This window comes from Spodoptera frugiperda, chromosome 7, assembly GCF_023101765.2.
Source record: "Spodoptera frugiperda isolate SF20-4 chromosome 7, AGI-APGP_CSIRO_Sfru_2.0, whole genome shotgun sequence".
Taxonomy (NCBI): Eukaryota; Metazoa; Arthropoda; class Insecta; order Lepidoptera; family Noctuidae; genus Spodoptera; species Spodoptera frugiperda.
In genome coordinates, this window is record NC_064218.1 from 3,580,052 (window position 1) to 4,625,351 (window position 1,045,300).

The 1,045,300-nt window shown below is 35.9% G+C and overlaps 39 protein-coding genes and 3 long non-coding RNA genes across 93 annotated transcripts; 20 read left to right on the plus strand and 22 right to left on the minus strand.

Moving 5' to 3' along the window:
* Window positions 1-4,411: 4,411 nt before the first annotated feature.
* LOC118266513 (uncharacterized) lies at window positions 4,412-6,510 on the minus strand. The gene is made up of 4 exons (XM_035579988.2): window positions 6,292-6,510; window positions 5,656-5,814; window positions 5,114-5,275; window positions 4,412-4,667 (listed from the first exon to the last, which is right to left on the minus strand). Exons 1-4 carry the CDS (start codon window positions 6,469-6,471, stop codon window positions 4,482-4,484), a joined length of 687 nt encoding a protein of 228 aa, XP_035435881.2. The 5' UTR covers window positions 6,472-6,510; the 3' UTR covers window positions 4,412-4,481.
* Window positions 6,511-13,567: 7,057 nt separating this feature from the next.
* Window positions 13,568-17,487, minus strand: LOC118266213 (uncharacterized). 3 transcript variants are annotated; one of them, XM_050695068.1, is made up of 5 exons: window positions 17,379-17,487; window positions 16,451-16,638; window positions 15,519-15,677; window positions 14,059-14,211; window positions 13,568-13,715 (listed from the first exon to the last, which is right to left on the minus strand). In XM_050695068.1, the coding sequence occupies exons 2-5, from the start codon at window positions 16,631-16,633 to the stop codon at window positions 13,620-13,622; spliced, it is 591 nt and encodes a 196-aa protein (XP_050551025.1). In that variant the 5' UTR covers window positions 16,634-16,638; window positions 17,379-17,487; the 3' UTR covers window positions 13,568-13,619. The 3 variants fall into 3 exon arrangements, with proteins under 3 accessions (XP_050551025.1, XP_050551024.1, XP_050551023.1); XM_050695067.1 differs by having other exon boundaries at window positions 17,356-17,472; XM_050695066.1 differs by lacking the exon at window positions 17,379-17,487 and adding an exon at window positions 17,240-17,367.
* A 625-nt stretch (window positions 17,488-18,112) lies between these two features.
* On the minus strand, window positions 18,113-24,245 carry LOC118266178 (uncharacterized). The gene is made up of 6 exons (XM_050695065.1): window positions 24,094-24,245; window positions 22,324-22,511; window positions 20,449-20,610; window positions 19,667-19,831; window positions 18,987-19,121; window positions 18,113-18,223 (listed from the first exon to the last, which is right to left on the minus strand). The coding sequence occupies exons 2-5, from the start codon at window positions 22,504-22,506 to the stop codon at window positions 19,005-19,007; spliced, it is 627 nt and encodes a 208-aa protein (XP_050551022.1). The 5' UTR covers window positions 22,507-22,511; window positions 24,094-24,245; the 3' UTR covers window positions 18,113-18,223; window positions 18,987-19,004.
* A 4,127-nt stretch (window positions 24,246-28,372) lies between these two features.
* Window positions 28,373-32,943, minus strand: LOC118266379 (protein PRRC1). The gene is made up of 10 exons (XM_050695023.1): window positions 32,695-32,943; window positions 32,389-32,552; window positions 32,081-32,226; window positions 31,705-31,823; window positions 31,059-31,205; window positions 30,702-30,804; window positions 30,150-30,320; window positions 29,576-29,765; window positions 28,942-29,110; window positions 28,373-28,503 (listed from the first exon to the last, which is right to left on the minus strand). Exons 2-9 carry the CDS (start codon window positions 32,527-32,529, stop codon window positions 28,985-28,987), a joined length of 1,143 nt encoding a protein of 380 aa, XP_050550980.1. The 5' UTR covers window positions 32,530-32,552; window positions 32,695-32,943; the 3' UTR covers window positions 28,373-28,503; window positions 28,942-28,984.
* A 192-nt stretch (window positions 32,944-33,135) lies between these two features.
* Window positions 33,136-515,534, plus strand: LOC118266055 (sorting nexin-2). 4 transcript variants are annotated; one of them, XR_007705470.1, is made up of 11 exons: window positions 33,137-33,373; window positions 35,539-35,652; window positions 37,648-37,891; window positions 38,520-38,705; window positions 39,428-39,549; window positions 40,127-40,333; window positions 40,920-41,036; window positions 41,507-41,626; window positions 42,089-42,241; window positions 44,194-44,306; window positions 515,516-515,534. XR_007705470.1 is itself a non-coding variant. In XM_050695020.1 (10 exons), exons 1-10 carry the CDS (start codon window positions 33,281-33,283, stop codon window positions 44,242-44,244), a joined length of 1,407 nt encoding a protein of 468 aa, XP_050550977.1. In that variant the 5' UTR covers window positions 33,137-33,280; the 3' UTR covers window positions 44,245-48,743. The 4 variants fall into 4 exon arrangements, 2 of the variants coding, with proteins under 2 accessions (XP_050550977.1, XP_050550978.1); XR_007705471.1 differs by lacking the exon at window positions 515,516-515,534 and having other exon boundaries at window positions 33,136-33,373; window positions 42,089-42,323; window positions 44,194-48,743; XM_050695020.1 differs by lacking the exon at window positions 515,516-515,534 and having other exon boundaries at window positions 44,194-48,743.
* LOC118266446 (dihydrolipoyllysine-residue acetyltransferase component of pyruvate dehydrogenase complex) lies at window positions 52,688-54,556 on the plus strand. Of its 8 annotated transcripts, XM_050695030.1 has the most exons (4): window positions 52,688-52,854; window positions 53,272-53,633; window positions 53,724-53,777; window positions 53,868-54,556. In XM_050695030.1, exons 2-4 carry the CDS (start codon window positions 53,277-53,279, stop codon window positions 54,309-54,311), a joined length of 855 nt encoding a protein of 284 aa, XP_050550987.1. In that variant the 5' UTR covers window positions 52,688-52,854; window positions 53,272-53,276; the 3' UTR covers window positions 54,312-54,556. The 8 variants fall into 8 exon arrangements, with proteins under 8 accessions (XP_050550987.1, XP_050550984.1, XP_050550983.1 ...); XM_050695027.1 differs by having other exon boundaries at window positions 53,272-53,855; window positions 54,009-54,556; XM_050695026.1 differs by having other exon boundaries at window positions 53,272-53,777.
* LOC118266050 (39S ribosomal protein L13, mitochondrial) lies at window positions 57,544-58,854 on the minus strand. The gene is made up of 3 exons (XM_035579398.2): window positions 58,715-58,854; window positions 58,325-58,603; window positions 57,544-57,849 (listed from the first exon to the last, which is right to left on the minus strand). Exons 1-3 carry the CDS (start codon window positions 58,736-58,738, stop codon window positions 57,616-57,618), a joined length of 537 nt encoding a protein of 178 aa, XP_035435291.1. The 5' UTR covers window positions 58,739-58,854; the 3' UTR covers window positions 57,544-57,615.
* Window positions 59,263-71,956, minus strand: LOC118266432 (leukotriene A-4 hydrolase). Of its 6 annotated transcripts, none has more exons than XM_035579889.2 (12): window positions 71,742-71,956; window positions 67,625-67,683; window positions 67,010-67,122; window positions 65,708-65,850; window positions 64,293-64,404; window positions 63,982-64,202; window positions 63,507-63,705; window positions 62,020-62,241; window positions 61,287-61,434; window positions 60,871-61,042; window positions 59,885-60,106; window positions 59,263-59,603 (listed from the first exon to the last, which is right to left on the minus strand). In XM_035579889.2, the coding sequence occupies exons 1-12, from the start codon at window positions 71,939-71,941 to the stop codon at window positions 59,360-59,362; spliced, it is 2,055 nt and encodes a 684-aa protein (XP_035435782.2). In that variant the 5' UTR covers window positions 71,942-71,956; the 3' UTR covers window positions 59,263-59,359. The 6 variants fall into 6 exon arrangements, with proteins under 6 accessions (XP_035435782.2, XP_035435783.2, XP_035435785.2 ...); XM_035579890.2 differs by lacking the exon at window positions 61,287-61,434 and adding an exon at window positions 61,466-61,610 and having other exon boundaries at window positions 71,742-71,945; XM_035579892.2 differs by lacking the exon at window positions 71,742-71,956 and adding an exon at window positions 71,487-71,576.
* Window positions 72,223-73,943, plus strand: LOC118266389 (neuralized-like protein 2). The gene is made up of 2 exons (XM_035579828.2): window positions 72,223-73,108; window positions 73,675-73,943. Exons 1-2 carry the CDS (start codon window positions 72,415-72,417, stop codon window positions 73,782-73,784), a joined length of 804 nt encoding a protein of 267 aa, XP_035435721.1. The 5' UTR covers window positions 72,223-72,414; the 3' UTR covers window positions 73,785-73,943.
* On the minus strand, window positions 77,298-100,492 carry LOC118266214 (adenylate cyclase type 10). The gene is made up of 35 exons (XM_050694995.1): window positions 100,293-100,492; window positions 99,756-99,948; window positions 99,224-99,372; window positions 98,387-98,662; window positions 97,873-98,099; window positions 97,457-97,523; window positions 96,857-96,949; window positions 95,801-96,020; window positions 94,904-95,097; window positions 94,582-94,655; window positions 94,064-94,221; window positions 93,244-93,600; window positions 92,018-92,168; window positions 91,158-91,296; window positions 90,757-90,886; window positions 90,114-90,318; window positions 89,600-89,744; window positions 89,077-89,217; window positions 88,463-88,609; window positions 87,832-87,935; window positions 87,319-87,426; window positions 86,720-86,848; window positions 86,510-86,582; window positions 85,829-85,972; window positions 85,196-85,311; window positions 84,431-84,603; window positions 83,743-83,899; window positions 82,929-83,063; window positions 81,969-82,090; window positions 81,359-81,558; window positions 80,695-80,860; window positions 80,345-80,492; window positions 79,900-80,006; window positions 79,326-79,464; window positions 77,298-77,559 (listed from the first exon to the last, which is right to left on the minus strand). Exons 1-35 carry the CDS (start codon window positions 100,318-100,320, stop codon window positions 77,410-77,412), a joined length of 5,265 nt encoding a protein of 1,754 aa, XP_050550952.1. The 5' UTR covers window positions 100,321-100,492; the 3' UTR covers window positions 77,298-77,409.
* Window positions 103,202-106,225, minus strand: LOC118265962 (RNA-binding protein spenito). Its single transcript, XM_035579276.2, has 2 exons — window positions 106,043-106,225; window positions 103,202-105,952 (listed from the first exon to the last, which is right to left on the minus strand). The coding sequence occupies exon 2, from the start codon at window positions 105,924-105,926 to the stop codon at window positions 103,677-103,679; it is 2,250 nt and encodes a 749-aa protein (XP_035435169.1). The 5' UTR covers window positions 105,927-105,952; window positions 106,043-106,225; the 3' UTR covers window positions 103,202-103,676.
* Window positions 107,152-109,238, plus strand: LOC118266012 (peroxisomal membrane protein 11B). The gene is made up of 3 exons (XM_035579348.2): window positions 107,152-107,655; window positions 107,812-107,927; window positions 108,401-109,238. Exons 1-3 carry the CDS (start codon window positions 107,600-107,602, stop codon window positions 108,940-108,942), a joined length of 714 nt encoding a protein of 237 aa, XP_035435241.2. The 5' UTR covers window positions 107,152-107,599; the 3' UTR covers window positions 108,943-109,238.
* LOC118265704 (28S ribosomal protein S17, mitochondrial) lies at window positions 109,676-110,432 on the plus strand. Its single transcript, XM_035578780.2, has 2 exons — window positions 109,676-109,924; window positions 110,015-110,432. Exons 1-2 carry the CDS (start codon window positions 109,799-109,801, stop codon window positions 110,372-110,374), a joined length of 486 nt encoding a protein of 161 aa, XP_035434673.2. The 5' UTR covers window positions 109,676-109,798; the 3' UTR covers window positions 110,375-110,432.
* On the minus strand, window positions 110,904-115,694 carry LOC118265705 (RNA polymerase II subunit A C-terminal domain phosphatase). The gene is made up of 12 exons (XM_035578781.2): window positions 115,376-115,694; window positions 114,789-114,936; window positions 114,237-114,374; window positions 113,907-114,157; window positions 113,682-113,824; window positions 113,262-113,598; window positions 112,783-113,018; window positions 112,554-112,696; window positions 112,221-112,379; window positions 111,547-111,695; window positions 111,380-111,417; window positions 110,904-111,112 (listed from the first exon to the last, which is right to left on the minus strand). Exons 1-12 carry the CDS (start codon window positions 115,591-115,593, stop codon window positions 110,982-110,984), a joined length of 2,091 nt encoding a protein of 696 aa, XP_035434674.1. The 5' UTR covers window positions 115,594-115,694; the 3' UTR covers window positions 110,904-110,981.
* Window positions 116,147-161,493, plus strand: LOC118266011 (ceramide transfer protein). 2 transcript variants are annotated; one of them, XM_050695018.1, is made up of 13 exons: window positions 116,147-116,518; window positions 116,681-116,797; window positions 118,480-118,551; window positions 119,109-119,208; window positions 121,919-122,089; window positions 123,886-124,036; window positions 124,464-124,524; window positions 153,689-153,871; window positions 155,022-155,128; window positions 155,847-155,968; window positions 156,425-156,606; window positions 158,011-158,134; window positions 158,503-161,493. In XM_050695018.1, the coding sequence occupies exons 1-13, from the start codon at window positions 116,300-116,302 to the stop codon at window positions 158,628-158,630; spliced, it is 1,737 nt and encodes a 578-aa protein (XP_050550975.1). In that variant the 5' UTR covers window positions 116,147-116,299; the 3' UTR covers window positions 158,631-161,493. The 2 variants fall into 2 exon arrangements, with proteins under 2 accessions (XP_050550975.1, XP_050550976.1); XM_050695019.1 differs by lacking the exon at window positions 118,480-118,551.
* Window positions 142,088-144,291, plus strand: LOC118272669 (uncharacterized). The gene is made up of 2 exons (XM_035602926.2): window positions 142,088-142,540; window positions 142,717-144,291. The coding sequence occupies exons 1-2, from the start codon at window positions 142,343-142,345 to the stop codon at window positions 144,277-144,279; spliced, it is 1,761 nt and encodes a 586-aa protein (XP_035458819.2). The 5' UTR covers window positions 142,088-142,342; the 3' UTR covers window positions 144,280-144,291.
* On the minus strand, window positions 144,281-146,407 carry LOC118272668 (uncharacterized). Its single transcript, XM_035589296.2, has 3 exons — window positions 145,918-146,407; window positions 145,512-145,708; window positions 144,281-145,307 (listed from the first exon to the last, which is right to left on the minus strand). Exons 1-3 carry the CDS (start codon window positions 146,046-146,048, stop codon window positions 144,331-144,333), a joined length of 1,305 nt encoding a protein of 434 aa, XP_035445189.1. The 5' UTR covers window positions 146,049-146,407; the 3' UTR covers window positions 144,281-144,330.
* LOC118265840 (high affinity cAMP-specific and IBMX-insensitive 3',5'-cyclic phosphodiesterase 8) lies at window positions 164,403-396,617 on the minus strand. 11 transcript variants are annotated; one of them, XM_050695001.1, is made up of 19 exons: window positions 396,364-396,617; window positions 319,182-319,488; window positions 255,311-255,399; window positions 234,295-234,360; window positions 230,364-230,569; window positions 215,409-215,468; window positions 180,929-180,986; window positions 176,704-176,871; window positions 175,369-175,571; window positions 173,808-173,991; window positions 172,359-172,535; window positions 171,814-171,846; window positions 170,562-170,654; window positions 169,841-170,092; window positions 169,204-169,420; window positions 168,382-168,563; window positions 167,743-167,879; window positions 166,847-167,001; window positions 164,403-166,559 (listed from the first exon to the last, which is right to left on the minus strand). In XM_050695001.1, the coding sequence occupies exons 2-19, from the start codon at window positions 319,429-319,431 to the stop codon at window positions 166,369-166,371; spliced, it is 2,721 nt and encodes a 906-aa protein (XP_050550958.1). In that variant the 5' UTR covers window positions 319,432-319,488; window positions 396,364-396,617; the 3' UTR covers window positions 164,403-166,368. The 11 variants fall into 11 exon arrangements, with proteins under 11 accessions (XP_050550958.1, XP_050550960.1, XP_050550959.1 ...); XM_050695003.1 differs by lacking the exon at window positions 396,364-396,617 and having other exon boundaries at window positions 234,295-234,355; window positions 319,182-319,420; XM_050695002.1 differs by lacking the exons at window positions 319,182-319,488; window positions 396,364-396,617 and adding an exon at window positions 308,761-308,803.
* Window positions 404,405-516,555, minus strand: LOC118265859 (protein dead ringer). Of its 8 annotated transcripts, none has more exons than XM_050695016.1 (11): window positions 516,302-516,555; window positions 508,545-508,589; window positions 476,273-476,557; window positions 475,687-475,959; window positions 444,711-444,783; window positions 412,961-413,144; window positions 411,287-411,428; window positions 410,669-410,831; window positions 409,728-409,899; window positions 409,155-409,432; window positions 404,405-408,931 (listed from the first exon to the last, which is right to left on the minus strand). In XM_050695016.1, the coding sequence occupies exons 1-11, from the start codon at window positions 516,347-516,349 to the stop codon at window positions 408,810-408,812; spliced, it is 1,785 nt and encodes a 594-aa protein (XP_050550973.1). In that variant the 5' UTR covers window positions 516,350-516,555; the 3' UTR covers window positions 404,405-408,809. The 8 variants fall into 8 exon arrangements, with proteins under 8 accessions (XP_050550973.1, XP_050550972.1, XP_050550969.1 ...); XM_050695015.1 differs by lacking the exon at window positions 410,669-410,831 and adding an exon at window positions 410,216-410,414 and having other exon boundaries at window positions 409,728-409,881; window positions 516,302-516,554; XM_050695012.1 differs by lacking the exon at window positions 410,669-410,831 and adding an exon at window positions 410,216-410,414 and having other exon boundaries at window positions 516,302-516,554.
* Window positions 516,556-522,763: 6,208 nt separating this feature from the next.
* On the minus strand, window positions 522,764-526,607 carry LOC118266323 (protein lethal(2)essential for life). The gene is made up of 3 exons (XM_035579729.2): window positions 526,442-526,607; window positions 524,110-524,340; window positions 522,764-523,339 (listed from the first exon to the last, which is right to left on the minus strand). Exons 1-3 carry the CDS (start codon window positions 526,505-526,507, stop codon window positions 522,989-522,991), a joined length of 648 nt encoding a protein of 215 aa, XP_035435622.1. The 5' UTR covers window positions 526,508-526,607; the 3' UTR covers window positions 522,764-522,988.
* A 3,607-nt stretch (window positions 526,608-530,214) lies between these two features.
* Window positions 530,215-543,962, plus strand: LOC118265940 (GPI ethanolamine phosphate transferase 2). 2 transcript variants are annotated; one of them, XM_050694997.1, is made up of 13 exons: window positions 530,215-530,841; window positions 530,960-531,146; window positions 531,279-531,344; window positions 534,048-534,257; window positions 534,832-535,035; window positions 537,682-537,815; window positions 538,150-538,343; window positions 538,840-539,030; window positions 539,605-540,194; window positions 540,437-540,549; window positions 540,862-541,484; window positions 541,885-542,057; window positions 542,534-543,962. In XM_050694997.1, the coding sequence occupies exons 1-13, from the start codon at window positions 530,684-530,686 to the stop codon at window positions 542,787-542,789; spliced, it is 3,099 nt and encodes a 1,032-aa protein (XP_050550954.1). In that variant the 5' UTR covers window positions 530,215-530,683; the 3' UTR covers window positions 542,790-543,962. The 2 variants fall into 2 exon arrangements, with proteins under 2 accessions (XP_050550954.1, XP_050550955.1); XM_050694998.1 differs by lacking the exon at window positions 531,279-531,344.
* Window positions 543,820-558,308, minus strand: LOC118265941 (peptidyl-prolyl cis-trans isomerase FKBP8). The gene is made up of 8 exons (XM_050695022.1): window positions 558,146-558,308; window positions 557,815-558,009; window positions 557,331-557,474; window positions 555,379-555,641; window positions 546,829-547,075; window positions 546,306-546,584; window positions 545,443-545,556; window positions 543,820-545,035 (listed from the first exon to the last, which is right to left on the minus strand). The coding sequence occupies exons 2-7, from the start codon at window positions 558,007-558,009 to the stop codon at window positions 545,470-545,472; spliced, it is 1,215 nt and encodes a 404-aa protein (XP_050550979.1). The 5' UTR covers window positions 558,146-558,308; the 3' UTR covers window positions 543,820-545,035; window positions 545,443-545,469.
* LOC126910881 (uncharacterized) lies at window positions 548,599-552,767 on the plus strand. Of its 9 annotated transcripts, XR_007705480.1 has the most exons (5): window positions 548,599-549,327; window positions 550,349-550,511; window positions 551,204-551,376; window positions 551,896-552,068; window positions 552,415-552,581. It is a non-coding gene; the product is annotated as an uncharacterized LOC126910881 (long non-coding RNA). The 9 variants fall into 9 exon arrangements; XR_007705475.1 differs by lacking the exon at window positions 551,204-551,376 and having other exon boundaries at window positions 551,723-552,068; XR_007705481.1 differs by lacking the exon at window positions 551,204-551,376 and having other exon boundaries at window positions 551,723-552,068; window positions 552,425-552,581.
* A 453-nt stretch (window positions 558,309-558,761) lies between the features above and the next one.
* Window positions 558,762-560,685, plus strand: LOC118266303 (cyclin-dependent-like kinase 5). The gene is made up of 2 exons (XM_035579706.2): window positions 558,762-559,529; window positions 559,794-560,685. The coding sequence occupies exons 1-2, from the start codon at window positions 558,872-558,874 to the stop codon at window positions 560,030-560,032; spliced, it is 897 nt and encodes a 298-aa protein (XP_035435599.1). The 5' UTR covers window positions 558,762-558,871; the 3' UTR covers window positions 560,033-560,685.
* LOC118266441 (heat shock protein 67B1) lies at window positions 560,311-561,765 on the minus strand. The gene has a single exon (XM_035579903.2). The coding sequence runs from the start codon at window positions 561,681-561,683 to the stop codon at window positions 560,685-560,687; it is 999 nt and encodes a 332-aa protein (XP_035435796.2). The 5' UTR covers window positions 561,684-561,765; the 3' UTR covers window positions 560,311-560,684.
* A 1,637-nt stretch (window positions 561,766-563,402) lies between these two features.
* On the minus strand, window positions 563,403-564,524 carry LOC118266085 (DNA replication complex GINS protein PSF3). The gene is made up of 3 exons (XM_035579455.2): window positions 564,329-564,524; window positions 563,978-564,246; window positions 563,403-563,893 (listed from the first exon to the last, which is right to left on the minus strand). The coding sequence occupies exons 1-3, from the start codon at window positions 564,417-564,419 to the stop codon at window positions 563,669-563,671; spliced, it is 585 nt and encodes a 194-aa protein (XP_035435348.2). The 5' UTR covers window positions 564,420-564,524; the 3' UTR covers window positions 563,403-563,668.
* A 324-nt stretch (window positions 564,525-564,848) lies between these two features.
* Window positions 564,849-580,539, plus strand: LOC118265928 (uncharacterized). The gene is made up of 18 exons (XM_050695083.1): window positions 564,849-565,146; window positions 565,315-565,426; window positions 566,054-566,169; window positions 566,705-566,832; window positions 566,990-568,465; window positions 569,743-569,827; window positions 570,817-570,924; window positions 571,508-571,638; window positions 571,715-571,787; window positions 572,202-572,279; window positions 572,377-572,448; window positions 573,932-574,004; window positions 574,274-574,451; window positions 574,550-574,658; window positions 575,105-575,316; window positions 575,806-575,977; window positions 577,927-579,497; window positions 580,047-580,539. Exons 1-18 carry the CDS (start codon window positions 565,139-565,141, stop codon window positions 580,415-580,417), a joined length of 5,073 nt encoding a protein of 1,690 aa, XP_050551040.1. The 5' UTR covers window positions 564,849-565,138; the 3' UTR covers window positions 580,418-580,539.
* Window positions 580,540-581,028: 489 nt separating this feature from the next.
* LOC118266471 (TM2 domain-containing protein almondex) lies at window positions 581,029-582,303 on the plus strand. Its single transcript, XM_035579943.2, has 4 exons — window positions 581,029-581,237; window positions 581,321-581,559; window positions 581,643-581,764; window positions 581,941-582,303. The coding sequence occupies exons 1-4, from the start codon at window positions 581,144-581,146 to the stop codon at window positions 582,218-582,220; spliced, it is 735 nt and encodes a 244-aa protein (XP_035435836.2). The 5' UTR covers window positions 581,029-581,143; the 3' UTR covers window positions 582,221-582,303.
* A 1,896-nt stretch (window positions 582,304-584,199) lies between these two features.
* LOC118265708 (guanine nucleotide-binding protein G(o) subunit alpha) lies at window positions 584,200-618,212 on the plus strand. 2 transcript variants are annotated; one of them, XM_035578788.2, is made up of 8 exons: window positions 584,200-584,602; window positions 591,820-591,862; window positions 595,020-595,161; window positions 599,349-599,509; window positions 613,174-613,302; window positions 613,947-614,076; window positions 614,600-614,753; window positions 614,851-618,212. In XM_035578788.2, exons 1-8 carry the CDS (start codon window positions 584,485-584,487, stop codon window positions 615,036-615,038), a joined length of 1,065 nt encoding a protein of 354 aa, XP_035434681.1. In that variant the 5' UTR covers window positions 584,200-584,484; the 3' UTR covers window positions 615,039-618,212. The 2 variants fall into 2 exon arrangements, with proteins under 2 accessions (XP_035434681.1, XP_035434680.1); XM_035578787.2 differs by lacking the exon at window positions 584,200-584,602 and adding an exon at window positions 586,677-587,177.
* On the minus strand, window positions 599,727-605,719 carry LOC118266312 (probable cytochrome P450 49a1). The gene is given in 8 exon segments (XM_035579718.2): window positions 599,727-600,033; window positions 600,152-600,451; window positions 600,610-600,688; window positions 601,945-602,010; window positions 602,012-602,420; window positions 602,536-602,612; window positions 603,450-603,566; window positions 603,644-605,719. Coding segments are annotated over 8 exon segments (1,518 nt in total). The 5' UTR covers window positions 603,985-605,719; the 3' UTR covers window positions 599,727-599,904.
* Window positions 618,213-620,047: 1,835 nt separating the features above from the next.
* Window positions 620,048-621,190, plus strand: LOC118266317 (cyclin-Q). Its single transcript, XM_035579724.2, has 2 exons — window positions 620,048-620,817; window positions 620,998-621,190. The coding sequence occupies exons 1-2, from the start codon at window positions 620,152-620,154 to the stop codon at window positions 621,085-621,087; spliced, it is 756 nt and encodes a 251-aa protein (XP_035435617.1). The 5' UTR covers window positions 620,048-620,151; the 3' UTR covers window positions 621,088-621,190.
* Window positions 621,191-621,486: 296 nt separating this feature from the next.
* LOC118266316 (X-ray repair cross-complementing protein 6) lies at window positions 621,487-625,142 on the plus strand. Its single transcript, XM_035579723.2, has one exon. It carries the CDS (start codon window positions 621,730-621,732, stop codon window positions 623,518-623,520), a length of 1,791 nt encoding a protein of 596 aa, XP_035435616.2. The 5' UTR covers window positions 621,487-621,729; the 3' UTR covers window positions 623,521-625,142.
* Window positions 624,288-647,045, minus strand: LOC118266314 (cAMP-dependent protein kinase type II regulatory subunit). 3 transcript variants are annotated; one of them, XR_007705492.1, is made up of 8 exons: window positions 646,411-647,004; window positions 642,805-642,995; window positions 641,650-641,787; window positions 640,393-640,605; window positions 631,549-631,720; window positions 629,704-629,793; window positions 627,761-627,941; window positions 624,288-625,071 (listed from the first exon to the last, which is right to left on the minus strand). XR_007705492.1 is itself a non-coding variant. In XM_035579719.2 (7 exons), the coding sequence occupies exons 1-7, from the start codon at window positions 646,628-646,630 to the stop codon at window positions 627,811-627,813; spliced, it is 1,155 nt and encodes a 384-aa protein (XP_035435612.1). In that variant the 5' UTR covers window positions 646,631-647,045; the 3' UTR covers window positions 624,288-627,810. The 3 variants fall into 3 exon arrangements, 2 of the variants coding, with proteins under 2 accessions (XP_035435612.1, XP_050551096.1); XM_035579719.2 differs by having other exon boundaries at window positions 624,288-627,941; window positions 646,411-647,045; XM_050695139.1 differs by lacking the exon at window positions 646,411-647,004 and adding an exon at window positions 644,615-644,787 and having other exon boundaries at window positions 624,288-627,941.
* Window positions 647,046-650,707: 3,662 nt separating this feature from the next.
* LOC126910840 (uncharacterized) lies at window positions 650,708-657,181 on the minus strand. Its single transcript, XM_050694698.1, has 7 exons — window positions 656,816-657,181; window positions 656,063-656,338; window positions 655,537-655,878; window positions 654,873-655,207; window positions 652,028-654,673; window positions 651,481-651,592; window positions 650,708-651,337 (listed from the first exon to the last, which is right to left on the minus strand). Exons 1-7 carry the CDS (start codon window positions 657,098-657,100, stop codon window positions 650,783-650,785), a joined length of 4,551 nt encoding a protein of 1,516 aa, XP_050550655.1. The 5' UTR covers window positions 657,101-657,181; the 3' UTR covers window positions 650,708-650,782.
* Window positions 657,182-658,002: 821 nt separating this feature from the next.
* Window positions 658,003-995,920, minus strand: LOC118265860 (semaphorin-1A). Of its 5 annotated transcripts, none has more exons than XM_050695142.1 (17): window positions 995,730-995,920; window positions 702,773-702,869; window positions 686,248-686,356; window positions 677,647-677,842; window positions 669,111-669,215; window positions 668,022-668,110; window positions 667,157-667,298; window positions 666,583-666,785; window positions 666,066-666,211; window positions 665,901-665,983; window positions 665,565-665,793; window positions 665,132-665,280; window positions 664,705-664,824; window positions 664,360-664,570; window positions 663,979-664,180; window positions 663,074-663,253; window positions 658,003-662,741 (listed from the first exon to the last, which is right to left on the minus strand). In XM_050695142.1, the coding sequence occupies exons 1-16, from the start codon at window positions 995,824-995,826 to the stop codon at window positions 663,164-663,166; spliced, it is 2,268 nt and encodes a 755-aa protein (XP_050551099.1). In that variant the 5' UTR covers window positions 995,827-995,920; the 3' UTR covers window positions 658,003-662,741; window positions 663,074-663,163. The 5 variants fall into 5 exon arrangements, with proteins under 5 accessions (XP_050551099.1, XP_050551102.1, XP_050551097.1 ...); XM_050695145.1 differs by having other exon boundaries at window positions 663,074-663,218; window positions 664,696-664,824; XM_050695140.1 differs by having other exon boundaries at window positions 664,696-664,824.
* On the plus strand, window positions 797,408-799,008 carry LOC118265861 (uncharacterized). Its single transcript, XM_035579115.2, has one exon. The coding sequence runs from the start codon at window positions 797,478-797,480 to the stop codon at window positions 798,870-798,872; it is 1,395 nt and encodes a 464-aa protein (XP_035435008.2). The 5' UTR covers window positions 797,408-797,477; the 3' UTR covers window positions 798,873-799,008.
* Window positions 799,297-800,635, plus strand: LOC118265862 (cilia- and flagella-associated protein 20-like). Its single transcript, XM_035579116.2, has one exon. The coding sequence runs from the start codon at window positions 799,371-799,373 to the stop codon at window positions 800,457-800,459; it is 1,089 nt and encodes a 362-aa protein (XP_035435009.2). The 5' UTR covers window positions 799,297-799,370; the 3' UTR covers window positions 800,460-800,635.
* LOC118272741 (uncharacterized) lies at window positions 898,520-900,484 on the plus strand. The gene is made up of 4 exons (XR_007705493.1): window positions 898,520-899,027; window positions 899,317-899,393; window positions 899,495-899,626; window positions 900,334-900,484. It is a non-coding gene; the product is annotated as an uncharacterized LOC118272741 (long non-coding RNA).
* Window positions 945,487-949,365, plus strand: LOC118265863 (uncharacterized). The gene is made up of 3 exons (XM_050695148.1): window positions 945,487-945,561; window positions 946,467-946,546; window positions 947,992-949,365. Exons 1-3 carry the CDS (start codon window positions 945,544-945,546, stop codon window positions 948,227-948,229), a joined length of 336 nt encoding a protein of 111 aa, XP_050551105.1. The 5' UTR covers window positions 945,487-945,543; the 3' UTR covers window positions 948,230-949,365.
* LOC126910893 (uncharacterized) lies at window positions 979,697-981,002 on the minus strand. Its single transcript, XM_050695146.1, has one exon. The coding sequence runs from the start codon at window positions 980,904-980,906 to the stop codon at window positions 979,836-979,838; it is 1,071 nt and encodes a 356-aa protein (XP_050551103.1). The 5' UTR covers window positions 980,907-981,002; the 3' UTR covers window positions 979,697-979,835.
* Window positions 982,388-983,873, minus strand: LOC126910894 (uncharacterized). The gene has a single exon (XM_050695147.1). It carries the CDS (start codon window positions 983,871-983,873, stop codon window positions 982,941-982,943), a length of 933 nt encoding a protein of 310 aa, XP_050551104.1. The 3' UTR covers window positions 982,388-982,940.
* Window positions 995,921-1,018,685: 22,765 nt separating the features above from the next.
* LOC126910895 (uncharacterized) lies at window positions 1,018,686-1,020,959 on the plus strand. The gene is made up of 2 exons (XR_007705494.1): window positions 1,018,686-1,020,150; window positions 1,020,294-1,020,959. It is a non-coding gene; the product is annotated as an uncharacterized LOC126910895 (long non-coding RNA).
* The last annotated feature ends 24,341 nt before the right edge of the window (window positions 1,020,960-1,045,300 follow it).

Consider the following 1,045,300-nt stretch of genomic DNA (forward strand, 5'->3'; position numbering starts at 1 on the left):
CGAAGCTGGAAGCCTGAGCAAAGCCAAACTACTTTTTATTAGATTTCATGACAATACTACTTTTAAAAAGAAACAATATAGGCAATATGTCTACAAAATTTCCATTCCTGTACTCTAAAAATCTAAAACCACTAAATACACAATAGACAACATACTTATAACAGAAATGTCTACCATTACTATGAGGCTCAATCACATCCAATCAGGCGGAAGACAGGGAAACTTCAAATGAGTAAAGTTGCGACATAAAATACTTCGACATCCAATAGACGATGCTCACTGAATACCAATACGATGCGTCGTATCATTTTAACTTGGATTTAATCATTTTAGTTTTATATCTATTAGTGGACGTAGTTTGGTGTACCGACAAATATGTAATACGTCTCTTGTATCATCAAATCTAATGAACTGGATTGCATTGTATTGATTGATTGAGTGTAGCATGGATTTCCGCAAAATAACGCCTGATTCATTTTTTTTATAACTTCACGCCTTTAATCCCCGAAGGGGTAGGCAGAGATGCATATTATGGCACATAAGCCGATGTACACCCACATTTCACAATTTATGTTGTAAGTCCCATGTAATAGGTGGTGAGCCTATTGCCATATACCGGGCACATTTCCAGACTCCGTGCTACCACTGAGAAATTTTCGAAAAACCGAAAAAAGCCCAGTAATACTTCGCCCGACCCGGGAATCGAACCCGATTCAGCAGCAGGCAGTCGCGCTTGCAACCACTCGGCCAACGAGGCAGTCAGGCCTGATTCTATTCTATATATATTAAGTATATGTTTCTATTTTGTGATACTATCTAATAAAGCTAAAGGTTCGTAGACAACGTTGCATCAGCATCTTGCAAAAATAAGAGGTAGATAAGGGAGAATCATTCGCAATCGCAATGTTTGACAGTTCAATAGATAAAGCAAAGCCTCTGATAAAGGCTTGAATCGAACTGAGCGTGCATTTGTCACACACACATGAACAATGCATTATTAGTCATACTGCATTGTTCTTTATCCGACACATAATCTGCAGATTGACAGTTTTATATGGAAAAATGTTTTACGTGTGGGAGAAAGAGGTCTGCTTCGACACGAATGGGCTGGCTAAACTGGAGTGATACCACGGCCTCACAGAAAACCGACGTGGTACAACGCTTACTTTATGTTTCATTATGTGAGTGAGGTTACCGCAGGCCCTAGGTAGATTAAGTAGACCGGTCTACAGAGTAGACTGAGTAGACAGATTTACTGAGTAGACTGAGTAATAGACAGGTCTACTGAGTACACATGTCTACTGAGATGACAGGTCTATTGAATAGACTGAGTAGACGGGTCTATTGAGTAGACTTAGTAGACTGGTCTACTATGTAGACTGAGTAGACCGGTCTATTACTCAATACACCTGTCTTCTCAGTCTTATCAGTAGACCTGTCTGTTACACAGTAATAGACCAATCTGAGATCTGATATGCTGCCAGAAGTCATTATTCCACGCGTACGAAGTCGCGGGCTAAAGTTAGTATTCGTAATATTTATCACAGAACATCGTTAAGGTCACGAGGTATACTAAATATACTATATAAGTTATCGTGACTACTGCAGCTGCATGTTACAAGACGTTATCATGATATCTGAGAATGTCCATCTATCAATGGTAATCTCATCTTATCATAATCCGCAGCTTATCAAAGGGACTGTTGAGGGCCCCAACTGGGTACTTAAAGATCCTTAAGGACTGTTGTAAAATGAAAAGCATTTTTTACTTTCTTTACTCACTACTTAGATAATATTATTCCTTGTTCCTTTTATTGGGCTACTAACGAGCTGATTGACAAAAAATAACATTTCCTACACCATTCGCTATCCAAATTGAGGGGGAAAATCAATCCAATGACTATTCTCCCGCCTGGAGCGAGGCGAGAAAGAGTGTCAGTTTTACTGACTAAAAACCACTCCGTTCCTAATCCTGCTTTTCGAGCCGGAGCCCCGGTAAACCCGTTAGGTAGTCCGCAGCTCCGGATCCAAAGTCGAGATTATACAAGACCAACTGATCACTGATTGTGTTATGACTAAGGGTCGTGTTAGCGCATAAACAGTGCGCTACTAGCGATAGAGCATTGGAGTATTCAACCATTGGAAGTTTATAAATAAATGGTAGAATAACCTTGAATTTTGACAGTTAGCAGCCTATCTGTATAATAGAACAGCCCTCAATAGTCCCGTCTACTCAGTAGACTTGTCTACTTATTACGCTCAGAAGACCTGTCTATTCAGTCTACCCAGTGATCAAAAACATAAACTCGACCTGGGAAACCTGTTATCTCATAAACAGTAGCACTGACAAAGACTAGACCTGATTGATTATTCTTTGTACCTACTTATCTCTCTATAAATACATATGAACTTGAATAACCTTGAATTCTGACAGGGTCGAAGTCCTATCTAATGTATAGTGTGTTTGTTTATCATGGTAGAGTAGTGTCAGGTACGTGGCCAGGGTATGGTATATAGACAGGTATGATAAGACCACCGCGTGACCAATTGCTCATATCTTAAGCACCATGTTTGACACTCCTCTTATACACTTCATATCAGTCAGAAGCCGTCCGATGCTGAACATAGGACTCCTCAAGGATATTGGCCGGTTGGAAGTCGGTAGCAACCTGCATTCTAGAGTTCGGAGCATCTTTTATCGGGTACATTAAGCAATGTAATGTCTGCAGTTATCCCCTAAAAGGCCTTTCTCTATACAGAGTGTAAACAGAAAGCTCCCAAACGCTGCAAAAAGGGGATGGTAAACGCTAATGTTAAAAAAAATAATTTCAATGTTTAAGTATTTTATGTAATAATACTTGTAATCAACTTCTTAATGCTGATGTGGCATGCATAACAAGACAACTAAAACGATTAGAAGTATAAAAACAAAACAAACTGTAGCGTTTTTCGGGAGCGTTCCGTTTTTCCGTTATTTAATTAACTATTTGACGCACTCAGAGACATTCAATGATTACTGAAACTGTTCCTTATCAACGATTATTTATAGAAAAGGACTGAGTTAAGTAACCTTGGGATAATAACATTGGGATTGGGATTCCAATGGAACATAAAACCGGAACAGAAAATCGGATTGTATTGAATCGGAACGGATTTACCGCTCAGTAAGCGCTGAATGATTCCACATGATATACCGGTAATTACATTTAACGGGATTATAGCGTTTTCAATATCGGACTTTCTTGTTTGGTCTAGTGGTTGTGGTTGCTACCGTCAAGTAGGTTAGAATAGAGATGATAACGGGGTATGAAAATTAAATCATTAGTGGATGGCTAGCTTTTATTTTAATGTCCGTGTTGTAGATTGTTTTAAATTAATATTAGACACATGTTTATTTTCTTACGGAAACAAATACCGTTCTTTCCAAGATATATTAAGATAAGTAAGCTACTTGAATTGGTTGTAAACTGTTGTAACTTTAGAATTAAATAAATAAATTGAATTGAAATATCGCGTTATGTCACTTCTACGTGCGTACGTAGAAATGACATTTTTGCTTCCACTCCTAAACTTTGATTATATTTATCTAAGCATTGTTATGACAAAATACAAAAAATATTTAATTACCTAACTGACGGATTAAATAGATTTAAAATTGTATACCCCATCATCATACCTATTCAATAAATACTACATGTAGGTATATTTTCAATCAACCAAATGCTATCTCAATTCATTGTGTGTGTTGCGGTCACCATTGAACTGACAAAACACAACATTTGTGTATGGATACTATTAAACCGAGTAGGTTTAGTTACCCTGTTATCAACAAACCGCATTGACCGACTATTTGTCCTGTCTATGCTATTAAATGGCTAGTCTATTTTAACAAGTAATATAATGCGAGAGTTTAGAACATTTAAATGTATCTTGTCAATTATTAATTAATTATTATCTAACTGGGAATTACTTTCATTTATTAGATTAAAGGTACTGATGACGTCATACGGAATGCGTACGATTGCCTTCAGAGCCTATTTTAATGTCTGGATAGCCGCTATGTCCCAGATAAATGAATTAAGAACGTAATTCACACAAGTTTATCGGTTACTTATATGAAGGTGGTGAAACAGGCGCTTAGTGTACATATTCCGTGTAGGTAAATGGCTCATAACTATCTCTTTGTCCCAGGCAGTAGATTTATCTTTGAAACTAAATTTTTTCGTCAGTTTCTTTTTTTCTTATATTAGAACATACAATTTAAGTGTGTATGTGTGTGTGCATTTAGAAAGACATAGACTGGCCAAAATATAATAGCAACAATTCGCATATTTGCGCGACACAATGAAAGCTCAAAGAAGGGAACGAAAGTTAATATTCTTTAATAAACTCCATAATAAAACAAATCATATATAACGATAAATAGCTTTATTTATTTATTTGTATAGAAAGTCATCTATGCAAACAATTCCGATAATAATTTATTGCTGGTTGATGTTGACGATGATCTGGACCAGGGGGCTGGAAGGTACTGGGGCGGGTTCAGGGACAACGGGGGCCTCAATGGGTTCGGGGACGGGTTCTGCAGGCTCTACCACAGGCATGGGGTTGACGATCTCGGGCTTGGCAGGGGCCAGACCAGCGGGGGCGACAATGGCGATAGATTCCTGGAAGAAGAAAAAATTGTTATAAGACACCTGATCCATCTCCTATTTCGGTAACGATATTGCATCTATGACACATTCATTTACATACTGGACATTCTAGTTTACACGGTAGTTTGATACACTTTTTAAGAGAAGAGTATCATCAAATGACTCCCACCTTAGGCGCGGTGAGAGGAAGTGTCAGACTCTTACTGACTAAAAACCACCTCATTCCTACTCCTGCTTTTCGAGCCGGAGCCCCAGTAAAGCGCTAAGCAGTCCGCAGTTCTGGGTCGGATGTATTACAAGTCTACGAGTATACTTTGGAACGAACTACTTCATCTTCATCTTCACTAGGCATTATCAAACCAACTAATAATTCTATTTTATAACATTTCAAAGGAGCCTATACAAAACCTCAAATTACTTCAACTTTGGTTCAGTTATTACTGCAAAATGATCCTTACCAACTGGTGTCCGGCGTAGAGGGCATCCATCATCTGGTTGAGGGCGTGTTCCAGGTAGGGGATCATAGCGGGGTCAGTCTCGGGGCTCTGGATGGCTTCGGAAAGCTCAGCAAGAGTCCAGTGGGTGACTTCCAGTTGGACGGGAGGAACACCGACGGCTTCCTATAATACAAATAGGTTATTGCAGATGTTATTTTATCAAGGCACTGTTCAGTAGTGGTTGGTATGACTGCAGCGTTGGTGTGGTTGCTGCGTAACAGGGTGCCGTGCAACTGGTAGCGGATTCGATTCCCGCACGAAGCAACTTTTTTGTGATCCACGAATCTTTGTCTCAGATCTAGGTGTCTGTGAAATTATATGTCTGTCAACGCGCCTACGACATAGGAGAAAATCCTAGTGTAGGGATGAAACCGAATGGTAACAGGTTTCGTAAAGAATTAAATATAGTTATGGACTTCTAGAGATTTAACGTTTCAAATATCAATGCTAAGAAAATAGTCCAAACACAGATGAGCCATGATCTTTAATCCCCATCAACTCACCACGGGGATACCAGCGTAGATAGCATCCATCATCTCGTTGAGAGCGTGCTCGAGGTAGGGCATGAGAGCGGGGTCGGTCTCAGGGTTCTCCATGGCAGCAACCAGGTCGTGGAGAGTCCATCCAGTCAGGTCAACGGGGGCGCCAGTGTCGACAGGTACCTGTGAATTATGTCCAGGGTTACTAACATCATCAGGGACAGTTTACTGCTCATTATTAATTTTGTTTTTTACATTAATGTAATGGGCTAACTTTTGCCACTATCTCGCCTGGTAACCGATGATGTGGTCTACCACGGACCACTCCTGCTAAGCTATTCTGTAACTGTCAATTCCTCACCCGTTATTGGTTGAGATTATTCTTACAACCAATAACATTGCAGACCGCAATAAAGGTAATTTCGATTTTTCAAATTAAAAGTTAAAGAATACTTAGCTTAACTGCTCATAAGCAACCTATTCACTGGGACGTTAAAGACACCCATATTTCCTGCATATAGTCTACAAATAAGGTATGTTTTGTAGTAACAACACTTTTCATGTTTACCAAAAACTTTTCTCTAATTGTGACGTGATTATAGCATACAAAATAAATGGTCCAATTTGCAACTTAGGGAACAAACAACTTTTAGCACTTACCACGGGTTCTTCAGCGAAGATTTGTTCCATCAATTGGTTGAGGGCATCCTCCATGGCGGGCAGCAGAGCGGGGTCAGTGTTGGGGTTCTGGATGGCCTCAGAGAGCTCATGCAGAGACCAGCCGCTGAAGTCAGCAGCCACCGCCGCCACCAGGAGAGCGAATACAGCCAGGAATTTCATCTTCGTGATTTCTTCGGAAGGAGAAAATATTTGGTTATGTTTGGCAGATACTGGCGTTGATAAGTTTGGATATGATCTTTGTACCTATGCTTCAGTATCTTGGTTATATTTCGTGTATTTAAATATTTCTAAAAGTCTTGGCCTACTGTAGTTAGTTTTTGATAGTGATAATATGTATGTTTTATAATATCTTACAGTAAGTATCGGTACAGATGATGTATGAATAATAAAAACTGATCCTGATCCTAATTATTCAATAGATATTATCAATAGACCAGGAAGGATACCAAGACAATTTTTTCTTGAAATTTTCTTCCAAATGTTATGGAATTTTCAAAAATAATTTTCAAAAAACATAATATTTTTAATGAAGAATGGTGGATGGTGTTTGTACAATAAAGCTTATTGGACACTTACCTACCGTCGGGTAATTTGGTAGAAAAATTGCAAACCTGTATATTTATACTGTTGTTTAATCGTAGATGCAATAAATGTAATCTTGAGCAGTTTATTGCATTCGATCAAGTTATATCTTTATATCGATAAAGAGAGATTATTATATAATCTTATTTTTATTCATTAACAACATTCCAAGGGGCTACCTGCTGTTAAAAAACATAGATAAATTGATAGAGGACTGTCTCGTTGGCTTAGTGGATGCAAGTGCGACTGCCAGAGTCTTGAAACAGGTAAATCATTGCCTTTATTGGGTTGTCACATATTTTCAGTAGGACTACAAATGTAAGAAAAGTTTCGGCTAAGCTATGCTGTAACTTTCAATTCGAAAGATTGAAGTGAACTTGATCGCGGTCTACTACGCCGTTTGTTGTGAGAATAATCTCTGAGAATAATGACAAAGAAGAATATGATCTAGCTCAGTTCGAAAGTTCGAATTCATGGTTTTAGAATAGCCTATACTAATATATGACTTCTAACTGGTAAATAATGGATACTACTTATAGGTATGCCTATTTATCTCTTCTGGGAATAAAAAGCGTAAGGGTGTTTTCCACTAGAAATGTGCTATGTGGATGCGTTTGGCTTCCACCAATCATATTCATTAGTACACATAGCTAAGCAGTGGTGAAAACGGACTCAGCAAAACTATGTTTTTTACATGGGAAGATTCGTGCTATGGATGGCTTCCCTACTATCGATACATTGCATACTAGAGCTGCGCATGTAAGGGTGATTTTCCACCAGAGATGTGTTATGTAGCTATGCTGAGAAGAAACCGACGAAAAGCAACCTAATTGAGATTTTAATTCTGTCAATGACATAACTAAGTCACAATCAGACGGTGTTACGTTTCATGCAGTTTAATTCTAATCTTTATCAGTCGTAAATTAAGGTTTAAAGCTGACACTTAATAATTACGTGTTGACATTCAATCAATCGCTTTTCTTGAACGATTGTTTATCTTTCAATATTTTTTTTATTTAGAATCCACGTGTTAACCTTTATAATTACCTTTTTTAAGTTTTCTATATTGATTATAAACAAAGTCCTCATTCCAGAGCTGCGGTCAACTTAGGGGTGTACCGGAGCTGCGGTTTAAAACAGGAGTAGGACCGGGATGGTTTTTAGTCAATAATAGTCTGACACTCCCTCTCGCCTTACCCAGGCGGAAGAAGTCGTTGAATGATTTTCCGCCCCTCAAAAAAAAGACGGTCGTTATCATCAGACTATTAATGCCGAGCAAAGGCTTCTTCTCGAATGAAGAAGAAGAGTATTACCGCTTACTCAAGGCGGATTAATGATTGCAATATTCTCATTTTTTTTCTATTTATTAGATATTATAAATCCGAGGTTTCCTCACGATATTTTCCTTCACTGTGTGTCAGTGGTATCTAAAAAAATCGTAGAAATTTCTACTCTACTAATTCCTAGTATCACTAGGAATTCTTAAAATCCCTCTTTTTGGGTCAGGTATCGAACAGGGCACTTTATGCCTTGAACCTCTGACATAACAAAGCAATAATTTCAATACTTTTGTATGACTTGAGAAAAATAACTTGAGCAAAGCCAAAGCACGTTATTAGTGAACGATAACAACCTGATCATAAGCCTACGTGGAGTCGTATTCTTATAAATTATACTTATTATAATACTTTTTATATAGAGCTCTAGATAAATGTTTTCATTGCCGTCGAACGCTTGAATGGCAATCTGAGACGAAAATAATCTTTGATAACACTACGTTTAAAAACACCGACTGCAACACATGTGTTTAAACACGTGTGAATCTCCATTTTTTAAGTCATGTAATATCCCTAAATCCATCTCCAAAGTGCTGAAAACCGCATCACGAACGGTTCAGCCAAACGCGAGATAATCGCGCACAAACATACATACAGGTCAAACTCAGAACATACATTTTTGATGTCGGTTAATAACCTCATAACACAGTTAAGTTGTTCCACAAAAGATGCCCTTATAACTCCTCTGTAGTTATCACCCTGTCAATTTCCACAAAAGAATTATAACTCCTCTGGAGTTATAGGTGTCTATGGGTAGAGCTGATTACTTACAAATGATTACGAACAAATAATATCATTGCTTGATTCAGATCATTGTGGACAATTAATTTCAATAACAAATAAAGTAAATAAAGTGTCGAAACCACATATTATTGTTAACCCAAAGACTGAAAGACGCATTGAAACTTTCAAATCTAAACTCACTGACAAAATACCTTTATTATTAAGGAATAAAAATTCTAATAACTTGTGTGATGAATTTTTTAACATTTACCATACCGAGTTTAAGTCCACCTTCACACCTAAAACCATACCAGCTCATGGCAATGCGTCTTTCAATCAATGGGCAACTACTGGCATCTACAGTGCCCTCCAAAAGTTAGTTGAAATGATCAATAATGTAGTAAATGTGAGGAAATTATAATAAAACCAAATAAAATCGTGGCTTTAAGAATTATTTATTAAAATATAATCAATTTAGAATATTTCTGTCAGTAAGAGAATCATAAAAAATTGTATAATTATAATTTATGTAGATTAACAATGAAATCACGTTACCAAAAGTTAGTTGAAATTGTTGAAAAAATATTTTAAGGCTTGTGTCTTTGCAAATATTTTAACTTTTAATATTTTGTATGACCGCCATTATTCTGTAGAACTGCTTTAAGTCGTCTAGGCATTGATTCTACAAGATTCTGTAATGTTTCGACCGGTATAATCGACCATGTTTCAAGAATTTTATTTTTAAACAAATTCCTGTTGCGTCTTATGGAAACAGGGATCCTGCGGTCTAATTCATCCCATAAATGTTCAATGGGGTTAAGGTCGGGTGACATCGAAGGCCATTCCAGTAAATCCACTTCGTTATCTTCAAAATATTGTTTAGTTATCCTTGCTGTATGCTTCGGATCGTTGTCTTGTTGGAACTTGAAAATCCGACCTAACCCCATTGTTTCAGCAGATTGTTTTAAATTGTCACGGAGAATATTACAATAGACCTGCGCTGTCATCTTGCCTTCAATTACTTGCAGTCGGCCCACACCATGCCAAGAAAAACACCCCCAAACCATCACACTCCCACCGCCGTGTTTCACGGTGGGCTGCAAGTATTTGTCGTCGTAAGAGTAATCATTGCTTGTGCGCCATACAGTTTGCCGACGTCGATTTCCAAATAGTTCGAACTTCGATTCATCGCTAAAGACTACTCTCTTCCAAAATTCTATTGGTTTATCCGAATACTTGCGGGCGAACTCCAACCTTCGTTTTTTATGGATTGATGTTAAAAGAGGTTTCTTTCTGGCAATGTGACCTCGTAAATTAGCATCATGCAGGCGTCGCCTGATAGTAGTTTCAGAAACCGAGGTCCCTGCTTCCTGTAACTGATCTTTGATCTCTCGTACCACAATCTTGGGATTAATTTTACACTGCCGCACTATTAGTCGATCATCAACAGAAGCAGTAGCCCTAGGACGCCCCGACCGTGGCCTATCTGCAAGACTAGGACATTCTAAACTTTTCTTTATTATTTTTCGGACACCTTCTGGACTAACTTTAAATAATTTTCCCACAGCACTAAAGTTTTTAATTTTTTCGTATTCATACACAATCTTTATTCTTTCTTCGACAGTTAATTTTCGCCTCGGAGCCATTATTAATTCAAAAACAATCAAATCACCTTAAAATATCTTGTTATTAAATTTAAACTACGCACACTGCCCTAACAATAATAATAAATGAATTTAAAACCACGAGAGTATCGGATATCGTTTAAAGTTTGCTATTTCAACTAACTTTTGACGCGCTCAATTCAAGTAGTGCACACATAAACATAGATTTTGAAAGAAATCAAAATGAATTTCGGGGAATTTCCTACTGTATGTATTAGAATAGTGTATCCAAACATAAATAGTAAACAATTCATTCATCGAAACTGTGTATTTTGGAAAATATATAACATCATTGATTAGGTGAACTAATTTCAACTAACTTTTGGAGGGCACTGTATAAGAGTAGGAAACGCCTATATGAACTTTATAACGAGAGAACATATATTAATACAACTGAATTTAGTGAATATGTAAAGAAATATTCTAAATTATTTAAAAAAGTTTGCTCAATTGCAAAATCGTTATACTTGAGCTCTAAAATAAAAAACAGTGACAATGTAATTAAAGCGACCTGGAGTATTATTAACAGTGAAACAGGGAGGTCAAAAGAGAAGAGTAGTGAATTTAGTCTTGTAATTTATTGATAATAATGTAATTAAATCAGATGCAGAAGTCGCAGCTGCATTTGAAAACTTCTTTTCGGACGTTCCTGTATCCACTACTAAGTCTTTGAACTCATCTCCCACAGTTGCAGAATCTTTACTAAAAGAAAATGTTGCAGCTTGCAATTTAGGCTTCTCTTTCGAACACATAGATTATACAGATATTGTCAAAACGTTCCATACCTTGAACAAGAAAAAGACTGCAGATCTGTGGGGTAATTCTGTGTACATTACCGGCTCTGTAATAGATATTGTAGCACCCGTATTAGCTCTAATCTTTAATAACTGTGTCGATCGTGGTGTGTTTCCTGATCTCATGAAGAATAGTAAAATAACTCCGTTATTTAAATCGGGTAGTACTTCTGACCCCACTAACTTTAGACCTATTTCAGTACTACCTACATTCAGTAAAATTTTTGAAAAAATTATTCTATATCAGTTGCAAAGATTCTTTAATAGAAATAAATTATTACATGGAAACCAGTTTGGTTTTACAAGGGGTCGTTCAACAACTGATGCCGGTGTTCAACTTCTTAATAACATTTATGATGCATGGGAGGACTCGGCCGACGCATTGGGTATTTTTTGTGACTTATCCAAGGCGTTCGATTGTGTCTCTCATGAAACACTGATCAGGAAGCTATACCATTATGGAATACGGGGCAGCTCTCTGGATCTTCTTATTTCATACTTGAGTGATAGGATTCAGAGAGTCGACATTAACGGAAAAGTTTCCTCCGGGTCTATTGTTAGGATGGGTGTTCCGCAGGGGTCAATTCTCGGCCCGTTTCTCTTTCTTATTTATATTAATGATTTACCTTACCTTGTGAAGGATAACCATGGGATAGTACTGTTTGCTGATGATACATCTTTATTATTTAAACTCAAACGTGGACAATTAGTCAGTGATCATGTAAATAGTGCTCTCTCAAAAATAGTACGCTGGTTTAGTGCCAATAATTTATTACTTAATGAATCAAAAACTAAATGCATTAAATTCACAACACCAAATGTTAGACATGTGAAAACCAGCGTGCTAATCAAGGGCGAGGAGTTGGACCCTGTAGATTCAACTGTCTTTTTAGGTATAACTCTGGACGCTAAGCTACAGTGGGCTCCACACGTAGATAAGTTGTCGAAAAGACTCAGCTCTGCAGCATATGCCGTTAAAAAAATTAGAAATTTGACCGATGTAAATACAGCGCGATTAGTATACTTTAGTTACCTATTTTCATAGTATCATGTCATATGGTATCCTCCTGTGGGGAAATGCTGCTGACATTCAGTCTGTCTTTGTGCTGCAGAAAAGAGCCATTCGATCAATTTATAATCTTAGTCCGAGGCACTCTCTTAGGGAACTATTTAAAGAAATTAATATATTGACTGTTCCTTCTCAATACATTTATGAAAATGTAGTGTATGCTCACAAAAACATTAATTTATTCAAAAAGTATTGTGATATACATAATATAAACACTAGAAGTAAAAACAAATATATTGTTCCCACTACTAGACTTAAGAAAATAAGTGGTTCGTTCAGATGTCAATGCATACGCTTTTACAATAAAATTCCCAGCGATATTCAAAGTTTGAGCCTGAATAAAATTAAAAATGTTATTAAAGAAAAACTGTATAGTAAAGCTTTTTATAAAATTAAAGACTACTTAGATGATAGTCAGGCTTGGGAGTGAGCCGCTATAATGTCCACACAGGTCATGTTGACATGTTTGTAACACAAGTTACATTTTTATACAATTTGACATGATATACATTAATATCATTCGATATTTTTTGTTTTCACATATTATTTTTAAAATTGTTAGTTTGAGGACCGTGCGAGAGTTTGCCTAGTCATTTCACTTTTAGTTAATTATATTCTGACAGTGTGAGCATTTGTGTGGCCTACCCAAATGTTCTTTTGGTTGGTATTGTTCGTCGGATCATTCAGCAACAGCCGTCAGCTGAGCTCATTGTAAACTGACACATGCGTGCTGCCATCTGAACAGGTCCGCTCAAACTGCTGTGGTTCTTTCCTCAAAAGACCACTACAGAATAAACTTGCACGGTTCTCCGACATCTTTAATTGATTTTGTCTGGACTTTAAAAGAGACTATGACCTCTGAGTTTGTTTCGGCATCATCTAGCTATTTGAAATATTGACGTGTAAAAGTGTTATTTTATAATCTATTTACAGAAATAAATATCATTTATCATTTATCATTTACTTACATCACATCAGTTAATCCTCTGCTCAAAAGTCATGTGTGAGAGGTGTCGTTAAACACAATCACGATACAAAACCCCTAAGATAGAAAAAAGTAAAATAAAAAACATATTAAAATTTAGTTACATAGATTTTTATTTCGTTTTGGTCTTTCTTCATCCAATATTAGTTCCAATCAATCTATGTTATAATAATATTTCGGTTGTCGTAACCAGCAGTCATCTTGATCAAGCTCGAAGAAGCAAACTGGAGTTACTATGGTGATGGTGTCCTGAAACCAATATTAATATTTAGCGCCTTGTATGACTGGTTTTTTAGGGGCGTTTCAACTGCCTTGCCGGCCTTTTGGAGGTTAGGAATTTAAGAGTTGTTGGGGAATCAGGGATTGAGAAGATTGGGAAGGGGAGTAATTGGGTCTCCGGTAACCTCACTCACACAACAAAACAGTCACGTCAGTTTTCTGTGAGGTCGTGGTATCACGTGCCGAAGCATGACTCTCCCACACTTGAACTTGTTTTTTAATTTCACTTAATAAATCAGCGTTTAGCCACTTTCTTCTACATTTATATGATATGGTGTACCATTAAAGTCTACATTTAGTACTTATATCTTACCTCGTTATAGTAATTTTGATCCAGATCGTTCAAAGCGTTCTCCAGGTAAGGAACGGCAGCTGGATTGACGTCACCATAAGTCAAGAACCCAATCAATTCTGCTCCAGTCCAGGTCGATATATCCATGGCAGCGATTAACACCTGCACTGAATCCTGTAAAAACAAAAAAAAAGGAAATACTAGTAGGTTTAACTCAATTGATATTACACTGCTATACAGTCATTTTGCGGAAGGCATACTTGAAGTCGATTTTGTATAAGACGAGTGTGCTGATAACGGGAAAAATACCAGAATGGTCAAATTGACTCCAGTTTTTGAGATAAACGCTTCTAAAATTTTCCGTAAAATGCTTCAATAAATGGGCCAAAAGATGTATTTAAAATCTTTATAAAAATACACAAAAAATAATAGTTTGGGGTACCTTTAACTAGAATAAATAAATGAAGATCATGAAAAACTTTTTCTTTGGGATTTTCTCTTATTTACTTTGTCAGGACAATCTCTTTTCAAGGTCCAACAAACAAAAAAAATTTTTGTTTTTACAAACTCTGTGATCTCTTTTCTTTGCTTTTGTAAACTAAACTTGCCACAAATAAAGCAAAAACTGTTAGGATCGTTTAAACAAGGTTTACGTGGAAAACTCATGTTTTTGAAAGGAAAAATTCACTTTTACACAAAACAACCGATTTGTAACTGATAACTTCAGGGTCTGATAGCTATAAAGTTAAGTTGTTGCAAATAAATCCGTGAAAAGATAACAAACGTAAGTGAAAACAAATCAATGAACCATAATGTTTGAAATTTTCAATTATTTCTTAGTTCCGTTTATCTCAATAACCAGAGTGAATCAAAAATAAATAAGCATGCAGCGTGAACGTCTAATATGAGTATTAACAAAAACCATTAACAAAATCCCTGCCGCAGAATTTTTTTTTTTTTTTTGTATAGCAGTGTTATTGATGGATTGAGTAGCGTAATTTGATTTTTGTACCGTTCTATTCAATTAAATAAATTAATAAGTGGAAACAATATCTTAATTTCAGATTCATGGCGCCTAGTGCGAGTGTTTTACGTTACCGCGATCGACACGTTGCTCTGGTACCTATGTATACCAACCAATCTGACCCTTAGTACGAGTTTGCTTTACGTTTAAAAAGTAATCGAAACAAGAGCGCGATCAGCGTTCATTTAACTCATTTAACTGTACAGTTAAATCGTAAGGTGTGTAGAGCAAACAGTTGAATTGTACAATTTTAACTGAACCGAATCAAGAATTGATAAAACTACACAGTAAAATCGTAACATTTGTAGGCTGTAAGGACTTAATTTAACTATACAGTTCGACTGTACAGTTTAATTGTAAGGTCTGTAGCGTGCATCAAGTACGAAAATCTAAACAAATCCGGGAATAACCAAAAATAAAATAATGTTTTAAATATGTCACTATACTATGGTCTTACATCGCCTGTCCCAGATTGTTCTTTACGCTGTAGAAATTTCAGTGCTTCTTTAAGTGATGCCTGTTCATCATCAGAATCGATAGTATTTATCAAAGCCTTTCTTAGCTGCTTCAAAGTCCACGTATCTTCGCCTGTTGGAGATGGCAATGCTCCATGTATCTGGAAGCAGTTAGGGTTATGATCAGCCGTAAGATGTCCACTACAAACTAAGAATTTCTTCTAAGGTTGTGTCATAATTTCCACATTTCGTAAGTTTTAGGATTGCAATTGGGTCACAAGAAAATTGATGTAGTCAGAATAAAAGTAGGCAAGTAATGAATATGCCTATCCAAGGAAAGACAGAAGTTTTATTTTATACACCCTGTAGAAGCGCGTCGCGTTCCGCGTGCATAAATGATAAATGATTATTATTTTTACAAGTTGGTTATAAGATAACACTTTTACGCGTCAATCTTTGAAATAAATATATGAGGCCGACATTTCCTATCCGACTACTATAAAAAGAAATGCAGAAACAAACTTACCTAAGTTTGTTTCTGCATTTCTTCTCAGTCTCTTTTAAAGTTCAGACAATCAAATAAAGGATAATGTGAGAGAACACAACATTATGAGCGGACCTATTCAGATGGCAGTGCCTCTAAGTGCCTTCAGACCACCACAAATGGGGCCCTGTATGGATGATGCCTGATCCGGAGCTGCGGATTACCTAGTGAGTTTACCGGAGTTCCGGCTCGAAAACCAGGAGTAAGAACGGGGTGGTTTTTAATCAGTAAGAGTCTGACACTCCCTCTCGCCCAAGGCGGGAAGCCAATGGATGATATTCTTCCTTTAAAAAAAAAGGTTGTAGGCTATAAAACATCACGCTATTGTCAATAGGAACCGTCAATAGGAACAGACTGGGTGAAACCGTATCGGAGTCGCTAGTTACTTACATAATCTTCGTCTGATATCAATCCATACATGATCCTATTGAGCGCTGACTCCAGATACACTCTCTCCTCAGCATCATAGTAGGGGTTCTCAAGCGCTTTCTTAAGTTCTGATAACGTCCAAGTTTTTACTGTATAACTTGTAACTACTGTCAGTATAAGTGATAAGATTACTAGTGGCTTCATTGTTACTGTGGAAGGAAAATTCGTCATCAATTCTCATACTGCTAAATGTCCCACAAAGGAGACAGATTGCAGTAACAAGAAGAACATAAAAAAGATCATCAATTCATGCTTAACACATTTGTACGTTTCCAGGCATAGCAAAACGCACTGTAATTTTTAAGACCTCTATTTTTACAGCTGTCTTAACAAATAAAAGTGTCAGCGTTATTGACTGAAATATACGTTCACTACTGAACAAAAGCCTCACTCCTTTAAAAGACGCTTATCTACCATGCTTAGCAGTTACATTAGCGGAAAATCAAAGGACGTTCTCTGTCGCTTTCACTGTTTCTGAAAGAACTTTACCCATCCGCAAAACCTGAGTCTACTGCAAACAAAAGACCTCTCTCTTATGTGAAGTTATGCCGTAATTCTATGCTTGGCAACCGGATCGCAGCTACATTAGTTAAAAATCTGTACCATTTACACCAAGGTTGAATGGAAATGGAGACTTTATGTAGCCAGATTATTGACACAAGAAGCACTTTCTCCAGCAATGATCTTCTTTTCTTCTGGCTGATGATGATGATACTGATGATGACTTGATATATAAGTAACAGTACCTACCTAAACTATAAACCAAAGAAAAAAATCACAATGAAATGTATTGCTGCACCAAACTTCTGTCGATTTAACACTAAACTTAAATATCTTCTCAATTTTAATTTAATTCAAATACTTACATATTACAAAACGAACTACATACCAGTCTAAAGCACTAAGTCTAAACAAATATAGAGAAATTCGAAACAGCGATAATCCATTAAAATAGTATTTACTTTCAACAATACAATTGGTAAGGAGCTCGAAAATTCATTATGAGTACAATTGCCGTAACTAATGTTAAAATTTTAATATAGATTTGGTTTATTAACGCAACTTTCCAATTTGTGTGTATGTCTGTTACTTCTTTACACTTTATCTATATTCATTAGTAAGTAGGCGCACTTACAGTATACATAAGTTGGGAGTAGGTACGGAGAAGGACATTTGGGGCCACGGGTGCATAGAGTGGCGACTCTAGGCGCCCTCCCAATGACCTCAGGGAAGACGGTGGCACAGTGGTCACGTGCTGCCGTGCAACTTGCACAGTGAGGCTCATGGGAGACGCACGTCTCCCTAGGGGAACTCCGGAGCAGGTCTATTAAGAGACCTCGGTGCCCCTTATAGGTGTTGAGGGTAACCACCCTTATAGGTGGTTTTAGTGAGGTAAAAATCCCATAATCCCTAGTCTTTTATCCCCAAAAAGCTAGGCGCCTTTTGAAGGTTTCCCCACGTCATCAAAAAAAAAGGTACAAAGAAGTAATATGCTAATTCACGCAGGCAAAACCGCTTGTAAAAGCTAACCCGTAAAGAGAATTTCCACATACCACCAAGTGCGATGGTTGCATACAATACTCGTACATAGAATACTTGTTTGGATTAAATAAAACTTGTAAATATTACGTATCATTTATTAAAATAACAATAAAATCACAATTGAAATCCCATATCTTCATTGTTTAAACTTGTTTCTTTCCCCCATTCTGTATATCGTTGACAGAATTTTATCTGAAAAGAGAAAAAAATATTTAGCATAAAGTACGTAATCATACAACTTTTTTATAATTTATAAAACGTTGCCCCACACTAGGACTAACTCCTATATCGTGGGTGCGTTTACAAATCTACAAGTTCACATACACATGACAACAAGACTTTGTGGATCACACAAAGAGTTGCTCCGTGCAGGAATTGAACCCGCGACAGGAAGGTTAAGGAGCTTTAAAAGACTGGCACACTCTATGACCTGACTTTTTTTAAATATTATCTGTTTCCACCAGTGCTAAGCTATGTGTATCAATGAATATGATTGGTGGAAGCATCCACAGCACGTCTTTGGTGAAAATATAAGAGTTCCTCTAGTTTAAGTCTCAAGTGTGGGAGAGACATGCTTCGGCACGCATGAGCCGGCTCAATCGGAGTGATACCACGGCCTCTCAGAAAACCGACGTGAAACAACACCTGTGTTGTGTTTCGTTGTGTGAGCTTTTTGGGCAATTCCCCCTTCCCAATCTTCCCAATCCTCGAGTCCCCAACAACCCTTAAATTCCTAACTCCCAAAAGACCGGCAACGTAACACCTCTGATGTTTCAAGTGTCCATGGGCAGCGGCGATTGCTTACCATCAGGTGATACGTCTGCTCGTTTACCGGCGTGTTCCATAAAAAAATAAGTTTCGAATTAACGAGAGTTATTACTATACTGCATAGTGCATATCCACATAATTATAAGTCATGGTGCAACCGATTTATGACATCACATTGCTTGCTTACCTTATCCCATGTATAAGACTAAGAAGGGATTATCTTCTTAGTCTTCTTGATGAGGCGCTTCGATGGCTTCAGCAAGTAATCGTAGTCAGCCTTAGAGGGTATCAGGCCGACGGGCGTCACTGTGTACACGATGTTCTGAAATCAAGAGGTTCATATCTGTCAAGATGGAGTACTTCTACTTGAAAGTGTATGCTCGGTGATAAATACTTAGTGGAAAATTGTACTGTTTACGTGTTTCCAATGGATGGGCTCAGAAAATATTGGACCCTAATAGTTTCGAATTACAGAGGGACTCTTCATCGTGAGCAGCGTGATCAAACGCAGTGTCATCAGTAGGCTGCACTACGTCGCCGCGCCTGCGCCTTTTTGACAAATACCTTTATTCGATTTTCAACTTCATTATAATACAATAAAGTCGGAAATCTAACAGAGACAAAATGTCGTCTGTACCTACTGCCTACATATGTACATACGTTATTTGGAAAATATTTATTTTTATTTAAAACTAGCTGACCCGGCAAACTTCGTACCGCCTCAAACTTGTTTTTCTCACCTTTTAAACCTTCCCTGGACTTCTACAAATAATTCAAGACCTTTGCCAAATCGGTTCAACCGTTTTCGAGTTTAAGCGAGACTAACGAACAGCAATTGATTTTTTTATATATAGATTTATATCATACCCGTGGATTCCCTCCCTCTTCTTGTGCCACCTTCAGTTCGTTGAATGCCTTCTCCAGGAATGGTCGGAGTTCTTCCTTCACGTTGGGAGTGTTCAGGGCTTCCAACAGGTCGGACTCACTCCATGTGGCTATGTCCAAAGCTGGGATCAGGACTTGCACAGCCTCCTACAAAATATGTAAAGGCATTCTATAATCGGGCGACTGCACTTGTCTGGCTAGGTGTCTCGAGTCAAGCAAAATACTTTTGAGGTTTTTTATGGAATAAACCGATAAACGAGCTGACGGATCACCTTGGATGTTAAGCAATCGCCGCCGCCCATGGACTCCCGAAACAACAGGTGCGTTACAAGGGAGTTGCTGGCTTTTTGGGGTTAGAAATTAAATTTAATTTAATTTAAGTTTGGAAAGGGGGCAATTGGGTTTTAAATTATTTTAAAGGAAAGTACCTATTTAAATTTTCAAAAAAAAAATGCTGGAATTTGTCAAATATACTTCGAAGTTTGATTCATAACAAAACTAGCCAAAACTGGGTGTCAAGTCTTCTACACACTAATTTTCTAAATGGTCGCTGGCGTCAACCTTTTTAGTTGAATGGTCGCAAGGATTAGATTCCTGGGTTGAGCAAAATGTTCTTAGGCGATTATGAGTTATTTAGACAGGCCTTAACTCGACAAATTTTTAACGAAATAAATTATTTTGGATTTATTTCTAAGTAACAATCCCATTTCATGTTTTACCAGATCTCATTAATTAATCTCAGATAAGTTTTTGTCTTTAACTACCTCTAATTGTCCAGTCGCATTCTTGCGCTCCACGAAGGCCTGTGCTTGCATCAGAGCTGGAATGTACTCTGGCCTCATGCTGGGATCCTTGAGGGCCTTCTTCAACTCCTGCACCGTCCAGGTGTCTGCTCCTGACGGTGATGGAATGGCTGCGTGGATAAGCTGTGAAAGAGAAATATTTATTTGCTAAATGTATATGCTTAACTGTACCCTTAGTACGAATTTGGTTTACGTTAAACGAAAATGAAACGAGAGCGTGATCGGCGCTCTGATTGGCCGGCACGAATGAACTAACCCGTCAGAGCGCCGAACTGGTACACGTTTCGATTGCGTTAATCGTAAACAACTCGCACTAAGCTATCTGAGGGGTTCAAGTGACGATAGCATCTGTTAGTAAATATGGAATTATTAACAATCAACAGCATTTCTGAAAGTAGGCAATGAGTTCGCTAAAATATAAGAACCTAATCTTTAACTACATATTTTGACCTTTAGCTTTCCTTTGTAGACTTATAACATCTGTTATTTTGTTTAATTTGTAATAATGAATAAGGTAATTAATTTATTCGATCCATAATATAATATGCTACTACCTATTTACCATTAAACGGTGGATAAATAATATTAAAATGAATACCAGTTAAACAAATATGGATATGAAAATATGGAATTTGTTTTCTTCTTGTTCCTAATTACCATTTTAATTGTCGCGTGATCGCAGGTGCAACACGTGATGTAGTTGCACTTGTGACCTCCAATTACTTAGACAAAGTAATGTTGAATATCTTGTATGAAAATAGATACCTAGGGAAGTATTCTGTGCGGCGCGTCACATTCCGCGCGCGCCTTAAAGTAAGAGTAAGAGTCTAATCCCGCCTCGCCCAAGGCGGGAAAAGTCAATAGATAATTTTTCCCCCTCAAAAAAAAAGTACCTGCGTCAGGCGGTACGCGAGGACGCCGTAGTAATATGCGCCTAGGGGCTTACTCTTAAATCCAAATCCGATCGAGCGACATTGATATTGTGAAATTTCGTACTTTCGAGTTGCTCGCTTAACAAGTGGCTTATCAGAGAGCGCTTCTACCCAATCTCTATCAAGTATGCCTTGGTCGGCTTTTGGGCATCCCCCGGAAAGAGTAGGGGTGGAGACGAAATGTATTCTATTCTGCAGTATACTCAGTGCCGTAACTACAGGGTGGCCAGTCGGCAAAATGCTACGGGCTCCCAGCCAGAAGGCCCTTTCTGGCTTTGAACAATTTTCATCTGGACGTCTCTCTTTTTATATTTGGCAGGTCTCCGCTTCGATGAATTTGCTACGGGCCTCCATTGGTATAAGTCACGGCGTGTACTGACTGGTTATTAACATATTGGTGGACAAATATATCTTGTCTGCTCTGTTGGTTCTTGTCAATAATGGCCTTCAAATGGTCATAATTAATGACTTGACATAAGTACCTAACTACTGGCTTTTTATAATTTTTGTCACATCTACGTAAACATAATTAGTCACACATTTTTTTATATAATATATAAAATACACAAGAACTACATGTTGCGTAAGTAAGTTGTTTTTTTTTCGTGTGAATAAGATCATTAGCTACTTTACATACCTGGGGGCTATTCTGGTTCTCGAATCCGAAGTTTCGTTTAATTTTCGGCCGTAGGCTTTATTGATTTACTAATGAAATTACTTAAAATAACGTTATAAGTATTTTTCATTTTTAATCAAAACCTATTTATTTATCGTCATTTCATTCGTTCATAAATTTTTGTTCACAAAGGTTCGCAATTAATGGAATTTAGTACGCAATTTGCGTTCGTTTTTCGTTGAATTAGAGTAGACCTCCTACTAGTTTTGAGCAACCAAAATAACTTACATCAGTTTTCCCCGTGAACAGTCCATACATGATCTCATTGAGAGCCGTCTCCACGTAGGGCATCAGGTCAGGGCCCACTTGTTTGGTCTCAATGGCTGTGGACAGCTCCGTGAGGGTCCAGGTCTTCACGATAGGGTAGCTGGAGGCCACGGCCAGGAGAGACAGGAGTAATACCACCTTCATGTTTACTGTGGAGAAAATTAAACAGGGGTTAAGTGAGATATATGTTTCTAATAGTTGATTGAACTGTTGTTTTTGCTGAACGAGTCGCAGGTATAATATGCAGTGTTTTCTGGTGTTTCTTCAAAAAGCTTTAACTTTCATTTAACAAATCATTATCCTCCCGCGTTATAAAGTATCGCGATAGCTTACATATTATCATCACAGTTTAGAGTAGTGACAGAGCTTAATTTATTGAAATCAGCTTTTGAGTTGCAATCGGTAGAATTAATAACTTTTGGTTGAGGAGGCTTATTACAATAAACCGACCAACCGAAAACACCCTGGAATCACACCGCGGTCACTAAATCAATGAGAATTCAACTCTAAGACTTCGTCGTTAACTACCAACAGTTTTAAGTAAAAACACTCATAATTACTGTTTAACTAATAGTCGCACCTGTATCTAATTAACTAATGACTTACGTTTGTACCTAAGTACCTACCTACTTATATGGAGTAGGTTATGGAAATAGGTAAATAGAGTAGGTCTAATTACTTAGAAGCACCTAATAATGATTTTTTAAGGAGAGAAGGTTATCCAATGACTTTTCCTGCCTTGGATGAGGCGAGAGGGAGTGTCAGACTCTTACTGACTAAAAACCACCCTGTTCCTACTTCTGCTTTTCGAGCCGGAGCCCCGGTAAACCTGCTAGATAGTCTGCAGCTCCAGATCAGCGCTAAGGTGTACTATTTACGGGGCGAAGGAACTATACCGCGGTGGCCTCAAAGAGCCATCAATCTACCGGATGGGGCCCAGTAGGGCCCCATCAAGATCGGGCATCCTGAGCTGCAGACGATCTAACGTATTACCGAGGCTCCGGCTCAAAGCACGTGTAGGAGGCGAGAGGAGTCATTTAATGATTTGACATCTTTATAAAAACGACCACTCTTAAGTATTTGTTGTTAAACTTGTTAAACACGTGCTTATTTACTACCTGTTTATCTGTTCCGCAGTTTCAGCCTACGTGGTTTGGTTAAGAAACAGAACCTAAACCAGGCTGTAATATCCTAAGGCAAGACAAAAGACTAGGACGCCAGGTTACAGAAGGCCAGGTTACGTGCCCAACTGCCCATAGAGTGACGGCGGTGCCAAAAAAATAATTAGTAGCGCCTATGCGATGCTTGCCTAGGGCGCGTTCTAACTGTAAACTCCGCCACTAAGCCTATACCACTCTCCAGCCTCCATCTCCAAACACAAAAATTATACCACATGCCACCACTCTGTTAAAACACACTTTCACATTTATAACACCTAGGTATGGCAAATAAATTAGGTAGGTAAGTAGACTATGTATTGAGAGTGAGTAAATAAAAAAATCCATTAGCTTACTTAAACAAATGTTGAATTGAACAGAAAGATTTCTGTAGACTTTTTTAGTTATTAAGTCCTTTAACAAATTAAAAATAAAACACGAATAGATAATTAATATCTTCTATAAATTAATATAAACTTAACACTCAACAATTGCTATTAAAATACAGAAAACAAAAACTGATTACAAATAAAAAAAAGAACAACAGACCATAAAATATTAAAAAAAAACTCACCCAACGAACAGAATTTAAATTTTCGAATTAAAAATAAAAAAAAAGAATAAACCACTGTCAAGTGTCAATGCGAAGAAACTTGTTGCACCGATCACAAACAGTACGAGACTAAAATACGAACGAAGATGCTACAGGTATATCCCATAAAATATGCGACCGAACAAAAATAAACCCAAACCTGTTTGTAGTAGAGTACAGAGTTCAACAAACGTGCTAACCGCACTGAGCCGAGGTATATGCCCTATGGAGGAAAATAATAGCAAGGCATTTGCGAAATATGCGCTAAGGCCTGCCTGCCAAGTATTTGTTTACTTATTTATTTACATGACAATATGACAATATAAATTCCTATGTAATACCGCACTACATAATGCTATCATTAATAAAATTATAAAATAACTTACATATACATTACTATAAACAAAAAAAAATAACAATGGTTGGTATTCATTGATTTATACTGTTTTAACGATTTTTTCTTTTTGTGAACCAATAAAAAAAATGTAAGTAATGTCTTTCCTTCAGAAACAAAAACGTCACGCCTTTTATCCACGAAGGGGTAGGCAGACGTGCACATTACGGCATGCTATATAATGTACACCCACTTTTCACTATTTGTGTTATAAGCCCCATGTAATCGGGGGTGAGCCCGAGTGCGACTGCCTGACAAGGGTTCTCGGGTTCGATTCCCGAGTCGGGCAAAGTAATACTGGGCGTTTTTCGGTTTTATGAAAATAATCTCAGTAGTAGCACGGAGACTGGAATTGTGCCCAGTATATGGCAATAGGCTCACCCCCGATTACATGGGACTTATAAAACAAATAGTGAAAAGTGGGTGTACATTGTATAGCAGCATTACGTGCCGTAATGTGCACCTCTGCCTACCCCTTCGGAGATAAAAGGCGTGACGTTACGTATAGTAAACAGAGCTTCCCAATGCGTTCGAGCGTATAAGTACTTAATTGACATACAGTGTTTCGAATCCTGATTCCCATTCTGTTTGAGCTCACTCTAAACTCCGCAAGTAACGAGTAACGACCATCCTACTAACATTATAAATACTACAGTTTGTATGTCTGTCTGTTTGTTTGTTGGGTTGTTACTCCTTCACGTCAAAACAGCTGAAGGGATCGTGATGAAATTTGGAACAAAGGAAGATTATAGTCTGGGTTAACACATGGCCATGTGGATGAAGCCACTGGCAGAATTAACGTGATAGTCACATTCAATTCCGGAGCTGCGGACTACCTAGCGGGTTTACCGGGGCTCCGGCTCGAAAAGCAGGAAAAGTTTGACACTCCCTCTCGCCTCGCCCAAGGCGGGAGAAGCCATTCCCCCTAAAAAAAAGTCACATTCAATTGATTCAATGTTGATCATCTATCAACAGCTGGAACTCTTTCTGTATTTTTGTTCATTGTATTTTTAACTTTATAACAAAGTAATATAGTTGAAAATTGCTGTATCAGGAACAGGTTAATCTGTTAGATATATTCTACATTTTAAAAAAGTGACCAGGTCATTAACCTTACAAGTCTCTATTAAAATTCGAGTAATATAATTGCTATATTTGCAAAAAATACAAGATGCATTGACGCAGGACGCAGCGATTATATTTTTTACTATTAGGTAAGGTTGAATGACACGGTTCATCAAAACAAAATAATTATAATAACAAACATACATGCAAGTAGAAATATAACGTCATACCTTTTAATCCTTGAAGGGGTAGGCAGAAATGAGGCTATTATAATTTTGCAAAAAAATTCAAAATTAATAAAAAACAACGATTTCTTATATAAATATACTAGCGGACCCGACAAACGTCGTCCTGTCTACACGTCTTTAATTTGAAAATTTGTCGGATCCAATGTAAAACATTCCAAAATCAAAACTAATAATAAATTAAAAATTAATTAAAAAAACATTGTCAAGCGGACAAAATAGTGAATCTAAACCATTCTCAGATCCGCTGGAACACACACAAAAAAATCATTAAAATCGGTTCAGTCGTTTAACCTTTTGAACGCCAGAGCAAAAACGCATGAACTTGCCCTCAAAGCCAGGCCACAAATTCACCGCAAATACCTACGAAAAAAATAGGGATTCCAAAACTTCATCGATAATCAATTTTATTTTCATTTTCGTCAGGGTCACAAATACGTGACATGCGAAAACTGTCCCTGAGCGCCAACGACACAAATATGTGACAAAAACACGAAATAAACTATTTAACCAGGTACCGAAATTTAAATGAAACTTAAATAATTAAGCAGTAGGTAACATAGCATAATTATTAAGAGAATGACATTATAAATCTATATACCTACCAAAGTTGTGCACTAAGTATATACCTAATTATTTAAACTCGTCATATTAAAATGAGTCGTCTTTATATGATTACATATAAACTTACATCATACCTACTTGTATCTATATATTTACCCTAGACTGTACTCGTACTTACTATTAAAACATCTGACATTAAATTAGAATTAACTTACTCGCCATTTTTGCAATTATAATGTAGGTACTCGATAAAATATTTTTTGCAACTTCCCCGCATTTAAAAATACGGCATGCGCTTACGACGTCACGAGTCCGACATCTATACATGTCAATGGCGCAGAAGGGATTGCATATCGGTAGTATGCTAGGGATGCGCATGATTGGCGAAAAGGGAATGTCGATAATATTGAAAATATAGTAAACTAGCGGACCCGACAGACGTTGTCCTGTCTACACGTCTTTAATTTGAACATTTGTCGGATCCAATGTAAAACATTCCAAAATCAACAACTACAAATAAATTAAAAATTAATTAAAAAAACATTGTCCAGCGGACAAAATTGTGAATGTAAACCATTCTCAGATCCCCTTGAACACACACAAAAAAATCATCAAAATCAATCCAGTCGTTTAAGAGAAGTTCAGTGACATACACACTTATACAGAATTATATATATAAAGATATGCTATTATACCCAAGAATTTTTCAGTTTAAAATATAGTATATTTACCTTTTTTCTCAGAGACTAAGGTTATATATATACTTTTTAATAGTTATTACAAAAAATAAGCGAGTCATTTAGCTGAAGTTTTAATATTACTTGAATTACACTACATCACTAGTACGCATGTATACATGCCATTGGCGCGAGAGAACATGCTTTTTTAGCCGATATTTAAGTTGTTTTTATCAATCAAATATTAGAATAACTATATTGCAATTTTGTTCACTGTGTACAATTATGTAATAACTGCGTATTCAGTTCTTAAGATACATCAATAAAACACGTGAAAGTAATGATTTAATGTGTTTATTTTGTTTTTCTCTGTGATCTGTTTCTTGGCATCTATAGATGTCGGTGGCGCACAGGGCACGCTTGCGCATGACATCTATTCATGCCATTGGCGTTCAAAAGGTTAAGAGAAGTTCTGTGACATACACACTTACAGAAGAATTATATACATATATGAAGATTGAGAAAAGCTCTACTTATTTCTAGTCACAGAGGGACTATTCATTATGAGCAGCGTGTGAATATTTTCAAAATACCGGAAATTTCCATCTCTTGCCCGATTCGGGATTAAGCCTGGCCCAAGCCTGGCATCTTTCTTTTGAAGGCGGAAAATCATCCAACAACTTCTCCCGCCTTGGGCGAAGCGAGAGGGAACGTCAGGCTCTTACTGATTAAAAATCACCCTGTTCCTACTACTGCTTTGAGCCAAAGCCTCGGTAACCAGCTTTATTCAATAGTTGCCTCTTGCGACCTTTCAACCAACGGATTGGATCGTTCCAAAACAATCAGAATGTATCTTTAATAGCAAAAACAATCAAAACAAATTCAATATAGCATTATAAATTAGTAGATTTACATTGCAACGCAAAATCATTCGAAACTCATTTAAATTCGTACGCAACCACATCTCAATCAGTCCAGCCGTTTACGAGTTCAGTGACATACACACATACCTTAGAGGTTTTTAGTTGCTTTTAAATAACCTGCATAACCCCGTATTTATTGTAAAAATGATATATAAATAAAAAACCTACCTAGTACCTACACATAACAATTTATAGCTATATAAATTTCTAGGGGTCAATAGGCTCACCACCTATTACATGGGACATACAACATAATTGTGAAATGTGGGTGTACATTGTACAGTGGCATTAAGTACCATAATGTGCACCTCTGCCTACCCTTTCGGGAATTACAGGCGTGGCGATGAATAAATAAATTTCTATTTCTTTTCTATAGTAAGTAAGAAAACACAGTTGGCCCCAAATAAATTTTATTCGTATAATAAATCTTATCTACATATCGTTATAATAGTAATTATAATTAGTTAAGTATAATTTATGCTATATAATATAATCTATAGATTCTTTACATTCTTCTCTTGTCCCTGTAACAAAAGATAATATATTTTAATTTCATAAATATCTTTAAACGAGAAATATCCATAACATTTAATTTACAAATTAAATTTTAAATAAGTACAATGAAGAAAAAGTCGTAAGGAAACGTACGAGTTTGTTTTACGTTTAACGAGATCGAAACGAGAGCGCGTTCGACGCTGTGATTGGTTGGTTCATTCGAGCCGGCCAATCAGAGCGCCGAACGCGCTCTCGTTTCGATTACTTTAAACGTAAAGCCGTTTAATTTTGGTTGGTTTGTTTGTTTGGACGTATTAGTCTCCGGAAGTACTGATGCGATTTGAATTATTATTTTTGTGTTAGATAGTCCATATACCGAGACATGTTATATATAGGCTATATAACAGCAAGTAAAACCGCGCGGAAGTAACTAGTAAATTATAATACATTAAATATTATATACTAACTGTACATAAGTCTAATCTCTTCCTTCCTTCCATCCGTCGCCACCTACGCCTCATTGGCGGAGACGGCGAGCAGTCGTTTGTATGACCCGGCCAGTGAGCGCGCCGTCAGCTGCAGTAGGTCCCGTCGAGATACTCCTGTTGAAGCCTCCTGCCATTGTGTGTGGGGGACCTGGGTGTGGAGGGGTAGGTATAGAGACTTTAAAACAGAGACTTGTTTCACAAAACCTGGATAGCCCGATATGTATCAGATAACTTTGAATTAACAACGTAATTTGTATGCTCTATATATGATATGAGTTTATTTAAAGATGCTAAATTAACTTAGTTATGTGGTAGGTATAATTAACTTTAGTCTAAGGAACACAAACTCCAAACGAAAAATGGTGCAGAAAAATATTGCACATTTGAATTTCATTGACTTTGGGTGACTAGATTACCGGACGAATTACCGGAGACTGATCTGCGTAGAGGATGAATCAATGTGTTTGTGTTTAATTTTTCTAAGCTATAGTAATTTGCTATAGTAATTTACGCCCACTTACAACTTATTACGACTAGTTATTAAGAAAAACTGGGCAATTTTGTAAACTGACGAGTTAATTATTTATCTAAGAGTGAATATTTTATGTTGTACCTGTAAACTAGCAGCCATAATAGATCCAATAGTGACGCTGTACCCGGTCTGTGCGTGCGGGTAGTCGTGCGGCGTGGCGGCGGCGGCGGCGGCCAGCGCGGCGGCCGGCACCGGCGTGCCCTGCGACTGCAGCTGCAGCTCGATGCCCAGCGACGGCTGGGACAGCACCATCAGGGACATGTCGTACCATCTGCGAGGGAGATACAGGGTTATAGTGTTTAGTGGACAGGTTCGTAGGACACTGTACAAGTACATACTGTACAATTCTAAAAATAAATGCGACTATGGATGATTTTTTGAGGTATAATTTGATAAGCTATCGCCGCGGCCCATGGACACCCGAAATACCAGGGGCGTTACAATTGTTGGGGAATCGGGGATGCGGAAGGTAAGTAGTGGGAATTCATGTTTGTTAATTACTTAATAGATTTATATTTAGATAGAGAACTTAAACAGAGATTGATCATAATGTCAAAAACACATGAGTTACTTGATATTATCCAGGTAGAGAGAACGAGTAAGTGACCTTAGTCCGAATATTTATTTATAATCCAGTAGTATCCTAGACACAGACCTATCAGTAACAGACTCGTGCAGGAACCCCTCCACGGCCACGACGGGCACGTTATTGTTGAGGTCCCCGTGCACGGACCGTACGTGCGCGATGCGTTGCTTGGCCGCGGCGTACGCGGCCGCGTACCCCACTGGCTGCTCCGCTGTCACCTCGCTTTGTGCTGCGTACCCACTGGAATTTGAAACGTATTTTGTGAGGGATAAGGTTGATTGTTGATTATATTATAGTCAATCAATATTTGAAACGTATTGTGTAAGGGATAAGGTTGATTGTTGATTATTATATTCAATCAATATTTGAAACGTATTTTGTGAGGGATAAGGTTGATTGTTGATTATATTATAGTCAATCAATAATTTAAAAAGTAAAAAGTACCCCAAAGTTTAGTTCGACGGTTCATTAATCTGCCGTTGCCACTCGACACTGGCAGTATAGTCGACAACACCATATTAAAGACTTTGTTACCAATAAGTAAGACAAAAAAACGCATACATTATAATAATATATTTTTTTTATAGTTAGGCAACCAAATAAATCTTTCTTTATACTTACACCACATTAGCTTTGCCGAAGACAGTTTGAAATGCATCTCTGATCGGTGATACTTTCACTTCTTTATCTGATGCTACCACCACTAGGAGATCCCCACCACTTCCTGGAACAAAAAATAATCTTGGTTGAAAAACTTGAATGGCTGAATGGCTTAGCATAAATATAGAGTGACATAGATTTTTTTTTTAATATACTTCTATTAATTCATAATAAAATAACCTTATGAACTCAAAAACAATCCAGATTTTGTTCCTGTTAGTTTTAAAACAAAGGAAAAGTGTTATCTAATCTCTAGTGTTATGATAATTCAAATTAAAACACAGTAACATAGCCGTCAAATAGTAATGAATGACTTACTCAGATACTCCTTCATTTGTGGGTCAAGTGTGGTGATCATTGAGTCAACGGAGCTTTTCGCCTTCTCAGCCACACGCTGCAGTATCCCTCCGGTGGACACTGCTCCCTTCATCCATGTGAGCAGACCACTTCCCGGCATTATGTCACCTGGTATGGTAATTATTTAATCAATAATAACAGGGACAGTTAATCATAATTTAATTGAGATAAAAATGTCAATTAGAATTTTTTATATATTTGAAGATTAATTTTTTACAATAGCATAGAAAATCTCTGTTCTACGAACATGCTCATGTCCAAAGATTATTTAAAATATAAAGCAACTAGCTACTTCCACGCGCTTTCAACCACTCTGCTCATCTCCTATTGGTCTTTTTTTTTTTTTTTTTTGAGGGGGAAAATCATCCAATGACTTTTCCCGCCTTGGGCGAGGCGAGAAGGAGTGTCAGACTCTTACTGACTAAAAACCACCCCGTTCCTTCTCCTGCTTTTCGAGCCTATTGGTCTTAGTGTGATGTTTTATAACCTTCTTCGATAAATGCACCATTCAACAATAAACCAGTAGTTCTGATATATTGATATATATTTTTCATCAATAATTAAATATGAATGTAAAAAAATAAACTGCACAAGCTGGTAATCTTACCAAGTTTGTCAATCTCCGAAGTGGAGTCTGGCAATGACTCGGGAGACTGTGATGCCTGTGAGTCTTCAGGAGACCTGATTGACATCACTGGTTCTCCCTTACCTAGCGGGATTGCAGGACTGAAAACCAAAGAATTCAATTATTAATATTCTTTTACTGTACACAGAATTATCTTTATAACCTGGCAACCAATATGTTTTAACTTTATGTCTTGCCAGTATAAAAAAAAAACAGGAATCAGCATAGATAATAATTAATTAATTAACAATATCAAATAAATTAATCTCTACAAGTAGATATTATCTACAAACCGATAATATCATCATATTTTCATTCACAAATAAATATTATTAATAACATTATTGTAATGAAATACCTGAACTTCTCAGCATTATCTTCCTGTGGAGGAGGTTCATCTCTTCCTTGTACTATGATAGGCTTCACTGGCAGAGGGGCTGGGATTGGCTGACCGGCGACAGGCAGTGGAGCTGCGATTGGCTGAACTACAGCTGCTTGAGGGACCTGCAACCATAGTCAACATTTAAAAAAATATCACAAAGTCATTCTCTTAGCAAAATTACAGATAAACTAATAAAAACTTGTTTATACGCTTCATTAAGATTTAACATTGAAGTTTAACTACTAAAGTAAAGTCGTAAAAAACGTAAATAAATGTCAACCTACCTCAACAGCTGGGACTACAGGAGTTGGGAGAACAAAGTTAGGCAGCTGCGATGGAGGTGCCACGCTCGATAGCAAGTTCCCCGAACTGCCTACAGGTGCCGGCGGCTGCGGGATCTTCGGCTTCTTATCCAACCCACTCATTTTCTACTATCACTTACACTACTCTAAAATACACAAAAATACCATCAAAATCATATTCTAACATACCTTTCATTAGTCGAAAGAGCTAAAAAATTAAGCAGTAACTATAATTCACTTCAGTAATTATAACAAATCACCAAATAAATAAGTAAAACATATTTTTACCTTCACAACAAAAACAATATTTTCGTGGATCACTTTTTTTTAATGATTTGACAGCTGATAAAGAAAGGCAGGCTTACGTTTTGTTATTTAAAAGGACACGTAATTTTCGCCACATTGCAGCATATAAACTTCTTTATATTTTGGTTTACTAACGAGCAATCAAATAATGAATAATTTACTTCAAGACAAATCTAATAAGAATTGCAGATTATTTTATTTAAAATTAAATGATCAAAATAACGATTTTCTAACTTGATTGAATCTGTATTTGTAAACAGAATTGAATACGTCACTAAAAATCTGACAGTGGCATAGAAGAGTTCCATAGCAAAATACCGCATATGTCTAACATCATACATTTTTTATCTCTTTTGCTCTTTACTGATTTATGTTGAATATCATTTCAGTAATGTTAAAAATCCTATATAATTTATAGTTATAATTGCAGAAAGGGGGTTGTTCATTTCTGTCAAGCAAATCTTGGTATCGGAAACTTATCTCGCTGTTTTCGGGAAAAATTTGATTAGAAGCTTATACTGTTCGTGTAGTATATTGTGACTGTGTCTTCATCTAAAACAAATTAACGATGTCGGAAGAGCCAGATACGCCGCCCTTTAGCACAGTGGATATCAACAATGATAATAGGGATGACGAAGATCTTTTCGCGTCTGCGGTCCAGGTATCTTATTGGAATCCTGTTTTATTAACTTGTTGTGTTCGCGTCCGCCCCCCGGCGGCCCGGCGAAACGTTGACGCCCCTATGCATGACGAGAAATGATGGAATTTACAACATTCCAACAACCTTATGGTGGTGATACTAGTTTATTGCAGTTAATTACCGCTTATTACCATTATTACACACATTTTGCACGAGAATCGTGAGTAGTGTTTTTCACAACATTCTGACATTCTATGGAACTTGATTTCTCTTTGAATGATCCTTGAAACATAATTAAATTACTGAATCAATGCCCAACTGAAACAAGACAATGTATTATCTCTCCTATTAGTCACCTTTCTGATAGTCTGTCGTTCAGTTGTTTTTTGTTTTCTTATCATTAATAAATAGTTTAATATTGTTTTTAGAAGATAGTGAAAGTAAGCTTCAATAATTGCAATGGCTTTTGATTTTAACCCTGTGTTTACTTATACGCAGGTAATGTGCAAAATATTACTTTATTTCTTTATTTAATTAATTTAATTTGATGAGGTTTCATACCACATTAGAAGTGGCTACCATGTTAAACACTGGTGACATAGTCATATGAATTGGACATTCGGTTACCATTTGATGAAAAAAATAAATCCATTTATAGTCTTTATTTTCTATATCTTTTAAAACAATTAAATATCATTTGTAATAATGTTTAAAAATCAACTGGTTCTTCTTTATGAAACCATTAAACTGACATATCACTATTTTCCTCTTATATTAAAAGGAAATTAAAATTCATACTATAAAATTCTATATCCTTGTTGCAAAAACTAGCTTTTAGAACAGCTTAGCAATATGTTACTATTGTTATTGTTTCTATGCAATAACTTGATATTGAATACCAATCTAAATAATTTAAAAACAATTTTCTTTTAAAAACCAGAAGACTTTATTGTGGTATAAGCCAGTAAACGAACAGACTTATCACCTGATGGTAAGTAATTGCCGCTGCCAATGGACATTAAAACAAACAAACAAACAACATTTTTTAACAATTTGTACAAAACAAGAGTATAATAGATAGTGTGAATCATTTTAGTTTCGTAAAATGAGTTGATACTATAATGAGTTGATACTATTATAAAACTTTTTAAATGTAAGTGTGAATAAATATGAGTAATTACTTTTCAATAAATTGAGTTTTACTCCTTCACCTACTTCTAATAGAATAGTAGGGGATATATAATAATATATATGGCATTTTCTACCTTATTATTTTGTATCTAAGTCAAATATTTAATACACCAGTATTCAACTCTAGGCTAAGAACATAGTTCAAATAAGAACAAAAGATACAACAAAACAATAGGAGATCTTAAACTTCATAAATATATCCACAATGCGGTTTAACAAACCATTGGCATTGTGCCAATTAATTTTGTACCTTATTGTCATAAGATTAAATTATAAAGCAACATGTCATTGATTTTTTTTTGAGAAAGATAAAATATGTATGTAAGATGTTAGACGTTGTAATGTCTGTTGAGTCATACAACTATTTGATGTAAAAAATATTTTATATAAAGTCACTAAAGTATGAAATATTTCATTAAAAATACTTTACTTAAATATTCAATTATTTTAAATATTGGCCAACCAATTACCAACTAAAAATTGTGGGACCTGAAAATGTGGAGTTTCAGTTTTCAAGGGATCTCCTTTCTAATTAAAAAAATGTTATATTGTTTTTTTTTCTTACAACTTGTCTAATAGTCCTAAAATTATACCTGCTTTACAGTACACAATATTTATATTTCCATCTAAAGAAAAACAATTTACATTACATACTAAAATCTACAATGAGAGCGGTCACCTGTGACTACCTAGTTGTCAGCAAAAAAACGTATAATAACTTATTTTCATATCTTATATTTACGGAAATTGTCCCATTCACATAACATTTTTATATAAATCAATTCATTATAAGCCGTCACCGGTGACCGCCTAGTTGTCAGCAAAAAATCGTATAATAACTTATTTCAATATCTTATATTTTCAGAAAATAAATAAATTCATTAAAATACTATCTCCATACAACACGATAATATAGTAGTTATCCCCACTGTATTACACAAGTAACTGTCCATTGTGTATCTATTATCTATTAAATAATCTGTTCTTTATTGCAGGAAGTCAGTTTGGACTCGGAGGTGAATGGTGCGCGCGAAGGAATCGAGAAGGCCGCCATTAGTGACGCTCCGCCGTCTATCACCGCTTCACTGGCCAGCCCAATCATGGAGGAGGTAATTTATTAATAAAATTATAATGTTATAGCATAATTACTATGCCTAATTATCATTAAAAAAGAGTAAAAACGTTAGGCGTTAGGAAGTATAGATATTTTATAAGTCTAATTCTTTAGTGCTTCGGAATTTGGGATCTGAGATTTAGTCACTAATCTTCCTCTTTAATATTTAAAATATAATTTATTACTATGCCTAATTATCATTAAAAAGAGAGTAAAGACGTTAGGAAGTTACTTTTCATTGAATATTTTCTTAAATGTTTACTTAGTGCTTGGGAATTTGAAACCTGAGTTTTAGTCACTAATATTCTTCAAGGCGGGAAACAAAGATGTAGTTAAAAATATGCCAAACATGCACAACTACTAAATTCATTAACTAACTTTACAGACTCGAGTCTGTAAACTCTGTAAAGTATTAGTAATAATCTGTATATTAGAATCTCAAGATTAAGACTTAATAAACAACAGTCACACTTCTTATACTTGCTTGATTTGTAATTCTAATTACATGACCACTTCGTCGTTGATTAATTGCAGTTGCGACCAATAGACGTGAACATCATTCAGGTTATTCATTTAACACAGAAATAATTAGGTACTGAAAAGACTAAAGACTCATTATGGCTTCGCATCGAATACAATATGGTGTTAGCGTGGACAATGCTTACTTGTACAAGGTCGCACATTAATCTAATTGGCTAAAATATACCTAGTATTAGGTAATGTATCAGGTATCTACATAATACCGGCTCAAATCCGCGGCCCGTACCCTTAGTATGAGTTTGCTTTACGTCGAAACGAGAGCGCGATCGGCGCTCTGATTGGTTAGTTCATTCGCGCTGGCCAATCAGAACGCCGAACGCGGTGTTGTTTCGGTTTCATTCAACGTAATGCAAACTCGTACTAGGCTCTCAAACATGAGATCAGTCGACGGGAAAGCAATTCGTGCGCGACCGACTATCTAACTTGTTGCTAAGTAGGTTGCTTTGATATAAATAGCATTATTGTTATAAATTCTTGCTAAATTGAACCTTTTCTTACTTCAAGATAAAGGTTTATTTAGCGTACACTATTGTAACGGGACAAAAACTATAGAAAAACATCATTTGGACAGTCATGTAAAAAATCAAGTTTCAATTTTATATTAAGAATTGAAATCCGTTGTTTGTTTGGCCTTCTATGCCTAAACTGCTCAACCAATTTTGATGGAACTTCATAGTAGTATTAATTTATACAATAGATGTCCCAGATTGACACAAGGGATATAAATGTGATATAGGAAACTTTAATTATCATCATCATCCCATTTGTTAAAAACTTTAATGAAACACAACACGTTCGACCTTCCGTGTTGTTCAACTGTGTTAATTAGTGATGTTTGTGTTTTTTGTGAATTACTTCGAATTAGTAGTCGACTATAGAACCCACATAAATAGCGATAGTCAATGGACTCGTCCATGACTTTTAGCGGCAATCACTTAATGAATAGATTGATATTGAAGTTACTTTCAGGATGCGCGCTGTCTGTAAACGACTAGACTGTCGAAACATTCATAAATATAAATTAAGACGACAAAAACTCATTAATTCTTTAAAGTTCTAATGAAGTCGATAAAATTCAAATGCATTTGGTATATATCAGCTATCCAGGCATTGTGAAATAGGCTGATCTGACTCTACAATGCCGGAACTAACACTCAGACACATTGATTGGAGGTTCATATTTAGTAAAAATCTGGCAGAGACACATTCTAGGATGCAGACGAGAACTATTTATTTTTTAAAAACGTTGCTCCACACTAAGACTTTCTACTGAGTCGTAGCTGCATTTTCACATACAAGATCATATACACATCACATCCAGACTAGACACAACAATTTGTGGATCACACAAAGAGTTGCTCCATGCAAGAATCATACCCGCTACACGTTCCGCGACAACCGTGCAGTCAGTCTATTACCAGCCAGTTTACACCATAATTTCTATCCACAGATAGCGACAGAACGCGCGAACAACATAATAATCACGATCACGGAGCCACAAAAGATCGGAGAAGGCATGAGTTCGTACGTGGCGTACCGAGTCCTCACCAAGACTAATATGCCGATATTCAGCAAGCATGAGTTCGCGGTGCTAAGGCGGTTCAGCGACTTCCTCGGTCTACATGAGAAGCTGACTGAGAAGTACTTAAGGTCCGGCAGGATCATACCGCCGGCTCCTGAGAAGAGTATAGTTGGTAAGTACCTTCCTCTTAAATCACTCTATCTATTTAAAAACACAGCATCAAAATCCGTTGCCTAGTTATAAACATTTGAGCATACAAAGGGACATAATAATAAAGAAAGCGACTTTGTTTTATACTATGTAGTGATTGTCATACCAAAGGTACACAAGAAAAGTAGAATGTTATACCCATTTTTAGCCAGTATTGAGCGTAGACAAATACAGTACCCTTAGAACGAGTTTCCTTTACATTGAACGATAACAAAACTAAAGCGTTTGGCGCTCTGATTGGTTGGGTCATTCACGTAGGCCAATCAGAACTCCAAACGCGCTCGATTTCGTATTTGTTCAACGTAAAGCTATCTCGTACTAAGGATACAGAGCAGATATCGTTGCGGAATCCATTACAGTTTATTCACAACCCTTTGGCTTCAGAGTTTCACTTAACTGTTTTTGGTTATACTTAATTTAGACTTATTCATTCAGAATTAAAATACGACACGTTTCCTAATTGCCAACAGCATCCTTTCAATATTTAGCCTAACTATGATTCCAAACCTTTTGCCAAACATTAACATCATAGCAAGTCCTTTAAAGGAAGAAAAAAATCAGCAGCAAATTATTCTTCTTCAACATTCAAGGTACCACAAAACTGAAGATGACATCTACCCCGTCGACGGAGAGTGCGAACGGCAGCTCGGCGGCGGGCAGCGTGCAGTCGCAGTTCGTGGAGCGACGCCGCGCAGCGCTCGAGCGCTTCCTCAACCGAGTGGCGCAGCACCCCGTGCTCTGCATCGACCCGGACTTCAGGGAGTTCCTCGAGTCAGGTTTGTGACTGAATCTGGGGGCCTACTCTAATTCAACGAAAAATAAAATTTCGTCCGAAACTTCGCAGATTGCATACTACAACTCTAATTATTGCGAACTTTCGTGAACAAAAATGAACGAATGAAATGAAGATAAATAAATAAGTTTTGATATGGAATGAAAAATAAAACGTTATTTTAAGTAATATAGTGCTCCCACTAGCAGTTATATAACGTTATACAACAATGTGTAACAATATAACATTTGCAATAGCGTGTAACATTCTCTACAATTATTGTTATAATTTGTTTAAACACATTGTTGTATAACGTTATATAATTGCTTTTCAAGCTGGAGCCCCGGTAAACTTGTTAGATAGTCTGCAGCTCCGGATCGCTGAATCTGAACTTAGAATAATGTTTTTGCTATTTGTTCTGCAAAAAGTCAGTGCTCCACACATTTTTACTTTGATCTATTGAGTTTGTTACTAACCCGACTAAAGAATTAGTTTAATTTCCGTGCTCTGTACTGACACAGATAATTTTAAAAGAGATATTAGACCTTAAAAGCCTGACGAGGTGGTATAGGGTATTATTGCTAGCGACCAGGTGACTAACAAAACGAAAGATGTAAAACTTGATGACTAGAATAGACCTTTTATATTCCACTATTGCCACTAATCCTAGTAAGTTTAAAGAAGAAAAAAAGAAGTGATGTTAATGAAAGAATTTAACTTACCCAGACACAGAGTTGCCGAAAGCGACGAGTACGTCAGCGCTGAGCGGCGCGGGAGTGCTGCGTCTCTTCAACAAGGTCGGCGAGACCGTCAACAAGATCACGTACAGAATGGACGAGTCTGACCCGGTATGTAGTTATTGAAAAATATATTAAAACTAAATCTTTTACTGTAAGACAGATTTTGTAACTTTTTCGTAGCCTTATCACAAATGTGCTATAATAATTAATTTAGTATGTCCCACGAAAGTTACAATAAAATGTGCTATAATAAAATCTATTTTCTTTTTTAGCTTTCTTGACATGATTTATTGATTGACGTTTACCACATTATTAATCATGAATTTTACGGACTATAAGTCCTTAGCATGAATTGAAACTAATCGCATTATCTTGTCAAACAATCACTATCTCAAAATTGTAAAACATAATAATTGGGTAGTTTCCTAGGTCAAAAATAAATTATTTTGATATTTCAATATAATAAAATATCCCAAAATAATCGTATTTCATTTATTCATTTGACGATATACTTATTTATTTAATTTTTCTTGCTATTTTTTGCGTAATAAGTATGCTATTTGACGCAAAAAAAATTAAGACGTCATAATTTGCAATGTCATACAAAATTCATAGAAAAGTAACGTTTTTGACATTTCGATAAAAGTATTGAATTTTACTAGTAGGATAATACCCTATTGTGTAGTGGTTCGAGGAGCGCTCAGCCCGTGTAGAAGCGCTGGAGGCGTGCCTCCGCCGGCTGTACGGCGCGTGCGAGGCGCTGGCGGGCGAGCGGCGCGAGCTCAGCGCGCGCACGCACGAGGCGGCCCGCGCATGCGCAGCGCTCTCCGGCGCCGACCCACACGCACCGCTCTCCCGCGCACTCTCACACACTGCAGACCTGCACGAGAAGGTATACTCTATCTATTGTAATAATCTATGCACATTGGATAGTTTCCGCAGTCAAAAATAAATTATTTCAACTTTTCAATACAATAAAATATTCAAAAATAATCACACTTTCATTTATAGATTTGATGATCTACTTAATTTTCGATTTTTATCTAGAATTAAGTCTGCTATTTGACGGAAAATCTGATGACGTCATAACGCACTACTTCATTTAAAATAAATAGAAAATATCGTTCTTGACGTTTCGAAAAAAAAGTATAAAATGTAATTATTGTCTATTCTAAAAACATAACACAACGTGAGAGTTATACTTCGACCTGAAAGAGATGGCTCAACCAGAGTAATCAAAACTACGACGGTATGACCTAACAGTAACAGGCGTGAAATAACGTTTATGTAGTGTTTGACTTTAAGTATGTTTACCACTTATAACATAGCCGTGCGCAATCCACATTATTTTTCAACGTTTTTATTTAATTAAATTTGGTTTCGCACTGAATCTAACTGTCAGAAGTCACATGACAACCAACCAATCTAACTTAATACTCTAACACTACAATAACCTATGTCTGCTCGTCTCCCCACAGATCGAGCACCTGCGACTAGAGCAGTCTAACACAGACTTCTACGTGCTGGCAGAGCATGTCAAGGACTACCTCGGACTCATCGGAGCCATCAAGGATGTCTTCCATGAGAGAGTCAAGGTAATATATACCAACTATATAATATTTAAAGAAATCAATTTAAAGACTGTATACCTAGTGGTAATATGCTTCAGCAGTATATTTGAATGATTTGGCTTATACATTTCTATTGTATGAGTATTCAAGGACTTCAATTAAAAAAGAAGAAATGTTTGAGGACGTAAATAATTCTGTCAAGAATATTAACTATCTCATCATTATCAGCAGTAAGACGTCCACTGTTGAACAAAGGCACCCCCTTTAGCCCTCCACGTAGAGGGGGGAGGGGGGTTGCCATAATTCCCACGTTTGGCAGGCGGCTTGGGAATCGCAGTTATATCACCGTTATATTTTAGAGAATGATGCTACCCATTCCTCGGTAACTGGTCGCAGTTTTAGGACATACCCGGGTCCAATGCAACTATCTAAATATCAAATATAACTTTTTACCTAAAGTGCCTTGTATTGTACTAACATTTTCTTGGTGGCAGGTATTCCAAAACTGGCAGCACGCTCAGATGCAGCTGACGAAGCGGAGAGAGAACAAAGCCAAGGCCGAGCTCGCCAACCGGCCCGAGAAGATCGAACAAGCCGCCAATGAGATTATTGAGGTAATAACCTATATTTACATGTACTATTAAAATAATTATTTCAGCGCAACAAATAAATTTTAGCATTTGTATAACTTGTACTTGAAAATTTGCAGGGCCTAAACCAATTTTAATGAATTCTTACAGCTTAAGCAATTTCTAAACTCATTTTTTAACTGACTAACTCGTTGGTCGAGTGGTCGCAAATGCGACTGCCGGGGCTCGGGTCTGATTGCCGGGTCGGGCAAATTATTACTGGGCATTTTTCGGATTTTCGAGAATTTCTCAGTAGTAACACGGAGTCTAGAATTGTGTCCAGTATATGTTAATAGGCTCACCTCTATTACTTAGGACTTATAACACAAATGGTGAAAATTGGATACACATTGTAATGTGCATTTCTGCCTACCCTTTCGGGGATAAAAGGCGTGACGTTGTGTGTTTATCCGTAGCAAATTAAAATATGTATATTTGTGTTCCCAGTGGGAAGCGAAGGTAGAGCGGGGCCAGCAGGAGTTCGACACGATATCGCGCGTCATCAAGAAGGAGCTGGAGCGCTGGGACGAGGTCCGTCTGCACGACCTGCGGACCGCGCTGCTGCGGTACCTGGACGACCATATGAAGCATCAGGCACAGGTACACACACAATATCTACTTTATTGACCTGCGGACCGCGCTGCTGCGGTACCTGGACGACCATATGAAGCATCAGGCACAGGTACACACACAATATCTACTTTATTGACCTGCGGACCGCGCTGCTGCGGTACCTGGACGACCATATGAAGCATCAGGCACAGGTACACACACAATATCTACTTTATTGACCTGCGGACCGCGCTGCTGCGGTACCTGGACGACCATATGAAGCATCAGGCACAGGTACACACACAATATCTACTTTATTGACCTGCGGACCGCGCTGCTGCGGTACCTGGACGACCATATGAAGCATCAGGCACAGGTACACACACAATATCTACTTTATTGACCTGCGGACCGCGCTGCTGCGGTACCTGGACGACCATATGAAGCATCAGGCACAGGTACACACACAATATCTACTTTATTGACCTGCGGACCGCGCTGCTGCGGTACCTCGACGACCATATGAAGCATCAGGCACAGGTACACACACAATATCTACTTTATTGACCTGCGGACCGCGCTGCTGCGGTACCTGGACGACCATATGAAGCATCAGGCACAGGTACACACACAATATCTACTTTATTGACCTGCGGACCGCGCTGCTGCGGTACCTGGACGACCATATGAAGCATCAGGCACAGGTACACACACAATATCTACTTTATTGACCTGCGGACCGCGCTGCTGCGGTACCTGGACGACCATATGAAGCATCAGGCACAGGTACACACACAATATCTACTTTATTGACCTGCGGACCGCGCTGCTGCGGTACCTGGACGACCATATGAAGCATCAGGCACAGGTACACACACAATATCTACTTTATTGACCTGCGGACCGCGCTGCTGCGGTACCTGGACGACCATATGAAGCATCAGGCACAGGTACACACACAATATCTACTTTATTGACCTGCGGACCGCGCTGCTGCGGTACCTGGACGACCATATGAAGCATCAGGCACAGGTACACACACAATATCTACTTTATTGACCTGCGGACCGCGCTGCTGCGGTACCTGGACGACCATATGAAGCATCAGGCACAGGTACACACACAATATCTACTTTATTGACCTGCGGACCGCGCTGCTGCGGTACCTGGACGACCATATGAAGCATCAGGCACAGGTACACACACAATATCTACTTTATTGACCTGCGGACCGCGCTGCTGCGGTACCTGGACGACCATATGAAGCATCAGGCACAGGTACACACACAATATCTACTTTATTGACCTGCGGACCGCGCTGCTGCGGTACCTGGACGACCATATGAAGCATCAGGCACAGGTACACACACAATATCTACTTTATTGACCTGCGGACCGCGCTGCTGCGGTACCTGGACGACCATATGAAGCATCAGGCACAGGTACACACACAATATCTACTTTATTGACCTGCGGACCGCGCTGCTGCGGTACCTGGACGACCATATGAAGCATCAGGCACAGGTATAGAACACCTTATTATGTTACACTAAAGGTTTATATCACCTTGACAATAAACCATGCCGTGATGTTGGCTCTTTCTTATTTACACCTTATGACGTTTAGGTGAAGGTTTAAATCACCTTGACTCTAAGACAATAGTGTGGGAAAATATAACTTCCATCAATAATATCTATAGGAATTTTAGGTCAGATCAAAATCAAATATGATTTCGAAACACTCAATCAAATAATACATGATTGAGGATATGAGATAGATTGTCGAAATTCAAGTTTCAAACAAAGGATTGCAGTAGCGTGTTCGATTTCCGAATGGAGCAACTCTTTGTGTGATCCACAAATTGTTGTTTTGGGTCTGGGTGTCATATGTATGTGAATTGAATGTTTGTAAACGCACCCACGCCACAGGAGAAAATCCTAGTATGATGCAACGTTTAAAAAAATATCGTAATAATATATTAATTAATTGTTTGTCCACAGTCGATCCGCTACTGGGACGCGTTCCTACCGGAGGCGCGCGCGATCAAATGAGTGGGACTCTCCGCGCTCGCACTCCGCGACTGCGCTAACGTTAGTAAATGAATTCCACTACCCTACCCTACATACACATTCATACATACACTACTTGGGTGGAACAGAGTAAATTGAACCTTGTAGGCTATGAAATTGAATAACTTTTTGTTCACATCAAGTGAGTAAAAATTTCATTCATTGTGGTTGAAATAACACTATAGAAATATGTGATATGAGCATTTAGTCAACGTTTGTTTTAGCACTTTACTCTACAGTTTTTTTCACGCGAATCGCGTCAATGTATATGAAAAGTGCTGAAAACTAAAGTTATTCAATTTCACTATCTGAAATAGCAACTACAAAGTTATGTTTATTCTGTTACACCCTGTATACAGTGCGAAAAAGAGATGACGCTATCTGGTATAACTTCCATCTCTCTCTCACTAAATTTTAAACAACCTCCGTTTAGAATGAATGGAGTGTTTGTATATGAATAAATTGTATATTTTCCACGCCTTATATAAAACTGTATATTTGCAAATATGGCTGCCCACGCGCATGCTTCAAATTTCGTATACAAAACACTCTGTTTATTCCTTAATCTAATATATTTCTTCCATAAAGACAAATATATAATGTTCTAAAATAGTTATCATGAGGCTTTGCAATAGATAAATAAAATTAATATAAAAATTATTGTTTGGATTTTTTGTGATGAATTCTATCAATGTTTGCTCAGACGTTTTCGAGATTATCGCACACACAGACAAAGTCTGACTGTATTCTACACTTCTGAGCTTGTTTGTATAAAGATTTCTGTTATTTTTTGTTATTAAATATAAAATAATTATATAAATACAGTTAAAAACTTACCTTCACATAAATAATTTCGAAACATCACACTTTTCTATCCCTTCAAAGAATTTAAATGTATAATTTAATTTATATAGATATCTAATTATATATCTCATAGTACTATAACATAGTAAATGTATAATATAATAAATATGTATAACTTATAGTATAGTAACTAAAATTGTAATTGATTTTAGATTAAAATTTGTATTTTCTTATTATTTTTCATGTATTTATAAGTCCGAATATAGTAAAATTTTAGTGTAAATCTTATATAAACTACGTCATCAGGTATTCATAAGATCTATTAAAAATATTAATTAAAATAAGCGGAATTTTAATGCCAAATAAAAATGACATTCCAAATTGTTGCTTTTTAAAAAAAACACGTTTTTTTTATATTTTTTGTAACTGGCAATATTAATTCATTTACTAACGTTATGTTTAACGAACATAAATACTTTTTATTTTACGATTAAATTGTATAAAAGTAGATATGTTCTCATATGTTTTTTTTTTCTATATAATTTTTATTTTAAACGAATGTAAGACTTATTTTTTAATTCGTACGTCTCATTTTTATGCGCACTTCAGTCTTCGCTAGAAAATTATTTTCTAAGGTCCAATAGAAAAGTTTGTTGAAATTCTGTTCTGACATATAAATAAAAGAAAATGTATACAACATTGGGATTGATAATAATTGAAGCCTGGCTAATGCTTAGTTATTCATTTTACTATTTTCAAACAGATAGAAGTCTCGCTTGCTCTCTTTTCCTTTTAAATATAATGTGATAGACGTTTCAACCACTGGATAGACTGAGGGCTTAGACCAAGTTTTACGTTTAACGAGATCGAAACGAAAGTGCATTCGACGCTCTGATTGGTTGGTTCATTCGCACCGGACAATCAATACTCTTAGCACGAGTTTTGTTTTCGTTTAATGTGAGCTGATTCGGCGCTCGTTTCGACTCAGGCTATAAAATTTAGATATTTTTTTGAGATTTCTCAATTGAATTACAGCAGAAATTATTATGTAATTATAAATTATCATTATATTATATGTGCATTACAATTTTTATAGCTAGTATTCAATCAACCAAGCTATGATCCGTGATAAAGGATGACAAATAGTTATCTGTGTAATTATTAATTAATTGTAAACAGGAAAAGACATGGATAACATAATATGATAACAATATCATACAAATAGATAATAAACATACATACTGCAGACTATGTCATATAATATCAACCTGCATTCTGTATATCATGCATCCTTAGTACGAGTGTGCTTTACGTTTAAAGTAATCGAAACGAGACCGCGTTCGGCGTCCTGATTGGCTGGTTTATTCGAGCCAGCCAATCAGAGCGCCTAACGCGGTTTCGTTTCGTTTTCGTTCGACCTAAAGCAAACTCATACTGAGGATACTGTTTGTTAATCTGTTAGCCAGGCTTCAATACAGGATGAAATTAAACAAGTAATACATATTATTACAATAACTATTGTGAGATATACTAAATTAACTTAAAAATCACGGTCACGAGTTTTTGAACGGTTAAAACAAAATTATTATAAAACCATTACACATATTATGTAACTAATCACTGGTGCAATATATTTGTAACATCAGTACTTTTACATACTAACGCCCGAATACTCAAACGCTACTCAATTTTAAGTTGTACTTAAACATCGTGCTATTTCTGTCATTTTATAAAGAATTGATAGGGACAGAACTACATTTGAGAGCGTCTTAAAATTGAGTAGCGTTTGAGTATTCGAGCATAAATGTATAGTTTAATAACTATGACACACGCTGCAGTTTCCCTCGACATCAATAGGGATGATGATGGGGTATGAAAATTAAAAATCTATTTAGTCCGTGAGTTAGGTAATAAAAAAATATTAGACACGTATTTTTTTATTTTGTCGTATAAGATAACAATGCTTACATAAAACGTGTCAAAGTTTAGGAGTGGGAGCTAACTACGTCACTATTGAGTATAAAACGTACTCAAAAGTGACGTTACGCGATATTTCAAATCGATATATTTTCGAAAGTATTTGTTTCCGTAAAAAAATAAAAATACGTGTCTAATATTTTAAAATACAAGACGGACATTAAAATAAAAATTTGTCATCTACCCTATTCTCAAGAATTTATTCAACACTACATTGTATATTTTTTTATTATTACCTATAGTCATTTGTTTTTTATTTTAATCCTAAACGTAAGAATACTAGATGTATCGCATATTAGAAAAATGTATTCGAAAAAGATTGGTTACGCGTATGTTGCTGTCAAAGTATTCAATTGGAGATTTTTAATAATAAATAATTAATTATGTAATTAATTATATGGTTCTATTTTTCAACACCATGTATATTTTATACTATTAGAGCTCCTCGAGTTAAAGGATTTTGGACTTTATAACCGAACAGCAAAGAGTTTAAAATCGAATGAAGAATTAAGACTTTTAGTGTAGCTTAACGTGCTGACTATACATGGTGTTCGAAAATTACAAAGTTTATGTACGTTTTAGACTTGTTTCCCAAAATTGTTTCGTTGTACAGTAACGATTTATTTATCGATGTTAGTTGTATGTTGTACATGATTAGTTTGAAGTTATCAGCATCCTTTTTAAACTTAAATAAGTAGATACTATCTATTCGCATTATGATGTAAAGCCGTTGGTCTCTCCGGTCGTGTTGGTCTGCCGCTCCATCGAGTTCAGTATCCTTAGTAGGAGTTTGCTTTACGTTGAACGAAAATTTAACGAGAACGCGTTCGGCACTCTGAGTGGTCGGCGCGAATGAAGCAACCATTCAGAATTAACGCGCTCTCGTTTCGCTTTCGTTAAACGTAAACCATACTCGTACTAAGGGTACAGAGAGTGAGGGAACAGAGAGTGCACCTGAGTTTACTGCGTAGTGGACTAGTCTAGTTAGACAGACTAACCACCATGATCGAAATCGATCGGGAGATTTATTTTAATGTGAAAATTATTTGAAACTGTGCAGTCTCTTAGTCTGATTTTACGACACAAGCAGTGAAGAAAAGACAATATGCTGTAGTCTGACGTCACTATACGACTTAACTGATATCAAGCAACATTGTGTGTACCTAGTTTTTTTTTATGTTTCATAGGCCGACGTTTGGCCGCTATCTCGCCTAATGGGAAATGATGATGCGGCCTACGATGGAGCACGTCTGCCCATAAGCAACCAATTCAATATTCAATATTATTCTACTTTAAAAGGATGCCAATAACTTCGACTTTCCCTGTAGATATTGAGCATTTAGTATTTTATCGTGACGTGTATAAACTGTCCAAATTGATATCTCTGACCGTAACAATATAATAATATACTTAGATATGAATATAGGTAGAATGATTGAAAAATGTTCGAGTCTAAGGCCGCGTTTCCATTGACGCGGAGCGGGGCGGAGAAGAGCGGAGAAGAGCGGTGAAAAGTTGTCAGTGTTTCCACTGACGCGGAGCTGGGCGGAGAGGGGCGGAGAAGAGCGGTGAAAAATGGTCAGCGGAGTGGAGTGAGGCGGAGCGGAGCATACTTTTGGAATCATATTGAGAGATTGACCATGTCTAAATACAATAGACCCTTTATCGATCAAATGTCGCAATCGATATTTTCATTTAGAGTTTATTGTTTTTTTTATATGATATATTAAACTAAATAAGATTTACAAATATAGTTAATTTTATAAACGATATTTCGACATGAAAATAAAACTAAAAGAAAGTATTTTCTCAATTGAAAGTTATGATTTACTTGAATATCAATTATCATTAACGACTATTTGAGTAACGACTGTTTAAGAAAATTTAAAATATCAATATAACATTGAAAATAAATATATTTTTGTTTGATAAGTAATTTGTTTCGTAGTAATTGATTTTAAGAAAATCGATAAACAACACCCTCACACACGCTACTTGGACATCCCTTTTTGGTTACTTCGTGAATCTTCGTGCTTATTCGACAAAACTCGGTACTCGATTAGATATCTCTGTCACACGTTAGCATTGGCGTCGTGTTAGTGTCACTATCCTTGTCTTAAGTACAGTACAGTACCGCACCGCGCTGCTCCGCACCGCCCCGCTGTCCTCCGCATAGCACCGCCCCGCTGCTCTCCGCACCGCATCGTCTCGCTATATATTTTTATGAATATCCGCTCAGCTCTGCTCTGCCCCGCTCATGCTGATTCCATTGAAGCGGAGCGGAGATTTCGAGCATAGTGATTGGTCAATTCGTGCACCGCTAAGCTCTTCTCCGCCCCGCTCCGCTTCAATGGAAACGCGGCCTAATGTATTCCTTATTTTTTATATTGCCAAATATATTTTAGTGGTAATTCGGTGTAATGGAAGAGATGAATAATTATGAATAAAGTATATAATGTTGGTTTCAATTTCATCATTGCGTTTACCTTTTTTTAGCTTACCGTATTTGTACGCACTGGTTTTCCACGCACAAAAACCTTATTAAAAATAAGCTTTAGCAACTTTTATACGCAATTTCAGCTCAAAATGTTGGAAGATGCTTCATATCTACTTCAAAATTTAGTACGCTATTTTAAGCCGGCAAACGAGCAGACGGATCACCTGTTGGTAAGCAATCGCCGCCGCCCATGGACGCCTGAAACGCCAGAGCACAGTGTTTTTTGGAGGGTTAGGAATTTGAGGAATGGAAATTCGGGGATTGGGCAGGGGATTAATTGGGCCTCTGGTAACCTCACTCACACGATGAGCAAGCAAGCAATCTTCATGGTAAATGATAGTTAGCCTTTTGTACTATGTACTTAAATTAAATCAGCCATATAATCCGTGGTATTACAAAATTTGTACAATTGAAAAAAAATCTAAGCGCCTTTATTGTTACGAGAATATGTTGTCCTGAAAAATAGATTTCCAATATTAAAATAATTTATTCCATCGGCCCTGTAGACCCTGTAGTATTAAGAACCTATTCATTACAAACAATCAATTTATTCCTTTTTATAATATTAAGAAAAACTGCCTTAAGCGCAGAATTTTGCGAAACAATCCCTTTGTTCATTCATATAAAATTCAATTTTCTTTAACCACCATCATTTCTGTTTTTAACACTAGTGGTATCAAAATTCTTTGGCTACTTAGAGTGCAGCCTACCATGTAATTAAAGCAGAAACACAGAGACTTCGCTTCATATTTTATTCTTATGTTTAAACTAATAATAAATAGTAGTTTCGTACAAAAAGGTCAAAATTCTTTGGCTACTTAGAGTGCAGCCTACCATGTAATTAAAACAGAACCAGAATCGCATATTATATTCTTGTGTTTTAGTCTACTGGACTTCCATGTTTGAATATAATTCGAAAGGTATTTAATATTCAATTAATTCTTTATGCTAATTACTAATCACACTTCACACTTATATTATAAATGTGAAAGTTTTTTTGTTTGGATATTTATTTTGTACGTCAATCACACTGAAACTACTGAACGGATTTTGATGAAATTTGGTATACGGACACGGTAAGAGCTGACTTGGGTGATAGGAAACTTTTTAACCCACAAGAACTCAGGTGAAGCCGCTGGCAGAAGCAGAAGGAATAATGGTATAGCATTACCTACCTAGTCTAAAAATACACATGAATAATTCCTAGAACCGAAATTAGTCACTGTGATTCTTACCTACATAAATACGGTATTTTCCAATTCACAATATTAGGTACTTATCAGAATATATTTATAGATACACACATTATAGGTAGCTAGGTACACCGTCGCACTAATTATTACGGATTTTAATTTTAATCTACCTACGTATTTAGTAATTTGATTTTTATGACACCTAAATACCGTTTATAATCGCTTAAACAGAATTGATAAACCTGCGACAGATAAGCTGATTGCTTAAAACCCTATTGGTCATGATTTTTATTATATTTTAGTTCATTGTTTATGTTTTTTAGTTGTTAGATGTGTATCTGCTTGCTTTTCTAGACAGGTATTTTTTTGTAATAGGGAAAATCATCCAATGAGATCTCCCACCTTGGGCGAGGCGAGAGGGACTGTCTGACTCTTACTACCTAAAAACCACACCGTTCCTACTCCTGCTCTTCGAGCCGTAACTCCGGTAAGCCGTTAGGCGGTCCACAGCTCCGACGGTAGGTACTAGGTTCCTTCATAATGACGTAGGTAAGTACTTAAAAAATAAGAACAAAATACTTAGGTATCATAAGGATTACCAGGATCGATTGCCGATAATTTATAGGTAACCTACCTTCGGCCTACCAGCAATAAAAGAGTAACAATAATTTGCAGATGGTACTTACCTACACGTCATTAACATCTGCATTAGCCCGTCGTGTGCTGAACGCAGATCTACACGAGACAGAATATATTTTCTATTGTCGTCTTATATACGGCATACGAAAGGTCAAAAGGTATATGTTCTGCAGGAACCTATAAAGAATTTAAGCAGTTATGTTCTATTACCTCTAGCCCTACCTTACATTCGCTGACAGAGACATTTAATAGGATCGGGCAAAATAAACCACGATATCTAAGGAACCTACCTTATTAGGAGCTGCTGTATTCGTCCAACCGAACTATCTAGAATGGAAGTCGAGGCCAAAGTGGACGTCTTGTCTGATAAGATAATAATGATGATACCTAGGATTTATTTTTCAAAAATCCAGTCAATCAATCAAAATTATTGTACACCCATTCGTGTTATTAGCGAAAAGAAATATTATTACATTGTATAATTATAATATCTAAGACTAAAATAGAAATTCATATAATTACATATGTTTATATATTTATTATTTATGGGAAAATTGTCTACTGAGGATGGTACCGATACCAGATAATCATACGATATTGTTTTGTAAAAATAATCTAGTGTCCTACCAGGGCCGTACTTGGTACAATGTTCATTAAGGGGCCTGTAATGGGGTCCGCGTATTTTATTAATCTTTTATGTACCTACACAATACAATGAAACAGGAAGTAAGAAAATAAGGTACGCAGAATAAAACAGCATAGAGAAAATTCTGCAAAAAAATGCCTATTACCCCCGAAGGGGTAGGCAGAGGTGGAAATTACGGCATACAATGTGCACCCACTCAAACACTCTGACAAAGAATTCCTAAACTAAGATAAATAACAACTGTTTTTTTTTAACGTTGCCCCACATTAGGATTTTCTCCTGTGTCGTGGGTGCGTTTACAAATATACAAGTTCACATACACATCACACCCAGACCCGAAACAACAATTTGTGGACCACACAAAGAGTTGCTCCGTGCGGGAATCGAACCCGCTACACGTTGCACGGCAGCCAGTTGCCCAGCCACCGCGCCAACCGTGCAGTCAAATAAATAATGTTATATTTTAAGTCTGAGTTTATATCCTTAAAACTGGGCACAGCAATTTTAAGGGTCCTTAATTGTTACTTTTACCTGTACGACTAAAACATCCATGTACATTGTGGAAGGCAAATAAATGAATATAAATAAATACGATCGATCATCTATTAATTTTAGGTATAGATATCGGCCTTTAAATTCGGCCCATTTACAGACGATTATTGAGTAACTCATGTAGCATTAATTGTGTATTAATTAATAAAAATCAAAACACGTGGACAAATCAGGTAAAAGTACCTTTGATATCATTATCGCAAGATTAGGATAAGCGCAAGTAGATATATAAAAAACTAATTGTCTTTAACAACAGTTATTTGTTGGACAATTGTAACGCACAGGTGAGTAGTACTTCATAATATTACAATATTTTCATTTCATTGTTGTTTATTTTGATTCTTTAGGGAGCGTAGGGTAACATGTGTGGATTGAGAATGACCAATGACTGAACCATAAATTATGAATTACAAAAAGACTATGGAAAAGTTTGAAAATAAATTAACAATGATTATATAATTGCTTCGCTTTGGTACCTTAAAATATTTTACGTTCTTGCGTGAAAGTCGTTAAAGTCTATCGTTAAATGGTGTCAACGAGCCAGACATCTTTGACTCGCTAACTATCTCAATCAATTAATCGAAAAACCCAGAGATAACATTTTTTATTTTTCCTAAATCACTTAAGTAAGTTGGTCAAACATTGACTAACGTAAAATCAACGTCGAACCTAGTTCTGATATGAGTTTTTATTATTTTCAGCAAATATGAAGTTACTCATCGTACTAGCTCTCGCCTCCGTGGCTTTGGCCACTCCAGTAGTCAAGCCCGTGGTCATGCCCGAGGCTCCTCTGCCCGCCTTCGAAGAGGTGCCTTATGTGCCCATGATCGAGCCTGTTGTCATCAAGCCCCTGTTCGTCCCCCAGGCTGTCTTGGATGAAATTTACGCTCAAATCCCAGTTGCCGTCAATTTCGTAGACGTTGCCGAAGAGGCTGTTGAGGATGTTGCTGTTGCCGCTGAAGAAGAAATCGTTGGCAGTGCCGTCAACTTTGTTGATGTAGCCGAAGATGTTGCTGCTGCCGCTGAAGAAGTTGTCGCCGATGCCGAAGAAGAGGTTGTTCCAGTTGCCGTCAACTTCGTTGATGTTGCTGAGGATGTAGACACCGAGGTCGCCGAGGAGGTTGTCGCTGACGCCGAAGAAGAAATCGTCCCCGTTGCCGTCAACTTTGTTGATGTTGCTGAGAATGTAGACAGCGAAGTCGCTGAGGTTGTTGCCGCCGCCGAAGAAGAGATTGTTCCAGTTGCCGTCAACTTTGTTGATGTTGCTGAGGATGTAGACAGCGAGGTCGCTGAGGAGGTTGTCGCTGATGCCGAAGAAGAGATCGTGCCCGCTGCCGTCAACTTTGTTGATGTAGCTGAGGAGGAAGTTGCCCCCGCCGCCGAAGAAGAGATCGTTCCTGTTAACTTCGTTGATGTTGCTGAGAATGTAGACAGCGAGGTCGCTGAGGTTGTTGCCGCCGCCGAAGAAGAGATCGCGCCCTCTGCCGTCAACTTCGTTGATGTTGCTGAGGATGTAGAGAGCGAGGTCGCCGAGGAGGTTGTCGCTGACGCCGAAGAAGAGATCGTGCCCGCTGCCGTCAACTTTGTTGATGTTGCCGAGAACGTAGACAGCGAAGTCGCTGAGGTTGTTCCCGCCGCCGAAGAAGCTGTTGCCGTTAACTTTGTTGATGTTGCTGAGGATGTAGACAGCGAGGCCGCCTCCGCCGATGCCGTTAAATTCGTTGAAGCCATCGTCTGGTAATAGCCGATCCCCTCTGCCCACGCAAGGTCTTTGACAACCATATGCCGTTGGCGTTAAGTATTTAATTTGTGAAATAAATTTTAATTTCAGTTACAATTTTTACGACCATAAAGTAACTTTATTTTCTCACTGTACACAATCTCAAATATATATATTTTTTTAAATAACTGTGAATTTATACCTTATCGCAAATCAAACAAAAGTAACACAGGGTCCAACAAATAAACTGATAAATTCATATATTATGATGGTTTCTTACTCTTTAACGCCTACGTCCTAAAATCTAAAATCAAAGATTTCAAATGTTGAAAGCTTTTTGAAGATCTGTATCTGTAGTTATGATGAAAATTTGACAAATGCCTTTTCAGATTATAGTACACATAATTCTAACTTCATTCTCATTTAGGTGTGGTAAGGAAAACCACATACTTACTTTATGTATTAATTAAAAATTCCTCATATATATAAAAATCAATTACTGTTCGTTGGTCTCGCTAAAACCCTAGAATGACTGGTCGGATTTGGCAAATTTTGGCCTTAAATTGTTTGTGGAAGTCCAGGGAAGGTCTAAAAGTTAAGAAAAAAGTGTTTATGACGGTACGAAGTTTACCAGCTAGTATAGAATAATAAATCTAATTTGTTTACAATTTTGCAAATCTTCACTAATACAAGGTAAAAAACTGATTGCGCCACAAACACCTGATAAGATAAACAGATGATTAAGTAGGTAAGTAATTAATATAATCCATGTAACTAATTAGAATTAAATTAATCACTTGGAAAAACCTAAATGAATCCACCCATTGTCAAAGGAAATAAATCGATAGGAATTGATTGATTGCAAATTATTTAGTATCAGTCTAGCAAATGAATATGAGCTGATGTTTTATAGGTTCTTATGTAAGGTGTGGTTTTTATGTAATTATTTTACAGACATAATATTATTTGTTAAAGAAAATTAGCTCTTTCCATGGAAGCTCGTAAGGCAAACCATTTTTTACAGAAATATCTATTATTACCAAACTTATTACATTGATTAAATGGAATAGGAAATATCGTCATTAGGTCGCCATCATGACATGAATATCGTGATATCAATTTCACTCAGTCGTGTGGAGTCCGCATTAACTGCAAGCAGATGCAGTCGTGACTTAAACTAATCTTGTGGTATCTTTAGCATCACCCCACGGTGTCCATCAAGTGCCGGACCGACAACGTAGCTTACTCTTGCTTCGCAATTACTACAAACCCGAGGCCTGGGGCCCGCCGCAACACAGGGCCCCACATAACTAAACTTATCTTCTGCATGTCTTATAGTAAATACATACTGTTTTTTTTTTTTTTGTAAAAGTGTAGGTTAGTTACCTGAGAAGTAATGATTCAACCGAACATATATCTAGGTTGAAGCATACTTCAAGGCAGATTCAGTTTGAGATCGAGGGCCCCCGATAGAATTTAATAGGGGCCCGCGTTTGATAAATCCGCCACTGTGTCCATTTAACTGTATGCGGTTCGTTTATATAAATAAACTAGCGGACCCGACAGACGTTGTACTGTCTACGTCAATTTGAAAATTTCCTAACTCAACAACTACTAATAAATTAAAACCATTGTCCAGCGGACAAAATTGTGAATCTAAACCATTCTCAGATCCCCTTGAACACACACAAAAAAATTCATTAAAATCGGTCCAGTCGTTTAAGAGAAGTTCAGTGACATACACACTTACAGAAGAATTATATATATAAAGATAAATGGCACTGGGCCTCTGGATGTCAACTACGCCAATTCAGGTCCAGCTGCAGCTAACTACTTTCTCGATACGAGTACCTACTTTCGATAGTTTTCGTTCTTTTTTATAGCACAGTAGATAGGAAGATTATCGATTATATGCGGTTGTATTGATGATTGACATGGATTATCGATCACATAGCAACCATGGAGACTTGATGAAACAGATTAATATTGAATTCGATTTCATTAGGTAGTTTACCTACCTAGTTGAGGACTGGAGTTCAAAGGACGTGGTTGGTTCTTAGAAAAAAAGCTATTGATCATCTTTACCTTAGTACCTACATTTTTACTTAACACATTTAATAATTATTAATCGTTTTCAATGAGTGATAGGCCTTCATTTGATTAAAATATCGTGACTTGAATGTTATTCCACTTTCTTATATCTAATCTTTGATTAAAAATTCATTTCTTATGAAATTGCGTATAAAACCGGAGTAACAATAACAATGACTGTATTCAGGAAAAAAGTTGCAAAAATAATGAATGGAACACACCTTAAAAATTAAATCCACATACATTGCACGTAGGCTTAGTACGAGTTTCGATCTAGTTAGACGTAAAACAAACTCGTACTAAGCCCTATTGGTTTAATTCATCTGAACCGCATGAGCCTCGACAGTATCAGAAGCAAGAATTCCGAGAAAATCAGAATGCCGAATGTGCTCTCGTTTCGATTAGCGGGTTTACCGGGCCTCCGGCTCGAAAAACAGGAGTATGAACAGGGTGGCTTTTAGTCAGTAAGAGTCTGATACTCTCTCTCGGCTCGCTCAAAGCGGGAGAAGTCATTGTATTAAGTACCAAACATTTCAAAATTAAATTATGTATTTAATTTCACGTCTAAACTCGATGTTCAACAATCCCCATACTTTAAGTTAAAGTAACCCCATTCTCAGAAAAGACGTAACTCTTATTGACACAAAACCTAAAGCAATCTGGTGTGGTGCCCCCTCTCCCATATGTAGACGTAAAGAAATAAGACGTCAAGAAAACGTCTATAACACACCCTGTTAGTGCCTTTAATAATTATGTGAGCAAACTACTGCGTGCCTGAAGACTTCATGGTAGCAACAAAATGACTGCACTGGTCAACTCTTTCATATTTATTCTTCTTACTGATTTGTTCATACTTTAAATATATAGAAAATAAAATACGTCCAGATAAAAATAGAAAAACTAAATTACCACAAATAGGTTTTTTTTTCTTGTTGGCAAATAAGGCCCAAAACAAAGTTGTTGACCATACTGCCAGTGTCAATGGTCAAGTGGAGATGGTAGATTATGAACAATACACACATAATTGGGAAGGAGCTTTAGAACTGGTCAAATTAGACTCAAAATCGAGATTTTTTATGAATTTTGTAAGAGATTGTATTATAGCAATCACATTTTTGATAAATTAAACAGGAGTCTGTACTACAGTAAAGAAATAACTGCATTCTTTTCATCCACATTAATTTATTAACAATCTAATCTTATCTACTTATATTTATATAACACAATATATTATTTATTTCAGTATATAGTCTTCTGGGTAATCCATAACTTTGGGGTAAGCCTTGGAGACTTCCTCGGGAATTTGGTCAAGGCGGGTTGGCACAAGGCGGGTCTGACGAATCTGGTTTGTGACATTTTGCAAGACATCCTCGGGCACAGTCTCGCCAGGGTATATTAGGAGGCGCTCCATCGTGTGACGTCGTTGGAGATTGCCTTTCATTGCTCTGTACACCGCTTTTTTGATTATCTGTAATAGATATTAGACACTTAGTAATTAGGTTTGAGTATGCCATAAATAAAGTTATTAAAATTTTTACTGTAAGTACATTTATTTATTTAACCTATACAATAAATAACTTTCAAAAATTAATTATTATGTTATCGGCTTACTCACTGTTTGACGAGGAATTCACCTAGTGTCAAGCCATGCTAGAGGCACATATATATGAGCAGTCTCTGTCTTTTGTGAGACATATCACAAGAGTTATAATATAAATACTTATGTTTTTCGGCTTACTCACAATTATTTGATGAGGAACTCAACTAGTCAGTAGCAGTGCGACAGCCACCACGTCCTGTGTCGCGGAATGCTGCTCATGAATATGAGTCTCAAGCAAACTAGTTGGATTTCCGAAAAAATAGTGTTTTTATTAGAATTTTTAAATTGACTTACTGAATTGTTGTCAGTAACAATGTTTGTGATTGTGACATGAAGCGCTTACCATGGTTGGGTCCTTGTTATGTAGTTCCCAAGCTAATGTCCAAGTGGCTCCACCAGGGTACCCAGTATGGTGGAAATATGCTCTTTTACGCCACTCATCTCCTCTCAAAGCAATTTCTCGGCTATTGATACAGACCACAACATCTCCACAGTCGTTCATTGGATGATAAATAGGTTTATGTAAACCCATCAAATACTTCTTGATTACATTGGCCGATTCGTAAGGATCTTGCCATTTGCAGTCAAATATGTGCCAAGTACGAGCAAAGGTGGCCCATTGCTGGAATAATAATTGTTTTTGTTAAATGTTAGGTTATTTAATTTTGATCGATGTTACAAAAGTGTTGTTTGTTGATGGGTTATAGACTATTATTGACTTAAATGATATTACCTGCACTCTTTTTGCTGCAGACATTTTGTTTTTTTAACTTATTTCTGTCACTAAATAAGATTATTGTTTTTTCTTAAAATCAAGTCTACGTAGAGGTTATGTTTAAATCTTTAAATGTCAAATTGACAATTCCGTGTTGCTGTCAGTTTTCGACTCGTTTAGAAATGTTAATGTCATCGGCTCTAATTGCCATTATAAAAATAAAAAAAGAAACGTTAACGTTGCTACTAACAACAAATACAACTAAAGGTAAGCGTCCACAGGCCCGCATCGTACGCAACGGATTTTATTTTGTCTTGTATAGAAACAACCACAGCGTCCATTGATCCTGATTGATCACACAGAACTGTTCCGTGCGGGAATCAAACCTGCGACACGACATGTTGCATGTTGGTTAATTGCCCAGCTGTTGTAAAATGAATATAGTTGTTAACAAAACGCGTTTTAATGCGCGTTATCAAAACGTGCGTGTTGCGCTTAGCGCTTGCCATCTGAACTTAAACTTATACTTCACTTTTTACAAAATTCCAGGAAAAAAAACAACCATAAACATCATAATATAATAATTTTATTGAAATCAATATTATGGCATAAAATTATAGTTACACTATCTTACATAATACAATATGTAAAAAAATATATATACTATTCAGTATTTTTCGTCTTTTCATCAAGGTGGAGGTCCTTTCTGAGGGTATAAGCAGACACGTGCATCATATACTTTTCGTTTTTGAGGAAATTGTCGATGGCTCGTGCCCTGACGTCCTCCCATGCGTAGAGGTCCCTGTAAACTGGGCGAACGTACTTCATGCGACCTTGGCTGTTCACGAAGTGGAACACATCCTGTAGCTTAGTGTCGTCTCGGCTTCTTATGCACAGTCTCAGCCATCTGGAAAGAAAATCATACCATAAAATAAGAAACTAAATATTGCAATGTCCAATTTTAAGACAAATTCTTTCGGTAAATGTGCATTTCCGCACTTCTCCAGATTAAAATTGAGTTTTAAAACACATCAAATACCAACAACATTGATAGTCTGTGACATAAACAAATAACTTTCAACAAAACAACATATTTCAAGTTAGCGCGATTACTTTCGGACCCAGACGGAGCTCATAAACAATCCGAAAGTAGACATAAGCAGAAAAATAACAAATTTAAAGTCTCACCTGTACAAAATCTCAGTATTCTTGTTGCCATTAACTTTATACTCCTTGCCGAGGGCGGCGAGTCTTTCGAGAGGTAGCGCTGGTCGGTCAATGAGCTGCTGCAGCATATGGATCATCTGGTGAGGGGTAAAGTTGGCCACGTCCTCGTACGAAAGGGAAGCGTTCGAGTCGTCAATCTTGACGAGCAGCGCCGATATAGCTTTTGTCATTGTTGTGTCGTAACTGTAACATTAAATAGCATATTAATACTAAAGTAGAAAAAGTATATTGTAAAATCTAAGTCGACTTAATGATCGATGGAAGTTTAAAGAAAATTTTCATAAAGGGAATAATTACGAGATATATCAGAATGTCGGTTGTATCTTTGGAATAAAACAGTTCTATTAAGTTGTAAACAAATTGGAATAATAATGTGGCAAGTGTTTCTTGAACAACAGTTGGCTGTTAAACTGTATAACCTGACATTCCTTTATGTCTAAAACCTCTTGAGTAGATAACATAACAGTATGCTCGTTGTTCCAATGTAAGCAGTACCCTTAGTACAAGTTTGCTTTACATTTAGCACGAGAACGCTCTCGTAACGAGATTGCGTTCGGCGCTCTGATTGGTTGGCTCGAATATACCAGCCAATCAGAGCACCGATCGCGCTCGTTTCGTTCAAACGTAAATCTAAGTCGTACTAAGGGTACAGAATATAAGTTTCGTGAACATGATGTCATTGAATCAATGAACAATTGTATTTAATATTGTTATAGGTATGTCGATTACTGGGCAAGAGGAATCGCGTTTGATTACGGGGTCGAGCAGATTAATAATCCATTAGACCTGCGAGTTTATTTCGGCATTTCTTCTCAGAGTAGTGCAGAGTGTTAGAACCAGCCTATTTGCAAAATAAAATAATAATACTAATAAGCAAGGACCATAAATTACTCCCGAGCAAGAGCCTCGACAGTTTCTTTTTGTAAAGTTTCAATAAAATAACTTACTCAGGAATGATCGGCGGCATACCGCTCTTGTGTAGCCAGGAGTCCCAGTCCACCTGCTTGATGGCCTGGTTGTCCTTGAAGTACTCCAGCAGGAACGCCTTGAACTGCTCCGTGTCCAGCGACTTCTTCCTAAACTTCGTCAGGTAGGCACGGAGGAAGTCATCGAATACCTCTGTGAAGGAAAATGTTGATGTTAGGATGGGAAGAAAGTGGTTTAGTTTGTAGTCACGGAGAGGTAGAATTAGGGCGTTTTTCATAATATCTTATAGGTAAGGTTGGAAATCGAGACAAAAACCTACAATAACACCTCTAGTTATTACAATACTAACATAATATAAACTGTACTTTTATTACAAGAAAACTCAAACTCCTTTACCAAATCACTTTTATAAACTTTAACTTAAGTACAAACTCACCAGGTCCACCGACAAGATTCTCCAAATACCTCAAAAACAGAGATCCTTTCTCATAGGGAACCGTAGAAAACGCGTCATCAGGGTGCACTCCGTTTAGGTCTACCACCAGCTTCGTCAGCGGGTTTGATGCACCAAGAACATCATTGATCTAGAACAGAAGGTACTTGAGAAGAACTTACCAGGGCCTCCGACTTGGTCTTCGAGATAGCGCAGGAAGAGAGATCCCTTCTCGTAAGGAACTCGCGAGAAGGCGTCATCTGGGTGGATCCCGTTTAGGTCGACCACGAGGTTCGTTAGAGGACTAGATGCCCCGAAGACACTCACCTGTAATCGTGGCCACCCGTCATTTTATCGTTCGTATGAGGTAAAAGTGACAAAGGTTAAGTTTAATCAACGCGCAAAACGTTAATAAGCGGTGCAAGTGTTAAATTAAAGTGTAACCACGAATATAAGACTACATAATATTAGTAAAAAGTGTTTAGTTAGTAGAGATCCACCCAGAGAACATTACAGACCTACACTAAAGAATATTTACGACAATCTTCGTTTCGTAAAGCTCATAGCTTGAAGCTTGACATAGGCATCAAGCCTCAGGAAGACCTATCTCCTTGATCCAAATCACTTTAGCTATAATATCTACTCAGCAGACATAATTATATTGTGCACATAATAAAAATAAAAACCGTAGTTTCCAAGCAGAGATGCATAAACATGAAAAAAAAAAACAACTTACCGCTTCGCTAAGTTCTTGTAAACCGAGCAAGCTCTGGAAGTCTCTGCTCCTCTTGGCCTCAACGGAGTCATTGATGAGCGAGGCCCCGACCTTCCTCTCCAGGAACACGGTGAAACCCTCATTCAACCAGAAATGCTCAAAGTTCCTGTTGGTCACCAAATTGCCTGTCCAACTGTGCATTATCTCATGGACTATGACATCAGCTTGGCTCCTGTCGCCCGCCTAAAAAGATATGATGTGAGTATGCAAAGATATTATATTCCCCGCAGGGATGGGTAGAGCTGCATGTCTACAACTTAACACTCATATCCTTGTATTAGGCGGTGAGCCTATTCCTCAGTGATTCTATTGAAAAACATTCGAGATCTGAGATATTTTGAGATCCTTATTAATTAGTCACTTATGGAAAGAATAAATATCTTACTCGTACTATCTACTATTATATTTAAAAATTCCGTTAATACTAAATTCGAATGTGTCATCATTACAAACAGGGCCGGACTAGGACAGAAAGGGCCGGGCCCCTGAGACTACACGCTCGCATTTTTTAATTAACCTCAAAGCAGACTCATTGGGGCCTGACTAGCTATAATCAAGGTCCAGCCCTGATTATAAGCAATTCAAATTGCAGTAGGTATAATCTACTATGCAACGGTATATTGTTCATTTATCGATTGTTATCAGTATATTAATCTAATAATCCAATCATCTAATCGAGAAGTCAAGTATTGATCATTGAATCTGTTATCAGATGCAATCATGTATGCTGATTAGGATTTATTGAGAATAGAACTACCTGTGTAAGGAGCGAGGAAACTGAGCGATCAGACAATAGATTTGTCTGCAAAGAAAAGTTATTGTTTTGCAAAATACAATTAGCCTCTCTAACGTAGATGAGATTAAAGGGAGTTTTTATTTGCATAGCTACACGTTGATCATATATGTGTATTTTCAGAGGCGGATTGAGCCTAAAAGCAGCCTAGGCAAGCATCTTATCATATGTGGTGTCTTTAATTTTTTTTAGCGTCCCCCACTTTTTTGGCAGTTGGGCTAGCGTGGCGCGGCGCCCTCTGTAACCTGGCGCCAAGATACTATGGCTTATGTGTACTTTTCGTACACATAACGTATATTTATCGATGTTTGAAGGGTGTTTAATAAACGTTATTGGCTAGTACATAGCCAATCCTGAACAAAGGCCTCTTCTTTAGCGGAATGGAGGAGGTTGCTGAGGTTGTATAATCCCCACGGGCACGATTAGAGTTCGCAGTTAGGTTTATGAAAATTTACGACGACGCTACTGCCAGTCTTTTGGTGCGTTGTCCCAATTTTTAGACACAAGAGCTGAATTTCCGTCTTATTCTATATTTAGTGTTCTACTGAGAAGTGCAGCTTTCATTACTTTTGCCACAACTAACATTACCTAACAAAATAATTTGCATTTCTCCAATAAGATGAAGATTCGTAACTTAGCAAAAAAATAAACTCACCAAAAGCGTTGGCGTAACGAAGGTTAAGCAGGGGTTCTCCATGCCTCCATAGGGGAAGGAGGGAGGCAGCACTAGGAGGTCATACTCCGACCACTCATACGGTCCGCACAGCTTCTCAGCCGCTTGGAGGTATTTCTCAGTCTCTGCGAACTCCCACGCACTGCGCTCAATCTCTTCTTTCTCAGACCATACTCGCGATCTGCAATTGTTTAAAAACAAATAAGATAGGCTGTAAAACTATATTCACTGACAAAATATATCAAAACTTGACTTTGGGTTCAATAAAATAAATAAAATATTATCGTCGTTTGTAACACAAGACTGTGGTAATCGTTGTAATGTTTGAGATTCGTTATACACGAACCTATTTGTTTTGAACGAATGTATAATAAAGTAATAACACGAAGTACCGTCAAAATTACATTTCCGTGAGAACAAGTAAAAAAAGAAACATAGAATTTAATATCCCACAAACCTTGGCCCCAGCGTCCTCGACTCGAGTACTCCAACAGCAATAGCCACCAGGTACGAAGGGAGAGGCATGGGCTGCCTGAACGTAGTCCTGTTACTCCTGGCCTCTCCTCTCAGCGCACTCATCAACACTGTGAACTCCTCAGGAGCTGTGACTTCAGCATCGTAGGTAAACTTCACTGCAGGAGTATCTTGGCAGGGCAGGATGGATCTTGCGTGAATCGGCTAAAAAGACAAAACATTCTAAGTTGCTTACAGAAACCAACCATATTAAACGCCAATAAGAGTGTTAATCAATTGAAAAGCTATTCCTACCTGACATTGACTGAAGAGGTATGGGTGCTTCTTGCCAGATGTCTGTTCCGGGTCCAGCCATTGCAAGGCAGACGCTTGAGGATCAGTGGTGTATGTTATCTTAATTTTTAGTCTGAAAGAAACAGAAATAGTAGAAGTAGGAGAAGAAAATTAAAACTTTTAACAACATAACATATTGTACAAGACTGGTTGAATTCCATTTTAAGAGATACTGGCTAACTCGTGCCTCTAAAAACGAGAGGGCGAGGAGGGCAAAACCTTTTGAATTTTATAATTCAATTCTAAATACCAGTACAATAAAGTGGTCTATACGAGCCGTAGAATTTTGACATAAGCTCCATATCTGCTATATATCACTATACCTCCCCTAACAACGACTAGATACTCCTACTTCTAAAGTTCTCCAAACAACTTTAATCACTACTATCAACCTACAAATCCGAACTACAAAGGCAAGTAAGGTAAAGACTGGAGTTCTTATTCCCATCAATAAAACATCCTTGCTCCTATCCTCATCATTTTTGAACATCGAAATTAGAAAAATGACGCGATTTGTATTGCAACTAAAAACCGATTCGTGTCCTTAGACCTAAGAGCACTGTCCTCCAATCTTCACCAATTCTACGGCTAACCTATTTCCTTGTGGTGTCTGTTTAGTTTTCATAACAGTAAAGATGCTGTCATTGGAATCTGAACTCAAAGTGGAACTTGAAATCCCTTCACTGGAAGTAGTGCTAGGGTCACAGCTATCAGAACTCTCCTTGTCACGGATAGGCTGGTGCACCCCGTACACGTAATTGCTACAACAACTTCGAGGCACATCTCCATAAGCCGATGTTTGCTTATCGACTTTTTTGACAGTACTGTAGTCGTCGCCACCGTAGTCGTGGATACATGATACCTTTTCGCTCAGACAGCTTCCAGTATCAGTATCATCATCATCTCTTTCGAGAAAAAATACTTAAGTTACTAAAGTGTTGAGTCTCAGTTATTTGTCTAATCAAAACTATTTCTTACTATTGACTTGTAAGTCTGAGAAAACGATTAAATGACGGAACGTCTGTCCAGCTTTTTAGCACAATTGAATTAGTAGGTATAAAAATAAAGACCCTTCCATTAACTCCAGTCCAAACCTCCTTGCTTTCTACTCTAAGCTTGGCTTTTATTACCAGAAACTGGTAAAAAAAAAAATTCTGAACACAATAAGTAGATACTGTTACGTTTATGAGGGCATTTCATTATAACGACCTTAGAGTTTCTAATGCTATTAGCCTATAAGAAAAGCAATAGACTATATACACATTAAACACATTTAGACCTTGAGCGGTGTCATGGTTAATATGTTATTTTCGTAGAACGTAGAATGTCACGTAAATACGTATGTAGGTACTAGTATAATATTTAGATCAACTTACTTTTCTCCAGCAATATGCTGTTTCGGCAATAATATAGTGAGTTTGGATCCCATGTTGGGAATATGTTCCCCCAATTTGTACTGTAGTTTCGAGCCATCGTCCGCTTCGATAGATGATATTTTAAGGTTGCTGGCGTCTAGTATCTGAAAATTTATTTATTGGTTTCATTCTCGAAAGTAAACTTAAAGTAATATTATTATAATGATAATACAAATCAATATGAACCCTATTACAGGTACAGTGAGACAATCATAACTAGCTTTTTTCGAGGGGGAAAATCATCCAATGAATTTTATCGCCTTGAGCGAGGTGAGAGGGAGTGTCAGACTCTTGCTGACTAAAAACCACTCTGTTCCTACTCCTTCTTTTCGATTCGGAGCCCCAATAGGGTTATTAGTGGGTACTAGGCAGTCCGCAGAAACTGGCTAAAAATTAATTGATGTGCTTCTGGAAACTACCAATCGACACATAGTTATTGATCGAGGATATAGCCGATATTTATTTATTGCTGTATAAAGAGCTACTTTTTAACTCTATATTTTCGACACATGGATTTTATCAGACAGTGGCATGACAAGACTTCTGTTACGTGCTTATAGATACCGATGTATTGAGATAAATGAGATAAGTTGCAGTATGTCATAATACAAATCTCCTATTTAAGACATGATTGACATATCAAGTATGTGGATAATCATCAAATTATTATCGACCATATGTCGCATTTCATATACGAGAAATTGTAGGTATATTTACTCGGATGTTGGTAAGCAAGTTATTTATAATATTACACGAGTGGACAGAGGCCATCAGAATACCTAACATAATAATACATGCTTTTTCCTCCTCGAAGGATTGTCCTCAATTTTATTTAATTCACATAGCAGTTATCATAAAACAGACTAACATATGAGACAGGTTTGAGGTTCCAGGAATGTAAAAACCTGTACGGTAGGCACGCTCACTTCTCAATAGTTATTTCATTTTGGTTGCATGTTTAGTAAAATAGGTATTTTCAAGCAAGCTACTTAAAGCTTAATGAACACTGTCTAGCTAGGATATGGGCTAGCTCTATAGGATACTATCTAGCCGCTAGGAAAGAAAATAACAGAGGGTCGAATTGGGCCAAATGGGCCCCGGTGGTAAGGACTCAGGGGCCCGCAGTCAAGGTAAATTTAGTTTCTGTTAGCAATTTTGCCCCCAGTCGAGGTCATTAGGGGGGCCCCACACACGTTTGGGCCCAGTTGACGGTCCTGCAATCCGTGCCTGGTAGTTTGACGCTACTATTTTTAATATGCTTACCAGACTATTAATGTCTTCCAAGACATCGACGTCAAGCTTAGCGTGTCCATGTAGAACGTGCTTCTCAAAGTCAACGTTCAAATTGAGCGATATATGTCTTATAATCGCCTGCTCTGTAACAAGAAATTATGTTACGTTAATATTGATAGTACAAGTATATTATTATGTACGTTTTACGTAAACATTCCCTATTTTATGTAATGTTTGTATTTAGTTTAATTATTGAAATTATATTGTTGTGTTTCTAAGCTTTATGTGGTGGAGTTTGATTATTTAGAAGACTTTAACAAACTATATTCTGTGCAACTAGCACTTACGTTATTTAAAATCCATAAACATTTGTTTATAAACAGAAAAAACATATTAACATGAGATTTTTTATGTATCTATTGGAAAAACGTCACAATTATTTCATACACTAGCTACAAACAGATGAACTCTTTCATACGAGTACGAGATAGTAAATAAATTGAAACACTGATGGAAAGAGTTATCTTATAAACTTTTGACCTTTTATATCAAGCACAACAACAATCATATCAAATTTCTCCACAAAAAAAACGCAAAAGCAATTACCTTACACGTAATTAATTAAAAAATGGCTACTAGACTTACCAGGCCGCGAGAACGAAGACGGATCGAGAGGACTCAAGGCACCCATGGCTCTGATTTTACTAAAACATAGAATAACAACGACACATGATAGTAATATTGATATTTTATAGGCCATTGTCAGGCACGTCCACACCGCACAGTGTTACAAACTCGATTGCTACACAGACTATACACAGTGATCAATAGCCCCAGCCGATAACTAGATTGAAAAGATTAGAAAGTTATTTAGGTAGGTAGGTATAGGTATATAGAGTGGACGAAACATAGCGACCGTGTGATTGCTTTTAGAATATTTTTGCAAGTTTAAATCGTTAAGGTTTTAAGTACGATATACTTTTCTATAATTGGTAGTTTGACATTTATGTTTTGGCGCTGATTGTACATGTTTCAGAGAAAGAGTCACATGTCATGTAAGAAAGAGAATACGCGATGAAATCTCACACAAGAAGATAAAAGATCCCAAATGACTAAAAATAAGATCAGGTTTTGTCAGTTTTCACATCGATTAGGTTTTTATTGGAAACTAGGATCCGGAGTTGCGGACTACCTAGCGGGTTTACCGGGGCTTCGGCTCAAAAGTAGGAACGAGGTGGTTTTTAGTCAGTAAAATTCTGACATTTCCTCTCGCCTCGCCTAAGGCAAGAGAGAAGTCATTAAATGATTTTCCCCCCTTAAAAAAAGAAAATATTGAGGGGCGCCGTAAGAAGCGCTTGCTCATCTACCCATAGAGTGAGAGTATAAATTAGGAGCACCTATCGACACCAGCAATTTATACTGCGCTAACTCAAAAAGCGTACTTTACAGTAGAGGCGTTTAAAGGGAAAAACGTGATAACTTTTACATTAATTAAGATACTTTTTTGAAATTTGGTATGCTTAATATTTAATTTATTCATTGTAATATCTCATATTTATATTTCCTTAATTATTTCTATTTTTTGATTTAGCGCAAGTTAGCCGTATATAAACGTAATTCATCAAAAAAATGTTACATCTTATACAAGTCTAACTAATGTTAGCGTAGTGTAGTACGGGACGTCGTAGTGCATGATCAATCATCTGATGCATATTTCAATATTTTATAAAGAACATGTACTTACTTACAAAAAGAATAGTCAACGTACCATTAATAAATTAATTAATACGTTAACACATAAGTATTTACTATGTAAAAGTCGCTAAGTCGTTCATTTTACAAACGAACAATTATACACACGAACGCACTAAACTACGCTAACTATGAGTTAGTGCAGTGTTGCACGAATTTTGACCAAAGTGATCCGCGCGCACACTCCGCTAATAATAGTTGGCGTAATATAAATCGAGTGATTTCAAAAAGTACCTTTACTTAGCGTTTTATAAGATTTGTAACTTTCTTATTTTTGCATATTTCTCCTCAATTTTTTTATGACGTATGTAAACACACATTTTAAGCAACTTGGCATAAAAAAAGTTTTTTCCAAATTTCGAGTTAGCGTAGTATAAATTGCTGGTGTCGCTATGAGGTGCTTGCCTAAGCTCTCTAACATATAATCCGCTGAGAGTGATCAGGAGTTTTACTTAAAATCATCATCATCATTTTATTGCAGGTGTTATCTTTAAACAATACTTAATTTTAAGTAAACGATCATCCAGATCGCATCTAATATGCAAATTAATTCACTGTTTATACCTAATGAATTAGTTGAATAACCGTTTAATTTGTGATTAGCATATTTTATTTATAGGAATAACGGGCCTATGCATAGCAAATTAAACATAACTAGATTACGAAATTTTGACTACACTATTAGCGCAGTGGGTGGTCGTCGAGCTGCTGTGAAGAGCCGCGAATTCGATGCGTATACAGAACTATTATTTATATGATCTATAATTTGTCGTTCCAACACTCGGTCTAGTTTAGTGCATGCGATATAGGGTTCTAAATGCCCTCTCAATAAGTGAGGGTCTTGAGTGCATTTAGAACCACACAGAACTACCACAATAGTGGACAGGTAATGTCACTTTGTATCAAGAATAGTAGTTGGCAAGCAACATTAATTTCTCAGTTAAAATATTGCTCATTGTTTCGTCCACTTGTCTTGACTAAGGAGTTCCGAACACAAAGCGATGTTCAGCGAGGAATACAAAATTAAAGGCAAGAAATAAACTGTTAAAAAAGTTACAAAAATTATATAAATACGTACGAATTTTGACAATCTTTACCGACAGCATAATATGCGTCGCAGCTCACACGGCTTTGTGCATCACACTCCCCATCAGACATTGTTTATCACATAAATAAATATATTCTACTACAAAGTATTAAAATTACAAGTTTTTCGTAAAGAACATTCCCAAAAATATGTTACATTGACATTGTCAGTTCTGTTCCCTTCAAGTGAAGTTCTATTGAAATTCTATTTCTTGCCAGTTTATGTTTGGCAGCAAGAAGTTTAAAATTCTGCATGAAAACTTTTCGGAGAGTTCTACTGAACTATTTACAAGTTTTAGAACACTTGAATCAATCAAGAGGTCTAATGTGCAATTAAAAAAATATGACTTCCAATCATCCAATGATTGGATTTCAGTCTCCGGACTGAAAACCACCCTATTCTTACTTTCGTGCCGGGGCCACCCTTAAATTCCAGATAACATAATTATATTAGGCACATATAAATATTAAAAATATTATTTATCTTAGAGAAAACATGTTAACATAAAATTTAGAAATCAGGCTAAGCCCCAGATTTCACAGAGTATTATTATTAGATCTACATCCTGAATTATTATCATGGCTTTTATTCAAGTATTTTTAAGAGCACTAGAGCACTAACCACTATACTCAGAGGTATTTAACATATTCACTGCCCTGCGGATTCTAACAGTGCCTGAATCAAAAGAGATTTCTAAAGCGCCCCGCTTGCACTATTGCATTCAATGTTTACCTTATTCATAACTTAATCAAGTATTTGGCAATTATTTTTCAGAACAAAATCATTACTAAGGAATAGTTTAAGATAAATCATTAAAGTGTCTCTGAGAATATCAGTAAGTAAATAAGGTAAATTGTAATCATGTACAAACAAGATGGCACCTCACCTCCTTGCTCACAATTGCATGGAAATTATAACTTATGCACCTGATAGAAAAGCTACTTTTTCAAATACTAAGTAGTTTTTTAAGATGGTCAAACTATGATAAGCTTTAAACAGAGAGGAGTGGAAGGAGGGTAGGGAGGCCTTTGCCCTGCAGTGGGATGATCATGACTGAAATCTAAATCTAATCTAATCTAAAGTGTGATAGAATTTCAAATAATGTATGTACTATTTTTTATATTTATTTATTGAGTAGCACCAAAAGGATGATTGCTCTATAAAACATTATTTATATTTATTTTTTGAGGGGAGACAATCATCAAATGACTTCTCCCGCCGTGGGCGAAGCGAGAGGGAGTGTCAGACTTTTACTAACTAAAAACCACCCCGTTCCTAGTCCTGCTTTACGAGCCGGAGCCCCGTAACCTGCTAGGCAGTCCGTAGATTATTTACTTAATCAAAATTTGTAAGATAGCAAACATTTTAATGAATGTCCTCATCATTTATTATATTCATCCAGGTAAAACATAGATTATTATATAAATGTGTAGTGATTGCTTTATTTACATAAACTGAATCTTGAAACTAAAAGATAAGTAAAGTACTCGAACCGCAAACAATAAAACAAATAAAGGTTATAACTCCATAAACAAAAACTTTACCTAGTAAACTTTTTGAAGACAATCTTCTTATAACGGAGTAAATAACAATGTTATGCGTTCAGCGATTTAATTATTTTAAAACAATGATTTTTAATTATAAACAACAACTTTAACAAGTACTCACCTACTTGACGCGGCACAATTTTTATATCATTTACGGTTACGTTTAGTTAGCAGCTTTGTTCGAGGTTAAAACAAAACAATGCCAAAATAAGACATTCCCTCTATGTTACATTTTACATTTACATATAACGCTAAGTAACATAGCGTTATTTTTCACATATAAGAATTAAAGTAAAAATCATTAAGACAATTCATTTTTAAGTATAGTGCGTAGATTGGCAAAGAAAAGGATACGAGGAAAATCTAAACGTCTTACCGTTCCGCTGCTGCAATGTTTGTTGACATGTTGCGATAAAAATATTGTTTTGTATTAAACAGTTTTGGCCTAAAAATAGTATCACTATAATGCCTAGGTTGTTGTAAAATAACTGAACATGTTCTTTGTCTAATATTTGATACATTATTTCGTAAATTTAATTGAAAAACCCGCGTGACGACTTTAGCGGAAAGTGACATTTTACTTTTTCTAATTTGTTTTTTTTTTATTTCGACCAGCAACAGATACTTGCAAATGAGACATTGAGAGAAAAAAGTATATCTTGAAACTCAAACATAATAGCAAACATTGCAAATCAATAAACATTAAAATAAATCTTAAATCTTTAGGAATGTTATATTGTTGTCTATTTTTTTAAATGGATCCCTAATATGTAGAGCTCGCTAGGCAGTAGGCAGGCAGGTTGAAACTGTCAATAAAAAACTTTGATGATCCCTTGTCATATGTCATTTGTCATAATATAATTGTCATTGTCAACAAATTCTACCTCTATGGAACAGCGACGAGCGGACGTCTGGCTATTTGTTCAGTTTTTGTTTAATATTTACTGCTCTGATGTGCATTAGAAAAACTCGAATAGTTATAAAACTGTTAGAAAAACCGTAGTGATAAAGTTTATATCCGTTTTAAAGTCGCAGATGTGTTTGTAAACATGTTGTCGAGGTTTCACCATTATCACGGGTCAAATATCATTTTATTTGAGGATAATACGGTTGCATATAGAAAAGCAAGCTTTGCCCATGGATTAACGTTTAGTGAGAAGCCCCTGCTGCCTGGGGAAATATTTTTGGTGGAGATTGAGAAAACTGAAAGAGGCTGGAGTGGTCATATGCGTCTTGGTTTGACACTGCTTGATCCTCAGACGGCTGCGTTAGGTGACAAAGGTTTGCCTCAGTACGCATTACCTGACCTCGCCAACACTGGTATGTCATGGATATTTCCAATTTCAAAGTCTCAAAACAATGTACTTGTGGAACTTGTGACTCAATCATCAAGTGGGCGGCGGGAGAATGAGCCGCGTGTTTCCGTGCTGGGTGAGGGTCACGTTGTGAAGACTCCTCGTGGATATGTGTCCAAAATGGCCCTGAGACCACAGACTCTTTCACATAATGGCACTCCACAAGGCATACTACCTATGGATGCTGGTAGCCGTATTGGAGTTATGTTTGTCCCTTGTCCTAAACTGAACAAGGATGAACCAGATCTAGCAGAGATGCACTTCATAATCAATGGTGAGGATCAGGGGCCCTGTACTAAAGTTATTCCATACACAAGAGGGCCATTACATGCTGTAGTAGATGTCTATGGGACGACCAAACAAGTAAAAATAGTTCAACTATATGGAGGTGAGTGAATCATTGCTATTGTTATTGTATGCAACATGTTATTATGGTTGTGACTTAATTTATTGCAAATGTATTGTGTATTCATTGTAGATAAAGTTCAGGATTTTATGATATAAGAACTTTTATTAATGTGTCTTCATCTTCAAATGAAGAAAATGTTTGGTAGATTGAGTTGATAATAGTTTTGTTTGAACAAATTTCTATGGGTTTAGGCGTTTTTGCCATACCTTTTATTGGAAGCAAGTATAACAGCTCACTTATTAGGACCCACTTAGTCTTAAGTCAAATTTCTGTGGTGCTTTGCGACTGGGCTTCTCCCAGTTGTGTAGTCTCTTTTCTCCTCTAATAATATATCTTCTGATTTATTTCATTGTGGGATCCAAGACAGTCATTAAATTTCCCTGGAACTCGCCGAACTTTTAGTGTTCTGGTGTTTTCATGGTTGCGTCTACTGTAGATCCTAGCTTACAGGAGCTGTAGTGGTTTGGATGGTTGTGGCGAGCTTGTCCCAAAGAACTAATATTTGACTTTTGAATATGTATTGAATTATTTTATTTCTCTTTCAGTGAAAACTCTACAAAGTGTGTGTAGAGATGCAATACTACAGTATGTAAACAATGGCTCAATAAAGGCTTTGCCATTGCCTTCATGCTTAAAAGACTTTTTACTTTCATAGAGACGGCTTAAAGCAGAGTGTGAACTGTTTGACAATAAGGCTGCAACAATTCTTTTTCTAAAAACATTATCTCGGTGATATCATAATTATTTAAATAAACAAAATTAGAAAAAGTGAAAATTCATTTCGTAAAGTGGCAATAAAAGATGAGTGCGAGTTTGTCAAAAAAAGAACATCAGTGAAAGAAGTGTTATTGACGGGCAGTAAAGGGTTTACAGTTAACAGGATGTTGTGCATCAAGGTAAAAGGTATTTTTTAGGTTCTAATGTACTTCTCCGCTTCTCTATTAGCTTCCTTCTAGATCCATAGACAAGTAGTTAGAACCTTCATAGTGTTACAAGTTTATATAACTGATGATAGTTCCTGCTGTTTATATCCAATGTTGAATTCATGAACTTGTAAATATAATTGATGTTAATCTGGACATAAAAAGACTGAGGACAGCGTTGTTGTCACTGGTTTTTACTTTTGAATGTTTATTGTAGAAAAATGTACACTGTACACTATACACTGTTGAATTCGCAAACAACAGTTATAAAGCTGTTGCAATAGCTTTGGAACATGTTGCATTGACAGCTTTATGCTTAAAAATAAATACACAATTACAAATAAAGTTGTTTGAGAATTCAGCTTTAAAATATGTAGAGTAAAATAATTGGAGTCCAAGAATGGTTTTTTATGATCGTTTTAGAATGGACATGAGACAGCAGTATCGGAGAATTCAATGATAAAAAGAGAAGGAATGTTTTAACATGTTATAGTTATTGGGTTGTTAACGACATGGTAATTTGTATTTTTGTTCTGCAGTTCAAAGTAATGGTGCTATTTATAAGTGTAACGCCATCTTTATTCCACATTTGTATCGGAATGAGGATGGTGCTAACAAGTCATTATACCTACAGTTTCCATTTTAAATAATTAATTGTCATCTAAGAAATTTTCGAATATATTCAATCGTAGCTTTTATGAATTAACTTAAGAACAATTTATTAAATGTAGAAGGGATTTATTTAGCTGGACCATGAAGGTTAACAGGTTGCCATTATAATAAACATCACATTTTATAAGGATGGCAACTCAGCATCGGTGTAGGAGACAGCTTTAATAGTTGCCTGAAATATAATAAAATTTAATTTACTATAATTTGGTGTTACCATCACCATTACATATTTCTACTAAATTTTTCCCATTATAGATCCTAACAGAAAGTGATTACAGGCAAAAGCTAATAGAAATATTGCAGTCTTGCAGGAACAATTTATTAAGATATTTTGTTCAACTCTAAAATGTATTCCATAGTAGAGGTACGTAAGTATATATATTGCTATCTCTTTTTTTTCTAGTTACATCTGTGTTCAGTATGACAAAGATAGTAATAGATCCCTTCTATGTTTGAATGTTGTTCCTATGAATGAACTTTATTGACGATTGAATGATAATTTCGCAATAATTGTATGAATGAATGATATTATGATCTTAGACTATTGTAGAAAGCTAGTACCAGTGATTTGTTATTTGTACAAATATAATTTGTACATGTGTATACAATGAAACAAGTCATAGTATATTTAAATATATATTTTAGTCATAAAACGAATTTTTATAATTGTACTTTCTTTTTACATTCAATGTTGTGAATAGTTTAGGTGTAAACAGAAGTTATGTTTTTTCTGTTAGTTAAATCTTAGTTTTAGTTATTTCTCTGCTTACTTACGAGGTTACGTTATAAGTTTTTGATAACTCTTTGAAAGCAATAAACACAAATCACTGGTTAAAATATTTCGATCTGAAGTAGTTGTTAATTAAGGAATCACTAAAGCTACAAATTAAATACTCCACTATGAAACTAGGAAATACGACACTGTTGCCTTTGCATACATTTTTAAAAAGAAATAGGAGCCTTTTATTTTAAAGGCAAACACATTTATACAAGACAGATTTACAAAATACACTATTATATTATGCATTTTTTAAATGATTTGAGAACATTATTATGAAAATAGCTTTGTATAAAAATATTTTTATATCTAAATGTCTAACTTATACCATAATGTGACGTAATATTTGTTATTTTATTCGAGGGCTTAGCTTTAAAATAAGGTAACATATTTTTATCACTAGAGTATATCACTAGTATGGAAACAAAACATCAACAAACCGTGTATATTGTACTTCTTTTGATCAAACTAGTACTACAGTTGACAGTGACTATGGCGTGATAATTTAAATTTGCCCTTCTTTAGTTCTTTCAAGGGGCCCAATCCACTCAATAACCATAGCCAGATTGATTCTAATAATCGTACTGGCAATTCCAATATCTATTTAATCTATAGCGATTTTCCCGCCAATGATAACGCGTACGTCACTCAACTATAGTTCTAAAATTAAAACTGATCCATACAAGTCCATATTCCACGACTCATTTACTCAAATATTTTTTACAAAACCATTGTAAATTTTATACCTTTGTATGTTATTTTTTAATCTCATTCCATCCTTGTTTATTATAATGTAAAGTTGTTCATGTTACGATAATTTCTTAATTGATGTTTTATATAAAAATGAAAATGGCTGTATATTATTTTTGCATTGCGGATTTGATGTTGGGATCGTAGTAGACGAGATTGTGAAGATTATGTGCCAAATGGCAGATATAGGGGGCGTTGCTGTGCTACGCCGGATATTTTTTAATTCTTGACTATGTACCAAGCCGCATGCCGTAAGATCTCTATTGATATATTGTGTCTCCTTTTTTCTCTTATATGATTTGAATCTTAATTTTGTACATAAGTTGTAATGTACCTACTTAGTATAATGTAGATAAATTAAGAAGTCTTCTATTGTATTAAACTGGGATCATTGTGAGCGCGCATAATATCTTTATGTATGTTTCTGGCCAAAACTTTTTAGGTCAGTACTCCTGGTATACAGTAGAACTCCAATTATCCGAATTAATGGGGACTGGGACCCATTCGGATAATCAAATATTCGGATAATCGGATTTTTTCAAAAAAAATGCCATTGAAGAGAATAAAAGCTACGTTTTGATATTGCACTATTTTTTTATTGAATTAAATTGCGGGGAAGTCAGCGTAGGCACAACGGCAAGTTAAGACAAGTCAAGTCAAGACTTGACAAATACTGGCTTCGCGGGGGGGGGGAGAATAATAGCGCACTTAGACTTTTTTTGACAATTTTTGTGATTCGGATAATCGGCGATTCGGATAGTCGGAGTTCGGATAATTGGAGTTCTACTGTACATGAATGTAAATTATGCCATTTGTAGGCCCATAAATGTGCTTGAAAGGTATGCTCACTCGGCAAATGTTGCAATAAACCGATATAGTCTCTATGTCGTGATTGTAAAGTCTATATTCGTGTGACTAGGTAATGGATAGTTCGTATCGCAATCTCGTCTACAACGATCCTTAGTGAAAATGGTAGCTATAAAATTTTATTATTCAATAAAATTATTTTGCCTATCAATTATGGATTTTCATTGAAACTCACCAATTATTTTCTAATATTCTTTATTTAAAAAAGTACCATAAACAATATGAACTTAAATAATCCTTCTTTAAAAATAAAGTGTTGCCATGAGAATAATTAAAAATTAAACAGGGGCTTATTTATCTAAATCAGTCGGTAAAGGTAGAGTGTATGGTATAATTGTATTATTTTGCGGATCGAAATCTCTGAAGTCCAGCAAATTGTTCGGTTCCACGTGTTCCGACCAGTAATCTATGTACTTGGGGTTCAGGGTGCCTTTCCAGTGCTGAAAAGAAATATGTAGTTTATAAAAAAATAAAGTATTATTAGTTTCTATATCTATAGGTACTGGTAGGAACTTATAGCAGCCAATCTTATACAAGCAGCTTAAGAATATTCAAGATAAATCTCATGACACAGGGTAGTCATAATGAGATTTGTAACGACTACCGCAGATTACTGTTCCAGAAAAATTGCGTCCTTCAAGCTTTTTGGCTTAAAGGACATACTTACCTAATTATTTTGCTGCTTTGAAAACTAAGAGAGCTCAAAAATAGAAAATGGGAAGGACTTCCTAATAGAAAAGTTACCCACCAAGAAAGATTTCCTTAGTTCGACGAACTTTATTTTCGGAAGTACCCTCATAAATTATTTCTTTCGTAAATTTTTTTTTCATACACAAATAGAATTCGCATTGCGTGAACAAACAAGCCGTAAAAGTTAGATAAGTACAGATTAGTTTACCACCTACACATAAGACTATTAACATGATTTAAGTAGTTAAGTACCTAGTTACTTGGATAAAGTAGGTAGCGGTATCTTTGAGTATAATTGCGACTGTGGGAGTCAGATTCCGTAGCTCAAACACTCGACCTTTGCAATGATCCAAATTGGATAAATTGTTCCAAGTCCAACCTAATTTGACGGAAATTCGCTACAAGAACGACCGTGGCGGTAATTTTTTGATCTGCTTAATATGTGATTCATCATCGTGTCACTGGCCTTTTCGTAATAAGGAACATACATTACGTACCTATGTTCACAAATCACACCGAGTTGTAGGTGCCTTTACCTGACACGTGATTCATAATTTTTGTACCATGTATGAATTCTCGCATTCGCAGCTTCCTTATCTAAACTGTGCGAGAGAACAACGTCACTCAACAACTCACTCTCATTCTCTTTCTTTTTCTCTTTCCCTCTCTTTTTCTCTTTCTCTCTCTCTCTCTTTCTTTCTCTCTCTCTTTCTTTCTTTCACTCTTTCTTTCTCTCTCTCTTTCTTTCTCTCTCTCTTTTTACTACATACTACTGCTATACCTACTTCTCGGGATTGTACATCCCACCTCATCCTCGATATTGACCATTTTGTCAACTCGAAGATGGTTTATTACCTCCATTAATCACGAGAAACAACTAATTTGCAGACATTTATCTGTGCCCTAGATTCCAAGACAATACCTAAGACACCTAAGTCTTAAAATAATAGTGATCAGGTTACCTACTTTATGTTCAAACAATGTCTACTTGTCTGGGTGCAATGACCTGCAAACATTCATGATAAAACCAAATGGGTACCTACCTACTTAGTTTAAATAAAGAATTCTTTTGACAGTTACTATCTGATAGGTTTGACAGTTACTACCTAATATTTTAAACATTTTATGGCTAAGCAGCATGCTAAGTAGTAAGTTTTCTATTTTAAAAAACGCTGCCTCACAGTGGGATCCGAAACAACAATTTGTGAATCGTCAAAGAGCTTGCTCCGGGCAGGAATCGAATCCGCTACACGTTGCATGGCAGCCAGTTGTCCAGCCACCGTGCTAACTGTGCATTAACTTACCTTATGCCTTACCTTAGCGAACAAACTTTAGCTTGTTCGCTTTTAAACCGCTTTATTTATATTTTGAGATCGTCAAATTACTAAGATAAATTATTAACATAAACCTCGTCAAAAACATTGTATCTCTACCCTTCGAAGTCAAAGTCTATCATATTAGCAAGCAATAGAAGAAGTTTCTACATATTATATGAAATTACTTATATGTAACTTACATTGCGTGTATGTTCCACCCAACAGATGAGGACAAGATTGGAGTATTGCTTGGAAAGGTCGTAAGCCTTATTCAGGTAATTGTACGCTCTGTGCTTCTTCCCCCTTATGTAGGCGTAGTATGCCGACATTAGGCAATATCTGGAACATTTTAGACTTACTCATTAGGTGCATCGTCTGTTGAGTCGTCGCGTTTGTTAAGCAATGGATCTCGAGTTAAATCCCTGGATTAGAAAAAAGCTTAAGAACCATTTTTTTATAATAACTATCGTGAGACATACTAAATTAACTACTGTAGCTGTGCGATGTCTACGCGTCTACGCACTCTGCTTATAATGAAGAGTCCCTCTGCGACTCGAAACTAGTAGAGCTTTTCTTCACTAATATACGTGACTAAACCGTGATTTTTAGTTGGGTTAAGTATACTTCTTGTATTTTTATAAGAAGTGCCTGTACCTCTGCTAATCCCTTAAATAAACACCTCATCCCTTAATAAACAGGTGTGATTTTAGAATTAAGAACTAACAATTAATTACACCTATACTGCCCAACCAGTAAAATATCTTGTCTACCTACCTTGTTCGATACATAGGAGATTTCGCACATGCTTTCTCCATGTCAAGAAACAAGGGCTTCAAGTATTTTTCCAACACTATAATCTTCTTTATGTTTCTGTAATCCATCTGACGAAAACAGCCGTATTTCATTATTTATCAATCAATATACACTATACATTCATCCGTATGTATAAAAGTCTGAGAGTGAACTAAGAGTTTTAATAAAACTCTTACTCTCTCTTACATTATTGAGCCTCTAGCCAAAAAGCCTCTTCTTGTTACAAAGCGATAAAGATAGTGATGAAAATCCCAAAAAAGAAACGGAAAATTAAAAATATGTCAAGGCAGTAATGCCGTGATCCAATTGTAGAATTCCCCAGGATACAGAGAGTTGCTCTAGATCCATCAATCCTCATTCATACCGTCATAGTTACGTCCATTTTCATTTGCCAGATAAAACTCACCTCTCTCACCAACGTAATAAGGAGCCCCTCAACCAATCTGATGAGTATCATCATGTTGAACTCATGTCTATTCAGCTTCATAGACAGTAGCTGCTTGATCTTCTCTTCCCATAGTATGGATCTCTCCCATGCACCTATTCTGATCGTTCTGAAAGCCAAATAAAAATAAAGAAACCTATTATATAGTTTTTGGTTGCTTTCACCCTAGGACTTCCATTCTGATAAATGATTCTTTACTTGTCTTGGTGCTGAGATTCAGTATAGTTTCAGCACATCTCAATATGGTCAACATTTTTGTTTTTATAAATATGAGCTCTAGTCAATCATACAGAAAGTTAATTTTCGCTTACACCAGCCACATGCATACAAAGAAGTTCCAAGCGGCTTCTGGAGTCTTCGATCTCAGTAAAGCATCTCCTTTCTTCATGTAGAACTTCTCACAAGTGCCGTACGACTCCACACAGTAACCGGTATCGAGGAGGATCACTATTGCATAGTAATAGTACCAGGTTTCAGCTGGAAGAAGGAAGATTTGAGAAAGAGCTTCCTAGGATTTATTGGAGTCACCAGTTGGTGCCGACGTAAGATCTTGTAAGTTCAACCGAAGCTGATGCCAAGATTTTATTCTTCTAACAACTGGCCGGCTAAAAAAATTCTTCTTAAACAAAAGAAAATAATAATAGGTATCTTTCTTTGACTGTCTCGCTGACCGAGTGGTCTCAAGTGCGACTACTGGACAAGGGGTCTCTGGTTCGATTCCCGGGTCGGGCAAAGTATTACTGGATTGTTTTCGCTTTTTCGAAAAAAATCTCAGTAATAGTACGGAGTCTGGAATTGTACCCAGTCTATGGCCATAGGCTCACCCCCTATTAAATGGGACTTATAACAGGAATGGGAAACACTTTTCACAATGGTGTACATTGTATAGCGGCATTACGTGCCGTAATGTGGACCTCTGCGAACCCCTTCGGCGATAAAAGGCGTGACTTTACAGGTATCTTTCTCCATACGTACAGCATAAATCATAGTGATCAGTCAAATAGAAGAACTCCCTCATGATAGACACCATATCGTTTATTTTCAAGTCGCTCAGCAACAACTTCAGCATGCACAACACCAGAGACTCTCGCGTGTTCATCTCAGTCCGAGTGGTTAGCATGTGCATCACTGACAAACCGAATTCCAAGCTTTCTATCTTTTTGCCGTGGTCCACACTGCAGTAGAAAGTGAAGAGTGAAATCTTATCTGAGATGCTTAGAAATTACCAACGGTGGTTCAAATCTTTTAGAAAACAGTATATTCCTTTTTAAAAGGCTGAAAAGGCACTTGCCTCACCTCTTTGTTATAGGTGTCTGTAAATGGTACTGATTGCTTACTTTCAGATTAGCTTCGTTCAGGTTCAGCAGGACCCTTGTTTATCCCATAAAAAAACTTTAGTACCTACCTATTTACTGATCAGTTCTTTCTGTCACTCCTTTCTGAGAACGGTTGTTTCAATCGGTTTTCAGTACCTATCTACTTAAAACGTATCGTGTATTTTTACAGCAAAGCAAACCATTTCTGAATCTTAATTATAAATGCAGAGAATAGTAATTTTTTAAAAGGGTATGTTAGTTGTACTAACTAGAAGAGGAATATGCTCGTGTATAAATAAGAGACGGCTGGTACTTCAGTCACATCCAACTGTCCACGTTTACGACGACATATCTCCATTGCTCGGTTCTCCAGCTTTTCGCACATTGAGAACTATTCCAATAAAAAAGCATTATTGAATAAGGATCACGAAATTATCGGTCCAAACTTATTCAGTAACTTGGAATTTTGACTTAAGGTAAGCATCCACAGACTCGCATCGCACACATCGGACATTTATACCAGACAAACTAAAGTCCGTTGCGTACGATGCATTCGATGCGGGCCTGTGGATGCTTACCTTTATTACAAGTTTCTACTAATAACGTCAACCGATGTAAAAACTGCATCGTGAAAGTAGATTGTCAACTTTTTGAATCATCGTTTTTAGCTGTACAAATAAAAACTCATATTCATAAATATTCCTTGAAGCATTACTCGGAATTCTGCTGTTCTCGAATCAATACTTTATGCAAACTTCCATTCGATCGCGATGTGACAAACGACTGTGACATTATTTGTATCAAACACGCTATGCCAAGTCCACGCTATAATTTTGTAAAGAGTACTTTAAGAAACAAAATAAACAATTCCGTTTACCGTAAGCCACAGTCATATCTCTTAAGCAAACGTATTTATCATACCTACTTACTGAATAAATTTACAATCTACCAGCTTTCTGAACGTACATCAATATTGGTTTTCTCAATATTGTTATCAGCTAACTCTTCTATAGGGAAATCGGCTGGTTTGTGTGGTAATGTGGTTAGTGTGGTTTAAAGGTCCAATCCTCTCGCCCTCTAAAGAATGGCACCTTACTTGCATCTCCCCTTGTGTTACCTTTATGAGCGGCTCCAATTGCTTACCATCAGGTGATCTGTCATGCCGTTTGTTCCTTTATCCGATAAAAAATATGATCTATCTACTACTTCCTTTCTTCGAAAGAACCCACCTGTTGCCTTTGTCCATAATCTCCAATCATGTTCGCATAACTAACACAAAGCAGTCGAAAGTTGGAGTTTGTACGTAAAGCGTAGTGCAGGCACCATTTAGCTGCCAATGTCGCATTCGCCGGCTCCTTGGCTTCCTAATGAATAACCGTTATTAAGTATGAAGTATTGTTTTTAATACAAACGTCATAAGGTTACTTTTTTCCATATCTTCTTGTAGCATATTCAAAACAGTGACTATAGATCATAGATGCTATAAAGTGGTCTAAAATTAGAAAAACATCATCAAAAACCCGTGACGGTCCTCTGATGGAGTTTGGTCTAATATAATAGTGTTTGCAATTATCTCCGTAGGCGACAAAATCCGAAGCTGCACACTGCCTAGCGGGTTTACCGGAGCTCTAGCTCGAAAAGCAGGAGTAGGACCAGGGTGATTTTTAAACAGTAAGAGTCTGACACTCGTTCTCGCCTTGCCAAAGTTGGTGAAGTAATTGGATGATTTTCCCCCCTCAAATTAAAAAAGACGACGAGTTGGAGATACCTGTTTAAAAGGATGAGGCTTGTCAGAGAACACTGCTGCCTCATCTTTTTCAAAACTGCTAGGCTATTCTGTAACTTTAATTGTCATGTCATTGGTTGTGAGAATAATCTCGACTAATGACAGGCGGTAATGCGATCGAACTCTCTTCAAAAGTTGAAATTGTTAATTACAGAATAGCCTAGTTATAGTCCATTGTTAATCGGCTCTCTCTCTTACGATATCCGCGGGAATAGTTTGAGGTGACAAATGTATTCCGTAGTTAGACAATGTCTTACCGTAAATAGCCTGTAAAGTCTGTACAGAGTAAAAGCGATATCTTCATAGAAGCTGCCCATAATGCCGCTTTCTCTCTCGATGTAGAAGTTCGGAGCGATATAAAGTGCCATCACTTGGTGGAAGGACGCTCCCATGTTGCCCAGTCTTCTCATGTGTCTGCAAGGAGTTTCTAATTTATACTTTAAACTTTTATGTGTAAGAATTAAAATTGCATTTTTTGTTTAGGAAGTAACATTGCAACTTGTAGGATGTAGCCGTACTCAGTTCATAAAAACTCGTCTTTTTATCCTGACTTGTGGTTGTTCGCTACTGTAGGTACATTAATACAGCGTTTCCTAACTGGTAGTTCGCGGATCCGTAGGGATCCGCAAATATATGTATAGGGATCCGCGGTGTCATCTCTAGACCATACATAAATAGATAATTAAATGCAGTGCATTTAATGAGCTATTATTATTTAGAGCCGCAAATCCCAAAATCACCAAAGTTTTTATTGCCATGAATTTTATTGAGGGAGTCCGTGAAAACTCTGCTTGGTTTCCTAAGGGTCCGTCGACAGAATGCTGGGAAATGCTGCATTAATACATTTACATACTGTACGATGATTGGACTAAGCAAACAGCATCCTAAGAAATAGGTTTTGTTATTTCTACTTCATCGAATAAATGTACAACATTTGTCACTTACTTGGAAGTTGGAAAAGGATGTCTATACAATTTCATGGCATGCAGCAACTGCTTCCTCGCCTCACTATGGTCTCCAGATTCCAGCATACATATTCCACGCAGAGAAAATATATTAGCCATGCAAAAATCTCTGACCCATTTCTTATTCAAATTCTGTGGGTAAAAGTCTTCTGTCTAGAAGGTACCAAAAATATCCATTCTCAATTAAAAGTTATGCAAAAATGCTTATCTACCATCGCTTGAGTTCAGTGTTTCCCAACCGGTCGTCCGCACGAGTAAAATATATAAAAAAAACCACACACACAACACCGTTATTCAATAAATACTTTTGACTTTTCTCGCCCTGGGCGAGACGACAGGGAGTGTCAGACTCTTACTGACTAAAAACCACTCCGTTCCTACTCCTGCTTTTCGAACCGGAGCCCCGGTAAACCCGATAGATAGTCCGCAGCTCCAGATCAGGCATCAGCCTACTGGGCCCCATATGATTCAATAAATACTACGGATAAAGTTAGAATAAAACTTATATCAAAGGAGACAACTGATTTCAATAATCCAAAAGTTACTTTTAATTAATTTTTGAGAAGAAATCCCGTGAGGAAAGGGAGGGAGGAAATCTCATGGCAAAAAATAAAAGTAATAATAGTCAAGCCAAACAAGAATGGTATAAAAATGGTCTTTGACCATGAAAAAATTGCGAACCCCTGTTTTACTTCTTGTTAAACATAATTACGTTTTCTTCCTTTAAAATGAAGAATTAGTTTACCTCGATAAAACTTTCGACTTCAAATAGCAAACGAACCGCTTGTGGTATGTTAGTGTTTATATTTATGCACAAATCCGCATACTCCAAGTACGCTTCGTACAGTTTCTGAAATTCACCTGCGGAAACATTAATTTTAAGAATTTAATCGGTCACTTATATTGGGCTTAACAGTAAAGAACGAAGACTTATGTATACAGTGTGATATCAGACTGCGAAAAAATATTAAATAAACCGAAATAATACAGTAAAGAAATATTTACATTATAGACTCTTCTCAGAAGAAATTAGGATAGAAAATATTTAATTATTTGAGTTACATCTTGGTCATATTTTTATAGTAAATCACGTGAAAATCACCATGCATTACTAACAGTAATCCATAGTAAATGGCACGATAATTACCATTCTGAGTAATCCACAGTAAATGACACGATAATCACCATTCTTAGTAATTCATAGTAAATGACATGATAATCATTATACTTAGTAATCCATAGTAAATAACACGATAATCACCATTCTTAGTAATCCATAGTAAATGACACGATAATCACCATTCTTAGTAATCCGTAGTAAAGAAGATTAATTTCCCTTATTTATATTTTATTTCTTATGGTGTGTGAACGAACTTACCAGCTCCTCGGCAGTGGTCTAAAATTTGACTGTAAACGCATAGTAGGATGGAAAGACATTCGCAGTTCTCTATCTCCATAGAAGAAAACGAACGAACGCGCTTGTTCGATAACATCTGGTTTGACGGTCGCCTGGACTGACTTTCTGAAGAGATTACAAAATAATGTTTATATGTATTTATCAAAGTAAATCGGAAATGCTTTAATGCAATGAATCAGCATCAAATAGAAATCCAAAGTCTATATTACTTGAAAAATTTTAATGTTACTACACTTGGGAGCAAAGAAACGGAAACATCAGCGTTTTTTTCCTTTTTAATTTCTTGATAAATATTTTCTGATTACAGTATTTTATTAGCTGGTAACGTATGTTGTTTACGTGGAGGACTAAGGGGGAGGCTTTTGTTCAGCAGCGAACGTCTCTCGGCTGATGATGATGTATGTTGTATGAAAAGCAATTTGATGACCTTTATTAAAATGAGAGATTTTTGTTGTAAAACAAATATTTTTCTTTTAAGAGTCATGGAGAGTTCTTTAAAATTAAAAAAAAAGCTAGCGGCTATTGGCGCTACCTATATATTTGTGTATTTTAAAGGTCAATTATTAATTTATTAGAGTTTGATAATATTTTACGACAAATAACGGTATATTCAAAGAAAGTAAGTAAAATATAAGTAGGTACCCAATACACGGCTCATCCAATTGCCTTCGGTTTCCCAAAGCTCAAAATTAGAGAGATCGGCGGGCATGTTAACCTTTAAAATGAAACGAAAGGTGAGGAGGATAGACCTACATTTTCTCGGAAATTTTTTAAAATTACATTACGGGATTAATTTTGAAAATTACATTTTTACAACTCATAGCTACCAAGAAGGAGATTTGTAATGGTTACCGGATAGTCCATGCTAGTGTCATTGAAGTAAAAGTTAGTTTTTTCTTCTCCGGGGATCTTGGCTTCTGCACTTAGAGCACTGATTTGGAGACGCGTTCGTTTCAGTTCTTCTGTTTCTTGTATTAATCCCTGGAAGAGAATCCTTAGCTATTATTATTTAATCGGCATTCCTACGACTTTATAAGTACTTAGTTTAATTGATCATCCCTATTCATTTTTTATTAAGAACACTTTTACTGTTGGGAACAATTTAACACGTTAAACGCCACGTGGGCCTAGTGGTCTAGCCTTAAACAGGGGGCCTACTCCGGTTCTCGAATCCGAAGTTTCGTTTAATCTTCGACCGTAGGTTTTATTGATTTACTAATAGAATTACTTGAAATAATGTTTTATTTTTAATTTCATATCAAAACCTATTTATTTGTCTTCATTTCATTTGTTCATTTTTGTTCACAAAAATTCGCAATAAATATTGACAACGAAAAACGAAGTTTCGTCCGAAACTTCGTTTTAAAAAAACAACCATCCGAACACCGCACGTCAAATCAGTAAATTAAATGCTCAAGTCTTAAATAAAAACTTGTCAATATGTTACATACATCATCGCACCGTAGGCCGAGGAGTTTGGCGAAACAACCAGCTCCACAGCTGGTGCATCTCCTTGTATATCTCTCCAAGTAGAGTAGGGCGCGGGCATGCATTTCATGCTATTGCAAAAATAAAGCATACTTAAGTATTTGGGTGCTTTTCCACCAGAGATGTGCTATGCAGCTATGCTACGAAGATCTAATAGCTAAGCTGTGAAACCATTGCCATTAGGTTATGTAGCTATGCGAAAAAGATGCGCAGCTCAAGTATGCGTTGTATCGATAGTATGGTAGCCATCTACAGCACGCATTCATATCTTTCCATATAAAAAACATAGCGGAGTCAGTTTCCACTAGTGTTAAGCTATATTTACCAATGAATATGACTTGTAGAATCCAAACACATCCACAGCAACGTAGCATAGCACATTTCTGGTGGAAAAGCACCCTTAGCCTGTTTCCACATTAGAAGACAAGGAATTTTGCATGTAGGTTTAAGTGGATGAAGGGAGCAGACGTACAGACCTTTTGTGTCTCAGTCAACATTTCGTAAGTAGTGGTCCTGAACAAGGAGTGGCGGAACTTCATGTAGCCGCAGAACGCGTACATCGGTAGATCACGGCAGTGTGCTATAAGTTACATAACAAACAATGTTGATTAGGATTAAATACAAATTACTAAAAATAAGTACAAATTACGACTGCGCACGGAGCAACTCTTTGTGTGATCCACAAATTGTTGTTTCTGGTCTGGGGGTTATATCTATGTGAACTTGTGTTTGTAAACGCAGCCACGACGACATACGGAAAAAATCCTAGTCTGGGGCAACGTTTTTTTTAAAACAAAACATGTAAGACCAAATGACAAATAGAAGACCCGAAGACTGTTACGTAGATCTGTGCAACTCATCTTCTCTTTATGATCACAAAACCCTGGTGTGCATATTATACATAGATACCTATTAAATAATAGGTAGGCAATGTAAATAAATACATACATGCACGTCTCAGTTTTAATCTCGATAAAAAAATAAAAGGTGAGAAACGAGTAGAGTGGAGCACAAACACAAATGTATGGGTATATTGTAGTTTTGCTTCAGATTTCTGAATATTTTTTTTTCATCTCATGTAGTCATGTGTCATCAATGTATACTTACGAGGCTGCCGGGTCCCCAAACAGGCGCAGTATGGGGGCTTAGGGTCAGGGACCGCTGGCGCTGGGTGCACCAGGACCAAGGAAGTATCGTGAGTGAAGTCCCCTCCCTCACACTCCAGCACACGAATTATAAATAACTTCGCTATTGCTGTAGAAGAAATGGGAGTCATGGGAGGTAAGTCAAATTTAAGATGTCAAGAGATTTTGAGCTTTAAAGAGGACAAAATAGCTGTGACTTATTAATCGGTGTCATACTTATTTAGTAAACTGTAGAGAGTGGCAGTCGTTTCCGTATAAAACAAACATATTTTGGGAGAGCCATACTTCGGCACGAATCAGTCGGCTCAACCGGAGTGATACCACGGCCTCACAGAAAACCGACGTGAAACCACGCTTGCGTTGTGTGAATGGGGTTACCGAAGGCCCAATTACTCCTCCTCAATCTTCCCAATCCCCAATTTACTAACAAGCCTTAAATTTTCTAAAAAGGGTGGCAACGCACTTGTAACGCCTCTGGTGATTCAGGTGGCCATGGGCGGCGGCGATTGCTCACCATCAGATGATCCGTCTGCTCGTTTACCGGCTTATATCATAAAAAAAGAAAAAATAATTCACCTTGCGCTACTTTTCTTGGAGAATCACATTGTAGAAGATTCAAAAGCATTCTTCTGGAGAAGACGTCTCCGAGCACAGATCCACATTTTAACAGCATCTTCTCAAACGGAGTCAAGGAATCGTAGGTTTTCAATATTATTGCTAGAATAGGCAAAATGTTAATTATTCTGTTCTCTGATTTCGTAGGTATCTACCTAACGTTTTCAACCTTCTTTTATATCTTTTAACTTATAAAATAAAAATCACGATTTACTCACGTAAATTAATGGAGAAAAGCTCTACTTAGTCTCTAGTCACAGGGGACTCTTCAGCATGAGCAAATGCGGCGACGTCGCGCTGCCTACTCATTTTTTTAAGTTAATTTAGTAAGTATGTCTCACGATAGTTATTATAAAAATGTCTTTTAACTTGTATTAAGGGTAAGGGTTGCTATTCACGAGATCATCGTATAAAACAAAACTGTTATGAGATGGAGAGAAATGATAAATGACAGTTGGACATTTTATTAAATACATCTTATTACCATCCATTGCCATATCGACCTTCATATCCTCGAAGGTATAGGAGTCAGCGAGCACTGCCACTTGTACCGTGCGGTCACCGTCCTGGTCGCTAAGTTGGTTATCCGTCTTACTCACCATACTGACGCTCATCAAACTGTAAATACTCTGAAAGATAATTAAATTCATTCACTTTGTATAAACTGCCTTTACAAAAAATGTGGGAGAGACCGGAGTAATACCACGGCCTCACAGAAAACCAACTTGGAACAATGCTTGCGTTGTGTTTCGTTGTGTAAGTGAGGTTACCGGAGCAAAGGCCCAATTACCCCCTTTCTAATCCTCTAGTCCCCAACAAACCTTTAAATTCTAGCCCCGAAAAGGCTGGCAAAGCACTTGAAACGCTTCTGGTGTTGCGGATGTCCATAGGCGGCGAAGATTGCTTTCCATCAGGTGATCCGTCAGCTCGTTAACCGGCTTATATCATAAAAAAATAACCGTTAATCTACTTTCTGAAGTGGAAATCTTTATAAGGACCTGAAAGCTATGTCTTCTTGCCATTTCCTCTTCTTCCACGTCAACGACCTTCTGTAATAGGGACAAAGCAGGCATCACAAGCCCTGGCTTCTTTTGAACATCATGACGAGTCATCGTGACTATAGCCAGAGCTCCTCTTTGTACTAAAGCTATCAAGAAGTTTTGTATCCAACCAGGAGACCCACCGCTGGCACTTTCGATGACCCTGGAAACAACAATAAGTGAATACAAAGTTTTGCCATGAAGAAGAAAACCTAGTCTGCGAAAAACGTCAAAAGTTACGTGGGAAAAGGAGTTACGGTTGACATAAGGTCTCTTATGACAACCGCAACGTACTTAGAGATAACACATTTAGCAAAGACTAGGCAGCAGTGCTTTCTGATAAACCTGAATCTTTTAAACTGCAATCTCCAACCTGCCTGCAAAGCATTGAAATTATGGAAAACCCTCTTATATAGAGGAGGCCCATAGCTCACGATTCTTCGAGCTCTAGTTGCGTACCTAGTAAGTCAGTCAGTGCGTACGGTGCATACAGTAGCATGTAGCGAAGATCCGGAGCTGCGGACTGTCTAGCAGGTGACCGGGGCTCCGACTCAAAAAGCAGGAGCTCAAAAAAGCATGTGGTGAAAAGTAATGTATTTACTTTTCTAAATCAGCAGGTATGGCTTGTACATCTAGTAGCTGGCATGCAAGTGCAGCGTGGTACGTGCGATCGATGCCTGCCAGGGGAACCTTCCTTATCATATTGTTTTCGTAGCATGACTTTGCAAAATCTGAAAGACAGAATGATTCAGATACTTTTATTGGTATCAAATGACATGCGACAGATAAGAGAAGTTAAATCGGAAAATGAGATAATTAAGTAAGACTAGCAAACTCGGCGAATTCTGTTTCCTGCTTTTCTCTTGAATTTTTCCTGAATTATCTTGACGGAGCCCGAGACCTTTCCAACGAATGCAGAACCGTGCAAATCGGTTCGTGTGTTCTGGAGTTATAGCGTCAGGAAGGAAAACCCGACTTATTTTTATATAATAGATGACCCACCTGACATAGTCTCGACATCAGCGATGGAGAATACAAAGAACAGGATCTTAATTTCCAACAGCATCAGTATCAAGCGCCAAGACTCATCGTCTATGTATTGTGCTTCTTCGACAGCTACCACGCACATTTGGATCAGGACCTTGGAGGTACATTTTGTTTTTATTGTTTTACTACACACTAGGATTTTCTCCTGTCTCGTGGGATGGGTGCGTTTACCAACATACAAGTTCACATACACATGACACTCAGACCCGAAAGAACTATTTGTGGATCCCACAAAGAGTTGCTCCGTGCGGGATTCGAACGCGCTACACATTGCTCGGCAGCCGGTTGCCCAGCCACCGCACCAACCGTGCAGTCAGAATCATGGTTATTTACACGAATTCCTACCAAGGTTTAAACATCTCAAACTCAAAGGAATCACCTGGGCGATGTTCATAAAATAAGTAGGTAAGAAGCAAGAACTTGAATTGTAACTGCTATAACCAATTTCGCTTTTATGTAAGTTTAAAAGAAATATGTAATAGTCGCAGTAGGACTCATTACGGACTACAATCGTGTCTTTAATGGGATAAAAAGCGTAACATAATGTATAATTGCTTTGCTGTAATAACTGTAATGTTATACTATTTTACTTTAAATAAATCAATAAATAATGTCCGAAGTTTCGCTAGCGTGTTCATAACTATAATTAATTATACACGTAAACCTTGCTCAGGAATCACACTATGGATTGGAGAAAATCGTAGAAAAATCTATCCCGTAGTTTTTAAGTTTATCGCATTCAAACTGGCAGACAGACAGACAGACACGAAAGGGGACTTTTTTATAATATGTAAAGATTTTGTAAGGGATCCTACCTTTCTGCAAATATCCTGAACGATGATCTTTACAGAAAACTCGGACAGGATGTCACCATAGTATCTAAAGTTGTCTGGCAATGGAAACTGGCATTGGAAGATCGTGTTGATACCGTAAACTTGGAGAGGAGTCGTGTGCTCCATTAAGATACTGGAAATTATAGAAATAGGTGAAGAAATAGCAGTTTGATAATCTTCTGGAATAGGGTAGATGACTATTTTTTATTTTAATGTCCGTCTTGTAGATTATTTTAAAATATTAGACACGTATTTTTTATTTTCTTACGGAAACAAATACTTTCGAAGATATATCGATTTGAAATATCGCGTGACGTCACTTTAGAGTACGTTTTATACTCTATAGTGACGTAGTTAGCTCCCACTACTAAACTTTGATTCGTGTTATCTAAGTATTGTTTTCTTATATGACAAAATAAAAAAATACGTGTCTAATATTTTTTCATTACCTAACTGACGGACTAATTAGATTTTTAATTTTCATACCCCGTCATCATCCCTATTGTGATTAATTTAGCTAAATTTTGTTTTTAATTGCAGATTAATAAATAAAGTAGTAATAAAATTAATTATTATATTATCGGCTTCCTCACGTAACTGTTTGACGAGGAACTCGACTAGTTTCAAGCCACGCTAGAGGCTCATATTCATGAATGCTATAGTTAGGTCATTACAAACGTGCGAACTATTATAAGTCGTTTTTAATCAAGTCCCTCGCTCACACTGATGCGAATTGTGTGACATTATCACATTTCCTTTGACGTGACAGCCCGCACGTTTATAATGGCCCAGCTATAATCTGTTATCGTATCTATAGGTAGTTTCGAGTTGTATCTTATCCATGAAAGGTATGTAAAAATGTGAAAAGTAAAATTTCTTTCCAAGTCTGATATATCAAACGCGATTTCTTAAACTAGAGATAAAATATTATCTCGAGTACTAAAAATAGGTACACTTCTGAGAAAACCAGACTATCCATTTTCTCAAACTGAACTACGTACCTATTTACTTCAGTAAATAATGCTAGTCTTCTAAAAGGTATTTTTTCTGCTACTCAAACTGGTTATGTTCTAGGACTTGCAACAGCAATACTCTGGTAAACTTGAACCTAATCGATCAAACTACGATCTCTACTCGGTCTACTACTCGCTAGTCCTCAAAATCCAACTAAACTAAAGATAAATATTGCTTTCTTAATTAACACTTACGTCTGTCTAATTCTGTTCTCTTTATTTTCTTGCGAATTTCTGCGGCCTCCCCTTCCCCTCCTAAAGTGCTTCCCCATGAAAGTTCGGAACAAATGGTATGGCGCATTGTCACCGCTACGTAGAACTATTTTTTGTTTACTTATAAAGTCTGGTGTTACGAATAGGCATTCGTCTATCATACGCGTCTTCCCGATTTGCGATTCTCCTGTGAAGGCTATACCGTATACATGGTCACGGTATCTTGTGAAGCTCCTGTTCTGCTGTTCCATAGCATTCTGGAGGGTGCTCTTGAAGACCCGCATTTCATCGTTGCGTCCTAAGATTGGGTGACGACTGCAAGGTGGACGTTCTGGCCATCTGTTATCGGGGGATAAATATTTAAAGCTTTACTTTGACGCTGATCATAGGTAAGATCAGGCAAAATCATTAAAAGAAATATAACACGTGTTACAGGTGGTATTTTTTTATTATTAGCATTTCGGCTACCGGATCAGTGAAGTCCTTCTCTCCTTCCTTGCCTACTTGAAGTCACTAGTTATTTACTAAAGACTTGGTCACAAAATACGTATGAAATAATTTGGGTTGTGTTTGTGTAGGATCAAAGAAGAAGTGAGTTCATCCGTGATCACGGTGTTTGCAACAGTGCCGAAACATCAGACATCGACATAAATAAACATGGTAAATATCCCGTCTTAAGTTCTAATGATAGGATCCAAGAATGTGGTTATCCCATACTCACCGCTACCAAAAACCTACTTATTGCTTTTTCCTTAAGAGTGATGAATGTATACAATCTCATTACAAGTAGCATAGAACTAACCCAGCATAATTAAATTCATACACGGGTCCCGGTTTGGCAATGCCCTTCAAAGGTTTCGACTCGAGTTGCTTGAAGTACTCCTGCTCGATCTTACTCCTCAGGAAGGTCTCCTTGTCACACGTCACTTTATCTTGGTAGGACATCATTAGTCTTGCCGCCTGAAATCGCCATATTTCTTTTATTTCACTTATAGCACAGAATAAAATGGTTATAGTACGTTATAATTTACGTTCGGAGCTGCGGACAACGTAAAAGGTTACCGGAGCTCCGGCTCATAGCAGGAGAAGGAACGGGGTGGTTTTTAGTCAGTAAAAGTCTGACACTCCCTCCCGCCTCACCCAAGACATAGCAAGCCATTGGATGATTATCCCTTCAAAAAAAAAAGTTATAATTTAAGGGTGTCCATGGGCGGCGTTGATTGCTTACCATCAGGTGACCAGTCTGCTCGTTTGCCTCCTATCCCATAAAAAATTATCTCTTAAAAGTTACCATAACTTTCTACATAGGAAACTCCTTACCTTGTTGACTGCAGGACCGATGACAGTATATTCTCTTCGTAAAATATGGCCAACCACACCACAATACGTTGTGCCTGTTCAAAAAAAGAATGCATCGTTTTTATAAACAGCAGCATCTTCATTGGGGCTTCGGAGCTAGTATATTTATTAGAAAAGCCGGTACCTACTTGTAGGTGCTGGCTAGTGGTGGTTTTCCCAATCGTTTTTCTCATCATTTAAAGACCTCTTTAAGCAGTTTATACACTTCAAATTCAAGCTGGCAAAACATAATATGTAGGACCTTATTTCTACATACATTTACCATAATTATACCAGATCTTACCAGAAGTAATCCCAATCGACACATTGATCACATTCGGATCAACAATCTGGTTTTTGATCTGGTAGGCGCACAGTAATGCGTGCTGCGCCTCGTCTTCGTGGCTGAGTCCTCTCAACCCGAAGACTATGAGGATCATCATATCCTTGTCAAACATGGACACCTTGTTCACCAATCCACCGGATTCAGACGTCAGGCTAGAGAAGAGGTGAAATTAAAGAGCCAGTTGCTTACAATAATGCAGTAACTAAAACTCAGTTACGTACGTTTATCAATATTTGCTGAAATGCCCTAGGCCTTTATGTGATAAGCCCGCCACAACCTCCCAAACCGCTGCCACTCCTGTAAGCCAGGATCTACAGTCCGGCGCATCCCAGGGAAATAAATGACTGTGTGGATCCCGCAACGAAATAAATCAAAAGATATTATTGGAGGAGAATAAAAGATGCCACAAATGTAGACCATTCCAGCTACGTTACAATTTGATCATTTTAATGTGAGTGGTGTTTGCGTCAAAAAAGAGTGCATTTCTGTCGGCAACGCATTTGTAATTTCTCTGGTGTTACGGGTGTGTATGAGCGGTCCTAATGCAAATTGATTACCAGCAGGCGATCTGTCTGCTCGGGTGAGGTAACACATAAAAATAAATGTTAAATTGTAGATTAAGTATAACACAAAATGGTTCATTCAACTTAATTTTTTTACGATATTTGATGGGTCGACGTTTTGCCGCTATCACGCCTGATGGTAACTGGTAAGTAACGATGGGACCACGTCTGCCCATGCACTCTTTACTCGGGCTTTGAAGATACCCAGATATTCCCAATTTTAGCTAACCTAGTTACGACTGAGAGAGCAAAAACCTAATAACTACGAATTTGGTATAATATTCCACTGTACCTCGACACTCGTTTATAGACGGTATCAACGAGTTCGATGAGTACATCAGGAGTGACAGTCCTCGTGATAATATTGAGGAAGACGACGATGACGCGACGGACTTCGGTGAGGAATTCCATTGGTTCGTCATTCTCCACCGCGCGCAGAACTGGTATCGCCATGAACCGGCGAAGGTCAGGGTACCATGAAGTTCTTACTGCTGCGATTACAGCTGGCCGAACTATAAATATCGAAGGTACATCATATCCTTTATTGCCCGAAGAAGTAGAGAGGTTGATATGCAGGGGCGTGGTTAACGCTGTATCTGCCGTATCAATTATACGGGGCGTAAGCCCCCTACGTGCGTAAGCCAAAAATGAAAACTTCCCTATTTTTTATTTCATATCAGAAATTACATAAGTCATCTGACAGATAGGCCAGGAAAAGTCATAGGATGATTTTCCCCCTTCAAAAGAAAAAAAGGGGCACCCAAACAAATTTTTATCCCCGCCAAGGCAGACTACGCCACTGGTGACATGTCAAATGTAACAGATACTTCTCTAGTTTAGGGATCCCACAAAAGAGAAATGAGTCTATAGAGGGTTCATGATTATTTTTGATCATAGCTTGATTGCCTCGTTGGTCGAGTACCTATACCTACTCTCAAGCTGGCTGCCTAACAAGGTCAGCACGTCTACTGAGCAATTAGCCTCGGATTCAATTCCAGAATCGAGCAGACTAGGTAATTGTTTATTTTTAAAGACTTGCACTTTAGAATTGCAACTGATATGGCAAAAGGTTGATCTACTATAATAACTAGAGAAAAGTGAACGGTTAACTGGATCCTAAAATTAAAGCCGCAATGTTACTTTATATACATACATACATAACCTCACGCCTGTCTCCCATGTTGGTAGGCAGAGACAATCGCACGCCAAAATTGCTACGAATCTTACACACCTCTTTCGCTTCATCAACGGTCATCAATATTTTCATGCATGCTCTTCGGTTTTTGGCAGCACTTTTAATTTTTGAAATGTTACTTTACTACTTTAGAAATTAGGTATGGAATCTTACGAGAAAACTCCTTGTACATGATGAGAGCCGTCGAGTCGATAGAGTCTGTCGAATACGTAGACTCACGATGTTGTTTTGCAAACGTTTCGGAGACTGGAAAGGTTATTGAAAATAGTCATAACTAAGTAATAATTTAAAGGTTTCCATATCGTCTAGCTCCTACTAGCGCTAACTTATTCTTATAAGTTGGACTGCATGTTAGAAAATAGAGAGGTGTGTGGTTTGTAACGTCACGCGCTCCTTGTAAAGTTTCACGCATTATGTTAAGGGAAATCCAGTTGTGACATCACCTCTTTGTATTTGCTTCATGGTATAAACTCATGTCTTTGTCCCATATAGTAAACAGAAACTACATAGTTCTTAGGTTAGTACTCAATACAAGGATAAACAGAAATTAAGTACTTACCTACTTATTAAGAATTCTCTTTTAAAGTATCAGGGTATGATATTCCCTAAGGTCTAAAAAGGCAGAATTCTTTTATTAACTAGATGATCATGCCTGATGGACTACTGCTCAACAGTCATACCTACGATGAGAATTTTTAACCTTTAGAGTGTCCTACCTAAATACAAATAGGTAGAAGAAGTAAGTACACTCACATTTTCGTTCTCCTAAATTTTCTTGCAATTTTTCCACTCTCTTCCAAGAGGCACCAACTCCTAAAACCTAGCGAGAGGAAGGAAGAATAATTTAACAGCTAAGGAAGATTAAATTAATGTGAGACAAAAGACACTACCGAGAAAGAGATATCCACTGGATCTAATATTCCGCTAGGGCAAGTATTAAGCCTTACGTTGCCAACAAAAAACTGTTAAAGGCTATTCCTCCATTAGTGTCGGACAATGTTGTCTGACATGGCGTCTAATGTGTTAAAAGTATTTTCGACAATCGCACCTACATTATGCAATTCTGCCTACCTATTGTTGCAAAAAGGTATGGTGTTATGTTATTAGGAACAAACTTAATCTACACCTATATTAACAGTGGTCTAAGCCATATCTTCTATAAACCAAACCTTAGTATGCCTTCCGTCTCCACACGGCTGTGTCCAGTACTCAGCTTCGTTAACATAGGTCCAAGCGCTGGCAGCAGTGAGCACATCTCCTGACTTCGACATGTACTGCGCCATCTTAACGTCCCACACGGGCTGGCCGATGATCACGAATGATGAACTCGATTGAGTCAAGTTCTCGTCTCCAATGATCGAGAAATGCGAGAGACCAGCTGAGATTGCCACTTTCACTGGGAGAAAAACAGTGACATGTTTTTAGAGGATGTTTGGTAAAGATGGAAGGTGAATAGGTAAGAATCTACCTTCAGTGTGACTTCGAAATGAATGCTGGTAGGAAAACTAACAGCGTGTTACCATTAGAAATCTGTCCTCAGTGTCCTCCTATGCTATTCTGTAAGTTTCGGTCCGCCACTCCATTCGAAAGCGGCTTGAATGTTCATATAGCATTGCTGTAGTTAGGCAACTAAACTTTCAAACCAAATCAGTACTAATATATATGGTAACTTTAGCAACTAACCCTTTAAAACAACACCAACATCAGTAGTAAAATTCCCGTAATTCTTCTGTATAATGAGACCACAGTCGATGGCACTATGTACCACATCCTGCATGGACAATTTGGCAGTCTTCTTCCACATGGACAGGAACGCATCACCAGAAAACTTCAAGACGTCTCCATTGTGTGTCAGTATCTCCTGGACCATGGCTCCGATGTAAGAGTTCAGGACTTTCGTCAGCCGTGACGGCCCACCGCTTCCCGAGGTCGTGTATTTCTCGCAAAGGTCGGTAAAACCTTGAATAGATGTTACAAGATTACCTATGTTTATTAAAATTAGGTAGAGTTTCTTCAAGTCTTGGCAATTCTTTAATTCTTAGGTAATAACTACTTTAGCACCAGCTTATGAGGCTACATCTAGACATCTTGAACTTTCGATTTTGAAAACTGACAGAATAGTGTGGTTGGACACCTCTGCTTGCTTACGTACTGCAGCAAATTATTACAACGTTACTGAGTTATCACGCACCCACTAGGTACCCTAGATCAATGGAACACGCATGCGTGGAGCATGAGTAGATAAACTAACCTACTTAACGAGTTAGGCACCTAAATGTCACATTTCTGAGATCAGCTGCATGTGACATATTTCCTCTATCCATTCTTTAGTTTTTTTTAGTTTTATTTTTAGTTAATTTTAATCAATTAATTTAATAGAAAAAAAAACATTATGGTTATGGGAATTGTATTTTCCTCTTTCAAAATAAAAGTATATGAGAAGGTACCCACAACTATCTATACCTAGGTATCTTCAAAGTAAATCCTATTAGACCTGTATATCTCCGAGTAAATACGAACCAGAAACATCACAGAACATAAGAGCAGTCTCATAACTTCTGATCGAATAGTCGCAATGCTTGTAAATGATCTCGTCAGGCACCATGGAAGCTATGATGCCCATGCGAGCCGCCTCCGTCATTGAACTCATTGTCTCTTTACTGTCCAGCCTGGAAATCGTTTTTTTTTTTTATTTTGTCGGTACCTATAGCTATGTATGCCCTATTACCTATTAGTGGTGCAGATGTTGGTAGGTAGGTTCGCATCAATAGGTACCTACTCGTCTAATTCTGGGAGTAAAAACGTCAGATTTTTCGATCTCGAAATTCTTACGAGGATTGTTTGAATTTATAAAGCACTAAAGTCCGGGGATCGAACCCAGCACTGTGCACAGTACTTATACTACTTACCAACCTAGTTTGCTAAAATAAATAGGTAGGTAGGAAGGGCAGGTTCCTTCAAAGGTGATTGTTAAAACCTGAACATGGGTCTTCTAACTCTTAGGTCCACTTTTAGTTAAATCTAGCAATAAATTTAGACATATTGATCATACATAGCCTGTTTCTGCATGCTCTGCTTCCTTCGTCGTGCTCTCGGGGTCTCTATTTCAGCCGGCACGTCGTTCACAACTGAATGCCTATGGTGCACCCGTTTCATAGCCATCAGATACTCATCGTAATTTGTCTCACTCTGTCTGTCCTGAAGAGCCTTACGAGCATTCAACATAGACGACGAATAATCTAGACCTAAGTAGGCAAAAAAAGGTTCTAAAGTTATGTACCTACCTAAATGGACTATAATAACTTCCGCGTTGTTTTTTGGTGGTCGCAATTGTAACTGCTAGACAAAGAACTAGGTAGTCGTGTTTGTTCTATTTAATCGATTTTTGGAAATTGTCAGTAAGAAAAGACAAAGGAATAGATATTTTAGGTTCTTCCCTTATTTTAATGGGATTTATAACATAACTAATGAAAAGTAGGATTTGGTACACTTACGCATTCCCTTCGTCTGAATAAAAAGGAATGTCTGTACTAGTCTGTAGACTATAGGTAAATATTATTATATCAATGATGGTGTCTATCGTACGTACTTGTCCGTTTATCTTTTCCCTTATCCATGTTTGATGATAACGTAACAATATTTGCTCAAGAAACGTTTTTTCACAGAACTCAGAAGATCTGAAAGAACTGACATACCTAATCATGACACATGATTTTTTATTTACCGATATGTTGTCTCTGTTCGTAGTTCTATAGCTACCATTATTGCCTATAGACTAGGAACATTTTCTACTTCGTTGATTTGGTAATTGCAAGATTTGCAAGTAAAAATGAATAACATTCACAATCGACAAGCATCAAGCGTGTACCTTGATAGGTAACGTACCTAATAAGTATTATATACTTACCTGATTAATTTACCTAGTGTAGGTAAACCTAACAGAATTTCATCCGCAGACATACAAGGTAAGGTAAGTCACATTTAAGGCTTTTTTCTGCTTGATAATTTTAAATTTTTATTAAATCACAGGTTTTATGTTCAGAATTCAGCAGTATTCTAGATACCAATTTGCTTGGTCGTCGACGTCGATGTTGCAATGAAGTTCTTGCAAGGTCTCCACAAATCTGGTGTTGCAGGTATACAGGATACTGTGGCCATTAGTCATCAGACAGCTTTGTTGTCGTTAGAAGGTATCAATAAAAACTAAACTAAAAGGTATTCTCTCTAGCAGAATTTTTACCTATTACCTATGTATGTATATGTAGGTAACGTTCTGCAGGTGTAGGTTTTAGTATCTACCTAGACCTTTGTTATCAATGTTATAGACTTATATAGGTACCTAATATTATCAAATTTTGATAATATCATTGCTTGAACAGATACCTACATAGGTCAATGCTCCTAAAATGCAAGGTATTGTAATGATAATGAGGTTCAGTAAAAATAACAGACTCAAGTAGTTTAAAAAATCAACGTTTATTGAATCACAGCCACAGTAAAGACAAATAATACCCGTTATGTATGACCGACATAGCTATTGTTCGCGAACTTATCTTCGTGTCGATGACCTTTAGACCTATAAATAAAAACCAAAATGGCGCAAACGGTTTAGTTAGTAAACACTCTGATTAATGCTTCATATATGCTCCAGTGTTATTAGTATAGACTTAACTTGTATCACGTACGTACCAAAGAATGTTAATATCAAACATGATCATGATTCATAATGCAAAAATGGTGGTGCTTCATAATCAGAGCCCCTTTCTAAGAGTTCTGCTTTTTGACAACAGGTTCCAAGCCCAAAGAAGCAAAATTAGTATATTCCCCACTTAAATAAATATATTAATTACTAAAAAAATATAAATATTCCTTTTTAATTTGAAAAAAATTACTTACCACTCTCACAATAAAATACTTACGCAGTTAATGTAGACAATAAGCTGCTTCCAGGATTTGCTCTCGAGCTGGTATCTCTGCCAAAAAGCTATGTGCCATATTGCAGCTCGTATTTACCTATATTCTAATTAAAATGTATGTGGAATTTCCACTGTTTATGTTAAGATGGGTGAGACAAGAAAAGGTAAATAATAATAACACATGATTATGGATAAAAGTAAAAAAACTACTAAATGACAAACATATAATCACACCTTTTATTTGCTGGAGCAGGTAGGTTGCATTTGATATGCAATACTAACTTTTTACTAGTTATGGATCCCATAAAAGTAAGCAGGCCCAAGCACATTTGCGAAAGATAATGAAAGTTTAATATTTTTAGCCTTGTCTCATCTTACCCATCCTGTTCAATAGAAGCATGTCGAAATATAATTATGAATAAGTATAATGAGGAATCTAACTTTTTATGGTGAATTTATTTGCAAGTCTATGTTCAACGATAATATTAGTTAGGGAGTTGGTACGTAGGTAATTTGTTTAGAAAAATAAAGACAAGAAAAATATATTTAAATGGACCATAATGGTTAAGATTTTAAGTGCAAAACAAGAATGCCAACAAGTTTAAGTATTTCTCTATCAGAAATTCCTCAAGTTATTCTTCTACCATTCAACAAGAATGTTAATTATGAATCATTCCAAATCACTTTTGTTTTATCATTGGAAGACATGACTCAACACCACTGGAATCTATTTACAGTATTTACTATTGTTTCCTTACATAATAGCTTATTCATTATTATCAATAATATAATTAAAGCTATTTTAACAATAGAATTTATTACCTTTTAAAGTATATTACTGGTTATTAAATGACCACAAGACAAAAGCAATCATTTGTGTTTAGGCACTTAACACATGACACAAACCAAGTTTAAATAATAATGATCCATTTAAATATACATTTGTAATGACCCAATTAAGATTCATAATGTGAATAGATAACTAACAATTTTTAATATCAAATGTAAGTGAAATTACTAAATGACATGATTGAGAATGGAACAACTTAGCAATTGCATTACCTCGTTTTTAATCTATCTACTCAGTCTTAGTAGGTTGGTACCTAAATGTATAGAATTTATTGAGATATGAAAGTTCTTATGATGACTACATTAGCATGACTAGTTAATATCACATTGAGCAGGGAGGAAAAGCATAGGGAATGTGTCCATACCCAGCAAATACTTACCAAATGGTGGAAATCATAAGTAAAGTTGCATACCTAACTGTTCACCTTATTTCTGATCACTATTTTGAGACAATATCACTGAGGAACTGCCCTCTGAGGGACCACTATATCTACCTACACTTATTGTCATTGTTCAGTCTGTTTAGACCACAACACAAACACTAGGCTTCACTGAATTATATTTAGATTGAAGCATTTTCACTTGGTTACTGAACAGTGACTTTCAAGTCATGATTTTCACTCAAGTGATCATTTTATCACTGAGGCCACATTTCAACATCACATACTAAACACTAGTTTCAACAACTGCACTTGCCTGAGCACAACTCACAAGGTTTAAAAAAACTACATCATAAGATGAAATATTCTATTTGCAAGTTCACACACTTACACTACACATCACCTAACATACACTGAATAAAGAATACACTATAACTTTGTCCATAATAAATATACACTTAATGTTCAAAATGAATATTTGCTAATACTAGCAAAACTATAGTTGTATCTACATTTATTAGCAATAACAACATTATTGCTGTCACTACAAGGCTAACACAGCACTTGCACAAGTAATGTGAAACTCACAATTTTGATTAACAACACCTCACATCACTACACATCACAAGTATACATATTGTTACATGAAGATTGAAGACAAGAAATTTTTAAAAAAGAACTTAGTCTAGTTATGTAAACTCAAAATGTGTAAATCTAGTAGAGTTCATATTAGGTATTAGTGTCCCGTCACCGCCATTGTTACTGATCTCCCATTGAACTCATTGGTCAAGTTGTGACCTGCCCAGTTTGGGAGCTCAGAAGTTCATACTAGGCTGACCCACCCCTCACTACTACTATCACCAAATGATCTTCCTTTAGACTTTCCTCAGTAAGGTTGTGACATGTCCTCTTGAGAAGTTCTGTAGAGAATTCACAAGGTGGGAAGGAATACAACACCCCTGTTGCCTCTGTTTCTTTGTTAAGCAAGGAAATCACACCTGCTGCTTCTTTCTGTTTTAAGTAGGAGACCAAGTTCCTCATAGGTCTAGTCTGAATGCTTGCATCTTCATTTGTAACAGAAGCTGTAGACCCTGCCACTCCCAAGAATATAGCATGTGAACTGGATGTTGCAATGCGTTTCTGAACATCATCTAGCTTTGGTTGATCCAAACGTAATCTTTGTGTGATTCTTAACTGATTTTTGCCATCTTCATCTTTCATCAGACTATCAATTATCTCAGAATCACCATCAGTCAAGTGGAACTTAGTAGGGAATAAGGAATTCTTTAAGATCAGTGCACCATTCCATATAGTAGTGGCCTTGCGTACAACTTCTGGTAAAGTACGAGCCGATGCTAGCATTCCACCACTACGACGTGGGGATCCATCCGAGTCACTGTCGGGAGACCGACGCCGTGGCGTACGTGACCGCGAGCGATCCACGCCCGGTTCCCGCGATCCGGAACGTCGAACACGTCCTTCATATTCTGCATCGGCTGGTGCACGCCTCCACTCTTCTTCACGATAATCCCCTGAACCATGATAAACTCCTCGGTACATTCCGCGCCCTCGACCTCGATGGCCACCTCTGCCTCTGTATCCAGGGGTTCCATAAGCATAACCTTCTTCCCAACCTTCATATCCTTCATAACCTTCTACAGGTCTACCATCCTCACCAACAGGTGGTGCATAAGGCTTTGGTCTGTAAGGGCCTCCAGTGCCAACATCAGCAAAATCAATTCGCAAACGTCTTTCTGGACCACCTAGTGGAAAACCTCTCATCTCTTTTACAGCAGCCTGGGCTGCATCAATTGAATCATACAAAATGTAAGCATGAGGTTCTCCTTTAGCATATTCTATTTTTTTAATAGCTCCAAATCTATCAAATTCCCTCTCCAACTGAGCAACAGATGTCCAAGGACCTAGTCCACCTACCCATACACGGGTAGTAGGAGTTGCCTTGCCATATCCTATTTTACATTGGAATTTGCCAATATACTGGCCAGAAAGTTCTACTTTAGCCCTGTGGGCCATGTCCAAAGTTTGATAGCGGACAAATGCAAAAGCATTCCCAGTACCTGGTGGTGGGCGTTTTATATCTATGTCCTCCACTATACCATAGCGCCCAAAGATGCGCCGTAGCTCTTCATCTGAAATGTTTATCTCCAAGTTACCAGCAAAGAGAGTTCTAGTAGCCAATGGATCATCTTCTGGCTGGACATGGTGCAAGTAATTGGGAAATTTGTCTTTTTTATTCTCAATTTTCTCAAAAGGTGGGTGATGGGGGCGGGGCATGTATGGGCGAGGCATGTAATGAGGGTGTGGTGGGTGATGCATGGGTGGTCTGTGATGCATTGGGGGACCATGAGGCCCAGCCATAGGGTACTCATGCATGGGAGGCCGAAAATCTCTGTGATGAGGAGGAACAGTTGGAGGTATACCATAGGCCCTATCATCTGGAGGAGGTCTACGTCTTTCAGGCACTGGAGACCAAGCGTAAGAATAAGGTCGCTCATAATCAGGTGGTGTTATGCTTCTTGGTCGGCTTCTGTATTCGGCGCGAACTGGTTCATAAACAGGGTCAACAATAGCCACTTTATCATATAAAATAATCCTTGGCTTCGCATGTTTAGCATCTCTGGCATCTTCAGCACTACGGAAGCACACATAAGCAACTCTCTCGTCTAATTCGTGGGAAATTTTAATGCTGAAGTCTCCAAACTTCTTATATTCTCTGTAAAGAGTATCTTTCACGATTTCGTCTGAAGCTTTTGGGTGAAGAGCACTGACACATAAAACTTTGTAATAGGGTCGAACGGAATCCTCTCTGACGTCACGGGACCTCACATAGTCATCGCGATGGGGCGACACATAACGCCCCCGGGGGCTCGGCGAGCGGACCCGACGGCGCACCCGTTCAGGAGTGACGCGCTCGTCGGAGCTGTCGTCATACCTGCCTATACTACTGCGTGTTCTCTTCGATCGCGGCATACTATCCCTGGACGAACTCCTCTTCATGTTACGAATTTTCACCGTTATTCGATCTCTATCTCTATCGCTACGCGGTAATCCAATCATGAAAGCTCAGTTCGACGAACCACTATCTGAAATGCACAACATTACACGTCACTTCAAAATGTCGCTTTGTTCCAGAAGATAAATCACTGCAACGCACAATAGTGTTTTAGTCTTACCACAACGAAATAAGCAACTTGTCTCACAGTTCACTGTACAACTCCACTCTGCACAAAGTAATAGTCAATAATCACAGTTTTCAATTAATTATATTAACACAAAAGGTAAAAGTAACTAAAATTTTCGACGGCTGAGTCACTTACGTACGCATCGCGCGACGAAATATGAATGAATGATTAAATACCATTAACAATATGGCTGCCGAAAATCTTGTGACGACGCTTCCACCATCATTGGTTGCCGCCTTATTTTCAGTGTTACCAATTTCTGAACACTATTGTCCCTAAATGTGAAGGCAAAGCCTTTATTACGACTTTAAAATATAAAATTAAATAAACTAACAAATATGTAGTCTCGTAAGTAATAAATTTGCGGAGTCTAATTGATACCTATGTTAGGGAACGGTTTGGAATACGTTTAATAATCGAAAATTTTGCAAATACTTTATTTAAAAAAAAAATATAATTTTTAATTCAACATTTATACTTCAGAATAGAGCTGCTTTTCTGCTATCTTAAATTTAATTTATTTAAAATCGATTAGACAAATATTAAGTCAACTGCAAGAAATGAACTAGTGAAAATTAACAGGATGCGGGGGTTTTCAGTTGTTTCAACTGCCTGCCTATCTATAAATACATAAATAAATGAATAAAAATAGATGCTTATACTGAGTATCACACAATGCAAATTCAAGTTCTTTAGGTATAATAATAAAATCCCCTTTAAAAATTGATAGCCCTTATTTATTTAATTTTATTACCCTTTAATTAGGGAAAATACCAAAGTTAAAAACTTGTTGTTGATTTCGTTCATTCCATTTCCATTCAATCAATAAAAGTAGTCATTAACAAACTTGTAGGTTTTAATTTTTACTTTGGATACAAGGGATTTTCGTTATGCACGATATTCGACTTAAATTACAATTCATATTATAATAAACTTAAGAAGATAATAAAGGCTTAGAAAGTACAAATAAATAAACCATTTTAATATTGTTTTTACTTTATCACGAATAATTAATTAAATGGCAGTTTGGCAGCCTTTTTTTATGAAAGACCCCGAGTTATGTTTAACAGAAAATAAACAGTTCACTGTTCAATCTGTCAATGACATAGAGTATGATAGTCAATGACGAAAGTTGGTTAATTTTGAGTTTATTGTTGACCATAAAATCACTCTCTTGTTGTTGACATAAAACTACTTTCTACATACGAGTAAAATTACTTTACGGAAGAAACGGTGAATTCTAGATAAAGTTAAATCGAGTTGGGTCAAGGCAGTACATAATAAAATCGTAGTTATATTTTAATTAAGTGGTATTTATTCATGCACAGTTCAAGGTTCATATTGACGGCTAACTGACGGCTCTAAAACGTAAACATATAACTATTATGTACTTAGTGCTTACAATATCTTAATATTCATGTAATAACAATGAACGGTATCACGCTGATAATGTGTAAATACGTCAGATAAAGAAAATATAAGTTTTATTGCTACTGATATCCATTTTGTCCAAGTTAAATCACACGCGAGTGCCGCGAGCGCGTCAGGATGGACGTAATAATAAAAGTAAATAACCAGACCACTGGGAGAGACAAATTAGCCAGGTTTGTAGCTTTTTCCTATCATATTACAGTCACAAATTTATACAGAATTAGAACACAAAAGCAAGGAATTTTATGCTATCCCTCTAAATAATAATTTTTTTTTTTATAATCTTATTAATATTATGGCATTAAAATGTTCTTAATTTTTTTTTTCAGGCTAATTCAGTACACGAGTCGTCTAGTCTGGCATCAGCTGGAAATAAGGAATGCAAACAAGTATTCCGTGGACAGAATAAAAAATCTAGAGCTAACATTTAGTTCTTTCAGAAAAAGTAAGTATCCAACTGCTGATATTGTGGTATTATTTATTGCCCTGGATTTATAGTAAAGGCATAAAATGTATCTTATGATAACATTTAGTACCTAATGCATGTAAGAAAAGAAATACTGGCTGATTTTATTCTAAACTGAACAATATGAATTAATTTTTACCAACTTCATTGACTTTATGGACCGCTTCACAACTTTAAAGTTTTGAAACTTTGTACTCATGGTATATTTTTAACAATTTTATTAAATTATGATGTCTTTGGTTTTAATTGAAAGCTATTAGTTAGCTGATTATTACTAAAGTAAGTGATTATATAATTAATAGCAATTACTTATTAATTACTATAGTCATTAGGAATACTTTACATGTGGTATTTTTGTGTCATTAGGAAAGTATTCCTAAAATTTTGTTTAAAATACTGTCTAAACAAGAATACTATGTTTATCTAAATATTTATTTATTTTTGTTTTTCAGTTTTAAGGCTTGGAAGATGCATAGACATTTGCTATACTGCACTGAACAGTATGCACATTGAAGACCCCATCTTAAGAGTTACATTGACAGTAAGCAAACTGGCGCATGCACTGTTCCTCTACTCTGACCATATAGTTTGGCTGACTAAAAGTGGATTCCTCAAAACAGATTCAGAGAAATGGAACAGAACAGCAAACAAATTCTGGCTCATTTCAATCATTGCTAACCTAGCCAGAGATATCTATGAAATTATCCATGTCATGGATTTACATCGGGCAACTTTCATAAAACCTACAGACCTTCTGAATTCTTCAGTGAAGTATGATTTGAATGAAAGCATTAAGTACATGTATATGTTGATGAGCTGCCATAAAGATGTATTTATTGATACTTTAAAGAATTCTTGTGACATGTTCATTCCGCTCACTGCATTAGGGGTTACGAAATTGAGTCCGAGCACTGTAGGAGTACTTGGGGCTATTTCCTCATTGGCTGCTTTAATGACCATTGTGAAACCAATTACTAAATTAGTGCCTGCTTAAATTATGATGATTTGTTTATGTGGTGCTGGGCTTATGTATCTAGATTGTGATGATTCATTTTAAATTTTTATATAATGTTCAAAGGAACTTGTACTGTAGTATTATATTGAAAAGTACTGCAAGATGTATGCTTTTTAGAAGTCAGTTTAATGATTCTAAAGTTATCATTAAGAATTAATGAACAAATGTAGATTTTTGTTCTTTTTATTATTGGCATGAGTTTGTATCAAACTAATTATTTGTAATGTGTCTCCAACTCTATTATGGTACAATAAATAAAAATTTACTATTTTAAACGGTTTTTGTATAATTTGTCCCTTTTAGCCGTGGTTTTAGCCAGGCCAAGTGGGTATGTAATAGTGATTTTTTTAAACATTGCCCCACATTTTGATTTTCTCCTGTGTCGTGGGTGCGTTTATAAACATACAAGTTTACATGCACATGACATCCAGACCCAAAACAATAATTTGTGGATCACACAAAGAGTTGCTTGTGGGATCCGAACCCGCTACCCGTTGCGCGGCAGCCAGTTGCCCAGCCACCGCACCAACCATGCAGTCAGATAGTTAATACTGAAATATAATTTATTACAATATATTTATACAGTATATTATCTAAGCTTTTATTTGTGTTTTTTATTGTCTAATATGTTATTCGAGATCACGATGGCTGGTGATTACGAATTTATATTAAACCTGATATTTTTATTGGCAACCCCAAAAACAGGTCAACTGTCAATAGTGTCAAGTATCATTCTGTCAGATTTTGGTTTGAGTAATTGAGTTCAGATTCTCAAGATCAAAATTGAAATATTTTGTATTTTATGTGACAAAGATAAAAAGAATACGCAATAAAAATGGCCCGTAATGTAGCGGAGACAGCTAGGAAATTTTTACTTCTAGGTCAATGCGTACCTACTGTAAAACAAAATGCTGCAAAAATAAGAGTGAAGAGGTTAGAACTAGACGAGAACCTACTCATGGTTTGTATTTATTATTTATATTATATTATTAGATAACCTAGAACAAATCCGTCTATTATTTTCACTAATGCCTATATTTTACAATTTCAGTATTTCAGAAAAGATGAATTTTACTACTGCCATGATCCCCAAAAAATCTGCAAGACTGGCGATATCGTTCTCATACAGTCCCTACCACAAAAACTTACAAAACTAATTACTCATGAAGTGAAAGAAGTTGTTTATCCATTCGGTGACATTACTGACCCTATCACAGGCAAGAAGGTGGCTAAAGAACAGTATAGGGAGGACATGGACAGACAAGCACAGATTTATGGAAAATTAGATTCTGCATTCAACTATGACAAGGCTCCACCTAGAGGCTGGCAAGATGGAAAGAAAGATTTTACCTCTAAGCCTACTTACACCAAATTCCATGTTTTTGATGAAAATGATCCCTATGCTATTTAATTTATGTAAAAGTTGTATAGTGTAATTATTTAGTAATAAAATAGTGTTAGCAAATTAGTATGTTTGTTTTTCTATAACTCAACATAATTTTATTGTTTATTTACAACAATAAATAGGTCCTTGTAATTTGTCAATTTTGTTTTTTTGAATATCTGGGGCAAGTGAAGCTATTTTATTTAAAATATAAAATAAAAGTAATTGGGATATATGTATAACAATGTACATAATAACTTAAGACAGCTGATGGTCCCTAAATAAAATAACCAACTTGGTATTACATGGATCTCATAACTTTTTATGGTAGAAAAAACTGATGTGGTCTGGGCTTTTTTATAGGATGTTTTTGATTAGTTGGTTTTATTCCCTAAAATAGGTGGCAGTAGTGGTGAAGATGACTTGATCACCTAATCTATGTATGAACATTGAACACAGAAAAGAATATGAAATCTAATAGTAACCCACAATATTATAATTTATAATTATACATAACCTCCTAACTAGCAGAATATTTTGAAAATGAAACAAGGTGTTCTAAAGAAAAGAGCATTAATTTTATTTTTTTAGCCATAGTAGGCTCATAATTTTTAGATTGCTTGTAACGGTGGCATCAGTCCTGCGCCAGAAGTTCCTTCTCCAGCGCCGCACCCATGAGGTTCCAGGAGCTGTCATCGTCATCTGGTGGCTCATCATCAGATGGTGGGGACTTTCGTGGTCTTTTGCGGGGTCTGGGTTCATCATCTGAAAACAATGTTAAAGCTATGAAGTTACTGAAGAATGTCTGAAGTGTACAAGAATCTGTAGATATCTTGTACTATTTTATAAAGTTGAAGAATTTGTTTGTTTGTTTGTTTATAAGCACTTATCTCTGAAATTATTGGTCCGATTTGAAAAAATATGTTTTATTCGATAATCCAGTTAACAGTAGTTATAAAAAATAGGAGCCGAGTAGTGGTGTAAAACTTAGTGGGAGTTGCTAGTAATAAAATAATATTGATGTGTGCTCACCCATTTCCGAGTCATTTGTCGCTTCTTCTTGTTGTAATCTAGAAACAAAAAACCAAAGTATTATTAATATTACACTGTTTTAACTAAGTAAATAGTAGATTTGACTACAGAACATAATTGTAAAATTTTAATTATTTTACAAGGAACAATTTTTTTTTTTCATTTACCTTTCTTGTAAGCTATCTTGCATGCTATTTTCTGCACTAGCAGACATCAATCTATCTTCAGGGGGATTCTCTTCGTCATCCAGGTCATCATCTCTTGGTTTCTCTTCATCTGAAGAACTTTCATCTGATTCATTGAATATATCTTCCACCTGTGAACATTATATAATACATAAATGAAGATTGAAGATAATGCGGTGATAGAACAAGTAGGAGAGCTTGATTGGAGTGATATCTCACTGAAAACTAGCATGTAACAATGGTCACATTGTAATTCGTGCCTTCAGTGAGGTGTCCACAGCGCTTATCTGGTTTTTTTTTATGGAATAGGAGGCAAACGAGCATACGAGTCACCTGATGGTAAGCGATCAGCGCCGCCCATGGACACCCGCAACACCAGAGGAGTAACAGGTGCGTTGCCGGCCTTTTTAAAAAGGAGTATGCTCTTTTCTTGAAGGTTTGAAGGTCGTATCGGTTCGGAAATACCGCCGACGATAGCTCATTCCACAGTTTTGCTGTGCGAGGCAGAAAGTTGCGCGAGAAGCGCACAGTTGTGGCCTGCCAACCATGGGCTGCAGTGAAATACTGCCTGACCAGTGTTGCAGGTCCACACGAGCGGCGACGATTGCTTACTAATAGGTGATCTACCAATGTTGATATATTTGAAGGTAACTTACTTCTCTATCCATGTCTGCAATATCATCGCTTGAGAAGGACAGTAGTGGGTTGATGGTATCCATGAACCGTCCGGACGGCGTGCGCTTGCGCATCGCGGCTACGGGAGCGGGCGCGGGGGGTGGACTGCTGCAGTGTGCCGGCGGTCGACGAGAACTGCTCTGTGAATAAGTCACATAATTGTTCAAGTACTGATCTAAATTCTATAAAAGATTTCCTAGTTTATTTTGATTTTATCTCACTTTATGTCTAGTTTACATAAGATGGACTGTACATTTTCTAAGTTGGTAAAATTATTATTACAAATATATTATCATCAAAGTATGAAACACTACCTGTCCTCCTCTTTGTAAAGGGTATAATCTTTCATCAACTCGTTCCCATCGCTCAGCACAGCTCCACAGCCATTCTGGTGTCACTACATGTAATTTGTTCTTGCCTTCGCCCATACGCCGACTCGCATTAACTTTTGCTGTTCCTATAAAAAAAAATCTAGGTAAGAATTCTGTACTAACTAAACACTTTACTCAATTAAAGTTAGGTCCTTAATAAATGACAATTTACCTGCTCTAACGGCAACTAGATGTGTCGTCTTATCTGAATAATCTTGGGTAACTTCAGCTCCTAAACTTCTTGCTACTTGATACGCCCTTGAGGTCTCCAATCGTTGGTGTGTCGGCACTAAGCCACTAAAAACGAGACTTGTGCCTGCTAATACTTCACTTTTCACTTCTGGGATTATTGATTTTAAGTCAGGAATTTGATTCTTGCCCATTTTGTCATAATAGTCATAAAAATGCCTGGAAAAAGGGGTAATACAATATAAATATTTGATATACTGCTTTGTTGATTGAGAAGTCGTCGTAAGTCTTAGTGCCACGCATGGGGTCTCTGGTTGGGCAATTATTATTGCCCTCGGCCTATGTTACTGGTAAAACATATGTGCATCAATGAAACTGTGCACTTCTGCATACTGGCTACAGATTTAGGCCTTGGAAGGTGAAGGTAAGATTCTGTTAGAATCAAGTTATATTATTACTTACTTATGTATTCTTTTAAGTATATCATCTAAGTAGATTAAGTAGTCATCTGGATCCTCAACTTCAATCTGTCCATCAGAGGTTTCCACCCATTTCGGTTCAGCCTGTTCTTGTGCTATCCTCTCATCACTCTCTTGATCAGCCTCTTCACTTTCTTTCTCCTCTGAACTAGAACTCTTTGCCTCTTTAGACACAATTTTACCATTATCACTATCATCCTTAGTTTCTTTCTGTTTTGAGGTATCTTTTTGTTCAGGTTCAGCATCCAGAGTAGGCATTTGGTTAAGTTGCGCACCGTTTTTACCACTAGCTAGCTGTTTATCTTTCGGCTTTTCATCAACTGCAAGATTAACATACAGTTATTAGTTTAACTGTCTCAATTTGTTAGATTTATTTACTAAATACATAAAATTTATTTCTTACCTGGTGGTGGTGGTGCATTGATATCTCCCGTTGATTGAAAGAATGAGTATGGCCTAACGTGAATCAGATTACTTGCGTGTCGCCATACGTCTTCACGGTCGTCAATAATGCAAACCATATTATCACCACATGGGAATAATGCTCTGAAAAATAATAAACATTAATTAATTTATACTTCTCTCACACATAAAGGAGGTTTTTAGTCCAGGTAGAATATTGACTCACTTCAAATTAGCTGCTTTTGTTCTAGCATCAAAACACTCATCTCTAGAAAGAATTCTATGAGAAAAATACTTTTTCTCAGGGTCAAGTAAGTCTGCAACGGCGTGTGCGTATTGGCGGGCCCCAAATGTGCAGACGTGAAGTTCATAGTTCTTGGAAGCAGATTCTAGGAACTCTTTAGTGCGAGGTCGTAGGCGCGTGTGGCACCAACGGCCAGGGCATCCAGGACTGCGCAGAAAGAAGTGTAAGACTCCCTGCAAAACAGAAAATATATATTATAACAGCTTTCTTATCGAATACTTCTGTTATTAATAAATAATCTATTTAATTTACCTTTAAATTAGGTGGTATATTGTCATTAGTTGTATGAACTAGTGTTTGATCTAGATCCACCAGTAATACTAGCTTTCTGTCCTTTAAAAGGCGTTCAGCATCTTCACGGCCCAATTTTTGTGCCAATTCTTCAGACACCTGCAAATAATATATGAAAACTGATTTATTTTCTATTTCTATAAGATTTTATTCACATTAATATGATAATATAAAATAATGTAGCCCTCGTATCTGTCTATCTTTTAAAGCTCAACAAAAGAAAGTCTTCAGAAGGACTTGTTATTTTTCTATCTGGATTTATAGTGGAGTTCTAACTAGAATTCACATTAGAACTTGTATCGAAAATCCAATAAAAATAAATAAACATTGATATGGTACATCAGTCAACAGACACTTATCTGTCTTATAAGATTAAGATTCAAATAAGGACTAACATCATAAAGTTGTCCAGTGTTGTGGAAGCAGAATCAAATTGGTTTTTTGAACCTACCCTAGCTAGGTAACTTATATTTACTTAAACTCTACATTATTCTTTGGCTGGCTTTTCCTTACCTTGAGTTCAGGTACTGAGTGCACCATAGGTACGACGGCGACGTCTCTGTTGGTCACCTCGTCTGTGCGGAGGTCGGCACCACACTCCGCACACATCTCCTTCATCACAGTAGGATGGCGACATTCTTCTAACTCTGCTACAGCCGTCCTGAAACATGTATAACAGGTTCAATGAAATAGTTGCAAAGATAAAGTTTAGTGTTTATTTTACATGTTGAATGAAAGTGAATTTCTAAACAATAAACTCGTAACACAGTTTTTGTGTTTTGAATAAATAAATAAATAGTACCCTACCAGATTAAAAAAATATTACAGCCTCTTTTTTTAAATACACAGAATAACTTTACTGATACGTTAACATATAATTCAATATTTAAAAGTAAATTGTTTGTTTTAGAGGTTATATTTTAGGCGGGAAGTTTTACGTGCAGTTATATTTACCGCGCAAACATAATGCAACTGCACTTCAAAAAAGAGTAATCATAATCATGTTTGCTATGGCAGAATATTAGCGTTTTGTGTAATAATTAAACAAATGCTTTGATTAATATTATTTTATACCGCATTTATAGTATGACGTCACTTACCCAGGCTCTGCAATGTCTCCTTCCTTCACCTTGATCGACGAGATAGTACCAGCGCGTGTGGCTTTATATTTCTTCAGATCTGTACCGTTGCCTGATGAATCGTTGTATAAAAATAATATTTGACCTTGTGACACAAAAACACCTTGTTTAACTTTCCACTTTACTACTTTCAAAGGTTTTTCTGATGGAACAAAAATAGGCATAGTTTTGTCGGCCATCTTGAACGGATATGGTGAGTTATTTGTAGAATAGCGACTTACTATTGGCCGCTGAGGCGTAGTTTTGGCGGTTTATGTATTTCCACCAATCAGATTCCAATACGACTAAAATCAATACGCAAAAGAACATTGTTTCCGGAAATAGTGGCACTTGGCAAGCACTGTAATGTCAAATTGGGAAACGTTCAAAAATTGGTTTCATGAATTTACAAGAATAAAAATATAGCTGTATTAAATGTTTTCAAAAATAATTCTATGAAAATAAGAAATACGGTAGCTTTCTGACACTTCGTGAAATTTGTCCAAAAGACGAAGTTAATTTGTCTATTTATTAAAGGTTCTAATTTCGCTGTTCATGAATATTTACAGTTACTTTCAATTACAATTTTTGTACTGTAATGAGTGAACTTCATCTGATTTTTTGAGTAAGAAGTGTAACGACTCAAAATTATAAAAATTTAGGTCAATTTAAAAAAAGGTAGGTAATTATCGTCACATGATGTAAAATGACCTTTCTTTTTTTATTCTATGATTATGTTTCTATCAAAATACTTTATCATCTGTGACACTGGAAGTCAAACGTCAAAAACAGCAACAATTTTCGCTGTGTATCTTCCCATGTAACGAGTTTTTGATAATTATTATTTTTCGTTTTGTTTAGTTTGTCTAGAATTTAATGTAAATATTAATTCTTAACATTTGCAACATGATTGAGGAAAATATAACAGTGAGCGATAACTCGGATCTGGAGGATGGCGGAAATCCAGAACTTCGCGGATACTTGAGTAAATGGACAAATTACATTCACGGTTGGCAGGACAGGTTTATTGTTTTGAAGGATTCTACTTTATCGTACTACAAGAGTGAATTGGAGAGTAATCTTGGATGCCGTGGTGCCTTATGCCTGAAGAAAGCCAAAGTCAAGGTGATTATGCGTTCTTGTTTTATCGGCAAAGTCCAATAAAAAGATTAATTTGTCCTTGTTGCGTCTCGACTTTTTTTGTCGCTACGGCTAGCGCTTTAGAACAAACAGACTTAGCATGTGATCTAATATTCAGATATTCGACCTTGGCTATTTATTTTTCAGCCTCATGAATTTGATGACTGCAGATTCGATGTGTCTGTAAATGATTGTGTCTGGTACTTGAGAGCGACTAGTCCCGAGGAAAAACAGCAGTGGATTGATGTTTTGGAATCATTCAAAGTGAGTACAAATAAATCTGATTATTACAGTAATTTAAAACTTTTCTACTTGTTGGTGGTAGGTGGATGTTTGATATGATGAGTAGGTACATAAGTATATATCTGTCTCACTCATACATTACTGATATATGTCAATAACACTACTTGTTTCAAGTGCTTGCAATTTACTGCAACAATACAGTTTACCTAATAACTAAACTAACTGACTTAAAGTAAAGATAAGTGCTACTTTGACATTGCTATTCCGACGACTCAATCACCATTATCTTAATAAACTTGATTACCTTGAATGTCAATTAAAATGCAGAGACAATCGGGTCACAAACTCTAAATATAATTTAAATCTATATTTTAAGATGACACGGTATCTATGTATAATAAAAATTCAATGTTCGCTGTCAATAACATTTTGATCAGTATAGTTAGCATGTTTTATATGTTTGTTTACATGTGTCTTGTTATCAAATGTCCAAGTGCTAATAATATCACACATTACATGTTCAAACAATTGCCATACATAATACACATTATATACTATACTAAAAAAAAATCGATTTAGGTTTTGCCCTCATGATAAAAGAAAAATATGTAGTCTAGGCTCCTTATTGAGGTTTAGTTGATTTATAAGGAGATGGAGCACTCTTTATTTCCTATAAACAAACAAACAAACACAGTTTCACATTTATAATATAAGTAGGGATAGTGTCATACACATATTTTTTAATACTAGTCTGTGGCTTAAACAAAATTATATAATATACTGCAAAAAGTATAAATGTAATATTCAGAATACATTTGACATTGATAAACTTTAGTAAAAAGAGATTACAGTATTATCTCGAGGAATTTATTGTTTTTCTGATAATGCTGAAGATTACTATTATTTTGTACTCAGTACTGGACTGATGATTAATCTTAATAAATTACGATTTGACATGTTCACTGCCTTTGACTTATCATTGTATGATATTTGAAATACTCAAAAATAACATTATTATGTTCATTACTTCATAGCTATCGTTTAGAATACGATTTTAGAAAGATAAAAGATATTGCCGCTTTTCTATTAAATAAATAAACAGTTCAGTTCCTTCAAAGTACATTAAAAAAATCATTATACACTTACAATTTTATAACATAGTAATATTATATAAATATCTATTGGTCTAGCCTACACATTATCTTTATGTTTTTGTCTGTTTATTAAAAGATTACTAACAAATTCATCAATATTCTAATTACTATGTAAAACAAGACATTCAAGGTTGATATTATGACTAATATACTAATTAATTTATTACTTGGAGTGTTGTCGGAAATTGTTCTAGAAAAAACCTACCTGTCACAATGTAAATAAAACTATTATCTCTTAACAGTATTAAGGTGACTCATTCTTTAAGCATTGATCTTAACAATATATCACCTGATTTCAAATGCTCTAAAGTACTCTAAACTATCAGTTTACTAACTGATAAGAGCTGATAATATTCAATAAGTTATTTTATGATTGTACTAACATCAATTGTTCTAAAAAGTATTGATTTTGTGATAACATTGGCTCGTACATTCCCCTTTTTGTGACTAAGCATGGCATGAGTTGATTGCACGACAATTTGACTTAGATTTTGGCAGTGATAAACCAGCATGAATGTGTGGAGTTATAATGCCATCTTGTCTGTTTAGGTGGACAGTAATGTTAATAGTAAAGACAAAAACAACATCACAATAAGAATAGCAAGAGTACCAACAGATCAAGTAAGTTGTGAGCACTGTACATTAAACGTCAATACATTTTATAACCCTCGATAAACATACAATTGAGTTCTTGCTATCTCCCCCCCTCCCTTTTGTGTGAAGCCCATGCAATGATAAGATTACACAAGGATTCAGCCTTTATCAATATAAAACTGTTGACCTTGGTTGAAATCCTTTTAAAGTGACATAAATGCCAACAGCTCTGTGCACAATTTTATAACGATTTTCAAGTGTAAGAGTGAGATAGATATATGCTCATGTTTAGTTTTTATTTTTGTTTTTTGGTTTAATATGATAATCCAGTTTTTAGAGTATAAAGAAATGTTTGTTTAGGTATTTAGACTTTCCTTGTTATGCTGTAGTAGCTCAGTAACTAAGTAGTTGTGGTAGACTCAATATTTATCATTCAGACAAACAGGAAATATAATGTAACAACATTTTTTCAAAATCAATTTTCTCTCTATTAATATTTAAAACGATTATAGGTAATTAATGATGAAATAAATGGTAAAGCAATAAGTTTCCGATTAGTAACATTTTTAAACTTCTCTTCTCAGGTGGAATCAGGATATGGGACCAGCTCAGACAGCAGTTCTAACGGAGGCGGCTTGCGGAGACATGGTTCTGTTACTTCCTTGCAGTCAACTGGCTCTCATGGTATATCATTTTACATTAATACCTCACCTAGACCTAGACTGTTTATATGAAAAACTTCCATGACTAGATGACTTATAACTTATAAGCTTGAAAAGTATGTAAAGGATTAACACAGCAGCGGACAATAAAAAAAAAACCCCAACTGGTTTAGTTTTTCCTTAGCTAGGTATTAGTTAGTTCAACCACACAAAACATAAAAGTCAATATGATTTAATGCCGCACTCATTTACGGCCAGTTTCAATAACCTATCTATCTGTAGATTTACTTACTAGAGATAGTATTTTGACATAAATATGATTTACTGCCGCACTCAGAGGCATTTAATGATAACTAAAACTATTCCTTAGTAACGATTTTGTATCGAAAACGATTGCTAAGGACTGGGTGAAGTAATCATTAAATGACTCTAGGTATGGTGGTTAGTCTTTTACCCGACTTGACAACTCTTGCAGACTGTACAGATGAATGAGCACTATAGTTTCCACTGTCTGCTTCATTCCAAGACGATGTTGTGATTTACATATAATTATGGAAACACCGTGTCGTGATGTGCTTTGAGCCTTCGTGTAATTAATTCTACTTCATTAAGTTATTATCTACATCTGAATTAATAATTAATAATACCTAGATATAAAGCTGAAGAGTTTATTTGAACGCGCTAATCTCCGGAACTACTGGTCTGATTTGGAAAAATATTTTTGTCATGGATAGACCATTTATCGAGGAGGGTTATAGGTTAAAACATCACGCTGCGATCAATAAGAGCTGAGTAGAGCAGGTGAAACTGCACGGGAGTAGTTAATTTATTATGAAATGCAAATATAGCTAGTTTTGGCCTTCTTAGCTACAGTTTAAGTTTAGATTATGTAAAAGAATATTCATTTTGGTAGCTATAAGTCTAAAGTCTGTATTATCTTTGAAAAATTATGACACAATGGACTTTTTGTGAGACTGACCTCTGATGCTTCTCGGAGTGGGTTGGAAATGCCGATATCATAATACCCGTTTTATAAAGGATTTTTTTTGTAGACTCTTTTTCTTAATGCATCATTGGTGACCAAGAGGAATGATACCTATTTTTCTCATGATCATAACAAACAGGAACACGAACTATTGGGCCGAGAACACAAATTGAACCGATTTTTCCCACATAATTTTTGTTTTGTGTGTTATATATTTGGAAAGAAAAAGATTCATATTAATGAAAATGAGATAGTTGATAGAGTATTAATTTCAGATCCATTATCTCTGTTAGCGAGGCTTGTGTTTTGTAGAATTGGATTTATAGTGCATTGAAGCGTAGGATAATAAAATGTTTAAAGTTAAACAATAATGAACCTTAAACACTTAGTTATATATAGAAACTCTTTACAACTGCCTTGTAACCAGTTTCGGAGGTATGTGGTAAGGAAAAATAAAATAAAATCGACCTCTTGAGGCTAATAGTTTTCACTTTTTGTTAGTCTTTGTTTTTCTTTAGTTTTTTTTTATGAGATGGTTGTTGTTTAGTGAAGATGTTGTTTGGATAATATGTAGGTAGAGAAAAGCAGATGCGCGTCTTTAATAACGAATTGATAAAATGCGTTTATTTCTGTTCATTGGTTATGTAATTACATAAAGTCAAAGTCAAAGCATTTATCTTAATTAATTCTTAGGTACTATTGAGACGTCAAATTTAATTGTCTGTCGTGAAGCTAGGTGGTCGTTCCAAAGTGTAGCTTCGAATGGAGAAGAACAAGCAAGGAACTCCATAACTATAACTATTATATATAAATTATTATAGTTATAATATCCTGTTATTGTTGACGCTTTCCTCGCATCGAACTATTACAAGCTAATCGTCACAAATTTCCTTTGAATTTTGATACCAAGGAAAACTGGATTTTAACACATCATGTTAAGGTCTAAATTCAAATGTTGTTAACAAATTATATGTCTATTTCCTATATGTCTTTGTAGTTATTTTGAAATACGGAAAACGGTCAGAAATAATTATTTTAACTTGTAGGCAATAAATCCGTTTTAGTATGCGTGACGTAAATTACTATTATCGGTTTGAGAATATTACGAATTCCGGTCAGAAATAGATCTTCGTCAGTGTATTTATTATTATTTAATTTAGATTGTTTAATAATAATTTCTTGCTTTGTTATTACCTACCTCGTTTAATTGGAGTTTAGTGACACATTTAGTATTGGCAATAAAGGGAGTAAGTTTATGCAATATAAAATATATTAACAACATCGATATTGGAATAAGAATAAGAGTAAACCGTCATTATTTTTTATTAGGATAAGCCCATCACATCGTCCCAAAACCACTGCACATCCTGTAAGCCAGGATTTACAGTAGATATAACTATGAAAACACTGAAACACTGAAGTTTATATGTCAATGGTACCTGACTATTTGTCAAATGTGTATCTTCTTCAGCTTCTAACTGCCGCGCTCACAGACATTTAATGATTATTTAAACTACTCCTAAGCAACGATATTGTTCTGAAAACAATTGCTAAGGACTGGGTTAAGTAACCATTAAATGACTTTGAGTACAGCATTAAGAAATCTATAAAAAAATTTCTAACCGTAAAACACGCCTAGATTTTGTATTGTATACCTTCTTTTGAGAGAAAGGCCTATATTGAGGCTAGATTAAGGCCTATGTTGGGAATCCTGGTATTAAGAACAACTATCTCACATTGTCTCCAGGCCGCACAACTCGTCGTCTCGCCGAGAAGATTGCGGAACTGGACACGTACAACGAGCTCCTTTCGAAGCAGGCTATCCAACTGCAACAGTACTTCGACATGTGCGTCGCGGCTTACCCACAGATCAACGATGATGCCTCTGAAGCTATTGATGCTGTTAAATTGGCTGATGGTTTGTTTTTTTCTATTGTTTTTTTTATGGGAGTGGGGCTAACGATGAGTAATACCTGATGGTAAGCGATCAGCACTGCCCATGTACCTACAACGCGAAAGAAAGAAAAAAAGAAAGAAAGAAAGTGTATTGCCGACCTTTTTAAAAACAATACCTTTTTTCTGGAGATATAATATGTTAATTTAGCATTTAACGAGAGAGTGATCGTCACTTGACTCCATTAGTGAAGTCTATCTCTGTGCCAAAGTTCATTAAAATTGGGCCACCAGTTTTAGAGTGGGAGTGTAACAAATACTTTGTAGACTATTTTTTGATTATTATAATTGAAATTCTAAAGTTCATACAACATTGAATGACATTTGAACTGTAGATAATTTACTACAGCTACATTAATTTCAAAACAAACAAAAATTATTATAACATAACCGGATAAAAAGTTAGCTTAAATTAGAATACAATATTTTAAATAATCTCTTTAATTTCCGCATTACCATAAATATTATTATATTTTAAAATCATTATCCCACATCCCAGCACTTAAACACACACACTAACACAGACACATGTTATATCACATTCCTCTTAATTATTTAATATCTCTTGTCACAGATGTATGTTGGCTCTAAATTAATGTACAGTTTCACACCATATTATGACATCATTTTGTGCTGAAACATTACACAAGGTCATTCCAGATTGTATGAATAGCCTATAAATTGAATTGAATGTCTGATACTTAATTGGTTCATGTGCTGGCCATTTTTTGTATATCTGTCTTTAAATATGTATCAGTGTCCTGTTTTAAATAAAGTGACAAGGTAACTCCTTAAAAGAGAAGTTTCCATAATCTCCGCGTTTGGCAGACGGGTTGGAGATCGTAGTTTAAAAGGGTTGATTTTAATAAAGAGGACATTGCTGCCTAGTCTCTATCAGAGGTCCCAGTGATTCCGATATCTACATACTATCTTATGTAGACAATATGTTGTAAATACTCCCTACATACATAATAAGGTAGATGACTAATTTGTATTTTAATGTCTGTCTGGTAGATTATTTTAAAACACACGTATTTTTATTTTTACTTTCGACAGTATATTGATTTGACATATCGCGTGACGTCACTTGTGTGAAATTTTTGGGTGTGCGTTTTTAATAAAAAAATTACGTAGTTACCCATCCCTAAACTTTGATTTGTTTTATGTAAGCATTGTTTTCTTATACGACAAAATAATACGTCATCATTCCTATTACATACACATAGGAGTATGCACATACCTTTCTCATGACTTATATTTTAAGGAAATAATAAAGTTATTATTCAATAAAACTTGTGGTTTAGTGAATAATTCAAATAAGTGCCTAGTATTACTCAATTGATCTAGTTTTGCATTCAATAACTACGTTAGGTATGGGGAAGTCCTGTAGTATAAAAGTTAGGGGTCTTCCCAGTTTGAATGAACTACTTTTCTGATTTTTTAGTATTCATTGGTAGCTGTAAGACCGTTAATTTATATAGATGTAAAGAAGCCTTCAAAAGGCTTTTAAGGGGAATAAACTAAGGAGTGCAGAATTTATACCTCACTAAAACCTCCGCCGTGGCCAACATCTACACCTAGTCCACCTCTTAGTAGACCAACCCCGGAGACCCCAATATTTATTTATTTTTCGTCCACTGCTAGTTTAGTAGGATATTTTATTGCGTTTTTAATAATCAATACAGTTTTCTATTTAAACCATCCTTAATATAATTATTTTAATATTTATCTTTTTAAATTATTATTATTCTTCATTATCAGGTAACGACCTAAACCTGCACGTGGGCGAGGTGCGTGCAACGAGCGCCTCATTCCGAGCAACATGTGGCGCCACTATCGCCACACTGCAGCACTGCGCTGAACTGCTCCGGCGCAGGGAGAAACAAGCCCGACAGGCTGAAGAACTGTACATGTAAGTTATTGTTGTAATATTGTGAACATAATTTACTTTGTATTATGTTCAAACATAAACCTATGCCTTATTTACTGCTTCCGATCTGGACCGATCCGATCCGATCTGGATGTCATTGGGAAAGGTCTATGTTCAGCTATAGATGATTGTGGATGATATGATGATGTTTAAGGGTCTAATCTATCGATCATCTAATCGATGTAATATCTTTAATAGAAACCCTTGAAGTACAAAAATCACCCTTATTACAATAATGACAATTATACTAGAAATAAAAAATTTAAATATCGCCATTATACATCTTACTTGAAACGCTATTTCGAGCTCTAGTTACTACTCAGTACTAGCTGCATTTCCTAGATGGCAGCACTGATAACATTTATGTTATTACTGTAATGTTTTTTTAATTGGCATGGTATTGCTACAGGGCTTTGAAGAATCAGCTGACAGAAGCGAGGTTGGCATCGAAACCGGGGCCAGATCATGAGGTGAGTCATAGATGTTAGTTTGCTTGCTCTATTGCGCGTAACTATTTATTAATTACTCATCTAGTATGAGTCCTTATCAAAGTAATGGGATTACGTTTGGTGCTCTGATTGGTTGGATTATTCTACCGGTCAATCAGAGCGCTGATTCATCAAACGTAAAACTTGAAGCAAACTCATACTAATTATTTATCAACACGTAACTCTCGGATTACTAGGATAACTGATTCATCGTCGCAAAATACCGAATTATTTTACACGTCAAAATAGTTTAATGGAAAATCTGACTACTTAAAATTATTATAAATCAATATAGCAGCTACTTTCGATTTCCGTCACTTTTTAAATTTCTATCTTCATCCTTTTATGTCTGCCTTAGTTTATATAGGGTGACTGGTAATTAGTGAACGATATTTAAACACGGATTATACTCATGATTACAAACAACTTTCGTCACCCTATATATTTGAAAGATATACATAGCTGTATTATAGAAACAATGCTTGCGGTGTGTTTCGGCTTGTTAGGGTATCGATGCTTCACCTTTTCCCCCTTCCAGAGTACGGCAATGCATGTCTTGAACACCCATGGATTATTAGGTCGCCCTGTACCCTTAGGAGTTTACTTTACTTTTACCGAAATCGAAACGAGTGCGTTCGGTACTCTGATTAGTTGGTTTATTCGAGCCGGCCAATCAGAGCGAGAGAGTGTAAAGCAAACTCATACTAATAGTACTATTAGTCCGTGTCACCATCTACTGTCCAATAAAAATGCATTATATAGGTAATAGGTACCCGTCTTTCAAGTCTAGCTGCAAGTGCTAGAACCTACGCGACCTCCTATATCTTATACGCGTTATTATAAGTGCTAGAATGGCTTGTCACCTAAAGAAATTTGTAGGACTTCCTTCTACACTTTTAAAGAGCACATTGGTACTTTGGTTATTGAACTACCTATGCTATTGTATAACATAATTTGTAGTTATATTTTTATAATAACTATCGTGAAACATACTAAATTAACTAAAAAAATCACTGTTTACTTACGTACATTAATGGAGAACAAGTAGAGCTTTTCTCCATTAATGTATGTGAGTGAACCGTGATTTTTTAGTTAATTTAGTTTGTAGTTTATTAGGGGATTCGTTAAACTAGAACATTTATGTTGGTATGTCTGTTGCAGGCAGCCTAACTGCAAAACGGCCACCGCGCTTCTTTTGTAAGGCATCTTAGTCAAAATATAATGTAATGTCTATCTCTTATATACTCTGTTAGTTCTCTTTTAGGCTAATTCAATTGTTTAGTATATGTTAGACTGTTAGTATGATTAGAATACAATGTTTATTTCTAGTTTTGTACTGTTTATTATGTAAAATGTGTAGCCGTAATTATGTATGTTTCTCAATAAATGTAACGTCTGAATTAATATTTTATTTCTTTACTCTGATTCGTCTTCAGAAGTTTAGAATTTATAAGAGCTATAGTAAGAGAATTTATAAGGGCTAGAAGAAGCTGACTATTCCGCTTCCAAATTAAAACATAGTCAGCTTCCAAGTAAAACCGCGGTGACTAACCAGCGACTTTTATTAAATTAACTGATTGTCCTACAAGCAATTATTGTTAACATTGAACGCATTGAAATTACGGTAACATTCTATAAAGCTAGTGATAATTTATCTTGGTCAGTGAACAGACGGCTTAGTAGAGTTTTTTTACGTTTAACAAGATCGAAACGAGAGCTCGTTCGATACTCTGATTGGTTGGTTCATTCAAGCCGGCCAATCAGAGCGCCGAACCGGATCTTGTTTCTATTTCGTTAAACGTATAGCAAGTTCGTACTAAGGGTACTGTAATTTTCTTTAAATTAGACGTAAATCGCCCTCCAGTTATATGGAGAATCCACAAAGTAGCTGAAAATGCGAAGAGCTAAAAGAATATCACACCTCAGAGACATGGTATTGTAGAGCCCTACGTCCAACAGTGAATGCATACAGGCTGATTGTGACGACAATATTCAGTTATCCGGCAACCAAATATAATTTTATTTACTCCAGAAATACAGTTACTTAAACAGGATATCGTAGTAATAAAATTGCACGTGTTACTTACCATCGTAAATAAATTTTGCTATGAGAACGCAATAGGAATAATGATGGACACTATTGTTTTGTGACTTGTATAATATAATAACTATTTTTATTTATAGCTTATACCACGTACGTATTAGCTACTAGGCCTGTTTGTTAGCACTGCAAAAAGATCTTTGAACAAAAAATTGCGGTAAAGTAGCCAAAATGCGTAATCGGTTTTAAGATTCGGTTATAACGATTTTTCTTTGATTATGATGATATTCAAAGTCGTGGATCTAATAGGGCACTTAGTTTTTATTTTTACCTTTAGGAATGAATGGGCTTGGGTTAAATAAAATGCATCTTTCTTCTATCTTGTTGGGCTTTTTAATTTCTTTGAAGCCAATAAAACATTCAGGAAACATTGACTCTTTGCCATTTACTTATCTCTAACAAAAATTATTAAAATCTGTTAAACAGTTTACATACATAAACAAACAAACAAATAAACTTTCATTTTCATGTTACTTACAATATGTTCAACGTGCTTAGCATCAAATTATAAATCCTCCAATTATTTTGTAAGCATTTTTTGAACATTCTATCGCATGTTACTGTCATGTCATGATATATTATGAAAGTGTAACAAATTACATAATGTTAGATATCGTTAATTAGACACTACATAACATACTATGTGTCGTGTCTCCTGTGTGTTTGTACACTTATTAATTATTATTAATTATACATCAATTTGTTAAGATAACGTGCTAATTACTCTCTAGATCTCGTTCATATTAATCGTACATGCTTGTTATAATTTATAAGCCGACGAACTTGTTCTGTTTTCCTGATGATGTGATGGGCTTAAGTCTTGTGGTGATGGCACTGGTTACGAGAGACATGGCAACGTCTATCAGAGGACAAAGTCCAGGAAAAATCGCTCTTTAATAAATCTGAATGTTTTAAACTGCAATGTCCAACCTCTTCTTTATGGTGGAACAATCATTCAATGACTTCTCCAGCCTTGGGCGAGGCGAGAGGGGTGTCAGACTCTTACTGACTAAATACCACCCCGTTCCTACTCCTGCTTTTCGAGCCGGGGCCCTGATAAACCCGCTAGGTAGTCCGCAGCTCCGGGCAATGCAATTGAGATTTGGTCCGTAATCTAGCAGTCGATGGTCACATGATGTTAATATGTTGGTTGTAGGAATATGTATAAATGGAATGCATCTAATCTATCTCGTTGATCAAGTGCTGGTTTTAGGCTCGTTTCCTTGGTCGGACAAAGTATTGCTCTATTGCATAAGTAGAAAGAAAATATGAAATATCTTAATACCTATAACTCTTCACTGGCACCAATCTTGTTTGGAAAATCCGGAACAATAATAGAATGCATTTGATTGAGTGTGATGAAATACAGAGTCGAGAATAATAAATATACAGTATTTTAACTGCTTAGAATACATTTGCTACTAACCCGCTCTTCCAAAATATGTCGTGACAGAAACCAAGCAGCAATGTTCTCCGATACGACCATGTCAGTTTAAAAACTTATATAAGTGAAAATATGTCTTAATATAACTCTGCACTTGCACCAATCTTGTTTGGAAAATCCTGAACAAAAATAGAATGCATTTGATTGAGTGTGATGGAAATACAGAGTCCAGAATAAATATAGTATATTTTAACTTTTGTAATAAACCTATGTACCTAGTATGGTGATAGCTACTTATGACCAATTTAAATCTATCTATCTGTAGATTTGATTACTAGAGATGTAATTTTGACATAAGCTCCATACAAATGTGTCATGTTAGGTTATTAAAATCAGCTGTTTGAATATATTTGCTACTAACCCACTCTTCCAAAATATGTCGGGACAGAGAACAAGCAGCAATGCTCCGAGATAAACTGTGATCTCCAACTAGTCTGCTAAGCGTGAAGATTGTGGCAAATCCTCCTTATGTAGACTATAGAGGCCCATAGAACAGTAGTGATAGGATGACAGATTTCTGAAGTATACTGCCTTTTAGTGGCCTATCTTAAGTAAGGATGTTTTTGCACATGTATTTCTTTGCACGAAATCTTCCAGCTTCAGTTTCATTTCTATTAACTACGTTTCTAGTATTTTTACTACGCTTCTAACAATGTAATGCTTCATTGATAACCGTTGCGTGATGTACTGAGATCGATTTTATAAACGTATCAAGTTTAGATTATTTTACAGGCAGAACGAAAGCGTCTGCTTGTTAGTTAGTATTAGTTTTTTAGCGTTTTTTGTATTTTGATTTTGATATTTATTTACATTGTTAGAAGTCTCGTATTATTGACTTACTCGTTAAGACAATAAGTAAAACTTATTTTGTGTAATCCGCTTTTCTCATTTCTTGTTGCAATCGTATAATGTTCTGAAAACACTTCTTTATGTATCTTCTACCAATACCGCTTGCTTTTCTAAACTATTAATTAAAATTGTTATTAAATCTCTTTTCCTTATAGCCTGATCAATGATCAATATGCTCGTCTTAATTTATGCCTTTATAAACATTTAAATTAATTTCCAGTCGTGTCTCATATATTTAATATAATTACAATAATAATATTAATCAGAAAAGTGTTTTACGCTATGAATAATGTCGTAACTCGTCTCTAAATAAACGACAAATAATTAGATATGCATCTTAAAGTAGTTAAAGATATTTAGATAGCCGTATTGATACCACTGATAGCAATCTCTAACAGACTTGAAGACAGCTTTCCAAGTTTTTATGGCAGTGAAAATTACTTAGCAATATATCCACTACACAGCTGCATTATAGTACGGAATGATTTATAGCCGTATCGTGCACAGAATTATTTTCTACCCGAGCGTCACTTCGGGCGCGGACGCCAAACCGAACGGACGTCCGTACCTACAAATTTAATTTTTATTTATTTACTTTCGCGTTCGTTCAACATCGCCGCTATTTCAGTGTTTCTATCCCTAGCCTTGATATAATTTTAGTTGCCATTAAGTTCTGTGATGTTTTTAATGTGTTTGTGATATAATATTGCCGATATGAAGTTTAAAATTTTCAAGAAGATTCAGCGTCAGGTATGTTGAGTCAGTTGTTGTTACAGTTCGATTTGTGTACAATGTTTACATGATGAAATGTGTGGTTTTACTCTGAAATGGTGTGTTACACGTTAGGTCACATTGTCTGGTAATTTTACGTGGTATGTTTGGACAAGTGTCTTAATTTTATACTTCTTTGGTAACTAATTTAGATGGATGATAAGAAACCTGTGTTTACCTAAGATTAGCCAACTTAGGTGGCTTTTATGAAGACTAGTTATTATTAACACCCCTCAGTTTCCGATAATAGGTTGTCGCCTAATTGTTTCATTAACGCAACCCTCTAGCTGACCCCTTTTTTGACGGTCTAGGTAATAACATAGTAGCCATTAAGGTATTTGGTGCAAGGCGAAATTTTTATTGCTAAATGAACTCAGTAAATGAAGCCAAGGACAATTTCTTGTTAGTACACATTTTTACAAAAGAAAGCAATCCTTAAATTCGTTTCTTTATTTGCATTTGAAATTGCTTCCGTCGCTCGGTTATTCAATTATGTTTATTATTTGATTTTATCAGTAACAACATAATAATCGTAATATTATTACGACTTTCCATTATATATTATTTTTTCTTTTTGCAATATTAGAACAGTTTTCAAATTTAAAAAGGTATCTGTCAAACTCGTTCGTTTAAAAATCCGCCATGACAGGCAATTGACAACAGCTGCACAGACTATAAAGTGCAATATGTAAAGGCAAAGGCACGCGCGTATACAGCCAGCAGCCGGTTTCAGAGCCATCGCATCTAGCTCGTATCACACTGACCTACAAACAATACTGGTATCTTAGCTATCGTGATAATATTTAATTACTTTTATCAATGTAGGCATAAATAATTATTAAGTAATTTAAATATTGATAGTATTAAAAGATTATTGTTTGTAATGATAATTTTCAACGAAAAACCTCTTAATCGGAAAGTTTCCGCGTAAAATGCATTAATGCATTTATTGACTTTGCCTTGTATTTGCTGTAAAATTGGGTCATGTGTCAAGAACACATTGAAAAACTAAACATATTACGTTGGCTATTAGGTATTTATTACGCTGACAGATTTCATTTATTTACTCTTTAAGTCAGAATTTCTAAATGAGCGCCTAATACTTAAATTCCATTACTTATGTTAAAGAATTTGTCAATTCAATTGCATGATGGCATAATGCATTGATAAAAATATTAGCTATATGTGTAATGTATGTATATTATATTAATGCATTTGATTACAAGTATCAAAGGTTCACAATATTGAGGTCTGTCTAAGTAGCAAATAGTCATAACACTTGATTTACAATCTATCTAATTAGTATGTATTATTATCTATGGGATGTCACACACATGAGGGCAATAATTTGTTTGTAACAGATAGAAACTCAAAATAGGACTCAGTATGTTTGTAGTCATCAAATTACGCCAACCATCGGATTAGTGCCATATCAATCTACGAAATCCTAATGAAAATGACATTTCCTCTGCAATTTCACCAATTAAAGTAGACTCAATTATGCCAAAATGGTTTAGGTTTAACAGATTGTACACGACAGTTTGGCACAGAGATAAATTAGATAAGGCTGTACCTGTACCCTTAGTATGAGTTTGCTTTATGTTTAAGATAATCAAAATGAGAGCCCGTTCGGCGCTCTGATTGGTTGCTTTATTCGAACCGGCCAATCAAAGGGCTGAACGCGCTCTCGTTTCGATTACTTTAAACGTAAATCAAACTCATACTAAGGTTCTTGTTATTATAGCATGATATTTCACGTGAAAATGAAGGAGTTCTCTTGGAAACAATGATGATTTCCACACGTAGTTCAGCATAGCGATTTTATTTAAATTAGATCCAAAGGACATAGGTACAGGTAATATGTTTACTTCTATTTAAATACAATACAAAATAATATGAAAGTGAAAGGATTATGTGCAGTTTATTACGTTTACTTCCTACGAGTGCGTATTATATTTTTCGCTCATTATTACTTACGTCGTTGTTACATAACCTCTCACAAATCGCTCATGTTGAGAATAAACTCTTCGCGATAGCAGTTGCATACCCAACTCTTTGTGGTCGCCCAACTAGGTTAATTATGTGTATAGCATGATAGTCACGAATTATATAATCTGACAAAGAAAAAAAAAATAGCGCACGGACGCGAACCACAGTTTGACAATTTAGATCACTTTTGCGTAACATCCAAACTTTATGACGCGTTAAAACGTAATTTGCACCTTAGTGCTAATTTAGATATGAGATATAATTCTTAATATAATCCAAAATATGTATTGCGGTTATAAATGAATATTAGGGAACAATTCAAGAGCATTTGGCGTAGATATTAAAACTACCTTTGTTGTGTTCGATATGTTATCATGGGGTCACTGAAGGACACATGAATCAGCTGTTTATTGCCCTGTTGAGCATTGAAGAGCTTCCCCTGTGACGATACTTAATTACGTCTGGCTTTGACGGACCTTGGCTAACCTCACTACTTTCTTTATTGACTTGTCGATCATGTTGTCCGTCTAATTAGTGTTTTTCGGTGGTGAAATACTATGTTTAACTTCATTGACAGACAGACTGATAGATGATACTGTTTTAACGTTTTAAAAGTGCCTGTCTATGGATGAATTTAATGATATTCTTTGACTATTCTGCTGAACTGCACAACAACGCATTACGCACAAATAAATTGCAGTTTTGCAAATACTATGTTTATTGCTTTTACCATTTGTCGTGTAAACGTGAACAGCAAATATTGTCTATAATAAAACGTTTCGCGTCGTTACGAACTGCTAACATTGAAGGTTTTTGTTTAGCAAATACATTGTAGGACGATTGTAAACTAAGTAATATTTCATAATGATGAAACAAATTGAATGTTATAGAGGAACCCGTAAAAGTTAATTGCGAAAAGAAATTCTACGATTTGACGCTACGCGGTGCGAAAACCGCGCGAAATTGTTTCGCTTTGCGGACAGGCACTTAGTTTACTATCGGCCTACATAGTGTCAGTTTAAGTATAGGACATTAGTTATGTAGTACACAGAACATTTGTTAGCCTACTGTCCTTATGTAAACGTGATTGGACTGCGGTCAGTACATTCGATATGTTTCACTAAAGGTGTGCACACAAGAACGTTTTATCATAAAATCGTGAACTGTGTACAAAGTCTCAGCTGGTGTAGATACGTCATCATGTCTCCGATGCTGAGCTGTTTACTTGTTTGCCTAGGCAACATGTGATCTAAGAATCTTGTCACGACTGATTAGCTATGTAATCGGAGGTACTGTGATAATAACCAGTTGGAATGTTGTAGTAACAAAAAGGATTGTTTAGTAGAAAGATTTATTTTGAAATATTTTGATTCACAAAGACAAAATCTTAAAAGAAATGTCCTTAAAATATCTGTTACGTCAAATGGAAATATGATATAACCGTCTGGTATGACGATCACCATTCGTCATCTAGATAATCTAACTGGCATTAGAGTTATAATTCCAGTTAATCGCCGCTTGCAACCAGACTAATCCGCGCTGCAATCCAGACTCATATGTGCTCACGTCTTAGGTTAGCTTAGCACATAATACTTCTATGTTTGTTAGGGTTGTCCCAGTTGTATTATATAGGTGAATTATTTATTAGTGTGATGAATCATGCAGTTCAGATTTTACATAAGACCTGACTGGGGTCTACATTTTTGACAGCGACATAGCAATAGCACTCTCTGATAAATCCTGTTAGGCTGCCTGTCGCAAAATCTCTTTAGTGGATTTTGTGTAGTCCTATCGGTTAATATTCTCCGTTTCTCCGCCTATATCTACCTCTCAGCCTTAAACTACCATCTCCAACCAACAGAGATTTTGGTAAACTATCTTAGCTATTTAGAGGAGGCCCTTTAGTTCAGCAGCTGTGGTTGTGAGTGGACTGTCAATAGCTATGCTGATGATATCAGCCTACAAAGTGACATTTCTAAGTAAAGCCGTATATGTCAGTTGGTATCGCATGCGGTACTGCTACCAACGTAATGGATGTCGATACATTCGTAATTCGATTTCGTCAGGGCGCAAGGGATTCCGTGAAATGTGAGCGAACAGTGCATCAGTCACCAATTACTGAGAGTTACTCTGATATTTGCCAAGTATACTGATCTTCAGAGAAAATCTACGTGTTTATAAAGATAGTTTATGAGTCAGACGTATTTATTATTTTATCTAAGAAATCGACACATTACTGTGTCGTTGATGGTAAACATTTTGTTGTGAAACTCATGTTATTCTGAGAATAATGCAGTGTGATAATGGCAGTACCATCCTTAGGATTGCACAGCCACCTGGCACGGCGCCTAGATCAGACGTCACTCCGCGTGGCTCCACTTACTTATTGTAGGACAATGGACCATTGACAATGTGCCAAATACACTTAGTTACACTTGCGAAGGGAAGTGGAAACTATTTCTTATCTTCGCCAATGAGTATGTATGTTGACGTTTTTAAGTTTGGTGATAGAAGTATTCTAACTCTCTCTCTGTAACATTGGAGATAAGTTTTGTCGAGAGATGCACACAGTATTCAGGCTCACTACCATGATATGCTGGTTAATTTTGTTGATTATTGATTATAAGAGTATACGAAGAATCACACTAATAATATTATAAATGTGAACGTTTGTTTGTTTGGATATTTGTCCGTCAATAACACTGAATCTACTGAACGATTTTTTATGAAATATGGTTTACAGACAGAGCATGAGCTGACTGATAGGATAGTTTTATCCTACGGGAACGCAGCAAAGCCACTGGCAGAAGCTTGTATACACATAAAATAAGCCATTCTTAATTTTTGATTAAAATTCGTCTTAATTCTACATGCGTACTTGACAAATCTCTAAATTCATTACTTGGTTGGTCTGGACTGGTTTAAAGTAGTTGCAGTGTTTGTAAACGTGTGTTACATTGCCTATTTTGTATTCTATCAGCATCGAGCATCAACTATGTAGGCTTAGTTGCTGCATATTTTCATTTCATTCATTGTATTGAGCGAATGGAATGCATTTTTAATGTTGTTGCGTAGTTGCGTGTTGGGCTATATGCTAATTAAGGTTTTATTGCATATATTGTATATTTCTGTGGTAAAGGGAGGCCTTTGTTCAGCAGTGGACATCTTTTGGCTGATGATGACGATGACGATAATGCTGATATTTCTATGCTAAAACAAATAAGAATTAAAATATAGAGCTAATGCCTAAAGCTTGAATCTGAATGATTCTTGGTGCCTTGACAAATAATATGATAAAATAAAAATAAGTCAAGTTTTCCTTCCTGACGCTATAACTCCAGAACGCACGAACCGATTTTCACGGTTTTGCATTAGTTAGAAAGGTCTCGGGCTCCGTGAGGTTTATAGCAAAGAAAATTCAAAAACAGGGAAAATCATTGGTGGCGAAACGGAGTTCGCCTGGTTTGCTAGTAATATGATAAAATTAAAATTTACTCATGATAGACTTGATGGTATCATATTGTAATGTACTCGAAGATGCACCAGACGTACTAACGCCCCAAGTTCACTTCATACTCCAATTCTTAACTCTCGATTTCCGTATTGAATAACCGCATTACCGATTTTCACACTACCAAATGACCGTTTCGAATTGAATCGATCTGATACCTGATGGTACGTCATTCACATTTATACTTTCATTTTTTACTAGTGCTTATGAAAATGAACGCGATGAATACTATGAAGGTTATTATTAAGTACGGTGCATGAACTGGGGGTGCGGGTCATTAACCCCACTTGTCATTGATTGAAGAAACTTGGTGTTATTATTTTCATTTAAGTTTTCGTAGAAATGTACTTAGAATTATTAGTTTGGTTTAATAGATAGGTGTTTTCTTTTATTGCCTTAGAGACGAGACATGCTTAATAGTTCTATCTATCAGATGTAAAATTATCGTGTTTAAATATAGTATTTTGTTATTCAAAAAGTTGATATCTATTTGAAAAATAATGTATCACATTAATGTCTGTCTCACGGAATGCGACGATCTTCAAAATAGATAAACAGATTGTAATGAGACTTCACAGATAGAGAATCGTGCGAGATGTGATAATATAGTTAGTTTGTGTATAAATATCTAGATAATAATAATATTTAACATGGTACGTGGAAAAAATTGTTTGTAGGTACGCTACGTATCGTCTAGTCTAGCTTATCGTCAGTATTTGTTGCTAGACAGTTTGACTCACACGGAAAGGTACTAAATTCACATAGGTATGCGAAAATTAGGAATAAATTAGCAGAAATTAACAGTAATCAAACTAGCGCTTCCGAATTACGTATTCTTACAAAATGTAGTGTGTTTTGGTAAAATAGAAACTATCTTAGGTGTTCTATAGTTTAGTTCTAGATTCTAGTAGAGGATGGGTCTTGCTTAGTTTAGGAAATTATGGTTGCAGCTCTAAATTGGCTCCGCGGTTGTCCGCAGTCGCTCACAAGTTACCGGAGCTCCGGTTCTAAGCAGGAGTAAGAACGTGTTGGTTTTTAGTCAGGAGAGTCTGACACTCTCTCTCGCCTCACCTAAAGCGGAAGAAGTCATTGGATGATGTTCACCCCAAAAAAGCATTAAATTGGCTCAGTTTAGACCTTTAAATATGTTTGGATACGGCACGACTTCATTCAACTTTGGCCTTTAATGTTAGATTCTGCTATTCATGATACCACGCCCAGTATTTCCAAAGACTAACCATTAAATAGTATTCATGATAAATTATCGTTGGTATATTTAAAAGCCTGGACAAATCTATACTTTATAAGGCGTGCGTTCTGAAGTCTCGTCAGCAGTCCCATAAATCTAAACAAAACTGTTTTAAAAATGACTCCTCAGAATTCCTAAAAGCCGTTTTAACACTGATTGCATGCTATCGTTTATTGTGTAAAAATATAGTGGTCCCTAATAGCTTTTCTTATTAATTATGCAAAGCTTTGAATACTTGAAATGATTTGTAAAGGTCGGTGTTTGGCATGGATGTCACCGTCAAACGTTACACATTAATTTTTAATTAACACGGTAAAGGGCAACTTGGATTAACTTTATACAACTTATGTGTCTTTAGTGATGTTATTAATTTACTGTAAGTTTTAATCATTCTTATATTTGCTCACTGCCATGGACTATAAAGGGTCTAAGTGGTAAGACTTTTATCGACTTCTAAGAAGACAGTTTTAATCATAAATTGGATGAGAACAATCTTTGTGGTCTTGCCTGTAATAAGATCCTTATGAACACCTGTTCTTGTAGCTAACCTCGTACTAATTCATATCAACCACTTATAGCACTTTTACTACAGACATAAATGACCATTAAGCCCTAATAAATAAAATATATTTCCCTGTTCTATTTCCGATCACCATATGTTTGTGGAAAATGCTTCCAACACGCAATGTGTCATTATAAACATTATGTGATTATAAGACAATGACCGGCCTGCATTCTAATCGGATTAAATAATGTTCCTACTTGGCTACTAGTTGTATGACTAATACAAACAATAGCAATGTGTTTTTAAAAATAGTTATGACTTGTGTGTGATGTCCTAAATGTAGTGGATAGAAAAGGGTGACTAAGGTACTCGATAATTTTCATAAAGATTTTCCCATTAGATTTTCAAAGAAAACTGATTATTAAGGTGTAATTTTACGCTGATGAATTGACACTTAATATTTGAGTCATCGTATGACTCCTGGGGAACTATGTCACCAAATATTTCAAACGCATCCAGTCACAAAATTGGTGTTCAAATATCGCTCTTATCGTTCTTTTGTTCTACAGTACCAGTGTTTAAAAGTAAATTTTCAGCATCCATTTTATCGTTAAAGTTCATTATCGTGTGTAGCCATGACCTTGTGATCATTTAGATAACTTCCATGGTTATTTCACCCATGAATATTCTCTAAAATCGTTTCCGATTGAATGAAAACCGATTAGTGGAAGGTTATTGAACACGGCTCATCGATTTTTGGAACCCTAAACGTGTTTCGTGGTAGACGATATTTATAACGGTTGCCTGTCAAAATATTTAGTGATGTATCGACAGTTAAGTCAGTTAGTTATTCAGCGATAGTCAATAAATCGGTTTTAGGCAGTTTATTTTTAAAGGATTTTGATTTGTGTTTGTATTAACTTGGTTTGATGATATAGTTTATGTTTGTGTGTCGATACTATTAATGTTACTAAACACGTGTCATAATCGTTTTCCCTTAACTTTTAGTAGGCACTATCATTGGAACTTGATACGCCATGATCTCGGATGATCAGTTCATCATGGCGTTTGCAACAGTGCCGAAATATCGGAAACTCATCGACATAATATACATGGTAAATATCCCTTCTCAAGTTCTAGTGATAGTTTTGGTGGAGAGTTTCCTTGTTCCTAGAGATGAAACATCATAGAAAATTCCTCGGTTTTTCAACCTGTATTTTCCAGCTAGAGGATAATACAATTTTCTAGAACTAGAATGTTTTCCTGTGAAAACCACGACTACGATATAGAAGATTAAAGTAATATAATAGTCGCTATTCTGGGTACTACGTCCGAACGGCCCAAATCGAATGGCCCATGGGTCATTCGGACGTAAACAAAAATCAGCTACGTCCGAATGGCCCACTCAAGGAAAAAAAGAAGGAAAACAAATGAGTAACTACATAATGTACATTCGGGTGCAATGTATATTTGGGTACGGTCGGTGTATTTTGGTAGTATTTACCCGACTGCGCCAGAAGGAGGGTATGTATGTATGTATGTATGTATGTATGTATGTATGTATAATTGTTTGGCACGCTCTGCAGCCTAAACGGCTTGATGGATTTTGACTTGAGAGGTGTCGTTAGATTCGTATTTACTGTGAGAGTGACACTGGATATATAAAAATAATAAAAAATCAAAATGGCGGATTTTTGGCGCCAAATTCGAATATTGCCCACTCTCTAGCTTGAACGACTCGATGGATTTCAGCTTGTTGGGGGTCGTTTGATTCGTATTTACTGTGGGAGTGAGAGTGACACTAGATATATCAAAATATAATAAATAATAAAACTAAAAGAAAATAAAATAAAAAAGGTAATTTAAAAAAAAACCCGACTGCGTTTCTTTATAACACGAAAATGAAAAAACCCTAAAACAAGAATACAAGAAAAAGGAGAAGGGGACTTTTGGGCCCAGCAGTTAACTAGTTGAAATGTATATTAAAAAAACCGTCATATTTTTCTAAAGGAAATCACAAAATATGGTACCTTGTTTCTATCTGGGAAGCGAGAAAACTTAAATTAAGTTATAAAACATTAATGATTATTTAATCATTTATGTATAACGTAGAAGTCTCGCCCCTATCACATTGTATAGTATTTAGTATCCCCAGTGACAGCGGACGAGTACTTCGACGTCTAACCACGCCTAACACCTTTATTTTAGTTTTAAGTTAGTATATTTATTCCTTTTTTTTTGGTATTTTTAAGTTGTAAATAATGTGTTAGTTTAGATTAAAAGTAGATTATATTTTTGAAATAAAATAATATATAAATATATACATCAGTATATAGTAATTATATATCTTATGTCGTAAATATTAATAATATAATTAAAAATATATATATACATAAATATATATATCAATATATTAAAAATATTAATAATATTTTTTTTTTATGTTAATATAATGTTTGCGAATGTACTTTCTAATAATTTTTCATTTATTTTAACTAATCATTTGTTTTCCTTCTTTTTTCCTTGAGTGGGCCATTCGGACGTAGCTGATTTTTGTTTACGTCCGAATGACCCATGGGCCATTCGATTTGGGCCGTTCGGACGTAGTACCCGCTATTCTTAGGTACATATTATATTTACTAATCTCTTCCATTCATGGTTACTATAAAAGAAACCCAATCAAATAATGCATTTAAGGCACAAAGTCCTTTGTCGAGCTCTTTGAATGGACTCCCGCAGTTATACAAAGTTCAAGTTTACCAGTCAATTGAGTTAAATGTTGTTCTCTATTTGATCCAATTGCTGTTATTGAATAAATAACTGCAGTAACTAGCCTGACTCGAACTGTGGTGCAATAGTGCAATCATTTTACATTGGTCTTGCGGGTGATACATATTTTTCAAAACAATAATAATTATTATGTTTTTCGGCTTACTCACGTAATTATAAAGAGATGCTCATGAATATGAGCCTATATTGTAACTTTCGAGAGACATACTAAATTAATTATTGTGTTATCGGCTTTCTCACGTAATTATTTGGCAAGGAACGTCGAGTTTCGAGCCATGCTAGAGGCTCATTTTCATGAGCAGCTTTCTGCGACAATCGTATCGCGCGTAGCAGCGCTGCAATCGCCGCGTCGTCGTGTGTCGCGGAATGCTAAGCCCTGGTCAATGTTGCATTTTAAACCCTAAATAGACTTCGATAGATATTGATACAGATAAAATAAACAGCTTGTGCATAATAAATAATCCTATCAATTTTACTAATGGCATTAGTAGATATTAATACGTATAATAGCCAGCCAATCAGAGTGAGCCATAATCGATGTGTAGTATAATTGATGATAGCACTTCCATTTGTTTGCGGGCTATAATTAATTGATGTCCAATCCGCTCTTAAAAGGTTTCATGTTAAATGCTTGTATGGAAAGTTTACATATTATTATGTACCATTTGTTTTTATATATGTCTATGTTTACATTTTTTATACCTAATACGTAAATGTTATACGTATACGTAAATGTTGTACGCATCGCACGCACCGCACGCAACGGATTTTAGTTTGTCTTGTATAGAAACTCATACAACTGCGTCCACTGATCCGCATCGTACGCACTGCATCATCAGCAATGCCTACATGCGATGCGTGCTGATGACGCCATAGGGAATGCGTACGATGGGGACCTGTGGACGCTTACCTTAAATGTGATATAGTTCTCAATTAATATGTGCTCCTTTGTTATCAAAGAGTATTTTCCATTAACAAACAGTTACTTTAACAAGTTATTTTACAAAACTGTTTCATGTCACTGTTTACCACAAACAAGTATCCTATTGGATTACTGATAACCTCATTACTGTCGACAATGGCGTGATGAGTCAGTATTTTATTTTATTATCGTGTTGTAGTTTAGCTATTAGTCATTTTACTCTATTTGTTACCTACATGACCTTTACATATTCTGTTTGATAGGGATCTCTTATCATTGACATCACTAGTTCTGTGTATGACTTCAGTTGAAACTAGTATGTATAAAACATATATACATAACCACACTCCCATGGGGGTAGGCTGAGACAAGGGAACGATAATTACTACGATTCTTCCATACCTCTTTCGCTTCAAAAACATATGGAATTGAAATGCAAAAATATAGTTTTGGTTGAATGGCGTGATCCATGTTCTTTAGTGTTCCTAAGTTTTTAGGCTTTCGGAATTCTTAGCATAGAGTCTGGGATTGTAACGTTGTTTTGGCTATAGTATCTCCCCATGGAACAATGGAACTGACTGCGTAACTAGCACAATAAAATCGGTAGGTAGGAGGAACAAGGCAAATCGTTTCATCCATTTTATGTAACCAACTGATGAGGTATCTCCTAACCTTTATACCATACCCGACTCTGACATCATTATTGTTAAACTCGGCGACGTAAAACGGGCAACGGGTAAATATCGAGTCGTCTATAAAAATGGACATTTAGTTCCCCTCATCATGACGTCTGTGGTGGCGTGGTGACGTCACGCTCCCATGTTCCCGTAACAAGCGGTTCTGATGGCGCAACTTGGGTTGGATGGGCTTTATGATGTCATTCAGCATTGTATAAAGGTGGATATTTCTTCCATATTGTAGTATGTTTTTATGTTGTGTATTTTCGAAAAGGTGTTCTGTCTTCTCAATTTATCGAGGGTTTAGTTCTAGTTTTGGCAGCGGCTTTGATTGTTTTACTGAATGTGTCCAATTTGTTGTTAATCTAGGTTGTGGTCTACCTGTATGCCAAAGCTCCAAATCTAACGTTGAATATAATAAGTTGTATGATTTGATTATGAGAGTCTGGGAAAGAATTCAACATCATCGTCAGTCATGCCGAACAAAGAAGTCCCCTTAGAGTTATCACATCTATATTAGCTTTGGTTTTATCTGAATATTGAATATCTAGTTTCTTGTCTGTCATCCAGTTCTTGGTGTATATTTATTGTAATTTATAATCCATTTCTGATTCGATATTGATTATATTATAGGTTCAAATTAACGACGAAAGGTCTAGATTCGAATATTAATGAACTCTATAGGTACTATTATTTCTAACTTAGTAATTACACATTACTAGTTACCACAGAAGTTCAAGGCAATAGGGAATATGCAGACAATTTTTTTATTTTTTAAATTCAATTTTCACTTCATTTTGATGTAAAAAAAAAATAAACCATAGCTGTAAGAGTAGTAATTACTTTTTTATAAAATTTTAAAAATAGTGGTTTAATTTGACGAGTTCAAACGCTCCTATTTCTCGCGCGCTTGAGGCGTGACGTCATAGGGCACACCTGTCATTGTATTGTTTACATTGAGAGTTTGATAGATAACAACACGCGTAATAATCATGGAAGAAGAAAAAAAGCCATTTTATAGATATTGCATGGTACCAATGTGTCCTAACAATATAAAAAGTACACCAGATAAAGTTTTTTTTGCTGTTCCGAGAGATCCAAACATACGTAAACAATGGTGTGAGGTTATGCGAAGAGAATATAATGTATCTTCAATATCGCGTTTACATTGTTGTGAAGATCATTTTAATGTAAGTATTATATTTGGCCAAATAACATCTTGTAGTGTTCTAGAAATCCATAGGTTACAGAACTTTATTTAAGTTCGTAACCTTATTTACGAATGTCATAACATGTTAGAAGATTCTTCATCTGAGCTATTTCTACTTATCCTAAGATGCTTCACCAAGTGTTGTGTTTATTTCAGATCAAAGAAGATACAGTAAATTATATTAAATACAAGCTCATGAAGGAACAAGGCGAAAAAGTTAAATTATTCCTAAATAAAGGAGTTATGCCTCATAAATTTCAATGCCAAAAACGAAATGCTCCAGCACCACAGGAGAGAATGTATGATTCTAAGAAGAAAAGATTATCACTAATAAATGAATCTCTCCCCGAACCTGAAGTCAACAGTGAAAATGTTTTAGAACGTGAAACTTCACAAACAAGTTATTGTGATGCCGGACCAAGTACTTCCTATATTCAAGGCTGTGAAAATGATCCAGAGAGGCCTAGTACCTCTGTTATGGATGTGTCTGTAATAGAGCCCCGTACATCCCATGTTGAAGTCTCTACTAATACAGAAAACTTACTTAGTGACAAGTGTGTGCAAATAAATATGAGACCAAACTTCAGAAGTAAAAGTATTCAAGTTAATTTAACAACAAAGAAGACTAATGTAGCTTTATCTCCTGTTCCCCTTCCATCACAAAATATTGGAACTTCACCAATAAAACCTGCAACAGCTGCGGTAAAAAGAAAATTATTTCCTACTAAGTCGGATACAACATCTATTTCGTCCATTTCTTCACAGATATCTCATGATTATGAACCCTGTAGCTCATCTGACTTAAGTTATTGTGTGCAAGATGAATCAGCAGATTCAGATGATGAAAAACATTTTAAAAATGTAATGCGCAGTAGTATGTTAAGTGCCATAGATAGAGAACCCAAAATGTTACTAGGATTACCTAAACAGTCATATCATTTAATAAAACTATTAAGTGAAAACATTCCACTTCCAACTGTAGACATATTAATAACTCTTAAGAAATTGAAATTAAATGAATCATTTGGCATACTTGCTTTACATTTTGGCTACTCACAGAGCACTATCAGTAGAATATTCAATAAAAGTTTACCTTTAATCGCATCAAAAATGAAAGACTTGATTGTGTGGCCAACACCAACTGAGGTATATAAAAATTTACCTATATCATTCAGAGCGAGGTATTCAAATGTTATATCTATTATTGATTGCTTTGAAATCCAGATTGAAAAACCTTCCGATCCAGTCCACCAATCACTTACTTGGTCACAGTACAAAAAATGTAATACATTAAAGTATTTAATTTCATGTACACCAGATGGGTTGATTAATTTTATATCCGATGGATATGGTGGAAGAGCTACAGATGTCATGATAGTGCAAGACTGTGGCTACTTAGACTGTTTACCTCCAAAAAAAGCAGTTATGGCTGACAGAGGGTTCAAAGACTTATCACATTTACTGGGAGCCAGAGACTGTACTCTCGTCCGGCCACCTTCTGTTTCACAATCCAACCCAAGCACCAAAGATGAAGTAAAGCAGTCAAAACGAATAGCAGCTTTGAGAATTCATGTTGAACGTGTAATAAATAGATTAAGAGAGTTTCATATGTTACTGCCTCATGCTTGTGTAGACTATAATTTAATACCTGTCATTGATGATGCAATAACATTGGCATGTGGTTTGGTAAATATTCAGGATGTTTTAATAAAAAAATGAATTAAGAATGCATTAATTGTTTTATTTCAGATAAAGTAAAAGTACATGTTTTTAAAATTTACCTATTTTTGGGAAAATGGCTTGATGCCAAAACAGTGTGCATTTTTCTATTATCGTTTCACACAGTTGTTTTTTATATTCCACCTCTATTATATTAACTTTCTTAGAGGTTTCAAAATTGTTATCAGCAACACAAAAAAGACCCTTACTTTTATTTCCAAAATGCATCTGAAGTTGTAGTTGTGCCATATATTTTGGAGCCACTTCACTATTGCTGTCAATATAACGGCTCAACGCTTTTTCTGATGATGGGCATTTAATTTCTATGCTGTACATAGTACTTTCCCCATCTGGAGAAGCCCCCATTATAGGATGAGCCGCATTTAATTTTAAGCCACACTTATTTATTTTTATTTGTTTAATTTTCTCTACTTCTTTTAATACTTGACTTTCTAAAAATCGCCCCCTTTTCATAGCTTCTGTATCCTTCAGTTTGGTTGCTCCCAATATGTTCTCCGTTAAGGAACCATCCAGAACTTTACAATGTGCAGCCTCATATGCCTTAGAAGCTGTGATTCTTCCATATCTTAGTTCATGCCATAATGGACAGTCATTTTGATCTTTAGTTATCAATTCGGCTTGTTCGCATGCTTCTGTACTCATCACCAGTTTGCAATATTCAAGAAACTCAACAGGGTTTGCAGTCTTGCTTGCAAGAATTAAATGGTGGATCGACAGTCTCTCTGCATTGTTTGGAGATTGATAAAATTTCATCAGATGATTATTTGTATCACCAACACTCACACAATTATTTTTTACCACTGTTAAAAAATTGCCAGTGCTTGAGGAATTTGATGCGGGATTCACTTTAGGTGCTTTGCAAATATCTTTTGCTTTAATAAACTTCAAGCTAGTACCAACTGAAGAAAGCTTGGATTTTTTCCAATAACACTCAATGCTTGTACTTGGAGGATCTTCACTACGTCGGTGAAGCCATGCTAAAAATGCAATAGCATGTTTACATCCTCCTAAAACAAAAGAATAAAATTATTTTTCTTACACAATAATATCACTCTGGTAGTAATGGTTAACCTAATGCTGCTATAAGTTCTTGACTTCATAATAATTTGACAATCTTTATGGTTACACATGACCTATGACTGTCAAGAGTTTTACTTAGATAACAAGTATATCATCAGCCACAAACACAAAGTAAGTAAAAGAGATTGTACCTAAGTGTGCTGCGCAATCCAGACATTCCACAGAAATTACAGTTTCTTCAGCTTCATCACATACAGCTTGTACTGCGTATGACTTCTGACGAACATTGTGCTCTGGTGTGATGCGAGCTTTCACTACACATAAGTTCCCCTCTCGTTTAATTTGTACATATCCTACAGCTGAATCGCCGTATGATTCTCGTTGAGATCTGTAATAAACAATAATCTAGGTTTACTTACTTACCTACTCTCATAAAAACATGCGATTGATCGTATAATCTAATTCATACGTGTTTTAATAAAGTATAATGAATGTAAACAACATTTGAGGTTATATTTAGGGAAATAATGAAATAAGTGCACGTATGCATAAAAACAGATTTACTAGCTTAAAAATGCCATGTTTGACAATAATTACCTTGCAGCTTTTACTCCTTTAACCTCAGCAGATGTAAAATCTGGGTTTGACGCAAAATATGTGGTCATCATAAATGCATCTATTTTTGGAAGATTATCCGACTGTGCTTTCACAAAACCGTTGTCCGTCATTGCTATTGATGACGCTTAATATTTCTTGATATTTATATTTTAGAAAACTAAGCTAGTATAGCAATACAACCAATTTCTCTCAAAGTTCTCAAACACAAGCTGTACCTCTACCATGAGTTGACACTTTGACAGACAGTTGAGTTGGTACACGTGACTGACTGACAGGACGATAATGTGCCCTATGACGTCACGAGGCGTTTTACAAATTTGAATTACGCGCGTAAATTTTTCACTTTTTGATTTATGTTTTAAATAATTAAATGCATATTAAATCAGGAAATAACGAATTGAGTGTAATACTACGACCTTAAAAGCTTAGGGAAAAAAAATCAGGCCATTTTATTTTTTATGCATATTCCCTATTATCAGCGAAATTGAATTAAACATTCATACGAATTTTGATTCGAGTAATTAATTTACAATGTTAGCTCGTTAACGGAGGGAGCTTACAATGTCCAATATATGCTTGTTATAATAAAAAGTATTTCATGAAATTACTGCTAATGACACGGTTGGCATTGCGATACAACGCCATATGCTGTCTCTCACATTTTATAGTGCTACTACAGTCTAGAATGTCCTTTCTAGAAGTTTACTGATCAATAGAAAATGTAAAAGAAACTGTCATATTGCTACGAAGAAATCGACAAAGGCTTAAGTCGATTTCATTGGAAAAAACAAGCGTTAAACGCCAATCCAATTACAACTGTATACACTTGTGATAAGAATGCAAATTATTTGTTCTTACCTAACAACTTGTTATCACTTGTTTGCCATAAAATACGAAAACAATACGAAAATGTATGGTGTTGGCTGTTTCGTTTTCATAATACTGATATTTTGTGAGGTAGCTACGTCACGTTTCCATTGATGTGCTAATTTTCTTGGAATATCTTGAAACAAAGCACTATTGTGGCTACTGAGTGCTACTGAGTGGTTTACATTTCCACATCTGTTGATGTTTAGTGGCCTTCGGTAATGATATGATCTTAAGTGATTAGTCAAATGCAAGTGCGTCTGTCGAGCAACCAGTCTTGTGATAGATTTCCACAAAGGCTTTTGATCAAACGTACTAAGCGGTTGCAAGGATTCTGGAAGTGTGTATAACTATAGCTAGCTAATGACGTGTTAGGTACTTTAAATCGGAATTATAATATAATTGGCGTAAACTGAATGTCACATTTGATAAATACATGGCGTATGGTACACTTCTGCTCTTCGGGGAATTAAAATAATGTAATTCGGATGACTCATAACTCATAATGAGTGATAAGCTCAGGTCTTTAGCTATTTATGGAAAAACTAGCTTCTGCCAACGGCTTTGCCGGCGTTCCGAAAAGTATGATATGTGTTATTTTAGACCATAATCTACTCCTGTACCAATTCCGATTCCTTCAGCCATTTTCATGTGATTGAGTAACAAACATACACACAAATACAAACTTTTGCATTTATAATACCTATTTGTAAGATGACTAATTCTGGTAATAGGAACATGTTTTGTTATCATTAATGTGTGATAGTCTTTTAGTTAACGTCTGGCCTGTCCAATGTTATCCGTCTGACCGGAATTTTTTACATAGTTACGTGTACATATTGAGTAGTTTTGTAGCCGTTTAAAATATAATATGTATATCATGTACGTATTACGTTGTTCTTGTTAAGAAAATCGTTTGAAAAGGTAATTTCATTTTAAAGAAAACACCGTGAAACGTTAATACTGGCGCAGACGAAATATATGTTATGTCTAACAACGTTTGTTTGTTTGTATTGAATACGTAATGTTCGAGAACAAAGAAACGATGGAATGAATGAAAAATACTATTTCAATTTCTTCAAAACAAACCTTGTAATTGGAATGTCGTGTTTGTGTTGGTTTTAAACGTTTTCTCTACTTGGTCATGTAGATGGAGGTTATCTATGAGAAATCATCAAAATAATCTTACTGGGTAATAACTTTTTTATGGTATAAGCCGGTAAATGAGCAGACAGATCACCTGAAGGTAAGCAATCGCCGCCGCCCATGGACACCCGAAACACCAGAGGCGTTATAAGTGCGTTGCCGGCCTTTTGGAGGTTAGGAATTTAAGGGTTGTTGGGGAATCGGGGATTGGGAAGATTGGGGAGGTAATTGGGCCTCCGGTAACCTCACTCATACAATGCAAGCGTTGTTTCACGTCCGTTTTCTGTGACACCATGTTATCATTTCGGTGCATTCATGCCAAAGCATGACTCTTCTCTCTAAATAGTTAATCACAAAGGGTGTATATGATTTGTTCCTAACTTCTTCAGATTTCTTAAGACCTGTCATGTAAAAATAAATAAAATAGATGCTCTCGTCGCGTGCTAATGTGATCGTTAAATAAAATCGTTACGCTTGTAAAATTGATCTGAATCACGGAGTGTCAAGCAAATAGTGCTGGCGTTTGAAGTCCACGAATTAAATCGTTAGTACCGTGAAATATGACCACCAATGTCGCAAGTGATGAAATTAAACAAAACATTATAATTTAAAGACTTTGTAAAGAAATACCATAAATTGTTTCGTTCGCAAAAGATGTGTTTGCATTCCTTCAGCTGTTTATTTCACATAATATTAGAAATGATAAGTTGTTTATACAGCGAAGCTATCCCGTTAGCTGTTACCTTAAGACAACTGCAGCTAATTCCAATAATATTTTATTTTCAAATTAATACAAATGTGTAAATTATAGTAGCAGTTGTATGTATTAACAGTAGCTACGGGTTATTAAAATATCTATTTGAAAATATGTGTGGGTTCACATGACCTCCACCGGACCTGTGATTATAGACCACTTTCTATGATTTAATATTTCCAATATGAAGGTGAGAAGTTTAATACACTGTATGATTTATTACTTAACACTAAATTCCAGGATACTTTTTATTACTTTAAAAGGAAACTTCAACTTTACTGCAACTGATAAGTGATATTGTCTTTAAAAACTTTGTTTGACCTATGCCAAGAAGTTACTTGATCGTTTTGAAAATAAGCTCGTAATTTCAGAAATAGACTGACTGCGATACCTGTCCCTTGTCTGGTCCTTTGATTAGCTTAAAGCATGAGTTACTTTTGATTTTCCTAATCAATCGATTAAAGCATTAACTCCCGAAAGAAATCTGTTGAAAGCAAATCCTCCGCTCACCAGTGACCTACGTGGCGATTAACGTGTTAAGGATTTCCTAACTAAACTTTTCTTCTTAGTAATTGTAACAACATTTAAGAAATGAACATAAACCTTTATGCGTATAGTGCAATTTTTCTACGTAGGTACTCAAACATTACCCATTATTGCCGGAATCGTGTCTGAAAATAGATGCTTGCGGTCATAAGTCGACAAGGGGATCTATTTACGTTGTTTCTATGGGGACTGGGGACTAGGGAGTGGCGTGGTGACGTCACCGTGACCTCGCCGGCCCAGGGTGCGCCGCCACCCTTCAGCGGGAATCCCAAACATCCCGCATTTCACGTATGTTAAGCCCGAATGTTATTTAATTTATTGTATTACCGAAATATCACGCGATCAAATGCGTTACTCAAATTACCTTAATTGACCCAGGTCGCTGCTTTATTTCAAATAAATTGGCCTGTAAAGAGTGAATAATTACCCGGGAGTTTAATAACTTAATAATTTTGTAATAATTGTTTGAAATCTCTATCCATTATACTAAAATGATAGTTTTAATTTTATGAAATGTCCTCAAGCGTCTTCGCCGTTATCGTTAGTTATCTATGCACTGTAAACGTTATCATTTACATATTTCAGTACCTTTGTTCTTTACAGTAAATACACATTTCAATGTGCAAATAAATATAAAGATTAACTTCAGAAATTGCTGGGTTTTACATCAATTAGGTACTTTTGTCTGTATATTTGTGACGTCATTGTGTAGTGCAATAATGTATTATTAGATGAGCCGATAATAAGATATGCATGCAAGTATGTATATATATCTGTTTATAATGTCTACGATAATAAACCCTATAAAGTAAATGGCACAATATAATGGATCATCCAGGCCATAGTCCATCAAATTGCCTTTCACTGTCGTACACCAATTCGGGTCAGTAAAGGTACCTATTGTTCTTATTTGGGCTAGTAAACCACCTGCTAAGTGCTGAAGATATGTAGGTACTTCCTTCTTATGCGAGGTCAAAGTGACCTATGGATACCATACCTTGAGGTTATTATTTAATCTTACAGAGTCTATGTTCGCTTCTAAGTCAATTTGGTTAACAGTGCATTATGAAGAAGCTAGCAAGTCTACCCTGCTCTAGGCTATCAAGAACTGATCCGGAGCTGCGGACTACCTAGCGGGTTTACCGAGCAACTCAAAAAGCAGGAGTAGGTACGTGGTGGTTTATAGTCAGTAAGAGTCTTACACGCCTTCTCGCCTCGACTAATGATGGAGGCTCAAATAAAGCCTATCTAGAAAAAGAAGAATTGTGAAGGTCTATCTGATGGCAAGGTCGTATAAGCAGTAACTTTAAAGTGTTTAAATAGGATTACGATTAGAAACCAATTAAAAAGTCAGTTACTGTAAAGGTCGGCACCAAATATGTACTACAAAGTATTTAATCTACTACGAAAGATACTACTTCATTAAAAAATGACACATATGCTTTAGGATATAAAGTAAATATTGCAATAAATGAAGTGTAAAAGGAGTCATCTAACAGGAGTACTACGGAGTATTTAATCAACTGCGAAAGGTATTTCATTAAAAAATGACACATATGTTCTAGGATATAAAGTAAATATTGCCCTAAATGAAGTGTCAAGGGAGTCACCTAACAGGTGGTGTGTTGTGCCCGACGTGGCCATCTCCGAAAATGGTTGTTTGAAAGCTTTGCCTCGTAAAGATAAAATATGTTGTCTGTTTATTCTGTCGTTGGGGATTTCGAGGGTAAATCCTAAGTGTGCTCAACGTAACGAGATTTTCAGAATACATTTTGTTGTACAATGCATTTACTTTGGAAATTATATTTATGTAAAAGATATTGGGTTTTAAATATCGTGGAAGTATTAGGTTTTACTCTGAATTTGAGCAATCGAAACAATGTAACCATTAATTGTATTGTGAATCTGATTGAAAAAGAGTAACCGTATAGAGTAAAAGTATGGAGTTTCTTGCTCGTTCTTCTCCATAGCAATTTACACCTTGGAACGAGCAAATAGCTTCACTAGAGGACTGACCGACAGACAGACATTTTTAACATTATTATATTTGCTTTGACGTTCAAAAGTGCCTTCCTGGTCTATTTGAAACAAATAATTTTGACTTTGACTTTGAATTAAGGGACTTCAGGAGATGCGGTGTTCATACATAAGCAGAAAATAAATTATTTTAAAGTCTTCCAAACACTGAAAATAGTGGAAATGTTATTCGAACAAGCAATGCGTTGTTATTGATTTACTTCATTGGAACGTAACTGTTTATCCGATGGTATTTTGGGCCCATGTGTACTAAACAGTACCGAGAACTCCATAGTATTTATATCTTACCGCCTTCGATACAGTTGCCTTACTCAGTAGTTACAGTAATGAAATCGAAATATATCAAATATTTCCACTACATTTGATAAAGGATTATGTATTTTAGTGCAATAAACATAAGATCATAATTTGATCAGCAGTATATTGTGGTGATATTGATACAATTCAGTTGAACATGACCAAAAGTGGTCACAGATGACCTTCACGCATGATTTCATGATGTGAGCATTCTGTTCGGTGCTTAACCGCTCTGCTGAACACGGTGATTGCTTTAGATGGTATCATATACAGACAAATAGATGGTTTGCATGACCATACTGATATCAAATGCCAAAACAATCATGTGACCCTGTCATGTGTAAAATGCCAAATGTTTTTGGGAAACTGGTGGACAATTGCAAGGGATATCTCTGCTGTAGCGCTTGCACTGTATGTTCTGTTGTGCTTTAAGTAAGGTTAGTCATAATTCATAATAATTTAGATAAGACTTGCAAGACTAAACTAGACTCTATCTCCATATGTTACCATCATGAAGCAAGTATAAGGAGGAGATGCCATAATGTGATTGTGCAATGTGACAGAAAAATTGGCCCTGCCTATTATAAGTAAAAAGGTGCAGATAAGTTATAAGCGCTCAGAAAGAGGCTCATTAAAATGTGGGCAATTGGCAACGTTTTTGTAGTAGCGCTTCTCGTAAACTGTCACGCATTATGTTAAAGGGAAATCCAGTTATGACATCTCCACTTTGTATTTGCTTCTTTATTACCATACTACATTTCAATCACATCTAAAATTAGGCCCCTAATTCAAATGAATGTGAGTGACACCAGAACAAACACTAGAGATAGTTTTGTAGACATCATGTTTTAGGAAAGACTTGTATACCAAGTGCTGATACAACGTATAAAATACAATCCCATATCAAATAGAAATACATATAAACACATTATCTTCACAAAACACTTTCTTTATTAGCTAAGATAATAACGTGAGTGTCTACTTTTCCTGCTTCGTGAGTACCCTTGGGCTTGACAGTTGGACGTAGTAACTAATAATTATGCGAGGCGAGCCATCACGTGGATCGCGCAATCAACGAAATTTCATTTAGTAACGCGTCCTCATGTCTGTGTGTATGTAGGTCGGTGCGACGTGGAATAATATTATCTAGAGACAATATACCCTACTTTAGTGTGTAGTTTTGTGTTTTTAAAACGATTGAGTAGTTCACTAGAGTCTAACTCCTGTACTCAGAGACATTTAATACTATTCCTTAGTAACGATTTTGTTCCGAAAACAATCGCTAAAAACTGGGTTAAGTAATCATTATACGACTCTGAATGTGGCGGTTAGCAATCAAAGCAAAGTCAAACTCAAAGCATTTATTTCAATTAATCCTTAATTAGGCACTTTTGAAATATCAAATTGAATTGTCCATCAGTCTGTCTGTCAGTGAAGCTAGGTGCTCGTTCCAAAGTGTAACTTCGAATGGAAAAGAACGAGCAAGAAACTCCATCGTTACTCTTTAATTGCGTTGCAGCTATAAAATAAGTCTAATACAGATATAAATCCAACCTATCTCATTTAAATGAGAAAACTACACTGAATTGCATTGCAGTATAAAGGTATTCGAAACAAGCTCTCTCTAATTATAAGATGCACTAATGCATGCATTAGTCTCAAATAACTTTGTGTAATTACAACTGGGAAGTAATTGGACATCTAAATATTGTCTGTGCAAATGTGGATAGGATATAGAAGTTAGGAACACGTTTGTTGGTCGTTTTGATGGAGACTAACTAAAAAGACTAAAAACACTGTTTAGAGCGGGTTAGTTATATGAGTATGCATCATAGATGGATGATTTGTTTAGCCATATATGGAGACCATGTTGAAGACAGCACCTTCTAGAACTTATGAAATGAAGACCTTAATACTTTAAACGCCACGGTGGTCACCGGTGACCGACGTTAGCAGAGGATTTGCCTTCAACAGTTTTCTATTGGCAGTCAAAGTCTTAATCACCATCCTTTTCTCCGCAGTAAAAATATATCGGTATCGAAATTTACCCAAGTACTCGTTTGTAGAAATTTTTGCTGATCAATCTTTGTCCTTTGTTCGCAGGAGGGTCCTCACTCCACACTGCCAGATGACGAGTTCTACGATGCAGTGGAGACAGGGTTCGACAAGATGGAGGAGGAGCGGTGTGCGCGCGTGGTGCCACCTAGCGTCCACACCAGGGACCAGGTCGAGCTGCCGCCGCCGGCCATTGACAACAGACTCACTGTACATCCTTTGTGGCCTGAGGTGAGCAAAACTTTCAGCATTTAATTATATCTTAAGCGAGATTCCTATGAAGCAGACAGAGAAAATAGTGCATGGCTACCAGTCTAGTAGTGTTTATACTTTATAGTTCTTCTTACGAATGTATCTGATATAATGACTCGATGTCTATGTTAGATATACTTATTAGCTGTTGGACTGTATTACAAGGAAGGATTGGAATAATACCTTGTAAGACTCACTGTAACTCTCATGACTCCATTTAGTTATTCGAATATTCATTAGTCATATAAGTTGAAAATTCTCCCTTAAAATCCACCTGGTTTACGTGCTATAAGTCATCACTAACATAAAGTATTACTGCTACATAGTGACTCATCTATTCAGTGTTCCTTCCAATCGTTTGTCTAACCACTGAAAGTCATCGGCTTACTCGGCATTACATGAACCGACGGGATTATTGTAGGATTATCTGGATCAAGCCTTTTCAAGTCTGTTCCATTTAGGTGATGCCCCAAAACTTAATGCCAGCCAAACGACTAGAGGTCAGACGTTTATGATGAAAATACCGCGGTATTCAAATACTAGGTTAATGGCCTGGGGGGAAACGGTTCGTTTATCTCTTCTAATGACATAACAGGTGATGGGTGTATAATTAACGCTGATGTATTGTTATGTATGTGTTTTGTTAGTGGTGCTTGTAATGAAGAGTTATTTCACTGTCTTTTTGTTTTTAAAAGGCCTGTAGCAAGGTGGTTTGTCATCAAAATTATAATGGCTGTGAATAGAACAATATTCATAGAATCAGGATGATTGCTATGTAGCTATGCTACGAAGATGTAATAGCTAAGCTGTGAAATTATGTGACCGTTTTCTCTGATACTAAGCTACATATTATGTGCGAGAAAGATGCGCAGCTCGATAGCTTAGCTGTGTTCGTTTCCACCAGTATTATGTTATGCGTACTAACGAATATGATTGGTGAAAGCCAAACGCATCCACAGCAACGTAGCATAGCACATTTCTGGTAGAAGAGCACCCTTAGGATTTTGATCTTAACAATAGAAATACCAAATTAATTCTTCGAACAAACCCTAGAACTAAATGAACTGGTAGTCAGAATTCTAGTGTCAGTATGAAAACTAAATTTAATAAATAATTTCTTGGTTTCCAGATCGACAGGATATCGACGGAACAGATCCAAGCCGCGTTCGAAGGCGTGGGCGGTGAGATAGGATGGCAGTTGTTCGCTGAGGAGGGCGACATGAGGATGTACAGGAGGTACGTGGAAACTGTTACTCGCAGTGGGTATGTGGCTCCTTGTGTTTGTACCGCTTTGCTTGGCATTACGCATTGTTATTTTGAACTGAACTTACAACATAAATTGTGAAATGTGGGTGTACATTGGCATTATGTGCCATAATGTGCACCTCTGCCTACTCCTTCGGGGATTAAAGGCGTGACGTTATAAAAAAAATATATATTTTGAACTGAACCTATTTGGTGCATCCGTGGGACATATAATGTAAACTTTTTTGTTTTTGTATTATATTTTTTTTATGCATGTACATCTGGTTCTTTTTATGATGATTTGTTATGTTGTGTGTTTTGCGGCCTGTGCCAAATAAACTTATTTTCTTTCTCTTTCTTTCATTTCTTTCTTACACTCCTGGTAAAATCTTGAACGTCTACACGTCAGAATGTAGCTTTAGCGAGTTAGCTTTTTTATCTTATGTTTTTTTTATTTATTTATTGTCCTTTGGTTTTGTGTTTTTCCATGGGTCACGATGATTGCTTACCATCTAGGGATCATCCCTTGATTACCCCATTTTATTGCATTTACTCTTCATCTTCATAAAAATGATATTATGTATCGTAAATAGGAATGTTGGCTATGCATGTGGCTTTGCACCGTGGTTCATGGGTGATGCATGAATAGTGATAAGTTATATGTACAATTTATTATACATTTTAATTTACCATGATGCTGGCCTTCCAGGGAGATGGAGGTGGACGGCATGGTGACGGACCCGCTGAAGGCGATGCACAAGGTGCGCGGCGTCACTGCGCGCGAGATGTGCCACTACTTCTTCAACCCGCGCTACCGATATGAGTGGGAGAGTGAGTGTTGTGTTTGTTTGTCTCTTTCTCTCTCCTGAATATACTTCTGAATAGGTGATTCTTTGACGATTGTGACTCTGACGTATGGTTTATAAACCCTACTAGTTGTGTGATTCGTAAGTTTACGTACGCTGATTTTCGAGTGGGTTGTGTTATGTTTTGCTATTATTAAATACTAGCAACCCATCCCATCAGGTTCTCATGGGTGCAATGGTTATATAATATCTATTAAAAAAACCACATCAAAATCCGTTGCGTAGTTTTAAAGATTTAAGCGTACAAAGGGACATAGGGACAGAGAAAGCGTATTTTATACTACGTAGTAATTTTCAAAAACTATCCTCGATCCTGGGACAACAACAATAACAAACACAATAACGAAGCAAGTTTCTTTTTACTAAAGTACGATGTTAGAGAAGACAGAACAATATCTAATTACCAATATCCCCATTCCAGCTACCCTGGAAACGATGACGATAGTGGAGGAGATAGCGTCCGACTCGCTGGTGTTCCACCAGACGTTCAAGCGCATCTGGCCGGCGTCGCAGCGGGACGCGCTGTTCTGGTCGCACGTGCGGCAGGCCAGCGAGAACACGTACGCCGTCACCAACCATTCCACCACCAACGCTGATTATCCGGTTAGTATTATATTGTTTATTTTAATTACGCTGTTCTGGTCGCACGTGCGGCAGGCCAGCGAGAACACGTACGCCGTCACCAACCATTCCACCACCAACGCTGATTATCCGGTTAGTATTATATTGTTTATTTTAATTACGCTGTTCTGGTCGCACGTGCGGCAGGCCAGCGAGAACACGTACGCCGTCACCAACCATTCCACCACCAACGCTGATTATCCGGTTAGTATTATATTGTTTATTTTAATTACGCTGTTCTGGTCGCACGTGCGGCAGGCCAGCGAGAACACGTACGCCGTCACCAACCATTCCACCACCAACGCTGATTATCCGGTTAGTATTATATTGTTTATTTTAATTACGCTGTTCTGGTCGCACGTGCGGCAGGCCAGCGAGAACACGTACGCCGTCACCAACCATTCCACCACCAACGCTGATTATCCGGTTAGTATTATATTGTTTATTTTAATTACGCTGTTCTGGTCGCACGTGCGGCAGGCCAGCGAGAACACGTACGCCGTCACCAACCATTCCACCACCAACGCTGATTATCCGGTTAGTATTATATTGTTTATTTTAATTACGCTGTTCTGGTCGCACGTGCGGCAGGCCAGCGAGAACACGTACGCCGTCACCAACCATTCCACCACCAACGCTGATTATCCGGTTAGTATTATATTGTTTATTTTAATTACGCTGTTCTGGTCGCACGTGCGGCAGGCCAGCGAGAACACGTACGCCGTCACCAACCATTCCACCACCAACGCTGATTATCCGGTTAGTATACTATATTGTTTATTTTAATTACGCTGTTCTGGTCGCACGTGCGGCAGGCCAGCGAGAACACGTACGCCGTCACCAACCATTCCACCACCAACGCTGATTATCCGGTTAGTACATGATGTATTGTAACTAAAATATAGCTAGTTTGGTGTAGTACATAGCAATTATTTCACATGATGACTGTGAAATGCTTTTTAATGAAGGATGAAAGAAGATTTACTACCGAGAGTCATTTAATGGCTACATAATCCAGTCTTTAGCAATTGTAATTGTTACTAAGGAATAGTTAAAGTAATCATTAAATGTCTCTGAGTGCGGCAGATAGTATTTGATCTTTAATTATATAGAAAAGTATGAACGAACTTCATTCGATAATCCTAAAGTCAATCTAGCCAACATTGACTATTTTTAAAGACTGTTCTTTAAAAGATTGGTCCCGCCTGCTCACAGAGACAACAGACGTCTGTCGTAAAACTTTTTGTTTATAGTTTACAAAGTTATTTTACTATTTATAGTTTTCTTCTGTCAATAGGAAATATATATTTCAGTTACATTCTTATTATATACCTTTACTGATAATAATATTTGAAGAATACAATACAATAATAATTTTCCTTCCAGGCGAACAACGGCGCGTGTATCCGTCTGTTCGTGACGGTGTGCCTGGCGTGCCACACGACGTACCCGGCCGGGGAGACTCCCACCCGGGACAACATCACCACCAGCATCGCATACTGCAGCACTGGTACACACTTATTATATATTATCTCTCTATTATCACATTCAGTAGCAGTCAGAAACGGCTAATTGAAAGTTTTGAAACTCCTTGTTTTGAATTGCCTATTGTTGGCTACTGGTGGGCGCGATGGCTGGGTAACTGTCGCCGTGTAATGTGTAGCGGGTTCGATTCCCGCATGAAGCAATTCTTTGTGTGATCCACAAATTGTTTCGGGTCTGGGTGTCATGTGTATATGAACTTCTATGTTTGTAAACGCACCCACGACACAGGAGAAAATCTTAGCGTGGGGCAACGTTAAACTAATAAAAAAAAACTCAATGAGTAATAAATAAATCTATGTTCTTAAGTTACTAATTAACCTTTTTTCATTCTAGTAAACCCAGGCGGCTGGGCCCCGGCGGGCGTGCTCCGCGCAGTATACAAGCGCGAGTATCCCAAATTCCTGAAGCGGTTCACCAGCTACGTGGTAGAGCAGTGCCGCGACAAACCCATCGCCATCTAGCGGCACCGGCGCGCAACACGTCGCGGGTGACCGAGCAACAACACGTACACGCACTACTACAAGTACCTTCGAATAATCTATACTTCTCAGTCACACGCCTGACTCTTGCTATCCCCTTGTCGGTACTGAGAACTATTCATAACGAAGTGTAGTGCTTCTAGACGTTATATAGGTGTTATGTAATGTTAAAGGTTATATTCAGGGTGGAGTTTACGATTCCCGTTTCATTATACTCCGTTAATTTTCTTCGCGATCTCGGTGCCCAGTCTGGCTTTCACACGAAACTGCTGGAACATTTTTAGTTTGAAAACAGACTCGGGCTTAGCAGTTCGAATTGAGATTCTTTTTTACTATCAATTGTCTGAGACGAGAGAGATAACGCTATACGTCAGCTGTGCGTTAGACAGAGAGCAAACGTCGTGTCCGCCTGTTATACGCTAAATATCTAACAGTACTTGTGTGTAAAAAGAAATTGGATTAAACGTGCTGGATAACATATATATTGTCGCTAAACTTGTGTATGATCAAAATATTTTTAATTGGTGTTCAAATAAATGTTTGATTTCTACGTTATTTCTGTCTATATAAAGAACACTTTCGATAATCGACAATAATCCCGTGTCGAATGTATAGTTCTCCTTTAAAAATGTAAATTGTAACTTTAATGTGTAATTAGAACACTGTATGATATAATATATGTACCTACCGTGTCGTTGGGTGTTATGGTAATGTAATAAAATTTATACAACGTAATTCTATAAAGTGTATTCAATATAATGAGTCTATAATTATATAAAACTGTGTTAACACTAGAATTGGAACTTAAAACGGGATATTTACCATGTTTTTCTAGTTCTCTGAGTTTTCGATATTTTGGCACTGTTGCAAGCGCCATGATCACGGATGAAACTTGGTAAATAACCCGTTTTAAGTTCCAATTCTGTCAGTTTTAAAACTGTTTTAAATTTAAAGCGATGTTGTAAAAAGATATTTGTAAAGCACTTTCGACTGCTATTAGTTGGTTCGTTTTGTTCGATTTTATATTTATAATAACACGGTATTGGCAAGGCTGTACACTTAACTGTAGTGGGTACTGAAGCTTTTATTGTGAACATATATGAGAGAATAATACTTCGACTGTATATTAATAGTGTACATGCATTAAACATAGGATATGAGGAACTGTTTTCTAAAGAAACTAAGTAACTGCCGTACTCGAGAGATATTTAATGTTTACTTAAACTATTCCTTAGTAACGATTTTGTTACGAAAGCAATAGGATAGTATACTATGTTTTCTTAATGTCCGTCTTATAGGTTATTTTAAAATATTAGACAGGATTTCATGTTTTCTTACAAAATTAAACACTGTTGTCAGTACGTAGATTTAAAATATCGTGTGACGTTATGATCTTCTACATTTTATAAGTAAAAGTAACGTAACAACCTCTCAATCATAAACATAACTCCATTTTATCTAAATATTGTAACCCTATATGACAGACAAAAATCGTGTCTAAAATTTTTGAATTATCTAACTGACGGACTAATTACATTTTTAATTTTCATACTTTACTATCCTATTGTTAGGGACTGGGTTAAGTAACCATTATTGGCCAATTTCAATAACAAATCAAAATTGTATCTCTAGAAAGCAAATATGCAGACAAATAGGTTATTGTAATTGGCCGTAAATCACATTGAGTACGGCGGTAAGAGTGTTACTCTAGCTTGGTTTTCTAACTACCGACTGCTGAAAAACTTGTCTGTAAAAGTCTTTGTAAATACATACACGTTGCGTGGGTACTGTAGTTATTATAACTCTGTAAAACAAGGAATCTCTAGCGAAACTTCTTTTCAAAGCGCGTGCAAGTACCTGACGTAGTGTCACGCCGAAATGAACCTTATGGCTGAACAATGTTATACTAATTATTGAAAAGATTTTATAGCAAGCATGTTTTTGTCTACGGAAGATTAGTACTTACCTTTTATAGAATGACTTGGAATGTTTTTAATGAAGAGGGTAATTATTCGGGTGGTGATAGTTTGATGTGTTCAGTTAGATAGTTCGCGAAAGAAAACACGTACTTTTGCACTTTCTGGGCTGTGAACTCGGGGAAGTGAGCAGAACCAATCAAAAATACACCAAAACCTACATATTTTTAGGTACAAAGTCCTTCGAATGTGTCTTGGTTCGGTTTCTTCGAGGTCACGGCCCCAAATCCATTTCATGTACAGGGTGGAACTAATTAATTGTAGTTCTTAATATTATATCAACTATGTTATCTCGGTTTTTGACCAAATAAATTTCCTTTTCGCTTAAATTTAATGTGGCAGAATTTTATTTCAATATTTCACTAATTATTATTATTACCGGAATTGACATTTTTAATTGTTAAATGTGTAATTATTTGTTGTAAATCGTATCATTTGTTTGGTCAAAACTTAATTTTGCACGAATTTTGATAGTATTACTCGCGTCATACTGTCTATTATTTTATTTACTTTAATGCAGACTTCCATTCCAGCTTTTTGTATCGAATATCTGATTTTGTATACATTTTAAATTAGGTTTAATAAATGGTTACTTGGATGAACTTCAAATATATAATATTGTACAGAATTTCACGTTTTTGTCTCAAAGTTAATATATTATTTGCTGTTATGTGACGGTGCACTGCTAACTTTTTTGTTCGACGTAGTAAAAAAGTTACCAGTGACGTCACGTCCTTAAAAAAAAGTTAAACGTGAGCGGAAGTGTAAGGAAATTGCATTTATAATACCGCAATGTTGCAATTGTATTAAGTTATATGAAATATGTTTTTTTTAATAATTATTGTTTATAATAAAATGTTTTATGGACATTTTCTTCTTTTATTTACTTTTTTATATCACCTGTAAAACGTAAGAAGAGGACTGCCTTGTTGGCTGAGTGGTTGCAAGTGCGACTGCCGGGCAAGGGGTCTCGGGTTCGATTCCCGGGTCGGGCGAAGTATTACTGGGGTTTTTCGGTTTTTCGAAAATTTCTCAGTGGTAGCACGGAGTCTGAAAATGTGCCGGCCGGTATACGGCAATAGGCACACCATCCCATATTACATGGGACTTACAACATAAATTGTGAAATGTGGGTGTACATTGGCATTATGTGCCATAATGTGCACCTCTGCCTACCCCTTCGGGAATAAAAGGCGTGACATTATAAAAAAATAATAAAACATAAGATGTCGTGGTGGCCCGGGGGTTTAAGATGCCCGCTTCTCATGCATGCCACCAATGTGACTTTATCCGAATTATGTACTCTCTAAGATTATTTAGACGCCGGAGGCTTTTACCGGAAGCTCAATCAATCAATCCAAGATTGTGAACAATCTTCCCAATCACCGTTTGCCCAACAACCCTTAAATTACTAACGGTTTTTTTTTTTTTTTTATTAAGGGGGAAAATCATCCATTGACTTCTCTCGCCAGGGCAAAGCGAGAGGGAGTGTCAGACTCTTACTGACTAAAAACCACCCCGTTCCTACTCCTGCTTGTCGAGCCGGAGCCCCGGTAAACCCGCTAGGTAGTCCGCAGCTCCGGATTAAGCATCAGCCCTACTGGGCCCCATCTGTGGTGGTCTGATGGCTCTTTGAGGCGCGCGCGGAACGCAACGCGTCGCACGCACGGGTCTGGTTCTGGTCGGGCGGCGAGCTACCCTTGCTCGCCGTCCGCAGACCCGCACTTACGGTGGCCGGAGATCGTCACGCGATCCCCGACGCCCGGAGTGTCTTTCGCGTCGGCTGGGGCGTGAGGAAGTTCGTTCCTCACGCGTCCCGCCTCCTCCTTAGCTAGCATGACTGCTTCGCAGAAGGAGGAGACGGCATCCCAGTCCCCCTCGCTCCGCACCATGGCCTGAACCAAAGCCGGACGCGAGAGGTCGCCGTCGCCGATCACTTCCCTGAGGGCACGGCGGTGTTCAGCCCACGCAGGGCAGACCGCAATCGTGTGTTCCACCGTGTCCTCCGGGCGGTCTTCGCAGTGATGACACCCGGGCGTTTCCTCCCGCCCAATCAAAAACAGGAACCTACCGAAACTCCCATGTCCGGTAAGCACCTGCGTCAGGCGGTAGGTGAGGACGCCATGGCGCCTCTCTAGCCACTCCTCAAAGAGGGGACTTACCGCTGCAATGACAGCGAGCCCAGCCCTCGAAATTACTAACCCTAAAAGGCCGGCAACTTGTAACGCCTCTGGTGTTTCGGGTGTCCATGGGGGCGGCGATTGCTTACCATCAGGTGATCCGTCTGCTCGTTTCGAATCGGTTCCTGCAAAACTTTAGAGTTTTCAGTGAAAACCCAGTTTTTTCGTCAGCCGGGGGTTTTATGTCAACTGGGTCTTGATTCTTGCCAGACAGATATGGACCGACTTCTAAACTATCAGTGGGTTGATACAGGCAGTACAATTAATAATAGTTATTTTTTGTTTTTACTTTAAGGAAGTTTTTTTTTTTAAACATTGGGATTTTCTCCTGTGTCGTGGGTGCGTTTACAAACATACAATTTCACATACACTTCACACCCAGACCTGAAACAACAAATTGTGGTTCACAGAAAGAGTTGCTCCGTGCGGGAATCGAACCCACTACACGTTGCACGGCAGCCAGTTGCCCAGCCACTGCACCAATCGTGCAGTCGATTTTTTATGCGTAGTTTTCATTATTTTTATAATAATCTATCATGAGAGATAGTAAATTAACGAATAATCACGGTTTTCTAGTTTCACGGTTTACGTAGGATATGCGACGTCGCCGCATCTGCGCACGCTGCTCATAATGAAGAGTCCCTCTGTGACTCGAAACTACTAGAGATTTTCTCTTTTAATTTACGTGTGTAGTTTTATTTTTTTTATATTTTGCTTTTTCGTTTAATAGGTAAATAGCAAAGGTAAAGTAAGGCAAAGGGATGAAAATCAGAAACATCTTAAACCTCAATCTAAACTTAATGAGACTTGCCTTCTATAAGCAAATCTAAGTACGTAATAGCCTCAAAAAATACTATTCTGGATCCATATGTGAGTATATTTTTGAAAGAAACTTTGAACTCTTTACCACTGAGGAATACTTTGTATTGTACCTACCATCATCAGCTATTTTACATGAAATGAAATGAATGAAACCCATCACACGCAAATGGTTGAACAGTTTCATGATATTCTTAGAATAAACATAAAGAGCTTATAATTTGATGGGTGGCCTCGATTTCCCTGGGATCTCATCATCAGATGCTCACCAGGTGGCAACACTACCTACCAATTTAAAAGTATATTCCACTTGAAAGTATGAAGGTATACCCTATTGAATACAAAAGGGTCACGCAAATCGGACCATAAACCTCGACGTAATCGGTGTACATACATAAAAAAAATATAGCCCAACTCCTTTTTGGGAAATCGGTAAAGTGTGTAAAATATATACCATAGAATTATATATAACTAACAAATCGGGCGAACTCCGTCTCGCCAGCAATGGTACCTATTTCCGTTTTCCTGAAATTTTCTCTTGATTTTTTTCTAAATTTTCGTTGCTATAAACCTCACGGAGCCCGCGACATTTCTAATGAAAGCAAAACCGTGGAAATCGGTTCGTGCGTTCTGGAGTTACTTATAGCGTCAGGAAGGAAAACCCGACTTATTTTTATATTATAGATATATACCATAGTTTGATTGTATTTTCTACGAAAAGGAAATGGTAGACCAGGGATTTAGATACGGGGTAGTATGTGGGAAATAAAACGTTCATATTTATCACTTCTTCGCGAAGTGTTTTGAATCTTTATTCATTTTACATTAACATTAATTAATTGGTACTTATACAAGTTATGCATAGCACACGTCTCCGCATATAAAATTCACAACAATGTAATTTTATCTATTCTCCACATTTAAATATGGGGGTCCAGCCCCCGTTACCTTAATAGATATAATTCCTCAAACACGACCAACTTACATTAAACTCAATATAAATAGAAATCAGTTGGATTAGCTCTTGATTTGTCTACATTAACACAAACATGTACAAACCAGTAGGAGACTAAGTTAAACCCTGGGACAGGACGAAATCATTTCCACCGAAGGACAATCCCAAATCAACATTAGATAATCATTAAAATCTAATTAAATTGAGCTAACTATAACAAAAAATTAACTAATTTGATCATTAGAATTTGTTAGTAGGCGTATTATGTACGTTTTGGTAGGTTCACATAAATAATATGAGATTGAACACCGCGACCTAATCAATACAGTACATCGGAGTAGCAAATCGTACTACGTAATATATGAAGTAGGTATTGTAACACATTAACATTAGACCGCTATGTATTGACATTGAGCACGAGGAAGCGTATTTATGATCTCATTACTATCGTAGTATCCACTATAGTACAACTCTTAAATACCAGCGTCATATAGACGAATACATCATTCAATAATCGCTATTACATACAATATATGTTAGACCTTATTCGAATACAATAAATTATTTTATTAAAGAAATATTCAAGTGTTCTAATATATCTATTAATAAATAACATTAACATTTATAATTGTTAAGTATAAAATGTTATAAAATATTCCCCAGGAATGAAACGAAACAATCTACGTAGATTTATTGTTCAACAGTTTTCATTTTTTATCAAATTTCATTCAAAAAATTTGGAATTTTGATATGATTGAGGCCGAAAGTGCGCACTACAAAAAGTTTTTTTTTATAAAAATAGGAATTCTTTGAAAGCTCAAGTGTATAAATGGACCAATTGTTCAATAGTATAACAATATAAGGAGTAGAGAAATATTTATAAAGTTTGGTGCGATTCTTGTCGCGAGGGCACGGGGGTGAAGGCTTCAGATTGATATAGAATCCCAGATCCTAATACATTATAAGATAAAGTTGTCAAGAAACACGTGCCCTCGCTACATACGAATCATATTCTACCAGTAACTAAATGTAGATGTTGTGAAGAGGTTCTGTCATGGGATGCAGTGAGAAATGATAGTACACCGCTACGAATGAAACATGGCCAATCAATAATATGGCACTTATATCACGGACATTGTAAAACATTATAACATTACACAATATGTAACTAACATACCTACCCGTGTATATGGCAACTTGAATACAACATTAGTGGATTATGCCGATTGTCCAGTGAATCCACAGACGACATCACAGCAGACATTATAGAGAAGCACAACGTATTACATAGTTTTATTTGTTTTTCTATTAATGTCATAAAATGCTTTTATTTATTAGTAGATCATTACGCGCCTTTACGAGGGCTCCGGACTTCGCGTATTCGATACGGTGAAGTCCAGAGACGATAAAGGCCAGTTCAACACATCACTAGTAAACATTCTATCTCACGAGTTAAAACATTAAGTACACACAAAGCCAGGTAACCATGCCATCTGTGGACAGTTAATGAAATCCAATGATACATCGATGCAGTAAATATTTTGCATTCAATATTACCTAATAAATACGACTACTTAAAAAAGTAGATATCAACAATTATAATTTAAGTGATACCCACTCTAACACGGATATATTATAAGTATAAAATAAGCGTATTATCGGACTCATCCGTCAGGCAAGCTTGCCTATGATCCGTTTCAGACTTATAACGTTGACATCCATACTCGGTCCGCTCCTGCACGGGACGACGCCGCGCGGGTCGCTGGGTCTGTGGGACCCGGGGCGAGGGTCTACTCCTCGGTGGTGGTGGTGGTGGTGGTGCCGGTGGTGGGGGGGTTGGTGGTGGTGGGGGCGGGCAGCGCGAGGTGTCGCTGCGCGCGCCGCACGTCGGCCAGCGTGGTCACGCCGGCGTCGTCCAGCTCGTGCCAGCGCGCGTGGTTCTGCCGGGCGTGGTTCACTAGCTCGGGCATGTCGATGAACCCTGGAACGATAAACATTGATTCAATTATTATCATCTCATCATAGTTCTTCAATTTTTAGTAAGAGTAAACACAGAGAATTGTCAAATTATTGTCACTAGATGGCGACACTATCGAAAAAGGCAACCGACTCGAGACTGTTTCGAATCAAAACAAGTAGAAATCAGTTAGAAATAGTAATGAAATTATATATATTTTGTATCATATAATGGGACTGTCATGTCCCGATTAGTAAAAAAGCCCTAATAAAAATTTAGATAAAAAAAAATGTAATGAAAGTGACACTAACCAGCCCAGGCCTCCATCATGTCCATGATGATGTAGTCGATGAACCCGATCTGCGAGCGCGGGATGGAGCAGGTGGCGCGGTCGAACATCGGCATCACCACCGGCAGGTCCTTGGCCTTCTCCTCGTCTGTTTGGAGGAAGTACTCTTCCGCGATCCTGGAACATTTAAGAAGGAATTTAGAGTTTATTGATGTTTCAAATTATGGACTATGATTTTACTGTTTTTTCATAATGCAAAAACATGTCTGTTGTTGCCTGAAGTGGTGAACAAATACATCTACATATTGGTCCTCATGTAACCATTGTATTATTTTTATAATGCAAAAACAAGTCTGTTGTTGCCAGAAATGGTGAACATATACGTATAATTCATCTACGAGTATATATTGCTCCACATTTAACCTTCGTATGTATTAGTCCCATTTTAATACAAGCTCGAAACCACCAAGATTGTTCAAGACTGGGACAGACCTGACATCTACCTGGTCGTCCGTTGTACTTATGGTCATTTCACAGATTACTCTAGAACCTTTTTATCTGTACCTTCTGGTACCAAGGGGCCATCCATAAATTACGTCACACGAATTTCATGATTTTTGATCCCCTCTCCCTTCCTTGTCACAATTGGTCATATTTCGTGACGTCACATTTTATAATTTTAGATCTAGAACTTTTTGAGTTTTTAGATAATAGTTTCAAGTTCGTGTTTTAACAGTTAGATCATAATAATAGAAATGTGACGTCACGAAATTAAAGACCCCTCCTATCCCCTTGTCTTTAATTATTTTACATAAAGTAACACTTTGTCGTTAACGTGTGCGGTGTGACATAATTAATGGATGGTCCCCAATATCTAAAAGTATTAAATGGCTTTTGAAACGAAATATGATGTCTCACCTCCTAGCCCACTCGAAGGCGAACTTCTGCGGGCGCGACGCGTTGGACACGTCCGCGCACTTGATCATCATCCTCTTCACCAGCACCACGTTCTCCGGCAGTGACAGCGCCGTCGTGTCCAGAGCTAGTGGCTCTTGCTGGAATTGTGATAATTAGATTTAAGATTTTACTATTTTTTATATCGTCACAAATTTGATCATTAAGGTGATGTTTGCCTTTCTTTTTTTATCTTTATTAGTAAAAGGGCTATAAAGGCAAAGTGATGATGCCCCTTGTTTTTTTATAGAAGAAAAACTAAAGTTTTCGTTTCTGATAAAAATTGACCTGTATTTACATCTAATACTGATTTTCTTGTCATGGTGATGGTGCATTTTCCATTAACAGAGTTCATTAAAAAACAAGCATTATTACTAAGCACAGAATAATTAGTTTACATTGTCATTCTCGTATGTCATCTCGCATTAAGTAAAAATATTTTTGATCTCTTACGCCCGAATATTGAAACGCTATTCAATTTTAAGTTGTACTTAAATATCGTTTTATCTCTGTCTTTCATAAAGAATGCGTTGTGGCAGAACTATTCTTGAAAGCGTCCTAAAATTGAGTGACGTTTGAGTATTTGACCACTTAGTAACTCACATCAGTATGCATATTATCCTCCTTGCTGCCGCTGGACTTGGCGTAGAAGACGTTGACGAACTTGGCGAGATGTTCGAAGTGCTTCGTCATCTCCGTGGCGAGGATCATGTCGATCACGTTGTGCCGGACCTGCTTGTACGTGTCGCGTTCCAAGTTCTTGAAGATGTTCACTCGATCATCATCTGTGGAAGGAAGAGTTAGTTTTAAAAGAAACTAGCAAACCCGGCGAACTCCGTTTCGCTATCAATGATTTGAACAAAGGCCTCTTTGTTTTCCCGCTTTTCTCTTAAATTTTCTTTACTATAAGCCTCCCGGAATACGAAACCTTTTCAACGAATGCAACGTGGAAATCTGTTCGTGCGTTCTGAAGTTATAGCGTCAGGAAGGAAAACCCGACTTATTTTTAAGTAGAAATAACAGCTACATGCATCTCTTCTATTATGTATTTTGTGGTTAAATGCAATATAATTAAGAATGGACTGTTCCTACTACAAAACAGAATCATATAAGTAGTTTGTTTATGGAGTATGTAGACGAATATGGTTGAACTAGAAAGTATATAGGGACGGTACTATTGTCTACCTTTATTAGGAAATAGCTAAAAACACAATGATGATATTATAATGAGTTAGACCTAAGATACTACCCTGGGGAACCCCTATTTATGTTAATATTAGCTACTTCCGCGCGGTTTCACCCGCTCTGCTGGGTTCCTATTGGTCATAGCGTGATGTTTTATAGCCTATAGCCTTTCTAGATAAATGCACTATTCAACACAAAAAGAATTATTGAGATCGGAGCACTAGTTCTAAGAATACTAACTGAGAGTGAGCTTGAAGGTGAGCGCGGCGTGGTGCGACTCGAGCACGCTGACGTCGTTGTAGAGCACGGCGAGCGGGTGGCGCGCGTTGCACAGGAAGGCGGACGACGTGCCCGGGTGGTCCACGTCGTGCGCCGCCGCCGCCAGCAGGGCAGCTGCGGCTTCCAGCGGCTCCAGGACCGTCTTCAGCCTGTCCTTCTCCAGGAAGTACGCTACAGCCTGGAGGAAAACGTATTTTATTTTATTTTGTACTCCCAACAAAGAATACACTTATGATTATGCTAAAATACAATTTACAGTCTTGTTGTCCTTTAATTAGAGGGAATCGCATCCTGCGAATTTAAACTTGAACATTTTTGTAATTTTGATTAGTAGTTCAAGTTTAAATTCGCAGGATGCGATTCCCTGTAATTAAAGGATCATAAGACTGTAAATTGTACATACGTGTATGTATGTATGTATGTATGTATGTATGTACAATTTACAGTCTTGTGATCCTTGAAAATGTTTAAATCTAATGAGATCAAAATAATAATGATGATATTATAAAGAGTTGGACCTAAGATACTACCCTGGGGAACCCCTATTTATGTTAATATTCTGTTCAGTAATTTACTAAATTATTGTTCATAGTTTTACCTGAAGCACATCGGCAGCATGCGTGGAGTTATGGTAAGTATTGACAGCGTGGTAGTTGGTCTCCACGATGGTGAGCCAGTGCAGCAGAGTGCGCTCGTCACACTCCAGGGCCGAGCAGATGTCGAACCTTCCTGCCATGAGCGCCAGACCAAGGTGAGCCAGTGGCCTTCCACGGGTCAGTTCCTCTAGCTTGAAGATCTCAAAGTCCCAGCTTAAAGCCGTATCTAATAGCTCTCGAAGTTGGCCTGTCGTCTGTAGAATAAGAAAATAAGATTAAATATTGGTCTTTTGACAATTTGTTTTGATTCTTCGATTTCGACTATATGACGTTTACATGAACAAATTGAACAACTCATAACCTAAGATAATTTCCCTTTGTCAGTTAGTCATAGATAAGTAGTCACACGCCAACCCGCATTGAGCAAGGGTGGCGATTAATGCTCAAACCTTCTCCGTTTGAGAAGAGGCTTTTCAACAGCAGTGGCTACTTAAGGTAAGCGTCCACATGTCCGCATCGTACGCATTCCGTATGACGTCATCAGCAATACCTACATGCGATGCGTAGCGTGCTGATGACGTCATACGGAATGCGTGCGGTGCGTGCGATGCGTACGATGCGGGCCTGTGGACGCGTACCTTTATAGGCTATTGGCGTGATGATGTGTGTGACAAAAGACTCATAAATTTTTTAGAAAGGGATACTATAATTATTTCTTGTTACCTTGTGTTTAATGTTGCTCCTGTTTGTCTGCGACCTGACGACTGTGGAGTCGTTGCTGCTTCGGCGAGACGACAGCGTGTTCGTCGGTCCCTGCTGTAAGTCATTATTTAACGTTTAATATTTAATTAAGATTTTATTTATTTATTTGTATCTAAATATTATTTATTATGTTGTCTTTTAAACATGCTCTAATTGATTTTATTTATCTTGGAGTTTAATAAAATTTTAATAATTATTTGTTTTATTGGTTTAGTCTCGACTTGAAAGCATTAAATTGAAATTATTTTACAATTAAGCATGCTTTTTGCTTACAAATTAATTTTAAAATATTGTCAAAATTAAAATGGATTAGTATAGTATTCATAATTATGATCAAATTTTAATGTATCTATGTATATTAAAAAAATAAAATATTAATTTGAACTTAAAATTTTTTAGAATAGAGATTATTTATTTATTGAGGGGACTTTGTATAAAGACGTCACAATTGAGTATTAGTCACAATATTAGTTGAATGGTTTTAAGTAATAATAAAAATGGTAGGTTAAATTATGTAATTATTTATGTGTATTTTAAGAGATGATATATAATGATATAGGATAAGAACTAGACAGAAATAGTGCTAGAACGATACTGTACAGTGCTACATTCCGAAACTGACAGAATTGACGAAGACGAAAGTGATTACCCAGGGTTCATTTTATTGGTAGAAAAACTAATAGGAGAAAGAACCAATAAGAGAAGGAAATATACATAAAATAAATATCTAATAATAATAAACTTTACTTTAATATATGAACAGTACTAACTACTACTAACATTTAATACGAGTTTACTTTACGTTAAAAGTAATCGAAATGAGAGCGCGTTCGGCGCTGTGATTGGCCGGCGAATGAACTGACCAATCACAGCGCCAAACGCGGTCTCGTTTTATTTTCGTTCAACGTAAAGCATACTCGTCCTAAGGTCCCTGTTACTTCTTTAGTAACTGATTAAAAAAGTTGGAGAGAGTAGTAAACGAGCCTTAGTTTTACTCGTATGATTTGTTTACAAAAAAATCGAGACCATCCATCTAGACCTAAGTATATAAATAAAAGCATAGGTAATAGACATAAATACTATATATTATTAAACTAAAAAAATGAGCCCTGTGTAATAAAAGTGAAAGCGTGAACGATAGAGACTATGTACTATCTAAGTACACTATATTTGAAGGTACAGACAGAGACGGTTGTAATTCCAAACGTCCTACCATAAAGTATAAGTTTGTATTCACTTGCTCCCTCTGCCCAGCAAACAGGATCGTAAACAAATAAATACCAATGTTAGTACATATATAAACAACGTTACATGCATATAATACTTCAATATACAATCTACAACACATAGGAATACAAATAAAATATAAATTACAAAATTGTGTTGTAAAACAACAGTATACTTAGTATGAGTTTGTTTTACGTTTTAAAGTTATCGAAACGAGACCGCGTTCGGTGCTCTGATTGGCCGGCTCGAATAAACCAACCAATCAGAGCGCCGAACGCGGTCTCGTTTCGATTATTTTAAACGTAAAGCAAACTCGTACTAAGTGTACAGGTGTAATATCATCTACATAAACTTAATATCATTATAATAATCTTTGGGACGGTATACAACATCAATTTGTATCGTTTTACAAGTATAGTGCGGGGTAATATTATATATTGATAACAAAGTATATAATTTACATAAAAAAGACATTACAATCATTGAATATTGATCTTTATCTCATGTATAAATAAGGATAATTTTACTAACCGACAGTAGAGCTCCAATGAGGTCGGTAGCGATGGGATCTTCGACACGCATTTTGGGATCATCCCTCATTTGTGGAGAGTAGAGTTCGGAGGTCCTTAGCATGTCAACAGCCCTCTCGATGTACGCCACCGTCGACGGAGGAGCCCCCTCAGTAGCCGTGGACAAGAGCGATATCACCTAGGCAACACAATTTAAAAACTTTATTTTACAAGAAAGAAAATTGTCTACATCAAACCAAGCTTCATTGTGTTTTAGTAATGAATGCTGGAAATAAAAGCAAGTTGATTCACAGCTTTTTATCGGATAGTGTTTTGCTATTCTTTGTCGTATTACTTAAAGGATTATTATTAATAATTATAATCTGAATCATTGTTTGTCAAGACACAACGTGTTGCAACGCGCTTTTAATGATATCATACGATGAAACTTTATAGTAATACTAGCGACCCGCCCCAGCTTCGCATGGGTGCAATGGTGATATATTATGCATGTATTATACATATAAACCTTCCATTTGAATCTATTTTATTATCTATTAAAAAACCGCATCAAAATTCGTTGCGTAGTTTTAAAGATTTAAGCATACAAAGGGACATAGGGACAAAGAAAGCGACTTTGTTTTATACTATGTAGTGATTACAAAGGGGATAGAATAGTTTGGATAGAACGTAGTAAAATGGTGATAAGATAAGCTTACAATTACAGGTATTTTGCTAAAGTTTGTTTGTGTACACTATTTTCTCATTACGACTATCAGAGGCTATGAAAGTTTATTGGTCAGAACTTTTATCAAGAGTAAGTCGAAAGTTGGTGATAATGATATCGAAACGTGAATGAAACAAACGCTGTAATATTAATACGTGGACATAAACCGATTCTTATGAGGTATAAAGCGGTTTCTGATGAAATATGTAATAAAATTTATTAGGCCACGTGTGTCACATAAAAATGTAATTTCTTCTACAAACAATGGCGCTTGCAGAGACGGATTTAGCTTAGTTAGCGCCCCAGGCAAACACCTAATAGGCGCCCCTAATATATTTTGTGTTTTGCAATAGGCAGTTGGGTATGTGAGTCTCGCAGCGCCCCTCTGTAACCTGGCGCCCTAGACACTTGCCTAGTTTCCCTAAAGGATAAAACTGTGTTGGGCACGTGCTGTGTTGTTTTATATTTTCCTAATTGTCTACTGGTTACAAGTAGTTATTATCATAATAGTGATAATCTTAAATCTCAGATTGAAATTCATTGATTCTTTGATAAACATCAACATATTTTTAGGCTATTGTCACATTTTTCGGCTTCCTTACCCACCCTACCTAATTATCTGATGAGCAACTTGACTAGTTTAGTAATAATATAATGTTTTGAGTTTTATTCTATCTTCATAGAGAGTTATCATAAAGAGAGAATTCACAGTCTCCAAAAACCTAGATAAATATATCTTCATACCTTCGTAATAGGGGCTTCAAGCGGCAAGCCTTGGAGCTTTGCAAGAGAAGTTCTCCGCAGGCCATCGGATGCGACGGAGCGTACATCGAGGGATCCTCGCCGGATGGAGTGCAAGGATCCTCTGCCGCGCTCGGTCTCCAGCGCGTGGATAGGCTCACACACGAACACCACGTGAGAGGTACTCCTGGAGGGAAGAAGAGATGAGTTAGACAGATTAACACGTTCACTGTCCATGACTCCTTTTGGAGTCATAATCCAAAAGTAAATTTGATGTTTTTTTATTTGACCGGACGTATGAATAAGACGAAAAAGATTTTCATGGACGTATAGTTGGATAACCTACCGAAAATTTTAAAGAACCACCGTAAAATGTTGCCAGTTTCCTATATATGAAGAGGGTAAAATAAAACGAGTTTGTAGATGGACGTACGAATATTTTTTTCATGACTTTGTACTGGGACAGTGAACGAGAGTTCCGTCTTGCTAGAACGCATGCCTGCACAAACCAGTTTTGCGCAAGTAAACGCGTGCGTGTGGACAAAAAGACTACAAACGAAAACGAAACGAGACCGCGTTCGGCGCTGTCATTGGTTGGTTCATTCCCGCCGGCCAATCAGAGCGCCAGACGCGCTCTGGTTTCGTTTTCATTCAATTTACATTGAACGAAAACCAAACATTGAACGACAACCAATGCAAATTAAAGGTACAGAACACAGGAAAACAGGGCATGACAGTATATCTCGCACAATCTGGAATGTTCTATCTTCCTGTGCAGTCATGACTGCACAGGTTCAGACTGCACAGGCATGAAGGTGTAGTTGGATCATAAAGGTGTTAGTAAATTGGAATTTCCCAATAATGAGTTTTGAAATAGAAATAGAAGACTTTTAGTCTCCAAATAGATAGCTGCTTTCAATCAGAGATAGCCAATTTAATGAAGTGGCAGTAGCATGTGTTGAGTATTAGTTAAAATTAGGGATTTATATGGGACCTGTAAAATAGACAAGATTTGTTTGAGATAGGTATCTTTTACGTAAATGTTTTATACGATACTGACAAATATTTTGTTATATCTTGAGAGAAACCTCAAAATGCAATGGTATCGGTATCCGGAAGACCATTCTACATGAACTGGTAACGAGTAATGAGTATCTCTGATTCTGATCGACAGTTGTGGTCAGCATTGGACGACCACAGGAATTTTGTGTCAACCACACAAAGGTACCTACTTAGTACCTAACTCTTCAATGACGAAAATCACCCTTATGACTTATGAAGAAGAGGTGAATTGGTATTTATTTCAAATATCTTGTCAAAATACTAGCTTTTTAAACCATTCTAGTATCAAATGATGAAGTTAAAATAAAAACTGTCACGCGCGAATACTGAAAGGCTACTCATTTTTAAGTTGTACTTAAATATCGTGCTATCTCTGTCATATTATAAAGAATTGATAGGGACAGAACTAGTTTTGAGAGCGACTTAAAAATTGAGTAACGTTTGAGTATTCGGATATCAGTATTGCTACGACGTCAGAAAGAGAGATATTTTAAATACTTACTTAGTAAGCCCAATAGCAGCTCCTCGGCAGGGTACCAGGACAGGATCTGGAGTGGTCCGGCGGCGCAGTGTGATGGGAGCCTCCCAGTCACGAGCACCACTAGTAGCCAGCCTCAGGGCTTCGCCCCCAGCAGTGTCAGACAGCTGCTTCGGACCTTCTTCGACGCGCCATCCCAGGACTTTAGACCAGGACTTATTCGCCAGCTAAACAATAGATGGACACGTTTTTATTTAAGCTAGCTCTGCCTGAGACTTCACTCACACAACACTGTTGATTTTGTCACCTTTTTAACTTAGGCTGCACTTCCACAAATTGGACCACAATTCGCTGATTGCTCTTGAATTTAAGTAACCAACGTTGAAATTTTGTTGATAGACAGATATTAAACTTCACAATTTATTTGTACGTTGAAATATGACTCCCGCGCACTCACATGCGTATACGCAGCGGTACTGCGTTAGACTAAGCGCCGTTACAATAACATTTGTATATTTACATAGTACGTGGTTGTTAGTGTATATAAACAATGGTTTTCCTCTGTCGTAATCAGGCAATTATAAATATAATATGTGGTAAGCTAATCACACCATATTCAGTGTTGATAATTTATTGGCTCGTAGTTTTAATTATCCTTTTATAGTAGTAAACTCTAAAGTGCATGCATTGACTGAGCATGGACCTTCTAATTTCAATTTTAATATTTAAGTCTTAATTTTTAGTGCCATTTATTTATTTCATACAGTCATCCAAGTGATTTAGAATGCAGATATAAAGATAAAGATTCACTAAGTATAAGAGATAGTAGCTACAACTACACTAAATCCAGATACCATGTCTTTCCATCTTTTGTAGTTTCGTTAAATCGTTACTGTCTTTGTAAACAAGGTAAGTAAAGAAAGAAATCAGTTTATTTGTAAGTAACGCATGCAAAACAAGGTAATTAAAGCAAACGAATAAGGAACACGGCTTCTTAAGGTAAACGTCCACAGGCCCGCATCGTACGCATCACACGCATCGTATGCATCCCATATGAAGTCATCAGTACGCATCGCATGTAGGTATTGCTGATGACGACATCAGCACGCATCGCATGTAGGTATTGCTGATGACGTCATCTACGCTACGCATCGCATGCAGGTAATGCTGATGACGTCATACGGAATGCGTACCATCGTACTTGCGTACGTCGTGCGATGCGTACGATGCGGACATTTGGACGCTTACCTTTATACGGTATCAATCTATTTTTTTACTTGTATACCTACTAAATTAATAATATTTTTTGCCGACTGTACTTTTGTGAATATTTAACTTATATTTTGATGGTCTACTTACAAGGATCTTCTGCTGTTCATCAGTGACGGCTATGAGATCCCGGCAGCGGTCGGCTGCGGCTGCGAGCGCTGCCACGGCTGCTATCTGAGCCCGTGCAGCGGATGCAGCAGCCCGCGACTGCAGCACTTCAGCGCACCACGCTGTAGCACTTAGTGTCTCCACCATTATCTGTAGAGGGTTGAGGATTTAGTTAAATATGGTAGTAAGGTTTTCGTAAAACTGCTTTCTAGCTGTAATTTGTAAGTTACGACGAGCGAGTAACATCTTTAACTTTGATTTTAAATGTTCAAAGAGCGACTGTAAGAATTACAATTATTTTGACGAATTCAATAATAATATTGGTTGCACATATTGGTATTTAAAGGTATCGAATTATTACAACTAGCCTTACAAAATGTAATGAAACTTAATATATATAGTTAAAATTATCAGCTGAAGCTATACACGATAAAAAAAGTTACATAGGTTTTGAATTATTTTCTAGCATCTACACTAAAAGTTCGTAAACACCGCTACCATCAAAATAATACCTACATAATTAATGAATGAATGGATTAAAAAGAACCACTAGCAATACATGTTATAAGAATATTTTGCGAAATTATACAACCTACAAAAATGCAAATTATAACGTACTAACACATTCAGACTTTGCAGTTGTATTGGTCGATGATTGTTCATGATTTCACGTACTGTAACATTGACAACATTATTTTAGAGCAGCTTTTCTGTCAAGAAAATTGACGTCAATTCCTTAGTTTTCAGAATTTTCGAAAAATGTCTCCTCTTATATCATTTAAATCTAAACCAACCCAAACTGCCAATAACATAAATACGAATAATATCACGAATCAGGATTCCGGGTTATCCCAAGTACCAACCTCACACAAACATAGCGACCATAACAAGAACCTGAGCTACAGATCGGGAAATAGTTTCGAATTTAATGAGGGGGTCGTCATGTGATACGAGTTCCGATAGGGTGCTACCTACACACTACACAGTGCCGGATTTAACACGTAGGTAGCAAAGGGGCCCCGAGCAACAGGGCCCCAAATGGGCCGGCTCGACCGGAGTTATACCACGGCCTCACCGAAAACATACGTGAAAACACGCTGGCGTTGTGTTTCGTTGTGTGAGTTAGATTACCGGAAGCTCAATTCCCCCTGCCCAATCCCTGATTCACCAACAACCGTTAAATTCCTAATGCCAGCAATGCACTTGTATCTCTAATCTGGTGCATCCAAAGGCGGCGGCGAACACTTGTAACTCTTCAGGTGATACGTCTGCTACTTGTAACCGGCGTGTTCCATAGATAGCGCCGATGGCTTACTATCAGGTGATTCATAAATATGTTCGTTTGTATATCTCATAAACACTGCGGAATGCATAGCGGGATACCGGGGCTCCGGCTCGAAAAGCAGGAGTAGGAACGGGGTGGTTTTTAGTCAGTAAGAGTCTGACACTCCCTCTCGTCTCGCCCAAGAAGGATAAAAGTCATTGGATGATTCCCCCCCCCCCCCTAAAAAAGGTTTGTTCTAGAGATACCCGTTTAAGCTCGAGGGCCTCTCAACACAATTTGCTACGGGCCCCATGCTTGATAGCATCCGTCCCTGTTTCCCTGACATACAAGTTGTGAGGACCCAGAGATCATTACTCAAACGGAGGGACGCGAACTTTACCTATATTGTTTTGATTTTGATATCCATTGTCAAGTCCAATTAAGAAGTTACTGTGAAACAATACATCAATATTTATTTTGCTTGAAATTCAGATTTTTTACCTTTTCTGGGATTTTGCAACAGTACCTATGATGATCAGCAATGAGCTTGGTGTTAGCAGTAGGCTAGTTTCCTATTAAACGTAACAAACGATATTTTCTATGAATTTAGTATGAAATAGTGCGTTATGACGTCATCAGATTTTTGAGTCAAATAGTAGATTTATTTGTAGAAAATTAGTTAGAGAAGTTCATAAAACTACTACTTAGTTTACTACTACTATTACCTAGTCATCAAATTTATAAATGAACGTGTGATTATTTTTGAATATTTTATTAAATTAAAAAGTGGAAATAATTTATTTATTTAGAAACCACCTAATTGGCTTGACTATTATAGTTGTAAAATCGTTTCTTCTATAAATTAAGTTGTTTACCATTGCAACTGAACTGCTGATTAGCGTAATATTTCAGTAAACATAATACGTACAAAATGTTGCAATACGTAAATTTGAATTGGAAATAAGGCAACCGACTGAACAAAGAGGCAGAATGTACCGAGCTCCATTCAAAGTCCACTGAAGGGAAATTAAAGATGACAACTGGCAACCCCATTACTAGTGTACAATGGCGTCTTATTACACGTGTTACTGGGTCAGTTTCCCGCCGACTTTCCAGTAAAGTGGCAACATTTACATAAACACACAGCTATTAGTCTTGGGGAGCTTGGATGCAAAGTTATGATGCTGTAGACTAAATCGGTCTTTGGTTAAAGCGGTAAAAATTTTACCGATTTACGTTTTTTTTTAGTCGGTAAACTAGTAGATAGATCACCTAATGATATCGCTTCAGTCGCAATCGCGTGTTCGCAGCCGAAACACCAAAGGCGTTACAAGTTGCCGCCTTTTGGGAGTTTGGAATTTAAGGGTTGTTGGGGAACCGGGGATTGGGAATTGGTAACCTCACTCACACAACGAAACACACCGCAAGCATTGTTTTACGTCTATTTTCTGTGAGGCCGGTCGAGCCGGCCCATTCGTGCCGATGCATGGCTCTCCCACACTTAAAACTAGTAGAGCTTTTTTCTAAATACACGTGCGTAAATCGATCTGATCTTTTAGTAAATTTAATATCGTAGATTTTTATTAGTTACGACAGATTATCAAAAATATTATACCTATGTACAAATATCAACTACTATTTCAGTAATATTCGTGACTTTCAGTAAAATGCTGATAATTAATTGAATCTAATAAATAGGTACTTTGGCCCTAACCTACTTAGCAAAAAGGGCAGTTGATAGCCATTCTTAATACTATTAGTTCTACTCAGTATTCTTTTATAAAACCAATGACAAAGTAAGTATCGAGACTAATTCCCTTCAGTTATGCTAATAACTAAAAACATTGTCTTTTGAAACACGAGATTTTACGTATTGACGTGTACTGAAGGATTTTTCCATAAATATGTATTTGTTTTCTTATTTTTTGTTTGTTCAAGTTGTTTTGTAAACAATACGAGTTCAGGGTAAGCCTTGTTGTAGCTGAATAGTTGTGTAGTAGGTAGATAGGTAGGTAGGTAGTACTTAATTAGTTGTAGGAATTTACTCTTTGTTTTCCAAGAAGCTATTGACGTTGTCTTACACGTGTAGAGTTCTTATTAAGTACGTAGGTATATTGTTATGTTGTTTCAAATGGTAACGAACTTAAAGTCTTTTATTTTACTTGTTCGTCAACTGGCGAGTGGTTATTATGGTCTAATAACTCTAATATAACTGCAAAATTAAAAGAAACCTGCGCTATTGATGAACACGCGAGTTTGACACTCGCCAGTTGACGAACAATTCTTTTTTTTTTAAAAGAATAAGGACCTCGCACATGTTACTTATCTCATATTAAACGCCTAATAAAATGTTGCTTAAAAATGGAATTGTTTTCTATACGATGCGATGTTAAGATGTTAGATGTAACGAATATGTATATCAATAACATTTCATAAAAGATTGAATATAATTACTTATAAGTATAGATTATTCACAATGGACAATGATTTGTAAATACCTCAAAAAAGGGAAATAAGTAACAGTATTTCATTTATTTTTTTTATAATAATGTTGAAATTGTCTGAAAGTCCTTACCGAATTAATAATTCCAAGAAAATGCATTTTAATTTTAATTAGAGAATTTCGAATGCACGCAAGTTGGAAGAATGAAAATTAATATCTGTCTGCCTTTTGTAAATATTAATTATGTTTCGGTTCGCGGAATAACATTCTACGTAGGCACCGGTTAGGTAGGGAGTTAATCTTTTTTAAAGATAACTCTTTAAATAGCGAGCCTTGTGTTTTTCTTCGACAAAAATCCATATAAATAATATCAAATACCTAAGTAATTTTTTACTTCGTACAGGCATCAGTTTATATTCACTACGACCCCTTACATTTAATAGTTTAGTTAGGTATTCATGCACACGCATGCAGCGTTGAAATAATTTAGCTATACTTACTCGATTATAACCAGCGTCCAAATAGGGCAGTACTGCGAAGTCATCTTTCAGGTAAACACTGAAACAAATAGAGAAAATTGTTAGACTTCTTAGAAAATACTAACTATCATATCACATCAACAGCCTATAACTGGCCACTGCATACGAAAGGCGGAGAGGGTTTGAGCATTAATCGCCACGCTTGCTCAATGCGGGTTGGCGATTTCAATCTTATAGTTAAAAGTTATAAGCACAGGTTTCTTCGCGATGTTTTCCTTCACAGCTTGTCAGTGATGATGATCTTAGAAACTACATATAACTTGGAAAAAAGTCATTCGTATTGCCGTAGGTAGGTTTCAAAACCGCACTCTCATGCATGAGAAGCGGGCGTCTTAAACCTCCGGGCATCAAGACATAAACTATATCTACTAATAAATATTAATACTCAATTTATATTAATGTATTAAATATTTCAAACAACTCCATTCGCATTGCCATTTTAAACTTTTTTTATAAGGGAAAATCATCCAATGCCTTCTCCCACCTTGGGTGAGGTGACTAAAAACCACCCCGTTCCTATTCCTGCTTTTCGAGCCGGAGCCCCAGTAAACCCGCTAGGTAGTCCGCAGCTCCGGAAAAACTTAAAACCTAGATGGAGACCACTTTCCATCTTCAGAAACAGTCACAAATAACTAGGCTACTTATTAATATTCCTCGCTTCAAGTCATTAAAATATTAAGTGACATTTACGTTTGGAATCAGAAACGACTAGTAGGTATAACAAGGTATTGCTTGGCTGCATTTCACCGAATGCTTTCGACAGTTTCCTGAAAGTTTCATATACCTGAAGCCCGCACTCGTAATGAATAAGTTCCGTAATTTCAGCGAGACTGCAGTAAGTTGAGTAGGTACTCCATTTATTAGAGTGTTGCATTTCCAAAATTATTACTAATGGCCTTATTTTAATTGTAAAGCTTTAAGAAGAGGTTTGTTATTTTCTCTAGAAACTTGTTACCTACGTGTTTTTTTGTAGTCTGGACCTAAAATTGATATCATAATATTATGTTAACTTAAAATCACCGTTTACTCAGCACGCGCAGCCTACTCTCACGACGTCGCCGCGTCTGCGCACGCTGCTCATGATGAAGAGTCCCTCTGTGACTCGAAACTAGTAGAGCTTTTCTCCATTAATTTACGTGAGTAAACCGTGATTTTTAGTTCATTTAGTATATCTCACGATAGTTATTTTAAAAATATCATATAATGTATTACACTTACACGTACTTATAAGTTCGTGGTTATTTTAAATCATTAGTTTTTCATTTGCACTATTATTTCACAAGAAATTACGGTATCACAGCTACAAAACAAATAAACAAGCAAGAAAATCTGCTTTTTCGTGACAATTTCTCAATATACCTACTTAAGTTAACATTTAAAAAGTTAAACATTGCTTTTCTACTCGATACGTGTTACTTGAAAAACGCGAATGATTACATAATGAGAACGACGTATACCTTTTAACGTTTCGCGCCAAAACAAAATGGCGCCTAAAACAAAGAGTTAGGAGTGAATGAGTGAACTGAACGAACGAACCAGTCTTCGAGCGCAGCTAATGAATGTTACGGAAACTTTTTGTATTCAGTAAAAGCTTTACAAAATAACATGTAGAGTTCACTTTATTGAGTTTTCTTTACATTTATTTACTGCTAAGTAAATGTTAGGTAGTGAGTGGATGCTTGGAAAAGTTTGAGAGAGAGAGAGAGAGAGAGTTTTATTGTCCTTTATTAGACGTATTCAAAATGTGTCCTATGAACTGATTGGCATTAGTACATCAAAAATGTTCTACATTTGAAAAAAATATGTAGGTAACAACAATACAAAATATAAATAAATGATCCATAATAATTCTAAATAAACCAAAATGACTAAACAGTGACCTACACAAACGCGTATCATAGCAATAAATTAATTAGCACAAATCCTTTGAATAATCGTTCATTCCGCATAAATCCATCAGAGAGAATGGAACGTTACTCTATGGGCGGGGAGCAAATTCCAAACAATATTATCTGTGTTTATTGTCTGCACAGACTATACAGCTCCCTCCAAAATCGGGTCTGTTGGCAGAATGGACAATGGTTAGCGTAGACTAGGTTGGGGCAGTCCGCCAATGGAGAGATAACTGACGGGCAAAGACAGGCAGTGAGGTAGGTTATTTTGTACTGAATGTGGTATGAAAACTAGTTTGTGAATGTTGTGACACATGACACGTCTGTTTTGAATGTTTTTACGTATAGAAGTTACAGACTAAACAAATATAAAATCTTTCTGTTCCATTTTGATCAAATATCTCCTTCTAAGACAAATTACTTCTAAAATGTGCTGTAATACATACTTTTAGCTTTTTCGTAATTTATTTTGTTGATGCAATAAGTTTTTGATTTTGAGTATGATACCTAGCATAAATAGGTAGGTACCTACATTCTTTATCACAGGATTTGCTTAGATAGTCAAATAAAAAAAAAAACAGACTGAAAATGTGTGTGACATTATTTTTAAATTCACTGATATGTTAAAATAATTGTGTTGCTAGTTAAAATGTTTTAAATAGTGTATAAATTTTTCCTTTAATAATGTTATGATGCCGCCATTTAGTGTTTGCTTACATTAAGACGTAATATAGTTGAAACTGTATGAAATCTTCTGCTAACGACTTAACGTAATTTATCCACATTATTTGAATTTAAAGAAAAAATGTTAGACTTTTCACTTTACATCACAAACAAAAGTTCCGTCTAGACTTCCATTAAAATATTGTATTTCACGTTCATCCCAACAAATGCAAGTTGCACTGCTGTTGTGCTACTATAATCCTTGGGGCTTACAAACGATTCGTAGACATCCCTTAGGTATAATCCTTGTACATTGTAAACAACTACCTATACAGAGTAATGGACACAAATCTTACATCTTTCGTCATAGTCACAACGATTTTATCAAAACAAATTGTAAGGATTACCAATCCAGCTCAAGTGCGCGGATAGGGTTGCCACATCGATTCTTCCTGTTATCGGGATCAATAACCGATTTTTCGGGAATTTACGGCTTTGATCGGGAGATATAAAAAAATAAGTTAATAATGTTAATTTATACTTAAACATAATATATTAAGAAAACAAACATATTTTTGCATTGCACTGTAGATATAAAGTAGACCAAAAACGCGTTCGCAGTAAGCGCTACGTACTGGAATAAACAAAAAACATTTTGGTTAAATTTTTAACTTCTTGTTTGCAAGTTTCGCTTGACGAAAATGTGAACTTCAAATTATCGAACTTGTTTTTCGGGAGATTATTTTCTTCGCCGGGAGTCGGGAGGACATACAAAAATTATAAGAATCCCGCCAAATCCCGACCGTGTGGCAACCCTACTCGCGGATAATAAATGAAACTACGTATGTTGCCTTAATTATTTGCATACGTAATTAATCTTGATAAAAGACAAAGCTGTTTCATACAAGTTCGGAATGTTCTGGAAATGTTCACTCGCTTGGCTCCGCTGAATGCTTTTGTTTTAAACTTGGGGTACGATGTGGCGTGAACGGTTTTTCCAACTTTATTCATTTGTCTGTGAGAGTAGTTTTGAATTGGTTGCCATGGTTACTTTGTTGTGGATTGTCCGTTTTTCTGTTGCAGGATTGCCATTGTATTATTGGAGTTTAAGGGTGCTTTTCCACCAGAGATGTGCATGCTACGTTGCTGTGGATGCGTTTGACTTCCACCAATCATATTCATTGGTATACATAGCTTAGCACTGGTGGAAACAGACTCAGTTAAACTATGTTTTTTATATGGAAAGATGCGTGCTATGGATGGCTTCCCATCGCATTCTCCCGATGCGCATCTTACTCGCACAGCTACATAGCTTTAGTATCGGTAAACGGTCACATAGTTTCACAGCTTAGCTATTACATCTTCGTAGCATAGCTACACTGCACACCTCTGGTGGAAAAGCACCCTAAGCTTAATGTTGCCTTGAGTACGAAGATTAGTATGATCAAGGAAGATAAAGGAATTTTCTAGGAACTGTTTAGACATATAATAATTTTAAATGTTCTAGCCTCCGTAAATAGTATTTTGCTTTAATGTTTATTTTTGGAGGCAAATATTGTCGACCTGTCGTGGTTTAAAGAGCTCTGTAAATAATATCAGTATCGGTCGACCTGAAAATTAAATAAATCTTTCAAATTAAAGTTAGGTCTTACTTAAGCTAAGTTACTAAGTCAATATTATTTAGTTATATTAAGGCAGTGAGTCAGCAATTATAGACTTGCGATTGGGAATTGGTTTATCGTAAATTCCAGACAGGACAAGTTCCCGTGGGTGACTCGTTATGTCGCCATGGCAACGGGAATACAGTGTTGTGGTTTCCCGTAACGTGGGCAAAACGTAAATTGGTAGGGGAGCGGGAGTTTAGATTTACTGTCTTAGTACTTAATATTAGTCAGTACCTATTGTTAGTAGTATTTATTTATTTAGGTATCTTTAGTGGTTTTTATTGAGGGGTGTAAATAATCCAATGACTTCTCCCGCCTTGGGCGAGGCGAGAGAGAGTGTCAGACTCTTACTGACTAAAAACCACCCCGTTTCTACTTCTACTTTTCGAGCCGGAGCCCCGGTAACCCGCTAGGTAATCCGCAGCTCTGGGATCTTTAGTGGTCAAGTCTACAAATTTTGTGTGTTGAGCATTTATTATAAGTCATTTTCGGCCATTCATTGTTAAACCCATCTGCATGAGGAAAGTGATCTTTTCTCTACAGTAGATCTTTGTAGTCTTATGATGATTGTTAACTCCTAGAAAAACGATGTTCTACGGCTGATTTTATTTTATTACAAGTCGTTTTATAAGTGCTGTGGTTTATAATCTTATTGAGCTACAGATCTTTTCTATGGAGTTCCTTTATTATAAGTGAATAATCAGGTATGCGTTACTTTTCGAAAAGAAGTACATATTTCCAAAAGATCATCCTTGTTAGTTAAATTATTTAACTCTTCACTTTTAGATCCTTAATAAAAAAGAGATATTTGTACGATTTTCCTTGACTTTTGAAGAGTGAACTGGAATCAGGTGAAAGGGAACGAAATACAGCGTCGAATTAAACAGAAAGCTTCCAATAAAAGATTTAAGAAATAAAAGATTCAAAGAGGTTTTTATTTATGGTGGCACAGACAAAAAAAGGAACGATTGCTTTATCGTGTCAATTCGAAAATATTAAAGGCGAGAATTGAAGGAAATTGCGAATGTATTGGAAATAAGAAAAGTGTTTAATATTGTATTCAATTGATCAAGTTTAGCTTTTTAATGCCTGAATAAGTAGGCAGAGGTACTGCTTGACACTGAGAAGTGGGCTCAGTTGTATGATAAGTCCTTTGAGATAAGTAGGTGGGCCAATTTCTATACATCGGACGAAATTAGGTTCTGTGACATTAAATACTGACTGACATTTAAAAAATATTTTGCCCTACTTGGGAATCGAAACAACCACAATACGACCAAGGAGGCTGCCGAATTTTTCAGATATCAATATCGATATTACTTACTTATATGACCAATAGAACGTGGGTTTACATACATATACCTATATGTATACCTATGTACGTATATCTTGTGATATTCATAGCAACATGAAACTTGAAAGTAATAACATGAGTTATTCCACGTATTCCAATCACAATTCCGGATAAATACATCTATACATATAATAAAATCGTAGAAAAGTGCTGTCTGTACATTGAAAATAAAAATAAAAAAAATAGCAGGGGTTATTGTTATGTCGATGTCGAACCCAAAAATGTAATTAACTTTTTTTTTGTCTGTTTGTCTGTTTGTCTGTTTGTCTGTTTGTCTGTTTGTCTGTTTGTCTGTTTGTCTGTTCGTCTGTGCGCGCTAATCTCAGAAACGGCTGATCCGAGTTGGATGCGGTTTTCACGAATATATTGTGGGATGCTTTAATTTACATTTAGTGTTTGTTTCATGTCAATCGGTTCATAAATAAAAAAGTTATGTCAAATTAAAGAATCACGTCGAACATTCTATGCTTATACCATTAATCTCCGCAACTATTTGACGGATTTGGTTGAAATTTGGTACAGATATAGTTTAGAACCTTAGAAAGGACATAGATATATTTTTATTTCAAAAATCAAAAAATAAAAATAAGAAATAAATTATTTATAAATAATTCTATGTCGATCGTTACACGACTTCGGTTCATGTTATTGTTTTAATTTATCGAAAAAAGTAAATAAATAGTAAAAAGGTATGAAAAAAATAATATCAATATAATAAAACATTTAGTACAAAGAAAATGCTCTAACGGAGTATAGATAATTCTATGTCGATCGTTACACGACTTCGGTTCATGTTATTGTTTTAATTCATCGAAAAAAGTAAAAAAATAGTAAAAAGGTATGAAAAAAATAATATCAATATAAAAAAACTTTTAGTACAAAGAAAATGCCCGAACGGAGTATAAATAAATAATCCAAGTTGTCTTTATCCTCGATAGATGGCGTTGGGATCGAAATAGATCGCGCTATGGTTTCGTTACATTCATTTGGTTGGGTATCGGCCGAGCGCTTCGGTACTATCGTAGAAAAAGTGTATTATCAGTCGTATGATTATTTGTCTGTAGTGGTCCTGCTGTTTCGTATATTCTAAATTGGTTTCGTTGTATTTGTCAATTAATAAGTTTATTTGTTGGGTTTTCCTGGTTTTTTGGTTAAACTATTTAACGTAGGTTTAGTTTGATATCGATTATTAGTAGTTACTGTAGTTAGTTTTTTTAATAAAATTGTAAGTCTAATTTTTTTTTAATTAGATTAGATTTAAGTCGTTTCTTTTAAATTATTTAGTTTAAGCTTGGTTATTATAGCATAGAGGATAGGTTGTAATATAGTTTCTTTTTTAATTGTTATAAATTCGTAATTCGTAGCTTTCTTTAGTTTTAAGTTAGTTTAAGTCCGTTTTTAAACTATTTTTTCAATGCCCTAAGTGAGTATACATCTATTAAATTCAAACGCAGAGCTCAATATGTTGATTTTTGAAGAGTTCCCTGGAATATCTTCCACATCTCATTTTTGAAGAGATCCCGCGAGATCGGGAACTATGTGGTTAAAACCAAAAATTTGCCGGAAGTCACTATTCCACGCGAACGAAGTCGCGGGCAAAAGCTAGTATTTCATATAAAGGAAATTACTTCAGAATTCGTCTCGTTCCGATGAATGCCGTAGGCATTCTGTTATGACGGCATCTTGTACAATCATCTGCAAAAATATCTGTATTTTCGTGAAATTATAAGAAATATTTCATATGGGATATCTATTTACATTTATGTATATAACTTAAAACCCGATAAACTAACTAATATTAATAACTTAATTTTGGATTAATTTTATTCGTAGATCGATCTAAGTTTTTGAACAAAGTCCCACACAACTTATGTCAAAAATCAATCACGTTTGTAAAAAGGATCCCCATTACCCATTATGTTTAGATTTTTCTTATTTACCTTCTTACATCTAAGCAACTATTGACCGTTGTGTAACGTTTTATAGCCTTCCTCGATAAATTAACTATTCAATACGAAATTATATTTTAAATTCTAACTAGTAGTTCCAGAGGTGAGTGCGTTTTAAGAAATAAATAAACTCTTCAGGTTTATATAATAAAAGTATAAAATAAAACAAATGTATTTAATAATTATATCATAAAATATAAAACAGTAACAAGAGACCGGTTAAATATTTACTTTTCAAAACAAAAACATATTCTTTATTGAAACAAACTTATAAAGTTACAATGAGCAAAACTATTTAATTAACTGCTCGTTTAATATTTAACAAAGGAAAATACAAAATATAGTGAAATATAAAATACAATACAAAATATAGTGAAATATAAAATACAATACAAAATATATAGTGTTGCAGTAAGTTGCACCGGTGTATCTGCTGAATGTTTTACTTGTATCTTGTTTCATTCGCTTTTATCCTTTGTGTACATATTTCACATATTTCAAACAGTTTTGTCTTCATTAAAACTGTATGCAGTTACTTGTATCTCTTTTATTTATTATTACTCAGAATACTTTGTTTTTATTATGTTTTGCATCATATACATAGAATGATTTTATTAAACTTGAGCAAAAATATGAATGGCTAATTGCAGTAAAAATACGACTTATGATAATTATGCAACACAATAATTAGTCGACAACAAAAAATATTGCACAAATATTCCAAAAAGCAGAGCTTTTGGATTTACAGCATTCCATCAAAATGTTAACCGACTAAAATAACCTACAATTTAATACAAATACAATACGATACCAGTCGACGGAAATAACCCAATTATTTCATATTATAAGATCTATGTTCCAAAGAAAATGTGGTCCAGCGCAACCTCGTTATCTTACTTCACAGATTATCAAAACACCACAGACGTTAGAGGATCATATTAAACAAAGTTAAGGGTCACTATCTACCAAAGGTTTAACCACTGTGAAAAATCTTTGACTGGGTTTTTGCTGATTCTCCATCATTTTCAGCCCACTGGGCAGGAAAAGCTCCCCTCTTTGTAGTCTACACACTTTTTTCCACATAAAAAGTTACGCCTCAAGTGGATTAACTATCATAAAAAAGTTATGTTATCTGTGGAAGAGCTTTGAAGTGTTTTGAGTGTGCAAGAATTTTGAAAAAGGAATTTCTTGTATTGACTTATTTTTTAATTATTATTTTTTTACTTTATTTATTATTTACACAAAAGAGTAATACAATAAATAACAAATAGCTTTTACAGTAGCGACCCGCCCCAGTTTCGCATGTGTACAATGGTGATATATTATGCATGTATTATACATAAAAACCTTCCTTTCGAATCAATCTATCTATTAAAAAAACCGCATCAAAATCCGTTGCGTAGTTTTAAAGATTTAAGCACACAAAGGGACATAGGGACAGAGAAAGCCACTTTGTTTTATACTATGTAGTGATTAGGATATTATTATAGACATAGCTACTGGGTGCTATTTTCACAACAAAAAAAAAAAAAAAAATACAATAAAGTCAATCGGCAAACTATCACAGATTATAACATTCGCATGGATACCCGCCAAAAGTATCAAATCAAAGACTTTTTCAATAAATATTTTCTATTTTTTTTTTCTCTCAACAAAAAGGCTATTATGGTATTGCGGGGTAACATTCGTTGCCCTTTGTGTTGCCCACTCTTGCCCCGTACCCCGAAAGGGTAATCAATGGAAGGCTTTCGAGTCTTTTGTCCCATCAAATATACAGACTAACTTTTGTTCTATAGATGTAGGTACCATCCAGTGTGTGTAAAGGTTTTACAATGTATTTGATGTAGCCTATTTTCAAATATACTCTTTTTTTAGGGTTCAGTACCCGAATCTTTACTTCCAAATCATTTGGATGTCAATGATGATATAATATCGTGGTCTACGCCTGCTTCTTATGCATGAGAGTGGGAGTTCGAAACCTACCAACAGCAAAAGTACCAATGTCACCTTTTCCGCGTTCTATGTACTTTCTAACATTATTTAGACACCACTGACAAACGGTGCAAGAAAACATCTTGAGGCAACCTGGGCTTAAAATCTAGTTATAAGTTTGAAATCGCGAACCAGGATTGAGCAAGCGTGGTGATTAATGCTCAAACCTTCTTTGTATGAGATGAGGTCTTTGGTTAGCAGTGGCTACTTATAAGCTGTTGATGTGATGTGTGATATCGATATATTCACTACTTCTAAATTGGTTCAATTTATAAAACAAATAATGTGACAAAATACGTTTTACTTTTATTACTTAGTAATCAAAGGGGATTTTGGCAATTAGCTAAAAAAAATATGTAGTCACAAACGACCATTACGGTTATTACATGTCCCTAAGGTCTAATATTGTTTAATCTAACTACAATAATAAACAACCTAACACAAATTTTAATTATCTAAATCTCACACAGCGCCTTTCAGCAAAAAAAAAAAACATAACATAATATTTACATTTTTAAGTAGCTTACGTAAAACTCAAATTAAGCTTTATTTTTTGAACAATAAAGTTGATATTACGGGAACGCGACGTGAGCTTAAATATACTAAACAAAATGTTTTCGCTTATCTGTAGTGAAATTAATAAAGCTTTGTATTAAATTCTTTTTATAAATAAACTCTTGGCTAGAGAAAAGATGAGGTTTTACTTTATATTGTTAGGTGAAAGGTAAAAGGCACTTTATGATGTTGTATTTAAGTAAAATATGCTTCAACTATGCACTTAAAAGATTTTAATCTTCATTTTCTTTTTACCCGACTGCGCCAGAAGGAGGGTTATGTTTTTCGAGAGTATGTATGTATGTATGTATGTAAGTATGTAGGTATAATTGTTTGGCACGCTCTACAGCCTAAACGGCTTGATGGATTTTGACTTGAGAGGTGTCGTTGGATTCGTATTTACTGTGAGAGTGACACTGGATATATCAAAACAATAAAAAAATCAAAATCGCGGATTTTTGGCGCCAAACTCGAATATTGCTCACTCTCTAGCCTGAACGACTCGATGGATTTCAGCTTGATAGGGGTCGTTTGATTCGTATTTACTGTGAGAGTGACACTAGATATATATCAAAATATAATAAAACTAAAAGAAAATAAAATAAAAAAAGGTAATTTAAAAAACTAAAATACCCGACTGCGTTGAAAGCCAGCCGTACCTATATATCACTAAGTCTTCATAATATTTAGAATGGGTCCCGACTGCTTAAATTTTTCTTGTATTCTTGTTTTAGGGTTTTTTCATTTTCATGTTACAAAGAAACGCAGTCGGGATTTTTAGTTTTTTAAATTACCTTTTTTTATTGAAGACTATTGATCCTAAAATATTAAAGTCATAATTTTTCAATTCCATCATAGAACCCGATCTGGAGCTGCGGACAACGTAACAGGTTACCAGGGCTCTAGTTTAAAGCAGGAGAAGGAACGGGGTGGTTTAGTAACTAGAAGAAGTCATTGGATGATTCTACCCCTCAAAAAATAAAAATCATAGAAACCTTTCTCATCTTTGACTTTTTGACGAAGAAAAACAAACCAAACTTCGAATACCCATTCATCTTAATTTAAATGTAAATCCCAACGAACTTTCTTTATACAAATCAGACAGAAAACTTTTCGTTCCGTGCACTTTCGTATAAAAAAAAAGAAACAAAAACAAAACGCGTCAACCCTACACAGCGCGCTGTAGAAAACAGAGTAAAAACACCTTCACACGCACGGCCGCGTGTCGCCGCTTCAAAGTTTCGACGTCAAAAGCCGTACACTTTAATAATAAACAACGCCACAACACAGGTACAAAAGGAAACTACATTTTAGGGTGTGTTTTGATCATTCTTTTGATCCCTTTACACTACCAACAACCGTCTATCTGAACTGTCAACGAGTTTGACGTTGACGTTGCGTTAGTGTTGAGTATGACTTATTCGTAGGTAACATGACTGTGATTGTTAGTGGCTGGAGTACCTAGAATCTAGATAGTGTTTATATCTGTAGTTTTATAACACTATTCTTGGTAGGTAGGTATATTTCTAGTAATGGTTTTACGACTAAGTTTAGAGATTGATTTTGCAGAATTTTTTCGTGACTAGATAAAGACCTAGATTGAGGTCTGAGGAAGTCCTCGATCTACTTAGGAGCAGCTCGTTTACCAAAGCATTTCAGTATAAAAAAAATATAACGTCACGTCTTTTATTATTGCACACCCACTTTTTACTATTTGTGTTATAAGTCCCATGTAATAGGCGGTGAGCTGTTGCCTTACACTGGGTATAATACCAGACTCTGTGCTACTATTTACTACTACTCTGAGGAACTTTTCGTTAAACTGAAAAAAAAAACTCAGTTTTTTTTGCGAAAATGAGCGAGACCCCTCGTCCGGCAGTCGCACTTGCAATCACTCAGCCAACGAGGCAATTTCCCTAAGCATTTCAGTATAGAAAATTATTTAAATAAAACTTTCCTAAATAAATCCATGCACAGCAACGAATCATTCATCCATAGCAAAATGAAGTTAAAAGGTAAAAGTTACTCCATTGAATCTGAAGATACTCCCACCGACAGAGGAGCGCAACATTTTAGGTCGCGGACGGGTCGACGCGCTCTTTATAGTCAGTAAAAGGGATTGCTTCATTAAAACGATGGATCGGTACAGAATATTGCACCATATTTATTCCTTTTTACGTGTCCAAAGCTAAATTTGTTGCTCTTTGATATTGTAGCATAAGTTCACAGAGTTAGAACTATGATATTGATGCTTTTGTTCACAAAAATGAAAGCAATTTTGATTAAAATCGTAAGTAACAATTGTGTATGTACGATGCCAAAGACAACTGGTTCTTATGGATAGAGCTGTTGCATTTGCTAAAAAGTAATTGAATATTAAAAATTCAAACGATTGAAATATATTGTTCTATTGGTTGGTTGGTTTAAACTGAGTATAGACTACAACATTTTCTGGAGCATTTCTGTGTAATGAATGTAACGTCCTTACGAATGGAACAATACAGGCAAAAGCTCAGTTTCCAAAGCATTTTAATTCGTAAAAGGATGATACACTAAAACATACCATAGAGAGGCTCTTTGTTCTGTTACAAGTAAATGTTGTCTATATTCACCTTTACAATAGTCGGGATATTGTACACGGCAGAAATTGAAATATTTCACTTTTCAGCAATAAAATTCCATATTCAAAACATCTGTTAAATCGACACAGGTTGACAATAGTCGCGAGTGACATTAAAAAATTCAAACTGCCCAAACACATGTTCGGAATAACCCACTAGGGGTGTGCGAAAAATGAAAACGCATTTTTTTATTTCATTTATACATACATACATATTGTCACGCCTTTAATCCCCGAAGGGGTAGGCAGAGGTGCACTTTACGGCACGTAATACCGCTATATAATGTACACCCACTCGTCACTATTTGTGTTATAAGTCCCATGTAATAGTTGGTGAGCCTATTACCATATACTGGACACAATTCTAGACTCCGTGCTACTACCGAGAAATTTTCGAAAATCCGAAAAAAACCCAGTAATACTTCGCCCGATCCGGGAATCGAACCCTAAACCCTTTAACTGGCAGTTGCACTTGCAACCACTTGGCCAACGAGGCAGTCATATTTTATTTCAAATAACATATATGTATATTATGTCGTGTTCCAGAGCTCAGTACGTGTCTCGGAAGCAATTTTCCGATATTAAAAAGTAATTTAGTCCGGTTACAGACACGGAACAAGATGGTTTACGAGATATTTCCGAATATTCGGCTATTAACATATTCGGCTCCATTCGTTTCGGTCGCAGAAAATTTACGAGACCTTTGAATTAATTTGTTGCATGCTAGTGATATTTATGTCGGTTATGAATATAGGTCGAGATGGGTTCATCGATTGTGAATTTCTTTTTTTTATGGATCACGCCGGTAAACGAGCAGACGTATCATCTGATGGAAAGCAATCGCTGCCGCCCATGGACACTTGAAACACCAGAGGTATTACGAATTTAGGTGGTTAGGAATTTAAGGGTTGTTGGGGGATCGGGGATTGGGAAGATTGGGAAGGGGGAATTGGGCCTCCGGTAACCTCACTCACACAACGAAACACAACGCAAGCGTTGTTTCACGACGGTTTTCGGTGAGGCCGTGGTATCACTCCGGTCGAGCCGGCCCATTCGTGCCGAAGCATGGCTCTCCCACACTTTACCGATATATGAAATCAACCGAGTACGTGAATTATAGTAAAGAAAAACAATCTGGCACTTGTATTGGAAACGTATGGTTTCTTTTGATACAACACAGAATTATCTTGACAGCCAATAACAAAATGGTGTGGATGAAACAAAACATTTCGCCAAGCAAAATACAAATCGGACATTGACGTCCAAACGACGACCAAAGAGGAGAAAATCTAAGAAATTTTTAAACCTTTCTTCTCTTTCTACGTGGAATAAAAGCTATGACGTCACACTGCACCTATAAATAGTGACATAATAGAAGATAAAGGGAAGTCATAAAGTAGATCTGTTTAATGAACGTGTCATCTCCTACGTGTTGACAAAAGAGACTAATGGATTATGTCAGGATGGGAGCCGGCTGGAGACAATACACGTGTCATACACCACAGCACAGGTAAACAAACGGGTAATTATAGAAGCTTAGTATACAATATAGTGAGAATTGTTAATACATTCACTTGTTTCGTATGCAAGATGTTGAAGAAATTGAACTTAAACCATACTCCTGTTTTTGAAGGCGGTTTAATAAAATAAAAGGCGGAGAATAATAGATGATACATCAATAACTACGTTATAATCGATAAAAAGTACAATGCTCTAAAGTTAACAAACTTACTGTTACTCAGAGACAAATGGTTACTTAAACTATTCCTTAGTAACGCGGGTGAAATAATCATTTAAATGTAAGTAAATGTAGCAATGTAAATGTAGCAATTGGCGTTCCATTGTCTCTACCTACCCCCATGGGAGACAGGCGTGAGGTTATGTATGTATGTACTGCAGTTAGTTATTTCGCAGATTATTAATCATAGCTTTCAAACAGAATGTTGTAGGTACTTTAATTTAGAGTATAGATCTCCTCCAAAACACCATATGGTTTAGAGAGTTTATGGGTATTGGCTACAAAGCATGGAATAACAAAGATTGGACATGAGATGCGATGGCGTGTACTGTTCAATACTACGTATACACAGACGTACGAGTATGGAGATCAATATTGCCGATAAATGGGGAGTGAGCCGATTGCGGGCACACGTCGGGATTGCGGACTTGTTAGTTAAAATATTCGAGTTTACTATATCAAGTCTAGGTTTGGTGAGGTTTGGTTTTCATTATTATTAAGGTGTGGTAATAAAGATTCGTTTTGAAGATACAGATGGTGTTTGGATTTTATTATTAAAACTCATTTTATTGTTAAACACATTCTGATTGATTCTGATTGTCAAAAAGGAGGGTCGGTAGTTAGGTACTAAAGTCAAAAAAAGATATCAAAAGGGTAAAATTTCAAAGTCAAAAAATTAATTCCCCTTAAACTAAAAAAATGCATAGGTACTGTATGCTTTTCAAATTAAGTTATTGCAATTCAGCAATTTGTTCTTGTATTCAAACAAAACAAAGATAAAGACATAAACACAATAATAAGAAAGAATCCCTTGTTTTTCTAACGAAAAAAGCAAATAAGGGAAACGACAAAAAAGTTTTTAAACGAAGTCAAGTCGAAAGTGAAATGCTTCCTCATCCATTCCGTGTAAACTGCTCTTTCACAATGGTAACTTTTCAGTGAGTTTAATGAAAATGCTGAAATTAAATCGGCGATGCTAACTTTTACTGTGTTGTGAAAAATATTAAATTCAGTATAAAGTGGATATCTTTTAATATGCTGTAATGCGGGACGTGCTAAAGATTAATATACCGTAGGTAAGTTGTTTAAGTAGGTAAGTGAATTTTATTAAAGTAAAGTTGACTTATGGTAATATAATGTTGATAAAATAATCATGTCAACTTAATTCGTAAACTTTATTGTGTTTAATTAGTTTCTGTCAGTGGCTTCTCCCGAGTTCCCGTAAGGTTTCCGTCAGTTTATACCCTGTCTGTATACCAAATTTCATCAAAATCCGTTCAGTAGTTTCAGCACGATTGAAGGACAAACATCCAAACAAACAAACTTTCACATTTATAATATTAGTGTAATGTATTGCAATAATAAAAGTAGGCATAATAATATGTAGATGATGTCGGTCCTTTCTGAAGATAAATAAGTACGTTACTAATTTATTCATTTACCTAAATTATTTACACATTTTCTTTTAGGAAGTAAATGTTCATGTAAATTTCAAGATTTTTGTTACTTATTACCATTTCTGATTTATAGAAAGAAAACGTTGAAAGGTCATAAAATATAATGGAATTTTTATTACTCTGCACGCATCCAGTGAAAATGTCTTAGAACACGTAGAGCCGTGAGTTGAGGTAGCGAATTTATTACTAAATCAATTAAATTCGCATTTACAAAAAATTAAGAAAGGTATAGAAATTATGCTCTTATACAATGGACAAACATACACATAACATATTAGCTTCCACGCGGTTTCACCAGCTCTGCTTGGCTCCTATTGATCTAAGCATCATGTTATAATCTCCAATAAAGATGATTTTATTTATATATCCTATAATCTTCCTCAACAAATGGATTATTCGACACAAAAATAATTATTCAAAGAACAGTAGTTCTGGAGATTAGCGCATTCAAACAAAAAACCTCTTCAGGACGACTTACCTGATAAAAATCATACGATATGAGTATTGATCAATGCTTATTTCACATCTCTGTATAAGATGAGATTCTCACCAAGCAGTGAAACAGACAGTGAGACAGACATTTCTTATGTATCTACTATTTATTACACACAAAAATAAAGTTCTATAAATGGTTTCTCATTGTATCTTTAATAGAATTCCTAATAAATGCTGAAATATAATTTAGTCTGGTTTCAAGGAGTTCGCAATACGTATCGGAGGCAATAACGAGCTTGAAATCGAATATTGTAAAAACGATGAGAAGCTCCTCAATAAATAATAGCTTTTTACTTCACTTTTTCCTTGAAAATATTACAAATTTCTTTATGTCTGTAGTTTTGTGAAGTGTTGGGAGTAGAATTTGAGTTTTCATGCACCTACGTTGTGTATTTCTATTGTCTATAAGTCTTATTTTTTATTTCTGAATCAAATTGCATGTGTTTTAATAATTTCTCCATAGGTTGGTTCTGATACAGTTTCCTATAAGTTTCCTTAATTATGTAATGTTAACAATCAAATCTTTTGGTTTGGGTCTATAAAGGTAGACAACCAAAGTTTAAAAAGATAGATTCTATGAAGAACGATGTGAAAGGCAAAGAAGTTTGTGATGGGATGACATTTGATAATGGAGAAAAAAGAGAATTAGGACAAAGGTAAGAAGAAGAAGATTTAGTTGGTATGTACGTGGACACAAAAGTACATACACATACGCAAGAAGATATACATAATATTACAATAGAGATAAAACAAAATAATTTCCACAAACTGCCTCCAGTCCTTCGGGTCTACAATGAGGCTGTGACACAGTTTGACCCGTCTAATAGATGTTCATTAATCTTGCTTGTCTACCCGAAATTATTAACCTTACATTGTTTATCCTCATCATTTACGGGGGCTAGTTAGCTAAATTATGGAGTGAGGAGTCTACTGTTATAGAGAAAATGGATAAAGATAGGTGCAAAGTCAAAGTCCAATTATACCAATTAATTACATATTATACTTAAGAAATTTTGAAACGTCAACAAAGTAAAAAATAAATAATAGTCTGTCAGTGTGTCCGTCAGTGAAGCTAGGTGCTCAAATAGACCGGGAAGGCGCTTTTGAACATCAGAGCAAATAATACGATATTAAAAAGCAAAATGTCTCTCTGTCTGTCAGTCAGTTATTTGCTATTTGGTCGTTCCAAAGTGTTCTAAAGATTCCTATGAAGAAGAAAATTCCCTGCATTATAATCTAGAGGTCGATCCCTCTCGCCAACTGTCTCAAAGTCCCTAACCAACTCTCCGGCTAGACAGCTAACACTAATTTTTAACTTAGTTACAAGAAAAACACGGGACATTTTACTGGAAACTTTTTCCCGATACAGTTTGCACTTAACAATCTATTTAGTGAGGGTGGTGTCCGCAATCCAATTTATCTGGGCTCAAAATTAAATTGCGTCTCATCCCCTCACGTTAGCTTGTCTCTGCTAACTACAATTCATGCCGCTTCTATTTAGTTCCGTGTAGGGCTGAGCGGTTGACATGTTATGTGTAACGACAGACGATTATTGGTTCAAAATGTCGAAAATATCGGCTCCAAATTGATAAATACTGGGTAAAATGTACTCTTTACCCGATTTGAGTAAATACTCGAGTAAAAACTTCGCCAATCTCTAGTTAGGTGTATACTTTGAATAATCTCTAAATATAAAAATTGCTTTGTTGGATCAAAAACATCTTTTCATGTAGACAACATTGAGAGGATGAGCCATTCATTAGTTCAGACAGGTTATGCCGATTACAACTGTATTGTGTGTACATTAGGTACCTATTGTGTATAACTGATTAAGTATATTGTCGTTTTACTTGAACATCTCAATATTTTGATCTCCTTCACGTTGAAAATGTTCAAGACAAGATTATTTTTCTTGGAAACTCAAAGCTATCATTGCAAAATGTCACGTCTTATTAAATTCATTCTAGATTTTTTGGTATTACAATATCATTGTTAATATATGTTCGACATAGCTTAAATAGAAATGATAGAAATAGCTGTTACAGAATGTCATTCGGCATTAAGCCTATGTACGTATTGTACCTAAATTGTTAGATAAATAAAATATGCAACGTCACACCTTTTTATCCCCGAAGGGGTGAAAGAAAGAAAGAAAATACGTTTATTTGACACATGATGGGCAGAGAGATGCACATTACAACACATAATGTCGCTATACAATGTACACCCACTGTTCACTACTTGTGTTAAAAGTCCCATGTAAGAAATACATAAAATATCGATAGTAAAGACCTGTTACTCGTCAGCCCTAGCGAGCCCGCTTCATCATCCGTGCGGTGAACTTCATTCGGTTATGGCTATGACACGGCAGTCTAGCGGAACGTTTACAATTGACATGGATTTAAAATTACATGGTTTGGAATGGAGTTATAATATTTATAGCGATTTAAATATTGATGAATTATATAGTACGTATAATTGTGATTATTTTTGTCAATTATAAGGATTTTCTACATGAAAAGTGGTTTGAAAGTGAAAGATAACTGTATTAAGTATAAGCTGGTAAACGAGCAGAGGGATCTCCAAGACACCCGAAACACCAGAGGCGTTACACTTACAAGTGCGTTACCGGCCTTTTGGGGGCTAGGAATTTGAAGGTTGTTTTGGGAATTTGAATTGGGAAGATTGGGGAGTGGAGTGGCTCAATTACCCCATAATTGGGGTGACAATAAAATGAAACACAACGCATTATATTCTTGCATGTTGAAAAACGGTTGTATCTATAGGTACTATACCTTGGAAAAATATTTATGTTTTTTGGACGGCAAATGGGAAAACACAATCCTTTTATCACCTTTCATGGAAAAGGTATTAAAAAAAATAATGCTAAATCCCATACACACGTGCTTTCAGCTTTAACACGAGATTTTTTAAACGAAAATTCGTATGTCCAACACGTTTGCGACCCCTTTTAATCTAAGCCAAAGGTCATTGAGTTATTTTATTAGGTACGTCTGAGGGTTAACCACTAAACCAGTGAAATTCAGAGTCAGTTGTAGTCGTTAAATAAATCGGTACAGTTGTAAAACAAGATGTATTTATGGAGTTTCATTTTATGATAACAATTTTATTTTGAGTGGACTTTATTTCTTTCGTGTTAAGAATCGTTATTGTAAAGTTGATTGTGTGAATGTAATTGGGAAATTGATGAGGGAGTTTTCATTAACGCTTCACAATTGACTATGGGTGTCCTCTACATTACATAGTTTGATACCATATCAATGCTTGGTTTTTTGGGAGGGAAAAATTATCCAATGACTTTCAGTTTCAATCAGAGTCTGTCAGACAAAAACCACCTCGTTCCTACTCCTGCTTTTCAAGCAGGCACTGCCTTAAGGCAGTTTGCAAGGGGTTTGGGTATCCTATGTCCAAAAGATTTCCACAGAGTGCCTCTGCCTAGGATTTTGGAACAAATGTCATTGTCAACGGAAAGATTCAAAAGGTGAGAAAAAAATGTTGGAATACGAAGTTTGCCAAGCCAGCTAGTCATAAATAAATATGATTTACCGAAATGTTTGTAGGTACGCGCAAACTCCCAGACATGAGGGCAAGAATTGTATGTAAGAAAAATTCGAGTCAATCACCGCGAAAATCAAATAATCCGGGCGAAAATGGGATAGACTTGCTAGTAAACTATAAAACACATCGATATTAAAATCCAAAATATCCGATTTGCCAGTTTCACTTGTGATTATACAAGAAGCCACGTAGCACTTAAACGTTGAAATAGTGAAAACCGTTTTATAACGTTTCATTCATTAACTTTTGCCCAAATTGGTTCGGAATAGTTCCCGGAATTTGCAGGTCAGTTCAAACTAGCCAAAACTGGTTCAGTCAAATACTAAAATGTTCCTCGTATTTGCTCAAAGCTCATTGCATAGTTTAAATTATAATCTTATTTAATTAGCGTTTCAAACTTTCAACGTAGCGTTCATTTATGAAATGAGTTTTTATTGAGTTTTATTTTTATTTGGAGTGAGCTTATATGTCACCATCCCTGTTGGCCTGCAAATCCCGTAGGTGATAGGTGTCGTTGGAGAGTAAAATTGAAAGTGTATAACTAAATAGAAGCTATGATATTTAATAAAAAAAATCATTTCATTCATTGTAAAATATAACCAGTTTCTTCTGTGTGCAGGAAATTACATAACATTACTAGAAAGAGCCGAGTTTCAGCGGGATTATTAAAAATGTATCGCATACATAAACATTTTAATCTAGAAAGTCTTTGTTACCTTTAAGACAGAAATTCGTATTTAAAACTACTGAAACTATTCTAATGTCGTGGTGGTTTAAGACGCCTGCTTCTCATGCATGAAACCTACCAACAGTAAGTAGGTACCAATGTGACTTTTTCTGAGTTATAGTACGCACTTTGTAAAATGATTAAAACTACACTGATAAACTGTGAAGAAAAACATCGAGAGGAAACCTGAGCTTATAATTTATAATTATAGGTTTGAAATCGCCAACCTTTGAGCAAGCGTGGTGATTAATGCTCAAACCTTTGCCGTGTGAGAAGAAGCCTTTGGTCAGCAGTAACCATTTATAGGCTTATGATGTGTAAAACTACTCTCAAGTAATGTTTGATGAAAAACTGTAAAAAGATTTGTTTAGTATTTTTTTTACAAAAAACGAGTAAAGGACAATGGGCAGATTGGGACCACCCTCCAATAGCAATAAGATGTATGTCGTTGGATAGGGCTTTTCATTAGGAACAACAATTGTTATGACAGTTTTGTTGTTATAGCTGTCCGTTCGGAGTTATAAGACTTGTAAGTTCTGATATAATGAAAACCTATATTGATAGGATGATTTTCCCGCCTCAAAAAAAAAAAATAATAATAATAAAAAAAAAACGTCTGTCGTTCGTTGCTTTTGTTTCACGTCAGTTATCGTTTGGTTCCGTTTTTTCACTCACTTTTGAATTGCACTGGACTTTTGAATTGCAAATCGATCAGATAAGATGGAAGATCATCGAAACTGTGTTATGTGTCGGCGAGGCCTGTATCGCAGAAGATATCAGCAACACGTTCTATCTGATAATCTCCCAAGAGCGCGACCAGAGGTTGCTGCATATATACAACAACATGCAGTTCTAGAGGTAAGTGTATTGTACTTACTTATTGATATTTTTCTAGAGTCATAATCGATTAGAACAAAGGGACAACTTATTTTAAGCCATTCTTAATCATTAAAATAAAATCACGTTTTACGTGTTAAATGTGGTATTGTATGTTTTTCGTGGTTAGATATGTCAAAATAAACTAAAATAACACTTTTAACCCGTAAAATATCGTTTAAGTTTTAAGAAAGCCGATAATAATTAACTGATACGTTTTTTTTTTTACATTACAGGTGGTATTCGACAACACACGAAGCGTGTGCCATAGGTGCTGGCAGATAGCAGCAAATGCCGCCAGACCACCTGTTGTAGTAGAAGTGCCAGAAGCTCCTGAAGAGAATGATCAGAATGTTCGTGTACTTCATGTTCCTGATTACGTCAGAGCGCCAAATAATCACAGGCACTGTATTTTTAACATCTGTGCTAATAACACCCGACACAGAATACCAGAGTCTATTAAAATTCACATCTTTTGTGAACACAAGCTATACATACCCGATGGCGCCAGAGTATGTAGAGAACATCTGGAAAGCAATAATTGGAATGAGCTGCCTGATTTTTGTAACACAACTCATAATTTTACTGCTATCCAGTTCAATGATGTTTGTGACATGCTACGAACAGCTCTTCAACGTGGTTCGAGGTTCGATTTTAGAATTCGGGGAGCCCTGACCAACGAAGAAATGCATTTTTGGGTTGGTCTTAATGGAGACCAGTTCGATGCCATTTTAGAGCAAACTCCATCACTGAGTGAGAGATCCAATGATCCAAGGACTGCGTTAGCTATATTGTTGGTAAAACTTCGCACGGGGGATTCAAACGAAAGGCTTGCGACATTATTTAATATGTCAAGAAGAAAACTTGAACGACATTTAACTGTTGCTCGTGAATGCCTAACTAATGAATACGTTATACTACACTTAGGATTGGATCACATAGACAGAGAAAATATTTTGGCGAGAAACCTAATGATGCCAAAAAACCTCTATGGAAATGCAGAAAATAGCAAACTCATACTCATTTGTGATGGAACCTACATATATATTAACAAAAGTAGCAATTTTTTATTTCAACGACTAACATACAGCTTGCATAAATATCAAAACCTGTTAAAGCCATTTTTAATCGTTGCCTCAGATGGCTATATTATTGATGTAGTGGGACCATTCGCCGCTACGAAAACTGACGCGCAAATCATGCAAGATATCATGAATGACGAAGAACACCCTTTACATTTTTTACTACAAGAAAATGATGTATTTATCTTGGACCGTGGATTTAGGGATGCTTTGGAGTCTATAGAAGCTTGCGGTTATGAACACTACGTGCCACCAACTCTTTAGTTGGTGGCACGATCTTTATCGTCGTGAGACACAACTAACTACAGAACAAGCAAATGAAGCTCGGGCTGTAACAATGTGCCGATGGGTAGTGGAAGTGGTAAACGGCCGATTTAAACGTGATTTTAAGCTTTTGCGGCAAAAGTATTTTAATAGAGCGCTGCCTCACATGTTCATCGATTTCCGAATTGCTGCAGCCATTATAAACCACTTCCACGTACCCATCGAAGACAGCGTCCACGCAGAAGATTTTTTAAATCATATAAGACGTAAAGTTGATACACCAAACTTTCTGTATACATATGTAGATAGAAAGCGCTTGAATAACCGTAGGGCAGATTTTCAACGGCTGGAAGCTAATGTACTAGAAAACTTTCCAAGGCTCACCGAAAACCAAATAATTCTATTAGCATTGGGTACATACCAGTTAAAACTGGCTCGAAGTTATTGCAGCGAGCATCTGCAGAACGGCCTATACACTATAGAAACATATAGGGAAAATCAGTTAGATGATTTGCCTGATTACGGTATTCAGGAAAATGTGTGGCTTTTGCGTGGACGCATTCAATCACGTCATGTAAGACAAAGGACATACAATTGTTATATATTAATAAACTACATCCAAAATGAAGGCAACGATATAGTACAACACTATTGTACATGCTTATCTGGACGGCGAACGATGGGCACATGTGCACACATTATATCCATATTATGGTATTTAGGATATGCGATTCACGAAGGATTTAATACGCCTGCAATGTTCTTAAATGATGTAATTATAGATAGCCATTAAGGCCATAGAGGTATTATAGATAACAGGGGAGTCCAAATATAAAAAAAAATTAATAAAATATTATTCTTTGGTTTTCATTATATCAGAACTTACAAGTCTTATAACTCCGAACGGACAGCTATAACAACAAAACTGTCATAACAATTGTTGTTCCTAATGAAAAGCCCTATCCAACGACATACATCTTATTGCTATTGGAGGGTGGTCCCAAGTTCCATACATTTTTGCCCATTCTCTTTTCAACTTCACTTCATTAATTATAATAATAAATATTATCTCAATACTAAAGTACAATAAATACCGCTAACAATGTTGCTGTTACTAAGTTATTTTAATAATTGGAAATCCAATCCGTACTGAAAGTTTGTTGGAAATATTCACAATACAGTATTTTCCTTCAATAGAGAGTATTAAATTGACAATTTGATATAATCGATGGGGAAAACTTTGTGTAAACAAATGCCTGTTTCACAAATAAATGTAAACAACGGTTTTATTTTGCGGTTATAAAGTTGAAATTTGCGTGGAACCGTGGACAATAACAATTTTAAAGCATCCTTTCGCGGTTAGTAATCAGCGCTTAGCAACTTCGTTACCGACAACATTAAGATTATTTTTACTTAAAAATGTTTGCGGGGTACCAACCTACTAATTTCAACCAGATTACTTTTAAAAGAGTACGCCTTGTGTGGTTTGTGTACTGCTCTAATATCGTTCTTATTTCCTGAGTAAAAAGGTCTATTTTCTAGTACGTTGGAAAGCATTTTTAGATTTCACTAATTGGCTCAAGACGTTCAGGCATTTCTCCTTGGTTTGCAAGAGCACCTTATCTCTCGTTGCACTCCTTTGAGTCTGATATACAAGACTCGGGCAAGCACTTAAGCTGTTTTTAAGGATTGACTTAAATTCTTTAAGAACTTCTTACTTTCTTGAACTGGTTTTAATTGGTAGAAGATTTACTTGAAAATTGTATTTATACGTTTCTGAATGCCAAAGCTGAGCTATTTTTGTAATGACTACGCGCCGGTAAACGAGCACACGTATCACCTGATGGTAAGCAATCGCCGTCACCCATGGACATTGAAACACCAGGGGCGTTGCCGGCCTTTTGGGGGTTAGGAATTTAAAGGTTGTTGGGGAATCGGGGATTGGGAAGATTGGGAAGGGGAGAATTAGGCCTCCGGTAACCTCACTCACACAACGAAACACAATGCAAGCGTTGTTTCACGTCGGTTTTCGGTGAGGCCGTGGTACCACTCCGGCCGAGCCGGCCCATTCGTGTCGAAGCATGGCTCTCCCACACTTAAGCTGTTTTTAAGGATTGACTTAAATTCTTTAAGAACTTCTTACTTTCTTGAATTGATTTTAATTGGTTGGAGATTTACCTGAAAATTGTATTTATACGTTTCTGAATGGCAAAGCTGAGTTACTTTTGTAATAAGTACATAAGTAGGTTCACGTAGGAAAAAGATTTAGTAATTTCTTTTTGTGTAAACTGGTGTAAGCACGGTTGCACCTATTGTGTTTAACTTAGGTATCACAGAAAATATGAAGTAAACAAAAAACAGCTTTAAATTCTAGGTGAAAGACTTCACAATTGTGCAGCACATGCTAACACTTAAGGAACTGGGCTAAAAGCGTTACTAACCCTCTAACATCGTCTCTAATGTACCAACCTTCTTTGATACAGTACATATGATACTAAAGTACAACTTTACGATTCATTATCCTCGAAATACAACAACGACAGGCCTATTTTATCTCCAAAGTGGTAGCCAGAGGTGCACATTACAGTACGTAATTCCGCTATACAATGTACACTAACTTTTCGCCATTTGTGTTATAAGTATCTTGTAATAGAGGATTAGCCTATTGCCATATACTGGGTATAATTCTAGACTCCGTGCTACTACTGAGAAATTTTCGAAAAACCGAATAAAGCCTAGTAATACTTTGCCCGACCCGGGAATCGAACCCGTGACCCCTTGTCCGGCAGTCGCACTTGTGACCACTCGACCAACGAGGCAGTTATCCTCGAGATATAACGAGAAAATACATAGCACCTAATATGTTTTGATTTTCATTCTCTTCATCATCAACAGCCAATGATTGCTGGACTCAGGGGCTCTTCTACATATAGATATATGAGGGTTTACCATAATCTCCACGTTCGACAGGTACTTACTTGGTGATTGGAGTATAAAAGCTTCAAGTTTATCTTGTTGTACTTTTTTATAAGGAAGGGAAAATCACGAGGCAGCAGGGAGTTTCCGACTCTTACTGACTAAAAGTCACACCGTTCCTACACCTGCTTTTGGAGCCGGAGCCGCGGTAAACCTGGTAGGTAGTCCGAGTTGTTATAAGTAGTACGAACTAATATTAACACATTAAACGCCGTGGTGGTCACCGGTGACTTGCTTTCAACAGTTTTCTATTAGCAGTCAATGACTTAAATACCTGCTAAATATTAATTAGTATATTATTTAGCAAAGGTACGACTTATAAAAGTCCAAGATAAAAGAAATATCAAGATGGTGACTGCAAACAACAAGGAAAACTTATTGCGCGCCATTTATACGTCACATCCTCTAAGTTCTGTTTCCACAGGTGAGTAGGGGTGGCGAAAATAGGGAAAAAACATTAAATCGGGAAATAGGTTTCTCAATATATTTTTTTTGATTAAAGTATTATAATAACAATTGTGAGACATACTAAATGAAATAAACGCTCTATTAATTTCAAGTTACAGTAGGCTGTACGACATCGTCGCGTCTGTTACGCTGTTCATGAAAAGTCCCTCTATGACTCGAAACTAGTAGAGCTTTTTTCATTATTGTACGTGAATAAACGGTGATTTTTAGGTTCTTAGCTATTGTAGATAATATTTCTTAACACAAGAAACCAATGTTATTATATACAAACACTGACCAAACATTGTGTTTTAGTAAAAGATATTTCAATAAAAAGTTCCTTTTTCCAGTAATACACATCCATGAATGCATACATTACTGCCCACAAGAGATTTTCAGACACTAAAATATTCCACCATCCACAAAGAAGCACAAAAAACCATTCGATAAAAATATCCCAATAACAAAAAGAGACTTTTACCAACCCTACTTAAGTTAGGGTAGTCACGCACATCCGATCGTAATGATGACTTCTTTATACGGAAGGTGTTTCCTGGCATCCCTAACGTGATGCTCTGTTGGGGCCATTAGCTAGTAACTTTATCGGCACATCGTTACTGACGTATATAGACGATATTAATCGTAATTATACGATTATTTTCTCGATACTTAGTGCTTAGGTCAATCATGGTATGTTGTGGAGTACCTGGATTTTGTAAATTCTTGGTAGAAATATACTTATTCTTTTTGCGAGTGTGAAGTCAACTAAGAGACTGTATATTTGACTAAACCTGGTAACAGTGTTCCTTGATAAACCAGAACCTTTTTATTCTGCGATTTTTACCTACCTGCCAATGGGTGAGGTGTATTTAGATGTGAAAATTATACTGAACTATCTGAAACTTTAGACAACAGAATCATTTTACATTAATCAAACCATTCCGCATCTAATATCATGTTCAACACTTTTCTTTTGGAGGGGCCAAAATCATCTATAGTCTTGGGTGAGGCGAGACGGAATGTCAGGCTCTTACTGTCTAAAAACCACCCGTTCCTACTCTTACTTTTCGTGGTAAACTAGCTAGGCAGTCCGCGCTCTGGATAGGACTAAAACACGGTAGTAAAACTATTAAAGCCGTAAAACTTCAAACTGAAATTACAAAAGCAAATACAACTTAACTAACTTCATCTAAGTACTATGTCTTGTACATAGGAATAGTTAAAATGTTAGTAACTTGTATACGAAGTCGGTGTGAAACAGTTATGGCCGAAAGTGAATATAAACTGGAGTCTCTGAACTAAACTTTGCTCTTTACCGCTTTGGAAATTGCTCCTCAGATACCTAACTGTGTTTAAACGTTACTGGGAGACGAGTCTTTTTATAGTTTCATGAAAATAATGATACGTGACAATGTTAGCTACACCTGTTATTAGCAGTAAAGAAGCACCGTTTAAACTATATTTTAAGGAGCAAATGGGTAACAGGAATTTTTCATCAGTTAGTTTTAAGTGCCACGTAATAGAGAGCGAGTTTGGTCTCACCCGATATACATTACAGACGTTGCACCATCGGGTCTCTCAGGTATAATTAGAGGACTCAGTGCCCTACGAAGTGCCGAGAATGGCCTCCGGGATTTTGGTTTGTTTTGACTAAAAAACGCACATCCTAGTCCTTTTCATTGTTATCTTAAGATCTGCCTCGTCATAAATATCAGGGTATTTGTACTTACATTAATGCATTGTCCTACTTATGTCTTACAAAAGTCCTAATAGCTATTCACCATGCAACATATACATAGATACGCCAACGATGGCTACTCTATACTTTATAGTAACTGAATATCCATAGTACTCTCCTAAGTCCGTAAGTGTGGACTATACTTTATCTGAGTCCATAAAATGTCACTTGGCATCATAAAGTTTGTGACCAAGTTAAAGTAAATGTAAAGAAAGGTTTTATTGATACCTCCTATCTTGGGTGTAGAAACCTAGAATTTAGTGCAGAACTTATTGTGTTCTAGTTAACTCTATTAAATACTACTAGACTACTCTTTATGATATAACCCGGTAAACAAGCAGACGGATCAGCTGATTGTAAGCAATCGCCACCGCCCATGGATGACAAAACATCAGAGGCGTTATAAGTGCGTTGCTGGCAACGCACTTATAACGCCTCGCACGCACTTATAAAACCCTTAAATTTCCCCAAAGGACTGGTCCTTTGGGGGTTTGAAATTTAAGGGTTTTTGGGGAATCGAGGATTGTTAAGATTGCAATGGGGGTAATTGGGCCTCTGGTAACCTCACTCACACAACGCAAGCGTTGTTTCTCGTCAGTTTTCTGTGAGGCCGTGGTATCACTTCGGTCGAGCCGGCCCATTCGTGCCAAAGCATGGCTCTCCCAAACTTAGTCCTCTAATATTACATTAAACAATTTATATTTCACCAACCAAATACATTTTATTCGCATCAAAAATCAGTTTACATTCCCACCATCCACACTTCCATTAAGCCAAAGTTTTCAAAGTTTGTTTCTAGAGGTATATTCTTCTCTTCTGTATGCTAATTCTTGGAATATTCAAGTATCTACTTTCTGTACTTACCTGCCTACCGCCTACTTATATTATGCTAAGGTGAATACTTGATACAGACTAAAAGTAAGGCTAATGAGATTTCGGAAGATATTCATTTAGACTTTTATTTGGCATTTTTTTATTTGCCATCTCTTATATTAAAGAGTAAGAAAGACTCTATCTAGATTCTTAAAGTCCTATTTAATTAGTACATCGTGGTTACTGGACTTATGCCCAAATACTGAAACGCTAATAAATTTTAGGTTATACTTAAATGTTTTTCTGTCTCTGTCTTTTATATGGAATTTGTAGAGACAGAACTATTTTTGGGAGCGTCTTAAAATTGAGTGACGTTTGAGTATTTGATCATTAGCCATGTCATCAATTTGTAGGTATACAGTTGTATTTCATCTAAGCTTAACTTGGGCAACTATTTGTCAGCAACCAAATCCAACCCAGTACCTATTTGTTCTAGTGTCTAGTGGTCAACTAATGTTTCGATTTATTTTTTAGACCTCCCCATATAATAAGATCTACGAGGTAACACTACTTCTTAGCCTTTTCATCAATTTACAAACTAAATATTAACTTAATAATTTCAGATTCAACCATCAAACTTCATCTTCATATTAAAATGAATCTTCCTACACAAGTATTAAGTTTCAATTTAACTTCTAACTTTGGCAAAGTTGTCCCGTACAACATATACAAGCTTTAGCTGCATGTAAAACAAGATGCATGATGTTCCAAATGCCACACGAATATGAACTTTAGTGGCGATGAAATAAGAGATATGGAGATGTGCCATCAAAACTTTTGTTTTATGATCAAAGTAGACAGTTTCGATGCAACGACAAACTTCGTCAGTTTTGAATGTATATCCAGTGAATTGTATAGTTTGTAGTTTCATGGAGAAATGACGTGGATTCAAAATAAATAAGAGAAGGATGGGGAATGACCTATTTTGTCCCAAATTACGTTCTATAGGTACTATTTGCAATGGCGGTAACCGATGATGCATAGTCATTTGTAATTTCATTGTGGCAAAAATCTCACATATTTCTCAAAATCTTATGAAAAATCAAAGTATCGCAAAGTTACAAAGCTTTTCCATATAAAAGTGTGGGAGAGCCATGCTTCGGCATGAATGGGCTGACTCGACCGGAGTGATACCATGGCCTCACAGAAAACCGACGTGAAACAACACTTTCGTTGTGTGAGTGAGGTTACCGGAGGCCCAATTACCACCCTTTCCAATCTTCCCAATCCCCGATTCTCCAACAACCCTTAAATTCCTAATCCCCAAAAGGCCGGCAACGCATTTGTAACGCCTCTGGTGTTTCAAGTATCCATGGGCGGCGATTGCTTAATATCAGGTGATCTATCTGCTCGTTTACCGGCTTATTACATAGAAAACTCACCGTTATAGACATACATTTAAAACTCAACTTTGATTAGCTAGAAAGTTTTATTGTCCTTCAGTTAAGTAATGTGTACTGAAAAACATTTTAATGTGAGTTTCAAAGGAGTTGTTGAGTCGAATGCTTGTGTTTCGCAATAAATGGGAAATTCTTTTGAATTGAACGAAGTAAGGTAAGTAATGAGAAATGTGAGCCTTGTTGCGAGACGTGCAATTACTTTAATTTTGCTTTTTTTTATTCAATTTGTTTATAAATATTATACTAGGTACTGCCTTTTTTTGAGGGGGGAAATCATCAAATGACTTCTCCCGCCTTGGGCGAGGCGAGAGGGAGTGTCAGACTTTTACTGACTAAAAACTACCCCGTTCCTATTCCTGCATTTTAGGCCGGAGCCCCGGTAACCTGTTAGGCAGTCCGCAGCTCCGGGTCGGGCATCAGCCCTTCTGGGACTTATCTGTGGTGGCCTGATAGCTCTTAGAGGCGCGCGCGGTACGCAACGCGCCTCACTCACGGGTACTATAGCTACTGCCTGCGACTTCGTTCGCGTGCCCGTCATGAAAAGTACTCAATGTTTACTAGTTAAGACTATAATCCATCAAATCTGTCCAGTAGAATTTGCGTGAAAGAGTAACAAACATACATAGGTACATCCTCTTTGAGTAAAGTGTCATAAGCAATAGTTTGGCGTAAAACTAGACATAAATTCTCACCTAGTGATTCTCCTAGGAAAATACTAGGCATCAATTTTTCTTAAACCAATCTAGTCGAAATTAAAAGTAAATAGCTGGGAGCTGACCAAATATGTACCTACGTGGGTACGAAATAAAGCTCAAAACGGGAAACAATTTAAAACGAAAACAGTCGAAACGGATGCCCTGTTTCTTTTGTATCGCTTGCGGGCCTAGCGTTAATATTGACATTCGAATTTCATATTTGGAACAATATTATATTTCGAATGTTGATTTGATAGTTCCAAATATGAATGCTTGTCAATGTTGTTTGTTTTTTTTGTTTAATAGTAAAATGAAAAAAGGAAACCTTATTACGCTGTGCCACAGACAATGAAATGAATGTTATTGATCAAATTAAAATTGAGGTCGGAATATTAATTAACAATGATTTTAAAAAGGGAAATATTTGTTAGTCACATTACATGGGACTTATAACACAAATGGTGAAAAGTGGTACATTGTATAGCGGCATTACGTGCTGTAATGTGCTCTTCTGCCTACCCCTTTGTGATAAAAGGCTTGAAGTTGGGCAGTATATTATTTGTTAATAGTTTGACTAATGACTACTTATTATTCATTTGTGTTTATAGGTCGAAATCTAGCAAGATTGGAAAGACTGAAAATAAAAACAATACTAGGAATAATAACAAACAGTGTTGATTTTGTGTTGATGACCCATAATCCAATATCTAATCTTAATCGTTAGATTATTATCAGTTAAGATAACATACAATGGATATGCGAAAAAACTACTGGATGGATTTGAATGAAATTTGCTACAGAGGTAGATTATAGTCCAGAATACTACATGGGAATAATTTGAACTAATATTTAACCAAGGAACGCGGTCAAAACCGCTAGGCAAAATTATATCTACTACCTAAATGAAATGTAATAATCTTCATAATTATCTTAACAACAGAATTCTTAAACAAACTCTGAACAAAAAATATTCTTAAAATTCGATACTTAATAATGAGACCAACAGCCTTGTAAACGGAATAGCCAATAAAGTCAGTTTTAAAAGTAATTTAATTAAGGCATCCGAGTCGAGACGGGCAACGTCCTAGTATCGATTCCTGTGTCAAAGTTTATTATCAAAAAGTTGTAAAACTCAACGAATTTGCAATGTATTTGTTATATGGGTAAGTTTTTAAGAGAGCTTACTTAGTTATGAAAGTATTTTTGTGAGGTAGTATTAATTGTATATATGAGAAAATTAACAGGTTGCACTATTATAAATACTTTAGAAAAATCCTAAACATAAAATTGCCTAGTTAATAGAGCGCGTTTGATGCGCCGAATCACAGAATACTAGTCGAACGCGCTCTCGTTTCGATTACTTTAAACGTAAAGCAAACTCATACTAAGGGTACAAGTAGTGTCGTTGATGGTGAACATTATATTAAATTCATTTTATAAATTAAAATTTAATTTAGCGATAATAAACAAACGTTTAGAAGTAAGTAGGCAATTTTATGTCTTCAGATTTTTCTAAAGTATTTATAATAGTTCAACCTGTTAATTTACTAAGAATATTAATAAGAGAGTATTATAGCTGAGCTTACAAAATAGAAAATCAGTAATCCATTTAGGATCAGGATCTCACAGTAGTCTAGCGCCTAGCTTCACTGACGGACAGACTGATGGACAATTCAATTTGACGTTTCAAAAGTGCCTAATTTAGGATTAATTGAAATAAATGCTTTGACTTTGACTTAGTCGTCTTTATAATCATTTTATGATCAAAACCACACATCAAAACCAATCAGTTTAATATTAGTCGAACCCATTAAATTAAATCAATGCTGAACATGTTTAAATACTTATTCACAAACAAGTTAAACATCCACGATGAAACTTATTTGTTCAGTCTGAACATTACATATCATTAACTTGTACCGTAATTGGCTTTACAAATGAAATACCTGAATTCAGTGGGAGCGACTGAAATATGTGTACTAGCCGTATAATGTACATGTGAATTATGAGTATGATTTATTTAGCAGTGGTGTTTACCAGTGGAATTTATACCATTTGACTGGTATGAATTCAATATAGTGTTCAAGGCAGCAAATGAGGGCTGATTGCCTCGTTTATCGGCTTAGCTTAGCAAAGGGGGTGCTTTTTGAAAAATTATCACTACTGGTGTTTACTCGATTACCGACTTATACCATTAAAAAAGTTATTAATTATTACCATCTAATATAGTTAGTCATCTTCATCCGTATAAGAAGATACATTCATTCAGATGTGGGCTTATGTAGGCTTTTAATGATAATGATAGCTAGACTCCCTTCTATCACTTAATACACAAATATTTATTTCATATTAGAACCAACAGTTAATACAATATTTTTTACATAACAACAACTATCGCTACATAAAACCAATTATAGGTTCCCATTGATACCTATTAATAGAAAAAGAGTAACAGATTTTGATAAATAGACTTAAACATTTAGCAAACACTTACATGCATTAAAATAAATTATTATGATAGGCTTACTCACGAAATGTTTTGACGAGGAACTCGACTAGTTTCAAGCCATGCTAGAGGTTCATATTCATGAGCAGCATTCCGCGACAATCGCCGCGTCGTGTATGCATTGTATTAATTTACTACGTCTCACGAATGTTACACTATACATTAAAATAGCTAGAACAGGTAGTTAGGAATATTAAAAGCTCAGAGCTAAAATCCAGTGACTTACAAACCGTGAAACAAGGTAACTGGGCCAAGGACGCTCCTGATGTGACGTGAGCATCGAATATGAGCGAATACGCAACAAGTTATTGAATATTGAACATCTTTGGAAGGGAGGAAATGTATCGAACCTTCGTCCTTGCACCCACGGAGGTCACAATCTTAATAAATGTCAGGCCGTATATTTTACAGGGACATGTCATGGCCGCTCTTGATACATGCTTAGGTTAGGTATGTGTGTGTGTATATTTCAAAGTTATATTAAGTAGATAGATATTATTCATTTTTTTGCTATAGTTTGGAAGTTTACATTTAGATATGGCAAATTTAAGGTTAAGGAAGGTTTAAACAAAATGTCGTTATTATCCAGTCATGGATTCGTGACTCAGTGCCCGGGCCACAGCAGTAAAGTGAGCACTTTTTGTACAGTACCTAACTTATTATCGCGTGTGTCATTTTGAAATTAACACTAAAAGTTTAATACTTTATTGACTAACTCATTTCCGCCTATCCCAAAAATGTTGGAAAAGATCTGTTCTATAACATTACGCGAGATTATATGCTCTAATAACAAATCACCTGAATTTATGTACTATTTATATACCGTACACGATTTAATAGATAAATATTTTCTTTCTTTCAGGTATAAACTTGGGTGGCTATTATAGAAAATCACATACCTTTTCTTGACGACAGCGATTAGTATTATGTGCTGGGTGTTCTTGGTTCCGCGAACAGCTCTGAAACAAAATAAAAACAGTTCATTAGAAAAAATAATCATATCTAATACTCGTATATAACAAACCTATTTGTTTACTACTTAAAAAAATCTCGCTCTTTCAATATATGCATGACGAACGCAGTCAAAAAGGTACCTAAGTGCTACAAATTTCTCAGATACGTGAATCCAAAATGAGGATTCTGTCAAGACAATACAAAAAAAGTAGAAGTCTTCATAATATGTTAGAGTTATGTAGTTTGTATCACAGACATATTATTATAGCGACCAAGATTGGCGATATATTAAAAAAGGCCAAATTAAAAGTACCCTTATCGGACGAGTATGCCTGAAAAGACTGATGTCTGTTGATGAAGCGAAAGATGTGTGTAAGATTCATACCATTTTGACGTCCCATTGTATCTGTTTACCCCCATGGGAGACATGCGTGAGGTTATATGTATGTATGTAGTTATTTGTTTTGTTTGTAAGTAATAAATAATGTATCACCTCTTCCATTTATTTATATGAACAATAGTTTTCCGGTGATCTGTCTTATGCTTACTGTATCGGTCGATGATGAATAACTTCTGTGTTTCCGACCGAACCGGAATCGAAGACAGAGCGCGTTCGGCGCTCTGATTGGCAGCTGCGAATGAACCAACCAAGTTCAACGTAAAGCAAACTTATACTAAGGGTACAGTTCGCTTATTACCTTGACTAAACTGACTGATGGGCATTCTATTGTAGTTGTAAAACGGTCTGGTTACGATCTATCTATAAACAATACTTAGACTTTCAAGTAAAACATTTTACTAACAATTAGCAAACAATAAAGTCAAAATTGAGAAAGCCATCACGTTCGACCTCTGTGCGTGACATTTTTCACCGTATTTCAAAAGAAAAAACCCTTGCAAATACTTCAACGGGAATAATACAATCATATATATGCATACACGTCTGAATTCCATACATTTTATTTGCAAAATTCTTTCACGACTTGGAAATTCGGTGCTCGCGAACTCGATACCGGGTATAACCGGGTAACTGGGTTCAGTCACGTGGAAATATAACCGGGTTGACGGAATCACTTATGGAGTGAGTACTTCTTTAGATCTGGGTGTTGTGAACATGAGTTGTTATTTACTTCATTGTACTTCTCAGTAGCAATAATGGGTGCTTTGTGTCATTTTATTTTAAAGTCTATATTTCGCTGTAAATGTTTTTGGATGTAGACGAGGTCTATAGACCAGCAAAAGACTCTTATGGGCTATTGATGTTAATGGTGAAGGCTTAATTTACGTTCGGAGTTTGTTCGTAGCCGCCCCTGCCGTCGCGAGATACACTCCGGACGTCGGAGATCGTGTGACGGTTTCCGGCCTCCGTAAGTACGATCTGCGGACGGTGAACAAGGGTAGCTTGCCGCCCGACCAGAACTAGAACCGTGCGGGCGGCGGCGTGTAACATTCCGCGCGCGTTTCAAAGAGCCATCCGTCTATGTAAAATTATGTGTATGTAAACAAACTCGGCAGACCTACTACTAGGTGGAGCGACAATATCGACAGAGTCGCGGGGAGCCAGTGGATGCAAACGGCGAGGCCTTTGTTCAGCAGTGGAGGGCTTCCGACTGATGATGAAACAAAACTCACGATACAGGAAAAAATCATAATGTGAAGTAAAGCTTTTATCAAATTTGGGGCTATCATGTACCTATATGGTTATGGTTTCCGCGAAACATGTTTAAATGTAATATTAATTTCGCATTATTATCATAATCTCTGTAATCAGGCCACGGGTTCATGCCCGCGTTGTGTTTAATTAAATATACTTTACTCCTTATAGTGCGTGATGATATTAAACCCTATAGGTGTGCGGCAGGTGATAAATTTTGCCGTGATGTGGTTTTAATTAAGGTGAAACATAACTTGTATTTGTAATATGAATGTTGGGTAGTTACTTAAAACTTAGTTATATAGAAATGTGGTGTTTGTTGTGATGTTTGTTCTATTTTAAGTATGGATTCTATTTTAATGGTGGATTTTGTGTATAAATTGTCGTGTTATACCTATGCGATGTAATCTAAAATGAATATAGGGGCCTTTTTAAGGGAGGAAAATCATCCAATGGCTTCTCCCGCCTTGGGCGAGGTGAAAGGGAGTGTCAGACTCTTACTGACTATAAACAGTTAGTTAGGACTGCCTAGCAGGTTACCGGGGCTCCGGCTCGAAAAGCAGGAGTAAGAACGGGCGGTTTTTAGTCATTAACTGACATTTCTTCTCGCCTCATCCAAGGCGGGATAAGTATTTTGATGATTTTCCCCACTAAAAAAGTCAGTCTGTATACCAAATTTCAATCAAAATCCGTTCAGTAGTTTCAGCGTGATTGACGGACAAACTTTCACATTTATAATATTAACTGAGATACCAGTTTTAGCAGTCATTTACTCTAAAATAGTTGGCTTTCAGTTTGTTTGCACTCTCATGTAGGTACTGCGGCCAAGTTGGAAACTGTTGATGCTGAAATATCGTGTGTTTTGCTGAAAAGTTCAGTGGCTACCTTCAGTGTAAATAACGTTTCGCTGTAACTTGGCTTTGAATTATATATTTTATCTGAAAGAGGTTTTTAAATGAGTGAAGTTCAGTTCTGTAAGTAAAACTGATATATACTGATAATTAATATATTTTTCTTTTTGTTGTTTATTTTTTTTATCCATATCTTATTTTCGCAGACTTTCTCTTTAAACCCTAAGGTTGATTGGTAGAGAATGCCATATGGCATTAAGTTCGCCTTATGTACCACTATTTTATTGTATATTTGTGTACATTAAAGATTAAATAAATATCATACTTTAAGATTAATAAACATTCATCTATCCCCCCACTAACAAGGAAGTTCCCAAATTTCCCTCGAACACCGAAGCTTTTACGCGCCAAAATGACTTGGAAAACGTAATTATCCAAGTAGAAAATTGGTGCCTATGGGCCTATTACAAAAGTTCAATATGTATAAATCAATCTTGGAGGCTGGCTGTGGGCAAACAAGGCTGCCCTGTTTCATTAGTTGCCTGTCAAGGGGTTACTCGTGACGTCACTGTGGTACAGTCAGCTACGGTAAGGGGTTGTATGGAAGGGTTGAAAACCGTTAGTTATCATTCCTTAGTCCATGGGATAAAAGGGTAAAACGGTATTGTATCGGGGTTTTCAAAACCGATTTTTGTTCGTTAGTTATCATTTAGTTTATGGCATGTTTTTGCTTTTAGGTAGTTTTGTGAATACTGTAATGAATAAGTATATAAGTGTGGGAGACTCATGCTTCGGCACGAATGAGCCGAAGCATGAGCCGACTCGACTAGAGTGATATAACGGCCTCACAGAAAACCGACTTATACTACTTATACTTGTGTGTCGTTATATGAGTGAGTTTTCTGGAGGCCATTCTACCTAATCCCCCAACAATCCTCAAACTCCTACCCCGCCCCCTCAAAAGGCCGGCAACACACTTGTAACGCCTAATAACTACATTATTTTGCTTGATGTAGGTACATAGTATTGCTTTAAAATATGTATCGGATAGTCTAGGTTCAAGATAAAGAAAATTTACTTATACACCATGTTTTAAAATAAGACAAAAGTTACAAAGAAAATATTAAATTTTGCAAGACGAACACCTGTTTTGTATTGCGACTGTACCTTACCTAATGAGTACTTAAGGTAGCTGCGAACGGGTCATTGACCCCATTGTGTCCTGAAGTCTCGGGGAGCTTTGTTCAGGATTTCTTAATTAAAGGTTTCTCCTATTGGATTCTGTGGTAATGAGTTTTAGTTTACACCCTAAATCTTTAATTTCCGGGTTAAAGTTTGTAAATCATTGTTGTCCCTAATAAATAGTAATGATGACAGGGGTAAGAAAATTAAAAATCTATTTAGTCCGTCAGTTAGGTATTGAAAAAATATTAGACACGTATTTTTTCTTTTTATTTTGTCATATGAGATAACAATACTAATATAAAACGAATCAATGTTTAGAAGTGGGAGCAAATACGTCATTTCTACGATAATTACGTCATCTAAGTACCCTATTATTTAATGGTTTCATCTATGTCGTGCCTAATGGAAATTGGATAACCGTGAATAGGTGTTAGCCTGAGACTATTCTATCCAACCAACCAACCCAATTTCAGACTACGAGATTTTGAAAACCCCAGACTATTGAATCCCTTACTATGTTTTCATTATCAAGTCCATACATAAACTACTAGTCTAATGGTAACTTTTTAATTACTATTCTTAGTTATCTAGCTTTATAATAAAATATGAAACTTATGCTCGTTGCGTTTCAGTATTAATTATTTCTAATTAAAAGTTTGTATTATAATTACTGGGTGTAGCCGGCCTTGGTCTGTGATGTTCATTACGTATATAAATATAGGTATATGTGTATCTGTAGAACATTGAAATATACATTATGTTAACTAACAGAGGGCGTTCCTGTTAACCTGCAATAGTATAGCATCCATACATGCTAAAAAATATTACCATTCAAAAACAAAACAATTTTTTTTAATATTAAAATATTCACCAAAAATTTTAAATCGATACGTAAAAGAAACACTCTGTGCACGCGTAGTTGAAGGAAGGCAACGTTGCAATTTTTCTATGCTGTAATTTTTATTTTAATCTATTTGATATAGATTAACGAGTTTAAAGGAACGCTCTCTGTTAGTTAACATACTGTATATTATTTTGTTTTTAATTTCTATTTGTGAACATTGATGATAGTAGTCGATATCATATCTGCGCGACTGTCTGTTCATCACGTGATTGTAAATCCGATTATCGACTTAAGGACATATCACACTTTTACTCCAATCCAGCAATAAACGTGTCATTGCAATTTGAACATTAAATCTTATGTCGTTTGGTATATTTCACAATGTTCATACAAAAAGGCTGCTAGCGCGCGGCCCGCGCTGGATACCGTAAGCCGTATACGAGAGCCTACATATTTACAGACTACATATTTTTCATAAGGATCGGGCAGCAAGCTTTCCTGATAAACCTGTGATCTCCAACCCACCTAGAACCTGGAAATTATGGAAACCTCTCCTATGTAGCCGTAGGCCTAATCTAACAGAGCACAGTTAAAAGTTGAATGTAACTGCATGGTTGACGCGGTGGCTGGGCAATCGGTTGCCTTGCTACGTGTAGCGCGTTAGATTCTCGCACTGAGTAACTCTTTGTGTGAAGCACAAATTGATTTTCGGGTCTGGGTGTTATGTGTGTGTGGACATGTATGTTTGTAAAGGCACTCACGACACAGGAGGAATCTCTTGGCAATGGTTTACTGTAAAAAAAGCTATTAATGACGATGACAATCTTAATTTATCTGACACAAATCTCATATAAAGAAAATACCTCAACAATACCCAACTAATAAAACTCAAGAACGCACTTAAACGAGTCGAAACATTAACTCGAAACTGTTTACTTCTGTTCTTCATCTAAAATAGTCCAATACAGAGGATCGTAATTGAAATAACTTTGTTGTCAGACCACTTACAAAGTCAAGTGTCCAAACCATTGCCCCAGGAACTTGGCTCCAAGGAGAATCGATTCAATTAGAACGACTGTTAACTTGGTCTAACACAAGTTTATAATTAATTGTAGTCGCTGCATTTTATTGTCTCGAGATTGAGTTTTATGAAATTGAGTGTTCCGGAATGCTTTTTATCGCCGTTTAGACACCTAAAAGCTCTACTAGTTTCGAGTCACAGATGGAGGTTAAGAGTCCCTCTGTAACTTGAAAGTAGTAGAGCTTAGAGTTAGAGTAGTAGACACGTCTCTATCCTATTAAGATATAAAAACAATTACGTAGGGATCACTAAGAAAATCATGATCACAAAAATAACCTGTACACCTTATGGAAAATATTATTTCATACATTTTGACATAGCATATCAGTTTTCAATATAAACAAAACAAATAACATGTCAGGGACGTCATGCCCAAAATGACAGGGACAGAAATATATCTTGTTCTCTGTCTAAATTAAGATTTTTGTACTGATTTTTGCTTCGTCTTGATGTTTTCTTTCATTATATGACAGTTAGTTGTTTTGCTTTTAGCTTCTTTCAACATTTTTCTTTAATATTTTCCAGGATTTCAAAAGAAAAACCTGTATTTTAAAATCATATCCCATAAACTTACAACATGTCCACTAACATGAAAACGAGTGCCCATAAAACTTTATGACCGATCGTTTGTCGTTAGAAATTCAATCTAAATTCCAGAAGGTAAGACGCAAATTGCTTTGGAGCAATTAAACTGCAGTTATGAGCCTGTTACGGGAAATGATGGGGACATCAATTTTGTATCGATGGCATTTACATTCGAATTGAAAAATGCACCATTGGGATTTTTAAGGGATTTTTGGATACTGTGAATGTTCTTTTCTACGTTTCTTCTTTAATGAAAATAGTGAGACTGATCTCGTTGATTAAGGACCTAGTCGTAAGGACAAAGCAGCCCCCTTACTGATATATGTTCGACTCTCAGGTAGGTTATACATATAAAACAGGTTTTTTTTAAGGTGGAAAATTATCCAATGACTTCTCCAGCTTTAGACGAGGCGAGAAGGAGTGTTATAATCTTACTGACTAGAAACTGTCCGTTTCCACTCCTCCTTCCACTTAATACTCCTGCTTTTCCTGAGCCACGGTTCGGGTCAGCATCAGCCCTACTGGGCCCCATCTGCGGTGGTCTAATGGTTCTTTGAGGCGCGCGCAGAAATATATAACAGGTAAGATATAGACTTTTCATTAGATTGGAATGATAAACAATAATGATAGCATACTCGTACCACTTCCCCATTATGAAAATTTCAACAATTTTTCCGAAAATGTACTTGAAACGATTCATATCGGATCGTATAAATTAATTGACAAAATTCCCATTTCAAAAGAACAATACGAGTATAATTTACACGAATTTATTTCAAACTAGTGATTACCAGTGTGTAAAATACGACTGACAGATTCATACGGTCAATTTAAAAATGAAGCCTGACTCTGAATATGCGAAATTAATTAAATTTCGGACATGCCAACAATATTTATTGGTACCGTAAAGTATTTATATTCGTTTATTGAAATCATTCATGTACTGTTAATGCATTCCTATATTATTTGCTACTGATTTTAATATACCTACGTATTGAGCAAGCGTAGTGATTAATGCTCATACCTTATCCGTGTGATAAGAGAACTGACAAGGGAACTGGGAAGATAGCGAATGGGCCTCCAGTAGCCTCACTCACACAACGCTTGCGTTGTTTCACGTCGGATTTCTATAAGGCCGTGATATCACTCCTGTCGAGCCGGTCCATTCGTGCGGATGCATGGCTCACGCACATTTAAAAATGTGCCTCAATCTCGTGTCCGCTTGTCATCTCTCACACTTAAAAAATTACCTCAATCTCGTAATATCATAAGCATCATATGAATAGAGTAAATTTCTGTAGGCAATTAAAGAAACCCAATTACAAGTAGTAATTAGAAATGCTACTACAATTAATGTACAAACAGGCTTTTGTTTGATAGGGTGCATTTCAAGAGAGCTTTATCGGTTTACGGTAATTGGGAATGTCAGGCTGTATGCCAGACAGGGTGCGATGGTTTGACTGGCTAATCTGCAAGTGCATTAGTATCAGTATAGCTGCCAGAGGATAAGCAGGTTAATGCCTTTTAACATGACTATGCATACTATTTGACAAGTTTGCAGCATTTCTGAGTGTAAAGTATGTTTTGTATTCAACTAAGCATGTGAATATTTTTTTTATTATACTAAACGTTGAATGTAGTCTGACAACAAGGCTACATCAATACTCTAAACGACTCTTTGGAGAATATCCTAAAATCAAAATATCATCTGACAAGTAAACATTCGACAAACGAGACATTAAATACTTAAATACTACTTAACAAAATCTAAAAATGGCCCTTGCATTTATTTCAATAGCACACTATAAAGCACCGGGGCTCCGGCTCGAAAAGCAGGAGTAGGAACGGTGTGGTTTTTAGTCAAGAAAAAGTCATTGGATGATATAACTCCCCCCCTCGAAAACAAAGCATTACACTGCAGTGCATGCAGTCAGACTAACTGGCCCCACGCTTGCATGTCACTGGCGGCTAATACATTGCGTGCAACCATTTAATGAAAAAAAAAAGTAAATTGGTGTACAAGTACACGCGTACAACGCGAAGTATTTTCATAAATACGTTTTGTTTTAAAACCCATTTGTATTCATGCGTTTTGTTTTATTCCCGGAAGGGTGTAGAAGGGTACAGTCGGTCGATATTTGGCATGAACACTCAGTGGAGATACTGAGAGACTGTATGTTGTTGTGACTGTTAGCTCAGTAGTCTTCTAATGGTTCATTAGCCAACTTAAAATAAACAACAGCGATCCCAATGTTCTATGTGTTTCTTCACGTTGCAATAGGAGCGATTGATGGTAGTTAGGATGCTGAAAAGAGGTAAAGGCAACTGTTTTTCTGATCAAATTCAAAGTCAAAGCCAAAGTTATTTATTTCACATAGACCGGGAAGGCACTTTTGATCACACGGTAACCATGAGTAAGAGCTAGTCATATAATAAATGTTAACAAAGAACGTAGAAAACATTTCATACTGTTGACAAGGAAATATTTTCGTCAATTTAATTACGGAAGATGAGAAAAGTCTGGAAATCCACTCCCGCCATGTTTCCATTCGCAGTGAGCGTTAATATTTAAAAAGTATCCCGAAAAGTGTCACTAAATGCCTCCATTAATGTTTCATATAAACAGCAGCAGAGCTAAAAGGTTTTCGCTTTCAACTTAGTATTGAGTAAGAGAAGTAACTAATTCTTTTATGCGAAATATGATAACAATTTTATATGGAAACGTAGGTAATAGATAAATATTATTACGACCTTTTTCGTTGTTGCTAGCAAGTTTGTTTTTTAAGGATACGAAATGAGAAGAGTCAGAGAGAATGAGAAATATTTGATAATAATAAGCACGTTATAAGTACATGAATTACACAATGTATTCCCAAAGTCAAAGTCAAAGTCAAAACATTTATTTCAATTAATCCTAAATTAGGCACTTTTGAAACGTCAAACGTCCCAGCTGATTTACGCTGGCAAAATAGTAAAACAAATGACAGTCTGACCATACTACGGGTCAGAAGTAACATATGAAGGTAAGAATAAAAACAGCCTGTAAATGGACTACTGCTGACCAAAGCATCTTCTCACACGGAGAAGGTTTGAGCATTAATCAGTAAGCTTGCTCAAAGCGGGATTGGAGATTTCAAACTAATAATTAGAAATTATAGGCCCAGGATTCACCGTTTATTAGTGGTGTCTAAATATTCTTAGTCTAAAGTACAGATAACTCGGAATGACAATACATTGGTACTTTGCCGTTGGCAGGTTTCGAATCTTCTCATTCTCATGCAATGAGAAGAGGAAAATTTTACGGACGGGTTTAAACCTTCGGGCCTCCAGGGTTCTGAAGTTAACAATATAATCATATTTCTTTTCATAAGAAGTTCTGGTCACACAGATGGTGGAAACAAAATGGAGACAGGCCCTAACCTGATAAAATCTTTAAGAATCTTGGAAAATTCTTCCATCTCCACAATCTTCCACACACATAAACAAGTCAATATGACACAGAATAATAATTTCCGCTCGTGATCGAATCACCGTGCGAAATACTTTATTTGCAGACTGAGGCACCTCCTTCCTATCTGAGCCAGTACAAAAATGTAGGGAAATGAAATGTTTTAAATAACTGCCTGCCCATAATGTATTTTCCGTTCAAAATGGAGTCTCTTTTCCTCTGTCGAGTTACGGAATATTCAGTAGAATGTAATGCCTTTATATGATGTGTGTCAGACATTTCTGTCATATTTGACTTGAATATTTCATTTATCTGAGAGTCCTAGAGTAGTGAATAGTTTTATTGAAAGTTTGAGCGCCATTGTTGTGAACTCATTTTGATGTTCAATGTTATATGTAAGTGACATAGTGACGCGTCTTGATATATTTGGAATGAATAGATGGTGGGTTGGATTGTGTGAATGTTAATAGAAATATAAATACATATAACGAAAATATAACACACAACGTCAACGTCATGCCTTTTTATCCCCGAAGGAGTAGACAGAGGTACACATTAAGGCACGTAAAGCTGCTATTTGTATTACAAGTCCCATGTAATAGGGGTGAGACAATTTTTATATACTGGGCGCAATTCCAGACTCCGTACTACTACTGACCCGAATAATACTTTGAATTGGGCTTTTTAGAACCAAAAAGTCTAATAACACTTTGCCCAACCTGGGGTCGAACCCGAGACCACTTGCAGTAGCACTTGCGACCACTTTACCAACGAGGCAGTCCAACGAAAAATAACAACTGTATAAAACATAAAAAAGTAATATTATAGTTGACCCCTAAAATAACAAGGAGTTCTATCAAGAACAAGAAAAAAATATTTTGAAGACAGTAAATTAGACAAAAACACAACAACAAACGACGACAAAGAAATGCGCCTTTTAAGGAACCGTCACTAATTCCACCGAGCAGAGACTTAACAGAGTTGTCCTCAACACGAATTGAATCCCGGACCCTCGGATACAAAGTCGTGAAAGGGATAATACACTAGCAACGTTAATGGAAACCTTACGAGGAAGTGTGGAGAATACAGAATATTGGGGAGACGATGAATACAGATATAAGGAGCCTCTTTTATTGGACCATATTGAGGAAACTCCACTGCATGAAGATCCTTTTTGGAATAAAGTGGCGTGTAATGTGATGTAAGTTGAGAAATGTGTTGAATAACGCACTAGAGATGATTACTCACCATTTAAGTCAAGCAGAAAACTGTCATAATTTATATTATAAACATCAATATTACCGTACTGTTTCTTTGGTTTTGTTAAAAGTCGGGAACAGCTGGACCGATTTGGAAAATTTTGGTCTTGAATTATTGTGGAAGTCCAGGGAAGGTTTAAAGTTTTAAAGGGTGTCCTAGGGCGGTGCTTATCACTTACAATCTAGTGACCCAATCGTTTGCCCCCCCCCCTATTCCATAATAAAAACCAAAAATATTGGAGGCGGTACGAAGTTCGCCGGGTCAGTTAGTCTTTTATAATCTTTGAATTATTGAACTAACTAGTTTCTGTTTCTATTAAAGCATTACCTATCTACATTGTTAAACATTTTAAGTTTATTAGTTTTTTACAAAGTATATTAATTGCCGATTAAATACAATTAGTAATTTAGTCAAGAAGTTTCATCATCTCTAGAGAACTATGGATCTGACGCAGTTAGACCCAGCACTTGACCATAACCTACTTGGAAAAAGGCTAGAAGAAAGAGAGAACGATGATTGATGATCATTACTGATGCAGAGCCACACAATACAATTGATAATTATGTGATCGGAACCACCATATTTCCAAGGCTGTATTCGTTGGAGTGCGGACAATGGGCTCATTATCCCATCAAAGGTAATCGGCCCAAATTAGAAACTAACTAGAAGCAATAAGCAATAATCAATGAACTAGTTATTCTGGAGATTTGGACAATAAATACTAGATGACGTACATTATTGGGCGTTGGTTTGTCTATGTCTATGCTCTCTTTATTGAGATTCTGGAGTAATGGGAGCAAGATAATAGGAATATTTTGGTTAAGAAGAAAAAGGATTGATTTGGACGGATTTTTCTATTTCTTATTGTAGTTTGGCAAGTATTGCTAATGGATTAATGCTAGTAATAGGCTCATCTTCTATTTCATAGAACTTATAGGAAAGCGTATTTGGTAGAAACTTAGCGGTACATGGTAGTTACGGACCTCAAATCTCTCTCAATATATACATAATATAAAAATGTAGATATTATTTATTTAACAAGTTGGTACAATATTATTTAGATGCCAGAACTACCCAGGAAGCATGTACTAATGCTTGTGTTGGATCGTTCCGCTCTTCCTTAGGAACAATGATCGATGTATTGGTACTTAACTAGATATTAAACTATTTCAAGCATTAACAGACAAGTAAATGAAGCGTAGAGATACTGGTTTGGCTCTCTGTGTGTGTTTATCTGTGCTACTTGTACGTCGTATATCTATTCAATATTATGATGTTCCTTCATATAAAGTTTTGAAGCGTGCAGTTGTGAGGCCAAGGTTTACTGTAGAGAGATGTGGAGTTTGAATTGTAACGAGCTGGAAAACTTTTAATTGCTCACGTTATTACAAGTTGAGGGTGCTAACTGTATCGCATTCAAATTGTGCCACGAAGTTTGTTATCTTTAGAGTATAAAAATATCTGATATGGAATAAATATCGAAGACTTTAAGCAATCCTCTCTTATTCACAAAAGTCGAGTAAGGGCCTAGAGCACACATAAGAGAGACTGGACGACACCGTTCTCTAATACACCTGAATCTTTAAAAAAAGTAGGATCTTCAATTCACCTGCTAAATTTGGAGATGAATGTGCCTCGGAGATTAATATCCGCGTACTCCACGTACGACGTAGTCCAGTGGTGGAAGTAGACACGGATTATATAGGTGATTTGATATAATCATGACATTAAAAAGAAAGACATTGTAACCTTGAAATATATTTCAGCCATTTCTCATCGATATCATCCAGAACAAACAGTGAGTATACAGTACGATAATATTTGCACGAATCTGGGATCTGAAGCTTAAAATAAACGAATGCTGTTGTCAACATTTTATGTATCGGTAAACATTCAATATAGGCTGCGAAAATATTGGACAAGTAAACTTTGTGCGGGATTCGCAACTGTGTGGAGTATTCATTACTCTTCATGTGTGTACGAATAAAGGTTTCGACCTTAAAAAATACTAGAAAAATATCTCTTTGGTCGGGAATATTATTTACACAGAATAAAAGGAACACACTGTATATTGTATAGCGGCATTACGTGCCGTAATGTGCACCTCTGCCTACCCCTTCGAGGATAAAAAGCGTGACGTTGCAAAAGGAACACATTAGATTCTGGTTCTGGTGATGTTTCTGGTGGTCTGGTAATCACCAGAAATAATGTTCATATATTGTCCAGTGGCGTGCCATCGGAGAGGCCTATGTCCAGCAGTGGACGAGAACAGGCTGATAATGATGATAATCAGGATTGTCCAGAATCGTGGTACTTTTTAACCCCCGACGAAAAGAGGGGTGTTATAAGTTTGACGTGTCTGTCTGTCTGTCTGTCTGTCTGTCTGTCTGTCTGTCTGTCTGTCTGTGGCATCATAACTCCCGAACGGATGCAGTGATTTCAATTTAGTTTTTTTCGTATGAAAGGGGACTTATGTGCGAGTGTTCTTAGACATGTTTGATGAAAATCGGTTGAGCCGTTTTAAAGTTATGGGCGGTAAATGTGGGGAGAGTAGCCGAAGGTCTGCAAATATACTGGGATGGGGTCTCAAATTAAACCGCACTGAAAGAATATATTGAAAGATATTATTTTTTAGTATTAACAAAAATTTAAAATTAAATAAAAAATTTAAAAAATATAAAAATTTTAATTTAACGTTTTATTATAAACAAAATATCTTGCACCAATGTATCTTTAGCCTACTTATAGAAACAAAAACTAGTAATTAATAAGTCAAAAAATAAAAATAAAAGCGAACAAGCTTGACCTTAGATATAATCTTTACCTTAACAAGAATCGAAATTATAGGAAGTATATATGTAATATACTAAGCCTTACTTAACCTAACCTACCTATAAAAAGTATAAAATAAAAAATAAAATTAAAAATTTAAAAAACCCCCGACATAAAAACTTAATTTCCCTTTAAAAAGTAAAAAATAATAAAAGAAACTTAATCTTAAATTACCTAAGAATGTACTAATAATTCTAAAAAAAAAATACGTCTCGTTGGGGGACCGCATGAATACGGACTGCACACCGCCACCCGCGCCGCTATATTTCTATTTTCTGCGTTATAGTTAAGTACTTAAACATCAATTTACTTTAATGTTAACACCAAGCATGTGATACTTATGAAAAAATCGTAGAGAAGTAAGAAATAATTAGGAGCGGTCCCCCAACGAGACGTATTTTTTTTTTAGAATTATTAGTACATTCTTAGGTAATTTAAGATTAAGTTTCTTTTATTATTTTTTACTTTTTAAAGGGAAATTAAGTTTTTATGTCGGGGGTTTTTTAAATTTTTAATTGGAAAACTTTTCAATAGTTAAGGCAATGTAAGCAGACTCTTACATACAATTTACAAACTGCCACAAAATACATGGTAAAAGCTTTATAAAATTACAGCACGCAGTCCATATACGTAGATAGAAGTTGGTTTATTTGCAAGCGGGGAAGGCGTGCACTTCAATTTGTCGGTGCCCGGTCCACGTGGCCGCGTCACGACACGTCCAATTTAACATGGCCGCCAACGAACGCAAATTGTGTTCCGTACATACCCGAGCACAAGTTACTCCCGTGATCCTAATGGAGATTGACTGCGAAATGCATTAACTTTTGCGACCACTGTACCTATTAGATGATACGTACTAATATTTTTAGTGCGCATTTAAAGTTGAGTAGGCGAATTATTCTATTGTAACGCTTGCGTCTATTTCAGAGTGTATTTGTGTAACAAGACAGATAAATCAGAGTTCTTTATAAAGAATTTAATAAGACAACAAATTTCATTTAAAATAATGAAACTACTTTGAAAACCAATAGCTTTGCTGTACTTTCTATTTCAATAAACCCAAGACTGAACTAGCAAGAGAAATTAATCATAACTAGGATAGCCTCGGGGGAAATATCAAACAAGGTTTTTTGTTAATAAATATTAGTTTTGGTACAAACCTGGCGAGTAGAAACGCGTCTAGCGTCTGAGGTTGTCGCGCGTCTACGACGATAACGTGCGGCTGTTTGGTGTCGGAATCGCGTCGTAACGCCTCGAGCGTGTCGCGCGCGCTTCGCACTGAGCGCGCCTCGCCGCCTGCCCGCGCGACCGCCGCGCATGCAGCCGCACAAACGCGCGATGCTCGCTCCGGGAACACGCATAGTAACTGTCGGCAAAAAAGGAATGTTAGATAAAGTTTTAGGAAAGTGTTAAACATGGTACATTAAAGATTTGTTAATAATTACAATAGGCTACTTTCCTACTAGTCAAATTCAATACTTTTTTCGAAACGTAAAAATGATATTTCCTATGAACTTTGTATGAAATAGTGCGTTATGACGTCATAAGTTTTTGACGTCAAATAGCAGACTTATTTCTAGAAATTTAGCTAGAAAAAATCGAAAATTAAATAGTTCATCAAATTTATGAATGAGAGTGTGATTATTTTTTAATATTTCATTGTATTGAAAAGTTGTAATAATTTATTTTTGACCGAGGATAGTACCCAATTACTAAACAGGCATGATTTTGTAAACGACAGATCTTTTAGATTATGTGACCAAAGGGCTCAAAGAAAATTAGACGTGTTACAGATTTTCCTTCATTTGAATACAAAATCGTATCAAAACACTAGTAAATATGTAGTTTACTTTGGTATCACAGGATTTAAATCAAACCTAACATCAAACGGAATAGTGAAAGGGCTCTATCTCTCTCTTCTTTGAGTCTTTTGTCTCAGGTTTAGACCGAAACAGCTCGACAGCTTTTGTTTTGGATCTATTCATGACCAAACAAAACATAGGACCCGAGTTCATTGAATGAACGATTCCTACATTCACGGTGTTCCAATGTGAGGCTAGCAGAATAGGTTTTCAGGTCCCTATTGTTGGTTGTGACAATGTGACACTTTATCGTGTACGGGACAATATTCGTAGTGTCTTCGGTTTTGTGCGTTATATTTTGTTTGATTAAAGTTTTCAAGGTGAATAGTGGTAACTGGATAATGTGTGTGGTGATGATCAAATCAAATCAAATCATCACTTTATGGTGTTTAAGTATATGGCAATTAAATAAGGTAGGTAGGTATCATACCTACTTTGTGTGACACTATCATCAGTATTTTTGATAAATTCTATTTAATAATATAAATGTGAAAGTTTGTATGTCTGCTTGTTCGTTTGTTTTTTACTCCGTCACGTGAAAACGGCTGAAGGGATCAAGATGAAATTTGGAACAAGGGTAGATTATCATTTGAAATCACTTATATGTCGAAGTCGCTGGCAGAAGCTACTAGATAATAAAATAAAGAAAAATAAATGGTGTTTCGACTACTAAAAATATTATCGAGCTACAAAATACAAGTTTCCCCCGTCGTCTCTTTTCGTCTTCCATTTCCCACCAAAATAAAAAACATGGCCGCCATAAAATTAAACATTGTTTACTTTTTCTATGCTTTAATGTAAAATTAATTACATTAGGTACACTCCATTTAGTGAATTTCTGTAAGATGGTGTTATTGATTGATATTGGGGTCCGAAAATTAAGTGGAAACGTCATTAGGGTAACGTAAACCAATTAGGAAGGTCGCAGACATGCTTTAGAAGAGAAATTAATTCAATAATAATGCTGATATTTTTTAAAGATGAAGTTTTTCGAAATTTCTTTTCTTCAGAATTGTGCTCAGTACTTACCTATTTATGTGGCGATAGGCAAATGTTGAATTTAGTTTATAGGCATAAGCTAACTAACTACTAACATAGAGTCAGTGCTCAATTCCCTTATATTATTGAGTTAGCTAAAAATATCACGGTTGCAGCTAATAAGTAACGAAAATTAATTATGATTGATTTTGTTTAAAGCAAGATTAACTGCCGAAAGAAAATCATGGAAGGCAAATCTTCCGCTAAGCGTCGGTCACCAGTAACGTGTTTAAACAATAAACTAAAAAAAGAATAATTTAAATATTCAAACTACAAACCGTTTTAAATTGGAACTGTCAAAAAATAAATATGGCGGCCAACGTTTGGAAGGACAAAATCCAAAATGTCTGCGAGAACGGGCAAACGAACGAAATAATAGGAATCCAACGGACATTGAATGGATCTGTAATTTTCTAAAGATTTCTTTGATCCAGTTGAATTTATTTTAAACCGTTGCTTGTTGGCAACGGCTTTTAAGTTATTAGATATTGTTTTATAATATGGAAGCCTGGAAAAGGTTTTTGATAATTATAATGAGATAAGGTTGCGAATGTTCACTACTTCTTGGAAAATACAAGAACAAGACTTTTTTACAAAGAAAGTTAAAGAAATCTACAATTTGACTGTAAATTGTAGTAATAAGACATTGCCCTCTGAGCTGCCAGTTACCTAGCGGGTTACCGGGGCTCCGGCTCCAAGAGCAGAAGTAGGAACAGGTTGGTTTTAGTCAATAAGAGTCTGAAACTCCCTTTAGCCTCACCCAAGGCTGGAGAGGTCATTGGATGATTTCCACCCTCAAAAAAAGTAGAAAATCACAGTAGTCTAATTAATTTACAATATAAACATTAAGAATGAAATTGTAAACTACATAATCAAAAAAGGTTCTTGACTAAAATCAACAAGACTAGGTAAATCTCGTGTGATATGGCTAAATAAATTAGCCTAAATCACTTAAAATAATACACACAGGACCTAGATAAATAGACGCACGTTTGATGAGGTCACTGTATTTCTAAAACAGAAACTAAAAGCTAAAATAGGTAGTTGGAAAGGTGGACATTTTGTGTTTTTGTCCCAATTAAAGGCCCCGTTACGCGCGCTACCACAGATTGTGTTAAAATATTTTAATTAACAGTGTTGCCAGTGTTAATTGCTAATGGCAGCTCGCAACACATTTCCATTGCTTTTACAGTGTATACTAAAGTGAGTTTTTATTAAGCGTTGGTTACAAAAAAACTCAACAAAAATTTCTGAAACATTTTTGTTTATTTCTGATTTTCGTACTATTTTGTAGGTACTTATCATCATCATATCAGTCCCAAGACATTTTTTTATTTTATTTAATTTTAGGGGCTTTTAACTAATAGGCTATGTCAGCCCCATCGTACCCTAAACTTATTTATCTAAAACATTTTAAATTAACTTTTCAGCCACAAGACGTCCTGAACACAATTTCAGACTATATTAATAATAATACCTATACTGAAATCTTATAGTGATTAGTTTTAGTCGTATAGTGAATATTTAATGCGCGTACTTTATGTGAATGGTAGAGTTAATCCCAACTAATTAGCACCGGATTTAAAAACCTTTAATGATTATGAGAGGGCTGTCTTTCAAAATATTATTATACAGTCAACTAAGTTATTTGGTTATAAGTAAGAAAAAAATATTGTTTTAGTACAGAGACAGAAACTTTGTCAAAAAGTATGCAATTTAGATTTACAAAGTCTACCTAACTACTTTTTCTATGAATCAATCAAACCATCACATAAAGTCACGCAATATTACTATTTTAATTTCAATTCAGACCTTTTATTTGAGGGAGGAAAATCATCCAATGGCTTCTACCGCCTAGGGCAAAGCGAGAGGGAGTATCAGACTCTTACTGACTAAATACCACCCCGTTCCTACTCTTGCTCCTCGAGTCGCAGCCCCGGTAACCCGCTAGTTAGTCCGCAGCTCCGTGAATTAAGAGCTTGAACTCTGATTTGACCAGACATACCATTTAATTCCTAACCACCAAAAGGCCGGTAAGTCAACTCAAGTGTGTTTCAAGTGTCCATAGGCAATGGCGATAGCTTACCATCAGGTGATCCGTCAGCTCGTTTAGCGGCTTATTCCATAAAAAGAAATGGAATTCCAGTTAAAATATAAGTAAGTATAAGTGTTTGTATGTTTGTGTACTCACCTCTAAGGGCTCGGGCGGCGAGTAGAGCATGGCATTGGGAATGTTGGCGGGCGGCGGCGACCTGTTCTGCAAATACATACCACTGTGTAATATACATTAACACCACAAATACATACTTATAATATAAAGAAATATAAAATATTATTCATTTAATATCAAATCAAATCTTTTGTCGTTTTCTGTTAGTTATTACTACTCTATTTTGATTTACAGGCCCCTGACGAGGCCTGAAATTAGACGAGTAACCTCGTCGTAAAGTTATGTGAGTACCGTATAGCTTAGTTAATTTAATAATTCAAGATAACTAAAATAAAAAATGTTATATTTTAAACAAAAGCCTTCCCATTTTAATACACCTACAACAAAGTTCGTTTGTTATTTCACCTAATAATATAATTATATAATTGCTCTAGTCAAAAGAATAGGAATAGTTGATATCAAAATATTTAAGTCCAGCCACAGCCTCGTCCTTAACAGAAAAATATCCTCTATCTTCTGTGGTATAAAAACCAACTTTCCATAATCCACTAACAACTTAAATAAGCACAATAATTGTAACGCAAATACGTTGTACATTGCAACTCAACTTGGAATTTAGAGAGTGTATATACAGCATTTTATATAGATATACATACACAGTTTGCAACTCCCTAACAGCTACAAACTTGGAAAAAATACAATATAAACGAATAAAAAGTTTGGAAGTACAAGTAATATAATACCGTACAAACGAGTGTGAGTAAGTATTACAAAAACTCATGATTTGGTAAAACTTCATTACATAATAATATGTTGGAAAAATAAATTGTAATAACCTGTTACGGATATGTTATTTGGCATCCATGTTTACATAGTCAATATTTACTTGACGGAATATTAGGCTTGTTAACTGAAATTACTATAGGGAAAGTGAGTTTGTTATTATGTTTTACGCTTTTACGCGTAAACTGTCGAACTGGTTGAATATCTGTAGAGACTGGCAAGTTAGATGGCTTGGAGTGGCGTTTGCTATGCTACATTGATGCATTTGGCTTCTACCAATCATATTAATTGTTACACATAGCTTAGCTTACGGTGGAAACGGACTCTGATAAGTTAATATGTTCTCCTATAGAAAGATGCGTGCTATGAATGGGTGTTATGGAAGGCTAGGAAGTGCTATGGAAGGCTATCGTACTATCGATACATCTCATACTCAAGCAGCGCATTTTCCTCGCAGGGCTACTTTGCGAATGAATGTGATTAGAAGTCAAACGTATACACAGCAACGTGGTATAGCAAATTTCTGGTGGAAAAGCACCCCTAAGGGTGGACCCTTACCAGGTTTGTAGTCACTGATAATGCTACTTAGAATATAGAGCCTTTTATATGCGTCATTACTCTCTTTCCAATCCGATCAATCAAATTGCCTGAACATGCTGAATTACAGGCAAAATAGGTCGAGGGATACAAATAATGTAGGTAGTGAATGGGCTGATAAGAAAAATACGATATTCTAACAGATTTTTCAATCGTTTTATTTATTCATTTATGATTTTTTAGAACACAAAGGACCATTGACGTGCTACGGTAGCTACATATTATTCCTATTGGTTTTTTTCCTGTAGACCTATGGCAGGAAAAGTAATTATAATTTAGAACAAAATGTGTAATAGAATACGAAAAATTAACATAAAAAATGGGATTAATTAAATGTTTTTGCTTGAAAGAATCCATAAACGACACACGAAAAATCTTAAGAAAAAGACAGCAATACAATGATTATATTTACCAATTACGTTTATACAGAAAATGGGTGCAATTAATCTTTATAGCATGATAATTTTATCGAAATGTTCCAAATTCTTAAATATAATATAAGTAGGTACCTACTGAAAGAGGTTGCAACGCGGTACTTATTTTGTAATTAGTTTCTGCCAACGGCGTTTCCTGTGGCGGGATAAAAAGTGTACTATGTCTTATTCCAGACCATAATCTACCCTGTTCCGAATTTCATTCCGATCCCTTCAGCCATTTTGACGTGATTGAGTAACAAACATACGCATTTATAATATTACTAAGATAAAATAATCGCTTATAGGTACCTACCTAAGGAGATTGTAACGCATTATTTTCTAATAATCACAAGTATTAATAACAGATTAACTTACATCCTTTGTTGAGTAGATTACTTACACAGGCCAGCTGTCCTAATTTCGTAGAAATATCTAATCTAAATAAATCAAGGGACTTTTACTGTATCTAATGTCATAAAGATTAATAAATTTCGAAAAGGATGTTTGGCGGTTGTAAGACAACCTATATATTTGAACTATCCTGCTATAAGTTATTAAAAAAGTTTCTCATAAAATATAATCACAGAAAAGAATAACACAAATCGGAACAAAAGTTAATTATTATGTTATCAGCCTATTCACGAGGAACTCGAATAGTTTCAAGCCATGCTAGAGGCTCATATTCATGAGCAGCATTCCGCGACACACGGAGCGGCGGCTGTCGCGTTGTTATTGTTAAAAAAACTTGCAGTTAATGAGCAGTTTCACTCCAGACTAAAGTTTGTCTACAATACAAATGTATGTATGTAGGTAAGTAACATTATTATGACAAATCACAATGACGAATCCAATAACTCAGATATGACCAGAAGTCATGTACACAAGTATAACGATACTTTTATCACCAAAATGAAAATAATCGGCCATCAGCCACTTTGTCGCCTTATCTTAACCTATAAAATTATTTAGGACACTCATAAACTTAGCTTACGCATCTAAGAAAACCCCGGGGTAATCTCTCTGTTGCGGAATAGGGATGTAATACTCGATCCCGGGATAGTGTTCCCGGAGGAGAGTCCGGGATATCCCGGGAGGTTGTGCGGGATCGCGTGAGTGCTTATTTGATCCGATTAAGGCTTACATTCCCGAGCTGTGAAGAGCTATTTAGAAAATTAGAACGAGGAATTTAAAGTGCCTGTCTACAGAGGTTTTATAGCGTGATGATTTGTTGCTTCTTAGAACAATGTTTATTGAAGATCCTTTGACCAGAAATAAACTAAAAATTAGGACCATTTTAACGTCATTTGTTAATATAACTAAAACCAATTTAGAAGTTGTACATTGTTATAATTTCTGTATTATTCTAGTTAAATTTGCACACCTGTCTAAAACAGCTATGAAGATAAAACTGCAGCTCCTGTATAATTAGAGGTATGCAGGTTGTACCGTGTTTTATTACTCAGTCTTCTCTAGAATTGGAATATAAAATATGTTAAAATTTTAATATGAGGTTGATTTTGTAGGTTGAGTATAAGATCTTCTGCCTGTACTCTCTCTCTCGTCAAATAATTACGTGAGTAACCGGAAAAACATAATAATTAATTCCTTATTTCATAAAACTGAGGATTGTTGAGTCACTTTCAATACATGTGCCTCTCTGTAAGTATTTTTCCGAAGACTTAATATATTGCCTTATCAAGCCAATGTTATTATTCGGAGCCTAAATAAGTAAAAACAATTTATTTTGACCGAGGAATCTTCCCAATTGACAGCCTATGTGGTCATCATTACCCACATAAATATCCTTCACTAATTACCAGTCAGCCTATATATAGACTAAATGTAAGAACTATGACTAAAATATATTTTTGAAGTCGGTTATATGTATATGCTAATTAATATTTTCATTTGTCCTTCTTTCTGCATCGATGCTAGAATCGCAAATGTGAAAATAAAGCTTGATGTCAAGTAAATTACGATTAGTTTCATAAATGATGAAAAGAATGTGCGTCAAGATTTCCACTTATCGTGATAACAGGCATTATTAAATGTTTTATCAACAAAAATTGGAATGCAAAATGGATTTGTCAACAAAAAGAAAAAATTTGAACGAATATCCATCAATGTAATCCTTTATGTAATGGTAAGTTATAGATACTGCACACACACGTAACAAAACACTTTCAAAAAAATCACTATAGGAACAGTTATCGCACGGGGTGACGTCACAACGTCATAGACATATCAGCAAATTGATATGACGCTTAATCCTATGACAGACGTATGACGCAAGACGTGATCTTAATCTTTTTTTCCGGAAACCGTGTAAAACGCATTGTTGAGTGATTACATCGGAATGCTATCTCAAAACAAATGAAAAGTCGAAATTCTTGTGTTATTTTATATCAGAAGAATGACGTTTCGAATATTTTTTTAAATGGCTTCCATCTTTTTTCTATCAGTAGCTTCGTTTTAGTGTTCTACGTCAGTCAGTAATCTGTTTTAAAATCGAATTGTTTTAAAGATAAGTGCACGGTATGTGCACCATCATCGAGTGTTGATATTGATATTGATAACTAGACAGTTGAAATTTTCACTGGTGATGTGTTTTTGCTGCTGTTATGACAATCAAAAAATAAAATATTAAATGTTCCTATAAAACTAAGTTTATTTTATAGCTAATGGAACAAAACTTTGATGCACGAGACCGACTCGCACTTGGCTGGCTTTTTAAGACTTTGCCTGAGAAGAAAAACTGTTGAAAGTCAATGCTGCTCTAGCGCCGGCCATTTTTGAACCTCATGGCGTTTAATGAGCATTACTTTATTATTATACTTTATTTAGCCTATGTATTTAAGTTCATGTTATATCTAAGTATTTCACTCATGAAAAATTCTCAATATTAAGTATTTTATTTAAAGTTATTAAGATATTTCAGATTCAACAGCCATATATCTGTAAAACAATTTTCAAATTAATAAAAGCTAAAGCTAAACAAGTGCAATGTATAAAGGAGGATGACGACAACATTCCCTGTTTCCTGACCTCTTAATTAGGTCGAGGTCACATCCCACAAAATGTACGGAGGGAACCCGGAACAGCCCTTTAAGACACCTGTTGCCCGAATTCTGGTTAGCTTGTCATTGTAATACAAAGACGTTACATATTTTCGGGTTTTGGTGTTTGTTATATATTTGTTGTTCAAAATATATTTATAGGTTGAATTTTTTCGTCTAGGACATGGTTTCAACTACATATTTTTTGTAGGTATTGTGGATAAACAGTTTTCTTTCATTATATCAGGGTACGTTTTCAGAGATGTGCTATGCTACGTTGCTGTGGATGCGTTTGGCTTCCTCCAATCATATTCATTGGTACATATAGCGATACATCACATACACCAGCAGCGCATCTTCCTCGCAGACTTAGTATCAGTGGAAACAGTCACATAGTTTCACAGCTTATCTATTACATCTTCGTAGCATATAGCATAGCATAGCTACATAGCACATCTCTGGAGTAAAATGACCTTGAAACGGTTTCATCCAAATGTGTGACAGTTATTGTTAGCTTTGCACTGAATATTCGAAGCAAACATTTTGCTGTTATCGTGTCCATTTCCCTGAATATTGAGCTGTGAGTAAGCTACTCGAGCTATTGTAAGCTGTTGCAGCTATTGTAAGCTTTGTACTGCTTTTATTTTTCCAATATTCTTGGTTCCTACAGCCTCCAGATTCGTTCTGTTGCAGACGGATCGGAAATTCATTCTAGTTTACAAAATGGAGATCGGCTTGCTCTGTTTTGTAGCGCATTTTATGAATAAAATGTTGAATGTAATATTTTGTATGTTGCGGTTCATGTTCATCTTTCCATGCAAGAGGGTTTCGTTTTGGAGCGGTTTTGTAATGTATCGGATTCGAATAGATGGAGTTACGTTGGCCTCCTTGTATAGTAATCATCTACAGTCTGATATATGATAAGTTGTAGTACAGATATTTTCATTGTTTCGTCATTGTCGTCGTCTATTATTCGAAGTTAGCCGGAATTGATTTTTGGTCACGTCTGATTATCATATGTTATGTTTGTGAATTATTACTATTACATAGGACTTATAGCACAAATGATGAAAAGAGGGTGTACATCGATGTTTTTGAATTACTGGAAGGAATTAAAATAAAAACCATTTGAAGGATTCCCCTTATATTTTTAACTTATTTTAACGAAATACATAACTTAGATCATTCAACCATGCCAATTCTACGTCATCAAAGCACACAAATCACCCAAAAATATGATGTAGATAGATAAAACATCAAACAGAACAATTAACTTTTACATTATTTCCTTTAAACTTCACAAATATGGTCTCAATCACGTCCAGGGCCGTACTTGGACAGCTATGTGCGAATAAAAGAGACAACAAAAGAGCTGCTAACTAATTCACGTCGACATAAATCAGTGGGTGCGTGGGACGGCCGCAGTGACACCGTCGCGTAACGAATAAATATCAATTTGAAACTATTTGCGAACACTCAAGCGATTTGTTTACAGAAACGGGCGCTAGACTGAATTGATTGTTATTTGTTTCTGGGTTTTTGGGATCACGTGACGGCTATTGTTTTGTGTTTACTTTCAGTCTGGGCTATTTTGGTGTTTTTATGTATGTTTGTATACGTATTTACCGTCCTAAAGTCTCTAGTAGGTAATAAATACAGAATAGAACTAGAAATTACTCAATAAATACATCAGACATATGATATAATATTCCAAATTCATGAATGATCTTTTTTGAGACATCTCCCGCTTTAGGCGAGGCTAGAAGGAGCGTCAGACTCTTACTGACTAAAAACCACTTCGTTCCTCCTCATGCCCATCAAGCCGGAGCCCTGGTAAACCCGCTAGGTAGTCCGTAGCTCCGGATGAATGATGATCTTTATAGTCTTTGAAATCAATTAATTTAGTTTTAAACACTACGATTGTATTAATCCATTATCACCTCATACATCTACATATTAAAAAAAAAACTCCTTCAGTAAAAGTCAACGCTTAGTAACAAAAAGCTATTTTCTCAATCCGTGTCTGGTACACGTACGCACAGCGGTGGTTCGTAAGATTAATGTCAACGGTGTAAATCTTTCAGCACTCGAATATCAAACAACTGATGTTGGATGTACGCGAGCGCTATTTTATTTACAGACCAACACTTTTCTGTTTGACTGTACTCTGTATCTTATTTTGCTTTTAGAGATTTGTTTTTAAAAGGTTCTTTGTTTTGTGAAAAGGGATTGTGGAAAGCAAAAAAATTTAATGTCGTTCCTTTTTAAAAATAAGTCTATAAACTGTTGAAAGTACTAAACACAGCGTCAATTACGCTGAAACTACTGAACGGATTTTGTTAAATTTGGTATGACAGGGAATGATCTGACTTCGGCCATTCGGTCAAACGTGGATGAAGCCGCTTACACTTAAATAATTTTTACATAATAAAATCATATTGGCCATAATATGCAATGACAATTATAATTAATAACGATTATGCACTCGCTGGAATGGCAAATTGATCACAATCGTTCGATAATAATTACAATTCACAGTTGGTAAGCTTGATAAGTGATGTGCACTTGATTTCATCGAATTAATTATTTATTATAACGTATAAGCCAACCAATTATCCATCACGTATTATGTTAAGAAGGTGCAAATGAAGATGCTTTGATACCACACCCATTTTTCGTCATTTATAAGACATAATTGGTTTTATATTTTGCAAAATGAAACAAATACTTAGACGAAATGAATTATCATATTATCGGCTTACTCACCTACCTATTTGACGAGGAACCCGACTAGTTTTAGGTAGCAGCGCGACAATTACTGCGTCATATGTCGCGGAATGCTGCTCATGAGTATGAGCCTCTGGTATGGCTTGAAACTAGTCGAGTTCCTCGTCCGAAGCTAAAGAAGTATATGCGTTTCTTATATGCCAGTCTTAATTTCTTACATGATTATTTTCTTATATTTGATCAAACCGTTTCTCACATTTACCTTCATGCCAAACAGTCATTAAAAGGTTAGTAGACTTTACATTTTATTTCAAGTTAAAAATCTCTTTAATTAATTAAGAACCTTTTAGTTTTTACACAAATTAAATACATTTCGTAATGTCCTACAATCAAATCTATAAATCAACGTGAACACCGCGAACACATGTTTTACCTTCGACAGATAAAATCTAAAACTATAATCTCCGTCATAATTAGTGTTTTATCTAGTAGACTATCAGGTAATACTGTTGACGCCATTTTGTTCAGACAAACACCGGTACGAGGGCCGAGGACACTTTATCATACACTAGCTATTTCCGCGCGGTTCTGCTCGGCTCCTATTAACCGTAGCGTGAAGTTTTATAATCCCAGTAGCTATTTAATACTTGCTTTAACAAATACATCAACACTTCCAAACTCCTGTTACTACGTGGTGTTAAATATATTTAGTACATGCGTAATCCGTATTAAACGCTCTGACGTCACATCATTTAATCGGCGCGTACGCAGCCATACGGTGCGAAGATTACAGTGATTTAGTGTTCCTATAAATCCGTTTCAGTGTTTCAATTGAGTGATTACATTGAATAGGTGATTATTTTGAGAATTGGCTCTCTGCAATTTAGTACTACTAGTAATCTGCGATACTACTTCAATGTAGGAGATTTTTCTTAAGGTGGGGTCAATGAACTGTTCATGTTTGAGGTCGGCAATGTACTCACGATGCCTGTTGTGTTGCAGGATACGGTGACCGTTTGCCATCAGAGCAGTTGGTACCCAAGTTCTGTTGCTATCGTAAATATATAATATAAAAAGAATTTTATAAGAACACTAGCGGACCCGACAGACGTTGTCCTGTCTACACGTCTTTAATTTGAAACTTTTTTTAATAAGCTAAAACATTCTGGACCTTTTTGATGAAAATTGTTATTCAAATGTTATGACAATATCTAACGTCATTAATATTTGACACTGCGATAGTAGCGCCGTCTGTCGGATCCAATGTAAAACATTCCAAAATCAACAACTACTAATAAATTAAAAACTAATTAAAAAAACATTGTCCAGCGGACAAAATTGTGAATCTAAACCATTCTCAGATCCCCTTGAACACACACAAAAAATTTCATCAAAATCGGTCCAGTCGTTTAAGAGAAGTTCAGTGACATACACACTTACAGAAGAATTATATATATAAAGATAAATTATACAGTGGGATAGTTGGAGTGAATGTTTTCAGGCTTTTAAAGCGTTCGCCACTAAAGAAAAGCCATCCTCTAAAGAGGTTTGCTGTAATCGACACCTTTTTAGGACTGAAAATTTAGAGAATACTACTGCCCCATTCAGAGGATCTATAGTCATAGATGGATTTTGACTTTGGTTTTGACTTCAACCAGTCGGTTGTTATAATTTTTTCAAAGTTATTTATTTCAAATAGATCAGGAAAGCACTTTTGAAAGTCAAAGCAAATATAATAACATTAATGTCTGTCTGACGGTCAGTCCTCTATTGAATCTATTTGCTCGTTCCAAAGTGTAGATTCCTATGGAGAAGAACAAGCAAGAAACTCCATATGTTACTAATTTTCTGAAATTCCAGGTCTATGTCTGATCTAGGTCACTTCAGTACCAGATAATATTGGTTACGTTCTACCAGTAGTTAATGATTGCAATTCACATGGAAATATCACTACATATTCAGGGATTATTACGCATATTGCGAGATAAACGTAGCGTTCAGATGTACACGATCAACCGAAGAGTAATTGTTCAACCAACCAGCGTGTGTCGGTGCAATCGCCCCCGGCGTCGACATGTCAACACAGACCAAACATATATATGTATATAGATAGAAAAATTAATCCTTATTTGTGAAATGGTGAAATTATGAGTGTGGTGTTGTTTCGTAAAATTTTGATTTTGAAGGTTTTTTATTACTCTTTTTTACTCTTATTTTACATCGGAGATAAAAATTTTAGGCATTTTGTATGGAGTTTAAGTTGAAAATGTATCTCTAGTATTTTGTTTATTTAATGTACCTCTATTAAAAGCTATTTTTAATTTCTGAACCCAACTATAATTTTGTTTACATTCAACAACCCAACAACCCCCAACAACCAACAAAAACAATAAGGTCGTGTGTCGGGGAATGCTGTCCATGAATATGAGCCTCTACCATGTCTTGAAACTAATCGAGTCAAACAGTTAAGTGAGTAAGCTAAAAAACTAATCTAGTATGTCTCACGAAAGTTATAATACAAACAAGCCCAACGACCACTGAATAAAGCTCCTCTTTCCTTTTTTAGTATTATTAGGAGACAAACTAACTATATTAGGGTTTTAATCAGAAAATTGAACGTCTAATAACATTTATAAAAAGGATGAGACTTGATTGTTATTAGAAACAAACTCAACTAATAAACTTCTATTTTCCGATCGGTAAAAAGTTAAAGTAAAAAGATGTTTTCGAGAAAAGAATTGTTAATCTTTTTAAGATTACTTAATCTATATTTTCTATTGGAAGTTAAACTCGTTTGATCTTTTAAAAGTTTTATAATTTGAAGAGTATCCAAGATGGTGTGTACAATATACATATTGTACACACCATCTTAGTAGTAGTGTGTACAATATGTATATTGTATACACGTGGATACTCTACATACTGTAGGATGTTACAAAGTTATACTACTTTTGAATATCTCAGTAAGAGATTCTTTTTCAGTAAGTTACATACACCAAATTATTCATGGATCAATTTACTCTATTTATTATGGTAGATCTTTTCATTTACCATACTGCAGTAATCGTGTAAACATAATCGTAGATTAATTATGTAAGTTCAACCACAGAAAAAGTTCCCATTATATTAATTAAAACCATCAATTAACTCAAAACACGCGTGCCAAAATCAGAACAAAACAAAAAATGAACGAACCCCATCAATAATGAATAAAGACCAATTACCTTCGTACGAGTAATCAACGTCAGGTCGACGTAGGACCCTAGACTATAGGCACTTCATCACTCTGCCTATTACGACCCGTCACTACCAATATTTCCACTAAAGAGGGATTATATACCAAATTCATTACCAACAGGAAATTCACACAGTTATTTATCTTATGTATCTACATTTTAGGTCCAAATTTGGTAAATACATGAATTAATAATAAGGTATATACAATTATTTACCTTATTATTCAATATTTTAGGTCCAAACTTGGTTGATAGAACTGGTAATGAGGTATAAGTTCCACATGAATGAGTACTGATAAACCAAATTGATAATGTTGATGAATTTTCCCATATTATACTGATTATTAATTTAATTAAATGTGTTTGGGAATTTTGTTGTTTTCATTTAATTATTGATGGTACAATATTCGTCTTGTATAAGCTATTAAAAGTTGCATAAAATAATGGCATTTTTAACGTTTAAATATAGTCTGTCTACGTTAAATAACGCTTGAATGAAAGCTGTTATTGGCCGGCTAAAATGAACCAACGAATCAGAACGCCGAACGCGGTCTTGTTGCGACGCAATTCATACTAAGGGTACAGAGCTTAGTTTTTTAAATTGTATATGCAAACTTCTTCTTGTGAAGAGAATTGATGTACTTGTCACTTCGTCTAAATATGACAGTTACCGCCGTACTTAGAGTCATTTAATGCTTATATGTATAAACCAGTCTTTAGTAATTGTTTTCAATATTTTCTTTACTCGTTAAGTATTTACGACGCTGTATCAAAATAATCGACAACATCGTAATAAATAAGGAAGTAAGTAATAACAACAGACGTATAATATCATAATCAGCCCCAACATTCTATAATACCTTGTACAAAGATTTTAAATTGATTACTATTTGTTATCAATTAAAAATATCGTTAATCCGCTTCTTTTTCGTAAAATAATGTACAGTCAGCCAAACTATTTGGTATACACGTAGAAAAATAAAGATTGGTTCAGTACAGAGAGTGTGACTCACGTTAAATTAAATTGTGATCCTTCTGAATTAAACCATAATTATCTTTCATACTCTACTCAATAATCAATGAGCCATACATGTAGCTGTATCGTAAATAGGGGACAATGTAATATACTATGTAATGTAATATAATAAACTATACATATGAATACCTAGTTTATACAAGAATTTCCAAGATAAAATTTTACTAGTGAGGAATCTGAAAGCGCCTTTTACGTATGTCGAGGGTTATTACTAATTTTATTAGAAATAAATACCAATGTGATATTATGTACACTACGTATACAATAGCTAGATAGATAAAGGTACTTATTAAAAAATATAAATAATTTTAGTGTCACAGATAAGACTATCTAATCAGCGGAGTAAATGTAAGCAATTTTATTATAATCTTAAACGATCGGACTGAAATACGCATTCATAGAAATTATCCTTATTAGTAGGTAATTAGGCTCAGTAGCTACACGTCACTATTTTATATTAATGTAAGAACATGTTTTTTTTTCGATAACATCTTTGCTACATACTTTTTTAGTTTTGGTTTTTTTCTATGTGTAATATGTTGTTAATAGTAGACGTACCTAATTGCGAAAGCGTGTTCGTTTTAGTTTTTAATCTGTTGTAAACATGTATTTGGATGTGTCCGGTGTTCGATAATAGGCTTGTTTGATAATTGGCTATGGCTTACCTTTATTTACGTAACTGATGCGGGTTTTGGAAATGCACATTTGTCTATAATATGGGGTGATTACCGATGATGACGATAGCATTTGGAAACAATAAATTCAACTGACATGCAATTACTTTGATTTTGGGCTTACTTACGTAACTGTTTGACGAGGAACTCGATTAGTTTCAAGCCATGCTAGAGGCTCATATTCATAAGCAGTATTACGCGATACACGACACGGTGACTGTCGCGTTGCGAATGCTGCTCATGAATATAAGTCTCTAACATGGCTTGAAACTAAACGAGTTCCTCGTCAAACAGTTACGTGAGCAAACCGATAACCATAATAATGAATTTAGTATGTCTCACGAAAGTTATAATACAATCAACTGACATTCTTATTAGAAATAAAGATTAGTATAACCTTATTTTAATCAGAGTTAATCAACCTCAGCTTTTAGGGTTTCCCATATTAATTTAGTAGCATCAGAAATCTGTACGACCTGTGCCAACAATTACTTATACAGCCGAGAGCACGTTATATCACGGATACAGTGAATAGGCAGCCTTACGGCCACCATTGTCCACCACTGACGGCCATTATCCACAATTGTCCAACTATCAAGCCTTCGGTTTGGTTCAAATCTATTGTAACGACCAGTAATCGAATATTCTCTTTCGAAGCCTTTACTAGAACAGGTAAATTACAACCTTATTCCTAAGTGGAGTAGAAGCCTTTTTCATGTTCAGGGTTTTGTTTAATTAAAACCAGTATCTGGTTGGGAATGTATCTAAGGAAAAACTAATTTGTAGTGAAGGTTTTTGGTGAAGTTGTGTGGTATTACTATTCAGATATAATCTATACTTCTATACTAATATTATAAAGCTGAAGAGTTTGTTTGTTTGTTTGTTTGAACGCGCTAAGAACTATTGGTCCGGTTTAAATAACTTTTTGTGTTGGATAGGCATCGAGGAAGGTTATAGGCTATAAAACATCACGCTACGTTTAATAGGAGCCGAGCAGAGCGGGTGAAACGGAAGTAGCTAGTCTGTTATAAGCACAAACCGAAAATTAGGCAACTAAAGAAAACCCATTTGCTACTTATTTTTAAAAAAATATTTTAATATACACAGTGAATACTTAGCTTTAAATGGAAGTTAAAAAAAAAACAACAAATCAATCATAGAGTAGGAGCGGCCATCACTAAATCGTAACAGTGACATGACAGTGACAGTGACAGTTCGACAAGTTGGCGCGCTTTTGCATCGCCGCCGCCATTGCGAAACGATTACAACATGTCGCGAGTGTTAAGATCGTAGTTAAGATATAGTTTAATTAGCATTTTGTATTACTAATTACATGTTAAATACAATAGAAAAGTACTAATTACTGTCCAATTTAATTTAATTTATTGATAATTTGTTGTTTAACGTTGATATATTCATTTGAAACTGATGAAAGTTATGCTAATGAATTATATTGAAGCACTTAAAGGACTATCCGAGGACATTTCTGACTGCGCCCTAAATCCACATTGACTAAAAGGACTCCTACTAATTTCCATAAGGGTTGCCAAGTTAAAATCATCGGTGGGACGGATATTTGGGGAAAGCAACACTATAATCCATTATCAGGTTTTCAGTGGGGTTCTATAGATGTTAGTACCTTTAGTACGAGTTTGATTTACGTTTTAAGTAATCGAGACGAATGAATTTACTGTAAATAAATAAATTAAACTCATACTAAGGGTACTGTTCATTATTATATTAGAATTTCAACCTTAATCTTTTACAGTAAAATTCCATTGAATTATCGTTTGAAGTAGCTCGATGCTATACTTCGTATTTTTTTTAAGTTTCAAACTACGATTTCTCTTACATTTTGTATGCATAGGTAGTGCATGTATATTTTTGCATATTGCGTCAGTCTATAGTCACAGCACGGTGTGAAAATTGATGCAAAATGCTTCTATGTCGACATTCATAGAGTACCAACCTGTCTGCTATGAATACCAAATTCAAAAAATTGAGCCTCCTCTTTTCATTGAAGTTGAAATTGGCTAGCCATTAAACGTGGCAGAATATTAAAAGAAACCTTATTCTCAACAGAAATAAGTCGCAAATTCCTTTGTTTACAGTTCTCAAAGAGAATTATCTTTTTAACATCATAACAAACAATTAGCTAGTCAAGTTGGTGCTTGTATTAAATTATTCTATTTATCTCCACTTGACAAATCACTACAGCTTTATATAGAACGGACTGAGTGTTTAGTTATTCTAAGGCTATCAATTGAAACGTTTTAGTGATGGGAATTGTTCTATTTAACGCGTTCTAGACAACAAACAGTTATTTTGAAAGATTGTTTTTAGGTTAATTTATAATTTCGGACGAAAAATATGTCTTTTATATGGTAGGGTATTCAATTATAATAGAAATGATTTCAGATTATTTAACCATTACAGAAATAGGAACATAACATAATGTAGGTATAAGTACATAGATATTTATTTTCGATACATTGCTTTTAACTAACGACGATTTTCTTTTTTTTCTAATCCAATCAAAATCTTTGCGTAAGACAGTAGCAAATAATACGTAACAAGATCTCTACTCAGTACAATGAACCGCTTAATTGCTTCACATCCTGTCATATCAGATCAGATCAGATGGCAACAATCCAATTATAGTGAAAGTCATGTTTCGGCTGCTAGCCAGAGGCATTAACTACCCAAGCTATCAGAAACCGAATCTATCCACGCCAGTACTGACAGGTTAATCTGTCAACAGCCACAGATTATATACATCGACGACCAGTCTTCGTTTCTCATTAAAACATTACGAAAAACTAGTTTGAAGTTTCACTTGTCATAAAACAAGTCAACGGCCTTCTAAATTTAAAATTAAAACTTGCCATCAACAAAAATAAAAACACATTTATAAATAATCATTAGCGTATTTTCGTTGAAGGTAAAATTGAATGCAAAACAGTAGAGCTACTTGAGTCGCGTTTTAAGTAATTCCATTCTGATACTATGGCTGATAAGATTAGGCTTCCTAGATCGGACATCTTTAATGCATTTCCAATAACAAACATTATTGCGATATACAGTAATTAGCATCGTCGAATCAACCAGAACGAAAAAAGAAATTAATTATATTTCTTCTCTAGTTGAACTTTATACATATGGTATAATTAGAACTTGTAAGATATTTATCATGTTTATCCATGACCATGGCGCATTTCGGCAAGCGCCGTGAATATGGATGAAACTGGTCCCATATAAATATGAACATGGTAAATATTCCGTCTCAAGTTCTAATGATAGTGTTGTGACCATGCCAGTTTAAGACTATACATATGTTTGTCTTACCTCTTCAATTTCATCGTCTGGTTCCTCAGCTATGTTAGTAAGAATAGCGCTAGGTCTCATTGAAACCCTGCGCCGAACAGACTTGGCCCAAGCATCAGGATCCTCCTTCTCATCACTGACAATTGTGAATTGTTCATAGAAATTAATAACTTCAGCGGTAACGTTGTCAGCTTTATTTACATTATTGTTCTGTAATGTCGCTTTAACGATACTTGAAGGTCTTTTTCTCTCAGTTATTCTTCTATATTCTTGTACACTCTGATTTTCTCCAAGAACACTCATTGAGCTTAAGCTTTCCTGGCAATATTCATACTCTAGATCGAAGCCTCTGTCTTCGAACAGACTCTTGAATCGAGCCCAACATCCTACATTCTTCTTTTTATCCTCTGTTGGATGATTCTCGACCAAATTTACATTGTTCTTATCCATATTTGCTGTTTTTTTTATTACTACAGTCTTTCTAACATTAAATTGTTTTCACAACGAAACAATCGTTCACATAATGACGTTAGTCCTTTACAAGTGATTAGTTTTTAAATAGAAATCAATGCTAATCTAAACATTAGAGATTACATAGATATGTAGTATAGTTTTCCGGTAGTTCGATAATTAATGTTTTTCAGTAGTTAGGATTTAAATTGCTACATTATGCTTGATTTAGAATTTGAAGGTTGTCATTTATTACGTTTATCGCTTCATCGGCATTAATGCTCTTCTAGTACGAGTAGTGACAATGATTACACTGCGATTGTTATCTTTGCACCACCTACTTACATTGATACAGCTACCATATATAAAACTAAAACGAAACACAGATTAAGGAGCATCACTACGCACAGAAATTTCACTGAACACCACTGATTTTAAATAACCCGCACGTGTATTTTTAACAATAAACGAGTCCTCCGTGACTTATTCAGTCGAGGTACAGTATCGAACTAAAATATTAAGAATTATTGTCCTTTAGACACTGATAACACTTATCGATTAGAGGCGCACTGATTACGTTTTATAAGTCTATCGAATATATTGTTGATTGAAAATATTGTAACACTATTCAACTGTAATAATGACGTAGATTTTTATATTCATATTTCAAGAGACATAACAATCTTTACAGACGGGTCGAAAATTCTGCATTAGCAATTGCGAACTTTAAAATTGTTTATTTAGCAAATACGTACTTAATAACAATTCCCACTAATTCATACAAGCAGCATTGTTGACTACATTGCAATAATACTTAATTTCTAATTAAAACTAATGTATCAGTTTACACTGATTTGTCTTTTTTGAACAATCAGGAAAGAGTGAGTGTTGAAATAATATTGTTTTGTTAGTTGACAAATTACGCAGATAGTACATAAGGTAATGATATGATGTCACGATGTAATTACTGTATGAAATGACATAGAAACAAGTGGCATGCTAATGATACATGATCAGACAAACAGACTAATACATATTTATTAGGCAAGTATTAATAAAGTCGTAGTTTTTGCAATAAATGATTTTGTAGTCATATACCTATAAGATACTTATTTTATGCGTGACTATAGCTTCTGATAGCGATTTCGTTCGCGTAAAAAGATAATTCCCGTTTTTCCCGTTCCTGTAAGAATTTAGGAAAATCCTCTCGTAGTGCTCCCCTACACTCCTTGAGGATACACGCAAAGCTATGTTTGACAAAAGTTTCAGCTTCCTAGGTCTAGTAATTTTGGCTGTGCGTTGTTTGTCAGCTAGTCTTTTTTTGACATTTCAAAAGTACCTATCTGTGGTTTAATTGGAATAAATGATTTGACTTTGACTCAGTAACGGAAGCAGATTAGTCAGAAATAGCAGAAAAGTTTGATATCAATATTGATATAATCGTGCAGGTGCATAGGTATAGTTAACTTAGTTGTTGTAAGTTAACTAAGCTGAGAAAAAGTTATAATGTCTCTGTGTGTGGCTCTGACTCTTATAAGTTGCATGATCAAACAAATTACCTCAAAATATTTCTGACAAATCTCCATCCATCCACAGCTAATAAGTGATCACTGCTGACCAAAGGCCTCTTCTCGCATGGAGAAGGTTTGAGCATAAATCACCATGCTTGTTCAATGCGGGTTGGCGATTTCAAACTTATAATTTTAGGAATTATAAGTCCAGGTTTCCTCGATGATTTCCATAAACTGCTCACGCGTAAACTCATTCATTCGTGATAATGTTTTTGCACCAATCAAGAGCTCGTAAAAAATGATCATATAATCATTAATCACTGCACAACAATCCTGCGCAGGCCGCCTTAAGTGAGGTGTTTTGCGACAAACGGACATGAACCTTGACCCATCTGATTGGTTCGGCGCCAGAATTCAATCACCAATTTAGTTCTTTTGAATTCGTTATGACAATTCCGAGTGTTTTTTTATTAGTGCTTAATGTGAAAATGGAATTGGATTGTCTTATATATGGGTTAATATAATTGGACTGGGTTGTTGAGAGTTATTATTGTAGTCGGAGATACACTGCTTTTGGTAAATATGGTTTTCGACTTTTGTCAATATAAGGCATTTATTTTGAGGTCAGGAATTTTAAGATATGTCAGACTTTTATGAAGAAGTACGATCTTTTGAGGCATTTTTATGAATGTATGTATGTTAAATATGATATATCCAAAAACAGTATCGAATAATTATGTGGGTAAGTAAAAAACTGAAAGCATTGTTATGATTGCATTGCACTGCACTGTGATAATAAGAAGTATTATATCATATTTCCTATTTAAATTCACATCTTTTAACATATTTATTCAATGTTTTACGTATACTAGATCATTTGTGCTCAGGAACATCAGCGGTAATAAGAAGTAGGCATTATATCATATTGTCATTTCCGAATTAAAATTTACAACTTTTAACAAAATTAAATTTTATATTGACAAAATTTGATAAACTTTAATTAAATATAATTAATTAAAATGATAAATATTGATATTAAATATGTAAATTTCATACGTACACTATGTACATATCTCTCATAGAAAAACATGAATAAATACCAAAACTTCTTAGTTACTTGTACATATAGTTGGTTGTAAAGGTTAAAGTTGGTTGCAATGTGAATTAATTTGCTACACGTTGAGAATAACTAACGACACTGAGGTTAAGTGTTAACGACGTGAAATTAGTTGAACGCATGCACGTTTGTAACTCACTCAACTAAAGTCGCTATTGTTTTGTTAGATTAAGTTGTTTATACCGTATGAGTATACAGTAAGTAAGCCAAAACGTGAATTATACTCTTTGTGCTCATTTGAACACTTTAAAAATAGGGTGTTGCAACAGCCGCGCCACTGTCCGTAACATTCCTAGACAATCTACAACATTACAGCTCTTCTGTGGCCAAAGAACATGAAGCTGTTCATACAGAATTGATTCATTTAATTATTAATTTTGTTTGTTCAATATTTTTTTTACATTTTCAGTTTTCGTTGAAATATTTAGTTATATTATGTTTCTGTTGACTATTAATTTAGGTTTATTAGAGTGCCCGGTTCCTGTTTAATGTGCCAGTAGAAGCATATCGGTCTAGAAATACAGATGAAAAACTGCAATACGAAGATCGATCATGATCACCTGGCACGATCGAAAAAACGTAATGAAAAAGTATTGATAACTTCTATTAATAGACAAATCATAAGATAAAAAAAAGGTGTTGACCCACACTAGGATTTTCTCCTGTGTCGTGGATGCGTTAACAAACATACAAGTTCACACACACAAGACACCCAGACTCGAAACAATTTGTGGATCACACAAAGAGTTGCGTCGTGTGGGAATCGAACCTGCTACACGTTGCACGGCAGCCAGTTGCCTAGCTACCGCGCCAACCATGCAGTCAAAATGATTAAAGTAATGAGAAAAGTATGGAGACAACACACTTATCAATCAATTAAAGGATGCCATCGACCGTTGCCTGTATCTGTCATAGTCAACTATTTCCTAGACTAAATTGGTCTGCTTGACCGGTCGAGTTATAGCAATTCATCATCGAGTGGGCATCGACCTCATATTTATTTAGGTTACGTAATGAGAGTGCCATCTGGTACTCTTATTATTATTTGTTTGTCAATGTAGCAATGGTGAATAGTCAATAAGAATAATGACGTATTTGCTGATTTACATCATGTTGATGGGGATTAGGTGACAGTCTTGGGTTGAGAGAGAAGGGATGATTTCTCAAAAATATCTTTCGTGAATGTAAAAAAACCATTGTTGACTAGAGTTTCTGTTAAAAACCAGTTTATTTTTGTATTAAGACGTGCATGTGGCTATTTAACTGGACTAACTGTACCCTTAGTATAAGTTTGGTTTGCGTTTAAAGTAACCGAAACGAGAGCGCGTTCGGTGCTCTGATTGGATGGCTCGAATAAACCAACCAATCAGAGTGTCGAACGCGCTCTCGTTACGAATCAACGTAAAGCAAACTCATGCTAATGTTACTGGACTGGGAACAAATTTTGTAATTTAAGATCCTTGACTAGAGTACTTATATGTCTAACTACATTTTGCTTTAAAGAGCACTTATATTTACTCTTACAAACTAACACTAATAGACAAATGAGTTGATATTAACATGTGAAGGACCATACGGGAGCATACTTCAACGTTATTTGAAGAGGACAGCAAGGTACAGTTGGAATACACATCTTAAAATTACTAAGAGCTTTTAAATACATACTTTGCTTGTTCTAGTGAGAGCAGTACCCTTAGTATGAGTTAGCTTTACGTTTAAAGTAATCGAAACTAGAGCCCGTTCGGCGCTCTGATTGGCCGGCTCGAATAAAGCAACCAATCAAAGCGCTGAACGCGCTCTCATTTCGATTTTGAACGTGAAACAAACTCGCACCAAGGGTACTGAGTATATAATTGTTACCATTTAGTATGCATTTTATATATTATTTTGTTACTCATAAGATAAGAACAACTTCTGTAGTCTAATAATGTATTTTCATTTTGTAATTTCTGCCTACTCTTCCCTATTGAGCTTTGAATCTGTTACATTTGTACTAAAGTCTCTTTGACTTGGTATAAATGGTCCTTATCTGGGTCAATTTCAAAAATCTCTATTACTATACTATATATATTACTATACTATACTATAATAAATATGAAGTCCAACTTACGGCGACATCGACGAGGGGCTCGTCCTCCGGCGTGAGCGCGAGCGAGGAGCGGCGGCCGGCGCGAGCCCCCGGCGACCCGCTCGAACTGCCTGCGACAATACAAATAATTACATTATTAATTAAAATACTTCATACATTTACTTAAGATCTGTAGTATAAAGTCACGCTTGATAAATTAATGATCAATCTTCAAAACGGTGATCGTCCAGGTGCTTTTTAGATCATAGGTAAGTAATAAGCCCGTTTTGGAGATTGACCCAAGTATAAAATGAATTTGTGACTACAAAACGATAAAGACATGGAGGGTTTATTGATCGTAAGTTATAGGCACATATTGGAATAAGTATTCTTAATCATGAAGTGATACAGAGAAAAGCTCTACTAATTTCAAGTCGCAGAGGGACTCTTCCTCATGAGCGGCATGTGAGTACGCAGCGTCGTAGGCTAGCTGAATATATTCACGTGTGTAAACCAATATTCTTAATTAATTTAGAAGAAATAATTACTATCTCAAGAAATAATTTAAAAATTATGCACAAATAAAATGTTTGTTTTGTTTTTAAATTCCCAAAACCGAAGTTTTTATTCGTTTCCTTCTAACGGTCAAGACCTTAATTAGACACGGCAATTAGCATTCTCGCAAATAGTGTATCTCGCGAATATCTCGGATATCTATCGAATGTATTTATATCGAACATCAATTAAAGAGATTTTTATTATTTAAACATCATTAAAAAATGTTCGAACGCAGACGTTCGTATCACGCCAAATACAATGTATTTTCCTTTGTTGTCTTATACGCCATACGATAGGTTAAAGGTCTCTTTACAAACACTTAACTGACGTCACTTACAGCCAATATTAATTAACCTATCCAAAATCTATGGACTAAGATCGATTTCAACTTGTTGTTGAAGTTTCTGTCTAAAACTAATTTTGGGTCTAAGTTTAGTTAGTCTTCGAAGAAGTAGGCACAAGCTAACCATGGAAATATAGATCGTCACGCCTTTTATCCGCAAATGGGTACAACTACCACTGCACACTCTACACTGTACAATGTAATAGATGGTGTGTCTATTGTCATATACATTCCAAACTCCGTGCTACTACTGAGAAATTTTCGAAGATGCAAAAAAGCCCAGCAGTACTTCGCCCGACCCAAAACTCAAATCCGAAACCCCTTATCCGGAAAAAAAGGAAATAGAGACCACGGTATTATGTATAATCTCATTAAATAAATAATTATGTAAAGGGTGGCTAGCAGATGCCATTTGCGTAACTGCTTCATTGAGAAATTAATATTTAATCTATTCTATTGAGGTTTCTCCAAACTACAGTATGGCTGGAGTCTAATTAATTTTATTAATAATTAATTTATCGATTCGCTCAAAATAATTATGTTATGACATCAAACGTCCCTTATAATGGTTTTGTAGAGTATTCATTTATTTATGTAAGTGCTATAATGTTGTAGACTACGGGTATTTGAATGAGTTTAAAAAAAAACCTTTATTATTTATTTATACGAGTGATAAATCTACAGAAAAAAAGAAAGAGAGAGAGTCTTGAATTTATAGTTGATGTAGGTATCCGATAAAAATAGATATAGTGAATCCGGAGTAGGAGACAGATATGACCAAAAAAAGTAAATCAAGACTAAACAACCTATTTAGTTTGACTAGATATCTATTTACCTAGGCACCTCACATCACACATCAACAGCCTACAAGTAGCCACTGCTGACTAAATGCCTCTTCGCACACGCATAAGGTTTGAGTATAAATCACCATGCACCAAGCTTGCTCAATGCGGGTTGGCGATTTAAAATTTATAATCAGCCCAGGTTTCCTCATGATATATTCCTACACCGTTTGTCAGTGGCGTCTAAATAATCTTAGAAAGTACGTATAACGCGGAAAAAGTCACATTGGAACTTGCCGTTGGTAGGTTTGGAGCCTACGACCTCATACATGAGAAGTGGACGTTTTAGACCTCTGGGCCACAACACTCTGGGTCTCAGGCTAGGAATTTCACTTAGGTTATTATGTTCAACAATTCAAAAACTATAACCTAGGTCGTCACTTGATCTGGAGCTCCGGACTACCTAACGGGTTGCCGGGGCTCAAGCTCGAAAAGCAGGAGTAGGAACGGTGTGGTTTTTAGTCGTTAAGAGTCTGACACTCTTTCTCGCCTCGCCCAAAGCGGGAGAAGTCATTGGATGATTTTCCTCCTTTAAAAAAACCTCTGAGGTTCCCTCACCGGACCACCACAACTCAGGCTAGGAACTATGCTTAGGTTATTATGTTAAATAATTCAAAACGTATAATTTAGATCGTCACGTGAATAACTTTCTTCATTACATAATTAAGTAAACGAGATGTAAAATTAGAATTAAACGTGCAGAAACAGGTTTGTAGTTAATTCTAGCTGTGTGTGAATTTATTACCATTTCAGGTTTTTGATTGAGTCGTTCTATAAACACGTGTATAATGTACTAGTTACTTTCGCGCGGCTTCGCCCGCTGTGCTCGGTTCCTATTGATCGTAGCGTGATGATTTATAGCCTATATAACCTTCCTCGACAAATGCGCTATCCAACACAAAAAGAATTATTCAAATCGGACCAGTAGTTCCTGTGAATAGCGCGTTCAAACAAACAAACAAACAAACTCTTCAGCTTTATAATATTAGTATAGATATTAGTATAGATAAAGCTAAAGTTGTTTCGGCTAGTATGCAATTTTGTTCATTTAATTATCTATTTCACTTTTACTTTTTGTTTTAGTAGATTGACAGGTATAATATTATGTTGTACCTATGTCGGTACGTTGCACAAAAAGGTTAGGTCTTATGTTTGTGATATGCGGAAGTAATTTCTTACAAAGATAATAATTGTTTATGTTTGTATTGCTAATAAAAACTAAGAAATGGTAGTCCGTCTTCTTGATTATTTTAAAATATTAGAGACGTATTTTGTATTTTCCTCTGGAAATAAATACTTTCGAAGATATATCGACTTAAAATATCGCGTAACGGCAATTCTAAATACCTACTTTTTATACGTTAAAAGTGACGTCGTTTTATCTAAGTATCGTTATCTTATATGGCAAAATAAAAATATAAGTGTTTAATACGGTTTCATTACTTCTAACTGACGGACAAAATTGATTTCGAAATTTAAATTTTTTGCGCATATTTATTTAAACGTTTACTGGGTCACTGTTTTTTTATAAGTAAAAATATTTTTAACCTGTGTCAGTGTCATCACTGCCTCGTCTCTGAAGCCACCGTTGCACCAATTCGATGCTGGCTTCCTGTCCAGCCAACATTATCATTCGCACAGAACATTTAGATCACCACACAGCACTTTGTTATGTCAACACATTTTTAATTTAACTCACAATATCACACAAAAATCTGAACACGCACTTTGCATTTATTTTTTATTATTTTTTAATTTTCCGCTATCACCAAAAAGGCCGGAATCCCAAAAACACAACGTAAAAAAAATAACACTGGCCGAAAGAAATGACAGCACTTTGCCGCGTTCAAATATCGAATTAATTAAATGACGAACGTCGACGGCCGAGTGTAAACAGCGAGTAGAGTAGATGAAGCAAAAATAAATTTGCACTCGTTGGAAATTGTATTTATTAATTTTGAACCGTAATACGTTGTGATAAGAATGTTTGGTAATTTATGTGAGTGCGTACGTATTTTGGTTATGTGGTGCAGAGTTTGTAGAGCGCGCAAGCGGTCTGTTAGGTAATGGCTGACGGCCGAGACAGTTGATCGAAGAAGGGGGGTGAATGTAGGACGAGTGTGGTCTGAGCATACATTAACTGGAAGGGATACGGTGACAGCCTGTTGATGGGTCTCGTGATACACTAGCAGTGTTGCCCGCGGACAAATTGAGGGGTCGCTCTTTACTCTTTTCGCTCTTTAACCACGGGTCGAATTACTCACGTATTTGCGGAATGTGGTTCAGATTCGAAGTGTAAATGTCACGGCGGCAAATACTCCGGACGACAATTATAATGGCGTAAATAAATCATTGACATTACGTTTAGGTTGTATCGTGCGTAAGAATGTGTAATAGATTACTCAATAGCAACATTTTTTAGCTTGAATGTTATTAGAAATATTTATGTATTAAGTTTGTGAATGAGACGTCTGGTGTAGGCAATAAAAAAGTAGAACAGTTTTATTAATTTAGAATATTTATAGTTTCTATGTTTAGGCAAACTTAGATTACTATCTCTGCAGGTATAAAGTAAAAGGTATAGAAAGGAGTGGTTCCGAAATTCTGAATTTATAATATGTTAATCAACGTTTGATTTTACTGTGGCGGTCTGATGGCTCTTTGAAATCATTTCCCTACGTGTTTCTTTTTACGGTAGTAATAAAATAATAACACTTTTAGTTTTGACAAACACAAAAAAACTTTTAATGTGATAAACTTATAAGTACCTTATTTAATCAAAACCTTTAACTATTACACTTAGATAATGTACTTAAATTAAAGGCAGAAATTGCGCAAGAGCGACTGTTTAGTATTCACATGTGGGAGGTACAATAATTCCATTTAGTCTGAACTAAGTCTAAACAACTTTCACACAAGCGGCCGCAAGAATCCGAGACACATTCTTATAAATTGCCAAACGATTTCGAAGAGTAACAATTAAGCCACGCCTTCTTATGTCTGATAATTGTGCTACTTAGTTTAAAAAAGTATTAACAAAAGGAAGTAGGTATATTTTTTTTGTAGCTCGATATATACTGTGTGACATGGGTTTAAAATTCAAGAAGTTTTCAATCGTGTTTAAAAATTTACTTTTGACTATTATAGAGCTAGTATTTATGACATGAAATAAGTCAGGTAATATAAAAATACTCTAAAAATATCGGGTTGAATGCAGTGAAACTAAGGTAAAATCGTTTACCTATCTATATTTATAATGTATCTGTACAGGTGTTAATTCTAGTATATTAAAATATCAAAATTCCTGCGGGATCGAGATTTACTCAGGAAAACCTTACTACGCGTACGAAGTCGCGGGCACTGCTAGTCTTAAATACATATAATCAAAAGCAAACTTACGAAAGATTGTAAGCTAATCAAATCTGAAATCTAGTATTTAGGTACCTAAGTACTCATACTTCAAAGTTATAGAAACTCATTAATGTTTAGGTCTTGCAAACGACTGGTATAAGCTAAATCTACATTCAATAGGTTAAGCTACCTTTTGGCTATATTCCAATTACGACAGCGTACAATCGGTGACAAAATATCTTGGTTTAAATAATTTATAATTAGACACAGTTATACATAGTTTCGTTGTTCTGATTATGTTTGTTAAAAGGATGTTAATGATGTGATTGAAAATAGAAAAAGAAATAAATTTTCGATAAGTTTAAAACAATAATATTGAAATTCTGTTTTTTTTTCAAATTTCTTTACAATTACACGTTTTTTTTATGCTACAGTTATGAGATTGGTGTCTCTCTCATTACCCAGGCTTGGTGATACCTCTGATAGGGATCACCAAGCCTGGGTAATCCCTTGAACATTGAACTGTATATTATAACATCTCGCAGTATTAAATATTTTATGACTAAACACAGTATTCTGAAAAGTTTGTAAACCAACCAAGTTGGGTTAGTTTACAGTTGGAGTACCTCCTCTACCTGTAACTAAATAATGCGTGTGTGTGTTTAGATTTTGTGAAATAGATTAGCAGTCGTGTGCGTTACCTACTGTTAATCTCGTGGGATAATATAAATGCGTGACATTAATGTATGTAACTACATAATCATAAAAGCAGTAAAACTATGTTAAAAAAATATCATTTTTGATCTTTAATCTTATCATTTTAGTTAATGTCACGAAGATGTTATGACAGCAGTTAGGATACTTGCATATGTCAAAAGTTCAAACTTTTATTTCAACTAAACCATAATCAGGTACTTTTGAAACGTAAACAAATAAATAGACAGTCCGTCATTGAAGTTAGATGCTCATTCCAAATAGTACCTTCGAATGGAGACGAAAGAGCAAAAAAACACCATTCGTCCTCTTTTAAAAATATGAGACTTTATGACAACAAAGTAAAGCTCAAAATCTATCGTACCAAACAATTTTAGATCATCAATGAAATTAAAAAAGGATACTTCAATATGCATCACATCTAAAATGAAACGAAAGCCTTTTGTCACCGACTGTCCAGCACATACGAAGTTGGCCATCAAGCGTCAGGTGAAAATTGTGCTCTAAACTCTAAAGCAAGATAACTAGTACGTTATATGCAGTAGGTGCCGCCATTCTGCATTTAATTCCACGAAGCTAATACATGTTTTATGCATGCGCGGACGCTGCCAGGACCTAGAATATGTATGTGTGAGAAATTGTTTTTTTAATTTTTCGAATATTTCACACTGATTAGGTTTTAAATGGATGGAAAATTTGCAATGGTGAACTCAAGGTAGAGTAAATATGGTAGTTAGTCATTCTTGAAGAAAAAACTGTAAGTGATGATCGGTCATCATCATATTAGCCATAAGACGTCTACTGCTGAACATAGGTCTCCCCCAATGACTTCCAGATAGGCCAGTTGGTTAAAATTAAAGTGATTAATTCTTATAGACGTAAAATCCAATACAAATGCTGAAGAAAATGCAACAACAGAAATATTTAGAGGCATTTATTTAAAAATATTATGAGAGAATATTTAGAGACTCGAAGACATGCCCGTTATAATAAGGTATAACGTATTTGAATCAGTAGCCGGAAAACGTACACAGTATACTGTAATAAGTTACCTATACTTTTCCGAAAATTGAGGATCGTATAACGCATTTCCTATTGACAAAACTCATATCTGAATCCCGTGAAATTCACCAAATCCTTTTGTTAACCAACATCCGTACATTTCGTAATAATATGTGTACGTTCTAGGAAGTCATGTGTTTGGTGACCAGGACATTTCATTCTGACTGTGAGAAAATACAATACTAAGGGTGCTTTTCCACCACATACGTGCTATGTAACTATGCTACGAAGATGTAATAGCTAAACTGTGAAACTATGTGACTGTTTCCACTGATACTAAGCTTTGTAGTTGTGCGAGGAAGATGCGCAGCTCGAGTATGCAATATCTATAGTAGGGAGGACGCATCTTTTCATAGAAAAAGCATAGCTTAGGCAGTTGTCCCACCAACGGCGAGTGAACGACTAACTATCGGCTATTTTCTCGCTCAAGAAACGTACAATAGATATACTTTCCGTGTAAACAAAAGAGATGCATATACAAATAGTTGATCGCTGACTGTTCACACTGCCAGCGAGTGCTCGCTTCACTTGTTTGTTTTTGTTTTCACTCGTTTTCACTCGTTTCTAGTTCTAGCTCTACTCGTTACTCGTTCATCGTTGCCGGTGGGACAACTGCCTTAGCTGAATCCGTTTCCACCAGTGCTAAGCTATGTGTTCCAATGAATATGATTGGTGGAAGCCAAACGCATTTACAGCAACGTAGCATAGGATATCTCTCGTGGAAAAGCACCCTAATACGAGAAATGTTTATTCTTGGACCAATGACCCCAAAAAGCCTGAAGCCATCGTATCTACATACATATATATTAATCTGACGGACTTTTCCACGTGTATGTTATAGGACTGAACATATTATATTTATTTTATATTATTTGTACTGGGTTCGGTTCGTATTTTATGGACAAAAACTCATTATGTTACTCGGCTACTCGTTTTATTGGTTTTGTTTGCTTGATTGAGGTGATTTGCGGTTAAGTTTTGAAGTAAAGGGAAAATTTTGTTGGCAGTTACTAAACTTGTGATCGGAATTTGTAAGTTGATTTTGTTATTCTGTGGTATCAAAGCGTAGTAAATTATTTTCTGTTTTGCATAGCAACTAACGTGATCTGGGGGCTTACTCTTGAATCGAATGACGATCGATCGACACTGATATTGTGAAATTTCGTAGGTACTCTTGAGTTGCAACTCTAGCACCCATTGCATTCGTATTGCGTGGATAGGGTTTAGCTTCATATTCCGTACTCTGAATGCTATTTTAATAGCTACGATTAGGGTTGTATAGTTTTGATATTAAATAATTATTTTGATTGTATTGTTTATTTTTTATTATATCGTCACGCCTTTCATCCTCAAACAGTTTTTCAGTATGGTGCACAGAATGTCACAAATAGGTCACTGTACAAAACTGTACTGTAGCTAAAATTTCTAAAACCATAAGTCTCCCAATATACCCACCCATTAGAAAGCGCATCCTCATATGGTGTACCATACTTCATAACACACACATATAGAGTTGCGTATGTCATTATATACAGTACACGATTGCAACCGGACTAGTCACAAGGTGTATTGTTCAAACCGGTTGGTACTCCCGATTCGGCGTGATCAATGGCTGCCTCCGCGATTGTGATGAAATTACATCTATTACCATTCAATTAGAGATCTCTTTAGCTTTTGATCATTGTTGTGATTGCGTTGTGTGGTGGTTTCTTTAAGTAGTGTGTCTTGTATGATATTTTGTAGGTTAAGCTTTTGTTAAGGGAAAAAATCATCCAATATCTTCTCTCGCCTTGCTTCACCCAGGACGGGAGAAGTCTTTGGATGAGTTTGTTCTTCAAAAATGGCCTATGCCCGATTTGGAGCTGCGGACTACCTGGTGGGTTCAGCGGGGCTCTTGCTAAAAAAGCAGGAGTAGGAACAGGGTGGTTTTTAGTTAGTAAGAGTCAGACAGTCCCTCTTGCTTCGCCCAAGGCGGGAGAAGTCATAGGATTAATTTCCCACTTCAAAAAAAGGACTGAAATAAATTCCTGGCCACAGAATTACAAGTCCCGCAAAATTGAGCTTTACGACACGCTAACGTTTATTAGATCTGTGCCGTTTCCGCAGCATCTCATTAGGCGACCCTGACCTTATTCATCTGATATCCCAGCCTGCCTGCCGAGCTATCTAGGACATCACCTATCGTATAAATAATATACATGCGCTGTTAGAAACTTAGTACGATATTTAAAGTGTTCTTAAATATTATGTTGTTCTGTTGGTTTCAGTATTGTTAACTGTGGTGAAAATATTTATCAATTTTTTTCTTGGAAATATCTGCCTATGGTTTTTACAGTCTTTGTAAGTCGTTGTAGTGAGTTTAGTACTACTTTTTATATTTAGATTTGTCAATAATAATTTCTGAAGCTAACACCAATTTTAATTAGCAAAACAGTAACAGCAACGAAGTTAGTACTTTAACACAGTTGAACGGAACATAATCTTCTTATACTATTTTTTTTTTTTTTTTTTTTTTTATGGAACAAGCCGGCAATCGAGCAGACGTATTGCCTGATGGTAAGCAATCGCCGCCGCCCATGGACACTTGAAACACCAAAGGCGTTACAAGTGCGTTGCCGGCTTTTTGGGAGTTAGGAATTTATGTTCGGGAATCGGGGATGGGGAAGATTGGGAAGGGGGGAATTGGGCCTCCGGTAACCTCACTCACACAACGAAACACAACGCAAGCGTTGTTTCACGTCGGTTTTCTGTGAGGCCGTGGTATCACTCCGGTCGAGCCGGCCCATTCGTGCCGAAGCATGGCTTTCCCACACTTTAAACCGTACCGTACTAATACTTATTACAACAAAATCAAGAGTTTGTTTGTTAGAACGCGTTAATCTCCGGATCTACTGGTACGCATAGAATATGTTTTTTTAAACAAATCAAATCATAATGTTTATATGTAGAACATAGCTATAAAAAGTTGTACATAGTGTTTTTGGAGTTGGATAGCCCATTTATATGAGTAAGCTAAAGCCTATATGCTATAAAATATAACGCTACGTTCAACAGGAGCCGAGTAGAGTGAGTAAAACCGCACCTGCGTCGTTAGTATATTATATTCAGAGAATCTATACTGACATTATATGTGACGTCATTTCACATGAATGAAGAGAGTATCAAATACCACAACCGCTAGACAAATTGTTGTGACACACAGTTCAAAATGCAGCGTGCAACGTTTTGTAATATGATATATTATGTATTATGACTATGTATTACTTATAATTATTTAAGTAGGTAAGTACTATTGTGATTTCGTGACTTGCAAGACATATGATTGACATAAATGCCATTTTGTGACCTCTGTTTAGCTTGTTGTATGGTATTTAGTCACCTGAGTACCCAGTACCTAATTCAGGGTTTGATTCTTGGAAGAAGAGGCAACAAATTAATTAATGGATGGGGTTTACGATTTTGAAAAGCTTAACACTATGTTATTTATCTAGATCTAATTAATTTTCTTTTTCTTTAATTTAATGTGTCTTTTCCCAAATTATATGACGTACTTTCTAAGTTTATTTAGATACCATGGGCTAACGGTGAAGGAAAACATCGTGAGGAAACCTGTGCTTATAATTTCTGATTATAAGTTTATCGCCAACCCATATTGAGCAAGCGTGGTGATTAATACTCAAACCTTCTCCGTGCGAGGCCTTTGGTCAGCAGTGACCACTTATAGACTTTTGATGTTGATGGTGAAATAAATCCAAGATATATTTGTACTGTTACTATATTTCGCATTAAATAACACTTTACCTCTCCTATTGCGTAAATAGCTAAAGGTAACAAAGAAAGTAGATCCTATATCGATAACAAAGCTGCTTTTCATGAGAAAAGGATAAAGAAAATGTGGTATAAAAGATACCATATTTTATAAAGTCGATTTCCTTGAAGATAGAGTGCATAGAATAAACTTCACCAGAAAGCTTAGTACGAGTTTGCTTTACGTTTAACGTAATCGAAATGAAAGCGCGTTCGGAGCTCTGATTGGCTGGCTCGAATGAACCAACCAAAGTAAACTCGTACTAAGGGTAGTAGGGTGTAGATTTATACAAAATACCATTCTCTTTACTTCAAAGGTATTAAAAGAATATAGTGTACTGCTTACATAAAAAATAGATATTGTTCTAATTTACCCATCTGAAGTAGATGTATTTAAAATCATAGTTTAATGATATTTTAAAATCAATTAGTACGACTAAACATGTTAACTGCTCAAGGGTTAGAATTGATAACCATAGTCCGACTAAAGCAGTGCAACTCAGCACCCAAAACCTAATTGAAATCTTAACTTTCCACCCAAATATTCGTAGGCCAACAACATAAAACATGTTTACAACCCAAATATCGAACCTACGTAACGTTTTGTAGAGGCTTACGTGCCCTCTTAAGAGTAAGGTCCTTGAATGAGCGTCTACTCATGCGTCATAGCACAGGGGAAACAGTGAATCAAGTCCGCAGTGACGTGTGAGAATGCTCACTGCCTTGTTGGCCGAGTGGTTACAAGTGCGACTGCCGGGCAAGGGGTCTCAAGGGCGAAGTATTACTGGGATTTTTCGGTTTTTCGAAAATTTCTCAGTGGTAGCACGGAGTCTGGAAATGTGCCCGGTATATGGCAATGGGCTTACCACCCATGGGACTTACAACATAAATTGTGAAAAGTGGGTGTACACAGTGGCATTACGTACCATAATGTGCACCTCTGCCTACCCCTTCGGAGATTGAAGGCGTGACGATATGTATGTATGTATGTATGTAGTGGCGTGAGAGAGACGTCCACTCGAGGTGTCGTTCCAGGGACATTAAGTGCGAAAGCTTTTGACATTAAAGAATAAAGATGAAAGGTTTTTTGTGAAAGTGTGTTTATTGATATTGTTACCGCGGTTTTTATTGTGTTTGTCGTACTTATTGCTCGAAGAGATGGAATTGAAGTGTCATAATTGAGAGCCAGAATCGATTTCTGAATCGGACAAAGCATTATTATTAATATGTTTATGTTATAACTTTTGTGGGATTTACTAAATTTATTATTATTATGTTTTTCGCCTTAGTCACGAAATTATGTATTTGACGAGGAATTCAACTAGTTTTAAACCAAGTCGCGCTGCTATAGTTAGTAGTAGCGTGACAGTCGTCGCGTCGAGTGTCGCGGAATCCTGCTCATGAATATGAGTAGCCCCTAGCATGGCTCGAAACTATGTACTTGAGTTCCTCGTCAAATTATTACGTGTGTAAGCCGAAAAACCGAATAATTAATAATTATTTATAACTAAAATATATTAACTTACGAACGTACTTTAAAACGACTCCAAAACCCTATTTAAAATCTTTAAAAGCAATCAAATTATGTAAAGACCAAGTTAGCAATAACTTAGAGAATTTCAAAGCTGCAATGTAATTTAACTTAGCCGGTAGGTACGAGTCACAAAACTTTATTCAGTACTGCTTATATTTTGTTTAAATAGGTATAATGACAACTAGTCGAGTTTAAAACCGTGGTGACACATGACAAGTGACAGATGACAGAAGTCGCACATATGTAGACGATCGACGATCAAATCAACGGATGACGTCATAAATCCTACATCACATATATGAAGTTTACATGCGAATCAACATAGATAGAAAATCTCAACAAACAACAGTTGGGCAGAGAGCCCGCCAGGCATGATCACCTCGCCTGGTCGAAGGATCCTTATTTTCTAAGAGAACCTATACTCTCTGTTCTCTAAAATACTTTATAAGCCATCATTCCTATTACTTTACCTACTGTGTTCCTATGTACTGTGGTTGGGATCTTAATTAGGGGCCACTGGAAATTGCCTTAATTAGCTGTCTCCTAAAGAGCGACCCGTATGGATGCCGACACGTGGATGAGTAAAACTTTGCTTTTACCATCCTGTAGTACCTGAAGGAATGTAGGATAACTCTTTTCTGTAGGGTTTAGTTGTTAAAAGATAGGTTTGAGTTTTAATTTTGTTGTTATGTGCGTTATAATGATAAATATCTAATTACCAGCTTCTGCTCGGGACTTCGCTTGCATTCCCGCAGGATAAAAAGTAGCCTATCTGTTATTCCAGACCACAATCCGTGTTCCAAATTGTATTCTTATCTTTTCAGCCGTTTTGACGTGTTTGAGTAATAAACATACATACAATCTCACAAAGTTTCGCATTTATAATATTAGTAAGACATTCTCGAATTGAAAAGCGTATTTTATTACATTTCATTTAATTAGTGTTTTATAAAACAGGTAACAAATAAACCCGGTAACATTTTGCCAGTAGGGAAAGCGAAGTTTCGAAACAGTAAGTAGGTAATGAAAATCGTATTATTTATGTTAATTACAAAGTACCTCAATAACTTTACTTCACGAGTTTTGATTAATTCGAGTTGAGACTCCGATAGAAGGATTTGTTTGTTCATGAATTTATAATCATCTGCTAATCAGGAAATAATATAAGCGTCTGATTGCACGTCGTTCGACTGTGTTCGTTTGATTGCATGGTTGGCGCAATGATTGGTGGACCAAAAAGTGATAATGTAATTTTCAAATGTTAATTATTAGCCCAGAGTTAGGAAGTTCGGTTCGGTTTCACCCCCGTGTCTCGGAGAGCACGTAAAGCCGTTGGTCCTGCGGCTGTCTCCGGCCGCGTCGGTCTGCCATCCCATCGGGTTATGAGAGTGAGGGTACAGAAAATGCACCTGTGTTTGGGCACACACAACCTTCTCCGTGCGAGAAAAGGCCTTTGGTCAGCAGTGGCCACTTCTAGGCTGTTGAAGATGATGTAATGTGACAATTTTTCGATATGACAAAACTTTTAAAAAATGTACTACTCCTATATGTTTTTTGCCCATCTAAAAATTATGGGTATCTAGGTACCGTAAAACATGGCAACTTTACCATATTTTAGAACAAAACACGAAATATATTTTTAACCATAAGACGCATAGAAACCAAAACTATATATTTAGGAGTAGTCTATCTGGCTCACTTTACTGTAATCGTATTATATACAAACACTTATTTTAGCCGTAGTAAAGAAAAAACAACATGGGTAAAGATACCAAATTTTTACTTTACCTACGCGCCGTATTCATCGTGTATTGCATATTAAAGAGTTGTTGAGGTACAGAGGGCTTAATCTAGACCTCTTCGTATTATAAGCAAACAATATGAGGAAACTATAAAGATAACGGCTACACAGACATTAGGGAAAGTTGCCACGGGTTTCATCGTAATTTACATACAAATAATTTGTTACGCTCGGGGTTGTCAAAAAAGGAGGAACTTTTTTATGACATGTTATTTAAAAAAAAATTAATACCTTAAACCTAAAGTAAAAAAAGCACAAATTTCTAACATAAATATTATTCCCTTTTAAACTAAATTAACCTAAAATTTTAAGTATTTATGTTTAAAATTGTAAAAAAGGCTACAAAATAATGTTTAATCCTTGACTTTTTAATTTTATGACTTCACTATCTCCATAGCTAATTATAACATCACTTCCGTATAATTTTTATAGTGTCTAGCTCCGAGTTTTCTGCGGTTTTGTTTCATGGGAGCCATTTTGGCTGTAAAACAAGAGGTATTATTAAATACATTATATCTTATCATCCAGGATATTCACTATTATGCTGTGAAATTTAGGTATTGAAAATGGTTACATACACACAAACAAGAAAAAAACATTTATTGCCAACCCTAACTGTAGGTAAAGTTGCCACAAAGCAGGCCGTGGCAACTTTACCTAACCTGAGTCAACATTACCGAAGCGATTATTTATCAATAAATTAAAGAAAAAGCAATTGCTGACTACAACAGTAATCCCAACTATATTATACATACATCAAAATTTCACTCACCTGTGACAAATAGAGGCTCTGTGAGCACAATTTAGGAACTACTAACTTTTAGCTCATTTTCACGCATACATTGTGACGGCCATTACTGGCATAATAGCAGTCTTACGTCTACGCAAAATATAGTAAATATTTCATTTTAATGTCTAAAAAATACTTCTATTACAAAACAGAATTCTAGTGGGTAGATTTTTAGATAAATGAGTTTATACCGAATACCTATAGTATGGTAAAGTTGCCAAGGGCCCGGTAAAGTTGCCATAGTTTACCGGTACTCTATTGGTGTTCAGTTTCCCATACGTAACTAGTACAGATTTTAATGAACATAAAATATTAATAACTGATATATGAACAAAATAACGAGCATAGTTTTTTGGTTACGTAAGAATTTAATTTAATGAGATATTTTATCCGCGCGGTTTCGGCTCGTACCGCGGTGTAAACCACATAAGTTCGCAACTCATAATGTTACGTTACCATGGCAACGATCCCTTTATTAATATACAACACATTGAAACCACACAATGTGAGTTACTGACAACTAGGTATTAAGTAGAGTAGACTATAATATTAGTATTAATATAATATTCCCTAAAAGATATGTGGTGTAGAAATATTAAGCACATGTTTTTAGAGTCGAAATTTTTGCTAAACGGGTTACAATTCCAGATTTCATGCCGAGAATAGCTTATGAAATTCTCGAAATTTCATAAGCACCAATATCTAATATGATAAGCAGTTTAATTACAGGGAAGAATGCACTCGTCACCCTTCTACTCATTGTATCGAATAAGGAACTACACATTTGTTAGAGATGGGGCTGCAGTGGTCTTTGATAAACCTGAACCTGTTAAACTGCAATCTCTAAACTTCTCCTTTTGCATGAAAAGAAGATGCAGAGAAGGCCCTTAATCTGTTTATGATGAATGAGAGACGAGTAAACCCAAAAACAACAATCCTGTATTAAAAAGCAAATCAAGTCGTCACTCTTATCATAACTGTCTCTGGTCCGTTGTAAGAAAGATAAAAAGAAAAAGGTAGCTATATGCCAGCAATTTACCTTTTAAACACAAAAGGTCAGTGAAGTTTTTCTTTGTGCTAAATGTCAAGGGGTAATCTTGGTACGTTTTATCAAGGACCTGCTTTAAATCAGACGGACTGACAGACAGTTTTTTGTTCGACATTAATTATTCACATTTATTATCATTTAATCGTGTCAAAATGTCAGATTGTTGGCTTTCCCAAGAGTCGCCCGCGAAATGTAATTACGAAATATCGGGCGTAATTTTAAATGGTTTCTGGAAATTCTTTGTCTTTTAATAATGTAAAGAATGGCGATTAAGAAATGATTAAAAGTGTAACATTTTGTATGTAGATTAAACAAATTAACCACGAATGTACATCAGGATTGTTGTATAATTTGATAAATAGCTTTTAAAGGAAAGTGACTGGTATACTGCACCAGTTTTTTTTAAAGCGTTTGTAGAGATTTGTAGGAAAGTTGGTAATTAAATTAAGATTAAACAATTACGTTTTTGAGCGTTTAGTAGTTAATAATAAGTGTGGGAAAGCCATACTTCGGCACGAATAGGCCAGCTCAACCGGAGTGATACCACGGCCTCACAGAAAACCGACGTGAAACAACGTTTGTTTTATGTTTCGTTGTATGAGTGAGGTTACCAGAGGTTCAATTACCCCCCTTCTCAATCCCCGATTCCCCAACAACCCTTAAATTTCGCTAGAAACGCACTTATAACGCCTCTGGTGTTTCAAATGTCTACGAAGGAGTAAGAAAGTATAAATGAAAAATATTAGTTATTTTGGTACCGTACTCTATCTACATCTACAAAATACACAGGACATAGCAACATGTAAGGTACCGTTTAATATGCAAATCGCGCTCATTGCCAACGTATTAGGTAATAATAGGCGAAATTAGCACAAGGTTGTAATTTATCAACGTTCAGATACTATAGATACAGACACACAGCCTCCTCCTAATATCGCTATCACGAATATGATTGTTAGATATGACAAGACAATGCTCGTAACGAATGGAGGTCTAGTTTAAATTAAATTGTGCTATTTTATAGTCTAGGTCTTTTTGTGAACTTTTGGGGGTCTGTTGAACTTGATTTAGTGGGTTCAGGACCTTGGCGTGATCTAGGTGTGACTGATGTCCTTTTTTAAAGTTTTTTTCTCTTTTTTTTTAAAGAACTTACTTAAAGTCAAAATCAAGAAAAATATGATTTTATAGGACGATAAATCATGCCATGACTTTTCCCGCTTTGAATGAGGCGAGAGGAAGTGTCAGACTTTACTAACTAAAATTCACCCGTTCCTACTCCTGCTTCGAGCCGGAGCTCCGGTAACCTGTTACGTTGAAAAAAATAAATACTTGGCTTCTTGATGTTTTACTGTGTTTACTAGAAGCCCAAATCAACCCTCCTTAAAGCGTTATAGATAGTTAATTAACAAACCCGTATGGGGAATAATACTTAGATATCTGTAAAGATGTTTTATGCACATCACTCCAAGAATATACTCGTGAGCGCTCATATAAATATATGTATTAAAGAAACATTCATATGTTATTAGTAAATCACGAAATAGGAAGCAAACTTACGAGTACCTCCTTACATACAAAACAATAAGTGTCTATGTACACAAACACTTATATACAAGCTATCTACATACGTAACCTCACGCCTGTCTCCCATGGGGGTAGGCAGAGACAATGGAATGCCAATGGCTGCGAATTTTACGCCTCTCTCGCTTCATAGACAGTCATCAGTCTTTTCATGCATGCTCGTATAAGGTACTTCTAATTTGGCCCTTCTTTAATAATATCGAAAGCATTCTCTATTCACCCGATCCGGAGCTACGGACAACGTAACGGGTTACTGGGGCTCCGGCTCAAAGCAGGAGAAGGAACGGGGTGGTTTTTAGTCAGTAAGAGTCTGACACTCCCTCTCACTTCACTCAAGGTGAGAGAAGTCATTGGATGATTTTCCCCCCCAAAAAAGCATTCTCTATTCAAAAAAACGTACATTTATGGAAAAATCTCACCAAACAGACAAACAAGGAATTTAAAAAAAGTTGAATAAATATAATAAATGACGTAAGAGTAGGTACATCGTACACTTGATTTGCACTCTTATCTTTGAGATATGAAGAATTAAAATGGAATGTACTTACTGCTGATTTAGAGATCTCTGACGTTTTATGAAAGATAGATAGTATGATGTTTGTATGTTGTCTGTGAACTCTGGACGTTGCTACTATCTATCAGGCAATGCGTGAATGAATCAGTGGTGGAGCCAGACAAATACCGATAGAGATCAATTTCATTTTTACAAGCATGACATGTTTGAACTTCGGCAGTTTCTTTTTTTTTTTTTTTTTATGTTAAATGGGCCGACGTTTGGCCGCTATCTCGCCTGATGGTAAGTGATGATGCGGCCTACGATGGAGCACGTCTGCCCATAAGCAACCTATTCACTCGGGCTTTGAAGACACCCAGGTTATACACATCAGGAAACACAGACTCCGGCAAGGAGTTCCACTCCCTAGCAGTTCGCACAAGGAAGCTTGAATCGAAGCGCTTCGTGCGCTTCTTGCTCGTTCTTCTCCTAACTACCTAGCTTCACTGATGGACAGACTGATAGACTATTATTTATTTTTTTAGGTATTTGTTGACATTTTAAAAGTATTAAAGAATAAATGCTTTTTCTTTTAAATAAACGTTGTCCCGTACTTGGATTTTCTCCTGTGTCGTGGGTGCGTTTACAAACATACAAGTTCACATGCACATGACACCCAGACCCGAAACAATAATTTGTGGATTACACAAATAGTTCGTGCGGGAATCGGACCCGCTACACGTTGCACGGCAGCCATTTGCCTAGCCACCACGCCAACCGTGCAGTTGAATTTGACTTTGCACGATTCTTTAATTATTTAAGCAGTTAATGCCAGTGGATTATTTGATTAGCCATCAAGGATATGTAAAGAATGTTTGAAGACTTAAAATGTAATTCTTTTGAAAGGATATAGAAATCAATAATCTGAAAGATAAGAGTATACATAATTTTTATATTTTCTGTGCTAAGGCTAAAATGGGATTAAGGGTTTTCCAACAAGTTTTCAGTATTTTAGGTGAAAACAAGTTGTTTTTCTAAAAAACTTATTCCAATCATGTCACATCCCGAAGCTGTGGACTGCCTGGCGTGTTTACCGGAGCTCCGGCTCGCAAAGCAGGAATAGGAACGGGGTGGTTTTTAGACTGTAAGAGATTGACACTTCCTCTCGCCTCGCCCTAGTTTGCCTTTTTTGTAAAAAAAAAACTTTGCCCCACACTAGGATTTTCTCCCTTGTCTTGGTTGCATTTACAAACATAAGTTCACATACACATGACACCCAAACCCGAAACCACAATTTACGACTCACACAAAGAGTTGCTACAAGCGGGAATTTTACCCTGTTCACGTTACGCGGTAGCCAGTTACCCAGCCACCGCGCCAATCGTGCAGCCTTAAATTGGATGATTTACCCCCTTAAAAAAATACCCCCTCAATACTATTTTAAATCTTGTCCCCATGGAAACGGAATCGCAGGGCAGCACCTACCTCTTAATACGCTCCGTAGTATCTGTTTACAAAGTGATGACGTCACTGCATCACAGTGTCTTATCGTCCGCCGTATCAAAGTGTGCGAGGACATTCGACGTGAGGTGTAGTATTAGTAATCATGTGTGTAACTATGTGTTGTTATGTCAATAGTAGCATGATTGCGATGATACGGTCATTGCGTGTATTCTGTATACCAAGGGATCTGCCGTCTGTGGATGGCTTAGCGGGATACCGGGTACCGGGGCTCCGACTCGAGAAGCAGGAGTTGAAACTGGGTGGTTTTTAGTCAGTAAGAGTCTGACACTCCCTCGCGTCTAGCCCAAGGCGAGAGAAGTCATTGGATGATTTACCCCCTTCCGGGTTACCGGGGAACCGGCTCGAAAAACAGGAGTAGGAATAGGGTGATTTTTAGTTAATGAGCCTGACACTCCCTCTCGCGTCGCTTAAGATGAAAGAAGTCATTGGATGGTTTTCCCCCTCAAAAAAGGGTTGTGGCGTTACACCGTGGCGGGGCTCCGGAAGAGTACTTAGAAGACTCGGTGCCTCTTACAGGTGCAGAGGGTGGCCTCTGGAGTGGTTTTGGTGAGGTAAAAATCCATACTCCTTGGTCTTTTATCCCCAAAACGCTAGGCGCCTTTTGAATGTTTCCTTCATCACAAAAAAAAGGTCATTGCGTGAGCAATTTTGATGTGAAGTTTGAATTACATTTTTGGGTGAGTTATGAGGAAAATTGGTAAATTTTATAGTATTGGCAGTTAATTTATCTATCCCTTAGATGATTCCACACTTCTTAAATACGTGCCTAATTATATTTTTTTTGTTCTAGGCTATGAGCAAATAGGTACCATTAGAGGCACGTCAATCACGCATTTTTGACAGGCGACTTTTAAAAAAACCTAAATGCTAAATGCATTTGGTTACATAATTATGCCTTAGGTAAATTAATTTATGAGTTATGAAAGTTAACGCTCAATATAATGCAAAAAATAAACAAAACATTCATACACAATCATGATAAATGGCGAATCAGATTATCTCAAATTATTTCAAAAACCTATTTACCAAAATCAACAAAACAAAATGTCTAAACAACATTTGAAATCAAATATCGAACGCGAACAATGCAACTGTTTAGCTAGCTCGCACATTACTGGCAGGTTCTAGCTTTGAGTCTATGACATAGCTAATAGACAAGGTATCTAACTATCTATCTCAAATAAGGTTTAATAGCGACCGGCGGCCAGGTGGGCTCAATTAATCACAACACTATTATCTAATGCACGCTCCTCGACTCCCACTTACGAAATGATTTATGCAGCAACTTGCATTTCCAAATACGTACACAATGCAAAGAGGATTTATTAGGGAAACGGTTAACAAATATAGGCTGAATAGTTTTGTTGTCGTTGCCTGTTCAATATTTTTTATCTGTGGTCGAAGTGCAAATGACAGATTGAGAATTATTTAAATCAAAATTTTAATCGTTTTTGTACTTTTAAATGTAAATTACGCTCATAACTTTGGTTTAATATAATTATTTTATAAGTTATCTGGTTAGTTAGTTAATTACCTGACAGATTTGAATCCCTCTAGCTACTGATTTGATTAGTTTACATCTAATCTAAGACGTAGTAATATTCATGTAAAATAAGCACTAACAAGTTGAACTAGTCTGGATTAATTAAATTTAAAATTTACGTTTCGTAATCTCATTTGATGCTGATGTTTTTATGCTTGGTACGAAGGTACGGTATTGCAATTTATTAAATTGTAACTTACAAGATTTAATTCGAAGTTCGCTGCGTCTAATTAAATTAAATTATCTTGCAAGTTCGGAGCAGGTTTTAAAGCCACTTTGTTAGTAACAAACGGTAATCAAGTACAGATTTTATTTGTGAGAAAGATCATTTGACAAAATACATAGTGAGTAAATGAATGAATAAGGTAATAAGGCTAATTTTATTTATGTGCTGCGGACTACCTAGCGGGTTTACCGCGGCTCCGGTTCGAAAAGAATGAGTAGGAACCGGGTAATTTTTAGTCAATAAAAGTCTGATACTCCCTTTCGCATCATTACATAGCAATGACTTTTTTGTTTGAATTAACGAATGCACAAAAATGTATTGAGTTAGTTCGAAACATTAAGAGATTTTCTAGGGACCTCGGGACTAGTGACAGAGAGGTTCGAATTATCAAGAGTCAACTGTAGTATATGACCATGAACTTAGGAACTGATAAGTAGTCCATGGTATGACCAATTATTGGTTGTGACGAAGAAAATTCTAATACTATTCTTACAGAGAACGTCTCAAGTAGAATATTCTTCATGACCTGTCTACGTAGATACTACCAATATTGAGTTGACGAAATAAGCAATAGGTATAAAGATAAGACTATTTATAAATGTAACTAAATATGGGCTTTCCCAATAGCAATAGTGTTTCGATTTGAAAGTATTTTACTTCTTTATTACGTAGAGATTTGTTATCTGTGTTTAGTTAGATATTAGGAGTGAAACCAGTTGCCTATCACGTGTTTGTCAAAGATGTAAAAATGATCGTCAGTTATGTGTCTGAAGAGTTAGATCTATCATTTCTGAGTGTTCAACTTTTTAAATATTATGTACGAGGTACCTAGAGAGATATAATAATGGCAAAAATGAAATTTTATTGAAGTGATTTCCTATTTTTAATAGAAGAGAGAGAAAGTTAGAAGTATGGAGATGGGCTTATGGTATTATAAAAATATGAAAGTTTGTTTATTAGGATGTTTGTTCGTCAATCACACTGAAACTACTGAACGGATTTTGATGGAATTTGGTATACGGATAGGGTATGAGTTAACGGGGGCGAAATCGCTGGCAGAAGTTAGTAATTTATAAATATTTAAGAAAACAAAAATTATTTCTAATTCTGACTTGCTTTAACCAGAAATATTTTACACAGTTTAAGTTAAAAGGTTATCGTATTTATTTGCCATTAACAGAGATAATAATGATAAGTAGCTTAATTAACAACCATAACATGACATAATTGGATAGACATAGCGTAAATAAAACCCCAACACGTAACACAATGTGAAAAAAAAGTTATATTGTACGGGCATTAACATTAACATACATAACCTCACGCTCTACCCTGTACGCACCTCACCTCTGTCTCCTATGGGGACAGGCAGAGACAATGATTGAATGGAATGCCAAGTGCTACGAATTTTACATATTTCTTTCACTTCATCAACAGTCATCTGTCATTTCATGCACGCTCGTCGTCAAGATTTACAGTGTGTACCAAACATCAAATCGATCTGTAGTCAGGAAGGGATAAAAATTCTAATAAGGTACGATCCAAACAAACAACCGGGCAAAGCTAAATAAAACCGTTTAAAAACAAATCAAAACACTAAAAAAAAAACTCAGCGAACAATCCCATAGGCAGAGTACAAAGCTAAAGCTAACACTGTACTTTATGAGGCTCATAAACCACCATAAAAATAAATAAAGGCAGAGGTTCTAACTAACGAGTTAATCCCCCCCATTATTCATACAATTAACTCTTGTTAAGCTGGACGCTATGTTGTTTGTGTGCCAATAGTACGAACTTGTACTTTACGACCAGTATAACTTAAGCCCTGAGTGTAACAACCGCTGTGTGTATAAAGAAGAGGTCATAAATATAGTCTAGATATGTAAGGTGTGAATATATGAGTTCATTCATCTGATGTTAGATAATTTTGGGTTAAGATGTGTGGAGTTTGGTACTGGAGATTCTGTGGAGATAGAAATTTTCCTGTCTTTTAAAGGAATTCTTGAAGTATTAAAGTTACGATACTGAGATAAGGTTCAGTCTTCGTTTTGTAGCTTTATTGTAATCCTTACAGCTAGGCTATTCTGTGTGTCAAATTGAAATATTTGAAGGTCGAGCTCGATCTCATTCATGCCCATTGGTAGAGATTTTTCTCACAACCAATGACATGGCCGAAGCAGTTGCTTGTGTTTTTACATCCGTGGTTTAGTATTGGTTAGTTTCGGACGAGTACTTCGACGCCTAACGAGAATTTTCCTATTTTTCTTTATTTTAGTTAGTTTTTATTCATTTTTTTAAGTTGTTAATAAAGTGTGAGTAATCGTAATAATTTACTCCGAATAATTAAACAAAGTCTCGAAAAGTCTGGTATTTAAGACAGATTTTTTGACTGAATAGTAAAAAGGAAAAGTTTTACAAAGCTCAAGTTACATTGGACAAGTTTCAAGCATTCGTTCATTCATTCATTCATTCAGCAGTTAGTGTGGACACTGAATTTGTTTTATTTGAATACGACTGCCTTCCACTTGGATGTCGGACTACGTAATTTTATGTGCAAACATTAGGCGTACAAACGCAGGTAACTTCATGAATACGTAGCGTAGGGTTAGACAGAAGTTGTGGACTGCCTAGCGGTTACTGGAGCGAGTTACTCGAAAAGCGAGAGAAAAAAGAACGGGGTGGTTTTTAGTCAGTAACGGTCTGAAACTCCCTCTCCCTTCATCCAAGGCGGGAGAAGTTTTCGGATGATTTCCCACCCTAAATAAAAAGAGAGTAGCAAACAGCAACACGTTCGACCAATAATTTTAATTAAACAATTACATCTGAAAAAAAAGACGATCGTGAAACACAAATAGGTATTTTAGACAAGACTTAACTTAACTAATCTCCATATAATTTTACATAAATAAACATCAAAGATGAATACAAACAGGTATTTAAACTGTTGTCATAAGCAGAGGTCATGTAAGGTCGCGGCGAGAATTAATGAAACTGTGTTCACGTAATATTGTGCGGGGGTTTAAAGGGGGAGGGGGTGAAGAGGGGTAAGGGGTGGGAGGATTACCCATAACTAAAGTATTTGTGATATTTGGAACGTGGTACAACAGGTGGGTCTTGTAAGCTGTGTTTTTTTTCTTTGTTACTTGTGTTACAAGTTTTAGTTATTTAATTATTTAGTTTTCTTCTTGTTTTTGGGTCGTGGTTTATAATGATTAGCTAGGATGGAGTTGTGTATCAAAAACTATTCATAAATAACTGTAGAGTGAATTTACATACTGCTACACTTAGAGTCATTTAACTTAACCCAGTCAAGCAAGTTAGCAATTATTTTCGGAACAAAATCATCACCAATTGTTCCAGATTAAATAATGGTTAAATCTTTCTGAGTTCGACAATTATACTGCAGTTTTTCAATATCATGTGAAGGTTTCATTTAACACTTTTTAATAATTTAAGGAGCTAATAAAAAACTTAATCAGAATTTTACAGTGAAACCTCAATCTAATCTAAAATCCTAATCCTTTTGAGATACGATGTACATTTTTATAACACTATTTAAATTTAATAAAACATGATTTCCATTAAATACAACCAATAACTGACCTAATAAAAAAACAAACATAATAAAAATATATTTACCAAATTCCGAGTCTAAAGCGTAGACATGTTTCTTAATAGTTGATCCGCAACACCATCGCATCTTGCATTCAACTTCCAAATTCAAAAACTATCACAACACGACAATACCAATACACCATAAACAAACCATTCACTACATCTCGTTCACTTTCATTCACTCCCGAAAAAAAATAAGAAAAAAAAAGAAACAGGCACGAAATACCACAGATGATAAATACTGTTAACACGAACGCGTGTAAGTCGTTGCGAGATTAGTAGCGGACTGTCTGACATATGTAATTATTATTACAGATAAGAATATACAAGTATATATGTTCCTTAGGTCATTAGGTAGTACTTAAATCATTACTTACTTATACGAACGGATTGATAAACGAGCATGTTTGCGACAATGTTTTGTTTTACCTATTTACGAGTACGAGTACTTACTTTATTTATTTACTTATTTACTTTGGAAGAAAGAGATGGTACGTCATGTTTTTATTTGTGCTTGAGGGTTTAATGTAGACTTCCTTGTGTGTTTTGTATTATTTATTTTTTAAAAGTGTTATTTTTTTATAGAATCTCTTTTTTTAAGGTAGGGAAATCATTCAATGACTTCTCTCACCTTGGGCGAGGCGAGAGGGAGTGTCAGATTCTTACTGACTAAAAACCACCCCGTTTCTGCTCCTGCTTTTCGAGCCGGAGTATCGGTAACCCGCTAGGTAGAATGCAGCTTATAGAATCTTTAGAAAATATGTTTTTTTACTGTGGTCTACGAATGGTCGTAGGTAGACATGCTAACACTCAACTTCGTGAATCATGAGACCAGTATTCGAAAGACATCGTATATCAAAATATTTAAGTAAACACGATAAGTCTGTCTGTAGGTTACAATACCAAAAACAAAACAAAACATAACCTAATTTTAAAGGTCAATAACTTGTAAACGTATCGAGACTTAAAACGGATTGCAAAAAAAATACTTTTTTCGAATAGAATCAAAATAGTTAAATAAGATTTTAATTAGGTACGTAAGAACTATTAAATTTGAATTTTATTAAGAAGAAAGAACTGATACCGTAAAAGGAAGGTCTCTTAGATAACTCTAAGAACAAAATATAAGAACGCCTCTTTGCTCAAGTTTCAAAAAGATCCTTGAATTAAAAAACTGAGATTACGCAGCTAAAAATTGGTCTTAAACTTATCAAGTCTTAAATCTTAAGTTCTCCATTGAAATCCGACAGCTCAGCTAGTTATAAAATGGAAAGAATAGACTTTGAATTATCGCAGAAGTCAATTAAAATATTGGTTTGATCTAACCTTAGTCATTTGGAGATGGAAAGCGAATGAAACCACAAATAAAATTGACTGCAGTTAATGGGAAAAGTGCTAAAGTTAGCAGACTAGATGATCAAGTTACTCTTGAACTTTGATTAACTTTTGTGCAATTCTTACTTAAAGATGTAATGTGATTGGAATTTAATAGGATCGCAGATTTGATACTTAATATTATTGCTGGACTGATAGTAGTGAAGGTTTCTTCTGAAGGTGTCGTGCTATTGGCCTTGACAGTATGAGAGCATTTTTGTTACAAAGTTTTTTAAGTGTGGGAGAGCCATGCTTCGGCATAGATGGGCCGGCTCGATAGGAGTGATACCACGACCTCACAGAAAACCAACGTGAAACAACGCTTGCGTTGTATTAGAGAGGTTAACGGAAGCCCAATTACCCCCCATCCTAATTTTCCTAAACCCCTGATTCCTCAACAACCCTTAAATTCCTTAAAGACCGGCAAAGTACTGGTACCGCCTCTGGTATTTCGGGTGTCCAAGGGCGGCAGTGATTGCTTATACCAGTATAAACAAAACAAATATTGAAGAGTTTGTACTTGATGTCTCCATTTGGTTTTCAAATATTGCTAAAGTATCATTGAAGTCTCGACTTATTTTATACAGAACTTACACCAGAATTTCCTTCAGGAGAAAAATGCGTTCACCACAAACCTTTTACCAGGAAAAAAAGAACAAGTTGCTATTTATTTTGGTCGCAAAACACAGCGTGACGTCACCAAATAAGGACGCACGAGTCTTCATTAAAGATTAAAATAATATCGACAAAGCCCCGAAAACGGCATTGAATTAAACCTATCTAATCGTGACGTCAGTCATCCTTATAGAATCAGTCACAAATAGAAACAGAGTTCAAAGAAAACATGCATTATAATTTATCATTTAGATAATATCGGACTGTGTAAGTAGCGTAAACACGTTGTAAATGCTTTTAATCTTTGTGTCCTTCATTCTAGCCGTTGAAGGTTAACTTAGATTACAGCTCTATTTTATTTTAAAACTGTTTTGAATATATTAGTGGTGTTTGACTGCTTGTGTGCTAGTATTTAGGGTAACTGTCAGCGATCTGTTTAATGAGCTCGTTGTATCCATATTAAGGTATCGTCGGCACGAGCGGTCTGTGCAGACGCGCGGTTTTGTCAAAAAACTCGCACTAGTAATGACACTAAATCAGATTTAGCGTCGCGTATGATTTGTATAGATATGCGTGTGAACAATAAGGAAGATGACTAATTTTTATTTTAATGTTCGTCTGGTAGATTATTTTCAAATATTAGATAAATCGACTTGAAATATCGCGTGACGTCACTTCTAGGAATGACATATTAGCTCCCTCTCCAAAACTTTCATTCGTTTTAACTAAGTATTGTTATCTTATATGACAAATGAAAAAAATACGTGTCCAATATTTTTCATAAACTAACTGATGGACTAAATAGATTTTTAATTTTCATACCCCGTCAACATCCCATTCAGGAACATTTCTACAAAATCGTAAAGAGTTCTTTTAAAAATGGTATGTTTTTAACCGCAGTAAGTCGCTCCTTTTATGGCCACTGTACCACTTTTACGATAGAGGTAAAAATGTATTTATGTTTACGATCTGTAAAATTTTGACGCACATCAAACCTTATTATGAGTAACGGCAAAACATACGTTGTGGACTAGATTAAAGTTTTATACAAATTTAAAATTTGTGGAGACAACTTTACCTACATATGTATTAAGGTTCTATTCTATGTATTTTGTTGTGGACTACCCAGCGGGTTTACCGGGGCTCCGGCTCGAAAAGCAGGAGTAGGATTGTGGTGTTTTTTAGTCAGTAGGTAAGAGTCTGATACACCCTCTGAGATGTCATTGGATGATTTTCCCCCCTCAAAGAAAAAAATACTGTGTATTTTGAAAGTATTTAAATCAGATTGCGATAATTTCTGAAGTAAATATATTATTTACCTGAAATGACCCTTATCTTGAAACCGGGAAAAGATTTGATTAATGCCTGCTAGGGATAATTTGGAAAATATAAAAGGAATAGGCAAAAAAATATTCTGTATTCTGGTTGCTTTAACAGTTTTTACCGCCATACCTACTTAAAATCATCATAACTTAATGATAACTTTACTTAACCCAATCCTTAGCAATTGTTTTCGATACAAATCGTTGCTAAGAAATAGTTTAAAAGTAACTCTGAGTACGACGTTTTCTTACGTTATAAAAGCCGTATCTAAACTAAATGTACATTCTAAATCGATCAATATATTGTAAGATGATAGCACTATGTTATGTGTATACAAGATTTTCTCAGTATCGTATTTAAATGCATTTTATGTTCTAGACGAAGTCATATTTCAATATCAGATTGAGACGTAGGTAGGGCTGTCTCAGATTGGAGCCAAAATAATGAAGGTTATGTATAATTTATTGACTTACATACATATTTAATAATATATAATAATTCTAAAATAATGTTCAGAATTATTTATCAAGGATTAGATTAGAACTAAGACTGAGTAATCACACAAGTATGAATACAAAACCATTGAGTTTTTCAGCATTTAAATTGCATTACATATTATGATATTCTTTTTAAATCCTACTTAATTTTACCCTTCTTATACATAATAGGAAAATATGATTTACCCCCTTGTGATATTCTGTGAACAATGCCAATTTTCTTGTACTTTTGTTTTTTTTTTCCTTATTACAAAGGTAACAGTACCTTACTGACAGTATTTTGCTATTATGGATGGTGCAATAAATGTAGCAGAGATTTAAATAGTTTAGGTATTACTAGATTATATCTTCTAGATTGAATTATAAAAGGAGTTTTGCTTAAGGCGTTTGGTTTTTTGTATATAAATTATATAATGAACGATTAAAAAATCGTTCTGTCATTAATTTCATTCTATATTACAATTTGCTGTTTGTCAACCCTAGATAAAACTTCTACTCTCCATGCTTGAGGATTTATCGGCGAAACCACAAAGAATAACAAACAGTATAGAGCACCTTGTTCCACAGTCTTGGTTCAAAGTGAAGTGTAAGTAATTCGATTTTATACACAAATTTCTCGGAGTTGGTATATTCCCGGGCCACGAGTTCACTCCGTGCTGGCGTTTAATCAGAGGGAAATATTACGTGGTGGTGGTGGTATGGAATTTTTTTTGCTATGATTGTTGCAATTCATAATATTTTGGGTTGTGTTTATCAAAATATAGAGGAAAGTGAAACTAAATTACTTACATGAAAAAAATGAAAAAGAAATGCGTTTGTTGAGGTTATGTTCCCAAAAACATATATATTGCACAGTTGGTTCGATGGCTAGGAAACAGGCTGCCTTGCAATGTAGAGCGGCTTTGATTCCCGCACGTAGCAACTCTTTGTGTGATCCATAAATAGCTGTATTGGGTCTAGGTGTCATTTGTATGTTTGTAAATGCACCTACAACATAGGAGAAAATCTGAGTTTGGAGGAAAGTAAAAATAAAATACATTGAAAAATATTGTATTTCTTTTTTTTTTCTTTGTTGTAAATTTTCAACATTTTAACTGTATAATGTATTGGCTTAAGCTGTAAAATTATGCATGTTTTTCTAAATAAATAAATAAATAAATAATTGAAATAACCCAATATTATTCTTATTAATATCATAAACGGCTTAATAAACATAAGATTTCTTAATAACTCTCGTTTCAAAGTCCATAAAATAGTAATGATTTTATTTACACAAGTTATATCAAAACGTCTGCGCAGTCGGACAATTTGGCGGTAAAATTTTGAGGTTAAGTACGATAGATAAAAAACTGTAGTAATCGTGACATTTTTGCGCGGCTAAGTAATAAGTAGCTTAATTGATAAGATAATGGGTTAATTTAATTAAAAAAATAAGTAACTGATTCCACAATAACATTTTTTTTTATTTAATATATTTCATAGTTATAACATATTATTACTGTATTAAAATTGTAGACCATACTTTACACTACGGATGCATTAAACTGATTTGATTTGATATAAATATAATATTCTTCAATTCGCATAGCAACTAAAGCAATCTAAAAGGCCTCTTCTACTAAGTAGGTAGGCTTTATCAACGATTATAACCACGACAATGATATGAGCTAAAACCTCTCATTACGCTTAAACCACGTCAGCCCATCATTCTTCAGTGTAAAACCACATTAAATGAATATTTCTACAACCTCGTTTGTAGGGCAACTGTTAAAGGCATTTACGATTCGGTTTACTTCACTTCGGGGTTGTAAATCTACGAAATAGTGTCCCTACATTCGTCATAAAAGTATGGAATATATTAGGGTAATTAAACTGAGTATATTTGCAGTAAACTCTGTCACAAATGTAGGGCGGCAATGCAAAGGAGTTTTATTACCGAGTTCCAACCTCCTTGTAGTGAAACAAGGATGAATGTGTAGTTTCCTTCGCTTTACGACTTGAAATGCGCGGGAAACTATGAACGTCAACGTCACGTTTGACAGTTAGCTGCGTAAATTTTATGTTATTTTAATTAAGACAAAATAACAGAAAGTTTAATTAAGTTTTAAGTTGTAAAATGTCTTACAATGTAACATAATGATACCTGTTGCCAAGTTTATTTAGCGTACTCAAGAATTTATTTTAGTTTTATTCTTAATTCTCTGTGAATTCTAAATAAAATCACATTGTTTTTAATACTCGTGGCACATGAAATAACAATAGCAATATAAACATTTCCATTTCAACTAGAATTAGAAATAATAAAAAACAAACTAATAATACTCTCGTTCAGTACGCAACAAACAATGGTTCGTCTAAAAACATTTCTGTTTTCGCCCTCATTATACTGCGAAAAAGAAACAGAAAATCCCTCTTACAGCCCACGTATTATAGGACAAATGTTGCTAATAATAACATACGACAGTACAAGCCACTTACCCTTGCGAATCTTGTTATGCCTGTACATGATGGCCTCACGACGTCACGATTTCATTTCTCACAATGAAGTAAAAAAACCCACCACGATTGTCTCGCTACAATACAAAAACTAACAAAAAATATCTCCTTAGTGTTCTTGGGTTTGTTATCATGCGATCTGACGTACAACTGTTGATAACGTGATACGAACACGTCGTCTTTCTCGCAGTCTCGCTGCATTTGTTGTCAATGATTGTTGGCAGTTGACAAACTTGTGACGTCACGCAAGGGCTTACCGCGAACGTCATATGACATAATTATAGCAGACATTTGTAAATTCCTTTTTTTTAAATTTAAAATTGTTTGCGTTCTTTTTTCCATTTACCGTTATTTTTCATTCAAATAGAAATGAATGAGTTATATCTGTCTATTGCAGTGTACCTGTTTGTTAGGTTCTAAGAATAGGTTTCGGCCCAAATAGCTGGATAAACATGTTTATTTTTGGATTTTATTGCACGTATCCAATCACATGTTGCTATATGAGCGTAGACAGGACAATAAACTCATTATGACTGGATTTTGTCCTATAGCCTGTATAAATGTCAGCAGAAATGACGTAGGAGGCTTGTCTTGGAGTATTTTACGGATTATTATCAAAGATTGTTTTCATGATTTCGTATCATGAAATCGTAAAACGTACCTGGCGCGTCAATAATAACTTTGTTTGACTTTGAATAAGTATTTTAATAAGGAAAAATCTTCACATTTCATGAACAATGTAAAAGTAAAATTAGTTTAAGTTATGCAGACCGTCATCGTCATGATCGCCACAGATAAAAAACTCTAGTTTTCTACAATCATCTTGTACAATTTTACTAGCAATGATATTGTCTACGGTGCTTATCTCAAAGGTATTATAGTAATTAATGTTATTATTTTGATTGGCTTTGTGTAACTGTAATTAAGTGAACAATTATTAATCGTTGCTAATGCACAAATTGCCTTTTTATTGTAATTTTAATGACAATAGAATCTGTCATTGGATAATTTCTCATTTGTCACTGGTTTTGTATTTTTAATTGTTGTCCTACAAAGAAAATTTCATAAACTGCGTTGTAGAATAAAATATTATGTAAAAGTGTGGGAGAGCCATGCAACGGAACGAATGGGCCGGCCACGCACTTGTAACGCCTCTGATGTTTCGGGTGTCCATGGGTGGCGGCGAGTACTTACAATCAGGTGATATGTCAGCTCGTTTACTGTGTTATCTCATAAAAAAATATGTAGGTAAATTTAAACCGCCTGTATTTTTGCAGCGGATATCTTATGGGCTACCGTTCAGGTTTTTCAGAGAACATTGTTTCCCGATCTTTGACATATACGTAGTCCATCAATCGGTTCTGATATCACCCGCAGAAAGAGTAGGGCTTGTGTTTTCACCATACAACTTCTAAAAGACAACATAATAATGGCCAACGTTCAAGAAAAACAATGGAAAGTTTACGGCAAAAACTAGCTAGTTTCAGGTCGCTAGCATAAATTATAGATAGATAGGTAGATATTTATCAGAACACATATTGGGTACAAATCCTATTTGCGTCTAGTCACAATAAAAATAGATTGGTATTAATATATGGCGTATTCCTTATCATTGTGTTAGCGTTATCAGTTAGACAAGAAAAATAGAGCAATGTGTTGCGTAGGTGGTCGATATTGTTGCTATGGTTCTTTGTTGTGAATGGTATTTTTCTAAAAATATATCCAAATATTTGCAAACACTATCACACTTATATTACAAATCACACTATATCACATACATACGTACACAACGCCGTATATTGAATATCATTTCTGATGTCGTGCCATTATTTATTAGAGACCCCTTTGCTCAGTATTTGCTCTAGCGGCTATTCAACCAACGATAAGTAACAAGATGGTCTGAAATACCTAGTTATATCTATAAAACCATACACATATGAATATATAGTATGCCTATGGCAATATCTCTAAGATTTATATCGACCGTATATTAACGTACGGACACATGCACCATCCGTTTCACATTATAAAAGTACTACATTACCCACACACATAATAAATGTAATTACACGCAGAACGCAAAGGAAACTCATTTTACTACAAATTCCCAATTTATTGGGTTAAAGCTGCACATGAAGATACCCCAATTTTCCGAATTTCGTTATGCAATTTTCAACCTTATCTCTTAATAGAAAGGGTTGAAAATCTGTTGAAGAATTTAGGGTGAGTTTGATGTGCTGGCTGGCTGGTACAATAATTTTGATAGCATAATAAAATTGGTGTATAAAATTTTTAAAATGGCTGACGGAAACAGTTCATTGCGCGGTAAATTAAAAAGGTATTCATAAAAGTCATAGAACATAAATTACGATTATTTTTGTTACAGTTTATGTTTTTTTGACTGATGTCTGGCTATAGGCTCGCTCATTAAAAGCACAACCTGCTTAACTAATGATGTATCTGGCTTCTGATGTTGAGGCAAATAGAATTAATTTCGGAAAGATAATATATACTACAGTACTTTTAAAATAAGATAGCGAAATAACTAAAAATAACGGTTTACAAGGTTTTTATACATCAATGGTTTACTTACATTAATATAATATATTGAGAAAAGTTCTACTAGTTTCGAGTCACCTGTAGACTACGCGACGTAAACGCGTTTGCACATGCTGCTCATGATGTAGACTCCCTCTGTGACTCGTAATTAGTTGAGGTTCTCTTAATATATTTATTTAAGTAAACCGTTATTTTTGGTTAATTTTGTGTGTCTCAAGATAGTTATTATAAAAATGAGTTGTTGTTTAGAGTCTGGGTATCATTTGTATGAGAACTTGTGTATCTGTAAACGTACCCAGGACAGAACTCCTAGAATGGGGCAATGGTTTTTAGAAAAAAAAACTAAATCCACAGATTATTTCTACTAACCTGTACTAAAAATATACCAAGAAAGTAACATTGTTATATAATAATTCATGTATTTCGTTACATAACTCCTTCATAGACGTATCTATTGTAAACAAAATTACACCATACGTCTATTAAGCGCAGTGTTTAATCTTGTTTGCAATTTAAACGTTCCAAATAAATTAGTCTGCATGCTTTAACTAGCTTGTTAAATAACAAACCAAAAATATTTTGATTAAACTATAAATAGAGTAAATAGCCATCGTTATCGAGTTAGTAAAGTAAAACGAAATGTAAAGTACAGTTAGCTGTTAAAGATATCTTTATATCTATCTTAAAATATTTAGCCTAACTATGCTTTTAATCTTAATGGTTTCTGATTGACGAAAACTGGAAAAATTAATTAAAATATACACAAAATTGGTTACTGTATCTATTTTTTCTTCGAAGTGATAAATTTGCTGAAGTGCGCAACTACTGGTCATCAGTTATTGTTGATGTTATATGTAATCTAATCTAAAGTATGGTCACAGCTTGAAATTATATTAATTCTATTAATACATTGCTGTAAGTAGTGGCCATTAAGTCTGTGTTTTTCATAAATCACAAAGTCCCATGGAATTTAGTATTATCTACATAATTATAACGATGCTATTTTTAAGCATTTCTTTACTCTCGATTCCATTATCTGATCGCGAGTGTCAGCCCCATTATATACAGTCAATGTCCACAGGACGTTAAATCTCTCAAATCTATAAATATTACTTCAACACTAGATATATAGGTAATTATATTAACTAACTGTCCAAACAAACACATACACAACAGTTACAAATGACTATTTAGACCAGAATTATTTTAGTAGGAGGTGAATGGGTGCGTGGCGGTGCGCCAACGGCTACGTTTCGAGTGTAAGTGCACGAAGACAAACAAACAGACAAGCTAATAATCTGCGGATTTGTAAATGGTTTACACATGTCAGTTAGATGTTGCTCCTGTTAATGCTGTTTTGTAGATGTTGGCTGTGTTTATGCTGTGTTGGTGTCGATTAGTGCAATTAGGTGTAGTTGGGTTTATTAGTATTGGTTAATTGAAGCTAAATATAGCTATTGTGATTTGATTGTTGTCTGTAGTGTGCTAGTATGAGTCTGATAGACTCTTCTTAAGAAGTATCTTCTTAACCAGTTGATTTGTTACGTCCACAGAATTTTACTTTTCTGTGAGTCAATAGATCTTATTGAACTTTTGGCACAGAGGCACGCTTTGCTTCATTGAAAATTGAAAGTAAAGTAATTTCTAGTAACCATTATAAAATAAACAAGCTCTTAATTTAAACACGAAGCCAAAACGAACTGGAATAACGTTCAAGAATGAGGGAACATCTTATTAAGCCATTTAAACGGAATTTTTATTTCACTACCATAATTTCCCTCGTCTTTCATTCACCTCAAATCATCCACAAAACTGCATAAAGAAAACGGCACCGTCCATTGCATTCACCATAATTATGTGCAAGCAATTTGAATAACTTCAAGCAGCTTGAATACACGTCCACAGGAAAGATGTCTACAGGATTTAATATTCAAATCAGGGCTACCATCACAACAGCACAGATTGGACTTCAATGACTAGCATTTGCATTACAAATGGCACCACGAAGCCTTCCTGTATTTATTTTCTAGGTATAAAAATACATAGTTAATAGATGTGTCTTGTTGGAAATAAAATGCTATTTTTCGGTTTAAGATAAAAAGTTATAATATTATATGGTGATTGTGAGAAATTCGTTGAAATTGTAAATATTTATGCAATTTTAACTCTTATTATAAAGGTTCAAAACTTAGCATCTCATCCTGATATATGCCTAGAACAAAAAACCATATTAACTGTTTAAAATTATTATCTTAATTAATTCAGAAGTGCCTATTTGGTCTAAATATAAATGATTTTGACTCTGACCCCCAAAATCAATGTAACAGTTGACTCTAAACATAGAAACTATGTTTATATTTCATCCCTCTTTCACTTACACATAATCCGTACCGTACTATGCAAAAAGTTTGTATGGAGTAGTTTCGGTAAATTGAATAGGGCCTGTACTCGATACCTCCATACCTCTTGAAGTATGTTTGCGATCCCAACCGTGACAAAATTCAATGGATTTTCCTGTATATAAGGTGTTCTAAAATTATCTGCCACGACTTTAAGGGCTTTAATGGGAGGTAGTGTTGTGTTTGAAGATTACAATAGTGAAGAAATTTCGTACCCCGGACCAGTTAATTCAATTTGAGAACATAAAGAAGTTAAATACACATTGACTCTACTCTGCACAACGTGGTTCACAAATACGCACGATTGATAGCAATTGTTTTCATTGACCAAGAAACAGAGACAGTGAAAGAGATAATTTTTAAATACTCATACGATTTTTTTGTAAGAAAAACGCAATACTCATAGTAATTAATAATTTATTGTAATTTTCAAACACAACACTACCTCCCATGAAAGCCGTGGCAGATACCTTTAAAGCTCTTTGGGCTAAATCAGTACGCCAAAACCAGTTTATTTGAAAGTCATTAAGGTCTATTTTGCTAAAGCATTGTATAATTAATAAGAACATATTTCAGTGTATTACATTCAATTCAGCAATGTAATATTAATTATTATAATGTAGATGAAAGGCCGCAACGTTTATTTATGTTATATAGAAACCTAAAACATGATTATAAATAATTACTTGGTCAAAATGACACCGTAATTATTGAAACAACAACATTAGTCAAGAATATTTTGGTATTTATTTAAGTAAATGTAGGTTACAAAATATCTTAAAAATCTTAAATTTTAATATACATTCTAACAGTACGTTTTAGTGATATGATTATTGTGTCTATAGAAACAATTAATTAGGAAACTGCAGTGTTAAGGCTAATTATTGACCACAGTGCCATATAAAAAGTTTAAAACCGCTAAAGCTCATATTAAACTACCAGCACTTAGCTACATTAGAACTAACACACACGATCATTTACAAACAGCCTGTATATCAGATAAACTTCATTCATAAGGTAAAATATTCCTCCAGCCAACTTCGCATGCAAATGCAATTTTTGAAGCTGGCAACATTTCAAATTTACTCAGCGCCGCCCGTAAGTGAATGTTGTGGAGGCTGGCAACACAGTATACGATACTTTCAGACGGAAAGTCGGTGAATTTTTAAAAGTTTAAAAGGTTGAAGTTTGGTTTTTAGAGTTTGTTTTCAAACTGCTTAAAAACTACGTAGTTTTGGAGCAGTTTAAAGTGTTACCTCGATAGTTTAGTAGTTGCAAATGCGACTGATTGTAATATGGAGAGATTTTTTTATGGGGATAAGCCGTTAACGTTTCGACCGATCACCTGATTGTATAAGGAATCCCACCATCCATGGATCCCGAAACTCCAAAGACGTTACAAGTGCGTTGCCGGCCTTTTGGGGGTTATGAATTTGAGGATCGGGGAGATTAGGGAGGAGGTAATTTGCCCTCCAGTAACCTCACTCACACGACGAAACACTCCGTCGAGCCGACCTGAAGCATACCTCTCCCAATTAAAATTTAGATGCATCGATTTCTTTTTTGTTTGTTTGTTAATTACCAGTAGAAGATTTTACTTTTCTGTACTACTGATAATTTAAAGAACTCAATAGTGCTAAGATGAAATTTGAGATCTCTAAATAGGATACCTAATAGAGGCTTCAATCAAATATCAAAGGCTTCTCCAATTTTACAAAAAATACCACCCAAGCCCAGTACTTTTTTAAATTTAAAAATCAGATCGAAATAAAAAACAAGGTTATTGAAATACGTAGGTTTATTAAATTAAATGTTAACCAATGAAATTCGTAGAAGAGTTAATTTTCACAATATATTATTATAAAATGAAATACGAAACGGTTTCAGTTACAATCGCGTGATACATGTTTTTGTTTAACAATAAAAGGTATTGAAATTTGAAACTTTATTCAATGAAACACTGGAACCTAAATAATAACAATAGGAAATGATATGGTGTGATTTGAATGGCGTGATTTTTTCAACGACAGCCATTGGACAGTTGGCTAATTAGCAAGGTGGACAGTTTTGTGTCTTGTATTACTTTATGACAAAGAAACATGCCTTGGTTAAGTTATCGGATCACAGACCGGTGGTTGAACCAATGTTCCGCTGCTAAGATGTGGTGGATGCTAAATAATTTGAGAGGAACTCAAACAGGGGTCAATCTTCAAATTCAAAATGCTAGAATATCGTTATCTCACATAATTACCCTTAAATATCTGTGTCTATCAGTTTTGGAGATTGACCCACAGGTATGAATGAATGATAAATTTCACTTTGGATCGTTGATAATACGACAAGCAATTTGGTTACACTACGAATCAGCTCTTTCAAACTCTATGTATAAATATGAGAACCACGACATAACATAGAAAATATTATGAGCAAAATGCGTTTTTGAATTAAATATCGAGTATTAAACAGTATAAAGTATACATAACACAATATGCCTATTGTTTAAAGATTAGCGCGCCCATATTGATGCAACTAATTAGTGTCTATCCCTGGTTTGCTATCAATGCGCCGTGACGCACCTTTTGTCAACAACATTCTGTCTAGTCCAGGGTTGTCACAGCTATAGAAATATCAACCAGACTTTTTCTTCTTTTTATGATACGATGATGGGACAAACGAGCAGACGGATCATCAGATGCTAAGTCAGCGCTACCCATGGACACTAGCAACACCTGAGGAGTTACCAGTGGAGTCGAGTGGAGATATTGTATTCTTTTGTTTTTTTTTAAACGTTGCCCCACATTAAGATTTTCTCCTGTGTCGTGGGTGCGTTTACAAACATTGAGTAATACCACGGTCTCACAGAAAACCGACGTGAAACAACGCTTGCGTTGTGTTTCGTTGTGTGAGTGAGGTTACCGGAGGCCCAATTCCCCCCTCCCCAATCTTCCCCAGACCCGAAGCAAGAAATTTTGGATTACACAAAGAGTTACTCCGTGCGGGAATCAAACCCGTTGCACAGTAGCCGGTTGCCCAGCCACCGCACCAACCGGACAGTCATTCAGTCATGCAGTCATTAGATATAAAATAAAAATAACTGAGAGTCTTACCAAATAATACACAACATAGGATTCCAAATTAATTTCTAAACACACAAATGTGAATCGTGAAAAATTGTCTGTTAATCAGTTTCAAGAGAATGTGATAAAAGGTTTTAGATAACGTACTTACTTATTATGTGTAATTATATAAATGTCTATCATCACATTCCTATTGTGTTGTTTTCCGTTGCTATGCCATTTGTCATACTACAGTCTACTGTCAAACTCGTGACAGACTACAGCATTTTTTCTAAAACTTTGCCCCATACTAGGATTTCTTCCGGCATCGTGGGTGCGTTTCCAAACATATTTGTGAAGATATTAATATAAACTAGCTTCCGCCAGCGGTTTCGCTCGCGTTGCCGTGGGATATAAAGTATCCTATCATCCAAGTTCAGCTCACACCTTGTCTGTATACCAAATTTCGTAAAAAGCCGTTTAGTAGTTCAGCGTGATTGATCGAATAAAATTAATGCCAGATAGGTCGCTTCCAACCGGCCTATTTGAAAGTTATTATGGAGGCCTATGATCAGCAGTGGACATGTCCTCGCCTGGCTGATATGATGATGAAGGACAAACAAACAAACTTTCACATTTATAATATTAGTATGATCAATACAGAATACAGCGAAGACAACCCTAGTCGCGGAGTTAGAGTGACATTTGGCCCGTGTCCATGATGGCGCCTACGTAACACCTCTATTTCGATCTGACATTCCGACATCCCGGATATTTTATTGTACTAATTATCTCTTGCTTTATATTTCCTCTCGTTTACATTAGTAGTTTCTTTTGAATTTCTTGAATGATTATACCTACGTGTTTACTCGTAGATAGGTTAGAGGCGTTGTAAACATTTTTCAAATTGATCACTAATTATAATGTCTGATTAAGATGCTTTTAACTTAAAACTAGTACATTTTCCATAGGCTATGGAAAATGTACTAGTTTTAAGTAGCCCAAGATATCCCGCAATACATAAAGAAGTCACATCTCCTTGCAATAAGGGCCATAATGGTATGCTCTTTTCTGAAAAGTTAACCAGGCAACTATGAAGACTAAACTTATTTCTTACAAACGTGTGAACCGTCACGTCAATAGAATGTGGCTATCCCGCACAACTAGCATAATTGTGAGCGAGAGATCTGTAAAACTGACTTATGGCAGTTCGCACGTTTGTATTGGCCCTAATAATATAATAATTAAATGACTGCCGCGGCGGCTGGACAAACAGCTGCCATGCAACGGGTAGCAGGCTCGATTCCCGCACGGAGCAATTCTTTGTGTGGTTCTCAAATTGTTATTTCGGGTGTCATGTGTCATGTTTGTAAACGCACCCACGACACAGGAGAAAATCTTAGTGTGGAGCAACGTTTTTTTTAAAAGAAGAAAAGAAAAGAATATCCCTGTTCCTTGATTATAACTATATGAAACCGTCTAGTCATATAACGGTAATGATTTTTAACGCGCTATCGAGGCTAGAGCAATGTATCATGTTCATTTATTAGGTACTTCAAACTTACTGTAGGGCCTCGATAAAGGGTCCGAAGTTCTATCAAAACTTTTGGGTCAAAGTGTGGAAGGCAATTTCTTAAGACAAGAGAGGTTATTGCCCTTTCATTTATGTTTTATTCAATGTCTTGTACTTTTTTGTTGATAGAATATTCTGGTATTTATAGAACTAATATTTTGTTGCTATGTTCAATAATCATGCATAGATTTTTAATATATAACAGACATAATATCGACCAAGTTAAAAGTTTCCTTAACCGACGAGCAGGCATGAAAAGACCGATGGCTGTTGATGAAGCGAAAAAAAGTATGCAAGAATTGTAGGAATTGGCGTACCATAGTTTCAGCCTTAAGCCAGAAGTATGGCATTACGAGCCATAAAGTGTACAATGTACACCCACTTTGTACACAATTTATGTTGTAAGTCCTATGTAATAAGGTAGTGAGCCTATCGAAAAACCAGTTGCACTTGCAACCACTCAGCAACGAGGCAGTCAAAAATGATTCAATAATTCTTCACACAATTTACAAACAGTATGAAAAAGTTAACAAAGAACGTTTACTTAACAAACGACCTCCCAAAATTCTTATTTTCCCTTAATCATTGTTATCAGTGTGCACACACAAAGTATTTATGTTTACCTGTCTGCATATTTGTCATGATCTCGAAAACTACTGAACTGATTTCAAAGAGATGTTATGAAGAGATAGATACAAAAAGAAAAATATAATTATTGATGTTTTTTGGTATTTGGTAATGTAAATAGTAGAACGAAATGGCCTGAATTCAGTATTAGAATCTCTTAATGTTTTTTTTAATACCATTGAAGAGGAAAGTAATTTACATAATCTAAGCTAGGTTATGGATATTTACAACACCAAAGATCTGATTTGTGCTACAAACAATATTGACAACAATATTAGTATATCTCTAAAATTAAAAAGACTTACGTCGTTCAACAAAAAAGTATGTGTCTGCACATTCTTGCTCATTCCTTCATGTGTATGCATACAAAACATAACATGATATAACAGACGTAATGAGATGTTATGTAAAAATTAATGTTTCAAATATTGCAGCGTGAAATTATTTACTCTGGTCGACCTTGATTTTAATGATTTCCTCAGCCATCTGGTCTTATTTACAAATTTCATTCGCATGGCCGCCTCAATGTAATAAATTAATGCAAAAACAAAGTACTATCGTCGACGGACGCCTTGCCACTCAAATGGCAATTAGTTGGCAGATTCGAGTCGACATCTGCCAGTCGCGGTTGAGTGGCAAAATGTGATGGCAATATTGGAAAGTTTATTTGGCAGAAGTTTATTTGTCATGGGTTGGCGGAAACTTGCTAGTGCCAGTGGTTGGCGGAATATTTCGACTTTACAACTAAGGGTGGGACGTGACTGTGGTTTCTTCGGTTTGTTCATGGAATATTGAAACTTTTGTTTACTTCGTAATGGTTCTCATGACACCTTTGTATTTAGTTTGTAACGATGTGTTATGATTAAAGTTTACTGTCTTTGTAGTTACATGGTATTTATTTCACAGTAGTTTTCATGAGTATAACTTCTACCTATAATAGATCTTATAGGCCGGTTGAAAAAAAACAACAAATGTTGCTATCTTCGAATTTTCCAGTTTTCTCGAATTACTTAAAAGTCAAAATCAAAGCATTTATTTCAATTAATCCTAAATTAGACACTTTTGAAACGTCAAATTGAATTGTCTGTCAGTCTGTCCGTCAGTGAAGTTAGGTGCTCGTTCCAAATTGTAGCTTCGAATGGAGAAGAAACAGCAAGAAACTCCAACTTTACTCTTTCCAAAATTATTAATTTCTAGTGTGAAATTGTGCTATTTATACGTTTGATTAATTTGCAAAAAAAAGGTGGCTTATACCATTTTCTTTTAATAATGTTATTTAATTACAAAAATACGTAGATAAGCAAAAGAAATAATCAATCAATTCTCCTTTGAACAGCATCACCATAATAGTACAAAGTCCAGCAACATCTCATTATGTAACGTTACCACCATGTGGTAGCTATTGTACACACACACATACACACATACATACACTGGGACGTTATCTAAGTACTACGGTAAACATATAGGTATTATTGATTTTTGTACATAATATTATATGTATGCTGATACAGGTAGGTGACTTTTACTGAAAATTCGCGGAGATGTATCTAGTGTTGGAGTATTTTTTTATTGTGAATGTTTTGTGGGAAGCTAATTATGAGATGATTTTTTAAATTTCAGTTTACTCGAGTAATAAATGTACTAATTAGTTAATAGGGTGAAATTCCCGAATAGTATGTTATGTTACCTCTAGGTACATACATGTATGTACAAGAGGGATAATGACGGGGTATAAAAATTAAAAATTTAGTCCTACGTATAAAACGTACCCAGAAGTGACTTCACGCGTTAATTCAAATCAATATATCTTTGTATTTGATTCCGTGAGAAAATAAAATAATCTACAAGACGGAGATTAAAATAAAATTTAGTTAAAACCCACCCACCAGGCTCTGCCAAGCATTCTAGTTTTCCATCAACTTGACTCAATGCTTGGCTTGGTTCAGCAAGCCAATAATCCAGCAGTGAACTGTTAAATGCTCTTGATCATGACCATGCCAAGATATGAGTGATAATTAATTTATACACTTCTGTCTACCCTTACCAAAAATAGAAGGTTAACTGTTACGTATAAGCAACAGGTTGAGCGACTGAACTAAACCTTGCTTGCATGTCAGTACTCACTAAGACACGTGTATCGGGTTCAAGGTTCGATTACCGCCCGTGTTCATTACCTTGACATTCTACTATGAGAGACATTTGATGGTTTGTAGTAACACGCGGGTGACATAGTTGCCTAGATAGGAACCAAAGTTAATGTCTAGTATTTATTTCAATTTAAAATTAGGTAAGTAAAGGAACGTTTGGAAGTTGAACAAGTAATACATAAGGAATATGTTTTATGTTAAACAGTTTAAATGTGTATGGTCATCAAGAATAAGATGGGTACTAAAAATCAGATTGATTTGTCGTCAGGAAAAGGGAGGAATTACAATTACTAAAGACCCAAACAAACAAACAAGTCAAGCTAAATAAAACCATTAAATATTATGTATATGAATGGCACCAATATCTGTCTGTCCGTCAGTGAAGCCTGGTTACTGTGGTTCTCGTTTCAAAATATAAATTTAAAATAACTGAATTTCTCCGAATTTGGATTAATCGAATTAGTTTTCAACAGAAAGCAGCTTATAACCATTTAAGTGCACGATTGGTGCGGTGGCTGGGCAACCGGCTGCCGTACAACGGATAGCGGGTTCGATTCCCGTACGGAGCAACTGTTTGTTGTTGTATTTGAAGTTTTAGTTCTTCTCTTGTATCTTGTAGTTCTGGGTGTCATGTGTATGTGAAATTGTATGTTTATAAACGCACCCACGTCAGAGGAGAAAATCATAGTGTGGAACAACGTTTAAAAAAATAGTGAATATCTCCGAATTTAGAATATTTGGATTAATTTCCAACAGAAAGCAGCTTACAGCTTTTAATTTAGATTAAATTAGAGTTCTAAATGGCATTAGAGCTAATAATCTAAATAGTATTCAAGTCCATCTCTCTGTGGCTAGGCCTAATTAGTTACTGGAAGGCTAACATAGCGGCTTTGGTAGTTCATTTCAAATTAATTTCAGTGGAATTCTTACTAAAATTGTAAATGTGATTTTGGTATGTTTTTTTTTGTATTAATGTATATGTGTATGTATGTATGTTTGTTAGCGCTTATCTCACGATTGGCCGAACCAATTTTGATGCGGATCAGAAAAGTGTTTGTGACACTTTTTTTTAAGTGGGGAAAATCATCTAATTTCTTCTTCCGCCTTGAACGAGGCAAAAGGGAGTGTCTCTTACTGACTAAAAACCACCCCCTTCCTAATCCTGCTTTTCGAACCGGAGGCTAGGTCTATCACTAAGTAGTCGGCAGCTTCGGATTTGTTACACTTAGGAGCAGGTTTTAGTATAATAGTCGATTTCAAAAAGAGGAGGTACAAGTTATTTTTTTCAAACGTAAGTTTACTGTACAATATTTTGATTTCATTGTACTTTAAATCGGTTTATACATAAGTAGACGTTAAATATAATTAAGTAGGTTGGTAACAGCGAGGACTTCCCGAGTAAAAAACTTCATAAAAAGTCCGAATACTTTTTTGGCAAAGCAAATAATTGTCGTCACCCGCGTCAATCAGCCATTAGACAAAGAGTAAATAATAAGTTTTTATAGTAGTAGTAGTAGTAGTCATAAGATTTTTAGCAAAAGTAAGATTGTGTCATGAAGTGGGGTTCCCACCAGCCAATTTTCAGGAAAACATGAGCTATACTTAATTTTAAAAGTGGGTTTGTTTGTTTTGTTGAACGTGGCTTCTACTCTCCTGAATTACAGGACAGAGTTAGAAAAATATTTTTTGTCTGATTACTCCATTTATCAAGTCTACATGGTATAGGAGCTGCAGCCAGTATCAAAGTAAAATTAGACCTGACTTCACATCCTTGAACACATAAAGGATGTACCAGAAAATAAAAACGAAACTTTCTTTTAAAAAACAACTGACGGCTACAGCTCTATTGACGTAAATCTTGGACACATTGACGGAACAGAAAAAAGGATGTTTACCGAACGACGGCGATGATGTAGGAAGAAGAAAATTAATAAATATTTTCACTACGGATATCTACGGCTATTACGGGGCCATGTTTCAGGGTTCACGGTGAATTTCTACGTCATACGATAGCCTATTTTTCATCCCAAACACCCGAGTAAATAATAACTTCGAGCCATAAGGGTTATATTGGGAAATCAACGGTGTTGGAACGTGTGAAATTTGAACGTGAACTCGGTTGGTTTTCGTACTAAGTTGATTTTTATGGCTCACTGGCTACAGATTTGATTTTTGATGTGGTTTGTGCTAGTTTTTAGGTCAAATTCGACTGCACGGTTGGCGCGGTGGCTGGGCAACTGGCTGCCGCGCAACGGGTAGCGGGTTCGATTCCCGCCCGGAACAACTCTTTGTGTGATCCACAAATTGTTGTTTCGGGTCTGAGTGTCGAGTGTATGTGAACTTGTATGTTTGTAAACGCACCCACGACACAGGAGGAATTCCTAGTGTGGGACAACGTTTTTTTAAAAAACAAAAAAAGGCCTTGGGTAACGTTTAGAGATAGCTTTCTGAACATGTTTTCTTTTATAGAAGGTATAAGCAGATGAACAGATGGAAAACCGATGGTTAGCAATCGCCGCCGCCTATGGACAACCAAAACACCAGAGGCGTTACATGTGTGTTGCCTTCCTTTTAGGGTTTAAGAATTTAAGGGTTGTTGGAGAATCGGAGATTAGGAAAATTGAAAAGGAAGGTAATTGGGCCTCCGGTAATCTCACTCACACAACAAAAATCACAGCGTTGAAATATATTTGCGTTCCATAAGTAAAGAGCTTAGTGTTTCAATGTATCCTACATCAAAATGTGGTGTGAAAGGTACTCTATTCACTGACAGTTCGTAACAAAAGTAGCTTAACTAAGACAAGAGGCTCTTTGTTAGGCACTATCTCTTCTTGTGTAAATTTCATTTGAAAATGTAAAACAGAATTAACTTGAGTTCTTCTTTCTGAAACAACGTTTAATAGTTTCTCAAAAGATACTTTACACGTGGAAGCACTAGCTAGGTACATTTAATATCTCCTAATGGTGTTAAGATACTGAATAGATTTGGTTGTATGTTTGTTTGTTTGAATATGTTCCTCTTAAAATTTGATGTTTATTAAGAAATAATCGGAATAATGATCTCTTTTAGACTTATTATGGTGTTATCTTTATAAAATTCAAGGCAATTTGCACATTACATACATACATACATACATAATCTCACGCCTATCTCCAAAGGGGTTTGGTAGAGACAGTGCAACGCCAATTGCTACGAATCTTACATACCTCTTTCGCTTCATCAACAGTCATCAGTCTTTTCAAGCATGCTCGTCGGTTAAGGGTGCTTTTAATTTAGCCCTTGTTTTATTTTAGCCCTTGCATATAACGACATACATATATAAGCAAAAGTCATACTTATATCAAGTGGACTGTGAGACTTCTTGCCAACATTGCGTCGTGGTTTAAAAAAAATGCTTAATGATAGCGGCCAAACGTCGGCCCATTTAACATGAAAAAAAAAACGGTGGAAAAAGGAACGTGACTATAGATTTTTGACTCGAAAGAAATCACAAAGATCACATAAGAATGGCGGAATTGGTTAAAAAAGAATGTACATCTGCTATTAAACGTCATTATTCGTATTATGATAGTCAACAACATAATACGCAAATAAAACCGCGTTACCCAACTAGTGTTTAAATAAAATAAGTAAAGTGCTTACCGCACTATAACAAGACTGTAATTAAGGTTCACATTTCACCCGCAATTCTACAAAATGTGGCGTTATTATAGTAATATTAGATATTCAGGCAGGATGGTGTCAGGTTTAGGTACCTAACCTAGCTATGGCTAATGAGGTAACGCCTGTTATGTGCTAATTATTTTGTTATTACTTTTATTATATACTTGTGTTTATACTTAGAATTAGGTGGGTAAGATCGTGCGAGAGAAAGTGTATAAATAAATTCTATATATTTATTTAAAATCCACTAATATTACCTTTCTATACATGTACTACTTTTATTTAAAAATATGAGCAGACCGGTAGCGGGAACATGGTCCAAGCTACCGGTGGTTAGAGCTTCAGAGACAAAAACCTCCTCACAATACGTGTCGTTTTAAGGAGCACTGCCTTCTGCATCAGGCCCTTGATCCATCCGCCCAACTCCAGCTTCTCAGGTGGTTGTCGAGGCTGTTGAGTATAAACCTATTGGCGGACACGACTATCGGCACAATGATAGTCGAATCCACATTTTACTTGTCCACGACCTCGTGAGCCAAGCCAAGATATTTTATTTGTTTATTTGTTTTAAGGGGAAAATCATCCAATGACTTCTCCCGCCTTGGGCGAGGCTAAAGGGAGTGTCAGACTCTTACTGACTAAAAACCACCCCATTTCTACTCCTGCTTTTCTAGCCGGAGCCCCGGTAACCTGCTAGGTAGAGGTTCTCGTCATAGGAGAAATTTTAAATAACGTTAAATAAGTGTATTATTATATTAATTAATTTCAAAACCACATGCTCATGTTTACGTAGGTAGGTACATTACATTATATACATTAACATATAAGTCACGACGTTAATAATAACTACATAACTTCGATTTATAGGTCATACGTCATCGGTAGACCAAGTATATAATAAGAAATAATAAATTAACCGAGTATTAATGCTCACTACTACTATTATATTAGGTATATATTGCATTTATTTTACTCCATGGGAATATTATTATTATTTTGATAAAAAATAATGTTGTAATTTTATTAAATTTATTATTGAGTTAATATTTAATTTAGTTGTAATCGTGATTATAATTTAACGAAAATAATATTTGTATAATTTAATTATACGTCTATAACAATTTTAAATTAAAAACCAGTGTAGAGATAAATGTTCCATAATAATCAATGGTCGTAATGTTACAGAGAGGTCAAATCGTGGACTTTGATTCCTGTGCGTGACAACAAATCTAAGATTTAACCTCTCAGTATATTCACGTCAGAATAAAAGATAAAAATATAAAAACCTCACCTGTATTTTCATCGTTGTCAACCTCCACATCCATTTCAAAATCCATATTAAAAAAATTCAACACAAACACATCACATTTTTCACTAAACGTCCATCATTTCGCGACATTTTTCACATTAAAAAAAAACACGCAAAACTATTTTTTTTTAGTAATAAATCATGAAGATTTATTTGAAGATGTTCACCGGCACACTGGCTTATGTCACATTAAATCGTCCGGCACTAGTGACGTGCGTTCAGAGTATCGATATAATTTTTTGTACAAATAATTTTCGTGGTGAGGAAGTCACATTACTGTAGTACGTAGAACAGTTTATCGTACATCGAACGCATTGAATATCACTGAGTAGGCACGTTATCGTTTACCAGTAACTCGATACACAACCGTAAACAAAACGGTAGCAGCCTGTGCTCATTAGACGCCTGCGCACTACCACACGGATTTTTATTACACATTATTTTTACTATCGAACATGACATTATTAATTTATGAAAGTAGAACAGTCTTCCTATATTTTATTATTGACAAACATATTTTATTATGCATGAACTTATTGACGAGACACTGTAGTTTTATCCCTATAATTAATAATTAAACTGAATAAACTCATTCTAATTATCGGCACACGTTTATCACAAACTCCGTCACGTTCACCACGTGGTTCGCGACGCGTTATTTAACACGGTAGGTGCGAAGTGTCCACAAATATTTAGTAAACGATAGAGTTTAATTTATTATTTTTTTATCTAATTAATAGAGCGGTGGTGTAGCGTGCGTAACTAGAGGTCGACTGATAAACGCGGGCGCACCGAGACTCTCAGTCTTGAACTATGAGATACAGCATTTTTAATATTACAGCATCGTGTTAGACATGAGTTAGCGAGGAGATAAAAACATTGGCATATTTGCGCTGTGCACGTGAGCGAAGGTCAACTGGCCTGCCTTTGGCATCGATTATCAATTAGCCTTATCGAGCGATTATCGTAATTGCCTCTCTAAGATTAACCGTTTGTTCTATTGTTTGAAGAAGAGCCAGGTAAACGGTGGTTACGTCACTATTTGTGACGTCAAACTGTTTTTCCTGATGAGAATTGTTTTTTTTTTAATGTGACGTGTGTATTAGAAAAATTAGGAAGTTCATGTCGATTGATTTATGACGCAGTAATGATAATATTGAACTGGAAAATTATGTTTTTGTTGTATTAATTTAAACACAGTCACAGTGATAAATGAATAAATTCTGTAACTATTTTTACTTGTTGATTAAAATAATTATTGTTGGGTGAGAGAATTTGTGGCTGATTAAAAAGTTAGAAAATAAATATTATCGTCAGACTACCGTATGCCATTGTTTGCCAATATAAACAAAACATTGTAGTGCACAGGGAAACTCTTTTTATAAATATTATTTACTAAGGAAAAAACATACATAATGATACATACAATATACATAAATGAACCACGACAGTTTTTATGCCTTTTCCTCTTGTTTTACTAATATATTACAACTTCATGCATTAAACAGCACACATTTCAAACCTCTTAAGGGGTAGGCAGACTAGCACGCTTCAGAATCTAGCATCAACTTTTGACCAGTACGATGCTAATTTAAGTGTGGGAGAGCCATGCTTCGGCACGAATAGGCCTCACAAAAACCTGACGTGAGACAACGCTTGCGTTGTGTGAGTGAGTTTACCTGAGGCCCAATTATCCGCATTCTCAATCCTCGATTCCCCAAAAACTTTTAAATTCCTAACCACCAAAAGGCCGGCAACGCAACGTGTCGTGATTGCTTACCATCAGGTTATCCGTTTACTCTTTTACCGGTTATACCATAAAAACCCTATTTTTATATACACTGTGCAAATTAAAATCTTCATAGAATTATTTTATCAAAAGACCTATAAAATTACAATACGTGTTACGCATCCACCGCATAGGTATATATTTAACATTCCTATTATAAAACAAACAAATAATCTTTATAGATAATCGATGTGACGTCACACTTACTTACACCTCAATAAATTCTACCTGTGCCCTTAGTATCAGTTTGCTTTACGCTGAAAGAAAACGAAACGAGAACGCATTCGGCGCTCTGATTGGTTTGTTTATTCGAGTCGGCCAATGAGAGCGCCGAACGCGCTCTCGTTTTTAATACTTTAAACGTAAAGCAAACTTATACTAAGGGTACAGATGATGTTATCGGTAGCTAAAAATTTTTTCGTAAAGGTTTGGCCTTACTATCGCGTGACGTCATATATTATGTCATATGTCTTTATTATATACGACAAGGATTTTACTACTTTACTACCGGTAAAGTATGGCAACTTTACCAGACCCTTGGCAACTTTACCATACTATAGGTATTCGGTATAAACTCATTTATCTAAAAATCTACCCACTAGAATTCTGTTTTGTAATAGTAGTATTTTTTAGACTTTAAAAGGAAATATTTACTATATTTTGCGTAGACGTAAGACTGCTATTATGCCAGTAAAGGCCGTTACAGTGTAGTGCGTGAAAATGTGCTAAAAGTTAGTAGTTCCTAAATTGTGCTCACAGAGCCTAAATTATTTGTCACAGGTGAGTGAAATTTTGATCTTGTATGTATAATATAGTTGGGATTACTGTTGTAATGTCAGCAATTGCTTTTTCTTTAATTTATTGATAAATAATCGCTTCGGTAATGTTGACACAGGTTAGGTAAAGTTGCCACGGCCTGCTTTGTGGCAACTTTACCTACAGTTAGGGTTGGCAATAAATGTTTTTTTCTTGTTTGTGTGTATGTAACCATTTTCGAATACCTAAATTTCCCAGCATAATAGTGAATATCCTGGATGATATGTTATAATGTATTTAATAATACCTTTTGTTTTAGAGCCAAAATGGCTCACATGAAACAAAACCGCAGATAACTCGAAGTTAGACAATATAAAAAGTATACGAAAGTAATGTTAAAATTAGCTATGGAGATAGTGAAGTCAAAAAATTAAAAAGTCAAAAGATTAAACATTATTTTGTAGCCTTTTTTTACAATTTTAAACATAAATACTTAGATTTATGTTTTAATTTTAGAACTTAATTTAGTTTAAAAGGGAACAATATTTATGTCAGATATTTATGCTTTTTTTTACTTTAGGTTTAAGGTTTATATATTTTTTTTTAAATATACATGTCATAAAAATAATTCTCAATTTTTGACAACCCCGAGCGTAACAAATTATTTGTATGTAAATTACGATGAAACCCGTGGCAACTTTCCCGAACGTCTGTGTAGCCGTTATCTTTATAGATTTCCTCATATTGTTTGCATTATAATACGAAGAGGTCCTAGATGAAGCCCTCTGTACCTCAACAACTCTTTAATATGCAATACACGATGAATACGGCGCGTAGGTAAAGTTGCCAAAAATTTGGTATCTTTACCCATGTTGTTTTTTCTTTACTACGGCTAAAGTAAGCGTTTGTATATAATGACGCTTACAGTAAAGTGAGCCAGATAGACTACAATTCTAAATATATAGTTTTGGTTTCTATGCGTCTTATGGTTAAAAATATATTTCGATTTTTGTTCCAAAATATGGTAAAGTTGCCATGTTTTACGGTACCTAATTGTTGCAAAAAATGTCGGTAACTATAAATTGAAGTGTCGGTTTGTGTAAACCATTTTACGTCAATTGTTTTTTTCTTTTTCAAGTGTTTTTTTTTGTGGTGATGTGGTTAAATGTGGTTAAGTATGACTGTTGAAGAGGTCTAAGGTCAAAAAGCTTTGGAACAGGAAAATCAATAGTTATAGTGGGAAAGAAATAATTTATTACAATTTAATTTTTAAAGTAATAAGTAGTATTCAATATTTTTATAATAAAGAGCCTGGTAACTATCTACAACAGCTTGGCTGGGCAACCAGCTGCCAGGAAACGTGTAGAGAGTTCAATTCCTGCACGGAGCAACTCTTTGTGTGATCCACAAATTGTTGTTTCGAGTCTCGGTGTCATGTGTTAACATGTGTTTTTAAACGCACTTACGATACAGGACAAAATCTTAGTGTGGGGCGCGTATGTTAAAAAGAAAAAAAAATCAAACTAATTAAAAAACTAAATATTAAAATCCTTTTGAAAGTAAGTATCTAGAAATTCTGAACTCATTTTAACTTCAGGCTAAAACGAGTGAGCCGAGAGGGAGTGTCCGAATCTTACTTACTGACTAAAAACCACCCCGGTCCTACTCCTGGTCTTCGAGCCGGAACCCCGGCAACCCGTCAGGTCTTCCGTGGCTCAAAAGAGGGGTTTTGAGCCACGGATAACAAAATTCCGATTATTTTTATGAAAATACCTTTACAATAACCGCTCGTGAAAATTACTTGAACGCAATCATCATTATCTTAATGTCTAAAATGTAACTCAGAGTTACTCATTACATTTATCTAAGTACCTACACGATTTATATCAGATTGACAAAAATATCGATAAGTTGGTACAACACTACGGTTAAAAATATAGTAGGACATTGTTTACTCTTTAATTTTTATCTTTTTATATTATCATCCGCCTGTTTTCGTCCACTATTGGACATAGACTTTTCTAATAGCTTGGCACTGAGGTTGATCATCATCATCAGTTCTTTACATTCAACCACTGCCAGCGATTTTGAAGTTATCATCACTTTGCCTAGCTGAATCGCACCCTACACACACGCTTTTCCCTAGATGCGTTGTCTTTACAAATCAACGGTTTCTCCGAAAACTATAGTATGTCTAAAACCCATACTTTATAGCAGAGTCATTTAAAGGATTTTCTGGAGTTTCTTGTGTCAAATATTTATTTGAATCGTATCCCGCTATTTAATTTACTCAAGTATACATAAACTTGCCTTCCCACCTTCCAATCCGCTTGCCAAATGCGGAGATTATGTATCTCAGTATCTCAAACCCCTCTTTTGAGCCGCGAGTGACCTGACCAGGGTGGGTTTTAGTTGGTAAGATTTTGACACTCTCTCCCGCCTCACTCAAACTTTCCCCCTCAAAAAATATTACCTCTTTTGAAGAGTAGACAGTTCAGCATTGAGCTCCCACTTATTGTTGATGATAATGACACATATACATAAAAGTAGTAAGTCTTTAAAAACATAAACACCAAGAACATAAAAACTAGATATTTCAAATTACAGCATGAATGATTATCAACTTCACGTAACGGAACGAATTTAGCCACCTCGTGTGTTTACGCGTTAACCCGCCTAAGCCGATTAGATACAGGTACTATATACATAATCAAACAAGGGGCCTTATCTACCACGTCACATAATCGATGCCTATAAATTTTATGTGAGGGCTTCCCATCTCACGACTAATGAGGGAATTTTCATTACTTCATCGTTTACTAGCTGTTGTTACGTTTTTGATAAAGGTGCGGCTTTCGTTTCATTTTTTTGCAGCTGTTCATACATGTATACAGCGTGTAACAAAATACTCATATACATCTAGAAGCATTGAGGAATACAGGTTGAATAGAACCTCTACACAAAGTTTCAGATTAAAATACGTTTAAAAAAATTGGTTCTTGATTTTAAATCATCATACAAACGTATCACAGCACTACAGGGGTCACTCGCTAATTACGAAACATTTCTTCTGTAAATCTGATCGCCTAGTACCTGTACCTACCTAATTTTGATGTTCGGTTTCTGGAATTGTATGTATTGGAAACATGAGTTTATAAAACCCTTTCCGTATCATTTGTTATGTTATCTAGCAACCGTGAACTTGATCTGTATACCCCTTTTTGTTTCACCGTGTATATATATATGTAACTGGATTTAGAGTATCTCTATGGCTTATTTAGGAAAAGTTTTGGCGATCGAATGGTTGGTAACGTGACCGTTAAGTTCGAGGTTCTAGGATAAATTAAATTACCCGGAGCTGCGAACTACCTAGCGGGTTTATTGGGGCTCCGACTCCAAGGGCAGGAGTAGGAACGGGGTAGTTTTTAGTCAGTAAGAGTCTGACACTCCCTCTTGCATCGTTAAAGGCGAAAGAAGTTATTAGATGATTTTCCACCCTCAAAAAAAGGTATACCAACATTTTAGATGGGCTTAAAATTGTATAAAGTAAAATAATAATAATAATTTAGACTTTAAGTACAGTCACCATTGACGATTACCTATTACGCAATGAAATCACCGATCGACGTCAATTGCAAAAAATCGAAAACAAAAATCCATCACTTTTTGACAGTAATTACTGTAGTTAGCAAATGAATTTGGATTATTATTACGGAACTAAAAAACACAAGATTATTAGTCATTTCGGAAATTAAAAAAAATAAGGACAACAAGTACAAGGTACAATACAGTTGCTAGGTTCAATTAATTAATGATAAAATGTAGGCTATCTGCCGTACTCAGAGTCATTTAATGGTTACTTAACCCCAATCCTTAGTTTAGCTTATTTTCGGAACAAAATCGTTACTAAAGAATAGTTTAGGTAATCATTAAATATCTCTGAGTGCGGCACTATGTGTTATTCTAGACCATAATCTACCCCAGTTTCATATCTCATCTCGATTCCTCCAGCTGTTTTGACGTGAAGGGGTAATAACAAACAAAGAAATAAACAAACAAACTTTCACATTTATAATATTAGTAGGATGTGTAGTATTTATATTAAGTAGATAGTGTAACTTTTTTTTATACCACGACGGTGGCAAGAAAGCACACGGCCCACCTGATGGTAAGTGGTATGTATGTAACTATACGTAGGTATATATGTATATATGTTGGCGCCACCCAAAGCCACGATTAGTATGAGCCGGGTTTAAGATAATACAAGCACTAAACCAGTGGGTTGTAGCTCAGCAGAATATCGATTAATCAAAATTAGGTCGTATGACTTATGATTTGAAGGTTAATATTCGCGTGTAGTTGACGCTGAAGCCGAGACAATTGTTAGATAAAGGTTTATCTATTATTAATTGTGTGTCAAATGCGAAAAGTCATGTTTAATCAAGCGAAATAAGGGATCTGTTTGCAACAGGTTAAGTAATTGTTGGCCAAATTGCTGGATTGACGGACAAACATCAAAAAGAATCAAACTTTTACATTTATAATATTTGTGTGACTATTGGTTTGACTACAGAATGTGTCACATTTTAGTCAAATCATTTGTCTTTAGTGAAATCTCTGTGCCTATACCTACAAGAAAGTAAAGTACATACTACACCTATATTTTCATATCATATCTATACCATAAATTTATTATTTGACTACGTTTACTGTAAGGTACTGAGAAAATTATTCCGTCCAAATCCCAAAGAGTCCGTAATAAATACAGAAATCAAGTAAACAAAACATGTATTTCGAAATACAAGAACAATAGTTAGTAGATAACCTACATAGATAAATAGTTAGATAAATAAAACTAAAAAAAAAAACAACAGAACTGTCTAATATAATAGGCACATTAGAACCAAAACATACATAAACACTTAACTACGCCTCAACGGCCGAAACGTTGTCAAAAAACTATATTTCCCTAACTTATTTGATAATAAACTCTATCTTTATATGCGTAAGGTAGATAATTGAAGTTTAGTGATAGCTGATCCTTCAAAGCACGTTATCAGTTGTTATCGTTATCACGGCTATGACGCACGGATGTCAGCAGCAGTTACTAATTTACATGTACCTATTTACCGTAGGCCTCATTTGGTTTAGTACTGTGTCATCGATGGGAAAGTGGCATTGAGGGACGTTTAAAGAGCAGATTGAAGAAATTTAATAAAACTACTACATAGATAATTACGCTGCCACGTACGTACATATTTATATATTCCGATAAAAACACGGAAAATCATGGAATGACTCCGCACGCCCTGGATGATGTAAAAGCGTAAGAGATAGTGTTACACTGACTAAAAATCACTCCATTCCCAATCCTGCCTCGAGCCAATTCCATGGTAACTTGCAATGAAACATCAAACCTTACCATTTTTAGCACAAAGGAGCATATACTTTTTTAGGGGAGAAAATCATCCAATGACTTCTCCCGCTTTTGTCGAGGCGAGAAGGAGTGTCAGACTCTTAATGACTAAAAACCATCTTTTTTAACCGTAGCCCGGTAACCCGCTAGGCAGTCTATAGCTCCGGATCAAATGGCTATACTTAGCATCACATACATACGTATTATATTCTGATACGATTGTTTTTCTTTTCTTGTTTCATTTTCGTACGCCTTTGGAATTCTTTTTTAAAAACTGAATATGGATCAATTCCTCTTTCTCCTTTTTGCTTCCGAGTACAATATTTAATTGAACTCAATGTACTTTTGTTTTTCTGCCAGTAAGTATGTCGCAAACATATAGAAATCTGTCGAGATGAGTGTACTTCCAAAACTGCACTGTATCACAGCATCTCGTAATGAGACTGAACGCAGACGTCACGAAGTAAATAGCGCGTGTATTGCGTCACATCTTCTCAAATATACTGAAATATTTTTGTTGGCAGACAAATAGTCATTATTCTATCTAGTACATTTGTACGTACATGATGTGGGGACTTTATTGATAGTTCACTATTTAAGATTGTAAGTGTAAAATGTGGATTATTTGCGTGAGAGAAAAAATAGCATAGGTACCGTACTCTTTTCTCTTCTGTCCTAAGAGCCGACAAAGGGATGACAGATTTGACAGAGACTTACTAGTAGCTCTCTGATAAACCTAAACATTTTTAATTGCGATTTCGATCAGCATGTCATGTCAAGCATCTCCATTAAAAGAGTAGCGAATGGAGTTTCTTGCTCGTTCTTCTCCTTTCGAAGCTACACTTTGGAACGAGCACCTAGTTTCACTGATGGACAGACTGACAGACTATTATTAATTTCTTTGTGTTGACATATCATAAGTATCTATTAATGGTTTATTTGGAATAAATAATTTGACTTTAATTTTAACATGGTGGTCGAACTGGGTTATATTAAACTCCGTCAATGTAACAAACCCCTTATACAAACAAGAAACATAAGGCACAGCCATAAATTGTAAGTAAGAATACATTTAGGACAACAAACAACATTACTAGCCCTACTTAAAATCCCGTACATATTTAGAGTTTTTCAAGCAAATAAGTTTGTCGTCGGCGTAAAATGGATCCATTGGACCCACTCTTTATATCCTACTCAACTGAGAGCACTCCAATCTTTCAAAGGAGATTTGATACAAGTGGCCTTGTTAAAATAATACTGAAGTAAGGATTTCGGAAAAACGGTACACAATGGACGTATACCCGGGCTCTGGATCCTCAAAAACGGATATTAGGTAAGTACCTCGCAAAAGATCGGGTAACGTATTTTTGCTAATTATGTATAATGTTACGTTTTTAGGAAGTTTTGTGAATAAGGTTTTTTTGGGAAGGCTCTTGACTTTAGGCAATTAAGGTAAATTGATGGTTGAATAAAAAATGTTCTTTCGGCGGCAAGCTAGTGGTTCAATCACGTTGAGTAAGAAGTTGTTTCTATGATTACCAAATGTCCCATGCTCATAAGTCGTCTTCATAACTTCTCTTTAAACGGAATCATATGTTGGATTTAAAACCATAGCTATATAAGGTGTTCTAAAATAATCTGTCTCGACTTTAATGGTGTTGTTTTTGAAGATTACAATAGTGAAATAATTTCGTACCCTGGACCAGTTTATTCAATTTGAGAATATAAAGAAGTTAAATAAACATTGAGTCTACTCTGCATAACGTACCTAGTTCACAAATAAGTACCCTATCTATATCATTATTTAATTTGTAATCTAAGTCCCTATAGAATCACACGAACTAAGAGAAGACAAAACTCTAATTTGAAATCTCAGATGCCATTAATGATAAGTATTATTTATCTCATCAATATCATTAGAGTTTAGATAATGTACTCTACCAAATTTTTATACTAATTTTCTCAAATAGATCATGCTAGACACAAAATAAATAAAACGAAAAAATAAGCACTTAAACTTACTTTTAAAAATATTACAACTAATCTGAGACATCATCAGATATAAAAAAAGTTCTATAATACTAAGAAAGATTAAACTAACGAGCAATCAAAATAAAAGTTGTATAAATCTTAGAAAAGAATATAATTTTCTAGGATAAAAGTTCCAATCTATCTTTTTAATCTTCTGCTTAAAAATATACAAAAAAATTAGAAATTTTCTCGAAGTGATTCGTATCACTTATTAAGTCTTTAAGAATATGTATATTTTTATTGAAATGATTATGATATGATATACCATATTACAAGAACTCATGCTCTTATTGTTAACTTAATATAAAAAAAATATATGATGTATTACATAAAATGGAACACATCTGAAAAGAACACCCTATGTGTACATGGGTAGACGCAAATATCCAAATTTTACTTTTACTAGTAGTAAATCCCCTAACAGTGTTTTACTTGTCAGTTATCCAGAAAATTCAAACCATCAAAAGCCTTTCCTTTAGGTCCATACCGAAACCATGATAAGAAATAAATAAATTATACATATTTTGTAAGATCATAGACACCTATTAGTGACACATGTGTATTATAAAGACTTAGGTATGCGTATTATACAGTCTACTATGTTTTTTTTAGTATCGAATAAATCTGCATACGAATTCCATCCAAGGAAAACAAAAAATCAATCTTATATATGTATAATTATAAGTTGAACACAAAACGACCAAGTATCGTGAAAACATCCCATACCATGCCTCACATTGCTAACTGACTGAGACAAGCAACGACCGCTTACTTGCAATAAAGACCCCTACACATTGTATTGTTATGTCGACACCGATAGCCACTCTTATTGTATTTCGTCTAGTCACGATTACATCTAAATTTTATAAGACGTGTGTGTTCTAGGATTTTAGGACACGTTCGCCAATTATATCTAGTATCCTATTTTTATTCCTATTCACATATAATTTCCTTTTTCAGCCTCCTCATGTGGCGTGGAATAGGTTTCCCAACGAAATTAGTGTTGCCTTTGATTCAATCCAGATTTTAATAAAAGCTAAAGCTATAATACTCAGAAATCTCATTTCATCATCAAACACTAATCAACTAATAATAAACAAACCTTATTAAACGTTGTACTGCAGAACATTTTGCGAATCAAAAGGTCTGGTAATGCTATTCTCGCTAAAGAAATAGTAATTGGAAAAAGGATCTCGTTTGCAAACAACAGTGGTTCTTACAACTACGACACGGGAAAATTTAAAAACAAACTTCACGAGAAAACGTGCACCTTTATTATATTACGCTTTACGTATCTCAGTTCTCTCGACTCATCATCTTTACAAAGAAAAACCCCGTAGTAAGTATTTTCTAGCTAATTTGCGCTTTAAAGCGAACTTGATTGCATTTTACGCTTTACAAAAGAACTTCACTGTGTCTGACAGTCTAATGAGATGAAGATATAGTATCTACTGCACTTTACCAACTAGATTTTTAACTTTGCATTTTATAGAAAGCAAAAATTAGTAGTTTCTTCTGAGTAAAATGGATCTATCGTTTTGTCTACAGGAACTTTGTTGATGGGTTAGGATAACTATCCCTTCCTTTGTTAGAAGAAAATAATATAATTAAAATGTCTACAGATTCTTCAACGCAGACTTAAACCGCAAAAACAAAAGATTTTTGATCATAAAACCATGAAAAACTAACCTCAATCAGTTCTTTGAATGACATTCTTATGGATAGGATAAACTTTTGAGGTACGTCTACTCCTGAACACAGACCTCATCCATAGTCCTCTACATCAAGGCACAACAAAGTATAAGCAAGCATTTAACATTAGCAGGAGCCATTTTGAACAAGGTTATTCCTAAAAGGAGGATCTCTACTTTTTCTAAGGGGGACAATCATCCAATGACTTCACTCGCCTTGGGTGAAGCGAGAGGGAGTGTCAGACTCGTACTGACTAAAAACCACCCCGTTCCTACTCCTGCCTACTTTAACATAACCCTTGCAGAATTTTTCACACAGATTTTCATAATGTAAGAATCTCATCTAAAACCTTATCTAAAAATCCGCTTACTTATAAGCGAAGCAAACTTTACTACACCCACATAAGTATAATACACATGCAAAATATTATAGTTTTACAATTTACATGCAAATAACTTAGTAGCAACTTGGAGCACTTGAAGCTAACTTCACCGTACAAGTTGAGCATGTATTCTCTCGCCTAAGTTACGGCTTGCAACTTAAGTTACTCACGTAATAGTATATTGTATGCATTGTTATTATACTTTGTCTTTCTTAAGAAGTCTGCTTATGCACTTTTGTACTACTGCATAGAATATAATGTCAACGTCATTTATTTTAAAAAGTCTTTTAAAAAGTATTTTAAAAAGTCCTAAAGGACTATGCTAAAGATATACCTTCCTTGGATACATTAGTGCCTATTTTCCTTTGCACATTTTACAGTTCTAATATTTGAAAATTAAAGTAGATGGCGATGACGCTACACACGATTTTTTTCTGTACTGTCCATGCACTTTAGCCGCTTGCCTTACAAAGTAATTTTACTAATATTATAAATGTGAATGTTTGTGAGTTTGTTACTCAAACACGTCAAAACGGCTGAAGAGATCAGGATACAATTTGGAACAGGGGTAGATTATCATCTGCAATAATACAGTATTATAAACACTCAATAGTAGATTGTCCAACCCTGGTATACTGCTTACCCGACAGTTGCATTTGCCATCATTCAAAACAGCGAAACAGTTTCATATTCGTGAATGCGATAAACAATCGCTTTTCACAGACAAAATTGAAACTTTTAATGACACCCCATACCTTCGCATGTCTATTAAGCTGCAATATTTTAATTAAAACACCGTTCGAGACTCGATGTCCATTCAGTAACATTGTATTTTCGTGCAAGTTGTTGCGAAATGTTGCCGCCCGGGGCGCTGCTATCGCTTTATTCCACCTGTGTCCAAGGCACACAATTGACATCCAATTCATCTGCTTCGAATTTAATTGTTAATTAATTTATTTTTAATCGTTTATTTCTGTTAAGTAATTGGATTCGGAGTTCTTTAAACTGTAGAGCGTTTTCATTGTGATTGTGATGTGTTTGACACTATTTTGCTGTTGCATTTTACTAGCTTTGTACATGTATTTTCTATCTTTGCGTTCTCTGTTTCTATTATAAAAAGACTTCAATTGCTGAAATGGTAGTTGTACTGTCACAGAAAACGTCTCATAGCATTAAAATCTCGCAATATCAAAAGAAAATAATATCTTTTCACACTTTGGACGTAATTAAATCCAAGATCCTTACATACAGCAGCAGTTACATACTTTGTTAATCAATACCACGAATAAAAAAGTAAACTTTCACCTACCAATACAAAGTAATGATAGAATGACATCCAACTTCTACGTATTTGGGTTGGGTTAGCAACGAGGCACCGACTTCCCGTAATTCATCCCATATTTACCCAGCACGGTGACGCAGTGACGTCAGTCCTATTTTCTAATAATGGGCAAATCGTTAATTGTCCATTCACGTGGAAACCATATCCTCTACAAATGAAACTAGCCAAACATCACTCATTTAGCAAGTAATTGTAACATTACGCTTTTTGGTACCTAGATGGTAGGCAGTAGGTGGTTGACATTACTAGGGATAAGGGTGTGATAATGTTTAATGATATCATGTTAGTAATGACCAATTTATTGCTTTCCTGAAAATCATCCAATGACTTCTCCTGCCCGGTTGAAGCGAGAGGGAGTGTCAGACTCTTACTGATTAAAAATCATCCCGTTCCTACCTTTCCTACTTTAAACCGGAGCTCTGGTATATGCCCTAGGTTGTCCCTAGCTCCGGATTGTCCGCAGATCCGGCTATCAAATGTGTAGTATATAGTAACATTTCCTTATGATTACGACATTCACAGACGAGCAGGAGTGGCAGCAATCATGTATTCTAGTCTCCCATCAACATACGGCTTATACAGCATTAATCACACCTACATTTTTAGCTTCCATTCCTACCTATTCATCTCTATGATTGGCTAAGGTAGATTAAACAGAGAATGTTAACGTAATTAACGTGTCTGGCCTGAGATTAGCGCCTGATGCATAGTGCCTGGCAATTACAGGCACCAGTGATTGTCTGCATGGGCGGTAATTGTTCACTGTGCAGAATATTGTAGGACGGTAATGCGTATTGATTGTGTTGCTTGTGTAGTTGGAGTAAGGAGGACTCTGGTTGTTGAGGGATCTCTAATAGACCTGCTAAGATTGGAGATTATGGTAAATCTTAGGGGCCTTTGTTTTTTGAGGGGGAAAATCATCCAGTGGCTTCTCCCGCCTTGGGCGAGGCGAGAGGAAGTGTCAGACTTTTACTGACTAAAAACCATTCCATTTCTTCTCCTGCTTTTCGAACCGGAGCCCCGGTAAACCCGCTAGGTAGTCCGCAGCTCCGGATTAGGCACCAGCCGTACTTGACCCCATCTGTGGTGGTCGATCTTAGGGGCCTAGGGGCTTAGATACCGGTGTCCCCTCTTCATAAGAAAATCTACATAGATATAAGTTTTTAAACTAACACGGTCAATTACACTATCATTAGAACTTGAGACGGTATATTTACCATGTTCATTTATGTCTCTGAGTTTCCGATTTCGGCACTTGCAAGCGCCATGATTATGGATGAACTGAATAAAATATCGGAAACTCATAGATATAAATATACATAGTAAATATCCCGTCTCAAGTTGTAATGATAATTTACATAGAGTCCAGCAGAGGATTGTCACAGGCTATTTACAACTATGAAAAGTTTTTTATCCTACCTATAAACCTTATGCATCCAATTAGTCGCATACTATCTACTAACTAAATCATTTTTTAAAGGAAAAATGAACACCAAAGTTCAATTCGGAACATTTTTAACAAGCTTAACTCTGCAAACATTTTACCTGCGAATTTTCTAGTTAAAACGTCAAAAACTAATTTTGTGCACAAATTGAAGTATCGCAGTGCATGACAATATGAAGCTTTGCAGGATTAATCCTATACCTTTCCCTGTTTGTTGTTAACAAGGTTATTGTGTGTTTTGTGTTGTAGATTATTATAACGAGTGTATTGTAGTTAGATTTTTTTGAAACTAGAATTCAGAAAAAAATTCACATAAGTGTGTAGTGTATAGTACACTTTGTTTTTCTGAGCAGACTCAATAATAGTAATATAAAATACCCATAAAGTATTCTAAATGGGTGATAGCTAATTACCTATCACTCTATAACGTATTTGACGTATTTATAAAATGTTGTGTACAATTGCGTCATAGAAGAAAACATTATATACAAAAATCTTTAAGTAATCATTATCAACAATTGTTGCGACAATCGCCCTAAGAAGACCAAACAACTTTATTTCAAAATGAAAACCTAATATAAACTTACCAGATATCCTCTTAATATGGAGTTGGGTCGCAAAATTGTTGCCCATTTGCGACACATAGCTGTCTTTCTTGCTGGATAGCTGGATACTGAAGCCATCAGACTCCAGAGAGGCTCTGGGGGCCTTGGCAGCCTGGACCGCCTTGTTGCACACCGGGGTCGGGGCGACCTTAGCCAGGGCCGCCTCTTGGGACCCCGTGCTGTCTCGACGACGACTCTTGTGGTCAAGCAACATGCTTGGGGTGCACCCCATGTTGGCACTACACTTTGGCACTAACACTCACACCGAACTGTGATACCATTGTTTGATCTGTAACAAGGAGAGGGAAATTTATTTGTGGTGTGATTTTCCTTGAATTCTTTTAAAGAGTTTTGTTAAATAGTTCGCATGATGATTTTTTAATATAAACAGGTAAATACTAGAGTACAATTCTTCGTTCTCACTTTCGCCTCAAAGAGCCATGAGACAAACACAGATGGGGCCCATTAGAGCTGATGCCTGGACCAGAGCTGCGGACTTCCTAGCTTTACCGGGGCTCCGGCTCGACAAGTAGGAGTAGGAACAGGGTGATATTTAGTCAGTAAGAGTCTGACTCCCTCTCGCCTCGCCCAAGGCGAGAGAAGACATTGAATGATCTTCTCCACACAAAAAAAAATCCGTTTGCCTAGTCACCGCGTCAACCGTACTGTCTTACAATTTTACAAATGAACATCTCTAATGTAACAATGCAACTCCATTACACAGCGTACTAACTTCAAAACAGTATACAAGCAGTCAAGCAGTGCTCAGACTTCTTAAGCAACGACTTAAAACACGAACAAAGTATCCTTTTCCCAGAAAGATCCTCATCATGTTCGCAACAAAAGTTTCCTTATAAAACATAATACAACAAACTCGTCTTTATATCAGTTCGGCGAGTGTCTCAATAATTTCAGGCTTACAGCTACTTATCGTAAGTGGTCGTAAGTTTTTTAATTATAACTTCACTGTTTCTTACGTTCGCCATTCTTTTGTTGAAGTTCGTTGGACATACTTGTGGATTGAAAACTGGAAAGGTATACAGAGATAAAAGTAGGTTCTTTATTTGTAAAATGTAAACAATTATACTCTTAAGTAGGTTTTTTTCTTGTAATATTATGGTAAACAATTAAGGATTACGGAGTCGTTAAATCGATCTTTGTGTCTTTTTGAAAATGTCACTGAGTTTTAGGTAAAAATCATCGCTGTCTCTAATATAGCTAAATCGGCGCGTCGTGTTCCGCGTGCGGCTCTAAGAGCCCTCAGACCTCCACACATGGGGTCCAGTAGAGTTTATGCCTGATTCGGAGCTGCGCACTACCAAGCAGGTTTATCGGGGCTCCGGCTCCGGCTTAAGCCGGCTTTTTAGTCAGTAAGAGTCTGGCACTCGCTCTCGCCGCGCCTAAAGTGAGAGAAGTCATTGAATGATTTACCCACTTAAAATTAGCAGTGCATTCTTTAAGTTCATATTATTGCTCTCAATGTGTTGGCGAGGAATGAATCCCAAAATATATAAAGTCTAGTGGGCATAAAGAAGACACCTTCCTTTCGTTTTTCACCAGACATATAACTCGAAAAAGTGACATTGGTACATGCCGTTGGTAGGTTCCAAATGCGCACTCTCATGCATGAAAAGCGGTCTTAAACCTCCTGGCTACCTTTAATTGCTAACTATTGCTTACAATACTGTATTCCAAAGACTTAAATAGGTGTTTACATTGCCGACCAACATTCACAAACTTAGTAACTTAAGCTTTTGTATAGTTTTAATAGGATCCAACCTTATTCAGGTTTTCTACGTTTATAAGACTTTAAGGGACTTACCGAGGCACTATACCAAGCTTATCACCATGGCAACGGATCTAAAGACAGTCTTGATATAAATGAACGCACATCAAGGTATACTATTTTGTCAAACTGTTTTATTACATTTTCAACCTTAACTGTTAGTGATAAAGTTGAAAATGTGCTAAAGATGTTTCACAGTTTGGGTTCAGCTTCGTGTGCTGCCTTGAGGGCTTCAATTAAATAAATTATTTTGGAAATCGTATTTTTCGTTTTAATCCGATTACGTTATAATGTTATTTTGTTTGTTTTTTTTTATTTTGTCTTGTTTTTATTCGTTTTCTTTTACCAGGTATGTTTTTCCCAACATAAGAATGAGTTCCAAGAAACTGTTAAGTATTCAATACTTACTTATAATCTTTTGAAGAGCTTACATTTTCGTTAAAGGAATCAATATTACAACCTTTTTTTAATGGCAAATTGAGCCGATGTCGACTATTCTGCCAATGTCGAAAGTAAATTGGAATAGTAAGAGTGAGCAGAATTATGATTCAAGGAACATTACCAGCTTTAAATAAACATAGTTTGGGGCCTCCTAAATAATCTTTCCCAAAAAGTTTCACCTATACGTCATAATCAATAATGATCTCTACCGCAACAGCAAAAAGACGCACTTTCCCCAAAAATAAGCCGGATTATTACCAAAATTGTACACAACTTACTGTCACAATGTTTTTAATGAAATAAAACATCGTAATAAGGCCCGAAACATCGGAGAGAAAAAAGAAAATCTTTCGCATAATTGTCGTAACAATTTTATTTGTAAGGTTAGGCAATATGGCCGCCGGCGAGTTCAAACTGGCCGTTTTTCGACGAAAACCTCCCCTTAAGCTATGGAGCCACGGATTCCTTTTTCAAACAGGCCGTATATTAAAATAAATACGAGGTAAAAAAAAAACATTTATTTTATGGTACTCTGGTAATAGGTATTCGACATTTGAATCTAATGTTTGGAGTGAATTGTTTTATAATGTTTTTTTTTTTTTTGTTCTAAATTGACTGACTATTTTGATAATAATGATTGTAATTGGACTCTCGGTAAGGTATCAACTACCATATTTTAGATTATTTACACAAATGGGACCAGCTTTTAGTTTTGTAATAGTAATCATCCTTATCCGACTTCAGTAGGTAGTCATTATCCCCTTTGGGGCCACGGGTGCATAAAGTGGGGAGGCGCCCACGCAGTGGCTTCGGGGAAGACGGTGGCACAGTGATCAATGGTCACGTGCCGCCATGCACAGTGAGGCTCAAGGGAGACCCGAGTCTTTTTAGGGATATACTGTAACAGGAGTTGCTGTGTGGAGGTTTCAGAGGTCCTGGTGCATCTTACAGGCGTTAAGGGTGGCCTTGGGGTGAAAATCCTACACTCCCTAGTTTTTCTCCCCAAATGTCAGGCGTTTTTGGAGGGTTTCTCTCTGACAAAAAAAGGTATTTACCGTCTGTCATCACATCTCCCAACAGAACCACCAAATAGACAAACAGTAACTCCTTCCTTCTAATTACTAGTACATATTTGTTTATTTAACTTGAATAAATACAATTTTTCCCGTGTCTATGTTATACGCGAATTTATTTTCATGGGCCGTCGGACAACGGGGTACTATGGGGGCCTCTAATGGTTATTCAGAATGGCAAACAACTAAGCCCTACGGTATTATAAATACGAATATTTTTCCTCTGTATTCTGTATTTTTATTATTTTTAATATCCGTCCCTGTAAGGAAAAGAATTGTTATTTTCATACTGTTGTTTATTCTGTCGTTATACAGGCAGGTAAGTAAATGTTATTTTGTTTTTTTTATTGAAATACGTAAATATTATGGAAAGAGCTTTGTACTGAGTTAAGTAGGTATTTTTTCTTTCTTTTTAAATGAAATAAATTTTATTATTATTGGTATTTATTTATCGTCAACCGGCCAATGGTGATTAATGCTTGAATCTTCTCCGTGTGAGAATAGGCTTTTAGCCAGTAGTGGCCATTTATAGGCGGTTAAAATGTATAACTCATTGTAAGTCAACCATATTCTGTATGAGTAAATAAATAAATCATTAAGCATATCTACGAGAACAACAATAACAAAAAATACAAATACATATATGGGTCACATAACCTAATTAATGCATGGAAAGACAAATTAAAAAACAAACAAGGAAAACTCAAAGCTCTTTCAACTTAGTGGAAATTAATAAATCTTCAAAACAGAACCGAAATAATAATAATATATGTATGAAACAATTAATTCTGGCAACATTTGTAGCAAAAAGGTTGTGGTCTAATTAAAATAGGTTTCTTTGAACGACATGTCTATGGTATGCGAAACAAGGGTAGAATATTGTGTGGGGATTTCGTTAATAAAATGTAAATTTAATTCAAGACAGCTCATGTTAGCGTTTACCATGGTTGAACTGGCAAAGTGAAATGAATTTTATTTAAAGGGTTGCAAAATTGCTATTTGGTTTTGATTTTTATATTTTGTGAATCTAATATATGTGTGGTAGGATTCCAATGTCGATGTAGTGCCTATTCTGTATGTATTTCCCTTTCAGGGTAAAGACTATTTCATTAAAATCAAAGTCAAAATTATTTTTTTTGAATAGAACAGGAAGGCCCTTTTGAACGTTAAAGCAAACATAATAAAATTAAAAACGTCTGTCTGTCGGTCAGTGCTCTAGTGAAGCTATTTGTTTGTTCTAAAGTGTAGATTCCTATGGAGAAGAACGAGCAAGAAACTCCTTAGGTTACTCTTTTTCAATCAGATTCACAATACAATACAAAAAATAATTGATGTATTTGAATGTTATATTTTTTGTTAGATTAAAAGTTCCCATCTTTTTTACAACCCCTCGTCCCAAATAAAAATTTGCAAAATAGCATGGAGTTTCCACTGAAACTTGAGGATTTTCTCAAAATTTCTAGGTCCTACTTTCTAGTAACGACTTTTTTTATACGTGTACAAAATCACTAGCTATTTACAGCCAGTAAACATTTTACACCTTTAATTACATTTCTTCTAAAAAAACAAATACCGAACAAGTCACGTAAGTGCTAGTATTTAAGTTTACAAGATAACAGTGCTGGAATAGGATCATAAAACTAACGAGTAGTTGTAAAACATAGTGCTTCACTATCATTCCAATTATCTAGCAGACAGGTGTTGCTCTTAACTGACAGATAACGTCCTGCCATTAGAAGAAATCCATTAACCCCCTTTTAGTTTAAAAGAGGGGAAAATTATAGGTAAGAAAAAAATCTACTTGTATTGAGGTATCAATTCAAGTAGATTTTTTTTAGCATAATGTGCGTCTAGATTTATATTTTTATAATAACTATCATGAGACTAAATTAATGGGGAAAACTCTACTAGTTTCGAGTCACAGAGGGACTCTTCATCATGAGAGTAGGCTGCGCGACGTCGCGCGTCTGTGCACGTTGCTCAGAGTTTTTCTCCATTATTTGAGTAAACCGTGATATTTAGTTAAAAGTGCGTCTACTTGTGTAGGTTTCAATTAAAATGCAAACGTATTGACGTTAATGGCTTCTTTCTTAAAACCATCAAGAATGTTTTATCACTCCTACTGGAATATATTAGGGTCGGTTCATATCTGACGGAACATGCGTCGCGTACTTTCGGTCACCCAATACCAGAATAGATAAATGCATAGAAAAGAACTTGACCGTTCACACTCGACCGATGATACGCTTGACGTATTTTACGTCAGATATGAACTGACCCTTATAATAGATAGTACTACTCACAAATATCAGTGGCGACAGTAATTTATTTCGATCATCCTCAAAAAACAATAACACGAACCTTCCTAAAAGAAAGATCTTTCCAAAACAAAGTACGGTACATAAGATGCCCCAAGCTCTAAAATACTACCTAAAGGCTAGGGGTGCTATTCCACCAGCGATGTGTTATGTAGCTATGCTATGAAGATGTTATATAAGCTATAATAAGCTAAGCCATGTCACCGTTCGTGTGCGAGTAAGTTGTGGTATGAAGATGCGCCGCCACAAAGAAGCTGTGCGAGGAAGACCCGCAGCTCGAGTATGCGATTTATCAATAGTAGGGAAGCCATCCATAGTATACATCCATAGCATGCATCCATTGCACAGATACATAGCACGCATCTTTCCATATGAAAAACATACATTAGCTTACTCCTTTTCTATCAGTGTTAAAGTATGTGTACCAATGAATATAATTGGTCGGCGATGAAGCCAAACGCATCCACAGTAACGTAGCATAGCACATCTCTGGTGGAAAATCTCCCTAAGATACACAAGAAAAAACTATGAAAATAAATAACTCTGTACAATAAACCCTCCCTTTAAGACAGTGTAACATCCATACACATCCAAATGTGAGAGGAGGATCATCCTTCACGCACACGCTGACATTTATTTACAAGATTTGTGAAGAAAAAAATAAAGATTTTGACGAATCTCTTCAAGTACGTACGCATCTTTTAGCAAAAGTTTTTCTCTCGTACACTTTTGTAATTTGTCATCTGTTTACACAGAGACATGACAATCATTACCCGACTGCCAAGGAAGGGTTATGTTTTTCGCGCGTATCTTGTATGTATGAGCCTAATATTCTTTATTACCTCATTTCTTCGAAACGGCTTGATGGATTTCGACAATCAGGGCATCGTTGGATTCGTCTTAATTACCCAAGTGTTCTTAGATATGTGACGTAAAACAAAAACCAACATGGCGGCCGTGAGGCGCCCAAGATAGAAGTAAAAAAAAAATAAAAAAAATTATTTGCTACAATATGGGTATCAAATTAAAGAGCTCATCATGAGGATTCCAAAATGGTATATCACTGACATATAGAAAAACAAATACTATATGCAATTAGGTTCTTTATTATCCAAACTAAATACTCGTATAGGTACTACGCGACGCGATTGACTAGCGGTTTCTGAACTGTTGTTTCGTGTCGCGGGTGAAATCTTGAGAAACACATAGCCGTATTATAACTAACTAAAAAGTGTTAAATAAAAATAAATAAATTAAAAAAATTAAAAAACCCGACTGCATAAAAAATACTTAAAATAATAATCTTATGCGAAACATAATTGAGTGTAACAGTCGGGACTCATTAAATAAACTAGACTAAAATCATTCAATATGGGTCCCGACTGTTGCACTCAATTATGTTTCGCATAAGATTATTATTTTAAGTATTTTTTATGCAGTCGGGTTTTTTAATTTTTTTAATTTATTTATTTTTATTTTTAAAAGCGTAATTGGCTTGTTTTTTATTACCTTTTTTTGTTACAAAAGGTGATATGAAAACGGTTTGAGATTTTGACTAGGTTGCGTTGGCACGTTATTATTGTTTGAGAACACCCTCTTAAGAGTGCTTTTTCACCAGAGATGTGTTATGCTACATTGCTATGGATGCGTTTGGCTTTCACCAGCTATGTTTTTTTATATGGAAAGATACGTGCTATGGATATATCTGAGACGGAACGGAGAACGATTGTTTGTACTAATACCTAGTTTTGCGTTTAGTTATTGGTATGATTTGAAAAATTACGGGTTAGTTGACTTTTTGGTTAGGAGGTCCTATATAAATACCACATCAGAAAAAAAAACATGACGTGTTAAATCTAGCGGCAAACGTAAAAAAATCAAGAAAGGCCACAAAAAAGCATGATATTTAAATCGTTCAAAAATCGGAGAGAAAGAACCATTTATTTATTCTTGCTACTTCGATGGTACTTTATATGGAAATTCAAGTGAACTTTTACCCCAATTCCCCCATAAATTAACCCATTTTCCTCCCTACTTACAATATGTTATAGGGTTGATTAACAACCCTTCTTGTTGATTTACAATATTGCAGGGGTTGTTGTGCGGTCTCTGTATTGCACGGAAATTAATCTATATATATAAAACTCTTCCGTTACTGAGTGACTGACTGACAGACAACGCACAGTCGAAACTACTGGTCGTAGACAGCTGAAATTTGGAATGTAGGTTCCTTGGGATATGTAGGGGAGCACTAAGAAAGGATTTTTGGAAATTCAACCCCCAAGAGGGGGAAAAGGGGTAAAAACGTTTCTATGAAAAATCTTATTCCTTGGGTTTATAAACTTGAAACTTGGCATGAACACGTACATAGGCAAGTAAATATGTTTGACAGTATAAGTTTTTTCAAACTACCCTCCAATCGTGATTTAGGGGGTGCGATTGGGTGACTGATTTATTAACGCACAGCCGAAACCGCTCGGTATAGGAGTCTGAGATTTTGAACAGAGGTTCCTTTAGTAACATAAGTGAGCACTAAGAAGGGATTTTTGAAATGTCAACTCCCAAGGGGGGAAACGGGATAAACTGAGCCGGGGCTGCGGGAAAGTTCTAACGAGATACCGTGGCCCCGGAACGCAAAGGGCAACTGAAGGAACGAGGTGGGTTTTAGTCAGTAAAAGTCTGACACTCCCTTCCGTTCCACCCAGAGCGGGAGAGGTCATTTGATGATTTCCCATCCTTAAAAAAAGACTTTGTATGACAACTTTCAGTCGTCTCTTTAACATACATAATTATGTACATACATGCATAACATTAATAACATCACGCCTTTAAATCCCTATTTTGTGTTAACACTACCCATACAAACAGCTAAAAGGAAACAAGTGAAGAGACGAAATTTGTCCGCATCCATTTTCACATAAATTCTTAACGTTAATGAGATTTACTTTTTATTATCAGGTCAACCTAATAGCCTCACATGTACGTATAACTTCGTAAGAATTTTCTTTCAACTCCTAACCGTTGAGGAGTTGTACCTTCCATCATCAGCTCATTCACATGGGATGATGACTATCAGACGCAAATACTTAAACAGATCTATGAAATTGTCAAAAACGTAATTGCCTGTAAATTTGAGGTTTGCCCTTGATTTCCCTGGAATACCATCATCAGATCCTGACTAGGTAACAACGGGACCAACTTGAAAGTATACTCTACCGAACAAAAAAAGAATCACATAATCGATTTCAAACATTCACCATTAGAAAGCTACATTATCCCTGAGTAACACAGGCTATATTTAATTCCAGTTGTAACAAGATTTCAGCCTGTGGAAGAAAAAGCCCTGTCGAGATCATTAAAAAACGCTATATATAACCGAATTACACGTGGGCGAAGCCGCGGGCGGAAAGCTAGTTTAACATAAATTTTCAACCATAATGACATTTACAAAATTGACATTTGCCGGCTTTGTAGTGAAGCGGTACTTGGGTTGAAGTAAACTGCCTTGGTTGCAAGAAATGTGAATTTTATTGGCCAGATTGTAAAAGAAAATGTAGCTAGTATTGAGAATTGTAGACTGCAAACAACTATTGTACTTACATATTATATTCGATTTACCGATCAAAATAAAAACTTTTTTTAAACGTTTCCCCACACTTGGGTTTTCTCCTGTGTCGTGAGTACATTTACAAACATATAATTTCACGTGCACATGACACCCAGACCCTAAAACTACAATTTGTGAATCTAACAAATAGTTGCTCCGTTAGAAATCGAACCAGCTACACGTTACACGCCAGTTGCCCAGCCACCGCGCCAACCGTGCAATATACCAAACTGATTATCAAGTACCAGGAAAATATTTTTTATTGAAACCATCGACAACAAATCTCCGCGACTGTAATGATGGAAGTTCAGAATTGGATGTGGTATTATACTTATATACAGAACCTATAGTATTACAATAAAAATAAAGCGTATATGCTTTTCTTTTCCAGACTATTCAGTCAAAAAGTCATATCAGAAAGTTAGGACAATGACCTCCCCTACCGTATATTTAACTTCATATGTATAATAGCAACGTACCTACATGTTGCTAATTGATTGTCAGTGACTTACTCCAATTAATCCAACGCTGGACATCGAGCCATCTACTTAGTACTAATTTCAGGGTCAATGACCTCGCTATGAACTTAGTTAACTTTATTAAATCAGTCTGAAGAAACAGACACCTTAAGGTGAGGTGAACGGTGTCCTTTTTGTAGATAGGTACCTATTTTAATTATGAGCTCTTGAGTTTGAATGCTGGTTCGTTCGAGCAAATTTAGCAGATTTTATAACCTTTTTCAAAGTCAAGTAGGGGTCGCTACATTAAGTAAATTAAAGTAATTATTTATATGATTTTATAAATCTATACTATACTTACTAATATTATAAAGCTGAAGAGTTTGTTTGTTTGTTTGTTGGTTTGTTTGAACGCGCTAATCTCCGGAACTACTGGTCCGATTTGAATAATTCTTTTTGTGTTGAATAGTGCATTTATCGAGGAAGGCTATAGGCTATAAAACATCACGCTATGACCAATGGCAGCCAAGCAGAGCGGGTGAAACCGCGCGGAAGTAGCTAGTTAATCATATAACCTAAACATAGTCTTTAAAAATGCCAGTTACTCCAAACGCTTTACCATAATGGTAAAATAATGAACATCAGATTATGCATGCTAATATGAACAAACATGTGCATTTAAAGGCAATATCGTAACGTCACGCCTTTTAGCCCCGAAGGGGTAGGTGAAATTATTTATTCTGTCGCTAACAAGAGCCTTATCTACAACCAAATCTGTTTTCAACAATATAACTTATATTACATTACTGAGTACAAAACCCTTGCATTTTCAAAGTATATCGGATATCTCGGACGTAGAAATATGACAATATGGATAGTAAACAAGATTTCCTATGATCCTGCGAGGAGTGCATCGCGACGCGTCCCACGTATTCAATTCCACTCACGAAAGGTATTTACGTGACTTTCTGAAGTCTATATGGACGCGAGTTTTCGCTTTCTGTAAAGATATTTGAACTGGTTTTTTCGGCAATATGGTGATATATGGTGTTCCTGTATACTTACAGGTTTTCCTGTAAGTAAACAGATGTAAAGTAATAAAAGGTTAGCCATTACAAGGGCTATACTTTTTTCGTTTTTTAAGGGGGTAAATCATTGGGGGAGGCAAGAGGGAATGCGAAAGAGTCTGATCTTAATGACTAAAACCCACCCCGTTATACTCCTGTTCTTTGAGCCGGAGCCCCGGTAAACGCACTAGGTAGTATGTCATATGTAAATACGAGGTAGGGATATGACCTGGCTTAAAAAAATTGGAAGCGGTAAAGAAAATTGTAGTCGGTATCCTTCCATATTTTCCCAAACTGCTAGTGCATTTATTTACTGAAAGTCATTTCAAATTTATCCATTCATTACGGGACGGCCACCCTTTAATTAATTTTGCCACCGTGTCGTCACTGCTTTATAAATAGCCACATAATAATTAATATTAAATGTTCATAGTAATTCAATTACACTGTTAAAGGCAAGCCTTTTTCCATTATTATAGCTTTTGTCACCTCATTATATTAAGTGCAATAGTGAGAGCTTTTCAATCTGCCAGATTAATTAAAAAATAAAAGCTGTTATATATTCATTTACAAACTATATTTGACCTTGTTTAACTATGTACTCTGTACCAAAGTAGGAATGATGGCGGGTGTGTGAAAATTAGAAATCTATTTAGTCCGTCAATTATGTAATGAAACATTATAAGACACGTATTTTTTTTTAAATTTTGTCATATAAGAAACAATACTTACATAAAACGAATCAAAGTACTCGTATAATATGGTAGAGTGAGAGCAAACTACGTCACTATTCAGTATATACCTATATAACATCGGATTTAGTACTAACGCATTATTAAATTAAACTGAACAATTTAATTGAAGAACTAAATAAAGTCCCATTTTCCTCCCCCACTAAACTATTCGTCTAGTATGCACTACTTGATGGGAGCGCGCCGCCATGGAGAACACTTCACCTATTTTTAACCCCACCCCCTACTATTATGACGTCACATACAATCACGCCTTTTTGTCCGGGTTAGACAGAGGGACATGTTAATCTAATAGAATTTTCACTGGTCATGTGTTGCGTGTCTCACAGCTAGTTTTATTGTAATAAGGAGTGAGACTTTTCCTCTGTCAGTAATGTATTATCCCACACTATGATTTTCTCCTGTATCATCGGTGAGTTGAAAAACATACAAGTTCACTCAGACCCGAACCAGCAAATTATGGACAATACAAATAGCTGCTTCGTACGAGAATTGAATCCGCTACCCGTTTTATGGTAGCTAGTTGCCTAGTCACCGCGTCAACCGTGCAGTCAACGGATATATCGCTCGTATTCGTACAAACAAAAGGTTATTAATTTTTATTATGATGTCAAAGACTACAATAAAACTCAACTTGATCATTTATGAATTTGATCCCAAACAATATTATAAAGTATTTTATAATTTATTCGCTCCGTAATCCGCACACACTTCAGTTTTCAGGACCCGGAATATGGGATGTAATTCAATTAATTATTTAAAGTGCTGCCTATTGGCTAGCAGGGACATTGATTTCGGTTTAAACGATATTGGGACATTATAAAATTGGTTGGCGGTGGTTTCAGTGTAAAATAGTAAAAGATTAATATGCAATTTTATTTCAAAATCGGTCCTTTGACGTGATAAAGTAAAAGTCAATTAGGAAGATTATTGTTGTTAAATGTTTGTTAATCAATTAGATTAAGATTTAGATCGTCCCACTGCAGGGCAAGGGCCTCCCTTCTCTCCTTCCACTCTTCTCTGTTTAAAGCTTATTGCGGCCAATCCTTGGCATAGATGTAGCGTTAGTCCAGCCATCTCCTTTTGGGCCTGCCGCGACGTCTGTGGACGTTGAGCGGACTCCACTCAGTAGTAGGCATTGTAATCATAACGATTTAAATATCTACTACTAGTACGACCATAATCTAATCATATATTTATTTTTATTTTTTATTTTTATTTTTTATTTTAGCCATGATCGTCACACTGCTGGGCAAAGGTCTTCTTAAAGGTTCTTTCTCCAGGCCTAATGCTCCTAAAAAAATCGGACTAACCAAAAACTGTCCATGTCCTTTCTCGTTCTATTTCGATATAACGCGAATAAGAATCGTATCCGATATTTGATGATACACATCACAAAAGGTTTGCCATCCACAAACTCTAGCTCATCACAGAACTAGAGGAAAATATGATATTATTACAAAGATGACGGAAAACCTTTGACAACTATCCATCCACACAAAATATGTGACCTTCTAGCGTGCCATATTGCCGCGTCAATAAAACTTAACAACTTTCTTATTTATGTGATAAAGCGGCCATGTTTTTTTCCCGAGATTGTCCCTACGGTACCGAGTACTATGTATCACCAAACGATGTTAAGCGTTGAAAGATTTTCTCCCGATATTTGAGTAATTTTCGCCTGTTCGACATTTTTATCGTACCCCTAGGGAAGTTAATTTAGTCTCCCTCTATAAGGAAACTCGACAGAAAAGGTGAATGAAACAAATATTAACACGGAATAACAATTTTGTGTATATTTTTATGTGTGGAGATAATATTTTTTGTGTTGTTTTTGTTGTGAGTGGTTTTATACATACAGAAACATATGAAATACGTCACCTTTTAAGCCCCAAGAGAGGAAAGCTGAAGTTACAATGTAACATTCACTTTTCACCACCTACTGGTACAAGTTTTCATAAATATTTCGTGTTTACTCTGAATGAGTAGCACTGAATTCAAAATTTATTCTTGAGCGAATAAATACCCCTAAAATATGCCGCCCACCCAACTACAGAACTTTAACTGACAAAATGTCACACGAGACCAAAAATCAATCCCTTCGGGGACTACGCGTGAAGTTGACACGTGATTGATTGTACGATTGTCGCGGTGGCTGGGCAACGGGTAGCGGGTTCAATTGCCGCACAGAGCAACTCTTTGTATGATCTACAAATTGTTGTTAGTTGGGTGTCTTAAGCATGTGAAATGTAAGTATGTATACATATACATACTTAATGTTGTTGTCAGCATGTTTAAGTTTGTAACCGCAACCACGATGTATGAGTAAATCCTAATGTGTTGCAGCGTTTAAAAAAGTTACAAACTTACATGCTACATACTTACATAAGTATGTAGCATGTAAGTTTGTAAACGCATCCACGATACAGGAAAAAATCATAGTGCTGGGCAACGTTTAAAAGAAATGTTACATTACTTATCAGAATGAAAACATATACTACATTATTATTTATATACCAATTTCTTCCTAGAACAGTAGCTTTATATGGACAATAACGAATGCTTGCTAGCTGAAAGCACACTCGCAACACATTCTCTCCGTGTGTAACTAGAGATACTCACACAGTAGGTAGTAAGCTACCGTCAGCAAACACAATATTAATCCATTTCCCACTGTTTACCTCCCCTCTTGGGACAACACAGCTGAACAGTGGCTTTTTTCTAACGCTACCTAACTACAGCTGTGGGTTATTGATAGAATTAGCTACATGGGTACGTAGTATTGTTATTATGAAGTCAGTGTGACTTCCAAACAAAGTATTTGGGTGCTTTTCCACCAGAAATGTGCTATGTAACGTTGTTGTGGATGCGTTTTGCTTTTACCAATAATATTCGGTGGTATACATAGCTTAGCACTGGTGGAAATGGGTTCAATTAAGATATGTTTTTTATATGGAAAGATAGTGAAGTGAGGATAGTGAAGTGCTATGGATGCGTGCTATAGATTTTTCTTTTTTTATTTATGATGCATGGCATATTCGAGATGCTCATCTTCCTCGCACAGCTCCATAGCTCATAACACAAGTTCTTTCTCAGCTTAGATATCAGAGACATCATGACTTATTTTTTACAATCATTAGACTGGTTTTTGATTCTAAGAAACTCAAATACCTACCTAAAACCTACTAGTAAAGAATCCGTAAAAAAAAACTAAACACAGTCAACCCAACCACCAAACGCAAAGCAAACCTCTACCAGCTACACTCTCAACCACATCTCCTTAACAACCAACAATCAATTATTCAATTATTCATACTACATTCAATTTCACGTGTCTCTATACCAAAGTTACATCATAGTACAAATGCCTGGCAACCGCTCATATCACTTAGTAGTTTGTCAGTTTATGGGTACGCGCAGCGAGCAGCGAGCACTGTTCGAGAGGGACTCATAAACAATAATCCCTGTTGAGTTGGACAACTATAACAAGCTTGTCTGTGGTTCGTGGTGGTGCAAGGCGTAAGAGAACTGAGAATATTGGAATTCAGGTGCAATTAAGCGTTTTGTTAGTAGTAGAACATATTAATTTATTTGTTACTTTTAAAGTATCGTAAGAGTATTGGGACAGAGCCCACCAAGTCTTATGAATGCCACCTCCAATCAGTTTGTAAATCTCGTAAAATCAAAAGAATTGTACTTCAGTTAAGGACTGTTAATTTGAAAATGTACTAATAGGCAAATAAAATTATTGTAATGTGTACACTACCGTACTGCAATTATTTAGACACCATTGACCAACGGTGAAAGATAATACTGTGAGGAAACTTAGGCTTATAATTTGTAATTATGGGCAGACGTGCTCCACCGTAGGCTGCATCATCACTTATCATCAGGTAAGATAGCGGCCAAACGTCGACCCATTTATAGTAAAAAAAAGTGCAGCAAGCGTGGTAATTTATTCTCAAACCTTCTCCGTGTGAAAAGACTCTTTTGGTCAGCAGTGGCCACTTATAGGCAGTTAATGATGTACACTACTGCTACTTTATTATAAAGATAAACCTCAAGTACCTTTTCCAAAGATCAACATTTTCAAACATAAAAGGCTTTTTAATTTTACATTAACATCAGTGCAGATTAATTACTCTAAATCAAATTTTGCCTAAACCGTATAAAGTAATACAAAAGTATCACTTGTACCACTCCCCACAATAAACCAAGTCGAAGGAAATTCCAATACTAGTTAGTAGGTAAGTACGCTTTACCGAGAGCACTATTATTGCTGACGGTACCTGAGAGGGACTGAGTGGGAATAATTGAATCGTCACATCAGACAATGCGGAATGGATTGATCCGGTTTTTATTCGCATCCGGTAAGAATTCATTGAGGTGTCCGACTTTTGCCGGGGATTATGGAAAGTGAGGGTTTATAGTTTTAGTGTGGAAGGAATTCTTTTTTTAGCATAGGATGGGTCCTCGTGGGATTAATAATAAATATAGAAATGATTTTAATGTCATATTGGCTTCACTCGTTCAAATTACCGATATTTCGTTTAGATAGGACGTTAGTTCTTAGATGCCTGAAAATCTAGGCACAGATGCCAACCACTATTGCCACTGCATATTTTAAGTCATGAAAGACAAAATAAATAATATACTACAAATACAAAGACACAACCAAGCAATCACAACCTCGTTGCCAGCACCAAGCAATCAAAAACATCACCTACATTTTCATACCTCACTAAAGAAATGAATAAGAAATATTCAAATACTTAATACATACATAGACCCTTCTCTCTGAATCCGTGTCAGAAACGTCTACAGAAATAACCATAATCCTTGGAGCGTCAATAAAATCACGAACTTCGGAAAACAATGTTCGGAATCCATTTATGCAGATGGAAAAAGGAAATCGGAAATCCGGACGCATAAATGATGCGGTTTTTTTACGTGAATCCCAACCCACATATGAATTGATCAGTGCAGACGAAAATCATTTACCATTCAATGCTTTTATTTTTATTATTCTTTTTTTTAAGGTATAAGCCGGCAAACGAGCAAGCGGGTCACCTGATGGTAAGCAATCGCAGTCGCCCATGGATACCCGAAACACCAGAGGCGTTACAAGTGCGTTGCCGGCCTTTTGGCAGTTAAGAATTTAAGGGTTGTTGGGGAATCGGGTATTGGAAAAGGGCGTAATTTGGCCTCCGCTAACCTCGCTCACACAATAAAATACAAGGCAAACGTTATTTCACTTCAGTTTTCTGTAGGGCCGTGATATCACTAAAGTTGAGCCGGCGCATTCGTACCGAAGCATGGTTCTCCCACGCCTAAAAACTCTTTAAGGCTTTAGCAGAGATAAAAGGTATAATTTCTTACTTTTTTAAAGCAATATAACAAAAACCATAAATCTTTTCGCTCAAATAGAGTGTTACGAATTATTAAACAGTTTGACTGCTAAGTTAAAAATAGTGACATCATATACCAGTGACTGACGCCGAATCCGAACCCAACCGTATATCCATATATACAGTGAGCAACAGCAAAAGCCACTTAAAAACAATTTAGTGAATAGCTCTTTAAATCGGCACAAAAATACATCCAATCCGATTCGATTGATCCAACGTGCGAAAATGGTTTATTTCCAACTTTACTGAGAAATTCCAGTGCTCTCACTAATTGCCACGTCTTTTGTCTACCCATTAATAGAGGCAGCTACAAACAGGAAAAACCCTTTGTGACGTCACTTCAACTAAAAATGGGAACTGAGACAGTACGGTTCTTTTTGGTAGAAAAATGACGAGACAGATAGAGCTATGCTCTTGTATGATGTAGTTAGTTTTCCTATTGTTTTGTGCGTAGTTTTTTGTTGAAATATGAAGTTTCAAATGTTAATGAACATGATATTATATCATACTAGTTGATCCAGCAAACTTCGTATCGCCTCAATATATTTTCTCCTCCTTTAAACCTTCCCTGAACTTCTGCAAATAATTCAAGATCAAAGTAAGCCATATCGGTCAAGCTGTTTTCGAGTTTTGGCGAGACTAACGAACAGAAATTCATTTTTATATGCATGAAGATTATTCTGGAGTGAAATAGTAAAAACCTACAGGGCACAATTCCAGGCTCTCTAATCTTTAACTACCATTACAAATTTCAAAACCGAAACACAATAATTATGGAAAATCTTCGAATCGAATGAATTTGCGGTCACTCAAACAAAAAGCAGTAACATAAACTCAACACACCTAATTACTCTAATTTCCACATTGCCACCCAATTATATCCAACCGAGCCAAACAAGCGGGATATACGCCCGAATACTGAAATACTACTTAATTTTAACCTGTACTTAAATATCGTGCTATCTCTGTCATTTTAGAAAGAATTGATAACGACAGAAGTAGTTTTGAGAGCGTCTTAAAATTGAGTAGCGTTTGAGAATTTGGACAATATAAGTGTGTTATAAAATACCGACACAACAAGTAAATTGACTGTAGAAAGATTAACTTTCCTCCACTCCTTTCCCCCTTTATAACTCTTTAGTAGTTTGACGCGGGGAAAATAAGCGTTCATTTCTATAGAAGTTGAACTGGAGCGTCTAATGTTACGTTCATTATAATTTATTATATTTCTTGTAACACTACGATTCTCTGTGTATGTATGTTACTATACTTTCAGAAAATATTGAGTAGTAAATTGGTTGCAGAGTCAAATAGTTGTTGGAGATTCTACGCTGATACCAAAATCGAACCGATCCTCAGTACTGGTAACGGCTGATTGGTTTGATGCTCAATTTCATCTCAAAGAATAGATCAAAACTCACCCTAGCAAGCATTGTTCTAGAGCTGCGATCGGCGTAACGGGTTTACCAAGGCTCCTTAAGCAGGAGTAGGAACGGGATGGTTTTTAGTCAGGCCTCGTCCAAGGCGGGAGAAATCATTGAATGATATTTTCCGCACAAAAAACGAAAAAAGCAAGCGTTTTTACACTTTGATTTTCTGAAAACTGTGGAAACACTCCGGTCGTGCCGAAGCATGGCTTTCCTTCTCTCCTTTTTTTGTGGAGAAAAAGATAGCATATTATAAATAATACACATATTTTAGTATACCAGGCTGAGTCAACATAGAATCCTACATATTTATATTCCGTTCCGCAACAACATATGTACATTATTACCCGCTCCTGTTGACGAGCTGTTCCGCCCGTTCGACAGAAACTTGGCAGCCAACACGCCGGTGATCGGTTTCGCTATGATTGCAATGTTTCCACACCTTCACACCTGGTATCTTTGTAGGTTTTATTTATATTTATATATGTCGTGTGGTAACGGCAAATTATAATACTTTTGTTGCCAGCCTTGCTCTTTCCGCGGGTGTTATGAGAGGTACGCATTTGCCAGGTACTGGATGGTAACTCTTTCAGAGAAACCTGATCTTTGTTAACCGACTCAGTTTGGTTAACAAAGATCATTGAGTCATGCATGATGTTGAACTGATTTTGATGCGGTTATCAGCATAGTATTTTTCAGACTTAGGAGAAGGTTAGCCTTGGCCCTGCAGTGGGACGACCATGGCTGACTAACTAAGAAAAGGAGAAGGTTTAAGGTTAATACCTGACTTAAAAAATGGAAACGGTAAAGAAAATTGAAGGCGGTTGCTTTATTTAAAAAAGTTTTAAAACTGATATACCTATCCAATCATCAGGGAAGATTTTGAAACCATCTTATGATTGCTATTACATCTTCGTAGCATAGCTACATAGCACATTTTTGGTGAAAAAGCACCCGTATACAGTGTTCACTCCCTTTTTCTAACAACACTCATATATTCTAATCTACCACGAACAATTTATCACAACATCCATTATACTAATAAGTGTTAAAAACTAACATTCGTAACTAATACCGATTAATAAAACCATTAAGGCTAGTATCATGTGGACGAACAAATACATCAATTCATTAGTTAGTGTGATAGACAATTAATAACTCAGTGTTATCATCGTAGTAATATCGTTTTAATTCGTTTATTTCCTCCGTGTGACATCACATCAAGATATACCGGATTGGGACATCATTTTAATCCATTTTAGACTTTATTGTGGAACGATAAAGTTGAAAATCTGTTGTGAGAAACAACAATGTACTGCTAAAGAAGGTCCATCTTCTTTAAATAAAAGGGTTTACAATAAAATCCCACTAGGTGGACTGATGACATCGCCAGAGTCGCAGGGAGCCAGTGGATGCAGGTGGTGACTTGTCGTTCTACGTGGTGGACTACTAAGGGGGGGGGGGGGACGATTTCAGACGTTTTTCGTGAATATAACAATAACAATACTTATTTCCATTCCAGGCAGAGGGCGCGATGGGCGCGAAACTCGAATCGCCAGTAGCAGCGTGACATTCGCCGCGTCGTGTGTCGCGAAATGCTACTCATGAATATGAGCCTCTTGCATGGTTTGAAGTCGAGTTCCTCGTCAAAACATTAACGTAAGTAAGCCGATCATAATAATTAATTTAGTATGTCTCACGAAAGTTACAATAAAAACAATACTTAGATTAAAACGAATCAAAGTTTAGGAATGGGAGCAACTATATCATTTCTACAACGTACCTAGAAATTACGAATCGTGGGAAGAATTTATTTCTGTCAGAAAATAAAAAATACATGTCTTATATTTAAAACAATCTACAACACAGACAATAAAATAAAAATTAGTCATCTACCCTATTGGAATGTAATGAATATATAACCATTGTATTACATACTATGTCCTATATATGTATATACAAGCTACTAAATGCCATTACACTTTATGTTCGGGCCACAAAGTTTGTGTACCGATTCAATACATTTCACTCTGCGACCCCGTAACCTCGCCTAATTGACCTGTTGCTTGCTTTAGGCGGCAGACACCGAACCACATATATTTATTACCAAATATATGTTATAACATGTTATGTTATTACATTCTCCTGCCATTTTCTAAGTAAATATAATTAAATGTATTATGTTTTGTTTGAACGTGATGTTTTTAAGAACATTGTTACTCAAAACTCTGACTGCCTCGTTGGTCGAGTGGTCGCAAGTGCGACTATTGGACAAGATGTTCGATTCGATTCCCGGGGTTGGGTTCGATTCCCGGGTCGGACAAAATATTGCTGGGCTTTTTTCGGATTTTCGATTTTTTTTTTTCAGTAGTATCACAGAGCCTGGAACTATAACATGGAACTTATAACACAAATAGTGAAAAGTGGGTGAACATTGTATAGCGGCACGTGCCGTAATGTGCACCTCTGCCTACCCTTTGTGTTGTGTTTGTCTATTACTCAAAAATTTTGTTCATTTTTTCAATTTTGCGTTCAAGTATTTTATCGATACGACTATCACGTATGCAGTGTAATGCCTAATCGAGTTGGAACATAAAAATGCTCTATGAAACAGAGTCAGCGAAAACCAACATTTTTCTAGAACAAAATATCTGAAGATTTTTCTAAGCAAAGTCAAATCAGAGGTGAGACATAAAAGAGTATTGGTGATGAAATTTCATGGCTCGCTTTCTAGGATTAGATTTCTTGGAGAGTGAACACTGAGTACAATATTGTAAGGTTTACTATGATAGGTAATCTTATGCAGGACCTTGTTGCTGAAACAAATCGTAGTTTGCTTTGTATTTTGAATTTGTATTGCTTTGATGTGATATTTCTTTTTCTCTGGCTATTGTAAGTGCGGGTCTGCGGACTGCGAGCAAGGGTAGCTCGCCGCCCGACCAGAATCCGACCCGTGCGTACGGCGCATCGCAATCCGCGTGCGTCTCAAAGAGCCATCAGACTACCACAAATGGGTTCCCTATAGGGCTGATGCCAACCCGGAGATTGCCAAGCATGTTACCCGAGCTCTGGCCGCTCCTGATTTTGGAACGGGGTGGTTTATAGTCAGTAAGAGTCAGACACTCCCTCTCGCCTGTCCCAAAGATGTGCGTATTCCAATCGACTAATTATATTTTAGAGCCGAAATTTCTATTTATAAAGAGTAGATAACTCTTTAAAGAATTAATAACTGAACGAGATTAATTTTATACTTTCTTTAAACTAATTTTAAACCCTTTTTATATTTCTTTTAATACTAGGAGTTTTTCTAGAAAGCTCCGTATTACACCGTTAGGAATAGCAATAGAGTTTAAACTACCCGTGTTATGGCTCCGATGGGGTTTACAAAGTGCAGTTTCAAAATGGCGCGCTGCAGAAATAAATGTATTTATATTTATAAGATGGGAATGAGAGCCGTGGGGAGTACTTAGTTCTTACCCTGGGTAAAACTAAAATGTTTTGCTCTTTCTCCTAAAGAGCTGAATCGATTGTAAGTAATTATATGTAGACAAAATGGGAAAACGAATTTCAAGAATGCAAAAAATAATTTATTTGTTTCTGGTGCGTTTTAAAAAGTTGATATAGTCTGGAACCGCCCATCCGCCTTGAATTAATGAATTCTTATTTATTATCTGAAAAAACTAAGTATTTTCCGGGCATTTCGATATTTTGTAGACTGATATCGTGTCGACCTCTATCAAAAATATTTCTTACCTTCATTATGAAATGCAAAACTTACTCATTCTTCGTTTAAAATGTAAATAAAATGAATTTAAAAATACTTCCTTGATCATACAAATGATATTTTAAACACCGTTCAGGCAGAAGGCCTTACTTTATGAAATTTTCATAATCCTATAAGCGTGGCATACCATCGGATTAGAGGGTGGTTTAATTATGTTTCGGATAATTAATTACACGACGTTCTGTTTCAATATTTTAATGGATTTCCTTGGTTATAAGATATTTTGCTTAACTATTAATCTTTATTTAAGACTCGTATAGGTATTTGCTTCGTTAGTTGTGACCAGATGAAGGGAATTCATTTAGATTTTCCATATTTTTATAATGATTATCGTGAGACATATTAAATTTACTAAAAAACACGGTTTACTCACGTAAATTGATTGAGAAAGCTTTACTAGTTTCGAGTCACAGAGGGACTCTTCATCATGAGCAGCGTGCGCAGACGCGGCGACGTCGCGCAGCCTACTCATGACATGACCATTAATTTACGTGAGTAAACCGTGATTTTTAATAAATTATCATCAGGCGAGATAGCAGACAAACGTCGGCCCATATAACATAAAAAAATCGTCGGCCCATATTACCGCGTACAATTAAACATACAAAAAAAAATATGGTATGGTATGGTAGTAAGTCTTCGATTAAAGAGAGAAGTGGATTTTTTTAATAAAATATTCTCAAACACATTTATAGCTATATATCCAAGAATCTAAGTTGATCTCGTAACCAATTCTAGCCTAAAGGTCAGGTAAGAAGAGTTTTAGAATTCAAAATGATTTTATTTCGAAACTTAAATGGAGGATGGAAGTATGATTACTTTCACAAGTTTTATTAGATAAGTCTATTCACTTTATTTCTAGCTTAGGAAATATCCTGAGTATGTAAATATTGTTTAGGGGTAGGCAGGGACCTAAAGTAGAGTTTTATCGTCTCTAAGTTATCTGAAAAACTGAGGATACTTTGTTGATCGAGTGAGCTAAAGATTTCCTAAAAAGGATTTCGATGTCAATTTCTGATGAGGCAATTCATTAATTTCATTTTTCATGAATAAGTACTACATTTTTTTTTAAACTTTTGCAGAGTGCTGCTCATGAATATGGGCCTCTAGCATGGCTTGAAACTAGTCGAGTTCCTCGTCAAACAGTTACGAGAGTCATTTTTAATACGTAAAGAAGCCTGATGCTACGTTTATGACTAACCGACAAGTTCTCTAAAAAGTCACCGTAAATTCTTGACTCGGCAAGCAAAAACTAGTCGTAAAAATACATACATAATGTTGACATTTGCCAGCACCTACCTACGTAGGTACACTAGTACCAGGGCGTGCCTTTAAACAGCTGAAGGGCACTGTAAAACTGCCTCCCTAGTTTACACAGGACTGAAAATACAGAGCCAGGAACTAAAAGATTATTTTAAAATATTCATACCGAAGAAATATGGCCGCCGTAATTAGTTAATGGGTTCCGCTGATGAATTACAGCAAGTGGTAAATGAAAACTGTTTCGCGTTACTTGGGGTATGTTTTAAAATGCGTCGTTTTATATGAACATAGTTTTAAGTTGTGTTTTGGTTATTTAAAATGCGTTTTGGACATTGTTTTAAAGTTTTTGTAATAAAATTATTATAAGTTACCTACTTGTATTACACTATTACATTTTATTTTTACAAATGTTACAACTACATAAAATATGCCTACTAGAATACCGGGGCTCTGGCTGGAAAAGCAGGAGCAGGAACGGGGTGGTTTTTACACCCAATGCGGGAAAAGTCATTGGATGATTTTCCACCTTCAAAAAGAAACTAAAAATATTTCACTGCAACGACTCGGCTCTTAATCATCAAATAAGTAATACCAATTAAGTTAATCAAAATGGCAATACAAATATAACCCTCCCAAAGTCAGGTACCCCTTCGACCCCCAACAAAACTTCAAAACATCTTAATAAAATAACTTTCAATAGAAAAGACAAACCCTTTGTGTTCAACCTCTTTGCAGTTCCATCAAGCGATACCCTTTCATATGACGTCAGACTCTGAGATTGGAAAAAACAAAGAAATGAGATATGATTGTTTACAAGAAATTAAAGGTATTGTCTTGTTAATTGAATAGGTGTCATGGCGGCGCTGACAATAAGCTGTCCAGAGCTGGGATGTTGGCACATGTGTGGGGGGGGAGTGGAAGACGGAATGAGATCGATAGAGGTTCTAAATGTGTAGAAACTTTTTACTCTCATATTAGATTTTTTACAAAAGAATGTAAACGTAAAAAGAACTTACAAACAAAATAAAGGAAAAAAGATAGAATTTATTTACAAATTAGGGTTATTATAATATTGTAGTTATATAGTATATATAGTTATATATGTTTAGTTACATTGCGAGCTCAGTCATATTTTACCAAGAGGCATGCAAATGTAAATTAATAAATTATAATAGTTAAAATTGAAGTTCAAATTATATAAAACAAAACAAAATGGGAGACATAAAAATTGCATAAGATTATCTAATAATAACTCAAGTAACAAAATATGATCTTGTAGTGGTTCCGGGGCCATGTCTATAACAGGCTAATAAACGTGAATAACCACGAGAAGGGGCCCATTTTATATGCGTACTTTTTTTTTAATCTTTATTTTATTTTATTTTTTTGGGGTTTTTGTCCAACAAGGATATGTCAACCCCATCATACATGCGTACTTTTGCTAATAAAACTTTCATAGCAGACATGGCGAGAGAAAAACCACTAAGAGACAGTTACTAGTGCTGTAAACCTGGGAGACTACTCTAATTCAACGAAAAACGAAGTTTCGGACGAAACTTCACAGATTTTATACTACAATTCTATTTGTTGCGTACTTTCATCAATGAAAAGAAGATAAATAAATAACTTTTGATATCAAATTGAAAATAAAACGTTATATCAAGTAATTATAATCAATAAAAACTACGGCCGAAAATTAAACGAAACTTCGGATTCGAGAACCTGAGTAGGTCCCCTGTAAACCGTGCACTACAGGAGAACTTTATTACTCCAACCAAAAAAAGTGTACAAAACAAAACACAAAGTCAACGACCTTTGCAAAGCCAAAAGCCAAAACTAACCCCACAGAAAAAGAGACCTATCAAAAAACACCGGAAAAATACTTAATCACGCGGCCAAGTAAACATAATTGTTGGTAGGCAAACTCGACCCACTGACAACCCCCAAACGACTGCGGAGGGGTGAGTCTGACCTCCAAAGTTATACCTGTTGATACTTGGCCGGCGTCCAAAGCCCGTAAGAAGTAATATTTGGCTAGGCACACGTATATCGTGGTGAAGTGCCTCCCGGTTGAATTTATTAGACAGTTGGTTACATTAAAGATGTGTTATAGGTGCCTATGTGTGTGTGTGTCGTTGTTGATACATTGGGAGCGCCGCTTAATACGTAGGTAAGTGTGGTATAAACGTACATAATGCATTTTACCTTTTCTTTTTTTATATTAAACGCCACTTTCATATAAGTGCTCGATAAACTTACTTAGAAACAAATTGCGGTCTATATTAATTCAGTTTCTATGTGGCTAAGATGCCTAGACAAATTCCAATCGTTCCGACAACGTTCCATTCCATTTTAATAAAATCATTTATGTTTGAATTTCGTCACGCGCCGTAATGGGATATTATGGAAGCTAATATCTAACCCATACATATATACAGATTGATTACTTACACTTGAAATATAGATATACGGAGGATGAAAGAATTTTCTTCCTAATATTGTAGGTACTTAACATTCCTATACCGCCTGTTTTTTTATCAGCTGTAAATTTATTTCTGAGAGTTTAGTATTCAACTCGAAAAAAATGGAATGTGTTACAAAAACAGGCTGTCTAGTTTACGTATTTTTTTTTGTTTATTTGATTTTTATGCATACATATACCTACCTAACTAACAAAATAGTACAATGGCAGACGTGAATTAAAAAGAAAACATGAAAACATAACTTTTAGAAAATGCAACATAATTGAATTATTTGTATTCTCATGTACATTGAATGACATTTGTATAGATTTGTATACCGAAAAAAAAACTAATAAACCTGTTTCATTTCTTTATTAGAACAGACGTAAGTAAAATTATGATATAATTTTTCGTTTCCAGTAATTTACGCGTGGGTGGCTCTAGCGTGTTATTTCACATTTTTCTTTTGTTGTTCCAAAACTACAAGATTTTCTTAGAAACCCCGACGCCTTGTGTAAAAGAATAGACGTTTCATTACTTACAAATTTTTGTTAGTTTTTTTTTGGGTTCCCTATTTAAATTGTGGTAGTAGGTACCTTATTAGCGAGTCTCTGCTTTGTATGCATTCTGTTATGAACCTTAACACAATGACATAAGTTTCACAATAACATCTCTTTCGATGATAATAAACGTTCCATGTTTCTTTGCCAACTTCACTATATTAACTGTATGTGACTCTAACTGCCGCAATCAAAGATATTTCATGATTACTTGAACTTTTTCTTAAACTTACCGGCTGCCGCGTAGGTAATGTGTAGCGTGTTCGTTTCCCGTACTGAGCAACTCTTTGTATGATCCACAAATTGTAGTTCCGTTCCTGGTCAGGGTATCGCATCTACCTATGTGAAATCATATGTTTGTAAACACATCCACAATACAGAAAAAAAAATCCTAGTACGAGACAACGTTTTTAAAAAACAAACAAAAATATCCAATATCATTGAACAATACAGTAAAAAAATATACAAAAAGTAATTGATCAGTTTTTACAAAATGGCGGCACAAATGGCGGTTCGCTTGTCAGTCAGCTGTCAGTATTGTAACATCAGCATTGTGAGCGATGCGACTGCACATGTCTACTCGTAACTAAACAATGACATGGTCGGATAAAAATAAGACAACAGCTATCGACTGAACTGATTGACTCACTTCTTGTTGAAGTGAATATATTATTCAACATTTGTATTGTATTCCGTGAATATTTTTCAGTTTCAATCGATCTTTGTTTTGTAAACTCATTTTCGTTTTGCGTCATGCCTTTTAGGCTCTGAGGGGATAGGCAGAGTTGCGCATAGATTGATATAACATATTCTATACTCTAGGAATCGAGCACAGGAGCTACGGATTACCTAGCGAGTTTACCGGGACTCCAGCTTCAAAAGCAGGGGTAGGAACTGGATGGTTTTTAGTCCGTAAGAGTCTGACACCGCCTCACCCAAGGCAGGAGAAATAATTGCATGATATTCGCCCCTCAAAAAAAAAACACTCGATTGGTGGTCGCACTTATGGCCGTTTTACTTATGAACTTACATATACGTTACTAATGACAAAAATCAATCTCAACCTAAAATTTCTGGCTAACCATTTCGGTACGGCACTAAAACTAGCATACCTCCTAACCTAAACACCTGAAATCAAGTATTCTAATCTCCAGTTGAAGTTAATTTAGCCACATTATGTCATCTGTAACGTAGCCACAATGGGGGCTAGTCAGCCCGCAGTATGGAAACGTAAATAGGGGAGTGCGGTGAGCCCCGTATTGTACAGAACTCTGCCTGAAATACAGAGCGGTTCGAATGCTACTGTTGTGAATTTAGGCTGTTAAATGAGACTTGTGTTGTTAGATAGACGTGAATACGTGATACTGTTGAGCTGTGATATGCAACAACATCAATGTTGGATACTTGGAGCACTGAAATTGACAAGCTATTATTACTCGTTGTTCACATACATAAATTCACGCCGGTCTTCCATGAGGGTAGGTAGAGACAATGGACCGCCAATTGCTACGACTCTTACATACCTCTTTCGCTTCAACGACAACGCTTCATGCATGCTCGTCGGTTTAAGGTTACTTTTAAGTAGGCTCTTCTTTAATATATCGCCAATGTGGTCTCTGTATGTCCGTCTAGGGCGTCAGTTACCGACGGCCTCATTCATATTCGCCTTGTATATTTCTCTCATAAATTTAGTTGCAAACTCGTTGTACATTGGCAAAATTATCTAACCGGATCGTAATTTCTAGAGAGCACTGCCTAGTGTATGGCAAAACATTCAAATCGAACTATCCAGAGATTATCTAATACAAACCAACTAACAAACATATAAACTAAATCATTCACTAGATATAGACTCCGTAACAAAACGAATGAAAATTGCCTTGTAAATGTAAATTTTACATAATCCACTACTACATCTGTACAAGGAAAATTCTTCAACAGATATGTACTATTTACATGCAACATGTTTGTATCTGAAACGTGACTCGATGTAAATATGCTCATGTACTCCTATTCTCACCAGAAACTAGGCCAGGTGAACAATTGTTTGCCCTTGAAAATGGTCTAGAACTTTCTCATATATGTTATGTCACGTTAGATGTATAATTTACTTGTTTGCAGAAATATGCTCTTTATAACAATGGCATCACGATCAATGGATGGATATTGCGTTCAGGCGTATATGTTTATTATGTAAAAACTATTTTAATATTGTAAGAGATACTCGGACTACCTAGCGGGTTTACCGGGGCTCCGCTTAGAAAAACAGGAGTAGAAACGGGGTGATTTTTAGCCAGTAAGAATCTGACACTCCCTCTCGCCTCTTCAAGGCGGTAGACGTCATAGTATGATTTTCCTCCCTTAAAAAAATCTTGAGTGTAACAAGCCTAGACTAAAACATTGAATTTGATAAATTGAAAAAGTGGAGACCACCACTCGGTACACGTAGTGTAGGGCACTTATCAACGATAGTGGTTGGAAGCGAAAATCGAGCTCAGTAACGTGCTATGCGAGAGGCTTACGTCCAGCAGTGAATGGAAACAGGCTGAATAAGTAAAATACGTAATTTTAGATAATTAAACAAATGCCAGAATATCTATCGGGAACAATGATCAATTAACGGCTTTCACCCACACATCCACATCAAAAATTCAATCTTATCTAATGTAAATTCCACCTTAATCCAATTAATCTAACTTCATTTCAGCAAAACAAGGCAAATATTTTTCCAAATAAGTATGGCAGGCAATGTGGTGACATAAGACAGCGTGTCCAATCTACTCGGCGAGCCGGCGACGGGAAAATGCCTGAATTTATCAACGATATTGCCTTTAGGCATTTCCAATAGACAGACATGTTTGCCCGGTCCAATTACTCAAGTTTATACTTTGATCAAGATATTGTCTCCTTTGATGTTATCAACGTACATACATACATACATCTCCAATATAGATATTGATATTTAGTTTGTATACAGAATTGATATTTTGAGCAGTCAAATAATAGTACTCTGAATGAATTATATTTGAAATACTCCTAGCGAATGCAATATCTGAATCAATAACTTTATTAACTTTTGTGATGAAATGGAGAATCTTTTTTTACTTTTAATGTTTTTTAATATTTTAAATTTAATATAGATAAATATAGTATGCGTCTAGAAACTGGAATTTAACAAATGAAATATTATTAGAATTTGTCAAGACATCTAAGAGTAATACATATACAGAAAGAAATTGTAACCAACAGGAAAGATATTATTACAACAACATAACACCTAAACTGCTAAACCAATTTTGATAAATACGATACCACAAAGACAAAAAAAATTTATCTCAATTAAAATACATTTTTTGCACAAACAATATTTTTGCGTAAGGGATAAAAGAAAATACATATTATCTATATGAACAAAAGAAGCCACAGGCACGACTTTAAGACAAAAAAAAAATGAGAACGAATTTTTGTTCCACGTTTTAACTCATGGAGAAGAAACATTATAAACAAATGTTCTGTTACAAATATTATTTTGTAATCCAAAGCATGTATTTGCGAGAAGTATTCCCGTCTCTTCGTGGAATTCTTGTATTTATGGCTTGTACGATACATAGCTGTATATACGTATATATGTATGTATGTATGTATGTTTATTTTATAATCTGTACACACACAGACATTCATTGCGTATTACATTGTAGATAGCTACATTAAAATCAACGATAATGGTCTAGGGTTCATGTTAAGACGTGTGATTGGAGTTTTTATATATTTTCTTTGTCATACTAGATACGTTTTATGGTTAATGGAGTTTAGAATTTTACATTTACTTTTATTATGCTTACGTTTGTTACTTATACCTCTATGGGTTTACTCGTCTTAGTAGATAATATACTGATAAAAAAATTGCTGAGAAATAATATGCTGGAGCCCAAAAAAAAGTGACGAGAAACAACGTTTGCGTTGTGTTTCGTTGTGTGAGTGAGGTTACCAGAGGCCCAATTACCGCCCTTCCAAATTTCCCAATCCCCAATTCTGCAACAACCCTTAAATTCCTAGGCCCCAAAAGGCCGGCAACGCACTTGTAACGCCTTTGGTGGTTCGGGTGTTCATGGGCGGCGGCGATTTCTTACATCGCCTTTAAAAAATAGATTTTTACATCGTGTCTTATGTAATAACTCTCAGCACTATATTAATTCTGAATAATATCTGGGACACTTAATATAAGAAATCTAGTTTTAAAGAAGGTTAGACAATTTAACAAATATAAATATTTGGCCAAAACCATTAAATACCGTAAATAGGTAATAAAATATAAAAACCGAAAAAACAAACACTTATCATACACAAAAGAGACATTTACGACAAAATGCTAACAATTTAAAGAAAAACGAAGCTCCATGAAGAAATAAATGTTTTTCTTTGTGAATCCCTTGATCGTGTGCCAACGTAATCATAGCTGGTATTGTTTGCAGTCCACCGGGCCGTTTCTACGACATCACTCATGTTTGTTATTAAGAAAAACTGTAATGTATCACTTGCTTTGTAAACTGTCTCAATGGCCTTATTTTTCTTTTGATATTTTTGAATAGTTTAAAAATAATCTGAATATGCAGCTGTTACAATAGGTACTTTTCATTTTAATTACAATAAAAAGATTCAGAAGCAATATTTTTGGTTTTAAGAAATATTTGTTTAAAAATATGACATCAATTCTTTTTCATTTAATTAAACCATCCTTGAAATCTTTATCAATTCATGTATTCAAAATCGAGGGATTTTACTCCATTTTATTATTCAGCAACACCTCTCATCATACAGACAAACTTACAAACATAAACATTATTTATTCACGCAACGGCGCCATTTTCTATTTACATGTTAAAAGTTTTCCCGCGCGCCACAGATTAAATAGGAACAACGCGCAACACCCTTCACGTATTCTGCCAGAGTGGAAACTCCTTCGTTGAACTGACTGGTGTCAGATAGGCTGATATCTGTCTATTGCTCGGAGGAATGGAATGGTGTATTATTATAAATTGTGTTCCACTAGTTGGGTGCACAACTTCGAATCATATTACGTGAAATTGATTTATTTTGTGGGAGCATCTGATATGAAAATTAAAGGAAATATTTGGAAAATCAGATGTTGCCTTGTTTTAATGTTGATGAGTGAGAATCAACATACGAGATTAAACTGATGTTACGATATATATAGGTATTTAATTATTTACCCTTGGCAAACTATGACCCTTATTTTACAGATAGAATAAATTAAAAATCAACAAAATAATTCATATAGTCTACCAACATGAAAAGTAATTACAACCTAAAAAGTAGACTTGTTTACTCAAAACATCAAGGTTATTTAGTAAACGTTGCCCAGATTATGAAACTGTCAGCTTAGCCGAAACATTTTCATTCAGAAATAACCTTATCGTCCCTCCAGGGCTGAACAGACAGGGGACGTCAGTGTGTATAAGATTTCAAGCTATATTAAATAAAATGTCACGGTAAAAAGAAACGTTCCGATAGAATTGTGACGTCAATCTGATCTGGTGGGTATTGGTTTATTATTTTGGAAATTGATGTTAAGATGTTTTGCTGACTGAAATTACATTATAGCTGTAGCTGCTACACACCTTACAATTTAACTGAGTAGTGTATATCGTAAGGTATGTAGAGCATACAGTTTTAAGCCTTTAACTGCCATCAGAAAACTGTTGAAGGCAAATCCTCCACTAACGTAGGTGACCGGTGACCTACGTAGCAGTTAACGTGTTAAGGGACTCGAATAGACAATTAAGAAATTAAGATTTTGAAACAAAATAAATAATGAAATTAATCAAGTATTAAGTTCTATGTGAACAGCTCCATATTTTTTGACCACAGAAGAGCTGTAGTGTTATAGGTTTTCTACAAATATTACGGGCATGTGCAGCGACTGTTATAATGCCGTATTTGTAAAGACTGATCAAATTAGCTCAACGAGAATAATGCACTTTTTGGCTTAACTACTGGGCCTATTTCGCTCATTTTTTCACCATACTATATAATAAGTAGCCATACACCGGGCATAATTTCAGTACAATATTTTTCCCGACCCGATAAGTAAACTCGAAAGTCCTTTCTCAATATCACCACGAAAAAGCACTCTATCTAAATGCAGTTGAAGTTGAAAATTGAAATAAAATTAGGCAGAGCAATTTAATTTAACTTCACTCGGGCAAACTAGTTTTTGAGAAAATGGTAAAAAAGTGCTGTAATAAATTATTATGCTCTAATTATCTACCGTACCGTTGGAAAAGTACGAAAAACGTCACTTAGGAAAGAAAATTTTTAATTGTTTTTCTTCGCAATTTATTTTTGTAGTTTTTCAAGTCTGGGTTTTGGCTTTCGTTAAAGTATCAGTGGTAGTGTTGTTTGTGTGTGTGTGTTTTAATACACAATTATAAGTATATGCGTGACTACGCATAATGGCCTATACAACGTGTAACAAAAAGGGGGTATACATATCAAGTACACGGCTTCTAGATAACATAACAAACGATACGGTAAGGGTTTTTTAAACTAATTTTTTCATGGTACCAAGTTATGAATTTTTCAAATCGCGCCGCCGCGTGATTCAAAATTAGGTAGACAGGTACTAGGCGATCAGATTGACAGAATAAATGTTTCGTAATATTAGCGAGTGACCCCTGTAGTGTTGTGACACGTTTGTATGATTTAAAATCAAGAACCATGCGATACCAAGTATTTGGTACAAAAAATTTTTTAAATGTATTTTAAGCTGAAACTTCGTGTAGAGACTCTATTCAACCTGTATTCTTCAGGGCTTCTTGATGTATGGGTATTTTGTTACACGTTGTATATGTTGTGTACTTGTTGGTTGTAACAATGAAATAATAGAATCATCAATCATATCTGAACGAATCTAAGTAATTCTTGATCAAAATCCAGATTCACCACTATCCGGAGCTGCGAATAACCTAAGGTGTTACCGGGGCTCCTGCTCGAAAAGCAGGAGTAGAAACGGGGTTGTTTATAGTCAATAAGAGTACGTTACTCTCTTCCTCAACCAAGGCACGAAATGGCAGAGGATAATTTCCCACGCTCAAAAAAAAAAAGATTAGCCTCTAGCTCAATGAGTACTAATATTTTATGATTTAATATTCTCTCCTTACATTAGCTTTAACATTGGGATTAACCCGTAGTATGCCAGGCGTGCAGATCTATGCGAGACACAATGAATTTTCTATTCTGTATACAACAGCGACCTAAAACACGTTGCTCCCAATACTAAGAAAGGGCTACATAGCCTAGTAACCTACTCCAGTGTTTACCTGCCACCGTCAGATAATCTCAGATTATGATGTGTTTATCTATAACCGCGAACTACATCACAAGGTTAAAACATGCCAACCGAATACCGACCTTCACAACATTCCAATAGAGCACAATGTCTCACTTCATATGTAAGAGCTATGCATCAACACAGTTTTCCTGAAATTCGTGTAATGTATCGCGTGTGGATATAAGTAGCTAGATGTGGCCTAGTTTTTTTGTGTTTATAAATTTTACAGTGAATATTTCACGTCAACAGCTAATAAAAGTCTACAATTGGTTTATAGGTCTTCTCTACTGAAGGAGATTTGCCATAATCTTAACGCTTGGCAAAAATATTGGACTATGCATCTTCTTTACTGATGAAGGTTTGCCATAATGAAATAAAAGCGCTTGACAAAAAATAGCAATGGTGGTTGGTTGTAAGATTGAAAGTGCTACTGCCCAGGTTCTGTGAAATGTGCAATTTTTTACGTGTTCTAAGAAGACGTAAATCATTGTATTAATGAAGCTGAGCCCCCGTCATGGTGTCATCGATCCAGCCTTATTATCTCACTGCCAGAGACAATGATCGATCGCCTACAACCCGACACCTTCGCCACTCCATGCTATTTTTGTATCTGTGGATACCGAAATACTTTGGATTTAAATATAGAAAATATTTTTTTTAAATAAAGATGTGTTTAACTGTGTTATATGGTAATGGCAGAGTCTAATATCTACATTGACTAGTGAAGTGGGCGTTTAAGGAGTAAAGTTCCCCAAAAAGGAGGATCCTCCGACCAGGCGATGTGATAGTACCTGGCGTGCTTTCCATCTAACTATTGTTCGTTGAGATTTTCTGTCCATGTTTATTTGTATGTAAACTGCACATTTAATTTTGTGATGTAGAATTTATGACGTCATACAGTTGATTTGCTCGTCGATCATCTATGTGCAACTTCTGTCATCTGTCACTTGTCATGTGTCGCCACAATAGTCCACTACACCTACGTTTTCCGCGAATATCTTACAAACGCCTACCAAGTAAGCAATAACTTGTTGCATATTGTAGTAGAACTACTTATTGCTCATATTTATTCGTAAATACAATGAGTTTAGTTGTATATTTACACATGCTGCACAGATTTTGTTTAATTTATATACAATATATCCATGAGTTTGAAGCAATAGTTTTTATCGATAGTCGATAACGATTAAGTACGTAATTGTTTTGTGTGTCCAATTTCACAACGCCTCTACCAGTCACTTATGATACTAAAATTGGCTATACAAAAAATTACATCTTTCTATCGAGCTATCGAGTACAAAAACTATTGTTGTAAACTCATGATAGAGATACAGATTTTTTTTTAAATGGGGCAAGCACGCCACAACCTCCCACACTGCTGCAACTCCTGTAAGCCAGGATCTACAATAGATACAAGCATGAAAACACCGGAACATTGATGTCCGGCGCGTCTCAGGGACATGACTGTCTTGGATCCCGCAACGAAATTAATCAGAAGATATTATTAGAGGAGAAGAAAAAGAAAACGATAGCTTCCACTTCCCTCGGAAAATTTCTAAAGGTACAGATGATGATTTTTGCATTAACGTGACACGCACTGACGACAAACAAAAACTAGTTAGTTTAATTTTAAACCGCTTCCAGTAGTTCCAATCAATCATCATGACATGTTTCCATTTCAAAAATTACAGCATCAACCCAACAAATGTGAACTTTATACCATAACAAGAAAGTTCCATTTTGATTGGCGCAACTTTAAAAGGTAGGCAGGTGTGAAAACGGCGTGCACTTTATCTTCCCTTTACAATAATACTGTACAGGACTTTGATATGATGGCAATATGTATACATACAGGGCAAGGTTATTTCATATTTGCATACTATATTATGTTTACAAAGCTGCTCTGTCACGTGGGAAAATGTATGAATGTAAATCCTGGTCACATAACATATTAAACACAATAGGGGGCAAAAAGTTGGCAGTTGGCAGTTAAAGTCTAATTATTGGGTGTTTTTCCACCAGAGATGAACTAATAGCTATGTAAGCTGTGAAACTATGTGACTGTTTCCACTGATACTAAGCCATGTAGCTGAAATTTGATCGAAATGAAATTTGGAACTGAGGTAGATTATAAGAGTCTGACACACTCTTTTGCCTCACTTAAAGTGAAAGAAGACATTGGTAGATTTTCTCCCCTCAAAAAAACAGTTTTTATCCCTCGGGAATGCAGGAGAAGCCGCTGACAGAAGCTAGCACATAATATATTACAATATTCTATCATTAAAGTTTTATCTCATAGTCTTAAACATAACTTCAAGATATAAAAGATGAATTGCTTACATACATAGCTATACAAATTTTCACAAGTTTCACAATGACATACATACAATAATCAAATCAAAATATGTTTTAGAATTCAGAACAACTGTATGTCTTCATACAAACACGTGATAAAAGCTCTGTTTTATGTCGAAAATATCCGACAACAAATCATAAAACTTCAGAACAATGTATGTTGACGCGGCAATAACAAAACATGCACTTTAATGCGCACACGCATGGCGCCTTGAAATCTTGTTGAAAACTCTCCATTGGACAAGCTGGTGTGACGTCATCGTGTACACTATGTTTTTTTTGATATTGCGTTTTCAACATGATTGGTATTTTTAAGCGTCATAAATCTCAGCTGTTTTCAAATCCCAATATACTCTTCTTATGTTGATAATTTGGGTCAGGTACAATACTACAATAAAGTTAATTATTATGTTATCGGCTTACTTACGCGCGCCAATACGACAATTGTCGTGTGTCGCTCATGAATATGAGCCTCTAGCACGGCTTGAAACTAGTCGAGTTCCTCGTCAAACAGTTACGTGAGTAAACTGATAACATAATAATTTAGTATGTCTCACGAAAGTTATAATAAAAGAGTTATAGCAGTCATAGAAACTGGCTGACGATAGAATATAGTCACGTATATTCTATGACTGCCGTAAGTATCAACTAAGAAAGAACAAATTTGACAGAAACCAGGCAGTAGTGTTCTCTGATGAATCCATCCACCAGACATATACCATATCCATATACAAACACTTCAGAAAATAAGTAGCGTAACATTTAGTTTCGCTTCTCATTTCAAATCTATGCAAATGCAAGAATCCCGCGAACTCATGCATTAGAAGCCATTTCAGTACAATAGCCGTCTATTACGAGACTAATAACACAACTATATGAAGTGTGAGTAATTCTGCTCACCTCTTCATGGAAATTGACGTGATGTTATGCCAGTGTTTAACAAATAAACGTATGTTAACATTGAATGCTAGTTCATGCTTCTATTATGTATTTATATTCATGTAGTATGCTAATTTCTATTCTTAGTCTAGAGTGATAGAATGGATTTTCCACTAACATGGGTTTTGCTTTACAAAGATTGTTATTTATGGCTTTTCTAGCTGTAATGACTTCATGATTTGTCAAAGTATTGCTTATGCAGGCTATCAGCCTTATGTAAGGTATGTAGACTGTACGATATAGCTGTACAGTTAAAATTGCGCAGTTAAAACGTAAGTACGGACTGTACAGGTAAATCGTAAGGTATGAAGGCTGTCTTTACAGTTTGTCTGTACAGACCGACTGTACAGTTAACATTGCGCAGTTAAAACGGAAGGAGTGTAGCCTTTATAAGAAATGTTTTAACAAATCGTAAAGTGTGTAGCGTGCATAAGTTTTGTTGTGTTTATTACTAGGTACGTACGGGTTCCATGGGTTCGATGGGAAAATTAAATTATTTCTAAAACTATCATGAAAAGTACCGAATAAGCGATCGCAATTCTAGAAATTCGATTGTTCATAAAACTCTGAAAGTAAATAGAGTAGGTACTAAGCTGATTCAGAGAATACATAATCTTATAATAACATATAATTTCTTTATGTATCTTTATAATGACCCTGTCAAACCATGAAAGTTACACGTATATACATATTTGCGCACTACAGAAACTCCAGTGCAGACAGCTAGTCAATCTAAAATCAGTCTAGCTCTTAAATAAATAAAACTCAAGGTCGAAGTATCAACATTTTATTACAGTAAAATATCTAGAACATTGGCATCATAACTGACAAAACTATGAAAATACGATTAGAATCGGGTGCAGATTTGTTACGCGCAGAAATTGTAATAATACGCGCTACAGTCATAGCTAGCCATTACTGTGTCGTGGGTGATTTTATATGCACATTATCACATGCCTACGCAAATATGCGCGCTTGGAACGTAATATTTACTATGGCAAACAAAAATATTACAGATTAGTGGTCGTTTGTCGTGGTTTTGTAAAAAAAACTGTGTGAATATGGTTTGTTGATGTAGGAAGAAAGGTATTGTTTTATGTTGTACTGTCGTCTTTTGTTAGTTTGATTAATTTTTATTTATATACTAGCGGACCCGACAGACGTTGTCCTGTCTACACGTCTTTAATTTGAAACTTTTAAACTTTTTTTAATAAGCTAAAACATTCTGGACCATTTTGATGAAAATTATTATTCAAATGTTATGACAATATCTAACGTCATAATATGTCTGTCCGAGCCAACGTAAAACATTCCAAAATCAACAACTAATAATAAATTAAAAATTAATTAAAAAACCATTATCTAGCGGACAAAATTGTGAATCTAAACCATTCTCAGATCCCCTTGAACACACAAAAAAATTCATCAAAATCGGTCCAGGCGTTTAAGAGAAATTCAGTGACATACACACGTACAGAAGAATTATATATATAAAGATTATGTACCGTATAAATATGACAAACGATAGGGTTGTCTGCACCAGACCATACCAGATGAGTTACTGATGTAGATCGGTTTATATCTACCAGACTGTTTAGACACTGGTGAATTAGTAACCCATACCATCACTTAGAAAGTCTTGTAAAAGAAACATAAATTTCTGTGAGTGATATTTTCATGAAAGAAATAAATTTGCTACTAAAGCTGTGTGTATTAATCTCTGTAATATACGAATTAAAGTATATAATAAGAGTTACTGGTTCGTTCTTTAAATTTAATATGAAAATGAATTGCAAAATATCTGTCCGAAACTTTTATTAAATTTCACAAAATATGACATTGGTTGATTGCGATAATATTATTACAAATTCTAGAAAACGCAGCAATACTCGTAATATAAAATATTTAGTTTATCTGTTTATTACCCCTACAAAAAGACTACTAGTCATAGGGAAATGTCATAGTATATTTCACACGTTAAATTCGAAGATTTTTATGAGGTGGACAGGTGTAGAACACACGTATATACCCGAAATAATATTGTTAATGGCTTCGCCCGCTTGCTAGTCAAAAATTATTATACATTACATCGGGAAAACGGTAGCCAGATAATTGTAATCATTCATCGAAATGCGTACAGCCGTTTATGTGTTGCTGAGTAACAAACAACAACTGACTGTCGTGTAACGGGTACGATTCCTGCACGGAGCAATTCTTTGTGTGATCCATAAATTGGTGTTTCTGGTTTTTAAATCAAAAAACATTCTTGAATGATAGAAGGATTTTAATGCGTCTATCCTTTCAAACTTGATTTTCCTTAAGCGTGCTTGCTTATGAATTAATTAAAAATGGTAAGACTAAAATTTTCTACGTAGGCAGAAGACATTTTGATGGCAAATGAAATAAAATCAATTCTCAATTTATATAGAAGATATAATAGAATGTATTTAAAGCCAAAACCTCAATTATCATGTTTCTAATTAATTTCCTTTAGATGATATAAGCTGTCATTTCCTCAGTTTCCTTTACTGAGAAATATCTACTGTGTGAATAGTATTTGCATACATTAGTAGCTTGAGTTAAATGTTCGGATGCGGTGTCCATATTATTATTTATAACAGTTTTAACTTTAGTCTTCATTTTCATAGCTGTTTTACATAAAAATATTAAAATAAATATAAAATAAATACGACTTTACATAATTTACTTTAAAATGCCATAGTTGAACTGCATTTCACAATTTCAAACTTCATGATATTTATGGAAGGTAATTTATCAATATCTTCAGGATGGATGTAAAGTAGTACTGTACCCTTAGTATGAGTTTGATTTACGTTGAACGAAAATGAAACGAGAGCGCGTCCGGCACTCTGATTGGTTGGTTCATACTCGCGGACCGATGTCGTGTAAGAACTTTTATTTTTGCTCCACAAAACCTACAGGTTACCTACCTATGTTCACACTGATTGATATTTAAAATAAGACGTAAAAAACCACTAAACATATAAATACGTTACTTTTCTAAGTAAACAGTTTTGAAAAGAATGCAACAAAGTAACATAGAGATTCTGACACTCGTGACCCCTCATAGAACGAAGGTCGAGAGGTCGAATCCGTGATTATCTTCAAAACAAGATTGCAACAACTGATATAGTGCTATTATACTATGCAACAATGTTGCTACTACATACTAATGCTAGGATTACTTGGTTCTTTTATTAACCGACTTCAGTAATAGAAGAAGTACCTCAGTACACCTTTTATGTTTGACTTACTTCTACCAGCGACTTCGTACGCAAAAATAGGTGATTCCCGTTTTCGTGGAAATTTAGGGAAATCCTATTTTAGTGTTATCTTACTTAGCTAGCAGGTTTACCGGGGCTCCGGCTCGAAAAGCAGGAGTAGGAACGAGTTGGTTATTAGTCAGTTCGAGTCTGACACTCTCGCCTTGGGCGAGGTGAGAGAAGTCACTGAATGATTTTCTCCCTTTAACACCCTGTGACCATTCAGCAATTGATGATAACGAAGTATTGTACATTTTTGATTGTATATTTATTCCACACATATCATATATCACCATCTAGATATCACCTAAAAGGGCACAACCGCCCACGTCTTGCTGTGGTACAATAACCTTATTCTTAAAGGTTGTCCTAGATTAGGCCTTCACCTGACCTTTCTACTTAAACCTAAAAATAATGCTCTATTTCGTATTTTTTAATTTAATTACTAATTTCTATGTATTTAGATTCTATTTTGGCTTCATTTCATTAGTCTTTACTTAGCAAGTAATTTGTAAAATTTATTTTAAAAAAATGAGTCAATTAAAGATGTATACTAAACCAGAGCTGATTTATTTATCTTCATATTATTATGTATTTTTAGATTGTCTCGTTGGTCGAGACACAGAATTCGCAAATGGGACTGTTCAGCAAGATATTAGATTCGATTCCCGGGTCGGGCAGAGTACTATCGCGGTAACTACCCGTTCTAGAATTAAAATGCGTGACATCCATACTGAAGAACTTACCCTATAAAAGAAAATCCATAACAGTTAAATATGCAAAACTATTGATTTCGCCATTACTTATAGGTAAGTAGGTACTACTTACAGACAGACAATAAGCGATCTAATTTCCTTCATTTGCAAACAAAATCAGTAGGACTATTCACGTGGAATATTGATATACAAATGCAATTCACGAAATCTCCACTATTTATCGTCTAGGATTATGTAGTAAATTGTAAATATATTATAGTAAGTCATTTGCAGATTCAGTCAAAAGTAACTCATTTGCAGATTCCTAAAAAAAAGTACCTATAAGCGCATTGTTTGCATTGGATAATAAACATAAGTATGTTTTTTTTTTATGGAACACCGGTAAACGAGTAGGCGTATCACCTGATGGTAAGCAATCGCCGCCGCCCATAGACACTTGAAACACCAGAGGCGTTACAAGTGCGTTACCGGCCTTTTGGGGTTTAAGAATTTAAGGGTTGTTGGGGAATCAGCGATTGGGAAAATTAGGAAGGGGGAACTGGGTCTCCGGTAACTTCACTCACACAACGAAACGCAACGCAAGCGTTATTTCACGTCGGTTTTCTGTGAGGCCGTGGTATCACTCCGGTCGAACCGACCCATTCGTGCCGAAGCATGGCTCTCCCACACTTAAATATGTCCTTTACTGCAAATAAAAACTGAGTGAACTTTAAAACTCCCCTAAAAGTGAGTGTGTCTTTAAGACAATTATTACTTTGACGTCAAGTAACGAGCATCACGTATAAAACATTTTATAAAACCCTGGACAACGTTAACCTACATTCGTCGCTAACTGTACCGCCGTACATTTTGTAATCATGTTTTTAAAATAATCTCCACTGTGTTAATTGAAGTTGCTTTAAAAAAACTGGTGTAGGTTATGAAGTGTTGGGAATGCACTTTATTTTACTCTAAAAGTCTATATCATCATGATGTTAAATATATGTATTAATGTGTAATTAAAACATACCTAAATAAATTATCATCCCATAAAAATTAAACCCAATTTAATGTTATGAGTCCCATTTCAAAGTCAAAGCATTTATTTCAATTAATCCTAAATTAGGCACTTTTGAATCGTCAAATTGAATTGTCCGTCAGTCAGTATGTCCATGAAGCTAGTTGGTTTGGTCCATCTAATAGATAATCTATCTAATACCAGCCTCCGTACCGTTACTGAGAAATTTTATGACATTTTATTTGTCTGACTCCAGAGCTTAGCAGTCGTACCTGTAACCACTTATCCAATGACGCAGCCAATATAAGAAAAGTCAACAATAAAAACTAGTTCTGAACTTCAGAAAGTTTTATTACACGCCATGTTAGATACTCGTAGTAAGTTCAGTGTGCTATTTTTATAACTAACTACTTAGAGTTCCTAGAATCGACTCCTGGATAGTGTCGCCAAACCTATCAATAGTTTATGTTGTTATTTCAGTTATTGTGTTGCGAGAACTGTCGTGTGTAGTAATAGAAACAGATACTAAGGTAAGTTCACCTGTTTCCGTCCATCTAAGTACCAGTTCGCGACCATTTTACGGATGGCGGCCAAAAAGAAAATGTCTTCAAACCATAAAAAAAAAATAGAGTTGAGCTAATTGAAAGCTACAAGAAAGTTGAAGTTCTGTATCCACCAGATTAAATATGTTATTTTTTTACTACATAACCTCATCTCAGAAATTCTAAAGTTCAAGACGCATACGCTACTGATCAAATCTCAAAAAAATCCGTTTCAAACAAAAAAAATACGTACAAAATATTAAACATAAACAGCTTACAATTTATTATCTCCATATACATATTACAAATGAGCCTCTTCACAAGATAACATGTACCCTAGTATGTCAAGGACCTCATGTTCCACATCACGCTGTCAAATTAGAACATTGGTTACGCCAATTATACATATTTACTTCAAAATTCTGTTAGACAATGTTGGAACGAAATAACACCGAAAATATAGGTATAAATATTATGATAATAGGTAAAAAAAGCGTTTCAAGAACCTGGTGTATGTAGGATTCCGTATCTTTAAAAATTATTAACGAAAGTTGATGTTTCGGAGGCCCAATTACCCCGTTCCCAATACACGATTCTCCAACAACCGTTAAATTCCTAACCCCCCAAAGACCTACAAGGCATTTAGTATGACTGCTGTTTAAGATAAGGACGGTTCACCTGATGATAAGCCATCGCCGTGTGTCTTTGGGTGACGGCGATGGCTTATCATCAGGTGAACCGTCTGCTCCATACCATAAAAAAGGAATATTTGCAAACTACCATTAGGTACGAGTAGGAAACCGAAAGAAGGGAAGAGATCTTATGACACCCAAAATTATTAGTTACAGCTTCGTACCCAAAGCAAAGATTCAACCGAGAATTTCCATCACTCCTGTTCTACAGGTTACGAAGACTTTGTACCACCCAACCTTGACGTTCTGACAAAAATATAAAATTTGTCCTATGTGCATAGAGTGATATCTTGTTAAAACAATATCTTATTTATTTGGGATTAACATAATTAGAATTTATCCCAATATGTATGCATTGCAAAGTCAAATCTTATAAAGACGCCCATTCGTTACTTAAACTAAGGATCTCTGACAACATCCAACGCTCACAACAATACGACAAGACACGGCAACCGCGAAAATTAATATTTTCCAAACATTACAATAACACATCGGTTTTTACACGGTATTTGCCTACAAGAATACATTTCGAACAATTTGCATGAAATACGTTACTTACTGAAAAATATCTCCTGCTTGACAGCAACTAATTAAAATTTGTTCGGCGCCATTTTGAATCGGCCATCTTAATTTTTAAGCGTGACCGCGAATCGGCCTTTGTTTTAGAGTTTTGTTTAGCTAAAATGTCTCAGTGATTTAGAATGTTGTTATTGTTTATGCAAATGCTCGTCTACACAAGCGAGCACATCGTAATAATTTTACGTGCGAGCTAATCTTGTCGGGTTATGGAATTTTTTGTTTGTTCGTAATATAACTAGGATAGTAGGAGTACCTTATGAAATATAGTCTTTGTTATATTTAATACAAAGTTGCCACAAATAAAGTTTATGGTAAGGGACTATCGCTACTAGCACTTGATCTGTTTCTATAACTACCAATATCAGATGGACTACCTATAGAAGATAGTGATATACGTAGATCCTCATTCATTCATCAATCTAATTTTCATTGATAATGCTTAGTTAAACCAACTGTTCCTAAAAATAATTATTTATGTACACACATACAACATAAAGGACAACACATATATAAAATTGAGGTACATACATAGGTAGGTACCACATATTCCTATAAAAAATTCTTCCTGTTTTTTTTTTTTTTATTCGATATAAACTAATGCTTGACTACAATCCCAACTGATGGTAAGTAGTGATGTAATCGTTGATGGTGTGTGGATCAATGGCAGGAAAAGTAAAATTATAACATGAGACACAGACCAGAATATATTTTAGAAGCGAAGATCTAACTTCTAATGTACACCATATCCATAAACCGAATGATTGAACCTAGTAAATATCGTTGATCACTTCATAGTCGTCTCCAATTCACTAACTCCAATACTGCGCTGGCCAATCGGAATCAACAAAATATTGTACAATATTGAATGGCTTTTATAGCCAACTCCCGCCTTTTATCCAACAGACCTTTTGTGGAGCAACAATCAGAAGAGCGAGTGGCACGTATCGGGTTTTGGAAATAATTAACAAAATTCAATATGGTTCCCTCAAAAGGCCGATCTCAGTTCCAACTAGATTTTAAAAGGTGAATAAGGATTTTAGAGATTATCCTTTTACTTTTCTAGTATTTTTCTATGAAAAAAAAAAATCAAAAATGATTTTAAAATGTATGATGTTTAAATGCGCAACATCTCTTGGGTTGACATTGGTATAACCTGCTTTATGCTTTTCGCTATACGGCTGGGTCCTGTACCATTGCATTAGTACCGATGGAGATTTCAAATTCCTCAAAGTCAAAGTCCAAGCATTCATTTCAATTAAATAATTAATTAGGCACTTTTGAAACGTCAAATTAAATTGTCTGTCAGTGAAGCTTGGTATTCGTTCCAAAGTGTAACTTAGAATGATTATATCTTCATTTGATAGATACATATTATGTCATGTGGATGTCGTTGTAGTTACTACATACTTTGTTTTGGAATAACTAATACACGTAAAGCATCTGTCCAAAATTCGCTTCTAGTCTACTGTAAGATAGATATTTTAACTGAATTGCTACTACGAGTATATTTTTAAAACACACTAAATCACTGGCAGTATATCAAACAGAAGTGAATGTCCGTATTCGACTCCTGACTGCCGGGTGACCGCTGACCGCAGTATAGCCGCACATCATTTAGATAGCGATCAAACGCGGGGCACACGACGGAAAAACACAACGTCAGCTGACTAGACTAAGGGCTGAACACACATTTATCGTGAAGTAACGTTTTAATACGGATAAGTACTTTTTTAAATGGGTACGCATAGGTACCAATTTTTTTTTTAAGGGGAAACATCATTCAATGGCTTCCCTGGAGGGTTAGGGATAGTTGTAATATTTATCATCTTTTAACCAGTTATGCTACGAGTCTTCCGTAATAAGAGGTCAACCAATTACTGTCATATCCCGAACACAATTTCAGACTCCGTGCTATTCAAATAATCGAAAAGCCGGAAAACGTTCAATAACTTTTTGTCTGCCCCAGAAATCGAACCTCTTGCTCGACAGTTGAACTTATGGTCACTGTATCAACAAAGCGGACTCACGATTTATTTGAAAACTATATAATTAATATTTTGTCCATCAATGTGTTGCTACCTAACACACAGTGTGTTCCAACCCTAAAGCTTAAACTAAGCAAGCAATTAAAATGCGTCGTATATTCCTGTAAACATGACAAGTAAGGGCAGAGGTGCACGTGACAAGGCCTTGTCACATACCAACATACACACATATTTGTATATATTGCACAATTCTACTCATAACTTATTCCATTCAGGCATACAGACTTAATCTTGAATAATGAACAGTTTTTCAGCCAAAGTCAATGTTGAGTTTGTGAATAATTCGCTTTTATCTGATCCACGTGAGTTGGTGTGCAATTTTGTATTGGTGAAAGTGTTTGGCTTGCATACGTAGGTTAATATAAGCTTATCTATTTTTGGATTAGTGGTCGTTTTCTACAATGACTTCTGCGTGTCGTCAAGAGCCTTTGAATCCTGCGTGTCTTCTCTTAGAGTCAGAGGCGTGAAAGTCTCAATATACAAGATATGGATCAGTTTACATGCTACAGTTTATATACCAAATTATCCTATTTAAATCAACACCCAGCTTAACCCTTACGATACCCAGGGGTAATCAAATAATATATTGTTCATATTTTTTAGGTTAGGAACAGTAACAAAACGTCTATAATCTATTATGCTCTCAGCTTATTGGCGTAACTGTTTAACGAGGACCTCGACAATATTCAAGCCATGATAGAGTCTTGAAACGTGGCTTGAAACTAGTCGCATTCCTCGTCAAACAGTTACGTGAGTAAGCCGATAACATAATCATTAATTTAGTATGGCTCACGAAAGTTACTTATAATACAATTAAAACGTTTACAGATAGAAATTCTTTCTTTAATAACCACTTGTCAGACTCAAAATAAATAAAATAGGAAGTATTATCTCCAAATAGTGATGTGATAATATGGAGCTAGTGCGGGGCACTGCTATTATTTATGGGCCGGGTAATGACCCCCGATGGGAGGTGGCAGTGACACGGAATCGTTTTTATTTCGGGATCACTTTACATATAGATGTACAGATATAAGGTGAATAATAGTTATCTGGTTGTAATGTGTTTGTTTCTTTTAGATTTATTTGGGTAGGTAAGTGGGTCTTACGGTTGATGACAGATGAACTTATGTAATACTGATTTTTGAATTTTTAACTGGAATACTAACTGCCGTACTCAGAGACGTTTAATGATACTTAAACTATTTCCTAGTAACGATTTTGCTCCATAAACTATTGCTAAGGACTGAGTTAAGTAACCATTAAACTCTGAGAGTACTAAATCTTTTACTCAATTATGCATTTAAATAAAAGATATTTTAACATCTTGTTTATAAATTTAAAATTACGGTTTATTCCTGTAAAAACTGAGCGAAACTCTTTTATCTTCTAAATAACGTGTCTATTATATTTATTTTATTTCTTTTACACTTTATGTACATTAAAATAATGGTGGACTTAGTGCCAATTTGGCATTATCTAACAGTCAACCTGATGAGTGATACAGAGAGACAAAAAGTAGGTGTAAAAGTGTGATTTATTGAAATGTTTTAACAAAAAATAATTTATAATTATATATATACTTAACACGCAATACATACACAAAATATTACAATATACACTTATTATAATCACATACACCAACACTAAAGTATAACCTAAAAATATTACACTATAATATATAAACTCATATATACATACACAACAATTATAAACGTCTACCGTGCCTCCACGTACGACCAAACCTTTTAACAATCAGACACAAATACAACAATGTGTTTAATTAATGAGGTTCCAAACTAATTGATAACTAACCATAATTATTTGGAACACGTACTCTTAATGTTCTCTTGTAATAGTTAGCCACCCTTTTCTATAATGGAGTCGACATGTGGCTGGATTTATGGTGTGCACGGCTTCCTGTCACATGGGGCTGGTGGATTTAAGTGTTGTTGCTGTGCATGAGGTATTTATGTTCGGTTTTTTTTGGAGTTTATCTTGAAGGGTGTAATAATTATATATTATATACTCAATGTTTTAGGAATAAATTATGAAGTAAGAATCACAGATTCAGGGAAAAATACATAGTGTGTGTTGTGTATAATATTTATACTGATATTTTAGCAAACAATAACGGAGTAAGAATGAAAGATTCAGGAAGAATGGTATAGTGTGTTATTTTACCAATTTCATGAATCAAACTTAAACAAATATAATGATATGATACGATAACATCATGGCCCACGCTACTATGGTTGTTGGTTGAGAGAAGTACCCTTAGAACGATTTTACTTTAAGTTTAAAGTCATCGAAATTTTGTTGGTTTATTCGAGTAGTAAAACAAATTCATACTAGTAATAGGCGAAAAACCCACATCTCCAACAAGCCTTCAGTCCTGTCTAGGGTATCAACAACGCCAGTGGTGACGCACACACCGACGAAGTAAAACCTCATCACGTATTTTCAAAACAGTCACCCACATAATATTGTATTCTTTTAGGAAACCTCAACAACCACAATCCATCCATTAACAATCCACAATTCCAAGACACTGACGCAAATGAAATCTTTACCATAATAAAATGACGCAACAGATTTTATATAAACGTTCCACTCTGTATAAAAGAGTGTTAATTTCTTTACACATTAACGTCAGTACTAAGATAATATAATTAAAATAAGACGATGACCAATCAACTTGGAAATACGACGGTTTCCATCTGTTTTGTGTAACTCAAATTACAGCTAAGGCCGATTGTTTACCGACGATTTTATGATTATTTTTTCATGGTATAAGTTTATAAGGCCAGTAAACAAGCTGATAGATCACTTGATGGTAAGCAATCGCTGACGCCCAAGGACAGCTGAAACACCAGTGGCGTTACAAGAACGTTGTCAACCTTTTTGGGGCTTAAAAATTGTTGGAGATTCGGGGATTGGCTAAATTAGGGAGGTGTGTAATTAGGTTTCCGCTAAACTCCCCACGAAACACAAAGTAAGCGTCGTTTCACGTCGGTTTTCTATGAGGTCGTGGTAACACACCGGTTGAACTGGCCCATTCATGCCGAAGCATCATCATCCGACTATCCAAAACTTGTACCTTATGTATATCAATACAAATAGGAACGAACCAAGCATTCAATATTTAAAAATAAATTGCACAACCATCACTACTAAATATAGACACTTGATGATGATAATTATTGGCTACAAAAAATAAAAATTAATTTGCATTCCATACTTAAAACAATAAATTTATCAACATTTACCTACACTAAGATTTACAGATTGTAAAAGTCCCCTCTTGTCTACACCCCTCCTAAACCAGAATTAATTCGTTAATATTTTTCTTTGCACAATTTTATTGGCAGTAAATTCAGTTTCTTTGCGATACATTTGTGATGGTGATCTGTAATTAAAGTTTTATGGGAGGTATAAAAGAGCTGTGTTTATTATTGTAGCTGTCAATCTGGGGATAAAGTGGAGGAGACCGCCCACGATAATCTGATACAGACATGTCGCTGAAGAATCATGTATATTTGAATAATTTAGGTAAATCATCTCTGTGTTGTTGATATAAGAACTGTTTTGGAATAGCTGTCAAGAAAAACTAACCTATGAAAACTTAAAAGCCAGCTAAATAAGAATCCAAAGCCGCGGACTGCCTAGCGGGTTACCGGCGCTCCGGCTCGAATAGCAAGATTAGTGACGAGGAGGTTTTTAGTCAGTAAGAGTCTGACACTCCCTCTCGCCTCGACCAAGGAAGGAGTTGTCATTGGTTGATGAAAGAGAAGAAGAAGCTGACGGGACGCTGGGTTTAGTGTATCAAAAAAACTACAGCTTCTACTCATCACACTATTCATATACTTTAGAAACATCTAAGAATAAATATAAATCCATTAGAAAATGAATAAATTTTTCGCAAAAAAAAAAGATCAAACGTGCATTAGTTAAAGCAGTGATATCATTCGACACATGAACATATAGAACTATTATACATATATAATATATAACAGTAATAATATAATTTATAGAAAAAGCTTTGATTCCATCTAGACCTGCGTCACGGACTGTCGTGTCCATCACACATTTTATTACAGAGAGTAAAGATAACACATTTGTAACATGACATAGTGCCCAGACAAGTTTAGCCGATATATTTTTAGGTTGATAAAACTGCATTGCCAAATATTTGTATTCCTAGATTGTTTAAAGTATTTATTTATCTCTCTTGACAACTGTGGAAGCTTCCTCCTCGTATCAGAGTATCTATTCTCTACTCGTTTAAGGATTGAGTCAGCCATGAATCTTAGCCAGATCCGGCTGAAGATCAGTATTTTACATGAAACGACTGCCATTGCCTGCGCTGATCGCTTACAATCAGGTGACCCATGTGCTCGTTTGCCCCCTATTATACAGGGTGACTTTGAATTCGACGTATTCCTCTCGGGAGGTGATAATACAACTAATTTCCTACAAAAATAGCCCTGAGGTCCTTGGGCGGAAAGTGGCTAGTTTCTGAGATATTCAACATTTTTGGTTTTGGTAAAAATATCCCGAATGGATTACAAAAACATCAATAAATAAAAAAATACTAGTTGGATTTTAGTTATTTTAGTTTTAATCAGTTGCCAATACATCAGTTATCATTTATAAATACTAATAATGGCAGAAATATCATTCGTTTTAAAATAGCAAGTAATTTCCTATGAAATTTTGTTTTGTTTCACTAATTTGGTCAATAGATAACTGGATTTATTTCGAAAAAAATATATGACACTAAGCGTACAAACTGTTAGAAAAACTTCCTTGGTTTATTAGCTATCCAGAAACGTAAAATTATTTACAATATTCCCAAAAACAAATGAATTAATTGATGATAAGTAGGGTGTGAAGAGAAAAGCGCAATTTCAAAAACATCTTAATTTGCAAAATTTTGTTCAAAATGATCTTCCCTACGACGAATACATGCCCGAACACACTTCCTTATCCCTATGACGTTCACTCTTGGGCTGAATATGCGTTTTATTTCGTCACTATGTTTTGGAGAAGAATTTCGATGCTCGGCCAATTCCCTCTGCATAAACAAGGGACTTCATGTAAAAATCAACCAGCTTTAGATTTTGGACATCGCGCTTGCCATGTAGTTGGACCCCCATGCCAATATAACGCCAGGGAACCAAGGTATCCAACCATTGCCTCACAGTAGTTCGATAGTGCGCTGGATAAACTATCACAATATCCATTATTAGCCACAAAAAGTCAACAAAATCCGAAAAAAGTAAACCATCGTTAGCGCATCGCGGTTTTAATTCGAATGTTTGCAGGGGTATCATAAATAATTGTTTGATTGGGCCCTACTTTACATCCAACAATTTAAATGGTGAGAATTATGAAAAAAAATTAAGGAATGTGCTAGCGTCATAGTTTTAAATTTGAATTTAGAAACAAGATGAATGAACTTATTCTACTTATTGAATTAATTTATTAATTTGATTGACGAATTTATTCCACATGACGATTGTCAAGTGCATTATCGAACTAATGTGCGGCAATGATCGAAAACATTGATTCTCAGGCATTGGATCAGTAGGGCGGTCCAACTACATGGCATGCACAATGACCAGAACCTAACGCCGGTTGATTTTTACATGAATTCTCTTGTTTGTACAGAAGGAATTGGCCGTGTATCGTAATTCTTCTCCGAAACATATTTGAAGATAATTACGAAATAAAACGCATATTCAGCCCAAGAGTGAACGTCATAGGGATAAGGAAGTGTGTTCGGGCATGTATTCGTCGTAGGGAAGATGATTTTGAACAAAATTTTGCAAATTAATATGTTTTTGAAACTGCGCTTTTCTCTTTACACTCTACTTATCATCAATTAATTCATTTGTTTTTGGGAATATTGTAAATAATTTTACGTTTCTGGGTAGCTAATAAACCAAGGAAGTTTTTCTAACAGTTTATACGCTTAGTGTCATATATTTTTTTCGAAATAAATCCAGTTATCTATTGACCAAATTAGTGAAACAAAACAAAATTTCATAGGAAATTACTTGCTATTTTAAAACGAATGATATTTCTGCCATTATTAGTATTTATAAATGATAATTGATGTATTGGCAACTGATTAAAACTAAAATAACTAAAATCCAACTAGTATTTTTTTATTTATTGATGTTTTTGTAATCCATTCGGGATATTTTTACCAAAACCAAAAATGTTGAATATCTCAGAAACTAGCCACTTTCCGCCCAAGGACCTCAGGGCTAATTTTGTAGGAAATTAGTTGTATTATCACCTCCCGAGAGGAATACGTCGAATTCAAAGTCACCCTGTATAACAAAAATACAAGAAAATCCCCAAATATTTTGTTTTTGTGGGTAGTTTCCTTCAATAATTATAACCTAATAAAATTACTACTGAACTATTTATAAAACCGATATTAGATTTCAACTTACACTCATAACATACTTTAAAATCTTCGAACAACTGCGAAAATCATCACCGCGTATCAAATCAAACGCGGCTAATAAAACGCGTGTCGTGTGACAAATGTGTTTATAGCCCAATTCTTATAATTTATAGTCGACTAATTATGGCTGCCTAGAATCGTGTTAATTATAATAAATTATTCTGGAAGTTAGTCAATAAAGCTAATTTGTTTTCGTCCGATGTTGATGTTGACATATTTTTAAACGAGTGCCAAGTTTTAATAATTTGTCACTAATTAAATGTTTTTTTTTTATTATCTGTCTTACGTAAGTAGGTAAATAAGCCTATTTATTTAGATTTATTAACACTAGTTAGAAGTTCTGTAGGGTAGATGACTAATTTTTATTTTAATGTCCGTCTTGTAGATTATTTTAAAACATTAGACACGTATTTTTTATTTTCTTAGGGAAAAAAATACTTTCTAAGATATATTGATTTTCTTTTATTCTAGATAAGTTTTATACGTACAAAGTTTCCCGTTATCATCCCTATTAGTACCCAATGTGATTTTCTATCACGAACTCTATCTTATTTTAAGACATAAATAGGTTATTCGATATCCCAATTATTTAGACGTTTTTGGTACAGACATTTAAAAAAAAGTCATTCCGAAGGATTTTTTTTTAAATCTCATGAATTATGAAATTTCTTCAACTATACTTTACAACTTCTTTCAACAAAATCCACACGAATCATTCTAAATGCGTTTCTGTCGCATTTATGCGAGTGAGTGACAAATTACCTTGTTCCAAAACAACACGCTAGACAGCGCGAGTAGCGTTTTTTATCCTTTGAATTTATCAAAGTCCACGTCTAAGCTAATGACTGCTTTAGTCAGTCTATTCAGTCCGTCAGTCAGTTGGTTCCGTAATCGAGGTACACTGACAATGGACAGACTGGTGAATGAGGCAGAAAAGCCAGTTTTCCTATTATTATTATTTTTTTACTTGAATTAATGACAATTTAACAGAGAGTTTTTCTTTAATAATAATTTTCTTTAATAGATTATAAACATTGCAGGATTGATTCTGTATCCTATTGTCATTACGAACCGCGAATTCAAAATGTATCAAATCATTAATTCACATAAAAGAATCCGGATGCACGGAAGTGTTGCAAAGTTAAACAAAAATAGAACCGTCCTGAAATGATAATCTTCGCCCTAACCTTTCAACTAAACATAAATAGAAAATCCAGTAATTTCTCGTTACATCCTCCCACATTGCACTGCGCTCGTGTTGAGTGTCACGCTCGCGTGACTCGACACGCTGACACGCTGTCTCACTGTACAGAAACTACATAAACTATAGATACTTCAACACGTGTAAACTTTACCCTGAATGTTACCTACATGCCTTTCATGGAACTGCAGCTATACTTATTAGATGGTACTGCTCATTCATGGGCATACATACGACGTCACACAACGTCACTTATTCCTGGAGAAACAAGGTGAGTCACTACATATGTAGTGTTTGATACCTACGAGTCCTGTTTTATCATGCATGTACCTATTACAACATGTGTGCGGGAACATCCAGTCATTCTTCATCTACATTCTTTTAAGTAGAAATATAACACAATACAGAACCTATAGACTTGTTGCACTTTGTAAGAGATATCGGATTTATCCTTTTGGGAATGGAGATACATTAAGAAATGACTCATCATTCCGATCAGATCAAAAAAGGACTCAAAAGAAACAAGAAAGATATCAGACCATGCTTCGAAACGAATTTTCTAAAACACAGTCTCCTTTACCCACTATTTACATCGACATTAATCTAGTCTAGCCACTTTACACCTGCACTATCCTATCTGTACATCACGCCGCCGCGTCTTGTCGCGTGTTTCCGCGAGCACAATGCACGCGCGACAAGAGGCGACACTACGCGATGCGGTGTATTGCTATTGTAGTCTGACACGTCTCGCGTTTTCTACATGTGTGGAGTGTAGCTTATATTATTATGTAGGATTTTAAGTGTATTGTTGAAATGTGTGGATTGTATTGTAGATAGGTTAATGAAAGGGGGATTATAGACTTTAAGGGTAGATGACTAATTTTTATTTTAGTCTCTGTCTTGTAGATTATTTTAAAACATAAGACACAATATTTTTTTATTTTTTTACGGTTCAAATACTTTCGCAGATATTTACTGATTTGAAATATCGCGTGATGTCAGTTCTAGGTACGTTTTGTACGTAGAAATGACGTATTTGGTCACACTCCTAAACTTGGATTTTTTTAGCTAAGTATTGTTATCCTATACAAATATATCCTATTATATATCCTATTATATATATACAATGTGATAGGGGCGAGACTTCTAACCCGTTAAGGCTGAGTTCTACACCTAATTTTATCGACAAAAGTCGGGGGTCGAAGTGGTCGAATCCCCTCCCCCTAAAAGTTATTGCTATTTTAATATTTTTTTTACTTTTTTTAATATCAAAGGTTGTATGCGTCGTAGAAACAAAAAAAAACGACTAATGGTACCTAATAACCTTGGCTAACTAATTCATTACTTTTTTCATATGTTTGATAATGTTTTGGTGAGAAAAAAAATCATTTGTGAATTATTTTTGCCGAAAAAATCACTATTTTTCAATATTTTCAATTAGGGGTTCAACCCCCCATATTATTATTTTTGTCGATAAAATTAGATGTAGTACTCAGCCTTAACGGGTTAGAAGTCTCACGCCTATCACATTGTATATATATATATATATATCCTATTATAACAAAATAAAAACTACATGTGTAATATTTTTTCATTACCTAACTGACGGACTAAATACAACTATGTACTAATATCGTAGTATAACTAAAATTTATTTATAAGTAGACAAAATTAGGACGCTCCTATTAATTATCTGGTGATTATAGATTTATATTACAACTTAAAATTACAGAGTACGTTTCTTATTACTAAGTAATTATAGGGTAGATAGAACCTAGAGACGAGATTATGAATTCTTTTTAGATTTTTAGCATTAATATGTTTTTTTTTTTGTTTTTGTTTAAGCCGGTAAACAAGCAGACGGATCACCTGATGGTAAGTAATTTGCGCCGCCCATGGACACCCAAAACACCAGAGGCGTTACAAGTGCGTTGCCAGCCTTTTGGGGGTTAGGAATTTAAGAGTTGTTGGGAAATCGGGGATTGATAAAATTGGGAAGGGGGTAATTGTGCCTCCGATAACCTCACTCACACAACGAAATAAATGCGAAAGTTTGTGAGTTCGTGTGTGTCTTTGTTACTCAATGACGTCAAAACGGCCGAAATTAGGAACAGGGGTAGACTATGATCTGAAATGACATATAAGCTACTTTTTAACCCACGGGAACGCGGACGACGCCGCTCGCAGAAACTGGTAGACATCTAAATATAATATTCTATCAATCTATCTGTTGATCTGTTTGTGTCTGCCAGTGAAACTGTAAGCTGCTCTAATAAAGCGATAAATGGTAGTGTCAACTGTTGTATAGGTAACTTGTGAATCAAATTAACTCGATTGTTCTTACTGCAAGCATATAGTTTAGTATTGAAATGTACGACTTTATATAACACACAACTATCATAAGTCTGACCGTAAATTTTTTATAAAGGCGTAAAATCATCCAATGATTTCTCCCGCCTTGGGCGAGGCGAGAGGGAGTGTCAGTCTCTTACTGACTAAAAACCGCCCCGTTCCTACTCCTGCTTTACGAGCCGGAGCCCCGGTAAACCCGGTAGGTAGGCCGGCAGCATCCGGATCTGTGGATGGTCTTTACGCGTCGCGCTTTTGGCTGGTTTACAGCTTAGCCATGGCGACCTTCATAGCTCATCTTCATCTTCGTAGCATAGCGTCATAGCATCTCTGGTCGAAATAACCCTAATAGTCCTGTAACCAAGTTTTCTTACACATTTCTTTAAAATATTGGTAGACAGAAAGTATCACACCACTCAAACCCGTCGATCAAGCAACACCTCGAGCCGGGTGTATTTTGTAAAATATAAATATCCGGCTCGTTCCCCACCGGCGGATATATCATCTTTTATCAGAATTAGGTCGAGTGTCACAAACAACGTCATCGCTTCTTTTCTCTCTCGTCATAATCCCTGTATTTTTTCTTAGGAGATACACACGCAATTTTAAAATAAAAGTGGCTTTAAAACTTGCTTTTTTTAAATAAAAACGTCACTGTTTAAGCTTGTGCGCTTTTGACTCGTTTAAAGATCAAAATTAAATTATATAAATACCTATCTTTTTACTTTGAAAGATGTCGTTAAATAAATGTAAACAAAGAGTTTGTTTTCTTTTTTTTTTAATCTTATTTATTTTTCTATTATCCAAACAATTTGTTGTTTTTTTTTCTGCCTACCCCTCCGGGTATTAATTATTACGTTGTCCTTCTTGAATGTTTGTAAACGTCTCTACTTACCTACTACAAAACTAAGGCACTCAGTAACAAATTGTGGTGCCACATGATAAATGACAGATGACAGTAGTCGCACATAGACGACGATCGACGATCAAATCAACGGATGACGTCATAAATCCTACATCGCACATATGAAGTTTTAAACATCGATAGAAAATCCCAACGAACAACAGTTGGGCAGAAAGCTCGCCAGCCATGATCACCTCGCCTGGTCGGAGGATCCTCCTTTTCTTAGAGAACTTTACTCTCTGTTCCCTAAAAATAATTACAGTCCTCTCTCGTGTTTAGTACCTATCTCTAAAGGAAAAAGTATGGCCTCTGGTCAAATGAAATTGTCGGCAGCAGTTAATTAATTAGACCAGTTTATTTATCTTGTAATTCTACCTTTAACGTGACCTTTGCAAATGTTTTCAAAATAACCTAAATATTTAATAAGATAAGTAATTATTTCCATTTGTTACTCTAGAATTGGTATAAAGGTACTCCTTATAAATAGAAATGGGAGATAAAGGAGATAGTACACTTTCTTAAAAATATGAGTATCTAAAGAGATTGTATTTTAAATGATGATTAACATCTTGTCCGTCGGTATATGAGACACAATAGAAAACACATTGTGTGTCGCGTAGATCTGCGGCACACCACGGGTTAATGCCCTCATCGTCTCTGCATGAGACGAGAGAGAGAGAGAGAGAGACCAACGGAGAGATGTAGAGATAAAGAGACATCAGAAGAGAAGAGTCCATTGCTCGGCAGTAAGAACATGTAGACTTATAATGATCTTATATGATCTGGCAGATTATGGCATCTATAATATAAGAAATAGCATAGCAAGATCAAATAAAATGGGACTAAAAAAACATAACATTAGGTGTACCCTTATTTTCAGTTTAACCAAAAAAAAAACCCTTTAAAAGAAAAACAAAATGTATCACGATCAAGTTTCCTGCCTCAGTTGGGATCACAACCCACGCAGGTAATATCGAAAATCGGTCAAGTGCACTTCCGACCCGCGTCCAGAGCCAACATTCAATAAGAGTGGACAAGCTCGCATTATTTGACATCAATCCCAGTACAGGGTCAAAATCTGACCTGAATAATACATACATTACATACATATAGTCACGCCTTTAATCCCCGAAGGGGTAGGCAGAGGAGCACATTTCTTACGAAAACAAATACTTTCAATGACATATTGATTTGAAATATCGCGTGACGTCACGTCTAGGTACATTTTATACGTAGTAATGACGTATTCGCCCCCACTCCTATACTCTATCTAAGTATTGTGATCTTAAATGGCAAAATCAAAATAATACATGTCTAATAAGTATACTTTTATTACTTAATTGAGTGTATGAAAAATAAATAAAATCCTATGTAGTCCTAAAATCCTACATAGGATTTTTAATTTTCATACCCCGTTCACATCCCTATTGTAGTCAAAATTTTCCGAGTGCGACTATCCATACACGAGTCTTGCTATCGCCAAGCAATCTGCATGACACCAGCATTAGTATGCGCAGCGTGTACGCGGCGGGCACGCGGCGGGTCGCCGACGTTTTGCTCGTCAAAGCCAGTCGAGGCGATAGACACGTTCATAGATTGTGATAAGATGATAATATAGTTGATATACTTCTGACACTACTTCATAAAGAAGTAACTCGTTGGTATTGTAGAATATAATAGAATAGGATTGGTATTGTAGAGGGCTGGATATTGTTATTATTAGCAACAGGTCTCATACCCTAGTCACACAAAAACGTATAATTTTCCACGTTACTTCACGATATTTTACGCAGTTTAAACATAATCTTAAGTGTGGGAGAGCCATGCTTCGGCATGAATGGCCCGGCTCGACCGGAGTGATACCACGGCCTCACAGAAAACCGACGTGAAACAAAGCTTACGTGGTGTTTCGCTGTGTAAATGAGGTTATCGGAGGCCTAATTACCCACCTTCTTAATTTTCCCAATCCCCGATTCTCCAACGACCCTTAAATTCTTAACCCTTAAAAGGCCGGCAACGCACTTGTAACGCCTCTGGTGTTTCGGGTGTCCATGAGTGGCGGCGATTGCTTACCATCAGGTGATCCGTCAGCTCGTTATATCGCTCGTATACCATAACAAAAATAAAGACAGAATATGTTTTGTCCTTTTCGTTCGTCGTAATTTCAAACGGCTATTTATAATACACAATCAAAAAGATATCAATTAAACAACCTACCTTCCATCAGCTTATTAATTACCAACCTCATAACGCACGTCACTAGCTAATCGATAGTTAATTAATCGATTATTTAAAACAATACTAAATGGCCTCTAATTAAGATCCACTCGATCGACTATACATTTCGATTGACTTCACAACTTCATTAGTTTGAGTCGGCACACCTCTATTAATAACGGGCCGGTGTTTCTTCCTTTTTTATTTTTATTCTCACTTTATTTTCAAACAGTCTATGGCAGTCTACTGGGGGACTGTAGACCTCCTCTATAGTATAATTAAGAGAGTTTACCATATATAGGAGAGTTTACCTTAATCGCCACGCTTGGCAGGCGAGTTAAAATAAAACTCGCCGCTTTGAAAATTCAGATTTATCAGAGAGCGCTACTGTCCAAATTGTGAATTGTTTGGTCTCTCAGTCGGCTCTTAAAACATCCATAGAATGGGTGACTATGGTGACAAATGTATTCTCTCTTCTGACGTCACCATTCGGCATACTTCTTTCACATCACATTATATCAGCCTCTTAGTGGCCACTGCTGACCAAAGCCTCTTGTCGCATGGAGAAGTTTAAGCAATAATTTGAAATTATAAACCCAGGAATAAACCTTTACTGTTTGTCAGTGGTGTTTAACTAGTCTTAGAAAGTATATAAAACTCGGAAAAACTCACATAGGTAAACAGCAAGCAGTTTGGTAGGTTTCTAACCCGCACCCTCTTGCATGAGGAGCAGTCGTCTTAAACCTCCGAGCCACCACGAGATTTCCATAATAAATATAAAATATAATACAACCCTAACGCAGAAATAATAAAATCAAACCCGAAACAGAGGGACAGAGTATTTCATGAACATTTCAACTGAACTAAAATAACTTTTCAAATTGGAGGGTCCAATTGAGTTACGCAGTTAAATTTAATCTCTTTACAATGGCTACTATATTTACATAAGTTATTTAACCGTTTATCTTTAGGTCCTACTGTTGCTTTCAGTGGTTGATGAGTCGTTAAGATGGTTTATTTGGTTCTTATAAGGTATTTTTAAAGGTACACTAAGCTTATAGACTGATGCCACCTGATTATTACTAAAGTAGTTTAATGGTATAAGCTGGTAAACGAGCAGTCGGATCACCTGATGGTAAGCAATTACCGCCGTTTATGGTCGCCCGAGTACGTTGCCGAAGTTTTGGGGGCTAGGAATGTAAGGGTTGTTGGAAAGTTAGAGATTGACAAGGAAAATTGGGCCTCCGGTAACCTCACTCACGTTGTTTCACGCCGGTTTTCGGTGAGACCGTGGTATCACTCCGGTCGAGCCAGTCTCCCACTTTACTGCAAAGTTATCGAAAATGTGTTGCGAACAGTGAAGAAAACGATTTAATTAAACGTAATTCAAAGTCTACTTTTGCATACACATTTGACACCAATATTAATTTACCAAATAGACACACACAAACGATACTACAAATCCCAAAATGGCGACCTTCCCCGAACATTCAAAACCAACAATTAACACCCACGGGAGAACTTGTCACCGATTTTTACTACCGCCACAAGGGAATATAGCCCTTAAATTAGTGAAATAAAGATGAAAATTTGAGCATATTTGTTTGTAAAAGTTATACTGTAATGGCGGTTTAACCCGCTGTCAGACTGACAAAGGTTGCTTTGGAATTATTAATTACTTTAATGGAGCTTCATTACAATGTTTGTTATGACCAGAGGGACCTAAGCACTTGATGGCCGGACTTATAAAGGACCTTATAGTTCCAGCCTTTGATTGAAAATTAACATAACATTGTTTGTTTTTCGTGTGAATTGATAGAAGTTTGTGTTTAGGTAACTGCTCTATTAGTTGGTTGGATAAAATGGATTAATTTCGAAGTGTTTGTGGATAATTTTAATGTGTGTAACTTTGACATTACATATTAGTGTTGTGCGGATACGAAATGAACTCGTCTAATTTCCAAATTGGATATAGTTAATACAAGAACAGATTTTGCCAAAATTTTGTCACATTCAATGGGACAGTTTCCTTAAAATTGCAGTAACATCAAAAATCCCACTAATGAGAAATTAAAAATAAGCAAGAAAAGGCATAAAAAGAAGACAAAAGGAGTCATACGTACTACGCCAGAATACTGAAACGACACTAAATTGTACTTAAATATCGTTCTATCTGTGTATTTTATAAAGAATTTGTAGAGACAGAACTATTTCTGAGACTCTTAAAATTGAGGGACGTTTGAGTATATGACCATTTGTCCATATATGTGTTACAGTAACCTATAATATTGTTTCAATGACTCCTAAAACCTTAATTCCTTGCAGGACACGTTGACTAATTAATAATTTATTCTAAGCACATCAAGAGAAAGTCAATTACAATATGACTGCTGTCATCGTCCGTTAATTGGTACGTGATTGGAGTTTTTAATTATTTGACAGCTGCTATCGAAATTTGGCTACGGAACCGATTACATAAAGGTGAGTAAGGAAGTCCGCTTTCCATTGAGGGTGATTTATTTATGGACCTGGTAGGTATCTGTGGACAGCTATACATACATTATGTAATTCTTAACATATATGTATAGGTATATGCTTAGCTTACATATGCTAAGACTTTGTATGGTCAATTTCTAACCAATATCGCTTAAACTGTGGAGCAACCAGCCTGTCAGAGGTGAAGATGCTAAGTGTGGAGGAGCAATGTTTGGGCCAGCTCAACCGGAGTGATTCGGCCTCCCAGAAAAGTGAAAAGTGAAACAACGCTTGTTGTGTCGTGAGAGTCAGGTTACCGGAGGCCCAATTACCCTCCTTCCCAATCTTCCCAATCCCCGATTCCCCAACAAAACTTAAATTTCTAACCCCCAAAAGGGGTAACACAATCTATCTAATTAGATATTTTACAAAATTCTACCAGTTCGCTTCAAACCTGACATAGCTTAAAGGCATTGCTCATAAAACAAAAACTGTCAGATATTTTATTTGCTCTTTTAATGTCACATAAATGGAGTACCTACACGGTGTTATATCGACGATAATTTCCAGGAATCTGGGGGGGTGACACCCCTTCCCCTTCCCCCCTACCCCTGTTAGTCGCGAAGTCAGGGTCGTTTTAGTAACAGCCTTTATCTACTCGTGTTACGCTTTTCAGTGATAATTTGATAATTACGTAGTTATTACTTCATTCATTATGATACAGAATTGTTTTATAAAATATAATATACATATGGTATTTTTGCACGAGGTGCACATTACGACACCTAATGCCGCTATACAATGCACACCCACTTTTCACCAATTATGTTATTAGCTCCATGTAATAGCGGGTGAGCCTATTGCCAAATACTAGGCACAAAAAGGATTTTTAATCGAACTCGAGACCCCTTGTCCGAGAGTTGTACGTGTGACCGCTCGACCAACAAGGCACTCAAATTCACGACAAACTTCCAAATATCCAAACAAACAATCACATTTAGTGTGATGTTTCCAATAATAACACGTTATTCATAACCTTTATCCATGTTTAAACTAAAATATCTCTTCAAACATCTATAAAGGTACAACACGATGGAGTTGCCATATCAATATATTTGCCGTATCTCCATCACATGGCTTAGCACTTGATATGACGTCACTGCACTGCACTTCACTCCCGAAACTGTATTGAAAGCAGGCCTAAAGCTTTCATTACAATAATGCATTAAATGTAACATGCTCCCTTTTATTTGACGTAAATCAAAAATTCTTATACACAACAATATTTTATAACACTAATACACTAAACAAAAAATTCTTCAAAATCGGTTATCTAAAAATTACTTAGTCCGAAATCTAAATAAATTGATTATATTGTACAACTTACTAAGATCACTTAATGAGGTACCTCGAATCATTTCAAGATACACTGGGGACCCATAGTCATAAACACAGCCACATTGTGCGACAAACGACGACACGCAGCGAGAGTCACGCAGATAACCGTACGATAGTTTAATTTTTCTATAAGCCCGTGGTATCACTCCGTTAGTTACAATAAAAAAATCAAAAAACCTAATAACCAGTAACACTTTCCATCACCGGAGAAAAGTGTAATACTCTGCAGACATATGTATATCTCAAACATAAGAAATCACTTCAAAACCATCTCGATCTCAATACAACATCAGATCTGACGGACTCATACCGCTGGAAGTTATTTATAATATGACGTCACGCCGATTATTTTCGATTCGCCGTACGAAATATGGATGTCGTCACATCTCCGTACAGTCTTTGTTTAGACCGTTATTATGGCAACACTGCTCCTTGTGAATGCGTCAATCTGTACCATTATTACATCAAAGTGAAGCTGTATGTTTTCAGTTCATCGTCTTTCGTTTAAAGGCGTTTAGCGTTGAAGTATGGGTAGTAAGAAACTAGTATGGGTGAGTTATGTTCTGACTCGGAGAGAGGAGTTTGTTTCCTATTTAATTTACTAGCTCTATATCACAAAATATATAGCTTTATTTTTCGATTATCAGCTACTTCAGACAAAAATAAATGTATGTTTTATTAGGTGACTTATGTTTGGACGATAATTTGTCGAATTTTTTTACAATAGTCTATTCTAATACATTGATTTTATATTCACTCATTTGATTAGTATTTACCTTAATTTTTTAGATAGGCCGTTCTTATCTGTACATCGTGAACGAATGGGCCGGCTCGATCGTAGTGATACGACGACCTCACAGAAAACCGGCGTGAGACAACGCTTGCGTTGTGTGACTGAGGATACCGGAGGCCCAATTACCCGATTTCCCAATTTTCCAATCCCCGATTCCCCAACAACCCTTAACCCTCAAAAGGCCGGAAACGCACTTGTAACGCCTCTGGTGTTGCGGGTGTCCATAGGCGGCGGCGATAGCTTACCATCTAGTAATCCGTAGGCTCGTTTACGGGCTTATACCATAATAAAAATACTTTTCTATTTTGTAATAAATATGCAAAACATGAATCATATTCGTCTACAGTTCATCAAATAAAAGTTAGAAGCAAATAATATACATAGTACAGTTTCGTACAGAATCCTAAACAAGCTCACAATAAAGAAAGGAATGTCTCAATCTTTCTTCCGATACATTTACGGAATTCCGTATACATTGTAACTGTAGCTAAATCAAATTCCTTACGAATAGATTTGTTTGTGAATGTACCTACACAATACACATACACAATACATAGGCATTCTTTGTTAGTTTTTTTGTAAATAAACTATTTTGCTATTGGTTTAGTAGTTGTAAAGACGGCTTTTGGTGATAACTAGATTTTAAGAACCCGTAACATCAACATCTGCGTTGACCGGACTGTTGCGCACTGTTTCCCAGTCTTAAGCAAACCCTTAATATCACACTTCAGCGGCATCGCTGCATCCCAACAATGAACTTGTAAATTTGAACATTAAATCTTTTTGTGGTTAATACAAAAAGGCTGTAAGCGCGCTGTCGGCGTGTTGACAGCGCGCTTACAGCATTTTCGTATTGCTTTCAAACTGGAAAGCGCCGTGCCGCATCCGTACCGTGTCTGTACCGTTTGTCTAAGCTATGACCCTTAGTTGGCTCATCAATAGTGTCGTAACTGTTGGGAAGATTAGGGAGTGGTAAATGGTGACAAATGTATATACTCTATACTCTTAGTACGAGTTTGCTTTACGTTTAAAGAAATCGAAACGAGATCGCGTTCGGCGCTCTGATTGGTTGGTTTATTCGAGCTGGCTAATCAGAGATAAACTCATTTCGTTTATTTTAAACGTAAAGCAAACCCATACTAAGTGTGCTGCTGTCGACACTATATGACAATTGAGTTAGGAAAATCTTATATATGTGTAATGAATAATTTATTTTGGAGCATCAAAATTGTTCTAATAAAAACACACGTGTCTTCTACACAACTCATGCAAGATATCATTGTCAAAAACCACCTGTAACACCGACTTCGTTTTTATGTCGACGCAATAAAGTCTATTTTCGTATATCAAGCGTTAATGTACTAGAATACGCGCGTCATAACAAAGCTAAAATTAGGACTCTTAAGATAAAAAATACATTAATCATAATACCGGTTTATCAGAGTAAAACTCTATGCAATAATACAACGATACAATACAAAGGCGTAAGTGAGGTAAGCAGGAGTGTTTAATGTCTATGTCAAGAGTATTTTTGAAAAAAACATACATTACATCATGCTTTAATTGTGTCGAAAGAATTAATGGAATAGTGCCATTAGTACTAGTTTGCTTTACGTTTAACGAAGACGAAACGAGAACGCGTTCGGCGCTCTGATTGGCCGGTTCGAGTAAACCAACCAATTAGAGCGCCGAACGCGCTCTCGTTTTGATTACTTGAAACGCAAAGTAAACTCGTACTAAGTGTACTGATAGGGATTCGAGCTGCTTAAAATGTGTGTTGAGGGATTCCCTCAATGACTTCCAGACTAACCAGCAGTTTCCAAAGACCTTTATTTACCAGATCATCTGTTCTACTGGTGGCTAGACGTATTGTGTTTGCTAGTACATGGCCTCCACTCGAGAACATTTCTTTCCTATCCATATCAGTGAGGAATTCCTCAAGAAGTAATCCTACCTTGAATTTATTGACAATACATATACACAATTTTAGACACCAATCTTGTTACAAAACTTTTTTCAAACAATAGCTTGCAACAATCCAATCGATTACTAGCAAAATAAAAAAAAGTATTCAATAACTAAAAAACAAACACCCTATCTAATCCTAGCGCAACAAAATAAAAGATTATTTAAACTAATATATCCTCTGTGTCGTGCGTCACAGAATCTAAATTGCCCTACTATTTTAAGACAAGTGTGACCTGACTGAGATATGTACTAAGTGCTCTGTACCCCCTTATCTTTATTTATCGCCGTGATAACGAATGATGAGACCGCTTATCATATACAATGTATTAGAATTAATGTCCCCTACCACTACCTGTTGAATAGTGCTCCGGATTTTTCCTGGTATCTACAACTTTGCCAATATTTTTCGCGTGTGTGGGTGATTTGGGTGTCTTATTGTTAGAGGAATAAGGTTGGTTATTGTACTACTTTTTTTTGGTACTGGAATAGTTTTTAAATGGGATAAGAATACTAAAGTAATTTGCTGTTTTAATTACAGTTTTTAAAAGTCAAACTACAATAAATATCTTACTTACTAAGGGTCCCAAATAATAGCTCAAATAGCTGTAGTCCAGTGGTTCCCAACCGGTGGTCCGCAAAAGACAAAAAGTGGTCCGCGAAATAAAAAGGACCCTACACCTTTGTCCAATAAATACCACGGTTGAAGCTCAAAAACTTAATTATTTTAAAGGAGACAACTGAAAGGAGCAACTGAAACTAAATAATTTGAATGTTATATGCAAATTAGAAAATCTGTTTTCTGTTAGTTTTAAGATACCTTATAGAAGTGTAGACTTATTTTATAAAATAAAAAAAAGCATTACTCATCCAAGATGCAGCGTTGATATTAAAAAGCTAAAGAAAAAATGTTAAAATATTTTATATTTTAACGTAAATATTAATAAAACTAGTTGACATCTAAATATATATAACTCTAATGTGACTGACTGCCTGACTAGTGATCTTTTAACGCAAAGCCCAAACCATTGGATGGATCGGGCTGAAATATAGTATGCAGGTAGATTTTATGACGTAGGCATCCGCTATGAAAGGAATTTGATCAACTCAACCCTTAAGGAGATAAAATAGGGACAATTTTAAACCGATGGGGCTGAGACTTTGCATGCATAAAGCTACTATACCGTAGGCATCCCCTAAAAAATAATATTGATAAATTCCATTAATAATTTCGCAATAGGTTTCGCTTGCGTTATGAAGTATTATTATAATAATTCTTCATAACGCAAGCGAAACCACGGGTAAAAGCTAGGTTTAACTAAACTTAATCTAAGCACACAAACATTTGCATTTATCTTTACACAGCGTGTGCCTAGAGGCTTTTAAGAAATAAGAAAAAGAGATGGTAATATCACTCCATTACTTTCACTCAAGCGAGTCACTAAAGTAAATATGGTTGTAAAAATGTGTGCACTAAAAGCTTGTTAGAAAATGTTTTAAGCAATGTGTATTTAAAGTCTTTTGTCTAGGTCTTTCACCTGCGATGCTAACATTGTTAAACTATGTTTGATTAATTTTCTTTATATAAGTAGATAATTAGTTAATAGCACACTAGATGACCCATGCGTACGCCTCAAAGAGTCATCAGACTACCACAGATGTGGTTCAGTAGAGCGGATGCGTGATCCGGAGCTGCGGACTACCTAGATAGTTTACCGGGGCTCCGAGTCGAAAAGCAGGAGTAGGAACGGGGTGGTTTTTAGTTAGTAAGAGTCTGACACTCCCTCTAGCCTCGCCCAATCCTATTTTTTTTTCTAACAAATCGATCATCCGCTTCAGATGCAACCCTGACCACGATTCTCAGACATGAGGGACTGACCAGAAAGAGCTCCAACTATAACGAAGACTACATACATACATAACCTCACGCCTGTCTCCCATGGGGGTAGGCAGAGACAATGGATCGCCAATTGCTACGGTTCTTACACACTTCTTTCGCTTCGACGAACATATATAAACTTGACACCTTTTTTAACGAAGACTATTGTCTTCGAAAAAGAATTCCATTCGATGCAGTCCTTTAACAATTACGCGCTAACATACATACATTTCGTCAATTTTATTCAAATAGATTACCATTTGCAATGCAATTCAAAACACAAAGATATTTAAACACTAACTCCGTAGACTTAAAGTTTGTTTTCGAAAGTCTCATTTGAAAACAAAAAAGTTTGAAGTATTTTCTGAAAGGCATGATTGCTTAAGTTAAAGTTAAATAAAGTGTTTGACTTTTATAATAATGTAAATAAATTGATGTTTAGAGGACATTACGAGTATAAGTTGACTTTTGTATGAACTTTGTATAAAAGATGAGAATAATTTAGTAACGTATTAAGTTACTGGGTTTTTTCTAAGCTTAATTTTTACTCGTGTATTTACACTTGAAACTGTTAAACCTTTTCAGCCCACTCTCCACGATTGGCAGACGGGTTTCAGATCGCAGTTTTTTTTATAGGATAAGTTGACAAACAACAGACCTGATGGTAAACTATCGGTGCCACCTTGGGACGCCCGCAACACCAGAGGAGTTAGAAGTGCGTTGCCAGCCTTTTAAGGTTAGGGATTTGAAGATATGGGACTTTGGGAAGGGAATGAATGGGACTTTGGAATTTGACGTTCCAAAATTATCTGTTTAATATTCTATTTTTTATTTATGTTCCACTGCGGAGCCTGCCTGCCTTCCTTCCACTCTTCTCTGAGCAGAGTGTCAAGTTTGCTCCTTAGCTGCCGACAATGTAACAGGTTACCGAGGCTCCAGCTCAAAGCAGAAGAAAGAACGGGGTGATTTTTAGTCAGTAAGAGCCTGATTCTCCCTCTCACTTCACCCAAGGCGGGAGAAGACATTGTATTTTATCCCCTCAAAAAAATGTGTCAAGTTGGTATATGATGTAATTTAAATAAATGCTTTGACATTAACAAGTAGTCAATATCACAGACAATCACATCGACAAACAAACAGACATGTTTGATCAACATTTATAACAGACTTAACTGTCGCTTCCAGATTATAACAATAAAGTTTTACAGCAACACTAACTGCTGGTTAAAGATAACAAATAAAAACTGCGGTTGCATTGGCTACGATACAATAAAACAATGGTTATTTAACCAACGCTTTGAAGTTAAAATTGTTTGATCATGATGAGCGTTAACGACATATTTTAGTTGAAAGAATGCTTTTAACACTTCATTTTTAACTGACGGCCTTTCTGAACCGTATGTTTTAGTATGATATATTGTAATTGTGTCGATTACTAAGAGAAAACGTAAGCATTTATTTGAATTAATCTTGTTATATTAATGTCTAATAACACCAATTTTATTAATTTCCTATCTACCGATCCGAGTAGCATGGAGTCTGGAATTGTGTCCAGTATAAAACAATAAGCTCACCCCTATTACATGGACTTATTACACAAATTATGAAAAATGGGTGTAGGTACATTGTATAGTAGCATTACGAGCTGTGATGTGTACCTCCGTCTACATAAAAAGCGTAACGATACTATTGCTACACAAAGACTACAATTTTAGACTATATATTGAAGCAGATAAGTACGAAAATAAAAATCAAGACATCCAGTAATTAGAAATTACACCAACGTTAAATACCTATTCTCTTAAACCAATTCTCATACTTATCTTAGAGAGCGTTACACGTACATCAATAATATAATTGGAGCACTCAGTTCCACTCAGTAATATTTCCAATAAATTGATTACTTACTTGATTTCCAATTGTTGAAGATTTCGATTGGCTACTCGACACTCGAGCTGAATTTAAATATCAATGACAACGCAGAAAATTCATAGATTAAAAAGCAATGGAGGTATCTTATTTGCATTTCTTTATTAGTTGATTCGTTTGGTTCGGTTTTAAGAAGATACCGTAGTTAATAGATAGAATTGCAGTGTTTGGTTTAAATTGCATTGAGGGGGATAATCAACCAATGACTTCTCCCGCCTTGGATGAGGCGAAAGGGAGTGTCAGAGTCTTACTGACTTAAAACCACCCCGTTCCTACTCCTGCTTTTTGAGCCGGAGCCCCGATATCCTGTTAGAAAGTCCGCACGGGTCTGGTTCTGGTCGGGCGGCGAGCTACACTTGCTCGCCCGAAAGTATTATTTTTAATTAAGGAGTATTAATATTAGATACATCTATAACCATCAATAATCACCTTCACGCTTTTTCTAATAGTTCATGTGTTTTATAACATAAATTCTAATAATTATATTATCTATCTATATCTATGTATAAAGAGAGCCGTTCTAAAACAATACAAACACTTCGCTCCGAGGCTGACATTACGGCAGGACTTAATATATTAGACCTTGATCCAATATTTGCATTAGAAATTGAAACAATATCCATGTTTGGACAAATTGTTATACTTTGGACTGGCATACGACGAGGACTGTTTTTACTAGTGTAGTCTATAGTCTTATATTGTTATAATAATATATTGTTCATGTTACCTTTTAGAACAACGGAATATTTAGTTTCATCTTTAGTTTCATAGCTACATTTTTTTTATTTCAAAATGTTTGAAACATAATATACGGTTAGTAAAAATTAAAATATTAGACACGTGTTTTTTATTTTTAAAGAAACAAATACTTTCCAAGATATGTATATATGTATATTGACTTGAAATATCGCGTGACGTCACTTCAAGGTACATTTTGTAAGTAGAAATGACGTATTTGTCTACACTCCTAAACTTTGATTTGTTTTATCTAAGCATTGTTATCTAATATGTTTTTTTTTCAGTTGGTAAATATGAATTGACTTAAATATTTTAGTAATAGTTTTTCATTTCGAAAATCTATTGAGAAGAAAAATCGTAACCAGTTCACAACTGAAAAAAAAATGGAGAATTCAAAGTTCCATACTTTACCTATTTTTTACGTAGGTAACTAATTCAACACCTTTTTTTCAAATAACCCATCTTTATTCAACACCCTACCAAAAGTACTATAGACAAATCGATAGACCACAAAAAAGCAGGTTTACCATTCCATTACCGAATCATTCTCCTGAAAATTATCAACGACATAAAATATAAGGAACGGAGCGGTTTAGGGGAAGCACTCAAACCCAATAAGGGGTCACCTTTGGGAAAACTATTGGGGACTCCATTGAAACGTATTCTGGCCGCGTTTCCCGTTAGCTAGGGGTCCCAAATGACCCCCAAAAAGTTATTTGTCAGTGTGAATGATCGATGCCTGGGGTCACCTTTGGACTATCTTTTTTCATATGTCAGATCTCATAGTTGAAGTGATGAGATACAAATATGACACGTATTCTTTGAAATTATATTGGAGAGTTGTGGTGAGGAACTTTTGTTGATTTTTATTATTATTTATTAGTATGGCTGTTGAATATAAAGATGTTGTTTGTTGATTGTTTCAGGGGGTTTTTCCACCAGAGATGTGCTATGCTACGTTGCTTTGGATGCGTTGGCTTCCGCCAATCACATAGCTAAGCACTGTTGGAATCTGAATCAGTTAAGCTATGTTTTTGTATGGAAAGATACGTGCTATAGATGCGCGCTATGGATATGTGCTATGGATGGCTTTCCTACTATCGATATATCGCATACTCGAGCTACGCATCTTCCTCGCACAGCTACTTTGCGGTGGCGCATCTTAATAGCACACTTTACTCTTACATAGCTTAGTATTGTTATAAAGATAATAGATTGTAAAAGTCTTTTTGTGTAACTAAAAAGCAAAAAACTTCTTGTGTTCACGTTGAAAGTAACAATTAGATATAATCTTAAATCTCAATTTTTATTAACTAAAACTAAGCGAATATTATGTCTAAACTACTCCTACACAGTGTTATGTCAAGGAAAACTCCATCTAATTAGTCCTTAAGTTATTCATTTAGTTATTATTAAGTATTCATTCTTTATACTACTCCACCCAAGGCCATTTCTTATAGAACAAGCTAACAGAAAGAAACCTTTCTTAACTACATAGAAAAAGGGCGGAAAATAGTTTAATAGCTACCTAATCAGCATTATGTATTATTTTTATAACTAATTAGCAATATGATAAAGCTAGAATTCGTTTGTTTGTACGCTTTTATATGTGACATTCTACTGATTGAATACGAAATAGTTCACGTTACGATACTGAAAAACAATTATAAACAGGTTTGTGTTACAATATAAAATACTGTCCAATTTGCATAATTATTTAAAACGTAAAGGACTGTGAGAGTAAATTGATATGTCTAATCGTTGCTCAAGAACTACTGAACACATTTCGATATAATGAATATATAAAACAAAAAAAAAATACATGGAGCCCTAATTATCACAGTATCATATCTTATCACAGTGATATTATAAAAGTAAAAGTTTGTTTGTATGTTTGTCAGTCAATCACGCTGTAACTATCGAACGGATTTTGATGAAACTTGGTTTACAAACACGGTAAGAGCTGACTTGAGTGATAGGACTTTTTATCCCACGGCGAAGCCGCTAGCAGGAGCTATTGTCTTAATAATACAAACGTATCCAGGACCGATAACACTAGCCATACGGACCTACCTATTAAAAATAAAAGAGAGATCACATTTATTCATGTTCATATTGTTATTACATGCTTTATTTTGTTCTTATCAAAATTCTTGAAAAAACATCCATCTTTCTCTTGATACACCAATAAAAGGTTTTTCAAACGTGTCAAAATAAACTTCGAGAATATTCGACAGGGATCCGGATTTTTCAGGATCTAATAATATGGATTTTCCCTCCTAACTGTCCATTGTCTGTCCGTCTGTCAGTCATTGGGGTTTATCTTTTGAATAGTGATCGTGTTTGTTATTATTTTTCGTATTTTACTATTTGCTTGTGTTATAACAAGAGAAATCGTTGATTAAAGGGGACGTAAAGGTTTTGAATTGGTAGGTATACGCACATTTCAAAGGTTATTTAGGTTATTCTGTGTAATAGAAATCACGGATAAAACTCGAATTAAACTTAGGAGACAACTGAAAACGGCAACCGATTTCAATTATCCAAAAGTTACTATATTTATGAGAACGAATTATTATACAACAGTTGACTATCACAGGTCCTTTGTGACAATGATAATGAAACGTAAGAACTTTTTACCATCCTAGGAACAGAACCGAAGAGCTGCAAACAACGTAACAAGTTATCGGGGCTTCAGCTCAAAGCAGAATAAGAAACGGGGTGGGTTTTTGTCAGTAAGAGTCTGGTACTCCCTCTCGCCTAGCCCAAGGCGGGAGAACTCATTGAATGAAGAAAAGGAACAAAACCATAACCATACATTAAGCACTCGCTCTCCTAACACCTCAATCAATGAGGTAAAAGGTACGAAGAGATAATATTTATGAGGTCAATGGCCGCCCATAATGGGATAAATATACCTATGTATACATAAGTGAATTTATTAAGTTGGTAGGTATTGATCTTTTGTTGTTCTTAGTTCAAGGTCGACACAAGATTGAATATTTGAATTAATGTCATGTGAGTGGGTCATCAAGATCATTCGTTATATGTAAATGTTATTTGTTTAATATATAAATAGACAAATATTAAATTATTTCTTAAAAGCTAGAGTCTGTATGTTGCGCGTCTATCTCCTAAACTGTTGAGCTGGATTCGATGAAACTTTGTTCGGATCGATGTGAATGTGTTTTAGGTATTTTTACGAAAACATTTTTGTATGTTTGTTAGTTGTTTTTACTTTTCTATTGGAGATTAAGATTCATTAAGAGAAAAGTATAACAATAGAATCAAATTAAATGACAGAATTTTCATTAACTCAAGAAAATCCACGATTAAAACATAAATTTTCATTAAAAACTGTATAATGGTAGCATTTCTTATGAAACGACCCATTTTTCTTATCTTATATAATTTAAAAGAAAACCATTTATACTAATACTAATAAATTATAAAAAGACAAAAGCTTCTAATTAATCATCATCTTCCTTATCCCAATTTCTACGCGACCGGACCAGCAGACATATATCTTTTTACATAATTATATTAAGATATCATTTTCTTTGCACATATACTATACAAATACTACCTAAATGCTTTAATAATAAAATATTATATTGAATGGGTAAAGTTAATTTGTAATCAGTCCATTCGAATGGATTAGAAGGAGCTTATGATAATATTTTATCATCAATAGCCTGATTATACTCCTGGGCTATGGGCCTCCTCGACATATACCTATAAAAAATTACCCATTATTAAAAAAATAATAAAGATTTGGGCACAAAGGCGGTTTTATCACTGACAGCAATGTCTTGCAGACAACCTTTGGTCATCTAGACTAGTTAAAAAGATTCAGGTTTATCAGAAAGCGCTGTTGCTCAATCTCTATCTAAAATGTATTCCCTAAATCGGCCCTTACAACTCCAATAGGAAAAGTAGGAGTTGTGGAAAATTATTTTGTGTCAGCTTTTACCAAAAAGTATAATTAAATCATAACAATTTTTACCTTTTTCATAATGATATTATTCCACTCTCTCTCTCTCTCTCTTTTTCTCTCACCCTGCTTAGGTTAAGCAGAATAACAACAACAATACAGAAATGCATCCACTTAAAAGAAACAATGGATAATCGGTATAATCCAGTCCCGCCATTTTCTTGTTTTGAAGTGACGTTTAATCTAAAAACGGAAGGTTAAGTGCCTGTAACCCTTCAGTTAAAAATGTCCGAGTTACTTGTCGAGAATAAATTACGAGACTTTTAAAAAACTTTGAAAGGTTTTTTAAAAAGGACCTCGGAGTTCTGAGTGACGATTCTTTCGTTCCCTTTATTTATACGAGTATATCTGAGTAAATAAGTATAGAAATACGTAATGGAGTTTCGAATTGTGTCCGAAGCTTACCCTAAAGATATATCTATCACAGGTAAAAAATCTTTACTAGATACTGTATTTTGTAACCCTTTTTTTTCGGGGGGAGAAAATCATCCAACAGCTTTTTCTCGCCATTTGGTGAGGCGAGAGGAAATGTCAAAGTCTTACTGACTAAAATCACAGCGTTTCTACTTCTAGTCTTTGAGCCGGAGCCCCAGAAAGTCCGCATCTTCGAGATATTTAGTATTCTTACATTTTGAACTTAGCACTAGCAGACCTAAATGTAAGACAATCGCCGCGTCGTGTGTCGCGGAATGCTATTCATGAATATAAGCCTCTAGCATGGCTTGAAATTAGTCGAGTTTCTCGTCAAACAGTTTCGTGAGTAAGCCGATAACATAATAATTAACATATAGAATTGTGGACACAAGGGGCAAGTTGGCAAAAATGTCACAGTCAGTCGGCAGTCGGACATTAATTTAACTAACAAATTCCAAACATAATGACTCCAACAATAGTATGGGACCCTTAACAGAACTTAAGTTCTTTCATTCTCTTAATGTTTAAGAGTCCAGTCCAATCTTACGCATAGTTCAAAGAAATACCATAATGACAGTCACATTTACTATAAATCTTCTAAACTCTTCGTTTACATTACCAACTACTAAAGTAGAGATATGCCTTGTACCCTGACCGCTAAGTGCTGTACATTCCACACTAAAATTACACCGACAAATGTTCTTAGATAAACCACTAATTGTAATATGTAAGGAATTTAAAGATACTGTTTATTTTTAACTCCTAATTGCATTCGTTTTTAAGTGGTACAACGTAGTGAAAGATAACCTTACTAACCTAACCTAACCTTCCTCAAGAATTGGGCTATCAAATACGTAGTTTTATTCTAAATTGTGTAGCCGTTCTAGTTTAACCAGTAAATCATTGTAAGTACATAATTTTCGCACTCCTGTAAACAAAAGTGCAGACAAATGGATGGGGCATCCGAAACTCCCATTCATTTTTTAACCAGGAGAGCTACTCCGGTTCTCGAATAAGAAGTTTCGTTTAATCTTCGGCCGTAGGTTATATTGATTTACTAATAAAATTACTTAAAATAACGTTTTATTTTTAATTTCATATCAAAATCTATTTATATCTTCATTTAATTCATTGATTTTTGTTCAAGAAAGTTCGCAATAAACAGAATTGTAGTGCAATCTGCGAAGTTTTTTCGTTCGTTCGTTCGTTGAATTAGAGTAGGGCCCCAGATCATTGTTATTTTCCGTCATTCCTATGGAGTAATACATAACTATGGAGAATCCAAAAAAATGTGATGGTAGATATAGTCAAGATGATATAAGAAAAACTTGACGTAATATATTATGACACGTTATGGGTCATCATCAATCCTCTTATACCGTAACGTCGATATAACGTGTCAACTTATTCCCTACCTCCCTTTTTCTTCTCAATCATAGCTTTTTTGAGGAGGGATAATCATCCATCCCAAAAAATAAATGTAGTGAAAATGTACGAATAGGGGTAATACCAACTTAGACTAGAAAATTCCTTATAGACACTCAAAATTAACCCATTAAACGCCATAGGGGGCAAAAGTGACCGGCCCTAGCGGAGGATTTGCCTTCAACAGATTTTCGTTGGCAGTCAAAGTCTTATCTGGTACAAAAGAAAAACGAAGACAGGTACAATTTTACAAAGAGATATCTCACTATAAAACATAGATACATATATGATTGTTATTTATTTGTTTCGTTTCAGTAACCGTGTTATATTAGCTTGTATATGTCTTGATTAAATACTACGAGATAGCTGGCGTTTACATATCATAATAATTAGATAATTGTACACTGCAAGTAGAGTCTGCGTACATATCTAGATGCCTAGCAATAATAGTGCAACGATCAGGACTCACACCCGTATAGTCTGACTGGCAGTTCAATAATCAAATTGTTGAAAAATCATAATTTTCCCGAAACACATTAATCTATTGTTTAAGTTAATATCATGGTTAATATTGCTAGATTTTTCTCCACACGTTGGTTATAAAATATCGTCTGATATATTTCATCCACTTTCGTTTTCATGATGAAAATCAGGCTGTAACAATGATATCGCATGTAATATATTTTCCGCGAACATTGTAATAAATTATCATCCAGATAACAGACTTTGCTACGGGTTTACACAAATTATATAGCTGACAAAATATAACGCGTGTGTACCTAATATATTTGATGTACAGGACAACACGAGTGACATAAGACTCGGATTAATTTTGGCGGGATTACAGCGGAGTCAAGGTTCCCTCGGATTTTCATGAGACACAAGCTTCCAATTATGATAATTCCAATAACAAGCCCCAGCCTTTGTCGGATTACCAAAAGAACTTCAGTATCGAACAAATAATTACCCATTCGGCAATTTGTTGTAAAAAGAAAATTTCCAAACTTCCAACAATCAGCTGATTTCAAGAACACACATCAGCAAAATACGCGTAATATTTTAAGAAAAAAAAAAAGAACGTAAAACGTCCACTTACCTAATTCACACACAACACAGAATAATATACACACAATAATCTCACACAACTCTAGTTTTCGTGAAACGTCAATTTTCGACAATCACGATGTCCATTCACTGTGTACTGTGGTGACTTTCCGCGTTCCCCTCTGTCGCCATGCGGAGGTCGCCCGGGGGGGGGCAGGGGGGCTCTAGAGCTGAGCGGAGTCGGCGACGTCGAGGTGGCAGCTAGAGCGGCGCGACGTGCACCTCCGGCCGCGGGTGCATGGGAACTGGCAACTCTAGCAACTCCGCCGAAGTATCCCCGCCCGCCCATCGCCTCGCCACCGCCCAAGCGAAAAACGTTTGTATAACCGCCATAACACATAACACACAGTTTGCATATAAGATTGTAACACACTTTTAATACTGTTGTTTCATTAATATGCTAATCCTAATAGTATGCTGATAGCTTGCGAGCGTAATCAATTGGTGACGTCACTTGGCAACCGCTTTTTTTTCCTCTAGCGACAGTGTTTTGTTTTTTAAAGGGATACGCAGAGTTGTAAATATTTATGATTCATAGTCGTATGGTTAGTTCTGAACCGATTTGAAAAGTGAGGCAATAATCAGGGTTGGTACTCAATAATGTACAATGTTTAATGGAAACAGCTTTTCTTTTTAAAGAAAATATTTAATGCTTCTGTGTGCCAATACTTAAAGTTTACTTTCATGTTTTCAGTTTTCATGACCGATTTCAGTGCAAAATACTTTAGTTTAACACTTTCAGTAGAAATTTTCTTTCGTCAGGTTGAAAATTTTCCAAATATTTTTCTGATGAACTGTCTTTATTTAAGTTATCTAAACAAACATACATAGTACGATTAGACATATATACTCCAACTGAAATATGTATTAGACAAAATAAAATAAAATATAATTGGCTAAACATAAGTGTGGGAGAGCCATGCTTCGGCACGAATGGGCCAGCTCGACCGAAGTAATACTTGCTTACCATCAGACGTATTTCTTGCTTACCATCAGGTGATACGTCTGCTCGATTACCGGCGTGTTCCATAAAAAAAGGATTTGAAAATATAGGTGGCTACGATTTTTGGTTGTGTAAAAATACGCGATTTAATCGATTTTTTTATTTTGTAGCGAGACATTCCCTGGTCGTATAGTCAGCGCCCCCTGGGGTAATATCGTGACAACACACAATGTTCAATCTTTTACTGTATTGTAATTATATTTTCGTATGATTTTTTTTTTTGTTTGCTGCGTTGCTACGTCGTAGCGACACGTGACTACGTGGCTTCAAATTCTGGTCGTAGTATGAAGTTACAAGTTCATTACCTAGATACTCATGGCTTAAAACGTATTGTACATGTTATCAAAACGGAAAATCTGTAAACTTCACCGAATAAAAATTCTTGAAATATCGCGATTTTTTTGGGAAATTTATTTTTTACTTAATTGTCGCACTCTAGAAATTTCTCCTATGTCCTGGGTGCGTTTACAAACATACACATGATACCCAGACCCAGAACAACAATCTGTGAAACACACAAAGCTGTTCCATACGAGAATCAAACCCGCGACACGTTCCACGGCAGCCATTTGCCCAGCCGCCGCGCCAACTTTGCGATCATGATCAAGTCTCTGCAGATGAGGCCCATACATTATCACTAATTAACAATTACTACAAAGACTCACGCGCATGCGATACTAAACAAACTAAATCCTTTATCAGCCACAAACTGAACTGATCTACCCGTTTTTTCGCGTACCAATGTGAAATACACGTGTGTGTGTGTTTAATACATTAACACGTATCATGTAAACTGGTCTATAGTAGCATTCGTACATTGGTATGTATATAACTATGTATTTTTTTGGTATAAGCCGGTAAACCGGCAGACCTATGGACACCCGAAACACCAGAGGCGATACAAGTGCGTTGCCGGCCTTTTGGGGGTTGAGAATTTAAGGGTTCTTGGCGAATTGGGAAGATTGGGGAAAGGGGGTAATTCAAGCTTTCTCTGAGGCCTGAGGTTGGTGTCATACTAGCCGGTCTATTCATGCAGATGCATAGCTCTCTCACTACTTATTTATACACTTTAAACTTACAATAAGAAAGAAAATATCCATTAAATTACCATTGCCAACAGCGTACCTATGTAGTTGTAGTATGGGGTGCGTATTCCAACTGGTTTCAGGTTGCGCTGCCAACTGAATCATTTGTCGGTTATTAAATCAATCAACGCTATATCCTAAAGTATCTCTGTAAATAAGACACCATTATTATAATTATGTATCGAGCCCTCTTATGTGGCAGTGGCATTAGCACGTAACCAACACGACAATCAAAGATACATCGACACAAACCCAACCCATAATTATTATTTCCTACAATATGTAATGTAACTGTCGCAGTAAGATAGATAAATCCGTAATATAGTTATGTCCCTAGTTATACAAAAATGTAATAAAAGAAATTAACGTAGTTATACAAAAGCGATTCATTACTATCTCACTAGGAATAAAGTTTGTAAAATGATCCAAGTTTAGTGATATACTTATACATATTACTAAATTAAGTTCAGTGTTATAAATATATTAGGGTTTATCTCAAAAAGGACATGTTGTCATATTGTATCATATTGTAGTACTAGTAACCCGCCCCAGCTTCGCATTGGTGCATTGGTGATATATTATGCCTGTATTATACATATAAATCTTCCTCTTGAATCAGTCTACCTATTACAAAAAACCGGCCAAGTGCGAGTCGGACTCGCCCATGAAGGGTTCCGTAGCAGCAAGTAGATGACATAATATCAAAGTTATAAAATAACTTGGTTTTGCATAGTGTTTGTATGAACGACAAAGTTATATTTGCGGTTTTTGAAAATGTTTTATTTCTTAAAAACTAATAATGATATCTCGTTCAAACCAATTTTCGTTGGTAGTTTCCATTGAAATCTACAGCATATATTTTTTTTAGATTCCTCACTCTCTTATTTTAAAAGTTAGAGGGGGGGGACACTCATTTTTCCACTTTGGAGGCGTCTAACTTTCAAACGATTGATTTTGACTAAAAATGGTTTTAGAAACCTTAATGTGTTTTTTAAAGACCTATCCATAGACATTAGACACCCATCACGGATATGTTAGCCGAAAAAAAAAATTTTTTTAATCAGTTCCATGTATGGAGTGCCCCCCTTTAATTTTTAAATTTAATAATTTTTATTCAAAATTCGAATAGCGGTTATCCAAATACATCAACTTACAAAGTTTCAACTATGTATGCCCAACAGTTTTGGAAATAAATGGCTGTGACATACGGACGGACGGACGGACGGACGGACAGACAGACAGACATGACGAATCTATAAGGGTTCCGTTTTTTGCCATTTGGCTACGGAACCCTAAAAACCGCATCAAAATCCGTTGCGTAATTTTAAAGATTTAAGCATACAGACAAACAGACAAAAATAGCGACATTGTTTTATACTATGTAGTGATATTAAAGATTATTTATTCCCAAACATTTTTAAAAAAATTAAAAGAATTCCAATATATTACTATATTTCTAGTGAGATAGTAATGAATCCCTTTCGTATAAATATGTTACGGTATATAATTATATCCCTAGTAATATAAACTATATTTCGGATTTATCTATCTTACTGCGACATATCTATGGGTATGATCAAATATCAAGTGTAGAGTAATTCCCGTTAAATTGAAATGAACAGTATGCTCATTGAATTCTGTTTGATAATAGTTCCTTTAAGCTAAATTTCGAATTTCAAAGGGTTGATATCGAGGGGTTGTACCTGGCTTGGTTTGGCATGCGATAGTCATTTAATTAGTTAATTATTTTGGTGAATGTGGATGGTAGAGAGCTGGATATTATGATTAGTTCACAAATTGAAAGCACGTGTGTTGGTATAATATTTTTAATGGTACTCTTGTTCATTCCAAAAAAGGGGTTTTTTGAAGGGGGGATGACTTCTCCCGGCTTAGGCAAAGCGAGAGGTAGTGTCAAACTCTATTGACTTAAAACCAGCCTGTACCTATGTCTCTAGTCCTGCTAACGTGTTATAGCATGTCACTTATACGCCTCCCATTGGGAGTAAGATTTTCCATCAGTAAAGTGCAGAGTAACCATGAATGGCAATAATGTCACCCCATATTATGGCTCAAAAGCAATTCATAAGTCGCTCACTCATCCCACGATTAAGATGCGAGCATTTTAGACATACCATCACGTGAAACTCCAAACCACAACATTATGACTATGAGTATCTCTGACTCCGTGTACGTGATAATTATGGAACCCTGAACTCTAACCACTGCGCTACAAAAAAGGTCTAACTACACAACGTCACGGCTTTTATCCCCGAAGGGGTAGGCAGAGGTGCTCATTACGACACGTAAAGCCGCTATACAATGTACACCCACTTTTCAGCCTTTGTGTTATAAGTCCCATGTAATAGGGGGTGAGCCTATTGTAAATGTCTAACTAAGTACCTAATTATCTCAATAATATTATTATATTATGTATTTAGCACCCTTTTGATATTAGTTCCAACAAAGTACTATAATATCACTTGAGGAGAAGCAATCAGCGTGGGCAGCAAAAGTTTACAAGTTCGTAGAAAGTGTTTGCCGGCTTCAAGATATCGTTTGCAGGTATACCTACCAGACCTGTTGATTGCCTACGGAATTTCCTAGAAATTCTTCGCAATTTAACTTGGTTAGTACGTTTCTCGCACGTATTATTAAATAATAATCTACACTTGATATTATTATAAAGAGGAAAGTTGTCTTTATTTGGGTAATGAGTGGGACAATGTACCTAATGTCGTGGTATTCGTGGGGGTCCCGAGATTATATACGAGTGTTTGAATCCTGAAAAGTATCAATGCGACTTTTTCCAAAGCTATACCGTATGGGGAGACCTCTGATGACTTAATTTAAACCACATATTTGTTATCATCTTGGCTGACAATATACGAAAAATGAGCCAAAAAGGGCATTATCTCTTTACAATTAATATGGCGTTGCTTGGCATTATTTATTTGTTATGGTTCTGTGGATTTAATTTCATTTAAGTGATATGAGTGATCTTCACACTGTATATCTAAGTATGTGTCTACAAATTCTAACTTTATTTACAATGTTGATTCTCTGGTACACACATACGGTTAAACAGGGACTTACTGGACTGGACCAGTGGACCCGTGGACCAAGTTACAAATACGTTACCAACCTTTGGGCTAGTACGGAAACTCGTAGTATCTCTCCTAGTGCGTAAATCAAGGCATACAGGTACAAGCATTAAATGCTAGTTGCCATGTCAACAACAACGACCGATCCAAAGTGTTGACGCGGATTAATTGATGGAGTATGCAACTACAGCGTGATGAATTATTGATGCTCCATTGGCTGGAAACTGAGTGACTGCTTTGATATCTCACTTGTAACCTTATGGTAATGCACTTATGACTTGTTTAGCGTTGCAGGTACCCATGGACCCATTTTTCTTTAAATGGGGAAAGTCATTGTATAACTTCTCTCACATTGGGTGAGGCGAGCGAGAAAAATCACTCCGTTCTTTTTCCTGCTTTTTGAGCCGGAGCCCCTGGTAAACCCGCTAGTAGTCCCCAGCTCCGGACCCATGGCCCCTGCCGATTGCTCATCAGATAATTCCTATGCCTATGATTGAAGATAATGAAAAAAAAAATTTGGAGAAACGACAAATAAGATTTCTTTCATATAGGGAAAAGTACTAAGTTCATTTATTACACGTACCAGTTAAGATTCAGGACCGTAAATAATTCGCTGGATTTAGGAATTAGGATGAATCCTATTAGCACCAGCTGGGTGGGCAACAAAATGTAATTTTCAGGCTTAGCAACAGTATTTGTTAAATTTATTTTGATTTTGCACTTAAGTAGATATGAGTACCTAACCCACCTTTGTAGTGTATACTGACCTATGAAGTTCATTCACCTCTAGACAGTGAGGTTACATAAGGTTATATATATATGCAGTATCATCCCCTTTGATTCCCCAAAGGAGCAAACAGAATAGGGTACTACGTAAGTATCTACTTTAAAAAAAGGTTGGTTTTTGTTTTAAGTAGAAACTTAGCAGCCACACTTAGATATATCGCTTTTTTCGAGAGGGGTGAGGGATTATCCAATGACTTCTAGCACCTTGAGTGTGGAAGAGAGAGAGTGTCAGACTCTTACGGACTAAAGACTACTCTGTTCCTACTCCTGCTTTAGGACGGAGCCCCGGTAACCAGTCTACCATATATGCAGAAGGTAAACTAATGAACTAAAACATACTTATAAAATCATTTTAATACCCAAAAAGGCTAATCAGAGGTGGACATATCTATGTGGTATGGGAAACATTCACTTTTCACCAGTCATGTTACGAGTCCCATTTAATTTTAATATGGTAGATCGACTGCCACGAACCTGAAACTTTTCTAGGGTTCGAGTTAGGTAGGTACCGTACTTACGGAGAATTTCCGACACAAAAAGCCCCAATAGCACTAAGCACGACCAGAGACATAATAAACAGAAATCTAATTAATAAACAATTAATCAAAATTAAATCTTACCCAATAACTTCCTAACATATTGTACAACAACTCCCCATCCATACATCGAAGGATCAGAGATCCCGAGATCCTAAACTAACATCGTTCGAGAGAAGAACCCGTCTACCCAAGATCAAAGATCAAAGACCTCCAAGAGGTCAACTAAACTACTAAAGCCCTATTCAAATGTTAATTTCGTACCCTCGAGTACGAAACGTACGTGAAACTAGACAATTTCGAAAGTTTACAAGTTCAGGGTTGGACTGGTGACAAGTTTTAGTTTTGGTTTCAGATTTTAAAGTCTCTATTGTGAAGATTGAGGTAGGTCTCAACTAGTCTTTAAATGTTATATCTGGTCTCACTTTATTCAAAATTACTTTAAAAGGTGTTACAATGTACCTAACTATTCAATGAGGTTGCTCGATTAGATTCGAGCCATGCTTGGGACCTATATTCAATATGTCGTACCGTACACGGCCTCGTAGTCCATCAAGCCTCGCAAAGGGCCTGAAAGAGACTTGCGTGTTGACCCATACTAGTGAATACACAATAACAATTTGCAGTACGGTCATCCCATCATGCATCGAGGGACCTCGCAGAATGTTGTCATACCCATTTTGGTCTTGCACCACCATTGTTCGCCGTGTGTGTCATTTAATGTCGCAAAAATAGGCTGAAAACAGATACTTTTAGTATTTGTCTTCGCAAGCGTAGGACAAAAATTAAATGATATCAAATAGGTAAATATGTAATAAATAAAACTCAAAATTTCAGTCATTATTTTATTCTTTTTTTGTAATCTAAACTTCTAAAACTAAACTAAATAAAACAAAACATTAATTATCAGTATCACAATCAATACATACTTATGATTAACAGTACTAGTAACGCCATCTTTAATACATATCCAAAAACAACTTGCCCTCGACCGAACCACACATGACCAGTCACGAACGTTACCTATTTAATACCTACTCATTGTTTTTGTCACGAAAAAACAGATGTCGCTAGTAGTACGAGTTAAAGTGTCACTGATATAGGATAGATGGCGTAGTGGTGGGTAAAAATACGTAGATACTACATATTTTTGTAATTAGCTTTTGCATCTGTGTTTGCGTGAATTTTTCGTACAATGATATTATTGTAGGTAGGTATAAATTATAAAAGTCGATAGAGGGTGTTCTAACCTGCTTTACCAATAATGAATAACCAGAATATGGCTTGTTAGTGAAAATATCAAATTATCTTTGGTTTTACTAACATTAAAACAAAACAGTTTCGTTTTGGAGGACTCTAGGACTTTGTTTGTTTGTAACTCTTTTGTGCATAATCCACTGAGTAAATCTTCTTTAAATTTGTCAAACCTATAGTTAGAAGTATGGAAAAGGAGATAGACTATCTTTTACATGACCAAAGTCGCTGAAAAAGCTAGCATCTATTAGAAAATAAAACTAGGGCCTTTATATTATATTACATAATTATTTAATCGTGTATAATTATTGAATACATCAAAAATTTTTGGTGTAATAAGAAATTCGCTATCGCGCAATCTCCTGGCCCAGCTACTTGTATATATAGGCCAGTATATATATAGATCTTAACATGTATTGTACATCTTCAGGAATGTACCTACTAACATTAACACTACTATTCAGCTCCAATAACTCAACTTCTAATTCTAAATTGAATTTTACACATTAATATTTAATTAAAAATTAAATACATTAAATTAATTAAAGTTATACAACTTTAAAATCAGTCATTTACAGAAAGAAAAAGATTTTTTTTTTCAACCTTTTTTTTACATCATGGCTAAGAACAATAGACAATGATTCTAATGTAATGATTTTTTTCTGTCTTCGAGTAACGTTGGAATGGGGTACCTTTCTTATTAAAAGGTGAATTAGATTTAATAGCCCTCATGAAGTCTCTTCATGTATAAAGGGAGTATTTTTCTTTCTGTGATTACAATACCCAATCCAAATTTACCAGATCACAGATTGCACTGTTGCTTGATTGCACAATATTCTATGATTATAATTTAGAAAAACTTATTATTATTGCAAATAAGTTAATATTGCAAGCTGCCTTAGATCCGTGACTAAATTTAATGAAAAGTTCGTAACTATGATCTCATTATTTAGTGTGTTTTATTGAAAACGCTTATTTTATTCTTAATTAGGTATTCTAAGATAATGGCATGTTGTGATGCTAAACCAACTACTCGTGAACGGATTGGAGTTGTCTCAAAAAGCTTTTGTCCAGTTCCTTATAAAAAAAATGTCAACCTTATGGTCTGAATTTTCCAGACTCATATTGATGAGAATTTTCAGAAACAATTTATTCAATGATAAACAACAACTGTGTTTGAGACTATTGAAATCAATTAAAAAAGTAAAAAAACCGCGTATCATAGACATTCATAAACGTCTACTTTTAAAAATCGAATGCGATGTGCTTTTAATTTTGATATGCATGGATAAACTGGCTTTTGGCATTTACGACGCAGTCCTTTCTCTTACAGTTATCAATCATAACACAATGTAAGATGGACTTCATCAGAATACTTTTAAAACAAATTCTGTCTCTTCAATAGAACATAATCATTCGACTTTCCCATACAAACACAAAGTTCCTATCCACGATTTATAAATACCTACAAACTAAGTAGAATACTGAAATCTTCATAGAAAAAATTAAAATTTACACCTTTTTTTAAATGAATCACAAACATACGACAACGGTGTACAAACGGTTCATCTACCACACAAGTTTATCACTATTTACAATAATATACAATGCGAAAAATTATTTAGGATAACGTCAAGTACAGAAGATCTGTAACTCACTCATTTGTTGCAGCTCACTAACACAAACAAAACATATCATCCACAATTTAATTATCACTTTAAAAAATGTGCTATAACATACAAAAATGAGCTAATTTCAATCTTCTGTCTGCAGGAATAGAGAAACAAATTGCATAAATTGCAAATTGCAATGAATTCTAGTATGAGCTAAATGGCTTTTATACGCTTGTCTACCGAGAGAGCAGAAAAATCAAGTCAGTCTGGCCAATATTGAGGTTTCTGTACCCTTAGTACGAGTTTGCATTACGTTTAACGAGATCGAAACGACAGCGCGTTCGGCGCTCTAATACGTTGTTTCATTCGCCCCGGCCAATCAGAGCGCCGAACACGCTTTCATTTCTTTTTCGTTTAACGTAAAACAAACTCGTACTAAGGGTACGGTTCTCTCGATACACAAGCGTTAAAATGCCATTTGATTCATAGGTGAAAATGGTGTTAATATTTTTTTTAGTACTTACTTTTAATTCACTGCAGCTACGTAACGTAACCTAAACATGTTTCGTGTCAACGCAAAACAAATCAGACGCGCCACAACATCTACCCATCACACTTTCGACAAATTATAAATAACATAAAAATTAAAAACTATATTTACACAAAGTGTCATATCTTTCATCGCTTTACGACATCATAAAAAAAATATTATTAAAATTATCATACAAAACATCCATTAAAGAATACAATGAAATTATTTCTTTTCAGTATTTCTTGTTTGCTATACTTATTTACAAACAATTTCATGTTATCCATAGGCAGTGTAAAATTTTTGAGAACTATAAAAATTATTATCATTAAATACTTCGAAGTGTCAAAGAATAAAAAATAAAAATAAACTTAATCACCATTAATAATAATTAATCTTGCACAATAATAATATCTTTACTAGATGTGGATGTTTAGTGAATATTTTGTACTTATTTCGAACAAACTGAGTAAATTTTTAAAACAATAGGTACTTTCAAAACTTGCGATTTCAATTTACTGAGTATTTCAAAAAAGCAGTCAGCTTAGGGGAACATGGGGAAATCAGAGCCAGAGTAAACTTTCGATTGTATAAATGTGTACATATAAATCAATAAAAAAAAGAAGAGTAAATAAAGAAATGTCCTTAGTCATTTTATTTTAAAGTCGAATTATTTAAGACGTCAAGTAAACTATTTACAGCCGATATCAATAACCGATCTCAATTCAAAATTACCGGTACCCTTAGTATGAGTTTGCTTTACGTTTAAAGTAATCGAAACGAGAGGGCGTTCGGCGCTCTGATTGGTTGATTCATTCACGCCGGCCAATCAGAGCGCCGAACGCGCTCTCGTTTCGGTTACTCTAAACGTAAAGCAAACTCGTACTAAGGGTACTGATTAAGATTGATTTTTGATATTAGCTGTATGGAAGATTATGTTTTTTTTTTTAGGAATTTTGGTTTAAGATCGGTTATTGAAATCAGCAGTTCGGACACTATGATACTAAACTTAGAGGACGACAAGTTAGGATAAGGCAAAGGATAGATGAAGGTGGGCAATTTATATTCTCTTCCATTCTCTCATAGAAGTCGTCCATTAATCACGTCACGTTGTGACTTAAATCATTTCAATCCCTGATGGTACACACGACTCGGTGTGTCAAACTAAAGTTAAGTTTATATTGGTTTTACGTAGCTTGATGTGTATCAAGCTATACAGAATCAATATAAAGTGACTGTTAAATGTGAACATGATGAAATGGTTTTGTTTACAAGGTGAGATGTATAGATGGCGCTAGTGAGCGGCCTTATTAATCTATTTTCGTGGTTATTGGACGCTCCCTTTTGCTATCAGGCATCCTTCTGACACATAATTCTTCTGTCATAACATTAAATAACAGAATTACTCTGTTTTTTTCTTTGGTAGTCATCTTTCCTTTGCATTCTTTCACAATTACCTTCCAGCTTCCTCAGCCGTAGCTACTTTCATGCTTCGTCTAACAAAGATCCATTTCTTACCTTATCCATTCTTGTCACCGTCTCTCTAAGCACTAATCTTAACTTAAGTTATTAATATCAAACTGTAGATTATCACTGTGTGATACTTTAATTATAATTATTTATTTTGAAACATTTCTTTACTCAATTCAATTGGTAAAATTTTATTTTAAATTAGAATTGGACGCTAAAAGTTCTGGTGGTGTTAGACCAGATGTTTTTTAATGTGACTTGTTTGGCACCGTAAAAAAATTGAATTTATTGTTTTCTTATAATAATTTAATCGATTGTTTAGATGTCAGTTGTGATTAGTTGTTATTTTCAACGTCAAGTTGTTTTCTCATTACTCTCGTTTAAGGTAATGAGAAGAATCCTTCTAAAATTGTAGCTGTATCCTTATACAAGACTACACCATACTTAAGTATGACTTCCTAATTAAAAATTATAAGAATGTCAAATGTGATTTTAGTCAAAAATTTTCCCTAGGCTCTTATTACCTTATTTTCCCCTAGTTTTTTTTAAACGTCACTGTTAAGTTCACACTAGACGAATGGTGTTACACAACTATTGCAAATAATGCACGCAAACATATTTACAACATACATACTTGTTTATGTATGTAAGTAAGTTCAATTTTATATTGGTATTCATAGTATATGAACTCAACTAGGCTACATAGTCTGATGACGAAATGCTTTGCCTATGCTCTGAAGGGGAGAGCTGGGAGAAATGGACATAGACCTTCATTGTACACAATTTATAGCAAGGTGTTGTAGCTAAATTATCTTTTTGTAACTGGCCGTAACTTCCCAACTCGAGCCACCTTCAAAATATGGGCAATTCGTCAACATTCTGCATACAATGGAAACATCCAGAAGTAAAAAGTCTTATCAAGAGATTAAGAAAAAATTTACTAAAATTATCCAATTTTCTTCGGAACCAAATAACTCGCTTCCTCGCTAATTTAAAATACTCGAAGTTTGAAACCGCATAGTTTTTAAGCCTATAATAATATGTGTTTGTGTGTAATGTGTTTAAGACACCATTTGTCTGTGTCCATTCTGCCCGTTCCCTGAGGGGAACAGGACGCCTTCGTACGTTACTCCGTTCAGCTCTATCGACACCACGAGCTGGTGGTCTCCTGTGTTTGCGTCACCTGCGGGACAAACAAATTAACGTGGTTAGATTAATTCCATTGATGGGGAAGATGATAGTGACAAAGCAAATGAATTTGAACCGTATTTGAATGTACTTTTTTTGGATATCTTAATTTTAGACAAAAAATGTTCTTAAAATGATTATGTTGTGGAAGTTAGTATTAGGTGTAAGAGCTTATGTAAGAGGAAAGTATTAGTTTTCAAATCTAAATTGAAGCTTACCTCTGGTAGTGATTTTGAAAGCGGCTCCATTGACGCCATTGGTAGTGGGCACGCCGTTCATCTGTGGCGGCGAGGCCGAGGAGTCGTCGCGGCGCGCGTGCGCGTGGCGGTGCGCGGGCGGCGAGTGCAGGTCGCTGCGCGGCGAGGCGGGGCGCGAGGCCGGCCGCGGCGTGCGCCGCTTGGCGGGCGGCGCGGGCGACCGGCACGCCTCGCGCTTGCCCCCGCTCGTCATGGAGTTCGGGCTCTCGCTCAAGTTCAGAGCCTCGCTGTAACCCATACTGAGGATAAATAAATTATCAGAATCTGTCAACCTGTAGGTTGACTAATCATCTGAAAATAAACTGTCACATTTTTTGTTTATAGAAAGTACAGGTATTTTCCATCTCCCAAATGCGACTACTGCACACTGAAGCGTTTATTGCCATAGCCATCATTAATTTAAATCAAGACATATTCTAATTCTATGAAAAGATACATCAAAAACTAAGAAAGGGGTGTTCCTCAAGGAAGCATTTTTGGACCAAGTAAACAATAAAGTTCTAAAAGTAAGTAAAGTAGTTTGTTTTAACTTACCGTTGCGGTTCGAGGTCTGGCTGTGGGCTGTTGTTGTTGTTGTTGTTGTACAACGACCAGAGAGTGAGGCGAGACACGTCGATGGCACTGAGGGCAGCCGCGTCGCGAGGCGACATGATCGGGGCTGGGCCGTTGCTGGGGGGGGATTCTGAGCCTGCAAAATGAGAGAAGGCTACAACTATTATGTAGAAGTTAAAATTTTAGAGACAAAACTATGTAATCCTAGTGTGGGGAAAAGTTTATAAAGAAAAAAAAATTGATACTTTAAGTGATTGTTGTAAAATATATTCGTTATTATACATATATCGAATCTGATCTAAAACGCGATCCATCCACATTTCTTTTAAAATTACAACATTTGAACTTTACTATTAAATGTGAAAGTAAACAAACAATACAATTGCAAATTAAGAAACGTTGATAACCCCTTTTGGAACTATCATAAATTATTTTGACTTTCGACTAAAAAAACATTGAAACCGACATACCATTTCGCATGAGCTCTCTTTGCTGTTGAATCATCTTCATGTACTCGCGCACTCTATATTCGATGTCGTGTTGTCCGAGATGCGGCGCGTGCGGCGGCAACGGCGGCAGACGCGGCGCCACGCCGCCCAGCGACAGCGACAGCGGCTGCATGTGCTGCGACAGCTGCGCCAGAGACGCGGGCACGCGGTTTAGGGGGGGCTGGAAATGAAGAGGGGGGTTAGGTGACTATTTGTTTTAGTAAAACAATCGTTATTATCAAATCTGAATTAAAAAGATCCATCCATCCATATTTCTCTTAAAATTACAACTTTACCTTACTATTAAATGTGAAAGTAAACAAGCAATACAAATGCAATTTAAGAAAAATTCTTGACACCTTACGGAACTGGGAAAACTATCACAAATTATTTTAACTTCGACTTTTGACATAAAAAACATTGAAACCAACATACCATTTCGCATGAGCTCTCTTTGCTGTTGAATCATCTTCATGTACTCGCGCACTCTGTACTCGATGTCGTGTTGGCCGAGATGCGGCGCGTGCGGCGGCAGCGGCGGCAGACGCGGCGCCACGCCGCCCAGCGACAGCGACAGCGGCTGCATGTGCTGCGACAGCTGCGCCAGAGACGCGGGCACGCGGTTTAGGGGGGGCTGGAAATGAAGAGGGGAGTTAGGTGACTATTTGTTTGATTGTACTTGTATATCAAGAGTACATTCTTATTAGACAATCAATGATAACGTTAAGATGGGTTTGGGATGTGAGATAATGATGGTTTTTGATGAGGTAAGTAAATTGTGATCATCGATTTGTTAGTGACTGTTTCTTTGTTTATTCACCTAATGTATCTCTATTAATCCTATTCATTTCCAACCTTCAATTTAGTAAACAATTTAGAATAAATTAAATAAATTTCCCTTTCAGTCTCACATGAATTGATTAACATGTTTAAATTGCTTACATTCCAGCAATACTTGTTCCAAACTCGAGTATTTAATTTTCTCAAATATTTTTTTCCAAATTACCAATTCCATTATAGGCTAAAACATGTTCGTATCATAGCTTTGCTTACCATGGCTAAGGCTGCCTGAGCATCGTACTGTCCTGAGGCTCGGCGCCCTTCCCGCTTGTTGCCTTCAATGGCGGCATCCAGCTCACTCCTTGTGGACAAGTTCTTCTTCTCACACTCGTAATCATACAAATATTTCATGTATCTGTAAAGAAAACACATACAAATTAGCAAATTAATAAAAAACAATTTTCAAGTACACTGTACTAGCAATGATGACAAAAATATTAGTGAAAAAAATATACTTAATGATAATATGGTCAATCATTCTTAAGATGATAATACATCAACCGTTCATTATGAAATAGGCATACGTGGAAATGTACGCAACAAGAATAGATTGAAGGACGAGCTCTCATGACGGAGCGGCATCGCCAAAGCTCATTCCGAATCCATTATCATTCAAAATAATCTCAGTATCTATCAACTCGAAAATAAATCAAAAGATGTCACCGTTCAATCCTTTACAACGAACGGATCTAATAATAACTTTATTGCCCCGTCCGCGGCTTGACAACCTTATAAATCATATTCCAACACCAATTATTATCAAAAGTCTATCCTTCAAGCATAATGCACCATTACAAACCTAATCCTATTCTGTAACTTGTCAATTTTATATGACCCCATTGTCGCGTGTACCGTCCATATGTCATATTAAGCGGTCACATATTTAATGCGTAACACAATGAGAACCGCCGTGTCATAAAAACGCCACCTCTAAAACTGTCACAGGCGATCTATATATACGACATTCGTCATTACTGTTTGTCTAATTTTATGATGTTACTACATGTAAGCTTTGGCATTAGAATAGTTTTGTCTCGATGGAAGAATGTAATGTATGACTAATGTGCTGTACAATAAAAACTGATGATAAATAATTACACTGAAGAACAATTACAAATACATGACCCGATGCTAGGAAATGAACTCCTAGCCAGCATCAAAGCGTACAATAGGCAGCTTTCTAGATACCATCACAATAAGTATTTAGGCCAAAAGACTCGCATCGTTTGGAAAACAATTTCAAAGTCCAAACACACTATGAAAATTAACGTAACGAGACGCATACAGTAACAGATTGGAATAAAAGAAGCTGCGCTCAAAATCATCGGTTCGTGCGTAACCAGCGTACATTTTGAATCATAAGCGTACACCACCTTTATGACAACCGACAAAAGACGAGGTGAAGGAACTCTGCGAGAGATAAATGAGAAATTATATCGGCTGAGATGAGCTAAGGTTATTAATTATGAAGATGTCATATTGTCGCGTCCGACGCTCACGTAGTGCCATTGTAGGCCATCTTTTGTCTCCACCTCGTGAGAATTTGAATGAGGATGTGATACAAAGCCAGTCGAATATGGAGCGAGCTCCTGACTTGTTGGACCACACAGATATCTTTTGTCAATCATGTTCTAGATTTGAGGATAATACATATTGATTCGGTGGAGACGCGTCGCCGAAAGATTTTAATTTGAATGATAATAAAGTCGAAATTGTACCAGTCATTACAACTATTGAAAAAGAAGAATAATGACACTCGATACAGTGACAGAATTTGAATGTTGATATAGGTAACTCTGACAAAGAAAAGCAATTTGGATCCTATATCCAGCAATGAACAGGAACGGACAAATCGAAGTCTATGAAGATTCAAATAAATAAACTTACTGTGTGCGTAAAGTGAACGCAGCGGATGTGATGGAGGACGGTAGCCGGAGTCCCTTGATGATCTCCTGCCACAGCTTCTTGTTGATCACCTCCACCAGCCCGCCGCGGGCTATCACCAGGTTGTACAGCTCGTACAGATCCAACACTGATTTAGCCATTATCGGCAGTCTGTTAATGGGTGTTCCTGTAACAAAGAATGGTAAAATTAGATTCAATTATTTTGACATAGGTATTGAAAATATAACTAGAGGTATAAATCAAGGTTGAGCAAAAGAGAAATCCTAATAAGATGAGCATAACCGGCCTATTAATACAATCACTGCCAAACATGCTAATAAGGATTACTTAGCTAATAAGGGCATCGACGTACAACTTCCTTTAGCAATAAAACTTCTCAAAATACAACAGCAGCAATTCAAAATCAGGGATAGCAAATATATGGTAATGTAACAAAAGAGTCTTCACAAACAGAGGATATTCATCATGATATAACTCAGAATGGTAGAGGGCAGCACATTCGCTCACTATTGCAAGTTGTAAAACCCTTTACAGCGTACTTCATAAGTGTCGTAAAAGCTAACCACGTCTATATAGAAGCAGATACAGCGCTAGATAGAGCTGAAGATATTCATAAAGGGGACTTTGGTGAAGTTAATTGTTCTAGTTTAGTAGTGGCAAAAAGTTTTGGTTGTTTTTTGGATCTGGTCAGATTTGTAAATATGCATTTTTAAAGAAATTTAAGATTAAGTCTTTAGCAGCTGTAGACGAAAAAGAAATGGATAATCTAAATAACAAAGTTTGTAATAAAATCTTAGAAAAAAGGAGACATTGAAATACAGTACCATCTTAGATATAATTTTACTACTCCATCCGCGTATTAAAAGTTAGTGACGATAAAATGAGAAGAAAAGCTGATTACGGTGACAACCATAACTTATCGCCACCACCACCTGTGTCCCTTTGGGAACATTAATCACCGTTTTATATGACTATATTACACGCCTTAATGTGATCTCACAACACCAAAGCCTTTACAAGTGAAACGCTACGTGTCGGATATTACGTGCTTTGGAAGATGATTTCAAGCCAAAGAGCGCTTGACATGACTATTCTGAACAATATTACTGAGTTTATCAAACTGTGCTTTACAGCGCTTGCTAGGACAACGTGCGTCAAGTAGGCAACAAGGCGAGCGTGCTAAATCGCATCGCATCGCACGATCGATGATTTACGGGCGCAAGCGAGTCAGATCGCGGCTTTTACGATGCGCGCGCGCAGCATTAGTGGCCCCGATTTAGCACAGCCCGTGTGGCCACGGAAGCCAGGCCCGTTTGTTGTATGTGGCTAGTTTGTGACTATTTGATTTACTGTAATTTGCCTGTTAACTTGGCCGATGACGTGACGAATCCGTACCGACAACGCTAACGCCGCGATTCACAATAAGGAACTGTTAGCCACTTAGTTACGCCAGTGAGACAGTGGAACTGTCAGCTTGTGATGTTTACATGTTTGGAACAAGAAAACAACAGTGTTTATATGCCATTACCTGGCTGGGTGAAGGTGGGAGCGTCATTCACGAACATGCAAGTGCCAAAGCTATAGTAAAAAATCCTAATCAAATTAGCATGCGTATTGAGCAACCCATTCTCTTTATTACAAATCAACAAAACATCATCAATAACGTTTAATTCGTTCCTACGTTGAACAACAAGCGGTAAGTCATCTGAAGTTATTTCAATTGGAGTTGTTTGAGCAGCGCTCGTAGTCTCGTACTCGGAGCAATCAATCAACATTGTCTAAATGATTGTTGCAAACAATTCGTTACATCTGCACAGTCACCTCGCGCTCGATATCGTGTTACAAGCTGTCTCTGTTCGCGACTGCCGGCATTACGGTGTGTTCCCGTCTCCCTGTTTCTTCATTTACCCTATCTGTATTTCAAAATGTACCATTTAATTTTGGCACATTTCCTCTCTGGATTAGTACTTGATTAGTTGAAAGAAATTCAAATTGCATACACGGCATTTTGAGGCTTCAATTCTAAATCAAATTCAATTGATAAACTTCTGAATACAGGAATTCTTAAACGATGAGAATGCTTCTATCCACAATGCTACTTGGGACAGAGGCACTGATGTTGAATCCTCAGCAGCACTGACAAACACAAACAGTACCAAATCAAGAAAAGCCGAAGCAAGAACCGCCCTTCCACGTAACAGCCTCGATCGTTTATTGATGAGAGCGAAACATTAGCGAAATACCTAAACGACTATTTGTCAATCCGTCTTCCTGTCTGCAGTTAATCATTCCCCCGGTTATCTGGGCCAGGGTGGGGGAGGGGGTGAAGCGGGGTGCGCGGGCGAAGCGGCTGAAGGGGTGGCAACGTCACCCGTCCAGATTAATTGCCACGTTTGAAGAGTAAATGGAACAACATGATGCGCAGGAATTGGTATTTAGAGCTGGGTGGGTATTGTTAGATATACCTGGTATTTTGTTATTAGGTTTACTAGCTGCTCCTGTTTCCTATTACTAACCATATCACTTTGGATTAGTGGCTGATCACATAAATCGTATTAAATACCTCTACTAAATGGCAATTTTTCAACCAACACAAAAGTATTTTGTAATGAGCAACGATGACTATGTAATGGAAATTACTAATAGGTTTTCAATCCAAATAAGACTAGAATTTCATGTATCTTATAAGGAAATGTCAAAACCAGAAAATGTATAAGAAAATTATGGAAAACCCTGTAAATATTTATGGTGATACACTAATTCGGAAAAGCCGTAGAAGTTCTTTATAAACGAGTAGCTAATGACTAAAGCTAAGTAATGACTAAACAACTAAAAGCAAGATAGCATAAAGAGCAATATTACTTTTACAACATGTCGGTAGCCGATAGTAAAATGTAACAATAGATGACTCATAGCAAGTGAGGCAGAAAATTGGGTGCAAAACATGACATAGGAATGCATTCCCAACTTGAACTGATACTGGTCTAAAGCCTTACTAAAGTCACAAAAACTTAAATCCCAATTTTCATGTTCAACAGTAGTTTGTAAGCACAACCAATGAATCTCCTTAATTTATCACCTTATTGTATCAATTGGAGTAACTTAGCAACAATTAGCTTATCATCAACAGTTCCTAAAATTGATATTTGCTATCGATTCCCTCGATTCGCTTTACTCTCGCCACCCACACACGTCACACCACGTTGACAACCTTTATTACACCCTACTAAGTTGCTTTGAGCTCGATAGCGGCTTTTACGACCACCATTTCATCCACGCTAAAATGACCTGTGACTCCTCAATAAACATATTCACACCTTAAAGAATGCAGGTGCCAAGATACGCTGGCTACCTTTTGATAGTGCACCTCGCTTTGATGTGCAATATTATGTGTAACTTTTCTATGGCATGACGTGTGTAATGATCGTCATAAAGTGAAACTCTAGTGTTAAGGTCGCCTAAATAAATACTAATGATATGCTGCTATTATAAATCTGCAAGTGTAGGTTATTGTTGATTGAGAATCTCAAGTTCTGAACTGATTATTGTAGGTACATAGTTCATAGATACTTCGCGCGATGGAAGCAATGTCTCGTCGGGAAAAGCAGTTCAGAATTTTCCACAGAAACAAGGTTATTGATAAATTCTAACGGATTCAGGTGATAAGCTTCTACTTAAGAGAAAGGTGTATCAAGAAAAGTGCCAATAAGTAACCATAAAAGGTTTGTATAGATCTGTTTGTGTAAGTAGCTAGTACTATGTACTTGAGTGTAGTGGCACAGCTTACAAAATAGTGATGAAATCTGTAAATGAGGCAGGAGAACTTATAGGTCAGTGGTTACGGTGAATTACGAGAATATCGTAAATACATAATACAAATTACCCGCAATTGAACATGGTACAGATAAAGCACGATTTCCAACATCGAATGGCTTGTAACCAACATTGCACAAACGGCGGGTGCGTTATCAGTCGGAGCGGTCCCGCTATCCGGCTGAATAACACAGCGCTTACAAGAACTTGTGGACAAAAGCTATTGTTTATGAAAGCAATCACCCCAATAACGATTTCCACAAAACGCACGGGCTCGCCGGCGGCGGAAAACGCGCGATTCGATGCGCGTGCGCCGAGCCGCGCGCGCTATTTGCATACACGTACCATTTATAAAGGCCCACACAGCGTAGCGCGGCTGACGGCTCACTCAATTCGGCCGCCCGAAGCGTTATTTACGACCTATGTCAAATCGCCAGCGGAGCCAATCTAATCGTGCCCAATTGTGACAAATTATTGCTTTTCCTACGAAACCTTACGCTAAATTTGTATTATGAATTTCACTTTATGGACTAACGCACGCTTTATGGAACTGCGTACGGAATAAATCCCGAGTGTACCCGCTACAGTGTTGCCCGCGATTATTCGCACCTCGCCCGATATTTATTGGCACTCGGTGTCGCTTAGAAAGGCTAATTCTTTTGTGCTGGCAACTCACGAGTGTCGTAAATCGTCTACCCGAACGCCTCCGAGTGCTGATAAAGGATTGTAAATAACGCCCGATTAGCGGACTAATCTCTTTCAAGTGTTGCAGATTGCAACTTTGATTTGCGCACCGTTTTACAACCAGATTAAGTTGAACATTTAATTTGGTTAAGGTGCGTTAATAAATTGTGTGGGACGTTTTATTGGTGTAAAATGGTGATTTGGTTATTAAATTAGGTAATAAAGTGGTATGATGACACAGAGATATTAATGACGCGGCGTGGGTCATCAAAGTGTCAAGTGCGGTGTGGCGGTGCGTGCGGCGCGGCGGCCGTCGCGGTCGCCGGCGCGCGACGACACGGCCGATAATCGATCGAATCGACATTGGACGCCTCCCGCTTATCGAGAGCAGTATCAAGGCCCTTGGAGCCCGACAACCCCGCGGCGGGCCAATGAGAGGCGGCCGCGAGCCCGGCCCGGCCGCCCATTGGTCTGATACGCTTTTGATTGCACCGCCCCACTCGATTCACGACTCGATCAATCTCAATTATTCGTGTGTTGGTACTACTCCAAGTGGACGGGCGCAGTCGCGGCTAATTGCACATTAACTTCGCGGGAATTTTTATCGCCGTCGTCGTCCGTACGTTATGCGTATATAGGGATCTATTGAATTATTTTCTTATCAGTTTCTGTACGTTTTATACAATTTACACGAACATTACCGACTAGATAAGTAGGATGAAATATTGTAACTGGCATATAGGTACCTCCACGAGTAGTTTCAGAGAAATGTACAGAAAACTAACAAATAGTGATGCTGTAAAATGTTTACGATTGCAGATAAATCATGTGTAATGTGACAAATAACCCACATTAATTTATTGTGAATGGTTATCATAAAGCTCGGCCCACAATGTACAAAATACTTTTGGAGCTATAAAAGCTCAGATACTAGTACCATTATTAACTCCCAATGTAAAATACGTAAGATCTATGGTCCACTTCAGCAACAACCATAAAATAAACCTGGTAAGGAGAGCTGCCAGGCTTATTGACAGGTTAGTATTCCTCGAAGCAGACAGGTCTGTCAAAAAGTTAAAACCCGGTACTGTTTTTGCCTTAGTACTAAATATAAAGAAAGCATACGACCCTGGAAAAGGCATTTCAATTTGTATAAGAATTTTAATTAAAACGCCTCCCATAAACGAAGTTAAAAGTCGAAACTGTAGCAATAAAACCCCGTCGATTAATCATTCAATCGACATTCCTGTTTCAATACGATGCGCAATCAAAAGGTGTGCATAATGGATCAAAAACATAAGTGCATAGTGTTTATTTTATTTCTTATTCGAGTATTAAGGTTATAAACGACAGCTAGCCTCTATTTAGACAGTCGTTATAAGTTTATGGGCGGAAGAATTTATTGCTCCTCCGAGCGAGGTTTTAATTTAGAAATACGATCATTCTAGTGTTAATTTCCACACTTCGGAACAAAACACGTGCACACACGCATAACTACCCTCGTTTAATGCGACCTAATAATTATTTAATATCTTCTTATAACTTAACAGACCTAATAATACAAAAGGCCAGTAAAAGAGTCATACGCTATAATTTTGCGAAATTACCATAACTCAATGTTATATTTATTGCTTGTAGTACAAATTCCAGGAGATACGGCGCGAAAATGACATAAGGCCGAGGATACAACGATCAATCATGAGGGGGGCAGTAAAGTTGAGAACAATCCAGCGTAATTCCGTCTGAGAGACATTAAACAGTCGGTCGGCCCTATCCGGTGCAACAATGTGGCGCGCTGCGCACCGGCACTGCAACCATTTCAATTTATAATTATTGCGCGCAGCCAGCGCGGACCTCATCGATATTTGACAACATTAAGTCCCGCCAATGAATCAAACCACGTCACAACATAAACCCTGGATCCTACACCCCAATAACGCATAAATCATTTATTCGAATGCAAATCAAAACCGAGAAAGATTAAAGTATCGCTGCATGGAATTCAGGAGGCCATTCGATGTAATTGGCAATCATTCAGAAAAGAATATACTCTCGCTCGAACAATCAAGACAAAGGCGGCCGATAGTACCTACAGGCGAGCCATTACGGGTCAATACCCATTATTATGCTATATTTTCGCGAGCACAGCCCTCCGATATCCCGTACGCTCACATGAGACGGCAAATATCTGTAATTAAAGGTTGTAAAGTTGATTTACGGGCAGAGTCGGAGGATCGAAGTCCGGGGAGCGAGCCGACCAATGGCGCGTCGCGGACCACTCGTATCAATTTATTAGAAACGAATGAAAATCGCGGCTGCGGTGGCGGTGGCGCGCGATAATGCGGCGCGGTGCGGTCGCGCGGCCATCATCCGCCGCGCTGCCCGCCGCCGATAGTATCGAGCGCTGTTGCGTAGTTTACGATCTCCGCCAGCACGGTAACACCGGCAATAAAATGGCAACAATGGAAATGTCGGATGCGGCTGAAAGACGACGATGCGACTCCGCCGGATCATTGCGATGAATGCAACAATGGAATCCTCCGACCGAAGGTGGCAACTATCGCCGACCGTAAAGCCGAGCTATCCGGCGCGGCCGCCGTGTCATGCACTCGCCAGATACGAACAATACCAACATAATGTAATTGTAATAAAACTGCACGTGCGTACACAATGTTAACGAACGAATACTATTACTGTATTCCTCCTATTGCGGGAGAAACATAAATCTATGTGACGCGTAGCTGTGAGGCGTCTGATACAAACAAATGTCGTAAAACGTTAGTTTGATGTAACAGGCCCGTCAAAATCAACCTGAATCTCCCGACGCAGCCTCCCGGTACAGCAACTAAATATGCAGGCTATAGAAATAAACTTAGATTTACTCTCCAATAAGTCTCTAAGACGATCAAAAACATGCATTGTTCAGTATCGCACAGAGATCCCGCCTGCAGTTCGACCCTTGGAACATTTAATATCTGTAAAGTAATTATTAGCATTTGTTGTTTTCGAATGGCAATATCGTCTGTCTGAGATGTGTATAATTTATTATTAACGTAGTCATGTTTGCGCTTTTTATGGGAGCGGAGAAAATTGACCAACTAAACGAGTCTGGAGCTTACAATGTTGTTTCCACGGCTGCGCGTAATTGCACATCTACATCCATTGTTGTTCTCAATCAAATTACGTAAACGTTAATAAGTGTGCGCGGTAGACACATTCCCTGGACTATTGTTGCAGTTGCAGTGCACACAGAACTAGTTTGCCTCGGTACCATTGTGCAGGTGCCATAAGCTTGCAATCTCTACTTACTTCGTGGTCGCTTTTATGACCCTCGTTTTGTCGCTTACGGCTATCATAAAATATCATCGGGATGGAAACCCTTTAATTTGTGTATCACTTCTTTTGTAATACACTGTTGCTAATCTTTGTTTACGACGTTCCAGAGCAAAGATTGGTTTTGAAGAAAACCTATAAACTTTTCAGATATGCCCCAAGGGTTTGGAATTATCTTGTAGCTCGATTCTACCAAAATTATCCTCGTCGTGAACAAAAATGTGAACTTGGCTGGTGCCCTCATAATGTAATTCATAAAACCTCCATGGTTGGCCGTGTCTAGACGAAGGTGTCGAGAATTCGAGTGCCACCGCGTTTACTGTCTCCTCTCAATGGTAATTTGAATGACAATTTAAATTACAATGTGGAACGGCGTCCCGGTGATGACGAGGCACATTTCGAACCAACACCTACTGAGTTTATTCAACGAAAAATCGTTATTAATAAACCAGTAGAGTTTGAATTCAAAATGATTTCATGTATAAAATGACTGTGTATTTTCTTACATGTTTATAAAATAAAATACAATAATAAAACATAGAAATAAGAGATAGTCAACTGTTCCGCAAATCTTGAACATAGAATAAACCTACTCCAGACAAAGGCCTCGTCGAAAACCAAACTGTACACGCACACGCCCATTCAACAAGAAACTATGTATAAAATGACATCACAGAATCAGAATTAAAAGTGTTAGATAAATACGAAGCTAATATTGATAAACATGAGACAACAAAAGGTTCGAATAACACATAACGGAAATAAAATAATCTGGTGTTGCTTGACAAAAAACAGACAATGGAGTCAAAGGGCAAGAAATTTTGACAATGGCCGTGGCAGGCAGATAGAACAAATGAGGTGTCTACCACAATGCAGCATTTACATAAGTGGACGGAGAAGGGTGACACTCGACAGTGGTTTATAAAAGAGAAGAAAGGACAATTATTATTATTGATTTTCTCATGAATATTGTCAGTATATTGGAGTGTTTTGATGGATGTTGGTTTAGTGATATGATTTGCTTTTGAATGACTGAATGCATCTGTTTTTATTGGATTTTGATCTTTAAGTTTTATCTCTTTTGGATTATTTAAATCATCTTCTATCAAAATCAAATCACCTATTAAAGTTTTGGATAAATCTTCATCATGTATGCTTGTTTACTTCTCTCGTTACACAACACATTGTACGCTGAACTCTGACATTTAGTATAATCGATTTAGAGTTCGATTTTCTATTATCTATAACTGATCGATATTCTTTGTGAAATAATCCGATAGGTTTAGCTTATCGTGGAGTTATATCGTTCGCTTCCTGTCCCGCCTCGATTCTATCTATATCTATAATATAATAGATTACATTTAGATATTGTGTCGCGTACTGATTTCCGTCAGTAGGTTTCCACGGGTTGATTTTTGTTGATAATTTGATTGTAAATGTGTTTTCTTTGAACTGTATCCATATCTTTATCGTTTCTAGTTAATGTTTTACTATTCACTTCCATTTTTGTATTTTGTTCTATTTCCATTCGTTCACTTGCAAATGCTAATTTCCATTCTATATTTATTATGAGTAAATAGATATGCCTATATTTCCCCTTTCCTATTTCCAACTCCCTATCAAATTAATAGTCCTATTAATGTACAAGATTTCCCCTTTAAGATCCGCCCAGCTAGAAGGCGGGCGGATCTAGGGCGGGTCGGTACCGCCTACCCGTGTTACTCTATCATTTGATTAAGTAATTTGTACATAAGAACTGGAGTAATAATATTTTATAGCAGTAGTAAATAACAGCTTATCGTGTTAATGGTCACTATCAGTCAATCAGAATTTATTATTAGAATAAAAGTTATTTACTGCTTTGCTTGATTTGTTCTCATAACGTGGTGGTACTTAAATATCTCTAATGATATGGTAAAGATCATTAAAATCGTAGCTATAGTAAACAATGGCCATAGTTGGACATCCGTGGGAAAGACACACATTATTGCACTTCGCGGATATGAGATAATGTGCTGGCCCACTAAAGTTTACTACCTCAATAGTATAGAGAACATTTTTGTTGGAGTTTCAGGAACTAAGCTGTGGTGCCATATGTACAGAGATAACAGGTATCCGGTCTTTAGATTACTCGATCACCGGATATTAACTAAGATAGTCAATATTTAATTTATGTAATTGGTTGCAATTATAGCTGTTCAATTTACTGTCAAAAGTACAGCCAATTAGAAGATATATATCGTTATAGCCCTAAATTAATTTAGCTACATCAGACATTAACAAAAAACGAAATAAGTCACGTCAAAAAAACTGTCAACACGTTCTTAAAACGTCTACGTAAGCGACACCTCTCGTTATTATTATCAACATCTAAAATTTCATCCACAGATCATATTTTATTATCCAGATGGTAATCACCACCTATGACTATTAGAATAGATCTAGATTTCAATCTTGGAGCATCTTAATCACCAGTTATAACGCCGGAAGTCCTGTCATCACTGGTATAAATAATCACTTTTGGCCAACAGGTCGTTAACGGGGGAAGCCGGTGGGAGACGAGGGGGGGGGGGGGGTAATTTAGCTGCTCATCCATCAAGCACACCTTCAAACCGACCTGGATTTAGCTTTCGATTTATGATTTGAAATTTTAGATTTTCGTTCTGTTTGTGGATTAGTTTTGTATTATTGTATTGAGCTTTGGTGCGGATGACATGTATTTTCCATATCATATCGATTTAAAAATAATGTGCAAAAATATTGCTGTCAAAGTTTTAATTAATGTGTGTGATTCTAAAAAATCATTAATATTTTGCACGCAAAATTGGAATTGATAGACAACTTGTGTATCATTTTACAATTGAAACAATTTCATAATTGGCTCGACTAACTGGAGTATCTCTCATACAAATTCTTACAGTAGTTAGTTGTATAGATAATCACGAGACCGGATCGAGTCTGTGTAGGCTGCACATTTCAACTTGACACGCAGACAGACATTTGATTTTTCGCGAATAACAACCGAGTGGGAAGGCCGGATCGAATATAAATAATCTTCTTTAACTATTGAAATAGAGGCGCTGAGTGATCCGTGGGCTAATTAGATTCTAACGAGCGACATCTCCTAATATCTAGATGGTCGGAGGCCGTTGAGTGATACTCTTTATTTTATAGCACGACGCGGAGGTGGGACCTATTCTTGTCCGAGGAAATGGATACGCGTCAATCGTCCAACACACGAAAAAACATTATGAAAAGAACAATGTTCGGCTTCCGTGCGGTGCTATGTTTAGATGGTGTCCGTTTCAATGGACCGTACGAATTGACTTTTGACCTTCTTAAAAGCTGAATGGAGTAGTAAAAGGACTAAAATGTTTTTATTAGAATCGGGACGAAGTGTTCGGATTACATGTTGTGCATAATTAATCTTGATCACTGGAATAACATTCGTTAAATCAATTATCCCAGTGGAATGATAACGATAAATTATTGCATCCAATTGTGTTATCTCGAGCGGTAGCGTTATTTTCTCCTCGCTGTCGACTCTCGGCTGGAAGGATCACAAAGCAAACGTTCGAATGCTGGCGGGCCCTTGTTAGCACCTTCGACACCTTGGAACACGATCGATTAGGCCCGCGGCCGCTCACATTCAATTATTTATTTATTTATTCGTAATTAAGCCGCGCGAGTTATGGTCGCCGTTTCGATTTACGATCCAACCGGATGAGTTATCAGCGATTCTCGATACGATTGCTTTATGGGACAGCAAATTGACGAAAAAAAAGTGTTTTCACACTGTTCTGAAGTTAACTGCGCTTTACGTGGGCGCTTGTTTTATTGCGCTGTCGAATGAAAGAATCGATTCGGGTGTTGCAGTTTAAAGTAATCTAATTAAACAAATCAAATATCTCTAAATAATATCATCGTTACATTTAAATTCATTGATTTGATTTATGCTCCATTTCATATAAAGTGATGTAACGATCTAACCTCTCATATTCCGAATCGATCACATCGACTTCAATTCGACGAGTAAGTGAGAAAACAAATGTTATCTCATTACCGAACACAATAAGCTTACCATTAATAACCTTGTATCGATACATCGGCAACGATTTTATCGATTCTCGCCACTCGATAAGGCAGCCGTCATGAGGCCAATTTGTAAGGGCCCATAAATTACTTTATTAAAATAAATCAGCCAGTTTATTGTTCTCTTCTCGCCTTAGTGACTATTGTTGTTTTGGGAAACGAAATATTTCTTACTGTTACAGTTTTAAATTGTAATATAATGGTCGCATTAGTCTATGAAACATTGTGATGGTCTAGAATAGCCAAGAGAGCTAAAAAAACCTACTTCGAGGTGTCCAAATTACATTTCCGTGTTATGAAATGATCATTAATAAGATTTAAAGTCATAACTAGATAGTGTATTTAAATAACCACAAATCATTGGTAACAGCACGCGACTTGTCGTCTTATAAATATTGCATATGCCGGCGGGCTGCTCGTAGTAATTCACACGTTATTGAGCCAAGCAATGAGTATAAATATGTTGCTACAACCACATGGAGTTATGCTCAAAACACTTGCACCTCTAACAACATACGATATTATCTGCCCCCAGCCACTTACCGACGATTTCTAGCAATTAATGTTACTCAAAACCAATTAATATTAAACATCCAGACTTGTCAATTAACGTCAAACTAGTAAGTACCTACTATTGCCATAATTTGCACACCGATTTTCGGAACAAGTACCCGCTAGCATAAAGCAACCAAATTAACATTTACAAACTAACCACGGAACAAATCAAATTAAATCAAACAAGATTACAAACGGGCTATATGCAATAAATAATACAATTATAATGAAATTTAAGACATTGTAGATTTATCTGAGGAAGGTGCGAGACGTGTAAACGAGGCACGGGACGAGTCGAGTGCGCATACGACCGCGAGCGTTAATAAACGATATTAATAAGTTATGTTTTTAATTACGGCCCGATCGAGTGCTTATTTATCCGTGTGATTTTATAGGCCCCTGCGGCGGGCCTGGGCCCAAGGCCAACACTATAAAATATGCCCCACGATGAATAAATTCGATTCGTAACGAGATGTATCGACTGTGGCATCCCATTACACCTTATGCTATCAATGTAAGGAAGTGGTGTAAATATTTTGAGATGAATTACCTACTTGTATACTGTTTAATTTTCAAACGTGATTTATTTTAATACACAGCTATTAATTTATTTGTAATTACAATTGGAAATGTATTAATTGTTCCGGAATAACTTCCAATCGCCTTGAAGAGAGTACTACGGAGTTACGTAAGAAAGATGACAAATGACAAAATAAGAAAACAAAAAAGAAGCGTCCCCTATTTTGAAACGTGTTTAGACGGAATCCAATTTAAAAACGGAATCAAATCTAAATATACGGAACAAAGTACAATAAAAAAGAAGTCGGTAACGTCCCTTCATTGTCAAGAGCTAAATCCGATACTGTTCAAATCATGTGACGGATCGTGAAATAACGTCGCATCCGACGTCGCGTCAGCACAGACGTACAATGTGGAAATCTAACAGAAAATAGGAGAAAAATAAAATAGAAAAATTGAAGTGACAGCGGACGCAGATTGACGGCTGTGCCTACATACATAATGACTTATTGTCACGCCTACGCACACGATAGCACTGTTTTATTTCTATAGTAATGTAGGTACATCTAATTATGTCAAGTGTGGAGAATTGACGGCGTAACACAGTTCTATTCTTGTTCCTAACGAATAGTAATTATGATTATGATCCTTCACCGTAATAAAATTAAGTTTAACTTTGTTTGTACTTGAACATAGATTTAGGATATGGGCACATAAATTTTCTTAGTGACAGATGGATTAATTTTGTTACTACATATTATAATTTATATGGTTATTAAGTTGGATGTCAAATGAGAAGGTATTTCTGTTGGTAATCGATAGTTGCATCGTCATCAGTCTTCATTCAGTGCAGCGATGATTAGCTACCATGACATCACAAAGAATGCTGTGTCAGAAACGTCACCAAAACAAAGTTTAAGTTACAAGTAGTCCCATTCATAGTTCGGTGTTCGTGAAAACATACGAGAATTTTTTAGCATAGAAACAGCATTTTACGCTAGTGAACGAGGCCTTGATTACTGTGAGTCATGTTACAGGGTCACGCCGTACTCAGGAGTTGTTTGGTCTGCGGAGCGCCACCGCCAAAATACGGCGCAATCACGACCCGCAAATGGGTCACCGCAACAATGTACGACCTCTGTAGACCTACACACGAACTGTTATTAATCAAACTTTACAACATCGTAAAACCACGACGGGATTAAAAACCCACTCGAAAAATACTGGAAATCATATTTTTATGGGATTTAGATCCGAAGTTATTATTTGAGATTTTTATAGTGGCCAGCTTTTTAGCGGTGGATTTCCAATTTGTGGAGCGGGTGATTTACGAGCGGCGAGATCGACGCTAGACGCCGCGCAGACGCACCGTCACGCGGCCTCACAATGAGCCACTGTTGACTGTATCACCGCGATGACGACTAGTTATGAAACAGTAACATCGACGCCCCTTGTACTCCTCAAGGATATTAAAGTTTTTATTAGAAACCAAATTAACTGTAACAAATTATGGATTCATGTCACAGAACAGATTGAAACTAAAATATCTACGTCTTAAGTAATTTGATTATGCAAAATCTTAGTTTCTGTTCGTATGTTTTCCCTGTCTGCATAATAATTTTGCACTGCTAATTTACTGTTTTTCTCTCGCTGGCAGTGAAGTAGACGCGTCATAACAATAAACTCCGTCCAATCAAGATAATGGTAACAAATGTAAAGTAGATGTAATGATAGCAGACGAGATGAAACATCGTGGAGCAAGATTCGAAAGTCGATGGCAAATCTATTCTTACAAAGCATTTTAATTAACCGAGACAGTGTTCCGGCGAACACAACGCGTCTCGAGTTTCCTATCACAACTCTAGGAACCAACTCGATCTAATGTAATCGTAGACTCTGAAGCATTGGCCGATCTCCCACTAGGAATCGGGATACGACAGTTGATTTCCGGTCTGAGATACGACGAGCGCTAGATAGCACCAAGTCTCAGATTCAATCCTGTCAGAATGAAGATTGTTACTAAAATTATGTTGGCAGCCTAATGGGCAGATGTTGCCGCTGCCGTGTATTCAGTGCCTGATTTCGCAGTTTAATAAATGGCGTTACCAGAATGCGTTCAATTATTTTCGTGTACCGCAGCACGTTGGCAGGCTGTGCACTAACGTAACGCGGCGTGCGCTGGCGGCGCGTGCGCGGCGTCCGGCATTGCGCTCCGCTGCCCGCATCCAACACGCGTATAAAATCTTTGATACGCAGCACCGATGGAATCGAAATCCGATATTCGACTCACAAGTTTATTTATCGCGAAATGCGACGATATTTTCGTCCGTCCGTCACTTGCGACAGTTCACAGAAGCGGCAAGATTAATTGTATTTCGGTTGAGTCATCAAAATAATTAGAATGACGCTATTTCGGTTTGTGATGCTAATTTGACAGACGTCGCGGGAGATTTCGTGTCTTCTTGTTTGCCGGCTGGATTCTTTGATTGGAGCTTTGTTATTTATTTTAATTCTCTTATGTATTAGAAGCACGAGCTCGGCACATCTGTTTTAACAGTGGGCGCTACGAATCGCTTCACAATAGGTGAGCGACTGGTACTGCGGCTTGATTCCCAACTCCGCGGCGCACCAAATGTTCGTACAACGACATGTTATTAGAGCTAAATGACATTATTATATTAACCATAATAAATGTCCATAAAGCATTGGCTGCAATCCAGGAATATGACGTCGCTGTTATTGTGGTTGTAACGTTCAGATGGCACAAGAATCTGGGAAGTTTAACAGCGAACCCAACTGGTTTATTGTAGGAAATATTTGATAGCCAACAGTTCTCAGAACTTAAATTTAATATACGGCTGTTAATTTTGAATGCGACCGCAATAAATGTGTTTGATTAATATCATTCTCGCGAAACAAGTGTAACGGTTGCAGCCGCCTTTGATCAAAGAGCGGCTGTAGATCATGTTGAAACAATGCTACACATAAAGCGATTGCTGAGACATGGCGAATTATTTTATCATCCACTTCGCGGCTAATTGTGGGCAAGTGTTGTTATTATGGATGTTGGCACGAGGCCGAATGATGCTGCCGCAAACATTGTGTTAAACTGAACTAAATCAAAACGTTACTGTCTAATGATGACCGTTAAGGAAATTAACATGATGCATGCGGCCGATGTGATACATGAAGATATACTTGTTCAAAAGGCGCAATTTGTGTGCCTTTAGAAGTAATGCCTGCGTAATGTTTTTGATGGTGCCCGTGGAAATTCTACAATAACCATACGATGGAACCGAGCCAAACACGTTTCCGCAATCCAATAATAAATATGAACTATTGTACTTATTGTGATTGCGTGGCGCAGGTACAGGGCTCTGGAACGGTGTCATTAAGTTCCCTTTGACTTGACGCACGTAATTATGAGACGAGGACAAATAACGATCTATGTAGTTAATCTTATGTGACAAACTGAATCGAGAGAGAGTTCAAGTGTCCTACTTATTTCATATGAAGAAGAAAAAATAAAAGAAACACAATTTAAAAGCAATTAGCTTCCAGCGTTTCTGTTATAACACAAGAGAACGTTGGAAAGTGTAATTTTTGAATGGTACCGAGATCAGAGAGTGCGTGGACGTATTTTGACACTATACACTGAATGATTAATGAGACACACGCTAATCGTGGCCGTTTTTATTTATAGCCTAGTCAACAGCAGGAGGGAATTAACGTTTGTTGACATCGAAATAGGCCATTGGGTAAATACTTGATTCGAACAATGTGAACGTCTCTAGACACAGGAATGTGGACGGAGAACACGAGCAAGATCAGAGCAATACTCCGTCACGGATTCCATTTAGTCTGGTCCGTTGGAAATATGTAAAATTAATTGAAAATGATTTCGTGAAAAATATTTAGCAATCAAAATACATTTGACCAGTGATAACGTACATTAAAGCCGGTATAAATGAGATGTCAGTGTCGTGTTACCCAGCCACAATGTGTGGCGGTTCAGAGCCAACCACATGACCTCCAAGATATTCCATTTATCTGGAATTAGACCATTACAACATTCGACTATTTCGATTCTGAGTTTTTCGTACAGTTTATAAATTCGTGTTGTGTTTAAATAATAATCTTGATTTCAAATTAAAACAAAATTGTTTTAGTCTTTGTTGGTGGTAGCTATTTCTGATGCTTTTGATGTGTAAATACCAAATACATCAAGTTTCGTTAAATAATAATGAATAATTTACACCAGGGAATAGAAGTCCTACTTCCTCATGTTGGAAATAATCAAACGTTTTCTAATTTTATAGATTGGAGAATTGAGCATTTAAAAACTTTACTTTTAAATTGACTCAGAAAAAGTTTGCTAAAGACTACTAAGGACCCAAGGACTTAGTGGGACTTGTAACTACGTAGAAGCTAATTGATCTTTAACATTATTATAATTTTGACACAATCTTTAAGTGTTTAAATGAGTCAAGCATGTATTAGTGAAGGTTGTATGGTAAAATACGATGATAATTTATTGTAATGAAGTCGCCATAAACTGGTGAAACACAGTACAGCACTCAGGGAGCGAATACGAGTATTTACAGCAAAAGAGGACTTATTAACCTCCGAAGGGATTAGCAAGAGTGACTATTATATTAATAGTTTCATTATAAGTGCAACCAAGACGTCCAGAAATTTCAAAATGGCTTCCAAACTCCGTTTAAACAAAAATGTCCGCCACAGTCCCTGCAACACGCACATTGCGTGCGACAATTATCTACTCATATAAAGACATTTGAGTCCGTCCGTGTGGTTGTAAATTGAAAATTGCATATCCATAGTTACAAATCAAGATGGTAAGGTGTGATTCGCGCGTTATCCATCAGCACTGTCGCAAGTTCCACGACAATTGGACAATTATTTTAATTAAGTACCACGCAATTGTTCTTCGGTACAATTCGCTTGATACTGCCACAATGGTGTTAAAATTACTCGCTAATGTTTTATGAAATAGATCGCAGAGATTGAAGGTACACTTTTTATTTTATGACTTATTATTATATTCGTGTTGCTGGAAAATAAACAATAAATTATTCGTTCTGTCAACAGATGTCGCTTCAATTTCTTTTGTCTATTGCCAATTTCACGGCCATAAATATGTCCGTCTATTATATTTTTTCTAAAACTAAGTAAAGGACGTATTTTGCAAAAAAAATTGCAAGTAAGGAAACGGGATCGTTTGCATTGTCTTAAAAAGTTTGCAATTGTTCAAAGCTTAGGAAGATTTTATTCATATGGTTGGCAATGTTCAAAATTATTTTTTCTGTGAATTTTATTCACTTTACGCTTGTCAAATGGAATGAATCGAGCTTTAGTCTTAAAGTTTACTGAGAATATATAAAAAGAACTCAATAATAAAAGTGACGCATCAAGTACAGACATAAGATAATAAATCTATAGAATCAAAACCAACATATTAAAAAGAGATAAAACTCCAATATTGTGCCACGATCAATAGAAAGATCCACTAGAACATTTAGGAACCGGCGTAGAACCAGCGCCATGTTTGCTGGACAACTGACAGTTAAGTACCGTGACAACTTGCCCGGACACTGGCAAGTGCACACGACCAGCTACAACGAGCCTTTCGATATTTGAATTTGTCCAATGGATTTATAGGAAAGAAGAGTATGACATTCTGAGTGTAAACTACTTTTGCGACGTTGTCATTTGAATTTGAATAGAGAATTGGCATTCTGTCATCTTTTAAATACTGGGGCGTTTAAATAGAGAATGCTAGATTTTTTTTTGTTATATTTTATTTAGGACGGTTCTAAAATTGAAGAGTTATTAGAAAAATACATAAACACGCAAGTACAGCTATGAAATGCTAGTGAAATAACACTGACAGAATATCCCAACATACAAGTAGGACGTCTGGGACAATAGCAATAGTAACTGTGACAACATTGGACAATAGCCCGCCAGATATGATCACCTTGCCTGGTCGCCTGATCCCTTTTCCTGACTAAAAGGAACCGTTATTACACCCTGTTTCCTAAAAACACGGCTGGCGCGGTGGCTGGGCAACCTGCTCTCGCGCAAAGTGTAGCGGGTTCGAATCCCCACACGGAACAACTATTTGTGTGTATGTGACATTGTATATTTGTAATCGCAACTATTTCTAGTAAGGGGCAAAGTCTTTATTAAAAATAATATGTGACTTAGTGGTGAGCATAAGATACTGCCATCTATTAGACAAAACTGCAAACATGAACGCTTTAGTAATACCTAAGTAAGTCTTATTCTGAAACACGTTAAGTTAGAAACTTAGCAGAGGGCGGTAAGGGTACAATTACGGGGAAATAGCCAATAAATTACATGGTACATAGCAATGTCGGGTGCGCGAGAGCAGCGTGACGTTGTGCGCCGCTTCCGCGAAACGTCATCTAGCGATCGGCAAATTGCGGCGCGATCTCGAACACGATCGATATCGAGAAGGGCTAGTGGCGCCGGAGTAGCTGTAAATGATGCGCACGAGTGCTTACTGGAAGTTATTCGAGATCAGAAATGCTTATTGGCCCTCATAGATAGCTTATTTGTATTTTTGGAGTACCTAGTGGAATTGTAGATTTTTTTTTTTTTTTGGAGAACTTACAGATACTATTTTGTTTGTAGCTAGCCATAACATAGAACGAAAAATTACAATTTCAAATAAATTCGATCACAAATCGATAGTAGAAGTCGATTACGTTCCGATATCGAGTCATGAATCGGTAACAATGTTGCGAATCATTTGTTTTACTTCATTTGTTTCCTTATGCCTCGTTTGCGACGGAAACGCGTGTTGACATTACCAGAATAGTCCTTTGTTGGGTGTGGTGCCATTTAATAACTTGAAACGTTTTATTTGAACGAACTGTACTTATTGCCTTCAATGAGGAGACGAGAAGCGAGAGAAACTTATTTCAGTTACCACGAACATTAAATTTAAAATGGTTCCCGTTAGTAATTAGTCAATACATTGATAGTTGTTACAATAGTTTCTAGAATAATAATGAACAATATTCTTTTCAACAAACGTTATTGCGGCAAGACAAAATATGAAATTTTAAAATGCGAACACATTGTTCTTAATTATAAAATTTTAGAATGCCGGTTCCAATTCTCGGAAAATAACACGACATTACAATATTTGAAATAAGAACTGTCAAAAAAAAAGTAAGACGGCCGGCCAGTTGTTTGTGGCGTTCCGTTTTATAGGGTCTGTGGATATTGAAAAGAAATTGGGATGTTTGTGAAGGAGCGAGTGATAGACAATGGCGGCGATAGCAAAAGCTGTCATTGTGGAATAACCCGACAGACGTCTGGTGCCAAATGGGCGGTATCATAAAATAGGACTAATACAAGTTTTTTGTTGGTCATGTTCAAACATTACTTTTATGGAACAAGTTATTAAAATTGTATAAAGAGAAAAGTTATAAAATGCCTTTACAAATATCTGAACGAGCTTTTTCATTCCACCCTAAAAATAAACTATTACGTAACGTAACATAACTGTTAAATAACCTATCGCTTACATTTCAAATAGCCAAAATGAATATCTTAATTAAGTACGACAAGCCAAAACAAACAGAATTCGATAAAATACATTCCTTATGTCGATAACATTGCTGAATCGTGAGTCAGTGGACAGAATTATCGATTTTTTTCTACGTCTACGTATCTATTGCAGCTTAGATACTGTCTCCTTCAATTCAGGTAGACGGAATACAATAATAAAACATTTAAACTTAAAAAAAAAAAACATTCGAAGCAATTAACTGAGAGTAAGCCTCCTTGGCGTCAGAAGGATTACAAAGGACTTATCACTTTTTTGTCATCCATTTCTATTGTAACTTGCATATTGAACCTTAAGTCTATTGTGTTATGCGCGGTTTTCGAATACGTTTTGAGTTGGCATTGTGTAGGTGGTCACGTATTTGTTTTTGTTAGATAACAAATTGGTCATTTTACAAGACCCCCGATGAAGCCGTTCACGCTGTATGCCACTGGCTGAATAGAAATATTAATCTTACAACTCGATATCCTTCTCTATTCAAATGTGTTTAAAAATTAAAAAGTCAATATCGAATAAACTAGACTGGACTGAGATTCTAAAGAACACAAAAATATCGTCATAGGAATCCCGACCCTGTACCTATAAAGTTACATACTATTATTCTATAAAAATAAACTTATAAAGAAAGCCTATAAAACTGTTTTACACGCTGTACACACATAGAATTTACCGCACATTGATAAGACCGCCTCCTAGCACTTAACACAAAGCAATCAATATTGAACCTTATCACAACGAAATAGAGACGCATCATCCGTCAACTTGGAAACTGTAGTATAGCAGATGTCGCCGGCGACAAAGTAAAACGAACGTGCTTGTCGCGTAAACACACAATGATGTGTGGGGCCGACCACGCAACAATAGCGACTGCACAATTTGTGATTCTACTATAATACACAGTAATTACTGGGAGAGAAAAAGAAATATTTATTTTTCCCGATTTTGTAGCCTCGGGTTTACATACAAACAAATGTTTTAGCTCACAATAGCATAAATATGGAGCTACATGGTCAAACTGCAATGCTTCGACTCTGTAATTTGCGTGCCGAAATGTTAAGATGGCGATCTCTTAAAATGGTCGCGTTTGTGCCTCATACAATTATATCATTGTTCATAAAGAATGTCACACACGAAAATCGTTCGAGATTCAAATAAGAACAGATATTTCATTGTAACACGTATCGAATTTACGACGAATATGATTTACGGGCGTATTTGATGCGGATGGACAGACGGACAACAATAGGCTCGTACAGGCTGGCGGAGAAGGAACGTTCGACGTTTTAGTATTATAATGCGGTCACACTCCCCCCTCCCCCCACTCGGGCCTGAATAACTTTTTTTTATTACCTATACTTCTCGGAAACAAATGCTCGATTACGTTTATCGCCCGCTTTTATAGTGTTAAATTGAAATGAAAGGTGGCCAGTAATCGAGTATTCAAATGTACTGTCAGTTAACCTTACACCACTTTCATTATAAATGGTTACGATTTCCTGTCGAGTGAAAAGACCACAACATAATTTATTATTATTACAATTTATCATTCATTTTGCTGCGTTTTCATTCAATTACGTCCGTCTTAATACCTCCGTGAAACGTGTATTTATTTCTTTTTGAGGAGCCTCTTAATTAATTTCAGTAATTTGGGTTAAAGAAGTATTTTCGCGAGTTCCCTTAATAAGGCAGCCATTGTTACCGAAAATATTAAAAGCGAAAATCAAGTTTCAGATGTGGAAAGGTCAATTAAATCGGGAATATTGCCGTCTGAATTCGATACCTAAACATAATCGATTAAACACGCGGCTCGGATCGAATACAATGCGGTTTCGGCTCGGAATTATTTTTGGCAGAATTAGGACCAGTCATGTGACGAATATAATACGTGAATCATGTTTGTAAGTGTGTGTATGAATGTTATAAACGGCTATTGTTTTATGCAAATCGATAAATCGACTATTAATGTACTAGAACCAAGCAGACTTTAGAAATATATAAATAGGACGTGTATTTAAATTTAAATAACTTTAATGGATTCTATTTTCAAATCAGAAAGTGTTGATAAATCGATTTTTATACGTCACAGCTACTTAAAACGCAATGATCTAAATTCAAATAAAATTCATAGACAAAAAAACTATTGTCAGATAAAAATTTCGGCTGACATTCTCGGCATTCGGACACATTACTCAGTTCCTGTATTTGTCATTAAAATATGCATTAACACCGTTTTCTTTTATTCTATGTGATTTATTCGCGGTATTAATTTGGCGAGATGAAATATGCCACACCCACGGCACGATCGCCTCCCCAGCTGACGGGCCGGCGAACAAACTCGGCACTCAATGATGTGACAGCTCGCTATGTCGATACAAACCGCTGATTTACAACAGGAAAATTATGTTTATCTACTTCATATTTGTGGATTAATGACTTGTTGATGTATAAACCAAAGTTTCATAAATTATTATTTTGACACTGCTCGCGTTTTGTGCCTTTGATGCAAGCACGTTTTAATATTTATGATGTTCTTATTCTTTGTTGTTTCCTATACAACTTATTGAGACTGCTCTACGGTGTGAAATAGGGTTGGAAATTGTCGTTTAACACAAATTGACAAGTTCAACATGTCCGATTTACATGACAATCACTTAATCCCCCAAGTCCGCGAGAAGTCAAGTCGGACCGCGCGTCGTGAGGCGACCCCACATTACTTTGACTTTTATTAATGAACACTAAATATATGCAAGCAGAACTCATTCAAGCTTGTCCGGAGAATAAATATTAAACTCTGGGAATCTGATGGATCGGCGTTTAACAGAGCCGAATTTGTGAAACAATAAACATTAGCGTTATGAAGGAAACCGGTTCATTAAGCGATCGTAAATACTCCACGTCGTTCAGACTTTGTAATTTGTATCCGATAAAAACTTACAAATGACAGTGTCCAACATAAAAAGTAACATTCGAATGCGTTATGGAAACAGATATATAGCGTATCCGAGATCAAAGCGTCGCATAAAGACTAATAAAATAATTTTATTGGTAGCAAATACAAAAGGAACGTTTAAGACGAGATAAAAATTATTAATAGAGCGGTAAACGTTGGCGGGACGATTTCGTTAAATTAAAAATGTGTAAGTCGGACATTCCGCGACTTTGATATATTAATTCACGTTTCGGCGCGAGATTGTCATCGTACGAGCTGCCGCGGTGCCGCCGCACTCCCAGGAAACCACGAGAACCGCTCAGCCGCGCCTCCGCTAGTGCTGAGACTTTGCACTATTACATTTTCACGATAACTACACTAAATAAATACTAGTTTTTAATAAGTTTTATTTTCAAGTTAATCAAGTTTCAGTAAATCTAAACATCTGAAGTTTTAAGTAATGGTTTCAACTTGGGAGATGCATTTTTTAAGAATCGATTACAGTTTTTCTTCAGTCATTTACATGTTTTCCATGAAAACTAGAAACTATCCCAACACTAGCAGTGCGTTGATTAATTCCACTTTTATTTGTATAAGAATCAAGCAGCTGCCGACGAGCTTTTGATCCCGATACGCCGCAGAGCGCGTCGACATAATGTCGCTAACATTTTTCACGACACGACGAAAACACGACAAAAATAATCGATCATAATCTCGAGAATTCCAAGAAGCCAGATAGAACTTATATTTTTAATTAAAATCTTTTTAGATCGTCTGTTGTTTATAAATATACGAAATGGACTTTTGAATTTGAAATGGAATTTTAATAATCCGATTAATTATACTGAGAAACTAAAATGGCGCATCGTGTGTCAACTATTTTCTTTTAAAAAGCGTAGCGGCATTTTAGCGTCGCTCTATAGAACGAGATTGGTTTTAAAAATTCAAGCAGTTATCAAAATAATGTTCGATGAGTAAGTTATTCGATGAACATGGAATAAGAGACGTGCAAACAAACCAGTAGCGGCTACTAGGCTTGTGTAAACGGCATAATTATCAAACGCACACGAAGGGAAAGTCGGCTAATTGGGAAAGCGCATACCTTTATGTCAGATGTCGTCATTATTATGTACGTATCGGAATATTTGGGTACCGTTCATGTACTACGTGTGTGATTGGAATAATTAATTTTAGGAAAATACCGCTTTTAAAATAATATTTCCGTCTCATCAATCTGTAGTAATTTATAACCCGAGTGAATGAGTCAGCATCTTTTTTTTGTTGAGGATGTCTTTAAACAACAATAAAAACAGAATTCAATACAGTTACAACCTTTTTCGAGTTAGCCATTCATTCAAAGCACACAAATTCGATAGTGTTGCTTCTTTGCATATGCCGTAAACGCGTAGTTTACAAGCGGTAGCGATTTTCCTTATCCAATTTTACTGAATCTTTCATTAGTAAAGAACTCAACATTGTGCTGGGTCTTTCTTACATTTTGATCTATATTCGACAACCTCTTACTACCTACGTAGGTAAACTAAAGTACACATATTGTGTAACAACACACACTTTAGTTATCTAGTTAGCCTCACATCCAAAATTTACTTCATTAATCTTGTAACGAATTCAATGGCACTAGACAGCAAACAAACCAATCCATTTACAATTTATTTTGCAAGAAATAGAAATAGTTCGTTCTTGCCTCTGAAATTTCATCAAAATATCCCATTTATGTATACGTGGATATTCAAACATCCCATTTGAACACCATAATTAATAGCACAATCGCTGTTTCCCATCCCTTGCACCATAGCGACATGCGTGCCTCCCGTAGTGACGGGGCGATATCGGGTCCGTTATTGGCGCTAGATGACCGTCACAATGTTAGATGTGCACCCACTCACCAGTTGACAGCCCCGGGTCGGTCCCGAAGCAGGATCAGGGATACGATTAGTAAATTGGGTGTTTCAAGCTGTTTTTTGTGTTTATTGAGCTATTTTTAACCAACTTCCCAAAAGGAGGAGGTTCTCAATTTGCCGGTATGTTTTATGTTTAATTTTAGTTTAGAAATTCGAAAAGTACCTATATTGTGTAAATAAAATGTAATATAGTCAAGCGCAGTCATTTAATGATTACTAAAACTGTTCCTTAGTAACAATTTTGTTTCAAAAACAATTGCGAAGGACTGGGTTTACTGGGACTGGGTATATGAAATGACTGAGCGGCGGTTAAACTATTAATCTGATGAAATTACACATTGTTCTTAGGTAAGGGAAAACTGAGGCATTAAAAAACCGACGTTTCATTAGTTATGCTTTTGATGTAAACAGACAAAAACTCGTCAAATAACAAGCTCCATAATATTGACTTACTATCTAAGTTTTTAACCAAATATTGACTATTTGGAGGATAAATTGGACACATCCATCAATGAATTTCTATTGATTTTCAAGAATAAATCGAGTATATTTGTCTTCCTCAATACTAGATATGTCTAGTCCATCGCTGGTCTTTGATGTCCCAACTAATAAATACGATTTTTGACGCGATAATTATAAAAACCAAATGTTTACCGAGTCATATCCGCAAATTTTCATTAATATTTGAACTAAGGTACGTGACCATATGAATTTCGTATAAAAACAACATCAAACACTGCCGCTATGTTAACATAATTGTACTGAATTATTATGGTGTGAGAAATTATTATTTATCCGCGGTATTTCGTAGTGTTATAAGTCCCCTATAATAGTGATGGTTCTATTACCACAATAGACCCATCAGACAGTATTTCAAACTCTATGCCAATATTGACAATTTCCGAAAACCTTGCCCTCTTTTGTCCGATTTGGCTTTTTTAGAGACAACCCAAACCGCTGTAACTCCTGTAAACCAGGATCTACAGTAGATACAACCAAGAAAACACTGGATCACTGAAGTCCGACGCGTCTGAATGATACCGCAAGGAAATAAAACAGAAGATATTATTAGAAGAGACGAAAAAGCTATCCGATTTGGCTATTTAATTTAAAATCCCTAAGTTAGTAGTTGTGATCACTCGGCTAACAAGCAATCTGAATTCAGCAATCATCATGACAATTGAAACCATCTTCATACAAAGACAAAAATTACACTTCAGTTTCAAGCATTCGCTAAAACAAAATTTCAATTAAAAACTACAACAATACATATAAATACAAACTGTGACAATGATGACTGTGTGTACCACTATCAATCTTCCCCCCATCCTAATCGGGAGTCTTCATCATCAATCTTGAGTTATTTTAGAGCATGAAGCTCTACAGACACGTTGCTCCAATAATATGGATGCGTAACGAATTTACTTTTTAATATTAAGTGTTCATTTGTTTTCTTTTTTTTGGTAGGAAAGTTTAAGAGAGTGGCGCTAGTGGCGTTTATTGGGTGTATGGAGATGGTAAGCAAGTGGTGATATGAAATTTGATTAAGTTTTATTTGAGAACTCCTTAATTTATAGTTGTAGAATGTCCTTTATTGTGATAAAAACTACCATAAAAGTTTAAAGTAAATTAGATAAATGTTGTATAAAAGAAAATTGGTGGCTTTATAAATAGACTAAGTCAACTTACTTTTTGTGTTTCGTATATCAACATCAATGCTTTGACAGAATCGTATCACATTACAAACGATCACTCAAATCAAAAACCTAATCTCGAACAATGGACAACAGCTCAAAAACAAATCATGTAAGTCAACAAAAAACAAAATTACATTTTTTTTAATTCATATTAAATCCACAAACCACTTTTAAAAGGTAATAAGAACCACGCCCATGGACGTATCGAAGTCGCCTCTAATCAATCAACTCTAGATTAACATTCGTCTAAACTCAGTTTTAAACGGACAAAAACAAATGAGCTAAGCCCAAACTTGAAATCGAATTAACCGCTTGCATGTTTAAGACACCAATTAAACCTCCAACAAAAGCTATCTTCAATGAGACGAAAAAAATTTGATAGATCAACTCTTTAACGTAATCTATAATCTAATTCCTACCAAGCTAAATAACACCCTATCTTCGCACGTTATGGTTGAGATTCGAAGGTTACAAAAATGTAGAAACCCGAGAAGGCTGTTGGCACAACATCTTATATCGATTAAACAGATAATTAATCACGGGAAATGATTCCGAATGAGATGTTATTAGTTATACCACACTCGCTATTACCAAGTGAAACAATAGCCCGGTTTTACATGGTGATTGTTAAACGGAGATTAGATTTGTGTTTTAAATTGCATTGTGTAATCGGACACATAAATATTTGAACACTGTAATGTACCAATATGTCGTATGTTATTTTTACAGACAGGAACAAATTAATGCTCATTTATATAGCAATTAGTGCTATATCTATAAATCTAAATCGCGATAACACGCCTTTTATATGTTAAATGTCTGTTTCTATGTAGAACTATGTAATCTAATGAATAAATCTTGTACTGCGGAACATTAAATATGACACATTTGATATGAAAAACATGAATCATGATTATTTGAAGTAACATTTTTAACATTGTTTTACTGAACTCATTTACTATCGGATTGACGTAGATAATAATTGGAATAGCTTTAATTTAATTGCTTTAATTGGATTGTATTCAAATGTGCAGAGAAAAAGGTTATGTAATTTTAAAGATCACCCTGTAGGTAAGTATCGGCAAGGAGCGGCCGCCAGCCGATCAATCAGGTGCTAACGAGCCGGTCACGTGGTCACAACATCCAACACACCAGCCATATCTTCTATCATAATTAGGCGATAAAATAGACAAATAGAACAAGATACTAAATTAATCACGATTTTTTACACAGCCTGTATACTATAAAAAAAACTAATTCATATATTGACAGGCTTGTTACAATTCTATGTTCATTGCATTGTAAGCTAAATTAGCCGAGTCGAATTACATTTTAAATCATCGATAACAAATTAGACATCAATCGCTGTCAAATTATCGAGTAATTTTACTTCAATCAAAAACGTTCATCGAATTGCAATCGATAAAAAGTAATCGATTAACAAACTGGAACACCCAGTTGGTCACGCGTGCTACAGCAACATAGTCGATTTGTATTTATTTGATAAGTAAACGTGTGTCGCTCGCATCAAACATTAGTCGACGACTCGATAAAATAAAATTTAAAATAATAATTTGTTTTTTTGAACCGAGACGAAGACAGAGTGCGGAGAAGGCGCGGGGCGTGGTCGACTAACTTTCATTACTCACAGGCAATAATAAATGATAAAACATTATTAATACGAGGAGATCAGTCCGTTTGATGGCTCACGCATGCTAACCCACGTCGAATAAATTAATTCTAATCATTAAACGTTGTTTCCTCCGGCAGAACCATTTGTAGCGCTTAAATAAAATATTTATTGAAGTATGAATATATTTGATTAAAGTATTAACACCGATTCCAACTAGTCCAGCCAACAAATCGTAATCAGTCTTATGCGATTAGTTTCCTGCGTTATCTGTTCGCGTAATAATAACCAGAAGTTTATTGGCCGGTTCACCGGAATGATAAATTGAATAATAATTTATTCTGAACAAGATAAGGGCGCTCTCAGATCGCACGCAGTGATACTCTCAACGTGTGCGCTGCACTGGCTACCTGTTACACCGACGCGTAACATAAAACCTTACATTCATTCCGCATTCAACGCTTCGAATAAAAATAAACTGATCGATTCGTAGCTCGTCTACGCGCTACGCCATGGCTACGCAAGGTTACGCGCTACGTCACAATTTTATTCTAATATATCCTTCAATTGGCACTAAAACTTTACAGCTACATAGAAAAATAATAGTGTGAAACTATCTTTATAGTAAGTAACTAATAAAGAAAATAAGAATCATTAAAATTATAGTAACGTGTGAGTTTGACGGGCCGTAGCACATTTGTAGCAAATTATGGCAACGATCAAAACAAAAGATATATCTACATACGCATCCATTACATGGAAAATAGAAAAGAAAAAATATTAACAACCAGTATTACTAGGTCCTGGTACTACAATTATGACAGGTTTCTTAAATGTCAAGTATAATTTGTTGTTTAAGTTTGTTGTAAGACGTATCGGTGTGAGGCGCGGTCACCACTCCGTTTCAATTACACACAGGGGCTAACAAACTGTGGAGGGAACGTTGCCGCCCCCGATACAAACCCCTGATGAAGCTATCTGCTTTTTATGTGGACACCAACCCTGTAGTTATCAACAAGAATTGTTGGGTAAAAGGTGTAAGGTTCTTGAGGATAATCGAATCTTTTTTAGGGTTTAAGGCGAGAAACTGGGTAGTTTTATTTCGGAAAGGTCTACTTATTATCACTGCTGTTTTATAAATAGTATTAAAGTAAGATTTCTGACCTATTTTACTTTAATGATTAGTTTGAAGTTACATATACGAATAGATATTTGCCAGTTTAAAACCCACATTATCAGACTGCAACAACCGAACAAATGACATAAAAAATTACAGAAATATGATTGAAGTGAAATAATTAGGAACAGCTGACATTTGCATCTGCTTAATTATTTAATGTGTTGCATGTAAGGGAACTTTCTGCCAATGGTTGATATAATATGTACTACAGAAAACCAACTACCAATAAATACTAATTCAAATCACAATAGCACAAGGAAATCAAGTAAAACAATAAGACCCCCAATTACTATTGTTAATCACTTCAAAGCACATACAATTAATAACGAATCCTATATAAGGGAAGCATAGAGCTGCAATTGCAACAATAAACCATTGATTTGACTAACAACTGGGCGGTAAGATATCAACATGATCTATCTAGCGACAATCGGCGCCATTTACAACAAAGATCAATTAATGCTAGACAGAGATAGAGATAGAGAAACGCGTGCGGGAGAAAGAGACAGGTGTCGAGTTATCAATCACGCGCCCGCGCACGATCTCGACGCCTCAAGCGATCGAGCGATCTCCCGCTTAATTATTATTTCTATTATGATATTTTAAATATAATGACTATCTTCGGATAAGTATCGTTTGGCGAATTCCCACAGTTTTTTTTTATGTAAAGAGAGTAATAAATACGAGCAATATGGATCAGAATGTTTACAACTATTTTAAGCAGTTGAAGAAGTAACTTGGCTACATTTAGGACTTTTTGTCTAGAGGGCACATGTATTTCTTTTCCATTTCCCGATAGATATTAGAACTTTTGCATGACTATGGTATTTCATGTGGAAATCAGATGCCAATTTTATATTAAGAAATACGCAGTTTTGTATAAAGGTTCTATTAAATCTGTGTTATTTCTAATCGCTACAAGATACCTAGTAAAAGTTCCTACATTAACACAATCAAACACTAATTTCATTATTCTCCTCCTAAATTGAAATCGTTCAAATCTTATTACTAACTTCCATCAATATCTCATAGTACCACGATCAGATACTCGTCCATCACCCATGATCTTATCCCTGGATCACAGATCTCCACAATAAAACCACTTATACGACCAAATGACTGATATCCGATTTGTATCTAACGACCATAATAACTTGACCCCTGTTTCTAAATTAATTGTTCCAAAAGAAATGTCTTACTATGCTGTTGTATTGGTATCAATGATCGTGAATGAAGCATTTAAGAGTTGATAAATTACAATGAATATCAATCGGTACAAAGGATTAATCAAAATGTTATGGGGTTTGGTCATAGATGAACATGTAGCGTGCAGCGGGTGCCGTGTTGAATATTTTTATACGAAGAATGAAGTTCATGATTAAGAGTCCCTATGTGACTCGAAACTAGTAGAGCTTTTCTCCATTAATGTACCGTACGTAAGTAAACCGTGTTTTTACTTAACGAAGAATTCAGTTAAAAGTTTGCAAGATTTGGACAATTGAAAAGTGATTAGAATTGTGTTCATGTATAACTTTAAATTAGATCTCCTATTAAGTTATTAGATAGGTAAATTATACTATTTAAGAACCAGAAAGTTTTCTCATAATAATCTATGGGACAATTTTGCTACAGTATTTAAATTATATCTGTTTTTTAAATCGACATATTTCTAGTCCCCTATTTAAATTTTTTTTAATCGCTCCCGCTACGTCTCAAGCCGTAGCCTTAAAAATGAATGATGTGGGAAGTGCACTTACCTCGCTTTTGCATGAAGGAGAAGAGGTCATCCAGGAATTCCTTCCTTTGTGGATCATCGCTGATCTCATACAACTGGAAATAAAGAAACATTACATTAATACTTTGTACATTTTTATACAAACATGCTGAATGGTGACACCTTCTAATGTGAAGACAGAAGAAGAATAATTACAGATCAAGAGTTTTTGAGTAGGTATATTTATTGTGGATACTTGATAGTGCAAAGAAGACAACAATACTGAATTAAAACGAATGATTAACTAGAATAAGAACTGTTGAGCTCGAATATGTGATCATCAAGTCATCATTCACACGCTCCCATAGTACGCATCTTTCCATATAAAAAACAGCTTAGCTGAGTCCATTTCCACCACTAAGCTATGTGTACCAATGAATATGATTGGTGGAAGCCTCCATAGCAATGTAGCATAGCACATCTCTGGTGGAAAAGCAGTCTAAGAAGAAATAACGGATGATTAGAAGAATGGTTCAACGTCATCCACAGCAAATATAAACAAACAACATAACAGCTAAGGTAATGTATAACAAACAAACGCGGGTACAACTAAAACTATAGGAAAAAAAAGTGCATTTTGTCATAAAACTAGTAATAATGAAGTTATTAATATTCCAAATAGGAAGCTACGGATGTTCATCGATGCGAGGCGACCACGTGTGCCCGCATACTTAGATATACCTTTATACGAAACATAGAAACTGCATTACACTTTACTCGATTCTCATACTATAATGGGTGTTCAACTGACTATTAAATTAAGGTAATTAAAGTCCGTTTCTGTTATAGTTGTATTTATAAAAAGGTGTTGACAATGTTTGAAGTGGAAGATAGAAGATTTGTTCGTAAGTTTATACAAGAATTGAATTTTTATTTTTGTTATCGTAAGTTTTTGGAAATTCTGTCTTAGTAACGCCTTGTGCTACTGAAGTTCGACATATGCCTTGAAAAATCCCAGTTTTTTCAATAGTGTGTTGAGAGAAACTAGCATAAAATCTTAAAAAAAACGTACAATTAATATTAATATGTTACATGTTAGTTTCTAGTTCCCAGATACCAATTATAAATAACAAATGAAATAACATCCATTCGTTACACCATTTTGTTAATACAAGCAAGAGAAATAAATATTTGCACATTTTGCATGAGAAATCATCGATGCCAACTGCTTAATTAATATCTATTGCAAACACACAGACATACAGACGCATGTAGAAGTGTGTATATCAATAGATATTTATAAAAGCAAAACTGTCAAGTCCTTCAATGAATATAGATGAGGAGATTACTCAGTCATTTCGCTATATCGTTTGACATTCGCAATCATGTTTTTTTATTTAATTATACAGGAACCCAGGGGTTCCAGATAAGGCTAACCTACGCCGCAGAAGGCGTGTCTGCCATATAATTACCCGATATCCGCCATTTAAATGCACTCCGTAATTTAAACGTTGATAATGCGGCCGTATCACAAACTACCGCAGATAATGCGACGCGCTTGATTGGTCAGATGTGGACGTAATTATAAATATACCTACTGGTTTTGTTTTGATTATTGCGTATTTATGATAAGCGCCGCTGCTCATTGGATGCTCCTGTTTTTATTAGTTCATGATTCGGAACTATTAAAAGCAGTTTAGCTTTTTTTTTTTTGTGATTTGAGTTTTGATAAGAGGTAGACCAGTCATTGACACAGTTCAGTATATTTGTACATCCAATTTTATCGTGCCACGTTACACGGAATATCCGATTCTAATCTCGTGTATTGACCAATTATCAACGTAATAACGCCATATGACAAACGCGAAAGCGTGATCCTGACATCATAGTCAAACAATGGGAAACCCGTTAAACAATCACGCGCAACTCGTCCGGTTTACATTGAAGAGCGGGCAAAAGTGTCCCATAGCTCGACTACATGTCGGCGCCGGCGGTACACGCGATCAAACACCGAGCTATTTGCATTGCCCGGGCAATTACATCGACGCACTTAGCGCTACGAAGAACTGGGCCGTGGAGAGACAACGAAACGCCATTTGACACTTCCTGTTTCCGTCTAACACCTTTGTACATTCTCATTAAAGATAGGCACTGTATTCTTGCAAAAATTACCATCGCTTATTGCTATTAACCCTGCGAGCGCGGGACACATCTGACCGGGACCAAACGCTAAAACAAATGGTGTACGTTGAACGTTCATAAATGGAACGTGCTTTTTTATTCCGTGTGTGCTATCCGGCGCTAATCGAAAACGTTCTGGCTGGTGATTAATCGCGGGGGGCGAGTCCGAGTCGACAGTGACGATCGAGAAGATTGATGCGAGAGCCGATCGCCTGTTGCCGCTATTAAGAGTCAAGCCCTCGCTCGCGCAAACGCTTATGATCGTCTATTGACACCGACACGACTAATGTAACAACACCTGGGTAACACGTGTCTAACGATACATAAATACATTTACAGTTTTAGACACGGAATACTAAATCGATTATGGCCATCTTACCTAGTTTTATTAATACTAGAGCAGATAGTAAAACATCAAAGAATAAAATCTTGACTGTGGTCCCGAGTAAATCTATGGGGTCAAATAGTATGAAAGTCGTAACTCTCATGGGTCAGGCACTACATTATGCATTCCAATTATCGCAAAACAGACGTTGACAGTGTTATAAGGGTACTACAACGGCCACTCGAACAATTCCTGTACAAATTATTGTATGAAATGACGGGAATATTATCATAACAGGGCCCGGGATAGTGTCGCCCACCGGCGGCCATATTAGAATCACAAAACTAACCGGCTAATCTCCGTAATCTCTATTGTGATGTGCCAATTACGAGTCTCCCCTTCCGCTTGAATAAATAAATAAATATTTTGTAAACATTATCATTGTACCGTGTAGCCACGGAGGCCTAAAAAAGGAATTATTTTTTCATAATATTTTAGGTCCATTATGTGATAAGTCCGTTCCAAAAGTTCACACAAAAATGTTGTAACGTGTTTATAGTGTTTATTCATACGCAAATCACACGTTTCCTGGTTGTAGAGAATGGTTTAAAATTTACTTATTACAATCGACATGTTTATTAAATGTTGTAATTTATAAATAAAATGGGACAAAGTTATAAATAACATAAAACATGCGATTTTATAGTTGCGAAACAATACAATTACGATTACAATGAAGATCATAAATAGTGCAGTCGAGGCCGACATTATTGTGAACAGATCAATATCGATATTTTGTATACTGAGTGACAACATCGATGAATAAATATTATGGGATTTGAAAATAGGGTACCAATATCTGAATAATAAGATGCGATCGCTTTCAAAATCGAATCATAATATCATTTGACTTTCATCACCAAGTCATATTCGATGAAATTAGTTAAATCCCTTTATATTTCGTCCAATAACATGCATACGAAACTAACCCTAACATAATAGAGCTGTCAAGCTAACAAAAAAACGGAAAACAACTTTATCGATATCGATAAAATCACAATCGTGTAAACAAATCGATCGCACGCATTAGATGTTGCTAAACATTTACGATCGCTTCGCTTATATACAATAGTAATACAATAAGCGCCAATCACTGTCGTTCGCTCGATGTCGCCAACAATCGCAGTCCCATACATATTTTATCGACATGGCCTCTAGCTCAAGGTGATTTTAAATCAATCTTTAACATGCACTATTATGTCGTAAAGCCGATGAAATCGATGGTTTAATCTACAAGTTTTAAGCTTGGCGACATCACTAATTTATTTCAATCTAGATTATAAGGTTGTTCTGATTGGTATCTATGAACAATAATTGATAGAACGATGTGTTTTCTAATCTCTGAATCTGATTTTGGGTAATTTACACCATGATTATGATTTTTCGTTAATTGTTCTTGTATTTTTTAACTAAAACTAAATCCAATTTATCGAATCAGTTTAGGAATTAGTATCTAATTGCATTAGCAATTAAAATTTTTCTAAAAACACTACTTATTTGTATTTCCATTGCACAAATCCTATGACATTGATGTATCGGATAATATAAATCGATATTTCGAATGATTCACTACAAATATTGCAAGATGTACCAGCAATTGTGTTGGAAACATTCGATTCGGACATCGTGGCAACTGGCAAGTCCACTCTGATAGACTATTGTGTACGAAGATAGATTTTACAAATGTTTATTGCTTATAAAACTCATAACAGTAAGACTGTTTGCTTTCGAAGGAGAAGGCAGAAGTACTGTCAAGATTTGATTACTAAAATTATATTATAAGAAGCTATTAGTCACCACAGTGGAATGGAAAGAACCTTTAGGTTTCACAATTGAAAAGTTAAAGACTTCAATAGTCTATAATTGCATCAGTGACAAAAATCGAATTGAAACTAATAGTTCCCATATTTAGAAAGGGGAAAGATAGAACATAGCGAATCGAAATGCGAAAACTAAATGCTTAAAGCATCGTGTGTTATCTACACTACTTCCCAATCAAGTAAGAACTATCTTATCTACATCGAAAGTCAGGTACCGGTATGTCAAACAAACAAGTTTGAACCAGACAATGCGCATACGCAACTTTCTTCAAAACACAACACAGGTCAACGTAGCATCCATCCACATCAGTTCCGTTTTCATAACCACCGATCATACAGTCTGCTCATGAATTTCAATACAATTTACACTAGCACTTGTCGACACATTAAATAACATTTTAGAGAGAACTCGACTCCGGCGCAACCTCGTATGGCCCATGCGCCCGCGCCGTGCCGCGAGACAATTTCAAATTGCAAGCAATAATTTAAAGGTGCAATATTTAAGAAGGATGCGTTTATAAATAAACTCGTGGTGGGTATCTAAACATAATAGTAACAGCGTTTATGGTAATGTAAGAGATTTATACTTATTGCTCTTGATGGTTTACGGGAGAAATTACTGTATAAATTTTGCTTTGCATACAATATGGCCGGGGTTAGGCTTGTTTCTACGTCTGTTCGTGTTTTCTTTAAATAACAAATAGATTGGTGTTGCGTTTTCAGTCTGCGATTTATTGTCGTGTTAATTTTTGCTATAGTATTTTCGTTTTACCTTTTCCTTATTCTATTGCGTTTCTTTTTTATCGTGAATTACAATACTTGTATCTAACTTATCGTCTTCCGTAATTTTCATTAGACAATCATTTGCTTCAATAACAAGTTCGACATTAACTAGTCGATCTGCTACATACATAACAATGTGACAATTTATCACAATATTCATAACAGAGTAGCTATTACGTGGCTTCAAAGGCAACCATCGTACGTTGGGTAAGTAGGTACATATGTATATGTATCTACTAAGGAAATTGATTTTCCATTGCGTCGAAGGTAACAATGACAATGTTTCATTGCAATCAGCTAAAGCACTAAAATGGTAATGTCTGCTCGTGTATTCGCGCACATTATGACGATAATGCGACCCATATTCTAAGTACGAAGTGATCGCTTGCCTATCGCTCGAATGCTATAATTATAAGCGGCGCAGTTTTCCGTTTGTAATAAATTAAAATGTATTGATAAGTGTCAAATGGTACGTTGCTGTAGATTGTTGTAGTCACGCACTAGGCGTAGTAAAGGAGGCAGAATATGAAGTTGAGGATGTAGACTAAAGCGAGGTTGATAAAGAAGTATCAAATGCAAATCAAAACGTAGCAGCTTCATACGATAAAGTAGATTATCTTAATCCTACACTCAAAAAAGATTATGATGCAGTAACCATGTATATGTTGAATCAACAATTGAACATGAAGTAGAAACAATCACACAACATAACAAAGATTGCGCAAACAACTCCAACAAAGATGCGCCACACACTTCCAACAATAATAAAATGTTAGTTATTGAGAAAATTAGCTCAATAATTAATGAATTACAGCTAAGAGATCGTGAGACACATGTGAGATGCAATCATGTTCCCACAGAAAACTATTTAGATAGAAACGTATTAGATAGCAAACAATTTGAAGCAACTGTAATGAAATGGAGGCAATGTAACCACAAAATGTGGAATGAATCACGAACTAGACGATAACTATTGCTAACAATTATTGTTGAAGATAAATCGCTTTATGGAAAACCCGTATTACTTAACGCATGCGATTTTGTTACAAAGAGAATTCTTCAATTGTTCGATGTACATATTTGGTGATGGAAAACCAAAATGACTGTGGTTTTTCTTTTGTGTATTACGGAGAATCTTATGATATCATGAGAATTTTTTTTTATACAAATAATATTATTTTTGTGAAACTCAGATTTGGAGAAACAAATATCAATAAACGATTGATGAAAAAGAGAAAATGTTCAGTTTTATACAAAACTCCAATGTTACTAGGAAAGCATATCAGACGAACAAGTACAAAGTCACCACTTCAAAAGCTGAAATCAATAGAATAATGAAGTGAGAGAGAGTTGTCGAGGAGCCGGCAGGTGTCGCCACTGTATTGTGTGTAGCACACTTTTAACCGGAGCTGTAATGAGGTAAACAAACGCTGAGAGCATGTGGTACAAGTTGTAGGAGTAAGCGATGTAGCGACAATAGATTTACATGTTTTTAGGAGTAAAATTTGGAGTGAATTTAAGTTGTGAAGTAATCATCTGATACTTGGCTAGGTCCTAGGTCAGTTTGAGGACTTAAAGACTTTTCTATTTTGAAGATGAGAAGTTTTGATACAAATAAAAAGTTAACATGTGCTTGTAATATTGACCTAGAATATCTCATCACAGAGTTATATTAATCGCTTATCGAATTTAATTTGAAACTTCTGCCAAATAATACGATTTGCCAAGAAGATTAAAGACGTAACTCTTGAAGATCGAAAAATTAGTACAAAATTGTAAGAATTTACCGAATCGCTATCGCCTATACCTTGTTTCAACATACGCATTATATGTAAAACACGGCAAAGTAGCGGAGAGGGCGTTGGCCGCAAAAACAATGCTTCAATTGATAGCTCAGTGTCTAGTGTCGAAATCAGAGTGTACTCTGTGTACCACCGACCTAATGGAGGACCACTGATGGTGAACTGAACCAGCTGAACTGAACTGAACCGTTATGGTTCAAATATAACAGATACTGTTTACATAACTGTTCATTTAAACCATGTATAGTAACAGTTTATGTAGTTTAATGACAATGTCTTGTTTTGTTGGTACTAATTTGGATTAGCGAGAACTTAGTATTTACCTATCCCGTTTGTATTTACTTTGAATTGTGACTTGTTGTTTAAATTCGGCAAGTATATGGGTTTAAAATATAATATCTATTGTTGTTTTCTTTTTTATTTGATGTCATAATGTAATAAATTCTGATGCAGAGCAAGATTATGGCGTTCAAATACTTGACTCATATTCTTAGTCTATAGATTTTTAACGACAAAAATAAAATCCACAAATCTGACCATTTAAACAAGCATTAAGTATACATATGTATAAGTATTTAGTGTTACAAAAATCCTTTTTAAACTCTTGGTTCTTTTACGAATGAATCACCGAATCGGCGTCCGCTTTTTGATAGCAAGTACGAAAGTGCTAAGTGATTCCCATCCCAAATGTTTACACATAAATTACTCCTCATTTGTGAAGGTACTACAAGAGATTGATAGGTAACATAGTACACACTGTGTGTAATTACCCCGACATCTACCACCAATTAGATTAATTTATACAACATTGATGTTGATATGAATTATTAATGCTTTTGAAACATCAATTCGTGAGAGTGTTGAGTTGTATACGGTGCGTTCTTATTCTGTGGTGTGAAGTTTTCATTGATTGTGCTGTGAATGATTTGGTTGTTGAATTAATTGAATATTAATTATGGTTAAACTGTTTATATGTCATTTGCATGTAGGCGTGTGTTAACAAGTCTTAGTTAACCAAAGATTGTTGTCTTATTGCTTTTTATCTACGGTATAATTACAGCCAAAGTTATCCTAAATATAATAAACCCAACCTACTTTCATACTAAAACCTAAACCAATCTTCCAGCCCAACGAATTAGGTACATTCAAGCAATTAATTCCGCGCGCCAATACATAATGTACGTAAAACTACATAATAGTGAGCGGCTTATGTCCGGACACTCGGATAACTCCCCGGCGGAATTATTCCGGGCAAGTAATCACTTAATTGACGAAAACAATACACGTTGCTGGTCATCAACGCATGTGGACAAAGATCGTCGCAAACTAGAAGCGACAAGTTCAACTCGTCCTATCCTGTCCCATAAGTACATTCAGAACGAATGACTGCATTTAGAACTCGTCGCATACTGTTCCATACATTTATAACTCGTCTTATACTGTCCCATACATTCACAACTTGTCGTATACTGTCCCATACATTCACAACTCGTCCTATCCTGTCCCTTAAGTACATTTAAAACTCGTCGCATACTGTCCCATACATTTATAACTCGTTGTATACTGTCCCATACATTCACAACTCGTCGCATACTGTCCCATACATTTATAACCCAGCCAGTTCTATTTTAGTAACGACATTGACAACTGCAAAGGCAAACAAAATTGAAATCGGTCGCGATATTTTTGCAAAATGAATCGGTTATTAAGATTAATTGCCTGCTCTCCTACATATTGCATCGTCGCATTTTTATTTTGGAATGAAGATTAATGTGTTAGTTGAATTTAGAAAAGTGTATAAATACATTATTTGCAATTTGTTATTGATTGTAAACATAGATGAACTAATTTTGTAACGAACCTATCATTTTTTTTCTATTTGGTATATTGCAAGAACGAAATCTATTGTCGCTTCCATACTTTATACATCTTTGTACGTTAAACTATAGAGTATACACAAAGTGTACACGATTACACGCCCTCTCTTTGATCTCCAATTAGATGAACATTTTGGGGTTCCACATATCTACCGTATGATAGGGGAGCCGCCGATTGTAAATAAATATGTTGCTGCTCGTCCGGCTATGCTGAGGGTGTGAATTACTTTCCCAACTGTGCCAAATTAGATCATTTTGTAGACAACGATTTATGTGGATTACGTAACATATTATCTGAACTCACTTAACAGGACTTTGGACGGGAATTACGAAGTATTTTGGTAAAATTGATATTGTTATTATATCATCTAAAGATCTTAGTAAAGTAAACTTATTATGTTACTGTTATCATTGATTAATGTAAAGAAACGAATTCGCAAAAATAATAAAAACGGTAATAATATCGCGTCACTAGGGCGGGCGCGACCAACTAGGGCGGGGAAAATTAATCCGCTCGCTCGCAAAGCCTTGTATTGCTACCCGCAATTATCCACCGGGGATTAAGCCGGTTGTCGCCGGTTTTAGCCGGTTACAACCGAACCGGTCGAGTGTAAACCGCTATTGATGAAATACTATGTGCCAATATTATTATCTTATTTTTCTAATAACGTTGTCGCATTAATAAATTCGTGAGACGTGATTATTTTTACAGTTTACTGTCAAAATTAGATGGTTAGTGCTATTTGATAATATATTTGATTATATCGATGTTACAACTAGCAAAAAACGGAAACGATTCATTAAAAATGTCGCAGTATTTTGGCAAGGATTTCCTTGACACCTAATAGGATTTATTAGAGAGTAAATTGAAAGAATCCTGAAAACATGTTGAAATAGGAAACGGATAGAGCTCTTTCAGATCAGTTTGACCGATAAATTGACGATTTAAACCCAGCGCTGGACTTTCTATAACACCCTTAAATGGAAAAGAAAATACGACGAAAAGAAAGAAATAAAATAAATAAGTGATCAATTTGGAAAATGCTTTAAGAAATGGGAGATAGAATAATATGTCGGAAAGTTTGACAGAACGAAATTGAGTGGTGCCAACATTATTCTCTTTATAATGACTATTTTAAAAGTAGACTATTTTTAATTAACATGTCTATCTTTAGTCTTATGAAACATAGCCAGAAACTAAAATGAAATATGTAGTTTAACTAAACGATATTTTTAACTCAAAAAAGTTCTGTTTGCATCGTTGGCTATGTGATCATGATTGCAAATCGGTTCCGGATTCGGTTCTCGATCAAACCAAACAGTATTTTCCTTTTTTTTTTTTTTGTTGTATGTGACACGATTTGAGACAGACCTCAATATAACTTTTACTTTATTTTTAGCTTACTTATTAACTTAGTACAATTTGACAGACTCAATCCCTTGGGCTATATTTTTCATACTTAGGAGAAGGTTTTAGGTATACCTAATATTGGACTTAAAAAAAATTTGGTTCGCACATTAAATTTGAAGGCGGTTCTCTTCTTTTATTTAAATATGTATTAAATGTTCAGCAGAAAATTAGAATGGATTGTTTTATTGAACTTTTCCAACATGTAGGTTGAATGAATAACACGAGATTTCAGAACTGGCAATCATTTTGTTTTGACAGAGTTCTGTACTTGGGCGCGATGAAAGATTTCCTTGGCTGTTTGGGCAGCTGCCTACCTACTCGTGTATTTAATTTTATCTTTTGTTTGGCTTCTAGATACTATTTTTTTCATTATTTCTTTATTTCTCTCTGTCACAATACAATAGATATTGTATCCGTCACTTCTGTTATAATAAAGATGTGAAAAATTGTATTTGAATATTTAAATTATTTTATAAGAAGATAAATGGTGATGAGTGGGTGTTCTTACCATTATAATTATCTTGAAGGAAATTGGTTTGAAAATCGTATTCCTAACTATCCATAGATAACATTTAATAGGCAACATGCAATAACATAATTTTGGACCTTACACAAAAGACATAAAATCCCTTTTTGACTTTCTCTTCTTGTTTCTCGTCACCGATGTAACGAAAATACCTTCATTTAACACAAAGTAAATAAGTCCCAACATATACAATGCATATATTTATATATTTTTCTAGCATTTCCGTCCGTATTTTCACCTCTCGCATAGGGAAACACGCTAAACGTCGGGCAACGCGTGTCGGAGGCATTAGCGAGCGTGACGCACACAAGCGCACACGCATCCATTCAGATACATAATGTATAAGGCCTCAGCTACACTGAAGTACCTGGCCTTCCCAATATTTACTTTAAAGTATATATTTTATAATCTTTTTGTTAGTTTTGTCCTCATATAATTATGTATTTATGTAATTGGTTTTTAGCGGCTTCGAATATAGAACTGTGTTATATTCAGATCATACTTTTAATCTAAAAGCCTTTCCGTGTTTCCCCATATTTAATTTACTTATTTACTATATCGATTCGCGTATTCTACTAATAGACACTGATAACATACAATTGCAAACAATATTTTAATGATAAAATATCATAAAGTACTTTGTCGTTGCAAAAACTAGAAGTTTACAACCCGCATCGTAAATAAAAGAACAATTTCCTGTATGCTGATAACCGACACGACAGTTGACGCTTCGTCACAAATTATCAAATAGATTCTATTCTACTTACGAAATTACCAATCCACAATAAGCAATAACTAAACATTCCGATTCCCAGCGATAACTCGCAATGATTTCTATTTAAACAAATTATTCAAACGTTGTACCTAAATAATAAAACGCGTTGCACATTGTGCAGTGTTTGTATGTGCAACATTAACACACAGACATAAAGATCGCATGTTAACGCGCGCACAAAGCTAAGATTTTCACCGTATAAGGTGGTTAATGAATACACTACATGGAAACATGCATTTATTGGTCCCGCGAATGGACTCCAGTTTATTTGCAGGTGTAACAAACGCTCGGTCAACGCTCTCAGGCGGCTGTGTGCGTCACCAGCACACCCTCGCGTGTCGTGCCCACAGCGCCTGCACCAACATAGTAGTGCGCTGCGGGGCGGGGGGATGACCACACCGCTCAGCGACCACATGCTAATTTCTTACCAAGCCCAACAATCGTTCTCTACGTATAAATACAAATGACACCCGGCTTTTGTTACCACCGACCTATAAGGACCCACTATGTATTTCACTGGAATATTCCTCGCCGGATAATCTGACTTCATGACGCTATTACTCGCAGGTAGCAGTTAAAGTTAGACCAATAAAATTTAAGTGATACATTGAGATAAATCATTGAGGATAAAGTAAGGTTTTAATCCGATCATTAAGATTATGTTGTCGTTATAAAATGATACGTTTCACGCATTATCCGGCCATAAAATGTAGGCGCGTCGTAAAATGAGCGGGCGCGGGTTTGACCACCCCCGCTGACATCACAATCGGTTACATTGTCATTGATAAGATAGGGAGTAAGAGTGACCTACATTCTGATACTAATTTTGGGTTGGCTTACATTTAAATGTATTACGATAACATTTCTATTGAAAATGGCAATTGCCTGACCTAGCCCACATTCGGAATACTCTCGACTTAGATACTTGAAAAAAATAACAACGACGTCTATTGTTTTGTCTTATTTTAGAATAAGACTAAACATTGAAACAAGACATGAATTATAACAAACTAAATATAACTTAATTATCTAATACAAAGGTATTCTATTAAATCAGTCATAGATGTGCAATGTCTTTAACTTCTACACACACAGTTCTTGAGGGTAGTTGTAAGATTCCAACTCACGCTACTACAAAAAAAAATAACACGCGCGTGAAATCATGGGACGCTGCATGCGCGCTGGTAGCCTAGTAGCATACAAAAAAAAAAGTAAAGAAAAAACAACTGAACTATTTCACAGTTTAAATTCGATCACATACATGATAATTGGTAAATAATCAAAAACAATCATATGGGAAGCTGAGATCAATTTCTCAGAAATGAGACCACCCAACCAAATTGTTGTGCATTAATCCCTATTTACTTATGATAGCTGCCAAAAATATTTTTAATAATTTTTGAACCCTGTAATAGTAGCTAAAAGGTCCACATGCAATATAACACTAATGTTCAGTTATGTTATAAGCCCCAAGTAATAGGAGGTGAGCGTATTGCAACACACCGAGTGCGATTTCAACCCCCGTGTTATTTTTACCGAAAAAGACCGAAATACCGAAATAACCCACAAGAACTAACAACTAAAATATATTGTAAAAGAGCAAATACCAAAATCTGCCGTAGGTATACTAAAATACTAATCCAAAACGACACAACATTAAACTTTATTAAATGACCCATAAATAACATTAATTTATATCTATCGAATCCATTTTTTTTAATCCGTCCGCTTCTTATTAATAATTCGGTATCGTTTTATATTAAAACTATAATTAACTTCCACATAAAAAGGTCCCTTTAAACAGATCGCCAGTTTTTATTAAGCGATTTTAATATTCATATAAATCTTTAACGCTTCATTCTTCTATTTTACGACTAATTTATTTTATATTGTTTAAGTCAGCCATTCAAACCCGTTCGGCCATTTTCATTTCGATATTTGAATTTATTAAAATTGGAATTCGAATTATTTTATGCGAAAATAAAATGGCGGATTTGTTATTGTGATTTCGCGGCAACATTGTCGTTTGGAATTGGAAGTAAGTCAATTTGTTTACTTTGTATTTCTATGTATTATAATATTACTTATTAAAGTAATTGCTGTTTAATTATTATTGTTGTTTGTTAATTATAATTATACATAATTAATTAAATAAACTGTCATTGTTTTCATTCGTATTCGTAATTAAAGTCTTTAAATCTGTAAACATAATTAAGCCTTTGATTATTCGTATAAATAACATAATTATTTTTAGATAAAATAAACTCAGTCATGTAAACTTGTATATCTAAATGATATAAAATTAGTGGAATTATGATAATAAGTAATAAATTAAAGGAAGTTAATAGATAAAAGGAGGATGCTGATAGTAAATACTAATCAACACTTTCCCCTAATTATGGTATTTATTTTAAATTAATAATACCTATGTTTGTTCAAATATTATTCTCCTAGAGACTTTTAGTATAATCATAATTAATAAAACTATAATGAACTTCCCATATGAATACTAAACGTCTTCGGCAGATACTTTTTCTTCAGTGGGTAGACACAAATTAACTTAATTAAAATTATTACTAAATAATGAATTAATAAATATTGTAAACAAACTAAATAACTACATAATAAAACAGCAAAAACACCTCAAATAAGCACACACTATGTCAACATAGATAAACAAAAAATAAGCGATCAAAAAAAAAATCAAAATAAAAAAAAATTAGCAAACCTTTTTCTTATCAACCTCAAAAAAGTTGGGCATCTTCGGAGCCTCCCCATTGGAGCCCTGGTGCTGACCATGGTGCTCTTCCATGAACGAATTGAAGAAATCCATGATATCCATTTAACAACAACTGCTATCAAAAGTCCAAACACTCAACTACGATAGTCACAAAATAATTCAATTACTTCCCGCGCACAAATAAGTCAAATATTAGTAAGTCGAGCGCGCGACATAAACACGTGCACGGTGAGGTATGGCCGCTCGCCAGACGTCTTGCTCTTGCCAACATCCGATATAAACTAAATTGAAAATTGGAAACAAAATGCAATGTTCGAATCTTGATATGACAATAATAGGCGAGACAGAGATAAACGAAGCGCCGAGGTGCGAACGGGACGGCACGACAACCGAGACTGCTCCGCTCCACCCCATCGACATTGGCGGCGCAGGGGTTGTCGCCAGACGAGATCGCTACGAAATTTAAAATTCCTACCTGCTCACTAAGCCGAAACTACATGATAACATTCAAACGAATATGAACTCTAATGCTATTAACAAAAAAACTATATTTATGTAAACTACCGAGACAGATAAGCTTTTTCGAGCAAGATTTTTTAAGTTGTAATTATAAATAGCAAACGTGTGGATACAATGCGCAAGGCTATTCTGAGAATGTCTTGTTTTATAATATACATTGATGATTGAAGGATACTGTTTTAAATTAGTGCGTGAATTGTGAGTAAAACAACATATAAAAGTACAAAGAGATTCTTAGATATGTATTTATGTTTTGAAACAACATTTAGGTTAACAGAATCGTAATTTACCATCGGTTATACCTATTGAAAACCAATAAACACCACAGTCAACGACACACGAGCACGCATTAAAAGCGTAAACGAACATACGAGACGGAATGAACGAATAATTCATGCATCACGTGAACACTAGCCCTTATGTATTTACTTTTTCATGAATATCGACACCTCTATTAAATATACCATGCAATATTTTGCTAGAACAATTGGTAGAAGCATACATTATTCTGTATAAGGAGACAGCATTTGAGACGTGATAACTTCGATATAAAAAACCTAGATTTTAATGTCAATTCAAAATCACCATCAACCACCATATTGAGAACAAACATCAAAACATCTATTTCACAAACTCAGTCAAATCCAAAATTAAGTATCAAAATAAATTGCAACTAACGAAACCATATCAAAATCTAAATTCCCCTAAACACGAAATCGCCCGGGCGATTAACAGAACTTAATAATTGTACATTTGTACAACGGAACAAGGGTCCCATAGACCCAGAGACCCATAATAAAGTCGACACAAAATTATTTCGTCATTTCACAAATAATCAATTAAATTCCTACTATTGAAATGTGACAGAATCGCATAGGGTGTATATCTTGTTATTGATATCTTTATATATGGGGTGAAATGGGCGAATCTGGACATACGGGCACTTGAATTGATACGGGTGGATTTTGGCCGGGTTTAACCATGTTGTGACAGGTCCATTGAGCCGTCCAACGGGTTAACAATTGCCTTGGGATCTCAGAAAATTTTGTTCTACCCTCTATGTTATGTAGGTTGTATTTGTTCCCATAGATAGTGTTTGAATGTTATCGCTTTTGGAATTTCAGGCATTCTAAGTTTGGTATAATTCCTAAATTAGTCCTAACGACATAACTACAATAAATAAAGATATATATACTGGCATAGTACGAGTATTGATCTATATGGGTCTATCTGTTTAAGCCATCAAATGTCTAAAGGACATTTTGTTACACTAACACCTAATTATATCAACTATCTTTCATCTTTCTAAGCATTTTCATGTTGTAAACACACACATGCGTATCTATTGTAGTGGTCCAACCACAGTTACACACAATACGTGACAAAACGTGCAGGTTTGTGTAAATTGCCATACATCCAATAACTTCACTGTGGAATGCCCCACCGGCGGTGCCGTTATTTTGGGAATCCAGTGAGTAGACGCCAAAAAAATCCAATGACGTCACACCATCCCTTATGGGATCGAACACCATAACCTTTGAACGTACTGCGTTTGACTTTTCCTTGAGGTATTTTAAGATATATTCTGCAGAACATTTTATATTTTACGCCATTTGTTAGTAAACGTGTGATTTTTTCCTGGCATTTCTAGAAGATTTATCGGTTTATTACTTTAAAGCCGGGCTTAACTTTCATTTTAATGCTTAGCCCTTAGTTAATTGTACGTCCATCTACCTGATTTAGAAAAAAAAGCAATAGAACAATTTGAATACAAGAACAAACAATTCTCGAATATGATTCACTATCACTAAACTTCCTCCCCCAAAAATAATATTAACTGCAATAAAAATTACAATAGAACGGGTCGACTGGGTACTCACAAAAAATTTAAATAACGATTAAAATATTATTTTTGTGGCGCAAACAATGGAACCGAAGAATCTTTATTATCAGAAGGGAAGTCAATAGATACGGGGCATTATTGGGCACGATGGTAATATTCTGTGAAACTGTGAAACAAAAGCCCGGCCGGGCACAAATACTCTTTATTCAATGGGAACCGATGAAAGATGTACAATAAAGATCTAGTACAAAGCAATTACACTAAAATGGATACGCCAAATTCCCTCGTAATCACATACAAATGTTCGACTTAAAATAAAAGTTGTTTTAACTTTTTTGTGTAAATACTCGTGAGTCACGTGTAGACCCAACAATTCACCATGATCTTTAAATACCCTATGTCTACATTGCATTGAACTAGAATCTTAACACTTTCTATAATTAAACCTGTGACTTTGAGATCAAGCTTACTCGACTATAATAATGCGAGTACGTTCATAAATCGCCCTCTGACATAGGCCTATTGACCCGAGGCTGTCTGGGCTAACTTTAGCGCAGGCTCCACGAGGAACAGACAAGTTAAATATAAAACTTGAATGATTCACTAAAACAAATATTTACTTACGACGAATTTTATGATAATCTACTTTTAAAAGACTTATGTAATTAACATTCTTATAACTGATACAATTGTATTGAGTGGGTGCGGACTAATCGTCCGTAGGTAAGTACCGTGCCATCAAGTAATTTCTTTATCAGTAGACCCAATCCTGACCGTGTAATTACAGTTTGGAGATAAGACTTCGTAAAACTTTATGAGTATTCCCATTTTTACAATAACAGATTTTATAGAGCTTTGGAGAATTTTCTTTTAAACAAAATCAGGCTACATTAGAACCAATAATTGCCGAATGAATACAATAGGTATTGAAACTGCCCTCAGATAATAGACGCATCACCTATAATTGCCCTCTGCTAACACTCGTCGTTTCGCACGGGGTGAAGATTTATCGTCGTTCAATTTTAATTAACACGTGATAGTCGATAGTTCCAAATTACCCCAATCTCCCCTTGTGGTAAGTATAATTAAGCCCATGATAGCTCAATGTTCGGGTGCACTCGGCTAAATGTAACGTGATCAAGGGTCATTACGTTTGCAAAATAAATTGACGGTTAGAATGCAGAAAATGGTTGTGAATTTGTGACCAATTACGAATATGCTATGGTACCAATATTGCAAAAACTAGCCACGATATGGGAAACTCAAACTATTATGGAACTCAAAAAAGAAACAAGTTCAGAATAAAAGGAGCAAATGAAAATCGAAGCAAATCTTAATTTGAAAGATTTTACGATAGAGAAATATTATTATAATGAAGTTGCTTTATTTACCCCACAATCAAAACCTACAGCTAAAATTACATATGTGTACGTAACTATACAAATAGAAGAGAAATCGTAGAAGTGTTATTGTTGTAAGGAAAGATGTCAATGGGATTTTGGGAATCCCATGAAGCATGATAAAACAAACATGATAGTAATGATTCGACCACTCAGCAAACATATGTCTGATCGGAGCAACATCTATTAATTCAGTAATTTCATCTTCAATATTTACCGAAAGTGTAAACACTAGCGGGTTAAGAGCAGATTTAAGCCTAGCTAAGATTAAAGGTATTTTAGAATAAGAAAATAAATATGTTTTACTAGTTGGTGGTGCTATAAAAATTAATATTGATGATCGAGTTTTATTTTTGCATGGAGATGTTTCAAATAGTTTAAATGTTGAAGATGGATTGTCGTAAACTATGTTTATACGAGTATTTTAGCTCTTAATGTCCCTTTCTCATTAGTATGATTTTTATTAATACTCTGTTTCTATAGATTTGTTTGAACTTTATGAAACTAAACGTGGAATCAATCAGCGGCTTATCTTCCCACATACGTTGTAAAACTTTTCTAAGAAGAGGGTTAAATGGTTTTGTTGAGATAACGGGTCGACAAGACTTTACTACTACCTACGAAATAGTGTGTAGATCCTACCTGTTTGATAAGGAAAATATTAACAATGCAAATGTAGTAGAAAAAGATATAGAACTCGCAAAAGTCCCTGTATTTGTAGTAGTTGCTGTAGTTAATGTATTTTACGAGCCTTTAAAATTCTCTTTCGCAGAATCAAATGATTCAACATTTACAACTCTAATGTATGTCCTAGCAAGCGTTGTATCACCAACAACCCACGAGGTAACATAAGCGACTTACTTAATTAAAGTAGAGTTTAAAACGCCTATAAACAGTGTGTTAATGGTGTGTCGTTACTGCCCCGCTCCCTAGGTGGCGCGCCCGTCGCAACTATTGTGCACTCACGGCTATCACAAATGCTTGATTTTTAATTAGATAGACAAGCTGTAAAACGTAGTTTATTGAGAATTTTACTAAAGAAGAACTCATTTTAATTGTAATGCCTCAACCTTTCATGGTGTCCAAATCCAAAAAAAAATCCACGATTTTTTAAAAAAACCAATTATTTACAGCAAGATATTTACGCAAAAAATGTGACAGCAGCTGACTCTCAAACATAAGCAGTAGACGGCGAAGCCATAACAGTCATTCAGTACATAGATAACCCGTAAACAAAAACAGCGTCATTCGTTCGTTTCAGCAAACCACGAATATTTGACAAAACTCTCTCGCAGTACAATGAACGGATTACAACAGGCCAACGTAATAAAAAACCCATCAGAAATTGTAACAGTTGCATGTTTACTTCTAAGAATATCAAGAATCACACTTGTAACACCGTCGACGTGGCGACGGACGCGTTCCGTTCTCGACACAAACGTGATAAATTATTGAAATTGATAAAACAATGGATAACTATACAAAGTGTTCCACAGTTGGGGAGGTCGTAAAGAGGAAACGTTACAGGCTGATCGCCGGCGCTTTGTGATTGCCGCTGTCTAAACAAATCAAGCGCACTCCTCTAGTGAGGATGACGTCGACGCTACCGGCTAGCGGCTGAAGCGTGCTCAAGCGATTGATTGGCTTTATTGTGCTTTTATTTTAAAAGGTAGAGGGTTAATGTTTCAGTATGTGCTTAATAGCTATGGATACCCTTTTATGCTCTACGATTATACGATTCAAAAAGTCAAGCAAGAATTGTCAAATGCATTCCAAACTGAATTTCAACCGTATCAGATTTCGTCCAATTCAACAAAACAAGACCAAAATTTCCATCTACCCTCAAATCAAATTAGAATTTACCATTAGTCCAACAGTACCAATACACGAATACAATGCAACAAGTAACCACGAAATCCAGTATCAACTTGAGTGACGACCACAAAGACCAAAACCAAGAACGCAAGGACCGCTGACATCCAGCACCTGTTCTTCTACTTAGTCCCAAGTAAAGTGCATCCAGTCCAAAGAGCTACAAGCCACAGCTGTTTACTTGCAACTCATTAAGTAATTTCCTAGTACTGGTTTAATTGGACCCTGATCAAAGGAAGCATGTTTTGACATGTCCATTGTTAATCCTCCTTGGTCCTTAGTTCTTTCTGCTTGTTTGTTGGTCCTTAGGAGCGTGACTCCTTCTTATTGGACTATTAAATTTTTATTAGATTTTGCTTTAGTTTTAGTGGTATTGTCTTCGGTTTTAGTTAATTAGGAATTTATCGCTTGTTTTGATACATGTTGAACTGCTTCTTTGATTCACTTCATAATGGTACCAATGACTGTTACAAAATTTAATTTAAACACTGAAGGAGTACGTTTCAGTTTAATTTTGTATGCTTAATTCTCAATTTGGTTTACAGCTACTGGATCCTTCATATAGTACATTTTAAGCTACTGAACTGAAACAATGAATTAACAAAAGAACTGAAACAGTAAGTTAGGTCAAGTGTTACATTCGAATCGCCAATGTGAAGGTGTACACATAGGAGCGGCCGCATCGAATCGCGCGTAATAAAATCATATTGACGTATCGACCGACAAAGTGCGCCGGTGCGCCGTACCCGCCCTAATAAACAATTACGTGTATAAACAGTAAAATTATTGTTGTTTGCTGTTTTATCGTCCGAATCGAGAATCGAGCACCGACTACCTACAATATAGAACTGAGAAAGCTGAAAAATTGAGGGACACGCAAAAAATATAAGTTATTTGGTCAAGTGTTTTGTGTTGTTACAACGCACCCTTTGGTTAAGGTCCACTACCTACTAGTTTTCGGGTCATGACAAATATTTATCACACTGTAACCAATTACAGTCCAAAAGTTCAACTCATTAGATTAATGACGATATCAGAATATCTAACAAATTAATAGGCAATTAATGAAGCAAATAGTTGAATTAATTAATTTCAAATAACAAATAAATAATTAGCATATGATATAAAACAAATTTATTAATAGCAGTACTTTCGAAAGCATTAAATATAATGCGTTGCATCCTCCATATCGCTTAAAACATTCAGCAGATACAAACTACAAAGTAATAACAGATCTTCAGCTTCTCGCCCGTAAGCAAAAAATATTATGTTGTAAAATTTAAAATAAGAACAGGAAATGATAACCCGCGGGTCGGCTGCGCCCGCGCCACCCCCAGCTCGCGCACAAACACATGCAAATAACACTGACATAAACGTAAACAAAATAGTTACGCATACATGAGCAAGATGGCAATTAAATTACACACACACACTCGTGCATCATTTTAGAGAAAAAAAATGACAGGGACAATATGGCTGACATTGCTAATGATGTTAGGTATGAATAAATATAATCTGGAAAATCCAAAAATATTTATATTGGACCAAAATCAACAATCAAATTTAAGAAAACAATGCATACGTTGAAATATTCTCAATTCCAACACACTGAAATAATTATAAACCGAATATTAAAAACTGTCATAAAACCGTAGGGCTGATCATTTCACATGGTTCGTGACAGCGATAACTGTAAATCTGTATTTCAAGGGGATTGTAATCATCTACTCGAGGATTCGGGACATTTTTTGTGCGTTGCATTTGGATTTATTTATTTTTTTCCCGGTGTGGCAATCTGGAAATTTTAGAATAATCTCTAGTCAAGAGGGCGGCCACATGTGTACGACGCATCGGCGATAAACATTTTATAGGAATGTTTGAAGCAAAAACTGCAGCCAAATGTTCGTATCGATTTAGGGGTTTCACGTAAAGGAAGTTGTAATATAAATAATAAATCCATGTCCGTGGTTATGTTACAAAGAAACGGAGGCATTCATCAATTTGTTAAAGGAAGTTCGTATATTTTGTTTAATAATTGCCATAAGGACCAAAATGGCAGTAAAGATATTTGCGATGAATGAAAGCTTTAATGGCAAATTGTTTCCAATGAAACCAAAAGATATTAGAACAATGAAATCAAACATTACTAATCTACTAAAATATCCAATAGTATTGAAAATATTCGCAAAACCGAAGCCACACACAAACCTTGTACCCTAATACCAAACGAAACTACAGCAAATTCATTCTCCAAGATCCACCAATCATTTCATTCGCTTTCCAGCCAGCAATCACGCGATATAAACGTCCTCGTCCTTGATACTACATTCACATTGGGGGGCTATTAATACCGGCAGATGCTGCGTGCCTCTATTTCAGGCGCCCTCGCCCCCACCCTTACAACCCTCGTGTCGCGAGCCACTCTAGTAACTCGAGCATGTCTTAGACGCGTGGCCAAGAGGGGTTACATCACTGATTTCATGTAAATCGTAAGTGATTTCTTACCCCTTGGTATAAAGAAATATAAGGAAAGGCTATAAAGACCAAATTTTTGGTCCTCCGATCTTGATTAAGGACCGATTACAAGAACATTTACGGCGCATCTTAGATGGTTTTCCTGAAGCTAATTTCTTAGTACTAGACCTAAATTTTACGCCTTTAATCATGGCCTAAGTTCACCCCTACTTAGATATTGAAGGTAACGAGCGAAATGATTGGTTAGACAATGATAACATAATCCCGGTTCAACTATTTATAACGTGTTGCACGGTTGCAGAGTGACGGTCACCCGACACGTTAATGCGCCCTGACTCGATACATATGGACCACGTGTCCACACCGATGGCCATCCACACTATTTCGACATTACACAACACGATAAAATTATTGTTGATCTGTATTAAGTTGTTTATAATTGTGCGTTTTTAGGCATATTTTTGTCAATTCTAAATTGAATTAGTTGATTTTAATTTGATTTGTTCTAGTTCTAACCCAAAAAATGCGCTGACGCATTCCACATAGGAAAACAAGGGAAAATTTCATTCAGACTATCGTTAAATGCGGAAAATAACGTTTTCAGAATACTAAATAACAAACAATTCGATAGCGGATCAGAAACTAAACAGAGAACAAAAAATATTCAAAACATACACTTTCTAAAAATACATTAAGGAAACAAACAGTATTAAATCACACGGAATCGCTTACGCAGCTTACTAGAGACGTGAAATTATCACACAATAAAAACGTATTTCTAACAACCGAGTATTGCAAATGTGAACCGTCAATCCACGGGCCATATCAAATAATAAATCAGTTTATACTCTTAAACAATGTACTTACGAGGATTAGGAAAACAAACCTGCTCAATTACCATCCATTTGCCATCAATATTATTTTCATCTATCACCAAGTCATCGAATTCGTTGATACAATATTTCATCTAAAAGTGGAATAGCCAATAATTTCACAATGTAGTAATCATTTGATACGAAAATATCTCGTAGTAAGATGGTTACTACTATCGAAACTGTTATTTAACTGTTACTCGCATTTCAACAGCTACACTGATTCCAGTTGCGAATGATATCATCCAATCCTTACGCAGGATTATTTGCGTATTAACTAACATACTATACTTAATATTTATGTTCATTTCTGAATTAAAACATACAAATAAAACATAATAAATAGTTCATTTATTCCTTTAGAAAACAAATATTTAGGATAAGAAAGATTCTGGTCCTTTTTACCCGTCTCGAAGGACCAAGTTCAAGAAAATATAAATGGAATCATACTATTTTGATCTGCAACGTTTGATGCATGTGCAAATAAAATGGATATCAAATTAATACGCCACATGCGGCATGTTGCACGCATTGATAGCACTCCCACTGTTAAACATTGCATTCGTGTCCAAGGTGTAGGAAAAAGCGAGTTGAGTAAAACTTGTTTTGTAATCAAGTGATAAGTTAGTGTTTTGGGGGTAGAAAAGGAGTGTTTTATGTATCACAAATATAATTTATAGGAGATGTCTATTTATGACTGTGAAATTATCTTAGACTTTTTACACTTGAGCAAGCTTTATCAAGTTATAACTGAGCTACTTAACAAATCACTTGCTCTAATTCACTTGAATTCTTCTTCCCACATAAACTCCAAAGTTAAAGAAATCCCATAAATCGATTAAGCCTCATCCCATCATTGGTACCATCGTTCTCGCCTCCCATGACGCGTGACTTGCGCCGGCGCAGGGGCCCCATGCGAGCCCCCAGAAATAGCGATCAGCTGGGGTGCGTCAGCGACGATATCACGCCGAGAACTACGCATGCGCGTGATATGTCGTCCAAATAGAAGGTAACTCTATACTGATCAAGTTTACTGAATTAAATTGGTGAGTATTTTCGGAAAGGTTTTTGTGACACTTTTTCTGAATCCGCTACGGTTCGCACCTTTACTTATCTTCATAGGGTGAAACTTGGTATTCAATGAAAACTTTGAGAAACAACATAAACTATAATTATTATTATATGTTTAGAAATCCTTAAGCCAACTAAGAACAAGGCTTTACTAATCCAAACTTGAAATAGACACAACTACAATTGCCCGCAATTAGTGACACCGTCTCGTCAAAATGTCATTACTGTCAGAATGACATTCAATATCGACCAATCAGAGCGCGTCATTAAATATCGTCCTCGTAATTATTGCTACACTAGTTAAATATATCGATATTTTTGTATTTAGTCCACTGAATACATTAGTGTGTTTAGTTTAATATTAATGATAATTAGTACATTAAAATAACAATCGATATGTGAATGATGTCAGTGTATTTATTTATAAACTGTGAAGGTGATATGGAGGTTGCCATTAAAGTCATATCTTAATGAAGTAAATAGAAAATTACATAGTTATTTTCAATCTTAAAATGTCTTTTCCTCGATATACTCTGGGATAAGAAAACAATCTCTTTCTTGTCTCTAAAACCCCTTCAAAGGCTACTTTAGAAAATCTCAATCACAGAAATATACCTTGTTCTCTCAACAACAAGGTTTGAGGACCGAAAGGACTGCCTTTTGGTCCTCAGACGGCCACTACCCCACGATATTGAGCCTTGACGTTGTAATATTGCGTAGAAGTTACATCAAAATGCAAGCAAATGCAAATTGAAAGGAATCGATCGAATGAAACTGGTCATCATTTTTGACAAACAATAAAGCTTCACTTTTTATACGATTATACATATGTAAGTATATGATATATGATTTATGGTATGATGATGCTTTGTTAAGATTATATGAGATACACATTTACCATGTCTCTCAAAAGGATGCTCTTCGATGTCACAACAATAAAACGTTGAATGTAACCGTCCATACAACACGTAGCAAGATAAATGGCTGCACGGTCGATAATGAAGTCGATACACGTAATCACACCGATTTATGTACAACTAAACGTTTTAAGGCTAATTGCGACGACAAATCGGCTATTTAACGATAATAGCCGCATCTAAATCCGAAGAAAAAACAACAATAACGAGTTTGAACACACCTTAATTAGGATAGGAAGTCTCCAATGCTTTTTAATGTTCACTAATTTGTTTGTTATGTAGCCAAGTGACGTCACAAGAAAGTCCAATGATAACACCTAAACTACTGTTAAACAAGAGCTTATTATAATTCGTAACGCCATTAAAATTAACACTAATTAGCAGAAAAATATGTGTAGCCAAATATAATTGTTTGAGCGCAATAATAACCTATTTAGAATAGCATAGAAATACAAGCGTTTACAAAGCAACAAAGAATGGCGAAGTTATCACTATTGACATTCATAGACAATTACTGTATCTTTTTAAGCAGCTTAAAGAACACTGCAGAAAAAAAAGCTTAAAAGCTCATTCGTCGTTAACTTTCCAATTTCAAGTGTATAAAACATTCCGCCCTGATAACCGCATCGAAGGCATCCACCAGATAAAACGTCTAGACGGAATAAATATCGAAAACACTCGAATACCAGCACGATGGCTCACTTGGCTAATCGTTTGGGTTGCCGTTAAAAAAAATACAAGTCACATTTCTTTTTTTCAACACACCCATAACCTACTGCCACTTTAAAAGGTTTACGGCGAATCTAATAGTTCATGTGCATTTAAAACTACCATGTTTTGAGATTACAGAACCTTTGGGTGTGGTGATGGTGATGTTGTTTACATTTTAACTGCCTACTTACTGAGGAGAAAATTAAGCTATTTGCAATCTTATGGACGTCAAGAAAGGTGATAACTACCCAAGCAACAGTTTTTGATATCTCGACACACAGAGATGTGAAGATAGTTAATGATAGAGATCTATCACCCACAGATAAAAATTGCACTTGTTTAATTTCGTCATCAATAAAAGTTCCACATCGGTACCACCCATCAATTTGTGGCAAGCAACATGTTTTGCAATGTAAGTAATTTATAGCAATGATAAATAGTATAAAATCAAACGTGTCGCACATAAACTGCGCCGGCGCAGGGGGCACTTGACTAATGGACGAGCGGCGTGCGCGCAGCCGAATACGTGACAATACTGAATCTTGGACATTGCGACTTTTATTGAAACTCGTAATCCAGCTTATTATACTTGCGAATGTATAATTGTGTCCTTATTTATTGTAGGAAGACAGAAATAGGAATCGAAAACAACTGACATGCAAAAAAGGGCTTAATTGACTAGTCTGAATGTGATACTCCTATAGGTTTACTATCTAAGATCAATAAGAACCAAAATGTCATTGCATGTCATTGCATTGACCGCATTCGTTTGGTCAGTGAGTAAGATATTGGGAATCGGAAATGTAGGTACATCATGGGAACCAAGATTACAAAGCCCGTGCTTATTTACTTTGTGTACTTATAAGTTGGAAAGTTTACAAAACTCGGGTGTGACACAACGGAAACGAGACACACCTAAAACGCTCAACATTTTTCGATTGTGTCACGAAAATAAATCTAAAAAGCCGACATGTTAATGTACTATCATTGTAACGCGCTTTGAAATTACTACACGAATGCTATCAGACAAGTAGCAACACAGTAAACATTAATATGTAAGGAACAACAATAATCCACGATGATTTAGGGTCGGAAAACGTATTTTCCAACATGGCTGCCGTTTAAAAACTTCAAGCCTTACATTAGTTACTACAGTAGAACTCCAATTATCCGAATTAATGGGGACCGGGACCCATTCGGATAACCAAATATTCGGATAATCGGATTTTTAAAAAAACTGCCATTGAAGAGAATAAAAGCTACGTTTTGATATTGCACTATTTTTTTATTGAATTAAATTGCGGGGGAAGTCAGTGTAGGCACAACGGCAAGTTAAGACAAGTCACAAGTCAAGACTTGACGCGCAAACACTGGCTTCGCGGGGGGGAGAATAATAGCGCACTTAGACTTTTTTGGACAATTTTTGTGATTCGGATAATCGGCGATTCGGATAGTCGGAGTTCGGATAATTGGAGTTCTACTGTATATCATTTCATTTATAACCCTACCCACCACGCCACAAGGTGGAAAATCCAAGTTTCCATTTTTTGCGCAAATAACTGTTAATTCAACGACGCCGCCCTAAAGAGGGCACGATAATCATACTATTAGCGAACGTATAAATGTTTATACACACGGAACTTCACAGAGAATCAACCTTGTAATTTTTGTTATAGGGAAGGAATTATGTGGGAGGAGCGAGGGGGAAAACTTTGTGTTTTTTGCTTTATTACGCTACTATTTATCCGCAACATTGTATTTACGATTAAGCAACTGTATAATAGTTAATTGCGGTTCTTATTTATAAAAGGTAATACATAAATAATATGATTTTCTAAATACACACGCAAACAGCGTCCACTGTATAATTAAAGTTGCAAAAGATTGTAAGTTGTCATTAGAATCACGTAGAGGTGCGATCCGTTCGTAATCACTGCTCAGTTTACCTTCAATTGAAGAATGAAGTTCGAATGAATGGGACGTATTTACCGAGGCCCTTGTCCAGTTAGAGTAAACCTCGGAGATTTCATTCAATCGTCAAATTCATCACTCTCTGTGTCAATACACGAGAAGTTCCAAAACGAATTGATCAAATATAGGAAAGTGATTGAATTATAACAGCAAGCTGTGATACGACGATTTGTTGGTTGAATGGCTGATGGGTTTGGTGACCGCAAACGTGGCCTTAGAGCATAAGATTCTGAATAGAATAATTCAGGTCGAGGTTGATCCTGTCGTCTAAATCAGCCCAGATGGAACAATATAAATCAAGAACAAGGCATACCCACATCCGCGTTTGAACAAGACGAATCGTAATTTCGCGTTTATTATCAGAATCGTGTATTAACTAGAGCATTAGAAGTATTAAAACAATATCTAAATAGCGGCAGTATGGAATCGCACAAAGGCACCGTGACGCGACACAAGTGGACCGATGTCAACGCAAACGCGCCGCAGTCGCGCGTGCAAATGTGCGATTATTGTGCGCTGCGACTATCGCAACGTGTTTGTTTCGGTCGGAACCCGGAAAGATTGGTAACTGTAGCGCTATTTTAATTGGAAAGCTACCGTGTGATCAACGTCCTATTTTCCCTTTAGTTACCGAAAAAGTTAGCAGGAATTGCAAATGATATAAAAACAATATTTATAACTTGCGACAAATAACTACAAAAGAAATCCACAACACTAAATTAACAGCATCATAACATCTATCCCGCAACATTGTAACCATCTAACCGCATAAAAGCTCACAGTTTTATTAATCGTGATAATTTACATTGTAGCGAGACTTATAATTTACTAGTTCCATCACAAAGGGCGAATACATAAAGCGAATAAATACTAATAACTGGCCGTAAACGGAATTCTTGCGACCCAACATCCAATAGTAACGCATTAACACATCCACTATGTTGCTTTGTAAGACCTATAAGTCCTTTATTTTACCCTATTGTATCGCAAATAGCAATATTTAGGACGAATTAACATGCTATACTTTGAACCGAACAAAGGACCATGGTTGACGCCGTATGGCCCGAAGGACCAAAAACACAAAAGCCTAAATTAAACAAGGTATTACTATTTTTGTGTACTGTCTGTTAGCGACTCGTTCCCGAAATTGTTTTATCCTTGAAATTTGCGGTTAATTACTGGTAAATTTAAGTATAATTTGGTTTTATTATTCATAATTTGTTACAAATTCAGACTTAAAAGTCACAGTAGCACAGGATACAACAACGCATCTCCCTAATAAAATTTGATCAGATCTAAAAATTGCCATTCAATTATAATTTCTATAAGACAGCTCCTATGTAACCATGATGCTCGTAAAATGTTATTATTTTAGAAAAATTATAATCAAATTAAATGGTTTAAAAAAAGTACCACAAGATCCTATTGTTAAAAGGTCCTTTTTATACTGTTTCACGCTTACATGTGTATGATGCAACTCATATTGATATCGATAACACCTAAAGGCAGGCATCAATAACCCAAAAGGCCTGTTTATATCCAAAAGGTAATTCAACAAATACAATAACCTTTTGAACCGCATATTCTTAAGGTTTATAATTGATCCCTGGGTTGGTAGGTATCAATTTTGGTCTTTGTGAACCTTGTTAACGCGAGGGCGCGAGGCACGCGAGCAGACCGAGATAAAAGAGAATATCTACCTCGTTAATTTGCCAGAAGATGCCATATGTATTAAAGTGCCATGTAAGACATACGTGGATAATACTGGTAGTAAGGAATTCTGAATTTTACTTTAATTGTGACTATAAACGCGTGTGTAGTAAGGTAGCTTTCAGAATACTAAAAACAGTCGGTTGCAGACGTTGCAGTTGCTGCATTGATTATTTTTTCAGCAGTTATTATGACCAATCAGAGACCTAATACCAATCTCATAATCTAGATTTAAAAAGTCCTTCAACAATATAAGGAAAAAAATAATTTTGTGTTTTCTCTATTTTCCATAGAAAGTATTCCTGACTTCTATGGAAAATACTTATTATATTTGCCCACTCTAAAATCATATATGATAGTATTTTTGTAATATTAAGGAAAAATTTGGAATAACATTTCTCCATATAAGTCAATCCTTATTCAGTTTTACGCCATATAAGTGTACCTTTAGTTAATTAGTGAACAAAAGAGGCGTGATCACCGACAACTACAATTTTATACCTTTCTTCCTTTTGATAGAATACTTAACAGCTTGTTCAGCCGAGTCGTGAGGTGAAAATAAAATACTTATCATTATTCATTGTATCAGGAACAAAACTACAGAACTTGTTAACTTTCTGCTAAACGGAGAAAAGGGAACATATATTTAAGAAAACGAAAGGTTTGCCCTTACATACAAAACATATTTTTAACAATATTTTTTAGTATTCACAGCTCAAAACATGAACTGCCAATTCGAACGATCCTTATTACAAAAAAAAATCAATTCGTTTGACACTTCCCTTTTCAAAAGTCCGAGTAACCAAACCCACCTCATAACAGTTTGTAAACTGTTAATAATAAATACATCAGCACGGAACCCTCACACAACCGCAATAATATCATAAAGAACATTGACAATCTGTCCACAACCCTCCCAACGCGACAGCGGATTATTATTCATCCGGGGGCCGGAATGACCCCTCACATGTTTTGACAACCCTTCGCAAAACCAATGAAATATGAAACAAAGGAACGGGTTGAACCAGCCATTATATAGCGATTTAGGAATCCATTTTATTGGACACATAGACACGTGATGTGTGGCTAATGAATAATTCAGTAGGGTTGTGTGAGGGTCGGCGCGATTTTATTTGATTGCTCTATGCTAGGTAAACGTATTTATGGATCTATTATGCAACAGTTTCAACTATTACGAAGTTGCCTTACTTTGACTATTGAAGTGGTTATTGATTTTATGTTTGATTAAACATTTTGAAATTGTGTTGTTGGTATTCGTACTATAGACCACTATAGTATGTAGATGTTAAGTTGTACCTAGATAGAGAAAATAAATCAAAAATACACCACGATCTTACCTGACGGACCTGCTTATACTGTTCCTCGAAGCTCCAGCCGGCAGCGCTGCCTTCTGACGAGGAGGACGAGGCTGAGCCAGCAGGCTGGGCTGGCGGCGGTGGAGCCGGTGCCAGGAATGCTGGCGGTGCATATGGGAAGCCCCCAGTGGCCCCTGCACCGGCCAGTGCAAACACACTGCTAGGGGTCGACAGAGGAGTCCCCTGGGCTAGTGAAGCCAGTGAAGACAAGTGTGGATGTAAAGACGACTTCAGTGATTCAAAGTCGTCGCGTACCTGGTGGAAGTAACAGTTGCTTTAATATTGCTAAGGGTAGGAAAAGAAAATCTTCACTGGAGTTTATAATGCACTGATGCCCAAATACTCAAACGCTACTCAATTTTAAGTTGCTCTTAAAATCGTGTATCTCTGTCATTTTATAAAGAATTGACTTTATAAAACTAGATAGACGTCTCAAAATTGAGTAGCGTTTGAGTATTCGGACATGAGTCTTTATAACTGAGTGGGTATGTAACGTCTTCCAAGGATTACTAGGAGACTTCTGTACCAATTGAATGTTCATTATGATTGGTTAACAGTGTCAACTTACTTTGAGTTCCCTCTCGAGAGGTCTGGGCGAGTTTCTCTGATGCTGGTGGGACATCTGATGGCTGTTCAGCGGTTGATGCTGCACCGAGCCGTGGTGGCTCATGTTGTGTGAGGGCTGATGTGTCATGTTCTGGTGCTGCAGTGACTGGTGGGACTGCAGGCCCTGGTGAGACTGCATTGGCTGATGGGGCTGGTGAGGGAGGGAGCCTGGTGCATCCCTGCCTACCCCCTCATCTGAACTCTCGCAGGATTGCTCCCCTGAAGATTCTCCTTCAGATCTGGCTGACTGTAACAAAGAATCGTTTATTAGATGGATTGTCAATCTATATTCCAACACTTTTTTCGTTTTGTCGGTTTTTAGGAGTTATTAGCAAGATCTACACAGATTCAACCGAATATCAGTACTTTACTTGGAGCAACTACCATAGATGTACATGCCGTTGAGAGTGGTATCACATGGTTGTTTCGACTTATTACCAAGGTTTTTTGTACTACTTAGATAAGTACTAGCCATAACTCAACTCGGAAAGTCGATTGTAAATATATGTGAGTATGTTGAGCTTTAGAACTAAATAAATATCCAAAGGCCAGTTTTGAAACCTGAACTAAGTATTGTTGAAACATTCACAACTTCAAAGACTGCCAATAAAACTAAGAACACATTTAAGGATGTAACAAACTATAATAATATTAGATCAAACAATTATAACATGTACAATAAAACAACCGCATCTAATTCTATTACACAAACAAACATTGAAACATTATTAAATTATAATAATCGATAACCCTGATCCGCGCGAGTGGGACAAATTGTACCAATGACTTTAACTGTACATCATAGCTTAAGTACGATGAATAAAGTTTCTGAGATAAATCATAGAGTTTCCCAGTATAACGTTAACATAATTACAGAGCTTACATCTAGGTTTCATATGTAACTTATTTTTAAATTATAAGCGAGTGGCAGGTGCGTACTGCGTATCGAGACTGGTCATTTAGACCGCAATTACCTATAAATGTCGTAAGGCGTCAAACTTACCGAGTAAATGTTGAAAAATACTAAGATGACATGTTAAGAATACTCTTTATAAAGGACGAGATATTGTTAAAATAATGTGCTATAGGTAAGTAAATGTATCGATAATTGACACAAACTGTATGGAAATACAAAACTCGTTGTTATCGATTCGCAGTTCATACAACCGTTGAAAACAAAGCCCCGTATGAGCAAATAGTTTAATGCAAAAGAATTTGTCATCTTCGAATTAAAACATAAATAGCGAACATCATATAAACGTAGCCTACGTCTCACGAAGCGGAAAAGCGGTTGCAGTTTATTAATATCAGGATTTTTCTAACAGCGCGATTCCGGGACCCCCGTCGGCGAACTCAGGGTTAACAACCAATAAAGCAATAACATTGTAATATGTATAATTAGTACAAACTATTATTCACCTTCGATTCGCATTTAATCTACATTTGTTTACTTTCCGATGCATACATTTAATAAACACAATTTGCCGTGAGCTTCCGCTCCCGGATTGCCGCGGGAGTTACAATTTATTCAATTATTTAAACATATTCTTTGTTTATAACGATATCGGCGGAGTAACATGTGGTGGCCGCAATAACTCGCCTAGGGCCCATAACATTTGCTGAAAACCAGCTTATTAGTCAAGTTCTTGAATTATTGCAATTACCGAGACATGTTTCAACATCAACTTAGTACAAGCATTGAAACATACACCATTGTATGCGAACAGAAAGAAAGGTGTTAAACGAAGCAAAATAGACGTTTACCTTCCTAGAAAGCAACTAGCAGTAACAGAGCTAATACAATCTTGTACCGTTCTATCATTACATGTATTACAGCAATTGAGTGAATTTAATCGGATTCACGGAAATCCACGAGCGCTACCTCGGTACATAGGAATTAATGGCGGGTCTCTGCGCGTAATGCATCATTCCATTGCCGGGAACACGTACCGAGCATACGGCGCGACTATGCGAAACCAGTCCCAGTATTAATGCAGTTAAAGTTCCATCGGAATCAATATAAGCAAGTGTTGCGACCGGCCGCGGCAATCAAATCCTTGTTCGAAATGAGCGCGTTTTGCGCCAACACAGCCCCCGGCCCACAATTACGACATTAAAATTATTATTTTATTTCCATTTTTATTTATTATTCGCATTATTATATTGTGTGGAGTTATTATCGGTGAAATGTTTCGTTCGGATAAACGCTCGCCTCCGAACGACACGCAAGCTTCCTTCAACGACCCACTGCAGGGTTCCGCGTGTTATATCAATTAATGTACAGCAATTTATCGTGCTCCGTATTACTTGCCGGCTTTCTACCAAATTGGTTCATGTTTCGTGTTCAAGGAGTATCCTGAAAGCTGCCAGGGATTCGTGATTCATCACGTTCACCCTTTGTGTCTACACTGTCTACAACCAGGTTACTTGCGCATGTGGCCCATTAACACAATCAGTCATAAAAATTGTTGAAGTCATCATACTAATGAAATATTTCGGCACAATTTGCCTTGAAACCTGCACTTTCAAGCATCACTTTATCTCAATTCCCGAGCAGTATAATCTGGAGAAGGTCTTCCCTGTTTACGGAACCCTATAATCACATCAATCGCGCTCCCGTATACACACCCTGTCATTTCATTCGACTTTTCTTTCTCATGGGTCCAGACTGCTACTGGATTCCTTCCACCTTATATTACTTTTTAAGGTGACCGCAATTTTATTTAAACGTTATATCAATAAAATGAGCCACTTAAGGCATTTATTTTAAGTTCGTCTACCTTAAAAGCTGCGGATTCACAAAATTCAGTGAACAAAGCAAACACGCGGTATACAACATGTTGATGTTATTATCATGTGACGAACTGTAAAAATCAACAGTTGCACGTACTGATAAGTAGGATAACGTTAGCACAGCCCGCGCTAACACCAGAACAAATAGAATCGGAGCGACTTAGTGCTGTGTTCGATCCGTCGCGTGATTTTATAATATAATATTAACTGTAACTTGTTTAGTGGCGATGAAAAGGTTCGATGTATTAGACGAGTCAATAATACCGACCGGAATTTTACTACACGTTAGCACGTCGCCGAGGAAATGAAGAACGAGCCGTGGCCGTCCTGCGCCGAGCGGAGTGAACACTTGACACAATATTGCACCCAATTTGTAACACGTAAACAAAGCACACTGATACGTTTTAGATCGTGACCTCAACAAAGAAACGGAAAGTGAAAGAATTCATCCATTGGAACCATTAAACAACCCACTTGCTTATTATTTGAACAAACAGGGAATGGACTCGGTGCCGTTCTTAGAAGTATCCCGGACTAATACCGAGATATAAGCAGGAGGACACACCGTTGATTAGCGTCTTTTACTACAGACACGACGCCACCAAAAATTTACCTTAAACAGTCGGGAATTAAGCTCAATTCTAAATAGAGCATGATTTACAGCTACCGATATCAATGAAGATAACAATACAGAATGAGATTTAAACGAAAATATGCTTTAACTCTTTGACACAGGTGCTTGCAGCTTATACGATCAATCAAATTAGAAACACTAAGCTTAAAATTGGACTGTCACTCGTTGAAATACGGTTGAATATCCCTGGCAGTAAACTTTCCGATATTTTATACAATGTAATATTTGTGATAGAAATCATAATCGTGTCTATGCGAGTACATTTTATGAGGCGAAATCAAATAGAAACTTGTAATGAAAGATGTAGTGTGCGCTCAACATGTTTGGTCGGTATGCAAGACAAATACGTGCGGTAATAAAATATTGAACATTTAGTTGTAAATGTCGACAGAGACATCGTCGCCGCGCGAGGTGAAACCATTGATGACTGTGTGAATTAATTGAACACACGACAATTAACCAATTTGGTATATGGGCTTGAGAAAACATGGTAAATCTTACAACTTGATAAATGACAAGAACCATCTTCACAAACATAACATAACACTAACTCAATCTGCAAAATTGATTGCAAGCAAATATAGACTCATGCAAAAACTTGAGAAGTATGTTTATTTGTTTCAGAAGCGTAGCAGCATTGCATAAAGGACAAAGAAGTTCATTAGGTTCCCGGCGGAGCGCGGCGTGATGGAAATGTTCGCGCATCCACACTCCCTGGAATATTTATTAGCAGGATCCGTCACGACGAGCTTTGTCCACACATTAGCAGTGTTAGCGCCCAGGATGGCTACCTGCGTGTTTACCTAGACTGCGTAGCCCCTCCATATTTGCCTAGATATCCACACATATCTGGTGTTTCGCAGAGGTCGTTGCAACATTCATTTGAGCAATGTATTGTTGACGTCGAAGGGAAATCTGCCTTCGTGTTTGCGTAATATACGAGGGAATGCTGATTGTACAAGATGCTTCATACAAATAACTTGTAAATGCAGCCATTCTGTGCCAACTGAAGACTTTCCGCGTCGCGTTATGGAGGTCCGAGGCCTCGGCGATGTCGTCGATGCAAATACTAAATATGATTTGAAGAATGCAGCAATGTATTGAGTTACAAGTAAAAATGTTGTATTGAAGAAGTGTAGAGAAATGTGCTGGTGTGACAATGTTGCCACATTAACAGTCACACTCACATTAACATTAGCAGACATAAAATAACCGCCAATAAGCCAAAGCACGCATCAAAACGTCGACAAAGCAACAGGTTCTTGGCTCGACAAACACACACTGTTTACATTACGATCCTGGGGCTTCATTTAATAATTCTCGGGAACTAAAAGCCTTTGAACATTTCATCAGATGACCCTCGCTGTTTGCACACACTCCTGGCTCGAGATGCTAATGTGGACACAAGGACCTGTATCGCCGATCGGCCTCCGATGCGTTTATTGTTAGCCCTTCCAATAGCTTTGGCTTCTTCTATTTCACTGCGATGGTCGATATCCTCGTATCTTGTGCAAACATGCCTCGGAATCTTTAGCGTTTTTTCTTGGAGCTTTTTTGTTGAAATCGAAAACGCTGATTGTTTTATTCTGAATCAAAAGGTAAACCGCGGTTAACTCATAATTATGTATGTGCCACTTTATAAATAATCATGCAATCCCATTATGAGGTGGCATAAACCAGCGCTAAAACACAAATGTGCACATTAGAAACAATGCCGCATGGTGCAGGCGTGCAGTAGCGTATCAGGAAGCTACCAGTGTCACACAAAACGAGACAAGTAGTTGAGCAAAACAAAAGGTGATAAGGAGAGGTAAATAACCCGAGCCATTGACGGCGTGACGGAGAGCGGCGCACGCACCGCACTCACGCGCCGCGCGACGCCCGCGACCCGCCACCGGCGCGGCGCTAAACTCTCGTTCAACAGCTGTTTAACGCTTCAAATACTGCGCTGAAATATTTTCAGCGTCGACTATTTAGCGACCGCCGGCTACCGAGTTGAATGGAGCCGTTGCGAACTCGCCGACCGCTTCACTGCACAACATATTGTAGAATCGGCACGATAACACTGCAGGTTCCACTGCACGAGTGGTGTACTTCTTGTCAGCCACATAAACATTTGTTCCACCGGTTTCTAATAGATGCTCATTACAACCGTACCGACACTATTGAATTCGAAATCATTTGGCCTCTTAATTTTATTCAAAATACCGCAACAGCGGTAAGTAGAAAGAGATCGACTCGCTTATTGTAATGATAATTATTTTTAGAAAACAAAAACTAGAAAGCGGTCGAACGAAGATGCCTATCTGTTAATTATTGTCACCAAAATGGTGGCCGTTATTGTGGATGTCTCAAAATGGCGGAATGACAAATCGTTGGGTTTCGTGTACGTTCCGTTTGATTGACGCGTGCCAGATTCCGCGGTAATATACCTTTATACATATTTATTTATGCGTAGAAAGCGCAAATAAAAACGAGTTCTTTAACACTGCGATTGAGATAATGAATCGATGTTTACGGAGAGCCGCAGTGCGAGATCCGTCGCGGACGAGCGACGCCGATGGAGGATTAATACATAGGGAATCTGGTACTGTCAGTTATTAAGATAATATTTGTGATTGGAAAATATCGAAATCGTTGAGACAATTTCGAAGCGTAGCAACGAGCTGGGGTCAAATATTGACAGTTCTCACGAGGCATCGCCGGCCCGGCCGCGGCTGGACGCGCTGCGCTCTATTCCTTCCGCTTTTCACACATATAGGTAATAATCGATCGCTTTTATTGCGTGGCGTGTGTAGGCGCGCGGGCCGACGGTGACATTTCGAAGAACCTTAATGTGAAATGTCGTTTGCCGACGAATCGAACGCGAGACGGACGTTAAGTGGACCGACAAACTGGAGCGGTCCTTGGCGCGTGATTTCATTGGAACACACGGCTGTGCTGGGCTTTTGTCATCGATTTATCTGTTGATCCGCTGACGCATCGCCGTGTGAAATGTGAACACGCCAGGTAAACTTCGAAGCTCAGCCTTTATTTGCATTATTAACTTATTCTGCAAAGCTGCAAACAGCCATCATCGTGTATAAAGTCCTTTGTGACGCTAAGCGTGTTTGATTTGACTCATTATGTTTAAAGGGAAGAGTCATTGATTCGCGAAAGTGACCCTGGGTCACTTTTCTGCCGATGCCATGAGATGAGGAAAAATTATAAACGGTCAAGTAAACCGAATTAATTCAATATTGCGGTTGATCATCATAAAACCGCTGCTTCATTTATCTCCCAACCCACTATACGTTGAAGTTTAGTAAAGTCGTTTAAAATTTAAATATTGACTTTAAAGTTTACTCCGAAGATTAGTGCTTATGTATTGAACAGGAAAAGCCGATTTGTATAAGTAACATGAATTAATACGTAATCCATCTAAGGAAATGGAATAATACATCACGTACGTATTAGAATAACGCAAGCGATAAATATATCTATAACATGACTGTAAAGACTAAATTTCTGTGCGTCAATTTCTGCTAATCTTCGCAATACGTATTGATATATGAATAGAGGCGCCAAACGGATATGTTCTCTGTTTGCAAAGATGGCCGACTTGTGTCACTTCCTTTGTGAAAACGTCAATGGTACCGTTTATAGGCAGGTGACCTGTTACCTCGTGAGTAATTAAGAATATTGTAAACATTACCGCGCTGGATTTGGGCAGGATCTGCAAATATTTGACGTTCATCATTTCAATTAACTTTTTTGTAAACTGTATGAAGTTTTGGGATTTCCCTTTTTTCGTCATCGTCTGTCAGCAATCACGGTTTAAAGGCATTTGTGAAGGGTCCTTACTAAAATTTTGATTTTAAAGCATTGACTACCAAAAGATAACTGTTGAAGGCAAATCCTCCGCTAAGCGTTTAACACCAGTCACCGACGTGGCGGTTAACGTGTTTAACTAGATTTTAAATGTTTTTGATAGAATCAGTCCAATATATTCAGATTTTTGAGACTTAAATATGATTTTCAAACAGTTTCATTGAAGCCAAACACAAAATTTAAACAGCAAAATCTCCCATAAATCTCCAGTCACTCACACTAACTAATAAGTAGGTTTATCTTAGAAACCCTAGGCTTTGTCTGTTTACAAAGTTGCACATTTGGTAACATTCGATATGGATACAATGGACGCGTGACGGCTATAAAGCGTATCGTTAAACCCAGCCCTAACCGAAGTTTAATTACCTAGGGCTTGTGGTGGTCGTAAACACTATAGGAAACTAATGCCCGGACCGCAGGTAGGTCAGTCGTCTACTGAAGGCATGGCGGATACTCCAACATTGTATTAAGTACTGAGCTGCAATGGTAGATGTCATCTCGTCACTGTAACCAGGTCATGCTGAGGGTATTAAAGGTAAGGTGCTTCTGGTAGGGCAAGCGTGATTGTCTCAGATTTGAAGGTAGGATGGAAAGGTGCATTGCTTGTAGTACTTGAAGGATTTTAAGGTTTATTCTTAAGACTTTGACTGCCAACAAAAAATGTGTTGAAGGCAAGCCTCCTATGCCTTATGCCTCCCATGGCGTTTAATGTGTTAGAGAAAATCTGTATTTTAAGTTGATGTGCTTTCAACAGCACCAGGGAGGACGCTCAATGAGAAAGGAAATTGCTATCTATCGTAAAAGTAGAGTGACAATCGAAAAGATCTTTTTGATTGTCTTCATTGTAGGGATTTCGGGACGGCCGTTGATTGGTTGAACTCGCAGCAAATTAATCAAACTCATTAATATTCTAAACAAGTCACCAATGATTTTAAATTACATCCAACGTCATCTATCTATTGCCTCAACGAAACAAATAAAGAATTACCCGAAAAAACAAATCGATTCGCAGTAAGTCAAGTCAATTCGATTCATAAATGTCATAAATCAATGGGAAAATAGATGTGTACCTCTATTATCAATCTTTGGTCGATGTGGTATCGAGCAGTAGTGTAGTGACACTTATCGACCCACTGACATCGTTTATAATAGCTTATATTGATCCCGATCCCGATGATACCCGATGATTCCCGATCATGCCCGACGGATGCCGATCTCAGTTGCTCCTTGACATATTAATGTAGTTATGTTACGTCGTGTTACGGATTTGATAGATGAATTCGATTTTTAAATGTTGATGTGTTTGTTTTTTTTTTGTATTCTATTTCTGTGAATTTTGTGTAATGTTTTATTTAGTTTTTATTTTTTATTCCTATTTGTAATTTAATGGCAGTTGTCTTTAATTTAAATAATATTGTAAGACTTGTTTTGGAACTTGGTCTAATCGATTCGATAATCGATATTTTTGGAAGGTTATTGAAGATATTCAGAATCAAAATGACTTATTCAACTATGAACATCTGAGAAACCTAGGCAAAACCTTAACTTATACGAATACTTATCTATTTATCCTGTTTTTGTCGTATCAAATTCACAATTTCGTATTTCATAGTAATTAACCATTAGGTCAGAGTTCTTAGAAGAGTAATGACGTCTAGATTCACCTTAACGGAGTTTTCAAGTGTATTTAAACACGTGATTCAAATATTTACCCAAACACTAAGCATGATCATATAAATTTATTAAAAAAGAACATTTGTATCAACAAAATTCGACTGGAATTTGTCATTTCCTGTGTTTTTCTACAAAAAATTCAAATTACTTCTTTTATTTGTGATAATTAATAAAATCTATAAATCAGACTTATCTACTAACAATAAAAAGAAAATTGGCCGAACCTGGTAAAGTAACCAAATCTATGAAAGACCACCACTCTCTTCGGAGCTGCGGACTGCCTAGCGGTTTATCGGGGCTCCTGCTCAAACCGCAGGAGTAGAAACGGGAAGGTTCTTACATAGTAAGAGTCTGACATTTCATCTCGCCTGGCCCAAGGTTGGAAAAGGCTGATTTTCCCCCTCAAAAAAAAGTTATTCACTCTTAAATCATGCATAAAACCTACATCCGTAAAAGATCCAAATACTCTCCACAGACCACGTAAACTCAATATCAATGCGCACAACAAAAAAAAACTAAGCCGATCCATTATTTTTATTCAAAGCATTCGGAACTCAGTCAGTCCATCAAAACAAACATACATTTTAAAAATCAATAACGTGAACCCTTCCCGATAGCGTTCAAATAAAGCATCTCGATTCAAATAAAAGTAAATAGACAAAAAACCTCTGCGGTCCAAAAATATCGTACCTAATCGAACCCCGACAATCTGTCAACCATCTTTGTATTATAATATTTGGTATCGACAAAAACTTATCATACAACTAATACATATTACAATAAATCTACCGATTTTATCTTTAACTTGTACCAGTTTATCTTATGCGTGTCTACCAAATTAAGTAGCTAATTATATCGATTTGAATATTCATGGCTATACTGTTACCGACTATAGGTGATTTAAATAAAGGTTCTTGTTTCAATTTTTTGTTCAAAAACTGTTAGGTGTAAAACCAAAGAAGACAAAAGAGATCGAGGTGACAATGTCATTTCCAAAGCCACAGATCCTGTCACTTCCTAATAAAACGCCGCACCCCGCTGCGCAGGCGCAGCCCATTTACAAACAATACTCCACGCAACCACTCACATTCGCATCCGATTAATTCTTCGTAATAGCTTTATAAAAGCACAAAGTTTATCGCTGTTACTTCAATCTCGTTTCATATATTAAAAGTATTACTCATACCAATCAGATAATACGAAAATACGCATCGAACACGATAATTGATGATTTAATTCAAACGGTATGACATGAAAGTAAGATCGTGTCTCAAAAATACCAAGCTCGCATACCTGAAATAATTGATAAATCAATGCAGTTCTCAACGCGAGGGGCACTAAATCAAAAAGAATAACTGACCGTCTATCATAATATTTTGACGTAGAGAAACGTGCTCGATATTAAACTGTTCCCGCTAGTTGGCGCGATAACGGGCTGTCAAACTCGCCTGTCATTAGCTTATTAATGGCCGCCGAACGCCATTTTGATAGAATAAAAAGTTATTTGAGTTTTATTGGCCCTTTGTCTCACTTTGTGTACTCATTAATTTTACAGACCAACTTGACAACTCAATACCGTGAAGCTTCTTTGACGTGTTTAATATAAATGATATGATACAGAATTATATAGTCAATACTTGTGTTAAGAGTAGCGCAGTTTGATTAATATTAAGAGAGAAAATAATCGCACTGATATCATTTCATGAAGCGACGATTTTAATGATCTAATTAAAGTTTGCTACATTGAATGCGTAATAGCATGGTCGCCAGTATTTCACAGAATACAATGGCTCTCCCACGCAATGTCTGGCGTGAAACTTGCACATCCTCTTGCAATTTGAAACAATTTGCATATCTACACACGTCATTCGTGTCTAAAAATAAAGTAAATTCAATTTATGTGTTTACAAAAAGTTAACAAACCAGGCCGACTTAACACTTTCGCTATTATCCTTCTTTTTTTTTCAAAGGCAACACTGTCTTATTTAGCCAAACATTCGGGAGTGGATCTGGTAAGTAAATATTTGGGCGAAGTGAATTGTGTCTTGATGAAATGGAAATAAGATTGAGTTTTGTATTTGATATAAGATGAGTTATGGCATTTTGTTTAGGATTGCATATGGGGATAGGACCACACACAGATGCAAGTCAACATTGGTCCCTAGAACAACAATATAGCACTTAGTATACTTTACAGGTAAACTAGTAGCTTTTGAAGGCACACGTCACACAATTTGATACGAGACTATTGCGCAATAAATATCTACATACAATAATGAATCTTAAGAGAAAGTAATTGGGTGGGTTTGTCTGCGCAAATAATTTCTAATCTACCACATTGATGTCATTTGATAAATATATGAGTTTATTGGCCAAACAAGAATTTAATCTAGACGTTTGAACACTGACAAAAAATTGAATGATCAATGAACCTGTATGTATGGTAGAGGCACGCGCCATGACAGTGCTAAACATATTGCTAGTAGGTAGATGTTTGTTCAAAAGGATTTTCATTGCGTAGCTTTTTGAATATACATCTGTTCACTTCTGAACTGCAAACAAGACGAGATAAGTAAAACTGGTTTCCAGTTCCAGATGATTTAATTACACAGTAAACGAAAACAATAAAGTTAATGTATGAGGTGGTGTATAAGTAGCGAAGGTCGTGTGGGCGAAGCTGCGGCTGCGACGGTAGCCAGACGAGCCGACGACATCCGATGACACCCGACAACAAGACTCATAAGTCACGAACACTGACGTTTTAAGTGCACATGCACATCAGAGAAACAATGCAGCTGTATCTTAAATTGAGAAATCAGGTGTCATTCGAGACAATCTAAAAGGAACTCTAAATAAAACTAGGTCTAAAGTAGTTTATTAATTACCTGACCCAGTCTTGCATATGTATGACTAATGAAGGAGGCTAACGTTTGACATATAACCTCTTTCTCTTGTAGCTATGTGGCCAGTAACAACTTGATTGACCGTCAAAACATTAGAAAAAAATGCAAGATAGATTTGTTGAATTTGAAACGCAATTAATTATGGTTTTGTTTGTATTAAGATTTCATCCTTAAGCATTTAGGAATAAAATTGTATCTGAAGTGTCCTCGATAAAATAAAGTTCTTATTTGAACTTCACTTGAAGTAAAAATTGATAAAGCTCTCGATTGAAATAAACACTCGATTTTAATCGAAAACGTTCATAATGTAATCGTTTATCAGAACATGGCGATCGGAATAAAATCAGATAACAATGTCTGATTGATAACATTAATCAATGACTCGATAGTGATTACTCACGGTAAAATGGCGTACCTTCGTATCACAAACCTGAATGACGGGAAACCAACTACTGGGCATTTATAAAGCAATTTGTTGCTATAAATCTTATAAAAGAAAGGACAGAACTGGTTCTTGGTGTTTGATCTTGATATAGAATTTATTTTGCATTCCATTGCATACTGAATTGGTCTAATTTGATATAGAAAATAAACTAACTTCTATTTTATCAAATGAATGTGCCATAAAAATACATAGTCATGCAGTTCTGAAAGTGAAATTATATTTATCCTGAACCTTCAGCTGCGCAGTGTCATCGGCGCTCGCGCCGCGTGTCCGGGGGTGAAGCGACAGGAAGGGGCGTGGTCGACGCACATTAGCGACTGTTCGGGGAACAACCGGGCCCACTCCCAATATCATAAGGACATTAATAACTTGCGTCATATTTAACGACGGAAAAATGCTATAATTGGCACTAAAGTATGCAGCAGAAGCCCATTATCTCGAGTGGTAATTAAAAGATTTGTGGCTGTTTATCGTAGCTGTATATTGAAGACTTTGAGCTGAGTACTTGCCCTTTGTTAGCTTAACCATAACAAAGCCATTTGACTAGAAAGTTAATTATAAAATCCAGTTTAGTAACGCAGAACGTCCATTAATTTCCACTAAACCACTAGACAGTACAGATCAAACAAGTGGACAAGCTACCACAGTTACGGACCACACGGGGGCCAATTATGTGACAACGTGGACGAACAACTCGAGAGGGTAAACAGTGTGGGGGCGATCCGTAACACGGTAGTGATGACCCTCAGAGTCCTCCTGGGAGGCGCGAGCTGGGAGGGATCTGGTGTACATGACTGGTAGGTAATTTGATGAGGAAAGACTAATAGAAGATGATGTACAAACAGTGCACGAGACAGTGACATAATGTAGATAACTAGAGTTATGTATTTTATTGCCGAAAAGTTACTCTTAATGAATTTAGGTTAATAATTCCAAAAGAAAAATCGTAACGTTTAAATAAAACTTTTAACCTAACACACAATATGTAAAGAACTTTAATACTCCAACAAAACAATGGCTATTGAATAATTAATTACAATCAAATTCAGTAAATAAAAATGGAAATGTATATCTGACGATAGCATTAACATAATGATATGCATACATAACCCTGGAGAGCTCACTTGTGGGTGCTTATTAACAAATAGAAGAGGTCGCATAGACCCCGTCCCGAAGGACCACCGGTGTTACCATCAGCAAGTCTAATGGCCCGAGAAATACGCGAGTCATTTTAGGGTTGAGTCTACTTAATGCGATAATAAGTTGGTTGACGCTTCTATTGGACTTTTCAACGGCTTCTATTTAGAACACTAGTGCTACTGTCATAATCTTTTAAACTATATTTTCATATTTCTAACTAGCAAAAAATAAAAGTACATAATGTATACAGCCCGAAAAAAAGGAATTAATAAATCAGTCTTTATGCTAAAATCACTAAAATATCAAAAAATTGATCATAAAAGCATTAAATAATGTATAATCAAGCAAGTAGTTGTAGCTATCCATCGAATAGCATATGCTTAGCCGACACATTCGGTGGATTGAATGCCTAACGGGGGGGCGCTTGAAGAGCAGCTACTGAATTCATACAATGGACCGTGAGGCGAGATGTGGCTCATTTCGAAACTGTAGTGCATTGGACTCAACTCAATATAAACCACTTCACACTCGCAGCAGTAGCAAGGCAATATTTGAAACTTTAAACAAATTACTGTTTTACTAAAACTTCATTAATACATTTGTATGTAAATTATCGCCAAGTAAAGCCTCCATTGTCGCCTATTCAGCCGCAGAATAAAGTTCAACAGTCCGGCTTTGACGAACAAATGCCTAATTCAATTCAACTCAAAAAGGTACCCCAAAACAAAGCAACGAGCGCTAAACGACTGTTTTATGTGCCATTCGCAGTTGGTTGCGCGGGCGCAAGTCTCGCGCCGAGCGGCCGTCCGCTGCCCCACAACGTGGATCGATACTTATTTGCATACACGATAAAAGAGACCAGTCAACATGCATGATATATTAAAATCACGTCTGCGGAACAATTAACAGAAACGAGCGAGCGATCAAATAATAAAAAGTGCCTTTGTCATTACAAACAGTCGAGGCGACGAACATTCTTAGAAACACCATAACGCCAAGAATAATAATAACTCCGTATAGACGATGAATCGGTTTTCAGACGTTAACCAATCGACGGCGCGCGCGCAAATCGCCAATATGGCGGATATAATAATTACTTAGTATATTTTGTATTATAGTTTCATATGACATCTACGAGTGTATCTCAAGTTATCGAGGACGTAACCGCGCAATATCGGAGTCAGAACACGTACGTTTTATAACGGGTCCATTACAAAGTCTGTAAAGATGTCTCAATCTTTGACGGATGACTCAGTTTCATACAAGTTTTTCTTTATATTTGCCTTAAATGGCCATCTTTTGTCGCAATGTTCCTTGAATATTCGGAGTTATATAGCTTTTGCATTTTAATTATTTTACTTATTAGTCACTATTATAAAGCCTGTTCAAATACTAAGGCCAAGTCTATCAAGTAAATAAAATTATCATCGATTGACAAACAAATGGCTCCCAATGCAAATTGTTGTTAGAAGAATAAAATTCTAATACTGAAAATGATGATTTGTATAAATTTTCCAGTCGTCACTCACAATCTCGTACACAATAAAATTAGATACGTTCAAGAAATCAATACTGTATGACGCAGATATAGTAATTCACAATAATATCACGAGTAGGTATCTATTCAAACCTTGTTGAGCATTCGAAAACAATTTTCCGACGCGTACAACGAGCGCGAGGCAACCTCAAAACATCAGAGGGGACAAAAAGCCGAGACGAGACACATCACCTCCAACCTCCGATTGAGAAACCCAATTTGAATAACAATCAATAAATTAATGTACCACCGTAATTTATTCATAAGCGGAGAGTCTGTGACACACCGGCGCGACGAGCACTGAATCCAAATGAAATTTTATAAGAAACGCTCCTTTTCAACAGCCCATTATGGACAGAATGTAATACTTTTCTTAACGTATCATCATTATCGGTCCGCATCACAATGCTCCTTTGAGTACGAGTGTCGCTTAAGTGGACTAATCTCTTTACACGTAAAAACTGACGGCACCGAATGAGTTTCTCGTGTTGGAATAATTAGTCTGCAATTGAAAGCGTGCTTTATTTCAAGAGACTGGACAAAACGGACATGACACGGTTGGCCAACGGTAAAACACTTTCACGAATACAATGATAATTATTACAAAAGACTATGATTCCGAAACGGCGTGTACGCAACGCTGTTTTTAGAATATGAAAAGAAAATATTTAAATAATGTCGCGTAGGCAGGCCATAAATAGCGGCTCGTTAATTACCGACTGTAATCACATTTCGCCAAACGCGTTACAACACACATGTCCCATCCCTTCGCCGTTCTAAATTTAAATATTATTGAGGCGGGAGCTGGGCACGCTCCCTATTCCGATAGAATCGAAAATAAATTATGAAACTTTGTGTCACCTACAAAGTGTTACCAAATACATTATCGTATGTCTCGCGTCCAACATAAATACAATATTGTAATTAACCAACTACAATTCACATAATGGCAATGCAAATATTCGCAATAACAAGTTTTGTGTTCTTGCTATAAGTATGTCGAAAATATGCATCCTAACATGTAACTTTTCAATTGGTTAGTTCTTCATTTAGCATTCTGCTTGCACATTTTTCCCAAAACTTATTGCTGCATGACAGAAAAACACAATTTGGAGTTCTAAAAACATAAAGGTAGCTGTCAAATTGCATTCACATAAAAACCAATACAATTTTCGCATTCCATTAGTGAAAAACTTAAATGGTTATAAAGAATGAATTAGTTTCAAATTATAACTAAATAGAGTTGCGCAGGGGCATCGAGTTAGATTCGCGTGTCGTCACGAGCGCCGGCGGCGACAGCCGAGCTCAATTGTCGATGGATCCACATTTTAGTAGTCATTTGAACATAATCATCTCAATTTTACAACAACATCTAACAAAATACTTTTGCGGAGATGTGCGAAAACTGATTCAGATAAAATTAGCATGTAATAAATTGTCGGTGATACTTCAGGAAATTGACCGGAAAATGTGACAAAATATTTTTTGTGATTATCATAACTTTGTCATTCATCACAACAACATTTGTATTCGATGTCTCATCACGAGACCTAGTTACAATCAAACTGGTCTTTCGAGACGTAATCATGTGGTCCTTTTAATTTTTTTATAGAAAATTGACATCAACAGGAATAAAGTTTATTTTTTGCATAGTAGAAGTTTAGTAGTCTCAGTGTGCGTGTCCAAATCATTGCTTCAGGGGAACAGTAGTCAATGATCGTGGCTCCAAATTGCAGGCTGTCAGCCGCAGTCAGGACGAACCGATCCCACAGCCGATCAAACTCACAGCTAAATTGTGGGAATCGATTATTCCGTAGTTCTTTGACAAAAAATGCATCAATGCGATTTGTTTCTTGCTAGCCGATTAAATTTTCATTATATCGATGTAAGTGGTGGGTGGTTTTTATTCACAAGCTTCTGTTTGCTGTTCCCCGTGAGAATTGAATACGATTAATCGGTTTGCTGTTAAAAAAATACTGGTTTCGTTTTGAATACAGTGGTGTTTTATTCATTTTGGATTTGCCATGAAGAAAATATAAAATAGATCAACAAATTGATATCTTTTTATAACTTTTCAAAATGGAAGCCTCGCTCTTTAACAAAAATGTAGGTTACCTAGCGTACGTCCATAGTTATATTTTCTGCAATGAGCCGCAAAGCTCGATATGTCGTGATCAAGCGGTGTGCGGTTATGGCTAATTGCAAGCTTTCCCGCCATCGCTGCTTCATTTCCAAGATGGCGACGGGCGTCGGAGTGCGATTTCACGTCATTAAGACTAGTTATCGCGCGACCTGCCCGCTATCCTCTAATTATCCGCTACCGGTGCCTCCCAACGCAATAGAAATAATATTGGATATTATAAACTGGAAATATAATTCACTTGATCGACGCGGTGCTACATGTGGCGTAAAATGGGCGTAAACTCTTCCAATAATTGCTTTCTAATGTACGAGAAGCGTTCGAAGTTGGCTGATTGCTGTCCATTTTCATCAGTAAATGCAATGGAATATTATAATCGATGTTTTGCGTTTATCGATTTTCAAATCATACGCTCAGAACTGTTTGTTTCATTTAACCGTTACCGCAAACGACGTAAATAATTCAAGTATTTCTCGATACAAATTGGTGCTCTCTATATTGTGTATTAAATCGATAAGTCTTTAATTCTCATTATTCTCAAAAATACGTGTTTCAATTCCGACTGTCATAAATAGTGGTGGAGCGGTGCTAGGTTGCGTGCGCGTGCGCCCCGCCCTCCGCCGCGCGTGTCTCGCGAGGGATACAGATACGTAATTGCTGTAATCTGTAATCAAACCGCCCGCTATTAAACAGTAGCAACACTTCTCGATATGGATACAGCGTCTATGGAGATTCTATTGAGCCTACTTATTCAGGCCTCGATTTTTATATCAAGTAGAACTATGTTTGAATAAGCTTTTCTTGATATGACTTGTTTATAAAGCTACGTGACCAATGTTTATCTGGTCACTATTTTACTGCCACACTCAGAAACATTTAATGATTACTTAAACTAATCCTTAGTAACGATTTTGTATCGAAAGCAATCGCTAGGAACTGGGTTAAGTAACCATTAAATAACTGAGTACGGCGGTTACAGTTTTAAATTTAGTAACTGAAATCATGTGCTAATAAGTATTATTGATTTATCAATCTGATCGTTCCCCACGCACAGATAATTAAAGTCAATGAATGATAAAGTTTTAATTAAATGTTTACTCTCGTGCATGTTCTGATAAATGGTACTAAGAATTTCTAACATGTTATAGTTTCTACGAACTTGTCTGTTTGCTATAACCTCGATTGGATGATAATATGATAAGCCCTGAGAACTATTCCAACGTTAATGAACCGTATTTCCTTATTAACGCATTTCTATTGATTTTAGGGCAAATGAGTTTGAAGACATTTCAATTTATGATTATGAATTACTAGTGACCCGACCCATCTTCGCATGGGTGCAATGGTGATATATTATGCATGTATTATGCATAAAAACCTCTTGAATCACTCTACCTATTAAAAAAACGCATCAAAATCCGTAGCGTACTTTCAAAGATTTAAACATACAAGGGGACAAAGGGATCGAGAAAGCAACTTTGTTTTATACTATGTAGTGAAGATTTAAAAATTAAAAGAGTTCCAAACACGGCCATTCTAAATACCATAGACACGGCATTGTTTTTCTGGTCTCATTAAAAACAAATACCGAATAATCTATGGCGTGGAGGTTCTCTATTTAGATTTTGATTGTTGTATCTTCAAGTATAGGGAACGTATCATTAGGGCTGCGATACACATCATTATTCCAAGAATCAGGATCGTCTGCATAGGACCCGCTAACTATAGTCCGCGGTGGCGTGTGAAGCCGTGAGAATCCGTGCGATATCTCGTACCTGCCAGATTGACGGCAAATCAATGTCATGCCGGTGTTGTTTTGTTTGTATACGAAAATTAGATAACGCTACTGATGCTGTTTTTGTTATTAAACGACTTAATATTGGTCCTTAGATAACGGAAAGGACCAATTTATAACAATCATGTTTTTGTAACGTTGTAATTATTATTTTAACACACATTATATCAGAGTTATAAAGGGTAAATAAACATGCAAATTATTGCTAGAGTCATATCATTATCGCATTGTCGCCATCCCTACGTTCCATTCGAATTATAAAGAGATTTTTTTATAGCTTGCCGTGATTGGACAATTAATCACGTCGATTACGCATGCGCCACATCACTGACGCCGCGCGTTTATAGAGACAGCTACTTGAAAAGAAACATTCGGCCATTGAATAGCTTTTGTGAAGATCGCTTAATGCTCTTTTATGTGGCGTTAATTAATTATATTTAATGCGGTCGTATGTTTTTGTCGCGTTGTTTGTTACTGGGACAGATTAATACTTTTTTGTGTGTTGCTCATGAATTTGTTATTCATTCTTCTGAATAAAAGTGTTGAATACGTTGTCGGGCGGATGAAATGACATTTTGCAATGGTTGACTTGACATTCGGCTTTGAAATTGGAATTATTTATTCTGCGAGACATAATATTTAATTGAACAACGAGATTCTTTGATACTTTTAAATATCAAATCGTTATTTTTTTTAAAAGAATTTGCATTGAAATAAATAAAAGTAAAACCACTCTTACTTACTTAACTTTTTTAAAAGCTACATAGATAAAAAAGTAACAAATTAACAATCAAAATAATGTATTAATCGTCTCCGGTTTAGGGAGGGGAGATCAAAGTGGGCGCACGCGCCGGTTACATCGCCCAACTGTTTATAAACAACATGATAGCCATTGATACCGACTTTAGACGAGGTTTTAATTGATCGGATTAATTAGGAACGTTTTGTTGTCTTTATAAATGTTATTTTGGGAGGAGAGAACTTGGAAATTACTGTTTGAATTAAAGTGCTTATCTCCTTTATGGTATAAGTTGTTTATAGAGGAAATAGGATGAGTACTTGGGTAAAATTGCTGCGGTATTGGGTGATAGGCTCTCGGCTCTTACTACACCCACGGAAAGAGGAAAGGTAATGGCAAATATAGTATAAGCTGGTAAACAGTCAGACGGATCATCTGATTTTGGGGGTTAGGAATTTAAGGGCTGTTGTGGAATCGGGGATTGGGGTGTAATTTCACTCACACAACGCAAGCGTCAAACTACGTCGGTTTTCTGTGAGGCCGTGGTATCACTCAGCCGGCAATCTAGAAATCATCAATGTAACTTTAACCCACTTCAAAACCTACATTACATATCCACTTGACAATCCTACTTAGAGGGACTACACTAAAAGATACACCAAATAAAGTTACTAAGTAACAGTACTTCAGTTCAAATAATATTCTAAAATGGCCGTTCAATAAACTTTATGTGAAATTGTTTGTGCAAACATTTGAAAAATCGAACGTCACTAGTTAACGGTAATAGACAAGTGATCACGCACATTAATGTCTTAAAAAACTACGGTTCAAACTTCTTGATACTGGCTAATGTTCTGTCAATCTTATAAATTATTAATTGTCTATTCAAATAGTTTTTTTAGGTTGTAAGTGTGCGCGTGAATCTTTAAAAATTAGTTAATCGTTTTTAGGCATTTTGTCGACGGGTTTTCTAATAAAGCATGAGATTTTCTACAGATTCTAGTCTTAAGTTTAAACTGATTAGCATTGTTTAGATTTTACAGAAAAGGGTAGAAGTTTGTTTGATTGGTAACTTAAACAGATCTGACTTAAATCAAACCTACATTTAATTTATTCATAAGTTGAACGACACTTGATAAAATCATGAATAAAATAGTACCAAAACTGGTTGACACTGATTAACATTTTAGGCAAACAAATGGATATGACCTGGGTTAACACATACGTTTAGTTCTTCCCCTAGCAACGGAGAATTATTGAAAATCTAAGAACTAGGTACAACTGATTCTTAGAATGGTTATATATTATTGATATTAAGTATTGGAAATCATCTTTACTCATACAAGTAAACACTAAGTATTAGTACCTAAGTATTTTAATAAGGTAGGATGCATAATGATTATGAATTTCAAGTGTTACATGCATAAACGCCAGAGTTCTTACACAAAACACTTTATCCATTGAATCCAACAAAAGACTATTACGGCAACATCGTTATAAATTACAATAAACATAATTACCATAAACAATCATTGTATAGATGTGTCAAAGATCAAGATTAGTTGAGCAGTGTAAACAGGATACTCGGTGACGTATGGCGGGCGGTCAATAAGCAAAAATATTGTTATACATTATAAATGTTCTACAGTTTACTTTGGCCAAGCAGACACGTGACACCCTGAACATGAGGTGATGGATTCGATCTCTGAATTGAACATTACATTTTATATGTTTCCACCCTTATCTATACTAATATTATAAAGCTGAAGAGTTTGTTTGTTTGTACGCGCTAATCTCAGGAAATTCTGGTCCGATTTGAATAATTCTTTTTGTGTTGGATAGTGCATTTATCGAGGAAAGCGATAGGCTATAAAACATCACGTTACGATTAATAAGAGCCGAGCAGGGCGGGTGAAACCGCGCGAAAGAAGCTAGTAACTTATAAGTTTGAAGTCCTATCAGGTGTAAGGCACTCTAGTGGTAAGGTGTTCTATATTATTAAGATTATTATTCCCGTTTCACGTAAAAGCCACAACGTAGATAAAGAAAAAATCCAATCTTCCGTCGTTATCGTGATGCTGGGTTCTCTACCAATAGTCCATTCATTTCCCTTCTATGAAACATTTCGGCGTAGCCCGTGTGCCCGTGTAGCAGGCGGCGCCTTTGTGATGTTTGTGTAAACACGCCATGTTACCGCGGTTTGCCCACAGACCCATACTCGTACAACTATGTCGACAAATACGATCGCACAATACTTATACCAAAACATATTTGATGGATTTACATACACATTTTACGCAATGCGTTAATGGATTATGTTTAAGTTGATTTTTAAGTTTGGACAAAAATTGGAAAGTTACTTTGCTTTGTGTTGTTCATTGTCATCTGTGTATTTCAATTCTGATTTTAAAAATACTCCATTCCAATTACTATTTATAAATTAGAATCCATGAGTTCCAAACATTTTTGTCTATGGTCCCAAACCATAGACAAAAGTGAAGATAGATTAGGAAAAAGCTTACGTTTGCGTGACAGTAAAGTTTCAATCGATCAACATAGATGACCAATAGCGAAGCGACGTAAGCATGTTTACAAATAAATTTCCCTGTAGCGCAACAAAAATGTTAGTGCATGTGCCCAATAAAACTAACTCGCCGTACACGCAATAAATGATCATTTTATTGAGCGTAACCGGCAGTTATAAGTGGACGCCATTGGTGAATCGTCGCGCTCGTAAAATTGTCAAACATGAATTGCTGTTAGTCACAGCTGAATAGAACACATAAAACCTACAGCTTTAAACTTAAGGTCAACACCGCCGAAGATGGCGTTGGCAAATCTTAGGGCGGGCAATATCAATCGTTGAATGTAAACAAGCAGGCGACTTGTTAAATTCTTTTGTGTAACGTATAAAATTGCGCACTCCGATGTTATGTTGTAAAGTCGCACGGCGTAAATAATGAATGACGCAAATCTTGATGTGTAGGTTATGTGCGAGATTAACTGAAATCGTAATTATTATAATGACAAGGAACCGGCCGAGATTGTGCCGCCGATTGACATGGACTTCTCAAGCCTCCGCTCTTCAAATTGTTATTGTACAATAAAAATAAATAACTTTTTTATTTTTTATCTTCCTAAAGCTGTACGGTACTAATGAAATGGAAAAATTCCATTTTTAAATAATTCATTAGTAATGTTAAAAGTAATTATCTTTGTACTGAGCAATTACTGTTCGTATCTTTACTACAACCTCAAATATGAACACGTAAGACCCGTGTGTGGGCACTTATACAAAATTAAAGAAAGAATTATTTATCCCCAAAGGAAAAATACACCTGCCTCACTCTGTTTCTGGCATCACTTTTATTTCCTCCAACGTTTTAGTGTCCGAAAAGACTACCCTAATTTGATCCTTGAAGATCCTTTTATTTTCCCCTCTGCCTCTCGGAACTGGTAGTTAAAGGAGGGTGAGGGTAGGTCAAGTTATATTTTGTAAGTGTTAACAGTACGTTTTAGTGCTAGTAAATAATTAAACCGCCTAATTTGATGCGAAGGAAGCTTCTTTAGTGAGTAGTTTATGTGGCCAACGTCGATTGAATGACGGCGCACGCACTTATCTCGCGGGAAAATAAGGCTTTAATTAAATACACGAGAATAGAGAAATCTAGCGGTGGAAACTGTTCTTACTTGAACTTGAGGCTCAAAAAAGTATGCATTATGAAATTATTTGATGCTGGTTGTTTACAATGAAAAATGTATAGTGATGATGCCATTAAAAATTATGAATAAATTGTTTATGTTTTTATACGTTTAATGTCATCATAATTATATTTTCGTAAAAAACTGGTCAGCTACAAAAATGGCAAATCATATTATGTAACACATTTCAAAAAAAGAACGTTAGAAATGTTAATAATTTTAATTTTATAAGACTAATAAAAATATGTAGATAAGTAATCAGAAAAGAATTTATTTAAAAAAAAATACAGCAATCATAATTTAAAATAAGAATACTAGCAAAAACCTAATTCGTCGCCAACATCGCAAAGGGGCAAACCTCATCCAATATTATTTTAACCCATAATATCAAGTCAACAGCAACTTTTATAAGTCTTCATAGTAAAGTTCTATCTATTTCGTTAACAAATTATGTTATTAGACCTTGGCCATATATAAATAACATAAACACATAAATCTTTTAGTTCCGTGTCGGTGACAATATTAATTATTATTGATTACAATTAGTGATGGGCAATGATAATAATCCGGTTAATATCATTTGGCTAATAAGCGATTAAAAGCAGTTAATAGCCATTAATAGCCAATTTTGGCTGATAACCCTGCTATTAATGTTATTTTAGTGATTGAAAATTTCCCTTCATGGTTTTCAGGCTTAGGACTGTCAGATTAGACTTCATTTTCATTTATATTTCTTTATAGTAAATAAATGTGCAATTTAAAAGTAGGTCTGCAGTTGCAGGCCTACTCTAATTCAACGAAAAGCGAAGTTTCGTCCGCAACTTCGCAGATTTCGTACTACAATTCTATTTATTGCGAACTTTCGGGAACTAAAATGAACGAATGAAATGAAAATAAATAATAGGTTTTGATATGAAATTAAAAATAAAACGTTATTTCAAGTAATTCTATCAGTAAACCAATAAAAACTACGGCCGAAGATTAAACGAAACTTCGGATTCGAGAACCGGAGTAGGCCCCCAGGTTCATTACAGTCACTGGATATTTCATCGATTTCTGATGTTGGATAGAAAGGTTCCGAATCCATGTGGAAATCACTTTCCGTATCTATACTTGACGGTCTGTTTTCCAAATTCCAGTTGTGTGATATATACCTACGTTATTTTTCCTGCGGTGCGTGGGTGCGGGGATGAATGTTACCTCCTTTTTTTTGAGGGCGGAAATCATCCAATGACTTCTCTCGCCTTAGGTGAGGCGAGAGGGAGTGTAAGACTCTTACTGACAAAAAACCACCCTGTTCCTACATCTGCATTTCGAACCGGAGCTCCGGTAAACTCGCTAGGTAGTCCGCAACTACGGATCAGGCATCACCCCTACTGGGCCCCATCTGTGGTGGTCTGATGGCTCTTTGAGGCGCGCGCGGAACGTGATGCGCCGCACGCACGGGTCTGGTTCTGGTCGGGCGGCGAGCTACCCTTGCTCGCCGACGAAGGAGGAGACGGCATCCCGGTCCCCCTCGCTCCGCACCATGGTCTGAACCAATGCCGGACGCTTGAGGTCACCGTCACCGACCACATCCCTGAGGACACGGCGGTGCTCAGCCCACGCAGGGCAAACCGCCACCGTATGCTCCACCGTGTCCTCCGGGCGGTCCTCGCAGTGATGACACCCGGGCGTTTCCTCCCGCCCAATCAAAAACAGGAACCTACCGAAACTCCCATGTCCGGTAAGCACCTGCGTCAGGCGGTAGGTGAGGACGCCGTGGTGCCTCTCTAGCCACTCCTCAAAGAGGGGACTTATCGCTGCACTGACAGCGAGCCCAGCCCTCGGTTGCGACAGTCGTTGCTGCCATTCCGCCATGAGATCGCGCCGGAGCTCGTCCCGCCACGCACTAATCTGGCGCGGCAGTGGAGTTTCGCCCCGGCGACGCGCGTCGGCGCGCAAACAGAAAACGCGCGCAAGCACCTTCGCCTCCAAATCCCACGGCAGTAGTCCGGCAAGGAGGTTAGCCGCTTCTCCGGAGATCGTGCGATATCCGCGAATCACCCGGATGGCCATGACCCTCTGGGACGTGAGCAGCGCCCGAGCTGGCCGCCGCATCAGGTTCGGCGCCCACACAGGGGCGCCGTAGAGGGCCATGGACCGCACGATCCCCGCGTACAACCTCCGGCAGGAGGCGTTTGGCCCCCAGCGGTTGGGCAGGAGCCGCTTAAGCGCAGCCCCCGTCCGTTCCAACTTAGGAGCCAAACGTCGGAAGTGCGCATGCATGTTACCTACTACCGACTCAAAATAGCTAATAACTAACTTACTTAATGTACCTTACATTTTTACGTATCGGTTAAAATTATTTTATAGGTAAAAATAATTAATTAGGTACATATATGGTTAAATCACAAAGCGATGTGTCAATAGTAATTATATTTTTTATAATATTGGATCTCTAAATTAACAAAACTGAATTTCCCGTGAATGTGAGAAATGTGTACCTATTTATTTTATTATTAACACTTTTTCATATACAAATAGTGAAAATAAATAAAAAGAATAACAATATGTTGAATCACACTGCGTACACCCACAGATTTTACAATAAAACAAAAAAAGCATTTATTTTTTTAACTATACATTAATAGCAGGGTTATCATCCATTGGTAGGCTATTAATGGCTATTAATGGATTATTATCGATAATAACTCAAAGTAGCCGGCTATTTACCCAACACTAATTACAATCCACGGCCTATTGTGTTTCAAGCAAGGAGTCTTGGGAAGCCCTACTTTGTAATGCGATCTAATCTGCTAGGCGGAGTATCAAAACCTTTCCACAATCAACTTTTAATATTTATTTACGACGGTTATTAATGTAACTATAAAATCACGGTTTCCTCACGTATATTAATGGAGAAAAGCTCTACTAATTTCGAGTCACAGAGGAACTCTTCATCAGCGTGAGACGCGACGACGACACGCAGCCTACTCAAAACCGTGTTTTTTTTTTTAATTTTTCTGATAATTGCAAATGTAAGCCGTTGGACAGCTTTACCTGTATGTATCGGATGCCTTCTTCTACCAAGACATTTAAAAGACAGAATGCCAAGGAAACCTACTATTTAGCTAAGATCGAATAATAAATACGCATTAACTATGATCTAGGTACTATCAAAAAAAGAGAATATTATAAATTACAATACAACTTGTGCACTTAAATTGAACAAAACAAAAAACTACTCGAGTAGTCTTAAATCGAGTCCCAAAGACATACCAAGCAGTCGCCAAGGAGGTGCGTAATATCGATTCGAGTACCGTACTACACTGATTATATTGCATTAATCGATAAGTAGGTATACGACTACACAAGAAGTGTCGAGTTACCTCACACTCCACAGCACACGGGGATTAAAGTGAAGTGATTGATTTAATCAATGCTGTAAACCAGGTACAAGACAAGAGTTTTGAAGCAAATTAAGTAAATTGTTGTTTAAAAACAAATTTTCAGTTTTGTTATGGTGATACTTTTATCCCCAAAAATCTTTAATCTGGAAGATATTGTCAATTTTCATTGGAAAATTCAAAGCACTAAGTAAATCAATGCTCGTTGCTGGGTTAGTTAGAGAATAATAACAATAATAAAATATAGAATAGAATCCCATGGGTTTTATAAATGTAGATTCAGTAACAAGTCCACATAAAATACTGATAAATCCATTGAGATAGACCAAGTTAAGATAAACGCAAAGGATAAATCTAACTATGACAAGCCAGAGGTAACTAAACAGCATTAGGAAAAGAAAGTGATCATCTCTTGTAGTTAATCGTCACTTTCCATTGTCTCCTCGCAAATTTCTAATTATCACATAAATATATTTTATGGAGAAAGAAATTTGAAAAATTTAAATGTAACGATTACTTGGTCGTGACGAGACGCGAGGCTGGCTGCGCGCGCAAGCTGTATCAATCATCCCCACTCCGCCCACTGGACAAAGCTGCAGCAACTTCGCCATTACTTTTTAACTTAATATGGACTATCAGACGTGTACAACGTCATTAGTATTTGTTACTAAACTCTGTACAGCATGTGTCAAATACGAGAAAGATTACACCGGCCATATCCACGCGGATACCGGATACGCAATGTATTTGCTATTGCTGCCTATATAGGAAAGGTTAAAGGAGGTTCTCATGAAAATTGCTAAAACCATGATGAAGGAAAATATGGAAAGTTATCTTTTATTTGAATTTTCTTTTACTGCGAAATGAATCATGTATGGTTAAGGGATACAAGAAGTCATATGATGTGTAGTTTTCATGATTCAGGCACTTTCCTTCAGATTAGATGTGAATTAAATCAATTAAAGAAGTCACTGAAATGACAACTTGCACAAATAAAAAACGAACGAGTCTAACTAATCTTTACTTGACTGTATTTCAAAAGCCACAAGTTATTAAATTAACACTATATATATACATATACACAAGTTAGGTCAAAACTCCGTTAATTACAGCAACTTTTTATTAAAATCCATCATAGCACTACCTAATGCGTGTGGTCTTTAACGAAAATGGACAAACGTACTTAAACAATTACTTATACATTCATATATGCACACCCACGACATTTATAGATCGATTTACATAATACCCAGAGCTAATTATCCGCATAATTTGCTAAAGGAATGAAATTATGCAGAATTAAGGAGGATCCTTTTAGATCTAGATTAATTTGAAGAAGGCATTAAAAGGTTAAAAGTAAGACAGTATTTGTAGGAGGTAAGCATCAAACCTTCATATCAATTCTTTCATGGGTTCCAAAAACAACAAAATACCTAAATATAATCTGATAGATAAATAAATCAGCGATTAATGGAAAATTTCGTCAAAGTAACTAGCCTTCCCAATCCCCGATTTTCTAACAACCCTTAAATTCCTAACCTCCATAAGGCCGGCAATGCACTTGTAACACCTCTGGTGTTTCAGGTGTCCATGGAGGACGGCAATTGCTTGCCATCAAGTGATCCGTCTGCTCGTTTACCGGTTTATACCATAAAAAAGTAATGGGATAAGGGATAGAAAACATTTCGAAGAAGTTACAGCGCAAATGTCAAAAACGTTAACTGTCAACTGTCCACTTAACACATAGAACGCCGTGGTGATCACCGGTGACCTACGTTTTCTATTGGCAGTCAAAGATTTAAAAATGAAATAAAATAAATTGTAGAACAGTCGTCGAGGCATGCACGCGCGACATTTTAATTAAGGACAGGCGTGCACTGATCGCAATATCGGAACGCGATTATAATGCTCGTATGTCTTCGTGAAGACCTACCAGTGCGGTATGATACGTCGGTGTCGCCTTACATAACGCTATGTTTGTTATAACTCACTAATATATCAACTGCTGATTAAAATTATAACTCTATTTTAACTGTGAAAGGTACATATTTCTTTGTATGTTCTGGTTATTTTTGATGAAGGTCGGTATTGGAGTATTGATTGTGATTTGTTTTGGATTTTAAGACGTTGACTACCAACAAAAATCTGTTGAAGGCAAATCTTCCATTAGCACTGGTCACTTTTGCCTCCCCATGGCGTTTAATGTGTTAATCATTCTAATTTTAAGTTATTTCCTCCCAATCTTATATCTGTTTTCCTAAACCTGAATATTTTATTTAGAACCAAAAATTTGCTTCTCTTTATTCGGTTGACAAGCAGATTGAGAAATCCCGCAAAAGCTAAACCTAGTTGCCCATTCTCAAAGCGATAAACCTAATCCGAGAGCAGTTGATCCAGTCAACTGTGAGTTAGCCTCTATGCCTTTTTGATTACCTAAGTGCCTAAGTAAAATTCACCAAGAATATGTGCTAGATAATATATATATCTATGTAATGATTAGGGCCAGATTACATACAAAATAAGGATATAGTAGCAGCGTGACAATCGCCGCGTCGTGTGTCGCGGAATGCTGCTCATGAATATGAGCCTCTAGCATAGCTTGAAACTAGTTGAGTTCCTCAACAAAGTAACGTGAGTAAGCCGATAACATAATAAATAAAATGAAGATGGCTTCTAACTTTATTATTCAAAACTTTAATAAGAAATCGTGACGATAACTTCTTATGATTTAATTTAACATAATCTTGTGAAATATTACTTCCTTACGAGCCAAATTGAATGAGTCAAACAAAACAATGTTTCAGTGCACATCGCCGGTGATCCGCAACTGTTATATTGTTTGCACTTATTTACATATTGGTCATAATAAACGATATGACTAAGTATTATTATCATAGAAAGATGGAATACGCTCATTCAATTTCTTAGAATTTTCGATGATACATTATTCTATACATGTAGTGTTTTATGATAGAATCTCAACCGATTGCACTAAGACTAGAATAATAGGAAAAGTTTTTTTTCTTGACCCTTTCTTTTATTGGGACATTCCCGTCATCAATAGTTGCATAGACAGGACAACAGGAGTTGTCCTGTTACCCAGAATCTATCTACAATAAAGGCTAATAATAAAATGGGCTGAAGTAACAAAAGCCCGGTGTGTCCCAGGGACATGAAAAACTGTCTGGGATCGCATAAAGAATTGAATCAAAAAATATCAGTGGATGAGTAAAGGAAAGGTATCTTCTGTCGATAAATCTAGATTATTTTAGATTCTAATTGATATTACATAACAGTTAAGTAATAAAATAAATGAAGTAGAGGAAGACCAAAGTAAAGATGAATGGATTGGGCAAAGGATGGTAAGGAGTTAAGGAGAAACAAATTTGTGATAGGATGATGATAATCTGATAAAGAAGATTACAAAGAAGACATAATATTATGCCGATATGAAGTAGCTTAAGATAATGGCAGGAAGAAGGAGAAAAGAATAGAAGAGATTAAAAAATATATTACTAATATTAAAAATGTGAAGGTTTGTGAGTTTATTTATGTGTTTGTTTGTCCTAAGCGGACGAAGCCGTTTGCAGAAGCTAGTTCTAAATATTGAACGTATCAATGTATTTTTTACAACCAAACCTCGACATTTATACTAAACGATAAATATAATTTGCAAAACTATATAAAATCTTGACAATAAATCACCAACATTACTAATCACGTACATTTTAATTACCGACGTCAATGGCAGATAAAACAAACGAATTTATAGCTGTTTAGATATTGAAGCTAAGTTTTTATACAAGAACATTAAATAAATTAAACATATTAATGTCGAATAAACATTATATCAAATTGACAGTTATTTGGAATTGCAAGGATATTAATCAATGTTGTGGTTTGAGATTGATTTAATTGTGGAGTTACTATATTATGTTGTTATAGGAATATTTCGTTACTCCTATGCTTTACTTTTTATTTATATAATAAACAACATTTTAAAAACTTACTAAATCTTCCTTTTTTGAAGTCTACTAATACATTAAAACATGCTTCTAAGTATTGCAAATACTTTCCTTAAAAGCACAATAAAATCGGTTTAGTCAACGCTAGATAAATGCATACATGCATCACATACATACATACAGGTGAAACTGAGAACGAAATCGGTTTAAAATACATTAAAAAATGTAAATTGACTTACAAAACCGAATTTCTAACGAAATTACTACAATAAGATGTGACCATAAACCGTAATTCAACTCCAAAGATCACTAATCAATTGACTTACACTTTACACACTAACTATGCCATAATTAAATATTTCTTAAAAAATACATACAACCATATCTAAGTATTTACACTCATGCGTCTCCATGCAAGATGAAAGTTCATAATTAAGAATCCGCACAATTTCTCCGTGCCTAGATTTGAATAAAATGTGCCGACGACTCGCCGCCCTATCATCTAATGGTGCTTATGTGAATACAAATGAGTAGTTTCGTGCATAATGGCGGATAAACACATAAGATCAATTAGATTTGATTAAACGACAGACCTGCCGACTTATTTATATGAAGGAATGTTATTGCCAGATGAATGTAACGGTAGAACTCTTGCTAATATTATGAATGCAAAAGTTTTGATACGTGAAGGATTTTTGTCACTCAATTACTCCGAAATCACTGTATCGATTTTGATGAAATTTGGTAAAGAAGTAGATGTTATTAGGTACTATAAAGAAGGTATGAACAAGCTTTTATAAAACAAAAAATAGTAACCGTACACAGTAGGTTGTTGGGGAATTGGGGATGGGAACATTGGGAAAGGGGGCCTCTGGCAAACTTAATCCCACAACGAAACACAACACAAACGTTGTTTCACGTCGGTTTTCTGTGAGGCCGTGGTATCACTACAGTAGAGCTCTCGCACGCTTGAGGCCAACACACCGCTTTTCAGAAACAGATTGCGATCTTAATTAAACATCTACGAATGCAATCACCCCGATAATCCTATAAGCCAATAAATAAGCGATAAATTCCCTATAACCACAAAACCGTTAACCAACATAATTTTGAATTGTTAATCAAAATTATTAATAGGAATGCTATATTAATCAATAGGGAAGGTATTATGGAATAAATTGTTTCTCCTTACATGCGGGCGCCCGCGCACTCGTCACTGACGTCACATAGCAAAACGTCACAACACACACATGTGCTACATAAGAAAATAAACTTTATAGTGACAGCCATAAATGTTACTTTATCAAAGCAGAAATATAACTTATAATTAATAATAGAGAATTGTAATAGTACCTATAATTTTATAGTTGATAGAAAAATAAAGGCGATAAGGTTTTGCTAAGAATTTCTACGGGTTTGCCATGCATGTTGTTATAATAGCGAATTACAAAGAATATGATGTATTTAAAGCGTTTATTTTTATTTGAAGTTATATAAATTACACCTACGTTTATTGCGAATCCGTTTCTCTGTTTCATCGTTAGTCCAGCGATCTGAAGCAAAAGAAAAACATTGTGTTAATGGGGACTGCTTTATAGAAATAATCTAAAAAAAATTAGAGTACCTAATTAAGTACTAAGTAAACTAAATTAACTAAAAAATCGCGGTTTACTCACGTATATTAATAGAGAAAACCTCTACTAGTTTCGAGTCATAAAGGGACTCTTCATCATGAGCTCCATTAATATACTTAACCGTGATTTTTAAGTTAACTTAGTATGTCTCACGATAGTTATTATAAAAATACTAAGTAAGTATTTATTCTAAACATGCATAAATCTTAGTTGTTCACGTAAATCTATATTAAATAGGTACTTACTAAAATACTTTCATAATTTCCATAAATTCACTACAGCTTCATACTTTTTTCGTTTCTTATCCAAAAGTAAACATTTTGTCAATAGAAACGACCTTATCTTGTCTCTTCTAACAAATAACTTGTATGTCACAGCAGCATGCAGATTATACGCATTGCAAACACTATGTAAAGACATAAAATATAGACTTTGAAAGAGACAATGACACCTAAGTATGTTTCGGCATTTCTTCTCAGAGTAGTCAGTTAGGAAATTCCGACCTCATTTAAATTTTTTTTATAATAATTTTGACGTTTAAATGGGCTCTTATGTAGCCTATTTACAAAAGTAAATTTATTGTTTAATAAAACTATGATGGCTACAGTATCAAATCCCACAATTGTCAATTTCAATTTCATTTACCCCTTTTTAGCCGACATCGCAAATTGCAATCGATCACTTTCAATAAAAGTTAATCACAATACACACAATAATATTGCAAAAGCAAAATTATTTTTATATTTCACTATGTTTTCCATAGAACGAACCCAATGTTTTATTTTCATCAATTATTGTGAATTATTTGAACAGTTAGATAGAGAGAGAAAGAGTTAGATAGAGACAGAATGAGATATGAAGAACAGGATCAAAAGCTGTCACCTACTTTAAATTTTAGGCTGCGTGTCACACCGTTCTATATTAACAAATATTTATTCTTATTATGTATGTATGTATAATAATGGAAATTTAATTATTTATTTGACTTTAGATGTTCAGTTTACATTGAAATTTAATATCCTAAATTCCTTTACATAAATGTCTTACAAAATGCAAATTCTAAAACAATATTGATATAGATTACCCGTTTTATAGAAAAATCGTATTAAAAAAGTAAATTTGATAAAGCCATTAATACCGGACTAATTCAAAGATTTTGTTTGACATTTTACAAGCACAGATACAATATTTGTTTTACCAACACATGGAAAAATGTGAGAAAAAGTATTTTCTCTTGTAGTCATGTTCACAAAAGTTGTTCGCGGACAATTTTACGTGATTATTGTGCAAATACTAAAGAAATATAATACCTACTACACGACGCGTCGGTGTCAATAAACTTATAATGCATACTAATGTTATTTTAAGAGTAATTAGTGTTTTAGAACTGAACTAAATTAATGTCAACATCGAGTCAATTAAAAGGATTGTCATTAACTTCCGTACTTTCATATTTAATTGGCAATTTATCATAGATTTTTAAGAATTTGTTAATATCAGTTTAAAAATGACTAATCCTATGAAGAGTGGATAGCCAGTATGGGAGGTGGCAGGCCTTATAGCTTTAAAGCCAAAACAGTTGACTAATATCTAGTCATACATAGGGCTTATATGCCTACATAGATCATTATTACTATGTGACATCTAAACTAATATATAAAGCTGAAGAGTTCGTATGTTTGTTTGTTTAAATGCGCTAATCTCCGGATCCACAGGTTCATTTTGTATACTCATTTTTGTATCGGACATTTTTCTACCCGTTATAAATAACTTAATCATATTTTTTTTCGAAAATCAACAGTTAAATATTTTCTTTCTACGTCAGACGACAATTTTGACTGACATCAATGACCGAAGATTAATAAGGATTATTGACTTTGATTCGCAAACATCTGTTCTTACATACCTATTCTTTGATTAATCATGTACCTCACATGATCATACGGTACTTTACATAGCGGTGATTTATTTTATTATTTAGGTAGTTTTCCTTGTTTAGAGTTCTTTAAGGCTTTAATTGCAAATAGAAATTGGCGTTGAATACCTTAATTCAAAACTAAATACTATTGCATTAGAGTTAAAATTAGTTTGATTTTATTCTAGTTTACAACATAATGGCTAAGAAGAAAATTCTGGCACGTTGTGCAAGTAAATATGATACGTATTGACATGTAAACTGCGATTCTTGTTTAGATAAACGGGGATATTATTAGACTAATGCATTTCTGTTGATTCTATTGTGCCTACTTGCATATAAGGTCGTCACCTCACACCATATTGAGCGTTACGCCAAAGAATATGAAAATTACGCGTGTATTTTGTTACATCAGTACACTGGCTCGATACTTGTTAGAAAGAGAGAGAGATAGTGTGGTATTTCTTCTAACAGGTAGTGAGACGCTGGTCTGACCATTTTTTTTCAATATTTTAATTGTTCCATTACAATACTGAACAAAGGGACTGTCGCTTCGTGCACTTAGCAAGATGGTGCTGTTGCCATGACAACAACAAAAACAAAGACAATTAAAAAAGTGTGTGTATCTCCAACACTCCAACTTCAAACGTCAAAAGCGATTACGAATTCAGTGACACAGTGACATTTAACGATTTAGCTGGGATTATCGCCTCAAATACAAAGTTAATTCCATCCGTGATCTTAGACTGATAGTGGTAGTAATTGAATCGCTGCAGGGCGTTACGCGTCGGTGTGAGGGGCAGCCGACGCGTCGCGAACCCACGCAACCTTTCCTTTATAAATATTGAATGTCAATACGATTATTTACGACAGATATGTTGAATATAAATGAGAGATAAAGGATCAAGTTCGATTTCTGTATAAAGAACTGTGACAATAGCTCTTTTGTCGAGTCAGCCATTTTATTTGTATGCAAATTAAAATCTTCAACAAAAGACTGTTCGTGTCGGATAATCAAAATATCTGAACATAAGAAAAGTATCAATTTGATATGCAGGTTCGCATAAAAAATACAAAAGGGGTAGGTATGTAAGTAAATGCCTACATAATATTAGAAAAGTGAAAGCGAACGAACGTGAGTAGGGTCATCAGACGGGACGGTGTGAAAACAATAGCACATCAAATGGAATTTCTAACTATCACTCGATAAGATTGACATCTTTAAATGAATTTAAATTATTGACAATCTACAACATATCAAAACTCTTTATTATTGCATATACGTGTGCTACTTTATTCGCTAAATTCGTATTAACTGCCAAGATCACCCTAATCTAACCTAACTAGCTTCCTAAAAACGTGTGAATAGTTTTTTCAATATAACCAGCAATGGATATTATGACATAGGGCAGGAACCCACGTAACACACCTACTATTGTGACCAGCACGCGACCAGGTAGCGAGGTGAGGTGATACACCTGCCTCACTCTTTGTGCCACAAGTGGGTTACAAGAGCAAAAAAATCACGGCAAAGATCAGCTGTAAGATGATTCTATTTGCGTGTGTAGGTACACACAGGTCAAACGGAATCATTAAACTCTTTACACGAAACAAAGTTCGTTCCTCCAATGTATTCTGCATTTGAAAAGAAGCCAAATAATTCTAACGCTCCACGTTATGCAACCGACCGATTCACGTGTATTCAGCATACATAACAAATAACCGGTTTTAATTTTCTGATAACACATGCTAATATAAAGGAAAAATGCTGTGAAAAATTATACATTTTCCTTCTATAAACTATAAAGTAAATATTGCAGTTTGCACCTTATTCAACCGATGCAAAACGTAACGATTTATCGAAACGCTTTGCAACTCTGTAATGTTAACTCAACACTTAATTAATAATTTACTTTTATCAGCTCATAACTCAAAGCGTAATTTTTCATCGAAATACCAAAGAAAATTTTGTAAAAATAAATGGCACAAGCATAGTTAATTAAAATTAATGCAAACAGCCAAGCGGTGTTGTCAACGCGAAAAAATAAAATCTCGAAGCCCGCCAATTATTTCAATTAATGGTACGTCGCGGTGTCGACAGGAAAAGGAAGCGTGCGGTCGGGATATGAGCTAAGTATAGTCCGCGATTGTGCACTGAGTGACAGCTAGGCTTGATTAATTAATTCGTGGCCCTCTATTCGCCGAGTGGGGATAATAAATCGTGCGTTCTGGCCTCCCGTGAGATGTCGCCAAAGCCAGACACACCGCTGAATAAATGATTGAGTCAAACGCAAACATTATATGTGTCGGGACCGAAATAAACGGCTAATGATGTGTTATACAGGTAAGCGATAATAAAGTCTTCAGATCTCGTTACTTTACATCATTAGAATTCCCGGATTGTTCATCAATTTTGACTCGTTGGAAATGTTTCTGAATTATATTTGTTTCGGTTTCATTTGATGCATCTTCAGCTATTTTAGTTTCGAATCTAGATTATTCTATTATTGTATTTATGTTGGAAACAGTAAATCATATGACAGCGTGTGTTATTGCCGAATGCACGGCATTCATGAATCATAGCCACGAACGTATGTTTATCGTGAATCTGGTCGTCAATAAAAATGATTACATGCCTTAAACTGGCGTTACTCCTAATCAACCGCCATCATTATTAGCTTAGGAACAGTATACCGGTGTGGTGAGCACAAAAAATGACGCCAAAATATCGATGTCGTTCCTTTTGACGAATTATGAACATGCACAAAAACAGTTCCGCTAAATAAACAATATGCAGACGAGTTTCGTAGTGCCGTCGCAGATGGGAACCTTGGCCCTGCAATAAAACGAGCTTGTAACCGAATCGCAGCCGAATTCGTTATTAATAATGATATCGGCGCCATTTTGTAAAAGCCGCCACATTGCGGCCGTCACACGTGTTGCATAGATGTCGCCAAATATGGCATTTGTTTGATGTGTTGTGAGAGCTGAGAATTTTGTTCATGTTATTGGGAAAAGGTGATAGTTTTTGTACAGAATGTTTTAGCTAATTATTATACAAATAAAATATTGAAAGAAATAATACCTTTCTTACTACTTTAGCTTCATTTCATCCTTTTATTTACAGAGACTTGTTATCTATCGGTGCGGTACCTTTTGTTTAGTTTGTGAAAAATGTAATTTAGAATAAGTACCTACCTATCATGAATACCTACGCTACATTCAAAACCAACTTTTTATTATAGTTAGAATACTTTCTAAACAAAGGACCGTGAGATATTTTTAAAGAAATTGAGAGAATAATAATAGTAATAGAAACTGCAATAAACCCTACGTAAGACAGGTCAGTTAGTACCTGATATTAACAATAGAGGGATCACAGATGCGACGCAAACGCAGTTATCTAAACAAAACAATAGACAAGGATGATTTTTTTCTATCGGCCAGTCTAAAATACCACAAATGGTTTTATTACGAGAATATTCTGGTGTAAGCTCGCCACTCAATTTTGCTTACCTACTTTATAACTTATAATGCAGAAATTAACATTAATACCTTTTCTTCTTTTCCATCAAAGGTATTTTGGCAATAAAAAACGTTGTCCAAGATCGTCTCTAGCGATTTACAATTTGTAAACGTTACAATGTTTTAAATACCTATTTAATTTAGTCAGTCAGAAATGAAAATTGTAATACACACCTAAATAACCTAACTACAATGAAATCCATATAATTGAATTTCTACATTCTTTTTTTTATGATGACGGGGGAACCGTCAAAAGGCGACTAGCTTTTTGGGAAGAAAGATCACTAAAACCACCCGGTGGCCACCTTCAGCTACGAGAAGGAGCACCGAGTCCTCTAATTAGACCTGCTTCCCTTAAGGTGCAACGCCTGTTATTGCACATCCCTAAGTTCCTATATTCTTACGAAGAAGTGTGATAAAACGTATTTTAGCCAATGCCGTTTTAGTCTTTCATGACATGTAAATAATTTAAATTCAATCTGATTATAAATAATCTGAATAATAGTTAATAGTTAATTAGGTATATACATATTAACTCGTCAATAAAACCTCAGGTGCAATCAACCCACCCTAACCAAACTTAGATGCAAACTAGTCAATATCAGAACAAACAACATAGGTAACTACTTAATTACCTACTAAATTCTGGTCCAAATTGCCATGAACTGGCAAGTGATGTCGAAAAAAGTCCTCAGTAACTTAGAACATTTCTGATACTGATAAAACCAAAACCAAAACGTTATCAATCATCATAACAGACTGACTATTATTTTTTTGTCCAAATATATCACTTTAACTGTATAATGTATTGGCAGAAAAATTATGCATGCTTTTTCTACTAAATAAATAAATAACGTTATTAATTTATTATGTGGGTAGATGTCAATGTAATGGTGAGGGTACAATAAACCCCTTCTTGCCTTGAATATCATGTAATAAGAATCGAGAACCAGACACAGATCCATAGTCCGTGTTATTTTTTCAACAATCCAATAACACAATAAATAATAACAATAGCACAGCCCGATCCGAGTCGAACCTGACGCCGTTGGCTCGGCAGTCGCGCTTGCAACCACTCGACCATTGAGGCAGGTAGTAGTGTAAAATTAATTGTTTTAGTTTCACAAATTCAATACTTTTTAAGACCACGATGTGGGAGAGATAAGCGTTGTAAAATGTTACAATTCATAATAATATTGTACCTCGGTTTTTACTTCAAAATAAAGATTGAAATATCAAATTTCTTATTTTTTGATACCTATTTTAATACCTATTCCCAGTCCCGATTACTCATTAAACGATTAGATAATTTAACGAAAAGTTTTCAAATAACGATACCGTATAAGGTTTCTTTTAAAAGTTTAAAATTAATATTTTACCAAAACAAATTGGAGAAATGGCGTTAATACCTACATACATACACCTACTTATGTATGTTTATGTATAGATCATTTGCATACACGACACGACTCGTACTCAATATTTGGGGCTTATTTACATAGTATTAGAACATATTTCTTTATGTACAAATAAAAAAAAGATTATACTAGAGACGGGTCGGTTTTTTTGCGCCTACCCTCAGCCGATTTGTTTACAGTTAGTAATGATTTGTGCATTCATTCAAGCTGCAACGACGCGACGCCGACGCCATGTTAAATTGTGTTTATTTCATTACCACGAATGCAATTTTGTTGTTCATCCGTTATGCAGGTATTATCATATGATTAATCAATAATACTGTTTATCTATCTACCTTACATTAATATAAATAAGTAGGCATTTTCATTAAATACTAGTCAAAAGCAAGTCGTTTTTTACCTTCCTTCAAAACTAATCAAGTTTAATTCTTTAAAGTCAACATAAAACTATATAAAAATAGTTACTTAACACCTAATACAGAGGTAGATAGCTTATCAGGGTGCGGTTGTCATAACAACCGATTGCAGTCGGCGACATAACAACTTGCCGGTTCAACAATACTCCTGCTAACAATACGTCAAATATAGACAACAAACTTTGCCGGGCTGACAATACGACGGACTCCAACTGCTTAGGTAGACTGGAACATGGCCTTATAAAATAGTTTTGATGATAAACAGATCTAGTTATTACCCTCGTTTGTATACTGTCTGCTAGTAGATCAGCTGCTTCGCCTGTTATGGTAAGGTAGGTAAAACAAAAGACAACTTACCACTGGACTGTCATCGCCAAGATCCGAATCTCGGTCGGCGTCGGCCATGGCGTACGCCGGCACCGGCTCTCGGTTCTTTACCCGAATCTTGGCGGTTTTACCAAAGCTGGATACAAGTAACACGCCACGGTAGGCACGTGCTTAGGTCACACACTCGCGTCGGAAACACGGGAATCGGATAGAATCGGAACGCGGGCCGCAGCGGCGAGAGACGAGCGTCGCGTGTGCGAGCACGGAATGGTATGGCGCGCGAGCTCGCCGGCGGCCGGCCGGTCCCCTCTCTGCGAGGCCCCGCCTTAAGGCGTCCGCGTCACGGCGAATCAAACGGCGCGCTATCAAACTGATATTCCCGGCGCACGCTCCGCCCGCCGCACTTATATTGTTTTTATTCAAGCTATAAAATAATCGCGTGGCATTGATCGCTCTTTGTGATTAATAGCGATAGTGAAACGCGATATTAATGCGCCTTAATCGGGGTTTCGTTTGCGCATTTAATGAGCCTGTTAATGTTAGTTTTGTTAGTACGTAGTACGTATAGTATAGCTACGTTTGATTAATGGATTCGATGAATGAGGTCGGCTGTTAAATGAACAATCCATTCATTCACCAATCTGTTTCGTTTTAATTGGTTCTTAGAATTATTAATAAGATTGGGATAGGTTTTAATAAGTGTTTATAAATTGGGGAAAATGTAATTTGAAGGATGTGGCGATAACATTAAAGTAACGCGTTGAAGTCTTTACTTAGCTTGTAAGTAAAGTATCAATAAATGCTGATTGTCCAATTAGAGAGAATTGATTGAAACATCAAAGATAACTAAATAATTATTATTATTATGTAAAATGTAATCAATTAATCACCCATGCTTACCTTTAGCAATGTCGTCACATGTTAGTATCATGTTTGTTTTATAACTAGGTACGGCCGTACCTAGTTATAAGGGTTGGTACTACCTAGGACCTGATACTTACTTAGGTAAGCAATAAAGGATTCTAACAAAAATATTTTTCAATAGATAAGTAATTAATTACTATTAATCGAGTAGGTAGGTACCTACTTAAAAATAAACAAAATTGACAAATAAAATGTTGTTTTATACTGATAAATACGGGAAAAAGTATTTACGTATTACCATATCATTTCTCTACGTGAAATCATAGCGTAGGTAGGTACCTGTTCCGTTTAATTCCGCTACGAGAAACTATAGCGGAATTACCTATTTCTAAACTATTATTCCTGTACCATTAGATAGTTCTTTGACCCTAGTACCCCCTAGAAACTTTTCGACGGAGGAAAATCTAATATGTAGGTACCTATATTAGATAGCTCTGTTCTGGATTCCTATTCATTTAATACAGGCAAGACAGAGAACGAGCTGAATTGGGTGATAGGATACTTTTTATACCACGATAACGCAAACGAAGCAGCTGGCAGAAGCTAGTTTATAATATTATAAACCAAGTACCAACCAGACTGCGTGGCAATGATGCTGCACTGGTGATGCTGGTAAAAATAGCAAGTGGACACCAAGCTCTAGTCAGTGCCCAGTAGCACAGCACTCCAATAATTATGTTGTAAAAGTGTCTAAAGCAACCTTTAATAAATATTATTTAAATACCATTGCAAGAAAATGCTAGCAGCTTAATACCTTAGATCAGTGGTTCTAAACCGGTGGTCCGCATAAGGCAAAAAATGGGCCGCGAAATAAAAATGGTACACAAGACATCGTGATCATCATCATCAGCCAAGAGACGTCCACTGCCGAATAAAGGCTTCCCTCCCCCCCTTTAGTCCTCCACGTAGAATGTCAAGTCGCCACCTGCATTCACTGGCTCCCCGCAACTCTGTCGTCAGTCCACCTAGTGGGAGGTCTGTCCACGTCTTTGTCTTCCATCTAACTTCTCGAACGCTGCCCATCCGAGTTGGTTTCTTCGGCCGAACTCTTTCTCGAAGTTCGACCTACCCAGCTGGATAATCTGGATACAACTTCGAGGATATCGTTCCCAACGATAACCGGTACAGGTGCAACATGGACATTTGACATGATTTTCGTCTTGTCCATGTTCATTTTACACAAGCCAACACCTAATAAAAATACCACGGTTAAAGCTCAAATAAAAGAAGTATCCATACAAAATTACCACACGTCCTATAATAAAGTGTGTCACGTTGTCATACGTGGTGGACCAATTTTGATCTTCTTTTCTATGTCATATGGCATGATTAACTAGTTTCTTATAATCAAAAAGACACTATTTTTTTTGAGAACGAACCTCACGAGTCTGGTGAAATTCTAATAAAAAAAAAGTTCTAGTAATTATGGTCCTTAATCAAGAAAAGGTTGGGCACCACTGCCTTAGATCTTAACTAAGTATCCTACCCACTTTCTCAACTAAGGAAATGAAATGTATTCTTTAACGATTTTCATAATTGCTATGGTTATAAAATTTAATTGTTTCCATGCAAAGAGAAGGTTAAACAGTGGCGGTATTGGTAAAGTATAAATTGGTGTACTATCGATTAGTAGAAGCTCCCATTTTAATAAGTATCTGTGTACCTACCTACTTATTGGTGTAGCTGGCTGGCTGGCTTTGGTTTGAAAATAGTTCCCCAATTATCGTTACAGAGTCTAGAGTTGTGTCCATTGTATGGTCGTCGATGCACCCTTTTATCTACATGTCGCGAAAGACCTGACGGGTTACCGAGGCTCCGGCTTGAAGAGCAGGAGTAAGAACAGGGTGGTTTTTAGTCAGTAAGAGTCTGATTCTCCCTTTTGGCTCACCCGAGGCGGGAGAAATCATTGGATGATTTACGCCCCACAACAAAAGGGGGAGATTATTACATGGAATGAGACTCTTAACATAACATAACTGGTGAAAAGTACATCTCTACCCATCTCTTCATGGTATAAAAAGGTGTGACGTGATGATTTCAAACAATCAAAAGGATATTTAAAAACTCAATTAGAGAGAAAGAGTAAAAGAGTGAGAGAGAGAGAGAAAGATAGCTCTCGTTTTCATGCAATCACTAGTCAGGAGCAGACAATACAAATAAGAGCAACTGCTAACTGGTGTAAGTACAGACGTGGGTATGGGTATATCGGGTATAGTACCGACAACAACAATTAATACGGCCGGCAGATCAATCGCTTGTCGAACACTGCAAGCGGTTTTGTGTGGTACAAGTCATAAGAGTTTAAAATCTAGGATCAATAATTATAATGTTTAATGTAGTTTGAAGTTTTGAAGTTGATATTTTTAGAATCGATATACATACATAGGTTGTTCAGATATCAGAATTACATGTTACGTATTTAAACTAAGGAGAGTCTTAGGTCAAGCAGAGCGATACTACGGCCTCATTAACCACTACAACACTAGACTTCACGGTTGACGCGGTGGCTGAGCAACCGGCTGCCGCGCAACGTGTCGCGGCTTCGATTTCTGCAAGGAGCAACTCTTTGTGTGATTTATAAATTGTTGTTTCGGGTCTGGGTGTCATGTGTATGTGAACTTGTATGTTTGTAAACCCACCCACAACACAGGAGTAATTCCTAAAGTGGAGCAACGTTTAAAAAGAAGGAGCTAGAGTACCTAATACAAAATTGTATTTCGTGTTCCAGTGTGACGTTACGACGCATTATGTGACGAACCTTTCTCCAAAAAGACCTGTAGCGCCATTGTAACTCCTCCTTGTACCTAATATTTAAAAATTCTAAATTTTTGTTAAGGTTGCAATAGACAATTATAAGAGCAGTGGCAGTTCATTCATCCAGAACCACATCACTTTATCATAAACAGGGTACATATTGATATCAAGAGAAAGAGAAATCAAAAGACTTTATACAAAAAATCCTAAACAAAACGTATCACATTTTCAAAACAACCACCGCTTCTACCTTGCACCACAACCTCAGTAATCGCTCTGGGCTGATTGATGAACTCCCCCCTCCCACCGGCGCGGAGTGGACTCCCCCGCCGTTTAGCTCGGGTGATCCATGGCTGCGAGATCTATTACCCAGGCTACATTACCACAATGCCCTGGTAACTTCTCTTTTATTTTACACAATTGCTATCATACTAAATTATACTTTTGTTTCATTTTGAAACTGCTAAGGGTTTTCGTCGAAGGGTATTAAGAGGATACTTGAATTGTTTATCAAACACATTTTTAATCCGTAATTACTAATTACTATCAAGGTGATATTTTATCATTTTTGGGTTAGTATGTGTAAAGGTTCTAGAGCGGAGTCTTAAGCGGCTGCTTCCATTCCGAGCTTCATGCTGTGAACTCCAAATAGTCAGCATTCGTTCTTGCGACTATGGTCTCAAAAGCAGTAGATTTTTTCTTCTCTATTAGCTTAAAATTACTCCTCTGGTGTTGCGGGTGTCAGCAATGATAACTTACCATCAACGTACAAGGAACCTAGTAGGTCTTTTCGTCCATAAAAATAGTTTTTTTTTACTTGTCTTCGTTAGCTCTCTCTGGTTGCTTTAATTGTGTTAAGACTGAAAACCGCTAAAGCTTATTAAAGTGTTGACAAGCCGCATTGTTAAACACATTTAAATAGTCTTCTATATTCTTCATTTTAAATAAGACGAGTATTCTATTTTAGTAATAGACGATACGGTCTGACAATTGAAAACATTTAGTTTGCGGTTACCGTCGTTGAATAAATAATGGTTTTAGAAATGAATGGTATTAGGTATATTGTCTAGAATTTTATTTATTTATGTCGAGAAGACTGGATATCTGGATTGGAATCGGTTGGCTCTCTAGCTTACCTAAGTATTTTCTTTTTTGTGGATGGAATATTTGGGAATAAAGAGGATCTTGGTAGATATTTTCGAAGGTAGCAATGGACTGTCGTGGGTTGGATGACGACGATCGAGGACATTATTTTTAATATCACTTTGTTACATTTTTAAATTTTTCTTTAAAAGCCGACATTTTACTTTTTTCGTAAATACAAGTTTGGAATAAGAACCTGATATAAAGTATAGAAACGTACTTAATAAATTTTCCTCTGATTTACATTATGTATGTATCTACGTCTTGTTCTTTGTAGATAATGAAATTGTAAGCAAATATTTACACACATTGGTAAACATCTTGAAGAGTAAACGTTTCTAATTCTGTTCTACTAAACTGTTTGGTAATAATGATCTATGCCAAAGTTCTATAGCAGAAGTTCAGTTGAGCTGTCATAGATGGCGTTGTTAGTTGCCTCAAGTGTTACATAGATGGCGTTAGCTTGGCGATTGGAAAAGATTATTAAGCATTATTTATTTTGTTATAACAATGTTTATGTATTTTTCGACGTAATTGTCATCAATTTTTTGTAACTGTTATTTTTAATTATTTTTTTTCGTATTATTATTCCAGTCTATTTGGGTTTCGAGAGGTGCAGCTCATATAGCCATTACAGTACCTACCTAGGTATAGATAATTAACACTTTCAATACCAATAACATTTTATTATTTGAAGTAGAAGACTGGACTTAATTATAACACCATTAGGTACAATTTTCTATCAACCACCAATAAGCAACATCACTACTTACTACCTCCTCACTCACCCCTTACCACGCAATGATAAATTAACAATATTATTGGACTCGACATTTCACAGTGAAATTAAATTAGAGACGCAAGTATGGCCCCACGACCCACGACTCTCGACTATTTGCAGTTGACTTATAGAAAATTTGTCATTACCGTGACAGTTCACACTTGACTCTGAGCTACACTAAACCAGTTTATCATGGCCCCGCTTTGTATAACCTTTCCCCACATTCAAAGGCCAAGTTATACTGGTCTGTATATCTTTATGTGTAACCGTGTACACACCACAATTTGCGTTTTGCATTAACTAGTGAAGGAATTATTGTTATTTGTAGTTCAGTGTGGTAGGTTTGCTTGTACTTTCTTTGTGGCTATGCGTTTGCGCAGCATTAATGTACGCTCGCGGTTTGCACTGAACTTGGCATTTTAAGTGTTTCTCTGTAATTCGTTCTGTCACTTGCATGTGTAAGATTGAATAGTTTGTTAGTGTTGGCTGTCGATGATGCATCAACAAGCGGAGTGAATCGACTGCAGGAATTTAATGAATATGGTCTGGACGGTAATTTCTTATTTTTATTCTTAATAATGTGTGGTTGGTTGTGGTATGTGGAAAATGTGTAGGTAAGTAATTTACAGCGAAAATGTACTTTTAAACAACTTCTGTGAATTATTATGTTATCGGCTTACTCCCGTAACTGTTTTATGAGGAACTCGATTTGTTTCAAGCTGTGCTAGAGAGCTCTCACGAAAGTTACAACATAATTATGAATTTTATTATTTCAGTTTTATGAGAAACGTATTCGTAGATCATTAATCGCTGTTATCGTCGTTTTTAAATCGAGAATCAGAGATCAATTTATTTCAATCGAGCCCAAAGCTTAAAAATAAACACGAAAAGATGATAAAAATCTTTTATTACAATTTTATATAAACATTAAATTATGATAATGATAATGCATTCCTCATTTTATACAACTTAATATAAAGAACCTAATTCGTTCATTTCGAATCGCTAGTCGTTGTTGGCCAACAACGGCGCTCAAATAAATGCTATTTATGATTCGATCGATTTAACATCGATTCTCATATCGATGTCTCGTTAGATGATAAGGGGGTTAAAAATTAGGGGGATGTCACGATAGGTACAGTTTGTTCGCGAGGCTGCTGCTGGGGTGTGCTGACGGGTTCTGGCTGTTTGGCAGGACCTGTCTTGGTGATGGGGACTATTCTCTCTCCAGCATTAGGTGGGGGTCGCTTTGGTGCTGTGATTGTGAGGACACCGTCTGAGGAGAGTGTGCTGACGAGGTCCTGGACATCGTAGCCTCCTGGCAGGATGTACCGGCGCGTGAACTGACGGGAGATGAAGCCGTGCTCATCCTGTTTCTCCTCGTGTCTGCCCTCGACTACCACGCTGTTGTTCGCTGCCTTCACTGTGATCTCTTCTGGTGTGAACTGCTGGACGTCTAGGATAACCTGGAATTGGATAAAAGTAACGATTAAACGATTTTTCTTACGGAATTGGTTTTTTGAAGATATTTGCAGCTGAGAACTAAATGCCCTAATTGTCACCTTTTTTATTAAGATAATGGCCCAGAAGCAAGCCAATGTACATAGTGGTAATTAAAGTCATAGTTATAATAGTTCAACCATTCTCAATAGGCCACATAAATATAGCCAAATATCCGAGTATTAGTCAGACAGGTGTGGAGCGTAACTAACACAATAACGAGACAATTTAAACTGGCCTAACTCGCTCTACTGACTGTGCCAAATTTAATCTGCAGTACAATATGGTGCAGACAGATACGATTGAATGCGGTACAGATAGACAGAAGATGCATGCATTCTAATAGATGTAACATAACACCATCATTTAAACCCAGGATCACCCTCTGCTGGGTATAGGCGTCTTCCTTATACTATCATATTGTTTCTTCCTTAAGACTTTGACTAGCGGAGTATTTACCAATTACCAACAAAAATCTGTTGAAGGCAAATCCTCCGCTAGCGCTGGTCACTTTTGCCCCCATGGCGTTTAATGTGTTAAGGATCACAAAAGTGTACTAAAGTACTTAAAGCAGTTTTGATTTTGAGTCCATATAATATCCAACAGAGAACCTTTAGAGTCCATATCATAGTTTTTTCCACAAAGCCAAGTAAAGCAAAGCAACGTGGGATGCTTTACTTACTTAGTAGGTTAGTACCTAAAGTGATTGTTTTTGCAATTGAATATTGCCACTTACTTCAAATTTCTCCTTCGTCAGGTTAATAGTGGAGGCAGACTCCTGTCGTGTCAGGCTCGTTCTCCAGGGTCTGAAGTAGGAGTTCCTGAACAGTGAGGAAGACGGCAATGTGGAGAGGGAAGAGAGGAGTTCGTCCCTCTTCAGCCCCATGCCGAAGTGCTGGTCCAACAGGCGGGAGGGCCTGTCCCACTCGTCCCACCAGTCACGGAACATCAGGGGTACTATCGACATCTGTGGATTCAAATAGTAGTTGATTAGTGAAGGAAAAGAAAATAATATACCTAGGTATAGTCAACATGGTGCATGGTGCAATACCTACTGTGGATACGGTACCTACATGAGTTAGGTTTACTTTGTAAAAGTTTGGATTGCTAATTCTAAAAAACCTAGATACTAAATAATATGTTGTACATAGAAAAATATGTATGTAGGTGGTATCTACATAATCATTAGTTAACAGCACAAACAATATTACAACGATTCTGACACAACATAAATCAGTCATCTAGCAACAAAATAATTTACACTCTTCGTTTAAATTTATCTAACTGCCGTCCCTGAAAATTTTCCATGAGATCTTTCCAAAATGATGTCGTAAACCCTCTTTGTGTCTGTCCTATTACAAAACCACGGTGCCAAGTCGTAAACAACAATCAAATCGGCCATGATGAGCCCACAGTTGTCGATTCCCTCCAGAAATATCGTAAATAGGCTACTTTCTTACTAGTCAAATTCAATACTTTTATCGCAACGTCAAAATATAGGTTCTATGAATTTTGTATGAAATATACACTTATAATGTCTACGTCAAATAGCACACTTATTTTCAGATAATTTGCTATAAAATGTCGAAAATTAAGTAGATCATTGCTGCATCAAGCTGCACATAATGAAAAGTCGATATAATTTTTTTACCGAGTAAACTACCCAATTTGTTTTGGCGGGAATAAAATCAACAACATTGTCTATGCTCGTCTGTTTGCCGCGAAAACAAATGGCGCATATTATTTTCTTTGCAGATTTATTTTTGGTTGTTACATCTTTTGTGCGTTTGTAATGACCGAACAGTGTTATTGAATTCAGTGCACATTCTAATATTTAAATAGATTGTACCTAATTTTATTTTTAACATAAGTGTTTTATTTGGAAATAGTAGAATCATTCTAAGGTCAGCGTGGCGTGTCATAGGTAGGTACCTACATGATGCAAAAATAAAAGGTACTAATTTTATTCAAAGGTTCCCATTAGTTTATAACGCAATAAAATAAATATTAAATCAATCTGATTTAGTTCCAAAATACTAACAATGCATACAAAAAACAATTAATAGACTTGTTCGACCAAACAAAATTGCGCTGTAAACAGTTATTTTATTGCTTGAAACGCGAACTATGTTGAAGTTTACCGAATTTGTTTACATTTAGAGGCAATAATACGTGCACATAATAATCAACGAAATTCTGGAACGATTCCACGGTGTATGAGTCACCTGGGATCGGTTTTAGAACTGATGCAACTCGAACTGAATCTCTTCACGCTATGAAAGTTATGCGACATGCCAGTTTTGTAATACGATAAATTTAGATTAAATGTTGATGTAAACAATCTGCTGTGAGATAACTTCGGAATGTTTCGCTTTTTTAGTGTTGTTTAAGTAGTTTTGTTTTTAGAAACACCTGGATGTTGGGCTTTGAAAGAAAGCAACACCTTTTTTAAGGGGGAAAATTATTTGATGACTTCTCACACCTTAGACGAGGTGATAGGGAGTGTCAGTCTTACTGACTAAAAACTACCCCGTTCCTACTTCTGCTTTTCGAGAAAGCAAGATCTAAGTATACAATTTGATTTAAAACATCTTTATGAAAATAAAGAAAGTAATGTTTCGTTCAATAAACAAGTACAGATAGGTAGGTATTTTACGTTTCCAGAAATTATTCTGGTCAAAAATTATAATGATCTAGCCATATCTATAGATAGGTAATTTTAACACATCCACAAAAGTCACAAAAATACGTGCTCACGAAAACGCACTTGTCTAAACATATCGCTACTTTTAAACACTACGTAGTAGGTAGTATAGAAATTACGAAAACAATGCGCAAGTAAGTACTTATAAAGGCAAAAAAATAATATTTACCAGAATGACAAAAACAAATAATTATCCTATTCGATATTTAAAAAGAGAAAAAAAAAATTACTGTCCTTTAGTATTACCAAAACAAAAAAAAAAACAAAAAAATGAATATCTATAAACCACGACACCTATTATACTAATAGACACAAGTCACAACAGATAATCACAAAACAAAAAAAAAACAACTAAACAATTCACCTTTGTGGTTGTTAGTTCGTTGCAGGCGCGCGCCGCTCTGGACTCGAGACTAGAAACCAACGGCATGTAATGGGATTTAAATAGAACTTTCAGCGGCCCACACGTGCTGATTCATGAGGATACACCTTGAACTTGAAGCGATGCGTACAGTATCATTCAGTGCCGTAATACGGACTGAATGAGATATTACCGTTTATGGTCCATGCAGTTTTCCATCGCAAATAGGAGGTATCCGATATGGTAGCCACACTGCTCTTTCTTTTATGGAATAGGGAACAAATGAGCAGTCGGGTCACCTGTTGGTAAGCGATCAGCGTCGCTCTTGAACACCCGCAACACCAGAGGAGTCACAGGTGCGTTGTCGACCTTTTAAGAAGGTATACGCTCTTTTCTTGAAAGTTTGAAGGTCTTATCGGTTCGGAAAACACACTAGCCTTCATGGCTGCCATGATTCCTGGGGATGTTTTCCCGCGCTAAATTATTTAAACAACACGATTCAATTTTTATAGCCTTTTTTATTCTATTCGTATTGGGACTGAGTAAAAATATAGGTAAACAAAGTAGCTAACTAGATGATGATCTTGATTTCAAATTCACTTACCTACATGTAAACAGTATTATATCTGAAACTGTAACTTTTCAGTTCTCAGCCGTAAAACCATCCTACATAATAGTCTTCATGAAATACTTAAATGAAATTGTACAGCATAGTCATAATTAATATTATCAACACTTAACTTTTTATTACAATGTATTGTCCAAGTTTCAACTGGACTGAGCAACTGCAAGACATGAACTGGCATACAAAAACTGCAGCAAAATAAATTGCTAATACAGCTACTAACTGTAAAGTGACAGAAAGAAAAATTACTACATGCAAGGCTCATTGAATAATTCGTCATGCTTATTAACATTCCCGATTTTCAAACAGAATTACACAAAAATTCATGGTCACCACATATGGGTGATAAATCAAACAACGTTTCAGATTTTACTCATTGAAAACCTGTAGGAGTCATTCGAGAATAATATTAAATCCAGGTAGCATACGTAGGTAGCTTCCACAAAGTTCCAGATTACGCCCTCAATATACGTATCACCTCGAAAGTATTGTCATCCAGTCATCACACAAAGTTTCGACGTCACAGTATGATGAAAATAAATACTATATTTATCCGGCCACAATTATATCTCAATACAAAAGTTTGTGATGATCGTATACGATATTTTTAGACGTGAAGATTACGCCGGCCAACGCTTTCTGAATACTTGCGGCGTAAATACACCGTTAATCATTGTCTTTTGATGTCATCTTGATCTATTTTAGACTTATGAAATAAATAAACTTACATGTAAAAAATTAAGAATAGGTACATGCATCATCGTCGTCATTAACAGCCTTTGATGGTCCCATTATTAGAGCTTGGTTCCATATTATGGCCTTCCTCTGCCATAAGAATCTCCAGGCTAAAGCTCGGCAGTAAAGATTGAGATGAAAATGCACCAGATCCCTTAGTACGAATTTGTTTTACGTTTAAAGTACCTAATTGAAACGCGCTCTGATGGGTTGGTTCATTCGAGCTGGCCAATCAGGCTCTCGTTTCGGTTAATTTAAACATAGGTAAAGCAAACTTGTATTAGTTTTACTGGACCTACTAATTAGAGTAATTATTACGCACGTGTCGTGTCTACACGAGAGCAAGTCTTGACGGACTTGAATGGACTTATTATAATTTAATTAAGTGCGCTAGATCGAAGCCTGGGTTTTAATTCAAGTAGGGTCGGGTGTCTCACATTGAACCAGGCAGCTACATTTAACCACCGCCGAATCTCGAAAATGTGACATTGCTAAAGTGCGCTAATATGAGTAAAAGAGAGGTATTTACGTTCCATTCCTGCCCACTAGTTTACGTGGCGATCGCGAGCAAAGTGTTTTTATGAGGAGCATTCAAAAGCAAACTGACTCAAAAAGTAAATCTTTTTTGCAAATTCAATTCTTTTTTAGCTTTTTTCCATTAAATAATATCAATTTAATTATATATACATTGTTTTCTATGGTTAGTTAGCAATTAAAAGCGCTATAATTCGTGTTTTTACGAGATTGATTTGCCGGTAAAATATTGAAGTTAGTTATCAAAACGTGGTGTGTCTCACAGTGAGCCACCTGAGGGTGGTACACATTGAGCCCTGGAACATTACGTACATCCCAGTCACTAAATGAGTTTATTTAAAGAAATGTTTTTAATTTGTTATAAAATGGTGCGAAACAAAGTGTTAACAAGAAAAGTGGTGGGCATTTGGCTGGCAACATGCTTAAAGCCCTTAAACTGCACAGGTGAAAGTATTCGTATAAGATTTAAAGTGATTTTAATAAAATTAAATATAAGGCTGATTATTAGACTGTTGAATAGTTTGTTTTATAATAAATAAAAATTGTATAATTCACTATTCCTGTTTTTATTATTCTCACAAAGTTTTTCGCTTTGATTTCGCTTATAAATGGAACTAGAATACATAGAAATAAGGTGGCTAAATGTGAACCATACCCTGGTTAAATGTGTACCACCTGGAGTACTCATTGAACCAAAAATCATTTTTCATGAAAACCTTGTTTACACTGAAACTAAAAGGAATATGAGAAATTAATGTTTTACAAAATTAAAGCTAGATAAATTTGCTAAGTATACACAAAAAATTAAAGACATTGATTGAAAATCCAGCCCACTATGAGACTTTGAAATTTACCTGGTTCAATGTGAGACACCTTACCATACTTCTTGTGAGTTACTTACATTTATACAGGTAATAGAGTCATAGCCCGTGGCAATATGCTCAGAGCCTGTTAGGTACCTACATAAGACCCATAACATAGCTGATAATATCATTGTAATAGTTCACTACTCTTGCTGTGTCTATCTGAGTCAACTCTTGCGATTACTTTCTTAAAAATTCTCAATATTTTTATTTATTTTTTACTACAACCTTGAACTTGTCAAGCGAGGACAGTGGTCACAGTCAGAAGTGGACTGTCAGGAGCTGTCTATATTAATTATATTGCACCTAGATTGTTTTAATTGATTGCCAAGTAATTTAGGTACTAGATTACGTGGATTTTAGCTTAGCAAAAAGCTTTACACAGACAGGAGTGGCAGTAGGGGAAGGGAGGCCTAAGGAGGCAATGGAACGATCATGACTGAAGACTAAAAACTAAACTAACTATAACCGACGATTTTCGAAATTCTACCTAACATCATATAATATAACTAATACTAATTCAGACATATAGATATTTTACGTCGCATCTACAAGGTCGAATTTCTTGTATTTCATATTATGTATTTACGTATGTACATAACACATACAGAAATCTTTAAAATAAATTATTAAAATCATTTTATTTCTCAATAGTTTCAAAAGACTTGAATTCAAGAGGAACATATTGAACGGCAAATTCTAACGTCACTGTCATCGTTGTTTACGTCAAACGAATGTGACAGATAGGCCAGTGATGTACGAATCCGTCAACGAGATTCTGTAATGTACCGCAAATCGATTAATATAATGCGCAGCGTATGAGTGATTTCACCAAATTTATATATTTTACAGTGAAACTTTGCTTTATATTCAATATTTTCATTAATATTATACAAAACCTGTTTAATGAACTAAATATTGAAAATCGAAGTGCAAATGACACTACAATAGTACTGCCAATCCAAAATAAAAACAATAACATTAATTATTATTGACATCTGTATTCGGTATCACATGTCACAACACTACACCGGTTTAAAGAGTTTGAGAGAGAGGTTAATCTATTTTACAAAACATCTCTAAACTTTTGTTTATTTCTCTTATTGGAAATACACTATTTCCTTCAAATTTCTATCTCCGTACTCGTTGATTATCGTGTATAACATTTTAATATAATTAATAATTTTTAAAAAAGTGAAGTGTTTCAGTGTTATTGATAAAGCGATATTATCGTATCTTTTGTCATCGTAAAATAGTGACGGCTTTTGATAATAGATATACAAGTGGATACACGTCGCTATGTATTGAATGAAATAAACCTTGTCCGCATTGCACAATGTGATTTCCTATATCAAGTATCCAAGTACTAGTACTAAGTATGATATGAAACATTGAAGAAGCGAAAGCGTGTATGTGTTGCGTAAAGTCGAGTGCCGGTAACTCAAGACTAGTGTTAGTGTGATTAGAGCGCGGCTGAGGTCGATCATCATGCTGCCGTGGATACAGCACCGATGGACCGGCCTCTGCCTCCTTGTGGCTGCATTGGCCACCCTAATGCTTTTCCTGTATGGATTCTTCCCATTGAAGTATCATTCAGGAAGGATGTCACATATGGATGATCTACCTAACTTCATAGAAGGCGTCAGGTTAGTTTTAAAAGCACTATATTTGCACTGCACATTCCATACAAAATGTACAAAATAGATAATAAAAATAAAACCAATAAGAATCTCATTGAATACGTTCAAAATTTGAATCTTACAGTATTGATGGCCAGCAAGTTTATAGTTCTGGTGAGAACAGTGTTGTCCTCATGGTGATAGATGGCCTCCGTTACGACTTTGTAACGGAAGAGTACATGCCTTACACCGGACAACTGCTCAAGAACAAATCAGCTTGCATCTATGTATCAGTGGCTGAACCACCTACAGTCACTATGCCTAGGATCAAGGTAAGTCTAACAAGAAAAAAATATTTGAAATTTAAAAAAAGAATTGTCTTCTTCCCATTCACAATACCAAAGAAAAAGATTGTTATTTATGGTAAAAGTTTAATTTTGGAACTTTTGTATTGTTGTGTACAGTCACCTGAGCGTAAGAAGGAAAAGGCACAGTGGAGGCGCACAATAAACTTCTGGCGGGATATATTTGCAAGTGTCACATTTACATAATTATTAAAACTAGTTGTATCTTATTTATTCAGCTTGGCTACGTGGTTATAGAGACAAAGAAAAAACAAAAATTTTACTGAAAAAAGAAATTATAAACTTTACGTAACTATTTTTTTTTTAATTTTTAAAGAAATGATAAATGTTTTTTCTTTGGTCTTGTGTTTGTTTTGCTTTGCATTTCTTGGTTTGTGTGCATGCAATTTAGTGCTTAATCAACTTTTCTTCATGCTCACTGTTACATATCATATAATTGATTTTTCCGTAGTGTATTTAAAAGGAGAGATAATAAGCTGTAAATACATAATATTAAAATAACAATAACTAACACCTATATAAATCAAGTTCCCAAACTCAGAACCCACCTTCAGGGAATTAAAACAATGTGAAAAATCAAATACAAAATAGGTATACTTTGTGCATCTTCTACAGAAAAGGCACACTAAAAATTCACTTGCGCTCCACCAATGGGTCGCCATAGATAAAAACCCTGTTCTAAACAAATGTTAATTATTTCTACATAATAGACGAGAATTACTAAGAAAATCTTTAACTTTTCAATTAAAAATACTTTCCGACTTTCTTCAGCAACAATGTAAAACACATTAGTTTCGGAAGATTACTACCGCATAGTTCCCTGCGTGTTTTGATTGAGCTAGCATGCCTCGCATTCAAGAGCACATAGCGTGAAGATATGCGTTCACTATTATAACAGTAGTTTCATAACTATACTTTAAGTTTGCACTTACATGATTTTATAGCATTTCATTGTATATAATTTAAAATAAGAAAGCTAAAGAAGTATGTAAAAAAATTACGATTGTGGTTGGATTGGCATTAAAGCAATCTGCTTTTTTTTTGGCGCATAAATCATCTAAAGACATCTCCTGCTTCGGGTGAGGCGAGAGGAAGTGACAGACTCTTTCTGACTCATTCCTACTCCTGCTTTTCGAGCTAGAGGTAAACCCGCTAGGTAGTCCGCAACTCCGGATATTTTTGCCCCTTAGGATCAGGACAAGGGTTTCAAATAAAAGTAGAAATAAAATGAAGTTACATTATTTATGAAACTTCATTTATTAGATTAATCAGATGCATCTGAAGTTAAAAGATCTGTTCACATATAAAAATCATGTAGCTATATTTTTAGTAACGGGTTCAAAGAGTTTTAAGAAGTTTAAGACTTGTTTCATTCACAATGTCTGAATAGCCTCTATGTATCAGACAACTTAGAATTAAGAACGTAATTTGTATGCACTATCTGTCACATAAGTTTATCGGACACTTATATGAAGGTGGAAACAGGCACTTAGACAAACAGATACGGGATATTAATTGTCACAAAGGCGCAACACGTAAAGGAGAAAGCCTAATATAGACACACAAATATTGGAGAATTTACACAATTTAGTATACCTTGATATGCTGCGTTTGACCCGCCTCATTGAATTGACCTACGTAATTTGTCGTTATTGCCCAATTAATTACAAGTTACTAGTATTACGTTCGAGCCACAGTTCCTGTGGTTTCGACTCATTGCACCTTGTAAGTACCTACCGGTGCAGTCATGCACATCACCTTAGTAAGAATTTGCATTAATTTGATATCTGTCGCACTTTCCCTTCCTTGTACATCTGTACCCTTAGTAGTAGTTTGCTTTACGTTGAACGAAAACGAAACGAGAGCTCGTTTGGCGCTCTGATTGGCTGGCGCGAATGAACTAACCAATCAGAGCGCGGTCTCGTTGCGATGTCATTAAACGTAGTTAATACAAACTCGTACTAAGGCCCCTGGCGACTACGTTATTTCATGAATGGTACTCTTACGTCTTGCACGTATTTCCGCTATAGATAACTATGCTATGTTATGATTTTATGATAGACTGTTGGCCGTAGCTATTGTTTTCTTTTTAATTAACTTTGATGGGTGTTTGTGGTATGTCCGGTGTTCAGTGTAAAAACGTTTGTTGTGGTTAAAGGGTCAATGCACTCATGATAAAAAGTATTTTTAATAAAATCAATGTTTTGTGGAACTGAAGAAAATAAAATTTGTAAAAATTATTTGTATACCTATGTACCATTTATTTCTATAATTAAAACATACCTATCTGCTAACTATTATTATCGTATCTAATCTGAAAAAATAATTCATAGATACATACCTATTTCTTTTAATAATTAGGAAATTCCATACATAGCTAACCTATATCATTTACCATTGCTTTTAACTTTGAACCTGCTACGCTATTCTGCAATTTTCTATTCGAAACATTCGAAGTGAGCTCGTTCGCTTTCATGCTCGTCATTAGTAGAGATTATTTTCAACCATGGTGGACCACAATCAAGCTGAACTTCAAATGTTTCGAACTGACAATTACGGGATAGCCTAACTGTTTTATGTTTCTTTTATGTCTTTCATGAAACCTACATCTTGGCCAAGATCGATGTTAAATGTTTGTAAACAAACCACAAGAAGATAACTATTCCAAATTTATTCTTATTCTTATTCTTAATTGCCCCAAGTAGCATGTTCTTGTGCTTTTATCTATTTTAGCTATCACACAGGACTATCAATAAATAAATACATAATTCTATCCAAAAGATTTCATTACAAACATTTTACATCAATATTGACCAAGGTGTAATAATAATAATTACCATTTGAATAAATCTGTCTTCTCTCCTCCAGGCCATGATGACAGGCAGTGTCTCCACATTCGCTGATGTAGCACTTAACTTCGGTGCCCCAGCGGTTCGCGGAGACAGTGTGTTGCGCGTCGCTAACGCTAGAGGGCGCCGTACTGTGATGTATGGAGATGATACCTGGCTGAGACTGTTCCCTGGATTGTGGTCAGAGTACGATGGAACTACTTCTTTCTATGTCACTGATTATACAGAGGTAATTATCTGATAATGTTTTCGGAAGGAAATGAAGCGAAACTGCGGTATGAACGTATGCGTCACTTTGTAAAATAACTTTAGAGAAGAGCTCTATTATTAAAATCTGTGCCCCGCTCTAAACACTGTATTACTATCTATTAAGAATTTGGTAACCTAGGTAAACTTTGCATCTCAGATTCCAAGAAACTATTGAGAATCATTGAAAAGCCGAAAATTACAAAATATTACCTTGCCCTACTCTAAAATCGGACGACAAGTCTAATCGACAGTTCATTTGCGAGCGACCACTCGACCACCGATGCAGTTAAGAGTGCAGATAAGTTTTTTTTATGGTATAAGTCGGTAAACGAACAGACACCTGATGTTAAGCAATCACCGCCGCCCATGGACACGCAAAACACCAGAGGCATTATTTAAGGGTTGTTGGGGAATTGGGGAAGAGATTGGGAAGGGGTAATTGCCCGGTAAACTCACACTATTCGCCTATTCGTGCCGAAGCAGGGTTCTCCCTCACTTATAATAAAAAAACCTATTATGAATAATGCATAACACAAACTTTTTTGTTTTTTCAGGTGGACAATAACGTCACAAGACATCTAGACAAAGTGCTAACACCAAATGAGAAAAAGAAGCCTACATTCGACTTTCTAGTGCTTCATTACTTAGGTCTAGATCATATAGGACATTTAGAGGGCGCTAGGAGCCCTAAGATCAAACCGAAACTGCGAGAAATGGATGAAATTGTCAAGAAGATATTTTCTGCCATGCAAACGTGGGTAAGTGGAGGCTCGTATTATACGCTTAAAATTATCGGCGTAGTTTGCAATTTGATGATGATGGTGATTAAAGGGTAACGATAAGCATCTACAAAGAAAGAAAATATTTAAAGACAAATAATTTAGGGGCAACTACCCAATTGCTAGCACTGCACCAAATTATCAGCACTCTGAATAAATCGACCAATTCTAAGGTTTTCACTTACTAATTTGGGTTTCCACACTTATAAATAAATAAATGTATGTTTTTGGAATCCTGCTATTGGGAAAATCATACTTTGAGACCTCAAATTGATGGAAATTATGTAAACAAACATTTGTGTCTTGCAGTTTCTTCTGTTTTTGCCTATTTCTTGTGATCGCCGTTAAGGTCACGTGTTTACATTTTATGATATATCGTATCTTTTACAAATTTAATATTGAAACTACTGATTTCTCTGATATTTGAGATAATTTTTGATGATAATCTGAAGAGTAGAATTTGAGGTTTTGGTGATTAATTGGTAAAATAGGTAGTGCTGATAAATGGATCGAATATTTTGTAAATTCTAAATTATCAGCACTGGTGATGATAAATGGAAAAAAGTACATAAATACTAATTTCATATTTTTTAATGTAAATTATGTTTATTTTATGCAAAGAATTGATTTTGCTTTGTAAAACTAGTTTATACCATCAAAATCCAAATGTTAGCATGGTGCTGATAATTGGATCAGAAGCATGCTGATAAATTGGTTTCCCTAGAATATCATCATCTCTTCTTATTTCTTTCTATTTATTTTTCTCTTCTTATTTTTTGTTTTATTACCAGTATTATTAGCAGAGATTTTGTAGATGGTATGCAAGCTACGACAACTTTAGAGATTATTTTAGTAGTGCGTAATTACTATGTCTTGATAATCAACAATATTTACTAACACCAGTCAGATTACAGGACATTTTGATTACTGAAAAAACATCTGAACGAAAAGGTGTTAAAAAAAAGAGATTGACTGGGCCATCGTACGTAGGTAATCATGCAATAGACCATCGTAATTCATTGTCATGAAATAGACTAAACAATTTAATACGAGAAATGTCAACAAAAGTAGGTATACTTGTGTTTTCATGCGATGGCCAAGTCAATCTATTTTATTTAAAACGTAAAATTAATGTAATATTGATATGATAACAATTTACATTATAACTTAAGACAGAAGGTCTCTTAAGTAGGAACTAAATAAAATAACCGACTTGGTATTACTTACATGGATCTCACATATTTTTACGGTACATAATAAACTGATGAGGTGCGCGACTTGGATTTTTTTACAGAATGTTTTTGATGGTATCTCACTTCTTTTTGTAGATTCAATTATTTCATTAAACAATAAAATGTAACTGCATCAATAACTTTGTAATCTCATACATTTATATGGGTTTACAAAGTTATTGGTGTGATGAAATTGTAACTGTATCAATAACTTTGTAACCCCATACATTTTTATAGGATTACAAAGTTATTGATGCAGTTGATGTATCTAAAAAACTGGACTGAATTTACAAAATATTTGATTTTTCCCCTGATATAGGTACTAAATACTAATTTTATTCAAAAATTTTAAGCTTCTATGTCTGTTAAAAGTGCTTACTTTTGATTTTTGATTTGAGTCAGTGACAAAATTTCGAAACTTTAACATGTTATAATTCTTAAAGTAATGGTTAAAATTTAATGAAAATTCAAATATACCATGTTTGTATAATGCCTGCTTAGTATTTGAAAATTCAGGCTTCTTGTTTAATCCACAATGAAGTTATAGGCGGTCGAAATTGGCCTGAATGGCTTCGAGAAAAGGATGGTACGGCCGAGACGCTTTTTTTTGTTCGACTTATACAGATAAAAGTATTATTAGATTATAAGTAATTATTTTGTTACCTACTTACTAACTATGTAAAAAATAAATTAAAACAGGTTTTAATAATGTAACTAATTTTTTTTAATGCAATTCCTAACAGTGATAGTGAGGTGCTGATAATTGGGTTGCTCTATGCTAGTAATTGGTGGAGATGGTGCCAGTAAATGGTGACAGACCCATTTTTTATTCTTACTTGTTTAAATAATCTTGGATAGAAGTCAATCATGTTTTTCTTTTATTATTGTCTTCCTTATTAAATATTATAACTATAAAATTTACCTTAACGGGTGAAAGCCTTTTTTTCACAATAATAAATTGACTTAAATTAGGACTAACTCTTAAAGTGCTGATAATTGGGTAGTTTACCCTATCTTTAAAAAAAATGTTAATATTCTTAATCGATGCTTTTTTTAAGGGGTGAAAATCATCCAATGACTTCTCCCGCCCTCGGCGAGGCGAGAGGGAGTGTCAGACTGGCTGACACTAAAAACCACCCCGTTCCTACTCCTGTTTGTTTGTCAAACTCGAGGCCCGGTAACCCGCTAGGTAGTCCGCGGCTCCACTTTATTGGTGCTTGCAATTTGTTTACATTGGGTGATTTATTTGGGAACTCCTTTTAAGCAAGGTGTGTCCGTATTAGGAGACCCCGCTTTTCCATAGCAAGTTTTTACAAAATTTTAATTTTCATAGCTTTTTTGATACCTATTTTTTTGGTTTTCTAATTGTAATGTGTATTTAATCTGTTTCCAGGACCGTAACGGCGTGCTGATAGTTTGCGGCGACCACGGCATGCGCGACGCGGGCGGCCACGGCGGCGCCACGCCCAGCGAGGTGCTCGTCCCGCTCGTACTGGCCAGGAGCTCAGACTTCGAGTGCCCGCATCCGTACGTATATAATTATATTGTTGGTATTTAGTTTTGACTGTATACTTAGTGCTTGTATGTGAGAGCCTATGTCTCTGAGGGCTAACTTATCTGTAAGTTAAGATTAGTTAACGGTTTTAGCTTCTTGCAGTTTTGTTATGAAATGAGATTGCATAAAAAAACTGTTTTCTTTGTCTTGATTGTACTGAGAATTTGTACATTGCAATATTATATTAAAACCACGAATTTTACACAGTGATTCGATTTTTATTGATGTTATTGTCAACAGTCAACACTAACATGTGTTAGCTAATTGAAAAGAATAAAGCAATATCTTCACACATACCCTCCACAGCCTAGGTCCAGGGCCAACAGTAGCACAAGTGGACGTAGCCCCATCAGTAGCGTGGCTCCTGGGTGCTCCGCCCCCCGGGGACAGCGGAGGCCGTCTGCTCCCCGCACTACTCCCACAGGACCCGCGACAGCATCTATACTTACTGCACGTACTCAGCAGCCACGCTGTGAAGCAAGATATACCTACTAACACTGGTATGTTTGAAAAATGTAGCTTTAAAGCGCTTTTGGAGTTGTAGATGGCGCTGGTGTAGTATTAAGTCTTGTGTGTTTAAATGCAGTAGCTGTGAAAGGTCGAAATTTTCTGTTGGAAAAGAGATATTGGCTCCCATTAGTTCCTCTTGTTAGCCTTCAAAGACCCGGGTTGTATTCACTTATTTAGACGCGATGACATTAAAAAACCCGTCCTTTTGTACAGAGAAATGAAATGAATTTGTTTTTTGTAAATAGGCTTCGAAAAGCACTATTACGCTCCAAAATATTATAAAAAAAAAAAAATTCGATGAAGTCGGTATTTCCTAACGGACTACTCTGAGAAGAAATGCCGAAACTAACTCAGGGTCAATTTGTGGAATCCTGAATAACTGATGTCATTATTCTCGAACCCATATTTTACTGTAATTCTGCCAATCGTTTCTTAATCACACAAACTCGCAAGACTAATCACCATATCTAACTCTTTAATCCCCAGAGTTCTACAAACAGTTCCAACGAGCTGAACAGCAGTTTGCCCACTACCTCGCGACGGGCCAACAGAGTGCCGCCAAGATAGCCAAGGAGTTCTACGAAGAATCACTAGCTAAGATGTCCGAGTATCTCACTCAAACTAAGACTGAGTTTGATTTGTTCGCCATTGGAGTCGCTATTGTTTTGTTGTATGCGGTGAGTTGTATTTGTTTGTTTGATTTAAATAGAACAAAGCGCTGTATTGAGTTTTCAGAATTTACATAGAAAATTGTTATTACGTAACTTGGTACTTATTTCCAATGAAGGCTAAAGATTTTCTGCTCACTAGATGGTGTTTGCGTAGTGTTAGGTTTTGGTCTAATAAAGAATTTCACATTGTATTTATACTATATAATAGTTGTGTAGTGCCGTAAGCACAAAGTCGTGGCTGGTTCCGTTATAGGATTTGTGGGGTCAAGCAAAGCATTATGTCCTGTTACATGGCACTTATAACACAAATAGTGAAAAGTAGTTGTACATTGTTTGGCATTACGTACTATACTTAAAATTAATTACGCGGCATTACGCAAAAATGTGCACCTCTGCCTATCCCTTCGGGGATTAAAGGTAAAAGGCCGGCCTTATCTAGCTATTTGAAATATTGACGTGTAAAAGTGTTATTTTATAACCTATTTACAGAAATAAATATCATTTATCATTTATTTATTAAAGGTGATCTAGATATCCACCTTAAAATACAGTATCACAAACATTATTATTATTATTTCAGATCGCAATATCACTCCTCCTAGTCACCCTATACTCGCTCCAACCAGACACGAGACGCAAAACGAGCATCACAAGCCGCTCCCACCAGCGCTCCAACATCGGCTCCATGATCGCTTTCCTCGTCATCTTCTGCATATGCAGCGCAATCCTCATCACATCCTGCTTTATAACCGAAACCAAAAGCCAACTATGCAATTTCGAGTCCTTCTGGATACTCGGACTCTTCGCAGCATCCTCAATGTTTACCATCACTTATTTCCTAATTAAAACTGGTATTGAAAGGATAAAAGACCTTTCCTTACTCAATGAATTAAATGCCATAGATATGTTACTGATAGGAGCCACTTTGTTCCACTGCTGGTCGTTCTTTGGCACCAGTTTCATTGAAGAAGAGCATATGACCTGGTATTTCTTTTGGAACACTTTAATGTTCTTTGTGTTGGTGAGGACTGTTGTTATATTGCTCATGTATTTGAGTAAGAAGTTGACTGGAGCGACTGAGGTGCAAGAAAAGCCGGAGTTGCAACAGCGGATGAGCGCTGTCGGTGTTGGGATACTGCCTAAATGGGTGCTGTTGATTGCTTTGCATAGGTATGTTGATTTGGTCATTTTTTTTTCTTGACTTATTAATAATTGTTTTGTTAAAGTTACTCTTTGGTATGAGGAGACTATGCAACGTTGTTCACTATAAAAGTAAGAACAATAATGTGGGCTTATGGTCACTCTACAAGTAAGGAGAAATGATGGGCTTATTGTGAAAAATGTATCTTCTTTAATAATTTAAGCAACTACAATATTCTAGTACCTACAAAAAGTTATGTTTCTATTTCCAGATACTTAAGGACAATGAACCAGACTGGAGACAGGTGGTTGTTCCTACCTGACACTGCAGACTGGCTGAATGCACCTGAGAACGTATTCTATCTGCAAGCTCATCTTGTCGTAGGTGAGTATTTCAAATGGGGAATATATTTTGCAAAATACGCGGAATTAAGTTGGTTGTTAAGATAATAAACGTTAGTTTATTTGGAAGAACTTCATTAACATTAAAAAATGTTAGTTTAACTGTAAGAACTTTATTAAAAACGAACGCATTTCTATTTGGATAATAAAAAAAAATATTCCTTTAATTTTAATTATAAAGAATAAAATGAAGTGTGAGTGAAGTAAAAGTACAAGATGCGCGTGAAGCGTGAAATGTTGATATACAGAATCTGTACCGAATTATCAGCTGACTTATTCTTTTTCTCATTTCCAGGCACAATCGGAACACTAGTAATATGCCTACGGAACCTTCGTTTCCTGAACAACGTGAAACACATCCAATCAATGTTAACAATCGCGGCAGTGGTCTGCGTGCTATGCTACAGGATCGCTTCCAACACCTTGGAAACTCCCATCGACGATATAAAGACTTGGGACCCGGTCAAAATCGTAGACGTCTTCTGGGCAATACTCATAGCACAGTTCCTACTAGAAATAGTATCCTACATAGGCATCCTAAAGTCCTGTGGCTTACAACCAACAAGAAACAACCAAAGCGCTAATAAATTTGAGTACAGCAAGCCCAAAGCGAAGTCTGAAGATTATTTCTACGATAACTTAATGGAAGAACCGTGGAATGTTGAAGAAGTGAAGTTAAACTTAGTTCGAGGACTTTCTCACTTAATGTTGAATGACTTGATGTTAATAGTGTGTTTGTTGATGCGTCCCCACAACGTGGTGATGGTGCCCAGTGTATTCGTGACGTGTGTGCTCACCTCGCAGTGCATGGACCACAAACTGTTGGACTCCAAGTCCGGGAAAAAGACTGAAGTGGCCGATATACTTAGTCGGACGCTTGTACACATGTGGATTGGTATACTGTTCTTCTTTTATCAGGTAAGCTCTTTGTTTTACTCTTTCATAATTTCTATAAAAACTCGATATTGTAGTTAAAGCACACAATCAGTATATATTAACAACATTTACCAATATTTCTATGGTTATTTATTATCAATTTTATTTCCCGAAGAAACTATTGTAAAAGATGGGAATAATCTAACCTAGGCAGATTATTCCCATCTTTCCCCGCATGTCCGTCCCTTAATAAGGAAGTAATATAACAGAGAATTTTAGATAAATCGAAAAATTCTTTCTATAATTTTAACATCTCAAATTAATCTAATGAACTAGCGAATCCTCATCAGAGATATTGATCTCACTCAAATTTAGTAAGATTTGTACATAAATACTCAACCTTTAAAACCTAAGCCCACTAAAATTTTCTTAATTTCCCCAGGGTAACTCAAACAGCTTATCCTCAGTAGACCTCGGTTCAGGCTACGTGGGGCTCCGTGAGTACTGCCCGGTGAGAGTGGCGCTCCGCATGGGCCTCCACGCGTACGCCGGCCCTGCTATAGCGGGCGCCGCGCTATTCGCCACCATCGCTCGACATTCTGAAACTTGGGACACGTGAGTTGGACATCATTGTTATACTTAGAGATAGAGATCCCATAAAATTATAAAGTGAATTATAGAAACGCAGAGACAAATAGCAGCGTCCTTTAAATTTTCAATAACCAAACTTATCGGTTTTCATTTTCTATTATTTTCAAGCAAAGTCAATGCATTTATTTCAATTAATTCTTAATAAGGCACTTTTGAAACGTCGTTGTCCATCAGTCTGTCTGTCGGTGAAGCTAGATGCTTGTTCCAAAGTGTAGCTTTGAATGGAGAATAAAGGTAAGCATCCACCTGTGGTCGCCTACCTTAACGAGCAAGAAACTCAATGAACTCTAAAAACTTAAACATAACGGTGCATCCACATATGTGAATGTGGCGCTAATGCGAGTTTGCACGCTTTCGTAAGCTACAGATTTGTCAGATGTGGACCTACCATAATTATCCGTACCTAAAAAATATTATATTCACCTATTCCTTCTCCCCAGGTACTTACAAGCAATATGGCGTTCAACAAACATCCTGGCGGCCCATCGAGTGTATTGTGTAGTAGTGTACTGTGTAATCGCGACCATCTTCCGAGACCATCTGTTCGTATGGAGCGTGTTCTCTCCCAAGCTATTATATGACTTCGTAGCGACCATATTCTCCTTACAAGCCCTCGCTACGATAGCACAGCTACAATTCCTAGCACATACCACTAACTACCTCGCTAGGATGTTCACGTATAAGTCAAGACTGTGATATAACTAGTGTCTAGTGCGTACCAAATGTATTCTATGTTGTGGATTTAGAGCTCAATTTACAATGGATGTATTAAAGTGTTTGTAATGAGTTGAAGCGTTTTGTTAATGGGTTGATTTACTCCAATGTATGCTTCTTTAATTGATTTTGAACTTTATTGTTTTCAATGTATTGGCGAAAATGTATTACATGTTTGGATGTTGAAGAAGGTTGACCTACTAGCATAAGCCCATAGCATAATGAACTTTATTTTAATTGTGTAAAGTACAAAATAAGTAAAAGCTTATTAGCTACAGAATTTATTTGTTTAATTTGCATGTTACTCAATTTGACATAAAGTTCATTTTCCTATGTACAATTTTGATGCAAACTCACTTTGATTACATTCTGCCGTGTAGATAGAGCATAAAATGAGTTGATAGACTTTTACAAGTGTTGTTAAATATTGCCATTATTATGTTACTATAGTGTTGTGATTATAAAGTGTAGCAAGTTAGCAATGTCCCTAAAAAAACATTATACAGGTGCTACTGAATTCGTACGCAGTAAATGTAGTTAAAGAATGCCACAGGTTCGAATCATGTCAGGCCTTTCATTATAATTATCTGCCCAATCCAATGGGAAACAGGCGTGAAGATGTGTATGTTTTTACGCAATTAGCTTCCCCTCGGCCGATCTGTAAGTCATTGGAGCCTTATGTTCATAATTGGACATCTTGTGACTCGTATACTGATGGTACGAATTCAATAGTACCCTGGTATATTTGACAATGAGACGATTTGTCGGTATGTATGTTATTATGTGAAGTACAGACAGAAGGCAGACTATTGTGTACTTATATTGTGTTAGTATATTTAATTGTAGATAATATTCTAAATTAGCTATATGAGTGTGACATATATGTGGTATTATATTTTTATTGTATTAAAATTACTAAAGTTAACAACTAAAGACATTCCTTGAACGAACATGTAATTTTTATTGTTGTTTACTATATTTTTAATGTAAAAGGAGCAAAGAATAAAACAAATTATTATCTTAACAATTTTTATTAGTGTAAGTGTATACTGGAAACACATTTTTTTTAAGATTTTTATTATTGACAATATTCTATAGGCGTCACAGCGACCCCTCACCAAACCGATGTCCTAAATAAATCTAATTTTACATTAATTTGTGTGCATTTTTATTGAACCGATTGAATCAACTAAACATTTCGAAGTATACGTATTTGTCATTTACGAAAATAGTTACGGATATTCTGCAGTTTCACCACCTATAAGCGATATCAATGAGATAAACGTTCAAACTATAATTTATCTAAGGAATAGCTACCAGGGTCTAATATTGTAGTGAAACAGCGATAAAATGCGAGTGAAAAGCACCCTTACAACGGGAGGACCTCACCTCCCAAACGTTTCCATAAAAAATATATTCTGCTAAATAAACATGCTGGAATGCTTCATTATTTACCCAAATTACTTCCATCTTTACTTCAAAATATATTTAGACTCGAAAAATATGTCATAAGTTATACTTTCATTATTATTTAAAAAATATATCTTGCTGAATGTGACTTGGAACACTATGATATCATAACTACATATTATACATTTTGGCACTAACTATAAACACAGAATTTACACACATATGTATATAATATACATAGGAATTTAGTCATAAATGCACATAGCGGCGAACTGTAGACAGCCAATGATTAAAATATATTCAATTAGGTACCTAAAACTACACCTATCCCCATATACATTACAGTAGGTACTTCCAGTATTGTCTATTACAAATTATTGTAAACCCATAGTCATTAAGTAATTTAAAATAAAATAAAAACACGAAAATATTGTCTACACAATACCTTAGGAAATAAGATCAACAAATTCAACTAGGTATTACAGTATAAACGTTCAATTTGTTCTACTAAATACTGTCTGATGACCACATAATTGGAAGCGTGGAACCTGTCATAAGTTTCGACGAAAAATAATTCGCAACTTTGTATAAATATAAAAAAATAATGTGATTACACGTGGCCAACATTAGAGACTTGTTATTTAAATATTTACAGGAGTTATGTAACAATAACTATACATATTCTCTCGTTATCAGTTCGCAGGGTAGAGATGATAGCTCGAAGGCTTTATGGTTGCTGTATCAGCGAAGATATGACGTGGCCTTAAGTATATGTGCACCAACCCCCCCTCCAATTACACCATTGGATTCTGCATTACCTGGACAAAAAGAATATATTGAAATTTTATTAATATTATAAATGCGAAATTTTGTATGTTTGTTTGTTACTCCATCACGTCAAAGAGGCTGAAGGGATGGGGATGAAATTTGGAACAAGGTTGGATTGTTATGGAATGAACATAATCTAACAAGCCATTATTTCCCACAGGAACGCGGGCGAAGCAGCTGGCACATGCTTGTATTCTACCTCCTTGATTGAACAGGAGTCTATCGATATCAGACAAAAGTGCGCAGTGCGTCTAATCACAATCGTTCGTATACAATTTTAAGACTAAATAACATAACCAGTATTTTTTTATTTTGACAATCATATCAATAATGAGTATTAATCAACTTTATATCACATTAGCCAAGTAAAATATTTATCTTATGTAAGAAAACTTACTTGTGGTCTATAGTTATGTTCGAGGCGTCAATGCGCTTGTATCTTGTATCGGTAGACGAGCACACTCGCCACGCCCATCAGGAAGCTCAACAGAATAGAACCCCATACAAACATCTGAAAACAGAATTAACCATTTTATAGTATAATTTCAAAATCAATTTAGGAATTTTTATTCACACTTAACTAAGCACAGCTACGCTTTAAGCGTTATAAGTCAAGAATCTGGGTACTTAGTACCTACCAAATACCCTATCATCTCATCATCAACATCATCATATCACCCACAAGACGTCCACTGTCTACTGCTAAACATAGGCCTCATAGATTATCTATCTCATCAAAATTGATTCAGCAGTTCAGACAAAATGTTACAAAGCACCTCACTTCTGCATTTACTATGGATTAAAGAGTTATTTAACCAACTAGTTATGTATTAAATTTAAAATTCCAATACATTATAATATGTGTATAATACTTAGGTACTTCATTTTCATAAACGATTAAATCATTTGCCCTTAGCATACATTATAATTATTAATATTTCCATATGAATGCGAAAGAAACCACAACCACACAACCATTCGATTTTTATTACAATGTTAGAAAGATATGTATTATAATGAGTAATTGAGTACATACCTACTAGTCTTGTGACTAATGTGTAAAGAGTAAAATATTTTAAATATATGTCTTAGTCAAAGTTGTTTATTTATTTATTAATTATGTGCGTGTACACTACTCATGATTATGATTCCCAGCATGGCTTGAAACTAGTCGAGCCATTCTAGAAAACCTTACGGGAAGTCTTATATTATTCAAAAGTATAATACTTTAATAATGACTTAAATAAACAATAATCTCACCTTGGCTCTACTAGGTTTCTTATCAGGCGTAGCGCCCTTTGGTTGATTGGTACCAAGCATCCGTTTAGCGAGCTTTCGTTCCACGGACCGTTCCCGTGTGGCCCTCTGTTCACATCGTAGGAGTTCCTTCCGGGCCCCCGCGTCCTCAGGGGCCGCGGCTGCAGCGGCCCGCGCTGCTTCCAAAGCCTCGGAATTGCGCCCCATCGAGGATAAAATGCGAGATTTGCGATATAATGCCTTGGCGTTCTTCGGTTGACAGGTTAGAACTCGGGTTACTGCCTGGAAAATAATTGGGACAAGTTTAAATTCTCCTTTTTGAAAATAAGGACCTAGATAACTGATAGCCATTGCAATACAAATAAACCATAATCCATCCATAACTTCACGCCTTTAATCCCCGAAGGGGTAGGCAGAGGTGCACGTTATGGCACATAATGCCAATGTACACCCACATTTCACATACATAATACAAATAATAAACCTAATATTTTCAATCATACAAGTTCATTATTCAATCACCAACCTGTAAAGCAGCTTCGAAGGCTCCAGCCTTTAACTGGGCGGCGGCCATATTGTTATGCACACGGAGTCGCTCCTCTAGCAAGGCCTGAAGTTCAGCAGAAGTTGGTGCCAGGTCCCCGCTAGGTGTGGGGGCGGTGATGCCACCGTCAGACTCATCAAGCACGTCCAACGCACGCCGGTACAGCTGCACTGCTAGGGTTGGCTCACCGCGACCGTACCACCAGTTGCCGCGCGCACGACGTCTGATACTAGACAATGAGGGAGGAATTTAAGTTTATAAATTATAACATTACTAGCTTCTTGTGTCTGTAATGTATTTGGTTTGTGTATTAAAGGTATGCTTGTCACTGAGCTTCTCCTAAATATCCCGAAGAAAGAAGCATAAAACACATGTTATTATGACTTTTAGAGTTGATTTTTCAATCAACAAAATAAATAATTCTTATCTGTAGAATTGACGTTTGACAGTGTTTAGTATGAAAGAATTGTCAAAGATTCAAAATTATTCCTCTGATTAAAATCTGGCGTTGGGGAAATCAGCCCTTAATCATCAAAGGAGTATCTAAGCAGTAATGTACCTACATGATTTCTTTTCACTCTAAAGGACTCATATTAATAAACATTTGTATTATAGCTTTCGTGAGGTTTACTAAATTAATTATAATCTTTTTCGGCTTACTTCCCTAACACACGACGCGACTACAGTTGCCGCGTCGCGTCGTGTGCCGCAAAATGCTGCTCATGAATATGAGTCTCTAAAATGGCTTGTAATTAATCGAGTTCCGTGTCAAACAGTTACATGAATAACACCGAAAAACATCATAATTAATAATTTCATTGAATTTTATAGTTAAACATCTTTTTATCTTAAAAATAACTATTAGCAGTTTTATGTGATATGTCCAGGCTACCCATAGGAGGTTAAATGTTAAGATATTAAATTATGTGTACAGTATAACACTCTATATAAAATGGTCTTACGCAAGACATAATATCAAATCTTTGACCAGTCTCCATTATCACTTCCTGTACCCATGTCCTTCTAACCTAATTTAATTAAATACACAAGCCAATGAATTTAACTAGCAAAGTTTATGCTAAAAATATTCTAATAAAACATATTTAGTAAAAAAAGGTCAGCATCATCCGATGGATTGGTTTTAAAAGAAAATGCGTAGTATTTAATTCATAGTCTCTTCACGGTCGTTTTGTTATGGTCATAAACTCATAACATAATATACATAAATATATCGGAAGAACGTTTTATAAAAATATAATCTTTCCACGCCCTATTAGCGCTAAGAATTTCACTGTCGTAGATAGATTTTAGTGACTAATATGTTTTGAAAATTAATTGATTCATTTAGTATTTGCATACAATCATCCATTTGGAATACCAACTTAGTTTTGGATAACCCATCTCACTTTTTTCGGCAAGTAAATATGGACACTTTGATTTCCTACCGTATTTTTCAAATGGGTACCTAATAATAAGGTGTTGTTGTCAACATCAACCCATTGATTTAGCGGACTTCTGGGGTTCCCCTACACAATAAATAGTAGGTATCCTAGTAGGACTTAACGATATTCGCGGCAAGACTTGGAGCATGAAGCAAATACAAAGACGATATTTCATAACTGAATTGCCCTTTAACATAATGAGTGACACTTTACGGGGAGCCCGATACGTTACAACGACGATGCCCATCTCTATTTTTTTCCATCTAGCGGTCTCATACTTCAAAAACGTGCAAATTTTTATGTGCCACTTTCTGAGCTCTTATACCTGTGTGAACTTGGCACCCGACTTTGGAAATATTGGTATTTTCAATGGTTTTTCGAAAGATTTCGATTAGTAGTGGATAGTAGTGAAGCTATTTTTGTTAGTAGTAATACCGAAAAATTAGAAAAAAATTGTAAAAAAATGTCATCCCCCGAAATTAAAAAAAAATGATTTTTCCGGCTGTTTCTCATAAATGAACGTTAGTAGTGGATTGTAGTGCAATTTTATTCGTTTGTAGTAAAATAGAAAAAAAAATATTAAAAAATTCGTTTCGGAGTATTTTTTTAAAACGATTTTTATTACCTAAATACTGTTTCAAGGCATGTACGATTACTACAAACGTTAAAATTTACTAAAAAGGGTTCGTAGAGGTTAGTAGTAAAAGAATTTTTGATAGTAGTAAAGATACATGTTGACTAGAAGCACTTGAAATGAGTCAAACTCGTTTCGGACCGATATTTGCTGGATAAAATCTGTTTGAAGATAAATTCGACTACTACAAACGTTGGAATTGACTAAAAAGGGTTCGTAGAGGTTAGTAGAGGTTTGTAGTGAAATAATTTTCGATAGTAGTAAAGATACATGTTGACTAGAAGCACTTGAGATGAGTCAAACTCGTTTCGGACCGATATTTGCTGGATAAAATCTGTTTGAAGATAAATACGACTACTACAAACGTTGGAATTGATTAAAAAGGGTTCGTAGAGGTTAGTAGAGGTTTGTAGTGAAATAATTTTCGATAGTAGTAAAGATACATGTTGACTAGAAGCACTTGAGATGAGTCAAACTCGTTTCGGACCGATATTTGCTGGATAAAATCTGTTTGAAGATAAATTCGACTACTACAAACGTTAGAATTGATTAAAAAGGATTCGTAGAGGTTAGTAGAGGTTTGTAGTGAAATAATTTTCGATAGTAGTAAAGATACATGTTGACTAGAAGCACTTGAGATGAGTCAAACTCGTTTCGGACCGATATTTGCTGGATAAAATCTGTTTGAAGATAAATACGACTACTACAAACGTTGGAATTGATTAAAAAGGGTTCGTAGTAGTGAAAGAATTTTCGATAGTAGTAAAGATACATGTTGACTAGAAGCACTTGAGATGAGTCATACTCGTTTGGGAGCGATATTTGCTGAACAAAATCTGTTGGAAGATAAATTCGACTACTACAAACGTTGGAATTGATTAAAAAGGGTTCGTAGATGTTAGTAGAGGTTTGTAGTGAAAGAATTTTCGATAGTAGTTAAGATACATGTTGACTAGAAGCACTTGAGATGAGTCAAACTCGTTTCGGACCGATATTTGCTGGATAAAATCTGTTGGAAGAAAAATTCGACTACTACAAACGTTGGAATTGATTAAAAAGTGTTCGTAGATGTTAGTAGAGGTTTGTAGTGAATGAATTTTCGATAGTAGTTAAGATACATGTTGACTAGAAGCACTTGAGATGAGTCAAACTCGTTTCGGACCGATATTTGCTGGATAAAATCTGTTGGAAGATAAATTCGACTACTACAAACGTTGGAATTGATTAAAAAGTGTTCGTAGATGTTAGTAGAGGTTTGTAGTGAATGAATTTTCGATAGTAGTAAAGATACATGTTGACTAGAAGCACTTGAGATGAGTCATACTCGTTTGGGAACGATATTTGCTGAACAAAATCTGTTGGAAGATAAATTCGACTACTACAAACGTTGGAATTGATTAAAAAGGGTTCGTAGATGTTAGTAGAGGTTTGTAGTGAAAGAATTTTCGATAGTAGTAAAGATACATGTTGACTAGAAGCACTTGAGATGAGTCAAACTCGTTTCGGAGCGATATTTGCTGAACAAAATCTGTTGGAAGATAAATTCGACTACTACAAACGTTGGAATTGATTAAAAAGGGTTCGTAGATGTTAGTAGAGGTTTGTAGTGAAAGAATTTTCGATAGTAGTTAAGATACATGTTGACTCGAAGCATTTGAGATGAGTCAAACTCGTTTCGGAGCGATATTTGCTGGACAAAATCTGTTGGAAGATAAATACGACTACTACAAACGTTGGAATTGATTAAAAAGGGTTCGTAGAGGTTAGTAGAGGTTTGTAGTGAAAGAATTTTCGATAATAGTAAAGATACATGTTGACTAGAAGCACTTGAGATGAGTCAAACTCGTTTCGGAGCAATATTTGCTGAACAAAATCTATTGGAAGATAAATTCGACTACTACAAACGTTGGAATTGATTAAAAAGGGTTCGTAGAGGTTAGTAGAGGTTTGTAGTGAAAGAATTTTCGATAGTAGTAAAGATACATGTTGACTAGAAGCACTTGAGATGAGTCAAACTCGTTTCGGAGCAATATTTGCTGAACAAAATCTATTGGAAGATAAATTCGACTACTACAAACGTTGGAATTGATTAAAAAGGGTTCGTAGAGGTTAGTAGAGGTTTGTAGTGAAAGAATTTTCGATAGTAGTAAAGATACATGTTGACTAGAAGCACTTGAGATGAGTCAAACTTATTTCGGACCGATATTTGCAGGATAAAATCTGTTGGAAGATAAATACGACTACTACAAACGTTGGAATTTATTAAAAAGGGATCGTAGAGGTTAGTAGAGGTTTGTAGTGAAAGAATTTTCGATAGTAGTAAAGATACATGTTGACTAGAAGCACTTGAGATGAGTCAAACTCGTTTTGGAGCGATATTTGCAGGATAAAATCTGTTGGAAGATAAATTCGACTACTACAAACGTTGGAATTGACTAAAAAGGGTTCGTAGAGGTTAGTAGAGGTTTGTAGTGAAAGAATTTTCGATAGTAGTAAAGATACATGTTGACTAGAAGCACTTGAGATGAGTCAAACTTATTTCGGACCGATATTTGCAGGATAAAATCTGTTTGAAGATAAATTCGACTACTACAAACGTTGGAATTGACTAAAAAGGGTTCGTAGAGGTTAGTAGAGGTTTGTAGTGAAAGAATTTTCGATAGTAGTAAAGATACATGTTGACTAGAAGCACTTGAGATGAGTCAAACTCGTTTCGGAGCGATATTTGCTGAACAAAATCTGTTGGAAGATAAATTCGACTACTACAAACGTTGGAATTAATTAAAAAGGGTTCGTAGAGGTTAGTAGAGGTTTGTAGTGAAAGAATTTTCGATAGTAGTAAAGATACATGTTGACTAGAAGCACTTGAGATGAGTCAAACTTATTTCGGACCGATATTTGCAGGATAAAATCTGTTTGAAGATAAATTCGACTACTACAAACGTTGGAATTGATTAAAAAGGGTTCGTAGAGGTTAGTAGAGGTTTGTAGTGAAAGAATTTTCGATAGTAGTAAAGATACATGTTGACTAGAAGCACTTGAGATGAGTCAAACTCGTTTCGGAGCGATATTTGCTGAACAAAATCTGTTGGAAGATAAATTCGACTACTACAAACGTTGGAATTGATTAAAAAGGGTTCGTAGAGGTTAGTAGAGGTTTGTAGTGAAAGAATTTTCGATAATAGTAAAGATACATGTTGACTAGAAGCACTTGAGATGAGTCAAACTCGTTTCGGAGCGATATTTGCTGAACAAAATCTGTTGGAAGATAAATTCGACTACTACAAACGTTGGAATTGATTAAAAAGGGTTCGTAGAGGTTAGTAGAGGTTTGTAGTGAAAGAATTTTCGATAATAGTAAAGATACATGTTGACTAGAAGCACTTGAGATGAGTCAAACTTATTTCGGACCGATATTTGCAGGATAAAATCTGTTTGAAGATAAATTCGACTACTACAAACGTTGGAATTGATTAAAAAGGGTTCGTAGAGGTTAGTAGAGGTTTGTAGTGAAAGAATTTTCGATAGTAGTAAAGATACATGTTGACTAGAAGCACTTGAGATGAGTCAAACTCGTTTCGGACCGATATTTGCAGGATAAAATCTGTTGGAAGATAAATTCGACTACTACAAACGTTGGATTTGACTAAAAAGGGTTCGTAGAGGTTAGTAGAGGTTTGTAGTGAAAGAATTTTCGATAGTAGTAAAGATACATGTTGACTAGAAGCACTTGAGATGACTCAAACTCGTTTCGGAGCGATATTTGCTGAACAAAATCTGTTGGAAGATAAATTCGACTACTACAAACGTTGGAATTGACTAAAAAGGGTTCGTAGAGGTTCGTAGAGGTTAGTAGTGAAAGAATTTTTAAAAGTAGTAACGATTCAAACAGATTTAATCCAGCAAATATCGCTCCGAAACGAGTTTGACTCATCTCAAGTGCCTCTAGTCAACATGTATCTTTACTACTATCGAAAATTCTTTCACTACAAACCTCTACTAACCTCTACGAACCCTTTTTAATCAATTCCAACGTTTGTAGTAGTCGAATTTATCTTCCAACAGATTTTATCCTGCAAATATCGGTCCGAAATAAGTTTGAGTCATCTCAAGTGCTTCTAGTCAACATGTATCTTTACTACTATCGAAAATTCTTTCACTACAAACCTCTACGAACCCTTTTTAGTCAATTCCAACGTTTGTAGTAGTCGAATTTATCTTCCAACAGATTTTGTTCAGCAAATATTGCTCCGAAACGAGTTTGACTCATCTCAAGTGCTTCTAGTCAACATGTATCTTTACTACTATCGAAAATTATTTTACTACTAACCTCTACGAACCCTTTTTAGTAAATTTTAACGTTTGTAGTAATCGTATATGCCTTGAAACAGTATTTAGGTAATAAAAATCGTTTTAAAAAATACTCCGAAACGAATTTTTTTATTATTTTTTTTTCTATTTTACTACAAACGAATAAAATTGCACTACAATCCACTACTAACGTTCATTTATGAGAAACAGCCGGAAAAAATATTTTTTTTTAATTTCGGGGGATGACATTTTTTTACAATTTTTTTCAAATTTTTCGGTATTACTACTAACGAAAATAGCTTCACTACTATCCACTACTAATCGAAATCTTTCGAAAAACCATTGAAAATACCAATATTTCCAAAGTCGGGTGCCAAGTTCACACAGGTAGCTCTTATAACCTATCTACAACTTTTTAACTTATAGGTAATGTATAATGTCATTGGGCAGGGCCTATTTGTTTTGTAACAGTGCACAATCACATTATGGCATCTCCTCTTCATAGTCTTCATGGTCACTACCGTACATAAGGTGTCCATGCCTTTTTCTTTAAGGGGGTAAAATCATCCAATGACTTCGCCTTGGGCGAGGCGAGAGGGAGTGTCAGGGTCTTACTGACTAAAAACCACCCCGTTACTCATGCTTTTCGAGCCGGAGCCCCGGTAAGCCCGCTGGGTGATCTGCACCAAGTGACCATGACTTAGACTTTACTAAGCACAGAAAACCCAAGATCTCATCATCTCAAGCAGTCACACTATTGACCGCTAAACCAAACTAACAACAAAAATAATCAATCAATAACACTATCAAAAAACAAAACATATCAACATATTGCCCTCGATATAAACCAAGACAATGGCTCACGTTTGTCAACGTTAAAACGTTATTATGTCAAGGTTCCGATATCTACATCAAACCAAGTTTTATGTAAATATATTCAGTGACGTCATGTAAAGACAATTCGTAGCATAACATATATGATTCGCTTGATATTAAGGTCTTCTTGGCTGCTTTTGGCTAATATTGGAACGCACGATTTTTTCAATGTCACGTTTGTTTTTTATCGAGAATCGAGACTATGTATCGATGCTGGTTCTATGGATATCAACAATATGTTTTATCTAACAATCGAATTGAATTAAATGTTGTCAATTTCAGAGGAGAAAAATAATACTTTCCGTGTCTCCCAAATTTGTTTTTATCGGCTAGGAAAAATGGTAAAACTCCAGACAATAATGGAATTAATTACTTAGTGAGTATAACGACCTCCGGTCGAGGTCGAAAGTACGCGAGTGAATCCAAAATAACGCTATATTTTTAAAAACTTACTAATAACTGTTTTAATCATTACTACTTCACATATTTTAGTCGATAGTTTGATACTAACACCTAGTTATTTCCGATGCGGTACTTATCGGAAATAATTCACATTTTAAATATATGACATTTAATCCTTAAGTACATAGATTAAATAACGCATTAAGCATGCAAAGCTATTATCTGTAATCTTATAATTTCAGGCATTAAAATCGTTGTTCGTACAAAGATATACTTAAAAAGGTCAATAACCTACGTGACCAGTTAGTATTTAAGTGTTGGGTACAACAACCCGCGAATTTGAGGAACGTATTATTTTAAGAATACCGGTTCACGATATTTGCAATATTTTTTTACAAGTAAACATTGATTTTTGCATTCGCAAGCCGCGAAAGGCTTGTGTCATTAGACTATCAGACTTGACTATGCCTATGCCTATTTAAATAGCGTTTTCTGATTGGATATTTGTTTTTTCAATGAATATTTTGCGCACAATTTATGATAGCACTGAGGTTGATATTTGATATATAGCATTACTGCATTAGCAATAGAATTTGGCGTTCTGCCTTTTGCCTACTCCCATGGGAGACAGGCGTGAGGTTATGTAAGTATAGCAATAGAATCTCCCCTCATTCAGTTATTGCAGCTGAAGAAAAGTAGATGTTGTTTTTTTTTTTTGCAGCTGTACAATAACTAGGTATAAAACTGTAAACAGCTATTCTGCTTTTACTGTCATTAAGGCATTTTAAAATGTCATGTTTAGTCACCAAAAGACATTTTTTTACATCAGATTAAAAAAAAAACAATCACTTAAAACCTTCCACTTACCCAGTTTCCATCCTTTCAGCAATGGGCAAGGTGTCATGTTCAGGTTCCTCAGCCCAATCATGGAGTTCCACTCGGGCTTCCAGCCAAGTATCCCCGTCGATCACTGGACCTTCATACTTTGGTCCGTCAGTCTCTCCAATCAAACCGAGGCTCTCGCCCGGCTTCAGTCCAACTTCACCATAACCAAACCGTGGTGCCATTTGAAGAAGGCATACCTCGCCTTTGTACATCATTGTTACTGCTAAGTCCAGTCCTTGTAGAATCTAAGAAAGAAATAAAGAAATTATTTATTTGCAAAAAATGTAGGTAACAGATATGATGTTATGTAACTTATGTAGAATCCCGATACATTTTGCCTTACAGCATGCAAAATTATTGACTTATGAATACATTGCCAAGTTGCTACAAATCCTGTTAACATTTTTATAATTATATGAAATTGAGATACAACTCAACATTACATAATCATTATATTAAAAACATACAAACAAAAACTAATGCCTTTGTCTAGGCTTAAAATACAGAGATACCTATTATATACTTTGTACTATACTTGTACACCATTACTATATAGTATAAAACAAAGTTGCTTTCCCTGTCCCTATGTCTCTTTGTATGTTTATATCTTTAAAACTACGAAACAGGTTGATTCGTTTTTTGTTATAGACTGAGTGATTTAAGAGGAAGGTTTATATTATGTAAAATACATGCATAATATATCATCATTGCACTCATATTGCTGGGGTGGGACAACCAGCTGGAGTGGGATATAGGACAACAACAAAAATAGTGTATACTTCTTTCAGTTCATAACTTTTGTGAATAATCATTTAAAAAGAAAGAACTGTTTAGCATAAGCAATCCATTAGCCTAAGGCCCTAGGGGTTACAGTTCAATACACATGATTAGAGAGCCTTTGTTAGATTTTTTTCAATCTATCCTTTCTGACTCTCATAGATCATATCTGATATGAGAATCAAAACATCTTTTTATGCACATAGTTTACATTGTTCACAAAAGAAAAGGTCTATAATGTATCTTTGTGTGTGGCTTGTAAGAGTAAAAAATAATAATAATGTTTATATGCTATTTTACATACTTTTGTAAGTACAAGCACTTTCTTTGTCCCATTTTGGCATGTTTCCACTTTTGTAAAAGACACTAATTAAACAATTAATTACTCAGACTGCTATATAAATAGATTAGAGAAAATACTAAGTAATTCATAATTAAATTACAAATGATGTCAATATAACATAATATATGTACATTGACATAAACAATAATAGCATGTAATACTAACAATTACGTACATATATTATCGTTAGAACAATAATAATAGAACAAAATGTGTCATTACTTGGAAAATTGATAAGATAAGGCCTTTCAATCCAGCCCTGATTGTTAACGCAAAGTTTTAAATATTAAGTGCTGTACCTGATACACAGATGTAAGATTAGATAGTCAATGTATATTGTTGCAAAAATACAAAGTCAATAACTGATTATAATGTTATAATTTGAATATGAAATGCATTTTCTTCTGCATTTTTCTCGATTTTGTTATAATATAAGTGCAAACTGTGTTGTTCCAAAAAGTTTTTTTAGAATAACAATGGAATTTGTTGTCTTGCTTCTTCTTCTCCATTTATTAAATTACAATTAAATAAATGCTTTGTCTTTTGACTTTATATTGTTTTCAAAATATATAAATACCTAATGAAATTATTGTTTTTTTATTTGTAGTTATTTATTCCTATTACTAACATAGTTTCTTAGAACCAATGAATAAAGATGCAACAACTGATTAAAACAGCAAACAAATCAAATTAAAATCTCCATTAATTTTCAAATAACTACAAAAGATAGTTTTAGCTTTCTCTTATTTGTTAGTAGTAAGATAGCCCTTTAGATGACCATTTTAAAGCATAAAATATAAAGGAAAGTACTCACTTCATTGTCTCCCAAGTAAATTTTAACATGATCTCTTTTTTCAACCACATGATCAGTATCTTTAATTTTGACCTCATAACTAATTCTGCATATATCACTTCTGTGGGCTCGCAAACCATTTGATTCTTCACCAACTTTTATTATCTGAAATATAAATAAAATTTTTAAACACAAACCTTTTAAATAATATTGTTTTTACAGCAAGAATACTTTGCTAAACAAAGGAAAGAATGATTGGTTGGTAAATAGTGATTTCAATTTACATATTTTTACATATAAGCCATCAGAACTGCCAATCGAAAATACTAAAGAAATCAGTTTCACCAAATACGCAAATTAGCAATACGAAATATTCATGAGCATAGACAGGGATGTTTTAACAGTTATTTTTTTATAACAATGATATTCTATTATAGGGTTTGTGAGTAAAAATATTAATATGTAAAATGTAATGTCGTGATTCGTAATCACATTCTTGTCTGACCTTTTTAAGTAGCGCGCCTGACCCTAGGACATCTTGCCACTCATCAGTTTTTGTTTCGTCCGTATCCGACTTATCTTTGGCAGCGGCTGCCTCGGCCAGCTTAGCCTCCTCGATCTCCTGAGCTGCCGCAGCTGCAAGATCCTCGAACGAACTACTCTCCGACTTGTCCACCAAAGTTCCTTCGCCCTCACTCATCTGCAAACATGCGCTCGTGATTATGTACCCATCGTCCACTAATACGTAATAATGTTTACCCTTTTCGCGCAGTAAACAGATTTCAACAGATTTTAGACAACAATTCAATTTTATTAAATAAATACAGTAGACTCACCTTAACAGTTCAATATTTCGAATTGAATAAATTTAGAAGTCCTTCCAAAATAATAATAGTGATTATGACAATTCAACTTTTTGGATTTGACTTGACTTTTTGTGAATGAAGTGATTTGATTGCTCATTGAATGAATGTTATTTCATATTTGACAAAAACACAACGCTGTTCCGAACAGTGTATTTTTATATTTTAATTTATTTTAAGTCATATAAAAATTTAGAGAATATTGTTTAATAAAAACTAAACTTGATATATTGGTTGGTAATTTAATGTAACTTAATGATTTTAGTAGAGTTAATTTTTTTTTTTTACTTTATGTAGAAAATTACTTTTTTTGTTCATAGGTTTTGAACGTTAGTGTCGTTTACGAAGATTGATTAACTTATGCAAAAAGATGAAGTGTTACCTAAAAATATATTTTTAACCACTTTTCAAAGTAATATGAAGAACCAAATAAATAGCTTTTTATGATAAGTCTTTACTAAGTAAATAAAAATAAAAATGAATCTTAAATACTATTACTGCACGAAACAAAAAATACAACATTTGTATTTCTGTCTCATTACGAACTCTACAAACTGAAGAAGCTGTCAAAATAAATCATTCTTTTGTCAAAAGTGACATTGAGCTTATTGAAAGGAGAGGGGAGCGGTTTACCTATTTCAGTGAGCGGAGAATAAACAATCGATTTTATACTGCTTGTATACTGTTTAAAACAAAAATATGCAGAAGTACGAAAAATTAGAAAAAATCGGCGAGGGGACGTACGGTACTGTATTCAAGGCTAAGAATAAAGAAACACATGAAATAGTAGCTTTGAAACGGGTGAGGTTAGATGATGACGATGAAGGAGTACCGTCCTCCGCTTTACGTGAAATATGTCTGCTGAAAGAACTGAAGCATAAGAATATAGTCCGGCTGTACGACGTCTTGCATAGTGAAAAGAAATTGACACTTGTATTTGAACACTGTGATCAGGATTTGAAGAAATATTTTGATAGTTTGAATGGTGAGATAGATCTGGATGTTGTGAAGTCTTTTATGTACCAGCTGCTCCGTGGACTAGCCTTCTGCCATAGCCACAATGTCCTGCACCGAGACTTGAAGCCACAGAATTTGTTGATAAATAAAAATGGCGAGTTGAAATTAGCTGACTTTGGGTTGGCTAGAGCCTTTGGGATCCCTGTGAAGTGTTATTCCGCGGAGGTTGTGACTCTGTGGTACCGGCCCCCTGATGTTCTGTTTGGCGCCAAGCTGTACACGACGAGCATCGACATGTGGTCTGCTGGGTGTATATTTGCTGAGCTTGCTAATTCTGGGAGACCTTTGTTCCCTGGATCTGATGTCGATGATCAATTGAAAAGGATTTTCAAGCTTCTGGGTAAGTTGTAGAAACTGATTCATGTCCCTATACTTTCAGGTGCAATGTTAATTTCTTATTACAATGATCTTAATTAATTTTCTTCTTCAAATTGGAATTAAGAAAATAGTAGTTGGTGTAAAAAAACGATTAATAATAATTGATTTGTAGCTGATTAAGACAAATCCGTTACATGTGTATAATTCCAAATTGAATTATAGGTCTTCCTTGCTAACAAGATGTGTGCTGACAGCTTATTAATCTCATTTATGCTACAATTTCCAGGAACTCCAAATGAAGATACATGGCCTGGTGTGACACAGCTGCCTGACTACAAGCCCCTGCCAATATACCAGCCTAGCTTAGGGCTGGCACAGGTAGTGCCTCGTCTCCCAGCACGAGGCAGGGACCTCCTTGCCCGTCTCCTCACCTGCAACCCAGCCTTGAGGATGCCCGCCGACGATGCCATGGCCCATGCCTACTTCCATGACCTCAATCCATCAGTAAAGAATGACCGATGTTAACAATCAATACGTCCGTACCGCTGCACCTCAGAACTACTGGTTAGTGATAAAAACAATGATGTTGATGCGGTGCAAGAGTGTTGTGACGAAGAAACTTAAATAGTACATAAGGACAATGACATGTTGTACGTATAGTGGACCCAGTGAATTTATAAGTGTAGTTGGTGTGATGTTTGCATTTGTTTTGTAAATTATTTTGTTATGTTTTCTTTTTTGCTGTAATTTTATGTGTATTTAGCTAGCGCTAGGGGGTTATTTATTACAGAAGAAAACTAGTGTTTATTCAGTTGTCAATGCTGTTGTAATAACATAATCAATTGTTGACATGCAATAACCTTGGCCTCAGTTACGTCAAGACTACAATATTTATCTTGAAATTACTTCAAAGTAGGTTCACATACTTTTGATATTAGATTTCCATGATCTCATTGTATAATGCTAATTTATTGAATTGATATTAATATGCTTCACCAAAGTGAGATTTATTTAAAAAGGTAATGATTTTATCTACATTTGAAATAAAAATGCTCTTGTTATTAAATATACAAATCAATTACTTGTACTTAATATTAAATTAAGGTTTGAATTTGTAATAAACGTAAAATCTTTTATAGTCAAGTAATAAACATTAATAGTAAAATACAAATAACTTTTATACATTTTCTGCGGCTTCCTTTAACTCTGCACTAATGATATCTGTTACAAATTCCCCCATCTTCCCACTGGCCTTCATGGTGGAGTGCATGGAAGAGGAGGACTTAAATGACGAAGAACTCTCTTCAATAATCGTTTTAGACATATTAGACATAGTTTTCATTCCACACAGGTCTGATGTAGAGGCTAAACTCTTTTCGCCAATTTTTTCTGTCAATCCAGACATTCCTAAAGTTGATTTAGCAAATGATTCTTCAATCTTGCTTGCAGTGGCACCAATATTCTTCTCATCCTTTTTCTCAGACAGTCCCTTAAGTTCAACAACCTGTTTCGACGAAAACTTATCTCCATTAGTCTCCTGAATTGTCTCTTTGAGTAGTTCTGGCTTTAACAATCGACTATGTTCTTCTTTAAGCATTATTTGAGCAGTCTTGTTACGATTCATGTCTTCTGTATCCTTAATATTTTCCTTAACCGAATTTTGTGTAATTTCTGAAGTCATTTTGGTTTCGATCTGAGTCCTTTTCGGTGTAAAGCCACACATTTTAATTGGTACAATTTTTTCTTGTTTCTCGCTAGCGGATTTCTTTTCGGCGACTATGATGAGGATGCCATCTGAGGACATGGATGAAGTGACGTTCTCCCCGGGGCAGTGATTTGGCAACGCGTACCGTCGCCTGAATTGTCTCGAGATGTATCCATGTGCGTCCGGCCGGTCTTCATGTTTTCCTTCAACTATAATCTCATTGTCCGTCACTCTCACACTAATTTCCTCCGGCTTATAATGTTGAACATCCATGGTGATCTTGTAGTTCCCTTTGTCATTTTCTATTGTTGATCCGATTTCTTTGGCGATGCTTTGTTTGCCCATTAGCCTCCAAGGACGGAAGTAGCTTGAATGGGTGTCATAGAATGGGCACATAAATTCTCGTGATGGCATACACATGCCGAAGTGGTCGTCTGACCAGCGAGCTGGACACAGTCTCGGATACTCCATGCTGAGCGGATGCGATGCGCGACGTGAGAATACAAGTAAACAATCGGAACGACTGAGTTAGATAGCACTGCCAAACGCTTTTATATAGACTACCTACTTCCTATAATAAAACATGTATGGTTGCCTCTTGCTAGATATAATTAATTTTAAATCGAACAAGCTGATTCTTATGCACGCCACACATCTTGCGATTTAACTGTGCAGTTTTAACTGTACAGTTCGACTGTACTATTAAAACTGCACAGTTAATTCATAAATGTGATAGAGTGCATTATGGTTCTTTTATCGAGTTACAGGTGTCGTCGCCTAGAGTATCCTCTTTTATCCATGATCCTAACCGTAACTGCACCTACTCACTTAGCAAATCAGTTTTAGTAACCAAATAAAAGTGAGGAAACATTGAGGGTAGGTAGTCACGCAATTAACCTCACCTTCTGCTTTATAAAAAATATTTATAAGTAAACTTTTCTAAGAATAACTATTTATACTAATGATTATTTTTACCGACTTCAAAAAAATGAGATTCTCAGTTTGACCTGTTTGCCTCAACCTATTTTGATACGGTTTTCAGGATCATATTTTTCCAGATTTAAGAGAAGGTTTTATGGATATTACCTGACTTAAAAAAAATGGAGGCGGTAAAGAAAATTGAAGGCGATTCCCTTTTTTAAAAAAGTTTTATTAATTATAGCGATTTAACATATACAAAAGGCTCACCCCTAGGAAACAAACATCGACACCAGTCATTGACGGGAGCTCGAACTTTCTCATCTATATAAATAGCGCTGACATTCAGCTGCAGTTCCTCTGTTCCAATCACATTATTATTAGCCTCGTGATCGAATTTCTGTTCGGTAATTAGGCGTTTCCTGTTTACTATTTGATAGGACATTCGCTCCTTCAATAAGTATTGTAGTGATCAGGTGTGGGTCAATATTGAGATAGGTAATTTACGCATTCTCAATTGAATGGGACGTACTTACATACATAATACAGAGACAATGGAATACCAATTGTTACGAATTTTACGTACCTCTTTCGCTTCATCAACAATCACTGAGACCAAAGAGCCATCAGACCACCACAGATGAGGCCCAGCAGGGCTGATGCCTGATCCGGAGCTGCGTACTACCTAGCAGGTTTAGCGGGGCTCCGTGTCGAAAAACAGGAGTAGGAGCGAGATGGTTTGTAGTCAATAAAAGTCTGACTCTTCTTCTGGCCTCGCCCAAGGCGGGAGGAAGTCAGTCATTGGATGTATTTAAAAAAAAAAGTTGTTTCTTGAGTGAGTACCTATTAAAAAAAATGCAGATAGCGCGGCCGTTCAGTATTTAGGTTGTTGGCCAGTATTTAGATTGTAATACTGCCGCAGAGGCTGGGTAACCAGAAACCTGTTGCGGGTTTGTTTCCCGCGTAGAGTAACTTTGTGTGGTCAACCAATCCTTAAAAATAGACTGTTATAGAGTGTCATCCATTGATCACAATCCCTAACCCATTGGTTTCAGGAGCAATAGCATAGAATCGGAAATTGTTTCTGGTATATGACAATACTACCCAAATGAGACTCCTAATAAAACTGATAAAAAATTAGTATGAGAACATTATAAATATAGTAATGCTCTTCAAAGACATTGGTAGAGATGAATTTAAATTGTAAAAATATGTGCATCAGAAGAGTATTTAACAACTTTAACCCTAAAATTAGTTGGAATAAAACAACAATTTGTTACATAATTATATTACTATATTCATTCAACATCTTCCAATCAGTCATTGTTATATCTCATTACAACATCTTATTAATTACTAAGGCAAAAACACTTCTTTACTTATTAATCAATTGATAATTTTTCTTCTTACAATAATATATTTATTAAGATTACTGTCATTTAACTACTGTACAAGCAAATCAAGTATACAACAACATTTCATAAGGAAAATCAAAACAGTAGTCTTAATTTATATTTATTATAGTTCTAAGTTTGTAATCAATGCATCTCCATTTCAGCTCTTTTCCGTTTTCTGTGGTTAGCAACCATGTTTGCAGTAGTGAGTATGCTGTCTCCTCTTTGTAGCCATTCTGAGAGGGCTTTCTCAGTATTGGCAGCTGCTGCAGCCTGCAGTCGTTCGCTGACTGACAGAGGCTGTATAGCCCCCACTGAGTCTGTCGACACACTGGCTGACAACAGCATCCTGAATCTTTGTCTGAAGGTCTGAAATAGATATATAAGGCTCTTTAGTAAATAAAATGTTTAGGATGATAGTCAAAAATAACGAATTTAAGGACCCAAACTTACATTGATAAGAGTATTGGAAACTTCCCCCTTGATGTCATGCTTTGCTATGTAACATCCAAATTCATAGAAATATTGACTTAATTTGTGCATATCTACGGTACAAGCATCAGCGTTTAGAATTTCTCTATACGAATCTTTATAAATTTTTGGTAAATCCACCGCAACCAATGGCGGTCTTCTTGAGTGTAAAGATTCAGCTAACCACAGCGGTATTTCTACATTTGTGCCAGCTTTCAAATCGTCTTCTGAGGCCGATGGATCCAAGAAACCTGAAGCAAGTAAATTTATACTTAATTTTATCCTAACCAAAAGATAAACTAAACTATGGACATAGGTACACAAAATCCTAACCCATTTTTGGTAAATCATGAAGGAATTTACATGGAATTTTCTCATTAGTAACTAAGATATCCGATATTGAAAGATAACCACTATTCTCCATTTTTAGCAGTGAACTAAATTGATAAATTAAAAGTTTTATTTCTACAAAAACAAATTAAATTCGGCCGCTTAAAATTGACGCTATTGACAGTTCTAAACTGACACTTTACACAACTGTCAAATTACGGTACAGATTATAAAAATCCAGTCATAGAGCAAACTCACTACTCTGCAAAGCTGGCTATGCATCACGAGATTAAAATCGACTAAACTTTTTCCATTCAACATAACAAACAATTTGAATGTACATGGTACGTAAGTTTCAAATCTTTCATAAGAAATCTCGTGTTTAAAAATTACCCATCCTAATTTTTAAACAATTTCCAAGAGTATTTTGGTGAATGATTCGTACGGAAGTTTAAATTTCGTGCGATATTAAACCTATTTAGTTTAATCGATTTGATTAACAATATTTGATTGTTCCTCATTTTATTAACATGGCAACATTGTAATGGCTTTAAGTTTGGAAAAGTGAAGTGTTTTTATCGGTCCGTTTGATTGATAAATTTTGCCGAATACTCAGGTTATTTCTATGAGAGTGCATATTAAGAATTTACCGTGATATATGTGATTTGTGTTATGTTAGAAACATTACTCAAATTGCTGTGATGATGATGATTAGGGTCGACTGAAGCGCTTTCTCTGTCTATATAATATTTGGTATATCTACAGTGATCACCAATACTATATATCGGAATAAAAAAGAAAATACAAGGCAAAATGTCGGGGTAAGATTATGAATCGATAGCTTTTCAAATGTTTTATTGTTGTTCTTAATTTAGATTCTAATAACAAATCTAACAAATGCATAAACGCCATCAGTTCAGTGTTCTGTCGATACCTACCTACATTCAGATTGGATGCGTTCGATTTCTACAATTACTGATGCTTTTCAGGAAACCGTATACAGTGTCAGAGCTAAAGACTATAGTCAATTACCTAGTGGAAAATAAATTGTATAGTGAAACAAGAGCTAGGAAGATGTGGGTTGATTTTGCTAACACAAAGGTAAGAATTGTTTTATGCTGCTCATCAATAGATAATTAAATATTAATGCATATAATGTTGTATATTGTAAACTTTGTAATATCTAGAATTTATGTGTAAAATAAAAAATAGTAGTCACATTCAATATTTTGTAAAAAAATCAATAAGATTTTTCTTTGTTTCATCATGTACCTAGGTGTATATTTTTATGTTTTGTTAATCTTACATGAGTACATGGACTTAGGACAAAATTTCTTAAGGATAAATAATGTAGAAGCCTGGATGCCTGACCCTCCAGAGAATAATAATAAAGGTGTCCCAAAACAACAATATAATTTAACCCAGTGATAGGCTTTCTTAGGACGGCTTTGGAAAGTGAAAAGGAAAGAGTAATCAATTTTTTTAAAAGTAACAGAGGAAAAACTGACCACTTTTATTATCAGACACCCGTCATCATCACTGGGTTAAATTAATTGAGTTTCGGAACAACCTACATAAGTGATGGGAGTGATATGCTTAGATTATATTAGTCTAAGTTGAATAGGCATTAAGTTGTAAGATATCCTCTACTAAACTGCCACTTTAGCCAATGCTACCTGCAACTCGGACAATGTTACTAGATCACTGTCATTTATATTTTTTTTACAGATAACAAATAGAACTTGGCAGAGTTTGAAAGAAACGTTTATAAAACGGATCTTACCGGACATACACAATCCGTATTTTAAACTGACTAATGAACAGATCAGTAGTTTCAAAGCCAGGTAATATTTATTTATTTTCGCAAATATGTAATGATTTGTTTTGGTTGTGAATTCATACACTAAAATGTAGTATATCTTATAGTCATGTTCTTAATCTAACTTAAAGCCATGTGTAATATTCAGGTTGTAAATGTGGAAAGCTTTGTGATTTAGATAGTCTGCTGGCGTACCCAATCAACATTTTATACTGATATAATTTTGAAAATACTTATTCTGCTAGCGCCACATGCCAATTGTATTAGGATAGATGACGATTTTTTATTGCAATGTCCGTCTTGTAGAATATTTTAAAATATTAGACACATATTTTTTATTTTCTTACGCAAACAAATAATTAGATATATCGATTTGAAATATCGCGTGATGTCATAATGACATATTTGCTCCCACTAAAACTTTGATTCTTTTCGTCTGTTATATTTATATTAAAATTAAATGGAAATTAATAAAATAAAGATATGTTCATGTCGATTGTGAGTTTCACTTTTTATTTTACTAATGTTTATTTTCTGAATTTCCTTTTTGATGTTTTCAGATGTGATCTAGCTGAAAAAGACAAAAACAAACTTGAAATTCACACTATAAGTGATGACTCCAGTTCTAATGGTACGAAACGTAAATCATTCGCTCGTAGTACGAAGCCATGGCGTTATAATAATATTTGTAAGATAAAAATGTTATATAGCCTCTGCATAATATATAAAACATTTTTTTCATGCATCTATAAGTTATTTTTATTTTACAAATGCTTTTAAGTTAATTTTTTTCTCATTTTCTCATTGCAAATAGTTGTAACGGAATTAACTATTCTCTATTTTAGGTCAAAATCCGAAAGATAATGAGCCGTCAAATGATGAAGGGGAGACCAATGCAGGTGAGAATACACAATGTTCAAAGATACCTATGAGAAGTAGATCTTCAGCTGACACAGTAATCCTTGAACACTGCTATGAAACCGTGGAGGATATCCAAAGGGACCTGGAATCCACTGAAGAAAAAATTGAAGATTTAAAGCAATCTGAGGTTCAGAAATCTCTCAGAGATTGCATAACTTATTCTGAACCTCTAACACCAATGCTGCAAGAAGTACTGGATGATTTTGCATCAGAACCTGAAGATTCTGACCGAGAGAACAGAATGGAAATTGTAGAGAACGAGAGTGTGCCAGAAGCTGAGAATATTGAAGACATTGAGATCATGAATGAACAGGTCCCTGACTTTGACAATGATAATGCCACTACTAAGAGTGCTGAAGCTGATAGCATTGAACACGATAATGTAGTTGAAGCTATTGAAGAACTGTTAGATCAGGAAATAGATAATGAAAGCGATCCAGATAACAGACCTCTGAACATAAATTCAAACAATGCAGATGAATCTGAACCTGATTTAAATGACGTAGTTTTGGATGAGGAAATTTCATCAATGCAAGTAGAAACACACACTGATAAGAATATTGATGATAGCTCAGAACCAATTGATTCTGTTGCTGTTGAAAAAGAAACTGTACAACCTGATACTACTAATGCTGGGGATACAAGCTCCAAAAACTTACAGACGGAACCTCAAGTACAATCTGGTGCCATAAACTCCTCCAATAGTACAGTTGACGCCACTCTTCCTAATAATCAAGAGGCAATTAATAAGAAGCAATCTCAGATTGTTGAAGTTAATGATAAAAATACAGAAGAAAGTACAAATGAAGTAACAAATGATACTGATGACACACAAGCCGCTGCGAAAGTTGCAAGAAAAAGATCTGTTTCTGAAGAACCAATCAACTATACACATAAAAAGAAAAAGCGACTTCACATCCAGTTGAAATCATCTTCGGAATCAGAAGGGATACAAAAAACAGAGTCTCATCATGAAGGTGTTATTAAACTAGCAGCAGGACAAATGGGCAGGTCTCAAAGTACTGACGACTATAACAAACCTTCAACCAGTGCAGTAATTGACGAAGTCATTGAAATAGAAGATGTTACAACTGAATTGCCGCCGGTGGTCACGAATCCTTGCTTGCAAACCGTCAGTTTGTTTGACGAACAATTTAACAAGACTAGACATAACATGTCCGAGTCTAGTGACTTTGAGAAGAATAAGAAGGAAGTGGAAGCTGAAAAGACATCATCTCATAAAACTGTTCCGAGGATTTCAAAAGAAGCTTCGAAGTCGCGTTCGGTGTCCGAATCTGAAGTAACACCACCTCCGCCGAAGAAAAGGAAGCGGATTGGTGTAATATCAAATAAAAGTGAAAGAGACAAAGCTATTGCGAAAATGTTTGGAGTAACTAATGGTAAGTTGTAAGGCGACGTATGCATCTTGGCCACTGCTTGTAGAATATCGAATTGAAAAATATTTGGCATGTTTTTATCCGTTGTGACGCCGCCATTTTCGCGATTGTTCAAGCACTATCGATCATGGAGCTTCATTAAGAAGGTATATTTTGATTATTTTTATAGATTTGTTTTCCACTGCAAATAGGTTTGTGTTTATTAAGTTTTGCCCCATTTGGTTAGTTGATTGATGTTTATTTATTTTTTTGGTTTTTCATTCATATTTCATGCCTTATATGGCTGTGGTATCTATTTATTAGTATTTTATACAGCATGCTATATTTCACAGTTTTAATGTAAAGTAGGATTTATATGAATTGGGACAAAATCTTTGAAATGCGATTTAGTATTATATTCATAAAAAATACGAACCTTCGAAATTTTTGTCTGTTTGATTTTTTATCATTCATATGCATGAAAGGATTTTTTATTATCTTTTTTTTAAGCATGAATACGTAGAATTAAACTTTGTTTTCAGGTATTCTAGGGAATTTCAGTTGACCAACACTGATTTTTAGCTATTTGGGAAATAATTGAATATCTATAGTTACATAAAATATGACATTAATTACAACCATTACTCTAAAATGAGATTGCAGACCACATAAGTATGAATATAAACAAACTAGATAGTACATACTGTTAGTAGTACTTTAAGGGAGTATTACAATATAATCCTTAGCAATGTTACCATCTCCCTTTGTATATGTTACAATCAAAGATCGAAAACGCTCAGTGAGCGGAAAAATAGCTCACATCGCGTTGTGGTCAAATGAAACATCCACATGGCGAATTTCGTGTTACGGCTCTAATGAAAACGCGCACGACGCGTTGTGGCAATCACAGAAAAACCAAATAGCGAAATTCGTGTCGTGGCTGCCATTCTATTCGATCTCAACAGCAATGAATAAATGCCATGGCACGTATAGAATATTATTTGATTACGACACTATAATAGGCCTAGGCTAGAAACGTTTTGGTAGATGTCCTTAGGAAATATTTTTTTCATTGCCACGACACGAATTTCGCTATTTGGTCTATCTGTGATTGCCACAACGCGTCGTGCGCGTTTTCATTAGAGCCATAACACGAAATTCGCCATGTGGATGTTTTACTTTGACCACAACGCATTGTGAGCTATTTTTCCGCTCACTGAGCGTTTTCGATCTTTGAGCGTAACATATACAAGGTATTTAAATATTTCTCTGCATTTAGCCGTAACCATTTTGTCCTATAGGCGGAGGGGGACACTCAAAGCGCAAAAGACGTACCAGCCATCGTGCGGAACGTACTCGAACTACATCGCACAATAATATTTCACAGTAAGTAATCATCATCATCAACAGCCTATAGTATACGTGGAGAAGGTTTGAGCATTAATCACCACGCTTGCTCAATGCGGGTTTAAAAATACTTAAAGGAAAATGTATTTCTAAGTTATAATTGTCACTGTAATAATTGTAGAGGTAATTGCTTGTCATCAGCTGGGGCCTTAGTCTGCTATTACAATTGTGTCAGAATGGTCGATCAGTTAGCAGTGCAAGAGGGACGGAGCTATACAACCTACATAGCTCAATGATCGACTATTCTGACACAATTGTAATAGCAGACTAAGGCCCCAGGTGATCTGTCTGCTTAATGCCGTCCTCCTCTTTAGAAAATAAATTTTCTTCTTTTAGAATTCAAGTAGAATAGTTAGGCTTTAGGATTTAAAGCTGGCATTACTAGAAATACTGCTCGCGGTCATCACATCTCTGGTGTTACGAAATTTAAAATGCCGTATCTCGTCAGACCTTGATCCTTGATTACATCGCTTGGTGGCCGAAGCCTCCCTTTTCCTAACCTTCGCCCGAATGCTGAAATACTTACTCCATTTTAAGTTGTACTTATAATATAATGCTATCTCTATCTCTATAACCAGCAAACTTATACTAAGAGTACTGAACTACTCTTGAGATCGTCTTAAAATTCAGTGGCGTTTGAGTACTTGGACATTAAACAACATCACACCTTGTCCTTATCATAGGCGTAGCCAGGGGGGGGTTTGGAGGTTCAACCTTTCCATTCAACCATTACAGAGCGTTATTATTCTAGTTAGCATAGTACATCCCCTGTTTGGCAATGGTCCCTATGACTACCTATGGATCTGTTTATTACATATTACATAAATTGTTTTTGAATCATAAATGAAGGAAGTTCATGAAGGAAGTTCGTTCGTTTTACTTTCTTGAACCCCTCCCGATAGTAAAACCTGGCTACGCCTATGGTCCTTATAGTATTATTGCAGGATATTGATAGTGTTATGTTTTAGCCAAGATGCCGCTCGCTCAGATTCAAGTGATTGGACTTCTGAGAGTGAGAGCGACGCGTTTGTGTCGCCACCTCGCAGCCGTAGGAACAGGTCCACCAAGAAATATTTGTAAGTATTTTATAAACTGTAATCTTACTTCTTACTAATACTATTAATGCGAAAGTTTGTCTGTTTGTATGTATGTTTGTTACACAAAACGACTGAAGGGATCGGGATGAAATTTGGAACAGGGGTAGATTATGGTCTGGAAAAATACATAGGCTACGGGAACGAGTGAAGCCGCTGGCAGAAGCTAGCTTCATAAAATCTGTATTTACTTTACATAGGCACTTGACAATCATCATATTTGTCAGTTATCTCGCGCTTTTACATAAGCATGCTGTTAATGTAGCTCTTAGAGTTTTCTTTTTATTTGCACTAAGATGTACCATTATGTATATCTATAGTAATTATGACTTGTAAGTATTATAAAAATTAAAAGAAGCCTTTGCGTATAAAATGAACGGAAAGCGTATCATCCAATTGGTGGAGAAGATAAAAAAGTTAATACTTGTATAGAACAGCTTCGTTGATTTTTTTTTGTCCTTAGAACAAATAGAAGTGTTCATAACATTGCTTCTTTCATTAACAATAAACGAAACAGAAAATTGCACTTTAATAATATCAGGGTAAAACTCCTTTTGCTCTGCAGAAAGCCACGTTCAGTTAAGATAGCATCGCTTGAGGAAGAAGGTGGACTGTTCATCATGTACGGCAAAAGAATATACCCAATCGTAAAAGATGGGAAGATTATCAAGAACTACGTCACATTCCTACCAGAAAGTAAGTAAAATAAGCTTTAACTTCATTGTTTTAAGTGTCATTTTCCATATAATTGGTTATTTTTGACAATTTGCAGGTGATTCCGATGAAGAATTGTTCTGGAAACAGAAGTATGTAGAGGAAAAGAGGAAGGCTGCTGAATTGAAGAAGTAAGTTGTTTTTGGACTACATGTATATTCTAGATTAATATAAGAATAAAAGATTCTAGACTAATAAATACAATTGGAGTGTCTGTTTGTAATATTGAAAAAAAAACTGCTTTTTCTACATGCGTATGATACATACAAAAAATTTTGTCGGTCTAACTTTCTGTCTGTCTGTTTGTTCCGGCTAATCTCTGAAATGGCTAAACTGATTTTGACGGGACTTTTTTGGTAGTTGATGTACCAAGGAGTAACTTAGGCTACTTTCATTTTAGAGACCACGGAGATACCACATCCTTACACAGAACCAGTGTCAAACAATGCTTGCGTTATGTTTCCTGTGTGACTGAAGTTATTGGACCGAATACATAATTTTGAAAGGCTAGCAACACAGTTGTAACTACTATTTCTTTTTTCTAGATTATTACAAGAAGCTGCAGTGCCTAAATCTGTGACAATAGAGAATATTCCAGCCGTACACCAGCCAAACCCAATAAGGTACAAAATTATTATTTTACTATTTAATATTCTAGTTATCCTTCTAGAAAGTGCTAAAAATGTAGTTGCTAATATACACCTTTCTCCATTTTTCTAGTACTCCAAGATCTAGTCTAGTTCAGGTGGCTGAACCTTCAAATTGCCAAGGTAAGTTTTTGAAAAGTGTTAAGTATCTAACAAAATAACCTGCCAGTTACCTTTTTCCCTGTGAATTCCTAAAAATATGTGCTGTATTAACAATTTTGATAAAGTACTCTTCATTGGTGTAATAAGTACTGGTATTACCCGTGCGCGACAAGTTGACACCTGCGTGGAATGTGTTACAAAGTAAATGTTATACATAAATAATTAGTAGTAACTAATACTAATTATGTATGTCGACAATTAGTATAAATTCACAATTGAATATTACGTACATAACATATCGACAATTATTATTATATATTTCGTAATTATTTTACTTTGAAGTCTTCGTTCAGAGAGCTATTCTGTAACTTTCAATTTGAAACCTCGTAGTGAATTTGATCATGGTCCGTCATGTCAATGGTTGTGAGAATAATCTCAATCAATGACTAGCGAGAATGCGATCGAGGTCGAATTGATAGTCACAGAAAAACTTAGCAGGTCTCATCTTATCGCGCATTTTTTATTTATTTTTTTGAGGGGGAAAATCATCCAATGACTTCTCCCGCCTTGGGCGAGGCGAGAGGGAGTGTCAGACTCTTACTGACTAAAAACCACCCCGTTCCTTCTGCTTTTCGAGCCGGAGCCCCGGTAAACCCGCTAGGTAGTCCGCAGCTCCGGATCAGGCATCAGCCCTACTGGGCCCCATCTGTGGTGGTCTGATGGCTCTTTGAGGCGCGCGCGGAACGCGACGCGCCGCACGCACGGGTCTGGTTCTGTTCGGGCGATGAGCTACCCTTGCTCGCCGTCCACAGGCCCGCACTTACGGTGGCCGGAGATCGTCCCGCGACCCCCGACGCCCAGAGTGTCTCTCGCGACGGCTGGGGCGTGAGGAGGTTTGTTCCCTCACGCGGCCCGCCTCCTCCTTAGCTAGCATGACTGCTTCGCAAAAAAAGGAGGAGACGGCATCCCAATCCCTCTCGCTCCGCACCATGGCCTGAACCAGTGCCGGGCGCGAGAGGTCGCCGTCGCCGACCACATCCCTGAGGACTTGGCGGTGCTCGGCCCACGCAGGGCACACCGCCACTGTATGTTCTACTGTGTCCTCCGGGCGGTCCTCGCAGTGATGACACCCGGGCGTTTCCTCCCGCCCAATAAGGAACAGGAACCTACCGAAACTATCTTATCGCGCATGGGATATACATTATTGGTGGTTATAGGACTAAACAAGTATGTTTCAGGAGGTGCACATTTTAGAATGACTGATCTAATCCACCCGGTCCTCGAGCAGGTGGTGCAGATCTTCCACAAGGAGTCAATGAAACCATCCACCGATAGACTGTAATAAAACTATATTCAGTGGACAGTCAAAAAATCAGTTGACCCAGGTAACTGGTTGATTATCTGACATATAATAATACTGTAATTATTGTTCAACCTATCTGATCCGACTATACCATAAATCTGACATGCCATTGTTTATTTTACAGAAGTACATGAAAAAGTAAACAAAATTCATCACATATTAGAAGAGAAGAAGGAACGAGCCATCAAGAGGAAGGTGTGAAACAAAATAAGGTTAAATTCACGAAGAACAATGAGGTAATATTTCTTTTCTACTGACATTTTTGCCATTTATTTGATAAGATTAGCTTATTTACCAAATACTGGAACCTGGAATATCCAAAAACAACAACAATAGACTTCGTCCTGTTAGAATCCTTGGATTTTTCTTAAGACAATAACATACCAAAGCGATTTAGTTCTACCCTAGAATTGACTCGAAATTCCATGACTCAGCAATTACTCTTGTGGATACTTCTATCTACTATGACTGCCTGAGTTAAAAACTAATACCTTTTATGTTTCAGGAGGTGCACTTAGAAGGTCACTGGCCTCAGATCCACCCAGTCCTCGAGCAGGTGGTGCAGATCTTCCACAAGGAGTCTGAAACAGCTGTTAACGAGCCGCCACAGAAGCCCGCTACCAATGGGGTTAAGGACATAAACAGTGGACAGTCAACACCTGTTGTGATCACCGTTGACCCAGGTAACTGATTGATGATCTGACTATGATAAACTGTAATTATTATTCAACCTACCTTCCGACTATACCATACAACTGACATGTCAAAATTAATTTTACAGAAGTACATGAAAAAGTAAACAAAATTGAGAAAGAAATATTCGAAGAGATTAAGGAACGAGATCAAGAGGAAGGTGTGAAACAAAATGGAGTCAATAATGTAACGAAAAGGTAATTTTCATTTATTCGTCAAATTAGTTTAAATTAATTTTATCGCTTACTCACGTAACTGTTTGACGAGCCACGCGACAAGTCAGTAGCAGCGCTACAATAGCCGCGTCGTGTAGTCGCGGAATGCTACTCATTAATATGAGCCTCTAGCATGGCTTAAACACTGTTCGAACCTGTCAAGCAGGCTTGTTACAGTGGAGTAAGCCGATAACATAATTATCGTAAATAATTTTACCAAGAGATATATTGGCAACGACATAAAAGAATAAAATTAATTTTTATAAAAGTCTTTGACTGCCAATAGAAAACTGTTAAAGGCAAATACTGAATCGAAAAGTGACCACCAGCGTTCAATGTGTTAAACAATATACAATAATTCTTTTAATTTCAATAGCATAGAACCTATATTGATTTATGCTTACCTAAGGAAACATTATAGTCCAAAGGAAATCGTCGTCATCATCAATACCAACGCCTGAGAAACGGCCAAAATTGTCCAATGGAACGGTAGAGACAAACAAACAGACCAATGAAACGGTAGCCGTAGAAAATGGCCGGCCACGTCGACTGAGGGTAAGGGAGACGGAAAATAAATCCGTTGATAATCAAGAGATGTCACCTAAAAGACAATCAAAAACGCCACGTCCTTTTTTGAATGGTAAGAGACAGAATAATTTTAGTTTATAGCCAGTGATGATGGTCGTTGCTTATCCTCAAGGCACTATTTATAGAACAAATGGAGAGTTGAAATAAGTTTTGCCAGTTAATAAAATTTATCATCTATTTTGATCTATTGTCGGTCAACGACTACAGTTGATATCGTATCGGATTTATACATTAAGAATCTGCATCGATCTTGACCTAAAATATGCATCTGTTAGTAATCCTTTTATTCAGGGGCAAAATTATCCACTGACGTCTCCCGCCTTTGGCAAATCTTAGAGGGATGTCAGACTCTTACTGATTAAAAACTACCCCGTTCCTACTCCGCTTTTAAGTCGGAGCCCCGGTAAACCCACTAGGTAGTCCGCAGCTCCGGATAGTAATATCCTTTATTCCCTTCTTTTAAAGTTCTTCATTCTCCTTTGCGCCTCGAGGATTAAAAGGTGAGACATTATCTAACGTTTATATTTTTTTTCGTCTACAGAAACTGTAAACACAACCAACTTGAAAACAATGCAGACTCGGCGATCAAAGCAGAATTTGGAGAACAGCCCCAAAGAACAAGAAGAAGAAGTAAAATACATGTTGGCAACACGGAGCAAGAGACTATCACTTAAGGCAACTAACAATAAAACAAATAAAAAAACATATAAAAGGTAAACTGTTTACAGTAAAAATATATTTATTGTAACAAATATGAATTGAAAAGTCATCAGATTATATTAACCAATTATAAAGCAGATTCTTTGTATAACCAATCTAGTTTCAATAGATTTCTGCTTACCTTAATGGGGCGAATACATTATATGTGTGCGAAAAGTTCGTGTTTACTGTTTGCGAGTCGAAATACGCACTCTAAATAGATTTATAATATAATTAATTGGTGTTTTAAACATAGTTGTTTAGTCTATAAGTCTACTCGATGTGACATATTAAAATAAAAAAGAATAAAGTTGTCACTGTTCCTTTTTTGAACATAGGAAAGAGATTGCAGTAATTTTAGTGTTGCCGGTAAAAAAATATTTTTTTATTCAAGTTTTGGCGTGTTTATGGATGTGATGATAGGTGGAGAGGCGACATAAATTTTTAGTGTAAAATTATTGTATATCTCTTTTCTGTATTTTAAGAAAAATACAGTGATAACGAAACTGCTGGGTTGGTATACATAAGAATCTGCATCATTTTGACCTAAATATACATATGTGTTAGAATTTTAATCAGCATAATATTTTTCCTAAATATATCAAGTCTCAGACCTAGGCATACTTTACATAATCTTACCATGATAGTCACAATTTTATTTAGTTTTTTTTTCCTCTAGTGCAATGACCAATGCGGAAATATAGCTAAACGGTTTTAAGTTCGAATTATAATTTGTAAATATCTTAAATGCAAATTAAACAACTTTTGTTGTAGCTTGTATATTAACAGAGGGCCCCAAACACTAAATGTTTAACAAATTATGATTATATATACCTAATTATGTTTTAAACATCACATTCCACTATCTTTTATTTAAATACAACACCCTATCTACTATTTTCTTGCTATTTTTACCAAACTTATTTAACACTTAAATACTCCTTAACTTTTACCTTTATATCTTATCTTTTAACAGGAGTAAATATTAAAGAACTTTCTCATAATGACTTACTAAGTTTACTTTAGCCATACTGACACATATTTTGACAGATTTCATATGGGAAATATGTCAAATTAATCTGTCAGTAAGACTTGTAGAAACTTTAGAAAGACATTATGAAACAAACCCTTTAAGTAATAATTTTATACCATCTGGAAAGTGTATGTATGAAGGAAAATTTTTAATTTCTTTGCCTCTTTATAAAGGCCTAAACTTTATATTATTCAATATTTAGAGATTTTATTTTTTCCAGGTGGTAATACTGTACTGAATATTATTTATAACACTGGGGTCAATTATTTATTAAATTATTTTATTTAAATAAGATGCAGTATACATTATTATATAATAGTTATAGAATTACAGTCTCGATGTACTAGGATACTCTTTAAATCTAATTTCAAAATAAATGTGGTAGAAAGAAAATGATTTTTGAAAATAAACTCTCAATTATGTGTTAGATGTTAAGACGTGAAAGTACAAGTATTGTACTGATATTGAGTTGTTTTAAAATCATATTGCATGCAGTTTTACATTCTATATTAAATGTCTTACAATAGTCGATGTGTATGGGCCACTAATTATGGGCATTCAGTTTTAAAACTTTGGATTTATTTGTAAATAACAAGCAGTAGTTAAAGGAGCTTGATGTACCGACTTCATAAATGAATTGTGTAATGAAGAATGGGAGCAGGTGGAATATTTCAGATCAATAAACTTTTCAATTGTACATTGTGTATTATTTCTTTTTTATGTAATATAAATTAGTTTTCATTTCGTTATAAGGGTTACAGTAAGATTTTGGTGAGTGCTATTTAATTTTAGATGGTGTTTTGTAAACCTGCTTCCATTACCTATAACCCGCATGTTGCTTGTTGCACATTTTATTTGTTTGCACTTTAGCTTCTGCTTCGCTCCCTTTGTTACGCTTCTAATGCCATATTTTGCTTCTCTCCCTAACAGTGTTGAAAAACTTCCGAGGATATTCTCGTCTCCTGAAAATCTGCCACCTTATTCCATGGACAGTACGCAAGGCTACCACGATACTGACACGAGTCCAGTTAAACCAGAAACAAGGAAAAAGAAAAAACTGGACATGTCCAGCTTTGCGATAAAGACGAGAAACTCTTTGCGTCGGAATTCAAAAAGCAAGTCCTATCCTTATTTATACTGTGATGCGTACGACGACTCTAGTAACTCGTCTGTTGATGCACAAGCAAAAGTCACTCGGGAAAATTCAACTCTGAAATCCGAAGCTTACAGGTCGGACTCTTACCAACACCTTATGCCCCAAGTAAAAATATCGAGGCTTTTGGAACCAATACACGAAAATTCTCCGAATGATAATAGAATTTATTTCTCAAAATCTTCGAAAGAAATGCGCACTGAAGATGTATCAGCTCTTAGAAGTGATAATCACACAAATAACTCAGGTCAAATGACGAGTGATGTTGGCAGTTCCAGTAATATGTCTCTTCCAATGTCTCCAGAATTATCGATCGTGGAAAACTTATCTATATCGAAAGAGCTTCTTAACTCTGCTGAAAATTACCCAACTATTAATGAAATGCAGAATACAGATGCAAATGAACCAAGCACATGCAACAATTTTCGGATATCAGAAGTCGACGTCACCTTACCACTGATGAATCAGGAATGTGATTTTGAAAGTTATAACGTAGCAAGTGAACCCGGCAGTGGAGGGCAAGGGTTGGTTACAGAGTCTTTGCTGAACAAAATCGACACTTTCAATATAAACGACCAAGTAACTGCAACGGATACATTGAATAAAAAACTTCACGATTTGCTATTGGAAAGTGCTAGGAAAGCGAGCAGAAAACAGAGTACAGAAGATAAAGATAGCGTAATGGAAGTAGATGTTACTAGTGCTCCTATTGGTGATGTGCAAAAGAAAGCTAAAGCCAAAAAGAGATGTTCCACTCCTCAGAAAAGAAAAGGATCGAAGAAATCTGCGGCTCCTCATGTAGAGCCTGTTGTAGAAGAAGAACATGTGGAGTCGTTCTCACACGGTGGCGGTAGACAGTCATGCCCGCCACTCTTCCAAGCATATCGGGCCGATGAAGTCCTAACTGAAGAAATAGATATTGCTAACCTCAGCATCACCAATGAAAAACTAAAGGGCAAAAAGAAGAAAGACATCATCAGAGTTAAGATACAGCGGCCTAAACATAAACTGGGCTACGAGAAAGTTCGTTCGAAATCTGCTAAAAATGCAAGCAGGTTGTCAATTTTCACAGATAGCGGTATTAATGAAACTGAGTCGGAGGTGTTTCAACCAGTTAATGAAAGTGTGGAACTAATACATAATCACTCCGAAACTTGCCTACTTGCTAATGATTGTGTAGGCGACAGTCTAGAGTTTGTAGAAAATTCCAAATCCGTTATAACTCTGGACGATTCGTTGCAATCTGGCGATGCGTGGGATAGCCAAACTCGGAACACTAATGAACACAGCACTTCGCCGACACCTGATATGTTTTGCAACAATGCTCAAGATGTCTGCTTGTATAAAAGTAAGTAATCTGTATTACTAATAACAATTAACAACGTCTTGTTTAATTAATCAAGTCGCATTCGCAAGGTTGCAAGCGTGACTACCGATTAAGAGGCCTCTGGTTCGATTCCCAGATCGGACATATGACTGGGTTTCCTGTTAGGATCCGGTCATGTGTCTGGTTAAAAAATCAGTAGTAGTAAAATACGTTTACTAAAAATATATTTGAATAATATACTCCTTCGTGGGTTCGAAATGAGTCGGCATACCCCAATTCTTTTTTATGGTATAAGCCGGTAAACGAACAGATGGATCACCTGATGGTAAGCAATTGGCGCCGCCCATGGACACTCGCAACACCTGAGGCGCTAGAAGTGCGTTACCGGCCATTTAAGGGTTGGGGAATCGGGGGTTGGGGAATCGGGGATTGGGAAGGGGGAAATTGGCCTCCGGTTTTTCACAAATAGAGCTGACACAACGCTTTTGTTGTGTCAGCTCTCTTTCAAGTTTTATAAAACATCCAAGTATAATAGGTATCTTATCTACTTTATAATGTTATTATTTGCAGACGCTAAATCAGATATCGAAAGTGTAAGCGAAACAGTATACCACAGCCCATACGGTACTCCCAACAGCCTAATCACAGAAGACATTTCCGACGATTCTCCTTTGGCATCACGCCCGGCAAAATGGTACTTGTTGAGCGAAGATGAAACCAATAACACGAACTTGGTGGGACAAGGATCCACCATGTTAAACGCTGGGAGCTTCGTATCCAATCTTAAACATATATTCCCAGTTACTTGCGCCGTACCTGATCTATCCACCATTACAGAAATGTCCGACAGCAGCAGAAAACCCGCTCTAGAAGATTTAGCCGGTCTAACAGGAGATGACTTTAATTCTCTAAGCGTTTTCGATTCTAATTTTAATGTTTGATCCATTACAGCCTGGTGCCTTAAATATTCAGTAAAATGTTTGTTAACGTATTTTGATGATTTTTATGAAATAAATGTTAAATTATATTTTAATACTTAATAAAATTATTTGCTTTTCTTTAATAGTCTCTTAGTTTCGTAGTTTATTCATAACTATGGTATGGTTAGAGTCCAACCAAAATAATCAAATGCTCTTTGATACAGGGCTTTTTTAGGTTTCATTAGCGCTGCTGTTAGGAATTTGAGGTTCGATGTTTAAATTGAGACATTTTTAATCATACGAAAGTGATGAGACTTTGTATTTCGTACTATTCCAACACCGCTTATCTTGCTAATTATTGCCCTACCCTTATCTTTTTAATTACTACCATTAAAATTAAAGAAACTTAATTTTGGATTCAGTTTTCAACTCTCATCATAATATTCTTTATCATCTGATGGGAAGCGATTAGCGCTACCTACAAAATCGAGAAAATTCTTAGTATTTCGATCAAAGTAATTTTCAAAAGATTTAGACAAGACCAAGTTCTTGCATTTCAGAACGAAAACATTCAAAGTTCTGTCATTTTATTTAGTTTTTTCTTACTGTCATTGTCATTTGTCAAATTGGCACCTGTCATGTTATTCTGACGTTATTATTGTTGTTTATGTGCGAAAGAAATTCAGCAATATTGCACGAGATTGAAAGAATTTGTTGAATTACTGGTACAATGGTATAAATTTCAAGATGCCGAGAAGTCTGCCATTAAGAATAAGTATAAGAGACTGTTTCGTTTTAGTTTTATTAGTTATATTTAATACTATTCACATTACTGATATGGGTAAGTTGATTCGCCTCTGTAATTTACTAAAATCATCAGTTTCTACCGTTTACTATAGTTTTAATCGAATATTTTTATCGCAGCTAACAATAATATGGACGTACAGAGCAAAGAAAGTAAAATGAAGGATGATTCAAATGACAAAGGGGTGAATTTTAGTGATAATGAAGAATACTTGAAGAGTTGTCACTTTGCTGACCAGGACGCTGCTGAATGTTCCTCTCTTCAGTATCCTTGTATAACTTGTGATCGCAGCATAGATTGTCGATATGGAGGCTTCTATAATTACTCCTGCACTGTCAAACCAAAAATAGTTTGCAATGTAAGAATACACAGATTTAATAATCATTCTACCTCTGTAGAATACTTATTTCACAGTTAACGATATATTTATTAATTTTCCAGGGTAGCAAAACCTTCAACAGGACTGCTATGTGTAGATTTTGTTATCAAACAGAGAAATGGGAACATCGCTGTGACCAGAAAGCAAACTGCAATTCTCTGGCATCACCGCTGAAGTTTTACTTGTTAGTATAATGTATTCATATTCTTAAATATACACTGAGTCATACTACATTTTCCTCATATTATCATAAGAACTCAAGTTATTCTCCAAAATGTTGAGGTTAAATTAAATGTTTACTTGTGAACTTTACGCAGAACTTATACTTACCTTATTAACATTTAAAATGTAAATTTTCAGGACTAACTGCACAGTGTCAGATGATGTGCTGTGTCTAGGAAAGCGCAGGTTCCTAAAGAAGATTCAATGTTCCTGGACTGCCGGCACTCGCTGGGGTACGGCAGTGATCCTTGCGCTCACCCTCGGAGGATTTGGAGCTGATCGGTTCTACCTTGGCCACTGGCAAGAAGGCATTGGAAAACTTTTCAGCTTCGGTGGACTGGGAGTCTGGACTCTAGTAGATGCCTTACTTATTGGAATTCACCACCTCGGGCCAGCCGATGGCTCCCTCTACATTTAAATAATTGTCTCAGTTGTCTTTAATTAATTTAGTGTCTCTGTAATTTACTTATTTATTTTTAATAGAATTATCTTTTGTTTTAATTGATATGTTTTATTTGAAATAGTTACAAGATAACCCAATAAGATTCTTGTAAGACAGAAGTACATGAGAGAGAGATATGCTTTTCGTACTGTTTTTCTCTGTTCTGTGATTATAAACAATAGTGAAGTTGAAGTAATTTAAATGCAGATCGTAATAAGAACATAAATTGTGCTTTTTTATTTTATTTTTTTGGTATAGGACACCAAACAAGCACCTGGTAGTAAGCAATCGGTGCCGCCCATGGACACCCGCAACACCAAATGAGTCGCGAGTGCTTTGCTAACCTTTTTTAGTTTGGCCTCTGGTAACCTCATTGTCACGGCGATAAGAACGTAAGCGATGTTTCACGCTGGTTTTTTGTGAAACCGTGGTATGACTCCACTCGAGCACATGCACCAAGTAACTACTCACCAACCTAGCACTAAGATTTTTTGTACCTATTGAGTTCCCCTACACTTATTAAACTATTAGCTATTGATGTAGATCTTAAAAAGGCGCGAGGTGGCGACCGTTACTGAAAATACCAATCATCATCATTCAACGTCCATCAACAGCCCGTGAGAGTTGTCTCTGCCCTCTACAAAATATCAGTTCGAATCTTCACACTTGGCAGGCGTCTTGGAAGTTGGAGATCGCAGTTTGTATAAGGATCAGGTTTATCGGAGAGCACTGCTGCCTGGTCTCTGTTGAATATGTAGTCCCTTAGTCGTCTTGACACCCGTGTGTAGACTGATGGCAACGAATGTAATCCACTCTGCCATCAGTCCGTCATCATAATATGTCGAAGCATGCTAATATTCCATTTAAAACTACTGTACTAATAAACCTGAGAAATGCCCATGTAGGTATATAAGTAGTCGCATTCGAATACTACGAATGAGAACTATATTGTTTTACCCAGTAACCTCAGAGAAGACGGTGGTATATCACGGATGGTGGTCACATGCACAGCAAGTGTTAAGATACCTACGTACACGTAGATGAGCTAAACAGACGTTGTACAATTAGTTATCCCGATTTTAGCTGCTGAAGATGACCACAGGGTTGGTTAGAGAGAGATCCCACATTCTCTAGTACCTACCTATTTTGTTTTTTCAACGATTCCCCCGACCCCTGTTAAAAAAATTGTGTTTTAAGTGCCTGTTATGGGAAGTAAGTAGTTAGGTACGAAGATCTTAAAGTTAGATTAATCGATCGAACTTCTATGCAATTTTCTACACGCAACAGCAATAATTTCACATCCTTTGTTATTACAGTTAGGTACCTACTTCTATCTACAGAAAAACACGCCGCACGCGCATTACGATTACGTCTCTCGTGGATAAAATACTTATATGGGTTAAAAACGCTCATTACGGCCCATTTAATAATGCGATATATAAGAGTTAGACAATACAAACTAGACTAAAAACATACAATCATAAACTCAGAACAATTTAAACCCGCGCCGCGTCTTGACTAAGGATAGATAGGATTACTTTTTTCTTTTCACTTTTAGTGAAGTCAATTTCCTTATTTCCAATTACCTAAATGACGAACCTATCTTGCATAGAAATGTAAAGAATATTTAAACGCTGTGCGTAATGTGCGTTGAATATGTACTGCACAGCATCCCTATAATATAATGTGAGATGTGTGGGTAGGTACGTAATTAGCAAGATCTGTAAAGTTAACTTAATTTTAGATTCTACATCCGGTACAATATTGTACTAAGCCTAATAAGTTGAGGGCGCCTTGTTCTATAGGTTTGACGTAGGGTGTTACTGGTGCTAGTAGGTATGTGAGGGAGGAGGGACCGGGCGGGCAGCGTCCGTGCGGTCGTGAGGACGACGCGCGGAGGCGGTGCGGCGGCGGAGCCTGCGCACTAGGCGCGCCGTTCCAGACCTGCGCGGTCCGTCATTCGTACGCGGGTTCACGCCGCGGCGCCACCTCGGTCGGTTACCAGCGTTCCGTTTGTCCCCTGAGCTCCGTCGCGCTTGGTATCGCGTGGGTAAAGCCGGAAAGCCGTGCCGGCCGTCTCGTGGTGGTAGCGTGGCGCTGGAGCGCGTCCCCCTGGTCCCAGAGCACGCGTGCGCTCGCTCGCGCGTGCGCGGCGCTTCGTGCGCGCGACGACGGGCCGCGAGCATGCGAGGGGCACGGCGCTGCCGCGCGTAGCGAGCCAGGCCGTGCGCGCTATCGCCATGGGCTGCGCCTCGTCCGCCGAGGAGCGCGCCGCCATTGCGCGCAGCAAGCAGATCGAGAAGAACCTCAAGGAAGATGGCATCCAGGCTGCCAAGGACATTAAGCTGCTGCTCCTTGGTAATGGAGTTTTCTCTATCTCTCTCTAGGCAGCAGGTGCGCGCGCACACCGGTTCGAGGCTTGGAGCTCTATTGACTCAGACTATGAAGCCGGCAATCAGCGTTTCGGGAATGTTATAGAATTAATGCATTGACGTTTCCACACAAAAAACTTTGTGAATGGATATTGGATAGACAGTTCCTAACTTTTAGATAGGTTGGTACTAGGGTACCTAGATACATGAAATATGTATTCAAGAAACAACTCCACAAGAAACTTGTAGATATCTATCTGCTTAGATCCTTCATCCTAATTTTAAGGACATACCTAGGTGCTGCTTACCTACTTTGTTGCCTGGCAAACCTACTTAGCTGTCATTCGGTCATTATGGTACACCAATTTAAGTTCTTTGGTAAAGTAGACAAAATACATTACCTACTCGTACTAACCAAGGCATATTAACATCAAAAGCAGCTTAATATAAATTGGTACGTGGCAGTCTTGAGTTCGTAATACAATTTAACGTTTCACAGAGATGAAAAATCTTTAGTGATAATTTAAATAAAGCTTAAATGCACTTGAAATGTTTGGGTGGGTAAGGGGTAAAGGGGATCAGTGACCCCAAACCTTGTGGCGGTGGTGGTGTACATTAGGCCCCTTTTTGGCAACTATCTATGATGCTGCTACTAGTTGATTGCGTAAACAATTTTTACATGGGTGGCACAGAATACAGAATTGTTTGAAAACATGGATGCTACGACCAGTTGAAACTGTGACGAGAGATATAATACCTATTATATTATAAACCTATTATATTTAGGAGGAGTAATAGGTTCTTATTCGTTTCAATTTCGATGATTAACACGAAACATAAGACTGACATTTTTGAAATACCAGCTAGAATTCCAGTTTACTTGTTACACCACTAAATAATGGAGACTCTTCAATATCTAGTTAGGTATAGGTACCGACTGTACAACAGACTGAAATCGAAAACTGTTATTATGATGTCATTTGTTTTGATTGATTGTGTTATTTTCTGTAGGTAAGTATTTTTAACGCCATCTTCGTGTTTTTCTTATGATCCTAGTCCTTAGAAATATTATCTTCAGCGTGATATCAATGAAGCCACAGGCCGCAAATGAATATGATAGCAGCTGCGTTCCTTGAACTAGTACTTGAACTAATGCACGTATTGTGAAGTAAAACGTCTTTAATATTATGTTATTCTTATCATTTATAAAAACAAATAAGCTGCCTTCCGGTATTTTTTTATTCTGGAAGTTTATTGACATAAACTGAAACTAGGTACAGAATGTCGACCATTTTATCTAAGAAACGTTTGAAAAAGAAAAGAAAGCCCTTAGCCAATTCACGGTAAGTTTACACCTGCCCGATTTTCAGGACGTTAAACCATAATAAAGTTTTTGGGCGATACTATCGTTATTTTAATAACTGTAAGAGCCCAATAGTGGTACAGGGTTCTTGAATAATTATTCCAAATTAAGTTTTTGACCTAAAACACGAATAATTGCAATTATCACCATCAGCTGGAAGACGTCTACGGATGAACAAAGGCCTTCTCGTCGAACGACCACTTGCCACTTTCATGTGCATCCATTGGCTACCCGCGATCTGATGAAATTAATAAAGAAACTATTAGATGACCAGGTAGGAGTTAAAGGTTTTTTTTCTGTTATAAATGAATAATATACGTATGTTAATATACAACAAACACTAGGTAAGTACGTGCATGTACCTATAACTATGCTAATATTTCTGACTCAAATCTAAAGGTGTCTCCTATTAGATTTTAAGCAATTAATTTGATGTAACTTATAAATTAAAAATAAAGAAGTTGAATCATTTCAAATTATAACTACGAAAATATGTAACTGAATGATATTGTGTAAAACGGAATTTATTTAAAATTGGCGCCATCACATTTTTTTAGTCTGAAAAAAGTAGATTTTGTCTTTGACAAATCTTTGATTTTAGCGCATTGCTCGTGCTCTGTTTCGCGTGTGAATGTACCTTCACGCATGTGTGAGCGAGTCCGAACGAAGATTTCCGAACGCACCCGAACGTCAGTCGAGCGGGGCGCGGTCGCTGTCACGGTGCGGAGTTGGTGTGGTGCTTGTCATCCGGCCGCCATTATCTCGTATTTAAACGGATTTGTAAAATCAATTAAAGTTTGCATTGTCGTTGCGTGTTTTTAGTGTTCGGTGCAGCAAAAATCCCTGGAAATATTTGATTCGTGATCGTTAATCTAAAGATTTTGTGTTGCGGAGTCGTATGAACAGTGATAAGTGGTACTGTTAGGTTACTGTGTGTTGGGTGCTAACGTTGTGTAGGGTGGCTCCGGTCTCGCCGGAGCGGCAGGACGCGTGTGGAGCGCATGCAGAGGGAGCGGTGAGAGCGCGCCCGGCTCAGGGGTCGGGGCGGCCGGCGGCCAAGGAACAGGGACAGCTGCCGACATGGGGTGCGCCCAGTCGGCCGAGGAGCGTGCGGCTGCAGCTCGCAGCCGACAGATCGAGAGGAACCTGAAAGAGGATGGAATCCAGGCCTCCAAAGATATCAAGTTGCTCTTATTAGGTACGGTGTAACTGTTTAACTTGACTGCGATCCATGGCCGCACCCATGTTTCGGGGGTTTGTTGCAGCAATTGGGCGTCCTGTTGGACAATTTTTACATTAACGCAGTCCCTTGTGGTGGCGTCCTAACGTTCGTCGGGCATTGTATTCGTTCGCTGAGCATTTTGAACGAAGAGTGGCTTTCACTTGGAGCTAATCATTATGCCGGCATGTACGGTAGTTCCGTGCGCAAATGAAAGTTCCTATTTGTTTCACATTTAGGAAACATGAGCATGGACTCATTGTCAGTAATTTCTATGCTAATCATGGTTGATTTCAGTTTCAATGTCGTGAATCTATACAGGAGGGGTTTTCCTTATCGTATTTCGACATATAGGTACTACATGACGTACTTTAACATTGTCACTATTTGTTTTACCTAGCTAATGAGATTGATAACATTTATTTGAACCCATGATGTCATTATCACTGAGAAATATATTTTTCAAAGCTTTCACATGAATTGCTAATTTACCCATGTTATGTTTAATATTTGTATTACATTAATAATTAGGTAAAACCTCAAAAGCCAGTCTAACATAAGCTGTAATAGCATGAACCCAAACTTGATGTTAAAAAGTAGAAATACAAATGCAACCACCCATATACACCTATATTTCAAATCCAATAAGAATCAACCACAAAAACTGTAGATTCTTATCAAGTATTACTTTGACTTAGCTGCTAAGGAAACATCTCCATTGTGGCAAATGGCAGTTTTCCTGCTATTTACATAGATGACCTTCAAGTGATAACATTTTCAGACTGATAAAGCACAAAAGCAAAATCTGTTATACAATGGAAACTAAACAGTCCACACTTAGAATATTTCAATAAAATACTCTTGTTCTGTTCAAAAACACATAAATTGTATAGAATATGTATTAGTAATTACAAAACCACATGTAATGTTGTCAGTAAACAATCAACTAGTATTTAAAGAATTTTAATCACTGTAAACACTGTACCTGTTGGCAGTGTTTTGAACGGTTGCCAATATTTCACCAGAACAATGTCATTCATGTTTAACGATAAATGGCACAATACTTATTTACATTTAAATACAATCACTAAAGGAAACATAACTAAAAACTCAATACATACAGTACTTAGATGAATTAATATTATAGGTTTTCCTTTGATTACAATGTAACAAATTCAATAATGTCAAAATTAATGATGGTCTGCAGCTAATATTTCCTCACTTTGTGGCTACAATCATGTGAGTCATGAAGTATTGTGCTTACTCTTTACTCGCATATACACACCTCACAAAATATTAGCAAAATTTGAGCTGAAATTTGTAGTAAAAAGAAATAATTAAAATATGTTACAAAAGCATGTCACCTTGATCTTGACACTAATGTGGGTGCATTGACTCGAGCTCTGCTAAAACAGCTGTGTTTTATGGTCATTATGGATTATATAAATAAATAATCACTTTCCTTATTTAATAATGTCCTTGTGTCAATAATTTGCCATATAGGTAGTTACCTAATAAATTATTTATCAAGTTTTAGCATCATAACTTCAACCAGGCCTTACCTATAGTATAGTTATGCATACCATTCAAAACCAATTACTTAGTCATTTTACACCCAGAATGAGTCACCATTGTGTTTTTCTACTGTCTACTATGAAGTGGGTAGTTGTATGATCAACAATTTCTGTTTCTTATTAAAAAATATTTCATTACTCATAACTCCATTGGTTTATGTTATATCTCTATGTTAGGCACTATAATAGATTGTATGACATGTTTAGATCAGCTAGTGAATGATTGGATCATTGGTGTTGAGACTAACTACATTTTGTAATTTATATTATACTTCTATACATAGTTAGCCGCCAGTGTGTACATTCCAGTTCACATTCATGCCATTGTTACATTCTTACTAGACCTATTGTTAAAATATCTCACAAAACCACAACACCTTTGGGTGAAAATCATAACAGGAAAAAATATCAGAATAATTTTGAATGCATAGTTATGACTTGTGTCCTTCTAAACCACTGACATCAAATGTCTAGAACTCTAATTAGAATATTAGAACAATTGTTTAATTCTCTGCATGTAGTTGTTTCAAGGAAAATGAAATGAAATGAAACAAAAAAATATGTTTAGCAATCATGTAATGAGCATGTGGTGACCAATCACATGTGACAAGTGTGTCAACTAGATATCTTGTGCTAGAAGTTAATTGAGGTGTCACGGCATGCCGGCCGTGGTTGACGGTGCGTGTATGTATGGCCATGAATGGCGTTTTGCTTTAATGAGCCACTCCTCACAACACCACATATCTCACTTTGAAAAAAATCCATACATTTCAATGGTCATAGTTTTGTAGACTCACCTTAGACTCAAGTTATCTATTACGACTTTTATTAGAAAGTTAATCGTAATAGAAATAAGGTTCATATTTCAATGTTATTAAATTAAGCTTGAGCAGGGCACATTGTCTTGGTCAATAATACCAACTTATTGTACTTTATGTGGATCACTCACACCATTCTCACATATTGTGGTCTACTCTCGCGTAAATTGTTAAGTGTAGTCGTAAAAATCTTAAGTATGTATTGTCTTTAGTGTATAATCAAGTCAATAATCAGGACTAACCACTGGGTTTAGAATTCATGCGTGTATGTCACGAAATGGGTTCTTGTTGAAGGAATTTGATAAAAAATATTCAAATCAACATCATTTATTCTATTATGCATGCACTAAATACCAATTGTTACGTGAGGTGCTTCGTTTAACTGAATTTAATTCCCTGCCCAAGTTATCCAACTGGTTTAAAAAAAAAGATAACATGTAACGTTTTTCATAAATTGTACTAACTACTAACTACCCATGTACACATACACTACAATATTTTTGTTTATTCCTATCGCAGTGTGAACTTCGTGAAGCGATAATTGTTAATCTATTGCACTAATCGGTCAATATCGAAGTTATTAAAAAGATAATTCTGCGATAATCTTCAATATTAAGTCATTTGTATTAGATAGGCGGAAAGACTTAGATTCAATGTTCCGTCTTCGATTTACCACTTCTTGATAAAATAACTTGTTCGTGAATAGGCAAATGTTGTCAGGTTAACGTTGAAGAGGCGATCGGACGGACATTATGGACAGGTATTTTATCAGGCAAGCGGTATTCGAGCACGCGACGATGTTATCGTGATGATAGCGCAAAAAGGCTCAGAGGCGACGTCTACCCATCCTGTCACACCGATACAGAAGTTCGACTCGATACATTATATTTTTATCGAGGTTTACGACACGATAAAACATTCAACCAGGTTCATGCGAAAAAGTGCTCTATGACAATAATATAAATGTAGCCAAAGACAATAAAAATAAAATGCAGGGTTATAGCAATGTTCCTCGCAGGTACGGAACACTATCTAAAACCCCGATAGTGAGGTAATGTGCCGTTTATTCCTTGCTCCGATCGTTTGATCTGCATAAGATACCTTGTAAACTGTTTGAATTTTGAAGCATCCACTATTAACTAAATAATCCAACATGACAGTCACTGTTTAAAAGTTATTACATTAGGTGTTCGTGGGAATACTTTCTTGGCACGCGATTACCATCCACTTTATTGTGAAAGTTCTTTCACAGCGAATATGAAATATGCGATGATACCTTTTATTTTGACGTACGAATGCATTGTCTTTGTGCAAGACGCCTCATCCTTTGATAAATAACACTGTAGTATTAGTAAAATAATCAAAGGTATGAATGGTTGAAGTTGCAATGTAGAAATCATGAGTGCAGTAGTGTGTAGTGATAATGTGTATATCGGTTGGGGTCAGAGATCGGCCATTCGCGCTGGCGAGCCAATTAGACCCAACAGGGGTCACGATACTAAGAACCTGAATTTGACAGGGTTCGTTTTGCTACACCCACGTAATTTCGTCACTTTATTAGTCAATTAATATCTACGTACAAAGGTATAACGGTAAATGAATAGACTGTAGCAATATGTACTTACTTGGCAAGCCTGAGTACTTACACGAGATAGTATTTAAAAGGTAATTGTTGCCAAGATACGTTTGATTGCTCATTGTCATCAAATCATCACCTATTGTTCATCGTACGAGATAACTTGGCAATTAAAAACAATTAAACGAAGTTTAAAACGTGGATTTGCGGCGTAGTACAGTCCTTATGTATATGTCTATTTTTTATTCAAGGAATTAAATAAAAAACCTGAAGTATGTATAGTGTTCATTATGCGCAGTGCTGCAAAACAGAGAATTCTATCGACCAGCATGGTAAACCCTTTGTATGTCCGCGTACGGCTCGCAGCAAACGTTAATTTATTTTTCCATGCTATTTTCACTCAACGAGACGTGCATAATGTGGACTGAAACAGTTTACATTTAGGCGGTAATTAAATGTTTTTATATCATCGCGTGTTTTATTGCGTGGTTTGGCGAAATGTCTACTTTGAAGGAACGCAGCTTTATACAACATTGGTCTTCCTAATGTATTCAATTAGTTAATTCTAATGTAACGTTGTTATGATTGGATAACTTTATGAATCACAATACACTATCTACAACTTGTTTTTAATATGTTTGTTTTGTTCGCAGGTGCCGGTGAATCAGGCAAAAGTACTATAGTCAAACAAATGAAGTAAGTTTACCATTATATAGTTTTAGTTGTAGTGAGAGTTACTCTCAACAAAATCAACTAATTAAATAAAACATCGGCACAAGCATATTGGAAGGAAGACCTCACATAAAGAATGACATGAACATTTCCAAATCTGATTGAAGTCCAACACTTACACACGATCACGTACTTAGCCGGTAATAGATAAATAGTCCATCAAAATTGCTTGGCACGGCTCCTAGCGTTCGCCAGTCAGTAAAGGAAATAGATTTTTGCATCCTTTGAATAGACAGCAAAGTCGTGATCCGTATAACTTCTACATCCGCTGAATAGCAAAGCTGGCTTTACATCAAGAAAATTCTACGTTTTAAAAAGCAAATCGGTCTTATGGACTAGCAAGATTTGTCTTGTGTTCAAACAAACTGCATTTGCTTTGAAACTTGTGGAATTTTATAGAAATAATTTTAAATAGCCAAGATTACTGATGAAAGAGATCTTAAGTGCCAAACAGCTTGGCAGAATTTCAAACACAGAACATTACTTTTCTCTGTTACTGAGCCATGGTACAGGCAGTATTTGTAAGTGGCGATGCACATATTTTTTTACTCTTCCCGCAATATGCTTGTAGCCCGATGTTATCAATTATATTCATTCGTATCTATCTTAATCAATACTATTGTTTAGATATAACTAGCTGTATAACATATCGGCCGATTGTCTGCTATCTCTCTATCTACGACTTGTCAACAAGCGTTTTACATTTTGAAGATAAAAGATTACTTGATGTATGAAATGTAGGGAATACTATGTTTTCGATATACCAATAATGGTTAGGTACTTAAATGTAAACTAGAAGAAGTAGCTAGCTCTGAATTAATATTTGCTGAAACATTTCACAATTTGCAATTATAAATGATGACTATCATAGAATAGTTAAATTTTTGTGCCTATACAAGTACACAAGTCCATAAGACGCTAAATGCCTAAGTAACGAACACGTAGGATGTGTTCCGTTCTTCAGCAGTTTTATGATACGTCGGTTCATGTTATTTAAATTAAGATAATTATATTATTTGTCTTCACCTCACGACATGAGGTGTAGCGACGTACATGTGATGTATGAATAATATAAGTTTCATGACGTCATCAAACGACATCTGACGATGTCTGTGTCTCACGGTGAGAAACCCTGCCAAAAAGTTGACGATGGTCAGTGAAAATTAGGCAAGACTAATCTGCGTTTAACCAGTTTCTGAATCAGATGTCATGAGTCATTCATTAGGCAGATACCTACCTAATGTAATCTCATTTACATTGGGACTTTCCCAATTTATTGTAAACGTTAAAAAGCCCATAAATTCATTTGACCATATTGTCAATTTGTCTTTATCTAATCAAAGCAAATACTGTTTGTATTGTCAACAAATCTCGATAAGGTGTCACTTGGACGACCGACTTATGATAGATACGGTTACTACAATAGTACGAATCACGATCATCGATATTGCTCCACTCTAGTTACATTAATGTTGGAATGATCAACGTTTTGTATATGTTGCCATATTGGCTTCATACTGTGCTGGCAATTACGTCATCCGAGTCCCGGATGCTACAGATCTGTAAAACGCCAGACGTTGGAAATCCAATTATTTAATCGATATGTAAATAATATTTTTCGATAAATTCTTAATGTTCAATTGATGTTACATTATAGTCTAGGCGAAGAAAATCCTGTGTAGTCACTTTCTTGAATCTGTTAGTTACATTTATACATGAAAAAATAAAGTTGGAATTTGATGGAAATACGAGTAAAATTCTGCGAATTGTGCATGAAAGGCGCGCGCAGCTCGCTCACCGAGATTGTTTTCGTTAGAAGAAGTGCATCATCCGCACGCACCGCTGCCATTGTTCGAATCTGTAAAATACTAAAATATTTACTTAACATCTTGTAAGAAACTGTCAGCAACCTATTGCTTTCATAACTTGGAAAGCACAGTGGTATGCTGAATACAACATGCTTACATAGGTAGACTACGAGGCATTATAATTTTAAATGAACTTAACAAACTGCAGGTTTTTTGCAACAAAAACAACCGAAATGAAAATGACAACGAACAAAAAATGTAAAGTCAAAAACAATGCAAACAAAAGGACAGTTTCGCGAAATCCATATTCAATGGCACATTTATCCCGTCCTCCGAATTGGCAATATTCTCGTTTGTCACCGAGTCGAGCCTGCCCTCACCTACATTATTTATTTATGTACATGCAATTTGAATGCCTGATCGACTAAATAATTTAAGTCAGATCTGGACAATACGAATGCGTCATAAATATGAAATTCAGGCGAAGATTGGACTTCTGGAGTTGAATAAAAGAGGAACAAGGTTTTAAGTGAAATGTATGAGTCATTTTCTTATCTATAGAAAGTAATGTAGTTCCATTTTTATCTCCAATAGTCATTTGAAAAGATGTTCCAGTCTTTTGTGCTTGAAGTTATTGTTCCGAGCTCATCTTCAGACCTGGACGTACAATAGCACTGTGGCATACTGATTATTATGCATTTAATGATATAATATATTTTATTGTAGTAAATGCATATGTATATCTATTATTAGAATGATTAATCAAGAAGAAAACGTGGATGTTAATAGCGATTATTGATTTAAAATGTAAAATTATTTATGCAGTTAGACATGTAATAAAAGTTCTCGTGGCTATAAAATCGTCTTCTAAATGACCCATACAGTCCCGTCGTTAAGTGAATATATTAAACAGCTATTTATAATTGCATTAAGGGAACTGCATAAATTACAAGTTTACTGCTAATTTGTTGTACGTTCCCGTAACATTAATGGCTACGTCATGAAATCACTTCGGTCGGGCTTGGAACTCGACGATCTCGTTAAAATACCGCACTATTGGAACTATGAATCACAAGTCGATCGATGACTAATACACATTTGCGCCTTTTATTAACTCGTTCTTTCAATTTGGTCAATTCATTTGTTCTGTGTCATAAATAAATTGTGATAATTGTCCTCTACATCTCATAATTTGTAATACTCGTGTAATAATCTTGTGATGTATTGATCAAGTCGCCACTAGGAGGATAGCAGTTGATCAGTTAATATCTTTACCATTGCTTCATTGATAAAATTACTTGTTCTTCCTACAGAATTATCCACGAAAGTGGCTTCACAAATGAAGACTTCAAACAGTACCGGCCGGTGGTGTACAGCAACACGATTCAGTCGCTCGTCGCCATCTTGCGTGCTATGCCCAACCTGGGTATCACCTACGGCAATAAGGACCGAGAGGTAAACTACACATTTTTATTCTAAAGCTTTACTATCTACCCTAGTTCGCCATAGGTCGACGACTCACGCAAATAACAACAAGCAAACCCTTGACTTTGACATTATCTCATAGATATTAGCGCTACTAGGTTATTTTATCGACCTGTCGTCGACCAGACAAAAGTTTTCCATGTCGTTCGATAAACATTCCATTAGTAAAATATTCCACAACAAAACCTTATAAAGAAAGAAAAATAATAATCAAGGAACGGGTATTGAAAGTATTAAATATGATGGAGTTCTCAGTATTTGCATTTAACGCCACAGAATTCTAATTCAATCCATCTTTTCATGAGACTTGAACAGAATATAAGTAAAAATCATTGATGAGAACAGTTGGAATTGAATTATTTATTCAAAGATATCAATCGCATAGTAGTCATTAGTTTACTAAAATCGAAAATCAAAGCGAGTATTCGTTGCGTAAACGATAAACTGCGTCGATTACGTGTCGGCCGTATTCTATAAATAATGGACGATCGTCAGTAAAAATAATGTCGATTGCATCGAAATCTACATTGGGAATAAGTGCTCCGAGGCTTCCGTTTGCCTCTAATGCTGATTACAAAGCAATTTGTGGGAGTGCCTGAGATACTGGCGAGTAATGATACTTATTGCATCGTAACCATTCCACGTCATTGATTCATATTGATGCTCAGGAACAGTCGTAGATAAATCAAACATCCGTTTTGTTTAGCCTCGACTTCATACTAGACGCTCAACAAAACATAATCTGTAATATGTTATAGCAATATAAATTCAAACTTTATCTTAAACTATAACAGACAAACAACCAAATATTTTTGCCCTCAACAATTTGTATTAAAGTATTGTACTGGTATCTGCATAATTTTCTGGTGAAAGGTTTCTATGAATAAATGAAAATTGTATCTGCATTTCGCCGAAGTTGTTCGATTTTATGAAATGTTCGCTCTATGGAGATCAATATTAGGTATTCGTTCGTTATTCATGAGAGTGGCTCCGTGCACCAGCCGTCCGAGCCCGGCTGCGCTCTGCACAGCAGCTTATTGCATTGTTATTTTGTTGGCAATCAATACACAAAAGCAAATAATACTATTATTGTAAAGCTTTCTGTTTTATTAAAGTCATGTTTTTACAGTTGTATGAAGTATGACATTTATTGGTAGAGCCAAATTTACAAAAAAATACGGAAAACTCAATCAATTTTCCACTTTAGATAAGGCTAAGTTAATTCGTGAACCTGGTTATTGTGTTAGCGTTAACGACACATTGCTAACTGAACAATTTACAGTAAAACCTGATAAGGAGGACGTCGTATTTGCGATAGCGCGCGATTCTATTAGCAACTAGCGGGCGACCAGCGAACATGTTATAAAATCTGTAGGGGATACGTTGGACACTGTTATCACCTGTTCGGAATGTCACACAGATAAGGTATCTTAGTTCCGTTCCGACCTGTTGAGGAATGGTACATGTCAACGTCATCGGTTACACAACAAACGAGAGCTCCTTCTGAAAACTGTAATTAATTCACTCGTCACGAGATGTGACGCACACACCATTTGACATAGGTACGTCGTAAACGGATCTTAAAAGTCCATGAGACAGAGTCATAAAAAATATCCGTTACTGGTCCTTCTCACGCAATAAATAATATTGCCGACTAGATTAAATAGCGACTGTATTTTCCAGTTAGGAAATGTACCGACTTCGATCCCCTTTAATGTATTCCGCTAATGAGAAGTGCGTTTAGCCATACCGCCCCCTATAAGTTTAGCATAATGTACGCCCAGTGTGGTACGTCGCTAGTGTGCACAAGGCACCGTATGTAACCTCGTGCACCTATCTCTTTATCTCAACGAGGGACATGAAAGCAGTGGACGTGACAGCCCTATCCGGCAAACATGTTGAAACAAAACCTAAGTACCACGCACTGTGAATCACACGAGGGTTGCTGCGCATTGTTCATATTCAGGCCTAAGTTGTACGGTTGGTTTTCTACTGAATGCATTCATACTCTTTTGTTTAAGTTACAAGGTAGTGGGTGAAATGATTTATTGCACGTGCTTTATTGACGAGCATACGCTAGGGCACAATGTCAATAAGGCGTTATTTTCCATCATAAACTGCCACCTCATTCGAGGAATATGTTTCCGTGTCAATCGTAATATTGACTGTAACAGCAATATAATCGGCCACTCTTTAAACGCCCTTGTGCTTTACAAAAGCAAAGCTTGAATGCCAGCCTAGGTAACGACCTAATGGACGTTCGTGTATTTAAATGAATATGCAATGTGTAAGTAACAAGGGTGGCGATAGCGGGTTATTCCGAGGAGGGGTTGTGAATGGCACGCGGCGAGCTTCCCGTCACCCTTGCGGGCAGCGCGCATGCGCCTCGCAGCCCGCAACACCCGTCATAATTAGAGCATATTTCACAGAAACCTCTGCAACCAGTAAAAGCAAAAGCCTAATGTACGAGTTATTTATTTCATAGCATGGCATTTCATGCCGCAGTGCCGCTAGAATAAACTTTTATAATACCCAGAACAAGCCGGACTTGTCTCTGGTACATAAAATATGAGTATTTATGATGCATTGCAGTCTGGTCGTCAACAAACTTCGTCAAACTTTCAGACGAAGACTAAACACAAGAGAATATTGTACATTCCTATTGTAATTAGTGAGAATTCTTTTTTACATGAGTGTTAGCGGATTGCGTAACGAAAGCGTACGGTTCTCGAGACGAGTTTGCTAAATGGATTACTAATCGGATTAGCGTATGTCGAAGATGCTGGGTCACTCAACTCCAATTGAGACGATATTGCTGTTCAACACGAATTATTATGACTCATCTTTCTTTATAGCTGCGTGTATTACTTTTAAAGTTAGGCAATAGTCGTTGCATGATAGAAATTGTTATAATTGGACATAAAATCTATTATGTAGTTTTATTTACCGAACGGGTATTCCCTTATTATGTGAATAGTTATTCTTAATACACAAGACTAATGTCCAGTCATGTGGTTGGTTGATAAATAAGTTCGCCCTAACCCCTTCTATGGGGAAACACAGTCATAACTTTAAAGTTTATTACATATTTTATGATGTTAAGTCCAATTTCCTACTTTATGAAAATTCTTTGTTCACTATTTGTTAACTTAAATCACTAATGAGTTACGCTCGACCAATGCAGTCGTTATTACCATAATCACTATAATCAGTGTTAATGTTTTTGTGAACATTTTTTACATACTACAACTTATCTCATTTATTTCAATCACGTTAATGACTAAACTGATTATGATAATGGTTCTATATTTATTTATTTATGTTGGTCACGTGTTAATCAGTAATAGGATAATGCATATGAAAATCGGTATGCAAACGGATAATCATTGTGTACATTTCATTATAATTATGTTAAATAGGGAAATATTAGACGTTTTAAATGATTGTTTCCTGTTATTTGTACTTAGTCATAGTGTTTAATATTGTTTATTTGATTACTAATGGCATGTACTAGAAATATACAGCCGAAGTCGCATAGAAATTAGTATTCTATTTAGTGTCTAATCCCATAATTGATATCAGAACAAACAAACTATATATCTGAACGCCTCCATTTTTATATGAATTTGATAATTATTAAGAACACGTAGACAGTACATGCATAATTAATTTACAATACAATTTATCTAAATATGTAGACTACAGAAATAATTAACTATTTGTTATCAAGGGTGTTGTTTTCTTTCGACATGGCCTAATTCCGAAACTGTTACGAAACTACAATGGTAATGCTGTCCTTTCTTGTTTCTGTTACCAGTCACTGCACTCGATAATACGATAATAGTAGCGAAAGTTCTGGTTTCATTTCACAATTTTTGAAATTGCAAGGTCTTGCAAGCCCTTCGGATATTACCAAAAAAGTTTATAACTTGACTGTATGGTGTGGCCATTATCGCCTAATTAACTTTAATACTAAGGTTTGAATGGAATTATCAGCTGGAAGATGTTTACTACTGGATAAATACTTGTTCTTTATTTGTTTTGCCATAATTTCCACATAGGCAGTCGGTTCAGTTTGGGTATCACAGGTTTGAGCATAAGTTTAAGAGTACGCTGCTGTACTGATCAGATAATTAATACAGAAATGTTTGTTATAGAGCGATGGCAAGATGGTGTTTGACGTGATCCAACGGATGGAAGACACGGAGCCGTTCAGCGAGGAGTTGCTGGCGGCGATGAAGAGGCTCTGGGCGGACGCAGGCGTGCAGGAGTGCTTCGGTCGCTCCAACGAGTACCAGCTCAACGACTCCGCCAAATAGTGAGTACACAAACACTTATGACATGTTCAAGTGCAAAGAAATTGTCCTCAAACATTACGTGAACCGTTACGTTACGGTCATTTCGTAATCCCCATAATATTAAATGAGTAAAGGTTGACATTCCACACGTCCGAAATGTAGGCTTTGTTTTAGAACCAAACATTGAACTTACCAGTTGCAACACCTATTACGAGTGTTTAAATAATGAAATGCAAATAAAGGTGCCAACATAAAGGGTTTATTTGAAAAACTCTGCCGTGCACATTTCAAACTTAGTTTTCTATAATCCTAAACTAACATACTGACATACATTGCAAGTTAAATAAAAGCTTCTAAAATGTAGCCTAAATTAAATCGTCTTTGGTTATTCGTCTTACTTGTTTAACATGTTAAATTATAGGCTAGTGTTGTTACCGTTTCTCTTGTGGAGTGTGAACTGCAACGGTTCGTTCGGCACGTACGTCGGCGTTACACTGTAAGTTAACTCACCGTGCCGCCACGATACATTGTATTTCTGGAATATCTGGAAAAATATAATTACCCAAATTAATTATCATTATTAGAAATTTCTTACATAACGTGAAATACTACCGTATAAATGAGCAGAGGCTAATTTAGTTAGTAAATTCTCTAAAACCCACCTTAGCGAGCAAAAGCTGCAATTCAGCTTCAGCAAATCTCTTTCCAATACACATACGTCGTCCAAAGCCGAAAGGAAGTGAGGCGAATGGGTGGATCCCTACTTCCTTTTGCTTGCGACACACCTCCATCGCTCTTGTATACGGGCATCCTGGCTTATCAGCATTAGCTATCGATCCTGGTGCCTGGTCAGGCGCCCGAACTTCATTGTCACGTAGCCATCTTTCGGGGACGTATTCCTTCGGCGACGGGAAGTACCGTTCCTCGTTTGATAGGATGTAATGCGGGAAAACGACGTGCGACTGAAAAGGAAATAATATTATATTATGTTATCCTTTTCCTCTTACACGCACAAATAAAGCGTCTAATTTAATGCGAGTTTCTTGAGACATTTATTGCCTAATGGTTGCTGCTTCAGCGTGGTGTAGGTTTTTTTCTATTTTTTTTTTTATTATCTTACCCCTTTAGGAACAGAATATCCAGATATCACGGCGTCTGATTGGATACATCTTCCGTTGCCCAAAATAACTGGCTTGATTCTGTAACAAACACAAATCAATGTCTCGATTTCAGTTCTTTCTATCTTAAGCCGTATTATAAGGAAAACTTTACAAAGATACATTATTGAACTGAACTGAAATGAAATGTAAAATGATATCATTTCCTAAAAATAGAGAATGTTACTCTTTTCCTGTTCACAGTACAAGGGTTAATATCCTCCTGCGAAATAGTCACATCCTGTATTTGCATGTTGTTTTTTCAACAACTTTTTTTATAAAATGAGTATTGCAAATAGAAATGTTATTTAAGCGTGTTATGTAGAATTATCTAATTTTTTTAACAATCGATATCTAAACGTCAGTTGAATAAGAATTGTTTGAGTTTATCGGGGCATGAGGAGTAGTACAGCAAGTCATATAATTACATAATGTTGTGTACATAAGTATTGTTACACTTGAGTTGTGGACTTGGCTCCTAATAGTAACTCAGGTGCAAATGTAACCTGACGCTGACCATCATTGGTCACGTTACAACAAGACGATACATTTGTATCAAGTTTTTATCCTGCAGAACGTAATATGGAGGTTAGTGGACTCGCGACACGAGGAAAATCTCCTGTTACTGTTAATGACATTGGTATAAGATCACACGTCTAGCCGAAATGTATGGGAGATGTGTTTCTCTCTATTCTATTCCAATGAACCGGTCTTAAACCCAAGCTAAATATTTCGAAACCAAAAATGAACTAATGTTTGCCATCTCTCACAATCGTATTTAAAAAAGGCGTAATTTCACTAATATTTGATGACACATGAGTAGTACGTGGGATGAGTTAATCAGGAAGTTTTATTCTCATAAAACATTTCACAGAAAATCTGATGCTTTGTGCCTCTATGTAGGTCGAAGAAACCGCAAACTGTCCGTCCGGTGACTAACAGGGGAACCGAAGGCAATTATCACCTAACAGCATACAAGACAACATACACTTTACGAAGATACAAAGCTGCCATACAAATTTTAAGGGACCTACAATCGGGAAATAGGATCAATAATTTACTCCCTAAGTTCTATAAAAGCGGTATAAGGGAATATCATGCAGGCTGCTTCTTCTAGTGTGTTGATAGACGAGTCATGTTCTAACCTATCAGAAATGTTCTATAGTAAATGGGCTCTGGTGTTTATGTTTATGGCAATAGAATGGCCTTTTGTAGTTTATGAATGGCGTAGTTTATTGTAAAATGATTAATTGATGAAGATAGTGTTTACTATTGTTTTTATAAAAACAATCACTCACCTCAGTGATTCCTTTATACAAGCTTTGAGGTAAGGCATCCTGTCTAAGTCCTTACTAGTCATTCCTCTGTCTCTCGGGAAGGTTCTTGTCCATCTCTATTTGTAGTTTTCTCTGTGCTCTTTCGTTGTTGGCTAGTAAATACAGAGTACTCGCTGCAGCAGCTGCCGTGGTGTCAACACCAACCAATAATAGGTCCAAAGCCAATATAGTGGCAACCTTTTCTCCCGAAGCCTTCGCAATTTGGGAACAAATTCCCTTATCAGTCAACCTTTTCAAACACAGCGTTCTAAACGCGTCCAGAGCTTCAATGTATGTTTTGTACGCAGGCGTTGAATATATTCGCCACAAAGGTGCAGACAGTTCCAACACAGGAACACTATGGAAGAACCCGTGAATACACCTGATTATCTCCTTCGCTTCAGCATCGTTATCCTTTAAACAGCCGAGTCTTGTCCCCAAGGCCCAAGCGCCCACAGCTAGAACAAAAATGAGTGTTTTCTTAAGGCGTTAAATTACCACTTGGTGCAAGTTTATGCGGAAAAGCACAATAGGGTTCACAGAAGGTGGCGCCGCTCGTCAAGTAGCACTTACACTCAAGGGCCCATTTGTAGAGTTCCGTGAGAAAATCTTTCGGCAGCTCACGATTATCGTCGAGAATGCATTCCATTCTGTAACAAAAATATTTTTAAATGGGCTTAGAGTTTTAATATTTTAACGATCGCGTGTTGAACTTACTTAAGTAAACTATGCTCTAAATAGCAGGTAGCTTTTAACCAGGACCTAATTTGTTTGAAGTCTTTACTATTATGTTAACTTGATTTAAACATTAAATATTTCGCGTCAAGTCACTCAAACGAAATGCTAGATACGTTTGTGATTGAATGAGGTTTGTTGTTCACAGTGAGTCAGTAAGTATAGTGGTCGCTCAAAACAAATGCGCAGACGCCGCGCGTCGTTGTTAAAAACGGGATGTGGTCATTAAACTGAGATTCCACACTCGGATCAGTAGAGGCAAAACGAAGTACTAGACCACAAAATTGCTGCATGCTTTAACAACTAACCGGAACGTCTTGTACAGCTTTTTTAAACTTATTGAATGTTTCATTAGCTTAAAGTTTTTATTTATTCAATGCTTTGATATCTAATTCCTTATTCATTATTTTGCACTAGAAATTATAACGATGATTTAGATAAAAATTTAACTTGACAAATTGAAGGACATGAAAATTAAAAAGAAATCGCTTTATGAGATGTTGTCTAATTAGATAAGTATTTATTAATGCCACTGGTAAAAATAAATAATATTCTGAAAGTATTATTTAAACACGTACATTGATGGTGCACGTCATAATGTGTACCTACTATAGTTCCATTACGATGACAGAGATTTATCACTATCATGTTTTCTTTCCAAAATAACGCTACGAAAATAGCTCGGTAAATTAAACAGATCGCGCTTATTTTTTATGATAAAGAACAAAAGGCATGATACTGACTAGACGTACCTGTGCACAAAATCGTCGGTCACATGTTCTAAATCGGGCACTGCAGCCCTTGCTGCCTCCGGTGCTATCAATGCTTTAGATACTTTCGATCTAAATCTAGACCACGGCTCCCCATGTCTGCGAGAACAAACGCACAACTTAGTAACTTTGCAATTAACTGTAAGTTCATTAAAACATATTATATTATTCCTTACACTCCAATTAGACCAGGCTCATCCCCAAAGAAATCCTTTCTCAAATTCTGTTTATAGTGGCTAAGACACGGTGCCTTAGCTCGGTGTGGCATTAAATCCTCCCGCCGGTAAATCCTTGCAGTTTCCTCAGCACAGAATGGGAACACTAAGTCGGGGTGTCCAAATAATTTGGACACTTTAGCCGCTCCTCCGTCGCCTGCTAAAGCTCTCAGGAACCACAGTGAAACGTCCAAAGCACGAGTTTTCCAAGGGTTCTTCCCTATAGCGAATCTCCAACTGTTTCCGATAATAGGCAGGGGCCTAGGGCCCGGCATCACCGCGTAGCACCGAGCGTTACTCATCGCGGACGATTTGTCAATGGCTTTAGGTTCAGCCCCTAAGTCCAAGACAACAGAGGAAGCAGTGGGGGCTACTATGTTACGTTTTCAGCGACGTTGATGTCGTAATATACGCCACCCGGCTCAGTTGACGCAGTGCATACGCATGCGTACAAATAAATACAACCTCAATTGATGTTGCCAGACCTCTCACTCACATCTGGAGGGGGTTGACATTTCCTTGGAAATATTTTTTGGCGCAACTTAATCGAGTTTTTACTACTGAAGGTCCTTGGTCATTGACGAGGACGGGCCCTGCATTGCCAGTTGTAAACCTTGCATTGCTTTCGCCATCTCTACTTACGTTCTTTCTTAATTCCATTTTACAACACCAATGCGAATCTTAATTGTTGACAAAACAGTTTGAAACTATGCGTTGGTATTTGTAGCGCCCTATTGTCGTAAGTGTGATGCCACTACTTAGAGTGTGCCTGTTAATATTAGAAACTGAGTAAAGGAAAATGCAAGTCATTGTTAGGGTTTTCAATTTCACTCGGCAGTATTATTTCGTAAATTGTGTATGTAACGTTTAGGACCATATAAACCCGTGGAAAACAATCCAAAATTTAAACGGCAATGCAAATTGTCTTTTAATAAAGAGGTTGGCATAATATTGCTAGTCGTGCATGGTACTTCGCATGATGTTAAGGTTACGAGCATACAGGGATAAAATTAGACCGCGCCGATCAAAACGTTCAAATTAATTTTACTCACGTATTTAATTTGCCAAATGGGGCCACGATTAATTAAAAAGTCTGGTGTGATAACAACGTTGTTGTTACGATTATTAACATCGGATGTTTGTATGTAGGTAGTAGGTACACATTAGTACATTCTGATAATTTGATGTTCAGTGTTCATCTGTATTACGTGTGACGTCACCGCCATCAATTCAATTTGTCAATCCCTCGATGGAAGCAGGGAGCGGTGCTCGCGCGCCGATTGACTCGTCCGGTCTCTGCTCAATGCGTACATTTGTGTATCTTCCGCAATCCCACCCATTCATTGCATTTGAACTAAATTGTTCTATCTTTATCATTATGAAAGCAGTCACACTAATATTACTTCATAACATCCATCTTTATCCTTATCATGATGTTACTTCACATGCTTTTATCATGTATTGCAAGACTTGTACACACTCTTTCCATTCATGCGTCGTCAGCATTTTCAGTGTTGGCAATGCCCGGCAATTGCAGCCGTGGCCTTAGTTTAAAAGTAAATATTATTCGGTTTACAAAATAGGACAGTTTCAGCGTTAAATCGTAATAACTGGTAAATGAGCTGCAAGACGATCATCCTTGTATTTTTATCTAAAGCAAGTATAAAATGACGCGACGCACGGTGCAAATGTTATCCAGTAGTAGTCAACAACACAAGAATTTGTTCCGCTCAGTTGATTCCAACTTACGCACAATGATAAATGGCAGTTATTTATTCGTTTACTGAATCATCATTATAAACACGTTCCCATAAACAGGTACAGGTTTACATACTAGTATTTAATCAAGTTTATAATCCTTGACGACTTAACCGTTACGATTAGTGCTTCTACATAGCTGTTTAAAGCTCCGTAACCACGATAATTAAACATAATACATCGCATATCTACCACGTTCATAACTCAACGCTCATATAATGCCATTAAGCCTAAAAATAGTACTAGAACTAGACATTGTAAACAATATTGGCCATTTAGTAACAGGAATTCACTATGGATAGACCATTTAAATTCGGTGGTAGGAGAATTATTCCCACGAAAATGACTATTTTTGTAATATTTGCAGGGGCGTACCTATAAAATAAAAGAATGCACAGAGTTTTAAATTACAAAACTTCTAAGTCCGTAAAATTTTACCGCGCGAGCAGGGACAAACAAAATAAAAGACTACAGATTACCCTTATTTGATGAAGATTCGAAAGTACACCCGAAACGCACGTTGGGAATGAAATATGCAAATTTTTAATTAAAAAATGTCCAAATAGCGGTAGAGGCTATGAATTCCTGATACATTAAACGCTTTACAGTCGAGCAGCGTGGAACTGGTGTACCATTTAGTGGTCTGTCAGTAACACGATAAGGATAGTTGTTTTGTAGTATGTGGCGAGAATCGCGGTCGGCGGATGCTCTTGCAACAGTAACAAGGAACCCTTTGTGCGCGGTTCAACGCTCGTATCTGTGTGTCTCATCAATCATGAGGAAAATCACATGCGGAATGTACGAGTACATTGAATGTATTTAAATGTCAGGACGTTTTACTTTGTATATACGAGTGTTTCTAATTAAATTTACGTGTTTTGCTGGGCTTATATTGTATCCATAAGACGCCTTAAATGTTTGGTTGTAATATAGGAACGTATAGGAATGACACTGGTCTCCTGGAATTGGTTTGCAGATAATGTTATGCACTCTTTCTCATCTTTTCGCTAATAAGATGCGAGCTATTACTGTAAGCATAAATCCAAATTATTTTCTTTAAAACTAAAAATCTTAACACCTATATCTAAGACTTGTGTTAGACCATCACTTGACAATTTTATTACACCGACAAAGTAACGATGCTAAAAATAAATAATGATTGTCATAATATTGTGATTTCATCAATAAATGTCAGCTATATAGCGCTGTCACCAGCTCATCAGTGGTAATGTTTCTTCACCGTTAAGCGTTGGCTCCGATGCTCAATTGGCGAAAAATCATGTCTTGTTTGTTGCGTTGCATCGATACACCTTGCGGAACTAAATGCTATCCGACCATTTACTCAATGCTAAATAAATTATAATGATTTATGCTAGATCTGTAAGATACTGTCGGAGAATCGGGTTAAGTATCATACATGATTTTTTATCCAATAACACAAGTCTGTATTCTACTATCACACTGTGTCTATCGATCGCATGACTGCCAGCAGACCGATAGGCATGTGTCCTAAGTTAGAATAAGTGTTCATCTAATAAATAAATTCATAGGTCTGACGTTAACATGGTATCTATGCCGAGTTTAGCCTTAAACAATATACTCAGTATAAATAGCTCTATCACTGAGAATAAGTAATAACTTGGTGAGGGCATGTTCTATATTTCATAGATGTGTATTTACTTCAATCAAATACAATTAAAAATTTTAGAAATCAAACGCCCATTTCTTAAGTATTTTAGAATATGAATGTTAGTATCAAATCTTTGAAGTACTGTGTCAATTATATCCGAAGCAATCATACCTGGTAACTGCTTTATGTTACATTAAATAAATGTTTGGCAGGGCATTACGTCAGCGTTTTCCTTCATACTTTATATTTTACACCTGCTAATGGCCCTTCTCGTTTAGATTGCTCGATTCCCCAAACGAGATAGTCTGCCGTTGTATCAGATTACTCTTGTGGTATGGAAATAAGAGCTGAATATTTCTGTAGCTATGTGCTCATAATATGATATCTCGTCAAACATGTGTTTAAAGATTGTCAGTGTCTGTAAAGCAATTGAGATAGTATCGGTGTATTCGCGATTGCAACCACGTCGGAGCCGCCCACGTCGTCTGCGCCTCATGGCGCGTGGCGCGCGGAACGCCACCGGCGACAGATTTATGTGCCGATCGCATGACGCCCGCGCTAATTCCGGAAGCACTTCACAGCGCCACCGGCTGCTTAAGTCCTGAACTGCCTACGCCCTCCATCTAACTCGGTAGCACCTCATGAACTCCTATCGCAGCCGCTTTCGGGGGTAATGTGTCACCGTTGACTTTTATTGCTGTAGTCACACCATTGCGTAAACTTTCAACCAAATCCGTTCACCCCCAACTAAACAAAAAGTGTTACGTAGGGTTATACTATGCTACATGCTTCATTTTCAACAGTCTTTTTATAGAATCTATTCCCACGTTAGAGCTGACAAGTGTTTCATGTTATGGATGTTATAAACAAACTAATGGGCTGGGTTTATCCAAACTGGGAACATATTTTTAAGTTTTTAGCTCGACTTTAAACTCAAAGTAGCTGAAAATCGGTTTGTGTTTTGTAATTAGAATCAGACAGAGCTTTTTGTGGAATAACATAACTGGTATGTGAAAACCTGCTTCTCCCAAAATTGTTATGTATCTCAGGAAAGTCTTCCAACATTGGTTCAACACACATAACTTTCTCATCCACAAGAGAGTCAAACACGAATTGAATATTGTTGGTATTGGCAGGCGATTCTCGATTGTCGACGCAATATTGATAGTAGAGGAGCGAAGTCGGTCGATGGTCGACATGTATGCCTGTGTGCAAATCGGCTGTGCGTGACGTGATCACGGGTTCGCGTCGTTTCGCCCGTGGTTCGGCCGGCGGCGTAGCGCGTAGTTATCGAAAGGGCTCGGCTCGGCTCGGCGTGCGGCGGCGCGCGGCGTATTGATCGCGCGGCCGGACCTGTTGCCGGGCGGAGGCCGCGCGCCCGTCGCCCGCAAGCCGCTGACGCTGACAACACCACCATACATGGATTTTATGCAATATCGAGCCTGCAATCAGTACAAGGACTTCATCAGTCACCTTAAAGCTCACTATATCGAACACCTTCGCTTCTCCAACATCTTAAAAAAAAACGGGCTTGCCAAAATCGACCCATCTGGTTTACGCTAATAAAACGCAGGAAAAAATATTTTAAAGCTTACAGCGGACTACTGTAACTAGTAGCATCTCAGTATCGACCAAAGGAGATGGGAGAAAATCGATGCTCACAGGAGTTTGCGACCTCTCCCGCTACGCTAACGTTGTCATTAATACATCGTCGTTCAATAACACCGGCGGCGTTCAATAGTATAATGAAATGATTTCGGCTGCTCCGAATGTAATTCATCCTTGTTTACTGACCCAGTTAATGTTGACAGAGGTTTGACGTCAGCAACGCCCAGGACCGACGCGAAAAAGCGCCAGTATGATAAACACTCGGCTTAGAACATTTAACACGTATATATGTAATGTTTATGATATGTTTTAATTATAAGAACGATCTTGCAGAGGGTTATCAGTGCTGCTCCAGCTGCCTCTGATTGCACAGGATATTTATTGGCCGAAATAAAATATACTGTCCCATAAATATGATTCATTCCGACAAGATCGCGATGAAATATCACTTGCTTTAATCAATTATTAAACAGATGTCAACGGTTCCGCTGTTCCAATAATAGTAAAGGTGTTCCGTGAGGTCAAAGTAACAATTTATTATTGATTTTGTACTTGTGTAGTCCTGTATCTGCAGTAATTCGCACTGCGACACCTCATGTTGTAGGGGATTTACCAGCTCTTTGTAGTCCTCGGAATATAACTGTAACCGGCTTCAGAGCTAAATGAAGATATTCCATATCAGCGAAATATCATACAATTTCCTTCTGGCAGTTAAGTACCGTAGATGTCCTTTCTGTTGGCGCTCGTCCAAACGCGCCAACAATTCCTCTGACATTGGAACATAATACCCTACTTCTTGCCCCCGTGCCGTGTGCCGTACAACTTACAGACCGTGTAATAACATGAAAACTTTACAAATGTGTCAATACATAAGTTTTATTTTTTGCCGTATCTAATAACGCAACGCGTTCGCTCTTCCACGTTATTAGCATAATCAACCGTACCAATTTTGGGTTTACGTTTATTTAACACAGCAAAAATAATTTCAATTTCTAAACAACAAGGATGCTAATACAAGGTCTTACGAATCTGACGATGATCAATATGCTCTTAGTAGCAGGGCGATGGCTTAGCCACGTATCAACCCTTGCTTATTCAAGTCTCTAACTTTGACTAAGTTCAGCTAGTCTAGGCAAATTGGCAGTCGGCCAACGGTGTCAGATCTGCGATCTATATACATTGGCCTTGAATTGCAGTTTCTGATAGCAATCATGACATAGACCCAATTGTCGTTTGTATTAAATCATATTGGATACAATCCATTAAATGTTTCAAAGACCACTTCAGACAGCCCCAATATTAATGGGCCATTCTGCCATGACAAGTGACTTATATTTTTTGCTAAATTGTTATTACCTACATGCAATCTCAATGACTATTATACATTTGCCCTCCATTTTCATTTCTTTAAGTTTCTTTTATGTAGTGGCCTTGTTCGGCCATTTTTCCGATGAATTGAATGCCTTAGTCGACTGTTTCTGAATCACAGTCACTGTTCTGAAACAGCATGTTAAATGAGATATTGATTAAATGTCTAATTTTAGTAATGTTCGGTAACATAAACGTTAATGTTACTACTTGTTTAAGATTTATCATTATTTTCATTATTCACAAACTCGTTTCAATATAATCGACTTGATTATGTATCCAAATAGTTTTCGTATAATTTTTCAGTGTACAAAAGGCTTGCGTGTCTAGCCAATGTGGTTTTTCATTAGGTTGGGAGTTACCGGTCTATCGTGTGTCGTGTCAAAGTTGACCTTTCACACGAACGCTAACTACGACTTCAATACATGCCCGTTTGCAATTAAGATAGTTTGACCTATTTGAAATATAAGTTTCAATAAGCCCCTGGCCCCCATACAATAAATAATTAATATTTAATTCAAATATTAATGCAGGTTTATTATTTTTACAAACGATGAAGCGTTTAAGGTCGTTTGTGGTTTTGATTTCTTGTTACCAGGTATGCACTTCAAATGAACAATATTACCGGTGTTTTATTTGTCGTACTTATAGAGAAACAAGAAATAACGGAATTGACATCTGAATTCACGCTTGTTCGTGACATGCCAACGTTACAAGACTTGAATAGCTCAACATTTTTCCATCGTCGTAACTATGATTCAGGAGCAACAGTGTTTTTATCAAATATTTTGCCAGCCATGGGTTTTTGATTAGAATGTTATGTTATGAGCGAACGCTCGCGTTGTTTTGTCATTAATCTAAGTCGAGATGGAAGGAGTTCAAAGTCACGTTTCTCGGTAGAGTCGACCGCTTGATGGCGTCACGGCCTGACTCACATACGCTGCACCATCTCGTGATCCAGTGACATTGACCACTTCTCCTATCAGTCATCAGACCTGTGTTGTAGATAAAATGCAATCTTTTTACTCTTGGTTTTTCTTTTACGTAACTTTATGTCCTTTAAAAGTTAAATATTTATTTGATAAAAACATTTGTTAATACGTCAGAAAACAATTAAAAGGGCAACAAACGCCCTCGATAAATAAGATTATCCCATATCATTAATCCGTTGCCAGGCGACGCCATTATAGCATTTTACTCAATGGACCGGTCTATGTGACGATTTACGAGAGCAGCCAACGCTACTACACAAACTGCACGTGTGCCAGCCAGCTGCCGTGGAAATGAAGGTTCCCGACTATGACGTCATTGTACACGACTCCTATACAACTTTATAATTTCGTACGAAGGACTAACATTTCGAAATAGATTGCTATTAACATGGACGGTAATTGACTTTCTCTTCAAGGCAAAGAGTACATTATGAGTTTTTCTTGGAAATATGTTTTATCTATAATAATGTTTACTAGCAAATTGTTTGTATTGGGGAGCGTCAGTCAATGTGAAGTAGGAGTATGGTAGCGTCTAGGGTTCGCGGCTCGTTAATATGTATGCGATGGCGTCGGGCATCGTTTAGCGCGGCGATGGCGAGGTGACTGCAACTAGTGGCCCGCCGGATGTCTGCCGGGGCCTGCCATACCTTGCGGAATAATCAATAAAACTTAGCACTGTTATTGAACTTAATGCTTCCTATCTATTTATGAATGCTAAATGTATTGTAGCGTACTACTCGTGCCAACACACACTTTGAATTTGGTGCTAATTTTATTTATTGGATATCCAATTTAAACAAGAAAGGTATATTATATAAGATAAAGGTGTATTATAGAAACAATAATTTTATGTAAATATAATTAAAATATTAGGTATCTATCATGGGTTTTACCCAAACCATTTTCCATAATATTGAGTCCGGTTACTGTGGTAGGTACTACTTACCTTAACCTACTTACTAGGTATATACGATTTAATTTTGTACCTATTATTGACATTTCATTGAATTGTCAGAAATAACTATACACAGTGTTCTAAATAAATGTATTATATGTACTTGGAGAAAAAACTGCTCATCGTCAACATTAGCAGGTCTATAATGCATCCTCGTTCGGAAACTACAAAAGCATGTTCATATATTGAAATGAATTCTAATTGTGCAGCGATACGTACATAAGGAGTAACAATGAATTTTTTAATACTTGCCAAATGTGTATACAAATATTTGATTGTACACTGCACAAAGGGAGGCAGGCGGATGACACAAGGCAGAATGCGTGACGAGTACCACGTTACGTACAAGTATTATTGTAATTTATTACTTGCGAATATTAATTACAATAATGTGAGTTGTTTTAACTATGTTTTATTGCAATATAAACATAAGGTCAGTTCAAGTAGGTACCTGCCTTACTTGTAATTATTATGCTTGTTATAATGAACTTGAAAAGCCCTGGACAAGTTATAGTACTCGGCCAATAATTAACAACAATTTACATACTGGAAATATACTTATAACCCACTCTATTAAAATGAAATCAAAGATAAAATCACGTTCAAAATTACCGTTGTAAAAAAGCTGGTAACATTTGTAATATTTGGAAATAAAAACTTTAACGACATAATTATATCCACCCCAAGTTGTTCAAATATCCGAGTGATTTGATTGTTTGTAAATAAACTGTTATAATATTTCGAGCCTTCTGATTGCAGGGTACCGTAATCGATTACACGACAAACTCGATACGCATGATTATAACGAAATATGTGAAGCGTAATCGATTACTTTTATACACCGTTTAATGCCTTTTTACACCAAATCGCTATAAAAAAACTTAAAACACGTTTTAGTCTGATTGTCTTCCAGCAGGCGTAGTTACGTCGCTAACTTAATTATGAATATTCATATTACTAAAGTATCCACGAAACTAGCTTGTGGACGCGGCCTCGCTTGATTTATTGATCCTTTACGAATGTTGGTCTAAAATAGAAATGGTCGGTCGATGTTTTGATGCTAAAATAAGAATTTATGAATGTTAATCAGATGAGCCATTTTCTACTATTATTTATGAGATATTGGATTTTTTTATATGCTTATTGTCACTTTCTAACTAGTGTGTTATGTCTATTCCAGTTTCCTGGACGACTTGGACCGGTTAGGTGCGAGAGATTACCAACCCACCGAGCAAGATATTTTAAGGACTAGAGTCAAAACCACTGGCATCGTCGAAGTGCACTTCTCCTTCAAAAACCTTAATTTCAAGTGAGTATTTCATCTTCTTGCTTTAATCGAAGCATGGTATTTAAAATGTCAGTGACTCCACCTGTGTCATGGTGACAAAAAGTACGCCACTATGTATTTATTTCCTAACTGGGTGGTAGTCAGTCACAAACATCCAAACACAGTTCTTAATATTAGTGGGATGTAACACTTTTACCTAGGTAATGAGTTAATACAAAGTGGAATGTGGATGATATGCAAAAATAACACTTGCTTCATTGTGAAAGTTGATGATGTGAAAATGTGCAGAAATTATATTCTAAGTTTATTGAAGACTGCAAATAATACCACTTAATTTTATAATGAAATTAAAACAAATAAAACTTAAAGGTAATTATTTTTTTATATCGTCACGCCCTTTATTCCCAAGGGGGTAGGTAGAGGTGCAATTTTATGGCAGCTAATGCCACTGCATAATGTACACCCACTTTTCAGAATTCATGTTGTAAGTCCCATTATTTTTTACTCTGTACAAATAAGGATATTGCCTAGTTACATTCAGCAACTATTACATGGATAATATTGATAACATAAAATAACATTAACAACACAAAACTTAATCTTTATTTTTACCATTTGCAAACTATTTGACTTGTGTGATGATAATATGTAACATTTCCTTCCAGATTGTTCGACGTGGGTGGCCAGCGGTCTGAGAGAAAGAAATGGATCCACTGCTTCGAGGATGTGACCGCGATCATATTCTGCGTCGCCATGTCCGAGTACGACCAGGTGTTGCACGAGGATGAGACAACGGTACATATTCAGTTTTATACATATTTTCATCCAAACAACAGATTTTGGTCTAAATAGTAGCCGTCACTAGCACATTTTGTAAGTTTAAAGGACAATGCCCATAAAAGTATGGAGCAAAATAATCATTTTGTTATGAGATTGTGGTACTGACTTCTAACCTTACAGTTATTTTTTTTTCGATTTACTTTTTGTTTGTTTTTTTGTTAAGTCGGTTTTTCTATCCAAGTTATTAGAAAGTAATACCTTGATGAAATGACGTGTCTTTTGTCCGTCAATGCATTTATTAAAGTGGTAGGACTATAGGTTATTGAAAAGTAATTTTGTGAAATCGCTTCCAAGCTGTGGACAAAAGCTTATTGTTAAGGCAACTTTACACAGGCTCGCCATTTTTACATAAATTGATGACGACTTAGTTCAAAGGGGGCTTAGCTCTTTAACTGTTCCATTTTAGGACCAACAACCCTATTTATTTTGTTAATGTCGCATGCCTATGAAGTAACACGTATTAATAATTGCATTCCAGAACCGTATGCAAGAGAGTCTAAAGCTGTTTGATTCGATCTGCAACAACAAGTGGTTCACCGACACCAGCATCATCCTGTTCCTCAACAAGAAGGATCTGTTCGAGGAGAAAATACGCAAGTCGCCGCTCACTATATGCTTTCCCGAGTACACGGGTAAGTTGACCTCACCTGTATTTGAGGGTGTGGTCCACTATTGTGTCCAAATATTAATGAATGTTGTTATATTTAATTGCTTTGTTTTGATGATCAGGTGCGCAAGAATACGGCGAGGCAGCGGCGTATATCCAAGCCCAATTCGAGGCGAAGAACAAGTCTACCACGAAGGAGATCTACTGCCACATGACGTGCGCCACCGACACCAACAACATCCAGTTCGTGTTCGACGCCGTGACCGACGTGATCATCGCCAACAACCTGCGCGGCTGCGGCCTGTACTAGACTGTACTCGAGGCGGCGTGCACCCCGCGCGCACGTCCCCGCGGCCGCGTCGCGGCTCGCTCACGCCGCAGCTACGCGTATTATAATTACCTATATATTTTTATGGAAAGTAAGCTTACTGGATATACCGCCGATGTGCAGATATCATGTGTCACATGGCTTGGGGCATTGTGTATGATTTCGACAGCTCCCACCGACAGTGTGCGACTAGATCCGACTATCAGGTAGCGTTTCGTTTCCCCCTGTAATATAAAACCGTAGTTTGGTTATTGCCCGGCGCTCGCGTCGGGGTCGTTTTCGATTAATGTGAATTAGTGATCTAGTGTTCAATTCTAAATTTTGGTGCTAGGCATTCGGTATAGTGTTTCGTTGGCACTCGGACGTGGTCGGTCTAGCGGCGCCTGTCGGCAGTCCGGAGCCCCGGTAACATATGTGCTTATATACTCACTCTCTTACGGACCAAACACAGAAAGGAACCAATATTTAGTATTGAATAAAACACGGTAGTGTGATGCATGAATACGTTCACAGGCCTACTTAAACTGATTACAAAACATCATTCCATTATTAAGTATTATATCACTTATAATGAGAAATTATTTTTTATAAACTTTTGAAAGCACAACTGTACCGCTCTATGGAATAAGACGACGTCGTTTATGTTACGTACCTACGAGCATAGTGTAAGCTAAGTCCCGTCATCCAATGTTATTATGTTAAGTTAGCATCGTATTACGCACAAATTATTTATTCCAGTAAGAGCATTCATTTGTTACGCCATATATACAATTCTGATTTGTTTTGTGTTCATATTTTTCTATATCATTTTACAATAATCCTTAAGGTGTAGCCATTTAAGATCTATTCTTGTATTCAATTATTGAAATCATGTTAGGTATTTATTTTATCTAGAGTACTTGTATTAAACGTGGTATATGTAAACTTGTCATGTTTAATTTTATATTAAAAGGTAATTAACCAATGTTTATGATCATGTTAATCTTCGTCATTATTTTGTGAAGTGGCTGGAGTCTGTAATGGTAAGGAAGTTAGCGCGGCGTGTCATTTATGTAATACCTAAGCAGTTATGTACGTGTATTTACAGCTAGTGGTACGTTGAGGTGGGCCGAGGCTCGGGGTGGGCACATATATCGCCACTGTGCCACTTCCTCGGCCCCTAGTGTCCCGACTCTGTTCATGTAAGATATGTGAGTATATAAACTTTGTATACACTCGCGAATTGGCGTAATCAAACACTATATATACTATATAACATAATTTATTATTAATAATAAAATAAAAATCTTACTTTTAAGCATTAGGACAGTAACTGTATCAATAAACATTAATTAATAATGCAATTAGACAGTAACCTTTACTATTGTCATAGTTAGGTGATTTATTTTCATTTTACGTTTATGAGTATGTAAAAAGTGATTAAATGAAAATGTACGCCTACACTGTGACCGCGCGGGCCATTCACCACGGCCACCTGCTGCGAGCTGAAGACCAAAGATATTGTTAATGTTCACTGTTCCCGCCACTGCTCACTCACTCGCCCGGTGTCTAAACTCATTCTGCTAGTGACGACGTGATTCTAAAACAAAGCTCGCAACCCTTGTTTTACGTTTTACAATTGATAAATAGTTTGTTAGATAAAGAAATTGCTCTTGATCTCCGGATCGTGAACGAATGGTAGTGGCCCGCGGCTCGAGCGTCCGCCGCTCGCTTGTTGCTAGGTAGGTTTTTTACTGTTATGTAACAATATGTGTACGTAAACTAATAAAAATAATATTAGCGCAGTTCTACATTCAACCTACATTTAAGTAAGCTTCACGTTACATTTAAAAAGTTTTTTTAATGAGTGAACGATGTGGATATAATCATTCGATGTCTTCATACGAAGGCCCCATACACGGCTGGGTCTCGGCGCGCGAGGCAGCGAGGCGGCCGAGCAGTGCCGCCCGCACCCCTCGCCACTCGCCACTCGCCAGCTCTCGACAGTTTGCATTTGGATGTGTTCCTCCGCCGCAGAACATTTAACTTGTATGCTTATATTTCGAGTGAATGTGATGTAAATTTTGTACACTGCCGCATTGTTTATTCGCTCGAATCACATTTAGTTTATAAGATTTGAGACAGTGAACGAATCGCACAAGCCACATGTAACATGTTTGTCTGAACACAAACAGTGCGCACAAGTACTCGAGTACAGACGTACAGACGCGAGCGCGCTCGGACGTGGTGTGCGTTGGCTTCTTATTTGAAGACTGAATTGTTGCGGCTCAAATATTCTCGCGCTTTATTAGATCCACAACTGGGGAAGTTATTGCAAAGTTTTTTTAAGAGAGTAGCGTTTAGTGATCGGGTTTGAGGCATACGTCTTATTCTAATTGTGATGTGGCATGAGATAATTCGAAGACTACCTGTATCAACACCCTACTGTTGGTATTAGCGAAATGAGCGACGTTCAGTATAATTTTTAATATTAACGCTGAGTATTGTCGAGATGTTGTCCATCTAAAACAATTCACCATGCTTCATTCATATTTGCCAAAGTTAATACTAACCTCACTATTTATACCTACTGTATGTTCTTCGATAACTAAATAGTATGGGACTCGCGGTTGGGGCGGAGGCGCGGCGCAGCACGCCGGCGGCGGCCCGGCGCGTGTAGTGTCGTGCTCTATGTACTGAGCGGAGTACAATGTTGAATATCTTATTTAGAATTGATGAACATGTAAACATTTATTTCTAGCGCGTGCGAGGGATCGCTCGGCGCGCGGCGCTCGTACCGCTCGGCCGCTCGGCTGCAGCGCGGCTCCGCCGCTGTGCCCGCACGGCGCCGAGCGATCCCGATTATTGAACAAACGTTTAAGAAAGTAAAATTTTTAGTCACTAGTGGGTAATTTTTGAATGTGATTCAATCTTATCTTTATTTTTCTATATCGAGTGACATTCAAGTATAATTTCATTGTTTTCCGACTTATGTTTTGTATTGCATTTACTGAAAGCGATGTATTTAACCAACGATGTAATAAACAATATTTTCTCTTATTTGTATCTCGTCTGCACTGGTATTTTTTATTGAATTTACTATAAATGTACTTTAAGTGTATAATTTTAAATAATTACTGAAAATGATTATATTCTAATTTTTATGTTCAAATAAAATGTTCGTTTTATTTATTCCCCACAACACGCATTCTTAGTTTGAAATCAATATAAGTACCTAGTACTTAAGTAGGTACAGGAAATTATATTTTCTTTTTCTTTAAAAAAAAAACATTGCCCCACACTAGAATTTTCGACTCAGTGATCAACTGGGCGGCAATAAACTGGGCCACGTGGACCAGTTGTACAAAATTAATTATGCCTACTATTTATGTGGCCAACTGGGCCGAACGCACTTTGGTCTCGCGGACAAGATTTTATTATTTAATTTGCTGTGGTTAAGTGGGCCGAAAGTATCCAATACAGGCAGATACAGAGTGTTTCAGTAATTTCAAATATTTACCTTGTGGGTACCATTTTGTTTTACTTATATACAGTATCTACAGCCGTTATGAAAGTAAAGTGCGCTTTCTTCCTTTGTCTTGTGCGTTTCTTTATATTTTGTTGTCGTTATATTTTGTTCTCTGCGGACCACCGTTATATTTTGTTCTCTGCGGACCACAAGGTAAATATTTGAAATTACTGAAACACTCTGTATCTGCCTGTATTGGATACTTTCGGCCCACTTAACCACAGCAAATTAAATAATAAAATCTTGTCCGCGAGACCAAAGTGCGTTCGGCCCAGTTGGCCACAAAAATAGTAGGCATAATTAATTTTGTACAACTGGTCCACGTGGCCCAGTTTATTGCCGCCCAGTTGATCACTGAGTCGGATTTTCTCTGTGTCGTGGGTGCGTTTACAAACATACAAGTTCACATACACATGACGCCCAGATCCGAAAAACAATTTATGGAACGCATAAAGAGTTGCCCTGTGCGGGAATCGAACACGCTATTCGATGCACGGCAGCTTGTTGTCCAGTTATCGCGTGAACCGTTCAGTCATGTGTATTATATTGAAGATTTTCTGCGCCTCAAGGTTTGGAATCGGACCGCGACATGTAGGGTAGGCTATCATGAAAGGTCTGTACTAAATATTCAAAGGATCATTCACTCTAATCAGTATTTGTATTCCCTGTATACACAATATCACGTCTTGATACACTGAAGGGGTAAGCAGAAGTACTCCTTGTTGATTTCCCTCGCGACCACCCTACTCGACCAATAAGAGTACCAAATACAAAAGTAAATAATAAATCTCGCCTAATATATCTAAATTCCTTTCTTACTTTGTGTAAATTTTCTTACTTCTTTCAGTATAACTACACAAATACACAAAGTAAGAAAGAAATAAAAGAAATCAGTTATACTGAAAGGAGTAAGAAAGGTTACACCATAAGGGCAAAACACTCTCAAACTATCTTATCCCTTGTAAGTATTAGCAACGTGGACTTGTGTTTTCGATTTTGTAAATGGGGCCATTGCATTCGCTTAATCAGAAAATATGTTTTACGGTCCGTATAACAAATGGGATCCGAAAATTTCTTTCTAGCTAAGACATCTTTTTGGGAGATCATTCAATGAAAACCCGCCTTGGGTGAGGCAGCAGGGAGTGTCAGGCTCTTACTGACTAAAAACCCTTATTCCTTCTCCTGCTTTGAGCCGGAGCCTGTTACTTTGTCCGCAACTCCGCATCTAGCTAACAACTGATTTAGATAATGGTATGTATAGGCATTGAATTGAGCTTATGCAAGATTTTCTAAAATACTAGGATAGGACCAGTTCTAACTGCAATTATTCAATTTGCAATAAGAAATAGAACATCTTTGAATAAATATTTATTTACATAGAAAATAGTATTTTTGTTGGCGTTTGGATCTACCACAGTTGGTTTGTCTATGTATACTAAAAAGATGACATTACAAATAGTGTAGTGTAAAAAAGAAAAATATTATTGTATAAAATTTGTCTATGGTTAACCTTAATTGTTGTTAGCTACGAAGAAAACAAACAAGACTTATTTTCAATAAAGACCAATATTACAACTTTTGAAGACTATGAAAGACGTAATAGACGTGATGGCGTTACAGAGTAGTAGACGAGAAAGACGATTACCTGATTACCGTAGTGCTCCAAGTCATAGTTTAGCTACAAATTTCATATTTGAGTGTGGCATAAAACTAGGATTACAACCGGCGACTGTAGCTACAGCTGCTATATTTTATCACAAATTCTTTAAGGAGGCTGATAAAAATGATTATGACTGCTACGTGATTTGTACTGCTTGTTTGTGTGCGGCGGGGAAGTCACGAGATGAACCTGTTAGACTAAGAGATGCAGTGAATGTTGCACATAATTCTATCAACCGTGGTGCGGGGCCTCTGGAATTGGGCGATGAGTACTGGTCGTGGCGGGGAGCTGTTGCTCAGGCAGAGCTGCTAGTGCTGCGACTACTCGGCTTCAACTTGGACACACCGTCTCCTCACAGATATCTCCTTCACTACTTGCGTACGCTGCAGGAATGGTTCCCGCCGTCACAGTGGCGCTCTGCCCCCATTGCTCGCACCGCTATGGCATTCTTGCAAGACTTCCATCATTCCCCATCTATTCTAGAGTACAGAGCTCCTCATGTAGCGGTAGCATGTTTGACTCTGGCACTCCATGTCTTGGGAGTGTCAGTACCATTGGCCTCTACATTAGACGATGATGCTGCATGGTATTCGGTAAGTAGCTTAGCATCTTATAAACTCAAATTATTGTGCCTTAAATTAATAATGTAAAGAAAGTTGCTGGTAATTTTCAATTATTTTTATGTTCATTGCTGAAAAATCTTGTTGAAAATAAAATCTTTCATTTTATTGCCCAAAATCTAATACTTAACATCTGTACTTATTTTCTTTCAGGTATTTACCAAAGATTTGCAAAAGGAGAAAAATTGGGAGATAATGGAGAAAATAATGCAAGTGTATAGTAGGGAGCCCGAACCTATATAGAGGTATCATTATTGTTGTCCCTAAACTATAAAAATATTCCCACTATTTGCATGCAGTGTTCATTCCTGATATTGTGTAATAAAATTTAAATATAAATAAGAAATGTTTTTTATTGTAATGTGTACAGATAGATACCTTTGTTGTAGGTAGCATAATATTATAATCTAACTAGACTGACAAGGATGGCAATGCAAAGCTACCAATTGTTGCATACTATTAAGTAGCATAATAGTCAGTTTTAACTATTGTTCAGTTTGGAATTATTTTTTTTGCAAGAAAATGTGTTTAACTTATTGAAATATTACATGTAATGAGAATAACAATAAAAGCTTGCAAATTAGTTATATCTTTTTTTGGTGTTGAACGTAACAAACCGTGTTATTTTTTCAAACGTCAAAGTTGTTATTGTCAAAATATGATCTCATGTCATTCCTGTCAACAATTCGAATTTGAAACTTGTTGATACAAGTTTGTGTTATCTATTTGAACTTCCCCGCCCGCAGAAGTTATAATATTCTCTTTGCTTCCCTCAACTTGCTAAAACAGTAAGGATATAAAAAAGTAAAGCATTTTGATTAAAACAAATTATAAGTGTTACGTTAATAAAATAATAAACCAGACCCTTGTGTGGATAACTTCAAGATGAGTTCGGACGACGAAGCTGAACAATTTCAATCATGGAAAGGTATTCCTGCCACTTTGATATGTATCAATATCTACGGACCTTGTAAAGCGTATTCAGCACAGTTGGCTCATACAGCTACTTGCAGAATGATGCGTCAATACTTGAGGAGAGCAAGTTCTCAACTTGTCGGCGTTTGCGTCTATGGCACCGAAGGGTCCAACACTTCAGTTCTAGGCATCCAAACCGTCGAAGAGATATTCCCACTATCATCACCAAGTGTTGAAGCTTATAAGAAACTTAGAAAAGTTGATATTTCTTCATTAAAAGAAGCCAAAGAAATGATACTCTCGGATGTTCTATGGTACTGTAACAAAGCATTTGCAAGTTGTAAAAAACAACTATCGACTCGCACTGTTATAATGCTGTCTCGGCTTGATGTATCTCCGGTACCAACTGATGTTAAACCTTCACTTAAACGTGTTGGCGACTTGGCAGATTCAAATATACAAATCAATCTTATAAACATTTCTGAATCTGATTATGAGGTAGATTCTTACTATACAGACTTTTTAATACAAGCAACTAAACAAGATGAAGTGATATTACCGAAACCCATTTCAAATCACACAGAAGTAGAACAGTTGATGTATATGGAGTCACATCGCAATTTAGCTGTTGCCCGATTAGGTTTTGAAATTGGAGAAGGTTTTGCAATTGGAGTGGGAGTATACAACCTGTTGAAGAGTTATGGGGATATGCAAATGAAAAGATCAGATTTAGACAGTGATACCAGTGCTGTACTTACAAGTGTGAATAAAACATTGAAAACCAAAGTTGCAAATGAGGATGAAGAGATGGACTGTGATGAACAAGATAGAACTGCATCACGGCCAGTACCAGTACTTCCAACAGAATTGCTTTACAGCCTTCAGTATGGTGGTGAAAACATAGAATTTACTGCTGAAGAAAAAAAGATGCTTGGAAATCCTTTCGGGCCACCCACATTGAAACTCCTAGGATTCAAACCTGCCAGTGTAATGCGCAAAGAAAAATGGTACTTAAAATCAAATTACTTTCTGTTTCCCAGTGAAAGTATAATAGAAGGTTCTGTTGTTGCATTTAAAGCCCTACACCAGGCGTGCACAGAAATGAATAAAGTAGCAATATGCGTGTTGTGCACCAGGGTCAATGCCAGACCTATTATTGTGGCTTTGTCTCCCACCTCAAAACCTCTTGGCCTAGATGTGGATTTAGGATTTGATGTCATTTGTATACCCTTTATTGAAAATGTACGAAATATTCCAATTATTGAAGATGATGATGATGATGAAAAAATAACAAAAACTGATAAAGGTATCATGACAGATATTATGAACCAATTACAGTTCGATTATAAACCGGATATGTTTCAAAATCCTAAAACCCAATCACTATATAATGCTATAGAAGCAATTGCTTTGGAAGATGCAGATGTGGAGCCCTTTGTTGATACAACAAAACCAAACGAAAAGAGGTTTGAAGGTATCCAGGACGATTTATTTTATGAAATTTTTGGTCCTTTTACAATCAGCTCAGCAACTCTGAAAAAACCTGCATCATCGAGTGGTGGGCCAGAAAGCAAAAGAGCAAAACTTTCCGCAGGTGTTGATGAAAATTTACTGAAGGAAAGACTTGAGAATAACACAATTGAAACTTATACAGTTGCTCAATTGAAAGAAATTTTAAAATACAAAGAAATACCCCACTTACCTGCTTTGACAGGTTTACGAAAGGGGGAACTTGTTGATTTAGTTTATAAATATTGTTAATTCAAATATAAATAAGTGTTATGTTCAAGTATTAATGTTTCTATTTATATTTTTGATATATTATTCAATTAAGAAGTACAATGTTCAATTACTGTGTGTGTGTAATTTGCATTAAAGAAATGGTTGCAATGTTTAATAATTTAAATGAAAAAAAAAAACAATAAACAATATTTTTTAAACATGTAGTAATTTCATTTCATACTAATTCTGTTCACGACTGGCATATAGGAGGCTGAACTAACATGTTACCTACATAGGTAATCTGGTCTGATGCATAGCATATCGCATACGACATCACCAGGGCTTTACTTTCTATACAAATAAAATAAAATTTTCGCTAGATATCAATTATGGTTTTTGACGAACACAATTATCTCCCTGCCCAATACCCGATTCAACTAAATTTAAAAAAAATTTTAATTTCTAAACCCCCAAAAGACTGGCAACGTACTTGTAACGCCTCTGGTGTTTCAAGTGTCCATGGGCGGCGGCAATCGCTTACCATCAGGTGATCCGTCTGCTCGATTACCGGCTTATTCCATAAAAAAAGAAAAAGTAATGCCTAATAACATTTTCAGAATGTTACTTGCCCTAGCTTTTGAAATTGGTAATAGATGATAGATCACTGTAATATTGAACTGCAAAATGTAGTTGTTGTCTAAGAAAAAAAAGGGTCTACCAACAGCTACGATCTTACTTATAATGTAAAAAAATACAACCACTAAGGAAGTATTGGTAAAGGGGTTCTGATAGAAAATAAACAACACTTAGATCTACAAACAAATATAATTCAGTTTTCTAACATTTTACGATACATAATTTTTATAAATGTACAGGGTAAGCTCATGACGTGGGAAAAGCGGTACTAGTTCTCAACTGGCTACCGGATGTACACATGTGGTGCATAGAATAGGACGCTGATATGCTTTCACTTTGTATGGAACAGGTATGACGACTTACACCTACAGTGAGTGAGACATGGAGTATGTTCCATTTCAACGTGCTGTCAGGTTACAAATCTACATTAGACACCAATGACTAGTATAATTTATAAAAAATTACGCTACGGTTAAGCGTATTGAATTTAATTTTACATCAGTAATGGCAGAGAATGCATATAATAGCGCTCCAAATGATGCGTTGGGATGTTCGAGTGACGGCTCTGTGCGTCCCATGGAAGACAACAGAATGAAAACCTCCCATCGAATCATGCATTCTACACATTTGTGCTTCTATGTAACGTTAAAGTTGCGTGTCGATTAATTTTTCAATAAAAAACTGAATATACAAGTGTAATTTGATTAGCGTTTCCTACTGAATCGATGGTGAATATTCTTAAACATCAGTATTAAGAGCGATACATGTATCTTATTCTATTTTATTAAATTCTATAAATAAATTTCACACAGACAAAATTTAACACATGATATTGATGTAAACGACATAGATAAATGACAGTTATTAGTTATTATTGCACGATAATATAAACTACTGGGTTCATTACACGGGGACACACAGACATATGTGGTGACGACACGAGACGCACCTCACCTGTACAATGTAACAAACACAACGTTATACACAGCAATACCAAACCATGTACACGATATCGATATAGGAAACCAACCGAACATCACACTTATCAAATTAACCAGTGCTTAAGGATAAACAGTGGAATCAGTATAGTTACAAGATAATGTTTGAAAAAACTAGGTTTGTTTCGTAAGTCAAAATATTTATCGTTCGTCATTTTCAAAGCTGCACAAGATGTTTACGTGCTGTGAACGTTAAATATTTTGATATTCGTGCTATCGTAGTACTAGATGCAGACTGATCTCAATGTTAAGTTGGTGTACTGAATGACTGTTCACGTCTGATGCACTAAATACACATATCTCACAACACATTTCACAATTCCACATAGAAAAAGGCAGTTAAGTTAAAACACGAGATTAATATTATAATTGTTAGTGAGAGTGTAATACGAAACAATTTCCAGGTCCATGTTTTAGGAAATAGGCACTTTGAGTAAGAGTTTAACTATAACAAAATCGATGGGCGGACAATAATATTCTGTCAAACAAATAAATACAATGTCAATCAGAAGTGGGAATGTATTAGCTAGGTGAACCAAACGAGTTAACAAACCAGTAGTTAGATAACGAATGCTATGGAGTTACAACAAGCAGCGAAGCGAAGGCCGACATGTACGAATGTATGTGCTCACACAGAACATGTCTGCACTTAGTTAACCAGTGAAATTAGAAAGCAGTACATTTATATTCCACGATAAAATAAGTAACGTATTATATTCATTCAATTAAATAAAATCTATGGCATCTGAAATCAATTTGTACACTTTTGTACATGGCGTCAAAAACGATACACCTCACCCCTCAGGATTTGACTATATTCCATTAAAATTTCCTAATCTACTAATATTTAAATTACAATAAGAAATGACGAAAACTAACTACTACATAGTAAATATATACTTAAATATTTAGCGCTACACATGATATTTACGCACTCACCTACTTTGGTTGGATTCACAAATAAGGTGGTAGGATGTTTCTAATTCAAATAATACTGGAAACTTGTACCTGAGGGTCAGACGAGTGCGCCGGCAGGCCTCTACCTAACGTGTGTCCTCTGTCGAATCGTTACAATTTATACACCGATCTCTTACAGGGACATTAAAACAACAACGATGGGTCTCTACTATTTGTTCATTGGAGCTTCGTGTTCGCTATAAAAAGTATTACAAAGATAAACACCTCAGATCTATTATAATGTAAATATGTTAAAGAGCAAACAAAACAATAGGAACTCTCTACAACAGAAAAGAAGATTTAAATTAACTAAAAGATAACATAAACAATTCCTTTTGCTTAACAAAATTACTATGAAACAATCGTAATAAAAATACTCTGTCAAACTAAATAAATTATACATATCTTTATGTTTGTATATGTATTGCATTAGGATGTACAATCTCCCGCTCGCGAACTACCGATGTTTGCAGACTTTTCCTCACACAACACCGTGTCTGAGACACATTTTAAATTCGCTAGATGTTCCGTAACGACATATACATAATCTATTATTTATAATTTGGCATATAATAAATTGATCTTTGCATTAAAATCTCCATATACATATATCGACGAAAAACCATTAACCGAGCTAAAAAATAAATAAAGATAGACAGTGATAGATTTAATCTAATCACAAAAATAAAAAATACAACTAAGTATATAATTTACCTACTAGGTATATAGTTTTGTTATTATTCAGAAAAGCCTGTGTCAGTGGAAATATCTTAAGTTAATAGAAATGGCGATAGCGATTGAGAATATCCCAAGATAAGACGTGGCCGAGTGCCGAATAGTATTGCATTGTAATCACTCACTACGTTAACATATTTATGTTAAAGTTTAACACTAATGCCTTTTACCCTCGAGTCATAAATTCTTTTATTGTTATCGTCAGATGTTGACTTGTTCGTGACAGGTGACGACATCCGTAGAAAACAAAACAACTTATGACACGCTTGCGTTGGGTCGCAGTCGCAACCAAATGTTAAATATATTGCACTCAGAATGTGTGATCGAGACCGTGTGACTGTATGTCTGTCTGCGTGGCGGCACGTAACATTATGTCCGTGGTACCGGCCACGTATGGCACTAGGGCTGGTGTCAACATTTTGTTTTCTACGCGCTCGGCTCGCCGTCACCTCCTCGGTGTGATCCTTATATATACTTAGCTACTAAGGCATTTCTCTATCTAAAATAAGCGTATTTTTGTATCAATGCAATATTATTGAGCGCTCGTTATGTAGTCATCGTTTCACCTTCCATTCAACGCGTAATCCATATATTATCTAATACAATTAAGTTCAAATATAATAAACAACATGGCACTACTTCAAAATGATATTAAATAAACCTGTGTAGGTACTTGTACTCTACAACATTTTGGTTGGTTAAGCACAATTATGTTACATTTAAGCTATTTAGTAAGCGTCGTCGTCGGCTTTATGAGCACAAACAGACTTGTTTTAATGAGGCTATGCTGTGTACTAATCAATCAAAAATATTATAGAACGATAAAGTTTTGAAAGAAAATTACATCATTGTCATGTTCAAAATATACATTAAAAAGTTTTGAGATGAAGGTTGGAGAGGGGAGTCAGCATAACCTCAGTGAAGCGATGAGAACGAATAGAGGAGTAGATTACGGTGTGTGGAAGGGAAACAAGTGTGGGCGCGGAGTGCGTGCGCGGGCCGTTCATCGCACGTCGGTGAGGTTGCTCTTGTCGCCGAACAGCTTGACGAGCTGCTCCTCGTAGTCGTCGATGTTGCGCTTCATGATCTCCATGCACGGGCCCAGCAGCCGCTCGAACGTCTCCACGTCAAGGACTGGAAATAACACACGGATCATTAATAATCTATTCACACAGTCTTTTACAAATCTGCTAGTAATTTAAATAGTAATCAGATAACTAAGGCATTAGTTTTAAAGTTTTCCTGCATGTTATTAATAATTATGTCATATGTACCTAATAAAAATAATCTACAGGTAGGTAGGCAAATTTTATTACTAGTTTTCAGAAACGTCGTCCAGGAACAGACATTTGTTATTCGGAAAATACGATAACAATCAGAGTTTTAAGTAATATATTATATCATTTATATATATCTTGATGATTATCATCATAAATATAAAATACATTTTGATTATAATCTTAGTCTTTTATGGATATGCGAAAGCGCCATTTCTACACGTGATTTTTAATTATTCTTTAACACATTGAACGCCCTTGTGGTCAGCGGTGACCGACGTTAGCGGAGGATTTGAACAATTTTCTATAGGCAGTCAAAGACTTAATAAACGGAAGGGACACGAGACTAGGGTTTTGTTCATGTTAGTACTACATCAAAGAGGCGGCTTCATAAAGTATTTATTATTATTACAAAATCTAGATTAATATGAAGGTTACGAATATCAAGATTAGTTTCTAATAAAGTACATAGTGTCTGTATAGTTTGAACTTAGTGATAATGTGTTATCAAAAGATAGCCATTAATTACAAAATAATGATAACTGGGTCGATATAGCTGTGACTTTAAGATGTTAGATAGTTGTTAGTAATATCATAGTAATTAATATTATTAGTTATGGCTGCAAGATGTTTACTGCTGAACATAGTGACTCTAATGCTTTTTGCTTTACTGTCTTTTACCATTGGATAGTTTACTTTCCAGGGAATAATTTTGGAAGCCGACATGGTTGGTTAAATCATTATTTCTTAATCTAAGTCTTTGTAATTCATTGAGTCTTTGTTTATTATTGTTCTTATATTTTACTAATTTTATTCCATTCGCATGTACACAAAATCTGGTAAAAAGGGAAACCTATTATTAGCTTTGATCTTTGATTTTCACACAACTTATAGTAAATCCGATGTAACTAAATAATCTTCTACAAGTATGTAGAAACATAAGAAATTGTGTAGAAGTACTAGTAACAAATTTCAAGAAAAATCTAGATTTCCGAAAAAGGTCCAAACTGGTATTTCGAACTCTCTGTAACATCACATTAATCAGAAAGTCAGTAGGATAGGAGTTTCATACATCAATAAAACTCCCAGTACGGAACAAATGTATTGCAAAAACTTCTACTGAAACGAACACATCAATCAGATGTAGACCTAACATTTTATGTTTGGTCAGTTTAGAGTTTAAAAGCTCCAATACTGGAAGGAAAACGTCGGTAGTAAATATATGTTGATTAATGCAGCGAGGTTGTCAGCGGACGACATTCGAACGAGGCCGGTTGTCTACGAGCTTGTAACGTTTACAGGCACGGTGTAAACTAAACACCTGGACAATGTCTCGGTATTGTCAGTACAAAAAGGGGATCAGTTATTTAGGTACCGATAGAAAGCGAAAACAACCTAACCTATTTAAAGAATGATAGAACAATCTTATGAACGCTTTATTGGCACGTCTTAATTTAATGTAGGTTTATGTTTGCGTAAATTAGCTATATCGTGGGTCGATTAACGACTAGACCTAATTATCTACAGTTTGCTTACTAGAGATAGAATTTTGGCAACGTCTAGTGTAACTTAAAAGTTCTCTATATCTTTTCGTTGATATAACAATGAATAATACTTACATGCCACCCTGGTGGGGCCAACGGCGTAAGCAGAAGCAGCGCGCGGCTTGTGTGTGACCAGAGCCAGCTCTCCGAAGTAGCCACCAGCCTCTGTACAACAAATTATTTAAAACGTTAGTATATTTCAGAAACAATTGAGGGAAAAAAACATCTATACCTACCACATTTATTTTTCACATGTTTTTGGACAGATATTTGACGATTGATACACAAGTATGCCATGCGAATGTCACCGATCTAGAACATTTCATTTAACTTAGTCCTGAGAACTAACTATAAACAAGGAATATGTTTTTGATGAAGGAATGGAACAATGTTGACCTTTGCTTTGAACAAAGACGAACACAGACTAAAGTAATAAGTACAGCACTATTGGTGTAAAAAAAAATTCAAAGCTTGTTTAGGTTTAAAAATAGTAACCAATATTAAACCTAATAAAAATAAAATGACAGTCACAAGCGGTTTTACCCGCTTGCACTTTTCTTAAATATCGTAGCTTAATATTATATTTATAGCCTTCCTCGATAAATGGAATTTCCGATACAACAATATTTTTATAAATCAACCAAAGAGACAAACTTTTAAACTAAGCGCAGAAGTCTAAACTTCTGGGCTGCTATCAGCAGAAAGATTCAAACACAGGAAACAATAATAAAAATGCTCCTTCTCATACGAAGAAGAAAGAAGGTTTCATTGAGCATTAATCACCACCCTTGCTCAAGGCAGACTGACAATTTTAAACCTATAATAATTATTTACAACTTTTAATATTTAAAGTGCTATTAGTTTTAAAACTAAAAATATTATTGCTTGGCACAAATTCTCAACGAAACAATCGATCACGCTCCCGTCATTCAGTTTCGGGTTGAGTGAGCGAAGTATGTACAATGTACTATGTACGGCAAACTAATACGTTATTGATTGGGCCACTCCGCCTGTTCGTTGTTATATGACGTTGCAAGCCCCGCAAGCCCCGCTGTCTCTGTCCTGCATCTATTACTCAATAAACACAGCTACTCTCATGCATGGCCAAGTTAATTTTGCTCTCATAATTGACTTGGCGAATCTGTGCGTGGTTTCAAACCGCATCGGGAAACTTGGTGTTGGTTGGGGAATTGTTATGGCTTTTATTGTGAATACATTGACATTGAATTTTCGATAGACTTTATGTTTAGTTTTATTTTAAGTATTAAGTATGCTTGTTCACAACCTGACCAATATAAGTCCAGACACTATTTTACCGTTTTCACTTTCATCACATGGTCATTTTGTCGCAACAGAAAGCGCCGATCATGACCAGAAATAAGTATTTATCTACTTAACCTATTACTAATGTAGTACATATTGTAATGTTATTATTATCTACGCTATGAAATTAAATTGATGTTGAGTTTAATAGAAAATCGGTAAAATTAAATCTGGCTATGTGCATGTCAGGCGGTTCACACATAATATAGTTTCATATCAGCGCATTAATATTTTTTAATGCACTTATTCACTATCGGGTGCTCACATAAGATTCGTTGCGTCGAACAGAGACTTTGCGAGCTGAAGGAATAGATGCAAAAATGGCACAATTTTCTATAGGCTTGACAGGTGAAGGTATAGTCAGCTACACAAGAAATCTTGTGGGAAAACCGAAAAGGTATCATTATTACATATGGGGAAATGATTGCATTGGATGGGGGAATTTGTTTGTTTATAAATAATTACATATGTAGTCTGTACCTGTTTGATAATGACGAACTGTATGTTATATTTATTTTCTTAGTGTTGTTCTCAAGTAAGTTTTCTATTGAGGATAAAGTTTCTTTAAACCTAATTTGTACTGTAACATTAACTTACCAAGACGCTTGATCTCATGCTCGTTGCCGTCGTCGCGGGTGATGCGGATGCTGACGGCGCCGTCTTCGACGAAGTACATGCCGTCGGCGGTGTCTCCCTGGCGGATGATCAGCTCGCCGTCGATCAGCGTGCGCGGCAGCAGGGCGTCCGCGAGGTTGGCGCGCTCGTACGCCTGCACAAATAGATTACACGTTACTTGTTTGTTTGTTAAAATGTTAATTTAAAGAAAATATGCAGAATGTTGTTATTTTAAAGCCTTGTCTGGTGATGTCTTTTTTTTGTTAAAGGGGGAAAGTCATCTAATGATTTCTCTCGCCAGGGCGAGGCGTGAGGGAGTGTCAGACTCTTGCTGACTAAAAACCACTCCGTTCCTATTCCTGCTTTTCTAGCCGGAGCCCCGGTAAACCCGCTAGGTAATCCGCAGCTGGTGATGTCTAAGCTCCTGTTTCGTTTTGTAGTCTTAAGTCGATTATAGTTATCTTAACCCGCCATTGGTGACCTATATGTCTATGAGACCGGGTAATTTAAAAACTAAGAATATTTTTTAAACTGTTTATCGAATTAGGTTGCGATTTCGAGTAGCTGCCTTACTACACGCCCTCTACCATTAGTCCACCCCGCAACAGCAATGCGAGCGTTTTATTTTTATGTCCTTTCTATGCGATTTTATCTCAGTAAGACAAATACACGTCACCAATGGCGGGTTAATATAAAAAATTTTAAGTGAAACTTAGGGAGTTTTAGCCATAATATGTGCAATTTATATACAAAATCCCATTTATACAATTTGTAAGATTTACATATTTGAAAAACTGACTAACACACATATTGTGCCACATTTGCCTCCATTTTTATAAGGAACGCGTGGGTCGCAAGACTCTATTTGAATCCAACAATATATTGCGCACATATATTTGACAAATGATTGTAAATAAATAATATCCGGGAATCTTTCCGAGCAAGTTTCCGTTGGTCGGCGACGTATGATCTATTTGTACGCGTTTAGGAGAAACTGTATACGTTTGGTGTTTTTTCAAAGAAAACAGGTGGACTTATTTAGATGTGGTACTGGGAAACGGACTGTATTTGGAATGTAAGAGATAATTACAGCTGCATCGTATCCTTGTCTACGAAATGCGAGAATTTAATATAAGTCATTTTATATTAACCCGTTGTATCTACGCGAGACACAATGTGTTCTCTATTATGTCTCTTATTATATTTTCACTCAGGAAGTCAGGTTACTCGGATTTTAAAGACTTGAGTATATAAACGAAAAGCAACATAATATTATCAATACCTACTTGCAGAGTATCAATATCATTACATCAAAGCCATTGTTGTACAAAAGGAAAACAAAAAACGCTACGTCAAAGGCTACATTTATAAAAATCCCACATTTATCGCATTCCGTAGTCGCCAGTTTCAGTGTGACGTGTGAGTTTAAGATAAAAAACGGTGACGTCACCGTCGGTCCGGAAGGTGAATAAATTCGATAGGAACATCGACGTCCGGAGGTTGTTATCTCTCGCCTCGCTCGTCAGACAATATTATCTACACACGAACGACAACCGCCTTTGACGGTACAAACGGTAGCATGCGCTTTATCGCTTTATTGCCTGATTTACTTGGAAAAACAATTGGATCACTATTTTATGTCTCCAAACAACACTAAGGTATTTACCAATATTTGTACATTTGCTCTCACTTCAAGCAAATACGTTTTACGTTTGTGAAATGATAAACGGATATGAACGCTGTACACTATTAGAAATAAAATCGACGGAGCAAATTGTGGACGTTTAGTGAGCAAAGTTCCAATCTCGAGTAATATCCGGTAAACCGAGAATTATGTTGTCAGTAAGAAGAATCTAATTTGAGAACTGCCTCAGAAAGGTGGCGAGGGGAATTTGTTGTCGAGTGCGCATTTAAAGATGCATGAATGTGACAGACGAAGAATTTAATAGGTTTAGGAGATTTTACGGAGTGTGAGCGTGTATTCTATGCTGTGCGATTGTTGTGTAGCGTAAAGCTGAGGGAGTAATTACTGCACAAAGCTTTATCTCAGAGCCCGTGTGTCGTGTCTGATGCTTTTGTTAAAATAGTCTGTGTGGCCGTGACCGTGCTTACACACATTTCACACATGACTTTATCTCATATTATCATCTGCAGTGTGAATTTAGAACCCAAAGAGTTGCTAAGTCAATATTTATATAATGATTTCTGTATATTTGTAATTGTTAAATCAACATCATGATTTACGGTGTCTCACATATTTTGTTTCAGAAATATTAAAGTTTGGTAGACATAGCAACATTGAAATTGCTCATTAGGTAACGTACTTGCCGTACAAATAAATAGAATACTTAGAATCATTGTTTCAGAACGGAATAATGATGGCTTCACACTTCATCACACTGTAGCAGAATAGAGGCTGGCTGTGTGAAGAGGTGCCCTCTGACACGTTTAAACCCTACACGGCACTGTGGCACCGTGTGTATGTGTGTGTGTCTCCCCTTTCCTTGGGGCAGAGCCGTGCATTAGTGACAGCTTGTTAGCTAATTACCTGCGGGGCATATTGACCCTTTTGTCGATATTTACTTCCTCTTCTACAATCTTTTTACAACAAATCTTTGTCGATGTATTCAATCTATTTGCTATTACCCCGGAAACGTTCGCAATCTATTTTAACCACTGCTCATTCACTTGAATTTAATGTTAGTGTGCCGTTGAGTAAGAAACGGGTAACTATTCACGGCCGGGCATCACACGGGTAATTAAGCAGCACACACAATGCTTTCAGTAAATTGAGTTGATACTATAAAATGGATCTCAGATTTACGACAGAATAAATAGACACAAACTAGATTTGAATGAAAGTAACAGTTTTCCTCAACTATTAACACTTACTACTTCAATTCACCTATTCTTATTCTTATATTATAACACAACTATCAAGCAAATTACACTTACTACCACACTCAGAAACATTTAATGGTTACTTAAACTATTCCTTAGTAACGATTTTGTTCTTAAACAATTGCTAAGGACTGGGTTAAGTAACCATTAAATGTATCTGAGTGCGGTAGTTAACCCTATACTTGGCAAAGAATTTTAGGTGCTTTTTTTTAAAAATTTTTTTCTTACCCTGTTTTTGACATGGGCAAATAACTTGTAAAAAATAATAAAAAAAATCCTACGTCTATAGTTATTGTAATATTGCATGTGTCTTAAAATGCACATTGCCAAGGGGTTTGAATAACAATGGAAAAAAGCGTGTGTGTCCCAGAATGCACATTGCTGTAGTACATGAAAAATAAAAATCCAAGTTTATAATAAAAATAAATGTTTGAGGAATAATATTCTTAACACTAATTATTTTAACAAGTCTTTAAGAATCGCATAAGTTATATTTGAGATCACAATTTGAGTCGCAGTCGCGTAATTACTACAAAATCTGATAGTAACTATTGAGATTATCACACAAAGTAAAATTATATTTACTTTGTGTGATAATCTTTTTTTATGTTAAATGGTCCGACGTTTGGCCGCTATCTTGCCTGATGGTAAGTGATGATGCGGCCTACGATGAAGCACGTCTGCCCATAAGCAACCTATTCACTCGGGCTTTGAAGACACCCAGGTTATACCCACCAGGAAACACAGACTCCGGCAAGGAGTTCCACTCCCTAGCAGTTCGCACAAGGAAGCTTGAAGCGAAGCGCTTCGTGCGAGTGGGTGGGATATCTACCATGAAGCGGTGACGCCTCGCCGATTGTCTTGTGGTTCGATGATGGAAAGGACTAGGAGGAATCAAGTTATGCAGTTCCCCCGCACACTCTCCGAAATGTATCCGGTAAAAAACGGAAAGGCGCAAGGTCGCACCTTGCGCCTGTGTTCAAGACTTTGAAGCCGGGCCTCCACAAGCGCATCATCATTGATGAGCCTCTTGGCACGCCTTTCAATGTGTTCGAGCGCATCCAGCTGGTATTTAGCCGAGCCGTCCTAAAGGTGAGAACAGTACTCCATACATGACCGAACCTGCGCTTGGTACAGGCTCAGCAGTTGTTTCGGTGTGAAGTACCGTCTCACCCTCGAGAGGATACCCAGCTTCCTACCAGCCAGATGCGCCTTCGACTCTATATAAGAGCCGAAGTTTAGCGTTGGCGAGAGAGTTACGCCCAGAAGCTCAGCTAGAAAGTAGGAGCCAGTGGAAATTGACTCCGTTTGGCGGAGAATAGATGCCTGGGCATTTATTGTCAGATGAAGAGAATGAATTCTGTGAAGTTTTTACAACGTTAGACTCTCCGTCTGGACCAATAACTTTGAATCAGAAAACCACCCATGTTCATCAACCAGCCATCCCATCTCCACAACAATGCAGATTTTCTAATGAAGATGGTAAGGATGGAGTCCCTGAGCTTGTGTCGGATGATGATTAGAAATACTACGATCATGATTAGAAATACTACGATGAAACGTTAGTTCGTCTCCTGAGGAATCAATGTTCTCTGCACCAGATCCTGCTCTTGCTTTGGGGACTAACGCTAATATTTTTTGTCCTCTGATCTTGTACGGAAAATAAAAATGTTACTATGGACTTTCATTATTATTAATTACATACAAAAAGCCTATTGCAGCCCGCTACTGAACGTAAGCTTCCTCCATTTACAATTATAAGTACCTACTAAGTGATCTGGCAATGTGCATTTGAATGCACACAGAATAGGGAAGGTAGAAATGCAAGCAAGCTGGCAATGTGCATTTGCAGACACATCAAGAAATAAACAAATATTACGATATCAAATTACCGCCATCGTTTTGAAATATTAGCAATCATCCAAGCAAACACATTCAAGAGTAGATTAACATTATAAAACGTAAGTTTAAGCGATTATAAATAAGTATTATAATCGATTTTTACCATGTTAGTCATCGACGTGTGCGCACGCGCCGCTATTTTGAGGCCGACTGACAACCAGTGTTGCCAAATAACACTGATTCTCTTTTTTATGACATTTTAGGACATTTATCTATACAATAGTAGTAAAATAAAACATAAATACTGCTGTGTCTGGTCGCTATATTTATTTTTTAAATGTGTGCATTACAGTGCACATGGTCAAGTATAGGGTTAAATTCACTCAATATCAGTATTTACTAGTGTGTTCGCCAAGGATATTTATAAATTACACTTTTCAACTTCATCTCGGATCAAGGGCGAATATCAAAAACTTCCTTAACGACAAGGAAAACTCAAATCGGAATTGTAGCCGATTGATTTTCCATTCAACAGTTAAGATATCGAAATACGGAGTCGGAAGAGTTTTAATATGTAAACACAAACAGTAGGAGCGTGTCAAAGGCCTGTGAGGCGTGCACAATAGACGAGAATAATGAGGAATTTAGAGACTATACCGTGCCTAACATAAATACAAAGTTTTTGTTTGTTTAGTCGAAGAATAAAGTCCTATTGCCCTGTGTTCCATACAATAACTTATTCAATAACACGAGGAGATGAAGTAACTTAGACTTTCAGTGACGTAATGCTAAGATTCCAGTTCATGGTTTTTGTATAGCGATAGATGCCAAAAGACTCAATGTGATTAGTTTTTACTACAATTTTATACTGCTCTGTAAATAACGATTAAGTACGTACTAACTTTAAAACTATGCAAGTGTTTATAACTACGCGTTAAAAAAGTAATATTTATTATAGTAATCAGTTTGCAGTCTAGTTTTATAAGCGTGAAGCATTGTGTCCTAGCCAACTAGCACCATGCGACATACGCACTATTAAAATTTTCAAACCCGACCTAGTTTCAGTACCAGGCTTTAGCCGGTACAACATTCGTGTAGCATTCCATACAATATCAAAGGACTTTATTCGAATTGTCCAAATCTGAGACCATTGTGGACCGTTGGGTGCGTTATCAGAGCCTAATCTAAGCTTAAATCAGTATTAACTGATAAGTGTTATCACATTACGTACGCACGAATCGCGCGACGCTGGCTACTACAATATCTCCTATCGGCCATTATCATTCGATTGCTTCTTAAACTTTTCAATTGGCAACGGTATTTGTATTATCATAATCCTCTCGTTGAAAACGTCACGTAATAAAGTATTTGTGAAAATGCTTTACGATACAGATCAATAACGTCTGACGTCACCGCCTGTGTAAATCCACAAAAGACGACGCGATTTCTATACCAATGGGTACATGATTCAACAGTGTAATGTAAATCTATAGTAACATTATTATAAAATGAAAGTTTCATTCAGGAAAGTTTCAGGTTCTCCAGCCGATACATGGGAACTGAGCTACTATCTAAAATATAGGTCAGAAAATATGTAAAACTTGCGGGAGGGAGAAAACTGTTGACACAAGTCGGAGCTAATCGTATATGTTATAATAAAACACATGTAAAATGCTTTATAACGTTATTGTTATGGTAATATTGTACCAATAAATAAGATTTACTATCGCACTGAGGCCGAGGCAATAAATCGTGACTAGAAATATGTCTTTTATATAACATAGCATAATAGTAATGTTAAAATAGTCAAGTATTATGTATTTGTACAATGTGGAAAACGTTTTAAACTAAGGCAAAAAATGTTGTTTACGTCGTGGGTTGACGCATAAATTGTATAATTTGCATCGAGTTATCCTCCCCTAGAGCGCAAGGTTTATTGCATTAACTCTATTAAATATGCTTCGAAATTATTGTAGGAGAAAACCATTTTACCATCTACGTAAGACATAGTTAAATATGATATGGTGTTACGTTTTTGGAACGGAAATAAAACTAGTTTGTTTGCATGTAATCTCGTTAGTGGTTATGATATCTGTGTGTTGATAGTGCGGTAACTTAGGTAGTTGCAACTTGTTGAGCTACAATCTAAAAGCAATTAAGTTGCTTGTCCATCTAAATAGCGAGGCGTGGAAGGCTGTAAAAGATTTCCCTTGGAACGCTGTATCGTTTTATTTCTCATGGTCGGTAATCCGTTTTTCTAAGCATAGTGGCTTAGTGCTTGTGGCTTTAGTCCCTTGCGTCTGTTCATTATAAGGATATCCTGAGGTCAACGTACACTATATAAGGTTTAGGAATAAACGGAACTTCATAAAGTCACTGCTGACTTTATAGTGGAAAGAAAATGTCGTGCGGGTATTGTTTTAATTAGGAGTTTCTTGTTATAGAATATTATACGTATAGAAAAAAGCTTTTAGGTAAATACATATTATGTACTAGGTAGGTAGGAAGGCAGGCAGGTGTATTGTGTATAATAAGTATAGTTTTTCATTAATATGTTTCGGTACAATAGGAGGAAAAGTGTCGATTAATTGGCACCCATAACATAGTAACATTACGTCATTCTTGTCCGTGACAATAAAAGTATAACTATCGGAAGTAATAAGATCAATTAATACAATGTAAGAGAACGGTTACTACAACATAACGCTTTTTATTCCCTTCAAAGAGATGGGCAGAGGTGCACATATAAAATGTGACTCACTTTTTGGCAGCTGTGATATCTAGTCCTATGTAAAAGGGGGCAACCCACTGACTAGTGACTAATTTGAAAAGCGAGAACCACCGCGACACACGACGCGGCGATTGTCGCGCTGCTACCGAATGCAGCTCATGAATATGACCCTCTAGCATGGCTTGAAACTAGTCGAGTTCCTCGTCAAACGGTTACGTGAGTAAGCCGATAACATAATAATTCATTAATTAATTCATTCATAATAATTCTTCGTAAATAAATGTATTTTCTTTCTTTCTATTTAGTATGTCTCACGAAAGTTATAATAAAATTATAGTAATGGATTCTTTAGAATTGTTTGTATGCTTAGTACTGTATTTCTGGTAAATTGCTACTGTGTTGATAAGGATTGCCATCGAGATATCAGTCTGAGATTGTATGTTAGATATAGGTTACTTTAGACGACCTGCCGATCGTTTATACTCAATCACACTTATGTAAGCGAGATAGTGAGTGTACCTACTGCACCTACATTTTAAAGCCGATATACTTGCAAGTAATTAACCTTTACTAAACTTCGTATCGTTATTTGTTTTATCCCTGAAGGGGTAGGCAGAGGTGCACATTACGGCACGTAATGCCACTGTACAATGTACACCCACTTTTCACCATTTTTGTGTTATAAGTCCCATGTAATAGGGGTGAGCCTATTGCCATATACTGAGCACAATTCCAGACTCCGTGCTACTGAGAAATTTTCGAAAAAAGCCAAGTAATGCTTTGCCCGACCCGAGAATCGCATTCGAAATCCCTTGCCCGGCAGTCACACTTGCGACCACTCGACCAACGAAGCAATTCTTATAGAGTATTCTTAATTACTATAAGTTCTACGTAAATTATTTTCATAGTATAAAATAGCCATTGCGTCGTAACAGAATCATGTATTGTTAATAAACCCGTATTTTAATGCGATTGGCAATGCACAATAAATCATTAAAAAAAGAACAAATAACCTGATAAAACTAATGAAGTAATTTCTTTTAATAACTAGCTATTTGTTATGTGTGTTCAAGTTCGTGACCCTGTAAAATGTTACAATATCATATTATGTAACCCGTAATTAATGACATAAATCGATAAATATAGAGCTACAAGACTAAATTTCACGAGAGCGGATATTTTTTATATAATAGATATGAAGTTTTTGCTGTAATCCAGCAGACGGATCGCCTGACTGTAAGCGATTATTACACTGCCCTTGAGCAACCGCATCACTATAGGAGTTGCAGATGACTTGCCGGCTTCCACAAAATATATGAAGAGCTGAGAATGTCAACCGATAATGCACGTACCTGCAATGCCTTGAGCATGGGCACCTTCTCCAGGAGATCTTCGTACAGCTTGCGCTTCTTGAAGGCGCTCTTGAGCAGGATGCGGCGGAAGGTGTGGCGGTCCATGGCCCACAGCTGGCCCGGGGTCTGCGCGCGCACCGAGGCCGCGCGGGGCATGTTGTACATCAGGGCCAGCTCGCCGAACGAACCGCTGCCTTCGTATGTGTGCACCACCTGCCAGGAATACGCAAGACTTGAGTCAAGAAAATTGGTTTATAGATGATCTTCTTAGCATAATTACTGTAAGGAATAAGGTTAATAGCACAAAAGTTGGATCTTTACACCTTCGTCCTTGTCTCATGTCGTAACTCGTCTGGAAGTGACTAGACACCTTAATGACAGTGAACTTCAAAAAGTTTATGTAACAACCTTGTATTGATGGGCTTAGTCACATGTATGTTATCATACAGCGCTGGGGACAGGTGATAAACATTGGGTTAGTGATCCCCTGGTGCTCGTATTCAACAAGTCTACAACTCCGGCACAACTTTATTTATATAAAACTGTGCCAATGCAAAAGATATTACAAGAATTTCAGCTATCTACTCGTAAGTAGAATTTCTTCAGGAATGTCAAATGATATTTTCATTTAGTGGCAAAAAACTTGGCATTATCTCATATTACGCTTGAAGTCATCCGACAAATAATTCGCAGCTTTTGAAGTGGTCACGACCAGAACGATATTCTGATTAGTTTCTATTGATGGTAAATTAACATCCACGTTCAAACGATGGATCAATAGGCAGAGGCGACTAGTGAGACGTTTTAGATATCTTCCATCGTATAGCAAACTATGTTTCAATTTAAAACAACTGCATTAAGTGTTCAGAAATAACTGTTCTTCACAAATAACCAAAGAAACGTTAAAAGCAAAAGCTGTAATATAATTTGGTCCCAAATTTTTGTGCCAAATAGCGCGTAATTAGCCGTGAAGTATGTATCATGCTGAACTTTTATTTTAAGGTTTGTTGGTGGGGACGACGACATTGGGAAATGTGGAAGGCGAGGCCATTAACCTGTGCTGTAACATTACATGACGTTTGCAACACAATTACAGACTGACCTTTTAAAGGTAATATGTAGATTGAGATATTTTACGTACGAGTATTTTCGGGTCAAATTGAAGAGCTATTTGTGCGATATAGTAATAAATATTAAGTGTACGATTACTTTTGGCTAGGATGGCGGGATTAAGATGTTGTTTAGCCGATGACGTACCTTCTCGATGCGATCATCTCCGGTGACGAGCACGTCGAACATGCCATTCTCGATGACATAGAAGTTGTCGCCGTCGTCGCCCTGCCTGATCAGGTACTCTCCTGGCTCCGTGCGCTTCTCGAACATCGCGTCCAGCACCTACGCAAACCCACGTCATCTTGCTGACAGACTCACACTGTTTATAATATGTATACTCGTGGAAATTTTTCTTTAAGATTTATAGTGTAGCAAACAGTGTTCGCGAGAAAAGCTTCCTAGTGCGCTGAACTAACGATTTGTGCTAATCTTGGATACATAATTTTTGTGCTGTTACTGAGTTCAAAGCGCAGTGACAGTGAATATTGAAATTATTTGAGACGAGCAAACTGTTACCATCTGCTACGGTACGTACGAGATCGTGGTCACGACCCGCCATTCAAATATGTTTGGAATACAGTAGGTATGGCAAACAATGTAAGTATTTAGCAGTCACCACTGATGTAATATTCATACACTGATAAACAGCACATACTTCTACTGTGTACAAGTACACCTTTTACCGACATTAAGAATTAATGCGTACATTTTTACACTAACCATTAAAGAGCTACTATAAACAAGATAATGTTTTACATATTTAACTTACAATTAATCTAACAAACTGGAAATTGTTTTCGTTGCAATTAACTTTAAAGCAGATTTTAAAGTATATGTGTTAAGAAACTTTTCAAACAAAACGAAAGAATTCAGTTAATTTCAGCAACTGGCATGTATTATGGGGATCTCCTGCGAATGAACAGATTATAAATTGGCAACTAATTGTCCGTGGGGCAGAGAGAATAGATAAATAATTGCAGTGGACCACTGAGTCACCGGTCGGCAGGTGAAATACTGAGTACACAGTCATATGTCTATATGGATTGATTATAAAAATTGCATTACAAAGGCAAATTGGTACAGTAAGTTGGGCAACTGCTTCTTCCTAAATTTTGTAGGATCTATCCTGACATAGAACTGGAATATTGGTGAGTGTATGTGTGTTTGTAAACAATACAGGAGAAAATCCTATGTGACACAACATTCGATACAAAAGCTGTTCGAAGATGTTCTTTCCTTTTGGAAAACGTTGCCCCTACACTGGGATTATCTCCTGTATCGTGAGTCCTAAGTACTGACCTGTTGCATCTGCTGAGCGTCGAGGGAGCGGAACAGCAGGATGCTGCGCACTGCCTCGGCGAGACGCTGGCGTTGCGCGTCCGACTTGGGGAACACAGTGGTTGCTCCCTCGTCCGAGTCATCTTCTTCGGGGTCGTAGGTCTCGGCGAACACCGACTTGCGTCGAGTGTTGAAGCGCGCCACTGGCGGCTCTGTTCACACATCACAACCATAATAAGTCATACGCATTAACTTTTACGCATTTTCTAGATACCTAGAGACAACCCTTTCTATAATTATACTACCTTTGATAACTGATAAATGCATTCAAATGTTAAGTTACTCTTTAAAAACCAAAACATTCCTAGTTTTGTACATTTTAAGTTTGAAATGTAATAGCTTAATTCAAATGCACGCCATTAACAATTTTAAATAACCAAACACTCAATCGCTATCTGGGAAAACGTATCGAGTATCTATCAAGGGCCTGTTCAAACACGTAATTATTGCCTTCATAAACTTTATGCTGTCTATAAATATCTAGCAACAAACCTATGTACTGGGTACGCATATTAATATTAAGTACATTGCGGACTTCATTGTGTTACCAAACATGTAGGCTAACATTTGCACATGTGCTAAAGGCCTCAAAATGATCCATATGTATGTGACCTGACGTGCTTTGGCTGCATCTGTTCCGAAACGTTTTCAACCAAAGAGGTTTACTTTAGAAACATATTATTTGTACTAACTATATGACGCAAACACATTCGTAAGACAGATGATTTGGTCGACACATGTGTAGTTTAGCTGGAGGTACATATGTAATGTATTTAAAACACAAACATCGTTTACAAGCTGCTTGCCGAATCACGGGCATCTTCCCAAATGGTTCACTATACGTAATTGACGCGACTTCTAAATTCTTAACACGTACTTCGAGCCAATACTTGGTAGACATGTAAAGGTTTGCATTGTATTATTGGCTTCCCGAAGGTGAACTCAGTTATGGCATTAAACATCCGTGTTCAGTCAAGATGAGCCTCGTTGTTGAAAGATCTCCAAGATAGAATTAGGGACACGGACAGCTTCGCGTGTGAGCTATTATTTAGCGACTCATTCTAGATACGAAGGCTAAACGGCTGACGATAATTATACTCGTCTTTGTTGTGTAATGACGGAAAACGACTTGAATATGACTCTCCATAACATAAACCATAGAAGAGTTATACCACAAATGGTTGTACATATTTCATTATGCTTATCAACATTCTTAGTTTATAATTTTTTGCACGTCTGGCGTGCAGTTTATGGGCAATCGATTGTAGTAAGGTGGTAACACGCAAAGGAAATGGTACTGCGACATGAGACTGATTAAATAATCGTGTACCTGTAGGAGTAATGAGTATGGTGCGTTCAGAGAAAGTGAAGTTAGTGGAAGTGTTTAGTATGTGTTGCAGGGCCTGCATTGTAACAAACTGCATTATTAATAACACGCCAAGACACTCACGGGGCCAGAACACGTCAGCAAACAGCATATCGCCAAAGAAAATCACAACCAAACATACACTGTGTCTCATTCTGACAAAGTTAGAAACTTGTAGGCCTTCCGATTATATGTTTTTATAAGATTTTATTGTAGTTTTTGTGTATTTCATATACTGTTTAAAAATTCCAACACCATGTAATTACGTGAACATATAATTAAGTATGTTAATGACTTTGCACTGTACATAGAGTAATTAATTTTTTTACACGCTTCTTTCATATTTAGCATTGAAGTTAATGAATGTTCTATGACACTCTCTATACCACAGATAATATTGTGTACCGTTGAACAATTCAGGATGTGAACCATTGTTGCATTGTCCATCAATCCATGTCATAATGAATGTGAAAAATTTACCACTCTCTAAGCAAACTTGATTTCAGTTTCAATTATAACTATAATCATTTATATCCATCACAAAGAGATTGTAAAAAATATTTCAGATACCAGTGCAAAATTACTTGAAATACATGGCTTAATCCAGTGAGCCATGGTAAACAATTTTTGAATATTTTAGCTAATAATAGAGAATATGACATCATAAAATTAATCAACAGGTGTTTACGATAAACTCTCTGTGCTTGGTAACATTATTATCTAATTTTTGGCTGCTACTCATAGAGCAGAGCAAAAAAAAATTATTTTAAAGCCATTACACTTGATGGACGTTCATTAAGTTTAATGGCTATGAAAAAAAAGAAACATAATTCTGTTGTTTCAAGATACACTGCTCAGAGTAATGATACTAGAATGAAAGAGAAAATATCTTAAATAAACAAAAGCCAAAGTCCGGTTAGCACCTGAACTTTTTTTGTGATGCTTCGCTACCTGTCATTACATAGGCTCAGCTAATTTTACGTAACACGCGTGTATATCGCCGACATCTGTTTCAGTTCACGACGTTAAACTCAGCCGCGGACATGGAAAAATAAGCCAATCTCATCATCACACAACTTCAAAGCGTTAAAAACAAACACACAAATAGGATCAGCGTATAGTAAACACTGTAAATTTATGCCTCTCCAAACAATTTTCATGTAAAAACCTGCATTTGTTGTACATTTGGGCTTCCAAGTCTCCTCTCTGAGCACTTCACACTCAACGGATTTTATTATTTCTAATGTTTGCTTATCTATTATCACTTTTATATAGACTATCTGCTTATGATGCTTTATTTATTACCAAATATGGAATGTTTATACTGTTAAGTAATATTATACGATTTTATAGATAAACATTTAAGATAGCAATAAGACTGGACATTATTATGTCTTTCCTTGTAATTTATCACTTGGCAACAGTTAAAATACTATATTTTCCATAAATAAAATGATATACCATTGAAACTGTAATGGCAGCATGCCAAAAATTGAATCATTACAGATGTTGGCTATAAGATTGTATTTATATTTTTTTTTATTCAAGTCTATAAAAAAATTGGTAAATTTAGCAACAGTAATAATTTTGTCACAGTGCTCCAAGAGGATGCTAGCAATACTATTGGCTAAAACTAAGCTAGATACCTAAGGCATGTACTGGACAAAAGCTTTCAATGAGCAAATTATTATTGAAGTACTAATGGGTGACAAATAAATATAGGGGAGTGATTGAATGAGAATGATATTTTTTCATATGTCTATCAACGAAATATTGATATATCTTTCAACACAAGTTAAATTAGGTCACTGTAACATGACAAACTGTACCAGGGCAAACCAATTATTAAAAATTGTTTATTCATGAATTACTATGAGATTTTCCAACTGCTATGAATGATTGATTAATGAGCTCCATATTAAAAAGTTTTCCTTGAGGTGCATGGCTAGAATTTATAACATAAAATTATCCTTAATTAATTGATATCACAATTATCAAACAATCAAGATACTTAGTACTGATAATGTGGAGCTCAATATGAGTAGTGAGCTGGGTACCTACACACATGGGCACATTGCATTCAATTGGGTAAATTGAGGATCCTAGCAACTACTGGCATAGCCCTACTAACCCACCTCATTGATCGCAGTCAACTGGTAATAGAGTATGTAAGTGTATAGTAAATATGAGAGGACTAGTACCTTCTTCGTCTGATATTATGGACTCATCAGGGGTGCCGGCAGTAACGGTGGGGGCCCTCACTACGGTGGTCGTCCTGTTGTTTTGTAATCTTGTGAAGAACTCGACCGCGTAGTTGATCACGTCGCCCGGTTGCTCCAGCAGATAACTTATGGTGAACTCCAATAAGATCTCTCTAAGGTCATCCGGGACTTGAATGCGTCCGCCTTGAGGCCTGCTCATTTCTAAAGGCGTCGCCTCGCTTTCTCGATATTATCCCGTGAGGAGAACGTCTAAGCGACACGATGGATTAAAACTTCGATATCATAGCCATTGAATTAGCTAAAGCGACACACCAACGAGCAAATTTTACGATGGGGAAGTAGCACTACATACAAACGTTAGTAATAAATAAAACCACACTATTATACTAAGGTTCTGTTCAAATAAAGTCTTCGCTACGAGAAATTAAATCTAATGACACACTTTTTACTGAATATTCCTTGTCCTCCAGCCTGACAAATAAAAAATCTCCCTTCACTAAAAGCAAAAATGGCGAATTTTGGATTGCCCTACTTCACTTCACTTCACTCACTCCCTTTTGAAATATTGCTACAGGAAAAAAAACCATAGACAAGCTAAATAAATGACAATCGATCGACTGACAGGGTCGCCAGTAGTGCGACAGTCCGGTAATGAAAAATAAAATAAAAAATGTAATTTATTTTATTTGTTTACTAATATACTTATCACTTCATAATTTGTACTGATTTATGGGTAAAAATATTGTTATTTAACGTAACTATCCAATAGCATTTTATTCATCCTCCCATCATTGTTAACCAAGTAACCAGCATCAATTTTATTAAGTCTAGGATAGATATATTAATAGAAATTACAAGCAGTCATTTATTTCGTTATTAATATAAATAGCCTAGCATTTTTGAGAAAAAAAAAAGAATTTCTAAAACAAAGTGTTGCAAGTGGAGAATAGTGCTGTCTATCTTTTTCAGACTACTAGATAGTCTATGGTTACCCAATGGAAAATCTAGTACCGCGTAGTTTAAATATTTTTTTAATGTGCAATCTGGGAGGAAATTACAGGTAGTCCATTGAAATGTTAAAGGAGGATGCAATTGCAAATCGTGGTCCTACCTTCTAATAGGTATGTGTGTTACATTATTGGATAAGTAATTTTGAGCTGAATAAAAGTTACTATGGCGCCAATCTGTCAGATTTCATCAATCTGTTCAGAGTTATTCTTTATTAAACACGGTAGTTGTATCAGTAGCTTAGTTTTATAAAACTAAGCTACGTAAATAAAAAATAAAATAAAATAGCCTATAAATAGGCTATTTTACGTTATAATTACATTTGTGATTTATGCACGTAGTGTGGATACTAGGAAAGTTTTTGTCATTAGGTGATAAAGTAAGGCTAATGAAAAAAAAGTTTTACTTGACCTGGCTATCACTTGGATTTTTTCGTGGATTTTTTGGTATGTACCTGTGTATAATTGACATCAGGCTTGTAATAAGGATTTCTTGAAGTGCTTTTCGATTCCTGAGTTTCATACTATTCACACTACGTGCCGCCAACTTTTGACCAGTTTATCATGGTCTCGTTTGGTAAGATCTTTTGGTAGATTTAACAGTCAGGTTATACTGTTTTTTTTTTAACAAATGCCATCGTATTATCATGCTATAGGGTTGTTTTCCGAAAAAATCACAAAATGTTAACGGCGTCATTATCCTCAACCAAAAGTTAACAATTCTGCCGATTGAAACACAAAATTTGGTTTCAATAAAATAAGCTGTGACACTGCTCTCAACCAATACAATAAAAATAAGTATGATAATAAGCTACCGCGATGCTTAATAACGCAGGAGATTAATGATTTGTTAAATAAAAGTTAAAGTTTTTCGGAAAACCACCCTATAACTATGTATCGTAAGTGACCCGGTTGTGGCCACTTTAAGAATTTTGTCGACTTTGAGGCTTTCTTAACTTATAGTTTTTGTTATCACGAACATATTTCTTGTAAAAAGTCATTTAACATGTATTAATCTTGCCTAAGAAAACCCTTTTTTTAAAGAACGTCCAATAGAAAAATAACTGTATAAAAAAGAAAAAAAAAGGGAGTTTGTGCCATTTTTGGCCAGATTCGTGCCATTTCTGGCCACGGTCGTGTGCCAGTTCTGGCCATCAAAAAATACAATAAAAGTAATCAAAATTTATTAATTAAATTTAACATTTTAGAAACAATGGTTTTCATTTAGTATGGAAAATATTAAATATTATTACTTCACTTGAATTTAACTTACAAATAAAGAGATCAACATTTATATGAAGTTGGTAAAAGCTGCAAAGTAAACTGACCTCCCTTTGTGTGAAGGCAATTTATTGCATCTCTGAAAATGAAAAATATGTATTTGTTGATATGTAAAGCCAAGGAAAAATAATAAATAAATTACGATAAATGACTAGAAGTGGGACGTTTATGTTACAAAAGTTTTGGCCAGCCGTGTGGCCAAAGATGGAGAAATTCATAATTTTGTCTCCATTAGTGGCCACCTTCTAATAATCCCACTTCAGAAACATATGGCGACAAAATAACTTTAGTTCCACTTAGACAATATATTCTTCATGTAGTACTAACATAAACATCCAAACAATAAGCAAAGATTAAAAAAATAAAAACCAAATCCTCACCCGCTCGCCTTAGCCTTTTTGTTAAGATCTTAACAATTTCACCCTCAACTAAAAAGAATGACTTGTTGCATCGAAGTGAAGTTTGACACATCAAAGCTGCCAACGGTATCAGTGTCTCCAATATTCAATATTTTAAATACTGTACATCACAGAGTAATTTATTTGTCCATGCCTTAGTTATAAATATTTGAAGGCCCAAGTGGCCACAAAGGGGTCGATGGCCACAACCGGGTCACTTGCCCTATAATCTTATAAAATCTTATGTTGTTAATCTATGTAAATGTAACTTCTTATCTGTATTTTTAATCTCTTTCCCTCTGCTGCCTCCTCTATGAAATGTCTTGTAACTTTTCAATGGACAAAGTAATTATTACAATTACAAAGTTAATTTTTGCTTACATCTGATGAGATCCGCTTTCTAGCTTCGCCCCATCATGGATTCAGATCATGGTGCGGAGCGTGGGATGCTGTATCCTCCTTCTGCGAAACAGTAATGCTAGCTAGGGAGGAGGCGGCGTGCGTGAGGGAACGAACCTTCTCACGCCCCAGCCGCCGCGAGAGACACTCCGGGCGTCGGGGATCGCGCGACGAACTTCGTTCACCGTAAGTGCGGGTCTGCGGACGGCGAATAAGGGTAGCTTGCCGCCCCACCTGGTCCAGACCCGTGACCCGTGACCCGCCCGACGCGTTGCGCTCCGCGCGTGCCTCAAAAAGCCATCAGACCACCACAGGGGCTGATGCCTGATCCGGAGCTGTGGACTATCTAGCGGGTTTACCGGGGCTCCAGCTTGAAAAGCAGGAGTAGGAACGGGTGCTTTTATGTGCTTTTCTTAACGAGTTAGTAAGAGTCTGACACTCCTCTCGCCTCGCCTAAGGCGAGAGAGGCGATCCAACCGATTCGTGCGACCCGTCCGATGCGGGCGATCCGTCCGATACGTGGGATCCGACGATGCGTGCGATCCGACCGATGCGTGCGATCCGACCGATGCGTGCGATCCGACCGATGCGTGCGATCCGACCGATGCGTGCGATCCGACCGATGCGTGCGATCCGACCGATGCGTGCGATCCGACCGACGCGTGCGATCCGTCCGATGCGTGCGATCCGTCCGACGCGTGCGATCCGTCCGACGCGTGCGATGCGTGCGATACGACCGATGCGTGCGATGCGTGGGATGCGGCCGATCAGACACGCCTTAATGATTTTGCTATGTTCAAGCAATAAAGTTTTAAAATGTTTAGGCGGATCTATACTCCATTATAAATGGAAACGGCAGCTGCAGATTAGGTACCTAACGGGTTTACCGTGGCTCCAGCTCGAAGAGGTACAGGGGTACAGTAGGAGTAGGAACAGGGTGGTTTTTAGGCAGTAGGAGTCTGACACTCTCTCTCGCTTCGCCCAATGTGGGAGAAGACCATAGAGTACATTGTATATTTGAGTATATTGAAAACATTGGATGATTATTCCCTCTTAAAAAAAACTGTACATGGAGGACGTTTTACCTTTACTCTTTGGAGAGACACGACCAGTCATTGGATTTGATTTCAAATGGTTCTCAGCCATTACACAAGTAGATAGAATTATAATAATAAAAAAAAACAAGAAGAATTAGGCAATAATTGTTTTTATTTAAATAGATTAATAACAAATAACATATTTGACGAAGCTTACAGCCGTTAAATATTAACATTTAAATAACTTATCCATTAGAGCGTCGTTTGATTCCGAATCTAATACCTTTTTCTTAATATAACAATATTTTGTGAGACAATTTTTAATAGGATGTGCTATCATTTTCTCCGGAGCTCCATAGGGATTGAAGTCTGTCATCTCAGGATCGTAGTCTTCGTCAGAAAATAAATCTACTGGTTGGAGGTTTACCATAGCTAGTTTTATACATTCATATTTTTCTAAGAACATACAAATATCTTGTGCTGATCTGTACGTTAAATATTCGCATTTGTCAGCTAAATAGGAGACTGAACAACCTGGTCTTTCGAATATTAAATTCATAATAACACCGCACCACTTGAAAAATATATCTGGCTTTGCTTTACCAGTTAAAGTCAACCAAGGAGTTATTATTATGTGTTTCTCCCCTACTTTTATCGTCCACGGTGCTAAATATTTAGGCAGTACTAAAAGATTTTCGTAGAAGCCAACTCGTTTCAAAATTTTCTTGCTTTCCATTTGTTGCAATTTTTCGATGAACTCTTTTTCGCCCATACCAGAAAGTTTCTGTAAAAATATATTTGTAATTAATATTTAAAATAGTATCGAAAAGGTTCCACACATCTTGATCTTTGAGAATTAGATCAATTTATTCTTCCGAACATACAGAGGTTAGGTAACAAAATAAATAAATAAAAATTTGACAATACCTGTAGTTCATCAAATGGCGCTCCTTTTTCGCCCACTTGATCGAGTCGCTTTAGTATTGGATCTCTTTTATCGACATTTTGTTTAATTTCCTTTGAATCAACTGTTGTATAACTGTAAAAGAGGTTTGTGTCTTTAATTTATATCATCAAGATAGCTAATGCAGATAGGAATAAATCAAAGTTACCGAAGATAGGGTTAAAATACTTTTTATTTAAAAATATAAGCAGAGTAAACTGTAAAAACTAGTCCCCAAAATCTCCTTGTTAAATGATAGCTGATAAATAGGAAGTAGATTCTCGAATTAATATGCTTTTTTTTTTTTTTTTTTTTTTTTGAGGGGGAAAATCATCCAATGACTTCTCCCGCCTTGGGCAAGGCGAGAGGGAGTGTCAGACTCTTACTGACTAAAAACCACCCCGTTCTCCTGCTTTTCGACCCGGAGCTCCGGTAAACCCGCTAGGTAGTCCGCAGCTCCGGATCAGCGAATTAATATGCTAAGTCTGTGGACGGAAAAGGAGAGTGTAATGTGATCCAAGTGCTGCTTACCTGGATAAATACTTCACGCTGTGGTTAAGATCTATGTGACTGTACAGTTCAGAAATTTTAGCTAAATTAGATTTGTTTTTCCATCTCAACGTTCCCGTTTTTAATCGGTACTTAGTGTCGATGACTAGTACGTTTATTTCTTCAGGCATAATGGGCGCGCCTGCAGCGTCCGTGATGAGAGGCGCACTGGTCGACACTATGTCTATAATGTCGTACGCATGCATTTCACAGTACACACAATTTAATTCCGCCGACCCTTTAACATCATTATCCGTCTGCTCTACATCCAACAAAGTACTCAAATTATCCATAAATTCGGAGTTCAACCGACTCACCCATTTACGTTGATAGAACGCGGATATCTTATACGAGGACTGGCAAATGTCTTCCAAATCAAGCTTGCGCATTTGATTGTTAAATATTTTCTCTTTGGCTGCGATGGCGCCGCACTTGCGTAGCTGTTCTACAGCGGACCGCACTGCAGCCTCGGGGTACTCCTCGAAAGTTTTATATATTTTTTTACCCAATTCCATACTGATTTCCGAGTCTATTGTTTGCATTATTGTGAGTACTACAGCTTCCTTCAATGTGACATGTTCGGGCACTTTGAACATGTTGCACAATTTATTGGCGGTAGATGTTATGATCGTGAAATGTTTATTGAAATCCTGCAAATTCGATGCCACACATGGCACTTTTTGTATGTACGATTTAGACTGCATCACTTGTAAAATAGCCCAAACTAATTCCATCATGGGTAGGCGCGCCTTGTTGATAAACTTTGTCATGTTAGTCGAGTATCTCAGCCTGAGTTTCTTCAAGAGGCCTTCATATTTTAGTAATAGGTTTCGTCTTCTTTTAAGCTCATTAATAATGCAGTGCTTCTCGTGAATGAGCGTCAAGTTAGTTTCTAGTGTTGAAGCTCTACTATGGCATACGCTTTTAGTCTTTTTGGGATCTTTTATAGATAGTATATCTTTGGCAACTATGTTCCTTACAATCAGAGTGCCTGGTTGTGAACTAGGACTCAGTATTGTTATAGCAGCTTTACATATAGTTATTATCAGATCTTCAGTTTTCGACCATTTTATTGTAGTATCATTTCGTTTACGAGTTAACTTCTCGTTTGTTATTCTGTCGACCACGACTTTTGAACTAGGTTTCATTTTAGTTTCGCGTTTTGTTTTGTTTTTTCTCTTTAGTTTGGGGATTTTTATTTGAATCTTCCCCTTTTTCGGTGAGTTATGCTGCATGGGCCGCATGTAGAACGTTTGCCAGAGTCGAGGGATTTCCATGTAGAAGCAGGAGTCGAATCCACATGGTCCATTGCCGTCACCATAGCGTGCGCCGTTGTCATGCGCAAACACCTCGTCCTCATACCGCTGCGGCGGCTGAAGTTGCTTCCTGCTGCGGTTTTCTAACTCTATAATCGTATTAACACTTATTTGAAAAACATCAAACCAATACCTGGACACATCTTCAAATGTTTCGAAATAATAAGATTTTTCTTTGACTTTTTCATCTGCTACCCTGGGCCAAATGCCAGTCGTGTCTATTATTTTGGCGTTACGATTTACATAGAACAGAAAGCTGGTGTATGTTATGGCACCCATGTTGTTGGTCGTCTGATTAGCCGGGCGAACGAGTTGTATAAGGCCTAGCATTGCCAGTACTTTTAAATTGATTCTTATCGCATTTTGCAACGTGCAAGATCTCATCAGAGCTTTGTAAATATGTGGCGGAGCATCTTTCATTTTGATTTCCAGCTGGCTCTGGTTAACCAGCTGGTTCATTTCCACCAGTGCCGTACTGCCCATGTTTTGGATCGCGAATCCTATTGTGACTTCTTGTATGAAATCAACTATGCTGACGAAGCCAGCAGGTAAAGAATGCGATTCTGGTTTGACATGCTCAAAATATGCAAATTTGGTAAGAAATTCATGAAGCTTCTGTATTTTCATGTACCGTGGGTTCGCAAATTGTGTTATAGAGGGAGTAACGTTTTCTGGTATTTCTTTCTTAACTGCCACTCTTTTGTTTGTCACTGCCCTCATACAAATCTCTTTGTACTTGGCTTTTATTATGGGATCTGTGGCTTTGACGTGGGCGGCGCAAATTAAGACTGAATACTTCTGAATGCCAGGCCATTTAATTTTATAAATTTTGATATGTCCGTCAGTAACTAGTTTCTGTACAAATGATTTAAGGGCTTTCGTGTCCATGGGAGGTTCGTTGATTTCCTTGGCAGTCAGATTGCTGAGTGATATGTAGCCACTGACACATTGTTTCTTCTTGAGTACTTTGAACACACCATTTGCGAACGTCAACTGTCTCAAGGTTGGGTTCCTAGTGAAGGCTCCGAGGGTTTTGGTGTTTTCAAAGCCATCGAGGACCTTTACTTCTGTGATTACTTTTTCTGGGGTCATATCTACGTCTGGCATGACATCCTCGTCAGAATTATGGCTTGTTACATCAGTACTGCTGCTAGGTTTTGGTTCCAGTTTCATTCTCTTAGCTGGTAGCTCGTCTCCAGAAGGCTCGACATCTTCCTTCGGTACTTGTGATTCTTTCAAATATTCCAGGAATTTCTGTTTCTCCTTTGAATATCGGACGTCCATATCTCCAGTGGCAGCTCTAGCAATGAACCTGGAATTATTCAATAATAGTATAATTTAATATGTGCATTTCTGTTTTGTTTTTTATATACACAGACTCGAGTCTTTAAAAGGCTATAAAACATCAGGCTAGGATCAAAAGGAGCCCAGCAGAGTGGGTGAAATCGGACGGAAGTAGCTAGTTATAACAATAGTTTTGGAAATAAGAAATAAAACATTAAAAGACTTACCTAGCAGTCCTTTGCTTTCCCTTATCTTCGAGATACTCTCGGACAATATTCTTGACTCTGAACATCCTACAGATGCCTCTACTGGTGTAGAACTCCACACCGAGTTGCTGGCCTAATTGGACCTGTGTGAGGCCTTCAAGGCCTGCATCCAAGAACCTTTCATAAGCCTGCCTTAAAAGGCTCACACCAATTTTGTATTGACACTTCATTGGAGGCCCCTGTGACTCCTCTTCAGAATCTGAAGACTCATCATTTCGAGATGAAAGGTAGATGAACTTTCTTTTAATACTTGTCTTTAATTTGTTTATTTCATCTGGTTGTATAGTTCTTTCTTCCTGTAATGTGAAAAGTGCAATTTTTGTTTCTCTTTAATGAACATTTTATCTATACAATAAAAAAAAAATCAATCTTCGGAACTACTGGTTCAAATTCAATATTTCTTTTTGTGTTGGATAGCTCATTTATTGAGGAAACTTTTTGGTGGTAAAACATTGCGCTACGATCAATAGGAGTCGAGCAGAGCGGGTGAAGCCACGCAGGAATAGATAGTTGTAACCAAAAATTATTACATTTTTCATAAGATTAGGACACAGTTTTCTCTAGAAATATATATGTAAGTAATTGAAGACCCTAATATCAACAAAATTAATAAATTTATACTTACAAAATTGAAAATATTCACAGTTTTCTGCAATCTTCTGTTCTGTTTCTGGGATATGAGGCCTTTTTTCACGATGACTTCAGTTTTTTCGCTGAAGTCTGGTTGTTGTAAAAGATATTCTACTACATTATGTAGTATGCCTCTTTTGGGCATACTTAGTACACTCGGTTGGCTAAACCTCTTCAGTCGAACCAACAGAGCTTTGAATCCTTTCCCCGATATTGTTTCAGTGACCATAGTTGTCTTGATCAAGTCTAGGTTTCCTAAATACTTCCTATTATAGAACAGTGTTTTAGGATCTTTGACTATTTTGTTCAAATTTGTTAGGCCTATTGTTGATTGACCCTGGAAAAAAGGAGTTAATATATTCCTACATAATCAGTCCAGGTGTTTCAAAGATTAGGCAGAACAGACAGACAAACTTTTGTTTGTCTGCTCTGTCTTATCTTTGTGTGTGCAAATGCATGTGTTTATTCATACACATTTAGTAAAAAGGAGTTATTTCAATGTTATGAAACAGAATACTTACATTACCCCTAGATCTGCCGATCAGCTCCAGCATACAATAATGTATACTAGACAACTGAGCAAGATTGCTTGTCGGGAGATGTGGAGCTAGAGCATACCACCTCTCTTCTTTATTTGCAACAATTACCAGTGTATCTCCATATTCGGACATTACAGCTTCATAAGCCTTTGTCTTCAGGTCTTCTATAGGTATTAATTTCCGTGTGTCATAGTATCTACAGGACCCATACTCACCTTCTATTGGTTTGTATTCATATGGACCGTCTATTAGTACATCCTGCAATTTTGGTAATACAATTGAATGAATAAATGTTCTATTCATAGTTTAATTTGGCATAGAATGAAGATTGTAGTAATGATAGTAAATATTGATAAATAATAGATTGGTAAATAGGGAACAACATGCAAGAAGCTAAACATTATTTTAACACAAATATATAGGTACCATTTATTTATTTAATGGTAAACAGAATGGTACAAAAAACAAATTAGACTACTCAACACATACATAAAAAAAGTCAGTAATTAAACTAGAAGTATTCAGAGAAAAATAATCCTCTTTTACTGGAAAACATGTTTCACTCTGGCTTTGAATCTAGGAATCTGTTTAAAATGCATGTATAATGTGTCCGTCTAAAGTGCATGCTAATGGACAATGAAACTAACCATACCATGAACTGTACTGTAGTATTTGCCTCATTTATAATTTCTATGTTCTTATCAAAGAATATAAGACATATAACAATAAACTTACAGGTTCTCTCAGATGGCCAGTAGCTTCATCAATAATATCGAACCTATCCAGTAGTTCCAGATAAGGCAGGGGTTCAGGTAATTGGTAGAAAGACACTTTACCACAATTCAAAATAAAACTCCAATAACGAAGTTTCATTTTCTCTGTTAAATCTGAAGAAATACGTTTTTGTATTCGTCTCCATAATAAATCAACTCCTATACCTTCTAAGCCTTCTAACGCAATTTCATCTATTATTATGGCCTTATAATTAACCGCAAAACATTTCACTACATTGTTTTCCATTTTTCCAAAGTATTTTTTATGGATACAAAATAAAAGTAAACAATCCACACATGGTTTTAGCGAAATAAAATTCAGTGAATAGCAGTACTTTGACAGTGTCAGTGTCACTGTCAGTTGACAAACGTCAACTTTGTGTCACTGTCATGGTCCATAGACTATAGAAAAATAAAAAAGCTCTAACGTTTTGTTGACCGACAATCGGATTAGTTTTACAGTTTTACTAAATAGTCTCGACACCGATAAATATAAATCTGTCGCTAAAATGTGCGATTATTCGAGAACTACATAAACGTGATAATTTTAATGATTTTCATTTAACCTTCTTTCAATATGATAGGCTTATTTACTTGGTAAGGTATTATGCTTCGATGCACTAAAATGTTAGGCTATATTCTCTTTGAGTTAGGGAAATATAAATGCTTTAGGTGTTAAAAAAAGCAACGTCACGCCTTTTATCCCCGAAGGGGTAGGTAGAGGTGCATATTACGGTACGTAATGCCGCTATACAATTTACAGTTACACCCACTTTTCACTATTTATGTTATAAGTCCCATAGGTGTCCCCCCTATGGGACTATTGCCATATACTGGGCACAATTCCAGACTCTATGCTATTATTTTTGGAAAACCGATAAAAGCCCAGTAATTCTTTGCCCGACCCGGGAATCGAACCCAGGACCTCTTGGCCGGCAGTCGCACTAGCGACCACTCGACTAACGAGGCAGTCAGTTTTAGGTGTTACATATACTTATTTACTTTTCATCATTATATTTTGTCCTCTGCCCATCACATCGTCTTATGGAGTAAATTGAGCATCGTTATGTATTAGGTATTAAGGTATAGGTATTATTGGGACTGACGACAGGAGAGTAGTTAATAGTGTAGAGGTAAATGAAAAAAAAGTTCGAGTTTCAATATTTTATTTACTAAAGAAAAGGAATACATTTTTATCCTTTGCTAAAATATTTAGCATAATATTAATAATATTTTAATGAGAAAATGATCATAACATTTCAAACAATGAAGAGTAAAATATAAAACCTTGCTTCAGTGAGCTGTTTATTTCATATTTTGCAAATCAATGTTTTACAATCTATTCGTCTCTAGTTATAAAAAAATTGCACTCTATAAATACGGGCAGCGAATAAGGTGTAACAGTTCTATCACTGCAATTGCGTTTGCATTATTATTTATAAAACCCCTACTTAAACCTATGCCTTAAAAGAAACTAAAATTAGACTCTGTTTTAAGAGTAAAACACATTTCGCCTCATTCTAGAGTTTGTTTAGAGACAAAACACAGATTAGTCTCAAGACAGAGACTACATCTTTCATGTCGCAGGAGAAAAGAGCAAATGAAAAGGTTAGTACAAAATATGTAATGAGTTAATGAGAATGAAAAGGTAATTTATAATCATAGGTTTACAATAGATTACCAAACTATCATCAGGTATAGAAATAGTGAATTGGAATAACAGGTAATGTAGTAAGTGAATTTATCTGTAAAAATGATGACGTATACTTTATGACTACTAGTAAAATTGTACGAAGTATAACTGTAACCTTAGTACGAGTTTGTTTTACGTTTAAAGTAATCGAAACGAGAGTACGTTCAGCGCTCTGATTGGCCGGCTCGAATAAACCAACCAATCAGAGCGCCGAACGCGCTCTCGTTTCGATGTAAAGCAAACTCGTACTAAGGATACTGTTTATGAGGTTCAAAAATAAATTGATTGATCTATTCCAATATTCTTTTTCGAGTTTCTAAAGGGCGGTAACTATGCGATACTAAAGGCACACTATTAGAAACTCACTATCACTTAGCACGGAAGATAAGTGTTTAATTTTAAGCTATATTCGGCCTGTTAATTGCATAGCGGACAAAATATAGACTAAATTTAAACCAACGCTTATAAATCTGATTATGAGATAATGGTCGGTTCATGGGAAATAACGGGGTCCGTAGTACTAGAGGTGCAAATAGGTAATATAGTTAGGCACTTCCCATAGTTACTTCATGATATACCGTCTTGCGTTCCTTTATCACAAAATGCTTTATTTTTTTTTTTGCTGAGAGCGAATGGTTGGATGAAAATATAATAAACGGCTCTAAATGGTAACATTTTTTTTTCATTATTCCTACATTTCCTTAGGTAGTTATTTATTATTAATTTGTCCTACCTACATATAATTAAACATTTTGTGATAAAGAAATCTTAACGCCGTAAACACAAAATGCGCTGCCATCAATTCTAATTTTAAAATTTTTAACGTATAATTTTGAAATTAGAATTCCGAGAAAAGTTTCCAAGTAGAAAAATATTGCACGCAGCGAAACCAAACTTCCTTATTTGTTATTCGGCCTACAGTTCACTGAGCATCGTGGCATAATCTAATGTTGCACTAAGGCAATACTTATTAAACGTGAATATAATTTATTAAGGTATACTTTAACGTTCTGTAAATTCTTAACGAGTAGCGTGTCGCGTAGGTAAACTCTATACCATGTCTCAGTGAAAAGTGGCGCTTACCCGCCTGTCTTTAGAACTCATTTTCCATATTTACATAGATACTATAACATAGAATAGTTATGTGATGGATAGTTTGAGAGTAATGTGACATAACGAGTTATACCTTAACATTATATTTTAATAAAAGTTGCGGATTGTTTTTATTTAATCCAATCTGTTACTTATTCCTTTATTTCAATAAAAGTCTTCAATTTCTAACACTAAGGCTTCGAGTTTCAACCAAAATTAAGCTGTCTATTATATGCTACATTACGATACGATCTATATAATTTTCAATATATTATAAATCAATATTTACGCTTAGTACAAGAAACTTCTAGGCATGTTTATGATTACAGTTAACTTTACGAGTATAAAAAGGTGGTTCAGTAATTTAAACGTAGAAATGGTTATTGTACATTTCATCAATATTATTTTTAAGTAATACAAAAACAATTCTTAACAATTCACTTTCAAAAATGTCTTGCGCTTAAACTCTAACGCTTAAATTATTTACTCGACGAAAACTAATTACATTACAGAACTTGCTATTTACAAGTACTAGCCTCACTTACGTATGTACGTGTTAATTAATTTTCTTATTACAAACTGTGAAAATGGCAACATTGAGGTACTGATTTAGTAAAGTTAAGTGGCAACCCCACGTATAAGTCGACAACTTCAAATTGTGTCGTCAGAGGATCAATTTGTAACGAACGGACTATAAATACAATCAACATTAAATATGTAACAGGATAAATACTTTTTATACTACTTACTAAGGACTGCAAGCTTAGAGTTTAAATACATATTCACAATTTGCCATTTTCATAGCCGTACATAAATATTTTCCGAACAATTCTGCCATGTTAAAGCATCTACATTTCATACGGATTAATTAATTTAAAAAATAATCTGTGCGTTGCTTTGGTTAATTATAAAATAAGTATACAAATTGGCAGTTATATTCATATAAAATAACAACTTGATTAAGTAATTACGTCATTAGATAGCAAACACTAATATATAAATAAATAATTTACATTAAAATCATGGCATCTTTGGTATTTTATCAAATGAAATAAACTTGAGTATTATGAAGGCAATGTCGAGAATGCCCTTTTTTATTATTATGGCGTATAAAAATTATCTTTTATTTACTGCCAAATAACTCTGACAAGTTTACAATCTCCAGATCATGAGACAATGTTTTTGCACCAATCTTCGGATAATAAATTACAATTGTCAGGTTGTACTGTGACGCGGGAGATCTCACCAGAGTTCTGAAGCAATATCTATCGTGTTCTTTACATCTTGTCTACTGTAATCGCTACTCTAAAGGCGCGCTAAAGTCCGCACTAATATCAGTCAAAAGAAAAACTGAATCATTGTAGTGTACAAATTACAATCCTGCCACACACACTTAGGCACTAAGTCATTACAAATAGAATTGACATTTTCTTTACACACATTCAATTGTCAACAATGAGCGAAGGTGAGTCTGAACACTATACAATATCGGGGTCGAAAGTAATCGCTAGCTAGTTTACAAAACAATTCGTAAAGCGACCATTCAACGAGGGGATTCTAAATCCTCGCCAATTACAAAATTAGCAACAGGAACGTCTTTCGAAAAAGGATTTTTACAAACGTTTGGCCCACATTTCTGGAAAGTTAAATTTATAGAAACGACAGTAGACAAAAGGAGACGTCGTCAGTGTCACAGAATGTATGTACACAATGATCACAGTTACCGGTCTGTAACTATACAATATGGCGCACCAACAATCTAAATTGGCAATGTGGCATCACAGTGCCGCCTTAACTATATTATATGTATCTATGTATACATAAAGCTAACTCTATAACATTATCCAATAATTATCAAAACGATCTCCTAGTTATCTAAATACACCCATAAGAAGCACTTTTTAATGAATGAATAAGTCAGAACTTTACATATCATTTTATACATGGTAAATATAATTTATATCATATTTTTGTGTTTCATTATGTCATTGTTTCAACTATAATGTTTATAATCATTGTTTAAACTAGATATAGCTCGGCAACATCATGCAACACCACATAAATATTTCTCCATTTGAACATAACACTTGACATTATATATTTATAATTTGGTGACCTCAGCGGTGTTGCCCCCAATGTCGTCAAGTTATACTAACTCTAAAACTTTAGAATAAGAGAACCCTCCTTAATTTAATGACGTTATGCTAAAATAGTAGTTATGTAAAAAAGCGTCTCGTGACTCCATTGCAACTCTTCCATTTTGTCGCCAACAATGCTGGAACATGTTGGAACAACTGCAATGGTGGACACAGTTTTAAATTAACTATTCGTTAACATGTTACCAACAAAAACTTATATTTTCTCCTACATTATTTGTAAACTATGTATATTCTAAACAATCTACAATTTGTTACATTATTCATCTTATAGTTATCAATCGATAATATTGTTCCGTCTTTTAAAAAAAATACATATTTTTTTCTCACATCCTCTGACCATAGATCCGATCAATTTAGATTGTGGATAAATTACCAGTACGTATATATTTATTTTCATGGAAGAATGTTTTGTAATAGCATTTCTTTGTTATAACAATCCACATTTAAATATACATAGTACCTATTCTATGAAATTACAAATGTTTTAGAATTCAGCCATTCCGAAGTTGCGTAACGGATAACGCTCAACATGTCCAACGAACAGTACGATGCGATACGACGTACGACGTCGTCGTGTCCACAGTATTCACTACAGGGTCGGCAATAACAAAACACGTTCCATCGAACGTCACTCAGTCGAAAACGATTCGAATAACAATGTCGTTAATTTTGGAATGTCTCAATCACGCGTGTCAGTGACGTCACGGGCGCGGGAGCGGGTGGTGTCTCTATCACGTAAGGGGCGCGACGTGTGACGTCACGCGAGGGGGGCGGGGCGGCGCGCTAGTTGCGGTAGATGTAGGCGCACGGCTGCGGCGCGGGCGGCGGCGGCGTGGGGGGCCGCTCGCCCGACGGGGACGGCGACGACGACGGCGGCGACGGAGACGACGACGACCCGCCGCCACTCGCCGACGCTGACCCCGAGCCGCTGCTGCGCTGCGACACTGCCGCACAAACAATCCAACGCTTAATCCTTATCCTTGATCTAAATCATTATACTTTTGCTGATAACTAAGCAGAAGTCCAAATCTCCCTTTATCTCCAAATCCTCAATTCCTAAAAGACTATCAGCGCAGCGCCAATTGCATACCATCAGGTGATCCGCCTACTCGTATGCCATAAAAAAGCACCGAGAAGCTCAACAAAATTGGTTCTCCCGTTTAGGTCTTACGATACCCCTGACAGGCACACAAGCAGACAGACAATCATACACATCGATTAAACATATAACACCTCTCTTTTTAGAACTTAAGTAAAAAACAAGGTTGTAACTTACCCAGCGTATGGTGGTGGTGCGTATTATGTTTATGATGATGCATTTGGTCGCGCGAGTCCGCCCCGCTTGTTTCTCAGAGGTACACTTTCTTCACTGAGCGCGTGGTCGAGAAGCCATTGTCGTTGCCGCGCCTGTACCCATCGCCCTGCGGTCCGAATATTCCTGTGTTAACTGACATGCCTAGGTGAATAAGCGTGCGTGAGTTAGTCGAGTCAATGATCCGTTAACATCAAAGTTATAATGCACGTGAGATTCTCTTAAAAGAATAACAATTCACTAAAACAGTAAAATCAAAATCAAGATCAATATCAATAATATCAACGTTAACAGTCAATACAATGACTATACTAGACTAGATGATGAAAATCTCACGAACATAGTAACCGTAATGGTTAGGCAATGGAAATGACATGAAAATTAATAGTAATTATGGTTAAAAAGGTTAGTTTGATATTAAATCACAATAACGATAAAGAAATAAGAATTATGGAATCAGATGAACCATGCAGGATGGACGATAGACGATTGAAGATGAAGAAGAGCAAGGCGATGAACATAGAGTAATTGAAGTATAGAACTTACTGTAGATATATTGCAATTATAGAGTGTAGGATGTTACTAATGATACGGGAGGAAAGGGTTAATACATATAGATATAGAAGTAGTTGGTATAATTGATAGTAGAGACATGCAAATCGACGATCTTAACATAGAAGTGAAAAAAGAAGTATTTGTAGAAGAAACGAAGGTTGCTAAATACGATAAATTGTTTTTTAAACACAGAGAAGTAAGTTGCATTTGTAATAATAGACATGTTTTCATATAAATTTAGGTTCACTCATACCTGTAAAAAGGATCATACCAAGCCATGCAAGAGAATAAAAAAGAGAATAACTGACATTGACCTGATGAGAGCGAAGAGTTCCGAAGTTGTCACGACGGTACGCGTCGGGCTGGAACTGGAACAGCGTCTCGTGGTGAGGGTGGTATGGGGGGTGCTTGCGCAGCGTGGCGCGGGGAGACGCGGGCTTCGGCTGAGGAGCTAGCACTGGCTCAGCATATGTCACTTCTTCTACTTGCTGCAGGAGCTTAGGTTCTGCTTGAATCCTACAAAACAAAAAAGGTTATTATAGCAAGTATTTGCGAGTTTAAGAATGTCTTAAAACAGAACACTAATATTTTGTTATTTGTTCAGAATGTATGTAGGTAGGTAATGAGTTAGATGAAGATGAATTAGAAAATGATTTGGTGCACTGAGAAATTCATTCAAACAACAAAATACAAACCTATTAATATTCTGCCTTTGTTCAAAGTACTCATACTCAGTATCGGGGTAAGGCATATTGTCATCGTCGTCCTTCTTACACCGTCTGCCGCAAATGTACCCGGCGGCGAATCCAGCGCCTAGCGCGGCTAAAGCACCAGCTGCTACTGCTAACGCTAGAGTTTCTACTGAGTATGCAGCTGGTGGAGGATCCGCCGCAAGAACTTCAGGACCTGAAAACCAAACATCAATTACTACATCTTCTTTTATAACGAGGATAATATTCCGAAATGTGATGAAATGATAAGCATGTCTACAACGTTTTGCACCAAACAATGAAACATGTTAATAAAAGTACCTTCGTTACCTCCACCTCCTCCTTTTCCGTCTTTGTCTTGTACGATGTTGATGACTTCTCCCTTCGTCTCACCTCGGGCGTCATCGTATAGACCTGAACTGAGACCTCCTACTGCACCAGCGTCTTTACCTGGAAGTGAAAGGTTCATTAATTTTTGGCGAGTATAACTTATTTTAATCTACATATTAGGTATATAAAAATAAGTCGGGTTTTCCTTCCTGACGCTATAACTCCAGAACGCACGAACCGATTTCCATGGTTTTGCATTCGTTGGAAAGGTCTCGGACTAGCAAAGAAAATTCAGGAAAATTTCAAGACCAAAGTAGGAAAACAGGCAAAATCATTGGTGGCGAATCAGAGTTCACCGGGTTTGCTAGTTTGTTTCTAAAAGTAGCATTTACTACTACGGATAACAAAAGATAATCCTGGTACTTACTGTGAGGGCAGGCAGCATGGCTGCCGGTGCTGACGCTCTGGTAGAAGGAGTTCTCGTCCAGCCACCGACTGACTCCGTGGGAGAAGGCGCGACACCGACCCGCTTGTTTGTCCCACGCACAGTACGGGTCTTGTAACGCCACACATTCGCTGTAATGAATAATGCCATTTTAGTTTCATTTAGGTATCCAGAACAAGCACAAAATATGCTGCACTCATTAGAAATAAAGGATTTTCGAAAATTCTTACTGAATTTGGTCATGACTTAAAGATCTAAAACGAGTTTGCTGAGTCATTTAATGCTTACTTAAACTATTCTTTAGTAACGATTTTGTATGGAAAACAATTGCTAAGGACTGGGTTAAGTAACCAATAAATGACTGTGAATTAGTAAAGAGAGTTTGCTTAGTCGGCTTAACAAATCAGATACTTACGAGCAAGAACTAATCTTATCACTGGAACACCGATGTAGCCTCAAGCTGAGGACTTGTCTATCTGATACAGCGATTAGTCGAGCAGCGTCACGACCAGCTCTCGCTACTCTGAGCGCTCTGACTGGAGAACCAGCTGCGAAAGCCTGTAACTCCTCGATGACGACCGGCACCGCGCGTTTGTTGGAGTCATAGGAAACTGCGTTGATGGCTTTGATGATTTTGCCGTTGTCTGTTGAAGAAGTAGTTTTGTTAATATTGTTATTTATTTTAAAAGGGGCAAAGAGACAGTCAGTTACCATGTAAAGTCTTAGTGAATCAAGGCATGTTTAGACTCACCTGTGCCAATGAATAGGACATCATATGCTTTCCCACCAGGCGTCTTCACTTGTGGATCTACAGCTATCTGTGTAAATCGATAGCTAAAACAAATAAAGAAACATTAGTTACTGCAAATTGAACCTTAAAGCTACTTAATATTAAAGTATATTTTATGAAACTTACTGAAAACTGGTCCGTATAACGATAGGTTCTCCGAAGAAAGCTGGCACAGACTCGTCCATTAGTGCGTGTGTCTTTATGAAGTTTAGTGTCTGGTCTGGAAGCTGCCTCGAGTCATTGTGACATGTTCCTGGCCGGGGCTCCGGTACCTGGACAAAAGATTTGTTTAGTAAATTGACACACATTAGAGGAGTGGAAAGAGGCTTGTAGAGTACAGAGAAGCAAGCAGTTTTTTTTATTGGTTCAAAAACGTTGCCCCGCACTAGGATTTTCTCCTGTGTCGTAGGTGCGTTTACAAACATACAATTTCACATACACATGACACTCAGACCCAAAACAACAATTTGTGGATCACATAAAGAGTTGCTCCGTGCGGAAATCGAACCCGCTACACGTTGCACGGCAGCCAGTTGCCCAGCCAAAGCGCCAACCGTACAGTCAAAAATTAGTATTAGAAAGCAATAAGGTTAAGTGCTGCATTAAAAAATGGTTCTTAAACATATTATTGCTCAGAACTTACTTTTGCACTATTAACAGGCAACCAATTAGAGTTGATCGCGCTTTGTTCCTTGAATGTTCCTTCGAAGGTGTCAGCGATGTCTTGCATGCTGAACGCGCAGACAGCACTACCCGATATACTGTTGGGCGGGGTCGTGAATGTTCCGTAAATTAACTGCGCATTCAGACCGCCGTATACTCCTTCTATTAGCTCCGTTGTTGATTCTGAAATGGAAATTTTGCAGTGTCATTAGGATTGTTTTATTGTGCAACTAAAATTGGCTCAAGAAAATTGTATTGTATTCAATCGACAACTTATTAGGACCTACCAGATTATTGTTATTGTCAGCATTCATCTCGTAGTACTTCATGTATTTGCTGTTCGTGATGTAATGTCCCATGTCTTTTTAATAGCCGTTACATTTTTACTGGATGGAATTAATAGTATAAGAGACACTTACTGCCACACTCAGAGACATTTAATGATTACTTAAGCTATTTCTTAGTAACAATTTTGTATCGAATACAATCGCTAAGGACTGGGTTAAGTAACCATTAAATGACTCTAAGTACTGCGGTTAGCTAACAAAACTTACGTATTTCATTGAAGTAGAAGGGGAAGTCTCCAGCTACTGAGCAGTTGAGCCTGGACTTGAGGAAGGAGGTCCATCGCTGCTTGAACCGGTGAGGCCCGCCGCGGTCGTCGCGACACACTCGAGCTACGCGGGAGTATACAGCCTGGAGAGAGGTACACAAAAACAATTAGAAAAGTTGGTATATGTTAGAAACAACGTTACATAGTTCGTCTATCCCCATAAATACCTATAGAGTCGGGGGACTCTTTAGGCAATTTTTTAACTATACCATAAAATCTCATTTTTTGGTCTTTTATTCCTTTCCTTTTCACATTATTATATCAACTTATCAATTAAAAAATCAATGATATTGTTTATTTCTATAGAAGATTTGAAAGGCAAATCTTTCGTCTTTTGGAGTAATTTTATGTTTCTCAAACTACATATATGCCTTCATGTAAATAATTTGCATAGTACGAGTATGTATAACTTGAATTTAATCTGCACCAATCTAATTTAGAGATACCGATGGTATAGTAAAACCGCACTAGCAATGAATTCAGCGCTGCCTGCCGCTGTGCGCTGTGTAGCGTTGGAACGGTGACGTCGTGTCACGTCACCAGTGAGTTACTGGCGCAGTGCATACCCGCGCATATACCAGAACTGGTGGAATTAACTGTTTTCATAATAAAGTATCTTCTATGAATATTGAAACTGGACTTTTCTGGACAGGTCTAGTAGTAAGTAGATTAGGTTTGCTTTGCTTCTCTGACAGATTTAATAATTGGTAAAGGAGATTAGGTTTGCTTTGATGTTTTGCTTTTTTTTCTAAGTACTTATTGACTATTTTTGAAGTAGGTATAGTTAGAGTTGTGAAAATTCTTACCTTCCCGCAATTAATATATTCAACAGCTGTTTCTCTAAAGAAGAAGTACACGAAGTTTCCATGTACTAACGAATTCACGAAGTCCGGAGCTGGAAACACAAATTAAATAATCAATTATAAAAAAAAAAAAACAACGTCATGTCTTTTATCCCGGAAAGGGTAGGCAGAGGTGCACATAGTAATAGGGGGTGAACCTATTGCCATATACATACTGGGCGCAATACCAGACTCCGTTCTACTAGTGAGAAATTTTCGAAAAACTGTAAACAACCCAGTAATTCTTTACCCGACCCGGGAATCGAACCCGTGAACCCTTGTTGTCGCAACGTAACGAGGTAATCTATTATGTAGGTAACTAACCTACAACATATACTAACATGATTAAAGTCAAAGGATCATCATGTCAAGATTAGAGTGAATTTTAACACCCAATTAAATTAAGTGAGTGATACAAGCCCATCAGTGTTTAGTCGATAATTTCTAATACGATCATAATCGGATTTACTGATTGTTGACACGTCAAACGTCAAACGGTTGACAAGGAGTTCCCGCCATTTTGAATTCGATTATAATGGCGGATGTCAGTTTGACAGTCACATTGAGAGTCAATCGGCCGAGATATGTAAATACACATTATTAACACAAAGCATGTGTTGTGTTGTGTGTTGTGGTGTTATCACTGCGCTGGCATTTACTGCTGTTTGTAATTTGATGTTAATGAGCTGATTATTGTGATTTATTAGGCTTTTTGTAACTTTGGAGTAAATGTAGTCAACTTTTATGAAAAAGGGCAAATGAGTAGATGGTTTTAAGCAATCTGCTATGGACACCCACAACAAAAGTTTTTTTTTAAAGAAACATTGCCTCACACTATTTATTTCTCCTATGTGGTAGGTGCCTGACACCCAGACCGGAAACAACAATTTGTGGATCACACAAAGAGTTGCTCCGAGCGGGAATCGAACCCGCTACACGTTACGCGGCAGCCGGTAGCTCAGCCACCGCGTCAGCCATGCAATGATAAATATTAAAGTTCTTTGCTGGCCTTTTGGGGGATATGTGTAGTCTTGTTACGTAAGAAATACTCACCATTTAACGTCATTGAGTCGTAAGGCTCCGTTTGCAAAGGTTCTCGATATATTATCGGCTCCATACCACTGAAGTCCGCCACTGTTCCCGAATATAACTCCCCGTCTGAAAGTAAACAAAAACAAACCTTAAACCATTACATTTTAAACTTCAATATTGCTTGCTAACTGACCTCAATGCATTGTACATAGTTTTATGGTCATGTCGAACGCATTCATTTGTGGGCTTCAAATATAAAAATAAAATAAAAATGGTCGTCATTTTTATCTGCGGCTTAAAAATAACGATCAGTATCATGTTTGGACGAACAAGACCGTTTTTTCTTTTACGTAACTTAACATCAATCTACTGTTTTTGTTATTAGTCCCTTATAACAAGGGGTATGTGTATTTGTCTCATATCCAGTACTCCTAATATAAGTTTGCTTTACGTTTAAAATAATAGAAACGAGAGCTCGTTCTGCGCTCTGATTGGCCGGCTCGAATAAACCAACCATAACTATAAAACCATTACTAATCATAACCGTACTAAGGGTACAGCTATCAATTCAAAAATTCGACACAAAAATCTCAATCTTATAATACTCTAATACTTAGATAACGAAACATCTTCTATCTATCTTTTACAAATTCCATACTCATCGGTACACAGACGGAGAAGTCCCGTATAATTTTAATGAAGTTACAAATGTACTCAACATTTCCCCAGAGTAAACCTCATTGGGAAATCCCGTAATGCAGTGGTAAGTGAACAGAGTGCGTTACATACCATCAGCTCGGTACGTGTCTTGCATATGAGATGCGTGCCCGTTAATTGGCCTAATGTGTCTGTGTGAATTACCCGAATGTGCCTGCGAATTGCCCAAACGTGGCTGTGTGAATTGCCCGGGCACACACGTGTAGTATTGTGTCTAGAGGCTATAGGCTTGTCCTCTATATGAGAATCGTAATATGACTGGAGATGAGTGGGTGTGTAAAGCGTATTTCTGTTGTATCTACTGCACTGTAAATTGTATAATGTTATGTTTATATTACATTTGTTTATGAGTTCTATTTGCAGAATACCGCATAGGTCTATTCAAATAAAGCTAAGTAGGTAACTAAAACATACAAATCGCAATGAACGAACTTAACCGTCTATATTCGTGAACCTATCAACAGTACCTATCTAATTGATCCCTCATTCTATTCAATACAACTAAAACTAATTAGACTGAGTGAGCCTATGTAGGTACAGATCAAGTCTAGCTGCGTATTCGAGCACTAATTTGATTAACTAGATAACAATACAGTGTCTCTGTTACAAATGGACCGGCTCCATTTCCCTTGAGGGTCGTAAAAGGCGATAAGGGTGGAGTAGGTAGTACCTGTGTTTATTTGAGACAAGGTACTGGCAACACTAGTGCAGATGCGTTGGACATTGTGTGCTGTAAGATCGTACGTCGCTTCAATTTATGGGAAGGCCTGTTTAAAGCCTGTGTGGCTTTGTCCCCAGAGAATGTTGAGGCTTGATTATTCTAACAATACACTATAGTACTATGTGGGGACTGAGAACTGTTGGTTTGGTTCATAGGTGTGTTACAGTAATGTGGCTCTGATGTTCAATAGTCTCAATTTACACTCATATTAATTACCTTAATGTAGTCGTGCCTTTTTGAACTCGTTACTATTTCCCCATTCGTTTTTTTTTGAGCAGTCTTTGTTCGTCACTACAAAACCTTTTACTCAAAACTGTTATGTGAGCTTCCTGGACATAGAATATTGAATGGAACCTTTGACACGGCGGCCCATTGAAATGTTCGTGGAATTTGAGAGGAGACGCGTGTCACATCTAACGAACATGCACACGTATTGTACACAGTATAAAATTCGTCAAAGCTTTCAAAGGCAGGCTGCCAACACGGATCCATATTAATTGAGAACCGAGATCTATAGCTCGGCTAAACAATTCATTTCCCTGTCCAATCAAAACATGAGGCCGTTCAATATTTACCGCAGCATCAGCACCAAGACAATGAGCATTTAGCACAATAGTTAAGTCCGTCGCAATCTCCGACCGGACACGATCGCCGGGAATTGTACCCGCCTACCTACAGCTGCACTACACTATCAGCAAAATTACGACACGGAAGTTAGCAACACATATATATTAGGTGCTAGCCTAAGACCGGCTGCCGGTGAGCCGGCCACTGCTCCCCAGGGCGTCGGTGCACTTAATTGGACCAGATCAATAGGAGATAACTAACCGAGTCCGCACAACGTAATGCATCCACGTTCCATGTGTGTGTGAACAAAAAATATATCTACGTACTGTGCCAGCTGTGTTGGTAAGTGGTCACTTTGACGCACACACCCGTATACATTCTTTTGCTCACATTTTTATACAAAAGTTTCGTTTACATCGGCGGAGTTGTGTGTGTGTTTCACCGAAATGTGTACACAGAGGACGAGCTACCTATAACAAGGTAACGTTTGCGTGAATGACCGAATTGCTGAACATAACATGAGGACAATTTAAAAAAGTTGCCGGCACAAATGTGTAAAAGTTAGCCCCAGTTTTATATGAAATAATATAACAAACTGGCAACTGTGCTTTTGTTGAATTCAATTAATGTAAACGTTTTACTCTCTTCTTTTTTGTGCGTTTAACGTCCGACGACAAACCGTGGACAGGGTTTTTAATTACTCGCATGAATTTTGAAGTGGTTTTTTTAACGTGTTTTAAATAACCGGTCATACATACATTATGAATTCCTTTTAATTTTAAAGCCAGCATGGGCACATAGGCGTCTGAAATTGAATTTAGACAAGTGCCTCTTTGTTACGTCAAAAAGAAAATGTTCTACGTTTAAACAAGTTAACTAAGGCTGTAAAAAGCATCCCCTTTGCCTGTTGTTCATATAATAAAAACAAGACTGCCGTGTGACCACAGATAACACAAGTTGCGACGATAGTTTTGTTGCGTGTTATAAATGGGTGTGAATTTGCAAGGGGATGCTTTAATGCAAAGAAAATTGCACAAAGGGACAGGGTGACGGTAATTGATGGTTCAGCACCATAGGATACTGTTTGTAGGGGGATTTGTATTGTAACCATGGCAACACAGTGGATTTTATGTCACGTTGACGGATAACAAGACTTGTTTATTGAATCAAGACAAAAGATATTAGAATTTAAACGTATTACAATCAATACTAAGTTGGTTACATTTTTCTTATTTGTTGGGCAATTCCGATAACTACAAAACAGATTTTGCGTAGGTATTATACTTATTTTTTTTAATTCTAGGTGATTTCAATGTTATGTGTACTTATGAATATATCCTAAAGCTTACTGTTCTCGTATTATATTACTGTTTTTTATTTTCATGTATGCTTATCAGCACAAACAGTTCATGCTAAAATGAACCCTATACAAAAGTAACAAAGGTTACTATTACCAGTAAGGACTGAACATTATGTATATACAAATTGTAGATCCCAAATTAATTTCTGAATACCTTTCTCAGTTCTAAGGCACAGTAAATATATTTTTTTCACAAAGGTTTTGTTAAAAAACCGTCGATTGTTTGTTTAGGATAATCTCTTGTCCTCTACAACATGTTTTGTCTGGAGTACAATGGAGTAGGTAGATATTAAGGTACTTATAACTGTGCTGAAACATGAAGTACGGGTACTTTACTGAAGTCATTCTAGAAGATTTTTTTTACTGGTAATACATAGATAGGCGCTTGACCGCTATCTCGCCTGATGGTAAGCGCCGATGCGGCTTACATTGAAGCATCTTGCACATAAGCAACCTATTCACTCGAGATTTGAAGACACCAAGGATTCACCGTTCAGGAAACAGACTCTGGCAAAGCATTCCACTTATTTGCTATTCGCACAAGACGCAAACTTGAAGCAATTGCCTTCTCACACAATCACTGTTCAGTCTTATTATTAAAATACTCGACGGAATCTAGACCGACATTTTAAGCTAACAAAGCAGGATTATTTAGGGATGAATCATTAGGTTTTTTGTAATTATTTACCGCGTAATCCTATCTTAGTTTAGAGGGATTACGATCACGCCCATTTAGTCAATGTTGTTATTAGATTTTAGTTAACAGATAGCTAATCGGTTTTTAGATGAAATTCTTAGTTTCTCTTTGACGTTTTCCGAGAATTAAGTAGTTAGGTACGGTTGATTTATCTATGGATTAGCGAGTTAGGTAATTATGGCAGGGTCGTCATGAAGTGTTCGTCATCGGGAATATTAAATAGAATACGTGTATGCAGTACGGGTCTGGGTGCCATTACGACTATGTAAACTAAAGTGTATACATTTGTAAACGCTACACCACGATTTTAACAGGAAAAATCTTCGAGTTTTATAAGTGAACGTGTAGAAATCAAGTTTATGTTTTGTAGTTTAAAACCGAGACAATAAACTTGGATCGTATACATTGGAAGATAGGTTTTACCTGTTCCAATAATTCCATTTCAACATCAATGAATGTAATTTTCAACCAAAGCAAATCATAAAGGCTTAAATTTGGGCTTAGTAAGCTAAGTTCCTAGATATTTATGCACTACTGCAAAGGATAAATTCGGAATATGCTTGTTTCAGGTATTATCTTGCACCTGGGGCTTTGTTGCTGTTCAGTACATTTCGAACCTCTAAAATATTATGTAGGCTTGGCAATGATGATTCAGAAATGTGCGAATATTGTTCGTATTTAGTCTGGCTTTTCGGTGCAGGCTGGTTTCTGTTTACACTTCATATTTGTTCCTAATACAGAGGAGGTGTAATTACTGTATTTTTGTTAAGACATGTTTACTATATTGTGTGTAAAGTACAACTAGACTTTGATACAGTTGGAAAGGAGATGGCCAAATGACTGACCCAGGCATAACAAGAATACGAATTTCACGCTAACCCGTATCATTTAAATATTCACTTATGAATTATTTTGTGTTTAACTAATTCTTATAACTTGGTGAACAAAAATTAACAAAAATAAGTTTCATAATTGATTTTTTTCTGTTGTGGTTTGACATGACAACACGGAAGTAAGTACTGCAAGCTATTATTAGGACATTAGTTTCCCCGAAAATCAATTCGAAATAATTAAACGAACATCAATTTTTAATAACGGTAATATAATGACTTTTTTCTGAAACCAAATAATTGTAAATGTTTTGATCGACACAAAATATATATTTTGTATAAGATTGCACAATCTTACTATATATTTTGTGTCTGTCCTTGGTTACTTTGTGTTCATTATCTAGTATAAGCAGAACTGTTTACCTATCTACCTCATATATAAATAACTTTCGGCTTAGGTACCTCAAAACGCCTTGGAAAAGTTCAGAGCAATGTTATATTTTGAAGTTTTTGTAACGTTGTTTGACGTAGGAGCGCTACTTTATTTTCAGGATTGCGCAGATATGCCAAGTTTCTGGACCTTCTTAACTACAAAATATCAATCTTTAATTATGCGGCTTTATTTATTGCTAGGTACCATATTTATTCAATATTTATTTGTACGGGTTACGACGTCCATACTTTGGTTTAGCCATGTCCTTTTCAATATTTTTAAAAGTACGTCAATGTTTTGCTAATCTAATCTGCAACCTTAATTTACAACATTTTAAGCGATTAGGTAGTTTTCCCATCACGTATTGTATAGTTAATTGTGAATAATACAATGATTTACAGCCTTCTATCCAGCATTTGTCAAAATGCTCACAAATATAATCTTTATATGTAAAAATCAATTGCTGTTCGTTAGTCTCGTTAAAACTCGAGAACGGTTCGACTGATTTAGGACTTTATGGTCACGAATTATTTGTTGAAGTCCAGGGAAGGTTTAAAAAGTGAGGAAAAATAAGTTTGCCGGGTCAGTTAGTTTTATTTTAAGAAAATGATTAAGGTTTTCCTTTTTCTTATAAGGTGGTACATAATCTTGAACAATGCAAACAATACGTTAGACTACGCAATAATACGCGTGGTATTCAGAACATCGGAACTTGCGTATTATTGTTTATCATAATATAAGGCGTATCGCGTATTGTTCTATTTTCGACTCCATCTTGAAATATAGGAGGCCATTGTGAAGTGTATTCGGACGAAAGTTCTATACTTTGTGAAGTTTTCAAGGGTTTAAATTAATAATAATATTGGTTTTGTATAATAGGTACTGGTAGATATTTGTAATGAATCTTTTAAAAGTATCTGACATTTAAAGTCAGTAAGAGTCTGACACTCCCTCTCTCCTCACCCAAAGCGGGAGAAGTCTTCAGATGATTTTCCCCTCTTATAAAAAAAGTAATGTCTCGTAAAAATGAATCCATTTACGATAGTCTAACTATTAATACATCGAAGGATACGTATAGCTGGCAGCTTATACTTATTTTCAAGTACAATACAAAGCATGAACAAAAAACAGTAGCTACAATAACCGCTTGCCCGCAGAATAAAAGTCCTTGTTAGCAACCAAATCGCGTCATACATATAATCCTAACTATTTCTATAACACGTACGTACGTATGTACAGCAGTCACGTCATAATCCACTCGTACACCTATTGAGAGAACCTCTTTACAATGCAACAATGAGTGGCCATTGTACGCCGTCAGACTGTGAAAGTGGGTTCAATCGTTATGAAAGAGATTTTCCCTTTTTTTCCTAATTTCCTGACAATAGACGACCATGGGGTTCCTTAGCATATGTGACCCTGTTACCGGGAAGGGTTTTTGCGACTCTATATATGTTCTTAGTCTGATAACAAGCCTTTGTTATGTTTCCAGTATCTTGCTTATTGGGAAGTTCTTCGTCGGAGCGATTTTTGAGGGGAAATGTAGATTGGATGTTGGTATAACACCCTCAGGAGATGCTGCGCGATTAATGATACGCTGTGCACTCCACACCTGGGGTTTATCGAAATCGATTGTGATTTGTACAGAGGGTGATGTTTTTAAGTAGTTTTTCCCGTAACGCTTAAGGGGGCTACAAAATAGTATATCGACGGTTAAAAGGAAATAGGGTATAAGCGACAAAAAATGAAATGTTCAGGAGAGCCGTTTAAACTCGTCGGTCGTCGAAAGAATACTAGGAAAATGTTTTTTTTTTTGCTAGGGTGTAAACGCCAAAAATGTCATCGTAGAGCCATGAGAGTAAGCGCATTCGAAAGAGCGGAATATTTTACGTAGGATAGCATAATAAACTCATTTTTGACCAAAATGTCGCTTATACCCTATTTCCTTTTAACCGTCGATATGTATTACATGAACGTCTTAAAGTAAGTATTAACAATTCAATGTTCAATTACCATATCAAAATATGACTTCTTGTAAACCAACCATTGCACAGATTATGCACTTCCCAACATTAATCTTGAGCTACACATAGACAATATTAGGCCTAGGACATACAAGACAACTAATTGCAGAATACAGTGTAACATGACCGTCGTTGTGTACCATTAACGAGCATGGTAATGCTTAGAAACCCGCTCGACTGTGACACCTCTAAGATATATCGTAAGATAAGTCATGTGTGTATTGTGCGATGTGCATTTGTAAATTGGATTAAGAACTTAATCGTGTTTACGCGATTATTGCGGCTATATTGTCAAGGGTGTTATGTAGACTGTTGATGGAAAGTTGTATGTAAAAATGTGGAATATATCATGTCGCTTCATTCTTTAGTATTTCGAAGCTAATCAGGTTGTCCATCAGTTTACTTTTTTGTAATTAGTCTGAGTTTGTAATTAATGGAATATAGTGAGCGTATTTTGCGAATGAATTAATTGAGCAAAATGTAAAAATAAATTTCAATTATTTAAATAAAAAAGTTTATCCACATACGAATGCTTTATAGTTGTGACCATTATAATCACCAGCCTGACCAAAAACTACAACATTTCCTCTGACAGATAAAAAAATTGTTCCGAATTTAAAATTTAAAATATTCCAGTGTCGTGCTAATTGGTAGGTAGGGTTGCCAGGCAATTTGCTGCCAGTGTTACACAGGCTGGTTTTACCTCAAACTTATCTTTTAAATTCTACGCTAAAATTAACACAGGTTTTAATAGGATAGATGTTTATCTAGGCTATGTTATTAGGGTCAGGCTCACTCAGGCTGCTAGCTAGGTATTCTATACTGTCCCTCTTATGTCGGTCTCTCACCATTTACTAGGTACTCTAGCCCTCTTGTTTGTTCAAATAACTGCTTTTGTTTTTTAGAATGAGTTTAGTTATTGGAACATTTTCGAGTATAGTGTCGTTATTTTGAAATCGGATAAACTCACTTCATTTGCGATAGTATATATTATACGCCCGAATACTGAAATGCTACTCAATTTTAAGTTAAGTGCAATCTCTGTCATTTTGTAAAGAATTGATAGGGACAGAACTAGTTTTGAGAGCGTCTTAAAATTGAGTAACGTTTGAGTATTTGGACAATAGTCTAGCCACACCATTTGCTAAAGTATTGTAAACCTAAACACTTTATAAATAGGGTTTAAAATCGAATAACTTTTAACTTACCCGCGTAAACGGCGGTGGAATTATGTTCAGGGTCGTACGGGCATACAGCTTGCCCTGACTTCTCTCGCTCCATGTGGTAGGAGTCTCGTTGGACGCTGTACTCTCTACAGAAGGGTCTGAAGCTGTTGGTGCCGCAGACCAGCAGTCTACCAGGACCGAGGGACACCAGCACTCGTATGTAGTTTTGGCAGCTCTCCTGTGGAACGAAAAAAAGTTTTGTTGAGTTTTTAGATAAACATTATTCTATCTAGAAAAAGTAAAGTAAAAATCTTTTTAAAGTGACATTTGGACATAATCTCTAAAGGTTACGACTATTGTTTGTGTATTTTAAAGTTTGTAAACGCAAAAATAAGATAATTCTAATAACACCAAATTGAATAAAAAAATATAATAATATTTTTTTAATACATCCATACTCTAGTCGCCACAGATCAAAAAAAAAAAACAAATTCTAAACGAATTCTAAATTCGAAAATTAATCCAATCCCGGCGTAAGGGAGAATGTTGCCAGTTGGCAGTTGCCAGTAAAATTAAGTCCAAGTAAATCTATCTGCGAGCAGGTATATCGGCGATATAGTTCGGTAATATGATTGCATTTGCATTTCCATGAGCCTCCAGATGTACGGCCCGTAATCCTATTCTGCAGCAATGGGATCCGAACACACTGTCAGAGCCGCCATTTTGTATAACTAGTTGGACTACCAACGCTTTCGTAGGCTTGATGGGCGGGAACATTTTAGTGAAAGATGCAACACTACATTTTTGATCTTCTTTTTTAAGAGAAAACGAGCGTTAATGTTTTGTTGTTGTGGTTGAAATTAGCTTGTATTTTATTTTACACATTAATTTGAATAAAACAATCGATTCATGTGGGCCGGATAATTTTGCTGAAGGATGCAACACTAGATTTTTGATTCTTCTTTTTTAAGGAAAAAGGAACGTTAATGTTTGGTTGTTGTGGTTTAAATTAGCTTGTATTTTATTTTACACATCTATATATTAATACGTGATGCAAAAACTTTGGACCGCTTTTTACGAAAATTGCACGGACGTAGGAGCATAAAATTTGGTACACTTATAGTTTATGTGTAGGAGAAGTACAGAACGCTAATATTTATCAAAAAATAATGCTTATAAAGTACATTAAATCAATAAATAAAACATTACACACACATGCATAGTATAATCTGATCGTATTTGACAAAACGTCAAAATCGATAGACATTGCGATGATATTTTCACGTCTCATATGAATAGAGTTTTATAAAAGAGTTTGTTTGAGTTTGAGTTAAATAAAAATTATCCTTGAACGTATGTTAAGTGGTATTGTAAATTAAATCGTATATGGTCGAATTTCGACCACTAGGCGACCACTAGTTTGAATAAATCTATCGTTTTAGGAGTTTGTTCATACTATTTTGTTTTATGTATAAGTTTTCACTACAACTAAACACGTAAATGTGAATATAATGCATGCGGGATTTCATAAAAATCATAAAAAATATTCTAGTTATAAAAAACTTCACGAGTAATTCAAAAATATCTAAAACTTTTTGAGTGGGAGAGAGATTTTATCATTGAAATTTAAAGAGCGTTCGTACTGACTGTAAATCTACCGTTTTGAGTTTTATTTTAATAGTTTTATGGTTGAAGTTTATTAGTGACCCGGTACTTGGTACTCGGTGCTCTAGCCGTGCTTTACGTGATCATATTTTATGCAGATAAAGAGGGGGCAGAGGACTAGGAGAGGTACGAGGTAGATATACTGAATTGCACTTGAGGTAAAGTCTACATTTCGAAAGGTCTTTGTTATTGTACGAAAAAAATATCCGTGTTTTTTTAAAATAAAAATTGTTGAACTTAATATGTAAATAAAACAACATCTTTATTTACGTTTTTAAAGGATAAACAGGAATTTTTATATTATACATAATAGTTTGTGTTTTTGAAACAATGAAACAGTGAATTTGTTTTTGCAAAAGGGCACTTTTACACGTCAAAAAATGTTGAGTAGGATTGACTCCATCTAAGGGAAAGAAATAAAAAGATACATATTTAAGAGTCATAGTAGGTTGTTGGTGAGGTATTTAACAGTCATAGTCATAGTAGGTGTGTGAGTATACACGTATTTATGTATAATCGACCTATAATAACTAACACCTACCTAAACACAATGTAAGTGAGTCACTTGGAAGCGTCAACAGTGCCTAATCTGAATGGATCTACATAAGTTGGCTGAAACTAATGCATTGCTGAACAATATTATTATGCTAGCTTACTCTAGCTTAAGTTATTGACTTACATCTATAACTGTTATGTCTGACTATTCGATCGTGTGATGTCATTTGTGATTGGTTAAATAAGTATCTAATATCTATAGTTGGGCTATTACAAACGTGTGAATTGACAGTTTGCATGTTTGTAATGTCCCAATTGTAGGCACTTTGTTACTGTAAAATGGTGATATAAGTATCCAATAGGCAGGTTTATCTGGAGCTGCAGACTGCCTAACGGTTTACTGGAGCTTCGGGTCGAAAAGCAGGAGTAGGAACGGGGTGGTTTTTAGTCGGTAAGAGTCTGACACCTCTCCCGTTCCTTCTCTTGCTTTGAGCCGGAGCCCCTATAACCTTGTCCGCAGCTCCGGATTAAATCAATGTGCTTAGTGTAAAATTATGTTTTACAACAGAATCCATTAGTAAACTCTAAGAAATCTATAACAAACTGTGTCAATAAAGGTATTTACGACTTGTAAAGATTTTTTATTAATAAACTAACAACAAAAACATAAAACAATAACGACGTATTTTTTATCATTATTAGCGAAAAAAGACATAAAAAAATCACTAGAACATAACATAAAGAAATAGAGCTCAACCGTAATGAGATTTGTATGAAATCTCATGTTGTTATAGGTAGTATGTGTAGATAGTTGTGGAAGTTTCTGGAAGCGTGGATAGAGCCCGTTGTCCGCAGTCGGTGCCGTCAGCTGCGACCATTTCGTTACGAGGCCCATCCTACGCCACGCATTCCGCAATACCGTGTAGGGTTGCTGCTCTTGGACTATAAAACTAGTTACATTACATGTATCGGAGGATAGCATGTACAAAAGTGTGAATGCTGTATAAGAAACTAAAGTAGAATTCGAACTGATTACCAGAATTGGAAAGTGTGAAATATTTTCTTCATTATTCGTATTATTACTTGGGATATGTTTTTAAATTCTGATAGCCGAAACTTATATAGAATCTTTAACCGACGCAAAATTACTTTTGGTCAGTGGTCAGTCAGTGTTACTCAGTCCAAGCAAGCGTGGGCGACACCCCTAATCCTCCATTATGTGCGTTACACTACCGAGACCAGGAGCTTTGTTGAGTTCGCATTTCGATTCGCACACTACCCTCACTTGACCAGTTACTTTCTCATTCAGAGCACTCTAGGCTGAATACGTAAGCGAATAAATCTAGGATAAAACACGCCCTGTTTGCTCTAGGATTAGAGCTAATTGTAAATACAGGCTGGATGTAATCGGATTTAGCGCATTGAAGCTATAATCCGTAAGAGTGATGGATACATCGACGGTTAAACTTTAAATTGGGCTAATGAAATTGCGAATAATGCTACACCAATTATTTTACGATAAAATTATTCTGAACGTGCAGTTTTCCAAACATGTACATAGTAAAGTGATGGAAGTTTAAACATTTGGCTTTTGCAAAGCGAAAAATACACGAAAATCAAACGAACAACTCGACTGATGTATTCCACTTTGCACCTACATAATCTAATTCAGAATGTTACTAGAATTCTCTCGAAGACGGAACTCAACAAATCTGTTTAGGAGCCGATGGCAGTCGGCTCACGTCGGCGGCAGTTCGAGACCAAGTAAAATGGCGTGCAGTTCCACGGACCAGGCTTGCCTTGCTTGCTATTGGAGCATGAATTTGCGACGTCCCGCGAGCGCTGAGCAATCAACTGAGAGACGAACCTTCGGGACGTAAAAAGAACAAACACACACACGCTTTGTTTGTGGTCAACGTACTCTAGGAAAATTTTAAACGACGTTTTTTTTGTGAATAGACAACAGATGTGAATGTTAGTTTTCTATTTTACTGTCATTTTCTATTCACGTAGCTCCTAGAAATCTACCAATGTGTTTGACTTGAGATGTTTGTCTGTAAGCTAACAAAATAATTGAACAACATATTTTTCCGCTTTAAAACTAGTAGTTAAAAACATGTTTGTTTCACGCGAAAATCGATCTTAAAAACAACACGCTTGTTTTCCACAAAAGCATTCATAAGTAAACTTGTACAAACTTTCACGTATTCTATTGAAAAATAAACCAATAAGTTCTATTTTATAGATTGCACTTTAAGTAGTAGTCTACAAAAATAATTCGTGTTATTTCACCATTGTTGAACTAGTGTCTGTTATCCTAATTGGGATTTTCATTAGCAGTTTTACGTTTACGTTTATATGTAGGTTTGTGCGTGATAATCTCAGGTTTAGTTGAACCGATTTTGATGCGGTTTTCGACAGTGTTTTTCAGATTTAGGAGAAGGTGTAAGGTATATTATCTGACTTTAAAATGGAAAAACGTTCTTTAACACGCATTTTACGTACAATCCGCGATTAGTTAAAATTTAAAATTTGATCTTTTTAAACGTACTTTTAGAATTATTATTTATATACATGGAGTAACGTAAAAGTATACTCAATGAAACTTCTACTCGTATTTAATAAGCTGGTTTCAAATGCCTAACTGCAAGTCTAGACGCGCGAGACGTGACTTCACTCCAGGGAATTGGTAATCCAGGATCGTTCATCATCCCATAAATGTGCTCCACAACATACGTAATTAAAACTGATAGCGTCATATTACATACTTTAGTTGGAACTACTTGGAACTGGTTAGATTGAATATGTTAGACTTAGGATTTGTTTCACAATGTCTGGATAGCCGCCATGTATCAAATAACTTTGAATTAAGAACGTAATTTGTATGCACTATCTGTCACATAAGTTTATGGGTGGTGTAACAGGCGTTTAAGTTACTGATTGTTTTAATTATGAACGTGAAATTTTTAGATGTAATTCAGCTTAGCAAGAAAATGATTAGGCAATATATTTGAAGCATACAGGGTGTACACCGAACGCATCCAAAAGCTGCGAGCAAATGATGGTAATCGAGTTCTATATATTTTTTATTCAGGAATTCCATGTAATAATAGTTGTAATCAATTGATTAAGGCTAATGTTGCATGAATGACACGAAACCAAAAAGGATTAAAATTATAAAAACAAAAAATAATTCTAGCGTTTTTCTGGAGTGTTTTCATTTACACCTGTAAGGTGCTTTGCCAATGTAAATACAGATTTTAATTTTAAACAGCCAAATTCCTTATATCACTTACTAACTTTATACATAATAATACATCAATCAAACAAGACATAAAGGTAGTTACACTATTCTCATAATAGGATTAAGTAATTCAAAGTCATCAGTTAAACGCATTACATAGCTAATAGCATACAATTTCCCAAACAATATAAACACAACAAAAACTTTGAAACATTATAATTTCGGTTAGTGACCTACATACAAGCAACATGGCGGATATTTTTAAAAGCGTTCCTTAATTAGCTTTCTGACGACCGTTACGCCCTCTGGCGGCGAAGGTCGTTAACGTTAGCTTTTAAGACTCATACTGCTACTAGCTATTGCTGTTACTATGTACGGCTTGATATTAAAAAAGTTGTTATTTGTTTTAAGAAGTTATTAGTATATTACATTTTGGTTAATTGAAATGTTAATTAATTTTAAGCCCGTTAGGTAATTTTTGGAGATGCTTATTAGTAGGTTTTGTGCTTGGCTTTTGTATAAAGACATGTAAGTGAGCAGCGTTTAAGTTTTTATGAGAGGTAGTATAGGAGCGCCTTTTGTAAGTGTATTTTGGATATTAATTAAGCAGTAGCGTACTGTATTGACTGTACATCAATTTACTTATGTTGTACCTACAATTACAGACTACAGACTGATTGTTCGTCGTTCGATTCCCGGGTCGGGCAAAGTATTGCTCGGCCGTTTTCGGTTTTTCGAAAATTTCTTAGCTCTAGCCCGGAGTCTCGAATTGTGGCTCACCCTCTATTACACGGTACTTATAACGCAAATGATGAAAAGTGGGTGTACATTGTACAGTAGCGACATTACATGCCGTAATGTGCACCCCTGTCTACCCATTCGGGGATAAAAGGCGTGACATTGCAAACACCTACAATTAGTTTGCACATCGCATTGATTATAGAGATAGTCAAATAAATAAGTAAACCACCAATAAATACTCAATACCCACATTACTCGCGAGACGCGACTTTAAAAAGGGATTAATTTATAGTTTCCAATTAGTGGAAAAACTTATTAAAACGAGTGGCACGAGCGGATGGTGGCAGTGGGTGGCAGTTGGTGGCAGTAGATGGTAGAAGGTGGCAGAAGGTGGCAGTTACATTAATCGGAACTCATTACAACGTGCCACTAATGGATGCATAAACGTTTTAAAACTTCTCCTTACGTATGCAGCGGCGGTGCGGAAGAGAAACACAAGTGAATTAGTAAATAGTGCAAGAAATTACTTCGTTAAACAAATGTTTTGGTAAAATTAAACTTAGGTTTTGGCTGTTTTATATGTGAATGTCTTTGTAAATTATTGTGTACTGGCTCCTGCAAGCTTCGCACATGTTTCTGTGGTATAAGCAGTATCTATCCTATCATTTATCACCTAAGTCAGCTCATACCCTGTCTGTATACCAAATTTCATTAAAATCCGTTTAGTAGTTTCAGCGTGATTGGCGGACAAACATCCAAACATCCAAACAAACAAAGATTCACATTTATAATATTAGTTTGATTAGGGTGATTATATGTGTTAATTTAGAGTTAGAATTAAAAGGAAGCGAAGAATTTGATAGTTCTAACAGTTAAGTGCGTATATGTAGGTAGATAATTTTTATAGCGTGCTACAGAAGTCAGTGTACTTTATGAGCATCACAACTAACAAAATACTAGTGTAGATAAATAATAAGATCCAACAGTCAAACTATATATATAAGTTTTGTTGGATATCACGCTAGATTACAAGTCATACCGTGTATCTTTTTATTAAATAAATAATAAAAAAATAAAAGCAGCCTGTGTATCTGAATACACAAACTTCTAGTTAACTCAAAACGCTAGGTTAAAATATCGACGCCATTTTTAACCCTTTACAAAACTCCTTTATACAACACCACCATAAAAATGTTACCCAATAATAATAGGTCCGTAAAAAGGGGTAATTTTACATAACAACCTTTTAATTTCCCCCCCGGCATACTATGCAGTCATAAAACAAACACGATCGTTTGTATAGTTCACTGGTATTTTTAAAGGAGCCATATTTATTGCAGTTTATGCTAATTCCAACGGAAAACATCGTAAATGTAATTATGGTGGTTGTTTTTGAGTTAAAGTTGGTTTGTGTGGGGGTAGGGGAAGGTGTGAAATGAATGAAGTTACCTAGGAAGGCCTATGTTCAGTAGTGGACGTTTTATGGCTGATACAATAATGATGATGATAATGAATGAAGTTACATCTCTGTGGTTTAAAAGTAAAGATTTTATAGATTGTTGTGAGGTTACAAATGCTATTGCCGAGTAATGGAATTTGGGTTCAATTCTCGGATCAGGCAAATAAGACCACAAGTATGCTGCTTTACTATACTATTGAAAAGGAGTTTTTCCATAAATCATGACACAATTTTATAACAAAAAATAACTTCTAGTGCATAGAGACTGCGATTGTAAAAGAAACATGATAGCTCAGATCTTCTGTAGATCCTCCTCATGGCATAAGAGTAAGTTAATACAAATTTCTACATATATTGTACGGGTTATTGCCACCATACACTCGGGCTCCCGCTCACATTCATATTCCGTAATCCCGAAATGAGGTCGCTCATTAACTCGAACTAAAATAAAGTTATACGACCTCGTGGAACATCTTCCGTGCGAGTCTAGCGCGAATTTCCACTCGATTGGCTTTTTAATTTGCCGGTATTCGGTAGAGAGACGTTTAGCGGAATAAGGCCTCGTTTCATACGCGACCGACTCGTTCAAAATTCAATTATTCGCCGCAAGATGGTGGCAGGTAACATTTATATTGAGCCCCGGGCGCACTTTCATTGTGCTTTACTTAAAATAATATACCCGATTGTAGTTATTAGAAGCCTACATTAACTAGTTTTCAACATTTGAAACAGTTTCTCTCAATGGTTATTACAAATACTTAATTCGAATTAAAACAGTTTGCTACGATTTACGCGTAGCGCTACGAAGTTCGTAGCATCTTACTACGTCGTAGCAAGTAACTACGAACATAAAATCTTTCGAGTTAAAATATGTACGGTACTGAACGATTTCTTAACATTTTCTTTCAAAGAAATCTTCAGAAGATATTCTATGAATGAATAAATTTATACGATATGACCTTTAGGATTTGAAATCTTTAAGGTTCGATGAATAACAATGTTAAGAAGAATTTATAACAAAACTGTTAACTGAACTGACCTCGTCCTTTCCTTTGACGACGCACATCTTGACGTCATTTTCTGGTGAGTACCAGACCAGCCGACGCTGCTCCGTCAGGTCTGTCAGACTGAGGTTGTACACCACGTTCCTGAAACAAAAATAGACCTTATTTAGTAAAAGCTAAGCTTCTAAATCACGTAAACGTAAGAGTAGGAGGATAGAAGTTAATTGGCTAAAAAAGATTTTGTACACGGTTGTGATGTATGGATAATTTATTATATCAAGGCAGATGGTAGTTTATTAAGGAAAACTGTAGTTAGTAAAAGATTGTTCGATCTTCAATGTGGTATTACAAACACAAGACAATAATATGTCTCAGAACAGATATTACTTTATTACCAAACTAATAAGCATCACAAACCCGTAATAAAAGAAAAAAAAACTAAAAAAGTTACTCGACTTGTTATTGTGGCCAATTACTTGCGCCTCTTCTAAAGCCGGCCAACACGTAACCAGTTTACATAGAGCCTCGACGGTGCGATCCGAACCTTTTAGGCGTTTCACTCCGTGTGAGGCTCGCAGTTCATTTTACGATGGGCACGCTACTCATAGTTGTTAGCTGAATGTTTGTTCGTGGTTTTAATCGCACTTGGAGTTGAGGATTTCAGGTGAAGTTAGTTGGAATGGTTCCTACTGCCGCGACGTTTATTTCGTGGGTACTCGCTGCGGTGACAATTTGTCGCGACCGTGCGGCTTAGCTGATCTTCTGAATACGTTTGTAAACATTTCTACGCCAAGTTAAGACTACTTACCAAAGATTATATACCTATTACAACATTGTTTGCGTTACCCCGTGGTTACGTTTGATTAAGAGAAGAATACGAGACGTCGGAACACGTATCTTATCTGCTTTTGTTATTTCGTAAGAGCTCGAAGCGGTTATTGACAGCCGTATATTGCTATTGTGCGCGATACAGTAAATAAGGCGGATGCCAATGTTTGTGGCAGGCCAAAGTTCACTATGACAGATTTTCTTGTACGCTTACAAAGCAAAATATTACACAATGCGGGGTGACGCAGCGCACACAATTGCTTTACGCTTTCGTCTGAATTTCGACGACAAAAAATATTCAGCTCCAACTAAATCACCTTTAAGTTTCAGTGAACGACTTCAACTGCGTGATTAGGTACAGTTAACGATTCTAACACCACGACTAACTGCAGTTTTGAAAACTAATGTCAAACTGACATTACGAGTGTACACAATTTAATATGAATTGTGACACAAGTTGGGCAATTCATTAAAGTTGCTGAGCATACCTGCGTTCTGTCTGGCATAATTGCGAAAGTCCCTCAACCCTTAATTAAGATATTTGGCACGAAAATTTCATAAAGAAATTATGACGTAAACTTTGCCAATTATAGAGGAGCGAATAGCCGGTATGGTTACATAATGTTTTTGAGATTTAACAGACAAAGTAGAGTCGAGCCGTTACTGGATTGTAACTTCGAGTTTATTGATATTACAATACACTCTTTAAATGGCAATACTGTGAAGTTTTTATAGTTGTTCTTTGTTTTCGCCGAACGACAACGTATTGGAGAACCTACTTATGACTTTCCGATCTCGAAACTATGTCAGCTTTATTGAAACGAAATTGTAAAAATTGTTTACGGAGTACTGGAGGAATATTTGAATGTGTTTTATATTTATTGTAAAGCTGAAGTGTTGGAATAAAATAAAGATACTTTCTTTTCTAAGGGTGATTGAAAAACATCTACCATACTGTAGTACATGTCTTATGTATGTACATCACGATAGTTTTTTTCTTTGGCACAAATATTACCGTTAATCAAACAAATAACCTTACGATTTCACAGTTATTTATCAAACTATGGGCATCACATTATGTCTCTATATATTATTAATACTTTTTTATATGAGGATGTTAAAGGATGCCATGTGTCCCTTTCGACGTCATACGAAATTCCCATACAACTACAGAAATGGTTCGAAATGAAATTTTTCACTTCCATTATGTTGTAAATAAGGCATTCACGTTCGACGTCTTGCATGCGAATAATGTTCTTTGTAGTCTATTGTCGAGGGTCCTACGGCACTTATTCCTAAATAAGGGAAATGCCTGTAATTCACCAATGTTGGGGGAGCCAATTTGCGGCCAGACCCCGCTCGTATTTTATGAACAAACCACTTTTTGTTGGGTAACGAAGTGACATGACTCAATCAAGTGATCCAGCACTAACAACAACTAATGGCTAATCTTGTTACAGAGATGAGCATGTGAATAGGACAATTATTTGTACGCGAGTTGATTGCATAACAACTAACTACATAGACTATCCGACGATAATAATATCATTTGGTGTTCCATTGTGTTCAGCTTTGTTCAATAAAGTAGTGGCAGTTTGAGTTCTTATTATTCCATTGTTTCAAATGTAGATTTAATCAGCTTACCAAATAATATCAAGGGCCCGGCCTTGTCTCGAGGAAGCTTACAAAATAAATCTTGACCTCGGTCTGGATTTATTTCCAAAACGAAACTTATTTCTACCAAAAAATCTAAATATTTAGGAATATTCTCGGGTAATATTTCGGCGGACAGGCGAGCTGGCCCAAGCACACAAAGACTGTATCCTTTGTCAATTATTCGCTTCAGTGGTTCCCGCCAAAAGGCGGCGGCCATCTTGGGCTGTGTGCGACGGATCGTCAGCGTCATCTATTGTTCGGTCACTCGCCCATGTTTTTGTGTTCTGTCCAATCCGGGCCGACTCGCTGATTGATGGTCTGAACTTACAATTATTTTCGTGTCTTCGTGATTATTTATTTTTTTGTCTCTCATTCTTGGCAATATAAATTAATCTCGGAGAATTTTCTTTATCCGGATAAAAGTGAATGTCTCGCTGAGTGCGGGTATAAATTGATTTTATGGAACAAAAGCACAAGTTCAGCCAATCAGAGTTATACTCATCAATATACATGACGGACACACAGCCAATGATCGAATCGAAATGAAAACGTCAAACATGGTGGCGCTTTTAAAGCGAGATTTACATATTAAACAATATTATTGGTTTAATTCGAATGACTGTTTTTGGAGGACGTCACGAGATACGTCACATCCATATTATGTGAGGCGTTTAATGTGATTTATCACCATAGAGACATGTGTGACACGTTATCACATTATCATACGAATGTTCGATACATTTTTTGCAAATAACATTTAAATTCGCAATGAGGAAAACAAAGAAATATAGTTCACAAACGGTATCGATATATTTACGAGAAAATAACTTACATAGGTACTCAATAAAAGAGGAAAACGAGTTTGTTCATAGTGCCCGTTATTCGATTGTGTGCTTTACCAAAAAGTATTTTTCGAACACGAGAATTTGATTGAATAAGTGGAAACTGATTCGCGTAGCTAACTAAATGAAATACGTGCTCACCTAGTCCGGCTTAGCCTTTTGTGTTGCTCTGCAAGTACATGACGTACGTTTTTACAGACTTTTTTGAATTTGAAAGTGTGCAGACGAAACAAGATCAACACAACAATATCAGACATACCTAAAGTGCTAAGCAATTCAATTTTCACCGTCTCTCGCCTAGAGAAACGTCAAATAAATAATTCAATCCACCTCCACTATTTTCAATATTTATTTATTATTGATTTCCCCCTGTTTTCAGAATCTGCAGGATATGTGTCTCAACCACGTCAGGGGATTACCAGGGGTCCATAAAATGTCTTCTAACTAGGCTCGGTACATAGAGGGGAGGCCGGGGAGAAAGGGCAACTGTCGTCGCACGAATAAATTATAGATAGTGTACCAGAGTGACTTTATCTCGTGTACACAAAAAATCCTCCCTCTGCACAAAGCACCCTTAATCAGAGGCAAACTACAGGTGGCGCTTATTTCGACTGTTCTATGTAAAGCAGAGATTTCCTTTGTCAGGATATTTTCGTAATTAGTTGCTAAATGCTGGGGAGACGGGATGAAAAGCGCGCACCTCTTTAAGTTGGCAAACCGCTTAATAGGTAAAAGAAATAGAAAGAATTTATCTTGCAGCCAACAAGTTGATGGCAGTGTTCCGAGCAGCGACATTACGTAGATAGTCACAACGTACTTTAATCCTAAGAATATTTTCTGTTACCATTTGTTTTTATAAAGCAAGTGACAGATTTATTCATATCGAACAAAAAGTTTGTGTGAACACACTCACCAAAACCGAGCATTCAACACATTCTACAAAGACTTCATACAACGTCACGTTTTTCAAAAGGGGCTATGTCAAAAATTTCAAATTTCATCGGCAAGCGACGAATTGGGACGTCGACAGATGCAATTTGTTTGCATGCACTCGACACGGCCGGCTCCGATATTGGAAAACTTTACGAGTTCCGTTTAGAACAATATCAATAGGACATTGGTGCACGTGCCGACATATTGACTGTGTACTTGCATAAACATGCATCAACAATGTGCTTAATTCTATGCTAAGACTAAAGTTACACGTGTTTAATATCATCTATTGTAAAGGTTGGAGTTTTCTTTTGAGCTACCACCTACAGCTAAACGATTTTTACACCCTCGTGATGTTATTTTAAAATACAATAAAATGGATAGTGACCTGAGTTTATTGTTTGCTTTGAAGTCAGTATATGCAGATTTTTTTATACAAATAAACTCATCGCAAGTCATATTTGTCAGATTTCATTACATTTAACTTCAGTATAATGCAAAGCTCACCGAATTCCATTTTCGGGTGCCATCCAACTAATGGTTTCTGTGAAAGCAAAATTTCACCGAAATTTTCGCATATTGCGTCGCAAAAAATACATAAAAATAACTACGTCCCATCAAACGTTTCGTTTCAAGGCTGTAGTACTTGCAAAAGTTAAATCGAGTCGCACGTTGAATGTCATTAGCATTCGCCTGTCAAACGGTCATTCACACGGATTGGTTGACATGCACGTCAGTCCGCCATCTTGCCGCCAATTTTTAGGACACAGAATTGACATATCGTGCAATTTTTTCTCTGAATAGTGACCCGCTACGCTTTTGAAGTTTTGACACGGATTACGCCTTTTGCATTTTATTCTATGTTTTGACATAGTGACGCCCCATGTCGCTTTGAATTTATTTTTCGAAAGTGATTTTGTTTTTGCGAAAGTCAATATAGACCCTGTTATATTTCCACTTCGCTTCAGCACTGAATTTGTAAAACGTCATATTTTGTTGAAAAATATTTTATTTTACTTTTATTGGTAAAATTATCCACGCTAGTAAATAACAACCGTAACTTCGAAAGTGTATTTTGAACACCCCTTTAGAGAAAAGTCGATAAGTTGTGTTCAGAAAGAAAGACACTTTCTTACAATTTAAGTTCACAGAACATTTGAATCGTTTTAATATTTTTTCCCTGTTTTAGATGCAGACCGTTGCCGTCAGCATCGGCTGGAGCCGTCAATATTGCGAAAGTTTGCACCATCGGCCGCCGAGAAATTGCGCTTCACATGTTCTACGATTTATTGCAATTGTTTCTCAACAATATCCATCGTTTATTTCATCGAATCCATGACGTTTCGATGCCGCGCTTATTGTGAATGCTTTGCTGTTACGAAAATATTTTGTTCGCGGAATTCGTTGCTTTTGCTTCATTGTCTGTTTTGAATTATGATGTGCTGTCGACCCACTTGGGAATAGCAAATTTAGAGAGTTTTACAATCCAGTAAAATGAACAAAGTAAATTCTGGTGAAACTTTGAACAAACAGAAAAACATTTAAAACGAATGATGGAAATAGAAATAAAAACTTAGGGAAAAACACACACCCGATCCCATCGAGTTTTATATCCGGTTTCAAAATGGTTGAAACAAAAAAATAAATTAGATATGAACACGGTCGCTTACCTAACGAACTGAAATGAATACAAAACAAGCAACATACAACATAGAAATGTTTATTTATGTAAACGAATTAAAAACGTTACGTATTTTCGGCAACGATTTTTCTTTCATATTCTTTGTGTGAGTTATTACCTTTTTACACAAAGGTGTTCTTTTCAACATCGGTTGGTCCAGTCTAGTTGGTCTCTAGGATGTCTTTACATTCCTTGAGTTTGGTTGAGAAGGAGGGGTCTTGTGAAGTTGGTTATCAACGGCCCGCATACAGAATACAAATTCTTAACATTTTAATTAAAAGCGTTCAAAACGCCGACCGCGCTGGCTCTATTGTTGTCCCTTTCTGACACCACCGTGATTTATGGCGAGTGTAAATGGGAAGGGTTGGGTTCCATCTTTCACTGGAATACACGAAATGATAATTGACATTTTTGCGCGCGCGACACGGAAGGGTTATGATATTTGCGCGAGTAATCCTTCGGAAACATTGTCGTGCATTTGTCATTGTTCAGTTTGAATAGTGTTGTGTTGTTACAGTCGCGAAACTTTATGAATTCCTTTGTTTAATTTGTTGTTACCTACAGCTTTTGTTGGTTGATTTTGTAATCGAGATTAAATTGTCAATTTTGTATTCGCGAATAAGTTTCTTTATAGTTATTAAGCGTTATTGTTCTGGTAGTCGATTAACACTATAAGTTTAATATATGTAAAGTATCTTATGTTTTATAGCCTATGGCCTTCCTCAATAAATGGACTACCTATGCAACACAAAAATAATTATTCAAATCGGATTAGTAGTTCTGGAGATTAGCACGTTCAAAAAACAAACTCTTCAGCTTTATACATTATTAGTAATTAGTATTAGTATATCAGCTATAGTATTTTAATATATTTATAGGTATAGATTACAGAATCATAATAGAGAGTGAATATTGACTATTATCTCGGGAAGTCCGCCGGTGGATGGGAGCGCGCTCACTGGCTGGCAGCTCTAAATATTTAACGATAAACACGTCAATCACTTAGCGGATTACCGATTGATTGAGGTGAGAACGATATTACGATATTCCCTAATTTCGTTGAAACGTCACGCCCACCGTCAATGATCAGATATTCCGATTATGAAGTGAAATGATTTCTGTGACGCGGAAGGTTTTGTCTTTTTTTATATTGGTATGTTTTATTACAGTTGCTATGTGAGAATAAATGGAATTGTATGGGTCCTTTTTTAATTTATAATCTTATAAAATAATGGTAGGTATTGTACTTTTATTTGATAGAACAAGTTTTAGTATTAAGAGGACTTCAATGACTTATGAAACCTATGACGTAAATGTTTTAGTATTAAGAGTACCTCAGTGACCTACGAAACCGTCTATGACGTCTGTTACTGTGTTCTCCATCAAATTGTATTGAATTAGACTAGTTCTTGAGTATCTAGGGACAAAAACTTATCTTATTACAAAGTCATCTAGCCGCACTAGACCAAAAAAAAGAGACATGCCACAAACCAAATGTCTAAGTTCCCACTCCGAGTTAGACTTGCACAAGTTTAAATTATTTAATTCCTGAGTGGTTTCCGAAAGTCCGAAACCGCTGTTCGAATTAACTGTAACATCACTACAAATACCACTCTAACAACTGTGATTAAAGTCGAAGATTGATTAGCAACACTCTGCTTTACAAACACAAATTTTCATCTTCGACAGAAGTAAATTAATAAAAGTAGGTCAACAAAGAAAGTCGACTCGTCGAGGCAAATCTTGGAGGGCGGAGTAAACAGTAGGTTGGGCAATTTGTAACAAATCCAAACGCGCGAGGTGCCGTCCTTACACACTTAAGAAGTTAACTGATCTGTTTCCCCCAAACTACTTTATTTGTTTAGGCCACAACAAATAGGTTCTCTTGCCCAACTTTGCCCCAACCGCCTCAAATTGCCCCTAACTCTTGTATTGTTTAATCAAAAGAACGGCCAAGAAACGTATGGCGGTAATAATAAGGTTGTTTTATTTACCCATTTGTATATAAAGCACTTGTGTTTACAACTTTGCTTATTGATTTCCGCGATTCTTTATGTGAAGTTAATTAACTGTGTATATAAGAAGGACTTTTGTTTTATTTCTTATTCTTTTATTGGACGTATTTCTATTGTCGTTTGGAGTTGGTTTACGTAAATAAAATATTCTAGAATACGTATTTATTCGATGATAAAATCACACAAAAGATGTAAACCGCATTGTTGTTCTGTGCAGTCTACCATGAACTTTTGAATTCAGTTATCAGTTTTAATTCAATAGTATTTATTTAATTAAGACATACCCATAGTAGTCGTCTACATCAGATAATATATATAAATGAAAAAGAATATTATCAACACATATAGTAGAAGAAAGAAAGAGAAAAAGAAAACATATTATATTTGCGAAGCTTTTACTTTAAGCAAACCTACCATTCTAACCTAAATGAGTATTTAATATTACATGCAGGTTCTTGTAATATAGTTTCAGTAGAATACAGGGGTTTCAACTGATATCAATATGTAATATAATTTAATACATTAATATCATTCGAAGCCTACTTACTCCGTGAGGGGTAATGTTCCCAAACATTGCTTTGCTTATAGAGGGGGCGCGGGGCTCCTGTTTTACGTCTGTACTTTATAGCTCGTAAATTAATAAGAATGGTTGAAACAAAGTTAATTCTGGAAGTATACCCTTAACTAATATAAATTAGACACAATGAGACTTATTTTTCTCTGAAGCGAGAGGCAGATGTCACCGGGCAATCACACCGCTGTTACTGTTTGTAGATCAGCGTTTCTAAGTGTTAGCTTATGTTCACATGGCAAGCGTTATGCGCACGTTTACAACTACATGCATTTTACCACACATACATACAAGTCAAACTGAAAACCTCTCTTTTATTTAAAGTCGGTAAAAAACAGCCTTTGTATTGTGACAGCGACTTTCGAAATCTATCCCCAATTACATATTCCTAACTACAGATGAATCCAAGACCTTACCCTCAATTGACAACTAACAACTTACCTACCTAAATGAATACCCTAATTTACCTATTCTAAACTGAAAACGAAATTGATGCCATTACCCCCTATTCACTCGCACAATACCAAGGACTATTGACTTATGGTATTTTGTGTTCTAAGTAGGAGTTTCCATACTCCCTCTCATTTCGCTAATTCTAATTGAAGGGGTAGAATTTACCCCTAGAGCTGGTCCCTATGTTGTTTGTATAATAGATACTAATTTGGCAACGCTACAGACGTGTGTAGTGTAGCTTGTATGTATGTGTGTGTAATATATCATCTATGCTCCTCAAGGAATCGCTCTGCGGTTTCTGAGCTGAGACTTTAGTTCTGTTAAGTCTTTAGATCATGTCAAAGTTAGTGTATTATTTTGTTATGTTATGTTTTGTTCATACAGTAAATTCATATTGGTAAAGGTTCCATGTTCCATCATAGTAAACATTATAAGTTTTTAAACTGACATAGTGAACTCAGTTCATCCGTGATCATGGCGCTTGCAACATTGCCGAAATATCGTAAACTCATAGAAATTAATAAACATGGTAAATATCCCGTTTCAAGTTCTAATGATATTGATAGTGACCATTGTCTTTTCAAAGCGTCAATTTGTATCTTTGTTTGTTTGGATGTTTGTTCGTCAATCACGTTGAAACTACTGAACGGATTTTGATGACTATTTGTATACAGACAGGGTATGAGCTGACTTGGGTGAAAGGATACTTTTTATCCCACGGAAACGCGAGCGAAGTCACTGACAGAAGCTAGTAAGTACATAATATAATGTTTGATTTTCTTTAGCAACTCTAGTGATGGTAAAATTCTATCATATCACCGATGGTTCAGTAAATAACAATACAATGTCTCGATACATTCAAAGAATTCCCTCTTACTTTCAACCGATCCCTCTAATTTACAAACAGAACTTTAGAAGAATATTTCAATGTTCAACAATCTATTATTTAGACATTAAGCACTTGAATACACAAGGCAGGTACAAAATTGTTCTTCAATTTGTTCAATTTTATTGTCTTGTCTGATACGAGTTAGTTCATCCATCTCTTTAATAAAAACGATACTTTTGGTTTGCTGCCTGTAATTTGTAATTTTTACAATCTATAATATCAGTATGAATATAATAGTATCAGAAAATATTTTCTGCTTTTTCATAAATATGAAAAATGTATGAATAGTATTATGCTTAGTTTATTTTTTTATGTTGTTGTAGTTTTTCTTTGCATATTATATATGATTGAATTGATCTTATGAATAGTGCAACATCTGAGTATCAGATCTTTACAGAAATTGTCTATCTATTTCTAGAAAGCACTGTAGTTTTTTGTATAAGCTATAAAAATAGAAAAATAATATTTTTGTGCCTCGGCTTATTCTTTATGATATACGAAATATACTAAAGTTAAATTATACCTTTATACATATTACTTTTCTTCGTAGAATTTTCATACGAAATTAAAACCCCCACAGGTAAAAAAGGAACTTTTCAACAATACCAAAGTAAGCATTAAACTTTTGTTAATACAGAGTCTAATTCTTTTACGTCATCAGTGGCTTTATCCCGTCAGAATCAGAGTTCTTATAAATAAGTCACAATCAGTGTTGAGCTGTGGGTCTCGGGGCCCGGGTCCCGGGCTCTGGGCCCCAGGGACCACTTCAGGGCCTGGTTCTCCAGTGATTGATGCGATGATTACCTTCATTCCTTTTTTGCCACGAGCGCGCGATTTTGTCCCATTTTGTTTTTCGACCTCTTCGCGTAATAGGATGTTTTACGTTGAATTTTATTATTAGTGATGGAAGTTTAATGTGGATAATGTGTTGTTTTTGGGAAATTACATGTGTAGTTGTAGTAGAAGAAAACGGCAGTCTTAAAGTAAAGTCTCTGTTGTGTAGGTTAAAATATTAAAATCACATTATAATCCAAACTCCAGTTAATTTATGTTTATCACATAATTCCAAAGCAAAAACGCAAAAAACCTTTTTATAAACACAACCCCAACTAAAAAGGGTTTATCCTGAATCTAGGAATACTTTAAACTCCGTTTTCTATTTAATTACCGTTCGCAAAAGGTAAACTGACTTTATAAATCGTACCTAACGAAGTAAGGGTACCTTGAAACTTTGTCCAAACACGATAAGAACGGAACGGTGAAGATATAATGCGATTAAAAACTCTTTAGTTACGACTTTTTTGTCCGCCAAAATGTTTTCATATTCAAAATTGATTTTCCGACTGGGCCTCGTATGAATATGATTAATTAGGAGCAGATTTATTTATTCAGCCTTTTATTCGGGCCCGATGTTATTACGCCATGTAAAAATTCTGCGCAAAAATTGACTACGCCGGGTTTATTATACCAGTACCTCCGATGAACGCATATGAATACAATGTAAAAAAAAGTAACGCACCAATTGCCTAGAAACTAACGAAAATTGTATTTTCGAAATAGTTTAGGGAATATTTTCAAATTGTTATTTCGCTACGAATTTTTACGATCGCCGAATTTTTTTTATCGTATTTTTTAGATACATACAATGAAAGAGGTGAAATATCGTGGGTTTATAGTGCCGGTGTGAAATGAAACATTTTCAAAGTTTTCGTAGATATTCCAGGGAGAAATTTTGCTATTATATTAAGGACGAATAAACAAAAAAATACATTTAAATCAATTCCTTCCAAGAAACATTACTTATTCTTAGAATCCGTATTTTCATCTCAATGTGACTATAATGTAAATATGTGCGCCTGCCACTTACTACACCTACGCTACTTTATGCTTTTAGGTGGCGACGTAAAAACGAAATCAGCAAGTATCATTTTGACGGCCATTATGTAAAAGTGGGTGTGCGTGTGATAAGCCCACAAGTGGCCATTTGCCGGTGTTTGCGAGCCCCTGCTAACGTCCTCTGTATAATATGCCGAGAGAAAACTCTCTCACATAATGATACACACGTGCACTCATACAAGGACACGAACAATGCTCGAGTGAACTTGAAATAGAGCATAATTCTCTTTCTGTCACAGAAAAAGAAAAACGGATCCAAACAGGTCGATGCTTTTACACTTTTTGCCTTCCCGGCCAGTAACGGTGTACTAAAATAAATTTGTTTACTCTGCAGCAAAAAAATATCGCCATTTTCCCCGTTCCGTTTGAAAATTCGAATTCTCCGAAAATAGATAGAGGTATTACGGTCAGATATTTTTCCGCAGACTGTATTATTATAAGATTATTATAATAAAACATGAAACTAACTGAACGCTAGGCTCAATTCAAATCAATTCCGCCCGACCCTCATCATAAAAATCGACGCGCAATCTTGGGATTGGTTCGAGCCAAAATCTGAACGGGTTTATGTAAACTCTATGGTGCTTTGATAACATCGTGTACGTATGAGCCGGTCGAAACAACGTTAATTTCGTTAAAAGGCCACACAAAAGAGGATCACACTAGAGCGGCATACCATTACATGGGACGCGCACGGAATAACATTTCCGCCCGGTAAGCGACCTTATAAAATTAAGGGTATGGGTGTGAAACGAGCGAGGACCGAACTCACTACACTGCAGACCTGCACTGAAATACTCAAACTTCGACACAAAAGGGTTTTCAGCAGTTGAGATAAACTTAATAACTCGAAGCTTTCCGCTTAACATTGGACACGAGTAGAGTATATGGGTCATTAGAGCGAGGGTCACTCAAGGCTTTAAATGATCATTCAAAGCATTTATATCAATTAAAACAATTTAAAGGGACTTTTGATTAGTTAAGAAGTCGGTCAATTTTGAATGACAAAGGAAGTGTGGCGGCCACAAAAGGAGTATTGGAAACTAAGAGTAACAAGATGGAACAAAATGTCGGAAATGTTATCTACGCTATGACACACTTAACTGGCTTGATAATGATGCAAAATAGAAGCAGATGTTGATACGCTACGGCATTTTTTTTCATAGTATTTTGCATTAAAATATATTACCTAGATTAAATAGGTATCATAATTATTTTTTAAAATAACTATCGTGAGACATACTAAATTAACCAAATAATCACGGTTTACTCACGTACACATTTACATTTTTATTCATTCTTATTTTACTAAATACAACTTAGATAGAATATGGTAAAATAGTGAAGTTCTAAGAATTTCAAAATCAATGCTGATTGTTATCACTCTTAAATTTATCTTAGATAGTTTAGATAACACGCGGACGTAAAAGCCCCACCACAACAACTTGCGTTATACAAAAGAATATGTTCTGCGGATATTATCATACATACTATTTGAATTTCATTAGACCAATGGAGATTAAATCGAGTGTGGGTGGAAATAAGGTCCCATCTGCTTTACCTAAAATGAGCGGCCTTTTTAGGAAGATTATTTTAAAAGAAAATGAGAAATACGGTCTGCTTAAGAAGAGTATTCACGTCATTTGTATGACGACGCATGAGCCTCAGCCTTTAAAGAATTCCGGAGCTGCGGACTATCTAGCGGGTTTACCGGGCTCCGGCTCGAAAAGCAGGAGTAGGAACAGGGTGGTTTTTAGTCAGTAAGAGTCTGACACTCTATCTCGCCTCGCCCAAGGCGGGAGAAGTAATTGGATGATTTCCCCCCCTCAACAAAAAAAGCCAAGCGGAATTAAAACTAAAAATCTATTGTATTGTCAGTTTATGTATCGTAATAGAGTTGATACTTGCAAAGTGTAATTCAGTACTTAAAGAAAATGTTTCAAAACTCATATCAGATTACTTTGAACCTTCCCAAGATCTTTATTTAAATGTTAAACGTAATTTATTTTTAGATTTCCATACCCAGTTTATTTGCCGTATTTTCCCTTATTTTTGGATTAACATTAATGTTTGAAGTTAATACAAAATATTTCTGTATTTTATTTGCGGAAAACATTTGACTTTATAATTGTATTAAGACTCCAATATACGGTGACACTTTGAGAATATTTTATTTCTATTTTTGAGGAGACCTCTTTGAGAGTAATAAGTCTAAATTATGCATACATAGGCAAAACACACAGTTCATAAATAATTAAATATTGCCGTTTATAGCAGACGAGGCTCCACTCGCGTCTTCGCCCGCTTTTAATACAAACCATAGAGCAACCTAAAAACAAATAGTGTACTCAATTCATGGCAACTTCGTTGTTCGTACTGGCCAGTTATACTAAATCGAAAAACAAAAGCGACCCCCACTTGTCTATGGTTCGCGGGCTGTCAAAACTTAAGAACCATCCCGACATTGGTTTTATTACAAACCTTTTTGCTCCTTTTAATAAATCCCACACAAGCAAGTTCCTGCAATGAGAATTTCATCGAGCGACGACGTGACCATTGTCATGTAAATCTGATTTGGAAAGAAATGCAAACTTTGCTGGAAACGGATGAATATTTCAAATTATACGGACACAGTCGTCGTTCGTTGTGGAAAATATTGTCCAATTTGCTACATATCTATGGTTTTATGGACTCATTTGGGGCGGCAGACGTTTGTTTCGGGTGATAATGGCCAACCTCGCCGCCGACGTCGAATTACATTCAGTTTTTAACCTTTCGGGGGGTTTAATGATAAGATTTAGATTGTAATAGAGCCTGTTTTATTTATATAACAGTTTCTGAGAAAAAACGAAGACTGATTATGTCAAAAGATCTTGCCATGGCCTTTAAAAAGTGTGGGTTTTAATTATACACGTAGAAGTTTAAATTCGTCAAAGAGCTTGTTACAATCATTCAGTAAACCACATTTAAACCTACTTGATAATAAGTACCTTAGTAGATAGTAAGATGTAAAACAACATAGTTGAAAAAGTATTAGGTTCAAATAGAACGTTAGACAAAACGGAACGTGAACATTTATTACAATTACTTTTGTAAACACGAATACTCGGAATTCTCTCCCCACTACTTAGATGGGAATGTAAAGATTTTTCCCAGTTAACACTGGCGTCCTTTTTTCCAAACTAAAGAGCATTCTCCCTCGCCCCTACGATTACTGTAGAAAATTACAGGCTACAATTGTTGTTATTTATTTTAACAAAGGGTTTACAGAAGTGGGAGGCACGCGAACAGTATTTACATAAAAACAAAGAATTATATTCGGTGGAATGTAAACAGCGGGTTGCGACCGCCGCGCCGCGGAAGGCAGATGTGTCGCGAGCCGCTAGTGAGGCTACTGTGTCGATAAAATAACAACTACTAGCGTTTTGTTTTGAAGTCCTGGTACAAAAAGTTCATATCGCACAATATTTTAATAAATGTTTAATTCACTGATGTCCAATTTTCGGATAAAAATGCCCTTTGTTTGATGGTGGAAAATCATCCAATGACTTCTCCCGCCTTGGGCGAGGCAAGAGGGAGTGTCAGACTCTTACTGACTAAAAACCACTCCGTTCCTACTCCTGCTATTCGAGCCGGTGTCTAAAGATATAACATAACTTATTACATAAAACAAAAGGTTCTTTTTCATGTGAAGTTATCCAAAAAGCTGCCAATTCATATAATTTCACAGCGTGTTTCATTAACATAAACTTTTATCTACAGCGTCGGAACATGTTCAAGAGTTTTTGAAGTTAATTCATAAAGAGATGGAGTGTGCGAAGAATTAGATTTATAATTCTAGAAAATGTTCGCTATAAGTAATTCTTGCTTGCGAAAATGAGTATTGAGATAGATAAAAACAAAGTAGCTTTTATGTTTTAGTATATAATATAGTATATAGAGATAATCTTTTCTCGAAGGCTTAGAATATATAAGAGGTGCTTGAATATCAAGTGCTTAGTAGAGTTGAGATGCCTTATCGACAGCGGCGGTGGCTCCTCACAGAATCGCAATAAAATGGCGACCGTAGGCGGCGGGCGACGGGTGTTTTTAAGTCGTCTTGCCTTCATCCAAACACAAGCCAAAAATCTTTATAAATGCAAACGGGACGGCGTTATCTACATCTATGTGGGAGTGAAAGAGAGGGAATGAGGTGCATCTGAGTTGGTTCTGCGGCTTGTGGGTAGATACAGCACGTTCTTACTGCCTCAGTCGGTGTGGTTAAGGGTGCCCCAAGTTTGCAACGAATTGGAGTGGAGTCGGGAAAAACAAATGACTAAGTATCTCATTTGAATATGTAAGTTGGAGTGTTTAAAACGAAATAGGTGTTAGTACGCGAGTACTCCGGCAGAGCTTATGTTTTTGATAGGCGATTTATTGTTTTAACGATTGTGACAGTCGTTTTTGTATAGAGGGTTGATTTACGTTAGCAAAAGATGGTTCTTTTTATTTTTAACACGGCGTGATATTATGCAGACATTTTCGGCAATAGAAGAGGCAGAAGTATATTAACATGACCAAAATAACATGTGTTATTTTAACTGCAAATGTTAATTAATATTTTCTTTGTAAAAACCAATAAATATCAACATGGATAATTAAAAATGTTTCAATATACGGTATATTTTAGTCCGTATCGTTGTTTATTTTATAATTCTATCTTTTTTCCAAAATACGATTTGAATTTGTTATACTGGTAACAAAAGAAACTTCAATATTTATAAAGAACATCAATATATATGGTTATCATGACTCACCTGCCACCGACTAGGAGATAATTTCCATCCCTTAATAATAATCTGAAGTAATCTGTATGTGTGTCGTTTCCAAGAAACTTGTGCGTGTCATCGACCCCTGTAACAAATAAATAAACGTTAATTAAGTATAATAACAATTAGCACGTATTATATAGACACTAAGGTTTATAGTTGCACAGCAGATAAAATATTCTACTTCAAAACAAAAGAAGTAAATGCGAAGAAATCTGCAAACAAAAAACAACTATAATACGTATTAATTAAGGTACATACTAAATTATATTTTGATACGTTATGCTACTTACTGCCGCACTCAGAGTCATTTAATGATTACTTAAACTATTCCTTAGTAACGATTTTGTATCGAAAACAATTGCTAAAGACTGGGTTAAGTAACCATTAAACGATTCTGAGTACGGTTAAATATTTATATTTTTGGTACACACACAACTTGAATACGCTTAGCTTAGACATTCGCTTATGAACACACAATATAGAATAACTTAAGTTAGGTACTCCATATTGTGTGACATTAAGGTTAAGCTACGCTAGCCGCGATCAGTTTAAGGGTGGTGACTTTTGAGCCAAAAGTCCTTGTAAGTTATAAAGATCTATAAAACCATAAAAATGGTTAGTATTTTCAAAGATCTTATAATTTCACGGGTTCAACCACAATTTTTTCTAACACAGGTTGTTGTTGGAATTTAGAGTTTAAAAGAAAACAGTTTATGATAAAACAGTCAAAAAATTCTTCAAAGTCAAAGCATTTATTTTAATTTATCCTTAATTAGGCACTTTTGAAACAACGTCAAATTAAATTGTTCACCAGTCTATCTGTCAGTGAAGCTAACTGCTCGTTCCAAAATGTAGCTTCGAATGGAGTAATGGATAAATTATTTGATCTTTTGCCTATTGTATACATATGTGAGAACAATGTAACGACAATACAACGTCAAAATTAGTGGAACTACAAGACCAATTCGTGAAGTTTCAAAATACGTCCAAAAAGAAACATTTGTTATCCAATTTGTTAGGCAAATACGCTTTTTTAACTATCTGTATAATATATACCTCGGAAATTAAGTTTCAACATCGACTGAGTCCCGTTCCCCAATCTAGTTAGTAAAAGGGCAGAAGAAAGGAAGATATACAAAGTTCATTGACCTCCAGCTTTGAACATACTATGTTTATTTAAACCCAATTACTGTAAAAGCAGGGAAAACTTTCCTTTTTATCTTATTAGTGTAAAGTTACCATATTATGTATAGATCTGAGATATTTCCATATCTATCCATACAGTACTGTGAATATGTATCTTTGATAAATCTCGTTTGTTTTAATTTTACTTAGTTGTTATCGTGTTTACAGAAATTATCTTAATGCCCAAATATAATGGCCATTTTCTGTCAGTTATGTCAGTTTTATCTTGATCCAGAATCCATCCACTTAAGACATCTTTTAAACTTCATCATTTCAGCAACCCGTTTCAGTTCTTTGCTAAGACTATGAACTTGTCTACATAAAAGGAGTTTGCCATAATCTCATCGCTTGACAAGCAATCACAAACACACCTTTGTCACAAAAACCAGTCAGTGACACACACAATAATTACACATCCAACTTAGAACAATTAGTTTCATCAAGCCTATAACATTAGTTGCGAATAACATTAGTACTTAGATAATAACATTAAAATTCACAGCACACTCCATGAAGATGCCTCTAATACGACCCGAAGGCTTAAACTCCAAATGAGGTCTGATATAACGGTTGTAGCCCCTCATTAAACTCCTTTTGTCGTGATTCCAAGTTAGTCTTTTGACATCTGATTCCTATTTACGAGTCCCAAACGATTTTCCACTTTATCCCTTTGTCATTAGGCACCCTTTGTTTTATAACAGAAAAGATGTAAAGAAAACATTCATGAGATGAAATAACCTTGGATGTTTTTTTCAAAGTCAAGTTTTTGGTTTATGAGGTGTTTTATGGTGCGATTACAAATGTGGAAGTTACTTTGTCTTTATGATCGTCTGAGTTTAAGTGTGAGCTGTTTTATTATGGAAGTAATCAAAGGTTTTGTGAATTATGTTCAAGAAGTACCTTAAATGTCTAGATTTATGGAGATTTTTTCGTTTTTTGAAGAAACGTGGGCGAAATTAATAGCAATAGTCAGTTAAAGTCTATATTCTAGAGAATATACGGATGAAATTCTTCGGACTTTTTTTTGTGGGAATATTATCCGATAACTTTTCCCACCTTGGGCAAGGCGAGAGGAAGTGTCAGATTCTTATTGACTAAAAACCACCCTGTTCCTACTCCTATTATTCGAGTCAGAGCCCCAATAACCTGCCAGACAGTCCGCAGTTCCGGGAAATTCTTAGACTAGATTCTGACCTAGTTGAAAAATTTTGTTAATATTATTAATTAAGTTATGTATATTAATTTTACTTTTAAGAATTATTAGTTTTAGTAATTTTGTGCATGCGAATTTTAATAGTACTTTTTGTATAAAAAATACTATAGATAATATTCTGTTTTCAAAGCTAACTAGGTACACAATCAGATAATAGAACATTGGAAAATCAGATTAATAAAGAACCATTATCAACTAACTTCACTAAATACTAGCTTAAAGATAATTCCAAAAGCCTTTGTAGAATTAAAGATTCAGAAATATTATAATAGAAAGCTAGATTGTTTTATCGCCACTAAGACGAGTTTACACAATCTTTTTGAGAAGTTATTTTCAAATGAATTTGTAAAGTTTTCTTAAACTTTGTAAGGTCTGGTCTACACTAGTTTAAAGTTGGTAAAATGATTGAGGTATTGTTGAAAGTGCTTCTTTATTACCACACGCCACGTTTTTAACTTTTTAAAGTTTATTTCTGCAACTCGACAGCGGAATACAAGATTAGGACGATAGTTTCTACATTTTATTTAATATTGTATGTGTGCTTTTATTTAATATTGTAAGTTCGACTGCACAGTTGGTGCGGCGGCTGGGTAACTGACTGCCTCGCAACGTGTAGCGGGTTCTATTCCCGCACGGAGCTACTCTTTGTGTGATCCACAAATTGTTGTTTTGGATAACTTGTATGTTTGTAAACGCACCTACGACACAGGAGATAATCGTAATGTGAGTCAACGATTTGTTAAAAAGAAAAGTAATAGGTTAAATCACAGCATAAACTAAAATTAATTATAATGAAATTTATCTGCTGTATCTAAATAAAACAATACTATATTCGTATCTGAATCCTAAAATACACTGTACAACTGTGTATTCAAATAATTTCCGAACAAAAACCTCAGTTGTTTACCCAGCCCACAGAATGGAAGCGACTCGTGTCATTTGAAATGTGCAAAAATAAATTGGGTGCCTGTATATGGTATTGGGGTGAACATTTTTTCCATATACGCAATTCACGACTGAGTAGGAGTGTCGATCATGGGATATTAGTCTCCACAATCGTTCGCGATCGTTCCCCCTTCTGTCGTTTTCCGAAGGATCGGAAAATCTAAAAAAATATACCCTTTTTCATATAAGAATTTACGCATATCCAACATCGTTAGCTTCGATATAAATTTATTTCTTTTCTGACTATCCAACTTTAGGGAGATTTAGGTTCAAGCCGACTAACAAGGGGCATCTAAACTTTTTTATTTGTGGACCCCGTCAGCAACAAAATGGCGTCCTTGGGCGACATATTCAAAGCGTCTTCACGCGTCCCGTCACCGCCTTGAGCCCGAACGGGACTTTTTAATTAGTTTTAAAATAATGAAAGGTCGAACAGACCTTGTTAAAGTTTAACGCTACGATAACTGAAAGAAAAACGTAATGGTTTTCCTTTTTCATTAGATAAGCTGATAAAGAAAGATAAGGTAGCATGCGATGGTTCCTTTCTTTGTTGTGAGTTATATATTTTTATTTTCCCTTAAGGCATTATTAGCTGGCTGCCATTGTATGTTCCTACTGCATTTATGTTCTTTATTGAGCATTTATTGTGAAAATGACATCGACGAATAAAAGTCGACTTTATTAATATTTCAAAGTTCTTTGAAATATCAAATACAGACTCTAATTGCAATAAGCAGTCTATATATTTTATCCTCTTCAATCTCAAAAATAACATGAAAAAGAATATTTAACAACAAATTATGATACAAAATTTTAAAACCGTGACGCTACCATGAGGCAAGAATTACGTCAATTTGCTCACAAAAGCCCATTTCTAGTGAACACGCCAAATACATTACTTTTTGTTGAAAAATATGTCCGCTTTGAGCGTTGGGATTATGGCACATTTTTCTGTGTGGAGCTAATTCTGTTGGTGTGCAAGTATGCGTGGCGGAGATGTCCTAAATTAGATTCTAGATAGTTTCGGTTTCCTTTCTGAAGTAGCAACGTTTATGTGCGGAAATTAAATCTACGTTGGATGCAGGTTGTGCTGTGAAGTTGTGACTTATGAGAGACGCTGCTAATTAATGGACGGCGACATTTTATAAACTCAGTGCTCGTTGCTTGGGAGGGTAGGAGTAGCTTCGTCGTGTGGCAATAGACTTGGTTTCTGTATCTGGTTCTCTATAATTTTCAAAACGTGGTTATACCTTTTTTAACCGGCTTAAATCATCCAATGACTTGGGCGAGGCGAGAGGTAGTGCCAGACTCTGACTGACTAAAAACCACCCCGTACCTACTCCTGCCTTTCGAGCCGGAACTCTGGTAAATCCGCTAGGTGATCGCAGCTCCGGATATGGTAATAATTCGGATAAAATGCGATATTGAAAATAATATGATAAAGTACATTTTCCCATTACAGTATAGACGTATGTAAATATTAAAATTATTATCTTAATAATATCTTTGATGAATATTTATCTAAAGGCACTGTTCACAGCTGAGTAGCTTTACCTCACGCGACCTTGTAGAGCGTACAAAATTGCTTTCGAAAACATATTTGATTTGTGTTGATAACCGCACGCTTACTAGGGTGGGGCGACACTATAAAACGGAGGTATCGATAAATAGAAAAACCTCTTGTAAACGACTTCAGACAGTTCGATGGCTGCTAGAGGCCGTTTCCCTTGGTAAAAGTTAAAGTTTTTATCGTCGTGCGTTACACTTCCATCTTTACAACTCTTATTCATAGAAGATTTTATGACATTGTTCAACTTTGCCAAAGACATTATATTTGGGGTACCGTACGCGAAAATATTTGGGAGTTCGCTGCTAGACGGCCATGCGATGCAATTTTGTAAATGCGGAACTTATCTCTATGTCAAGTTTGTGTATAAACTTTAGATTGAATTACATAAATGATTTGAAAATCTCCTTCATCTACAAATTCAAGTTCCGATAATTCTTTAAATCATTAAATGAGAAGAACTTCCAATATTAAGATTTCTGTCAAGTTTTTAATGGCCTAGTGATTTGGACCTTACATTCGCTATCAAACGACTTCAATATCAATATAACTAAACGTAACTGCTGAAAAAAGCGTGTCTACAAGAGTAAAATGTCTGCCTACTCCCTCGGTGATAATACACAGGTGATAAAAGTAGTGAACAGAGATTCAAGTATGAGCCATTCCTAGCGTCCTGCCTGTAACGAGTGAGATAACATTTTACGACTATGATATCCGATGTTTTGACGTTCTCACTTATACCGTATTGTGACTCCTAGTACTACATCATGTATCAGAACTGTGTTATTCTGGAAAGAGCGTAGAAGTGTATATGTAGTGTTTTTTATGGGGGTAAATGAGCAGACGAATCATTTGAGTTGACAGTGAGTTGATAGTAATGTCCATGAACACCCAAAATACCAGTATTAGTACGAGTTTGCTTTACGTTTAATCGAAACGAGAGCGCTTTCGGCGCTCTGATTGGTCAGCTCGAATGAACCAAATTATCACAGTGCCAAACGCGCTCTCGTTTCCATTATTTTAAACTTAAAGTAAACTCGTTCAAGGGCACAGAAGAGTTACAAGTGCTTTTCCAGAAGAAAGTGCCATCTGGTTACCATACACGTTAGGTATATTATCAAATATACACCGAAACATTTCACCAAATAAAATGATGACATTAGAAAAATAAGCCTTAAAATATTTCCAAATGCCTATAAATTGTTTTCAAGTTCGTTTAAAGGCGAGGCTATGAATTGAGCCCCACATTTCCCTCGGGTGCCGTACTGTGTTAAATGGTTGCATCAGGGGCAAGTCTATAAATATGTCTTGTTACGTATAGGCTGTTACTTATATGCCAGTTTGTGATCGGTAATTTATCCCCGAGCTACCTGTAGATGGTTCACTTTATCTCAAAAGAATTTGCATTTTAATTCTTAACAAAGTCTTCTAGACCACATCAGATTACTATACATTATTATGTACCTATCATAAATCTATCCTGTATATTATCAACCATATCCAAAGATTAAACGATCCCACAAATGGAAATGTTAACAAACACAACACTTGGTTCCAGAAGTCATATTTCTTATAAAAATCTCTTCAGCAAAAACGAGGCTAATTCACAACAACTCTTGAAGAAGTCTGTTTCAATTTATTGTAGAAATCTTGTTGTTCAAACGAATTTTTCTCTAAGGAATATAAAAACTGTAGCTCATGATGTCGGTATCCGTCATCATTAGCGGACGACCGCTGTTACAGTCCACAACACAAGTGGTTCACGATATAAATCGTACTTTACTTTATAATAAACGAGAAACTTATGTGGCGTACTGTACCCATTTTAGTGATGGGAAATGAATACTTGAGTAGATTGTCGATTAAAGTGAATGGTTTAATGATACTTGTCGTTTTGTGTCAATTGATTTGATTGGTCGATTTGCTTTGTCGGTGAATCAATCGCAATAAAAGTGAGTGTACCATTAGGTGGACAATTTTGTAATTTTACCTTTTGAAGGGTTGATCGTTGTGAAGTTAACTTTTAATAGTTTCAACTTTCAGTTGTAAAATACCTCAATTCAACGTAAACATTTACTCACAAACAAAACAAAATACATACAATGGGATTATATCTAAACTTCATTAATAAGACAACTTGCTACCATTAATGTTACCAAACCGACCTCGAGATAAGGAAAAAGTAGCAACAACGATGAAAGAGAAATACACTGAGAGTTTTTACCAAACAATCCTCATGGAGACTGTATTGTAACGTCCCGTTTTTTTCGTTTGTAGTGGAGCCACGATGAATTATCCAAGTGTAAAGGTCCTCCGCTAACAACTACAGAACATGCGTCACTTACATTGTGAGGTAAAGGTCGGACGCTAGGGATGGGGTATAAGATATCGATAATGAAATGGAGATTATTCCAAGATGTTGTGAATAGACTTGGTATAATTTTGTGTTTTCGTCGGTACGTATCATTAAACATAGTTACGTACGAACGCACATGTTCGACTAATATTTATATTCAATTAGTTTTAAAAAACTTAACAATAAGAATGAGATCAGATAGACCGGTATTATTATTTTGGAAGCCTCTAAGATGCGCACTGCGCAAGCTATAAACATCGAACATCCTGCACAATTTGGCAGACTCCTATGCAGCGGAATTTATTGTAACCCTTGTGCTGACCAATTTATGGAATATCGTCGATGTTTGACATAAGTCGAGCTGTATAATCGATTGCACGGTCACTCGATAGTATCGAGTAGCTGCGTCACATCCCTACCGGTCATTGTTGGCAGGCAGGACATTTTGTCCTCTCGAGCTCGGGTCGTTAGGTTTAATGGGCGAGCCTGCCATGGTAACGACTAACAACGCACGTATGTTATCGCCTTCTATTTTTGCCGGACAATGCCACGAAAAATCTTCGCTTTATCATTGAAATGTTGCCGTGTAAATTATTATAACGGGGGTTGCCAGTGCAAAAAAGTATTGGTAGAGTTGCTAGTGTATTTAAAAACAAAACAATCAAAATTCTAGGATAATATTTGAATGTTTCTTTATAACAAAATATCTTTGTGAATATGTATCATTCGTTTAAATATTCTAGATATTTGCCTGTGTTTAATTATTTTTTACTAGCGAAGCCAGGATTACTCGCGCATTACTTTAAGCTAGCAGCTCTAACATAACTACTGGCGAGTCTTTCACGAAACTTGATAGTACTCAGGTGCTCGAAGTTGTGAGAGCTCTGGACTGGGCTAATTCAGTTTAGACTGCCACCTATTAACCTGAGACTTATGGGACATACTGCACTTGTGTTCGTTAAGCTTCGTGGCGGCTCGGAGCCATTCGGGTTCTTATAAAGGATGGTGACTTTAATAAGCTGTAGGTTTAGGGTGGTTATAATTGGAGAGGGGAAGATACAAAATAATTGGTGTTTAAATTAGTTAATTTTATTTTTTTTTATTAAATACAAAAATAAAAGCTTTTGAGTTTCGTTCTTTGTATGATATCTCCACGCTTTTCCCTCAAATAATTTTTTACCCTTGCAGAGAAAAAAATTACTTAATTACATCCTTAATATAAAATTTCACAAAGATAAGTATCCCATATTTTGCACAGATATAGCCCGTGTGTTCTTACCGAGAGACCACCCACTGAGCTAATTGTTTTTGCATTTATTATGCGATGGGAACATCAAAGTATTTCGCATAGCACTTCAGCTTGGAGTCCTTGCACGTGTGTGATGTTTTGTTAGCTGTCGATAAGTTTATCGGTCAGTAATGAGAATTATATTTTGGTATTTTTAATGAAAATATATTGGGTACATTTAGTTATCCCAGTGTGTCTTTCTTGAAAAGAGTTTTGAAGGATATTATTTTGGAACAATGTTTAATTTATTGTTGCAAAAATTAAGTGATGCTATGAACAAATGTCAGAAAAGCCATTACTGTATATTAGGGTGTCCCAAAAAAATAAAAGTCGAAATTTTTGAACGCATACCCTCTAATTATTTTCGAATAGTGTCAACATACACGTAAATAAAGTTTCATTTACCTAGAAGCACAGTAACCCGTGCCGACTTGCCTTGATACATGTCAGTACTAGCATATTTTGACGCGTCGGAGCTATCGTATCGGAGTGCTAGTTATTACTTGTTTGATTTATTAGGGAACATATTGTTTTCGTTTAGTCAAGATGTCAGGGGTATTCCGCAGTTTTAAAAGGTACATATTCTTCATAGGTGATGTAAAACATCAAATTATCGGTTCGAAATTGCCCTACAATGGCCAAGTGTTGGCAGTTTTGTTTTACAAGATTTGCGAAAACAATATAATCAATGAAAGTGCAAACCTAACTATTCCTGAGTGCATTAGTTATTGGGAAAAAGCCCGTATATCAACTAACGCATTACCCAACTGTGTTAAGAAGCTAGTAACCTTATACCAAGTTTGGAGAGATCTGCAAAAAAATGCGAACAAAACCCAAGACTTATTTAAACGGCCTCGTCAAGTTTATTTCTAATTTGGACAATTTATTCAACATTGCATATCAGATTCGACGCTCAATAAAGATAGATGAAGATAGGATCTTCTTGCAGTGACAGAAAGAGTCTGGCAGGCCTGGTCACTTAGCTGGAGTGGACAAAAACCGGAACCTCGGTAAACTCGCTAGGTAGGCCGCAGCTCCGGATCAGGTATCAGCCCTACTGGGCCCATCTGTGGTGGTCTGATGGCTCTTTGTGCCGCACGGGTCTGGTTCTGGTCGGGCGACGAGCTACCTTTTGCTCACCATCCGCAGACCTGCACTTACGGTGGCCAGAGATCATTGCGCAATCCCCGACGCTCGGAGTGCCTCTCGCGACGACTGGGGTGTGAGGAGGTTCGTTTCCTTACGCGTCCCGCTTCTTCCTTAGCTAGCATGACTGCTTCGCATAAGAAAGAGATCGCATCCCAGTCTCCCTCACTCCGCACCATAGCTTGAACCAACGCCGGACGCGAGAGGTCGCCGTAGCCTAGCACATCCCTGAGGACACCGCGGTGCTCAGCCCATATAGGGCATACCGCCACCTGTACACCATTATGTTCCAACCTATCTATCAGGCGGTCACTATGAGGCACTTGGACTCAACATTGACGATTCTTCCATATGTAACTCGTCCAAAATCAAGGTTTTGTTCGATCATTTTAAAATTGATGACAGTTTTCTACACTAGATCCTATTCATAGTCAAAGAATGCTATTTTTCTACAACTAAAGGCAAAAATGTTAATACTGAAAGCCGTTAATGATACGGCCAATGAGAGAGCAGTGAAATTAATGCAAGATTTCCACAAAAAAAAATCACACTTGAAGAGGAACAAAAACAGTTGTTATTACATTGCGCACAGGAACACAGACTGAAATATCCTGACTGTAGAAGGATGCCATTAAAGAGGAAATTTTGTATATAATATTATTTTAATAATAAATAAATATTTAAAATAATAAAAAATATTAATTTATAACATTAAAGCTAACTTTAAGTGATTTTCCTTATAATCTCCATACAATTTTTTTCTTGAAACTTTGACATCAAGTCGGCACGGGTTCCCGTTATCCGATACCATTGATATTTTTTATTTTAGTTATTATGGTCAAATAGAAAAAATATAGAGGGTATGCGTACTTAAATTCGAAATTTTTTTTTTTCGCCCTACTTGGCTGGGACACCCTACTGTTTATGTAATGAAAAGAGGTAACTATTTCCAACAAAAAATCTCACTGACCGCCACACTCAGAGTCATTTAATGGTTAGGTACTAAACCAAATCCCTAGAAATTGCTTTCAGAACAAAATCGTTACTAAGGAATAGTTTAAGTAATCATTAAATGACCTCCGAGTGCGGCTGCAAGAAAAATTAAACACTACTTTGTACCAACCTGTTTTAATGAAAGTAATTGTAAGACATCGATTGTTATAAAGTACAATCATGTATGTTTGTAATCTGTCATTATACACACATACATACATACATATATAAAGACATGAATGTCGCGTTGTCTCACTAGGCAAGTGATTAGGTATATTGCACGTTATACGTTTATTTGATTATGTGTGTTAGTGACAGTTGTAATAATGCTATAGTTACAAGATAATAGTTAATTTACTACGATATTATGATTACTATTGTGTATTGTTGTTTAATGTTTATGTAGTCTGTTTGTCTTGTAAAGTTGTAATGGGTACGAACTTACGCAATGAAAGAATTTGTCGCAACGTAACATGTAATGTAACAAAATTCCCATAATGTGGTCGCCTTGCGAGCAAGAACCGAGCACACTATGTGAAGTGATTTTCACATAGTGTGCTCAATGACTTCTCCCGCCTTGGGCGAGGCAAGAGGGAGGGTCAAACTCTTACTGACTTAAACCATCCAGTTCCTACTTCTGCTTTTCGAGCCGGAGCTCCGATAAACCCACTAGGTAGTCCGCAGCTCCGGATGCGCGCATGCTTTTTTATGCTGGTAGCAGATGCGAGAACGTTATGTTCGGTTAGTGCGCGCCACGTTCTCGCCTTTTGTCCATGCTTATGAAATGTTACTCTTATGTTACATTTAGCATGTCTGTACTCGGCCTAAGGAGTCTATAAATAGAACAGTTACATTTTACTGGGTATGATTTTAAATTGATTGATTTTTGAAGCATTAACTAGTCACAACAAGATCAATAATAGAATATTTTGAAATTAAAATGCATACAAAGTCCTTCACAAGTTTGGTTACATATCATCAAGACTTGGACAAATCTTTGGTAATTGAGTAACATAGAACTACGTGTAGGCACTAGTAGACATTCCAAATCTAATCTGTTTGTCTGTATGTCGCTTGTAATAGCAGAGTAAACCTGTAGACACACTAGCCAGCTTAACTTGGCTCAAGTTTGGACAAAAGCAGCAATTATTCAACTTAAGCAAAGTTTAGTTACGACTTTATGCCCTATTTCAGTGTATAACTAAGGTAAGTGTTGCTTTTCTTGTTTAATTAAAATTTTCAGGTTGATGTACTATTTGTTTATAATTAAATATGATGGTTTGATTGTTTAGGGAGGTTTCTGCCTGCCCTCTGGGTCATTGTTGGGTAAAGCACGTGTATTATTTGTAGAGATTGTTTATTTTTATGTTTTAGAAAGGTTTTCCTTTGTAAATCTTTAATCTATGGTACGTACCAATGTGACTTTCCCGAGTTATACTTACCAAGATTATTTAGACGCCACCGACAAACGGTCAAATCGAGAGGAAACCTGCTCTTATAAGTTCTAATTATAAGCTTGAAATCGCCATCCTGCATTGAATAAGCGCGGCGAGGCCTGTGGTCAGCAGTGGCCACTTAAAAGGCTGTTAATGTGTGTGTGTCTTCTCTTTAAACAGATTATGTAGACCGTTCCTACGATTGAAATATTTGTATATGTACGAGTATGTCGAGTATCTATACCAAGACATACAGTCACCATAACTGTGTCCACAATATGATGAAACTACAAAATAAACCAAGGAACCTTTTGTTGCGCAGTTTGTTCTCGTATCAAATAAGAGGAGATAAGGAAAAAACGGACCACCCACCCCCCATAAACACACAAAAGAAGCGATCGTCGAGGATAAATTAATCTTAAAATATATATTCGAAGGACTTCCAGTTCAGAGGAGCGTCTTTTAAAGGAATTTTGATGAAATTAGGGATTGAAAATAAACCATTTGTGCGTAAATAAGACTTACTTGTAGGGATTTAATGAGTATCCTTAGGAGGCTTCCATTTTAGTGTCTTCTGTATATTGAAAAGGTGAAGTTAATCAAATTTTTGTGTGGGCATCAAATACCAAGAATGCTTTCTAATTGATTTTTATTTCTACTATGTATAACGACCAATTGGCGTTTTTAAAAGAGAAAATTAAATCTATCTTTACACAGTTTATGTAATAAAAAAAAACGTTGAGACCATTCCCTGAGGTCTTGAGAAAACACCGTTACTTGTACATATTTTCGATTCAGTGTGTAATCATATAAAAATTCAGGTCATACTTGACCCGCATTTTCTTAAGCGACAAAATTGCGAGTGGCACACGATTATATAAGTAAGGTGGCACTGATTTAATTTCCTGTGCACTACCACCGTGCCGTGCTAGCCCCGCGTCCCCACAACCATTAAGAAACTGGAAGCCGTAGCCTAGAATACGTTATCGACTTTCCAGATGTGTGAAAATCTAGAAGCATTAGTTCTACAAATTGTTCAACCATTTTCACACAAATATAAGAAAGAAAAATATTAAAGACTAAATATTGAGAGCTCTTGTTTCCATTTAATATATTTTTTCAGTTAATCTCTCGACTAGATCAAAATTTTCCACCCAAACTATAATCCACGAAAAGATTTAATAAAATCTAATTGGTGAGCGAAAATAAATACATTTTCATCCCAGACTAGATGTATAACTATAAACATAAAAACAGCAATTTCATAAACATTATACACGGATCACTAATCGGAAATTAATATTCTCGGGGCAACGTTTTTCAATAATGCAATTTCCTCTTTATAAAAATATCGGAATCTCTTCTAGAAACGAGCTGCTTTAATTCCTTGTTAAGAAGGAGAGGTAAGAGGGGGGGAGGTTCTGGAGTGCTTACAAATGTCGGAGGGTTGCAGGTGACTCAAGAAGTTGCCAACGTGAACCGCATTTAAATAATAATCACCCTAAGATGATCTAATAGGGTTCGTTAATCGGTCTTTGAGGAGGAACTTGATTGTTATTCCGACTTCGCAAAGGTATATTTTTGTCTGCCAACTTTTCTGTTTATTGTCTTCTTGTCTTCCAAGTTTGTGTTCTGATATGAGTTTTGTTTTATAATAAATGTGTTATTAATTTGCGAATGTTGTGTACGTGTGTGTGGATGTTGAATCTTACGGCCAAAGGAACTACAATGTTAAAGAGGATTTATAGAAAGCAGTATACTATTTGAGCATTAATATTTCTTTTGTAATTTTTTTTTTATCTCACTCAATTGAAAAAGAGATTAGAAGTTATTAATGAAATTGGAGTGGGTACTAAGTGTTGTATTCGTCCAAATTTTCTAGCAAAAGAATTTCACAGACAGACACGATTCCTTAAACTATCATTCCTATCCCATAAATCATAAAACAATCTACAAAATCTCGCAGAACAAACAAACATAGATCAATGTTAAAATCTAAAACAGCAAAGTTTAAACATGTCAGAGCTTCAATACGTTTTGGAGGGCCATCGATTTTGCAAATGCTTTCAGTAACACTACCTAAGTGGTTGGTTGGCACACAAGTTGGGTACATATTTACTGGGATACTGGACCAAGGAAACGAGGAATGGTGAATGGTGGTTGGTGGACAGATATGGATGCGTTTCCGTAGTATTCTGAGAGCCACCGACGATTAATCTTGCACCTAGTGGAGGTAGTGGGGATCGGATCGTAAGTTTCGACGTTGCGACAGATAGATAGGTTTTGCTAGTCTCATTAGGAATGGAGTCGATAGGTTTGTTTAGAACTGATTAGTTTTACGATAGTTGCTGTGGTGTAATGTTTGTCTTTGGTAACAGTTTCTTTTTGTTTTTTTATCAAAAATGTGGCCCCATACTAGGATTTTCTTCTGTGTCGTGGGTGTACATAAAGTCACTCAGACCCGAAACAACAATTTGTAGATCACACACAGTAACGATAACTGAGTAATGATTTTTTGTCGGTTATTGAATTAGTGCTTTGATAGGGATGTTTTCTGTATATCCAAAGTTATATTTTCAAGTGTTTAAAGGTAAAGGAGTATTCCATTTGTGTAAGAATTAAGCATAGATATAAACTGATCAATTTACAATTTGTAATCACAGCGGAGCTCTGTGTTCTTTTCGTTGTTGATAAAATGTCACAGATATATATGTATAAGGAGAACATAAATAAGTATTTGCACATTAAATGCACTTCACTTCGATCATACATCAAGTGGAACTCTCCAAATATTTGCTCCTCAACTCCATTAAGCGATGTACATAATAGCAAAGATGAATGACTGAAAAGTGAACATTTTCAATATTTTATAACCGTCTTTCGATAGCGGAATGATTTACGATACTCCTGTATTCCGTGACGGAGATTAAACGGAGACAGAAGCTGGACTATGATTTATATATTTTTTTATATTTTTCTACTTAAGAGATTATGCTCGTTTCTTCAAAGAAAGAGAATTCCTTTTGTGTGCCCATCGGATTATGTGGCTTAGAATAGGCACGCTTGTCTTTGTTCTCCATGATAACAAGTGTACTAAAATAGAAAATGATAAGAGGTGAGTTTAACTGACTATTGGTCGTAAAAATAGAATTGCGGAAACAGCTTTTATGGCTAATGGAATAGAGATAGTATCGTGTATCTCCGTTGACGTGACTTAAAGATATGAGGAATGGATATCACTTTCAAATCTTAGGAAGAAACTGATGAATTTTATTAAACTAATAATATTCTAGTTGAAATTATAAACCTAATTACCAATTCCATAAAACAAAGATAGAAATAGAAAATAGAAGCAAATGAAAATGGATATCGTTGTAAAAACAGAGAAATGAGTTGTAGAAATGAATACGTACTCAAAAGAGCACAATACGAGCATGACTTGATTAACCTATTCACGGGGACGAGTGTTGAAAAGTATATAAAAAGCAGGCGGTGCAGACTTCATGAATAATTACACGAAGCATGAGAGCTCGCATGCTCTATTTGTCTCTTTCTTACTCGATGAAATATTAAATATATGAGTGAAACGCAAGATGAGTGCAGCATGTTTTAATCATCCCCTGGATGAGTATCTATCATTTTATTTCCAGCTAGTTTTTCATGTCTATTATTTTTCTCTGCTTAATAAACATACCAGTAAATTATGTCATATTTCCAGTAGCTTCAATACAGAAACTCAATTTGTTAACCTAACCGACTACTAATACTTGGTAAAACTTCTTTTGTAACCGAAATTGTATTGTTTTTAAACTACATCCGACTTCAGAAGTTTTCGTTTGAAGCAAGATTCAAAATAAAAGTCTTCTTAGCAATGTGCCAATTTCAACTTCAAGCTTCAGTAATTCTGTTAAGGGAAATGTTTGTTTGAAACAACGAACAACATTCGTTAAACGTATTTAAGAGAACACAAATACAGAGGAGATTTATACTGATTTAGGAGTATATAAAACAAACAGCGTAAGTATATTTTATGAAATATATACTTTAGATGTTAAATTCAATGTAAATGCTGACGTAGCGGCTGATGCTGAGGAAAATTTTGGTACAAGCTTTAAATTTAAATGTTTTAGAGAATGATGGAAGTCTAGGTGAGATTGAATAAAATATTTTGCTGAATATTTGATTGATATAATATTATAATAGAGAATGATAAATAGGAATTAGGAGTATGTATTTATAGTAAACAGTTTTGTTAAAGATTAATTTGATTGAAGTGGGTGTACATTGTATAGCGATTACATGCCGTAATGTGCACCTCTGCCTACCCCTTCGGGGATAAAAGGCGTGACGTTGCGTTAATTTGATTGTTAAGTTTGATGGACGACGCACATTTAGTTCTGATTTCATGACGTGTTTTGTGATACCATCATGTCACAATAAACACGGTTGGTTTTAAGTGAATCAGACTGAATTTAAATATATAACTTGTATTTACAAGGATTTCTTAAAATTCTGTATAGCTAGCTTGCTTAAAACTTTCCTATCTACTATGTTTGACTGTCATGTTTGTCTAGACTTCTCTAAAACTTTTACTTTTCTATTAAATCCGTTTGTGACATTAAAAGCAGCAGAGAAATTAAAACGAACTCTGTATAAGCTGGGAATTAATGTATCAAATAGAATTAAGACAGGATTTACGCTGAATTAGTAACTACCTAAGACACGTGCAAAATATCTTTTTGATACGATTTTCTGATCCAAAGAACATAAAGCAAGACATACAAATATTTTCAAGTTCAGTCTATAAGGCTACTCGAACACTCATAAGTTTCTCAATGAAAATAATTCCATCAAAACGCAAAGACTTCAAAGGATAAACTTTGAAATCGGACGGATTTTAAACTCGGAGACTTCTCGATATCTCAATGGGATGCGAATAAATTTATATTCTAAGGAAAATGCATTGTAAAAGATAGCATCGGACGGTGCAAAGTGGTTTGTGAGGCACGAGGGTGTTGTGTGGTGAGGCAGGGGTAGGGAGGGGAGAGGGTGCCAGTCATTCGCAGGACCTTCACAAGCAGGGTTGTCGAGTTACACAAGTTGTCACCAAGCTTTATCTTGTTTTAGCGATCTTTTTACACTGCTTATAGTGAGGCGGCGAATAAGCCTTCGGGAGCGGGGATTTTGATTAGCACTGATACTCCGTAAGCCGAGTGATATGTGGACCAAGTTCGGTTGCCGATAAAGTTGACTATCTGAGGGACAAGTTAGATGCAAAGAATGACGCTGCAGTTTGTTTGACTACGGATTGATGGAGATTGAGGAGATTATAGTTGACTGAGGCGGAGTTGAAGTTTGATAAGAACTGAGTAAGTAGTGGATCTAGTCTACTGGTTTATCCCGTACACATTTAAGATTAAGAACTGTCTGTAGCTTTATTGCTTTGCAGTTTTGATCTATGTTTTATGACATGTCTAAAAATTTATAATTACAACACAAATACAACAATTAAATAAACTCTTAAATTATTCTATCAACAAACACAAACCATCACAGAAATCCGTATCACCCTAAATAAGGCTAGTTGCACAAAGACGTTAGCATCGACAGGCACTACATTTCGACAGTGTACACCGGTGTTATCTGCACAAAATGGCCGCGGCACGGTGGATGCGCTTCCGCTCCCGTCCACCAGGGACAATTAATCTTGTGTTCTTACTTATTTTGTTCCGGCCACCCGGCTGGCTAGCGGTCCTATTATGGGAATAGTTTAAGTGGACATTTCGTTACGTTTGCAAGTTTAGAAGCGAGATTGTTAAAGGAATTTGCATACGAGAATTGTGGATTTTGTTGTTTAAATATTGTAGAATGCTGAGACGGTACGATATGAGGAGTTTTAAGGCTGGATTTGACAGTGTGGGAGTAAAGATAGTTGATGTTTGTTTTAGTTCTTATTTAAGATTGAATTTAAATAAGCAGTCAATGTACCTATGCTTAAATCTCCTATATTTTTTTATAACGTAGTTTGATAGTCTTTTTCGTATAATAATTAAAATTTACTATACAAACTTTAGAGACAAAAAACATTCTGGCCAAATTAAGAACCTCCTCCTTTTTGGGAAATTTAGAAGTTAAAATTGTATAGCAACAGACTCTTATCGATACCTAATTAGAACTCCCAATTACCTTATCAAGTCGCTAACGATTTTAACAGCAGTCTTAATCTACAGAATTTCCTTTCCCAACGTATACGTAATACCACGTTTAATTCGCTCCTAGACTCATTTTGTCCGTATCGGTTGTTTCTAAATGTACTAAGCTTTTGTTTTGTAGCAACTCCTGATTGTTCCTCTGCGATTCTCTACTAGATAGTTAAGGTAGGTTCTGGAACAAAATTAATTAGTTCCTGCACCTGTTTGAGATTCGTGAACCTGTTTGGAGATAAGTGGGGTGATTAGAACTGTTTTAAAGTTGGATTGAGATATTGTTGTTTTAGTTTGTTACATATTTTTGGTGTAAAAGTGAACTGTGTGCCCAGTTTATGACAATAGGCTCACCCTCTATTACATGGGATTTGTAACACAAGTGGTGAAATATGGGTGTACATTGAATAGCGGCATTACTGTCGTAATGTGAACCTCTGCCTACCCCTTCGGGGATAAAAGGCGTGACGTTACAATAAAAGTGGACTGTGACTGGAAATGGACGTGTTGTTTTATCATTAGCTGAAATAGTGTCAATATAACTCTAAGTCAAGCTTCATTTCATTATGTCTAAGCAGGCGTCAGTCAGCGAACTGTTAAGTAACATATGTCTGGGTTATGTTAAACAAACATTAGACTAAGCACACAAACTCACAACACATGTCATGAACGAACACAAGTGTCTAATACATAAATGTAAATCACTTAGGCTTCGCATATACATACATATACTAAAATCTTCCACTCTAAAATTTAAATTCGACAAAGTACCATAACCTCTGCTGGGTGTACAACAAAAGCGCACTTAGAACCATGTCGCATTCACCTGTTATCTTGGTTTATTAACGTGCAGTATTGCATAATCCATGAGACAGGAGTTGAGCCCGTAATATTTTACACTAGTGCTAACGCAAGCCTCTAGCATGGCCCACTATCTTCCAAGTACAGTTGGAGACGAATATTTAATGTGTAATTCTGGCGTTTGCATATTTTTACGATAGCACACCGCTTATGGTAATGTTGCATGTTAGACAGTTCTCGGGTTAATCGTGTAAAGCCTCAGTTTGCTGCAGATTGCTGCCACTATTTTCAGTAGAAATTACTTCAAGTAGTTTTTAGTACAAATTCTGCTGACACCTAAGTTCAAGGATTGAGGCAAGATATTCTATTGAAACACCCTGTTAAGATCATACGTACTGCTACACGTTAACATGCATTTTTCTGTTCGAAGATCGTAATATGGAACTTTGACATTCGGTCTCTAGAAATAGTCTATAACATGAGATTATTCCTTCAAAAATTATAGCAACTGCACTGTTCAGATTACGTCCCACAAATTCTGTCATCGCAGTCAGCTTAGTGGCTATTTAATTTATATATAGAAAACTGTAACTAAAAATGAGACTGACTTAGAAATAGTTTAATGCCGTGTCGGTCCTGCATTTAGTTAACACTTTAAACATCATGGTGGTCACCGGTGACCGACGACCGAAGATTTGCCTTCAACAGTTTTTTATTGGCAGTCAAAGACTTAAAAGACCTTTCGTCCAAATACAAAAAATATTTGATTTAAACAAATATTTAGTCAGTTAGTCAGTTCCCGAGTGCATTTCAAAACGATCGCACTGTACGGAAGCATTGTCCGAATCGTACGTCAGTGTGTCAATCAGTTCTGACCGTCGGACTGGTACGACAGCCGGGCGTACGTCAAACAGTCGGCGCGCAGTAAATGCCTTCGATGATCTATTGCCATTTAATACGGCGTGAAATGTTATGATGGGTTTATTATGACAACTAGGATTAGAGGAGGGGCATGTAAGGTTTGTATATGTTATTAATTATGTATGTTTACCCTAACTAGTTACTACTATAATAGTTATTGAGTGGCTTTTTATACTTATTTTTTGTCAGTTACGATTTTAACTAGAATTTTACAAGGTTTACTCCTATGTCGTGGCTGTGTTTACAAACATACAAGTTCACATACATATGACCCCCAGACCCGAAACAACAATTTATGGCTCGGTGCGGGAATCGAATAGCCAGATGCCCATCTACCACACCAAACGTGCAGTCGATTTTCATTAGTCGAACTTCATTATAATGCATTGTTTTCTAAATGTAAATCTTAATCTATTTTGTGACACATGGGCATTCAAATCAAAGGATAACCATATGCCATCGTCAGACGTCTTAATATCAAAATAAAGGCTCGTTATTTCCACTTTAAATATTGTACTTAAAGCCAGGCAGCAATCTATGCTAACCAGTTACAAGGCCTGATTCAATCTTAAGGCTTAACGTGATAGATTAAAAGTAATTTTGTTAGAAAACGCGACGCGCGGCTGATGCTCTAAGTCTGAGATGTTAGTGCACCCTGCTGCTAATGGTGTTATGTGGAGACATATTTAGCTTGCGTTTCGTTGAGAATTTTCGTCACAGAAAAATGTTGATGATTTTGCTGAGGAAAAGAAATAAAAATAGACATTTTGATTGATAGTTATAGTATTGTATATGTTACTACATATTAAATAGAAATAAACTATTTAAAAATGGAATACTTACAACTTTTAAATTCTTTTTTGGATTAGTACAAATGAGTAGACTGATTAACTGAAGATATGTGTTCAGCGCTGTTTATGGACACTCGCAACACTAGAGGTGTTACAAGTGCGTTACCAGCCCTGTAAGAGTGAGTACGCCGATTTCTAGAATATTTAAGACGCAAATCTAAAGCTGTACCTAAATGAAAACATTACGACACAACCTCATTTCTACAATCTAGCTCCAACACTCTGTAATATCATAAAGCCGTCACCTAATAGCCGTCATGAAACGTAAGCTAAACATATTGCAATGACGACATTATGCAGTAATGCACGTACCGAGACGCAGGATTTCTACATCTCAGTTGAGAATTATCGTGAGCGTGAACGTTGAGCGTTCTGAGCGTTCTAAGCGTTCTAAGCGTTCTGAGCATAGAGCATCCCTAGCGCCGAGCGTTCTCTAGCGTTGATCGTGCCGAGCTCACGAAACACGCCGACTAACTTGACATTTATTCTGAGAAATTACGCAGGTAAGCGCCCCTAGAGCGTTTTAGATTGTCATATTAATGTGTATATTTTAATATTAATAAAATGGTTCTCAATAGGATTGGTTCGGTTATACCGTTTTATATTCGTAATAGGTGTATTGTAATGTCTGAGTTACAATTGTAATTTAAGTAAGACGGCTGTTACTTTTATATTTAGATACTAACTTGCAATGTATCAATCGGGTATTGATATTGAGTAGTGCAGGAGGTGAGAATACTCTAGAAAGTAGCACTATAGATACACGTTTATACCACTACAGATTTTGTGTTATTTAAAACAATGATTGCCGTGCAACGTGTAGTGGGTTCGATTCCCGCATGGAGCAACCATGTGATCCAAAATGTACATAAATCATCATCATCTATCAACACAAAAAATCTATAAAACATTAAACCGAATTAGAAATTCATTTCCATATCACTCACAAGAAACGCCGACCAACCCACTCAACGCAACCACGTCATTAAACTCCAACATATTAAAGGGGAACGCGTTAAATTTTTGCTCATCAGATTTCTACCAAGATATTCCTAGATTATGGCGTTAATTTTGCAAGAAAACTTGTACAGGAGAGGGTGTGAGAAACGGGAATCTCATTATTCACACCTGCCTCTGATTTTAATTTCCTGCACACAATCTTCTAGACGGGAGCTTGACGACGCGATTTATTTGTGTAAATAAATATTATCCGACACTTCTTAAGCACTGCCGTGTACTGCAAGCAAGGGTGTTGCTTGTGTTGTGTTGTGTTGAGTATACAGTGTATGTGGTGAGTTTTAAATATGGGAGTCGATAGCTATGTTTTTGGCGTAAAGATACTTATTTATGTATCTATCTGTAGGTTATTCGTCGCGTCACCGTGGTATCCCAGTAAAATACAGTTCTTAATATTTGTTGTGATCTAAGAATAAGTGATGAATAAATAATTTTTTATATGTTATTTATCTATCCTGTGTTACAGAATATATTAAAAAACTATACTTTAGAAAGGCAAATAAAATACAATTTACCTTAGTACAGTAACCACATTCGTCGCTACATCAAAACAGCTATAACTAATAAACTTAGCAGACTGTTTGTTGTTTGCCAATAGCTCAGAATATACTCGTAATACTGGTGTGTATAAAGGATAATCTGAACTACACACACAAGGCTTACTTTGTGGTTTACACAACTTCTAAATGTCGGTCGTAAAAGTACTAAATAATGTTTAACTTCTGTATCAAATTCGTATATTGTATGTGAAAATATTAAGGAAACATGTTATAACCCGGTTATGGTGGGGGCCATATTGGATTTCCCACAGATATCTTTTATTAAAATACATAAAATAAATGAATATTTGTTCTTTATGAAATGCGGAAAGAAAAATCGTGTCATAATAAATTCATTTTCCAAAAAAAAGAAGTTTTACTTTTGTATATATTATTGTTTTCATATCACCAATTTTTTTAAGAATAAATAATATATTCAACGAGAATTCCGAAAAAAAAACAAATAAAAGAACTACGTATTTAAAATAAGAACACACCCCCGAAATACGAAATAAACCACACCATTTATTTAAAAAAATAACTTATTCTATCGATACAGTAGCAATAAGCATCGAATGAACGAAAGTGATCGAAACGAATTGCAATCGAGTTAATTTGGGAATCGAATAAATATTCATATTTTGATTGTGAAGCTCGATAGCTGGGAAGTTGAACTCGATAATGTCAGCGAAAAGAGTATTTCCGAGAAACTTCCTGGACAGTTTATTTAAAAGGCTACGTAGCCAATAAAATGGGACTGTAAGTACTTCTAAAGATATTTTCGAAGAGATGTTCAAAATTGTTTACCTTTAAACAGATATGGCTGGTTAAAAAGCTGTTATTATAACTGGAAAGGTTTGTTTTTGGAAATGTTTCGCAATGAAAGGAAAGTGTAAATGTGGTTGTATATAGAAATTATTAAAAGGACCGAGCGATTTTGATCACCATTTTGTATCTTGTCATCAAGGTTTGGTCCTCTATAATTGACTGTTCTTGTATGGTGGAAGATCATTTGATATACTGACATAGTTTTGTATGCTCTTGTAATTATCAGAACTATGTAAATACTAAGTTAAGTATGGGGCAGTAGTGTAAAGTACACGTTACAATACACCCCAGCCTATCCGTTTACAATAGAAAGAAATGAAGAAATTATTTACAATACTAGAGAACCACAAAGATCACGAAGTAACAGCAACATTTTATTAAATAAATAATTCTTCTAGAGAGATATAAAAATACACAACAACCCTAGCACTGGGCACCATCCACTCTGCCTTGCGTGGAAACTAGGAAAAAATATAGCATCGTAAATCAGAACAGCCGCTCAAAAACGTTTTGAAGTTCTGCAACATTTCATTTACGTACACTTTGTAGTATTTTTACGAAAAATATAGAGGGAGAGAAATATATTCGGTTTTGTGTTGTGACGTAAGTTTGCTGTTGTTTGCAAGTTGTGCAGGTAGAGGCGACGAAAGTTGATTGCAAAGTACCAATAATGGAACAAAGTTGGCAACTTGTGACTCGTAACGTCTCTGTGCGAACGCTTTGTACAGTTGTCATAAAATATGTATCGAGACGGACTGACTCTTTCGAGTTGCGATTGTGTACACTATTGTGGACTATAGGGGTTGAATTTTGGGTTATATCAACAATTGCTTTTAGTTTGTATTATAGAAATTCTTTTACCTTTCTGCTTGGAAGAATGGAATTTAGTATCTGTCAAACTATTTTGTGGCACCAATGTTTTCTAGGAGACAATTATATCATTAAAATAAATGATATTGCAGATGAAATGAGATATAAGCTTTCGGGTCATACACAACTATACATAGATTAGCACAATTTAAAAGAGACATTTTATTCGTTTAGAAATGAAATCAGTTTAATTGTCTCCTCATTAGTAATTCCCTCTGTATAAATAAATAAACATGCGTATAAACAGGACCGGCGCACTGTTATTTATGTAAACAAGTAACAAGCAATCGATATTATCTCATTTGCTATTCAAATCATGTAATTTTATGTCAATTTGGGAGATCACTCCTCATTTCAAAGCGAAATCACATTTAGATAGAAATTTAATAATCCGCAATACGTATTCAGCCGGCAACGTAAGGAATTTAATTGAAAACTTACGCACAGAGCCCGATACGAGTCTGTTCATAAAAACAATGGAAAACCAACAAAGTTATAGTTCAATATTCACGCTGAAGCGTTGATTTGCTCCAAACTATTTTTAATTTCCCGCAGGGCCTTCTCATTTATTAGTTTCGGGTCGTTGGAGGCGACATCTGCGCTCGACTTATACGTCGGCCGACAGATGGCGTTGCAAAACATAAAACGTTGGCGTTGGCAAAAAATATGGACATACTTCAGCAATCAAATAGTCGGCATACCCGTTTTTTGCCAACGCCAGCCAGTTGCCAATAAAAATAGTTCGATTTATGTGACGTGATCGTCGTACCAATGGTTCAGTGTTTTTCATTACGCATTCTGTGCCTGCCAGTGATTTAATGAATTTAATTATGTATTCCTTTGCCTGTCGTTATGCGTTATGATACGTGTAGGTGGAGTGGTGATTACAGTTCAATTGTTGGTACTAGAAACTAGCATGAAATAATATTTTATTAAGTTACAATTTTATTCAGGAGAAAATTCTTAGTACAATTTAGGTTGCTTAAGTCTCAATATGACCTAGTTTTCATGTAAAATATATCTATATTAATGCGTCACAAACTCGTATTTTGTAGATATCTTGCGCATACAGTTACGAAATGTCATTTACGAGTTATCGCCTACGGCTACGGCTACGACGTAGCGCTACGAAACAGCTGCTACGACACTTGACTACGACTGACATTTACGAAGTCATCAAATCTGTTTTGCGAGACTTTTAAAGTTTTTGTGAAAGATTGTATTATGATATGAAAAAAACAAAGAACTACTCATACTATGTTTCTACGGTTCCGTATAAAAATCTACTATCGGTTTATTTTACAAAGCAAAACCGACCTCACATAAGAATTTAGTAGACACGTAACAAACCAAACCACATAACTGTAACAAAAAAATATTCAACACTATTCACATTTTCATAACCATTGCTCCTCGCAAACTTGAATCGCTATCAGAGTTGTTATCATAGCCATCTATGGATGGCACTCAATTCGAAAGTATCGTATAACCTTCTGCGCGGCGACATGCGGCGGGCGTGTCGCCAAATGCCTGCTCATTTGGGTCAATGCGACCGATCCCATCGCGATACTAAAGTTGAAAGCAGATGAATGTTGGAACGGTTTTTAAGTGACTGTTGAGTTCACTCTGATCTTGCAGCGGTTGAGGGTTGAACTGCATTTTGTTTTTGTGTTTTTTGACGGTGTTGTTGGTTTTTAGATTTGAGTTTTGAAAGCAAATAAGTAGTTGGTGTGATCACATTTGGCTTTAACGTACTTCTGCTTTGTCAGCTTTTAGCTAGCGATCTCAAGTACCTATTTGTATCATACACGACGGATGTTTTTAAGGCACTACAGAGTTGTTTACATTCTTTGTTGTGTCTTTATTTAATGAATAAAGCCTCTTACGTAAACATAATAAAGCAATAATTGAAAGTTCAAAAAGGTTTTTCTTGAAGTTGAGAAAATAAGATATAACAAAGAAATCGTCAATGTTGTCTTATTCGATATAATATTATCACCGAAATAATCAGTACCTGGCTGGGCAGTGAGTAGCTAGTGTGGGTATAAAATGTCAAGTTTCTCAAAAAAGGGACCGGTAAGTTATTTAAGCAGCTCCTATAAATAGATTAGACTTTAAAGGAATTCACTTGATCTAAAAATAAAACATCGAACAATGTGAGCTGACGAGTACACGGTCAAATTCTCACGCCCACGCAATAATGACCTTTATTATTTGAACAGGAAGGATTATAAGGGATAACAGGCACTTTAACCTGCAATTTTTTTTAGAAATTATTTGACATTTTCCTTTACTCGTTTCTTTATAAAATGTGGTTGGCGTCGTGTCTAATGAATTTTATTTCTCACGGGTCAAATTGAAATTTATTTTATTTTGTTCGATATTATTCAATATAAGTATGTATGTCCGTTTACTGAATTCGTTTTTTAAGTATAAACCAGAATGTAATATTACCCACTAGTCAAGTTGGTATAGCGTGATATACATACGTGAAGGGATAGAATTAAAATACTTTTTTTATGTGGGTAATATCATCCAATGACTTCTCTCGCCTTGGGCGAGGCGAGAGCGAGTGTTAGACTCTTACTGACTAAAACCACTCCGTTCCTACTCCTGCTTTTCGAGCCGGGACCCCAGTAAACGCTAGGTAGTCCGCAGTTCAGAATTAAAAAACTGACTTCATGATAGAAGTATCCAATCATGAGTATATAATATAAATAAAAAATATATCAATAAGTAAAAAATGTATAACAAATAAAATATTCAATATATTGTCAGTAAAACCCCCATATCTTTTAAAGTACCCCATTCGGAGAAACGAAATTATATTAAAATAAAATTCTCTCTCTAAACTGTTAGGAGTTACCTCAGGTGCAAACAACCGATTACTATTGAAAATATTACCACAATTTACTCCTAAACACTGCCAAGGGAAATAGAGGGTAAGCAGAGAGGCCTTCGACCGATATTTGAACAGTAATTTAATCGAATAAACTCGAATAATTACGAATAAAGTCCATTTATAATTCTTAATGCGGTCGTTCTGTTGCCCTGGTTGGGTTATTCAATTGTTTATTATAATACTATTCTGTGCTCCGTTTTAAAGGGTCTGTGGGATATTTGTTTTTCGTATTTTCTTTGTATGTGTGTGGAAGTAAGTCTCAATACACGATTGGTTTCAAGTTAAACTACAACTTTGTATTTTTTGAGGTCGAAACTCCAAATTCGCAGTAACAGGCGAGTCTTTTAGTTAGTTTGGTAATAGCCACTACAATTATTGCTTTGTAATAGTTTTGTGAATGAACCTCTGCAAATTATTTCGAATAATAATTGTGTTTTGTAAATTGCAACAGAATATGTAAAACGTCTCCTTTTCCTTTTTTTTACGCAGCCACTAGAATTTTCTCCTGTATTGTGTCTGAGTTTACAAACATACAATTTCACATACACATGACACCCAGACCCGAACAACAATTTTTGGATCGCACAAAGAGTTACTCCGAAGTCGCTTGCGGGAATCGAGCCCACTATCCATTGCACGGCAGCCAGTTCCCCAGCCTATGCGTCAACCGTGTAGCCAAACAAACACCACTATTGTCACACACCGTTTTGTAGCCACTAAATGCATAATATTACAAAAAGTACTCTAGTACATTCAAAAATCTAGACTATGTACTATCTAAAACCTGTTGCATAAATCGTTTGGCTTCCCGCATTACAATCTCAAAATGTACACAAGATAAGCAACGAATGTCTGCACCGAAATTAAGTGTGGGTATCGATTTTCGGGGTTATAATATGAAGGGTAAGGGCCCGTTACGGCGTTCGGGGGTAAACGTAATGTTCTTTTACAAAATATACCATTACTTGAGCTATGCATTCACATTTTGTTGGCTTCTGATCGTAATATTGATATGGTGAAATGTTAAAAGAATTCGGACTTTTTGATGTAGGGAATAATGTTTGAATTTGAATCTTGGTGGTAGAACGACTTACCGGTATGTAATTGGGACTTGAAATTGCTACAAAAATTAACTTTGTTTTTGAAAGTTTTCTCAAAGTAGTCTCCTGTTTGGGACATCTCGTTGCTAGGCAACCAAAGTTGATGATTAACAATAAGATGGAGGATGAAGAGAAATAGAAGTTCATAAATGGACTAAGTTAGACTCCTTAAAGAGCCATCAGACTACCACCGAAGGGGCCCATAAGGGCTGATACTTGATCCAGTGCTGCGGACTACCTAGCGGGTTTACCGGGGCTCCGGCTCGAAAACCAAGAGGTAGGAATTAGGTGGTTTTTAGTCAGTAAAAGTCTAACTCTCCCTTTTGCCTCACCCAAGGCAGGAGAAGTCATTGGATAATTTACCTCCCTTTAAAAAAGTTTGACTCAAAAGTATTCTTGAGTAGAACCGAGTAGAAAAGCTAGTGTTTACTTAATTATTATTTTTTGGCTTTATATGAATTTATTTTGTTTATAACATCAGGTTATGATGAACCTATTAATATTATTTACTGAAAAATTTTTGTAATGTAGAAGGTACATGTCGTGTTGAGGTTGTAAAAATAAAAAACTCAATTGATATAATATCGAGCAGCTCGCGGCGTTGTTAAATGATCTGTGTCATCTCTTTTGTCTTTATACAAGAGTTTGGTTCCAGAATAATATTATTTATTCAATTTGTAGTTCCAAGAAAATACGACTGGATGTTTAAATCTATAAAGGTGACCATTAGCCAATTTAGTTCTTGGTGGTATTACTGAGAATTCTAAAACCGACCAAAGTGATTTAACATGAAATTGGCTACTAGGAATTATTTTACGCAGTACCGTACTGAATCAATAAAACATTGTTATTTTATTACAGCCCCGGTTTTATTACATTTTATTCGTTGACTAAGCGCCAGTGACCGCCGTGACCATTTAGTGTTACACACAATGGTCTGTCAAAAAACATTGGATAGGCGAACTAACAAAAAATATGAATGAATCGAAAATCGATATAATGTGTATGTCGCGGGGGGCGGAAGCGGATGTGGCGCCATAAATCCGCTGTTCGAGTCCGCCCAGCGAACTTCCGGGTGGAAAATGTTTCGCCCGCCCTACCCGGGCATTTTGGTACCACGAGTTTTTCGTGGTTTCAGCTTTTATGTCTAGTTATATTGTTACTATGGACTATGAAATAACTTTTTAGAGGCATTTAGTTTGGCTTCAGCCTGTAACGGACTGTAAATATTACACATCGGAACTTCATGTAGATGTTCGTGTTGATTTGTCTGGTTTAATGGTCTGCGTGCTATTTGTGTTAAACTTATTGTCTTATACTTTCGAGAATTTTCTTTTTAAGATTCATTACTGATATAGAAGGAGAGACTAATATATTGCTGATATTATTTGCAGAACAAAGACTACAACAATTTCATAGTTTCAAATAATTTTATACCTACACTTCAATACTTTTAGCTACACCAAACTATCAAATACAACTCGAAAACAAATACAAGAATTTAATATCCCTCTACAACCGAGAGAACAGTAACAAAAGCATTACAAAATAACTTTTAATGTTCCTACAAACATTGTATGGCTTTCGACTTAACTGTTTGATAACGCTCGGGACGAACGAAGATTGATTCGGCTCTGATGCCTCGCCATCCATCACCGGCTACGTAAACACGGCTCTTACTCGACAATACCAATAAGTGTCAATGTATACTATAAATAACTAAAATTTCGTTTAACTTATGAGACTTGTAGTGACGTGTATTGAACGTTCGAGGAATGTTTGCTTTGTGCAACTGCTGTTTGTTATTTGTTCAGGTGTAGTGGTTAGGTAATAGTGTGGAGGTGTAACATTTGTAGAGAGATAGCATTTTTTAATAGGTTAACAGTAGGAGTAGGTCGAGTTTCATTGTAAACTGATCATTAAGGGTGGTTTTTTCACTAGAGATGTGCTATGCTACGTTGCTGTGCATGTGTTTGGGTTCCACCAATTATATTCTTTGGTGCACATAGCTTAGCACTGGTGGAAACGGGTTCAACTAAGATACGTTTTTATATGATTGACATAATCACGACTGATATGGTCATGGTCTTTAGTGGCTATATAAAGAAATAGGTATTCCACCTTACTTCAATCAAAAAGAGCCATTTGATTGATTTTAAGTAGAACACACACGTCCAAACATCCTCATCACATTTAGATAGACATTGCCTATAAATTGTCTACCTACATTGTATTGTCCATCTTGAACCTTCTAGTGATTTCTCGAAGCGTCCATCAGGCAAGTTTCGACAAGGGTGTGTTCAGACACAGTTAGTATTCGGGCCTAATGGAAAGAACAAAAGCCTCTCCAGTGACGTGGGCGCAAAGGCGTGTGAACAAAATGTGTTCAAACATATGTGAGGAGCCTCGTTTACAAGGGAGAGTTACTCGACTAGTAATAGTGTGCATATTTTTGTGGTTAATTTTTTAGAGAGTTTATGATGAGTGTTTTGAGAGCTTCATCGTAAGGGACTTTAGGATGAAATTGTTTGGTGAATTTAATGTTTAAGGATGTGTTTTGGATATAAAATTCCTACAGATTTTGAAAATAAAAACAATACCGGAACGCAATAACAGCGACCAATATCTTCCGTACTCCGTACCATATCCTAGCTCCAATAAAGTTTTATGCGCATGCACCAGCAGGACATAAATATAAAGAGCGCGCACTCGCCTGCCGCAATCACAACGGGCCCACACTGCCTAGGGCCGTTGCGTATCTGTAATTCCCATCTCTTGGTACAAAGCCCCGTTGATTACGGCACAACCCGCGGGCGACGCAGTCTGCCGTCTGAACGCAGCCTAATACGTCTCCCGCCCCTTGTGAACACTGCCTTTTTATTTCACGATCAATGGGGGTGTCGGATAGATAGAGCTTCGTGAAAATTTGTTCAAAATTCTAGGTAGTGTTTTTAATGTTAGGTTTGCGTTCCCCATTTGATTGAAAGGCGACGTATCTCGGTGTTTGATCTCGAGACTGGCCCCAGTTTTTGTGCTGTTTTGTTGCTTTCAATTTTGGGTGCCATGCTTTGCGGTTTTGTTGCAGACTGACTCAATTGCTGGTTTTATGTGGACAGAAGGGTCGAAAAATTCTTGTGGGTTTTTTGGTAATGAACTGTGCATGTATGGTGTATTTTAGAATGTGTCGTAGAATCTGAGAGTGCTAATTTGATTATTTACTGCATTTTTCTGTTTAATCACTGTCTAAATAACAGTTTCTTTTTACAAACTTTATACATAAATCTCGATTGCATTGGATAGTGATGAAAGAACTATCTAACTAGCTACCACATGTAGACAAATCTAGCTGCATTAAATTAACTTACGAATTTGGTTAAAATTTGATTAAAATTCAAAACTTTCACTATGTGAGAAGCACTTGAATTTTTTTTAAGTAGTTATACAACAATCCTATTTGTGGCTAAATTAGTTTTTCGAATCTAATTTTCGTTGTGCAGAACTTATTTCTTTCTTGATAGAAGTTTCTGAGATGCGAGTCGAGAATTATGTTTAATTCGGTGCTCGCCATTTTGTGACGTCACTATGCAGTAAATTCTGAATTAAACTGTCTTAGGAATTTTCTTAGAATAGACGCGTTATTATTTTAATGTGAGTATTATAAAATTGAGTTGTCTGCTGCGATTTGTGAATTAAAAATAGCAGTTTTAATAAAATCTTTTTCTTTCAAGTTTCATTTTAATTTGAAATCACCAACACGCATTGAGCAAGCGTGGTGATTAATGCTCAAACCTTCTCTAAGTAAGAAGACGCTTTGGTCTATAGTGGCCACTAATGGGCTGTTGATGTTTGAATGTATGATCTAAAACAGGAGGTCCAACAACTCATTGAGAAAGCCTTTTAATCTAAAAGGTTACATTTAAAAGTTTAAAAACTTTTCTATACAAATAAAGGCGTCTTTTTAGAATTTCTGTATATACTTTACTTTCATATATTTCTCTCCAAAAACTTCCAAAGTTGAATTTTCAAGTACATATCTTGTAAAAGGTGCTTAAAAGGGAAACTTTACAGAATCTTGATACTGGGTCTCTAGTCACATAAGGGAATGTATATAGGTATTTGACCGCACGACATTACGTACATTTGAAGGACAGCATATGTGACCTCCATAATATTTTTATGTTATTTTAACTTTTGGTCATAACCGACATTATATACCGTCCAGTTTCATCTGACCTCTCCTGTCAATACAGTTGTTAGTGTGGATGGTTCAACGTTTATTGGTTAGTGTGTGTATCTTTTTGGGTGTATCATCGACGGAGTATATTTTATTCAACGTCCAGTTAATGTAGATGTGTGTATATTGATAAAATGTCCATATATTTTGTTCGTGTGATCGTACATTATTTATTATAGGCACTATGATAAGGTTATATTTAAAAAGGTAATTGTGAAAGATATATGTACATTATGTACTTCTTTCAATCTTACAATGCAAGGAAATAAACCAATTTGCAAATCTCATCAAATTGGGGCTCAAGCGAGATCTAGCAAAGTTATAAAATACAATGTTGCAAACTTATGTACGATCTGAGTTCATGTTGATATCAATGAGTGTTTTTATCAACCTCCTTTTGAAGGAACCCTTAATAGCTTAAGGGAGCAGATATGCGATATTTAACGACATTTTGTTTTTTTTTACCTATAAATGACACCTAAAGAAGGTGATCTGCCATGCTACTTAGCATTTTTTATTTATATATACGCCGTTAAGAGCGGTTGGTGAAAAAGGGCCATCAGTTACTTTTCGCAAAACGTTAAGCTATTGTATGCAAAATCAAATAAAATATAACATTTAATACTCCTTTGCTTGTCTTACCAATCGAACCCAAGACAAACTGCACAATACGTTTGCCAACCACCAGACTACTACAAAAATCTTTATTTAATTTCACAAATACCATTAATATTGTTATGACAAGTTTTTGTTCAGTAAGTAATAAATGAAAGGATCCTTTGTGTAGTGAGTTGTCATAAATATAGGGGTCTGTAGTAGGTGCTGTTTTTTGATGGACGATTCCCGACTTGTATCAATCTTCCTTGGAGCCATTGTCTTCGTAAGCGATTCGTCAGTACTGAACTTGAGTATTTGCTCTTTGGAATTGAAAGTCTTGTTGTGAAGATGTGATGTTTTATAGTGACTGGTGTAGAAAGGGGTTAATGTGTGGTGTTCAAGGTCATGGTGAAAATATAGTGCGAATTTGGTTTGTAAAATATTTATGGGCCTATGTTATGCAAGAATGTTGCTCTTTACGGTTTACGATATTACAGGAATGCTCCTGTCATTATTCTTTCTTGCAATGCTGCAATTGAAGAAACAATAATAAGATAAGACAAAAATAATAAGAAGACATTTTTCTAATAACTCGTTAAATTCTGAAGATGCATGTTAATTATTTAATGTAAACATTTTTTAGCTTTGTATTCAATGTATCTTTGTTAGTGATCCTAAACAAATAAAATAAAAATAAAGACTGAATGAAGAGATCAAATCTAGGTTATTAGGTTCAGCTCTAGCATTTCACCAAGGACGGAATTGCTTTGTATGCATCTGACAGATCAACTCAAGAACATAAAGATATGGCCTTAAAGGACTATCGACAACATATCTCCAATATTTTTTCCCAATAAAAAAGGGATCGTTATAATTCACATCCCGAAAATGTAAAAACGTATAACTCACAGTGACAATGCACTTAAACTATCAGAGGAATAAAGCAAGAAACGCCGCGGGTTAGACATAGGAGTTACAAAAGAAACGTTTTTAGTTGAAGATATTTTAATGTTCGCAGCTGTTGTTTCCCATGGATGTCGAGGGCTAAGGGCTATGGAGGACTGTGGAGGGCTACAGAGGGCTATAGAGGGCTACAGAACACCCGTCGAGGCAATGATGAATATCCAAATTTTTGATATGATATGGATTTAGTGGTTGTTTGAATGAAAACGAATTAACGCAAATGGTTGCCATTCTTATACGTATTATCAAGGGTTAGGTAGGGGAATTCTGTGTTAGTAAGAATATGTAAAATTGTTCCAGCGAGGTGCAATAGTTATTTTATTTTCTTAGGTAGAAAAAAGCAATAGTATAAGAAAACTGAGTAAATCTTTTTTTAATTACTAGTTTGTAGCTCTGAAACTGTGAATTGTCAGGTCATTTCAAAGATACAACAGCAAAAGCTATAAACAACATTTTTATGATATCTGTAACAAAATTAATAGGGTTGTCAAAATATAATGTCTATAAACCGAGTTACTGATCTATAAACCTGTCTGACCTCTGAATAGAACTGTCGAATATTGCATACATGTTTTATAAGACCTGCTTTCGAATCTAGACACCGCTAAAATCATTAGTGTCACAACTTTGCAGACGATAACCGTCAGATCAGAATGCCGCGGATTACCGTCGAATGAGTGACAGCCCTAGCTCGTGATGTCTGTGGATTGTTTATTGAAATGAGAGCTTTTCATTTGATCCAATTATTTTGAAGACCTCCGAACCGTCTAATTGATTTACATAGTTAGGAGGGAGTTTCACAATTATTATTTCGTGTTCGTTCGTTTATTTCATCTGCGGTTCGCGTACCGATATTTTATAAATAGATTTATGTTTTAAAGCAACGGTTATATACCAACATTTATTAATGAATGGATTTTAATTGGTGCAAAAGAAACCTTAGATTTTATACTTCATTAAATATTGTGTGATTAAATCTTTGGCTTAAAGTTTTTGGGGTTAAATGTTTTGTTTGTTATAAATTGATTTTAATGAATTTCGTTCATTTTGAGAGCACAACTTCATCTCGTGACGTATATATTTGTCTACAAAGTAGGACTAAGCTAAGTATCTTATCTACACAATAATTGCTTTCCACTTAAATTCCAACACCACACTTCATATGACAGTATCCAATACCGCCATTTTATATCACTCAGCTGCCATATTTATGCATTGCAGTAGTTTGCCATACACGGGTTTTCACTCAAAGCGTTAGAGTGCCGGAGGCATGCTCGTATTTCCTATAGTGGCCAGTATCTAGTGCCTAGTGCCTAGACTAGGTTGTGCCATGTCCAAGCCTGTGTCTTGTCCGACTTGTGGCCGGTGTCCGACGAAGTGCGCTGCGAGCGATTTTCAAGTTGAATAGGAAATATTTTATTTAAATGATTGTGGCGATTCGATTCAATATGGCGTCTATTTGTAGGGACTAGTCGCATTGTTCGTTATAAGTAAACTTAATAGAGGCATCTGTGGAGTATTTTGAAACATTAATTGAGTTTTCACAAGTACAGCAAAATTAAGATTGTATTATTTAAATCTTCTATAACCTACGTGATTGTTACGAGGGAAAACTTGAAGAATATATTCAAAACATTTCTCAAGCAAATGTAATTTACATATTGCTTGCTTGAGCCTATTAATAACAACCGTTTGACATCGATTTTCATAATCGAAATTCTCGTATACAGAACTGCGCTCGCAATGCGTGAGTCACAGGTGTTTCGTATTCCATTTCAAGCAGAACCATTAACAATATTTCCAAAATAAATCTACTTCAAACTTTCATAATCTCACTACAAATATAATTGGATTATTACAAAAGAATATTTTCTGTTTTCCAGACGAAATATAGTAATAATAACGGTCGTCAATCATTTGAAATTCGAAACAATAAACTTTTTTTAAAGACCGCAGAGCCGCGATATTCAGCCTTTTTGTTGGTACGATTTATTGTCAGCCAGTACATCGTTCTGTTTTTAAATGCTTTTCTCTCGTCGAGTATCAGACGTTTGAATTTATTTTTGATGGAGTATAGTAAGTACTTTTACCTCTAGTAGTCGTACCTAGTTAGCCGAAAATATAACTTCTTCTAAGAAAACCAGCCAAAATAATAATATTACTTTGATACTCTACTCTTAATACTTCTCCACGAAATTACCATCCCAACACAAGTATAATAAAACCGTTATAATGGATGTCGTACTCAATAATCTGCGATAAAGTATTGGTAACCGATATTTGGTCGTTAGCGATCAGCCTTGAGGAACCAAATACGTTACATTATACCCTTGTATTATAGTCTACCGAGCGTTTAATTGGACAATACTTTCTAGACGGCTAGACTGAGATATAGATCGGTCTAGGACCTAGATAGATAATAGAGAATACCTCTTTATTACTATTTTATCGAGGTCGTAATGACGCTTATGATATTAGGATTAATGGCTGAATTAATAGTTTGGTGTTTATAGTTTATGAGTTCTTTGTTTGTGCGAGTTATGTAGTAATATGATTGGTAAAGTTATTTTTTTTTCTCTTTGAATGGTCGGAATTGTCTTACTGTTTAGTGGTGATTACTCGTCGAAGTTTTCTAAGGGTACTGACCCTTAGTACGAGTTTGCTTTACGTTGAATGAAAACGAAACGAGAGCGCGTTCGGTACTCTGATTAGCCGGTGCGAATGAATCAACCAATCAGAGCGCCGAACGCGCTCTCGTTTCGATCTCGTTAACCGTAAAACAAACTAATACTAAAGGTATGTAAAATCCGCATTGAAGAAAACTAAATCAAAACTACAACACGACCAAGTCAATTATATTCATAGAACACATTATCCTATTATAAAAGACTCTTAAGTAGTCACCAAGCTACAAATACAAAACAAACCTAAAGCACATGTCATATTGTCATCCCAATCAAGTTATTACTGCCCCTATTTATGCACAAAGGCGAAATTTTAGCGTTGCCATAATCCAGACGGGCGATAATGGCATGCGTCTGCGACTTGCACGCTTGCATTTGTAATGCATGGCCTCTCTGCAACTTGAGCCATTAGACTTGCAGATATTTTGTCGCTGTCGGAAGCGACTTCTGAAATACGGCGCGGTTGAAGTGTTATTTATTACTTTTAGGCTTTGCCGTTCAGTTTGCTTGCAGTGGTCTCGTCGTTCAGGGTCAGAGGATTTGTTTTGACTATTCTGCTGGAGGTTTATTTAAACCTGGATAAAGAATGGTTTATAAAAATGTTCGTTTATAGGTTACCTAGGATATTGATGGCTTTTTCCATACATTTGTATATTAATGACTTTGGGACTTAATTATTATGTTGTTCGCTTACTCACGCAACGAGGAACTCGACTAGTTTCAAGCCATGCTAGAGCCAGCAAGCTCTGGCTTGATACTAGTCGACAGAGGCGGCCTTAGGGGTGGCGAACAGGGCAATCGCCCGGGGCCTCGCTCTTGCAAGTGCCTCGCGCTACACAACCCAAGCAAATTTAAAAAAATATACTTAGATTTTTTAAATCTTTTTATTTTGATCCTTAATTACTTATTCAGGTTCGCGTAGCGTACGTAGTTATTTTTTACCTTGTGGGAGTCATAGTTGGAATCTCATCCTAGGAGATGCAGTATCGTCTTGTGTCCAAGCAAAATCTTTTTTTGGTTTGCTACAAAGGTTGTACACTCTGTTTGCCGGCTCAAGTCAGAGGTGGGCTATTTTAAATGCTCATGTAAAATCGTTATCGCTAAAACCACTTTCTGAAACTAGATGGGAGTGCAGTGTAGCATCAGTGAAGGCCGTTAAATACCAACTAAGCGATATATGTGATGCTTTAAAGGATTTAGCAGAAAATACAACGGATTGTCAGTTGGTCAGTGAATGTCATTCTATAGAAAAGGAAATAACTACATAGTCCAGTCAAATTAGGAATTCACCTCGGAATTCGAGATACCCAGCTATAATTTTGTATATACTTGTATATTGACCCCCTAAAACTTGTCTCAAAACCTACATATGGTAGGGTGTAAGCAACCCTTAAAATTCAGGGTCAAAGGGCCCAAAATCGTTTTTCTGCGGTTTTTTCGAAATATCTCATTTCCTATGGCTTTTTGGCAGTTGTATTCAATAGCAATATTGTGGAATACAAAATTCTCTACAACTTTTGTTTAATATTTTTTTTTATACGGAGAACCGTTTTCGAGAGAGAGGGCGGTGAGAGCGCGGTCACTGCATATTTTCAAAAAAAATATTTTTTGTCTAATCTATCCGTGATGGTTATCTATGGATAGGACATAAAAAAATACTTTAGGAACCATGACGTATTTTTTAATGTCCTATCCATAAACAACCATCACGGATTGGTTAGACGAAAATAAATTTTTTTGAAGAGATGCAGTGACCGCGCGCTCTTCGCCCTCTATCTCGAAAACGGTTCACCGTATAAAAAAAAGTTTACACAAAAGTTGTAGAGAATTTTGTATCCCACAATATTGCTATTGAATACAACTACCAAAAACCCATAGGAAATGAGATATTACGAAAAAACCGCAAAAAAAAAAAAAACGATTTTTGGGCCCTTTGACCCTGAATTTTAAGGGTTGCTTACACTCTACCATGTCGCAAGCTGTCATCCTAGGTTTGAGGCACTTAAACACCATGAGAGCATATTTAGTTTCATGTATAATACAAAAAGATTAAAGGAAATTAGTGATAGTGAACTTTTGAAACGATGCAGCGACTTGCAAATATCTATGACAGTAGGAGAATCATGTGATATTGATGGACATGAATTGTACGAAGAACTGAATATGTTCATTCGTGTGTATGAAGGAAACGACGACATTATCTCGGTGCTGAAATACATAATAGAAAAAAATTAACCGAAGTTTACCCCACTATCGAAATAGTCCTGAGAATTATTGCCACTACCTATTACAGTTGCGTCTGCTGAAAGGAGTTTTTCGAGGCTTAAAACCATTAAAACATATTTGAGAAATTCGATGACACAAGATCGGCTTTCAGCCCTTGCTATTCTTTCCATCGAAAATGACGTAGCTCATTCGTTAGATTATTCTGTTTTAATTAAAAATTTTAGTCTTAGGAAAAGTCGCAAACATCAATTTTAAAATGTATCATCTCTGTATTTGTTAATTTTGCAAATCTTTCAAAGTAAAATCTTTTAAAACTCAAATTTTATTTATTTGTATAACTTTAGTATTTCTCGTCAAACATAACAGTACCTAAACCAAACAACCAGACCTACTTTCGCATCACATACTTTTTACGAAGGACAAAGGGCCTCGCAAAGACCTGCCGCCCGGAGCCTCGCAATGGGTAAGGCCGCCGCTGCTAGTCGAGTTCCTCGTCAAACCGTTACGTGAATAAGCCGTAGTAACGTAATAATTAATTTAGTATGTTTCACGAAAGTTGTAATAAGTACCAAGACTTAGTAATTGTTTTGTAGTCATCATTGTGACACCCATAGTTCAAGTTACTTACTTCTTAAGGTGGAATAGGATATTAAAACACTCTATACACTTTAAAAACCTCTAGAAACGTCCAAATCTACACCCTTTACTTAACCAAGTTCATAGCGACTACTTTAATTTTATCCCTCAATAAAATGGAACGGCGTATTTTAAACGAGCAGGCTGGAGTACCCGAAAATATCGCAATTTGTGCCTCTAATGGACGTCTCTCAACATTTTTTTCCTTGAAGCCGATACAAGCGGCATCATTACAAGTTTTTCGGATTGTCCCACAAGGGTTTTCCTTATCTTATCCCTACATTTCTTCCATAATTACAGCTAAGGATAGATTCAACTGTACCCGTAATGTACAATGGTTTTTGTTTATTTTCACTTCAACAATTACTTTTTGTGGTTACCTTTGTGGGGGGTTTGGAATTGTATGTTATGTTTATTTGTAGTAATAGTATGGGTTTTATGTCATAGGAGCATGACGCACTCAGAGACATTTAATGGTTACTTAAACTATTCCTTAATTATGATTTTGTTCCGATAACAATTGCTAAGGACTGGGTTAAGTAACCATTAAATGACTCTGAGTACGGCGGTTTATGTCTAAAGAATCGTCTGTTAAATCCATATCTTAGATTGGTAATTTTCTAAGAAATATAAGAAAAAGTTTATTACAAATTTCCACTACATTACAAGTTCTTAGCCTTGATAAAGACAAATAAAATTGTAGCCTTCTAACAAGAAAATATCGACCAAGGTGTTACATAAGTACGGTAAATTTTTCCATAAGCCTTATGCGCCGTGGTTTACGATGTGAGCCCCATGGAGCATCTATTTTAACGGGTTCAGTAGGTCACAGTAATATAGCAAGGTAATTTCATTATTTATACATATGGAGAAGGAACTCTGTTATCACTGTTTTTTATACCTTGACCTGAATACTGAGTCAGCTGATGTGTTTTATTCCGTTATTTTTTTATGAGATTAACATATGACACTGAATTTTATTAGTGTCCTTGTGAGTGTATACGGCACTATAAAAAACTGCAACTTTTTATAAAAATAAAGTAAATATTTTCTTCCTAAATTTTTGCAGAAATAATAAATATTTTTCGTTACAAAAATAGAACGAAATCAACATTCAAAAACACCCAATATAAAGGTAACGATGCACCAAAGTGTAACGCAGAACAAACAAATACCATTCGCGAAAGGTTTCGCCGAAAATAGAGGGAATATGAGACCGAATCGAAGTCACAGATAAAATATGGGATGTTATGATCGGCCAGGAGTGTGGATGACAGAAACTGATATCTATAGATTTTTGACTTTATTGCCAAGGATTAGGATCGTAAAGGGGTCTCTCATATAAAGGACTCGGTGCCAATGGAAGGATTAATAAACGCGTAGATTATATGTAGAAAGGTATTAATTTGTGTAACGTTACGTGTAGATTCAACTGGAACAGTTTGTATTTATATCTAACAAAAATGCAGTGCAATATATAGAATTGCCCACGCCAAAATATTAGTAGAATATTAAAAATATATTCCGAGATATAGCCATCCAATGTTAAACACAAAATAATAATTATACAGAATACGTATCTAAACGTACAGCCATTACATTTGGAAAAAAATGGACACATAATAGCTACAGATATTTTCGCGAAACCCTTTTGTTTATTAAAATTATTCCAATAACACATTCTATTATCTGTTCGTAACAAAAAACCAACGTGTCAAAATAAAATCTCGTGTAATGGGGCAAAAAATTCGCGACAACCCCGCTCCTACCCACTGATCCCACCTCACGTCACCAAATATAAATCACAGCGGGAACAAACAAAAGACTACGTAAATGTATACTTTTCCAATTAAAGCCCCGGCCTTTTTAATTAAACGAATGTTTAAACCCTATCACGGATCATCGAGTCGGTGTCTCGCGCCCTTACTCGACCTAATGCCGATTGACATTTTATAACACAGCTAACGACAAAAAATATTTATTAATCCTACATTTTCAATCCCAAAGCTTTCCAATGAAATCCAAAGATTGAATCAGCTTAGATAGAGGAGAAGTTTTAATTTGTGAACGAGAACACAATAGGGAAAATGGACTGGCAGTTGCTTGAGACAAGGAAAAGATTTGGATAACTTTTGTATTGAGGGACGAGCCTTTACCCAGAGATTTCCCTTAATCAAATGCTACTTAAGTGTCCTTGATAAGAATTCTAATAATTAATTGGAGGGTGATACAAATTGAGAAATTTCTAGCCCCCATCCTTTAAACAAAGTTTTTTGACAAAGCGAAAGTCGTGAAGTGGCGCCATTTCTTCACATTTGATTTGCTCACTTTGTCGGATCCCCTATTTTTTACGCTGAGGGTACAAAAGCATCTTAAAAGACTATAAATCAAACATTTAGGAACCTCAGAAGCTCCAATAAATCCGAGTCTAACAAACGTTCAAATTATTTTAGCCTTTCTAACCAAAATCCCGAAGTAAATCGAGCGAAAATGGCCACGTTTTATCTAGATACAGTCGACCAAATTTATCATGTGTGGACCCGATTTTTCGATAGAAACGAAAGTGGTTGAACCGTTAAAGCGATTGCCTCATTCCCGCGCCGGACTTTTCCAGTCCACTCGAAATTAACGAACACTTAAAAAGTCCGCCACACTCAAAAACTGTGAACATGTGCCTCGAACAACGCATTAATAATTGTTTATTGCTACCGAACGTGACGAGAATATGCGCGCCGAATTAAAAATCAGATGGAATTGCGAATGGTGAAATACGTTTTGCATCGGAATTTTTGCCTACGACTGTATTTTACGAAATATTTTACTGACGTTGCACCTCATTTATAGGTTCACGTATTTCAGCAATTGGATTGTTAATTGCATTTTTGTTTATGTTACCCTGAAATAAGATATAATGAGAACGGAATAAAATATTGTGTTCTAGCTTCTAAGAATAGTTAATTTAAAAATACATATTTGTTTTTTAATTAAATCGTAGCAATATTTATTTTATAAGTGACATTTAACGTCACTTATCTCATAATAACAGAGCAGCGTTTGAGGAACAGCTGTTTATAACAGCCGCGTGAGAGAACATGCCGAGTGTAACCTCGAACCTTGTAGGTGTTCATAAGTGAAGACAGCATACGGATTCCATGGAAGTAATTACGTCAAACGGCGTAACGGTCGTGATACGCAGTTTGTTTTCTGAATGGGTGTCGATTTAACTCCAGCAAGCGCGGCTAGCTTTAACCGCAGCTTGTTACTCTAACACTTGGCTCGGAAATAAAGCGCTGCAGCCGCTTTACTCGCCACAGCGCATGCGTTGTTCATAACGCCCCACTTCCCCCGGCTCCCCCAGTCAGCTGACGCCCGCTGAAACGGTTTTAATAGCACGTATGTGTTGGACTATTGTGTGTATGTGTGCGTGGCTTACCGAGCAGTGAGCCAAAGCGGGCTTTGTCACACGTTAGCATGAATGAGAGAGAGCCACGATCAATATTTTGAGGTTTGCAAGCTCAGGAACTTATGAAATTTTTAGTAGTTCCATGATGCCTCGGTTTTGTCGTGTAATTAAATCTACTCGAGTCACGATTCGACAATTATTCGAGAAGCGTATAATTATTCTTTGAACTTTATGGTAGAGTGCAAAAGTGATTAAAGAAGAAGTTTCCAGGATGCGGGAATAGCAATGAACGAATCAAGCACGTTTATGCAGTTGTGTTGTATGTTTAAGTGTGTCTTACCAGCTTCCACTTAGTAAGGTTACGTACTAAATATTGGTAAAATAAATACTACATCATTACACATTTAGATCTAAATACCCAATAACTACTGTAACACTTAGATGCAAACAACTGCATTTCATATAAAATGAAACAAAAAGGGTAAAACAAAAGTAAAAACACCGCAGACAATGGCAGTACTACTACGATGACATACAAACATAAAGCAGATAGAGAGAAACGAGCTAACAGTGAGAGAGTATGGAGACAGACAGTAACCATGTATGTGGAACATTAAAGGCAGAAACTAAATATAATGTAAAACAAATCCAAAGTTTCAGGAGATTGTGCGATGTGAATGCGTCATTATTAAAATAAAAAAAACGACAACAGCAAATTAAAAGACAGAAAAGAAACAAAAGTGAATTTAATTTCGATGAATCTTTGCATTTCGGAGGAGTGAGCTAAGCTCGTTTCGTCTGAATCGTTCCAATTAAGGCTATCGACAGTTGGATTCCATTTTGAAATACAAAAACTTTGACTATTTTTTTTTTAATTTTCTTTTACTTCCGAATGTGAGAATGGTCCAGCGGTAGGACAGTTGTTTGGTTAAATTTTGTCTATCGTGAACATTTTCTAATGAAATCCAACACACCTTACTTACACGCATTGAATATTTATCAGCCAATTGATAACTGAAAATAAATAACTTCAGAAATTAATTAATACAACAACCATTCCTATATGTAACACTTGTGTACCTTACGAGTCCCTCGACTAGAGGCTAGACTCACCTGAAACTGAAGAAATTTATTATTAAACAATCTTGAAGACAACGTCACACAATAATTTATAAGTTTACGGTGACCGAGGTCTGAGAGTCAAGAGCATATTCCGGACATATCAACTAATTTCGAAAGAACCATTTCCATTGATATTGAAAAACATTCCAAAAAATTTTTATTAATTTTGGGCAGAGCGGTCACATTTCGAAATTAGCTGAGAAAATTCCAAAACTAAAAAGATATAAATATTTTTAAAAGGAAACCAGCAAGCTACAGTTGTTACTATGTAGTTGTATTTTCAAATGCAACTCTAAGTTCTACAATTACAGTACATTTTCGTTTGTAATACTAATAGTAAGTTGGTATACCTATATATGAAGTTAGGAGATAGTTAAAAGTTACCTTTAAACAGTAGTAATCTATTTAGTTTATATGCTAGAGCATAGTTATAACGAGTAGTGTTTATTAGCAAATGGGAGTTAGTCAATAAGAAAAATATAAAAAGAAGGAAATGAAAAATAAGAAGGTGATCATTACAAAAATGTAAATAAGATTAAAGAATAAAGCGAGTGACAATTGTTTCTGATATAAGACTTAGGTTAGGTTAGATTTAGTTTAAGATCTTTGTTTTAAAGACAAATAATACATGATAAGAGTAGAACATAGCATTGTTTGATTTTGAATGATTTGATGATAAGACAGAAAGTACATTTTCACAGTCACAAAAAGCCCAAGTGACCCAAACAGAAAAGAAAAGAAACAAAGCAAACTTGCACGTTTTACTAGCCAAAAATATGATAGGTAGAATCAACAAAATTTAAGCTGAGATCCCTTACAAGTTTATTAGAGCAAATACGCAATGTTTTATTAAAAAAACTCAGTATTACAAACTCCTTGGCATCAAAACCGAGGAATTCGAACTCGGCGCTCGAATATGGGGCAATAAGCGAACAAATGAATCCGCGATGATACATCGCTGCCTTCACCGCCAATAACGTCTCCATATAAGATTTCTTTCCTAGATTTATCACCCTCTATGCAAATAGACGGTTGATGGATATTGCGAGATGCGGACCCGGGTTTGCCAATGTGTCGAAATTAATGTTTTTTTTTCTTCGTCGAGTGTTGCCGCGATATTCTAGTCATATTTCATCTTGAGATTGTGAATGAAAATGGAACTTGGAATATTAGATGGACGGGGATGAATTGACGGTGACGTTCTCGACATTTTTAACGCCATGGAAATTTAAAATATATTTTGTTTTGAAACAATAATGAAAGCAGTATCAGCATTAAAGTTGAAACCGCATTTATACATTAGTGGTTCCCCATTTAACCTAAGCAGAGTCTCGGTCGCCGAGTACTACCGAATTGCATTACGATCGCGTGTAGCTTGGTCAGCGGTATAATCAACTGGTCACGATTAATCGCTATTATTGATTCGGTATTAATTGGCACATCCTGTGGCTTGGCAATCACAGCACGATGCAATCTGCTGCGGTTAGAAAAGTCAGCTTTCCCGGCTTTAGTACTGTTTCCATCTATAAAGTTGTTAGGAGTTTATCTTTGCTCTTTGATTGCGGTTCTGGCTATAACTGATTGGTTTAGAACATTTTAGTGTATTTCTTTTAAACGATAGACAATTTCAAGACCATTTCCATTGTGTTAGTTTCATTAACGGTCAGGGTCTACATGTATTGTACTCCCAATTCCTAGAACTTGGCAGCTCAGCTGTTTTCATTTCATTCCAGGACAAGTTTTATAGAATTATATTCTGGTGGAGTATATTACACCGTAGTTACACACGTGTTATTACTGAGACTATTATTTCACCTGCGACCGAGTTGTTTCCAACCAAACGCCGATGGTACTGTTATTACTAGTTTAACCATTACAGTTTCGACCCTCGAGATCTCCATTAAGCGAAATTAGATTCGCGGTATATTAGTTGCAGTTAATAAATTTGATTTAGAACCCACCGTCCCGATACCGAATCTATATTTAGATCCCAATAATAATACTAGTACGTTTCCGAATGTGATTTGTTTAAGCGAAAATTCTTGTGAATGTTCCCGAAAAATAACTTAAAATGGAAAGAAGAATTTCGTCGCGTACTTACATTTTAAAATTCATCAGTTTCCCGCAATTTCTGCGAGCAATTGAGTGGAAGAGAAAAAAGAAAATAAGGATCAATAAAAACCATTTGATGTTCGTTAAAAATAGACGTCGAGTCGCCGAGTTTACTTACCGACGCCACGGGACAAACGTTAGGCCATTCGTTATCTTTCTTTTGGAAGCCTGCATTAATTGCGACTTCTGATTCTATAACAGTACTTTTCCCCGCCTCATGTTTTCGCAAGCAATTTATTTTAGTCCGTTGACTCCGAATTTTACTTACAAATCTGAAGCGGGTTGTATAGCGAACGGGGTCGCTTATGTTTGTATTTATTTATTCATTGTGTAGTATTTAGTGTTTCGTATTTACGGCTTTTTGATTAAATGGGCTTTGATTGTTACTTTTCGCGGTTGTTTCTAAGTATCTTTTCCCTTTAGCAACATCTTCTTTTGATAAAGCATTTTTTCTGTCTCCTACTTTTATACAGTACTAATATTTTCTCATTGTTTTGAAATATTTATTACTCCCAAGGTTTCACAAAAATGTATATCATAAAATGATTTCTCTGGAGCCTCGAAATAAGTAATTCGTAGTTACAAAACAGATTGTCCAAATTGCTTGCTCCGCATATCTTTGGTTAGAATCTTAATATATTTTACAAGTAAGAGTATTTTATGCTAAGTGAGTTCGCGAAATTTAAAGATAAGTATTTAAGCTTTATTGGATTAATATTTTTTTATCTTTACTAGATCAGATTTTAAGGTCGAAATTATGCTAACATTTTTTGTTACGAAAATTTCTTTTCTCAATTACACTTTGTTCTTTTAACTATGAACAGAAAAGCAGATATATCTCATGATATATTATTGTGCATGATACCGCGTTTAATTACCAAATGCACTTGTCAGGGGTCTCAGAATCCCTTGCTGTCCAAAGGGGGACATGGCGATTACAAAATTGAATGTCATTATCAGAAACCACTAGACTGCTGACACTCGATCCATTCCACTTGATTGGCTCATATGTGTCAATAGCCAATAACAATTGATTAAGTTAGCCAATACTGGGTCGCCATCTGTCGTCCGCCATTGTTGTTTTCGATGACGTCACAGTTTGCTTTGAATATAGAAAGTTACTTGAAAGTCTGCCGATATTGTGGCCAAATGTTGGATCAAACTGCAAATCATTGGCGGAACATTCGTCATGGTGTGAATTATTGTCAGTTTGAGAGCTTGTTACGAGAAACGATTTTGATTGATGATTGAGAATAGAAGAGAACTATTAGTTTGAGTAGATGAGTAGTCATATCAATGAATAGATATAGACATGTCTACAAAATAGAAAAGCACAATAATTCAAATGAGAATTATAATTAATTAATGAAAGAGATTGGAAAAGAAATGAGAAAAGTCTTAGCTCTGTGAACAACGAGCTACCCTTCAATAGTTCCTATCTCGGTCTACAACATCTGTATCAGACATTCAAGTTGATCTGTAGCTAATCCTCGGATTTCTAATGCAAATACATTCATCAGTGCTAATGCATAGGAAGTAATCACTCTGCGAAGCCGTCATGGCCGCCGAGATATAAATCAAACTGGATTAAATCGGTTTAGGGCGATGATTATAAGAATTCTATCGGCGGGAGACGGTTAATTTTGAAATGTAAGTGCACTTGTTTGGAGATTAGTCGTATCTGCGAGTTATTGTCTTTTTAATTAATTCTTTGGTCGTTATCTGCAGATATTTCAACTTAGACGTCTTAGTTTTTATCCGGATGGCCTAGGGAGGGTGATTTTATTTGTAACAGACTACTGCGATTTATTAATTTGTTTTGTTAGCGAATCTTGCGTGTTTTTTTCTAAGATTTTATAATTAAAATTGAGGATATTTACTAGCTTTTTGTGACTGACTTTGTGAAACGTCACTTACAAAACCAACAGAGACAATCTGAAAAAATTCTTCACACATAACGAATAAGCTGTAGATTTCGACTTCATTGCTTAAATGGCAACATTACCCATTCCATTCGGGTCTTGTTACCTATATCCTCTACTTTGCTACATTACCATGCGCCGTATACTTTTAGGCCCAACTCACCCCAAGTAAGTGGAACGCGTATGATGAGGGTTCGAGATAAGGCTTTATGGACGACAGAAGCTTTTAAAAAAATATTAAGAACATTTTAAAGTGAATAGAAAGCAGTTATACTCGTAAATATGAAAACAACATAATTTATGGTCAAGTAAACGGTTAATCGTGAACCCGATCTTGCTCGTTCCACATTTTCCGTGAACCATTTCGAACGAATGAAGTATTTGGGCGAATATTTCCAATTAGTTCATTCGCTGAATGAATGAGTTGGGTTATTATGGAACGTGTGTGTTCGTTCCGTTCACTTATTTCAATTTTCATAATAAAAATGTTTGGTTAGGTTTTTAAAAAAGCCGACCTTATTTATTAACGTAATGGCCATTTTAATATCCATATCTATTGGAATGTTTTTGATCTCAGCAGAAAGGATAATGGAATTGATCTCCACTAGGAAGAAAATATATTTTCCGATTGTGATTCTAATAAAGTTATGTGTCTGTATGAAGAGGAATCTCAAAATTGGAGCTACCGTTACTTTATTTTTGTTGAAAGATGTTCCTTTGATTTCAAGATATTAACGTTTATGTACTTTGAGATTTAGGTACTTTTTGTAGAAGAATTTTATTTACAAATCATTTCCACTTTCTTCAACTAATGATTACTTAAAGTACCTAATCAGAGAGCGGTCTGAAGCATTCATTTGCGTCTCAAAAACTCGATTACAAGAGTTTTAGTCTGAAATTTGAAACACTCTTTCTGTAAGAGGGCGCCAATTTGGCAATATTTTAGAACAAATAATAGGTACTGATGAATTCGGTCGGCTCTTAACGAAAGTTCTGATTATTTAGATTAAATTCGACTCGTCGAGTGGAAATGTTTATTCAGTTCACAATTGTCCACCAAGAGGGAATAATTCATACTCTTATGTCATCAAAATAATGACTCCGAAACACGTACCCCGCTCTTTAATTAAAGTCAAAAGATTTACAAACATCATAAGAAATTCAGATTAGTCCGACAATAAGGGCGTGATTATTTGACAGCAAAAGCATTTCGTTGAATTATTTGGCTTTTGGGAGAGTTAAATATTTCAACAATCAGTCGCGGCGCGTTCCTCTAAGTGCGAACGCTAACTTCCATCGGGCAATTAACGGCATTTGCAATTCCAAATTCTCCATCGTTAGCGACGGAAAAAATTGCCGAGCGAAAAAATTAAGGAGTTGCGAAAAAATAAACACAAAGCAACTGGCGAATAAGATAACACAAAACTCTTGCCGTACATTAATTAAACAATGAAAAATAACTCCCAACTTTGTAAATGAATGACTCGCAAACGTGACTTTAAACTGAATAATAAAAACTGTGAAATCATCTTTAAATTCCTAAATACAACGTCTAATTTGGTTTATACTTCACCGAAAACTCTTTCACTTGTAATTACTTGTCTATTTGCCAAGTTTTATCTTTGTGAGTTATGCAAATTCGAAAACTAAATTAAGATTTAGTCTTCAAATCGTAGTACGAAGCTTTTGTGGAGCGATGTTATACCTGGAACAAAAGAAAAAAATAATTACTTTGGTTATTTAGCGGTTACTTGTAAGAGAAAACATTTCTTCTTGTTTGCGCGTTGTAATACAGAGATAAGCAAGTGCGAATAAATTTCTATCTTCTTTAAAATAACCTGTCGCCGTGCAATCCCATCTCGTTGGAAATATGGCGAGCACATTTTTTGTTCTGTAAACCGATCCAAATATTTCTCATAACATCGGCTGCAATGCGGTATCCGACAAGAACTGGGAAACAAGACGGAGCAAGAGGGAGAGATTGAACAGGGAATATTTCCCTCTATGGAAAAACTCCGATTGAAAATAATCGGCCCCTCGCTACGTCTGGTGACTTTATCGCTGAATATTTGGAAAAAATAATAATAATCTGTTGGGTTGATGCCAAATGAAGTGGTCGCGTATTTAGAAAGCAATTTTTTTACTCTTTTATTGGGAATTGAGTTTTTAGATTGGGGACGCTTTTTACGTAAATGTGAGTCTTAAAATTTGGGCTGTGAGAGAATTTTAAATGTCAACATTTTTACTTTTTGTGCGTTCCATTTCGTAACATCTAGAAATGCAGGGCATATTGGAAAAAGTATCACAATTTTGCAACGTAACATTTTACTTTAGAAATATTGTGAATCTTATACATTAACAGCCATAGATACATATAACTAATAAATCTCATAAGTAAAACAGGATCCCGGAGAAAATAAAACGAAACCTCCCACAAAACAACCTCCCTTTAACCACAAAGTCCCAACACTATTAAAATAACAACGTAGGTATATAAAATAATATCTTTAAAAAAAGTCTGACAAAGTTATAAGTAGTAGAGTACCTTTTAACAAACCGTCACTTATACGGGCGTCTCTTGGTACTGCTAAGAGCTGAGTAACCTGATATGCAAGAAATTTGCCGCACTCCCCCTTTGTAAAAACTTAATGAACAATATAATGATGAACATATTTCTTTTTATTATGGTTTCTTATGAAGGTTGTGTCTTAATGGCGTATGAGGTTGTAAGGCTAAAATTATATTGTGCTGTAATTTTTTCTTGTGTTCCTTTTGTTTGGTAATAATAAGGTCGGTTTTGGACTGGTTGCTTTGATTGGCCAAGTGTGACTGGTGTCTCTCTTGGTTTTGTTTGATAGTTTGGTAGCAGTAACATAACAGAATAAAGTAAGAAAGAAGCTAAAAGTCTGTCCATTGCAAATAAAAATGTTACCTAAGTAAGTAGGTATCATTGCGTAAAAAAATGTGATCTAATGTATCGGAATATACCTACAGAGTTGAATAGGAAATAATAACGTTTTATTAAACGTAAGCTTTGATTACTGTAAAACATTTATGACCAAAATAAGCTGATAATATTTAAAACTACGCAACAAAACGACAAATAAACGCATTAAGGGAATAAAATAATTAAGTATCGGAATTAAATGGACAAAACACGAATACTAACGACCATCATTGTGGCACTACATTTGAAATAAACATTAATAAACCGGACATTTATGGCAGTTACAAAAATTACAATTACGCCCATACAATGCTTCGTACTACCCCTGTAATTTACTTAAAAAATATTCATCAAAACATCAAAACTCGAATCCTGAAACCAAACCTTACTGCCTGGACATAAGACTCATAACAATCACAAGTTTTATTAAATCAGCTGATATTTCAATGACATTTGAAACTAGGTTTACGTCCGTTGTGTTATGAATGATATTCGTTTGCACATGCATTTATTCAGCGTTCAAATAAAGTGAGCATTAGCAGATTATGCCCCGTGGTTCTGGATTAATAGTCGAATGTCGTGATGTAAATAAATTTAAAAGGCCAGTGTTTTTAATTCACACATCTGTCGCACTTGTCGACTTTGGGGTCGTATGGGGTTGTTACACCCTAATAAGGTCATTGGGGTTCGTTTCAATGGCCCGGTTTAGTCGAATAGTCTTTTTTTTTTGTATTAAATTTATTGTTCTAGGTGGGCATGAGCTTTCATAAGTTGACATTAGGGATTTTAAAGTGCAACAATTTATTACGTTTAAAACTTTTTTATGTTTAGTTTCATTAAAATTAAATGGTGATTAGTTTGAATGAAATAGTCTTTATTCAAATCCTCCATTAATATACGTGAATAAACCGTTATTTTTTGTTAATTTATTCAAAGCTGATTTGTATAGTTTGTTTTATTTTTTATAAATATCAGTATCGTAATATTTAGGCTTCATTCGAGTATTTTTTACCAAACATCCTACAGGATTCTCTTTAGTATTTCTGTAAGCCAAACAGTCTAACCAAATAAAGTTGATGTTTGTTCTCTCACTCAGAATCCTTTTGTTAGCAGCCATTCAAAATTTAATTCACATAGAAAACATTCTACTTATTCGTTCAATGCAGCCACTCTCCGTTAGCGAGTCAAAAAGACTGCATTGCGCCGAGCGAAGACTAATTCAATAACAATCTCGTGTTCTATGTGCGTCCTAAAACAGCATTTCACGATTTTTAGACCGGCTTTCATGTCCATATGATTTCATTATCTCTGAATAAGCTCAGTGTTTGAACTAATTATTAGCTTGTGACGCAATTAAGCATCACTTTTAAAGACTTATACATCATGTGTCATACGAAAATGATGTCTATATGTACGTCATAAGACATAGAGTGCATAATTAGCATCATGCCTCAAAAACTCGTCACGGTTTTTTGAGTCTTTGTATTGTAATTAGGAGATGGATGCGCCGGTAGTGTCGCCGTCCTTTGTTTTAGAAAAAGGGGAGAATGTCACGCGTTGATGCTGCGTCACGTCGTGTCACGTCAGAATAAGGCCGCTGTGTTTGTATTTGTGTGTTTTCCAAAGCAATATGTGTACTGTGTGTGAGTGTGTGTGTCATACTAATAAAGTAAAGAGGGAAATGCTGTTCATTTGTTTGCCGGGGCTTAGGAAAAGTTCGGCTGTTTTTTGTGGGTGTTGTAGTTTGCAGTTTTTATTTATTAATATTGCTCTTTTTTATGTTCGCGCCATTGCAGACTGTTTTTGCTTCTTTTCCTATATACTATACTTGAAAAGAAGAATCGATATGGGCTTTGTATGTAGTTTTATCTTTTTGTTTATTTTGGATAAGAGAGACATGTTTAATGACTCACTGACAGTAAACTTTAAGGCTTAGAGGGCGAGTAAAAGCAGGGAGAAGTGCTAGTTTCACAATAAAACTAATGACAGCATTATCAACAGGACATAATGGCTGAAATAACAGGATAATATTGTTATACTAGAGACGTGCGCTAAGTGGAGTTGGCACAACGCCTGCCGCTTGTACAAATACCAATTATTTAAATGTACAAGAAATAACTGCTATTTCTAACGTTTATTTTATGTGTCTAGTTATCTAAAATGTTATTGTCTGGCTTAGCAATCGAAGTGTTACTACTGAAACGTTAATTGTACGTGAAAAATCCAATCATTTTAATACTATAAGTATATCTATATATCTAATGTTTTCTTTCCCTAACAGTCAAACTAGCTTTATCTTCTTTCTTGGTCTCATTCCAATAAGTGGCAGTTAATATTTTTGTGATCGCAAAAGCCAATAATACTTAACCCAACACTCTCGGTATCACACACAATCACTCGACCACGAAACACAGCAGTAAACAAGTCTTCAACATTCGTAGCAGCCCGAAATTGAACGAGCTTGTCGTTCGTAAATCGTAGTGAAGGGTATCTAGACGGGGCTCCTAGCAATTCGCACCACGTACGGAGCTCGCGTAACTCAGTCTGAAGAATAAGACATGTAAATAGTAAATACGGAACCATTAGGGACGCTCGGCACGAATTTGCATGAAGATTAACGACTCCAGACCAGCTTTTGGTACTGCAGTAGTACCTACTGCACAAAGCCTTTGTCGAAATTTCCACTCGAATACAACCCCTAACGCCATTAGAACACAGTTGCTAATCCCATAAACGATTATCATAGTCACTTTATTAGTATGACCCAGTTAACGTTTCCAGTTATTTAATGTAGTTTAATGACCTGTTTCGATGCTTTAGAGTAATTAATTTGTGATTATTAAAGTCTTTATTAACGCGTATGGGCCATTTTGGAAGATTGGATGATTGCTGTCAGTTTTATAGTAATTGCGATAGTTATTTATTGTAATTGCAAATAATTATGTTTAGTTTAAAATTAATTACATTTATAAAATATTATTGCACTATAAATGTTTTAACATTTTTCATGAATTTCATCGACCTTATTTAAAAGGATAAAGTCATTAATAAATTAATTAAATATTTTATGAAACAAATCTTACTTTTTTTTATTCGCCTAAAATCTATTGCACTGGATAAGATAACGGTGTATGAAAATTAAAAATCTATTTAGTTCATCAGTTGGTAATGAAAAAATATAAGACACGTTTTTCTTTTTATTACGGTTTACTTTTTGTCACATAAAATAACAATACTTAAACAAAACCAATCAAAGTTTAGGAGTTTGGGCAAATACGTAATTTCTTCGAATAGAATGTACCTAGAAGTAACGTCGATATTTCGCGATGTATCTTCGAAAGTATTTGTCATCAAAAATTGTCACCTATACTGTCAAAACAATATAATACTAAACTGCAGACGACAAATAAAAAAGCACACAGACATTTACCAAAACATAATGCCTTGCCAACTCAAAATAGTAAAAGGTACACGACAACATAATGATACCGCATTCAGCCAACATACATACATACATAAATATAATAAGTCAGCTATATATAGGTACATAGACCATGGGGTTTCACGGTTCCATGTTGGCGACTGCGCTATAGTAGTGGGCACTGCGCCAATTTGTCTAATGCCTAGTTATGCCCCATTTACCCACGGATCAAGTATATACGACCATGTTATATAGTTATATACTTCCCTGTCCTGTATATTTGTTTAATTTAGCATTTCGGTTTTCCTGCTGGCTGGGGTGTGTTGTTTTTTTGGTTTTTACTGGAGAGGATTTTGTTTTATATGTCTATGTCTATACCAATATTATAAAGCTGACGAGTTTGTTTGTTTGTTTGAACGCGCTAATCTCCAGAACTACTGGTCCGATTTGAATAATCTTTTGTGTAGAATAGAGCATTTATCGAGGAAGGCTATAGGCTATAAAACATGATGAGCCAACCAGGGCGGGTGAAACCGCGCGGAAGCCCTTATTGATTGACTGCCTAATTTTTGGCGTCAATGATAAAAGGACGACCTGTTATTGATTACAGCCTAAGGTTGGCGTCAAAGTCCGAGTGTTACACAAAAATACAACAATAAATAATTTGTCACTAATTTTCTATATTAGATGTACTGTTTTCTCAGTACAAAGTTTAAATTATAGCTACAGAGTGATTTGGCTTTTTAAAAAATAATATATAATTGATGCTTGCTTGATATCAATACCAATTTTAAACACAAACAACTATTACATACAGAATTATTACTCCGCCCATATCATTTATCTTACGCAGAAGGTTATTAGAAGAGTAATATAAAATATATTTTTCATGACTCATTAAACTCCATATTTCTCATTAAGCTTTTATTTTTTTGTGGTAACTTAATACAAAAGTTATTTAAGATAAAAGTTTAGTATTTTGTTTGTGGTGCCGACCTACCTACATACTACATAAAACTTTACCGTCTAATAAAATTTACGTAATACGCTCTTAAAAGAAAGCTAATTCGAAGTGCTCATAAGACACGAGAGAATATAAAGATAAGGAGGAACTTATTCTAGAATGTTTCCCTTGCCAAGTCTACAACCGAGTATTAGGAAGATAGGGGAAGAAAACTGGCAGCCGACACTTGGAACAATTGGCGAAAGTCTTTAAAAAAGAAAATAAAGCTAGGCACACACTGTCAACCGAAGCAATTTGTTTCATAAGCACAGAGGCCTAATATGCGACATTACATTATGTATATGTCGAGGCTTTTAGACGCGTACTATGATGTGTAATTTTTCATGTGGGCAATCAGCGATTTTCTCTTTTCTCCCTCGTTTGGTGAAAGAGCTGTATGCGTAATGCCTTGCGCTTTTTTCGCCGCGACATTTTATTCGCGTGAAAATTCGCAATAAATGTGGGAGGGGTGATTAATGTCGCGGCAGATGGAACGACACTACCACTTTGATTACAAGTGTGCGAGTGCCGCTTTGGTGGCGACGCGGCGACACTTCGGTTTTTTCAGCATCAATTTTACAGCAATGACGGAATGTTTTTATAAGCCTAAGTACTGTTGATTATATGCTCTAAATGTTGAGTGTTACCTTAATTAGGTTGGGAAAAAATTTGTCTGTAAAACGATTTTAGGTATTGAACATAACTTGGATAGTAAAGTAGGTATTAGAAAGACTATGCTTACTTTAAAGCTTCAAGCTAAAACCTACGTACCTATACTAAGCTTGTCAAAATATTACATTGTCTGATGTAATATAAAACCCGTTTCACGCCTTTAATATCAAAACAAAACACCGCTACGTGTCAATGCAACTTTAACGACGTCATGTAAAAACATTTCAGCGATACATAATCGGATACAACGGTCGTTCGGCTACCATCGGCAGCACTCGGGTTTGTTCGGCCCTGCTCGCTTTTTGACGTACCATCGTTAAGGGAATCTGTCGAATTATTCCCATGAATATTTATTCGTACGTCTGACGCTTGGGGCAGTAATGGCGTACTGGCTCCTGTACTAGCAAGATATTGAATCAATATGCGATTTATCTCACTATTTTCATGGCTCCATTGTGGAGCTGGCCGAATGGATTGGTTGTGATTGGGTTACTCGTTGAAGAATATTTAATTCGGATTTCGAAAATAGAAAAAATGTTGGGGTAACATTCTATCCAACGTTTTACGACCGTTTTAAAATCTCTTTGGATGAACTCAAAGTTTTTTTTGAGTCATATTCCTTTATTATGACTACTGACTAGCTAATCTATACTAATATTATAAAGCTGAAGTTTGTTTGTTTGATTGTTTGTTTGAACGCGCTAATCTCCGGAACTACTGGTCCGATTTGAATAATTCTTTTTGTGTTAATAGTGCATTTATCGAGGAAGGCTACAGGCTATAAAACATCTAGCATAAGTATGGTATGAGTAGAAAGACTAGCTAGTAAGACTATATTTTAGTAAGTTTATAGTGATATATGTATAATCAAATCTAAAACACCATTAGTAAAGGAACCCACTAAACTTACTAGATTATCAAATATAATGTCGTTTAAGTTGTAACGTGTCGCGTTAACTCAATATACTAGAGTGGGTGTAATGATGAATTGATTTGATTTACTCCAGTTCTAGTTGAGTTGTATTATTGATCACATTAGAACGTTACGCATTTTAATCTCTGAAAGGGGTAGGCAGAGTACAAGTATAATGTAAGCAACACCCTTTTTATCAGTTACATAATTTTTGTAATAACTATCGTGAGACATTCAAAATTAACTAAAAATAGGCTGTAGGCTGCGCGACGTTGCCGCGTCCCTCTGTGACTCGAAACTAGTAGAGCCGTAACCCGTGATTTTCAGTTAGTTACATAATTATTTATATCATGTGTTATGTATTGCTCTATAGTGGGTGCAATTCCGAATTTCATACCTTTAAGTACCAACTGATAAAATTTTATAACTAACTGAATAAAAACATTACATACATGTGAGTACATTGTATAGCGGCATTACGTGTCGTAATATGCACTTCTGCTAACCAACCTTATGGGATAAAAGGCGTGTCGTTGCTGTTCCATTACAAAAAACCTCAGAAAATTAGGTGATATTCTAGTTTTCTTGCACCATATTTCCCCATCACTAGGATAGTTATAACGATGATATCTTATCTCCCAGAGCTCAGCTTTTCCTTTGATTATGCAAGAGGAGTTTTCCTTAGCGATGGAGTAAATTACCAACTGCATAATGAATGGTTTTTACAACAGGCTGTGGGAGACAGATGATGGCTGTTCCATTACACAGCTTTCAAGGCTAAGGGGCAATCTAGAGACTTGTTGGTTTTTATAATAACTCTTCGGAAAAATGTTATATTCATCGGTGAATAATATAAAAAAACATCAATGATTTTATTACACGAAATTTGACAAGGACACCTATAACATATCATGTTCTCATATGAAATTTCAAATTAATTCTTATTTTAAAATAACAGCTTTTAAAAATAAAGACAAATGACATATCAGTAGTGTCATCCCCAATATGACAAGGATAGCAATATAATGCGTCTTCATTATCTGTAAATGAAATACTTCAATTAAGAAAATACTTCGGCAGATTTTGAATAATTGATACTGATGACTTTGAGCGAAAAATATACTATCCTCGATCTTCCATTCCAATCATATTCATTGGTACACAAAGCTTAGCTCTTTTGGAAACGGACTCAGCTAGGTTATGTTTTTTATATGGAAAGATGTGTGCTATGGACGTCTTCCCTACTCGAGATGCGCATCTTCCTCATACACAGCATTTAAAAAACATAGCTTAAGTTTTATTAGAAAAAAACGGTCACATAGTTTTCACAGCTTAATTATTACATCTTCGTAGCATGCTACTTAAAATGCAGCTACATAGCACTGACCTCTGGTAAAAAAGCACCCTAAAAGCATTCCAATATTATCGAACTTGGCAGCCTTTCACATTTATGTTTTGGGTGGGATAACAAATGACAATAAAATCGAAACCCAATAACTTATCGACAACCGCATGGAACTAACAAAAACGTCATCAGCTCGTAAAGTAAGACCGTCACCCGACCACGGTTTTAATCTCATAAAATTTATGTAAGTACAGGGTGTTCGACGAAACAGCATTATTATTTTAGGGGTGATCTATTTATTAGACGGTGGGGCCCCCTGGCGAGGCAATAAACAATCTATTAATAAATTAAGGTCGTCCCGTGTTGGGATCGTCCGAACGTGCCACAAATATTATAAAGGCAAACTATTCGTTGTAGGAAGGGTCCGTTAATATATTATGGAGTTTTCTTACGCAAATTGATGGTTGAATTCGTTGGCAAAATTGATCGGTACCCCTTTAGTGGAAGGTTGCACGTAGACAGTGAATGAACGTAAGGTACTCTATATTATATTAGTTGTCATAATAGGAAAATAATAGGTAGGGGTACTACACCCCTAGCTAGCTACTAATGTTATTAATGTTGTATTATAGGGGTGTGTCTATTGACAGAAGCAGCGCGAGTGACAATTTTCAATGTACCTATAGCGTTTACTATTTCATCCGAGTGGTAGCTAAAATGGTAGCATTTGAATGTCGGAATGAATAGTCATTACAAAAGTAGACCGTACGTTATGTACATACATACAGACACATATATAACCTTACGCCTGTCGCTCACGGAGGTAGGCAGAGATGAGGGAACGCCAATTGCTACGAACCTTGCATTTTTTTTTCAAAAGAAACGAACTTTATGCATACCTGTTTCGCTACTATAAGAACTGCAGCTCTACCTTACCCCAAACACATAACCTAATGATAAACCAAGTGATCCACAAACAAGGTAATTTTATCATTAAACTAATCCAATTAATATTCTGCATACATTACAGTTTACAAACAGAGATTGCTCAATAATTCAAATTCATGTCAGAAGCCAATTTCAAGTAGAGCTAATGCACTTTGTAATATACTAGATTAGTGTCCCATCGTGGCCCACTCATGTGGTAACTTAATACCAAACACTCTGTATATGCGAGATACTAAATACAACACGCTGTACATGTGACGTGTATTTGCGGAATTCAATGAGTATGCGGTCCTTAGAGATGTGTAAGTGATCGGTGATGGTGTAATTGTTATTAGATGGATTGCTATTACATTACGTAGTGTTAAAGCCTTGTAATTCTCGATTGAATACTCTGAGCACGAATTGAGTCTCTGTGTCCGTAAACTTTGTCCCAATCTCCTATGTCGTGGGTGCGTTTACAAACACACAATTTAATTGCCCACAAACAAAATTTTTAGTCAACTTGAGATTGTAATCCAAGATTCCTTACTCGATACACTTCTCCGAAATCACTTACTGTACACGACTTACATTTAAAAATTTGACATTCGAGTTAAACTTCATTTATAACTGAAAAAAAAACAAAACAAAAAAGAACTTAACAGCAAAAGACTTTATTTCAAAAACAACAAGTACCTTTCTATATCAAACTAGTAATATAATGACTTGTGGCAGATTATTTGAATTTCTTTTTACTATAAACCTCACGGAGCCCGAGATCTATCCAACGAATGCAAAACCGTGGAAATCGGTTCGTGCGTTCTGGAGTTATAGCGTCAGGAAGGAAAACTCGACTTATTTTCATGTTGTAGATAACTTATATTATAAAAAGAAACCAAAATCAACTAGTCGAATAGATTTTTAAATAATCAATTTAGTTACGTGTCCGCCATTTTGCAATGTGGCGGCCGTTCGTTCGTTTTGAATTCGGAATGAGCGCGCGGTACCCCATCAATCATTGGGCCGCGCAGGCCTACGCTTGACGGCACACAAATTATGATTGAGATTTATGCCCCTTTACCACTAGTCAGTAACGTCTGTTAAGGTTCTTGCACACGATTGATTTTTAGTCAGTTAATAAGGAACTATTTATTGTGTAGTTAGTTACTACCCGCCTTACCCAGAGTCATTTAATGGTTACTTAACCCAGAACTTAGCAATTGTTTAAGGAACAAAATTGTTACTAAGGAAGTTTGAATAATCATTAAATGTCTTTCTGCCGCACTCAGAGTCATTTAATGGTTACTTAACCCAGAACTTAGCAATTGTTTAAGGAACAAAATTGTGAGTAAGGAATAGTTTAAGTAATAATATTAAATGTCTCTGTATGTATAGCGGTTAGACTGAATGTTTTGTTAAAATAACGGAACTAATACATGAAAAATTAACTAAGAAAGAAGCGTTATTTAGCGCAATAAACGTCTATTGACGGATGATAATAATCACCGCATCCTACATGCGGCTGATCATGTAGGCTACGTCAAAAGATTTTGACAATTTGTTGTTTTCGCACCGCACCGCATCGCATCGCCTTCGCGGCTAGATTGCTCACTCAGGCCATTGTTTTAGTGAATTAAGAGAGGAGACTAAAACTAAACTATTACAATTAAACCAAAATACAAATGATCAACTAATTGCTTATAAAATTTCTAACATTTTATTTGACCTGATGTTTCGACTTTCTATTAAGAGGGCTCTCTCTCTCTCTCTCTCTCTCTCTCTCTCTCTCTGTCACTCTCTGTCAGGCAAACTTATGTAAGACCTGTAAGACGCATACGAGAAGTCACACACAAAAGTTATGAGACCACAGACCACATCATAAAAATACTTGTCAAAATTCATCAACTCTCATTACAAATGTACCGATTAACGTTTAATTCACTGTCATTAAAATAATTAATGACATTTTAAAAAGTCATTAAGGTGATATAAATTGTTTTGTATTAGTTATGGAAACTAATCATGGAGTTTTGACGTTATGGGAATGAGTCTGTCTAATTAAAAATGTTCCCATGAATTTAAATAGGATTTTTGTGGCGGTGTCTTTAATTGAGTAATAGTAGGATCGGTCTGTATGTAATTTTAATAAGTAATTGATTAATTAATCGTGGTAAATTGCTTTTTAATAGGCATGAGAATACATTCATAATATATAAAAATATTCTTGTAAGTTAATGTATTGGAATAATTTGTACAAAAATTTGAATTTATCGTAAACGAAAATTATTACAATGTTCACAAATTAAAAGCATCACAAATTGTTGTGACAGAGTATTTAAAACACCGCCATCTTAAACGCATTACTTCTCTTAATACCATAATTCAACGTACAATATTTATTCAAAGCAACTCGATCGAAACAAAATAATTTAGAACACCCTGTAGCTGTCAGTGTCAAAGCAATAAATAAGCTTAACATCTCGTATCGTAAACAGCGAGGGATTAAGTTGCCCGTTACAATTCTAAAGAGGCGGCAGCATTCGAAAACCTTACCGTACCGTTACATTACGCTGTATTCGCAACACCCTGTAAACCTAGAACCTTTGTATACAGGTAACACTATCGAATAAATGGTTCTGAAGTGAACGTTGCATTGTTACGTTATCTCAAACGTTGCTCTGAAGCTCCGAACGATACAAGATACCGACGGCTATGGTAAGATGATCCCTGCTACACCCACATTTCACCTCACGCTTCGAAGCTTTGTACTAAAACGGTGATACTAGCTGAAGATGATTTGAATTATCAGGGGTCTTTGTTAAATGGTTTGTTATGATCCTGTATAGGTATCGGCGTAAAGGATGGAAGTCAGATATGGGAGGCGCTTGTGTCTAGATTTGTGGGAACTATTTCAATGGATTTATCTTGGGCTGGTTTATGCTTGTTTATGGGTTTAGAGTCAGATTTCTTGAGGTTTTAATTTGTTTTTTAATAACTTGTTTTTTATTTCTTAAGGTGTAAGTGTTTTTTAATTCATCACATCACTTTTTAAAACTGCTTTTTGGATAATGCAATTGAATTGAATTTATTTAAAAGATTTATGCACATAAATACATGGGTCGACATAATGCCGTTGGCATTTTTTGCCTGTCTGTGCCTTGAGAAAATAAGCAGCGGGTGCAAGGAGCATATCAAGTAGTGATCAGAACAGTATTTCGGACATTTAAAAATGTCGGTATGAATCTTTTAAATAAATTAAAATATAATGATATTTTCTGAATATTATCACAAAAAGTTTGTCTGACTAATAAAATAAAAAGTAAATATTTAAAACAACTTCGTGTAAACAATTCCTTAGACAAAACCACAGCCCAAACACTACAATTACTTAAGTACAACAATATCTTATTTTTACGCACCAAATACGGCTTAATTAAGAACTTGAAGATCACTGTTAGTAGTCTACCGCTGTCTATCTTCCAGAGCAGCAACATTTGGCCAGAAAATGGCCGAACCTTTCTCAGTAGACAATTACACATTATAGGAAGTTTATTGTCCAACAAACGTCAGATTAACAGCAGTGGCCTAGACTCAATTCATTGCCTGGAACCTTATGCCACGTTAATGGGATGAATGAGTCGACTGGATTAGGTGCCGCGTGAAACTTCTATTTTTATACTTTTTGATAATTATTAAGATTACACATTATTTACAACTTAAAAATATGGAATAAAAATTTAAAACTAAAATAAAAAAAATAATGAAATCGGTTAAAAAGTAAAAGAAAAATTCTCGTTAGTCTGAGATTTTTACTATTGGGTTAAGTGTAGTTCGATACTGTGACATACATAGCTACTATGTTTGTAATTAAGAAGGGTTTATTTCATATTATTGTGTTTTTTAGATTATCTTTTTTTAAACCTACAACGTTGCTGTACACTAGGATTTTCTCCCGTTGTGGGTGTGTTTCAAACATACAAACATACATATGACACATAGACTCGAAACAACAATTTGTGGATCATACAAAGAGTTGCTTCGTACGGGATTCGAACCCGCTGCATTGCGTTGGCTTATAACCGCGCAACAACCGTGGAGTCAATCTTATAAGCCACCGTTCTAGACACACTATCAAAATTGCTATAACTTTTGATTGATAAAAGTTCTAGTTACAGTCATACACAATTGCTTTCTTCAACGACTTTAACATCTGCCTATGACATTCCCTAACCTTTTTTACCACACAATAGAGGCGTCAAACGCACAGCAGACATCGACAAAAGGATAATATCGACAACTATTGTACAGTTCGTGAATGAAGTTTCGATAAAACGACCTCAATATGAACTGATCTTATTTCAAAATTTTTGGATCGATCTGAGTTTTTAGCAATTCAATGGAAGTAAGGTTTTACGCGCCGTAAGAATTGGTTGGTTTCTTTGTAGTCAAAAATATATTGTTTTGACTCTCTAATGCAATAAAATGTTCAATAGTAATCACACTTTTATTAATTGATTTTAACATAAAATTATGCTTTTTGACGTAAACATAAACACGATGGCACAATTCACAATCTCGTACGAAATTGTTCTTTTTTCGGCATTTCTATAAATGTATTGAATTTGACTGGTAAAATACTGTCCTCTTTTTTATTATTTTTTAATGGGACAAGCCCGTCGCCACCTCCCGTATCCTCTGCAACTCCTGTAAGCCAGGATCTACAGTAGATACAACCATGAAAACACCGGAAGACTGAAGTCCGGCGCGTTCCAGGGAAGTGAAGTGAAATAAATCAGAAGAGATATATTCTTTTCCTCTAATAATAGCGAAGAAAAAAAGAGAAATACCTACTAACCAAAATACTAGGTTACTGTTGTCGCAGTAAGGACTAAAGAGTAAAGAGTGTCACAAAGTAACACATTGGGCAAGTTCAGTTCTCCGGAGAACTGCATCGACCAAACTACGATTCAATATATATTAGCTTTACAAACTTAGATTTCTCTGTTCTTATTGCTTTACGCAAAATGTTCGTAAGTGAGTTCGAATCACATTTGGCCGTGTCCCGGCCGCACCAATATTGCTGTTCAAAACTTTGATGGCTATTGAAATTGTTCACTTATTTTGATTTGTTGTATACGAGTATTTCTGTGTAACACTCGTATGTATTTTTGTAAGTTTTAAAAATATTATATCTACTTTTGAAGTTCTTCTTCGATGTTTATTTCTGAACGCGCTTTAACCTATAACTTACAATAACGTCACGCCTTTTATCCTCGAAGGGGTAGGCAGAGGTGCATGTAATGCCGCTATACAATGTACTCCCACTTTTCACCATATAATGTTCCATGTAATAGGGGGTGAGTCTATTGCCATACTCTGAGCACAATTCCAACCTCCGTGCTAATACTGAGAAATATTCCGAAAAATCCTACTTTACCCGACCCGGGACCCCTTGTCCGGCAGTCGCACTTGCGACCACTCGACCAACGAGGCAGTCACCTATAGCTTTTTAACAGAATTTTGCTACTATTGACCTCTAGACACAAATCTATTTGTGTGAGTGCTACTACTAGTAAATATGTACTAGTAAACACCAAAGATCTCCAAATGAGACGTCAGATGAGGTAGCCCGTATAATCTTTATTTCTAAGAACTTTCTGTAAGTTTGTCTGTTTGCTGTCCTAAGTTAATACAGAGAAGTTTATTGCATTGTTTGTGAAACTCTCAACGCGCTCAACTATCTCTAATATAACTTTGATATTTATTGCAGTCCAGATCATGTTTTTTATATTTATTTTTTACTTTATTTAATCAACATTTGATATATTTTGTTTACGTAAAAAAATTGATACGATTTATGATATTTGTGTACGGTCAAATAAATGTATTGAAAACTACAAAAGGACAGGACCAGTGAAGGTTATATATAGGTCCTAACTTACTTTAATAACTTAGCTTAGTTAAGCTACAGAACAATATCAAAATACATTACTATTTGTAGAGAACCAAATGGGCCAAATTAAAAGTACCTTTAACCGATGAGCATGCATGAAAAGACTGATGACTGTTGATGAAGCGAAAGAGGTATGTAAGATTCGTAGTAATTGGCGTTCCATTGTCTCTGCCTACCCCAATGGGGGACAGTCTTGAGGTTTTATATATGTACGTATTAGTAGAGACAAAGAAATTCAAAAACAAATCGAAAACAACATTACACATCAAAAACTTCAAAGCTGCAAACGCACCTTTCCATATTTCATACCAGACCAGACAATAATAAATTTACAATTCAATACTAACCCTAAAACGCCTGCTTACAAAACATAGTCAAAATAAAAGCTAAGACGGCGATCAGGTGTCCGAGTTTCCTCACACGGGTAATACGGCTAGCACGCACACGTCCACAATTGAATGCGGGATTATGGGCTGTCACATAGGGACGTTTTGACCGTAATGTGGATTAGACGATATATTCCACTGGACGTCCGCGTTTTACTGTTATGTTATGAGATATTTTAATGTAGACACGTTTGTTTGAGATAGGTACTAAGAAAGGTTTTGCTATTCAATTTTTTTGTTGATGTACTTTGTGTTAGTAATGTAAGTAGTTCTTTGTTGAGATGGGTTTAGGTTTTGAAGTAGGTATTTTTATTTTATTTATTAGAAACTACACTATTGTAAGTGTGCTTTTCCCCCAGATATGTGCTATGTAGCTGAGTGACCGTTTTTCTTGATACTTGAAGAAGATGCGCGGCTCCAGTATGCTTTTAGGCTTTTAGGCTTTTAAAAAATATTTCCAAGGGTGTATGATAAGTGTATAAAAAATATCTTCATTGGACCAATTTTTTGAACCTAATGAGCAATGAGCATCACATGGAAAAAGATTAAGCAAAAACCATGGTCACATCACTCCCATTATAAATATAACTTATGCAAATATTTTCCCATGAAAAATGGCGATGGAAGCCGAGTAACAAATTACGGTGGCCATCTTAGCAACGTATTCCGAAGGATTTAATTAATCACAATATTATGTAGCGAAAGGGTCGGGTTATGGATGCGCTATCGTGATAACAGCGGATGATGGTGCAAATTGTAAGCGGGCCACTTAATTAGCCCTAGTCTGTTTGTGATGGGGGAAAAATAGGGATTGAGGGAATTTTTACGCTCTGTTAATTAGGGGTTTTGGTTTGTTACTCTTTGTTTTTGAAGGTTTGTCTTGTTGGGGAAAGGGTTGTAATGTTTTCTATATCTTAAAGAAATTGTGACAGTTATCCAGTACCCTTAGTACGAGTTTGCTTTAAGTTTAAAGTAATCGAAACGAGAGCACATTCGGTGCTCTAATTGGCCGGCTCGAATAAACCAATCAATCAGAGTGCCGCACACAAACTCGTACTGAGGGAACAGGTTAAGTATAAGTCTGCTTATTGTAATTGAGTGCAAAATCAATTTTCAAATGTAACCAATAAACCCAAAATAAGCATTATCAAAATTATATTAATTTGAAATAAGATAATAACAGAATTAAAGTATGTAAACATTTTGTGTTAACCGCCATAAGATTGGTAAAATAACCCCTTCCCTTTTTTAAACTCAGTATAAAATCCAAAGCCCGCAGCCTCTCACCCCTTGTACCATCTGCGAACTAACTCAAGCCGAGGTTTAACGAGACGGCAAATTCTGAAAAACAAGCGACCTCGATGAGGGTCAGACATGGAGGTACAATTAAAAAGCGAAATGTAAGCCAAGGATTAACCAGCAGAGAAATAATGAGACGATTCTCTGAATAATGAGCGATTGTGCCGTCTGAGACGGGACTTTTTTGGCAGTTTGCTACTTCTGTGTGTTCTGTTTTTTGTAATCTATGTTTATTATATTTGAGTGATTGGTCTTAGATTTATTTAAGTGCTATTTTGGCTTGGCAGTTGCTACATCTTTGTATAATTTTATTACAAGGTTTCTTAGATTTTGACCGTATACAATTTGCGGCTGAAGACTTAACCGGTAGCTGGTGCTCCAGGTCGCAGACCAGGAGTAGGAACGGAAGGGAAATAAGGTCAGAGAAGTAATTGGATGATATCTCCACTTAAATAAAAGTATACAAACTACAATGCATTTCTCTGTATTTTTTTTTAAATGTTAATAACACTAACAAAAGGTAATAATAATTTTTGGTTCGTCTTATGGTAAACCTACAAGAAAGTATCGACAACTCGTTACAGTTGTCATCACCAGCCTTCTCATGCAAGTGTAAATGAAAAAAAAAAACATATTTAAGAAAAAAAAGTAGCGTCGTAAGTGTCAGAGCCGAAGCAGCTTGGTCTCGACAGTCTAGTCTACCAACTTTCCACAATAAGGCAACGACCAATGGAGTAACAAGAAAATTTCCCTCCCCGATTTTCCCGCAGCGTCGGGAATCAGGTCGGGAATATCGACTTGAACATTTCTAGTTTGTTAGTTCCAATGACACCGCAGTCGAAGATTGGATTATTTTTACAAGTTGCAACTGTTCGGCGCTCAAGCCATTCTTGTTTTAAGTTGGAGTTTTCGAGTAGTTTAGCGAGAATTGTGTAATTATTAGGAGTATTGTTGTGGTCGTAATTAGGTGGAGACAATGCTTGCTATGTAGCTATGTACGGGGGAAGGAAGATGACAATTAGCTTTTATTGCAGCGATAATAACAGTGGAATGCTTCTTGAAATAATGCGATTGTTTCCTTTAAACTGAACACTTTCTTGTTTAGGCAGAAACGTCGTTTGTATTATAATATTATTGTAACAATTTTTCCAAATGGGCAAGGGACATCTATATTGTCCTTCGAAGTAGGTGCATCCACTTTTCGTCTGCTATTTATCATCGCTACAGTATTGTGTCTGAATAAATATCAGAATAGATCCTTCGTTCTTTCACGTCGTTTTCATAAAATTGCACGTATGTTTAATCCCTATATGAAACTTAATTTAATCAACTTTGAACTTACATACACGTATGTTTAGGGTAGAATATAATATAACATTTTGTGAGTCACAGGTGACGCTAGGATATTGAGTCTGGCTAAATTAATGTCACGTAGGAAATTATGCAAATCCTCGTGCATCGCCTGCCTCGCTCGCATCAGGTGAAAATTCTCTTAACTATATGTCCAACGGAATTAGTGCCTGTCCTCTAATTAGGCGTATAATGCAACTACATGTATGTTGAATGTACTGGCATATATGTAAAATGTGAAATGATTATATTAAAGCGTTGGTTGAGTCAGTAAGCGCAATTGTAAAGCAAGAGGTATAAAAACCCGGTTTGCGTAAATTTCTAGTGACTATTATCGGTTTTCTAAACAATCTCAGTAATTAATAGTAGAATTTGCAATATTGTGGCTAAGGAATTATCACAAAAATGGTTGTTACATTGCCTTCCTCCATAAATGCACTATCCAACACTAAAATAAAGTATTCAAATCGGACCAGTAGTTCCAGAGATAAGTGCGTTCAAACAAACATACAGAATCTTCAGATTTATATAATAGCATAGATAAAGATTTGTCTACACTTTCGACGATTAAATATAATATTATGATATTTAGTTATTAAAAATACCTAACAATCTGACTAAAATTCTTTTAACTAAACTAAAATAGATTGAAATAAAATGCTAGATTTTATAAATATTTCAGTAAAATATTTCATTACACAGCCTGATATTGGCAAATCAATTTGAATCCGCGTTGCGTTCATATTTTATTTTATTTTTACCTTTTTTGTGTCCGAATATGTGCTCTAGGGATTTAAGCGTTAGCGTTTTGTTTTAATTGGATTTGTTAAATATTTTTATACTTTGATACGTATAGTTTATTTGCATTGTGTTATTAAATTATTATACTTCAGATATGCCTTTATCTAAGCTATTGATGCTTAATATGTGGATAGGTGATAGGCCAAAAATAGTAATAGTAGTATCTAGAGTAGTACAATAGATACAACCATGAAGGCGTCTTAGGGACATGAATGACTATCAGGCTACGAAATAAATCAGAAGATATATTAATAAACGAGAAGAAAACGAAAACGATCGTTTCCTAAACGGAGACAGAATGACTTAAGCCAAACCCAAACTGACAAAAGCAACACATAGGTCTTTCATCTTTATCGGAGAATTCGCTTTCAATAGTTTTCTGTCACCTGTCAAAGACTTAAATATATAAAAAAGATACTTTTTGATACATACTCATAACACTAAAACAATCACCCTACTTCGTTCACAGTGCTCTCAAAACACAGCATTGCAAACACACGTCCAGCAATTACCGATCATTTATGATAGATGAAACAAATACGATATTGTCTATTTGCTTTTCCTCTGTGAATTGAGCAATTAATACCACTATTCTGTCATTGGCGTCATATGTAATGTCATAATGAATCAATGGTTATGGGTATTAGGGATGGTAGTGGCCGGCGAGTCAACCCTACCCAATTTGTAAACTTTTGCCATTGGATTTTCGACTTTATAAACAAAGCAATAAAGTCTAAAAAGAAATTTAAGAGAAAAGGGTAGGTTGATCCGCTGGTCAGTGTACAAAGCAGCCCACCTTACCTAGGGTTGTCCGTACCGTTTTTAAATAAACTCATTAATCATTTGTGACGTGGTACGGAATATTGGAATAATGTTATGCCATAAAATTATGGTTTTATTTCTTTGTGTTAAGGTTGCTTTTTGTAACGTTTTTGTCGATGTTTTTTTGCGCATGTGCTTGTGTACGAATGGATTTAAAAATCGATTCTGTTAATGATTGAAGTCATGTTTTGATATTTGTTTGTGTTGACAATTTTAATGTTTTTTTTCACAGATGTAATTAGCCATTTCGTCTATTAGAATTGGGGTCAGAGCAAGATCTAAAGCTACTCATTCATCTGTTAATATTGTATTTTAAGCGAAGTAATATGATATTGTTGAAACCATTCTTAGTTGTCTTAGATCTTTTTATACGACTAAATGTCATAAGAATAAAGCTTAACTAGATTGCGTAATGCCTCATGACAACGAAATACCAAAAAGCAAATAAATATCATTTTACGGTATAAGCTGGTAAACGAGCAGACCGATCACTTGGTGGTAAGGAAACCGCCTATGGACACCCGAAAACTAGAGGCATTGTAAGTGCGTTGCCGGCCTTTTGGAGGTTAGGAATTTAAGGGTTGTTAGGGAATCGGAGATTGGGAAAGGGGGTAATTGGGCCTCCGGTAACCTCACTCATACAACAAAACACAGGCGATGTTTCACGTCGGTTTTCTGTGAGGCCGTGGTATCACTCCGGTCGACCCGGCCCATTCGTGCCAAAGCATAGCTCTCCCACACTTATATCAATTTTGTCACAATCTTAATAACAATTTGACGTGATTATAAGTTATAACCACGTTTAGGCATAACACAAGAGATAAATAAAGCATGGCGAAGTTATTCCCAAAAATCATAACAGAATATTAACAACATAATAATTTAGTTGGCGAAGTTAGCCACGAGGACACGGGAAGCGAACAGATAAATTTGTAACAGGAAAAAATACGGAATTTTTTATACCAGAACGTAACGCTTTTTGGAAAACAATTTTCTTCAAGTTGTCTTGTGTTGTATTGTAATTGTTATGTTGGGTTTATTATAATAATTATAATACTCGATTCTTTATAATATAATACTGCGATACAGTTGTGGCCCGAAGGTTTAAGACGCCCGTTTCTCATGCATGAGAGTGTGGGTTCAAAACCTACCAACAGCAAGTACCAATGTGACTTTTTTCGAGTTATATGTACTTTCTAAGATTATTTAGACACCACTGACAAACGGTGAAGTAAAACATCGTGAGGAAACCTAGGCTTATAATTTCTTATTATAAGTTTGAAATTGTCAACCCGCATTGAGCAAACGTGGTGATTTTTTTTTTTATTGATACTAAAACCTTCTCCGTGTGAGAAGAGGCCTTTGGTCAGCACTGACCACTTATAGGCTGTTGATAAATACTGTGTGGTTGGTTGTATCGATCTGTGTGGCTAGTTTGCTAGCTAGCTGGCAAAAATCCAGTAGAACAGTCAAGTCAGGCGAATACAAAGTACCGAACAGCAAATTTGGAACAAACATTTTCTAATATACAAATTAGGGCAGCCCTATAAGGCCACAAAGCGGGACACCGCGGTCCTGCATTCAATTACATTGATAACATCACGCAACGTCGCAATTACGTCACTAATCCGTCAATAGAGTGCGACTCGGTTGAATACAACTTGTGGGTGCTGGCTCTGCTCGTAGTAGCTTTGGGGGTAATGTAATACATTCGTCGATAGTACCTTAGAATATTCACAAGCAGGATTAAAGGTTTTATTATTTAAGTAAGTATTTATTATGTTAAGTAATTATAACCAGTAAAAAATAAAGCGTATCAACTATGAAATTGTTTAAAAAATATTATCAACTAGCTTCTACCAGCGGCTTCGCTTGCATTTCTGTGGGATAAAAAGTATCCTATCACCCAAGTCTGCATCTACACCCAAGTCGACAAAATTTCATTAAGATCCGTTCAGTAGTTTCAGCATGATTGACGGACAAACATCCAAACAGACAGTTTCACGCTTATAATATTATTATAGTATTATAAACATGAAATAAAAAGTGATATCCTTCATTTGGTTCCATAGCAATTGAGAAAATATCACAAAACAAAATACTTCTTCTACAAATGAAAAAGATGTCAAACTATGTAAACTTAGTTATTACAAGACAAGAGTTAAAATAACAGTTGTAGTTGGCACTAAGTTTTATAAGTAAGTTTTGAAGTGAAACTGACATTAAACAACATTGTTACAACTGAGTTTAATGATGGACATTTTGCAAAAACATTAGCGTTTTAGAGAGCCCATTGTTGGGATGTTATCGCCTTTTCTGGGACAGTAAAGTGAAAAGTAATATACAGGTGTATAAGAGTGGGAGAGCCATGCTTCGGCATGAATGGGCCGGCTCGACTGATATCAGTCGAGGCTTCACAGAAAGCCGTGGCTTCACAAAAAACCGTCGTGAAACAACGCTTGCGTCGTGTTTCGTTGTGTGATTGAGGTTATCGGAGGCCCAATTACCCCCTTCCCAATCTTCTCAATCCCCGATTCCCCAAACAACCTTAAATTCCTAACCCCTAAAAGGTCGGCAACGCACTTGTAACGCCTCTGGTATTTTGAGTGTCCGTGGGTAACAACGATTGCTTACAATCAGGTGATCCGTCTGCTTGTTTACTGACTTATTGCCAAACGTACAAAATAACGAATGTTATGTTGCTTTGAACGGACAAAAGTTAGAATTTGTTAAGGAGACTGTATTTTTGGGTATCACATTAGATGACAGATTACAATGGGGGCCCCATATAAAAGCACTTTCGGGGAGACTAAGCTCAGCTGCTTATGCAGTTAGACAGATTAGGCAGCTAACGGACGTAGGTACGGCAAGGCTTGTTTATTTTAGTTATTTTCACAGCATAATGTCTTACGGCATTTTGCTGTGGGGGCGAGCTGCGGATGTAGAATCAATTTTTATTTTGCAAAAGCGAGCTATTCGAGCAATATATAACTTGCCCCGTCGCGAATCTTTGAGAGAACTATTTAAAACTATAAACATTCTTACAGTGCCTTCTCAATTCATTTACGAAAATATTATGTACGTGAGAAAAAATCAACAATTGTTTGAAAAAAGAAGCGACAGACACAATTTTAATACGAGAGGTAAAAATAAGTTAGCTATACCGCAATTCCGATTGTCCAAAGTGCAGAAATCCTTCATGGGATTTTGTGTTAAGTGTTACAATAAACTACCAACCACCATACTGAATCTGAACGAGAAAAAATTTAAATCTTGTATAAAGCGTGAACTGTGTAAACAGGCATATTATAAACTGTCAGATTATATTGAAGATAAAAATGTGTGGCAGCATGTTGGTCCGGCTCCACTGGACACTCGCTCACACTAGACAATGCTCTAATACGATCACTAGTTACACGTTAAATTAAAGTACTAAATTATTCCAATGTAGTCTAGGGATCCTGTGGCATCAAGCAGTTATTTATTTATTTTTTTATTAGAAAAATTAAATTAAAGATTATTTTTTATTTGTATAGAAGCATTATTTCAAAATTGTAAGTGTACATATGTGGGCACTATGTTTGAAACAACCCACTTTTTTAATTTATATTCTTTACAAATTGGTTTTATTGTCCCATAGTTTTGACGTCGTATTGTCGTTACATTGTTCCTACATATATATACAATAGGTAAATGATCAAATAATGTATCAGAGATATTGTAAAAAACATTTTTTGAAAAGAGTAACGATGGAGTTTCTTGCTCGTTCTTCTCCATTCGAAGCAACACTTTGGAACGAGCGCCTAGCTTCACTGACAGACAGACTGACGGACAATTCAATTTGACGTTTCAAAAGTGCCTAATTTAGGATTAATTGAAATAAATGCTTTGACTTTGACTTTATACCATAAAAAATACAAGAATGAATAAATAGCCTTTCGGTTTGATCTCCAGGTAAAAGACATTCAATTTCTTCTTTCTATGTTCTTCTCAGTGACTGAGTAGTGTGGGTTTGTACATTGTTATATCACCATTATAACAGTGGAAATCATACTTGGTGAAAACTGTTTTGCTTTGGTTCCTAGTTCTGCCCACTAACAGAAGAATTACAGGAGGACCATACTACAGAATACCAATACGAATATTATCATAGTAAAAGCTATTTAGTATATCTAATTATAATTTAGTATCCGACCACACATCCATAATTTTCGTTTCACGTTCAGCCACTATGTAATTTCTAATTCTATTGTGCTTGAAATTAAGCAGCCAAATGCAGGAGTCTCTTTGTTCACCAGCACAATTGTGTTCTAGTGAGCGTCATAAATATGTTGGGTAGTAATTACATTTTAAATTGATCTCTATAAACGTATGGTTACGATATTAGGAGCAATAATTAAGTTGATTTCATTATGTGGTAATTGTGGCTTTGTGCTTTTTACTGTTTAAATGTGGTATTTTAGTTTTGGACCATTTGATTAGTAGTTTTATTTCATTCATTGAAGTTAACGTCGCCTAAAAATATCGTATTTAAACTAACATGGAAGATATATTACAAATAACTTTGCGAAATCGAAACAGGAGTATACTATAACCATCTTACTCGTTTCCTATTTACCCAAATCTTAGCCTATATACCAAAAACTGGTTACAAAACACATAAACACGACGCACAAATACAAACAAGTAAAGTCGTCCAAAGTCATACATTTGGTATTCAACGAGATCGTTTCGCAAAGTGGGCTGCGATCCAGCATTATTGATATTTGACAAATAAAGTAATATATCAAACCACATTAGGGGTCCTTGGGGGCCTCCGAATAAAACATAATCTTGACCGATAAGGAGCACGGATGCTATTACGAATATTGAAGGGGGCTCTTGATCAATGACAGCGTTGCAAATGATATTAGGGATGTGGTTGACACGCGATGATTATCGAAGAAAGTTTTTTGGTGATATCAATCTGAGGTGACTGGACTACAGATTTCGTAGTTGCGATTTTAGTGTGGGGCAAATTTATAGTATCGATTGTCGAATCGATGTATCGAAGAGGTATGTTATAGATTAGTGTTCAGATAATTAAAACATTATGAGATCTTGCTCTATTATACGATTGACTAACAATATCTTTTAGTTTTCATCACAATATAATATGAGTTTTTTTTATATTTCAACGCTAAAGAACATACTTTTTATCGACACCAACACATCACGAAACGGCTGATTGCATGATCAATATTTCGGACCCTTACCGACATGTATACTCATGTCCACAAGATCCACAAATAAGCTTGCATCGGTCGAGGCACGCGTGCCATCCTTCTGAACTTGTTGACGGTTTCAAGAGTCCATCGAGTATCGAGATGAGAGGGACTTTGGTATCGATTCCTAGTACATTAATAAAAGTCGAGTGCCCGCCTCACCGCTAAGGATGTTTTATTGTATCGATAAAACGGATTTCGTAACATAGAGGGCTATAATGATCTCGAATTATGTGTGTGTGAGTATCTGTGAGTATCAGGGCCTTTATTGCTGTGCCGATCGCGATTAGGGTTGTCAAACAAAGAACTAAAGTACTGGTCGATCAATAGATTGCATTAGTTTGAATGGAGGAGATTTGGGCTTATTGTTCTGGTGAAAGCTGGGAAGAATTATTGCAGTGTTGCTTGTCTGTTGGGTCGTGACTATGAATATTAGTAATTTTGAATCCCACAAAAATATTTCATGTTAAATGTTGCCAAGATGAGACCATATAACTCGCACTGTCAAAAAGTAATCAGATCTAGTGTGGAGCCAAATTTGTAACACTACAACCGTGGACGTAACTGGCGAGTCGGCCGCACGGACTTTATGCTATTCGTCATATGGGCTTGAGCTTAAAAGTCTATTCAATCTTTTAAACTCTTTTTTAATGTTTCTACATAAAAAAAAACTAAATTCTCACCCTCTAACTTATAAGTTATGCAAAATTAAACGTGAAGGAAAACTAGTCACCATGCAGGAATTTAGTGCTCAGGTTTATCACGGCTATATTAAGTCTAGACATACTAGAATGTCCTCACTGTCTCCTTTAGCAGCTTAGATTAACACACACGTGTTGAAGAATGCAAATCTGCCATACCTGGAACAAAATAATGCTCTTATTAATTTAAGGACACTATACACACTGCACACTATGGATGCATTAAAGTGTTTTGATTTAAGGAAGTTTATTAATGACTATGATTTAATTTAATATAATAAAAAATACCCGAATAGTATAGTAACAAAATCCTTAAAAAGCTATGTTAGAACACATAATAGAAATAATTACAAAATTTAAATTATAAATAAATCTTATTTAATATAATTATTAAATAGGAATTATAATGTTTTAATGGTCATCGCGAATCGTAATGACATTATAGGCAACTTAAATTAGGATACGATGTTTTTTCTATAGCTTTATCTCCCAAAGGGCTATGTAAAGGTAATCTTAAGACGTGATTAAGTCCCATATAATAGGAAATATATATGATAAAACTGTAGAAATGTTAGTTCTGTACATTGAAAATATAAAAAAATAAACAGTAAAGAATGTTAATAGACAGATACGGATTCAAAAATGTGATAAAAAATGTTGTCTGTTTGTCTGTCTGTATGTTCACGCATCACGCTAAAACTATTGGTCTGATAACGATGAAACTTGTTAGAGTTTAAATTTGTAAAGTTAAAACTAAAGAATAACAAGAACTTCTTAAAAGAATCCTGTCACATTATCTAAAGGTTATAGCCAATCTGAGTTTTTGGCACCGCTACCCTTACATTATTGTAGCTGAGTGGCGTTCTATGTAAAACCTTATGTAACTAACTATTGGGTGGCATGCCAAGTATAATAATGGATTGGCTAAGCTTAAATAGATTAGCTAAGATTCATGGAAGTAACTAGATATGTCTGGGAGAAAGCCTGATCGTGTCTAGTGCTCATCGAAAGATAGATATTTGATTAATGTAATTTTTTTATGGTATAAGCCGGTAAACGAGCAGACAGATCACCCGATGGTAAGCAATCGACACCCGAAACACCAGATGCATTACAAGTACGTTCCCGGCTTTTTGGGGCTATGAATTTCAGGGTTGTTGGGGAATCGGGGATTGGGAAGTTGGGTAATTGGACCTCCGTTAACCTCACCTTCACATCGAAACACGAGCGTTGTTTCACGTCGGTTTTCTGTGAGGCCGTTGTATAACTCAGGTTTAGCAGGCTCATTCGTTTCGAAGCACGAATATATGGCGATATATGTAATACAATATATGGCGAAAACATCATCATAGCATTACAATATTATAGCACAGTAAAGCTTACAATTTAAACAAACAAACAACAAAGTTTAGGACAAACAAAATGCCATAAAACGTAACAAACATTTTTTTAATTGTTTCCGCAGCACTGAGCTATTATTTTTCAGTTCCGAACAAACAAACTATTATTTTTTATTTAGTAGATACGATCGTATATATTAGTTTTATGCGAGTTATTGTTCCATACATTGGTTTTATGAAAATTGGAATAATTGCCATTTTTGTTGCCAGTTTTAAATACAATGTACGTGCGTCTAGTATTAATGAAGAATAACTATATCGGTATTGAGTTGATCTAAAAATATTATGCAAACTACACAATTATGTATTTATAAACTGGACCCTTAATTTCTAAGCCTACTCGATATAAACATGCATGAGTTCCTGATTTGTCTTGTCATTTATGACGTCGTTTTCAAATGTTAGACAACTTATCTTTATCCTATATCCTTCCTTAAGGATGAGATTGCGTAGGATTCTTTAAGAAACTAGCTCCCATATACGTTTCCGTGAAATAAAAACTCATGCTTGCTCCTGCCCTGTCTGTATTCCAAACTGCGTCCGAATCCGTTCAGTAGTTTCAGCGTGATTGACGGACAAACATTCAAGCAAACAAACTTAGTACGATGTTCAAAAGCATTTTCCATTAAAATCTAATGAAAATAATGTCTCCCGAAATAGCTTTCTTCGCTGCTACTAATTCAAGATTTCACCCTAGTTATAGCAATTTCAACCAAAATCTTATAAAGAGAAGGTTACTTATTACATGTCTATCTATCGTCGATATCGAGAGTAATGGCTTCCTTGAACCATTTGGTCCTGAAATCCGCTTCGTACATGATTTACATTGGATTTATCTCATGTAGGTTACGCTTGAATTAATCTATTTTCTGTAAATATTGGCTTGATACTGGAGTCGTGCCCACATATTGCGCTTTTGGCCTCATTGCTAGTGCGACTGCCAAGCAAGGGGACTTGGGTTTGACTTCACTTCCAGGTTAAAGCATTAATGACTGCATTTCAGCTTTCCAAAAGTTTCTTAGTGTTGTTTGGTGCTCCATAGGTGACAATAGATTCAAACTTGAGACTAGAAATAAGTAGGTGTTAGTACACACAATATATTGTTTCAACATCTGAATCATTGCCATATACCGGGCACATAATTTATTGGATTAAAACGACGTTATTTTATGTTACGTTTGACGATATTTAAAATCTTTAAATATCGTCTTTATTCTTAAAGTAATATTCCAACATACACATGTGTTCTTTTAAGGAGAAATATGAATAAAAATAGCTTACACGTCTAACTTGAGATTGTAGTGAGAGGGCTTGAAGTGACTAAAGAATATATTGGAGTGCTCATGAAATTTGACGAAGTCTGAACGAGAGTGGAGTTATGTGTGACGTCAGATATCTTGTCAGTAAGATATTGGGAAGATTGTGAACATATTTAAAGCTAAATTAGAATGTTGGATGAAAGAAAAAATGGAAAGGCATTTAGAATTTACTTGTACGTGAAAGTGTAGTTAATTTTAAATAATATGAGAGCTTGGAAGTGGTTTGGCCAGATAATAGGTTGTTTTGATTTTCTTGCATGTTGTTATCATTGTTTACTTATACATATTCATATTTATTGTAAAATTTATATTGTGTACAATACTACTTATATGAAGAGATAAGAAAACCAACTTAATACAAACAGTTACGGTTTCCGATTTTTTTTATGGAATAAGCCGGTAAACGGGCTCCGGCTCACCTGATGGTAAGCAATCGCTGCCGCGCATGGACACTAAAACACCTTAGGCGTTACAAGTGTGTTGCCTTTTGGGGGTTAGGAATTTAAGGGTTGTTAGGGAATCGGGGATTGGGAAGGTTGGGAAGTAATTGGGTCTCCGGTAACCTCACTCACACAACGCAAACGTTGTTTCACGTCAGTTTACTGTAAGGCCGATCGAGCCGGCCCATTTGTGCTGAAGCATGGCTCTTCCACACTTCATATTATATATTCCTCAATATAAGTTAATCTTCTTCTTCACTAAAAATATCAGCTCAACACGACAATCTTGTAGAAGACAACATAATTAATCTCAGCATTTCATTAAGAAAGTATTTGTCAGTAATAAAACACCACAGAACATAATGAGCAGTCGAATGCGTAACAAATAACTTTGTTAATCTCATTTGAAGTCACGTAATTTAAAACCCATCTCTGGGACGCCATTCGTGGCTCTGTCTCCGTTCTCATTGGAGCGTCTGTGATGACGGATCGTAATTGGACAATCGTTAAAAATAATTAACTGGTAAAGCATTCTCTTTTTAAAAATTGTTGATGAGTTAATAGGTTTTGTTTGTTGCTTTTTTTTGGGTTTTGTTGCTTCTTGCAAGATGAGAAAATTAATCAGTTTAATAAATAATTAATTTTTAATTACATGTTAGTACGATAATTTTTATACATATTTCAAGTGTGGGAGAGCCATGCTTTGGTACGAATGAACGTACCAAAGCATGGCTCGTCCAGAAAACCGACGTGAACAATGCTTGCTTTGTGTTTCGATGTGTTGTTACCAGAGGTCCAATTACCCCCTTCCCATTTTTCCCAAAAGGCCAGCAGCGCACTTGTAACGCCTCTGGTGTTTCGGATGTCCATGAGCAGCGGCGATTGCTTACCATCAGGTGATCCGTCTGCTCATTTACGGGCTTATACCATAAAAAAGCTTTATTAAAAGGTACTGAGAATACATATTTCGCCATTTATGTAATTACCAACTTCCATGAAATCCTTTATAACATAATTAAAGATGCAATCCGGATTCGGAGAAATTTAAAATGGAATATTGGATATAAACCTACATTTAAACAAAATATTTTTCATCATACATAATATTTGGTTTTCCGCAAAAAATGTACATTTATTATTCTACTTATTAATTTATTGTTTTAAAATGGAAAATGTTGTTAAAAATTATATGTACATTGTACGGTAGTAAACAAAAACGAACTCATTAACCAAATACGGGCCCAATGGGCCATTGTCTGATATTTTATTCACATCTAATTCCCTGAACCTCCCACTTATTCTGAAGATTATGAAGTCGCTTTATTATAATGGCATTGTAGAAGCAATACCGAATAAATTATAATACGTTTTAAAATATAATGATGATTTAGGTTTCGAATTAGAATTCCAATTTCAAACCTATCGTACGTTCGAAATGAGGATTCTAATTTTAAATGGTGCGTTTCATAGACTAAAATTAGGGCATGAAGTCAATAGAGTAATCGATTATTTTTTGTTTAATGTATATTTAGTAAGTAGATTATAAAACTCTTGGATACTTCTTATTTTAGATTGTCCATTTCATAGACTAAAACTATGGCGTCAATAGAGTAACTGATATTTTTTATAGACATTTATCCATTATAAAAAATCATGGATACATTTATAGTATATTCTTTTCTAATTTTAATTTAAGCTAATAATATCGACATAATTCATTAATTCCTCAACAAAAATAACGTAACTAAAAAGTCAAGAAGCTGTGTGTTAGTTCTTCGATAAGATTTCGTCCATTGCGTGAACTCCCGACTAGTGAATAACTTTGCAAGAAACTCCATCACTAATGTAAAAGTTTGTCGGGATACTGAGTATTACTGAGTATTACTGAGTGTCAAAAGTTAGCTTTCTGATGCGTGCAACAACCATACAGATCGGATCTTGCAACTTAACTTATATACTTTTGTCGCGAACTGTTATTGAAAAGTTAAGTGTGATGTTTTGATAGATTAGTCGTAGTTTCTCTTGAACTTGTCTCTTCTAATTGATTGATAGATTAGTGTTATGACGACTGTCCTTGTTAGCAGTATTTAGGTTAGAAATTAGTATTAAGAGTTATGATGTTATAAGTTTTCTTTGTTCTTACTAAAGCTTATTATTGTCTGTATGATGTTACCTGATTGCTGAATTAAATTAAAATAGTTAAGTTAAACTTTTTAATTTTGTCAAATATTAATACGTGGAGTAAAAATTTTTAATCTTGACAAAACACGCTTGATTTATTGAAACAAAAAAAAAAATATAGATTAAAAATTCAATTTCAAAATTCGAACACAACATTCCATTTCAATTATTTTTTTATTATTTTAACATTTCAATTCAAAATTCGAATAGCGGCCATAGTTACTTCAATATTTTTTTATAAGCCAACGGCATTGCGCATTGATACACAATACATGGCAGCTAAAAGGTCGTGTGTTTTCTACGCAACGTAATTTCCGACGGCAATGGAGCGTGAGCGCTGGCAAAATTCCACCAATCGGCGTTATTAAGCGGACCGTGGGCTGTGGGCCCGAACGATGTATGGAGTTGTCTACTCACTAAGGGAATCAATACTGATGGACTGATCAGTCTCTCAGTACATACTAGCTCCGACTGCTGGCTTTTTCTCAGTGATTGATGGATTCAAGGTAATTGGGATTGAGGTTGTTGAGTATTGGGAGTAAAGAAAAATGTGATTCGCTGTTACGGGAAAATGATTTGCTGATTCATGTTTGGTTATAAGATTGATTAGAAGCTAGGGTTTCCTGTTTGCCCATAATGTTTTTTAATATTCTCCATCAATTTCGAAAATTTCTTTTATTTTTTATTTTAGTAAGATGTTGATCCACAGCAAAACTGTCTCATAATAGTTTAGTAGACACAAAATTCTATCCTTTTGCAATAAAATAAGCAAATTTTTCAGAATCCTTTTTAAAAAATAAGGAAGATTTTAAATTCGAGTTTGAATATTGAATCAAAGTGTAACATAATTCCATCTCTATACACCCAACCGTTGAAAGCGCGGCGTCGGTCCAAAACAACCCCAATACAATGTTTTATCAACCCGAAAACAGTCGAAACGCTCGAATCTGTCTGCTCTGTTTAAAAATGTAAAACGGGAACCCGTCACTGCAGCTTGAAAGGCAGGAAATGCATTTGCAAATTAGATTTCCAACCCCCCGCCGCCGGCGTTATCGTGTCTTCAACCCACTTGTCTTTTAACCTCCGGTCATGTGCGGGGATTTTGGGCGTTTCATCTCGCTTTTTATTTTGACAAAATTTAGAGACGATTTTATTTTAGACAAATTGTATGACGATGCTCACCCCGTGTCGCGTTCCCATCTGAAAATGTTGTCACAGCATGCATTTATTTGCCGCCATAAAAGTTAATTGGTTCTAACTTGACAATGCTCTTGTGTTTTGTGATAACATTTCAAAGCTTACATACAAAATAAAATTCTTTGTTTACTTACAAAATAAAATCGAAAAGGTGAAAATTGGAACACGAAAATATTCAAGCTAAAACCAAAAAACACTGGTCTCGTGTATTTTAATGCTTTTCTCCCCTGGCAGTTGTAAACAACCGGTCCATGTATTAGAAAAAAGTACAGGGGAACCGGTTTAAACTGGTGGTTTCTCGTTCACACTCGATTTGGCAAGGAAATTGCTGCGTCTACCCGTCGATGTTGAGTTTACATGCGCGCCCAGACTGCACAATCTCGTTTGCTACAAACAATTGAAATAAAAAAAGTTAATTTGTTCAGACGATTTTGTGTAAACTTCTTCTCAGATTTCTGTAAATTGTATGAGTAGAAGAATTGCTGTTGGTAAATTAAATAAATCGTTTCTATTTGTAGGAGAAATATATAAATTGAAGTGTGAAGTTAAGGCATTGCCCAATAATTTAGTTTATGTTTCAATACTCCATCATTATTAAAAGAACAAAAACTGTTACAGAAATCGTCGCACGCGAGCTCTTCCAAGTTCCACACTATCCACACAGCTGCTACTTCTAAACAAGAGAATAAATACCAATAAATTGAAGAAAACAACCGATTGTTCTAGTATAAACATAAACAAATTGTTATTACAACTATAAAACTGAGAGAACAAGTGAACACTGTAAATAGAATAAGCATTCGTTCGAAAGCACTAGGGTCGCCAAAAACTTAGACAGTATTTTCCCTACGCTCCTATTTTACGACTTTCTCTACTGGTTACAATGTAATTTTGTATTTACGAGTAAAAACCAGACCAGATTTGATTCTAAATTGTATTGAAAGGAAATTGTTTCTCCGATTGTTATTCTGGACACGTATCAGTGAGCAAAACCACGTAAATGTTAGAGAATACGTTCTTTATTTTGTTGTAATGAAAATGGGTAATGCATGTAGAAATAATCCAATGGTATGGAAGTTTTTAATTGCTTTTCCAAAGAGAGAGAGAGATTTTTATTGATAGTAAAAAGTAGTATACTATTTTATCTGGTAGACAGAGCTACAGTGTAACAAACATCTCTTTTGTCTATCTGGATATTCCGTAATCTAAGTTACTAAACCAATTCAACTATAAAACTAATTCGACTAAAACAATTATTGCAGTTCACGAAAATTAGAATTTCTGATTCTCAAAACTTCATCCACTAAATCCAATCTCGTTTATTAATCTCCATCCCTGTAATAACTCCCGCAATTTCAATACGATCAACCCTAACAAAACGAGAACGAGCTATCACCGTACACACTGTGCCGGAATATTTCATCCCGGGCCAAAAGGGTTGCCATAACTGAACGGCCCACTGTGCCGAATCTAATGATAATGTAATTAGTTCTACGTCTGAATCCGACGGGATTCTGGTGCGAATAAAAACTGGTGCGCCATTTGTCTCAGTTAGAACTAGTGCCAAACTGTTGAAGACTAATTCGATAGTTTCAACGAATTACCTTCTTAATGGAATTGTTTTTTTATGTTCGAGTTCTTCTTAGTCTTTTGCGGTACAATAAGGCTAAGATTCTATTTATTTTGGCCAGCTGTTATATTTACAGGAATAAGATCGTTACATCTCTCCAAAAAGCACCCTCTATAATCACTTATCGATCTAGTAAACAATTTAGTGCAAATATTGTTAAAATTAAACGCCATCCAAAGGTAAGTAGCGTGAAATAGGTGGCTTCGGGTAATTGGTCATATTTACTTGAGTGGCAACAGCTAGAATGGAAAAATTGGCCAATTACACGGGCAAAAATTATATCGGTTACCCCAGTAGGTGTTTAATTGGGTAAGTGGGGGGAGAGGTTTGGGGAAAAGATGCTCATTTCGGTACAAATTAATAGGGAGCATCAAAGTACACTAAGTCGAGCCCACAAAAGATCGGGTTCTTTGATATTTTTTCGTTTACTACCAAAATAGATTCCGATTTCAATACAATCGTGTTGTCATTTGCCGTTGTATATGTGTATGTTTGTATGTATATGTTTACCAATTTCGCCTATGTTTAAGAAAGCTAGTTTTTTTCCGAAATTAATTTCGGTTCGGTTCGGTTTTTCTCTAAGCTTCAAGATAACTAACACACTTACGTATGAAAAATAGAACACCAATCTAAAACGCTTTCACGCCACTACATAAACGGATAAACAATCTCCTAGGAAAAACATCTTTTGTTTTCCTACCTCAAATTCCATCTGCGAGGTACTTTATTACTGAGTTCAATGGTCTTCAGTAAATCCAAACAAATGAAGTGGCCATGTTAACGATGAGGGGGGGTTTGGGGAGACAGGGGAACAGGATGGTCACAGGACGAAGTGTTCAAGGGTCGCGGGTCGAGAGGAGAATCGGCAATAAGTGCAACCGTTACTGCAGGCAATCCGCCGGAATGGACTCAGCACTGATTTATAAATGGGTAATGGATGCTGGAAGTGGTTCCTTTGTTACGGTATATTTGTAAGTTATTGCTGGGCGTTGCTTGAGAGCCGGCGACATATTGGATGATATTTTTTATTTTATTATAAATTATATCAATATCTTTTTGAATCGGCTTTGTTTTTTTTGGTGTGTTTATATTTTTGTTTCACAAAGCAACGTATAATTCGGCATGTATAACTAAACAAGTCGTTTGATCGCATTGGTAAAATATCGTGATTATGATGTTTTCCAATTTAAATTTGTCAAATGTTCTGTTCTAGTTGTTCTCATATTCTAAGTTACATAAAGAAGCATTGGTAAGTAATCATATAAATGTCGAAGAAAGGATGACAAAAATCGAGGCATATCCAGTTAAATATCATCGTTGGTAACAGAACAGCACTTACAACGCGCTTGCGCTGCGCGTTAAGGACTAGCAACCGGGTATATTAGCTCCCACCATTGTCTATAACCTGGCGCAACGATTGTCTATGGTCTTATAGTCTATGTACCGATCACCGCGCAGCTGACCGCAAAGTTGCGAGCTACACTTTTATAAGTTTCGATGATATTACACTTTTGAACAGTTCAATGGTTTGTTGGTAGCAAATAGCTGAACTTGTTCTTTTTTTTCAAGTACATCGTATTATAATGTTACGTTTCCAATGCTAATCCATTACATAAAGAACAATAAATCCACGCTACAGCCACATATAGTACAGAATTACAGATATCCACAACGTCCCGCGCGTGGATAATTTAATAGCCATACCAAAACATTCGTGGCAGCCGGCTTCCTGCATACATAATGCCATAAATATATTACACGAATATATTAGTAGCACATTAATGCATTCGTCACGCAACGATAACAAATGAGCGATAATATTAAATAAAACCAATTTAATATTACAATTATCGTGACACAATTAATCGTGCGGCCATAGACAGCGACGTAATGTGTCTCGTATCATACGGCACCTCGATATCGCGGTTATAATAATGAAATATCGCCCGATGTGCGCCATCCGACAAAAACAATTTGTCGGCTCCGCTGCAGGAATGTCGATAATTAAACCAACCTGCAGCTCGCTATTTCAGCGCTCGATCGACAGACCCATATATTTTGCTTTCATTTTCTTTTTAATCCGTCCGGCTATGAATCCATTCCTTCCTCGTATAAATTACTAGCGCCGCCTCGATAGAGACTTCATCGATATCGGTGAAAATCAACTACGATAAATCCAATGTCTATAGGTTATAAAAAATGAGTGAAACGGGAGAACAAGAGGGGCCCACAGCGGTATCGATAAAAAAAATAAATGGTGCCACCCGTCTTCGGCGTGATATGTTGGGATTAAGCAAGGAACATCAATAAGTAGCTTTCAAAATTCTGCGCACACCGGTACACGAGAGAGGCACGGGAAAAAATTGAAAGGAGACTCAAATATGTCGTCTGAATATTAAAAAGCAAAATACTGAATAATGCAGCGGATGAACTGCGAATGATATAAGAGTGTAAGACGATTGCTGGAGCTATTTGCAAGCCATTAGTGTTGATAAAGCGTAACGGAATTTCGTACGGACGACTTTTTGCGGAAGACACCCGGCATCCGCTTTTTTTGTTCAAAGATCATTATATGTATTCATTTTTGTGTCCGCCATGTACGAGAATTTCTTCCATGCGGCTAATCTTCGCATTCGTTTCGATATGAAGTGGGTTTTTTACGAGTTCCGATTTTTTATGTTGGAATCTTCGTCACGTTTTGTGAAGTAATGATTGGAGGCCGGAATGTTCCATTTATCTTGTGACTTTTCATTTCTTTTGCGTGGATTTTGAAATAAAACTAAAATAGACATAGATAAAAATAGAATATATTAATTACATCGTTGTTTTAAATTAGAGTTTGAACAACTCTTAAGCTCGCAATAACAGAATTTCAATTGCATTGCCCCTGAATCACAGAAAGACCCGTAAACGACACCGTAACCAAGCCTTATGTAGATTCCCACGGAATTTTAATAAAGCAAAAAAGGGAGTTGGCGAACATTTATTTATTTCCGCTTATCAACATTAAAATGTAAATAACTGTTGACGCTATAATTTTATACCAACTGTATTTTTTAAACAAGTACATAGCCTTTCTTTGTTTGCCTTTCCTCCCCTATATACCCCTCCTAGTTATCGGTACATATTTTATTTTCATTTAAGATTGCTTTAATTCGATACCCAATGGGCATTAAACAAATTTCCGGCTGCTCCAAAAACAAAATGGTTGTTATAATGAAAAAAAAAAATGTTTTGTTTCTCGCAATTTTTGGGGGAATTTATTAAAGGTTCAATTTAGAGTATCAGCCCTGATTTTTGGCGCGTCCAATGGCTATTTATTTGTGCGTTAGGTTGGTAGTAAGTAAAATACATGAGGTGGTCATTACTAGGGATAATCCCAGAGATAAGTGTGACGTTGGACTAAGGGAAGGTTTTAAGCAATCCGATAGATTTCCATTTTGTGGACCCCGATTGTATATATCTTAATCACCGTTACAGTGAATGGAAAACACTCTATTTTATTATTCAATATCAGGTTTTTGGAAAACGAAATCCACCCAGGATATAATGGCCGATTGAGGCTAAAGGATAAATTATTTGTTTTGGCCAGAATTTTACGATTAAATTATTTTTAGTTACTCAGAAATATGATTTTTATTAGATGAAACGTTCTTATTCACAATCGATTACAATCGATCACATATTTACCAGATTTTTTATTTCTCTACTGACGTATCTATTAAATAATGTAAATAGTGGTTTTTGGCATAGCCATATAATCAGTTTGCACTTGAAAGTTTTGAAAAGGACTTAACAAAACACACGACAAAACCATTACGATATACCACCATCTAATCTACAAACACAACAATTCACCTCAAACACTCACATGCACAACGACGCCCAATGGACACTGAAACTTTAGACTTTTTCACCTTACGCTAGTCACAAAGCCAAGACAAAATGGCCGCTGGAATTTTCGCCGGCAAAATGCAATTTTCGACAATAAAGTGCACACGGCCCATTAGAGATAGTACGGGGTGCTGTAAACATTACCGGAGACTATTATGTCGCTTTTATATTCACACTTAAGTTTATTGAAAGCCCGCTTACTGCCATTTAAGTGGTGGTTGTGAACCAAGTCCCGGGAGCACAGTAAAAATGCTTCTTAGTTTAAAGGTGTTACATTAGATCTTATTTGTGTTTGTGTTTAGACGTTAGCTTGCAACATCAGGTCTTCGGGTTGATTGTGAAGTCTATTTCGAGTTTTGAGAGTACATTTACTGACTACCTTTTCGGATAATGTGATGTGTGTTTGTATTTTGGTATAGATTAAGAGCGTTTTTTCCGCCAAAGATGTGTAGGTATCTATGATATATATGTATCTATGATACGAAGAGGTTATAGCAAAGTTGTGAAAGTATGTGACCAGTTCCACTGATAGTAGAAGGGTTCTACCTATGTAGCTATACGGGGAAGATGAGCAGCTCTAGTATACAATATGTGATAGTAGGGAAGTCATTCATAGCAAGAATCTTTCCATACAAAAAAAAAAAACATAGCTTAACTCAGTCCGTTTTTAACAGTGCTAAGCTATGTCTATCATTTAATATGATTGATGGAAGCTAAACGCATCCACAGCAACGTAGAAAAGCACATCGCTTGTGGAAAAACACCATCAAAATTTAATCAAAAACATATCCTTCATTGACATTTTTGTTTTCAATTATACGAGTACATATACCTATCCCTTTCCAATTAATTTAGTCTCTCAAATAAACAGTGACCTAATCCAAAATTAATATCGCAAGTAGGACAACCGACCATAAAATCCCTAATATATCTGCGTACCCAAGGATGTGCTGAAGCGGATCACATCAAAATTTGTCCTATCTCATTTCACTGGCGACCCTAACACGAGCCATTTAATTTACTAACAATTAAACGAAGGATTTCCTAAGGTTCTTCACATGCCATTAACTTTTTACAGTGCGACGCCCCTAACAAATTGTTTAACACTGGCAAATGATGGACGCTTCAAATTAAGGACTGGTCAGTGGGTTCCTTTTGTACACCTCAAGTATAAAAGGATTATGAAATCTTCTGCTGACTAATTTGTTTGAACAAAGACTAAAACTTGGTTCGTTTTTCTAATTAGGGACTAATTGGAATAAGTTTTCGTGTATTTTTTTATGGTGTAAGCCGGTAAACGAGTAGACGGATCACCTGATGGTAAGCAAACGCCGCCAACCATAGACATACGACATACCAGAGGTGTTATAAGTGTGTTATTGGGTTTTTGGGAGTTAGGAATTTAAGGGTTGTTGGTGAATTGGGCTTCCAGGAATCTCACTTATACAACGAAACAAAATGCAAGCGTTGTTTCACGTCCGTTTTCTATGAAGCTCTCCTACTCTGAAAATGTTTGTGAATTGAAATTGCAATTCAGGTTTATCTATATATGTATACGTTTCTAATAATTAGTAAGGAAACCTCCATCTTCATTTAAAAAATGACAAAGATTTTTTTTTAAATAAGAAGACAGTCAACACAGAAAAAAACATTGTAAACCCATTTAATTCAGAAATGTAATTTTAAACTTGGCAATATTTTTGAGGTACTTTGTTTATATCTGGCATTGGCACGGAATAGAGCCTAGCTGGCAAATCTTGGCACCACCTCTTGGCAGAATCTTTATTTACACTGCATAAAATACGGGAACTAAATTCATCTGTATGAGATACGTAGTAAATAATATGAATGAGTATCTTCTGTATTTAATACCAGCTTAGTCGCATTAAGGAAACTTTGCTTGGTTCACGGGTTCCGTTAATATACAAAAACTACTTATTGTTAAAATACTGATGTTATGATACGACTTCGAATAAATTGTAGAACATTGATAATTTTGATAATATTTTTACCGAAACTAAGCTCGACAATCACAGATGTTACATATACAAGTGAGTTTATTTAAAAGATATTTTCAATTTGTTATACTTTTTTATTATTAGCACAAAATATATCCTCTCACAAAAGAATGACCAAATCTTTCCACTACAGACTCCATTAACAAAAAAAAGAAGAAAACGATCCGACGCCAAGCGCCGGCTTTCCCGTTCGATCATCAGTTACTATCGCCAACAAAAGTGCTTCGCTAATAAAAAATAAGCCTATTACTGATCACAAATCGCGGCTTATATCGCATTATTGTACCGTCGAGTACAGCGATGTACAGTCAAGATGTTTATTGCAATTTATTCGCCTCGCCTCGAACAAATACTTGCCTAATCGATGCTACAGATTTACGATGCGATTTAAAATGGCCGAACAGAAAATGTATGTGATGCTCTTTTCCTAGAGAGGACATAAGTATCTGTATGTATTTTTAAAAAAGTCTTTACAATTGTGCTACTGCATTGTTCTTTCGATTTTTGATCTAGAATTCAATAGTGGTCAAATATAAATGTAGTTCCTCCATACATTTTTGTCAACGCTACCACTGAGCCATATTTCATAAAGACAAACGAATTCATGCCATACAATGCGTCTATTGGACGCAAATGGCTTTTTATAGCAATTTTAGCGGCAGTTGAACAATTCTCATAGTTTCGCTGACATTGTAATATTTATTGCACTGCGGATAATAATGTCAGCTTTATTATGCAATTATAAAATATCAATACGTAATTAATAAAGTGCCTACTTTAATATTTTATTGTGTGGTTTTATCAGTGCAGCAAAATGGCGCAATGGTTAATGAACAAAATACGTAACGTTCCATTCTAATAGTTTTTTTGTTTAACTAATCTCTGTCGACCATACCAAACAAATTCCAACTAGACGGGATCATATATTTTCAGCTTCATGTAAGCTAGGAAACGGCTGCAGGCCGGTTTAATTATCCACATTCCGGTGGACAAATTGTTCGCTCACTACGTCCCGGATATTAATTTCGATACATTGTCCCTAGCAGGGCAGTCAAGCGACAACTATTATTTCCAAACGAGAAGCTAGCTTCAAGTAACGATACCGTCGGAAAAATCGCAGCATATTTCACAAATTTAGCATAGAACAAGTTCGCACATAAAGAACCGTTTATTCTCTCTATTAGCGTCACAGATAATTTCGCTTCGTAATCTGACAAACGGTCGGAATCAGGGCTCACGGTGCAAAACTTGGCCGGCTAACGGCCCCACTGAGATATGTTTTAGATAAAGATTATTTATACAGTGTCTTATTTTACAAATCCAATTTCCGCGTGAATACACGGGTCGGTTGTAAATAACACAGACAAAGCTTTGCCGGAATCGCGCACCGTTCGATACATTATGCAGACCACGCTTCGTTGCGCCGAGCAATGAGCTCTGTAAATATACCAGGCACAACTGAATCGTCGCTTTTTTGTTTCTATTTTCTTTTTTTCTCACTTTTCGATATTCTAATTTAGAATTTTCTCGCTTACTGTTAAAAAGTCCTTGTCGAATTTTTTGTATCTGTTTTTATATTTTTAAAATTCGATTCGATGGCATTTTTAAAGGGGTTTGAGTAACTTTGTATGGACTTGTGGCGTCATTTTTTTTTCGGCGGCCACCAAATATTTTCATGTTACATTGTTCTACTGTGTTCATTACACATATATGTTCAATTATTTTTATCCTAAGTTATATCAAAGCTGAGATATTTGAGTTTGAAGAATTTAAAAATGTAGTCTCTATAACTACTTCAATTACCGTCCTGTGTGAAAAAAATCTTAGTTATTGTATATTATTAGAAGATTGATATTAGTTATTGGCTTTACTGTTTCTCGACCTCTCGTCTGTCAATGTGACATTAGTATTGGGCCCTAGGAAATAATAAAAACACCTACCCAACGTATTATACCTTATTGCATTTATTACATGATTTTTAAAAACACATTTACAGATTAACTTTCTTCGTCCATTTCGTTCTCAATGTCATGTCGAATAATGGTATCTAAAAGTTGTGCCGGCGGAGTCAGATTATTTTGATATCTGCCCCCTCCCATATACCATATAATGGACATTATATGCGAACAGCAGCCTGTCAAATTATACGATCTACGACGAGTGCCGCCAACACGATTTAAGCTGCGTCGGCAATTTTTTTTTTTTTTTTGTATGCTGGGTCAGTCAATGAAATGTCCAATGAAATGCCAAGTCGTTATAATTATCCACAAGTCCACGAGAGATTAGAAGCGTAAAAAGTAACACACAACAGTAAGGGACGAGCTGTTACTGTTACTGTTACTACACACCATCGGCCTATAGATAAAAGACATTGGGGGTCCGTTCGATTCATCTACGTCACTGTATTTGAATTATTTTATTTAGCATTCCTAAAAAAATATGGCAGACACCCAAAAGAGTGCAATAACATTTAATAACTTCTTCGATTTCAAGTACCAATATAAAACCAAATATCTCAGTTCCGATATGGTTTAGAGAAATATGGCCATAATAGCTTTTGATCGCTGTATTCTGTTCTTTCATAATATTTAAGTTTCATTACTGGCCGCTCAACTTCAAAACGACGCCAACTTTACCCAAACCCCTTTCCAATTGCGTTTTTATTAGGCAAGGGAGGGGCATTAAGCCAATATTATTCTTCTAATTGAAAAAAAAACCTTTGAATATAACAATGTTACTGTTCATTAGAACCAAATCATGGGACGAACGTTAAATATCAATTAGAATATCATCTATCATGCACTGATCCACGTTAAATCTTTCCTCCTAAAGAAAATACGTAAACAAATCTAATTCATTTATTTCGCCGACATCCGTTAGCGATATCAGCGTAACTGTTTTCTAAGTCATTAATTTCAAAAAAAAAAGGAAAAAGTACAGAGTGATATCTTAACCTGTTTCCTCTAACATAAAGCACAGTGTTCAAAACGCGTTATCCGGGGGGCAAAAAGCAACAAAGTCGTGTAGCATCAGTGTAGTCACAATAACTACGGGAACACGCCCATGCACTCCTTATCATGACAGTCGAAAGGCACTTTTTCATTTTTCTTTTGTCCTCGCTTCTCGTGTTTTTTGTTAGTGTGCACGGTTGTCTCTAAGGGCAGACGGCATAGTGGAAAAGTCATGTGATTTAGAGACGACAAAAATGTTATATTCGTTAGAGTGTGTCTGTGTGCGTTACTTGTGGCTTTGCGTGACATATTTTCTTAGTGTCGAGGATGACAAATGGCTAGATAAATCACAGAGAGCGAGCTTTTCTTTTAAAACTTTTATTTCTTCGGATATGTTACGAGTTTTTGTGTTTACGTCTGAACGCCTCATTTATTATGACAATCTGAGGTTCAAAGTTACGTGAGCAATATGTTTTGACGTTCCGACATTGCTTTTTGTTACGCGTTGTTCTTATAATTGCGGTTTGCTATTATTTTTGTGAGTTATCTGGTTTATTAAAGAACTACACATGTTTGTATCAAATTAAAATTGTATTCTTAATAACATATATGAGATTATTTTGCTTGGTTCTCAAATATTAAAAGGTCTACGTGTCAGTAGAACCAAAGCTTGTGTAGATATAGCATACTTTTTTGACGTAATTCATTCAATATGTAATATATTTATTCCTGATACTAGAAAAACGTATGCTTCCGTGGTACTTCAACAAAATTTTACTTTAACTAAAAATCCTAGTGTTAAACGAGCTACAGTTGAACCTGCGTGGCTTCCAGTGATTGGACGTGTATTGGGTGTCAAGATTGGTTTAAAGCATAAGTGGCGACAAATTGTCGATCGTCGCCTGCAGCAAAGGGTAACCTATTTGCCACAATTGACTCTTATTTGCGTGAGAATAAATATTTTTCTTTGAGTCTATAGAAAGATCCATCCTTCATGTCCACTATAGAACTTGACTAAATATCAATTATCATAATATGAATTCTACTTATAAAAAAATCAATTGCTATTAGTTAGTCTCGCTAAAACTCGAGAACTGATTAGCCGATTTGGGAGATTATGGTCTTACATTATTTGTGCAGATCTAGTAGTACGAACTTTACCGGGCCTGCTATTTTTTTTTATGCACAGAGTCTAGATTTGTGGCAGGTGATTAAATTATTTTTCTGTTATATCAAATCTGATGAAACTAAATTTTTACCATTTTCACTACATGTTACATTTAAAAGTATTTACTTTAAAAACTTTTTGTGTTTAATTTTGCACGGTAATATAGATATACGATATATACTCGTGCAGAGGAATCATGATAAAAGGGTGCCAACCCACCTAGGGTTGGCAAAAACGCTAATTTCCGCCGGCGCCGCTTCTAAAGTACTTTACACTGAATTTGGTCTTTCACCTCTTCATAACAATACTGAATGTCTCCCACAAGATAAAGCGACTGACTATAATAGATAAACAAGTTTATTATCTACATATTAGTTCAAAGCAAATTGAGCTTTAAAGTCAAGGGCATATGTACGTTTTCGTTTAAAGTATTGAATTTGTTACTATACTATCGTTTACAGTCGGAACTAGAATGATTAAGAAGTATTATTATCCGGATCAAATAAAACCTATTTTCTCCAATGCTTAACAGATTTTCTATTAAAGGAAAACGTTTGACAGACATCAAGGATAATATAATTACTGCTATATTGTCTCTTGGATAATAACTATAAATAGTTATAGAATTATGTATAGGCAATCTTATCAACGTGGTGTGTTTTCTATTTTTTATAGCGTGGGCTCTAAGCCTCTAGCACTTTGGGATACAGTCACTCGAGACGGGTACATAACCAAATTTTTGGACGAAGATATAAAGTCTACCGTTCTAGAGATAGGAGGCACTAATGTAAGTACAACGTACATGATATGTCCTAAAGGCAACGCCGTACTTGGAATATGCATGCCGTTCTTAGTAATGATAGTTAAAAACTTGAGAAAATATTTTTCTTTCGAAGTAACTATATTAGACGAAACTGGAACAAGAAGGAGATTTCGCGTTTCTAACTTCCAAAGTCAAACTCAAATATTACCATTGTGCACTGTGATGCCTATTGGCCTTAGCGAGGGTTGGAACCAGATCCAATTCAATCTAGCAGAGTTCACAAGACGAGCGTATAAGAAACAGTTCATAGAAGTACAAAAGGTGAAAATCAATGCTAACATTCGCCTAAGAAGAATATATTTTGCGGAGCGACTCATTCCAGAAGATCAACTACCAGCAGAATATAAACTATTTTTCCCTTTGAAATCTTTACCAGGAAGTTTTAAACAAAAAGGAAAAGGAAAAGATAAAGTAGACGAAAAAGATATTAAAATAGATGAGGTTAAAGAGGACGATAAAGAGAAGAGTGCTGCCATTGATACTGTAGGTACAGGAGCAGGTGAAGCTGAAGGTCCAGTTGCAGCTGCAGTTGCAAGTGCAGGTGCAGGTATAGGTGAAGGGGAAAAAGGTGAGACAGCTGAAATAGAAGGAGAGTTGTCAAAGAAATCGGGATCGGCTTCCAAAGTAAGAGTCTCAATACAAGTTATCAAAACAGCGTCACAAGCACCACCATATGAGGATAGAAGTTCTCAAATGTTCCACGTACACGAAGATCCACTTGATCGGGTCGAGGCATCAACAATGGTGCCTGGATTGTCTGAACAGTTACCGCAGGTTGGAAAAGAGGATTCGGAACATAACTTAGCACCAATTGCCTTATCAACCGTCGCATCTACTAAAGGATCAACAGAAGATGATGCCAAGATTATGGAAACGATTCTGCCTGAAGCAGCTGAGGATCAAGCAATAGTAGCACAGACTGAAGGTGTACAAAGCGGAGTCACTGTTCTCACTGAGATCACTGAGGTCAATGAACAGGTAGAAAATGAACTAGTAGAATATACTGAAGTTAATGAACCAGTTCAATATACTGATGTTAGCGAGCCAGTAGAAAATACTGATGTTAGCGAGCCAGTAGAAAATACTGAAGTAAGTGAACCAGTAGAAAATACTGAAGTAAGTGAACCAGTAGAAAATACTGAGGTCAGTGAACCAGTAGAATATACTGAAGAACAACCTGTTGTAGAACAACTGAATTAGGTTTTCAATTGTTTGTCTGTTTTATTAGTACTAATACTTATTCCATATGATATACATTGAAATGTATACTATAGTTGTTTAATGAATAGAATATGTTCTATTTTATGTTAGATTTAAAGTTATGCAGAGATGTAAGGATCACTATTATATTTATTGTTTACTATTGGAATTAATTTTAGTTGTAATTTAATTTCTGTGTTTAAAAATAAAGTTATTTGAAGTTGTGAGTGTTGTTTATAACTTTACTACATATGTACATATACTTAGTGTGTGTGAAACTGCATTTGAATTTGTGTATTTTTACAAAAATTCAAAACCAAAAGGATTTTTTGTAATTGCTCGATTTTCAGCAATAATAACTTTGTATAATGAACCTCTTTTAATAAAATAGTATGGAATTATTTCATAGATAAACGTCAAATAGACGTTTGTCAACAATAATCATACAAACGAAAGTTGTTAACAATTTTATTGCTGTGTTTAGCTAATCATCAAACGATGTTCAAAAACTCGTACCAAAATGGTTTGCTGTCCATATTTTACAGTTGTGGAGCCAACCCTTTGGCGATATGGGACATGGAAGTTAAGAACGGACATATAAAACGACTCACTGACAATGAAGTGAATTCTATAGTCCTAGAAATCGTGAGCACAAACGTTGCAACAACGTACATAACATGTCCAAAGAACAACCAAGTATTAGGGATCAAACTACCCTTTCTTGTCATGATAGTGAAGAACTTGAAACGTTATTTCTCTTTCGAAATAACTATACTAGATGACAAAAATATGAGAAGGCGTTTCAGGATTTCTAATTTTCAATCAACAACAAAAATTAAACCATTCTGCACGAGTATGCCTATTGGATTAGCAGGTGGTTGGAATCAGATACAATTTAACCTCGCCGACTTTACAAGGAGGGCTTACGGATCCCAATTCATAGAAACTCTACGAGTACAAGTACATGCTAATGCCAGAATAAGACGTATTTACTTTAGTGAAAAACTTTACACTGAAGAAGAGTTGCCACAAGATTACAAACTCTATTTGCCATTAGAACGAAAACAGAAAAAAGGAAAAGTGAAAGAAAAGGCTAAAGAAGAGGAAGCGGCAGTAGTGATAGCTCCTCCTCCGCCTGAGGGAGATGTGCCACAAGCAGGAGAGCCATTAGAAGCTAAGGTATCGCATATATCAAAGAAGAGCGAAGTCATTGTGACTCCATCGAGCACTGCACAACCAGAGAAAATAGAAGAAGAACCTGCAGAAGCTGCGGAAGCTCCAGAGACGGAAGCTCCAGCAGAGGGGGAAGCAGCACCAGAAGGGGTGAAATCAGCCGCAGAAGTAGCGCAACCAGAAGTAGGGGCTGAACCAGCGGCTGAAGAAGGTGCTGAGCCAGCAGCTGAGCCAGCAGGTGAGCCAGAAGGTGAGGCACCTCCTGAGGAAGCTCCTGAGGCAGCTGCTGAGCCTGCTGCTGAAGCTGTAGAAGAGGCTCCTCAAGAGGTAGCTGAAGAGCCCGCGGCTGAGGAGCCTGCGGAAGCTCCTGAAGCGGAAGCCCCAGAAGCAGACGCAGAAGTAGTAGAGGAATAAATGCGTTGTAATTAGATTTTTGATTAGTTTACGCTATTATTATTATATTTGGTTCTGATTTATTTGTAGACATCGTTCGTGTTTTGGTTATTGGTAATGTTTACTTGTTTTGACTGATAATAATGAAATGTAGATTATATGAGACAGGAGATTAAATGGTTGATCTTTTATAATAACGTGAATTTTGATATTGTAAAACGAGATTTTTAGCTTCATAATAATATGTAGACGAAGTCTATTGCTGAATTGACAGGATACTTGAATATTTCGTGGAGGGAGTTGTTGAAAATAAGATTTAGACCATAATTTATTGGTCCATCACCATATCAACCGAAAGACGCCTCCCCCAATGACTTCCAAATAGGCCGGTTAGAAGCGACCATTTTATGAGTGCAGTTCAGCAAAAAACTATGCCAACGCGTTTTACAGAAAAATAAACACTACCGATCAAAGAAACTTATAGTTTTAAGTTAGTGTTCTTGGCAAACGTTGTTTAACATAACACGTTACGCTCCTAGTAAAACGACAAAAACACATTATTTACCAAAGTGAAGTGGCTTCGTTCTGTTCAATATGCAAAAGCGGCTCGTAAAATCCTAGTATACTCGGTACTTGGCGTCTCTTTAATAGTTTACGTTCAGGGCTATGGTGCGAAATTCCGGCCATTATTTAGAGGCTGCCCCCGTCATAGTGCCGGTACATACATCCGGGAATTTATGGATAACTGCTTATAATATCGTTTTAGAGTTTAGGAAAATAGGTTGTTATGTCTTTTAAGTTTGTTTATTGAAAAAGTAAAATGGATGAATGAACTTGTAATTTTTTGTTTGTTTTTCAATACTAAAGTAACACAAGCTCATAAAGTATATTTGAAAAATCTTGTAGGTAGAGTTTTATTAATACCATTATATGCAAAAGCAGCTTACCCTTTAAAATAACTGGTAGCAAGGACGGTAAACAGGTGCAAAACTTACCTGTAAAAGAAAAGAGGATTATTAGTTACATTGAAAATATACAATGTGATAGGGGTGAGCCTTCTAACCCGTTAAGGCTGAGTTCTACATCTAATTTTATCGACATATCGTCGGGGGTCGAAGGGGTCGAATCCCCTCCCCCAAAAAATTATGGCTATTTTAATATTTTCTTTACTTTTTTTGATATCAAAGGTTGTATGCGTCGTAGAAACAAAAAAAAAACGACAAACGGTAGCTAATAACCTTGGCTAACTAATTCATTACTTTTTTCATATGTTTGATAATGTTTTGGTGAGAAAAAAAACATTTGTGAATTATTTTTACCGAAAAAATCACTATTTTTCAATATTTTCAATTAGGGGTTCAACCCCCCATATTATTTTTTTTTGTCCATAAAATTAGATGTAGTACTCAGCCTTGACGGGTTAGAAGTCCCACCCCTATCACATTGTATTTGTGGCCATTGCATAGTAAAGGTTTAATACTGTATCAAATAGATGGCGTTGTACTCAAAATATTGTTGGTTCCTGGGTAATAATCAATATTATGTATAAAGGGTCCATTTAAATTGTGTTTTTGATCAAATTAATGCTTTAAGCGTCTTGTATATGAGAGGAGAGATACCAAGGGTTAATTGATTTAAGTTTTTTTTATAGAATAGGAGGCAAACAAGCAGATGGATCACCTGATGGTAAGCTATCAGCGCCGCCCATGGACACCCGCAACATCACAGGAGTCACAAGTGTGTTGCCGGCTTTTTAAAAAGGAATACACTTTCCTTAAAGGTATGAAGGTCGTATCAGTTCGGAAATACAACGACAGTTCCAACAAAATGTAACCAAAAACAGAAAAATACAACCAGATTTTTCTATTCACCATCAACGTAATGACTTTTTTAAACTACAAAAACTATGTTGAAAGGTATCGTCTAAAAAGGTCCTTTCATCATCGGCGTTGTGCACACAAATTGAAATGGAGAACATGTTGTGTGTACTGACCTTTATCTTTTCTTTTTTTTTTATTTGAACCTCTAAAATACGTACCTTCGCCCTTTTTCTGAGTAATAAGGATTTTCTCATGTTTATTATTTCTTGGCTTTTTCTTCATTACATTTTTTTTTGGATACCGGGAATATATAGAACTCTGATATTTTTTTTGTAACCAAGCAGTAATAATGAAATTTCATGATTATTATTGAAGTCAGAATTATGGAGTTGTATCTCAGGTTATTTTACAAAGTAGTCATTCGCTTTTTCAACTGTCTAAATAACCGGTCTGGATTTGCGGACTGCTTAGTACTAGTGGGTTACCAGGGCTCCGGCTCGAAAAGCGTAAGTTGGAATGGGGTGGTTTTTAGTGTGTAAGAGACACACTCTCTTTCGCCTTGCCCAAGAAGAGAGCAGTCATTGGATGATTTTCGTCCTCAAAAAGAAGATGAAAAATGAGAAATGGATGACAGGATGTAATTTTCTTTGTATATTATTATACGTTTTTAGATAAAGATTCTTGTAATACAGACAGAAGCTAGACGACTATAACTCACACATTTTTTTTATTTCAAAGTTCTGCCACACATGCTACCACCATGGAACAAACCGGGTAAATATAATATATAAGCATGTTACTTACATAAGTCACGATGTTATAATGTCTCCTATACATAGAAAGACGTGTAGATATACAACATATACAAAATACAAGATCCCGTACATATTCGTTGAACATAAACGTTGGTAATAAGTTAGCGTGTTGTAGCGGGCTATAAATCACGTAGCGATGTTACTGGTTGTTGTGGTGTGAGGTATAAGTGGAGAGCGGGTAGGCTCAGTTGTATCCACAAAGTGAACCAATGAAGCTATGTAACTAAAAATTGTATTATGAACCTGATTGAAAAAGAATAACCTTTGGAGTTCCATGTTTTTCTGCATAAGAATCTACATCTTGGTATGAGCAAATAGTTTTACTAATGTTTATTTTTAGTATTGTTGTCAAAAAATGCCTCTCTATATCCTTAGTACGAGTTTGCTTTAATTTTAAAGTGACCGATAGCAGAGCGCTTGTCATTACAAAATCATCATCACATTCAAGTCATTACATTACTTCCATTACCTATCCTCAGTTATAAATCAGTTTTTGTAAAATGGTTTTGTTCTTTGTTCTTAAAACGATGTAAGTATTAAAAAAAAATATCCCAAAAATAATAACATGAACTCAAAATGGCGTATTAATTATCTTTTCACTCACATTTCATTTATAATAGAAGTATCATTTACATGGAGGTAGTTTAGGATATACGGCTTTCTAAATAGAATATATTACACAACTAAGTTATAATGAAGCAATTACGTGAATAAGACCCGAGGTTCAGTAGTTTTGTTTTAAAATAGGGATCTCTTACGCTAAGGTGCTATTACACATGTAATAGTACTCATATTTTATTATTATAGTCCTTCTACTGACAATTATTTGGGATTAACAAGGTAATTAGCTATTTTATAGTGAAATTGTTTCTGTATATAGTTTAAAATACTTATTTACATAAGTACTACATGGAATTATGCAAAAAAGCATATAATTATTTCAATAACCTACGAGTATGCATGAAAAGACTGATGACTGTTGATGAAGCGAAAGAATGTGTAAGATCCGTAGCAGTTGGCGTCCCATTATGTCGGCCTTCCCCCATGGGAGACAGGCGTGAGTTTATGTACGGTATGTATATGTTGTATTATTTCAATTAGTCCACAGTAAATAAACATCTACAATCTTATTTAATTTTAAGAATATGAAAAACAATATTGCATTTTTATCGCTATTAAACTCGCCACCCGCTCCGCTTATGCCTTGTCCGGTGAGCGAGCGAACTGAAGCTAAGCGAACAGTCCGCTGCGTCGGCTTCGCGTTATATTAAAGCCTTAATTTACTGCTGCATTATTAAGCAACAGCAAAAATTGGTCATAAATAAGAATTTACAAACTATATGTACTGTAAATATGCTGATTAGCCTGCTACAATTTTTTTTCTGCACTGAGGAAATTCACCATGATTTACTGGGTATATAAAATGTGCGGTACATAAATGTGGGAGTGTATTTTCTTTGCGGTATTACAGCGATTTTTTCAGTGTAGTGTATTGTAATTTAAGTTTCAGTTTAATGTTAATTATAAAAAATACAACGTAGTTCATATTTCTACTTTTTGTATCTGTAGGTAGAATTTTAAAGTTTTCCAGATAAGTTGAAAATATACATCACATAACCAAACACTTTCCACGAAATACATTTCACATAAAACGTTGTAATCGAAAATCGTGCAGTACACGAGCGAAATTATCCAGTGTGGCCACAAAACCAACGTAAAACAATTTGGTATTACGTGTTCTGGCCAGGCCAGGCAGCTCACGACGACTAATTTTTGAAGCCGTAAAATTTACGACAAAGGGAGCATAATCTATCTGAAGTACGGTCCGAAGAAACGTGCAGAGCTTCCGAAATTTATTTACGGTCAGCAAAATAAGACGTTCGATTGAGGAAAGTCAAGTGTCCCATTTTTGTCTGTCGATGTTTAGTAGTCGTTTTGTTGCTTTTCGACAAATATGTCGCGCGGAGTGATGCATGATAAACTCGCTTTTGTTTTGGGGTTCTTGTCTGTGTGATATTTATGTAGACTAAACAGTCTATAGGGGTTATATTTGAGTATCATGTTGAACAACTGTTGTCATGTAAAGTATTTTAATTATGCTAAAAACCACTATGACAACTATTATTTTTCCTTTCAGTAGATACTATCGAATTAACATAATGTTTACTTAACTAAAATAAACACAACTAACCAACTCATAAATTTTCTAAAACAGTTTAATTTTTACTAAACCAAAACCAACTTCAAACTTCCCTATACCAGTAACATCTAGTTATAACTGGTTTGGTGCGGTTCGTTGCGGTGTTTGCGGACGGTACCGCAACACTTACTCAAATTAAAGGAGAGGGTATACTTGCGGATGCAGATTCAATTACTGAGTCGGTACACTCTCCCAACGTGCCCTGGAAAAGTACGGGTTTAGTGAAACTGTTTCATCCGTATGGTGTTCGATTTAGAATATCACTTTTCGTCTTTTTATGTATTTTGTTTCTTTATTTGAATAAGTGCATTTTTTTGCAAATATTCGGTGTGCCTATGCCTATTGCCAGTTTAGTTTCTGTTCAAAGATATATTATGTTGTATTATGTTTTATATTGTTAGTAGTATAAAGTTGACCTTGATATGGTATAAAGTATACCTTGGCTTGGTATGGTTAATACATACGTAAGACCATAAAAGTACACCTGCCCTAGTGAAGAATAAACTACACTATCAGAATAGCGTAATAATAAACACCCTACTTTCTTTTCTCGAAGAGATAGACATTCGTGTATAGCTCTCTCTCTCTCTCTCTAACTGGAGAGCTATGACTCACTCTCTTTCTAAACTTCCATAATCTCTGCAATAAAACTATCGAGTTTCGAAATAGTACTTCGACTAACTGCTACGTAAAAGTCAAGGTCATATTTAGACACACTAGGGTCACCCACGTCTTTAAAATTAGATCGTCATTATTACTTATATGTTTGATCTGCATAGATATTCATAAAGTGTAGGTTGAACACGTCATCAGAAGTGACCTACATAAATGCGTAGGCATATTTTCCGGGACAAAAATATTCTCCTCATCTTTATAATTGACCCAAATCAATGGATAAATGTTCTTTGTTGATTTTCCTAATCCACGTAGGAGAACGGGCGTAAGAAGATACTTTTTTTTTGTAGGAGAAAAATCGTCTAATTACTTCTCACGCCTCGGGTGTGGTGATAGGGACTGTCAGACTCTTAGTAACTAAAAACCACCCGTTTCTACTCCTGCTATTCGAGCCGGAGGCCGGCAATCCGTCAATATTAGCATGACTATTGGGCACAAAGTCTTGTATTTAGTTTCAATTTTAAATTCTGAAAAGTACCGCAAATTTTTGAGTATATGATAGTGAGAAGTTATAAATTTAGTTAAAGACATTCAGTTTAAAGTGACAAAGTATATAAGTATTATCAACATATAAAATGTAGATCACACGCCTTTATATACGAATATATAGTCACATATACGAGCAACACATAAGCAACTACCACAAACTTTAACTACAAAAATGTACCGAAGGAACCAAAAATGTGGCACAAACGTTATTTTCACATATTTCACGTTTTCACGGACAATGTATGTGTTTATCTTTACAGTACATAAACTGGGGTCATTTTTGTGCGCCCTGAGCTTGAGGGTCATATTTTAAAAGGTTGTGTCGCTGCCTCACACTGATAACACTGCCTATCGGCTATTTTCTGACCGCAGAGTAGAGTTTACAGCCTTTTTGTGACTTTAAGTGTTATGGAATATGTATAATAACTATATGAAGGTATGATTAAAATTTTAGTTGGGCATTGTATTTGAAATAACTTTTTTATGGTATAAGCTGGTAAACAAGCGGATAGATTACCTGATGGTAAGCAATCGTCATGGTCATGGATAACCGAAACACCAGAGGATAAGTGCGTTGCCGGCCTTTGGGGGTTAGGAATTTTAAGGTTTGTAGGGAAATTGGGGATTGGGAAGATTGGGAAGGGTAGTAATTGGCCCTCCGATAACCTCATACAACGAAATACAATGCAAGCGTTACTTCACGTCAGATTTCTGTGAGGTCGTCGTATCACTTCGGTCGAGCCGGCTCATTCTCGAAGCATGGCTCTCCCACAATTTTGTATGTGAAATCTTTGTTTTCTTAACTAAACACGTGGCTTTGTGTTTGGCAAAAAGTTGACAAGATGCTCTATTTCACATATTGTAGGTGATAGTGATTCTCAAATTGGGCTAACACAACTATCTGACAAATCGACACCAGCAATTTATACTACGCTAACTCGAAATTTGGAAAAAACGTTTTTTATGCCAAGTTGCTTAAAATGTGTGTTTACATACGTCATAAAAAAATTGAGAAGAAATATGCAAAAATAAGAAAGTTACAAATCTTATAAAACGCTAAGTAAAGGTACTTTTTGAAATCACTCGATTTATATTACGCCAACTATTATTAGCGGAGTGTGCGCGGGGATCACTTTGGTCAAAATCTGTGCAACACTGCGCTAACTCATAGTTAGTGTAGTTTAGTGCGTTCGTGTGTATACTTGTTCGTTTGTAAAAAGAACGACTTAGCGACTTTTACATAGTAAATACTTATGTGTTAACGTATTAATTAGTTTATTAATGGTACGTTGACTATTCTTTTTGTGAGTAAGTACATGTTCTTTATAAAATATTGAAATATGCATCAGATGATTGATCATGCACTACGACGTCCCGTACTACACTACGCTAACATAAGTTAGACGTGTATAAGATGTAAATTTTTTTTGATGAATTACGCTTATATACGGCTAACTTGCGCTAAATCAAAAAATAGAAATAATTAAGAAAATATAAATATGAGATATTACAATGAATAAATTAAATATTAAGCATACCAAATTTCAAAAAAGTATCTTAATTAATGTAAAAGTTATCACGTTTTTCCCTTTAAACGCCTCTACTGTAAAGTACGCTTTTTGAGTTAGCGTAGTATAAATTGCTGGTGTCGAAATAATAATTTACTGATAAGTAAATAAATAATTATTATATTATTAATTATAATTACGTTTGTATCGTTATAATTGCTCGGATACACAATTGAATTTGTCCGACAATCTGCAATTATCATACAATCAATTTGTTAAGTAAATACCTACTACAGAATTGGAATTACATTAAAACCGTTATTTATATTTAACAACGAGCCTCGATATTAATACATTAATTTCTCGTTAAAATTTTATAACACATAATTAATAATTTTAATAAAGTTGAGTATAATTACAATAGGGTAAATGACTTATTTTTATTACAATGCCCATCTAGTAGATTATTTTAAAATGTTAGACACTTGAGCTTTTCTTATAAATAGAAACAAATACTTTACACTATTTATATTCTTTTAAAATATCATGTGACGTCACATTTAAGTACGTTTTATACTCAAAACGTCTCACTCCTAAACTTTGATTCCTTTTATGTAAGTATTGTTTACTTATACGACAAAATAAAAAAAATACGTGTCTAATCTTCCTTCATTACCTAACTGACAGATTAAATAGATTATTAGTTTTCATACTCCGTCCTCATTCTTATTAACTTCAAAATTTACTAGTTTAACTTGTGTCTTGAAAGGGCATTGACTAAGTTACACGTGTGGGCTTATCTTTTCTACCAACCAATTATGTATGCGAAACTTCAAGAAGATTGGTTGAGTAGATAAGATAAAAGATCTTAACGAAGTAATAGACAGACAAACAAAGTTATTTTTATATTTATAGTACTAGTAGAAAGATAGGTCGGCATTTGGCCACTATCAAGTGATAATTGATTATGTGGCCAATGGGACACGCCTACCTATAAGTAACCTATTTTCTCGAGACTTGGAAAACACCCAGGTTGTACTCTAACAAAACGAAGACTGGCAAAAATTCCTTTGCGGTTCTCATAAAGTAACTCAAAGTAACTCGAAGTGAGTATTTGGTATTTTAATTAAAATTGGTTGGAAAATAGTGTTATTACATTGAAGATAATTTATGCAAACTACAAAAGGAGACATTAAATCTTGTATTTTATCGAAATTAGATCTTAGAACTATCAAGTGAGACTTGATATTATTGTAGTAATTTGAATATTCTATATAAAGACTAAACTTAATTTGCTATACTGTTCTATTATGAACTAAAATTTATTTTAATAGTTTTGACTATTAATTTCTCTGACAGACTTCAATTCTCACTTTAATTAAAATGCATACCATTCATAAACTATAAAACCAATTGTAAATAAAAAAGTATTGGTAGTATCAGTATATCTAGGTTTCTTTCTTTCTTTTTGGCCCATATTGGGCCATATTAGAATGTTTTCCTGTGTTGTATGTTGAACCCGTCGAACCTGCAGACGTGAGTTTGTCTCCCATGCCTCATCCCTGCCTACCCCGCATAAACAATGGAACGCCAATTGCTACGAATCATACATACCTCTTTCGCTTCATCATGAGTTAATAGTGTCAACTAATAGAAATATAAAAACAATATAACTAAGTAATTAAGAAAGTGATACGTTTGTGAGTAAACATCTGCTCTATGTCATAGTGTAGCAATGAATAGCGTCTATTAGTCGAGTGGTGCCTGTGTTCTGTCATAGTGCCGCTAACTGGTGTCTGGACAATATTGCTGATCTGTTTTGTTGCTAATATATTGTGATGTTATTATTGCTTAATGGTAATTACTGAAATGGTTAAATGATAAATGATATTTATTTATGTAAGTAGATTATAATATAACACTTTTATACGTCAATATTTTAAATACCTAGATGAGGCCGGTTCGGTTTAGTGTTTAACTAAAATTACGGTTTACTCATGTACATTAATGGAGAGTACTTTTACTAGTTTCGAGTCACAGAGGGACTCTTCATCATGAGCAGCTTGCTAAGGTTTAGTGTTTGTTTTATTATTTAGTTTATGAACATGGGTAAGCCATTATGAGTTTTGAATGATTCTGTTATGTTTGAGATGATTTGGTTTTAAAGAGAAACAATGAAAAATTATATTTTTGAACAAATTATAGTCCACGAAATTATTTACATGGTAACGTAAATTTTGTACTATGACATATTTTTTTATCAATTATGCTCAAGCTCACCCAATTACCGTTACAAAAACAACTAACCAATCACATTACCAACAAATAAGTATATAGGATGATCCAATTACACGAAAACAAACACACTTAAAACACACCAAAATGTGTTACAATTAAAAAAGTACACAACACAAAACGTTCCACATTTAAAAAAGTACACACACTAGAGCAGGGCGTTACGCTTGCTGAATATTCATAGCGCACCGGAGATTGTATCGCTTAATAAACACCCTGTATACTAGTCCGCTCACGTGCCCCTAATGACCTGAACAGTATTAATGGAGGAAATTTTAATTTTCACTTAGAACCTTTTGCTTCTGTATGATTTATGTTCCTATATTGTATAGAATTTGAAAATGTACATTAATTTATGTTTGTTTGGTAGTTAGCAGAGTTTGTGTGTGTAGTTTGTAATTAAGCAGGGATTTGTGATATATGATACTCATCCAGATTAATTTAATGTTCATTTAACTTTTATTTTACAAATACATTTCGAGCCTTAGTAGGTACACCATATGTTTACTAGAAAGTAAATCTTGAGCTAGTATAGAAGCTAAGAGCAACTTGTGAATAAATAAAACGCGATCAACATGCTACAACAAGTACTACGAAGTGGCTACGCTGTGCTACGGACAGCTACGAGGTGCTACGCCGGTGCTACGTATTCGTTTTAATCACGGTATATTGATTGAAATGTACTATTTCAGAATGGTTACTGTCAATTATTTATTATCTTTGTTAGTTTAAACCAAAAGCCAAAAGAACCAAAAGGAAATCTACTCTTAGGACTAAGATTATTTTTCTATTTGCATTGTCACTGTATATTCATAAATATATTCACATATGTTAGACAAAACAAAACCAGTATCCCCACACACCCTATAAAATATTTCCAAGCCATCACTGTCAAGTGTCGCTTCAAATCAATGTTCGGTAAAAGGTCACACAATTCCCTTGTGTGCATTAGTTAATAAAAAACAAATAACGTCGTAGTCAGCTGACAGTTTAATTTCGCGAATGAATCGTTCATATTGAACGTTGTCGACTCCAATCGGTCATTGGGGGTAATAACCTGTTAACGTTTAGTCAAATTACGTTAGGGACAACCCTAATGTATTATATTTGTTTTGAGTTCTTTTTTTTTTCAATAGGGGTTAAGTTGGAGGTGTTCGATGTTAGGCTTGTATTTTAGACTTTATTTTTAGGTGGAATGGATTTTTTTGTGGAGCTTTGGTTACATAAAGACTTTGCTACGGTATGATAAATGATGGTTAGTGTAACAAAAATGAAACATAAATGATTATTGTCAGTTGTAACAACAATCGTGACTATTTTAGATTAAAATGGCCCCTTAACCTACGAACGTAACGTTCACTGAATAAAACATTTTCCTATATCAAAAATCAAACTGAATTATGGCTGAAATCCCATGGCATTCCAACTAAATTCCACTCAGCCCCCAACAAAAACAAACAACAACACACCACCTAAATCAAACCACTCGCAGAATAACTAACAGCCAACAAATCAAAGCAAACATTGGGCCCAACATTGGCCGCAGTTATTACAAGGGCCGTTGCGTGGATGATAACATTAGTTCGCCGGTTTCCCGTAAAAACCGGTATAAATCACCAGCGCGCCAGCCCTGACTAATTACGGTTTAATTTAGACCAACAAAGGTCCACACTAGCAAACTTGCTTGATAAATCTCCAACATGTGTGCTGGCTAACGAGTAGTGACCAAACTGAAATAATAGGGTGGATATTTTATCGCTTTTAGTTACGCCATATTCCGGATATTTCCTTTTTGTTACGCGGAATAGTTTGTATCTAATTATCATGTAACAGTTCTATTTTTGTGAAATTGAATAGCATCACATTTAAATACCTCAAAAATATCTATCTCATCTTGAACAGATTCACTTTTGAGACTCACATTAAAAATTCAAATCAATATAGCAACATAAAAATAAAATCCTATATTCAAAAACACATACGTACACTGAATCGAATAACATGTATGAGGGGTGTATAATACCGAGCAGTTTGTAGCTGATGGTTGAATTCCTTAGGTCAGAGCAACCTTTGTTTCTTTCGATGTCGTTTTTCATATAAATTGGGTATAAGAAGGGGATTATACGCTTTAGTGCCAACGTTTGGGAGCAACTATTTTTACTTTATACGTTTTCCTACTATTACATCGTGGATTTATGTTTCTTATTATGTATATAATTGCCTTAAGACCATTATAACTCATATAAGATTGTCTTATGATTAAATAAGTATTATCAAAGTAATTAAAACTTGTTCAAGTTTGATAAAAATGTCAAATATTTTTAATTGACACACCCTAAATTTAAATCCGTCATTTATAGAAACATTCAAATTAAAATGGAAATGATAAACGTTAATTAATAGAAACATTGGCTAAGCTGGAGTTAGCGTCAATCATGGCATAGGAAACTTCACTAACGGTAATTGAAAAAGTTAAAACTTTATACCTACACAGAGATCAGAAAACGCGAATTATTAAACCAATTAAAAGTTGGCAACATTAACTGATTCAACGCACAACAAATTCACGCAGAAGTTGCCAGCCTTTAGCCCCGATTTTATTTGATATGGACCCTTTTCGATACGTATAAAATTGCCGTAAAGTTTTGATTACGAATAAAAAGAATACGGAGGGAAACAGGTAGGAAACGATTTTTATGTGCCCTTTAAAGATTTGTTTTGGAAGGCAAATCAACTTAGAAATAATACTATTTATTTAGGGAAAACCTTTTCATGGACGTCTTACGAGCTGTTTACAGAGAAAATATTGATTAGTTGCTCTTTGTCCCAAATCATTTTGTTGTACTTCTACTAATTCTCTGTTACTCACCCTGTCAGCAACAGGTAATAACGAGTCGAATTATAGACGGTGACGTCAGACTGTTGTTATGTTCGAAAAGGAACTTTGTTATGAGTTTTCGTTTCCATTCTATGTGTAACATAAAAAAATATGTATAGCCATAACCCTTTTATGAATTTTTAAAATATTTCGTTTGTGAATATACAGATCCCGATGCCAGTAAGGCTCGGATTACATGTATTATTGCAGCTAGTGTAGGCCGAAACTGGATAAAAAATTCATTAGAACGCACCTCCTTGCCGTTTGAATATGAAACTTATTACATGAGCTGTTGAGTGGCAAATCGCTAAATAGCTACATCCAACTCATTTTCCGCCGACATTGAATATTCTGCCATGTTTGAAGGAAAAACAAAGTGTTAAATTGCGTGGGGAGTCGCCTTTGAGTTGGTGGTGTGTTGAGGAAGTTTGGATCCTGTGGCTTATGGGGTAAGGTTTATATTGGTGTGGAGTTTGTTGGGGGGTAGTGTGAGGAGGGGTGAGCTTCCTGTTACAGGAGACACGTAGAGAGGATGTGGGTCAAGTGGTAGGCAACAAAAGTATGAGTGTCGCGATGACGCGCTCTTGTGCTGACGGGGACGCGACGCGACGCGATGTCGACTGGCGACATAGTACGTCTCACTGCATTCTGTTTGGATTACCACGATACCCGTTTTACATCTATCACAGTTATGACTTGCCTTTTCAGTTAACAACTGAAGAGAAGTTGAAAGTAAAAGTGCTTTTCATGCGATCATATCAAAGCGTTGACGGAGTTATTTTATTTTTATCTTTCTAACATTGTTTTTGAAGTCTTTTTTAATGTCAATGCCAAAAACCATCTCTTTGCAGGCAAGAATAGTGGCTATGACTATACGAAAAAGCCTTAATATTGCCTGATCCTGGTTGCAAAAACCACGTTTAGCAGTCCCAAAGTACGTACTACAGACAACGCCTTCTATTCCAACATTTTAAATTAAATTCCTTACCCCTATCACCTGCTAAGCCAGAACGAAATTAACGGCATACATAGAGTAAATTTTTTAGTTATTTTTTATCCAGTGACCTGTGCATGTTTAATAAGCGTATTTCGACGTACTCGTGTTCAGATTGGCGAGGTAACCAAGTTACGTCGCCGAGTGGACGGCACGCTTCAATATTAAAGGATTAATGAGAGTTTAACAATATTTATGGGTATAAAAGAAGAGCTACATTAATGGAGGCAGCTCCAATACTACGCTGGTCGTTGTTCATGGCTTGTTGCCGTATAAAACGTCATTATTTATGTATTTTTATTGTGGTTTCTGTCGTCAGGGGTCCGGTTTTTCTCGTGTATGTGTGGATTTTTTGAGCATATTGTATAGACGGGTTTAGCAATGTGTTTGCGTTGTATGATTTGTGTTACGTTGGAAAATGCTTTTGAATTTTGTTCAAGTCTGTGTGCAAAGTAAACAAATCTTGAAAATTCAATTTCACTGTTTTCTATACATTTGAATATTTTGATTATAAGAACTGTCTTTTCCATACCATATTCACTTGAAATCGCTCCAATCCATGATCAAAAACCCGTACCATTATTTTCTTCCACAACCCAAACACAACAACTAAAAAACGACCTTACAAACAAATAAATACAATTGAAAATTGCCTGTTTCAGCCGTGTTTACTGTGTCGTGAAATTCAGGCAGAAGTACTGTGAAATAGAAGCAAAATGATAATAATTTTATATTATTTTGGAATTGTGCTTCGTACAGCCGCAGTTGTAGGTCGTAAGCTGGCTTTATTACTCGTACATACGTTTCAGGAGATTCTGCCGAAGTAGAATTAACTCTACTATGACGCTCACTAAACAAACCAGTATTAACTGACCGATAAAGTTGCTGAAAGATCATATAAAGCGAGACCAAGGTGAACTGGTTTAGTGTAACTTGACGCGCAGCTATGTACCACGTTAATGCATGTTCTGATAATGACTATACGACGTTGTACATAGAATTAACATGTGCTTGTAATTGTGTAATGGCCAAGAAAGTTTTGCTGTTGTATGTAAAAGGTGTTTGTTTATATTTTAGTTGTAAGTTGTATGGTACTGTTTTAGTGGAAATGTTAAGGCTAAGTTTGTTTAGAGTCGACCCAGAACTGCGGACGACCTAGCAGGTTTACGAAGGCGGTTTTATAAAGAGTAGGAGTAGGAATGGGGTGGTTTTTAGTCAGTAAGATTTCGACTCTCCCTCTCACCTCACCCAAGGTGGGAGAAGTCATTTAATGATTTCCCTCTTAAGTATGGTTTGTTTAGAGTAAATGACCTTATCCGTATTGTTATACATAATGGGAATATTTCTGAACTTAGAGCTTCAACAGCATGATTATTAAATTTAATAATACACAGGTACGCAAAGGTATGAAAATTTCATGTGTCTACAGCTGCAGAATCTTTTAAATCAAAATAAAATAATTATAAGCATTTGTTTAGAGCTTAAGTCTTTTACTATTAATAAATCACAAGACAGGCACATATATCTCTGTGAAGTTTTTAACATATTGTTTTCGGGAGACGAATTATATATAAAAAAAATATGATAATGGAAAGTTTCTTTAGTTATAACTAGATTTGCATTTTTTTATTTTACAGTCTTATTGTGCTCAGTGTAATAATTTGCACTGAGTAATATAAGATGTAAAAATAATTGTGTAAAAAACGTTACAAGAATTAACTGCGTTTGTAGAGAAAAACCCCAAAAAATTCCACATTACTTTTGAAGGGTTAGAGGATCGTAAATAAAGAATATCTCGCGATCTCTGCGTTATAATCGCACCGTTCATCTTAGACGGTACATTAAGTCGGCAAGCTTCAACATCTTGAAATATATCCTTCACAGATATTAAGATTCATTAAACTTGGCTCTCTTAGACTGCGGTTGAAATAATGCATTTTCTTAGACAAACTTTGTTTGAGACTAGACACAATATCTTTTGTCTTTAAAACTTTGAATACGGTGTTAAACTAGGGATGAATTTATGAAATATTAGAGTGTGAACTCAAGTCTAAACTTAGGACAATATTTTTTACATTTTCATAATCAGTATCTTTAGACATACTAAATTAACCAAAAGTCATGGTTTACTCACGTAAATTGCTAAAATTGGAGATAGGTTCTACTAGTTTCGAGTCACAGAGGGTTAAACCGTGATTTTTAGTTAATATTTTTTTCTTATAAATGACCTCAGATATATCTCAGACTATTGAAATAATGTATTGAATTTAATGAAAAGGTATGTATACAAACCAAAAGCACCTATTATAATAAATAATGCAAGTACGTCACATACTTGACACATTTTGAACTTCCATATCCTTTTATTTGAGTTAAACATAAATAATCAAGACGACAAATAGGTATTATTTTATTTCACATTCGTAGCTACTTCTAACACTTGAAAAGTATGAATAACCTCTTCAAGAGCACCGATGTACATTATTTAGTTCTCATTATTCTATAGAGCCCTTTTAGGTTGTTTAAAAACAAAAATGACTGCCAAAAGTGTGTCAGCTGAGAACACGTGCCTACTTCAGTTCATTAAATATAAGCCTTAAGTCCATGGTGCTGATTTCATATTCAATTTACCGTTTGTAGTCGTACCGTCGTATTTTTTTTTATAGCCACATAAAATGCGTCTGCCCATTTATCCCTTTCTATTCGGAGAGTACAAAATGATTGGTTCAGCGTATTTTGAACTGTTTTGAATGGGTATTTTGGTTTGATATTGTTTGTATATTTTTTTGAGAACAAATGAAAAATGTGCCTCGTCATTATATCAAATGTGCGTTAAATTGAATGAAACTGTTTCGTTGGATGTGAAATATGCATTTTTATTATTAATATGAATTCAATTAAAGAAATAATATCACACATTTTGGGTAATTTCAATATGATTGATGTATCAATAAACCATGTTTGAGATTAACAGATTTATCATATTTATTTACCGCCTACTCATATACTCGTAATCGATGTGTGTCAACTAACTACAAATATATTCAATATTTTAAATGTAGAAAATAAACCTCTTAACTCAAAACTTCTTAATAAAAAATCGCAGCACACGAAGCATAGAATACCTGTATCATTAATTCGGCGTGGCATACACAATCATGGTTGGAGTAAATTTTTTTTTATAAGTGAGCACACAATTCGTAATTTGACCTCATTCCATGGGAGAGAGGGTAGAGGGAAAAGTGCTCCCTCATTATCGTTTTCCGCAGTCGCACCGGTATCCAGGGTGTTGGAAAACAATACAATTCCGCATGAAACGCCTGGATATTTTTTCAAGAATTTTAAAAGTTTTTTTTTCCTCTTTCACCCATTCTCCCGTTGTTGTGTGGTGGCGCTCGAGTATGTAATTCGTTGGCCTGATTGCACCTGCTTTCTTCCAGGTTCTGTTTATAAAATATTTGTTTGGAAGAAAGGAATTGAAAAGAAATACTACGATTTTATAGTTCAATTTCCTAACAAATGTTTCTACTGATTTAATCGGAGCAGTTGATGGTGGCAAGGATGAGACGACACCGTCAAAATTAATGAATTTTGTTGTTACTCCTATAAACACACATTAAAGATTATCGTAGAATACATTTTTTCATTAATCAATATATTGCGAGTCATCAGCGAGGGAGCGAACCGGAAGAACCCAACCGGAAGCAGAGGGACTAAACTCGGCGGTTAATTGCGCGAAAAGCGAAGCCCTTCGTTTTGAATATCGAACGATTATTTCCGCGCGAGCTTTAAGGATCATGTGTTAGGGGAGATTTTTTATTTTATTTACGTTCGACCTCCGTGCTGAGACATAAATTACTCAAGCTATTCGACGAGAACAGAATTGATTGTTACGCTCCGATAAAGTCTGATTTTCTCCGTCTATTTCTGAGACATCATTCGCAATACAGAATCTAGAATATAAAAGTGAATACCTACAGTAGAATACTGATTTATTTTGCACTCATTATTGGCAATGAAAGCTTCAAGTACTACTTTTATCTAGAAATAGTACTTACAAGTGTGCTTAAATAATGTAATATCACTTTTCTTCGTCCAAAAGGCAGTCAATAAACATAATCTTTTTCAAAAATCAAAATGTACAAACGCTTAAAGACTCAATCAAACTTCAGCAAACAGATAAAGTACAGTCAGCGAATTATTAAAATACTTTTCGAAACCATTTTAATAGAAGCACCCGAACTAAGTTTTATCTCTGTAATCCGCACCACAAGGCAAGTTTCATGAGTAAACGAGTTAACTTAAACGATTTCCTTGCGGCTGGAAAAAGTAAAAAGTAAAAAAAAGTCGAAGTAATATAGCTTCTATCTGGTTCAAAATAAAGTTGTGTTGTTTGAGGGCGGCGATATTTTTTGATGACTGTACCTTGTCTCTATTTAATATCGTTTGCAACTTGAAACAAGATGGCGGTCTAACCATGTTTTTAAAGTACGTTGCTAAGTATATACAAAAGCACATCAAGCTAACCGAATCTGTAAAAGATTTTCAACTTTATCATCGTTGTAATTAGGTTGAGAATTTATTAGAGATATTTTAAATTTAGTGTACTTTAATGTGTGTTGCGTTTCGATTTGTGTTTCGATTGAATAATAATTTGTATACATAAAAAAATCTGACTTTTAAAAGTGTTGCAAGTTTTAAAATACTGTAATGAACTTTTGACTCTCCGTCCTATGTAAAGTGTGGCAACATTTTGTTGTAACTGCTTATTTTTATTGCTCTTTTTAAAACTTTAGTTTATGGTTTTGCAATTATTCAAAGTATTGTGCAGTGAATAATTTTTTTATGAGTCTGTGTTTACTGTTGTAGATTGGAGAGCACTTAAAGAACATTATTTTATGGTTCAAATTTACACTTTATTGAATTTATTTGTTATCATTTAACAAAATAGTAATGTCGACAGGATTATATGATAAATTTCTAACCACTTTACCCAGAGTCATTAAATTGTTATTTAATCTATTCTTTAGCAAATGTTTTCGTAACATAATCGTTATTATGGTATAGTAAATATATCTATGTACGACAGTGATTAATTTTATACATGAAGTCTAGCAGGCAAAGCACTTAATGTCAAAAAATCAATACTAAAGTAAATAGTTAGGTCTACAACGTAGAAAAAAAGAAAACTACATTTATTAAAAGCCTATTTATATAACTACTTAAACAACGAACAACAGAAACCACCAAAAAGTTGTAGCAGCTCCTGAATACGTAAAGAGGCACTGTTTAATAAAACTACAAACAAACAAACAAGTACAATATTTGCATTAACCAGGCTTTGCTTACTGTACAAACTGTACCGCTAACATTTGTACCCGAGTGTGCACAACCTGATATTACGTACGGTTCAAGTGACTGTGATTAAAAAACAATACGAAACTAACTAGTTTTAATATGAAACAAAACCACCACACCACGTATGGGTGAGACATGCTTTGGCTCTCACCAGAAGATCAAGAAGAAAGCACGCCGTTTATGATGAAGAGTATGTATGATTCAAAACAAATAAAGCTTTTCTCATTATGTTTATGTTAGTAAACCGTTATTTTTAGTTAATATGTATAATACTAGTTATACTTCAAATCGAATGACTAAACATACTTTGGAAAATGTCAAAAATCAATGTTCTTAAAAATCATGCTTGCAATTACTATAATACCCCCTGAAAAGCACAATCTCTTTAATTCACAATACTAATAAAATAACACCATTATAAATATACACCTACTCTACTGAATCCCTCTCAAACAAGCGTGATGTTGTGACGATAATACATAATTAAGGAAACGTGCTCAAATCAAATTAAGGGTGAGAACAACAATATTAAATCTCATTAAATGTCCTTAAAATATTAAAGCCGGAGCCATTGTGAAGTGTCTTTAATTGCAGACATTCGTTAATTAGTGTCTGGGATGAAAGTGTGAGTGTCAGAGTGTCGGGACACTCGGGCGTGACATCCCTCGTGTGTTTACTATGAGAATTTGCTGTCTCCACTGAATGTTCTTTGTTAATTATTTATCTTGATTCGGAGTTGAGCGGCTCAATTTGATTCGTTGGTGCAGTGGCCGCGAACGTAATTATGTAGCAATATGAGGGTTCAATTTTCTTGATGGGTCAAATTGTTTGTGTTTGATTTTTTAATTTATAGTTAGAATATTTTGATTTAGATATTGTGATAGACTCTTTTTATAATACAATAAACTGTAAACAAAATTGTTTACTTCAACACACAATTTTAATGAAATATCTTTACAATAATATCTCTAAGTCGTAGCATTCGTAGCGTTTTCGTAGTAGATTCGTAGTCCCGTAGCATTGCTACGCCTCGTAGCAGATCAAAGCTAATTTTAATTGAATTCCGATTATGCAATTACTAACGTCAATATACGAAAATTTACATAATCAAATAGTCAAATTGTTCTTGGAATCCATTTATACCATTAAATTCGCTAAATGGTTTAATTAATTTATTAAACATGTATTGTTATGGCCCTTTATTTTGTACTGTGTTCAGAAATATTAGTACGGTACTTATAATGTACTGATTTTTAAATTATCTTTTGTAGTTCTCATGCCTCATTACGGTTCATTAAAACTTAACTTACAAAGTTACGATCCTCCATTGTTGTTGAAAATAATGAACTTACGTACCTGTAACAAAGTTAAAATAAATCGTTATTATTTGGTTTATTATTTTAAAATAAATATGATACTGTAAAGAAAAATCTTCGTCATTAAAATTGCGATTTTATTTGTTAGATAAAACTGATAGTGTTTACTATAAAATACATATATTGTGAAATGATAAAAATATAATATTATTTATAGGCTATGATAAAGTTTTTTTAATGGTAGCCCCACTCTAGGATTTTGCTCCTATATCGTGGGTGTGTTTCTATACACACAAGTTCACATACATATGCCACGAAACAACAATTTATACACAGACAAGTAGTACCCTATATTTTATTTCAGAGTATAATATATCTCTATACCCAATTTAATTAAAATTTGCGTAATAGTAAATAGATTTAGCGCAAAAGAAGAAGTAAAGTCCCGACCTCACTACCTTTTATCATATTTATATTAGTACGAAATATAGAAATAAAGATAATGAATAAGAACCAACTGTCAACACACATGTTAATGGAAATTTCCAAACAAATCTATACCTAACAATACCACAAGCAAACCACGCTCAACTCTCAACCAGCACGAAACCATAGCTCCACAAACATGTTTGTTTCCACAAATGCTTTGATATAATCTTAATGTCGGTCTCTTTACCTGTCCTGTCAGCATACAAACTCACTAGACACTCGAAGTACTCCCAGTAAACTTGTCACAAACTTTAATTCACTGTTAGTTTATCACGCGTTTAACATTCGCCGAATTTAGCAGATGTTTGGATGTTAAGTGGATGTTATGGTTGGATCGTTGTTTTGTTTGTTATTCTGTGTATTATGTTTTATGTGTTTGGTTGTTTTTATTCTTTAGTTTCAATAAAATGGTATCAGAATTAACAAGGTCGGTCAATAAAACAGGTAACGTATTTTATTTGCACTGGTCTGTGCACTCCTGAAACTTTTATTAATAACAATTGTCCATGTATTGTTTTCTTGTGTAACTTGAATTCATTTTTTATAATAACTATCGTGAGACTTGCTACATTAAAAATCACGGTTTAATCACGTACATGAATGGAGAAAAGCTCGATTAGTTTCGAGTCACGCTACTAATGATGAAGAGTGACTAGTTGAGTATGTAAGTAAGTATACCGTGATTTTTAGTTTTATTTGCAATTGTTATTTTTAGCCACATTTCCATCAAAATTCAAATAAAGCCCATATTAAACCGAACATCTGTAAAAAATGTGCTGTTTTTAATAATAAACAAAACATATAGAGCGTATAAATCGTAGCATTTCATAGCTGTCTGATTAAAGTGAAGCGCCCCCACATTACACAAGATATACAGCTATTTTAACGAGCAAATTATTTCTAGTTTCTCAATACATTTACTGTATAAGCAGGCCCCTGACAAATGGCCTCGGTATTTTGAATTAGAACTAATAAATTCTCAGTAGAGTATTGCGTTTCGGCAGTTCGTTATTTTACTGACCCCTACCTACTACCTAGTGAGGGTTCTGTACTATCCAAGATGTATCCTTGAGTAGGGATCCCCCACTATTTGTTCTCACGATTTGCTACGGTAGGATAGTGTAAATTTTTGATCAAGAAGGGCGAAGTTTTATTCGTTTCTGCGTCAATAAATTTATGTAGAATAAAATAGTTATGTACACAGTTTAGGATGGCACTGACTTAAAAATAAACTTATATATTTGGAAATAGTAAATGGCAAGAGATCTTTGTGCATGAGGTGGGGAAATTCGATTAACAAGCTAAGACAATTTATTTTAATTAAGTAAATTGCAAACAGTACGATATGTACTTAAGGAATTAACAAACAATATTCGCTAAACACTATTACATCAACTACACAAGTGTCGTGCAAATATAGGTTGTCTAATTAGAATGTAATTATCTACAATCTCCATGAATAAGTTACAGCCAGACACCTAAATTGGATATGTCATCTATTCTCGTACTAGACGTCTTCGAGATGAAGATTTGACACGAAATCTTAGTAGGGGATCTTAACATCTTGAGTCAACCGTCCGCGTACATCATCAACCTTACCACTTACAAATTAGAGCTCAAATTAGGGTGACATACAAAAGCGAGATATGAAACAGATGCCAAGACAAGCGATTTGGAGCCTTAAGTCAAAGAGTGTGTAGCAGTCATTGCAATGTAATTCGATATTATCTGGGAAGGTGGGCAGTAAACGCATATTTCACTTGGTCCCTTGTTTACTGTTACTACCGAAACAATGGCTATAGTAATAATAATTACTCCATACAGATATGAAATGGGGTCTTGGTAGGAAAATGGCGAAAACGTCGAGTTACTTGCTTAGTAATTGGATTACTGGGATGGAATGTGCTTGATTTTGTGTGAGAGGACGTGATATAAACTGGTGGCGAGCCATTACGTATGGAACTTTATGTGTCGGCCAAAGTGCCAAGTGATTTGATAGTTCTGTTTTGCATGTCTAGCGGAGGGTAGCGACCTTCAAGTTCGATTTCTATTCTAGGTCCAGACTTTATATTCAGAACTTAGCGTCCTTCAATTTAGTGCCTACGTTTTATACTTTCTCTAAGCCCATTCTTTTCTATTGTTCAGAACTAAGAAAAGAAACTTCAATTAATTATATCGCCGTCCGTTTTCAATTTCTAAAACTCTGAACAATAAAGCGACCACGCCAAACTTCCTATTTTAGTTCCTAAAAAGAAAACAAACTCGACCGACCTTTGGCGCAAAACTTTATTAATATTATACGGAGACAGAATAAGCAGAGGAATAACAGAGTGCTGCACTAAATATTCACTGACCAAAACTGAAATATGTGTGTAATACTGGGGAACCGACACATTTATTATAATGTAACAAGATTCCATTGGAAATAACGTTGTCCGTTGTATTCAAGACGGAACAACGGGCAAGTTAGCGCCAACAAATGTTGTATTCTGCGAATGTACGTATTTGCTTCCAAATCACGTCCGTCGGGGCGCCTTGAGGGGGTAAACAGGCACCGCGGGAGGGGGGGGTAGGGAAGGTCTAACGGGCGAAAAATTGCGTACCTATCCTTACTGAATTAGTACAGCAGTGTAAATGAGGCCGAGACTGTGCGATCTCAGCCGAGATTGCACCACTCTAGCGAATTTCTCGGGATAACTGTACGTTGCGGTAACGCCTCTAATTGGATTGAGATGCTGCGGAAAGAATTGTTTTGATGTAATTAAATTACAGACGTCGGGATTGCACATGTTAACATTTGTCATGATGAATATTGCAATTTATCTTATTTATTTTATTGGTTACGTTTCAGATTCGTTTTGTTTTTAAACGACTTTGACTATATACAATTAATATAAATCCAACTATTATTTATTAATGTTATATTTGCCAATGTAGGTGTATCATTTGCCACATTGTGTGTACGGACACATACATTTTTTTATTTTTTTATAGTAGGTCGCTACTTGAGTATTTTGTCATTTTATTTTCAGAAGTAATTTTGTAAGTTACGTCAATGATATCAAAGCATAAAGGTTTTATGCTACGTAAAGATATAACTAAACACAATAGAATTCATATACAAAGGTATACACATACCTTGTGACGCGGTTATCCTCGGAATGCATACTTTGGCGTTAATTACTGAGTAATTTTATGCTCGCGCTGAGTACGAAAAACACAAAGAGCTTTAGCCAAAATGCTGGAGTTTGGCTTTAAGAGCCCCTAGTCCTAGGGTTGGCGAGGACACTTCAAACATAATCTTGATATTCTTTCCTTTATTAAGTTTTGCTTAAGGACCCAAGGACCATTGCGTCATTAAAAACCTTTTATGTGTGTGCTTGTGTTAGAAAGAGAGGTGCAAATGAGGGTTTGTCTTTATTACTATGTTATTTCTTTTAACTGTAAAGGGTATATTTAGATTGAGAAGGTTGAGTGTTTACTAACAAAAGATATAGATAAAATTGACATATACAAAATAAAAAAAAATACAAGTCTTTTCTTTAGCTGGAGGTAAATTAGTTCCGTTTCTATAAAACCCGAAATATGTTTTCAAATTTTAACTGAATGTCAAACAAGAAATTATAAACACAAGAAGGAAAAAATAAAGTGAAATTAAGAAACAAAAAGAAGCGTGGCACGTGTAATGGTCACAGGTTCACACGGAAGGAAAAGTGAATTAATAATTACGAAACTTTTACGGCAAAAAACGTGGTGGCTTGGGCCTTCACAAATTGGGATACCATATAAAAATGTGTAACAATACTAAAATGTTCTCTTTGTAAAAGTTTTCAACCCTTACTAGGAGGAAGTAACAATGGAAGCCATGTTTGATTTTCGAAGAACAAAGGTACAATGGTTGCCTAACCACATGCGACTGGTACTCCTTGGAAACGGTACTTTGATAACACGTTTACTGATGATCAAACATCGCTATCTCTTGATGGTTAAGGGTTTTATCTATCAATGAAACATGAAACGTGTAATAAAATGTATCGTTCATATTATCGATTGGACTTTAACCGAACCATTCCAGCTTTTGGAAAAAACCTAAATCAATAAACCGAAATCGCATCAACGTAACCAAGCGTATCTAACCATAAATTAAAACTGCACATCCAATAATTGTTTCAGTTTTATCCATTGTCAACCTCTTACACATGATATTGCCAAAAATATGAAACGAAAAGCCAAGTTTCTCCCAGCCCTACGTGGCAAACAATAGCAGCCATGTTTGATTTGCGAAGAACAAAAGCACAATGGAAACTGGCCAGTCACATGCGACTTAGCTGCTCAAGGAAATGACTGGCCACCATCCTGCGATGACTGTTTTGTTGTTTGTGAAAAAGTTATTTCTTGTCCATGGTACAGTATTAAGGAGGTTCTTTCATTTTGGGGAAGAAATGGTATTTCTTTTATATATCTGTGTTGTGTGGAGTAGGAAATAATTTTGGTCAGAAATAGATGGTAAAATTAATTATGTCTAGTAATTTTGGGTCTAATAGATTTTTTGTTAACATAAAAATAGTTTAAGTTTATACGAGTTGTTAGTTAATATCTAACTTAAGTAATGATTTAGATATTATGTTCCTGTTAATAAACATAGGCCTAAAATACGTAACCACTACCTGTTAGCATACCGATTCTATAACAATTTTCTAAAGTTTAATTCATGATATGACTATACTATGATACTTTAGGTCTACCAAAAATACCGTGTGCTGCGGACTACCTAGCGTGTTTAACGAGGCTCCGGCTCGAAAAGCAGGAGTAAGAATGGGGTAGTTTTTAGACAGTAAGAGTCTGAAACTTTCTCTCGCCTCGCCTAACGCGGGAGAAGTCATTGGATGATTTTCCCCTCTAAAAATACCCAAAATCCCACATATCACACCACGACCATAATCAATAAGTAACCATATCACACACACCCTAAAAATGAACAACGAACAACAATTTTTGATACGAAAGATATTTTCCTCGTGTAATAATTAGAAATAACTGCGATCATGCCAAGTATTCATTATGTGGCGAACTCTTGGCAGTGGCTCTTACCATTAATAAACATAACTCGGCTAATGTGACCGCTGGAGGCAAAGTACTGCCCATTTGCAACCGATTGCTATCGTTAAAAACGTTTTAAAGTCATTTATACGTTTTTTCCTCTGATTTGTGAGTCTAGTAGACATATTCGTCATGTTTATTGGAGAAAATATCTCTAATGATAGAGAGCTTTAAAATGTATATTTCGTTTTGCGTCCAATTTTATTTTTAACACTAGCTACTGACGGTTTCACCCGCACTGCTCGGTTCCTATTGATAGTGGCGTGATGACTTTACTGGCTACAAACCTTCCTCGATAGATGCGCTACAACCTGTTATTCAAATCGGAGGAGTAGTTCCTTTAGCGCGTTCAAACAAACAAACTCTTCAGCTTTATAATATTAGTATAGATTAAAGTTATTCACATTATTACTATTTAATCATCATCATTTATCACAAATAAGAAGTCCAATGCTCAATTTAAACGTCTTCCAAAGGAATTTTCCGAAAACAGTCTCATTTTGTTAATAACAACAATACGGATCCAATGACGTCACACGAAACGAAATTAAATTAGAAGACACTCGAATATCTGAACAAATGTCTGCAGCATTAACATTATTATAAATAGAATAAGCAATCTGATACCAATATAACAGTTTATTATCATCAAATTGGGAGTCCGTACCGAAGGTCGAGAATTTGAGATTCATCGGTCGAGAGGATTTAATCCGAGCAGAGCGGCTAGCGCGTGTAATTGTATTCATGATTCGGCATCGTGTGTACCCACCCTTACATGCATACCCAACCGTTTTAATGACCGAAGACCCTTACAATACGTAAATGATGCGGATAAAACGATTTCGGGATTAATTTAAGATTTTTATTTGATTGTGTTTGTTAAACTAGATGGCCGTTTAAGTTGGATTTCGTTTTTTGGAGTTAATTGTTGGGGTGAAGAGTGGACATCGTAATGCCTTGGTCAAGAATGCTTTTCATTTGGTTTTTGGTTGCTCCATCGTGGATTGGTTAGCCTTTTTTCGGTCAGTACGTGGTGTAGGCATTTTTGGCTGAAGACACCTTTGAATATCGTTTCGTCTATTTTATAGATACTACTTTTGAGTAATATCTTTTTGTTATTTGCAACAATAACTCAATTATTGTATTTTTTTAATTTTGTTATCCTCATCTAAGTTGTCCCCTCGTCAAATCACTGACTAACTAATTAACAAGAAAAAAATAAGTGAAATCTGCATTATGAAACATATTAACATCCATCAATGATTACTTCATTGTAGTCGAGTTTCTAAATGTACGACTAACATAGATTTATCGCCAATCAGCTATTTAGCGAAGCATGGCGATAGACATACTTTATGTAATTTATTACTTCATTTTGTACGCCATAATTACATCTATATGCACGATAGATTAATTGAAAACGGATACATTACAAAGGTGAATAGATGGAGATTTCTATTTTAACTGACATGAATTTTCCATCAAATGCTAGAGATCTATATGAAATCGTTAGGAAACTCTTTAAGTAGCAGCAAATTTCTGCAGACGAAATAGATAAGATATCTGTTTATGTACCACATACATTTAAAACTCCATTACACATGCCATGTCAAACCACAATACAACTAAAAACTTTACCATCAGACTTTTCCGCGAACTATTCGACTAACATAATAAATGTAAGGAATATGTGACATACGAGATTAACCCTAGCATGTCTCCAGCCAATGTGGAGGCCGAACATGTAGATTTATTACAAGGGGCGACTCTGCCGAGCGGTGGTCGTCTCGGCCTGGCACCGACGACATGGTTACACCAAAATTATTCAAAAGCGGCCTTGCTCCAACGGGCTAGTGCCTAGCAGTGCTAGATACGGCGAATACCGCCACTTTTCAAGTGATATGTGGCCGAAATGTTTTCTGCAGACATTCGCAGGGTTAGATTGTGCATGTTCCAGTAATTTGTGGGAGTCTTGCTCGAGTGGATGGCGCGGTGAACGGTTATAGACTCCCAGTTGGAGTCAGCTACGACAATGAAACGTTCGGTAGAAATTCCTAATGTTTTCCACAGTTTACATGGTTTCTGGTTTTACGTTTACTTGCACATGGAGAGTCTTTAGCTACATATATTATGTAGGTAATAGTTATGGTAACGATGATGAACGCTGAGTACGATATTCACATATTCATGTACGTCTATAAACTAAAGAGTCTCCGAGTTTTATCTCTATCACTTTACTAGCCTACTTATCTCATGAGAACATTATACTAACAATATATTCTCGTTCATTAATAATAATTACACTTACATTAAACATCTTGTATTTACGTAAGCTATGTATATCTCTCGCCGAAAACTTCCATCTAACTAATATGTCATTCAGATTTTATACAAATTGAAACATTCAATTTCCCTCAAATCCCTCACCAACGGCTTTCACGACGAAATTATTAATTAAACTTTTACCAAGTAAGAACATTTTTCTTTTTTGTACAGAAGAAGCCCTGAAATATTTCCTAAACTAGATAAGGCACTTAGTTTCTGTACTGTTTCCATTTTACGTCTTAATTAGGTAATTTATAACATTAAGCGGGTCCTCATTGTCGGGAGGCGACGAGTGAAAAATATATAATTTGGACAAAAGTGATACTTAATACCCCACTTAGTTCTCAAGGGCGGAGGGCGCTGTGGCTTTTAAGGCTTTTATTTATGTCTCGAGCTAGAATATGTCTTCTTGGGGCGTGTCGCTGTCAAACGTAAATGTAGACCTTTCGAGAACCTGATATGTATATGATTGTATATTGTATGACTATGTGATCCTAGATGCTACTACACTATTCTACATAGATGACAGTTTGTGATTGAGTGGTCGTAAGAATAGGTACTGAATATGTAAACACGACTTTGATTCATAATAATAAAGTTGAATTTCAATAATTATAAATATTTTTCAACGTTTTTGGTACTGTACCTACGTGTACAAACATACAAGTACGCCCAGGTCACAAACAACAAGTTCACTTGATCACTTGTTGTTTGGGAATCCAACCCGCTACACGTTGCACGGCAGCCGGTTGCCCAGTCACCACGCCAACCATGCAGTCGAACCATATCATTGTTTGTTATCGTACCGATTTCTAATAAAGTCTCCAATAATTTAGTTTACTCAGCCGAGAAGTCGAAATCAGAGTCATGCGCTAAGAAGCCCGCCTAATGTATTATGGCTACTAGTAACATGGGGTTCCAAATCAGATTGTTGGGTCAAGCAGTTATTGAGATTTTCCATTAGTGAATTAAACAATAAGGCAATTAACTCCCCCTGTAATATAAGATTTATAACTTTCAACCCCTGTCAACTCCTTACAGAGTGGGCGTAATGTTATGTAATATATTTCTTTATTTCATGTCAGTTGTAAATTAGTTTTAATAAGTACGTGTATGAAAAATGTCATTTGGTATAAAAGAAAATAAATTGAAATAGTTGTATGTTTTATTTATGAGTAATCTGTGGGCGAAAATGAAATGTTATTTTTCTTTACTGATGTATATGTATATAAAGAAATAAATATTACAGACGTAAGAAGTTATTTATAAATAATTCTTAAACCGTATTACTATGTTACGTAAGTTTTACTCCAAGTTTTCAATTACGATTTTCCTCTAACAAAAACAAAACTTCGGCCCCTTATAACAAAGTAAAGATTTTTATTAATAAAAATAAAGTAATAGGTACACATTGGATTCGATTTTATATCAAGATTCCCAATGGGATTGATGAGAAAAGAAAATAAATCATGAATTTTTCAAGTTTCGTGTACATTTTTCTTTTGTGAATATACTCCCGTGGGATTATAGTAATTCATCAAGATATCCAATGTTCCATCTGATTGAAGTGATCCATTTATTTCACGTTTAAAACATTTAGCTCAGGCGTCCTGATTTATCGTAGCCTTCAAGTATTCTTGGTATGATAGATTTATTTTTTATTAAGAACTTAAACTAGTTAGATAGTATTTGTTATTAGGTTTTTCGGAGAGACGTTAAGTTATTGATATAGTCTACGCTACCACATGCAAGACAAATAGTAGGCCGGTTGACTGGAGTGATACCAAGGTCTCAGAAAACCGACGTGAAACAACTCTTACGTTGTATTTCTTTGTGCGAGTGAAGTTACCGGAGGCCCAATTAACCCCCTTCGCAATCTTAACAATCCCCGATTGCCCAACAACCCTTAAATTTCTAACCCCCAAAAGCCGGCAACGAACTTGTAAAGCTTCTGGTGTTTCGTGTGTCCATGGGCTGCGGCGATTGCTTGCCTTCAGGTGATCCATCAGCTCGTTTACCTGGTTATACCATAAAAAAGAACATACAACTGTACATGTGTAATATATGAAATTAGTATTGTGTTATTTATGAAACCTTTGAAATCAAAGGTCAAAATATTAATATTTTTCTATTTTGGAAACGAATTTGAACTCCGCTCCATGAACTTTATCAGTGTAAAATCAAGTCTATAAAATTTAAATTAATAAATATTTTCGGAGAATACCAATGAAACCCCGTAATCTTGTTTACTTAAAGGTCTCATTTATGTAACAAATTTGGAAATAATTCAAGGAAATAAAGCTCATTTTCGTGGATCAAACAAAGGCTGTATTGTGAACAATTTATACATAAATTCTGTTCAAAACTGATGTTATTTGAACCTTTATACCTGCCTTTAAATTTCATTCATCCCAGTATCCGTATTGACCAAACATTATAACCGAAACTAAGTTATAAAATGTGACAATAACTTCGGTGTCAAACACAAACAAGATTGAACCTTGTACCTCAAATGTTACGATTGATTTTATTCTGCAGTTTTCACCTTGCCTCGGGGTCGACCCTCGTAAATCGTGACTAAGGATAAAACAACAAATTTCCTACTAAAACCAGTTAACTGTGAATTTCTAAAATGTATGTTATATGTAATTTCGGTACTGGGAACTAATATTTACGTGGAATTCTATCTGATATCTACACTTTGTATTGGGAAAATTCATTAGTTAAAGTTAAAGTATTTAATATCAGGAACCGAACGCAACTACCTGCGTATTTCTATAAACCACAACATACGTACCTAGGTACTCATACATTTTTATTTATGTACATGTATAAAACTAAGAGTTTCAAATAAAATCAAGTTTGTTTGTTTTAACGCACTATTCCCTGGAAATACTGGTCTGATTTGAATAATTATTTTTGTGTGGGATAATCCAAAAGCTAGACGAACAGATAAATAATAAAAGTCGTTAAGTTAAATACCAAAAAACTAAGTAAGTAGCTCAGCAGCTAGTTAAAAATAACTTTTAATAACAAAAGCCTAGAGCCAATTACTGGGAATGGAATAATTTCTTCTCATTACTTCAATTTCTCCGTCAGTATTTGTCTAAACTAAGAGAGTACTAAGAATTGGCCACGTGTTTAGTAACTGTTAGAGTTAGTTTGGATTCAGTTTCATTCGATATTTATACTTGTGTTATTTTTATTAGAGGTCGATTAGTTGATTGCTCGGTTCGTGCTGTGGCTGGGCAACTGGCTGTCATGTAACGTGTAGTGAGTTCGATTCCCGCACAGAGCAACTCTTTCTGTGGTCCTTAAATAGCTTTTTCGAGTCTGGGTGTCATGTGATTGTCAAATTGTATGTTTGTAAAGGCATCCACGACACAGGAGCAGTATAGTTTTTTAAATGTATCATTTTTAATTCGAATAAAGGTAAATAAGACTGTATTTAAGGAGACTTAAAGGTAATTTTCGACCGTATCATTGTTTGTATATATCAGATACAAATTCAATTCCTCAATACAGTTTTTCTGTACGATGTTCTAAAATGGTAACAAACAAGACACCTATCAGCCACAGCCACAAAAAATCAATTATTTATTTTGGTAGTTGCAAAAAGCGAAACAGTATCATTCACGCACACTTACGCCACACTTACACCTACTTATACCAACATCAAACGTTAAGCAGCAAAGTGTTGACAACACAACAATGATACCTAATTGACTGCACCACATAAGATTATAAACCAAACACTATATTACTATATTACCATATTTACCTAGTTAATTAGGCAATGCTAAGCACACTAGTAGTAATTAATCCAAAGATATTTGTCTGTGTCAATCAGCGGCCAAGTAATTCAATGTTATCAAGGCACACACGCAGCCCTAGTACCCATAAATTATAGCCAAGTTATGTGTGTGTGTGTGTGTGTAAATGCATAGTAATGAAGACCCAATCATCTGTGTATAAATATGAATATACTAAGTCCATACATGATTGGTGTTAAGCAATTATGTTCGGTCTTCATTAGGGGTGTTGCAAGTCTTTGATTATAGGGTGTGTTTCTTAATGGCTGATTGGAGTAGTAGCGGTGCACTTTTCATTAGATCTATTCTTGTCGTAGGTACAGAAAGAGCCGTAAAAGTGTGCTTTTCCACATGAGATGTGCTATGCAGCTATGCTACGATGATGTAATAGCTAAACTGTGAAATTAGGTAACCGTGTCCATTGATACTAAGCTATGTAGCTGTAAGATGATGCGATGATGAGCGAGTAAGATGTGCTTTGAAGATGCGCCACCGCAAAATAAATAAAAACATAGATTCGCTGAGTCCATTTCCACGAATGCTAAGCTATGAGTACCAATGAATATGATTGGCGGAAGCCAAACGCATCCACAGAAAAGTAGCATAGCACATCTCTGATTTAAAAACACCCTAAGGGTGCCATCAACGTCGATGTTAATGTATTGCATGTTAATATGATAACAGTCTAAAGTTTGACGTGCAATACAGAGGACAATTCTAATAAGAAGCTAAAGTTTAAAAAAGGAGAATATTCACAAATTGTTAAATAACATAGATTTATTTTATACAAATAAAAATGTAAGGCTAATAAGCTTACATCTTCACCTTTATTTACAGTGTCAACACAAAGAAAAGATTTACATTGTACAAGACTAAATCGATCCTTCCATTTTCTTGGGAAACAAAACGCAATAAGACAGACAGACAAAACAGAATAACGTCTATCAAAATGATTATGCCTATAACAGAGGAGCCTTGTAGGCATAATATTGTTCGTATTCTCTAAATCCTCTTGTACAATATCTACAAATGTGAGTGACTGGCATCTGTGTTGATTTTTTTTCGTTGTTGTAGTTTTTTCATAAGAGATCCTTCTATTTGACGTGCTGTGGTAAATTATTCTCGCGTTCTAGTTCGTAGATTTGATAGAAAGATGAATGATACAAACTAATATTATGATAAATGCGAAAGTTTGTATATTTGTTTGTTAATCCTTCACGTCAAAACGGCTGAAGGGATCGATATGAAATTTTGAACAGACGTAGCTTATAGTCTGGACTAATACATAGGCTATTTTTAACCCACGGGAACACAGGTGAAGCCGCTGGCAGAAGTTAGTTTCTAAATATAATCTTTAAGAACAGACATAGTTCCGAAATTAAGGTTTGTTTCAGCCTATTTGCCTCAAGGAACTTGAAAACTTTTAGTCCTTTGATCACACATATCATTATGTAATATCGTTGTCAAGGGTGTACACATACTTTGTAAAACTTAGACATTACGTAAAACGGTGCCTGGTCGCTATTAATACCAAAATTTCTAGACCACAATACCCTTAGTATGAGTGAGAGTAAGAGTGTTAGAGGTTTATTCGAGCCGGCCAATCAGAGCTCCGAATGCATTCTCGTTTCAATTACTTTAAAAGTAAAGCAAACTAGTACTGAGGTACAGACAACATTGTTGAGCATAAATTTAAAGTACTGTCCACTTGACTATAACGGCTTCCAAAACCAAATAGAAAAAGGTCCAATACACCAGTAAATAACCTCAATACTTTCGTCACAACCTATATACCTAACGATATATTTATTAGTATATATATATTTCAAGTTCTAAATCTCTAACTGTCTCCGGGGCAGAATCTAGTGCCGAGGCATGAATAAAATTGGAGCGCGGCTGAACAAATGTCTTATTGTTGTTCATGCTTCGTGTGATACTACGGCCGTTTGTCAAGATAACACGGTGGGCTATGATAAGGAGTGTTACGGAACAAGATTTGCACCTATGCCTCAAGGAGGCTTGGTACCTGGCTTTTGATTTGTTTGATTGTTCTTGTTTTGTGTTTTTAAAGTTTTGTTGTTTGTTCAAAACTAACATGCCTAGGTAGGTATTCATCAATGTAACAGTACAATATAGTACAATAGAATCCAAATACAAGATAGTAAAGATAGTTCAATAAATAAATCTACAAAATCACGCATTTCGTAAATAGTAATAGTTTTTTTTTGGAGGGGGTGGAAACATCCAATGACTTTTCCCCGAGGCGAGGCGAGAGGGAAAGTCATACTTTTACTGACTAAAAACTATTGCGTTTCTACTCCTGCTTTTCGAGCAGAAGTCCCGGTAACCTGCTAGGCAGTTTGTAGTTCCGTGTCGGCATCAGCCCTACTGGGCCCCATATCTTTGTTAGTTTACCAGAGACATTACATAGACCACTAGAAACATGACAACACGATATCAAACAAACATAACTCGCAAAAAACCTCGAAAACAATTCAAAGATAGCAAACGTAGATTTACATTTTAACAAACATCTGATCTTTACAGTACATTTAATTACTTAAACTTTAAAGTCAAGTAAACAGTTAACAAGCGTCCATTAACCGAAGTCATTAACAAAACAGCTGCGACTACATTAAATAACCGTCGAAATTTTCAAAATGGCCTCCCGTTTCCATTCATCGCTCGCAGATACGTAATTAAAGACCGACTGTAATTGACGATACTCAATGCCTAGTCTTTTATAATTAAAGAAAAATAACTTAAGCAATTTTCCCTTATCGGAGGGTCAAGGGGTTTTTACCTTTTTTATTCACTTTTCCGTTTCATTAAATTTGCCTCGTCCGGGATCGCTCTTTGGCTGCTTTATCCATTTGACCGGTTTGTCACCTCTGTGTTTAATTTATTCTTTGATCGAGGATTACGAGCTTTGATGATGGAGTCTCGTGGTTTTTGTTTCTTGGATCGAGGTGAGTCTTTGACCACGTGTGTGGCAGTAAGTTAGTGTGGTTAGGTTTAGGTATTTTTCTTTAACGTATATAGTCACGTATTACCGCAGGATCAAAGTTCATTAATCATAATTTTATTGGATGTAAATAAGTGAAAATGTACAATTTGCTCATTAAATTATTTGCTAGATGTGTTATAGTTCCAGGTAATCAAGGGTACATCTATTTTATCTATAAAAGATTTCCTTATCTCACCTTCTCAATTATATTAATTTAATTTCTACGAGGAGCTTCGATTGCGTTCTCGTGAAAAAAGCCTGTCTGTATACCAAAATTCATCAAAATCCGTTCAGTAGTTTCATCGTGACTGACAAATACCCAAACATCCAAACATATATTATATTAGGGTGATTCTTATACATACCACTACTCAGCATTGGTTCTCCCAAGAACTCCAAAGTTGGAAGTTATAAAGGTGAAAATATTACCTGAAAAAGATGAAACAAAATGTTAAACATTACCAAGAAAGGAAAGCATGGTTCCACGTGTAGTGGTCGGAATTAGGGCAACGGGTTACTGAATTAGTATAGGAATTGGGTTATAAGGCCTTTACACGACCGCCTGGCCTACACCGTATCAATGTAAACCTGTTTTCTGGTAAACCAATCGTTTAATTTACGAAAATCGAATTCAGTTTAGGATAGGGTGTACATTTTTCGAATAGAATTCCAATGGATTTGATTTTATTTTTGTTCAATAGTGTAGCGAGCGTGATTTTGTTGTATTGTTATTGTATAAGTATATGTTAAAATTTGTCCATATCCTGATGTTTGCGATTGCCACCTAACAGAGAAGACCAGAATAGAAAGTCAAAATCAAAGCATTTATTTCAATTAATCCTAAATAAGGCACTTTTAAAACATCAAATTGAATTGTCCGTCAGTCTGACTGTCAGTGAAGCTAGGTGCTCGTTCCAAAGTGTGATATGACAGATGTATAATTAAAGGTGTTTATTACACCACATAAAACATATCGCCCACAAATTTTAATCCACTTACTATAAAGTAAATTAAGCAAACTTTCCACCGAATAAGTCGCACATAATCTCATCCCTAAATTGACGCTACAGAATGACGTCACAAGATAGGCATCACGCACGCTCACGAAGCATTTAACGAAATTAATTAGCAGCATTAAAATCTCTTACGCCGTATATCCAGCATGATTTGAATAAATAATTCGAGTCTCTGTAACAAACATAATTATCACGGATTCGTCTAAATAACACGTGTTATTTTGGATAAATTCGTTTAAAATTGCGGCACGTTCGATGTCTCGGTTTCTGTGTGTGTGTGAGTGACACTGGTTAAGTGTATGTGAGTGGATTTTCGGGTTACAGTTAGTTGGGATTGGGAATGCGTGGATGTTATTTTAGTACGCTTGTTTTTAAAATCTATCCTTTTCTGTGTCTCGTAATTGTATGTATTTACAAATTTTCAAATGTAAGGTTAGCATAATGTCATAAAATAACAAACGTATTCATTAATATTCTTTTTATAGATAAAAATGTGATCATTACGCTTCATTCAATAAAGTAGATCACTATTTTTTATTTTAATGTCCGTCTTTATTTTAAAACAGTCGACACGTATTTTTATTTCCTTCTCCCAGCTCCAGATCGTAAACTTTGATTCGTTTTATGTAAGCATTGTTATCTTGTAAAAATACGTGTCTAATATTTTTTCATTACCTAACTGACGGACTAAATATATTTTTAGCTTTCATCATCCCTATTGCGAAATTTTTGTGTACAATCCTACATATTACTAACAACATTTTATAAACAGCTCCACATCCACAAACACCATCTCATTTTAGCACTCGACAACAACAAAACAAAAGTCAGCCATTACGTTAAACAAAACAATACGTACCACAAAACATTGTGTAGATAATATGATTACGAACACAAATACAGGTGAGCAAATAACAAAAACAAACACAATTAACGTGGAAATCACTAGATCAAGATATATGTGCTACATTACTGTAATATAGATGGATATGTGGCTTCTATTTACCCCTGCGGCAATTCAGGCTTGTCTACGAAGGTCACAGAGTAATATGCTAAAAAAAACATTCGAGTATCGGAAGTAAGGTACACGTGTATAGTGTTATGGCGGTTTGAATATTTATATGTTGATGTAGTTTCACTTTCAAATTGGTTAGGGAGATCTGCCGAGTCATATGTCTAGTGCAGAGGGAGGTCTAAAGCTTTTTATTATTAAAAAATACAGCAACAGTGTTTAGTTTAACAGGACTCAACTCGCCTAGAAATGTATTTATGGTTCTACAGATTTCAATCGTTGACTTTTTAGCGATATCTAGTGTGTTTGAAATATAAAAATCTTTTCTTTTTTTATAGGATAGGTAAGAGGCAAACCAGCAGATGGACCACCCCATGGTAAGCGATCAATGCCACCCGTGAACACTCGGAACACCAGTGGAAAATCGAAAAATAACCATCATTAGGCCTCGGCCTCGAATTTTGCGGGCAGCGGGGCGGCGGCGGCGGCGGCGCGGGAGCGGGGCGGCGGCGGCGGACCCGTTCTCGAAACTAGCGGGAAGATCGCGCGGCACTACAGCGGTGTAGTGTTGTGTTCGTGGTATGTGATTGTCGAGATATTTGTTTTTATTAGCGAACGAAATCTTTTTGATTCTTTATTCCTAACGCTCGATTTACTGTGGGCAAAAGAAGAAGACCTACTATAGGGCAAGGAAAATAAATGGCGAGTTTTATCGAAATTATGAAGAACAGAGACAAAATCCCGACAAATTCTACGACTACACTAGAATGAGTGTAGAAACTTTTGACTATATTCTTGAAACTATCAAGAGTGATTTCAGTTTTTGCTTTAGTCTTCAATATTCAGTTCGTTTTTTATTTTTCCCATAATTGGTTAATTTTTCTTCTATTTTTATGGTTCACATCTTTGCTGTTCCGTATGGGTGTCCTCTCAAAGATTGCCGAAATCATTTGCTCTTGCACGTCCGAGGACATTTTGATACGTCACAAAAAAATGTAGGTACACAACACTATACTACAATGCAGACGCGCAACGCGGGCGGTCACCGCTTGACTGGAGTGCACCGCTCGTTGCCCGCTCCCGCGCCGCTCCGCCGCCGCTGTGTTCGAAAACCGGTCCATTTGATTATACGCATAAGATCCTGCCGCTGCCGCGCCGCCGCCGCCGCCGCCGCCGCCCCGCTGCCCGCAAAATTCGAGGCCGAGGCCTTAATCTCTGACAGCACAGTTAAGTAGTAATGTCACTGTTCTACATGTTTAAACGATAATAAACTTTAATTCATTCCACTACATGTCAAAACAGCGTGATGTATCACACCCGTGACGTCACAGCCCAAAGGTAAGGCATGAAGTACTCTCATATGTAACCAAAAACGATTCACTGTCCAGAGATTTCCTCAGTGAGCATTCCTTGACTTTGAGAATTGTGAGAATAAATACTATTTTTCTATTTCAAAAAGGCAACTACGAACTATTGGAAAGTGTTGAACTACGAGTATAAAAGGGGTGTTTGAGGAAAGTATGCAGACTTCACGGAGCGGACTTTTGTTAGAAGTTTCGCGGAGATATATGAAGCTCACTCATGTTTTTTTTTTTCGTCCGGTGACCGTGACTTTAGCTATGTGGTAGGAGTGGTATTTTCTATGGCTAACGTAACTATATGTATATTTAACGTTATATTTGTAAGTCAGTTCTTTCTAAACTAGTCTCTTAGTTGCATTAAAATTATCACGGTTCGTCCAAAATCGAGATAATCGCAAACATGTATGTTACATATAAGTCAAACTGAGAATCTAATTTTTTTGAAGTCGGTCAAATAGTCATTATCAAGTATTATGTAATTAGAAAACGAAAATAGCCTTGAAAATGAGTATTTGTTTTGTGTTATATAAATAAGTAAGCCTTAGGGCGACACGGACCTTACAAAAACACATTACGAAACAAAATAATAAACACAAAATGGTTTAAAAATAAACAAGCAGGTATCGTAACATTATTAAATAAAAAAAAAATCAAGGCTATCTTTTTTTCGAACACCTAATTGATTACTCAAAGGCTTAAAAGATTAGCTAAGATTAAAAGATATCTGAATTTTATTGAAAACATCCCCTTTTTATAAGATAACACCAAAATACTTCAATGTTCATAAAAACTTGGACTCTTAGATGTTTTTCTTTTGTCTATTCTTTCCCTTTTACATTTACCTTCTATTTATAGATTTAGAGTTTCTTTTAATGGCAACCTCTACACCAGTGGGTAAAATGAGTATAAATGCTAAACACAATAATGATTAGCAGAAACTAGACATGTGCTGTTGCGATCTTTTCTTGAGTTAGGTAATCATTTTTTATGGAATCGGAGGCAAACGAACAGACAGATCACCTGATGGTAAGCGATCAACGCCGCCTATAGACTATAAGGTATTGTCTATACTAATGTATAAAGCTCAAGAATTTCTTTGTTTGAGCATGCTTATCTTCGAATTACTGGTTTAAATTGGTTTTATGTTTTGTGAAAAAATATTATGTATTGTGTTGTATAAATGCAGTCGATACCAAATTGTAATCCTAATTTGTCTATTTTTCACAAACTTGAAAGCCAAATTATTCATATTACGCTTAATGACGTATATGCTTAAAATGTAATTAATTTTCTTGATTTAGTTCAAATATAATGTATGTTCTCTATTCACGAGCATAAGGCTTAAATTAGGTCACAGTTGTTAGGTAAATGGTACTCCTAGGCCTTAAGCACTTAGGACTTAATGAAGGCACACTTCTATTACACAGGGAGTCGTGAAAAATGTGTATGAGCGTGTAAGTACGTGTTACACTTTATAGCACAGATGCTAGGCTATCCAGCTTTGTCTGCAAAATAGGTATTTTCAACTTAAAATCAGGACGATAAATTTGTAAATAGATTAATTTTAAAGTGCATCCTATAATACAAATAGGAAAAGGTAAAATATTAAAATTTTTAATCTATAAAAACTTGGACCAGTCTGTCTGTCACCTAATTGTACCCAGGTATACAGCACTTTCACTTAGATTATATAAGATTTTTTTAAGTATAAAACAAAAAAAGCACTTTATTTTATTATAATAACTACGACTAAAATATTTACAACTTAAAAGAAATAAATAATAACTCAAAGCGTCGAAAAAATAATCCTCATCAGAGTCGTGAGTATAAGATTAGCATTAACATAGTTACAACATAATCGCCAAGTTATTATACTAAACATTTTCTTTCATCTCTGGGACATAATTAACACGATTTTCGTGCACATCCCAACAATTAACCAAAAGTTCCCGGTTGCTAGGCAACCAGTATTAACACGTGATAATATATTTTTCCTCCAATCACAAGATTTGGAAGAAATTGACCTCATTCCCCACACAATACCGAGGTTTTTCGAAAGATATTTCGAATTTTATTTTTAAACTCAATTCTTATCGCCACAAAAGTACGAAATACGACAAAATTTATGCATTTAAAGGCTTACCACTTGAACGATAAGTGCGGAAATGTATCGACGATGCAAAATTCTTATTATTGTGCACGGATTAAGGTCGGATTTCGTACGAATCGGATACAGTATTAATATAATTAAAGAATTAAAATTTTAATGAGATACGTTTATCCTTAATTAATAACAGTTTGTTGTTTATGTAGGGTATTCGTTCGATTAAAGTTAACAACATAGTTGTATCATGTATGATACTTTTGCGGAATAATATTTTAAAGTGTGGGCCAAAAATTTTCGCAATTTACCGCCCCCGCACGGTCAACTTTGGAACTATCGCGTGTAATTTACGCGGGCAGTCGTGTCAGTTTTCTAAAAAACTGATGCTTCCTCCTTTTACAGCTATAATGGGAATAAAGTCTGCGGCCATTTTGACTTTTGAGCAAAATGTGCATTTTGTTGGCACAGTTATGCATATATTATGGTATGTTTTGTGCATTGCCTTGTAGTACTGACTGTAAATGACTTCATTATCAAATGATTTTGTAATATTTATCTTGTTTTGTATATATTCATAAAGTAATTAGTTTAGTACAATAACAATAAGTATGTGTTCACAATCGATCACTAATGGCGCATGGTGACGACATTGCAAAACCGCGCAAATAATGAACTGTCATGGCCAAATCACTGTCAATCTGCAATCTATTAAAGATGGATGATATTTGTCATGATACATGATTTTAGAGAAATTGGTAAGATAACCTGTTTAAGGGAATGCTGTTCATGAATATGAGCCTCTAGCAAGGCTTGAAACTAGTCGAGTTCCTCGTCAAACAGTTACGTGAGTAAGCCGATAACATAGTAATTAATTTAGTATGTCTCACGATAGTGATTAAAATAATATATGAAGGTGATGAAGTAGGCGTTTAGAGCATCAAATAATGGCTACTTACAGTAAGGCTAAGTTTCTTCCCGAAACACAAACAAACACAAAAACTACATTCCCACCACATCACAGAGTAGCGAATTAAATAACAAAACAAAGCACTTTTCTTAACAAAACAAGTTTGCCAAAATATTTGTCGGGTAACGTAGCCAGTTTTTCTTTTCTCCCAGTGTTTATCCTGACAAATGGGCGGTGCATTATTGCGGCCTACCAGGGAACTGAACTTAAGACCCCAGCCCGTTAATGTATTTCACAGGTTTTTTTTTCTTTTGTCTTGTGCATACTTTACTTTGGGTAGGATTAAATGACTTTGGTGTCGTTTTTTAGAGGCCTTAAGGTCCAAAGTAAATGTGGCCTTTTTTATTAGCTGTTGGTTAAATGAATGGTTTGGTGCAAACATTTTGTGGGTCAAGGCGTTGCAGTTGCTTCGGTAGTAAACAAGCTAAATTGCACCTAATGGAAACATTTTCTAAACTACACAGTAACTACAGTAAAATAATCTACCATCAAGCAACATCGAGTTCATTCATTGTTAATTCCCATTGTTTACCCAGTATTTACGAAGAGATTCTATTTCAAAACATCTTCCCATCCTAACAGAAACTAAACGACATAAATAAACAAAAGCAATATCTTGCTACTAGCACTTCGCAAGAAAACGTACGTCTTAAAAATCCCAACATTGCACTCGGGGTTTTAACAATTCTTTTATAAAACTGGAAATCTTGATAAATACACAGGGAACTCTTGTAGAATACATCTCCCTTTCATTCTCCTATTTCCATTTTGTAAATTAAATCACGAAGATTGAAAGAATGTGCGGAACTAGTCTCTCTAACTTGACAGCTATTCTTCTTCCAAATCCTAAAGTGATCCCTATTTATTCAGCTTAGCACCTTCAGACTGAACTTAACATAATACGTTGCATTTCTCGAGTTTATGCAATGTGCTGCTATTCCTAGCGGCCGACATACATCAAGGTTTTCAAATAAAATTTTGTTTATATAGGTACTAAAATACTGCGGTTTTGCTTTGGATTTATTACAGCTGGCGATCTGAGAATTATGGAAGAACATTCGTTTTTAAATAAATTGTTTGTTTGTAAGCTACTTTGTTATATTTATTTATTAAAGGCAAGGTATGACATAGTTGCAGTACAAAATATAACCTGATAAATACATATTGCATACCAATGATGTGCCCAACACGTACTGGATCATAAATTCCATGTGCAAATAATATTAAAATAGACAAAAGAAAATTAGTAACTAAATAAAAACGATAAAAAAGAGAATTATTTTAATCAGTTCCACTTAATCTAATTTCGAAAAAGTGTATTTATATATTTTTATATTGCAGCGTATGAATAACAATTAGTTAAGTACTAAACTTAATCCAAGTCCCAAATTAGATTAAGTAAAGTTTTTTTCTTAAGTAAATCTTACTTGCATTGTCAAGACACATATTTTAGACTAAGCCAATCTTGTCTGTATAAAACTTGGGAGCGGAGTTTTATAAAGTGTCTTTATCTTATAATGGTATATTTTAAAGCTTAACTTAAAGGTTAACTTGAACCGCTTGGTAAGTATAACCGTTTTAAACATACGGTGAGAGATGTTTCGGTTACTTTTACTGAAAATCTTAAGTTTCTGAAGTATCTATTATGTAGATAGACTATAAGATAATTCTTTCCAAATGTAGCTTAAATATTAGAAGATTTTTTTTATAACAATAGGATATTTTCCTGTATCGTGTACAAACATACAAGTTCACATAAAATATAAATCCCACAAAAACATTTCATGTTAAATGTTGCCAAGACGAGACCATATAGCTCGCACTGTCAAAAAGTAATCAGATCCCGTGTAGAGCCAAGTTTCTAACCCTATACTTTTGACCTGGCGAGTTGGCCGCACGGAAAGAGTTTAGAAGATTGAATAGATTTTTAAGCTCAAGCCCATATGACGAATAGCAAAAAGTCCGTGCGGCCGACTCGCCAGTTCAAAAGTATAGGGTTAGAAACTTGGCTCTACACGGGATCTGATTACTTTTTGACAGTGCGAGCTATATGGTCTCGTCTTGGCAACATTTAACATGAAATGTTTTTGTGGGATTTCATTTCTTTTTGTAGGTTGCTTATGATAGAAAGATAAAATGAGCGACAAATTCACCTACTAAACTACTAAATTTATAAGAAAATTGCAAACGTAATCCTAATACTTTTTATCAATGAAAATTAAAACACTAGTATCTAAACCTTTACCTACTAAACTACTAACAATTAAATATTAGGCAAATGGTTTTTTTCTCCGCGATAGCAAACTTTTAAATCACCGAAATATTCCGAAAACTTTTCATTCAACGAGACAACCGTCAACGACGTCTGCCCTCGCGCGTCTGCCCGCGTTCGGGTGCCGCGCTCGCTGACGGGCCGATTATTTTTAGCTACTGCGCGGGGACGAGGGCCAGGCGGCGGGCGTTGGCGCATACTATACTTACGATGCTTATGTTCAAAAGTATAGGTTGATTAATAAACACTTACCGAAGTGAAGTGTAGTAATATTATTCATATCTAAGTACTTATGGGTAGGATAATGTTTTGATTTGATGAAAAGTTTGTGTTCTATGTACTTGTGTATAATTTTCAGATCTCAAGCAGGAAATAGGGAATTAAGTTTCCCTATTTCAGATTTTTACCCCTCCGCGGCCGCATTCAGACCTCTAGCGTCAAAAGTTGCGGAAGTCTCGAACAAACTTTCACCCCCTAGTTTAAGGGGTTGGGGGTAAAAGTTCCAAGTTTTAGGATTTTTTTGTTGTTTGGGTACTAATACTAGCTTACATACCAAATTTCAGTTTTCTAGGACTTCAGGAAGTACCTTAAGAATTTTGTTGATCATCAGTGAGTGAGTGAGTGAGTGAGTGAGTGAGTGAGTGACGAAATCGGGGTATTTTAGATATCAATAAAATCTAAAGTATAAGAGCTATGCAATTGAAACTTTAGAGGTTTATTAAGTCTACCACTGACATTATATCCTGCAAATTTTGTTTATCTGGTATAACCCAAACTCAAGTTATGAAGGTTCAAAAATACGACGAAGCGCTTCGAGAAAAGGTAGGTAGTGTTGCGCTTGCGCTTCGACTTTTGTCTTGGCGGGAGCACTACCGTGCCCCCAGAACCCAAACCAAAAACAACTGTTTCTCGTTCACAAAAAAAGTTGCTCAGAAATAACAGTAACATAAGCATCTTTTATTGACTTTTGTCTCGAATATATCTAGAAAAACAAACTAGCAAAATTATTTGACATACCATTCAACAATGCTTTCGATATAAAATAAATTTTGTAAATAAAATCTTCTTACAAAATTGCTTTACATGAACATCTTTACAGATAATACAAAAATAATATTAACATTGTAACAAAACAAACTCTTTCCATCTCTAATCTATTTTGTCTCAGCGGGTCACCCAGCCAACTGACATCGGCTGACATAATCCGTTTATCTCGACCCGGCTGCCCACTGCCCACTGCCCAGTGCCCAGTGCCCAGACCCGACTCCAGCAAATTGATTCGATACACATTGATTGTTTCCCCTTGACATTGTGCACTTTAAACATTATTTTTGTATTATGTTTAGATACTTTGAATACAAAAAGAAGATTAAAAAATCAATAGGGAAGGTATATTTTGCCCAAATATCTCATTTTCTCTTATTCATGATACAGTCAATTTTTAACTTATCGTGAGATATGTTAAATTACTTTTATTGAGAAAAGCTCTACTAGTTTCGGGTCACCGAGGGACTTTTCATCATGAGCAGAATGCGGAGACGCAGCGACGCGAGTAGGCTACGCGACGTCTCTCTGTATCCCGAAAATAGTAGAGCTTTTCTCAATTAATGTACGTGAGTAAACTGTGATTTTTTATTTAACATTTATAAAACATTAATCACATTCCCAATTCATATAATAATAGGTAAAGCATTTGTTAAACCATACCCGGAAAATTGTAACAATACTCGTAACGTGCACATTTTTAAATAATTTTATTTTTAAAGCACAATTATACATTTGTGAAATTAAATGTAAAACACGTTGGATTCGCTTTCTGCACCACTTTTTAAAATAAAAGCTAACTATTACGTATTCATGGTACGACTACTACACAGCCGCACATACTATATAAATTATATTAAATTAAAAAATATAATTACGTATGCATAACACCAATTTTTGTTCTACAATACAATACGGAACACGGAATCCAATATCGCACAGTCCACCGATAGAGTGACCACAAAAATAATTATACTACGGAAATTAAATTCCTGTATGTACTGCGTGTTTTGTCCGAATTAAAATACAGGGCACGTATTAAGTGTAGGCACCCTCGTCTCTGGGGGTGCATTAATAATGGTCACCGTGCATTCCGGCGAATTATGTGAGGTGCAATTTGTGGTTCGTGGTAATGAGCTCATTCATATTAAACCTTTTTTTGGTATTCTAAAGTGGTATTGATGTCAAACAATGTGGCCGCCAGATGGATTGCCTCGTGGTGGGATTAAATTAATGGGGAGCCTGCTTTTTTGTATATGAATCAATGAAACAATAAGCGCAATGCGGAAGTATTGCGAGTGGTTTGTTAAAAATTTGGTGTATTGTATTTTATATTGTTTAATTGGACTCCCTACAAATACACTTACATGCTAAGATACAATTGACTATAATTTATATGGTCTTATGATACTTCAATTACAGGGAATCACATCATACGAATTTAAAGTAGAGCTATTAAATTAGTTTACAAAAATGTTTATGTCTAGAGTATTTTTTAATTTGTTACTTTATTTTGTAAGAAGAAGATTTATAATCTGAGAAAGCCTATATTATATTAGTAATTGTAATTACACAGTTTTCGATTAAAGTATTATAAATCAAGTAAGGTCTTCTCAGTATTTTACATCAATAAGTTGTTAAAAGAAGTTATTTCAGTTTTACTTCAAAAGCATTTTCCAACAAGAAATAATACAAAGGAACGCTCGTGTCCGTATGTACATTGTACAGTACGTTTGAAAATTTTCAAAAAATACCTTTATATAAAATTTACATTTGAAGGAAAAGTTGTATATTTTAACAAGTTCCCAGTAAGTTTGAAACACGAGAAAGTCTCGAATTATTGCTTACATCCAAACCTGACCCAGTTCTCTGCAAGGTGCAATGCAGGTCATCGAAATGCAAGTGTAACTAGAACTGCCTTGCTTTAAATATACGGTACAACTTGACGATTAAAATTGAATTCTAAATATATGTTAGCAGAATTTAAATTTATATGGAATTGGTTTTGGAAATTGGAAGGATTTGTGTATTCATTATTTGAATGCAGAAACAAAAAAAAACAATTTCTTTACTGTTTAATCAATTAAAACCCTTAAAAAAAGAACAATAAGAACCTAAATGTTTTTTTTATAACTGTTACACCTATATTATTGAAAAGAATACTATACAAAGATAATTAATGACATCCAATACAAACGACACAACCAATCCATTGACCACATGTTCTAAGTCCGACCTAAACCTAAACTGTACTTTTATCCGGCAAAAATTGAGTGTTATTTGAGCAATTTTTCCAGCTTAGAGCCACCAATAAGCTTTAGCAGACGAATTAGCCTCATAAATGTAAAACGTCCACATTCGTTCACTAATATCCCGATTGATTACTGTATAAATCAGAGCTCTCTCAGAACCTTTTAGCTGATTAGATTATGTACAAACGGGATAACTTGGTCTTACTTTAATAAAAACAGCCTGTATATCGCTCGCCGTAATAGGAAATATGCTGTATCACTTTGTTTTTTTTTTCTGAATGTGCCATTTGTGAATGTTCGCACTTTGTGTGTTACAGGGTGTGGTGAAAGATGAGTTATATTGGTTTTGTTGATTTACTTATGAGTTTTTATATAGCTTTGAGGTGAGTGCTGTTTTGAAAACATTTGAGACTCACTCTGTTATTTTTTTGAAGGCAAACTCGATTATTGTACCCGTATTGTATTAAAGTACTTATTATGAACAAGTATCTTTATACCTGTATTGATAACGCGGAAAACTAATAGGATTAATTACCAAGTTTACTCAGTAGAGTTGAAAAACGAACAAGAAACTCGGCAATGTGTAAATCCATTGAGTACTTTCTTTATTGGCGGCTCGTAAAGAGAAACAAACTAAACAATTTAGAAAAACAATTAGCGTTATGTAGTTACGGTCTGCAGGCGTTGTAAACGTGTCCAGACAATTTTATTATCAACGCTTTCAATTCTGAATAGATAAAACGTTGCGGGCGAAGCACCGGCCGGGCCCACAGTGCACCACGTCTACCGCTGGCACAGCTCCAACTACGAACCCAGGCTCACAAATCGACGTCTGTACTACCCTGCCACCAAGCACCCCACATGAATCTAAACCTTTCTCAAACACTATAGAGTCCAAATCTATTCAGCCAACATCTTGTAACAGAAAACATTTCGAATTCAAATGTGTCGCTGATGCCGCTGTGTTTCCAATATTCTATATCAATAAAGTGGAATGGTCTGAGCGAAATAAGCCCGATTTTACAGAATACCGGAGTATGATGACCATGCAGGTGTACCAACATCATGTTTTTACATAAGCTTTTGTTCAACATATTTGGTTAGGACGCTCAAGAATTTCAGATTGTTTCCATTAACTTGTAATAACAATTTAGATTCAATGAGGGCCGGTAAAGTGTTTGAAGGTAAAACATTTTAATATTGAAAAGTCGTTTGCAGTTTAGGGGGACCCTGTGACGCCATTACATGTTGAATTCATGAAGTCAGCGTTATTGGAAATAGGGACTGTGAGGGCATAATAGGTTTTGGTTTTAAATTAAATTAAGTGAATTTTGTTACAAAAAGGTGAGGCTGTTTTTTACTCCGTGATCCTTTTACCTGATCTGTTTATTCTTTAGTATCTCCTGTTCATTTGAAACTACCAAAAACCCATCTTTCTCGCTCTCTTTGAAACCACAGAAATTTCAAACAGGCTTCTACAGTATTCAGTAGGAACGCAATCATTCACACTCGACTTGGCACCAAAACAAAAAGCGCATTAAATGCTGATGGCAAGCCATAAACGCACTCCTTAAAAAGTCAAGTTAGACATTTAAACTGCTGACATACGATACAAGGGGACCCCACATTGTCACCCCGTTCGTTGACCCCGCACAATAAGACATAAAGAGTGCAAATCGAGAGTGTCCGGTTTGAGGAAAGACCTTTCCCTTCTTTCCTTCTACTCGTTCTAATTACCGCTGGTCTTACAAAGAGGCTAGCTCAAAGGCATGGTGCGAAATTACTAAAGAGTTTTAACTATCCTAGGCAAGTTTTTAAGCGCGAACCAGTTGTGTGTGTTGGAAAGTCTTGTAAAGTCATTACGGTGGTAAAAAGTTTTTTTTTTTTAAGGCGAGAAGGGCGTTTTGTTTTTATGTGTGTGCTTAAGGGGGAGTCTCGACGCTTTGGTGTTAGTGATCTGAATAAACAGGTTTAAGTTTTGAAACGCTTCGCTTTGATCGCAATGTTCTGTTAAATAATGATTACTTCTAAAATTGTAGTTTACTCACAGTAAAGAAGAAAACTTAAGTCAAATGTCTATCACGAAATGCGCACAAAATTTATAAAACTAACTCTTGATAAACTCAGATTCGATAAAAAGATATTCCAACCAAATATTCATAGGGTTATTTACAAAGTACATACACAATATTTTCGCGACTGTTCACATATTAAAATGGTCCCAAACAAACAGAGTGACTACGTTACTTAGGATTGTTAGTACAAACCTCACCGAAATGACTTCAACCCTCACAGAAATCACTGTTTATTATAAACTAACTGTAACAAAATACCGCAATGGGGTAAAAGACAGCAAAAATTGATGTGAGCGCCATCTACGTATAATAACGTTAAAAATGAGAACAACAGACAACCAATATCAGGTGAAGGAATCAAAATTGAACCTTATTCACTCTATTATAAAGCCTAATCCACTACCAGTTCGCAGATGTGCCGATAGCCTGAGGTGACTTTCGGTGATTCGAAATGGCTTAAAAAGAAACACAATGTCAAGAGAAATTGGGCGTTATTGGCAGGTTTTAAGGTGGATATTTTATTTGCAGTTTGATAGGTGCTTACGTCGATGACCTGCAGGCCATATACTCACCCTTGGCATTTCGCCAGGGTACTTATACGGAGACGGACGTGTCTGCCTCCGACCGTCTAGTTTTACGGCTTTTAGATAAATTACGTTGCTGAAAAAACGGAAATCAGAAATGCTGTATTTCTTAATAAAATATGGAGTCATATATTCGGCATGTTTTGTGGTAAGATATGTTTTGTTGACATGCTTGAAAGCGTGGATATTTATTGACTATTTTCTGTATGTTAGAACGTACAATTTACTGCTGAATAACGTGTAAACTGAAAGCTATTTCAATTTGCAGCTTTATTACCTAAATTTGTGCATAAGAGTTTCCTACCTACTGTGTACAAGTACAAGGCCATAACTTCCAACATGGCCGACATTTACGCCTCCCTACAGAACAGAGGCGCAGTTACTTGACGTCAAAATATGATAGTAAAATCTTGCAGGTATATACATACTAATATTATAAATGGGTAAGTGTGTGTGTTTGTTTGTTTGACTGTCTTTTACGGCAAAGCCGGGCTACGAATTAACGAGATTTTTAAGTGAAGATAGTTGAAAGGGTGGACAGTACGTACGATTACTTTTTTCTTCCGAAGTAGAGGACTGCCGAGCCGACTTACCGGCGCTAGAGGCTCGAATATTCAATTAGTAGTGTTACGGGGGTTATGATTAAGCTAAAGCCTGGTCATGCTCACTATTTGTGATTAACAAAAAAAAAGTCTCTTTCACACATTTTCTTAAATTGAGGATAGAGGATTCAACTAGTAGTGTTATCAGTGTTATCATATATCAAGCTAAAAATTGGTATGCTGACTATTTGTGACAAAAAACGCATATTCTTTTCGTAAACCTGCCCCAATCTCTTAAAATAGCGCGAGTAAAGACACGGGTAGAAGCTAGTACAACAGTAAAGTCTTCCAGGAGTCCCAAGTATATTTGAATTCATACAAGCAATACATCTAGTGGTGCTCGTAGTCTTGTTCACGTAAATATCAAGTCTGTGCTTGCACCTGGCCGCTATGAAATAACGCTTCAATGTCGACGCGGCTCGAGTCTTTTATTTTTATTTTTATTTCTACCCCTCTATGAATGTCGTTATGTATTTTGCGGTTTGTGGCTATGTAGATACAAGTTTGACTTGTGTTCTAAGTTTTTTAGTGATAGATTGTGTTTGGCGTTTTTTTAAATATGAATCTGCTCCTCAATAAAGCAAAAACAGATCAACAAAATATTTTGGCGTTTGTAGTCATGTACATTGTATTAATAATTCTTACATCTACATTTAAGCAACGTCTTCAAAGCCTAAAAGTATTCACGAAAACAATTAGATACTAAACAACCTTTTTTCTAATAGGGGAAAATCATACAATGACTTCTACCGTCTTGAGCAAGGTGAGAGTGAGTGCCAGACTCTTACTGACTAAAAACCACCGTCCTATTACTACTTTTCGGGCCGGATAATTCGTTAGGTAGTCCGCAGCTCCGTAATACTAAACAACCCAAATACCCAAGCGCAATTCTCGAAAACAAAATACCGACGGAACATTGGTTATATACATTAATAAAGTCAACCCAAACTGAGACTACCTACTACACTGAACTTGTTACAAAAGACACCTTACTACCTTGCTATTAAATCTAAATTAGTTTCCGCTTTTAAACGGTTAATGATGCTAGTTTAAGCCGTTAACCCTGATTCTAATTACAGTTTCAAGTGATTAGGGAGACACGCTGAAAAGCAATAAAAGTAATGGAAAAACTAAGATGTCTGTCTCTTACAATGGGGGCACTATAAAACGTAATGGAGGATGGGGGGCGGACCTCAAAACAGCAGGAATTTGCACGAAGGATGGATGTAGAGGGCCAGCTGTATTGCAATGGCTTTTTTTTTTGTTTTGGGAATTCTTGTCATAATGTTATGTAGATACATGTGTAGTATAAGGATGATTTTAGAGTGTGGTTCCTTGAAATGAAAGAAGAAACAGAAAGAAAATCTATTTATTTAGCACCACGCCTGATGCAGCATAAATACAAATAAAAAATTGGCATAAACAAATAGCAAAACATGCTAATAGCATGCTCAGTATAAACTAGGCACACTGTTTATAAACGATTTTACATGATACTATGCCATATAAGAGCAATGTAAGAACTAAACTCACCTCTATTGAATTGATTTAAAAATATAAGAAAATCGAAGTAGCCCGTCATTCATATCGCAAAATAGCAGATTCGAATTTAAATGTGTTAAAAACTTCACAGCTCTGCTTGATTGGAAGTTCGGAGCAGTACACGAAAAAGAGAATCGAGTTGGATGGTTCTTTCAGCTCAATGACTAGGTACAGTCGACGAAAAAAAGGTGTGGCCTATCCCTTTCACGGAGTAACCGAATCAGTGTCAGCTGAAAAAATACCAGGTTTTATTTAGAAACCGTATTATTTCAGAACTCTTATTGCCCGAATCTATTGCTTTTATCAAAGTCTTGTAGACCTTTAACTGATTTATCTAGTAGGTATGACTATTACACCCAAATAAATAATTAATATGAATCTGTTAAAATTATGAACGCGCCCATTCAGGCCTCGTAGGCATTTAATATTTGTGACGTGCTCCAATTAAAAGTAAAAAAAAAAACTGTGACACGACCCCCGTACAATTGCCCCGAAGAGTGAAATACGCCTTTTATTGTTCAAGACACAATGGGGGCCTGACTTGGCCTCGAACAATATGGCCGACCTATTTGAACGAAAGAAAATAAGGTGTTTTCATTAATGAAGTTAAAGTTTAATTGCGTTCTGCAAAATGATCTTTTCCGGCAGCGGTCTGTTGGGGATGTGGTCACTGGAATATAAATGTAATTTCGTGACTACGTGTTCTTTAGTTTTTGTAATGAATATGCTTTTTGTCAGCACTATGTCCAATTAAAATTAATTATGTGGGACGTTTCTCCGTCATTCGAGGAATTTTATGTTTTATCGTAACATCATCTCAAATTATAATAATGTAATATAAAGTTATGATAAATATTAATTATACTCGGCCTTTCTATGTTTTCATGTTAGGAAATCATGTTTATTTTTCTCCTGTGTTGCTAAGCGACCCTAAAATAGCCGCCAATTATCCCCAATGGGTGTCTATTTTTCGCAGAAGTATTTTGTGGTCTGATAAATTCAATAAAATGATAATAATATACGAGTTGGAGATGCCATTACTTGCAGATGTCGACCTCCAGTATTAACGTAAACGACATGAAAAAATGTAATATAAATTACATCGGCCTACATACAAAACTGAGTCGAATATACACTATTCATTAGAGTTCTTTGTGCTCGACATGATTTAGAACTACAGATGTTTTTGAGTGAAAAAGAAAAGTCGGGAACAAAAGGGAATGGAGTGTGTTGGTTTATTTTCTTGTTGAGTTCTTAAGTATCAGTAAGTTTCGGTTATTGTTCTCTTTGTAAGCAAAATTCTAACAAAGCATTATTGCTGTACGCTTTTGTAGTTTCTAGATATTTATTATCTGTGTCCTAAACCATTGAAGTGCGTATTAAGTTACGCAGCGAGTTCTCGCATTGCAAGACAATAAGTATTACTACAGAACCTGTTTTCTCACCAAGGAGACAATTTATTACTATTTCAATATTCCTTATTCCCTATGTCTGTGTTTGTGTTAGTTCAAAAAATAATAAGTTATGTTCCACTAAGAATTCTGTTTACAGCGAAAAGGAAATTGTCTTGATATATTACATACATATATGTTTATGGAAAAGACCTGAAAACAACCGACGGATGGAATTTTTGATGTATCCTGGGAGTTCCCCACATCAACTAGTGTGTGCGGCGCAGACATGATTAATGTTCTGTTTTGGATTAAGAAATATGTTTCTTGTAGTGAATGCTGATTAGTATTCAGACTAAAATATTACAGATATATAAATAAAAGACAACCGCAAAACTTAGACAGAACATAAATAACAACAAGTAAAGTAATGAAATAGAACAAAAGGAAAAAGTTTGCTTCTTCGACCGCTCGTAGAAATAAAATAAAAGATGACAATAATTGTAAAAGAACCGTTAAACCTTTACACTTTGACCACAGCCGAGCCATAACAGTGAGAAAGAACGAATTTGTATTCGGAGCACATTGAGCTGACAAAGCAATCGGTAACCCACACGTTCCTCTCACAAAGTGGTCAATAAACGCCACACTTACAACTATGTAACTCAACCCTCCGCTTACAATACAAATGACTCTATTTAAGAGAATCGATTCGATCGTCCCTCAAAAACGAGTCAATATTTACGAATTCAACTCTCCGATGACACTACAAACATGCAATGATGTTCTTTGCACTATCGTATTTGCCCCTCCCTTTTACGGATGAGTCGATAATGGCGTCGTCTTTTCGGTGGGTTTAAAAAACGAATCTGTATTCCTCGGTCGTCGACCGGTTAGCTTTCTGATTTTTTTTCTTCGCAGCCGATGAGTCGCCGATGGTCGACGAAGATTGATGTAGTTTCGCCCTTATTTTTCTGCATCGCGTGTCGGATTGTTTTTTGTTTTGAAAACAAGGGAACGCTGCCAGTGTTCCTTTTTCATTTGATTATGATAAAGAAGTTTTGATGAGACGTTGTGAAGTTGCGGTTTCGTTGTTAATGGCAGCCATGATTTGGAGCGACACGCTTTTGACTTTTGAAAATAAATCATGACTTTATGAGTTCCTATGCGTCAATCTATAGCAGGGGAGTTTGATAAATATATAGCACTAGCAAACCAGGCGAACTCCGTTTCGCCACCAATTTCCCTGTCTTCTGGCTTTTTTCTTAAATTTTTCCTGTTTTTTTTTGCTATAAACCTCACGGAGCCCGAGACCTTTCCAACGAATGCAAAACCGTGGAAATCGGTTCGTGCATTCTGGAGTTATAGCGTCAGGAAGGAAAACCCGACTTATTTTTATATAATAGATAAATCACGTACATAAATGATTGTGTTTGTAAATAAAAGCCTCTTTAATTCGTTCTGTATTACGTGAACTATGTAAATGCCACCGTTTAGCATTTACCACTACAGAACAAATTCTCATTACTAAAACTGGCCCATTTATCGTCTAAAACTTTGAAAAAACAAAACTTTGTCCGGAAAGTTTTCGCAGTAAAAATGCAGTTTTACCGGACACTGAACGGCAAAAAACGGAAAGTGCAACTGCTTTGATCCAATCCAATTAGCCAGGCGACTTCGACACAGGGAGTTAGAATGATGGATTTATAGCCCGTACCAGAATTTTTAAACCCAATCTTTTAAAATCCTAAAAATTTAAATCGCGATTTAGAACAAAGAATAGGTTTATCGATGACGTTGTAGAGGAATACACCATATTTGAAAAATAGTCATTTAGAAAATATTATTTTCGTAATTATTCGACAAAAGTTATTTCATAGGCAACCATTGTGGTTATTAGGTACTATGTATGTTGTGAATTGTTGAAATAGACTCGATATTGCTATTTCACTACCATATCATAGGTGCAAGAGAAAGAGAATTAAAACCATATTATTTTAAAACCATTAAGTCAAATAATAGTACTTAATAAGATTCAATAATGAAGGCGTATTATGATACTAATAATTGACTTTATTTGGTCATTATAATACTATACATTTCATTTCTGTTCAAAGTGTTGGTAAAAATTGAACTTTATAAACTCACGTACCTATATAAAATCTCAGCCGAATTAGTGATTAGCCCAATCATTAAATTAAATTTAAACATGAAACCTACATATTTAATTTTTAAAAGTATTGTGATTTCTATATCAATAAAACTTTTACAGGCTTAATAATAGTTTCAATAATACTCTGTACTCCGTGTAGATTTCATTCAGCTATAGATACTCCATGCAACGTTCCTTTCTCTCCTCTACCCTTCATCTTGTATTCAAGACGCAAAAAAACGTTCGCAACAGAATGACGATTTCATTTTGAGAAAATTGTTCAAAAGTTATCACAAAGGGTCTCACTCCGATTACTTTAATTACAAACTAACTTGTTTAAGGGATTATTTTGATTAATGAATTAGTTATTTTGTTACTTATGTACTTTCTGTTAAGGGATACTTTTGCTTGTTAAAATTGGAGTGTCATTTTGTTTTTTGGACGACATTAGCAAGAGTTTAAATTAAGAATCAACTTGTCTTGAATTGAGCTCAAGAGTAAAGTACAATACATACATAACCTTATGCATGTCTCCAATGGTGGTAGGCAGAGACGATGAAACGCGAATTCCTAAGTATCTTACATTATAGTAAAGTACAACTATAATTTGTTTAAAAATATCATGTCATAAAAGCTCACTATTTTTTTAATATGTGAACAAAAACGACGAAGAAAAACTGTACTTAAAACATACAACTAGGGAAGGAAGCGACAATTTAAAAAAAAAACACTAAAAAGACAAGCAAGGAGGAAAAATTTCATTTTCACACGACGTTTTTCTAGAACATTCGCTGCGCTGCTTACGTAGCGACATGAGTTATTATTCAAATAGTTTTATTACGCTTGTGTTCATTGCAAAGAGGATTTATTTGTGACTAAGGCGGCTAAGTCGATCATGATACTTTGCGACGCCCGCCCTTGCAGCGTTGGATTATTATTCTGTATGCAGTCTTTTGTTGTTCTATGTGCACGGTAATGGTGTAAGGCGTCTGTTTTTTTTCCTTTTTAGACGTTATGCTTTTTAAAGTGTTAACTTTATCATTATGAAGCTATCGTCCAAGCCAATGAAATTACTGGCATAGTGAAATGATTATCGTCAAATCTAATTTGCTCCCATGAACGAATAAACCTGAAAATGCAAAGTATGAAAAAGCTTTTCTTGTCCTAAACCAAAGTAAGCATTATGTTAACACTAGCTTTTGCCAATGGCTTTGCTCGCGTCTCTATGCGATAAAAGTATACAATGTGATATTCCAGACCATAATCTACCTAAGTTCCAAATTTCATGCCGATCCCATCAGCTGTTTTGACGTGATTGTGTAACAAACATACACACAAATAACCACATAAAGTCACAACCTTTCGCATTTAAAATATAAGTAAGATTAAAATGACTAAAAGATATAGAGCCTAACAATTTTACCTCACTCAATATAGGCAAATGTACAAGTACGTCTACATGGATCTCTTGATCCAATTTATATTCGAAGGCATTAAGAGTCAAAGTGCTATAATAAACGAGGCTAGGCAGAAGAACATCTCATAAAACGTTATGGACCCTAATTCTGAAAAATGTACCTTCCAATATTTTGTGGGAATGTAAAATAAAGGGTGGCTTTTACACTCACTTATTTTTTTATAGTACGATGCTTACAAAAACTGAAACATAATGTGATACCGTAAAGGTATAGGTGGAATGAAGTCTATTTATCAAAAGGTTATCTTTTGTATACTTTTATCTTTTTTTCTAGTGACCTTACTGACTATGTGTTTACCTTTCAATTCTAGCTTAGAACATCTTTTTTGAATGTGAGTAATTCTCGATTTTTATTTGAAGTCGAGGAGTTATGTATATGGGGGACTGCGGACGGCGAGCAAGCGTGTCTTGCCCTCCGACCAGAACTAGACCCGTGCGACTACGAAAGAGCCATCAGATCACCACAGATGGGGCCCAGTAGGACCGATACCGCCCAATGTGGGAGAAGCCAATGGATGATTATCTCTACTCAATAATAAAAGTATATGCAGATATTTAAAAAAATGTATTTGTAAATACATCTTAATGACGTGTAATAATATCATTATCATCATTTTTAGTGTAAAGAAGATTACATAAATGAAAGGATCTTTTTAAGACAAATCCTATACTTTACCAACTCCGTGCTACTGAAATGACACACATACTTATATTCAACATTAACACACTCAATTTAAATTCAGGCAAAACACTAGAATTCCGTATTGTTGTTAACATAATTGCTGTGGTTTTCATTATTAGGCCACATGGAAATAATATCAAATGAGCAGCCATGTTTGATTATCCAACCAACACGACGAGGCTAGCGCATTCGTTTGTTTCATTATAGTTATTATTGAATGGTTTTTGATTTGTGTCATTTGGTCTCTGCCTACCTTGATGGGTGATAGGCGTGATGTTGTGATGGGATGGTTTTGTGTTTTTTTAAGATCATGAGGTTATGAAACCAGTCCCATGTCTTAGACTATTGTTAGAAAACGAATTTATTTAAGTACTAACTGTTGGCCGCGATTTAGTCCGCGTAGAATAATTACTTCTGACAGAATTTTAAACAGATAGACTGGCAAAAATGTTATTTTGGTTTATGTATAATACGTATATTCATATACATGTAGTAAAAAGCTTTAACATTACAAACATACACTCTAAAAAAAATATATTTTATATATTTTACAAAGTAAGCCCGCTTTTTACCACTAAGAACGTTGAAGTAGTTCATTAAAATATTATTTATTCAATGTCCATAAAAGAACGATATTTTAAAATGGAAAAAGTATCTTAACTTCCCTATATTAAACACTATAGAAAAAAAGAACCACAAATGTCTATCACATTATACGATGGCTTTTTTTTGTAGGGTAAAATCATCCAATGGCTTCTCCCGGCTTGGTCGAGGCGAGAATTAGTTTGAGACACTTACTGACTAAAAACCACCCCCGTACTACTCCTGCTTTTCGCACCGCAGCCCTGGTAAACCCAAAAAAAAATCTACCCAGTTTCCAGACAAAATCAAGCTAATATCCCGCGGTAAACCCACTAGGTAGTCCATAGTTAGCTGCCACAAAAAAAAAAAGAAGAATGAAGCTGCCCAGTTTTGCCCGAAATCATTCATGACATCTATTACTACATTTCTCAAATAAACTACTAACCCTCCCCCAACCCATATTTTCATACACAGTTAAAGTTATCCCTTCCTAAAATAATAATAACCCTTTCGATTAAAATGGAGTGAGCATCGAAAATCACTGGGAATCAATACCCGTGGCCGGACTAGTGGAAAATCAAAGCGGCAGTTCGGTAGAACTGGTCTGTTGGATGTAATGATTATCAGACCAATGGTTTTTATTTTTTTCGGTAGATAAATAACTATTTCAGATGTAGGTACGTATGTTTTAGATTGAATTGTTACATTATACATTTCGTTCGCTTTTTCTTTAGGTGTTATGATTTTAATCTACTTTAGGTACAATTGTAAACTAGACAGTTGTTAGTGTCTTTCTGGTTATAAAATTTGTTGCCTCTATCACCTTCTTGTGACATACATTTTATTTTTACTTTAACCATGGTATATATTATTAGGTATTGTCTTGTGTATCTTTTTTATTGAACGGACCATATTTTGCCTTCTGCAAACCACCGATTGGGAACTACTATGCTTTATTAATAATACCAATGAATAAAGCCTCAAATTTTATAGATGATGATTGAGCAAACATAGGCTGTATAATATGAAAATCATTAATATACTCGACTCCGTAATGAAAGCGCACTTGACCATAAAAAAATATGAGATAGATTATTAAGATCACCTTTTTGTCTATCTATCAAACATTGAATAGCCTGAGGAAAAAGACACTAACATTACAAAGTCACAATTATTTTTTATCGTTTTACGTTGAACAGAAACTTTTGCCATTTCGTCTTAATCACTGGCTATCAATGAGTACTTTGAGACGATCAAATAAGGAAACCCACTAAGAGACAGTCAAATCTTTATTAGTCGTTAAAACAGGCCCTGACAAACAAATTTAGGCTGAGGACACACTTAGACTTCACTCATTTTGATGACTAAACTTTTTATTGGTTAAAATAATGTGGTTTTAATAGTAATTATGATCGTTAAAAGTGAATATTAAAATGCTATTGGTTCAAATATTTATGAGTTTCATTAACCTTATAGACTTTATTGACCTACACGAAATATAAACAGTATAAAATATATGAATTTTCATCACACCTCTTAGATTACTAGGTATTCGGCTTGTGTCAGTACAGTAGTTCAAATTATCGGGAAATGCTGCTCATGCATATGAGCCTCTAGGCATGGCTTGAAACAAGTCGAGTTCCTCGTCAAACAGTTACGTGAGTAAGCCGATAACATAATAATTAACCTAAAGTAATATAAAAATGACCTTAAAAATGTCGTTTGAATACAACACCGTCTTAAACAACTCCCATTCACTCTACAAGAACCTAATGTTTCCTTGAAACCCTCTCAGAATACTGCTAAAATTCTCAATCAAAACCAAATTACGACCGACGAAAAAAAGGCATACATAAGCTCCCAGATTTGTCTTGTATAAAACTCAACAAGCTATACAAAACAAGGCCAATGGTATCAAGAGAAGCCATTTAATTCACTCGTATCTACTTTTATGCCGCTCTCTACTGATTTCAACAACAAAATCCAGTAAAAGTGCTTAAAGGTAAGCCGGGTCGACACTAAATGAAAAGAGGAAATTCATTACCGTGGCGATACCGTTCGTGTATCGCGACCCGTTTGCGCGGTAACTGCTGTCGTTAACGGTTACCGTTTATATCGGAAATCGTTAGCCTCGCCTCGCCTCGCTATGATTGGTGGTTCGCCAGCTTTAAGGTCGAGAGATAAAAGTGTAGGATACGGTAAGGGTAAGTACATGTTGGATGGTTATGTGATGTGATGGATGATGTTATCAACCATGATGTGGTGCGAGGTTTTTGTTTAGATTTTGCTTAATGACTTATGGAATTTATGATACAAAATATATACTTTGGGATTGGGATATTTGAACTTAAAGGAATACTTAGATAAGCAGCAGTGGTATTTTAATTAAACTTATAGTTAAGTTACCTATTTTTTTAATTACTCTGACGTCCAGCTGGACGCAAGCAGCTGTAGCAAGCAGCAAGCAGATATAAGCAGCTGCTTATTGTACCTATTGACTAGTAAAGAAAAAGGAAAAAATCACAACTAGTATCTTCCCATAACAAAGGCAGCTAACTCATATACCCACTTAACCCACTAATATTTTCACTATACTAAAATAAACTTTAAACCACTCTCCATAAGTCCTAAACTACACAAACACAAGCCTAGATACACATCCTCACAACTAATTCGACTTTACGCGTTATTAGTACATACAGCGGATTTGGCGGCGCTCAGTGTATCCCCGACCTAAGATCCGCACACTTTATGGCTCAGAGACAATGTGCTCTATTTTATTCAAGTTAGCGGTTAAGCTTTTATTGCAGATATTAAGTTAGGTTTAAGAGACTATAAAGCTAACTAAATACGGTAAATGTATTTCCATGTCGTTTTCTAAGCAACTTGAGAAAATCTATAATCTTGTTTTTCTCTTCAGATATTTATACAGATGTGTCTATGTAATTATTGCTGTATGAGTCCCTAAATCCCTACGTTATGCATTAGTAAGACTATAGGCCCAACCCCTGCTATATGAGACTAATAACATAACTACGAGACGTCTCCCTCTTGTCCTTTGGGGGAAACAGGTAACGTGTACTAATTCATTTGATTGGACTGTTATAAAATATTCCCACAGCCTCGTTGTAGGTAAAACAAAGGTAACTCGATTAAAATCACCACACAACCCACAAATATTCATACAACTCGTGCTGTATAAAACCGAAAACCGTTTTCCAAACACAAAACCTCCACTTCAGGTACTCGATGCCATAAAAAATGGAAACAAAAGGGCCACGTGGTTGTTCGGTGCCTAAACCCCGTATTTCATAAAAAGGCTCTCATATCAAACAAGCGAATGGTTATACGGGCGTCCATTATTTGCGGCCGCGTCAACCGTGGAGGCCGGATGTTGTTAATGGGGGAAAATGCGGAAAATTGGGCTATTCATTACCCCAACCTCCACCGCAACAGAATCGCACAAATACTACGTAGATAGGTCGATTTGTTTGGACATGTCGATGCAATTATTAGTGCGGGTCATTAGTTGTTCGAGGTCCAATGCAAATAATGGCTGTTTGGTTATCAAAGAGCTTGTTTAAACCTGATCTTAGGGATGATACGAGTAGGTATTGTAATTGTATTGTTACGATTGATTTCTAAGATAAGATGATTTATGCAAATGCATATTGATGAAAAATTACGTTATAACCAAATTATCAGCCTTAGGAAGATTACTTAGTAATAATATAATTGAATAATGAATAGATACAGGAGCAATGACCCAAATAAATAGAACATAACGAAGACACATAAACTAAAGAATAGTTAGGTTATCTACTATCCAACAAAAATATTGGTGGAACGTCCCCAGAGCACGTGTTGTTGACACAACGCATTACGATAGTGACGTAACAAGCCAAATTTATTGCGACTAAACCGACTTTTCCGGCATCCGCGACGGAATCGCGCCGGCAAATCTGTCGATATAGAAAAAAAGGCGAGCGAAATATCTGCCATAAATAGCCATATTATCCGATCGACTTCATTCTCCGAACAAATTCCACAGAAAGTTCCCCCTCTCTTGTCGGAATATTTGTGTTTTACAGTGCACCTTAGCCTTTATGGCTGCTCGGATTTGATTCGCCATATTTTGTGAAGATTCCCAGATTTGTGGTTATCTCTGATGACCATGTAACGAGTGTGTGAGATATAAAAAGTGAATGCCGTGTTTCGGATTCTGTGAGTCGTGTTTTCGTAAACATTTAGATTTATTACTTTGCTGCGGTTTTTTTATTTTCTGTTTAATTTTAGTTATTTATCGTTAAAATTAAACAGTTAGTGTAATATACATCTCTTTTAGACATTTATAATATGAATAGTGTACTGAATTTTTCACTCATAACCCAACTCATTACTCGTCTAAAACTCGAAAGACTCTATATAAAAAACTTACAAACTACCATAACTTGGTACTGAAAAAAACATCTCAGACTTATTTGTTTGTCGCAAGACCGTGGACTTAACCCTTCGATTGCTACACTTCGATTCGATACAAATATACAAATAGCTATGGTATTTTTTCCCTTTACTCAAGCAACAAGGAAGGCAGTAATAATTCACGTTGTTTATTTATAGCTTTGGGAAACGATGCGTGTAAACCTTTAACTACCGACTTAAAGATCAATGGGCCAAAGAGATAAGTAGTTAGTGCAATCGTTGAACTCACAGTTACCAGTTAACCAAAGTAACTGTTGCAAGTTAAAGTTAACTGATGGAAACTTAGCTTTACTACTTTGGTGTGTAGTAAAGTGATAAAATTGTTGGAATATTTTTCAGTTAACAGTTTTTGGGTTATCGGTTTACTACTTTGTTGTATTTTAATGGTGCATACTTTGTATGTTGATGTCTTATTTCATTTGTTTCCAAGCAATTTATCGTATGTTATTTTATTACTTTGGTTTTCTGTAACTCATTTTTATAGACCATAGTAAGAAACTCGTACAATTTGAAAGTAAGATTTAAGATAAAATTGTGGTATCTTCCCAACTAAAATAAAAGGTTACATTAGACCATATAAAGACTCTGCAGGAAGTTCGTTGAATACTTACTTAAATCTAATCAAAGTAGATATCTTTCAGGAATCCTATTACCATTCACCTTGAACACACACAACATTAACACTCCATCAAACTACCTACTTCAAATCAAACAAACAAAGGGACAATGTACAAGACATTTATTACAATTAGAAAAAGAAAATGGCCCCCAAAGATCGTCCCGATAGGTACACCTGTCCAACGTAACGGATACGACACGACACTGTCGTGGTGTCAATCTTACAGAATTACCGTCTAGCCACACCTTATCGGAGAAAAAGCCTTTTATACGAATGAAAGAAGGTATAATGGAAAATAGAATATATACTACACAGTGAAGGCTTTGAAGATTGGAATAGTATTGGTTGTCTTTTTTCTAAAGTGAAGTTTTTCAAGTAAAATATATTATCTACAGTTTATGTTATTAGTGAGATCGTGAAATAGACTGCCTTGTTGGTCGAGTGGTCGCGATTGCGAGCAAGGGGTCTTGGATTCCCGGATCGGGCAAAGTATTACTTGGCTTTGTCGGTTTATCGACAATTTTTCAGTAGTAGCATTGAGTCTGGAATTGTGTCCGGTATATGGCAATAGGTTCAAACCCTATTAGATGGGACTTATAAAATAATTGGTGAAACGTGGGTGTATATTTTACAGTGGTATTACGTGCCGTAATCTGCACCTCTGCCTACGCATCGAGGATAAAAAACGTACCAATTCATATTTAAATCATAAAGTCATATAAAGCTCATTTTAGGGAAATGTCAATAGCAAACATGAGTACATGTATTAAATTTGAATTATAAGCAAAATTACGACCACTCATAAATCATCGAAACCATGAAAGGTTTTAAAAATAAAACTCCAAACGCATACTTATACATAATGCAGTCTTTACTGTAATCGAACATACTGTATAAAATATGTCACATAAATCTTTACGAACACCGCTTATCAACGTACCTCAAAACATATTTTCAACTTTATTACAAGAGTACACAAGGTTAAAAATCTATTTCTGGCATACACACTCTATATACAAAACGCTCATCAAGCTACCTCAAAATATCTTAAACACAATTTCAACTTTATACCAACCAATCAAGGTTGAATATCTATAAAAGAAATACAGAATAGGATAGGTTGATCTGCAGCTGTGTACATACATGTATGTGTGTATTTCTTACGACAGCGTCATTAATCTTTATAACATGAACCACCCTTGTCTCCGTGGGTGGGTAGTTATGATCCTCAATGGTCGCAACAGGAGGCACTTAATAAAATGCGTTTTTCCAATTTATATTTTATTCCTTTCAACATAAGTGCTTGTTTTACAACGCTTTTACGGACAGAAGTGTTTCATGTTGTTCTGTTATTCATTTCGACTATAATTGGATTGTTTTTCGTACTACATAGCTTTTAAAATGAGATAATTATTGCGAATGTGGTTTCGTTTATTAATCTTTTAAACTTCAGTTTACTGTAAATACTAGCTAATAAATGAAGAAAGTACTCTCTTTAAGTCATATCATCAGAAAACTAGTTTCCATAAAATCACATTGCCGCATTTCGCATCCATTGCGCTACCAACATACACAAACAAAACTAACCGCAGAACTAAAACGTTAATGTACACGAAACAAAGCAAAAACACCGATAAATCATAATCCATGCTAAAGCAGAGTCTCTTTATATAATTAAAAGTTTACTCCCGCTGTTTCATTTACTTTATTTGTGATGTCAACGGCACTAGTCTCGAGAGAATTAAATTTAGCCAAAGAACTTGGTCTGTGTACTCTATGAAGTTAATAATATATAATAAAACGTAATATAACATCGCATTTATTATTCGCCGAGGTTTGTTAACGTTACACTCACATTTTCGCTGTTTTAGTATATTAGTTACTTTAGCTAAGAAGGGTAAGTCTTTGCTATGATGTAGTAGATGACTATGTAGTGATGGGGTCGTATATTATTATCATCATCAGTCTATAAGTGGTTATGCTGGCCTAAGGCCTCTTCTCACAAAGAGAAGGTTAGAACAGTATACACCACACTTGGTCAATGCGGGTTAGCGATTTTAAACTTATACAAGAGTCCGACACTTTCTCTCGCCTTACCCATAGTGGAAAAAGTCATTGTATGATATTCCTCCCTTAAAAAAGCCCTTTACAACACAAGCAACAAGATAGTAAAATTAGTTAGAAAATATCTTCATAATCTCCATTAAGTGGTAGTACACGATAAAACTATGAAAATGTAAGAACTTTCATAATAGTTAATGTTGTGTTGGACTTCGTTTCTACAATGTTGTACCTAAAGGAAAAAAGCGCGCGTTCGCTTATTAAAGAAGTTTCGCTATAAGTTCTGCAACATGTTACAGTAACTTCCTTGTTACTTGGAAATATCGAATACTTGTGTAAGTTTTTTGTAAACCTACATGACTTGTATACTAATGAAATGTTTATTGATTGCATAGTTATAGTCAAACTTTTGATAAACCAATAACGTAACTTAATATCTAAAGTGTAAGTGCTATTATCCTTTGACGGGTTGTAGTATAACAATGTCCAAACTCCCAAAATAAAGGCCAGATCACAAACAAACATGAAACATCAACCTGAACGTACAGCAAAGTGCCACCTGAATGTGATATTGTACCGAAACCGACGAGTGCAAAGTACTCTTTACTAGAGCGACGAACGCATTCAACGTAAATAAAAACCAGTGTTATTCATTTATCTTCTATACGGGGACGGTTTTAGTTTCCACCTAAAAACTAAATTGTTTTTTTGATTGCGACCTGTCGCGTCTAAACGACACGGCCGCACATTTTTTATTTGCCATACAGAGTTAGAGTTACCGCTAAAAGCTTAGCGGATACCGTCCTCAAACATATACACATTTCAACACAATTCTGAGCGCTCTTTGTGTACAGTCGAAAATTTCAAAAACTACTAACCTATCGTTATTCCAACACGATAGCGTATCGAATCGAAACCCATACATCTTGATTCGATTGGCGATCGTGGGTAAAAAGAAAAGTTTGTACGTAGTCTACGTAGCAATAAATAATACCGCGGGGTGTCGGCTGCAATACATAAATTGGAAAGACTTTTGACAGGAGATCGGATAAGGCTGGGGTGGGGCTGGTCTCCGAGGGGGCGCTCTCTAGCGTTTTTATCGCGATTATAATCGGCTTTGGCCAGCGAGGGAGATAGTCGGGATAGTGACAACGTCCTGCATTGTGCTGCATTTCTATCATATTTCGGTATTTTCCAATAGCGATTTGCTCAGTTTTGTATGCGGGGCGCTCGCCAGCTTCCAACAGATTGTCATTTTTATAAAGATTTTTCCGTGAACACGTCTTCTATGTTGTGACAAACGAAAGTCTTACGGCGAATGAACACACGTGTTTGTACATACAAATACATTTGTTTCTTTGTTTCCTGAGTTTTCACATTTTATAAAATTCTCTCTTGTTTGTGAATAGGTTTGCTTTGTTGCGTGCAATATCGAGTTTGAATTTGAGATAGAACAAATATTTTATTACGTAACAAGGACCTATAATACACATTGTATAGAACTAACTAAGTAACAATGTGCCAGTGAAATGATAACACAAGCAAAGCTAAGACTTACGTGTACAATGGCTCAGCAAATATTGCTCAAAATGGTGTGACTGACAGCTCTTTTGTCATGCGAAATTCACAGGGCCGTCTTAGGGCCTTTATTATAATATCAAGCGAAGCAACCAGTTGACTCATCGCTTTTTTAATAAGTACGCACGTACGAAGTTATTTAGAATTAATTGTTGTACTTTTGGCTAGTAAAAAGCTTTTGTTACTTCGAAATAATATTTTCCTTTCAATGACAAAAAAGGAACATTTTCTAGAAGCAAACATTATTTGAAAACGTTTCCAAGGTGTAATCTATCACATAAATAACTAATGTGTTTTTTCCAGTCGAATATACAATACAATGAATAAATAATAAGAAAAAAGAGTAACGGATCTATATTTGACATTGAAATGACGCAAGCTTTCCTTTATTCCAGGTTTATTCCATGAATTTTTCGATTGAACGACACCGAATCACTCTTAACTCAATTGAATATTTCATTGTAATGAACAATAAATCACCTCAATGATCACCGATTCGCACCCAATACAAATCAAGAAAATGTTCGGTAACGCTGATTCACGCATCAATTACGTACCGTAACGTTTCGGAGACGATCGGTCCGTCAACGGATCGACGATCGGATCCGATAGGCGCCAACAATATTGGCGGATTATTTGCAAATTGAATCAATTTGGCGAACACGGCTACGCTTTTAGTGTAACTCTATTTAATGTGTAGCTCTTTCAACTTTGTTTACAAAACATGATCAGAGGTGTTATAATGATACACACGGGCTTCCGAGACAGACAATTTGTTCGACGTTCGACGCAAACTTTTTACGTTACCGGTACCCTGATTGTATTTCTATGTTGCTGCTTTCCGATGATAAATTGAGCGGTTTAGCTGTTTTATTTTTTATCGTCTGTTATCGCGTGTAAAAATCTGATAAGGTTTTTATCGAGATATATGATGCGGGAGGAAGTTAAGGCGTTATTTTTTGAAAAATGGTACGCGTGTCGTTGCTTAAATTGTGCTATATTTTTTGGAAGGAAACTCGTTTTAGGCGAAAATTTGGTTTGGCTTGGGATATCGTTTTAACCATACTTTTTTTTATTTTTTGCTACGTACTGTTTTTTATCCATTGTGAAAAGAGGGGTATACATTAAAAGCCATACCTGCAGTATTTTAGCCAGGAATGTCAGACACAAAAACTTATTCCAACCCTAGAATTCTGACTTGGTAGTTATGACCAAACTACTATTTGTCGACTTAGAAGTCTGTGTGTGAGCCATTAGCCAAATCAGTTCAGGTGACTTGATGATGTTCAGCGGGAGATAATATTATTTTACAAACTTATAACTGTAATAAAGTTTACGAGCAAATTACGTGTGCCAAGTTAAGCCGTGTTTGTGAGTTGTTTGTGTCCGTTTTGTTAGGCTGTGGACAGACGACTGGATTAGTTTTAACTAATTAATTTCTTTGATGGTATTACTTTGTTTTATATTTATACTCTATATTTTTCCATTTTATTGCATATTCGAATCGTATTTAGGTTGGATTAAAACAACAAAAATATATCCAATCTGTAAAAAAATACGATCAACCAATTCGTCTATATCGCTATTTCAATTTTAAAAGTACTTTATGAAAATGTTTTTAACACAATTGTTACACCGAGTCTGCATATTGTGTCGACATTGTTCATAATATTTCATATATATATGTAGATATACTCACATCTATCTGCACGCGTGCTTACGGCCACAGAGCCTCAAATATAGCTGGTGTGTTGTGTAAACAGTAAACAGCCCGAAAGTTTTGCAATTGATCTAACAAAATTACTTCGTGACCGGCTGTGTGAAGCGTACTTTAGCTATATCGAGTTTGAAGCGGACTCTTCAATGTTGGCCAACTACATTTTCGGATATATAAAACCTCTTTTTGGTTTCACGTGGCTGAATCAGGTCATGAAGATCTGAAGTGGGTTGATTTTTTTTTATTCAGTGAAAAACGAATTCGTTTTGTGGTTTTCAGGTCGTCGTGAGGTTGTTTTGTTTGTGTATTAATTCTCACTTTAATTTCATGACGATAAGTAGAAGTTATTGATTTTTTACATTGTTATATATTAATCTTTCAGCCATAGAAACGTATAAACTTACTCAAAATTCTAAGGTCAAAACCACCGAAGTTTAGAAAAAACATCTTATAGAATTTCCTTTAACTTTTTACTTAAACAAAAAACATCCAATTAATACAACTTAAACAACACTAAAAATGATTCTAATTAACAGTTATTTTCGTCAATTAATTTCTAAGAACTGTTGAGTTCTGTCCCAATTTTTTTGGACATAAACAACCTATTTACTCGAGCCTCATTATAACCTTTGTTTATGGGGTCCAATTTTTTACCAGTGCCTTGGCATCTAAATATATTCCGTGGGTTTCGTGGCCTAGTTTCTTGGGCAATCTATTTCGCGAAGTTGGCCTACTAACACCCATCAGTAAATCCTGGGAATCAGGATACAGCAACGCCATAAATCGAGGAGAATATTTTTGAAATACTCGTATGTACTTAATGTTATTTTTGTTTTTTTGTGTTGTATGGTTTATAGCGATGTATGTGTGTGTGATAAATACTACTACTATAATAAGATTCTGTTTACGTTATTACCGAAAATAAATATTTATATAATATAAATATTTTATAAGTCGACTTAACACAGTAGATGTTTTAAGAAAAATTACAAGTATTAAAAAGAAAGCCTGTATTTTATATAATTTCATAGTTAAACTTTTGAAATATATAACATAAAAAAGTCAAACATTCTCATTCTAAAACATTCATACATTATAATGTTTCGTAGCAAGTACTACGGCGTAGCACTAACATCGTAACGCTACGCCAAATTCGTAGCAAACAGTATCGTAGCGCCATCAAAATATTTTTCCTTTACAAATAGATATAGGCAGACACATCCTATAGTTCGCTACTAACAATATTGATTCTGTCTGGTTGTGAGCTATTTTTAGTTCACGAACCATTGATATTGAAGTGATACAGAGAAAAATAAAGATCAACCTTTGGACACTAATTAAATATATTTTTATTTGTTTATAGAAGCGAAAATAATGTGACATAATATCAACGTTACAATTGGTAATTGTCTCTAAATCGGGTGAGTATTACGACGTAGTTGGTATCAGCGTGGTTTATCTACCTGTCGTGATAGCCCGGAGGTTTAAGACGCCTACTTCTCATGCATGAGTAAGTATCAACGACATGTACCAATGTGACTTTTTCCGAGTTATAAATACTTTTTAATAATATCGTGAAGAAAAAATAGTGAAGAAAAACATCGTGAGGAAACCTGGGCTTATAATTTCTAATTATAAGTTTAAAATTGCCAATCCGCATTGAGCAAGAGTGGCGATTAATGCTCAAACCTTCTCCATGTGCAAAGAGGCCTATGGTTAGTAATGACCACTTATAAGCTGGTGGTTGTTATTGTGTAATTTACAAAAAAAAAAACAACACAAAAAGTTATAATAATAATAAATAGTTGTACTAAGCAGTCTATATTATTGTAATATATTAAGCTATAGGAATTCGTATATGATACTCTTCTCTACCTATATCTTTGGTACAAACTGGTTTTGTGATTTTAGCCGTAAGACAACATCTTGGGTTAGCAGCTGTCCATTTCCAAGGACTTGTTATTGTAGGGTTAAGTTAGTTACAATTAAACATTACATCATTGTTTGGGAATTTGCTGGCAATCTAAGTTCATCTAACTTCATATATTTTTAAAAAGGAGTGCACTTGTTATGGGCCTATAATAACTAGTTTCAAAATTAAATTCTGTATATTTGTAGCTTTTAATCAAAACTGCATGATTACCTTATAAAGCTTTTCAAATAAATTAACACAAAAGTAAAAAAAAAAAATATAAGCGAGAATTTAAATTCATCAGCAAATCCGTTCCATTAGCCCACTATACAGAACAGACCAAGTCAATAAAAATAAAAAAATAAAATAAAAAATAAATAAAATAAAAAAACAAACACCTCTAATTGGACACGAAACTTTATTTTCGTCCAGTATTTTAAATTTACAAAAAAGAATACCGCGCCCGCATGCGGCATGTCCGTGGCGATTGCGCGCGTTTTTTACGCCCCAATGGACCTCAGTTTGGACTCAGACCTGTCACATAAAGGGCCTGTGTCGGACCAATTGGATAAACAAGTTCTGTTTGCCGCCGTAACTTGTGTACACTCTGTATAGTAAAAATACACCGGCACAAATTAACATGCTGTGAATATTTAAATACGTCACTCTTTTTGTGAATTGTATTTTTTATGAAATGACGTAATATACGAGTATGTTACACGTGCGTCGAAATCCGATTAGCAAATTACTTTTTTTTCAATTTTCAATTTTTCAATACTCAAATCAAACTCAAAACTCAAACTTTTCAATTCCAGATTAATTGGCAAATATTTTCTTTATAAAAAACACATTCGTACAAATAGCATCCCATTGCTGTAACATCAAAGAAACCCATTAGAAAGTGGAATATTACGATTGCAAATAAGCCTGTGGAAACGTTCGCATCCGCGCCATTCAGACTTCAAATACACTCTCATATCTATGAAAATATTTACAATCGTTAACTGAGACATCACACAGGTACTTAGGGAGGGGTATTCAGCAACAATAACATTGAACAAACTTTGCTTACACTAGTAAAATACCCAAATGAACGTTTCAATTAGAAAATGCATCAAAATAAACCGCCCGTCGCGCTTCCTCGGCCTAGTCCGAGGGGATCCACCCTAAAGAAAAGGTCGTTGACCCTTCACCCGACTCGCACTCATGTTACGTTCATTAGAAATTCTTCCGACCATCCCTCTCACACTCCCTTCTTAACTATATCCCCGTCCCACTCCAACATTAAATAAATAATGCCGAAAATTCATGTGTTTCCCGAATAAGTGCAACTCGATATTATAGCCGGACAAATGAATTGAAAGTATAATATTCATGTCTCCAGTAATTGGTTTAGACGTTATCGAAACCTGAGTAATATAGAAATTACCATAGCTCTCAACATTACCGTAATTAGCCTCACTAATGTGTTTTATTCCCCTATTTTGTTATAGCTTTAATAAACCCAATTTTCCGCGGAACATTGGGTTGGGTTCTGATAACTAGTTATTATGGGTCTTTGTGGTTAATCTGAATATTTTGTACATTACCTTGGAAATCATACAATCAGCTGTATGAAGTAATTAGGTGGTTTATTTCTGTAGACATTAATTTCCTACAAGCAATTTCTTAAGCATAAAAATTAAGGGTTAATTATAAGTATTTGTTACTCAGTTTCTTTACCGGCATTACCATATAATTAGCGTGGGCTTCATACGGCTCACCTCTACGTTCTACCGTGAATGCCACGTCAAAAACTTTACTAGTGATGTGAAACAATCTAATTTTAAACTCGACTTTTATTAGACTTCTAATTTAATCGGTTTATTTTCACATTAAACTTTTATTAAAGCTATTGCCGATGCAGTTTTATAAGTATAAGATAAGTTATCTAGATAACTTGTGAAGATATTTAGATAATACAAGTTTAATAGAAATCAATTTCAAATTGGTTTACGCGGTGGTAAGTCTACATTAAAGTTTGGAATTTTAAAGTATTTGCACTAAAACAAACGTGAAATAACCGTCGAAAACTACCTGGTTGGCAACTTTAAACACGTTTAATGGTCCTCTTAGGTAACACACTAACAATCTGGCTGTGGTTCTAAACTACAGTTAGCTCGTAAACCGAACTAAACGGCCTAACAAAGCAACACTGAACCATTTTCCTATAGATAAACAAACCTAACATTTTACGGCCGATTTTACACCTTTGTTTACGATTATGGACATCGGTTAATGTATCGATATAATGTTTTGTCGATATTAATACCGGCCCTATATCGATATTTATGTGCAACTTGATTTACACCTCCAGAAAATAGAGTGGCAAATAATATTCGTATGTGAGTATTTTGTATTTGTTATTCATGAGTTTTTTATTTTGACCTAATAAGCACGAAAGTGAGACTGGATTATTTATTAGGAATTTATTTCATTTACACGATTTTCTTATAAAATGTTCGAGTGCTCGTGGAATGTTCTCGAATTGACCTGAATTGTAATGGCTCGGATTTGGAAATGAGGGTAATATTGTAAGGGGGAAAATATTCTGTAACTAGGTGAACGATTTTTTGTTGCTACGCTCACGTCTACGTGTGTGGGATATGGATTCGACATGTTACTGCTATTGCTACGAAATTGATATTATTCAACCTACTTTTTCATAAACAACATCAAAATAGTTTTTCACCGAAAATTATGTTATTTAGGGCATACGTTTGGGGCTAATTGTTATTCAACTCGAAATTGTAGTAAGGTACAAACTTATATTTCAATACTAAGAATAACCTACTTATCAAATACTAGTTTTTGCCTGCGGCTTTCGTGAGATAAAAAGTATCCTACGAATTATTCCAGATCATAATCTACCACTGTCCCAAATTATATCTCGATGAGTAACAAACATACGCACAAACACACAAACATTCGCATTTATAATATTAAAAATATTAAATAATTGCTCTAGTACCACACCAAAAAGCAACTATCACAGCATCACTAAAACGTGCCACTACAAAACGCATTGTAACGTTCCAGTACACTCTCACCCATCTACTCGCACGAAAATCTAAACGCACCCCATACTGGCATAACAAGACTGTATCTGACTTGCGTCCATGGGCAGAGATGCGGAAAATTAAAGGCACGCGGTCGGCAGTGACCCGCATGCGACGCGACTTTCTTGCATTGTAACCAGTAACAGCTAGATAGCGATTCCTTGCGGAATAATGCGGTTTAGATACGATTTTCTTGCGTTAATGACTCTTTGAATTCACCCCCAGTTTTATACGAGATGGGTTTTTTGTTTGAAACTGTTTTTAATGTGATTGTGGATTTTTATGGTTTAGCGCTGTGATTGTATTTTATTATAAGTTAGGGCTGTAGATGATATCACCCGTGAGTCATCTATAGAAACTTTTGTTATTTGCAAGCACGTTAATGATCAAATATTTAACTAAAAAGTTAGTATCCATTTCTAGTATCTCATTTGATATAATTTATTCAAATCTTGCTAAAACTCAGCCCACAAATTAGTAATAAACAAAACTAGTCGAAAGAGAGAAAAATAATAACATTGCATCTCTGATCAACATTGAACATTGCAACTTTATACAACGTGCCAATGTGAATAGAACTTAACAAGCCTTTGTTTAAAGTCTACTTCACAACAAGCTGACACAATTCATTGATTAATTAACATGCAGCTAAATAGATTACTCCAATTACCATTTCGCTCGGGTATTAAATAATGTATGTTATTAAGTGCACTACTTTCTATTGGACTTGATTAACCTAGTTCTAATTAAAACTTAGTTTATGCTAAGCCTGTATAAAATGGATAACATTTTGCTACTTCTGTTTAGTAAAAGCTAGTTTAGAAGGTTATGGTGGAATCGTACTATTTCGTTCAACTAAATTGTCGAGCACTATTTTAGTGTTATTTTTGTATAATACGCCTGTCTTTATGGATTATTGTACCAAATTTTGCATAGATATACAATTTTATTTTAATATATCCATATAATAAGGATGATACGTCATGTGCTATTTCAAATCACTATATCGTAGTATTTATTTCCGTAAAAAAATATAAAATACGTGTCTAATGTTTTGAAACAATCTGCAAGATGGACATTAAAATAAAAATTAGTCATCTACTGTCACTTAAGTATTCATTCGCAGTTTGTAGATTTAAAATCAACATATAGACAAACAACTCACTGATCTATCCTACTATCTTTACAAAAACTCAAATACAAACATTGAATTCCACTAAAACAGAATTTAAACACTGATTTATGATACACGAACAGGGTTTTTCAAACAATACCGTTGGCTGGGATCAAAATAAACAGGTTATGAGCGACAAAGAGACCGCAATGTCAGGGACAGGGAAACTGGGTCAGGTCGGTGCTAATAAGTACACGGTGGAAAAACCTTCCAGCAACGAAATATAGGGACTTTAATGGAGTAAAATATCAGTTTATAGGCTTATGATATTTTGTGATAGAATATGACAACGAATGTTTTAATTATGTGATAGTAAGTTTAGGTTTTGTTTAGACATTTTATATAATTATGTTTAGACTTTAAATGTGTCTATTCCTAAAATAATTTTGACATTTTGCAATGATAAATTTATTTGAAGAATAGTGTAATATATTTTTTTTTTGTGGATCATTTAATTACTTCTCCCATCCTGGGAGAGGCGAGAGGGAGTGTTGGGCTCTTACAGGTAGACTGGTTAGGTTATCCGCAACTCTAGATAATTACAATATTTAAACAGCGTTTCCTGAATGAAAAATATAAAGGTGTCTTCAGTGTATTTCCCATTCATTATGACGTATGCTAGCCATAAAAATATTTAAATGTTATATAAGGAATGCTATTATTGTAAAGAAACAAATTAACTTTTCTACTTAGCATTTTACTTACATTTTCCTTGAAGAATAAAAGTAAACACTTAATTTCATCTCAATTATTGAGTCGATGAGATTTATTATAAACACAGGATTTTATACAAGCCCTCAGGAAAGCTTCCTCATATTTCCAAGAACAGTGATTTATTAAATATTTCTCTCTTTAACCTGATACACGATACTGTTTTTATTTTATCCAATAACGACTTATTTAATAAAGTATGTTTTTTATTATTAGTAAGATCTATTATTATTCCTGGCTGTAAGCTAACATTAGTATCAATTATTAATTAGGCCGTTAAGCTAATAGCTAATACTAATATTTGGTATAAATTATTAATTAGGCCGTTAAAATGAATAATAATAACCATTATATTAGGTTTTAAGATATAACTCAAACACAGATCCAGATATATCATTTTTACCATTACGATGCCTCAAAAAGTTTCGAGCTCTGATTAGATAAGAAAAGAAACTGTATTTTTATCCTACCTCTTTATACAATCGGTACCTACGGTCACTATTGGTAAATTTTAGACTAAAACCTAATACAAATTAAAGTTAATATCTACGTTTTTTATATCCACCTACTCTTGGTGACTAATCTTCATATTCATTTAGTAAAATAATTATAATCCAACTAACTATAGAAGCTATTCATTTCAATAAAATCACATCCTTTGACAACTATTTTTAATACGAAAACAAAACACGCCACAGTATCTAATACAAAAAGAAAGCAAGAAAATTAAAATGCTAATGTAACTAGTGGAGCGAGCGAACCATTAAGTATGCATTGGACAATCTATACGCATTATCTAATTATGTTGTCCTAGTATTACATGTTGTGACCGACATGCATACGAACGTGCGCTGTTTCTCATACTCATTGTTCATAACTAATGACTGTGTGAAATAAATCGCTTAGAAAATTACCTGTGTGTGCTGAGAACTTCATTGATCTATAGGTAGCTATAGGTAGGTAGTTTGATAGAAGGAAGAGTTTCATTCATACATTCTTTTTATAATGAAAATTTTGGTTAGAATATATTTGCGAACTTGTGTTTATGTATGTATGTTATCATATATCACCATAAAAGTACTTCGACTGCCGTAGATGTTACTCTACTGTTAGGTAATGCCGGCCTCATCATAGTCATCGTAAAAGTATTGACGTGTAAAAGAGTTACATTGTAACCTATTTGCAAAAATAAATACCATTCATACTAACAAGTAATATATAAAATATATTCTTATGTTAACGTAATGTTTACGTAGGTTTGCAAGAATGCAAGTAAAAGTGCGTGGGCAGGTTTCCAGTATCATATTATGTAGGTATTGTTTACAAACGTGCCATGCTCACGGTCATACAATGCGAAGCATCATCGTGTTACAAAGATATTATCCATTGAATGCAAGATTTCCTATAATCACGAATGTATGCTTTTATAACTTGAGTCTAAATCTTTAAACTCTATAGAGTTTTGTCGATTAGCTAAGACAGGTGAAACATTATTCTATTTCCTTCCCAGGGTTTAAAGATAGTAAACACACATACGGTGTTAGTAATGTTAGTGTTTATAATATTAATGTATAATATTGTTCTGAATGTTCTAAACCATGTTTCTGTACACTGTGTAAAAAAGTAAATTCTATTCTGTTCTAACAAGTTTTATTCTATTTTACTAAACAAAGAACACAGAAACTGACAATAGAATTTTTCTATTATTTCTGTTGTACAAATTTCTTATTCCTTTAGTGAATTTCGCGATTTTCTTTCCCACTATCGCCAAACTCGTAACATTTTATTTATAAGCTCACAAGGGATAGACAAGCAAAAAGTTTTATATGCATATTAAACTTAATGGCTATGATATTAAGTTTCCTTTTGCGTAAACCGAGGTGCTTTGTAGTAGAAGTTGGGTCTTCCATGCAATGCAGCATACCTGTAACAAAAGAAAATAAGAATTAGTATTAAGAAAAAAACAAAATACTTTTTGACTTATTAGTAGGTACCATGTAAACAGAAAGATCAGATATCACTCTAGCCATGTTTTTAAAATCAGCCAGTCTCATACATAGCCTAATCATTTATAATGATAAAAAGTTACATATTGGTAAAATTTGAATAGAATTAATTTGCAAAACAACTCTAAACCGCTACCAAAGTTCCAAGAACCCCTAATACACCTACGGGAAAAGAGCAAATATTTTTTCTAGACTTAAAAACCGACTCGTAACATACAACATCGAAAAGGAAAGCCAGTGGAGGGCTCTAACTCCCGTATGAATCCGTTGAAATGAATAAAAAATAGCTCACACAAAGGGCGTACGGGTCAAAAGCGAGATACCTCGGAGTGTAATAAAGTCTCTCTTTTGCACCGAAAGCCAACGTTTCAAATTAAAAAGTAATGTGGCTTTCGTCAATTGCAAAGGAGGATGTTTTCGCGGGAACTTAGCGTTTCATATGAATACGGTTCATAACAGCAATGCACCGTACGAGGGTGGTACGAGCATGCGGCATTTTAGGGTTGTTCCTACAAAGTTTTGCAAGAATCAATTTATTTAAGTGATGTTATGGTTCCTTTTCAATAAAATTAAAGTATGTTAAATGGGGATACGGACTAACCCTAATACATACTTTTATCACATTGCTATAAAAATTAGTCACACTTAAAACAAATGCACTATGCCCATAAATACAACAAAATATTATTCATACTAGTTAAGTTTGGAAAGAAAAAAATGAATATAAAACACAATTAGGATGCTTTTCCACTAGAGATATGCTATGTTACGTTGCTGTGGATGCCTTTCGATTCCATCAATCATATTCATTGGTACCCATAGCTTAGCACTGATGGAAATGGACTCAGCTAAGCTATACTCTTTTTATGTGGAAAGATACATAGCTACATAGCTTAATATCAGTGGAAACGGTCACATAGTTTCACAACTTAGCTGTTACATCTTTCTAGCATAGCTACATAGCACATCTCTGGTAGAAAAGCACCCTTATTATACAATATACATGTCTAAATATAAAAATAACTCCTAAAAGTAAATTACATTAAAACAAAATCCACAAGCACCTCCAGTTTTAATTCCATGCCCAAAGCCTTAAAGGCTTCCAAAAGGCACACGGAAAAGCCAAGCATAAAACTTGGAGATTAACTAAATTAAATTAAAGTCCGTCTAAAAATTATTACCAAAATAATTAGCTAAAAAGGTAAATCACCGTTAACTGCAGTTTTTTTAAAATGTCTTCGAGTTACAGCGTTAAATACGGGTGAGTTATGGTTGAATGCACGGTAAAACAAATAAGAACAAAGTTTGGTGCCGGACATTTTAAATACAAGCGTCGTCAGAAAATATGGGAGTGAAAAACTTTCAACGATGTTCCTTAGCAGTTTAGAGTGTCCTAACAGCAGACAAGTGTTTCCAACGTTTCTTTTAAAATTGTTCAGCATGTTATTCAGTGGCATTTTTATGGTATTGACTATATCTGGTTGTTTTGCTATATGTGCAGGTCTTATGATATTTTAATCCAAGCCACAGAATTATCTACGGACTGCCTAGCACGGGTAACCGGGGCTCCGGCTCGAAAAGACTAAGAACAGGGGGGTTTTTAGTCAGTAAGATCTTGACAGTCCTTCTTGCCTCGATTTTATCCCATTAGAAAAAGCCGCAGAATATGGTCAACGATTTTAAATTTGTAATTAAAGTAGTAATAGTACACCATAGCAATTACAAAGAAATACTAAATTAATTTAAACATTAACTAAGATTAGTATTTCAATTTCACTCGAAACACCACGAAAATCCCTGAGCAGACCTTGAAATCCCCTATATAATATTAACAAGTTAACATCTGGCGAATGTTCCAAAAAGTCATTAACATCAAAACGCGAGTCTCGCCAAACGCCATCGGTTATCAAGCTCAAGTTGTTTGCGAAGTTTCTCTCCCTTTGACAGCGGCTTTTCGTCTTCAACCGGCAGATCTGATGTAATCCGACCTACATTTCTAAGTCCCTATAGCTCGCCTGAATTACGGTTATAAGCGGGATAGTTGATGACTAAGTTTCCATCGATACGCAGACAATCGGACCAAGTACTAAGTTAAAAAGATCTCGGACGTTCATTGGTGGACTAAGCACTCAAGTTGACTCACAACTCCCGCAACTTGTGCTACGGAAAAACAAATAAATATTTCCTGCAAACTGCTTCTTTTGTTTTCATTTTGTTGCCGACTGCCCGCTTTTGATCTTCAAGGGCTGTCAATTAAACTAATTTTGAACCAACGCAAAACGGAGAGTCTTCAATCAGAACTACTCACACGGAGTTGGCTGATCAAATTAAACCTGACCGTCTATCTTAAATTCTTGTTCAGAAATTTAGCCATACTCATTTCGTTTGATTGACTTAACACTTGAGCAAGTAATTAGTCAAAGTAAATTATTACTTTGATCAATACTTTGGAACAGGTCTTAATAATTAACTATGTAAGCTTTGAAATATTAAACGAACAACATGAGCTCGAAGATTATTTTCAAAAAGGTTAAATACTTTGTTGTAAGATTAAACAATGGCTGGATAGTATCGAAGTTTTACCTTTAAAATGTTCTGCTTCTTTTTGAAGGTAGCCTGTATGTAACATAAACCTATTGAGTGACTGCGAAAGCAATTTATCCGAGCATTACTCCTCACAACAAGATCAAGTACCGGGGAACTTTATCAAAGATCTTTGTAAAGATTTCGCCCTTAGTATTAAGTAGAACACCACAGTCTTCTTCAAACAGAAATAATGGGAAGAGATAACGACAGAGCTGGGCCATTACCCAATTGGGTAAACGGGGATTCCTTTCTTTTGTCCGAGTTTATCTCGTTCGCTGAAATATGATCTGCGGACGGAACTCTGATTGTCGCGGGACCATTCAATTTGGAGAAAAACTCTCCGGGCCTTCATTAAATAAAGGATATCAATATACCATGTCCTCCCACTATTGTTGTCGACATCAACTCTACAACTTGAAGGAAAATATGTGATACGTTACTACTTGGAAAACTTGTGTGTTCGATGACCTAAATAGAAAAAAATAAACTTATTACTTGGCCAGAACATTTATTGCCTTGTATTGCTGTGTGTTACAACTTTTACATAAACACCGCGCGTGGGACATGACGCAAACAAGATACGAACTTCTTTATTAAAATTTATGAGTTCTATCAGACACCGAAAGTTTTCCGAGCCCACTTGTATTATGTATGGGAAAGCGTTTACCGTTTTGTTTCTTACTTTTCTGTTTATAAATAATGGCGCGGTTTTTTGTTCTCTATACAACATGAATGGAATACTTTTTAACGACTTTTTGCGGGGTTCGAAGCTGAATTTTCCTGCTTTCTGTTCATTTTTATAATACATGAACGTGCTTTTGTGTTTTTTCGAAAAATTGCTTGAGTCACATGGAAAAACAAACATTACTTACTACTAGGTATGACTACTCAGATCTCCATAAAACCACAGGACTTAAAACAAAAGACATTCTAAGGCAAAACGAGTGTCATGGATGCCATCGTTTAGTAACAGGCATCCCAACAGCGGTGAACCAGTAAAGGAAAGTAGAGGAATTCTTGGCGAAGACTGAGAAGGCCACGAATGAAATTCCAGTCCAAACTATGCGTAAATTGAGGCCTAATTGCAATTCCTATTGGGATCCTAGGCCTCTATTGCAAGCGATGAATAGACGAACATATGAGAGCGGCTGCAAATATCGACGAAGATATTGGTTTTCGGTGAACTTTAATATGTATTCTGGCGCTTTCGTTATTTGCCTTTTGGGGTAACTTTATTTTTGTAGCTTGAGCGTTCTTTTAGATATTGAAATGGTTCGATAAATTTGACTTCAGATGATGTAGAAGCATATTATACACAAGTATATACATAAGCTGCCTTGTTGGCTGAGTTGCAAGTGCGACTGTCGGGCAAGGGATATCGGGTTCGATTCCCAGGTCGGGTGAAGTATAGCTGGGCTTTGTTCGGTTTTTCAAAAATTTTGCAATAGTTGCAGGGAGTGTAGAAATGTGCCCGGAATATGGGGATAGACTCATCACCTATCACATGGGACTTTCAACATAATGTGTGAAAAGTGGCTGTATATTGTACAGTGGCATTACGTGCCATAATGCGTACTCTGCCTACCTCTAAAAGGCGGGGGTAAAAGGCGTGACGATATTTCGATATACACATGGATCTTTTAATCCTAAAAGCGATGTAAGTATTAATATACATATATAGATATTCGTAGAAAAAAAAACTGTTCGCACTTCATTTGAAAGTGGGATGAGTCTCCCTGCCTCACCTTGATCCGCACCAAATGAATGTTTAATAAGGCCCGCTTCACGCGAACATAGCCTTGTATAACTTTTCATCTTCACTAATAATATATTTATGTCGGCTATATCCATATATTTTTAGTTCCACCCAAAAAGGTTTTTCTGTTTTCCGAATTTTATTTAAATGACACTTCTCCGAATGTGTATCGGACGATTGCTTTGACTATACTAAAGTGCTTGAGTGTACATGTATGTATGTATGTATCTATTGAAATAAAAATATGTTGCTAAGCGCAAATCGCAATTCAATAAAATTCGAAACGTTGTTTTCATTAAAGTCTGAAAAACTTTTGAAACAAATATAATATTATGCGAAAATATCTAATGACTTCTGTCTAGAAAGCCTGACTGCGTAAGTGCGACTGTCTGGGCAAGGGGTCTCGGATTCGATTCCTGGGTCAAGCAAAGTGTTGGTGGGCTTGTAAAATGCCCCATGTAAAATATCTACTTTGAAAAATACATACTTTTAGGTATTATCATCTCTTACAACACAAAAAGACATTAACAGACTTTTAGCAAAAGGCAAATCGATAAAACAAACATATATCACAAAAGATACACCCCTAAAACCGCTTCATAGACCCAAGTCTTCATATAAATCTCACAGTTCGACCCAACACAATGAATTCTATACTAAGTACATATTTATATACCCCTTTACATTATATATAGTATAATATATATGTGTCTTATAGGCAGGGCACATCGCCGGAAGGTGGGCGTTATAATTTTCGTCAGATCCGGCATTTACTGCGATTAATGTGTTAGGAAATACGGCTAAGATGAATAACGTAGTATATGACTGTAGGTACTGTTACCTGGTTATTTTATATGCTGTTTATATGTGTATTTGGCAAGGATTCTATGTTTGGTTGCGCCTGAAGTGGTTGTTACTGGAGCTTATGGGAATTAGGGTACAAAGTCTCTGGTTTTGATATTTATGTACAGAAGTTGAATGTTCTTTTGTACAAATTCAACGTACACGAGCATTTATAATTTGTAACCAGGCTTTTTTTTAAGGGGAGAAAATCATTCAATGACTTCTCTAGCCTTAGGCGAGGCGAGGCGACGCGAGACTCTTATTGACTAAAAATTATCCCGTTCCTACTCCTGCTCTTAAATATTAGATTAGATCAAAATAATTAATAAAATAAAAAAACACAAAATTTCTTTACGAAACAAAAAATATTCACCAAGGTTTCAATAAAACAAAAACCCGACTCTAATTTCCTAAGCACATAAACCTACCTAGATTACCTACAGGTACACAAAATCTACTTAAAATTAAACAAGCCCAAAGTAATTTCTTGAACCGTCAAACGTCGGCAAGTGAATCAACGATGGATATAGTGAATTAAAGGAAATTACCCTGGAACCATCGCGTGCTCCACTAATGAAAACAGTTCCCTGTAACATACTTACTTATTCTTGAAACACTAGACATTTAAACTACGTTTACTGGGTAAAATGCTCGATAAATTTCGAATAAGAATAGTGTATAGTATAAGGTATTTTTTTTAAATGGAGTGTTTTGTTATTATGTTAATAGAGATTTTTCTTAAGGAATAGGTGGCAAACGAGTCACTGATAGCAAGCGATCAGCGCCGCCCATGGACACCCGCAACACCAAAGAAGGCACAGATGCGTTGACAGCCTTTTAAATAGGAGTATTGTCCAATTGTTAAATCCTAGGATTTAACAATTGGCTTGTCCATACACATGAATGGTGTAAAGTGTTGTGTTGTAAAGTTTGTAATTCTTAGCCAGACTCTGTATTTCCCCAACAGTTATAACCTGAGTGTCATCAAGGCTCGAGTGAATATGTTGCTTATGGGCTGATGTGCTCCACCGAAGACCGCATCACTGCTTATCATTAGGCGGGATAGAGCCAAACGTCGTCCCATATAAAAAAAGTTGTAAAAATTCCTAATAATCACGTTAAATAAATCTATGTAATACACCCACTTGTCTATTCTCTTTTATATTTATTCTATTTACTTTCTATAGACCAAACATATGGAAACATACCACAAACACAAACAGAAAATAAAATTTCCACAAACCTTTCTCGATTCTTAGAATAGGGCTCCGGTTTCGAGCTGTTCACAGTGCGCACTTAGTGTGCATAAGACGATTAATGAAAAGCTTCACTTTAATACTTGATCAAAGCTACCTGGCAAACAGAATGCATAAGTAAACAGTATTCTTTAAGTGGAACACTTAAGTTATATCTTTCTAGTACCATTTTAAACTCGCTCGATTTATGCTAGCACTTATTTTGTTTATGTGTTTGGTTTAGGAGTAGCTGAGGTAAAATAGAGAAACGATTTTATCGAAGATCTTTTAGTTCGAATGCAGTTAAGTTTTTGATTAGAAAATGGGTTTTAAAATTTGATGTTGTCTCTCACATTCGTCATTATTATCAGCCGAATTATATCCACTGCAAAAATAAAGCTATCTTTTAGGAGGTATGTCGCTTGGCAATGGCTTGGGAATTGCAGTTGGGTCACCGAAATTGTAAAGGCTTGTATATCAGATAATAAAATATCTGACCTTTTATTGCAGTACAATAGGGATGTCGGGGTAAGAAAATTAAAAATGTAATTATTGCGTCAGTTAGGTAATTATTAACAGTATTTTTTTATTTTGTCATATAAGATAACAATACCTAGATAAAATGAATCAGTGGGGCTAACTATCACAATAAAACATTGTGACGTCAGATATTTCAAATGGATATATCTAGTTTCCGTAAGAAAATAAAAAATACGTGTCTAATATTTTAAAATAATCTACAAGACGGACATTAAAATAAAAATTAGTCATCTACCCTATTGTACATTACAGCACGTAATGTTGTACGTACAGGATAAAATACATTGTACTAAATTACGGATCTATGAACTTAAGAAGATTAGCAATAAATAACTGTTTATGAAGCCTTATGGAATCTTCCCACCCTTTAGACTCATCGAGACTTAAATACATCTAGTGGAAAGACAACAAACAGCCAGGATTCTTGGAACGGATAGAAAGCTTTACAAACGTGTTCACTTCAAACCATAAATAAACAAGTTGGGTGATCAAAATCAAGCTGAATTGGGAGCCCAACAACCTTATTACGACAACGACTTAGAACCATTGTTGAAACACAAATTGCTTTCACTACATGAAACTGTTCTTCAAGCAAGAATTCTGCGTTAGTCGTGTGGAGTGGTCACAGAGTAAAATATTGGCAGAAATGTCATTGTATGCATAAAGGTAAAGGTATAAACAGTTTGTATTTAAATGACTTGCGTCTTTTTGGCAGATTATTTTTATTACACCATAAAGATGCCCCATTTAGTTTTATGCAACTGTCTAGTTGTTGGCGTTTTCATTGTTAATACACAATTAGTTGTAGATATAGAAATGATAACAGCGTGATAAGATTGTAACAAGACAAGTAATTATAATTTCACATCACAAAGCAATCATAGGTGTCGACCTACTGCGAATACATACTCTATGTCCCGGCTCCAGCCACTTGAATATTTCACATCTACCGTCGAACAAACAGAATCAAAAATTAAATCTAATTCGCCTTCGGGAGTCATTAGCCATGCAACCATTACGATCCTTTCAGTCTAAGGGGTCAGGCAGTACAGATTAATGTTTGAATTTTTAAAGAAAAAAGTAAAAGAGCGAGGTGCGTTTTTTATTGTTATGGTCGAATAAAACCTCGTTTTCATTGTTTATTGTTTAAAAATTCCCATTGTTTGGTGCGTTTTGAGATGCATTGTGTGTTTTAAGAGTAGTTTTTGGCTGTGGCAGAGTTAAATTGTTGCTATACTTTTATATTTTAACGTCTGAATGCTCTGTCAATTTTGTCTCGCTGACTCTTTAAGCATGTCGTTAACGGTTTCACCATAATTCATTACAGGATCATCTTACCATAACATCATCGTCACAGGTCAATATAGCCTTTTTCTTTTAACGTCTTAAATTCTTATAGGTACGCTTTATTCTACACAAACTTTTGTATCATAAACAAGCTAAAATTTCGACTGTCTGCTAACCAAACCCCATCCATGCTACACTGAGAGCTACGAGTATCTACATCGGTACAAACATATAAACAGCAAAATTGAATTAAGTAAATATTGATATTCCCAACAGTACATTAAGACGCTGAAGCATTTAACCGTTTATCGTTTCAGAGACTTCGTTCATATTTATGTTTGCAGGTACATTTCAAGACTTAATTTGGGCTGAAAAGTACAGTTTACATGCTCTCACGCCTTGGTGAGTTCACAAGAGAGGTAAAATTTTCCTAAGTGCTCCAAGTAAATGTTGCTACATAAATATACATTTTAATAAGAATGCGAAACGTGGTTAGCATATTAAGGCTTACGGTAAAAGATTTAGCGGCACATTTAGCAATATGTTAGAGAATATAAACGGAATCAAAAGGAAAGTGAGAAACAAAAGTCCATTTAAATCATGTAGTAATCTCACCAAATTATGGAGTTGTGGCGACTTTTGCTTGGTCTCTGTGTTAGTGGAGATTGTACGGTTTGACAGGTCCGGTGTCTGGTTTCGGCTAATTACACTATTTCGGCAACATTGTCTCAGTTGAATTATTAGCTGGAAATGTCACAAGTAGTGTAATATATGGGAGGGCGCGAGCCTGACTTTGTATTAAGCCGACCGCGCGAATTATGCTCATTAAAACGTAACTTTGTTTGTGGAAAATGTATTGCTCTTTTTGATAAGACAATAATTCTACTAATTACGAAAATAGAGTTTTGATAATTGGTTAATTTGTTTTAATTCTCGTTTTATGTTTTGCGTTCTAATCCGGAGTTTATCTTTAAATCCCGGTTTAGATTGCGAGGGATTAAAGCTAAACTCTGTCGCGAAGTTTGCCTCGGTTCGCGTCACGTCATGCTAACCTCGAGCATGCAAAATACGAAAGCACATAGTTACACTTAGTATTTTTTATAGTTTGTCTTAAATTAAATTGGACATACAATAAAAATTGCTACCCCTCCCCAGATATCAACACCTTTTCTTCACATGGAGAATTTCATTATAGTCAACTACTATTCTTAAGACAACTTAACACCACATTATTATACATTACATTACATACATTTACCGACTTCTCTAGAAGTACCAATACCCAGTTACTCGCTGGACAAAAAAAAACAAATAACAAAATGTAAGAATTCAATTCACTCCTCCGAAGCCCAGCTTCAGCGTCACATGGGAAATGTGGGAATTACCATTGCAATGCGGATGTCTGGAATGTCGCGGACAACCACTTTTACTGGCCCACATCTGGGCTACATCGCCATATGAGGAGAAATGGGATTGGAGGTATTGGTGCAAGCTGTTTCTGGAATTGTGACTTTATTTATAAGAACTTATGGTCAAATTCTTAAACGTAACTTAATTTAAAGACGCACTCAAGAACGTCTTCAGAAATTCTTTACAAAAAGACAAAGATAGAACTTTCATTTAAATATGACTTAAAATTGAGTAACATTTTAGTAACTATTTGGGCGTAAAGTTAGTTAGATAAAGCTGATGTGATTGTTTTATGTAAAGTATAGATATACTATAAGGTGTACATTGTATAGCGGCATTAGGTGTCGTAATAAGCACCTCTGCCTACCCCTTCGGGGATAAAAGGCGTGACATTGTTTTTTTTGTAGATATCTGCCGTACTCAGAGACATTTACTGAATACTTATACTATTCCTTAGTAACGATTTTATTTCCAAAATAAATGTTAAGGACTAGGTTAAGTAACCATTAAATGACTCTGACTACAGCGGTTTTAATAATTACGATGTTGCTAAGGTGCCTTTTAGGTCGGGTTTCTATAAAATTTTATTTGAGATTCTGTGGTATTACTAGAAATTTTAGGATCTAATAAACCGATAGTGTTTGCCAGCCCCTTAGACGAAATCAAATTCTTGGTTTCTGACTTGAAAACTTCGAGGACGTTATTGAAGTCTGAAGTCATGTCAGACTAGAAACTAAACCAAAGAAAATGCTCCTAAAATTAGTCCATTATTGGGTAGATACATGAAACTCATTACGTAAGTAATTTTGTTATTCTTAAAAAACTTTAGGATTATGATTTCTCCTGTGTCGTGAGTGCGTTTACAAACATACAATTTCACATGCACAAGACACCCAGACCCGAAACGACGTTCGTGTGTGTGGATTTGCGGGAATCGAACCCGCGACACGTTGCGCGGCAGCCAGTTACCTAACCACCGCGCCAACTATGCAGTCCATCCGGAGCTGCGGACTACCTAGCGGGTTTACCGGGGCTCCGGTTCGAAAAGCAGGAGTGGGAACGGGGTGGTTTTTGGTCAGTAAGAGTCTGACACTCCCTCTCGCCTCGCCCAGGGCGGGAGGGGTCATTGGATGATTTTCACCCCTCAAAAAAAAAAAAACTATGCAGTCCATTCACGAAAAGGAGATGCATGAGTACTTCATATAAGGTGACTTATTTCAACGATAAATTCATTTTAAACCCTCCTTCATTTTAATGAGTAAGGAGTATAATTACTACCGGAACCAATCATCTGCAGCCAAATCATGATCATGACCACTCTAAAACAACCTCCATCTCAACATACCACTAGCAACATAAGCTATATAGCTCAGCTTTAATTCATCAAACGTATACAACATATTGCTATATCTTTTAGCCCTACACAGTACACACATGTATATTAAGTATACAAAATTAACTGAACCGTTTGTAATCGCGAAGTCTCGCAAGTGACATGGAGTCTGTCGAGCCGATGGTAATTAATTATGTTTGCCAGATACATACTGGCTGCTCCATAAATTCATGCTAGAATGGGGTCCATGTTTCTTCAACAATGACTGATTGAGATTCCAAGATTCCAAGTTATGGTGAAATGTCTTCTGACTGGGTGTTAGTGGGTGAAGGGTGCTTTGTGTGGGTAAATAATTGTATTGTATCCGTGTCTGTATGAGTACAAGAACGATAATCATTGATACAGGCTGAAAGATTCATTAGAGATCAGAAAGAGTTTTTAAAAGAATACATAGAGATACTCACAAACACAAAAGTTACAGATTTCACAAATACTCAATACTATCTGTATTGAGTATTTGTGAAATCTGTTTAGTGGTTTAGTGAAGTTAAATTTAGATAATTTTATGAGTAAATCAGTGAAACGTTTTTAAATTGATGTTTACCAATTCGACCATACTTAGCGAAGACTTACATCATCTGATACAGGAAAAGAAACCCTATTAAGTATGGAAAACATTCACTTGATATTGATTATAGATTGGCAACTATCTAACAGTTATCGATGTCCTATTGTCTTAGCTACCATTTCTATCAATAACCGTTACTTCATCGAGTAACTAAATATGGATTGTATTGTACTGCACCGATGTTCAAAGGTCTGACTCTATTTTGTATTCTAACAATAAACCACCTCATGTCTTAAAATGGAGAAGTATATGAGTAGTAGCCATGCTTGATGCACTTCACTGTTAGATTTCAAATAGATATATAGCAAGAAACCTAAAGATTTTGTATCATCTTTAAATGTAAACCTCAGGTGCCCGTTTAGACTCCATTTGTATTGTAGATCAAAGTACAAACAACGTTATTTTCATATAGAAACCCCAGAATATCAACATTACCGATCGACGCAACCACAGCAAGATCAACGAAGCAATTTTTCAATTATATAAATACACGTTTATACTCAACTTAATCGTACCCTCTTCAACTACATTAAGCCACACTTCACCCACCCTATATACACACGAAAAGGTTACATACATAATACATAATTTCGAAGTAAATACATAAATTATACCTTAGTCCTTTTGAGTAATCGAATTATTATATAATAGAACGGAAATAAGAGATGGACGTAGAGATTTGTGGTGAGTTTAAATTGAAAAGCTGACATTGTCATTGGCAGTCAAAAAGTCAGTTGAAAGTCACATTGGATGAAAAGAGATGGAAATGTAATGAAAACGCGATATTTATAGCGTTAAAAGGTTTAATTTATTTGCGGACAGTGACCCTAAAATGTTGGACATATGAGTTATGGCTCTTTAGAGGTCGCAGGGTTTTTGCGTTTCAATTTTTTGTGTGTCATTGATAATTTTGTGTTTAATGGAAGATTTTTTATGTGAAATTCTTCGCCGTTCTGGCAGAAAGCGGATTGGCAATCGCAGACTTATCAACTAAAAAAAGAAATAATGCATAACCGTCGTACTCAAAGTCATTTTTATGATTACTTAATCAATATATCGTACACCCAATCCTTAGTAACTGTTTTTGGAACAATACCGTTACTAAAGAATACTTTAAGTAATTATTAAATGTATCTGCAGTAAGAGTCATTATGTCAGAGAAAAATCTCGAAGATTTTTTTAATTTGTTTATTGTAAGAATATCTTGTAGTGAACATTAAAAATAAGTCATAAAAATTACCTTAACAATGTGAAATGGTTCAGAAAAGTTAATTTTCTCGTTCATTAATTACGGAGTTATTATTTACTTTTGTCTCAGGCCTTTTTATGGTTTGCCTCTCAAACAAGCGGTGTGGACAATTCATTTACTTTATGTACGCAGAATATTGAATAGCCATAAATTCTGAATTTTGTATTGAAAATATATTTTGAAACGTGTGATAGTTACACCTAATATAAAATGTCAATATAAGTGTATGTCAATAAATACACCATCTTGAAATTTTCTTGTATTCATTCTATTTTACTATTTCTCGAACAAATTTGTCTAGCTACAAGAGCCGAATTTTTAGCAAAAATACGTAGTGACATTTACTTTAAATTTCACCTTAACTTAAAATAAATTCAAAGAAAATAAAATACAATCTAAAATAAACTTTCTTACTCTATTTTGTAGGCATATTTTCCCAAATTCCCCAACAAATACATGAGGTACTTTATGAGCTCGAAAAGTATAAAAGATTCTTTCTTTAAATGGACTCCAGATGGCGCTTGGCGTTAATATAAAATTAATTGCGTCAACGAAGCAGAATCAGGAATACTGAGGTAAAGTGGCATTTTTAATGTTCTTTCTTTGCCTGTCTCCGTTTTACCGAATATTTAAAAAATATTATCATTCCATAATCGAATTTCTTTGGTGTTCTTTTTCTTATATATTTTTGTGACGCTCATTTCGAGTTGATGTATTTTCTTGTTTTTGTAATTAATTTTTATAATTAATTGTGTTATGTATGCAAGATTTTCCATAATAAAAGCTACCAATACATTTTCTTGCTCGTTCTTCTCTATACGAACAGACGAGGAAAAGCTTCACTATTCACTATTTTTATTATTTTAATATTTGCATCATCATTTATATAGAAAAGTCTATGAAAATTTCTTATAAATCCCTGCCCTGCGCTTCAAATTTAGTTTTAAACAAATACGTCTATGAATTTATAAAACTAGAATTGCTGTTAAACAAAACCGTAGCACACGTAATTAAAATTTTATTTACATTCGTTCACAATAGTGTTCAGCTCAAACAATTGAAATGACCTCGTTTTCCTAATGAACTTTACAAAGATCTAGCCAATACCGATCGGGAGTGTAGATAAAATTCTCAGACAAAGCAATTATACTATCTACAAGACTAGACTGAATTCCCGAACCGACTCTTTGATTAAGCACAATTTGCTACAGTCGACAAGGTAATGTTCAGTACAAAGAAGATACAATCAGATCTGTTAATCTCAAACGAAAATAGCCCTTAATAGATGTAAGGCGACGAATCGTAATTACGCTTGGAAAGAACGATGTTGTATTTGAAAGAGTCGTTTGAGAATAGTTTGATTTAAAAAAGCATAAGTAGTAAGTATTGTTTTTTTTTATTGCGTCTTGCTTACATCGAAACTCAAAGCTTTTATTTTCACATTCATGATTAACGTGAATTCTTCGAACAAGAACTGATATCATACTGACATTCCGAATTTGACATGACGAATTTTTCGTTAATTTTGTAATTAGTTGCCAATACTGTTCGATTGCACGGTTAGCGCGGTGGCAGGGCAATCAGCTGCCGCGCAACGGGTAGCGGGTTCGATACCCATGGAGCAACTTTTTGTGTGATCCACAAATTGTTGTTTCGAGTCTGGGTGTCATGTGTATGTAAACTTGTATGTTTGTAAACGCACCCACGATATAGAAGACAACGGCAATGTTTTAAAAAAAATGTGCAACCACATGTTAGCGAAAAACATTACTTATAAGACATAATTATCTGACAACGACTCTAATTTCCACAATAACAAACGAACAACCAATTTAACATCACATGTTAGACCAAGACCATTCAGTAACAACACTAGCTCAAGAGCACAGGCTTTCTAAACTACCAATATGATGTCGGCTATACCCGACACGTATACGAATAAATTGTCGAGTTTAATATCATCTGAGGTCGTTAGCTTGGCGTCTGCGAGCAATGTAACCCGATTCCTTTTGTGAATTTCGCAACATAAACAGCTGATGTACTTAGTTTTCTTTTTAGTTATTTTCTGTGATGCTTTCTTGTTTTATGTTCTGTTTATGATTTGGAAAGGAATGTTGTAGGTAATTTCTTAATACAAATACATCTGAGAATCGAGCTTAGAATATTTTTATAAGAATTCACTTAACACATAAAACCTCAAAAATTACGAAACTGAACAAAATCCACATATAAATTAGAAAAGTAACCCAAGCAATTTCTTAAAATATTCCGAAAATAAAAGGCAATATTCCGTAAACAACGCCACAGAGAAATTCTTCCCGTATTTATGGTTTTAAAAATGGTTTGACCTGCATTCCAGTGCTCTTAGACGAGCAATGGGGAAGAGATCTCGAAAGGATTTAGGAGATTAAGCACGTCGAATGCATCTGTACAGAGTTATTTCCACTCAAGATGTTCACGGCAAAAAGTGGTTTGGATTCCTCGGATATTTATTTTATTTGCCCTCGAAACAAGTCGGTTTCACTTAAGCTTAGTTCATAACTTATTACGGTTTCATTTTGCTTTATCTAGTAGACTAGGCTCGTAACTCGCTACAGTTGCCAAGACTCAAGTTTCTCGCTTTGATCTTAAGGTCTGGCCAAGACAGATGATATCACAAACAGCAAATCGAAACTCCAACCAAAATGCACAATTACTACTCAAGCGCAAACTGCACAGCAAAACATTATTCATCTCCCCGCAATTTCTGAACGAGGATGGTTAAAATTCAAAGTCAAAACGCCACGAACAATACCGCCAAAAGCGTAAAACCAACCGCGACTTTTCAAAGGAACCAGCGAACCATGCGAATTTACGGGAAACTCCAGGACAAAACCAGCTATGTCCTGAAGAGACAAATTCCCGCTTACACGCCGAATAATAACTGCCGACGACAATTCATGAAATTGCAGCGAATTTCGCCCCAATTGTACACGCCGAAGAATGTTGGATGTTCCATTATAATTTCGTTAGTAATGGTTCGCCATCCGACCGCCCTTTATCTGAGAATTTGAAGTTAGTAATGTATACAATTAAGATTAATGCGTCCTAACACGTATAATGGCGTCAAAAACATTAGCCGTGAACAAACATGTTGTAAGCGAGTTCTAATCTACGCGAGCCAGGCATGTTTTGTTAGGCGACGTCGCCGAGATAGTGGCCAGTCCCGTATTAAAATTAAATTTCGCACAGCTTGCGGGGGTCAGCACTTGTTCATTATTGAAGAGAAAATGAAAGGCGAGCTCAACCTCCATTGAGGATCCTAGTTTACTTCGTATTATTGCTCATAAAATTTTGTATATTAATTTAGTTTCAACTCCCATGTCGCATTAAGCGCGGATGAGTTGAAATTCGCTCGTGAAGTGAGCCGAAATTATATTGGATCGGTATAAAGAGAGGGAAAGCGCTAAACGTCATTAGTTGTTAATTTCATTGTATAGTTACAGCCGACAGTTCTGACGCTCTTCCAACAAAGGGTGATAAATTGTGTATGCTGTAAGTAGATGGCTTTGTTTCGACGAGCCAGCCGGGTCTGTTAAAGGAACAGGCTTACTCTTATCGCTTTTAATTTGAAACGATGCCAAAAAAATAAGGAGGTCCTGGAAGCGCGCGCGGCGGAGCAGCACGGCCGTGCGCGATTACTTAACTTTAGTGCGGCTGCGGACCGAATTACATGGAATGGCGCCCAACGTGGGGCTCGGTATAAGCAAATTGTGAGAGAACGAAACGCCTTGAAATTGCAAATTCAAGCGGCTCCGGCGCGTTTTGTTCGAGTTAGTTCCCGCAATTCGCGCACCTCCACAGTTCCTTACATTATTTAACGAAGTAGCCGCGGAAGGAGATTTCGCTGTGCGAGTTTTTGAACGACTCCAGAAAATTCATTTGTAATTCATACAGAATTCTTTGCACTTCGTTCCCTTACTTTATTACGCTTTTATATTTCACTTTTCCCCTGTCATCCGGTTATTACGTACGTGTGTCAAAAGCGTCACTCATTGTCTATTATCTGATCCAATTAAATTCAACAAAGAGCAATCTCAACGCTAATTTCCCGTACGGAGAAAAATGGTTGTTTCAATTATTTTTTGCCCTCGTATCTCGTCGAAAAAAGATTGCACAAACAAATGTACGAATTAAGCACAAACGAGGCGCCATTTGCCCAGTAATTTCATCGTACTTTTAGTAAAAGGAAGTCGGGCCCATATTCGATATTTCGACTGGAGAAATAAATGTTCGTCTATAATTTTAACAAATTTCCTGCCCGATGCGGCATTATGTTTCGCGACAGAGCAATCTGGGTCGTGATTACGCAGAGAAAAAACGCTAAGAGGCTCCCTTCTGCGACGTTACATCTTAATGTGGCCACAATATACATAATGGCAAGATATTTAGACCACGAGTGTTCTTGACTGCTATACATCAAACGAAGACATTACCACAAAATGCTGGTTAGATACCGACAGCGTAAAATATTCCAAGCGCAATGATATATTTGAGGGATATGGAAATAGGCGACGGCAGGGAGTCGCATTATGTATGCGGGTGTCCGTGACAAGAACAAAAGATTTTGAGATAACAACCGTCCCGATCTACAGAGGAATCCCGGATCGTGGGGATGTCAGGAGGATATGTAAACGGGATCGAACCTGGCTACCGACTGCACAGAATTTCTACCGAAGGAGTCGAATAAAATAAATATTTTCTAGACGCTTTAACATAACATAACTAGGTAAACATTACACCAACCACTAAAAAGATTTTCATTAAAATCATAAAGAGTAATATTTTTATTTTATACTAAAAAAGAGGTTTACTAGTGTTTAATGTTCTCCTGTGTTGGTCAACATTTTTGCCGACAGTCCGCACGATGAACCACATTTCCGGACATGAATACCACTTTTATCCATATTTTATAACTATTCATTTACATTGTACATATTTCATTGAGTTTAAAATTAAATTATTTTACGTTTCGACTTACAGGTTTTTGTGTCACGGTCCTAAATTTCTCGAAAGTCTTAGTCTAGATGAGAATTTTCAAATTAAAAGTTAAGAAAAGATTACAACAAAGTGTGAAGAAGATCCAAAAAAAAAATATCGTGCAAAAAATGTAACCTAGAAAAACTTTAAAACAGCGTGTCCTACAAACAGTTTTGTAGCAACCATCCCACACACATAAAACCACGCTACGTATAAGTATACTTAGTCGAAAATTCAGACAAACTCGCATAGAGGGCGCGTCAGTAGCAGCGCTCGTAATGAACGCCCCGAGACTCACTTTGTCTCGGTTTTTGCTTCACCTACTTGTGTGTGAATAATTTAACAGAAACCTTGAAGTTTGGGTTAAGACGCGTCTCACTATCTTGAGTACAGCTTTCTAGGTTTTTTTTTAATTCTTCCCTGAAGTTTTGATGACGTCACGGCAAGTCTTAGGAAAAAAAAGAGAAAAGAGAAGGAGATTGAAGGAGTATTTTTTATTTATACCACGAGTAAACTGAGTCAAAATCTCGAAAATATAATAATATTACGTGATGTCCGTTACCTAATAATCTGTCTGTTCATTACTATTAATTGTTCACTTTATGATTTTCTGTTTAAACAGCAATCTAAAATAAATCTATTCCCAGAAACTTACCCATCATATCAAGGTACAAATAATTTAATTTCGTAAATTATCTTGGTCAAAGATTTCCAAGAACGCCTCTTCATTTAACCGTGTCTAAATAGGGCTGTAGTACAAGTAAACATAAAAATAAACTAAGCCGAAGCAAAACAAAGCCTACATAAAGTACCAAAGCTAAGATAAGCTGTTAGTAAGACCGTTACTGGCATCTGGCCATGCCAGGCTGCCAGCCACTGGCACACAAGTAATTACTGTAATACATTTACGTTCCCACACAACACGAGATTTGATTAAAATGTAACAAAGGAAATAAGAGGACGAAACGTTATAATATTTTTGTAACACAAAGTCCTCCTAATTAATTATATAACTTTTATTCGTTTATTTTGCTTTTTGAAAACTTTTTCTTGATTTCTTGACTTAGTAACTGGCTGTTTAGAAAGTCAATTGAAATATTACGTGAAACGAAAAAACTATACGAGCGACTTTTTTCATTCTAAATACGAATTCGTAGCTCGAGCTATCATTAATATGGATAATCCATGTAATAAAAATCAACATAGCAACGAGAAAGCGTTGCAAACAAAACACAAATAAACCTTATCACCTATGCAAACGCCTTGCCCTACTCTAATTCCAATAAAAAGAAACAAAAGAACAGAAGCCCAGCACAGATCCATTCAGAAATTCAAACGAAGATGTTTCTAGTCCATACAAGATTACACCCATGCAATCTCATTCAAGCTTATCTGTATTGGATAAACCCAGTGCATTGTGTCCGACTTTATTGAATAGATGTCTACACGTCCACTCACTGCCGTGACTGGATCGTATCTGACGCTGTCAGACGTGTTAGGTCTTACGACAGCTCGGTACGCGTCAAAATCGAGAACTATGCCGGTGATCATGCGTACATAACACATTTCAGTTTCGGATTGATTCGCTTTGTGAGCGAATCGAGCGTTACTCCAAAACAAATGGTGTTGGTAATATATTTGCTTTGTTAGAACGAATGCACACATACAAATAGTTGTTAGTTCAAGAGTTGGTACGCGAAAATATTTGTGCGGGAAATTGTGTTAAAATTTAACACGAGGGTAGTGTTTGGGTTTTGTGTTGCTTTAATCGGTTTAGAGAGCCTTTTTACTAGTGTTATACAATTAGAGGAATAGGAAAAAAACAATTTTATGTATGAATTTCTATCAATTTATGATTAAGAGGTCAGCACATTAAACTATAATCCATCCTGAACCTTTTTTTAGTTGCTCTTTTTGCAAGAACTATTATACTTCATCAGATTTTTTCTGTATTAAAAATAAACCATTGGAACAAATACTCCAAAACACAGATACATTATAAAACCACGTCGAAAATGTAGGTACCTTCGTCCATAATGTAGGCAATGTGAATATTTCATAGCCCGAGACGTTGACGCCGTACAATATCGAACGGTACTGTTGTACTATTCTATATTCTGTGGCAAATGCACTTGGTATGTTTGTCTTACAATACATATATTATATTGGTATACGAAGCTATGCTTGGTCACAAATATTGGAGAACATATGAGTTTTGTCAGACGTGAATTTTGTTGTTCTATGTTGGTGCCATATCAGTATATTGGCGCATCTTTGGTGTGTTGGTCGCAAACATGGATTTATTAAGTGAGCCATTTAAAAAAAAAGGAAATTAAAGTCTTCTAGAACTAGATTTTATGTACTGACTATATCTAATAACGTGTGGATTCCTTGCGTTAGTGACAAAACACAGTATAATTTAATAAATATGTGTAACACATTACACCTAAAAAACTAAACTCCATAAGCACTTACACGAGCAAACTAAAATGCTATTTATAGCTACAAAAACAAGGTTGATTTTCCACTATAAATAAATAATGTAACTCCACAGGACGTAGGTAAGTAACGTATAATTTTTCATCGAACAGTTTGCCTTACTAAGTAGGGTTTAATTACTGTTTTGTACTGTTAATATCCTGGGTCCTTAGACAAAGTAACATCGCTTGGTAGCGAAACGATATCTAAAATCGTCATCGTCTCAACGATAACGACAAACATTTCTTAGACAAAGTAACATCGCAATCGTTATCGTTGTGTCGAATCGATTGTTCGCTAAAAAGCAAAAATATTGTTTATGGTAACGAAAATTTAGCTGTCAGTGTCACTCAAGAAGTTCAAATCGGATTATTCCCGCGAGTTATTACTGTTTTCGAATTTTACTGATAAGAATAAGTGAGTTGTTGGCGATCGCCGTACTTCGTGAGGGTGATGATATCACGGTCAGCGACGTTGGAGTGCTGGGTGACGTCACGGGATGGGCACTGTGGACGCCGCGCCGGTGGGCTTCAAGTGGTTGTGCTGCGATGTCCTTAGCCCAGACGTAAATATCCGAAAACTGCTGGGCTCAAGTGCTTCCCAAGAGAAATATGACTTTATAAGTTCAATTTCGAACTAGCCCTCGCATAAGACAGTCCACGTTATTTCTAGTAAGTAATATAGTCTTTGTTTTAAGTAGTCGTTTTACTTCAGTGAAATCATAGAAATAAAGAGTAGCTAAAGTATTGTAGATTATAATAAAAACAGAACTTTATACTAGTAAGTAAGTGAATAGAGTATTATTATACTAAATTGTTGGTCAGTGGGTAGCCTTCGGGGCGATATTAAGTTTTAATTATCATTAACTTTGATATTAAGTTTTAGTCTTAATCATAATCAAAATAGACTCATTTTTATAAATGACTGGTGTTCTAATCTATTGATTATTATAATTTTTAGTGATAGTGATGAAACATGGAATCAAGAGTGCGAACAAGTTCCCAACAATTGTCAATGCTGCTTGAGGATATAGCAAAGTAAGTAAATCCAAGTTGTATTCACTAGTATGTAATGTACACAATGACGCAATCTTAACAATGAAGTACTTATACTGAATCTTTGTTTGTTTATGTTACAGTCATGGTGCCCGGCGAGGCCTCTTGCTGCATCACTAGGTTGGGTACAGTCAGACCGACTGTGGACTGAACTGACAAACATATTGAATGCTGTTGGTGGTGGTGGCAGCAAGACTACAGACAAGTGATAAAAAGTAAGGATCTAATGAACATTTTTGGAAAGACTGGTGTGATGGTAGAGTGGCTAGCAAGCTATTTTCTAAAGGGTTTTGGATAAGTGGACACACCCTTGTGGTTATGAAAATTGGCTTGTAATAATTTTCTCTGTTATAACTAGACTGGGGACTTTTTATAATTATGATGATGATCAATCTCTGACACCCATAGTAAGAAAGAAACAAGAAATGTTTATTGGCATATACCATAAAACATTTGCTTTCTTAGTTGTAAGTTTTCTTTTACACATTTGCTCATAAAACATTAACCTCCTTACTACAAAAATTCAAACAAGTACCTACATATATAGTATAGTACAAGCTATACTTTGGTGTTCAAACCTGCATGTTATTGTTTTTTTCAATTAATTTCAAAAGTTCTTGCCAAATTGGCTTTTTAATCTCATATACACATATATTATACTTATAACTATGGACAAGACTATAGAAAAGCTAGGATTTAATGTAAGTACTAGGTAGGGCTCAAAAATGAGTTACTTAATTGTCCTTAGTAGGTAGATGGCAAATAAATAAATCGAAATGTTTTATAAAGTATTCTTATTAACATTGTAACTTCACTTACATGAAAGACACCATTAAATTTTTTGATAAATTAGTTTTTAACTTGGTTAATCTGGTTATGAATTATTATTTATATATATAAATAATATTTCTCCATCCACCAGGCGTGATCCGCGGTTGAGATCGCCAGCGACACCGCAGTCTGCTGTTTCTCCCGGCCCTCGTTTGAGCGACCCCCTTCGAGATAGCGGCAAGCGAGTAGCTAAAAAGCTAAGAGCACACAGCACCTGAAAATTATAATAATACAGATTTAGATTATGTGGTTTTATTTTTACTTACCTCTACAGCAGTTAATAAAGTATTGTGTCGTACCACAATATTTTTGGTATATAGTTCCTATAATATATAAAACTAACCGACGAATAATGCTTTAACTCAAGTTATTAGGATCAATAACCAACAACAAAAGTATATGTTTGCCTTAATGTAAAATTTCTTACCTTTAGTTCCAGGGGAATCTCAGTAGAACCTTTTAATCGTACATGAGCTTCTAGCTCCCTGCATAATTTCCTAAATGCTCTTTTATTAAGTCTGAAATGTTAGTTGAAAAACAATTCAGGCATTTCTCCAATTGTTTCCAATAGCCGTCGCCGCATTTAGTCGGTTTTGACGCCCGCGTCGCCATAGGATAATGCAAAATTTATCCTATCACCTGAGTCAGCTCATACCCTGTCTGTCGATAACTACAACGTTTTAGCGTTCGTTTCGTTATCCTTAATGACGATCACGATCGAGGCGAAGACGAACACTGAAAGTGCGGCTTGTCTACGCATTTGTATGGAATAAACACGATAACGTTCGTGAACGTATTCGTTACTTTATGGTTTCGTTATGAAATGTTACATTGTCTACCAAATTGCGATAACGATGTCGATTGACCACGTGACTTAACGCAGCTCCATACATTTTGGACTTTTCTAACTTCGTTATCGTTTTTAAATTGTTACTTTGTCTAAGGCCCCTGTAATTACTCTGAAATGAATCGAGTGGTACGTGCTACTATTCATTGAGTAAATAACCAATTTGTTTGGTAAACATTCGTTTCGTAAAATTATATTTAGTCATCGAATGACCAATTATTGCACATGGTTATCAGGCTCCATTCCTAGATCATCACCATCATCATCATATCATAATAGCTTCTGCCAACGGCTTCGCTCGCGTTCCCGTGGAATAAAAAATCCTATTACCCAAGTCAACTTATACCATGTCTGTATACAAAATTTCATCAAAATCCGTTCAGTAGTTTCAGCGTGATTGACGGACAAATATCAAAACAATAAACAAACTATTATAATATTAGTGTGGATAGTGTGACTAGCTACAAATATAGACCTCCCTTAATACCTTGCCTTCTCAAGCAGGAAAAAATATTATTGACAGTTTCGAATTCAAGATTCGACTTTGATTTTTTCTCATTGAGTAGTTCGAATTCATGCCTTATATAATTACAATATTAGACTCACTCGCTATTACATTGGACTCATAGCTGCTTCAATGTCATTCACCTTTTCATACATAAAAGGTATGTGTGATAAAAACAAATAGTGACAATATCACCTAAAATTAAAAGCATTAATATCAAGTAACGTGATCATGTGACTGACAGCTTCATCCTACAACTGTCGGTCGGTATTTCTGATTGGTCGTTTCATGTGTTGCCAGTATAATGGTTTCATTGCTACAAAATTCCTATAATTTTATCTCTGCTCGAGTAGGTAATAATATAATTTATTTTAATTAAAACTATAATTATGTATCTAGTGTATGTAGAGACATAAAATGATATATTATTGAAATGTTTTTTATTACATATGAATGCGACCAAAAACATTTTCGTATCATTATTTTCTGCTTCAAATAATTGGATACAATAATGCAATCGTATTGAAATAATACAACTGGAATTAAATGGTTCATTTGCTGTAATTTTAAGCTAAAATTCAACAAAATAAATTCCATAAATAATGTTGCTAACAATTAGCATTAAAATGTAATAAAGAGCGTTTAAAATGCGCAAAGATAAGAACAAAACCGTTATATTTTAAATAATTACTAAGCAGGGATTGCAGAATATTCTGTTTAAGCACTGACACAAGACGAAAGCTCCAAAAACGCAGCATCGTTTACAGAGTGCACCGTAATAAATTAATTTAGCGCCGTCCTGCATAGTTGAGCGAAATTAACCGGGCACAATAAAGATTTGCCCGTAAAACTATTTGGACAAGGCCAACTATTTGGATTAAAGCAGGCCCAACTACAACAGCCAACTCGAGAATGCATTGGCAGAAAACTGCATTCATTTTATTTCTCTATTTTTTTCATTTTGTTTCGTGCCAGTGTTGCGTTATGCTTTGTAGAAAATACGTTTAAATATATTTCTGTGTTCTATATTTAAACATGGTTCGCCATACGTTACTGGTGGGCGTTTAATAAAATTGTGTAAGGTTTCGTGCGTATTTCATTTGTATAATTTCATACTAATAACAGTAGTTACGTTTACATATAAGAAAAATAATGAAAATTTTACTGGTAAACAAATATATTTCCTGTACTTATTACTCTAATGAACATAAGTACCGAAAAACAGTTTCCCATTTCCGAAATCTAGTTTCGAAATGTACCAAGTAAAATTCCTCACATGCAACAATTAATCTTTCTTAATCCAAACTTGGGAGCGGTTTATGGCCCCGAGTATGGTGTTACAGCAACGTGGCAATTTGCCAGGCAAGCCTTCCTGGTGCCAGCCAAGCATCCATAATATCGTCTACGGCGTGCCATATATTGGCCTCTGGCATTTTGTTAACAAATGGCACTATGGCAGTCTTTGGCCTTGTCTTATGAATTTTGTTATGTTCCGTGGGCGGATTGTAAGGTTTATTTTTGGATACGGCTATGGCTATGTTCCAGTGGATTCCAATAGTTTTGTGGTTAATGCAACATTAACAAGATTGTTACAAAGCAATGACAATGTATAATGATAATAAAAAATCAATATTTAATTTGAATCTTACGCAAACTGTAAGTTCTCCAAAGTTTAGTTACAATCCCTAACAAAATTGCATTCAAATGTGAAAATAATTGAATATTTCTGTACAAATCGACAGGATGTCGACACATTGGGTGGAGTAATGGAGCGAAATCATTCTGGAGTCGGTGCTCCACCGTGAAAATTGATCTCAGGGAGGGGTGTTACACATATTGAATCTAACTTGGAAATGCATTTTGGTGTACCTAATACTCTTGGAATTTGTTCCCTATTTTACGATCGATAGTCAGAGGTTTAACACGGATTATTGGTCCATCAAAATGCGTTGGTTTGTAGATTAATGGTTTCGCCTCTGAGTTTGTTTCGGCATTTCTTCTCAGAGTAGTCAGATTTGAAATATTGACGTGTAAAAGTGTTATTTTATGACCTATTTACAGAAATAAATATCATTTATCATTTATTTATCACCAAAAAGGTAACAACTTTTGTAGAAATTACTTTTTGTATTCATTTCATAGTGGCACAAAAAAAAATTAATGTGGCGCCGTAGCTATTGTAAAGTACTATCGTAGAGTATTACTTGTGACCCATGCATAACTTATTTTTCAAAAGTTGTTCAGCCTTTTAATTGTTTTCAGTCGTCACCTCTTCAGGTGTATAAGGCAGGAAGAATTTGTGGAGTCTTCATATTTCCCGGAGCCTAACCAAAGTCACTTGTATATTGTTAGATACTTGATTAAATGGCGATTATATATCAAAATGACATTTATCTGAATAAAAAAAAAAAACAATATGATTTTCACTGTCAACTTTAAAACTTCATATTCTACTCCTAATCTCAAGTAATAATCCCCACTAACAAACCAAAGCTATACAAATTGGTTCCTACATACTATTCAAAAATGGGTCTCCTTAATGTACTGGGTTCTCGATACACGTCTGATGTGACACTGCATTACTCACGCTACAGGGTACCAAGGGGCTGCAACATTTAATCTTGTAGAGGGAAACTTCTCACTTATCGATAGGAAATGAGTAATCTCGATTCGTGTCCGGGAAACGCCCGAGCTTTCCATTTCAAACCAAACTGAATAAGGATTCCTTGAGATGGTTGTTGGTGTATATTTTTTTATTGTAAAGAGAGATGGAGTTGATGAGGGAAAGAGAAAGAGAGATGTTTTTTGTTAATGAGCTTGTAGTCAATCTTTGTTCATGTAAAACATTCCGTTTTATTAAATGTTTGATTAACTAGGTGTGATGTATATTATGTATTGTGAATGTGCGTTTGTTCATAAATGAGGATACATAAGGAATTTGAAGTGAGTTTTGAAAACGAAGTATATCGTTCAGAGTCTATGCTATAGTCAGAGTTCAGATTCTAAGAGATACGACATCAACGGTTTATATCCTCTTCTTAATAAACAACAGCTTCAAAAAAATATTCTGAAAAGTTTAAAAACAACAGACTTCCATATTATTTTGTGACCTTAAAATAACCGTAAAGTTTTCCCCATTAGCCGCAGTAACGACATCGCAGATTGAATTCATGCCCCACATTATACGTTGCTGTTGCCAAATTGATGTCATATCTAGAAGGCCGTGCCAGAGTCACTCATAGCGTGCATAACAGCTATTGTCGAAAAAAGTTTTGTGTAATTTGTAGTTAAGTTGGTTAAAGAACAAATATAACAGCGTGATTGGCACAGAGGTTGTGTTGTGTGTTTCATGAAGAGTTTAAATATACATAAACGTGTTACGACTCCTATGTCACTTTTAACATTAATCTCTGGAAGTGAAATATGTGTGATTTCTTATACAGAGATAAACGTTATTCCACTTAAGAAAAAAAAAAACTATTCATACAATTAAAAAATAAGTATAAGTTTAGTGAAACGTTAGATACTTTAGTACCAACTAAACGGGCGAACATATGACTGCAAAGGTGTCTATATAAGGTGTATCTACTACAAAACTATAATAAAATGTTCTAGAACCTGAAATACCATAGAACTTAAATCTACACCCAAAATGGCGACGCAAACGAAAACAGAATCAATAGAGAAACGTTTCCGGTAAACGTTTAGGTACCTACCGTAATGTATCGGTATCAATTGTATCGAAATGTCACATTGACAAAGGTTAAACAGGGCGAGTTTCCTCACACCGCCACTCGACGTACGAATACGAATTTATTTTTCTAAATATACCACCTACACTACAACTATGTACTTGAACTATTGTCCTTTCTCTGTTAACGTCCGTTTTGTTTAGATATATTTATTACACTTGTATAACGTCTATTGGTAAATAGAATAAATATTGTTACTAGGGCTTGAAAATTAAAACCTATTTAGGTTCTCTTTTATAACAACAACGTCAATGCAAAAAATGTCAATGTTGCATAGGTATCTATGGCATCAGCTCTAGATATTGTGTCAATACAAAAAAGTCAATGTTGTATACGTATCTACAGAATCAGCTCTAGATATATCCTTGACTAGACCTAGCTTCACTGACGGACAATTAAATTTGACGTTTCAAAAGTGCCTAATTTAGGATTAATTGAAATTAATGCTTTTACTTTAATTTTGAGTTTAGAAACATTTAAAAGATGCTGCTCTTTCTACAATATACCTATATTGTTATAGTTTCAGGACATTTTCTTAAATGTATTAGCTACGAAAGCAAGATTTTTATTGCAAAGCAAAATACTTATTATACTTACTTTCACCGCTATATACCATAGCAAGCTTAAGGACTGGTTCGCAAGACCCCTAAGCGTCCACCTCAAATTACCAACGCAAACATCTCCAAAAACAAAATGGCCTCCATTTTAATTCCCCAAAATTGTCTCACACGATTAATATCTATTATGCTACAATTAATTAGTAATCCACTTTTATTTAACGTGAGCCATCCAATAAAGTTAATTTCATTATAAAGGTTCAGAGTCCCTTAAAATATTCGCCGAGTTAATGGCCAAAGTTAATCTGTAATATAAAGTTAAATAGCTTTATATCTAGATAGCCTGAACAATGGCCTAGTCTGGAATAGTCCCTAGATATCTAGTTCCAAATTGCTTTTAGATATGAATAAAGACTAACTGGCAGATTTGAATATTTTAGTTAGGTATGTACAAGCTCTGAGGAGATGTTTGAAATGCTTGTACTACAAACGTTAGTGAATAATACTGAAATTTATTGATATAGTACGTATACCTAACCTCATTAACGACAACCTCGTTGGCTGAGTGGTTGCAAGTGCTACGGCATGGCTAAGGGGTCTCGGGTTCGATTCCCGGGGCGAGTAAATTACTGCTGGGTTTTTATTACTGTGTAATTTTTGTAACCGGTAACATTCGACTACTGTACAATACCACAAGCTCTCCTACTACTTTATTCGAAAAAGTCTCGTTAATTATTATTATAATTACCAGGTGCCCTTCAGCATTTGAAGGTCAACCGTACCTCACACTTATTTAGTTTCAGCTTTCTTCACTCAGTCCACAAACTTACTACAAATCTCATACTCCAACTGCGCAATACATTTGGAGCAAAGTTTTCTCTTCACGATACGATTTACATGCAGTACCATTGCTAACAATAACTGGAGGAATGTACAATCGACTACGCAGGCACAGTACCCAGTTTATTTATTTAAATTCAATCAAACAACAGGATAGTTATCGATTGGGCTGCGAGAACCCGATGACGGGTAGTTTTGCCGGTACCCAGTTAGTTTGAAACGTACCTACAGTCAAAAGCGTTAGATCTGCCCCTATGAATGTTTAATGCCGTATCTTCGGAAGGCGTATTCTAAATAATTCACGCTGTCCAGACTATACCTCGAAATGACTACCAAAGAGAAATACCGACTGGAAGTTAAGTGAAAATGCGCAATAAAACCAAGTAATGTTTTCGGCTTATTAGAATACGAGTCTGCTTTCATGAAATTAAATGGCCGACTAAGGAACACCCTTATTTGTTTTTATTTTCTTCGAATTTCGCCGGCTTCATAATTTCTCTTTTTCTCCCTTTATTTATGTGTTTGGTTAAATTATTTGCTGTGTTATCGCCGTGTAAGGAGACATTTAGCCGGGTTTTTATGCTATCCTTTTTTGAGGTACGCTTTATGTGTAAATCGTTTCGCAATCTCACACTTGTTCAACACGAGACGGTGAGAAATTTTATTATCCTTACATTGTAGTGTTTAAATCTCTTTTTCCCAACTAAAACGAAATAAAAAGGCTCCACAATACGAGACGATTACAGGAATCCACAAAACATCAATTGTTGCTATGGAAACGGAATATTTGCTTCTGTTCTGTATAACAAGGTCGGTACCCAACTCAAAGCTACTAATATATTATGTAATATTCTTTACTTTACATATTATATTCTACCATTGTGATGTATTTCTAAGATATTGTGTTAAACTAATTTTGATATGAAATACTATCTCTATTGTTTTCTCAGTAATTAAATACTGGCTTTATCAAGCTTTGTTATTCTCGTATTTCATGGGGTTAGTTTATCCTGAAACTATTGAATTATTTTACGATAGTTTTGTTGTTGGGTTAAGTTAGTTAATGTTATGTGATACGTTTGATTTTCTGTTTGCTAAACTGTATTGTAGGTGCCTATTGTACGAAACTTGTCTGTAATGTATTCTGGAAGGTACTATATAGCTTTCGAATTAGTCTTTAGTCTTAGGAGACATATAATCGTATTGATGACAATCAAAAAGCAACTCTAATACGAAAGACATTAACAATATTGTCAATAACAATTTCACTAAAGTAGCTATAGGTACTATAGGTATATTGCACTCTCAAATACAACAGCTCAAAAAATACTTAAGTTCTCACTAAAAACTTAACACTTTAAAAGCTAAACAACTTAACTCTAGATCAAGGACAAAATTCGCCGATTGTACTTGGAAGATGAATTTTCTAACTAACTTATTAAACATTGAAGCTTGGTTTATTGAGTAAATAATGTTTACAAGGGACTCAGAATTCGTTGGTAACCAAATTTACAAGTACCTATCTTGATGTAACGAGACCCGATCGATATTCAGTATGAAGCGGTGACCATGAAGTTACCTAGAACTTGGAACTTTCTATTGACTGACAAAGGCGAATGAGGTAACCATCTACATATCAGTTCTTGGGATTGGTATTCGTTATGTGTGGAGAAGGTGATATTAATGTTATTGATCTTGATGAGTAATTTGTGTTACCTTGTTTTGTGTTAATTTTGAAGATTTCAGAGGTAATGTTGTGTGTATTCTTTGCTCTTGTATTTATTGATTGGAATTAAGTTTTTTATATACTGCAAGACTTTTACTGTGAATACGTTTTGTTATGTTTTACGTTACTTTTATGTGTGACAGAGTGGGTATATACCTAACTACTTATGAGTTAAAAGAAGAAGAAATATATTTACACTCACACAAAAATTGGGACTTTTTTGCGGAGTGAGAATCATCCCATGCCTTTTCCGCCTAGGGTGAATCGAGAGTTAGTGTCAGACTCTTACTGAGTAAAAATCACCCTGTTCCTACTCCTACTTTTCTAGTCGAAAGCCTGGTACTCCGCTAGGTAGTTTGCAGCTCCGCGTAATCAATGAAAGTGCTTAAAAATTTAACCCTCTATTTTGACAACACTATCTACATTAATGATCATACAACAAAGACACATAACCCAATACCAATAAAACCGAAACTCCCATATCAAGTTCCAAATAAATACAAACATAATTTATGAACAAGTAAGCTAGCTTAATCAGTAGCTGTCTTGGACGTGCCAGGACTGTATTACCTCGCAATTTGGTCCATTGACTGAGCCCAATGAAGTTGCAGGTCGACTTAGAAACTCCTTTGAGAGTACCTGGCTGCACATGAAGCTATACAAAACCAGTTTATCTTGGCCCCGCTTTGTATGACCTTTCTACACAACCAACGGTCAGGTTATACTGGTTGGTCTGAGTACCTGGCTAATATTACTGGGTGCATGTGCATTAATGGAGTGGGCACGACTTAGTTGTATGATTAAGTTCCTTTAGAATCGAAATTGTTGTTTGAAATTATAGGGGATACGAGTCAACTGTTTCGGTGAGATGTTTATGGTATAATTTTGGCACTTAAACTTGACTAAAGTAGACTTTTCGCTTGAGATATTGCGATGATAAAAAAGCGATTAACTCGTCTCTAGGATCCTACAACACCTTCTTTTTGAACATAATTATGAGGGCATACATAAAAATACAATCCTTGATAATATTATCTATTTCAAAAACTAAAACTAAGGTTTTAGTTATATGAAACTCGAATAACTGCTCACATTTTGCCACTTACTAACTTTAACTAAGCGATAAGACCTTACAAAATTAATATGTCTATACTGGGAATATTCCCGTCTCACAGGCGATAGGAGCTCAAAGAATATTCTAATTATAAGACAACTTATTTATAATATAAACAAAATATTTAACAATTTTCAGAAGCAGTAGTGACATACACAGAATGTTAAAAAAAACCTAGGTAATAACAATAAAATTAAAGCACAACGCGATAGTTTTGATAGTTTTATACGAAGACAATATAAAGTGATGTCCACTAGAATTTATGGGCCAATTACGGACACACACAAACCATTAGGCCATTCGCTTTTACATGCTAATCTGTTATTGATAGAGGGCAGGCGGCGTTAATTACGCCCCTTGGATGGGTCGCGGGCTTATGTCCGTGTAGTTCGATGTGTGGGGATGCTGGAAATAGTCTTGATACTATTTGGTTGTTGTTGCAATTATTACGAGAACAATTTTTGATGTTGCGTATATTTTATTTTTCTTAATGTGTCTTAACTGTACTTTATTTTATTTTAATTGTGTACATAGGTATATAGGTACATGTATTTTTACGACACAGAGTGTTCAAACAATTCATTATCAAAACATTATGAAAATTCTAGTAAATTCTGTTTAATATGTTTAGAAGCTACTTAAATCTACATTGAAACGAAGGCCCAATTACTCCTCTGATTCCCGAAAAACCTTAAAATTCTTAACCCCACCAAAGGCCGGCAACGTACTTATAACGGTGTTTCTGGTGTCCAAGGGCGGGGGCGATTGCATACCATAAAGTAATACATCTACTCGTTTAAAAAAAAAACAAAACAAAATCTAGATACGATCTAAACACCAAATACAACCTACCTAAACACAACACCTACTTACTACGGATGAAATTGCAAATGTACCAAAATGCAAAATGAGCCCCAATCAATTCCACACACGCACTATCATCCAAACCGTCAACACGATTAGTTTCATTTACTAAAACCTGTCCTAATTTTAATAAACCCTTCGACCTACTACACCCTAACATTAAAAGAGCTTATGTCCATCTAATCTTTATTTATGAACCTTCCTACCTTCATAATAGAGATTATATTAATAGGTATCCCCAGTCCGAACCAAAGTTTGAATTTTCACAATCAACAACTTTTAATCTGTGTCATTATGCAGTCAAGATTCATCTAACTTAGTCCTTATAAAAGTTATCTAGTTTGCTAGTTGCCGCCTCTTCTGTAGGTGCCCTGAATAATAGACTAGGATATAGGAGGTCTTAGTATGTTAAGGTTGAAACTATAGTTTGTTTAGAGCAAGTCTTTTCTACATTTTTTATCCTTTAGTTACTGGTGTGATTTTGAAACCTAATTCATTGCGCGTTATTATTTGTATTGGGCAAATCGATTTTATTCAACAATTTTTTTAGCTAGATCTAAATTAATTACTAAATGTTAAGTGCGATCCTTCTTTTTTTAAGGAAAATTAACATTTAAATTCATGTTTTTACAAGTAGTATATATTTTACGTACCTAAAACCTTCTTCTAAGTCTAGAAACTACTATGCTGAAAACCGGTTCAGCCTAAATCAAAATTGGTTCAGCCAAACGCAAGATAACCCCGCACAAACATACATACATATAGGTCAAACTGAGAACCTCCTTTTTTGAAGTCTGTCTTTTTGAGATTTTACAAAAAGAAATATTTTATTTTTGTTGTTGTTTTATTCCTACAAACCCCGTTTGTTGAACAAATTATTTATTAAAGCGTTACTTTTTAACGACGCGACGCGACTTTCATTAATATTATTTTTTGACCCTGTAAACTTTTTCAATTAGGCCAAGCTGATTTTAATACAAAAATTGCTAATGACGTTTTCAAAGATGGAGATTAATTAGAAGTAACAAAAACTAGAACACAACTCCGTTTACTAAAATTTTTAAAAACGAAACAAGACTTGAAGATAAAAGTATTAAAAAAGCAGTACCCTTTTTTTAAAGTAGGCTGTAGTAATTACAAATCGAAAGTTAAAGTTATTGTTAGTAAGACTCCATTAATTGATATCTTACTAGATAAAACTGGTTATTTCAATGTTATCAGTTTCATAGAGAGATGTGCATAGATTAGATTAGATATCTAAAGATTTCACAGTTTAGATTATATTGTAGATAATCTAATCAATTTTTAATTTGTATGATAATATTATCGTGAGAATCTAGAGTTGTCGTAGATTCTTATGAAAGAATGTATTTAATTTAAACTAAATTATTAAAGTGTTTAAGTGTGGGAGAGCCGTGCTTCGGCACGAATGTTCCCAAGCATCTCAATCCCCGATTCTCCAACAATCCTTAAATTCCTAACCCCCAAAAGGCTGGAAACGCCATTATGACGCCTCTGGTGTTTCGGGTGTTCATAGGCGACAGTGATTATCGATCCTTCTGCTCGTTTACCATAAAAAAAATGTTTAGAGCACACAGCACTTATAACTAACCATTTACGTTTATCAAAAGCAATATAAACAGCGACACAAAAAACCATCATTACAAAAGAACTAGAATAGATTTTTCCACGAGATCTCATTAAAGCGCAAAAGCTTCTCATCAGCAATTATCTTTCCTTTATGCACTTAGTATATATGGCTATACATATAGAACCTCACGCTCCCCTACGTGGAACCTCGCTGAGTACTATCGAGCACCCTTCCACGGTCCTCCTGCCAAAAATAGTGACGCATGCCTCGAACAAAGGCTATCATATACCGGCTACCCTGTTCAAAGTATATACAGGCTATATTTTGTGGTTAAAAGACAGTTTGACGTGTCATATTGTCTGGGAATTTTACCTGGTTTTCTTTATGATAGAAATTACTGTACCCAATGTGAAAAAATTCCAAGTAATAAGTGGTAATTAGCAACTTTTGTATGAGGTCTTTATCCTTTGTCTTAATACAACGTATATAAAGATAAAGGTTTGTTTCTAAATGACAACGCACAATTGAACATTACACCATCAATCTGTCGAAACAATACAGAGAGACTCCCCCACACAAATCTCGAAAGTCAATCAGCAACTCATTGACCGCTCATCACATTTAAAATTCCGACATTGTCATTCCTAACCACAGCGGCTCACGAAAGCTTGTCCCAGACTTCCAAAGACATTTGTTGCTGACCTTTACGGCTGAATAAATAATTTAAACTCAACTCAAGCCCCCAGATTTACTTAAACAAAGGTGGTCAAGTTAATAGGGTAATACATTTTGGTCATTTCTACGATCCGTTAAAGGTTGTAGTCCCTTTGTGAGCGGGTACACAACTAATTGAGCGAGTTTAAATTAATGTTGGAAGTTTTTTAGGTGATTTATTATTTACGCACTAGCCGTAAAACTAAAAAGGTTTCAGCTTAATGGCGTTGCCAACATTCGGCCCCGAAATTTACATTTGTCAACTTTGTTTTATAGAAAAAATAGATTTTTAATTTATATTAATTTATTTTCAACATTTTCCAATTCGTTGACAATAATCATTCTTACGGACGTATACATTTTACTGATCATATTTAAAAAAAATACTAGTATGAATTTCAATAAAACAAAATTAGTTCAAACGTCTACCTTTTCCAATAACACGCAACTTAACTTAATAACAAAACAACGTAAGCATACCCAAAAAAATACACGTACAAAACTAACCTACTCTTACCAAAAAAGGGCACATTTAAAAGTAATTAGAATCCCGCGCCCACTGGGACCGCTGCCCAAGGACTGACCACGGCACTTAGCGAATTAAGCATGTCACAAGTTAATGTTTAATGGTTAATACAGACGAGGGTAGCCAAGCATTAGGCTAAATTAGCCATGTCTGTGTGGATGGACGCTTTTCTATTCCGAAGTTATTGCTGTTCCATCCGCTAATGGTAGTAACAGAAGCAAAAATATAGACGATAATTTGTATGAAAAATGTGCTCTTTGAAACCTTTTTATGGCAATGCTGGTACTTTGAATGATTGTGGCCTATTTCTTGAAGAAGGAATCTCCGAATTCTGGAATAAGTGCGTCATTCATTAGGTCTCAAATAAGGATTTTGAAAACTGATTTTACCACGAGAATTTAGTTATTTAGTTCGATTAAATAATTACAGACAATATTATGGTGACCCGGAGGTATCTTTTTGTGCATGAGAGTGCGGGTACGACGTACCAATGTGTCTTTTTCCGAATTATATGTAGTTTCTAAGATTATTTAGACACCACTGACTAACGGTGAATGGAAAACACCGTGACCAATTTTTTTAAGGGAGGAAAATCATCCTATGGCTTCTTTTTTTATGGTACATGCCGGTAATCGAACAGACGTATTACCTGATGGTAAGCAATTGCCGCCGCCCATGGACACTTGAAACACCAGAGGCTTTACAAGTGCGTTACCGGCTTTTTGGGAGTTAGGAATTTAAGGGTTGTTGTTCGGGAATGGGGATGGGGAAGATTGGGAAGGGGGGAATTGGGCCGCCGGTAACCTCACTCACACAACGAAACACAACGCAAGCGTTGTTTCACGTCGGTTTTCTGTGAGGCCGTGGTATCACTCCGGTCGAGCCGGCCCATTCGTGCCGAAGCATGGCTCTCCCACACTTTCTCTCGCCAGGGTGAGATGTGGTGAAACCTGGGGTTATAAATACTAATTATAGGTTTGAAATCATGAACAAGCATGATGACTAAAGCTCAAACCTTCTCCATGCGAGAAGAGGCTTTGGTCAGCAATGGCCCCTAATAGGCTGTTGATGTGAAATAAATACAGAAAACCTGATCGCTGTACAAATAGTAGCAGCGCTAAGCAGAAGATATCTCATGACTTATATCTTTGACTTATTATCATCTGACACATATATAAATATCTATATATATCAAAATATATTCCTCTACACAAGAACACATCTTGCACATTAATACACAAACCTTTACTTTCGCCGGCAAGCCATGTATCAGAAATGCATCCCAACTATCAATATTGTTGCTGTTAACTTGAAACTAACACAAACATGCTTGTCCTACAATCGTGTTAAGTTAACATACCAAGTATCTTGTGTATCGTTAGTCAACAGTTTATCCATCGGAATATTGCTATAAACATGTTCTAGTTTCCTTGTTAAACAGTTGAGTAGCCACAGATTGTTAGGTTTTGATATAACGCATGTGTTCATCATAGTTTTCATGTAATTTATTGGTTTTTGTTCATTTTACAGCTTTATTGTTGACCCATATACGCAACCGAAGACCGACCGCATAGAATTACATACAAAATGTTGTATAAATTGTGCTTAAAAGAGTTAAAAAAGTGTGTTGAATGTTTATTCATAAAAAACACAATCACAACATAAATGTCGCTTTTAAAACATAAACAAATGACAGTGAAGCAACATTCTCCCTTCGAATATAAACCCTGGTACACACAGGTGCAAAACAGTTACAATTGCCAACAATAATACAGTCCAACTGTCTCAAACTCAGCTCCCTAATTTCTAGGCTGTCAGTTTCCAAGAAGCGTTAAGCCAATACGGTAAAATCACACGACAGCTGCATTAGAATGGGATTCAGATAGTTTAGCTGTACAAAACCTGTCTGTCCTGGCCTTAAATGACATTGTGTTTACAGGAAAATTATTGGTCAAGAATATTGTAATGGTATATCACTAGTTGTTTGCCAAAAACATTGTTAAAAGCCAATCAAATATACTTAACATGATAGAAAAGACGTGAAAAATAAATAGACACAGTACCTAACACAAAGCAAAAATAAATAACTACCTATCCCAGAAATAGTTCAACGACCTCTCCACAACAATCGACTCTCGACGTCCGGAAGAAAGAATAAATAACACACAACAGGCATAACAATATGAAAACAGGAGTGCCATCAGCCATCAGTACATGTAAATATGGAGATGTGACATCAAGACCATTCACGACCGGGGAACGACTCGTGTCACGGACAATAACCAAACGAACTCCTCGCTCCTCGCCCCATCTCCCATAAAATACTTGAGAAAATCCAAAATAAATGTTTTCGTCTAGCCGAGTTGGCGTCACTCGTTCATAAATCACATAAAAATATATCCCCAGAGTGGCAGATTAAGTGATTCCTACGAAAGTTGTTCGACAAACAGGCGAATCCATTAAAGTAAGACCATCATAAGAAAATCATGTAATCTGTTTATACTTCTGCATAAAACAGATAGTGAATGTGTTTTGCGATTTTCCGCTAAAAGCTTGGGAAAATTAAAAGATAAGTCGACGGTGCCTGGCCGTATTTATTAATATTTGTTCGTGTTAAGTTTATTCCTTTAATGTAGTGTAGGGTTTCGAGGAAACGACACTTAATATTTCAGTAAACAGATCACCGATTTAGATAAAAATATGGTTTGTTTTTTTAGTTTTCTTTTACGAAGACCTAAATCAAAGCTAGATCAAGTCATTTTCATTTTAAAAATAAAAAACACTGATTCAAAAATATCGTCAACTAAAAACATAGCAACGAATGCAATAAAAAGCCATATAAAAAATATTGTGTTCGCAAATCGTTTAAATCGAATACCGAAACAATTTCGATTTCAACTCGAATATGCCAGCCAACTCGTTACAACTCCCTACATTAAGTGAGTTAGAGCTTTATCGAGTATTCGAAAAAAAAAGAAATGTTTTGTATACAATCGTGCTTAGGGAGACACATCTACATAGATATTACAGATGTGTTTGTTTGTTTGTTTATGTAAGAGAGTACAGTAAGTTATGTTTTATTACGGAAAAAAATAAGTTCAAACTTCCTTGTTTGATATAGTAATTGACTGCTGAAGGTTACTATAACATAGAAAAATATATAAAGGAAGAATCTATCCATTCCAATATTGTTATTTTCAAAACTAATAACCCAAACCTTATTAATTTCACTAGCTTCTGTCGGCTTCGCCCGCGTTCCCGGCAAATAAAAAGTATCCTATTACCTAAGTCAGCTCATACCTTGTCTGTATACCAAATTTTATCAAAATCCGTTCAGTAGTTTTAGCGTGATTGATGAAACCGCGGACATTGAGTAGTATATAATATAATAAACAATAATACACCAGACACATTCCATTTCTATTTTTAAAAATTGTTGTTTTTTTAATCCTTTTTATCAAAATGTAAAATATAGAACATTCAAAATGTAACAAGGTAAGATAACGAGCGAGTGTGCTCAAGGAGATCCGATTCATTCGCGAATCCGAGTTTACAAATAATCGGATAATCCGATTCCAGTGACGAATCGAGTACTGGATCCTCGGTACATTTAATATACACAATAGAGTGGGTATATTGTGCATTGCTCATAGCAACAATTGTGATAGGATCAGGGATTTCTTAACGTGAAGGAAATCGTGATTATTTTTAGTCCTATTATTTTTGGATTTGTTTTGATATTTTTTGAGATTCTGTTGGTATACTATAACGTATAATTTTTATTGTCATAGGTAATAATCAAGACACAATGATCGTGGTTACAGCAAGCCAGTAGAATTTGAAAATAACGTTCACGAAATTGGAGTACAGATATTTAATTTTATTATAACTTTACTTTAACTTTTAACTTTAAATTAATTATTATGTTATCGGTTTTCTATACCTATTGGATTAGGAAAGATCATTTACTTAACGTGAAATCCGCATCCCATACAATTTAGTCTCTTAAAGAATTGATATTAAGAAAAATCAAACTTCTACACATCTTACTGAGTTTAACTAAAATTACACTTCACTTTAACTAAGTATTCACCCTAACTAGTAACTTATGAATTCGAAACGTAATACCAAATTGTCTATATCGTTAGTAATGCTATTACGATTATTATACAGGGCACTACCAGGAATCGAAGTTAATTTACGGGAGAAAATATTCAGGTGATATACTCGATATTACTGAACAAGTGAACTTAATTGTATGTTCCGATTCACTTGTAATACTGACTAGCTATTTTGTTAACTCGTTTCAGCGAATATTGTAGTGATTTATAGAAGTGTAATTTGTTATACAGTCTTATTTTGATGATAAAATAACTTATTTAAAAATAAATTAACTTATTCTACAATTTGACTGTGACAATGATATTACTGCCATACTCTCTAGACTTAGGACTAGGTTAAGTAAACGTTAAATGACTCTGAGTGTGGTGGTTAGAAAGTGAGTCTATTACCATACACAATTGCATAACAGTCTGAAATTCCTTCCATTATTTTTTTTTAACCGAATTTCTATACCCTGGATTTTATCAAGTATACTGTCTATGACTTTGTAACATCATAATCAGATATTACATCATTAACACACAATAATAATAACACACAATGTACAACATAACAAATCACTAAAATTCCAGCTACCCTGGAATCCATTCCAACATTCGTACGACCAAACTTGGTCCCTTGGGTAATCAGAATATGGTAAACTAGTTGCCGAGTTTGTGTCCAACCCTTATAGGGTCCTCGACATAGTTTACAGGTCAATTTTCTTGTTAAAACATTCCTATAGTAATTTCTAAGTGGGTACACTATTGTTCAAATCAGTTTCCAAGTGCCATATAATTTGGCGGCCATCTTTGTAACTTTATATGCCATTGTGTAAAGTCAAACTAATTCTGTTCAATGTAAATAGTAGTCGAATATATCGGTTTGTGTAATCTGTTGAAATAGAATTGAAACCTTTGTTCGAGATCTCTGTGGGTAAATATTTTAACTGTTTCTCGATTTATTGCTAGCTAGTTCTTAAGTGTGTCTTTGCTCGCAACTAATAATTTGAAACTTATTCAAAACTTTATCAAATTATCTCGTTAAAACTATATTTTTTCTAAATTAATTTTAATAATATTTCAACAGAGAGGTTGATAAAACAAATGAAAACAATTCAAACGAATGTTTATTAATCAAGAGTAATTCTTTACATCGTCCCCGTTGCAAACCGACATCAAACGAGTACAAATTATAGCACACCAATCAAAAGCCATTCATAAAGCCGAAACTACACAAAAGGAATTCCATTCTGCATTCGAATAAAATCCAGTAGCACAACAAAACACCCCGTACGTGTACACCCGCTCTATACTCTTTAGGGTACAAACACCTCTTTCTTTGAACCAAGAAAACAATTTCATACCATAAATTTCACTTTAAAACTATTTTTAAAACTTCTAATATCGAAATGCACTTTATCTACGAAAGACTTTGACTGCTCCAGGCAAGAGGGTGCACATCAAAGATGTCCCTGTACCAACATCTATCACACAAATTGCAACTTTGACGCTGTACAAATATGATACAAATTTGTGTGACACGTGTTGCGGGGTAAGTGTCGTTTTGATGACGGTTGCTGTGTAAGGGGTGAGCTCGGGTTTTTGCTTGAAACCTTGACGTAATAAAGCCAATAAAGTTTATAGCCTAATCTTAAACGGTATGATGTAAAGCAGCTACATTTTATGTATGAGATCCTTTCAATTTATTAAGGAACGTTATTATGTGTGTTAAGACTAAACTCATATTATAGAAAGCTAGGGGGCGAAACATGTGAGACTTGTCTCTTTTCTTTACATTGCGTTGCATTCTTTCCATTAACATAACATTTATACACGAAGTTTTTGACACGAAGTCTACAAAATCTAATTAAAAAAGAATCACTCTATATACTATACAATACATATATCAAATAAGTTAATCTTTACCTACGCCTTTAAAAGAAAAAGAACAAAACTAAGATTATAGGACACGGTAGAACTGTAACTGAAACTTCAGACTTACAATAGTATGTGAAAAAAGCGAGGCGTGGAAGAATTTTCGTGAAAGCAAGTCTAGCTTTCCTTTTGTCTCGAGATTCGCGTGGAAGTTACAACTGTTTGTACCTGAAACAGAAGAAAAAAACATTAAGAGTGTACTCTTGTGAATGAGTAAAGGAGGTCAGGGTATTAAAGCTTTTAATTTCGACTTTTTTTTAATGTTGTGAAGTTGTGAGTAATGCTCATAAGAATGTTCATAGTTAAATTGTAGTACAGAGTCATATATGTATATGAAAAGCCAGTTAGACCTAATTCGCCACAAGCACCGCGTGCTTCCAATTTGCAGTCCGCCCACTGAAAGCACGCGGGCCCCGTGCTTACTGCTCGCCGATAGCGACCCGGGCGGGGGCGAAACAACGTCGCATCGAGTGCTAGCAGCTCGCCGTCGGCACGTCGTAAGCACGCTGACAGCTAGCGGTAGCCTCAATTCGAAACAACGCTATACCAGAGTTGAGCCAGAACCGAGCCGGAGCCATGATTGTTTAGTATGTTTTGACCTTAAATCTTCATTCCCAAAGAATCCTAATCGATATAATTTTATACGATTGAATAAACAATACATATAATCTAAAACGCTTATAAAAGCAGCCATTATTACCCCTACTTATACCAACACTGCACTTAAACCATTTACTTGACACTTGTACACAGGCACAGGTATAATATTCTCTTATGTGGAAAATTCAATAAGGACGATGTAGCCGGTTGGTGGGGCTCAAAAGGCTGGAAATTAACCTAAATACCTGCAGGTGGTCGAGTGTTGCATTATAATTACTTATATGCACGCCACGCGATGGGAGAACACGGTTATATTCCAAAAAGGACTATGGGAAGGGGTAATTAGGGAATTTGTGGGCAAAAAGTTTGAAGTTGGTGATGCATTTCGTGTTTTATAGTTATGTAATTGATATAGCACGGTTAGGTAAAGGTTAGGCACGGGTTACCGGGGCTCCGGCTCAAGGCAGGAGAAGAAACAGGGTGGTTTTAGTCAGTAAGACTCTGACACTCCCTCTCGCCTCACCCAAGGCGGGTGAAGTCATTCGATGATTTTCCTCCCTCAAAAAAAAAAAAAGGTAAAACAAAAGCTGTCGAAAATATTTTCTTTACCTACATACGACATAATTTGACTGACTATACATACATAATATATAAACTACTTTTCATAACTACCTACCAATCACAAACTACGCAGGCTTCAACTATTAGCTACCAAGAAAGCAATTCATTTAAAAAACTTTTTGTAATATAAGTCCAGACGTTTAGCGTATAAAATTAATTCCAAAGAATACTTAAAAATGTTAACTTTAATAAGCATTTTGATAGTAAAAAATATGAAAAAATTCAACATAATGTAGTATTGCTATTAATCTTTTAAATTAAACTTGAGTTGTATTATGTTTTAATAAATAAAGTTGGCTCCAAAGCAAATATGTCAATCAAATAAGTTATCATTAATTCTAATTACTTTAATTTATGAACACATTTTCTGTAATTACTTAGCTATAAGCCGGTGGGTAAGGGTGTAACTTAACTGGTTATTTTAATGAAATAATATTATTATTAGAAGGAATAAGTTTTTCATTAAGTAGGCTTAATATACACACATATTGAATGTAATATCCACTCTTCATTATGTTAGGATTCTAATGGTTTTTTCCACCAGAAATGTGCTATGCTACGTTGCTGTGAATGCGTTTGGCTTCCATCAGTGTATGTATATTCATTGGTATACATAGCACTGGTGGAAACAGATTCAGTTAAGCAGAGTTCTTTATATGAAATGATCAGTGCTATAGATGCGTGCTATAGATGCATGCTGTAGATGCGTGCTATAGACGCGTGCTATAGATGCGTGCTATACATCAAATGATCGATACATCGTATGAAAAGAAGTTTCTACTCAAGAGCGAATAATTACTGATGATGATGATGATTATAGTAAGTTAATAAAGGATCTACGTAAAAAAATCATCACATTTCCATACTTGGCATATATATAATTATGTATCGTGAAACAGTATCAGTTTGCGTTGACACGCACCCTGTATGTGTAATGTGGGCGGTTATATTTTCATCATTAATCTATTAGATTGATTGTGATCAATCGCCTAATCAATCTCCATCATTAGATCATTTATTTAATGTGTCGTCTATGTACTTGATTACAATAAAGCTATCTGCATGAATTATAATTTTGTTGGCATCAAATCGTTAGGGAATTTATAAACACGTTATAAAAGGATGGATGAAATTTGATGACAGCTCTCTCGAGTTTTTGGCACAATTTTCAGACAGGACAAAGTACCTACTGCTGTGTCCTTCAAAATTGTCAATAACGATAGGTAATTACTAAAACACTATTAGCTGCAACATACAATACAATACTCATAAACTTTATAGCGAAAACACAATACTTTCATATAAGATATTTCAAAGCTCACCAGCACCCAACAGAACGCAAACAAACCGACACACGTATTATATTACAGCTACCATAAAACAATTTCAGGACTAATTTCATTTTCAACAATGACCCAGTGTAAGTGGAGGAACAAAAACGCTGGGATATTTTAATTGCACTAATTAACTACGGCGTCACGTACAAATTAAGATGGTGAAGAAAAATTCAAGTGAATGAACGAATGAGAACGGTAATTGAGGTCATTATGGAATGAACGAACGAATGAACGAGGATGCACCATGCTTTGTTATTTGAATATTATAAGAGGGGGGTTGTTTATGGAATCGCGAAGCACTTCTTGACTTGATTAGATTATGGAATGGATGCTTGGAAAAATAATTATGCTAATTCTAGTAATAGATGTGCGTGTTTTTTTTTCTTTGTAATATCGTTGTGTGCGTTGTTGGTCTGGTTCGTTTCAAAAGTGCCTAATTAAGCATAATTGAAATAAATACTTTGACGTTGTAAATAATTTTAGATTTTGAATCGTTTTAAAAACCATATAAGTATCTTTAAATACAGGTGACATTATTTTTATTTATCTATCTACAGATAAATAACTGAAATCTATATAACTTTCAATTATGGAAAGTAAAATCTTTCGTTAATCTTTTTACCTAATAGCTTAAGATCTCTCCACCAACGAAAAATTCCATCTTCAAATACCAAATATTATACTTACTATACTTAGTAAAATTCAAAACAGTCAGATGACTGTCTAGGTTGTTGGTAGCTAGATAGCTAGGTTCTAGGTTCCAACCTAGACACATAACTTAGGATTTTTAAGTACTAAAACTTAGACTAGTTCGTGAGACTCGAACCTGTACTAGTGTACATTGCATCGCTTGATGCACGCGATGCTAAGGGTCATCACTATCTAGATAACCTAGATTTTGTACCTAACTAACTTAAGTAAAGTAGGAAAATCTTTTCTGTTTTTGTTGAGTCAAAAAAGTTACAAGGATTATTTTTTGTGTCTATCCTAATTAGGTTTAAGAACAGAACACTGACGTTTTATTATATTGCCATTTTATTTATATTTTAAGCGTACTTGTCTGTTTGTTTGTAACACCTCCACGTCAAAACTGCTAACGGGATCGCAATGAAATTTAGAACAGGGATAGATTATGGTCTGGAATAATACATAGTTTCCCTTGCACCTCAGGGGAACGCGGGCAAAACCGCTGTCAGAAATTAGTATAATATAAATAAAATCTAACTATCAAGACCTTTTATTTGTGTTGTGAGCTTTTATTCCAGGGCTGTCAAACACTTATAAGCATTACAATCTATTTATTAACACTGTTCAATAAATGTAAAATTAATCACTTATCAGTGGTTAAGACACAGAAGAGACAACCCTGAAATGAGGAATGCAAATGTAAAACCATAATTATAAGTCATAAACATAACGTCCATTTTCCTTTGAAATTACTCTCAGTTCAAACCTTGTAAATTCTGTTCTAACAGGAATTTCCAAGCAATAATCATGAATCCAGAGATATTTATGTACTTAACATTATTTAGGTAAAACTATTGGCGGACACCAAGTTTAACTTTGTTACATTACAAAACCTTGATTTTCTAATAAGTTTTCTTTTGCTGGATAAAAACACAATAAAAATAATTTATCTAATTTGGTCCAGTCATTCGCAAGTTACGAGCGAACAAACATTTTTGGTAATTCTATTCTGACACTAGCCATAACATTTATGTCAAGTATAAATCATTAGAATCCATTTATTACTATCCAATAAACGTAAAAATAATCAATTATTGATTAGTGGTCAAGTCAACATTGTATTAAAAAAGCAATTATAAAAAAGAAAACAAAAAGAATTTGCATATAAAAAGGTTCTAGATACACAGAAACATACACATACATTTCCTCACAAAAAAAAATCTACAAAATCGATTATTCACATTTTTGTTTGATGTTTATATTATAAGTAGGAATTGTATCGGCTACTTAGAATTCGAGGCAGGTTTAAAGGGTCGCCGTGGGGAAATACGGTCCTAAGATGATCTCATATCGTGTATAAGCCTGTCAATACAAATTGTTGTGTTTGTCTTATAAATAGATATGTTGCTGTCTCTTTCTTTTCTATATTTTAGAGTTTTTGTAATGAGGATATTATTGGGCAGGCTATGCACGAATGGATATTAGTAAGCTACTAACCCATAACTATCTCTACAGAAGGAAGCGAAACTTTCAATGTTTCTTGAAATAAAACGAAACCATGAAAATAGTGAACTCAAGTAATCTTTTTAGTGAGTTATATAAATGTAAGAGGCTAAATAAAGCAAAGGATAAAGAAGTAATAACAATTTTCAAATACTATTAGGATTATCGTTTCCAAATTGTACAAAAATAAGTGTGTAACCTACACACAACACATACAACATGATAAACTAGTTACAATTTAGATATTTATATTCGAAGGATATAGAGATATAACGAAAAAAAAACCTCATTTACGTAACTTTCAACGCCAATATCGCGATAAAACCGCGCCATTCTTGACGCGAAACCATTATCATTAGGGGCATCAGTTCGAATTCTTTGTCCGTGCTAAACAAAGGCAGGCATGGCAGCCCTAGCCCTGAGGACCGATCCACACTAGTCGCGTGACAAAGCCTCCAGTCACGTCACCTGTCACCCGCGTGTTTAATATCAAATTACCCGACGCCTGCCTCCGCGTAAACCCTAAATAATGTACTAGATAATTCAACTAAATTACGTAATTCGAAACGTATTTCTATTTATTTTTTTATTAAGTGACGTCAGTTAGGTAGTATGGTTTTGTCGCCTCTGATGTTCAGGTTTTTATAAGTGCTGACTTAGATGATTATGTATATTTCTAAGGTATAGCTGTTGTTAAGGTTGTCGTTGATATTTTCACCTAAAACTAGACTAATTTGATTTAACGTTGAGTAGCTTTTAAGAAACCTGAACTTTAGATTCGCGAGGGTATCAAAAATATTGCGAAGGAATTTCAGCTACATTTACAACATAAAGCTATCCTGCTAAATAATTTACTTTATATTTCATTTCCAAATTATGAGCAAAATCATTGACAAAAGACATGCCAAAGACATGCCAAATTCACATCGTCCCACTGGAAAAAGTGCCACCTAAGAAAACTCATTAAAACAGGATAAACCATTATTACGATGTTTGATCCTAAAAGTTTTATTATCTTAGAACAAAACTTGACGATCCAATGCATTTCATTAACAAAGAAACCAAGGAGAATACGTAATTAGAAAAAAAAATCGCGCGAATTGTATTTCTTACTTTTTCTGCTTAAGCATAAAATTTTGTTGGGAAAAAATGCAGTTGTGAAGAAGCTCCACTAAAGTTAGTAGAGGGAATTTTATATTTCCTTATATAAACAACTGTAATATCTAGTTTCATAGAATATTAATCTACTTCTTCGCTTTTTAGACTCATTACCAGTTTCATTTTACGATCTTGGAAGTGGTATGATTTTCAGTGGTGTTTTTTCTAGGAGTAACTTGGTTCTTTGGAAATAAGTGTTCTTCGTTTTATGATAGTTATAAAGTCCATTGATTTTTGTAAGTTGCATTAGCTAATGTATTTATATAGAAGTAGAGAATTATTATTATTGATATTAAAGTTTATTTTGGCCAAAAATTGAGATTGAAAATTTAAATCCAGGCTCCGAAACCACGCATTAAAACTGCGAGCGTCACAACAAAACTAGCAGAATCACGTGAAATGACGTCACACCTCGGATACCAGTGATTTATGAGGAGCAAGTGACATCACTAAGTTGTTCACCCTTAATAAGCATAATGAACGCGCGATGCAGTCACGTCATGTCAGAAGCGTGTTTAATATCATATTACCCACGCCTGCTAGCTCCCACCAAATTATAATATGATAATAGCGAGACACCGATCTCGGTACTTTGGTATAATGCATACCGTAACTGGCTTAACTTTGGGATAAAGCCAGTTAATGGGTTATGCTGGTGGCGATGGTGGTGTTCGCCTAAAAATTGCCTTGGGGATAAATTTGGTTTATGGACGAGGGATGTGCGGAACGAGTTTCCGTGGTGGTGCCGTGCTGGCTTTGCTCGTATGGCTTTGTATTTAAATATGTGCATTTATGTTTGTATTTAGATGGTAGATACTCCGCGATCTCGGGGTCTACGTTTGACTACTTTTTGTTATGGTATTGTTAAAGACATAGCAGAAGCTTGATCTGTATACCAAAACCTATACATCGAGTTGTGTAAGTCAGATTACCGGAGGCCTCATTAACCCCTCTCTTCCCAATTCCCCAACAGCCCTTAAATTTCTATTCCTTAAAAGACTGGCAACGCACTTGTATCGCCTCTGGTGTTTCGGGTGTCCATGAGCGGCAGTGACTGCTTACAATCAGGTGATCCGTCTGCTCGTTTATCGGCTCATACCATAAAAAAATTGAGTCAAATAAACACACTTTCATCCACTTACCCTACGATAAGGAATTTGTAGAGAACATCTTTACCTTATTAAAATAAGTCGCATGATTACTCTTAAACATAAAGGTCACATTTGCAACACAGAACAGAACCAGTTGTATTAAGGTAGTAAAATAGTTATACGACTATTATCTTGTACCTACAACAGTAGGAACTCGTTGGATTACAGCCAAATTCACGGAATGGAACTGAATTTTTGTCACGTTAATTGTTCGTTATGGCGTGCTAATTTGTTAACACAATTATTTTAACTGGTAATTTTATATATTGCCAAATAACTATTTAGTGTTGTAACCTGAACTGTAAGCTGCTTTCACTAAATGTTATTACAAAGAAGAACGAACCTTTTTGTCCTTAAAGAAATATTAACAGCTTTATCGAAGTGCAATTTTTGACAGTCATAAAGTAAAAAAAATATTTAAAGGCATAGTACAAGTTTATTTTATGTTTAACGTGATCGAAACAAACAAACCGCGCTCTGATTGGTTGGTTCATTTGAGCCGACCAATCGGAGCGCCGAACGTAGTCACGTTTGATCTCAAAACAAATAAAAGTAGTACTAAGACTTTTGCCTGTTAGTAAGAATTTTCAAAGAAAACTATCAATCACATTCGGTTCTATTTCCTATTACCTGACTATTTTACTATAAAGACTATTTATTTTCATTTGGTTCTTATATTTTATGCCGAGATTGCATGCTCAACAGTTTACTTCTGCTACAACTAGACCATACACGACATACCAATAAAAACAAGAACAATAACTCACAATTGTATAATCGGACAAGAATAAAATGGAACAATTCCACAGTCCATACGTAGTCGACTAATTACTTTATTAATATGTACGTAGAAACAAGAAAATTAGTTATTCAATTAGCTCGCATACCTTCGACACACCCTTGGTACCCTCTTACATTAATTATGTAACGTTGCTATAACTACTATACCTATTTACTACAAAAAACAGTTGTTCATGCATGTCTTTTAAAGGTACAGTCGCTTACACAACTCTAGAAAAGAACTAACCTTTTTGTCACAAAGAAATATCACTCTTAACGCAAGCATTTGAGGTGTATTTTCGTTTAAATCTATCAAACAGATGGTTAGCCAGGTTTAGCTATATGGAGAAATTGCCGTGTTTTACCCGATTAACAAACAAGGCGATGAAAGTAATGCAATACTGACACTTGTGCTAGGAAATCGCTGGAAACTTCCATATATTACCAGTGGCCGTATTCAGTTGACTCGAGGAAAATTTGGTGAGAGGCGAGCGAGTAATTGTCTATCACAGTCTGCTTTTATGTGGAAAATTAGTGAACTTAAAGTGACATCTATTCGAATTTATTTTCCAGAATTCAGTCGCAGATAAGTATCCGATTCATTAAGGTAACGATAATCCACCAATTTTAAAAACAGCACTTTCCAGTCGCATTTCTATAGAACTCATTACTTTTCTATTTAGTCGGATTATAGCAGTACAGTGACTTTTCGCAATAAGTTCGTATAGAAAGCATTACAGCTTCTTTTGAGTACCATTAAGGCTTTTATAAATATGTACGTTTGACTGGCCTTTTTAATCTCCTATTTCTTCGAAACGATTTTTCCTTACATTTTACTGTTATAAATATTAACAAAATACTCTAGTCCCTTACTGCTAACGCCATCTAGTATCATTCATGTCAAATATATATGAATGACTGTACGATTACATGTATTGAATGAACGGATTAAATTTCAAATTAAAGTTCAGTTGATTGCAAACCATCCTAGCGTTTTATTAGGTTATGGGCCCAGTCCCATTATCGCGAAAAATATAGTGATCAATTTGTGCAGTTTTTGATAAAAATGTCGACTAATTATCTAGCGAACGTCCCGAAGTTGAAAGGTCGCGAGAATTACGACGATTGGTGTTTCGCGGCAGAAAACGTGCTAGTGCTCGAAGGCATGGCGGACGCTATCAAGCAACCTTTAGCAGAAACGGCGACAGCGGTGCAAAAAGCTGATGATATGAAGGCGAAAGCAAAACTAGTTTTAACCATCGATGCATCCTTGTACATTCATATCAAGCAGTGTGCAACAACGTACGACTTGTGGAAAACATTGAAGAATATGTTCGATGATTCGGGCTATTCACGAAAAATTAGTTTGCTCAGACATCTCATCAGTATACGTCTAGAAGACTGCGATTCGATGACCAGCTACGTCAGCCAGCTAATAGAAACCGCGCAGAAACTGCAAGGAACTGGTTTCGAAATAAATGACCAGTGGATCGGATCACTGATGTTGGCCGGATTACCGGAGAAGTTCGAGCCGATGATAATGGCAATCGAACATTCAGGTATCAACATCAGCGCGGACGCTATAAAGACAAAATTGTTGGACATGAGTTTTGAGATTAAGTCGGAAGGTGCATTCATGGCGGGAAAACATCATCAAAAAGGCGGCAAAAGTACCATTCACTCACAGCGCGGCGTCGGCAGCGGAATGAACGAAAGTAGAACGAATCATTCAAATGTCAGTAATGGCGGCAACAACACATCGCCGAAAACAAAACTAATTCGATGTTATAAGTGCAAGCAGCCTGGACATTTTAAAAACCGATGTCCAAACGCAGAAAAAATGAGGACGAATGCATTTAGTGCAGTTTTTATGTCAAAACAGTTCAGTCAGACCGACTGGCACTTGGATTCCGGCGCAAGTACTCATTTGGTGTCCAACAGGAATTTATTGTCGAATGTTTGTAATCAGCCCAAGATCAGCGAGATTATCGTGGCAAATAAAACGATAGTGCCTGTGGAGTGCTCAGGAGATCTACAGATTACGACGTGTGTCGGTAGTAAACTTCACAAGATAAATGTAAACAATGTTTTGTATGTACCAAATCTGACCACTAACTTACTCTCAGTGAGCAGAATAATTGCCAATGGAAACAGAGTCGAATTTGATCGAAGTGGTTGTTCAATTTATAACTCACAGAACGAGTGTATTGGAGTGGCCAAATTGGAAAATGGTGTATACAAATTAAATGTGAAAACTGAGCAAGTGTTTGCAGCATCAGCAAGCGTATCCAGTACAACTTGGCACAGACGTCTTGGACATATGAATGCCACTGATAATAATATGCAGAGATTAAAGAGTGGAGTGGTTGATGGTGTCAGTTATAATGAAAAATGTGACATCACTAAGAACAGCTGCACAGTTTGCTGTGAAGGGAAGCAGACACGACTTCCATTTCCTCACAGTGCTAGTAAAAGTCATGGAGTCCTGGAACTGGTTCACACAGATCTATGTGGACCAATGGAGAATCTGTCATTAGGAAAAGCTCGCTACTACATATTGTTTGTTGATGACTTTAGCAGGATGTGCACTGTTTATTTTCTCCGAGAGAAGAATGAGACCTTCAAGTACTTTAAGCAATATAAAGAGCTTGTTGAGAATCAGCAATCGAGAAAAATTAAAATATTAAGGTCCGACAATGGCGGTGAGTTTTGTTCAGCAGAAATGGAGAACTATTTGAACCATTGTGGGATAGTTCATCAGAAAACAAACAGCTACACTCCGGAGCAGAATGGACTATGTGAGAGGTACAATCGATCCATAGTGGAGAAAGCTCGTTGTCTCCTGTTTGATGCTCAGTTCCAGAAATATCTATGGGCAGAGGCTGTGAATACTGCCGTTTATATTATCAACCGTGCCCCTACTGCAGGAATCAGTCCAAGTACCACTCCACATGAAATATGGACAGGCAGAAAGCCAAGGTTGGATCACCTGAGAATATTTGGCAGCCCAGTCATGGTACACATACCTAAAGAAAAGCGCAGAAAGTGGGATAAGAAAGCTAAGAAAATGTTCCTAGTTGGATATGCAGAAAATGTCAAGGGATACCGCTTATATGACCCAGTGGCACGAGATGTAATTGTAGCCAGAGATGTTGTGATCATGGAGAACATTGATGACAGCTCAACAACAACCATCACCATAAATGAGAGCAGCCCATCTGAAGATGCAGAGGAGCAAGAACTTTCTGAGAGTGACAAACAGAAGGATGAGACATACGTTCCAGATGATTCTTCGAGTGTCACTGATGAATGTTACTCTGACACATTGCTGCCAGAGGATGTTGATCTTCCTATGCAGGCTGACACAAATGTGCCCGAGAAACGTGTGAGGCGTAAACCGGACTACTATATGGCGAATTTGTGTGCGGAAATATCAGGTGAAGAGCTTAGTGTTAGTGATGTGTTAAACAGTTCAGAGAGTGAACAGTGGCAGTGCGCAATTACAGAGGAGTTGAAATCATTTAGTGAAAATGACACTTGGGAGTTAGTAGATAGGCCAAAAGACAAAACAGTGGTGAAAGCCAAGTGGGTGTTCAAAAAGAAACTGAACAGTGATGGTGAAGTGCGATACAGGGCCAGGCTCGTGGCCAAGGGCTTTACTCAGAAAAAGGTATTGACTTTCATGAGACATTTTCTCCAGTGTTAAGATACTCAACATTTAGATTGTTATTAGCTTTAAGTGTTCAATTTGATTTAAAAATGAACCATCTTGATGTACCAACAGCCTTCCTTAATGGTTTTCTAAGTGAAACTGTGTTTATGGAAGTACCAGAATGTTCAGAATTTCAAAATTGTAATAACAAAGTGTTGAGGCTTAAGAGAGCAATATATGGTCTGAAACAATCAGCTAGAGCCTGGTACATAAGAGTTGAAGATTGTTTGTTGAAATTAGGCTATAGAAAGTCAAGCTATGAACCTTGTCTTTTTATAAAAAGTTGTGATAATACTAAAATTTACATTGCTCTATTTGTGGATGATTTCTTTGTATTTTATAACTGTAATAGTGCATATACTGAGCTGATAGATGTATTAGTTAAGAAATTTAGAATTAAGGATTTAGGTCAGATGAAACAGTGTCTAGGTATGAATATAAATGTATGTAAAGACTGTATTACTGTAGACCAAAAGCAATATATAGATACTATTCTTAAGAGATTTAATATGTCAGATTGTTCACCTTGTGATACTCCTATGGAAATTAATTTAAAATTGGAAAAAGGTGTTAACAGTAGCTTAGATAAGAAATATCCATACCAACAGTTAATAGGCAGCCTTATGTACTTATCAGTATTAACAAGACCAGATATTACATTTAGTGTTAGTTTCTTAAGTCAGTATAACAATTTCTTTAATGAAAGTCATTGGAAACATTTGAAACGTTTATTGAAGTATCTTAAGAAAACTAGGGATTTTGGTTTAGTATATAAGAAAACCACTTATGATTTACATGGTTTTGTAGATGCTGATTGGGCTTCTTGTTCCTTAGACAGGAGGTCATATACTGGATTTTGCTTCATTATGTCTAACTCTGTAGTGTCTTATGAATCAAAGAAACAAAAGACAGTAGCCTTATCTAGTACTGAAGCAGAATATATGGCCTTATCTGAATCCTGTAAAGAAGGCATTTATTTGAAGAATATGTTAGGTGAGCTTGTACAGTGTAGGAATATGCCACTTTGTTTGTATAGCGATAACCAAAGCTCTATTAAATTGGCATCTAACCCCTTGTTTCACAATAAGCGTACTAAGCATATTGATATAAGGCACCACTATGTAAGAGAATGTGTGTTAGAAAATAAAGTTAAAATTGAATATGTGTCGACAAATAATATGCCAGCTGATTTACTGACCAAGAGCCTTTGTAAGGATAAACATTATAAATTTCTTAGTTTGATGGGTATTTCAAAAGTGTAATTTAGTCAAACATGTGCGATAAAAGTAATTTTCTGATATGTATTATATTGTTTTGGGAATTTAGATTATTTTGTTAGGTCAGGGTGTTATAAATATTAACAAAATACTCTAGTCCCTTACTGCTAACGCCATCTAGTATCATTCATGTCAAATATATATGAATGACTGTACGATTACATGTATTGAATGAACGGATTAAATTTCAAATTAAAGTTCAGTTGATTGCAAACCATCCTAGCGTTTTATTAGGTTATGGGCCCAGTCCCATTATCGCGAAAAATATAGTGATCAATTTGTGCAGTTTTTGATAAAAATGTCGACTAATTATCTAGCGAACGTCCCGAAGTTGAAAGGTCGCGAGAATTACGACGATTGGTGTTTCGCGGCAGAAAACGTGCTAGTGCTCGAAGGCATGGCGGACGCTATCAAGCAACCTTTAGCAGAAACGGCGACAGCGGTGCAAAAAGCTGATGATATGAAGGCGAAAGCAAAACTAGTTTTAACCATCGATGCATCCTTGTACATTCATATCAAGCAGTGTGCAACAACGTACGACTTGTGGAAAACATTGAAGAATATGTTCGATGATTCGGGCTATTCACGAAAAATTAGTTTGCTCAGACATCTCATCAGTATACGTCTAGAAGACTGCGATTCGATGACCAGCTACGTCAGCCAGCTAATAGAAACCGCGCAGAAACTGCAAGGAACTGGTTTCGAAATAAATGACCAGTGGATCGGATCACTGATGTTGGCCGGATTACCGGAGAAGTTCGAGCCGATGATAATGGCAATCGAACATTCAGGTATCAACATCAGCGCGGACGCTATAAAGACAAAATTGTTGGACATGAGTTTTGAGATTAAGTCGGAAGGTGCATTCATGGCGGGAAAACATCATCAAAAAGGCGGCAAAAGTACCATTCACTCACAGCGCGGCGTCGGCAGCGGAATGAACGAAAGTAGAACGAATCATTCAAATGTCAGTAATGGCGGCAACAACACATCGCCGAAAACAAAACTAATTCGATGTTATAAGTGCAAGCAGCCTGGACATTTTAAAAACCGATGTCCAAACGCAGAAAAAATGAGGACGAATGCATTTAGTGCAGTTTTTATGTCAAAACAGTTCAGTCAGACCGACTGGCACTTGGATTCCGGCGCAAGTACTCATTTGGTGTCCAACAGGAATTTATTGTCGAATGTTTGTAATCAGCCCAAGATCAGCGAGATTATCGTGGCAAATAAAACGATAGTGCCTGTGGAGTGCTCAGGAGATCTACAGATTACGACGTGTGTCGGTAGTAAACTTCACAAGATAAATGTAAACAATGTTTTGTATGTACCAAATCTGACCACTAACTTACTCTCAGTGAGCAGAATAATTGCCAATGGAAACAGAGTCGAATTTGATCGAAGTGGTTGTTCAATTTATAACTCACAGAACGAGTGTATTGGAGTGGCCAAATTGGAAAATGGTGTATACAAATTAAATGTGAAAACTGAGCAAGTGTTTGCAGCATCAGCAAGCGTATCCAGTACAACTTGGCACAGACGTCTTGGACATATGAATGCCACTGATAATAATATGCAGAGATTAAAGAGTGGAGTGGTTGATGGTGTCAGTTATAATGAAAAATGTGACATCACTAAGAACAGCTGCACAGTTTGCTGTGAAGGGAAGCAGACACGACTTCCATTTCCTCACAGTGCTAGTAAAAGTCATGGAGTCCTGGAACTGGTTCACACAGATCTATGTGGACCAATGGAGAATCTGTCATTAGGAAAAGCTCGCTACTACATATTGTTTGTTGATGACTTTAGCAGGATGTGCACTGTTTATTTTCTCCGAGAGAAGAATGAGACCTTCAAGTACTTTAAGCAATATAAAGAGCTTGTTGAGAATCAGCAATCGAGAAAAATTAAAATATTAAGGTCCGACAATGGCGGTGAGTTTTGTTCAGCAGAAATGGAGAACTATTTGAACCATTGTGGGATAGTTCATCAGAAAACAAACAGCTACACTCCGGAGCAGAATGGACTATGTGAGAGGTACAATCGATCCATAGTGGAGAAAGCTCGTTGTCTCCTGTTTGATGCTCAGTTCCAGAAATATCTATGGGCAGAGGCTGTGAATACTGCCGTTTATATTATCAACCGTGCCCCTACTGCAGGAATCAGTCCAAGTACCACTCCACATGAAATATGGACAGGCAGAAAGCCAAGGTTGGATCACCTGAGAATATTTGGCAGCCCAGTCATGGTACACATACCTAAAGAAAAGCGCAGAAAGTGGGATAAGAAAGCTAAGAAAATGTTCCTAGTTGGATATGCAGAAAATGTCAAGGGATACCGCTTATATGACCCAGTGGCACGAGATGTAATTGTAGCCAGAGATGTTGTGATCATGGAGAACATTGATGACAGCTCAACAACAACCATCACCATAAATGAGAGCAGCCCATCTGAAGATGCAGAGGAGCAAGAACTTTCTGAGAGTGACAAACAGAAGGATGAGACATACGTTCCAGATGATTCTTCGAGTGTCACTGATGAATGTTACTCTGACACATTGCTGCCAGAGGATGTTGATCTTCCTATGCAGGCTGACACAAATGTGCCCGAGAAACGTGTGAGGCGTAAACCAGACTACTATATGGCGAATTTGTGTGCGGAAATATCAGGTGAAGAGCTTAGTGTTAGTGATGTGTTAAACAGTTCAGAGAGTGAACAGTGGCAGTGCGCAATTACAGAGGAGTTGAAATCATTTAGTGAAAATGACACTTGGGAGTTAGTAGATAGGCCAAAAGACAAAACAGTGGTGAAAGCCAAGTGGGTGTTCAAAAAGAAACTGAACAGTGATGGTGAAGTGCGATACAGGGCCAGGCTCGTGGCCAAGGGCTTTACTCAGAAAAAAGGTATTGACTTTCATGAGACATTTTCTCCAGTGTTAAGATACTCAACATTTAGATTGTTATTAGCTTTAAGTGTTCAATTTGATTTAAAAATGAACCATCTTGATGTACCAACAGCCTTCCTTAATGGTTTTCTAAGTGAAACTGTGTTTATGGAAGTACCAGAATGTTCAGAATTTCAAAATTGTAATAACAAAGTGTTGAGGCTTAAGAGAGCAATATATGGTCTGAAACAATCAGCTAGAGCCTGGTACATAAGAGTTGAAGATTGTTTGTTGAAATTAGGCTATAGAAAGTCAAGCTATGAACCTTGTCTTTTTATAAAAAGTTATGATAGTACTAAAATTTACATTGCTCTATTTGTGGATGATTTCTTTGTATTTTATAACTGTAATAGTGCATATACTGAGCTGATAGATGTATTAGTTAAGAAATTTAGAATTAAGGATTTAGGTCAGATGAAACAGTGTCTAGGTATGAATATAAATGTATGTAAAGACTGTATTACTGTAGACCAAAAGCAATATATAGATACTATTCTTAAGAGATTTAATATGTCAGATTGTTCACCTTGTGATACTCCTATGGAAATTAATTTAAAATTGGAAAAAGGTGTTAACAGTAGCTTAGATAAGAAATATCCATACCAACAGTTAATAGGCAGCCTTATGTACTTATCAGTATTAACAAGACCAGATATTACATTTAGTGTTAGTTTCTTAAGTCAGTATAACAATTTCTTTAATGAAAGTCATTGGAAACATTTGAAACGTTTATTGAAGTATCTTAAGAAAACTAGGGATTTTGGTTTAGTATATAAGAAAACCACTTATGATTTACATGGTTTTGTAGATGCTGATTGGGCTTCTTGTTCCTTAGACAGGAGGTCATATACTGGATTTTGCTTCATTATGTCTAACTCTGTAGTGTCTTATGAATCAAAGAAACAAAAGACAGTAGCCTTATCTAGTACTGAAGCAGAATATATGGCCTTATCTGAATCCTGTAAAGAAGGCATTTATTTGAAGAATATGTTAGGTGAGCTTGTACAGTGTAGGAATATGCCACTTTGTTTGTATAGCGATAACCAAAGCTCTATTAAATTGGCATCTAACCCCTTGTTTCACAATAAGCGTACTAAGCATATTGATATAAGGCACCACTATGTAAGAGAATGTGTGTTAGAAAATAAAGTTAAAATTGAATATGTGTCGACAAATAATATGCCAGCTGATTTACTGACCAAGAGCCTTTGTAAGGATAAACATTATAAATTTCTTAGTTTGATGGGTATTTCAAAAGTGTAATTTAGTCAAACATGTGCGATGTATTCAGGTGTTAACTGAATCAAACTAGCCTTATTTGTTAGAGGATATAATAACAAGCCCTCACTGAAAATTTGGTGAAATTTGGCTATCCAGGAATCAAGTTATATGTACCTAATGTAGTAAAAGTGAGGTTATATTATAACATTGCAGTTTTTTGTGTTTTTTATGAAATACTTTTGAATAGTTTTGGTTGTGTTATGGTTTTAAGCAAGGAGCGTGTGTGACGTGTCGAAGATCTGACACGTTTGGCTCTCCAGTGCCCCGAACAGTCGCTACAGTCGAAGACAAGTTTTTACATTCAATATTCTGTACTTAGCGCCTATGCACACCACGTTTTTTAAACGCGCCGTCGACGCGCGTTTTGGAAACGCGCGTCGACGGCGCACTTCCGCATCCGCTACACACGCGTGTCTGTATCGCTACACACGCGCGTTTGCATCGCGTCTGTATCGCTACAAACGCGCGTCGACGGTGCGTTTTTCTCCTGCAGAGCAGGCGCGTTTAAAAAACGTGTTGTGCATAGGCCCTTAGAAGCAGTAGGCACTAACCTTTTAAAAACTAAAAAAGGGACAGGAGGATATATAAATAAAACACCAATATTAGTATAAAATATGTATTATTCATCTTCAATAATTAGGAGAATGTCATCTTAGAATTGTGTACGGGGTCGGGGTACGTATATTTTCTTGGTATCTTTCCCAACTGAGATACCATATTATACAGGCTAAGATGCACGCCACTGACGAATAACTGATAAAATCGCCACATCTTCCAAGACTCTTCTGCCAATAGAGTTACTGCGACCAGTCGCAATCGTACAATTTACACAGCGATCCATGTCGTCAATATCCGATTGATAGGCTTGTTGCAGTTGTCCAAAATAGAGAGTCAGGTAATTAAGAAATGCAAGATCCGTCAAAAGTCCTTTATAAAGCCGAGGTCGTGGGGTTAAACAATAAAACATGGAAAATACGTGCGCACTCAGAACGAAACACAACGAACGAGTGTCATCCAAAGAGTATAGGGAAAGTGTCATCTGTCAATCGGTGACTGACTGAAGTCAGACAGAAGTGTTTTAAGAAGTTTAAATCACAGAGTACGTTATACATACATTATTTTACATACATTATTACACAACTTAATTTAAGTTTTCTCGCTTCCTAGATAGAAACAAGGTACCATATTTTGTGATTTCCCTTAGAAAAATATGACGGTTTTTTTAATATACATTTCAACTAGTTAACTGCTGGGCCCAAAAGTCCCCTTCTCCTTTCAAATTAAAGTTCAGTTGATTGCAAACCATCCTAGCGTTTTATTATTTACGTATGTAATTGCACAAATCTAAGCAATTTATATTAAAATAAAATACTCTTTATTTTCAAATTTACGACACGAATAAATTATTTGACGAGGAACTCGACTAGTTTCAAGCCATACTAGAGGCTCATATTCATGAGCAGCATTCCGCGACACACGACGCGGCAACTGTCGCGGTATTACTGAATGAAAACATAACAACTAATTTAGTATGTCTCACAAAAGTTATCATATAGACTACCTAATACATACTTTACTACAATCAGTTTTCGAGACTAAATTTTGTTACGTTCATCGCACATCAATCTTACATAATTTGATGTTAATGAGCTTATCTAACACTACTATTTATTCTATGTACATATAAGACAGAATACTACGGCATACCTACAATATTTTATTTACATATTGGTCGATAGTACATTCAGGAGCCGTATCCCTTTGTTTGTGTAACACCGCGTGACATTTGGCATCGACAAACGAACATACACACACATTTATCACTATTGGTAATCCAACTTAACCGTTGGCCGTATCCGATGTTTGTGATGGGAATTTTAAAAATAAAATCTACGGTTTTTTGTTAACATTCACGCATTTGCAATTTCCTTTTTAGGTTTGTAGGTTGTCTAGTGGTCGGAAAGAGGTTCGTTTTCTAGGTTTGTAGGTATGTATGTTTGTGTGTTGGTCAATGAGATGTTCTAGGATTTACTATCCCAAAATTGTTCATGTTATACCATAAAAAAGACTATGGTATATAAACTATCCTTATATAACACTTCATCTTAAAAATGACTAATATAACATACATGTTAAAACAACCACTTTATAAATGCTCTAAAAATCAAATTAATAACCTCAAGTTCAATCCTTTAATTGTAACTAACGTCTCAACCGCATTCGTTCATTGGCCCAAGAATGTCGGCCAATTGAAATAACTAGTGGTCGCCTAGTGTTCGAAATTCGACCATATACGATTTAATTTACAATACCACTTAACATACGTTCAAGGATAATTTGTAGGTATTTAACGAATTGCTATTAGTTTTGTAAAATTCAAATTAATATATTCCGGCGCATCATGAATAACCAAACCTCCTTCAATTAGAAACCTCTTTTCATATGAGACGTGAGAATACCATCGCAATGTCTATCGATTTTGACGTTTTGTCAAATACGATCAGATACTATGCATGTGTGTGTAATGTTTTATTTATTGATTTAATGTACTTTATAAGCATTATTTTTGAAAAATATTAACGTTCCGCAATTCTCCTACACATAAACTATAAGTGTACCAAATTTTATGCTCCAACGTCCGCGCAATTTTCGTAAAAACTGTTACAAAGTTTTTGCTTCACGTATTAATATATAGATTAAATAAACAAACGTCCCATTTAAAATTAAACCTTACAACCTACATTTTACAATACAATATTCAATACATCGCTGAGAACAATAACTCTATATTACTTCCCATGTAAAATCAAACCTTATAACCTATATTATACAATTCAATATTTAATACATGCTTGAGAGCAATAACTCTATATTGAGCCGCTAGATGTCACTAAGCAATAGGTATTCTGAAACTATGTCGATGCTGGAAATTAATTGCAGTAGTTAGCAATATTGTCTGGGAAACGGTCCCGACTGTATGGCAATACATAGTTGCGGATAATAGTAAAGAATGTTAACAGAACATGGTCTGTTATAGATATAGAAAATAGACAAAACATAAGTAATGTATTGAAGAAGAAAGGTTGGTAAAATAAAAGATTCGGCAATCAGTTGCTGCCAATAATATAAAAGTATATTGTTGGTTCCAAAGAGTATTTAGTAAACAAAAATGTACAACAAACAAGATAAATTGCACCGAAATAATCTTGCTTTTAACTACTTGTAGTAAGATGTAACTAAGTATTATTGTTCTAACTAAAAACGCATGAGACCACCCTAGCCGATGTAAAAAAATATCAATGACAAAATGTTCTAACAATTTAAGTGAGGGAGAGCCATGCTTCGGCACGAATGGGCCGGCTTGAACGGAGTGATACCACGGCGTCACAGAAAGCCGACGTGAAACAATGCTTGCGTGTCGTGTCGGTGTCCATGGGCGACGGCGACTGCTTACCGTCAGGTGATCTGTCTGCTCGTTTACCGGATTACTTATGCCACAAAAAAACTATTTCCCTATAAACTCAGCCAAAAGGTAACCAGTATTTATTTCCACCTAATTTCTACTACCAGCTATTGCAACTTCCCTTATTGATCTAACCAGCCAGGCGGTTAGTGTTAATAACAGTGTTTAAAACTAACCCTAGACCAAACCGTGTTATTATCAGTGAACCGCTTATTAAAGTCTGTGAGAATCCGTCAGATGTCGGTCTACAAGCAAATAACTAGGTATCGCCTGTTCGTTATTTTCCAAACGATTTTATAGAGCGAAAATTTTATGTTGGTAGTGACAACTAGCTTTTAAAAGTTATTAGATTTGTTTTGATTCGAAATATCAACTTTTGACAACTTATAAAAACTATGTTTGTTGTAGAAATTAGGTAATTTGACGTAATAAAATTCCAATTTTCAGAAAGAAATCATCAATTTTATAATATCGGGTAAAGTTGAATGGCAGAACGGAAATTGTATCATCATGGCAGCCTAAAATAAAACCACACAACTGTCAGAAGTGTAAAACGCCAACATTTCTCGTGGAACACCTTTATTTTGAGAATAAACATAATAGGAATATGTATTCAGAATGTCAAGCGTTCATCAAGTTGATTGACGGTAGGTAAGGCATATAATACGGGGAACTAACTTAAGTAAATATTATATTTTCCACAAATATTTTCCTTCAAAGCCTTCGTATACCTACGTCGGAAAAACAACATATTTTTCGGTAAGAACATAAGGAAAACAATACATTAATATTTACTTTATATTTTTGTTTAATTTCAATTAAATGAAAAGAAGCCAAGTATTGAAGTAGAATAATTATTTTTCTTATATTTTTTATCTAGGTAGTGAAAATAGTTTCGCGTGAAAAGTTATTTTATTTTTGCAATTTTTATATTGCAACACCGAGAGTTGAAATTCGGTCGCTGTCACAACAATATGGCAGCTGCAGTGAACTGTCAAAAAGCGCGCGAGATGAATGCCAGCCGATACATGGCATGTGCCGAGAATGATTTGTGGCGTGCTCGCCAAATATATGAACGCGGCCGTGCTAAAAATATTGATTTATTTTCAGTCTATTCTGAATTTTCGAATAATATATAAATAAAACCCATTGTTGAATGTCACTCCTGTCATTGTTGCTGTGGAAAATGTGGGAATTTATGCTTTTTAATCATATTCAGCCTGCTGGTATTATATTACTTTAACTTTGAATAAATATATTAATTTTCCATGAGTTAGTTTCCAAAACCGCGATCCAAAACAAACAAAGAATATTAAGAACTTAGTTATAAAGTTTTGGTCGACAAAGACGAATCAATGTTGCCGGCATTAAAAAAACAAAAACCGAAACAATTTAACCGGGACCCTAAAAAAGCTGACAGCAAAAAGATCAGACATTTTCCTGTTCACCCATAAAATTGTTTTCTCCCTGTACAAATACAACATATGACATTGTATAAAAAAAGTAAATCCGTGAGGTGACGTCAAGAGTGACCTGTGAGGGGATTACACCTGTAAGCCCCTCAAGTATCGTGGCTTCAAAGCCCGACTTATGGACCTCTTGTGGACGTTTTATGAGCTATACACTCTATATAATTAGTACGTTATTTTAAGGGGAAACTGACTAATGTGGAGATTAGTTCGTGGTGGTCAAAGGTATGATTTGTGGTGGCTGTGTTTATGGTGAAGTTGGGATTATAGGGTATGATGTTTTGACCTATATTTTAATTATATATACCACGTTTCGCAACTAAAATCACCATGTTTTGCTATGTTATACATGACATTCATGTGCTTATTTCATTTCTCATCCAAAACAAAATTATCATAATACACAAATTTCGTCTTTTCTTATATCTACACAAACATTAATTTAAATTACACACAAATATCATACAACATCTAAACATTTGCTGACATTTAAAGCCCCTGGCAGCGTTCTCAGAAAAACAACAGTCAAAAAACTATGGAGCGTATATTCCCTACTTCCCTGCCCAGGTGAGGTGTCAAGGGAAATACACTTGATTGCACTCGTTGCTGCCCCACACACGATGCATTCTGATTTCAGACAGTTCTTTGTGGACTCACTTTAGTTTCGTATCTTTTTTTCTTTCTTTCTCTAAAGTTATTTGTTCTGGATTTCGTTCATTTGGGTAGTTCAGATTTAGTTTAATAGGATTAGAGAGTATTAAGGAATGTGTTTCTGATATAGTGATATTTTTTATTCGATTATAACTAATGCTTGACTACAATCCCACCTCATGGTAAGTAGTGATGTAATTGATTAGTGTAGCTGCGTCATCTGAGCGTAAAAAAATTTTAACTTGATGGTATTTGCCAGATTTGTGAGAAAACTTAAGCTTAATATGCTTGATAAGAATAATTTAGAACCTAAAGTTTCTTCAAGTACTACAAACGCTAAAGTTTGTGATTATGACCGGATATTAGTCATTTCGTGGTGGCCCAGAGGGCACGGATTCGAAACCTACCAACGGTAAGTACCAATGTGACTTTTTTCAAGTTATACCACTGACAAACGGTGAAGAAAAACATTGTGAGGAAACCTGGGCTTATAATTCCTAATTATAAGTTTAGGTAAAATTGAACAAGCCAACCTGCATTGAACAAGCGTTTTGATCGTAGCTCAAAACCTTCTCCGTGCGAGAAGAGGCCTTTGGTCAGCAGTGGCTACATATAGATGGTTAATGATTATTTATTTCAGTGAATGTTATATTCGCATAAAATTAATACAATTTCTTTACCTCAACACATTATCCAATGAACCAAGACATTGCGTCCTACAGCACTACTACTGTAACAGTTTTAACATGAATAACGAAAATCTTTCTTTGTAGTTACAAATTACTAATTACACATATCCTTGACATCTTACACAGTAGTGTCTGCTACTGTTGAAACTCATCAATAATAACTGTGTATTACTAACGTATAGTCGGTCGACCGTAAACCAGACTACGTCAAGGGATTTCATAACAGATTCACAATTAATTGATTGTATTCTGCTGACGACATCTGACATTAGGCAAAGGCCTATATTCAGGAGTTGTCTTTGGGCTGATAGTCATGGTAATGATTAGACTGTCTTAGAATAAGGTGAACAGAATTATATATAACAGAGTATGAAAAGATTATTATTAATTTATGAGATTCGACCATTGCACTGGTTAAAGTATGACTAATTATTATGTTTTTCGGCTTACTCACGTAATTATTTGACGAGGAACTCGACTAATTTCAAGCTATACCAGAGACTCATATTCATAAACTGGCGACTGTCGCATTGCTGCTGTTTCTCGTCAAATAATTACGCGAGTAGGCCGAAAAACATAATAATTAATTTAGTATGTCTCTTGAAAGTTATAATATTATAAACATAAAGTATTTTTGCTGAAAAAAAAATCTATATAGGTGTTTTAAGACTGGTGGTATACATTTTACATTTACATTTCGAAAATAAGTTTGAAATGCCATGATAGTCTTTAGGTCTTACCCTCATCCTAGCAAAGAACTATTTGAAAAGGAATTAAATATAAATCAACCTGCAATTACAATGGCACTAATAACACGATTTATGGACCTACTGTGTGAAGGAAATCGTGTAGGTCCATATGTGTGTTTATCGTTTGCAATTTACGTGGGACGCGCCTTCGCCTATTATTAAGGGAAATACAAGGCTAAACGCTACGTTATTCTGACTTAAATGTTTCGAACTTGAACTCACGGTCGTTTCTAGTGGAAGAATAAACCTTTGTTTATTGCTTTCTTCCACTAAGCAATAAACTACAGAGTGATTTTTCTTCTTCATTTTCAGCAGATATTATTGACAAGACTATCATTATTATCATCAGTTGGGCCGTGTGTGTATAAAAAAGACTAAATATTAGTAAGAAGTTAAATTAGAAGTAAGTACAACTAAAGGGTTACTATAATAGCTTCTGCCAGCGGCTTCGACCGCGATTCCGTGGTATAAATGTTCCAATTTTCATCCCGATCCCTTCAACCGTTTTTACGTGATTAAATAACAAACTTTATGCTTGTTACAAACACACAAACTTTCGGTTTTCTTTTATGCAGATTGTAAGATACGTTCTCTTACTTGTTTTTGCACAACACGATATGATATTCATAAAACTGCCAATCAAGATTGGTTCGGTTGCACTGTATCACATTTTATGCGCGATGGACATCACGAAGGGTCTCTGTATTTAGGCTATAATTAAGTAACAGTGTCTTATAACTATTGCAGCGAAACGTTTGCGTGTAGCATTCGTATCTACAATTATTTATTGCTTGTTATAAACCCAATTTAATGTTATACAAAAATTACGTACTTATATGACATAAAAATGTAATTAAAACTTTTAAGTATCCGAATTACAGAATAGAAGACATAACTTCGATAATCTAGCCGTAATAATTAAGTAAAGTCATTATGAATCACTCTCTTATAGTTCAGCTATTTTCTGAAGATAAAGTTTCATCTTTTTTAGGTCTGTATGGCATAATGATAACACATAAGACTCCTTTTTATAAGGGGAAACATCATCCGGATGACTTTTCCCGCCTTGGGCGAGGCGAGAGGGAGTGTCAGACTTTTACTGACTAAAAACCACCCCGTTTCTACTCCTGCTTTTCAAGCCGGAGCCCCGATAAACCCGCTAGGTAGTCCGCAGCTCCGGATATAAGACTCCTTAACGTGATATGGTCAGACTACTATGGAGAAACTTTTAAATTCTGAGTATGGAGATTATCATAATATTAAAAGGTGTGTACGGTGATAGGCTCACCTTCATTAATGTAATTCAGACTCCTTAGTTCCAGTTTAACGTAAAGACGATTCTTTGCGACATGAAAAAGCCACAAACAAACACATTATCCCACTTATACTAAAATAAGGGTATAATACATTTGTAGTAGGTAATAATTCAAATAGTCTGGTTCTTGTCAGATCTGGGTCCGATCATAAAATCATACTTATGAAGACACGAATAATCCATTAAAACTATCAATTAAAAGTGGTACCATTTTCTGCGCACGAGTTTACGCATGACGAATACTATTACAGCATTATTGGGTTAATATTGTTAAATAATACTATTTAATACCTATTGTAGGTCAACCTACTCCTTTCTGCCAAATTCCTTTATAGATCAAATTTATTGTTTAGTTATAATGTCGAAAATCCGGTGAAAATAATAGACAGATTTTAACTTTTTTTTAATACGATAGAAAACCTACATAAGGTGCCTAGCTTTCTGGGGATAAAAGACTAGGGAGGGTAGAATTTTTACCTCACTTAAACCACCCCGGTGGCTACCCTCAGCACCTCTAAGGGGCACCGAGTCTTCTAATAGACCTGCTTCGGAGCCCAGACAGATTGTATGTACCTAGTGAAACCATTAGTTATGTTTACTAATTAATTTTATTAGTTTTTTTATATGTAGTGTTCTATTACTTTTTAATTTTTATATTAATTAAGAAAAACCTGAAAATCTTCTGGAAAGGCCTCCATCTCGTAATTTCTAAAGTCATACGAGTTATACGTACAAGTGAATCAGGAACCGTAACGGTGGCAGGAGCTTGCACAACCGCTGTGCATATTAACGGCGGCGCACGCGCATCCAACACAGTGACACGCCAATCGCCACGCCAATATGATCCGCAACATTGCTGTGAGTATTTTTATTTCATGTGTTTATTTTATTTATTGTTGTTTTTTTTATATGAAATGTGTTTTTGATAAAAAGTGATTGTTGTTTTTTTAATGTTTTTGTTAAAATGTTTTGTAATTGTGATGTGATTTCATTTAAGTATTTAGTAATTAGTGAATAATTTTAAGGGCTACATTTATAAAGAGAAATTATTTATATTATTACATTCACTCAGCTGTTAATTAAATTAGTCTCGAAAATTGTTAGTATTAACAATAAGTTTATTTATCATACATATTACAAAAAATGTATTCATTTAAATTAAACATTAAAATTATTGTATTAAAACTACTTTAATTAATCATTATTTATAGTAGACTTATAACAGAACTTTCATTTACACTGTTCTAAGTCATCACAAAATTACTTATCATTGTATTTAGTAACAAAATATCAGCAAGTACACCGCGAACTACCCTTCTCTATGTTTTCCCTTACTGCTTATCCATCCAAAGGTTGTCTGTAAGAGATCGCTTTTTAGTGATAAGACCGCCCATTGTACTATCAATTTCTGAATGTTTGTCCTTTGTGTTTTATGGTGTACAATAAAGAGTTTCTAATCTTTTTTTATGGAACAAGTCGATGATAAGCATGATAGTAAGCATAGATACTTGCAACACCAAAGGCGTTACAAGTGCATTGCCGACCTTTTAGGGGTTAGAAATTTGAGGGTTTGTTGAATCGGGGATTGGAAATTGGGCTTCCAGCAACCTCACTCACACAACGCAAGCGTTTTTTCACGTCGGTTTTCTGTGGCGCCGTGGTATCATTCCGGTCGAGCCGGTCCATTCGTGCCGAAGCATAGCTCTCCCAGTTTTAATCTATTTTCTTTAATTTATTTTTTTATCTATTTTCTTTAATTTCAGTTGACCCTGGTCGTAGTGGTCGCTAGCCACATGTGCTTAGCGAACCCCGTACCAGAACCAGACCCCGTTCACAGAACACAGTGAGTACAGTGCAGATAATAATTCTGTTAGTTTTTAGTAAAACTTTCGTCCTACATGCATAATGTTTTCGTACAATACAATATGTGTGGTAATTATGCTCCAAATTAGCAGAGTAAAAAGTGTCTTATCTATTACTGCAAATTAAAAAATACAAGCGTCCTTATGTGCATTGCATTTTGAATCAATCTAAATTTTAACATTAATTTAGGGTTGAGCTGCGGACTGACTAGCGGGTTACCGGGGTTCCAGCTCAAACGGCAAGTGTAGGAAAGGGTGGTTTGTCAGTAAGCGTTTGACACTCTTTCTGACCTCACTCAAGGCGGGAGAAGTCAACGGATGATTTTCCCCTGTCAAAAAACTAAAAAATTAGGGTTGCATTTTCCAAACTTTATAATATTTATTGACTGTTTTCCGCAACAGAAAAAACAAAAAGATACCTTTTTCTTAAATGTGTTTTTTCTTATGCTTATGGATATTAGATATGGTATAAAAAATAATAGGTACCTAATACAAGTTTCAATACATTCTTCAGCAAAATAATATAGTCTAGATCTAAGTAAATTTCTACTATTCGGGCTAGCAACAACACCAAATCCCCTTCTAAGAGCAAAACAAAATCCCAAAACACGGTACATTGACTAAATACCACCCATTTCCTTGCAATTATTACCTCTCGCGTAGATTCCCTATCTCGCTGATAACATAGATAATAATAATATCTAACGTTGTCTATCCGTCAGATTTATTGCCTACATAACTGTTAATGGCAACTGTGACATGAGTTATGTACTGTCCACACTAATGTACATTATGTATAGGTATATAATAGGTACAGCTTGTACTGTAGCCTTAATGATGACGTCATGATGAAGATGCGTTGTGCTATCTTCGTTTTGAATTACTCTGTATTTTGAACTCTATTTTCGTGACGTAAAAGGACTAAAGTTTTTGCATGTGAATCTGAAACTTATGTATGATATAAAGACGTACCATGCCATACTACATACCATAGTGATTCTGATCAATTTGAAATGGATATCTTTTTTCTCAAGACCCTTAAACTCAAAACTCTTTAATAGGTGACCATTAACTTTATCGATTTACAAAATCGATCAACTTAGCTGCCCTAAATAAAATGCTAATGCCACACACATATTTGTATGATATAGGTACCAACTAGTATGTTTTTAAATAAAAATATAGACAGAGCCCATGTTAACTCAAGCTGGGCAATGATCGTCGATCCTGACATGCCGAACTGGCCTCATTTCACCACAAACTTGGGCTTTTTTATTAAATTCCATGTATTTACAAATATACTTAAACTATACATGTTACTTGTTAATTCAGCGTGTGAAGTAAATGTTTCTTCTTTCTTTCTTTCCATACCAAAATATCATATATCTAGGTTTTCCACGAATTAATCCAACATTCTTTGTTACAGCGTGAGAATTCACGTGCCATATGAAGTGCATACCTTACACCACCATCACGTTGAAACCGTTCCTGTGATCAAAGAGGTCCCTGTGATCAAACCAGTGCCTGTCATTAAGGAGGTCCCGATTATCAAAACTTTGCCTGTAGTCCAAACTGTTCATGTACCAGTGCATCATACCGTACATGTCGAGAAACCAGTGTTCGTGCCAATTAAAGAGCATATCTCCTTCTCTTCTTGGCACTAATAGGCCGATAGTAAAACCTCTTTATTTGTATTATAGAAATAATGGGAATTTATTATAATATTTTAACCAAAAGAGTGTGCTGTTTCTGTCCAAATCGATTGATGTAGTTATTGTTATTCAAATGTATACCTCTTTGATTTAGTTTTAGAGTTCATTATGCTCTAAACAGCTCACAATTAAAGTCTGATTATTATCTTAGAATTTGTACTACGTGAATGAAATTTCTTTTTAATCAGATTAGTGGCGAACATGTTGTTACTTTTCTGGAGTGTAAATGAACTAATTTCCACACTGTTATACTGAAATTAGATTAAAAGGACATTTCATTTATGTAAACTATAGTCTATATATCTTTGTAAATGTGTGATAGTTACCGTACTATAAGTTAAACTAAACAAGTAGGTAAGGAAATGAATAAACCATTTACTAACTCAAAGCTGAGACGCGTCTAATTTACTTAAACATTTATGATGTAACTGCAAACGTGTGCAGATTAAGTATTTAGTTTATCAACTAAAGCATTATGCACTATAATATATTGGCATTTAGGTATAATTCAAAATGCAGCTCATGACTCTTGATATAATTAATTTAAATAAGGTTTAACGAAGTGCACTAGTCTGTAACAACATCAAAAATGTCGGGTAACAAATGAGTTTAATTAGCAAGCCACGTAGCTTGTACTGGCAACCGCCATTTTAATTGAACGAGTGAACGATACAACTATCGAATATTATTATGAAACGTAAATAATGCTAGTATTAGCAATTATTCGATTGTTTATACGATTATTCGATGTTTGTTGTAATTAGATTGTGTTTCATTATGTGCATAAGTTTGTTTTGTTAAGAATTGTTATTGAAAATTTTGTATTAATAATTTTGGTACTCGATATTATTTTAACATGCACATTTTAGTCTTTATCTAGTCGTCTTAAAGTATACATTGCATTGTCTACATCGATTTCAGTGGCACATGAACAGGAGTAATAAAACGTATATTTGTTTCCATTATTTCTACAATATGTATATCGAATGTAATATATCGTGTACATAAGTACGTAAATACTCTTTTATATCACATAGTAAGATTTAAATAATTCTTCTGTGATATGATAATACAGTGTAAAATTTTGTTGATCGTGTTTCTTTTATCATTCCCTTGCCTTAAAACAAAAACAAATACCACTTCCAAAGCTCAATTACTCCCCTTCACAATTCCTGATTCCACAGCAACCTTAAATTCCTAACCCCCAAAAGGACGAAAACGTACGCTTGTAACGCCTCAGGTGTTTCGAGTGTCAGTGAGCAGTGGGATTGTTGATCAGGTGATCCATCAACTCGTTTACCACTTACACCATAAACTAAAGTAAAGGCATATTAACTATAAAAAAATACAAAAATAAATCATTTAATATAACAGTACCAACCCCACATGATATTGAATACCACACTACAAATGAAGTCATTATTTAGTAAAATAGTCTGACGGCCTACACAAAACATGACAACTCTAGTAACCATTATTACACGTTAAAACAAATTTTAACCACAAAACAGTAGCAAAACAAACGCAAAAAGTCATTACAGTCCCACGGGATGAGTCCAAGCTTAACTGCGAGCTGCATATAAATATAAACGACTGTTTGCTTTCGTCACGGATTCATAAGTACATGGAGAAATCAGCTGTAGAATGTATGAATGAGTGAGTGAGTGTGTGGTGGATATAGGGTCTTTTACCCTATTAGACATTATACCAATTACACCAATTTTGTAGTTAGTTTAGTGATTATGTAAGTGGCATTCTAGTAATCCATAAAGCATGACTTGTTATTTTGGTAAATACGTCAGTTATCATAAATGAAAAAAAATTACAAAAATTAACTACTTATGTATCACGGTTTACTCACAAACATTAATGGAGAAAAGTTCTACTATTTTCGAGTCACAGAGCAATCACAGTTTCTCACTATATCTCACAATAATTATCACAAAAACTATAAAAATAACTATCAATTCAAAATAAAATCTGTAACCTGAAAAGATTTTAACTAATGAAAAACTTAAAGCAATGTTCTCCGTTCAAATACCTCTGTGCAGACAAAGAATCATATCATTCTGCATTAAAAGAAAATTGCAATTTAGTCAACTCACTCCATTTACTAAATACTCCACGGTTTGTAAGGCTCATTGTTTAAACGCGTTATCGCAGTTCGCAGTCTATCGGCATGTCGGCCTATTGAAGGCTTGTCTGTCTGTAAACTCATCGCGAACTATCGACAAGTCTAGCCCTTTGTTTAATTTCCAAAACAATGGAAAGGTTACATCAATGTCGTTAATGATATTTTAATAGCAAATCTACAATAGAATTTTCAAAGGTGTGCTATTAATGTAACACTATTGTGTGTTATTTTTGACGTAAAGCAATAGGGTTAGGAGACATAATGCCTTCGGGGAGTGTCACCTTAATAAGAAATATTTTATTAAGAACAAAGAGTTAATAAAGAGTGAGTAAGTATATGATGCTTTTAGCTTTCATAAATCGTATTCATTGGTACACATAGCTTAGCATTGGTGGAAAGGGACTCAGCTTTTTATATGGAAAGATGCGTGCTATGGATGCGTGCTATAGATGACTTCCCTACTATCGATACATCGAAAGCGGCGGCACATCTTCATAGCACATCTTACTCGCACAGCTACATAGCTTAGTATCAGTGGAAACGATCACATAGTTTCACAGCCTAGCTATTACATCTTCTTAGCGTAGCTACATAGCACATATCTGGTGGAAAAGCACCAACTGTTTTGGAAATCAGAGGCTTAACGCTATGTTTACGTTTTACAGCATGACAAGCATGACACTAAACACAAATTCAGTCCACATTTTACGACTTTATAGAAGTCATAATAAGCGCTGTTTTAGTATAAACAAAATGTTTAACAAATACATGTAATTGGACCAAACAGTTAAGTTTACTGGTTTAGATAGCTTTACTGAGTTAGTTAACAGTTGATTACGAGCCGATTAGTACTAGAGTAAGCTCAGTTAGTGGTAGAATTGTGGTTGTGATATCAGATGGTAAATGCTATATTTTAACTTGGATTATTACTATCTGGTTTAAAATTATATTTATTTGCGCTGGAGTTGGAATTAACGTTGCTGTTACGTTTTGTAAAATGATAATGCAATGCTTGTTATTTCATTTAAAGGATATAAATGACGTCTATGTAGCTTGTTTTATGATGTTCAATCGAAGAGACCAGTCCAGTAGACTGCGCTGCTACACAGTCTCTACCAAATGAGTAGCCCTTTACTCAAATCTTACGAACCCATAGGAAAAGTCACGGTGACAAACATATTCTATTCTGCTGTCATCGCTAGCTTTTAAATTGTTACTGAAATAATACTTCCATTTCTAAAACTTATAGTCCTTTACAAAACTTAAAAAACTTTGTAAAAGTTCTTGTTCATAATAGACAGAAATCCTAATTATTCAAATACGCATTCAAAATTTAAAACAACAAATCGACATAAATCAAACAAAAGAACACCACCAATATAAAGCTGTAAACACACATTACACACCCACTTATCCCACTTACAATTTTATGGCAAATTAATTCTTTTTGCAAAGTCATGTGCACTTGTTACTGATAATTACGTCGCTCATGAACACGACTCTTGACTGCAATGATAACGCGACAGTACAAATTGAGATGCCAATTTAAATGGCAATCCGCTGAACAATGCCGTTAATGTTGCCAGTTAATGGGATTTTTGTAATATGTGGTGGAGCTTTTTTGTTGTTGGTGTTGGAGAGGTGGGATAATGTATAGTAGTAGGCAAGTAAAATGATTATTTTAGGTCTTAGCTAAGGCAGACATGACATTGGTTCTATATAAAATGTTTAGGTATATTCAGCAAAACAACATTTCTAAACTGATATTTGTATCTGTATCTTTATACTTAAATACTATTGTTATTATTTTTACATACTCAATAACATCAACTAACAACTGAAGTCAAACTAAAACATTAAACATTTGAATGTCAAAAGTTATTATCAAATTCAATCAATCAATCCAATTTGACTGAATAATCAGAACCGTGTCAATAATAAATAGTCACAAATTAGTTTAAACAAGGTTACATAAACAAAGTAATAAATAATACTAATTAAAACTCTGCTAAAATTATTCCAGTTCGATCATATACACCGATTACCGACCACAGGATTCTAGCGGTCGGATTTAGTTAGATTAAACGGTATAAGAGTAAATGGACCGTGGACTTTGTACAGGATTTCAGTAGTTTATAATATGTACATTATTATTATAAATCCGACCAGATCCAGATCCGTGCATACGGCGTGTTAAAACGCGCACGCCTCAAACAGCCATCAGACAACCACAGATGGGGCCCAGTAGGACTAATGCCTGATCCAGAGCTGCGGACAAAAAAAACAGGATTAGGAACCAGTGGTTTTAAGTCAGTAAGAGTCTGACAAACTCTCAAACGCTTCAAGGCAGAAATCAATGGGTAAATTTACCTATAGATAAAAATTATTGAACTTTCTTAGTAAGGATGATGACAGGGTATGAAAATTAAAAATCTATTTCAGTCCGTCAGTTAGGTAATGTAAAAATATTAGACACGGTTTTTTTAATTTTAGATAAAATGAATCAAAGTTTTGGTGTGGGAGCTATAAGTTATTTCTACGTATAAAATGTACCGTGAAGTAACTAGAATAATTTAAGTAATCATATTTCTAGGTAACATCTTCATGATAATATAAATACGAACTTTGTGAGTTTATGTGTTTATGTATTTTGTTACTCAGACACGTCAAAACATCTGAAGGGATCCAAAATTTGGATCAGGGCTAGATAATGGTCTGAAATAACACATAGGCTTTTTATCCTACGGGAGCGCGAACGAAGCCGCGGGCAGAAGCTAGTTGTTTCATCAATACAGTATTTTCTATTAAGGTTCCAGACAGCACTCAGTTATTGAGTGTTTATTTATAACATCGTCTGACCTGTCGCCGCGTGTAAAATAATAAAGAGGTCGTAGACTATACAACCTCTTTATTATATAGACTATACAACTTATAATGTATAGACTTATAATGCATATGTATTTATATACAAGTCTACCTCGTTGGTCGAGTCGTCGCAAGCGCGACTGCCGGACTCGGGTTCGATTCCCGGGTCAGACAAAGTATTACTGGGCTTTTTTCGGCTTTTCGTTAATTTCTCAGTAGTAGCACGGAGTCTGGAATTGTGCCCAGTACATGGCAATAGGCTCACCCTCTATTACATGGAACTTGTAACACAAATGGTGATTACGTGCCATAATGTGCACCTCTGCCGATCCCTTCGGCGATAAAGGCGTGACGTTGTACATATATACAAGTCTGTACATAAAAAAGTAGCTTACTATATTACTGGACACTTTTTTTACCTACTATCTAACTGAAATTATTTGTACATTTTATTCAGGTTTGATGTTCCCTAAAGGACATGAAAATACTGGAAACGTGTAAGTATTATTATGTTTTTAGTTTCTTTTGAGAGTTTTGTCAAACGCCGGACTTATTCCAGACTACCTATTATTGAGAATATTGTATAATACGAATACGAACACTCCATTGCTGTCATTGCTATTATGCCTTAAAGTATATTGAATTTTTCATATCAAAATAATTTTATATGAGTAAAATGAATTCGAATTTCAGTTTGTCAACAAAGCGTAATGCTTGGTTCATGGTTCAGTCTTGGTTCAAATACACGTCTTCTATGTTTAAAATACGTTACTTTAAAAAAACAATTCATAGTTGCAACAAATTAAACTAAAACGCTAGAAAGCTCAGTACAGTTTCCATCACGGAAAACAATTTGTAAATCACGTTAACCACGCGAAGTCGGGGCACAAGCTAGTTTATTCATAAGTTGAGGCGGACAGACGTTGCACGAAAAAGCAAAAAGCCAACCCATTATAAATGAAGAGAAATCATGCGATATGAAACACCGCACCACTACCACCAAATTATTACTCCGGCGAAAATTTTTAAATTATACAACACGATAACCAATTATGCGGGTCAGTTATTTCTCTATCCGAAACGGTGAAATTTGTCGGAAAACTACACAATCGAATAAACTGATGCTTTATAAACCGTACTGCGTCCTACAGCCACGTTTGTGCACGATTTCTTTCGTAAGCACTGAACTGATTCCCAACTTTTTGTTTCAATCCGTACCTACCAATACTTTGTTATTTGCTCAAAGCATTCCAGCCCGCAAACTAATAGATCGTTAAAAACAACTGCTCAAATAAATTCGTTACTCCAATTGTTGTTTTCGGCGAGCGCATTCATTAGAACCGCTTCTATCTATTTTATTTATCAAAACGTCTAATCTTAAAGACAACACCAAAATTTGTTATTTAGCCTCCGCTTTATTGCGAGTCGGCTGAAAAAGTATAGTAATAAAAAAGGAACAATAAAATCCACCATTTCCCCGGTAACAGCGACGTTCCCCCACATAATATTCAGAACAGAGCACTACATTTGATCAAAGATATGTTTATTTCATGCATAGTCTCGCGGTGGCACGTCGTTGGCTATAAAATCTAGAATGAATCTATTCACTGAGCCCAGCTTCACGAAATTTACGTAGTGAAAGTTTACAGTTACTTCCCATTTCAGAGTTGGCTAGTTGTTTCGGAGACGACGAAGTTCTAAGTCTGAAGTTCCATAGCTTTTGAAGGCATCTCAGGCTGGCCGGAGGTCTGTATTTGGCCGTACTTGCCGATAATCCAAAGGCAGTTTGGATATGTTTGTTTAACAATAGCGAGCTTAAATATTGACGTAGCTACAGCCTTGGAATCCAGGTCCGATTAACTATTACAGTAACTATTTAGTTAACTGTTGCCAGGTCGTAAACTGAACTTGACAAGAATTGACTACAAAATCAACCGGTCGTTGATCCCGACGATCGTTTATCTCGAATTACTTAAATCGCAACTTAATAAATCCCAATAAAATACTCCATGGATATTAATATTCAAAAATCAACAGCGAACACGAGAAATTTATACCCATTATCGCGTACTCTCTCATTTGTTTAACTCATCAAGGAAAAGATCAATTAAGAAGATTAGTTATCGCCTTTAAAGATTACGTCATTGCGAGCAAACGACGGTGGCGAGGAGCGGGGTGGGGGGAAGGTGACGAAAACGCACAATATCTTCATTCGCGATCCGCCTGCGGCCGATAGGGGGCGGGCTTGTTAACTCTGGAGACGATTTTATGCGTCTACATTACTCCACTGATAGGATGAGCTCGGGGACCTGGTTTAAATAAAACCGCCGCGTGATTTGGCCGAGGCATAAACTTGAAGATGTCACATCTGAAGATACTGAGTTAACAAATTGCGAGCTTTAAAATTAGGATTTAGTGAAATTGTACCGTGTTTATATTTCGACAAAGTAATTAAGCCAATATGTAGAAACAGAGTCAACATTTAAAACTAATATATCTACTGTATAGAGTTCTGTAAACATTTCGCTTCGCTTCGTCCCTACGAAACAGAGGTCGAAATTTCGTTTGCTTGCGACTCAATTGTGGCCTACGCTGTACATAGCTAGGAATGTTGGCCTCATAGATACGTAAGTACATGTATAACCAGCGGTGTATATTGCCGACCGCGGCACTATCGTGCTACCGCAATTGTAGGACCTACTCTGTGGTAGCTTGTAGGTGAATATCTAAACAGGGACTTGCCTTAATACCTACGTAAGTAGATATACTATGTATAGCTTGGAACACGTGTAAATTGCTCCTCGTATTGGATTTCAATATCAAAAGGAATAGTTTATATATACTTTGAAATAAAATTGTGTTTTAAAAACTTGTTACTTAAGTGCTACATACTCCAGAGAGGCTTTAATTTTTATCAAAAAAACGATAATGTGACAGTGTTTGTTAGAAAGTCAAAAACTATAATATAAGAAGCCTAACTACTACCTAAAGAACGGATCTATTGAGTCTAGATCAAATAAACATAGGCCATAGGAAGTTCAATTGTAAATCGTTTTGTTTTTTGTTCTATAGCAATATAGTAAAAACATTTCTGTCCGTTGGCAATATTATGACAGCTGTCAGAACAGAGCGTGGGAAAATATAACGCGCCGTCGTGATTGTAAAAAAAAAAGATCAGCCGATTGTCTATTATTTAATGGATGAACTAGCTAATCTTTGAAGTTACAAACTGATACTTGTTTTGCGAATATTTTTTTACATAAAGTAAGTACCTATTTAGCATCTGATCCTCGGAGAGACAGAGGTACTTAATGTTATAAATTACCCATATTACGAACAATTTTAACACTATGCTATATTTCACGCACGGCGGCCTCAACATCCGCGCCCACCTCATAGAGCCAGTAGACCACCACAGATGGGGCCCAGTAGGACTGATGCCCGATACGGAGCCGCGGACGACCTAGTGGTTTTACCGGAGCTCCGGCTTGAAAAGCAAAAGTAGACACTCCCTCTCGCCTAAGGTGGGAGAAGTCATTGGATGAATTTCCCCCCTCTTAAAAAAGTGCTATATTACAATAAGAGTTTTTCTAACAATATCTATTTCCATGACAGTCCTTTGAAGTTTTTAACACATAATCAACTAACCATTTTCTTTAAAACAATATTCAACCTTTTTGTTACCAGCATCTTATTATATTCCCACTCCAATGTGCCTACTTAATTCATATTTGTGATCATAACTACCCATCTAATATTATAAAGCCAACAATCGTGACAGTCCACCCACTCACATCAGATACAAACATACAATGCAATCACTTCATACCTTTATATGGTAACTATTGTACAACTTAAATGGGTCTTATATGTACTTCATTAGGGCTTAAAGACGCTCGGCTTATGACGGTGCACTTTATTGTAGTAGGTAAAAAGTGATGTCTATGGGAGTAGTCTGGTAAATAAGACTTTATAGAATAACTTTGATTTTGTGTTTTTGTTAAGAGTTTTAACACATTGACTGCTAACAAAAATCAGTTGAAGGCAAATCCTCCGGTAGCGCCGGTCACTTTTCCCCCCAATGGCGTTTAATGTGTTAATTATTGTGTATTACCGCTATAACTTGAATATTGTATTTTTACATTACTATCTAAACTCGATATATGAGTACCTAGTATAAATACAAATGCGAATTTTTAAATATTGTTATAATAGTTAAATTTAATAGTTCAACACCTAAACTGCTGAATGGATTTTAAATAACTTTGGTCACAAATTTCAAACTCTATACTGTTTATGATCAAACTGCTAGTCAAATATAACATATACGTAATGAAAATTAACATACGGTACACAAAACTATAACTAAAAAGCTTCAAAACTGAAAACAAACGAATTCACTTCTCCTTGTTCTCAAATACCATCACCAGTAAAGTAAAATAAAATGCCTAAAAGATATAAGACACTATAAAAACGAGCATCAATCGAGCGGATGGTCCAATTTGGCTTATTTAACTGCCATCTAGTACTAAGATCGCGTCTCACTAAAGTTATTTGGCTAACAAAATTGCATGCGATTTTTCTTCACTGATAATTTGTTGTTACAAAAACGCAAAATTAGCGCTCTCAGTGAAATAAGACGTCGATCAATTATGAAGCCTTGTTTTAGATTGAAGTTCTGAGGATAAATGGATCCTTTTCAGCGCCTTTTTTTGGTGGTGGAATTCTTCTTTAAGACTTTTTGGGTGATTTAATGTAATTGTGGTTTCGGTAGACATATTAAAATTTATTATGAAATGCGTCTTCATGACAAATGTGTGACAAAGAATAATTGTTGCTTCTCGATTGTGATCCTTTGTATAAATTGAACTTACGTAGCTATACTGAAAGATTCTATGATATCTTAAACTCGTAACCACTTGACAAAAAATACTTACCACCGTACTCAATGTCATTTAATGGTCATCACGATTGTTTTCGGAACAAAATCGTTACAAAGGAATAGTTTCAGCAATCATTAGATGTCTCTAAATACGACTCGGTACTTAATTTTAAGTTGTCCTTAAATATTGTGCTATCTCCAACAAATATTTACGGAGTTATTAGAAAATCTTTAAAAACCAAACACAACATCGATCTGTGATTCACTTAAAACTTCTTGTACAAAAACTTGTTATTAATTTTGCAATACTGTCGCGCACACCGATATTAGTTACGGGAAAGTTATTTCATTATGAGTTGGCGAAGGAGACACAAAGGTAACTACGGTTAAGTACTTAATTATCTAATTATGTTACCCTAGGAGCATGCTCAGTACAATTTATGCTGTTTTACAGAAACTGCGGCTTGCTACGGCTCTTGGTTGTACGCTAAGATTTTTCTTTTATTTTGTAATCTAGACTGTTAAATAAAATTAAAGTGTCTGTTTGTAATATTGAAATAACCACTTTTTATTAAATGCATCTGAATAAACACATATCTAAAATTGTCGCTCTCTTCTCTGTCTTTGTCTGTTAGTTCTGGTTTCTTTCTAAAATGGCTGGACCTATTTTGACGGGATTTTTATTGGCAGGTATCTGATAAATTAAGAAGTAACTTAGGCTACTTTGATTAGGCACAAATTTGTGATCTACGCGAGCGAAGCCACGGACATCAGAGAGTAAATGATTGTGATCGTAAAATCAGGTACATACGTATTCAAAATCTGAAGGGGTGCAGTAAGATATATGTTTTGTTTGATTAAGGTACAAAAAGAAAAGAAACACGAAAAAACTACTACTTAATCAAGTATAAACAGTTATAAACCAAGATTTAAATAATTAACACATATTTTTATACAACTGTGTTCCTTCTTATCAATCTAAAATAATTTCACACGTATTTTTTGCTCAACAAACATACATTACCATATTTTAATTTCACACACATGGTGAAGAGTTGAGGCGTCAACTATGACGCATTGTGTTTCATTTTTATATCACGCACTTCTATATACTTTTGTACTAATTATTTTTATTAGGAATTAATTAGGTTGTTTGGCTTATTCACATAACTGTTCGACGACGGTACTCAACCAGTTTCAAGCCACACTAAGGGCTTATAGTCAGAATTGATTCGTGATCATTTGACATTATACGTAATAATAGAAATGCTAACTGCCGTACTCAAAGACATTTAATGATTACTTAAACTATTCCTTAGTAACGATTTTGTTCCGAAAACAATTACTGACGTCATTTAAGTAACCATTAAATGACTCTGAGTACGGCATTAAGAGTCAAAATATCAGTCACATATAAACACATCTGTCCAATCAAATGACGTTTAATAAAAACCAGAAGGTACGTAACTTAAGAATGACCGATGAGGACATAAGGACTATTATTGCCTATTACACCCGAGTAAACAGTGCTACTTCAATAGACAAAGTTGATCAAACAAAGGTGCGTTTTGAAGTGCACAATGCATGCAACTTTCGTACTTATTGTGTGGACTAGGGGCGGGTATGGGCGCGTCTCTACGGTCATCGAACCCCACAAGCATATGGTACTGGCAAAACTTTAATAATAATTTTAATTTTTAATTTGTATACGTTCATTCAGCTGGTTGGATTGATGTATGTATGTAGGGGCTATTGAAATTGGAGTTTAAATAATAATTATTGTTATTTATTAGTAACGGTGACATAATGTTTGTTTAATAGAGTATTAATAATATGACCGACTTGTAAATTTCCGTCAAAAACCGTCTTTCGAAAATATATCGATTTGAAATATCGCGTGAAGTCACTTCTAGGTACGTTTTATACGTAGAAATGACGCATTTGCTCCGACTCCTAAACTTTGATATTATCTAACTAAGTATTGTTATCTTACATGACAAAATAAAAAAAACGTTTCTAAAAATTTTTCATTAACTAACTGACGGATTAAAACCTTTTTGCTCATATCAGGCTTAGAGTACATTATTAAATAATACAATATGTATTACGTACGAGTATATTATTAGAGTAACCTAATACTTATATCATGAAAAAGAAATCTTAATTACTGATAATTATAATCCAGCCTATTCGAGTTACTAGTCTAGACATTTTTTTTGGGTAGATTAATACAGATTAGATACTAAGGCATTATTACTTTTATATAAGTATAATGTAATAAATTTTCATGAAACCTACCACAGTATTTGATGATAAATATTGCTCATCAACTTTTGAAAAGACTGCCTCGTTAGTCGAGTGGTCTCAAGTGCGACTGCCGGGCATGGGGTCTCTGGGGTTCGATTCCCAGATCGGACAAAGTATTACTGGGTTTTTTCGGCGTTTAGATAATTTCTCAGTAGTGGCACGGAGACTGAAATTGTGCCCAGTAGGTATAGGGCAATAGACTCACCACCTATTACATGGGACTTATAAGACAAATGGTAAAAAGTAGATGTACATTGTACAAGTGGCATTAGGAGCCGTAATATGCACTTCTACCTATAAAAGTCGTGACATTGCATAACTTTTGAAAAATAGATACATTTTTGTACATAATATTTTCTTTTTCAATCATTTTACGTGTCGACAGTATTTCTAAAGCGTCACAAAAAAAAAGAAGTGTAAATCAATAATTGTATACAAAACACACGTTTGCCTGAATAAATCCATACAACATTCACATGGCCGCGCCATTTCGCAGTATCAATTAGCGTGATCATTCACAGGTATCGGCTGGGTATCGATAAACACCGCTCATACACTGAACATTAATAAAGGCGGGACATGCACACTAATTAAGGCCAGCTTAGAGTAAATCTAACTGTTCGTACCTTATGGAAAAATGGTACAAATATTAATTGAGTTAAATGTTTTTTGTTATGTTATAATATGTATGCCATTTGAGATGTGGAGGTGAACCTAATGCCCAATTACACCCTTCCCAATTTTCCCAATCCCTGATTCCCCAATAACCCTTAGAGTCCTAACTGTCCTAACCACCAGGTGATCCTTATGTTCGTTTAACTGGCTTATACCATAAAAATGCCATAAATAGCGCATAACTCCACTCTTCCTTTTCGACTACATGCTGTTACTCAGTAATTCATGAAAACTTGACCTGACCAAGAATCGAACCTGATACCTTTTTGTTCAGTAGTTTTATTGGTGATCACTTGATCAACACGGCAATGGATACCAACTGCCAAGTATAATATATCATAATTATATGATAACTATAATAAAATCCTTTTTCGAATACAGAATAAAATTATGTTTAATGTATTTTAAGCGCAATGCCATATATTAATATGTATATATTTCTGTATCAATGTAAATTCCAATTTCTCTTGCAACAATAATAATAGATATTAATAACTGTTGACGCAAGAGATTGACATTATAGTAATGTATGATTATTCTCGTAATTGCTATAATGTCATTCTAGATTTAATAATTACAACTTGGGTGTTGAGAATGACATATTGCCATTGGGGTTATCAATACGACGCTTTTAGTATATTGAGTTATATGTATTTCTTATTGTAATAATAAGTTTAAGTTTTGGTCGTCTTGATATTTACTTAACTTGCAATAACTAGAAGATTGATCGAATTTAGCACCATTTCACATGTTCATTATCACACCTATAAGTGACCACCTATAAGTCGCCTATAAGTGGCCACTGCTGACCAAATGTTAACTCTTCTCGTACGGAGAAGGTTTGAGCATTAATCACCACACTTGCTCAATGCGTAGGTATAACACATATTATTATTATATAATGTCTATCAATAGTTTGTAGTCTATAAACGTCAATATGTGTCAGTGGAAATGGGGGCGGCTGTTTACAGCGAATTGTTCCGCTCCTTAATGAACTGTATCCGTGACGATAGCGTGTGACGTCACTATACACTGCATGTAAGGCAACTAAGTATGTGGCAATCATATTTTGTTTTGTTTGGATGTTTGTCCGTCAATGACGCTAAAACTGCTGAACGGATTTTGATGAAATTTGGTATACATATAGGGTGCATTATATGTATGACTTGGGTGATCGGATACTTTTTATCCCACGAGAACGCGGACAAAGCCGCTGGCAGAAGCTAGTAATTAACATTTGTTACATTTATTTTATTAAAAACAATACAATTTATGTTTAACTATTTAAAGTCCCTTTTCATAGGGAATACATAAATCTATCAAATCACAAAAAGGGATCATATTATTAGACTCAAGAAATACTTAAATTACTTATCTCGAAACCACTCGATAAAAAAGTTAAACCCTTTATTTCCTCCATAAGTATACAAAATAGTATTCCACGAACAATTTACAAAACTTTACAATTACTTGCACATAATAACAGAAAAAACTTTACCCACTAATTTCCCAGTCAAGTTTTACTTAAGTAAGATTAGCTAATTCAGGTCATAGAACGAATTGAAAATAAAAAAAAATACTTTCCAACTTAAATTTACACGCGTTTCATGCTTGCGATTATTTTTCGCTAAAAATATAGTAGTTTTAGCTCAGCACGCTATAGCGTGACTTGGGCATAGCACTGAAGGTAGAAAAGTGTTGGTATACTAATAAAATTAATTACTTCAGTTGTTTTCAACGGGATTTTAGTAAGGCACAGATGTGATAACGGGTGCCAAGTGTGCCGTTAAGCCAATTATAATGGAGGTACATATGTTAATCTAGTTGGTTTAATATAAATGTTGTTGAGGAACAAATTAGATGGAAGTATGTGTTAATAAAATAAAAAAATAATCTGATGTTATTCATTCACGTAATTTTCCTTTTATTCGAAATGTTTACAACTTTTTGACGATCTCAAGAACTTTTTTTTTAAATTATTGTAGGCAGGTTTTGCCTTTGGGTTCCTTTTAGTGGTTCAATCTATTCCTAAACAAGATGCACTCAAAATTTAGAAATCAAAAGAATACGTAGTAACAGTAAGTTAACCAGCGTAGCAAAGGTAAATTTAATAAATATAATAGGTATTAAACGAAATAAGATGATAGTGCGGCGAGCAAACGCTTAATCTAAAAAACATCGTCTAGCGAAGAAGGTCCTTCATCTCCTCTACTAGGTACCACTCACATAAAACGACTATTTTATTCATAAAACTGAATAATTTACGACTTTTTCATTACAAGTAGAGGGTACTTTAATCACGATTGCAGAATATTTCTAACTGCGAGATTAAACTCCGTTTTTTAATTTGAATAATTGTTTCATACAAAATAATTTATATTTTCTAGTTGTCATTGCGAATTCTGCAACTGATTTTGTTAAATAAAAATATTATTTTGCACATTTTGGTGTTAGGCCCAGTTGGGCGCCAATAGCGAAGATTTAGAAGTGAACAAAAGATAAGGAAAAGATAACACTAAAATAGCAATTTTATTAGATATTTTAATGCTCTTCCACTCTGATGAACCCAAGATTATCTACCAACAATGTCGGCATATTCCCAGAGATCGCATTTAATTAAACAATGAAAAAGCTTGAAGAGCCTATATAACTTTTATATTAGTTTCTTTTTTCATGGAATTGCTTCGAAGCCTTTGTTTGAAGCTTGTAACATTTTTATTAGAACAACCATAATTTGCTTACAATCTCCGGATTAACATCGTATTAACATGAAGGCAAAGTGTCGTTTAAACCGTTTATAAAATAAAACATATAAAAATCTAGTCATGTTTAACAAGAAAAAGCTTTAATCAAGTGTAACATGAAACAATTTTGCTTAAACGCTCTCATCGCTTATAAACACAGAGTAAATTACTTAACAGACTCCTAATTTCAGCAGGTTCACACGAAGAGACCTAAATCCCGTTCACTCACAAACACCGAAATAATTAACTAAGCGAACATTAGGCGTCAAATTAGACGCTACCAGAGAAAGACGTCCCGCCTCGGAGGGATTCAACCTCCGACCGCCATCTTGGCAGGGGTGAGATCGGGATAAGGTTCAAAATAAATCCTTAATACACGTGACAATCAGGATTTTGTTCTTGTGCGTCCTATGTTACAAACTGACAATGCTGATTTACATTGTAAACTATTGAACGTAAATGTTATTGAACGTAACATTTTAGAAAATCATTACATTTTCATATCGTTAGTAATGTTAAATGTTATGTAAGTAGTTTGGACATTATTACATTACAAATAAATCATCATAACTTTTAAACTGTCTACTTAAATAACTAACACTTTCAACAAGTCATGATCACTTCTCAACAAAACGTTAACCTTAAACCACATTCCATTTTCGCCCTAAAAATACTTGTCCTACAAAAGCCCTAACTCTTGGCGTACCTATATATAAGGCTTTGTCCTTAGGGCACAGACTATTGACATTATGCAAGGAGCCTGTAAGCTCAGCCTAAGCCGCGAGAGACCTTTGTGAGACAGGCATTCAGACATTCAGTGCGGTTTACTTGCCTATACTAGATTTAATACCTATGTATATTTACATAAGAAACAATCTTCAATACTCTTTGTTTCGATTTTAAAATTTACTGTGAAATTTATAAGGAGCTTGTGTTAAGATCTTTTTGAAATGTTACTGCTTAATTCTAGTTGAAAGTAACAACTGTGTTGTTTTTATTTTATGTATTCTTTAATGGGTGAATATTTTTTGTGTAAATGAACAATTGAACTCTTTACATAATTTCGAAAGTTGTAAACTTAGAATATGTTTATTACTTAAAATCGACAGATACTAATGCTTAAACAGTATGATATTGATTTGCATAAGTCACTTAGGGATGTATTGTCATGTATTTATAAACACTAACTTATTATGATGTTCGATCCACCCAAAAATTAAAAAAAAAAGTTATGAAAATAAAAATAGGACAGTCTACACTTCATAATGCTATAACATCAAATAGCAAAATACGTCCACACCAATCCATCAAAAGTCCTTACTCGACGAAACCCAAGTAAATCTACAAACCGGACCATCTAAAACCCATCTTAAAACCTTAATGGCTCATAATTATTTAAGATACTTACAAACGTACAGCTCAGGTTCACTTGTTAATTTTATTTTCGCCCCATCAACTTATCCAATTAAAGTCATTGAATAATAAAATCAACAAACGCTTGCTTTATAATGAAGTCGGCTACTGAGGTTAATTATTTGCGTGTTACCTGAAACAATGGTTCTTTCATTAATAAATAGACCACGAGATTCAATTCTATATATATATATACAATAAAGTTTAAAAACTGTTGCCGACCGTTCGACAGGTAAGGAAATTAAACTAAGAAGGTTGACTGCATTGAATAAAGTGACTTTACACCGAACTATGCTAACTTTATTATAGAGAAGTTGTTTTTTATTTGGACGTTCACTCTCTTGGGTTCCCATGGACAAAACATATCGTGTAATATCGTTGTTTTAGCTCAATTTAGTTATATAAAACTCGTTTATCACTAGATAAATAGCATTTAAACGCCAGCCAAACGAGTAAATAGCAGTTTTGTAAATTAAGCACTTTTATGCATATAAATAGATTGTTTGCACTAGATATAATGGTTTATGCATAGTCTTGAATTTGAAGTTTAATGCTCCGGCTCGAAAAGCAGAAATAGTAACGGGGTGGTTTTTAGTCAGTACGAGTACACTCCCGGGAGAAGTCATTGAATCAAATAAAAAAAACATATTAAGTAACACATTGTAAGAACAAAGGCAAGATTACACACAAAAAAATATATAGCACATTACATTATCCCTCCATCTTCATTCCTAGAAGCAAACGTTGTATAATGACGCAATAACTTAAGCTCACACTCACTAACAATTAAGTAAAGCCTGCAAGTACTAACATGTGAACTAAATATAAACTTGTAGCGATTGGTGCAACACTAAGTACCCGCCTACGTCAATAAGCGATGGGTCTAACGATATGATAGTTTCCTAGTTAGAACGTTCGAGAAAGTTCCGGCTAGATCAAATCTGGGTGTGTTGCGAACTTCGTTGCTTGGTTTTAACAGTTCATATATGAACTTAGAATGTTAAACTGTATGTCTTAGTAGAGGAATTTTAGGGGATTTGGATTAGTGAGGCCTCAACTTTCATTCATCATGTTGTTACCGTAAAATGTTTGACGAAGACGGTTTCACATGACCAACCCAAGCATAAAATGATTAAAACCAAACATATAATTATTACTGGAAATTCAAATAATGGACGAACATAAAACAGTAAAGTCTAGAATTCCGTAGAAGTCAAAATTCAATTGTAATATATTTGAATAAATTTCCCGTTATAGGATACTATTCTAAGTAAAAAGCTAGGTTCGTACCTAGATTAAGTGTAAAGCTAGCAAGAACGTTTATAGACGTCAAAATATTCAAGCTAGAATATAAAATATTCCCGAAGAATACGTATGTTCTTTTAACAAAGTGAATATCGAAGTGACGGCGGATCAAGAGCGTGAGGGAATGGGAAGGGTGGGAGCAGGGGGTGGTGGGGGTGTCGAGACCAGCCGGCGATCAGTCACTGTCAAGTTGCCGATAGCGAGAGACGTCTTCGTATCGCACAGAATTTTATCGTTAACGATATCAATTCGTATTTTTAATCGAAACTTTCCTTTTTTGATAGGCTCGCTTCGCTGTCCCGACAGGAAAACGTAAGAAAATGCTCTTACATAATTCACTTACAGTATTATTTTTTCTGTTACTTCATACAAGTATCATTCTACAAACATTTATGTCTTAGCCGCACTAAGCGCGCTTTGTAACTCAAATCGTATGCAAAAATAAACTCGTAAATGTGTACATAGGAAGCCCGTTTCCTCTATATCATTGGAGAAGTTTCTTGGAAGCCAAGTTCCCTATATCCTCCACTAATTATTTCCGAGCACCGCACAAACTTCATCAACAAATATTCAGGTCTGCAAGTCACTAACCTGTGGAGTGAGAACTTCAAACAGGGAAGGCACAAAGTCTAAGAACAACAAAAACTGTAAATACGTTTAGTTGGGCGACGTAAACTCGGAGTACTCTCATACAAGTTATTCTCTCACTTGTATAGAGAAAGACATAAAACGTCACTGCATCTTTATCAATTGGATCGTTCCCTATGTAACACAGAGAGGACGGTCGTGGATTTATTACTTCACTGATTTTTTCAATTGCTCCGAATGCTGCGAAGCGAGATTTATAAGACATTCCCTTACAAAGAGTCACGTAATTCTCGTCCCAGTTGCTATCGAGCCGTTCGAGATAACTTGGACGATGCGAAAAAATTAAATCGATGGAGACGACAAGCTATGAAGTCGGACAATCGGATTCCCTTGTACACAAGGAAATGTGTCCGAGTTTGAATTTAATTTCTTTTATGATAACAATATAGAATGTTATATTTCTGAGTCGATAGAGGCTATAAAAAGAGTACTCGAAATATAAATAAATGTTTTCGTCGAAAATAAAGAGAGCTCAAATATAAATACCTAAGCAAATAAATCCCCAATAAACGTGAAAGATCAACAGTTTTGGTCATACACAGTATGAAAGTAATCGAAAACAACATTACTATCCAATCAAATATCAAAAGAGTAATAGATACAATAAAACAAACAAACAACACTAACAAAATTAATCTACAATATCCGACACCATTTATTAAAGAAAAACAATATCTAGAATACAACAATAACGCTCGGAGTACTAGGAAAACAGAAAATAAAGCGGGTCGCAAAAAGGCGTTCAGATGCAATGCAGCTCACAACTGGTGACAACCCCGTCTCCCATAGTTTTTACTACCGAGGCGTGACTTTTTTGCTTAGCAGCTGCGAACCCAAAGGATTTGCATCCAACACAGAATGGACTTTGAATAAATATGCTGGTTCCATATCGTCTCACTTATTTGAAAATTGATAGAGGATTTCATATCTGACGACCTTTTTCTTTTTATACATCTACACCTACTTACGAAGCGCTTGATACACGCATACGTATACGGTTACAGAATCTAATACGAAACGTGTTTTAATATTTTATTTCGTTTCTGCAGAATGTTTATTATCGCCATATTTCACGGTAATAAAGAAAGGCGCACTGCCATTCGTCATGTCAAAAAAGTTGGACATAAATATTGAAACGGGAGATGAGCGAAGAAAGTTCTAGAATGAGGTAGATAGAATAACTTGGAGCTACTCGTACCTACTAATGTAACCGTTATGTTTAAACGTTACAATTTTATATTCCCATCATACGTTTGTAGTAACTGCGCCATTAGTATTGTGCGATTCAAATAATAATTCCTAAATCGCTCACGTTTCTTTGTGACAAAAAACACGGTATCTAACTTACTGCCCTAATCAGTATTCATGCAACAATATCCTCAGATATCCCGGTTATGACTAGTCGGTTTCCGGCCCTTACAACAAAATGGATATTATTTAAATTTTATCTTTCGCCTTCAAGAATTGTGGGTGCGTGATTTCGAAGTTAAAGGACAATATAATAATTTAAGGTAATGCTTAATATGAAGTGATAATTTAACATTGTTATTGATGGCAGGCGCTTTACACGTGACTTTGTTCACGAGAATTCCCGTTTCAACAGGTCGTTTAGTATGAGAAATGAGTCAACTGTTATACAAAGCTAAATCCAAATGTATAAATTTTAACATCGAATTGCATAAATCTGCAAAATACAATGGTATAGGCGGAAGAATCATTTTCATCAAAATATTTTCCACAATAAAAGAGCTTTTAATAAACAATTTCTACACAAAAATAAATGGAACTTGGGAAGTGTACAGAGAAAACCGCAAACCTTGAAAGTTTGCGAACTCCGTCCGTGATATATGGTCACAATACAACAAGTAATTTTACGTCTCAGTATACAAATAATATAACAGCTGTAGCGTGTTATATACACCGTTTATTTACTCAAAATGTACCAAAAAATTTAACAGTTTTTATATTTTATCTTCATTCGTAAGTTACATTTTATTCTGCGAGACTTTTTAAATAAATAAATCAAATTAATGTCACTCACAATAAGACCGTTATTTAAAATGTATACTGTATTTCTTAGACACTCTGAATTGATGTTAATGTACCTACTTTCGATACAGTTCAACAAGTCTAAGTACCTACTTTAGAATAAAGGGTCCTTTCTGATTAATTTTAGATCAAAGTCGTTGTGGAACGTCCAAAGGGTAAGGCTATTTTGACCTTAAGATTTTGTGTTAGATATTAAAGTTACAACAGCGCATTTTGTGCACCTTTGCGTGTGTGGTAGTCTCCTGTAATATATTCGATGGTAGTACGTCTTGGAATAAGTAAACAGGATTAGCGCGTCTGAATATTCTTCAGTGGAAGGAGGCTGCTAACGTCAGCGGCGGAGGCATCGAGGCATGAAGCCAGTCCTCAGTCGCCGGACGTGACCTCCCGACCTGCCCCCACACTCCCGACATATTTACACTTCTTTGTCTGAAGCTCACCCACACCACGCCGACAATACAAAGACACTGAATCAAAACGAGATACCCCAAAAGTGTGGAGGCTTTTCAATAACGGATCTGTAAGTCTTCATTTCTTGAGACTCAATTAAAAAGTTCCATCTTTGTTCGAAAAAATATTTCCCAATTTTGTTCTCTCCGTGCAGTCGGCAACGTAGCGGAAATTAAACTTTGCGTAAACTCTTTTTATTTCTTTGCTTTTTAGGAGCGTATCGGTGATCGCTACCATTTGTTACTGGGCTTCAAATGCGTCAGGAGACGAACAATTCAAAGGGGCTCGTAGGCGTCTCGGCCGGCATTGTGTGCCAGGACTCGATAGGTCAGCGACGGAAAAAGGTTTCGTGAGGGAACTCCATTGTATCTCCGATCAATTTGCCAAAGCTATCGCATACCGCAAACGCCACTTTGTAAAACACCACAATCTTGGCTCTTTACAAAATCGTTTCTATTTTAGATGAAAATATCTGTTATGAATTAAGCTTGAAAACAGATAAGAGGTACTTATTTGCATAAGCAGATCAAGCCTTCATTTCCTTACATACAATCTCATGATCCGATTATGCCTATTCTGCAAGTATGGCAAATTTTTTAAAAGCGAAACCGCCCGCCAGTCTGTTGTGGATATTTGCGAAAGCGGCGTTTATACCGAGCCCTTGTTTGGTTGGGGATACACAATGTAATATTGCTACACACGCCGCTGGCGTAAATCTACCTACTGAAGCGAACACAAATGACTTTAGAATGCTTTTTTCCGCTATTCTTAAAGATTTTTTATTAGATGTAGCTTCATTTTAAATCCTATTAAGTTAAGAAGATAAACATTTGATTCTTCAGCTTCAAATTATATTTATAGTCAGCAGTTTCTTTAATATACTGCTCAAAATAATTGCATTAGTTTCTAAACACTGTTTTGTGACCTTCAATAGAAACAAACATAAGTATATGACCTAATCATAGACTATCGGTAGATAAGTGTTGAAAGGAATCTCCTGCTAACTATTAACATATGCCATGCATAAGACACTTGAAGGATTAAAACTAAATCATTTAACAACCACAACAGCAAAATCATCACTCGCGAATCCTTACAATTCCATTTCAAACCCAACTCTGTTAGCCTTATCAAATCTTAACAGACCCAATCAAAACGGGACCGCAGACAATAGCCAAAAAAAACAGCAGTAATAATAGCAAGAAAATCAACAGAAAAAAGTATGGCGGGCTCGTGCGGTTTGTGGGGCCGTGTGTCGCCATTCATAGCGAGGGGGGAGCCGGCCAACCGTACAACGCCGCCCGTCCACCGGTCCTACCGGCCCTATGTTTACCAGATCCACAATAACTCTATTGTATGACTAACTTTTCACATTGTAAGGGGTTATTGCTAGGAAACTGAGATATGACGTCGCCTATTTTGCTTTATTGTTTTTTAGCGAAAATGTGGATTTTTTTCGTATATTTCTCTGGAAAATTACAGTTGAGAGTTTTTTGTGCCACTATTCATTATTATTTAAGCTCTTCATAATACTTTTTGTTAAGCCAATGGCTAGCTTGAACCAACATTAATCCAATTTGATTCAAAGTAAAGCAGACATCAGAATAAGCTCGAAACACAACGTATCGAATTGTAATTCAATGCATAATCAAGTGAAGAATCCGTACGATTCATTAGTCAAGCCATACAAGGTGAACACAAGCTTACTACTACAACAACATATGATAGTTCACCTTAGGTCTGGCCCGTAATCTGCTTGGAACCTTGTAACGGATTCAATCCTTTAATCCCCGTCGATTTATTGGCTCTTAACTCGGCTTTAACAACATTAAACTTTATAAAACTGTGAATTGATCGTGATAGCTCTAATGCTATTTTGTTTATGAACAGATAATTGCAATTTATAACTTTTAATACTGTGTTTAATCACTAAATTTGTTTTAATAGGACTTTATTGCGTAGATTTTTGATGTCAAATTACTAATTTCGTTCGACCAAAATATTAATCGCGTTAATAAAGTACAAAGAGACACTATGAAAATAACCTCAGTTTGGGTTTGACCTAATTGAAATTCGAAACGAGGTTTCAGAACTGTCCTGCGGTTGACCAACATTCCATCCAAAATTGACGGCCATGTCACCTCTGTAATCGAATTTACTACAGCTCTAACAAATCTCAAAGGAGCCGTTTTCCAACTACAAACACAGCGCAAAGATTTATATTGAGGGTAAATAATTCGTTTCACTGCGAGGAAGCCTGTGATTCCGTGTCTACCGGACGAAAGGTCTGCCAGTCTTTATTAACCCGCCAGAATAATCGATTGGTTAGATTAACGAAGACATTCTTACTTCACACATTTGAGTGGTCGGAACGATTTGTGTAAATTGGAGTGCTGATTAGATTCCTCCCTCGAAGCGGCGTCTTAATCTTTTCGATTCATTACTTGCTAAAAGTAAGATGTATTCGCGATTAATTGTCTTGTTTTGTCTTTCTACGATCCCAGATTTATTTACAGTCGAAACGTGTTCGGTAAAAACCGTTGTTTTATTTACACAAATTCTCTAGATATCAGCATCCAAATAATTATTATCATCTTGACAGACATTCGCCTCGTAAAGAATACGAACCAACAATTATTTTTCAAACATTAGCGTAGTCCTTATTCCTTATTATAATGAAAACGGAAAATCTGATTCGTTGAATTGCGAATTCAATTTGAAAACTCATTTTCCGCGATCACAAAACGATAATTTTCTTCAACTTACCGACCGGTTGAAATGTCGCCGTATAATAATGTAGTGAGTGAATAAGAAATCTACTTACTAATAATAACATTGTCAGAGTCTATTGTCCGTCGGGTTGACCCAATTACAGTCTGTGAACACCACATTGGAGCGAAATTGTTCGATCTGTCTACGGAAATTAAATTTTCTGAATACCCCTTCGTGAGTCGATAGAGAAAGCAAAAGTGCGGCCAGTCGGATTGGACCTCTCACGCCTAGCTGAACAATCTCAGTTGATGTTTCGTAAAAGAAAATAGTTTTCCGAATGATCTTTAAATTAGGTTTTGTGTACGAATTTATTTATCCTCTTGATTCGATTGAAACTGATTGATTTCGGTTGTTTGTTTTGGTGATTGATTGCATATTATTTAAATAGTTGGCTAATTAATGTGAATCATGAATGTAGCAAACATTTTAATTGACAACCAATATCGGATTTCAATTAAATATCCATCAGAATCAGGGGAAAAAGTCGATTTCGCTAGAACAAAAACAGAAGCAGGCTCATTGAACACGTACCATATAAACAGGCGAGTTCCGACGACTGCACACGACAATTTCGATCATAATGCATCAAAACATTGACAGGACATTCGCAGTTACAAGGGGAATCATATTACCTTGGTATATGGTTGAATTTTCTCAATTCATTTGTTATTTTGGGGCCGCAATGATCAGTTTCCTACTGAAGGGATGTATTGTGGGCCCGCGGCCATTGTGTTTATTTTTTTCATGGTGACTCAGCACTTTTCCACGAAAAACGGTTCTAAAGCCTTTGTACGCGCGCATCCTGAGGGATATTGGGATCGAATGAAATGTATACCCGTGTATATTAAATATGTATGTTGTTGCTTTTTTAATTTGTTGCCTGTCGTAAACATTGGTACTTGCTTGTTTGTGGACGCGTTTCACTAGATTTGAAACATTGCGTTTCTTCATACATATAAGACTATCATTGTTTGCGAATTTTTGAGACGTTAATGTAATACAATGTTCTTGACTGTTCCATCTCCAGATTTTGACCGCCTTTAGTAGTGTCGCTCGAGGGAGTGTGAATGTATGATGTAGATACTTTTAGACTTGGGGCAGACTCTTTAGGGAAATCATAGCTGCTACAAAATTGTTTATTAATGCCTACGTTAACGTAAACATTACTATACCTATAAATAAACAAAATTTCACTGGTAGCAGTTATTTTAAATTTATGGTACCTAAGGAATTATGTGCCTGTGCACTGATTAGCAAGTTTTTAAAAGACTCAGTAACGAACAAACCAGCCTATTTGTAGTCTGAAATAAAAAATAACCTGAACCATCAAGTTCTTCGACTAAAAACACTCGAATGAAAATAGAAACAAACTCGATCCAGCTTTTATTTCATTAGTAAAACGATACGAACTTCTCTAACCCATCGAAGTTGGAGTACAACGCGAATTTAAGTTATCGATACTTATTTTTAAATCGATTCGATGGGTTTTTAATTTGTTGTGTATTTCACTGCTTGTTTAAAGTGTTTGTTGTTGATGGGGATTTTTAAGGGGGGAAAATCATCCAATGCCTTCTTCCGCCTTGGGCGAGGCGAGAGGTAGTATCATAGTCTTAATGACAAAAACCACAATGTTACTGCTCTTACTTTTCCCGGTAAACCCGCTAGGTAGTCCGCAGCTCCGGATCAGGCATCAGGCCCAACTAGGCCCTACTGGGCCTCATCTGTGGTGGTCTGATGGGTCTTTGAGGCGCGGTGCGAACTGCAACGGGATTGCACGCATAGATTCAATCGTTCTGGTCGGGCTCATTTTTGTGTATCGAGAAAAGTTACTGGTTGTATTCAGAAGTAAATCGATTTGTTTTGTATAAATTAACTTTTAATACCATGCCTGATTAGCAAGAAGATTATAGCCAACCGTCTGTATAAAAGATACCAATAGTTCAGCAGTAGACAGTCACAGGGCTCTTTCTAGTCTACTATAAGTAGTAAATAAAATAAATATTCTTAATTAATTATTATGTTATCGGCTTTCTCACGTAACTGTTTGACGACAATTGCCGCGTCGTGTGTCGCGGAATGCTGCTCATGAATATGAGCCTCTAGCATGGCTTGAAAGTAGTCGAGTTCCTCGTCAAACAATTACGTGAGTAAGCCGATGGTATAATTAATTTAGTATGTCCCACGAAAGTTACAATAAAATTATAAATATTCTTTCATCTTCTTATACCATCGTTCCTAAACTTCAAACAATAATAAAATGTCACGTATTCCAATCAATAATAATTCTGTATTGAACAACCAATGAATTACGCAATATTAGTGTCGGTTGGTGGTAATAGCAGTGTAATAGTCGTCTATTAGGTTCAGCTGTTCACTCACGAGTGCATTAAGTCTATGGTACGAGTAGTTCGATGGCGAATAACGAGTGAAATTAGAAACTGCACTTTCTCCCGTTTTATGCACAGGTTTAACCTCTTTGGTGTTTTGTCTTAACACATTGAACGCCGTGGTGGTCACCGGTGAATGACGTTAGCGGAGGTTTGCCTTCAACAGTTTTCTATTGGCAGTCAAAGACTTAACAATACGTTTCGTTTACTTATTTCCTAAGGAGTGGGCCTCCACTTTGCCTATCAGTAAAAAAATAGGAAGCACTTTAAACAACACATGTATTTCATCAACATCATTTATATAAAATTCAAGTTTTTTGTTTAAAACCCTCCTAGCACAGCTTGCAAAACAAACTAACGTGTTTTTTTTTTAATCTCCGTCCAACGGAACGCTAAGCTCATAAGCCACGTGTTCCAAGTTCAACGGCCTAACACTGCGACTGCCGGGGTAGGTATTATTAACCCCGCGACTTCAGTCACTAAGTGTAGTTGCAATTGTCCTGTTAGCCGAGAACAACAAACAATGCGGGGCCCCAATCAAACGGCCCGGATGGCCGTAATTAAGATCTGCTCTCAAGTAATTAGAGTGAGACAAATAGTGCAAGCAGACGTGCAAACGTCTATTATAGTCGTCCAATGGTTTGGTGACGAGTCAGCGAGATTGATTCTGTTTGTGGATCTTGTTCAATTGTCAACCAATTTGTGTGCTTCGACTGAGTGTTAGAACATCGGAGATTATAGGGTTAAGTACCTACGCAAAATACATTTCGCATTCTAGCAGAAATAGGTTTTAATGATCAAGGTTTCGTTGAATAATTTCGAGTAGAATATTTATACTCGTAAATATCGGTAAAACTAAATAAGAGCCGTCGTAATTGGTGAACTACTCGATAGAAGTTGTAAAATTTTCCCCGTGAGAGCAAACAAAAGTTAAACTGAACTTGTGTACCTAATTACCGATTCCGTTCGGGAACCTTTCCGCGAGTTACTAAACTTGGTTATAAAAAAGTTATTTTACTGCAACTGAAATAAATATATTTCGGTCAGAATTGTGATTAAATCGAAATACGAGATCCTAATATAAAAAAAAATAATTTATAGATACTGAAGAAACATCTCAAACTGTTCAACTCTTCCAATTACAACGCAGATAGTGTGATAATGCAATGAGTGACCTTAAAAGTTTACAAATGAGATAAACATTACTGACCAGATCAAAACAACAAAAGTTACTCTGCTATCTAAAAAGGCAAAAAAAAAACAAAACATCTGACAGTTCCAAATAATACTTAACTTAAAAAAAAAAAAAAAACTACGGATATGATAACGACTTGCTAACATCTGTCGTCATATTTGTGAACGCAAAACATTAGAGTTTCATGTCACGCAATAATATAAATGGCAGCAAAACTGTCTTCATACTTAATGGGTACCACCCAACAAGCAAGGACATTTCTAAATCTGTATAGTATTTTAGGTTTTGTATATTTGAAGAAGTATGTTTTAGGTGAACCTAGTTTTTATTTGTATATAGTGAATAGTTTGCAACCCCAAGCCCAATGGGCTGGTTGCACAAAACGAATGGCCAAAAAGTAACATTATTGATACTTGCAAATTAATGTACGTATCCACACTTTTAGATTAATAAGATTAAAAAACATTAATAAGATTAAAATACTTTAAAGCACTAATAAGTGAGACTATACTAAGCCATAAAACTCATGATGCGGCGGAATCCCTACCACTTGACGAATGCAACAAATAAAACCAACTTTACGACTTAAAAGTCATAAGTAAAGTTGTTGAACCCAATTTAAAACTTTATTTTCATAAATGTACAATTTAATTTCGTTAATAATTCAAAGCAATTAATACAGTAACAAGAATAGCACCCACTTGAAACAAATTTTTGTGGGCACAAGGAAAAATAAACCATAAGAGGTGCGAATTGAGTTTCAAATTGCTTCGTGAAAAATCCTATTCCCACATGAATGATTGCAACGAAGTGGGGTCAAAAGTTGAAGTTGGTAAAAAATCGGTCGACGCAGATGTTTGGCACATGGCGACTGGCACTGTGATGGAATAACGTTTAATAAAAGGAAAAAGTCGGTGTTCTCATTTCTTTTCTGTCCGATATTTTTCCTGATGCGCCCAGTGGGTCAGCGCGAACATTTCGATGGCGATCATTGCTGGATAAATTAGATTTTTAGAGGTCTACTTTTTTGGCAAAGTTTTCAATTTGATTTTCTGTCTGTTGAAGTGAATTCGAAGATTAAACTTAAGTTACTTACACTTGAGATGCCTACTTCTTGAAGGGTGCTGTTTGAATGAAAACAAACCCGTGTTTTCTGTATAGGGCGGCAATCCTGCCGGAGGTGATGTTTAAATTGCAGTCACCAGTTTGGGGATCGAATGCCTTAAGGGAACTCGATATACGCCAAGCTGGTCTTAATCATCTACGCGCCTACACTAAACGTCACTTCATTAAAAGGAATTGCAGAAAACTGAACCTCTTACAGCAACCTAAAATGAACCTTATTAGGGTTCCAGAGATCACATTTTACAATAACACTGAACAGAAAAATAACAAAACTTAACACAAACCTAAACAGCAAAACATAAGAACAACACTAAGGAAATAACTTCAATAAGAATCCCAAAGGATAAATCTCACAGTATGAAAGTATGAATCATATTGCCGTACATTGGTATGACGTCACAGGGCGGGGTATGTAAGCAAACAAGTGTCGCGCCAAATGACACTCATCAATCGTAGGATCTAACTGATATATTATATGCCGAGTGGAGTGTAATATGCGATGACTGAAACCTCCATAATTTTCTACCTGAAGCTAAAAATAGATGAAAACATTTATTGTTGAGTAGCTGATGCCAGCGGTTTCGCTCGCGTGGGTTACGGAATTTGTGACTAGTAAAAAGTAGCCTTATTTATGTACTCCTAGCTAAAGTAGCCTAGCTACCTATCAATAAATGTTACGTCAAAATTGGTTCAGCCATTTCAGAGATTAGCCAAAATATCAGACAGACAGAAAATTTGAATTGAATTTACTATTATTTGATGTAGGTATCGTGTGTCCAATATTACAAACAGATACTCCTATTAGAAGTTGAATTAAAGTATAAGAAAACATCATGAGAAAACCTGGTTTTTGTACTACCCCAGTTTGAATACTAAATCAACAAATCAAACTCAAATTACATACATCAACATATTTTTTTATAGCTTAACTGAAAAAATTACACATAAAATATTTGATCGTTAAAACACTATAAAATTATAAATAGCAATGCATGAATCATTCGGGTTGAGACCGGGATCTTTCATTAGCAAAGTAAAAAGTGACCAATTCAATACGACAGTGCAGTACTGTCCAGTGTCAGTACAACATAAAAACTAACAATTTGACAAGTAATGTCTCCATTAAACCATCTTAATAACACAGATCAGAAATGGAATCTGCGCAAAAAGGATTAGTTAGTTATTAAAAACGCTATTATAGGTAAATTGTATAAGAATTTTAATTGGAAAACAAATGTTAGCTGATTTGATAAACTAACTAAGCTCTCGTGAGGTTAGTTTATACAGGTGTCCCTGAAGTCAACGTCTATGTGGCATCAGGTGATCAGCAAGGTTCCAACTGTTAGTATATATGTTAGTGTTAGTGTATATAGTATATAATCAGAACCTAGTACGACGTTACGACTGGACGTCGACTTTAGAGACATTCTGCATACGGTACTTCCAAAGAAACGTCATATGGAAGGTTATCCAACCTTTTTAGCTCTGAAGATGTTGGCCCACGTTCCAGTAGTTACCTAGACCTGTCATTTAATAAATAAAGTACTAAGTAGTAAATTATTACAACTAAGAATATAATGTAAAAATTTTAAATTCTAATTCAGCTGAGCTAGCACCGATAATTTTCGTAGACTTGATGATGTCTGCAATTTCGATAGACTACCTCTATATGTGCCTCATTCACTTAATATAATTGATAACAAGAATTATATCAAAGAGCCTCCCCCCATAATAAACAGGGTAACATAAATCTTGTAAACCATTACCACAATAGTAAGAAAATCCAAACGATACCAAAATATTTTGGTAGATGTTATGAATTGCGAAATAAACCCGCTTCTCGCACAAATGTTAATAACGACCGTTTTTCTGACTCCCCACCACTTTATTTATTGCTAGCTGTTGTACTACGAACATAGTTCTAAACATGATCTAGTAAGTGCCAACTTCAATGAGCAATAATGCGTTCAAAAAATCTTGAGTAATATTATATCAATACTACCTATTAGAGCTTTTTTTCGAAAGACGCGTTACCTGATGGTAAGCGATCAGCGCCGCCCATAGACACCCACAACACCAGAGGAGACACAGGTGCGTTGCCGGCCTTTTAAAAAGGAATACGCTCTTTTCTTAAAGGTTTGAAGGTCGTATCAGTTCGGAAATACCGCTGACGACAGCTCATTCCACAGTTTTGCTGCGCGAGGCAGAAAGTTTCGTGAGAAAAGAACAGTTAAAACTAAAGATGTTCTTAACTTAACTTCACATTTTTTGTTGAAAAATTCTAAAGTTTTATTAAAAAAACAGTCTTGTAGTAGTAAATTAATGAGGAGATAAAATGCCTACTTCATATTCAAAGTTTATGTCATCTTTTAGAAGGATCCTTACTCAAAACAGGAACCCATATTTATAGTAGCACGCTATACCAAGCAATTATTATTATTATTATTATTATTATTATTATTTATTTATATAAAAGAAATACAGCATTATATTTATGACAATTTCCCACAAAACCGGTTTAGCGGTTTGACTGTGGGTGTTGCGCCGCATTGTTATACAAAGTTATTATCTACTGTTTATTCTATATAATATATATTCTATATAATTCTATATAAGTATTTTAAACAGGTATTTTTTTAACTTACTTTTAAAAATTCTTTTATTATTTTCCTGTCGAATGTCTGCTGGTAAACTATTAAGCACGTAAGGTATCCGTTTCTTTAGAGTTCTATCGCCGAAGTAATTATTGACTCTTGGAACATTAAATTTACCGGCAGCCACCGACCGTGTACTGTGGTTATTTGTCACAATAGATAAGTCATGCTCCTTCCTGCCGTGCTGGTTTATAGCTAAAAGGTATGTATGTTTTAAATGAACCGGTAAGATCTTACAAATTTTATACAATTTTCTATAATCGTCTTTGCAACTTATTTTAGTCTTTTTTGTAACTAATAGTTTAAGAAATCTTATTTGTAATGATTCTAATTTATTTATGTAAGTCTTAAACGTTAGCCCGTAGCTATCAAGAGCATAACTTATTATTGATTCTACTAAGGATAGATACAAACATCTTAATATTTTAATAGGAACTTTGTAACTTAAATGATAAAACTTACTAAGTAATATTCTTAATTTACTACAAATGTAATCTACATGACAGGACCATGAAAAACTTTCATCTATTTTGACACCAAGATATGTAACAGAATTAACAGCTTCAACAGGTTTACAATTACAATTTATTAAATGATTATGAAAACATGAGTATTCGTGTGTTATCAATTTAGGAGTAGAAATGGATAGGTGTGAATATGGTGATCTGATGACAAGAAGTTTGGTTTTATCGGCATTTAGAATAATCCCATTGTCATGGGACCATTTAACTACTGCGTCTATGTCTTGCTGGATTAACGGACAGATGTCATTGATGTCGGTTCCGGCGCGGAGCACACATAGATCGTCTGCGTACATGTATGACGAGCAATGACGCAACACTCCGCATAAGCTGTTCACGTGCATGAGGTAGCAGATAGGACCACATCCTGATCCTTGAGGCACTCCGCTCCGTACCTCCACCCTGTCACTGAGAGTATCACCCACCTTTACCCGGTAAGAGCGCCCTGTGAGGTAATCACTAAACCACTGGTTTAGTGGTTGTCCCACACCGCACTCCTTCATAGCATTAATAAGGGTATCTTTTTGCAATGTATCAAATGCTTTCTTATAGTCAAAAAATATGGATATTACAATTTTTTTATCCTCTAAATAATTATTAATTTCATCAGTAAATTCAGATAACAATGTACTTGTACTTTTACCCTTTAAGAACCCGTGTTGACACCCTTTGATAATATTATTCTGTTGTAAATATTTTCCTAGTTGATTAACTACACATTTTTCCATAATCTTATCTACGCTTGACAATATAGCTATCGGTCGATAATTTGAAACATCTTTAAAATTTCCTTTTTTGTGTATAGGACGTACAATTGCCTCTTTTAATTTATTTGGGAAAGTACCTGTAGCAACTGACAGGTTTACGAGTTTGGCCAATACAGGACACAACTTTTTCGCAATTATTTTTATATCGGACATACGAACTAAATCAGTTCCCGGTGATTTGTTAGTACTCATGGTTTTAATGACATTGTTTATATCGCTAGCGGTCACCGGTTGCCATCTCATAGACCTGTCCGTGAGTGCCACATATTCCTTTCTGTTTATCCATGTTTCATTACATTGATGCTTGATTTTTTCTATTTCTTCTGTAAATGTTATTGCAAATTTATTACATATTTCCGAAATAGATATTGAGCTGTCCATATTAGAAATAATTAAACTATCTAAGGACGGTTTTGTATTTCCTATTAAACTATTTATTTTTTCCCATAACTTCTTAATATTATTTTTACAATCTATTATACTATTAGTATCATATATATTTTTACTTTTATTTATTGCTTTTTGGCATCTGTTTCTATATCTAGTATAATTAAGGCGTTTTAGCATATTCTTTGGTTCGTTACACCATACGTTAAATAATCTATCTTTTTCTTCTATCATAGCTTTTAAATTGTTATCTATCCATGGTTTTTTATTTCTCTCACTGTTTTTTGTACAAACAATTTTATAACTTTCATTATAAATGTCAGTAAATATTCCACAAAATTTACTATACAATTCACATGGACAGTCAATTGACAATAAACTATCGAAATCGACATTTTCCAATTTTTGTTTTACAATTTTATTGTCAAGTACCCGTTTGCTAGGCGCATGTGCACGAGAATCGCGCGCGCGCGGCGTCGGAGTTTGTTTCCATTCCACCACGGCTGACACAAAAAAGTGATCAGAGATTTTATATTTTATAACTGCCGAGTTAATAGATACATTATTCGCTCTTATGTATATGTGGTCTAAACAAGATTGCACAATTTTACCTAATAAAATTTCCTTACGTGTGACGTCATTTATACATTTAGTAAAACCGTACTCAGAAAGTAAGTTTTCATACGAGTTAACATATTGGTCAGAACTATTTAAAAGGTTAATATTAATATCGCCACATATAATTACTTTTTTATTTGGTGGTAAATTTTCTAGGATACTTCGCAATTCAATTAGGAACTGTTTTATTTTATCTTTTTTATTAATTTTAGGAGGCCTGTAAATTGATAAAAGGTGTATCTGTTCATTATTATAATCAAGTGTAATGGAAACGTACTCCGCCGCCCGCGCACAATTTGCGGGTGTTGCTAGGTCACACACACTTGCACACAACTCAGCGCGCGTGTACACCAACACGCCACCACCGCTACGACCCGTTCTAACATAACTGTTTAGGTTGTACCCTTTAATATTATAAAATGATAATAATGAGTAATTTATATTAGATTCTGTTAAGACTATTATATCTAACAAATCAATGCAATTGCCTATTGTTACTAACAATTCACTAAAGTGTTTAACTATAGAACGTATATTTATATGTAATACACTTAGTGTTTTTGTGTTTGCGAATGGTTTTAATGGTTTTAACCAAACATTAATATCATCAACAGAGTTAAAGTTTACAATATTTTCGTTTATTATATTAATATCATTGAAATCTGCGAATTTTACTTAATTTAGGTAGACATAGGTAAAACATATGTTAATAATATAAATAAAAAGTAGGTACCTGCAATCTAGAACGTCCATAGTTACGAACATTCATTTCATTAAATCACTTATATCACTTTGAGACCTTAACCATATGGTTTTTTCGCCTTCCGCTTTCTTCACCAGGATTTTTCCGTTTGATACCCAAATATATTTGCAGACACCATGGAGTTGTTTTTTCGCGTTCCATAACAAGGCTCTTGTTGTTGGTATGAGATCTTCATTAATATATATTCTGTTGTTTACCGATCCGCCGGGAATAATCATGTTACTGGTTATGGATTTTTCAAACATCTGGCGGCGCTTCTCCAACCATTTATTTCTACATTCTACTCCTGATGCCTTGAATCCTATGATTATAGGAGATGGTTTTGCCCCTTGTTTTGCTGGTCGACTACGCTTCACCCACTCGATGTTGTGACTACTCACTCCTATTTCATCACCTATTTTAGTTACTATATCTTTCACATTTTCATTAGGTAGGTATTCTACTCCTACGATTTCAATGTTTAATTTGCGCGATGATTGCTCATATTCGTTCAATTTTTGTTCGAGAGCTAAGTTGCACTTCTCTAAGTATACACATCTATTGGTAGTGTTTAATGATGACTTCTCAAGCTTAGCAATTTTATCCTTAGCTTGTTCGTGCTCCTTTATAAGGGAGTCGTACTTATCAGACAGTAAACTTATGCTGTGCTTGATTACATCCAGATGTACTTTTAGTTCAGGTATAGCGCCGACCTTCTTTTGTATGTCTTTCAACATTTTTTGAAGGTCACAGGTATCCTCTTCTGCATCTGGTTCATCATCATCACTTCCCTCCTCCTCCTCACAATTATTGCAGTAAATTCTGTTTTTACCCGCTTTCATATCAGCGGCTAATCCCTTCACGCAGTTCCGGTGGAAAGTTCCTTGGCAAGGTCCTTGACAAATGAAATGGGATCCTTTTTTAGATAGGCTTTTTTTGCACTTTTGGCATTCCATAATAACTACAATGTAATAATAAACAATATTAAATTATATCCACAGGGATGTTGATACCCATAGAGGTTATAATCGCTTGGCGCGGTTTTTGTAAGATGCCTGGGGGATTCAACAGCGCCTAAGCAATTACGTATGACATGTGTCGTAAAAGTCATATAAGTAACGATATGACAGCAGGGGTACACAATAAGTTTAATAAAGCCAATATCAGAGGTTCGCGTTGCGGTATTTTGGACTGAAAAAAAAAATTGCTAAAAGTCATAGGATTGTTTTGATCTACCAAAATCTGGAAACAGGTATTATTGTTTAAGTTTAGGGTGATTTTCCACCAGAGATGTGCTATGCTACGTTGCTATGGATGCGTTTGGCTTCCACCAATCATATTCATTAGTACACATAGTTTAGCACTGGTGGAAACGGACTCAGCTAAGCTATGTTGTTTATATAGAAAGATGCGAATAAATCTTATCCTCTTAATAAAAATCCAAGATTCACCACAAAACTAAATCACCAAGTAATCTTTCTTCTTCTTTCTCCAATTTTCAACAAAACTGACCGAACACCCACCCACGTTACAAATAAAGGAAAGCAAGTTTCCAAACTTTACAAGTTACCAAGAAGAGGGGAAGGGGGAGTACGTCTAAAAGTTGTGCCAAGTACTCTGCATAAGTTCATTAATTATTATCACGCATAAATATCATACAAGATGGCGCCACGGGCGATTTGAATTTATTACTCATTGAAACACTACGTTGCAATATGATATCCCTTTGAATTTGAATGTACAAGAATTATTAAATAAAGGGAATGGATTTATTCAGAGATAGTTTTATGATAGATTCTGTGACATTTAACTATGAGAAATGGTTTGATTGTACTGATTTATAATGCTACCGAAATTTAGTAGTGTTTATAATAAATGATATATTATGTTTTGTGGTTTGAATACAGAAGATCAAAATTTACATCAAAATGACATTACCCATAGAATTAAACAAGGAATTATAAATTGTATACGTACAATCCCAAAATAACGTAACCAAATTGAAACTTCACCAAATTTCATGAAGACCATCAATAAAATCTTCATCAAAACCGAATATCAGATCCAACAAAACATTAAATGCGAAACATTCAGAATAATATTCCACGCATCTTTACAATGAAGGGAAGCAACCATCATCGTGTGTAATCCCTACTTCCCCACAGATCCTGCATCCTCCTCCGGCCCTCTTTCATTCACGCTTCATGCTAGCTTACAAGCCCTCACTAGTTCTTTCCACTTAAATGAATAAAGGAATGAATTAAAGTGGAACGCATTAAGTTGCCTCTCTATGTCTATTCTAAATATAATTATGAAGCTGTGTTGGGAATAGAATGAGCTCTCTGAATGAAGTCATCAGTAACGGCCCAGATGGCCATTGAAACTTTCATACAAAGTATTATAAATGAACAATATCTTAGGACTGAGTCATTTCAGAATCAGTTACAAGTACTAGAAATACTCTAGAAAACTTCTTGTATACTATGATTTCCTTTAGTGTTGTGGATACGTTGACAAAAACAGAATTTCACATACGAGTAGATACCTACGCATCAGATCGTCGCCAAACACGTATCACACAAAGACTTGTTCCGTGCTTAAATCGAATATTGCAATCACTATGCTAACCGCGCAGTTAAAAATGTACATATAGACGACGCCTTTGCAAAAACCGTCCTCTGAACGCGACATAACAACCAATATACTCAACAATGTAAAAGCTTAACCCTTTAACAAATTAATTCCCAGTTTATTTAACTTTTAACAGTTCCAGACGTCTCGAGCACTTTCCACTGTTCTGGGTAAGAGTTTAACCGCGTAATAGTTGGCAAAAATGGGCTTATTTCCATGAAGCACGCTTGCTTAGTTTTATGCCTACTGACTTTTACAATGAAGGCTAAGCTATGGCATTTTAGCAGCCATCGTTATTGTATAAGTAAGGGGTAAATTGAAAACTGCTATTGTTAGTAAAAGTAAAGGGTAATATTTATTTTCAGTGTCCATTGTTTTAATAGCTTTTATTTACTAACCGAATTACACAACATGATGACAACATGAGGTGGACGGACGACCTGATTGAGATTGCAGGGAGCTTCCAACCAGCCTATCTGGAAGTTATTGTGGGAGGCCTATGTTCAGCAGGGGACGTATTGTGGCTGATATGATGATGATGTTGAACGTGAGAAAAATCCTAAAGTACTAAAAGTAGCAAACAAGAGAAAAAAAGAATAGAAAAGAAATCCAAAAACATACATATGCACAACTTCCATGAAGCTAAATGCAGTACAAAAGCATTAAGGCGTACATTTAATAACAAATAGTTATCCAACAAACAACACAAATATTACGTAACATCCACGTTTACGAAAATCCATTCACATTGGAACGTTATAATCAACAGCTCTCCGAAATCCGGTAACGAAAGCTCTCACGTTTCCATGAAAATAAACGGCTGATGCACTTTCTTTAAACACAGCGTTTCGAAACAGATCGAATTGCTTCAATTATTCGAGCGTGTATTGATCGAGTTAACTGTAAGGCAGCGGATTTCTACATCTGCTTTGGATTTCATATTAACACTTATGTAAGACTATCCTTACTTACAGATCTCTTATAGGATTACAAAAGGCAAAATGGAAATAATGGCTTTAAACAAAATTACCAAAGAACAGAAGAATAAACACGCAAAGAATAAAACTAAACTCGTAACTAAAAACATAAAAATCACAAACAATTTTGTAAAAGACACAAATGGTAAGAGAGCTAAAAGCGACTAAAAAGGAACAAAATTAAATTATCATGTTAAATATAAGAGACACACAGTTTCTACATGACAATAGTGGAAAAAAGATAAAAAAGTAACTAAACGAGCTAGGGGTAACAAGAGAAGTTTACAACGTACAACAAACGAGAAACAATTTAATCCAAACATTATAACACCAAGTAACAATTTAGCTTTTATTATATAAAAGGAGAATATTAAAGAATTGTATGAAACATAAATGAATGCCACGGAAGACATTATTCCAGTCGGCGACGAGCCATCGCAGACGTGTTTCCGAATATAGAGTAATCGATAGTCAACACGATACTCCCAGAGACTGTATTATGCACAACACCACCACAAATGAGGGGGTTTCTATACATTTTTTATTGAATCCAGGTCGACATTACTACTCGAGCGAGTATCTGTTACTGACTCATTGTTAGCATGTAGCTATAGAAGACATACACAAGAAATTAGTTAACAGAACAACGAGCACTGTTTTTAATGATTCTAATGAGCTCGTTGTGAGAAGAGTAAATAATATCTAAGGGTTTTTCTTGAGCGAGTACAAGAAATACCAATATATTAAAGGGATTTTTCTTGTGGAAAACTAGGTATATTTTATCTACTACATACTTGAACAATTTATATCAATAGTTTATTTTTAAGGCAAAATCATCTAATGCTTTCTCCTCCTTGGGCTAGGCCAGAGGGAGTGTCAGACTCTTACTGACTAGAAACCACCCCATTCCTACTCCTGCTTTTCGAGCCGAAGCCCGGTATCTCGCTAGGTAGTCCGCAGCTCCGGTATATCAATAGTAACAAGCCCTTTCTTTTTAGTATTTGTTATCTTTACACTTATTTGTTTTTGCTCCCATACTTTGTCATCGTTATCCAAACCTATCATTGTTAGCATAAATAAGATAACATCACACCACCAGTATTCCTGTTACTTTACACGCTGGTCTCGAACTCCGTTATTTGCTATTACAATCGCCAGACTGGCTTCCGGCTCGATCTTCGATAATTTGAATAGACAGCATAGAATATCTCTCAACATCAATTGTGTTTAACCCGTTTATTGCATTCTCAACTCTATTATGTCTCTAAAAGGATTTATTGTTCAACTTTTAAGAGAAGATCGATTGTTGGTCCCTTGTAGGAAGCTGCCATCAGAGTACAATACAGAATCTAATATTAATATTTGAACTAAAAACTTTTCCTTTTGTTGCTTTGCTGTGGATGGCACTTCTATGGCAGAAACAGCTTCTATTGAGAATTAAGTGAGTGTAAATATTTCTTTTTTTTCCTCATAGCTCATATCTCAAAAAGATGAGAAAGTATAAAGACAGTAGTGCACAGTTATCATTGAGTTCGGTCATTGAACTCGACTCAAGTTCAAGTGTAGAAGGGCCGCACGATCTGTTTATTTTTAGGGCTCTAAATATACTGAACCCGTTCTGCTTGAACTTATGTTTCCTGCGTCTGTTGAACGGTTACCGTCTAAACTAAACATTTGCGAAAATGTTAGCTAAGATCAAAGATTTCAGGAAACTGTCGTCAGTTTGAATTATGATACTTAAAGCAACAAATGCTGTAAACAAAACTATTTGCGATATTAAAAACTATATTATCGGTACCTAACCAGAGCCTCTAAGAATTTATTTCGTAGTATAATGGTTACCACAATTTCATCACTAATCTTATTCTAATCGTACTAGGAGGAGCCATATTTTGATTTGGAGACTTTGAAAATCAAAAAGATTCTCTTATTAATCCGTCCAAAATTAAACCTGACACATACTTAACTACTACCAACCAAAACGATATTATACTAAGAAATAAATTTATCAAACATCGTAAAAGTATCACGATAATGACAAAAAGCTTCCACCTTACCTTAATCACAAAATTTCAAAACCAATTTCAAGTAAGCAGCAGAGTGGACTATTAAATAAAATCGACGGAGTAATTTTAAATTCTAATCTAAACTTATTTATGTCATATCAAGTAACTGAAATGGAGTAGGAAATTAGAGAAGTGTTTCTCATGTGAGGTCGCAGCTAGAATTGATGTCATCCCACTTTAAGACCTAATAAATAATCAAATACACTCCCACATCCAATCTTAGAAGGAACCATTAATAAGACAATAGCGAGCATTCAATGTATCGGATTTAAGACGGAGCCACTCTAAAATGTACCACAAGAATTTACGATTCTTATATTACACTGATTAACACAAAAAGACATATTAAAACAAGTTAAAGTTGGAGTGAAATATCAAATTCCTAAAAGTAAAAGTCTTAGAAAAAGACACTGACAATCTTTTTTGAAGTCAGCTCAAAATATATTAAGTTCGCCTTGATACCAACTTTCATAGTAAATCCGATTCGAAAGTCGTTTTCATTCACAAAAGTCCTAAGCTCCAGCACGTGCTAAAAGAATCCGTAGAAAACTCTCAAGAACGAAGAGTTTCAAGAGTTTGAAAACGATTCTTAATCCATACTTTTGGGTCAAGTTCATTTTTATCAATATTTTCTACCGTTCGCTGAACAAACTTCACACTGTTAGACGTTTTAAACTGCTTTGAATTGAACTTATTCACAGTCAAAGCGTTAGTATTATTTCTATCATTTATTTCTTCATCGTAGTCTATCAATAAAAGCTTATGGATTTTTGTTTTTAAAACTAAAATGGGAATAATATCGCCGTTTTAAATTCATACGGTACGTAGGGGAGCCGCGCCACCCTTAGCTGCTACATTCCTATTGTTACGGTCCACATTGTGCACGAACCACCTGGCTCATTAACGAGGAACCACTACCAGCTTTAGAAGACCCCTCAAGTCTACATAAACGTGACACACCTGAGATATTCTTGATAGTTTAAAAGGTTTTGTTAATTCAGAATTTAGTCATTATGATGCTGTCATTAGCTTAATAAATCTTCTCAGGGATTATGAAATAAAAGCACACCAAGTAATAGAAAATTAAAAATGTACGAAAATATATTTAGTCTAAAATGGCTTTAACGAACTCTTTCAGAATCTGCAGACAATGCAAATGATAACACAAAAAGTTAAATGACTTTTTATTTTATTAAATTTACCGTTCACTAACCCCTACCATATTCAAATAACGAGCTCTTTCATATCTCTTCGCAACACGAGTACTAAATCAAATAATCAGAATAAAAAAATCGCACATTACCCTGACTTATCGCACACGTACACACAAGAGGAATCCACTAAGCTATCAGAGACCCTTATAAAATGGTCGCGGAACACGTTTCACTTGCCTTGCTCCACGTCACTGGCCCATTTCTTACGATCCATTGACTCTGAGCCATTCATCGGTGCCTTTTCAAATGAGAAGGGTTTTAAATGCGACTCACTGCAAATGAGAACGTATATGAAGATTTATAGCACATGCATATTGTAGAAGGGTGACACATAGTTAACTTAATGAAAACAAGCATACATTAAAACCCTAATAACGATCAGATGATCTTCTGACTAAGAACGAAACAAATAATGTCATTCATGAGGTAATTTCTATGGAATTTTGGACGAAGCCTAATCAACAAGTTGAATACGAAAAGCTAAACAAACGTGTAAATATACCAACAACTCCTAATTACAAATCTCGTATAGAATACTAATTGGTACAAGTAAGTAAAATTTCCATAGAAACCAGATGTATCAAGTCGAACTTATCATGTATTAAATACACCGAAGTAATTAAAGATATTGGAATTACAGATCACGGGAGCTATAAAATAACTTGTGTTTGAATAAAGTAAACGGTACAATATCAAACGAGTGTGAGAATAGAAAACATTCACTATGAATTGTCCGCGATGTAAACCTAATAGATAAAACGAGGGTCTCCCGAATAAATGTTTTAATTATGTTTGTAGAAAAAAATTGAATAGGAGATACAAAACCGGAGCTGATTGTCGTCCCCTTCCGTGTTCATGATTAGCTCATTTTAATCCCGGTTTAAAAACTGCATGACAATGGTGTAGGCGCACTCGCTCTCTATTTTGCAAAGAATCGACTACCGTTCATACAGTTTCCTTTTCCCCGCTGAGGATTTCGACAAATATTTTTATTACTAAACCAATGTTTGCGCAGCCCTCGTCAGCAAGGGTTGGGATAAAAACACCATTCAATCCGCCATCTTTCTTTGATTCCGTTTCTAACCCATTTTTCATGCGAATATGAATAGAACAGCTGGTACGATCGATTGCAGGCACTTTTCTTCCCCTGTTTGGTATGAATTTCTTATAAAAGTCCCTTTGGTGGTTTTCATAAACTTTGAATTACACGAAATGGTTTCGATAAATCATGGATCAAAAGATTTGTTCTAAAGTGAATCATAGTTTCGATTTTAGAAAGCAATATTCAGCAACTTACTGTTTTATTCAATTTATTTTTCAATCAAATATTCATCAAAGGCTAATCATAAACTTGCAAGTGTTTCTAATCGCCAATTCAACTTGTAGACGATCTACAAAATGCATTCACAAAGTTAGAAAAGCACTTTCAAACTCCCGCAAAGGAAACGCACACTGAAACAAATGCCATGCACATGCTGCAAGCCATATTAATAGCCAAGCCGTATTTATATGTGGGTGTATACCGTATTCGCAGTTGTTCGCCGAACGGCAAGTGAGGAGTCGCAAATGCGAAAGCACTTAAGTAAAGCCTCAAAAACAAAAGAGGAAAATTTGATTGTACAAGCAGAACCGGCGACCCCAAACAGCCCACTAAAAGAAATTAATCGGCGTGTCCGAAAAAATAAAAACAAAAGAAACGGTAAATCCCACACTGGGAAGACAATACATCGCGTCGTCATAAAGTTGTGTCTCTCCCGCCAGGCGGCGCCATGGCGGGTCCCTGCCCCCTCCTCCCCGCCGCGATGCCCTACGCACGTGCGTGCTACTTGTCTCCACCATTCACAACCCTACGCGACCAAAACAAAACCCTAATACCTTATCCTAAATCTCAGTTTTGATCAAACATATTATCGAACCGCAAAAGACGCTGCACAGTCTATTAGTCACCGTATCGCGTTACCATTAAACACATTTTTGTTTTCCTCCACAGCCGCATTCCTCGGTTCTAAAACCAATTGTGATGCAGCATGTTTGAACTTTTGTCCTTTTTGATTGACTTTTATCGGTAGCGGTACAATTTTTATTAATATTGACATTTTAAATTATTTGAACGCACGTAACGGGAGCAACGGAAATTGATTGGTTCTACGACCGGAACTCATATCTAAAGTCGATTTATTTCGAGTGACATCTTAACTTGTGAAACGCAGATACTTGAACTAGTTTTTGGGGAACGATTTATAATTTTGTTTTATAAAACAGCGTGACACGCGTTCCGCTTTTGATAAATTGCATTTAATATGTCATAAACATTTATCATCAAAATATTGAAACATAATGTAATCATACTTGTTTTTAGACAAAATGGACCCGTTACATTCATACTCATTATATTATAAAACCGAAACACTACAGTTCCAAAAGAGAAACTTTGTCATCACAATAAGACCCTCCAAAGTTTTAAAACAAAAAGCCATTGACAAAAATTAATAGCGCCACTCCCGAGACCTCACCGAGACTTAATAAATTGTAAGCCATACACTGGAATCATAAACAACACTAAGTCATAGTAGCATTATGCACCCCAACAACCACATAATAGCTCCCCAAAGTATTGGTTCCTGACGAATAACCCAATAAATACCCATAAGGCAGTACGCGACACGTACAAAATATTCTTGGGACATAAAAGCATTATCCTGTTAAGTAATTTATTTCTTCTTCAGGTTGTAACTGAACGGCGGTTTTATGGGACCACTTAAACGTTCTATAATCCTCGCAGTTAAAGTATAAAGGAGGGTGTCGGAACCCATAACGCAACACCATAAACGGTAAGAATTGAACTAAAGACTTAGTCACCTGTTCCAACCTTGAACCATAAATCTTCGACTTTTTTAAGGGGACCTACGCGAAGTGCGCCTAAGACGTCGTGTAAGGACTTTATGGACCCATATTGTACAGGTTTAATATTGTAAATACATAAACTTATTTTATTTACTTTTCCTCCCTTCTGTGGATGCTTTGATGTAGAGTATCGCGTTTTAATATTTAATTAAGAATTTATTATCTCCATTATTCTATTTCTTTCTATATTTTTTCTTGTAATTTATAAAGGAAGCCATCGTATTACGAAATTTAATTTCCTTCTCTTTTATGATCAGTTTTATTAAATGGAAAGAAAGCTTTCAAACCTGACCTGTGTTAATCTTAGTGCTTACTGAGTCATCGTCTTATGAGTCAGAGAGATTTTATCCCAGCCAGTTCCCCGCATGCTTCACTGCCTACCCACTCCTAAGGAACCGGTCTAGATGAACTTAAACTGGCAACCTTCTTTTACACAGTGATTTTATTGTTTACCTTCATTCCTGTTCATAACGGTACTTTATCTTCTTGCCATAAATATTGCATGACCACCTCTACCTAATGCAAATAATTCCCTTGCGGTCAGTATGATTACTTTTCTGGACTTGGTTGAATGTCGGTAAACCCAAAAGAGGAGCCTCATTCATTGCTGAATCACAATGCAATTCTTCTTCATTGAATGTCATTGGCAATACAGAATGCATGCCATTTATACTCTGACTTTGTACCATGACCAGCATTCAATTCAATGACTTCCAATTATTCGACGATCACAGTTTAAATGATATTGAATTATTGAGTCCAATAACCCTTGTATTTAGTTTACAAACGTATATTTGGAAAAGGATTTCGTAATAGTTTCGAGTTCTTGTTACAATTTAAAGTGCACCCAGTATTCTAGTGGCATACTTCGGTAATAATAACGATATCGGTTGCTAGCGGACGTGAGTGCAGTAACATTACCAACAAAATTGGGTTAGTTAGATTGCCAGTACTTATCTCCCAAGGCATAGTTTACTGTAGTGCTGTCTACTGGGAGATTGCGCTACTTGAACTTGTTAAATCACTGCAACGTGTTTAAATTCTATTATATTTTGTTTTATAGAACGGTCTCTACATAACATGAGTTCTCTACCTTTGATAATTTACCTACGATATCACAGATATACACATGTTTAAAGTTACTAAATAATAATTTGGGTTATATTTTATGAAAAAAAAAATCATAATTGATAATAAGTCTTAATATAAGTGACACTAACGTCACATTACAATAACACCAAAAAAATTTTTTTTGCGCCAGTACAATTTCATGTCTTCAATGATGTAGGTACATGTTAAAGTCGGAGTCTTACAACGAAGTGGTTATAAAAGCTATAATAGCGACATAAGAAACATTATATCGATAAAATATCATATTTCTGAGATCATCTCAAACGTGACACTAATAACGACCGAAATATAACGCGAGGGAATCCCATAAAAACCTTATAACAGAGAGCGTCATTCCGTACTCCTAAAGTATATTGACCGAAGATCGTATATTAAACCGCACGCTGCGGTCAGTTTGACCCTTCTAATTTCGATTGGTGGATCATATTACCAGAGAGGTGTTGACACGTCCACTACGAGTGCCCCTACATCAAACACCGTAACTATAGCATTCTAATTAACCGCCCCATCAACTATCTCAGAGCTGTTTACGCTATTACTTCCTATTGATATCTCATGTTGCAGTGCTTACACTTGACCTGGTACACTTCGGAATGATCTCACTTCCCTTTGTATTACCGTACAGTCAAGTTCATTAACATTTCAATGCATTAAACCTGATGCGTCTAAAACAATAGCCGGATATGCGACAGTAACGGATACGTTCCCGACATTCGCGTCTTGACGTCAAACATTGGCTACTGATTCTAATTCAAGGTTCATCGCTAATCGATCACATTCATACCCTTTATTCCGATAGTGTTCAACTTCAAAAGGGTAATAGATTACAAAACGCATAGAATAACGCAGACAAAGTTCCGTCCGCTACGTTAAACATCGCGTGGATCGCTAATCCGAGCGTAACATTGCAAAACGCAGAACAAACTGCTTCGCTTTGTGTTGCACTAATGAGAGCCACGTGGCCGTCCCCCGCAATGCAGACTGCACAATAAAACAATGCCGCTACAGTTGTGCATTCTGGCTTTATTCCTGCAGGACTAACTGTCGCGTGACTGCGACTCGTTATGGGTGTACCGCAAGGCGCGCTCCTACAGGCAGTTCTGTTTATTCTATTTAGAACGTGGATGCCGGCAAATGTTACCAACATTGTTGGTGATATCACTTTTGTTGCAGTTTTGTTGCACAATCGTCCCTTTTCTGACATTTATACGTTTGAATGCCAACAAAAATAGACAACAACTGAGTCACAATTATAACTTTCATAGCTTATCTTTGAAAATCATTCCATAGTTACTCTAAAATCACTCTAAAACAATCAATATGTCTTGTAAATAAATGACAAGCTGATTCATTCAAAGATTCATTCATTGACATGACGTTTACTACAGTGCACTTTGGTGTAGAGGTTATGTTCAAAACATTACCGTCCGCGTCTTATTCTGTTACATCTGATAGTTTGTTATTTACATATTTATGTTCAGAATTGTGTAACGGAGCTTTGTTTTGCTTTTCCGTTTGATTTACATTTTGCGTTTTAATTCCAATTAGATAGACTGCAACTTGTAAGATTGCCTTTCTTATGATATGAGTAAGTTTTCGGACACGATTCATAGTTTTCTCACTATTTTCATAATCTTCATCTAACAGGTATGACAATCCTCGCGGCAGTCACTCGTGACAGTTTTGACACAAACACGAGAACTTTTGAATGGAGTGTTTGTTCGCGCGTTGTCGTCAAACAAAACAACATAAACATTGGATACTCGGCGCGTCGCGGTACCGAACTTTGTGGGGTCCCTGTCGTGATCGGCTTCGAGGGCTATTAAGTCTATTGTTGTACGAGTTCACTAACACCGACATGTTTCTATGCCGATTGTCGGTGGACTCACCTAATTGTGCGAAGACCTTGGGCCTGACGTTCTCCTGCCAGGCGGCGGCGGCGGCAGCGACGAGTGCCGCCAGCAGAACACAGCGCAGCACGAGCATGGCACTAGTCACAAGTCGACATCACTTGAGAACACTCGCGGGTCGCGGCTCTACACAAGACAGGCGGGCGGGGCGCGCGGCGGCCGGCGGTAGACTGGCGGTCCGGGGGCAGCCGGGGGGCGCGCCTGCGCGGCCGGCGCCCCGCGGTCTCGCATGCGTGGGGCTGCGGAGTGCGGACCTCGCACGTGACGCAACCCTCCTCGCCCCCAGCGCACCCTCGACGGCTATCGCCGACCCTGCGACGTCATAATCGCGTTAAAAAAGCGGCTGCATATCCTAATGAACGCCGGCACTAAACCTGCAATTAAACCCGACAGGGCGCCGCCAGAGGCTCTGAGCTTTTGTTTATAAGCGTTTTTAGCAGTATTAAAAATTCGTTAGGGGTATGTCGAGGGCGTGACAGTTCAGCGAATCGTAAGGTCGCAATTACAACTTTGATGGTTAACAACAAGGATGTAGGGTCGAATGCGTAGCACAGCTCCTATTACTTCCCCTTCCAGGAAAAAATCTCAATTCGTGCTTTTTCCACTAATTGAGGTACCTAGCAACATCCCTAATGATCGAGTCGACAACCTGTACTTAATAAATAAATTCACTATAATTTGTCCCATTAAACTTCTCGAGTCCTGATTCCCAGTCTTAACAAGCGAAAGTTGTTTCGTCAAACATAAACAATAATAATACTTAATTTAAATCCCTTCATAAAAGTAAATAAAACTTTGTTAGGACCATCGTTTCATATATATTTAATTACACGCATCGTAAAATTAATGAATTGTTACTAAACCGACTCAAATAACAAGTAAGACCGAATGGTACAAAAAACGATTCAGTTACACAAGGTCCTAATAACCGTATCACATGAGAGCGGTGCAACTTTATCGAAATAAAAACTTTTTGTACAACTGTAGGGCTCCCTGGCGCATTCATTATTATTAATTGGACAAAGTTGTTCCCCAGTAATTTTATTCGAACAGTTTAGAACTCTGTCGAAGTAATGCGAGTACGATGTTAGTGTACCAGCGGGCAGAGAGTTGCATTGTGTGGGCCCGTGTGAAAATCAATAAAATAAACATTTATTGTGCGGGACTCCTGCGCCGGGTTCCGTGTGCATTCATACGGACGAAGATATTTTTGTTTGCATAAACATGATTGCTTTTACGTCCAATTTTTAACAGCACATTCGTTCAATATGAAATGTTCTAATTAGAAACCAATTGGACCTGAATCACATCCCATTATTCATCCCCATCTCAATATACACAGATAAAACACTCCTACTAAAGATATGTAACACCTAACTCCTAATATCTGTACCTTCACGCTGTAGAACAAGTTCATAAGAATTAAACTGAGAATTCTCATTACCTCGCAGAACCGCAGCGCAGCCATAGAAATTTAATAAAATTGTTAAGACACTAACTTCCTAACTCCAACCTTAAACTGCATTAAAGTAAGACTTTTAAAATAAGGAAAGTTAGCAATTCTCAAGTTCTGGGAGACTATTCGATACAACTTGCTTCGGATAGACACACGGTGACTATAGTTTTTGTATAATAATCCAATTAGTGTATAAAACTGATAGTTTTGAGCTGTCTCTAGTGGTCCCGAGGTCGTTATTGGAGTCTCAGTGTCTTTTCTTAGCTTGATTATCGAGTTATTGAAAATTTGGGAATAATCCTATGTTTTTTGTTTACTTATGTGATTCTTCTAAGTTAATTATCTACAGTTGCTGATATTGTAAGTGCGAAAATTCTTATAGGAAATATTAACGTAGACAATATAATGTTCGCGGGTTACCGGGACTCTGGCTCAAAAAGTAGGAGTAGGAACGCGGTGGTTTTTAATCAGTAAAAGTCTGACAATCTTTCTCACCTCATCAAGGTGGGAGAAGACAAGGTAACAATGTTTTGAAAAAAAAGTGGTCCTGTTTTATTAGAATATGCATAAAATTAGCAAATAGTTCAACTATACATGAAAATAAAAATACGGATTTCTGTAACAGATATTCAGATTTGAAATACCGTACATTACTTACCGTAAATTTTAAGATAAAACCGTGTATTAAACAAAATACTATAGGTATTCATGTTCAGACCTACAGGGTAAGGAAAATTCCTATAGTAGGTATAAGCAAGATGTCTTTATATTAATTAAGGAAATAAATTATAAATAACGATTCGTTTCCCCTCACTAAGATGTGCTTCACACATACGCACTACGACAAATTAGCGCCGCGTTTTATTGGCGTGTAAAATTCTTTGAATTCTTTTGTTGGTTATTTTTGTTCCAGTGTAACTGGCTGGTGACAGTCGTTGTGATTATTAGAATTAATTTTACATTTGAATACGAATGATACAGAGGCACTTTTTTATTTTATGATTTTTGCAGTTTATTCTGTTGAGATCTTCTTTTAGAAGGCACTGAGTAATAACAATCTCAATAAGACTGACTAATATTACTGACCAGCTTTTGTCAGCGGCTTCGCCCGCGTTCCCATGGGATAAAAAGTATCCTATCACCCAAGTCAGCCAAGCCAGCGAAGCTACCAAAGTTCATCAAAACCCATTGAGTAATTTCAGTGTGATCGACGGACAAACATCCAAACAAATAAATAAACTTTCATATTTTAATATTTGTGTGATTAGTGTTATTTAAAAGGAGTTAAATTGAATTATTTTTATGTAATTAGATCTAAATCTATCATCCTAATTTATGTCTCACAATTGCGAACATTAGACCAACAAGGCATAACCTAAAAACAATTTAAATATTATTAGTGGACCTAAAAACAACAAAAAAATATATAAACAAAAAAAAGCATTCAAAATGAAAAATAATAACACGACGACGATCAAATAAATTTATGTAAACGTAATGCGAATTTAAAATCCTTGACGAGAGTTCGCATCGTTTCGCAATTAAGAACGTGACGTTAAAATAATTATGTGCGTATACGGGGGCTACTGTGACACTCGCCAAACAATGGGTGAGTAGAGATTCGGGACTGCGGGACTTCGGGACTTCGGGTCCGCGAAATCTTAGGGCGAACGGACCCCACTTGTGCGAACAATCCCCAAAACTTGCACATAATTCATTTTTTTATTGATGCCAAGCAATTAACTTATGCCGTCCTCTTCTCATCTTGAAGAGTCAAAAGAGATGGTGCGTCACTTTAATTAAGAATTTAATGGGTCGGTTGTCGTATTATTTTCTTAATTACGTTTTTGAAAGCATTCAATGGATGTATTAATATGTCGGATTCATTTGGGCAGAGTGGAGGGAGAACTCTATTGGTGTGTGTTTTCCAGTTCATTGTATACCTAAAAATATTAAAAACGAATTCATAATTAAAAATAGATTTCTATGATTTTTTTATTATCTATTTTGTCCCACATTAGGATATTCTCATGTGTCGTGCGTTTACAAACATACAAGTACACATACACAATACACATGACACCCAGACCCGAAACAACAATTAGTGGATTACACAAAGAGTTGCTCCGTGCGGGAATCGAATCCGTGCACGTTACGCGGCAGCCGGTTGCCCAGCCACCGCGCCAACCGTCACTAGACTCATTAACCAAGTCATTTCTTAAATTTAGGTTAATTATTTAACTAACCACTTAATTCGTATATGTATAGAATAGTTTATAATCAAATATCAATACTTACTTATCAAAAGAAATCATATTTAGAATTACTTAAAATAAAGCAACAAAATAAACAGCAAGGTAAATACTCAGATACACCCACTCACGACAGTTCATAAAATGTAATTGGAGCTAAAGACATTCGTGACGTCATCACCTCGTCTTTACCGACCACAACCAAATGACAGAAATAGAATAGAATACCAAAATATACTGTTTAGCTGTAATTTCTTATAATGAGGTTTCACATTCAAGTATTGTTTTCATAGAACCTAACCAAGGAATTAAACCATTTGTTGAAATTAATACTTTGGTACAACCAACTTGGTGTTCTAACATTAATGCTATTTTTAGGACATATTATTGTACCAAAATATTGACCTAATCTACCATCAATGATTGTAGGAGTGAGTTAGTAATGAACTATAAATCAGTTCAAGATTCAGAACTCAGATATGTAGGTCATATTTTGCCAAATTATACATGTTTCCATGAATTTTGTTTCATTGAATAACATGACATCAATATCACGTAAATAAATCGGTATACAAACAGTAATAAATTAACATGAAAATAAACAATTATTCACGTTTATAATACATACCAACTAATACAAAGAATTCGTAGCACAACAAAATTATTGAGGCACTAGTCAAATATTGAGGATTTTATTACCAAAAAAAAGAACACCTCTTTGCCTGACTTAAAAAATCTGGTTTTAATAATATATGTAGATACAAGTTCTTTTTTTAAAACCAAGGTCATCGTCACGCCTTTAATTCCCGAAGGGGTAGGCAGAAGTACACTTTTCAGCAGGTAATGACGCTATACATTGTACACTTACTTTTCACCATTAGTGTTAGAAGTCCGTGTAATAGTAGCATATTACCATAAACTGGTCACAATTCCAGACTCTGTGCTACCTCTGAGAAATTGTAGAAAAACCGAAAAAAGCCCAGTAGTACTTTGCCCGAACCGGGAATCGAACCCGAGGCCCCTTGTCCGGCAGTCGCACTTGCGACCACACATTTTTAGTCAGTAAGAGTCTGACACTCCCTCTCGCCTCGCCCTGGCGAGAGAAGACACTGGATGATTTCCCCCTTAAAAAAGAAAATCATTTTTAAAACTATACTAAGTAGTAACCAACTCATAGTACCCGTTAAACAAAACAAAGCTCTTAAAAGCCTACCACGGAGCCGGGAACCAGCCAAGCCACAATGACCACTATGCCACTACGTAACAGTGACCTAATTCCCTAGAACTAAAGGGAACGATAAATAGCTGATACACTTTATGTTTTACTTACTGTAACTGTCATATTTGTGTCCTCTGTATATTGAACCGGGTTAGGGGCGGAGCAGACGAGCAACTTTTGTACATTGAAAACTGAAATCAATTCAAGGCTATACATATAAGAGATCCAATGAGGACTTAAGGTAATTGCATCATAAGGTAATGTCTTATCTGCCAATGTAAAACGACTATAATACCTTATGCGATCCTATAATAAATTCTACATTTTTTTAAGGTAAATGATCTTCTTGTTTCGACCGAGAGATTGCATCTAATAGCTTTCTATCCGTCGATTCACCCACATGGTCGAGTCCATAACAAATTAGGGAACCAACAACAACGTCACGCCTTTTTATCCCCGAAGGGGTAGGCAGAGATGCACATGCACAATACGACACGTAGTGCCGCTATGTAATGTACACCCACTTTTCACCATTTTGTGTTATAAGTCCCATGTAATAGGGGATGAGCCTATTGCCATATCCTGGACACAATTCCAGACTCCGTGCTACTACCGAGAAATTTTCGAAAATCCGAAAAAAGCCCAGTAATACTTTGCCCGACCCGGGAATCGAACCCGGGACCCATTGTTCGGCAGTCGCACTTGCGACCACTCGACCAACGAGGCAGTCATTAATATTAGTAATTAGGGAACCTTCTTCAGGAATCACACCATCTAGTTATGAAGCTCTTTGAAAAATAAAATTAATTACAAGTATTATAAACCCTTAGTATGAGTTTCGCGTTCAGAGCTCTGATTGGCCGGCTCGAATAAACCAACCAATCAGAGCGCCCGCGCTCTCGTTTTGGTAACTTTAAACGTAAAACAAACTCGTTCTACGTATATAGACAGTCATTGTTACATTATATTATTAGTCATGATTAGGATTAAAGGATCTCATGATGTAGTTCAAAGCATGGACGTTCGAAAGTTGCTCGTTTGTACAGGCCCTTAGGGTTCCAAAAGCAGGGTTGTCACTTTGTTTTGTTCTAGTGCGTAAGTAATTGTGTGCAGGGGTGTGCATGAGGTCGGAGGTAATACGTATGTAGGTAACTAAAGCTTTTTTAGTTGGTTAGTGGTGAAATGTTAATGGGATATTCGAGCAGTTGTGTTATATTTGTGTATGGTCAAAAACGCAAAAAATCGTATCTAAATAATTACAAATAAAACATAATCTTAAGTAAAAACTGTATGCGTATATAATTTAAAAATATATTAATTTCTTAAAAATTTCACTGTAAATAATATAGGGTTTACAGTTTCAAAAATAGTAACCTAAATAGGTAGGTATCGTAACGCATCAAATGTCACAAATTACGTACCGTATCCGAAGAAATTGTTCATATATTCATAAATCAAATAAACAAACAACTACCGTACATAAAAACAAATGACTCAATAAAAGCCCTAACACACTAAACTGACAGTCGCAGGAACACTTAAGCATTTAAAAAAGCAATGCAGAGGACATCAGTACGAGTGTCGATAGGAATTAATCCGATATCAAAAGTTCCCTGTTCACCGTCCGAGTTGAACGCATATTTGCCTTTAGGTCCGCCAGACTCATAAATGCACCTTTTTGTGGTCGCAAACTTCAGGACGGTGGTTGCAAAAGGTTTCAGCAAACAATGTTTTTGTTGAGTATGAGCAAAAATTTGTTTTTTACCACATTTCGCTTTCGTCTAGGATCAGTTTTGAATAAATTGTGGGTTTAAGTTACAATAATATATGGCTATTTTAAGATAAATTAATATTTCGAGCATACCTACTTTATTTAAAAACGTGTGGGCGCTATTTCTTGTTCCAAAGATAGAATAAGTATCGTTAGGACTTTCCAAACTTAATATAAAGACTTTCGCCGATAACACGTTTTGTGATTTGAATCAGACCGAAAATAAAATAAATCCAGAAACGAAAGCGTAACTAGATTACAACTAAACTATCCGAAAACTTTCAGCTCTCATTGTAACAACCGAAATACTTTGGAACTTCTTTTCTCATTTCACACATCGCCTTTTGGTTTCTTTCACAAAAATGACGGATGGGACTTGAGATCCACATTACTCTGCCGCGTAGAAATGACCCTTTTAAGCTTATCAGGGCAACTTGAACGGTTTTATCGATCACCCATTCTTCACAACAGTTGACCGTAACCTGTAAGAGTATCCAAAAATGTTTTCCTCGGCCATAAATGAACAAAGGACCTCCAATCTGCAATCAGAATTGGGAGTCCTGTTTAAAACCTTGTTGAATGGAGATGGTATAGATATTCATCAACAATTCATTCGGACGCTGGCGAAAATATGTCAAGGATTCTCGTATTTTTGCGCGAGGAGCTTTAGATGTTTGCTTTGCCACAAATCAAGTGGACTGACGTAACACGATGGTACGTAAACGGCCCATCTTTTGTCCTGTCACACTAACTCTTTGTATTATTCCTGTTGAATAGGATTTTTGTGGCAGACCGGGATTTATACTGGATCTTAAAACAAAATATTTTTCACAAATACTTGAGGTACCTTTTGTTTGGCTTAGCGCCTATTTAATATCTTGTCCGCCTCAGGGCCTCAGAGATCATTATACTGTACCGCTACGAGATGTAGACATGATTTGTAAACTACCTTTATCTTGAGCCATTGTATCGCCATCAGATAGACATATTTGGTTAAACACGTTTTGTGTTTAGTTACGTCTATTACATTGTTCATAATGTGTAACAGTAGAAGATGTTACTCATCATTTATAATTATACAATGCCTGTCATGTTGGTCCAGTGATCGCAAGTGTGACTGCCGGACAAGGGGTCTGTGGTTCGATTCCCGGGTCGGGATAAAGTATTACTGAGCTTTTTTCGGTATTTCGAAAAATTTACAGTCTGGAATTGTGCCCGGTATGTGGCAATAGGCCCTATTACATGGGACTTAAAAGACAAATGGTAAAAATGGGTTGTACATAAACACATTGTATAGTGGCATTACGTGTCGCACTGTGCAGATACACCTCTACTTACCCCTCTGGGGATAAAAGTTATGAAGTTGTAATTATACAAATATAACCTCGTTGATAGATGCCACTACTGAGCAAGAATTTTAGTCTCATTTGAAATTAATTTCAAATACCAAAACGACGTTTTAACAAATAATAACGATATAAAGTCTGGATACAAAAAAAGGGTAAAACGAAATGAAAAATGATTTCACAGATCCAGATTTACAAGCTGAAAATAAAATTGAATTTTCTGTTTGACTGTTACAAAAAGTGTATTAAAAACTTCTTGGCAGCCCTAAGTTTTACGAGTCGAAAATTAAATAAAATTCGCTCGCCTACTCTCAAGGAAAAGGCTCAAAATATCTGCCTGCGTATGTTAAGTAATTTTAAAATAAGATCGATATATGAATTATAAAAGATAATCCATTAATGTTGATAAACCATCATTAGCAGTTTAAAGTTCAAATTAGCAGCATGTAAACCATACATAGTATTATTGTTATTACGTTTGAAAAGTTGCTATTTGAGCCCTATTTAAAAAAAAATATTAATATTAATATTTAACTGCATTCTGCTACAAATGCTTACAGTGCTAACAAAGCTCTAAAACAATCAAGTTTGACAAAAACTCATGTACCCATAGCTATTAATAAAAGTAATTCATTGAAAACTATCTCATTTTCATAACGTACCAAAAACATAAAAACATGACGTGTTAAACGAATCTGAAATGATAATACATCGCCAAAATTACATAACATTCATTCATATAACATTACAAAATAAACCAAATAAACAGACAATACAGACGCAAACGTCAAAATAATTCGCCCGCCATTAAAACCTTTCAACCACAGAGTATAAAACAAAGCGCACAGACTAATAAATACACAGACGATATGACGTCACTGGTTGAACAATCAAGTACGGTTGAAAAGCTTCGTTGGAGGCAGAATAGTGTCGTAATGGACCGGCCAGGGAGCCGACGTGAAAAAGAAGCGAGATGCAGCCAATCAATCTACATTTACAATCATATGAGTATCGATTTGAAATGTGTGGTGGTGAGTAGTCTTGGTACTTTGGAAATATCTGGTTTATTTATCTACGAGTATTTTCCGGTTTATAAGTTCCGTGACTGTGAGTATTATTTAAATATGCAACTTACTTATATTATTTTTTTACTGAAGTGGTGTTAATGAGTGAGAATGATATTAGGCACGTAATACCGCTATACAATGTTCACCCAGTTTTCACCATTTGTGTTATAAGTCCCATGTAATAGGGGGTGAGCCTATTGCCATATACTGGGCACGATTCCAGACTCCGTACTACCACTGACAAATTTTCGAAAAACCGAAAAGAAGCCCAGTATTACTTTGCCTGACCCGGGAATCGAACCCGAGACCCCTTATACGGCAGTCGCACATGCGACCACTCGACCAATGAGGAAGTACCAGGTATCATATTTTTTATTGAACGAATACCAAGTATTGAATAGTTACCTATTAAAAAAAGAATATTCAACGATCAAGACTCTACAGCCAGCGTACACCGTTCGTCAATCGAATCGTTTGCTCTGACGAATAGTTTAGAAAAGACTTCATTTGATGTATGCAGAGGGTAACTTCAATATCAGATAGAACGAAAACGAATTCATCGCGACCGTCCCCTCTATTGGTGTAATAAATAAATTTATTGACATTTTTATCTAGTTGTATTATAAATAATGTAATTCAATAAAGCACTGATATAAATAAGATTTGATTCAATTTAAAATGTACCACAGGCTTTGCAATAAAATTGATAGCCGCAATAAATTATACGACAAAGTGAAAAGTACCATATTTTGTTTATACTTAATCTTATTTTTCTTTTTATTTTAGGTACTCGTGAAACGTTTTTTTTTTTTGGTTCGTTTTAGTAAAAGTTAGAAAAATCTCTGTACTATATTTATTGGAATTTTAATAATTTTCTAATTAAATATTTTATAGTATCAACGGAACGTCCCCTAACACCGCAAATAGATGAGGGCAAAAAACTAATTCTACCAATTCTATGTTTAAAAAAATTAAGGAATTCAATGTTTATTTTATGCAATATTTAATAGTTGTAATCAACTGCTTAAGTCTGATGTTGCAAGAAAAGGGAAAACAAATGCTTACACCTCGGATCTTTCACAAGTATCAAATATTTCCTTCTACGGTTAGATTCGGTAACAAAGAAAACTCTGTTTTTGTACCAATATGCTAAAAGAATAAACTACAATAATATTTTTTCAGAATATAATGAGAAACGCGAATTAGGCCATTTATCATAAGTACTATTTTGCTAGACTTTTGCCAAATATTCAAGGACATACGTTGACAAAACATTCTAGGAATTTACTTACCTACATATTTAACGAATAAAAAACCCTGTCAATACTAGAAAAGGTCAAAGTGTATTGGGATTCTACGAAAAAGTATTTTATCATGAACATCGATAAAACACTTCAAAACATGAAAAGAAATAAAAAGTTTTTTTCTCGAAATCGTACAAACTACATTACGATTTACTTTAAATGTATTTTATTTTTTCTTGGAAACGTTGGTTTCTACTAAATGGTGAGATTCTTCTTAAGAAATCACAAAACATATAAAATAAAAATATGTGTCAACAGTTAAGGGGAATTTATTAGTATTTTTAGAAAGTAGACATTATTAAAATTTTACGTCTTAAAATGCTAATATGTTCGATAAAAAAACAAAGCACATTGTAACATAGGTACTAGTTCTTAATTCAAATATTTCACCTTCTAACCAATTGTACCAGTAAATGCTAGCACCAACATTTTACTAAGATTTGAAAAACGAACAGTATGTAGATGTTCCAATTTAATGTAACCTCCAGAGTAAATATATAAACCAATAGAAGATCCCAATGACTGTATTAAAAATTTTGTCCAATCACAGCTTCTAAATTGAACATCATTCTGGGGCGACATGTCATGTTGCCAAATACCAAGAAAGTTTACAATATCAAACGAAGAGACAAAACACGATCGTTAGCACTTCAACCTAACATACTTACCTATAGAAAATTCTCATAAACTCGAATCAATATTCCAAATTCAACATACACACCACGCTTAGTATGAGCTCGTCGGTCCAAAACAGTTTCCGATAAAATTTATAGGTATGAAATTGAATTGATGGCAAGCAAGCCTCCGTGCCGACGCCGTCGGCTGGCGTGAAATTATCAAGTGCAACATCGCAGATTAAGTGTCGACGATCCTAAGTAACCTACCCGAGATCGATCGACCCACTTCATAAAGAAAATATACTTGGGTGCAACCGTGCAATCGTTCGTAGGTGACTCATACACATATGCCGCGTTTATTTAACGGGTCGTTGTAGTGTTTGATTGATTTCTAGCCAAGTTTTTTTTATACGGTTGCATTGGGCTTCATTTGTTCGGTGTTTTGTCTGGTCTTTAGCCTAAATCTTGGCTTACAGAAGTTGTAATAGTTCAAAATGTGTCACAGTTTTCTGCAAAAGTTAATGGATATGTTGCAATAGTAGAAAAAGTGTGATAGTTATACCTAACAAATAGTTAAAGAAATTGATAACACCTCTGTCTTGAACTCGTTTAGAGCCTCAAGTTTTTAATTTTAAGGTCCCTATAAAATCTCACTACACAGCTGAAGCACAAGACAAACTAAGAAAACAATTCAGCTCTAATAACAATAAACCCTTCTAAAAATCTATGAAAATATAATAAACACTACCAATAAAATTTACACTTCATAGTTAGAAGTTAACGTTTAAAATTCTAATACCGTAATGCAGTAGAAACTGCAATCTCACGAGCAGCAAATTGTCTGAAAACGCCAGTCAGCCAACATTTACGATAAGGTTAACAATATTCAGCTCAATACCAGCTCAGTTTGTTACAAATATCTCACAAATGTTTTGCTAGTACTTGAGAAATTTGTTTGACTTTTATCCTAGCAAAAATATAAGCTTTGCTATCCCAAAACAAGCTAGTCTTTTGGGTATACTTTGTTTATTTTTTACTAGTCTTCACTCGCGGATTTGCTGACAAGAATTTCCTATGAAAAAATTACGTAGGTAATCTTAACTATACATGTATGCAAAATTCTAAGAAGATAGGTTGAGTAAACAAAGCGTAGACGAACAAACTAACAAGCTTACTTTCGCATTGAAAACATAGGTGTGGGAGGAGAGTTAAAATGAAGTGTGGATGACCCATGCTTGCACACGTATGAGCCAGCTCCACCAGAGTAATATCACGTTCTCACAGAAAACCAACGTGAAACAACGCTTGCGTTACGTTTCGTTGTGTAAGTGGGGTTACCTGAAGCCCATTACCCCTCTCCCCAATCTTCCCAATCCCAAATTCCCCAACAACCCTAACTCCCAAATTCCTAACCCCCCTTACACCACCACTAAAGACCGGCAACGCACTTGTAACGCCTCTGGTGTTTCAGATGTCCATGGGCGGCGGCGATTTTACTTACCATCAGGTGATCCGTCTGCTCGTTTACCGGCTTATTCCATAAAAAAATAAGTTGAAATAATAAATTGTTATTAGGTAACTGCAGCTCAGTATTTTCTAGAAAATTGTTCATTGCAAAGTCCCATTTTAATAGATTAACGTATTATTAATAATAATGTTTGACACACAGATAGATCACGTAATTGTTTTAAAAAGTTTGTGTTTAAGCTTAATGCTAAGTCGGGACTCATTTAGTGTAAACACTTCAAAATTGTGATTTTATTATGATTATTTCGTAAACCAACAAACTTAGAGCAATGATCCATTCATTTGTAATTTATTGAACACAATATTATCTATTGATTTTTAAACTAAGCATACTTACTTAATGGTTTAAGTCGTAATCAGTCTATGAAAATATCATTTACTTTCTTCTGCCAGCCACTTCGCTCGGTCCCGTGGGTAAAAAAGTAGTCTATCTGTTATTCCAGACTATAATCTACCCTGTTCCAAATATCATCCCGATCCCTTCAGTCCTTTTGACCTGATAACAAACCACCACTTCCCAATCCCCGATTCCCCAACAACCCTTAAATTCCTAACCCCCAAAAGGCCGGCAACGCACTTGTAACGCCTCTGGGTTTTCGTGTCTATGGTTGGCGGCGCTTGTTTACAATCAGGTGATCAGTCCGCCCGTTTACCAGTTTATACATAAAAAAAACATATACACAATCACACCAACTTTCGCATTTATAATATTAATAACAAAATAAGATAATAATAAAGTATTATTAACAATAGAAAAAGTATTTCAAAATACCTTTTCACACTTTTAAGTCTTGACTTTTGATTCTATTAAATCAATAATAAATTCTTTACACTTTACGACGCTTAAATATTTATTGTTTTACTCAAGTAGCATTATAAATTCGATTAGTAGGTATCTAATAGCCAAAGTAATGATCGTAAACTTCACTGCACCTCTCGTAATCTGTGTATCAATGCTGCATTTAATTGCTTAGATAAATGTCTATCAATAAATCTTTGTCTGCACTCGCTTGTTTGAGTTTATAAACGACTTTTGATCGTAGTTTGTGAATGAATTCAACCTGATGATGACATCACGCCTGTCTCTTATGGAAGGCAGGGACAATGAAATGCCAAATGCTACGAATCTTACATACTTCTTTTTCTTCATCAACAGTCATCAGTCTTATCATGCATTTAATTCAACTGCATACTATATAAATATCAAGACGGGTTTTTTTGCTATTTCTCGGGATTTTTTTACCAACACCTTTCTTAACTACTCTGTTATTAGTGAACGTGAACAAACCAAGCACTCAAAGAGTACTACTACTTATGAATTACTAGCTTCTGTCCGCAGCTTCAACCGCGTTCCATAGCCTGTGATATTCTAGACCATTATCTACTCCCGTTCCAAATTTCATCCCGATCTGCTGTTTTGACGTGATTCAGTAATAAACATACCTACACACAAACTTTCACATTTATAATATTAGTAAGATTAGATTATGGAGTAAATACTGCTTACCTAAACACCAACTGCACTAACATCAAACCGAACATAATTGCGGACCTAATTGAAGAAAAATCCAAAGAGAAGAATCTAGAAATTAGTATCCCAATTGCATCTTAACATTCCTTCCACGATTTTCACACAACTCGTGATTCTGAACCCTTAGTACGAGTTTGCTTTACGTTGAACGAAAACAAAACGAGAGCGCGTCCAGCACTCTGATTGGCCGGCTCCGATGAATCAGCCAATCAGAGCACCGAATGCGCTATCGTTACGATTTCGTGCAACGTAAAGCAAACTTGTACTAAGGGTAACTGATAATAGAATTAACGTGTCAGTTTTCTCGTTTTTCTTCACAAACTTGTGTTTTAGCCCCGAGATAACTTTGTTAATTAAATTTTGCATTTTTTTTTTCTCTTGCTCCCTAGACACTGTGCTCACTGCTCACCTGATTGGGATTATACTTTCTTAAGAAGTGTATTGAAAATGATATATAAGAGAAGTGAAGGCTATCTTTCTTCTGTTGTGTCCGATTCGCAATCGTGCTTACTATGTTTTTAACGGACTTAGAAAAAGGAAGTTCTTACGAGATTATCTCGCGTTGTCATGTGGTTTTCAGCATAGTATTTTTCAGACTTTAGAGAAGGTTTCAGGAAAAGTATTGTCACTTTTGAATTCATGTGCCTAATCATTGGCGAAGCGAAAGATTCAGATAAACTGCTGAAAATAAATATAGATATGCTTTTTATTGCTCTACCTAATGACTACATTAAATGCGAGACTTTCTTGATACAATCAACAAGTACATTTCATTTCATTACGTATATTCAATTAACTAAGAAATGTCACAAACGAATTCAACTGACTTCTTTATCTGTAAATATTTCACAATTCAACGCAACAGTTACACCGTATCTATTTTAATTATAAACAATGTGTCAACCTCTGAACAATAAAGATAGGAGACTCAAACGGTACACGAGGCACAACAAGCTATACAGAACCAGTATAACCTGACCGTAGAATGTAAGAAACGGTATATAAAAGCGGGACCAAGTTAAACTGGTTATGTATAACTGGATGTGATCGTGTGTGTGCTTTCTCGGAGACAATAACTAACAATAAACGCACCTCTGACCGACCTTTTTATCGAGTGAGCCCGTACCGTAGCTCCAACGGACTGGGTTTTAAATAAATAAGTGGGGAATTTACCCCAGTTTCCTTAGATTCGGTAGAAGACTCCAGAAGAAAATTTAGGTCAGGACACATGTGTTACTAAAGAAACGGTTTTTACATTAATTGCTTAATGTTTAGTATTAATTGATTTACCGATGATTATTTGTTAGCAAAGACACAACCTACTTGCTTACTTAACTCTATAACAATTACAACAGTTTTCCAAAATTTTGTATTCGGTATCGGGTTTCCGATACTTCACCCATGAAATTCTTCATTTCTAAATGCCAGTAGCAGCGCGACAATCGCCGCGACGTGTCGCGGAATGTTGCTTATTCATAAGCAACATTGAGCCTCTAGCATGGCATAATAATTCATTCTAATTGTAGAAAACCTAATTTTACAATTTCAAGCTACCATAAAGGTTCTAACCTCAAAACCACGATAATCACAATACAATGTAAGCCAAATCGTGAAAATATAATATAATATAATCAAAATCGTCCATATATAAGTATATCCATCACAGTGAATATTACAGTAACACTCTGACATTACAAAGCCAGTTAGCAACATAGTGATACAATATCCAAACTTCTAAGAGATAACATAAGTGGTTTATTAATATAATACTGGTTTAAGTATCCACTATCTCTCGCCGTAATAGATAGCTCTAACATTTTCTATACACCCACTTCTACAAACCGGTAGCCTTAGTATGACTATCGAAACAATCGAAACAAGAGCGCGTTCGGCGCTCTGATTGGTTAGTTTATTCGAGCCGGCCAATCAAGGCGCCGAACGCGCTCTCGTTTAAACGTAAAGCAAACTCATACTAAGGGTACAGGATATCTTGACCTTTTAGCCTTAGTCTTCAATGGCTCTCAGTGCGCTCTTATCTAAATGATAATACTTAGGTATTTTGTTCGTAATTGTTAGACAAAAATGAGGAGGAAAGAGATATTGTTATATAACGTCACGCCTTCCGATCACGAACGAGGTGGACAGGACATATCAACAATGTAACTTTTTACCAGTTATGAACTTTAAGTCCTATGCAAACCTCTGCCCGAATATCGTCAACCGCAAATTGTTAGATTAACAAGTAAGACGCAAATCATCTGCCAACACTGTCTCGTTGATCGAGTAGTCGCAATTGCGACTGCTGGACAAAGGGTCTCGGGTTCGATTCCCGGGTAGAGCAAATACTACTGAACTTTTTTCGGTTTTTCGAAAATTTCTCAGTGGCAGCACGGAGTCTAGAATTGTGTCAGTATAAGGCAGTAGGCTCACCCCCTATAATATGGGACTTATAACACAAATGGTGAAACGTAGATTTATGGTGTAATGAGCACCTCTGCCTACCCTTTTGCGGTATAAAAGGCATGACATTGCATTACGAAAATCATCCAAAAATAAAACATCAATATTTTACCCAAACGAAAAGTAAAGTTTTGAGTTTTGGACTCAATACTTTACGAAATCAAACCAACATAGTACTATTCTATATAATGAAATTACAACAAACAGACATACCCAACAAAATCCTTGACCAAGATAATCATTGAAATCAACAACAGTTCACTAGACTCGAACCGGGTGTGAACCCACTGCCTCCCGAGTCACTTCAAAGTGACTTATTAAGCGGTAAACAGTATCTAAGGCCAACATAATGGTTGCTCATTAACTCACTTCAATTAAACGGGGCACGGTTTGAAAGGAGACCTGGTTCAGATTACTCCACCTCTTTACTTAATTTCTACGAAAAAAGAGGAATTAATGTATACGCGGCACGTTGTATCGGGATTACGTATTGAAACTGCTATTGGGTATATTATATATTTTTTGTTTAATGTATTTTTAGAAAATGGTTATAAAACCTATAGCTACTTTTTGCTTATGTGGTTGCAACTGTTATTAGTACAACAGCAGATTTAGACAGAAAATTTTGGTATTCTACATTATTTGTATTCCTTTTTAAAAGCCTGTGACTCCTCTGGTGTTGCGGTTATGGACCCGAGGTTACCATCAGGTGACCCATCTCAATGTTTGCCCCCTATTCCATAAAAAAAATCTGAAATGAACGTAGCTTTATTGATTTGAAATATGATTTTGAGTAGTTTTTTTTTTACACAACTGATTAATTGGGGCGTCCACATTCAAATGTACCTTCTTAATTTTAATTGAAGTAAATGAAACTTGCAATACGTAAGTAATGGGAGATTGAAGGTTTGACTATCATCAAAGAGATTGGATAACATAGGTAGGTATGTATTTAGTATTGATTTTTTCGCTTTCAATATTTTTGTAATATCACGAAGTTTGGAATTGTGCCGTGGTTTTGGCAACAGAATCGGTCTGTATAACTTAATTGAACTAATAACATTACCGAAATAACTTTCATTATGACTCCTAACATTAATCTACTTCATCTCGAAGTGACCTCTGCTCTCAGAAAAATATTACAAGTTTAATCAAGCATGCAATAGATTTTGTTTCAAAACAATATTAAAACAAATTGGTAGTTATTCCATTGTTTTAAGACAATTTATGGAGAGTCTAACTAAATTCATTTATTTTCTGCAATTTTAGTAACTATTATGAAACTATTAATGTTAAATACTAGCTTTATGTAAATCATTTTTATTAATACGTCCAGTATATTTTTAAATAGTGAAAATATTTATACTCGTATGTTAGTTACAAAGAGCATATAAAAAAAATAGGTAACTGATATTAATTTGAAACGAGTAATACGAGTTTTTCAATGTTTTATCTGAACGAAATAGGTATTTACTGCACTTTTTCGGTTTGTAAAACCTTACTTCGATCTTAAACTAAAGTTTAGTTTTACAAGAACAATAAATAATAAAAATCTAAACAAATTCAAAGCACGTCTACTGCATTGACTAACACCAAAAAGTTTCATTTAAAAACAAACCGAAAAGCGAAATTAGTGGAAATTGGTTAACCAACTAAATAGAGGTCATGTGAGGTGATATATAAACAACAAAATCGAGTTATACGCGAGTAAATAAAATGTAATTGGCTTTATTGTTCATTTAGCCGTTAATAGAATACCATCAAAAACATTCTGTAAAAAAATCCAAGTCGCGCACCTCATCAGTTTATTATGTACCGTAAAAAAATGTGAGATCCATGTAAGTAATACCAAGTCGGTTATTTTATTTAGTTCCTACTTAAGAGACCTTCTGTCTTAAGTTATAATGTAAATTGTTATCATATCAATATTACATTAATTTTACGTTTTAAATAAAATAGATTGACTTGGCCATCGCATGAAAACACAAGTATACCTACTTTTGTTGACATTTCTCGTATTAAATTGTTTAGTCTATTTCATGACAATGAATTACGATGGTCTATTGCACGATTACCTACGTACGATGGCCAAGTAAATCTCTTTTTTAACACCTTTCCGTTCAGATGGTTTTTCAGTAATCAAAATGTCCTGTAATCAGACTGGTGTTAGTAAATATTGTTGATTATCAAGACATAGTAATTACGCACTACTAAAATAATCTCTAAAGTTGTCGTAGCTTGCATACCATCTACAAAATCTCTGCTAATAATACTGGTAATAAAACAAAAAATAAGAAGAGAAAAAATAAATAGAAAGAAATAAGAAGAGATGATGATATTCTAGGGAAACCAATTTATCAGCATGCTTCTGATCCAATTATCAGCACCATGCTAACATTTGGATTTTGATGGTATAAACTAGTTTTACAAAGCAAAATCAATTCTTTACATAAAATAAACATAATTTACATTAAAAAATATGAAATTAGTATTTATGTACTTTTTTCCATTTATCATCACCAGTGCTGATAATTTAGAATTTACAAAATATTCGATCCATTTATCAGCACTACCTATTTTACCAATTAATCACCAAAACCTCAAATTCTACTCTTCAGATTATCATCAAAAAATATCTCAAATATCAGAGAAATCAGTAGTTTCAATATTAAATTTGTAAAAGATACGATATATCATAAAATGTAAACACGTGACCTTAACGGCGATCACAAGAAATAGGCAAAAACAGAAGAAACTGCAAGACACAAATGTTTGTTTACATAATTTCCATAAATTTGAGGTCTCAAAGTATGATTTTCCCAATAGCAGGATTCCAAAAACATACATTTATTTATTTATAAGTGTGGAAACCCAAATTAGTAAGTGAAAACCTTAGAATTGGTCGATTTATTCAGAGTGCTGATAATTTGGTGCAGTGCTAGCAATTGGGTAGTTGCCCCTATAGATATCGAGGAAAGCTATAGGCAATCAAATACCACGCTACGAACAACAAGAGCCGTCATAAGTAGATCGCAACTTATGCCGTTTTCATATTTATGCATCAAATTAGTATGCTATTTGTGGCGAAAATTATGAACATAAACACTTATTTCTCTAAAATTAACTAAAAAATAAGTTTGACGTCAAATTAATTAATGACAGTACGATTATTATGGGATACATTTAAAAAATATATATGTATTTTTGACCTACCCAATTGGTTTGACGACAAAGCTTTTTTTTTCTTTTTTTTATAACTTCACGCCTTTAATCCCCGAAGGGGTAGGCAGAGGTGTACATAATGCCAATGTACACCCACATTTCACAATTTATGTTGAAAGTCCCATGTAATAGGTGGTGTGCCTATTGCCATATCCTGGACACCATTCCAGACTCCGTGCTACTACCGAGTAATATTCGAAAGTCCGAAAAAAGCCCAGTAATATTTTGCCCGACCCGGGAATCGAACCCGAGACCCCTTGTTCGGCAGTCGCACGTGCGTCCACTCGACCAACGAGGCAGTCAGAGAAATAAAGTATCTCATACAAAATTCATAGAACCGTCTCGTTTTAGACATTTCAATAAAAGTATTGAATTTGTCTTGTTGTCAACTACTGTATTCTACGTGGACATTTCAAAGGTGTCTGTATTTCAATAAAATTATGTTTCAAATGATACGCTACGAACTGTTCTATAGAGGTACAACGGTTCGACAAAGTGAAATGAAGTTATCGACTATATTGATATGAATTGACGTTTTAACATTCAAATCATTTTGTACGCTCGAACGCCGCGCCGATTCTGACATGTCGGTAGTAACATTAAATAGTCGACAGTTTATATTATAATATTAAAATACTAAATATAGATTACAAAATGAACTTGCCTTTTTTAAGGAAGAAAAATCATCCAATGACTTTTCCCGCCCTGGGCGAGATGAGAGGGAGTGTCAGACACTTACTGACTAAAAACTACCCCGTTCCTACTCCCGCTTTTCAAGCCGGACCCCCGGTGAACCCGTTAGATAGTCCACAGCTCCGGATCTATCATTAGCCCCTACTCAGCCCAGCCATTAGTCATTAAGAACATATATTTTTGAACTGTTACTGTTTTTTTCGACACAGGCGGTTAAAGAGTTAAATGATACAATAAATTTAGTCTCAGATGATAATAGTGACGCTAAAATGCTATGAAAGAACCAATATCAAGTTAATTACGATAAAAATTAAATAGAAATTTATACGATACCTCTAAGACTTAATTGTTCGATATAACTGTTATTTAATTTACGAATGGCAAAGAGGCATTTAGCTCACACAGTCGTTCTTCTGTGTGTGCATTCATGAAATTGGCATTAGATAGTCAATAGACACATTGTATATGTCGGGATCGAGGGTAGAATTGAAACACAGGCGTCCACCCTCGGCGCTCGACGGAGTCAAGAATTCATCGGCTGAGCGGCGTGTCGATCACTTCTCGTGCAGCAGCCGACCAGTGCGGTCGAATATTGAACCGTCGTGTGTTTCAACTGTATACCTAGTCTGTAACCTGTTAGTTTGATATTGTAACAGTTAATTATCTTTCATGTACTTTGTAACCATGTTTGCACTTTGAGAGTGACTGAGACCTCTGAGTTTGTTTCGGCATTTCTTCTCAGAGTAGTCGGTAGGAAATGCCGGCCCCATCAGTAGCTTAAGTAAAGTAACAGTGCAATGTACAGAATTAAACAATAGTTCCATATCGAAGACTTTATTATTTTACTGCTACCTTCGTCATAACGCCCACAAGTATTCCTGACATGAGTAGTGAGATTCTCCTTTCACCGACATATCGAAAGTGAGAGATCTCCTATCTCCGACATCAGAAGTGAGATGGACCCGGACGATTGAAGATGTTGAAATCATCGGAGCTGATTCATCGAGAACTACTTGCATTCGACCCCAACAAAGAAGACTGCGATGCAAGGCTCAGCTTGGAGTGCATTCAAATCCAACCCCAGCACAGCACATCGTCATCTGGTACACGAGCAACGGCGACAGCGGCAGCGGACCAGGGGACGCGGCGACGGCAGCGGACCAGGGAACGCGGCGACGGCAGCAGACCTGGGGACGCGGCGACAGCGGCAGCGGACCAGGGCGCGCGGTGGCAGCGGCAGCGGGCCAGGTGACGCAGCGTAAGCGCGGCGTATGGTGAGAAGCGTATTGATGTCTGCAGTTGGACACTGCCATCATCGGGAATATTCAGGTGACTTTGTTCCTTTTATTATGATTCTGATACCAAATGCTTTGTAGGATGAAAACGAGTCAGCGTTTCCAGTTTACAATTGTTGATTTTGCGATCAGAAGTATTATTTTACTTTTGTCGGGTAGTCATAATAAAAACTTAGTCGTGATGTTTTAGAACCGAGATCAGTTGAAGAGTCATTAGAATGGCGTCTTTTGGGTAATGTTATTCTGTGTTGTGTATTGTTAGGATACGTGATATCTCAAAATTAAATAATCTTTGATTTTGTTTAGTTGGAAATTTGATTTCCGCGATGTGAGGTAGATTTCAATATGCGCTTGCGGTGTAGCGTGGTACAGAACATTGAGAAGGTTAGTTCTTAACAAAGCAGGGTTAAAAGATGCTCACTTAGCGATTCGCGATTGAAGTTAGATGCGAATTGTCTTCTGAAGTCCTGGGCAAACTCATGATCGGTTTGCCGTGATCTAATTTTTGGGTTTAGTGTGTTATATTTAGTTTTAATTGTAGGTAGTAAGTCTAGGGAACAAAGATTCTGATTTATTTTACTGCACTGTGAATGCTTATCATTACAGTGCTTATCATTACAATGCTTATCATTACACTCGAGTCCATAACACAAGTCGTAGCTGACTTGAAGTGACTTGGGAGTCCTTGCGAGTGCCTATGATGTGGTAACCTTGAAGCAATCGATGTTGATTACTAATCATTTAATTATATTTTGATTGAGGGTACTTAGACGTAAGATATGTTTCCGAAGGTACATTTTAGTACTCTGATAGACTGTTAGGTAGTTATTCTAAATGTAGTCTGTCAAGTTTGGTTTTGCCTAGTAAAGAAAACCGCGGAGTAACGAGACGCGACATTTCATTTTGATATTGCATCTAATTTGAATAGTGTAGGTACATTGAAAATTATTTTAAAAGGTGTTACCGACATTTGTTACCTTTTTACCATTATGAGTATTGTAGTTGTAGCTGTGGGTAGACTGGTTGTTTAAGCGGTAGTTCGGCTATGATTTTATTGTAACTTTCGTGAGACATACTAAATTAATTATTATGTTATCGGCATGGCTTGAAACTAGTCGAGTTCCTCGTCAAAACGATACGTGAGTAAGCCGATAACATAATAATTAATTCGGTAGTTCGGCATTTTATTTTGATAGTGCATCTAAATTGAATAGTTTAAATTAGGTAAAATGCCGAGAAATCTAAATTGAGATACAGTAGGTATACGATATTGTGACAAATAAGGATGAGGAGGATATCTGATCACCAGGTTCCTCGAGAATTTTGTGAAATGTAAGTGGTAGAATTTCCTGTACACATCGTTACTACTTGTACTCAACACTCATCATTCACACTCATGCCCTTAACACTCGACATTGTGAACCGCAATGGACCGCGCTCATGAAGAGCATGAGGCGATGGTCAGTGTACACACCAGACCGCACTCATGAGGAACATGAGGCGATGGCTCTATGCACACACTCACACTCGGACCGCACACATGAGAACCATGTGGTGATGGGTCTGCACAAACTCGCATTGAGACCGCACCCGTGAAGAACATGGCTGTTGGGTCTTTACTCACAAGCACATACTCACACTTACATCATGTACACACACTCACGTACATGTAGGTACTTAAAAAAAATATGCCGACGAATTAAAGTTAAACTGACATAATTCAGATAAAGTAGTTCAAATAGCAGATACCTTAGAGGGTAGATTATTAGAGTAGTTGAAGGTAGTAGAACCTGTGTTTGAGTTTGCAAGGTGATCGTAGTTTAAAAGATGTTTGTTAATGAGGGTTTCAGTGGAAACCATGGAGTCTAGCAGAGACTCGGTGTTCCCATGTGGGGTTCACGTGAGAGAGAATAACTGTATGGTACTGAACTGTGCGTAGCCGTGATCACTTGTAAAGCTTGAATGCTTTGAGTTACTTGGTAGAATCATTATTTTGCGAGTAACTATGTTTGCGAGATATCAGTTTCACCGGTTTTGATATTGATTTGTTTCGATACATAGTGACGAGTTAAGTAACATTTTTAAGAGGATGATGGTTCAAGTTTTAGAAGGTCACGCATCAGCCGAGATTGGTTTTGATGAAGTTAATGAAGCTCGGTAGAAACTCGGGTAAGGGGACTCTAGAAGCCATTATGTGTTTGTGCTGTCTCTATTCGTTTGTTGTATGTTTGTGTCCGATCACCTCAGTAGCGGTCGCGTATTCGCAACCCGGTCACAAACGGAATCTCCGAGTGTCGCCTCGAGAGTCCGTTCGGTGCGCGGTACGAGTTTGGCTCTGACGGGGGTCGGCGGCTGTCTGTGTTCGGTATGTTTGTGTTCGATCACCTCAGTAGCGGTCACGTACTCGCAACCCGGTCACAAACGGAATCTCCGAGTGTCGCCTCGAGAGTCCGTTCGGTGCGCGATACGAGTTTGGCTCTGACGGGGGTCGGCGGTTGTATGTGTTCGTTTTGTGTCGGGGTCTGTAGAGGCCATGCGTGTGGTTGCCGGAGGGTGACCCACGGGAGATCCGAGGGATCTGATCCATGTGATGGATGTCAGCAATGTGATTGCTGGTCGGCTTGAGAGCCGGGGCACTGGGTGCATTGCTCGTGGACTCGAGTAAGGGCATGCCAGGGGCCATTGTTGGTAGTTGCGTGGTTACCAGGTGGTGACGCACGGAAGATCCATGTGATGGATGTCAGCAATGTGATTGCTGGTCGGCTTGAGAGCCGGGGCACTAGGTGACTTGCTCGTGGACTCGAGTAAGGGCATGCTAGGGGCCATGTGATGGAAGTCAGCAATGTGATTGCTGGTCGGCTAGAGAGCCGGGGCGCACTAGATGTCTTACTCGGGAGTTTCTAGAGTTGTACTGAGTAGTTTGTAATTTTTGTTGAAAAGAACGGCTGTGATGCGTGAGCCTAACAGTTTGATGCTTTTGTAATTGTGTGTGGAATGTGGTCAGGAATGACCGAGCTATATGATACTTTGCGTGTAATTTTCTGTCACAGATGAGCTGTCACACGAGGACGTGTGCAAGCAGGATGGCCGTGTCGGGATCGAGGGTAGAATTGAAACACAGGCGTCCACCCTCGGCGCTCGACGGAGTCAAGAATTCGTCGGCTGAGCGGCGTGTCGATCACTTCTCGTGCAGCAGCCGACCAGTGCGGTCGAATATTGAACCGTCGTGTGTTTCAACTGTATACCTAGTCTGTAACCTGTTAGTTTGATATTGTAACAGTTAATTATCTTTCATGTACTTTGTAACCATGTTTGCACTTTGAGAGTGACTGAGACCTCTGAGTTTGTTTCGGCATTTCTTCTCAGAGTAGTCGGTAGGAAATGCCGGCCCCATCAGTAGCTTAAGTAAAGTAACAGTGCAATGTACAGAATTAAACAATAGTTCCATATCGAAGACTTTATTATTTTACTGCTACCTTCGTCATAACGCCCACAAGTATTCCTGACATGAGTAGTGAGATTCTCCTTTCACCGACATATCGAAAGTGAGAGATCTCCTATCTCCGACATATACCTATTCACATCTAACTCCAATTTATGTACAACCCGAACCAAGTCAGGTGTAAAGCCAGTTAATTATTTACACATACATTACAGACTCCATCAAGAGATTAATGTATTAAAATATGAAAATCCAGGCACAGATTCTGCTCAGACGAGTATTATATAAGACGACTGTAAAGCTTTTAATCCTGCACTCTTATTGTTTTATTTGAACTGAATGTATCGAGTATGACAATATTTAATTGCCTTCGCCTGTCGAATTATACGTATTAAGCGATTTGTCATTGAGTTTATTGATTTTGTATTGTAGCTGTATGAAATCTGGAGTTATTTAACTGGTATAATGTGTGTTAAAATGTATTATCTGCATTGAGATCGTTTTGCTTTAAGAAGTTTTTGTTTTCAATTTCTTTTTGGAAGTTAGGAATTCAAGGGTTGTTGTTCGGGAATGGGGATGGGGAAGATTGGGAAGGGGAGAATTGGGCCTCCGGTAACCTCACTCACACAACGAAACACAACGCAAGCGTTGTTTCACGTCGGTTTTCTGTGATGGAAGTCACTCTCTTGTTCAGGATGCTCCAAACCTGACCTTGTTCTTAAATCTCTGCGAGATGGACAAAATTCATGCGGCTACGCATCCAAAATGTACGTAACCAATGTAAACTGACCGTTGAATGTGTGTCAAAAACAAACAAAGCGGGACCATGATAAACTGGTTGTTATAACTTAACGAGTAGTCGGGTACATACGCCTAAGACACTCGCGATCGGTACAACCACGTAATTCTATTTTCCATCCTTCCTATATATGTGAACGACTCAAACCTTACTTCCTTTTTTTTAAATAACCTTTCCCCACACTAGGATTTACTCCTGTGTCATGGGTGCGTTTACAAACATATAAGTTCACATGCAAATGACACCCAGACCCGTAACAACAATATGTGGATCACACAAAGAGTCGCTCCGTGCGCGAACCCGCTACACGTTCCACGGCAGCCAGTTGCCAAGCCACCGCGCCAACCGTGCATTTATTACCAACGGCTCGGTTAATCAGTTTCTATCTGCCAGTGTACATAGAGCCCACAAATAGTGTACGTCGCTAAGCTAAATCTTCACCTCTTCGTATCTATATACGTTCTGCCAACTGCCAGTCGGTTTACGAATATTGTCACTCAATCTAATTGAAGGACGGTATGTTAGTTGTGATCCTAAAGCCTTGGGCACACAGTACGCGGGCGCGTCACCTGAATCGGTCATTACTAAGAGGTGGAAACTGTGATATGTTGTATGCATATTTCCCATTAAAAGTAGATACAGAAAAACGAGACGCGATATAGCCGGGAGGTAAATGATTATCTAGTAAATTATTAACAAGGAACACTATTTAAAAAAATATAGAATTACGCTGTTATTTTTTGACACAGAACTATATATTTAGAAACCCCCTCAAGACACATTTTGAAATCACAAAAAATTTGCATACTGGAAAAGTACTAGCAGCAGTTGACAAAAAAGCAATAGTTTGATATCTCGTCTTACATCTCTCATGCTGCCTAGAACCGGTTCACGTATCACGCCCTTGATGTGTACCAAAGCCTTAGTCCAGAACATGTCTACCCCAATTCTCCAATTATAGCTTTCTCAGGACCGGTGCCCTGTGACAAATTTGATCAGTCCACTGCCACTACACCTTGCTAAGTCCTTTTGGCTGCGTCGACCACTTCGGCTATCTATAGACCCACCCAGTTTTGGAATCGATCCTTCGTATAGACCTGTGTGACTTTAATTGGAAACCAAAACAAGACTATAAAATAATAGACACTCAAACTATACAGTTACACCAACATATAGATGGTTGGCAGCACATAACTGTGCGCTTTTCACCAAACTTTCTGCCTCGTACGGCAAAGCTATGGATTAAGCTGTCGTCCGTCGGCGGTAATTCCGAACCGATACGACCTTCAAACCTACAAGAAAGAGCGCATTCCTTTTTAAAAGGCCGGCAACGCACCTGTGTCTCCTCTGGTGTTGCGTATATGCATGGGCGGTGCTGATCGCTTATCATCAGGTGACGCGTCTGCTCATTTACCTCCTATTCCATTAAAAAAAACAAAAGAACAAGATCTCAATTCAAAATCTGTTAAGCATACATAGGACTTCTCCCAATCCTGTATTGAGAAAAACATATTCAATACGTAATGACTACTAACATACAGAGCAAGTTAGAACATAAATCCGAAAGCTTGGCAATAAACTAATGGAACTGTATCACTAAGCTTCAAATAACGCTGCTAATTAGTGCTTCCCGTTGCTGATAAATTCCATGACCCGGGAACAATTGATCTGTAAAATAGCCAGTGACAATGCATTGCCTGCTCCAGTATCCAATAAGGTAAATAAGTGCAACATTTGTTTCACGGAAATCGTTGCTGACTATATGAAAATGTGATAGATTGGTATGGATCTCTCTCGATATGAGAAAAGGATACCTGATTGCTTTTTTGGCTGTTTAATCTTTACTTTATTGTCGAATAAAGCTTTGAACGCTTCATTCTTTTTTTTTATAACGTTGTAACTCTAGTATTTTTCTCTTTATAGTGCGTTTACAAACATACTATATCACATACACATCACAGCCACACTCGAAACAACAATTTGTGGATCACACGAAGAGTTGCGCCGTGCGGGAATCGATCCTGCTACACGTTGAGTCCTGCCGGCTGCCCAGCCACTGCACCAACCATGCAGAAATTATTTTATGCTTGGTTGCCAAGAAGATTAAACATGTTTCATTGTAGTATTAAGTTTTAGTCTTATGTATGTGTAGAGCTTACAAAATAAAAAAATATAACCTTAATAGCATTGTTAAACTGTTACATCGATCGGGTGCAATATCGAGTTCCTAAACTAGATATTGCAATCCTAATGCTAATAATAAAATTATTAACAAAATTTAAATTTAAATTTTTTCAAAATGGAGGTGGGGATGCATCAAGATGTTGTCTCAGTGGACAAAGGACTTACTCCGCTCTCCTTGGCTAATAAGGACTGGAGAGAACCTATAATACTAAGCACTAAGGATCGCAAGAATGTATGGCAAAGTAAGGAGTTGCACGGACGCTACTATCGGGCCTTACATGGGCCAGATACAGATTTCTTAGCGTCCGTATCCTGGCTACGTTTTGGTAACTTATTTGGAGAAACGGAAGGTTTTGTCTGTGCAATTATGGACGAAGTTATGTTGACGAACAACTACCGAAAGTATATTATAAAGGATGGAACGGCTGACATTTGTCGGGCATGTCATCGCCCAGGGGAATCCATTCGACATATAATTTCGGGTTGTTCTCATTTAGCTAACGGAGAGTACTTGCACAGACACAATCTTGTAGCCAGGATTATTCATCAACAACTTGCTTTAAAATACAAACTTGTTGAATCTGAAGTGCCGTATTATAAGTATCTGCCTGACCCAGTTCTTGAAAATGGAGATGTCACACTGTATTGGGATCGAACTATCATCACAGACAGGACAATTGTTGCTAACAAACCTGACATTGTGGTGATAGATCGACCAAGCCGTCGCACAATGATAATTGATATAACAATCCCACATGACGAGAATCTTGTGAAAGCTGAAAAAGATAAAGCCAGTAAATATCTTGATTTAGCTCATGAGGTTGTCGACATGTGGGATGTAGATTCAGCAATCATTGTGCCGATAGTCGTATCTGCCAATGGCCTTATAGCCAAAAGCCTCGACCAACACCTGAGTAGGCTAACGTTAGATGGTTGGATCAAGAGCCTGATGCAGAAGGCAGTACTTCTGGACACGGCGCGTATTGTCCGGAAATTCCTCTCTCTTGAGCCCTGACCACCGGTAGCTTGGATTTATCCCGTTACTGGTGGGCTACTGCTTTTTATATTTTTAAATGTTTTATTTTTTTTTAATTGAATATTTAAAAATGTAACAACCAAGTAAAAGAAATAAATGAATGATATTAAACTATTAATAGGCAAAAGTGTTGTGCATCGTTGTTCTAGTAAAAAACAACATCAACTTTGCTTTAAATCCACACCTTGGATAATCCACTCTATGTATTTATTACAGGGCAGTTTCCCTGTACTAACGCTAGGCTACACCCGTCTAACACAGTTATTCACGAAAGCCAATTATTGCCACACAGTGCTGCCCGGCCTCCCGGTATCGGCTTCGATTCCCTGGCTAAGTTCAATGGGATTTATCTATCTATTCAAATTAGCTGTTAGAGGTGAGAGTATTAAATTGTATCCGTTGTTTGGTTTTAGGCTCATGCTCACGCTCTATTCCAAATTAGAAGGTGAAATATTACATTAACGGCAAAATGGTACCCGGTTGGTTCGATACCCGTGCAATGTGCATGGCAAATCATTATCCCATCAAAAACATCCTGTAAAAAACCCAAGTCTCGCAGCTCAGTCTTTCTACCGTCAAAAGTTGTGAGATCCATGTAATACCAAGTCGGTTAATCTATTTAGTGTCTACTTGAAGGACCTTCTGTCTTAAGTTATTACATAAGTTATTATCATGCCAATATTAAAAATATTTAACGTTTTAAACAAATAGATCGACTTGGACATCGCTTGATTTGATTATTAGTATGTATCACACTACACAGCACGACGGGCCAGCGACCAACAGGAACGAGAGTTTCAATCGCGTGAGGCGCGAGAGACTAAAGAATCTAATATAATATTGTAATATTCATTTTGTTTTCATGCGATGTCCAAGTCGATCTATTTGTTTAAAACGTTAAATATTTTTAATATTGGCATGATAATAACTTATGTAATAACTTAAGACAGAAGGTCCTTCAAGTAGACACTAAATAGATTAACCGACTTGGTATTACATGGATCTCACAACTTTTGACGGTAGAAAGACTGAGCTGCGAGACTTGGGTTTTTTACAGGATGTTTTTGATGGGATCTCACTTCTTTTTGTAGAGCCTTTCTTTTTGATACCATCTACTTCTAACGAATTTTGTTAAAGGTCTTATGATATTTTCTTATTTTTATATGTAGTCTTCCTCTTTTTCTTTTCCGGTACTACTTCTTGAGCTTCAGCCACAGTTTTTCTCAAAGCCCACTCCCTGTCTCTATGGGCTTTTCTCGGAGGCTTTGATGTCTCAATTTTTGACAAGTCTGGACGGTAAATTTTATATATAACAGATTTAAATTATAATATATTGTTTTATTAGATTTTCGTACTTCAAGACATGTCCAATCATGTGTTTTTCATTACGTCGACCATTTTACAAGTAATAATGTTGTTCAGTTTCATGGGCTAAACACACCCTTACCCACCCTATACCCCCTCCCTTGCCTCATATGGTAGGTACCTATCTACACCTATTAAATTTATAACCACCACCAACCACCAACTGCATAAATAACTTTGTAATCCCATATATTTATATGGGATTACAAAGTTATTGATGCAGTTGGTGTATTTGGAAAACTGGACCGAAATTACAAAATATTTAAGTTTTCCCATGATTAAGACACTAAATTCTATATGTATTCCAAATATGAAGCTTCTAAGTCTGCTAGAAGTGCCTTGGACTTTTGATGATCGGTGAGTCAGTGAGTGACAAAATTTAGAAACTTTAACAAGCTGTCATTCTTAAACTACTGGTTCAAATTGACTGAAATTTTAAATATTCCGTGTTTATACAATGCCGGATTAGTTACTGAAGATTCAGGTTTCTTGCTTTATCCACAACCGAATTATAGGGGGTCGAAAAAGGCCCGAATTGCTTCGAGAAAAGGATGGTACGGCCGTGCCGCTTTTTTTGCTCGACTTGGCGGGCACTGCCGTGCCCCCAGATAGAAATTCAGGAGCATTCACTCGCACAAAGGCCTGAAACACATTGATTTTAAAATGTGTATTCGGATCGTGTAGGGATGTGCCTTTATAAGCTCGATCAGCCGCCATTTTAATTTAAAACACACGAAGTCTATATTAATTAAAGCCAAACTTAAGATAAACCCTTTTCTCCTTTTGTGAGGTTAATGAATGTGATCGAGATATTGATTTTAATTGTATTAATGAAGAAATATTTCTTATAGAATCCAAAAAGCTTTTTTAAGTTTGTCTTGAAAACTGAATTAAGAATGAACTTGGCTTCACAGAAAACCGATGTGAAACAACGTTTGTATTGTGTTTCATTGTGTGAATGAGGTTACCAGACGCCCAATTACCCCCATCTTCACATCCCTGATTCCCCAACAATTCTTAAATTCCTAACCCTCAAAACCGGCAACGAACTTGTAACGCCTCTGGTGTTTCGGGTGTCCATGGGCGGCAGCGATTGCTTACCATCAGGTGATCCATCTGCTCGTTTATCGGCTTATACCATAAAAAACAACTACCTAGCAATTATTAGTAAGCCATTGATAGTAAACTAAAAACAAACATTTGCGTACTCGTAAACAATAAAAAAAGCCAACACAATATCCAAACATTGATATCCCCGCGCACTGTAAATCAAATCGCGGCCATATTTAAAATACGAGCTCTAAAGGTATAAAATATCTGGACATGGCAGGCTTGATAACCCTACCATAGCCTGGATTGATGATAAAATTCAACCGTAAATAATAAATGTTGGCAGTTAACGTTTTATCGAAATATTATACGGGTTAATTTATATTCGGTAAACATAAAGGAATGGTCAAAAATTTTACGTCACGAAGTAAAAATGGACGCAGATTGCAGTAGAATTGTATTGTTTCATTGCATTAAATTCTCCGTACTGAGTGCTGTTCGTTAGTTTTTGCTCAACCAGCTCATGCTTCATCTGTTCTGTTGATTGCTTTGGTGAAATATGAAATTACCGCAATAATATTATATTCGTAGTAATATTTTTAAAGAATGAATATAGCATGACCTTTTAGCTTTACATGTAAAACCATTGTTAGGTTTGTTTGTACCTACATAATATGAATTTTATGATTCAGCTGTTTTAAAGCTTCTGTGTGAGTGAGATTACCGGAGGCCCAATTACCCTCCTTCCCAATGACCGATTCCCCAACAACCCTTAAATTCCTAATGCCCAAAAGGCCGGCAACGTACTTGTAATGCCTCTGGTGTTTCGGGTGTCCATGGGCGGCAGCAATTGCTTACCATCAGGCGATCCGTCAGATTGTTTAAAAATCTTATAAACAAAAAGTACACTGGCATTTTTTCAGATCCCAAGAATAGCAACATTTTCCGACCAATCTTCGCAACACTACGTCCTAACTAAACGGGTTATCCCTTCAAAATTAATTTAAGTCAACAAAAATATTTTAGCTGGCGAGCAATAATTTCCCGTGAGGTTTCAAGTGTCAAAACTTTATTATAGAAAGAACCGTTCGTCTAGTGGTGTCCTGGAGTGCTTCTTCAAATATTATCATAACTTAGTGGAGATATTGATAGCGTAATATCCATGAACTCCGGTCCTCTTTCCCTCTCGAATAGTTTCACTCTCTTATCTCTCGATAAGGCACGGTAATAGTGACACCTTTAAAGTATAAAGTATTTCCTTAAATCCTCCTTTTGTTAGAATGAGAAAAAAAGCTTTAGTCCTATAAAATGTGCTGACCTCTAAGCGATATTCAATGGACCTTTTTGTGATAACTTTTTAAACCTTGCCGAAAAGAAAGGAATTATTACGGTAACAAATAAGGCTATCTGAAGATGAATTATTGTTCGAAGGTGACTACTTTTTTGGGGTTCGTGTATTAAATATTGGGATTAAAGATAGTCAATGAAAATTATGAGTAGCTAACGTCCAAGTATGTGTTTATGTCAAAGTGAACTCTATTTAAGGATTTTGCAATAGTTAAATTTCAAATATTACTGTGAGCACTTAACCTATACTTGTATCCAATGTCAATTATTAATGGTTTATTGTTACCTACTTAAAAAATATAATTATTATACAACACTAGCTACTTCCGCGGTTTCACCTGCTTTGTTTGCCACCTATTGGTCATAGCGTGACGTTTTATAGCTTATAGCCTTCCTCGATAAATGCACTACCTAACACAAAAAGATTTATTCAAATCGGACCAGTGGTTCCGGAGATTAGCGCGTTCAAACGAACAAACTCTTCAGCTTTATAATATTAGTATAGATTAATTACACCAACTTTTTTTTAAATATTCACCGCCTACATTCTTAAAATTAAAAACAAACAAACTATACCAACACTCAAAAAAAAAATTAACTACCCAAAAAAATTAAGATAAAACAAAAACGGTGCAACAGCTTCCACTTTTAAAACATTAAATTAACAATATCTGTACCAACAAAGATAAACAGTGTTGCCAGTGATGTGATTATTAAATCCCTAGACCCCAGAATGAGGTGCAGCGTTGGGATCGTCCGTCAGACGCATAAAAATAAATTACAATGTAAAATTTTGCACGCCCTAAATCACTGGGGAATCGTCGATTTGTTCCGGTGTGCTGTTACTTTTTATTAGCAAATATGGCGACACGACACTATGGATATTGCTACTAGCAGGGTCTATACTTCTATAGACTAATGTATGCGTGTCTATGGTTTTGTTATTGGTGATTGGTGCGTTTATAATTGGAATTTGATTCTGTATGTGACTGGTATGTAAGAAATTACAGTTTTGTTTAAACTACGGGAAAAAGATTTTTTTTTAATAATTGTATGTAGATATGTATTATTTTTTTACTAAGAGTATGACGAACGTGCTTGCATAAAAACTAAGGTTATTAAAATTAAGTAACGACTCAAGAAAATCTCAATATAAAAACTTATTTTAATAATAGATAAAAAAAAATACTGCCTCGTTGGTCGAGTGGTCGCATGTGCGACTGCCAGTGACTCGGCTTTTTTTGGTTGTTCGAAAATTTATCAGTAGTAGCACGGTATCTGTAATTGTGCCCAATAGGCTCACTTCCTATTACATGAGACTTAAAAAGTGGGTGTACATTGTACTGTAGCATTACTGCTGTAATGTGCACGTTTGCCTATCCCTTCAGGGATAAAGGCGTGACGATACATTAAAGAAAATACCTATAATATGTACTTCAACTGGTAACACATATTTCAGGTACAAAGCTGATATTCTATTTATACCTTTTACCAAAATAGACAAGAACGTTACGCATTAACACAACGTATTTGCGTCTTTTATCAGTCTTAAAAGCATCCACAATCTAATTAACATTTCAATTACGTCATAAGCACATGTTTCACCTTAAAATAACATTGTACCTATTTTTGCAAAGATCATAGACAGAACTTATTTGACTGCCTCGTTGGTCGAGTGGTCGCAAGTGCGACTAATAAGTCTGAGGGCTCTCAGGTTCGTTTCGCGGATCGGGCAAAGTATTGCTGGGTTTTTTTAGTTTTTTTGAAAATTTCTCGGTAGTAGCACGGAATCTGGAATTGTAAACTCACCCCCTTATATTACATGGGACTTATAAAACAAATGGTGAAAAGTGGGTGTATGTTGTATAACGGCATTACGTGCTGTAATGTGCACCTCTGCCTACCCCTTCGGGGATAAAAAGGCGTGACGTTGTAAGTTGTAAGATAGACAGAAGTTAATAATAGACTCGATTTTTCATCAGTTATTTTGTCCAATGAAAGGCTCAAGGGTGCTTAGTAATACTAGGCATAATTAATTCAAACTACTTGACTTTGATTAATGGAAAACTCAAGTTACATTTTTTGCAACTGCCCCTAATCGTAAGTACTAAGTTCAAGGCCTCACAGCTGATGTAGAAATAAAGACTTTGACTTCACGGTCTACGTGGTGGCTGGACAACCGGCTGCTCTCTGTGTGATCCACAAATTGTTGTTCCCGGTCTGTTTGTAAACGCGCCCACGAGAAACGCACGTAAATGAGAAAATCCTAGTGTAGGACAAAGTTTTCAATAAAAAAAATAGGATCATCGAGATATTTTATTTTAAAACTATATTACTTACGACGGTTATCCGGAGCTGGGGACTACCTAGCGGGTTTACCGGGGCTCCGACTCGAAAAGCAAGAGTAGGAATGGGGTGGTTTTTAGTCAGTAAGAGTCTGACACTCCCTCTCGCCTCGCCCAAAGCGGGAGAAGTTATTGGATCATTTTCCCCCCTTAAAAAAATTAAGTCATTTAATGGTTACTTAACCCAGTCATTAGCAAATCTTTTCGGAACGAAATCGTTACTAATGTCGCTGTTTGTGTCAGTCAGAAGTACAATGGTACAAAATCGACAATCGTGTGCTCTTTATTTTTATCCTTAGTAGATATAAGCTAAAGTGTGAATCACTTTCCTACTTGCTTGCATCTTCCTAGTATCAAAGACATACCTCACGCTTACTATGTAACAATCATAATATTATTACCACCAACAGCACCAGTTATGACTCATTCATTACAAAACCAATCAAGCATGAAACGGCTCTCGAATATCTATCAGACAGTAATCACATGAATAGACGGTGAAAACGCAACAAACGTCTGTAGAATTCGAGCTGAGACACCTCTGGGTGACGTCGTCGAATGCCACGTCCTTAGGCACCGACATTAACTGAACAACACGACCAACCTAACCTGAACCCTCACATAACACACCACCACCCCTTTTTAACTTACATCCCAAGCTACGCAAGGGAGGGTGGGAGACCAAGCATAAATGGCGGTGCCAGGTGTAAATGTAGTGTTGAATTTCACGAATAATTCCACTTGTGACACTCCAACATTTGGCGGTGGCTACGGAATTTATTTCAAGAATGCAAAACATGAATTTTCCACTCAACGAATGTCGTACTCAATTCTTTTCGAAATTGTTCTCCATGTATCTTGGGAGATAGGTTTGTCTGTTTTAAATTCGCTTTTTAACATAAATTATGATAAATTGAAGCCATTTGTTTTAATAAGCGGTGAACGATGACGGTGTCGTACGACGCTTTCGTTTTAAATCGTCATTATCGTTAATTAATTGTAATGTATTCGTGATGCTTGCATCTGCACTTTGGTCTCCGTGGAGTTTGAAAGAAATATGAATAACTATCATTTGACAAATTCATACATCGAGTAAGAACTTATTATTTTCATAATTGTTTTAGCATACCTAACTATGATAGACTTTAAAAAGAACTACAGATAGGCGGAGATAGGGAATAAGGCGGTTTCTGATAAACCTCAACCTTTCGAACTGCGATCTCTAACCTACCAGCTAATCACTTATATTGGTATTAATAAAACGGAGGCCCAATTTCCCCCCTTTCCAATTCCGGATTCCCCAACAACCCTTAAGTTCCTAACCCCCAAAAGGCCGGCATCGCACTTGGTCGTGGCGGCCAATGGGTGGCGGCGATTACTTACCATCAGGTGCTCCGTCAGATCGTTTACGGGCTTATACCATAAAAAATCATTACCATGATATTACCCTCTCAAAAACAATTGCCAGTGTCTTGTTAATGATTCAGAACTAAACATATTTTTTACATCATCTCAAATAAGCCAAGCATTAATCTTCAATCCTCGCTTCTACAAAAATAGACTCCGCCGTTCCAATGTAACAAGGTTTTCACATCGCCCTCTAATTGTGCAAACAAAAGTACGGAATAATAAATTCACATTCGTAGAACCAGCTTGAATAATTCATTTAATAAAAACGTTAAGATAAATGACCTGACTGACGCAGCGTCGCGACATATCACGTACATACAGACATACATACTTGCTGAGTTATATGTATATATGTACGTATAAGTACTTGTGTATTTAGTATATGGATATGTAACGTTTTGCATGCGGTTCTATTACTTTAGTATCTTAGTGTGTAGTGTGAATTGTTTATTCAAAGTTTCGCAAATAATCATATTCTGAAAACTGAGCTTAGATGGACGAAAATTAAAATCATAGGCTGTAGTCAAGTATTAGATATCGCTAGGTTATATAAAAATGATTTTGTATATAAATGAAATAACTACTTTTTTATATTAAACTTATTCGGAATTTTTAGCTTATCTTTAGTTACTATTCCAACGTTATCAGACACTATTGGGCCGATTCGCGTTTACATCACATCTACAGCCCATAAGTGACCACTGCTCAATGACCTCTTCTTGCACGGAGAAGTTTTGAGCATTAATCACCACGCTTGTTCATTGCGGGTGGGTGATTTCAAACTTATACTTAGAAATTATATGTCTAGGTTTCCTCACGATGTTTTCCTTCACCGTTAGTCAGTGGTATCTAAATATGCTCAGAAAGTACAGATAACTCGAAATATGTCACATTGGTACTTTGACGTTTGGTGTTGGTTGGTTTTGAACCTGCACCCTCTCATGCATGAGAAGCGGGTGTCTTAAGCCTCCGGGCCACCACGACCTGTATAACCGAAGGAAATACTTTTTTAAGTCGATCTCATGTTGAATGAAACACAGGATTTAGATTAGATTTAGATTTCAGCCATGATCATCCCTCGGCAGAGCAAAGGCCTCCTTCCACTCCTCTCTGTTTAAAGCTTTTGAATGAAACACAAACAAAAATTAAAGTTAAGAATGCGTGGTCCCCATAAAATTATAGTTAATTAATCTATAGCAGAGTTTTATTACATTTTCAAAGTGCCTTTTAAAAATATATAGTCAATGTTATGACCTCAAACTATAATATAAGTTAAACTAATTTATAATTCTGTTGAAATAAAATATGAGTTTCGCCAAAGTTTTGGCAGTCGACTCCATTTTTATGTAACAGCAGTGCTGTGAACTATTTTTAATGTGATGATACATTATTGCAGGCTTTGAGGCAGTTTGTGGCACGCTTTTGGGCAGTAGTGGCTTTATGAATGAATTTCAGGGCAATTTTTACCATAAAAAACTTTGTCTTATGTTTTATATCATCCAATTTCGCATGAGAATAAAAATTGGCCGGGAATAGTATTTATGTTTTATACTGAACAAACACTACAAATTAGCGAAAATCTCTCCACGTACGTCCGTTACCAACTTAGATTTTTCTACTTTCAGTTACTACATATATTTAAGCTTTACCTTGACACCAAATCTAATATTTCATAAAGAAACCGAAAATAGCACATTACTACATAACCCACAATTTACTTCTTCTTTCACATTTACCACAATTCATTCAATATGAATAAGCAAATACAAAAACCACAATCTTTACATGAAAATTAGACCCTTTATTAGAATTCTCTATTGTAATTCTATACGAAGCCAACACAATTGCGAACCATCTACCTCTAAATTCGATTTCAATTAATTTCAATTTACAACGCCTTATGTACCGAGCATACCCCAATATGCTAACTCATACGGCCCTGAGTAATGACTGTAAGGAACAGCCTACATCGACAAAGGGCCCATTATGTCAAAAACAAACCCAACCTCGTAACCAATTCCCTCCATGTTTGCTGAGGGCTGCTCTCTTATAAATATGCAAATATTATCCTGCGTTTAGCCTGCTGCTGCAATAATATTTATATTGAAATTGGCGCCCGCCGCCCGCCGCTCGCCGCCCGTCCTTGAACTCTCACTATTATTATACTGTTCAAACATCCCTTTTACATTCGATTGGTGGTCCACAACGGATTGACACTGTTATCTGTGTTTGACAAACCTCCGACTAATAGGATCCATGTTGATATTTTGCTCGTGTACATTCTTTGAAAAGCTGTTTGAACGAGCTTTTCTTCTGTATTTGTGATCTTGGTCAATACGTCCCACGGGTTTAAGGTTCCCTCGAGACAAACACAAGAGTTATACGTATTGATGCTAACTGCTTTTACGATGGAGGCTAATAAAAAGTGTGTCATGATGCCTTTCACTTTATGTAACATGTCTAGACAGCAAGAAAAGCCATTTTCAAACGGAATGACTGTAAAAAGTTTTTTGTTTAACCCAATCTCGGACATAACCCTCGTTTTACAAAAGGACAAGTAATAAACCTGTCCGCAAATGTCCGAGTTCTTATAAAAGATACAGCTCACATCACGACAAAATGGCGGAGACGTTATACCCCCACCACTTTCCCTAATAAAGTAGGAGTCATAAAAAACCACTACAATCATCATAACTTGACTGGGCGATGGACGTTCTGACACAGTGCCGCTTAAAAATTAACGTCGCTTACACAACACAATTTTACACCGTATTGTAAATAAATTGCGCGAAATTGCCTGGATCTAGAAATTTATTTTTAAAAAGGAAGCTCTATTTTTATTGTAAACCGCTTGCTATTCTTGGCACTGCTCATACATGCATTATGAATGCGCTACAATTTCTTTTTCAGCGTGCAACTCGCGTTGAATAGTTATTAATACCTCTACAAAGTTTGTCAAAGGCTTAGCGTATTACATAATGGATTTTATTGTGCTAGGAATGGCTTGAAAGAATGCTTCTAAACACATCTCGAACAGTGGGTAAAATTCCTGGAATAATACTTTATGTACGGCATTCGGTGTTGTGAGCTAAACCTGTTTATAAATTCAGTTGTATCCCTCGAAAGCAATTTAATTAAAAGATTTTTTGCCCACGCACCATAAAATGAGTTTTCTACGTACCTAATAATAGTGAGGGGCTGAGCTCGTACGTGCTTAAAAATTAGTTTCGGTGCGGTGTCCAAACTGGCGTGTTTTATATTTTTAAGCTAGACGACTTTTGATATAAAATAGTTTTTTTCCTGACGTTAGCTTGTTTATAATTTAATTTCTTTATTCAATTTTCTTTTTTACTATCTCTGTGTGATCAGCATACGTTAATTTATTGCTTTCTTTAATGGATTTTTATTATTCAGAGTGTAACGTTCTGAGGGCTTAGTACGAGTTTGTTTTACATTTAACGAGATCGAAACGAGAGCACGTTTGGCGCTCTGATTGGTTGGTTCATTCGAGCCGGCCAATTAGAGTGCTGAGCGTGATCTCGTTTCGATTTCGTTAAACGTAAAGCAAACTCGTACTAAGGGTACAGGATAAAAACTACAACTATAGATAGTAAAACTGCTATCTCTCATATACACTAACTTAATTTTACAACAACTTCCACCACCACCTATACTATCTGTAACACAAAGACACGAGCACATTCACCAAAAAGTTTTACTCCTTTTATCGAAAGACTAAGATCAAAAGAAAGTCTTTAATAAAGTCTTACACCACCGCAGGCTTATTCACCAGTGTAAGTCGGTGCAGTCTCGCTGGCTGAAAGAAAAACATCCTATAGAAGTTACACGAGGTGTTCCGTTTAGCAAGGCAACTAGGTCAAAATAATACTCGTAAGAACCGGATTAACACCTTGTCACTAACTTAAGTAACAGAGTAACTTTCCAACTTAATACATTATGGTTCAATTTGGCTTCGGTAAAGTACGTACGTCGAACGGCGTGAAGTTGGTTTTCTCTTTTTTTTTATGAGCAAGACTTTTATCACCTCCTGTGTTTTTGTAAAGCGTTGAATTAAATTTTTTTCTTGATTTTTCCTCGCATCAAAGCTATGTTTTTCTCCGTAGTTACAACTATTATATAAGTACCTACATATGTATTACGTATTGAAAATTTCAACAAAATCGGTTGAATAGATAAATTGCAAAGGACATTCCCATTTACAATATTAAGTCTTTGACTGTCAATAGAAAACTGTTGAAATCAAATGCTCCGCTAACCTATTATGTATGGTCAAAACATTTTTTACTTTTTTTAGGGGTAAAATCATCCAATAGCTTCTCCCTCGTGTCAGATTCTTACTGACTGAAATCCACTCCTTTTGTACTCCAGCTCTTCGAGCCAGAGCCTCGGTAACCCGTTAAGCAGTCCGCAGCTCACGGATAGTCAAAACATTTGAAAATAATAAACAAGAACATTTGAAATCTCTTTTTTTTCTAGATACTTTCCGAAACCTTTAATAAATATACCATACGACCACAAAAAACCATTTTAAACGTGAAATAATGCATGATCACCCCAAATTACATAGACGCACAAAAACTGCGCTAAATATGGCATGGACATTAAACAAATTTGTACGAGTACAGGTGTGGCGCTAAGCGCACTTTAATAGTTCCTGATTAGCTTTTCATTTTATTAATTGTTTACACAACGTAACGCTTTTTAATCCGCTAAGTGTAAGGCAGAAGTGCATATGCAACGTAATGTATACTTTTTAGTAGTTATGTTATAAATTAACTGAAAATAACGGTTTACTCACGTCGATATATTAATGGAGAAAATCTCCTCTATAGTTTCGAGTCACAGAGGGACTTATATTATAAATGTGAAAGTTTGTCTGTTTGAATGTTTGGATGTGTGTCCGCCAATCATGCTGAAACTACTGAACGGATTTCGATGAAATTTGTTATACAGACAGGGTATCAGCTGACATGGGTGATAGGATACTTTTTAACCCACAGGAACCCGACCGAAGCCGCTGGCAGAAGCTAGTAGAATTTATTACTTGGTTCTATAACTAAGAATTTTCGAAAAACCGAAAAATATTCAATACTTACTTTGTCAGACTCGGAAATCCAAGTCCCCTTGCTCGGCAGTCGCAGTTGAACCCACTTGAGCAACAAAGTAGTAATTATTTAATCATTAATTGTTACTTTTAAAGTAGAGTAACGTTAATTAGTAGGTGTAACACGTGATATATGGTTTGGGGTGCCTTTTATGTGCAGTTTATGGGAATACTATTAGTTGAATACGTAATTATTGTTTTATTGTGCTTAGTTTTAATGTGTTGAGGTTCAATACACAAAACAACTTTAGGGACCACTCTTGTGGCTGCAGTAAAACTGTAGGGTAGAAAATATATTACAACAAGCTTAAAAAAACAAAAAAGGAAACCGCCTTAAATTAGGCAGGCCCCTACAACCTTCTCCTAAGCCTCCTAATATGTACGATGCTGCAAACCACATCAAAATCGGTTCAGGCAATCGTGAGATGATCGAGCACAAACATAAATAAAGGTCAAACTGAGAACCTCCCTTTTTGGAATCGGTTTAAAAATCATTAAATTCCTTATAAATAAAATGTTTTTTGTGAGACATACTTTTATTTATGTTTTTCGGCTTACTCACGTAATCTAATAAGAATATAGTGCTCATGAACATGAGCCTCTAGCATGGCTTGAAACTAGTCGAGTTCCTCGTCAAATAGTTACTTGAGTAAATCGAAAAACATAATAATTAATTACAAATATTTTTAATATTAACAGTTTTATGGTCAAAAAAGAACAAGCCAACTCTACAAAAAGTTACTTACGACACTATAAAAAATATATTATAGTTATCGAATCACTACCAGAATATAGTTAACGAACTACATCACAATTTAACAGTTAGACTCCCAATATTCGACTAATGTAGTAAGTTTAACAAGCCAGTAATCTACGCGAACGATAAACTATCTTAACTGGAGTTTCAAGCTAGATGTGCTTACACTAAGAGTGGATTCATCACATCAATTCCACTAATTCTAACGATCGACTTCGACTTGTGAACCAAACTATTGTCTTCATAACTGATCACTTTGTAATCGGTGAAGTTTAGTTATCATATATATGTATTATATTTAAGTGTGGGAGGGCCATGCTTCGGCACGAATGGGCCGGCTCGACCGGAACGATACCACGGCCTCACAGAAAACCGACGTGAAACAACGCTTGCGTTGTGTTTCGTTGCGTGAGTAAGGTTACGAGACCCCTTTCCAATCAAGATCCATCAAGGTGAAGTTATTTGATCAGACGAAGTCACACCAAGAGCCTATAAGCGTGTCTTATGTATGATGCGTTGATGCCTAGTTCGCTCTTGAATTTTAGGCTTGTTGTGGCTTGAAACTAATTGAATAACCTCGTCAAATAGTAAGGGGGGCAAGCAAATTAATTTTAATAATTAATTTCGAAAGTATCTACAAAATATTACTCAGAAAAGTTTGATTGTATTTTATTTTTTAGTTTGAATCCATTGTGATATGAAAAACCTTTATAACTGAATTATGAAATACAATTTTCCACTTTTCCCCAAAGAGCTACGCCGTAGCGCGTAGCAACGTGCTACGCGTTTTTAATGTTCGTAGCGGCCTACGGGCTACGGTGGACATAAACACGAAAAAAATATTTGATGTTTGAAGTCAACATATTGTTATTTAATACATTTACAAGTGGACAAAGTTTACAACTAAATAAAAGGTCCAATTCCTAGGTCAGAGAAAGTTATTTGGACGACTTTGATTTTGAAACTGTAAACTCAAATAAGCCAAACATTGGCTGTGAACATTTACAAATCAATACACATACATTAACACACATATGCACATACAATATATATTTGCATGTATCATGCATAGTCCCGTTTGCGGCAAATGTTACCTAACTAACGTTATTAATGAGCTAATTAATTAAATTACGCAATACGTTTCACGTTTTGATTCTAGTTCAGTGGAAACAATACTTGGTTACTGTTTATCGATGTTATTTCTGTTTGTGACATGTGTCATCGGGTGGTATAGTGAGTTTAATTTTTAATTATTAATTATTAGGTAGATAATTAGGCTATTGTAAGAGTGACCGATGAAAATTGGAGTAGAAATGTTCTGAAATAGAGACCGAGTCTAAGTAAACGAAGTGTAGATCACCCTATAACTATATGGAGTGACGATATCCACAAGATGGACACCGGAACAACGGTCTGGCGCGTCTTGGGGTCATAAATGACTGTCTTAGATCCCGCAACGAAATAAATCAGAAGACATTATTAGAGGAGAAGAAAAAGAAAAGTATATAAGCAACTATCTGGTAATATTAATAAAAACGTTTATTATCTTAAAACATGAATTCAAACGCACATTAAATCCCCTTTTTACATTAAAATCGCCAAAAACATTACTATTAATCATGAATTATCAACAATATAATTCAAAAACAAGCAAGAACCCTCCTGCAGAATATACTACAAAGACCAGAAACCTTCATAAAGGATATCAAAGCAAAAATTTACACAGTACTCGAGAAAGCGATTTAAATTGATATCAAGAGATCAACACACAAACTTTACGCTACTTAACTCGAAAGAGGGGTGAGCAGAACCCCTCTTCAAAGTGCTCTAGACGAAACATTGATGCAATCTTTAATTGCAATAAAATTCTTGTTAAGTTTGGCGTTTCTTGTTTGGGAGTGTCAATATTTGTAGATATTATGTGTATTTGTATGAAATGTACGCATATGTTCTACTTATATTTCAGAAATATAATGGAAATTTTAATTTCATAAACTTAATTGGTAACGTATATATACTTATAAATATGAAAATAATGAAAACACTATTATTATTAAACTGTAATTAATACAAAACACGTGAAAACTTTAATTGCAATTCATCTGTACGAATAAGTTTTGTAAATAATATTTACTCTTTTGAAAATATGAACAGGTACTTCTCGCTCATTATTATATTTAGCTTTTAATTTTTTTCTGAAAACACCTTGTTCCACATTAGGATTTTCTCCTGTGTCGTGAGTGAGTTTACAAACTTATTATGTCACATACACATCACACCCAGACCCGAAACAATATGGAACACACAAAGAATTGCTCCGTGCGGGAATCGAACCCGCTACACGTTCCGCGGCAGCCGGTTGCCCAGCCACCGCACCAACCGTGCAGTCAAAATAAATATTTTCATAAAAAAAGTCACCAATCCCACTCCATACTACACAAACACACACATACGAACAAATGACATTAAACAAACAAACATACAGCTCAAATAACATTAACAAATATACGTACATTGCAGGTAAGCCAACGTTTCATACATTTGGTCATTACCATTTAAATGTCCGACAGAAACTAATTAAAACGGTCACAGACAATTAGCTGTGTGCAATATTGGCGGAAGCGAGCCACTAATTTATACAGAAATATTACGGCCCAATAATAAATGGAGATAGATTGCGACCTTTCCTACTCCAGCTTTGTTTGTTTTGACAACAGTATACAGGATGTTGAGACTTTTGTAAACGTCAAAATACTTTTAGCTATAACAGTAATTATTTGTTTAAAAAATATATAGTGTTTGTATATCCATTATGTAAATTACTGTTCTTTTAAACAAAAGTTAAATCAAACTACAAAAATAGTTTAATATTTTTATCATTTAGATAAATAATTTATTGAAAAATAACGTGCAATAAAAAGCGTATTTCCATAAAAGCGTGTAATGGTTTGTAAATAAAAAACATCAGCCTGTGTGCAGTGTAAGAGTATGTTGATTCTGGTCTGACCACGCTAAGCGCAAATGGATGTTTGCTGTATTTACTATTTCTCTAAATGGCACCGTGCAGTAATAGACGTGGGAATAGTTTTAATTATTCAAAGAACTGTAAATAAATGCATAAAATAAAATAGTTTTATAGATAATTTATAATGAAAATATTTACACATAATTTATATCTGGCTAGTTGGGATGGCCGAAATGTCTCCGATTCGATTAGTCCGCTTTGGGATGTTATGTTATGTATAACAATACTTAACTTACTTGACTTAAGGTCCTATGTCTCCTAGAGTGGACAGTGGGCGTCCACACAGGTCCTCCATTTCGATCGGTTTTCAGCTTCCCGCTTCACCCCGCTCCACGTCATGCCATTGCCTGCCGGCTCCGCCACCACAGTACGTCGCCAGGTATGCCGAGAAGTTTAAATAAAAATAATCTTAATATTATGATGACCGATGATGTCAACAACGTGTGTAGCACATACGTAGCAGCCTACGTAGATACTACGAACGCCGTGCTACGAGCTGAAATTCGTAGCTTTGTAGCTCAGTCATTCAACTTCACGCCTTTTATCACCGAAGGGGTAGGTAGAGGTGAACATTACGGCACATAATGCCGCTATACAATGTACACCCTCTTTTCATTATTTGTATTATAAGTCCCACCCATGTAACCTATGCCATATTACTGGGCACAATTCTAGACTCCGTGCTACTACTGAGTTTTTGCAAAACCCAGTAATACTTTGCATTACTGGGGAATCGGAACCAGGACCCCTTGCCCAGCAGTAGCACACGACCATTTGGCTAAAGAAGAAAGCATGTGAAAAATAAATGTATACTCAAATAAGTAAGTATACTGTGATAAAAATCGAAGCTTAATAATATTTAACTGAAATTAAAGTTGATAACAATAAAATATCGGCCTGTATATAAAAACATGATCGATTGCAATGATCATGTAATTACCTCCGATGCTTATAATTACGTGTTAGTGATTGCAGGTACTGCAACTGAAAGGTAATACGATAATAAACGTATGTGTTAAATTAATTAACGGTAGTTGTAAGTTATGTTATTAATTAACGATAAAATTGTAACGATAGCTATTATAATCTGTTTTAAATGTTTAACGTATGCCCCTGGTTATGATATGTCGCGAGATTTTTTGTGCTATATAAAAACAAGGGTTTTGGCAATAGGATATTTCGACTGACGATTATGATGCTATCAATTTACTTACAATGTCAATTCAAATTATGATTCTTGTATTACGTAAAGCATATTTTTATTGTATCCCACGGTAAATGTAACATCCCTAAACTATCGCACATAAGTTCAACGGAAACGCAATAACTTTAATTTACGAACCGAGTAATCCGGATAAGCCGTCAATTTTGTAATAACGCACATTTTCACTGTAATTGTGACAGCACATGTAATGTGAACCCGGATATTGTCGGTTTCAACGAGCATTATATTAACACTGTGATTCTGGTACATTTGTACCTAGAGGTGGGACGGTTTCGACAAAACAAATGAACGAATGCTTTCTAGGCCGCGCCGGCTCATGACGGCGACCTTTCTATTAAAATTCTGCAAATAACAAAAGGGACGAGAGGTGTTACTGCCCTTGCCTGTTTACCTGTCCCGTGTTTAAAAAGGAATGTAATACAACCCCAGTTATTTTCATTATTCACATTTACATCACCGTTACGAGTTCATGTCGCGCGGCGTAATCTCAAAATATTTTTTCTCGTAATTCAAACGTACGTACGTGGCAAAGCGGTTATTTGAAATATTCTTCGAACAAACGATGCTGCCTTAGTTATTCGGAGAATGTACTTGTTGGTTGAAAGAGGCGAATATTAGGAGGTTGTGAAATCAAAAGCAATTCGAATGCTGCATTCTAAATTCTGGGAACGTGTGCCTTTATCGTGAGAGTTTCTACTTCAACTTTAGCGAGGCCGTAATAACAGTCGAAACCAAACAACAGTTTCACTGACCGCCCCCCAACAGGTGAAAACTCGTAAAACTAACTGGGTGAGTTGCGACGGACGCTTGTAGAGGATCGTTTAGAGAAACAAAGGCGCCGTGGAGTTCCGGACCGGCTCCACTGTCTCCCGCCTGCATCCAGCACGAATGCGTCTCAACTTTAATAACAATGGATTTAATTGTTCATTTCGCGACGTCAGCACAAACTGACGTAATTAAGACAAATCCTAGCGTCTATTTATAAGTCTAGGTACTCTGTACTCCAGGTATTGTTGAAAGAAGCTTTAACTGTGAAGAAGGATCAATAAGTATTATTAAGTTATTTACTTTTCTCTTAACATAAAGCCATAAATTAGATTAGGAATTATAATTCCAAGATTAGATTCAGAGTACATTAACGTAAATACAATTGTATCTTAGATCTTATGTCTACAAATAAATAAAATGTTGATCCATTTTGTAACAGACAAAAGACATTTCCATTTGAATTACTCAACAAATCCATTTACAACGTCCCAGACTTCAAACTTAGCAAAAATTGCACTTTTATAGAACAAATAAAAAGCCACAAAAGATTCTCTGATAGCGACAAAGTTCAGCTTTTATATCAAATGCGACCAAGAGAATAACCATTAAGCATTTCCTTGCGCTCTGCGTGCAATAAATGAATGAAAAACTCCGCTCCAACTTGGTAGATACAATTGATAACTTGCCCGGAGCTAAACTTTTTGCTTCCCAGTCCATTATTGACGTCTAAGATCGAAGGGAGAACGCTCCACGATATTTTTAACCTTTTATTCTGTGCGGTTATTTTCGCCTTTTCCAGCTAATTTAATGGGTTTTTAATTACTGACCAAGGAAGCGTTGACTGGTTTTCAACATTTTTTTTTCACGCGAGCCTTTCACAGTTTTAACTGGAAACCTTTTAGTTACAGTTACAGCATTGCTGATTGATAAACACTCCATTAGCTGTTCAAATTACTATTTACTGTGATACGTTTTAAACTCACTTTGTTTAAATACGAAATTAATAGTTGAAACCATTCATCAGTGTATTATTATTATATGATTAAAGTAAAGCGTTTCAATTAAAAACGAGACTTGTTAGTTCCCGGTCTGCTGGTCAACTTTTATTAGTTCGCCGAGTAGAAAAAGTAATCAAGTCTGCGATATATCGTGTCGCTCTCCTAACTCCCGAGATAACTCTTAATTGTTTGATGTGACGCCTCGCGGAGACGTGGGGAAGCCGTCTCGTTACCTTTTATCTTGTTTGCGAACAAATTTCAAGTTTTTAAAGAATTTGCTACGAGCTTTACGAGCATAATAGAAAGATATTATGATACAACATTTTTAACTTCTTATTACTTGACAGAAATAACTCTTGTGTGCTTACAACATAAGAATGCTTATGTAAGGTTCAATGACCCAATATTACAATTGAAACCTGCTAAAAAGTAGCTATTTTCGTTCTCCTTAGGTCAATAAGTAACAATGGTTTATTCAGACAACAATACGCAAGCCAAACAGAATACGCAATTAAGGTAACAAAAGACGGGGACAAGAGAATATCTACTGAAAAAAGCTTTATGAATGAAAATAAACCGAAAACGTGGATGTACGAAAATGGGTCATCGAATGAAATATTTCAACTGACCATTGTAAGTTGACACTCGAGATTTCAGCGACGTTGGCTTATGGAAGAGGTTTTGAATGGAGTTGAGGGTCCAAGATGGTTGGTGGGTGTGCAAAGGTAGGTGGAATGGAACGCACGCGACACGATACGCTCGACCAACCAGTGCCAGCGTTCCAATCCCAGCAATTGTTTTCTTTGTCCAGAACACTGATGGACCGACACTGTTTTAACTAGAGAACTCTACAAATGCTCTGTTGATTTTCATCTCACAAAAAAATCATTTAGTTCAACGATACAGCTACGAAG

Coding starts and splice junctions, on each gene's coding strand:
- LOC118266513 (XM_035579988.2), bottom strand. CDS start 6,471: ATGAAATTCCTGGCTGTATTCGCTCTCCTGGTGGCGGCGGTGGCTGCT. Junction 5,276..5,655: donor TCTACGCTGGTATCCCCGTG/GTGAGTTGATGG, acceptor TTTGTATTATAG/GAAGCCGTCGGTGTTCCTCC. Junction 4,668..5,113: donor TCTACGCCGGACACCAGTTG/GTAAGGATCATT, acceptor TTCTTCTTCCAG/GAATCTATCGCCATTGTCGC.
- LOC118266213 (XM_050695068.1), bottom strand. CDS start 16,633: ATGAAGCCACTAGTAATCTTATCACTTATACTGACAGTAGTTACAAGT. Junction 15,678..16,450: donor TGATATCAGACGAAGATTAT/GTAAGTAACTAG, acceptor AACTGCTTCCAG/ATACATGGAGCATTGCCATC. Junction 14,212..15,518: donor AACAATCTGGGACAGGCGAT/GTAAGACCATAG, acceptor TTGTTTTTACAG/GATTCAGTGCAGGTGTTAAT.
- LOC118266178 (XM_050695065.1), bottom strand. CDS start 22,506: ATGAAGGTGGTATTACTCCTGTCTCTCCTGGCCGTGGCCTCCAGCTAC. Junction 20,611..22,323: donor TGTTCACGGGGAAAACTGAT/GTAAGTTATTTT, acceptor TCTCTTTCACAG/CTTATCCACGCAGCCATTCC. Junction 19,122..19,666: donor AAGAGGGAGGGAATCCACGG/GTATGATATAAA, acceptor TCTTGATTTCAG/AACATCGTGTACACAGTGAC.
- LOC118266379 (XM_050695023.1), bottom strand. CDS start 32,529: ATGAGTGGGTTGGATAAGAAGCCGAAGATCCCGCAGCCGCCGGCACCT. Junction 30,805..31,058: donor ACAAATGAAGGAGTATCTGA/GTAAGTCATTCA, acceptor TTTTTGTTCCAG/GAAGTGGTGGGGATCTCCTA. Junction 30,321..30,701: donor TTCGGCAAAGCTAATGTGGT/GTAAGTATAAAG, acceptor TTCAAATTCCAG/TGGGTACGCAGCACAAAGCG.
- LOC118266055 (XM_050695020.1), top strand. CDS start 33,281: ATGTCGGAAGAGCCAGATACGCCGCCCTTTAGCACAGTGGATATCAAC. Junction 35,653..37,647: donor CCAGCCCAATCATGGAGGAG/GTAATTTATTAA, acceptor TTCTATCCACAG/ATAGCGACAGAACGCGCGAA. Junction 39,550..40,126: donor GAATGGACGAGTCTGACCCG/GTATGTAGTTAT, acceptor CCTATTGTGTAG/TGGTTCGAGGAGCGCTCAGC.
- LOC118266446 (XM_035579910.2), top strand. CDS start 53,277: ATGAAGTTACTCATCGTACTAGCTCTCGCCTCCGTGGCTTTGGCCACT.
- LOC118266050 (XM_035579398.2), bottom strand. CDS start 58,738: ATGTCTGCAGCAAAAAGAGTGCAG. Junction 58,604..58,714: donor CTGCAGCAAAAAGAGTGCAG/GTAATATCATTT, acceptor TTATTATTCCAG/CAATGGGCCACCTTTGCTCG. Junction 57,850..58,324: donor ATAACAAGGACCCAACCATG/GTAAGCGCTTCA, acceptor TATCTATTACAG/ATAATCAAAAAAGCGGTGTA.
- LOC118266432 (XM_035579889.2), bottom strand. CDS start 71,941: ATGTCACTTTCCGCTAAAGTCGTCACGCGGGTTTTTCAATTAAATTTA. Junction 64,203..64,292: donor ACCTCTTCAGTCAATGTCAG/GTAGGAATAGCT, acceptor TTGTCTTTTTAG/CCGATTCACGCAAGATCCAT. Junction 61,435..62,019: donor TACAAGAACTTAGCGAAGCG/GTAAGTTGTTTT, acceptor CTTCTGTTCTAG/ATCAATGATGTTCTTGGTGC.
- LOC118266389 (XM_035579828.2), top strand. CDS start 72,415: ATGTTGTCGAGGTTTCACCATTATCACGGGTCAAATATCATTTTATTT. Junction 73,109..73,674: donor AATAGTTCAACTATATGGAG/GTGAGTGAATCA, acceptor TTTCTCTTTCAG/TGAAAACTCTACAAAGTGTG.
- LOC118266214 (XM_050694995.1), bottom strand. CDS start 100,320: ATGGATAAGGGAAAAGATAAACGGACAA. Junction 92,169..93,243: donor GAGAACAGAATTAGACAGAC/GTAAGTGTTAAT, acceptor TATAATTTCCAG/TATCTTAATGGAGCACACGA. Junction 89,218..89,599: donor GGTCGATATGGCAATGGATG/GTAATAAGATGT, acceptor TGCCTATTCTAG/CAATAATATTGAAAACCTAC.
- LOC118265962 (XM_035579276.2), bottom strand. CDS start 105,926: ATGATTGGATTACCGCGTAGCGATAGAGATAGAGATCGAATAACGGTG.
- LOC118266012 (XM_035579348.2), top strand. CDS start 107,600: ATGGACGTAATAATAAAAGTAAATAACCAGACCACTGGGAGAGACAAA. Junction 107,656..107,811: donor GGGAGAGACAAATTAGCCAG/GTTTGTAGCTTT, acceptor TTTTTTTTTCAG/GCTAATTCAGTACACGAGTC. Junction 107,928..108,400: donor ATTTAGTTCTTTCAGAAAAA/GTAAGTATCCAA, acceptor TTTGTTTTTCAG/TTTTAAGGCTTGGAAGATGC.
- LOC118265704 (XM_035578780.2), top strand. CDS start 109,799: ATGGCCCGTAATGTAGCGGAGACAGCTAGGAAATTTTTACTTCTAGGT. Junction 109,925..110,014: donor TAGACGAGAACCTACTCATG/GTTTGTATTTAT, acceptor TTACAATTTCAG/TATTTCAGAAAAGATGAATT.
- LOC118265705 (XM_035578781.2), bottom strand. CDS start 115,593: ATGGCCGACAAAACTATGCCTATTTTTGTTCCATCAGAAAAACCTTTG. Junction 114,375..114,788: donor ACTCAGTACCTGAACTCAAG/GTAAGGAAAAGC, acceptor TATTATTTGCAG/GTGTCTGAAGAATTGGCACA. Junction 113,019..113,261: donor ATACTTAAAAGAATACATAA/GTAAGTAATAAT, acceptor CCCTTTTTCCAG/GCATTTTTATGACTATTATG.
- LOC118266011 (XM_050695018.1), top strand. CDS start 116,300: ATGATTGAGGAAAATATAACAGTGAGCGATAACTCGGATCTGGAGGAT. Junction 119,209..121,918: donor GCAGTCAACTGGCTCTCATG/GTATATCATTTT, acceptor CATTGTCTCCAG/GCCGCACAACTCGTCGTCTC. Junction 158,135..158,502: donor CATCGCATACTGCAGCACTG/GTACACACTTAT, acceptor TTTTCATTCTAG/TAAACCCAGGCGGCTGGGCC.
- LOC118272669 (XM_035602926.2), top strand. CDS start 142,343: ATGGAAGAAGAAAAAAAGCCATTTTATAGATATTGCATGGTACCAATG. Junction 142,541..142,716: donor GTTGTGAAGATCATTTTAAT/GTAAGTATTATA, acceptor TGTTTATTTCAG/ATCAAAGAAGATACAGTAAA.
- LOC118272668 (XM_035589296.2), bottom strand. CDS start 146,048: ATGACGGACAACGGTTTTGTGAAAGCACAGTCGGATAATCTTCCAAAA. Junction 145,709..145,917: donor AAAGGAGTAAAAGCTGCAAG/GTAATTATTGTC, acceptor TGTTTATTACAG/ATCTCAACGAGAATCATACG. Junction 145,308..145,511: donor GGATTGCGCAGCACACTTAG/GTACAATCTCTT, acceptor CTTTTGTTTTAG/GAGGATGTAAACATGCTATT.
- LOC118265840 (XM_050694999.1), bottom strand. CDS start 250,572: ATGGATAAGAACAATGTAAATTTGGTCGAGAATCATCCAACAGAGGAT. Junction 215,469..230,363: donor GACGCGTTTCTACTCGCCAG/GTTTGTACCAAA, acceptor ATTTTGTTTCAG/AGCTGTTCGCGGAACCAAGA. Junction 169,421..169,840: donor ATGCTGCCGATGTGCTTCAG/GTAAAACTATGA, acceptor GTTTTCCTCCAG/GCTGTAGCGTACTTCCTGGA.
- LOC118265859 (XM_050695012.1), bottom strand. CDS start 516,349: ATGGCCGACGCCGACCGAGATTCGGATCTTGGCGATGACAGTCCAGTG. Junction 444,784..475,686: donor AGTATAAGCAGGTCCGTCAG/GTAAGATCGTGG, acceptor CTTTATTTCCAG/TTGTATGAGATCAGCGATGA. Junction 410,415..411,286: donor CTCAGGCAGCCTTAGCCATG/GTAAGCAAAGCT, acceptor CTTCATTTCCAG/CCCCCCCTAAACCGCGTGCC.
- LOC118266323 (XM_035579729.2), bottom strand. CDS start 526,507: ATGCCGTTGGTTTCTAGTCTCGAGTCCAGAGCGGCGCGCGCCTGCAAC. Junction 524,341..526,441: donor ACGAACTAACAACCACAAAG/GTGAATTGTTTA, acceptor TTGAATCCACAG/ATGTCGATAGTACCCCTGAT. Junction 523,340..524,109: donor TGACGAAGGAGAAATTTGAA/GTAAGTGGCAAT, acceptor ATCCAATTCCAG/GTTATCCTAGACGTCCAGCA.
- LOC118265940 (XM_050694997.1), top strand. CDS start 530,684: ATGCTGCCGTGGATACAGCACCGATGGACCGGCCTCTGCCTCCTTGTG. Junction 530,842..530,959: donor AACTTCATAGAAGGCGTCAG/GTTAGTTTTAAA, acceptor TGAATCTTACAG/TATTGATGGCCAGCAAGTTT. Junction 537,816..538,149: donor GACTTCGAGTGCCCGCATCC/GTACGTATATAA, acceptor TACCCTCCACAG/CCTAGGTCCAGGGCCAACAG.
- LOC118265941 (XM_050695022.1), bottom strand. CDS start 558,009: ATGAGTGAGGGCGAAGGAACTTTGGTGGACAAGTCGGAGAGTAGTTCG. Junction 555,642..557,330: donor TTTACTTGGGAGACAATGAA/GTGAGTACTTTC, acceptor TTTCTTTCTTAG/ATTCTACAAGGACTGGACTT. Junction 547,076..555,378: donor GCTGAAAGGATGGAAACTGG/GTAAGTGGAAGG, acceptor CTCATTGTCTAG/TATCAGACGTCGTGCGCGCG.
- LOC118266303 (XM_035579706.2), top strand. CDS start 558,872: ATGCAGAAGTACGAAAAATTAGAAAAAATCGGCGAGGGGACGTACGGT. Junction 559,530..559,793: donor AAGGATTTTCAAGCTTCTGG/GTAAGTTGTAGA, acceptor TACAATTTCCAG/GAACTCCAAATGAAGATACA.
- LOC118266441 (XM_035579903.2), bottom strand. CDS start 561,683: ATGGAGTATCCGAGACTGTGTCCAGCTCGCTGGTCAGACGACCACTTC.
- LOC118266085 (XM_035579455.2), bottom strand. CDS start 564,419: ATGGAGAATAGTGGTTATCTTTCAATATCGGATATCTTAGTTACTAAT. Junction 564,247..564,328: donor TCATGATTTACCAAAAATGG/GTTAGGATTTTG, acceptor TACTTGCTTCAG/GTTTCTTGGATCCATCGGCC. Junction 563,894..563,977: donor TTTCCAATACTCTTATCAAT/GTAAGTTTGGGT, acceptor TATCTATTTCAG/ACCTTCAGACAAAGATTCAG.
- LOC118265928 (XM_050695083.1), top strand. Junction 566,833..566,989: donor ATGGCGTTATAATAATATTT/GTAAGATAAAAA, acceptor TCTCTATTTTAG/GTCAAAATCCGAAAGATAAT. Junction 571,788..572,201: donor AAGGCTGCTGAATTGAAGAA/GTAAGTTGTTTT, acceptor TCTTTTTTCTAG/ATTATTACAAGAAGCTGCAG.
- LOC118266471 (XM_035579943.2), top strand. CDS start 581,144: ATGCCGAGAAGTCTGCCATTAAGAATAAGTATAAGAGACTGTTTCGTT. Junction 581,560..581,642: donor AACCAAAAATAGTTTGCAAT/GTAAGAATACAC, acceptor TTAATTTTCCAG/GGTAGCAAAACCTTCAACAG. Junction 581,765..581,940: donor TCACCGCTGAAGTTTTACTT/GTTAGTATAATG, acceptor GTAAATTTTCAG/GACTAACTGCACAGTGTCAG.
- LOC118265708 (XM_035578788.2), top strand. CDS start 584,485: ATGGGCTGCGCCTCGTCCGCCGAGGAGCGCGCCGCCATTGCGCGCAGC. Junction 595,162..599,348: donor ACGGCAATAAGGACCGAGAG/GTAAACTACACA, acceptor TGTTTGTTATAG/AGCGATGGCAAGATGGTGTT. Junction 614,077..614,599: donor TGCACGAGGATGAGACAACG/GTACATATTCAG, acceptor ATTGCATTCCAG/AACCGTATGCAAGAGAGTCT.
- LOC118266317 (XM_035579724.2), top strand. CDS start 620,152: ATGAAAGACGTAATAGACGTGATGGCGTTACAGAGTAGTAGACGAGAA. Junction 620,818..620,997: donor ATGATGCTGCATGGTATTCG/GTAAGTAGCTTA, acceptor ATTTTCTTTCAG/GTATTTACCAAAGATTTGCA.
- LOC118266316 (XM_035579723.2), top strand. CDS start 621,730: ATGAGTTCGGACGACGAAGCTGAACAATTTCAATCATGGAAAGGTATT.
- LOC118266314 (XM_035579719.2), bottom strand. CDS start 646,630: ATGAGCAGGCCTCAAGGCGGACGCATTCAAGTCCCGGATGACCTTAGA. Junction 640,606..641,649: donor GAGATGATCGCATCGAGAAG/GTACGTCATCGG, acceptor TATTCCTGGCAG/GTGGTGCACACATACGAAGG. Junction 629,794..631,548: donor GCATGAGATCAAGCGTCTTG/GTAAGTTAATGT, acceptor TTTGTTGTACAG/AGGCTGGTGGCTACTTCGGA.
- LOC126910840 (XM_050694698.1), bottom strand. CDS start 657,100: ATGGAAAACAATGTAGTGAAATGTTTTGCGGTTAATTATAAGGCCATA. Junction 656,339..656,815: donor CTGGCCATCTGAGAGAACCT/GTAAGTTTATTG, acceptor CCAAAATTGCAG/GATGTACTAATAGACGGTCC. Junction 655,879..656,062: donor TCGGCAGATCTAGGGGTAAT/GTAAGTATTCTG, acceptor CCTTTTTTCCAG/GGTCAATCAACAATAGGCCT.
- LOC118265861 (XM_035579115.2), top strand. CDS start 797,478: ATGTATAGGCAATCTTATCAACGTGGTGTGTTTTCTATTTTTTATAGC.
- LOC118265862 (XM_035579116.2), top strand. CDS start 799,371: ATGTTCAAAAACTCGTACCAAAATGGTTTGCTGTCCATATTTTACAGT.
- LOC118265863 (XM_050695148.1), top strand. Junction 946,547..947,991: donor GACCCCGTTCACAGAACACA/GTGAGTACAGTG, acceptor TCTTTGTTACAG/CGTGAGAATTCACGTGCCAT.
- LOC126910893 (XM_050695146.1), bottom strand. CDS start 980,906: ATGAAGGAGTGCGGTGTGGGACAACCACTAAACCAGTGGTTTAGTGAT.
- LOC126910894 (XM_050695147.1), bottom strand. CDS start 983,873: ATGGAATGCCAAAAGTGCAAAAAAAGCCTATCTAAAAAAGGATCCCAT.
- LOC118265860 (XM_050695140.1), bottom strand. CDS start 995,826: ATGCTCGTGCTGCGCTGTGTTCTGCTGGCGGCACTCGTCGCTGCCGCC. Junction 667,299..668,021: donor AATATATTAATTGCGGGAAG/GTAAGAATTTTC, acceptor ACCTCTCTCCAG/GCTGTATACTCCCGCGTAGC. Junction 665,281..665,564: donor GATAAGATTAGTTCTTGCTC/GTAAGTATCTGA, acceptor TATTCATTACAG/CGAATGTGTGGCGTTACAAG.